This window comes from Lissotriton helveticus, chromosome 1_2 (genome assembly GCF_964261635.1).
Source record: "Lissotriton helveticus chromosome 1_2, aLisHel1.1, whole genome shotgun sequence".
NCBI classification, from domain to species: Eukaryota; Metazoa; Chordata; class Amphibia; order Caudata; family Salamandridae; genus Lissotriton; species Lissotriton helveticus.
In genome coordinates this window covers 246,297,120-247,450,552 of record NC_136058.1, presented here as the reverse complement: position 1 = coordinate 247,450,552, position 1,153,433 = coordinate 246,297,120, and the positions used below count along the sequence as shown (strand labels likewise).

General features: G+C 45.4%; 1 protein-coding gene across 1 annotated transcript; it reads left to right on the top strand.

Moving 5' to 3' along the window:
* The first annotated feature begins 381,312 nt into the window (after positions 1–381,312).
* LOC144800392 (vitamin D3 hydroxylase-associated protein-like) lies at positions 381,313–1,107,792 on the top strand. Its single transcript, XM_078671678.1, has 15 exons — positions 381,313–381,522; positions 577,458–577,571; positions 590,301–590,444; positions 608,061–608,194; positions 615,101–615,307; positions 617,078–617,118; positions 632,111–632,235; positions 701,503–701,628; positions 710,796–710,893; positions 936,664–936,763; positions 979,607–979,650; positions 994,877–994,916; positions 1,043,620–1,043,728; positions 1,079,011–1,079,156; positions 1,107,667–1,107,792. The coding sequence occupies exons 1-15, from the start codon at positions 381,313–381,315 to the stop codon at positions 1,107,790–1,107,792; spliced, it is 1,764 nt and encodes a 587-aa protein (XP_078527804.1).
* The last annotated feature ends 45,641 nt before the right edge of the window (positions 1,107,793–1,153,433 follow it).

Genomic DNA, 1,153,433 nt, shown 5'->3' with positions numbered 1-1,153,433 from the left:
CAGGTCCATTTCTTGATGTGAAACTGGAAGGTAATGATATCACTTTTCTATTGGATACTGGTGCTACCAGGTCTACTGTGAGAATAGCAGACATCCTAAACCTACCCTTCTCGGGAGACTCCATCCAAGTTGTAGGAGTGTCGACTCAACAGATTAGAACCCTGATCGCGAAACCAATGGAAGTACATTTTGGACATTTTAAAGATATGCACTGGTTTGTAGTTTGTGATTCCAGTCCAGTAAATCTGTTGGGAAGAGATCTATTGTACAAAATGAATTGCACAATCTAATGTACACCAGATGGTGTCGCTATACAAAATGATGATTACTAAACAAGGTACTGAAGTAGATGAGATGTTTTCATTAATGACTGAAAATGAATTACTAGAAGAGTTAAGAACCACAGTGAATCCAGAAGTGTGGGATTTTATAGGAAAAGATATTGGGCTGATGTCAAATGTAGATCCAGTGAAAGTAACAGTGAAAAAAGGTGCAGTTTATCCAAATAACTGATAGTACAACATGAGTCCAGTAGTGAAAGCAGTAGTTGCTCCAGAAATTGACCGAATGATTAAACAAGGCATTATAAAAGAAATAATGGGTAGTCCTTGTAATTCGCCAATAATGGGACTTAAAAAGCCTAGCGGAAAATATGGGATAGTGCAGGATTTGAGAAAGATCAACAATATTGTAGTGCCTTGTTGTCCAGTAGTGCCAAATCCAGCTGTGATCCTTTATCAGATACCCTGGAATGCAGGCTGGTTTACAGTAATTGATTTATGCCAAGCCTTTTTCTCTATTCCTTTGCACCCAGACAGCTAGTATTTGTTCACCTTTAGGTTCGAAGACCATGTCTTGGCATGGTGCCGAGTTCCTCAAGGGTATGCAGAGAGCCCCTCGATCTTTAACCCCTTCGCCGCTGGGCTAATTCTCAGGCGGCGTGGGGGGATGGTGCCGCGCGTGGTGCCACGTGCTTGTGATGAGCTCGGCTCGTCATGCAGCACGGTGGCGCTGCCGTCATGACTCCGCCCACTCAAAGGAACGCCCCGCACAGGAGGGGAATTATCCCCGCGTGGGCGTTCCGCGGCAGTCATGACAAGCTCAGCTCGTCATGAGGACAGCGCCACTGTGCCTCATGACGAGCTGAGCTCGTCATGAGCACCGAAAGTGTTAATCAAATCCTGAAAAAGTGCCTAGAAACATTGGTCATGCCCAGAGATTCAGTCCTGGTTCAGCACATTGATGACCTACTGGTGGCATCAAAATCACAAGATGATTATGTCAATGACACAATTGCATTACTGAACAATTTGACCGAAAGAGGACACAAAGTGTCTCCAGAACAATTGCAATTTTGTCAACAAGAAGTTAGATATTTATGGCATAAAATAGAAAGAGAGAGTTAGAAATGTCACCCTAGAGAGAATAAAGACAATCAAGCAAATGCAACTTCCCCAGACACAAAAAGAGATGAGAATGTTTCTCGGAGTAATAGGGTACTGTAAGCAGTGGATAGTTGGGTTTTCCCTGCTGGCAACACCATTGATTCAATTGACCCGGATAAGAGCAAAGGATCCGATTGTCTAGAATGATGAGTGCGTGCAAGTATTTGTAAAGTTGAGAAATTGTCTGTGTGAAACCCCTGCCTTGGGCATGCCTGATGATACCAAAGAATTTGCACAGTTCTGTTGTGAGAGAGAAGGATGTGCACTTTCAGTTTTGACTCAAAGGTATGGATTAAGCCTACGTCCTGTAGCATATTTCTCTGCTACTCTGGATACTGTGGCTTCAGCATTACCTGGCTGCTTAAAAGAACTGGCTGCTACTTGTATGAGTCTGGAACAAATTGAATTGATTGTTTGTGTTCCCCATTCAGAAGAGATTGTTTTAACAAGAACTCGAACACAGCACCTTACCCCTAGTTGGATGACTAAGTATGGAAGAGTAATTCTGGGAGCGGAAAATGAGTCTGTAATAAGATGAACAATAATGAACCCTGCCACATTATTGCCAGACCAAAGTTGGGAAGAAGTGAAAGATTGTCATGATTGTCTGGATGTGACCGAATTGTGTACTAAGCCCAGCTTGGATATAAAAGAAACTCCCTTAAAGGAATCAGATCATGAACTATTTGTAGATGGTTCCTGCATGAGAACTGAGAAAGGAGGACTCAGTGCAGCTTACGCTGTATGTAAATTCTCAGGGGTCATTGAAGCTTCCTTATTACCGGGTGTCAAGTCTGCACAAGTAGCCAAATTGGTGGCCTTAACAAAGGCATGCAAAATTAGGAAATACTGGAGAATACCCATATTTACGGATAGTCAATATGGTTTCGGGGTTGTTCATGACTCCGGCCAGCTCTGGATGCAGAGGGGATTTCTGACTTCTTCAGGATCTCCTATAAGAAATGGCAAAAATGTAAACACATTTTTGGAAGCAATACAATTGCCAAAGGAAATAGCAGTGGTCAAGTGCTCTGCTCACCAGTCAGGAAATGACTATCTGGCGGCAGGTAACAGATATGCTGAACAAATTGCTAAATATTGTGCAGGAAATAGCATGGCACTTAACAGGAAAGTTGAAACAAGTGAAATCAGCTTATGTTTTTCTCAGCTCTAGAAACATGGGATGAGGTGAGACAGTTGCAGGATGAAGTTGAGGCAAGTGAAAAGGAAATCTGGATAAAGACAGGTTGTGAAAGAAGGACAGAAGATGATGTATGGTTATACACCAATGGCAGACCAGTCATGTCAGACTGCTTACTTTCTCAAATGGGAGGCGAAACTATGACATAATATCGGAACACACATTATCGTAGTACAAAATTATCGACACAAAAATATCGACATCAAATATATCGTCATCCTATACTTATTTAAAGACATACACAAATATCGAAATTAAAATATCGCAATACATAAACATCGATATCAATTATATCGAGCACATATATATCGCAATATTTGAATATCGATAATTAAAATTTATAAACAGTACGTTAAAAATATCGAGAGTAAAAATATCGACTACAATAATATCGTTATTTAAGCAATATCGAACTTTTTAATTATTATTCTATAACACTGTTAAACATTAAAAAATTACTATTAGCACTAGAACTAACATTTTACAACAATTTATAAATAAAAATATTTTCACATTGTAAAATAAATGATTTACACATTTATAAATTATTTCTTTAACATATTATATAAAGGTATGTATGCTCAACATTAATTAGCGTTTACCATATATGGTAATTAATTACACCAACAGTTTTTCAAAAATACAAACCAACGAATCAAAACAGTACAAACATAAACTCACCAATAGCTAACTAATTACTAACTCCAAAACACTATATAAACAATTACATCCAACAAACAAATTACCTGAGAAAAGTAGAAGACAGGAAAGAATACTGTGGATACATTTGAGGACGCCTACAAGAAAACTAAGATTCAACCTACCATTAAGAGGATTGAAAGTAAGTAACAAAATGTAACTTAATTAAAAGAACTGCTAAAATTACACAGTTAGTAAAAAGGACTAATTACTCATACATATGTATTGTATATTATCTCCTACCACTACAGAAATCTTCACTACTAAAGAACAGAAAAACCTCAGAAGAAAAGTACGAAACTACTAACAAAGTAATTATTTTCTATTTTTTCTCGAACAACATTAATTAATTGAAGCTTTAACATTAAAACAGCAAACAGACCTGCTACCAAAAATATGTTTCTAAATATGGATTTTAATGTTTATATATTTTTTTTACAGATAAAGGCATCAAAGAAAATACAGGCCACAACAGAAAAGTGAACAGATTGCCTTACACCTACAACAGCATTAAAACTCAGCATAACAAGCAACTAATACAAAGTAAGTCAATTAAATGATGTGACAAACAGTAACTCCTAAAGAATTAAAAATTGCTAACATATTGTAATAATTTATGCATATATCCTTATTTTTTTCTAGCACCACTACAACATCCACTAACAACAAATATCTGAGAACAGAATTCAAGAAACAAAGATACAACTACCAAAGTAAGTATATCCAAAAACTTTTCCAAAAGATAAAATAAGTAAAAGCTTTAACTTATAGGAAAACATGTAAAAGCTACCCAAAAAAATATAACTAAACAATTAACACATATAAATGTTTTTTTTCAAGCAAAGAAACACCAGAAAAGACAGACCACAAGGAAAAGAGTAAAGAAAATCAAAATCACAGACTAAACTTCAACCAAAGGTAAGCATGCACAAGATAAATATTGATAATTCCCACTTAAAATACATATAACTAGAACTATAATAACTATACCATATATTTCTTATAGATTTAAAAAGGAGAAAATGACAGAAGGAGCTGAATTTGTTACCAGTCAAAAAGGGAAACTATTACTCTGCTACATGGGTTATACTTATACCCAAGAGAAACAATTTGGGATGAAAGTAAATTGGAAATGTTGCAAATATTACTCTAACAAATGTTATGGAAGAGCAACAACTAGAGAAGCAACTGTCCTTCACACCAGGGAACACAACCACCCTCCAAATGTAACAGAAATAGAAGTCAGAACAGCATTAGAAAACATTAAAGAAGCTACTACAGGTTCCCAAAAACCTACAAGCCTAATTTTAAAAGAACAAATTCCACAAATCCCAAAAACAGCCACTACCCAAATGCCTAATATAATTTCTCTCAAAAGAACAATATCACGTACCAAAAAAGCAACAACTACTACCACTCCACCACCTAAAACATATAGTGATATAAATGTAACTCATGGCCAAACTATAACTTTAAACAAAATACCTTTTATAATTTACGACAATAAAAACAATGAGAAAAGAATGATAATCTTTGGTACTGCTATAAATTTAATAAAACTCCAACAATGCCAAATTTGGATGATGGACGGTACTTTTAACATCTGTCCCAGACCTTTCTACCAACTTTACACAATACATGGCTTATATCAAAACTGTAACATACCTCTACTATATGCACTGTTTCCAAATAAAACTAATTCAACATATATGGATTTATTAAACATTATCAAACAAAAAACAAATGACTATTCCCCTGAAAACATTATACTGGATTTTGAACAAGCAATGCTCTCAGCTATTTTAAAAATACACCCCCATACTTGTATCCAAGGCTGCTATTATCATTTTAATCAGTGTATTTGGAGGCATTTACAAAAAACTTCTCTAAGCATAGAATATGCTACAAGCTCATCTTTTGCATATCAAATAAAAAAACTGATAGCACTAGCTTACGTCCCTGAAACAGATGTGGCCGAACACTACAACCTTTTAATAGACAGCCAATTTTACAAACAAAATGAAGCAAAGTTAAGTCCTCTCTTAGACTACTTTGAGGACACTTGGATAGGTAGACTCCATAGATCTGGCCACAGGAGAAATCCTAAAATCTTAATACCCTGGTGGAATGTTTACAGAACCACCTTAAATGGAGAATCTAAAACAAACAACGCAGTTGAAGGTTGGCACAATGCCTTCCTCCAATCAACAGGCCGAACTAAACCAACATTAGAAAAATTCATTACATGCCTCCAAAAAGAGCAAAGTTATCAGGAATTCAGAATGGAGCAATCCATTACTGAACTAACTCCAAAAACATCCAAACAAACAAAACAAATGCACAAATACCTAGAGCAACAAGTAAAGCTGTACCCTAGCACAACAGGCATGGAATACCTCAATATAATAGCCAAAACACTACTGTAAACTACTGTAATCCAAAAACAATCTCAATAGAAAAATGTTGTAATACAATAAGATTACATTCATATAATTTATTTCGGAAAAAATTAATGTATGGAATATATATTATATAATTAAATATATATACACACATTAATTATTTTTGAAATAAATAAAACTAAACAATAATCATGAAAACATTACCCACCCACAAATCTAAAAAATTAAAATAACTTACCAAAGATATTCCAAATGATGTAGAATCCATTTCCACCAAAATAATCCAGTTTCGAATACCAGTTACCCAAAAAAAAATGAAAAAATACACGTGTCCCAAAATAGATAAATCCATTCCACGAAGCTCTTTCGAAATACCATAAAAAACCCGAAAAATGTAAAAATGTAGAAAAAACGCTCCAGGAAAACCGAAAAATGTGAAGAAGTGTCTACAAACTATTAGTTAATAAAACTAACGAACACTTCTCCCCAGAAAAAAACGCTTCCTTCGGACATCAGGAACTCCTGCAAGTGAAAGACATAAAAGAAATATTCCCACCCACATAAAATAACACATACAGTCCTACTAAAAGTAATAGCAACATAATATTTCGAATAATAAACTTAAACATCGAAACACTAACTCTACACACAAGCCAATACAACACTAAAAAGTACGTTACATGTACATCCGCAAACACAACATATCATAATCTCCAATACAACACATTTACTTCTAACAACACTAAATACGACCAAACTACTCTCAAAATTAATGTAAAACACAGTTAAAACATATGAAATAAACCTTACCTTCAGAGACGTGAAGTGTTTCCCAACCGCTAGCTGAACTTCCTCAAAATGACACAAAACGACCTAAACCGGTTACAAAATAAAGGACCCAAAAGTAAAGAAAATGATAGAAATTACACACTTATTATTTAATGCAAGCAAAGTATTTGTCAATTTAAAAAACCAAGGAATACTATGAAAAAATAGTACTTTTTTATTTGTATTAAATTACTTAGAAAAATGTACACAATTTGTAAAATTATAAAAATAAATATTATAAAATACATAATATTTATTATTATAATTGTCAAAATGTTGAAATGGTGTAAAAAAAATTAACAAAATGTTTAACAAAATGTATATAAATAAATCTATTCTACAATATTTTCTTCAATTAAAAAGTTTGTTACAAAATGTAATATTAATATATTTATATTAATATAAATACTAAACTATGGTTTACTAACAACATGTATTTGAATATATACATTGTATATGTATTTTTCAAACAGTATATTTTATTTGGATGTATGACGTTACAACTCATACTTTTACAACGCATACCATTACAACGTAAGTATTGGTAAATATATAATAATTTTATTAATTAAAATTAATTGAAAATAATATAATTTAATTTAATGTAATTTAATTTAATTTAATGAAAATAATGTAAATTAAATTTTATTTTAACCCTGTACCCCTGTACCCCACAAACCCAAAACTGACCCTAAACCCTAAAAATACCCTTTTACCCAAAACCCCAAAACCCAAAACTGACCCAGAACCCTAAAAATACCCATTTACCCAAAAACCCAAAACTGACCCTGAACCCTAAAAATACCCCTTTACCCAAAAACCCAAAACTGACCCTGAACCCTAAAAATACCCTGAACCCTAAAAATACCCCTTTACCCAAAAACTGAAAACTGACCCTGAACCCTAAAAATACCCCTTTACCCAAAAACAGAAAACTGACCCTGAACCCTAAAAATACCCCTTTACCCAAAAACTGAAAACTGACCCTGAACCCTAAAAATACCCCTTTACCCAAAAACCCCAAACTGACCCTGAACCCAAAAAATACCCCTTTACCCAAAAACTGAAAACTGACCCTAAACCCTAAAAATACCCCTTTACCCAAAAACTGAAAACTGACCCTGAACCCTAAAAATACCCCTTTACCCAACAACTGAAAACTGACCCTGAACCCTAAAAATACCCCTTTACACAAAAACCCCAAACTGACCCTGAAACCTAAAAATACCCCTTTACCCAAAAACCCAAAACTGGCCCAGAACCCTAAAAGTACCCCTTTACCCAAAAACCCAAAACTGACCCTGAACCCTAAAAATACCCCTTTACCCAAAAACTGAAAACTGACCCTGAACCCTAAAAATACCCCTTTACCCAAAAGCTGAAAACTGACCCTGAACCCTAAAAATACCCCTTTACCCAAAAACTTAAAACTGACCCTGAACCCAAAATATACCCCTTTACCCAAAAACCTTAAACTGACCCTGAACCCTAAAAATACCCCTTTACCCAAAAACTGAAAACTGACCCTGAACCCTAAAAATACCCCTTTACCCAAAAACTGAAAACTGACCCTGGACCCTTAAAAATATGCCTTTAAAAAAAAAAACATATAAAATGTAAATAATAATTATATACTTACCAATACTTACGTTGTAATGGTATGCGTTGTAAAGGTACCTGCGTTGGTAAAAAATGTGCAATTTATTTTTTAAAAAAATCGAAAATCGAAATTTTTAATTTTTATTTAAAGTACATATTTGTTTAATAAATGTTTTTAGATATTTTATAATTTTTTTTATAAAAAATATATATTTTAAAGAAAAATATTTTGAAGTATTTATCTAATTTTTTCCTAATGAATTTACAATGTAAAACACTTTTTTTATGCAGAATTATTTAACCATTTTTATTTGTTTCTCCTATTTAAATATATTTATTTATAAACATTGATTATATTATATTAATTTAAAATAATTTAGTAAAAATAACATCTATTTCAAATATCAAAATTTGTAAAAAATATATTTGAAAACATATTTTTTAAATAAAATTTTGTTTTGTAAATTATACATTTTTAATTTCAAAATATTTTTGTAATTTTATTATATTTTTACAAAAAAAATAAAACATAAACAAAATTAAAAACACTCCCCACCCTTATCCCCTATAAACCCAACATCCTGCTCCAAAATTTTTATATCAATAAATTAATTTTTATTAAAAAAAAATTTTTATTTTAATTTTTAAAAAATGTCCAATTTAAAATAAAATTTCTGCTATTTTATATTTTTAATATATACATTTTTAATACACTCCCCACCCTTATCCCCTATAAACCCAACATCCCGCTCCTAAATTTATATATCAATTAATTAATTTTTATAAAAAATGTATATTTAAATTTTTTTTTTATTTAATATTTTCTAATTAAAATGAAAATTCTGCAATTTTATATTTATAATATATAAATTTTTAATACACTCCCCACCCGTATCCCCTATTAACCCAACATCCCGCTCCTACATTTATATATGTTTTTTTATTTTTTTTATTATATTTTATAGGTACACATTACTATTAATAAATTCAAAATATTATTAATTATTACACAACAATAACACATATTACTACATAATTATTACTATATATTTTATTTCGATATTTTTACTATTTATCGATATTTCTTTACAACAATATTTTTACTTAGATATTTTTGTTATCGATATTTCAGCACACATACTTATTACGATATTTTTGTAATCGATATTTGTGATTCCGATATTTTTCATCATCGATATTTAAACTTCGATATTATGTCACTTCGATATTAAAAGTTCGATATTATGTCTGCGTACCGGCAGGACTGTATCATGGAGACACACATGTCAGTAGGGATGCCATGATTAGACTATTCAGACAGAATTGGTACAATCCGAAGTTCAGGGTAGTCGCAGAGAGCCTCTGACAAGGATGCTTGATCTGTCGGGAATTAAATCTAGGCAGGAAGACAGGAGTCAGTTGGGGAAAAATTGGAAAGGCTGAAGGACCATTCACGAGACTGCAGCTTGACTTCATAGAGTTGCCTCCAAGCAACGGATTGAAGTATGTCCTTGTCATAGTGTGTTTATTTTCACGATGGGTGGAGGCATAACCCAATAGAAGGAATGACTGTCTGACAGTTGCTAAATTTCTGTTATGAGAATTGATTCCTCATTTCAGTTTCCCAGTCACTTTGGAATCAGACAGAGGACCTCATTTTAATAATGAAATAATGTGATTAATCTGTGGAGCATTCAATATTGAACAACAACTGCACTGTGCATATCGTCCAGAGGCTTCTGTCATAGTTGAGCAACTAAATGGCACAATCAAGACAAGGTTAGGGAAGTTATGTGCATCCACATCACTGAAATGGCCAGATGCATTGCCTCTTGTGTTGATGGGACTCCGAAGTATTCCCAGCAGAAAAAAAGGATTGAGTCCACATGAAATACTCATGGGAAGCTCAACGAGAGAAGCATTCATTCCTGGACATAAATTGATGAATATAACTGATGATTTGGTATTGGACTACCTGGAGATTGGGTGGTAGTGAAGAAACATGCAAGAAAGTTGTGCCTAGCACCCAGGTGGGATAAACCATGTCAAGTCATACTGGTCACTGCCACAGCAGTGAAGTGTGCAGGTTTACCCAATTGGATTCATGCGAGTCATACCAAAAGAGTTCCAGCCCCTACTGAAGAACACCAACTGAGTGAATGAGTTGAAACAGCTGAAGGTTGTGAAGTTGAAGAATCTGGAGGCATATTACCAATGATTAGCAATATTTATCGCTAACGAGGCTAAGCAACAAATTTTTTAACACTAAGCATCGCCGGAAATTATCGCAGAGATAACTTGCTATTAGCAAGGTTTATCTCAGAAGTGATAAAAATCCTCGGCTTACTGCCAAATGAGAGATTATCGCTGGAAAACCAACGATAATCTCTCGAAGTTGGGCGTTAGCTTGATGATAGGGGCTCACAAACTTAGCCATGATATCCAGCTTCCATAGGATATCATGGCTAAGTCAGGAAAATACCAGGTGTAAAAAAAGCAGTGCTAACCACGGTTAGCTCTGCTTTTTTTATCACTAACAGGGTTAGCGAAATCCTTGATAATAGGAGAAATGTCGCTTAACAACATTTCTCCTATTATTTTTCTCTGGAACGCCCCCTTTGCATCTCATTAGAGATGCAAGGGGAAGCGTAGAGAAAAAGGGTGCTAACATGCGAATTAGCGTGTTAGCACCCTGTTGCTGATAGGGAGATAATTTTATCTCCGCTTTCTTGGCTTTTAAAGCCAAAAAAGCAGAGATAAATCCCTTGATAATATGCCCACTAGAGTGATAGATTCTGAAGTGATAGACAAGGAACAATCGAGCACAAGTCAGGAGGGTTGGATACCAGTGGTTGACATACCTGAAGTTGTTATTCAGACAATAAGAAGAACCAGATTAGAGAGACAGGAAAGGAGTGAGGATCAGGTAGGTGTAGAATAACACACTCAGGAAGAAGTGAACAAAGCTACTTGAGACCGTGAGCAGGAACAGACAGGGAAAGATAAATCTACTCAGACAAAAGCAAACAGAACTAATCAAAGACCTGAGCAGGGACAGACAGCAATAAAATAACATGTTCAGGCAGCAGAGGAGCAAATTGTAGTAAGACCTGAACAGGACCAGTTAGGAAAAGAAGAACAAGTTTGGGTAGGAGAAGAAGATCAATTTGAAATAAGACCCGAACAGGACCAGATAGAGGAAGAACATGTTCAGGAGGATGAAGTAACAATAATAAGACCTGAACATAGATAGAGAGTGATTCAGAACAAGAACAGATTGTGCCTAGACATACTGAAAATAAAAGAACTCTGGAAAAAGACGGGGAGGGTGAAAGTGCAGTTAAGTGAAAAGGGTCAGAAAGGGTGATAACTGGCCAGGTGGAGTGAAGAGACTGAGATACTATCTGGGGAAAACAAACAAAAGGCCAGAGCAAGTGAATGAGGTTACTAGTCAAACTCAGTCTAAACAGTCAATTGTGAAAGCCACATGAAGAAGCCCACAGCAAAGTCCCTTTGTACTTTCCTCAGCAGCAACAGCAAACTGCATTCCAGCCCCACAAAACACAGCAAGGGCAGCACTCCTCTTCAGTCTCTTCAGCTGTCCTCTTTGGCAAAGTTTCCTCTTGATCATGAAGTAGTCTGAAATTAAGCCCTATTCAGGTACAGGTACTACCCCTTCCACCACTCCAAATGCAGATTGGCCTATTGAGCCAGGTGCTAACTCACTCAGACTCCTGGAGCCAGGACAGCTCACCAGCCCCTGTCACTCCCAAAGCCAGACAGTCAATTCACACCCAGGCAGAGGCACACATAAAGGTTGAACAAGAAAAATAGCCATTTTTTAAAAGTGCTATTTTCAAACACAGAATTTAAAAACCATTCTTGCTAAAAGATGTGTTATTAAAATCAGAGTTCACGGATACCAGACACCAATTTTCTATCTCACTCCTATGGGAAAATATGCTTGTAAAAATTACAGAGCATTCCCTGTTCTGTCCTATGGGCAAGATAGACTTTCAACAGTGAAAAACGAAAATGGGAGTATTTCACTATCAGGACATGTTACACAACTCAGTACATGTCCTACCTTTCACATACACTGCACCCTGCCCAGGGAGGTACCCTGGGACTTCAATAGGGGTGTTCAATGTGCAAGGAAAAGGAAGGGTATGGCCTGGCAAGTGGGTGCACTTGCCAGGTCGACATTGCAGTTAACAAATTGCGCGCAGGGACTGCGCTGGCAGGCCTGAGATATCTTTTCCGTACTACGCATGTGGGTGGTGCAACCAGCGCTGCAGGCTCACGCAGAGCATTTGGTTGACCTGCCCTGGCACATGTGGTGCACTTTACTAGGGACCTAGTAGTAAACCAAATATGCCAATCAGGGAGAACCAATTATATTTACACTTTATACAGGGAGGACTTGCACTTTGACACTGATCAGCAGTGGCAAAGTGCCCAAAGCATCTAAGCCAGCAAAACGAAATCCAGCAAAGCATCAAAAACACAGGAAGTAGAGGCAAAAAGTCTGGGACAACCGCGCCAAGGATGCCAGGTCTAACAGAAGGTAAACAAGGGAGCTAAAACGAAACAAAAACAAGCATGCAGCTTGCAAACGGTGTGTGGACAAGGTGCCTTACTAAGAGGAAAAGACTACATGTCGCTGTTGAGGAAGGACCTGTTTATTTTACCTGCTGTCAACAAGTAAAGAGGAAAATAGCCCTGCTTCAGGCTCTTGATCTGAGGTTTGCGAAACTATTTTAGAATAATGCAGTTAATGGAGAAGCATACACAAGAACGGTTTTAGTTAAGGACTGGCTGTAGGAAAGTGCCCCTTTCTGCATGGTTTCCCCCCCTTTTTGCCTAATATTGATGTACTTTGAGTGTGCCCTGGGTTCCTGCCAACCAGGTACCCAAGGTCTACGTTCTTTCCCTAAACTGTACTGTTGCAAAACAATTGGCAACTCTCTGGCCACATATACCTCTCTGGCCACATTAAAGGTTAGGTCGCCTGTGCCGCAGGCCTGGACAGACCACTACTTGCTCGCTGTGGTGGCAGGGAAAGCCGGTCTCGAACCCTCCTGTCCCAGTCTTAAAACATCCCTGTCACAAGCTGGACTTAAGTCATTTTTCAGCTGTTTTGTCCAGCCACAGGCCTCAACTGCCACCGGATATGAAGGTTGCAAACTCTCATTTCCATAACTGGTTGACGCTAGACTTGGATAGTTGCATCCCGGCTGAACTGGGTGGGAATAATCAAGGGCAGTCTGACCCTTGGTTCAATGACTCATTAACTAGAGCCAAAAAATATTGTAAACATCTTGAGCGTGCCTGGAGACGCTTGTATGATCTGGTAGCAAAAAGCAAATATCGAGCAGCTATCAAACACTATCATAAATTAATTCAGAGAGCACGAGCGTAGTTTGTTGTCGAAAAATTTTCGGTCAGCACCAACCCCTCTAAGACTATTTTCTCTCTACTCAAGGGCATGAAGAGTGCGGGCGTAACAGGGGACTCTCCTATTTCATCGAATCATCAGTGTAATGATCTGGCCAGGTATTTTGTGAACAAGGTTGAGAAGAAATATCAGAACCTTCCTACCACAGCCTTTCCTGATGTGGTGGCTGGGCCAGGGGATATTGGGTGCTTGGTGGGCAACAGTTTGTCATCTTTTCCATTTCTTTCCTCCACTGATTTGAGTCCCTCTGTCTGAAAATCAAATTGGGCACGCCGGCTGACCCTTTGACACCCGCCGACTACCGTCAGTTTCATGCTCTGATTTCACCAGTGAACATAGATCTGGTCAACCAATCTCTGTCTTCAGCATCTGTGCCAGCAGTGTGGACACATGCTAAAGTCATTCCTCTTCTAAAGAAACTGTATCTGGACCCTCCCGAGCTGGGCAATTATCGCCCTATTTCCCAGCTGCCTACTTTGGCTAAGTTGGTAGAATCTCATGTGAACACTATTCTCTCTGAGTTTATTGAGCATATTGCCAACTTAGATCCTTCGCAGAACAGATTCCGAGCGCTCCACAGCACAGAGTCTGCTCTGTTGGTTGTGACAGAAGAAATCCGGGGAGTCTGGATGTCGGTGAATCCGCTGCCTTAGTTCTTTTGGACCTAAGTGCCGCGTTCGACACTGTCTCTCAAGCAATAATTTTAAAGCGCCTACAGGAAATTGGAATCAGGGGTTTGGCTTTGGCTTGGCTTTGGTCCTTTTTGGAGGGGAGATATTTCCAGGTCTCGGTGCCAACCTTTCCACTCGCAGGAGTTTGCCTTGCAACAGGGGGTGCCTCAGGGCTCAACACTGAGCCCCTTACTGTTTAACATTTATGTTTGACCCCTCGCGTCGGTGGGTAAAATAAGAGGGCTGTTACTGGTGTCGTACGCTGATGACACCCAACTGATGATCGCCTTCTCTAAGAAATGTAGTGTCAACCTGGAAAAGTTTAAGGAGGACCTGCTAGAGGTTGGGAAATAGATGGCGGCAAACTGCTTGTAGTTGAACGCCAGTAAGTCAGAGGTTTTGCTGTTCGGAAAGGACCGGGAGATGTGGTCCAAGTAGTGCTGGCCATATTGTCTTAAACCGGCTTCGTCGCCCAAAGAGGCAGTAAAGAACCTTGGTGTGTGGTTCGACAGTGGTCTCACTTTCAAGATTCAATTGAAAGCGGTAGCAGGGGTCTGTTTTGGGCTTCTGCGAGGTTTGAAACCTCTGTTGGGTTTTTTCCTCCCAAAGTGTGTCAAACCATCATCCAGGCAACAATTTTATCTAGACTGGACTATGGTAATTCTCTTTATCTCGGTGCTAATAAGTACAGCATTAGGCGTCTGCAGAGAATTCAGAACGCAGCGGCACGCATTCTGGTGGCACTTCCGAGATCATGCGCAGTTTCCCATGTTCTTCCTAAACTACATTGGTTGCCTGTTTAAAAGTAAATCCAGTTTAAAACACTCTGTGTGTCTCACAGGATTCTGACTCATCAGGCACCTTTGGGGCTGGCCAATCTGTTAGAGTTCTATGTACTGCGGCGCACCAAGCTTTGGTCAGTATTGCTTGAGTTTTGAGAGCTAGAGCCAGAGGCTGTTCTTTTCGTAGTCTTGATGTGAAACTCTGGAATTTGCTTCCTGTTTCTATCAGAGGGATCCAGAACCATTTTGAATTTCACAAGTCCATAAAGACATGGCTTTTCCTGGCCTAACTCTTACTCTTTCCCTCCATGCTCATGCTCATGGCCTCTGGTGGCGCTGGGACAACCCGTTGCTGGGGCAGCCATGCGTAATACAGATTCAACTATAAATAAATAAATATAAGGCCCTTGTGAGAGGTACCATAGGTACCAAGGGTACTGTGACCAGAGAAGGCCTCTAAGGGCTGCAGCACTTATTATGCCACTCTTAGAGACCCTGTACCTTTACACACCAACACTGCCCTTGCAGGCTCCGTCTTTTGGTGCAAAACAAAGTGAAGAGTCAACATGGCACACATCCCTGTTTGTCATGCCTACAACCCACTGCCTTGGCATAGGTAGTCCACCCTTCTAGCTGGGGGCACTATACCAGTGGTTAGGGTTAGGGTACAGGTGCTAAATCAATTGTTAGACATTTGTAAGTGCAGTATTGCCATAAAGAGTATATGGTCTGGGAGTTTGCCATTATGAACTCTAGCGCACCATAATTGCTTTACTGAATACTGGAAAGTTTGTATCAAACTTCTCACCACATTAAACACACACTGATGCCAATGTGGGGTTTAATGAAAAATTCACTCCGAGGGCATCTTAGAGATGCCCCTTGAAAAACAACTTAATTCCAGTGTCCTGGCTGAGTGACTGCTCGCCAGCTGCCATGACCAGTCATGTTTCTGGACCCGTGGGTTGAGAGCTTACCGCTCTCGGGGTCCTGAAAAAAAGCACATCCTTGGAAGAGATGCCAAGCCTCCTCCCCCAGGATGGGCAGGGTCCACGAAGGGGAAGATTCAAATGCTTGCCACCTTTGTGAGCTACCACAGCTATTTGCTGCTCCATGCCAACTGGCCCACACCGGTTCTGACCCCCACTTTGGGCGGGAGAATCGGTGGGAAGACCAAGTTAGGAGAGGTGTGCCCACCTTTGCCAACCCCACCCCTCAGGTGGGGGAGGTGAGCAAAACTCTCAGGGGCATATTATCAAGGGTGTTTATCTCCGCTTTTTTGGCTTTAAAAGCCAAGAAAGCGGAGATAAAATTATCTCCCTATTACCTAGCTGTTGCTAACACCAGTTAGCAATAGCTAGTAGGAGATAGCGACCATCTTGGGCCCCGCTTTGCATGTCAGTGATATTTATCACTAATGACATGCAAAGTGGGCGTGCCAAGATGTTAGCCACTGGAAACAGTCGCTAACATCGCTATCTCCTATTACCAACTTTTGGAGATATTAGCGCTAAGCGCGAATATCTCCAAAAGCTAACAACTGCCCCTGAGCAGTTCTTAGCCATGTTATCCAATGGTAGGTGGATAACATGGCTAAGAGCATTAGCTCGGTAATGCATGAATATCGCTGACTTTTCAGCGATATTCATGCATTTCGGCTGAGTTGTATCGCTTAGGAGATAAACCTTGTTAATATCAAGGCTCCTAAGCTATAAAAATCGGCGCAGCTCGGCGATAAAAAAATTGCCCCTAAACCAACATAGCGATAATTATCGCTAGTTGTTGGTAATATGCCCCTCAGTCCCCACCATCTTGCAGATGGGGGACACCCAACCAGAGTGAGGCTTATTCCACCCTCCCACTAGAAAGTGGCATAATAGGTGGTGTACTCACCCCAGGAAAGGGACCCATTGGTCCCGACCTGTACCTATGTGAACGCCCCTAAATTTCATATTTAGGGGCAACCCTGAGCCTCCTCAGATCAGAGCCGAAAAGAAGAAGCAAGAAGATGAAGGACCGAACAGCCATGCAGAGAGAAGAGGAGGGCACCCACTGACTTGGCCCCAGCCCTACCGGCCTGTCCCGACCTCAGACACCTCCAACAGAACTTCGGTGTGTCATGCAGAAAGCAGCCCTCAAAAACCCAAATAACCTGCAGTGCCTTCACAACCAAATAGACTCCCGTGAGCTCTGGACTTGCTCAAAACTAACCGACTCAGACTCAGACCAATTCCGTGACTCTCCACCAATTCACTCCCAATGCCCCGAGCCTGAGCCCGAGTAACCCAATTCCCTACGGATGTCCCCCAAGAGATCCTAGCCAGGATCCCAGTGACCCCTTAACCTTTATAAACCCCTAAAACAAACCTGCAGCCAACAACGGGAAGGTCCCCTCCACCGCGACAGAAGGCGACACAGTGACCGACTGTGTAACCAAAGCGTTCTAGAAAGATCAACCGCGGCCATCTGACCGACTCTGTCTCCAAATGCTTGAGGTCACAAGATGATGACTCTCAAAGACCCCATTCGCTTCATCTGCTGCTGACCGACTCATGACCAAATCTGCAGCATCAGACAAGACTGCATGCTACACCCGGCTGCCTCTGTGCCACTAGTGGTGTAGCTCTTGTGCTGGCCATTGAGCCCTACAGTGCTGCCTCAACACCAGGAACTTTTTGTTACCCCAGCTCGGTGGCCTGCTCATCGTAGTCCCCAAGCCCACAACCGTGCATAGCCTGTTGGCTAACATGTGGTCCCTGTACTCTGCACCTGGTCACCTTTGTCCCTCTAGTGGCGATACTCAAGTGTCCATTTAACCGGATCCTACCCACGGACTCTTGAACCCAGTTCTGCCTTCTCCGGACTAAATGTGGCTTGTGAGTAGTACTGTAAACCTGTACTGAGTGTGCAAAATGCATTGTTTTCTTTTCCTTTCCCTCAGGAAATGCATCAGGGTAGCATCTAGAGATACCTGGCTGCGTAAGAAAATTAATTGCAAAGTATTTCTGACTGCGAATACAAGTAATTATACTGTAACTAATTCACTAAATTCAATGGGGCAGATTTATGTTGGGAATGCGCCACGTTTGCGTCACGCAACTGCGGCGTAAACGTAGCGCATCCCTATGACCCATTTACAACGTGACGCACCTAGGCAGATGCGTCACGTTGTAAAGCCCTGCGCCACTTGTTCCGGCGCAGGGTGGGCGTTCTGGGGCAGGTGCGCCTCGCAAAAGTGGCTGAGTGAAATCTATAAGATTTCACTCAGTCACTTTCAGGCCAATGCTGCGTCAAAACCCTGCGCCTGCTTGAAGCAGGCGTAGGTCTTGACGCAGCATTGTAAAGATGGGGCACCCCCGAGCCTTGCTGGAGCTGCGTCGCGCTTGCGACGCAACTCCAGCAATGCGCCACCTTTACGGCACAGATGCGTCACGCATCTGTGCCGTTTTTGCCCCATGGTGCGCCGCATTAAAAATGCGGCGCACCATGAGTGGCGGAGCAGCGGCGCAAAATAACTGGAGCATCCCTGGGGATGCGCCAGTTATCATAAATCTGCCCCAAAATGTATTTAAACTGCATATGCTTGCAAAGTATTTTTATTTGTACCTGTACAAGGCCTGGCTTGATTCTAGAAAATAAATATAACTAAATAATATTTGTATACAAACAAATTGGCCTGAGTTCAGTCTTGAAGTGTGTGACATAATTTCTTGCCTGAGTGTGTATAATAAATGCTTAGCACTACAGTGTGATAAAGCCTTACTGTTCGCCCACACTACCACAAATAGAGTGTAAGGTATGATATACTTTTACTCTTTCTTCCTCTGGGGATCCACTAGACTCTGTGCACACTATACTTTTACTTTGGTAAAATATATATAGAGCCAGCTTCCTGCACTGGCAAAAATTATTACACACTACTTTGACCTTCTAGGCAGTTATGTCAAAAAGTGCATTGCTCCAGAAGTTGTTTTGCCTAGATTTCAGCCCAAATGTCTGGGAGTAAACAATAACCACTTCAGACTGAACGAGTAGGTCATAACATAGTTTGGAGGCACATCAAGTCTCAAATGTATCACTGTTTAAACAATAAATTACTACTGAACACTGCTTTCATAAGCAATCAAGCACGGGTGACTTTGGAAAATACACTGAAAATCCCCGGATTCTGCTGTGTCATGGCCACTGCATAAGTACGTCTGTGCAAAACTGGTTAATATTATATGTGAAAGAAATTCACAAACCGAGGTGGAAAAGAACAGCAACCGGTGCAAACCTTCTGCTCCAACAGGGTTAGCCACAATGTTGTCTGATGCATCTGGCACTACAAAATGGTTCAGAGTATCCATGCACTTTAAGCATAAACGGTCTGGTACAAACTTGGTAGTTGCCCGATATATAATATATGTTATTGACTGAAAAACTGTCACATAAAAAGTACAATCAAAATTAAGTGAAATTAATTTGTTTTGGCTCAATGTGTTATTAAAACACACTGCCTGATATATAGATATACCTATGCATATATTCAGCTATTTTGCAGAACCTTCTTTTGTTCTGGGGAGGGGTGCAGTGGTATTTATGAACTATTATACTTTTCAGCTGGGTCAGTTAAACGTACCTTAAATCTGGGGTACATATTTGAGAGGGTTTATTAATACATGTATGTTTCACAGTAAGAAGCTGTACCTATACTACTGCTGCAAGAGAGCACTGTGTGAAGAAAGAGCTCTATTTGGCACGGGAGTACAGAATTGCCTTATGAACACAACCACACCATACAATAAACCCCATTACTCACAATGGCTTTCTGTTGTTTTTTTGTTTTTTTAATAATGCTTACTCATTTCTCCGGTGAAAATGTTTTACTTTCTTATGAAGTATGCCAACAACTTTGAGTTATTATTGCTACTGGTCGAGGATGTTAGGTTCTCTGTCTGCTTTTTGATCTGTTCAAACCTTCTGAAATCCACTGAGCATCGTTCTTACTTTTCAATCTTTTCAATTTTCTTGAGGCTAAATCATCCATAGTTCCTCGATTGCTATCAATGGCTCGTTAAAAATGTTCAAGCGCAAAATCCCCTTCATCTCTCAATGTTGGTTTGTTACTTTTAGGAAACTGTGAAAGCAAGGATATTTGGGCCTGATTTAGATTTGTGAAGATGGGTTACTCCTTCACCGTTGTGATGAAGTAACCCATCTGCCGAAATCTAAATCAGGCCCTCAGTCTTTGTGAACTTTGGACACTTATTTGGGTTTTTTAAGGTAGGCCCTTATCCTTAGAAAATAAGACATCTGATCTACTGCATGAGGTCACTGTTAGATAAAAATTAGGATGACTTAGAGGAAAAAGAGACTGTAAGGTCACACCAATGCAAATTGATATTTCTTAAGCGAATGTTATTGGAAGTTCTATTAGCTATCGACAAACATAGGTATCAACACTCTACTGAAAGCATTTGATCTGGTACACCTTAACTGTGATTTACTTCACAATGCAAGGGAACACAAATCTCATAACCCCCTGGTTCAATATATTTAATACCAGGAAGGAACCAATACATTTTGGCTGACATTTCTAATGTAACCCAAGAACAGGAAATGTTTCAGTAGAAAGCTATGCCAAGCTCGCAACCTGATAATCTGAGGATGAACTTTGTAACATCATATTTTTTGCTCTAGTGATTAGCTTAACATTAGTATTATTGGAACACTACATGGATGATGAGTGTATAAGAAAAAACAGATGATAATATATTAGATGTTGTCTTAGTTTATCATACCACGTTACAGAGAGAAAATGTGTCTATTTATTGAAATTGACATTCATTAAAGCTCTCAAATATTGTTCCAGAGTTTGGTTTGTTCACTCAGCTTGCCCATCTGACTGAAGATGCACCATGAAGGAATTTTGGAAATCACTTTTCCTATATCGATCTGGAAGTCTTATAACATGTTTAAATAAGTTATGATCCTCTGTGACTTATCAATATAGGAGAGATACATTTAACCAGTACCAGGTTGAATTAATCCTATTAGTGGAATAAAATGAGAATTTTTCAATCACTAAGGCAGTGATATTTCAATGAAAAACTGAAAGATATCCTACAAAATCTGACATAATGCAATGACTACTTATTATTATTATTATTATAATTATTATTATTATTATTAATAATTACACTTGTATTCCGCACAGGGCTTCCCGGTGCAAGTAGTTAAACTACTACAGCTGAATGACCAGATAGCTAATCATTGAGAAAAGAGCCAGGTCTTAAGATCTCGCCGGAACCTAAGATAGCACAATTCCTGCTTCATAGACCAAGGAAGAGAATTCCATAATCTTGGGACGAGGAATACAAAGGAACGACTACCCATTCTGGATAGTCTGCAGCTAGGTGTTACCAGTTTGCTTTGAGTGGCAGAGCGTAGGGGCCGAAGAGGGACATAGGGATTAACAATCTCCCTAAGATAAAGAGGGGCAGACCCTTGATTGATTTTAAAAATAAGTACAAAAGGGGGTGGTGATGGACAGAGCATCTGAACCAATCAAACACTCACACCCAGTCAAAAGATCTAGGCTTAATCCATCACTGTTCTTTAGCCCACTCTGCCACCCCAGTTCAGACATGGCCATATGCAAATCAGTCTGACCCTGTTCCTCATGGGAACAGTCCAGCCCGAACTGCCAAGCCATGCCTTCTCTGGACCGGAAACAAGCTTCCGAGGACCGGTTTCTGGCATTTCAGCTGTCTTCAGCCCGGCTTGCTTGAATCCAGTGGAAAAGTCAGAAAGGGACTCACGTCTGAACATGCCCTGCCAACATATGGCGAACAAAGTTTACAAAAGGGGGTGGTGATGGACGGAGCATCTGAACCAATCAAACACTCACACCCAGTCAACAGATCTGGGTTTAATCCATCACCGTTCTTTAGCCCACTCTGCCACCCCAGTTCAGACATGGCCATATGCAAATCAGTCTGACCCTGTGCCTCATGGGAACAGTCCAGCCCGAACTGCCAAGCCATGCCTTCTCTGGACCGGAAACAAGCTTCCGAGGACCGGTTTCTGGCATTTCAGCCGTCTTCAGCCCGGCTTGCTTGAATCCAGTGGCAAAGTGAGCAAGGGACTCACGTCTGAGCATACCCTGCCAACTTATGGTGAACTAAGTTGTACAAAAGGGGGTGGTGATGGACGGAGCATCTGAACCAATCAAACAGTCACACCCAGTCACTGGATTCAAGCAAGCCAGGCTGAAGACGGCTGAAATGCCAGAAACCGGTCCTCGGAAGCTTGTTTCCGGTACAGAGAAGGCATGGCTTGGCAGTTCGGGCTGGGCTGTTCCCATGAGGCACAGGGTCAGACTGATTTGCATATGGCCATGCCTGAACTGGGGTGGCAGAGTGGGCTAAAGAACGGTGATAGATTAAACCCAGATCTACTTGCAATTTAGTAAATTGATTCTTGAGAAGAACACCATCAAAGTCACTTGATGTTGGACATCAAGGGACCATCCAATTGGGGAAATTGGGGAAGGAAGATGGTGGGGGTTAAGCCCGCAGTGTAGAGCAGCTCCACCCTGCTGCTCTGTGTCACCACCAGCAATCGTGCCGCAATTACAGATCCCGAGCTGCAGATTCTTGGCTTGCACTGACTTGCTCGCAGCAGCCCTGCTTACAGCTTGCTTTTTAGCATCTGCCTGAATGCTGATCTGTGGCTGCCGTGTTTTCAGCCCATGTGGAGCTTTTCATTTCTCCCACCTGGCTGCAATCCATTTACAAAGATACCAGCTTAGTGTTTTAATGGTGCCTCCAAAGATAATTCCCCCTGTTGAGCCCGAGGGGGGGCCAAGACTCAAGCCATTGAGTCACAGGGATAGCAGGAGCAGCAGATGCCGGTGGTGTGGGAGCCGGACACCATCTTACCGGCGCTAGATAATACTCATGTTGGGTGACCAATATTAAAACTACTTCGGTCTGGTACTATGAGGGAGCTCATACAGTCCTCTGCTACAGAGCTGGTAATCTCACTCTTAGTTTCCTCACATCAACACAGCTTTGTCCCAGGAAGGGATACCACTAACCATACTAATAAGGCAATTTCAGCTTTTGATGTGGCCGGGAATATGGGCATGATTCTTCTTAATGCTGAAAAAGCCTTCAACTGTGTTGCATGGGATTTTATGTGGGCTACAATGAGGGCCTTCGGTATCAGTGAAAGAGTCATCAACCTGACTGAAGCCTTATATAAGACACCTAGGGCAAGGGTAATACTCGCAGGAAACTGCTCTAATCAATTTCAGATATCCCGTGGCACCTGTCAGAGATGTCTGCTTTTATTTGCTCTCTATATAGAGCCATACCTGCAGTCATTCTACAGAAACATAGATATTTACCCCTTCTATGTTAGAGAGCAACAATTTAAACGTGTTGCATATGCTGACAATGTGGCAGTTTTTTCTTCCAATCCACTAACAGCAATTGAGCAGGTCTCTAAAGAAGCAGCAGGTTTGGTGAAGTTGCAGGATACAAACTTATTATATCTAAAACTCAGCTCTTCCTGAATTTTAATCCAGACTCTCCTACCCCAGAGGTAACTAATACTGCAGTTTATTTAGGTATCAAGCTATGTTCAGAAATACACAATATTATTAGATTGAACCATAAACCTCTGCTATCTGTGGTTAACTCTAAATTAAAACCGTGGAATAAACTTCCTCAAACAATTATTGGGCAAACCAACATTATTAAGATGAATATTCTCTCCAAATTCCTCTATCTGTTTAGGGCCAACTCTTTAAAGGTCCCGGACTCTTTTGTTTAGCTCCTGGAGGGGGTAATCGGCAGCTTTATATGGGGGTGCAGGCATGCAAGTAGAGCCATACGTTTTCTGAAGCTTTCATTCAAGAAGGGGGGACTCTCACTCCCATATTTTAATCTAAATTTCTGGGTGGCATTCACTGGCTGTCTGCGCAGCTTATTGGACCGAGACAATCCCCATTTATTATCTAACTTCTACCAATTAGCTGCTGGAGGCGAGTGCAGGCTCTTTCTCTATCGACTAGGAGATCCCAACCACTGCAAGAGGGTAGGGTTTAAGGTCCTGAGGGACATCATACATATACGGGAGGAGACATGCTCTAAATATTCCATAGCCTTTATAAATAGAGAAACACCACTCTGGAATAATCCTGCATTCGACACAGTCTTTCGGAATGCGACTTGCAGGGTCTGGGCACAGAGTGGTGTTGTAACAAAGGGCCAGCTCTATGATGCGAATGACCTCAGGTTCTTTGTGGGGTTGCAGGAAATATATGGGCTTCCACTACACCTTTTCTTTAAGCACTTGCAAGTTTGGGACTATACTCAGTTGGGTTGCCAATATACACTGGATATTGAGGGTTCTGAACGCTCGCTATACTATGTTAAACCAGGTATTGAACCCTCAATTAGCACCGCCTACCAGGGGCTCTCCTGCTTAAACACAGACAATACTACGACTCTGGCAGCTAAATGGAGCCGACTGCTTTCAGTAGAGACCTCTTCTTCAGAGATCCATAACTCCTTGGAAATATTAGATCACTCTGTGTTTTCAGTAAGGCTGAAACTGCAGCAGCTGCTTACCATACGCCTGCAATAGTATACCCCAGACAAAATACTCAAATTGGGAACAAATATTGCTACAGATGAGACTAAGGGCAAGATGTAGGAGCCCAAATACCGGTCGGTAACGGCCGATTTCGGCCGTTACCGACCGGTATTTAGGATTTGGCATGTAGGGGGCATGTCATTTACAGAATCGGTAAATTTACCGATTCTGTAAATGAGATGTAGGTGGCACTTCAAAGAGTGCCACAGGACCTTAAGAGTCGGTATTTTACCACCCAATCCTATTGGGTGGTAAAATACCGAATACAGGTGTGCATGCACATCTGTGCATGCACACCTGTGCAATGCGAAACACAGACATGCCCTTAGGGCATGTATGTGTGCCACATGTTACACGTGCCTGTATTCGGGGTGCTAGAGGGTGTCAAAGTGACACCCCCTGCACCCTTGCAGGATTCGGTATTTACCGAATCGGTAAATACCGATTCGGTATTGCCCATTGATTCCTATGGGCTTCAAAGCCCATAGGAATCAATGGGCAATACCGAATCGGTATTTACCGATTCGGTAAATACCGATTTTTAAAGATTCGGTATTTCAAAAAATAAATTCACCTACATCTCCCTCCTTCTAATTTACAGATTCATAAATACCGAATTGGTAAAATTCGGTATTTATGAGTCGGTAAATTAGAATTACCTACATCTAGCCCAAAATTCCCGAAGTGTAAACTCCTAGCTGCTCACATAATACATATGTTTGCGCTCTACCCTGCTCTCTAAAAATTCTGGGCAGGGGTAAGCCAGGCAATGATATCTGGCCCGGGCAACCTGAGTGCATTAACAATCAAGGTGAATATGATGGGGGTTAACTACGACTGCGAGGGAGGTACCCAATATTTGATAATGAACTTGCTGGGGTGTGCATGACTAAGTAAAGCCAGGGCATGGATCTCCTCAAATGCCCCTAAGGCCGTAGAATGGAAGGTTCTTATGCACCAGATTTATGAGGCAGAGATTACCTTGGCTAGGGCCAGAGGTATTACCTCGCTGAAAAGATTTGAAAGGATCTGGAATAAATTTAGGTGGGTCCAGCTCAACGCCAATGTTTAATACTGACTAAATTATTAGCCTTTGGGTTTTTTCTCAATGTGGAAAGACTGACTCAAGTGCCCTTCTCTTGTTTGAATTCCACTGGCCTGCCCTTTATATTATCATCCATTTTCTTCCCTTTTGCTTTCTCAGGCTTTTTCTTTACTCATCTTTACTCATTCATTATACCTTTTTATGCCTTTCTCTTTGTTTGTTGTATATGTTACCTCAGTCATAATATGTCTAATACAAGGAGGTTATGTGTAACCATATATGATGAGTGATAAACAAATATTGATTTGATGTTGATTAATACATTTCACTGGCATTAAATACATCAAAGTGTATTGTTTGATAATAATGTTACATGGTTACTCATATATTCTGACTGTGTATCCAATGGCTACACGCCACATTTACTGCAAGATTTTATTTGTCTAAATAGTGTAATTAAATGTATTATGATTCCCAGGAGAAATGCCATTAAATGCATACTCCTCATTCCTTTGTAGTCTTGGGGCAGCTCAGAAACTAGTACAATGCTGAAGGTATCAGGCTCTAATTTAAATTCCATTTCTGTAAATCAAATTAATCATTTTTAAATGCTCACAGATTTCTAAGTCAGTTTGGTAAAGAGTGCAATCATAATCAAATCCAACAATAAATCTATATATTAGGTCTATATAAACAATTTCATTCTAAATGACTTTTTAATTATTTTTGATTCTAAGGATATTTCTAATAGGGTGGCACATTTATTAATATTAATGAATGTATTTGTTTTTATTTGTAAAGCACAACCTTTATCCTTATATATCATGCCTGTATGATTTGGGCATGTGAGGAGCTGAAGGAACAGGACAGGAGAGAGGGAGAAAAAGTTGGCTGAAGAGCAGAGCTCTCAATCTTTTTTGCAAAAATGTAAGCGGTTGAGTAGCTTAAGTGGCAGGCCATTCACGAGAATGGAACCCAATATTCCCAAATGGTCTTCCTCCACAACGTGCCCCATAAAAGCAGGGAATTTGGAGTAACAGAAGAGAATAGCAGCTTTGGATCGGCCAGAAGAAAGCCTGGTTAATCAAACACAGATACTCACCATAGATGTGCTTTTTAGCTGGAAGACAATGAACTGAAATATGTTCAAAATTCCTAAGGCATGTTAAAATGTTCTGGATTATTTGCAGTTTAGCAATCTGGTTCCCCAAAAGACTACAATACAAGATGATCCTGTAGTCTAGATGCAAAGGAATTATGGCACTCATTAATGTGGGTCAGTTTTCAGCAGGGAGAAAAAGAAGGGTATTCCTCAAGGTTTTCACAAGACTAAAGCAAGTAGTGGAGGCATTCTTTATCTGCACATTGAAAATACATAACCTATGGTTCTTTATCTTGGAGGCCAGGGAGGTAAATTCTATGTCAGGAGGCTCGGATTATGCTATTCTCTCTTTGCTTTAATAACATAACCACTTGACAGCAGCGAGAAAAACATTAACATCTCTTTGTTTCCAACCAGGAAATCAATAGAATAAACAAAACAACAGAGTCAGCACAAACACTACGGCTCCCATGGTTCTAAGGAGCACTGCACAGTAAGTCCTTTCACAATGTCCATACCATCTACATAGCTCCTCCATCTTGACTGCCCTCCCGCTTTCTTCAGTGCTTTGCAGCAGTTAAGTTGTTTTTTCCTTGTCTCTTGTCTGCTTGTATAGATGGTGACTAGGGGCACGTGTCTGCCTCGGCAGACCATGTCCGAAAATTGCTTTACTTGATTTGCAGCGTGTAGGGATTTTAACTGTTTATTGTGACTGTTTCTTTTATTACTGGTCTGTACTGTTGTTCAGAACCGCGTTAGCGCCTGCGGGTGAGTTGTGTGCCCAAGTGTGTTGTTGGCGCACTTGGAGGAAGTTGGGCCCGGTTGTTTTTTTTTGAGGGCCAGAGCGCGTCGGAGGCCGTGTGCAGCCTTAATTGCAGCTCTTGGAGCTGCGTGGTAAAAAATCTTGCAGTCCTTGGGCCTGCCCATATTCTTTATGGGGGTGCACAGAGCCATAAAGGAGTTACTTACCTCGGTGTTATTAAGGCCTTGGGCCATCTGTGCTGGTGACCCTGTGGTTTCTTTGGCTCTTTGGTGTGCTTAGCATAGAGGGTGTGTATGAAGAGGGGGAGGTCCAGGGATACCTCCCGTATGATGAGGATTTCTTTGAGGCTGTGGACTCCTCCATATATTGCTGTGTTAATGAGGTTGTTGGTTCCATGGAGCAGCGCCTCTCAGAGAGGATAATGACGGAATGCGCACAATTAGTGCAGGCTCGTTTAGAGCCCTCTGGTCCTAATGGGGTTCCTACCCCGGGGGATTGTCCCCCACCCCCAAGAAGAGTTGTACGGAAGGTGCCCCAGATGAGTCGCAAGGGATGGATCAGGGGGCATTCAAGCACTTAAAAAGCGCCTTTCTAGCTAAGCCCCCCCTCCCTTCTCTAGCTCCTGCATGGGAGCCCTGCCAGCCTCCCGTGTTGGATTTCCAGCCGCCTGATGGGATATCGCCACAGGATTTGGACAACGACAAGGGGTCTTGGCGGTCCTGGCGCCCAGCTAGCTCCTCTGTCTCAGTACCACTGGATGCTTCGGGCATGCTAGACCCGGATGAAATAATTCATTCCTGGTCGGCGGCTCGTGTTCCTGGGGACAAGGTGGCTAAGTTTGTAGCCTGCCACCTCCGCAAGCCCCTGGAGAAAGAGGCGAGAGGGTGTTTACGGTCAGAGCATCCTAGACTCACTTTGGAGAGAAAAGTAGCCTTTACTCCGGAGTTAGACTCCAAGATGGCCACCTTTCTGGCCAAGTATATCAAGGATCCCCGGAAGGGTATTGATCTTCTTGGCGTTCTTGTCAAGACAAGTTGTTAGATGCTGTAGGGCCTATGACAAAAATTCTGGACATGGCAGAGGAGGCTAAGGCAACAGGTTCTGCCATCTCTCCTGTGGTTCTTTCAAATTGGGCGCAGCACGCTATATAATTTTTTTAGGTAATGCTAATTGCGCCCTGTCGACGGAACGCTGTCGCTCTTTGTTAATTAAGTTGGACCGAAGCTGGGTGATCTGGCCTCTTCGGAGGCGGAAGCAGTGGCGCAAGGGGGGCTCTTCGGGGACCCGTTTGTGAAAGAGTTGGGCAAGATTGTGGCCACGTTTAGCTCTCTGGAAAAGGCCCAGTCCAATATAAAAAATGGTTTTCTATCCCCAGGTCTCTCACGGGGCCGGTCGTGGCAGGGGCCGCTCGATCGGCCATGGTGTGCAGCAGTATTCCAACAAGGGACAAGGCTCCGGGCACAGGCAATTCCAATGCCAACTACACCAATTTTTACCCCACAAGAGGACAATGATTCCGAGGCCGTGGAACTTTTAAGAACAATACCGGTGGCTGTGCCCCCAAAGGTGTTTTGCCGGCATCTCAAACCGTATTGGGGTCGATTAGCGGCTTTCCAGGCCGCTAGGGCAGCTATCACGTAAGAAGCTTGGGTCTTGCAAACTGTCCGAGGATTCCATATAGAGTTTTACGAAACCCCTATCCAGCGGAGTCTTCCGCGTCCCATTTCCTTTTCCGTTGCTGATGCGCGGCTGGTCAACGAAGAGGTCTCCGCGCTTCTTCTCAAAGGGGCCATTCATCTTTTAGCGCGGCATCTTAACCGGGTTTTTAAGCAATATTTTTCTGGTGGACAAGTCCGATGGGGGGCGCTGGCCGGTAATCAACATCAAGGACTTCAATGGGTGGCTGGTTTACTGGCATTTCAAGATGGAGGGGATTCATCTCCTCCGGGATGTTCTGCTTCCATCCGACTGGATGGTGAGGCTGGACCTCAAGGATACTTACTTGGTGGTACCCATTCACCCTCCACACCGAAGGTTTCTGCAGTTCAGCTGGAGGGATCAGGTTTACGAGTTTACCCCCTTCCATTCAGTCTTTCCTCGGCACCCTGGTGCTTCACAGAGTTGCTACACCCAGCGGTGGAGTTTTTCTGAGCTCAGGGTGTCCGGATGATTGTTTTCCTGGACAACATTTTGCTCATGTCAGTTGAGGCAGACAGTGTCTCGTTTGCAGAGTCTGGGGTTCGGTATCAACGTGGACAAGTCAGCCTTCAGTCCTGCCCAGAGCCTGGTGTTTCTCAGGTTTGTCGTGGATTTGATCCACTCTTCTTTAAGCCTGCCGCCTTGAAAGATGGCCAAGGTTCGGCACGAGTTGAGATAGACCATATCCAAGACTCATACTTCCCTTCGCCAGATTGCCCAGCTGGTGGGCCTGCTGTCCTCTTCCGCCAGGCAATCTTTCCGGGTCCCCTTCAGTATCGGGCCCTTCAGTGCTTAAAGGCGTACCATTTAAGGAGAGGTTTGTCTTATGACCAGTCGGTCCTCCTTTCGGGGGAAGTGTAAGAGGGAATGTTGCGGTGGCTCACACACATGGAGGCGTGGAACAAGAGAGTGATTTTTGGGTCCGTTCTGGACTTAGTCATAGAGTCCAATGCCATTAGATCAGGGTGGGGTGCCCGCTGTGCTGTGGGGTGCTCTGCTGTCACGGAAATGTGATGGGCCAGGCAGTAATCCCAAAAATCTTTTGCCAGGTCCGCTAATGCTCGGGGCACGGGCCCTCCATGTGGTTATTGTACCGGACTGCAGAGAGATTGTCCATTTTGAGCAGAACATACAACTACACCCTGTCCTTGGTCCAGCAGCGAACGGCGAAAGACCCCGCCAGGAGCTCCAAGCAATTGATGTGCAATGCCTGCTCCTCTAATGACCAGGTGCCTCCTGTGGAAAACTCCCCACAGCAGGCGCCACACCCTGACCTGCTGGCATCGGACTCTATGACTAAGTCCAGAACGGACCCGAAAATTGCATTTCTCTAATGTTGGAGTCCTGTTCACCCAAAGAAAATTGCAAAATGTAGACAGAGATCTCTCCCCTCAAATTAAACGTACTTTTCCATCATGTTGCTAGTTACCAAAGTTAACAAGAGCACACCTAGAAAGCTGGATCAAGGGCAGGATACCAGGTTTACACCAGTGATGGTCAGGTGAGTTTCCCAGTAGGCCTCTATTGCTGTTGTGCAGATTTCTTCATAGTGAAGAACCCCACATCTGCAGAATTTGATTTTCTGAGAAAATACATTTTGTTTTCTTCGTAGGAAAAATATCTTCCCCCATGGGGAAAGCCCTTCCCCAACATCTGCAATAGAACTGGGGGAGATCCATTCTCCTTCCAACCCTGAAAGATAATGTCTCTTACCTGTTCCAGGGTGGAGACGGGTTGTGTTGTGTTATAATCTAGTGTTTTTCCCTTTCTCTCATGTTTTCCTCCCCTTGGGTATCTTGCCCTTTCCCCCCCCTGTTAGCATCTGCTTAGTTCTGCCCGCCCTGAGAGGGCACGATAGAATGTTGGTGGCTCTGACTGTTGAGAGGAACCAGTGGAGTTGAGTGAAGGGAGCGCTGGGAACTGATCGGAAATAAAAACTAAGTTTCTATTCATATCTCTTTGGATTTGTTATTTTTAACAATATTGGCGACGACGGTCAGCTGTGGAGGGCACAGCCTCAGTTCCCCCCCTGTGTTTTTCTCTATTACACTCTCCCTCAGTGCAGTCTCCTTTTAATCGGAATTATTTTTTTCTACAATTGCTGAAGAATCCTCACCTTTATTCTTTGTCCGGTGCCTCTCCTTGTCATAGGCACCTCCCTTAATTCAACCTCCTTTACTAGAGTGCCGGAATTCCTGTCAACACACCTTCCATCTGAGAACCAGTGTCTCCACAGCGGCGACTTCCGGCCCAGGTCACCTGATCCTCATGAGCTGAGGGGTGTAGTGTTCCTGCTTGGAGTTGCTCCGTATCAACCCATGCCTTATTTCCTGCTCCTGCTGGTGTAAGTTGTAGCACCACCGACGCTCTGCTCCTCCCATTTCCTGACCCATGTGACCCGAGTGTTTCCCTTCCTCAGCGCTGGGTCCTCAGGAATCCTTCTGCTACATCGATTCAGGTGACGTTTTTCTGCTTGTGGGCCTCTCCACACTTCTGCCTGCATTGCGTTTAGGGCTCCCTGCACTAGTGAAGCACTAGCGCTTTCGCCGACGTGCTTCCTCAGTGTTCCCTTTTCTTTTATTCTGTCATGCAAGTGGTGGCGCCGATGTGCTTTTTCAGCTTTGCCTCTCTTTAATGCAATCAGGCGAGAGGAGACTCAGAGAGGTCGAAACTTTTAATAGGTTGGTCCAAGAAAATGAGTACGAGCTAGAGCAACCGGATATACACCCTGGGGGATATAATAAGGAACCCATTCCTCTTAAGGGCATGGTACAAATGCGTATCACATTTAAGGACAGACACACTTATGGCAAGGTATACATAACTGAGAAAGAAAGCAATCTTTTAGGGTGGAAACGGATTTGGGCATAACACTAGACCCCAACAACAGAGAACAAGTTTTATTGGTAGACAGACCCCTAACAGGTGGGAGTATATTTGAGGAATCTCCAGAAGTTTTTTTGGACCAGATAGGTGAATTAAAAAATTATGAACATAAAATAAAACTGAAAATTGATGCTGTCCCTATAGCTCATGAATCCAGATCTGTTCCATTGTTATTGAGAGAACCTTTGGAAAAAGAATTGGAGAAATTAGTGAAACAGGGCATCACACAAGCTGTAGAAAACTCTGAATGGGTCGCTCCCATTGTGATCACATCTAAAAAGAACAGTGCTGATACTCACATGCGTGTAGACCGTAGGAGTTTAAATGCTAGTATATGGATTGACAGGTACCCACTCCCCAAGATTAATGAGATGTTGTCAGTCATAAATGGAGCCAAGTTTTTTTCAGTGTTGGATCTCACGTCGGCCTATTATCAAGTACCATTACACCCAGAATCTCAAGCTCTAACCTCATTCACAACACTGTTTGGCACATATACATTTCTGAGAATGCCATTTGGATTGGCTTCTGCTGCATCTGCCTTTCGAAGAATAATGCAGCATATTCTGGCGGATGTGGAAAAGTCCTTATGCTTTCAGGACGATATTCTTATCTCTGGGCCTAGTGAGATGGAACATGATTTTAATTTGAGTAAGGTATGCAACAAACTCAAAGAAGCAGGTCTTACCATAAAAAAGGGAATGCAAGATTGGAGTGGCCTCAGTTGATTTCCTGGGACACACTCTTTCTAGTGAAGGGATTAAACCCAAATTGGACTTGATAGAGTCAGTTGTAAAAGCTCCCATACCAGAAAATAAAGACGTAATCAAATCTTTCCTTGGCTTAGCAGGAGTACATGTCTAAATGTATCAGATCTGGTACAACCCATTAGAGAACTATTGAAAAAAGACAGTAAATATGTCTGGTTGCCAGTTTATGACCAAGCACTCTCCAAACTCAAAAACAAAATAGCCACAGCACCCTGCATAGGGAACTTTGATACCACCAAAGACACTGTACTTACTACAGATGCCAGTAATAGAGGCATAGGTGCCACTCTTTCTCAGATTCACAATGGCAAAGAAAAGATAATTGCTTTTGCCTCTAGAACGCTAAAAGAGGCAGAAATTAACTATTCTACCATTGAGAAAAAGCCCTTTCATGTTTCTGGGCTTCTAATCATTTCAAGTTTTTTCTGTGGGGTATACCGTTTAAATTAAAAACTGACCATAAACCCCTCGTTTCTTTGTTCACATCCAAAGACATTGAAAAAATGACACCCAGAATAGGTAAATGTCTGGTTTCCCTACAAAGTTACAATCATACCATAGAACATGTACCAGGCAATAAAAATCAAGTGGCTCATTTTCTTTCTCGTTTTCCTCTTGACAAACTCAGTGATGACAATATTGAAGACTTGTGCTTCAGGTATCTATTCCTGCTATTCTTGAGGAAGAATGGAAATCATCATATAAAGATGATACCATACTTACAGCTGTTAAAGAGAAAATCCAAAAAGGGTGGCCCAAAAAATGTGGTAATCTTTCGTATGATTTACAACCTTACTGAAATGTAAGAGAGGAATTGTCCCTAGCAGGCTCCTACATACTTAAATCTGACAAAATATTACCTCCTGAGAATCTCAGAAAACGAATATGTGATTGGCTCGTGATGGCCATTTGGGGAGGAGTCTAACGAAAAGAAAATTACGTTCTGGTTATTGGTTCCCAGGCATGAACACCCATATTGAAGAATTAGTCAAGGGTTGTCATGCGTGTGGAATCAGTGACAAGACCAAATACACTAGAAGAATACCCCTTCAACCTGTACAGGTTCCCATAAAGGCCTGGGAGAAACTGGGCCCAGATATCATAGGGCCTTTGCAAATTATGGGGTTGCATGAGAAATTCATTCTAGTATTAGTTTACTATTTTTCCAAATGGATCACAGTCAAATTTGTCAACAAGGTGGACACCAAAGCTATTAAAATGTTCCTATCAGACACATTTTCCAATGAAGGCATACCACATACCCTCATCACTGATAATGGGGTTCAGTTTATGTCAGAAGAGATGAATGAGTTTTTGACCAGCCTGGCCATAAAACACATATCTACCCTGTTGTATTGTCCCCTTGCTAATGGGTTGATAGAAAGATGCAACAGAATGATAAAGGATGCTTTACAGCTGGCCGTAGTTTCTCACAAACCCATAATCCAATCCATCAAAGACATGATTTGGTTGCATGCCATAACCCCTAACAGTGTGATGGGCTACTCCCCGTTTTGAGGGCGTAAACCAGGATCCAAACGTACGCAAAATTGGTTGTTTGAGGACAATACGGTGGAGGTTAACAAGGAGAACAATCAAGAAAAGATACCGTGCCACCAGAGTAGATACAGAAAGGATTATGACCTAAAATGGAGAACCAAGCAATGTGATTGGAAAGTTGGTCAACAAGCATGGGTTAAGATGCCTGTTTCCAGTGCTAGCAGATACAACACATTTTATGATCCTGAAGAGATAAGTGATGTAAGTAGGAATGTAGTCACCATGGCAGATGGTAGAAAATGGAGCATAGACAGACTGGTTTCAGCTCCTGCTCAAGCCATGATCAACAAACAAAGGAATGTGTCAGGTCCAGGATTGCGCATCATGAACTCTAGACGAAGTGAAAGAACTGTAAAGTCACCAGGATGGCTGAAAGACTATGTAATGAAATAAACTGCAATGAGTTTCATGTTTTTACAATTTTCTGTGGAAAAGATGTGTTATAATGTAGTGTTTTTCCCTTTCTCTCATGTTTTCCTCCCATTTGGTATCTTCCCCTTACCCCCCCCCCCTCCCCCTGTTAGCATCCGCTTAGTTCTGCCCGCCCTGAGAGTCGAGGGAAGGGAGAGATGGGAACTGATCGGAAATAAAAACTAAGTTCTTATTCATATCTCTTTGGATCTATTATTTTTAACATATATGTTTTCAGAATGCCCAGAAACATGCATATTTTGTGCATTTCCAAACTTCCAATGCAAAGTGTGCCTTGGAATGCCCACATCCTGCTCCTTGGCTTCTGAGAGCTCCACACTTGTCTCATAGACTCTGCTCCAGTAAATGGGTGTATGCCTCCTGTTGAACCTGGCCTTTTTTGCAGGGTTATCCCAAACCTTTTTGCCTTCTTCCTCCTCTTCGTTTACCTGTTTTTGTTGGCCTTGGGACTGTGGGCACTTTACCACTGCTAAAGTGCATATGCTCTCTGTCTAAATTGTATTGGTGATTGTTTATCCATGATTGGCATATTTGATTTACCAATAGGCCCCTGATAAAGTGTTCCGGGTGTACCTAGGGCCTGAAAATAAAATATTTCTAGTGGGTCTACAGCACTGATTATGCCACCCACATGAGTAGCCCTGCAAACATGTCTCATACCTGCCACTGCAGTGTCTGTGTGTGCAGTTTTAAACTGCCATTTCGACATTGCCAGGCCCAAACCAACCCTTTTTACTACATGTAAGTCACCTCTAAGGTAGGTCCAAGGCAGCCCCAGGGACAGGGTGCAGTATATTTCAAAGGTAGGACATCTGCTGGTGTGTTTTACATCCCTCTGGCTGTAGCTCTGCAGCCATTCACAGCCCCATGTCCTAATAGTGAAATACTGCTAATTTCGTTTTTCACTATTAAAAGGACTATCTATCCCATAGGGAAACATCGGGATTGCCTTGAAATAAATTTTGTGTGTAATTTCCCACTGGGAGCTATTAGAGATTTGTAGCTTGGGGTCTCTCAACTCTCAATTTAAAAGTACATATTTTGGTGGAGCTGGTGTTTAAATTGAGTGTTTGAAAACGCCACTTTTAAAAAGTGGGAATTTTCTTGCTTAACCATTCTGTGCTTCTGCCTATCTGTAGAATTAACGTCTGGGTCAGGATAACAGTTGGGCTCTCATGCATTCACTCTAGACAGTCACACAAAGGAAGATGAGGTGTACCTTTCATATCCTGATGGGCCCTCACAAGAATGATGGGCCTTTCTGAGCTAGAGTAGTAGGAGAAGTTGTCACTGGCACCCCACCAGGGCTGTGCTTGTCCTCACAAAAAGCTGTCTCCACCTCCCTGTAGTATGTTTGGAGCCAGGTCAGGGAAAGGCAGGGTCTTGTGCACTAAAAAGACTATTCTTTTAATTTTGCCTACTTCAAAGGCAGACAGGGGTATAAGTATTAGACCTCTGACACTCACAAATCAGGACACTTCTGGACAGAGGGCATTCTGCCAGGAAGAAGAGTTGGATGCTGTAGGAGGGTAGGAGGATTGGAACTCTCCCTGTTGCTTTGTTGTCCTGGCTTGCTGCTTCTGTCATGGCTCTTCTTCTGAGAGTCCTGACTTGCCAAGTGGTGCCAAATCCAGTTCCTGGGCCCTTGAAAGTAGAAGCTGGTGACCTGAAAGAGAGAATCCACACATCGACTCCCAGCATCTGTGTTTATCAACTCATCACTACAAACTTTGATGCATCGTTGCAGCCAGCACCAAGACGTGGAGCCCGATTGGCACATCGACCACTGCTTTTTCCGTAGGCCCCAGCTTGCTTTCGCAGCAATCAGAACTGCCGCCTTGTGAGTTTCGAGCACTGCATCATCAAAGTCTGTGACACAACACTCCAACTCTGAAGCAGTGCATACTTTGTCGCTGTGGAATTGACACAGAGCATCTGGATTTTCAACACATCAATCTTGGGTGCCTATCGCTTCACCGACGTTGCTCAACTGTAAGGAACCGAGGTCACATGTCTTGAGATCGATGCATCACCTCCCCTGGAAGTAAGAAACTGATGCATCACCTCCCCTGGGAGTAAGGAAACAATGCATTGCCGTTCTTTTTCGGCACCTCAGTTCACCTGCACCTTGCATTATCTTTGAGTTTTGACACATCCAAGGTATTTTGTGCTAAAAAAAAATCACCTATTGATTTATATGGATTGAACTTACTTGCGTATGCTGGAATTTTGTCATTTTGATCTTATTGTTTTTTTTCCAATAAATACTGGCTATTTTTATACACTGGTGTGGACATATTTTGTAGTGTTTTCACTGTGTTACTGTATGTGTATGTACAAATGCTTTACACATTGCCTCTGAAATAAGCCTGACTGCTCATGCCAAGCAGGTGAGGGGGTTATCTTAGCTGTGTGACTCCCTTATCATGACTAGAGTGAGGGTCTCAACTTGGACAGGGTGCAAACCACTGCCAACTTGAGATCTCGTTTTCACCACCTATCATTATTCCATGTTTAATTTCTAGCATTACCTAAAAAAGTTATATACACAAGGCAACATATGTTTACGTTCTAATTCACCTTTGTAAATAGTGCTCTACAGCAATTAAATTGTGTTTTCATTGACAATGTAAACCCACTTTAGCATATTTTGAATGGTTTTCTATGTCAATAACAGGCCAAATAAATAACTCAAATATTGCCAAAGATATAAAATACAAAATGTAGAAATGCAGCTGCAGAAAAGGAAAAGCTAGTCCTCATAACCAAAATTCTTTACTTGATATATACATATCCTTGCTTTATTATTCCAGCTCTATGATAGGCTCCTTGTGATTAATTTTAAAATAAATTTTTCTCTTAAACTTAATGTAAAAATATCCAGTGATCAGTGCTGATAATAGCCCTTGCCCTTGATATCATCTGTGCTATATTGATTTCCTTTATAAAGCATTCTAACCCCTATTGTTTGCTCTAGCAAGAGAACCCCTACCCTCCTTAGGGATGCACCTGCAAGAGGCACAGCATTCCCCACAAGGTCATTACTGCCATTGCTACATGCCAAAAACATTTCTCTGTTACTCAAAAACCCAGGCAAGAATCCCACATAGATTACACAAAGGGGAAAATTTTAAAGGAGTTAACGCCACCAGAACATTCATTATTGGCAGACAAAGCCACCTTATCAAAAAGATCGCACGGATGGATGGTTCTCCAATCATACACAATACTGCGACCGGCAGAATACCTCGGCGCAACATACTCGGCGCACTTGAAACTCAAATTAATGGCAACAAGATTTGGGGTATTACCAAGCCTAGCTGAGCAACCGTCGTGGAAATATAGTGGCATCAAATCTTGTGGTTTATGTGGGTACGCTTGGCAAGATATCATCCATCTAATATGCGTCTGTCCTAATCTAAAAATGGAACGCACAAGATTACTGAAAAAAGCATTCAATGTCAGAGGTATTCGAACGTGTAGAGGCGCAATAATTAAAGGACTCAGTACAACTGACCCTCAGCAGACTTGTAAAATAATGAAATTCTTATTGTATTATGAGACAAATGTTAAATTGGCATCATGAGAAGGACACTGCTGTCGTTTTATTGGAATTACTGAATTATCCAATTCTTTAAAAAAAATATTTTATAATGACATTATATTACTACTATGATATTGTTATGGTTTTAATTAGCTGAAACAATAAAGATTCATTTACTCATTACTCGGTGTCCCTTCCTGCACATAAATAATTGCCCCAGCAGCCATAATGATAGTACTACTTACACTTCTGTACTTGCTCATTAATATACCTATTTCTCCTGGGAAACATTTGTTCACCAAACTTTCAACATTCCTAACTAAGTCAGCATGGTGATGCAGACACCTGAGCTCAAATGGGACAGACAGACAAGCCGGAGGATTTCCCACGCCTAATTCTGGGCGATACTTCCTTGCCGCATAATCACACTTTGCTATACACTTAGGGGGTCCAGATAATGTACACCACCACACTTGTCCATTGAGTGGAAGCAGGTGGAGGTTGGGACGTAATGCTTCAATATGGGGTGTAAGGTACCTAGACTTGGCAACCTTATGGAAACAGTTAAGTGCACAGACTGGGTGATCTATACAGCTCCTAACGAGCGAGGAAGGTAAAAGTGGACTTCAGTAAAATGTTTATTGCTGACATCCTGAGCGCCGCCCATCGGCTGACAAGTCAGTCAAGGCTACACTTATACAACTGAAACTATATATAAAATGGCAGTTGTTCCCTGATGGTAGCGGCGTAGTGCAAATTGTCTCTTTAATTTGTAGGGGTGCACCATAATCATGGGTAGTCCACACCCGCTTATACTCCTTAGTTGTAATAACATGGGGTATTATCATGTGAACTGTAATAATGTGAACGGTGATGTGTTAGGAACATTTTCAATGTAACCTGAAGAAATTAACATTGAAACTAGATGTATTTAGTTGGAAACTAACATGCAGAAATTGTAGATCCTGACAATAATTCATGTATTTGATGTGCTTATGCAACATGTTCATTTAGAAGTGCTCAGTAAAAGTATTCATTTTACATGTAATTTTGTGCGGCCCGCATGTTGTTCTCTTACGTTGGCCAATTTCTGTTGGCCTGAAATGCATTTTCCCTGGGAGCACTTGCACTAGATTTAATAGTTGAATTTCATGTTTATGTCGGTTTTGTTCTTTCTCACGTGTCTGTTGCAGGTGCAAAATTCATATTTGTTAGCTAGAATAATGTATTTATTTTAGGAGTAAGGCTTAGGGAGAAGAGGATACATCGAGCATTGATAGTGATAATGGAGAACTGTTGTACTTTCTCATTGGACCAAGCCTAGGAATCAAGGTCATCTCGTCAAGGCCTGGGAGCATTGCTGCCTATTGGAAAATCCCCTACAAGGAGGTGGCTTGACTGGATGGTGCACTGCTGTAATGCATCTTGGGATAATACCAGTGGTAGTTAGGGAAAATGTCCAGGGACTTCTGCCTTTCCGTGATAGAGAGAGCTTCTTAGAACGAACTCTGTAGCTTTATGCTATTTGACACATCTATTGTGAAGAGACTTCTTAGAATGGCTTCACACGCTGACACCTTAATGATCTTGCCTTGGGAAATGCTATGCAGGAATGTAATGCTAATGGTAGTGTAGGGGCAGATTAATGCTTTATACCCACAAACATCCAATGAAGGGGAATCTTGACATTTGCCCAGTCATCTTCTGTACCTTAAGCCTTGAACTGATTATTTTGTGCATATTGCACTGCCTTAACTTCATCCGTAGATTTGACTTTGTACTAGTTCCATTGTATTTTTATACCCTCACCTTGAGATTCATGTATGTCCAGTTATTCTTGGCTTTTTAGTAAACTTGCTAAACTGAATTGGGAGTCTGTGATTCTTATGAGTCATGGTAAATTGGATCTGAAATGATTTATTGAATAACTATTTTTCTCCCCTCTATGCTTTCATGCTCAAAAAAAGACCCATTGACCTGAGGTTCCAGAGCAGATCTAGAACAGTCCCCTTAGACCTACACAGTGTGAGGCATTATAAATGTGGATGTGAGCAACACATGCAAAGAACAGGGAGAGATTCCCTGAAAGAAGAAAAAGGCAATGAAGGCATATCATGATACGTGATGGGTCACACAACTTAAGACATGGACAGTAGACATCATCAAAGAGATAGGTTATACCAACTGCTGGTAAGAGGGACACACTCAGGATAGGAATGGAGGAGTAAATGGAAATGATGGGAGTGATACCGATGAAAGCTTGTTAGACAGATTATTGTCAGAGCTCCCTCCACCATATGATCTACATTCAGATGCAGGAAAGCTGGAACTGGCAAATGCATTAAATACAGAAAGAGGGGTAACACCACAGACAGGCTCTTCTGCAAGGATAGTGGGAAGGATTTCAGCAGCATTAGAAGGAACAGAAATACATGAATTAGAAGGTACAGAGTCAAGGGGAGTCAGTGCTGCTTTATGTTTACCAAAAAGCCCTTATGTTACTGGCCACCATTGAACCTGTAGTCTCTGTGTATGATTTGAGCTTAGTGGAAAACTCTAGTCAGCAACAACCAGGTTTAGAAAAGAGGAACAACTCAGGAGGGAATGTGACCATGGGCAGGAATAATCAGTTTCTGGTGCCTGTAGAATCTACCCGGTTGCCAGCAAATGCAGACACTTTGCGAGTAAGTGTTGGGTCTAGTATCATACTATCTGTGTCCTTAGCAAACTCAAATTCAGATTTGAGGATGTGGGAAGCCCCAGTTAGAGGGCCCATGGGGAAAATACCAGAAGCAAATGCATGACAGGGAACCTCTGGAAATCAGCATGTCCTTGAAGTATTAGAGAAGGACAGAATAGCATGTTGAGTCAAGCCATCCATGCAGCCTATGGCAAAAAGGGCTGAATTTGTTTGGTCGCACAAAATAGCTACAAACTAGTGTCACACTGTCATCAACAACAACATTGAACAGGACGGCATTCATTGAGAACAAGGTGAAGACATGCAGGCCTATAGGGACAGCACACTGGCTGGCTCCACAAAATAGCCGCCAGCCACATGATCACAACAAGAAGCTGGAGGCCTACAAGAAAGAAGGCATGCAGGTCTATGACAAAAGCACATGGGCTACCTACACAAAATGGCCTCAAGCCACATGGTCACAACAAAAAGCTGGATGCTTAAAACAAAGAACCCATGTAGGCATATGGCAAAAGCACACTGGCTACCTATACAAAATGACCGTCAGCCACATGGTAACAAGAAGTAGCTGGAGGCCAACAACAAATAATGTATGCAGGCCAATGGCAAAAGCACACCGCTGCCTACACAAAATAGCCATTAGCCACATGGTAACAACAAGAAGCTGGAGGCCTGTAAAACAATCAAACAGCACATGCAGGCCTAGGCTGGGACAGTGCACTGACTGTTCAAAATGGCCCATGTCCAGTGGCAACATGGCATCTGGAACAAAGGTAAATGTTGGCCTATGGCAAACATACACTGGCCAGACAAAGGAGACACGGTAAAACAGAGATAACATTAATTTAGCAATGCCCAAAAAATAAAAATTATTGGTCTAAACATTTTCTTTTTACAACACACATCCTTCAATGGCGTTACCCCACCTATCCTGACTCATATCCACTGTTTGCATGAGAAAAACATGAAATGCGACAGAAAAGCAAATTTTGTTCTTCAATCCAAAACCATCCATGGCCTAAATGCTGGGTGTCAAATTCCGTTCCGCTCGTGGAAATTGCCATAATTTGACATTTTCGCATTCTGCAGAGAACGCGAAAATGGCAAAATTTCCGCGATCCGCTATGTACAGGAAATTTTTTTCATGCTCACGCTGTAAAAATACATTCTCGCGTGCGCGATCGCCTTACCTGGAACCCCACTTTTGCCGACAAGTTTTCCTGATCCGGTCGCGTGCTCCACAAGATGTTGGTAGCCGTTTGTGCTATCTTGCGAGAGTTCATGCCCGCGATCACGTCATAAGTCTCACCGTCATGCACCGCGAGAGTATGAGATCTCGTACACGTCATTCTCCACCGCGAACGAGAGAGTGAGGATGCAACATGTCATATCCAACGCGACAGGGAGTGAGAGAACGCGAACACGTCATTTTGGACACGCAACCTACATCCGCCGGAAGTAATGTGAAGTGCGAGAACTCGAACATGTCAAATTTTCAATCTGGATAAGAATATCAGCTCTAGCAGCATAAAACCTTCTGCAAATGATGATTTGGATGAAAAAAACTCCTCAGATTGACATTTGGCTGTCCTTTTTTGTTCAAGGAGACCTTTTTTAAAATCGGGGGAGAGAGAGGAAGTGCCACAGAATCTCCAACTTCCTGTACCTGTCCAGCAGGCTCCTCCCAGTGCTTTGTCCATCTCCTGCTCATTCTGCCTTTGGATTTTGAGCTGGAAAGATCACTCTTTTTGTCTGCTGCATCATTGCCATTGAATTTGAGGATTTTTAATTGGATATATTATAAGTAAGTGGTTGTTGTGTCTGTTTGATTGGGGCATTGCAGTTGTTGCAACTACAATTTAATTTTGGTAACTATCATTCCGTTTTTTTAAAATGTTGTGAGTAGTAGTAGCCAGTAGGCCCAGAGCTAGTCATGGCCTCATGGGTGTGTGCATGATGAAGCAACTGTTCCTTTGGTGTTTTTTTAAATGTATTTCATGTTCAAGCATAATTTAGGGCATAGATGGCATTGGATTGAGTTGGGAAATGCGTTTTTTGGGGGTGGGCTTTCTTATGTTGGGCCTGGCCATGTGGCTGGTGGCCATTTTGAAGCCTAGGCCAGCCAGCTTGTCTGGCCTTGTCTGCCGACAGGTCTGCTTTCATCCGGTAGGCTCAGAGCAGGTAGCCACAGCTTTATTAATCAAGTGTTTCTGTGTGGTCTTTATTAATCAAGTGTTTCTGTGTGGTCTGTTGAATTTAGACATCATTTAGGGCATGGATGGCAATGGATTGAATTGGGAAATGTGTTTGTTTGCTGTGCGCTTTCTGATGTCGTGCCTGGCCATGTGGCTGGTGGCCATTTTGAAGCCTAGTCCTGCAAGGTTGTCTGAACTTGTCTGCCACCAGGCCTGCTTTAACCCCTTCCATGCTGATTACGGCCCGAGCCGTCATGCACTACAGTGCTCGTGTGCTGATGACGGCTGGGGGCCGTCATGACCGCACCAGCGCTGAAATCTTCAGCACAGGAGCAGAATCGGCCCAGCATGGGAGGGGTTAATCCGGTAGGCTCAAAGCAGGTAGCCACAGCTTTATTAATCAAGTGTTTCTGTGTGGTCTGTTAAATTTAGTGATCATTTAGGTCATGGATGGCATTGGATTGAGTTGGGAAATTTGTTTTTTTGGGGTGGGCTTTCTGATGTTGGGCCTGGCCGTGTGGCTGGTGGCCATTTTGAAGCCTAGGCCTGCAAGCTCGTCTGGACTTGTCTGCCAACAGGCCTGCTTTCATCCGGTAGGCTCAGAGCAGGTAGCCACATCTTTTTTAATCAAGTGTTTCTGTGTGGTCTGTTGAATTTAAACATCATTTAGGGCATGGATGGCATTGGATTGAGTTGGCAAATGTGTTTTTTTCTAATGTGCTTTCTGATGTTGGGCCTGGCCATGTGGGTGGTGGCCATTTTGAACCCTAGGCCTGCAAGCTTGTCTGACCTTGTCTGCCAACAGGCCTGCATTCATCAGGTAGGCTCAGAGCAGGTAGCCACAGCTTTATTAATCAAGTATTTCTGTGTGATCTGTTGAATTTAGACATCATTTAGGGCATGGATGGCATTGGATTGAGTTGTGAAATGTTTTTTTTTGGGGGTGGGCTTTCTGTTGTTGGGCCTGGCCATCTGGCTGGTGGCCATTTTGAAGCCTAGGCCTGCAAGCCTGTCTGGCCTTGTCTGCCAACAGGCCTGCTTTCATCCGGTAGGCTCAGAGCAGCTAGCCACAGCTTTATTAATCAAGTGTTTCTGTGTGGTCTTTTGAATTTAGACATCAATTAGGGCATGGATGGCATTGGATTGAGTTGGGAAATGTGTTTTTGGGGGTTCTGATGTTGGGTTTCTTAAAGACATGCCTTTGTTGTGTGTGTCTGGTGTGTGTTGGTGTGCAATGCATGCACCCTGTAGACCTTTTTTGGGCCTGTGAATTTTCGTTTTTGCATTTTATTGCATTAAAAAGGCAGAGCAGTGTGCTTTAGCATACATCCTTTGCCTGGCTTTTATAGGCCTTTTGTCAGCTCCTGGTGTTTGCTAGGCCCCCTGCTTGTTGCATCTGATTTGTGAGTGTCCATGTGGCTGGTGGCCTTTTTGTGGTGGGAGTTATTAGTGTCCTGCTTTTGCCTTATAGGCCTGCATGGTTTACTGCTTCCATCCATCCACCCCCTTTGCCAGCAGCAGCTCCATGATGTGATGCTCAAATAATTTAATGGCAAATAAGGTCTACCCCACTTCAATTACATTTTTATTTTGGTGCTTCTTATTCTCTTTACTATCCTTCCAGAGAGGGTAGTGTGCACACAGTAGTATAACATAGCCCTTGTTGACAAAGTCTCAGAAATGGCTAGACTATATCTATATCTATATATATTTTGTTTGTGCTAGTACAGTAGTAACTGAACCACAACAACAAATGCAACATTTCACTGATGTTCTTCTCCTGGCTTATTTGCTTTTAGGTGCACAAAAAGCCAGAGGAAGAGGTGTCATCATCATCACCCGTTGTACAGCCAGCCAGACAGAAGTCCTGCTGCGCATCACATACACAACTTGTGTACCTGTCCCTTCCTGACATCTGAAGAAGATGACCGCAAAGAAAGGTACCAGGTCACGTACCAAGAAAGTTGCCGGTGAGAAGAAGGAACAGAAAAAGGAAGTGCCATTAACCACGACTGATGTGCCGGCCAATGTATTTTTTTGGGTCCAAAACAATTACTCATGCAGCAGCGTTGTCCGGGAACCAAGCTGGGAGAAGCACCTCCGCACCAGCGATCCAACCCCACCAACCTAGGCCCAAGCCCTTGTGTGTCGCAGAGGTAGCCAGTCTACTGAGGAGCAGTGATGTTGAAATGTCATTATCGCAAAGTAGTACACAATCAACACAGGCGGAAACTCAGCAGATAAGTGTGCAGCCGCAACAACAACAGCAGCAGCTGCAAGCACAGCGGCAGCCGCAAGAACAGCAGCAGCCGCAAGAACAGCCCACAATAGTATTTATTGCTCCTGAAGTAGGCGAATTTCAGGAAATCAAGCATCCTGCAGATAAAGTGGAGCAAACCACTGTTTCGGAAGATCTATTGTGTTCCAGACTGCCACCAAGTGAAAGGAGGCTTAGTCTATCATCTTCTTCTTCAAGCCCCGCTTCTGATGACTCTGATGCCACTTGGCAGCCACTAACTCAGTCTGAGAGTGATGCACGCCACAAGACAATGCTTCTGAAAAGGAAGGTTCCAGAAAAACTTAGTTATGGAGGTAGATGTACAAGAGGGGGATGATGTTGATGAAGACGAGCCAGTCATCACGCACATCACTCCTGCCGCAAAGGGGATGGAGACCAACATTCTCACCCTATCCAGAAAGGCTGCTACCGAGCGGGATGTAGCAGGGATACCACCAACACTGGTTACACCACCACAACCTCTAGCTGCCATATTTTCAAAGGCCCAGCAGGGACCTACATCCAGCTCAACCATCTCAGTAGGTAGTAGTAGTAAAAGTCACAGTGTAGCTGCACAGATTCACATTCCAAGCACACCCTCCAGTTCATCTGGTATTGAAAGTAGCACATTCAGCAGTGCCAGAAAGTTCTTATCCCCAGTTTGGGACTTCTTTTCTGTTAGCACGAAGGAGGAGAATGTTGCTATATGCTCAATTTGTCGACAAGGTGTTCGGTGGGGTGAGCTTGGTACAAACTATGGTACCGGAGCCCAACCGAGTCATCTCAGAATACACCACACTATCGTGTGGGAGAATCACCTACTTCACTTAAAACAAAGTAAAAAACCTCAATCCATTGAAGTTGGGCATGAAGAATCAGGGGACAATATTATTGCGGTGGAAGGTGAAGAAGAGTGTCCCCAGTAGAGTAGTGGTACCGCCTACATCCTCCTCAGTAACATCTGAGTGGCACCACAGTAAGAGCCATAGTTAGAGTCAGGCTGAGACACCAAGGCAACCCAGTACTGCAATGAGACAAACTGCATCGTTGAGCCTAAGCGGGTTAATGAATACAACAGCACCACACAAGAAAGTAATCCATCCTACCATTGAGAGCATGCTTAGGTTGGTGGGGCAGTTCCAATGCAACCACCCAACGGTACAGTTGTACAATGTGAAGCTGGCTAAAATGTTAGCACTGGACCTTCTCCCTTTTTCACTTGTGGAAGGGGTGGGTTTCCTTGAATTTGTGTCAGCCATCTGCCCTAAATGGAACGTTCCCAGCCGGTCCTATTTTGCAAGAATTGCTGTTCCGGCACTACATCATTATGTGCTGGAATTGGTTGGACAAGCTTTGCAGCAGAGTGCTGTTCACAATATCCACCTGACAATAGACATGTGGACCAGTTTCCAAGCCACAGATTACATGAGCATCACTGCACACTGGGTCTCTTTTGCGGGGGTTAGAGATAAGCTATCTGAAGGAGGTGCTGTTGACACAGCTGAGACTTTTAAAGCTATTCGGAAACAGGCAACTGTAGCCATGTTCTCATACTGCTGTAAACATTTTGGAAGAGTTTCGCAGCAAGGTTTTTGAATGGCTGCGCCCAAGAGGGCTTAGTATTGGTTTTGTTGCCACAGGTAATGACAGTAATGTACTTAAGGCCCTGCACCTTGGTTCCTATTTCAGGGTTCCGTGTTTGGCGCACTGCATAAACATTATAGTTCAAGACTTTCTGAAAAAAGAACCCATAGTCAGCAACTTACTGACAACCTGCTGAAGAATATGCACTCATTTCTGTCATTCTTTTAAATCTCGGAAGCAGCTGAGGATCGTTCATCGTGAATATAACATGCCAGTCAAAGCACTCATCCAGGAGGTGGCAACACGTTGTAACTCAACGTATTACATGCTTGATCGTCTGTTTGAGCAGTACAGGTCACTCAATGAATATGCCATGCAAAGACTGGATGCTACTGTGAAAGGCATGATCCCTTAGATGGACCAATGGTGCCTAGTTAAATGCCTGACTGACATGCTTCGTCCTTTTGAGGTCTTCACACGTGAAGTCAGCAAGGAGGACTGTACAATGGGACAAGCTATCCCATTATCGCAAATGCTAGAGCATCAGCTGAAGAAGGTGTCTGAATCATACAAAGGTGTAGAGGAAAAATCAGAAGCCTCTGACTTGGTGGAGAGCTTAGCCCATCGCTTAGCTGAAAATACAAGGGTGCAAAATAATATTTTGTCACAAGAACATTACATTTCTGCCACAATTCTGGATCCACGGGCAAAATTGGCACTGAAGACATTAATTCCTTTTTCAGAGATGGATGGTGCTCGCCACATAACTTGGATAGCTGAGGCAGCGAGTAAGTTGGAAAATGAACGGCTGCTAATTAAAAGCCTGCTAGATCATCCCACAAGAAGTACTGCAGCAGGGCATGTGGCATCTAGTGCAACTTCAGAGGCTAAGGGCAGTGCGTTTGGCTCACAACACTTACCATCACTATCGACAACAGCAACAACAACTGGATCATTAGGCCCAGTAGAATCGTTACACGATTGGTATTTACAGTTAGGCATTGGGATTAAGCACAGTGCTGGTGCACAGAAAAAAGAGCCTGAAAAAGCTTCGCAGCAGCACCCCTGAACATTGAGCGGATGGTCCAAACCTATCTGGACGACCCAACAGAGGTGTACATTGATCAAAACCCATTGCAGTATTAGTGTAGGAAAAGGAGTGAATGGCCACTGCTCAGCAGGCTGGCGATAAGCTATCTGGCTTGCCCTGTCGCAAGTGTCTCTTCCGAACGTGTTTTCAGTGCTGCTGGTTCCATTGTAACAGTGAGAAGGACCAGTCTCTCGCCCAAAAACGTGGAGAGGTTAACAATGATCAAAATGAATCAGCACTTCATACCACCGAATTACACAATACATGAAGCAAGGGAGGAAGATGAGGACAGCAGCTCAGGTGACGGAAGTAGTGTGTTACATGATTACCTACTACTGGCTGAACCACCAGAGTTTGAGGACGAGCTATACTTCCCTGACAATTAGGCTTGCACTTACTGTCTTCCTCCCTTATTTTCCTTTATTTGTGTGTCTGTCTTTTCGGTTACAAACTTTGAATCACAACAAATCCATCACCACCGTCTTCTACTCTTGTTATTTCAATATTCAAGTTTCAGGTGTTTGCATTTCACAGTACATTCCTCTGAATCCAGCTCCTCCGCTCCATCCTCCTGAATCTACCTAAATCCATTGCCCTCAAGACAGATGATGATTGGAGGATGCAAAATAGAAGAAAAAATAAAATCTTTCCTAGTCCCACCAAAAGAAGTGGAACATGATGATTACTATAGCTATCCTCCTTTCAGAGCCGAGAGAAACTGCCCATTAACTGAAAACGAGATGGAACAGGTAATGATTGATGCCATGCATTGGATGCAGAATGAGTGATTTTGTTGTTGTTTTTTGTGCATGAAGTTATTTATTTGTGCACCAATAATCTTTTTACAGTACACACTAAACGTAACTCAAGGCAATTTTCCCCTTCTTGCAACTATTTTTAATAAGAAATTTATACTTCTACTGCAGCTTGACACATTGCTTTTGGTTGAATACAGGAAGGGGACTCAATCTGCACACTGAGTATGACAACAGCACCGTCCATGATGATGATGGCGAAAAAGATGGCCCGTTATCTTAAGATGAGATGGAACAGGTAATGAAAATTAATGTCATGCATTGGACACTTGACTCTGAGCGACTGGTGTTTGTGTTTTTGTTGTTTGTTTGTTGTGCATGAAGTGAAGTCAAAGTGTACTAGTAGTCTTACTGTACACACTAAAGAGTGACTCAAGTCAATAATATTTCTACTCTTGTTGTGTAATAACAAAATTATACTTCTACTGCAGGCCGATCTTCACAGTCAGTCAGTACAAGTATCGGAGATGATTCATGGAATAATAACAAGTTAGGAGGACTTTTCAATGAGTGGCATAAAAGGTAAACACGTCAACAACCACAGCAGACCTAAATGTCTGTGTAGAGATGGAATCGAGTGTAGCAGTGGGATGACTGCGGTGCATTGATTTACTCACTTAAATTGTAAAATGCTATGTTGCTGGATATGTGCTTTGTCCAACTCTTTAAATAAAATACTCTAAACGGAGGATGTGCTAAGCGACGTGCCATCACTGTGGGCCTGCTCTGTCCTGTTGTTGTTGAAGGTCAATACTGGAAACAGACTAGAGTAGAGATGATGCATACATGCCGCCTCGGAAAGTGTTCTTGTTGCACTACACCATAACTTGTGCATTTATTTCAACTTTGTTTCTCAATATCTCTTTTGTTTTTCCATCTAAAATTACAGGCCGGGCCTTGCGCTATACTTGGGAAGAAATTACAATGCACACTTACCTTACCAATAAATCTACATTTGCCTTGCAGGCAGTGGCGACTGGCGACACCCAAGATTGATGCACGAGAGGACCGAGATGAATGCTGAGATGCAAATCCACATTTTTGACCAGGATAACACAGTAACAGTATCAACTTTCATTATCTTTGAAATAATTTGATTCATTTTTTGTCTACAATCTTTACAACAGTGTGTTCTTCTTGTTGTTATTATTATCATTAGGTTTGCTCTCTGTTTATGATTAATCCCTACCAATATTTAAATTTTTTATTTGCTGTCTGTAAAACTAAGCCCGGAACAACTGAACAAGTATTGTATGTAATCGGGGTCTCCTTATCAATCATCATCATACATGCATTTCCTTTTTTTCCCTTAACATATTGATATGGATAGGGTAGTTTACAGAGATTGTGTTTTGTTGTTTGTCCATGTGTACTGTTTTTCATTTTCAAACCTTTCCCCAAACCCCCCTTCCCATCCATTCAACAAACCCTAACCCTCTTCCCCTGGGCTGTGTGACTTATTGAGGTGTGACTTAATTAAATGTACAACAATAATTTATCACACGCTTGCTGGGGCGGATGTGGCGAAAGCAACAGTACTTCTATTTCATGGCAGAGGGAGGATCTTCTTCTGCTTGGCCACCCATGAGCAGTATATTTAGAGGTGATTTTTATTTACTAAAGGAACATATTATTCATTCTCATTAATTGCTGGCATTGATAGGATTTGTTGTCATCCTCATACACAGTAAGCCTGGGCGTAGTTTGCGTAGCAGCACTACACGCTTACGGTACATGACCAGATATGTGAAAATAAGCTTTGCTAAATTTATATGCTAAAGTGCATATAGTACTTTCACAATGGTGAAACTGAAAAAATTTTAAGCAGTGGGAGATGTGATGATTTTGGGATCCTCCCTAACCTAGGGAGAGTACCAAACAGATGCTTTGAAAACAAAAAAGCACATCTTATTGAACAATTTAGTTGTGGTCCCATCCTCTTAGGACAAACCCAAACAAAGTTATTGGCAAAAAAACATTCCCAACCAAAGGCCCTGCAAAGCATTATGGTATGAAATTAGCAGTGGGCAGTGAATATTATATAGTATACAGTATCAAAAGAATTCTGCAGTTCCACTGGTCGTCCCTAGATGTCCCTCATGAGTCAAATGCAAATGCTTGATGAAAGGGTTTCAATGGTTTTGCATTTCACTCATGAGGGACATCTAGGGACAACCAGTGGAACTGCAGCTTGATGTAAGAATAATTTCAATGCTTTGCATTTGACTTGTGAGGGACATCTAGGGACAACCAGTGGTACTGCAGCTCTTTGTAGAATTATTTTGATATTGGAAACTATAATATTCACTGCCACTGCTGATCTTGTCCCATAATGCTTTGCAGGGCCTTTGGTTAGGATTGTTTTTTGCCAATAACTGTGCTTGGGGTGGTCCTAAAATGATGGGATTACCACTGAAGTTCAACAAAATGTGCTTTTGTTTATGTTCTTTGTGTTCAAGGCATCTTCCTGGTGCCCCCCCTAGGTTAGGGGGGGGGCAAATCATTAGCTCTCTCATTACCTACTGTCTTCATTGTAAAAGTTCATTTTTGTGAATTGGTTAAATGCTGTTAAGCATGTAAATTTGCTTTTTTAAAGCATCTGAGAATAGTGCAGCGAAGTTTTAAGCCCAGGGTTAATACACAGCACTAACTGTTAAGCTTGTGTCAAGTGTACTGTAGGCCTACTCAAGTGAGTCAACACAACTATAGTTTGTAAGTCTGTTTAGTAGGCTATCCCCACCACTGTTATGTTTTGTTGTAAAATATTTCTGCATATTATTGTTCCTCGGTAAGTTCTGTACTGTATTTCATTCTATTTTCTTTTTTTGCAAATGCTGCTGGCCTGCCAGTGTCGACTACTACTACCACCACCACAACCCTGGCATGTTAGAAAAGGAAACCATCATCACCATGCAGCCATCGCTGTGCCTAACTTAAACATCAAGCAAAGGAAAGAGAAGTTTGGGAAAGGCATAATTAATAATGGACATGTTTTCAATTCACACACCCCTTTGAGTCCAGTTAAAGAATGCATAGACTAGAAGAGAGAGACTGACAGTACTAGTAGGACAACTCAATCAGTGAGGGGTGCCGCATCTAACCTTTTGTGTCTTACAAAGTCAGCCAATTATTTAAATCAAACACTAGCTATGGGTCGCCCTGAACCAGCAAGGAAACAGTGGGGCAAATTATCAAGGGGGTCTATCACTAATGACATGCAAAGTGGGCGTGCCAAGATGTTAGCGACTGGAAACAGTCGCTAACATCGCTATCTCCTATTACCAACTTTTAGAGATATTCGCGCTAAGCGCGAATATCTCCAAAAGCTAACACCTGCCCTGAGCAGTTCTTAGCCATGTTATCCAATGGGAGGTGGATAACATGGCTAAGAGCATTAGCTCTGTAATGCATGAATATCGCGGACTTTTCAGCGATATTCATGCATTGCGGGCGTTTTTTATCTCATTTGCGATAAACCTTGGTAATACCAAGGTATATCTGCGATAAAAATCGCCGCTGCTCAGCGGTAAAATTTTGTCTCTAACCAAGCAATAGCGATAATTATTGCTATTGCTTGGTAATATGCCCCAGTGTGATTTACAACAGTAACCCCACCCACAAAACGTTAGCAACATTTATGTAAATTAGAAATATTGGCCCTCATTTATGAAAAGTGACGCATCGCTGCGTGAAAACAGCGATGCGTCACTTTTCACTGCGCTCTACCTGCGACATGATTGATACGTCATATTTAGAATATGACGCATCATGTCGCAAGGAGTTACAGATACGTCAGTATTTCTGACGTATCTGTAGGCGCAAAAGTGACGCATTGCTGGAGTGTGTCACAAAAGTGACGCATCTCCAGCAATGCTTCCTTTCACATGGGAAAAGCCCAATGTGAAAGGGCTTGCGTCAGTCTTACGCCTGCTGTGAGGCAGGCGCAAGATTTTGACGCAACAGCGTCCTAAAAGTGACGCAGTGAAATCTCATAGATTTCACTGCGTCACTATTACGAGGCTTTTTGCGGGTGAACGCCCCCTCTGCATACATTATACCTGACGCAGGTATAATGTAGCGCAGGGGTTTACAAAGTGACGCATCTGCATAGATGCGTCACTTTGTAAATAGTGCGCATCAGGAGGCATGTTTTACGCCGCCGATGCGTCACAAAAAGTGACGCATCGGAAGCGCAAAACTCACGCAAGGCCTCATAAATGAGGCCCATTGATTTAATAAGAACTCTAACAAAAATAAACTATGTAAAAAAAACACAAAACCTGACCCACCCCTCTCCCTAACCCCAACCAATGTCCAATTGTCCATAAAGAAGTCCAACCAAATGTCCAAAACCCCAACGCCCATTTCCACCCAGCAAAACAATAAATAAAAAAGGGGCAATAAACAGGATCTCCTAGGTTCGGCAGGATTGTCTTTGGAGGACAGGCACTGCCTCCTCTGGTATGGCGACGCGGCGCTTTAGAGCGCAGCAGTTGCAGCCACAGTGGGGGGGCACCAGTGATGTAAAGGGGGCGGCGGGCGCCCGCCACACAGTGGCGCCGTACCGTTGGAAGGCAGTGGCTGGGGCCCGGGGCATTGGAGGAGTGTTTAGCTGCTGCCGCCTACTCCTCCTCTAGGGCCACCAGCCGTCAATATTCCACTTGTATCGCCTCAGGCTTCTGGCGCTGTGCCTTGATAGAAGAGGCCATTGGTTACTCAATACTCCCACCCCTAATGCCTTTACTAATGCCAATTAAAGGGTGTCTTGACTCTTCAAACGTTCACAACAACTCTTACTTACTTAGGACATCCTCATGCTAAAAGGGACCGCCCGCCATAAGGGTGGGGATCCCGAGGGGCAATTAGGATGCACCCGCCACAGTGGCGGATGCATCCTGTATTTTTAACCTTGCGGCGGGCAGTGCTGAAAGCGCCGCCCGCCGCAATGCTAAAAATACATGTTGTGCTTTTCAAAGCACAACGTGACAGGCACCGCGCAAAAGGCAGGGGGGTACCATCCATAGGCACCCCCCCATGTGCCACCCATGTGCACGCAACGTGCCCGCCAAGCATACTCCGCATGCCTTTCTGTGGCGGCAATGCGCCACGGAAAGGGTATCCCAAAATGCACAATGTAATATGGGTGGCGATGTCTTTCAGATACCGCCACCATATTGAACCCTTTTCTGCCCGGTCGACATGTCGACGGTGCGGAAAAGCGGTGGACGGTCTTTCCATCTGCCGGGGACCCCCCCAGCCATTGTAATATGGCGGGGGGTCTTTTCTACAGGGATGGTGGGTAGTTTGCTGCTGCCGGGCCGGTGGTGACTACCGCTGGCCCGGCAGGGGCAATCCACCCGCCATCCTAATGGGGCCCTAAGTCTCAACAGTACAGGATACATACAGTACACCCTTGCAGTGAATGTAATATCAATAGTTAAGGATTATGAATCTAATTTACCACCGCCAGCCACTGGTGGTGGCTTGCCCCCTTCAGCTCCATCCGCAACTGCCGCTTCTTCCTCTCCAGCCACGTCGCCGCTGGCCCCGGCACTGGTGATTGGTAGTATGCCTAGAAAAAACATTACACATTTTTTAGGTGTCATATACACCTCCCCGTTTTGGTCAGTAGCAAGATTGAAAAATGAGTTAATAGTATACAATACATCACTAGTACAAATCAGGTAGTACTAGAGTAGACACTAGTAGTTATCTGGTCCCTAGGGTCATTCTAGTCTTTGCTTAGTTAGCCAGAGCCATGCAACTATTTCACCTTTGTGTCTTTTATTTTTGCACACGTGAAGTTACGTCGCAGCTTGTTGTATAAGAGACACCTTTGAGCCCACAAGACCTCATACTGCTACTGTCTAAACATTAACAAGCCACTTTTTTATGAAGTTGTGGTGTTAGTCATTATTGCTTATCCATAAAAATGCTACACTTTTTGGCACGGCTGAGAAATGCTTGCAATATACTAACGTACTCATTTTTCTCATTACAGACAGAAGATTCCCTTCTACGAGCCAGAGCTTAGCAGAGCTTATGATGTAACAACTACCAGTACTAGGTTCTTCTAAGGTGAGGGGTCCCCAGAATTCGCACAGAGATCTTCATTTCAAATTTTATATAAACTATGGGGCATATTATCAAGCCTGTGCGATAAAATTATCGCCGCTTTATCGGCCGAAAACGGCCGATAAAGCGGCGATAATGGGTTTGATAAAATGCTCTATGGAATTCCAAACGAAGCCCATGTTAGATGTCTTCACATCTAACATGGGCTTCGATATTATGCTCTATGGAATTCCAATCGAAGCCCATGTTAGATGTCTTCACATCTAACATGGGCTTCGATTGGAATTCCATAGAGCATATTATCAAGCCCATTATCGCCGCTTTATCGGCCGAAAACGGACGATAAAGTGGCGATAATTTTATCGCACAAGCTTGATAATATGCCCCTAAATTCCTAACAAGGGGATGGTGGTGCTTCCACCACTGTTCAGTTATCATGATTTCCCTTTTTTCTAGTATGGACTTCTATTTGTTGTAAGTAACTGTAAGTGTAACAATGTTTATTGTTTTAATGTTATGCAGTTTCCTGTTGGTGCTGCATTATAGAACAACGTAGATAGCTTGTCAATTCAAAATAAAAATAAAACTTTTGAACTTACATAGACTCGGTGGTATTTGGTGTGGACTTACACGAGTGAGCAAGCTAAAGGAAGGGTGTACATATACATTGCTTCCGCGACTGAGAGGTCGAGTGTGTTATGTTCTGGGTTGTCTACTTGTTGGGCATCTTGGTGGGAGGGTTTGGAGAGCTAATAGTTATGACCAGACACTGCTTTAACTAGTCGGGCAGGGGATTGTGTTGGGTTCTGAACTTCTGATTGAGGTGTGAGGAAGGTCCAACCTCCCATCACCAACATCCTATTTTCTTGTGCAAAGTCCTGTATGTGCAAAATCCCTACAACAGTAGTAGTATGTCCTATCCTATCAAAATAGTAATAAATCTGATTGGACATTTGTTGGTGGGAATTGTCGAAAAGCCTCAAGATTAACAAAGACTCAAGATCAATAAGACTAGAAGTAGTACAAGAGGACAACCCAAAGGACTGGTCTCAATGGCTAGAGCTACTGGTGAATCTGAGTTTTATTTAAAACCTTTTAAATAAAGAGTGGCCAACTGGGCAAGCTTAGCTACTACAGACAGACTAATAGTAGTAGTACAGAGAGTAATCATAGCAGAGGCAGGGATAACAAGAATTTTGAAACAGATAGTACAGATCGAAGGATAATTGTTGGTAAAAAATAGCATTAGGAAACGGAAACAATAGTTCGAGAAAAATATGGTGCAGTAAAAGTTATGTTGTAAGAATTATTAATATTAAAAACAAGAAGACTTACTAGGGCCAGCAGAGGAGCACTCGTTGGTGTCCTCTGGTTTCTGGTGTTCTCCCGCTGACTGCAACCCTGTCTGCCTGCCCCTGTGTGCTGAACACGAAAGATATAAGAAAGAGATAAACGTAGATGATTGGTGTGAAACTAATAAAATATTTTTAAAGAACGGTCTAAAAAACACTCATGTAAACAACAATTGCAATAACTAAATTGACCAATCTCATCAGGTCAACAAGTAGTATTGGGGGATTCATGGATCGACTACTTACTATTTATCAACACTAATCCAGTCTTCCATTCTGATTCCAGAATACTAACTAAGCCTAAGTACGACGTACCACCTGACCTAGCCCACCTATTCCAGGCGTGCCAATTGTACATTAAGTATGCATTTGGCACTTCTTTTAGTCCTCAACAATGTATATGGTTAAATGGAGGACACATGACTACATTTTTGTATACACCAAATTTTTGGTTGGTTGATTGATGCTGAATGATGTTCAGCTAGTGCTAGGCCTATTACCACTCATTGCATAAACTAGAAAAGGTTCTACTAAAGACTTGGGTACTAGCAGCATGTGTCGTAACAGAGGGAGCATCACGCATGCCACAAACAAATTACACACTCATACAAAGTAACTATATCTAAGTATCAATCGGCCCCGATCTCTTAGTGACAGGACAAAGTAAGGACTAAAGTCACTATAGCATTAAATAACTTAGGGCCATATGTATCATACTTCCATTTTGCAAATTCCAAATAGCGAATTTTAAGGAATCGCTATTTGAATTCGCAAAACGGTATGTATGTACAAAATCGCTATTTAATAGCGATTTCTTGCCATTCCTAATTTGCGATTAGCAAATTGCTAATCGCAAATTACCCAATCATTTCTATGGGCCAGGAGGCCCATAGGAATGAAGGGGCAATTTGCGATTAGCAATTAGCTAATCGCAAATTAGGAATTTTTTCAAGGGTGCAGGGGTGTCTCAAGAACACCCTGCTGCACCCCTGAAAAAGACATTTGGGTGCATATGGCGCACATACATGCCCTAAGGGCATGTATGGGCGTCATATGGCACCTTTTGTTTTTTGGAAAAATGATTTTTGAAAAGAATTCGCAAATTACCACCAACTAGAAGTTGGTGGTAATTTGCGAATCCTTAATGGCATTTTTTGAATATTTTTTGTTTGATACATTGCATTTAAGGAATCGCAAAATTAGCGATTCCTTAAGTGCCATCGCAAAATAAGGAATTGCAAATTTTGCTATTCCTTATTTTGCATCAAATATGTTTGATACATACCATTTGTCAAATTAGCATTCGGCCTTTGCGAATGCTAATTAGCTTGATACATATGGCCCCAAATTTCTTAATTTCTCTAAAATAAACTCTTACATAATCACACTAAGCGAGCGCAAATGCAAAGTTGCAAACAAGTAAGATTAGTAGCGCAGAAGAGCACCTGTGTCATCATAACAATCACAAAAGACTTTTAAAATGTAATTTACCTGTAATGTAAGCAGCAGCATTCTAGCTGGTTAAGATATTTGCAATATATAACACAGAGCAGAAGAACAGACACCAAGTAGTAATAATAAGTTACTCACCAAGACCCGGGACCTCCACTCCAAGCAGGTCCAGGATATCGGACCACCGGAGCGTCAGTTGGTTCTGGGTGCGCCAGAGCAGCAGAACACTGCCCAGGGCACCTTCCCCCACTGCTGCCGATGCTCCAGGAGCCCGTTCCTGAACCCAGGCCTGCCACCTGCTGCCAGAATGAAGGGGAGGTGGCGCTCCACAAAGAAAACTAGTGCAGCCAACTCCACCTCCCCAAATAAGGCCCGTGCCTGCACCCCTTGTGGGCGATGCCTTCTGCAAGGAAGGCTGTCGTGGCTTTGGCTGGATGAGCCCTGTGGCCCTTTGTCATGGTTCTGGGGTAGGCAGGGGGTGGAAAGAAAAGGTTAAAATTAAAAAAGTAAGTAAAAGAAATGGAAAATGCAGGTAATAGAAAAAGAGTGAAAAAGTAGTTAAAACACATAAAAAAGTAGACCAAAACCAAAAATATAGAGGCAGGAAAATAGTCAGAGAGATAATTAATAAAATAGATTAAAAAAAGTGTCTAGAAACAAAGGATTCAAAAGATAGAGGGAGGATTGAAATGCAGGCCCCAGAACTATGCAATAGAGTGAAAAACAAGATGGCCGCGCCCATTGCGACTGCGTGGGCAAGTTTGCGCAATATTTCTCCCACAAAAAAAGCATTGCGAACACGTAAAAGCGTTCCCGAACAGGAAATACGTACTGCGAACGGGCGCAAGCATGCATTGCGCGACCCGGACAGGAATTAAGCATCGCAAGCAGGCTAGACAAGTGAAAACAAGATGGCCGCGCCCATGAGCGACCGCATGGGTAAGTTGGCAAAACATTTTCAACGCAATCACGCAGAAAATGTCGCAAACAGGTGGGAAAAAACTTCTGCGTCTTTGCAATGTTTCCGCGTGTTTGCGGAGATTTTTGACATTTTCGCGATAGTTTGCGTAAGTGAATTTCGCAAATTCCTCCCATCCTTTCATACACCCATGACTATCACTGGACCTGTTGGCAGACTACTAGGCCCCATAGTAAATCAAAAATATTTATAAGTGCTTTGCAGAGAGCTACACTGGCTTGTAGAAGCTTCAGTTTCTTAAAGAAGGCAGTGAGTATACACTATACACAGTTTATATTGGGCACCTTAATTATTGCTACCACCCCAATATGCATCTCAAGCACAGCTCATGGCACTATAAAGCTCACTCTAGAGCAGGAGTCTTCAAACTGGGGGGTGACCACCACCTAGGGTTGGCCTCAAGTGATCCCAGGGGAGATGGCATCAGGCTCTGGCCAAAAGAAGCATTGCATTTATAACAGTGCTTTGTTTTAAGATGAAAAAAAAAGCGGCTCCGTAATGTGCCATCTCTAACATCTTTTGCAGTTTATATCCTAGCTGAGAGATGCTGTCAAAAGGGAAGGGACATTTTAGTAAGGCCTGCCTGACCAGAATAGTATGTATGACAATCATGCATTTGATTGCATTTTTGAGACAGTAACAGAACGTTACTGCAGTGTTTAAACATGTATAGACATATTTAAACAATGCCAATTAAAAAAATTAATTGTATAAAATTCTGATGGGGCGTGGCATTAAATAGTTTGAAGACCACTGTTCTAGAGCCTTACACTTAAAACAAAACATGCTAACATTTACAGTTACTAATCTTGCATTCAAGTAGCAGCTGGGTGTCACTCAAAATCGCATATGAATAATGTAGAGATGTCACACATAAACACACAGCAAATACAGAAATGTCTCCCATAGGCAAGGAAGGAGTCAGAAAATTAAAATACTCCCCACTTTGAACCAAAGCTCTTATGGCACCAAGCAAGTGTAGTAAGTCATTGAGATCTTTACCAGAAGAGCTTCTTCTCAATTTTATCCAATGAATTATCCAGTCACCCTCCATCCACCATTTCATCCAATCATTCTATCATCCATCAGTCTTTCACCATTCAATCCATCAATCTGTCTGCCCCGATATAGCAAAACCTATCCATCCATCTTCAAGCCTATCCATCATCCTTCTACTCTTTCACTCATCCATCCATCCTCCCAATCATCCACCCATCCTTTCAATCATTTATACTTCCTATCACTCATCCATACTTCTACCAGTTCACGCCATCATCCATCCTTTCACTCACCCATTCAACCTTCCACCCATCCATCCACACACCCATACATTTATCCTGTACTCCCATCCAGCCATCCTTTCACTTACTCATCCACTCACCCATTCACTCATCCGTCCATAAATTCACCCTTTTACTCAGCCATGCATAAATTTTTCCTTTTCCCCTCCCTTTCACTCATCCATCCTTATATCCATCCTTTCACTCAACATTCCACCCATCCATCCTGTCAATCATCCCTGAAATCCTTCATTTCCGTCATATATCGGCTTTTTCACTCCCTCCTCCCATTCATTTATTGTTTGACCCTTTTACTCATCTATCCTTTCAGTCATCCATTCATCATTTCTCTCATCATCCATTCACTCTTTCACTCATCCATCTATCCATCTTTACATCTATCCACCCGCCCTCCCTCCCTCCCTCCCTCTTACTCATCCATTCATTCTTTCACTCATCCACCCTTCCACCCCCTTTCACTTTTTTTCCATCCATTCACCCTTTCACTCATCCATTCAATTGTCCAGCCTCCCATCCATCATTTCACTCATCAAGATATCCTTTTACTCCATCACTCCATTCACCCTTTAACTCCATTGATCCTGTTATTCACTCATCTATTATCCACCCTCTTTACTCAGCCCTCTATTCTTTCACACATCCATCCACCCATCCATTTACCATTTCACTCATCTACTTGTCCTTCCACGAACTCATCTATCTATCTTTTCTCTCATCCATTCACCCACCCTATCACTTATCCATCCATACACTCACTCACCCATCTATCCTTTCATGTTAATTATGAGTCTTTATGGGTTGCAGACAAAAGAGGCCAATCAAGAACTCACCCCTGCTGTAGTTTCTAATATTAGGGGGGGGGGCACATAGGCAATCTGATAACTTGAAAGTCATGCATGATGCACAGTGCTAAGTAGTGAGGTGGCTCTGATATGGCATTGTGTTTCCAGATTGTTTCTGTTTTATATAGTGCAAACTCAGCACAAAGGCTTTGGAGCACTTTACATGATTACCAGTTATATTACAAAAGGTCCGATTTTTTTTAAGACATAGGGAGTTATAAATGATTGCCCAGAATCACAGGATTTAGAGATAACTCCAGGACTTAAACTTGGTTTCCCAGGCCCATTAAACATCTTAATGTGCTGTGAGGCCCAGGAAATAGAGTTTTGAGCCCTGGGCTTTACAGCCATAGTGTAGCACCACAAAGCCAAGGATAATGAGCCCCCTGACCAGTCCTCATAGCCCAGGATAAAGGCTGCAAGGTCAAGAGAAGGGGGTCCCACTCCTGGACCTTGGAGCCTGATCCAGCACTATTCACTGCTTGGCCTTCAAGTTGTGACAATAATAACATTTACATAGTTGAAGAGAGTGAAAGCATTGAAGGAAAGAAACAAACATTGACAAAGTACATATTTTAGCTGTGGTATATTAAAACGTTGTCACAATCTTTGTAAACACATGAACACACACTGGATGGTTCTGTATGACCACTAGCAGTGCAAAGAAATAAAAACAATAAGGTAAAGCTATGTTAGCACATGTGTAAACTCCAGTTACACACAGATATGATGCAGTACCCTGGTTTTCAATAAAACAGAAATGGGACATGGCACAAACATCAAACTATGTCTAAAATTTCAATGGCATTTTGGCCCAGAATGACTCACTTAACCACTTGGCTGCTAAGTATCACATAAAAAACAATAAATTAAAATCACATGTTAAAATAACATTTCTTTTGTAGTAATAGCAACATTCGAGAAGTAGTTGTCAGATAGAAATAAGATGATATTTATATATATTTTTTTAAAAAGGAGACCTAAAAGTGTAAATAGTGCCATTTGCTAATTGCAATAACATGTACAATATTTATAAAATATATGTGTGTAATTATATGTGTTTTGTTATTTAGAATCGTCCTGAAGAAGGTGTTTTCACTCTCAAAAAACCGAAACGCTGCGTCGACAACTACTTCTCGAATGTTGCTATTACTATTGCTATTACTACAAAAGAAATGTTATTTTAACATGTGATTTAAATTATTGTTTTTTATGAATTTAATATACGTTATTGTATACTTCACTTAATAAAATGATGATGTGGTTTTTAGAGAAACCTATCCTTTTGAAACATGTTTTTTTGGTCTATGATGTTATATTGAAATTGTGGCACTAGCATCTCTATCTGAGCATCAATATTTGTGTGTAGCTGGATTGAATAGCCTCCTTTTTGACTGGGACCCTTTTATTTTGTGAAAGAATGATAGCCCTCATCCTCATAGAAAAACAGAAGAGGCACTAAGAAAATAAATAAAATATAATTTTTAAAACCAGCATCATACCTGTTAATAACATTGCTTACTGATACCAGCTGCTTACTATCCCGGCTTTGGAACACCTAAAAAAGTGACTCTCACTGTTTTCAGGTTACCCTCTCAAAAAACCGGAACAGGAGACACTTGTACTGAAATCTGCCGGGACAACTGTTGGAAAACCGGGACGGTCTGGGCAAATTCGGGATGCCTGGTCCCCCTAACTTAGTCGTCTTGCGTTACAGAGGTCTTGAAGGGCTCCAACTTTCCATATCTTATAAACTATTATAAACAACTGTTTAGTGATAATCTTCCCTGCTGCTTACTGATTGAATTTGAAAGTGCATACCTGTGCTTGCTCAATGCTGGGTGAGAATAGCATATAAACGGGGACCATCTCTTTTGAAGTAAAAGTGGAATGGCTATAAAACTATGGCATTGTTCTTCTTATACTATGTGACACTGCTCTGCCATGATATTGTTGAAACCTTAATAACCATTACAAATTGTTCTGACCATCAAATCGCTGCTTATGAGTACTATAATCAATAAATAGGTGCAAATAGTTTTTTCACAAAAAGTTGTAGTGCTTCAAACGAGTTTTGAATATTGTTTCATCACACTTTGTAAAATGGGAGACTTTTAAACTTCTGATGCAAGCAAATTACTATGCAGTATCTACTTACGAGGCATTGGTAGGAAAATATTATACGACTCCACTTGATGTTTGCGAGAAAGGCAGCTTTATAAACCACTGCCAAGCATACCTAGGCCTTTGGCTGAGCCACACAGCTACCCTGTCAACTGGGCTAACAAAAGGTTCTAAAGCAACCCACCTCCTCTAAGTAACTCCAACCCCCAATCTCCCACCCCAAACACTTCTGAATTGCACACAACCTTTGAAATGCTATGCGTCCTTGTGATCCTCGCATTGGAACCCACCTTAACCATCTTGTCAAGTGTGCCTGCTCTTGCACCCGGTCCTAGCCCCAAATCTTTGCTCCATTGTTTTTTGCTCATTCTTAAAGCCCCCCAACTTTTCCCCCGACAGCCAAACAGTTTGTCATTGCCTTCTTTGTCCACCGGAAAGACCTATCAGAGAGTTGTAATTTCTGTCCCCCCAACTCAGAGCTTTCATTCTCCCTTCCACTGACCTCAACAACCCTCCTAAATACAGTTTCTTGCCCTGCTCAGAAAAGTGTACCGCATTGTGTCTAAACAAATGCAGGTACTCAAAAAGAATGCTCTGATACACTATAACTCACAGCCTTCAGATATTGCAGAAACCAGTAATCTCTCGATTCAGCTCTTTCCTGTCTTGATTTATCACAGCCAGCTGCGGCATGCCCCCCCACACCTTCTACGGCAACAGTTTAATCCAGAAAATGTCTGTGGAACCCTAGCTGACCTCCAGTATATCCAAGTCCTGCTTCATGGAATTAAGCAAATCCAACACTATATTGCACTATATAATTCTCCCCTAGATGAATGACTAAATGATATCAGGCTTACCCCACTTTGCCTTGTGCTGGCATAAGGCTGGCACCAGCTGCCCCAACGCATACCACCAAGGCCAAACCAATGCATCTTGGCACCATCTTTTCCTTGCCCAGTTAGTTGCCTCCAAATTACTGCTTGTCTTGGCTTGCACCAAGGAGTGCCGACAGATCCATAGCTCCAACCAGTTAGACTCTACACTACAAGCACCTGCCAATAAAACAAACAACTCATTAATTTCCTGCCAAACATAACTCCACACACACCTGCTACTCCACCTACCCAAACCTATCAGTCTGTCTTCCCCCAACCATAGCCAGAAACACTGCCACTTCCCTTTTCCGAAACAAGTGAGTGCCAAAGTCCATTGTCGACAAGCCTGAAAACCATAAGCATCTTCTCAACACTCCCAGCACTTCCCCAAGCTTACTGCAAAACCATTCTCATGCAAGAAAATAGGGCCTTCACCCCAGTTCCTTAACTCCGAATTGGCCCACAACTGCCTCCAAGTGCAAACCCAAGCCTCATCTGACCAGTGTAGGTGCACCACTGCCCCCTTATCCATCTGGTGAGTCTAAGACCTCCTCAAACACACTTCCAAACCCTTTGTATGCCACACCAGGTCAGCCAACACAATCTCTTAATTCATTTCCTACCTGAAACCTGAAAGGTGGCGAAGAACGTAAAACAGCACAGTGTGCTGAAGAGCTGCACCTCTCAGGCAGAAGCGCACAAAAGTCTCACCTGCTCTACTGTTGCCTCAGGATCCCAATCAAAATCAGATGTGTTTCTGGGGGCACCTTGCCATGCAATCAGGACCAGCCATTAACACTCTCCAACCCAACTCTCCTCCAAAACCCCCCACTGCATCTTCCAATACAATGCAATACCTGTCAGCTTGCCCCCTGTGGTAATCACAGATAAAGCCTTCTCTATTTGTCCCAAAATGAATTTCAGCATGTCCTCTCATCTCAACCGTAACCCTACCCAGTCATAGCCATGCTGCTTGGAACCCAATGCTATTGACTCCCTCTAGCCCTGTTACTACATCTTCTTTGTAGTCCGGCAGTGAATATTCCACTGATGTATATGCTTTCATTGCCCAATATGCCACCAGTTTTCTAGAAAACAAACACCTTCCTTCACCGTACCTGGGGCCAAACTAAAAAGCCTCTCCCACTGTAAATGAGAAAGTGCATTAGTCACTCCATTGTCTAGAACCACAAGGTTCTCATCTTGAAGCAAGATGTCCTTCTACAAGCATTAGAAGACCAACTCTCTCAGAATCTTCAACACCCTCACAGGAAAAGCAGTCATGCTGTTCACCACCTGCATTACTGCTACATTGTGAGACATAAACGTCACCATCCTGCTCCTCACCACATCACCCAATAGACGTAGAGCCAACAGCAACTGAAACAATTCCAAACCGGTAATACTGTGACCCTTGTCTTTCCAAAATTGGGTTAGCTCTACATGCACCAATGCCCCTCCTAGATCACACCAAAACTCAGCTCTCAAGGAATCTGAAAAAATCTCCACCTTTCACATCTTGGGGACATTTTGCAGCCACATGGTCACTCTGTTAAAGCCCACCAAAAATGCTTTAAAACCAAGAAGTCACCTGCCAGGACTAAGGGGTCGAAGTAGGCCTACCTGGACTGCAGCACTGGCCGCTTCCCCCAACGCGACCCGCACTGCATATGAAAAAGAAAAAAACGAAACATCTTCTTCAAGCAGGAAACGGCCACAGAAACAAAGGAGGGACCAGAACAGACAAACCAGATGGACATAAAAAGCAAAGACATACTCAAATACAGAATCCGGAAGGAGGAGACATCACCCAGCACAGGGGCGGACTTGAGTGAGGAGAAGACTGAGAGTGGGAATATGTAAAGCATAACTTGAACGGAAATCGAATACATATGTTGTTTATTAGTTGGAACACAGGAGGGAAGAAAGACACAGCCAGCATAAACCTTCATTCTCAGCAACTGTCTTCCCTGAGCCCTTGCCTAGAATATAGAACTTTGCAAAAGGAAGCTTGTGGAAGTCAGAAGACTTGGAAGAAAACAATTCTAAAAGAAAGAGAAGCATAACACATCTTCTCCCTTTCGAAAAACAAAACAACAAAATAAAAGAACTAATAGAAAACAAAATATAACATATACACAATCATTAAAAAACAATGTAACATGCGGAATAATTCATTCAACTGTATAACAAATATAACCTGCCATCCACTTAGGATTCGAACATATTCTTTTCTTATCAGAAATATTTTTGCAACAGGTTCAGCAGGTTTAACAGAAATATTTTCTGCAACAGGTTCAACATTTTCACTATCACCTTGTTCCTCCTCAACAAAATTGTTTGCGTTAGAAGCTATGGATAAATGAGTGTTGGCATCGTTGTCAATAACATCATAGTTTTCAGAAGACATAGAAGGTTTTAAGACAACCTTTCCTTGTTCATCTTTACTTCTGAAAATGGCAATTCTTCTAATATTCCAAACTTTTCCATCACTTAAAAGAACAGCATTGCATGAAACCTTATTAACTTGTAGAGGTTCAGAAAACTGAGATTCTTCCTTGCTGACTTTCCAAGGTTTTTTTACCCCGTCCCACATTCCAGTTTTAATATCAACAGTCCCTGAACCATGTTTATTATCAAAAATGTGCTTATATAGTAAATGTTTTTCAAGAATATTGTTCTTGAAAGAACTCATACAAATATCAAGACTTGAGTTCCTAAGTAACTAATCAGGATTGAATTTGGTTCTAGCAATACGACCTCTCATAATTTAAAAAGGATACATTTTTAAGGCTTCATGGACATTGGTCCTGTATGTCCAAACTGTGTTGTATACTTGAAGCTCCCAATCAACCCCTTTCATAACAGCGATTTGAATGGCGCTTTTTACCACTCTGTTAAATCTTTCACTCATTCCATTCCCACTGGGATTGTACAGATAGGTGGTCCTGTGTATTACACCTACCCTCTCAATATAAGTTTGAGCTGACTTGGACACAAATTGTATGAAAGTATCACTTATAATTTTGACTGGAAGACCTTCTTCAGCAAATACATTATCAATAAATTGTAAAACAGTGGCAGAATACATTTTATCAACGACTGTTACAATTGGCCATCTAGAAAAAATATCAATCATGGATATTATATATTTAGAAGCAGGACCAATGGGACCCATAATATCTATATCCACGGTGTGCCAAGGACCATCAGGTATGATAGGTTCACAAATATTAGGTCTCAAAGTGTTTAATGATTTGTCAGAGTTAGCACAAATTATGCAGTCTCTTTTTTTTTTTGCAGAGTTTTATATAGCGCGTACTAGACCCGAACCGAATCAGGTATCAGAGCGCTTTACATAGCACCAGTTACGTTACATGAGGACGGACACACATTAATTTTAGGCACGGGGAGATTAAGTGATTTGCCCAGAATCACAGGAGGTTTTGGCGTCGTTACCAAGACTCGAACCCAGATCCCCAGGTCTGAGGTCGAGCGCCCTAGCCGTTAGGCCAACTCCTCTTACAACCTTTCTGCACTTAGGTCAATACCGGGCAACCAATACCATCTTTGGACCCTTTGTACGCCACGGAACCAGAGAAGCAGGCAGTCCTTTGCGGGTGTACAGTGAAACCTTCACTTTTACCACGAGGACATGACGTAAGCGCCCCTGGTTCCCTTTTTAAATGGAAAGAAAAGCGCTATTTGAGGCCTAACTGTAGGATACGATTTCCGCTTAAGTCTAGCGCTCGTAAAACAAGACCTCTACCTGTAACTCGATAAGGAGTCACTATTTTAAAACGGACATATGGAGCAAACACTCTGTGGCCCAGACCATATTTTATAATAATAATGGAAACCTGACACTATCCAAAAGTGGAATCAAAGGGAGACTATGTTGGCCCCTGAACTATGACAGATAACATTATAGTCTTGACAAAGGTGGATAGAATTGTGAGAAACCACCGAAACGCGTCGACTCATTCTCCAGTATAATCCTTGTCTCGAATACCCCTGTGGATACACTGTATTGTTGTGTACATAACATTGGTATCAGAAATAGAGCCTGGATATACGCTTAGTACTGTACAAGTTTATGTCTCACTGTTTTTCTGTCTCTATGTATCAATCTTGCTGGTCAACATTGAATGTCAGTTGTTTTATGGTTTAAATTGTTTTATTACTTGTGTTAAGTGGCTTACTGTCCACTTTTTAAATATTGTATGTTTAATAAATTGTGGTCATTATTTCATATGCGAATTGTGTAATTGTTTTCGCCCAAAAAATTCTTTTGTTTATTATAAATTGTACTTTGGCTCAAGGGAATTTCTTTTTTCAATTGGTTTGTCAACCCTATTTCCCTTGATTTTGATTAAGGGGTACCTCTCACATTTTCTCCTAGTTTTCACTTTACACAATGATCTTCATGACACAATTTTAAAATAAAATCTCTTAATGAAGTGTGAAGAATGGCTTTATCCCTACAAAAAATGAAAACATCATTAACAGATAACTCATTTCTTATCTCCCAAAAAGGTTTGAGACCAGCAGATACCTTGGATGTCTCTGGCCAGCCTTTATGGATGAAGAAAATAGGAGATATCAGAATAATTTCCTTCACGTATTCTTCCATATTTTTTCTTTTACACAGAATGGACTCTCATCATGAATAAGGACTACATCTAATGAATCTCATTCATTCACAATTCATTTGTGTAAATCTAAAGGCATACAGGAAAGAAAATCTGCTAAAACATTACTTTTTCCAGGAACATATTTTACCTTGTATATAAAATCTTATAAGTGCATTGACATCCTAGCTATCCTGGGAGATGCTTTGAACAAACCTTCTGTTGTGAGAAGTTTGACTAAAGGCTTGTGATCTAATCTGACTATACATTATTTCCCCCAAACAAAACTACGGAAATGTTCAAGAGCCCATACACAAGCTAAAGTCGCCTTCTCAATAACATAAAACTTGTTCTCTGAAGGAGAAAGAGCTCTGGGCGCGTATGCAACAATGGACTCTTTTCCTCCTTCCACCAATTTGAGAGAGAACACCCCCTAAACCCTTGTTACTTGCATCAACCGTGACAATGCATTTACTGTTCACATCAAAAGAGCAAAGAACAGGAGCATGGATTATAGCTTGTTTAATATCTTCAAATTCATTCCTGCATAAATCAGACCATGCAATTCTAGCATTGCTCTTAAGTAATTGTCTAATGTTGTAAACTTTGCTTGAAAAACCTTCAACAAATTTGGCGTAAAATTCCACCTTGCCAAGGAAAGATCTCACCTCATCTTTACTGGAGGGGCATTTTAGATAGCATCCACCAACTGGGGTTTAGTAGAAACACCATCTGCCCACAAAACATGACCAAGGTAAGTCACAGATTTCACACAAAATGTACAATTCGAGAGCTCAACAGTTAATACATTTTCCTCTAAAGACTTTAATACCTCTTCTAGAACATTGTAATGATCAATTGTATCCTTCCCATAAATGAGAATATCATCCTGGAAACATTTCACTTTGGGATGCTTGCCAAACAGTTGGTGCATGTGCCGTTGGAATATGGCGGCAACAGATGCTAACCCGAAAGGCATTGAAATTATTACATCAAGCTGCAGTTCCACTAGGTGTCCCTCATGAGTCGAATGCAAAAGCACTGAAACCCTTTCATGAAGCTGCAGTTCCACTTGTCGTTACTAGGTGTCCCTCATGAGTCAAATGCAAAAGCATTGACCTACAGCTTGATGTAATAATTTCAATGATTTTGCATTTGACTAGTGAGGGACAACAAGTAACGACTAGTTGAACTGCAGCTCTTTGTAGGATTATTTTGATATTGGATACTTTAATATTCACTGCCCACTGTTAATCTTGTCCCATAATGATTTGCAGGGCCTTTGGTTGGGATTGTATTTATGCCCATAACTGTGCTTGGGGTGGTCCTAAGAGGATGGAAAAACCACTGAATCGTTCAGCAGGAAATGCTCTTTGTGTTCAAGGCATCTGCTTAGTCCTCCCTCTAGGTTAGGGGGGACCCCAAAATCATCACCTCTCTCATTGCCTGATACTTTACATTTCCAAAGTTCACCTTCGTGAATTGGTTATATGATTTTTGTATGTAAAGTTTCTAAATCAAAGCATTTGTGGGTGCAATTTAGTAGCTGACTTCGCTACGTGGAGGAACGGAGTTTGTGCCTGAATTCCATGGTTTTAATGGAATGCGTAGTTATCAAATCTTCGCAAACTCCGGTAGCAGATATAGTTGAAAAAAACATGGCATCTTTAACCCAAAAATGTTTGCCAAAGGGAATTTAACAATTACTATATTGTCATTTAAATGGCTACAGTCAATGCAAAGCAGAATTTTTCCATTGGAGCTCCTGGCCCCCACAATGGGAGAAATCTACTCTGAGGACTCTCTGGGCATATTACCAAGCAATAGCGATAATTATCGCTATTGCTTGGTTAGAGACAAAAATTTACCGCTGAGCTGCGGCGATTTTTATCGCAAATAAACCTTGGTATTACCAAGGTTTATCGCAAATGTGATAAAAATCGCCCGCAATGCATGAATATCGCTGAAAAGTCAGCGATATTCATGCATTACCGAGCTAATGCTCTTAGCCATGTTATCCACCTCCCATTGGATAACATGGCTAAGAACTGCTCAGGGCATGTGTTAGCTTTTGGAGATATTCGCGCTTAGCGCGAATATCTCCAAAAGTTGGTAATAGGAGATAGCGATGTTAGCGACTGTTTCCAGTCGCTAACATCTTGGCACACCCACTTTGCATGTCATTAGTGATAAATATCACTGAATGCAAAGTGGGGCCCAAGATGGTCGCTATCTCCTACTAGCTGTCGCTAACTGGTGTTAGCGACAGCTAGGTAATAGGGAGATAATTTTATCTCCTCTTTCTTGGCTTTTAAATCCAAAAAAGCGGAGATAAGCCCCCTTGATAATATGCCCCTCTATGCTTAATGATATCTTCCTTGACAAACTTTTCTAACTCCTTTTCCACTTCACTACGTATCAAAATGGGAAATTCTCTAGCCTTGTGGATCTTGGGATTGGCATTTTTTTTTACTTTAAGGTGTTCAAACCCTTTGTGACTATCAATCTTACCACTAAAGACTTTTGGGAAATTGTTTAACATAGTATTACCAATAGCACCACTATCATCCATGACCAGTACAGGATCAGGACTGTTTGGATCAAGAATGTTATTAACATTACCTTGATCCTTCCAGCCAAAACAGATGGTCCGCATTTAGCTACATACAGCGGGGCATATTATCAAGGGATTTATCTCCGATTATTTAGCTTTAAAAGCCAAGAAAGCGGAGATAAAATTATCTCCCTATCAGCAACAGGGTGCTAACACGCAAATTTGCATGTTAGCACCCTTTTTCTCTATGCTTCCCCTTGCATCTCTAATGAGATGCAAAGGGGGCGTTCCAGAAAAAATAATAGGAGAAATGTTGTTAAGCGACATTTCTCCTATTATCAAGGATTTCGCTAACCCTGTTAGTGATAAAAAAAAGCAGCGCTAACCACAGTTAGCACTGCTTTATTTACACCTGGTATTTTCTTGACTTAGCCATGATATCCTATGGAAAGTGGATATCATGGCTAAGTTTGTGCGCCTCTATTATCAAGCTAACGCCAAACTTCGAGAGATTATCATTGGTTTTCCAGCGATAATCTCTCATTTGGCAGTTAGCGTGAGGATTTTTATCACTTCTGAGATAAACCTTGCTAATAGCAAGTTATCTCTGCGATAATTATCGGCGATGCTTAGCGTTAAAAAATTTGTTGCTAAGCCTCGTTAGCGATAAATATCGCTAATTGTTGGTAATATGCCCCACAATTTTCCTACAGACTCTCTCCCTTTAAACTTGAAATTAAGAGTTCTAAAACCAATTATAACTATTTTTTCACCAGAAAATCCTTCAAGGAAAATATCAGAGGTGTATAATTTGTCCCCTACATTTTCCAAAATCTTAGGGGCTCATTAGGATGGCGGTCTGAAAATCACCCCAACTGCCATGGAAACGGAAAATAACCCCCTGCTAGGACCGTGGAAAAACCGGCAGTCAAATTAGGATCATCGCCAAAAAAGATCGACCGCGGCAGAACCGGCCCAAGAAAAACCGCACGTCGATGGCCAAAATCCAACCGCGGCAGTCTGAAACACAGCGGAAAATCAACAACCCGCCGCAAGCAAAGTGGAGAAACCGCAAGGGAAATTAGGATATCCCCGATGATCCCGCTGTACGATCCGCTGTTTTCGACTGCTGCGGTCACACACTGGAATGAATGGGAGAGCCAGTGGAAGAGCTGCAGCATAGCGACCTCTGCGGACGATCCGTAGATAACATAGCGGACAATGCAAAAACCCCACAATAAGGCCAAGCATTGCACAAATCAAAGTAGCCATGCCCCCCAAATACACAAAATCACATCCCAATGAAACAAACACATGCCAAACAGAAACATACAACTCCCAGAACAACACCCACAATACACCTGACATGAATACCCCATCTGGAGATACCCACAGAGCTGAGTATAAAACCAGCCCCTACCCTGACCACAAGCCTTTGCAAAACTCCAGAAGAGAAGGGCATTCACCAAACATGAGAAGAGAGGCAAAAGAACACAGCACACACACATCACCACCACCACCACCATCACACCAGCACCAACAAGTCCCCAGCACATAATACACCTCACACACCACCACCACACACACCACACACACCCCTGCACCCACAAATACTTTGCACACCACACACCATGTCCAGACATAAAATGCCCACATTCACAGAGAGTGAGTTGTCAGTCATGGTAAATGAGATAGTCTGAGTGGAACCACAACTGTTTGGTAGCCTAGTCCAACAGACACCACTAGCCACAAGGACTCAAATGTGGGAAAGGAGAGTACATAGGGTGAATGCAGTAGGGACCACCCCACGATCCAAGAAGGAGATCATGAAGCGGTGGCATGATCTGAAGAGGGTGGTCAAAGAAAGATGAGCAAGAACTGGGAGCTGGCCAACAGGACTGGCAGTGGCCCTCCCATTCCACAAAAAACATTTACACCATGGGAGGAGAAGGTGTGTGCCATACTGCATCTAGGGAGTCTCACAGGACTAGCCGGGGAAGTGGAGGCTGGTAAGTACAAACAAATGACTACCACCACACTGTACTGTCTTGCACAACTACAAAGCTACACCACCTAGGATAAATACCATTCATCTGCACCACACACTCACAAAAACATATCTCAGAGATCCAACAATCACCCACTCCCATTCACCCCAAACTTAGCCACCAACATCACCAAGGGGGCATGTGTACAGGCAGCCAGTGCTATAACTCCCACCAGGCATCCTTGTCCCACAGCATCAGCAAGATGGAGCCCTCCACCCCACATAGAAGCATGTGTCAGTCATTACACAACCCACATCAAACTAACAGGTAGGTAGACATTTTGCCATGGAGTGTTGTATGTTGGAGGGAGGCCTGCACTACTACTCCCACTGTGCCCCCTGGTCTACACGACAGCAGGATGGAGCACTACCCCACCCCACCCAGAAGCAGCTGGAAGCCATTGCAGTATACCAAACGACATAACAGGTAGGTAGCCATCTTCCCTGGGAGGGCTGTTTGGGGGTGGGAGGCCTGCACTATTACTCCCGCCATGCCCCTGTCCCACAGCATCATCAAGATGGAGCACTCCCCCACCCCAAACAGAAGCAGCTGGAAACCATTGCAGTACACCAAACAAAATAACAGGTACGTAGCCATCTTCCCTGGGAGGGCTGTTTGGGGGTGGAAGGCCTGCACTATTACTCCTGCCATGCCCCCTGTCCCACAGCATCATCAAGATGGAGCACTCCCCCACCCCACCCAGAAGCAGCTGGAAGCCATTGCAGTACACCAAACAAACTAACAGGTAGGTAGCCATCTTTCCTGGGAGGGCTGTTTGGGGGTGGGAGGCCTGCACTAGTACTCCCACCATGCCCCCTGTCCCACAGCATCATCAAGATGCATCTCTACCCCACCCCACACAGAAGCACTTGGAAGCCATTGCATTGTTCACCTTCACCTAACAGGTCGGTAGCCATCTTCCATGGGATGGCTTTTTGGGGGTGGGAGGTCTGCACTACTACTCCCACCATGCCCTCTGTCCCACAGCATCATCAAGATGCAGCACTCCCCCACCCCACCCATAAGCAGCAGGAAGCCATTGCAGTACACCAAACGACATAACAGGTAAGTAGCCATCTTCCCTGGGAGGGCTGTTTGGGGTGGGAGGCCTGCACTATTACTCTCACCATGCCCCCTGTCCCACAGCATCATCAAGATGCATATCTCCCCCACCCCACCCAGAAGCACTTGGAAGCCATTGCATTGTTCGCTTTCACCTATTAGGTAGGTAGCCATCTTCCATGGGATGGCTTTTTGGGGGTGGGAGGTCTGCACTACTACTTCCACCATGCCCCCTGTCCCACAGCATCATCAAGATGGAGCACTCCCCCACCACACCCCACCCCACCCAGAAGCAAAGCCATTGCATTGTTCACCTACATCTAACAGGTAGGTAGCCATCTTCCCTGGGAAGGCTGTTTGAGGGTGCGAGGCGTATACCACTACTCTCACAATGCCCCCTGCCCTACACCACCCAGAAGCAGCTGAAAGCCATTGCAGTACACCAAGCGACATAACAGGTAAGTAGTGATCTTCCCTGGGAGGTCTGTTTGTGGGTGGGAGGACGACATAACAGGTAGGTAGCGATCTTCCCTGGGAGGTCTGTTTGTGGGTGGGAGGCCTGCACTACTACTCCCACCATGCCCCCTGTCCCACAGCATCATCAAGATGCATATCTCCCCCACCCCACCCAGAAGCACTTGGAAGTTATTGCATTGTTCACCTTCACCTAATGGGTAGGTAGCCATCTTCCATGGGATGGCTTTTTGTGGGTGGGAGGTCTGCACTACTACTCCCACCATGCCCCCCGTCCCACAGCATCATCAAGATGGCCCATTCCCCCACCCAACCCAGAAGCACTTGGAAGCCATTGCATTGTTCACCTTCACCTAACAGGTAGGTAGACATCTTCTCTTGGAGGGCTGTTTTTGGGGGGGAGGCCTGCACTACTACTCCCACCATGCACCCTGGTCCACACCTCAGCAGGATGGAGCACACCCCACCCAGGAGCAGCTGAAGCCAGTGCAGTACACCAAACAAATTAACAAGAAGGTAGCCATCTTCCCTGAGCTGGCTGTTTGGGGGTGGGAGGCCTGCACTACTACTCCCACCATGCCCCCTGGGCCACACCCCAGCAGGATTGAGCACTCCCCACCCAGAAGCAGTTGGAAGCTATTGCAGTACACCAAACAAACTAACAGGTAAGTAGCTATCTTCCGAGGGCTGGCTGTTTGGGGGTGGGGGCCTGCAATTATAATCCTACCATGCTCCCTTGCTCCCCAGTACAGCAAGATCGAGCACAGCATACCACAAGATGCATGTGTCATCTAATAGACCACCTCAACCAAATCACTACGTAGGCAGACATATTCTCTGGTCTCATGACACCACTGAGCAGAATGTAATCCTCCCCCACGCACACACAGATGTGCCATGCCACATAGCCAAATGTGAGGACGTCACAGGTAAGTAGCCAGTACGTGCATCAGCAGCAAGGCAGGGGTGAGTATTTGGTGAGGGTGACTTTGGCTGGTAGTGGCTGCATGTGGACAGGGCCTGTGCCAGCGCTGGCCTATGTGATTTTGGTAGAGTGGTGCAGTGTCATGTAAGTGGCTGCTGTGCTGGGTGCCAGTGTCATTTGCCCAAACTGGTCTTACGAAAGTAAGCCTCCATGCTGTCCATTCCCATTTCAGTCTGAGTTGTGCTCGTCAACTTTCTTCAGCATTGGGGTAGTCGGAGGAATCAAATTGGGAGTGAACATCAGTGTTCATAATCTGAGTGTGACTTCATCAATGCGTCCATTGCATGCACCATGAATGTTGAGGCCTAGACATCTTACAACAATGTGAACTAGTCTTTGGGCCCCAGAGTGCAACATGGTGGTTGGCATGGGCTCTTTGCCATTGTTCACTGTCATGTTGTAATCGGTGTCTGGGTGTCCCCTCCGGTTCCATCCAGGTCTGTCAGTGGCAACAAGTGGTGTGCCCCTATCATGTCCGTAGGTGTGGGCAGAGCTAGTTGTGTGTCTGGTAGACCTCAGCCACAGGCAGGGTGTTGTGCTGTGTGGCCTTAACATGGCTCAGTCATGACAGATAATCAGGATTACATCCACTTCTGAGGTCTATGTAGTGACTTGCCGCAATGTGATTGCAGAGTGTGGGGTGCAACATGAAGATTTGGACCTCTTTTGTACCGCATTGATTGCATTACTTTGTACTGTTGCTGTCATTAACCAGACCCTGCATCTCTCTCTTGCAGATTCACCAGTGGTCACGGAGGGACAAGAGCCGGACACCAGTGGGGGTGGGACTAGCACTCCAGCTGCACAGGAGCCCAGTGACACATAGAAAAAAGAGTAGAGAGGCGCACTCAATGAAATTAATAGCTTGAAAAGTCCATAAAATACGTAGATCCTCTGTCGTTTTTCTTAAATTTATTCTTTATTTTCATTTGCATAAAACGGCACAGCCAACGCGTTTCATCCCCAAAATGTGCCTAGGGGATTTCGTCAGGGCTGAAAAGAGACATTTACATGTATAAGTATATAAATTATCTTAAGTTTAAAATAGCTTGCAAAAAGAGACATATCCAAGCTAGTAAATAGAAAGATATAATCTTTACAAAAAGTATCACAAAATTTAAAAAAACAAGCAAACCATAGATCCAAACATATTGGACAGAATAAATATCTGCCATATGACAGGGTTAGTTTTCCCCTTATGGGTGCAAATGCTCCCTCACCAGTGCATTTGCAACCATACACCCACTGAAATTGGTGAAAAGGGACACCAGGCTATTGGAGAGATAGATGCCTGGAAAAAGTTGAGTAGGTTTAACATGCATAAAGTTTGCTGTATCCAAGGAGAGTGTGTTTGGTCAAGAGGACCATAGTCCAAGATTCACCAGTATAAACCACCCGTGAAAGTGAAACCATTAAAAAAACATTTTAAGGTGAAAAAATATCCACAGCCTTAGTTGCCCAAAAAGTCTTAGGGTATCACGTGAAAGTAACTGCATGAATATATTCCATGACTCACCATAAACTGAACAGTCAGGATAATGAAGTAATATTAGAGTAGATAGCTCTATCGACGCTGTTATCTGAACTCGATCACAGTAGATCCCAGTATTCTCCTAAATTTAAAGATATAGTATTAAAATATGATTATTAAGTCCCATGATTCCCCATATTGGGGCAAGTTGTCCAGTTTAAATGTATTTTACCAGACAAAATCGAGGTCATACTGTTTATGTTGGGGTAAAATGATATCCCAATATACATGCTGTCCATAATGTTCTATTTGGAATGGACACCTATGTTATAACAAAAAATAAGTACAGGCATTCCACAACCCAAAATATGTGGTCCATAGCAGCCTAGTTTGCGACCAAGGCAGACCAAATGGTACCCCAACATAAACAGTATGACCTCGATTTTGTCTGGTAAAATACATTTAAACTGGACAACTTGCCCCAATATGGGGAATCATGGGACTTAATAATCATATTTTAATACTATATCTTTAAATTTAGGAGAATACTGGGATCTACTGTGATCGAGTTCAGATAACAGCGTCGATAGAGCTATCTACTCTAATATTACTTCATTATCCTGACTGTTCAGTTTATGGTGAGTCATGGAATATATTCATGCAGTTACTTTCACGTGATACCCTAAGACTTTTTGGGCAACTAAGGCTGTGGATATTTTTTCACCTTAAAATGGTTTTTTAATGGTTTCACTTTCACGGGTGGTTTATACTGGTGAATCTTGGACTATGGTCCTCTTGACCAAACACACTCTCCTTGGATACAGCAAACTTTATGCATGTTAAACCTACTCAACTTTTTCCAGGCATCTATCTCTCCAATAGCCTGGTGTCCCTTTTCACCAATTTCAGTGGGTGTATGGTTGCAAATGCACTGGTGAGGGAGCATTTGCACCCATAAGGGGAAAACTAACCCTGTCATATGGCAGATATTTATTCTGTCCAATATGTTTGGATCTATGGTTTGCTTGTTTTTTTAATTTTGTGATACTTTTTGTAAAGATTATATCTTTCTATTTACTAGCTTGGATATGTCTCTTTTTGCAAGCTATTTTAAACTTAAGATAATTTATATACTTATACATGTAAATGTCTCTTTTCAGCCCTGACGAAATCCCCTAGGCACATTTTGGGGATGAAACGCGTTGGCTGTGCCGTTTTATGCAAATGAAAATAAAGAATAAATTTAAGAAAAACGACAGAGGATCTACGTATTTTATGGACTTTTCAAGCTATTAATTTCATTGAGTGCGCCTCTCTACTCTTTTTTCTATTTGCTTTGATATACATCCTTGGCAGCGGATGGTGAGAGTAGCAGCACCACCAAATACTTTTGAAACAGGAAAAGTTGATGTGCGAAACCTTGGTCAGCTGCTGTGTGCTTTGGTTTATTGCCCAGTGACACATATGTCACCAGCGCCTCAGAGGGGGACCGGAGTCTTCAGGAGGAATCCCTGCCTAAGACACAAAATACCACATCATCTGATGCCAGTTGGGATGCATCCATGTTGGCGGGCACAGGAAATGGAGACTCTGCATCATCTTCTACCACACAGCGGCCAGTGCCCACCCTCCCATCCACTTCCTCTGGTGCTGCCCGTGTCTGTGTCAGTAAGAGGGGACGAGTTTCATTCACACCTGGTACTGCTGCCCCTGCACCTGTCCCCCCTGCTGCCCTCAGTGCTGAGTCTGTTGAGCTTCTGCACCAGCTTTGTGTTTGCCAGACAGCTCTAATCAATGACTTCAGTGACCATGAAAAAAATTAGCCCAGGTGGTTGCCTACATGGAGGGCATACCCTCCGACGTGGGTGGACGGCACCGTACTGTCCAGGCTCTGTCCTCCACAGTGACGACCGCCCTTCAAAAGGCACATACTCCCATTCCTGCTCCAGGGCCTTTGTCCATCCCCCAGTTAGTGGCCATGTCTGATGACAATGACCACTGTTCACATGCGTCACAGTCATGATACAGTACACAAAGCACCCAGCAGAAACAACCCAAGCGGTCCCGCCCGCAGACACCATCCCCACAGAAGAGCAAAGCTAGCCCACAATGCAAAGACAAAGGCTGTCAGGGAAAAGCAAAGCCCAAAAAGCAAAGAAGCAGACCTCAGGCTCACATGCCTCAGAGGCATCCCCAGCTAAGGACTCTCCCGTCCCTAAAGCTCCGTGCGGAGCAAGGCATGCGGTTTCTGTGCCCACTGAGGAGGTGGTGCATGGCAAGGGTACACCTAGGAAGGGCTCAGAGTCACATTCCCCCACCACCTTGACTCCCATTCCAAGCCCAGTGAAGCAGGGGAAGGAGGGCACTGTGGGGGGTACACCTGGCAAACAGGGGAAGGAGGGCACTGTAGGGGGTTCACCTGGCAAACAGGGGAAGTAGGGCCAGAGGCGAAGCCAGATGAAGCATTCTGCAGGATCCAGCACGTCACCAGAGGGAGTGCCAGTGTCTGCACCTGATGCGGCTCTGTTGGTGTGTGTGCCTGTTGTGTCCACACCAGTTCCCATTAATCCCAGTACAGGGAAGCCATTTAGAATCCCCAAGAGGTGGAAAGGCACCCCTCAATCATCTCCCACCCACACTGTGTCTCAGGTCTGCATGACTCCACCTCCACGTGCCACTACACCACCTGGTCCAAGCAGCCCTCCGGCTTCCCAAGCCACTGATAGCCCTACCTAACCTGGGCCACACTCTCCCCAGTCAGGTGCTCCTGCTGTCCCCGACACACAGTCAGCTCCCAGTCCGCCTGACCGCCAAGTGTGAATGCTAGTCCCCATCACACACCTGTCTCTCACACAGGTAGGCCTGTACTGCCCATTGTTACCCCCTGACTGCGTTGCTGCCCATGGAAGGGTACAGTCGTACACACTCCCTGTGCAGCCTCTCATGTACTTGCTGTGCACTTTGCCCTGCCCACTGGCCTTGTTGTTCTGCTGTGTTGGACTATTCCCTGTGCAGCCTCTCATGTACTTGCTGTGCACTTTGCCCTGTCCACTGGTACTGTTCCTCTGCTGTGTTGGACTATTCCCTGTGCGGCCTCTCATGAACTTGCTGTGCATTTTGCCATGTCCACTGGCCTACCTGTTTTAAGCTTGCCTGTGCAGATTCTCATGGATATACTCTGCACCCTGAACTGGCCACTGGCCTTCCTGTTTTGACCTAGCCTGTGCAGTCTCTCAGGTACTTGCTGTGCAATTTGCCCTGAACACTGGCCATGTTGCTCTGCTGTGTTGGACTATTCCCTGTGCAGCCTCTCATGTACTTGCTGTGCACTTTGCCCTGTCCACTGGTACTGTTGCTCTGCTGTGTTGGACTATTCCCTGTACAGCCTCTCATGTACTTGCTGTGCACTTTGCCCTGCCCACTTGCCCTGTGGCTCTGCTGTGTTGGACTATTCCCAGTGCAGCCTCTCATGTACTTGCTGTGCACTTTGCCATGCCCACTGGCCCAGTTGCTCTGCTGTGTTGGACTATTCCCTGTGCAGCCTCTCATGTACTCGCTATGCACTTTGCCATGCCCACTGGCCTTCCTGTTTTGACCTTGCCTGTGCAGATTCTCATGCATATGCTCTGCAGTTTGTGCCTTGCTCTTCTCTACTGTTGATCTACTGTCACATCTGTGCAATATGTGAATAAAGACAGTTACTCTTGTTGTCTGTTTTGTCAGTGTCCTTACTGAATAAAGTTATTATGGTGTGTGCATATGTTTGACTGTTCCCCATGCTATATGTGGGACTTCAGTTCTTTCAGACACTGATACTTGTGGTATCTGTGGTGTTAATTTTACCTGTAATGCAGTTCTCATCTTCATGGTTTTAAATTTTTGACTACATTGCTCACATGTCAGGTTGGGGGACACTGCCAGCACAGGGTGTGATTCTGTGCACAGGTTTGCATGCAGGCTGGGCAATGTCATCATGTATGTATGTTATTCCTTTATGTGTGCGCAGTTGTGTATGTGTATGGTCATCTTGTGATGGCCCGTAATCCTGGTCCCATGGCCTACATGAGATGTGTGCTCTTGGGTATTCAAGAAGTGTGCAGTGTGAAGGGTGTGATTTTGTAAGGAGTGTTGATGTGTGTGTGCCCCTGCATTGTCAAACACACACATGTGTCGCCCAGGAGTTGTGTGCCTGTTGTTTTGATTGTTCAGCCCTGTGGATGTGGATGTATGCACATGTGTGAGTTGTCTGTTGTGCACTGTGCAGTGTGTTGGTGTGCCATGCTGTTCTGTCTGATGCCTACTTCTTGTCTTTGTCACTTGTAAGTGTGCAGAGTGTGCAACTAGCACATCAGTGTTGTGTTTGTTTGATCATCCATGTGTCTTGAGTCTGTTTGTGTAGACTGTGCAGACCTGCTGCTCCACACTGCCATTTTGGTTGTGTTTTTCATGCATTGCAGGCACATGGTGCCTTTTATCCTCCTGTATGGCATGGTGTGTGTGGTGTAAGCGGTCTGTATACTGCATTGGTTCCCACATACGCCCAAAAACAAGACCACAAGCAAATTCATAGAGATGGGCCTGATTTTAGCTAAAAGAGAAATCACTAGACACTGGAAGGCGAGGGCGGGCCCCACACACAGGCGTTGGCTCAATGAGTTCCTGAGATGGGCTGCTTGCGAAAGTACACATAGGTACCAAGCGGCTCGCCAAAGACCAGACGAAAGGGCAATGGACACGGCAGCGGCCTGGGAAACGTTAGTGCAAGCCCTAAGGGATAGCACACTACAAGAAGACGAGGAGACCACGGACCTGAACGGGGACAATTCTCAAGGCACACCGGGCAAATCACACACCTAGATAGTCAAAGCCTCCTGATTGTACCCATAGACTAGAGCGCATTGAATCCTCCTGAGCGGGTGGTGGTAACTGGGGAGGGGGGAGGAATAGGAAGTTGGGAACTGTTAAAGACACTAGGGGGGTAAAAATGGGGAGAAAATGAAAAGCAGACACGTACATTCCCAAATTAAGGGATTACACTTGCTAACATATACAGGTTTCCAACAATTTCCTGTTTGTCGCTGCCTGACCTCCGGGATGTGGGCTTTAAGGCTGTGTACAGAGTTGAACAGGAGAACAGAGTAATGAGGAGCGGAGTTGTAATGTATATGTGGAAACATTCTATGCACTGTACGTCTGCAATAAAAATTACTTTAAAAAACAAATGGTGTGTGTGGTGTAATACCATTCCCTATGTGTGCTTCTTTGCCTACCCATTGTGAGTCTGCTCTCCCTCTATTTGTGTATGGTAAACTCCTTACAAGTCCACTACTGACATGCAACACACTTCACTTTGATGTCAACTGTCCCCTTGGTTTACATGTGTGTGTGCCTCCCATCACTTCATTTGTGACACTGTGCTTTGTGGTGCAGTTCTTTGGCCAGGAGAAATGTGCCACTCAGGACATTTTCCCAATGGATTAAATGTGATGTTCTTGTGCTGTTTAGTAGTCATGGTTGCTCATGTGCACTTCGGCTGTGTGTGCTGCCTAGTGCTCTGGTCAGGTGGATTCCACCTTTGTGTGCATCTGTTGTTGTTGTGTTGGATGTATGTGTGTTGGCTATGGTATTGCTTCACTTCCTGGGTGTGCTGTTGTGTTTGTGCTATGCTGATTTGTGTTGTGTGGGTTGATGTCGCGTCACTCATGTCTGTGTGTGACTGGTATGCTTGATGTGCACACACTGCTTGTTGTGCGTACAGTGCTGTGTGTATGTGGTCTTGCCATTGCCTGATGTGCATCCCCTAATGTCCTGCAGTGTTTTTTTAATTTTTTATGCCTGTGCATCTGTAGTAGGTTTGATGTGGCTGTGTTGTTCTGTTATGGTGGACTTCTTGTGTGATTTGTGGTATGTTGTGTGCGTTTTGTTCTTGAGTGATGAGGTTGTGCACTCCTGTTGTGTCTGTGCTCCCATTGCATTGCCACAGTTTGGCTGACAGGGTCTGTTTTTGTTGTGGTTCTGTGTGTGTTTCAGCTGTGTCTTGTGTTTGTGTGTTGTTTTTATGCATACATTTGTTCTGGCATCCCTGTGTGTGTAATGTTTGTGGCTGCACCCAGGGTGTGTGTTTATTTGTGTGTGTATAGACTGCTAAGTATTGGCAGCCTTTAGTGTGTTTGGCACTGGTGTTGTGTTCTGCTGGTGTGAGGGGGGTATGTGTGTAGATTCCTCCTGGTGTTTGGCAGTCATGGAGTGTGTCAATGGGCTCTGTGTATTGTGCTGCTTATGTACTCCTGTGAGGTGGTTGTATGTATGTGTGGCTGTTCCCAGTTTGACTTCCAGGCCTTCCTTTGCTCCTTGTGCCTTTACCTGGTTTGCCTTGCTGTCTCCCTGTGTTGTTGCACTGTGGTGCCTGTGGTTTGACTTCACTGACTGTACAAGCCATGTGTGGTTTGATGGTCTGAGGAGTGTGTTCTGTGTTCCTTGTCTTGCATGTGATGTACACATGCATGTTGTGTGTCTCCATGGCCTTCCATTTGTGTACATCCCACTTTGGCTTTCCTATTTGTTGTGCTCTATTGCTGTTGGCATTTGATGTATGTGTCTGTGTGTCAGTCTGTGGTATGTATGTGTGACTATGCTTGCTGTGTGTCCATTTGTATGTTTGTTCCTTGTATGTGTTCTTTTGGTGCTTGTACTAATGTTTGATTCCCTTTGTGTGGCATTGCTGTGGTTGTGGTGTGTGTGTTTCCCTAGCCCTGTGCTACTGTGCTGTGTGTTCCTGTGCAGCATTCCTGCCGTGGCTGTCTCCCTTGTTGTTTGTAGTGTGGTGCAGTGTGTGGTGATTTGTTGTTGTGCATGGGTGTGCACAGGATGGGCACATCGCATGTTCCTTCATGGGGTGTGCTAATGTGTGGTGGGAGGAGGTGTGGCCCTGTGGTCTTTGTGCCCTGCCCATGACTTGGACTGGGCAGGAAATACATGCATTGTGCGCATGTATTCCCTTGTGTTCTCCGCTGCGGTGACGTGACCGGGACATTGCTGCAAGATCGCGGTAGATGTGTGTCCAGGATGCAGAGGGGTGACTTGGTGGCAGGTGGGTCAAGTGGGGGTGCCCTTGTGGATGTGTTCCTGTCCCCAGCAGGGTGTCTGATGTGGATTTGGACCCTGTGTCAGCCCGTGTGTTGTGTGTTGTGTTTGTGTAGTTGTGTACCTGCGGCGTAGTCTGCGGTTGTCCATGAGTTGCTGGTGATGTAGCAGGTACAGCAGCAGGAACACGTGTAGGGCAGGGTTCATGGCAGTCGTGACCGGGTGGTGTGGACCGGGAGTCTGGTTCTGCACTCTGCTGTCGAGCTTCCACCGTCTCTGGTTGGGAGATGTCTCCACTGCGGTGCATCTGCTAATGGACCCCTTAGCATTTCATACTTCTTCTTTAATAATTTTGTAGGGGCTCCCACATTCTGCATAAAATTGAACAGAAATCCCTCCTATCAACATGTCACAAATAGGTTTCTTTCTCACTTAATTGATATTAGTAGTATCCTTTATGTTAAAAATAAACAGTTTTTCCTTTTGTATATCACAAGAATCATCATTAACAGAACAATGCATAATTTTCTTAATTATAGTTTCATCATCACTTGAAGAAACCTCATAAACAGCTTTTACTTTTTGATTTTTTGACTTCTTCCTTCTAAATGCTTTAGAGTAATTACCGACTAATCAACAGTTAGAACACCTTTGCTTGATAGCAGGACATAACTTATTATTAGCCAAATGGTTACCACTACCACAACGATAACATTGAAAATCCTCTCTCTTTTTAAGTTCTACAGATTTAGGTTGAAAGTAAGGTTTTTGTTTACATAAAATTTGTTTTGCATCTTAGACACAACTTGCTCATGTACATCTTTACTTTCATTCTTAAGGGCTTTAGCACTTCTGCTTGATAGCTCATATTTCCTAACAATGGCTAAAACATCTTTAAAATCAGCGTCACGATTAAGCCAGAGTCTATCTTGGATTGCAGGATCGCGGGTGTTCATTACAATCTGATCTCTAATAAATTGCTCTTGAATATTATCATATTTACAATCTTCTGCAATCTTTTCAAGAGCAGCCACATATGTGTCCACAGTCTCACCTGGTTCTTGTTTCCTGTGAAAGAAATTATACCTTGTTATACCTATTCATACTGGGAGCAAAGTCTTTCAAAATATCTAAAAATACATTAGATTCACCCCCACCAGATGTTTTAGTCATTTCATCATAAACTTTCAATCCACCAGCACCAATGGAGTGTAAAAATAGTTTTTTCTTCCTTTCTGGTTTCATTTTGCCTTCTTCGTCTATAGTTTCTATGAAGTTCAGAAAATATGCTTTCCACTGTAACCATTTCATGCAAGGTTCACTTCCTGCTGGCCAAAAGGCTTGTGGGGGTTGAATAGAAAAATGTTGTGTAGCCATTTGAAATACACCAAAAATAAAGAAATGAAAAAAAATAGGTGTGACAGTACTTTTAAATTGTAGATAGACTTGAGTGGTTGATTAGAAGGTGAAGAAATGAAATTCAAAATAGTGATAATTAAGTAAAATAAACGCTGTATGTTATTTGCTGCGGAGGTCAAAATAATTTAAAAAACTGTAATTGCAAAACGTAGCGCAGATGAGAAATATGCATTAACACTGCTAATGATTTGATATCACACTTGAAATGGTGGTGAACGTTGCGGGTATGGTGAATATGCGTTAAGGAACTTGAAATTGAGACGTTAAGAGATCCTATTGAAATCGGATTATCCAAAATGGTGGCACGTAATCAGACCGTTGCACATATACGTGATATGTGTGACTTACCTACAGTGGAATGATGTCATCCAAAGGATTATGAGAAGAACAATGGAGGCATCCGAAGATTATGCAGACAGCGTTCCACTGCAATTTAGGCTACGCGTTACGGGATGCTTCTTTCAAATCCTCAATGGTAATGTTCCTCTGTCTTTATTTTAAGATAAATAAGTAAGGATGAAATCCAAAACTTAGTAAATAGTATGAAAATCAGCAAGCAAAATTAACGCTCTGCAATAGTAGATCCGTGTCACTAGATAAGAGCCGTAAGGTTGCACAAACTAGAGAAAATATCTTAAACGACTCTAAAAAGAGATAAACAGTACCTTTGAGAAGTTCAGGAAATCCTTCGGGTAGTATGAAGTATGACGATGAGACGAAGTCCACCAAAATTATGAAAAAAACCTTTAAAATGGTAAAATGGGTTCGGATTTTTCCTAGTGTTCCAACGAAGATCATCGCCAAATTGTAAAGTACAACTTGAACGGAAAGCGAGTAAATATGTTGTTTATTAGTTGGAACACAGGAGTAAAAAAAGACACAGCCAGCATAAACCTTCCTTCTCGGCAACTGCCTTCCCTGAGCCCCTGCCTAGAATATAGAACATTGCAAAAAAAACTGAAGCTCGTGGAAGTCAGAAGGCTTGGAAGAAAACAATTCTAAAAGAAAGAGAAACATAATAGAATACCAACCCTACAGGCCTCTACAATACCATGAACCGCTGAAAAGGACCCTCTGGCAGACTTTGGATGCAGGACATGAGGGATGATGTTGAGAGTAATCAGTGGGATCAAGACAGCCACCAGCAGGAGGAGAGTGGCTGACACAGGAGCATGCCCGGATACATTTGTGGCATGGGTGGAGGAAGGGAGCAACTGGTGGGATAGGTATGAGCATCACAGTTAGCCCTACAGAAGCTGATTACCAAGTCAGGAGCCACCACAAAAATGCTCCAATTAGTTTGGTACTTTTAGTTTTGCCTGCTCAGGTAGAGGAGTGTTTACTTTTATAGGTTTCATTTAATTTAATTATTTCAATCCCTGCAAAGGAGAGAGTTCTTTGATTTAGGCGCTAACCTTTATTAGAAACCCTTTTGGGGGTACAACATGGAAAACCCCTATAAGTTTTGAGACACTTAAAACCTTATACAAAGCTACAGAATCAATGAGGTTCAAATATATGCAAATCTACGATTTTTTCCTTCGTAAGATGAGAATATGAGAAATATCGGACTCTGATATCTGGGACTGCTTTTATTCATTAAAGAGCGAATCTCTATTTAGTAGCGCCTATCGGTGCCTCACCTCTTATAAAACCAGTGATTGCTCCAAACTAGCAGGAAAATGGAGTGCTAAGCTTGGGTTTAACATTACCCCACTATGATTACTTAATCTCTTCATAATATTAATTACTTAGTTCAGTCCTCCAGTTTAAGGCTACAGCAATTTAAAACTACCTGTATGCTTTATCATACACCCGAAAGGATATCCAAATGGACCACTAATGCCTCGTTTAGTGATAGGACTAAATGTCCTAAATGTGGATTAGTGGCCGCTGATCTGGAACACATGCTATTTTCCTGCCCTCTTTTATCCGACTTTTGGTCTTCTCTGGCTGCAATTTTGAAATTAAAATTGATTTTCCCCCCTCCTCTCACAGCGGCCTCTGTATTACTTGACATTCATTTGTTACCCAACCCGCAGCAAGCTTTAGTTACTATCATATTATCTTGTGCCAAATTAATAGTTGCACGTGCCTGGATCTCCCCTAAACCCCCGCATATTATGGAATGGTGGTCATTGATAAATGACATTTACTCCATGGAATTGGCCCTGGCCAAACTTAGAGGTACTCGTTCATTAAATAAATGTGATAAAATATGGGGTTGTTTCATTAATTGAATGCATTTTTGAGTTGCACTATGTCGAATTTACCTGCAACATTTTTGCTTTGTATTTTTCTTTTTTATTGTGCTTTGTAATTGTTTTATTAGTCTCTCCATTCGTATTTTACTATTCCTTTTTCTTGTTTGCTTTGTATTATTTAATTTGTATTTTTTTTCTCTGTACCGAGATGCGAAACAAAAAAAAAATAATAAAAAAAAAAGGAAAACCCCTATAAGACGGAAACCAACCTCCCACCTGAAAACAATTTCAGACAAAACAGTAAGGACTCCACAAAAGTATAAATAACAGACAATAGTCAGAGAAGAGGTTATTGTACATAGATGAATATCTTACTTGTGTTTTCTCCTTTTCTTGAGGGTGCTGGCAGGATGACTTCAGGTCCAAACCTAGGAGAAAAAACGAGAGGAAAATCAACAAAATATATCAAGAACTTTGTAAAGAAATTAAAAATAACACTGTCAAGTAAGCAAAAAAGAGAAACAGGTCTTGCATGACAAGCGACACATGGTGGAGAATGTGGGCACCTTAATCCTCTGATACAACATGGATATTGTAGTTCAATAGCATCCAAGGACAGAGAAAACTTGAATGAGCTCTGGAACTTCACTCTGCAGATCGCAAGATTTTTTTTTATGCTTTAAAAACTCAAACTGAACAATTGAGCAAAGTGTCAGGGGAATAATTGCAGTTAGCTTCTTGTTTAGGCTAAGGTAGAGGATGTACACCCTTGGGACCTACTATATCTTTAAAGAAGATCCGTCTGAGAGACCTGTCAGGACAAAGGGGTTGAGATCAGGGTGACGTACCTGGACTGCACCACTGGGCCATGTCCCACACCATGTCTGATACCGCACCTGAAAAAGGAAAAACTGAAACTGTTTTCTTCTTGCAGGAAGAAGCTGCAGAAACAAAGGAAGGACCAGAAAAGACCATCCCCGCAGGCCTCTACGACACCCTGAAATACCGAAAAGGACCTGCAGGCAGACCTTGGCTACAGGACCCCAGGGAAAAATGCTGACATTAATCGGCAGGATCAAGACAGCTGCTGGCAGGACACTTCCCCCCACCATGCTCCTGAAGGAATGTAGCTGACACATGTGTATGACCATTTATGGTCGTGGCAGGGGAGACGGGGGAAGGAGCATCTGGTGGCATGGGTTGGGAGCTACCCAAGCTATGGGCATCCCGGATTTCTCCTTTTCTTTTGACTGGCTGACTTCTGATCCAAACCTGTGAGAAGAAACAAGAGGAGAATCAACACTATATATATCAAGAACTTTGTAAAGAAATAAAAATACCACTGTCAAGTAATCCAAAAAAGAGTACCGTATCTTGCCTGCCGAGCGACATAACCCTTCACTCATCTGGACAAACAAATCCTGCGATGTGGCTTTAGAGCCCCCTGGATTGTAAAGGCAATGCTTCTGCAAAAAGCACACTCAGGGGCCACCATCCTACATGCAAAATTCTAATGATTCAATACCTTTTGCACCAGTGGCAGCACACACTTCCCTCTCTATAGTAGCTCATCAATCACACCATTCAGCACCTCCAACTTGTCACTTGGAAGCTGGAACAACATTGCCACAAAAACCTACTCAATCCCCACAAGCATAGTGGCCCTCCCTCTGTCTTGCCCGTGAAATGCCAAAAAGGTCCACAACCACCGCCAATGTCTTTGTTAGTCTCACACACTCTCCAGTTAGCCCTCCTCTCCCTAATAGCAAGAAATTGCCCACGTAATGAAGAACTTGTTCTGATGCTGCTACTGGGCGAACCACCCATTCCAGGAAGGTGCTACATTTTTCAGACACTGCGCATGCAACTGAACATTCCATTGACATGCACTTGTTAACAAAGTAACCACCCGGAATCTATATTGTCAACAAGTGGAAATCATCTAGGTGCACTGGCAGAAGGCAAAAAGCCAATGTAATATCTGCCTTGTTCAATTCTGTGTCGTCCCCGCACCTCTGACTTAACTGAATGGCTGTTTCTACACTCGCATTTAATATTGCTATTGTAAAAATGGCACTTTAAGAAAGTGTACATTTATTTGCTCTTAACTTTGCTCTGCGTGCCTGCAGCCTGTCTCCAATACATGTATGGGCTGGTTGACAGCTACAATGTGTGCATTTCCTCTAGACAGCCACAAACACAGGAATGGTGGGTGTCACAGAAGACTCATCTGCATTCTGATAGCCTCCCTAGGCAGGAAGGGGGAGAGGGAACTGACACATCTGAATAGGCTGTGTCCTGTACCCACTCAAAAAACGAATTACCCCCCACAGAAAACCTGGCAGACAGGGCTGGGATGACAGGGAACCTGTGCACTTCAAGGGCACATTTGGGTATACGTATTGGGGCTCTGACCCTACCAAGTCAATTCACTACTGGACCTGTGAAGCACTCTCCCAGAAGTAAGGACTGCAGAGCTACAAGGAGTGCCACTCTGCTTGTCTGACTATTCTAAGGAGCTACTTCACTGCTGTGGGGAGCTGCCCCTGCTGCCTGTTGATATCTGCCCTGCTGAGGAAATGGACTGGGACCCTCTCACTTAAACCCAGAGTGATACCAAGGGATTGCTTGGCTTTCTGAAGTCTCAGGGTCATCAAAGTCTTCCTGCAATCCTGCTGGTCTCAGCCATCTGTGAGTCCTACCCTTGCCTGAGGTGCCCCATCAGTCCAAAGCCTCAGAAGTGGTTCTTTGCAGCTTTTCCTACATCGACGCAGTGGTGACTTTGTGTCAATCGGAACCAATGCATTTCCTTCAATGCCAAAGCAGCGGCTGCTCGCTGACAATTATTCTACAGCCGGCACGACTCGACATTTGTGGATAGTGTGGCATACTTATGACATAGTACCTACTGCACCATCCCTGGCCCCTTCAGCTACCACTTGCCAGTGATTCTCTCGAGGAAGTACTGCTGCGAAGTCCACAGCACCACGCATCCATCCAGCCCGACCCCTGCTTGGCCAGAATGCTGGCCATAGGGATTCCCATCCTCGGGGAGATGGGGGAGGTGTTCCAGTACCAACAGTGCCCACACCTCTTACCTGGACTTCCATTGGGACACGTTCACTGGTGCACTCATTTTGCATGGCTCCCCTTGCCCCCCCCACCCCAAGGGTGGTATCCATTGGGTAAGGCACAAGTCCTAAAAAAAGAAGTGCGGGTACTAACCTAGTTAATTAGAATGCAAGTGGCATCACAGCATGTGACATCACAGCATATGACACCGCGGCGTGTGAAATCATGGCGCGTGACATCACAGGAAATGGCATCATAAGAAGAGACATCAGATCTTAAGCCCTCACATATATGTTTATCATGTCTATCAGGAGGACATTGGAGCACCTTTCGAGTATATAGGGGAACCCTCCTGATTTAGGCAGAAGATTCACACTTTTGTAAGATACACATAAAACAATAATCCCTTTTGTCTGCATAAACTTCCTCTACCCATAGTGCTTCACAAGAAAAAATATTTGTGCTTAAAATATTTCAAGGTCCCCTCAGTGGTAATAAGCACTATGGGCCCGATTCACAGAACTAATTTAAGACAAAGTCCTAAACTTACTACCATTTTCGTATTCACAGAAGGCACTTACTCATTTTGGTATTCACAGAAGTTAGGACTCCTAACTTTAGGACTCCTATATGCCTCCTGTGAATACCGAAAGTCTTAAAATTAGGATTTTTCTCAATTTAGTAGAGGTAAAGTTAGGACTCCTAACTTTAGGACTCCTAAAAGCCCTCTGTGAATACCGAAAGTCCTAAAATTAGGATTTCTCTCAGTTTTGTAGTCCTAAAGTTAGGAGTCCTAACTTTACTACTACTAAATGAGAAAAATCCTGATTTTAAGACTTTCGGTATTCACAGAAGGCATTTAGGAGTCCTAAAGTTAGGAGTCCTAACTTCTGTGAATACCGAAAAAAGTAAGTGTCTGCTGTGAATACCAAAATGAGTAAGTGCCTTCTGTGAATACGAAAAGGGTAGTAAGTTTAGGATTTTGTCTTAAGTTAGTTCTGTGAATCGGGCCCTATATGAATTACATTTATTTTGTGTAAATAGTGAAAAACCAACACATCTGACATTCTTACAGTGAATGCATATCTTATAAACAGGGACTGAACAAAGTGAAATGCTGCCTCCTTTAAGTATGTGGGATCAATGCCAGGGAGCAGCAGTGCCACCCCTTATAAAAGAGCAAACTCATGCTGAATTTCAACTTCCAAGGGGGTGATTAAATCAATCAATCATTCAATCATTCATATAATTTGTAACATGCACTACTCACCCGTGAGGGTCTCAGGGTGCTGCGGTGGGGAATGCTGCTACTGCTCAAAAAAACAGGTCTTTAGGAGTTTTTTGAAGGTCAGCAGGTCTTGCGTCTGCCGTAGGTGGATGGGGAGGGTGTTCCAGGTCTTGGCGGCAAGGCGGGAGAACGATCTGCCACCGGAGGTCGCTCTTTGGAAGCTGGGGACTGTGGCGAGGGTGAAGTCGGCAGAGCGGAGCTGGTGGGTGGGGATGTAGAAGCTGAGTCGTCTGTTGAGGTACTTTGGTCCGGTGGTGTGGAGTGGCTTGTGTGCGAGGGTGAAGAGCTTGAAGGTTACCCTCTTGTTGACCGGTAGCCAGTACAGGTCCCTCAGGTGGGGTGTATTGTGGCTGCGGCAAGGGATGTCGAGGATCAGGCATGCAGAGGCATTCTGGATGCGTTGGAGCAGTCTCAGGAGTTTGGCCGAGGCTCCTGAGTCAAGGGTATTTCCATAGTCCAACCTGCTGCTGACGAGGGCCTGGGTGGACGTTCTTCTCGTTTCAGTGGGGATCCACTTGTAGATCCTGCAGAGCATGCAGAGGGTGCTGAAGCAGGAGGAGGAGACGGCGTTGACCTGTTTAGTTGTGGAGAGGGTGGAGTCGAGGATGACCCCTAGGTTGCGTGCGTGGTCGGTGGGTGTTGGGGCAGTTCCCAGTGCGGTTGGCCACCAGTAGTCCTCCCAGACCAAAGGGGTGGATCCGAGTATGAGGACCTCCATCTTGTCCGAGTTCAGCTTCAGTTTGCTGTTCCTCATCCATTCAGCGATGGCCTTCATTCCTTTGTGAAGGTTGGTTTTGGTGGTGTCGGGGTCCTTGGTGAGGGAGAGGATCAGCTGGGTGTCATCGGCATAAGAGATGATGTTGAGATCGTGCCGATGGGTGACGTGGGCGAGCAGTGCCATGTAGATGTTAAACAGAGTTAGGCTGAGGGATGAGCCCTGGGGTATGCCGCAGATGATCTTGGTGGCTTCAGAGCAGAAGGGGGGAAGGCGGACGCTCTGTGTTCTGCCGGAGAGGAAGGAGGTGGTCCAGTCCAGGGCCTTCTCTTGGATCCCGGTGTTGTGGAGGCATGTTCGTAGTGTGTGGTGGCAGACCGTGTCGAAGGCGGCTGACAGGTCCAGGAGTGTGAGGGCCGCCGTTTCTCCGTTGTCCAGCAGGGACTTGATGTCATCGGTGGCGCTGATGAGGGCAGTCTCAGTGCTGTGGTTGCTGCGGAACCCGGACTGGGAAGGGTCAAGGATGTTGTTCTCCTTGAGGTAACGGGTCGGTTGTTCGTTGGCGGTCTTCTCGATGACCTTTGCCGGGAACAGGAGCAGGGAGATGGGCCGGAAGTTCTTAAGGTCCTTGGGGTCCGGCTTGGGTTTCTTGAGTAAGGCGTTGATCTTGGCGTGCTTCCAGCTCTCTGAGAAGGTTGCTGTCTCGAAGGAGGTGTTGATGACTTTCCCGAGATGGGGTGCGATGGCTGTGCTGGCTTTGTTGAAGATGTGGTGTGGGCATGGGTCTGACGGAGATCCAGAGTGGATGGTGTTCATGTTCTTGATGGTGTCGTCGTCATTGAAGTTGGTCCAGGAGAGCAGGCGGTTGGTGCGGAAGGAGGTCGTAGGGGTGGAGGTCTCAGTGGTTGTCGTGGCGGTCGTGGCATTGAAGCTGTTGTGGATGTCTGCGATCTTGCCGTGGAAGAAGGTGGCCAGCGAGTCGCACAGGTCTTGCGAGGGTGGGATGTTGTTGATGTTGGAGCTGGGGTTGGAGAGTTCCTTCTCATGTTGAAGAGCTCTTTGCTGTTGTGGGCATTGTTGTCTAGGCGGTCTTTGAAGGAGGCCCTTTTGGTGGATCTGATGAGGTGATGGTGTCTGCGGGTGGCGTTCTTGTGGGCTGCGTGGCTGTCTGGTGTTCGTTCACAGAGCCAGATCTTCTCCAGCTTACCAGCAGGTTTTCTTGGAGGCCCGGAGGTCTTCAGTGAACCAGCTAGCTTTCTTGTTCGTGTGACTGTTGGAGGGTTTCTTGATCGGGGCGAGGGTGTTGGCGCAGTTGTTGATTAACTGTCTGAGGTTTCGGGCGGCGATGTCGGGGTCGGTGGAGTCAGCGGGTGGGGTCTGGGCGAGGGTGATGGTTAGCTGGTCTTCGGTGACTTTGCTCCAGCAGCGGCGAGACGTTTGTTGGGTGCAATGGTGCGTGGTGGGTTTCTTGAAGGTGAAGTGGATGCAGCAATGGTCGGTCCAGTGGAGTTCGGTGGTGTGGTTGAAGGAGACGTGGGGGCTTGCGGCGACGATGGGGTCAAGCGTGTGACCGGCGGCGTGGGTGGGTGTTATGACGAGTTGTCTGAGTCCGAGATTGAGTAGGTTTGCGATCAGGGTAGTGGAGTTGGTGTTGTTGTTGTTCTCGAGGTGGAAGTTCAGGTCCCTGAGGAGGATGTAGTCCGTGGAGGCGAGGGCGTGTGTGCTGACGAAGTCGGCGATGGAGTTGCTGAACTGTAGTTGTGATCCGGGGGTCTGTAGATGAGGGATCCTCTGAGGGTGGTGTTGGGGTTGGTGTGGATCTGGAAATGCAAGTGTTCGGCGATGATGAGGGTGTCATTGGTGTTGGCCGAGACTCTGAGAGTGTCCCTGTGGACGATGGCAATTCCTTTTCCTGAAGGAAAAACAAGTTTAGGCAAGAAAACAAGTACACGCACAGAGGAATAAAAACAACTCTGGGAAAGAAAGCAAGTAAAGGCACAGAGAAATAAAGACAAGTCTGGGCAAAGAAAGCAAGTACAGGCACAGAAGAATAAAAACAAGTCTGGGCAAGAAAGCAAGTACAGGCACAGAGGAATAAAATCAAGTCCGGGCAAGAAAGCAAGTTAGGCACAAGGGAAAAATACAAGATTAGGCAAAAACAATGCAGGCAGTGCTGTGCAGCAGTGTGGGGAGTATCATGCCTGCGAGCAGGGTCAGATGTTGCTCCTTTCACCTCTGCGCGGCCTCCATTTGAGGGGATGTGGGAGCAGCTGGGAGGCGGAAGCTGAGCAGCGAAGGGAATGGCAGTAGGGTGGGACCGCAGGGGCGCAGCGGCAGGAAAAACGGGCGGGGCCGCGGGAGAACTTGGCAAAGGAAGGAAAAACAAGTTTAGGGAAGAAAACAAGTACAGGCAAAGAAGAATAAAACAAGTCTGGTAAGAAAGCAAGTACAGGCACAGAGGAATAAAAAACAAGTCTGGGCAAGAAAGCAAGTACAGGCTCAGAGGAATAAAAACAAATCTGGGCAAGAAAGCAAGTACAGGCACAGAGGAAAAAAATCAAGTCTGGGCAAGAAAGCAAGTACAGGCACAGAGGAATAAAAACAAGTCTGGGCTAGAAAGCAAGTTAGGCACAGGGGAAAATACAAGATTAGGCAAAAACAATACAGGCAGAGCCGTGCAGCAGCGTGGGAGCGACATGCCTGCGAGCAGGGTCAGAGGAAGAAATCAATGTACTATTTAATGCTTTACAATCCCCGTTTTGAAACAAACTTTGCATCACACATTGCTCTACACATCCATTTCACAAGAAACTCTGATATTTTAATTGCATGAAATGAGATGATCCCATAATGGCGTCATAGCCGTATTTCAAGCATATAAGCGTGATATGTTACCACCAGACCAGAATTCACTCCCAAATCATGGAGAGCTTTTACCTTGTCAAGTTGTTTACCATCCAAAGGAGTTTCTTGTTGCTGGATGAATGTAGTATTAGATACATTTTCCAGTGCTCCAAAATCATTTTCTCACTTTCAAACGTTCCTCTGTGCATGAAGAAGGAAATGTGTTGGAAATATAACTTTGCCAGACTATGGGCCAGAAGTAGGTAAATATCATTTACCGATTCGGTATTTTAGAATCGGTAAATGATATGTAGGTAATGGTTCAGTAACTTTTACTGAATCGGTAAAATTCGGTAAATGCCGATCCGGTATTTACCGAATCGGTATTCCCCATTCATTCCTATGGGCCTGAAGGGCCTGAAGGCCCATAGGAATGAATGAGAATTACCGATTCGGTAAATACCAAATCGGTAATAGGGGGTAGACCTACAAGGGTGGCAGGGTGTCACATTGACACCCTGTTGCACCCCTGTATAGTGCATGGGTTCACATGTGGCAGACATACATGCCCGAGGGCATGTATGTCTGCCACATGGTACTGAATAAAAAGCTAAAAATTGCTTTATGAAAGGTATTCGCAAATTACCACCAACTAATAGTTGGTGGTAAATAACGAATCCTTAAATGTAAAAAGCACTCACCTGAGTGCTCTCTACATTAACCCCTTCGACGCTCATGACGAGCTGGGCTCGTCATGAGGTAGCCTCCTCGCACGCTCATTACGAGCCCAGCTCGTCATATAAAGTGCGAATCCGCAAAATCCAGCGTACGGGCGGAAATCATGCCGCACGCATGCGGTTAAGGATTCGGTAATTTACCGAATTAGTATAGTAAGAATTCGGTAATTTACCGATTCCTTAAGTTACCGATTCGGTAAATTACCGAATCCTACAATTTGGCCACCTACATCTGAAAAGCCTAATTCCGGGCGGTAACGGCCGAAATTCGGTAATTTCAGCCGTTACCAACCGGAATTAGGCTTCCTACATGTGGCCCTAAATCCCTGTGTTCCAATACGAAATGATATGACTGTGGCTACAATATATTTAATTATTGATGTGAATGTGTAATTGATTTTGGCCTGTTGTGGCCATTGAAACTCTGCTAATAGCAGCCTGGCGCACGGACCCCCACCTGCTCGTCCAGTTTGCACAGTACATGTCTGAGCAAAAATATCAGTTAGCGCTTTGATAAACAGTGGCTGGCGCCCAGGTTGTCACATTGACATAAAGCAATCTATGCATTTTCAACTGAACTGCCAATAACAAATGTAACCTTAGCTGTATCCCCGTGAGATACTTACTAGAGGTTCAGCAGGAAACTCAATGCCACTGGATCTGAAAATGCCTCTTGCTGAACCCTGTCTGAACACTGGTGATTGTTTTAATAGATATCGTCAGAGGAAGTATCTGGAACTTATTTTTCCCCTTAACTAACTTTTTCTGGACAGAATTTGCTTGTATTGTGCCCTTTTTTAAACTTTAGTATTCAAATCGCTGATTGCATGTACTAGATCACAAGAATACGGTGTTAAACATTTATTATGTTGTTTGGTGTCTTAACCTGGGCAAAGCAAGTGTTGGCAGGGAGCGTCTTGCTTACAATGAACTTGCAACCTGTCAAGCAATCAAGTTTGGTAGCAAACAAAAGCTGATTCATCTCTACCAGAGCAGTAAAAATGCTGCACAGGAATGCTATTGAGTGGTGAATTCGACATAGTCCTGAGCAAACTATAGGCACTGAAACAAATGATGGACTGTGATCAAGGGCAAGTGAAAACCTGCCTGTTGTCTTTGGTAAAGATTCCAGTTGCTGGCGATGAAAACTCCAGCTGTCTTTCTTTCAATATCATTAGAAAGCAATGCATGTCCATAGCTTCAGGTTTGGATGCATTTCCATAGTCTCTTGCAGGCGCGCAACACCCATTGGACTCACCGGGCTTCAACCCCCCCTCGTGTGTGTGCCCGGGATGAAACAGATCCCGGGCACACACAGAGCCGCACCCGAACGCTTCACAGGTCTTTAAAAGACCATTTGAATGTTAATTAGGCCTTCCAGTTGTTTCACCCCTTCCAGGGCTGGACTGGGAACGAAAACCGGCCCTGGCAAAGTGCTCGGCCAGCCCCCCCTGTCCCCCACCCTCCGGTGGGGGTGGTGACCGAGCTCTCTGCCAGGGCCGTTTCTCGGACGATTTTGTTACAGGGCCGATTTTGCAGCAAAACAACCCTGTAACAAAATCGGCCCCCAGGGGCCCCAAACCAGCCCCCACCCTTGCGACGCACCGGGGTATTGCCCGGTGCCCGCAACGGCCAGTCCGGGCCTGACCCCTTCTAAGAGCCCCTGCACTCTGCCTACTTATTAAAGGTTCAGCCTCCCCCCCCGAATTTTTTCTTAGCCCCTCCCCCAAAATTTGGCTCTAGTTGCGCCTCTGGTCTCTTGCATAGCGGTAACTTGGCCAAGGGGCATTAAAGCGCTTGAAATGGGCACCAGATTATATTACACAAGGTCAGATTAATTTTGGGGCATATTATCAAGGGGGTTTATCTCTGCTTTTTTGGCTTTAAAAGCCAAGAAAGCGGAGATAAAATTATCTCCCTATTACCTAGCTGTCGCTAACACCAGTTAGCGACAGCTAGTAGGAGATAGTGACCATCTTGGGCCCCACTTTGCATTTCAGTGATATTCATCACTAATGACATGCAAAGTGGGCGTGCCATGATGTTAGCGACTGGAAACAGTCGCTAACATCGCTATCTCCTATTACCAACTTTTGGAGATATTCGCGCTAAGCGCGAATATCTCCAAAAGCTAACACCTGCCCTGAGCAGTTCTTAGCCATGTTATCCAATGGGAGGTGGATAACATGGCCAAGAGCATTAGCTCGGTAATGCATGAATATCGCTGACTTTTCAGCGATATTCATGCATTGCGGCCGATTTTTATCGCATTTGCGATAAACCTTGGTAATACCAAGGTTTATCTGCGATAAAAATCGCCGCAGCTCAGCGGTAAAATTTTTTGTCTCTAACTAAGCAATAGCGATAATTATCGCTATTGCTTGGTAATATGCCCCTTTGTTTTTGGGCACCTGGAGATAAATTCATGGACGTCAATTTGGTGTCACCAGAGGTCGTAGCTGTGACTCCTGGCTTGCCCTTTGCTACCCCTAGCACTGACTTTCTGACCCCTGGCCTCAGAGGTGGCAAATTCAGTGCCAGGAACACAGGGGCAGCTTGGGCTCCACTTTCTTTATTTTCTGTCGATTGTTTGTCACAGTAATAGTCAATAAATAAAATATATCATTCACTAATAGTGTAGTAAAACGGAGTACAACACGCTGGAATATGCCCTTCCATGGCATCTGAGGTAAGTGAAAAATGCTTTTAAATGTATTTTGTGTGCATGCTTGTGAGTGAGTGTGTTCATGTGTGAGAGAGTGTTTTATATGTGAATTTGTGTGTATGTGAAAGTATGTGTGTGTGTGTGAGTAAAAGTGGAGGTCAAATGGTGTGTGATTTCACTTCCACTTCCCCTGGCATTTTGTTGAATTGACGTCCATTGATAAAGTGATGCTGAACTAGTTTCCAGTTCCACTGTCAGCAGCTCTGGCCGGTAGGGCACATCTCAACCCTAGCATAAATCTAGAGGAACACAAAGTTGGCAAAGCATCTTCATTGTCTTCACGCCCAGTATAGCTTCCAGTGTTGAAATATCAATAAGATCCTGACACTGCAAACTACGCATAGCTTTAGCTTACCCCAAAGTACAACAGAACCATGGGGGGCAGTTTTTCTCAGTAACTTTCCCTTCCAGGCTTGCCTTCTCTTGCAAGCCTCCGAGCCCTGTTCCTGAATCTTGTAGCTTGTGGTGCAGCCAATAAAATCTTACCATTGATTAAAAGATGTGGATCAATATTACTCCCCGTAGCTCTTCTATCTTTCAAATTCAGGGCTCCACCGAGGAGCTATGGCTCAGGAATTAATGCACACTAGCTGGAGGCATAGTAGTAGTTTCTCAGATGTGAACGGGAGATCCTTGCTGTTAGAAATTGAGTTATTGATTAGGGAGGGGGGTGACCCCTCTCAACTTCATAAACCATTCTGGTAACGACAAAATGCATTTGTGAGATAACATCTCATGGAAGTGCATGTTATATTCAAGCATTACATTAACAAAAAGAGGGAGGTAGAGGGAGAAAGGCTAGGGCTCACCCTCCTAGTATCAATAAGTCACAAACAATCTCTGAGGACAGAGCTCAAGAACCCAGCCGGTATCTATGACTCTATTCCCAAAGCACACAATGGTGTTGGAATAGTATCATTAGCTACAAGAAAAAAGGAAAAATTATTCCTTTTTTAGGTGTCCCCTCACTCACCAGGGTTGCCCCACGGTGACATGCTTCATCATCGGGGCCATCCCAGCCCTCTACGGACTGGGGCGTGCTGCGACTTACGGAGTTACGTAGGAGCACTTTACAAAAAGACTATTAGGCCGATTATGATGGCGGACGGACCTGAGTCCGTCCGCCACCATAGAGAAGGAGGGACCATCCGCAGGGGCAGCGGCGGTCCCTTCGTGCTAATTAGGATGTGACCGCCACCCTGGCGGTCACATCCTGTATATTTATCATTGCGGCGGGTGCTGCTTGAAGCAGCACCCGCCGCAATGATAAAAATGTATGTTGTGCATTTGCATGCACAAAGCGGCAGGCACCTCGCAGTGCCTGCCGCTTTGTGCAGGCAAATGCAGGGGGGTACCATAGGTACCCCCCATGTGCACCCCCCACCCCCACCTTCACCCCTGGGGGCCCGCAACGGGCCCCCAAACACAAATCCGTATGCCTTTACACGGCGGAAATGCCGCCGTGTAAATGCATCTTTCTGCTGAAATCCTTATATGGCTGGCGGTGTCTGATAGACACTGCCAGCCATGTTGAAGCTTTTCCGCCGCGGACGGAAGGCGTCCGCGGCAGAAAAGCTGCAGACTGAAAAACGATCCCCCAGCCATCCTAATCTGGCAGGGGGTCTTTTTCAGTCCGCAGCGGTTTTCCCGCATCCTACGGGCCGGCGGTGGCTTCCGCCGGCCCGGAGGATGCGGGAAAACCGCAATCGTAATCAGGCCCTTAGTGTGGTGCAAGAAATGTGATGTGAAGGAGTGGAGTATATGTGATGATTAAAATTACCTGCCTAGTGAGTTTCAAACACTTGGTTTGTGACTTATATTCAAGCATTGCCATAAATTTTAAAGTAAAGAACACAACACAATATCATCCCCAAACCAACATAGAAATAAAAGAACAATGTAATGCGAAATAGACACCACAATTATTAAAATAGGATAAGGGGAACCAAATGTATGATTCTTAAAAAGTTTTAAGGAAAAAAGCACTTAAAAAAGAAAGTGCACAGTTGATTAGAACCTACACATGCTTTCAGTCCAAATGCAATAAAATGGAGGTTGGGCACACCAGGTAGATCATCCCAGTCAAATATTTTACTTTTGGACTCTGAAAAAGAAGTATCAATCTTCAAGAGGGGTAAGGTCCAAGGCTGTGGCCACCTAGCTTCCCTCTAAGTCAGGTCGCTGTTGTAAAGGTCCCATGAAGCTGTTAGTTTTGGTGCCAGAAGGTCCAAGTGGAACAAGGCAGTGTTTTATGGCCTCCTAGGGTGCTTTGCTGATCCAATACATTTGCCATCTCACCACAGTCAAAGGTTTACCTTCAGACTTAGTAATTGTTTTGGAATACAAAATCCTTCAGCACAGAAAGTCTGGAAGCTGTAGCCAGACAGGCCTTCATCGAAAGGCTGGAAGCTGGAGCCAGAGAGGGCTCCACAAGGCTATGCACCTTTACTGCAAGGTCCAGCTTAATCTCTTTTAGGCAAGGCATGAAGCTTAAAGTGGGATGAAGCTGTTCTTCTTGCCAGCCTTGGGCAAATTCATCCGGGAAAGCCATAGCACATTGTCCCAGTCTTCGGAGACAGGCTGTGATAGCTTTTTGAATCCAGAGGACCCACAGATACCACAAGTTAGTAACCATCATCAAATCATCATCATCAAATAACTTTGTTTTCGATCACATAGATCACAGCACAGACTGAGACAATATAGAAATAAAAAGCATTTTACAAAGTACATAACACAGTGCAAGTTAAAAAAATATGAGAATAAAAGTCATCATTCAGACTTAGACAAAAATTTCATAATTACAGTGTAAAAAGTTCAAAAAGAAAATTCCTACGATACATTTAAAACGTTTGATCCATAGTGCGTTCCAGCATCTGGCCAAATCAAAGACTACCTACCGCCCTGCGGGTGTCAGTAGCTAATATTCTCAGTACCTTGAGGTAGTGGCCAGATCCAATTAATTCACACAGCGGCATTATCCACTTGCCCCTCCACCTCCTATAGTAAGGACAAAAAAATAACAAATGGACTATGGAGTCAGACCTGGCCTTGCACGCTGGACACTGGTCATCAGAGGGAAAATTGCTACACCACTTTTTACAAAACAGTTTGGTGGGTAGAGTCTTATATCGAAATTGTGTGAATAGTTTGTGTGCCAGGGTTGGAACAATTTCATTAATGCTTTCCTCATAGAATGAAACAAATTTAAAATACATAAAGTCCTGGGACAGTGTACCTACCGATTTGGCCATCTCCTTCTCTATTATAGTTTCACAGTTGATCGCTTTAACACTACACTTTGGTATAAGGGACAGTCTTTCGTGAGTGAACCAGTACTCCTCCATCCCAAGTCTCCTAAGTAGATTTCTCCAAGAGTTAAACCATGGAATGGAATTAACCTGGGGTCACTTCAGGAGATCAATCATCACAGCTCGATAGGGGGGTGAGCTCATTGACAGACCACAAACGATGCCAAAACATTAGCAGCTGGTTGTCCAACTTACGTGTCAGTTGTTTTTTGCCCTAATCTAAAAACATTACCATTAACCCAGTAGGCCACTTGTTTATTTCGAAAAAGACTTAGGATGCTTAACTGTTAATTACTTTTCTAAAGAGGATCATAGGGAACTTTCCCAATTCTTCTTGGCTGACTCTATACCTTTTGATATCTTTTTCTACATGCCAACAGATCAGAATGAACATTAGATATTACTGCCCGTATGAGGTCAGCCTTTACTTTCCTACAGTGCCTATTATACCAAACTGCCTGAGATTCTTGCTGTTGCTGTTACATTTTTAGCCCTGGTAGAAGACACACTGTCAAGTACAGACACAGCTTCTGAAATGCCCTGCGAAGCCCACGCTTAAATCATAAAAAACAGCTACTCTTTTGGCTTGGAACCAGGCACGGACTGGCCGTTGCGGGCACCGGGCAATCCCCCGGTGCGCCGCAAAGGTGGGGGCCTGTTTTGGGCCCCTGGGGGGCATTTTTGTTACAGGGCCATTAATGCAGCATAGCTGCAAAATCGGCCCTGCAACAAAATCGGCCGAAAACCGGCCTGGCAAAGACCTCAGACCTCCCCCCGGGGGCCGGCCGAACACTTTGCCGGGGCCGGTTTTGGTTCCCAGTCGAGGACTGCAGGAATTAAGAGTCCAACAAAGACCACTGCTGCTGAGGACTCTCATCTCTAGCAGCTTGCCATTTTATGCTCTATTAACATCACTGGATAGAAATCATTCCTCTGTTCTCTTAGAGGTGCCCTCTTTTCAAACTGCTACTCACTTTGGTTATTTCCTCAGCAAAACGTCCACATCTAGGAGCACACACCAGCATGGGAAGCGGAAGACAGGCTGCGATAGCTTCTTTCAAACCAGATATCTCGCAGTTAAACTGCAAACTAGTCAATTTTTAGCACTGGTAGGAAACAAACAGTCGATTGCAAGAACTGACATGGCCTCTGGGACGTCCTGAGCCGCCCACATCTAACTTGCAAAAAACAACTACTCTTCTGGCCGGAACAATGGATTGCGGGAAATAAAAGTCTCTAACCCAGACCTCTGCTGCCGAGGACTATTATTGCTAACAACTTTCCGGCTTTTATTGCTCTTTTAATATCACTGGACAGAAAACAATCTGCTGTTGTCTCACTCGTTTTAAGCTCCTACTCCCTTTCCTTATTTGCACAGCAAAGTTCACACATCTATGAGCTCACACTGCAATCAACTATCAATTGAACTCTTCTTCTCCTGGGAACAGCTAAGAATCTGCCTCGGGCAAAAGCCTAAAATCACTTTGGCAATTACGTTTTACTAATCCGATTTTTTTAATGCTCTAGTATTTCACCTACCTTTTAAAATTGTTGTGGTTTTAATTGTTTGCACTTTTTGTAATGGTTCTAAATAGCTATATACAATAAAGCTTACTAACAGTAATGAAAGAAACTCTACCATCCAATCCTATTTTCTCACAACGTCTAACATCCTTTTGCAGCATTTCTATTTGCCAGACTAAAATAACCAGGAGCTCCTGTTGCAAAATGGCTGCTGGATTCTGCCCCCACACAGACTTATCTTCAGCACCTTGGCACTCCCCAATGTAGATGAGGTTTCTTCCTACCTGACAGGGTGCAAAATGTTTCTATCACCCACTGTGACTGGAGCCTGCCTGTCTAGGTGGCTGCTGGGAATGTACAGGAGAAGCCCTCTGTATAAAGCTGAAAACTGCAGGTACGCTTTATGGTTAAAAGCAGAAACGTGGTGGATTCCTCGCTGGCCATGCATCAGCTCTCGCACCTCGGAAAGCTACTACTCAAACAGCCTACTTGGAACCTAGAGAAGATTCCAAGCTTAGATAGCACAACTCCACTATTATTTCCAAGACAAAATAGGTAGAGTAAAGGTTATTCTGCCAACTGTTCCCATTCACTTCTAGATAGATATACCCTGCTATGTGGTCATGAGTTACTACACCTTATCCTTCTTGGTGTTGTTACGGCGGGATTTCTGATCTATTGCTATAGGTCTAGATCCCAACTCAGGTCGACTGAACCGTTGATACCTGTCATAGAGTAAAAGGCAATCCACTACTAGGTCAATCAGTTAAGGACTTACACCACTCTAAAGAACCACTTACTACGAATAAGTTTTAAAAGTTTATTATAAAGCCAAAGTTAACTGGAGATACAAACATCTCAAAATAAGGTTCAAAAGATATACTGGTATCAATACAAACATAAATTTTCTAAATGCTCTTAGTCGGCAGAAGAATATCACCAAAACCAATTCAAAAATCATCAGAGTTGCAAGAATAGACACAAGCTGTAGCTTATGAGTCATTTACAGAAAGGAAGAAAATCCAGATTAGACTGTCCCTACACTAGACTAAGTGACATCCCTACTTAGTAAAATCTTAACCTAAAAAGGTGTCAGCCGTGGTGACTTCCAAAGAAGATCACTCACTTCCCTTAGTCTTCGTTGTGAATCAGTGTCTCTCAGTTATCCTATCTGCCTACCCATCCGCTCTCTTAGGTTCCTCAGACCATCTGCCCCAACTCCACCCACGGGTGCTGTCCCTAATACAAAAATCACATTTACAATAGAAACGCCCTTTAGAGACGCCCCTCACGTGGTGTCGGTTCTGGCATTTTCCATGCTGATACTCCTCTGGGCCCATCGTTAGCGTTGACCTTGCTTCTCAGGCTCTTCTCCGGCAGGACGGTACCCCCCAGGAAATTCCTGAAGCCTCCTCCAGGCCTGTGCCTGGCTCCCTGAACAAAACTCTATTCATCACTCTCTTGATTGGAGCCTCCTCGCACCTGCAATCAGATACTTGTACAGTGGGCCCCAAATTCCGGCCTCCACCGTATCTTCTAAGTCGTAAACCTTCGAGCAGGCTCAGCAATTTATGCTTAACATAACATTCCTCTAACTAACACATGCAGATCAAAAGAAATGACCTTATCTATTCAGGCCTATTAGAATTACAAGAAACGGGCCTATGCATTCTGTAAACCTTTAATTTCTTAGTCTAAACAGTATTCTAACTTATTACACACAATGGTTATATGAAACACTTCTATAAAACATATATTTCAGTTCTATGATCAATAATACTTTGAATTACAACAACATTAAAATCCATATCATGTGAAAGTATAACAGCACCTTTCATTCTCTGTGAACTGCCATGTGGCCTACACATTTCTACGTTTATCAGTATTACATTCTCCTCTACAACAGCCACATAACATGGGATTTCAACATCATTCTAACATCTCTACACACTTCTACATTAGCTTTTCACACTGATATATGCATTCTATTTTAATTAAACACTCTTATGTATTTTCACTCTATAAATTCGACACTCTTATGTAATCTTTACTAAACTAATGCAACGTGCTTGTAAATATGGTGCACTTCTAATTTTTTCTCAATTTGCGCTCTCTCAGTTCCCCCCTTTGATGACTTTTAGTAGTCATCACCATCACAACACCATCCCTGAGGTATGAACTGAATCAAACTGAACTCGTTGCAGTACTCTCTCGTTTCATCATCTCTAGAGCCCTCAGACTCCTGTACTGATTATCCTGCATCGCAGCTAATCTCCTCCCCTGCTCTCTCATGGATCTCTGCAACCTATTTGATCTATACCATTGGTGCAGCCGCACCAATCCCCACAAGGTGATTATACAAATCACTATTATGATGATAGGTTTCAATATGTACCAAATGAAACCCTTTCCTAGGTTGGCAAACCAACCTCCAACTTTACCCATTCCATGACCTACTTTTTCCCACACATTTACCTGTGTCAAATCCTCAATTTCACGATGAATTTCAGTGATGTTTCGTATATCGTATATACTTTTCTAGAGGTTTTGAATTGTCTGGAATGTAAGTACAACATTCCTGAACCTTCAAAGCCTTACAGACTCCTCCCTCTTTGGCTAACAGAACGTCTAGAGCAAGTCGGTTCTGAAGAACCATTGCCCTTATCGATTGCATATCTCCCTCCACCAGCATTAATGATCTAGCAGTACTGGCGGACAACCTATCTACAACTGTTGCCAATCTTCTAATCTTGACATCATTCAGTACTATCCCTAAAAGAGGAAACATAGCACCAAATACGTCTCCAACTACCTCCTCATCGCTTACATCCCTTCTTCCTCTAGCTTGAGTTCTTCCCTCTATAATTTCTAGATCCTTAGCATGGTATATTTTGGGGAAGACAATTGCTAAATAACATGATCCATACCAATTATCCGGCAGTTTCACGTATGCATTTCTTCCACAAACAAAATATACATTCGGGATCACCTGCATTCCCTTCAAGAAATCTTTTATATAATATTCTAATTGGAAAGCATGTTCACAATTTACTTCTCCCACAAACACATTCTCATCATAGGTTTTACCCCTATATATACACAGTTTCCCTTTTTGCTCTCGATCTAAAGCTATTGGACCATTACTACCCTTTCTTTTGTGTACCCTTTCTTCCTCGGTCCAATCTGTTTTCCACTGGCCTGAAGCCTTTAAGATCTTCTGTTTCGTGTACCGATCATCCACCTGTCCGATAAACCTTTTCTCAATTTCTGACACTTTACAAGTCAAATTATTTCTTCGGGCATGTGAAGTATCCAACGTTTTCCAAGGAATGAAAAATTTCTTTAATCTATCTTCACTCTTATAATAATCCCACTTGTTCATGTGCTTGTAATTTGGAACTTCTGGTAAAACAGCATCAAAATTTGAAAAATAATATTCAAAACCATCACGTTCATAAAATATACTAAGCAACAAACTACATGTGATTCCATAAGTCAATGGAAGATGATGATATCTAATACCTTCGTCTACAGAGGCTGGCATTTGCATACACACGTAGCAATCCTTTGCCTCCATAGCATCAATATATTCATAAAGCAATTTAGCATATGAATTTGATTTGAAATTTCCCTGTGATTCATCCACATGCAACCTACGAGTCTCTGCTGCTAGTAAAGCTTTATCTTTCTCTGTATTGTCCCCCCTTTGACCAGCAGTAGTAGGTTTCTGTATCGATACAATTTTTGCTTCCTTTGTTGCCTTCTCTTCATTTTCATGTCCCACTACATATGATATAGTAACTACTAAAACTATAAGGAAAATTACTCCCACTAAAAGTGTGCCTACTATGCATTTTGTCTTGCGGTTTGGGTTGCCGGCCTCCATGATCTCAAGACAGTGTAGTTCTGATTTTCTTTCACAACACAAAGTCTCCTTTCTTTGCTTATTCAGCCTTTCCGAACCACACCTGGAAGCTGATAATCCCTTCTGCAAGATCAGTCTTTGAGTTCTATAGCAACAGACAACCCTAGCCCTTCTCCGTCCACTAAATGGGAAGTCCCTAAATTTCTTCTTCTTCCACTTGGCGCTAGGTTATCTTTCAATCTGTTTATTCACAAAGTCTTTAACAATCTGGAATGATACATGTTCCAGCGGCTCTAATCACGTATTCTAATATTTCCAAACGAAGAATGATCTCCTTGGGTGTTGGCCTCATTGAACAAAAAGTCGGAAATTCTATTCTGTTTAAAACCAGTTCTCATATCCTGCTCAGATAAGGAGGATTAGGAATAGTGAGTGTCAGCAACCCTTCGACCTCCACTCCGGGTATCAACAACACTACTTCCAATGTTATGATTGGGTCAGTACTGGTCAATGTCACTTCCCTCACCCTCCCGGATCTCCGTGCACTGGACATCTGCAGCTAGGTAGGTCCACTCAGGAGTAGCGTATCTTCTGCAGGGCACTCGCACCCTCCTCGTTCTTCTCAGACCTTCCTGTTCCTGTCTTTGTGCACCTTCGTCCAAATCCGAGTCTTCAGATATAGGAGCAAGAGTTCTCTCTGGAGTTGGCTTCAAGCTCGGCCTCTTCTTTCTTTCAGGCCAACTAGCTTCTCCACGCCTTGTTCTCCTATTTCTTGTCCTCACACTCGGTTCTTGATCACTCTTGTCTTGATCTGTGTCTGAGCCGTATTCACAGCAACTTTCTCCTTCGGTGGCAACTTCAGTTTCACTGTCGTCCTGTCTTTCTTCTTCTGGATCTGTAGCACTCCCAACTTCTTCTGACACCCCCACAGCTTGACTGATCCCCTCTAGTGGTTCGCCGTCCACAGCTGGATTTTCATCTGTGAGAGGAGTAAGCATGGGCGGATCTAGCGGATCTCGCGTACGCAAAATTGCGGATTTACGGATTCGCAATCCGCGAAGATACGCGAACTCTAGCGGATTCGCGGATTTTCCCGTTTTTTGTGTTGGCGCGCGTTCGTGACGATTTTGGGACAATTTCGCAATTGCGAACTTACTTTTCGGCACGCAACGGCCGCGACTATGTTGTTTCTACGTCTGGTTTATCATCACAGGTTCACAGCACCCTCTGCTTCACCACTGCCACCCTCTGGGACACCCATGCCACCCTCTGGTACATCCTCACTGCCACCCATTAGGTTTGTTTATCACTGTAGTTTATGGGGGGTGAAAAAAGCAAGCACACCTCCCCTACTTCAACTGCCATGAATTAATTGGGGGTTGATTAATGTGTCAGTTATTTAGAAAGTTCCAGTCTGGCTGGCACCTGCTTCCTTCCTTATCTGTAATTTGATTTCTGTTGCAGTGAAATTTTTTTTCACAGGACCTTTATGGTCTACTTGTAGCTATTCTATGAGCCTGCTGTTTGGGTCATAGCAGGGTCATAGAATAGTTGCAAACTCTGGAGGGGCCCCTCAGGAAGCACTACAGTGAATGTTACAAATGTTAAGTTTGAACTTTTGCACCTGCTCATTGCTTTCAGTTTAGCAAAAACCATTTTTTCTGCAATTTCGCGCGTTTTTTGGGGCGCGAATCCGTGCGAGATCGATTTCGGGAGCCGCGAATGCTTGCGAATACACTTTTTTTTTGCGACGTGTATGTTCGCGGGCTTTTGCGCGTGTTCGCGAGGCGCTTGTAGCTATACGTTTGCCAAGTTACCCTAGCGGTCGTACACGGGCGCGGCCATCTTGTTTGCGTGACGTAATTCCGTTTCCGGCCGCTATGTGTAATATCGCAAACTGTGCTGCTCGCTAGTACAATTTCGCGCGTGCTCGCGAGGAAAATCTCGCGCGAAGTTACCCACGCGGTTGTGAACGGGCGCGGCCATCTTGTTTCTCATTCATTGCTATGGTTCTGGGCATGCTTTCTGTATCCTCTCTGAATCTCTGCCATCCTTTGCTTGTTTGAAGTTTATTTAATCTATTTTACTTATTATCTATCCCTCTATTTTTCTAGCTGTATATTTTTGTGTTTTCTGCTACTTTTAGTTACTTTTAAACTACTTTTTTAAACTCTTTTCTTTTCTTCTTCACTATTCTATTTCTTCTTTATCATTTAAGTTTATTTCTGCCCAGACCATGGTAAAGGGAGCCGGGAAGCACCCTGAGAAGGGGAAGGGTCCCGCACCCCGTGCCCGGCTCCCGTGCGGGCATTTGAGGGGGGAGCAAGTGGTGCCGCGGGAGATCTTCAGCGCGGAGGAAGTGGCGGCACTCATCTTCCACGTCCAGCGCCGCCTCCCCAAGACGATCCTGGGAGGCGGCAAGATCGCGACTGGCTATGGCATCCGGGAGCGCCGGAAGCGGTGGGAGAAGGTGTGCCGGGCCATGTATAAGCTCTCTGGGGTCCGGCGCACATATAACCAGGCCACCCACCGCTGGACCGATGTCATGGACCGGGAACGGGACTTGCTGGACGCGCTCGGCGTAGAGGTCCCCGGGCTTGGTGAGTAGTAGTAGCTATTCATCACTACTCTGTTTTATCCGGCTCTGTTATTTGCAAATCTTTGTTCTTTACCAAGAGCAATAATGCTGCCGATTACATTGTAGGTAAATTATATTTCAAAATCTTCTATGCATTTCAGGTGCACTGCTCTCCTTCTCAGTAGCCTTGCTTGCTACTATGCTTATTTGTTTTGTACATTGTGTTCATTTCATTGGCCTGAGAAATTATGTATGAGTGTAGTGTAAAGATAAGAACTGCGTAATGCTAGACACTAAGGGTCATATTTTCAATTAACGGCGCATCCCTGCAAAGTAGCAGGGATGCGGCAGTAATTGTGTGCCATGCCACCACCACCACCCATTGGCCCAAAACGTCACAGAAGCCTTACGCATCTGTGCCGTAAAGGCGGCGCATTGCTGGAGTTGCGTGCCAACGATGGCGCAGCTCCAGCAATGCTCTGGGGTACCCTATCTCCCCAATGCTGCATCAAGCCGTACGTCGGCTTCAAGCGCGCAGGGTTTGACTCATGCATCATTGTCTTAAAAGTGACTGATTGACATCTTGTAGATTTCCCTCAGCCACTTTTAGGATTCGTCCCTGCGCAGGTACGCCCTCCCTTGCGCCGGAACGCCCCCTGATGGCGCAGGGCTTTACAACGTGATGCATCGCCCATAATTTCTTTTTTTTTAATATATACGCCGCACCAACACCATGGCGAGTCTTTTGTTCTGCCGCAGCGTCACAAAAGTCACGCAACAATGGAGGAAAATGAGCCGCAAGGGACTTCTAAATCAGCCCCAACAGACTGAAGTCCACTCCTTCCTTTAGACACATGGCTATAAGAAGAAATAGTGGTGGTGGTGGGTGGATTGATAGTTTGAGTATTCACTGATCTGCAAGCAGGATGGACTTTGTCTGTCACTTCGCGTGCTGCGGACTGCTGCCTGCAGTGCCAGGCCTAGGCAAACCTCTTTAGTAGTCTGTTTATTGAGTTACATAGGAACTTTCTAAGTCAACGTTCCGCAAATCAGGCAATACGAATAACGTAGTATACCACATGAGATAGATCCCGTGGAATAGTTGTCTATCTATTTGCTATTTCTCCAAAAAATGTTGTTATTGTTCTTTTGAAATGGTTGATTTGGTTGACAAATCTCATCCATGTTTTCTGGTCTTTCTTTCTTTCATGTTGTACATCAGCTCCCCCCAAGGGCAAGAGGACACAGGAGGAGGAGGGTGCTCAGGATGCAGGCCAGGATCGGGCAGGCGAGGGCTCCTTTGCTGGCCCCAGTAAGTTTTAATTGTAATAAAGAGTACCTATTTTTTCCTAGCGTTCCTCATTCGATTTTTTCTAAATCGTCTTTGATCTTCTTGTACACCGGATATAAATTCTTATCCTGGCTCTAATATGACTCCCTGTGGTATTACTAGATTATTCTTATTAGTCTGTCTGTGTAGCTAACTAAGATTGGACATTTGGCAATTCCATTGGACTCCCATTCTATTCAGCAATAGCTCTATGCACTGTCTCCTTACTGACTAGATAGTGTGGCAGAGTCATTCAGCTCTGTAGTCACCGATTATTGATCCCCAATGATCTCTAGATTATCGTACGCAGGACAAGAGAGTACGGAGTCACAGCACAGTCAAGAAGTGTCAGAGGCACTCATGCTTGCAAAAATTCCAAAACCTTTAGCTCATCCACTCTAGTCTGGAGGACCAAAAACCACAGAGTCTATTTAAGTTTAAAAGCTTTATTAAAAGTAAACACATTTATTAAAATCTACTTTGTCATAAAACTATTTAACTGAAAACGGAAAAGTGGTTAGTGCTGACGATTAATTGGACACATTTCTTGTGGTCGAGCCGAGCTCTCACCTGGTTTGAACTTGATCCTGGTCGTGTTCTTAGGAGTCAAGCTTCTGTCTGTTAGGAGAAAAAGTGGTGCGTGTTAAAAATAAAAAGCAAGCATTCATCAGTTGTGCATAAAAGTGCAGCAAGACAACAGCCTTCCCTGGAAAAAGGGACATTTTTACTTTGGAGTAGACAGTCACAAATTATTACATTGTATTCAGTTTTTTTAACATTTCTCCTAGACCAAATATTATATAGTAGTGAGTGGTGTATTCTAACATTCTTAAATGTACTTTGTAGGTGTAACATCTGGTGACGGGGCCAGCGCGGAGGTGGCTGTGTTGTGCGAGGACTCGGAGGACTCTGGGGAGGAGGCGGTGCAAGAGCCTGCGGACGGTCCTGTGGGGGTTCAAACGGTGGTGGCGGAAACAGGTAAGCTATATATTCCTTACTTATTGAGATTGAAGACTGCATAGTGTGCTTTCTGCACGGGTGTATTACAAATCAACTAGGTAGTAGCCTCCTCGAAATGTACTTCGACTTAGCTGTGAAGGTTTTGGTGAGAAGAATCCCAATAAGTTCTTAGACGAACGTGATGGATGGGATGAACGAAAAGCGAAAGAAGGGTGTAAGTAAGTGGGACACGAAATTGTATGATGGCTGGCAAAGAAGAACGATATGTGTTTGCTTGGCCCCCGAGGTGGCTTGGAAGGAAAGAATATGGTATGGTACATGGCTGGGTCAATGATGAAGCAAGGATGGGTGGAAGGACAGCAGCCTGGGTGGGTGAAACAGAAACTGTATGTGTGCGTATACTTTGACTGAATGGATGCCTGGAGCATGGTATTCTCTGACTCTTAGATAGCACATGTGTATCTAGAGAGAGTAGATGGTCGCCAGATGTACTAAGTGTTACCTTGAAGAGCATGTACCACCGCACCCGCACGTCCGTTCCAGTGCAGGGAAGGAAAGGAAAAGGAATTGTAAATGTGTCCAATACTACCATGAATAGTAGCAGTACTTTGTATTGCGTCTGCAATCACAGCATATATCTGGTTATTACGGTGGACACTCCGTACCTCTCTTAATAACTTTAGTTTGCTTGTAGTACGTCATTCATGTGTGGGTGTATCACTGTTCACTCAATATTAAGCAAAGCACCTAAAGTCATCCCATATGTCATCAAATACGTCCCATGTGAAGTGATAGATAATCAAATTAGTTAGCTTCTTCATTGTCCTTTTCTAGTACTCATTTGCACTGTAGGGTGAAAGGTAAATTAATTAAGCAGTAGCCCTTGTAACAGTATTCTCAGTGCCACCCGTAATAGAAAAGTAATAGCTTCACCACCTGCATGTACTGGACCGGTACAGTAACGCAAGTCTGTCTCACTCATCATGGTGTGCAACTTTTTTTCTCGGGTGCAAGTTCACTGTGCTGTCCATGTCATTCTGCCGGCTTGCCTAAGATAACGTACCAATTTTCCTAAACAAGAGAGAAGAAGAAGAATAAGACTGGTGTACTGTCATAGTCGACTGTAATGGAAGTCCATAGTGGTCGTAGAATTTGTTCATTAAAGTACCACTAATGTTAGAGCAAGGATGCAGGAGTGGGAGGTTACATAGATACTGTCCTCAATAGTTATGTACTGTGCTTTCAATTTGCTACTTGTACTGTGACCCAACTTTCGGCTCAATCACTTTGTGTTATTAATGCTAAGGAGCATTGGTTACAGACTATGTCTTTCTTTCTTCATATAGTTGCTCCTTCCAAATCAACAACACGGAGGGAGCAGGCTAGAATGGCCCGGCAACGGAGGCTGGAGGCCACTGTCGCCGAATATCGGCGGCTGGTGGCCCTGGAGGAGGAGGAGGACACGCAGTCGAGCGGTGCAACAACAACATCCTCGGCTGGGACCGCTGCATCCTCCTCCAGGTCCCGCAGTGCTCCAGCGGGACCGAGCCGGGCTACCAAAGCCAACCGCCACTGCCAAGCAACAGAAAAACCAGCTGCCCCCCACAGGAGCTGCAAGGAACGCCAACGCCGCCTACGAGTCCGAATGTCCAACCTGGAGCAGGAGGTCCAGAAGTATAAGAACTTGGTGAAGGGCCTCCGCTCCGAGCTTGCCACCCTCCGCAAGGAGTATGATGCCCATGCGGCAAAATGCACCAGCACCAGCACCCTCCAGTAGTGGAGTGTCCCTTGCCCTTTTTTTATAGACTTTTGGGGGGTGGGATTTGGGAGTTGGGATCGTTTTGGGACGTTTCAAAGACAATCGTTGGGGTTAGGGTGGGTCTTGAGGGAGATTATTTTGTTAGGGCTACATAAATATACATTTTTAAACTTTATCTGACCATACCTGTTTTTTACTGCTTTTCAGTCTGGTGGGTGAGGGACGGGGGTGTAACAGTAACTTTGTTTTCCTGAACAGTCGTAGGACTTTAGTAGTACAACCGTCAATCTCTTGTCTACTCCGAAATAATACTCCATTATACTACCTCCCACCAAACGCTTATCTTACCTGTAATTAGTGTTAGAAATTAGGGCTAGGCCCAGGGCTGGCTCCACGTGAAATGGGGATTAACGTTGTCAATCCTGGGCGGGTGACATTTCCTCATTGCGGTGGTACTAGTGGTGTGACACAGTGGCAGTTGCATGCCTATGGAAAAAAAGAGAACGAAACCTTGTTTGTCCTTACTGTAGCATTACAACGGTTACGGTACGATCGAGAATATAGCAGGTGACAGTACACTAGAACAGTGCCATAATGTAGCCTAACAAATGGTAAAGTATTTGCTTGCAAGTATAACTAGTACTTGCGTTGAATTTATTTGACATTGGCTACTACTACTAGAAGATATAGTACTGAAGCTGAGTAAGTCTAGAAGATATCCTCGTATTCCTTCACCAGCCTGTTGCTATGACCTTATCCTCCCCAGCAAGTGTGTGGAATTATTGATGTCATTTTAGTCAGACATCAAGCAAAACAACACAGCCCGGGGGAAGAGGGTTAGGGTTTGTAAAATGGATGGGAATGGGGGTTTCTTTTTGGGTAGGTTTTGTTGAGAGAAGAAAAAAAAGCAGAGCATGGACAAACAATAATTGAAGATAAAGACAATCTTTGGTTACAAACTAAAGCTAAGCACATGCAGTCACACTCATAGAATAAAACAATGGATACTGTATCTGTATTGCGTATGTTGTTGGAGTTGTCCTGTTGAATTTGGTAAGTAAGTTGCATGCAGCAAACAATTCCTCTTATTGGCGGCACTCCTCCATTCCAGCTGACGCTTCGTCCATCAATGTTGGTGACCACTGACAGAAGACACCCTGTCCACTGCCTGCCTGGCGGATGTTGACTGAAACCCGGCCTGTAATTATTGAACGGAAAACAGGAAGTGCTATTACAATACCACTGATAAATAAATAAAAGGTATGTACGCTGTGTGGTTCAAAAAGTGACACTTTGATTTCCCTAATAGACAGTACAATATTTTTGAAATTGCGTGCTCTGTCTGAGTCACCTTTTTAAGGATAAATAAGTATGGCCAAAATATTATAGCGGATCTTTCCCCTCAAGGTAGGTGTACTGTAAACTGTGTTTTAGAACAAAATTTGACCTTCCCAGCAATGCTCCCACCAAGACCCTTACTAAAGCCAGTCGCAAAAATGTAGAAGAACCCCAATCAGATCTCCAAAAACGATGCCTAGCAGAAAAATGGTTACAAAACGTACTATGAAAGTAACAGTAGGCCCAAATACAGACCGTGCATTGTATTCAAACCACTTGCAAGCAAGCAAAAGTATCCATAGCCAGCATCGCTCCAACAGTGCTCTACAACACCAGAACTGCGTTGCAATAGAACCCCCCGAAACACATGCAATCCTGCTGCTAGGGCTAACCCTAACGAACCCTAACTTACAAAAAGTGCCAAAACTGGTGTTTCCTTATGGATTTTGTCCAAAACACTTCTATCCGGTATCAGACCTTCCCAGGAATGCCCCAGGCAAGACCCGCCAACCCACCCGGAAAAAACCACCCGACAACACCCCCAAACAGCGAAAAAGCTAAATCTCATACTTACAATATCTCTCGGCCTTCGGTCCAAACGCGGCGCTGTGCAGCTAGGTCATCATCATCAATCATCATAACTCCTGTTTTCCACCACGGATTTCCTGAAAAGCAAATGCAATCAAGATTAGATTGTCGCAGCAGTGCTTCGACAGAGAACCCGGCCGCAACCCACCCACGAACAGCAGGAAACCCCCCAAAACGCTACATTGAGCAAGATGACAGAAGAAATAGCAAAAAAAGGCTGTTCCTTAAGGATTTTGTCCAAAACACTTCTATCTGGTATTAGACCTTCCCAGGAATGCCCCAGGCAAGACCCGCCAACCCACCCGGAAAAAACCACCCGACAACACCCCCAAACAGCGAAAAAGCTAAATCTCATACTTACAATATCTCTCGGCCTTCGGTCCAAACGCGGCGCTGTGCAGCTAGGTCATCATCATCAATCATCATAACTCCTGTTTTCCACCACGGATTTCCTGAAAAGCAAATGCAATCAAGATTAGATTGTCGCAGCAGTGCTTCGACAGAGACCCCGGCCGCAACCCACCCACGAACAGCAGGAAGCCCCCCAAAACGCTACATTGAGCAAGATGACAGAAGAAATAGCAAAAAAAAGGCTGTTCCTTAAGGATTTTGTCCAAAACACTTCTATCCGGTATTAGACCTTCCCAGGAATGCCCCAGGCAAGACCCGCCAACCCACCCGGAAAAAACCACCCGACAACACCCCCAAACAGCGAAAAAGCTAAATCTCATACTTACAATATCTCTCGGCCTTCGGTCCAATCGCGGCGCTGTGCAGCTAGGTCATCATCATCAATCATCATAACTCCTGTTTTCCACCACGGATTTCCTGAAAAGCAAATGCAATCAAGATTAGACTGTCACAGCAGTGCTCCCAGACACCAAAAATCACCCACAAACACCCGGAACCCCGCAAAAGAGCACCCCAAAGGCAAGCAAGTCAGCAAAAACGGCAAGAAATTTCCACCTCATATTTGGTCCAAAACACTTTTGTCCATTATTAGAGCTTCACAGCAATGGGCCCAAATCCGTCAACTCACCCGCAAAGAAGTACAACACCCCCACAAGTGCTGAGTCTTTCTTCATTGGGCGTAATCCAGCACTCTGCTTTGAGGGAAATCGCAGTCTGGAGGAGGAGGATAGAGGAGCATGTTCTTCAGAACTTGTGAACCTGAGGAATGTAGACTGCGGCACCTTCAAATCAATAAGCAAACAAGTGAAGACAGTTCTGCTGATGGTCTTGTTTTTGGGATTAGGTGATTAAAGTTTGAATTAAATTAACTGTGCAAACCAAAGAAAGAGAGACAAACAGGAATAAAAGTGAATAAGGACGAAAAAGAAAGTTCTTGATTCATTGTCTCATTTTCAGGGCTCGGTGTCAGGGAATAAGAAGAAGATTTCGTCATCATACTCTGCGAATTCAGGCAGGATGAGGTCAGTGCCACCGAACAGAGAACAAATCCCCTCATCTACGTTGCCGTCCTCCTCGTCTTCATGTGGCGTGCTTTCTCGTACTTTGTAATCTGGTGGTATGAGGTGCTGATTCATCTTGATCATTGTCAGCCGCTCCACATTTTTGGGCGAGAGGCGGCTCCGTTTGGGAGTTACAATGCCACCAGCAGCACTGAAAACACGTTCAGAATACACACTTGCGAGTGGGCAAGACAAATAGTTTATAGCCAGGTTGGAGAGCTGTGGCCACAATTGTTTTTTGCCATGCCAATACTGCAATGGCTCATCATTAAGAAAGACCTCTGTTGAGTCATTCATATAGTCCTGCACCATCGACTCAAGGTCATCAACGGTTCCTCCACTTTGCTTAGTTTTTGCTGTGCCTTTGACATTTTTTCGAGAACCATACCCAAGCAAACTTAGCCAATCCTCTACAACAGCCACTGATACTGTTGTGTGTGGTGCAGATGATCCAGTTGCCTTTAACGGCTGAGAGGTCACTTGTGCCCCAGCCACAGGTGCAGAAGTGGATTCTTGTGACTGGGGATGGCCTGCTGATGCTGATGCTGATGTACTGTCTTCTCCTTCAATAACCTGCCGTTCTTTTTCAAACCTCTTGGCTGACAAGGCTAACCAATTTTTGTACTTTTGAACATCTGCATCAGCAAAAGGAAAGAATGCTTCGCCTGCCAGTGCCTTTTTGTAGCGTGTATCCAGAATAGTAGCACAAATGTAATGCTGTTCTGACTTGATGTTTTTAAGACGTTCATCACCACGTAGGCGCTCTAATAATTTCTCAGACAAAATAAAATGGTCTTTTTTTTCTTCATCTTTTTCAAACTCAGAAGACACCGCCATCAGTTGGTGCTCCAGCATGCACAACAATGGGATAGCTTTTCCCAAATTACAGTCCTCCTGGCTGACTGCACGCGTGAAGAACTCAAAAGGACGAAGCATGTCTGTCAGGCTTTTAACTATGTCCCATTGCGCCGCACCCAACCGCATGTCCTCCTTCTGAGATGTACCCTCTGTGAAGAAATAGTGATCGAGTACCGTATACTGCTCATACAGACGCTCAAGCATGTAGAAGGTTGAGTTCCAACGTGTTGCCACCTCCTGGATGAGTGCTTTCACTGGCATTTGACGTTCAAGTAGCAGTCTCCTCAGATGCTTCCGGGCCTTAAAAGAATGGCTGAAATGGTTGCACATTTTGCGGCAGGTGGCCATTACCTCGAACGCTGGACTGTGTTTATCACTCAAGAATTTTTGAACTACCAGGTTGATACAGTGCGCCAAACACGGCACTCTAAAATAGTCACCCTGCCACATGGCCTTAACTACATTGGCGCCATTATCCGTGGAAACATAACCAATCATGCGTTTTTGGGGGGATAGCATTTTCAAGACCTTTTTGTTAAACTCTTCCAAAAGGTTTTCTGCTGTGTGACTTTTCTCCAAGCCAAACATGGCTAGTGTTGCATGTTTCCGAGCAGCTTTAAAAACTTGGTCCGGGTCAACACCTGCGTTTAGCTTTGCTTTAACACCTGAAAAAGAGACCCAGTGTGCAGTGATGCACATGTAATCAGCGCCTGCGCCACTGGTCCACATGTCTGTTGTCAGATGTATTGTGTGAACAGCACTCTTCTGCAAACTGCCCCAATCGCCTCCAGCACATCTTCATGTAGTGCTGGAACCGCAACTCTGGCAAAATATCAATCAATCAATCAAGTCATTTGTATAGCGCACTACTCACCCGTAGGGTCTCAAGGCGCTGGGAGGGGGGGGGTGCCGTTACTGCTCGAACAGCCAGGTCTTGAGCTTCTTCCTGAAGGAGAGGTGGTCTTGGGTCAGGCGCAGGTCGGACGGGAGTGAGTTCCAGGTCTTTGCAGCCAGGTGGGAGAAGGACCTTCCTCCTGTTGTCGCTCTTCGGATGCGGGGGACGGCGGCGAGGGCGTGGCTGGTTGATCTGAGGGGGCGCGTGGGAGTGTAGAAGTTGATCCTGTTGTTGAGGTAGCTCGGGCCTTGGTCGTGTAGGGCTTTGTGCGCGTGGGTGAGGAGGCGGAAGGTGATCCTCTTGTTGACCGGGAGCCAGTGCAGGTCTCTCAGGTGTCCGGAGATGTGGCTGTTTCGTGGGATGTCGAGGATGAGTCTGGCTGAGGCGTTCTGGATCCGCTGGAGTCTCTTCTGGAGCTTGGCGGTGGTTCCGGCGTAGAGGGCGTTGCCGTAGTCCAGTCGGCTAGTGACGAGGGCCTGGGTGACAGTCTTCCTGGTCTCGGTGGGGATCCACCGGAAGATCTTCCGTAGCATGCGCAGGATGTTGAAGCATGACGAGGAGACGGCGTTGACTTGTCTGGTCATGGAGAGGGAGGAGTCCAGGATGAAGCCCAGGTTGCGTGCGTGGTCCGTCGGTGTGGGTGCGGTGCCCAGGGCGGGGGGCCACCAGGAGTCGTCCCAGGCGGAGGGCGAGGAGCCCAGGATGAGGACCTCCGTCTTGTCTGCGTTCAGTTTCAGGCGGCTGGTCGTCATCCATTCGGCAACCTCTCTCATCCCTTCGTGCAGGTTGGCTCTGGCGGCGTCGGGGTCGTTGGTCAGGGAGAGGATCAGCTGGGTGTCGTCGGCGTAGGAGATGATGTTCAGGTTGTGTTGGCGTGCGATGGTCGCGAGGGGGCTCATGTAGACATTGAAGAGGGTTGGGCTCAGCGAGGATCCCTGGGGTACGCCGCAGATGACTTCGGTGGCCTCTGACTTGTACGGTGGTAGACGGACTCTCTGTGTTCTTCCGTCGAGGAAGGAGGTGATCCATTCCAGTGCCTTGTCCTGGATTCCGATGTTGCCGAGGCGCTGTACTAGGGTGCGGTGGCAGACTGTGTCGAAAGCCGCGGAGAGGTCCAGGAGGATGAGGGCCGCTGTTTCCCCGTTGTCCATCAGAGTTCGAAGGTCATCGGTGGCGGCGATGAGGGCGGTCTCGGTGCTGTGGTTCGCTCGGAAGCCAGACTGTGAGGGGTCGAGGGATCCATTCGTCTCGAGGAAGGCGGCCAGTTGTTTGTTGACGGTCTTCTCGATGACTTTGGCCGGGAACGGGAGGAGCGAGATGGGACGGTAGTTCTTGAGGTCGGTGGGGTCTGCTGTGGGTTTCTTGAGAAGGGCGCTGAGTTCGGCGTGCTTCCAGCTCTCCGGGAAGGTGGCGGTGCTGAAGGAGGTGTTGATGAGTTCCTTGCAGTTGTGTGCGTTGTTGTCCAGCCGGTCCTTGTAGGTATTTTTCTTGGTGGCGCGGATCAGTTGGTGGTGTTTCCGGGTGGCGTGCTTGAGGGTGGTCATGTTGTCCGTGGTTGGTTCCCTTCTCCAGGCTTTCTCGAGGGCTCGACAGTTCTTCTTGGAGCTCTTGAGTTCTTCGGTGAACCATGGTGTTTTTCTGCTGCAGGGTCCGCTGGGTGGGGTTCTCAGAGGGGCGAGTTCGTCTGCGCAGTTGTTGATCCACCTCGTGAGGTTGTCAGCGGCCTGGCTGGGGTTCGCTGAGCTGGCGGGAGTCAATAAAATAGAACCGGCTAGGAACCTTCCATTTAGGGCAGAGCGTTGCCACTAATTCTAGAAAACCTACCGCTTCTACAAAAGAAAAAGGGAGAAGGTCCACAGCTAGCATTTTAGCCAGCTTAGTGTTATACAGACGCGTCAGTGGGTGGTTGCGTTCATATGGCACGTCTGAAGTAAGCATTGTTCTAATGTTGCCCTGGACCAAGCATTTACGGGCTGATAATGACTTCGTTGACCCAATTTTGCTCGCTGGTGAACTTTTGTGCGTTGGTGTCTCAGTCGCTCCAACACTCTTAGTGTGCCTCACATTGGGTGTGCTGCTGACAGGGGTACTGGGTGTAAGGGAAGTGTTTGACACGTCTTCTTCCTCCTCGTCATCATCAGATGAAACATCAACGTTTCCTTGAATTCGGCCTTTCTTGATCGCATCTAGGTGCGCAAACCATTTGACAGTGTGCTGTCTCCTAAAATGACCTCTCTGGCCTCCGGTACCATAGTTGGTACCTGGCTTACCACGACTAACTGCTTGCTTGGCAAACTTTGGATTTTTTGGACAAACAGTAAAGAAGTCCCAAACTGGGGACTTGAAGTGTCTGTGGGACATGGAGGAGGCGGCGATACTGGTGGTGGTGGTCATGAAGCTAATGCCAGATGAAGTGGAGGATCTGGATTGCCCAACTTTTGTACGTTTTGCACTTTCACCGCCACTAATTAAGGTCGAGGTTGACGGAGGTCTCTTCTTGCCAGAAAGAAATATGGAAGCTGGACGAGTTGGTGTACTACTTAACTCCAATGATTGTGGTGTTTCCACTGCCTCCTCATCGACAACATCATCATCATCATCACGCTCAGCAGCTCTTCGGGCTAGGGTCAAAATGTCTGTTTGCTGCATGCCCGCTGGGGCTGCAGTGAACTTTATGATGACTGGGTCGTCGTTGGCAGAGTCTTCATCAGCAGCAGTATCCGCCACTTCTTGTTGAGCCTCATCACACTCCATAACTCTGAGACTTTGGACGAGCTTCCTTTTACGCTTAACTACCTTTGTCGGATCATGGTGTGCCTCACTCTCAGACGGCTGTGGTGCTGGTTCCCAAGTTTGATCCGTATCATCAGAAGGAGGTGTGCTTGAAGAAGATGTAGACACCACCCTTGATCTCTTCCTTGCTAGGGGTGTGGAAGACAATGAAGGATCATCAGGAGGAGTGGCTTCCTCAAATGATACCTCGCCTTAAATGTCGATTTCCTGATGTGCCCCTACTTCGGGAGGAACAACTATTGTGGCCACTTGTGACCCTCCATGCACCTCTGCTTGCGCATCTCCTTGCGCTGCCTCTCCTTCCACATGTACTTGGGCTTGTACTTGCACATGTGATTGTTGTTGCGGCTGTGGTTGTTCAACACTCGTCAGATGAGCTACAACAACCTGTGTTGATTGAGGGACATTGCTGCTGCTTTCTTGCGATGAGCCAACATCACTGGTCGATGGTGATTGAAGAACTATACTGGCTGCCTCTGCAGCACTCAAGGGCTTGGACTTAAGTTGGAGTGGTGGTGGTCGTGACACTGAGCCCAATGGAGCGGGGGTGCTGCTGCCAGCTTGGTCCCCAGCAGATCCCGCTGCTGCTGCAGGCATACTTTTTTTTTTACTCCCAAAAAAAGGGGCGGGCGGCACACCTGTGTCCTTGGTAACTTGCTTCTTCTGCTCCTTACTGGCACCTTTCTTGCTAGAGGAGCTACGGGTTACTTTTTTGGGGGCCATCTTCTTCAGAGCAGGTCAGCAGGCAGCAGTTGCACGAGTTGCAGAGGGTTCTGTGTCCAGACGTGACGTCGCGTGACGTTATGCTGCACACACACACCGCTGCAGGACTTCTTCCTGGCACTGGTGGTTCTCTTGAGTCTTCTTGTGCACCTAAAAGCAATGGAAGACAGAGGAACATCAGTTCAGTTATACACCCCAAAAAATGGACAAAACACAGAAAAATTAGCACAATCCCATGCCATCCATGATGTTTACATTGAAGACACCCCACAGAAAGACTAGGGACATGCAAGTATGCAACACTCACTACCCCTAGGCATAATGGATGAAAAGTAGGCAAAATAAGTGCATGCCTCAGACACTGCCTCTCTTCAAAATGGCCCCTTACACCCCAAGCACATGTTGCCTGTACCAGCCAGCACTCAAGATGGCCACCACCACCACCCACATGGCCAGTCCACATCAACACTACCCCCAAAAAACAGAAAAACAGCCAGAAATCACCACAATCCAATGCCATCCATGATGTTTACATTAAAGAGAGTGAGACCAGACCACACCACAGGCACACTCAGTCCATGCACCACCACCCCTGGGCAAAAGGCCACACCAGCAGCCCCCAAAAAACGACAAAAAACAATAAAATAAGCACAATCCCAGCCCATCCATGGCCTCAATTATGTTTACATTCAAGAAGACACCCCTCAGAAACACTAGGCCCATGCAACACTCACTACCCCTGGGCATAATGGATGAAAAGTAGGCAAAATAAGTGCAGGCCTCAGACACTGCCTCTCCTCAAAATGGCCCCTTACACCCCAAGCACATGTTGCCTGTACCAGCCAGCACTCAAGATGGCCACCACCACCACCCACATGGCCAGTCCACATCAACAGTACACCCCCAAAAAACAGAAAAACAGCCAGAAATCACCACAATCCAATGCCATCCATGATGTTTACATTAAAGAGAGTGAGACCAGACCACACCACAGGCACACTCAGTACATGCACCACCACCCCTGGGCAAAAGGCCACACCAGCAGCCCCAAAAAAACGACAAAAAACAATAAAATAAGCACAATCCCAGCCCATCCATGGCCTCAATTATGTTTACATTCAAGAAGACACCCCACAGAAAGACTAGGCCCATGCAACACTCACCACCCCTGGGCAAAGGGCCCTAGCAGCAGGCCCAAAAAAACGACAAAAAACAATAAACTAAGCACAAGCCCAGCCCATCCATGGCCTCAATTATGTTTAAATTCAAGAAGACACCCCACAGAAAGACTAGGCCCATGCAACACTCACCACCCCTGGGCAAAGGGCCCCACAAGCAGGCCCAAAAAAACGACAAAAAACAATCAAATCAGCACAATCCCAGCCCATCCATGGCCTCAATGGTGTTTAAATTCAAGAAGACACCCCTCAGAAACACTAGGCCCATGCAACACTCACTACCCCTGGGCATAAAGGATGAAAAGTAGGCAAAATAAGTGCAGGCCTCAGACACTGCCTCTCCTCAAAATGGCCCCTTACACCCCAAGCACATGTTGCCTGTACCAGCCAGCACTCAAGATGGCCACCACCACCACCCACATGGCCAGTCCACATCAACAGTACACCCCCAAAAAACAGAAAAACAGCCAGAAATCACCACAATCCAATGCCATCCATGATGTTTACATTAAAGAGAGTGAGACCACACCACAGGCACACTCAGTCCATGCACCACCACCCCTGGGCAAAAGGCCACACCAGCAGCCCCCAAAAAACGACAAAAAACAATAAAATAAGCACAATCCCAGCCCATCCATGGCCTCAATTATGTTGAAATTCAAGAAGACACCCCACAGAAAGACTAGGCCCATGCAACACTCACCACCCCTGGGCAAAGGGCCCCACCAGCAGGCCCAAAAAAACGACAAAAAACAATCAAATCAGCACAATCCCAGCCCATCCATGGCCTCAATGGTGTTTAAATTCAAGAAGACACCCCTCAGAAACACTAGGCCCATGCAACACTCACTACCCCTGGGCATAAAGGATGAAAAGTAGGCAAAATAAGTGCAGGCCTCAGACACTGCCTCTCCTCAAAATGGCCCCTTACACCCCAAGCACATGTTGCCTGTACCAGCCAGCACTCAAGATGGCCACCACCACCACCCACATGGCCAGTCCACATCAACAGTACACCCCCAAAAAACAGAAAAACAGCCAGAAATCACCACAATCCAATGCCATCCATGATGTTTACATTAAAGAGAGTGAGACCACACCACAGGCACACTCAGTCCATGCACCACCACCCCTGGGCAAAAGGCCACACCAGCAGCCCCCAAAAAACGACAAAAAACAATAAAATAAGCACAATCCCAGCCCATCCATGGCCTCAATTATGTTTAAATTCAAGAAGACACCCCACAGAAAGACTAGGCCCATGCAACACTCACCACCCCTGGGCAAAGGGCCCCACCAGCAGGCCCAAAAAAACGACAAAAATCAGCACAATCCCAGGCCATCCATGGCCTCAATGGTGTTTAAATTCAACAAAACAGTTGTATCATGCACCCCTAACCAACCCTGGTCCTACTGGATACTGTGGCTACCCACAATATAATTTATTTAATGTTCTGAAAAAGTTCCAAAATTTTACTTGCAGCAACTGTAATGCCCCAAACAAACTTACTTGTGAAAGTTGATTTCTAATCCAAAAGTGATCCAAAGACAGTCAAAAAGGCCTCAAATCCAAATATCCAGCAGCACCCACAAAAGTAATCCTTCCAGCTCCAGATCCAAATGAAAGTGACCAGGAGATGGACAAAGCACTGGGAGGAGCCTGCTGGACAGGAACAGGAAGTTGGAGACTTTGGGGCACTTCCTTCCTCCCCCCCCCCCAAAAATGGACTCCTTGCAAAAAAAAAGGCCATGCAAATGTCAATCTGAGGAGTGATTCTGATAAAAATCATAATTTTCTGAAGGTTTATCCTGTTTGCTGGTGATTTTCTTGTGCAGAATTGCAAAAGCTCTATTTCGCGAGTGCGAGATTGTTCCTTTCCGCCGCAACTACGTGTTCGCAATTGCGAACTCTCGCGAGGTGTGCTGTGCAAGGTGGCAAGCCGCGATTACGTATTCGCGGGCGCCAAACTCCCGCGGGATCACGCAGCAAGATCCAAAATGGCGCGTCACTCGCAAAGAAAAACAACTCGGCAAACGCTAAATGACGGAAAGTGAACGCCGTGCACCACGCCGCGCGCCGCAACCAAGCAAATAATCCGCCGCGAGCGGATTCACGGATTTTCGACAAATTCGCGAGAGTTCGCGGATTGCGAATTTGCCGAAAATCCGAAAAATCCGCGATCGGAGTGGATTTTACGCCCATGCTTAGAGAGGAGCTGTTTCTTCTAAGGGTGCTGGAACTCTTCGAGTATGGGATGCATGAATCCAGTTTGGCAGCCCTCCACACTTTACAGCAGTATTCGTTGTCAGGATTATTTGGTAGGGCCCCTTCCAACGCACGTCTAGGCAGTTCTTCCGGGCGTGTTTCTTCACAAGCACCCAATCACCAGGCCACAAGTCGTGACATAGGTCTCTTGAAGATGGAACTTCAGCAGCCTGCACCTGAAGAGACACAGAATGAATGACATCAGAAAGTCCCTTGCAATAATCCAGGATCAGGTCATCTGTAATATTCAACAAAGCTGTATTTGGAACAGACGGAAGTCTCATTGCCCTCCCCATTAAAACCTCATGTGGAGAGAGACCTGTCCTCCTGTCTGGTGTGCTACGCATACTCATGAGTACCAAGGGCAGAGCATCAGGCCAGCTTAAGGACGTCGATGAACATACTTTGGCTATTCGGGACTTTAGAGTTCAGTTTATCTGCTCCACGATACCTGAAGCCTCTGGTCGATAGCTACAGTGCAGCTTCTGATCAATGTTTACTGCAGAGCAAAGCATCTTCACAACCTCGCTGTTGAAATGAGTTCCTCTGTCTGATTCCAAGGAGGTTGGCACCCCAAAGCGCGGGATCAACTCTCTAAGCAATAACTTTGCTACTGTGAGTGTATCGCACCTGCGTGTAGGGTATGCTTCGACCCATCTGGAAAATATGCATACAACCACCAGAACATACCTGAGGCGGTTGATTTTTGGCATCTCAATAAAATCTAATTGCATTCTGTTGAAAGGCCCCCCAGACCTCCCAATGTGACTCATTGTAACTGGTGTTCTTTTCCCTACGTTCAATTGCTGGCTTGTGACACATCTTTGACACACTGCTTCTGCTGCAATCCTAAACCTAGGATTATACCAAGTCTGCCTAAATAACCTCAGCATGGCATCTCTTCCTAAGTGTACTGGACCATGTATCTGTCGTGCCATTAGACTCACTAGTTCATCAGGTAATACTGCCCTTCCATCTGCTGAAACCCACAAATCCATTTCACTTTTCACACAACCTGCTGTTTCCCATGCCTTTTTCTCAGTATCAGATGCGTTCTCTTGCATGTCTTTTAAATCCTCCCAAGTATCAACTGTTTCTAGCATCATGTTTAACTCTGTCTTTTCCTGAGTCCCACCTACTTCCACTTCCGTGAAAGAATATCCTTGCTCCGCGCAATAGCGAGCAACTTCGTCTGCATATCGATTACCTTGCGACACAAAATCTGTATTTTTGGTGTGGGCTACACATTTAACGATCGCAATTGCTGCTGGACCTTGTAATGCTTCTAACAGCAGTCGCACAAATTCCCCATTTCGAATAGGCGAACCAGAGGAGGTCATGTAACCTCTCTGAGACCACAATTGCCCAAAATCATGAACTACACCGAAACCATATTGGCTATCGGTATAAATGGTGACTCTAATTTTGCTACCTGCTAAACAGGCACGTGTCAATGCAATGATTTCGGCTACCTGAGCGGAGTGTAATCCTTCCAGGCAAGCGGCTTCCACAACTCCAGTAATGGTGCAAACAGCATAAGCTGCTCTCAACCGTCCAGTATCGTCTCTTAAACATGAGCCATCAACAAAGAAAATTTCATCAGGGTCAGTCAACGGCTCATCCACAATATCTGGTCTTGGCTTGGTGCATAGTTCAGTCACATCAAGGCAATCGTGATCTTCACATTCTTCGCCTTCTATATCATTAGGAAGTGGCATCAATGTAGCAGGATTCAAAACAGAGCACCTCTTAATGGTCACGTTCTCCGCAGCAAGAATAACTTGCTCGTAGCGCGTGAGCCTATTATTGGTTAAGTGCTGTGTCTTGGTCCTGGTCATTAACAGTTCTACAGAATGAGGTACATACACCACTAATTGGTGTCCCATAACTATATTTTCACACCTTTCAATGCTGACACCTGTTGCAGCAACGGATTTGAGACATCCGGGCAACGCTGCGGCTACCGGATCTAAAGTAGGCGAAAAGTATGCAACTGGTCTACAGGCATTTCAATGAGTTTGTACTAAAACTGACAAAGCACAACCCTCTCTTTCGCAGCAGTAAAGTGAAAATGGTTTTTCGTAATCAGGCATCCCCAAAGCTGGAGCACGGCACAAGTCCTCTCTCAGCTGTAGGAACGACATCAAACAATCCTTGTCCCATGGTACCGGATCACTCACCTCCTTGTGCGTCAGTTTTTGTAAGGGTTTTGCTTTCAGGGAAAAGTTAGCTATCCACTGTCGGCAATAACCAACCATTCCTAGGAACATCCTGACTTCTCTCTGTGTCGTAGGCGCATTCATCTTCATTATCGCCTCTATCCTATCTGGTGACACCTTGCGCTTTCCTTTTTCTATCCGGTGACCCAAGTACTGTACTTCTGTCAGACAGTACTGCAATTTGCTCGGAGATACCTTATGCCCATTTTCAGCTAAATGGTTCAGCAAGGCGATGGTATCTATCTTACAAGCTTCTTCCGTTCCTGACGCAACAAGTAGGTCGTCTATGTACTGGACCAGAACCGAGTTCTGTGGCAGTACTAGACTTTCAAGATTTTTCTTCAATAGCTGGTTGAAAATTGATGGGCTTTCTGTATACCCTTGTGGGATACGACACCATGTTAGGACACGATTTTCCAGCTTAAAAGCGAAAAGATACTGGCTTTCCTCATCTAATGGAATTGAAAAGAAAGCCTGACAAAGATCTATCACGGTGAACCACTCAGCTTGGAATGGTATCTGAAACAATATCACTGATGGATTCGGTACCACTGGACAACATGAAACGACTATGTTATTAATCTTTCGAAGATCTTGCACTATTCTAAATTTCCCACTAGGTTTCTGCAAACCCATAATCGGGGAGTTGCATGGACTACCCACGATTTCCTTCAGTATTCCCTGTTGAATCATAGAGTCGATTACGGGTTTTATTCCTGCAATCGTCTCCGGGGTCAATTTGTATTGAGGCGTTCTTGGATATTCAACATTTGGTTTTACCATGATCTTCACTGGTTCTACTCCTTTGATCAATCCTATCTCTTCTCCAGTAAAATCCCATACCTCTGATGACACTGTATCTCGCAAGTCCCGAGGAAGGTCCTCCACAGTCAGGGTAGGATACAGTTCTACGCATACTCTCGAATTTGCAACTTTAAAGGTAGCATCATCTTCTGTAGTTTGTACCTCCACTCCCTGAGGTGTGCAGTATATTGTGCAGTTCAGTTTGCACAATAAATCTCTTCCTAACAGACACACAGGACTAGAATCACATACTACAAACTGATGTTCATCGGTGTAGTTTCCTATTTTCACTAGCACTGGTTCCGTCAAAGGGTTAGTCATTCTCCTATTTGCAACTTCTACCACTTGAATTGTTTCCCCCGACATTGGCAGATCTGGAACCACTGCCGATCTCAAAGTTGATCGAGTAGCTCCGGTATCTACAAAGAATGTTGTAGGACACCCTGCCACTTCAGCCTCAACAAACGGTCCTCTTTGATCCACCTCTAGAACTGCCCCGAGGGTACAGTCCTCCTCTCTACTTACACGTCGTCCCGTCAATGGATCAACGTAGTAACACTCTTCTTCGTCTATAAAAAGAGGCATTTGTCTATAGATCTTTCCCCCTGTTGTAATCTTTGGTGGCTGCGGGAACTGGGCTCGTGGAGCCGAAGTCCCCCCTTTGGCCACCTTACTCTTTGGCACTGTCACCCTTTGAACAGGAATGTCTTGAACCTCCTCCTCCTCTACTTCTAGTTCTCCGTTTTCAGGGTTATAGGGACACTCGCGTTTCCAATGTCCCACCTGGTGACACTGGTGACACTTTGTCGTTTTTTTCAATGTAGCAATGTCTATTCTAGGTCTTGAGTTTTCCTCGCTGTCCTTATTCTGACTATTTGGTTTGCGTCCCATTGTCCCTGTTCCCTGTTGCTGCTGTCCACCCTTTCCAGCCGACTGCATCTGCACCATCATCAGTTTCTCCTTTAGTTTCTTTGCTTTGGAATCTATTTCATCACTGCAATACCTTGCGTATCTCAGAATTTCATCCAATGGTTTGTTTTGCCAACAAATTAAATGTTGCTGAATCATCAAACAAATATCAGGTCTCAACCCCAAAACGAACTTCGATACAAACTGTCCTATATCTTTGGGATCCATTACATCTAATCCACTGTATTGTTTGAACGTTTTCAGCAATCGCTCATAAAACTCATGAACTGTCTCCTTGGGCTCCTGTCTTGTTCGGTCTATTTTTACCCAATCTATATCTTGTGGTGGCACCTTATCCTTCAGCCATGTCATCACCCTTTCATATTTTACCATTACTATTTCTGACGGTCCATTAGTACGAGCATCCCTTTCTGGTTCTGCAGTTGGCCATTCGACACTAACCTTGCATGCTATCCACAAGTCTCCTGGGACCACAATGTCGAATAAGGTGTTCAAATCAATCCACAATACTTTTGAAATCTTGACAAACCTCTCTACCTGCTTGTACCATTCTACGGGATTTTCCCTTAACTTCGGAAATGAGTTGGTAAATGCAGCCAAATCTCCCCTACTCCAGGGCACGTGTACATAACTCCCATTCGCTATTTCTCGCAACGGGAATGCTTCCATCTGCAGTAGCCTTCCCTCCGGAGACATCACATTCGCGCTCCGCCTAACAGTTCCCTTTTTGGACCACCTCTCTTCCCATTTGTCCAGATCTCTCCATGCTCTTATTCCTGTGATCAGTTCCTTTATGTGCGTTTTTAATCCAGTTGTCCTCCTCTCTTCTAAGTCCTGATCTGAATAATGCAACCTATGGTTACCCTGCAATGCCTTTGTTCTGGACAAATCTACCATATACTTGTCTGCCAGTTCAGACAGTTTCTCATGAGTTGCTCTTGCCTTTCGAGTAATATCTTTTGCTATAAACAGCAGTTCATCTTGTTCGTACATGTCAATCCTTTCTAAAGGCAACACACCATCTATTATCTCGTCCACACAGATTTTAAGCTGGTCACATCAAGTCTTTTGGCTTTTATCACAGCTTTCAGTATGCTATCTCTAGAGAGTCCATTTACATCTCTCCCATCACAGCTCTGAGTCCTCCGTCTGGGCTCAGGCGTGTTATGGGGAGTCCTCCCATGCTCCCATCTCTCCAGGTCCCATGCAGTTCTATCCTCTCTGGGTGTATAGTGAAACACTTCTCTATTTCCCATAGTCCCACATTTCCCATTCTGCCTGGTTTCTCTAGGTGCATGGTAAGACATTCCATTATTCCCCATGCCTTCGCAATTTGCCTGTGATCTCTGATCAATCGACGCATGGCAAGATCCTTCGCGGTTCCCCATGTTCCCACTACTCCAGTGCTGTACGTTATCATCAGGTGCGTGGAGAGTGCACTTAAACCTATCCCTGTACTCTTGTGTCCTTTGGTCTCCCTCACTTTGAATGAGACGAGACGTCGCTCCACACTCCGTACATCTACCTTTTCGCTCCTGCCCATTTCCACCGTCAATATGACGTGTAACTCCTCTACTCTCCTGACTTTTACCGTCCCACTCCTGACTGCTTTCGCTAGCCCCGCAGTGAGATAATGTCCCGTTGCCTCGACTTCCCCATCCAGCTTCTGCTCTTGATCTGTTGCTCGGTGTTTCTGTGGACCTATCCCATTCCTTCAAGTCAGCCCTCAACTCTTTATAGGATTTCGGCCGTGGTCCCCTCAGGTCCATCGGTCCTCTCTGACCCCCCTGTTCTGCTAAGGGATCCACTGCTGAATCCAATGGGGTGCTCCACGTTATCGGTCCTGGCAATTGCCTCCAGGCATTTGTCGTGTTATTCCTTCTTTCCATCTCAACTCTTTCTCTGTCTAGCCGTACCTGTTCTTCCTCTCTCCCTTTCTCTGGGTGATAAACCGACACTATAGGACCTATGGTAACGGGTACTTGAAGAGCATCTGGCAATCCATAAGACTCAACCCTCTCTGTTGCTGGCATCTTCTGCACCACAACCCTTCCGACTACTCTCTGTACAGGACTATGTTGAGGTGTCTCCTCACCTTTGGTAGGTACCCAATCGTTATAGGGAGTGTCCTGTTCCCTTCTATGTCAACCCTATCTTCCCTTGGGGGCTCAGTACCTTCTATCTCCCTATTGTCCGGAGGCGGTCTATCTATCAACAACCTATTTATTAGGCCATCCTCCGACTCGCTCTCGTCATCCTCTTCTATGGGTCTCTTTTCTCCTGTAACCTCTCTCACTGGGTACAACTTATCCACTTCAATCGTCTGTACCCTCCATTTCTTGGCTTCCGCATCCCATTTGGCATCTTGCACTGCCCTTACTGATCGCCTTACCCTTTCCTGGCGTCTGTTCTGATTCCTGTCGTGCGCCGCCCTAATCCACGCATTAAGGGCCTCAAACTGTGTTGGTCTAGGCAAAGGTCTCAATGAGGACATAACTGCTTTCAGCTGATGCAACACTTCTAGTCTAAACGTTCCGTATTTCGGAAAAGTCAGTTCCTCATTCCCTTCTGTAATCTTACTCCAAGTATCAAGCCACAGTATAGTATGCAACCCAACATTCGTTGCCATATAGTGAGCTGGTGTACCCTCTGGCGGTGCCTCTTCCCCGTAATAAGATTCTCTTCTTTTTCTCTTAAAGATCGCTCTCAAACATTTAAAACACTTCATGTTCAAAATCTACAAAATTTCTATTTTCTCCGCGTTCGTTTACTTCCTGATGACAATCCACCAATCCCAGCACGGTTCTCGCTAACCGGCCTATCACAGCGCGGCTTCACACCAACCGGCCTATCACAGCGCGGCTCTCGCTGACGTCACACCAACCGGCCTATCACAGCGCGGCTTCACACCAACCGGCCTATCACAGCGCGGCTCTCGCTGACGTCACTCGTCCCCCTTCGCAGCAGTTCCCCTCCTTTCTCCGCTCGTCTCCCGGTCATGCATGCGTCCCATTCATACTCTGAAAAAGGATTACTTCCGACCAAGCGATCACTTTCCTTGACTGTACACCCACAGTCTAACTGTAATTGTCACCTTAACTGACGAAATGTCTTTCCGTGTACGTCCAGACAATCGCCGTAATTGATAGGTTACTTACATCACGGTAACTTTCGACCTGCGTCTGTTACCCACACACTCACTCTTGCGTTCCCCCTATCTCGGTCCCGCGGGCGATCAATGGTACCTCATGACCCCCTTTACTCTGGTCGACAACTACTCTGGATGTTCGATACACCCGAACCACTTAAGCTCTTCTCCGAACTTAAGATTTTCACCCAGTTTGTCAGGTTGCGCGCGCTCACAACCCTCTCTCAATCACACTACAGGCATTCAACTCCGCATGACATTACAATACAGATACAACACAAAACACCGCAATCTGTCAACGCATGACCCTTGTTATACTCACTCTCGTCCGACCCTGCTGCTTTTCTCTCGCACCGTCAGCACCTTCTTCGGCAGGCGATTCTTCCGCTGCTCATCTCTCGATCTCTAGGGACCTTGGGGTAATCTTAATCTAGTCTAGATCACCTTCCTCTAGAAGGTAACCATCCTCTCTGCTACCAACTGTTACGGCGGGATTTCTGATCTATTGCTATAGGTCTAGATCCCAACTTAGGTTGACTGAACCGTTGATACCTGTCATAGAGTAAAAGGCAATCCACTACTAGGTCAATCAGTTAAGGACTTACACCACTCTAAAGAACCACTTACTACGAATAAGTTTTAAAAGTTTATTATAAAGCCAAAGTTAACTGGAGATACAAACATCTCAAAATAAGGTTCAAAAGATATACTGGTATCAATACAAACATAAATTTTCTAAATGCTCTTAGTCGCAGAAGAATATCACCAAAACCAATTCAAAAATCATCAGAGTTGAAAGAATAGACACAAGCTGTAGCTTATGAGTCATTTACAGAAAGGAAGAAAATCCAGATTAGACACTACACTAGACTAAGTGACATCCCTACTTAGTAAAATCTTAACCTAAAAAGGTGTCAGCCGTGGTGACTTCCAAAGAAGATCACTCACTTCCCTTAGCCTTAGTCTTCGTTGTGAATCAGTGTCTCGCAGTTATCCTATCTGCCTACCCATCCGCTCTCTTAGGTCCCTCAGACCATCTGCCCCTACTCCACCCACGGGTGCTGTCCCTAATACAAAAATCACATTTACAATAGAAACGCCCTTTAGAGACGCCCCTCACGTGGTGTCGGTTCTGGTATTTTCCATGCTGATACTCCTCTGGGCCCATCGTTAGCGTTGACCTTGCTTCTCAGGCTCTTCTCCGGCAGGACGGTACCCACCAGGAAATTCCTGAAGCCTCCTCCAGGCCTGTGCCTGGCTCCCTGAACAAAACTCTATTCATCACTCTCTTGATTGGAGCCTCCTCGCACCTGCAATCAGACACTTGTACAGTGGGCCCCAAATTCCGGCCTCCACCGTATCTTCTAAGTCGTAAACCTTCGAGCAGGCTCAGCAATTTATGCTTAACATAACATTCCTCTAACTAACACATGCAGATCAAAAGAAATGACCTTATCTATTCAGGCCTATTAGAATTACATGAAACGGGCCTATGCATTCTGTAAACCTTTAATTTCTTAGTCTAAACAGTATTCTAACTTATTACACACAATGGTTATATGAAACACTTCTATAAAACATATATTTCAGTTCTATGATCCATAATACTTTGAATTACAACAACATTAAAATCCATATCATGTGAAAGTATAACAGCACCTTTCATTCTCTGTGAACTGCCATGTGGCCTACACATTTCTACGTTTATCAGTATTACATTCTCCTCTACAACAGCCACATAACATGGGATTTCAACATCATTCTAACATCTCTACACACTTCTACATTAGCTTTTCACACTGATAAATGCATTCTATTTTAATTAAACACTCTTATGTATTTTCACTCTACAAATTCGACACTCTTATGTAATCTTTACTGAACTAATGCAACGTCCTTGTAAATATGGTGCACTTCTAATTTTTTCTCAATTTGCGCTCTCTCAGTGTCAAGCTCCGAGGGGCAGACTGTGGTTTCAAGGAGAAACCCACTCCTCCCACTCCCTCTTTAATGATCAAAACAGCAGCCTTTAGAGTGGAAAGTAGAAAGGGGAAGGGAGTGAGAAAGAAGGGTAAATGTGATTCTCATGAAGGGAACAGCACAGGTAAGCAGCGTAGCAAGAATTAATCTGACCAAACAAACAAATACAGATACCAATCGCCAGGATGCATAAAGTGTATGAAGACTAAAACATGCAAGAGACAAATACACAAATATTCTGTGGAGCCCCACTAAATGATGGAATCAACAGTTGAAACAAATAAAGGCGAGGGTCTTGAACACATTGATGAATTCCCGAAACGGTAAGCCATGCATCTATCCAAAATGTTGCCACACAACTACTGTGCGCCCATCCAAGGCTTAGGAATCCCTCTGCCTATAAAGCCCCAGAAGTTGTAGGTCCGAACCAGAAGCGAGCCCCCTCACATGTTGGCAGTTTAAACTTTCCCCCAATTATCCCACAACCTGTTCTCCACATGCTTCATCTCTATTGCATGGCACCGCTTTGGGCTTGTGGTTGATATTGCTTCTCTTCTCTGCTGCTTTCCCACAGCTACTAAGACATTAAGTCCTGCCAACTGATTGTTTGAATCTTTTCTTACTCTACCGGACTCAGGGGCAGGCCACTGTTTTTGGAGTCAGGTCTCGGAAGCTCTCCCAGCCAAGGAGGTGTATTCGAGCTTTGCTTGTGTGATGAGTGCCACAACTGTTTTTAAGTCAGTTCAGATTTTTCAGTTAACGATGAACTAACTTTGAAGGATTTTGGTACCATTCTGCCAGATGGAGGGAGGAAGTAAATATTTTAAGCGCACCAAGGTTTGTCAAATGGAAATTGTAGCTGACACTAGCTTTTAGTCTCCCCGTCTCTGAGGCAGCACACTTTGTACACATGTGGGGGAGATTTACTAAGCTTTTGCTCTGTGTTTGCATCACTAAAGTGACGCAAAACAGCACAAAATCTTTTTTTTCTAATTGACTTTCCAGCGCTAAACAAGTTTAGCGATGGAAATAATGTAAAAGTAATGCGAAGCATTGCCAAGGCGGTGCATGGTCGTTCCAATGCAACCACCCAAGGTTTCTCACGCTAAACCCAATTTACTAAAAAACAGTAGATTGTGTTTAGCGTGAGAAAACTGCGCCCTTTTAAACTATGCGCAAAGCAGTAGAAATGCTTTAATTTTTCCTTCTTTTTCAGACTTTGCTTGCGTGCTGTACTGTGCAGCATGCATACAAAGTGGGAAAAGCTTTCCCCGTGTGTCTAGGCATAGTATTTTGGACAGGAAGGGTACCCTTCCTGTATAAAACTTATGCTGGACTCACACGGACGCCCTAGCGCTATGGCAATAAGTTGGTGCGTGGCGCACAGCAGCTGTAATCAGCGCCGGTGCAAGGGAAAGGGGAGGAGAGGGTTATATCTTTGAAAATATGGTGCCCTCCTGCTCCCTCCCTGTCGCACAACGCAGCACAGCCTCGTGGAGGGCTGAACTGCACTGCGTGTATTTTTCATAAATCTCCCGCCATAGTGTGTAAACTTTTCATATATTAGGCAAACGGCTTTGCGGTCTCACAAGGTACTCTATGGGCTACTAATTAATATAGAAAAAAATATTTTTCTCCAGGATACTTTGACCTTTCCATGCCATGAGTTACTGAAGCGTCTTTAAACTTCAGTTCTGACAGAGCACAGTGATGCGCCGTGCAGTCGTATATTTTTGTCATATGTGTGGGGTGTGTAAATACACACTGCAGTTTACATTGAACCCTCCATGCAATAGATGCATTTTAGGTATCATCTACAGTGGGCTTGTAGGAAAGTGAAAAAGACCAAATAGGAAGTTCCAACTCCATCGCACATTCTTTAGGCATAACAAACAGAACTGTAAAGGCAGTAAAACCAGACAGGAAATAAATGGGGGGGGGGGGTCACAGCAAAAAATATGTAATTTGTTACACCCCTCATAGACTGACTGACCTCCACAAGACAGAGAGCTAAATAGGAGTTCCTTCATCCAACAGTAACTTGTTGAAATCGGAATCCACCTGACAGAAGTAAGCCACAGGACTGAACTGAGTGTACCTCAAACTAGTGTTGAACCCAGAGAAAGTGAAAATGTGATCCACTGCAGTTCACAGCAAAAGAGTAAAAGTGTTTTGCTACAGGGTTTAGCACACCATTCCAGACCTATTGGTTTTTCTGCTAAATAGAAAAGGGTAATTTTGTCTCTTTTGAATCCTACCCAGTTTTGCTTCAAAGCCCGAAACAAGGAGTTCTGAACTGTCTCAATCCTGAGTATGCATAGAGGGTAACAAATGTGCCCTTCGATGCAGTCTAGTGTCGGTGAACCCCCCCCCCCCCCCCAGCCCCCCAGCCCAATACACCAAGTCCTGTCTGGGAGGTGGTCACAGCTCCCTGTGACAGGAAACTTATTGTTCTACCTTCCCTTGCTCAAGCTCAGTTCAGCAGCAGGAGGGCAAAACCGTGTCTGTGGCCGACGGAAGCCCAAGCTTGCTGACAGAGCCTGAAAGGCTGTAACTGGGAGTGCAGGGGTCTCTCATAAGGGGCCTCCAAGTACATGGTATCATACCTCAAATACCAGAATCGGTGTTGGGATATGATTCCAATATGTTTGAACCAAACATAACCAGGTTCACCGCAGCCATTATATACTTAGACAGTCCGTAATGACTGATGTCAACTGCATATCTTAAAATAGCTGACAGCACTTACAGAGCCTGGAGAATCGACTCCATAGTTTGTAGGGGTGCCCTGCTCTTGTAGGGGTACCCTCACACTTATAACCAAGCACCCTTCCCTTAGGACCAATGGGCCTTCTAAAGGGGTGACTTATAGGTTTTAAGTGTGGTGACCTCAGATATAAGAACATTTATATCTTTTGTGAGAGGTGCAAGAACTACCTCACACAGGCTGCAATGGCAGACCTGTGGTCTATGTTTAAGTGGAAACCCATGGGTGGCACAATACATGCTGCAGCTAGTGTTCCCTGTAGAGTGCGGGTGAGTGTGCACCTCTGTGACATCGAGCCCACAGTGTCCTGTGTGAAGCATGCACATACAGCATATCCAGCAAGAGCGTTAGCGCCGCTCACGTTATAATACTGGCGGCGTGAAAAACGATAATATTCTGGTTTTGGGAAGCGGTGGTAACACCGTGCATTAGGGGAACATGGAACATGAGGGTATGGCAGGTTAGTCTATCCTTGTACGGCAGCCTATGCATGCGTTCAGGATCATTGGTTCCTTACTGCTGAGCAGGGGTGGTGATGTGTCTGTTCCTTACCGGAAAGGAGGTGATGCCTTGGTTTCTTACTGCGTGGGGAGGTTATGCGTCGTTTTTTTACTGCATCCCCCAATGATGCGACAAACTTGATGCTTCGATGTGATGCATGACAATCCGGTACGATACGATGCCTGGTGACCCGAGATGCGCTGCAATGATTTCAGCCACATCCCCTTGTTCCTTTTTCTGTATGAAAGCATACATCTGCCTTGGATGTTTACATAACATGAGTAAAGATTTAAAATGTTGTGTGTGAAAGCTTGCAATTTGCACTTTTGCAAAAATCGTGATTTATCTTTTTTTCGACTTCTATAAAGTTTTACGTGCATCTTACAGCTACTTCTAATCAATGTGAATATCAGGTTAAAATTAATTGCAAACAATTGGCTTGCGCTTGCACTTTTTGGATTTGCATGAAATGTTTCTTTGGGGAACCCAACACCTTGTTTTCATTGTACTTTGCGATTCATAATTATGCCCACTGATTTTTATTTGTTGGTGTGCTTTCTATCAATGCTATTCAGCATGTTTTTTTCCATTTTTAAAAGAAAAAAATGGAAGATTTTTATGATTCAAGGCACAAAGGTGCGGTTTCAAAAGGTGACTTTTAAAACATTGAGCTTTACAGCGTAAGCAAAGGAGTACTTGAGGATTTCTAAAGCACATTTTGTTCCTCATTACCAATTGTCCCTTAACTCCTGTTACCACATATCATAATTATAACACCATCAATTGTGTACACATCAATGTTAGTTTTTATCAAGTGCAATAACTATTGCACATAAAAATAGGCCACTCGTAATGAGGGTCTAAACATGCCCACCTCCATATTGTACCAAGGGCAAACACTGCAGTGCAAAGAAATTGGACTGGGTAAAATATTCAGAAAAAAAAGCTGTTGTATTGTCGCCTACTTAGGACATAGTCTTTCCAGAACTGTGAAGAGCCTCAAAGGGACCCCGAGAGAGCTCAATAAACATATTTAAACATCCTTCGGCTCCAATAACCTTCTCACGTAAACTTGTAATATCATGTCACTGAACATCTGTATGTTGCCGTTACAAATCGGTGTCATGACCAGAAGCCAATACAATGCAACCCGCCTCTGCTGTACGGATTGTCACTGAGCAAGTCGATCGATAGCAAAGGAACAAAAGGGGCCTGTTGGACAAATACTGCTGATTACTAATTCAGTGTGTGAATTGGGGGGTTTGGCCCGTACCTACAAGCACCTTGGGCCTTAGACAATTGTATACACAAAACAAATGTAGGTGGTTGTGAGATTTAACCACATCTTTACTTATGCATGATGTACATTTTACTCAATAATCATGACCTCAAATTTGTTTCAGTAATGATTGAATAAGATTACTAATTCAAGACACAGGGGGAGGAGAGTGGGGGTGGTGAGAGGAAGCTCTCAGAGAGGATATGTTCAAAAACAATACAATATTTCATTACAAGAACGGAGGCTACATTATACATTATGCATGATCTTTTAATGCAGTCTCTAAGCAGCCGCATACATCATAGTTAAAAGGTTCCATAAAAGAACATTCAGAAAAGATAAAGGGCATGAGCCAACATGAGTCTGTCTCTTGTAAATGCTCTGAGCAGATAAGTTGTCTTACTTTCTTTCATTATCTTGTCTTCTCTTGGCGATATTTAAAGGTTTGGGGTTTCCCCACCCCTCCTCCCTTCTGCCTCAACACCGATTTCCAAAGGTAAAAACATTGAAGGCTTAGCCCCTAAGAGCACTAGGGGAGGTCCTCGCACCTCAGAATATACGGGAGGTCCTTGCACCTCAAAGTCAATCGGAGGTCCTCGCACCTCAAAACATTTTGGTGTCCCTCGCGGCACGACTTATCATGGTGTCCCTCGCGGCACAAAATATCTAGGTGTCCTTAGCAGCACACAAAATCTAAGTGCTCATGACCTTATGGGAGAGAACGAATTCAGGGATGATGATTCTTCAGATACCACTGACGAATACATCCTTGATTTAAATGAGGACTACGATCAAGATCTTTTTAACCCTCCAGTACTTTCTTCTTCTCTAAAAGATACCATTCTTGACCTTCTAGGAGAAGAAATGTTCTCTCCCCTCAACCTTAAACACCCTAGGAGTTCTGAATGGTGGCCTCATGTCCACGTGGCAAAATTCTCTAACAAATGGCTGAGATACCCACTTGAGCGTAACACTTGCAATATTCTGAGGGCTGAGTCCTCAAGACCTTCTATTGATGAAAAAGTTTGCCAAACTCCTAATTTGGACCCAGAATTGATAACATTTATTTTCAAACTTGGGCAGGATCCTCGCAAAAGCATGGCGAGATGCCTTAAAGTATGTCAAGACCGTGTTCTTGACATCCTAGGCCTATTGACTAGAATTATTGACGCAGCTGAAGACAACCATATTAACGGCACTCCCCTTAACAATGACTTAAACAGCCACAAGACTTATAGCAAGATCCCAAAAATTCGACCACATCTCCCCACACTTAAAAGCTCTCAACTGGCTACCCTTGGAAGCACGAATTCATTTCAAGCTGGCATGCATCACTAATAAAGCAATACACAAAAAAACTCCAGTCTACCTTGCTCAGAAACTCACGCTCTCGGGAGGAATCCGATCCCTCAGGAGTAAATTTAAACTATTACTGAAACCGGCTCGCTTCTATAAGAAAAGAACTTATGACCAAGCAATCTCAGGGGCAGCACCGAGAATTTGGAACGCCCTTTCCCCGAACATCAGAAGAATTCCATCCATCGCAACATTCAAAAAGGAAGCAAAATCATTCTATATGAGGAAGTTCCTCCCCTAATTAATTACAGCTGAACGTCTGTATATTAACCTGCCATGCTTGTTTTAAATTTCACGCAAGCTGCTCTTTATCCAGGTTGTGGACTTGTATATACGTTTTCTCGTGGTTTCATAATTCTTTGAGGAACTTTTTGTGTTTATAGTCTCTACTGAAGTGTAAATGTTGTAAAACAGTAATGTATTGCAAAATGTAAGTTTCGGATTGTTGAAATGCTCCTGTAAAGTTCTCTGATACCCTATGCAGGGTCATTTTCGCGCTATAGAAAACACTAATTAAATAAATAAATAGAGAGCCCTAATCCTCCTTGGAAATGCTAATGCCAGCGTGAAAGCAGAGAGGTGTAGAGTTGTGCTAACCAAAATTAATCCTAAACTGTCTGACATGGCTGATAAGGAGACCTCTCAGAATCCAAAAGGGTTACTATTTGGTGAGGATCTCATAAAGTCTCTTGGCAAGTATGTTTCAACCTTTACAGCTTTAGATAAAGCCCAACAAAAAATGTGTAAGGTTTTTAATAATAACCTTTTTGGTTGGGCCGGAAGAAGGGGCCTCTCTTCCGGCCGATTTAACCAAAGGCCCTCCTCGAGATCACGCGGTTTCGGAAGAGGCTTTCAGCAATTCAACAACTCGCAGTTCTATCCACAGAGAGGACGAGGCATGCGCTCAAGAGGATATAGATCTTGCGGTCAATCCTCCTCCGACATTACACCAAGTGAGTATTACTGCCCCTTCTTACCCTCTTTCTTTCCCCCTAGAGGTGGGGAGACTCAGGTTCTTTTTTCAGAACTGGAGAATGGTCACTCAAGATACTTGGGTCTTGAACACCGTCAAGGGTTACAAAATAGACTTTACAGAAATTCCTACTCAGTCATCACTTCCCAAAAAATGTCCATTCCCCTCAGAACAGCAAAAATAATAGAAGAGATCTCCTCTATGCTCAAGAAAGGTGCGGTCATGGAAGTTTCAGCAACAAAGAGAAATAAATCAGTATTGACTCCTTCAAGATCAATGGAATTTTTGGGTTTCACTGTGGACACATCCAGATGTCTCCTCCTTCTTCCTTCAAAAAAAATTACCAAAATCCAAAAAAGAAATTGTCATGTACTGAAACAAGAAGACTTTCCCCTAAGGGAGCTTGCCAGACTTCTCGGTCTTCTCTCCTCCTCTATCCAAGCAATCGTTCCTGGCCCTCTGAATTATCAAGCCCTACAAAGAGTGAAAGCGAGAGCCCTTAGATCCGGTCTTTGGTACAATGATCTTGTCTCTCTAGACCGGGCTGCCAAGCTGGAACTGAATTGGTGGCTGGAAAACCTGGAAGCTTGGAACGAAAAAGCGATTTTCGGTTCGAAACCCAAATTCATTTTGGAGTCAGATGCCAGCCTGCATGGCTGGGGAGCCTGCCTTCTCGACCAGAACTCTGGTGGAACCTGGTCTCTGAAAGAATCCTCTCAACACATAAATTACTTGGAACTCACAGCTGGTCTTTACGCCTTGATGAGTTTCAAACACTCTCTTCAAGGAAGGTCAGTCGTCTTGAAGATGGAAAACATGTCTGCAGTGGCCTATATAAATCGTCTAGGTGGCACCAAGTCTGCGGACCTTTCGAATCTGGCCAAAGAACTTTCAATGTTCTGTTCAGAACACAAAATCGCTCTAAAAGTAGAATACCTTCCTGGGAAAACCAACATCTCAGTGGATTGGAACTCGAGATTTCTCCTAAACTGCAGCGATCGGAAACTCAACGTTTCCATTTTCAACTGTCTCAACAAAGTTTGGGGACCCTTGGAAATAGATCTTTTCACAAGCAGACTAACATTTCAACTGAAAAAATACTTCAGCTGGAAGCCCGACCCCGGAGCTCTAGCTGTGAACACCTTTCTCCAGTCCTGGAAGACCCGAGAGCCTATGCCTTTCCCCCCTTTGCCATGATCCAAAGGGTTTTACAGAAAGTGAGAATCGAACAATGCTCCATTGTTCTAGTAACTCCCTTCTCAGGCTTGGTTTCCAACGGCTCTGGAACTCGCTTGCAGCATCCCCTTCCTAATTCCTTTCATGGATCATCTCCTAACAGACGTAGATGGCGGAATTCACCCTCTGATCCAGACAGGGAGTTGAACCTTCTTGCTTGGATAGTGTCAGGAGATCAAACGAGATCTCAGGACTTTCGTCTACAGCTTCAACTCTCCTCTCGGAGTCATGGTCTCCTGGCACCCACTACAGATACAACAACATTTGGAGAACCTGGGTTCGTTGGTGCGTGGAAAGGAACCTGAATTCACTTAAGGCACCTATTGTTGACCTAGTTAATTTCCTCTGTGAACAATTTGATTGGGGTCTTAGCTATAGAACCATCAATTACTATAGATCAGCTATATCTGCTGGTCATACTCTTGTGAATGGTAAGACGGTAGGTAAACATGTTATCATTTACAGAGTTATGAAGAGCATCCGTCTAAGAAGACCCCATAAACCAAAGTATGATTCTCTTTGGGATGTTAAATTGATCTTAGACCTTTCCAATAGTTGGCCCGATAACACTTTCCTTAACAGAAAATTCCTCTCAATCTAACTTGCTACTCTTTTATATCTTATTACCTGTCGAAGAGTCTCTGACGTCAAAGCTTTACAGATTTGTAATAGGTCCTATAACATGTTTGGTGTGAAGTTTGAAATTTATAGAAGAACTAAAACTATGTCCGATTCTATTTTCTATCCTCGCTTTGACTCCTGCCCTAAACTTTGTGTGGTTGATTGTTTAAGAGAGTACGATCACAGAATGTCTTTTCTTTGATCCCCTGATGTCAAACAGTTACTTATTTCCGTTGTTAGACCACATAAAGCTATTTCTTCTACTTCCATTGCTAGATGGGTTAAAACAGCAAGGAGTTTAGCAGGTATCGATTTATGTAAATATCAGGCTCACTCTTTAAGAGGTGCAATGGCGAGCAAATCCCTCTGGTCTGGTGGTAATTTGGATGATATTATTAAAGCTGCTGATTGGTAAATGCTAGCACATTTGCTTGACATTACTGTAAGCCTATATAACATATGTCTGACGTAGTCTTACAAAGCTATCAACGTGCATTATGTAGCCTCCGTTCTTGTAATGAAATTGCGATTCTCCTACTACCATGAGTAGAGAATCTGGATTTCATTAAAGACCTGGAGGCTCACATTATCCCACCCATCCGTCCCTGGGATATGTTCCTTTTTAGTTGCTTACTATATTTACAGCTTTGGCTCAAAAATCTGTATTACTTTTTTACTATCTTGCTTACAGTTCTAACATATTGATTTATATTTATTGTGATACAGATTTTATTGTCTTATTTTTATGGTTTGGTTTTCTCCAAATTTATGTTTTTCTCTCCCTTTCAGATAATCCTTCGTAATTTCGAGATGATTGGATCCTTCTACAGTTTTACTGTCTTCGGATATTTTCACCTGAAGTTCTTCTGAAGTTGTTTGGATATTTTTAAGTTTATTGTATTTTACCTACTTCTCTGTATTTCCTCATTTAAAAGAGGCAGACTCATGTTGGCTCATGCCCTTTATCTTTTCTTAATGTTCTTTTATGGAACCTTTTAACTATGATGTATGCGGCTGCTTAGAGACTGCATTAAAAGATCATGCATAAAATATAATGTGAGCCACCGTGTCTTTAATGAAATCTAGATTCTCTAGTCATGGTAATAGGAGAATCGCAATTCTCAAAGTAACTTTCACTAGAATTGCGATTTATTTCATTGTAGGCCTAATGGGGCCATTCACGCTATTTTTGATAGACTGATAAGACAAAAGAAAATGTGCCTTTCTAGGATCGTGAGGTGTTGTCCTCAAAAATAGATGCAGTACAAGGAACCTAGGAAACGTTTTGTTATTGCATTTAGCCCAATCCCATAATCTGAGAACTTCCAGATATGCTCTTTTATATTTACAGTAACTGTCCACAAATCTTATAGACAGGGCTTTAAGTGGGATGAAAAAACTAGGGGTCTCTTAATAGTGTGTGACCAATGTAAATAATGGTGTGCCTTAAAAACACATAAACTGAAAATCTGTGCTGAGCATAGTGTGCTGCCTCACTGGTATTTTGCTGCGTCTGTCACTGCATCCAGATATATAATACAAGTAACATTACACCTACAACAAGCCACGACTATTGACTTTGTCAGTGGTTCTATTTCACTGCTTCTTCCAGTCTCTGCATCTAGATATATACCACAACAAGTAACATGCCAGATGCCACCTGAATCAAGTCCAAAAGCATGAATGGTACTTTACACGTCGGGCTTTTGGCCTTGCTACATGTCTTTTCCTAATAGAGTGGGGCTGCAGGGTTGATTGTGGGCCTTAGTGAAAGTATTCATGTTAGCCGCAGCACTGTCATGCGTTGCAATTAACATAAATATTCACGCAATGGCCCACAATCAGCCCTGCAGCTGCGCTCTATTAAGAAAAGAAATGTATCAAGAACAATGTTACTTGTTGTATTATATATCTGGATGCAGAAAGAAGCAACAAAATACCAGCCTGCCAACACACTATCCAAGCAGATATTTCTTAACTGAGGTGTTACCTAAAAGAAATGCATCAAGTCCAAAAGCACAACCTGTGCTGTACACGTTGTGATTTTGGGCTTGTTGCATTCGTTTTGATTAACGTGCATGTTAGAAATTTCTTTTTAGCCTAGTTTGCCCCCCGGTGGGTATTTTGCTGCTTGTAACATTACACCTACAGCAAGCCAAAACTATTGGCTTTGTCAATATTTGTTAGTTGCATAAGATAAATGAGCAACAATAGCATCTTTGTACAAAATAGTTAAAATGCTTCAGTTCTGAAAGGATGAGACTGTGAAAGAACTGTAATGAGTTGGGGTGTGGCCAACAGCTGGGAACAATGGCCGCACACTAGTGTGGCCCCATGCCCGACCGTCCTCTCCCACTGATTATTCTGTACTAAATCCGGCTGCTAAAGTCATACAGCACATAGAGAAGGAGTGAAGAGCCTGGGGACCCCAACCTGTAGCCGCAGAAAATCTCTGGACCGAGGACAGGAGTCAGAAAGGCAGCGGCATAATCACGCCAAGCGTGGCAGAATCAAGTGAGCAGGCGTAGACACGCCCACACACACAACAGCGTGAAAAGAACTCTCCCCTGTGACCCACTGGGAGTACCGGTGAAACCGGAGATTCAGTGCGGCAGTAGACTGAATATCAATGACATGCGCAGCCGACAAATAAAACAAGTAAGAGTGTTTCTTCACTGAAGAGCACGAGGACTAGCAGCAGGCTGTGTTGTGAAGCACTAAGCCGTTCAAGGTGAGGCGCGTTGAACGGCCTCCGATTTAACATTGGTGCCACTCTGCTGCATCCACAAAGCGGACCAGCCCCTGGGACTACTCTTGAGGGGGTATAACATCAAGAACTATATCCAGCTCAGACTAATAGCCCAGCAAGCTGCCCATGTAGCCACTTGTAATCTGGGGGATAACATGACACTGAGGGCCTCCAGAACTGACCTGCATTTCGCCGCAGCCCACTCACATTTGTTTTTCCGTACTGGCACCGCTGCAGGGCACCCTCATTATAGACTGGCCTCCAGGACTGATAATAAGGTGGCACGTTCACAAGACCTGAAACCAGCTTAGGGGATCACCAGTCCCGCAAGATGCTCGTCTACCCACACGCAATCCAACAAAGTACAAGCCATGAAGACATGAATTTATTAACTGATCCACAAGTTGCAAAACACTATCTGGCGCGGCAAAATTAACATAAAGTGTTGGCAGTGCAAGGGCTGGCACAACCACAGGCGAGCAATAAATATCAAGAAGAGCCACACCCAACCAGTGATACCTTAAGATGGTAAATAAATCCTGAACTCAACCGTACAAACAGTTAAGGTCACAGCCCATAGCATCAAACACAACAAAACCGGAGAACCACCACTCTGGAACTGGGGCTTGATGGAGGGGGAAAACTGACAGGCCACGTGAGATATACCACGGTGGGCGGCGGTGAGTACCCATCCATATCGAGTCATTAATCTTAGTTAAGCAATTGCGACGGTAAAAGGGGGTCGCTGCTTGCACCAACCAAAGATTGATAAATTTGCTTGGTAGAGATCACAGGAGGGGGCCAGCATGCTCCAGAGTGTACCAGGAAAACCAACATAAACTAACTGAACTAGAATCTCCTACACTCTAGGATGTCATGGCTGAGATCAAGGTATTCGAACCTCGTTAGAGGGGCGCATGGACTCCTTCTCCACTGATATATCTCTGCTCAGGGCAGATCTCAGGAAATGGATTTTACAGTTAAGGAAGTAGAAAAAAGCACCCAAGGCCTCGTCACTGACCCATCAACACTTAAGAAGCAAGTCTCGGGGTTGCAAAGTCGCACCAAACTACTAACAATGCAGCTTGATGACTATGAGGGAAGATCCAGATGCAGAAACGTCTGTATTCTAGGAGTCCCGGAGGTGGCAGAAGGACCTGCAACAGTCCTATTTGTCGAGGATCTAGTGAGTAAGCACTTGCAACCCAAGAACCTCTCCAACTACTTCTCTATTGAGCAAGACCACCGCATACTGGGGGAAGGCCCAATCCAGGGGCACCCCCGACATATCCTGGCAAGGGTATTTAGCTTTAGAGATTTTATCCCTCAAATTGCTCAAAGCGATCGCCCTTCAAATATGAGAACAGTACAATATTGTTTTTTCCTGACTTCAATGTCAACATGCAGAAACAGAGACGCTCCTTCCTGGAGGTCAAAAAAGCTCTCAGGGCGCAATATATCAAAAATGCCATGCTGTTTCCAGCGAAGCTGCGAGTGGAGGCACAGGGCAAACCCTGGTTCTTCGTGGAGCCAGAAGCGGCCCTCGAATGGCTTTATGGATGGCGGAGAGTGGGAGCCAGAGGGATCTTGTACTGACATGAGCAACAAGTCGTGAACTAGCAGACAAGACAAGATCTTTCTCAAGGCGACAGGGACCAGCACATCCCGGGAGGATCCTGAACTTACTCAAATGGTTTTGTACTACAACTGAAGCAAGGACTCTCCCTATGAGGGAAGACTTAGACAAACACGCCTGAGGAGCGGCAAATGAGATCAAGAAGTGACTAAAAAGACAGCTGAAACTTGAATAACCTTAAAGAACTTGTAGATACTAAACCAGGAGAAGAAAAGTGGAGGCAACACTCTGTAACGATCAACAAGAGTGGATGAGTATAAATCAACTGTATATAATGACTTATATAGTAGAAGGTTCAATTGATTTGGGAGGCAGGGAGCGATGGGCACTCTGCACAGGTGGGGAAGTGGGCCATTGGATTCCATTATGCAGGGAGTCAGGGTGGGGGTGGAGGGAGTTTTGGAGGGGGGAACATGTACTAGTTCATTGTTTTATGTTCGCGTTGCAATGAAGCATGCTACATGAATCATTCTAACGGCCGGACATAGAACAGCAAATCCTTAGGGCGCCAACACTCAGAGAAGAAAGACAGTCATATACACGCCCCACACAGTCAACGTGCTTAGAGAGGGGGGACAGGTCAATGTGCCTAGATCGGAAAACAATAAGCATAGTCAAAACAAACCCGACATGCACTAGTGACAAGAAGATTCAGGTATATATCACATTATGCATCATCGAATAGCATACTCCCACAGCTATGGCAAGAAACCTAGGTAGGGACCTGAAGTTCCTTACATGGAACACGAATGGACTAAGTGATAAACTAAAAGAGAGGAATGGCCCTCCAATAAATTAAAAGACAAGCCCCAGATATATCTCTAGTGCAAGAAACACATCTAATTGGCAATACATGTAAACCATTAAACAAATGGGGCTATCCACTTGTAACACACGCAGGGTTCACCCCTAGTTCCCAAGGGACCGGTATACTTCTACGTAAGAGCTGCTCATACATGGTTAGTAAAAAATGGGCAGATGAACAGGGCCGATTTGCTGCAGCTACTGGAACCTGGGAAGTGAAAAGGTTAACTGTGCTATCAATATATGTTTCCCCAGCACTACAACAAACCACACTGCAGGATCTAAGCAAGTTCATCCTAGACCTTCCAATTGGTACTTTAGTGGAATGGAGCAATTTTTATCTGGAACTAAATGGGTTGCATGACATGCGACCTCCAGGCACCGGGTCCAAATTGGCATATTTTCTTTCAGCCATCAGACTGGTCGACGTATGGTGGCAACTCAACCTTACAACCAGCTAAGTTACCTTTCATTCGGAGGCCCATAACAGCCAATCCCGCATTAACTATATACTTATTTAACAGAAACCCATGCACACTCTAATAGATAAACATTAAAGACACCTTTTCTAAAGACGGATTCCAAGATTACCAATTATTTGTTTGTAAATGAAACGCTTTGTCTCCATTTGTCTCAATATGTCTACACTGACATCTATGTTTATCTACTAGAGTGTGCATGGGTTTCTGATAATTACTGTACGTAGTGTCAGCCGAGGCTTACACTATATGGAGGGGTTATAGGGCTCATCCCCTCACCCGTTTTGCACCTCAGAGTCTACTAGGAACCACGAAATTTCAGTGCGCTAATATTTAGCTGTGCGTCCTTTTCTTGAACCTGACTAAAAACCCTTCCTCAGACCCTTTTAACTATATACATACTCTCACTGCGGATATTCCTGATTTCACTGAAGCCCGTTGTTTGTCGAGGGTTATCACGGACCACACCCCAGTACTGACTAGAATGACTGTGGGCCTTCAATCCACACGCACCACACTCACAATCAATCCATGGGCACTACAATTCCACACATCAACCCAGAACTGTTGCAAGACATAGACTTATATTTTCGGGAGAACGTTGTTGCTTCATTCCAGACAAGAAAGCCATCCCCCTAACATACTAAAAATGGATTAACAACCGACCGGATATATTGACACGACTTAGGCAGCAATGAGAGGCAGATGTGGGCGAATTAGGGAACGACGATATACGCGATGCACTGGCTTCCCGCAGGGAAATTACCATCCCCATGAGACTGAGGCTCGTCCAGCTTAAGATCCTACACCGAGTCTCCCTAGCCATGAGAGTTCTGGGAAAGATGGTAAGGAGGGCTGATACTCACTGCCTCCATCGATGAGCTCCGGAGGGTACCTTCTCCCACGCAGTATACGAATGCCCGGTCATCCAACCATGCTGGGAAGCGATGACAACACGAATGGAGAAGGTAGGGGGGGGGCTGAATCCCACCCCGAAACTCTTCCTATTAAATATATGGGAGGCCACTGACTTAACCCAAACTGTACAATCATGGACTACATTGGGTGGGCCCTGGGGAGGCGCAATGTAACACAAAAAAGGGGAATTTGGGAACCACCACTACTAAAAGGATGGGTAATTGACATGGATAGGGCCATTATAGCAGAGAAGGGTGTTTTCAAACATAGAGGGTGCCCCAAGAAAGGGGATCATAAGTGGGCAGCATGGAATACACACAGAGGCAAGATATGCCTGTCCCCTACGGTCGAACTGTCGAGGAGGGTGGAGAGGCTGCAAGACTTGACAAATGAAGGGGGTTAGAGATAAGACAGTAGAAATGTTCAGAATTGCAGCTCCGAAAGTGAACTGTAACTACATTGTGCCTAGACACTGTTGAATGTCTAACTGTACTGCTGTGCTTTTGCTCTTTTTTCAATAAAAAGAGTAAAAAAAAAGAACTGTAATCAGTCCCTTTAAAGTTGCATCAAAGGCAGTGAAGAGTGGTACCACTGGCAAGTTAAGATTTTTTTTTTCAGTCTGAGGGTACGGGCACTAATAGAGGGACCTGTCTCAGCACCTGGGGGCATATTACCAACCAATAGAGATAATTTTTGTCTCTAACTTGTTTAGAGACAAAAATTATCGCCGCAAATCGGCGATTTTTATCGCAGATAAACCTTGCTATTAGCAAGGTTTATCGCAAATGCGATAAAAAACGGCCGCAATGCATGAATATCGCTGAAAAGTCAGCGATATTCATGCAATATCGAGCAAATGCTCTTAGCCATGTTATCCACCTCCCATTTGATAACATGGCTAAGAACTGCTCCTGGGTAGGTGTTAGCTTTTGGAGATATTCGCGCTTAGCGCGAATATCTCCAAAAGTTGGTAATAGGAGATAGCGATGTTAGCGACTGTTTCCAGTCGCTAACATCTTGGCACGCCCACTTTGCATGTCATTAGTGATAAATATCACTGACATGCAAAGCAGGGCCCAAGATGGTCACTATCTCCTATTAGCTGTTGCTAACTGGTGTTAGCGACAGCTTGGTAATAGGGAGATAATTTTAGCTCCGCTTTCTTGGCTTTTAAAGCCAAAAAAGCGGAGATAAAGCCCCTTGATAATATGCCCCCTGATTTTTAGGACATGGCCCACTTAAAGCCCTGCCTAAAATGTTGGTTGTACTGTAAACTATCTCTGTTGTAGGGTATAGCCCTGGAAGGGAGGGTCGGATTAATGGATCCAGCTGTTAATTTCTGTCTTAGAACCAGCTATTCTGAGTTGTCAGAGCGGGAATAGGAAAAAATATGCAGATCTTCCAGGTGCATTCCTGTATGTTTTTCAAGATTCCAGCTATACGGAGCTTGCTTTTAGCAGGATATATCTATGTGTGGAAAAACTGGTGGTGACACCAGGGATTCTACTCTCTCTGACTCGTGATCGAGGTCTTCATGTGCAAGAGGGAAAATCTTTTTTGCACAGAGTGGTATCTGGGGTGAGGGTTGATGTTTTCTGAATAGGCCTTGGGAAAAAATGTAATTATCTCAAAGTACATGTCGTGCTTCTAAACTTACTGCATGCCTTTTGTTAATGTACATCACCGTGTAAAAGCATGACAGACCCTGCAATTAACATATATACTTTCAAAAAAGCACACAATCTGCCCTGCAGCCATATTTCTATTACCAAAAGAAATACAGCCAGTCCAGGACCATGATGTGGGCCCTGTGCCAAATGTATTTTAGGAGGCCATGTTCAGAACAGCTTTGATTTTATGATTCAGCTTCAGCTATTTCATGCCCTCTTTGGTCAAATTCTAAATGTGTGTACATCTGATATAAATCATATTTTTTGCATGACACACCCTGAATCATGAAGGCTTCTGTGTGGTCCAGTCCTCCTTGTGAATTTCCTAGTTCGCCCAACTCAACTACGTGCACAGTTTAAATGGAAGGGAAAAGCTGCATCACAGAAAGTGTAACACAAAATGCAGATTTATCGACCAGTTTAGAGTAATTGATGGTAATAATGCAGAATTGGAGCACATGCCTGTTTGACCTAAACTGGAATCCCAGGTAACTGTTTGGTTGCTTTTCCTATTGGAGTCTCTGGAACAGTTGCAAAGTGGTACAAAAGGGGGTGGTGATGGACAGAGCTTCTGAACCAATCAAACAGTCACACCCAGTCAACAGATCTGGGTTTAATCCATCACCGTTCTTTAGCCCACTCTGCCAAACCCAGTTCAGACATGGCCATATGCAAATCAGTCTGACCCTGTGCTTCATGGGAACACTCCAGCCCGAACTGCCAAGCCATGCTTTCCCTGGATAGGAAACAAGCTTCCGAAGACCGGTTTCTGGCATTTCAGCCGTCTTCAGCCCGGCTTGCTTGAATCCAGTGGCAAAGTGAGCAAGGGACTGACGTCTGAGCATACCCTGCCAACTTATGGAGAACAAAGTGGTACAAAAGGGGCTGGTGATGGACGGAGCATCTGAAACAATCAAACACTCACACCCAGTCAACAGATCTGGGTTTAATCCGTCACCGTTCTTTAGCCCACTCTGCCATCCCAGTTCAGACATGGCCATATGCAAATCAGTCTGACCCTGTGCTTCATGGGAACAGTCCAGCCCGAACTGCCAAGCCATACCTTCCCTGGATCGGAAACAAGCTTCCGAGGACCGGTTTCTGGCATTTCAGCCGTCTTCAGCCCGACTTGCTTGAATTCAGTGGCAAAGTGAGCAAGGGACTCACGTCTGAGCATACCCTGCCAATTTATGATGAACAAAGTGATACAAAAGGGGGTGGTGATGGACGGAGCATCTGAACCAATCAAACACTCACACTCAGTCACCATATCTGGGTTTAATCCATCACCGTTCTTTAGCCCACTCTGCCACCCCAGTTCAGACATGGCCATATGCAAATCAGTCTGACCCTGTGCCTCATGGGAACAGTCCAGCCCGAACTGCCAAGCCATGCCTTCCCTGGACCGGAAACAAGCTTCCAAGGACCGGTTTCTGGCATTTCAGCCATCTTCAGCCCGGCGTGCTTGAATCCAGTGGCAAAGTGAGCAATAGACTCACTTCTGAGCATACCCTGCCAACTTATGGCGAACAAAGTGGTACAAAAGTGGGTGGTGATGGACGGAGCATCTGAACCAATCAAACACTCACACTCAGTCAACAGATCTGGGTTTAATCCATGACCGTTATTTTGTCCACTCTGCCACCCCAGTTCAGACATGGCCATATGCAAATCAGTCTGACTCTGTGCCTCATGGGAACAGTCCAGCCCGAACTGCCAAGCCATGCCTTCGCTGGCCCGGAAACAAGCTTCCGAGGACCGGTTTCTGGCATTTCAGCCGTCTTCAGCCCGGGTTGCTTGAATCCAGTGGCAAAGTGAGCAAGGGACTCACGTCTGAGCATACCCTGCCAACTTATGGCGAACAAAGTGGTACAAAAGGGGGTGGTGATGGACGGAGCATCTGAACCAATCAAACACTCACAGCCAGTCAACATATCTGGATTTAATCCATCACCGTTCTTTAGCCCACTCTGCCACCCCAGTTCAGACATGGCCATATGCAAATCAGTCTGACCCTGTTACTCATGGGAACAATCCAGCCCGAACTGCCAAGCTGTCAGGCGAAGTCTTCCTCAGGGTCTGTCGTGAAGTAATAAGGACCCACCTCTCGATACCTCCAATTCCGAATGTAATTATTACACAGAATCTTGGAGTGATCAAGCGGGGGGAAAAGGGAATTAGGAAGGGAACAGCAGGGAAGGAGATCTGAAAAGGAAAAGTTAGTAACAAAATACTTCAGAATCCAAAGTTGTCTGATGACCTTTAAACCCAAACTGGGAATTTTCTGGAACACAAGCCTCTAAACATAACTCTCTAAAAATCCAATAGACTTCTGGTAATTTTCATTCATTAACCACATTCCTATTCACTATTTTGTTTATTCTCATTTCTTGTGAATAGCGACAGATTCTTATTTCAAAGAAATAACACCACACTTAAGTAAATTAACTCCTTTACCAAAGTTTGAAGTGCAACCTCATAAAATATCACTATGTTGTCTTTCACATAAGCTTCAGAAAAAATCACCTTTTGGCCTTTTCGCCAAAAATCCCAATAATGAATTGCGCCAAGATATACTGTGATTGAAATAGAATTTACGCGCCTTTAATTAGCATTGCGCTCTTCATAAACATTAAACAACCATTGCCAGCAATGAGATGAATTTCACTGTTCAAAGAAACATAAAGAGATTCAGACTTTCTGTAAATTAAATCATCTATTGTAATTAGCTGCTTAATTTACACCTTTAAATCAGGAAAGTTAACCTTTAGACATTTTGCGCATTTCTTATCCCCTACCTGTAGAGTACGACCTACTCTACTTAACTGGAGGTCAAAACGTCCCCTCTGGACACTCTAAACGACTCTTCTTGCCAGGAATCCTGAAAACGGAGGAAGCTGGAAACTGCCACGCCCCCTGGGTCGATCACCGAAAGCCTCCGGTGATTTCTTCAGCCCAAAAGCAGGATCTGTCAAAAACAAGATGGGGAGCAAGAAGAACCCACAGCCTCTCCCTAGAAACGACCAGAATAGTGAGCACAGGAGACAGGGCGCGGTCGCGTAGGTTAGCGTGCCTACGGCGCTTACGCACGCGACCAGTCTATGAAAGCTCACGCATTAGGCGGACGCTTTGCACATGCCAAACCTCACGCATTAGGCGGAACGCCATTAGACAGCGTTTTAAGGAAAGGCAACCAACACAGATAGCCTAACAGGAATGTAGGACAGATGCACAAGCAGGCCTAGAACACATCAGCCACCAACACCCTCCCAAGGATGGCTGATGCATTTTGCCACACGGGTACCCCCGAATGCGGAGTGGGGCGGGCCCTAGACCGCAAGCCACCCGAGCCCTGACAGTAAGAGCGGTCTAGGGCCCGGCTTCAGAGGGTGAAGGAGGTGGAAACGGCGCAACAAACGAGGGGCATGAACATTGTCAGCCGGCTCCCAGGAATCATTCTCAGCACCGTACCCCTTCCAAGAGACAAGATACCACAACCTGGAGCCCCGACGTTTAGAATCCAAAATGTTCTGCACCTCATATTCCCAATTGCCATGAACCAAAATTGGTGCTGGACGGGGAGCCAGGTTCTGATTAGCAGGCTTTAGAAGGGAAGTATGAAACACTGGATGAATGCGCAGGGACCTGGGCAACAACAGTTTGAATGTCACAGGATTCACCTGACGTAGAACTGGATAAGGACCAATGAACTTAGGTTGGAACATACTCTTGTGTTTAAAGTTCAAGTTCTTTGTGGACAGCCAAACCTTGTCTCCAGGGGCATACTGAGGACCTGAGCGATGTCTTTTATCATACTGTTCCTTGTACTTTTTTTTGCTTTGTAATAAGCGATCTTGAACCTGACGATGAATAGTCTGCATAAGCCGCACAGAGTCTCTAACTGCCGGCACACCACTCCCATCATTGGGTAGAGTCAACGGAATGGTGTTAGGTACATAACCGTAGAGAGCCTCAAACGGAGAGGATCCGGTCGAAGAATGAGGCGAAGTATTGTATGCAAATTCAGCAATCCAAAGCAAATCTAACCAAGATTTCTTAGAGTCCGTAACATAACATCTCAAGTATTGCTTCAAAGTTTGATTCAGTCTTTCAGTTTGCCCATCAGTTTGAGGATGATAACTGGTGGACATGTTGGAAGCAATCTGTAGATTTTTACACCATTGTTGCCAGAACTTGGAAGAGAACTGAGAACCACGATCTGAAAGCAACACTGAAGGCAAACCATGTAAGCGCACAACATGCTGCAAAAATAACTGTGCTAATTGTCCAGCAGAAGGTAATTGCTTACAAGCAATGAAATGTGCATATTTAGTTAAACTATCCACAACTACTAGAATTACAGTATGCTGATTGATTGGTGGCAAGTCGGTAATGAAATCCAATGAAATATGTTTCCATGGTTCAGTTGGTGTTGGTAGAACCTGCAAGAAACCTTTTGGTTTCGTGTGATCGGATTTAAATCTTGCGCAGACTTCATAATCATTAGCCATTTTCATTACATCTTTTTGCAGCGTTGGCCACCAAAACATCTTTTGTATTTTCTCCACAGTCTTTCTGGGGCCTGGATGTCCAGCCATAGGATGGGAATGTAACCAGTTGAACACAGTTTCCTGTAATTTCAAAGAGGGCAGATACACTTGTTTTCCATGGAAAGGTATTCCTTCTTTGATCAACTTTGGGGTTCAACCATAGTTTCCACTGAGAAGGAGGAAAACTTTCATGAATATTCTCCAGGAATTGATCTGCCGAGAGTACACAGATTACCTTGCCAGGATCGATTATAGGTTGTGGTGTTCCTTCAAAGCGATGCAAAGAAGAATCTTTTCTGGACAAGGCATCAGCTTTCTTATTGTCTTGACCTGGACGAAAAGTTACTATGAAATCATACTCGGCAAAGAACATCATCCACCTGAGTTGCCGCGGGGTTAACATCCTAGCTGAACTCATGAACTGTAGATTTCTATGATCAGTATAAACTGTCACAGTAAATTTCGCTCCCATTATATAATGTCTCCATTCTTTGAAGGCTTCAAGTATAGCAAGTAGTTCTTTTTCAGCTATAACATAGTTTTGCTCTGCTGGATTTAGTTTTCGAGACATGTAAGCAACTGGATGCATTTGACCAGTAGCGTGATGCCTTTGAGAGAGAATGGCTGCAATGGCTACATCAGAAGCATCAGCTTCAACGATGAATGGTTCTTCTACGTTGGGATGCATGAGAACGGGTGCTTCAGTAAAGGCCTTTTTTAGCTTCTGGAACGCATTTTCAGCTTCTGAGGTCCATTCAAATTTCACCTTCTTCCTCAACAAACGTGTGATGGGAGCTACCACAGCAGAAAAGTGATCAATGAAGCGACGGTAAAAATTCGCAAAGCCCAAGAAGCATTGTATGTCTCGAACTGATGTTGGAGTAGGCCATTCAGCAACTGCTTTGATCTTTCTATCAGTCATTTTCATTCCAGTTGGTGTGAGAAGAACTCCCAAAAATTCAACTTCTCTAACATGAAAATCACATTTAGACAGTTTACAATACAAGTTGTGAGACTGAAGAGTGCTCAGAACCTTTTTGACACGACCTTCATGTTCAGCTTCAGAATCGGAATAGATCAAAATATCGTCTATATAGACGATAACAAAAAGATCCAAAAATTCTTTTAAGGCATCATTCAGAAAAAACTGGAAAGCCGCTGGTGCATTGCACAGACCGAATGGCATTACCAAGTATTCAAATAATCCGTATCGAGTCTTGAAAGCAGTCTTCCATTCACCTTGTCTGATACGAACTAAATGGTAGGCCCCTCTAAGGTCCAATTTAGTGTAAATTTCGGCCTTCTTAACTTGGTCCAACAGAACAGGGATGAGTGGTAATGGATATTTATTTTTGACAGTGATTTTATTCAATGCCCTATAATCGATGCAGGTCCTTAATTCCCCATTTGCTTTTGGAATGAAGAACAACGGAGATGCTGCCGGGGACTTGGAAGGGCGGATGAAACCATTCTCTAAGTATTGATCAAGATACTGTCTTAAATGTTGGTTCTCTTTTTCCGACAATGCATAGATGCGACAACTTGGGACACTAGAACCTGGTACGAGATCTATTTGACAGTCATAACTACGATGAGGAGGAAGGAGGGCTGCCTTAACTTCACTGAAAACCTCTGCGTATTCCTTGTACACTTTAGGCAAAAGTGTCTCTTTTTCTTCTGCTGGGCCAATTGACTTAGAGTTGGTTTTGAGGTGTTTAGACAAGAAGAATGACAAAAATCAGACAGGAAAATCAGTTCTCTCTTCCGCCAATCTATAATTGGATTATGTAAACATAGCCAAGGCATTCCAAGAATAAAACCATATTGGGGTGCTTGGATAACGTCAAATTGAAGCTCTTCCTTATGTAATTGTTGCTTAGCATCTTCACAGAACATAACGACTTTAGAAGTTTGCATGGTTACTGGCCCTCCAGCTAATATTTTTCCATCCACTGCTTGGACAATTTCTGGAGTCTCTTTTTGTTCACAGATGATTCCTAGGCGTTGGGCAGTTTCTAAATCCACAAAATTACCTGTAGCTCCAGAATCAACTAAAACTTCCATTTGGCATGTTTCACGAATTAATCTGATTTGCACTGCTAATCTAAAATGTGCTTTGTAGTTAGAGACACATGAGTTCACAGAAGGGAAGGCAATGGTTCCCAAGAGATCTCCCTTCAAACATCTTGGGCAATTTAGTTTTCCGACTTTTGATCTGTTTTTTCCAGAGCTGCTGACTTACTTGGGTTAGGAAATCTTCCTTTAGGCTTAGTTAGGCAGTCCTTCACGAAATGACCTTTTCGTCCACAATAAAGGCATTGTCCATTTTTACGTCGATTGTCTTTTTCTTCTTTTGACAAAGGTTGTCTTAAAGTCCCAATTTCCATTGGCTCAGCACTAGCTTCAGAGTTTGCGAATTGAGGTCTGGATTTAGTCTCTGATTTCCAATTAGGTTTGTCTATTCTTTTTTTATCAGATCTTCGTTCAGAGAGTCTGTGATCCAAACGCAGGGTTAGATTAATCAATTCAGAACACACAGTTGGTCGAGGGTCTATTTGCGCCAAAACATCTTTTAGATCGTCTTTTAAACCCTGATAAAAAAGAGCTGCTCTTTTTTCCTCTGGCCAAGAAGTTTCGGCGATCAGTCTGTTGAAGTGTGACAAATAAGAAACAAGGTCCCTGTTTCCTTGTTTTAACTGAAGCAGTTCTCGATCTGCTGATAAAGTCACAGTTCGTCGATCGAAAACCTTTTCAAATTCTTCCACAAAGCGTTTCCAATTATATAACAAAGTGTCATCTTGTCTGACCAAAGGAACTGCCCAGTTTGCGGCATCTCCGGTCAAATAAGATATCAAGAACGCAATTTTAGACTGAGGGGTTGGAAACGCAGCTGGTCGACAAGCAAAATGTAATTCAATTTGGGTCAAAAAGATTTGCACCTTGGAGGAATCCCCAGAAAAACGTTCAGGAGCTGCAAGAGGGATTTGGGGAGGAACAGTAACTGCTATGTTCGTAGTTGCCCTACTAGCACCAGTTTCCTGTACATCTTCAGGAAGAGGAGTACTCTGTAGTTGAATATTGTCTACCTTAGCCACTAACAAGGCGGTTGCATTCATGGTTTCTTTTAAGTCTGCTTGCATACGCATAAGTGCCGACATTAAATCATTGATGGTAGCCATTATAACTTCACGTACAGACCGGGAGGAAAAATATTCGTGGGCTCACTATTCTGTCAGGCGAAGTCTTCCTCAGGGTCTGTCGTGAAGTAATAAGGACCCACCTCTCGATATCTCCAATTCCGAATGTAATTATTACACAGAATCTTGGAGTGATCAAGCGGGGGGGAAAAGGGAATTAGGAAGGGAACAGCAGGGAAGGAGATCTGAAAAGGAAAAGTTAGTAACAAAATACTTCAGAATCCAAAGTTGTCTGATGACCTTTAAACCCAAACTGGGAATTTTCTGGAACACAAGCCTCTAAACATAACTCTCTAAAAATCCAATAGACTTCTGGTAATTTTCATTCATTAACCACATTCCTATTCACTATTTTGTTTATTCTCATTTCTTGTGAATAGCGACAGATTCTTATTTCAAAGAAATAACACCACACTTAAGTAAATTAACTCCTTTACCAAAGTTTGAAGTGCAACCTCATAAAATATCACTATGTTGTCTTTCACATAAGCTTCAGAAAAAATCACCTTTTGGCCTTTTCGCCAAAAATCCCAATAATGAATTGCGCCAAGATATACTGAGATTGAAATAGAATTTACGCGCCTTTAATTAGCATTGCGCTCTTCATAAACATTAAACAACCATTGCCAGCAATGAGATGAATTTCACTGTTCAAAGAAACATAAAGAGATTCAGACTTTCTGTGAATTAAATCATCTATTGTAATTAGCTGCTTAATTTACACCTTTAAATCAGGAAAGTTAACCTTTAGACATTTTGCGCATTTCTTATCCCCTACCTGTAGAGTACGACCTACTCTACTTAACTGGAGGTCAAAACGTCCCCTCTGGACACTCTAAACGACTCTTCTTGCCAGGAATCCTGAAAACGGAGGAAGCTGGAAACTGCCACGCCCCCTAGGTCGATCACCGAAAGCCTCCGGTGATTTCTTCAGCCCAAAAGCAGGATCTGTCAAAAACAAGATGGGGAGCAAGAAGAACCCACAGCCTCTCCCTAGAAACGACCAGAATAGTGAGCACAGGAGACAGGGCGCGGTCGCGTAGGTTAGCGTGCCTACGGCGCTTACGCACGCGACCAGTCTATGAAAGCTCACGCATTAGGCGGACGCTTTGCACATGCCAAACCTCACGCATTAGGCGGAACGCCATTAGACAGCGTTTTAAGGAAAGGCAACCAACACAGATAGCCTAACAGGAATGTAGGACAGATGCACAAGCAGGCCTAGAACACATCAGCCACCAACGCCCTCCCAAGGATGGCTGATGCATTTTGCCACACGGGTACCCCCGAATGCGGAGTGGGGCGGGCCCTAGACCGCAAGCCACCCGAGCCCTGACACAAGCTATGCCTTCAATGAACCGGAAACAAGCTTCCGAGGGCCTGTTTCTGGCATTTCAGCCGTCTTCAGCCCGGCTTGCTTGAATCCAGTGGCAAAGTGAGCATGGGACTCACGTCTGAGCATACCCTGCTAACTTATGGCGAACAAAGTGGTACAAAAGGGGTTGGTGATGGACGGAGCATCTGAACCAATCAAACACTCACACCCAGTCAACAGATCAGGGTTGAATCCATCACCGTTCTTTAGCCCACTCTACCACCCCAGTTCAGACATAGCCATATGCAAATCAGTCTGACCCTGTGCCTCACGGGAACAGTCCAGCCCGAACTGCCAAGCCATGCCTTTCCTGGACCGGAAACAAGCTTCCGAGGACCGGTTTCTGGCATTTCAGCCGTCTTCAGCCCGGCTTGCTTGAATCCAGTGGCAAAGTGAGCAAGGGACTCACGTCTGAGCATACCCTGCCAACTTATGGCGAACAAAGTGGTACAAAAGGGGATGGTGATGGACGGAGCACCTGAACCAATCAAACACTCACACCCAGTCAACAGATCTGGGTTTAATCCATCACTGTTCTTCAGCCCACTCTGCCACGGCAGTTCAGGCATGGCGATATGCAAATCAGTCTGACCCTGTGCCTCATGGGAACAGTCCAGCCCGAACTGCCAAGCCATGCCTTCCCTGGACCGGAAACAAGCTTCCGAGGACCGGTTTCTGGCATTTGCCGCCTTCAGCCCAGTTTGCTTGAATCCAGTGGCAAAGTGAGCAAGGGACTCACATCTGAGCATACCGTTCCAACTTATGGCAAACAAAGTGGTACAAAAGGGGGTGGTGATGGACGGAGCATATGAACCAATAAAACACTCACACCCAGTCAACAGATCTGGGTTTAATCCATCACCGTTCTTTAGCCCACTCTGCCACCCCAGTTCAGACATGGCCATATGCAACTCAGTCTGACCCTGTGCCTCATGGGAACAGTCCAGCCCGAACTGCCAATCCATGCCTTCCCTGGACCGAAAACAAGCTTCCGAGGACCGTTTTCTGGCATTTCAGCCATCTTCAGCCCGGCTTGCTTGAATCCAGTGGCAAAGTGAGCAAGGGACACACGTCTGAGCATACCCTGCCAACTTATGGTGAACAAAGTGGTACAAAAGGGGGCGGTGATGGACGGAGCATCTGATCCAATCAAACACTCACACCCAGTCAACAGATCTGGGTTTAATCCATCACCGTTCTTTAGCCCACTCTGCCACTCCAGTTCAGACATGGCCATATGCAAATCAGTCTGACCCTGTGCCTCATGGGAACAGTCCAGCCCGAACTGTCAAGCCATGCCTTCCCTGGACCGGAAACAAGCTTCTGAGGACCGGTTTCTGGCATTTCAGCCGTCTACAGCCCGGCTTGCTTGAATCCAGTGGCAAAGTGATCAAGGGACTCACATCTGAGCATACCCTGCCAACTTATGGCGAACAAAGTGGTACAAAAGGGGGTGGTGATGGACGGAGCATCTGAACCAATCAAACACTCACACCCAGTCAACAGATCTGGGTTTAATCCATCACCGTTCTTTAGCCCACTCTGCCACCCCAGTTCAAACATGGCCATATGCAAATCAGTCTGCCCTGTGCCTCATGGGAACAGTCCAGCCCGAACTGCCAAGCCATGCCTTCCCTGGACCGTAAACAAGCTTCCGAGGACCGGTTTCTGGCATTTCAGCCGTCTTCAGCCCGGCTTGCTTGAATCCAGTGGCAAAGTGAGCAAGGGACTCACGTCTGAGCATACCCTACCAACTTATGGCGAACAAAGTGGTACAAAAGGGGGTGGTGAAGGATGGAGCATCTGAACCAATCAAACACTCACACCCAGTCAACAGATTTGGGTTTAATCCATCACCATTCTTTATCCCACTCTGCCACCCCAGTTCAGGCATGGCCATATGCAAATCAGTCTGACACTGTGCCTCATGGGAACAGTCCAGCTCGAACTGCCAAGCAATGCCTTCCCTGGACAGGAAACAAGCTTCCGAGGACCGGTTTCTGGCATTTCAGCCGTCTTCAGCCCGGCTTGCTTGAATCCAGTGGTAAAGTGAGCAAGGGACTCACGTCTGAGCATATCCTGCCAACTTATGGCGAACAAAGTGGTTCAAAAGGGGGTGGTGATGGACGGAGCATCTGACCCAATGGAACAGTTTTTTGTTATCTCTTAGAGCCTCTGCTAAAGATCGTGCCTTCAATTGCAGGTTTGTAGCCTGTAAGGTATTTTTTATTTGAATGGTCAGGGGTGAGTACCCACAAAGGCAGGGTCATTCTGTTTATGTTCCTGGTTGGATTTGGGGGTTGCAGGGTAAATAGATTCACAATCTGAAACCTTTTTCTTTTACAGGTTTGTGAGACCATACTACGCATACACTGCACAGGCAGACGTGAGTACATGCAAAACAAACAGGTAATTGTTAGGTGGAAATAACATTTGGTGCATCTTGTACATTGTAGAATAACAAGATACTTACCCATGTTTTCTTCTATTGCAGGTTTCCCAGAAGGTACTACACACACATTTGAACGGGCATAAGTGAGTACAAGCAGAACAGGTAATTGTTTGGTAGCGTTCAACTGTGGTGCATCTTAACCTTTGTAGTATAACAACATACCTTATTCATGTTTTCTTCTGTTGCAGGTTTAACACACATTTGCCATGGTATACATTAGTACAAGCACATCAATAATAATAATAATAAAGGCATTTGTTAAGCGCAGAGCTACCCCCAATGGGGTGTCCCGGCGCTATGACAGACAGAGGGCAGGGAAAGGAGTTGCTCAGATCCAGGTAATTGTTTTAGTAGAGTTCCCTTGTGCACATGGTATATTGCTATATCACAAAGTGCAGTAAAGAATATTTACTTCTATTGCAGCTGTTCGGATAGTGCTCTATATATGTTGGGAAGGGAAGGGCAGAGAATACAAAAAATTCAGGTAATTACCCTGTACGTTTTGCCAGCAATGCCTCACTACTGTGGAACAGATTGCATTCATGAGCATAGACAACAACTGTTGCCATGTTCCTTTTCTTTTGCAGGCTTTGTGGCATAGAAGGCTAAAACTGGTTAGCACAAAAAAGTTCAAGCACAAAGCTGTAACTACTGCAGAGAGCGGTGCTTCACCACAAAGGAAGAAATGTTGCCTTGTATTCAAAGAAGAGTGCATGAAAGCAATTGTGGAGGCTGAGACACAGGAATCATGAATCAACTCAGGGAACTATTTCAATACAGTCCAGATGTGGACTAGATTTACAAAGCATGTGCCGAAGCCAAGATTTTTTGGGCTTTTCAACAGGGAAGAAATGGAATGATGGCTGGAAATTGGATTACATTAAACGCCATCTAATTAGCAAAGTTCACGAGTCTGCTTTGGTTATACTGAGAAACAAAAGTGCTGCTGCCAGGTTTGGTTATGGAGTGTGGGCAAAACTGACAGAAACTGCCACTGACAAAGCAAACAGAAGTAGTTGAACGACAAAGATCCCTGCCTGAGGAAACAGAGATTCTCAACAATAACATGTTGCCGGCAGTTCAGATGAATACTTCAATGTTGCTGTCTGAGTCCTCCATGACCACCTAGCTTTGTAAGATCCCAGACAGCTGGAGGAGCAAGAACTATGCCTTAGATTCCTTGGGGCCATCAATAGTGAAACACACTGCGAAGCTATGGCAGAACTTCGCAACGCTCTGTATCACACAATAATAACTGATGAGAGCACAGATATTTCTGTTAGAAAAATGCTCATCCCTTATTTCAAGTTCTGACCTGCGAAATCAACAGAGCACAAAACACTGTTTGGGGCGTAGTGAAGCTGACTAGTTGTAATGCTGATGCTATCATTACTGCGATGAAAGAATTTTACGCTGCCTATGAACTGGACCTTATGAAAATGGTCATGTTGACATATGATGGTGCTTAAGAGATGCTGGGCAAGAATAATAGTGTTGCTACTCACCTTGAAAAATCCATTCTTTATCTAGTTGAGCAGCATTGTGTCGCCCATCTTGAAGATTTGGGAGTTGATGATGCCTGGAAGAGGGTTCCAATGATTAAAGAAATGGAGACATTATTAAGAGCTGTCTATACTGTGCTCTCCAGATCTCCTGCAAGGAAGTATAAGCTGGATGAAATTGCATTGGTCACTGAATGTGAAGTGGTCTCCTTTCAACCATTAAATGAAGTCCGGTGGTTTTCAAGGCATTTTGCAGTTGGTGCACTAATTCGGAATTACAAGGTTGTTCTTAAGTACTTTGATCATGAGAAAGTTGAGGAGAATGATCTGGTTGCTAAATATTGTTACAAAAAGCATCAGACTCAAACTACCATATTTTTCTTGCAGTACTTAATGACAGTCTTGGTGAATTTGCATCTTTGGGCAAACTGTTCCCAAAAACTTCTTAAATTACTGTTGAAGCTGTACAGTATGCAAGAGCCAAGATTGGCCAAATTAAGGAACAGTTTTTGGGGCACACTGTCTTTTGGAGCATCACGGTAAGAGATCTGATGGTGCAGTACAAGGAAGGACAAGAGTTTGACAGTAGGCCTATTTTGTCTTTTCTTTCCCTTCTTTGTGAGAATTTTCAAAAAAGGTTCCCCGAAGATTAACTGAAAGAATGGGCACGTTTTGAATTCCAGCCAAGAGCAACACAATCACATTTTGATTTTGGGACTGAGATAAAGGTAAAAAGTATAGAAATGTCTTGGTCATGAGTGATTCTGAAACACCAGAAGATGCTGCTCGACAATACAGAGAATATAAATATGTGGTGGCAGAACATCTAAAGGGTGGGTTATTTACCACCTTTCAAGACATGGTGAATTTCACTGTAGGCAATGCTGCTCAGTATAGCATTGTGTCCCAGCTTGTTGATGTCTGCATAACATTTCAAGCATCTAGTGCAGATTGTGAATGAAGATTCAGCCTCATGAACACTATCAAGAGTAAATTGAGAAATAGACTATTTCAGAAGCATTTGTATATGCTGATGAGGACTGAGGCCTATCTCCTGAATGGGAAAATTGACGTTAATCATTACTGGAAAAATGGCAAGGATCAATGTGAGAAGCAACCATGTCACCGATCTAGTGATGGCACCTGACTTGTGTGAATGGCCTTCTCCCACAGTCCATGTTTGACTGGATGTCACACATTTCACAAACCATCTCTGATGGGATAGCCCAACATTAGTCTGTAGTTTGCACATCAAATTACAAATGTTATGCCATTGTGTAACTTATTGTGTATGTGTGATCTTGTATAGACCCCCAACATTTCTCCACCCTTTGAATACTGCTCCAGTTGAGAATCTTTAGCAACATCTTATGATGGTACAGCCGTTGGGAGTCTTGTGATTTTCTAAACCTGAAGTCTACTTGCCTGTGTAACCAATTCATGTCATGGTGTGTGTATCCAAATTGCAAACCTGCCTTAAGACCCTTAACATGGCTCTGTGTGTGTGGAAATTCATCGTCTTTCCTCTTTTTTAAGCAAAAGTTTGGAGTGATATTTGGTGCTGCACACACACATGTGGTCTGGTTCCTGGCACTCAAAGCCATGTATGCAACACAAAGAGACCCTACACTGCCGGACAAAGGAAAAAAAAATAGAGGGAACATTGGCTGTAGTCGGCGGGAGACCCCTGGTATCCCTATGCCCGGGGTACCTTAGTACCATATACTAGGGACTTATAAGGGTATACCAGTAGCCAATTGTGGAGGTACAAAAGTACTTACCAATGTCCTTTTGGGAGAGAGAGTACAAATGTTGGGGTCCTAGTTCACAGGATCCCAGCAAATTACAGTCTAAACACGCTAATACTAGTAGGGGTATCCATGAAAGCAGATCCTACTTTCCTACATAAGCCCTGATGGAAAGCCTTTGATCCTTTGGTCTTTCAATGCTGACAGCTTTAGGAGTCTCCTTTTAAAACTTTATGCAAGCCATCTCATCGTCTTTGTGGCTGCTGAAGAGGGTAGACCCTGAAAAAGGAAGATTTAAAGGAAGATTTAAAACCCTTTGCTGGGACTCTGACTTAAGAGACTTGAGCGGAGACAAAAATGCTGCTTTAAGGAAATGCCATAGAAATACTCATGTGCTACTAACACGGAGGAGGCCCTGCTGCGACACTGATGGTTGGATACTGTAGTAATTAGGACAACACTGGTGGGATGAAGCCAATGTAAGTTTATTCCAGTGGCGGATAAGCAAGTATAAATCTTCATCAATAGTCTTAAGTATCCATCAACAGTCCCACCGGGAGCAACCTGCTTGCTGCTCAGCCCCATCCATCTGTCATTCTTCTCCAGTCACCCAAGCATTCCACATATAGCCCACACACCAAACATTCCACTCAGAACACTCACACAGGCTTAGCAGCTAGGAGCAAGTTATCATGAGAGATACATAGTAATAGGAGAATACTACATATCTCTTTCTTTTTAAGCAAAAGACGAAACCAAACATGTTGAAACTATAAACCTAAAAGTACAAGGCAAGCTAAATAATTAAAACATCTTAAAACTACGAGCATAAATGTATAAGACAAATACATATACTAAACATTGTAAGACTGTAATAAAAACAGCAAAAGATAAGTAAAATAGTCAGTAACCCAGGGATGACAGAAATAACATCACGAGAGGGATAGCGACTACACAAGATAAAAAGAGGAGGGAAAAAGGTAACTATATAAAATATGAAATACCCATCTACCCCTCTTAATAAAAGCAATAAACAGATAATAAAAATGTGTATAATCCTAAGTAGGGAACACTCCATGTGAAGGTGTGGAAAAAGGGACTGAGACCCAAATTCCAGCCCCCACCCTAAACCGGGGACAACATGTTTGTAAATGTGGACAAGAGGGACTCATACCCAATGTCCTGCCCCCATCAATCAAATGGGACAACCTGTGATAAAAATAATCACACTAACTAAAGAATATAAAACGCCATGAGAACTTAGGGACTTTCACCCAATGTCCTGACCCAATAGTAACTAAGGGACAACCTGTAAAGTAAAGTGTGAAAGCTCTCCAATGTGAGGAGGCAAGCAGTGTGAAGACTCAGCAACAAAACACGTGCAGCGCAAGGCGTCTTAAGCACGCAGGGACCCACCCCTGCCACAACATCTTGTGCGGCGCAATGCGTCTTAAGCACGCAGGGACCCACCCCTGTAACAACAACTTATGTGGTGCAAATGTGTCATAAGCACACAGGGACCCACCCCTGCAACAAGTCAAAAAGACCACCCTTGCGTAAGGGTACAAATGTAAATGTGACGTAAGAAAGGACAATAAAAAACCAAAACTTACCTCAATGTAAAGGAACATTTACCCTGTGTAAGGGTTCACCCCTGTGTAGGGGCCACGTGTCACGATCCGCAGTCCGCATCTTTCAGGAAGGGCGCTGCCTGCGCGCCTCAGAACCCACATCCGACAGGAACTACAATTCCCGGCATGCGAGAGCAACGCGTTCCGTCATTACGTGACGCGCGCTCACGCATACCCGGAAACAAAGGCAAGGTCGCGTTTGGTGTGCAGATAATGCGGTAAGACTGTTCCAACGTAATTCCGTTAGTTCCGAGCTGTATCCCGTTCTGGATTTGGATGCAGGCTTTGGGACTATGCTGCGCTTTACTTGATACCTTTTTGGCTGCATATTTGCCAGTTACGAACTCTATGCTAAGAGTCCTGGTAAATCATTTTGTCAGCATTGAGGCATTAGCCTGTTGGTTGGGTGATTTCTCCCTGTTGGCGGAGGTCGCGTATCCAGCCGCCTCATGCAGGGAGAGTTAGACCCTCGAAGAGCGATGCCTATCAAAGTCTTTTGTATCTGAAAGTCGTGTTGTGCTTGAAGTGGTACAAGACTCTTGTGGTACCATCAAGTTTACGGAGCCTTCCTTGTGTATTGGGAATTACACCACGGAGTACAGTGGGGTGTTTACTTGGCGCTCCACATCATTTGAAAACAGACGAAGTTAAGAAGCATTAATCCAGTTTGTTGTTATTATATGCTTTTCCACACGACTTTTGTCTATCCTGTCTATATAGGACAGAGGATCTGAGGGGTTACTGTCAGTGGGTTTGGTTACCCACGGAGATGTTATATCTTAGGTACGTTTGAGTACAGAGACCTTATGATTGCATTCCATTACATATGTGTTTTGCTCAGAACCCATTCTTCTTGTTTTCCTATCCTAGTTAACCAAAGTCCTGGTTCCACCCTTAAGCTCTCCATATAGTGAAATCAACCGTATTTTCCTTTTCAGGAAGGAGGAGAGGGTTCTAGGTAGTTTACAAGAGGGAAGGTGACTAGAGTGTATTGTGGGTTGTATGATCATTACATGTGTCTTGAATATTCTCTGTTCTCATTTCAGATCTCCCTCCCTGCTGTCCCCTTCCTTTCTTTCCCTCGCTTGATTATCCTGGTAGTCAGTGTGTTTCACTTCAGACTCCGGGGCCGTCAAGAGGTGGAACCCTTATAGCATCGGCACAATCCTGAAGAAACTGGAAGATGAAGCCTGACACCACGTATAACATTTTTTAAATGGCCATCCCTCATGTAAGGGATAAAGAAGTGCAGCTAACCACTATAAAGAAAATCAAACATCCCCAACGTAAGGGAAAACTAAATATATGAAATGTGGAAGCAGTAATATAGTAAAACTGTAATTGAAGTAAGACATTCAAGATTGGCAAAAACATACTGTACAGTGAAGCCTTGACTGAAACACTGTAAACTGTTATATAAATAAAACATCCCCCCAAAAAAATGTGAGAAATAGTCACTAGAAGGCAGCATAACGCAGAGCAGTGAATGGAGAAATGGATGTAAACAAGATTTCACAACTCGAAAAAAGAATGCAACCTCCAAACAAAACGAGACACTTTAGGGGCATATTTACAAGGGCTTTATAAAACCAGCTCCCTAATAACAAGAGGGTGCTAACATGCATAATCGCATGTTAGCACCCTTTATACCAAAGCCTCCCTTTGCATCTCTAATGAGATGCAAAGTGGGTGTTACTGGGCGTACACCTGATGGACTACCTTGCAAATAACGCTGATGTTTACATTGCGCTATTTTCAAGGCAGCCCACATGATTTTAGCATACATTAGATTTTGGCAAAATCTAGCATCTGCTAAAATCCTGATTTAGCCATCCCTAACATAGGGGGTGGACTATGTGATACGACCCTGTGGGTCGTATCAGCAAGGTTATCGCCCTTTTGCAGGGAACATCGCTGGAAAACCAGTGATGTTCCCCGCAAAAGGGAGATAACCTCGCTATCTCTGGAATTTTGGTCACTCTGGAGTAATGCATTGTTAATTACGCACTACCAGGTCGATAAATACCAGAGACAGCTGCGATAATATAATTATCGCTAAGCACGGCCAGCGATGATTATCGCAGACTGTTGTTAATATGCCCCCGATGTTTTTCAAAATCACACATGCTCCGATAAACCTTCCAAGTATGTTTTGTCCATTACGATAAAGAAATGTCTTCATGTTACAGTTTCCTGAAATCCTGGTGTGGAACCTAAGGAAGGAAAAAATATATCCTTGCACCGGATGGTAGTCACTTTGAAAACAAAAAAACTTTCCCTTACCGCCAGTGTAAAACCAGCTCCTCTTAAACATGATGTACTCGTCAGTCTTAATGCTCCAAATAACTCTATTGAGGACAAGGTACATGTATAAACATGGTTGGCAAAATAACGTGGTTGGCAAAACAGCAATACTTGCCAGCATCCAAATGGCAGCACGTTGGATCACGCAATGCCGGGTGCCTCACGGCACGAGCGTGCTCCAAACTCACAAAGGCATCCCCAGCACAGGAGAAGTGTATCACAACCAAGACTCTGACTCCAGGACTGAGGCAGGTAAGCACGTGCAAAGTACAATGTCTCACCTGTCTTCAATGGTCAACGATAATAAAAACGCACAATGGAGCTTGTAAAAGCATTGTGTATGAAGTGGTTTCAAAGAAATAACAACTCTATTCCCTTTGCCCCAGCAAGACAAAAGCGAAAACCTCTGTGTGTAACAAAACAAGTCCACTCAAATGTCATCCTTTTCCATACATTGCTAGTGTAGAGACATCCAGTAACATGAATCGTTGAAACAAAACTGCATGTAAATCCGTCTGAGCACCTTCGTGTGTGACCTTGAGCAAACCGAAGTGTGCAGAGAAGTGTGTGGCAATGCAGGCAGTGAAAAGGCAAATACTCTGGACAGCATGAATGTAGTGAAAGTCTGTTCCAACCCAGGCAGTAATAATGGACACACGCTGGGCAGCGTCTTTGTAGTAATAGACAGTACCAATGTAGGCAGTAAACAGGTACACACTCTGGGCAACGTCAATGTGGTGAAGGGCAATTCCAACACAGGCATTAATCAGGCAGATACTCTGTGCATCATTGATGTAAGGAAGAAATAGGCTTGCTGTACATGAAGGTTCAGTCTGCGCCACATCACTGAAGTTCCCTGTAGTAGTAGGCTCTTGAGACCATGTACAGCACGCTTGTGTAGGGCTGTCTGATGTGATGGACACTGGTGGGACCGCACAGTGCGCTGACTTTGTATTAATTTCCTTTGTTTCATCTGAAGCTGAAAGTCTTTAAAGAGAGATACCTGTGAGGTCTCTTGAGAGTCTTTTCTGTAGCAAATTGTTCCTGTTGCCTTGACCAGTTTCCCGTTACTTGTAGTGTCTTTTCTCCTGCATATTGTAGAAAGCATGATGAGGTTTCTCAGGCCACTAGTACTCACTATTGAGCGTGGGTACGTCTCCAAATAAGTGTAGTAATCAGGACAACGCTAGCGTGATGAAGCCAATGTAAGTTTACATGTTTACTTACATGCATGTAAGTGCCGAAGATGGCAACGTGTCTGGTCTAAAAATTGGTTTGTCACTTGTGGCTGAGTGGATGCAGAGGCATCTCCTCAAGCTTAACGGTGACAACACCGAGATCATCATCTTGGGGAAGCAGAAGTATCTTTGGGGCCCTCAACATTGGCCCAGCACCATGGGTCCTACTCCTCTTCCAGTCCAGGTTGTACGTAACCTGGGTTTCCTTATTGATGACAAACTGTCTATGAGGCAACAAGCCACCAAGGTGGCGGCCATCTGTTTTACCACCTTAAGATGGCTCCAAAAAATTCTCTGGATGTTGCCCCTTGCCACGAGAAGAACAGTAGTCCAGGCTTTAGTAACATCTCGCCTGGACTACGGAAATGTTCTTTATCTTGGTGCAGATGCTGCGACTGTAAGGAAACTACAGGTCATACAAAATTCATCAGCCCGTCTCCTCTGTAATATCCCGAGGAGGTCTTCGGCTGCGCAGGCTCTTCGAGATCTCCACTGGCTCAAGATCTCGAGTCGAATTAAATTTAAAGCTTTATGCTACATTTTCAAAATCAAGCAGGGTTCTGCCCCATTATATCTTCAAAGCTTGGTTCAACCCTACAGGCCCTGTCGTACTTTGAGATCTTCGGTTAACTGCGACTATGTCATCCCCAGATTTAAGCTAGTGAAGATGGGTGGAAGATCTTTCTCCCATCTTGGCCCCAAACTCTGGAATGCCCTGCCCATTGCCATGAAGACTGAGACCAACATGCTCAGTTTTCGAAAAAAACTGAAAACCCTACTTTTTTAAAATTACTTTTTATAGCTGTGATTGATGTCAGTTTTTCTCCTTCAGTCTATCCCTTGCGCCGGGAAACCCACTGCGGGTAGCTGTTGCGCACTATAAATTTTTAAATAAATAAATTATTCCAGTGGCGGATAAACAAGTATAAATCTTCATCAATAGTCCTAAATATCCATCAACAGTCCCACTGGGAGCAGTCTGCTAGCTGCTCAGCCCCATCCATCCAACTGTCATTCTGCTCCAGTCACACAAGCATTCCACACATAGCCCACACACCAAACATTCCACTCAGAACACTCACATAGGCTGAGCAGCTGGGGGCAAGTTATTCTAAGAGATAGTTAGTAATAGGAGAATACTAAAGACACCAATGAGGCTCCAGTAACAATCTCCAGGAAGTCTCACCTTCTGTCTAAGGGAAGATCAATCGCAAATTGCTGGAAAGAGTCTCAGGGTGCTCTATCATTTCTACCCAAGAGGACAGTAGCACTGGCCACTTTCACAGTGGTTGCTGCGCTGTCACAATTCTTGCGACCCACAGAGTCCTTATTAGGCAGAACTGAAGAAGCAGGAGTGGAATCATGGTGCTTCTTGGCCGCCAGAATGACTATTGTGACGCAAGAGGTGGATCAAATCAGAGAAAAAGAGGATCTTGCTCAGGAGGCCTATATTTTTCTGTTGCCTCTAAGGAACTGTCTTGATTGAGGCTGGGGTCAGAAAAAGTTCCAGTGCTGGCTTCAAAAGACCTGTCACTAATGAAAGCAGAGGTCTTGAATATGACCACTGGTCAAATATAACAGATGTGGGTTGAGTCAACATGTGGGGTGGCAAATACCCACAGCAATGTGGAGTTAACTTGTGGGTTGGCAAATACCCACAGCAATGTTGAATTACTAGGGGCTGAGGGCAAATACCCTCAGCAATGTTGCATCAATAGGTGGTGGTGGCAAATACCCACAGCAAAGTTGAGTTAATATTTGGGGTGGCAAATACCCACAGCAATGTTGCATCAATAGGGATTAGCGGCAAATACCCACAGAAATGTTGCATAAATACAGGGTGGCAGCAAATACCCGCAGCAATGTCGAGTCAATAGGGGGTGATGGCAAATAGCCCCAACAATGTTGAGTTAACGGGGGCGTGGTAAAAACCCACAGCAATGTTGAGTTAACATGTGAGGTGGATAATAACCACTGCAATGTTGAGTAAATATGTAGGGTGGCAAATACCTACAGCAATGTTGCATCAATAGGGGGTGGTGGCAAATACCCACAGCTATGTTGCATCAATAGGGGGTGGTGGCAAATACCCACAGCAATGTTGAGTTAATGGGGGCGTGGCAAATACTAACAGCAATGTTGCATCAATGGGGGGTGATGGCAAATACCCACAGCAATGTTGCATCAATAAGGGGTGGTAGCAAATAACCACCGAAATGTAGAGTTAATAGGGGGGTGACAAATACCCACAGCAATGTTGAGTCAATAGAGGATGGGGGCAAATACCCACAGCAATGTTGCATCAATAGGGGGTGGTGTCAAATACCCAAAGCAATGTTGAGTTAACATGTGTGGAGGCAAATACCCTCAGCAATGTTGTTGAGTTAACGTTAACGGTGGGCGTAGTTGGTGGAGTACCACCTCACGCAATTCTGCACAATTGATCAAAACTCTGTGAATTCCACTCTGCAACTCCATTCCATCTCACCACAATTAATAAAACAGAAACCTCACACTCCCTTGGTAAAATGACAAGTAACTCTATCATTACATGCTAAAATGCATAGAATCATGTCACACAAGTAAAAATGAAAATACAGCAAGCATTGAGAGAGGTGATGATCTTGATGTCCTCACTAACCTGGGATAGAACCAAGCAGATGCTGTGAACAAAAAGAGCACATCCTGCTGAACGATTGGTGGTGGTCCCATCCTCCTAGGACCACCCCAAGCACAGTTACGGGCAAAAAATACAATCCTGAACAAAGGCCCTGCAAAGCATTATGGGACAATATTCTAGGGTGCAGTGAATATTATAGTATCCATTCCTCAAGGGGCAGGCTCTCGTACTCAGCTGATAGCTAATACTATAATATTCACTAAATAGTAGAATCTCGCGCCATAATGCTTTGCTGGGCCTTTGGTTGGTATTGTATTTTTGCCCTTAACTTTGTTTGGGGTGGTCCTAGGAGGATACCAACAACAATATTGCATCAATGGGGGTGGTGGTAGCTGCAAATACTTACAGCATTGTTGAGTTAATTGGGGGATTGACAAATACCCACAGCAATGTCAATTCAATTGGGGGAGGTGGCAAATACCCACATCAATGTTGCATCAATAGGGGGTGGTGGCAAACACCCACAGCAATGTTGAGTTAATGGGAGGGGTGGAAAATACCCATAGCAATGTTGCATCCAAAGAGGAGGTGGCAAATACCCACAGCAATGTTGAGTTAATATGTGGGGTGGCAAATACCTACAGCAATTTTGCATCAAATTAGTGATTTGTTGGGGTATACACCATATGTGTAAATTCATATTTGGGTTTGGGGGAAATACCCCCATACATGAAGGGGCATATCTGGGGTAGGGTGAAATACTCCCATACATGAAGGTACATATCTGGGGTTGGTGTGGAAATGCAAGCAAGAAATTTGTACATGAACAATGTACGTGATGATCAAACCAAATTCCTAAATCATTACATGTGCAGTAGATACTGCATGCATGTCCACAGAAATAATCTCACATGTTATTTTCAATGAAATGTATTCACACACTGTTGCAGCAAAAGTAACTGACACATTTGAGGAATGGGCAGAGTGGGGAAGGCAGGTGCACCAGTGTCACCTGTGGCCCATGGTTAGGTGGGCCTTCAAAGATCACACCAAGGGACTGACACACTTACACAGTCTCCACCAGCCCACTGCAACATTAGGTCACAATTTACATGGATAACTAGCTGTTCTGTGAATAGAGGCTGGGGGATAACCTTTGGGGCAGAACCACCATGCTGCACTTCCTTACATGCCTTCACAGAGGTAGTGTCATGTCAAACACACGTACATCACTTTCAGGTCATGGCAGGAGCAGGGATTTGGTTTTCAATGAGGGTCCTTGTAGGGAGGCAAGTCACACCTGGACAGTCTGACCTACTTACCAGACCTTGATCTGCAGCATTGTTTATTTCACTCCAAACTTTTTTCCAGTAAAAGCACAGAGGCCAGGTTCAAGAGATGATCACAGATTGTGTACCAATTACTTTCAGTGGGCCTGAGCATTATTGTGATTACAATAAAAACATGGGTCCATAGCATGTTGTGTATGTTTAATGAGGTAATGTCATCATCAGGTAGGTACAGTTAGCACGCTAAATACTAGGGGAATAACATATTTGATGCTGGACCAGGAATTAGAATAACCAAACATATGTGTGTAACACAAAGTAAATGCATAAGTCCACCACAACGCACACATACACATCACAGGATAACACTACTCCAATGTACTAACAAAAGTAGGACATTGTGATGCATCTGTGTACAGTAAAGCACAAAGGATACCAGCACAGACAACACACATGTACACAGAAACAGCTACTCAGTACTGCGTTCTGTGTCTCCAACTGCAACAATACAGAAGTGGCTGTGTCACAGTTGTCATGGAAGTATTTCTAGTCATAAACCATATTGGTATTTCTAAGAAGTATGGGCCAACATAAATGTAGGATACTGTTCCCATGGGTGGACTGGAACAGTTGAACACAAATACCAATCTGCATGTGTCTACGGACATCTTTTGCGAATGTCATTCTCCGGCCAAACTCCATCTAGTCCTTCAATCTGTAGTGTGTGCCGGAAAGTAATAATCTCATTTGTAATATGCAGATTGTGTCCTGTATATTAGTATCTCAGTATGCATGAGTCATAGGAGGTACGACCCACAAACAGTGTTAGTGTGGCAAGTGCACAGCTCATTGATCAAGATAAGCTGCCAGCACGGGGAGGCTGCTGGTGTGGTGAGTCAATCTGTGGATCAAAAACACAATTCACTTACTCATCCTGAAGCCAGGAAATATGTGTACATCTTGTAAGGATGTAAGATATGTGCTGAATGAAGTCCGCTTTGTCCACATTTGTCACTGAAACAATGTCCAAAATAATCCATTCAAACATCAAGGACACTTTCAACAAACAAATATTTGCATCAAGCCATTAGTCATATTAAATGTGCACAATGTGAGTACTCATGGACACACACAAGGGTGACTATCCCAGATGAGAGGCAACAATAGTTGTGATAATGATACAAATAATGGAAAAGGGTGTACTGTTCCAGTGTCAAATGTGTGTGTTTACAGTGCCATGTGTTTTCCTTAGCACAACCCCAGACATCATCAAAGTGACTATCTCCCTTGGTGTCACCATACCTCATACATTCAAAGTCACAATTCCAGAAATAATCATGGATATGTAGTGTAATGGCAATTCTTGCCTTTTGTACCTGGGCTCTTCTTACCCCAAGTAGAACAACAACACACATTCATTACTTAGACATTGATGGAGCTGTACCCCACAAAGGAAGGGATTGTCATCCATTGTTCATGCTTCATTAAATTGCAAATGTAGCAAAAACCACATCCATCCCTGGGCACATTCAACAGCCAATAATGACCAATTATTGAGCACAAATACCTACAAAGGGGGAGATGCCACATATGCCAACACACAACTCACACAAGGCAAGGCTAGGTTGAGCAACATTGTCCACTGATGCCAATTTGTTTAGCATATGACAGTGTCCTCAATGTGGACATTCACACAATCAGAAATGAAAATCCATTGGCAGACATCAAGCTGCTGACAACACATTCCACATCTACATATTCACGTTGACAACTGTATTCACAAAAACTAATAATATGTACACATCAACATTACTTCATGGTCTGCATGAAAGATACTTGTGCAGGTATTACCCTTCTCACATCCACCACAAAGTACATGCTCAACTTTAAACACTAGCAAACACACAAGCATGCCATAAGCCCCATATGCTTTAGCTATTTGGGAAAACATGTTTGGTCTACAAGCTATGGCCATGTACTCTTACTGTTCAAACACAATTGTCACAAGCTCACTCATGTGCTCCCCTACACACACACATATATGCACAGGACTAACCATAATCACTTTGTACACAACTCACACGTACAGTACATGCACTGTGCTCATCCCATCGCCAGCAGACGACAAACTCAACATGTAAAAATGACCAACCTCATTACCGTAAGCACCCTCTGCAATGTATTAGTACTGCACTCATATCACAATGTGCAGTATCACCGCCCACTCTGACACGCAAACCTAATACATTAACACTACTGACAGCAAGACACTTACATTGCACATTGGATATGTCCCCAACAAGTCACATATCATCACACACACCCACAATACTCTGATTAAGTTATCCAGATTGTCATTTCTACAACACATGCTTACACAGATGCTCAAACAACATACATCAACTATATGACACTAAACATTTCTGCAGAATACAGAACACAACTGGCCTATACGCTTCACATACACATAAACCCTTTGGCACAAAGGGCAAGTTGAACGTTGTCTCACTGTGGAACTGTTGCATCCATATGTTACTCACATGACCTATAACACCATTGACTATTGAATATCAACAACTATCATCACTCATTAGTCGATGCATGGTCACAGTCATCCGTTACTGTAGACACACAGACAACAGATCTCCACATGCCCAAATACAACCTTGTCTAAGTGCTTCAACACCTATCTGATCTACCCATTGATCCCTTGCATAAGATTCAAACTGCTGCATACTTGGTATCACACAATTGTATCAGCAAACCCTCACATAGGGTGAATGTGGATACCTCATGCCGCCTACACAAGATATGCTTATGCATTCAAATCTTCCCTCACATACTCTGACAACCACTAAATTTGTCCTGCCAACATGACGTATGTATCTACACTCACATCAATACCTTAAATACTAGTCACTCTCACCTTACCCTTGTGCAAGCAAGGTCAGCACATGCAACATGAATAACTGATCAAACATCTGCAGTCAAAATGCATATTTCCATCAATACATCCTCACATGTGTGGCAACTAAGAGCATGGTGGAGACTCAAAATCTGTGAGTATCTGCACAGGAGACAGACACACATCCTTTAGGTGCACTCACTGTATACTTGCATCACCACATATATCACCTGCCAATTCAACTGGCATCACAGCACTCATAATACAGCTTTTTGTGACATGAAACACCATCAATGTAGGTCATATCAGCACCCTTGTCAGGCATTCTAAAAAAACATATGACACACAATTCATATGCTCAACTACGAATAGTGTGTGGTCGCAAAATTCAATCCAAGCTGGGACAATGCATAAACAACATACTTGCAATGTCATCTACCAAAAACAGGATGGCATGAACACCAGCTAAATGTGTGATCAATAGACTATAAAGAAAACATACCCCTTGCCTAACAAAAACTCCATGCTATTATTTGAGTCCAGTAGAAGCAGATGGTTGGAATACTGTGATAGCAATACTCAACTTACACTCACCATGTGCTCAGTAAATGCACATGATGTGTCCACAGCCAATAATATGTTTTGCCCACAGTGGCTTCCCACCTGAAGCAATGTTTACCTTGCCACTATTCTACAAGATCTGCAGAAGACACATACACCACTTGAAGGTCACATACAATTCCAGTGAAATCAATTTGTGTACATGGGTGTGTGCTAAGTCACAGCCATGAAATCAACAACCATATGTATCCAGCAGAATAGATGAGACAGGTGCATATGTGCACATCACAAACATATTCAGCATGTTTCACCTACACTGTTGCACATTGATACACTTGCGATATGTTGACAACTGAAAACATGACCTATGTGTAAATGTGCTTAAAAATGAGAAAGTTTGCAGATTCATGCCATACTATGATCCACAACTCAAGTTGGAAATCACACCCATGAAATGCAGGCCCAACATTTTAAAATACATTCTGTCAAAGTGTCCAAACTCCGTGTATCATCTGCAATCCATGCCATTCTAACATCAAAGAAGACATAAACAACCAATTCTACATATTGTACAGTTGACTCTGAAACAAGTTGTTGGCCACAACAATGTGTAAAGAAAAATCAAACATGCTTTATTCAGCATCCAATGGAAAAATCGATTATTAGCAAAAGGCCATTGGCCACTCCATAAATGTCAATTGTCCAAGTGAGCTTGGAACATCATTCACATCTAGTCTTGCCTGCAGAATTCCTGCAAGGGGACACATCCCTTGGTAGAGGCATCTTGGGGCATGTTTGGCACCAACAGGGACAAACTATTGGGAACTGGGTTGTGTTTTGGGAAAGATGTGATCAGGAGGGGTGTCAGAGTCCATTTCAGTGATAGGGTCTGATGGCAGGGGTGAGACTTCACTGCAGTTGTTGGCTCTGATTGTGAGTGGGGTACACCTGTAGTGGGATGGTCAGTTGGAGCTGGGGATGGGGTGACCTTGACTAATTTAGGGATCCTATATTTTTTAGAGTTGTGGCTGAAAAGGGGAGGGCAGAGGTCTTCTTGGTGGAGGATTTAGTTAATTTAGATGTAATGGGCTTGTCTGGGGATCCATTGGGTGTAGGAGTGAAGGATTTTCATTGGGCCTGGAGTGATTTTTGGCGGGATTTGTTGCCCTCTGTTCCTTCTCAGGGGGTAGGGGGAGTTGCTGATGGTACTGGTGTGTCATCCTGGAGGTACTTCCTATTCTTAGGAGGTGGGTGTATGTTTGGGTAGGGAAGAATTCAATGGATACAAGGTGTGGAAGCCTTTTCTGGGGGGGTAAAGGAGAGAAAAGGGTAGGGGTTGTGGAGGCAGAGGGTTGTGTGGTATGCAGAGTGTCAGTGGATGCATGTGCGTTGTGTGCTGTCACTTCCTTTGGTGCGAGTGTGCTCTCTGTAGCATGAGTGTGAGAGTGTATGGTTTACCACTTCTGTCTGTGTGTTTGTGTGCTGTGTGTGGATATTGCAATGTGTGAATGTGTGTGTTTGCATATGCTTGGGTCTGAGAGGGTAGTAGAGATAGTGGATGAGGAAGAGGTAAGAGGGGGAAGGTACTGCTGGAGGACAGGCCTGATCTGATCTCTGTAGGGCAGACATGTTTGAATGAATGCCCTCCATGTACAATGACGTCTGTCAAATGAGTCATGTGTGCATTGAGGACACTCAGCATCGATGTCTGCCCCACAGAGATCTGCCTCAGGGGGTCGTTTGTCCCAACACTGAGGGCAGCAGGGGAGACAGGTGCATGGGTTGAGGTGCCTGGCCCAAAGGACAGTTTACCCTTGCCAATGGGTACGGCCACGGACAATGGATCTGGGAGCAGCTGGGAGGGTGGAGATGTTAGTGATCGTGGACACTGATGTTGTTGATGCAGTCTCTGGTACTTGTTACTTTGTCACTTTCACATTGTTCAATAATACATGATGCGTTCAGCAACATTGTATGTATCAACATCAAAGTACAGAACCAGAGGGTTGACTTGCTCATGACGGACTTGTGCACTGACATTACTGTCTCCTACCCTACAAGTGAGTAGAGCCATCAAATGGGACTGTGAATCTCAAATTTCATTGAGACATGGACATGGTACACATTCTGCAATCCGGAAACAAGCTTCCGAGGACCAGTTTCTGGCATTACAGCCGTCTTCAGCCCGGCTTGCTTGAATCCAGTGGCAAAGTGAGCAAGGGACTCACGTCTGAGCATACCCTGCCACACTTATGGCGGCCAAAGCGGTACAAAAGGGGGCTGGACTGTTCCCATGAGCCACAGGGTCAGGGTCAGACTGATTTGCATATGGCCATGTCTGAACTGGGGTGGCAGAGTGGGCTAAAGAACGGTGATGGATCAAACCCAGATCTTTTGACTGGGTGTGAGTGTTTGATTGGTTCAAATGCTCCGTCCATCACCACCCCCTTTTGTACCGCTTTGACCGCCATAAGTGTGGCAGGGTATGCTCAGACGTGAGTCCCTTGCTCACTTTGCCTCTGGATTCAAGCAAGCCGGGCTGAAGACGGCTGTAATGCCAGAAACCGGTCCTCGGAAGCTTGTTTCCGGTCCAGGGAAGGCATGGCTTGGCAGTTCGGGCTGGACTGTTCCCATGAGGCACAGGGTCAGACTGATTTGAATATAGCCATGTCTGAACTGGGGTGGCAGAGTGGGCTAAAGAACGGTGATGGATCAAAACCAGATCTTTTGACTGGGTGTGAGTGTTTGATTGGTTCAGATGCTCCGTCCATCACCACCCCCTTTTGCATCTACGTGTTCGGCATTGTTTACTCCCGCAATGCGTGATGGCGGGACCTTATGACGTACTCGTGTTGTCAAACTCTCGCTGTGCAAGATGGCGAGCCGCGATGACGTAATTGCGTTAGAAAAACTCTTGCGTGATCACGCAGCAAGATCCAAAATGGCGCAGCATACGCAAACCGGGAGAAAAACAACTCGGCGGACTCAGAATCACAGTAAGTCAACGCCGTGCACGTGATATTGTAGTTTTTTAAGCGCGACCAAGCAAAAAAATCCGCAGCTTGCAAATTTGAGGATTTTGGGGCAAATTCATGTCATTCGCGGACCGCAAATTTGCCAAAAATCCGCAAATTCCGCGAATGAAACGGATTTTACACCCACGCTTACTTAGTAGTCATTCTAATTTAGCTTGCTATAAGGTGGGGTGTGCTCCGAATATTATCTGTGCTACTCCATGTAGATTACGGTGGTCGGGCTTTTTTAATTAGTGTTGAAGTGTCCCATAATTTTGTTTCACCATTCTGAAATATTATACTTTAGGTTGGCGCACATGTGATTTGCCGGGCTGTGAGACCCATTTAACTTCCCCTTGTTGATGACATATGACGTTCTCCTTTTACTGAGGTATTGTCCCTGCATTTTTCCGTTGAGTACGGTGGTCGGGCTCATACAGTTAAGAATGCTAACTTTCATTAAGTTTTAGATTACAGCCTCACAGTTTTGTAATATTACGTCCTAGGTTCGAGCCCATGAGTTTTATCAAGCTCTGGGACCTATCTACCTGTTCTTTGCTGACAATAATACAATATTCTTCACTATTGAGGTATTATTTATATTTTAATTAACTCTTTTAAGTAATTATTTATTTCTGAAAGTACGGGCCACCGTGCTATGTGTTAGCGGGGTGTTCCTTCTTTTTGTTTTCTTGGTCATGAGAGTCTTATACACATAGTTATTATGCTTATGTGCTCATACCTGTCACACACAATTTGTAATTTATGAATATGTCCTTAGGCTATGCAAACAGGTTGGCCTCTTCTTTTCTTAATATTGAATATTTGTCTATTTTAGTGATACAGATCTATTTATATATTTATGAGGTATTGTTCTGGCTTTCGCATATGTCCGTCTTCTTGCTAATTTATTCTGCAGCTCCGTCTTGTGATATACGATAATTATCATGTGTAATGTGTTTCGTGTCATATTATTTCATTGACACGTAACTGTGTGTGGTGTTTTTTTTATCCTAATTTACCTTTCCTGTATGATTGGATGGGAAAGAGGTCTGTTCAAGTGTTTTGTAGCCTTTCTTTTGCCTTGCAGACGCTTTACCGGGTAATAATTTTGGTAGAACCTTAATTGTTGACGCAATATATCAATTGTTGCCTCAACAGAGAGTATATTTATGGTGATTTTGAATGATCTTTAATATTTTGTGAACTTCCCTCTCTCTAGGGGCTAGATGTAGGTAAATTGGATTTACCGATTCATAAATACCAAATTTTACCGATTCGGTATTCATGAATCAGTAAATCCAATGTAGGTAAAAAATTGGTAAAAAATACCGAATCGGTAGGATTCGGTATTTACCGATTTGGTAAAATTACCGAATTGACAAGGGGGACAGGGTGTCACTTTGACACCCTATTGCACCCCTGATTCTGGCTTGTGTACACAGGAATTCGTTATTTACCATGTAATAGTATTACATGGTAAATAACGAATTCTTAAGGGCCTCTTGCACTATTTTAAGGGCCACCTACGTCTAGATTTACCGATTCGGTAAATTTACCGATTCGGTCTTTTACTGAATCAGTAAATTTACCGTGTCGGTAAATTTACAGAATCGTTAAAATTTGGGCCCCCTACATCTCAAAAACCAAATATCGGTCGGTAACGGCCAAAATCGGCCATTAACGACCGGTATTTGCTTCCTACATCTGGCCTTAGGTTCTTTAACTTATTAGGTTGTATGGCCTTTGGACCATTCAATTCATTTACGTTACCACATCTTAAATATAACTCATTGGTAAGTCGATTTGGTCCTCATTATTTAGACACAGTGGAAGTGCAGATACCTTGTAGTTGACTTGGGGTATTCTCTCTTATATATTCTTTCAATTCACGTACATGTTTGGTTTGTGTGTTTTGGCACTTTTGGCACTAGAGGTGTTGGTCTTTCCTCTTTGTCTCTCACTTCTCTTTTATTTTTAGTTTTATTTTTGTGCGAGAGCGTCTGTATCTTCTCACTTGGGAAGTGATATTCACGCAGCACTTTTCTGTAAGTTCTTCTCATTTAGCCTTTTAATAACTAGCCATGTGACTTTTTCATGTTCCAAGAAGGATTGCACCAAATATGAATCTAAGGTTATTCAATGTTTGCTTTCAGCCCTGACGAAGTCGTTGGCATATGTGACAGACGAAACAGTGCCAGTGTTGGCAAGATCTGTTGGCTTTTTCAATTGCTGAAGAATTCTTTATGATGTGGTTACCCTGTGGTTGGACTGAACTGTGAAAAGATACATTATGAAGAAAAACATGAATGTGGAACAATAAAGAAGAAATTAAAGCTTTATAACTTGGAAAAGAGTGTTATTGATATGGACATTTACATATGCTAGCATTGCTCAGGTTGGAAATTGTGTTTAGACATTGAACAACATTGGGCTGAGGGATGAACCTTTGGGTACACCGCAAATTATCTTGGTGGCTTCGGAGCGGAAGGGGGGGGACGCTCTGTGTTCTGCCAGAGAGGAAGGAGGTGGTCCAGTCCAAGGCCTTCTCTTGAACTCCGGCGTCATGGAGGCGTGTTCGTAGTGTGCAGTGGCAGACCGTGTGGAAGACGGCCGACAGGTCCAAGAGGATGAGGGATGCAGTTTCTCCGTTGTCAAGCAGGGTCTTGATGTCATCTGAAGGCAGTTTCGGTGCTGTGGTTGCTGCGTAAGCCAGACTGCGATGGGTCCAGGATGCTGTTCTCCTCGAGGAAGCTGGTCAGTGTTTTGTTGACGGCCTTGTCAATGACCTTCACCGGGAACTGGAGCATGGAGGTGGGTCGGAAGTTCTTAAGGTCCTTGGGGTCTGCCTTGGGTTTCTTGAGTAAGGCGTTAATCTCTGCGTGCTTCCAGCTCTCCGGGAATGTCGCTGTCTCAAAGGAGATGTTGATGGTTTTCCGGAGATGGGGTGCCATGGTGCTGCTGGCTTTGTTGAAGATGTAGTGTGGGCAGGGGTCATCCGGGGATCCGGAGTGGATGGTGTTCATGATCTTGATGGTGTCGTCGTCGTTGATGTTGGTCCAGGTGAGCACGTTATAAGAATACAATGGTCCAAGACCTCTATAGTTTATAAACTGAATCCATCAGTAAAATGTTCATTAATTCAACAAATTTAGGAGCATGTATACATTAATCAGCTCTATCCATAAATGCACATGTTCATAAGGCAATATAATGGTCAGGGCATAAAAAACACAGCAGTATCAATAAATAAAGAGCAATATTTTTAATTCATTGCTCCTCAGTCAAACAAATTTACAAAAACTCCTGATTGCAAAACATTACAATCCATAGTGGTTGCCCCAAAGGAGCGTGCAACATAGCAAAGGAGTGCCAAGAAGTGAGTAGTGAAGAGAGAGAAAGTGAAAAATCAAATAGATGGTGACACAAAATATTCAAATTAATTTCGCAAAAAACAGTAACGGATCATCATTGACCCATCCTGCAAAACCTGACCCTCAGAGTATTCAAAGGAAAATATTCTCATACATTGTAAATGAATATATCATGAATTTCGCACATAAATGCATAGAAAATTAGACAGTTCCAGGTTATATAAATACTGCGTAAACATTTCGACTCGTCTTAGGGCCATATGGTCATTTTTAATCCTGGGCCATGCGAGTCTTCATCAGGACAATAAAAGGTGGGGCAACCAAGGGATTATAGATGTCCCTACAAGAAAAATAACAAATACGTATTTAAACTGCTGCCTAATTCTGAGTAATTAGATGCAAATGCCCAATAGCTCCAAGCGCTTACCCTGAGAGGTGTAAGGTGGTGAAAATTCCCACGTAAACTGATGGCTCTATGTCCTATAGGAGGAATCAATGGACCGAAGGGACTTGTCAATGTCGGTTTTGGGTACATTTAATGTTCGAGTTTTTTAAAAACAGAGAGAAGAAACGGCCAGGTCAAATACCTTATAGGTTCCAGGTCGAAACCGAATTTCAATCGATGGTGGTTGGTGGATGTTACCCTAAAGTAATTTATACAAGGTATGTATTAGGGTCAGCATAGTTCCTCTGGTACACACAGTGGTATATATATGCATGGATAACCACACACAGAAAAGGGAGAAAGGAGATTACCTGCAATTGGGTTCTATAACTATGAAAAAATCCTCCTCAACCAATGGTAGTTTCTGTGCCCATACTCGCTCTAATTTTACCGCGTAGTATGCAATTGACTGAAAAGTAAAAAGTCAAAACAGAGGGACGAATTAGAAACCCACCATCAAAATCCAACCAGCTCGTCTTAGTCAAGCCTCTACTACCCAACACGCTTACCGTAAACGTTTTTTCGCGAAGAACTCACGGAGGCAGCAGTGAATGCACAGCCATCCGAGGCTGAATGAGGCACTGTTCAAGTTAGCGATATAGAAGAGGGACTAATTCCCGATCGTATCGAATGTTTTTAATATTTACAGGATAATCCAAACTGAAATGTTTTTGGGCATCCACCACGATTAATTGATGCGCAGTGGATCGCTAACCGAGCTGGAGTGAATTTAATACCCAACCATTGCACCGATTGTCGAGTGAACCATTTCGGCCATCTTGGTTCGGGTAGACAATCAAAAACGGCCCAAAGAATCAGTGATAGTTATAAACAAATTACTGGTTACACACCCTAAACTATGGTGTATGTTGCCTCGATCAATGATCCTTAATTTAAACCATCGAAAGGGAAGCAACTCACAGGATCACTATTTGGGGGTGGCCATATTTGAACGGGTTCAGGAACTCAGTATAGACAAGAGCCACATCTTAAGTTTAAAGAATTATATACATATATACAAATATACAATACACATTTACAACATATTCAATATACAAAGAACACTTTTTACAAAAAGTCATTGCGGACAAATTTTAATCAAGTATATGTAATTACTCAACATTACATTTCCAGAAGATCCATTATAGATTAGAGCTGCAGTAAATATAAACAGATCCTCAAGTGCACATAGCCCTGAGTCATATGTATGCCACCTGTCTGTTCATTTCTTCAAATTCATTCAAACCCCTATTGACCGTATCAAGGAGGTGTATCCATTTACATTCTCTTAAACTGAGGCTATTATTGAAATCACCCCCCCTTGCATTCGGTCTCACTTTTTTGATAATCCACCACTTAATGCTATTTGGTTCATGTTCAAAAGTGGTAAAATGTTCCACCAAAGGGGCTCCAACAGTTTTACAACGTATGCGGCTGATATGCTGAAGAATACGACACTTGGCTCTTTGAATCGTCTGGCCAAAATCAGGTCCAGGCGAGCAGGCGGTTGGTGCGGGAGGTGGTCGTGGGAGCGGGCCAATACAAAAAGGGGCCCCCTGAAGAAGATAAGGGTAGACGTCAGGGGAAAATTAACTTCTAAGCAAGAAAAGGTCCACCCTACCGGATCAGACACTGGCCCATATAGAGTCCAATACTTCTCATACACAACAGGGAACTCACCAGGGGGCAACAAACAGGTCACACGGTAAATTTAATTCTCATATATCAATATACAAAATCTTTATTTTCTTTTTGTCATATTTTATTCAACACACTTTTTTTTGTGTCCAGCGTACCTGATAACATAATAAATTAATTGATCAATTCCTAGAACATGTTTTGGTATATATACATCAATGAAAACATAATAAGAGCACCCCACAACGCCTCAACCCATACACACACATGCTAGTCATTCAATCACACACATACAAAAGGACTAATAACCCAAACACTATATACACATTTGTCACAAAGGTCCTCAACGTGATCCCTAGAATGACAACAAAAATTAGATCATGCAGTGTCCTCCTAGCAAAGGCCAGGATGTCCAAGTTGACAAAGCAGGATCCAAGAACCACGTAAGCCAACTCGCGTTTCGGTGCCAAGCCTAGATCTGCGGGCGCACCTTCATCAGGGCTCTCACGTTGAGGGAGTGGGGCGAACACAACACATAAAAATAACACGTGACCAATCTGCTGTAAACAAAAAATTAATTTTAGGATCAGCAGACTCAAATCTTTTACAATAATTATATAAGCTTATACTTCCTATATAAGTGAACAAACATTAAGCATCACAGAATTTTTTTTTTAGAATCTACATATTTGATAACATAAGCATAAATATCATTCCAGATACAGTACATCAGTAGTTCTGCATAGTTTTAAGTGCGAAAGGTAATCATTAATTTTAAGATTCTGCTCCATAACTGGTGAGCTCCCATATTGCAAACAACAATATCTAACTAATACATTAAAAGAAGTACAAACAACAGCACTCATGGGAATCCCAAGAATACCAAGCATCCAAAACTTTTCATACATCATACATCTAATACCTTGCTCATCACACAAGTTAGAACGGTCCCACCTCAGCATTATAATAAACGGAGAGGCCATAGTTCAAATATTCACCCCAATAGTTTTACCTTTGTCACTCGTATCTGAGTCAGGATAACGCAATTAAATCCTCCACAGATGATATCACTAACTCTAGGATTTATATATGTATGTAGAGGAACGTAGCAGTCCAACATGAGACCTAATAAACAGAGAGAGATAGATAAGGATGGAAACATATCTACCTGCTTCGATGGTTTCAACAGGGACTAATAACAGAAAAAATTCCACACAGACTCACCACTAATCGGGGCTTCTTTCGATAGGCCCATTTAATAAATCTCCTACGGAGTCAGCTTCATATTCCCAGCAGCTTCCAGTAAATCGCCTGAACAAAATGAACACCCGTCAGTAATCTCAACTGGTACATGGTTCACCAAATTTAGGCCACCTAAACAAAGCCTCGAGTTCTATTTTTCAGCCCCCGTCTGCTAGTTAGAAAGAATCTGATTACATCACTCTGACAGCATAGACACCCGTCAGAAATCTTTCACGATACATGTTTCGTCAGATTTAAATCCATCCGACGGAAAACATGCTCAAAATCTAGATTTTTAAGCCCCCCTCTGAAGGTTTGTAAACCACAAAGGGTAGAACCTGAACGGGTAGTGGGTAAACCCTGCTCACATTTGTATTTATAGGACCAGTTAGCACAATAAAGAATGTGAAGTTGTAAATATACGGCAACAGCGCACATGATGTATTTGACGGTATAGAGCATATCAAACCAATTACCGGTCTTAAACGGTCCTCACACTCGCCGGCAGTCAGTAGGGGGCGGAGAGCTGCATTTTTCGGTGATTGGAATAGATTTCACATGTTCTGTGAGATAAATAAAGAACACGAAGGGAGATAAGAGCGGTGGAATTCGAAGAATCATTCCACCATAAACTCGACACATCAGTTACAGAATAGTCGTAACTGAAGGGTCAGATATATATACACACTTTAAAAACCTTTAACAAAATGCCCTGCTCAACAACGGCTCTCAACGGACGGCCGTACGGGCTAACGTTACCAAGGTGTTAGCAACAGAACAACAATCTGCGCCCTTTCCTTACCTGTGGTTTAGAACTAGCAGCGTCAGCACCTGCTCGAGATCGAATACTCGCGGGTTTCAGATGACCTAAGCTCGCGTCTAGGAGCCATTTATAAAGGTAACAACCCCGTCCTTCACGTTACGTTTAGACACACCTATTCCGTCCCCTCTCATGGTCCACTAGGTAAAAGGGAAAGCCAGACACGGATCAAGCCAACCAAAAGACCGTGCGATCATAGTACCGAAATGTAGAAGTCCTTAAAACTTATAACCGATGCTGATCTTTTTCTTCGATTTTATATGGATGGAAGAAAAACTGGACCGCTAGATCTGGTCGTCGGAAAAATAAACAGCAGCTTTTAATTCTTAAGGCCATATAGAAGCTTGAAAAGGACCACAAGGGTACATTTCATAGATTTCAGAGTTTTGCAAATATCAAGTCGAAATTGAAGGCAAAAACTCACAGTATTGCATTTTCCCATGGGCAACAATCATTCAAGCCCGCCCTTACAGAGTCGAGGAGGAAAATCCAGAAAACTTCTCTTTTCCTCCTCACAGCAGTCACATCTTTACCAGGGATGACACGGACTTTCTCAATTATTGACCATCTGAGGTCAGACTCACTGTGATTAGCATTGTCCCAATGTGATACAAGTGGGGCCCCACTTTTAAGATTTCGGATACAGGATTTGCGCTCACCAATCCTGATTCTGCATTCGCGTCCCGTTTCGCCCACATAGGGAAGCCCACAGGGACAGACAATGACATAAATAACATTAGAAGTCCGACAATTGCTCATACCACTGAGATTGATGGTTCGATTGCCAATAAGTAGAGTATTGCCCGTCAAAGCCTGCGGGCAAGCTTGGCAATTCCCACACCGGTGGTTCCCAACCACAGGGGGGAGACCTAGCAATCCATTTTGTTTGGGTACTTTCATAGTTCTGACTTGCCCTCTGACCAAGTGGTTACGTAGATTTTTATTACGTCGAAACGCAAAGATAGGTTTCGGGATCTGTTTTTCAGAGTCATTGGCATTGAGAATGTGCCAAAGCGAGTTGACAACTTGTCGAATCTTGTTATTCATCACTGAATGCTTCGTGATGCATACAATGCAATCATTCTCTGTACGGTCTCGCTCGATAAACATGCTATCCCTGTTGAAGTACCTTGCCCTCTTGAAGGATTCCCTAATCAAGCGGCGAGGATATCCCCTTTGGGCTAGCTTCTCTTTTAGGATATCTGCTTGGAGGAGAAAATCACTCAATTGAGAGCAATTTCTCCTAAGTCGGAGAAATTGACTAAAAGGTATGGAGTCGCGCTGACTGCGCGGATGGAAACTTCCATATTCAAGGAGCGTGTTCTTCGCCGTAGGTTTAGTATACAGCGAGACATAAAGAGATCCCTCGGCATGTCTCACCCAAACGTCAAGAAACTCAAATTGGGTACAGCTTGCATTGGCGGTAAAGTGCAAGTTAGGATCGGCAGCATTGATCCATGCCACGAATTCACCCAAGAGAGCCTGGTCGCCACTCCAGATGAAAAAAATATCATCTATGAAGCGCGACCAGGCTCGGATGTTCTCGAAGAATGGTGCCATCTCGTTGTAGATATTAGTTGTTTCGAAATGGCCCATATAAAGGCAAGCCACACTGGGGGCACAAGAGGCCCCCATACTGACACCCTTGACCTGGTGAAAGTACTCTCCATTAAATTCGAAATAATTCTCTCCAAGAACAATTCTGAGAAAATTAACAATGGTGTCTGCATTGGGGAGATTGGTCGTGCCCGTGACAAACTCCTTCACAACATCCAACGCTCCTTCCTGAGGTATATTTGAATATAAGGACTCAAGGTCCATGGTTACTAGCATCTCAGTTTCGGAGTTGAACAGTATATTTTCCACTTTAGAAATAACGTGGCCAGTGTCTCTAACAAATGATTTAAGTTCACAAACAAGGGGCTTAAGAAATGTATCAATATACTTTGATAAAGGTTCTGTCGCAGCCCCAATGGTGGAGACAATGGGGCGCATAGGAGGATCATCCCTGCTTTTGTGAACTTTGGGCAGTCCGTAAATAATGGGCATTCTCGTATATGAAGGAGTGAGATATTCGGCTTCTTTCGAACAAATGTGTCCCAGATCAACGGCCTCCGTCACTCGGCGGAGGATCCGTTGTTTTAAGGCTTCTTCAGGGTTTTTAAGTATTCGACGGTAGTGAACATCGGATGAGAGAAGGGAGTTCATTTTGTCAACGTAGGTGGAGGTCTTGAACACCACAATCCCCCCACCCTTATCACATGGCTTGATGGTAAGTTCAGCGCAATCTCCAAGCTCTTTCAAAGCCCGATTTTCATCGCCATGAAGATTATTGATGGAATAAGGGATAGATTTCAACACTTCGTTCAATTTATTGATAACGGCCTTCTCGAACACCCCAACTTCAGGTCCAATAACATCAAGACTCGGGGTGAAATTTTATGGTGGTTTTAAGCCGGATACATTCTTAACATCCTCGAGGGCAGGTCGAGAAAGAAAGAACTTCTTCAAGCGAATTTTCCTAAAGAAGGTGTGAGTATCCTTCAGCAATTCAAATTTGTCCAACTTAGTCGTCGGGACAAAAGAGAGGCCATGAGAGAGAAGGGCAATCGATTCAGTGGACATCTCAATTCCTGAGAGATTAAAGACTGGGGGGCCGATTCACAGAACTAACTTAAGACAAAATCCTAAACTTACTACTTTTGGTATTCACAGAAGTAGGGATTTTGTCTTAAGTTTGTCTTAAGACAGACTTAAGACAGACTTAAGACAAAATCCTAACTTAAGTCTCTCTTAAGACAAATTTAAGACAAAACCCTAACGTCTGTGAATACCAAAAGTAGTAAGTTTAGGATTTTGTCTTAAGTTAGTTTTGTGAATCGGGCCCTGGGATATTATTTACCTTCTCCAGTACTGTGTATTCCTGGTCTGAATGTATCTTTGAGGATGGCCCTGGCCCTGATTGAACTGTGGCCGATTCCTGGGTCTGTGATTTACTCCGCGATTCGATTAAAAATGGTCCTGGCCATTAGGTCTTTCAAACTGATCTTGTCGTTGATGAAAACCACCATTGAGGTGGGGATCTTGGTTAGCACCACCTTCACCATCAGAGTCTGTGGTGTCAGAGAAGGTTTGAACTCTCCTATTGTTGCCTCTGGGGTTGGTCTGGTATCTATTTCCATTATCAGAGTTTGTATAAAATTTGGGGTGTAGGTAGGGGTAGGCCTTTTCTTGGGAGAAAAGGCGTACATCTTTTTAAAATTTTTCTACCTTTCTTTTAAGAAGATACTCCGCGAAGGAGTCAATCTCAAGGCTGATCTCTTCAAGCTTTTGCTTATCCAATTCCACCGAATTATCTTTTTTGAGTTTCTCCTCTAGTTCATCTATTTCTTTAGCCAAAGCAGCCAAGACCTTGCGCGCCGTCTCCACAATAAGCATCATGTAGTCGCGCGAGCACCTGTTGGAAATCAAAGCCCATTTCTCAATGAAGTGTCGAAGCTCCACAAACAACCCAGGAATATTCCTGACCCTGAGACCGAAAGGTCGTGGGAGCGGGGTCTCAGCGGTTGCCGGGGTGGTGACGGTGTTGAAGCTGTCATGGATGTCTGCAATCTTGCGATGGATGAAGGTGGCCAACGAGTCGCACAGGTCTTGTGATGGTGGGATGTCGTTGGTGTTGGACCTAGGGTTGGAGAGTTCCTTCACGATGTTGAAGAGCTCTTTGCTGCTGTGTGCATTGTTGTCTAGACGGTCTTTGAAGGAGGTCCTTTTGGCGCATCTGATGAGGTGGTGGTGTCTGCGGGTGGCGTTCTTGTGGGCTGTGTAGCTTTCCGGTGTTCGTTCTCGGATCCAGTTTTTTTGAGTTTTCGGCAGGTTTGCTTGGAGGCCTGGAGGTCTTTGGTGAACCAGCTGGCTCTCTTGCTGGTGTGGGTGTTGGAGGACTTCTTGAGCGGGCCAGGGTGTTGGTGCAGTCGTCGATCCACTGTCTGAGGCTACGGGCTGCGGCGCCGGGGTCGGTGGGGTCTGCTGGTGGGCTCTGGGCAAGGGCGGTGGTTAGCTGGTCCTCGGTAACTTTGCTGCAGCGGTTCAGCTACTGGGTGTGGTGGTGTGTTGTGGGTTTCCGGAAGGTGAAGTGGATGCAGCGGTGGTCAGTCCAGTGGAGTTCGGTGGTGCGGTTGTTGAAGAAGTGGGAATTTGGAAAACGTTTAAATGTGAAAAATGGGAATGAAGGAAACCTATGTGTTTCTGTAATGTGAAGTAGATGCTGATTTTAGGAATATGGTTATTTGCACATCTCTCAATTTGTGGGTACCCATAATAGCATGTGATTCTGATGACATTTTGCAAATGGTCATCTATATTGCACACTGCATTACATTTGGTAGCCAGAAATGTAGAGAAATACAATTGGTAATAGTAAATGTTGTACTATTCTGTGTTCTCACACATCTGCTTATAAAAACGGTACCCCACTCGTTTAGCTGAGCTTAGAGCCTGCAACAGAAATGTCCCAAAACAGAACCTGGAGCCATCACATTCCAGTCAGCAAAATTAGTGCTTTGCTGACTGAAATGTGGGTGACAACAGATTTTGAGCTCCAGCTCAGCTGCTACGCAGGGAAGCATCCCATTCCCAAGCATTTCCGAAAGCTTGACACCAGTGACATAACGAGTATTTGTTAAGCACACAATCAGCCAGAGGGGTATATTGGCAGTGAATAACAGATGTTCATTGTTAACCAACGGTACGCATTTTATCAACCTCAGAAGGATGAAAGACTGGGCAAACCCACCAGGATTTGAACCTGTGACCATGAGGTCGAACACAGCCCCCTACAGTGGATGCATTAATCCACTAAGCCAGCAGACCCACCTGGAACAGTCCAGCATGGTATTGTGTGGTCCTGAACACCTTACAAACCTCAAACTTTGGCTAAAAACACATACTTTCCACATATGTCTGTGGGAGAAAGTTCTGGAACCTGCGGGGTTCAAGACAGCATTTCCCCATGTCTTCTGATAAAAATGGTACCCCATTTTTGTTTGTTTATCTTACTCCCACAACAGGAAAGGGCCCAAAAGGCAGGAGGGACATATTACGTTTTTTAACTGAAAACCAACTCTATTATAATAATAACACCTGTTATTTACAGCCTTTAACACTGGCAGAAGTCCTGTATAAGCTGCTTTACTACAACACACGAATGGGCAGAGCCAGTAAATCTGACTGTAGTGTCCTATTGCATACAATCACAGGCAAACGACAGCTGACATTGCTGTTCAGGTTTTTTAACCCATACAAACAGAAATTCACAAATATGCACTTGTGATTCAGGATACCAGCTATAAATCATGTGTTTTCTATTGCTTTTAACACAACAATTTGTACACAACTACCCAGGAACAAAGACAGCAGCTTCCGTGTGTATGTACTTGTGAGAACTTCATAATTTTCGCCCTGATCACCCCCTCTGTTTGACTGACACTGGTAGTAACTGACTTTGTTTGAGCCTTGGACTCTGCTAACTAGGCCTAGTGCTCTGTGTAAAAGGTAAATGGTTATTAGGTGTAATTTCAGTTGCTATGATAACCTACCTGTAAGCCCCTATTATATTGTAGGTCATATAGGTTTAGAGGCCCAGCAGATTTAATACACGTAAGTGTGCACTGCTGTGTTGCCTGCTTTCATTTGTAAAGACATTCCTGGTTTTAATATGCAAATTTAACTTTGGAATTAAAGGTACTTCCAAAGTCTTAAACTACCTCTTTTTTACATATAAATAACCCCTAAGGTCTTCCCTAAGTTCCCCAGGGGTAAAGTGCCTGTAAATATAAGCAGGGACATTTTAAAAGTTTCTTTTTTACACTCTCTCACTTGGTGTGCCGATTACAAGAATGGGCTAAGCAAATGGAGGATTGCATTTCCAATGGATAGCAACATTCACCTGCGGGTGGTTCCTCTGTTCCATATCACAGGTTGCCTATTTCAAAGTGGAATACTCTGCTATAAGAGTTTCCATTGTTTTAAGGCTGAAAATGGATGAATATGAGTAAAATAAAGTGCCGCAAAAATGCCGCTAAATTTCCATATTTGTGCTGCTAAATTTGCTAATCCTTGCTGCAATATCCTGGGGGATCTGGTCAATAGAAGGGGGAATTATGCACCTACCAGTGGCGCGCAGGTAAGGCCCCAGTGCAATGCTAACAAACCATCACCCATTTGGCTAAAGCTGCCTCTAGCCCGACCTAACATTCCTTATATATGTCTAATTTGTCATTAAATGCTGCTCACTAGGCTCTCAGTATATATAGTTAGGACATGTTCTGTTTTTTGGTGTTCGTGTTCCTCACAGAGTTGTGATTAGTATTCTTACTATAATTTGTTCTTATTTATTATGATAGAAGTTATCACGAAACTGCCATTATTGAAAAATCTAAATATCCTGCGATTAAAAAAAAAATGATGTTCAATTATATATGTCTACAATTAGAGCAAATGTTTTCACAATTGTAATTCTGAGTTGATTTGTCGGTGACTACTGTATTTATAATTACCCTGAAACGTCAGAGTTCATGTTCATCTATTATAACAGAAGACACTGTCGCTTGAAGCTTACCACGCCAGGTTTGTGCTCCATCCGCACAAAATTCACGAGTCGAGAGGTCCTGGATTCCATCCAACACATTAGAGGATTTAACTGCGGCAGCAGCATCTCTCGGTGCCTGTTGTAATCAGACAGCGCGACAGAGACAAGCCTCACCATGGTCCCTGAAAACCTCCGGAAGCTCCTGCCGGAGTTTGCGTCCGATCGCACTTTTCTCTCGGCTCTGGTCGTCTGCTCGGGGGCGTCCCTCGTAGCCCTGAGATGGCTGAAGCAGAGAAACATCCGCAAGAAGACGGAGGAGGCGAAGAAAAGGAGCGAACTGGGACTTCGGGAAATGGAGAGGGCAGTTCAGCGGTTTAAAAAAGAGGTATTTTCGGGAGATGGAGAGGGCAGTTCAGTGGTTCAAACAAGAGGTATTTTCAGAGTGGAGGGTAAAGAGTTGGAGGTGGGTTGAGGAGAGGTTTTTCGGGCCACTTAACTTTCTTTTACAAATTATGCAATTCCTCTGAATGTAAAACTATCAAGTTCCTCAGGTCTAAGCGTGAGTAGCTTATCCAATTGAGGGATTTCTATAGTACTACAAATGCCAGAATTCAAAGAAAATATCCTGTACTGGTTCATTCATTCCTATTACTGGTAGGTGTTGTAGTAAACATTTTTTTAAACCAATGGTTAATCAAACTATATACAGTACATACCCATAAAAAGATTTACACATTCAAAATCGCTACCACTCCTCAGAGCCGATAGAAATCTACCCACAGCACACCTTACACCCATTTTACTCGGAAACGTGAGCGCGTTGTAACTTTTCCCCTCATGGAAGTGACACATGACCCCATGCCAAGTGTGGGACCTTCAGACAATCCTGGCTTTTTGGCAAACAGCAGTTTGCGTGCAGGGCAGGGTCTAGGGTAGTGGACTGGTCCAGCCGAACCTGACACTGACCTTGTTTAGAAATAACACTGGATAAAAAGCACCTGTTGCAGAGTTCCTTGTGTGTTCGGCAGTTTTCAGGCAACTGAGAAAGGAAGCCCCCTCCTCTCTGGTAGCAGGGAGGCCATGGGAGGGGGGCCTCCTAAGGTGGAGCACTTACAAGGGGCCACCTTTCATGCCATGGTCTAACTCTGTCGCATTGATGTTGGCCCCAAGTTGGAGGGCTGACTATGGTGCCCTGGAAAGCTGCTCACACTGCCCATGCCGAGCACCAGCCCTGCTCTGGCACCCTTCACTGGTATGAGGAGCGCTATAAAACAAATGAAATGCATGTAACAGAGGCGCTATGGAGAGAGAGGTTATGGAGAGATGAAGGGCACTGGTGGAGCATGGTAGTGATGTAAGTTTTTTGAGGGGGAACCAACAAAGTTTGTTGCACTGGGCGTCACCAGTGCTAAAGCCAGACCTGCTGCGCACCTGGATTTTTGAGCGCGCACTTGAATAGTTGCCAAGTCTCTAAGTTCAGTGTGTAATGTGCTGCTCCAGTCCAGTTTTTTATTTTTTATCTCAGGACATGCAGTTCTGTTTTATATTTGAATAAACAAGGCTAGATGTCTCAGAATTCAAGCATATAATGCACTAACCAGGGTTGCATTTGGGATGGTATTGATATTGCACTTTTAGCAGAATCTTCTGTTTTTCAAACTACCTGCACCACTGACCTTCAACCCTGATCCTCAATGTCAATTATCACTATTTTACCATTGCTGCATTTCAAAAAATGTAGTGTTGTGTAGATCACAACACAAAATTGAATATTCTTGTTAGGGTTGGCTTTGGGATGTCTATGGACTAAACGCTGTGAAAAAGTATTGAAAACAAAAGATCACCTGCTCCTTGGGCCTAGAAACTGAGTTCAAAGGCTAATTGTTGTTGAAGTCATTGAATGTACTAGCCTCAAATTCGGCAGGGAATACTCCAACTCTCATCATACACTCACACTGATAAGCTGTTCAGCTTGCACCCGCATGGCTCACCGTTCAGCCTGCATTCACACATGCTTACTCCCCTCCCCGCACTCAAACATGCTCACCAAAGGCACACCACTCAATCACGCATACACATCACTCACCCTGTGTTAGAAGGTGGTTCTGACACTATGGGCCGCCTGGATTTTTTCGCTTTTTGAGCACCTAATTGTTGAGGTTTTACTGTGGGGGAGCCTCATAATCTGGGACTCACCCACAGTGAACTCATAATGAAGGAGACTGCATGGAGATTTTACGGGTGTCCCCCTGGCTTGACTAGGCCGCTGCGCAGCAGCTGGAGTATGGGGCACCGTGCTGGTTACATGCAGACACAGGTGTACATGTGTGTGCACACGTGTAGGGGCTGCGCAGGGGAGATTAATAGCGTGCGCAGTCCAGGAGCAGCTACAGAGTGAATGGCGTGGCCAGCTTATGCAGAATTGGGCGGTGACATGGAATAGGCTTTATACCCGGGGAAGGAACATGCCAGGGAGAGTCAGTGTGTTTTACTGTGTTTTTACTTCATTATTTCCCTATGGGAATGTGGGGCCCATGGCTAAAATGACTTCCACAAAGCCTACAGATTCCAGACACGCACGAATGTCCAGTGTAGCAGATGTGAAAATGAGTATTCTGCAAAGTCCAAAGTCATATTTGTACTGCTTTTGGGTCGTCCAGAAATGTCATATTTCTATGAGTCCCTGGCTGGGGTCTGGCCATGGCAGGTTAGAATAATGACCTTTCTTCCCAGAGCAAGATCTTCCCTCCAAGGAGAAAAGATAGGTGGAGCTAAAGCCAATCCATCAACTGCTGTCGCTGGGTGCCAGGCACCAGTTTGCACCCAGGAGAGAAGGCAGTGAAGGGGAAGGAGTTGGGTTTCAGAGGCCATGTGGCCAGAGACACTGGACGACTCCATTTTGAACAACCCAGAGGCTGGACAAGAAGGAGGGAGGGGGCAGGGAAGTGATGTGTCGCTGTTTGATAGGACCCACAGAGACTTTCTGCCAGCCCCCTACTCAACTTTTAAAAAGTACTTGCACAGGAAGAGAAGCTCTCTCTGGGGTGTGGTCTGCTGAGGTGGAAGGTGCTGGAGCCTGGCAATGGGCAGTTGGAAGGAGAGACCCCCTGACTGTCACCCAGGCCCCTAACAGCACCAGAAGAAGCGCCCAGGACCGGTGCGCAGAAGCAGGGGCCTCTGCGCAGGGAGAAGAGAGGCGCAGGAGGAGAGCCAGGCGAAAGGCTGGCGCAGGGAGCCAGTGCAGACCGCTCCCTGCAGAGTGCACCCTCTTGGACACCCGGAGAGTGAAGGAGAGTGCTCCCAGAGGCTGGGGGGCGCCGCCAGGAGCAAGAAGATGCAAAAATGGGGCAGATCGGACCTCCAGGGGCTGAGATATGGCCCCCAGAAGGTGAGAGACCTTGGACCTGTGGCCCCCTGACGGGGAAGCGCGTGAGGCTCCGCCGCTGGTCCAGGAAAGGCCCCCGGGGTGGGGCAGGTCCCGGGGACTGCCCTTCAACGTGGAGGGCCTGCGGGGGTCCCGGGTGGGACCGGGGCCCCGGACAAGGAAGGAGGAGCCAGGGGCCCAGGTGGGACCAGGCCCCTGACCAAAGCGCGGAGCGGCTGGGTGTGGGCTCCCCGCGTCGCATACCCTTACCAGGGGGTCCGGGTGGGACTGGGCCCCCACCGAAGCCCCAGAAAGCGGCAGGAGCTTGAAGTGCCCCATGATGCCTTGCAAGGCAAGAGGAATGGATTATTTTTGGCGTTTTGGTGGCCCCCAGAGGCGAGGGGTCACCCTTGAGTGTGAAAAGGTGCTGGGGGGCTGCTGGAGCAGCGCAGTCTCGCCCCCAGCACAAAGCTAAGTCCCACCCTAAGTTTCTTGAGGATTTAAAAAGAATTACCCCTCAACTCTCAGCGAAGATTGCATCACCTCCTAGGCTGGAACTTTTGTTCTACCGCTGGGGGTTCATTGAGAAGTGCATCAAAGATTGAAGGGCTGAGTTGGAGATGTCTTGTGAAGGGCATCCCCTGGAGGTGAAATGGCGTAATTGCACTGAAATGCATTTATTATTGGTTATTTCTTTTAGAGGGACTGATGTTCAATGTGAAGTACTGGTGTAAGGTGATGTCAAAAGCAAAGTGGATTTAAGTGGCTAGACACTCCTGCTAGGGTGTCTGATGGTATTTACAACTTAATCCTGTGATCATCTGTGATGCCTTTAGGGGCTGTAATTGCAATGCATTTTTAATGATATCCAAATGTGCTGAGTACTGTCATTCTAAAGTGTGCGTAAACATGTAGTCTTGCGGCTGCGCTTAGGTGAAGACCCCAGACTGTTAGCCCTTAAGATGTAGAGGTGTATACTTTAGGATCGGTAGGAGATGCTTGGTCAGGGTCATGTGTCACTAAGGCAGGTGTATCCCTGTTTAATGCTTGTTGAGGTAATGGGAGGGGGTCGCCATTGGGATGGTGCCAGTGCGCAGGGCCCTCGCTCCAGATTAAGACCAATTCACTACATTGGGGGCAAGATGATGTGCATACATGGGAGTGGTGGTACTAGACCCCCCCCCCCCCTGCGGGAGGGGTGGAGATGTTATGCAATGTCACAAAGTAATTCCATCAGCTTATGTATATTTGTAAATTGGTGCATAGTATTGAGTGCTGTGTGTGTTTAATAAATGTACTCTTACTTTTATAAAGCAAAGTACAGACTGGACAATCAATTATTGAGTATTATTTTTGCGCACCTGCAAATGGCGATTACTAGCCCACACCACCTCCCTTGAGTAAGCCTCAGACTGCTCTGCAACGCTACCCTCTGAGAGTCAGGCGCTGCCCTTGGGTGTTTGGATCCCAGTGAAGGACAAATGTGTCATGTTATTTGTGCAGGCCTCACAGATACTGCCTCGTTTTCCAACATTGGTGTCTAGCGGCGGGAAACATAGTATCCCATTCTGGTGTGCATTTATAGCATTTGATAAGTCCAGTTTAGCCACACATTACCTATGCAGTAATGAGCAAATGGAAGAGCGCAAGGCTCTGAGAAGGGTTCAAAGTTTTGGTTATGTGAACTAGAAGTATGTGAAAGTAAAGCCCCTTGCCCATAAGTGCCATGTGAAGATATTATAGTTTAAATGTAAACTGTATTGATATGACAGCGCTATGTTGATTATCATGTGCTAGCGGGATGGTGCGTTCCAGGAAATGATTACAAACAAATGTTACAAACCATATTGTACACCTTTGAACCCTAACACTACACGCACTACACCTGCATGAGGAGGGTGTCTCCTCAAGAGATAGGGACTGCAACTGATACCTACATCACAGAGGGGGGTGTAGGGGTGGATGGACCTTTATGGGGGTCAAGAGAAAAGGGGGTCCTGGGAGGTTCCCGCACTTTTTAAGGGCAGGGAGGGTTTCCAGAGAAGGGGCCACAGATATCCTTCCCCCGCTGAAAGTTTCTTGCTATTGGCACAGGCCTAAAGCATTTGAAGGGTGGGGCAGGAGGTTTCTTCACCCCGGGTAGTAACACCCCAGGCGTTCCCATGGTGGGGGACCCCAACAAACTTTTCCCACGGTGGGAGGAGGGTGTGTCCAGCAGGCCCCCCCAGGTTAACTGGTGGGGAGATGAGCAACCCCGGGCTGGCCCCTGGTAGTGGGTGGCCCCAAAGGAGGGTCGTTCTTGAGTGATGGTGTGTAGTGGTAGCCCCTAGGTGGGCTAGGTAACTGACCCAGTGAAGATCTCAGTGGGGGGGGGATGTGCTTCCTAGTTTTCAGTTGAAAGGTTAGTGGTGGACAGTGACCAGTCGGTAGTTCCTGTGGGACTTGAACCCCAGGACCAGGAGCTGGTAGAGGGAACCTGAAGTGGTGGCTGGGGCGATGCCTAGCCGGTAACCAGTCAGGTAGGTCCTGTGGGACTTGGACCCAAGGATCAGGGGCATGGGGATGTTCCCCTAGATCGAGGCAGGAGGTGGACTTCTGCAAGGTAGTACCACCCTGAACACAGGTGGGGCCTATCTTCAGTGAAGGGACCCTGTGTTTCGCGAAGGGGTGGTGCAGGCCTAGCCGGGATCTTTAGTGTCCCTGGCTGAGAGTTGTAGTACTACCCTGAAGGCAGGTGGGGCCTATCTTAAGTGAAGGGACCCTGCTCTTCAGAAGGGGTGGTGCAGGCCATCCAGGGACCATGTAGGTCCCTGGACGATCTCCCAAGGCGCTGCCGGGAGATCGGGGAGAGCCATGAGAAGTGGGTCTGGGTCTAGCTAACTCGGGGCCCACAGGCTCTCTAAGGGTACTCCGGGAGGAGAGCGCGCCTCTCGGAGGGAAGGGTGCAGAGGCCCTGTTCTCGCAGCGGAAAACAAGAAAGGGGTCTAGGTTCCCAGGGTAGTTTCCATGTGGAGTTACTGACGGGGGGAATGAACTGTAGGGGGTCTGACAAGGCACCCTCAGTGTTCCTCCCTAGCACTGCCAGTGGGGTAGTGAGACTGGTCTGAGGCCCTATTTTTGGAGTCAGGCTAGTGGTCAGAGGAGCTTTTCTGAGTGGGAAAAGCATGAGAGGCTGTGCTTTCTTTAGGGAAGCCAGTCATCCTGAAAGGGTGGTGGCAGCAAAATGACCTCAGCTGCAGGCTGGGGGTGAGGGTCCAGAGAGGTGGCATCTTTAGGGTGCAAGGACCAAAATGGAGAGAGGGTACTGGTTGGAACAAACTCTGGAAGGGAGACCAGCTAGTAACCCGGGGATGGGGGTAGACCTATCCCGGGAGACCGCATCAGTGCTGAGGCACTGTACCCTTGTCCAGAGAACGGGTAGGCATAGAGTTGCATGCCCAGGGGAAAAGGTGGGCCTAGTTAGGCTGAGTCCATGTAGACCATGAGTGACCTGGAGGTATCTAACCTAGAGCCTGGAAGGTTCTTAGGGTAGTCTGGGATCCCTGTCATGGGTGGAGATTTCATGGATGGGAGAAGCAGGTGGTCTGAGCGGATAACTGGTGAGTAAGGGGGGTCTGGTCAGAACCCCTTATAACTAGTTATCGCTGACTACGGGAAGTGTACCCATGTAAGAGTGGCTACTTCTTTCCTGTATGAATCAGCTGGGCGCGGCGTGTGTTAGAAGGTGGTTCTGACACTATGGGCCGCCCGCATTTTTTCGCTTTTTGAGCACCTAATTGTTGAGGTTTTACTGTGGGGGAGCCTCATAATCTGGGACTCACCCACAGTGAACTCATAATGAAGGAGACTGCATGGAGATTTTACGGGTGTCCCCCTGGCTTGACTAGGCCGCTGCGCAGCAGCTGGAGTATGGGGCACCGTGCTGGTTACATGCAGACACAGGTGTACATGTGTGTGCACACGTGTAGGGGCTGCGCAGGGGAGATTAATAGCGTGCGCAGTCCAGGAGCAGCTACAGAGTGAATGGCGTGGCCAGCTTATGCAGAATTGGGCGGTGACATGGAATAGGCTTTATACCCTGGGAAGGAACATGCCAGGGAGAGTCAGTGTGTTTTACTGTGTTTTTACTTCATTATTTCCCTATGGGAATGTGGGGCCCATGGCTAAAATGACTTCCACAAAGCCTACAGATTCCAGACACGCACGAATGTCCAGTGTAGCAGATGTGAAAATGAGTATTCTGCAAAGTCCAAAGTCATATTTGTACTGCTTTTGGGTCGTCCAGAAATGTCATATTTCTATGAGTCCCTGAGTGGGGTCTGGCCATGGCAGGTTAGAATAATGACCTTTCTTCCCAGAGCAAGATCTTCCCTCCAAGGAGAAAAGATAGGTGGAGCTAAAGCCAATCCATCAACTGCTGTCGCTGGGTGCCAGGCACCAGTTTGCACCCAGGAGAGAAGGCAGTGAAGGGGAAGGAGTTGGGTTTTAGAGGCCATGTGGCCAGAGACACTGGACGACTCCATTTTGAACAACCCAGAGGCTGGACAAGAAGGAGGGAGGGGGCAGGGAAGTGATGTGTCGCTGTTTGATAGGACCCACAGAGACTTTCTGCCAGCCCCCTACTCAACTTTTAAAAAGTACTTGCACAGGAAGAGAAGCTCTCTCTGGGGTGTGGTCTGCTGAGGTGGAAGGTGCTGGAGCCTGGCAATGGGCAGTTGGAAGGAGAGACCCCCTGACTGTCACCCAGGCCCCTAACCGCACCAGAAGAAGCGCCCAGGACCGGTGCGCAGAAGCAGGGGCCTCTGCGCAGGAAGAAGAGAGGCGCAGGAGGAGAGCCAGGCGAAAGGCTGGTGCAGGGAGCCAGTGCAGACCGCTCCCTGCAGAGTGCACCCTCTTGGAGACCCGGAGAGTGAAGGAGATTGCTCCCAGCGGCTGGGGGGCACCGCCAGGAGCAAGAAGATGCGAAAATGGGGCAGATCGGACCTCCAGGGGCTAAGATATTGCCCCCACAAGGTGATAGACCTTGGACCTGTGGCCCCCTGACGGGGAAGCGCGTGAGGCTCCGCCGCTGGTCCAGGAAAGGCCCCCGGGGTGGGGCAGGTCCCGGGGACTGCCCTTCAACGTGGAGGGCCTGCGGGGGTCCCGGGTGGAACCGGGGCCCCGGACAAGGAAGGAGGAGCCAGGGGCCCCCGACCAAAGCGCGGAGCGGCTGGGTGTGGGCTCCCTGCGTCGCATACCCTTACCCGGGGGTCCGGGTGGGACCGGGCCCCCACCGAGGCCCCAGAAAGCGGCAGGAGCTTGAAGTGCCCCATGATGCCTTGCAAGGCAGGAGGAATAGATTATTTTTGGCGTTTTGGTGGCCCCCAGAGGAGAGGGGTCACCCTTGAGTGTGAAAAGGTGCTGGGGGGGCTGCTGGAGCAGCGCAGTCTCGCCCCCAGCACAAAGCTAAGTCCCACCCTAAGTTTCTTGAGGATTTAAAAAGAATAACCCCTCAACTCTCAGCGAAGATTGCATCACCTCCTAGGCTGGAACTTTTGTTCTACCGCTGGGGGTTCATTGAGAAGTGCATCAAAGATTGAAGGGCTGAGTTGGAGATGTCTTGAGAAGGGCATCCCCTGGAGGTGAAATGGCATAATTGCACTGAAATGCATTTATTATTGGTTATTTCTTTTAGAGGGACTGATGTTCAATGTGAAGTACTGGTGTAAGGTGATGTCAAAAGCAAAGTGGATTTAAGTGGCTAGAAACTCCTGCTAGGGTGTCTGACGGTATTTACAACTTAATCCTGTGATCATCTGTGATGCCTTTAGGGGCTGTAATTGCAATGCATTTTTAATGATATCCAAATGTGCTGAGTACTGTCATTCTAAAGTGTCCGTAAACATGTAGTCTTGCGGCTGCGCTTAGGTGAAGACCCCAGACTGTTAGCCCTTAAGATGTAGAGGTGTATACTTTAGGATCAGTAGGAGATGCTTGGTCAGGGTCATGTGTCACCAAGGCAGGTGTATCCCTGTTTAATGCTTGTTGAGGTAATGGGAGGGGGTCGCCATTGGGATGGTGCCAGTGCGCAGGGCCCTCGCTCCAGATTAAGACCAATTCACTGCATTGGGGGCAAGATGATGTGCATACATGGGAGTGGTGGTACTAGACCCCACGCCCCCTGCGGGAGGGGTGGAGATGTTATGCAATGTCACAAAGTAATTCCATCAGCTTATGTATATTTGTAAATTGGTGCATAGTATTGAGTGGTGTGTGTGTTTAATAAATGTACTCTCACTTTTATAAAGCAAAGTACAGACTGGATAATCAATTATTGAGTATTATTTTTGCGCACCTGCAAATGGCGATTACTAGCCCACACCACCTCCCTTGAGTAAGCCTCAGACTGCTCTGCAACGCTACCCACTGAGAGTCAGGCGCTGCCCTAGGGTGTTTGGTTCCCAGTGAAGGACAAATGTGTCATGTTATTTGTGCAGGCCTCACAGATACTGCCTCGTTTTCCAACACCCTGCATTTACACAGGTACACACCTCACTTTGCATGGACACCACCCACTAGTCACCAACAGAATCCGCTCTCTTATAATTCAGAGGCACATACCTCCCCCTACTCTTACAGTACTCATTCTTGCACGCCTATTGGAACATTACTCAGTAGGACTGGAAGGAGCAAAGAGAAGCAAAAAAGTTAGGAGAGAGAGAACAGGGAGAGTGGAAGTACTTGAAAGCTGCAGGACAAGGAGGGAAGGGACAGCACATTTGAGTAAGCGGATGAAATAAATACAATGAGCTGAAGAGAAAAACGAGCATTGGCAATGCCAATAGGTCTGGCGTCAAAGGAATGATGTATGGTAAAATGAAGTATTAAAAGTACGTAGGATGGGAATAAATATGTATTTGTGTTGAAGCAAAGGACTGTTTAATATATTTTTTTAGGTTGATAGGTCAGGCAACAGTTACACTGTAAATCTAAAAATCCAGGTAGGTTAATTACCGCCTCATCTGTGCTGCCACTAGAGAAATTCAACATAATCAATCTATATATCTATCTATCTATCTGTCTATCTATCTATCTATCTATCTATCTATCTATCTATCTATCTATCTATCTATCTATCTATCTATCTATCTATGACACTTTAATAGCACTGCAATACCATGAGTGCCTATGAATGTTCAAGATTAGGCAACTGGATAAATAAAACAAAATGATCACAGCAGTGGATGGGAAGCACTTTTGTTGTGGAAGCACACAGCGTCTGCCCAATCAAAACCTGTATTTGTGGTTCCCAAGATGTGCGTGGAGTCAAAGCCTCTCTCTTGTGGTGCTGAAAACATTGCCTGGTCACAGCTCTGCTGGAAGGTCGGATCATAACAAGCATTGGCAATACTAATAGGTCTGGCTTTAATAGATATTGTATGGTAAAGTGAAGTATTACAAGCAGGTCACAGAGGATTGGATATCTATTTGTATGGAAGCTAGTAACTTTAGAATAATATTGAGATAGGTTAAAAGGTCAGGTGATAGTCGCACTGTCAAGCCAGACCTAAAAATCCATTTAGGTTAATGACTGCCCTCTTCCAATCTCGATTGCTGCCAGTGAATAACACCATAAATTATCTGATTATCAACGACAATTTATTAGAATGTGTGTAGCCTTGAAGGTTCAACCTCAAACAGCTGGCTAAATAAACAAAATGATCATCGATGTGTGGTGAGCAGGCACTTTTTTGCGCAAGTTCATATATTGTGCACATACAAAATGCATCCCTGGATTCCCAACATGTGGGGGCAGCCAAAGACCCCCTCCTCGTGTTCTCACATAATTGTCTAGCTATAGCTACACTGTTTGGCTGAGTAAACAGTAAGGTGTAGTAAAGATACCGGGAAAATTAGGTTTCAGTAATTTAGTCATTCAATCTTTGTGGTATTCTGGGAACCGTAGTCTGCCTAGGTATAGCATGGGCTGAACAATTAGTGTGTAGCATCTTAAATTTGGGGCTGAGTTTAGGGCCTGCATTAGCAACACGTGACAGAACATTTGGGGGGAGCTATGGGTGTTATAATGCCGGAAAGGACTCGAAACTGCTTAGGCAGCTGATACTGATTTGGAAGGAGGTGAGGAAGCACACCATGGGGAATTTGAGTGAGAGTGAGGAATGCTGCAGAAACGAGCAGAAATTGAGCTACGCCTTTTTCACTTAAAAGTAGATGCAAACATGTCACGGTAAGCACCCAGTCACATCGTAGTGTTTATGATTAAATAATGGCTTCACGGCAGGACACAGGCTTACAGTTTTCAGGATTACGGGATGGTAGAACGCTAGAAATACCATAACATGGAGGTCAGGGGAGGTTGAACACGGGTCATGTTGTAAGCAATGACTGTTTGAAGTGAATCATTGTTGGTATTCAATTGCGCAAGGGTTTTCAGATCTATTAAATGGGGGATTACATTTTGTTTTCAGCTTATTTCGCATAATGGAAGTAATATCACTGAGTTGATGGTTGTTTATTTGTTTGTATTTTAGACACCCCTGACGAAGGGTACATCCCGAAATGCATAGGGTATTCTTTTAAATAAAACTGTGACATGTGGAAACATTTTAGTCTCCTGTGATTTTGAAGAACTACATTGAATAAACTTAAAAATGAGTAAAATGAATTGATGAAAGAAAGCAAAAGGAGAAAAGCATATGGAATAAAAATGGATTAATTGAAGAGTCAAACACAGAATTGATTTATTGGACTCATTTGTGACAGACGTGGTTGTGCAGCTTGATAGGGACCAGAAGCGGTCCCTTCGTGTTCATTCTATGTCGTAGAAAAAAGTGTAAACATTAAAAGAAATCCAAAGTGATTTAGTGGAGCCATCGCTTGACTTACAGTTTCTGAGAGAGGGAAAGTGCACAAGCAAAGCTTCAGCTGCATTAAGGTTATTTCTTAGGATTAGAGCCTACATACTAAAGTGCCTAAACAAGACGCAGGTGGAACAGGGACCAATACAATTACCACGAAAAACCCAGATATTTTACAAACTATTAGTTTAAAATAAGACAATTTTAAAAAGAACGATTTATGAAACACTTGTTGATTAAAATGATAAAAGACATAGAGGTCATCAATTGATTTCATTCATTTTAAAAGGGAGATAAGGACTACTGGGCTAGCCCAGGGGCTATCTGAAGTCTCAATGACCCCCAATTTCAGCATCTTTCGGACCTCTGTCCTGATGCAATCTCTGATATGATCAGGCTTCCTGTGGATTTTACTCTTGACAGACAGGCTATCATCTGTGTCCACTCCATGGGTACACCAGGTGGTCTGACTGGGTGTCAAAGAGAACATATGATTATACTGATTGATGACTTGCCTGCAATCTGCTTGCTGCTGGCCATTGAGGCTGCCTGCCAAGGTTACTCCATCTACTGACCCATCTACAGGGTTCAGAGAGAGAAGATCAGGGAGAGGCTCACTCTTTTCCTCCGGTCCTTCATCAGTGGCAATGTAAACCCATGTCAGCCCTGTCCACAAAAGCTTTCAGGCGGTTCACATGAAGTACCCTGAGGGGACTACTTGGAGTACCTAGGTCCAACAAGTAGCTGATCTCACCTTTCTATTCAAGGATAGTGTGGGGGCCACTCCACTTGTCCTGGAGAGCTGCTGGGCCCACAGGCTCCGACACCCCCACCCTCTGGCCTGGCTGCTAAACAGTCAGGGCAGCCTTTTGGTCACGAAAGGTTTTCTGAAGCTCTTGGCTGGCCTCAATGTTTTTACTGCCCTTCTTCATGTCCTGTCTAGGAGGTTTGAGAGATTGCTCCCAACCCTCCTTAACTAGACACAATGGATCCCTAACTGGATGTCCAAACAGAAGCTCAAATGGGCTGTAGACAACCCCCTTCTGAGGAACCTTTCTGTAGGCAAAAAGAAGGCAGGTTAGTAAGACATCCCATGTTGACTAAGCTTTGCAGGGAGTCCCATGATCATACCCTTTAGGGTCTTGTTGAACCTTTCACAAGCACAAGCCCATTGCACTGTGGATGGTAGCGTGTGGTAAACTTGTCATTTACTCCGCATTCTTTCCACATGGCATTTATGTAACTAGACATGAAGTTGGTAACTCTGTCTCTCAATACTTCCTTAGGTAAGCCCACCGAGGAAAACATTCCCAGGAGGGCACCAGTCACTATTGAAGCTGTGGCGGTTCTAAGGGGAATGGCCTCTGGGAAGCTAGTGGCATGGTCCACCACCATTAGGATGTAACTGGGCCCAGATACAGTTGAGTTGGAGGGTTCAAGGGACCAAAAATGTCAATCCCTACCCTTTCAAAAGGAACCCCAACCACTGGAGGTGGAATTAGGGGGACTTTTGTGGGGCCACCTGACTTACCACTCGCTAGGCAAGTGGCACAAGAGCGACAACATTCCTTTGTGTCTTCAGATAAATGGGGCCAGTGAAAGTGAGGGACGACCCTGTCCCAAGTGTTACTTTTCCCAAGATGTCCTGCAAGAGAAATATCATGTGCTAGGGTGAGGAACAAATCTCTGAACATCTGGGGTATTACCAACCTCCTGGTGGCACCAGGCTTAGGGCCTCTACCTTCAGAATACATAAGCTCATCTTCCCAGTAGACCCTATGAGATCCACAGCAGCTTGCTGCCTGAGGGGTTCAGGAGAGGGGCATGTTTGCTGCTCCAAACTCTAGCTCTGCCCCCAAGAACTCTGCCTGGTCAGGCCCAAGTTCCTCTGGGACAGTTCCTTCACAGAGTCTGAGATCATCTCCCTCAGGAGGCTTATCTTCTCTGAGAGTTTGAGAGGAGGGTAAGTCCTTACCCTTCCCGTTTCTTCTCTTTGGAGGCACCTGGTCCATTTTTACACGATCCAGTGCAGTGCCCCGCTGCTGTCATGCCGAACGGTTATGACAATTATCACTACCTCTGCAGAGGCTAAAACATTGTTTCTGCACTTTGCCCTTTCCTTTACACACCTTGGCACCTTTCTGTTGCTTCACCTATCCTGCTCCCAGGTATCCGATTAAGGACGATAGTTCTTACTGCCCTGCTGCTAAGTCTAAGGCAACAAAAAACAGAACGTCTACACTTCTGCCATTGAAGGTCTTAGTTAACCCCCCCCCTGGGAGCAGGGGGGCAGAGCTTGGCTGTGACCAAGATGGCCGCATAAACTGAGAGCTCTGTCTAGCTAGCCAACTAGCTAGTAAGGAATCCTGCTTGAAACTGACTGCACAGCCCCGAGCACACGCTGGTTCCTGGTGCGGAAGCTGCTACCTGCATCCTGTGCCATTCCAGGAGAGCTGGAATCTCCGGTAGTCGTGTCGGAAAGGAGAGAGAGTGAAGTCCTTGCGCCGGGATCTGGAGTGCAACTTAGAGTCCGTGAAGCGGTGGCATGATCATCAGTGCCGGAGATGGCACGAAGACCCTGTCCAGACTTCTCTGGGCGCCTGCCGACCAAACTTGCCTGCCACACACCTGGAACAACCCCACCATCTCCAGTGGAACCGTGAGTAGGCAGAGGGCGTTCAGCTGCTCGGTTCTGGTCCCATTGCCTGGTAAGGGACGATCCAACGGTGCCCGGCTGCAGTGGTGAGTGTGATCCGCGATGTGGGGGACAGCTCCGTACAGATGACCGCCAGCGGGGAGTTAACCACCACTCACTTCTGCCCCAGCCTGCTGATAAGCTTTGGCGTGCAGCGTCTTTCTTGAGAAGTGAAGTGCGTAGCCTGCCACCGCCATATTGTAACCGCTCCCGAGGCCAGCAACGCGTAGAAGAGGCACGGCGAAGTGCCTCCCGTGTCTGAGTCAGTGCAAACAACACTAGATACTTTCAGGCCCAAGGGGGGCTGCTGACCCTGGCAGATGGGCGCCCGGTATCGGCACATTTCTGCAGCAAGGAAAGATGCTCCCTGGAGTCAGTGGCAGCCTGCGATAGCGACTGCCCTTGCTCTGCCAGCTTAAGTCATTTGGCACTCGCACAAAAAGTCACTACAGCTGGTTGCCCTGGGTATAAGACTGGTGTACGAACACTCCATTACACAGCGTGGCCCTATCTGGGTGATGTGCCTACGGGCAGCCTGAGATGCCCCCCCACACGGTGTGGCCCTGTCATTCTCCTACGTTGGTAACAGAGGAGCCCCTGACACTACCTATCTTGCTGACAACATGACAGGCGAACTCCCACATGCCTGGGCTTGGCAGGCACACTGCCCAGGTAGAGGCACCACTGATGCAACAACCTAGCTGGCAACAATGGGAAAAGTGGACAGGACCAAGCCGAAGCTCCACTTTGAGCAAAGGAAAACCAAACAACTAGTACAACCGCTGGAGGAAGACCACTATGATGAGGCTCCAGAAATGGCGGATGGGGACATCCGCAGTATATTAGCTGCAATGCAAATGAGTCTGTCATCCATAGATGGAAAAATAGATACTCTAGTACACAGAATGGATCCTATGACTAAGAGACTGGACAAGCTGATGGAAAGACAAGACATGACACTGCCCTGAGAGCACCCCGAGAGAAACTGTCGCTACGAGCCAAGGGTGCCCGCTTACCCTAATTCTCTATGCGATTGTGGCGAAACCTTTAGCCTGTACGTTGCGAGAGTACCATAGATTCAGAGGAATACGACTTCCAGGATATGAGTTGATTATATCAACGTATGCTGATGATATGCTATTATACATGAGAGAACGTGAGCAAAACTTATCTCCCGTCCTCCACGAAATTGTAAAGTTCGGGGCACTGTCAGGCCTCCGGGTAAACTGGTCTAAATCAACAATCTTCCCGTTCACCCCCTCACAACCCTCTTTAACTCGAACTTTCCATTGCAATGGACCACAGAACCGATACGGTACCTAGGTATTCAGGTTCACACTGACACTAAGGTAGTTATCAGGGAGAACTACGGGGCTGCCATATGCAAATTAGAAGACACTGTTGATCGCTGGATCAGGTTGCCCTTTCCCTTGCAGGTAGAGTCTCGATTATGAATATGGTGGTGCTCCCTTGATTCTTGTTTCTGCATACCATCATTCTGGTAGTACTCCCTAACACATTTTTCAGACAGCTATCTTCCCTAATAGTTAGGCTGGCTTGGGCTGGGAAGCAGACACTGGTTAGGTGGGACATACTCACTCTTCCATATCACATGGGGGGACTAGGCGTCCCGGACCTTGACCTATACTATAGAGTGTCACAAGGCGCTCATGCACACCATTGGATACACGACCCTGTGGGTATACTGCACATTCAGATTGAAAAGGTGGTGGCGGCACTGCTCCCATTGCCGGCGCTTCTGTTCAGGCCGCCGAACTGCAGAACTGGAATATTAAAGTCTATTAACACTACTGCACACGCATGGCAGCACCTTTTGAAATTGCAGGCAGGAGCTATTTTGTATTCCCCATCTGCACCTCTGGAGTGGTGTCTTTGGCTTCCTGCATGCACGGACAGGGGGGTCACCCGGGCACTGCACGATGTTTAGATTGAGACGATAGGTGATATGTTCTCAGAAGGTATAGTGAAAACATGGAGGGAGTTGACACAACGGGACAACAGGTCACACCACTTGTAAAATTCCAGTTCCACAGGAAAAGGCAATGCTTGAGGGAGATGTTGGGTAATAACCTAGCTGTGCCGCCGGAAATGGCAGCACTCACATTCCTGATCAAGACCGACTCAGCAACACACCTTGTACCCAAGCTCTAGAAGGAGGCACAGAGTTATAGAGCCAACCACTGCACAAAAGCTAGGCTGGCTTGGCAGGCAGACCTGGGCACAGACATAGACGATGACATGTGGAAATACTGCTGCAAGAACACCAGACATACCTCCCAGACCAGACGACACAGGTTGATCTATTTTAAGTTTATTAACAGAGTATACAACACTCCTGAGAGACTGCACCGGTATGGGCAGCGAGACTCAGCTAATTGTGACCACTGTGGTGCATACCCTGCTGTTTTTTCCATTTAGCCTGGTCGCGCCCTGGGGTTGCCGCTTTCTAGGACCAGATCTTCAAGATGATGGGAGATATAACTGACTCTCCCATCACACCAGACCCCAAGCTTGTCCTATTGGGATTTTCCAAACACCTACCTAAAACTATTAGACTCCTGGTAGACATGGCGCTGTTAATAGCAAGATGCAGGCAGAGGGGCCACATGCTGGTCCCGAGGCCCATGTCCTACCATTGTACGTGGTCAAGAGATATGCTATATTGTTGTACCCAGACTGAGGGTTACAGCAAACGTATTCCTCCGCACAACCACCCTAAAAACTTGGGAATTGTACAGAACAAATCTTGCCCTTAAGGAACAGGAGGAAGGGTGCGATGAGGCCCCTGCATAGATGATAGGTAGTCCACTGTATTCTTAGCCTCTGATGCTAGCAGGGGGAAGTAGTGCGGTGGAGGTTCCTAGTGGAGGTTCCCTGGGGACTGGGGCTCAGGCGGAGACCAACCGACTGGGCAATGTGCATTGTAAGGGACTACAGGCTGCCATGAGTAACATTTTTTCAGCCTTCTTGATATCCAGGTAGCTTGCTTTAAAATGTGATTGCCTATTGTAATAACTTGAAAGCACTTTAAATATAAGCTGCTACTACCAATACTGTTTTTGCTTGCTTTGATACCATGGCCAGGTGGTCTCTGTTTTGTATTTTTTTCTGTATTGCTTTTTTTTGTATTGCAAAATTCTAATAAATTATTTAACGGGGACTTTATTTTATCTCATTTTAATGTGTTATTAGTGTCAATTCAGACTCTGTATAAAGTGCTGCTCTGGAAATATGATATGTGATGCACATTGTAAAGGTTTTTATTAACTGTACAATACATTTAAATTCTAATTCTTTTAGGAGGCACCTGGTCCTTTTTTCCAGGATCCAGTGCTCGTTCAGTGCTGAGCTATTTGGCCTGAGCCCTGGTAAAAGCAAAAACACTTGCAGAGATGCCCATCATCTTTGCATGAGTCCTGAACTCAACTTCAGCCCAGGCTTAAGTTTCCAGGCCATTGCCCAACAGACAATGTGTAGGTAGGTCTGGGGATACCACAACTCTTTTAGGTCAAGTTACCCCTCCCCAGCTGAGATTCACAACTGCCAAGGATTGATCAGTCCTGAAATGGCTAGTGTTGGTGACTTGGTACACTTGTCCAAGTATGGCCTGTTCAGGGGACACAGGTTTCTCTGTCACCAAAGTGACACTGGTCCCTGTAAGCCATGGCGTCTTTTCTGTTGATCAAAGGCTGTTGTCTGTACTTGCCCAAGTTAATGGGACTTACTAGTAAGGTGGCAAGGTCCATGCCACCATCACAGACTAAAACAGCATGAGCTGGAATTCTGAAAAAATCAGAGCTCATCTAAGCACCCAAGGTTAACCTGTCTAATCCCTTGGTTGGTGTACTACCACTATTACTGGTGCTAGGGGGAGCAGGTGCCTTATGGGCAGTGGTAGTAGAAATTTCCTTGGCCTTTGGACAATCAGCATACCTTATCCAAATGGTCTTTACCTTACATAAATAACACCAAGGTTTCTTTTTGCCTTCCTTGGAATTTTGGAACTCACCAGATGCAGGTTTCTGGGGCCTTGTGAAGACTCTTTTTTATCTTTACCATTGTACCCACCTGTATCCTGGGATTTAGAAGAATCTTGCTTCTACTGGCCACTTGCATTACCATGGTTTTTCTGCTTGACCCTGGTGCAGACCCTGGTGCAGAACCATTGTTCTGCCTTCTTTCCCAATTCTTGGAGCGGTCAGATCAGAGTTCCCCAGGTGCCGTTTTTTCTGGCAGTTATTACGAATGCATTTCCTCATTATCGAATTGTACAATCCTTCATAGTCCTGTACCTTGCTTCCATGAAGCCAGCCTTCCAGAGCCTTAATAGCACTATCAATGAAGACAAACCACTCCTGGGTGTGCACCTTCTGGGTGTCTCTGAACTTAATTCTGTACTGTTCAAGGGTTAAGCCAAACCCATCAATGAGTGCACTCTTCAGAACTGAGTAATTGTCAGCATCCTCTTCTGTAATAGGGATTTATAGCTGCCTGTACATACTTTCCACACTGTTCCCTACCTTTTGTCCTCTCTTTATCCTCATGGTCAGGGCTGCTGGTGTGCACGCTGGTTTGACTCGCAGGCGGGGGGTATAAGAATGTATCTATAAGATTTCACTCAGTCACTTTCAGGCCAATGCTGTGTCAAAAGCCTGCGCCTGCTTGAAGCAGGCGTAGGTCTTGATGCAGCATTGGTCAGATAGGGCACCCCCGAGCCTTGCTGGAGCTGCGTCGCGCTTGCGACGCAACTCCAACAATGCGCCGCCTTTACGCATCTGTGCCGTTTTTGCCCCATGGTGCGCCGCATTGTAAATGTGGCGCACCATGGGTGGCGGAGCTGTGGCGCACTGTGGCGCACATTAACTGGCGCATCCCTGGGGATGCGCCAGTTAACATAAATCTGCCCGTGGACTTCGTTTTTGATTCCTTTAATCCTTCTTGTTGCATTTAGATGGGGTTTTTTGGGTCAGACTTTTTACCCCTTGTTTTTTGGATCCCTGAAGCTATATACATTGTGTTAGACCTGACAGCCCTTTGGGTGGTCCCTCCTACTTATTTATTTATTTTTGTCCCCTTTCTGCCTCCTAACCTTTGTTTTTTATGTCCACTGGAATTTTTAGGTGTTGTCCCAGGGGCTAGGTACTCCTTGACCATATAATTTTTCTTAGGCCTAGAAGCCCAACTGTTAACCTGAAGATTTAGTTTCACAAAATGGTGGCTTGTAACTGTCACAACTGATCACCTCAGAGAATGGACCCATAGGTTAACATAGGGAATCTAGAACTTTCTGGCCTGTTCTGGACACTTGAGGCTAGGGGTATAAATAGGCCAACTGTAGGGCGGCCATTTTGTCTTCCAGAGAGAGTCAGCTGGAGTACAGGCTGTGGCGCAAGGTGGGGTAGGACCTTCAGAGGGTGGACTTCTTCTTAAGGGTGGCCTCCTTACTGTAAACACCGCCCCTATCCCTGCAGACCTGACCCGGTTAGACTGCGTTCCTGTTGACCCTGGACAGGGAGACCGTTCAAGCTAAAAAGGACTAGCCCCTATCCTGGGGTGGGCTTGAGGGACTTCTGGAGGAGTGGAATTGTGTGGAGATCCGCCCCACTGTCCAGTATCGGAGAAGTGACTAGAGACTTGAGGAGCTCTGCAGGTCTGGCGAGAGGAGTGAGGGAATTGGCTAGCCCCCCTCCTTTTTGTTTTTCTCTCATGTCCGCCTGCTGTTTGCGCTTGGCCCCTCCAAATCTCTCCCTACCTTTGTTTAGAAGAGCAGCCGGGAAATCTTTTTCCCCCCCGCTCTAAGTAATCCTGGCGGGAGGAGGCGCGACCACTGGGTTGTGACTCCCAAGTTACTCAGCACGGTTCTGATTGTGTGGCGAGGAGCGGTCAGAAGCTGCGGAGATAGTGAGGTGGAGGTGGCGTGACTCTGCGCAGGCCCGGTGTGATAGACTCTATCCCCGAAGGAGTGGGGGGGGCGGAGTATCACCGAGGAAGTGTCTGTCAGCGCGCAGGTCCGAAGGAGGGCCTCCGGTCGCTTGAGGAGAAGGGGGCGGTAACTGTCTGGAGCTGCTGCTCTCCCGCGCCTGTGCAGTGACGTCGTTGCTGAAGAGTTAATAGAGACGACACCAGGAGGAACTCGACGGAGAGGAAACCCGCGGAGCTGCTAACCCGGTGTGTCCCCCTCGGTGCCGGCTTGACTGTCACTTGGCCTGGCCAGCAGGGGAGACGCCGCTGGGAAAAGAAAGGAGGATCTGGTGGCAAGTACTGGTTGGCTGCAACTGTGCAGCGACGGCTGAGTTAACCCAGATCTTCTGGCTTCAAGTAAGGAGGGAACTGGGGGCTGATGTGAGATCGGGGATTGATTTCCGAAGGTCCCGGAAGGGAAACCCCCCCCCCCTCATTTATTTTCTGGGAGCACTGAGTTGACTAAATAGGGAAGATTGAGTCCGGGAAGCCATCGGGACTCGTGGAAAAGAAAGGAACAAGTAAAATAAAGAGGGGTGGCAACGCGGGGAAAGGAAAACGAACCATGAATCCATTTTAATGCTGACATTGCCTGAGTTTGTTGCTTAACCTTTCCTTTTCAGTGAGAAGTGGGGGAAGAGGGAGAAATTACTCTGACTTCCCTTTGACATTCACCTGATGAAATTTAGTTAAGTAGGATTTAGTAACTCATTTATCATCTGGACCCATTTGAGTATTCCTGTGTTCCTTTACAGGTGACATACTTTGTTTTTCTAATGTGCCAAGTCAGCCTAACCAAGAAAATGCCTTTACTATAGGATACTTAATGCTATGTTAAGCCCAGTGAGTTATGAAACAATGTACTACTGAAATATCTGGGGGAGAATTACCAAATGTGAGTAGTGACAAAACAAGCAGATGAAATAAGTGTGAATATACCAAAATCTTTTATAAAAGTGAACCGTATTTTCCTAAACTGGTGTAGCGTTATTTTTGAATGAATAGACGCTGAGTTGCTATAGGGTGTGATGCAAGCTTAACACTTTTGCCTTTGGTTTTGGACCTTTCCTACTCTGTGCCTGGCTACCCTATGTGGTCTGGAGACCCCAGGTCCAACATAATTGGTGTCCAGCGGTGGGATGAGAACTGTGCTTGCGTCCACTCAATATTAACGTAGTGTACTCCATAGACCTATACCTGGAGTTTTCTCCTGGCGGACTCCCTAATTATATTTTTGTTTTTCCAAATTTACTCCTGGTGGTGGGTGGAGGTAGCTTCTAATTATCCTCTAAACTAATTTCTTCCAAGCGGCTGTCCCTGACTCTCATTGGCAAAATGGAATTTGCTCTGGAAGAATTGGAGACCTATACTGTGGCCCAACTTAGAGACTTTTGTCAAAATATGGGAGTGTTCTTCAAGCGTGGTGCTAAAACGGGGGAACTCCAAACCAGCTTGAGGGCGTGGGAAGCAGCTCACCCAGATGGGAAGGAGGAGGAGGAGGAGACAGACCGGGACACTGTCATCGGGGTGGATGGATTGTACCAACCTGAAGTGGGGAACCTACTACCGGGTCCTAGGACACTTTCAAGGGAGGGCAGCAGTGTTTCTGGAAGAAGCTTGACCGAAGCTGAATTAGCTGACCGGAGAGAGAAAAGACAGCTGAAGTGGGAGTTAGCTAGGTTGGAAAAGGAGAGGGAGGAGCAGAGGATGGCTCATGAGTTGAAACTCAGAGAGTTAGATCTCAAGGCCCTTCAAGCAGGGTCTCCCAGTACTCCTAATGGTGGCAGCGAATCCAAAGATACAAACAGGGAACTCAGACCCTATTTACCAAAGGACGTAGTCGCCAGCTACAGCGCAGGGGATGACATCGCCAAGTGGCTGGCCGCCTATGAGGTCTCCTTAAGAGCCCATGGGATACTGGAGAAACACTGGGCGGGTGATTTGTATAAATACATGCCTCTTGCAGGAAGGGATACACTATTAGCCCTAGAGCAGGGAGAGCAGACCCACTACCCCACCATGAAAGTGGCGCTAATAAGAAAGTTTGGACTGACTCCAGAAAAATACCGACAGAACTTCAGGGCTAGTCACAAACTAGGCACACAGAATTGGGTGGATTTCTTGGACTATGCAAAGAAGGCATTAGAGGGTTGGGTACAAGGCAGCGAGGTGAAGGACTATGAGGGGTTGTATGACCTTATTCTCAAGGAGCACCTACTCGAGAAATGTTTTCCCGAGCTGCGACAACACCTGGTGGACAGCAAGCTGACCAGCCCCCGGAAGCTTGCTGAGGAGGCCGACATCTGGGCTAGTACCCGGGTGTCCTCAAAGGGGACTAGAGGGGATTCCCAAAGGACTGGACAGGGCGCCCCCCAGAAGAATGAGGGGGGAGATAAGAAGAAGGAGTTCTCAAAAGGCCCCCAAAACAGTTTCCAGGGAAAGGGAACAGGGTTCACCCCTAAGGCTAACCCGCCCAGAAACCCTCATCCTGGCCAAAGTCAGCAGCCAAGGGTTGTCCACTGCTTTGAGGGTGGTGGCGTTGGACACTATAAGGGAGATGTCAAGTGCCCAAAGAGACCACCCCTTCCCACTGGAGGAAAAGCTCCGGGAGTAGCTAGTGTAGTGCTCGGAGAGGAGTTGCTCTTATATAAGGGGGAGGAGTGGGCGGGTGTCACCTTAGTGTCCCTAGGAGATCGGGAGATGGTTCCTAAGATCTAGGTGCCCTCCAATACTACAAAGTATTGGCAGTGGGTGACCATCAATGGCCAAAGAGGGGAGGCTCTGAGAGACACAGGAGCCAGTTTGACTATGGTAAGGAGTCAACTGGTGTCTCCAGAGCAGGTGATTCCACATGTACTCCACCCCGCCGCGATGGCTGACGGCAGATTGGGCCACTATCCTGTGGCTGAGGTTCCATTTGAGTGGGAAGGGGTTGCAGGTTCACTTCGAGTTGCCGTAAGCCCTGCCGTGCCAGTCGATTGTCTGCTGGGGAATGATATGGAGCACAATGCTTGGAAGGAGGTGGAATACCGGACTTATTCTGAGATGCTGGGTACACCTGACTGGGCCTGTGCTGGCACAAGGTCCGCGACTACCCGGAGGGGGAGTTTGCTTGGGCTGGAGCCTGGAACAAGGGCCCAGCCAGCTGCCAAAAAGGGAAAGAACCGAGGACAGGAGAAGCCTGCCTCGGCTTCCACGTCCCATGTGACAGATAGGCCACCTGCGGTGGTGGACCAGGAGTCCGTGGAGGGGGAAGTTGTCTCCCTGGAGAACTTACCTATCCCTGCTGAGTGGCATGCGGAAGGAGGGCCTACCAGAGAGGAGTTTTGTAAGGGCCAGAAGGAGTGCCCTACCCTTGAGGGACTGAGGCGACAGGCCGAAGCCCAGGCAGCAGGGAACGTTACTGGGAATTACCATATTTACTGGGAGGATGGACTCCTCTACAGTGAACCTAAGGCACCCGTGCACGGTTCATCACAGGCCTTGGTTGTCCCTCAACGTTACAGAGCCTTTCTTCTAGAATTGGCTCATGAGATACCCTTGGCAGGACACTTAGGATAGGACAAGACCTTTGCCTGGCTTGTCCCCCACTTTTACTGGCCTCAGATGAGGGTGGCATCCGACACATACTATCGGACTTGTGTATCTTGCCAAGCCAGTGGGAAAACAGGGGTAAAGCTGAAAGCTCCCCTGGAACCACTTCCTGTCGTTAGCACCCCCTTCGAAAGGGTGGGCATCGACATTGTGGGGCCATTGGATCCACCAACTACAGCTGGTCACAGGTTTATCCTGGTTCTGGTGGATCACGCCACACGGTACCCAGAGGCCATACCTCTGAGGACCATCACTGCACCTGCAGTGGCTAGGGCCCTGATGAGATCTTTACCCGAGTGGGTTTCCCCAAGGAGGTTGTGTCCGACAGGGGGACCAACTTCATGTCAGCGTACATGCGGGCTATGTGGAAGGAGTGTAGAGTTACCTACCGGCTTAGCACTCCTTATCACCCACAGACCAATGGTCTGGTGGAGAGGTTCAATAAGACCTTGAAAGGCATGATAAGAAGTCTGCCTGAGAGCCTGCGGAGGAAATGGGACGTCCTCCTACCCTGTCTGTTGTTTTCTTACAGGGAAGTTTCACAGAAGGGAGTGGGCTTCAGCCCCTTTGAGCTTCTGTATGGGGACCCTGTGCGTGGACCTCTCAGCCTGGTGAAAGACCGATGGGAAAAGTCTCCCAGGAAGCTTCCCCAGGATGTGGTGAGCTACATGCTGGCCTTCCGGAGCCAAATGGCTAAGTTGTGGAAGCAAGCTTCAGACAACTTGGAAGCCAGCCAAGCAGTGATGAAAGAGTGGTATGACCACGACGCTCACCCTGTGGAGTTGGAGCCTGGCCAGAAAGTGTGGGTGATGGAACCTGGAGAGCTTAGTACCCTCCAGGATCGCTGGACAGGCCCCTTTGAGGTGATGGAGAAGAAGGGTAAGGCCACCTATTTGGTGGACCTTAAGACCCCTCGACAGCCCCTACGGGTGCTTCATGCCAATCATCTCAAACCCCACCATGAGAGACCCGAGGTCATCTTGATGATGGTGACTGATGGAGCAGAGGAAGCGGAAAGCGAGCCTCTCCCTGATCTCTTTTCGTCTCAGGAAAAGCATGGGTCGGTGGAGGGAGTAATTCTCTCCCCATCCCTAACTCCTGAGCAGCGAGAGGACTGCCGCCAGGTCCTGGAGCAGTACTCCTCGCTGTTCTCCCTTGTTCCGGGAAGGACCCACCTGTGTACCCATGATGTGGACACAGGAGACAGCCCACCAGTGAAGTCCAAGACCTACCGGCTGTCAGACAAGGTGAAGGCCAGCATCCACAGTGAGGTCACGAAGATGCTGGAGCTACGAGTAATTGAACCTTCTAGTAGCCCCTGATCCAGTCCGGTGGTTCTGTTACCAAAAGCTGCCCCACCGGGCACCACTGCAGAACTAAGGTTCTGTGTGGATTATCGGGGACTGAATTCAGTGACTAAAACTGATGCACATCCGATCCCTATGGCGGATGAACTTATTGACCGGCTGGGAGCTGCCCAATAATTGAGTACCTTTGACCTTACTTCAGGGTACTGGCAGATCTCCCTTACAGATGGAGCAAAGGAAAGGTCAGCCTTCTCCACGCCTGAGGGCCATTACCAGTTCTGCGTGATGCCCTTTGGGCTCAAGAACGCCCCTGCCACCTTTCAGCGGCTGGTGAACCAGGTCCTCTCTGGAATGGAGGCTTTCTCCGCTGCTTATCTGGATGACATTGCCGTCTTCAGCAGCAGTTGGGAGGACAATTTGTGTCATTTACAAGCTGTTCTCCAGGCCCTGAAACAAGCTGGCTTGACAATCAAGGCCAGTAAATGTCAGATCGGGCAGGGGTCGGTTGTGTACCTAGGCCACTTGGTGGGTAGGGGAACGGTGCAGCCCCTCCAGGCAAAGATTGAGGCTATCATGGCCTGGGAGCCCCCCAAGACCCAAACTGAGGTCCGAGCCTTCCTGGGCCTCACAGGTTACTGCCGTCGCTTTGTGAAGGGGTATGGCACTATTGTGGCACCCCTGACTGAGCTCACATCTAAGAAGCAACCTTGACGGGTAGTCTGGACGGAGGCTTGTCAGCAAGCCTTTGAGAAGCTGAAACAAGCAATGTGTGCAGCACCGGTCCTGAGGGCCCCGGATTTTTCCAAAGAATTCATTGTCCAGACAGACGCATCAGAGCATGGCATTGGGGCAGTGTTATCGCAACTCAATGAGGAGGGTCTGGATCAACCTGTGGTCTTCCTGTCTAGGAGACTGCTTCCCCGGGAACAGAAGTGGAGTGCAATCGAGCGGGAAGCCTTTGCAGTGTTATGGGCTCTGAAGAAGTTGCGGCCATACCTGTTTGGCTCGCACTTCCTGGTTCAGACCGACCATCGACCCCTTCGTTGGCTGATGCAAATGAAGGGGGAGAATCCCAAGCTGTTGAGATGGTCTATCTCCCTAAAGGGAATGGACTTCCGGGTGGAACATCGACCTGGAGTGGACCACGCCAATGCAGACGGTCTCTCCAGGTATTTCCGCCTTAGTGATGAGCACTCCCAAGGGGTTGGGTAGCTCTCCCCACTTTCAGCTGGGGGGGGATGCGTGTTAGACCTGTCAGCCCTTTGGGTTGTCCCTCCTACTTATTTATTTATTTTTGTCCCCTTTCTTAGGCCTAGAAGCCCAACTGTTAACCTGAAGATTTAGTTTCACAAAATGGTGGCTTGTAACTGTCACAACTGATCACCTCAGAGAATGGACCCATAAGTTAACATGGGGAATCTAGAACCTTCTGGCCTGTTCTGGACACTTGAGGCTAGGGGTATAAATAGGCCAACTGTAGGGCAGCCATTTTGTCTTCCAAAGAGAGTCAGCTGGAGTAGGACCTTCAGAGGGTGGACTTCTTCTTAAGGGTGGCATCCTTACTGTAAACACCACACCGCCCCTATCCCTGTAGACCTGATCCGGTTAGACTGTGTTCCTTTTGACCCTGGACAGGGAGGCCGTTCGAGCTAAAAAGGACTAACCCCTATCCTGGGGTGGGCTTGAGGGACTTCTGGAGGAGTGGAATTGTGTGGAGATCTGCCCCACTGTCCAGTATCGGAGAAGTGACTAGAGACTTGAGGAGCTCTGCAGGGCTGGCGAGAGGAGTGAGGGAATTGGCTAGCCACCCCCCCTCCTTTTTGTCTTTCTCTCGTGTCCGCCTGCTGTTTGCGCTTGGCCCCTCCAAATCTCTCCCTACCTTTGTTTAGAAGAGCAGCCGGGAAATCCTTCCCCCCCGCTCTAAGTAATCCTGGTGGGAGGAGGCGCGACCACTGGGTTGTGACTCCCAAGTTCCTCAGCACGGGTTCCGATTGTGTGGCGAGGAGCGGTCAGAAGCTGCGGAGATAGTGAGGTGGAAGTGGCGCGACTCTGCGCAGGCCCGGTGTGATAGACTCTATCCCCGAAGGAGTGGGGGGGCGGAGTATCACCGAGGAAGTGTCTGTCAGCGTGCAGGTCCGAAGGAGGGCCTCCGGTCGCTTGAGGAGAAGGGGGCGGTAACTGTCTGGAGCCGCTGCTCTCCCGCGCCTGTGCAGTGACGTCGTTGCTGAAGAGTCAATAGAGACGACTCCAGGAGGAACTCGACGGAGAGGAAACCCACGGAGCTGCTAACCCGGTGTGTCCCCCTCGGTGCCGGCTTGACTGTCACTCGGCCTGGCCAGCAGGGGAGACGCCGCTGGGAAAAGAAAGGAGCATCTGGTGGCAAGTACTGGTTGGCTGCAACTGCGCAGCGACGGCTGAGTTAACCCAGATCTTCTGGCTTCAAGTAAGGAGGGAACTGGGGGCTGATGTGAGATCGGGGATTGATTTCCGAAGGTCCCGGAAGGGAAAACCCCCCTCATTTATTTTCTGGGAGCACTGAGTTGACTAAATAGGGAAGATTGAGTCCGGGAAGCCATCGGGACTTGTGGAAAAGAAAGGAACAAGTAAAATAAAGAGGGGTGGCAACGCGGGTAAAGGAAAACGAACCATGAATCCATTTTAATGCTGACATTGCCTCAGTTTGTTGCTTAACCTTTCCTTTTCAGTGAGAAGTGAGGGAAGAGGGAGAAATTACTCTGACTTCCCTTTGAAATTCACCTGATGAAATTTAGTTAAGTAGGATTTAGTAACTAATTTATCATCTGGACCCATTTGAGTATTCCCGTGTTCCTTTACAGGTGACATACTTTGTTTTTCTAATGTGCCAAGTCAGCCTAACCAAGAAAATGCCTTTACTATAGGATACTTAATGCTATGTTAAGCCCAGTGAGTTATGAAACAATGTACTACTGAAATGTCTGGGGGAGAATTACCAAATGTGAGTAGTGACAAAACAAGCAGATGAAATAAGTGTGAATATTCCAAAATCTTTTATTAAAGTGAACCGTATTTTCCTAAACTGGTGTAGCGTTATTTTTGAATGGATGGACGCTGAGTTGCTATAGGGTGTGATGCAAGCTTAACACTTTTGCCTTTCGTTTTGACCTTTCCTACTCTGTGCCCGGCTACCCTATGTGGTCTGGAGACCCCAGGTCCAACACATTGGAAACTGGGAGAAACACGTTTTGCTTCAAGATTCAGGACTTTCACCTCCTTTCTTCCTGAAGTTGAGTTTCTAATTGTGTGACTTTATAGCCAGAGGAACAACTTGTGCTTGTATTACAGGTAAGAGTTTATCTGTTCCTGCGTCAAGCAGTGCCTAACCATTCATGTTAATGAGTGATGGCAATTGGGGTTAATCTATGTTTCTGTTTTTGTTTCCTCTCAGGGCCCTTTTCCTACCAGTTGCAGTTAGAGGGGAATTTGGTGCTCCGGTGACGACCCTTTGTGTTTAACCTCTTTTTACCCCCACCTTCTCCCTGTGTTCCTGGCGGCTATCTCATTGTGTAATTATCGGTGGTAGCTGCCAGGGCAGGGGTAGCGGACTGGGCATATCTTTGCTCCTGCAGTGTTGGGTGACATCAGGTGGTATCTAGACAGAAAACCAAGCCCACAAATTGCTACACTGCCCGAGCAAAGGTGGATCTCGATTAAATCCTACTATGCAAGATTTAATGACAGCTATTACGTCTCCCCAGACTGAGGTACAGGACTTGAGGCAGGAAAATCATGGGTTACGTCAGGAGTTAAATACATTCAGGGTTTGGGATCAGTCCTTGGGTCCGAGTTGGGGGTCCTTCCTTGAAAGGGCAGGGACCTATAGTACAACCTGCCACTTTTCAGTTTGACAGGACATCAGGACAAGGTGCCAGTGGTAGTACCCCTATCGCTGTTACTGTGAGCACACCCACTCCTGTTTCTTTGGTTTTGCTGGAGCGCTTTACGGGAGATTGTAATAAATACTGTGTATTTATGAATCAATGTCATTTGCATTTTATGTGCCGTCCCACTGCGTTTCCGGATGATTCTGCCCTGGTGGCTTTTATTATCTTTTACCTAGCAGGTACGGCAGCTATGTGGGCTGTTCCTTTGGTAGATAGTGATGTTCCTGTGCTGTAAAATTACCTGGCCTGTAAGGATCAAATGCGTTTTTGTTTGCAAAGCATGCATTTATGCAAGCTAGCGATGCTGAACTATTGAAGCTGAGACAGGGTAAACAGGATTTGTTGTCTTATGTTTCCTCTTTCAATCATCTGGTTTCAGAGATGCATTGGCCCATAGCGAAAATAACTTCTTTGTTTTATCAGGGGTTGAGTAAAGAGTTGAAGGACATTGTATCCCAGGTGGTGGATCCCCCAGAAGACTGTTCAGCTTTTATTGACTTAGTTGTTAAGTTGAATCATCGGCTGTCTGAAAAACGGGGGGAGAGGAATCAGTTTCAGACCTCCTTCCTTGTGAGTGTGAGAAGTGAGAGTAAAGGCCCAGTGGGGTCAAAACAGGGCCATGAACCTATGGAGATAGTTGGAGTGAGGTGTCCGCTGTTGAGTGAGGAAAAAGTGAGACGACGGGCTCAGAACCTTTGGTTGTATTGTGGGAAAGATGGATTTTTTTGCCTGCGAATGTCATGTGAAACCATCTATTTTGCCCCCAAGAAAGGCTGTAGCATTTGTGGGTAGACCGGCAGGAGTAAGTCCCATGGGAGAGGCTGTCTGTAGTGAATCATATGGGATACCTGGCACTGTTCAGAGGATTCCACGACATTTGACCATTTCTGCCTGTTTGGTGTTGTCTAATAGCATTAGATCGACTTTGTCTGTGCTGCTTGACTCTGGGGCTACCGGCAATTTTATGGCTATCCAACTCGCTGAGAGATTGAATGTTTCATGTGTGTACAAAAAACAACCGGAACCTGTAAGTGCAATAGATGGGGCTGAGTTGTCCTCAGGGTCCATAACCCATCAAACGGAACCTCTGTGTATGTTTATGCGATAATGGACATTCAGAGACCATAAGTTTTGACCTCATTGATGCTTCTTCCTTTGGGATTATTCTGGGTGTCCTCTGGCTGCAGACGCATAACCCTAGGATTGATTGGGTGAGGTGAACGGTGACATTAGATTCTGCTCATTGTTTGCAGTGTTGTTATCAAGTCACCACGGACTTGTGAGGTGGGTGACTGTGGAGAAGTTGGAGGTATTCCAGCTCCTTATGTGGAGTTCGGTGAGGTGTTTGACAAAGCCCAGGCCAATACTTTTCTACCACACCAGTCTTTTGACTGCCGTATAGATTTGTTGCAGGTGCTACATTGCCCTGTAGTCGAGTCTATGCATTATCCGAACCAGAAGAGCTGCATCTACGGGAGTATTTGGATGAGATATTGGCATCTGGTTTTATACGTCCGTCTTCCTCGCCCATGTCTTCGGCAATCTTTTTCATTCCTAAAAAGGAGGGCAGTCTCCGTGCTTGTGTGGACTACAGAGCACTCAATAAAGTGAAGATCAAGAATAAGGATCCACTCCCGTTAATCCCTGTCTTCTTAGATCAACTGAAGCATGATACTGTTTTTACCAAACTTAATTTGAGGGGCGCTTACCATCTCATTCGTGTCCGTGACGGGGACAAATGAAAAACTGCATTCCATACAAAGTTTGGTTTGTTTGAATATCGCGTTTTGCCTTTTGGTTTGTGTAATGCACGAGCTGCTTTTGAGTTTTTTATCAACGAGGTTTTGAAGGAATACCTGGATGTGAGTGTGATCGTGTATATTGATGACATTTTAATTTTTTCTAAATCCACTGTGAATCATGAAATACATGTGTCAGAGGTGCTGCAGAAATTAAGGGTACAATTATCACACAATTCTCTGAAAGGTAAAAGTCATTAGACAGTTATGAATAGCATGCACATAGCATTGCTGCAGTGGACAAGAAGGAGATTACTAATTTTTTTGAATCAAAAGATAGTTATTCATCTTTATGTAATAGCATTCATTTCATGGTTGGAAGTACACAGTTAAGAACAGCACTGAATAGAATGTATTGACAACCACATGAAACTTGGTGCAGCAAACGTGAAATAATTAGTGCAAGTGGCGACGCAAGTGAAAGGAGAGAGAACAGCGTAGTCAGCGCACTGTGTATAAGGTGCAAATTATCTACAGTGAGTGGCTAAAGACGGCGCATGTGACATAGTGATATAGTGATATCACAAAAGGCACAATTAATTTAATAGATTTGGAGCCACTAAGAAGAAGTGCGCCTATTAATTAGGCTGTTGGGTCGACGGCGTTTCGATCCGGACCATATCGGATCATCATCAGGACTGGTTGTCTGAATTGTGTCGTGCTTGAACAATCCTTGTGAATTGGAGTACTTGTAAACAACATGGAGATACGAATTGAAAAACCAGGAGATCAACAAGGATCGGGTCGCTGAAAGAGGCCGGATGAGGCTCGCTATCGATTTCAATGCGTGGATCGTGCCTGTAACTCAGCCGAGTTGGAAGGGGTTGTACTGAGATAAATCAGCATTCTCGCCGGCTGCGTTAGTCAGCCATGCTTGGTTGGCGCTGCATTAATCAGCGCGTCCGTCTTGTTACCGGAGGGAGTGATGGTGTGAAATTGTTGGCAGAAATTAAGGGAACATCAATTGTTTGTGAAGCTGTAGAAATGTAAATTTCATACTTCTAGTGTGGAGTTTTTGGGGTTTCTTGTTTCTGCTGGTGGAATTAAGATGGATACTCATAAGATAGAGGCTATTGTTACCTGGCCCTCCCCTACCTGTGTAAAGGATGTACAGGTCCTTCTTGGATTCTCTAATTTCTATTGGCGGTTTATTTCACATTTTCCAGATGTAGTAACGCCTATGACTGCCTTGTTGAAAAAGGGGGTGCCGTTTGTTTGGTCATCTATTGCACAAACAGCATTGGAGATGTTGATTGATAAATTCACTTTGATCCCTGTTCTTGTGCATCCAGAACCTGCCTTGCCCTTTTTTGTAGAGGCTGATGCCTCTTTGTGTGCTGTGGGCGGTGTTCTCTCACAGAGGGATAAGGAAACAGGTCTTATGCATCCAATTGCATTCTTTTCTAAAACTTTGCTGCCAGTGGAACGCAATTACACAGTGGCAGAGAGGGAGTTGTTGGCCATTAAGTTGTCCTTTGAAGAGTGGAGACATCATTTGTGGGGGGCCCAACACCCCATTACAATTTATACAGATCATAAGAACTTAGAGTTCTTTCGCTCTGCCAGAGAATTGACTCCGAGACAGATGTGATGGGTTTATTCTTTAATGAATATGATTTCATCATTACATATAGGCCTGCTGCACAACAATTGAATTCTGGTGCGCTGTCTCGCATACATTTGGGTCTGATGGGGGATGCGCAGGGCTCTGAATTAAGATCTATGATGCCTGGGGTGAGGATTGTGGGTTGTGTTTCAGCAGAAGATTTCTTGTCCTCTGTGAAAGAACAAGTGGGGAACGTGGACCTTACCCCATGGCTGACTAACCCACTTTTTACCATTAAAAATGGTCTGTTGTATCAGGACAGATGACTGTTTGTACCACCTGAATTGAGGGAACAAGTCCTTACTTGGTGCCATTCTTCATCCTTAGTGGTTCATCCTGGAATGAATAAGACCAGAGAGTTTTGTTTACGTTGGTTTTGGTGGGAGACAGTAGGGCATTATGTCCAAGTGTTTGTAGCTTCTTGCCCTGTTTGTGCTATTAACAAGCCTACGCACACATGTCCTTCTGGGTTGTTGTGTCCCTTGCCTGTCCCTCTTGCTCCGTGGCATACTATCAGTATGGATTTTGTTACTAATCTCACTCTTGACTCTGGTTATACAGCCATACTGGTGGTGGTAGATTTATTTACTAAGATGGCACATTTCATACCTTTACCACAGGGGCCTACGGCTTGTGAGTTCGCCATAGTGTTTGTGAATCATGTGGTGAGGTTACATGGGTTGTCCAATGGCATTGTGTCTGATAGAGAGACACAGTTTAAATCTAATTTTTGGACTGAGCTGTGTTCCTCTTTGAAAATGGAGTTGTGTCTGTAATCCACTTATCATCCTCAGACGGATGGTCAGACGGTATGTACCAATCACACAATGGAGCAGTACCTCCGGTGTTTATTGACCTCCTTGATTTGTACTTGGGTTATGGCACTCCCCTTAGCGGAATTCACATACAATAACAGCATGCACATAGCCTTAGGGATGACTCCTTTCTTTTGTTCTATGGGATTTCATCCGAAGGCTATTCCAATACAACCCACGGGGCATGTACCCGCATGTACACCTTAGGCCGATCCCTGGTCCAAATTTGGAATAAAGCACAGGAACAGTTATGGGTCACCAAGCTCAGCATGAAGAAGCACGCTGATGGACATAGAGATCCTGCCCCCTCCTATGCAGTAGGAGATCAAGTATGGTTGGCAACAAACATTTTTAGGTTGGGTGGTTCTCGGAAATTACAGCCACAGTATGTGGGGCCTTTTTGCATTCTTAGTATAGTGTACCCTGTTGCCATGAAACTAGAATTGCCACATACTGGTTGGATGCCTCATCGCATCCAACCAGTGTTTCACACTTCTCTATTGAAACCATACACCAGGTCTACTCAGGCATTGCCGCCCCCTCTCAGACGCAGGAGAGGGAAGTTATATTATCTTATTGATTGAAAGGGCTATTCCCCTGATGAGCATACCTGGGAACCAGCAGGGGATGTTTATGCTCCCCAATTGGTACGTTTGTTTCCTATTCTTCATCCTAATAAACCACGTCCTGTGGGGATGCCATTGGGGGGGATACTGTTAGGGATTAATAAGTGCCTGTACATACTTTCCACATTGTTCCCTACCTTTTGTCCTCTCTTTATCGTCATGGTCAGGGCTGCTGGCGCACGTGCAGGTTTGGCGTGCAGGCGGGTGGTATAAAGAAGGATTGTAGCCCAAACGGGTTATTAAAAATAACCCACAAGCTTTAAAAGTACAGCAAATGACCTAGATCGGTCACAAAACATCCAGGAAATGATCAAGGTGGCTTGTGCAAGGATCAGGCACGCAGCCTAGTACCCACATCACAAGGAATCCAATTACTGACACTGACCGCGATTCCAAAGTCGCGGTGTCAGAATCCAAAAATCAGGGAAAGGAAAACAAAAGAACAACAGTCTCCAGGCAAGCACCACTCGCAATCATGTGAGAGGCCGTGGTCCCAAGAGGAGGAGCTGAACCAAGACGGGATGATCTGCTGGTCCGACGAACAGGAAGCTGAAATGCTGAAGCGAAGTCCTCCGGGTACCAAGAACGCGGAATGAAACCAAGCAAATCTACAGACCCACCCACAGGTAAGCCCTTAAGTGCCCTTAGGAAAGGGTTGGGATGATACAGGGATCCTTCCCAGAGGAGGGGCTGGACAGTGGGGATGATACTCTCATGTCCTTTCTCCAGTTACACGCCAGAGCAGGAGCCAATGGCTCTCTGAACATGTTTGAACTGGACACAGACATCAGTCCATGTATCTGCTCAGATCACTCACTACTCAGCTGCTGGGTTCCGTTGGCTAACTAAGTGTCACACCCACCTCCAGAGTGGAGAGTGGTGCGAAGCTGGAACAATATCGAGGCAAACAACCTAATAGGCACCCTGCTCAGTACCTCCCGTTGTGAACCTATGAAAGATAACCTCGACCAGGATAGTGAAGCCCTCACTGGTAACTTATGGTGGGGCTATAGATCAGGTAGCACCGGCCCGAAGGGTAAGAGTCGAAGATAAGGGCAAGGGGGCCCCCTGGTTTAATGAGGATCTGCGGGGCAAGAAAGCAAATCCTCCGTCAATCCAAGAGGCTATGGCGCAACTCTCTTCACCCAGCCACGCTTGCAAGCTACAAAACCGTGCTAATCCTATATGAAAAGGCCATTATGGCCCGAAAGGCTGACTATTATGAGGCTAGAATTATAGATGCTACAAATAAAAATAGAGAGAAATGTTTCTAATTTTCGGAGAGCTCAGTCAGAAGTCAGAACAGAAACTAGCACCCGAGCCGGCGGATTGCAATAAATTCCAGGACTTCTTTCTTCAGAAAGTTAGGGATATTTTAGTTGTGATCTATAACACAGGCCGTAGCAACCCGCACTCCAGGCGAGCAACTCACCTTTTTACCTAAATTTGTCTCAGTGACCCTGACATGCCTGATGAATCGCATTAAATCTGGCTCTGCTGCAGATCCTTGCCCCCCCAAGGATTTTCCGAATGGCCCTTCCCGGGCTAGAAAGAGAGATCTTTTCTCTACTTAATCATTCCCTGGAGACAGCCTACCTACCCACCAGAATGAAGGAAGCCAGGGTCATTCCCCTGCTGAAGAAACCAGGGGCAGAGGTGGCCAATGTAAAAACCTATAGGCCCATTTCCCAGCTCCCTTTTCTGGCAAAAGTCTTGGAGCAACATATCCTCAAAACACTTTCAGCCTTTATAGAGGAACACCAGCTACTCCTGGGGCGGCAGGTAGACTTTAGAGCCCACCATAGTGCTGAACTGGTGATGTTGGCTGTGCTCGATGAGCTCAGAGTGAGGGTCAATACCAAAGAATCGAGCGCCCTTATTTTGTTAGACCTGTCAGTGGCATTCCCCAAGGTCAATCACGCCAAACTCTTGTTCCGGATTGCCAATATGGGCATTTGCGGAATGGCTTTTATGTGGCTTGAGTCCTTTTTGCTGGGGTGGTCCCAAAGGATCCAACTGGGTGAGCAGATGTCAGATAGCGGTTCTCTCACCTGTGGTGTCCCTCAGGGCTAAACCCTGTCCCCTCAACTGTTTAATGTGTATCTCCAGCCTTTGGTGGCTGCCCTAGCTTGCATGGACAGTCAAGTTTTAAATTACACATATGATACCCAACTTATCCTGTAGATCAATAACTCCTGCATGCCCACACTCGTGTGCAAAACATTATTAGACACACTGTGAGCTGGATGAGAGCCAACTCGTTAAAAGTCAATCTGGACAAAACGGAGGTTCTCTTAATCTCCTCCAAAGGCAACCCTTGGAACGACCTCTTCTTGCCACAGAGCTCGGCACCGCACCTACGCCAGTTCGGGTTGTTAAAAGCCTGGGCATCGAGATTGATGCCAATCTGTCCATGACCAATCAAGTCACTACGGTGGTCGACATTTGTCTGGGCTTAATGAGACAGTTGCGGAAACTTGCCCCTTTTCTCTAACCCACCACTCTACAGATGATTGTGTCGGCCACGATTGTGTCCAGGCTGGACTATGGCAATGCCTTATATATAGGTCTCCTTAAGATACTAATCCGCAAGCTTCAGGTGACCATGAATAATGCAGCTAGGCTGATCTTCAGGCTCCCTAGAAGGACACAGGCTACCCCTCTGCTGCACAAGTTGCACTGGCTCCCGGTCAAATAGAGCAAAGTTTAAGGGCCTCTGTATTGCCCATAAAGCCATTTACGGCCTGGCCCCAGCTTATATCAAGGAACGCCTGGTGAACTATGTGCCGTGACGCACAATTTGATCATCCGAGGCAGGCCTCCTGGCCTACTCACCGGTCAAAACTGCATCTAAATTTGGCAGAGCTTTTTCTGTTTTAGTTTCCCAACTTTGGAACCAACTGAACAAGAATCTCTAAAAGGAACCCGCCCTTCTTCCTTTTAGGAAATGCCTCAAGACTCATCTGTTTAGGGAGGCATTGGACATTGTCTAACTCCTCCGTTTAGGTACTTTCGGGATTGGCAGATGGCTTCTGGGTCTTCTCAACAAGCTCTAAGAGACCTGCAGGTGATTATGCGCTATACAAATTGTAGTTATCATAATATAACATAACAGTATGCAAGGAGGGCCCCAAATGTGCCCTTCAAACAGTCTCAGCGGCATTGGCAAGTGCCCCTACCCTGCCCAAATACACTAAACTCGTCTGGAAGGTGGTCACGCCTCCCTTTGACAGTATATCTATTGTTCTGCCTTCCCCTGCTCGAGCTTGGCTCAGCAGCAGGAGGGCAGAAAGATGTCTCTGGTCGACAGCAGCCCTAGCTTGCTGTCCCGCTCTTGAAGACAGGTACTGGAAGCACTGAAGGCCTCCTGGAGGAGCTTTACTGTGCATGGAACCATACACCCCACACCGTTTATGGTGTGGGGGTATGATTTCAAAATGTTTGATACCAAATATGATGAGAGTGTAATACAATCTTTATTTGGATATAAAAATACCAAATATGATGAAGCTCGTTACAGCCAGTTCAGAGATGGTCATCACGTTATGACGCATGGCCACTTTAAATGTCAGAATGGCTGATGCACTTACAACCCGGGAGAATGGACTACGAAGGTTGGAGGCGTGCCTCGCTTATGGAGGGGCACCCTCACACGTAGAGCCGAGAACCCTGCCTTCGGGATTGAAATGCCTGCCTTAGAGGTGACTTATAGGTTTTAAGTGTAGTGACCTCAGATGTAGGAACATGTATATCTGTTTTAAGTGGTGCTAGCACCAGCTTACACAGGCTGCAATGGCAGGCCTGTACTTACAATTTGAGTGGTCTCTCATGGGTGGCATAATACATGCTTCAGCCAATGGGGGAACCTTAGTGTACCTATGCCCTGGGTACTTGAGTACCATATACTAGGGACTTAGAAGGGTACACCAGTAGTCAATCTGGAGTGTACCTAAGTACTCACCATGTCCAATTTAGGGGAGAAAGCACAGAGGCTGGGGTCCTGGTTAGCAGGATCCCAGCCAGATTAGTCAGAAACAGCATAACACCAGGCAAAAAATGGGAGTAACCATAAAAGCAGATCCTACTTTCCTACAGGGATGCATCATGCAGTCAAGGAGTTGGTTCTGAAGGGCTGCAATGCAAGTACCTGCATCATCGCTAAGGCTGCTGTTGACAAGAGATTTACAATGTGAGGGCCTTTTTGGTGAAGCTTCGCAAAGCAGCAGTTCCGATGCGTAGTCTTTGTGCTGGGAGAACCCGCACAGCAGAGGCGATGCGTTGGTCTGCTTAAGATTGCACCATGCACCAAAGTGCATGAGTCTGTTCTGCTGGATCCAAAGATGCATTAGCAGAGCAGTTTCAGGCCCACTTCCGAGGGTCCAGGACTAGGGTGGCACAACTTGGCAGGTTAGGGCTTACAGATGGCAGAGTACTTGTGCTAGGTACAAGATTGGATTGTAGGAGCCTTCTGTCCCTGAGGCTTTAGTCAGGAGGTCCACCAAATAGCTCTTGGAGTCACTCAGGGTCCTGGGTTCAACAGATGGAGGTCCTGGTCTACTCACCCAGGCAAGAAGGCAGCAGGCAGCACAGCACAATATCAGTCCTTCAGAGCAGCAGTCCAGCAGAGTGGCAGTCCTTTTAGCAGTACCACAGTCCTCCTTCCTTGCAGATTATCCAGAAGTGTACTTAAGAGTTGGTTTCTGGGGTCCAATATTTATACCTGGGCCTTCCTTTGAAGTGACAGAAGCTTGTAGAGCTTCCCCTTTGAAGTCCCCCGTCATCCTGCTTTCCTTGGCGAGGCTCCAGACTATATACAGGGGGCATGCAGTTCTTTGTCTGGCAGCAGGACACAGCTGTGATGGCCCATCCAGGCACATCTAAGCTCTCTATTGCACGTGGCCTTCTAGGAGGAATGGACTAAGCCCAACTGCCAGCTACACCAAGTCATGTGACCCAGTGAGAGGCTGCGATTCAGAAAAGGGGGCGGTGATGGACAGAGCATCTGAGTTAAACAGAACACTCATACCCAGTCAAAAGATCAGGGCTTGATCCATCACCGTTTTTTAGCTCACTGCACCATCCCAGCTCAGAACCTGGCTATATGCAAATTAGTCTGACCCTGGCCCAGTGCATCATGGGAACAGAGCAGACCAAACTACCAAGCCAATTCTTTACTGGAAAGGACACAAGCTTCCGGGGACCGGTTTCTGGCACCACCCCCTTTTGAATCCCAGTGAGAGGCTGCGGCACTCAGTGGCTAAGGCATGAAAATCCAACTTCACCCTAAGAGAGAACTTTTCATTACAATTCCAAAGACACCAAACATGAACTGATTACCTTTTCCTATTTGGAAATTATAACTTAATAAATATAGTAAGGTAACTGTAATGTTAGCCTATGGGGGAGGTAGTCCTTGCAGTAGTGGAAAAACACATTTAAGAGATTTTAACTACCAGGACATGTAAAACTAAAAAGGTACATATCCCACTTTTTAAGTACATGGCAGCCTGCCCTATGGCTTTTCAGGGCCTACACTAGGGGTGACTTGCATGAATCAAAAAGGAAGGTTTGGGTTTGAAAAAATATTTATTTCGACAGGTCGACTCGAAATGTCAGTTTAAAATTCACACACAGGCTGAAATGGCAGACTTGAGACATGTATAAAGTACTACTTAAGTGGGTGGGACAATCAGTGCTGAATGCCCACTAATAGCATTTAATTTACAGGCCCTGGGCACAGGTACGGCCACTTTACTTCGGACTTGCAAATTAAGTAAATATATCAATTGGGTATAACACAATTCTACCATCTTTTAAGGAAGAGAGCACAGGCAATTTGGCACTGGTTAGCAGTGGTAAAGTGGACGTAGTCCTAAATCCAGCAAAAACGAATTCAGTAAAAAAAATAGGAGGAAGTAAAAAAAAAGTCTGAAAATGACCCTGCCAAAAATGCCAAGTCCAACAGTAATGGTGACTCTGTTAGATATTGTCCTTGAGGAACCGTGCTTTCCAGTTTTTCAAAATTCTCAGGTCAGATGAAGCATTAACGTCTTAAAAAATGTCCCCAGGTATCCGTCTGCCTCTGGTGACTTGCACATGGAAAGTGCTGAAATAGATACAGCTACCTCCTCTTTGGTGAATTCACCTGCTAATAAAGCACAGCTTGTTACTAACAGGAATGGTAAATGCAGTGGTGTTAGAAAATACTTTGTGCAGGAGTAGTCCCCCATTCCAGCATGTAGAGACAAGTGTATTAGGAGGCAAACAATTTTCTAAGATCACAGGATGTGTCCGGAGAGTTCTCTGCACATTAAAGATCACTGGAATGGCTACAAGGGTTTCCCTTTGCTGAAGTTGCGAGGCCAGCAGCCTCCTGGCTTTTTCTCCATGATCATTTTTACAACACTGAACTTTGACTGCTGTAGTAAAAAATAGTTCAAATGTCTTTTAGCAATTTCCATCTGTTGCTTTAAGGAGAAGTAGGGGAACACGTACTGGTCTGTTAAGGTGCAGACACATGTCTCCCGAAGGCAGATGGCGAGTTCCGTCTCATCCTCCCGTGAAGGTGGCCTTACTGGATGCCCAGAGGGGGCCTGTGTGATCCTACAAACCCCTCATCACTGGAAAGGTATGACCGAATATGGGCACAGAGCTGCTCATTATCTTCAGGTAGTTTGCAAGCAAACAACGTCATCAACCACCATCTTGTAGTTGGAGACGTTAACCACAGGTTTCAGGCCAAAGAGTACAGTGCCTGCCTCAAGGATATCACAACATATCCCATTGGGAAGCAGCCCACCATGGATAAGGAAATATTCTATGTGAAACTGAGCCCCAAGTTGGTAGGGAACAATGGTGTAGTCCCTGTCAGACAGTTTCGAAAAGTGCCAAACCTCCACTACCACATGATCTGCAATGAAGACTCAGAGAAGGGCACTATCTTTCTAATTGTATGCATCTGTGTGACTGTTCCTATTCAATATCGGGTCTGAGGCAAGATTTCAGTTCCCACCTAATGTATAAGGTGATTTTCCAAAGAAGGGTAAAAGTCCAGTTAATCATGCACAGAAGTGTGCTTTGTTAGAAGTACGTGCGTAAATGGAACCTAGAAAAATGATTTTTTGTCGAGGACACATAGCTTAGCAAGCGCCCATTGACCCTCTGAATCCTACCAAGTCTTTAGGATCTCACATGGGAGTCCGTTCCATATGAGACCAGCTACTCCACATTTTTTCGAGTGCCGCTTGGGGAGGAAGTCTTGCCCGGGCATTAACAATCCTGCTACTGCTGACAACTGTGCCAACCCAGTTCTGTCTGAGCTTTAATAATTCTTCCAAGGAGAGGTGGGTCTTCTGTAGCAGAATTATATCTGCCTGTTTCCTATTAAGAGAATGTAGGATTTTCTTACTCTTAACATATTGGGATAGGCTGTTCACATTCAAGGAGACTGTAGTGAGCGGCTTGGTCATTATCGGTGGGCATCAGATGTGAGCTGGGAGTACCAGCGGTGCATAACAGGAATGGGCCCCTGGATATACAGGACAGAGAGCGCTGTGGTGGCACCGGAAAGAAGAAGCACCGGAAAGAAGAAGGAACAGAGAGTGAACACAGCAATGTGTCCGAGTGTACAGGCTTTGTCCCATGGACACCTAATCTCTGAACTAACCCTGGGTGTAGGACTATGCTATGCTCGTGTAGTTTGCATAGTTTGCACAACTACGCACTACGTCGACGGGCACGTAGCACAGTGCAAAAACGCGTAGCGGGCATTTTTTGCTTGCTCACGGCCCTCAAGTTGGCGACCGCAAGCGAGCAAAATAACATCCCGGCAAGACTTTTTCCTCGTTCGCAATCAGCAACATCAGGTTGGAAAATAAACCTCCCGGCAAGATTCTCAACTCAGGGAGGTCAGGTTTCTCATTGCGAGTGGTTGCGACTGCCCGCAATGAGAAACTACCAGTCCGCGTTGAGAAAGCTGCCGCTCGAGTACAAATCTACTTGAGCGGCAGAAAACCACCGCTTGCAATGTGCATAGATGTTGTTTGCAATGATTGCACAGTGCGGACAAGCACCCGCTACTGTGCAATTAGTGTGAACAGCATTTTGCACAGTGCACTATGCAGTTCCCGTAGCTTGCGTAGTGCTAAGTGCACTTCGCGTAGCTACGCATAGCGCTACTACGTGGACTATGCCTAGGGCTACTCTGAACTCTGTCCATCGAATTAGGGACAAAAGAATATGGCCGAATCAATCAATCGACCTAGGCAGTATCCAATGGATGATGTGGGGTCAGCCAAGAGTGCAATGGATAGATGGAGTGTAATCATCTTTCACGGGCTGGGGTGGGGGTAGGCACTGATGGGGGTAATGAAGGGATGCTAAACTTCCAATTTCAACTTTGGAATCGAAGATCAGTCCTGTGCCAGTCGTCACCACTTCTCACCCATCACATGCTGGCAGAAGTATATTTATCACTATGGACCAGTCTCAGAGCATGGTCTCAGAGCATGGAACCTACAGATATCAACTACTCCAGAGCCCAGAGGTGCCAGGTCTATCCCAGCTTAAGGTCTTGATGAATTAGTCAATGGGCCACTTCACTGGGCCTATTTGCTGCATGTGATATACTCAGTCAAGGTGATGCATTAAATGATAAGCATGATGAAAGAGATAGGGAGTTCACAAGGCCCCCCCTTGATGACAGGATTCTGGTACCAGGTACTGCCAGGTAAGGACACACTTACAACTATTTTGGGGAAAAAGACCCAAGAAGAAAAGGATAGGGGAGGTAAAGGGGGACAGAATAATGCACTTCATAAACAGCAGCTTATTAACCAGCAAAGGATGTAGTTAGTTATCTTTCTCCTTCTTCACTTTCCTCAAGCCCAGGCTTCTCAACTGTTCTGTCCCTGTGCTGTGAACAAGAGGCCAGCTCACTGACCCTAGGGTTCTCTTAGCTTAGGCGGGGCTCTGGATACGCCTCTCTTTGGGCAGGACACAGCAGGCACATCGCTCTCCTTTTCTAGCCACTAGGTGCATCCAGGCCAGTGCCGCCTCTCTTTGCTGTTTTCATGGTGCAGAAGGGCAGCCCTTCTTCCTTACTCCTTCTAGTCCAGTCGAGATTTGAGTTTGGGATGCCATGGGTGCCCTGCTTATGCTCAGAAAATGACCCCAGGCAGGATGCAGTTGGTAGACAATGGACTTCCACATTACCTCTTATCTGATGACCACTTACGATGAACTATGACATATAGGCACTCCAGAATGCACAATTCGGCCCACTTCAAATATGGCAGGACCCCTCACCCGGTGTGTGGAGCTCACTAGCCCCACTCAGAGGTGTTGCTACCTATGGGGCTACACGCTCCTGGAAAACTGGTTTGGCAACTTGTTTCCGCTCCCCTGTCCTGAGTACCAGCCTGTCTGTCTGAACAATGGCGCAGTCTCTCTCTCAAGTGTTACCCATCTTTCCTTCAAAGGCAGCTTCTCTGTTGAAGTTCACCTTTAGGGCCAACACTCGTGTGGCTTCCTACAGGAGGGAGTTGATATATTGTTCCAGAAAAAGCCTCTATTGCATCTTTTCCTTGGAATCATTAGCACGTCTCTCCAGGAGAGCAGAAACCTGTCTCGGGGACACGACCCTGTGTGCAGCTAGGATGGGCACAGGGGACTTAAGGCAACAAAATGGCAACTTCGCTAAAGTTGAACACTGCAACTTGTTATATTAATTTTGATCTCAGAACAAAGTCAAGCTTTATGTAACAAGTTGTTTGATAACTTGGATGACCCACCTTAATCACATCGTTCCAGTTAGCACGGCGGAGAGGTCAACGTGTACCTCTGCTCTCTCTAACTGGGCAACCAAGCTTTTCCACAATAAAAAAATACAGTCCCACATTTTTACCATCAGAACAGGTCAGGAATGTGAAATTCCTATAGTCCGACACCCAGGACATATTGTTTGGGGTCAGGGGCAACAAGTAGGCCCAACCTCCTGCAGCACAACCTCTTTGGCTGCCAGTTTATAGTACCAAATTATGTTGTTGTCCATATGTTAATGCTGTTCAAACTTGTATTCATGGTTCATTAATTGAAAGCCTTCATTATTAGGGTGAGTGCTCTAAGTATATGTTGTAAACTCTGACTGCACTACTGACAGTGGCTCCAGTATAAATTTGCATACACACGTTGTCAATGTTTAGCAATATGAGGCTATGTATAATGCCCCAGAATGCTCTCTGATTTGATGCAAATATTTGCAGAAGATTGAAAGCAAGATTGATGAATCGTTGCTTTCAAAATAAAATGTTCATAAAAAAATGAAAGCAAGGAAAAAAAATCATTTAGCTAAACCACTGTAAAAATTTTAGGTACCATTTCTTTGCAGCATTATTTAGTAATGTGTTAATGCATGCTAGTATTTCCTTTTTTTTTCTTTTTTTTCTTTTTTCATCTTTGTTCCTCATCTCCACCATGGTACTAATCTGTCAAGATATTCAAACAGGGTAGTCTGGCTCATAGTATGACTGACACGCTGCCTCAGCCCAAGGCTGGACGGGGCCATGTTCGATGTATGCTTCCGTCAGCACCCCTCAGCAATGTCATTTAAACCATTCCACCTTAAGACCCCGTTATGTATGCGTTAGACAGATATTTACCAATAGCCAGTTACCACCATTGCTTTTGCCACCTGATCGCTGAATAAGGAGCGAAGATGTGTTAGCTGAAGAAGTGTATCATGGCATTCGTAATCATTGGAACCATTGGAACTGGGGGGAAAAAAAAAAAAAAACAGCTCATACTCATAGGACTAGTATCTGCCAAAATGCTCTTTTATTTGTTGTTCCAGTCCTGGACATGTCCATCTTTGATGTTTGCAACATTGAGGAGCGCCAATGGTAGAAAGTCGGGGGAGAAGCCTCTTTCCACCGCTTGCATATTTCTTGTCGGGCCACCAACATGGAATAGAACAATAGGTTATTATTTGGGCTGCGTTTCTGCTCCATGACTCCGAATATTACCAACCGAAGATCTGTTACTACGGTGGAGCCTGTAAGAGATGTTAATTTGTTACCTATTGATGGCCAATATGATGTTAACTGTGGGCATTCATAGAACATGTGTGTCTGAAGCCTCTACTAGGCCGCATCGGGCACACGCGACCGGCTCCGCTCTTGTGAATTTAGACAATCTTTGAGGGGAATAGTATGCCCTATGCAAAGTAAAAAGATGATTTCTGCGAAGCCAAGCCGGTTTCAATAAGTCCCAAAGAACATTGCAGGATGTTAACCATAATTCATGTAGATTAACAGATGGCAACAGGGAACCCCAAAGTTGATCCGGGAGATGGAACTCACCGTCTATTTCCTCCAAGATTAAATTATAGAAGAAAGAAACCTTCTTTGGTCCTGATGTCTTATCCAGTAGAGAAGATTCCAAATAACTGCTGCCACCTATGGGCAAATGGACGCGTCTAGATGTCCGACACGATAGTGCTTGTGCCCAGCTTGAAATTTGTAAGTACTTCAGTCTAGAAAGATTGGAGCCCACTTTACTTACTAAATGTTCCCAGGATAGCATAACCCCTTCTACAAACAGGTCGCCCCAGGTTGAGATGTTAGCATCTTTTAGTGGATATGACAATACATCGTTTGCCCAACCAAGAGAAACAGGGAGGTCCCATATGGGAGAACGATTTGAGTAATATCCTATTTTGGTGGCAACTCTAAGATTATACAAGGTTTTTGCTAGACCTGACAACACCTTCAATTTGATTTTTTTGAAAAATTTGGGGTCTCCAAACTTAAAAAGAAACCCCTTCTGCCCTATCCCTTCGCACTGAAGTAATGTTTTAAACATTAATCCGATGCCATGATCTGATAGAGTGTTTAAGAGCATTCGGGCATGCGACATCTGAAAAGCCCAGGCGTAGATCTGAAGGTCCGGGCCTGCCAGTCCCCCCTTCTCCCTGCGCCGCCTTAATTTCTTCCACGCTATTCTTACACTTTTCTTCTTCCAAACGAAAGAAGATATATCCGACTGCATCTTCGCTATTAGTGAGGTTTCAAAAAATAGAGGGATACTATTAAAAATAAAAGCTAACTTAGGTAAAATAGTCATTTTCACTAGATTTGAGCGACCTAAAAGTGTCAAAGGGAGATGGTTCCAAGATCCCATTAACTTCCTACATTCCCTAGCTACTAAGTTAAAGTTTGTGGACGCAATTAGGTTTATATCTTTAACAATTCTTATACCTAAGTACCTCATGCTGCTACAGAGTTGCACTGGAAGCCCTGTTGTTATACTATTCCATTCCATAACCACGGTCTTGGAGGCGTTTACTTCATAACCGAGATCTTACCAAATGGCAGATGGAAATGCGGAACTGATGTCTTTTGTAATTATCATGATATCGTCCGCAAATAGGGACACCTTCTTTTCCCAATCTCTATATTTAAAAGGTATAATGCTGCTCTCATCTCAAACTTTTTTAGCAAACGGCTCAATATAGAGGTCGAAAAGAAGGGGTGACAGGGGACAACCCTGTCTAGTACCCCTGGTTATTATGGGCCCGATTCACAGAATGAACTTAAGACTCAATCCTAAACTTACTACTATTTTGGTATTCACAGAATGAACTTACTACTTTTGGTATTCACAGAAGTTAGGATTTTGTCTTAAGTTTGTCTTAAGACAGACTTAAGGCAAACTTAAGACAGATTTAAGACAAAATCCTAACTTCTGTGAATACCAAAAGTAGTAAGTGCATTCTGTGAATACCAAAATAGTAGTAAGTTTAGGATTGAGTCTTAAGTTCATTCTGTGAATCGGGCCCTATAATAGGTTCTGATAACCCACCATTTACCATAACAGAAGCTGATGGCCTATGGTACAACAGCTCCACTGCTCTGCGAAAGAACCGACCCATTCCAAACTTTCCCAAGGCCACCGACAAGTACGCCCAATTGACCCTGTCGAAGGCCTTGGTCGCGTCCAAGGTGAGAACTGCCAGGGGTAATGAAGAACTAGAAGCCATATCTATCGCTCCAATCAAATCATATGTCAGCTCATAGAGCTGACGACCCCTGACAAAGCCCTTTTGATTTAAATGCAGGACTGAAGGAGCAACCTGACCTAACCTCTTAGCCAAGAGAGAAGTAAAAACCTTGTAATCGGTATTAAGTATTGAAATGGGGCGATAAGAGCCACAATCGGTGGGAGCCTTGCCTGGTTTCAGGATAAGTGTGATAGTTGCATTATTCCAAGATATGGGTGGTAAATCTCCGTCCAACAAAATTTGATTAAATAATATTGTTAGGAAAGGAGAAATATCTTCCGTAATACGTTTATAAATCTCTGCGGGCAAGCCGTCTGACCCGGCCGCCTTGCCATTTTTGCTGTTATGTATAGCCATCACTACTTCTTCTTCCGTTACAGGCTGATCTAAAAAAGCTGTTTGCTCTAGGGAGAAGGATGGCAAGGAGATCTTACTCAGCCACTCCTTTATACTATCAGGAGTGATGTTATTATCCTCCTGGTATATATTTTGAAAGAATCATTGGCAGCACATGAGAGGGGCTACGTGCATCAACAGTCCATTGCACAGAACAGGTACATCATTGGCAGCACATGAGAGGGGCTAAGTGCATCAACAGTCCATTGCACAGAACAGGTACATCATTGGCAGCACATGAGAGGGCAGAATGCAGTATCAGAACAGCAACAGGGCATTGTAGCCAACAGAGCAGGTACATCAGAGCCAGCAAATGAGAGGGGCAAAGTGCATCAACAGTCCATTGCACAGAACAGGTACATCATTGGCAGCACATGAGATGGCAGAATGAAGTATCAGAACAGCAACAGGGCATTGTGGCCAACAGAGCAGGTACATCACTGGCAGCACGTGTGAGGGCAGAATGCAGTATCAGAACAACAACAACAGGGCATTGTGGCCAACAGAGCAGGTACATCATTGGCAGCACATGAGAGGGGCTAAGTGCATCAACAGTCCATTGCACAGAACAGGTACATCAGAGGCAGCACGTGAGAGGGACTAAGTGCATCAACAGTCCATTGCACAGAACAGGTACATCATTGGCAGCACATGAGAGGGGCTAAGTGCATCAACAGTCCATTGCACAGAACAGGTACATCATTGGCAGCACATGAGAGGGGCTAAGTGCATCAACAGTCCATTGCACAGAACAGGTACATCATTGGCAGCACATGAGAGGGGCTAAGTGCATCAACAGTCCATTGCACAGAACAGGTACATCAGAGGCAGCACGTGAGAGGGGCAATGTGCATCAACAGTCCATTGCACAGAACAGGTACATCATTGGCAGCACATGAGAGGGGCTAAGTGCATCAACACACAGTCCATTGCACAGAACAGGTACATCATTGGCAGCACATGACAGGGCAGAATGCAGTATCAGAACAGCAACAGGGCATTGTGGCCAACAGAGCAGGTACATCATAGCCAGCAAATGAGAGGAGCAAAGTGCATCAACAGTCCATTGCACAGAACAGGTACATCATTGGCAGCACATGAGATGGCAGAATGAAGTATCAGAACAGCAACAGGGCATTGTGGCCAACAGAGCAGGTACAGCACTGGCAGCACGTGAGAGGGCAGAATGCAGTATCAGAACAGCAACAGGGCATTGTGGCCAACAGAGCAGGTACATCACTGGCAGCACGTGAGAGGGCAGAATGCAGTATCAGAACAGCAACAGGGCATTGTGGCCAACAGAGCAGGTACATCAGAGGCAGCACGTGAGAGGGGCAAAGTGCATCAACAGTCAATTGCACAGAACAGGTACATCATTGGCAGCACATGAGAGGGGCTAAGTGCATCAACAGTCCATTGCACAGAACAGGTACATCATTGGTAGCACATGAGAGGGCAGAATGCAGTATCAGAACAGCAACAGGGCATTGTGGCCAACAGAGCAGGTACATCACTGGCTACCCAAGTACGTGTGTCAAGGGACCCGTCACAAGGACAAAAATAATATCAGGGTGGTTACATTCATCAATCTACACACAAAGTAAAATGACATGTGAGTGATGGCAACTAAACCTCACACCACAGAATCTGGTGGAGTGCTTGAACTACTTGCCTCGGACACACTTTCAGCACCAGAAACTGGAGTGTGAGATATAGCCACCGATCTACTGACTGACACATGAGCCCTAGACCCAGACACACCGCCAGCACCAGCAACAGGAGTGTGAGACACAGCCACCAATCCACTGACTGACACATGAGCCATAGACCCAGACACACTTCCAGCACCAGCACCAGGAGTTTGAGACACAGCCACAGCTGAAGTGACTGACACATGAGCCATAGACCCAGACACACTGCCAGCACCAGCAACAGGAGTGTGAGACACAGCCACAGCTGTAGTGACTGACACATGAGCCCTAGACCCAGACACACCGCCAGCACCAGAAACAGGAGTGTGAGACACAGCCACAGATCTACTGACTGACACATGAGCCATAGACCCAGACAAACTGCCAGGACATGTACCTGTACAGTGACCAACAAATACCATGCCTGCATCTGACACATGAGAGTGGCGGACACACACAATGCCAGTACCTGCAACAGGAGAGGGCACAACTGACACAGTGCTACTACATGATGCATGACAGCGTACAATAGACACAGTGCCACTATCTGACACATGAGAGTGAACTGCAGCTGACCCACTAGGACCACTGAAATGATGAGCCACAGGGCTGTATGGGCCAGGAGGCAGGGTGGCCCTGGGACCTGGGGAAAGCTGTACTGGAGCGACATTGAGGTGGTCAGGTGTCACTGGTGTGTGCCTCCGTTTCTTTGTGAAATGTAGGGGCACCCCGGACATGACAGGACTGGTAAGTGGAGTGGCATCATCAGACATCAAAGGTGGATCATGTGCTTGTGGTGGTCTGCTCTCTGGGGACGTGCTGGACCCTGCCTGTCGTTTGCTGTGGGCCTGCCTTCTGCCCTCTGCATCATGTGTAATAGGGGATGCAACAACAGTGTACTCCTTCCTCTGCTTCTGCGGGGCGCGGATGGGAGTAGAGGTATGGGGGGACTCCAACGCTGACACATGTGTTGTACGTTCCTTAAACATCAGCCTCAGTGCAGCCAGGGGTGATATATGCCTGTCCTTGATGGTGCTCGTGTCCATGGGAGAACCCTTGGCCATGGGATATGCCTTGGACGTAGGAGGTGTCCTGTCTCTGGAATGTCCCTGATCCCTGGGCGGTGCCCTGTCCCTGGGTGCAGACTTGTCCATTGTAGTGTCCCTCTCCTTTGAAACTACGTTGCCCTTGGGAGTGTCCTTGCTCTTGGGAGGTGCCCTTTCCTTTGTAGTGTCCTTGTCCTTGGAGTGTCCCTGCTCTTGGGAGGTGCCCTTTCCTTTGTAGTGTCCTTGTCCTTGGGAATGTCCCTGCTCTTGGGAGGTGCCCTTTCCTTCGTAGTGTCCTTGGGAGTGTCCCTGCTCTTGGGAGGTGCCCTTTCCTTTGTAGTGTCCTTTTTCTTGGGAGTGTCCCTGCTCTTGGGAGGTGCCCTTTCCTTTGTAGTGTCCTTGTACTTGGGAGTGTCCCTGCTCTTGGGAGGTGCCCTTTCCTTTGTAGTGTCCTTGTCCTTGGGAGTGTCCCTGCTCTTGGGAGGTGCCCTTTCCTTTGTAGTGTCCTTGTCCTTGGGAGTGTCCCTGCTCTTGGGAGGTGCCCTTTCTTTTGTACTGTCCTTGTCCTTGGGAGTGTCCCTGCTCTTGGGAGAGGCCCTTTCCTTTGTAGTGTCCTTGTCCTTGGGAGTGTCCCTGCTCTTGTGAGGTGCCCTTTCCTTTGTAGTGCCCTTGTCCTTGGGAGTGTCCCTGGACTTGGGCTGTTCCCTTGCCTTGGGAGTTCCTTTAGTGGGGGATGCCTGTGTAGCATGTGAAGCAATTTCCCCCAGCACCCCTTGATGATCCTGTGTGTCAACTCCAGTGTAGCTCACGTCGTCTTCGGAGAAAGATATCCCAGTCCTAGGGGATGGTGTCTGTGCCCTCCGTGACCTGCATTGCTGCCTGTGGCTGCTCCTAGTGAAATAACCTGAATAAGAGGCCTGGTCTGAAAAATCACTCTCCCCTGAAACATCAAGTGGCGTGGATGGTGGTACAGAAGTAGCACCCTGTCTATGCGACTGTACAATGGCTGAAGACACAGTGTTTGCCAATGACTGACCTGTTCTGTGGAGACCAGCAACATCGCCATGCATCCCCTCCATGAATGCCACCACCTGCCCCAACTTCCTATCGTGGTCTTCGAATGCATTGATCATGTTGGTCTGCCCTACACACAGCTGTCGCAGCAGATCTACTGTCTCAGCACAAAGCGCACTTTGTGTCACAGGGGCAGGCTCCGCGGTGCCTGCACCGAAGGCAACTCTCCTCCCCCTCCTCTGGCGAGCACGAGCAGTACATGTTGCAGTGGGTGGCAGTGTGGGCCCTGTGTGCTGTGTCCCGACAGAAGTTGTCGATTGCCCACTCCCTGTCTGTGACAACAGTGCTGACTCACCAACACTTTCTGAGGATGAGGACGATGTTGTCTCCACATGTGAATCCTCAGGGACGGTTCTGTCCCCCTCTCCATGGCTGCCCTCTTCAGTGTCAATCTGCGTGTGTGTCATCTCGGATCCGGATGCATTGCCACCACTCATCTCCGGCGTCTGTGTGTCAGTGCCCTCGGCCAAAGCTGGAAGAGAGACGGAAGAGATGTTAACCTAAGTGCCACACTCACGTACTGAAGGTTACAAAGACTGAAGGTTACAAAGTCACACCGTTCCTTACAGTCGATTGACATGTAGCACCCATCCTGTACACGAACCACCCCTACCACACATCCTCACATCATAGATCCGTGGGTGTCTGTGACACCTGTACATCATACAAACAGTACAAGTGCATGCAGAGCACCACACATGGCATGCCATAGGACACCAGACCTCAACGGCACGGACCATGCAAAGTTTGTATTAATTCGCACTTTGCTAATTGCATGTGCTTAATCACGTAGCATAGCATGTAAATGAACAATATTCTCAAATGCTTTGAAAAAGCAATTTGACATGCTTAACAGCATATAACCAATTCACAAAAATGAACTTTTACAATGAAAACATTAGGTAATGAGAGAGCTGATGATTTTGGGGTCCCCCCCTAACCTAGGGGGAGCACCAAGCAGATGCCTTGTACACAAAGAGCATAAACAAAAAGCACATTTTGTTGAACTTCAGTGGCGATCCCATCATTTTAGGACCACCCCAAGCACAGTTATTGGCAAAAAACAATCCCAACCAAAGGCCCTGCAAAGCATTATGGGACAAGATTAGCAGTGGCAGTCAATATTATAGTATACAATATCAAAATAATTCTACAAAGAGCTGCAGTTCCACTGGTCGTCCCTAGATGTCCCTCACAAGTCAAATGCAAAGCATTGAAATTATTCCACTGGTCGTCCCTAGATGTCCCTCACGAGTCAAATGCAAAACCATTGAAACCCTTTCATCAAGCATTGCATTTGGCTCGTGAGGGACATCTAGGGACGACCAGTGGAACTGCAGCTCTTTGTAGAATTCTTTTGATATTGTGTACTATATAATATTCACTGCCCACTGCTAATTTCATCCTATAATGCTTTGCAGGGCCTTTGGTTGGGAATGTTTTTTTTGCCAATAACTGTTTGGGTTTGTCCTAACAGTATGGGACCAAAATTAAATCGTTCAATAAGATGTGCTTTTTTGTTTTCAAGGCATCTGTTTGGTACTCTCCCTAGGTTAGGGAGGATCCCAAAATCATCACATCTCCCACTGCGTGGCAATTTTTCCGTTTTACTATTGTGAAAGTACTCTATGCACTTTAGCATATAAAGATAGAAAAGCTTAATTTATCATATCTGGTCATGTACAGGAAGCTTTTTGCAATTATTTTGCAATTTTAGCACAGTACAGACAAGTACACAGTGTCTTCAGCTACACCATGCTGAATATGTGTACTATGCAAAGTTTGAAGTTTACTTCCACAAACATGCAATTTATGCAACAGATACATACCACGGATGTCACTACTGAATACATGCATGCACTCACAAGTTACAGACACATACAGTCTGCGTACTGCTAGTTTGCTGTTGATCCTCTCTCAGGCGGTCGGACAGGTCAGGATGTGTCACAGCAATTATGCGGTGCATTAGAGGGGTCATGTTGCGTCAGGCAAGGTGGACTGTTCTTGGAATGATCCCCAGCGTCATCTCCGCAACATTCTTGCTGAGCCTGGATATGTCGTCCCAGCGCTTGTGGCAGTGTGTGTGTCGTCTATTGAACCCCCCCACTGCCCGTACATCACGTGCTATGGTCCTCCACACGGCCTTGCGAAGGTGCAGCTTCACCTACCAGGATGGGAGACAAGAGGGGAACGTCAGTGGACTGTTTGACATTCATAAACATTGCAGAAACACGTATCTCCATGCAGCCATGCGCAGTACAACACATGTGAAGTTCCCACAGCACACCGCCAAGCTTGCAGTAGCAAGGAGTCAGTGACCACCTCATGCCCACCAACATGTTACCCACTTCACTTACCACCTGTCCGGGGGCACCGTAGAGCCGTTCATAGTGACGGAGCACACCGTCCACAAGGACATCCAGCTCCACTGTGGTGAAGGGACGAGACCGGATCTCTCGCACTCTCGACATGGCAAGGTCCTGGACTGTGGTACTACAGCAGCAGTTGTTGGATAGCTCAGGAGCAGCAGGTGGAGGTGACGGTCGCAGGCAGCAGTTGTTGGATAGCTCAGGAGCAGCAGGTGGAGGTGACGGTTGGAGGCAGCAGTTGTTGGATAGCTCAGGAACAGCAGGTAGTGGTGACGGTCGCAGGCAGCAGTTGTTGATAGCTCAGGAGCAGCAGGTGGAGGTTATGGTCGCAGGCAGCAGTGGCTAGAAGCAGTGAATGTGTGCAGAAAATCTTCACACATATATAGGGCCCTGAGCTCATAGCAGTGGCACACGTCTGCAGCATTTGGTTTTCCCTGGATGCATCATTAAAAAAGAGCCAATGACTCGCACTGGTGTGGCGGTGCACGTCTTCCGCAATTTTTGAATGTGATTACGTGCAACGCGTAACCTGTTCCCATTGGCTACATGTGCACGGACCGTCACGTTCACACACCGGCAACCGCATGTGCGCGCTACCGCGACGGTGCATCATTTGAAAATAATCACTCACTGGCGCCGCTATGGCGGTGCACGCATTCCGCGGGGGCGGTGCAGGCCAACACATACATTTGATGATGCAATCAGAAATGGCAGTTGAGAAACCCCCTTACAGTGTTATTGCATCACCCACCACCAGTCCAGGCCGGTCACCCACTGCCAGTCCTGGCCGGTCACCCACCGCCAGTCCTGGCCGGTCACCTACCACCAGTCCTGGCCGGTCACCCACCGCCAGTCCAGGCCGGTCACCCACCGCCAGTACTGGCCGGTCACCCACCGCCAGGACTGGGCGGTCACCCACCAGTTGTTTTAAGATGTTTGAACATGTGTGCATGTTACATTGTACATGTTAGCCCACAGGATGTTCTTTGTGGTTGTACATTGTGTGTGTAGTCATCTGTATTGACTTATATATTGTTCCGGTCACACATATTATCACTGTCTGCAACAAGGACTATTAGCATTGTGTTGGTCAAGATGTGATAGTGTTGCACAGCTGCCTTGACAAAACCAGAGGGGCCCTGCCATACTCATCAGGCAAAGTATGCACAATCGTGATTGCCTGCTGCATGCTCCACAACCTGGCCTTGCGCAATAACATTGAACTGATCATGGACCCTGAAGACCAACAGGTTGCTCGGCCTCCCATCCCACCCATGTCGACTGATGAGGATAGTGGTGAGGAAGAAGGTGTGGACCAGAGGCGTCAGCTCATTGGTCGCTATTTCCCTTGAATGTGAGTAACTACCGCTTGTGCAGCCAGACAATGCGTGATGTATGTTTGCTAGTGGAGTGTGGATGTGGTGTGTCTATGATGCCTGTTCTGGTATGTTCTGTTAGCAAATGTGTGTGGTAGATGGTGTACATGCAATGCTTCCTAATGTGTGTCCTGTGATCCACTTAATTGGTGATGACTGTGGTTTGTGGGATGTTGCAGTACAGTGTGTAGTGATGGGTGTGAATCTCTTTCCTGACCTGTGTTTGTGGTTCTCTCATTATCCCTAGGTCACTCCCACAGAGGCATGATTCTCAACAACATTGATCCCTGCACCTGGTAACGTTACATTCTAAGACAATCATTTGATTAAAACATGGAGGCCACACATCATTGAGTGTTTACGTGATGTTTATTTACAGATTGAGGATTGATGGTGGTGCATATTTACAAAGAAGTGTTGGTGGGGGAGTGAGAGTTGAAGGTCATGGCAGATGAAAACACCGTGGGGAGACCGCAATGTGTGATGTCCAGCTAGTCCAACAGACGTGTGGCAATGCTTGGAATTGTGGGACAGGATAGTTTGCAGGGTGAATGGCAGGCTCAGACAAGGGTGAAGTCATTGGCGCCCCCTCTTAGAGCGGGTAAATGGGGCAACACCACTGCTCTCACCTGGATCCAGCCTCGGACGGCCCCTCCGTCTTGGAGCCGGAGCGGAGACAGCTGTGTGGGAAGGTTGGTCAGGGGCCACCTCCCTGTCCGTGGGCTCAGGTGTGGGTGGCGGTGGTGTTGGTGACCGGTCCCACTGGGCACTTGGGTGAGGGGATGGTGGTGTGGCGCGGGATAGCCAGTCCCTCCACAGAGCAGTTCGCTGGCCCATGAGGTCCACAATTTGGCCTATGCGGGTATCAATAGACCGCAACAGATTACTGCTCTCTTGTGAGTCTTGGTGGGCCCGATCAGACTGTGCCTGCAACCGCTCATAGAAGGCATTGACTCTGGCGATGGCTTCCGGGGTTTCGGCGCCAGGATAGGGTCGGTGTCCTTCCCCACCTCGTCGGACAACTGCACTCCTGGTTGTGAGCTGTGCCCTCACCTGTGTCCTCTCACGTCCACTCTCCCTGCTTGCCTGGGATGTTGATGGACCATCATCGGCCGATGGGTCAGGCAGGGTGGCACAGGCAGGAGTGGTGGTGGTGGTGGTGGTGGCTGCACAGCTCACAATGGCAGGTGTTGGTGTGGTGACACAGGCCGAGGTGGTGGAGGCAGTGATGTCCTGGGAGCCTGATGGCCTTGGATGTCTGCTTGGCCCCGCATTGTCCTCTGCGCCTGAGCTGTCAATGGGCTCGTTCCCCGAGAGTCGGTGCTGTGAGGGTGGCGACTGGTGCTGGCGGTTGCTGCTTTCGCCAGTCAAGTTGCGATCACCTGAGGGACAAGATTATCATGATCAATGCTGTGTACATGACATGTTTTTGGTACCAACATTACAAATCAATGACCTCTCTCAATACCCCAACCCACCACCACCACCCTCCCTGTGGACATGGGGGCCTGTTGGGAGTTGTAGTGCTGGTCTCACACACACCCCACCCACCTCTCGCACACACACCCCACCCACCACCACCCTCCCTATGGACATGGGGGCCTGTTGGGAGAAGTAGTGCTGGTCTCTCACTCCCCCACCCACCACCACCCTCCCTGTGGACATGGGGGCCTCTTGGGAGTTGTAGTGCTGGTCTCATACACACCCCACCCACCTCCCGCACACACACCCCACCCACCACCACCCTCCCTGTGGACATGGGGGCCTGTTGGGAGTTGTAGTGCTGGTCTCACACACACCCTACCCACCTCTCGCACCCCCCCCACCCACCACCACCCTCCCTGTGGACATGGGGACCTGTTGGGAGTTGTAGTGCTGGTCTCTCACCCCACCCACCCACCACCACCCTCCCTGTGGACATGGGGGCCTGTTGGGAGTTGTAGTGCTGGTCTTTCACACCTCCCACCCACCACCACCCTCCCTGTGGACATGGGGGCCTGTTGGGAGTTGTAGTGCTGGTCTCTCACACACCCCACTCACCACCACCCTCCCTGTAGACATGGGGGCCTCTTGGGAGTTGTGGCGCTGGCTGCTTTGACAACATGCAAGGCTGGGAACGTAGGAGGCAACATTTGTGTTTGGTCATGGTGTTTGCATTTGAGGCCAGGACTTCACATTTGGGTGGCTGTGTGGTCCACATGCATGGATTGGGGCCAGGGAGATGTGTGTTGGCAGTTGTGCATGGCAGACCATGGCAGTGTGATAGTGGTCATTGGTTTGTACTTACCAGCCTCTTGTCCCTCCTCGATTCCTTCCAGGCTCTCAGGGTGCAGTATGTCCAGCATCTTCTCCTCCCATTCAGCAAATGGTATGGGCTCTGTGGGAGTGCCGCCGTCAGTGTGGTGTGCCCGCAGGTGGTTCTTCGCCCTGGTGCCTTTCACCCTTGCCTTGAGGTCGTGCCACCACCTCTGGATCTCGTGTTTGGTGCGTGGCACGGTGCCTAACGCATTCACTCTGGTCACTATCCTGTCCCACATGTGTTTTTTGGTTGCCAAGGTGGTCTGCTGGACTAGGTTGCCGAAGAGATGTGGTTCGACACGGATGATTTCATCCACCATGACCTTCAACTCACTGTCTGTGAATTTGGGATTTTTCTTTGGTGCCATGGTGTGTGATGTGCAAGGAAGACCAAGGGGTACCAGGTCAAGAGGCGGAGGAAACGGAAACAGAGGTGGAGGAAACAACAAAAAGAAAAATCAAGAGCAAGTGGGAAAGAAAAAGGCTCATTACACGAAAAATGAATTATGGATGACGAACAGGTAAACCAGATCATAATTAACCTATCCTCGAAAGATATCAGTAATAAAGATAAAATAACTCTATGCCTAGGTTTATCGTTCTGCCCAGCGGTACCCATGAATTATGCAGATGACAAAATTGATTTGTTCAAATTTTGCAGAAAATTAAAATGGAAAAAATGGCACAACTGAAACCGGTTAGGAACAAAACATCACAATTGGATGATAGAAGTACCCCTATTGATGATCTAGTAATAGGTGATATTGATACCATGGTAGTGTTTGGTGAGTTAAATAATGATGAGACCGATCATAATCTCAGCACAGATGCTTTACGCATACTTGATGCCATGGAAATCAGACAATGACTGGGCAGCTTGCTCGGATTTTAAAAACAAATCCACCTTCCTACCCAAAATGAATCATGATAACATTGACACCTTTCAAGAGGTGGTAGGGAACAAATTACTAGGCCTGAGAAGTACCAACTGGCCTAAAATCATGCAAAAGTTCAAACATAACTTAACGTTTGCTCGGAAAAAAGCAATGAATGAACTGGCATCAGATACAAGTATACTCGTTAGACAGGCAGACAAAGGCGGCAATATTGTTATCCTCCCAAAAGAGATGTATATCAATGAAGCTGAACGCCAATTAAATGACAGCAGAACCTACACGAAATCAAATTGCACTGAATACACTAAAAGTATCAATTCTATTTGGGACAAACTGAATGAATGGAAGGATAGAGGGCTTATCGAATGGGAGGAATATGGCTTCCTAAAAAGAGACCATCCTGTGCTACCCATTCTCTATCTTTTGCCCAAGATACATAAATGTAGAATTGATCCACCAGGAAGACCCATCATTTCATCAAGGGGCAGTGTCCTAGAAAATGTATCCCAATACATCGATCATTTTTTGAGTGAATACGTTATATCTCTGCCATCATATGTCCGAGGTACCAAGGATTTTTTGTACAAAATAAACAATCTAACATGGGAGAAAGATGATATTTTAATAACTATGGATGTCAACTCCCTGTATACTGTCATTGAACATAAACAAGGAACAGAGGCTTGTGCTAGATTTCTAAAGAACAGGGAGATTGTTTATTTGGAACACACTTCTATGTTACTTGATATGATTTTTCACTGTCTTACTAACAATTTCTTTCTTTTCAATAATGATATTTATGTACAGTCACATGGGACCGCGATGGGCACATGTTTTGCCCCTAGTTTCGCAAATTTATTTATGGGGGCATGGGAGAATGACTTGGCATCGGACAATAATCTCATTGAAGATTTCTCAAGAGTAAAAATCTGGTTCTACGTTACATCGACGACATTTTTGTCGTCTGAAAAGGTACAAAATCACAAGCACAGGATTTTATAGCCAGACTCAATCAGAATCAATGCAATATCTCACTTACTTGTAATATAAGCGCTGAAGAAGTAGAATATCTTGACACCAGGGTCCTGATCAGAGAGGATAGATTACATACTATCCTCTACAGAAAAAGTACAGCAGGAAATACCTTATTACACAGCCTGAGTAGCCACCCTGATAATCTGAAATGGAGCATTCCATTCGGTGAGCTACTCAGAGCTAAAAGAAATTGTAGTGCGGAAGCCGACTTCCCTTTGGAAGAAAAAGTGATGACCAATAGATTCTTAACAAGAGGTTATCCGCTGTGGGTCATTAAAAAATCATGTGACAAAGTAAAATCAGTCCAACGTGAAACCCTACTGAACACCAACTCTGATTTGTCTGCCAATAACACCGAGATACCAGAAACTAGGATAATTCTGAATTACAATGGCAATTCAGATTTGGTCCGAAAATGCTTAGTAAAAAATTGGAATATCCTTAAACGAGATCCAATAATTGGTCCTGATCTTCCTGAAAGACCTAAAATTACGTACAGGCGTGGATGTAATCTTAAGGATATCCTGGTGCACAATGATATAGGTGACCCCAAATTGAGCAGGGGGATTGATCTGTGTGGTTTTTACCCATGTGGGCACTGTAAAGCCTGTAACAACAGTCACTTGGTAAAGGAATATTGGAGCCCTAGTTCCAATAAAATTATTGCCATCAAACAATTTTTGACATGCACCAGTACTTTTTCCGTGTATGTGTTAGTCTGCCCATGTGACCTGATGTACGTGGGCAGCACTACACATATGACAAAAAACAGAATACTAGAACATACCAGGGCCATCAACAAAAATGACAGACAGTATCCTATTGCTAGGCATTTTGAGACACATCATTTCTCAGATCAAACCAAATTATCATATTTTATTGTGGAACAGGTGAACTTAGGAAAGAGAGGTGGCAATCGCACCTTGAAACTAAGACAAAGATAATTGAGGTACATCATCAACATGTGCACACGTTATCCGAAAGGACATAATATGAATGAGGAGATGGCAGTACACTTACAATAAGAATGAGTATCATTTGATATCACGCACCCTTCTCTTGTGAGAAACATTAAATACACTGCAATCTCAAATACAGTACTGTACATACAATGTTGTCTGACGGTTATGTGGCTGGAATTTCAGCAAATGCATTAGTAATGGATGATTAGCATATGTTGAGTATTTATTATGTTTTTCTTCTACTCACCCTAATCTTCATTATCTCTCTTCTCTCTCACACAGTGAAGCAAGGGAGCGGCTTTGACGCAGCCCTGCGACAGTAGTACCCTAAACCTTTCTCCGTGACTCATTCTTCATCTACCATCTCAGGATCTAATGTATACCTCTTTTCGAAAGTATGCAGTTTTAATTATATTTCTCATTTGCACTGAGGTTTTTGTATTTAATTTAATGTTTAGGTCAGGTTTTTTCTCGTGATAAGTAATGACTTGCTGATCAATTTTGGTTTATATGATCACCCCTCTATTTGATCGTTTTTTGATATGACATTGTTGAAACATGAGGTATTAGGCAGTAAATAGCCACTCACCATTTTCGAGCCGTAGCGTAGACTTTTCTCATAATACAATCCCGCTTTTAATACTATGCCGTATGTATTAAGTCATGTGGGTCATAGGCACTAACCAGCCATTATTTGTTCATTCTGACCCAATAGCCGTCTAGACTCATGTGTTAACAACATATACCCACAATCATTTACCTGATGTAAGTTGTTGATATTATATTTTGAATATCATTGAATATTGACTATAGGCTGTACAAATCCACAATATGAACTGGTATAAGATATACAACTACGAATCCCATAATGCATGTGTTAAAATTGTACTGTAATAGGCTGTACAAAGCCACAACATGAACTGAAATAGATATAAAACTACAAAGCCCACAATGCGCGTGCTAAGATTGAACTGCAATTTTGAACGTATTTTTTCTCAGTTCAATACGATCAGTGAGATCTGTACACAGATTAAGCGGGACTTCGGAGAATATTATAGCACATTGGCTTTATTGAGCTGCGACCGTTTAAAGTAATATATTCACATTATCATTTACGATCGATTTGCAACATTACAAGATGGCGGTGTAAAACATCGTCCCCTTTTCATGTAGATGAACCAAAAGTGTGTGTTTTTTATGTTTCTTTATAAACACGAACAAAAATGTAAAAATGTAGTATGAACAAGCGCTCTGTGGAGCGCGAAACGTGTCACAAGGTTTATGACTTAATAAACCTCCCTATCTTGGCTTAAGAGACCCGACTCGTGTGTTTTACTTGAACTGAGTGCTCGAAGGTACAGAGTTGTTTGTGGATGTTTATTTCCAGCTGCTGCACCGGTTACGGCTCTGACAGTAGTAGAGGCACTCACAGCAGATAGGTAATTTCCTTTATTTGTGCACATCAGAGGGTGATACAGCAACCGTCCTTTTATCTGCATGCCAACGCGTTTCAATGCTGTTTGCATCTTCTTCATGGGCTTAGACGAAAAGCGGCATTTTAAAACAACCGGTTCCAGATTTCCTCCCTCTTTAGTAGTAATTGAAGGCAGGTGTGGCTTCGTAGCATTCTGGGACTCGTAGTAGTTGTAATTTGTTTCTCATAGTGAGTTCCGCTTTCTTGGTTCCATTGTAGCAGAGTCACAGCGATATTAGCAGCTCACTGTGACATTATAAGAAGAAGAAGATGCAATGGTTCTGTGTTGACAGTTTGTTCAATTTGACCAATCGTGTTATGTCTCACTTAATCTCTGTATCAGAGGGGTCAATAAATGCGCATTAAGCCCAGGTCTATGCCAGATCTTCAGACTATCCACAGAGGAAATACATCAAATCCAAATGCAGTTGGCATGGTGTCGCCCTGTCCGGATCTGTAGGATACTCCTTCATCTTGGCCATTCAATACAGAGATAAAACCATATAAGGCCACAGTCTCTCTGCCTGGATTGTTTTACTAATGTTTACTCTCAACTATTGGCTTTGCGTGGGTGCAGTGTGTCTAATGTCTGGTTCCCATTTCCTTACACCTTGCCTTCGACACTAGGTTCATGGATTGCACCATCCATTTGTGGGCTTTAAGTAAACATTTGTTAGGCTTTCTGCAATAAATCTTGTTGAACGGCTTTCAGTACCAAATGCATTCTAATGGAAACCAAATTGAAGATAAACAGACTTTGTATCATACATAGCAAAAAACACCAGTCTTAATCCTTCATTAGTATGTCCCTTTACCAAAAAGAGATTAGACTTTAGCTCACTGAGCACTTTGGAGTAATAGTGATCAATGGCCACTGATATTAAGTGACAGTGGAAGAACAACGTATGTGCCAGGATTAAATAAATGATGCGCAAATAAGAGCCACTTCTTTCCATTATTAAAAAAGTATGCATAACAACATAATACATTTTATAATGGTCTTGGACATTGTCAGTGAAATTGCTCTCCCTCCCTCGCTGCTCCACCATTAGGTGAGGCCTTCCTCCAAGCCCCTGCGCTCTCGAGTGTTGGTGTTCCAGGCCCTCCTCCACCATCAGGTTTTACCTGCACCTCAACCCTGGTGGTCCAGTGGATGTCTGTCTCCTTTCTCTCGCTCTGCTTTTTCTCCCCTTCGTCAAGTTTTTACTCATTTCAATCTCCCCCCTTTCACTCTCCTTCTGTGTCTTTCTTCCGTTTTCACTCCTTTTTTTCATTCTCCTTCTGTGTCTTTCCTCCACTATTTTTGCACTTTTTCTGCCCTATTCCACTCTTTCCTCTTTTTTTTGTGGTCCTTTTCCACCCGTTTTTTTCCCCACTGCTGCTTCCCTAATGGCCCTTACACCCTGCATGATCACCCTATTCCAATTCCCCTCCCTGCTCCCGCCTCCCATTTGTCCAGCCGTCCCCGACCCCTACATATTGGCGGTTGCTGCTGGGACAGGCGAGCAAGATAACTATCACTTTGTCAGTGAAATTGCTCTCTTTCCTTGCAGCTCCACCATTAGATGAGGCCTTCACCAAAGCCCCTGCATTCTCAAGTGTTGGTGTTCGAGGCCCTCCTCCACCCGCAGGTTTTACCTGTGCCTCATCCCTGGTGGTCCAGTGGACCTCTGTCTCCTTTCTCTCGCTGTGCTTTTTCTCTCCTTCTTCACTCCCTTTGCCCTCATTTCAATCTCCCCTTTTCACTCTCCTTCTGTGTCTTTCCTCTACTCTTCTTGCACATTTTGTGCCCTATTCCACTCTTTCCTCTTTTTTCTCTGTCGCGACCCGACCGCGACCAGCGCCAGGAACCCTGGACCTCTGCACCACCAATGCTGCGACCCAGAGGCACTCCACAAACTTAACCCAGGCCGCAACAATAATTGCAAGCTAGCTTCACCCGCCGACACCCATGGACCCTTCAACTGTCACCGCTGCCGGTACACCTACAGCACCGCCAAGAGCACTGACCCAGCACAACCCGCCGACAAGAACACAACCAAACCGACGACCCTGCAATGCATCCTCCTCAATGTCCGATCCCTCCACAAACACGCAACCAAAATCTGGGACCTCCTCGACAGCACCACCCCAGACATAGCGTTCTTCGCTGAAACCTGGCAAACACCACCTCGGGACCTGACATCGCCATCGTCATTCCCCAAGGATATAAGATCTCCAGTAAGGACCGCCCCACCCGCCTGGGAGGAGGAATTGCCATTGTCCACAAATCCACCCTCTACCCGAGCACCCTCCCTGGTAAGCCCACAGACCTGATGAACACCTTCACTTCAGGATACTGGCCAGCCCTACCACCACCCTCCGAGGAACCCTCATCTACCGACCGCTGGACCCCGTTAACCTATTGCCAACTCCATCACGGACATCATCTCCCCGCATGCCATCGTATCCACCAACTACACCCTGCTGGGAGACCTCAACTTCCACGTCGACAACCAACTGGACCCCAACACCACATCCCTCCTGGACAACCACCTCCACAACATTGGACTCCACCAGATCATGACTAAACCCACGCACTCAACAGGACACACCCTCGACCCCCTCTTCACAACAGGAAACACCATCAACTTCAGCCACTCCACCGAACTCCCATGGACTGACCATTGATGCGTCCACTTCACCTTCAAAACACCCACCATCCACGGACACCAGCACCTGCTCCCATGAGGAAACTGGACCAGAATCACCTACGACCAGCTCACCTCCTTACTCAGCAACTCTAACCCAACCATCGTGGAAAATGACGACCCCAACAGCACAGCCTGAACCCTGCACAGATGGATCTCCGACAGCGGCAACACCTTAGACCCCCTCAAGAAAAACAACAACACCCACACCAAGAAAGCCAGATAGTTTACCACCGAACTTCGAGAGTACAGATGCACTTGCCGCCGCCTCAAAAATGCCTGAAGGAATACCAAATCCACAGAAGCCCACAACAACTTCAGAGCCTCCACCACCGCCCACCACCAACTCATCAGAAAAACAAGGGGAAAAAAAGCGATTGAAGACAGAATCTCCACACATGCACACAACAGCAAAGAACTCTTTAACATCATCAAGGAGTTCACCCAACCCACAAGCGAGTCTGCTGACATCCCTCTCTAACAAGACCTCTGCCACAAACTCAGCACCTTTTTCCACCACAAAATCAAGAGCATCTACGACAACTTCACCGAAGACAACCAATACACTGAACCCTCACTAACCACCGACACCCTGAAGCCAGCAATTGACAAATGGACATCCCTCACCACTGAAGACAAACTAAAGACAATGAAGTTAATCCTCTCCGGGGCCCTCTCAGATCCCTGCACCCTCCACATCTTCAAGAGAGCCGCAAACACCATTGCACCCATGCTCCGCCACACCATCAACCAAGAAAGAAAAATGTAGTTACAGATGAATACAAAAATCCTTGAGAATGAGTCTTATGGGGCATTGTGGTTAATCGCCATAACGTTCAAGAGAACCCCACTGCAAAATGGGAGCCAGTGTAAGCCATGCAACATGGGGAACACTGTCTACCGAGGCATGGGGCTTTTCTTACACAGACTGCTGTGTTGGAACCAAGTTAAGTGTGTATAACAACTTTTTAGAGGTGGCTAAGCAGTGGTATTTCAGCCACCACGTTGAAAACAAGCACATGGGGTCAGATTTAATTTTCCTGGTGCCTCCCTGCAAATCAGCAGGGATGTGCCAAGAAACGTGTGACATGCTATGCCATCGTTGCGCCACCACAGATGCGCCACATTTACAATGAGGTACACTATGCCGCAAGGATAGGCAGGTGTGTGTCGCATCTGCCGGCGCAAGGTTGGCGCAGTGCTGGAGTTGTGTCGCAGGCGGGAGGCAACTCCAGCACTGTGCCAACCCAGCCTATCTTCCAATCTTGTAGATTTCACTCAGGCACTTTTCCGAGACGTTCCTGCGCCGGATTGCCCAACCTGTGCCGGAACTCCCACATGACACCTGACACAGATTTCATGTGGCGCAGGGCTTTGCATTGTGACTTATCTCCCTAGATGCGTCGCATTATATATCCGCCGCAGCATGGTGCTAGCTTTACGCCGTTGTTGCATCACAGAAGTGACGCAACGGCGGCGCAAAAGTGGCAAACGGGATAGAATGTCCATATTCCTTAGCAAAAACATTGAAACCCTTTCATCAAGCATCTGCATTTGACTTGTGAGGGACATCTAGTAATGACTAGTTGAACTGCAGCTCTTTGTAGAATTATTTTGCTAATTTCATCCCATAATGCTTTGCAGGGCTTTTAGTTGGGATTGTTCTTTTGCCAATAACTGTGCTTGGGGTGGTCCTAAGAGAATGGGACCACCACCAAATCGTTTAACAAGATGTGCTTTTGTTTTCAAGGCATCCGCTTGGTTAGGGTGGATCCCAAAATCATCACCTCTCTCACTGCTTGCTAATTTTTCAGGTTCACTTTTGCTTATAAAAATAGAGATACTTATTTTTATAATAATTGGCACTGTGCAAGATGCCATTTGCTATTATTTCACAGTGCGCCCTCTACGCCGGAACCACCGCCAAGCTCCAGAAGAGACTCCAGCGGATCCAGAACGCCTCGGCCAGACTCATCCTCGACATCCCCCGACACAGCCACATCTCCGGACACCTGAGAGATCTGCACTGGCTCCCGATCAACAAGAGAATCACCTTCCGTCTCCTCACCCACGCACACAAAGCCCTACACGACCAAGGCCCGAGCTACCTCAACAACCGGATCAACTTCTACACTCCCAAGCGCCTCCTCAGATCAACCAACCACGCCCTCGCCGCCGTCCCCCGCATCCGAAGAGCGACAACAGGAGGAAGGTCCTTCTCCTACCTGGCCACCAAGACCTGGAACTCACTCCCGACCGACCTGCACCTGACCCAAGACCACCTCTCCTTCAGGAAGAAGCTCAAGACCTGGCTGTTCGAGCAGTAACGGCACCCCCCCCCCACCCAGCGCCTTGAGACCCTACGGGTGAGTAGTGCGCTCTATAAATGACCTGATTGATTGATTGATTGATACACAGTGCCATCAGCTACGCTATGTGTACTAGTGTAGTTCAAAGTATACTACGTGTAGTGCTACTACACACACTACGCCCAGGATTAGAGTTAATGTATATAAAGACAACAAAACAGAATCGTTTTTCAGTTTCTTATCGCATGTTTGGAATCTAAGGACATCTAAGGACGTTGGGGATTAACAAAATAAGCAACCAAGGGAACACATTTCCATAAATGCAGTGGGAGAGGTGCATTAATGTGCCAGACTGCCTGTGCGAACATGCTGCTCATGTGCAATCTACGGGTGGCTTCAGTCAAAGTGTCACTGAGCTGAGAGAATAGATGATTAAAGCAAAGGGCGACGAGCAAGAGGAAAGAAAACCTGGAATGATGTTTAGAAAACCAAAGTACAGGCATCCTGTCAATAATTTGAGTGTTAGCAACATCAGTAAATTTGACTTTTTATGTCTATTCACACAGAGGCACATAAAAAAGGGGCACACTAGCTCACAGGAAAAGACACCAACATAATCCCTTTTCACTTGGCCCAACAGACATGGGTACAGACATCTGTGGAGGAATGAGTGCTGTGCGTTAGTGGAGCACCAGCTGTTCTATTTCAGGAGAGCAGTGGATGATGTACAGTTTAAGGGCACCAGCCTCTCTTCTTTATAGATCATGTGCAATAAGAGAAGGTTGTAAATGTGCAGTAAAGTAGAGGATTCTGACTTCATTCTAAGGGGCATATTTACAATAACTGGCGCATCCCTGCAAATCAGCAGGGATGCGCCAGTTATTGTGCGCCACAGCTCCTCCATCATGGATGCGCCGCATTTACAATGCGGCGCACCATTGTGCAAAAATGGCACAGATGCGTGACGCATCTGTGCCGTAAAAGTGACGCATTGCTGGAGTTGCGTCGAAAGTGCGACGCAGCTCCAGCAATGCTCTGGGGGCCTATCTAGTTAATGCTGCGTCAATCCTTACGTCTGCTTCAGGCAGACGCAGGGTTTGGACGCAGCATGGGCATAAAAGTGACTGAGCGAAATCTTGTAGATTTCACTCAGCCACTTTTAGGAGGTGTTCCTGTGCCGGAACGCCCCCCCCCGCACAGGAACGCCTACATGTGGCACAGGGCATTACTACGTGATGCATCTCGCAGATGCGTCACGTTGTAAGTACCCCCTCACCATGGAGCAGGATTTGCGCCGCCGCTGTGTCACAAAAGTGAAGCAACGGTGGCGTAAATGAGGTGCAAGGGGCTTGTAAATCTGCCCCCAAGTACTTTCCAAGCTTGAATATTCAAGGTCTGCTCGTGCCCTTTCACTGGTCTATTTCCTCCCCACAGAAAGGTCTCAGCCCGCACTGTTCAATCTTTCATGTGACAGAATGTCTCCTCAAGCCAGCTGTCCCTTCATGCACATTAGGCCCTGTACAAACCTGTCCCTCAGGGCCTCAAGTCAGTACAAGGCATAACACCACTAACTCTATTCTTCCACACTCCATCTGCACAACCACCACACCAAACCTCCCTCTTTCCTTCCGTACAGCCTCCAGGTGCAGTTTTTGCTTGACTAAGCTCCTACGTTGGAAATAGTGTGCCAAACTCTGGACTCAAACTCTATAACCTCCAGCCATTTCACAAAATTACCTTGGATTGGTTGGATGTCGCTGAGAGTAACAGAAATGAAAGCCTCACCCCCATCCTGATCAACAGATCTTTCACTGCTATTGGTACAATTTTCATGGAAGGATCTCTTTCTGCAAGTTCTGGTTCAGTGTTGACAGTTTGATAAATTTGGCCAATCCAGTTATGTCTCACTCAACCTCTATGCCAGAGGGCACAATACATGCACAACAAAGCCCAGGTCGATGCCAGATCAGTACGCTAGCCACAGAGAACATACATCAAGATCGAATGCAGTTGGCATGGTGTCACCCTATCCGGAACTGTAAGAAGCTCCTTCATCTTGACCACTTTATACAGAAATAAAACCATATAAGGCCACAGTCTCTCTACCTGGATTGTTTTACTAATGTTTACGCTCAACTATTGGCTTTGCGAGGGTGCATTGTGTCTACTGTCTGGTTCCCATTTCCTTACCCCTTGCCTATGCCACTAGGTTCATGGATTGCACCATCCATTTGTGGGCTTTTAAGTAAACATTTATATGTTAGGCTTTCTGTAATAAATCTTCTTGAACGGCTGTCGGTACCAAATGCATTCTAATGGAAACCAAATTGAGGATAAACGGACTTTGTATCACACATAGCAAAAAACACTAGTCTTAATCCTTCATTAGTTTGCCCCTTACCAAAAAGAAATTAGACTTTAGCTCTCTGAGCGCTTTGGGGTAATAGTGATCAATGGCCACTGATATTAAGTGACAGTGGAAGAACAACGTATGTGGCAGGATTCAATAAATTATAAGGAAATAAGAGTAACTTTCCACTAATAAAAAAGTATGTATAACAACATAATACATTGTATAATGGCAATGGACATCTCTTACTTGAAGCTACTTTGACATCAGAGCTTAAAAGGAGATAACTTATTTATGATTCATGTAAAGTCAGAGATCTTTGTTGAAAAACTGCAGTTTAGAGGACATGAATTTGTACCAACATTGAAATAAATAGATCACAAAAAGAAAGAATCATTCAAAGGTACTTCTTTTACTCCTTCCTCGGAACAGAAGAAACACAACGTACTCCGGAGCTGATTTTACTGCAGTGCTTTTATTCCAAAAGTCACAGAAACTGGTGCGTTTCTTGATCACATGACCACGTATAGTCACCAGTGAAATTTAAACGTAATACCAAGTGGACCATATGTAATCTAATGTAATAATCAATTTTTACAGCGAAAGCTGTCACTCCGGGGAGCTACATGGCTCTGAAACGGAACCCAGGGACGGAATCCAAAAGCCTGGTTGACTGCTGTCAATGGGAGGGGGGACTCAGATCAAAGTTTTGCAGAGAGTGTCTGAAGATCCAGCTTTTTAGGACCTTCCTGAAATGGGACTTAGATGTAATCTGGCGAAGGTGTAGAGGAAGTTTGTTCCATGCCTTTGAGCCTATCACTGTGATTAATTTTCTTCCTTTCGATGCCAATGTGAAAGCTGGTACATTTAGCAGATTGTCATTTTCCGATCTTAGAGTTTGCGAAGAAATATAGTGCTTAAAACGTGGATGAAGATATTGAGGGCCCAAGGGGGGAAGACCGTAAAAGTGATAAGGAGAAGCTTAAAAAGAATGCGTTTATGGATTGGCTGCCAGTGGAGAGATTCTAGTGCCACCAATGAAGATGACTTTCTAGGCCACTTCAGTACTAGTCATGCTGCAGAATGCTGGACCATTTGTAGCTTATGTAGGACTGACTAAGTTGTCCCTACATAGAGGCTATTACAAGAGTCCAGCCTAGATGTAATGAGGACTACAGCCACTGTTTGCCTTGCTGAAAGGGGAATCTGGTCGAAAAATTTCTTTAGGCTTCTTATAATAAGGAACAAGTTCCCGCCACTGACAAGGATTGATCTTTAAATGACAAAGTGGTGTCAAATTTCATTCCTAAATTCCTGACCACATTTATTGTGTAAGGAGAGTGGTGGTGAGAAATTGTTTCCTTGGCCTAAGGGTAGGATTTCTGTTTTTTCGGAATTATACTTCAGGTGGTTAGTATTCATCCAGCTGAAAGTTGTGTTAAAGCATTTGCGAAGGTTTTCTTATGCCTGTGTGGTGTTATTCTCCAGCACCAGGATTAGCTGTGAATCATCCGCATAGGATATGGTATCTATATTAAAGGACGATATAATCTTAATCAATGGGGCCATACAAGCATTAAAAAGGGTCGGACTAAGGCTGGATCCCTGAGGAACACCTGAGAGAAGTGCCTTTTCTTGTGACTTGTATTGACGTAGTTTGATTACTTGCTTGTGATCATGCAGGAAGTTACTTATCCATGCCAGAACAGTACCACATATGCCAAAGGATGCAAGGCGGTCAAGGAGGATGGCATGTGAGACAGTGTCGAAAGCGGCCGTTAGGTCTACAAATACCTGTACTGCTCTTTTTCCCTGATCCATAACTGTTTTAAGGGTTTCAGCCGTATGCAGTAAAGCAAATTCTGTGGAGTGTTGGGCTCTGAAGCTGGACTGATTGGAGTGGAGCAGATTTGCTTTCTCCAAAAATGTTGTCAGTTGCTTATTTACAAATTTTTCTGTCAACTTACACAAACTTGGTAGGAGCAAGATGGGGCGCAGATTGGGAAACGTGGCAGGCTCTGCAATTTGTTTCTTTTGGAGAGGCTTTACAGCTGCCATGTTCCAGTCTGCTGGAAGCTTGGCTGTTGAAAGAAAGGAATTTATTATAATGTTTTTATGGGGATTCACAATTTCAATAAGAGCATGTAATACTATTGGGGAACAGGGATCAAAACGGGAGCCCCGATTTGATAGAAAGAATCGCCTGGCGCGATTCTTCCAAGGAAATTGGATTAAAACTTTGCATACAGACTCTGTCCGGATCTACAGACGAGTCGTTATTAGTGAAGAAAAGAATAGGAGGGGGGAAATCTTTTTTGTAATATACAAACTTTCTCTTCAAAGAATTTTGCAATATCGTCACAAAGACTGTGAGAGGGGGGAATCTCTTGTAGACTTTTTGGGTTCATAAATTGATTGACTATGTTGAAGATTGCTTTATGATTTGTCTTGGTGGTTTTAATTGCCTCTGTGTAGTAGGCTTTTTTGGTATTTTTAACCAGGGCATGATATTTCCCGAGAGATGCTTTAAAATTGTTTAGCACTATCTGATCATAATTTCGTCGCCATCTGCGTTCTAGTGACCTGACATTAATTTGTAGTGCTTTCAGAGCTGGTGAAACCATGGGGCGGAAGGTTTCTTATTTGGTCTGCTGTAATGTGGAACCGGGGAAACCAGCCGATCTAAGGTTGCTATGGTAAATGACTGCAAGCCCCCCCACGCTGCTCTAATCTATCTCGTCTATGAATTAGATATCCGGGGGAAGGGCGTTTGCAATGTCTGGGTTGCACAAGGCCTTTAACCATGTTTCGGTCATAAAACGACAATCAAGATTTTCATTAATTATTAAATCATAAATATGAAGAGATTGCTTACACATTGATGTTGCATTTATGAGACCACTGCACAGACTACTCAGCTTGTCCTTCTTTTTGACTTCAGGGGCCTGTGTGGGCGTAAGCACCTTTATGCTATTCTTACAGCCAATTGGGCCCTCCCTTTTAGCGGTATCTAAAAAGTTGTGGCAGATAGTTGGTGTTGTATTTAGAGAAAGTATAAACTCCCTTGAAAGGGACAGACCTGGCCGTGGAGATGTAGCATTTCTGGCCCGAAGAACTCCCATTGTTTCTGTGAAAACACCCAAATAAAGTTTATACCCTCTTCAATGTTGAAATATATATATATTTATTTCATTTGATTGTAGATTATGAATATTAATATCTAGATCATTGTTGATTCTGTACATGAAATACTAATGCATAAAGACAGAATTAGAAACATGAATTGGATCAGTGTTACATTTTATTTCGGTGTTTTCAAGACCTGTGTGAGTCAAAAACCTCAGTTTCTCTGCCTTTTGGCATAAAGTACTGCAGTAAAGTCAGCTTCGGAGTGACTTGTGTTTCTTCCATTCTGAGGAAGTAGAAAGGGAAATACCTTTGGATGTCCTTGCGGACTACGGGGACCAGTGCCTAATTTAAGCCAGTGGTTTTTGGTGGTCAGCACCGGCACTTTGTTGTCAACACCGGCACTTATGACAGCACTGCCACATGGTGGCGCTGTTTATGTAATCTGGTGATGAGAACAAAGTCAGCTGTTTATAAGTTTAATATACTTTAAAACGACTAATTTATGCTGCCCAAGCAACTCTTATAGCTTTGGGGACCTGGAATAATCTGAATTGTTTTACCTGTAGGAGTGTGACCGTTAATAGTGGTGTTATGACTGGCACTGGCTGCCGCAGGTTCAAGCTGCAAAGTGCTCCGGATGAGGGCCTCGGTACTTATGTAAAAAAAACAAAAAAAAATTGAGCACTGAACTGGGACACCTGCAGCACGATTCCCAGAACCCTGTGCTGGGAGCCCCGCCCCAAGTCCCTGATTTTCTATTCAAGAATCATTCTACACATCTTTTTTTAATTAATTTGAAGAGTTATGGTTTCTTTATCTTGGTGCATGTTTGTACTATCTAGCATGTTGTCCCCTTCCTCTCCCTGAAGTATAAACTTATCTCAGTACCACCGAATTTTTTTTCTTTTTCTAAAATCAAACGGGGTTTCACACGACCGTAGAACACGAGAAGTTGTGGGATCTGATTCTTTCTCCTGGAACGGAGTTTTCAAATTAGCAAAACGCGCTCTACATTTCTTGTGAATTTTCTGCTCAACACAAACGTGAAACTTAGATATTTTTCTCTCCTTGCATGTTTTTGAATTCCAGTCACTCCTCTTTCAGTGAGTACAGATACATCGTCATCTTCTTCAAACACCACATCACAAATGAAACACTTTTCTATGTCCATTTCCACTGTATCTCACAGCAACTCACAAGAACCTGTAACACATAAATGAAACATTTTTGATTAACAAAAAAAACAAACAATAACAACACAGTTACAAAACAAAACACAATAGCAAACTTTTTATTTCAAAAGTTAATTGTAATATTTACGTTCCTTCATACTTTGTCATATAAGTCAACAAAAAAATGATACATACTTTGTCCTCTTTTTTCTCAGCCTAGCCCATTTGCACCTGTCGCGACCCGACCGCGACCAGAGCCAGGAACCCTGGACCTCTGCACCACCAACGCTGCGACCCAGAGACACTCCACAAACGTAACCCAGGTCGCAACAACAATTGCAAGCTAGTGTCACCCGCCGACACCCATGTACCCTTCAACTGTCACCGATGCAGGCACACCAACAGAACCGCCAAGAGCACGGACCCAGCACAACCCGCCAACAAGAACACAACTGAACCGAAGACCCTGCAATGCATTCTCCTCAACGTCCGATCCCTCCACAAACACGCAACCGAAATCTGGGACCTCCTTGACAGCACCACCCCAGACATAGCGTTCTTCACTGAAACCTGGACCAACACCACCTCGGGACCTGACATTGCCATCGTCATTCCCCAAGGATATAAGATCTCCAGTAAGGACCGCCCCACCTGCCCGGTAGGAGGAATTGCCATTGTCCACAAATCCACCCTCTACCCGAGCACCCTCCCTGGTAAGCCCACAGACCTGATGAACACCTTCACTGCAGGATACTGGCCAGCCCTACCACCACCCTCCGAGGAACCCTCATCTACCGACCGCTGGACCCCGTTAACCTATTGCCAACTCCATCACGGACATCATCTCCCCGCATGCCATCGTATCCACCAACTACACCCTGCTGGGAGACCTCAACTTCCACGTCGACAACCAACTGGACCCCAACACCACATCCCTCCTGGACAACCTCCACAACATTGGACTCCACCAGATCATGACTAAACCCACGCACTCAACAGGACACACCCTCGACCCCCTCTTCACAACAGGAAACACCATCAACTTCAGCCACTCCACAAAACTCCCATGGACTGACCATTGATGCGTCCACTTCACCTTCAAAACACCCAGCATCCACGGACACCAGCACCTGCTCCCATGAGGAAACTGGACCAGAATCACCTACGACCAGCTCACCTCCTCACTCAGCAACTCTAACCCAACCATCGTGGAAAAGGACGACCCCAACAGCACAGCCCGAACCCTGCGCAGATGGATCTCCGACAGCGGCAACACCATAGACCCCCTCAAGAAAAACAACAACACCCACACCAAGAAAGTCAGATAGTTTACCACCGAACTTCGAGAGTACAGATGCACTTGCCGCCGCCTCAAAAATGCCTGAAGGAATACCAAATCCACAGAAGCCCACAACAACTTCAGAGCCTCCACCACCGCCCACCACCAACTCATCAGAAAAACAAGGGGAAAAAAAGCGATTGAAGACAGAATCTCCACACACGCACACAACAGCAAAGAACTCTTTAACATCATCAAGGAGTTCACCCAACCCACAAGCGAGTCTGCTGACATCCCTCTCTAACAAGACCTCTGCCACAAACTCAGCACCTTTTTCCACCACAAAATCAAGAGCATCTGCGACAACTTCACCGAAGACAACCAATACACTGAACCCTCACTAACCACCGACACCCTGAAGCCAGCAATTGACAAATGGACATCCCTCACCACTGAAGACAAACTAAAGACAATGAAGTAAATCCTCTCCGGGGCCCTCTCAGATCCCTGCACCCTCCACATCTTCAAGAGAGCCGCAAACACCATTGCACCCATGCTCCGCCACACCATCAACCAAGAAAGAAAAATGTAGTTACAAATAAATACAAAAATCCTTGAGTATGAGTCATATGGGGCATTGTGGTTAATCGCCAATAACGTTCAAGAGAACCCCGCTGCAAAATGGGAGCCAGTGTAAGCCATGCAACATGGGGAACACTGTCTACCGAGGCATGGGGCTTTTCTTACACAGACTGCTGTGTTGGAACCAAGTTAAGTCTGTATAACAACTTTTTAGAGGTGGCTAAGCAGTGGTATTTCAGCCACCACTTTGAAAACAAGCACATCGGGTCAGATTTAATTTTCCTGGTGCCTCCCTGCAAATCAGCAGGGATGTGCCAAAAAACGTGTGACATACTATGCCATCGTTGCACCACCACAGATGCACCACATTTACAATGAGGTACACTATGCCGCAAGGATAGGCAGATGTGTGTCGCATCTGCCGGCGCAAGGTTGGCGCAGTGCTGGAGTTGTGTCGCAGGCGGGAGGCAACTCCAGCACTGTGCCAACCCGGCCTATCTTCCAATCTTGTAGATTTCACTCAGGCACTTTTCCGAGACGTTCCTGTGCCGGATTGCCCAACCTGTGCCGGAACTCCCAAGTGACACCTGACACAGATTTCATGTGGCGCAGGGCTTTACATTGTGACTTATCTCCCTAGATGCGTCGCATAATAAATCCGCCGCAGCATGGTGCTAGCTTTACGCCACTGTTGCGTCACAGAAGTGACGCAACGGCGGCGCAAAAGTGGCAAACGGGATAGAATGTCCATGTTCCTTAGCAAAGACATTGAAACCCTTTCATCGAGCCTCTGCATTTGACTTGTGAGGGACATCTAGTAACAACTAGTTGAACTGCAGCTCTTTGTAGAATTATTTTGCTAATTTCATCCCATAATGCTTTGCAGGGCTTTTAGTTGGGATTGTTCTTTTGCCAATAACTGTGCTTGGGGTGGTCCTAAGAGAATGGGACCACCACCAAATCGTTTAACAAGATGTGCTTTTGTTTTCAAGGCATCCGCTTGGTTAGGGTGGATCCCAAAATCATCACCTCTCTCACTGCTTGCTAATTTTTCAGGTTCACTTTTGCTTATAAAAATAGAGATACTTATTTTATAATAATTGGCACTGTGCAAGATGCCATTTGCTATTATTTCACAGTGCAGACAAGTACACAGTGCCATCAGCTACGCTATGTGTACTAGTGTAGTTCAAAGTATACTACGTGTAGTGCTACTACACACACTACGCCCAGGATTAGAGTTAATGTATATAAAGACAACAAAACAGAATCGTTTTTCAGTTTCTTATCGCATGTTTGGAATCTAAGGACATCTAAGGACATTGGGGATTAACAAAATAAGCAGCCAAGGGAACACATTTACATAAATGCAGTGGGAGAGGTGCATTAATGTGCCAGACTGCCTGTGCGAACATGCTGCTCATGTGCAATCTGCGGGTGGCTTCAGTCAAAGTGTCACTGAGCTGAGAGAATAGATGATTAAAGCAAAGGGCGACGAGCAAGAGGAAAGAAAACCTGGAATGATGTTTAGAAAACCAAAGTACAGGCATCCTGTCAATAATTTGAGTGTTAGCAACATAAATAAATGTGACTTTTTATGTCTATTCACACAGAGGCACATAAAAAAGGGGCACACTAGCTCACAGGAAAAGACACCAAACCGACTGGTTTTTGGACAGGCTAAACGATCTTGCCCCGGAAGTAACATCTCGCCCGACACCGAAACGGGTCTCCGCGCCTTGGTTTACCGCTGCACTGTCGGCTACGCGGCAGCAGTGCAAGGTAGCCGAAAGAGCTTGGCGGGCACAATATGACACTGTTGCCAAGTTGACCTACAAAACGGTGGTTAAGGCTTATCACCGGGACATTCGCCTGGAAAAAAAAGCTTATTTAGCCAGGAGAATTGACGCCGCCTCCAACTCCTGCAGGGAGATCTTCTCCATCGTGAGAGAATTCACCTCCCCCTGGTCTAACACCTCGGACCAAAAACCATCTGGTACCTGGGCTACGGACCTTGCTGACTTCTTTACGAGCAAGATCCAACGCATCCAGGAGTCATTCCTGGTACCAGTGTCGGTGGGCCAGACTGAACTGGACATCATCACACCGCCACAGGTCGGGCCAGGGGTGACGCTGAGTGTGTTTCCTCCAATCTCTGCTCCGGACTCGCTGGCTCTAATGGGCAATTTAAAATCAGGTTCTCCCCTCGACCCATGCCCTGCTAAATTTTTAGCGAAAGTAGCGGAGGTGATTAACCCGCTGGCCAATCCGCTTTTGAATCTTTCGTTGAGGCTGGGTGTGGTCCCGCAAACCTGGAAACAAGCGATGGTGATTCCCTTGCTCAAAAAACCTGGCCTAGACCCGAAGGCCCCAGTTAATTATAGGCCCATCTCTCTGCTGCCGGCCCTCACGAAGATTCTGGAAAAGCACGTTCAAGGCGTGCTCTCCAATTTTCTTGAATCTAATGAGATCCTGCACGCCACCCAATCGGGCTTTCGTCCCCATCTTAGCACTGAGACAGCGCTCCTGGAGGTTTCGGAAACCATTAAAGGTGTTCTGGACTCTGGGGGCAAAGTCATGCTGGTGATGTTAGACCTGTCGGCGGCTTTCGACACCGTTCCCCATGTTGGTCTTCTCGCAAGACTTCGCGAGATAGGCATACGGGGGACGGTGTTCGACTGGTTTTCTTCCTTTCTTGCCGGCCGCCGGCAAACGATCTGGGCCCCGCCTGATTCCGCCGTGATGCCGCCTCTGGGAGTCGGGGTCCCTCAGGGCTCCATTTTGAGCCCGACCCTCTTTAACATCATTATGACCCCGTTGGCGGCGCTGGTGGAGTCGCATGGTGCCCAGATCGTATCCTACGCGGATGACACCCAGCTCATCTTCTCTTGTAAGAGAGGAGGTGACTTTGACGGGGACAGTATTCGGGATTGCCTTGGGGCTGTTTTTCACTGGTTCCATCTAAACAGCCTTAAGTGCAATTCCGACAAATCCAAAGTACTTTTCTTTGGGTGTGACACCGAGCCTGACTGGCAGACTTGGTGGCCACTGGATATGTTCCCTCCATCCTGCTCCTCTCAGGTTGCAAAGAATCTAGGGGTGAAGATGGATAACAGGTTAACCCTGAAATCTCAGATACTGGGGGTGTCGGGCATGTGCTTTGGCATCCTTAGGATGCTGCGGAGGTTCCTTCCTCTGTTATCCGTGGAGCATAGGACGCTGACAGTTCAGGCTCTGATTGGGTCCAGGTTGGATTATTCCAACATTCTTTACCTGGGCCTTCCAGAGTACTTGCTGCAGCGGCTTCAAGTGGTGCAGAACGCCGCGGCCAGGGCAATCTTCGGCCTTAGTAGGCGCTCCAGTGCCTCGGGCCTGTTGGCAACTTTACATTGGTTGCCCATCCGCAAGAGGATCGCCTTTAAGGCGCTGACTTTGGCCTATAAAGCTCTGCACAAGGGGGGAGCTAAGTACCTCCAAAAGAGACTGGTCTTTTACCATCCGACCAGATCTCTGAGGTCGGAATCCCTGCACCTGGCTGTTGTCCCTCGGGTAAAGAAAACGCGCCTTGGCGGCCGCTCGTTTGGATTGCTGGCATCTCAGCTATGGAACTCTTTGCCACTGGCCCTGCGGGGAGCCACTAGCTTGCTGGCTTTTAGGAAAGGCCTTAAAACGTGGCTGTTTACTCAGTAGCCGGTCTCTCTCGAATCCTTGGATCACTTCTCTTTTAGTCTTTTATTTTGGTGTTATGTTATTATGTTGCAGCTTTTCTTTCTCCAATAAAAGCGCCGGGACACTCTTTTTGAGTAGCCGCGCGCTATAAAAATGATTAATTAACATAACATAACATAACATAACATAATCCCTTTTCACTTGGCCCAACAGACATGGGTACAGACATCTGTGGAGGAATGAGTGCTGTGCGTTAGTGGAGCACCAGCTGTTCTATTTCAGGAGAGCAGTGGATGATGTACAGTTTAAGGGCACCAGCCTCTCTTCTTTATAGATCATGTGCAATAAGAGAAGGTTGTAAATGTGCAATAAAGTAGAGGATTCTGACTTCATTCTAAGGGGCATATTTACAATAACTGGCGCATCCCTGCAAATCAGCAGGGATGCGCCAGTTATTGTGCGCCACAGCTCCTCCATCATGGATGCGCCGCATTTACAATGCGGCGCACCATTGTGCAAAAATGGCACAGATGCGTGACGCATCTGTGCCGTAAAAGTGACGCATTGCTGGAGTTGCGTCGAAAGTGCGACGCAGCTCCAGCAATGCTCTGGGGGCCTATCTAGTTAATGCTGCGTCAATCCTTACGTCTGCTTCAGGCAGACGCAGGGTTTGGACGCAGCATGGGCATAAAAGTGACTGAGCGAAATCTTGTAGATTTCACTCAGCCACTTTTAGGAGGCGTTCCTGTGCCGGAACGCCCCCCCCCCGCACAGGAACGCCTACATGTGGCACAGGGCATTACTACGTGACGCATCTCGCAGATGCGTCACGTTGTAAGTACCCCCTCACCATGGAGCAGGATTTGCGCCGCCGCTGTGTCACAAAAGTGACGCAACGGTGGCATAAATGAGGCGCAAGGGGCTTGTAAATCTGCCCCTAAGTACTTTCCAAGCTTGAATATTCAAGGTCTGCTCATGTCCTTTCACTGGTCTATTTCCTCCCCACAGAAAGTTCTCAGCCCGCACTGTTCAATCTTTCATGTGACAGAATGTCTCCTCAAGCCAGCTGTCCCTTCATGCACATTAGGCTCTGTACAAACCTGTCCCTCAGGGCCTCAAGTCAGTACAAGGCATAACACCACTAACTCTATTCTTCCACACTCCATCTGCACAACCACCGAACCAAACCTCCCTCTTTCCTTCTGTACAGCCTCCAGGTGCAGTTTTTGCTTGACTAAGCTCCTACGTTGGAAATAGTGTGCCAAACTCTGGACTCAAACTCTATAACCTCCAGCCATTTCACAAAATTACCTTGGATTGGTTGGATGTCGCTGAGAGTAACAGAAATGAAAGCCTTACCCCCATCCTGATCAACAGATCTTTCACTGCTATTGGTACAATTTTCATGGAAGGATCTCTTTGTGCAAGTTCTGGTTCTGTGTTGACAGTTTGATAAATTTGGCCAATCCAGTTATGTCTCACTCAACCTCTATGTCAGAGGGCACAATACATGCACAACAAAGCCTAGGTCGATGCCAGATCAGTACGCTATCCACAGAGAACATACATCGAGATCGAATGCAGTTGGCATGGTGTCACCCTATCCGGAACTGTAAGAAGCTCCTTCATCTTGACCATTTTATACAGAGATAAAACCATATAAGGCCACAGTCTCTCTACCTGGATTGTTTTACTAATGATTACGCTCAACTATTGGCTTTGTGAGGGTGCATTGTGTCTACTGTCTGGTTCCCATTTCCTTACCCCTTGCCTATGCCACTAGGTTCATGGATTGCACCATCCATTTGTGGGTTTTAAGTAAACATTTATTTGTTAGGCTTTCTGTAATAAATCTTCTTGAACGGCTGTCGGTACCAAATGCATTATAATGGAAACCAAATTGAGGATAAACGGACTTTGTATCACACATAGCAAAAAACACTAGTCTTAATCCTTCATTAGTTTGCCCCTTACCAAAAAGAAATTAGACTTTAGCTCTCTGAGCACTTTGGGGTAATAGTGATCAATGGCCACTGATATTAAGTGACAGTGGAAGAACAACGTATGTGGCAGGATTCAATAAATTATAAGGAAATAAGAGTAACTTTCCACTAATAAAAAAGTATGTATAACAACATAATACATTGTATAATGGCAATGGACATCTCTTACTTGAAGCTACTTTGTGATTCAGAGACATCAGAGCTTAAAAGGAGATAACTTATTTATGATTCATGTAAAGTCAGAGATCTTTGTTGAAAAACTGCAGTTTAGAGGACATGAATTTGTACCAACATTGAAATAAATAGATCACAAAAAGAAAGAATCATTCAAAGGTACTTCTTTTACTCCTTCCTCGGAACAGAAGAAACACAAGGTACTCCGGAGCTGATTTTACTGCAGTGCTTTTATTCCAAAAGTCACAGAAACTGGTGCGTTTCTTGATCACATGACCACGTATAGTCACCAGTGAAATTTAAACGTAATACCAAGTGGACCATATGTAATCTAATGTAATAATCCATTTTTATAGCGAAAGCTGTCACTCCGGGGAGCTACATGGCTCTGAAACGGAACCCAGGGATGGAATCCAAAAGCCTGGTTGACTGCTGTCAATGGGAGGGGGGACTCAGATCAAAGTTTTGCAGAGAGTATCTGAAGATCCAGCTTTTTAGGACCTTCCTGAAATGGGACTTAGATGTAATCTGGCGAAGGTGTAGAGGAAGTTTGTTCCATGCCTTTGAGCCTATCACTGTGATTAATTTTCTTCCTTTCGATGCCAATCTGAAAGCTGGTACATTTAGCAGATTGTCATTTTCTGATCTTAGAGTTTGCGAAGAAATATAGTGCTTAAAACGTGGATGAAGATATTGAGGGCCCAAGGGGGGGAAGACCGTAAATGTGATAAGGAGAAGCTTAAAAAGAACGCGTTTATGGATTGGCTGCCAGTGGAGAGATTCTAGTGCCACCAATGAAGATGACTTTCTAGGCCACTTCAGTATTAGTCGTGCTGCAGAATGCTGGACCATTTGTAGCTTATGTAGGACTGACTTAGTTGTCCCTACATAGAGGCTATTACAAGAGTCCAGCCTAGATGTAATGAGGACTACAGCCACTGTTTGCCTTGCTGAAAGGGGAATCAGATCGAAAAATGTCTTTAGGCTTCTTATAATAAGGAAACAAGTTCCCGCCACTGACAAGGATTGATCTTTAAATGACAAAGTGGTGTCAAATTTTATTCCTAAATTCCTGACCACATTTATTGTGTAAGGAGAGTGGTGGTGTTTGCTGCCCACCAGAGTTTAGGCGAGAAATTGTTTCCTTGGCCTAAGGGTAGAGTTTCTGTTTTTTCTGAATTATACTTCAGGTGGTTAGTATTCATCCAGCTGAAAGTTGTGTTAAAGCATTTGCGAAGGTTTTCTTATGCCTGTGTGGTGTTATTCTCCAGCACCAGAATTAGCTGTGAATCATCCGCATAGGATATGGTATCTATATTAAAGGACGATATAATCTTAATCAATGGGGCCGTACAAGCATTAAAAAGGGTCGGACTAAGGCTCGATCCCTGAGGAACACCTGAGAGAAGTGCCTTTTTTGTGACTTGTATTGACGTAGTTTGATTACTTGCTTGCGATCATGCAGGAAGTAACTTATCCATGCCAGAACAGTACCAGATATGCCAAAGGATGCAAGGCGGTCAAGGAGGATGGCATGTGAGACAGTGTCGAAAGCGGCCGTTAGGTCTACAAATACCTGTACTGCTCTTTTTCCCTGATCCATAACTGTTTTAAGGGTTTCAGCCGTATGCAGTAAAGCAAATTCTGTGGAGTGTTGGGCTCTGAAGCTGGACTGATTGGAGTGGAGCAGATTTGCTTTCTCCAAAAATGTTGTCAGTTGCTTATTTACAAATTTTTCTGTCAACTTACACAAACTTGGTAGGAGCAAGATGGGGCGCAGATTGGGAAACGTGGCAGGCTCTGCAATTTGTTTCTTTTGGAGAGGCTTTACAGCTGCCATGTTCCAGTCTGCTGGAAGCTTGGCTGTTGAAAGAAAGGAATTTATTATAATGTTTTTATGGGGATTCACAATTTCAATAAGAGCATGTAATACTATTGGGGAACAGGGATCAAAACGGGAGCCCCGATTTGATAGAAAGAATCGCCTGGCGCGATTCTTCCAAGGAAATTGGATTAAAACTTTGCATACAGACTCTGTCCGGATCTACAGATGAGTCGTTATTAGTGAAGAAAAGAATAGGAGGGGGGAAATCTTTTTTGTAATATACAAACTTTCTCTTCAAAGAATTTTGCAATATCGTCACAAAGACTCTGAGAGGGGGGAATCTCTTGTAGACTTTTTGGGTTCATAAATTGATTGACTATGTTGAAGATTGCTTTATGATTTGTCTTGGTGGTTTTAATTGCCTCTGTGTAGTAGGCTTTTTTGGTATTTTTAACCAGGGCATGATATTTCCCGAGAGATGCTTTAAAATTGTTTAGCACTATCTGATCATAATTTCGTCGCCATCTGCGTTCTAGTGACCTGACATTAATTTGTAGTGCTTTCAGAGCTGGTGAAACCATGGGGCGGAAGGTTTCTTATTTGGTCTGCTGTAATGTGGAACCGGGGAAACCAGCCGATCTAAGGTTGCTATGGTAAATGACTGCAAGCCCCCCCACGCTGCTCTAATCTATCTCGTCTATGAATTAGATATCCAGGGGAAGGGCGTTTGCAATGTCTGGGTTGCACAAGGCCTTTAGCCATGTTTCGGTCATAAAACGACAATCAAGATTTTCATTAATTATTAAATCATAAATATGAAGAGATTGCTTACACATTGATGTTGCATTTATGAGACCACTGCACAGACTACTCAGCTTGTCCTTCTTTTTGACTTCAGGGGCCTGTGTGGGCGTAAGCACCTTTACGCTATTCTTACAGCCAATTGGGCCCTCCCTTTTAGCGGTATTTAAAAAGTTGTGGCAGATAGTTGGTGTTGTATTTAGAGAAAGTATAAACTCCCTTGAAAGGGACAGACCTGGCCGCGGAGATGTAGCATTTCTGGCCCGAAGAACTCCCATTGTTTCTGTGAAAACACCCAAATAAAGTTTATACCCTCTTCAATGTTGAAATATATATATATTTATTTCATTTGATTGTAGATTATGAATATGAATATCTAGATCATTGTTGATTCTGTACATGAAATACTAATGCATAAAGACAGAATTAGAAACATGAATTGGATCAGTGTTACATTTTATTTCGGTGTTTTCAAGACCTGTGTGAGTCAAAAACCTCAGTTTCTCTGCCTTTTGGCATAAAGTACTGCAGTAAAGTCAGCTTCGGAGTGACTTGTGTTTCTTCCATTCTGAGGAAGGAGAAAGGGAAATACCTTTGGATGTCCTTGCGGACTACGGGGACCAGTGCCTAATTTAAGCCAGTGGTTTTTGGTGGTCAGCACCGGGACTTTGTTGTCAACACCGGCACTTATGACAGCACTGCCACATGGTGGCGCTGTTTATGTAATCTGGTGATGAGAACAAAGTCAGCTGTTTATAAGTTCAATATACTTTAAAACGACTAATTTATGCTCCCCAAGCAACTCTTATAGCTTTGGGGACCTGGAATAATCTGAATTGTTTTACCTGTAGGAGTGTGACGGTTAATAGTGGTGTTGTGACTGGCACTGGCTGCCGCAGGTTCAAGCTGCAAAGTGCTCTGGATGAGGGCCCCGGTACTTATGTAAAAAAAATAATCCAAATTGAGCACTGAACTGGGACACCTGCAGCACGATTCCCAGAACCCTGTGCTGGGAGCCCCGCCCCAAGTCCCTGATTTTCTATTCAAGAATCATTCTACACATCTTTTTTAAATTAATTTGAAGAGTTATGGTTTCTTTAACTTGGTGCATGTTTGTACTATCTAGCATGTTGTCCCCTTCCTCTCCCTGAAGTATAAACTTATCTCAGTACCACAGAATTATTTTTTTTTCTAAAATCAAACGGGGTTTCACACGACCGTAGAACACGAGAAGTTGTGGTATCTGATTCTTTCTCCTGGAACGGAGTTTTCAAATTAGCAAAACGCGCTCTACATTTCTTGTGAACTTTCTGCCCAACACAAACGTGAAACTTAGATATTTTTCTCTCCTTGCATGTTTTTGAATTCCAGTCACTCCTCTTTCAGTGAGTACAGATACATCGTCATCTTCTTCAAACACCACATCACAAATGAAACACTTTTCTATGTCCATTTCCACTGTATCTCACAGCAACTCACAAGAACCTGTAACACATAAATGAAACATTTTTGATTAACAAAAAAACCAAACAATAACAACACAGTTACAAAACAAAACACAATAGCAAACTTTTTATTTCAAAAGTTAATTGTAATATTTACGTTCCTTCATACTTTGTCATATAAGTCAACAAAAAAATGATACATACTTTGTCCTCTTTTTTCTCAGCCTAGCCCATTTGCACCTGTCGCGACCCGACCGCGACCAGAGCCAGGAACCCTGGACCTCTGCACCACCAACGCTGCGACCCAGAGACATTCCACAAACGTAACCCAGGTCGAAACAACAATTGCAAGCTAGTGTCACCCGCCGACACCCATGGACCCTTCAACTGTCACCGATGCAGGCACACCTACAGAACCGCCAAGAGCACGGACCCAGCACAACCCGCCAACAAGAACACAACTGAACCGAAGACCCTGCAATGCATCCTCCTCAACGTCCGATCCCTCCACAAACACGCAACCGAAATCTGGGACCTCCTTGACAGCACCACCCCAGACATAGCGTTCTTCACTGAAACCTGGACCAACACCACCTCGGGACCTGACATTGCCATCGTCATTCCCCAAGGATATAAGATCTCCAGTAAGGACCGCCCCACCTGCCCGGTAGGAGGAATTGCCATTGTCCACAAATCCACCCTCTACCCGAGCACCCTCCCTGGTAAGCCCACAGACCTGATGAACACCTTCACGTCAGGATACTGGCCAGCCCTACCACCACCCTCGAAGGAACCCTCATCTACCGACCGCTGGACCCCGTTAACCTATTGCCAACTCCATCACGGACATCATCTCCCCGCATGCCATTGTATCCACCAACTACACCCTGCTGGGAGACCTCAACTTCCACCTCGACAACCAACTGGACCCCAACATCACATCCCTCCTGGACAACCTCCACAACATTGGACTCCACCAGATCATGACCGAACCCACGCACTCAGCAGGACACACCCTGAACCCCTTTTCACAACAGGAAACACCATCAACTTCAGCCACACCACCGACCTCCAATGGACTGATCATTGATACGTTCACTTCACCTTCAAAACACCCACCATCCACGGACACCAGCACCTGCTCCCACAAAGAAACTGGACCAGAATCACTGACAACCAGCTCACCTCTTCACTAAGCAACTCTACCCCAACCATCGTGGAAAAGGACGACCCCAATAGCACAGCCCGAACCCTGCACAGATCTCTGACAGCGGCAACACCATAGCCCCAATCAAGAAAAACAACATCACCAATGCCAAGTAAGCCAAATAGTTTACCACCGAACTTCGAGAGTAGAGATGCACTTGCCACCGCCTCAAAAATGTCTGAAGGGACACCAAATCCACAGAAACCACAACAACTTCAGATCCTCCATCACCGCCCACCACCAACTAATCAGAAAAACAAGGAAAAATGCAATTGAACACAGAATCTCCACACACGCACACAACAGCAAAGAACTCTTCAACATCATCAAGGAGTTCACCCAACCCACAAGCAAGTCTACTGACATCCCTCTCTCACAAGACCTCTGCGACAAATTCAGCACCTTTTTCCACCACAAAATCAAGAGCATCTACAACAACTTCGCCGAAGACAACTAATACACTGAACCCTCACCAACCACTGACACCCTGAGCCAGCGATTGACAAATGGACAGCCCTCACCATCAAAGACACACTAAAGACAATGAAGTTAATTCACTCCGGGGCACTCTCAGACCCCTGCCCCCTCCACATCTTCAAGAGAGACGCAAACACCATCGCACCCATGCTCCGCCACACCATCAACCGCACCCTGACGACCACCTCGATGTCCGATGACTGGAAACACGCAGAGGTCAACCCCCTCCTGAAAAAACCCTTGGCGAACCCCACCGACCTCAGAAACTACAGACACATCTTCCTGCTCCCGTTCCCAACGAAAGTCATTGAGAAAGCCATTAACAGCCAAATCACCACATTCATCAAAGAGCACAACATCCTCGAATCCAGCTTCAGAAAATACCACAGTACGGAAACTGCCCTCCTCGCCGCAACAGACGACATCCGCACCCTACTGGACAAAGGAGAAACAGTTGACTTAATCCTCCTCGACCTCTTAGCGGTGTTCGACACAGTCTCTCACCGCACCCGAATATGCTGACTCCCTGACGAAGGGATCCAGGACAAGGCCCTCGACTGGATATGCTCCTTCCTCTCCAGCAGAATGCAGCGGGTCAGACTCCCCCCTTTCCTCTCAGACCCTACACCAACCACCTGAGGAGTCCCCCAGGGGTCCTCCCTCAGCCTTACGCTCTTCACCGTCTACATGGCTCCACTCGCCCCAATCGTCAGAACCTATGGACTCAACATTGTGTCATATGCAGACGACACCCAACTCATCCTCTCCCTATCCAACGAACCCAACACCACCAGACACAACTTTTGAGAAGGCAAGGAAGCCATCGCCAAATGGATGAAAAACAACTGCCAACAACTAAACACCAACAAAACATAAGTACTCATCAGGGGCCCACACCCCGACGCCTGGAATGACACCTGGTGGCCCGCTGCCCTCAGAAACCCGCCTACCCCCACGGACAATGCACGGAACCTGGGAATCATCCTGGACCCCGAGCTCAAAATGGACCGCCAGATCAACTCCGTCTCGCCCTCCTGCTTCCTCATCCTCCAACTCCTACATAAGACCTTCAAACGGATTCTCCTCAAACTCAGAAAGACCGTCACTCATGCCCTGGTCACCAGCAGACTTGACTACGGCAACGCGCTCTATGCCGCAATAAACAAAACCTCCCCCGCAAGCTACAGAACATCCAGAATGCCGCCGCCAGACTGGCCGCAATCTGCAAAGACACTGCCACATCTCCCAGCACCTGTGCACACTCTACTGGCTCCCCATCAAGGCTAGAGTCACCTTCAAGATGCTCACCCACGCACACAAGGCCCTCCATGACACCGGACCAGCATACCTGAACTGCAGACTCAAATCCCATGCACCCAAACGGTCCCTACGATCAGCCCAGCTCTTCTACGCTGTGGTCCCCCGCACCAGAAAGACCAGATCGGGAGGCTGCTCCTTCACTTTCCTCGCGACCAGAGTCTGGATCGCCCTTCCGCTCCACCTCAGACAGACAACATCGCTCCCCATCTTCGCAAGAAACCTCAAAACCTGGTTCTTCAACAAACCCCCTCCTTGATCGACTGGAAATTGCAACTCCCACCCACAGCTCCTTGACACCCTTACAGGTGAGTAGTCGCGCTCAACAAACGCCTGATTTATTGATTGATATTTTGTATTTCAGAGACATTAGAGCTTAAAAGAATATAACTTATTTATGATTCATGTAAAGTCGGAGTTCTTTGTTGAAATACTGCAGTTTAGAGGACATAAATTTGTATCAACATTGAAATAAATAGATCACACAAAGAAAGAATCATTCAAAGGTACTTCTTTTACTCCTTCCTCGGAACAGAAGAAACACAAGGTATTCCGGAGCTGATTTTACTGCAGTTCTTTTATTTGAAAAGACAGAGAAACTGGCGTGTTTCCTGATCACATGACCATGAATAATCACCAGTTAAATTTAAACGTAACACCAAGTGGACCACATAAACAAAGAACTCCCATTGTTTCTCTGAAAACACTCAATAAAGTTTATAATTCCTTCTATCTTTAAATATTACCTACTGGCGATAGCCAGTAGGTATATATAGTTAGGATTGTTTTCCATAGGGAAATCGCAACATTCTATTGGAATAACTTTGACGCCGGTTGAGTAATCTTCCTGAAATTTTCCTTAACTTTGCCTCGCGGCGTTCCGCTCCTTCCCTGAAAGTTTGGGGGGGATTCGTCAAGCGGGGGCCAAGATAAAAGGGGGGTCCCAAAACGTGTTTTCCCCATGTTAATTTCCATAGGGCGGTTGGACTCACTTTTAGCCCGAACGGCTGAATGGTTTTCCACCAAACTTGGCAAAATTGTAGGGACTGGTAGCCCGATGTGCCTTTGCTATGTCTCAAGATATGTGCTCCAGTGGTTTTTACATAAATTAACTTTGAAAAAATATATATTGGGCTACATTGGGCTATATATATGTTAGAGCCCAAATGTAGCCCAATGTAGCCCAATGTAGCCCAAAGATGGCCACCAGAGACAAAAAAAAACAAATGTAGCCCAAATATCAGCCAGATGTAACCCAACTATAGCCCAATGACAGAATGTCCCAGAGTGTTCTAAAGAACAACTAGAGCGCTAACAGTCTTACTTTTGACAAAAGTATGGCACACCTGAAGTCATCTTGATTGGAATAAAGTGTTAACACTTAAAACATTTAATTTGCAAAGGAACAAAATGAGGGGGTTCATTTTGCCATAGAAATTATGATTAGTGCTGAAGAAAGAAAAATTAGGGCACATTTTGAGTGACTTCTCAAATCCTCTTATATTTCATTAAAAAAATTCTGATATGCAGTCTCCCAAGATGGCCACCAGAGACAAAAGAGCCCAAATGTAGCCCAAATATCAGCCAGATGTAGCCCAACTATAGCCCAATGACAGAATGTCCCAGAGTGTACTAAAGAACAACTAGAACGCTAACAATCTTACTTATGACAAAAGTATGGCACACCTGAAGTCATCTTGATTGGAATAAAGTGGTGATACTTAATACATTTAATTTGAAAAGGAACAAAATGAGGGGTTTCATTTTGCCATAGAAATTTTATATATATATATATTCACTGAAAAAACCATAGGTTACACACTAGTTATAGTTAGGAATTAGCATTTAAAAAACCTTTGAAATTCACTGAAAAAAACATAGGTTTCACACCAGTTATAGTTAGCTGGAAATTTTACTCGCATAAAACCATTGAAATTCCCACATTATAGTTAGTTGGACTCACTATAACTTGCACGTCTGCAATGCACTGCTGATGACGTCACATATTACATCACTCATGCATATATTTAAATATTTAAACATTACTCGCTAATATATGTATTCACTAAGATACACTTAATAAGCCAGTTAACCAATCAATTTTTTTTTTTAAAAACACTGAAAAAACCATAGGTTTCAGGCCTTATATAGTTAGGAATTAGCATTTAAAAAACCTTTGAAATTCACTGAAAAAACCATAGGTTTCAGGCCTTATATAGTTAGGAATTAGCATTTAAAAAACCTTTGAAATTCACTGAAAAAACCATAGGTTTCAGGCCTTATATAGTTAGGAATTAGCATTTAAAAAACCTTTGAAATTCACTGAAAAAACCATAGGTTTCAGGCCTTATATAGTTAGGAATCAGCATTTAAAAAAGCTTTGAAATTCACTGAAAAAAACATAGGTTTCAGGAGTTATATAGTTAGGAATTAGTTTTTAAAAAACCTTTGAAATTCACTCAAAAAACTATAAGTTTTAGTGGTGTTATAGTTAGCTGGACATTTTACTCATACAAAACCAATGAAATTGCTCCTATATAGTTAGTTGTACTAACTATCTTTCGCGCACCCGCAATCCACTGCGGATGATGTCACATATTAGATCATTCATGACATGGTCAGTGACATCACTGATGACATCTCAAATGACATCACTGATGACATCATCCACGTGACAATCACATACACCTTTTCATACACTATTACAATTTTTCATCACTGTTTGTAAAATACAGAGTATCATATTTAAATCCATTGTCACAGCAATACAAGTATCTAAAAATCCACTCAGTGATTCATAGATGTATACACACATCTAATCACTTACCTATGGATTCACTCATACATGCTGTCAATGAACAATAGAACACTATCAAAAATACTTATACATCTATATCGACATTAAACAACAGCATGCATCCTATTCACATATGAAGTCATCCTACTCACTTATGCAAACAATGGATCATACTTACATATTTACTTAGCAAAACACTTATACAAACACCACTTCTTCTATTCATTTAGATAGTAAGTCATACTTAGTGAATTATAAAATCATTATTACAAGTATACAGTTATCCATACAGTCATTCACACAATCATTGTGTCTTATGTATACTTATTTATATACAACAACTGACACATACACTGCTGTTAGACCTGACATCATTGGCATGAGTCTTGCCTCCATTTTTTCTGTTTGCCTCCTCTGTTTATGATGTTTTTGCTGGTATATTGCTTTGGGCACTGTGCCACTGCTGATCAGTGCCACAGTGCAAGTGCTCCCTATGTGAAATTGCTGTATTGATTGAATTCCATGTTTGGCTTATTTGCTTTACTGTCAGTCCCTAGTAGCGTGCACCAGGAGTGCCAGGGCTTGTAAATACAAATGCTGCTAGTGGGCTTGCAGCACATGTTGTGCCACCCACAAGAGCGGCCAAGTAAAAGTATGTCTGAAGGTCTGCCATTGCCAGACCACGTGCAGTCTGACTGACACGAGGACGGCGCAAGTATACCTACTTGCCAGTCCCTAAACCTTCCCTTAACTTCATGTTAGTCACCCCTATGGTAGGCCCAAGGGCAGGGTGCATTGTAAGCATAAGGTAGGACAAGCCTGACAAGGTTGGCATGTCCTAATAGTGAATTACAGCCATGCTCTCCATCAGTTAGAATGGGCTGACAGGATTACTAATGCTATAATCCTAGCGGGCTCGGGGAGCATGGTGCAATGTCGAGTTTGGTATCCCTGAACTCAGGGTTTAATAACGCATCCGTTTGGGTGGATGGTTTTTGGACTCTGTGTTTGAAAATAGCACTTTTAGAAAGTAGCTATTTTCTTGTCTAACTGTCTACCGGTCTCTGCTGGTTCTGGTGTGCGTGTGACAGGAGCTGGGTGGCTCCAGAGGTCTGAATGGGTCAGTGTGGGATGAGTGGGGCATTTGCATTGAGAGTAGGGGAAGAGTAGCTCCTGATAGCCTGCCCTGCCTGATACAATGCTGGCTCCGCCCCCCTGCCAGGCGACTGATGACTCTGTGCCTGCCTGGGACTTTGCTGGCCCACCTCCTGCCGGGCAACTGATGGCCCTGCCCCTGCCAGTGACAATGCTGGCTCCGCTCCTGCTGGGCGGCTGAAGACTCTGCCCTGCACAGTGAATAGGCCAGGTGCCTCGGCCTGGCAACACCCACAACAAACCCGAGATGGGTGAAAATTCCCCTGCATGGACAAAGGGATCAAAGTCAAAAAGGGGTATAAGAGAAGGACCCCTGAACCAAGAATTTAGATCACTTCTGACAGGGAAACCTGAACCAAGGACAAGAAGCCTGCTGATCCAAGGACTGCCTACCCCTTCTGCAAGAGTGCTGTTTGTTGGGGGAATCCTGCAGTTGCTTCTTTATTTTTGCCAAGGAACCAGGAGAGAGGAACTGAGTGTGTACTCTCAAACTTGCTAAAGAAAATCTCCAAGGGTTGGAAGAGTGCCAGCCTCCTGTTGAAGTCACAGGGCCAAAGGACTTCATTTATTTGCTGAAAGTGCTTGTTGCTGGAACCTGAAAATCCAGCACCTTTGAAGAATCCCGCAATCTCGACGCCGACGGACGCCGCCGAATCCAGCTCGACATCGTGAGTAACGGCTCCAGTGTCCCGCACCTTCGACGCCGGCCGCCGGGCCCGATCGACGCCAGTAGCGACGCCAGTGAGTAGCGAGTTCGGCTCCAGCTCCAAGTGACCCTGTGTCGACGCCGCCGCTGATCGCATCGACCCCGAGCCCTCTCGACGCCGTGAGCGCTGCTAACTCTTGCAACATCGACATCGACGACGACGCCGTATCCTGCTTCGCCTCGTGAGCGCTGCTCCTGCCTGACTTTGGTCAACGCCGCTGCAGATCGCCCCGACTCCGAGGCCCTATCGACGCCGAAGACGTGACACCGGACATCGCGACGCCGCTGATCATCGAGTGCTTCACTTTTCCAAGGTACTGTGTTGTGGGGGTCTGTGCGACTCCGGGCTGGACGTAGCGCTCCTCGCGGTCGACACCGAACCTTTGGATTAACTTTGCCTCGACGTCGTGTGACTCCTGTGTGGGTTACATTGTTGCCAAGAACTGTGTTTTGAAGAAGAAGAGTTGCTTTTGTTACTAAAGACTTTGTGCTAAGAAGAAACCGTGCTTGAACTATTATTTTTCCTTCCAAGAGTATTTATTAAGATTGTGGTATATTTTTGTCGTTATTTGGTCTTGTGCTAAGCCTTATATAAACATTCTTATTTTTATATTACTACTGTGTCGTGTCCATTTGTAGTGTATTCACTTTATTACTGTATGTGGTCATAAAAGCTTAACGCACTGCCTCTGAGATAAGCCTGTCTGCTTTGCCAAGCTACCAAGGGGGTGAGCAGGGGTTATCTAAGTGTGTGATCCCCTTGCCCTGACTAGAAAAGGTGTGTCCCTATTTGTCAGAAGTGTATACCTCTGCCAACTAGAGACAGCCGCTTCTAACAACTGCCTTTTATTTTTCTAGTTTGTTGGACCTGTACCTTTGAGAAATATATTTGCTCATCCCCACACCCATAAAGAGATTCCCTCACCCAAACTGTTAGAACATGTAGTTTTAACTTCATATATCTACTGAATCAACTATTCACACATCTTTGGACAACCACACACCCCCCACCGAACCACACACACTTTCACACTCCCATACAAATACTCAGTTAACTAATATAGACATTCACATAGCTGGTAACCAACTGTAGAATCAGTTTACACAACAACTGACAAAGTGATACAGATATTCACACAGTTTAGTCACTATCCACTATATTTAGTGAGACATTATAAATTGGTCAAGTAAACAGTCAATTACACTGCTACTAAATCCTCCATCGAAATATTTATTTATATATATCCACTCATTCTTCAATGTAAATTGCTATATATATAATGCATATTTAAATAACGAAGCAAACCACATTCACTGGATGATGTCATCAGTGATGTCATCAGTGATGTCATTTGAGATGTCATCAGTGATGTCACTGACCATGTCATGAATTATCTAATATGTGACATCATCAGCAGTGGATTGCGGGTGCGCGAAATATAGTTAGTACAACTAACTATATAGGAGCAATTTCATTGGTTTTGTATGAGTAAAATGTCCAGCTAACTATAACACCACTAAAACTTATAGTTTTTGGAGTGAATTTCAAAGGTTTTTTAAAAATTAATTCCGAACTATATAACTCCTGAAACCTATGTTTTTTTCAGTGAATATATATATATATATATATATATATATATATATATATATATATATTACCTACTGGCGGTCGCCAGTAGGTATATATAGTTAGGATTTTTTCTCTATGGGATTTTTGAAAATTCTATGTCTAATAACTTTGGCGTTTGTGGACGGAATTGGCTGAAATTTTCAGGAAAATGGCACATTTTGTTTCTGAGCAGCCCTTGAAAATTTGGGGGGGGGTTCGTCAAGGGGGGGCCGAGAAAAAAGGGGGTCCCAAAACGTGTTTTTAAAATTGAGTTTTCCATAGGGCGGTTGGCCTCACTTTTAGCCCGAACGGCTGAATGGATTTGCACGAAACTTGGCAAAATTGTAGGGACTGGTAGCCCGATGTGCCTTTTGTAGGTCTCAATATATGTGCTACAGTGGATTTGGAGAAATTAACGTTTAAAAAAAGATATATATCTGTAACAGCGGACCGGGCAGCGCTCCAGGACGCGTACTTTTCGCGCAACGGAGCTTTGTGAAGCGAAGCTGATTGGTTCTCCGGCGTCTGTCAACATTCCAAACAGTCCGTAGCGGCCGCCATCTTGTCTCTCGGTAGGATCGAGAGAGAAGAGGAGGCCAAAGCGAAGGGGCAAATGACCATAAGGGGGCATAGTAGATCCTCGCTGACCCCCTAGGTTTGATGTGGAGGTTTTAAAAGGGTCCCGCGGGGCAAAAAAAAATATTAATAATAATAATCGAACGGCTGAATGGATTTGCACGAAACTTGGTAAAATATTAGGGACTGGTAGCCCGATGTGCCTTTGCTAGGTCTCAATGTATGTGCTCCAGTGGATTTTGAGAAATTAACGTTCAAAAAAAGATATATATCTGTAATAGCGCTCCGCTTCGTGTACTTTTCGCGTTACGGAGGTTTGCGAAGCTGATTGGTTCTTCGGCGTCTGTAAACATTCCAAACAGTCCGTAGCGGCCGCCATCTTGTCTCTCGGTAGGATCGAGAGACAAGAGGAGGCCAAAGCGAAGGGGCAAATGACCATAAGGGGGCATAGTAGATCGTCCCTGACCCCCTAGGTTTGATGTGGAGGCTTTGAAAGGGTCTCGCAGGGCAAAAAAAAAAAATACAGTTTTTTTAGTTTTTTTGCGTGGAGTGCGCCCGGTTCGCGAACCGGGAAGCGTTCTGGGGAGCGTACTTTCTTGAAAATTAGTGAAAAAAGTTAGAGTAAAATAATAATTGTGAGTGATCAGATGTAGGGTAGCTCTGAGAAGAGCTTTTGGGTTTATGGTACATTTAGGTACTTATAAGTAGGTACCAATGCACAGTCTTAAATTCAGAGTGAAAATTCTGTTGCCCTCATCTGAGAAGTGAACTCCATCTCCTCTGTAGATATCTTGCATGTAGTAACGCAAGTTATTGTTGTACAGGGAGCCCATTCCATGGTCTCTCATGTAAGCTGAAACACATTTGTTTACATGCTTCCTCGATTTCTCAATTTGTGGACAAAATTGGTTCGACCACCTCCATTTTTGTCTTTGGCATATATTTGAATATACCAAGGCAGTCTGAGGAAAAAGTGCCATCAATTGCTCAAAGGTGTCCTTTAAAAGCATTTCCAGACCTACCCCAGTCAAAGTGCCCAAATCATTACCTCCACAGTGCACAATTAACAGGTCAGGTTTTGGCAAATGCATAAAGGTTTTCACCAATGGTATCAATTGGTGACATTTTAATCCTCTGTGGCCAAACCACTTAATTTCCACATCTTGTAAATTGAGGTTAGGTAAATTCCTGTTTTCAGCGTACCTTTGAGCCCAATAGATATAACTATGTCCAACAATCCAGACAGAAAACATGGCGAGAGAAGGTTCTGCTGCAGTCAGATGAAGTGTGGCAATGAAATGGCAGTTGAAAAAATGAGAGTGTAAAATGAAAAAAACTGAGGAGTTTCTGTGTTAATGAAGCAGTAAGAGTGATTGGTGGATTTTGATTGCTGAAAACAGAAAGTTAGTGTGCATGGATGAGTTCGTTGAAAGATGTATTTTGAGTGGCGAAGAAAAAATCATTAAATGAAAGAATGCTCTGGATATGCAGGTGCACTGAGAGTTCAGAGTTCAATTGCAACATTGTTGTGTGAACTTGGAAACACCAGAGGTTTTGCAAGAGGTGGTTGCTATGCAGAAAAAGCAGAGAGGGGGCAGGGTTTTGCTTTGAAAAAAAGTGAGGGAAGAGTTTTGATTGGTGTGACATGAGAGATATGTGTGAGGAATTACAGCATTTCTGTGCTTTTGATAGCTGCAGACTCTGGAGTGCATACCTTTTGCTCTGCTGAAGACAAATTGGTGTGTTTCTGAGACTGTTTTGAAACTCAAAGTATGAATATATAAAAAAAAAGAAAATCGTTTTTGAGGTAAAGGAATGTTTTCAAAATTTATGTGCGCCATATGCCCCCAAATTTCTTTTTCGGGGGTGCAGCAGGGTGTTCTTGAGACACCCCTGCACCCTCGGAAAAATTCGTAATTTGCGATGAGGTAATTGCTAATCGCAAATTGCACCTTCATTCCTATGGGCCTCCTGCTGCATGGAAATGAATGGGTAATTTGTAATTAGCAAATAGGTAATCGCAAACTAGGAATGGTAAAGAATCGCTATTTATTCCTTAAAGTTCGCTATTTAGGAAATGCAAAAAACTTTGATGATACATATGGCGGTTCATCTCTAACAAGATAAGAAGCATAGGGATAGATTTATGATGACTGGCGCATCACCAGGGATGTGTTAGTCATTCTGTGCCGCTGTTCCGTCACCTATGGAGTGCTGCATTTACAATGCGGCGCATCATGGGGCAAAAACAGCACAGATGCGTGACGTATCGGTGCCGTAAAGGTGGCGCATTGCTGGAGTTGTATCGCAAGTGTGATGAAGCTCCAGCAAGGCTCAGGGGTGCCCCTGTCGCAGGGTTTCTGTTCTCACACAGAACTGTGGACAGAGGATTGGAACCTCGGCGAATTAAAGTGTCCCAGAACTCACCTTAGTAATCAAAACCCCTTAGCAAGCTAGGTACAGTGTCACATTGGATATAACAAACTCTCAATGTTTAGACAATCCAGAATATGAACTTATAGTACCTCAGGATACGTGGAACTCATGAACAGTCGGTCGTTATATATTTCTTAGAAACCAGAACATGGAGTTAAGAAGAACACATGTGTATTTGAAATGTTTATTTACTAATGCCGTCTTCTCAGGCGTAGTATGTTAGATAATACAAGTACACATATTATCAGTAGCAAAATTACCAGCATAGTTACTAGTACATAAAAAGCGAATGGTGACAGTATGTTAACATGCTGTAAATGAATAAGAGTTAGCAACACTTATAAGCAGCCGCGGGCCGTGGAGGGAGTTACGGTGGGGCAGGGAGGCGGGGAGGGGGAGGGGCAGGGTGGAGAGGGCTCCACCCTGCCCCTCCCCCTCCCCGCCTCCCTGCCCCACCGTAACTCCCTCTACGGCCCGCGGCTGCTTATATCTCACCCTCCCTAATACACATATTATATTATTTGCTAAGAAGGTCTCTTTGTGTTGGTTTAGGGCGTGCCCATACTTTAGTGTCTTAGATTTGAAGGAATCACATCAGCATACACCAGCTCTCTCTTCATGTGAACCGCATCAACTGTTGTGTATGTGTGTTCGGCAAAGCAATATAAAACCCGCCTCATGCCCAGAATTGGCAGAAGTTGCACTTATGTTATGAGTATGAAGTCGTGGAGATCAGACCTCATAACAATTCTGTATCGTGTTGTTCTTGAAACTTCAGCACTCGCTGTACAGATATAGTTTAACAAGCAAAGCAGATAGTAGAGCAAGAACATATTATTCTCATGTAAACCACGATGAACTACTAGGTTGAAAGCTAAAGCAACAACTAAGTGTCGTGTGCAGAAGTTGCAAAAAAGGAAAAATGGCGTTTAAACCGGTAATGAGCCCATGCTAACTTAACACGGTGTAAAGATATCCAGGACCTAGATGACACCTCCCCATGATCCGGAAACGAACTGAATAAGATAATAGAAGTGCCATCTCATGAGAGCAGATTGCAAGTTTATATGTGGACGGTCCGCAAGGTAAAGCATTAAAAACTAGGAAAATTTAATGCTAAAGAAAAATAAAACAGCCAAGTACTTTATCGAGTCTTAAGCCAATAGGCAAGCTAAATAATAAAAACTTGACAAATAAGTCAATGAATTGTCAATGAAATGCTAGTACTCAGCATATCAAACATGAAAAAGGTCTATGACATAACTGTGTATGCAAAATAAGCTGCAACAGCCTCCAATAGGAAGTCACCGTCTTCATCCGAAAAGAGTTCAGCCATCCAATATAAAAGCGGAAAAGAACATACGTGCTCTCCCAGCACCGGATCCTCTATCACCATCAGAGGACAGCTCGGTGGGTTTTCAAGAAAGCTCTGTTCCAAGAAAGACTGTGTTGCCGCCAGTAAATTCCAGGGACCAATTAGTCCATGCAGCAATGCCACAGCCATAATCCTTTCGCCAGGACAAACCAACTCGTGAGTAATGATAGGAGTCATCAGCTGATTAAAGTCGACGTCAGGAGAAACCGGTCCGCAGAGACACAAATCAATGGCCCAATCGAAATCACAGGTCAGGCAGTGAAATACAGGCTGGACACAGGTGAAGTAGGAGAATCGAAAAGATAATCCATATGCCGTGCTTAATATCGCCAACGGCATTGTGCCATAATATTCTAGCATGCGATTGCGGAACAGTGTCAGCAGCTGCAGGGCGGGAGCTTGCACAGGAGGGACATCCATATTTAAAAATGTAAAAAAGCACAAGAGCATCCGCTGGTAATGCAAGTAAAAATGGGAATCCACGAAGCAGAGTGGAAAAAATAGAATGAAAGAAAGCAGGGATGACTCCAAAGATTTTCTCAAATGAAGTCACGAGACCACTGGTAACAACTTTAAAAAAGTGCGCCAGGGCCTTTGTGGAGGACGCGTTAAAGATAGTCCGAACCATCTTGCTGAAATGGAAAGGCAAATCTGTATTGAAAAGGGTCTGCACCTCTGTACGGGTGTTCGCTATGTGAAGCACGAAAGTTTCACGGGCCGAACTCAAGGCCACCTCTCTCTGAGACAAAAGAGCTCTTATTCTTGCCATGCCGTTGAAATCTGCTCCCAAGGTTGGTATTTGTGGCGAGATTGAAAACTCCCTATGTTCATGTGTGGGAGGAAATAGAACATTTCTGCAGCAAATAACCCGTTCACTTACTGTTACGATAAAAGGAATACTTTTAATTAACCCAGAACAATCTTCATTATTGAGCATCAAATAACTACCATTTTCCAACAACTTGAACGTGGGGATGATAGCAGGAACTGGCGTGCCTTGCAACACGCAAGCCATATTTGGTCGGTGTTTGTTGCATGAACCGTGTAACTGTATGTGCCTACACATTAGTGAATGATGTGGCGTCTCAGTGCATTCCTCTCCATTCAGATAAACTTCTTGATCATCTTTGAAACATCTGTATGTGTATGGAAGCGACCAGACCTCATGAAGAAAAGCACTACCTAAAGGTTCATAACGACCTATTGGTATATATTTCATACAATTTGAAAACTTATATAAAGCAAAAGGCAGCGTTATTAAACCGTGGATAAGGCACGTTGCCAAAAAACCCGCAATCCTCTGCTGATGATGTCACTGAGCATGTCATGAATGATGTAATATGTGACATCATCAGCAGTGGATTACGGGTAATAGTATCTCTAGTTTACTCCCTTATAGCTGTCTTTCTTTTAACATAAGTGTCTGTTTCCTTCCCTTATACTTACTGTTCTTTTTTTTAAAAAAAAATTTTGGTTCACTTCCGGTTCGCGTACCTGCGAGCGAACTGGGAAGCGAACTACGAGAAATAGAGGTTGGCACAGTTCCAAATATTGTACCAATTTTTTAATAACGGGGAGGTAGTTCTGAAAAGAACTTTTTTTTTAATTGTTTTTGTTGTTTTATATTTTTTTTATTATTTTTCTGAACATTTTTTTACTTTTTTTGAATTTTTCTGAACAGTTTTATATTTTTTGGGGTTTTTCTTGGAGGGGGCAATGAAAAAGATTCATTGTAAAGGGCTCAACAGGAGCAACAAAACAAAAAAAAAGTATTTATTATTTTGGGCGTTTCGTACAAACTTGCATATGATAGTCAATAGCTCTGTTGATCAGAGTGATGCTTCTTTCTCCGTAGCAAATGAATCCATCGCAATGTACGCAGACGTGTTTTACTTCACCAAATCTCATTTGTATATTTGGCACTATCTCCCTGCCCTCTGGTCCCGTTACTTCCGGTACAACAGATCTTCTGGCCATAATAGGGAGATTATCTAGGTCGTTCCGAAACTGTGCAGCACTGTAGTTGTTAGGATGCCACCTAGTCATATGGCGATGCATTGTGTAGTTTCCGAAACTGTATTTTTTCTCGGTCCCTCTGGACAGTCTATCTTGACATATAAGGCAAGTTACGTATCTTGCATTTACTTTTTTCTGACCTTTGGGAATTTAAAAAAATTGCCAAATGAAGTTTTCTTTCCGGTGAGACGTCCTGGGCTCCTCAGGCAAAAACTGCCTCTCTTCGTGCTCGTCGTCCTGTTCCTCTTCTTCCTCTTCTTGTTGAATTATAACTTGAGCAGGTGGTCCACTCTTGCTTGGATGTGGTGGAGGTGGTGGGGAAGCACCAGCTGAAGCTACTAAAGAAGCCATTGCTCACTGGTAACAAAGGGTCTGTCTCTCACAAAGATGAAAGTCAGAGTGAGGAAAGAAGGAGGGATTTTCATCATTTGGGAAAAACAAGAGTTCTCAACCAATGAAAAGTGTTCATTTTATATTATATGACCTAGTCTTACATCATTAGGAAACCAAAAGTGAAATGAACCAATGAAAAGTGTTATTACCAAGTCACATGACCTGCTGTGTTTACGTTAAGCGCTTTGCAGGGCCTCCCGGTTTGCTTCCAGAAACCTGCACTTTGAGACTCGCTTCGCGTACCAGTTCGCTAACGTAGCACGTCATATGACGTATCACGCGACAACGTGAAACGTCATGCGGACGGGAGGCGTCACGATGTTGTTTTCTAACGCGGCAGTTGCGGTAAAGAAACGTTTACCGGCTCGCGGTCTATTTCGCGGCATCAAGGTCAGCTAACGGGAAGCTTCCCGATTCGCGAAGCGGGAACGAAGAAAAAAAAATATTTAAAAAAAAATATATTCATAAACATATCAAATATATTTTGGGATTTAAAGAAGAATACATTTTACAGCTACAGATATTAGCTGTTAAAAAACCAATGAAATTCACTGAAAAAACCATAGGTTATAGACCATATATAATTAGGAATTAGCATTTACAAAACCTTGAAAATTCACTGAAAAAACCATAGGTTATAGACCATATATAGTTAGGAATTAGCATTTACAAAACCTTATTTTACTCACACAAAACCATTGAAATTCCATATATAGTTAGTTGCACTAACTATATATCGCGCACCCGCAATCCACTGCTGATGATGTCACATATTAAATCATTCATGACATGGTCAGTGACATCACTGATGACATCACTGATGACATCTCAAATGACATCACTGATGACATCTCATTTGACATCAATGACCACATCACTGATGATATCATTCATGTGACAATACAATGCATCTCCTCACATTTTAATATAACCTCTGTTTCACCCAGTGTTAAATACAGAGTATAATTTTTGAAACCATTGACACACCAATACTAGTTACTACATACGCACTCACTGATTCCTATGTCTACACACACATTCACTCATTCACTCATACAATCATTCATACATACAATCACTCATCTTTACAACACTATCATATGCACTCATACACCTATACAGACACTCACAGTCTGCCACTCATCCATGGAGATACTCACACACCTAGTCAGTCCTGTAAAGAATCAATGACACTTCCATTTTCTTGTCTATACAGTTAAACATAGAGCACCTTACATTTTCAAACATATACTAACACATACTTACTTTCTTATACAATCATTAATACAAGTACACATTGATCTGCACAGAGTCACACACCTCCCAGCCAGCCACACACACACTCAGTCTCCCATACAAATACTTGGACAATCAATCAGTAACCCATATAGTTAATCATATAGCTACTGATCAACACATGCAGCAGTTTACAGAACAACAGACATAATGATGCACAAATTAAGACAGTTTAGTCACTAACCCATGCACTCAGTGAGACACATTTAATCACTCACTCATACATTCAGTCATGCACCTACTAAATCCTTTGTCCAGACACTTATACTTCCACTCATTCTTCAATATGTAAAACATATTTAAACTTTACAAAAACACACAGACACTAGATGATGTCATCAGTGATGTCATTTGAGATGTCATCAGTGATGTCATCAGTGATGTAATTTTAGATGTCATCAGTGATGTCATCAGTGATGTCACTGACCATGTCATGAATGATGTAATATGTGACATCATCAGCAGTGGATTGCGGGTGCGCGATATATAGTTAGTGCAACTAACTATATATGGAATTTCAATGGTTTTGTGTGAGTAAAATAAGGTTTTGTAAATGCTAATTCCTAACTATATATGGTCTATAACCTATGGTTTTTTCAGTGAATATATATATAGATATATAGATATATATAGATATATATTCCTTTCATTTGATTGTAGAATATAAAATCAATCTAGGACATTGTGGATTCTGTACATGATATTCTTATGCATGAAGACAGAATTAGAAGTGAGTATCCACCTTGTTACATTTTATTTGGGTGTGTTTAAAACCGGTGAGGGTCAAAACACCTCAGTTTCTCTGCTTTTTGGCATAAAGTACTGCAGTAAAGTCAACCCCGAAGTGACTTGTGTTTCTTCCATTCTGAGGAAGGAGAAAGGGAAATAGCTTTGGATGTCCTTGCGGACTACCGGGACCTGTGCCTAATTTGAGCCGGCGGTTTTTGGTGGTCAGCACCGGCACTTTGCTGTCAACACCAGCACTTATAACAACACTGCCACATTGTGGCGCTGTTTATGTAATTTGGTGATGAAAGCAAAGACAGCTGTTTATAAATTCAATATACTTTAAAAACGACTAATATATGCTGCCCAAGAAATTCTTATAGCTTTGGGGGCCTGGAATAATCTGAATTGTCTCACCTGTAGGAGTGTGACGGTTAATAGTGGTTTTGTAACTGTCACTGGCTGCCGCATTGGGTGGCTCAAGCTGCAAAGGGCTCCGGCTGAGGGCCCTGGCACTTATGTATTTTCAAACTGAGCACTAAGCTGGGACACCTGCAGCACAAGCCCCAGACCCTGTGCTGGGAGCCCCGCCCCCAAGTCCCTGATTTTCCATTAAAGAATGATTCTACACATCTTGTTTTAATTAATTTGAAGAGATCAACCATGTGTGCAACAATTTCAATAACTTTAGAGCTCTAAACTATTTTTCGTCCAAATCTTCAAATCGTGCAGAGATGGTGCATTGTGGGGGGAATGTGGCACATTCATATTTATGTGGCAAATGGTGCACTATGGCGTGTGTCCAGTGCATTTTGGACTTGGATGTATGAAAGTTGTTAAAGCTAAACATTGCATTCTATTTAGTAACATTTAACTTTTTTTTAAACCTCTGAGAAGTATTATTGGAAGCTTTGCTATTTTGTTCAGGTTGCAAATAGTTCTTTGCTGCATGTGCGTGCTTTTTTTTAAACTTTTGCAACAGTTTATGTTACATATTTCTTCCAGATATGCTAATGTATGTTATCAAGCGATTAGACATTGTAACTTTTCAATCAGTATTAACAACTTCCATGGGCAAAACCAAAATCATAGGGCCCGATTCACAGAACTAACTTAAGACAAATTCCTAAACTTACTACCATTTTGGTATTCACAGAAGGCACTTACTCATTTCGGTATTCACAGAAGTTAGGAGTCCTAACTTTAGGACTCCTAAATGCCTTCTGTGAATACCGAAAGTCTTAAAGTTAGGATTTTTCTCAGTTTAGGGGTTGTAAAGTTAGGACTCCTAACTTTAGGACTCCTAAACTGAGAACAATCCTAACTTTAAGACTTGTGGTATTCACATAAGGCATTTAGGAGTCTTAAAGTTAGGAGTCCTAACTTTACTACTCCTTAACTGAGAAAAATCCTAACTTTAAGACTTTCAGTATTCACAGAAGGCATTTAGGAGTCCTAAAGTTAGGACTCCTAACTTCTGTGAATACCGAAAATGAGTAAGTGCCTTCTGCGAATACCAGAATGAGTAAGTGCCTTCTGTGAATACCAGAATGAGTAAGTGCCTTCTGTGAATATCAAAATGGTACTAAGTTTAAGATTTTGTCTTAAATTAGTTCTGTGAATCAGGCCCTTTGTGCTGAACTTCACTGTGAAATTTAACAGATTAAAAGAGGGAGCAGAAGGAATGCATCTTTAATGCTCACACAGGCATGTCTTTAGAAGTTTTCTAAATTTAAGGAGAGAAGTGTCCTAGCGTAAGTGATTGGTGAAAGAAAAATGTGGTTACAATAAATGCAAAAAGCCTTGCGTATGAGTCATATGGGGCATTGTGGTTAATCGCCATAACGTTCAAGAGAACCCCGCTACAAAATGGGAGCCAGTGTAAGCCATGCAACATGGGGAGCACTGTCTACCGAGGCAGGGGGCTTCTCTTACGCAGACTGCTGTGTTGGAACCAATTTAAGTGAGTGTAACATCTTTTCAGGGGTGGCTAAGCAGTGGTATTTCAGCCACCACGTTGAAAACCAGCACATGGGGTCAGATTTACGTTTCATGGCGCATCCCTGCAAATCAGAAGGGATGTGCCAACAAACGTGTGACATGCAATGCCATTGTTGCACCACCACAGATGCGCCACATTTACAATGCGGTGCGCCATGGCACAAGGATAGGCAGATGCGGGTCGCATCTGCCAGCGCACAGTTGGCGCTGTGCTGGAGTTGTGTCGCAGGCGGGACGCAATTCCAGCACTGTGCCAACCCGGCCTATCTTCCACATGGTGCGTCACACCTTACGCCTGCTTCAAGCAGGCGCAAGGTTTTGACGCAGCGGGGTTGGAAAAGTGACTGAGTGAAATCTTGTAGATTTCACTCAGACACTTTTCCGAGGCGTTCCTGCACCAGATTGCCCACCCTGTGCCGGAACTCCCACATGAAACCTGACACAGATTTCATGTGGCGCAGGGCTTTACAACGTGAGGCATCTACCTAGATGCGCCACGTTATAAATCCGCGGCAGCATTGTGCTAGCTTTACGCCACTGTTGCGTCACAGAAGTTACGCAACGGCGGCAAAAAAGTGGCACACGGGGCTTGTAAATCTGCCCCATGGTGCTTCAGTCAGCTCGATGTACGGCAATACTCGTTTGTGGGTATTAGTTTTTAGGACGCTTGTTGGAGACATCTTTTTCACTTGGGGTCTGCATGGATGAATTGGCATCAGTATAGATGGGGAGAGGGGTTGGCCTAACGGCTAAGGCGCTCGACCTCGGACCTGGGGATCTGGGTTCGAGTCTCGGTAACGACGCCAAAAAACCCCCTGTGATTCTGGGCAAATCACTTAATCTCCCCGTGCCTAAAAAATGAAAGTGTGTCCTCATGTAACGTAACTGGTGCTATGTAAAGCGCTCTGATAACTGATTCGATTCGGTTCTAGTTCGCGCTATATAAAACTCCAAAAAAAAAAAAAAAAAAAAAATAGATGTCCATGTTCCTTAGCAAAAGCATTGAAACACTTTCATCAAGCATTTGCATTTGACTCATGAGGGACATCTAGTAACGACTAGTTGAACTGCAGCACTTTGTAGAATTATTTTAATATTGGATACTATAATATTCACTGCCCACTGCTAATTTCATCCCATAATGCTTTGCAGGACCTTTGGTTGGGATTGTTGTTTTGCCAATAACTGTGCTTGGGGTGGTCCTAAGAGAATGGGACCACCACCAAATCGTTCAACAAGATGTGCTTTTTTTTTTCAAGGCATCTGCTTGGTTCTCTTCCTAGGTTAGGGAGGATCCCAAAATCATGACCTCTCTCACTGCTTGCTTATATTTCAGTTTCACTATTGTGAAAGTACTATATGCTCTTTAGCATATAATAATAGAGATACTTATTTTATAATAATTGGCATTGTGCAAGATGCCATTTGCAAATATTTCACAGTGCAGATAAGTACACAGTGCAATCAGCTATTACTACACTCCCTACGCCTAGGATTAGAGTTAATGTATATAAAGACAACTAAACAAAATCGTTTTTCAGTTACTTATTGCATGTTTAGGATCTAAGGACACATAGGGATTAACAAAATAAGCAGCCAAGGAAACACATTTACATAAATGCAGTGGGAGAGGTGCATTAATGTGCCAGACTGCCTGTGCGAACGTGCCGCTCATGTGCAATCTGCGGGTGGCTTCAGTCAAAGTGTCACTGAGCTGAGAGAATAGATGATTAAAGCAAAGGGCGACGGGCAAGAGGAAAGAAAACCTGGACTGATGTTTAGAAAACCAAAGTACAGGCATCCTGTCAATAATTCGAGCATTAGCAACAACAGTAAATTTCAATTTTTATGTCTTTTCACACAGAGGCACATAAAAAAGGGGCACACGAGCTAACAGGCAAAGAAACTAAAATAATCCCTTTTCACTTGGCCCAACAGACATGGGTACAGACATCTGTGAAGGAATGAGTGCTGTGCGTTAGAGGAGAACCAGCTGTTCTATTTCAGGAGAGCAGTGGATGATGTACAGTTTAAGGCCACCAGCCTCTCTTCTTTATAGATCATGTGCAATAAGAGAAGGTTGTAAATGTGCAGTAAAGTAGAGGGTTCTGACTAAATTCTAAGTACTTTCCAAGCTTGATTATTGAAGGTCTGCCGTGTCCTTTCACTGGTCTATTTCCTCCCCACAGAAAGTTCTCAGCCTGCACTGTTCAATCTTTCATGTGACACTATGGGGCACATGCATCATTGTAGGATTTTGCACTTCCTAAATTGCGAAAATTAAGGAATCGCAATTTAGGAAGTGCAAAATCATATGCATCAAGAAATCCTAAAAGTTTTTAGGATTTCTTAATTTTCGGAAATTGCGATTCCTTAATTGCGAATCGCAATTAAGGAATGGCATTACTTTGATTCCTATGGGCCTAGAGGCCCATAGGAATCAATGCCGTTTTGCATTTTTTTTTGGGGAATTCGCAATTTGTTGATGCATTGCAAGGGTGCATGTGTGTGTGTAACATGACACTTTCCAAAATGCATTTTTGTGCTTTTTTAAAGAATTTCGCAAATTAATACGAGGGTCAACCTTGTGTTAATTTGCACTTCCTATTTCAAAATTCGCATTTTTTTAAATATTGATGCATTGCATTTAAGGAATCGCACAAATGCGATTCCTTAAATGCATTTGCATTTTTAGGAAATGCAAAAAAAAGCGAATTTTGAAAAATTGTTTCATGCATCCCAAAAACGTATTTAGGAAGCGCAAATGGCCGAATTTACCGATTCGCACCGTTTGCACTTCCTAAATAGGTTGATGCATGTGCCCCTATGTCTCATCAAGCCAGCTGGCCCTTCATGCTCATTAGGCCCTGTACAAACCTGTCCCTCAGGGCCTCAAGTCAGTACAAGGCATAACACCACTAACTATGGGGCATATTATCAAGGGGGTTTATCTCCGCTTTTTTGGCTTTAAAAGCCAAGAAAGCAGAGATAAAATTATCTCCCTATTACCTAGCTGTCGCTAACACCAGTTAGCGACAGCTAGTAGGAGATAGCGACCATCTTGGGCCCCACTTTGCATGTCAGTGATATTTATCACTAATGACATGCAAAGTGGGCGTGCCAAGATGTTAGCGACTGGAAACAGTCGCTAACATCGCTATCTCCTATTACCAACTTTTGGAGATATTTGCGCTAAGCACGAATATCTCCAAAAGCTAACACCTGCGCTGAGCAGTTCTTAGCCATGTTATCCAATGGGAGGTGGATAACATGGCTAAGAGCATTAGCTCGGTAATGCATGAATATCGCTGACTTTTCAGCGATATTCATGCATTGAGGCTGTTTTTTATCGTATTTGCGATAAACCTTGGTAATACCAAGGTTTATCTGCGATAAAAATCGCCGCAGCTCAGTGGTAAAATTTTGTCTCTAACCAAGCAATAGCGATAATTATCGCTATTGCTTGGTAATATGCCCCTATATTCCTCCAAACTCCATCTGCACAACCTCCTAACCAAACCTTCCTCTTTCCTTCTGTACAGCCTCCAGGTGCAGTTTTTGCTTGACTAAGCTCCTGCGTTGGAAATAGGGTGCCAAACTCTGGACTCAAACTCTATAACCTCCAGCCATTTAAAAAAATTACCTTCAAGAGTGTTGGATGTCGCTGAGAGTAACAGAAATTAAAGCCTCACCCCCATCCTGATCAACAGATCTTTCACTGCTATTGGCACAATTTTCATGGAAGGATCTCTTTGTGCAAGTTCTGGTTCTGTGTTGACAGTTTGATAAATTTGGCGAATCGTGTTATGTCTCACTCAAGCTCTATGTCAGAGGCCACAATACATGCACAACAAAGCCCAGGTCTATGCCAGATCAGTACGCTATCCACAAAGAAAATACATCGAAATCGAATGCAGTTGGCATGGTGTCACCCTCTCTGGAACTTTAGCTTTCTAATGGAAACCAAATTGAGGATAAACAGACTTTGTATCACACATAGCAAAAACACTAGTCATAATCCTTCATTAGTATGTCCCTTACCAAAAAGAAATTAGACTTTAGCTCACTGAGCACTTTGGGGTAATAATGATTAATGGCCACTGATATCAAGTGACAGTGGAAGAACAATGTATGTGGCAGGATTCAATGAATTATAAGCAAATAGGAGTAACTTTCCATTAATAAAAAAGTATGTATAACAACATATTACATTCTATAATGGCCATGGACATCTCATACTAGAAGCTACTTTGTGATTCAGAGACATCAGAGCTTAAAAGAAGATAACTTATTTATGATTCATGTAAAGTCGGAGTTCTTTGTTGAAAAACTGCAGTTTAGAGGACATGAATTTGTATCAACATTGAAATAAATAGATCAGACAAAGAAAGAATCATTCAAAGGTTCTTCTTTTACTCCTTCCTCGGAACAGAAGAAACACAAGGTACTCCGGAGCTGATTTTACTGCTGATTTTACTGCAGTGCTTTTATTCCAAAGTCACCAGTGAAATTTAAACGTAATACCAAGTGGGCCACATGTAATGTAATTAGGGCTCCCGGTTTTATGGTATTTCTTTTTTTGACATTTCCGTCTGTATTTATCCATATTTCTTTTTTGCTAATTTTATCTGTATTTATCCATATTTATTTTGGGTTTTGTGGAAACATGAAGCTGAAATTAGTATATTTCCATGTTTATTTAACCAATAAATATACACTCATGCTCGAATGTCTGCCAGGTTTTAGTGAAATGACCACCCGCAGAAGATAAATCATTGCACTTATATGAAAAATGCGCATTTCAGTATCAAACTTGTGCATATCTACTAGTATTAAAGCTTCTATACTAACATTCCTTTCTTTTTTAACCCCGTCACCTATCACTTCACACAGCTATTGGCCTGGCAGTCATGGCAGACAGTATTTAGAATTACTCAAAAAGCAACCTAATTTCCGTTTTTATCCACATTTAAAATAAATACCGACAAGAAAATAAATGTTTTCTGTCTGTATTTATCTGTAAAAATCAGTAAAAACGGAAAACAGGGAGTCTTAAATGTAATGTAATAATCCATTTTTATAGCGAAAGCTGTCACTCCGGGGAGCATCATGGCTCTGACACGGAACCCAGGGATGGAATCCAAAAGCCTGGTTGACTGCTGTCAATGGGAGGGGGGACTCAGATCAAAGTTTTGCAGGGAGTGTCCGATGCACTGAAGATCCAGGATTTTAAGACCTTCCTGAAATGGGACTTAGATGTAATCTGGCGAAGCTGTAGAGGAAGTTTGTTCCATGCCTTTGAGCCTATCACTGTGATTAATTTTCTTCCTTTCGATGCCAATCTGAAAGTTGGTACATTTAGCAGATTGGCATTTTCTGATCTTAGAGTTTGCGAAGAAATATAGTGCTTAAAACGTGGATGAAGATATTGAGGGCCCAAGAGGTGGAAGACCCTAAAAGTTATAGGAGAAGCTTAAAAAGAATGCGTTTATGGATTGGCCGCCAGTGGAGAGCATCTAGTGCCGCCAATGAAGATGACTTTCTAGGCCACTTCAGTACTAGTCCTGCTGCAGCATGCTGGACCATTTGTAGCTTATGTAGGTCTGACTTATTTGTCCCTACATAGAGGCTATTACAATAGTCCAGCCTAGATGTAATGAGGGCTACAGCCACTGTTTGCCTTGCTGAAAGGGGAATCAGGTCGAAAAATTTCTTTAGGCTTTTTATAATATGGAAACAAATTCCCGCCACTGACAAGGATTGAAGTTTAAATGACAAAGTGGTGTCAAATTTTATTCCTAAAATCCTGCCCACATATATTGTGTAAGGAGGGTGGTGGTGTTTGCTGGCCACCAGAGTTTAGGCGAGAAATTGTTTCCTTGGCCTAAGGGTAGGATTTCCTTTTTATCTGAATTATACTTCAGGTGGTTAGTATTCATCCAGCTGAAAGTTGAGTTAAGGCATTTCCGAAGATTTTCTTCTGCCTGTGTGGTGTTATTCTCAAGCACCAGGATTAGCTGCGAATCGTGCACATAGTATATGGTATCAATATTAAAGGACGATATCAGCATAATCAATGGCGCCATATACGTATTAAAAAGGGTCGGACTAAGGCTCGATTCCTGAGGTACACCCGAGAGAAGTGCCTTTTCTTGTGACATGTATTGACCAAGTTTAATTACGTGCTTGCGATCATGCAGGAAGTTCCTTATACATGCCAGAACAGTACTAGATATGCCAAAGGATGCAAGGCGGTCAAGGAGGATGGCATGTGAGACAGTGTTGAAAGCGGCAGTCAGGTCTAACAATACCAGTACTGCTCTTTTTCCCTGATCCATAGCTGTTTTAAGGGGTTCAGCCGTATGCAATTAAGCAGATTCTGTGGAGTGTTGCGCTCTGAAGCTGGACTGATTGGAGTGGAGCAGATTTGCTCTCTCCAAAAATGTTGTCAGTTGCTTATTTACAAATCTTTCAGTCAACTTACACAAACTTGGTAGGAGCGAGATGGGGCGCAGATTGGAAAAAGTGGCAGGCTCTGTAATTTGTTTCTTTTGGAGAGGCTTTACAGCTGCCAGTTTTCAGTCTGCTGGAAGTTTGGATGTTGAAAGAAAGGAATGTATTATATTGTTTTTATGGGGATTCACAATATCAATAAGAGCATGTAATAATATTGGGGAACAGGGATCAAAAGGGGAGCCCGATTTGATAGAAAGAATCGCCTGGCGCGATTCTTCCAAGGAAATTGGATTAAAACTTTGCATACAGACTCTGTCCTGATCTACAGATGAGTCGTTATTAGTGAAGAAAAGAATAGGAGGGGGGAAATATTTTTGTAATATACAAAATTTCTCTTCAAAGAATTCTGCAATATCGTTACAAAGACTCTCTGAGGGGGGAACCTCTTGTAAACTTTTTGGGTTCATACATTTTTTTATTTTTTTTAAATATTTTTATTCGTGCGATGAAGGCAGATTACAGATTAAAAAAAATAAAAAAAACTTTAGATCCTGCAAGCAGGGGCAAATACACATACAGTGGTCTAGTTCCTTATACACAGCCGTTCAGCCCACAACCCGGAGGTCGGCGGCATATTTCTGAAGTGGACCATGCATTAAGTGATGTCTCAACCTGTATCTTAAAACATCCCATATTTCCACATCGCTTTTTTTAATACTTGGGGGCAGATTTACAAGCCCCTTGTGCCTCTTTTGCGCCGCCGCTGCGTCACTTTTGTAACGCAGCGGCGGTGCAAAAGATGCACCATGGTGCGGGGTATTAACAACGTGACGCATCTAGGAGGTGCGTCACGTTGTAAAGCCCTGCGCCATAAGTAGGCGTTCCTGCGCAGGGGGTCGTTCCTGCGCAGGAATGCCTCCTAAAAGTGTCTGAGTGAAATCTACAAGATTTCACTCAGTCACTTTTAGGCCAATGCTGCGTCAAAACCCTGCGTCTGCTTGACGCAGCATTTGAAGGATAGGGCACCCTAGAGCCTTGCTGGAGCTGTGTCGCACTTGCGACGCAACTCCAGCAATGCACCACTTTTACGGCACAGATGCGTGACACATCTGTGCCGTTTTTGCCTCATGGTGCGCTGCATTGTAAATGCGGCACATCCATTGTGGTGGAGGCATGGCGCAAAAATAAAAACTAAGAAAAAAATAACAAGAACAAAAAACTTAGCCATGCACAAATCTGAGGTGTGAATATTCAATTGGACTAACCGTTACCCTGTGTCGCTCTTTCTGTAGGGTTCAGCTCATACCCAGCTAGGCAGTAGGAGTCTTGGCCCACCTAGGTGTGTGTGGCCATGAGCTTGGAAGAGTGCGCTCAGTTGGTACATCCCATCAGATCGCTGTGCTATCGTCTACGTGTTCCAGGGGTTGCCCCTGTCCCTCCCCACCTTCATCTGTTGCTTCCGCATCCGCTCTCCTTTTGTAATCAAGGAATAGTCCCCAGAAATTCTTGGGCCTACTCTTGGGGGGGAGAAGCTCGCTATAGTTCTCTGATTGTGTGCAACAATATGTCAAATCGCTAAGCGACTGAGTTGTAGTGGGGACCGGACCTCGCATCTAAGTGTGTGATCCCCTTGCCCTGACTAGAAAAGGTTTGTCCCTATTTGTCAGAAGTGTATACCTCTGCCAACTAGAGACAGCCGCTTCTAACAACTGCCTTTTATTTTTCTAGTTTGTTGGACCTGTACCTTTGAGAAATATATTTGCTCATCCCCACACCCATAAAGAGATTCCCTCACCCAAAACTGTTAGAACATGTAGTTTTAACTTCATATATCTACTGAATCAACTATTCACACATCTTTGGACAACCACACACCCCCCACCGAACCACACACACTTTCACACTCCCATACAAATACTCAGTTAACTAATCAATAACTAATATAGACATTCACATAGCTGGTAACCAACTGTAGAATCAGTTTACACAACAACTGACAAAGTGATACAGATATTCACACAGTTTAGTCACTATCCACTATATTTAGTGAGACATTATAAATTGGTCAAGTAAACAGTCAATTACACTGCTACTAAATCCTCCATCCAAATATTTATTTATATATATCCACTCATTCTTCAATGTAAATTGCTATATATATAATGCATATTTAAATAACGAAGCAAACCATATTCACTGGATGATGTCATCAGTGATGTCATCAGTGATGTCATTTGAGATGTCATCAGTGATGTCACTGACCATGTCATGAATGATCTAATATGTGACATCATCAGCAGTGGATTGCGGGTGCGCGAAATATAGTTAGTACAACTAACTATATAGGAGCAATTTCATTGGTTTTGTATGAGTAAAATGTCCAGCTAACTATAACACCACTAAAACTTATAGTTTTTTGAGTGAATTTCAAAGGTTTTTTAAAAACGAATTCCTAACTATATAACTCCTGAAACCTATGTTTTTTCAGTGAATATAGATATATATATATATATATCTATATATCTATATATATATATAGATATATAGATATATATATATAGATATATATTCCTTTCATTTGATTGTAGAATATAAAATCAATCTAGGACATTGTGGATTCTGTACATGATATTCTTATGCATGAAGACAGAATTAGAAGTGAGTATCCACCTTGTTACATTTTATTTGGGTGTGTTTAAAACCGGTGTGGGTCAAAACACCTCAGTTTCTCTGCTTTTTGGCATAAAGTACTGCAGTAAAGTCAACCCCGAAGTGACTTGTGTTTCTTCCATTCTGAGGAAGGAGAAAGGGAAATAGCTTTGGATGTCCTTGCGGACTACCGGGACCTGTGCCTAATTTGAGCCGGCGGTTTTTGGTGGTCAGCACCGGCACTTTGCTGTCAACACCAGCCCTTATAACAACACTGCCACATTGTGGCGCTGTTTATGTAATTTGGTGATGAAAGCAAAGACAGCTGTTTATAAATTCAATATACTTTAAAAACGACTAATATATGCTGTCCAAGAAATTCTTATAGCTTTGGGGGCCTGGAATAATCTGAATTGTCTCACCTGTAGGAGTGTGACGGTTAATAGTGGTTTTGTAACTGTCACTGGCTGCCGCAATGGGTGGCTCAAGCTGCAAAGGGCTCCGGCTGAGGGCCCTGGCACTTATGTATTTTCAAACTGAGCACTAAGCTGGGACACCTGCAGCACAAGCCCCAGACCCTGTGCTGGGAGCCCCGCCCCCAAGTCCCTGATTTTCTATTAAAGAATCATTCTACACATCTTGTTTTAATTAATTTGAAGAGATCCACCATGTGTGCAACAATTTCAATAACTTTAGAGCTCTAAACTATTTTTCGTCCAAATCTTCAAATCGTGCAGAGATGGTGCATTGTGGGGGGAATGTGGCACATTCATATTTATGTGGCAAATGGTGCACTATGGCGTGTGCCCAGTGCATTTTGGACTTGGATGTATGAAAGTTGTTAAAGCTAAACATTGCATTCTATTTAGTAACATTTTACTTTTTTTTAAACCTCTGAGAAGTATTATTGGAAGCTTTGCTATTTTGTTCAGGTTGCAAATAGTTCTTTGCTGCATGTGCGTGCTTTTTTTTTTACTTTTGCAACAGTTTATGTTACATATTTCTTCCAGATATACTAATGTATGTTTATCAAGCGATTAGACATTGTAACTTTTCAATCAGTATTAACAACTTCCATGGGCAAAACCAAAATCATAGGGCCCGATTCATAGAACTAACTTAAGACAAATTCCTAAACTTACTACCATTTTGGTATTCACAGAAGGCACTTACTCATTTCACAGAAGGCATTTAGGAGTCCTAAAGTTAGGACTCCTAACTTCTGTGAATACGGAAATGAGTAAGTGCCTTCTGCGAATACCAGAATGAGTAAGTGCCTTCTGTGAATACCAGAATGAGTAAGTGCCTTCTGTGAATATCAAAATGGTACTAAGTTTAAGATTTTGTCTTAAATTAGTTCTGTGAATCAGGCCCTTTGTGCTGAACTTCACTGTGAAATTTAACAGATTAAAAGAGGGAGCAGAAGGAATGCATCTTTAATGCTCACACAGGCATGTCTTTAGAAGTTTTCTAAATTTAAGGAGAGAAGTGTCCTAGCGTAAGTGATTGGTGAAAGAAAAATGTGGTTACAATAAATGCAAAAAGCCTTGAGTATGAGTCATATGGGGCATTGTGGTTAATCGCCATAACGTTCAAGAGAACCCCGCTACAAAATGGGAGCCAGTGTAAGCCATGCAACATGGGGAGCACTGTCTACCGAGGCATGGGGCTTCTCTTACGCAGACTGCTGTGTTGGAACCAATTTAAGTGAGTGTAACATCTTTTCAGGGGTGGCTAAGCAGTGGTATTTCAGCCACCACGTTGAAAACCAGCACATGGGGTCAGATTTACATTTCATGGCACATCCCTGCAAATCAGCAGGGATGTGCCAACAAACGTGTGACATGCAATGCCATTGTTGCACCACCACAGATGCGCCACATTTACAATGCGGTGCGCCATGGCGCAAGGATAGGCAGATGCGGGTCACATCTGCCAGCGCACAGTTGGCGCTGTGCTGGAGTTGTGTCGCAGGCGGGACGCAATTCCAGCACTGTGTCAACCCGGCCTATCTTCCACATGGTGCGTCACACCTTACGCCTGCTTCAAGCAGGCGCAAGGTTTTGACGCAGCGGGGTTGGAAAAGTGACTAAGTGAAATCTTGTAGATTTCACTCAGACACTTTTCCGAGGCGTTCCTGCACCAGATTGCCCACCCTGTGCCGGAACTCCCACATGAAACCTGACACAGATTTCATGTGGCGCAGGGCTTTACAACGTGACGCATCTCCCTAGATGCGCCACGTTATAAATCCGCGGCAGCATTGTGCTAGCTTTACGCCACTGTTGCGTCACAGAAGTGACGCAACGGCGGCAAAAAAGTGGCACACGGGGCTTGTAAATCTGCCCCATGGTGCTTCAGTCAGCTCGATGTACGGCAATACTCGTTTGTGGGTATTAATTTTTAGGACGCTTGTTGGAGACATCTTTTTCACTTGGGGTCTGCATGGATGAATTGGCATCAGTATAGATGTCCATGTTCCTTAGCAAAAGCATTGAAACACTTTCATCAAGCATTTGCATTTGACTCATGAGGGACATCTAGTAACGACTAGTTGAACTGCAGCACTTTGTAGAATTATTTTAATATTGGATACTATAATATTCACTGCCCACTGCTAATTTCATCCCATAATGCTTTGCAGGACCTTTGGTTGGGATTGTTCGTTTGCCTATAACTGTGCTTGGGGTGGTCCTAAGAGAATGGGACCACCACCAAATCGTTCAACAAGATGTGCTTTTTGTTTTCAAGGCATCTGCTTGGTTCTCTCCTTAGGTTAGGGAGGATCCCAAAATCATGACCTCTCTCACTGCTTGCTTATATTTCAGTTTCACTATTGTGAAAGTACTATATGCTCTTTAGCATATAATAATAGAGATACTTATTTTATAATAATTGGCATTGTGCAAGATGCCATTTGCAATTATTTCACAGTGCAGATAAGTACACAGTGCAATCAGATATTACTACACTCCCTACGCCCAGGATTAGAGTTAATGTATATAAAGACAACTAAACAAAATCGTTTTTCAGTTACTTATTGCATGTTTAGGATCTAAGGACACATAGGGATTAACAAAATAAGCAGCCAAGGAAACACATTTACATAAATGCAGTGGGAGAGGTGCATTAATGTGCCAGACTGCCTGTGCGAACGTGCCGCTCATGTGCAATCTGCGGGTGGCTTCAGTCAAAGTGTCACTGAGCTGAGAGAATAGATGATTAAAGCAAAGGGCGACGGGCAAGAGGAAAGAAAACCTGGACTGATGTTTAGAAAACCAAAGTACAGGCATCCTGTCAATAATTCGAGCATTAGCAACAACAGTAAATTTCAATTTTTATGTCTTTTCACACAGAGGCACATAAAAAAGGGGCACACTAGCTAACAGGCAAAGAAACTAAAATAATCCCTTTTCACTTGGCCCAACAGACATGGGTACAGACATCTGTGAAGGAATGAGTGCTGTGCGTTAGAGGAGAACCAGCTGTTCTATTTCAGGAGAGCAGTGGATGATGTACAGTTTAAGGCCACCAGCCTCTCTTCTTTATAGATCATGTGCAATAAGAGAAGGTTGTAAATGTGCAGTAAAGTAGAGGGTTCTGACTAAATTCTAAGTACTTTCCAAGCTTGATTATTGAAGGTCTGCTCGTGTCCTTTCACTGGTCTATTTCCTCGCCACAGAAAGTTCTCAGCCTGCACTGTTCAATCTTTCATGTGACATTATGGGGCACATGCATCATTGTAGGATTTTGCACTTCCTAAATTGCGAAAATTAAGGAATCGCAATTTAGGAAGTGCAAAATCCTATGCATCAAGAAATCCTAAAAGTTTTTAGGAATTCTTAATTTTCGGAAATTGCGATTCCTTAATTGCGAATCGCAATTAAGGAATGGCATTACATTGATTCCTATGGGCCTAGAGGCCCATAGGAATCAATGCCGTTTTGCATTTCTTTTTTTTGGAATTCGCAATTTGTTGATGCATTGCAAGGGTGCATGTGTGTGTGTAACATGACACTTTCCAAAATACATTTTTGTGCTTTTTTAAAGAATTTCGCAAATTAATACGAGGGTCAACCTTGTGTTAATTTGCACTTCCTATTTCAAAATTAGCATTTTTTTAAATATTGATGCATTGCATTTAAGGAATCGCACAAATGCGATTCCTTAAATGCATTTGCATTTTTAGGAAATGCAAAAAAAAGCGAATTTTGAAAAATTGTTTCATGCATCCCAAAAACGTATTTAGGAAGCGCAAACGGCCGAATGTACCGATTCGCACCGTTTGCACTTCCTAAATAGGTTGATGCATGTGCCCCTATGTCTCATCAAGCCAGCTGGCCCTTCATGCTCATTAGGCCCTGTACAAACCTGTCCCTCGAGGCCTCAAGTCAGTACAAGGCATAACACCACTAACTATGGGGCATATTATCAAGGGGGTTTATCTCCGCTTTTTTGGCTTTAAAAGCCAAGAAAGCAGAGATAAAATTATCTCCCTATTACCTAGCTGTTGCTAACACCTGTTAGCGACAGCTAGTAGGAGATAGCGACCATCTTGGGCCCCACTTTGCATGTCAGTGATATTTATCACTAATGACATGCAAAGTGGGCGTGCCAAGATGTTAGCGACTGGAAACAGTCGCTAACATCGCTATCTCCTATTACCAACTTTTGGAGATATTTGCGCTAAGCGCGAATATCTCCAAAAGCTAACACCTGCCCTGAGCAGTTCTTAGCCATGTTATCCAATGGGAGGTGGATAACATGGCTAAGAGCATTACCTCGATAATGCATGAATATCGCTGACTTTTCAGCGATATTCATGCATTGAGGCTGTTTTTTATCGTATTTGCGATAAACCTTGGTAATACCAAGGTTTATCTGCGATAAAAATCGCCGCAGCTCAGTGGTAAAATTTTGTCTCTAACCAAGCAATAGCGATAATTATCGCTATTGCTTGGTAATATGCCCCTATATTCCTCCAAACTCCATCTGCACAACCTCCTAACCAAACCTTCCTCTTTCCTTCTGTACAGCCTCCAGGTGCAGTTTTTGCTTGACTAAGCTCCTGCGTTGGAAATAGGGTGCCAAACTCTGGACTCAAACTCTATAACCTCCAGCCATTTAAAACAATTACCTTCAAGAGTGTTGGATGTCGCTGAGAGTAACAGAAATTAAAGCCTCACCCCCATCCTGATCAACAGATCTTTCACTGCTATTGGCACAATTTTCATGGAAGGATCTCTTTGTGCAAGTTCTGGTTCTGTGTTGACAGTTTGATAAATTTGGCGAATCGTGTTATGTCTCACTCAAGCTCTATGTCAGAGGCCACAATACATGCACAACAAAGCCCAGGTCTATGCCAGATCAGTACGCTATCCACAAAGAAAATACATCGAAATCTAATGCAGTTGGCATGGTGTCACCCTCTCCGGAACTTTAGCTTTCTAATGGAAACCAAATTGAGGATAAACAGACTTTGTATCACACATAGCAAAAAACACTAGTCATAATCCTTCATTAGTATGTCCCTTACCAAAAAGAAATTAAACTTTAGCTCACTGAGCACTTTGGGGTAATAATGATCAATGGCCACTGATATCAAGTGACAGTGGAAGAACAATGTATGTGGCAGGATTCAATGATTTATAAGCAAATAGGAGTAACTTTCCATTAATAAAAAAGTATGTATAACAACATATTACATTCTATAATGGCCATGGACATCTCATACTAGAAGCTACTTTGTGATTCAGAGACATCAGAGCTTAAAAGGAGATAACTTATTTATGATTCATGTAAAGTCGGTGTTCTTTGTTGAAAAACTGCAGTTTAGAGGACATGAATTTGTATCAACATTGAAATAAATAGATCAGACAAAGAAAGAATAATTCAAAGGTACTTCTTTTACTCCTTCCTCGGAACAGAAGAAACACAAGGTACTCCGGAGCTGATTTTACTGCTGATTTTACTGCAGTGCTTTTATTCCAAAGTCACCAGTGAAATTTAAACGTAATACCAAGTGGGCCACATGTAATGTAATTAGGGCTCCCGGTTTTATGGTATTTCTTTTTTTGACATTTCCGTCTGTATTTATCCATATTTCTTTTTTGCTAATTTTATCTGTATTTATCCATATTTATTTTGGGTTTTGTGGAAACATGAAGCTGAAATTAGTATATTTCCATGTTTATTTAACCAATAAATATACACTCACTCACTTTTTTACGATTTCCAAAATTGCAATAGCATATAAGAAATCGCAATTGTGCGATTTCTTAAATGCTATGCATCATTTAAAAAAAAAGTGCGATTTTTCAAATAGGAAGTGCAAATTACCACGAAGTTCAACCTCGTGGTAATCTGCAAATTGTTTAAAAATGCACAAAAATGCATTTTTTAAACTGTTAAGTTACAGACACACATGTCCTTAGGACATGTGTGTCTGTAACTTATACTGAAAAGTACATTTCATGGGTGCAGGGGGGGGTCATTTGGACCCCCCTCTCCACCCTTGAAATGCATTGATGAATTGTGATTTCAAATAGCGAATTCGCAATTCCCATTCATTCCTATGGGCATTTTGGCCCATAGGAATGAATGGGAATTGTGAATTAGCAATTGAAAATTTGCATTTTTTTTGCAATTCGTTAAAAATAGCGATTTTTACCGAATTGCAAAAAAAAAGCTAAAATATTCATGCATAGACTTTTGCGAATTCTAAATTGCGAATCGTTATTTTTCGCAATTTAGAACTCGCAAAAGCCGATATTGATGCATGTGGGCCTTAGTGCTTAAAACGTGGATGAAGATATAGAGGGCCCAAGAGGTGGAAGACCCTAAAAGTTATAGGAGAAGCTTAAAAAGAATGCGTTTATGGATTGGCCGCCAGTGGAGAGCATCTAGTGCCGCCAATGAAGATGACTTTCTAGGCCACTTCAGTACTAGTCCTGCTGCAGCATGCTGGACCATTTGTAGCTTATGTAGGTCTGACTTATTTGTCCCTACATAGAGGCTATTACAATAGTCCAGCCTAGATGTAATGAGGGCTACAGCCACTGTTTGCCTTGCTGAAAGGGGAATCAGGTCGAAAAATGTCTTTAGGCTTTTTATAATATGGAAACAAATTCCCGCCACTGACAAGGATTGAAGTTTAAATGACAAAGTGGTGTCAAATTTTATTCCTAAAATCCTGCCCACATATATTGTGTAAGGAGGGTGGTGGTGTTTGCTGGCCACCAGAGTTTAGGCGAGAAATTGTTTCCTTGGCCTAAGGGTAGGATTTCCTTTTTATCTGAATTATACTTCAGGTGGTTAGTATTCATCCAGCTGAAAGTTGAGTTAAGGCATTTGCGAAGATTTTCTTCTGCCTGTGTGGTGTTATTCTCAAGCACCAGGATTAGCTGCGAATCGTGCACATAGTATATGGTATCAATATTAAAGGACGATATCAGCATAATCAATGGCGCCATATACGTATTAAAAAGGGTCGGACTAAGGCTCGATTCCTGAGGTACACCCGAGAGAAGTGCCTTTTCTTGTGACTTGTATTGACCAAGTTTAATTACTTGCTTGCGATCATGCAGGAAGTTCCTTATACATGCCAGAACAGTACTAGATATGCCAAAGGATGCAAGGCGGTCAAGGAGGATGGCATGTGAGACAGTGTTGAAAGCGGCAGTCAGGTCTAACAATACCAGTACTGCTCTTTTTCCCTGATCCATAGCTGTTTTAAGGGTTTCAGCCGTATGCAGTAAAGCAGATTCTGTGGAGTGTTGGGCTCTGAAGCTGGACTGATTGGAGTGGAGCAGATTTGCTCTCTCCAAATATGTTGTCAGTTGCTTATTTACAAATCTTTCAGTCAACTTACACAAACTTGGTAGGAGCGAGATGGGGCGCAGATTGGAAAAAGTGGCAGGCTCTGTAATTTGTTTCTTTTGGAGAGGCTTTACAGCTGCCAGTTTTCAGTCTGCTGGAAGTTTGGATGTTGAAAGAAAGGAATGTATTATATTGTTTTTATGGGGATTCACAATATCAATAAGAGCATGTAATAATATTGGGGAACAGGGATCAAAAGGGGAGCCCGATTTGATAGAAAGAATCGCCTGGCGCGATTCTTCCAAGGAAATTGGATTAAAACTTTGCATACAGACTCTGTCCTGATCTACAGATGAGTCGTTATTAGTGAAGAAAAGAATAGGAGGGGGAAAATATTTTTGTAATATACAAAATTTCTCTTCAAAGAATTCTGCAATATCGTTACAAAGACTCTGTGAGGGGGGAACCTCTTGTAAACTTTTTGGGTTCATACATTTTTTTATTTTTTTTAAATATTTTTATTCATGCGATGAAGGCAGATTACAGATAAAAAAAAAATAATAAAAACTTTAGATCCTGCAAGCAGGGGCAAATACACATACAGTGGTCTAGTTCCTTATACACAGCCGTTCAGCCCACAACCCGGAGGTCGGCGGCATATTTCTGAAGTGGACCATGCATTAAGTGATGTCTCAACCTGTATCTTAAAACATCCCATATTTCCACATCGCTTTTTTTTTTTTAATACTTGGGGGCAGATTTACAAGCCCCTTGTGCCTCTTTTGCACCGCCGCTGCGTCACTTTTGTGACGCAGCGGCGGCGCAAAAGATGCACCATGGTGCGGGGTATTAACAACGTGACGCATCTAGGAGGTGCGTCACGTTGTAAAGCCCTGCGCCATAAGTAGGCGTTCCTGCGCAGGGGGTCGTTCCTGCGCAGGAATGCCTCCTAAAAGTGTCTGAGTGAAATCTACAAGATTTCACTCAGTCAATTTTAGGCCAATGCTGCGTCAAAACCCTGCGTCTGCTTGACGCAGCATTTGAAGGATAGGTCACCCTAGAGCCTTGCTGGAGCTGTGTCGCACTTGCGACGCAACTCCAGCAATGCACCACTTTTACGGCACAGATGCGTGACACATCTGTGCCGTTTTTGCCTCATGGTGCGCTGCATTGTAAATGCGGCGCATCCATTGTGGCGGAGGCATGGCGCAAAAATAAAAACTACGAAAAAAATAACAAGAAAAAAAAACTTAGCCATGCACAAACCTGAGGTGTGAATATTCAATTGGACTAACCGTTACCCTGTGTCGCTCTTTCTGTAGGGTTCAGCTCATACCCAGCTAGGCAGTAGGAGTCTTGGCCCACCTAGGTGTGTGTGGCCATGAGCTTGGAAGAGTGCGCTCAGTTGGTACATCCCATCAGATCGCTGTGCTATCGTCTACGTGTTCCAGGGGTTGCCCCTGTCCCTCCCCACCTTCATCTGTTGCTTCCGCATCCGCTCTCCTTTTGTAATCAAGGAATAGTCCCCAGAAATTCTTGGGCCTACTCTTGGGGGGGAGAAGCTCGCTATAGTTCTCTGATTGTGTGCAACAATATGTCAAATCGCTAAGCCACTGAGTTATAGTGGGGACCGGACCTCGCATCCAGCCTAGGGCTAGCCTCCTCCGCGTCATTAGCAGTCCCACATCCATTATTCTACGTTGCGCCTTAGGTAGTGCCCTGGAGTAACCTAGCAGTGCAATCAACGGGGACAGCTCTATCTCTTCTTGTAGAATGCTACTCAATTCTCTAAATACCTCCCCCCAGTAATGTTGCACCCCCGGGCACTCCCAAGCTAAGTACAAGAATCCTGCATCCGGTGCATTACATCTTTCACACATCGCGCTATCGCGCAATCCAAACCGAAGTAGTCTTTCTGGAGTGTGATAGACTTTGTTCATGTACTTGAAGTGTACCAGCCTGTGCCTGCCATTCAATGAGACAGAGCGCGTGTTGGAGTAGCAATAACGCCACATCTCATCCGTTATGGTTGTATCCAAGTCGCGCTGCTAGACCAAGCGTGCCTTGTTGTACCCAGTCACTCGTTCGGACATTGTGATCCTGTACAGGGTGGCCACTAATTTCTGCGGTTCTTCCGTTTTAACTACATGTGTAAGTTCTACTAGCTCTGGTGGTTCCTGTAGATCATTTCCCAGCTGTTCCCTCCAGGCCTCTCTAACTATGTGGAATTGAAAGCACTGTAACATGTTAGGTAGTACCTCCGGGGTGCCCATTTCGGACAACTTTTTAAGGGTTCCATCCGTGAACATGTCCCCTGCCATATGAATCCCCAGATCCTTCATTGCCTTAATCACACCTTTGTCTCTGCATGGTGTGAGCCAGGACATACACTCTATGGGCATCGCAGGGGAATACAACAGCGCACCTGCGTGGTACTGCAGAATGGCATGCCAGGTATGCCTAGGTGAGTTTAACGAGTCAAGTAACCTCGTCCGCCTGTCTGGTGTGTCAAAAACCACCGCCGGTAGGGGCAGTGGGGCAGCAAATAATGTCTCTAACTGGACAAATGGTGCATTTTCCCTGTCGTGTATCCATCGATGTAGGTGGGCCGCCTGCGCTACCCGATAATATAATTCAAAATGAGGGGCTCCTAGGCCTCCTAGCTGGTATGGGAGCACCAAAACTTTCCATTGTACTCGCGCCTGTCTGCCAGCCCAGGCTAGTTTGATCATTTGAGTCGTGAGTCGGGCAAAAAAGCATTTATGGAGGACCATAGGGATATTCACGAAAAGGTAGAGCAGTCTCGGCAGTATGACCATTTTCATTATAGAGATTCTACCAAGCAGGGACAGAGGGAGCCTGATCCATTTATCTACGTTATCCCCCTATCTGTCCATGGCCCTACCATAGTTCTCCCGGAAGACTGTCACGGCATATCGAACCGGCTCAGTGGTCCACCTCAGTGGGTAATCCATCTCAAACCGCTTTGTAGCTGTCGCAAGGGGGAACGCGATAGACTTGTCCCAGTTTACCGTCAGTCCCGAGAGTGCCCCAAACATCACCTCTTCCCGGAGGAGCAGGGCCAGGTTCGTCTTAGGTTCTCGTAAGTAAAGCAAGGTGTCGTCCGCATATGTTGTTATAACTAGTTTATACGTGGGGAAATTAAGTCCCCGGTGTGAATGGTATTCACGCAGGGCACATGCTAGTGGCTCTGCAACCAAAGCATACAAGGTCGGGGATATGGGGCATCCCTGCCGGGTGCCTCTGCGAATTTTAATAGGTTCAGTAACCTTACTGCCCAATCTAATGCATGCTGACGGGTCTGCATACAGTACCGATATCATCTGCCAGAACACCTGTCCTATCCCCATTCTCTCAAGTGCAGTTTTCATGAACGACCAACCCACGGAGTCGAAAGCCTTCTCCATATCAAGGAAGACTGCCATCGCTCTCCTGTCCGGTCTTGTGTGCTGAATAGCCCCGAACACCGTCTGCAGGTTATAGGTGATATTTCTGCCCTTGACAAATCCCGCCTGTTCCGGGGCCACTAGGTCAGGCGTCAGTAGTGCCAACCTAGTAGCGAGAACTTTAGCATAGATTTTCGCATCAACATTAAGTAGGGAAAGGGGTCCAAAGGAGCTACATTCCTCCGGGGACTTGTCCGGCTTAGGGATGGCAACAATCAGTGCCTCTCTCATCGTGTTAGGCATCTGCCCAGTCTCAATGATGTCTGTGAACAGGGCGGGTAGGTGTGGGAGCAGCAGTTCCAGGAACGATTTGTAAAATTCGACTGTTAAGCCGTCAGTGTCCAGCGCGCTCCCTGCTCGCATACTCCCCAAAGCATCACGAATCTCGTCAAATTCTATAGGAAGTGATAGAAACTCACGTTGTACATTAGTCAAAAACGGGAGCTTGATATGGTCAAGATAGTCCGCGACCTCCTCAGCGCTACCCGTCGCACGCGCTGCGTATAGATCAGAGTAGTATTCACGATACCTCTGCACTATCTCCTCTTCATCAGTAAGCAAGACTCCTTCCTTTTATTTGACTGCAGTGATCCTTACTCTCGATCTTTGTTGTTTTATCATGTTGGCTAGTACCTTCCCCGGCCTATCCCCCTTGCCATACGTCCGAGCAATAGCATACTTGCCCAGATGTTTGACCTCCGCATTGGCCTCTTCGTGGTATTCTGCTAGCAATCTCTTCATGTCCTCTCAGGCAGCCTCCGCATCCTGCGTCTGCAGGCGGGCCTCGCAGTCCGCCAGTTGTGTCTCCAATTACGACAACCTCTGACGGACTGAACGCAAAACTCCAGAGTGTTTACTCATGGCCACGCCCCTGACATAAACCTTGAATGCCTCCCATATTGTTTGAAAGCTGTCCACCGACCCTACATTCGCTTGAAAATATGTCTCTATAGCTTCGTGCATCTCATCACGAAACACGGAGTCCAGCAGAGAGTACGGCGGGAATATCCATGTGAATGGGGGGAGGGCCATCTGTGGCAGCGCTATACCCAGCAGGACTGGGGAGTGGTCGGACAGGGTGCGAGGAAGCACCCGGCAGCTGAACACTCGTGAAAGCAGTCCCGTCTATGCCAGCCAGTAATCTATGCGCGTATGTATATTGTAAAAGGCCGAATAATGAGTATACCCCCCTCGTGATGGGTTCATGCAATGCCAGACGTCCCCCATACCCTCACTGATAAGTATCTTGTCTAATTCTCTAGCAGCCTTCGCTGGTCGCCTATCTGGGCCGCTCGACCGGTCTAGCTCAGGATTTCTAATCATATTGAAGTCTCCGCCCCACAATACTGACCGGGAGGGAAACTGCGCTACTTCCTTGGCCAGGTTCCTGTAGAACTCAGGGTGATCGTAGTTTGGGCCATACACATTGACTACCCACAGCATCTATACCCTGATTTTGGGTTTACCCAGGTGAGCACCCCTCTAGCATGTGATGTAAAGTTAGCAGCATTACAATGCCCACGGAGACCCCTGGCTTGCAATCTGGGGGAGTCTACCTGCAAATGTGTTTTCTGTAGGAGGGTCAGGCCGACGTGGTGTCTCGATAAGTAATTCAGGACTTCACGTAGCTTCCTATGGTCATTCAGGGCCCGTATGTTCCACGTCAGTGCGATTAACCCACCCTTCCGGCGCTGGCCAGTGGTCTCTTCCTGGCTATCACCCATATCTAGCTGAGCTTACATTAATCTGTTGCATGGTATCAGCAGCACAAAAAAGAAATATGTCACACCTCATGGCTGTAAACTGTAAACTACCCAACCCGTTCTCCTTCTCCCCTCCCTCCCACTGCGGACCTCCCCCAACTAGGTTGCGGTACATTCAACTAACGTCTCCGCCCGCCCCCTCCCGACCTCCCCCCGTTAAGGAAAAAAAACAAGAATTTGTTAGGTGTTACCACATGTGGGCAGAGGTTGCCACGAGACATTCAGTTTGTAAGATGAACGATCGCAGTCACAGTGTTCCGCCCCCTCTTCCCAGCCTCGCCAGCCGGCAGCTTTGTGTCCCTCGGACCATCTGTTCTTTGCATGGAGGTGCGTGGTGCTTCGGCCTCTAGTCTTGTTCCTCCAGTCCACCCCCTGTAGCTTCATCCAGCAGGTTGTGTTCAAGCATTTTCCTCTTGTCTTTAGCCCATTCTTTGAGCGCCTTCTGTAATACTTTCGGTTCCGTGAAGAGGTGAGTTCGTCCGTTTTTGTTAACTTTGAGTTTAGCCGGGCAGAGCATTACATACTCTAACCCTAGCTCACGCAGCTGACGCTTCATCGGAACAAAGTGCTTCCTCGCTTCCTGGACCTACGTCATAAAGTCCGGGTAGAGTGCAAGATTCGATCCCTCATACGTTAATGTTTGTTTTTCCCTGGTGACTCGCAGAGCTGCGTCCCTATCTCTGTAGTTGAGAAGCTTCGCAATTATTGGCCTTGGGGGCGCACCCGGCTTCGGTCGCGCAGCCAAAGTGCGGTGTGCTCTTTCCACAATGAACATGTTGGAGAATGTCTCCTCACCCAATAATGTCACCAGTAGCTTCTCGACGAAGGTCTCCATCCTGCCCGTCTGGGTGGCCTCCGGAAGGTCAAGGATTCGTATGTTGCAGCGACGGGAGCGCGCCTCTAAATCTTCAGTTTTGTCCTGCAGCACCTGCATCACTCTTCCCAGCTGTCTGTGTTCAGTGTCCATGGAGGTCTGAGCTTCCTCGACCTCTGTAATTCTCCTCTCCAACATATCCAGGCGTTCAGCATGCTTGTCTAGTCTCTCACTCATTCTGTCCATCCTGTATGTTAGCGCGTCGATCTTCACTCCTAGAGAGGAGATCCCCTCCTGCAGCCCTTTCTCCATAGATTTCAACATGCTTTTTAGGTCTTGCTCCTGGTCCAGGGCTGGGGGGTGTACGCCGTCCTCTCCCCCACCATCGTCCTGCGTTTTCGACCACGTCTGAGTGAAGGCGAGCTTGGACTGATCTCTGTCTTGCTTTCCCATGTTGTCGTCTGTCTTCAGCTGTGTTGTCCTCCACTCCTGGCTCGTCTGGTTGAGACTAGTTCAGAGTAATCCAGTCAGGCGTGTTGCAAGTGTGCCGTTCCAGGGACCCCAGGCTGCAGGGAGAAGGGGTGTGGCCAGATACACCAGCGGTCGCTCCCACGGTTCCAAGCAGACCTCGGGACACCGCCACCACCAGTATTGTGCCTGAACGTCGGAAAGGCAGGACCGCCGGTTTGACAAGCCACTGGCAGGGAACACCCTTGGTCCGCTCCCACCACTGCTAATATCCCTGCTGAATCGCACCCATCACCAGTGCCATCGGTGACGTGCCAGGACCAGCGTCTGTGTCATGTGTGTCCAGGCCTCTCGTATAGTGTCCGTGATTTACCTCTGGGGCACTCTCAATAGAACATAGCGTATCTGCTTCGTAAGTCTGGGCACATTCACTGTGCTTTCAAGGATCTGCTCGCCCCTCCTCTGTGTCGCACTGCAATTAGGCCCTCAGCTTCTCCTGATATCGTGCCACGTAAGCCAGGGGGTTCTCCGCTGTCTGGGGCAACTATGCCTGTGTGCTGGGTACTTCGTGATGTCTGCCGATTTTACCTCCGGAGTCATGGCCCGTGTCCGCCACACCGTTCTGTTCCAGGCGGGCCCGCCTGACCCCACAAGCCGCACGTAGAGCGACGCTTCCGGGAGACAAGTTCAAGTGAGGCCGGTGCTTGGAGGCCTGCGCCGGCAGTCCACCGCTGCACCGCCGCTCCCCGCCTGCATGCGCGGGTGGCCCTCAAAGTCGGGCGGCAGGCGTCGGGATGCGTCCTGACTCACAGCACCTCAGAGGATAGATCAGAAGGCCGAGGCGGCCAAGGATATTGATGTATTTTTTGCCGGCTCGGCGGAGCCTGGGAATAATGCAGCCATTTCTGACTCCAGCAAGCTCATCCCCCTTTTGGGTTCATAAATTGATTGCCTATGTTGAAGATTGCTTTATGATTTGCCTTCGTGGTTTTAATTGCCTCTCTGTAGTAGGCTTTTTTGGTATTTTTAATCAGGGCATGATATTTTCTGAGAGATGCTTTAAAATTGTTTTGCACTATCTGATCATAATTTTGGCGCCATCTGCATTCTAGTGACCTGACATGACTTTGTAGTTCTTTCAGAGCTGGTGAAACCATGGGGCAGAAGGTTTCTTATTTGGTCTGCTGTAATGTGGAAACGGGGAAACCAGCCGTTCTAAGGTTGCTACGGTAAATGACTGAAAGGCCCCCCCACGCTGCTCTAATCTATCTCGTCTCTAAATGAGATATCCGGGGGCAGGGCATTTGCAATGTCTGGGTTGCACCAGGCCTTTACCCATGTTTCGGTCATAAAACGACAATCAAGATTTTCATAAATTATTAAATCCTAAACATGAAGAGAGTGCTTACACATTGATCTCGCATTTATGAGACCACTGCACAGACTACTCAGCATGTACTTCTTTTTTACTTCAGGGGCCTGTGTGGGCTTAAGCACCTTTTTGCAATTCTTACAGCCAATTGGGCGCTCCCTTTTAGCGGTATCTAAAAAGTTGTGGCAGATAGTTGGTGCTTTATTAATAGAAAGTATAAACTCCCTTGAAAGGGACAGACCTGGCCGCGGAGATGTAGCGTTTCAGGCCCAAAGATCTCCCATTGTTTCTGTGAAAACACCCAAATAAAGTTTATACCTTCTTCTATGTTGAAATATATATATATTTATTTCATTTGAATGTAGAATATGAATATGAATATCTAGAGCATTGTTGATTCTGTACATGAAATGCTAATTCATGAAGACAGAATTAAAAACATGAATTGGATCAGTGGGTATCCACCTTGTTACATTTTATTTGGGTGTTTTCAAGACCCGTGTGAGTAAAACCACCTCCGTGTCTCTGCCTTTTGGCATAAAGTATTGCAGTAAAGTCAGCTCCGGAGTGACTTGTGTTTCTTCCATTCTGAGGAAGGAGAAAGGGAAATACCTTTGGATGTCCTTGCAGACTACCGGGACCAGTGCCTAATTTGAGCCACTGGTTTTTGCTGGTCAGCACCTTCACTTTGCTGTCAACACCGGCACTTATGACAGCACTGCCACATGGTGGCGCTGTTTGTGTAATTTGGTGATGGGAACAAAGTCACCTGTTTATAAGTTCAATATACTTTAAAAAGACTAATTTATGCTGCCAAGCAATTCCTATAGCTTTGGGGGCCTGGAATAATCTGAATTGTTTTACCTGTAGGAATGTGACGGTCAATAGTGGTGTTGTGACTGGCACTGGCTGCCGCAGGTTCAAGCTGCAAAGTGCTCTGGATGAGGGCCCTGGTACTTATGTAATTATTTTTTTTCCAAATTGAGCACTGAACTGGGACACCTGCAGCACGATTCCCAGAACCCTGTGCTGGGAGCCCCGCCCCATATCCCTGATTTTCGATTCAAGAATCATTCTTCATGTACTTCATCGCGCTAGCTGCTGCAGGTCGTGTTTTTACTATTGCTCTTATTTTTACAATTACTCTGTTTATTTATTTTTTTTATTCTTTTTTGTAGAGTTTTATATAGCGCGAACTAGAACCGAACCGAATCAGTTATCAGAGCGCTTTACATAGCACCAGTTACGCTACAAGAGGACACACTTTCATTTTAGGCACGGGGAGATTAAGTGATTTGCCCAGAATCACAGGGGGTTTTTGGCGTCGGGACCGAGACTCGAACCCAGATCCCCAGGTCCGTGGTCGAGCGCCTTAGCCGTTAGGCCAACCCCTCTCCCCTTTAGCATGCACTATTACTTTGTTAAATTTATCTGTGTGCCTGATACTGCCAATCACTGCTCACTCGCTCCACCAGCCACTCCGCCCCTACCCCGGTCGACCACGAGCTAGTCCCGATTGTTGTGGAGGGTAGGGCGGCCAATCACCACTCAGAACGCTGGGAGGCGGAGGCAGGGGGCAACGTGTATGACACATAAGGCAAAAGCTACTTCCTGCTCGCTGTGGACGCGTGCTTGTACTTCTTCGCGCTAGCTTCTGCAGGTCGTGTTTTTACTATCGCTCTTATGGTTAAAATTACTGTGTTTAGCAAGCACTTTTACTGTGTTAAATTTACCTGTGTGCCTGATACTGCCGATCACTGCTCACTTGCTCCACCAGCCACTCCGCCCCTACCCCGGTCCACCACGGGCTAGTCCTGATTGTTGTGGAGGGTAGGGCGGCCAATCACCACTCAGAACGCTGGGAGGCGGAGGCAGGGGGCAGCGCGTATGACACATAAGGCAAAAGCTACTTCCTGCTCGCTGTGGACACGCGCTTGTACTTCATTGCGCTAGCTGCTGCAGGTCGTGTTTTTACTATCGCTCTCATTTTTTAAAATTACTGTGTTTAGCAAGCACTTTTACTGTGTTAAATTTACCTATGTGCCTGATACTGCCGATCACTGCTCACTCGCTCCACCAGCCACTCCGCCCCTACCCCGGTCCACCACGGGCTAGTCCCGATTGTTGTGGAGGGTAGGGCGGCCAATCACCACTCAGAACGCTGGGAAGCGGAAGCAGGGGGCAGCGCGTATGACACATAAGGTAAAAGCTACTTCCTGCTCGCTGTGGGCGCGCGCTTGTACTTCATTGCGCTAGCTGCTACAGGTCGTGTTTTTACTATCGCTCTTATTTTTAAAATTACTGGGGCAGATTTATGAAGGCCTTGCGCCGCCGGTGCGTCACTTTTTCCCATGTTAAAAGTGACTCACCGGCGGCGCAAGGCCTTCATAAATCTTCCCCACTGTGTTTAGCAAGCACTTTTACTGTGTTAAATTTACCTGTGTGCCTGATACTGCCGATCACTGCTCACTTGCTCCACCAGCCACTCCGCCCCTACCCCGGTCCACCACGGGCTAGTCCCGATTGTTGTGGAGGGTAGGGCGGCCAATCAATACTCAGAACGCTGGGAGGCGGAGGCAGGGGGCAGCGCGTATGACACATAAGGAGACTTACTACCGAACGCGCAGCGGATACGCGCAGCGGGCACGCCGCTGGCGCGCCAAAGGCAAGCCCATCTGCACCTGTCTGCGCCTGTGCCGCGGCCAGCGCCAGCCATGCTGCCGGTAGCTCCTCAGGGAGGCGAATCTGCTGGTCGAGGTCCCAATTATGGGCCTTGAGACCCAAGACGGATGCCGGAAACTCTAAATGCAATCCCCTCAGACTGCTTGGCGAGCACTTGGCATGCAGTATTTGTTCATTCTCTCTCACTTCGATTCCTATCGGCCCTCAAGCTAATATGAGTGAGGTATCTTGCCAAGTACCATCGCGAAAGATAAAAGCATGCCTCCTTAACTGTCGTTCTCTCCCGCGATATGCGAGTGACATCTGGCTTTCCCTTTCCTCGCACTCCTGGGACATGATGTTTCTAACTGAAAGCTGGATAAAAGACGCTTCCAACCCTGACATCTCCTTAGCAACTCCCCCGGACTATCAGTTTGTCGGGGTCAATAGGCCTGGCACTGAAATAGGAGGAGGGATCGCTATAATCCTACGTTCCCATGGAAAATATCCTCGAGGAGAATAGTCAATAAGGGCCCAATTGAAACAATGTACTTCAGCATCACTGATGCTGCACAGCTTATTCTGGCGGGGGTACAGGTTTACAATCCTCCTAACTCTTAGCCCGCTCACCTTACGGAGTTACTCGATACCCTCGCAGACCTATCTCTGAAACATCCCCATTTTTCCATTTTGGGTGACTTTAATCTACATGTTAATGATAGGTCATACGCTAAAGCTAGGTCCGTGGTTGAAACGCTTGCGAGCATAAATTTAGATCAAAGATTACTTGGCCCCACCCATAAAGCAGGTCATACCTTGGACCTTGTCTTCTCGAATCTCCCGGCTCTCACCACCTCGCCACTCCCCCATACCTGGTCTGACCATTGTCTTGTCCCATTTAACCTGACCATTACCCCCCTCTGCCCTCTCACAGTAGGCCGGAGAGTTTGGGGAGAAAATGGTATAAAATTACCTGTGACGCGCTCGAACCGGTGATGACCAACTGGAACTGGCAACTCTCAGACAGTTTGAATACCGATGTTGAGAACTTCAATAAGTATCTTTCCACTGCCATTGACACCATTACATTCCTTCTCATCGGCCCGAACAAAACCTTCTGTCCCCCAGGTTCTCCTCTGTGTTGCGTGAAGAAAAATCCAAATGCAAAAGACTGGAACGCTCTTGGTGAGCTACCTACGACCCTGCCACCAAAATCACTTACAGAACTGCCTTGAAAAAATTTCACAAATTAAAACAGTCTGCTATGAAAGAGCACTTTGCTCATAAAATCAACACTGCAGATAACTCAGCAAAAACTTTATTCCAAATCGTGAAAGATTTCACCAAATCAACGGCCCTTACTCTGCCTGTTAAACATAGTCAAGAGCTTTGTGATGGGCTGTCTGATTTCTTTCATAATAAAATTGCGGATATTTTTTCCTCATTCAACGCCCCGGACTCACCCAGTGAACTCACCTCCCAGTGAAAATATGCTTCGTAATTTTAAAACAATTTCTCTGGACACAGTATTGAAAAAAATGCAGCGGTGTAAATCAGGATCACCCTTTGACCTGGTTCCTGCCCAGATGTTCACCCCCATGGCACCAGTCATCATCCAACCTCTTATCACAATATGGAATGCCTCCCTTCTCTCGGTCACTTTCCGCTAGCATGGAAACAGGCTGTACTGATCCCCATTTTAAGAAAAACGGAGGCGGATCCCTTAGTCCACAGTAACTACCGGCCTATATCCCTTCTCCCCAAACCTGCTAAAATCTTGGAAAAAATTGTACAAGAACAGCTAGCCGACCACCTGGAGACGTGCAACCTCCTCCACGACTCACAATCTGGCTTTAGGTCCGGTTATAGCACGGAGACGGCACTACTAGGGGTCACAGAGACCATTAGGGAAAGCGTGGACAGAGGCGAGGTAGCCATGTTGATGCTCCTCGATCTGTCCGCAGCTTTCGATACCGTCTCCGATTCCATATTGCTGGACAGGCTCCATAATGTAGGGATACGTGATATACCTCTGGCCTGGATAAAATCCTTTCTATCGGACAGAACACAACAAGTATGGTGTTGCCCCCACTTTTCTAAAGATAGAAAGCCCCTTGACTCTGGAGTCCTCCAGGGATCGGCTCTCACACCCTTTTTTTTAACGTGTACCTTTCACCTTTGGCTGAGGTCATAGAGGGTCTTGGAGTCAGAGTGGTCTCATATGCTGATGATACACAGCTAATTTTTTCATTTAGAGACCACTCTGACAATGGACTTATGCTTATCCAACATTGTATCATGGATGACCCAAAACATCTTAAAACTAAACACTGACAAGACGGAGGTGTTGTTTTTCAATCAAATAACACCTCTATCACCATCCATATGGTGGCCATCTGAGGTAAACCCTCCCTCCTCCCCAGTGAAAGTGGCACGAAACCTTGGCTTTCAAATCGACAATGAGTTATCATACAAAACCCAGAATCACAAAGTAACTTCCGGTTATTTTGGCAAGTTACATATGATAAAAAAGATTTCTCCTTACCTACCTGCTGATGCACTGAAGACCGTAGTGCACGCCCTCATTACCACTCACCTAGACTACTCCAATAGTCTATATATGGGTTCCCCGGCATATCTTCTTCAACGGTTGCAGATCGTTCAGAATGCTGCAGCCAGGTTGATCTGCAAAATCCCCTACCGCCACTCTATTTCCCCCCACCTAAGAAACTTGCACTGGCTCCTGATATCCTCTCGCATCCAGTTCAAGGCCCTGGTCCTTGCCTTCAGGGCTCTGAATGGCGTACCTCAGACGTAGACTGAGGTTAGTCCACTCTGCTCCTGAACTTAGATCAAACCACCTCCGTCTTCTACTCCTCCCTCGATTTCGTCGAGTTAGAAAAGGAGGCAGAGCCTTTGCAGTGGTCATGTCAAAACTGTGGAACTCCCTTCCACTCAATCTCCGCTTGCTTAAATCCGAATCCCTGTTCAGAGGCAAATTGAAGACATGGCTTTTCTCTGGCTACTAGTCTTGAGGTTCTTGCTGCTGCGGTCCACAGCGCCGGGACACCCCCGTCGGGGGTAGCCATGCGCTCAATAAATGTTATTATAAATAAATAAATAAATTCTACACATCTTTTTTTAATTAATTTGAAGAGTATCTAGCACGTTGTCCCCTTCCTCTCCCTGAAGTATAAACTTATCTCAGTACCACAGAATTTTTTTTTTTTTTCTAAAATCAAACGGGGTTTCACACGATCGTAGAACACGAGAAGTTGTGGGATGTGATTCTTTCTCCTGGAACGGAGTTTTCAAGTTAGCAAAACGCGCTCTACAGTTCTTGTGAACTTTCTGCCCCACACAAGCGTGAAACTTAGATATTTTTCTGTCCTTGCATGTTTTTTGAGTTCCAGTCACTCCTCTTTCAGTGAGTACAGATACATCGTCATCTTCTTGAAACACCACATCACAAATGAAACACTTTTCTACGTCCAATTCCACTGTATCTCACAGCAACTCACAAAAACCTGCAACACATAAATGAAACATTTTTGATTAACAAAAATACAAACAATAACAACAAAGTTACAAAACAAAACGCAAACAATAGCAAACTTTTTATTTCAAAAGTTAATTGTAATATTTACGTTCCTTCACACTTTGTCATATAAGTCAACGAAAAAGTTATAGATACTTTGTCCTCTTTTTTCTCAGCCTAGCCCATCTGCACCTGTAGCGACCCGACCGCGACCAGCGCCAGGAACCCTGGACCTCTGCACCACCAACGCTGCAACCCAGAGACACTCCACAAACGTAACCCGGGTCGCAACAACAATTGCAAACTAGTGTCACCCGCCGACACCCATGGACCCTTCAACTGTCACTGCTGCAGGCACACCTACAGAACCGCCAAGAGCACGGACCCAGCACAACCCGCCCACAGGAACACAACTGAACTGAAGACCCAGCAATGCATCCTCCTCAACGTCCGATCCCTCCACAAACACGCAACCAAAATCTGGGACCTCCTCGACAGCACCACCCCAGACATAGCGTTCTTCACTGAAACCTGGACCAATACCACCTCGGGACCTGACATCGCCATCGCCATCGCCATCGTCATTCCCCAAGGATATAAGATCTCCAGTAAGGACCGCCCCACCCTCCCGGGTGGAGGAAGTGCCATTGTTCACAAATCCACCCTCCACCCGAGCACCCTCCCTGGTAAGCCCACAGACCTGATGGAACACCTTCACTTCAATATACTGGCCAGCCCTACCACCACCCTCTGAGGAACCCTCATCTACCGATCCCTGGACCCCGCTGACCTCTCGCCAACTCCATCACGGATATCATCACCCCACATGCCATCGCATCTACCAACTACTCCCTGCTGGGAGACCTCAACTTCCACCTCGACAACCAACTGGACCCCAACACCACATCCCTCCTGGACAACCTCCACAACATTGGACTCCACCAGATCATGACCATACCCACGCACTCAGCAGGACACACCCTCAACCCCTTTTCACAACAGGAAACACCATCACCTTCAGCCACACCACCGAACTCCCATGGACTGACCATTGATGCGTCCACTTCACCTTCAAAACACCCACCATCCACGAACACCAGCACCTGCTCCCATGAAGAAACTGGACCAGAATCACAGACGACAAGCTCACCTCCTCACTCAGCAACTCTACCGCAACCATCGTGGAAAAGGACGACCCCAACAGCACAGCCCGAACCCAGCACAGATGGATCTCCGACAGCAGGAACACCATAGCCCCCTCAAGAAAAACAACACCCATGCCAAGTAAGCCAAATAGTTTACCACTGAACTTCGAGAGTACAGATGCACTTGCCGCTGCCTCGAAAATGCCTGAAGGAACACCAAATCCACAGAAGCCCACAACAACTTCAGAGCCTCCACCACCCCACCACCAACTAATCAGAAAAACAAGGAAAAAAGCTATTGAAGACAGAATCTTCACACAAGCACACAACAGCAAAGAACTCTTCAACATCATCAAGGAGTTCACCCAACCCACAAGCAAGTCTACTGACATCCCTATCTCACAAGACCTCTGCCACAAATTCAGCACCTTTTTCCACCACAAAATCAAGAGCATCTACGACAACTTCGCCGAAGACAACCAATACACTGAACCCTCACCAACCACTGACACCCTGAAGCCAGGGATTGACAAATGGACAGCCCTCACCACCGAAGACACACTAAAGACTATCTGGCAGTTGCATCAAAGTTATGTTTTGCGAATCCTAAATAGCGAATTTTAAGGAATCGCTATTAAAGACTCGCAAAACGGGATGCATGTAGGAATCGCAATGTTATTAGCGATTCCTTAAGATTCCTTATTAGCGATTGGTAATAGCTAATCGCTAATAAGGAATGGCTTTCCCATTCATTCCTATGGGCCTAAAGGCCCATAGGAATGAATGGGAAAGCCATTCCTTATTAGCGATTAGCTATTACCGAATCGCTAATGTTCCGCTATTTCAAGGGTGCCAGGGTGTCCAAAGGACACCCTGTTGCACCCCTGAAATGGACCTGTGCACAAATGTTACACACACACATGCCCTAAGGGCATGTGTGTGCGCAACATGTAACTTTGAAAAATGCACAAAATTGCATTTTTCACAGTTTTAGCAAATTACCACGAAGTTCAACTTCATGGTAATTTGCTCCCCCTATTAGCGAATTCGCTATTTTTTTGGGTTTCATGCATTGCATTTAAGGAATCTAATTTTGGGATTCCTTAAATGCAAGAGCAATTTAAGGAATCGCTATTTAGAGATTCCTTACATTGCGATTTCTGCATTTGGGATGATGCATCCCAAATGCAAAAATACCGGGAGCAAACGGCCAGATTCTGAGAATCTGCCCATTTGCTCCCGGTATTTTCTTTGATGCATCTGCCTGTATGATGTTAATTCACTCCAGGGCCCTCTCAGACCCCTGCCCCCTCCACATCTTCAAGAGAGCCGCAAACACCATCACACCCATGCTCTGCCACACCATCAACCGCACCCTGGCGACCACCTCGATGTCCGATGACTGGAAACACGCAGAGGTCAACCCCCTCCTGAAAAAAACCCCCACTGACCTCAGAAACTACAGACATATCTCCCTCCTCCGTTCCCAGCAAAAGTCATTGAGAAAGCCATTAACAGCCAACTCACCACATTCATCAAAGAGCACAACATCCTCGAATCCAGCTTCAGAAAATACCACAGTACGGAAACTGCCCTCCTCGCCACAACAGACGACATCCGCACCCTACTGGACAAAGGAGAAACAGTAGACCTCATCCTCCTCGACCTCTCAGCGGTGTTCGACACGGTCTCTCACCGCACACCAATACGCTGACTCCCTGACGCAAGGATCCAGGACAAGGCCCTAGACTGGATATGCTCCTTCCTATCCAGCAGAATGCAGCGTGTCAGACTCCCCCCTTTCCTCTCGGACCCTACACCAACCACCTGCGGAGTCCCCCAGGGTTTCTCCCTCAGCCTTACGCTCTTCACCGTCTACATGGCTCCACTCACCCCCCTCATCAGAACCTATGGACTCAACATTGTGTAATACGCAGACGACACCCAACTCATCGTCTCCCTATCTAACGAACCCAGCACCACCAGACACAACTTTTGAGAAGGCATGGAAGCCATTGCCAAATGGATGAAAAACAACTGCTAACAACTAAATACCAACAAAACATAAGTACTCATCATGGGCCCACACCCGACGCCTGGAATGACACCTGGTGGCCCGCTGCCCTCAGAAACCAGCCCACCCCCACGGACAATGCCCGGACCCCGGGAATCATCCTGGACGCGGAGCTCAAAATGGACCGCCAGATCAACTCCGTCTCGCCCTCCTGCTTCCACATCCTCCACCTCCTACATAAGACCTTCAAACGGATCCCCCTCAAACTCAGAAAGACCGCTACTCACGCCCTGGTCACCAGCAGACTCGACTTCAGCAACGCCCTCTATGCCGCAATAAACAAAACCTCACACGCAAGCTACAGAACATCCAGAACGCCGCCGCCAGACTGGCCGCAATCTGCAAAGACACTGCCACATCTCCCAGCACCTGTGCACACTCTACTGGCTCCCCATCGAGACTAGAGTCACCTTCAAGATGCTGACCCACGCACACAAGGCCCTCCACGACACCGGACCAGCATACCTGAACTGCTGACTCAAATTCCATGCACCCCAACGGACCCTACGATCAGCCCAGCTCTTCTACGCTGTGGTCCCCCGCACCAGAAAGACCAGATCGGGAGGCTGCTCCTTCACTTTCCTCGCGGCCAGAGTCTGGATTGCCCTTCCGCTCCACCTCAGACAGACAATATCGCTCCCCATCTTCGCAAGAAACCTCAAAACCTGGTTCTTCAATAAACCCCCTCCTTGATGGACTGGAACTTGCAACCCCCACCCACAGCGCCTTGAGACCCTTACAGGTGAGCAGTCGCGCTCAACAAACACCTGATTGATTGATTGATACTTTGTGATTCAGAGACATCAGAGCTTATAAGGAGATAACTTATTTATGATTCATGTAAAGTCGGAGTTCTTTGTTGAAATACTGCAGTTTAGACGACATACATTTGTATCAACATTGAAATAAATAGATCACACAAAGAAAGAATCATTCAAAGGTACTTCTTTTACTCCATCCTCGGAACAAAAGAAACACAAGGTACTCCGGAGCTGATTTGACTGCAGTGCTTTTATTCGAAAAGGCAGAGAAACTGGCGTGTTTCTTGATCACATGACCATGAATAATCACCAGTTAAATTTAAACGTAACACCAAGTGGACCACATAAACAAAGAACTCCCATTGTTTCTCTGAAAACACTCAAAGTTTATACTTCCTTCTATCTTTAAATATATATATATATTTCTTTCATTTGATTGTAGAATATGAAATCAATCTAAGACATTGTGGATTCTGTACATGATATTCTTATGCATGAAGACAGAATCCGAAATGGATCAATGGGTATCCACCGTGTTACATTTTATTTGAATGTGTTCAAGACCGGTGTGGGTCAAAACACCTCAGTTTCTCTGCCTTTTGGCATAAAGTACTGCAGTAAAGTCAGCCCAGAGTGACTTGTGTTTCTTCCGTTCTGAGGATGGAGAAAGGGAAATACCTTTGGATGTCCTTGCGGACTACCGGGACCAATGCCTAATTTGAGCCGGTGGTTTTTGGTGGTCAGCACCTGCACTTTGCTGTCAACACCGGCACTTATGACAGCACTGCCACATGGTGGCGCTGTTTGTGTAATTTGGTGAGGAGAACAAAGACAGCTGTTTATAAGTTCAATATACTTTAAAACGACTAATATATGCTGCCCAAGCAATTCTTATAGCTTTGGGGGCCTGGAATAACCTGAATTGTCTCACCTGTAGGAGTGCAACGGTTAATAGTGGTGTTGTAACTGGCACTGGCTGCAGCAATGGGTGGTTGAAGTTTGAAGTTTGTAAACTTGTATAGCACTGAATCACCCATGAGGGTATCTCGGCGCTTAAGACAGAGGGAATACCAGAAATGAGAAGTAGATTAAAGAGTTGGGTTTTTAACATCTTTCTGAACTGAGCTAGATTTAGTCCGGAATTCAAGTGTGAGGGTAGATTATTCCAGAATACCGGAGCAAGATGGGAGAAAGCTTTCCCACCACTGCGTGCTTTTTAGACTCTGGGGATGATGAGCAGATTCTCAGAGCTAGACCTAAGAGTTCTTGAGGGGGTGTAGGAAAGGAGTCTAATAGCAAGTTACGAAGGACCTTGACCATTAAGGGCCTTGTGAATAATACAGCCTATTTTGAATGTTACCCTATTTACTATGGAGAGCCAATGGAGTTGGTTCAGGAGGGGTTCCAAGGGTGTTCTGGCTGGGGCGTTGACAGTGAGTCGGGCAGCTGTATTCTGCACCACCTGAAGTCTTTTTATTGCAGATTGATTAGCTGATAATAGGAGGGCATTGCAGTAGTCAAATCTACTCAGCACCAATGCCTGCATCAAAGTTGTCCTGGTGTAAGAGGGAATATTATTCGCAAGAGGCCAAGAATGTAGAAACAAGATCCTGCTGTAGTGTTTGCATGCGTATCAAAGGTAAGTTTGTGATCTATCCTAACACCTAGATTCTTAACCACTTCTTTAAAGGTAGGGTCAGTGCCCAGCTCTTCTGGCCATCAAGTGGGCGTCCAATAAGTGGCAGCACCTCCAAACAACATAATTTCAGACTTGCCCGCATTAAGTTGTAAATAGTTGGCACGCATCCAGGCAGCAATGGATTTCATGTCTTCAGAGAACATCTGTTCGATGTTAGGTGTGTTCTTGTCAAATGTAAGAAGGAGCTGGGTGTCATCAGCATAGGAAATGGGAGAGAATCCCAAGAATCTCATGAGTCTGGCCAGAGGGGTGACGTAAATGTTAAAAAGAGTCGGGCTCAAGCAGGAGCCCTGTGGGACCCCCTTGCTGACCTTGGTAGTAGTAGACTTGTAGGTTCCCATGGTGACTGTCTGTGTTCTGTTAGTTAAAAAGCTGGTAAACCACTTCAGTGCCATCCCTTGAACGCCTATGTCTTCCAGTCTGTCCAAGAGAATCTGATGGGAAACGGTATCGAACGCCGCTGACAGGTCAAGCAGCACCAATAGTGCCGCTTGTCCACTGTCAGCAGCCATGCGAATGCCATCTGTGACCTCAATAAGGCTGGATTCTGTGCTATGTTTAGCCCGAAATCCAGATTGAGAAACATCAAGAAGATGGTACGTCTCCAGATAATCGGATAAATGTCTGTTAACATGTTTCTCAATAAGCTTGGTCAGAGGGGTAAAAGGGATATTGGACGATAATTGCTGATTTCAGTGGTGGGGATCTTGGTGTCCTTGCGTAAAGGTTTAATTTGGGCATCCTTCCAAGCAGTTGGAAGGTAACCATTGCTTAGAGAGCTATTAAGGATGGAGCAAATGGGGGGACCAATTGTTCGGCGAATTTGGCAGAAATCCTAGCAGGGATGATATCCATGGGTGAACCAGATTTAATAGTCTCAAGAAGGGATGTGACTTCCGCCTGACTCAATTGTGGGAAGGTGAGAAGTTGTGCGGGGGTGGGGAAAGTATCAGAGGGATTAATCATGGAGGGGGAGAAGAAGGAATTAGCAGTAATGATTTTCTGATAGACTGAATCAATTTTAAGTGTGAGATAGGATGCAACATTATTACATTAAGCCTGAGAGGGAGATTCTGCCATATCACACGCCAAGGGGTTAGAATAGGCCTTCACGATTTTAAATAGTGTCTTTGAGTTGGACCCTGCCTGCTCCAGTTGATGAGCAATGTAGATCTTAAGTGCCTTTTTGATGTTACTATGATAGGCAGCTAGAGCGCATTTGTACCTGACTTTATCCTGTTCTCGATGGAACAGTCGCCAGGTGCGTTCCAGATTCTTGCACCCCCTCTTTTCGGTATGTAGCATGGGAGAATACCATTCAGAGGCCGAGGATTTGTGGGCGCTGGTGGCTGGCTTTATGGGTGCTGCTTCATTCAGAATGCTGGAGATGATGTTATTAAAATGCAGAAGCTGTTGTTCAACATTAAAATACGGGTATCAATGTCCCATCTCAGAAACGGGGAGGTGAAGTGGTGGGCCTTGATTTTATGCCATGGTCTGTACCATCTAACCGTACGAGGTTAAGAAGAGGGTAAAGTGGGGGGAGAAGTTAGATGAAAATGTATTAAAGAGTGGTCGGACCAAGTCAGGGGAAAAGTGTCCCCACATATGATGTTATGGGTGTTGGAAAGCATAAGATCAAGAGTATGCCCCGCTAAATAAGTGGGGTCATTATTAATTTTGAAGAGACCATGGGAAGCCAGGTTCTCCAGACAGGTCACTACTTCATGATTATTGGTGTCTTCGCTATGAATGATAAAGTCCCCTAAAAGTAGAAAGTTGCGCGTAGCAACAATATGGGGGTAGATAAATTCTAAAAGACGACTGTTGAAATCATGTATCGGACCAGGAGGTCTGTAAACCAGCGCCCCTTTCCAACTATGTTGGGGATGAAGATCAAGTTTCAAAATGAGGCATTCAAATAATTCTGTGCAAAGCTGATCAAGTATAGTGACCAATATCTGATCCTAATGGATTATGGCAACACCTCCACCCGCTCTCTCCAACCTATTAAGCCTTTGGATGCGAAAGCCTAGCGGGAGAGCTAGAGCAATTGCTGGGGCCGCAGACGGTTTAATCCAGGTTTCCGTAAGGAATCCGATATCAGGATTGATGTCATTGAAAAGATCCCAGATAGCGCTGGCATGTCTAGGAGGGGATCTGACATTGGCTAAAAGGCCATGCCATGACATGATTTATTAATTGAAAGGTCAGATGGGGGAATGTTGAGAGGCCCTAAGTTAGAAAAGGAGGGTACACCAATAGTGATAGGACTAAGTGTAAGGTTAGTATCCAAAGTAGAAATGGACTGGTACTTACAAGTGTTACAGGAAAAAGGCCCATCTGGCAGCTTTCCAGGGGTAGTTCCCATACTGCACGAGAACTGTCTGAGCTTGAGCAGAGTCCCACTAGTGTAGGTATGCCTAAATTTAGGCGGGGAGGAGGTTTTGGGAAGCGAACTATCATGGGTCCCGGCTCCTGGCAACGGGCTGGCGCGGACGGGTGCAGACGGGCTTGCCTTTGGCGCGCCTGCTGCGCGCATCCGCTGCGCATTTGTGAGGGAGAGTCCATTTTATGCCTACCCTGAGCGCACCAACAACTAGCCCGCTGCCCTCTACGCTACCTCTAAGATGGCGGCTATCGGCGGCTGTCACTGCGAATGTCAGCGTCCCCTGATCAGCCCCTAATCGACTGAATCAGGCCGGCTGTAGTGCAAATAATAGGGCAAGTGCAATTTTAAAATTGGCAAAACAGGTTTTTAAAATAAAGAATTACATACAAAGAGCTCCCGGCTTCCGCCTCAGGAGTAGAGCGATGAATGGCAATTCCAGTGCGGTCGCAGTACAGGGCGTCTTTTATGCCTATCCTGAGCGCACCAACAACTACCCACTGCCCTCTCCGCTACCTCTAAGATGGCGGCTATCGGCGGCTGTCACTGCGAATGTCAGCGTCCCCTGATCAGCCCCAAATCGACTGAATCAGGCCGGCTGTAGTGCAAATAATAGGGTAAGTGCAATTTTAAAATTGGAAAAACAGGTTTTTAAAATAAAGAATTACATATAAAGAGCTCCTGGCTTCCGCCTCAGGAGAAGAGCGATGAATGGCAATTCAAGCTGCAAAGGGCTCTGGCTGAGGGCCCTGGCACTTATTTATTTTTTTCAAACTGAGCACTAAGCTGGGACACCTGCAGCACAAGCCCCAGATTTAGTGCTGGGAGCCCCGCCCCGATGTCCCTGATTTTCTATTAAGGAATCATTCTACACATCTTGTTTTAATTAATTTGAAGAGATCAACCCTGTGTGCTGCAATTTCAATAACTTTAGAGCTCTGAACTATTTTTCGTCAACATTTTCAAATTGTGCAGAGATGGTGCATTGTGGGGGGAATGTGGCACATTCATATTTATGTGGCAAATGGTGCACAATGGCGTGGTGTGTGTCCAGTGCATTTTGGACTTGGATGTATTAAAGTTGCTAAAGCTAAAAATTGCATTCTATTTAGTGACATTTTACTTTTTTTTTAAAAACCTTTGAGAAGTATTATTGGAAGCGTTGCTATTTTGTTCAGGTTGCAAATAGTTCTTTGCTGCATGTACGTGTTTTTTTTAAAACTTTTGCAACAGGTTATGTCACATATTTCTTCAAGGTATACTAATGCATGTTTATCAAGCGCTTAGACGTTGTAACTTTGCAATCAGTATTAACAACTTCCATGGGCAAAACTAGAATCATACCCCCACATGCATCAAGCATTTTTGTAGTCGCAAACGGTGCGATTCCTTAAAATCGTTCGTTTGCGAATGCAAAAGTGCTTTTTGGGATGCATGAAGCAATTTTAGAATTCGTAACATTTTTGCGAGTTCTAAAATTGCGGGTGCTTTTAAGAAGTCGCAGATGTGCGATTTCTTAAAAGCAATGCATCATTACTTTTACAAGTGTAAATTCGCAATTAGGGTGCCAAATTTACCGAGTGGTTGAACCACTCGGTAAATTTGGAAAAAGTGTTTAAAATGCTGAAAATGTTTTTTTTTCAACATTCATGTTTCACACACACATGTCCTTAGGACATGTGTGTGTGAAACATGATGCGAAAAATACATTTCAGGGGTGCATGGGGGGGTCCTTTGGACCCCCCCCATCACCCATGAAATTTTCAAAGTGCCACTCGCAATTTGCTAATGCCTTCCCATTGACTCCATAGGAATCAATGGGAATTGCGAAAATTAACTTAAGAATTCTGTATTCATTTAGGATTCGGTAAAAATTGCGATTTTTACCGAATCACAAATGAATACCGAAAATAATGATGCATAGCATTTTGCACTTCTTAATTTGCGATTCCTTATTTTTCGCAAATTAGGAAGTGCAAAATGTCACAATGATGCATGTGGGGGATAGAGCTGAACTTCACTGTGAAATTAAACAGATTAAAAGAGGGAGCAGAAGGAATGCATCTTTAATGCTCACCCAGGCATGTCTTTAGAAGTTTTTTAACTTTAAGGAGAGAAGTGTCCTAGCGTAAGTGATTGGTGAAAGAAAAATTTAGTTACAAATATATGCAAAAAGCCTTCTACCTCATTTACAAAAAGTGACGCATCGCTGCGTGAAAACAGCGATGCGTCACTTTTCAATGTGCCCTCCTTGCGACATTAATGATGCGTCCTATTTACAGTATGAGGCATCATGGCGCAAGGAATTACAGATACGTCAGTATTTCTGACGTATCTGTATGGCGCAAAAGTGACGCATTGCAGGAGTGTGTCACAAAAGTGACGCAACTCCAGCAATGCGTTCTTTCACATGGGGCAAGCCAGTCTTATGCCTGCTGTGAGGCAGGCGTAAGAAATTGACGCATTTGTGTCCTAGAGGTGACGCAGTGAAATCTTATAGATTTCACTGCGTCACTTCTACGACCCTTTCTTGCGTCAATACGCCCCCCTTGAATACATTATACCTGCGCAGGTATAATGTGGCGCAGGGGTTTACATAGTGACGCATCTACCTAGATGTGTCACTTTGTAAATAAGGTGCAACAAGGCACATTTTTTACGCTGCTGGTGCGCCACAAAAAGTGATGCACCGGCGCCGTAAAAGTGACGCACGGCCTCATAAATGAGGCCCCTTGAGTATGAGTCATATGGGGCATTGTGGTTAATCGCCATAACATTCAAGAGAACCCCGCTACAAAATGGGAGCCAGTGTAAGCCATGCAACATGGGGAACACTGTCTACCGAGGCATGGGGCTTTTCTTACACAGACTGCTGTGTTGGAACTAATTTTAGTGTGTGTAACAGCTTTTCAGGGGGGGCTAAGCAGTGGTATTTCAGCCACCACGTTGAAAACCAGCACATGGGAGCAGATTTACGTTTCTTGACGCATCCCTGCAAATCAGCAGGGATATGCCAAGAAACGTGTGACATGGAATGCCATTGTTGCGCCACTACAGATGCGCCACATTTACAATGCGGTGCGCCATGGCGCAAGGATAGGCAGATGCTTGTCGCATCTGCCAGCGTAAGTTTGATTCTTCAAATGTAGCCAACTTTGTGGTTCCCAGATTTAAACTGGCCCGTATGGGGGGAAAGTCGTTCTCCCATCTGGGACCAGTCCTCTGGAACTCCTTGCCTTTGGCCCTGCGTAAGGAGGTAAATCTCGCCAGTTTCAAGAAAGGTGTAAAAACCTGGCTTTTTGACAAATAATAGCAGGCTTCAATTGGGTTGTTTTTCTGCGTTTTCGGTTGCTTTTTCAGCTCTCACATTTGTTGCGCCGGGAAACCCTTTGTGGGTATCTGCGCGCATTATAAGTGCAAAAAATAAATAAATAAATAAAAATAAACGCAAATCCAGCACTGTGCCAACCAGTCCTATCTTCCACATGGTGTGTCACACCTTACGCCTGCTTCAAGCAGGCGCAAGGTTTTGACGCAGCGGGGTCGTAAAAGTGACTGAGTGAAATCTTGTAGATTTCACTCAGGCACTTTTCCAAGGCGTTCCTGCGACGGATTGCCCACCCTGCGTCGCAACTCCCACATGAAACCTGACACAGATTTCCTGTGGCGCAGGGCTTTACAACGTGACGCATCTCCCTAGATGCGTCACTTTATAAATCCGCCGCAGCATGGTGCTAGCTTTACACCGCTGTTGTGTCACAGAAGTGACGCACCGGCGGCGCAAAAGTGGCACACGAAGCTTGTAAATCTGCCCCATGGTGCTTCAGTCGGCTCGATGTATGGCAATACTCGATTGTGTGTATTAATTTTTAAGACGCTTGTTGTATACATCTTTTTCACTTGGGGTCGGCAGGGATAAATTGGCATCAGTATAAATGTCCATGTGCCTTAGCAAAAGCATTGAAACCCTTTCATCAATCCTTTGCATTTGACTCGTGATGCACATCTAGTAACGACTAGTTGAACTGCAGCTCTTTGTAGAAATATTTTGATATTGGATTCTATAATATTCACTGCCCACTGCTAATTTCATCCCATAATGCTTTGCAGGGCCTTTGGTTGAGACGGTTCTTTTGCCAATAACTGTGCTTGGGTTGGTCCTAGGAGAATGGGACCACCACCAAATCGTTCAACAAGATGTGCTTTTTGTTTATAAGGCATCTGCTTGGTTCTCTCCCTAGGTTAGGGAGGATACCAAAATCATAACCTCTCTCACTGCTTGCTAATTTTTCAGTTTCACTTTTGTGAAAGTACTATATGTTTTTGTGCATATAAAAAAAAGATACTTATTTCATAATAATTGCCACTGTGCAAGATGCCATTTGCAATTATTTCACAGTGCAGACAAGTACACAGTGTCATCAGCTATGCTATAGTGCTACGTGTACTAGTGTAGTTCAAAGTCTACTACGTGTAGTGCTACTATACACACTACGCCCAGGATTAGAGTTAATGTATATAAAGACAACAAAACATAATTGTTTTTCAGTTTTTTATCTCATGTTTTGAATCTAAGAATGTAGGGGAATAACAAAATAAGCAGCCAAGAGAACACATTTCCATAAATGCAGTGGGAGAGGTGCATTAATGTGCCAGACTGCCTGTGCGAACAGCCGCTCATGTGCAATCTGCGGGTGGCTTCAATGTGTCACTGTACTGCGAGAATAGGGGCCGTATTTATGAAGGCCTTGCGCCGCCAGTGCGTCACTTTTAAAATGGGAAAAAGTGACGCACCGGCGGCGCAAGGCCTTCATAAATAAGGCCCTAGATGATTAAAGCAAAGGGCGACCAGCAAGAGGAAAGAAAACTTGGACTGATGTTTAGAAAATCACGTACAGGCATCCTGTCAATAAGTCAAGCATTAGCAACATCAGTAAATTTCTCTTTTTATGTCTATTCACACATAGGCACATAGAAAAGGGGAACACTAGCTCACAGGAAAAGACACCAACATAATCCCTTTTCACTTGGCCCAACAGACATGGGTACAGACATCTGTGGAGGAATGAGTGCTGTGCGTTAATGGAGAACCAGCTGTTCTATTTCAGGGGAGCAGTGGATGATGTACAGTTTAAGGGCTCCAGCCTCTCTTCTTTATAGATCACTAGCTTACCCGTCGCTCGTTGCTGCGATCTCCGAAGCAATGAAATTCAAGGAAACTCGTTATGATAACATTCAATTTACATTGTGTCATTTTTATTGAAACATATTCATTTTAATATGGAAAACATTTCAAAGTGTCGTTTTAATTCTATTTATTTATTCGAGTGCTTGTGGATACACGATTTTGTGTTTTTCCTTCTGGTGCGTACATCAGTATTCAAAAGATTATGAGGGCCCTTGGGGGGCCGATATTTCAAAAAAATGTAGGCCAGAAACCTTTGCGGGAGTGTACTCAACAACTTCCCAAAGTTTCCTGGCGATCTGATGAATGCTGTTTTAATTCTATTTGTTTATTCGAGTGCTTGTGGATACACGTTTTTTTGTTTTTCCGTCTTGTGCGTACATCAGTATTCGAAAGATTATGAGGGCCCTGGCGGGCAGATATTTAAAAACAAATTGTGCCAGAAACTTTCGTGGGAGTGTACTCAACAACTTCCCCAAGTTTCCTGGCAATCGGAAGAATAATGGTTTAATTCTATTTATTTATTCGAGTGCTTGTGGATCCACGATTGTTTGTTTTTCCGTCTTGTGCGCACATCAGTATTCAAAGGATTATGAGAGCCCTGGGGGGCCGATATTTAAAAAACATTTATGCCAGAAACCTTTGCGGGAGTGTACTCAACAACTTCCCAAAGTTTCATGGAGTTCGGATGAATGGTGTAGTAATGCATCAAGGACAAACAGACAGACAGACAGACATACATACGTTTCTTTAAATATATAGATGTGCAATAAGAGAAGGTTGTAAATGTGCAGTAAAGTTGAGGTTTCTGACTAAATTCTAAGTACTTTCCAAGCTTGATTATTGAAGGCCTCCTCGTGTCCTTTCACTGGTCTATTTTCTCCCCACAGAAAGTTCTCAGCCCGCACTGTTCAATCTTTCATGTGACACAATGTCTCCTCAAGCCAGCTGTCCCTTCATGCACATTAGGCCCTGTACAAACCTGTCCCTCAGGGCCTCAAGTCAGTACAAGGCATAACACCACTAACTCTATTCTTCCACACTCCATCTGCACAACCACCTAACCAAACCTCCCTCTTTCCTTCCGTATAGCCTCCAGGTGCAGTTTTTGCTTGACTAAGCTCCTACGTTGGAAATAGTGTGCCAAACTCTGGACTCAAACTCTATAACCTCCAGCCATTTCACAAAATTACCTTCAAAAGTGATGGATGTCGCTGAGAGTAACAGAAATTAAAGCCTCACCCCCATCCTGATCAACAGATCTTTCACTGCTATTGGCACAAGTTTCATGGAAGGAACTCTTTGCGCAAGTTCTGGTTCTGTGTTGACAGTTTGATCAATTTGGCCAATCGTGTTATGTCTCACTCAACCTTTATGTCAGAGGGCACAATACATGCACAACAAAGCCCAGGTCTATGCCAGATCTATGCCAGATCAGTACGCTATACACAGAGAAAATATATCGAAATCGAATGCAGTTGGCATGGTGTCACCCTCTCCGGAACTGTAAGATGCTCCTTCATCTTGACCATTTTATACAGAGATAAAACCATATAAGGCCACAGTCTCGCTGCCTGGATTGTTTTATTAATGTTTACGCTCCACTATTAGCTTTGCGAGGGTGCATTGTGTCTACTGTCTGGTTCCCATTTCCTTACCCCTTGCCCACGCCACTAGGTTCATGGATTGCACCATCCATTTGTGGGTTTTAGGTAAACATTTGTTAGGCTTTCTGTAATAAATCTTCTTGAACCGCTGTCGGTACCAAATGCTTTCTAATGGAAACCAAATTGAGGATAAACAGACTTTGTATCACACTTAGCAAAAAACCCTAGTCATAATCCTTCATTAGTATGTCCCTTACCAAAAAGAAATTAGACTTTAGCTCACTGAGCACTTTGGGGTAATAATGATCAATTGCCACTGATATTAAGTGACAGCGTGTCCGGGTCACAGGTTCCTTCCCAGGAGGCCCTCGTAGAACTTCTGTTAAGCCACATGGGAACTGAAGTCCAGCTGCCGTTACATCTTTGCGCTCCTCATGCGAACGGCAGAATACTCCTTCCTAGCTCTTGGGCAGCTCCACTACCCATTTGCCCATGACCCTGCTTGGCACATTGTCCATTGAAGGGCCGGGGTGTCGGAAGTCTGGAGGATTCCCTGCTTGGTGACCGGAGTGGAAGCTAGGCATGTGACAGGTAGCCAACGGTGTCAGTGGAGCGACAGCGGTACACAGCAAGCCTTTTGTTGCAACTTGTAATAGGGCGGTTGGAACAACTGGCTAAACCACTGTCGCTGAGCCACCGCCGAAAGGGAGAATTGATTTTTGACTATTCGTTCCACAGACCACCAAACTCGTAATCGGGCCCTCTGTGTTTCCTTCTTTTTCAACCATCTACCTTCCCATTTCGCTCCCTCATTCCATTTCTTGATCAATCTCATCAGTGCCTGTATCTGCAATTTAATTCCAGCTGGCCTCATTCTTGCAGAATCTTTGGCACTAAATTCTAATCTGTATGTTTTTTGCAAAACCTTTGATCTATGTGTGAGTGTGGTAATATTTTTGCATTGGAACAATAGGAGCAATAGTTCCTCTTCCTGGTATCTAATCTAGATGGGCTTAGATTAGGCCTGGGTGATAAATTCCGTTCCGCTTGCGGAATTTGGGTAATTTTGCGTTTCGCGGAGAACACAAAATCGCCCAAAATTCTGCATTCCTCGATTTAGCGAAATTTTTTGCATGTTCGCGTTCTCAAAATGCGTGTTCGTGAGATATTTCCCCTCGAGCACGCAAATAGTGATTGAGAACAGTAAAAAAGCATCACGAACAAGCAATTCCGGGTGTTCGCGGAATTTCTGCGTGTTCGCAGATATTTTTTACCGGTTTGCGGAGATTTGCGTAACACGATTACGCAAATTCCACCCACCCCTAGCTTAGATTTCCTAAAATAATTTCTTTTAATTCTGTCTTCAGCTTGGCCACATCTAATGAATGCATTACCCTTTACTGGGACGGGAACTGTTTCAGAACTTTGATTATTAATCGAAGTACTAAACCCTCTGAGCCATTAATCCAGTATCCAGTTCTTGTGGATTCAATCCATACTGTTCTCTGGAAGTAATTGAATGTGAATCTCCATTGGTCAAATCTCTACCAGATCCAGGATGCATATTTAATGCAGCTGTATCAAAAGCTGAATTTACCATGGGAATAATCATTTCAAAAAAGGTGATAACTTATTTCAGGATGCTCACTTGTTCTGGGGACATACAAAGGTGGTCAACTCTATATAATTATGCTTCTGGGATCAATTTTGTCTGATTTACAATGCAACCTGTACTCATAGTACCAGTAGTTTACTATGAGTCAGAACTATAGGCATTTGAAGCAATGATCGTGTTGTCAAATCTAGTTGATTACCATGGGCAGTATTTACTCCAGCAGGCCCAGTCAGAGTGTGGGTAGTATATACCTATGTCACATTTATAAAGAGGTACAACAGGACCAATAGTAACAGGAGCAGTTAAAGTATCTGGAGCATTCAAATCAAATGGATTTTGTGGAGCTGTTATTTATTTCTGCCCCCATCCCCCTTACAGGAGTAACAAGTGTAATCTCTTGGTATTTCAATCAATACAGGGTCATTTGGAATCTCAACTGCATTTCTCATTCTGGGTTTCATTGTACGGTTGTAGACGATATTTCAACAAGTCATTTGTAAGATCATTATTCACATCACTATTTTGTCCTGCTGTCTCAAAGTCACTCTTTTTGATCTCAGTGTGTTTTCTTTTCTCTTTTCGGTTTCCATCAACGTCTCCTTCCGCAGGTTTCAAAGAATATATTTTCGTTCCCTGGATAACAACTGCTCTCCAAACCTTCTGTTGCACATCCCATCTAGTTCTGCACACTGATCTATTGTTCTTCTGTATCTTCCCCGATATTGCTTTGTCTCCCTTTGATGAGCTATGGCTTCCCAAGTATTTAGTGTCTTGGTGCTTTATCTGTTGCGGGCTCATCCAAAATTTGGGCCCCATATTCTAGAAGGCTATAAACCACACCGCATATCTGGTGTTGGCGTTTTATATGGTGAGTGTTTCATTAGGAGTGGTTCCAATGCACCCTCTATTGAGGGGCCCACATTTGTAATACGGAAAGGGTGGGCCTACACCCTCGGGTGAGAAGGGGTGGTGCCAAGGGATTGTGGGCAGCCCCTTTGTTTCATCAGGGGAGTCATTTGCGCAATTATGAAGGCCTTGGATTTTGGTGTCCAACCACCTGTGAATCTATGGGGTTAATCTCTGGAGCACCTATTTGATCTCTCATATTGTTATGTTTGTTGTTACACATTGAGGATGGGTTGTCATGATGGACTTTTATCTTTGATCTTTGTTAGTCAGGCAGGGATCATTTCAGCAAGTGATTGAGCCATTGATTCTTGATTTGTGCCAACTATGTTTGGTTTAAGGAAGTTTTATCTCATCTGGAAGCATTATACATTCCTCCAAATGATCCTTGAATTTAGTGGCTTACAATTATTTTAAGTAAGTGCACTTATGTCATTATATGGCACTAATATTACCAACTAGTTTATGAATGGTACAACTTATTAAAAATGATGTACGTGGGGGCATATTATCAAGGACCGGTGTTAAAATTATCGCAGTTTTATCGGCAGGAATCTGCCGATAAAACAGCGATAATGGGCTTGATAATACACCCTTGTTAATTCCCATAGAAGCCCATGTTTTTCTGTTAACCTGGCTTCTATGGGAATTAACAAGGGCGTATTATCAAGCCCATTATCGACGTTTTATCTGCAGTTTCCTGTCGATAAAACGGCGATAATTTTAACACCGGTCCTTGACAATATGCCCCATAGATTTTTCTTACATTTTCTTTTTAATAGATTGTCATCGGAGTAATTTTGCTGTTCGATTTCCAGTCATCTGGTTCGACAACAGATATATTGGCCCATCATTTTGAGCGAAACGGTTTCTGGTGGGTAATGATGTGCTCTTACTTAAGGGCACCTTTGCATGTCCTGGGTTCCACCTTCCCAGGAGGGGCTTTCTCTGGCCAACTGCCCTTGCATGGCTAACAAATCTTTATAATGTATTATTCTCTGCCACTAAAAATATTTTGGCTGGGAGATAACATTGCTCTCTTAAGGTCCAGGGACACACATCATTCTCTCATTGCTACTTTTCATCTTCTTTTTCCACTTGGTATCACTTAGATCACTCTTTCTGAGCTCGTATATATAAGACACGGTTGTATAGCATACTTTCTTAGCTGTGGTACTTTCCTGACCAGGGTTTCTTGTTTTGGTTCTCCCTTTCTTCTTCTCTTTTCTTTTTTGCTCTTTTTTCATCGTTTTTTACAACAAAAGGCATAGGAAATTCAAAATGGAACAGCTTGCATTAACTCATTAATGTCTTTGTATTCACATGCCTTTCATAGGTTTTGAATTTTGTATATTTATTTGTTGTTTTATCTTGGTGGGTCATTTCTAGGGTTCTACTCTGTAGGACAATTACATTTGTTTAATTATCTGACAGAGGGTAGTCATGTTCTGCTAGTACTGTCACAAACTAACTGTGCCTCGGTATCTTGTGACACAATAACATTTGGCAAAATGTGTATCTAAAATCCTATAGTACTTCACAAACTAATTATGTGTCGGTTGCTTGTGAGTTAAAGTCTGTTTTTAATGTTTTTTATAAAAGTATACTTATGTAAGTGTATATTAGTCAATTTACAGCCCAGAAGAAGTCTATCTCTTTGGACGAAATGCATTGGCTGGTCTATCCTATATGTTGCTTGATATTCCTGATCAATAAAAAGACAACTTGAAGAACGAATCTTTGATACAGACTGTATAATTGATAATGTATTAACGTGATGGTGCACCAACTGCTCTCTATGTAGTACATAAGAGTAGGGGATGTGTTAAAAAATGGGAGAAAATATGGAAACCATGGCGTCAGCACACAGCGTTGTTGGGAGGAGATTGATACGTATCAGTTACACCTTGGCAGGTTGGGGGACGGAATTGATGAATCGGGTTTCTGACATACTGTTTGAGAATGTGTCATGCTGTAAACTTGCATCTTCTGAGCCACTGACATTACACAGCCTCATACCTCTCTCATATACCATTACTGTGATGTTGAAACTTAACCATGTAAAAACACAAGCAATTTTTGTAAAGTATGGTCAATTGAGCAAAGTTAATAAAAAGATTCAAAAAACAAAAACAACGTGGAGAGTGTAGAAGGTGCAGTTTCGGAACCAACAAGGTATAGTTGACTCACCACAAGCAGGAGAGTCAGAGTAAGCCCTGAGTAATCAGGGGAGCCCACTGAAATCAAAGAATACCCTCAAGAGGCCCCACAGACCAGAGACCCTGGAGCCACAAGAGTACCTCGAGCAGCTCACCAAAGATGCAGGTCCATGGTGCAAGTGATGTTGTGAGGATGAAGATCTGGGTCACAGGAGATGCTTGAGGTAGGGGCTACATGGAGACCGAAAATCTTGATGGAAGGAAGGCAACAAGCCTTTGAAACAGCAACACGATGCAGTACCCAGGCATTCAGTTTCTGCCGCTGCAATGAGGGATTCTGATCTCAAACTTGGTGAGAGGACAGGGCAGGCCTCGAGAGATGTGAAGAACCACCACTTGTGTTGCTGAGCCTTTTAGAGTCCACGGGAGTCCAGGATCAGCAGACCAGTCAGCTTAGTTGTGGTGCCTGCAGATTCAGGGAAGTGACTACTTAACTTGAAGGGAGATTCTGTCAGGTGTCTTGGATGTCTACAGGCCTTGGATTCCTGTATGGAGAACTGGGTCAGACATTGCAGCCAACGAGCAGGGCGAGGAGATCAGGAGCAGCAGGAGTCTTCCCAGTTTCAGCCTTGCTACGCAGAGCGAATTCCAGAGTGCACAGATCGTCAAAGAAGAACTGGTGTCTTGAAATTAATATTGTCCCACAATGAATCTAGAGACCCACCCTCAGGTATGCCCTTAAATACCCTAAGGAAAGGGTTGGGTTGATTCAGGGATCCCTCCCAGGGGAGGAGTCCAACAGTGTTGGGGATACTCATACTTCCATGTCCTTTGTCCAGTTTCACGCCAGAGTGGGAGCCAACGGCTCCCTGAGCTGGTTTGACCTTGAATATGCAAGGAGGGCACCAAATGTGCCCTTCAAGCAGACTGAGTGGCATTGGAAAGCACTCCCAACAAGCCCCAATATGCTAAACCCTGTCTGGGATGTGGTCACACGTCCATGTGTACCTATTGTTCGGCCTTCCCCTGCTCTAGCCTGGCTCAGCACAAGGAGGGCAAAATTGTGTACCTTGTCAGAAGCAGCCATGTTGTGCTGTCTGGGTATAGACAACTGGTACTGGGAGCACTGAGGGCCTTCCAGAGGAGCTTTACAGGGGTGGGGGTATAATTCAAACGTGTTTGATCCCAACATGAGAGGGTTCGTTACAGACAGTTTAGAGATGGTTGGTGTGTAATGACGCATTTCTTTTTTTTAAATATCGTTTTATTGCAGAATTAGAAACAAAGCATCTAATCAAGTCAACCAGTACACCCTTGACATCACAATGCACTTCAATATCAACAAAATTGCACACAGCCTTTCAGCCCACATCCCGGAGGCTGGGCGGCATATCAGTATTCCAGCATAGTGTCACGGTGGCCATCTCACCGAGAGTCCTGGTCAACAACCACATATAGTATCTGCGTTTTCCAACCATCAAACTCCCCCCACGAAGTCCCTGCCTAGTATAGCTAGCCAGCCTACTGGGCGGCGTCAATATCATCAGTGCCCGCCGTGACAGGTCCCCATCAGTACTCTCCCATCGTGGCTGCCTCTGAAGCCTACCGATAACCACTATACCTGTACCCAAAATACCTCGCCCAACGGCCCCTCCCAGTCAGATACATGCTATGGTCCCTTCTGCAGGCACCCCTCCTAGCATTACAGCGGTACTCTAATACCCACCCTCCTCCCTCCCCTCCCTCCCTCCAACTGCCGTTGATGTGGGTTGTATTCATGGGATCGGACTCTAGAGTTCTCTACCTATCGAGGTCACATTGTCGTGCTTCTAAGCCTCACACCTCCTCACTCTCCGATAGTTCCCGCCCTTCACCCAACGTCAGGTAGTCACGCAACGCCTGCACAATCGTCTCCCAAGCTCTCGCTGCTTCCAAGCCCTTCTCATTACCCACCTTGTCGGCCTGCCGCATTCTAACCACACTTTCACACCTGGACCATTTCAGCAACTCATTCAACCATCTCCTAATCGACGGGCCCTCCTTCGACTTCCAGTGCCAAGTAATTTCCCTCTGGGCCAATACGAGTCCCAGGTCTATGAATTTACTCGTAATTTTTGTCCGTTTTGTATGAGGGAAACAAAGCAGCAGGCATGTCGCCATGTCGAATTCCACCTCACTGTCAGTTATCGTGTTCAGAAGCTCTTCCACCTCAGGCCAATACGTTCCTAACTTCGGGCAGTCCCACAGTAGGTGATCCAGCTCCACCTCCGGTGCTAAGCACCTCGGGCATGCTGCATCCTGTACCCGAAAGTATCGTCTAATCTTCCCCGGGGTTAGATAAGCCCTATGTAGTACAAAAAAATGCACCTGCTGGCAGCGGGCATTCCTGCTACCCTTCCACATCCTTTCCAGTATATGGCTCCAGACCGTGTCCGGTATCGGTTTGCCCACACTTTCTTCCCACTTCTCTTTTAGGGTAGTCAGTGGCTCCAAACCTTCACGTAGCATTCTAGAGTGAAGGCAGGTCACCGCCTTGATCGTTCCTGCCGCCATCACCACGTATTGGAAAGCCAAGGTTGTGTCCGGTTCCGCTAGTCCCCCTTTCCAGTGCTTTTGCATCGCTGCCACCACCGCCGCATGTAGAAGGTAATTCCCATCCTGGAGCCAAACTGGTCTTGCAGTACCCGGAAGGGGACCAACCTCCCGTCAATAAATAAGTCCCCCACCATCAGCAAACCCAGCTCCTCCCATTCCTGCAACGGGGACCAATTGCCCCCATGCGGGAGTGCTGTCAACATCCCCAGCTGGATCTCCGGCGCGTACGAGCGAGTCGCTTTCGCCCTCCGTAAACTCCTGTGCCAGCTCAGCCGGAGAGTCCTCTCTTCTACGGACAAACCTTTTAAGTCTAACTTCTGCTGCATAATTATGTATGAGAGAACATGCCACTGGATACCGGTCCCCCGCTCTTGTTCCGGGCCTCTAAATTCTTTAGCTACATTTTGCGTCAACACCTGTAGCTGGGCAGCCATGTAATACAATTCAAAATCGGGAACCGCTAATCCTCCCTCAAGTTTGGGCCTCATCAGAGTGTTCAATGCTGCCCTACGCCGTCCGCGCCCCCAGATGAAGTCAATAGTCATCGTCCGAAGATCTTTGAAGATCCGCTGAGGGATCCATATCGGTAGGGTACGGAAGTAATAGAGCAACCGCGGGAGAGCCACCATCTTCAGCAGTGCCACTCGGCCCTGCACCGACAAAGGGAGGGAGGCCCAAAAGGCCATGCATCCTCTCAGAGCCCTTACGCAGCGCCCAACATTTCCTTCCAGCAGGTTTGCGGCTTCGTGGTAAATGCGGACACCCAAGTATGTGAAGCATGTATCTTCCCAAACCACATCCACGGTAAGAGGGGGATACGGCGTATTCGCCCGCAATGGGAAATTACAAGTTTTATTCCAGTTGACCCTAAGGCCCGAGTGTCTGCCAAAGTCCGACAGCATCCCTACGTCTCCCTCCAACGCCCTCTCTGTATCCACCAGGTACAGCAGCAGATTGTCCGCGTACAGTGAAATATGGTGAGTCTCCACCCCGCAGACAATCCCCTTGTACAATGTTCCTGTCCTTGCCCGCGCTGCCAGTGGTTCTACCGCCAAAGCGAACAGCAGGGGAGAAAGCGAGCAACCCTGCCTCATTCCTCTACGAACCGGGTAGTCCGAGGATACGACGGACCCCAATCGTACCCTGGCCGTAGCAGATGAGTAGAGCACCCTCGTCCACCGTCCAAATCCATCCCCCAGGCCAAACTTCTCCAGCACCCCATCTAGGTACTTCCATTCAAGGCTATCGAAAGCTTTTTCTATATCTACCGACAAGACTGTTGGTGATTGGCCTGACTCCGAAACACCGTCCAGTATGCGGACCAGGCGGCGAATATTTATAGAGGTGTTTCTAGTAGGAATAAACCCGGCTTGATCCCTGTGTACCAGCGTAGTCATGTGTGGAAGTAACCTAGTGGCGAGAATGCGACTCAAAATTTTATATTCCACTGTCAGCATAGACAGAGGTCTATACGACGTCACATCGGAGGCCTCCTTGCCAGGCTTTAACAGCGGCACCACCAGAGCCTCCCTCATCGATTGGGGCAGATGTCCTAGCGTCAGTGCTTCAGAATACACCGTTAACAGCCTAGGCGCTAGTACATCGACGTATTTCGCATAAAATTCAATCGGGAGGCCGTCCACCCCCGGCGTCTTATTCCTAGCCATCTGCTTGATGGCCACCTGGATCTCTGACAGTGAGATAGGGCCACCCAAGTCCTTCGCGATCTCGTCCGTCAGTCCCGGGAGACAAACCGCTTCCAGGTATTCTCCTATCTCAGAGGCTCCCACCTCCAGCCGACTCTCATAGAGATGCATGTAATACGATAGGAAGCGCAGCATAATCGCAGTCTGTGAGTAAACCACCTCCCCTGTCTCCATTTTAATGTTCATGATCGGGGAGCCTCTAGGTTCCGGATTAGCGATTTTAGCAAGTAGCGTACCCACTTTATCCCCCTCTGCATGTATCTTGGTGGCGTATAACTTATAGTCAAAACATCGCATTCGCTCTGTTTCCTTTGCCACCAATTCTTTCGCCTCCAGTAATTGGTCCTGCAACTCCGGCCGCTCCGGTCTACGCTGCTCTAGATCCCTCAGCACTCTTTCCGCCTTCTCCAGATCAGCCACAACCGTCGCCCTTTCATTCGGAAATCTGCCCATACATACGCCCCTCACCACCACCTTCATTGCCTCCCATTCAACCGATCTCGCGGTAGCAGAACCCTCATTATCATCAAAGTAGTGCTCGATACCCCGGAGGACCGCGTCACTAAACACCGGATCCTCCAAAGCAGCTGGCTGCAGCCCCCACGACGGGACCGCCGATCTCACCTGCTGCCATTGCACCGTCATCAGTAAGGGGTTATGGTCCGAAATGGTTCTAGTCAGGTGTGTGTAATGACGCATGACCCACTCTTTGTATCATAACGGCTGATTTTGGTTTTAGGGGTGTCCTGTTCATGCAGGTGCACCCTCACACCCAGAACCGAGCACCCTGCCTTCAGGATTGAAAGGTCTGCTTTAGGGGTGACTTATAACTTTTAAGTGCAGGGACCTTAGATATAGGGAAATCAATACCTTTAATGAGTGGTGCTAGCACCAGCTTACACAGGCTTCAATGGCAGGCCTGTAGATACAGTTAGAGTGGTCTCCCATGGGTGGCATAATACATGCTTTAGCACGTGGGAGATCCCTGGTGTACCTATGCCCTGGGTACCACTGTACCATATACTAGCGACTTATAAGCTTTCACCAGTATCTAGTCTGGGAGGTACTTACCATAACCAATTTAAGGGAGAAAGCACAGAGACTGGGTCCTGATTAGCAGGATCCCAGTCAGACTACTCAGAAACAGCATAGCAGCAGGCGAAACGTGGGGGTAACCATGCAGAAGGATCCTACCTACAGAGGTGTTGTGTGTGAGAAATTTTATAGTGCTGGTGTGTGTGCTATGTTTGGTTTTTGAGGAGTACTGAAAGGAGGTGCTGATGTATCTATTTTCTGAGAAGGATTTGTATGTAAAGTATTGTTGGTGAGTGGAAGTTGTAAGATGAAGGGGGTTGTGATGTGTTTGTGAATAGAGTCTATCCTGTGTGTAAGAGGGGATGAACTAGATTTAAGAGTGTGTTAAAAGACATTAACATCTTAAAACTTAGTTTGTGCTAAAAGATCAATATATGATTAAGAAACGTTTTAAAAAGCTAAGAATTTGACAGACAAATATTTCATTGGAGGTGGTGAGGGGGATTAATAGCAAAAGCTCAGGGGAAGATGGCAAAAACAATTTCAGAAATAAAGGTCTAAGGAGCACTAGAAGAACTGACTCCCAAGGATCAGGATGCAACTATAACTCGACGAAATTCAGAATGGGATCTCATGGGAGTTCAGCATCAACAGCAAGATCTTACTTCAGTACAAGCTTTGGCAGTGCCTCCAATATCTCTAAGCTCGATGAAAACAGTGGGAAAAACTATGCCCAGGTTAAGTTCCATCCAGGCTCAAGATGTGGCAGATACAGGCGGACAGATCAAGATTGACACTCCAGTGAGCTCGATGTCATCCCAGCCCCAGCTACAATTCTAGCCTCAACCCCAACCTCAACCTCAACCGAGATCTCAGGGGCAAGTGCTCCCAGAAGCTGGGCCGGCCCTATCGGATCTAAGGGTGGGAGATATGAGTATTGGAACTGATAGCCAACTAAGCAATCCCTGTCAGAATATGGAGACTGGGGGGGTCTTTCAGTTAGATATTAAAGACATGCTGAATTTAATCTTGGAAGAGGTCCGTGAAATGAAAAAAACGCAACAAATGGAAATAGCTGTTCTGCATCAGAGACTGGGAAAAATTGAAGAAGCGATGACCGGCTTTCCCGTCAGACTGCAGGAAGCAGAAGCCAGAATATCTGTATTGGAGGATCAAATGAACATAGCTATGGGAAAGGTAAAAGAGGCAGCAAAAAGGAAGAACTACCTCGAGAATAAACTGGAAGAACTTGAAAAACACTCTCAGAGGTCCAACCTCCAAGTCGTTGGAGTTCCAGAAGGGATAGAAGGCTCCCAACCCCTCCCATGGGTAAATTCATTCATTAAACAGCATGTCCTCCCTGAGTTCGAGGGTGACCTCACTATTACAAGAGCCAACCGAGTCCCAGCGCACCCTTTTCCAAGTTCCACGATACCAAGAACTATCTTGCTGAACTTTGCAGATTTCCTAATAAAGGAGAGGATTTTGACAAAAGATATCCAGCAGAGACAGTTTTTTGTGAATGAGACTAACAAGTGTTGCATATTCTCTGAAATGACTGCTGCTGCTGCACGCTGGAGAAAAGAATTTGTTCAAATCTTGCATTTGTTTAAAGCGCACGGTGCCAAGCATCAATCGCTAAGCAGTCAAAACTCAGAGTTTTAGTCAATGGAAAGTTCTTTATGTTTTCAGACCTTGAAGAGGCTCGGGCTTTGTTAAAAGAGATTTCAGCAGGGTCCAGCGCTTGAATACTGAAATATATAGTGAATTACCAGTAGGATTGATAATATTTAGGGGGCCCTCCCCTGAAGATACAACTCGGGTTGGTTTAAGAAAAATAATTATTAATAGGCAACTGTCAATGGTAATTAAGAATATTCATTGCCATTGGTTTGTATTTAGATCAACATTTTGGTAAATTATATAAAGGGGTTTCCCTATATTTTGTATATAGACCCAGGAAGTCAGATGGGATAAAAGGGGAAAAAAAAACATATATATATAATTGTTAATTCAGACGTCACATACCCGTCGGCACGCCACATCAATGATGAGCACAGTGGCAATCTCAACATGTTGCAATATTTTGTAATAGATAATGTGCCCCTAAGCAAGCGAGGTGGTGATCGCGAGAAAAGGTTGAGACAACTAGAGACCAAATATATTCTGAAACTTAACTGTAAGACACCCAATGGATTGAACATCTGTGAAGATATTCACCATTTTTTGTAGTACTATTGGTCCTATCTTAACAATTTAGCTGAATCTCTTCTCTTTGGTATATAACATACTGCAGTGTCCTTAAGTAAATGGTATATTTCCCAAAATTTCAATTCGCTATTTGTTTGGTTTGACTGACTATTGTGATTCTGACGCCAGATCTATTTCCTGAAGCCTGAATTTTTCTGAAACAACATCAACTGTTTATATTCTTATATAGCCTGCCTACGTTGTAGTTTATGTTTAGATATGTACATTTTTTGTTCCCAACACACACATTAGTGCTCCATTGAATTGATGGATATTTGCCACAGTAAAAATAACCTTTTGAAGTATACAGGCAGTATCCATTACTTTTCGAATAGTTTTACTCTAGGCTGTTCCTTCTCAACCAGTTTATTCCAGTGTTTGTTAAACACTTACTGGTTTAGTATTTTGTTCATTAGAACAGGTTTCTTTTTTCACTACACGTAACATAATTTGCACTTTAGTATCACTGCAACTCACTACATAAAATTCTCTTTTGCTGCGAATATAGTATGGGATTATAGGTGTTTGTCTCTGTCTTTTTCTGTTTTTTGATAACCAATTGATACAGTCTGCACAGATAAATTTTGCTCAAACTGTGTTAGATTTTGTTATTACTTGACAATTATATTTATGCATTTGGGTGTTGGATTTGTGATTAGTTTCATGGAATTAGTATCTTTCTTATAAGCGTTAAAAAACTTTCTTGTTTGAAAACAAGCAGATAATGTTATGAATTTTGAAATGTTTTTGTATTATAGTATACTTCATTAGAACAACAGTATGTGCACATTCACGCTTTTCTAATTTGGAATTATGCTTTATTCCGTATATGAGCACCATAAAATTGTAGCTTGAGTTTAGATAAAATACAACTTCTAGACTAACTGTATTGGTACAGATAATTTTTATAGACGCCGCATCATTAGACCACACCATCTGTCGTTTTTCAATTTGTCAGCATTGATTTAGGACTGTTAATATTTGCAAATTAATTGACATATTGTAAATATCTAATTTGATATTATGTAGTATATAAATGCATTTGTGCAGGTACTATTTGTTTGGAAAACAGACTTGTAGTCCACTTCGCAGTATGTTTTCACTTTTTATCATTTGTGTAGTCCAATTTATCACCTGAGCACAGTTAATTAATGTATTTAAACACAGTTGTTTGAACAGCGAGGTTATGTGAGAAAGGCTACACGTTAGCCGAAACGCATCATCCTGCCCGACATCTCGCACCATTTATAATTAAATAAAGTCACTGCATCCAGCAGTGTATGCTGATTTTGGAGTCCGTGTCTTTCTCCGTTGGTGGTTACATGCGCCGGAGTGGTAATTGGTGATATATATATATATATGGTTTGCTTTGAAAGTATAGTGGGGGGACCAGGGGTCAGTGGGGTCACACTGGGTGTAAATTCATGACACCCATGAGGGTAGATGGGAAGGGCGAAATGTGGTCAGCGTGGTTGGAAGGGGTTCTTCCACATTTCGGGGTGGAGTTTGTTCTTTCTGAGGTCAGGGTCTATTGCAGAAAAAAGAGTAAGAGCAGAAGATACTGAGAATATACAATTGAAAATGTCGTTTGAAAAATGTAATAATGGGAACCAGTAAATGTAAGATCCTACAAGTGAATGTAAATGGAATTTTAAACAAAAAGAAGTATGGTGCTTTGATAGGATGGTTGACATCCTTCAATCACCAAGTCCTGTTCTTTCAGGAGACACACTTAAAGTCTAATTCTCCTAAATTATTTGTTCCCAGGGTCTTTTCTAATTTTTTTTTGCATCTGCAGGTCTTGCCATGAAAGGAGTTGCCATTTATTTCTCTAAACAATTCCCCTGGGGATTTTTACAAACTACATAGGGGCGTACATGGCAGATGAATTTGGGTGGTAGCAAGGCTGCAATGGAAATTTTTTATTTTATAAATTACTATGTTCCTGTGTCAGATGATATCTCAGCATTGGTCGAGATAAAAGAGCTGAAGTTAGGGGCCCCTGGGCAGTTCCTTTTTGGAGGGGATTTTAACGTTATACAGGATCTGTGAAGGGACACTTCTAATAAAAATAAAAAAACAATTAAAATCCAAGACCAAAAAGATAGTGGAAGCCATTAGAACAGAATATCAAATTATAGATCCATGGCAGGAAATGAATCTTGATAAAGAATATTATACTTGTGTTATCTGCATCGTTTTCGAACAGCGACATGGATTGATGTTTTTCTTATGTCTCTTCAAGTTCTTGAGGCAGATATTAGGTGTAATCCTTTTTGAGATCACACGTATTTTGGGTTTGAAATGGTGTTTAGGGGAGAAGGTAGGGAGTGGCCTAGGTGGCAGCTGGACCGACTCCTCTTGCAGGATCAAGACTGGATGAAAGAATTCAGAAAGTGGATATCTGAATATTTTGATATTAATGAGAATACAGCAGAGCCCTTCGCAGTTTGGGGTGGGATCAAAGGCGGCTGCCCGAGGTCAAATAATTGCCTTTACTGCCGCTCAAGCAAATAGCTGAACTACAATTAAAGGTGGAAAAGGAATATGCTCTCCAACTTCAGTTGCTTCCTAATCATCTAGAGCCGGCAAGAATAGTACTTAGGGATTTTTTTGTTTTAGAGGAGATTTGTAGTTCTCAAATGTTCCAACAAAGGGTTTATGAGGAAAGCAAGTTAATAGGTAAATTCCTCGCTAACTCAACTAGAAAAAAGCAAGAAGCTGCCATAATATCAAAAGTGCTCGATCCCCTGACAGGTCAGGGATGTAGCCGACAGCAGCGATAATCCCCAGATATTCCTGGAACATTTCATCGACTTTTCTCTACCGAATATCTGGTGGAGGAGGAAGTATTTTTTGAATATGGATATTCCCACATTATCAGAGAATAGGACCAGTTTAGTAGGATCAGATGTGGAATCCGATGAGATCTCGGCAGCCATTAAAGCAACAGCTGGGGCTAAAGCATGTGGACAGGATGGTTTCCCTATAGAATTCTATAAACTTTTCTTAGGGGAACTGACCACTCCTTTGAAGACATTATTTAACTATATAAAAAGAGGAGGCCTAGTTCCAACAAGTTTTAAAGAATCGATACTTGTATTGTTTGTCAAAAAAGATAAAAATCCGGCGGACGATAATTCATATAGGCCCATTAGTCTTCTGAATTCAGATTATAAAATACTAATGGAAGTGTGGGCCGAGCGCTTTTTATTTGCAGCTCAGGAGACTATTTGTAGTGATCAGACTGGTTTAATAGTGGGCAGATTAATAACGGCAAATACCCAGTTTTTAATACATGCCTTGGATTTTTTTACCATGAAGAAAAAAAAAAGAGTACATGCATCAAGCATACCTTTTGCGATTCTAAAATAGCGATTTTTACTGAATCACTAGTTTGGAATTGCAAAATGCAATGCATGAAGGAATCGCAAAAACAATTGCAATTCCTTAACATTAGCTAATAGCGATTCGGAAATTGTCAACTGCTATTAGCTAATGTGACTCCATTCATTCCTATTGGCCTACAGGCCCATAGAAATGTATGGCAATGCATTCGCAAATTGTGATTACCAAATTAGTAATCACAAATTACGAATGCAAATACAAGGGTGCCCAGGGGCCTAAGGCCCCCCTGAAGCACCCCCCCAAAAAAAGGTAAGTGTGCACATCTAAAGCAGAAACATGCCCTCGGGCCATGGGTGCGTTACATGGCACTTTGAAAAATGCATTTTTGTGCATTGTTCAAAGCATGTACAAATTACCATGAACTTGAAGGAAATTAGCGTTTCCTAAATACAAGGTTTGCATTTAGGAAAGGCTACATGCATCATCTTTAGGGAATCACAAATTGCGATTACCTCAATACATCTACAATTTAGGTAATCACAAAAAATTGTGATTACAGAAATTGCGAATGACAAAAGGTACATGCATTGGAAAAGGCCTTTTACCATTCACAAAGAATTGGCCCGTTTGTGAATGGAAAAAGACTTGATGCATGTGCTCTTTAGCATTTTATGGTGGTGCAAACACACATGACCAATTGCCATAACACACATTTAACCACTAGATTAACCACTAACTTTGGGTTCTCGAGTAGGGTATGACTCACAGTAAAGTGCTTTAATGCCTCGTCAGGGGTAATAAGCGCTATATAAATGCAATCACAATACTTGTGTTTAATGAGATTATATATATTTTACAAAATATATGTATTCTATCACATAAATGACTGCCTTTCCATAAGCTACCTCTGAAAGTTTGGTAAAGCTGTGGTGCAATCAGTCAGTCAGTCAGTCAGTCAGTCAAAAATACTTTATTCGGTTCATTGCAAAAACCATAAAAGTGGACTACAAAATTCATCGAAGTCAAGACCTTGGTTAAAAAATGATACATTAATTTACAAACCTTATCACAACAAAATCATGTGCAGATAAAATATACATTATAAATATGATAATTAAAAAGATAAAAACCGGCAAAAGAGCTGAATTAAAAAAAGATTAAACAAAGTGCTGAATCCTAGGACTGTGTATGCCACTATGTGCAATCTATCCAGTTAATTTTCCTCTTCAGTCTTAAAGCAATAGTTAAAAAATATGTTACATTGAAGATCTCCCATGTGGTAGACAACAACTGTAAATATAAAAGAGCAGGTTTAACTTGTCTGAAGCCCTTGTCCTTGATAAGGGGAGTAATGAATTTTTTTGCGAATAGGACACAAAGGCTTACAAAATAAGATAAAATGCATAGTGTCTTTAGTTGAGAAACCGTCACAAGAACAAATCTCCAGCTCCGAGTCTTTAGTCCATCCTGAACGATCAGTAAGGAGAAGGTGGAATTTGTTCAGTCTAAATTTAGTCAATAAAAATCGATGGTGCATATTGTTGACGAGACTCAAGTAGGGTTCTATACCATCAATGGTGATTAACATTTGGTGAGCCCTAACAGATGGTTTACATAGTTCTTTGTCTTCTCTATCCAGAGAGGCCAACTGTTTATATGTATCTTTCACCCATTTGATGTCCCCTTTCAACAGTTTATCCTTGGAATAATATAATTCCGGTCGGCCCAATTTTGCTGCCAATTTTTGAATATAATTCAACCAGGGAATTGATTGACCATGATCCAAAGATAAACAGTCCCTCAAAATTTCATGGTTCAGCTCTAATTCAGGGTTCAGCCATATGGAGATCCACTTCAATAGTGGTGCTAAAGCAATGTGATCCTCCAGATAATCAACTCCACACTCTTGATGAACGATATATCCCGGGGTAGACTGAGGAACACATAGCAAGGATTTCAAAAATTTATCCTCAATCACCTGCAAGGCCTTAACATTTTTTAACCCCCACAAGTCAGCTCCATACATCGCTATAGCTGTGCATTTAGCATCATAGTTTTTTAACACTGCCTCCATAGGCTTCACTCCCAATTTACGAGCAAAATCCCGTACTGCCAGGATGGACCTGAAGAAAGCATTTCGTTTGGCAACTAACTGGGGTAACAAGGTAGAGTTATCATCAAAAATTACCCCTAGATAGGGAAATCTTGTCACCTTAGATAAAACATTTTCTTCGCAAATCATTGTCTTAATTTTTTTTGGTTTACTCCCCACAATCATTACATGAGATTTAGTAAAATTTACACTTAGATTCAGTCCCTTCATAAAACTAGAAAATGAATTTAAAAGACATTGCAACCCCACAGCTGTACGTGCTATTAATGCAGCATCGTCGGCTTACAATAATGCCGGAATGGGAAATTTACCGGCCCTTGGTAAGTCTTTACATGCCTCAGTTAGGGTGACCCCTAGATCATTAATGTATAAAGTAAAAAGTAAGGGGGCCAAGATACAGCCTTGCCTAACACCATTAATGATCGCGATCTTACCTGTACTATTTCCCAAACGGTCGTACCTAACTGTGGCTGTAAGGTCCCTGTGTAGATCAGCAAGAAAATACACAATGTTTTTGTCAACTCCTAACTTAAGAAGCAGTTCCCAAAGCTTGGACCTGTTCACTCGATCAAAGGCCGAGGAAAGGTCCATGAATGCTAAATACAAGGTGCCCCGTTTAGCGATAGTGTATTTCCCTATTAACAGGTAAAGGTTGAGGCACTGGTCTACTGTGCCTCAACCTTTCCTGAACCCATATTGTAAGCATGAAAGGGTTTCTGTATCCTCCAACCAAGTAGTTAATCTACCAAGGACCACTCGCCCTAGCACTTTAACTGCGGCGTCGATGAGGGAAATGGGGCGATAACAACTTGGATCCTCCCCATTTCCTTTCTTAAAAATGGTTACTATGACAGATTTGGACCAAGTGTCCGGAATATCTGCCATAGAGACCCTATTAAAAACATTGCCTAAAATTCTAGCCCAGGTCTTGACATCAGATTTAAAGAGGTCGGCAGGGACGCCATCGGGACCCGGAGCCTTATTACTGGTCATCCTCCCGATCGCCTCTGTTACCTCTAGCTCAGATACCTTTAAAGTATAAGGATTTAAGAAAGGGGTCGCTATACTCCCCACCTCACTATTTCCCCCTTTATAGACTGACTTGAAATGAGAGCACCACGACTGTTCCTGGATGCCACAATCTAAGTGGTCATTACAGGAGTCCTGAAAAAAAGGTTTATTAACGACGGCCCAGAATTTGGCACTATTTCTGAGTACGTCTACTGAGGTTAGGTCTTTCCAGGCAGCTACCCTAATATCCCGTCTTCTTGTGTCCAGGGCTTTTTTATAGCTTTTCCTTAATAGGGCCACCATGGCCCTATTCACTGGTTTGCAGTTTAGGGCAGCTTTTAATTTTTGATTAGCTGCTGAACAGTTGTGATCAAACCACCCTTGTTCAGCAGGTACCTTAGCTTTCCCTGTTTGACTAAGATCTGAAAAAACCTGGGCACAGACAATCGAGTAAGCCGCTAAAACTTCCTCATTCTCTGCCTCCAGGTTCAGACAGGTTTCCAACTCAGAACCAACTGTAGATAATAAATTGGAATGAAAGTCTCCCGGTATAACCCTGCTCCATCTGAGTCTGCGTGCCTGATCTGTCGGACGAATGTCCGATTTGTCCATTCTATTTAGCGTTGTCGTAGACTTCAAGACCAGATCCGACAGACTCAGAACTACTGGATTGTGGTCACTAAAGTGTGACCACGCGGGCGAATATTCAAGAATCCTATCCCCCAGTGTTAAACTAATGAAAATATAATCAATAAATGAATGACAGCCATTCCCCTTAAATGTGGGTATCTCCTTATCCTGCAGTGTGGGGAGCATCAAACCATTGTCTGCCAGGATTCTCTCGAGAAGACCGCCCTGTTCAGAATGTTCGAAATGAATGTCTCCCTGTTCGACAGGGCCGAATAGATCTAAGGACGGACACTCGTCCGGGCATCCATGGATATTGAAGTCTCCCATAACTACGAGAAAACAATGGCTGTCGTTTGCCTCCTTATAATTTTCCAAAAACAAATTTAATATGCCCAGGTGCTCAGTCGTGGTAACTCTATCATACGAGTTGTAAAAATTAACAATTAAAATCCTTCCCACCCCACTCAAACAAATTTGTACAGCCAGGATATTCCGTGAACCGGTGTCTAACTGTGTGTATACCCCTTGAATAGTAGCTGCAATTAGGATGACCAAGCCACCCTTCGCCCTCCCCATGTTAGATTTGACCTCAGGAATGTGGTAACACACGTAACCATCCAGGCTCAGGATGTCACCTGTGTCCCACGTTTCCTGAAGGCCTATTATATCATATATACTAATGGACTCTCTCCATGTTGGATCATCTATCTTATTTTTGAGACCAGCTACATTCCAGGTCATTAATTTTAAGGAGCGGTCTTGATAGCCTGGAATTTCTGCCATTATGGATGTATTAAAATCCCTGGAACCTATAGATTCTACCGTTGGACATTAATCACGACAAGAGGAGCAGGATTGGTTTTTTGGCTACCTAGTCATTCATTATCGCCCAAATTTGAAAAAATATCAAATCTATTTGAAACGGGGACCACAAAGTCATAGGGTAGTCTCCCTTTACTTAAATTACTATTCACTTGCCTGGTTTGAGGTGGTGGATAAAAGAAGCCTAGCGGGAGAAGATTTACATAATCTTTTTTTATTCTGGATGACCCCGCTTGTCTCAGTATGTCCTCGACCAACCTTGGGGATCTAATGCTTACGACCACGCAGTCTCCCTCTAGGCTTTTTTTAGTATTGCCCACCCAAAGGACCCTTCTAACCATCAAAATATTATCATCCAGGTATTCTCCCAGATCTGTTTTACTAGAGAGATAGAAGAGTGTTTTATTTTTTATTGATGACCAGTGTTGATTTTGACCCTCCTTGATCTTCAGAACATTCGCCAGAATGATAGTATGGGGGCATGCCTCAACTGGTAAATTTTAAGCTGACTCTATCTTCTTGAAGTGCTGTGAGAGAGGGCCTGATCTCCCTTCTGGGACCTTGGGCCCTGTTTCACCCCCAAGGTAGCACCAGTCACTTTTGGGACCTGAATAGGAATGTTTAAAGGAGCCAAAGACTCTATAGGTACAGCAGGACATATTGGGGGTGTGACCGGACTTTCACCACTGTCCTTACCTAGGCCAGGAGCGCCATCAGGCACACCTGGTGCTCCCTTATGTTTATCCAAGAGACCCCCCAATCTTTTTATTTCAGTGGATATCCGATACAATTTAGCCACTAAAGGTCTTATAATGCCCTTTATCTTTGAATCAATAAGGCCCGCCAATTGGTTAAGCTGTTCGTCATCCAATTTGATGGTACTAGGTCCTACTAGTGCGTCGTCTACCTTTTCTAAATTTTTAATAGGTGTAGTGGGTATGACTGCTTTATTTCTTGTTGAACGGGTACCTATGCGTTTCAACTGAGTTTTTCTGCATTGTCTAACCACTCTAGGTGCAGGGGTTGGAGAAGGCTGTGCAATAGGGTCCGATAAAGCCTCCAAGTCCAACTCAACAGGTTCAGGCAATTCCACGACAAGGGGGTCATTGTTATCACTAATACTGCGGTCACCTTGGCCCAGGCCGATCGGGGAAGAGGAACACATAATAGATGGCAGAGATTCACTGCTTAACCCTAAGGACTGTCGTCTTTCAGTATTAATTTTCTTAACCACTTTTACTAAGTAGTTATCCAAAGTACCAAGGACGGGTGGAGCACTTAAGGATGACATGTTACTACTTACTGTAAGACAATCCCCAATTGGTTCAAAAGTATTGCACCCCCACTATCAATTAGGAGATATATGGAATCTCACTGTGACTTTGATAGGTAAGAGCAGAGTAGAAACCAACTTTCTCAGGCCAGGGTTTGTGGCCCAGCCCAGCCTCATTCTGCCCCGGACTGCCGCAGACTGTCCCGCCCTTGTCCCGGGCTTGTCCCGGGCTTGTCCCGGGCTTCTCCCGGGCTTCTCCCGGGCGGCTCCCACGCGAGACTCGCGGGGTGACTGGAGCTCGGGACGCTCCGTTTACTTAAGCGCCTCCGGGCGCGCTGGTGATGCGAATGCTGCTCGCCTCCCTGGGGCAGCTGGGAAGGGTAGTTCGCGTTGGTCTGGCCGTTTCCCTCACGGTGTGGCTAATAGCGGGAAAGCCCTTCCCTTCACGGCTGCCGGGCCGCTTTGACTGTTGGCCCCCTGGAGCTCGGGACGCTCCGTTTACTTAAGCGCCTCCGGGCGCGCTGGTGACACGAATGCTGCTCGCCTCCCTGGGGCAGGTGGAAAGGGTAGTTTGCGTTGGTCTGGCCGTTTCCCTCACAGCGTGGCTAATAGTGGGAAAGCCGTTCCCCTCATGACTGCCGGTCCGCTTTGACTGTTGGCCCTTGCATATTCAAGGAGAATAGAATTTTCAGTAAAGGGAGGACCCCTCCATCCCAGTGTGTTTCAGCCGGGTCTCCGCTCCTCACCTGTCCTCCGGTACCTTCGATTCAGGTCCCAGCCCGGCCACGGCAATCATTTATTTATAAGATCAATGCCCTCGTGCCAAGTGCTAAACCTGCAGCAATTTCTGGCTTATCAGCAAACAGCGCTTTGCATGCTGAGCCATGAAAGCCCACGTTTATTAATGAGAAAAGGAAAACTACAATTCCCAGAAGGCATAGTGTGACTAGCTCAAAAGCATGGACTAACTGGAAGTATCACACATAACATACGCCCACTTTGCAGCACTGCAGAAACAAGTGGGTTTTGCCTGCCAAGGGGGATATAATGTTTTTCATAAACCCAGGCCCGCGGGGAGGCTAGGAGGGGTTGGGGTTATCTTCAAGGAGGAATGGAACTTTGCACCGCTAGAGATAGACGACGTAAAAGGAATTGAAATCCTGGGCTTCTGATTGCAGGAGGCCAAAGGTAGGCTGTTAACTGGAATGATCTGTTATAGACCCCCTCGGCAAGATACTCATTTCCGAGCACTCTCGGATATCATCACAAATCTGACCCTAACCCACTCTAGAATGGTTATAATGGGTGACTTCAATCTATGGGATAACGGAAGTCTGGGCAGCCTCTTGAGAGACTTGAGGAATACCTGTCTGAACCTTAATTTACACCAACTGGTCCAGCAACCCACTCATCAAGGGGGGCACGTGCTGGATCTTCTGTTCGCCACAGAGACTGAGACAGAGGTGATAGATGTACTGCCACAAAGTTGGACTGACCACTATCTAGTCCATTTTAGTATTAAGGCTCTTAGTTCTACGAACAATGATGACTGTCGGATGTCATGCAGAAGGGGAAGAGAATGGGCCAAATTAGGAAAAAATAAGAACTCGCAGATCTTTACGAACGTAAATCTTTACCCCCTCCATTTCCGTAGAGGAGAATTATAAAACATTCTGTAATCACATAGCCAGTACTCTGGATCCAATAATCCCTGTAAAAAGCCTTAAAAATAGGAAGAAAGCCTCAGCCCCCTGGTATAACGAGGAATTGAAATCACTGCGCTCGACATGTAAGAAAGCTGAAAGAAAATGGAGGAAGACTTACTCTGACCTAGATAAGAAAGCCTTGAAATCTGCGTTGGCTGTAGACAACAAGGCTATTATTAAGTCCAAATCAGATTTTTATGCTAATTATATTTTACACGCTTCACATAGCACTAAAGCTCTGTTCAAAATTGTCAAGGACCTCTCCAGTCTAACTGGCATGAGCAAGAAGGTAGCTGCTTCTCAAGAACTTTGCGAGGAGATTGCTGCTCATTTCAAAGATAAAATTGCCAAAATTGTTGGAGATCTTCATCCCAATGATACTAGTGACCTGGACAATTCTACCCAGAGGCAGGATGAAGTGGTCCGGGTGAACACCTCCCTGGACAAATTTCCTGTTCTCACGGATGACTCCTTTAACAATTTGGCTAACAGTGTGTCCTCTGGCCCCCCACTTGACCCCCTTCCACACAAAATCTGGAAAACTATTGGTCAAGAAACCTTCCCTTGCTGCAACAGATCTGCAGCCAATCCCTGGAAGTAGGAACTGTTCCAGAGGTGGGAAGCTGGCAGTAGTGACACCTCTGTTGAAAAAACCCTTGCTAGACCCTAAGACACCAGCAAACTTCTGACCCATCTCCCTTTTGCCTTATCCAATTAAAATCTTGGAAAAAGTAGTCAGCAAAAGTCTCTCATGCTATCTGGAAGACAATCATCTGCTGGACAGGGACCAATTTGGGTTTCGCCCAGGTCACAGCACTGAGACTGCTCTGGCTACCGTACTAGATAACCTACGAATGCGTGCTGACAATGGGAGGGACACTATTCTAGTGTTACTCGATATGTAAGCCGCATTTGATATGGTGAGCCACGCAATACTGATGGAAAGGCTGGAGAGTATAGGGGTGTCAAGGCGGGCCTTACAATGGTTACGGTCCTACCTATCAGGAAGACAACAGATGGTGACTCTGACACCTTTTACCTCCAGTAAGTCTCTAGTGCACTATGGGGTACCGCAGGGCTCTGCGATTAGTCCCATCCTTTTTAACATCTATTTACAGACCCTGTTCCCCATTATCAATTCCTTTGGTATTGACCTGGTTAATTATGCCGACGACACTCAACTGGTGTACTCCCTTGAGATGAGCAGTATAGATGGATACGTTCCAGGAGTGTTTGCGTCAGACTGCTGGATGGCTTAAGAGTAATTCTTTACAATTCAATGGAGGGAAGACAGAGGTGCTATATTGCCCCACAGCCAGACTGTTCCAACATTTACCTCTGGAGTTCAGCCTTACACCGTAGGAGGAGCCCCTGGCTCCAGCCAAAACGATGCGCAATCTGGGAGTCTTGGTGGACAGTAGCTTTCAAATGGAGTCGCAGGCTAACAAAACTGTTGGCGTATGCCTTTCTTTAATGCGCATGCTACGACAGATCCTTCCACTACTCCCTAAAGACTCGCCCTCCCTTGTAGTGAGGAATATAGTGCTGAGTAGGCTGGACTACTGCAATTCCCTGTATTTGGGAGCACCGCAATACATCTTCCAGGGGTTGCAGAGAGTCCAGTCTATGGCGGCAAAGATGGTGTTAAATAGGCAACGCAGATCCTCTACAATCTTGGCTTTGAGAGACCTTCATTGGTTGCCTATTAAAGAAAGGGTACACTTTCAATCACTCTGCATTTTCTACAGAGCTGTGCATAACTCAGGTCCTGTCCCACTGCAAGAGAAGTTTACCTGGTATAATCCCAAAAGGCAGCTCCGCTCCTCTAGCGCAAATCTGCTGACGACCACCAGATTTAGGTGCTCTAGGATGCGGGGGAGGCCCTTTAGTGTGGCAGCCACCCACTTATGGAATGACCTGCCTCTGAATATCAGACAAGCTAATTCTCTGGCCGAGTTTAGAAAGAGCCTGAAAACCTGGCTCTTTCCCAGGATTGATCCTTAATCCTGCCCCTACTGTTGACCCAGTCTGTGTCAAGGTTCATCTATTTAAGTCTGAGCGCCAGGATGCCCGTAGGGTGGCAGCCACGCTATATAAAAGCCTAATTCAATTCAATTCAATTCAATTCAAGTGAAGAGCATCTCTGAGAGGCAAGCAGACCTGGTGAAGAATGCAATACATGAAATCATCACTACTGCCCAGACTGAAGGATTATATGCCAGGAACGCTTGCAAATGCTAGCATGGGTGGATAAGGGCATGGGTGTAGAATTCTGATTTCCCAACATACATTCATGGGTGTAACATTATTATCTCCCAACATACATTCTCCCAACAGTACTTAATAATAAGTAGCATTACATAAGGACTAAACACACACAGACAATAAAAGTACACTTAATACACATTCTAGACTGCAAAAATGCACTAATAGGAACACTTTTTATAAAAAAACACGTAAAACATGTTTTTTTAAATCACTTTGCACCACTCCTATACCAAACCTTTCCACACAGTGTTTAAGTCTTTCACAGACAGTACCTCATCTAAATTCAGATGGCTCACAAAACTGTTATAGTGTGGGTGCCAGGCTTTTTTCTAAACACCTGCCACACACACCCAACCTTAACATTGTCAGGACATGAAGCCAAGGCATACGGGTTGAACATTTCATCTGAGCTTGCTTTTAAGTGTAACTTCTCATGCCTCTTGAGTGGAAGATTAGTAAAGTAATTCGAAGGTCATCTTTCCAGAAAGTGTCCACATTATTGAGAAAGCCTGTCCCCTAACCAGGTTCCCTTTGCTCACGAGGCTATAAATAATAAATGTAAAATGATTTGCAAAAGACACTTTTCAAACTTCTGAAAAAGCCGAGTCCATAAACACTACTGAAACTAAACAAAAGATCGTGAACTATAGTTCTACAAAATATGAACAGGTAAACATGTATGTTAATATAGGCTAACTTGACACATAACAATACATGTTAAATAAATGATAATTTGACACTAACAATAAATTTTAAGTAAATAATATTTGAGCATTCGAGATTTCTGTTTATTTTTCTCCTTTGTTTTAGTTTAGTTCACATGCTGAGGCTGTCCCTTCAACTACTCAGAGGTCACAGCAAAATAAACAGAATAAACAGTTCATTTATTTACTGAAACCCTTCATGAGTGTCTGTAAGCGGAGAATGCCCGGTTACTCACCGGTAATAACCATTACTCCGAGTCCTGGTCTCCCCGTCCCATTCCTGATACGTGAGCAGCTAGTCTGCTCTACAGAACCCCTACCTAGCTGAGCTGTTGGCACTTCCCCCTAGGATGACGTCACCATCACGTGACTACTAAAGGGGGAAGTGCCGGAAGAATCATCCTGAAAATACCAAAGACAACAGAACGAAACACATACAATCACCCACGGAAAACCCAAACCAGGGAGGGAGGGAAGGGCTCAGGAATGGGACGGGGAGACCAGGACTCGGAGTAATGGTTATTACCGGTGAGTAACCGGGCATTACCTCCTCGTCCTGGTCTCCCCGTCCCATTCCTGATACGTGAGCCCATACCCAAGCACAAGGTGATTGTAAGAAAAAAACAGACCAGAAGAATGACAGAAAAACAGGTCCATTTCAATCAAACAAAACAGTACAAAACTACAAATCAAGTACTGCAGACAGAACACTAGTCCCAAAAGCAGCCGAGGCCGCCATCCCCAACTCCAGACGATAATGGGCAACAAAAGTGTGGGGAGAAGCCCACGTAGCAGCATTGCAAATGTCTCGCAAAGAGGCACCCTTGAACATGGCCCAGGAGGACGAAACACTCCGAGTCGACCGCCCCTGAACAGAAGAAGGCAGGGGGCAGTGGACCGAATCATAAGCAGAAACCACTGCGACCTCGACCCAACGAGACAAGGTGGACAAAGAAGGGCGAAGCCCCAGACCCGACAGGCCGTAGGTGACGAACAGGGAATCAACCTTACGGAAACCAGCCGTACGCTCCAAGTAGATGCGGAGAGCCCTCAACACATCCAAAGAATGGAGCAGCTCCTCCTCAGGAGAGGCAGGAGTCGGAAAAAACACAGGGAGAACAATATCCTCCTGACAATGAAAAGCCAAAATCACCTTAGGGAGAAAAAACTGACTCGGACGGAGAACGACCTTGTCAGCGCAGAAGCGCAAGAAGGGGGGAGAAGCCATCAGCGCACCAATCTCACCAACCCTACGCCCAGAGGTAATGGCCACCAGGAAGATAACCTTGGCAGAAAGGAACTTCAGGGCCACGGAGTCCAAAGGCTCAAACGGAGGACCCGTCAAAGCCCGAAGGACCAAGGGCAGATCCCAAGGAGGCACAGGGGAACGGGAGACAGGACGTTGAAGCAAGAAGCTTCTCAGAAGGCGAGCCACCAACGGGGAGACAGAAGAAACAGAGGAACCCCGAAAGGCAAGAACGGCAGCCCATTGCGCCCGCAGGGAAGAAACCGCCAGTCCCAAGACAAAACCATCCCGCAAGAAGTCCAACACCCGCACGGCCTCACAGGAGGCAGGAGAGAGACCCCTCCCAAGACACCAGGTGGAAAAAGACTTCCAGTGACGGGCATAAGACATCAAGGTGGAAGGACGCCGGGAAAGCTGAAGACACTGGGCAACCTCCAACGAGCAACCCAGACCCAGCAAACTCAACCTCTCAAGTGCCAAACCCCCAGCCGGAGGCGACGCAGGGAGGCAAGACTGAGAAGAGGAGCCCGCAGGGGGCAGGGAGACAGGGGAAACCTCCAATGAGGGCAAACGGCAAAAGTCAGCAGAAGGGGAAACCAAGACTGCCGAGACCACTCCGGAACCACCAGGAGAACCTCCGCCCGATCCAAACGAATCTTCCTGAGGACCCTCGGGATTAAGGCAAACGGAGGGAAGGCAAACAGCAGACCCCCCGACCAAGGAATCGAGAAAGCATCGGTCGCCCAAGCCAACGGAGACGGAATGATGCTGCAAAACAGAGGAAGAAGGGCGGAATCCACCAAGGCAAAAAGATCCAGCCAAGGGAGGCGGAATCGAAGGACAATCTGGCCGAACAGATCCGGGGACAGACAGAGGGACACCGAGGAGGGGAACACCCTGCTCAAAGTATCCGCAGGCCCATTCTCCTTCCCCGGAAGATAGACCGCCGTCAGAGACAACAGATTCGACTCGGCCCAAAGGCCGATCTCCCGGGACAGGAGAAAGAGAGAATGACACATGCCCCCCAGGTGATTCACATAGGTGCGAACCACCTGATTGTCGGTCTGCACAGAGACCGCCCGACCCCGAAGGAGAGGAGCAAGCCAGACCGCCCTCAGCTCCTTCCAGTTCGAGGACTGGAGGGATTCGAATCGGGACCACCGACCCTGACCCTTGGAAGAACCCAGAACAGCCCCCCATCCCAAAGCACTCGCATCCGTGGACAACACGACCACAGATCGAGGGGGGAGGAGATCGAACCCCCCGGAAAGGGAGAGAGGAGACAACCACCACTGGAGATCCGCCCGAATCCCCGGAGTGACAGGGATCAGAGTCTCGAAGTCCAAGGAGGCGGGATCCCAGTGAGACAGGACATGATGCAACAGGGGGTACAGATGCAGTCGGGCCCAAGGAAGGAGATGAAGAGTGGACGCCATCTCCCCCTGACTCCGCAACCAGAGACGGGCAGACACCTGCGACTGGAAAAGAAGCCAAGAAAGGTGGCGAAACAAAGTCAACTGGCGCTCCTGGGATAGGAACATCATGCCCAGGTTCATCCGGAAGAAAGCCCCCAGGAACTTCAGGGACTGAGAGGGCACCAGGGAGGACTTCCGGTGGTTGATAAGGAACCCAAAGGAACCCAGCAGATGACACACCTGGGCCACATCCGACAGAGCCTGCGAAAAAGACGGAGAGACAATCAACCAGTCATCCAGATATGGAAACACCAGCAGCCCCATAGAATGAAGAATACCCACCAGAGGGGCCAGGAGCTTGGTGAACACCCTGGGCGCAGAGGACAGGCCGAAAGGCAGCACCCGGAACTGGTAGTGATGGGTCCCCACAGCAAAGCGCAGAAAACGCTGGTCGGCAGGATGGACAGGAACATGCAGGTACGCATCCATCAAATCCAGGGACGCCAGGAAGCCACCCGGAAGGACCAGAGGCAGGATGGACTGGAGGGTCACCATCTTGAAAGGGCGATGGACGACGAAGCGGTTGACACGCTTCAGATCCAGAACAGGACGAAGATCCGAGTGTCCTTCTTGGAAACCAGAAAGAGGATTGAGTAGCAACCCTCGCCCCTCTCCAGCGGCGGAACCTCCACAATAGCCCGCTTCACCAACAGGAGCTGAACACCCGCCAACAAAGACACCCTTCGCAAAGGAAGACGAGGCAGGGGAGTCTGAACAAAACCCGGAGGAGGAGGAGAGATGAAAACTCTATCCGGCAACCCTCCGAAACAGTCTGAACCGCCCAGGCATCCGGAACCGACAACCATTGGGCGCGGAAGCGCTGGAGTCGACCACCAACGGGTAAATGCAGACAGTCATTGAGAAGAGGAGGAAGCGGGGGTGGCAACACCGGCAGCGGCCCGGGGCTTGGCACCTCCAGGGGCCCCCCGGCCACGACCCCTGCCACGAAAGGGCTGAGCAGCGCCACGAGCAGGAGGCCCAAAAGCGCGACGATAACCAAATCCACGCCCCCGAGCAGGAGGACGGATCGGAGCCACCAGCTTGCGGTTCTCCGCGGACTGCTTGACCATGCCCTCCAGCTGAGGACCGAACACCTTAGAACCATCAAAAGGCAACTTAAGGAGGACCGACTTCTGCGAAGAGTCCGCCTTCCAGGAACGCATCCAAATATGACGCCGGGCCGCCGCCCCCAAATTGTCAAAGGAAATGTCCGACAGGTAACGCACCTGCAACTCCATCAAAGACAGAAGAGGAGTGGCATCCTCGCCCTCGGACAGCAGAACAGACAGGGACTGGAAGTCCTTAAGGAGAGACTGAACCATATAGTTGGAATACGTAGTCGCCCGGACAGAGAAATTAGAAGCAGCATAGGAACGCTTCACCGCCCCCTCAACACGCTTATCCACAGCGTCCGCAGGAAGGGCGTCCCCAGAAACAACCAATCCCTGAGAGGAAAGGCCAGCCATCAAATTGTCCACTTTCACAGCCTGAGGGAATTCATCAGCAAAACCCTCAAGAGGGTAACGTCTGGACAGGAAACGAGGAAAAGAAGACTTGTCCACCTCCTTCCATTCGTGGGACAGCACATTACGCACCGCACCATGCAAAGGCAAAGAATCCGGAGCAGGCTGGACATACTGCGTAAAAAAGTCATCCTCAACAACAGCATCCGCAGGAGGAGAAAAACCCAAGTTGGACCTCACATGGGCAAACAGGTCAGCGAGCTCAGCACCCTGAACAAAACGACCACGGACACCCTCATCCTCACCAGGATCAATGTCACCCTCAGGAGCATCTTGTGGATCTAAAGACACACGAGGCACCTTGGGAGGAGGCTCAGCCGCGTCCCTAGCCAGGAAAGCAGCAGCCACAGCCTCATTAATAATGAGGCACAGGGCATCCAGAGGGGTCGCAGAAGAAGAAGCGACTGAATCCATCGCAGAAGAATAAGTCCAAACAACACTCCCAACAGGCAAAAAACAAGGACAAAAAACATCCCAAAAAGGACCCCAGATATAGGCGAGGACCCGAACACCTGTGGGAGGGGAAAGAAAACCGGGCCAGTATAAGAAGCCCAGCCAGCCGCCAAAATCGCCCCCTTAAACGGTGCAAGACACCAAACTCCATGGAAAAGCCCCTGCCCGCTAAAGCAGGGCGAAAATGGACCGGAGAAAGCCCAGGAACGGCCGCTGGAGCAGGCCAACCCAAGCCAGGTGAGCACCCAGAAGCACAGAGCACAGAAACGGCCGCTAACGCGAGCCGCGTGCAATCAGGCGCCCCCAACACAAAGCCGGCCGCTAACGCGAGCCGCGAGGAACAAAAATGCCCCCATGAGGAAAGGAAGCCCAATGTAGCTCGGGGGAAGCAGCAGTGAATTTAAAACAGAGGCGGCCGCTAGAGCAGGCCGCCGTACAAAACAAACAAACAGCAGGTAGACTTACCCGTTTTCTGTCAGAAAAGGAATCCTCCAGGAAACAGCCCAGCCAGGAAAGCGGTCGTAGACTGCAGAAAAAAGAAAACAGGATGATTCTTCCGGCACTTCCCCCTTTAGTAGTCACGTGATGGTGACGTCATCCTAGGGGGAAGTGCCAACAGCTCAGCTAGGTAGGGGTTCTGTAGAGCAGACTAGCTGCTCACGTATCAGGAATGGGACGAGGAGACCAGGACGAGGAGGTAAGGGGTGCGTGCATTCCTTCAGTGGCTCGGCTCGGCGCCCTGCTGCTTCTGCCCGCTAGAGCCGAAGATCCTCTCCTAGGGGTGGGTGAGGCTGCTGGTGGTCAGTCACAGATGTTCAATTGGTAGGACGGCAGGAGTCTGCCGAAAAGCAGGGGAACCCTCGGGGACACCACATATTACACAACATCGTCATACGTCATTGCTTACTCATAAGACACTAGTAAAAGTACTTCATCAGTTTTGGGGCAAGTGGCAAACATATCGACAAACCCATAAATTGCTGTACCAAAGCTAAACAATTTTGTAAAATCACAAGTACTTTTGTATCTTATTAACTACTTTTCAAACATTTATATATTTTGAGTTTTCATCCGAGCAAGTTAGAACTATTTTTGTATAAAATACGGCCCAACCATTGATAAATACAAACGTGAATAGTTGATATGTGTAATTAGAACTATTAAGAGGTGAGAACACTACCTTCAGAAAAAAAACCTGCCCGTGTCTTGTGGGGCTCCGAGCCGAAAGAAAACAGGGAGAAGTCCTGGATTCCATCCAACACATTAGAGGATTTAACTCCGGAAGCAGCATCTCTCGGTGCATGTTATAGTCAGACAGCGCGGCTGAGACAAGTCTCACCATGGTCCCTGAAAACCTCCGGGAGCTCCTGCCGGAGTTTGCGTCCGATCGCACCTTTCTCTCGGCTCTGGTCGTCTGCTCGGGGGCGTCCCTCGTAGCCCTGAGATGGCTGAAGCAGAGAAACATCCGCAAGAAGACGGAGGAGGCGAAGAAAAGGAGCGAACTGGGACTTCGGGAAATGGAGAGGGCAGTTCAGCGGTTCAAACAAGAGGTATTTTCGGGAGATGGAGAGGGCAGTTCAGTGGTTCAAACAAGAGGTATTTTCAGAGTGGAGGGTAAAGAGTTGCAGGTGGGCCGGAAGGAAAGGGTTTTTCGGGCCCCTTTACTTATTTACAGATAATGCTGTTCCTCTCTAACTATGCCCCTCGTGGAGGTGATTGATGGCGCTTTAGCAAGTCCTGTGCTTGTTGTATCAGGTTGTTTTTTACTGAAGTCCTGTTTTTTTAGCCACAGCACTTTGCGTGGCTGTATTTTTAGCCCACACTTTTCTAGATGATAGAGTCAAGAAATGTCATTGTTGACTCTGATTACAAGATCCGGCGCACAAGCTTGAAAATGTTTTACAACAAAGATCAGGGTAGAATATGATAAGAGGTCTTTTTTTAATACTTTATATTTTTCCCTTAGTACCAAAAAGTACAATTTAGGTTCATATTTGTACATAGCACCAACAATTGTTTACATCTTTTTCTTCCCTAAGTCTATGGCAAAAACAAAAAAACAATTGTCCCCAAGTTACAAACAGTGATATATGCTTAGTAAGAATACCCCCACTGGTCAACACTTATCTTTACAACCCGTAGAAGTACCAACAGGGGGGTAGGATGAGCAAGATCAGCTGCTGGCCGAAGATAATAGATCCGGGAGTCGGAGTAAAACCAGTGTCACGAGAAACTACTTTGTGCTATTAAATAGAGTAAAAACTTCGGAATCCCAAACCCCCCTCGTTCATACGGTAGCGTCAGGGATTACCAGCTGACCCTGGGTTGTCCGCCCCCCCATACCAGCCGTATTAGCTGGGAGCGAAGCGTGACCAAGAAACTCTTGTATAACGATAATCGCATGTTCTGGAAGAGGTTTAAGAACTGCGGAAGAACAACCATTTTAATTCAGGCAATTCTCCCGGCCATCGACAAGGGTAGTTTCAGCCAGCGTCCAATCTGAGCATTTAATTTCTCCATTGCTGGGGCATAATTTATTTGGAGGATCTGCGACAGGTCTTTATGAATATGGATGCCTAAATATTTGACTGATTTGTCACACCATTTTAGTGGTATTCTGTACTCCGATGACTGTGGGCCTCGGTTAGAGGAAAAACCTCTGACTTACCCCAATTAATGTGCAGACCCGACAGGGCACTATAATGAGTGACCTCCCAGAGAATCTGCCCCAGTTTTTAGTCTGGGTGTCTTACCTAGAGGATGATGTTGTCCGCATATAATGTACTTAATAAGGGGGCTGTCTTAAATTGTATACTCCGTTGGGAGTGATTATCTTGGAGGAGGCGTGTGAGAGGGTCCATCGCTATTATGAACAGCAACGGGGAGATGGGGCACCCCTGCCGGGGCCCCTCGATGGCACGAAAGCGGCCGTCAAGGAGCCGTTCACACAGGTCGCTGATATGAACCTGGGTAGCAGACCCAATCGCACCAGTGAGGGATGGAGGAAGGGCCTTCCAACGATTCAAAGGCTTTTTTGGCTTCCAAAAAGATCCCCGCTGCCGGGAGCAAGGGTTTGATCTTCTGAAGGATAGTGAACAGGGTTCGCAAGCTCAGCGCGGTAGATCTGTGCGGGATGAAGCCCGCCTGGGCAGGCGATATCATCTGATCAATTATCAGGGACACCCTTTTGGCCAGCATTTTTGCTAGAATTTTATAGTCAAAGTTCAGTAGCGAGAGGGGTCTATAGGTACCGCACTGTTGCGGCTCCTTGCTTGGTTTGGATAGGAGTGTGTTAACTAGGCCTGGGCGTAGTTTGCGTAGCCACGTAGCTTCATGTAGTACACGTAGCATAGCTGATGACACGTGTACTTGTCTGCACTGTGAAAAAAATTGCAAAACAATTGCAAATGGCATCCTGCACAGTGCCAGTTATGATAAAATAATTATCGCTATCTTTATATGCTAAAGTGCATACAGTACTTTCACAAAAATGAAACTGAAGAATTAGCAAGTAGTGAGAGAGGTGATGATTTTGGTATCCTCCCTAACCTAGGGGGAGTACCAAACAGATGCTTTGAAAACAAAAAAGCACATCTTATTGAACGATTTGGTGGTGGTCCCATCCACTTAGGACCACCCCAAACACAGTTATTGGGAGTTGGGATTGTTTTTTTTGCCAATAACTGTGCTTGGGGTGATCCTGAGAGGATGGGACCACCACTGAAGTTCAACAAAATGTGCTTTTTCTTTATGCTCTTTGTGTTCAAGGTATCTGCTTGGTCCTCCCCCTAGGTTAGGGGGGACCCCAAAATCATCAGCTCTCTCATTGCCTAATGTTTTCATTGTAAAAGTTAACTTTTGTGAATTGGTTATATGTTTTTAAGCTTGTAAAATTGCTTTTTCAAAACATCTGAAGATGTTGATTTAGCTGCTATGGAATACAAACTTTGCATGCTCCAGCCCAGAGTTTGAAGTTGACCTACCTCTACGGCTTTCTGGTGCACGGGGCCAATGCTTTTCTGAATACCATTATAAAAACAGCCCGGTTACCCATCAAGGCCCGGCGCTTTCAAACCGTCCATGTCTTCTAATGCTTGGGTCACTTCGTACTCTGTGTAGGATTCCGCAAGGAAGTTCCTGTGTATATCTTCCAGCCAGACCATGGCTACCTCATCTAAATAATTATTACTGGCCAAGGAGCCCGGAGTGACTTTGGTCGTATACAGGTCCTGGTAATATGAAAGTAACTTGTTACTGATACCCTCGCAATTTGTTATCAACTCTCCGCCTTCAGCCAGCAAACTTGTATATGTTGGCCCCTGGTTGGGGTGTATAAGCCTTGCTAGTGTGCGCACTGGACACTCGCCCTCCCTGTATTTTCTGGCTATAGTGTGTTTCCCCCAAAATAGTGCTTCCTACTCCGCCGCCTCCTGAAACTCGGAGAGCAACGTTGCACTCTGTCTTAGACCGGAGGCAGTCCGGGACGCCTTGAATCCTGCCAGTGTACGCCGCAAGTCACTTAATTTGCTAGCACTCTTGAAGGTGCAAACCCCCTTTATGTAAGCCTTGAATGCCTCCCATTGTGTGGCCTTGGTCTTTACCGTGTCTACATTGATTTTGAAGTATTCCTCCACTGCTAGATTTAATTCTGCCCCAAAGACCAAGTCTTGAAGGGCCATCTCTGGAACCTCCACTGTCCTACCCTGTCTCCTGCCCCTGAGACCCACAACCCGAGCAACATTGCGGGATGATCTGAAAGAGTATGTGGAAGGTGGATAATAGTGTTCGACCACGCTGTAACGCTCAGGTGAGAAAAATCCAAGCGAGCCTATGTGTAAGCGGATTTGTTTACATTTGTGTGGCACCATGCATCGAAAGTTGGTATGCGTCTATCAAATTGGTTAGTGTTTGCCTGGCCCTGAGTTTTGTATCTGGTGTTGTAGCTGTGCTGTCTAACCTAGGGTTCAATAAGATATTGAAGTTGCCCCATACAAATGTGATCAGCCCCCATTCAGTCTATGACGGGAGTGATGCTCCACGAAGTAGTCTGGGTCATCTCTACTGCGTTGAACGGTAGTCGCTTATGTATGGCTATCGTAACCCCCCTTGCATATGTGCTCGAGCCCCTGCAAAATGTGGGGTTGAACACCAACTGGTGTCCAAGCCCGGGGACGAGTGTGGAGGTAGATGCGTTGCCTGGAGGAGTGCAATGTCTACCTGGTGGCGCTGTAGATAGTGTATACCCTTATTTGCATTTATGTATGTCATTGAGCACTCATACATTCCAGTATGTCAGGGTAATATTCTCCAGAAGGTTAGCTCTACATGCCATGAGAAAAAGTAAAGACTATTCTACTTTGTGGACCAGTGGTAAAATTGTATGTCATGGCCATGAGTCTGTGAGAGGAAAACAGTCAGTGCTTTTGCATTTGACTCGTGAGGGACATCTAGTAGCGACTAGTGGAACTGCAGCTTGATGCAATTATTTCAATGCTTTTGCATCTGACTCGTGAGGGACACCTAGTAACGATGAGTTGAACTGCAGCTCATGGTAGAATTATTCTGATATTGGATACTATAACATTCACTGCCCACTGCTAATCTCTTCCCATAATGCCGTGCAGGGCCTTTGGTTGGGATTGTATTTTTGCCCATAATAACTGTGCTTGAGGTGGTTCTAAGAGGATGGGACCACCACTAAATCGTTCAGCAAGATGTGCTCTTTGTTTTCAAGGCATCTGCTTGGTTCTCTCCCTAGGTTAGGGAGGATCCCAAAACAATCACCTCTCACTGCTTTTCATTTTCGCATTTATGAAATGACTATATGCATTCTAGCATGTAAAGACAAAGATACTTGTTATTTTATCAAAAGTATCTGAGGTTGCTGTTGATGGAGGGAAATTGCGGAATTCACATAGTTTTTGTTCATCTTCATGGAATTTCATGTAGTAGTACTCTGCCAACTACACCCACCCTTAAACATGTCTCAGAGCTGTCATTGCAGAGCCAGTTTGTGCAGCTCAAACTACCATTTCAAACTGGCGATATAAACCTTTTGCCTGACCATAACCTTTGTTTTTATAACATATACGTCGATCCTAAGGTATGTCAAAACAGCCCCGTGGGCAGGGTGAAATGTATTTAAAAAGTTATACATTTACTTTTAAGTTTTACATGTCCTTGTAGCGAAACACTCTTAAATTCATTTTTCACTACTGCAAGGCCTATCTCTCCCATAGGAGAACATTGGAGTTGCCTTATTACACTGTATACGTGTAATTTTCAAATGGGAAAGGATAACCAGTTCATGTTGGTGTCTCAGGAATCCTAACTTATATCCTAAATTATGGTGAAGTCGGATTTTAAACAACAGTTCTGAAAATGCCACTTTAAGAAATTTGGCATTTTCTTGCCTCAAACATTTGGTGCCTGCAGCCTGTCTATGGTCATATTATTGGGTGCAGCAGGCAGTTGGGATGTGTGTATTCCTCCTAGACACACAGTGGGAGCTTAGGTGTGACAGGATGGGCCATCATTGGCAGGATGGGAGGAAGAAACTGGGCCCAGCCTCACTTACATCCGAATGGGCTGTATACTGTCTCTACACAAACGGCTGCATACCCACTGTAGTTAATCTGGAGCCGGGGCCATGAAGGCAGGACATCTGTGCAACTCAAAGGCATGGCTCTAGACATTTCTCCCCATTTCGAATGCACAACTGTGTATAAAAGAAGGGCTTTGAACACTACCACTTTAGTACACTTCTGGACCTGTGGATACTCTGCCAGTAAGAAAGACTGCTGTGCTGCTGAAGGACTGCTACTCATCTGGACTGCACACTGCTAGACTCCAGCTTTGCTCTGCTGACCCGCTACCTGCTTAAGAAATAACCCAGGGCAATGAACATCGCTCGCTGAAGTTGCGGAGATTAGATAACTACGCATTTCATTAAAAACACGGAATTCATGCAAGAATTTCACTCCGCTATGCAATGGAGTTACCAACTGTACTCACCACCTTTGGTAAATTAACCTTACCTTTACATGCTAAAAAGCATATAACCAATTCACAGGAGTGAACTATAAAAAACATCAGACAATGAGAGAGGTGATGATTTTGGGGTCACCCCTTACTTAGGGTGAGGGCAAGCAGATGCCTTGAACACAAAGAGCATAACATGCTGAACGATTCGGTGGTGGTCCCATCCTCCTAGGACCACCAAGAGCAAAGTTATGGGCAAAAATACAATGTCCATAACTGTACTTGGGGTGGTCCTAGGAGGATTAGACCACCACCAATCGTTCAGCAGGATGTGCTCTTTGTGTTCAAGGCATCTGCTTGGTTCTCTCCCAATGTAAGCGAGGACAATAAAATCATTACCCCTTTCACTGCTTGCTGTATTTTTATTTTCACTTTTGTGAGATGATTATATGCATTTTAGCATGTAATAATAGTTACTTGTCATTTTACCAAGGATATGTGAGGTTTCTGTTTTATTAATTGTTGTGAGATGAAATGGTGTTGGGTAGTGGAATTCACAGAGATTGTGATCAATTCCCTAGAATTCCGTGTAGTGGTACTCCGCCAACTATGCCCCCCTAAGTAAGAAGTACTGTACCTACATCTCTTGAACCTAAAGCCCAGAGTGACTCCAAGAGCTAGTTTACTGCCCTCCTGATCTGAATCCTCAGGGACACACCAGGCTTTCAACAACTTTGCATCTGCACCTGGACTCTGTCATCTGTGAGTCTATGTTATGTTATGTTATTAAACGTATAAAGCACACTGCTACCCTAGGGTGTCCTGGCGCTGAGTCCTAGTTACCTGGGGAAGACCATGAGCTGGTTATTTGGAGAAGAGCCAGGTTTTCAACCCCTTCCGAAAGGAAATGAGGTCTGAGGCATCTCTGAGGTGGAACGGGAGCTCATTTCAGGCTTTGGAGGCACAGTGAAGGAAACTACCACCTCCCCAGTTGGTTTTCTTAAACCTAGGAGTCCGTACTAGCTAAGACCCGGAGGAGTGCAGAGCTCTGCCGGGGACATACCAGCTGAGCCTCTGTCTTAGAAACTCCGGCCCAATTCCATTCACTGCCGTAAAGACCACGACGAGCACCTTAAATCATGATCTGAGTGGGATTGGGAGCAAGTGTAACCTCCTCAGCTCTCCTCTCACAGAGGCAAACCTAGCAGTGTCAGACAGTAGTCTGATTGCTGCGTTCTGCACCAATTGCAGCTTGTACACATGTTGTTTCTGTACATTAAGATGTAGGCTGTTGCAATAATCCAAGCGGGGCAGAACTAGAGCCGTGACAACCGTCCTGAGGTTGCTGTCTGAGAGGAAGAGCTTGATTTTTTAAATTATCCTGAGAACCATAAAACAGGCAGAGGTTACCTGATTCACCTGGTCCCCATGGTAAGATTATTGTCCACCATGACTCCCAGGTTCTTGACTTTCCGAGAGGGTGTAGGACAGACTCCCTGCCAATCCGGTGTCCAAACCCGGGGATTGTTGCCAAACTGTAACAACTCAGTTGTTGCTGAATTGAGCTTTAAACAATTAGATACCATCCAGATGGAAATAGAGCACATACACTTCTGAAACCTGTCACTCACTTCTCTTTCATCTCCCTGCGCCAGTGACAACACAATCTGAGTGTCGTCCGCGTACGAGGTAAGCTGGAACCCAAATGACCGGATGATGGTGGCCAGGGGGGCCACGTAGATATTAAAGCGCGTAGGGCTCAAGGAGGAGCCCTGTGGCACCCCGCAGGGGAGTGAGAAAGGGTCATAAATGCTCCCCTCCAGATCCACCATCTGATACCTATCAGTCAGAAACGAGTAAACCAGTTTCTGTGCTGCACCCTTGATTCCGATCTCCGAGAGCCGATTCAGCAGGACCCCATGGTGGACTGTATCAAAGGCCGTGGATAGGTCCAGGAGGATTAAGATGGCATTTCCTCCCCTATCCACGGCCTCTCTGATTTCCTGTAAAGTGGTGCCACCCCAGTACTAGACCCATGGAAGTGCTTTGCCAGCCCCTGTGGATCCAGCGGAACTGACGCAGCTCCTCTGCTGTTCAGTGCAACCCTAAGCAGAACAAACAGATCTCCACTGGATTGCACCCATCGTAAAGAATCACATCTCCACTGCAGCCTGCATTGCCTTCAGAACCTTTGCTCCGCTATGCATACTTCGTGCAGGCCCTTTGCTGGAAGCCTCGATGATAACGTTGAACTCTGCATCACTGCATCGCAGTTCTTTGGAACAGGCGCACCAGCTGATTCTCGACTTCGGATCTCAAGCCCCTGTCAACAGGATCCTCGATGAAGATGCTACAAGACCTCTCACTGCAGCCGTGTCTTTGTCCTGGTTAGGCCCAACCAGATATCCTCAATTAGCGCTTTGCTCCTTTTGGGGCTTATTTGTCCAAAAACTTTAAAATTCATTATCTCCAGCTCTACATAGTGGATGTTTGTCGTTGTAGTCTTGTTTTATTATTTTTTATTTTTTGTAAATCTTTTTATTAGCATTTCATAGAGAAAAAAAAATACAATTACACTGCATTTTAAGCAACATTACAAATCAAAACGGACCATTCCACTTCCGCATTCATCGTCCAGTCGCTAATGCATTAAGTTACACAATTATCGTCTGTACATACATGTCTCAGAGATAATGTTTGGGGCTACACAGGCCAGTAATCCAACAAGTTCAGTCATCAGCAACTTGTCCACTTAAATAGTTTGTTAAATACGTCCAATAATCCTTTGGTCTAGATCGTGCAGGTAATTCTTCTTCAAACGTCCTTAATGTGTCTTGACAGTGAGACATATCACTTAGCCATTGTTTAAAAGTTGGTAAATTTTTACTATCCCAACACATGGAAATTCTACGTTTGGCTAACAGTAAGGCCACCATGCAGAACTTTCGTTTCGCAGCTCGAAGCCCATCCAATAGCCCCAAGAAACACCCACGGATGCTACATACAATGTCACTGCCTACCATTTCAGACACTGTTGTTGTTACCTCCACCCAGTATGCATGGATTTTCGCACAGTGCCATGCCAAGTGGATGAAGTCAGTCTGTCTGAAGCCGCATTGTTTACACTGCGCCTCCGCTCTCAAGCCATACTTATGCAGTTGCATAGGTGTGTAATATGCCTGATGCAAATATTTGAAATGTATGATTCACAAATTACCATTAGGTGTAAGCATTTCGGTCAATGTGCAGGTAGTCTCACAGTCTTTCTCCGAGATGGGAGACTCCAGCACTGCGTTTCATCTTTCCTGTGCTTTGGTTGCCGTGCAGCCTATTTCAGTTTGTGACATCGTGTAGAGACGGGAAACCAGGTGAGTGGTGTTTTGTGAGGTCAGAATAAGTTGCAGTGCGCTCAGTGATGGTGGCTCATTTGGATAGTCGGGGTAAAGTTGTTTAATCGCCCCTTGCAGTCTGTAGAAAGTGAATTTGAATAACAGTGTTGGATTCTGTATATACACCAAGTCTAGTTCTGTTATGAATACTCCGTTACTATATAGGTCTCCCAACGTTGACAGCCCTACTTGGCGCAGGAGTCCCATTCCTACATCCTCACTTGTTACAGATAGATTGGGATGATGGTGCAGTGATAAAGCCTGGGCATAAAGTGGTAATTTGTGTGCAAGATGCTACAAGACCTCTCACTGCAGCCGTGTCTTTGTCCTGGTTAGGCCCAACCAGATATCCTCAATTAGCGCTTTGCTCCTTTTGGGGCTTATTTGTCCAAAAACTTTAAAATTCATTATCTCCAGCTCTACATAGTGGATGTTTGTCGTTGTAGTCTTGTTTTATTATTTTTTATTTTTTGTAAATCTTTTTATTAGCATTTCATAGAGAAAAAAAAATACAATTACACTGCATTTTAAGCAACATTACAAATCAAAACGGACCATTCCACTTCCGCATTCATCGTCCAGTCGCTAATGCATTAAGTTACACAATTATCGTCTGTACATACATGTCTCAGAGATAATGTTTGGGGCTACACAGGCCAGTAATCCAACAAGTTCAGTCATCAGCAACTTGTCCACTTAAATAGTTTGTTAAATACGTCCAATAATCCTTTGGTCTAGATCGTGCAGGTAATTCTTCTTCAAACGTCCTTAATGTGTCTTGACAGTGAGACATATCACTTAGCCATTGTTTAAAAGTTGGTAAATTTTTACTATCCCAACACATGGAAATTCTACGTTTGGCTAACAGTAAGGCCACCATGCAGAACTTTCGTTTCGCAGCTCGAAGCCCATCCAATAGCCCCAAGAAACACCCACGGATGCTACATACAATGTCACTGCCTACCATTTCAGACACTGTTGTTGTTACCTCCACCCAGTATGCATGGATTTTCGCACAGTGCCATGCCAAGTGGATGAAGTCAGTCTGTCTGAAGCCGCATTGTTTACACTGCGCCTCCGCTCTCAAGCCATACTTATGCAGTTGCATAGGTGTGTAATATGCCTGATGCAAATATTTGAAATGTATGATTCACAAATTACCATTAGGTGTAAGCATTTCGGTCAATGTGCAGGTAGTCTCACAGTCTTTCTCCGAGATGGGAGACTCCAGCACTGCGTTTCATCTTTCCTGTGCTTTGGTTGCCGTGCAGCCTATTTCAGTTTGTGACATCGTGTAGAGACGGGAAACCAGGTGAGTGGTGTTTTGTGAGGTCAGAATAAGTTGCAGTGCGCTCAGTGATGGTGGCTCATTTGGATAGTCGGGGTAAAGTTGTTTAATCGCCCCTTGCAGTCTGTAGAAAGTGAATTTGAATAACAGTGTTGGATTCTGTATATACACCAAGTCTAGTTCTGTTATGAATACTCCGTTACTATATAGGTCTCCCAACGTTGACAGCCCTACTTGGCGCAGGAGTCCCATTCCTACATCCTCACTTGTTACAGATAGATTGGGATGATGGTGCAGTGATAAAGCCTGGGCATAAAGTGGTAATTTGTGTGCAAGTTGTCCCAACTGCTGCCATGCTGCATTGGTAGCATCAATGGAATTGATGTCTTTGTTGTGTAATGGTGGCCGGTCATATGTGATTATTGCATTTAATGGGATTGGCAGAGCATCACCTTCCTCGACACCTGCATGCGTTAGGTACGGAATTTTATGATACCAGTAGGTTGCATATTGTGCTTGGGCACATAAGTAATATGGCAAGAAGTCTGGTACTCCCCATCCCCTCTTGGAGTAAGGTAGAGTCAGTGTAGCTAATTTGATCCCTGCTTGTTTGCCTGCCCATATTAGTTTCAGCACCACCGATGTTATACGCTTGAAGACTTCCCTGGGTGGTTGGATGGGAATGTTATTGAATAGATATTGCTCTTTAGGAAGTATTACCATCTTTACTACCGCTATCCAGTCAGCCAGTGACAAGGGGAGTAGTATCCATCTTTTAACTTTGTCCTCCAGCGCATCTACAGCTCTACCGTAATTCGTTCTGATGACTAGTTCCGGGTCTCTGTGGAACCACACTCCTAAGTAGCGAATTGGATCTGTCTGCCACTCCAATGGGAATTCCATCTCATGTGGCATGGTGGTGTCCGTGAGAGGTAAGACGGATGATTTTTCCTAGTTTATTTGAAGCCCTGAGTGTCCCCCAAACTTAATGTAGGTGCGTAATAGCGGGTCAAGGTAACATTCAGGTTCCCGAACATATAACACCATGTCATCGGCGTACAGAGAGATATGGAGGGGCCTACTCGGAAACTGTAGCGCGGAGGGGTGGTGATTCTGCCTGACCATACACGCAAGGGGCTCCAAGGCTAGGGCAAATAATAAGGGGGACAACGGGCATCCTTGACGTGTCCCGCATTCTATATTGAATGCCTCTGAAATATAACCATTTATTTTAACTCTCGCTATTGGACGTCGATACAGTAATTTTATCCATTGTATGAACATTAGGGGGAAGCCCATCCTATGAAGGATTGTGATTAAATAGGGCCATACTATTGAATCAAAGGCCTTGGCTGCATCCAGCATGACCGCCACTGCCTTCGTGTTCTGGATCAGGTAGTGTGAGACCGCGAATAGTGTCCTGGTGTTGTGTGTGGTAGCCCTGGTGGGTATAAAGCCTGATTGATCCGGGAGTACCAGATTTGTCATTAGGGGCTGCAGCCTTGTAGCGAGTAGTTTGGCGAAGATCTTTGAGTCAAAGTTTAGTAATGACAGAGGTCGATATGAGTTACATCGCTCAGGATCCTTTTCAGGTTTAAGAAGCGCTAATATCATTGCTTCACGTAATGTGGGCAGGAGTGCTTGTTCGTTAAATGCTGTGCCAAACATCGCTACCATATGGGGCGCTAATAAGTCTTTATAAGCTTTGTAGAATTTGCACGTGAATCCATCTGGGCCTGGGGCCTTGCCATTCGGCAACGATTGGATCACTTCTGTTACTTCCTCCACAGTAATTGGGAGTGATAAATAAGCTCTTTGAGTGTCAGATAGCCACGCAATGGTGACATCTTCTAAATAGCGGAGAGTTTCCTCTGGTGAGGCAATGGACTGTGATTTATATAAATCGCCATAATTTCGCACAAAGCTCTGTAGAATGCCCATTGGGTCCGTGTGTACCTTCCCGTCCTGATCCCAAATCTGCAATACAGTTTGGGATTTGTGGCTTTCGCATATTCTGCGTGCTAACACCCTGCCAGGGCGGCCGCCCTCTCCGTATGCTCTGGCTATAGGTCGTTTATTGATACATTTGATCTCATCGTGTGCAAAAGACTGGTACTCCGTGAGTGTTTGCCTAATTTCACTAAGTACGGAACGGTCTCGCGTTATTTCATAGTGGTGTTCCAGCAAACTAAGCTTTGCCTCGCAACGTTTTAGTTGTGCTCTAATGTCCCGTAGGATCCCCACTGTCGTGCTCATACAAACCCTTCGCAGTGTGGCTTTAAACGCCTCCCATAAGAGGCCCGCATCATCCGTGGACTGTTCATTTAGTTGAAAGTATTCCTTAATCGCCTTCTCTATGGCGTCTGCATAGATCGAGTCTGTGAGCGCTGTTGCGTTGAATCTCCAGCTGTAGGGTGGTGGTGTGTAGTTGGGAACCTGAAGGGATAGTTTTATAGGGTTATGATCTGAAAGGGTTTTAGGCATTTGTGTTATGGTCTGAGTCCACAGTAGTACTTCTCCAGAGCTCAACCAATAGTCAATTTGTGACCAGCTACCGTGTGCCACCGATGTGTGTGTCGCCTCCCTAACGCCTGGATTGTGCGCTCTCCAAACATCTTGGAGTTGCATCTCTAACATTATGTCTAGTAATTTTGCCCACGCTTTTCTGTGCTGCTCAGTAGCGTGTCCCGACCTATCTAAACGATCGTCCAGTGCAAGATTGAGGTCCCCGCCCCAGAGTAAGATCCGATCAGGCTCTTTGTTTAAATGCTGCCAAATCTCATGGTAAAAGTCGGGTGCGTCAGTGTTTGGGCCGTATGTGTTAACAAGTGTCAGGCGTTGACCGCGTAGCGTCCCCTTAAGTATGACATAGCGGCCTAGATCGTCTAGTATTGTAGCCTCAATTTTAAAATCCATTCCTTTTTTAACTAATATTCAGACACCTCTGGAGTAAGAAGAGTACTTGGAGTCATGAACGGATTCCGACCAACGTCGGCCCACCTGTGCGTATGAATGCGGAGCGTTGTGTGTTTCCTGCAATAGCACGATATCAATGTGCCATCTGTCTAGGCACGTAAATATTTGCCTTATTTTCTTCGGGTTAGTGTAACCCCGTATGTTCCATGTGATGAGGTTTAGTGTCTGCTTACTCACCATGTTTGTTGCCATGGGAATCGAAAGTATGAGCTATAGACTGTAATTTCCTGGTCTTGTCACAGCCCCTTATAGTGCATAGATTACAGTTCACATAAACAGACAGCAGTATGCAGTTTCTATTTCCGCCTTGGATTTCAGCAATGCATCTCAAGTAATCTGGTCAATTAAGTAAAACATACCCCCAAATTTCCCACCCCCTCCCACAACAGCAGCTCAACCCTGCTGATGCCATACCCCATTTAAACACCCCAACAGTGGAGAACTTTCGCGGGGATCACCCATGTAGGGGTCCGCCTGGGCTGCACGTCTCCATCCAAACTAATGGATGTGGACGGACTACTGCATATGTCAACAACCTGTGCGGCACATTTGGCAATTTAACTCCAGTGAGCTGCAGTGTATGGCCCCTATCAGCACCATTCAAATGGCAACTCATGGTGACTCGTACTCCAGACAGTTACAAAGTGTACTATCCTGATATCAGCTCTGTAGCATTCTACCCCGTGTCGTCTGATACCCAGCTCTGCCATTGTCATCACTGTCCTGTGCCGCTAACAGTACATAACATTTTAACTCTGAACAATATAGAATCACATTTGGGCGGTGCTTCATATGAATATCAATGCTCGCATCTGGTAGGAAGTGGCTTGTTTCGCGTCCTTAATATATCTGCCCGCCACTAACAATCAACAAAAAGATATCTCCCAAGCCCCACACACATGTCTTAAGTGTCATGTGAGTGCTTGTGGCATGTTTACCATTATTCAATACACAGAGCTGTTGGGCTTCCCGCCCTCTTGCTGACCTGGCATGTATGTAAGGAATCACGGTTGTGCACAACCCCAGTCTACAACCGCAATTGTCTGACATGTTAAGGTGGGAGAGTCTAGGATTTCTCGCTCAGCAGTTAATGTCCCTTGTGCCGTGTTCTTAACCCATCTAGCGGTATCCTTAGCCACAGAGCCATGCAATTGTCTTGTGCACATTAGTTTATACGGCAGACTTACCGCACACAGGATGACATCTACAAGACAGCACATGCAGGTGGATGTGTGCACATAGTTACCAACTGTCAGGTGGCTGTCCCTCTCAGTTACCAGCCGTGATGGTGGGAGTCTCTCCACATTTGGCATTTATTCTGTCTCCTGTTCCCTGTCCTGTTGTCTGCGCTCTTTGCGGTGATTAGTGATCTTCTTGATTAAGTCATTTGCCGCTTTCGGAGTGGTGAGTATCGTCGGTTTTCCATCCCAGGTGAATTTCAAGCGTGCTGGATACAACATAGCGTATTCTACCTGCATATTACGTAATTGCGTCTCCACAGTTGCCAATTCCTTGCAAGCCTGCTGCACTGCCAGCGTATAATCTGGGTAGAATTCCAATTGATTTCCTTGGTAGCTGAGTGTTTTCTGCTCACGTGCCATCCGTAATATGGCATCTCGGTCACGATAGTTCAAGATGCGAGCCACTATAGGTCTGGGTGAGGTGCCTGGTGGTGGACGTGGTGCCAGCGACCGATGGGCTCTCTCCACTATAAATATGGGCAACAATTTCTCCTTGCCAAACATTGTAAGACAGAGTTCCTCCACATACTTTTCCATCTTGCCGGTGTTAGTGAATTCCGGAACGCCCGCGATGCGCACATTATTGCTGCGCAACCTGGCTTCCAAATCCTCTGCCTTGCTTTTGATCACCTCTAACAGTTTTTCAAAGCCCGAACATTTGGATGTGCTGGTGTGGGCTTCGTCCTCCACTGCTGAAAGTCGCGTCTCCGCTTCCTCCAGTCGCTCACCTTGACGATCCATTCTCGCCGCCATAGTATCCGTGCGGCAGGTGAGGTGGTCTAATTTGCCATTAATGTCTTGGATGCTCGTTTGAATGGCCTTCAGGATGGATTCCATACTTTGTGCCGAAGCGTTGTCTGTTTCTGCCCCCGCGTCCGGCTGGGAGGATGGCCTTCGCGTTGGTTTGCGTTGCTCGAACGTAAGCGATTGTTGCTGTTTATCTGGTTTCCCCATCGTGCAACAGCAGGGCTACGTCAAGTCCGCGTTTTCTGTAATTTCGAAATGGTAGGTCCAGATGCTTAGGATGCCTACACAGGTGTGTCTCAGCCAATGGCGACTCAGCAGGCAGCTGACCTAGTTACTCAGGTTGGTCCTGACCTTGAGCTGCTATTTCGCCGTTGCGCTTGTTCACATATCCAGTTCCCAGGCTTGGGATGTTAGGTCTGTACGATGGTACGATTTCTCTATGCTTGGGCAGTGTGCAGAAGTATCTCTGCCCGTGGATCTACCATGCATGCGTGTGCAAGAACAGCTCCGTAGGCGGCAGTGACAGGTTGGGTCTAGTTCTGTCCACGTGTACAAGATGGCCGCTGCGTCGCAGACAAAACAGGGTCCGGGCAGCTGGCTGTAGCGTCTTCCTCTCCGACCCTGTCACACATACATCTTGTAGCGTAATGCAGCAGTACGTAATACACAAACCGGTAGCAGAGCTGGCGGATAGTATGGCAGAACAGCCTGGGCGAAAATATGTGCGTTAAGCTTTGAATATCACATTACAGGTCAAGTTCGTTGATGGTCGGGTCTGTCTAGGGAAGCTGGATTATGGCCTGCGCAATATTCTGTTCCCTATTACCAACGAGTGACTTTATGATGGCAACACCTTTCGCATGCTGCTGTTACAAATAACATGACCACTGCATCCATCAAAGTCTATCTTGCCGCAGAGCTGTGGGAGCCACCATGCTGTCACAGGCTCGGTACGAGGTGGCTCCTAAGCGGTTTTTACAGGGGTCTCATTCTGTAGTGGGAGACACGTGCCATATCTTTGTGTTGGCAGCCGGTTTAGGCTCCAATATGCCATATGGTAGTCGCCGTGTAGCAGCGTTGTGTGCGTCGTGTTTCCTGGCATTCTCACACAGGTCGACATCGGTCACCCCTGCAGCACACAAGCACCATTTTGTTGCTCGGAATGTTAGAGAACTGCTCGCTTGTATGCCCGGTGTTACCGATTTTGTGCATTTAAACTATGCGCTGGGGCAGCAATATCAGCGGTTCTATTCCTCTGGGCTGGGACACACCGTCGAGGATGACAAGTCAATGTACGGCCGATTCTGATTATAATGCCGCAGTTAATTCACGGGCGCCATCTTACCCGCTCCTGTCTGGCTGGCTCTCAGATCATCACAAGTGTTTTTCTTCCCATCCTTCAGTCGTCACGCCACGCATTTATTTTATTTTAAATTTTAAATTCTTATATCGCGCAGGAATCAATCCCGCATGAGCTCCTGTCAGATGCCCCGCACATTCTGATCGCCAATTGTGCCTTTTAATAGCCAATCAGGTTGCCGATAATGGGTGATATAACGCAAATTGATGTCCGTCCGGCGGAGCTGACATTTCAGCAAGACATCCCGCAGTGCGCCCTCTAGCGCCCCTAGTCTTGTTTTATTTAGTAAATTTTTCTCTATTTGTCTAACCTTGTGTGGGATACTTTTAGTGTGGTTTTTACTGTTTCACTGTTTGAAGTTTTTGAACAAATAATTTACTCTTTGCCTCTAATTTAAGTCTGACTTCTCTGTGCCAAGCGACCAGGGAGTTGAGCACAGGTTAATTTGGGGTGTACTTGTGCCTTATCCTGACAAGGATTGTGGTTGCTGTTTGACTAGGGCTCATACCCCAGTCAACCAGTAACCCAATTTCTAACAGTGCTCATCTCTGGAATGGGAGTAGGATGTTTAATCAAACTATGGACGGTTGTCCATATGGCATGGTAGACAGTGTCTTATCATTGGTAAATGAATACCTGTCCACCTCTAGACTTAAAATGCGGGGTCATGTGAGGTCATTAAGAGGGTGATCCTGTTAAATTGAATAGGTTTTTCAGGATGGTGTTCAGGGTTTAAAAAGGAAGTGATCCTATTACAGTTTAAGGAGCAATTTTGTTTGCTAGGTGGGTGAATACTAATAAAAAGACAGTAACATCCACCAAATGTAGACCAGGAGAGACTGGGACATCCCCAACATGTAGTGTGAGAGCTGTAACAGAGGAGGCAAGTGTGTCGCAGGTGACTTCCGCAATGCCCAAATGGGATCAAAACACTTCAAGGAGCACAGAAGCCTTTGAGATTTCCAAAGCAAAATGGCAAGCAACCTCTGAAGAAGAAAACATCAACGGATATGGCACTCAATTTGCACAGATTGAGGTGACCAATCAACCTCCCAAACATAGACACCTGCCATGATAGTAGCCAACTCAGCACTGAGGAACTCCCCAATGCTAAGGTGCACACTTATAATTCCAGAAAGGATATTTTGGAGTCTAGGATGCTTCCAGGTTATCTTCGAGATGAATGGATCCTATTACCTTTCCCTTTGCTAGAGTACTATTTTGAGATGTCTCCATTCAAGCTTGCAGTTCATTGCTCAGGGTCTTACAGTGGGTTTTCTGAAGCAGTTGGTCACCATGAAATGCTGACCCATTATAAGGTAGGATGTTATGTTCCATGCAAGACAAAAAAGATGATTGGCTGAATGTTGAACATTGTCAAACATTCACGCCCAGTCATAGATCTGGGTTTAATCCATCGCTGGTTTGCTCGCCACACCATTCCATTTTGGACCCAGCCATATGCAAATTAGCCTTGACCCATGGGAATAGCCCAGCCAGAACGTTCAGGCTTGCGCTAGTGTTGTACATTTAAATGAAAGAGGTGCGTGCTCTCCTAACGGCCACACCCTCATCCAGACTTAAATATAAAATCCCTAAATAAAGGGGCCAAAAACACCTCATCAGGGGCACTCTATGCTCACCTCTCTTCAGTCAATAAAACATCACGTAGTGTAACATGCAGAAATCACTGCACGATAACCGCAACTTGTCCAGACATGCCAGGGAATATGCTTATTGAAAGGTCCTCCAGGCATACATACTGGGAAAAAGTATTTTCAAAGTCGCTTAACACTTCAAACTTGGGACACAACCACCTTCAAATGGTCCACAGGTTCAGAGGCATCACTGCCTCTTTTCCCAATAACTTTGGTGCCGGTTGATGAATCGCGCAAACATTTTCAAAACTAATGGCCCGCTCAGGTCAGCTCCTGTCTTGACAGTTTCAGGGTGATTCGTCAAGTGGGGCATGTTTTCCCCATGTTAATTTCCATAGGATACTTTAGACAAAGCTACAGAACGGAACTACACCATATTTGGCAAAAATTCAGGTCTTGGTTCAGAAAGAGCCCTTAATTTTAAATGGTGTGAATTCGTTTAGTAGCTGCTGAGAAATTTAAAAAAGAAAAAGTTTCAATATCTAGGACAGCGGTGGGTTCAAAGACCCTCCCGACCACGAGCTTCACTGTGATTGGCTGTCAACACTCCAAACCAGGAAATGTTGGCAGTCATCATGTGACTCGGTAGAACCGAGTCCCAAGAAAACAGTAGAACATTTATTTAAAAACAAGAAAAGGGTGCAGGAAAGAAACTCCTTGACCCCCTAGGCCTGCTCAGGGGTTCCCACAAGAACAGACACGGAGACTTTCATAGTCCCGACCTCGAACTATTTTCTGCTTCATTGAATGCTGTGAAAACACAGCTCCTTGAGAAAGGGCATCAGGCCCGAAATGCATTGGAGCAACATTGATTTGATTTAAATCATGGATAAGCCAATTGAAGTTGATGAAATGAATCTACATTCATGAAAGGCTAAATATAACACAATCAAAATAAATAAAAAAAAATTGAAACCAAGAGGAGTCTATTCATACTTGATGAACCAGAGGGAGTGCCTACATACTGGGATGTGCACACAGGCTGTGTGCACACATTATTGAGGTTCCCACAAGAACCCCCATAGGAGACAAAAAAATTAATCATTTAGGCGGGAATCGCGATGTGGTCGCGAATCCCGCCGAAATTATTTTAAAAAACAAAGCGGGGTCTCCCGCATTTCATTTTAAAAAAGCCCCTGAGGGCCTCCGCAGACCCAGGGACTGCCACCTCCCCGGGGGTGCTTAGGTAAATGTTGCTGTGGAAAATCCTGCTGCAACTCACTGTGCGTACAACACTCCCATAGCTTAAAACAATGGCGCTAGTCTTCCAGCACAGCCAATAGTCTAGCCTCTCTGCTCACAAATATTGGTCTCCTAATAGAACTTTAAATGACAGCACACACTAAGTTATTTCTATAGCTGATATGCTAGCGTGCTTGCAAAAATGGATCCAATATAACATTTTCCGTTGATTCCCATCTCGTTTGAAAATCTAGCACTTTCACGCCCACGAGTCACCCAAACTGTTCTTTCCAGATCCCGCAAACAATGCATGGCTAAGCAGACAATCTCACAATGGGGCAGATAAGTTCACCCACACACCCAAAGGTTGATGGAAATGACGCGTCCCCCACCCAAAATGTCTGCAGGCATTCGAACACATAGGCATGTATGTTTAGAGTGATTCATCCAAGATCACACAGTTGCGTGAGTAGGGACAAACTCACAGTAGTAGATGATGTTCAGCATGGAGGGCGGCATGACAAAGAAGAAGCCCAGCAGCATATCCACGATGGCCAGAGACATCAGGGAGTAGTTGGTGGCATTCCGGACCTTCTTCTCCAAGAGCACGGGCATGACGACCAGAATGTTGCTGGCAATGGTGAACCCAATGAGCAGCGCCATCAGCAGGGCCAGCCAGTTCTTTTTGGGAGTGGAAGGACTGACCTCGGAGGTCAGGTTGCTGAGGTTCCGGGGCTCCACCATCCAGTTGAGCAGCTTGGCCGCCGTGCCCTCGCCGGCACCCGACTCCTTCTCACAGAGCCCCCGGCCGTCCCGGCACAGCTCGATGAGCGAGCTCATGCTCAGGTTCCCAAAGGTTTCTGTAGACACAATTTCCATGGCTAAGCCCAAGCTCTGCAAGGGGATGATGTAGAAAAATATCAAGGTTTTACTTTCCTCCAACATTTGGGTTCAGTGCCCCCCTAGAGCGGACCAGGCAGGCATCGGGAAGGTTGTCAGTGCAGAAGCTCCCTATTGCGCAGATACTGTTGCTCTATCAAAAGCCACGTGCACATAAAAGGGGGTCACACAAGCACTTCATGGCCCTCTTGTGGGTCCCCAGGTGCTTTAATGACCAAGAGTGGTGACTTTAATCCAGTTTGCAAAAAAAAAGCTAGTCACGAGAAACAAAAGCGTCCTCGCCCACAAGTAACGGCTTTACACTACGGGGCCCCCTTCTCTGTTTCTCGTGTCACTGCCCCACACTATTCTGTGAAAAGCTGATAAAAACATCCATCCAGTGTGTTTATCCCATGGTGGCAGGCGCAGGGCGTCCTCGGCTCACACAGGAGGCTGGGGTTGCCACGCCGAACACCGCTTCTCTGACAGGTGTCTCACCGAATCAGCCTGTGGCTCGCCCCCCAGACAGATGGCAGGTAACTTCTCATGCTGAGTTTTTACTTCGGTGGTGGAGCTCTCGTTGCACAGACCCTCAGCGGAATAAGTCATGGGATAGCAATGAGTGGTTAGACACACAAGCGACAGCGAGCAGGTACCTCCAGGACACGTTTTCCGGAGTGCCCCAGAGTGCGCAGATCGCTGCACTCTGGTATATTTCCATCCATAAGATATGATGCCATGCCTGAGTGTAGGTGCCCACGTCAAGGCTGCTCCACTCTCCCACTCTTCTGCGATGCATCAAAATCCATGGTCATAGTTTTGCAGACTTCCGAAGTATGCAGGAGAACGCAGCCTGGCCACACCACCCTCCAGGTCCTCTTACCCTCTCTCTGACATTCCCGACTCAGGGCTCTGCCTGCATCCAGCGCACTGTCTGATCACAGTGCCCTCTGGAAATGTCAGCAACTGTTTGAACAACTAGATGCATCACTCGCAGGCAGATGAGAAATGGAACACACAGATCCAGGGGGCGCTCTCGAAGCAGCCCTGATATCAAGAACCAGGTCTGCTGACTGCCGGGTTCAGTGTGTCAGATCCACAACCACAAATGGCATGCGGGTGGGCACATCTTGCGCTACATCTCTGGCTTCATTTTGCAGACAATATATATATATATGTGTGTGTGTGCATGTGTGTTTGTGTGGGAGGGGGCAAGCTTTAGGGTGGGGTGTTTGGGGTGTTACACCCCCCTAAAAAACTAATGTATTTTGTGGTAAATAGTTGGAGTGTTTTCAGTCAAGTAGGGTGAAGTGTCTGTCAGATTTCACGTTGTATTAATATATGAACACACAGACACACACACACAATCTCTGTCTCTGTTTTGAAGGCCTTAAAAATGTTGATTAATCCTTATTCAGGGAGTATCCGGATACACATGAACATTCTTCAATTGTAGAGAGTAATGCCGGTATAGCTTTATCGGCTTTTTCACTCAAAACCAGCACATCGTCAGCATAGGCTGTGAGTTTAATTGTGCAGTCTGTGAATCGAATTCCTGCAATGTCGGGATTTTCCCTTATATAGTACAGAAAGGGTTCAATTGCCAGGAGGAATAAGGACGGGGACAAGGGGCAGCCCTGCCTAGTACCTTGCTCTAGTCTAAACGGGGAGGAAAAAGCACCACCAGCTCTCACTCTAGTGGAGGGACAGGCATAGAGGGACATGACTAATTTAGTGAATAGAGGGCCCAGGTCGAATTTGTGTAGTACCGCATTCAAATACGTCCAGTCTACTTTGTCGAACGCTTTCTCAGCGTCTAGCATAATCACTACAGTGGGTGTGGATAAGAGCCTCGCCTTTTCAATAACGTGAGCCAGAGTTCTAGTGTTATCACTCGATAGCCTGTTTTTCAGGAATCCTGCTTGTGATGGATGTATTAGGGACGGCAAAACCTTCTGGATTCGTCTCGCTAGAATCGAGGCTAGGAGCTTACAGTCTAAGTTTATCAGCGAGATAGGCCTATAATTCTTAGGGAGTTTAGAGTCCTTGCCCTCCTTGGGTATTACTGCAATTACGGCTTCAGCCATAGTTCCCTTAACCTCTCCCGTGGTACTAATTTCTTGAAAGACTTCTAATAGAGGAGTAGCGAGAACATGGGCGAAGGTCTTATAAAAAGGTGCTGTATAGCCATCTGGGCCAGGGGCTTTCCCCTTTTTGAGGGATTTGATCGCAGTAAGAATCTCTGATTCAGAGACCGGTTCATTCAAGGACTCCCTTTCTGTGGACGTAAGTGTTGGAAGTGCGCAATTTGAGAGGTACTTCTCCATTTTTTCTCTGTCAACATGTATGTTCCTAGCATATAGTTTCTCATAAAATTCTTTGAAGATGTTCGCAATCTTATTGGGATCAGAGCTAGGAGTGCCATTCCCATCTAGTAGGGAAGTAATGGTATTTTTTTTAAATTTAAGATATGCCGCTAATCCCTTCCCTGCCTTATTTGAATCACAGATTTTAAAACGCTTCCTCTTGTCCAGCCAAATACCCGCCTTCTCACTGATAAGTTTGTTATAGGTGTATTTTCGGTTGGACAGTTCAATCAGGTCTTCCGGGTTTCTATCATTCAGGTATTTGCGCTGGAGTTTTGAGATGTCCTCTTCTAATTTCAACAAGGCTGCGGTGCGGTTCTTAGTAATTGCAGAGGATATTTTTATGATAAGTCCCCTTATAGTGGATTTTAGTGCCTCCCACCAAATGGTATCCGAGGTGTCCCCTTTTTTGTTTGTTATTAAGAAATCTTTAATGGCGGTGTCAATGGTTTCTTTGTGTTTTGTGTCATTAAGAATAGCGTCGTTGAATCTCCATATGGACTGACGAGTGATTGGTTTAACATTAGACAGTGTGAGAGAGACGCAGGAATGATCAGAGACTAATCTGGGAGCAATGTCCGCGTCCTCAACTCTGGCCACTGCATTTTTAGATATGAGTACGTAGTCAATTCTCGAGAACGAGTCATGTGGTGGGGAGTAGAAAGAATAGTCTCTACCATCAGGATGTAATAAGCGCCACGTGTCCACCATATGAAACCTATTGCACAGCTTCATGAATGCCTTATGGGCTCTGCTTGGGGGAAAGACGCATTTGGAGTCTCTATCTAGTATCGGGTCATACGGAAGATTGAAATCGCCCGCCAAAATATGAACAGCCGTGTCGGGGATGGAGTTGACCTGTTTCGTGAGGCCTAGCCAGAAAGATGGGTCGTGTGCATTAGGGGCATATATTGTCGTAATAAAGAATTCAGTATCATCTTTGAGTAGTTTCGCCGAAACCCATCTACCTTTCGTGTCTGTCGTAGAGGAGATCACCTCCACATTTGCAGTTTTGGCCACTAGCATCACCACCCCATTCTTTTTAGAGATTGCCTCAGAACCTATCACTTCGGTATAGTATTTGTTACGCAGTGTGTGAAATTGCTTTGCTTCCAGTTTTGTCTCCTGTAACAGGGTTATATCTCCACGTTGCCTACGTAAATAATCAAGTATCTTCTGGCGTTTAACCGGTTGGTTAAGGCCTTTCACATTCAGCGATAATATTCTAAGGTTAGCTATAGTTGTTGTCCCTATTGGAGTATCTATAACAGGAGCCATCAACTACATAACATCTGATATTGTCTCATAACACATGTACATGCATAGGATTTAGATCGTGAAGAGAGCATTAGACATTTGACTATACCGGCAGTAGCATAGGTTGTACTGATTGCAGGGCTAGCACAATATGCAGGAAATTGAAGGACAGAATGTAAGCTTCGGGACGCAATATGATACAGTGGATGCAAACTAGGATGCAAGACAGAAAAAACAAAGCAAAACAATATACAAAATACAAAAACAATCCCCTCCCTCTCCCCTCCATACCTCCCTCCACCCTCCTCCCTCAACCACAACCCACCCCTCCCTCCCCAGTCGTAGAAACGGAACATGGCGACTCGGGAACGACGACCTCGAGACCGCCTCCAAACAGCTTACTCAAAACTATTAATCCTTGGGGCTGCAACCTCAGTTTAGAGAGAAAGTGAACCATGCATGTAGGCAACGAAAAACAACAATGATGCCACAACCTTGGGTTCAGCAAAAGCCAGTACATTGGTTTTGGTAGCGGGAACTAAGCACACCAGTAATAGCGGGTGAAGTATCATGGGTATACATAAAACCAAAAAGGTGTGCTACAGAATAGAGCATTAGCATAATATGTTTTTAAGGCATAAGAACATTAGCATGGAAGCCTGGATACAACTTTTAAAACAAGGACTTGCTAACACTGGCATGCAAGGTGATCCTATGCAACTGGAAAACAGCGGCTGAGGTCTCCTTCAATGCCTGGAGGGAATGGCTGTCCTGCATTAGGGGCACTGACAATCCTGCTCTACACTCGTCACCATGGCAAGTCACCAACAAAAAACTATGGTCCTCCTTAGATCAGGCCTCCTTCACCTTCGACCCACCATGAGATGCTGCCTGACTAAATCGATACTTAGTTATTCCTTGGGGTGACTACTGCACAAACTGTACTGGGTATGATCCATATTACATGGGCATAATAACTTTAGACGTAAAGCGCAGGGATGACAAGGTATTGCATGGTATTACATGGCTGGATTTGGATGGAAGGCTTCTACGGAATTGTGTAAAACAGTTATAATGCAAGGATGATGGATTAGTGTTTGTTACTTTGTTATCACCTCTTTTACAGATCCGGAATGATGTTTATTTTATTGTTTAATATACTTTACTTTTCTTTATTTCGTGTATCGTTTTAGAGGTATTGACCCATGCTTGATTCGGCATATCTCCAATATGCTTGTATAATTACTGATGCTTTATTGCCGCTCTCATTTTTGTTATTGCTCAATAAAAAAGATTTGAACTAAAAAAAAAAAGAATGTTGATTAATTGGGAAAATGTTGTGTTTTAAGTGCACCTAACTGTCTGCCCTCCTCTCTTTTCCACTATCCCTTAAGTTCACCCTCGCGTCATACTTCTTATATAATGTGTTTAAACAAGATATCCCGGCATGATTGTTGGGAAATCTGAAGGTCACCCCCCCCAATATTATTGACCAAGCTGCACCTCTGTGTGTGTTTGTTTGTCAAATGTGCGTACATATATATATTCACTGAAAAAACCATAGGTTTCAGGGAGGTTATAGTTAGAAATTTACATTTAAAAATTCTTTGAAATTCACTGAAAAAACCATAGGTTTCAGGGATAATATAGTTAGAAACTAGCATTTAAAGAAACCTAGACATTCACTGAAAAAAACATAGGTTACAGGGACGTTATAGTTAGTTGGCCATTTCACTTGTACAAAACCAAAGAAATTCACCTGTTATAGTTAGCAGAGATTACTATAACTTGCGCCCCCGCAATGCACTGCTGATGACGTCACACATTACATCACTCATGACATGCTCAGTTGCGAGGGCGTTAGTTATAGTTGGCTCTACTAACTATAATGGCTGAATTTCTCAGGTTTTGTACACGTGAAATCTCCAACTAACTATAACGTGTTAAGGTCCCTGAAACCTATGTTTTTTTCTGTGAATTTATAAGGTTTTTTAAATGCTAATTTCTAACTATAACGTTCGAGGCATGTGGGCTGCTAAATTCATATCTTATGCATAGATCGCCGCCTAGTGTTGGGTCCGGATGATTGCACATTGTTGTCCTGGAAGAGTCTTCGAAGTATCACGAGATAGGTGGCTCCTCCCCTGGACTACAGTGCGCATGGGCATCGACTCCATCCCCAGATTGTTTTTTTCCGCCATTGGGTTCGGATGTGGTTTCGACGTCTCCGTGTCGGAACCGAAAAACTTTCATCTTAAGGCCAAAAGGCCTTCGTTACCTGCGTCGCTATTGTTTGCGTACGGTCTAGAGCGTCGTCCGACTCTCTGAGCTGGATATCTACGGAGTCGACTAACTCCTCGGACATCGAGGCCCTCTCGTCGCAGCAGGACCCGGCGAACTTAACATGGAGCGGAGCCCGTTCAAGTTCTGCCCTGTCTGTGGATCCAAATATCCACACATCGATGTGCATCCGGTCTGTAATAAATGCCTGTCGCCGGACCACAACGAAGAAAACTGCATGGCCTGCTCTAAGTTCAGGTCCAAGAAGTCGCTCAAGCTTCAGCGCGCGGTGCGCCTTGAGGCCCAGCGAGCGACACCGGCACCCGACAACATTTTCGACGACCCCGAAGAGGAAGGCGATCGCCATCATCTCCAGATTTCGCCACCGTCGACGGAGGTTCAGGCCGATCCAGAGGAATACATCGAAGGACAGGCCACAGACCTTGAATACGTCGAGGAGGTAGGGGACGACGAAGAAGTTTATGGGGCCGTGGAAGATAGCTCAGAGGAGGAGCTATGCCCCGATGTCTACATCATTCAGGCTCAGGTCACGGGATCGCCACTCGGCCTTACCCACGACCCTGCACCGCTATCCCCGGCCCCGCCTTCTGGCCCGGCCACGGACACTCAAGCGGAGCCGCCATTGCCCATATCGAAACCGAAACCTTCGGATTCTACGGCACACAAGATGGCCGACGTCCAGTCGAAATCGAAACCTACGGAATCGACGAAACCTAAAATGGCCGACGTCCTGCAAAAACTAGCGAAGCCTGCTCCTTCATCGACTCCGTCGCCCTCCGGCCCACAAAAGTCGAAGAAGGCTGTTGAGTCGACAGCGCCGCAAAAGGTGCACAAGGAACCCTCCTCCAAGAAGGCCGTCCATCAGGCGTCGACCACGGTTGCTCCGGCGCGGACACCTAAACCTCTTGACACGCCTTCGGACACTGCTACGGCGCCGTCAAGTAAACGCCCAGCCGACCCAAAGTCGACTAAAAGCCACGAGCCAAAGGCCGCTGGCTCAACGCATCGGCACAAGGATGCCGGATCTGCTGCAACGGCGTCGGCGCCAAAGCCTTCAACGAAGCCGCGCGAAGAATCGTCGACGCAAATACCGTCGACACCAAGCGACGCCACCGAACATCGGCCGTCGGTTACAAAACCCTCTACCTCCTTCACAAAGCAGGTTACCGACTCCCTTAAACGTATTCGGGAGAAGACTGTCGTCCACGCCATCGGCTCCAAAATCGGTGGACACACCTCCGAAGTCCTCAAGCAAGCTTCTTTACACTCTGCCACCACATCGGTGCCAAAACCGTCGGATCCGTCGACGCCAAAGAGCCTCTCGGATCAATATCACGCCTCAGAGGACCAATCTGAGCATTGCATCGATGCCCAAACAGGGAAATTGACCCTTTATAAGAGGAAAATCACTTCCCAACCACTGGAATCCTATGTTATTCCACTGAAGAAGAAGAGGCCAGCACAGGACATTCCTTCACTTGTTGAGCCTATTCTGTCACCACCAAGAAGGAGTCCATCACCTTCCCCCAACCAATCAGGAGGAGATGATGATGACCAACAGGACCAATACAATTTCCCAGTTGGCAATGACCCTGATGTTCAGCAGGACTCATATGGCGACACTGGGGACCAAAGTGGACATCAGGTGGTACAAGATCCACAAGGTTTTGGGACACGTACATCTCCAACAGAGGATTCTGCTGCATTTAATGCTTTACTCGAACGGGCAGCAGCAAATCATAATGTGGACATGCATGCTGACCCGGTGGAGGAAGACTTTTTATTTGACACTTTCTCCGTCTCAGAGAGAACAGTTAAAATACTTCCTATGCTTAAAGGTGTCCTTAAACATGCCCCAGAGATCTTTAAGGAACCTACCAGGGCCCAGAGTGGTGAACCCACGTATCGAAAAAAAATACAGGCCAGCACCTGGAGATCCTGCATATATTAGAGGACAGTTGCCTCTAGACTCGTTGGTGGTCGCCAATGCCCGCAAGAGGGCAAACTCCCAAACCACGGGTGAAGCTCCTCCCCCAGACAAGGAGTCGAAAGTGCTTGAGGCATCGGGCAAGAGGGTGGCGGCGCAGGCTGCCAATGTATGGCGTATTGCAAACACACAGGCACTATTGGCGCGATACGATAGGGCGCATTACGACACCCTAGAACAGCTCCTTCAACACCTACCTGATGAGTTTAAGGAAGCAGCCGAAATGCTCATACAAGAGGGAAAGCTTATCTCCAACGCTGCAATAAAGTGTGCACTTGATGTGGCAGATACAGCGGCTAGGGGGATTAACACTAGCGTCATGTTGAGGCGACAAGCTTGGCTTCGCATATCTGGATTTAAGCCTGACATCCAAACTACAATCCTCAACCAGCCCGTCAATCCTGACACACTGTTTGGTCCAGATGTAGACACCACCCTTGAAAAAATTAAAAAGGACAACGAGACTGCTAAGTCCATGGGGGCGCTTCAGTCACAACAATTCAGGGGAAACACTTTTCGTCGCTCAGGAGCACGTGGTGTTACCAGAGGACAATTGGGTCAAACAAAAACAATACGCGAAGGGTGGTGCACAATCCATGTACCCCAAGCAGGGTAGAGGGGGTTACAGAGGTAACAGTGCCAAGGGCAGAGGCAGAGGGAACAACAACTTCCGTACCTCTGCCGCCAACAAACAGTGACTCTCTGTCTCTGCCCCCCGACCATACCACACCTGTCGGGGGGAGACTCCAGCAGTTCCTGCCAGTCTGGACGTCCATCACCACAGACAGGTGGGTGAGAAAACTTATCCACTACGGTTACTGTTTGGAGTTAACATCCACTCCTCCCAACATTCCCCCAAGGCACCGTCCTATGTCGGCAGAGCACTTGCAATTATTGCAGCAGGAAGTACTAGTGATGCTGCAAAAAGGCGCAATCGAGCTCGTACCAGTGGAAGAGGAAGGCACAGGGGTCTATTCCCTGTACTTCCTCATCCCAAAGAAGAACGGATCCCTCAGACCTATTCTGGATCTACGCCCCCTCAACATGTACATACTGTCAGAACACTTTCACATGCTGACACTGCAACAAATCCTCCCCCTGCTCAATCAAGGGGACTTCCTAGCAACCTTGGACCTCAAGGATGCTTATTTCCACATCCCACTCCACCCATCCCACAGAAAATACCTCAGGTTTACCATTCTAAACAGGCACTATCAGTTCAAAGTCCTACCCTTCGGGGTGACTACTGCCCCCAGAGTGTTTACAAAGTGTCTGGCGACAGTGGCGGCGCACCTCAGGAGACAGAACATACATGTCTACCCGTACCTAGACGTCGGCTTGTTCAAGCAAAGTCGGAACAACAGTGCGCCGCGGACATGTCCCACACTATTCAACTCCTTCACAGCCTGGGGTTCTCGCTAAACTACCCAAAGTCGCACCTTCAACCAAACCATGTGCGGCAGTATCTGGGCGCGACAATAAACACCCTGACTGCTATGGCTCAGCCAAACCCAGTCAGAATCAACAGCATTCAGTCGCTGTGCCAAAAGTTCAGACCGCAACACTCCCTGCCAGCGAGAGTGTTCATGCAGTTGATAGGCATGATGGCCTCCTGCATCTTCATAGTCCCGCACGCGAGGTTGCACATGCGCCCGCTCCAAGAATGCTTGGTAAATCAGTGGACACAGGCTCGGGGACAGCTGACAGACCTAGTGTTGGTGACCGGTCGGGCATACAACTCTCTGCATTGGTGGAATCCACACAACCTTTGCAAGGGCCAACCGTTCCAAGAGCCAGTGCCACAGATAATCCTAACAACGGACGCATCTCTCCAAGGGTGGGGAGCTCATGTGCTCCACTACACTGTGCAGGGACTGTGGTCCACCCAGCAGCAGAAGTTGCACATCAACTACCTGGAATTGATGGCAATCTTCATGGCGATGAAGTCCTTCAAAGTACATTTTTGCAACAAAGTCATGTTGATCCGGACGGACAACATGACCGCCATGTACTACATCCAAAAGCAGGGAGGCACACACTCTCCACAGCTGTCTCATCTAGCTCAGAGCATGTGGAAGTGGGCCATTCAGAGGAACATTTTCCTCATGGCGGAACACCTCCCGGGCAAGGACAATCAGATGGCGGATCTGCTAAGCAGATACAGCCATCAAATGCACGAGTGGGAGATACATCCATCAGTACTCCACCCGTACTTCCAGCAGTGGGGTCATCCAGAGATAGACCTGTTTGCCACAAGGGAAAACGCAAAATGCCAAAGCTTTGCCGCCAGGTTCCCTCACCCGGAATCGCAAGGGAATGCGTTATGGATGAACTGGTCAGGCAAATTTGCGTACGCTTTTCCCCCAGCGCCTCTCATTCCGCTGGTGGCAAGAAAGCTAAAGCAACACTCGATGACTCTCATCCTGGTTGCTCCAACATGGGCACGCCAACCATGGTACACCATGTTTCTAGAACTTTCCGTGGTACCGCATCAAAGGCTGCATCTCACATCTCAGCTCTTGACGCAGAACCATGGCGACATTCAGCATCCAGATCCGCGACAGCTCAATCTGGCGATCTGGCTCCTGAAGTCTTAGAATTTGGCTACCTCAACCTGCCTCCAGAATGCATGGACATCATCCGGGAGGCAAGAAAGCCCACTACCCGAGCTTGCTATGCAGCTAAATGGAAGCGGTTTGTCATGTACTGTACAGACAACAATATCAACCCGCTGGATGCATCCATTCCTAACATCATCTGCTATTTGTTACATCTTTACAAATGCAATCTAGCGTACGCTTCCATTCGGATACATTTATCCGCCATAGCGGCTTATCTCCAGAATAGGCAACACCTCTCTGTTTTCAGGGTGCCTGCCATTAAAGCCTTCCTAGAAGGACTGAAGCGAGTCATTCCTCCAAGAACACTACCAGCTCCAGTGTGGAACCTCAATGTGGTCCTCACTAGGCTGATGGGCCCACCTTTTGAGCCACTGCACTCCTGCGAGATTCAGTTTCTCACATGGAAAGTGGCTTTTCTCATTGCTATCACATCGCTCAGACGTGTAAGTGAGCTGCAGGCGCTCACAATCCAAGAGCCATTCATACAGATACATTCCAACAGGGTAGTGCTCCGCACTAACCCCAAATTCCTTCCTAAAGTGGTGTCACAGTTTCATATCAACCAAACTATTGACCTGCCTGCATTCTTCCAAAACCCACAAACAGTAGCAGAAAGAATGCTTCATACATTAGACGTTAGGAGGGCGCTAATGTACTACATTGACAGGACACAACACTTTAGAAAGACACAACAACTTTTTGTTGCCTTCTCAGCACAGCACAAAGGCAACCCCATTTCCAAAGCAGGAATAGCCAGATGGATTGTTAAGTGCATTCAAATCTGTTATCAAAAGGCTAAACGTACTTTAACAATACCCCCAAGGGCGCACTCCACACGCAAATATGGGGCCTCCATGGCTTTCCTGGGGAGCATTCCCTTAGAAGACATTTGTAGAGCAGCCACATGGTCTACACCACACACATTTACCAAACATTACTGTGTAGATGTGCATTCAGCAAGCAGCTGTAGGACAGGCTGTTCTCAAGACACTTTTTCAAGCTTCTGCAGCTGGCACGGGCAACCGCCGTTAATGGAGGGACTGCTATGTATTCTATGCATAAGATATGAATTTAGCAGCCCACATGCCTCGAACTGAATATGCTACTTACCAGTATGCATCTGTTCTTGGCATGTAGGGCTGCTAACATTCATATCGCCCGCCCTCCTCCCCGGTGCCCGTAGCGGCTGCAGATACTCTCTCTATATTCATCATTAGCATGGACATCCTTTACACTGTTTCACTCCATCTCTGCCACAATGGCTAAAAACAATCTAGGGATGGAGTCGATGCCCATGCGCACTGTAGTCCAGGGGAGGAGCCACCTATCTCGTGATACTTCGAAGAATCTTCCAGGACAACAATGTGCAATCATCCGGACCCAACACTAGGCGGCGATCTATGCATAAGATATGAATGTTAGCAGCCCTACATGCCAAGAACAGATGCATACTGGTAAGTAGCATATTCAATCCCTGAAACCTATGTTTTTTTCAGTGAATATATAAATATGTGTGTGTGTGTGTATCTATATTCACTGAAAAAACCATAGGTTTTACAGACATTATAGTTAGGAATTAGCATTAAAAAAAAACATAGAACTTCTCAAATGACATTAAGTGAATTTTCAAAGGTTTTATAAATGCTAATTTCTAACTATAACGTTCCTGAAACTTTTGGTTTTTTCTGTGAATTTCAAATGTTTTTTAAATGCAAGTTTCTAATTGTAATGTTCATTAAACATATTTTTTTTCTTTGTTTTTTAATTATCATCCCATTCTCAACCTGGTGAAAACTGCAAATCTCACCACTCTTCCATAGATACTTTCCGCCCAAAAAATCGCCACAAACGAGAGCCACAACTAACGCTAATGATATACAAAGTAGGCGTTCCCCTGCAAAAACAAACACCACTTCCCCATATTTTAAACAACCAGCCAAATCTGCAATGCGATCCAAAAAGGAGACGATAAACCGACTTACCAGTAACAAATTAACATCAACCTTTAACTGGTGTAATGATCATGCATCTCCGACACCCAACAAGACCAAAACACCCAGCACCACCACCACCAGAACCTACGACCCAGAACACCTCTACTACTACCGAGGCAGCAGAAAACAGACAACGGACCTTCCCAAAATACCATGGCCCCTCAGCCGCACAATAGCTGAATGTTGGGAGATGTGGCAACCAACTATATATGAAGAAAGCAAATCACCCATCAATAATAATGCACACAATGCCAAGTGTAATGCTGATGTGCTGCACAGACCTCACTATGCAAATCACAAACTTCTCCATGTGGAGATATACTATTGATACTTGTAGTGTAGTGCACAGAGGACGCAACCATGTTACCTCAGGCACTGGGGAAGATCTTGGTCATGCAGCTGTGTTGTGACCTGGAAGCGGAAGCGGAGTGTGCTGGTCCAATGTACACCACTCCAGCGTAGGAGGATGAATAAATAGGGAACACCCTGGGCGTGGTTTACTTGTGGGAAGACCAATGACTCTGCCAGAGCGGCGACCCTCACCCTGCCACGTGTCTGCCGCCATGACTGCGGGCCTCCTAAACACAAGCCCCCTGCGAACCCAGCACCACAGCACCACAGACTTATGTCTGTACCGACTACTGCCTTCGATCTACACTGCGGACTGCAGGGTTCACAATTTGAATTCAGCCTTGATTTATTAATTGCACATGGAATTGTACTCGATGTCCTCGGATTTTGTCAGTTAATGACCAAAAGCATTCCTCGATGTCTATGCTAACTACTGCCTTCGATCTACACTGCGGACAGCAGGGCTCACAATTCAGATGCAGTGGCGATTGCAGATGACGCAGTCCAGTTCGCAAGAGACGTTGCTCCCGGCCCGCCGGGACCATGCATCATCGCAAAATGCACACACGATGTGTGCTTCAGGTGTTACTAAGTCACTGCACCATAAGTCATCTCCACTTGGCCTTATCAAGGCAAGACATTGCTCCCAGTGCAGCCTGCAGGGACCACGTATCATCGCAGGGTGTGTGCATGCTGAGTGCTCCAGGTGCCACAAACTGTGCAGCTCAACTGAACGCCACGTGGCTGTGCACCCATCCTGACCGATGCTTGTGCCCAACACTGGGGTTACACGGTTCATAATTCAAGATTAGTAGTGACGCAAATTGTGCAAGAGACTATAATGGTTTAAGACAAAATGCTTACAATCTATGCAGCTCAAGTCAACATCACCTGCCTGTGAGCCTCTGGTGACCGCTGCCTCCGGTCTACACTGTAGAAGACCGGCGACACGTGGTGCCAACTAACCCTGTTCAACGCAAGCCGATCCCACATGTGTAACTGGTTCCTGAGTCCTGAATGGCAGCAACCCCAACTTCTTTGCAGCAACCATAGCACAAGACCCCTTCAATCAGTGAGGGATATTTGCATATGAAAGGCCAGCGACACGTGGTGCCACTGAACCAGCACTACACAGGCCGGTGGGGCCACCAACGTATGCACATGACTGTGAGCCCTTGCTCACCGCTACCTCTGGCCTGAACTGTGAAACACCGGTGACACATGGTGCCACTAACCGTCTTCAACACAAGCCAATCCCACATGTGTAACTGTGTCCTGAGTCCTAAATGGCAGTGACCTCAAGTCTGTGGCAGCAACAACAGCACCAGACTCCCTTCGGTCAGTGAGGCATATTTTGATATACAAGGCCGGCGACACGTAGTCCCACTAACCCTCTTTAACACAAGCCGATCCCACATGTCAAACTGTGTCTTGAGTCCTGAATTGCAGCGACCCCAACTTTGTGGCAGCGACCACAAACGCCAGGTTCTACTTAAGCTACATACGAAAGCTAAAACCTGTAATAAATAAAGCAGACCTTAAAACAGCAGTTCAGGCACTGGTCATCTCAAGGATTCAATATGGTTGCACTACCTTAGCAGGGCTCCCTAAGATCTCAACAGCCCCATTGAAAGCATGCCTTAATGCAGCCACAAGACTTATAGCGGGATACAAAAAATTCTACCATATCTCTCCTCATTTGAAAGCACTCAACTGGCTTCCGTTCGAAGCACGAATCCAGTTCAAACTGGCATGCATCACCCATAAAGCAGTACACAAAAAATCTCTAGTCTATCTCGCCCAGAAACTCACTCTGTCAGGAGGGTCTCGCTCCTCCAGGAGCAAAGTGGATATACTACTGAAACCAGCACGTTTCCGTAAGAAAAAAACCTATGACCGAGCATTCTCAGGGGCAGCACCGAGAATTTGGAACGCCCTCCCCCCGGACATAAGAAGAATTCCTTACATCACAACATTCAAAAAGGAAGCAAAATTGTTTTACATGAAGAAATTTCTTCCCTAATATCTTACTGCTGAACTATTTATATGTCATGCTCCCTTGCTGTTCGAATGCTAACACAAGCCCTCTTTGTAATTACGGGACCTGTATAGTCATGTTGTGTCTTATTACGTTAATTACTGGATCTGTATATTCATATTTTGTCTTATTATGTTGTATAGTGCTAAAGGGATGCTTAAGGCCCCTGTATAGTGTTCTGATGTTTTTTTAATACTAGAGGCTCTATAGTAAGCTATCTGTTGAATACTATATTTAACTATGCCTTTTGTAATTTTAATTGTTTCAAACCAGTAATGGCTCGGAATATGTATGGGTTGGGTTGTTGTAAGACCCTGTAAAGTGCTCTGATACCCTGTACAGGGTCATGTTTGCGCTATAGAAAACACCAAAAATAAAAATAAATAAATAAATAAAAATAAATTAGTGAGGATTACTTATAGATTGAAGTCTGCCGACAGGTGGTGCCACTGAACCTGCACTACGCAGGCCGGTGGGGCCACCAACGTATGCACATGGCTGTGGGCCCTTCCTCATCGCTACCTTTGGCCTACACTATGGGCAGCAGAGCTCACAATTCAGATAAGAGTCCTGATACAACATGATGCAGTCCAGTGGACAACACATATTACTCCCAGTGAGGCAGTCCACACCAAACACCATCACAGGCTCATACAGTCTCAATGCTTCTGGTGCCACTAACCCTATTTAACACAAACCAATCCCACATGTGCAACTGTGTCCTGAGTCCTGAACGGCAGTGACCTCAACTTCGTGGCAGCACCAGATTCCCTTTAGTCTTATTTGTTGTTCTTTTCTTTAAATATATTTTTTTATATGTAAATCTGTACATGACTAAGATTCTTCTTTCTCCAACTGCACAGGGACACTTGGTAATGTGGGGAGAGGGAGTGTCAAAGGGGTAGCCCTTACAGAAATAACTGCGATATCTTTTCACAAATGCCTCGGACAGATGCCAGCTGATGGACTGAATCACAAAATGTTTTTTCAATACTTATATAGTGTGAGTTATCAACAGTTTGGACCCAGGCTCACAGAGCGACAGCTGCGGCCCATCCCCTTGATTCCCAGATGCAGAACTACGAGCCGTCCGTGTCATTGTGTCTATCCCTGTCCTGTTCCGTCGTACGCCACGCCACTCTGATTACGTTTATGACATTGGCCCCACATAGCTACCTGTCGCAGGCGTACTTGCTGTTGGCGTGCAGGTCAGTGGTCTAGTTCTCACCATTTCACAGCCACTCCCAAGGGCAGGTTTGCACTCACACCACACCTTTCCAGCGCATGCGGCACAGGCCATGTGACCACCAAATATAATAGAACAACAACGTCACATCCTTTCTTGCCGGTGCTGACTAGCTGGCGAACGCCCCACGGGTCTCAACCATAAAGAGTCCATGAAAATTTGCGCAGAAGGTTGGCCACACCCTCAGCTGTATGGCCATCAGCAGCCTACCACCCCCTTTGCGCGGACTTCATATGCATAGGATTAGTGCCACCCCAAACTCATATGGCTATCAGGATCCTACCACCACGTGGCACGAACTTGAGTTCCACAGGCTTAGTGGCACCAAACTCTGAGGTGGTCTCCGCCATTGACGACTCAGGACTCAGCGACATGTCTGAGATCTGCCAGGCCGTGGAGAAGGTGAAGTGGTCTCCACCATTCAGGACTCAGCGACATCTGTCACATCCGCGGACTCAGGACTCCGCAACACATCTGAGATCGGCGGAGTATCTGATATGGTCTCCGCCATTCATGACTCAGGACTCATCAACACATCTGAGACCGGCGGGGTTTTGATGGGCAAGTGCAGTCCGCCCACTGCTGCATACTCTGCCGGCACCAGGTAATTATTTTCTCATGAATGCGCAGAGGCGAAAGTCTTTCTCTCTCGCTCTCTCTTTCTCTCTCTCACTTCCCTCTCTTCTCTCTCTCTCACTTCCTTTCCTTCTATCTCTCTCACTTCCTTTCCTTCTATCTCTCTCTCCCTTCTCCCTTTCTTTCCTTCCCTCTCTTTTTTTTCTCTTGCTTGTTTTTCCTTCTCTGCTTCTCTCTCTCTCAGTCCTTTGATATGCACATTACACACATCCTTATTTTGTGCTTTAATTTTCAGGCTCTGTCGTCGACATCCATGGTCCCCACAGGAGTCTTCCACCTTGTTTTTTTTCTATTATGTTTGTTCATTGGTTTATTTTTTATATATATAATAACAAAAAAATTAAATTTAAAAATAGTTTATGGTTTATAAAAAAAATAAAGTTTGACAAAGAAATTATTAACCTTTTCGGTTGTTTTCTTAACTGCTGTGTGACTCTTTCTTGTTCTTCTTAGTGTTATTTGCTGGTATCCACCACGGTGTTAAATTTTGGACCACTTATCGCGGGAATACTGGTGATCTCTGAAGTTTGCACCAACTTCTGAATACTGTTAGATTTATCTCAACTTTAGTTGCATAAAAGTGCTGATAAAGCAATGCAGAGTAGCCATGCCCGTGCAAAAAGACACGAGGTGCACCGTTGCGATTTATTCTAAATACTAAAATCCTGTATTGAATTGCACTGAGGTAGTGCCTACAATTACAGTGTACACACAAATTAATGAAGAAATCGTATTGTATTTACATTGAATACGAATAGTGCGTCAAGTGCTGGATCTTGACGGGATACACTGCCCAGTTCTTAAATTGTTCTGCTCATGAAAAAAATGACATCACAACTTTCACAACTGCAATGGGAAATAATTCCGGCGATAACCTATGTTACCACCAGGAATTTTACACCTGCTTTCTGCTGGTGGTAAGCAGGATGACTACCTGCAGCATGAAAGGAAACACAGCCAAGAGCCACACGAGAACAACCACAGGTGCCATAGAGTCAATCAGCACAATACAAGGATACCCATGAGGGCCAAAAGACTCATCGCAACAACCTCAGGACCACCAACGCCCCCCAAACCCGCATCTGAGCAAGTGTGTCCGTGTGGTCATTGTGTTAACATGATAGACACGGGCCCTGCAACATCACAGTGTGCTGTCTTCAGCAGATGTTACCATGTCACCTCAGCATTGGCAGTGACCCTGGACATGTAGCTATGCATGCATCCTCCTGCAAGCACAACACACTTGCGCTGGTCCAGCGTACACAGGTCAGCGCAGGGGTGTGCCTACCCGGCAAGGAAAACGGGGTGTCTTGGACATGTCCTTGTGCAGGAAGTGCGGTAAGTGTGTCTCTCTGTTCTGGTGTGGCCTGACGAGCAGACTATGTTGTAAAGTGGCATATATCACCACCAAACGGAACTCTCATGGTGTAGTTCGAATGCCGCAGGACATGCCGGAATATGCATTACAATCCTGTGCCGTACAAGTGCACGGGATACAACAGCGTACCGTACAAAAGTGTGGGGCTCATGGGAGGGGCAAGCAGCTGCTTGGCAACGTAACACACAGTGAACCCGCCCATGTGCCATGTGCTGGGCATGTCATCCATGATGACCACGGTCGCAGGCATCCCACAACACCCACGATCGGCCTTTGTACACATTCTGTATGAATACAGAGTGATTTTCACTTTGGTTCTCGTTCAGTGGTGTGATGTTGCCGGATTGTGTGACTCATGCGCCTTATTGGTGTTTTTTATTTTGGCCATTGTTTGTCTATATTTGTGCTGTACTTGATTGTACATGTGTACCATTGTGCTCATCTCCCCCATCCCCTACTCCCTGCTTCTTCCTCTTCCTGCTGCTGTTTCTATAATTTTGCTCCTCCACACATAAATACATGTAAAGAACAAATTAGAATACTTCCTTGATTCTTTTACGTTTCAAAACTTCTCTCTATTAGTTTCTTTTTAATTTTCCATATCAACAGTTTTTTCATATTCAACGACACGTTGAAGTCAGCACTGCATTGTATTCTATCAACACACTTTCTAGAACATTCTACAACACGAGCAGGTTAAAAGTTCATACATTTTTTTAAACCTAATGATATTTTTTTATAACATTTTCTCAAACATTGAACTGCATGTGCAGGTTAAAAGTTCACGATTGTTTTAAGTTAAAACAGTGCCTTCCAAATGCAAGTAGCAGGTTTGGTTGAGTTGAGCAAATGTTATCCCATAATATGTACTCCACGTTCAAACTGCTTTTTCTTAACCAATAACAGACATGCTTTTCCACAAAAGGAATGTGCACCCTACTTTTAAAAAACAATGTTTTTCATCTCCCAATCAGGTATCATTTTGTATCTGAAAAAGATATGTTCCCCATCTTTAAACATATCTCTTATTCTATGAAGAAACTGCATGAGCTACAGATATCTTTCCATACCTTCCAGCCATACCTTCTAAATGCTAGTGTGGATCATAGGACGTCTTCTGGTTCAAGACGTATGGAGAACAGAGACTTGTTCACTTAGACCTAGGCTCACAAAATGTGGACATTAAATGGTTTCCACAGATATGATTGAAGTGGCACGAATTGTTGCCCTTGTTTAAAATCTGTTTGCATCTCCAACACCCTGACCTCATGATTGTGCACTGTGGTGATAACGACCTATGCACATTGACTGGGGTAGGTTTGGAAATGCTTATGAAGGACACCTTTGGACAACTGATGTTACTTTTGCCTCAAACTGTCTTTGTATATTCCAATATATGCCAAAGACAGAAGTGGAAATGGTTAAGACAATTCTGTCCTCAGATTGACAAATCTAGGAAGAAATTCAACAAAGCTGTGTCTGCATACCTTAGAGACCTCAAAATGGGGTCCATCTACAACAACAACATACGTTTTGATATGGCTGATGTCTACAGAAGTGATGGAGTACACTTCACAGATCAGGGAAATCGAGTTTTCCGAAGCTGTGCATCCGCACTTATATGTAGCTCCAACTAATGAACACAAGGGTTCTTTTTAAAGCCACCCTATAACTTACAACTTAGGCCCGCTATTTTAGGGCCAGGTAATGGCAACTCCTGGACCCTTGCCAAAATGCACTCTCCACACAACTGTGCAACAGTGGCCACACCATCTCACTTTGCAACACAGAGCTCTCGCTTTGATCACCGACTCTACTCACACATATGGGTGAGTAGTTTGCGCTTTACAAATACCGTATTGATTTACCTTCACATTCCCTGACGAACACTACCTAAGCACCATATACAAGTTGGACAGGTGTAGCAAAGCGCCCAGAGCACATGACTTCATAGCATAGCACACACAGTTGAGGCTCATATTTTCATCCCCGAGTCCAGCAGCAGCTCAATTTAACAGCATGACACTCTATGCAATACCTCACTTAATTTCCGTACCCTGCACTTTCAGACCGATAGGGGTCAGTAGTTCAGCGACTTTACCCTAGTCCGTCAGCAGCTCAGCTTACGCCCCCAGCGCCATCAGACCCATAGGAGTGAGTAGTTTCCGCTTCACAAATACCGAATTGATTTGATACGCGCAAATTTACCTTCACACACCCTGTATAACACCCCCTAAGCACCATACACAAGTTACAATGTTTGAAACAAAAGTTCATCGGAGTAGGTATACCTACATGCTCACACTCCTTCGACAGATGTGGCACAGCAGCCAGAGCACATGACTTCACAGCATATGACACACAGTTTGGGCTCACACTTTCATCCCTGAGTCTGCCAGCAGCTCAGCTTAGCACCATGAGACTCTAGACAATACCTCACATATTTTCTGTACCCCAGGACTTTCAGACCAGTACGGGACAGTAGTTCATCCTAGTAGGTATAAACACATGTTGACACTACTTCCACAGGTGTAGTGCAGCGGCCACGGTGCATGACTTCACAGCATAAGACACACAATTTAGGCTCCTGCTTTAATCCCCAACTCTCGCACCAGGTATCCTTAGCAGCATCACACTCTAGGCAATACCTCACTTAGGGCCAGATGTAGGTTGCCCAATACCGGTCGGTAACGGCCAAATTACCGAATTTCGGCCGTTACCGACCGGTATTGGGCTTTTTAGATGTAGGAGGCATTTTTGTAGGATTCAGTATTTTACCGAATCAGTAATTTAAGGATTCGGTAAAATACCGAATTCTTAACATACGGATTCGGTAACTGACCGAATCCAGGATGCAGGGAGCACTCAAGTTAGTGCATTCCTCAGTTAAGGATTTGTTATTTACCACCAACTACAAGTTGGTGGTAAATAATGAAAACCTTTGAAAAAGCATTTTTTTTGCTTTTCCAACATTGCGATGTGGCAGACATACATGCCCTCAGGGCATGTATGTGTGCCACATGTGCACCCATGCACTATTCAGGGATGCAACAGGGTGTTAATGTGACACCCTGCCACCCTTATATGTGTTCCCCATTTACCGAATCGGTATTTACCGATTCGGTAATTCCCATTCATTACTATGGGCCTCCAGGCCCATAGGAATGAATTTGAATTACCGATTTGGTAAATACCGAATCGGTAAATACCAAATGTTACCGGTTCGGTAAAATTTACAGAAAAATTACCTACATACTATTTACCTATTCTTAAATACCGAATCGGTAAAATTCGGTATTTAAGAATCGGTAAATAGTATTTACCTGCATCTCGCCCTTAATTTCCTTAGCCCACCACTTTCTCACCGGTAGGGGTGAATACTTGGCTTCGCACCCCTTCTATAGCACGCCGTAAACACCCCACAGAGGTTACAGTGCTCCTACCCTCCTCTTTCCCACTTTTTTTTGCCCTTTTTTCCCCTTACTTGCTTCAACTGAATCACAAAATGGCGGCCAACACTTCCTAATTGCAACCGCTCGCACCGCTTGCAGCCAATCAGCAGCAAGCTTGTGCTCGTAACGCCTCAGCCAATCAGATGGCAGAATTCCCAAATATTGATAACTGCAAATTTCAATATTTCTCTAGAAACTACTGAGCGGATTTACACCAAATAAACAAAAACGTACTTTCTAGACCAAGACCCTTCTCCCTGCCAAATTTGATGGAATTCCGTTCACCCGTTCGACCTGTAGCCTTGTTTAAAGTTTCCTATGGAAATTAACATGGAAAAAAATCACGTTTTGGAACCCCCTTTTATCTCAGCCCTCCCTTAACAAATCACCCCAAACTTTCAACATATTAGCTGATATTAACAAAGAATTCGTTTTGACAATTTTATGAAGATTCATCAAACGACGCCAAAGTTATAAGCAAAACAAAAAATGTTCTTCCTATGAAAACTTGGTCCTAACAATAAATACCTACTGCGACCGCCAGTAGGTAATATATATATATATATATATATATATATATATATATATATATTCACTGAAAAAACCATAGGTTATAGACCATATATAGTTAGGAATTAGCATTTAAAAAACCTTATTTTACTCACACAAAACCATTGAAATTCCATATATAGTTAGTTGCACTAACTATATATCGCGCACCCGCAATCCACTGCTGATCATGTCACATATTACATCATTCATGACATGGTCAGTGACATCACTGATGACATCACTGATGACATCTCAAATGACATCACTGATGACATCACTGATGACATCACTGATGACAACATCCAGTGACTGTATGTTTCTGTAAAGTTAAAATATGTCTTACATATTGAAGAATGAGTGGATGTATAAGTGTCTGGATGAAGGATTTAGTAGGTGCGTGACTGACTGTATGAGTGAGTGATTAAATGTGTCTCACTGAATGCATGGGTTAGTGACTAAACTGTCTTAATTTGTGCATCATTATGTCTGTTGTTCTGTAAACTGCTGCATGTGTTGATCATTAGCTATACGAGAGGCTATATGTGTTATTAATTGGTTGCCCAAGTATTTCTATGGGGGATTGAGTTTGTGTGGGGGTGGCTGGAAGGTGTGTGACTCTATGCATAGATGTGTGAGCAGTTTATTCACTAGGTGTATGAGTTCAAGAGTGCATGTGGAAACAGCTACATGGGCAGTTGACTGTGTGCATGAGTGTATTGATGAGTGAATGGATATCTCAATGCTACATGTCATAGTAAGTAAATATGTAAAACACAGTACATGTGAGAGTTGGCATATATAAATAACTGTGCATGAGAGCCACTGAATGAGTGAGTGGTTGTATCGATCATTGTGAACTTGTATCAGGGATTGTATAAGAGAGTAAATATGTGTTAGTATATGTTTCAATAAGTAAGGTGTGTTTAACTGTATAGTTGAAGAAATGGAGGTGAGATTGTTTCTTTGCATGACTGACTGGGTGTGTGAGTAACTCCATGGATGAGTGGCAGTGTGTGAGTGTCTGTATACACTGAGTGTATCTAAGGTTATATTAGAGTCTGAAGAGGTTTATCGTATTAGCACAAGAATGATGTCAAATGAGATGTCATCAGTGATGTCATCAGTGATGTCATTTGAGATGTCATCAGTGATGTCATCAGTGATGTCACTGACCATGTCATGAATGATGTAATATGTGACATGATCAGCAGTGGATTGCGGGTGCGCGATATATAGTTAGTGCAACTAACTATATATGGAATTTCAATGGTTTTGTGTGAGTAAAATAAGGTTTTTTAAATGCTAATTCCTAACTATATATGGTCTATAACCTATGGTTTTTTCAGTGAATTCTCAAGGTTTTGTAAATGCTAATTCCTAACTATATATGGTCTATAACCTATGGTTTTTTCAGTGAATTTCAATGGTTTTTTAATAGCAAATATCATAAGCTGTCGAATGTCAAGTACGTGGTAAGTGAAAACATTTTCGTGTTTATGCACACTGATCTGCTTTGAATGGTGCCCCCCCCCTCATTTCTATTAGGAGTACTCTCTCTTTGCAGATAGTGAAAGGTAGTTAACGCAGGCGTTTGCCCCCGTTGTAATCCGTCGTGCCTGCTTCTCTCTCCATTTGATTGATTGTTATCCAAGTATTTACTGTTTTAGAATTAGTTCTCTTTGGTTCATTCTCTATTTACAAACAAACACAGAGTCGCAATACTCTGTTTAGTCTTTGCAGATAACGAAAAATCGTGTAAAAAAAAAGAAAAGGAATCGAGCAAAATCAGTAGGCCACTAATGGGATCTCTTTTTGACCTCGCTAAAATAGAAACATTAGGAACAACCCCTCATGACAAATACAAAACTAGTGAGATGAACTGAACTCCACACAATAATGGCTGCAAAACAGCTCGGCTCCGCCACCCACCCCGCCCAAAATAACGATAAAGAACGGCTGCCATGATTGGTTGCGGAATGACCACGACGGAGCTACGAAATGGTGCTGCTCTCATGCTAACCCCAGCTTCAGTCTGAAACATCCAGAAACACTGTAGACTACCAATTCGATCAGTTCCGGTAGCGCCCCAATGTAACCCGGTAGAGAAGAACTAGCCCTCCCCTCTTTGACTGATGGTTCTTGTTGCCTGTCCCTTCTGTTGCCATTTAACAGAACTATTTAGCCTGCTGAAAGGGGTTGTGTTCCGACCGCTGGTTGGTGGAGACATTTTGACTATATTCTGTACCTGCGTTGTCGCGTAATGCGTCATATGACGCGCCGCGTTAGCGCATCCGGAAGTCATCCGGGGCGCGCAGCGCGTAACGTAAGCATAACAAGTCATGTGACTTGTTAATAAAACTTTTCATTGGTTCATTTTACTTTTCTTATTGTAATGATGAAAGGCTTGGTCATATGACCTAAAAATTACGCTTTTCATTACTTCCGAACATTATTTTTTCTTAAATATATGTTATAATGTTCCAGGCTAATGTACTTTCCCGGAAATTTTACAACTGTCCTGCAAGTAAAATATATTCTTTTTTCGAGAAAAAGAGCGTTTCTTCGTCCCATGACGGAGCCGTTGAGCAAAAGAGGGTCGACCTGCTGTCTTAGTCGCCGATACGCCTGAATATGAGATTCTTATCGATCACTTTATGTTGCAGGAATAGAAAACACAACAGCCCTTGACCATTTATCTTTACTGCGTTCCTTCGTATTATACCTTTTACCCTTCATGTAATTGGTCTGCTTTATTTCACTTGCCTTTTAATGATTCTAAAACAGTCACTATTATTAAAAACTTTACCAATGTATATACTACTACCATGTTTTCTTTTAAAAACCTTTATTGTGAAAATGTCATTATACAAATACGAGCCTATAACCACGTGGGCCTGCCACAGAGCAAACTGTAATCGTATATGATGAATAGACATTTACACTGTAGAGGAACGTAACGGGCGGGCCATTAGGTTGCAAGAACTAAGGTGTCTAACAGTTACGGAATCGGTGGACGTACATTTTATAATTAAAATACGACAGGGCCAGTTACAATAAAATTATCTAGATATACATTTGCGGGCAAGTACCATGGGTGACGTTAATTCGAACTTTCAACAGTACAGTAATCAATAACACATCAGAACTTAATATCAATAGGGATGTCGAAATAGTCAATCAATTCTCGTCCCCGCCCGCCATGTGCTTCAAAACTGCATACGTATCTCGTGATTTCAAGGTTCTGCAACCAGTACACAACAAGGAGTTACGAGTCCCATTTATTCCGGCGCCATTTTGGGCGAGGACGGGCAGGTCCAGGATATAGTCAAAATGTCTCTACCAACCATCGACTATGATGATGTTCATATGCTGTATTTATTAGAGTAACACTCATCTGTCCACATGAAATTAATTTGCCACAATCTAAACAAGTCATTTTAATCTTTCCAAAGTTCTTCTAAATATTTGGGACCGTTTCCCTTGCCTCTGAAGCTCTCAGTGCCACTTCTTTGATGAATGTACTAGCAGGTCAGGGGTTCTCCTCCAAATCTCTCTTTTATGCAGCACTATAATTAATTGGTGCCACCTCTCCATATGACGATGCATGGTATAGTTACCACAACTATATTTTTTTTCGGTTCCTCTGGAGAGTTCATCGTGGCAGATGAAGCGTGTAACGTACCGGGCATTTACCTTTTTTTGCATGTACAGGAAAGGAAAAAAAAATCGAGCGTCCGAGTTCTAAGGTGTCCCAGGGCCATTTTAGTGGACCAGGCCCAAATCCAAAGAACAGGCCGCCATTTTGAGAGTCCTCTTGCAGCCGCCTGTCGCTGTAGCATCAAGAGCAGCCGAAACTCAGCTGAATGGCAACTGAAACGGTAAAGGGGCGCCCCACTACAGCAGACGAGCCTCCACCTAGGAAGGCCCATTCACGCCGGCTCCCCACGCCGTTATTCGGAGCAGTATTGTAGGATGGCCACACCAGTGCGGCAACTTGCTAGACATCATCTCGGTGGTAACCGAATCTCAACGCCTTGTGGTGTCTTCTATTCAAAAAACATTGTTATGCTGCCTTCGACCTATTCGCCGCAAGTGCGCACACAACTCAACTGCATAGCTTGCTAGACACCACCTCGGTGCCATCCGGATCTTGGAATCTCAGCACCTTTTGGTGTCTTCTCTTCAGAAAATATTGTTGCGCTGCCTTTGGCCCCATTCGCACATCAGTCCGCTACTGACGCCATCTCACAGGCTAATGGGGCGCCCCACGCCGACTTTCAGCATTGTAGGATGACCACACCAGTACAGCAACTTGCTAGACATCACCTCGGTGCCATCCGGATCTCGGCGCCCCACTGCAGATGAAGTGCCTCTCAACTATGAAACCACCACGGTGACATCCGGATCTTGGCGCGTTGTGCTGCCTTCGGCCTATTCGCACATCGGTCCGCTACTGACGCCATCTCACAGGCTAATGGGGCGACCCACGCCGAGTTTCAGCATTGTAGGATGACCACACCAGTACAGCAACTTGCTAGACATCACCTCGGTGCCATCCGAATCTTGGCATCTCAACGCCTAGTGGTATCTTCCATACAAAAAATATTGTTACGCTGCCTTTGGCCCCATTCGCACATCAGTCCGCAACTTAGACATCACCTCGGTGCCATCTGGATCTTGGCATCTCAGCGCCTTGTGGTGTCAGTCAGAAAATATTGTTGCGCTGCCTTTGGCCCCATTCGCACATCGGTCCGCTACTGACGCCATCTCACAGGCCAACGGGGCGCCCCACGCCGACTTTCAACATTGTAGGATGGCCACAGAAGTGCGACAACTTACTAGACACCACCTCGGTGCCATCCGGATCTTGGCGCGTTGTGCTACCTTCGGCCTATTCGCACATCGGTCCGCTACTGATGCCATCTCACAGGCCAACGGGGCACCCCACGCCGACTTTCAGCATTGTTGGATGGCCACACCAGTGCGGCAACTTACTAGACACCACCTCTGTGCCATCCGGATCTTGGCGCGTTGTGCTGCCTGCGGCCTATTCGCACATCGGTCCGCTACTGACGCAAACTCACAGGCCAACGGGGCGCCCCACGCCGACTTTCAGCATTGTAGGATGGCCACACCAGTGCTGCAACTTGCTGGACACCACCTCGGTGCCATCCGGATCTTGGCGCGTTGTATTGCCTTCGGCCTATTCGCACATCGGTCCGCTACTGACGCCGCCTCACGTGCCAACGTATTTTCTACGCATTTTATACCCTATGCCGCATAACAGGTCATGTGACTTGTTTATAAAACTTTTCATTGGTTCATTTTACTTTTGGTTTCCTAATGATGGAAGGCTTGATCATATGACCTAAAAACAACACTTTTCATTGGATGAAAACTTTTTTTTTTTTCCCAAACGATGAAAGCCCCACCTTGTTTCTGGATGTTTCAGACTAAACTGGCGTCAGCATGAGAGCACCACCATCTCGTAGCTCCGTCGTGGTCATTCCGCGAGCAATCATGGCAGCCGCTCCCCACCAGAAGCCTGCAGGAGTCGGGGCCCCCAAAACTTTTGATGAATTCTCAAGGCGGAGGGGACGCTTTCGAGAATGGGGTCCAAGACCTAGCAGACAAGCGTCCGATTTCCAAGGTGTCCCAGGGCCATTTCAGTGGACCAGGCCCAAAAAGGAAAGAGCCTGCCGCCATTTTGAGAGTCCTGTGACAGCCGCCTATCGCTGCACCGCAAGAGTGGGCGCAACTCAGCTGAATTGCGGCTTTTGACACAGTGGACCAAAAACGGACGGAATGGCAACTGAAACGGTAAAGGGGCGCCCCACTACAACAGATGACACTCCACCTGGAGAGGCCCGTTCACGCCGCCTCCCCCGGGGCGCCCCACGCCGTTATTCGGAGCAGCATTGTAGGATACCAAAACCAGTGCGGCAACTTACTGGACATCACCTTGGTGCCATCGTTCTGCTGCCTTGGAACTATTCGCACAACAGTTTGCTACTGATGACCCACCCCCCGCGACGCCCCACGCCGTTATTTGCTGGGTGGCAACTTACTAGACATCACTTTCGTGTCATCTAGATTTCGGCGCGTTCTGCTGCCTTGGAACTATTCGCACAACAGTTTGCTACTGATGACCCACCCCCCACCCCCCGCGACGCCCCACGCCGGAAATCTGGACGTTGTGCTGCGTTGGGACTATTCGCACAGCCGACCGCTACTTCGTTGTTTTTCCCTAAAAATGTTTATATGTTATTACTATTTTTGTTTTCTTGTATATATTTATAAATTATTAAAGTTTTATAATCTTACTACTTTGTCGGAGTGCTATATATTTTTAATGTGACACATAATTGTAAAAACTTTGATGTACAAACAGTCATCCCTGGAATCTTCCGCTTCAGGCTCGGTCCCCTCCCCAATCACAATACAGGATGGTTTTCAGATAATAGCAACGCTTCTGCTGTGACGAATCTCATCGAGTGTGGGCCTTGATCTACTATAACTCCTTTGAAGAGGGGTGATTCTTTACAGCTGTGGCCATAAACTACATCTGCAGGGCTAGCTGATACCCTAGGACCAGCCTGGACAATCGGACACAGAGGAAAAGGAGTGTCAGAGGGTGCGGTAGTGAATAGGGCGAAAGGGAGGTGTCGGGCGGGCACAGGGTGTGATTCTCAGGGAACAGCAGCGCAGATGGGGGAGGTTTATTACCCATGCATAAGACAGAGAGCGGGGGTGACCACTGCCTGGGGGAGATGTTTGGAGGGTGGGGAGCCATGCTAAGGATCGACAGCGTGCACAGAGTGGGTCTGGTCAAGGCATCTAAAATGGCTGCCGTGCACGACAAAAGTGTGGCATTTGAAAAAAGACAAGATGGCGCAGACAATGTTTTTCAACACTTCCTGATTTCCTTCGAATCGAACGTTAACAGACGTTGGGGCATATTACCAAAGTTAAGCGATATTTATCCCTAACGATGCTTAGCAACGATTTTTTTACCGTCAGAAATTATCGCAGATAAACCTTGCTATTATCAAGGTTTATCGGAAATACGATAAAAAACGACCGCAATGCATTAATATCGCTGAAAACTCAGCGATATTCATGCATTACCGAGCTAATGCTCTTAGCCATGTTATCCACCTCCCATTGGATAACATGGCTAAGAACTGCTCAGGGCAGGTGGTAGCTTTTAGAGATATTCGCCCTTATCTCGAATATTTCCAAAAGTTGATAATAGGAGATAGCGATGTTAGCGACTGTTTCCAGTCGCTAACATCTTGGCATGCCCACTTTGCATGTCATTAGTGATAAATATCACTCACATGCAAAGTGGGGCCCAAGATGGTCGCTATCTTCTACTAGCCGTCGCTAACTGGTGTTAGCAACAGCTAGGTAATACACATATAATTTTATCTCCGCGAAGCGGAGCGCTGTTACAGATATATATCTTGTTTCTGAACGTTAATTTCTCAAAATGCACTGAAGCACATATATTGAGACCTAGCAAAGGCACATCGGGCTACCAGTCCCTACAATTTTGCCAAGTTTCGTGCAAATCCATTCAGCTGTTCGATCCTACCGAGAGACAAGATGGCGGCCGCTACGGACTGTTTGGAATGTTTACAGACACCGGAGAGCCAATCAGCTTCGCTTCGCAAAGCTCCGTAACGCGAAAAGTACGCGAAGCGGTGCGCTGTTACAGATATATACCTTTTTTTGAACGTTAATTTCTCAAAATCCACTGGAGCACATATATTGAGATCTAGCAAAGGCACATCGGGCTACCAGTCCCTACAATTTTGCCAAGTTTCGTGCAAATCCATTCAGCTGTTCGATTATTATTATTTTTATTTTTTTTTGCCCCGCGGGGCCCTTTTAAAACCTCCACATCAAACCTAGGGGGTGAGCGACAATGTACTATGCCCCCTTATGGTCATTTGCCCCTTCGCTTCGGCCTCCTCTTGTCTCTCGATCCTACCGAGAGACAAGATGGCGGCCGCTACGGACTGTTTGGAATGTTGACAGACGCCGGAGAACCAATCAGCTTCGCTTCACAAAGCTCCGTTGCGCGAAAAGTCCGCGAACCAGAGCGCTGCCCGGTCCGCTGTTACAGATATATATCTTTTTTTAAACGTTAATTTCTCAAAATCCACTGGAGCACATATATTGAGACCTACAAAAGGCACATCGGGCTACCAGTCCCTACAATTTTGCCAAGTTTCGTGCAAATCCATTCAGCCGTTCGGGCTAAAAGTGAGGCCAACCGCCCTATGGAAAACTCAATGTTAAAAACACGTTTTGGGACCCCCTTTTTTCTCGGCCCCCACTGGACGAACCCCCCCCCAAATTTTCAAGGGCTGCTCAGAAACAAAATGTGCCATTTTCCTGAAAATTTCAGCCAATTCCGTCCACAAACGCCAAAGTTATTAGACATAGAATTTTCAAAAAACCCATAGAGAAAAAATCCTAACTATATATACCTACTGGCGACCGCCAGTAGGTAATATATATATATATATATATGTGTGTGTGTGTATATATATATATATATATATATATATATATATATGTGTGTATTACCTACCGACGGTCGACAGTAGGTAATTATAGTACCTAGGGCCATATTATCAAGAAAGGGTGATACATTATCGCCGCTTTTATCGGCAGGAAACTGCCGCTAAAGCGGCGATAATGGGCTTGATAATATGCCCTTGTAAATTCCCATAGAAGCGCAGGTTAACACCAGAACCTGGGCTTCTATGGGAATTCACACGGGCATATTATCAAGCCCATTATCGCCGCTTTAGCAGCGGTTTCCTGCCGATAAAAGCAGCGATAATGTATGGCCCTTTCTTGATAATATGGCCCCTAGTTTCCATAGGAAAAGCATTTTTTGATTTGCTAATAACTTTTGTGGTCTGTGTGGTAAATCGTGCTCTGTATGCCCCAATTTAGAGCTTTGAGTAGCAATTAATTAAAGAAATTTAGGGCGAGAGGGTTTACTTTGTATACAGTTTTGATAAAATTTCCTATGAGAATTAACAAGGAGAAAACGCTTTTTGGGACCCACCCTTTCTTCTCATCCCCCGCTTGACGAATCACCCCCAGGATAGGAGCTAACCTGGATAGACCTTTTTATGGAGAATTTCGCAAAGATTTGTCGAACGATGCCAAAGTTATTAGCAACGTATTTAAAATGTGGGCTCATGCTGTTCCTCTGGAGCAGGTGTTTGTAGAGTCCCGAGTGACTGGGTCCCACTATTTCCTGTGAGGGTCATAGATGAGAATCCATTTGTTGGATTGTAATGCCCTCTCACACCCTTTCAGGTGTCATGCTTCATCATCGGGGCTGCTCCTCGTTGGGGCGGCGGTGGAATACGCAATGGGCTTCCTAAAGTAGGGGCACTTTATCGGAGATCTTTTATCCAACAACCATTTGGTGAAGTGCGGGTGTGGAGCCAGAACTGTGTAGATGTGGTGCAGTGATTCAAATAGGATTGGGAGTACCTAGGAGGACAGACTTAATTCTAGGGGTCTCCTACCCTAAATAAAAACAGTTAACAAGGTACTCGCCCGAGTATTATGTCTCGCGTGGTGGTGTCCTTGTCAGAACGTGTGGGTCAACATGTTTCTCGCTATAATTTCATTCAACTTGCGATTCTTTAGGACCAAGGTAATTGAAATATCTACATATAGGGTTGGTGGCATACAATATTACTCACAAGATTAGTGTCTATTACTAAATGTACCTTTCACAACCTGGATCTACCTGTTATGGGAGACAAAAGTATAGAGGTATCATTCAAGATGATGTAGCTCATCACAAGCATTGACATGGTCTCAACGTGACTCTAAAACCTAATATTTACATATGTGAAGTGAACGCAAAAGCGTCTAGAGGACATCTAAAAGACAACAGGTTTAAAAACGAGTAGTGAGTCTCCACAGTGAGCTATAGTGAATTGTTGACCCTGTGGAAAAACATGTTGCAGAAATACATCGGTCTGGACTCACCCGGTTAGTGTAGACCCCAGGCTTCAACAGTACCTGGTGGTTTCACGCACATGGCTTTGCTCCTATGTGTGATGGACTAGTAGGGGGAAGGAAAACAATATATGTACAACATGACATCTCTCTCTGTGCTGCAGTGATCGGCATCTCATTCAACTTCCATAATCAGGCATCAATCTTCAGAAACCCGTGATACTGTTAACAAGGTGTTATAGCGAAGGTGGAGCGATAGGCATGTGTGTTTCAGTGTGGTTGCTGCCGTGTAGTGTCCACACCTCATATGCGTTGGTTGAGGGAAATTGCTGCCTGCCATGGGTTAGTGTCGGCATTCACCATGTTTCTGGGTTCAAAGTGGTTTGATCACTCAAGTCGCCCTTTTAAAACCTAAGTAACGACACCAGAAGCTGTGTTGCATGGAACGTAATGGGAAAAAAACTACAAATATAACCAGAGTTATTACTGTGCGTGGGTAGTCCCCCCACAAGTCCGTTCAATAGATTGTGTGAGCTCATTTTAGCGGAGTCCTGTGAAAACGGGGTGAGGAACTCCCGACGAGTAGCATACGTTTGGCGCTTGCAGGACACCAGTAGACTTGCCCCTGATCGTTTATCTGATGTTTAAAGGTGTTCCCAGTCATGAATGCCTTCCTTTAAAGTACCCATGCACAAGATCGTTTTTCTCATATTCCGGTGTTCCCCTTAGTAACTGCCTTCCTTCCAAATAGCCATGTACTAGATAGCGGGATCGGGTAAAAAACATATTAGCTGCACTGAGTTCGAAAAGCATTAAACAAACTCTAGTGTCCCGAATGGTGGTCGGGAGCATGGCCGACTCATCTAAATGCTAAGTTTAGGCTTTTATCGCCTGCGTGATGGCTGTGCAGTTAAAGAGGGCGGAAAAGCAAATAAGCGATTACCCTGCCAATTGCCGATACCAAGGCCACACATAAGTCTGCGAGGCCCGCATATCGCGAGTGAGTCGTGTAGTGTCTAAAAAAGAGATTCAGCAGCCTCACAGCTAATTGTTACAGTTGTGGCATTATGCGCTTAATCCTCGACCTGCCCACTCCACCGGGTCCGGGAGCTGGCTAGGTCACCATTCACTCTGTATTTTGTCCCATCTCGGGTGTCACATGATGAATGGTGTAGTCCTTCTGATGTATTTCCGGTCCGGGGACGGGGGACATTTCTAAGTGGTGTGTGTTTGCGCTACCACAGGAGAGTTTATTGCACGCTAAGACCTCAGTTATGATGAATTGTGTGTGTCTAAGTGGGTTTGCATGTTAAAGGCTTGTACAGTTATACCGCCTGTTAGAACTGGGATTTCTGGTTGGCTAAGGCTTGCGCCTAGGCCAGGCAGAAACCACCTGTAAAGTGGTGCCACCCCAGTACTAGACCCATGGAAGTGGGTTTAAGGTGCTTTGACAGCCCCTGTGGATCCAGCGGAACTGACGCAGCTCCTCTGCTGTTCGGTGCAACCCTAAGCAGAACAAACAGATCTCCACTGCTGCAAGGATTGCACCCATCGTAAAGAATCACATCTCCACTGCAGCCTGCATTGCCTTCAGAACCTCTGCTCCGCTATGCATCCTTGGTGCAGGCCCTTTGCTGAAAGCCTTGATGATGATGTTGAACTCTGCATCACTGCATCGCAGTTCTTTGGAACAGGCGCACCAGCTGATTCTCGACTTCGGATCTCAAGCCCCTGTCAACAGGATCCTCGATGAAGATGCTACAAGACCTCTCACTGCAGCCTTGCCTTTGTCCTGGTTAGGCCCAACCAGATATCCTCAATTAGCGCTTTGCTCCTTTTGGGGCTTATTTGTCCAAAAACTTTAAAATTCATTATCTCCAGCTCTACATAGTGGATGTTTGTCGTTGTAGTCGTACTATTATTTTTTATTTTTTGTAAATCTTTTTATTAGCATTTCATAGAGAAAAAATACAATAACACTGCATTTTAAGCAACATTACAAATCAAAACGGACCATTCCACTTCCGCATTCATCGTCTAGTCGAAAATGCATTAAGTTACACAATTGTCGTCTGTACATACATGTCTCAGAGATAATGTTTGGGGCTATACAGGCCAGTAATCCAACAAGTTCAGTCATCAGCAACTTGTCTACTTAAATAGTTTGTTAAATACGTCCAATAATCCTTTGGTCTAGATCGTGCAGGTAATTCTTCTTCAAACGTCCTTAATGTGTCTTGACAGTGAGACATATCACTTAGCCATTGTTTAACAGTTGGTAGATTTTTACTATCCCAACACATGGACATTCTACGTTTGGCTAACAGTAAGGCCACCATGCAGAACCTTCGTTTCGCAGCTCGAAGCCCATCCAATAGCCTTAAGAGACACCGGCGGATGCTACATACAATGTCACTGCCTATCATTTCAGACAATGTTGTCGTTACCTCCACCCAGTATGCTTGCATTTTCGCACAGTGCCATGCCAAGTGGATGAAGTCAGTCTGTCTGAAGCCGCATCGTTTACACTGAGCCTCCGCTCTCAAGCCATACTTATGCAGTTGCATAGGTGTGTAAGATGCCTGATGCAAATATTTGAAATGTATGATTCACAAATTACCATTAGGTGTAAGCATTTCGGTCAGTGTGCAGGTAGTCTCACAGTCTTTCTCCGAGATGGGAGACTCCAGCACTGCGTTCCATCTTTCCTGTGCTTTGGTTGCTGTGCAGCCTATTTCAGTTTGTGACATCGTGTAGAGACGGGAATCCAGGTGAGTGGTGTTTTGTGAGGTCAGAATAAGTTGCAGTGCGCTCAGTGATGGTGGCTCATTTGGATAGTCGGGGTAAAGTTGTTTGATCGCCCCTTGCAGTCTGTAGAAAGTGAATTTGAATAACAGTGTTGGATTCTGTATATACACCAAGTCTAGTTCTTTTATGAATACTCCGTTACTATATAGGTCTCCCAACGTTGACAGCCCTACTTGGCGCAGGAGTCCCATTCCTACATCCTCACTTGTTACAGATAGGTTGGGATGATGGTGCAGTGGTAAAGCCTGGGCATAAAGTGGTAATTTGTGTGCAAGTTGTCCCAACTGCCGCCATGCTGCATTGGTAGCATCAATGGAATTGATGTCTTTGTTGTGTAATGGTGGCAGATCATGTATGATTATTGCATTCAATGGGATTGGCAGAGCGTCACCTTCCTCGACAGCTGCATGCGTTAGGTACGGAATTTTATGATACCAGTAGGTTGCATATTGTGCTTGGGCACATAAGTAATATAGCAAGAAGTCTGGTACTCCCCATCCCCTCTTGGAGTAAGGTAGAGTCAGTGTAGCTAATTTGATCCTTGCTTGTTTGCCTGCCCATATTAGTTTCAGCACCACCGATGTTATACGCTTGAAGACTTCCCTGGGTGGGTGGATGGGAAGGTTATTGAATAGATATAGCAGTTTAGGAAGTATTACCATCTTTACTACCGCTATCCAGTCAGCCAGTGACAAGGGGAGTAGTATCCATCTTTTAACTTTGTCCTCCAGCGCATCTATAGCTCTACCGTAATTCGTTCTGATGACTAGTTCCAGGTCTCTGTGGAACCACACTCCTAAGTAGCGAATTGGATCTGTCTGCCACTCCAATAGGATTCCATCTCGTGTGGCATGGTGCTTGTAGGAGAGTAGGGTCTGCTATCCTATGGTCACCCCAAATTTTTGCTTTTTGCTTCACTGGTTTATGACCTAATGTGGCTGTGGGCCTGCTAATCAGACCCACAGCCTGCTGTTCTCTCTCTAAATTAATGCCAATGCACACTAGGTGCATTACGAATTGGAACTGGTTCACCGTATTGGCCCCTGTAACAGTGTACCCCAGGTACCCAGGGCATAGGTGTTTCCAAGGCCTACCAGGGGCTGCAGCATGTATTATGCCACCCCTGGCCTGGCCTCCATATTTGACACAACTGGCTGATCACTCAGCTGGGGTAAGTCGGTGTAATCACCCCTTACTTAGGTATAGTATGTCTATATCTAACTTAAAATGGACACATATGTTCCTATCAGCCACTCCTATGGAAGGCATCATCAATCCTGGAGGCAGAGTGCTTGGAAATATGTGAGATGGTGCTCTAGCATGAGCTGACCCTGTCTGCAGCTTTCAGAACCACGTCCTTTAGCTGTTCCATGATACTGCCATACCATATACTCTTAAGTGCATTATGAACCTCGCGGTTAAATGCTATCTTTGGTTTGGCTTTATCAAAACATGTTGAGTAAGGTGTCATACGAATTGGAATACTACCCCCTCGCCAGTTCTGGCAACGGGGGTAGCATTCCACCCTTCTAGAGGGACACGACACGACATGTACATAACCTGGGTAAAGTTAAACATGAGCCTCAGCATCACAAAATGGATGCTGCCACCACAGACACAAGTCTAACCTCCTGCTGCTGGGAGTCCTTCCAGCGAGGGAGGCTTGGACAAAGGGTTTCCTGACTTGGGAGGTGCTAGCACCACCCCAGACAGGATTTTGTGTATTGGGTAGGACAGGGCTGAATAGAATGAGACATGCCTGGGGCACACAAGGTGTCCCTGTGCATAAGCCAGTCCAAACCGGTGCTGGGGCTTCCCAGCCCCAGTCTTAGCGCGGAGATGGACAAAGGAAAGGGGGTGTAGCCACCCCCCTTCCTGGTCCCACCCAGAGGAGGGACCTAGCAGGTAATCCGGCCCCTAGATTTGGAATAAGAGTAGGAGCTGTGTCCCAAGACTTCAGATCATCCTGAACTCGACTTGAAACTAAGAAGAAAACGGAACTTCGACATTCTGCTGCACAGAAGACTGAAGAGAATCTCCCTTGCGGCCAAGGAGTGACCACCCTGTGAATACAGGCACCAACCAGCAACTCGACATCTGCTTTGCCGCCGCCTCCCACCGGAGCCCGAGCCCAGAGCCCGACAACACCTGGATTCCCAGACATCTCACAGCCCGATCCACAGTCCCTGAAAAAGAAGAGACCCGTGGAGGCATCGAGAGACGTGGGACCGGCCATCTTGAAAGACCCCTGAGAAGCTGACTGCGCAGCACCCAAGGCTCTCTCAATGCTGTGCTTTGGGGTTTGAGAAGCCCCACCACCGAGCAGCAATTGCACCGAAGATCAGCCCCCCAGCATCTCCATGATCTGCGTAGATCTCCATGACATCCACAAATGGATTACTGCACTTGAGAGAGCCTGCAGAGTACAGCAGATCCCTCAGGAGCAGTCGGCAGCAATCTTGTGGCTCTCCTTTGAAGGTAGAGGCCGAGACAGACTCCTCGCAGTTAGTGATGGGGATTCTAGAAACTACCTGGTCCTGAAGAGTGCTCTGATAGATGGGTTAGGCTTAACCACTGAACAGTACAGGTTAATGCTCAGAGAGACCCAGAAGACACAGACTCAGGACTGGTCTGAATTTGTTAAATGTGCCACTAAGGCTCTGGAGGGCTGGTTGCTGGGAAGTAAGGTTACAGACTATGAAGGATTGTACAATTTGCTTATGAGAGAACACATTTTAAATAATTGTCAGAACCAGCAGTTGCATCAACATTTGGTTGACTCAGATCTGACCTCTCCCCAAGAATTGGGAAAGAGGGAAGACAAATGGGTTAGAACCAGAGTTAAGCAAAAGAACCAGAACCAGACCTACCTCGGTGGTGACCAAAAGAACAGACCAAAGGGGGGGGGGGCAGAAAGCTAAAGACTAGAAGTCTTCAACAGGGCCCCAAACTAATACTGAGGGTGGGTCCCAAACTTCCAAGAAGAAGAAGAAAGAAGGTCAAAGGAAACCCTGGTGTAGTAATTGTAAAAACACCTCTCACTGGACCAGTGAGTGTAAAAAGGGTGGAGCCCCCAACACTGCAGTCCCTAAGGCACCTGCACCCAATAGTACAGTCAGCAGTGTTGGTCCACAAACTAAGGGGGTAGTAGGTATCACCTTGGGAACTGAAGGAGAGGCTGGCCTAGTCAGAACCCCTACACAGGCTGTTCTGATTTGTGATATGGACATAGAGTTGTCCACTACTGTCAGCCCCAGTAATCTGGGCAAGTACAGGCAGACACCTTTGATTAATGAAAAAGTGGCTCAAGCATACAGGGACACATGTGCCAGTGTCACAATGGTGACACCTAGCTTTGTGGACCCTGGACAATACATACCAGGTGACAATTACCTGGTGACCAATGCCAGCAATGTCACTACTACACATAGTGTGGCAATTGTTAATTTCTCCTGGGGAGGGGTAACTGGCCTAAAAAGAGTTGTGGTTAGTGCTGATCTCCCAGTTGAATGTTTGTTGGGCAATGACCTGGAGAGCTCTCTATGGTCAGACGTTGAGTACAGGACTCATGCAGAGATGTTAGGGATATCATCACATGTCCTTGCTGTGACCAGGTCACAGGCCAAAAAGTGCCTCTCTGAACCCCAGGTCTTGGATCCTGGAACAATGGACCAAGCACCTTCCAAGAAAAAGAACAAGAGGGTAAAGGCTGTGCCTTCCCACCTGCCTACAACTGAGGATCAGCCTTCACAGGAAGATGATCTTGAGACCCCTGAAGGAACTGTCCATTAAGAGCTTGAACCTGATCAGGTTGAGTTTCTGGGGACAGGGGGACCTTCTAGGGCAGACTTGGGGCAGGCTCAGTTAACCTGTCCTTCTCTTGAACCCCTCAGACAGCAGGCTGCTGCTGAGGCTGCTGGGAATGCTCAAGGTACCCATAAAGTGTATTGGGATGATGGGCTCCCTTATTCAGAGGGTAGAGACCCCAAGCCTGGTACAACCAGGAGGTTGGTTATACCTCTGCAATTTAGGGGCTTCCTTCTAACCTTGGCCCATGATATTCCTTTAGCAGGACACCTAGGCCAGAATAAGACTTGGGACAGGCTTGTCCCTCACTTTCACTTGTCGCTCCTGTGTAACCTGCCAAGCCAGTGGCAAAGCAGGTGGAACAACAAAGGCCCCCCTGATACCACTACCTGTGGAGGGGGTCCCCTTTGAAAGAGTGGGGATTGATATTGTAGGTCCAATGGATCCCCCTACAAATTCTGGGCACAGATTCATATTGGTGGTGGTGGACCATGCCACCAGGTACCCAGAGGCAATTCCCCTTAGGACCACAACAGCTCCTGTGGTGGCCAGAGCCTTACTTGGAGTTTTTTCCAGAGTGGGGTTTCCTAAGGAGGTAGTATCTGATAGGGATGCCAACTTCATGTCAGGATACTTAACAGCTATGTGGAAGGAATGTAGTGTCAACTACAAGTTCACCACTCCTTATCATCCACAATGTAATGGGCTTGTTGAAAGGTTCAACAAGACCCTAAAGGGTATGATCAAAGGATTACCTGAAAAGCTCAGGCGAAGATGGGATATCCTTCCACCCTGCCTTCTGTTTGCTTACAGAGAGGTCCCACAAAAGGGGGTTGGCTTCAGCCCCTTTGAATTGTTGTTTGGGCACCCTGTAAGAGGACCCCTGTGTTTAGTGAGGGAAGGATGGGAGTTACCTCTCAGAAAACCTAAGCAAGACATAGTGGACTATGTACTAGGTCTCCGCTCCAGGATGGCTGAGTATATGGAGAAGGCATCCAAAAACCTTGAGGCCAGCCAAGAATTACAGAAAGCTTGGCATGACCAAAAGGCTGTCTTGACTGAGTACCAGCCTGGACAGAAAGTATGGGTGTTGGAGCCAGTGGCCCCAGCAGCACTCCAAGACAAATGGTCTGGACCCCATACTATCATTGAAAAGAAGGGAGAGGTTACCTACTTGGTCGACCTAGGAACTCCCAGGAGCCCCCACAGGGTGCTCCATGTTAACAGATTGAAGGCATATGTTGACAGGGCAGAAGGGGCAGGAGGAAGAGAGTGATCCTCTCCCAGACCTGCTGACTCAGAACCCTGAAGATGGCTCAGTTGATGGTGTGGCCTTAGATGGCAGCCTCACTGAACATCAGCAAAATGACTGTAGACAAGTTTTGCAGTCATATAGACATATGTTCTCATTGACACCCAGTCAGACTAACTGGTGTACCCATGTGGTGGACACTGGTGACAGTCTTCCTGTGAAAAACAAGATTTACAGGCAACCTGGCCATGTCAGGGACTGTATAAAGACTGAGGTGCAAAAGATGCTGGAATTAGGTGTTATTGAGCCTTCAGAGAGCCCCTGGGCTAGCCCAGTGGTTCTGGTCCCCAAACCTCACACCAAAGATGGCAAGAGAGAGATGAGGTTCTGTGTGGATTACAGAGGACTCAATGCTGTCACCAGGACAGATGCACACCCTATTCCAAGGGCAGATGAGCTCATAGACAAATTGGCTTCTGCCAAGTATTTGAGCACACTTGACTTGACACCTGGCTATTGGCAAATCAGGTTAGCTGAGGAGTCTAAAGCCAAAACTACATTTTCTACCCCAGGTGGGCATTACCAATTTGTGGTGATGCCCTTTGGTTTGAAAAATGCACCTGCCACCTTCCAAAGGTTGGTGAATCACGTCCTTACTGGGTTGGATGACTTTTGCGCAGCATATCTGGATGATATTGCTGTCTTCAGCTCCACCTGGGAGGATCACCTGGTCCACCTGAAGGATGTGCTAGAGGCTCTGCAGAAGGCAGGCCTCACTATCAAGGCCACAAAGTGCCAGATAGGACAGAGTAAAGTTGTATACTTGGGCCACCTTGTAGGTGGAGGCCAAGTTCAACCACTGGAGAGTAAGATCCAGACCATAAAGGACTGGTCCCCTCCAACCACCCAGACTCAGGTCAGAGCTTTCTTGGGCCTGACTGGGTACTACAGGAAGTTTGTTAAGAACTATGGGTCCATTGTGACTCCTCTTAATGATCTGACATCCAAAAAGATGCCCAAAAAGGTTCAGTGGACAGTAAACTGTCAAAAGGCATTTGATGACCTGAAGAAGGCCATGTGCTCTGCACCTATCCTGAAGAGTTCTGACTACTAAAGAGAGTTCATTGTCCAAACAGATGCTTCTGAGTTGGGAGTGGGAGCTGTGTTTTCACAACTTAATGTAGATGGTCAAGACCAGCCCATTGCTTTTATTAGCAGAAGGCTGACCCCCAGAGAGAAACGTTGGTCAGCCATTGAGAGGGAGGCCTTTGCTGTGTTGTGGGCCCTGAAGAAGTTGAGACCATACTTGTTTGGCACTCACTTCAAGATTCAGACCGACCATAAGCCCCTCTTATGGCTTAATCAGATGAAGGGTGAAAACCCCAAACTACTCAGGTGGTCCATTTCCCTACAGGGGATGGACTTTACAGTGGAGCACCGCCCAGGGACTGACCATGGTAATGCAGATGGTCTCTCCAGGTACTTCCACTTAGAACATGAAGACACAACTGGTCAAGGTTAGTCTAATGTCCCTGCGTTTGGTGGGGTGTTGTGTAGGAGAGTAGGTTCTGCTATCCTATGGTCACCCCAAATTTTTGCTTTTTGCTTCACTGGTTTATGACTTAATGTGGCTGTGGGCCTGCTAATCAGACCCACAGCCTGCTGTTCTCTCTCTAAATTAATGCCAATGCACACTCGGTGCATTACGAATTGGAACTGGTTCACCTTATTGGCCCCTGTAACAGTGTACCCCAGGTACCCAGGGCATAGGTGTTTCCAAGGCCTACCAGTGGCTGCAGCATGAATTATGCCACCCCTGGCCTGGCCTCCATATTTGACACAACTGGCTGATCACTCAGCTGGGGTAAGTCGGTATAATCACCCCTTACTTATGTATAGTATGTCTATATCTAACTTAAAATGGACACATATGTTCCTATCAGCCACTCCAATGGAAGCCCTCATCAATCCTGGAGGCAGAGTGCTTGGAAATATGTGAGATGGTGCTCTAGCATGAGCTGAGCCTGTCTGCAGCTTTCGGAACCATGTCCTTTTGCTGTTCCATGATACTGCCACACCTTATACTCTTAAGTGCAGTATGAACCTCGCGGTTAAATGCTATCTTTGGTTTGGCTTTATCAAAACATGTCGAGTAAGGTGTCATACGAATTGGAATACTACCCCCTTGCCAGTTCTGGTGACGGGGGTAGCATTCCACCCTTCTAGAGGGACACGACATGTACATAACCTGAAACTCGGGTAAAGTTAAACATGAGCCTCAGCATCACAAAATGGATGCTGCCACCACAGACACAAGTCTGACCTCCTGCTGCTGGGAGTCCTTCCAGCGAGGGAGGCTTGGACAAAGGGTTTCCTGCCTTGGGAGGTGCTAGCACCACCCCAGACAGGATTTTGTGTATTGGGTAGGACAGGGCTGAATAGAATGAGACATGCCTGGAGCACACAAGGTGTCCCTGTGCATAAGCCAGTCCAAACCGATGCTGGGGCTTCCCAGCCCCAGTCTTGGTGCGGAGATGGACAAAGGAAAGGGGGTGTAGCCACCCCCCTTCCTGGTCCCACCCAGAGGAGGGACCTAGCAGGTAATCCGGTCCCAAGATTTGGAATAAGAGTAGGAGCTGTGTCCCAAGACTTCAGATCATCCTGACCTCGACTTGAAACTAAGAAGAAAACTGGACTTCGACATTCTGCTGCACAGAAGACTGAAGAGAATCTCCCTTGTGGCCAAGGAGTGACCACCCTGTGAATACAGGCACCAACCAGCAACTCGACGTCTGCTTTGCCGCCGCCTCCCGCCGGAGCCCGAGCCCTGAGCCCAACAAGACCTGGATTCCCAGACATCTCACAGCCCGATCCACAGTCCCTGAAAAGAAGAGACCCGTGGAGGCATCGAGAGATGTGGGACCGGCCATCTTGAAAGACCCCCGAGAAGCTGACTGCGCAGCACCCGAGGCTCCCTGAAAGCTGTGCTTTGGGGTTTGAAAATCTCCACCACCAAGCAGCAATTGCACCGAAGATCAGCCCCCCAGCATCTCCACGATCTGCGTGGGGCCCTTTTGCACTTTGCCACTCGACGCATCATCCCAGGTGCTAGCCCGTTGGCTGATGGCCATCTTGGCGACAAAATCTACAATCTAAACCACTGGTCTGGTTGCTCCAGACTGGCCCTCGCTCCTGTAAAAAGGAGCAGCCCCTCTAACCTTGCTGGTCCGAGAAATAAGCTTTCTTCACTTCCTGCGTGGCTTGTATTAGCCAAGGCCTGTTTGCTCCAATCAAGTTGCCGATACCGCCATCAGCTAAGAGCCTTCGTGGGACAGCTCGTGATCGACTCCTGGACGTCCTCGACCCCTACGTGTCCACGTGGCTGCGGAGACAAGCTGCATCTCTTCACCTGTTTGCACCCGACATCGCCTGGTTCCATCCTGGTTCCACGGTAGTCACTGGCTAGTGGCTTTGAACATTGTCCCCTCTGCTTTCAGGTCTTCACATCTTCAGATCCACCCTTGGATCCACCGGAACTCTCCTCGACGACCCGCCTGCAGCATCTTCATCTCCAGGCACCATCGACCTGCGTGACGAAACCCGACACTACTTTGCACCCATGCACCCGCTTCCTGTTGGTGAGGTAACTCAGCAACGCTGGTGTTCCTACACTGGTATACGGATGTATGACGTTACAACGCATACTTTTACTCCGCGTACCATTACAACGCGGTATTTACAACGAATACCGTTACAACGCATAGCGCTTTGGGGTGCTGGATAGTGGTAAGTATAATTTACTATTCTAACTCCAGTCCCCGTGGACCCTAGGGAAGGTGTTGGATAGTAAATTAAACTTACCTCTTATCCTAGAGCGCCCCCCAGCGCAATGCGTTGTAATGTCATGCGTTGTAATGCCCGCGTTGTAATGGTAGTGCGGAGTAAAAGTTGCGTCGTAACGGGTGTATACCCTGGTATACACGTCTAGTGTCTAGGTCTAAAGTTTTGTCCTTCTAGGTCAGTCGGAAGGTTCCTAAAACAGTAACTTTATAACTTTTACGCACCATTGACATTGCATTGGTGCATGCGTGTGCTTTAAGCGCTGCACCCGAGCCCCGCGGGCCTTTCCCGACTTCTTCACTGTTAGTCCCGAACAGCTCCAGCGATTCCCCAGGCCCTAGGCCTATTTCCTTTCCAATTGGTGGTTCTTATACCACTATTTTAGTATATGGTTTAAGTGGCCCCTAGGGCTCATCCATATTGTGCAACTTTTGTATACTTAAACTGTGTTTTGTTTTAACGCATATGCTTCTTTGCTCCTAAAGAGTATAGGGGATATTTGTAGTAAAAATATATATATTTTCAATATATATCTGTGTGGTGTCCTTTCATTTGGTATTCAAGGGGATTGTCTATGGTAAAACAGCTTGCTTCACATGCCTATACAGAGTTTAGCCTAAGATTGCTTTGTCCACGCTACTAGGATAGCTGGTCTATAAGGTTGACTTACAACCAATCATCATAAGGGTTGCTTGGCCTGGTACAAGGTGATCACTAGAACTAGTGAGCATCATGTACCAGGCCAACTTCTCACAGTGGTGTCCGTGAGAGGGAAGACGGATGATTTTTCACAGTTTATTTGAAGCCCTGAGTGTCCCCCAATTAATGTAGGTGCGTAATAGCGGGTCAAGGTAACGTTCAGGTTACCGAACATATAACACCATGTCATCGGCGTACAGTGAGATATGGAGGGGCCTACTTGGAAACTGTAGCGCGGAGGGGTGGTGATTCTGCCTGACCTTACACGCAAGGGGCTCCAAGGCTAGGGCAAATAATAAGGGGGACAACGGGCATCCTTGACGTGTCCCGCGTTCTATATTGAATGCCTCTGAAATATAACCATTTATTTTAACTGTCGCTATTGGACGTCTATACAGTAATTTTATCCATTGTATGAACATTAAGGGGAAGCCCATCCTATGAAGGATTGTGATTAAATAGGGCCATTCTATTGAATCAAAGCCCTTGGCTGCATCCAGCATGACCGCCACTGCCTTCGTGTTCTGGATCAGGTAGTGTGAGACCGCGAATAGTGTCCTGGTGTTGTGTGTGGTAGCCCTGGTGGGTATAAAGCCTGATTGATCCGGGAGTACCAGATTTGTCATTAGGGGCTGCAGCCTTGTAGCGAGTAGTTTGGCCAGGATCTTTGAGTCAAAGTTTAGTAATGACAGAGGCCGATATGAGTTACATCGCTCAGGATCCTTTTCAGGTTTAAGAAGCGATATTATCATTGCTTCACGTAATGTGGGCAGGAGTGCTTGTTCGTTAAATGCTGTGCCAAACATCGCTACCATATGGGGCGCTAATAAGTCTTTATAAGCTTTGTAGAATTTGCACGTGAATCCATCTGGGCCTGGGGCCTTGCCATTCGGCAACGATTGGATCACTTCTGTTACTTCCTCCACAGTAATTGGGAGTGATAAATAAGCTCTTTGAGTGTCAGATAGCCACGCAATGGTGACATCTTCTAAATAGCAGAGAGTTTCCTCTGGTGAGGCAATGGACTGTGATTTATATAAATCGCCACAATTTCGCACAAAGCTCTGTAGAATGCCCATTGGGTCCGTGTGTACCTTCCCGTCATGATCCCGAATCTGCAATACAGTTTGGGATTTGTGGCTTTCGCATATTCTGCATGCTAACACCCTGCCAGGGCGGCCGCCCTCTCCGTATGCTCTGGCTATAGGTCGTTTATTGATATATTTGATCTCATTGTGTGCAAAAGACTGGTACTCCGTGAGTGTTTGCCTAATTTCACTAAGTACGGTAGGGTCTTGCGTTATTTCATAGTGGTGTTCCAGCAAACTAAGCTTTGCCTCGCAACGTTTTAGTTGTGCTCTAATGTCCAGTCGGATCCCCACTGTCGTGATCATACAAACCCCTCGCGGTGTGGCTTTAAACGCCTCCCATAAGAGGCCCGCATCATCCGTGGACTGTTCATTTAGTTGAAAGTATTCCTTAATCGCCTTCTCTATGGCGTCTGCATAGATCGGGTCTGTGAGCGCTGTTGCGTTGAATCTCCAGCTGTAGGGTGGTGGTGTGTAGTTGGGAACCTGAAGGGATAGTTTTATAGGGTTATGATCTGAAAGGGTTTTAGGCATATGTGTTATGGTCTGAGTCCACAGTAGTACTTCTCCGGAGCCCAACCAATAGTCAATGTGTGACCAGCTACCGTGTGCCACCGATGTGTGTGTCGCCTCCCTAATGCCTGGATTGCGCGCTCTCCAAACATCTTGGAGTTGCATCTCTAACATTATGTCTAGTAATTTTGCCCGCGCTTTTCTGTGCGGCTCAGTAGTGTGTCCCGACCTATCTAAACGATCGTCCAGTGCAAGATTGAGGTCCCCACCCCAGAGTAAGATCCGATCAGGCTCTTTGTTTAAATGCTGCCAAATCTCATGGTAAAAGTCGGGTGCGTCAGTGTTTGGGCCGTATGTGTTAACAAGTGTCAGGCGTTGACAGCGTAGCATCCCCTTAAGTATGACATAGCGGCCTAGATCGTCTAGTATTATAGCCTCAATTTTAAAATTCGTTCCTTTTTTAACTAATATTGAGACCCCTCTGGAGTAAGAAGAGTACTTGGAGTCATGAACGGATTCCGACCAACGTTGGCCCACCTGTGCGTATGAATGCGGAGCGTTGTGTGTTTCCTGCAATAGCACGATATCAATGTGCCATCTGTCTAGGCACGCAAATATTTGTCTTCTTTTCTTCGGGTTAGTGTAACCCCGTATGTTCCATGTGATGAGGTTTAGTGTCTGCTTACTCAGCATGTTTGTTTCCATGGGAATCGAAAGTATGAGCTATAGACTGTAATTTCCTGGTCGTGTCACAGCCCCTCATAGTGCATAGATTACAGTTCACATAAACAGACAGCAGTATGCAGTTTCTATTTCCGCCTTGGATTTCAGCAATGCATCTCAAGTAGTCTGGTCCATTAAGTAAAACATACCCCCAAATTTCCCACCCCCCTCCCACAACAGCAGCCCAACCCTGCTGATGCCATACCCCATTTAAACACCCCAACAGTGCAGAACTTTCGCGGGATCACCCATGTAGGGGTCCGCCTGGGCTGCACGTCTCCATCCAAACTAATGGATGTGGACGGACTACTGCATATGTCAACAACCTGTGCGGCACATTTGGCAATTTAACTCCAGTGAGCTGCAGTGTATGACCCCTATCAGCACCATTCAAATGGCAACTCATGGTGACTCGTACTCCAGACAGTTACAAAGTGTACTATCCTGATATCAGCTCTGTAGCATTCTAGCCCGTGTCGGTCTGATACCCAGCTCTGCCATTGTCAGCACTGTCCTGTGCCGCTAACAGTACATAACATTTTAACTCTGAACAATATAGAATCACATTTGGGCGGTGCTTCATATGATTATCAATGCTCGCATCTGGTAGGAAGTGGCTTGTTTTGCTTCCTTAATATATCTGCCTGCCACTAACAATCAACAAAAAGATATCTCCCAAGCCCCGCACACATGTCTTAAGTGTCATGTGAGTGCTTGTGGCATGTTTACCGTTATTCAATACACAGAGCTGTTGGGCTTCCCGCCCTCTTGCTCACCTGGCATGTATGTAAGGAATCACGGTTGTGCACAACCCCAGTCTACAACCGCAATTGTCTGACATGTTAAGGTGGGAGAGTCTAGGATGTCTCGCTCAGCAGTTAATGTCCCTTGTGCCGTGTTCTTAACCCATCTAGCGGTATCCTTAGTCACAGAGCCATGCAATTGTCTTGTGCACATTAGTTTATACGGCAGACTTACCGCACACATGATGACATCTACAAGACAGCACATGCAGGTGGATGTGTGCACATAGTTACCAACTGTCAGGTGGCTGTCCCTCTCAGTTACCAGCCATGGTGGTGGGAGTCTCTCCACATTTGGCATTTATTCTGTCTCCTGTTCCCTGTCCTGTTGTCTGCGCTCTTTGCGGTGATTAGTGATTTTCTTGATTAAGTTATTTACCGCTTTCGGAGTGGTGAGTATCGTCGGTTTTCCATCCCAGGTGACTTTCAAGCGTGCTGGATACAACATAGCGTATTCTACCTGCATATTACGTAATTTCGTCTTTACAGTTGCAAATTCCTTGCAAGCCTGCTGCACTGCCAGCGTATAATCTGGATAGAATTCCAATTGATTTCCTTGGTAGCTGAGTGTTTTCTGCTCACGTGCCATCCGTAATATGGCATCTCGGTCACGATAGTTCAAGATGCGAGCCACTATAGGTCTGGGTGAGGTGCCTGGTGGTGGACGTGGTGCCAGCGACCGATGGGCTCTCTCCACTATAAATATGGGCGACAATTTCTCCTTGCCAAACATTGTAAGACAGAGTTCCTCCACATACTTTTCCATCTTTCCGGTGTTAGTGGATTCCGGAACGTCCGCGATGCGCACATTATTGCGGCGCAACCTGGCTTTCAAATCCTCTGCCTTGCTTTTGATCGCCTCTAACAGTTTTTCAAAGACCGAACATTTGGATGTGCTGGTGTGGGCTTCGTCCTCCACTGCTGAAAGTCGCGTCTCCGCTTCCTCCAGTCGCTCGCCTTGACGATCCATTGTCGCCGCCATAGTATCCATGCGGCAGGTGAGGTGGTCTAATTTGCCATTAATGTCTTGGAGGCTCGTTTGAATGGCCTTCAGGATGGATTCCATACTTTGTGCCGAAGCGTTGTCTGTTTCTGCCCCCGCGTCCGGCTGGGAGGATGGCCTTCGCATTGGTTTGCGTTGCTCGAACGTAAGCGTTTGTTGCTGTTTATCTGGTTTCCCCATCGTGCAACAGCAGGGCTACGTCAAGTCCGCGTTTTCTGTAATTTAGAAATGGTAGGTCCAGATGCTTAGGATGCCTACACAGGTGTGTCTCAGCCAATGGCGACTCAGCAGGCAGCTGACTCAGTTACTCAGGTTGGTCCTGTCCGTGAGCTGCTATTTCGCCGTTGCGCTTGCTCACATATCCAGTTCCCAGGCTTGGGATGTTAGGTCTGTATGATGGTACGATTTCTCTATGCTTGGGCAGTGTGCAGAAGTATCTCTGCCCGTGGATCTACCATGCATGCGTGTGCAAGAACAGCTCCGTAGGCGGCAGTGACAGGTTGGGTCTAGTTCTGTCCACGTGTACAAGATGGCCGCTGCGTCGCAGACAAAATGGGGTCCGGGCAGCTGGCTGTAGCGTCTTCCTCTCCGACCCTGTCACACATACATCTTGTAGCGTAATGCAGCAGTACGTAATACACAAACCAGTAGCAGAGCTGGCGGATAGTATGGCAGAACAGCCTGGGCGTAAATATGTGCGTTAAGCTTTGAATATCACATTACAGGTCAAGTTCGTTGATGGTCGGGTCTGTCTAGGGAAGCTGGATTATGGCCTGCGCAATATTCTGTTCCCTATTACCAACGAGTGACTTTATGATGGCAACACCTTTCGCATGCTGCTGTTACAAATAACATGACCACTGCATCCATCAAAGTCTATCTTGCCGCAGAGCTGTGGGAGCTGCCATGCTGTCACAGGCTCGTTACGAGGTGGCTCCTAAGCGGTATTTACAGGGGTCCCATTCTGTAGTGGGAGACACGAGCCATATCTTTGTGTTGGCAGCCGGTTTAGGTTCCAATGTGCCATATGGTAGTCGCCGTGTAACAGCGTTATGTGTGCGTTGTGTTTCGTGGCATTCTCACACAGGTCGCCATCGGTCACCCCTGCAGCACACAAGCACCATGGGGGCCGCCATTTTGTTGCTCGGAATGTTAGAGAACCGCTCGCTTGTATGCCCGGTTTTACCGATTTTGTGCATTTAACTATGCGCTGGTGCAGAAATATCAGCGGTTCTATTTCTCTGGGCTGGGACACACCGTCGAGGATGACAAGCCAATGTACGGCCGATTCTGATTATAATGCCGCAGTTAATTCACGGGCGCCATCTTACCCGCTCCTGTCTGGCTGGCTCTCAGATCATCACGAGTGGTTTTCTTCCCATCCTTCAGTCATCACGCCACGCATGAGCTCCTGTCAGATGCCCCGCACATTCTGATCGCCGATTGTGCCTTTTAATTGCCAATCAGGTTGCCGATAATGGGTGATATAACGCAAATTGATGTCCGTCCGGCGGAGCTGACGTTTCAGCCAGACATCACGCAGTGCGCCCTCTAGCGCCCCCCTAGTCTTGTTTTATTTAGTAAATTTTTCTCTATTTGTCTAACCTAGTGTGGGATACTTTTAGTGTGGTTTTCACTGTTTCACTGTTTGAAGTTTTTGAACAAATACTTTACTCTTTGCCTCTAATTTAAGTCTGACTTCTCTGTGCCAAGCGACCAGGGAGTTGATTACAGGTTAATTTGGGGTGTACTTGTGCCTTATCCTGACAAGGATTGTGGTTGCTGTTTGACTAGGGCTCATACCCCAGTCAACCAGTAACCCAATTTCTAACAGTGCTCATCTCAGGAATGGGAGTAGGATGTTTAATCAAACTATGGACGGTTGTCCATATGGCATGGTAGACAGTGTCTTATCATTGGTAAATGAATACCTGTCCACCTCTAGACTTAAAATGCGGGGTCATGTGAGGTCATTAAGAGGGCGATCCTGTTAAATTGAATAGGTTTTTCAGGATGGTGTTCAGGATTTAAAAAGGAAGTGATCCTATTACAGTTTAAGGAGCAATTTTGTTTGCTAGGTGGGTGAATACTAATAAAAAGAGAGTAACATCCACCAAATGTAGACCATGAGAGACTGGGACATCCCCAACATGTAGTGTGAGAGCTGTAACAAAGGAGGCATGTATGTCGCAGGTGATTTCCGCAATGCCCAAATGGGATCAAAACACTTCAAGGAGCACAGAAGCCTTTGAGATTTCCAAAGCAAAATGGCAATCAACCTCTGAAGAAGAAAACATCAACGGATATGGTGGTCAATTTGCACAGGTTGAGGTGACCAATCAACCTCCCAAACATAGACACCTACCATGATAGTAGCCAACTCAGCACTGAGGAACTCCCCAATGCTAAGGTGCACACTTATAATTCCAGAAAGGATATTTTGGAGTCTAGGATGCTTCCAGGTTATCTTCGAGATGAATGGATCCTATTACCTTTCCCTTTGCTAGAGTACTATTTTGAGATGTCTCCATTCAAGCTTGCAGTTCATTGCTCAGGGTCTTACAGTGTGTTTTCTGAAGCAGTTGGTCACCATGAAATGCAGACCCATTATAAGGTAGGATGTTATGTTCCATGCAAGACAAAAAAGATGATTGGCTGAATGTTGAACATTGTCAAACATTCACCCCCAGTCATAGATCTGGGTTTAATCCATCGCTAGTTTGCTCGCCACACCATTCCATTTTGGACCCAGCCATATGCAAATAGGCCTTGACCCATGGGAATAGCCCAGCCAGAACGTTCAGGCTTGTGCTAGTGTTGTACATTTAAATGAAAGAGGTGCGTGCTCTCCTAACGGCCACACCCTCATCCAGACTTAAATATAAAATCCCAAAATAAAGGGGCCAAAAACACCTAATCAGGGGCACTCTATGCTCACCTCTCTTCAGTCAATAAAACGTCACGTAGTGTAACATGCAGAAATCACTGCACGATAACCACAACTTGTCCAGACATGCCAGGGAATATGCTTATTGAAAGGTCCTCCAGGCATACATACTGGGAAAAAGTATATTTAAAGTCGCTTAACACTTCAAACTTGGGACACAACCACCTTCAAAAGGTCCACAGGTTCAGAGGCATCACTGCCTCTTTTCCCAATAACTTTGGTGCCGGTTGATGAATCGCGCAAACATTTTCAAAACTAATGGCCCGCTCAGGTCAGCTCCTGTCTTGACAGTTTCAGGGTGATTCGTCAAGTGGGGCCATGTTTTCCGCATGTTAATTTCCATAGGAAACTTTAGACAAAGCTACAGCCCGAACTGCTGAACGGAATTACACCAAATTTGGCAAAAATTCAGGTCTTGGTTCAGAAAGAGCCCTTAATTTTAAATGGTGTGAATCCGTTTTGTAGCTGCTGAGAAATTAAAAAAAAAAAGTTTCAATATCTAGGACAGCGCTGGGTTCAAAGTCCCTCCCGACCACGAGCTTCGCTGTGATTGGCTGTCAACACTCCAAACCAGGAAGTGTTGGCAGCCATCTTGTGACTCGGTAGAACCGAGTCCCAAGAAAACAGTAGAACATTTTTTTTAAAACAAGAAAAGGGTGCAGGATAGAAACTCCTTGACCCCCTAGGCCTGCTCAGGGGTTCCCACAAGAACCCCCAGGAGAAAAAAAATTAATAATTTAGGCGGGAATCGTGATGTGGTCACGAATCCCGCCGAAATTATTTAAAAAAAACAAAGCGGGGTCTCCCGCATTTCATTTTAAAAAAGCCCCCAGGTGGGCAAGGTCCCGGGGCCACTGCCAATTTATTTGCAGAGGCCCGTGAGGGCCTCCGCAGACCCAGGGACTGCCACCTCCCCGGGGCTGCTTAGGTAAATGTTGCTGTGGAAAATCCTGCTGCAACTCACTGTGCGTACAACACTCCCATAGCTTAAAAAAATGGCGCTAGTCTTCCAGCACAGTCAATAGTCTAGCCTCTCTACTCACAAATATTGGTCTCCTAATAGAACTTTAAATGACAGCACACACTAAGTTATTTCTATAGCTGATATGCTAGCGTGCTTGCAAAAATGGATCCAATATAACATTTTCCGTTGATTCCCGTCTCGTTTGAAAATCTAGCACTTTCATGCCCACGAGTCACCCAAACTGTTCTTTCCAGATCCCGCAAACAATGCATGGCTAAGCAGACAATCTCACAATGGGGCAGATAAGTTCACCCATGCACCCACAGGTTGATGGAAATGACGCGTCCCGCACCCCAAATGTCTGCAGGTATTCGAACACATAGGCATGTATGTTTAGAGTGATTCATCCAAGATCACACAGTTGCGTGAGTAGGGACAAACTCACAGTAGAAGATGATGTTCAGCATGGAGGGCGGCATGAGAAAGAAGAAGCCCAGCAGCATATCCACGTTGGCCAGAGACATCAGGAAGTAGTTGGTGGTGTTGGACCTGGCCCTTTTGGCAGGTTCACCCCGCAACTTTTTGCTTTTGCCTAGCCTGTTTCTGTAACCTGTGTTAGTGATTTTTGGGTCTCTGCGCACTTTTTCCCTGTGTCCCAGAGTAAAGTGCGTGCGTGTAGTATGGCTGGCCTGCCCTCCCATAGGAATGCATGGGGAATGTGTGTGTCCCTGGTAGTTCCTGATGCGTGGGGAGTGCAGGCTCGAGTTTAGTATATGTGAACTCGTGAGAGTGAATGCTGCGAGATGGTGTATGCGGCATGTATGTGTCTAGAAGGGAAGTGCTACTTCTGGACATTGATGTGTGTGTGCAGTGAGGGTGCTAGAGCGTGATTGGCTGGGGCTGGCTGGCATGCCAGGCACCAGGAAGTCTGGATGGGTCTGCCCGGTGATGAGTGTGAGATTAGCATGAGTGATGTGTGGGAGGAGTGTACCTGTGTCCTGAATAGGCTGGGTTTTTCCCCACACAATGCTGGCTCCGCCCCCCTGTGGTGTGTCTAATGACCCTAGCCTCCCCAGTGAATGAAAGGGGTGGTTGGGCCATCAAGGGTGCTCCAAGACCAGCTGCGACTGGTCTCCCCCCACCCCGCACCTCCAAACAAAGGAGTTATGAGTATAAGAAGGGGCTGTGTCCCCACAGAGGTTGTTCTTGTTTCTGACACTTGAATCAAACCAGGGGCGTGCTGCTGCTTGGGCTCAGGGGAAGGCTTGCCTCCCTGAGCCCTGCCCAGCCCCTGGATGCCTGGATGGCTGAAGGACTTTTGCGGGGTCCCCCTTTGCTGCACCTTTGCTTTGGACCCTGTGCTCTGGCTGCATGGTGTCCTGGACTTTTGGGGACCCCCTTTGCCTTGCTCTCCTGCCCCCCTTCACTCATGGGGGCTGCTGTAGTGCTTATAGCGCTGGGAGAGCGCTTTCTGTGGACCCTTCTTGCTGTAGGGGTCTGCTCTGGGGACCTTTGGCGCCTGGGAGCGCTGCGCTGTGATCCTAGCGCTTGAGAGCGCTCCCGGCTGCATTTCGAGCGTTTCCTTGCACGCATTTTGCGTGAGGATTGGCGGGTGCCACCCCGCTTATTTGATTATTTAATTTGCGAGGGCCCACCTCGCTTATTTTCTACTTTACTTTATCTTCGGCTGCCCACGCCGTGATTGCCGTAATGGCCGATACTTTTATTGTCTGCCCGCCTGCCTGAGCTAGAGACGGGCCGCCGCGCTGCCCGCGGCGACCCGGAAGTGACTGGCCGGCCGGCCAATCCGAGCGCGGCCGGCCGGCAGGTGCCGCCCCCGAAGTCCGGGGAGAAGGAAGGAGCTGCGTGGGGCGGTGCGGGGCTCCCGTGTGCAGAGGGAGCCCCGGAGAAGCAGAGGAAGCATGGCGGCCGGTTTGCAGGGCTCCCGTGATGTGAGGGAGCCCTGCTGCATCTAGGAGACCGCCGGAGAGGAGCCCTGAAGAGTGAGGAGCCGAGCAGAGGGGGCGCGGGGCACATTGTTGATGCCCGCCCCCACCGCAAGTCCTTACCAGTGCCCAGAGAGGAGCCGAGTGACTGCGGGACTCCCGTGGCCTGGAGGGAGCCCCAGCCGAGAAGTCCTGCGCCACCGCCCAAGGAGGAGGAGCCTTCCCCAGCAGCCGGTGAGTGTCCCGAGGCTGAAGGGGGGGGAGAGGTTCCTTGCAAGTGGCGGTGCCTATGTAAGGCAGCGCCGGGCATGAGACAGAGTCAGGGCGGCCCCGGTTGTGCAGTGGGCCGCCCAACATTGAATAGAGCCAAAGAGGCCCTGGGGGCATTTTCTCTGGAGGCAGAGTCTCCCGAGGGACTCCAACGACGGGGCCAAGTTATTTTAAGAGCCTGCTAGGCTCAGGGGGCATTTCTGTGGTCAGAGCCTGTGTGGCTCCAACGGATTTGCGAAGTTTATTTAAAGAGCCTGTGTGGCCCTGAAGCAGTTTGATTGGATTCTCAGCTGCCCAGCAATTAGTGGTCAGCTGCACCGTTTAGGCCTTTTGTGATTGCTACAGCTGCCCAGCACTTTGTGGGCAGCTTCCACGTTTAGGCTTTGTACTGTTGACTAGCGCTGCTTGGCAGCGCGCCCTGACATTTGGACCCAGGGCGCCTTTGCCCCAACAAGGCCAGTTGGCCTAGGGACTGCCATAGGTTGTGGCTCATGTGAGTTTTGCGCAATTGCTTGTGCTTGCACCTCTGAATGTGTTTTTGATACATCATGTGTTTTCTTTCCCTACACCGCTGAATGTTAATGCATCATGTGTAATGTTCCTATGCTTATACCCCTAAATGTTGGTAATACTTAGGTGGTTGTTTTTCTCCTAGTACAGGTGTTGCTAGTGAGGTCTTGGTTCCCTGCGCAATATTTTCCTAAGGTGGTTAGGGTTGCGTAGGAGGTACTTACCCTTTCCCATTAATTACTGGTGGTGTGCTAATTTGTGCTACATTTTCGATTTTGGTTCCACAAAGTGTTTTATGTGTTTATTACTATTCCTAAAAAGTGATGATTCCTGACAGTGGTCCATGTGGCCCTGTCTTGTACATATCCCCTGTAAATTCTGCCCGTGCCTGTTGGCACATTGTAAAATGTGTGTTCTTATCTAATGTGTTTTTGGTATAATACAAAGGCTATTTTTATATAACCTTGTGTGGAGTTTCCTTTGTGGTGGGCCTTGGGAGTTGTTGCTGGGTGCGCGTGCAAACACTTAACCTACATAGCCTCCAAGTTTAGCCTGGCTGCTCGCGTCCCGTTACCTAGAGGGTGAGCAGGGTTATCTTGGCGTGTGACTCCCTTGCCCTGACATGGAAGTGGTGGTCTCTGACTGACTCTGGCGCAAGCCTTGGCCAGCCAGAGATCCCGTTTCTAACAGGTGGCATTCCGGACCTTCTTCTCCAAGAGCACGGGCATGACGATCAGAATGTTGCTGGCAATGGTGAACCCAATGAGCAGCGCCGTCAGCAGGGCCAGCCAGTTCTTTTTGGGAGTGGAAGGACTGACCTCGGAGGTCAGGTTGCTGAGGTTCCGGGGCTCCACCATCCAGTTGAGCAGCTTGGCCGCCGTACCCTCGCTGGCACCAGACTCCTTTTCACAGAGCCCCCGGCCGTCCCGGCACAGCTCGATGAGCGAGCTCATGCTCAGGTTCCCAAAGGTTTCTGTAGACACAATTTCCATGGCTAAGCTCAAGCTCTGCAAGGGGATGATGTAGAAAAATATCAAGGTTTTACTTTCCTCCAACATTTGGGTTCAGTGCCCCCCTAGAGCGGTACCAGGCAGGCATCGGGAAGGGTGTCAGTGCAGAAGCTCCCGATTGCGCAGATACTGTTGCTCTATCAAAAGCCACGTGCACATAAAATGGGGTCACACAAGCACTTCATGGCCCTCTTGTGGGTCCCCAGGTGCTTTAATGACCAAGAGTGGTGACTTTAATCCAGTTTGCAAAAAAAAAGCTAGTCACGAGAAACAAAAGCGTCCTCGCCCACAACTAACGGCTTTACACTACGGGGCCCCCTTCTCTGTTTCTCGTGTCTCTGCCCCACACTATTCTGTGAAAAGCTGATAAAAACATCCATCCAGTGTGTTTATCCCATGGTGGCAGGCGCAGGGCATCCTCGGCTCACACAGGAGGCTGGGGTTGCCACGCCGAACACAGCTTCTCTGACAGGTGTCTCACCGAATCCGGCTGTGGCTCGCCCCCCAGACAGATGCCAGGTAACTTCTCATGCTGAGTTTTTACTTTGGTGGTGGAGCTCTCGTTGCACAGACCCTCAGCGGAATAAGTCATGGGATAGCAATGAGTGGTTAGACACACAAGCGACAGACAGCAGGTACATCCAGGACACGTTTTCCTGAGTGCCCCAGAGTGCGCAGATCGCTGCACTTGGTATATTTCCATCCATAAGATATGATGCCATGCCTGAGTGTAGGTGCCCACGTCAAGGCTGCTCCACTCTCCCACTCTTCTGCGATGCATCAAAACCCATGGTCATAGTTTTGCAGACTTCAGAAGTATGCAGGAGAGCGCAGCCTGCCCACACCACCCTCCAGGTCCTCTTACCCTCTCTCTGACATTCCCGACTCAGGGCTCTGCCTGCATTCAGCGCACTGTCTGATCACAAGGCCCTCTGGAAATGTCAGCACCTGTTTGAACAAATAGACGCATCACTCGCAGGCAGATGAGAAATGGAACACACAGATTCAGGGGGCGCCCTCCAAGCGGCCCTGATATCAAGAACCAGGTCTGCTGACTGCCGGGCTCAGTGTGTCAGATCCAAACAAATGGCATTCGTGGTGGGCACATCTTGCGCTACATCTCTGGCTTCATTTTGCAGACAATATATATATACGTGTGTACATGTGTGTACATGTGTGTTTCTGTGGGAGGAGGCTAGCTTTAGGGTGGGGTGTTTGGGTTGTTACACCCCCCTAAAAAAGTATGTATTTTGTGGTAAATAGTTGGTGTTTTCAGTCGAGTAAGGTGAAGTGTCTGTCAGATTTCACGTTGTATTAATACATGAACACACAGACACACACACACAATCTGTCTCTGTTTTGAAGGCCTTAAAAATGTTGATTAATTGGGAAAATGTTGTGTTTTAAGTGCACCTAACTGTCTGCCCTCCTCTCTTTTCCACTATCCCTTAAGTTCACCCTCACGTCATACTTCTTATATAATGTGTTTAAACAAGATATCCCGGCATGATTGTTGGGAAATCTGATGGTCACCCCCCCCCCCAATATTATTGACCAAGCTGCACCCCTGTGTGTGTTTGTTTGTCAAATGTGCGTACATATATATTCACTGAAAAAACCATAGGTTTCAGGGACGTTATAGTTAGAAATTTACATTTAAAAATTCTTTGAAATTCACAGAAAAAACCATAGGTTTCAGGGATAATATAGTTAGAAACTAGCATTTAAAGAAACTTAGACATTCACTGAAAAAACATAGGTTTCAGGGACGTTATAGTTAGTTGGCCATTTCACTTGTACAAAACCAAAGAAATTCACCTGATATAGTTAGCAGAGATTACTATAACTTGCGCCCCCGCAATGCACTGCTGATGACTGCACACATTACATCACTCATGACATGCTCAGTTGCGAGGGCGATAATTATAGTTGGCTCTACTAACTATAATGGCTGAATTTCTCAGGTTTTGTACACGTGAAATCTCCAACTAACCGTGTTAAGGTCCCTGAAACCTATGTTTTTTTCTGTGAATTTATAAGGTTTTTTAAATGCTAATTTCTAACTATAACATCCCTGGAACCTATGTTTTTTTCAGTGAATATATAAATATGTGTGTGTGTGTGTGTGTGTATTTATATTCACTGAAAAAACCATAGGTTTTACAGACATTATAGTTAGGAATTAGCATTAAAAAAAAACCATAGAACTTCACAGAAAAAAACATAGGTTCAAGGGACGTTATACTTAGTTTGACATTTCACTCATACAAAACAATAGAAATTCCGCTGTTGTAGTTAGTTGAGCTAATTATAACTCGCGCCCCCGCAATGCACTGCTGATAACGTCACATATTACATCATTCAGGACATAGTCAGTGACATCAGTGATGACATCACTGATGACATCTCAAATGACATCAAGTGAATTTTCAAAGGTTTATTTAAATTCTAATTTCTAACTATAACGTACAAAGTAGACGTTCCCCTGCAAAAAAAACACCACTTCCCCATATTTTAAACAACCAGCCAAATCTGCAATCCGATCCAAAAAGGAGACGATAAACCGACTTACCAGTAACAAATTAACATCAACCTTTAACTGGTGTAAGGAGGTCGACTATCTACTGTGTGAATTAGACCCAACTCACAGCCGCATCTAAAGTCCAACACGTGATGGAGCTACTGATCATGCAGCTCCGACACCCAACAAGACCAAAACACCCAGCACCACCACAACCAGAACCTATGCCCCAGACCACCCCCCTGTACTACTACCGAGGCAGCACAAAACAGACAACGGACCCTGCCAAAATACCATGGCCCCTCAGCCGCACAATAGCTGAATGTTGGGAGATGTGGCAACCAACTATATATGAAGAAAGCAGATCACCCATCAATAATAATGCACACAATGCCAAGTGTAACGCTGATGTGCTGCACAGACCTCACTATGCAAATCACAAACTTCTCCATGTGGAGATATACAATTGATACTTGTAGTGTAGTGCACAGTGGACGCAACCATGTTACCTCAGGCACTGGGGAAGATCTTGGTCATGTAGCTGTGTTGTGACCTGGAAGCGGAAGCGGAGTGTGCTGGTCCAATGTACACCACTCCAGCGTAGGAGTATGGATAAATAGGGCACACCCTGGGCGTGGTTTACTTGTGGGAAGACCAATGACTCTGCCAGAGCGGCGACCCTCACCCTGCCACGTGTCTGCCGCCATGACTGCGGGCCTCCTCCACACAAGCCCCCTGTGAACCCAGCACCACAGACTTATGTCTGTACCAACATCTGCCTTCGATCTACACTGCGGACTTAAGGGTTCACAATTTTAATTCAGCCTTGATTTATTAATTTCACAGGGAATTGTACTCGATGTCCTCGGATTTTGTCAGGTAATGACAAAAAGCATTTCTCGATGTCTATGCTAACTACTGCCTTCGATCTACACTGCGGACAGCAGGGCTCACAATTCAGATGCAGTGGTGATTGCAGATGACGCAGTCCAGTTCGCAAGAGACGTTGCTCCCGGCCCGCCGGGACCACGCATCATCGCAGAATGCACACACGATGTGTGCTTCAGGTGTTACTAAGTCACTGCACCATAAGTCATCTCCACTTGGCCTTATCAAGGCAAGACATTGCTCCCAGTGCAGCCTGCGGGGACCACGTATCATCGCAGGGTGCGTGCATGCTGAGTGCTCCAGGTGCCACAAACTGTGCAGCTCAACTGAACGCCACGTGGCTGTGCACCCATCCTGACAGATGCTTGCGCCCAACACTGGGGTTACACAGTTCACAATTCAAGATTAGTAGTGACGCAAATTGTGCAAGAGACTATAATGGTTTAAGACAAAATGCTTACAATCTATGCAGCTCAAGTCAACATCACCTGCCTGTGAGCCTTTGGTGACCGCTGCCTCCGGTCTACACTGTAGAAGACCGGCGACACGTGGTGCCAACTAACCCTGTTCAACGCAAGCCGATCCCACATGTGTAACTGGTTCCTGAGTCCTGAATGGCAGCAAGCCCAACTTCTTTGCAGCAACCATAGCACCAGACTCCCTTCAATCAGTGAGGGATATTTGCATATGGAAGGCCAGCGACACGTGGTGCCACTGAACCAGCACTACACAGGCCGGTGGGGCCACCAACGTATGCACATGACTGTGAGCCCTTGCTCACCGCTACCTCTGACCTGAACTGTGAAACACCGGTGACACATGGTGCCACTAACCGTCTTCAACACAAGCCAATCCCACATGTGTAACTGTGTCCTGAGTCCTAAATGGCAGTGACCTCAAGTCTGTGGCAGCAACAACAGCACCAGACTCCCTTCGGTCAGTGAGGCATATTTCGATATACAAGGCCGGCGACACGTAGTCCCACTAACCCTCTTTAACACAAGCCGATCCCACATGTCTAACTGTGTCTTGAGTCCTGAATTGCAGTGACCCCAACTTTGTGGCAGCGACCACAAACGCCAGGTTCCACTTAAGCTACATACGAAAGCTAAAACCTGTAATAAATAAAGCAGACCTTAAAACAGCAGTTCAGGCACTGGTCATCTCAAGGATTGAATATGGTTGCACTACCTTAGCAGGGCTCCCTAAGATCTCAACAGCCCCATTGAAAGCATGCCTTAATGCAGCCACAAGACTTATAGCGAGATACAAAAAATTCGACCATATCTCTCCGCATTTGAAAGCTCTCAACTGGCTTCCGTTCGAAGCACGAATCCAGTTCAAACTGGCATGCATCACCCATAAAGCAGTACACAACAATCTCCAGTCTATCTCGCCCAGAAACTCACCCTGTCAGGAGGGTCTCGCTCCTCCAGGAGCAAAGTGGATATACTACTGAAACCAGCACGATTCCGTAAGAAAAAAACCTATGACCGAGCATTCTCAGGGGCAGCACCGAGAATTTGGAACGCCCTCCCCCCGGACATAAGATGAATTCCTTACGTCACAACATTCAAAAAGGAAGCAAAATTGTTTTACATGAAGAAATTTCTTCCCTAATACCTTACTGCTGAACTATTTATATGTCATGCTCCCTTGCTGTTCGAATGCTAACACAAGCCCTCTTTGTAATTACGGGACCTGTATAGTCATGTTGTGTCTTATTACATTAATTACTGGATCTGTATATTCATATTTTGTCTTATTATGTTGTATAGTGCTAAAGGGATGCTTAAGGCCCCTGTATAGTGCTCTGATGTTTTTTTAATACTAGAGGCTCTATAGTAAGCTATCTGTTGAATACCATATATTTAACTATGCCTTTTGTAATTGTAATTGTTTCAAACCAGTAATGGCTCGGAATATGTATGGGTTGGGTTGTTGTAAGACCCTGTAAAGCGCTCTTATACCCTGTACAGGGTCATGTTCACGCTATAGAAAACACCAAAAATAAACATAAATAAATAAATAAAAATAAATTAGTGAGGAGTACTTACAGATTGAAGTCTGCCGACAGGTGGTACCACTGAACCTGCACTACGCAGGCCGGTGGGGCCACCAACGTATGCACATGGCTGTGGGCCCTTCCTCATCGCTACCTTTGGCCTACACTATGGGCAGCAGAGCTCACAATTCAGATAAGAGTCCTGATTCAACATGATGCAGTCCAGTGGACAACACACATTACTCCCAGTGAGGCAGTCCACACCAAACACCATCACAGGCTCATACAGTCTCAATGCTTCTAGTGCCACTAACCCTATTTAACACAAACCAATCCCACATGTGCAACTGTGTCCTGAGTCCTGAACGGCAGTGACCTCAACTTCGTGGCAGCGACCACAGCACCAGATTCCCTTTAGTCTTATTTGTTGTTCTTTTCTTTAAATATATTTTTTATATGTAAATCTGTACATGACTAAGATTCTTCTTTCTCCAACTGCACAGGGACACTTGGTAATGTGGGGAGAGGGAGTGTCAAAGGGGTAGCACTTACAGAAATAACTGCGATATCTTTTCACAAATGCCTCGGACAGATGCCAGCTGACGGACTGAATCACAAAATGTTTTTTCAATACTTATATAGTGTGAGTTATCAACAGTTCGGACCCAGGCTCACAGAGGGACAGCTGCGGCCCATCCCCTCGATTCCCAGATGCAGAACTACGAGCCGTCCGTGTCATTGTGTCTATCCATGCCCTGTTCCGTCGTACGCTACGCCACTCTGATTACGTTTACGACATTGGCCCCACATAGCTACCTGTCGCAGGCGTACTTGCTGTTGGTGTGCAGGTCAGTGGTCTAGTTCTCACCATCTCACAGCCACTCCCGAGGGCAGGTTTGCACACACACCACACCTTTCCAGCGCATGCGGCACAGGCCATTTGACCACCAAATATAATAGAACCACAACGTCACATCCTTTATTGCCGGTGCTGACTAGCTGGCGAACGCCCCACGGGTCTCAACCATAAAGAGTCCATGAAAATTTGCACAGAAGGTTGGCCACTCCCTCAGCTGTATGGCCATCAGCGGCCTACCACCCCCTTTATGCGGACTTCATATCCATAGGATTAGTGCCACCCCAAACTCATATGGCTATCAGGATCCTACCACCACGTGGCACGAACTTGAGTTCCACAGGCTTAGTGGCACCAAACCCTGAGGTGGTCTCCGCCATTGACGACTCAGGACTCAGCGACATGTCTGAGATCTGCCAGGCCGCGGATAAGGTGAAGTGGTCTCCACCATTCAGGACTCAGCGACATCTGTCACATCACGGAACAGCTAATGTGGTCTTCGGCATTCAGGATTCAGGACTCCGCAACACATCTGAGATCGGCGGAGTATCTGATATGGTCTCCGCCATTCATGACTCAGGACTCATCAACACATCTGAGAACGGCGGGGTTTTGATGGGCAAGTGCAGTCCGCCCACTGCTGCATACTCTGCCGGCACCAGGTAATTATTTTCTCATGGATGCGCAGAGGCGAAAGTCTCTCTCTCTCTCGCTCTCTCTCTCTCTTTCTCTCTCTCACTTCCCTCTCTTCTCTCTCTCTCTCACTTCCTTTCCTTCTATCTCTCTTACTTCCTTTCCTTCTATCTCTCTCCCTTCTCCCTTTCTCACTCCCTTTCTTTCCTTCCCTCTCTTTTTTTCTCTTGCTTGTTTTTCCTTCTCTGCTTCTCTCTCTCTCTCAGTCCTTTGATATGAACATTACACACATCCTTTTTTTGTGCTTTAATTTTCAGGCTCTGTTGTGGACATCCATTGTCCCCACAGGAGTCTTCCACCTTGTTTTTTTCTATTATGTTTGTTCATTGGTTTATTTTTTATATATATAATAATAAAAAAATTAAATTTAAAAATAGTTTATGGTTTATAAAAAAAATAAAGTTTGACTAAGAAATTATTAACGTTTTCGGTTGTTTTCTTAACTGCTGTGTGACTCTTTCTTGTTCTTCTTAGTGTTATTTGCTGGTATCCACCACGGTGTTAAATTTTGGACCACTTATCGCGGGAATAATGGTGATCTCTGCAGTTTGCACCAACTTCTGAATACTGTGTTAGATTTATCTCAACTTTAATTGCATAAAAGTGCTGATAAAGCAATGCAGAGTAGCCATGCCCGTGCAAAAAGACACGAGGTGCACCGTTGCGATTTATTCTAAATACTAAAATCCTGTATAGAATTGCACTGAGGTAGTGCCTACAATTACAGTGTACACACAAATTAATGAAGAAATCTCATTGTATTTACATTGAATAGGAATAGTGCGTCAGGTGCTGAATCTTGACGGGATACACTGCCCAGTTCGTAAATTGTTCTGCACATGAAAATATGACATCACAACTTTCACAACTGCAATGGGAAATTAATTCTGGCGATAACCTATGTTACCACCAGGAATTTTACACCTGCTTTCTGCTGGTGGTAAGCAGGATGACTACCTGCAGCATGAAAGGAAACACAGCCAAGAGCCACACCAGAACAACCACAGGTTCGTGGAGAAGTGTGGCTCACTGGTTAGAGGAGGCAGACCCTGAAGCAGAGGTCAGACCCGGGACCAGGGTTCAATTCCCGACGCGGCAGGGTCTTGAGCCCAAATATCCACGGACTCGATAATTCTCGTTTCGGTGCCTACTCGAATCATGGGTTCACACTCTGCAGCTCTGGGCATTAGCCTGCTTAATCTCCAGTACGGCCCCCCCGTGGCGGGATGCCTGGCTTTCACCTTGGGGGAAGCCAGGACGGGTTCCCAAGGCAAGCGCCGAGATGCCTACGGGTAATCGAGCGCTATATAAGAACGCATAATAATAATAATAATAAGGTGCCATAGAGCCAATCAGCACAATACAAGGATACCCATGAGGGCCAAAAGACTCATCGCAACAACCTCAGGACCACCAATGCCCCCCAAACCCGCATCTGAGCAAGTCTGTCCGTGTGGTCATTTTGTTAACATGATAGGCACGGGCCCTGCAACATCACAGTGTGCTGTCTTCAGCAGATGTTACCATGTCACCTCAGCATTGGCAGTGACCCTGGACATGTAGCTATGCATGCATCCTCCTGCAAGCAAAACACACTTGCGCTTGTCCAGCGTACACAGGTCAGCGCAGGGGTGTACCTACCCGGCAAGGAAAATGGGGTGTCTCGGACATGTCCATGTGCAGGAAGTGCGGTAAGTGTGTCTCTCTGTTCTGGTGTGGCCTGACGAGCAGACTATGTTGTAAAGTGGCATATACCACCACCAAACGGAACTCTCATGGTGTAGTTCGAATGCTGCAGGACATGCTGGAATAGGCATTACAATCCTGTGCTGTACGAGTGCACGGGATACAACAGCGTACCGTACAAAAGTGTGGGGGCTCATGGGATGGGCAAGCAGCTGCTTGGCAACATAACACACCGTGAACCCGCCCATGTGCCACGTGCTGGGCATCTCATCCATCATGACCACGGTCGCAGACATCCCACAACACCCACGATCGGCCTTTGTACACATTCTGTATGAATACAGAGTGATTTTCACTTCGATTCTCGTTCAGTGGTGTGATGTTGCCGGATTGTGTGACTCATGCGCCTTATTGGTGTTTTTTATTTTGGCCATTGTTTGTCTATATTTGTGCTGTACTTGATTGTACATGTGTACCATTGTGCTCATCTCCCCCATCCCCCACTCCCTGCTTCTTCCTCTTCCTGCTGCTGTTTCTATAATTTTGCTCCTCCACACATAAATACATGTAAAGAACAAATTAGAATACTTCCTTGATTCTTTTACGTTTCAAAACTTCTCTCTATTAGTTTCTTTTTAATTTTCCATACAAACAGTTTTTTCATATTCAACGACACGTTGAAGTCAGCACTGCAACGTATTCTATCAACACACTTTCTAGAACATTCTACAACACGAGCAGGTTAAAAGTTCATACATTTTTTTAAACCTAATGATATTTTTTTGTAACATTTTCTCAAACATTGAACGGCATGTGCAGGTTAAAAGTTCACGATTGTTTTAAGTTCAAACAGTGCCTTCCAAAAGGTTTGGTTGAGTTGAGCAAATTTTATCCCATAATATGTACTCCACGTTCAAACTGCTTTTTCTTAACCAATAACAGACATGCTTTTCCACAAAAGGAATGTGCACCCTACTTTTAAAAAACAATGTTTTTCAGCTCCCAATCAGGTATCATTTTGAATCTCTTTAAACATATCTCTTATTCTACGAAGAAACTGCATGAGCTACAGACATCTTTCCATACCTTCCAGCCATACCTTCAAAATGCTAGTGTGGATCATAGGACATAGCTATGTTTTCTGGTGCAAGACGTATGCAGAACAGAGACTTGTTGACTTAGACCTAGGCTCACAAAATGTGGACATTAAATGGTTTCCACAGATATGATTGAAGTGGCACGAATTGTTGCCTTTGTTTAAAATCTGTTTGTATCTCCAACACCCTGACCTCATGATTGTGCACTGTGGTGATAACGACCTATGCACATTGACTGGGGTAGGTTTGGAAATGCTATGAAGGACACCTTTGGACAATTGATGTTACTTTTGCCTCAAACTGTCTTTGTATATTCCAATATATGCCAAAGACAGAAGTGGAAATGGTTAAGACAATTTTGTCCTCAGATTGAAAAATCTAGGAAGAAAGTCAACAAAGCTGTGTCTGCAAACCTTAGAGACCTCAAAATGGGGTCCATCTACAACAACAACATACGTTTTGATATGGCTGATGTCTACAGAAGTGATGGAGTACACTTCACAGATCAGGGAAATCGAGTTTTCCTGAATAACTTGAAGCTGTGCATCCGCACTTATATGTAGCTCCAACTAATGAACACAAGGGTTCTTTTTAAAGCCACCGTATAACTTACAACTTAGGTCCGCTATTTTAGGGCCAGGTAATGGCAACTCCTGGACCCTTGCCAAAATGCACTCTCCACACAACTGTGCAACAGTGGCCACACCATCTCACTTTGCAACACAGAGCTCTTGCTTTGATCACCGACTCTACTCACACATATGGGTGAGTAGTTTTCGCTTTACAAATACCGTATTGATTTACCTTCGCATTCCCTATAGAACACTACCTAAGCACCATATACAAGTTGGACAGGTGTGGCAAAGTGCCCAGAGCACATGACTTCATAGCATAGCACACACAGTTGAGGCTCATATTTTCATCCCAGAGTCCAGCAGCAGCTCAATTTAACAGCATGACACTCTATGCAACACCTCACTTAAATTCCGTACCCTGCACTTTCAGACCGATAGGGGTCAGTAATTCAGCAAGTCCATCAGCAGCTCAGCTTACGCCCCCAGCACCATCAGACCCATAGGAGTGAGTAGTTTCCGCTTCACAAATACCGAATTGATTTGATACGCGCAAATTTACTTTCACACACCCTGTATAACACCCCCTAAGCACCATACACAAGTTACAATGTTCGAAACAAAAGTTCATCGGAGTAGGTATAACTACATGCTCACACACCTTCGAGAGATGTGGCACAGCGGCCAGAGCACATGACTTCACAGCATATGACACACAGTTTGGGCTCACACTTTCATCCCTGAGTCTGCCAGCAGCTCAGCTTAGCACCATGAGACTCTAGACAATACCTCACATATTTTCTGTACCCCAGGACTTTCAGACCAGTACGGGTCAGTAGTTCATCCTAGTAGGTATAAACACATGTTGATGCTACTTCCACAGGTATAGTGCAGCGGCCACGGCGCATGACTTCACAGCATAAAACACACAATTTAGGCTCCTGCTTTAATCCCCAACTCCCACACCAGGTATCCTTAGCAGCATCACACTCTAGGCAATACCTCACTTAGGGCCAGATGTAGGTTGCCCAATACCGGTCGGTAACCGCCAAAATTACCGAATTTCGGCCCTTACCGACCGGTATTGGGCTTTTTAGATGTAGGAGGCATTTTTGTAGGATTCAGTATTTTACCGAATCGGTAATTTAAGGATTCGGTAAAATACCGAATCCAGGATGCAGGGAGCACTCAAGTTAGTGCATTCCTCAGTTAAGGATTTGTTATTTACCACCAACTACAAGTTGGTGGTAAATAATGAAAACCTTTGAAAAAGCATTTTTTTGTTTGTTTTTCCAACATTGCAATGTGGCAGACATACACGCCCTATGTGTGCCACATGTGCACCCACGCACTATTCAGGGGTGCAACAGGGTGTTAATGTGACACCCTGCCACCCTTGTATGTGTTCCCCATTTACCGAATCAGTATTTACCGATTCGGTAATTCCCATTCATTCCTGTGGGCCTCCAGGCCCATAGGAATGAATGGGAATTACCAATTCGGTAAATACCGAATCGGTAAATATAAAATTTTACCGGTTCGGTAAAATTTACCGAAAAATTACCTACATACTATTTACCTATTCTTAAATACCGAATCAGTAAAATTCGGTATTTAAGAATCGATAAATAGTATTTACCTGCATCTGGCCCTTAATTTCCTTAGCCCACCACTTTCTCACCGGTAGGGGTGAATACTTGGCTTCGCACCACTTCTATAGCACACCGTAAACACCCCACAGAGGTTACAGTGCTCCTACCCTCCTGTTTCCCACTTTTTTTTGCCCTTTTTTCCCTTTACTTGCTTCAACGGAATCACAAAATGGCAGCCAACACTTCCTAATTGCAACCGCTTGCAGCCAATCAGCAGCAAGCTCGTGCTCGTAACGCCTCAGCCAATCAGATGGCAGAATTCCCAAATATTGATAACTGTAAATTTCAATATTTCTCTAGAAACTACTGAGCGGATTTACACCAAATAAACAAAAGCGTGCATTCTAGATCAAGACCCTTCTCCCTGCCAAATTTGATGGAATTCCGTTCACCCGTTCGACCTGTAGCCTTGTTTAAAGTTTCCTATGGAAATTAACATGGAAAAAAATCACGTTTTGGAACACCCTTTTATAGTTTTGACAATTTTATGAAGATTCATCAAACGACGCCAAAGTTATAAGCAAAACAAAAAAATTTCTTCCTATGAAAACTTGTTCCTAACAATAAATACCTACTGCGACCGCCAGTAGGTAATATATATACATCATGTGATCAAGACAGTGGTTACTGTCGAAACGCGTAATGGCGGGCATGCTGAGCGAAAATATGCTTGAATAAACTCACTTTGTTTGGCACCAAGTAAACGGGTTCCTCTCTTCGTCTTTCCAGTCCGGCGGAACGTGGCAGGGCTGGGATTGTTTGGCGAGTTCTTTCTTCATATATATATGTGTGTGTGTGTATAGATATATTTGTGTGTGTGTGTGTATATATATATTTGTGTATATTACCTACCGACGGTCGACAGTAGGTAATTATAGTACCTAGGGCCATATTATCAAGAAAGGGTGATACATTATCGCCGCTTTTATCGGCAGGAAACTGCCGCTAAAGCGGCAATAATGGGCTTGATAATATGCCCTTGTAAATTCCCATAGAAGCGCAGGTTAACACCAGAACCTGGGCTTCTATGGGAATTCACACTGGCATATTATCAAGCCCATTATCGCCGCTTTAGCAGCGGTTTCCTGCCGATAAAAGCAGCGATAATGTATGGCCCTTTCTTGATAATACGGCCCCTAGTTTCCATAGGAAAAGCATTTTTTGATTTGCTAATAACTTTTGTGGTCTGTGTGGTAAATCGTGCTCTGTATTTAGAGCTTTGAGTAGCAATTAATTAAAGAAATTTAGGGCGAGAGGGTTTACTTTGTATACAGTTTTGATAAAATTTCCTATGAGAATTAACAAGGAGAAAACACTTTTTGGGACCCACCCTTTTTTCTCATCCCCCGCTTGACGAATCACCCCCAGGATAGGAGCTAACCTGGATAGACCTTTTTTATGGAGAATTTCGCAAAGATTCTTTGAACGATGCCAAAGTTATTAGCAACGTATTTAAAATGTGGGCTTATGCTGTTCCTCTGGAGCAGGTGTTTGTAGAGTCCCGAGTGACTGGGTCCCACTATTCCCTGTGAGGGTCATAGATGAGAATCCATTTGTTGGATTGTAATGCCCTCTCACACCCTTTCAGGTATCATGCTTCATCATCGGGGCTGCTCCTCGTTGGGGCGGTGGTGGAATACGCAATGGGCTTCCTAAAGTAGGGGCACTTTATCGGAGATCTTTTATCCAACAACCATTTGGTGAAGTGCGGGTGTGGAGCCAGAACTGTGTAGATGTGGTGCAGTGATTCAAATAGGATTGGGAGTACCTAGGAGGACAGACTTAATTCTAGGGGTCTCCTACCCTAAATAAAAACAGTTAACAAGGTACTTGCCCGAGTATTATGTCTCGCGTGGTGGTGTCCTTGTCAGAACGTGTGGGTCAACATGTTTCTCGCTATAATTTCATTCAACTTGCGATTCTTTAGGACCAAGGTAATTGAAATATCTACATATAGGGTTGGTGGCATACAATATTACTCACAAGATTAGTGTCTATTACTAAATGTACCTTTCACAACCTGGATCTACCTGTTATGGGAGACAAAAGTATAGAGGTATCATTCAAGAAGATGTAGCTCATCACAAGCATAGACATGGTCTCAACGTGACTCTAAAACCTAATATTTACATATGTGAAGTGAACGCAAAAGCGTCTAGAGGACATCTAAAAGACAACAGGTTTAAAAACGAGTAGTGAGTCTCCACAGTGAGCTATAGTGAATTGTTGACCCTGTGGAAAAACATGTTGTTGCAGAAATACATCGGTCTGGACTCACCCGGTTAGTATAGACCCCAGGCTTCAACAGTACCTGGTGGTTTCATGCACAAGGCTTTGCTCTTATGTGTGATGGACTAGTAGGGGGAAGGAAAACAATATATGTACAACATGACATCTCTCTCTGTGCTGCAGTGATCGGCATCTCATTCAACTTCCATAATCAGGCATCAATCTTCAGAAACCCGTGATACTGTTAACAAGGTGTTATAGCGAAGGTGGAGCGATAGGCATGTGTGTTTCAGTGTGGTTGCTGCCGTGTAGTGTCCACACCTCATATGCGTTGGTTGAGGGAAATTGCTGCCTGCCATGGGTTAGTATCGGCATTCACCATGTTTCTGGGTTCAAAGTGGTTTGATCACTCAAGTCGCCCTTTTAAAACCTAAGTAACGACACCAAAAGCTGTGTTGCATGGAACGTAATGGGTAAAAAACTAGAAAATATAACCAAAGTCATTACTGTGCGTGGGTAGTCCCCCCACAAGTCCGTTCAATAGATTATGTGTGAGCTCATTTTAGCGGAGTCCTGTGAAAACGGGGTGAGGAATTCCCGCCGAGTAGCATACGTTTGGCGCTTGCAGGACACCAGTAGACTTGCCCCTGATCGTTTATCTGATGTTTAAAGGTGTTCCCAGTCATGAATGCCTTCCTTTAAAGTACCCATGCACAAGATCGTTTTTCTCATATTCCGGTGTTCCCCTTAGTAACTGCCTTCCTTCCAAATAGCCATGTACTAGATAGCGGGATTGGGTAAAAAAACATATTAGATGCACTGAGTTTGAAAAGCATTAACCGAACTCTAGTGTCCCGAATGGTGGTCGGGAGCGTGGCCGACTCATCTAAATGGTAAGTTTAGGCTTTTATCGCCTGCGTGATGGCTGTGCAGTTAAAGAGGGCGGAAAAGCAAATAAGCGATTACCCTGCCAATTGACGATACCAAGGCCACACATAAGTCTGCGAGGCCCGCATATCGTGAGTGAGTAATGTAGTGTCTAAAAAAGAGATTCAGCAGCCTCACAGCTAATTGTTACTCACAGTTGTGGCATTATGCGCTTAATCCTCGACCTGCCCACTCAACCGGGTCCAGGAGCTGGCTAGGTCACCATTCACTCTGTATTTTATCCCATCTCGGGTGTCAAATGATGAATGGTGTAGTCCTCCTGATGTATTTCTGGCCCGGGGACGGGGGCCATTTCTAAGTGGTGTGTGTTTGCGCTACCACAGGCGAGTTTATTACATGCTAAGACCTCAGTTATGATGAATTGTGTGTGTCTAAGTGGGTTTGCATGGTAAAGGCTTGTACAGTTATACCGCCTGTTAGAACTGGGATTTCTGGTTGGCTAAGGCTTGCGCCTAGGCCAGGCAGAAACCACCTGTAAAGTGGTGCCACCCCAGTACTAGACCCATGGAAGTGAGTTTAAGGTTCTTTTTCAGCCCCTGTGGATCCAGCGGAACTGACGCATCTCCTCAGCTGTTCGGTGCAACCCTAAGCAGAACAAACAGATCTCCACTGCTGCAAGGATTGCACCCATCATAAAGAATCACATCTCCACTGCAGCCTGCATTACCTCTGCTCCGCTATGCATCCTTGGTGCAGGCCCTTTGCTGGAAGCCTCGATGATGACGTTGAACTCTGCATCACTGCATTGCAGTTCTTTGGAACAGGCGCACCAGCTGATTCTCGACTTCGGATCTCAAGCCCCTGTCAACAGGATCCTCGATGAAGATGCTACAAGACCTCTCACTGCAGCCTTGCCTTTGTCCTGGTTAGGCCCAACCAGATATCCTCAATTAGCGCTTTGCTCCTTTTGGGGCTTATTTGTCCAAAAACTTTAAAATTCATTATCTCCAGCTCTACATAGTGGATGTTTGTCGTTGTAGTCTTGTTTTATTATTTTTTATTTTTTGTAAATCTTTTTATTAGCATTTCACAGAGAAAAAAATACAATAACACTGCATTTTAAGCAACATTACAAATCAAAACGGACCATTCCACTTCCGCATTCATCGTCCAGTCGAAAATGCATTAAGTTACACAATTGTCGTCTGTACATACATGTCTCAGAGATAATGTTTGGGGCTATACAGGCCAGTAATCCAACAAGTTCAGTCATCAGCAACTTGTCTACTTAAATAGTTTGTTAAATACGTCCAAAAATCCTTTGGTCTAGATCGTGCAGGTAATTCTTCTTCAAACGTCCTTAATGTGTCTTGACAGTGAGACATATCACTTAGCCATTGTTAAACAGTTGGTACATTTTTACTATCCCAACACATGGAAATTCTACGTTTGGCTAACAGTATGGCCACCATGCAGAACTTTCGTTTCGCAGCTCGAAGCCCATCCAATAGCCCCAAGAGACACCCACGGATGCTACATACAATGTCACTGCCTAGCATTTCAGACAATGTTGTCGTTACCTCCACCCAGTATGCTTGCATTTTCGCACAGTACCATGCCAAGCGGATGAAGTCAGTCTGTCTGAAGCCGCATCGTTTACACTGCGCCTCCGCTCTCAAGCCATACTTATGCAGTTGCATAGGTGTGTAATATGCCTGATGCAAATATTTGAAATGTATGATTCACAAATTACCATTAGGTGTAAGCATTTCGGTCAGTGTGCAGGTAGTCTCACAGTCTTTCTCCGAGATGGGAGACTCCAGCACTGCTTTCCATCTTTCCTGTGCTTTGGTTGCCGTGCAGCCTATTTCAGTTTGTGACATCGTGTAGAGACGGGAAACCAGGTGAGTGGTGTTTTGTGAGGTCAGAATAAGTTGCAGTGCGCTCAGTGATGGTGGCTTATTTGGATAGTCGGGGTAAAGTTGTTTGATAGCCCCTTGCAGTCTGTAGAAAGTGAATTTGAATAACAGTGTTATACACCAAGTCTAGTTCTTTTATGAATACTCCGTTACTATATAGGTCTCCCAACGTTGACAGCCCTACTTGGCGCAGGAGTCCCATTCCTACATCCTCACTTGTTACAGATAGGTTGGGATGATGGTGCAGTGGTAAAGCCTGGGCATAAAGTGGTAATTTGTGTGCAAGTTGTCCCAACTGCCGCCATGCTGCATTGGTAGCATCAATGGTATTGATGTCTTTGTTGTGTAATGGTGGGCGATCATGTGTGATTATTGCATTCAATGGGATTGGCAGAGCGTCACCTTGCTCGACAGCTGCATGCGTTAGGTACGGAATTTTATGATACCAGTAGGTTGCATATTGTGCTTGGGCACATAAGTGATATAGCAAGAAGTCTGGTACTCCCCATCCCCTCTTGGAGTAAGGTAGAGTCAGTGTAGCTAATTTGATCCTTGCTTGTTTGCCTGCCCATATTAGTTTCAGCACCACCGATGTTATACGCTTGAAGACTTCCCTGGGTGGTTGGATGGGAATATTATTGAATAGATATAGCAGTTTAGGAATTATTACCATCTTTACTACCGCTATCCAGTCAGCCAGTGACAGGGGGAGTAGTATCCATCTTTTAACTTTGTCCTCCAGCTCATCTATAGCTCTACCATAATTCGTTCTGATGACTAGTTCCGGGCCTCTGTGGAACCACACTCCTAAGTAGCGAATTGGATGTGTCTGCCACTCCAATGGGTATTCCATCTCGTGTGGCATGGTGGTGTCCGTGAGAGGGAAGACGGATGATTTTTCCCAGTTTATTTGAAGCCCTGAGTTTCCCCCAAACTTAATGTAGATGCGTAATAGCGGGTCAAGGTAACGTTCAGGTTCCCGAACATATAACACCATGTCATCGGCGTACAGTGAGATATGGAGGGGCCTACTTGGAAACTGTAGCGCGGAGGGGTGGTGATTCTGCCTGACTTTACACGCAAGGGGCTCCAAGGCTAGGGCAAATAATAAGGGGGACAGCGGCCATCCTTGACGTGTCCTGCGTTCTATATTGAATGCCTCTGAATTATAACCATTTATTTTAACTCTCGCTATTGGACGTCTATACAGTAATTTTATCCATTGTATGAACATTAAGGGGAAGCCAATCCTATGAAGGATTGTGATTAAATAGGGCCATTCTATTGAATCAAAGGCCTTGGCTGCATCCAGCATGACCGCCACTGCCTTCGTGTTCTGGATCAGGTAGTGTGAGACCGCGAATAGTGTCCTGGTGTTGTGTGTGGTAGCCCTGGTGGGTATAAAGCCTGATTGATCCGGGAGTACCAGATTTGTCATTAGGGGCTGCAGCCTTGTAGCGAGTAGTTTGTCGAGGATCTTTGAGTCAAAGTTTAGTAATGACAGAGGCCAAAATGAGTTACATCGCTCAGGATCCTTTTCAGGTATAAGAAGCGCTATTATCATTGCTTCACGTAATGTGGGCGGGAGTGCTTGTTCATTAAATGCTGTGCCAAACTTCGCTACCATATGGGGCGCTAATAAGTCTTTATAGGCTTTGTAGAATTTGCACGTGAATCCATCTGGGCCTGGGGCCTTGCCATTCGGCAATGATTGGATCACTTCTGTTACTTCCTCCACAGTAATTGGGAGTGATAAGTAAGCTCTTTGAGTGTCAGATAGCCACGCAATGGTGACATCTTCTAAATAGCGGAGAGTTTCCTCTGGTGAGGCAATGGACTGTGATTTATATAAATCGCCATAATTTCGCACAAAGCTCTGTAGAATGCCCATTGTGTCCGTGTGTACCTACCCGTCCTGATCCCGAATCTGCAATACAGTTTGGGATTTGTGGCTTTCGCATATTCTGCGTGCTAACACCCTGCCAGGGCGGCCGCCCTCTCCGTATGCTCCGGCTATAGGTCGTTTATTGATATATTTGATCTCATCGTGTGCAAAAGACAGGCACTCCGTGAGTGTTTGCCTAATTTCACTAAGTACGGAAGGGTCTTGCGTTATTTCATAGTGGTGTTCCAGCAAACTAAGCTTTGCCTCGTAACGTTTTAGTTGTGCTCTAATGTCTCGTAGGATCCCCACTGTCGTGATCATACAAACCCCTCGCAGTGTGGCTTTAAACGCCTCCCATAAGAGGCCCGCATCATCCGTGGACTGTTCATTTAGTTGAAAGTATTCCTTAATCGCCTTCTCTATGGCGTCTGCATAGATCGGGTCTGTGAGCGGTGTTGCGTTGAACCTCCAGCTGTAGGGTGGTGGTATGTAGTTGGGAACCTGAAGGGATAGTTTTATAGGGTTATGATCTGAAAGGGTTTTAGGCATATGTGTTATGGTCTGAGTCCACAGTAGTACTTCTCCGGAGCCCAACCAATAGTCAATGTGTGACCAGCTACCGTGTGCCACCGATGTGTGTGTCGCCTCCCTAACGCCTGGATTGCGCGCTCTCCAAACAGAGTTGCATCTCTAACATTATGTCTAGTAATTTTGCCCGCACTTTTCTGTGCGGCTCAGTAGTGGGTCCCGACCTATCTAAACGATCGTCCAGTGCAAGATTGAGGTCCCCGCCCCAGAGTAAGATCCGATCAGGCTCTTTGTTTAAATGCTGCCAAATCTCATGGTAAAAGTCGGGTGCGTCAGTGTTTGGCCCGTATGTGTTAACAAGTGTCAGGCGTTGACCGCGTAGCGTCCCCTTAAGTATGACATAGCGGCCTTGATCGTCTAGTATTGTAGCCTCAATTTTAAAATCCGTTCCTTTTTTAACTAATATTGAGACCCCTCTGGAGTAAGAAGAGTACTTGGAGTCATGAACGTATTCCGACCAACGTCGGCCCACCTGTGCGTATGAATGCGGAGCGTTGTGTGTTTCCTGCAATAGCACGATATCAATGTGCCATCTGTCTAGGCACGCAAATATTTGTCTTATTTTCTTCGGGTTAGTGTAACCCCGTATGTTCCATGTGATGACGTTTAGTGTCTGCTTACTCAGCATGTTTGTTGCCATGGGAATCGAAAGTATGAGCTATATACTGTAATTTCCTGGTCTTGTCACAGCCCCTCATAGTGCATAGATTACAGTTCACATAAACAGACAGCAGTATGCAGTTTCTATTTCCGCCTTGGATTTCAGCAATGCATCTCAAGTAGTCTGGTCCATTAAGTAAAACATACCCCCAAATTTCTCACCCCCCTCCCACAACAGCAGCCCAACCCTGCTGATGCCATACCCCATTTAAACACCCCAACAGTGCAGAACTATCGCAGGGATCACCCATGTAGGGGTCCGCCTGGGCTGCACGTCTCCATCCAAACTAATGGATGTGGACGGACTACTGCATATGTCAACAACCTGTGCGGCACATTTGGCAATTTAACTCCAGTGAGCTGCAGTGTATGGCCCCTATCAGCACCATTCAAAGGGCAACTCATGGTGACTCGTACTCCAGACAGTTACAAAGTGTACTATCCTGATATCAGCTCTGTAGCATTCTACCCCGTGTCGGTCTGATACCCAGCTCTGCCATTGTCAGCACTGTCCTGTACCGCTAACAGTACATAACATTTTAACTCTGAACAATATAGAATCACATTTGGGCGATGCTTCATATGATTATCAATTCTCGCATCTGGTAGGAAGTGGCTTGTTTCGCATCCTTAATATATCTGCCCGCCACTAACAATCAACAAAAAGATATCTCCCAAGCCCCGCACACATGTCTTAAGTGTCATGTGAGTGCTTGTGGCATGTTTACCATTATTCAATACACAGAGCTGTTGGGCTTACCGCCCTCTTGCTGACCTGGCATTTATGTAAGGAATCACGGTTGTGCACAACCCCAGTCTACAACCGCAATTGTCTGACATGTTAAGGTGGGAGAGTCTAGGATGTCTCGCTCAGCAGTTAATGTCCCTTGTGCCGTGTTCTTAACCCATCTAGCGGTATCCTTAGCCACAGAGCCATGCAATTGTCTTGTGCACATTAGTTTATACAGCAGACTTACCGCAAACATGATGACATCTACAAGACAGTACATGCAGGTGGATCTGTGCACATAGTTACCAACTGTCAGGTGGCTGTCCCTCTCAGTTACCAGCCATGATGGTGGGAGTCTCTCCACATTTGGCATTTATTCTGTCTCCTGTTCCCTGTCCTGTTGTCTGCGCTCTTTGCGGTGATTAGTGATCTTCTTGATTAAGTCATTTGCCGCTTTCGGAGGGGTGTGTATCGTCGGTTTTCCATCCCAGGTGACTTTCAAGCGTGCTGGATACAACATAGCGTATTCTACCTGCATATTACGTAATTTCGTCTTTACAGTTGCAAATTCCTTGCAAGCCTGCTGCACTGCCAGTGTATAATCTGGGTAGAATTCCAATTGATTTCCTTGGTAGCTGAGTGTTTTCTGCTCAGGTGCCATCCGTAATATGGCATCTCGGTCTCGATAGTTCAAGATGAGAGCCACTATAGGTCTGGGTGAGGTGCCTGGTGGTGGACGTGGTGCCAGCAACCGATGGGATCTCTCCACTATAAATATGGGCGACAATTTCTCCTTGCCAAATATAGTAAGACAGAGTTCCTCCACATACGTTTCCATCTTGCCGGTGTTAGTGGATTCCAGAACACCCGCGATGCGCACATTATTGCTGCGCAACCTGGCTTCCAAATCCTCTGCCTTGCTTTTGATCACCTCTAACAGTTTTTCAAAGCCCGAACATTTGGATGTGCTGGTGTGGGCTTCGTCCTCCACTGCTGAAAGTCGCGTCTCCGCTTCCTCCAGTCGCTCGCCTTGACGATCCATTCTCGCCGCCATAGTATCCATGCGGCAGGTGAGGTGGTCTAATTTGCCATTAATGTCTTGGAGGCTCGTTTGAATGGCCTTGAGGATGGATTCCATACTTTGTGCCGAAGCGTTGTCTGTTTCTGCCCCCGCGTCCGGCTGGGAGGATGGCCTTCGCGTTGGTTTGCGTTGCTCGAACGAAAGCGTTTGTTGCTGTTTATCTGGTTTCCCCATCGTGCAACAGCAGGGCTACATCAAGTCCGCGTTTTCTGTGATTTCGAAATGGTAGGTCCAGATGCTTAGGATGCCTACACAGGTGTGTCTCGGCCAATGGCGACTCAGCAGGCAGCTGACTCAGTTACTCAGGTTGGTCCTGTCCGTGAGCTGCTATTTCGCCGTTGCTCTTGCTCACATATCCAGTTCCCAGGCTTGAGATGTTAGGTCTGTACGATGGTACGATTTCTCTATGCTTGGGCAGTGTGCAGAAGTATCTCTGCCCGTGGATCTACCATGCATGCGTGTGCAAGAACAGCTCCGTAGGCGGCAGTGACAGGTTGGGTCTAGTTCTGTCCACGTGTACAAGATGGCCACTGCGTCGCAGACAAAACGGGGTCCGGGAAGCTGGCTGTAGCGTCTTCCTCTCCGAACCTGTCACACATACATCTTGTAGCGTAATGCAGCAGTACGTAATACACAAACCGGTAGCAGAGCTGGCGGATAGTATGGCAGAACAGCCTGGGCGAAAATATGTGCGTTAAGCTTTGAATATCACATTACAGGTCAAGTTCGTTGATGGTCAGGTCTGTCTAGGGGAGCTGGATTATGGCCTGCGCAATATTCTGTTCCCTATTACCAACGAGTGACTTTATGATGGCAACACCTTTCGCATGCCGCTGTTACAAATAACATGACCACTGCATCCATCAAAGTCTATCTTGCCGCAGAGCTGTGGGAGCCGCCATGCTGTCACAGGCTCGGTACGAGGTGGCTCCTAAGCGGTATTTACAGGGGTCTCATTCTGTAGTGGGAGACACGAGTCATATCTTTGTGTTGGCAGCAGGTTTAGGTTCCAATGTGCCATATGGTAGTCGCCGTGTAGCAGCGTAATGTGTGCATCGTGTTTCGGGGCATTCTCACACAGGTCGCCATCGGTCACCCCTGCAGCACACAAGCACCATGGGGGCCGCCATTTTGTTGCTCGAAATGTTAGAGAACCGCTTGCTTGTATGCCCGGTTTTACCGATTTTGTGCATTTAAACTATGCGCTGGGGCAGCAATATCAGCGGTTCTATTCCTCTGGGCTGGGACACACCGTCGAGGATGACAAGCCAATGTACGGCCTATTCTGATTATAATGCCGCAGTTAATTCACGGGCGCCATCTTACCCGCTCCTGTCTGGCTGGCTCTCAGATCATCACAAGTTTTTTTCTTCCCTTCCTTCAGTCGTCACGCCACGCATAAGCTCCTGTCAGATGCCCCGCACATTCCGATCGCCGATTGTGCCTTTTACTAGCCAATCAGGTTGCCGATAATGGGTGATATAACGCAAATTGATGTCCGTCCGGCGGAGCTGACGTTTCAGCCAGACATCCCGCAGTGCGCCCTCTAGCGCCCCCTAGTCTTGTTTTATTTAGTACATTTTTCTCTATTTGTCTAACCTAGTGTGGGATACTTTTAGTGTGGTTTTGAATGTTTCACTGTTTGAAGTTTTTGAACAAATACTTTACTCTTTGCCTCTAATTTAAGTCTGACTTCTCTGTGCCAAGCGACCAGGGAGTTGAGCACAGGTTAATTTGGGGTGTACTTGTGCCTTATCCTGAAAAGGATTGTGGTTGCTGTTTGACTAGGGCTCATACCCCAGTCAACCAGTAACCCAATTTCTAACAGTGCTCATCTCCGGAATGGGAGTAGGATGTTTAATCAAACTTTGGACGGTTGTCCATATGGCATGGTAGACCGTGTCTTATCATTGGTAAATGAATACCTGTCCACCTCTAGACTTAAAATGCGGGGTCATGTGAGGTCATTAAGAGGGCGATCCTGTTAAATTGAATAGGTTTTTCAGGATGGTGTTCAGGGTTTAAAAAGGAAGTGATCCTATTACAGTTTAAGGAGCAATTGTGTTTGCTAGGTGGGTGAATACTAATAAAAAGAGAGTAATACCCACCAAATGAAGACCATGAGAGACTGGGACATCCCCAACATGTAGTGTGAGAGCTGTAACAGAGGAGGCATGTATGTCGCAGGTGACTTCCGCAATGCCCAAATGGGATCAAAACACTTCAAGGAGCACAGAAGCCTTTGAGATTTCCAAAGCAAAATGGCAAGCAACCTCTGAAGAAGAAAACATCAACGGATATGGTACTCAATTTGCACAGATTGAGGTGACCAATCAACCTCCCAAACATAGACACCTGCCATGATAGTAGCCAACTCAGCAGTGAGGAACTCCCCAATGCTAAGGTGCACACTTATAATTCCAGAAAGGATCTTTTGGAGTCTAGGATGCTTCCAGGTTATCTTAGAGATGAATGGATCCTATTACCTTTCCCTTTGCTAGAGTACTATTTTGAGATGTCTCCATTCAAGCTTGCAGTTCATTGCTCAGGGTCTTACTGTGGGTTTTCTGAAGCAGTTGGTCACCATGAAATACAGACCCATTATAAGGTAGGATGTTATCTTCCATGCAAGACAAAAAAGATGATTGGCTGAATGTTGAACATTGTCAAACATTCACCCCCAGTCATAGATCTGGGTTTAATCCATCGCTAGTTTGCTCGCCACACCATTCCATTTTGGACCCAGACATATGCAAATTAGCCTTGACCCATGGGAATAGCCCAGCCAGAACGTTCAGGCTTGCGCTAGTGTTGTACATTTAAATGAAAGAGGTGCGTGCTCTCCTAACGGCCACACCCTCATCCAGACTTAAATATAAAATCCCAAAATAAAGGGGCCAAAAACACCTCATCAGGGGCACTCTATGCTCACCTCTCTTCAGTCAATAAAACGTCACGTAGTGTAACATGCAGAAATCACTGCACGATAACCGCAACTTGTCCAGACATGCCAGGGAATATGCTTATTGAAAGGTCCTCCAGGCATACATACTGGGAAAATGTATATTCAAAGTCGCTTAACATTTCAAACTTGGGACACAACCACCTTCAAATGGTCCACAGGTCAGAGGCATCACTGCCTCTTTTCCCAATAACTTTGGTGCCGGTTGATGAATCGCGCAAACATTTTCAAAACTAATGGCCCGCTCAGGTCAGCTCCTGTCTTCCGTTTCAGGGTGATTCGTCAAGTGGGGCCATGTTTTCCCCATGTTAATTTCCATAGGAAACTTTAGACAAAGCTACAGCCCGAACTGCTGAACGGAATTACACCAAATTTGGCATAAATTCAGGTCTTGGTTCAGAAAGAGCCCTTAATTTTAAATGGTGTGAATCCGTTTAGTAGCTGCTGAGAAATTTAAAAAAGAAAAAGTTTCAATATCTAGGACAGCGGTGGGTTCAAAGACCCTCCCGACCACGAGCTTCACTGTGATTGGCTGTCAACACTCCAAACCAGGAAGTGTTGGCAGCCATCTTGTGACTCGGTAGAACCGAGTCCCAAGAAAACAGTAGAACATTTTTTTAAAAACAAGAAAAGGGTGCAGGATAGAAACTCCTTGACCCCCTAGGCCTGCTCAGGGGGTCCTACAAGAACCCCTAGGAGAAATATATTTTTTAATAATTTAGGCAGGAATCGCGATGTGGTCGCGAATGCCTCCGCAATTATTTTAAAAAAACAAAGCGGGGTCTCCCGCATTTCATTTGAAAAAAAAACCCAGGTGGGCAAGGTCCCGGGCCCACTGCCAATTTATTTGTGGAGGCCCGTGAGGGCTTCCGCAGACCCAGGGACTGCCACCTCCCCGTGGCTGCTTAGGTAAATGTTGCTGTGGAAAATCCTGCTGCAACTCACTGTGCGTACAACACTCCCATAGCTTAAAAAAATGGTGCTAGTCTTCCAGCACAGCCAATAGTCTAGCCTCTCTGCTCTCAAATATTGGTCTCCGAATAGAACTTTTAATGACAGCACACACTAAGTTATTTCTATAGCTGATATGCTAGCGTGCTTGCAAAAATGGATCCAATATAACATTTTCCGTTGATTCCCGTCTCGTTTGAAAATCTAGCACTTTCACGCCCACGAGTCACCCAAACTGTTCTGTCCAGATCCCGCAAACAATGCATGGCTAAGCAGACAATCTCACAATGGGGCAGATAAGTTCACCCACACACCCAAAGGTTGATGGAAATGACGCGTCCCCCACCCCAAATGTCTGCAGGTATTCGAACACATAGGCATGTATGTTTAGAGTGATTCATCCAAGATCACACAGTTGCGTGAGTAGGGACAAACTCACAGTAGTAGATGATGTTCAGCTTGGAGGACGGCATGACAAAGAAGAAGCCCAGCAGCATATCCACGATGGCCAAAGACATCAGGAAGTAGTTGGTGGCCTTCCGGACCTTCTTCTCCAAGAGCACGGGCATGACGACCAGAATGTTGCTGGCAATGGTGAACCCAATGAGCAGCGCCGTCAGCAGGGCCAGCCAGTTCTTTTTGGGAGTGGAAGGACTGCCCTCGGAGGTCAGGTTGCTGAGGTTCCGGGGCTCCACCATCCAGTTGAGCAGCTTGGCCACCGTGCCCTCCCCGGCACCCGACTCCATCCCACATAGCCCCCGGCGGTCCCGGCACAGCTCGATGAGCGAGCTCATGCTCAGGTTCCCAAAGGTTTCTGTAGACTCAGTTTCCATGGCTAAGCCCAAGCTCTGCAAGGGGATGATGTAGAAAAATATCAAGATTTTACTTTCCTCCAACATTTGGGTTCAGTGCCCCCCCTAGAGCGGTACCAGGAAGGCATCGGGAAGGGCGTCAGTGCAGAAGCTCCCTATTGCGCAGATACTGTTGCTCTATCAAAAGCCACGTGCACATAAAAGGGGGTCACACAAGCACTTCATGGCCCTCTTGTGGGTCCACAGGTGCTTTAATGACCAAGAGTGGTGACTTTAATCCAGTTTGCAAAAAAAAAGCTAGTCATGAGAAACAAAAGCGTCCTCGCCCACAACTAACGGCTTTACACTACGGGGCCCCCTTCTCTGTTTCTCGTGTCTCTGCCCCACACTATTCTGTGAAAAGCTGATAAAAACATCCATCCAGTGTGTTTATCCCATGGTGGCAGGCGCAGGGCGTCCTCAGCTCACACAGGAGGCTGGAGTTGCCACGCCGAACACAGCTTCTCTGACAGGTGTCTCACCGAATCCGCCTGTGGCTCGCCCCCCAGACAGATGCCAGGTAACTTCTCATGCTGAGTTTTTACTTTGGTGGTGGAGCTCTGGTTGCACAGACCCTCAGCGGAATAAGTCATGGGATAGCAATGAGTGGTTAAACACACAAGCGACAGCCAGCAGGTACCTCCAGGACACGTTTTCCTGAGTGCCCCAGAGTGCGCAGCTCGCTGCACTCTGGTATATTTCCATCCATAAGATATGATGCCATGTCTGAGTGTAGGTGCCCACGTCAAGGCTGATCCACTCTCCCACTCTTCTGCGATGCATCAAAACCCATGGTCATAGTTTTGCAGACTTCAGAAGTATGCAGGAGAGCGCAGCCTGCCCACACCACCCTCCAGGTCCTCTTACCCTCTCTCTGACATTCCTGACTCAGGGCTCTGCCTGCATCCAGCGCACTGTCTGATCACAGTGCCATCTGGAAATGTCAGCACCTGTTTGAACAACTAGACGCATCACTCGCAGGCAGATGAGAAACGGAACACACAGATCCAGGGGGCGCTCTCCAAGCAGCCCTGATATCAAGAACCAGGTCTGCTGACTGCCGGGCTCAGTGTGTCAGATCCACAACCACAAATGGCATGCAGGGTGGGCACATCTTGCGCTACATCTCTGGCTTCATTTTGCAGACAATATATATATATATATGTGTGTGTGTGCATGTGTGTTTGTGTGGGAGGGGGCTAGCTTTAGGGTGGGGTGTTTGGGCTGTTACACCCCCCTAAAAAATTATGTATTTTGTGGTAAATAGTTGGAGTGTTTTCAGTCGAGTAGGGTGAAGTGTCTGTCAGATTTCACGTTGTATTAATATATGAACACACAGACACACACACACAATCTCTGTCTCTGTTTTGAAGGCCTTAAAAATGTTGATTAATTGGGAAAATGTTGTGTTTTAAGTGCACCTAACTGTCTGCCCTCCTCTCTTTTCCACTATCCCTTAAGTTCACAGTCACGTCATACTTCTTATATAATGTGTTTAAACAAGATATCCCGGCATGATTGTTGGGAAATCTGAAGGTCACCCCCCAATAATATTGACCAAGCTGCACCCCTGTGTGTGTTTGTTTGTCAAATGTGCGTACATATATATATTCACTGAAAAAAACATAGGTTTCATGAACGTTATATGTAGAAATTTACATTTAAAAAACCTTTGTAATTCACTGAAAAAAACATAGGTTTTAGGGATAATATAGTTAGAAACTAGCATTTAAAGAAACTTAGAGATTCACTGAAAAAAACATAGGTTTCAGGGACGTTATAGTTAGTTGGCCATTTCACTTGTACAAAACAAAAGAACTTCACCTGTTATAGTTAGCAGAGATTACTATAACTTGCGCACCCGCAATGCACTGCTGATGACTTCACACATTACATCACACATGACATGCTCAGTTGCGAGGGCGTTAGTTATAGTTGGCTCTACTAACTATAATGGCTGAATTTCTCAGGTTTTGTACAAGTGAAATCTCCAACTAACTATAACGTGTTAAGGTCCCTGAAACCTATGTTTTTCTCTGTGAATTTATAAGGTTTTTTAAATGCTAATTTCTAACTATAACATCCCTGAAACCTATGTTTTTTTCAGTGAATATATAAATATGTGTGTATCTATATTCACTGAAAAAAACATAGGTTTTACAGAAATTATAGTTAGGAATTAGCATTAAAAAAAACCATAGAACTTCACAGAAAAAACTATAGGTTTAAGGGACGTTATACTTAGTTTGACATTTCACTCATACAAAACAATAGAAATTCCGCTGTTGTAGTTAGTTGAGCTAACTATAACTCGCGCCCCCGCAATGCACTGCTGATAACGTCACATATTACATCATTCAGGACATGGTCAGTGACATCACTGATGACATCACTGATGACATCTCAAATGACATCAAGTGAATTTTCAAAGGTTTTTTAAATGCTAATTTCTAACTATAACGTTCCTGAAACGTATGGTTTTTTCTGTGAATTTCAAAGGTTTTTTAAATGCTAGTTTCTAATTATAATGTTCATTAAACATATTTTTTTTTCTTTGTTTTTTAATTATCATCCCATTCTCAACCTGGTGAAAACTGCAAATCTCACCACTCTTCCATAGATACCTTCCGCCAACAAAATCGCCACAAACGAGAGCCACAACTAACGCTAATGATATACAAAGTAGGCGTTCCCCTGCAAAAAAAACACCAATCCCCCATATTTTAAACAACCAGCCAAATCTGCAATGCAATCCAAAAAGGAGACGATAAACCGACTTCCCAGTAACAAATTAACATCAACCTTTAACTGGTGTAAGGAGGTCGACTATCTACTGTGTGAATTAGACCCAACTCACAGCTGCATCTAAAGACCAACACGTGATGGAGCTACTGATCATGCAGCTCCGACACCCAACAAGACCAAAACACCCACCACCACCACCACCAGAACCTCGCCCCAGACCACCCCCCTCTAATACTACCGAGGCAGCACAAAACAGACAACGGACCTTCCCAAAATACCATGGCACCTCAGCCGCACAATAGCTGAATGTTGAAAAATGTGGCCACCAACTATATATGAAGAAAGCAAATCACCCATCAATAATAATGCACACAATGCCAAGTGTAACGCTGATGTGCTGCACAGACCTCACTATGCAAATCACAAACTTCTCCATGTGCAGATATACTATTGATACTTGTAGTGTAGTGCACAGTGGACGCAGCCATGTTACCTCAGGCACTGGGGAAGATCTTGGTCATGTAGCTGTGTTGTGACCTGGAAGCGGAAGCGGAGTGTGCTGGTCCAATGTACACCACTCCAGCGTAGGAGTATGAATAAATAGGGCACACCCTGGGCGTGGTTTACTTGTGGGAAGACCAATGACTCTGCCAGAGCGGCGACCCTCACCCTGCCACGTGTCTGCTGCCATGACTGCGGGCCTCCTCCACACAAGCCCCCTGAGAACCCAGCACCACAGCACCACAGACTTATGTCTGTACCGACTACTGCCTTCGATTTACACTGCGGACTGCAGGGTTCACAATTTGAATTCAGCTTTGATGTATTAATTGCACAGGGAATTGTACTCGATGTCCTCGGATTTTGTCAGGTAATGACAAAAAGCATTCCTCGATGTCTATGCTAACTACTGCCTTCGATCTACACTGCGGACAGCAGGGCTCACAATTCAGATGCAGTGGCGATTGCAGATGACGCAGTCCAGTTCGCAAGAGACGTTGCTCCCGGCCCGCCGGGACCACGCATCATCGCAGAATGCACACACGATGTGTGCTTCAGGTGTTACTAAGTCACTGCACCATAAGTCATCTCCTCTTGGCCTTATCAAGGAAAGACATTGCTTACAGTACAGCCTGCAGGGACCACGTATCATCGCTTGGTGCGTGCATGCTGAGTGCTCCAGGTGCCACAAACTGTGCAGCTCAACTGAATGCCACGTGGCTGTGCACCCATCCTGACCGATGCTTGCGCCTAACACTGGGGTTACACTGTTCACAATTCAAGATTAGTAGTGACGCAAATTGTGTAAGAGACTATAATGGTTTAAGACAAAATGCTTACAATCTATGCAGCTCAAGTCAACATCACCTGCCTGTGAGCCTTTGGTGACCGCTGCCTCCGGTCTACACTGTAGAAGACCGGCGACACGTGGTGCCAACTAACCCTGTTCAACGCAAGCAGATCCCACATGTGTAACTGGTTCCTGAGTCCTGAATGGCAGCAACCTCAACTTCTTTGCAGCAACCATAGCACCAGACTCCCTTCAATTAGTGAGGGATATTTGCATATGGAAGGCCAGCGACATGTGGTGCCACTGAACCAGCACTACAACGGCCGGTGGGGCCACCAACAAATGCACATGACTGTGAGCCCTTGCTCACCGCTACCTCTGGCCTGAACTGTGAAACAAAAGTGACACATGGTGCCACTAACCGTCTTCAACACAAGCCAATCCCACATGTGTAACTACGTCCTGAGTCCTAAATGGCAGTGACCTCAAGTCTGTGGCAGCAACAATAGCACCAGACTCCCTTCGCTCAGTGAGGCATATTTTGATATACAAGGCCGGCGACACATAGTCCCACTAACCCTCTTTAACACAATCCGATCCCACATGTCTAACTGTGTCTTGAGTCCTGAATTGCAGCGACCCCAACTTTGTGGCAGCGACCACAAATGCCAGGTTCCACTTAAGCTACTTACGAAAGCTAAAATCTGTAATAAATAAAGCAGACCTTAAAACAGCAGTTCAGGCACTGGTCATCTCAAGGATTGAATATGGTTGCACTACCTTAGCAGGGCTCCCTAAGATCTCAAAAGCCCCATTGAAAGCATGCCTTAATGCAGCCACAAGACTTATAGCGGGATACAAAAAATTCGACCATATCTCTCCACATTTGAAAGCTCTCAATTGGCTTCCGTTCGAAGCACGAATCCAGTTCAAACTGGCATGCATCACCCATAAAGCAGTACACAACAAATCTCCAGTCTATCTCGCCCAGAAACTCACTCTGTCAGGAGGGTCTCGCTCCTCCAGGAGCAAAGTGGATATACTACTGAAACCAGCACGTTTCCGTAAGAAAAAAAACTATGGCCGAGCATTCTCAGGGGCAGCACCGAGAATTTGGAACGCCCTGCCCCCGGACATAAGAGGAATTCCTTACATCACAACATTCAAAAAGGAAGCAAAATTGTTTTACATGAAGAAATTTCTTCCCTAATACCTTATTGCTGATCTATTTATATGTCATGCTCCCTTGCTGTTCGAAGGCTAACACAAGCCCTCTTTGTAATTACGGGACCTGTATAGTCATGTTGTGTCTTATTATGTTGTATAGTGCTAAAGGGATGCTTAAGGCCCCTGTATAGTGTTCTGATGTTTTTTTAATACTAGAGGCTCTATAGTAAGCTATCTGTTGAATACTATATATTTAACTATGCCTTTTGTAATTTTAATTGTTTCAAACCAGTAATGGCTCGGAATATGTATGGGTTGGGTTGTTGTAAGACCCTGTAAAGCGCTCTTATACCCTGTACAGGGTCATGTTCGCGCTATAGAAAACACCAAAAATAAAAATAAATAAATAAATAAAAATAAATTAGTGAGGATTACTTACAGATTAAAGTCTGCCGACAAGTGGTGCCACTCAACCTGTACTACTCAGGCCGGTGGGGCCACTAACGTATGCACATGGCTGTGGGCCCTTCCTCATCGCTACCTTTGGCCTACACTATGGGCAGCAGAGCTCACAATTCAGATAAGAGTCCTGATTCAACATGATGCAGTCCAGTGGACAACACACATTACTCCCAGTGAGGCAGTCCACACCAAACACCATCACAGGCTCATACAGTCTCAATGCTTCTGGTGCCACTAACCCTATTTAACACAAACCAATCCCACATGTGCAACTGTGTCCTGAGTCCTGAACGGCAGTGACCTCAACTTCGTGGCAGCGACCACCGCACCAGATTCCCTTTAGTCTTATTTGTTGTTCTTTTCTTTAAATATATTTTTTTATATGTAAATCTGTACATGACTAAGATTCTTCTTTCTCCAACTGCACAGGGACACTTGGTAATGTGGGGAGAGGGAGTGTCAAAGGGGTAGCACTTACAGAAATAACTGCGATATCTTTTCACAAATGCCTCGGACAGATGCCAGCTGATGGACTGAATCACAAAATGTTTTTTCAATACGTATATAGGGGGAGTTATCAACAGTTCGGACCCAGGCTCACAGAGGGACAGCTGCGGCCCATCCCCTTGATTCCCAGATGCAGAACTACGAGCTGTCCGTGTTATTGTGTCTATCCCTGCCCTGTTCTGTCGTACGCCACGCCTCTCTGATTACGTTTACGACATTGGCCCCACATAGCTACCTGTCGCAGGCGTACTTGCTGTTGGTGTGCAGGTCAGTGGTCTAGTTCTCACCATCTCACAGCCACTCCCGAGGGCAGGTTTGCACTCACACCACACCTTTCCAGCGCATGCGGCACAGGCCATGTGACCACCAAATATAATATAACGACAATGTCACATCCTTTCTTGCCGGTGCTGACTAGCTGGCGAACGCCCCACGGGTCTCAACCATAAAGAGTCCATGAAAATGTGCGCAGAAGGTTGGCCACACCCTAGCTGTATGGCCATCAGCCGCCTACCACCCCCTTTGCCCGGACTTCATATGCATAGGATTAGTGCCACCCCAAACTCATATGGCTATCAGGATCCTACCACCACGTGGCAGGAACTTGAGTTCCACAGGCTTAGTGGCACCAAACTCTGAGGTGGTCTCCGCCATTGACGACTCAGGACTCAGCGACATGTCTGAGATCTGCCAGGCCGCGGAGAAGGTGAAGTGGTCTCCACCATTCAGGACTCAGCGACATCTGTCACATCCGCGGAACAGCTAATGTGGTCTTCAGCATTCAGGACTCAGGACTCCGCAACACATCTGAGATCGGCGGAGTATCTGATATGGTCTCCGCCATTCATGACTCAGGACTCAACAACACATCTGAGACCGGCGGGGTTTTGATGGGCAAGTGCAGTCCGCCCACTGCTGCATACTCTGCCGGCACCAGGTAATTATTTTCTCATGGATGCGCAGAGGCGAAAGTCTCTCTCTCTCGCTCTCTCTCTCTCTTTCTCTCTCTCACTTCCCTCTCTTCTCTCTCTCTCACTTCCTTTCCTTCTATCTCTCTCACTTCCTTTCCTTCTATCTCTCTCTCTCTCTCCCTTCTCCCTTTCTCACTCCCTTTCTTTCCTTCCCTCTCTTTTTTCTCTTGCTTGTTGTTCCTTCTCTGCTTCTCTCTCTCTCAGTCCTTTGATATGCACATTACACACATCCTTATTTTGTGCTTTAATTTTCAGGCTCTATCGTCGACATCCATGGTCCCCACAGGAGTCTTCCACCTTGTTTTTTTCTATTATGTTTGTTCATTGGTTTATTTTTTATATATATAATAATAAAAAAATTAAATTTAAAAATAGTTTATGGTTTATAAAAAAATAAAGTTTGACAAAAAAATTATTAACCTTTTCGGTTGTTTTTTTAACTGCTGTATGACTCTTTCTTGTTCTTCTTAGTGTTATTTGCTGGTATCCACCACGGTATTAAATTTTGGACCACTTATCACGGGAATACTGGTGATCTCTGCAGTTTGCACCAACTTCTGAATACTGTGTTAGATTTATATCAACTTTAGTTGCATAAAAGTGCTGATAAAGCAATGCAGAGTAGCCATGCTCGTGCAAAAAGACACGAGGCGCACCGTTGCGATTTATTCTAAATACTAAAATCCTGTATTGAATTGCGCTGAGGTAGTGCCTACAATTACAGTGTACACACAAATTAATGAAGAAATCTCATTGTATTTACATTGAACAGGAATAGTGCGTCAGGTGCTGGATCTTGACGGGATACACTGCCCAGTTCGTAAATTGTTCTGCACATGAAAAAATGACATCACAACTTTCACAACTGCAATGGGAAATTAATTCCGGCGATAACCTATGTTACCACAAGGAATTTTACACCTGCTTTCTGCTGGTGGTAAGCAGGATGACTACCTGTAGAATGAAAGGAAACACAGCCAAGAGCCACACCAGAACAACCACAGGTGCCATAGAGTCAATCAGCACAATACAAGGATACCCATGAGGGCCAAAAGACTCATCGCAACAACCTCAGGACCACCAACGCCCCCAAACCCGCATCTGCGCAAGTGTGTCCGTGTGGTCATTGTGTTAACATGATAGGCACGGGCCCTGAAACATCACAGTGTGGTGTCTTCAGCAGGTGTTACCATGTCACCTCAGCATTGGCAGTGACCCTGGACATGTAGCTATGCATGCATCCTCCTGCAAGCACAACACACTTGCGCTGGTCCAGCGTACACAGGTCAGCGCAGGAGTGTGCCTACCCGGCAAGGAAAATGGGGTGTCTCAGACATGTCCATGTGCAGGAAGTGCGGTAAGTGTGTCTCTCTTTTCTGGTGTGGCCTGACGAGCAGACTATGTTGTAAAGTGGCATATACCACCACCAAACGGAACTCTCATGGTGTAGTTCGAATGGCGCAGGACACGTCTGAATAGGCATTACAATCCTGAGCTGTACGAGTGCACGGGATACAACAGCGTACCGTACAAAAGTGTGGGGGCTCATGGGAGGGGCAAGCAGCTGCTTGGCAACGTAACACACAGTAAACCCGCCCATGTGCCACGTGCTGGGCATCTCATCCATGATGACCACGGTCGCAGACATCCCACAACACCCACGATCGGCCTTTGTACACATTCTGTATGAATACAGAGTGATTTTCACTTCGATTCTCGTTCAGTGGTGTGATGTTGCCGGATTGTGTGACTCATGCGCCTTATTGGTGTTTTTTATTTTGGCCATTGTTTGTCTATATTTGTGCTGTACTTGATCGTACATGTGTACCATTGTGCTCATCTCCCCATCCCCCACTCCCTGCTTCTTCCTCTTCCTGCTGCTGTTTCTATAATTTTGCTCCTCCACACATAAATACATGTAAAGAACAAATTAGAATACTTCCTTGATTCTTTTACGTTTCAAAACTTCTCTCTATTAGTTTCTTTTTAATTTTCCATATAAACAGTTTTTTCATATTCAACGACACGTTGAAGTCAGCACTGCAACGTATTCTATCAACACACTTTCTAGAACATTCTACAACACGAGCAGGTTAAAAGTTCATACATTTTTTTAAACCTAATGATATTTTTTTGCAACATTTTCTCAAACATTGAACGGCATGTGCAGGTTAAAAGTTCACGATTGTTTTAAGTTCAAACAGTGCCTTCCAAATGCAAGTAGCAGGTTTGGTTGAGTTGAGCACATTTTATCCTATATTATGTACTCCACGTTCAAACTGCTTTTTCTTAGCCAATAACAGACATGCTTTTCCACAAAATGAATGTGAACCCTACTTTTAAAAAACAATGTTTTTTAGCTCCCAATCAGGTATCATTTTGAATCTCTTTAAACATATCTCTTATTCTACGAAGAACTGCATGAGCTACAGACATCTTTCCATACCTTCCAGCCATACCTTCAAAATGCTAGTGTGGATCATAGGACATAGCTATGTTTTCTGGTGAAAGACGTATGCAGAACAGAGACTTGTTGACTTAGACCTAGGCTCACAAAATGTGGACATTAAATGGTTTCCACAGATATGATTGAAGTGGCACAAATTGTTGCCTTTGTTTAAAATCTGTTTGCATCTCCAACACCCTGACCTCATGATTGTGCACTGTGGTGATAACGACCTATGCACATTGACTGGGGTAGGTTTGGAAAAGCTTATGAAAGACACCTTTGGACATTTGATGTTACTTTTGCCTCAAACTGTCTTTGTATATTCCAATATATGCCAAAGACAGAAGTGTAAATGCTTAAGACAATTTTGTCCTCAGATTGAAAAATCTAGGAAGAAAGTCAACAAAGCTGTGTCTGCAAACCTTAGAGACCTCAAAATGGGGTCCATCTACAACAACAACATACGTTTTGATATGGCTGATGTCTACAGAAGTGATGGAGTACACTTCACAGATCAGGGAAATCGAGTTTTCCTGAATAACTTGAAGCTGTGCATCCGCACTTATATGTAGCTCCAACTAATGAACACAAGGGTTCTTTTTAAAGCCACCCTACAACTTAGGCCCGCTATTTTAGGGCCAGGTAATGGCAACTCCTGGACCCTTGCCAAAATGTACTCTCCACACAACTGTGCAACATTGGCCACACCATCTCACTTTGCAACACAGAGCTCTCACTTTGATCACCGACTCTACTCACACATATGGGTGAGTAGTTTGCGCTTTACAAATACCGTATTGATTTACCTTCGCATTCCCTATAGAACACTACCTAAGCACCATATACAAGTTGGACAGGTGTGGCAAAGCACCCAGAGCACATGATTTCATAGCATAGCACACACAGTTGAAGCTCATATTTTCATCCCCGAGTACAGCAGCAGCTCAATTTAACAGCATGACACTCTATGCAATACCAAACTTAATTTCCATACCCTGCACTTTCAGACCGATAGGGGCCAGTAGTTCAGCGACTTTACCCCAAGTCTGTCAGCAGCTTTTATTTATTTATTTATTTATTTATGCATTTTTATATAGCGCGGACTTTACCCGAAGGTGTCAGAGCGCTTCACAATAGGAACAGAACTGATACATGAGAACATTACACGTGAGCAAAATACAAAGGCAAACGTTACATTAAATGAAGCAAAAATGACATCGTGCGCCAACAAAATATAAGAGGTAGCAAACGGTGCATTACAAACGTGACAATCGTGAGCCAACAAAATATAAGAGGTAGCAAACGGTGCATTACAAAAGTGACAATCGTGAGCCAACAAAATATAAGAGGTAGCAAACGGTGCATTACAAAAGTGACAATCGTGAGCCAACAAAATACAAGAGGTAGCAAACGTTGTATTGCAGGAGGAAAAAGTGACGTGTGCAGGTTACAGAAAGCATACAAAATAAACATAGAGGTATAATACTGCAAAATGTGGAGGACACTCCAGCACAAGAACAAACGTTATGAAGGCACTGGTGGCACTTGTGCAGGTATCGAAACAAACAAATGTAAGAGGTAGAAAACAGTGTGTTACAGGAGAAAGTGACGGGTGCAGGTTACACACGAGTCCCAGATACAGGAAGAAGGATAATACTGCAATAAAAGGCAGACTCTCAAACCACAAGAACACACTGGGAAGACACTTCCATAGTCATGTAAAGTAGATTTTTCAGTAGTTGAAGGGCTTCCTTCAGATAAAAGAGAGGGCATGGATAACATTTGGAAATGTCTTTGAAGAAGGAGAACTTTGAGGTCAGTTTTGAAGGCCTGGGAGGAGGTGGTGGTCCGTAGCTGAGGCGGAAGTGAGTTCCAGATTCTCACTGCGCTGCCTGAAAAGGATTGGGCCATCAATCTCTCCTTCTTGAAAGTGGGAGGTTCAAGCAGTAGATTTTCCGCATTTCGTGATGGTCTAGAGCCTCCAGAGAGTTTCAATTTATTCGCCAGGTAGCGTGGAGAGGAGGAGTGCAAGGCTTTATGGGTGATGCAGGCAGTCTTGTAGATAGCTCTAGCCTCGATGGGAAGCCAGCGGAGGGAGGATAACATGGGAGTGATGTGGTCGCTTCTTTTGGCCCCATAAATAAAGCGAGCTGCTGAATGTAGAACAGACTTCAGGGGGGAAAGGTGGGATTTGGGGAGGCCAGTCAGAAGAGAATTGCAGTAGTCCAGTCTGGAGAGGACCAGCGATTGGGCCAGGGTTTTAAGGTCATGCACTGGGAAGAAGCGACGAATCCCCCAAAGAAGGCGCAGTTGGTATCGGGCAGACTTTGCAATTGAATTAATGTGGGAGAGTAGATTGAGTTTTGTGTCGAGTGTGACACCAAGGGATTTTGCGCTGTCGACAATGATGGGTTTATTGTTCAGCAGATTCATCTGGTCCATCCATGATTGCACCGGGGAGGAGAAAGTGAGGAGGAGAGGAGGAGGAACTCAGTTTTGGAGGGATTCAGAATCAGTTGATGTGTTGACATCCAGTTAAGAATGGAGTCGAGGGTAGAGCTTAGGTGAGAGAGATCGTGAGTGGAGGCAACCTTGAGGTAAATTTGAGTGTCGTCAGCGTAGAGGTGATAGTTGACCCCAGATTTACTTAAGAGATTTCCCAGAGGTTCCAAATAGAGATTGAACAATGTGGGTGCAAGAATAGAGCCTTGGGGAACACCTTGACCCACCGCCAAAGGCGATGAAAGACTGTCCGCTATTTTGATCCTTTGGGATCTATCAGAGAGGAAGGAAGCGAACCATTTGAGCACAGTGCCCTCCATGCCCATTCTCTGTTGAAGAATATTGAGGAGGGTGTTGTGGTTGACAGTGTCAAAGGCTGCCAAAAGGTCAAGGAGAATTAGAAGACAAGACCCCCCCCAAGTCTAAAATTCTCAGCGCGTCATCGATCACTTGCAGCAGGGCAGTTTCAGTGCTGCAGTTTTGGATGAAGCCGGACTGAAAATTGTCAAGAAGATCATTGTCCTTGATATGACGAGAGAGTTGTTTCGCAACACATCTTTCTGTGATCTTCGCAAGAAAGGGTAGGTTAGTGATGGGGCGGAAGTTGTTGAGGTCATTTGCATCCGCAGTGGGTTTTTTAAGCAAAGGGGTGACCTGCCCAGATTTGAAGGGAACAGGAAGGGAGCCTTGACAGAGGGAGAGGTTGACCAGAGTGGTCCAATAGGGAAGAGAAAGGGTATAGAATTCAATGGCAATGGCACTAGGGATGGGGTCGAGCGAGTGGTTGGAGGGCTTAGTTTCGAGGATGCACTTGCGGAGGACATCTTCAGAGATGGGGTCGAAGTTCTGCCAGATGGCTAGTGATTTGCGCTCCTCTGGAGGGGTAGGATGAGCGACCTGAACCACAAGTGATTTCACTTTTTCGTCAAAGAATACAGCGAAATCAGCAGCTTTCTTTGTAGAATCCTCCAATTTGGATGTTGGGGAAGAGTAGTTAGAGTTCTTGATGAGATCAAATAGTTTTTTGGGTCTATTTTTGGCTGAGTCAAGGAGGGTTCTGAAGTGTGATGCTTTCCCAAGGAAGATGTGCTTGTCGTACTCGGATCTTGCTGAGCGAAGCGTGGCCAAATTATCGGTGGAGGGTGCTTGCCTCCATTGTTTTTCCAGGCGTCTTAGGTGCTTCCTTTCTTCATATAGGGATTTGCTGAACCAGGGTGCTGAGGGAATAGGCCTTTTCTTTTTGCTTTGGAGAGGAGCAACGCTATTGATTTCGACTGCGAGGACTGAGAGGCATTGTGAGGTGAGATCATCAACATCTAGGTTCGGGTCTAGCCTTGGAAGTGACAGCAAAGCTGATTCACAGAAGGAAACAGTGTCAATATTCTTAGCGTCATGGAACCAGGAGGTAGCCCTCTTAGGTTGACCAAGAGTGATAGAGTGAGCTAGGAGAAGAGAGAATGGAATGAAGAGGAGGTCAGACCAGTCTACGTGAATTGGGGTAGCGATAGAAAGCATGCCTGCTTTAGAAATAACAAGGTCCAGGATTGAGCCCTTAGAGTGTGTTGATTCTGTGCAGTGTTGGGTGAGATCGTTTGTAGAGAGGAAGGAGGCCAGCAGGTTTGCGGACGAGTCTTGCAGGGAGCCCCAGTGGAGATTGAAGTCACCCACGAAGGTCTGATTTTCACTTTGTGCGTATTGGTCGCTGATGAAGTCAGTGAGTTCCTCCATAAATGAAGGGCCACTGCCAGGTGGGCGGTATATGACATGGAATCTAAGGGGTGAGCGGTGGTGAAGTTGAAGCTCAAGAGATAGACATTCAAAAGTGCGGAATGCGCTGATGGGGAAAAGCCTTGAGTTGAAGGGAGTTTCTAAAGATAACTGCAACACCTCCCCCAACTTTGATAGGTCTGTCATTCCTGAAAATAGAGTAGCCAGTGGGTAGGAGGAGGTCAAACATGGAGTGAGAGGTATCGTTGAACCAGGTCTCTGTTAAGAAGAACAGGTCAATATTGTGAAGGGTGATGGTATCAGAGATTTCGAGTTTGTGTTTTATTGCAGATCTGCAGTTGTGGAGCAGGCAGCGCAGTTCTGTCGAGACTGTTTTGGTGACGGGGGCACTTGGGCAAAGAAGGGTGATAGGGATATTATACCTATATGGGGGTGCACGGGAGTGTCTAGGTGGATGCTTGGTTCTGACAGAGGAGATGGTTGGAATAGAGTAGGTAATTGGGTTACTCGGAAGTGCTGGTTGAAGAAGGGTGGCGTTCAAAGGTTTGTTTGAGTGAGCGATGTTTGCAGACGACAGGTTATGCTTGGCTACAATGGTGGGAGGGGGCGAGGTGCAACTCGTGGGAAGGTGAGAGTTTTCCAGAGGAGTTGATGAGAATGGGAAAGTTGAAATCTTAGAGCTTAAAAGTGAAATGGAAGCTACAAGCTGGGAGATGGAGGTGATGAGAGAGCATAGCTTATTTTCGAGTGAGAGTAGGGCAGAACACGGATGGTTGGGTGTCTCGGTGGCCAAGGGATGGGGTGGTATAGGTGGTGGGAGGCAGGGAGAGGTGGGAGGACAGGAGGAGAGTTGAGGTATAGGGTTCATATGTGGGGAAAGGGGGAGGTTGAGAGCGGGAGTTAGAGTATCAGAGGAGAAGGGGGGAGATGTCTTTGATGGCGTTGCACGAAGGAAAGGAATTAAGGACATGTTTAGGGGGGGATAGGTGCGGAACCAGACGGTGGGGAGGAAGGAGATGGGAGGACTGTGGGGTGTCATAGGAGTGTAAGAGGTTTGGGAGGAAAAAAGGGGAGGTGGTTGGATAGGTCCTGTTGGCTAGGAGAGGTGGCTGTGAGGGAGCCGGTATCTGGTAGAGTGGGGGGGGGGTTGGGAGAAGGGGAAGTTGACGACAGGAAATGGTTCTGCTGTGCCTGATGGGGGGAGATGGAAAGAGGTACCATGGGGGTAAAGGGGGCAGCACAGCATTGCTAGCGGAGTGGGGGGAAAGAAAGAGATGCAATGGGATTGTGAATAAATAGGGGAAAGAGGTGAGGGGAGGAGGGGGTAGAGAAGAGGGGGAGAGGGAGGGATGAGGGGAGCATAAGGAAAGTTAGCAGGGGGGGAGATTGGCAGAGGGGTGGACTAAAAAAGGGAGTAGCAGAAAGGAATAGGGGGGACGAGATGAGATTGGGATACCGGGACGGTGCCTACTGGACGAGAAGCGTATTGCCTAGTGGTAAGGCTGACGTGATGAAGGGTGAGGCAAACTGTGAAGTGGGAGGAAAGGGAGAGGAGGGCACAGGGGAGGGGGAAGGAAGAGGGCCGACCTGAGCCTCCCGAGGGTGCAGCCTATTGGAGTGTAGGGGGGTCAGGGGCAGGAGAAAGGGAGTAAAGGGTGGAGTTAGATGGAGAGTCGGGGGAAAACCTGGTCACAGGGGAGGGGAGTAGGGAGGGGAAGAGGTGGTCAAAGAGAGAGAGAGAGGTGTCTTTGCCTTGGATCAAGACAGTACCATTGTTATAGATTGAGATGGTGAGGGAGCCGTTGAAATACGCAGAAGGGGAAATCTTTAGTTGTTTCCCATGAGGGATAGAGGAGGAGGAGGTGACGTTAAGGGAATTAGATAAGCTAGAGGACCAAGAAGGGGTGTCGTGAGTGAAGAAAATGAAATCATTTTTGCGCCTCCCAGAACGACAATTGTAAAAAAGGTCAACAAAAAGGGAATCAGGGAAACGTTCAATAGTCTCATGCTTCAATCGTTTAGCTGAAGCTTTAGTTTGACAAGGAGGATAGATGATTTTGTAACAGTTAATTCCATCCTTAACTCGAGAGGTGGCCATGTTGGGGACGTGAGAGAGAGTGCGAGGAGGGTATGAGACGGGTGTGCCTAGGAGAGCGGTGCTGATGAGAAGTATAGGGACTAACAGGGGGCACATATTCCAGGCGTCTGGACTAATGTGTAGATCGGGAAGAGAGGTGGGTAGTGGATGGGCCCTTCATCTAGGTGTATATGAAAACAACTGGCACAAGATATGATGGCACAAGAGACATGATTACATATGATAGAACCAACAAGGTCACTGTCAAAACCATCACAATGCACAATTAGTCAAAGTAAAGCAGATCACAGATGAACGCCCAGTGACTATTGGTAATCACTGTACATAGCATCAGCTTGAAACATAAGCACATTCGGCACCAGCCGCATTGTACGCCCATATTCTCAGCGGACCACTATTGGACTCTAATCAGAATCCATAGTGTCAAGGTTGCAGCCAATAGAGCGAGAGTTCTGACTCAAACAGAAATGTCCCCTGGGAAAAAAGGTGTCATAAACAGTGCATCTGGCGCTACTCGCAGCACAGCTGTGACGGGCCAAAACGGTGCAGCTGGCAGTGTTTGCTGCGCAGCTGTAAAAGGTCTAAACGGTGCAGCTGGCACTACATGCTGCGCAGCTGTAAAAAGACCTAAACGGTGCAGCCGGCACTACTTGCTGCGCAGCTGTAAAAAGACCTAAACGGTGCAGCTGGGCTTACGCCCCCAGCGCCATCAGACCCATAGGAGTGAGTAGTTTCCGCTTCACAAATACCGAATTGATTTGATACGTCCAAATTTACCTTCACACACCCTGTATAACACCCCCTAAGCACCATACATAAGTTACAATGTTCGAAACAAAAGTTCATCGGAGTAGGTATAACTACATGCTCACACTCCTTCGACAGATGTGGCACAGCGGCCAGAGCACATGACTTCACAGCATATGACACAGTTTGGGCTCACGCTTTCATCCCTGAGTCTGCCAGCAGCTCAGCTTAGCACCATGAGACTCTAGACAATACCTCACATATTTTCTGTACCCCAGGACTTTCAGACCAGTACGGGTCAGTAGTTCATCCTAGTAGGTATAAACACATGTTGACACTACTTCCACAGGTGTAGTGCAGCGGCCACGGCGCATGACTTCACAGCATAAGACACACAATTTGGGCTCCTACTTTAATCCCCAACTCCCGCACCAGGTATCCTTAGCAGCATCACACTCTAGGCAATACCTCACTTACGGCCAGATGTAGGTTGCCCAATACCGGTCGGTAACGGCCAAAATTACCGAATTTCGGCCGTTACCGACCGGTATTGGCCTTTTTAGATGTAGGTGGCATTTTTGTAGGATTCAGTATTTTTCCGACTTGGTAATTTAAGGATTCGGTAAAATACCGAATTCTTAACATACGGATTCGGTAAATGACCGACTCCAGGATGCAGGGAGCACTCAAGTTAGTGCATTCCTCAGTTAAGGATTTGTTATTTACCACCAACTACAAGTTGGTGGTAAATAATAAAAACATTTGAAAAAGATTTTTTTTTGCTTTTCCAACATTGCGAAGTGGCAGACATACATGCCCTTAGGGCATGTATCTGTGCCACATGTGCACCCATGCACTATTCAGGGGTGCAACAGGGTGTTAATGTGACACCCTGCCACCCTTGTATGTGTTCCCCATTTACCGAATCGGTATTTACCGATTCGGTAATTCCCATTCATTCCTATGGGCCTCCAGGCCCATAGGAATGAATGGGAATTACCGATTCAGTAAATACCGAATCGGTAAATACCAAATTTTACCGGTTCGGTAAAATTTACCGATAAATTACCTACATACTATTTACCTATTCTTAAATACCGAATCGGTAAAATTCGGTATTTAAGAATCGGTAAATAGTATTTACCTGCATCTGGCCCTTAATTTCCTTAGCCCACCACTTTCTCACCGGTAGGGGTGAATACTTGGCTTCGCACCCCTTCTATAGCACACCGTAAACATCCCACAGGGGTTACAGTGCTCCTACCCTCCTCTTTCCCACTTTTTTTTGCCCTTTTTTCCCCTTACTTGCTTCAACGGAATCACAAAATGGCGGCCAACACTTCCTAACTGCAACCGCTCGCAGCGCTTGCAGCCAATCAGCAGCAAGCTCGTGCTCGTAACGCCTCAGCCAACCAGATGTCAGAATTCCCAAATATTGATAACTGTAAATTTCAATATTTCTCTAGAAACTACTGAGCGGATTTACACCAAATAAACAAAAGCGTGCTTTCTAGAAAAAAGACCCTTCTCCCTGCCAAATTTGATGGAATTCCGTTCACCCGTTCGACCTGTAGCCTTGTTTAAAGTTTCCTATGGAAATTAACATGGAAAAAAATCACGTTTTGGAATGCCCTTTTATCTCAGCCCTCCCTTGACAAATCACCCCCAAACGTTCAACATATTAGCTGATATCAACAAAGAATTAGTTTTGACAATTTCATGAAGATTCATCAAACGACGCCAAAGTTATAAGCAAAACAAAAAAAAAATCTTCCTATGAAAACTTGGTCCTAACAATAAATACCTACTGCGACCGCCAGTAGGTAATATATATATATATGTGTGTGTGTGTATAGATATATTTGTGTGTGTGTATATATATATATATGTGTGTGTATTACCTACCGACGGTCGACAGTAGGTAATTATAGTACCTAGGGCCATATTATCAAGAAAGGGTGATACATTGTCGCCACTTTTATCGGTAGGAAACTGCAGCTAAAGCGGCGATAATGGGCTTGATAATATGCCCTTGTAAATTCCCATAGAAGCCCAGGTTAACACCAGAACCTGGGCTTCTATGGGAATTCACACGGGCATATTATCAAGCCCATTATCGCCGCTTTAGCGGCAGTTTCCTGCCGATAAAAGCAGCGATAATGTATGGCCCTTTCTTGATAATATGGCCCCTAGTTTCCATAGGAAAAGCATTTTTTGATTTGCTAATAACTTTTGTATACAAAAAGTGGTGGGGAGCAGGGCCTTTTCCACTCAGCCAGGAGTGGGAAGGTCCAACAGAAAAGGGGAGGCCCCAACAAACGTATTCAAAATGTGGGTTTATGCTGTTCCTCTGGAGCAGGTGTTTGTAGAGTCCCGAGTGACTGGGTCCCACTATTCCCTGTGAGGGTCATAGATGAGAATCCATTTGTTGGATTGTAATGCCCTCTCACACCCTTTCAGGTGTCATGCTTCATCATCTGGGCTGCTCCTCGTTGGGTCGGCGGTGGAATACGAAACGGGCTTCCTAAAGTAGGGACACTTTATCGGAGATCTTTTATCCAACAACCATTTGGTGAAGTGCGGGTGTGGAGCCAGAACTGTGTAGATGTGGTGCAGTGATTCAAATAGGATTGGGAGTACCTAGAAGGACAGACTTTATTCTAGAATGAATGAATGGCGTTTTTATACCGCGCAAAACTTAGCCCCAAGGGGCGTGAAGGCGCACAACGAACAGACATGGAAAGTCCAGACTCCAGGTAACTAGACCAAGGCCATTGGGAGAGCAAGAATCTAATATGCTTGAGAAAAAAGCCAGGTTTTAAGAAGGAGGATTGACTGGTAAGCTCAAGGGGAAGGGAGTTCCACAATTTGGGAGCCAAGATGGAAAAGGCTCTACCTCCTCATCTAACCTTGGCAAACCTAGGGACTGCCAGCCTATTCTTTGAAGATGAACGAAGCATTCTAGTGGGGGTGTAGGCACACAGAAGAGATCTAATGCTTTCAGATCCTGAGCCATGGATAGCACCATGGGCCAGACAAAGAATTTTGAAGGAGATCCTAGATGGAATCGGAAGCCAGTGAAGGTCCCTTCTGGCCTTTGTTGCAGACGTCCTCCTAGGACGGCTCAGAACCAATCTGGCTGCAGCATTTTGCACCATTTGGAGGCGATGGATAGAGCCCTTATTGATGCCACCATAAAGGGCATTACAGTAATCTAGCCTTGATAGTACTAGGCCAGCTGTTGCTTGTTTCTGGGCTGCCAAGGACAGGTAAGGGGCAATTTTCTTTAAGATTCTGATGGTGCCACAGCATGTAGACACTGTCCTATTTACCTGGGGGTCGAAGGAAAGGGCGGGATCAATTTGTACTCCAAGGTTCTTAGCAATAGGAGTGGGAGTCGGGCTGTCTCCCAGAGATGGAGGCCACCAGTCCTTTGACCAGAGATCTTGGCTCCCTCTGAAGACCATAACTTCGGTTTTTTTCACCGTTCAGTTTTAAAAAATTACATGTCATCCAATTGGAGACTGCCTCCATGCAAGCTCTGAACTTGGAGGCGATCTCACAAATTGGCTCGGTGATGGATACCAAGATCTGTGTATCGTCAGCATATGACAGCACGTCCAGGCCAAAGGATCTTACCACCTGTGCAAGTGGGGTAACAAAGATGTTAAACAGTAAAGGGCTCAATGAAGAGCCCTGGGGAACCCCACATTGCACCTTTTGGGGATCGGAGAGGAAGTTGCCCATTTTTACTCTCTGCTCCCTGTGATGAAGATAGGAGGAGAGCAAACTGAGGGCAGAGCCTCCTAATCCGATATCCTTGAGCCTGGAGATCAGTATTGACGGGGACAAGGTGTCAAATGCTGCTGTGAGATCTAATAACACAAGCAGCGAAGGATGTCCCTTGTCAACCTCTGATCGAATTTTGTTTGTCACAACAGTGAGGGCAGACTCAGTGCTGTGAGCTGATCGAAAGCCGTGCTGGGAGCTATCGAGCATGTTGGAAAATTTCAATATAAGTGGACAGGTGTTAATTCTAGGGGTCTCCTACCCTAAATAAAAACAGATAACAAGGTACTCGCCTGAGTATTATGTCTCGCGTAGTGGTGTCCTTGTCAGAACGTGTGGTTCAACATGTTTCTCGCTATAATTTCATTCAACTTGCGATTCTTTAGGACTTAGGTAATTGAAATATCTACATATAGGGTTGGTGGCATTCAATATTACTCACAAGATTAGTGTCTATTACTAAATGTACCTTTCACAACCTGGATCTACCTGTTATGGGAGACAAAAGTATAGAGGTATCATTCAAGATGATGTAGCTCATCACAAGCATAGACATGGTCTCAACGTGACTCTAAAACCTAATATTTACATATGTGAAGTGAACGCAAAAGCATCTAGAGGACATCTAAAAGACAACAGGTTTAAAAATGAGTAGTGAGTCTCCACAGTGAGCTATAGTGAATTATTGACCCTGTGGAAAAACATGTTGTTGCAGAAAAACATCGGTCTGGACTCACCCGGTTAGTATAGACCCCAGGCTTCAACAGTACCTGGTGGTTTCACGCACAAGGCTTTGCTCCTATGTGTGATGGACTAGTAGGGGGAAGGAAAACAATATATGTACAACATGACATCTCTCTCTGTGCTGTAGTGATCGGCATCTCATTCAACTTCCATAATCAGGAATAAATCTTCAGAAACCCGTCATACTGTTAACAAGGTGTTATAGCAAAGGTGGAGCGATAGGCATGTGTGTTTCAGTGTGGTTGCTGCCGTGTAGTGTCCACACCTCATGTGCGTTGGTTGAGGGAAATTGCTGCCTGCCATGGGTTAGTGTCGGCATTCACCATGTTTCTGGGTTCAAAGTGGTTTGATCACTCAAGTCGCCCTTTTAAAACCTAAGTAACGACACCAGAAGCTGTGTTGCATGGAACGTAATAGGTAAAAAACTACAAATATAACCAGAGTCATTACTGTGCGTGGGTAGTCCCCCCACAAGTCCGTTCAATAGATTATGTGTGAGCTCATTTTAGCGGAGTCCTGTGAAAACAAATAGCCATGTACTAGATAGCGGGATCGGGTAAAAAACATATTAGATGCACTGAGTTACAAAAGCATTAAACGAACTCTAGTGTCCCGAATGGCGGTCGGGAGCGTGGCCGACTCGTCTAAATGCTAAGTTTAGGCTTTTATCGCCTGCGTGATGGCTGTGCAGTTAAAGAGGGCGGAAAAGCAAATAAGCGATTACCCTGCCAATTGCCGATACCAAGGCCACACATAAGTCTGCGAGGCCCGCATATCGCGAGTGAGTCGTGTAGTGTCTAAAAAAGAGATTCAGCAGCCTCACAGCTAATTGTTACTCACAGTTGTGGCATTATGTGCTTAATCCTCGACCTGCCCACTCCGCCGGGTCCGGGAGCTGGCTAGGTCACCATTCACTCTGTATTTTATCCCATCTCGGGTGTCACATGATGAATGGTGTAGTTCTCCTGATGTATTTCCGGTCTGGGGACGGGGCCATTTCTAAGTGGTGTGTGTTTGCGCTACCACAGGCGAGTTTATTACACGCTAAGACCTCAGTTATGATGAATTGTGTATGTCTAAGTGGGTTTGCATGTTAAAGGCTTGTACAGTTATACCGCCTGTTAGAACTGGGATTTCTGGTTGGCTAAGGCTTGCGCCTAGGCCAGGCAGACACCACCACTCTAGTCAGGGCAAGGGAGTTACACGCCAAAGATAACCCCTGCTCATCCCCTTGGTATCTTGGCATGATCAGTCAGGCTTATCCCGGAGGCAATGTGTAAAGCATTTGTGCAACACACACATACAGCAGCAACACACGAGGTACACCACAAAAGGAACTCCACACAAGGTTATATATAAAAATAGCCTTTGTATTACCATAAACACATTAGATCATAATCACACAGATACACTGTGCCAACTGGCACTGGGCAGTATTTACAGGGGATTATATACACATGACAGGGCCACGTGGCCCACTGTCAGAATCAGCACTTAGTAGAAATAGCACTTAGAATAACTGTAGCACAAAATAACAATTGTAAAACACAACCAGTAACCACTGGTAAAAGTTAGGAACACCCTAGGCAATACTAATCACCTTAGGCATAGATCACGCAGGGAAACATAAACTCACTAGCATAAACTATACTAGGCAAAACAACCTCCTAAGCATAAAAACACAGTTAGAGGTATCACAGGCATAAAGGCATTGCACATTACGCATATATCACATTACGCATAACCAGGGTACCCCAAGCGAGGGCACAACACATGAGGACTGTCCCCCAGGCCAACCGGCCTTCCACAGGGGCTCAAATACCCGATGTCCAGTATGTCCGGGCTGGCTGCGCACGCAGCGAAAGCAACACACGAAAAGAGCAGCCTAAACGTGGCAGCTGCCCACTACTTGCTGGGCAGCTGTGAAATCCCAAAGAACATGTCCCCTAAAAAAAAAATGAAGAACCTAAATGGTGCAGCTGCCTACTACTTGCTGGGCAGCTGGGAGGTAGGGAAAAATGTGGCAAGGGCTCTCACTGCCCTAAAACAAATATGCCACATATTGGAGACATTTGGGCTCTGAAAAAAACATGCCCCCAAGCACTGGGGGAAGGCCATGGGCTTCTCTGGCTCTGTAAACAATTGTGGCAAAATGTTGTAGCCGTTTTAGGCTCTTGGAATAACTATGCCCCAACGGTGGAGCTCACTAGGCTCTAGAAATTGTTGTGCCTCAGGGCGGAGCATACGGGCATTTTAAAGTAAATATGCCCCAAGATGGAGCCACGCACAGGCACTGTACACGCCGGGGGCCCTAAGATAAATCCAACCCACGCTGGAGCAGACACGGCTCCTTAAAACAACTATGGCCCCTGTTGGAGCGGCCCTCTGCAAGACAGGGCCGCTCTGGCTGTGATTACAGCACCGTGCCTTAATCAGGCACCATCAATCATCTGCACGGAGCCCCCTAGCCCTTTTCCACTCACCGGACTGTCGGGTGTCTCTTTGGATGCACTCTCTCACTGGGAGTCTGCCTTGCCCGACCCGATGGCTGCGGGACCTCAGGACTCCTCTGGACGCCAGGCGGGTGCTTGCCATGTGGGGACTCTCCTCCCTGTTTGCGCTGAGGCGGGCTTCCTTGCTGGCCTTAAGGCACTTCACCCAGGCCGCAGCACACGGAGTAGGCTGTAGGCGGGACGCAGGGCTCTCCTCACCACATGGGAGCCACGCTTTGCTTCCCGCTTGGTGCTGATCCTTTGCCGAGTCCGCTCTTGGGACCGAAGCTGTGCAGGGACGCCTGCGGGCTGGGGAACAGCTTCCCCCCCGGCCGGGGGGAACGGAAATGGAGCCCGCGAGACTACTCTCTGTCCCAGTCGGACCCGCCCACCGTTAGACACGGGCGCCGGCTGGGGCTCGTCTTTTCCTTTCGTGTACGACAAGATGGGGTGGGCACCTGCGAAGGACGCCACTACGGGGTAGGCTCCCGTCTTTCTTTCAAAAACAAGGCACGAAGTCCCTGGCGGGGTGGTCACCCACTACTGATACTTTAAAATCAGTGAATATGTGGCAGGCAGTGCGGGGTGGGCACCCGAGCCGCAAACAAGCCCAATCGCGGGGGGGACTACACGCCGGGGGTCCCCCACCTAAGAGGATTGCAGCCTCGTGCTGCTTCGATGACGAGAAGCCCTGCCCCTCCTGGCAACACCACAAAGCGCTCTTTTAGGAAAGTGGAAATAAAGCGCTCCCAGGCGCTACAGGCAAAGTCCAGTAAAGTCTTTCAATGAAGGGGGTTAGAGGCTGGGCCCAGGGGCCAGCTCACAGGGCCCTCCAGCAGGGAGGCAGTCCGTAGAGGCAGTTCCTCCTGGCACCCAGCAGCAGCAGGCCCCCCGAGTCAGGAACAAGAGAGAACCTTTTACCTGGGGTCACCGCCCCTTTTTATAAACATTTTCCTTTGTCTCAGGCTGCAGGTCAAGGGGAAAAAACCAGATGCGGCTGGTTCTTGAGCACTTTGGTTTACTCAGCCCCTCTCCCTATTCACAGGACAGGCTAGAGACATCAGACACACCACAGGGGGCGGAGCCAGCATTATGAAGGGAAGGCACAGCCCTATTCAGGTCCCAGGTGCAACTCCTCCCTCCCATCTACATGTAGATCTCTCCATTCACCACCGGGCAGACCCATCCTGACTCCTGGAGCCAGGCACACCATCTAGCCCCAGCCAATCACAAGCCAGACAGTCATTCACATTCACTGCACAGACATGCCAACTTCTAGAAGTGGCACTTCTACACTAGACACAATAAATCTGCGCACACCGTCGCGCAGCATTTAATCTCACGAGTTTGCACATACCAAACTCGCCCCTGCACTCCTCTCGCATCAGGAACTATCATGGACACTCATATCCCCCATGCATTCCTATAGGAGGGCAGGCCAATCTCACCACACGCACTCAGATTGCGCACGCACTTTACACTGGGACACAGTGTTAGTGCGCAGAAGCCAAAAACAACTAACACAAGGTCACTTTTAAAAACAAAAAGTTTAGGGGTGAACTTGCCAAAAGGGCCAAGTCCAACACAACCCCCTTCCAGCCAAAACGTAGGGCTGACCAATCACCATTGTGATGGGCCTCCCTGCTTTGGGGGATAGAACACGGACGCGGACCCGCAACTGCAGGGACACCCTCCTGTTCTACGCCACGGTGAACCCATGTGGTTCCTTCTAAAAAATCTGTCCGGAGCAACTGGGCAACCCCACTGGTACTCCGTAGCTGTCCGCGGCCAGGACCAGGCCCTAGGCCACCCAGGTGCCACTGGTCCTTGCCCATTCACAGAGTGGGGGTTGTACCCCCTGGCACATAGTAGCCATTCTCCACTCTTCCTCTCCTCAGGACAGTTCTAGACTGCCACTGATCCTCCAGCCTAGGGTCTGCACCCTCAGGCTGACCATAAGTCACGGGTGAGGCTCTCCTCCCCTTACCTCTCTTTCCAGGGTTCTGCTCTCTCCTCCTTTTAGAGGTAGCATAGAACACCACTCTCCCACCAGTTCAGGACTTCTTTCCCATAACTGGTCTCCGAACCTAGGGTTTAACCCCTCAGGTTGCACCGGGGTCAGAGGCGAGGACTCCCTCCCTCTGCACCCCCTTCCAGAGTTCTGTACCCTCCCAACTGAAGTGGAACCCCTGGAAGATGAACCGGTCAGGACACTGGTTACAGACGTCCTTCCCTTCTGGTCAGGCAGATCCTGAACATGGCCTCCCAACCTTGGGTCTAAAACCTTTGGCGGAATATTGCCTGGCACTCCAGTACTTCTGGGGACTCACACACCATCCCCCTGAGGGTAACACACGTCTCATAAGTTGTGTGACTGTCTGTCTGGCGCAGATCTCCCGTCCCCTGTCCACCTGACCGTGCATGAAGATCCCCCAGAACAAAAGTGGTGCCACCCTGGTCACTCCAAAGGCACTTAGCCCAACTGGCTAGTCCCTGACCCACTGGTTCTTCCACTGGGGAACACATCCCACATTCACTCGTCACTTCGGACTTCTGTGCCCTCCCAACTGGAGTGGCACTGCCAGACACTAGAACCACTGGAGCTCTATTTACAGACACTCCAGGTTCCCTAGACACTAGGAGATCCTCCTCAAATGGACTAACAGGACAGCCTGGGTCCCCAACCTGGTGTTCCCTGAAGAAACCATCCAGGTTCTGAGACTGGGTTTCGGGCACCTGGGAACACTCAATCCCACACTCACTCCTACTCCACTGAGACAAGACCTGAGCCCCTACACCCCTCTCGCTACACTGGGACCTAGCTGAGCTACTCTGAACATCGTCCACCCCTCTGGGCTGGAAAATATCTGAACCACTACTTTTGGGATCACTCACCAATGCCTCTTCAGAACCTCTGGCCCTTTCCCAGTTGCCTGCTTCCTGTGCACGCTCCCAAGGAAAAAAGGAGTCACACCTCAACAGGTGCTGGCGCAACCCCGGCCAACAACGACTGAGCAACTGCTCTTTGAGAACCAGATCAACCAGTTTGTCAAAATCAGGTTCCGTGTGAACCTCTAACCAATCAGCCAGTGCCCCATGACATTCCTCTGCAAAATCCTCCCAAGACTGGTGAGACAGTTTCCTACTGTCCCTGAACTTCAACCTGTACTCCTCCTCTTGAAAACAAGGTACCATACTCTGGGAACTGGGAATGGGACTTCCTTCACTGGACTCTATATTGATGCCACCACTGGACTCCACCCTCCCTGGGGAATCCAGAAAACTACAACTGCGCTCGGGGGATAATCTACCCTCCAGAGCTAATTTCTCCCTGGCAAAGGCCCTCTCAGCCTCCGCCATCCTCTCATGTTCACCCAGCTGCACTATCTCCTTGGCATGCTCTAACCTGAGCTTTTCCAAAGCCAGCTGGTGCTCCCTTTCTTCCCTACTCTCTACCCACTCCTTTGGGGCCAGGGAAAGGAATTGGGCGTTGCCCCCGACACTGGACCCAGCAAGGGACTCCCTATCTATGGGGTCTTCACTATCTATTGGCGTCCATGTACTGTCATCTTCTTCCTCCTCTTCAGACTCTTCAGGGCTCCCCTCAGACCCACCACCCTCATGGCGTGCGGCCTGGACCCGATCCTCCTCACTGCGCTCACGTTCCCAGTCATCCTTCTGCCATTGGATTAGATTGTCCCTATGTTTGGATGGGGTGTCTGACCCATTCACTTCTATGTCTCTCTCTTCACAGAACTCTACCAACTCATACATACTGTATCTAAACAGACCACAGAAATTAAAAGCAGACTCCATTTTGGCAGGACGCTCAGGGACACGTGCAACACAGGGGACCTAACTGTCTGAGCTGAAGGAAGAGTACACAATCTAAAAATGACACTCTTAGGAGAAACAATAAAGTAAAACTCCGAAACAATAATCCTCAAACACGTGATTATCTAAATGCAGAGTTTGTAGTGCAACCAGTTGTCGCTGTGGTATTGTGCAAACACAAGTTCTATCATTAGCGCTGACAACCAATGTTAGAACTGGGATTTCTGGTTGGCTAAGGCTTGTGCCTAAGCCAGGCAGGAACCACTACTCTAGTCTGGGCAAGGGAGTTACACGCCAAAGATAATCCCTGCTCACCCCCTTGGTAGCTTGGCACGAGCAGTCAAGCTTATCCCAGAGGCAATGTGTAAAGCATTTGCACAACACACACATACAGCAGCAACACACTAGGCGCACCACAAAAGGAACTCCACACAAGGTTATATATAAAAATAGCCTTTGTATTACCATAAACACATTAGCTCATAATCAGACAGATACACTGTGCCAACTGGCACTGGGCAGTATTTACAGGGGATTATATACACATGACCGGGCCACATGGGCCACTGTCAGAATTAGTACTTAGTAGAAATAGCACTTAGAATAACTGTAGCACAAAATAACAATTGTAGAACACAAACAGTAACCACTGGTAAAAGTTAGGAAAACCCTATGCAATACTAATCACCTTAGGCATAGATCACGCAGGGAAACATAAACTCACTAGCATAAACTATACTAGGCGAAACAACCTCCTAATCATAAAAACACAGTTAGAGGTACTACAGGCATAAAGGCATTGCACATTACGCATAAATCACATTAGGCAAAACCAGGGCACCCCAAGCGAGGGCACAACACATGAGGACTGTCCCCCAGGCCAACCGGCCTTCCACAGGGGCTCAATTGCCTGATGTCCAGTATGTCCGGGCTGGCTGCGCACGCAATGAAAGCAACACAGGAAAAGAGCAGCCTAAACGTGGCAGCTGCCCACTAATTGCTGGGCAGCTGTGAAATCCCAAAGAACATGTCCCCTAAAAAAATGAAGAACCTAAATGGTGCAGCTGCCTACTACTTGCTGGGCAGCTGTGAGGTAGGGAAAACTGTGGAAATGGCTCTCAGTGCCCTAAAACAAATATGCCACACGTTGGAGCCATCTGGGCACTGAAAATAAACATGCCCCCAAGCACTGGGGGAAGGCCATGGGCCTCTCTGGCCCTGTAAACAATTGTGGCCAAATGTTGTAGCCGTTTTAGGCTCTGGTAATAACTATGCCCCAACTGTGGAGCCCTCTAGGCTCTAAAAATCGTTGTGCCCCAGGGCGGAGCATACGGGCACTTTAAAGTAAATGTCCCCCAAGATGGAGCCACACACAGGCTCTGGGCACACCAGGGGCCCTAAGAAAATTCCAACCCACGCTGGAGTGGACACGGCCCTTTAAAACAACTATGGCCCCTGTTGGAGCGGCCCTCTGCAAACGAGGCCACTCTGGCTGTGAACAAACCCCCACGCCTTAATCAGGCACCATCAGTCGTCTACACGGAGCCCCCCAGCCCTTTTCCACTCACCGAACTGTCGGGTGTCTCTTGGGATGCATTCTCTCACCGGGAGTCTGCCTTGCCCGACCCGATGGCTGCGGGACCTCAGCACTCCTCTGGAGGCCAGACGGGTGCTTGCCACGTGGGGACTCGCCTCTCTGGTTGCGCTGAGGCAGGCTTCCTTGCCAGACTTAAGGCACTTCACCCAGGCCGCAGTACACAGGGTAGGCTGTAGGCGTGTTAAGAGTCTGTCCTCAGGATCGGTTTGATGTTTAGTATGCCCACCTCTAGATCTAACCAACGCCTGAATTGCCGTGATGGCACAGAGCATTGGGAGGATCAAGCGGGGGAAGAAGGGTTTTGGGGGAAGGAAAGGAAGGGGACAGCGGGGAAGGAAATCTGAAAGACACAAAGAAAGCGTGCACAAATGAATACACTAATGTTCTTTCTATTCGTCAAACAATTCCTTACACCATAGTATGTACCTATCTAGTTCTATATACCTGTAAAGCAAAATACAATTCTGTGGATAGGCAGTGACGCTGGACAGTGCTGTGGATTGTATTAGTGTATCACTGCATAAATACAAAAGGAATATAAATATATATCCAAGGCGCCGCTTGAAGAGATTGGATGCCGCGTGTAGTCCTCCAGCATACAACGAAAAGCAGACACAAACCCAGAGTAAGTGCAGAAAGTAGCGTTTATTTTCTCGCTAGTCAGCCATAACGCGTTTCACCACAGAAGTGGCTTGATCACATATATATATATATATCTACAATATAAGGTACATATAGGTTTCAAAAGTATTACCATAATGAACAAGCGAACATACCCATGTCTAAACTCTTTATCGCATCACAGGGGTAGAGGGTAGCCCACTACCACTCATGGGTAACCCCTGTTAAATAAAGGGAGCCATAGACATAATGGTTAATGCACTTATACATTTACACACAGGCCACTAGCCTTACTTTCCATTCAATAGTGGGTCATATAAAGGATTTGCCTCGTAGGATATGCACACAAGAGGTAAAGAATCTCTGCGTTTAAATATAATGATTCTTATACTGGAAGGTTTAAACATAACCATGAGGTGCACCAACATTCACCAATGTATGTCACATGAGCTACTCTGCTCCATTTAACCACGGCATGGAGAAGAGAAAAGCAACGGTAGTCTGAAAGTTTACGAACACAAAATAATAGGGGAAATAACCCTGTGGATCTCGAAACATCCACTTCCCCGTCGGCCGACAATACCGACCGGGTCAAGATCCGGAATGAAAGCAACTTAGAGCATGAACAAGCACAGTGCGACTGGCAACCTTGCCGACGCACAGGACCAATGAATCTCAGTGATCACGCTGAGAACATAAACCGGTGCAGAGCACCCTTACCGCACCATGTAGAGAACAGAAAACAGAAGCAGGCAATCCTGGCACCAAGACGGAATTCCCGACGCCGAGCCCGGGCATTACTTCCTATTTATGCTTCCTCTTGCGATGTCTAACGCGACTCGCGGAGGATCATGGGAACGGTAGTTCTGAACTCGCGGACTGCAGGGAGTTGTAGTACAGACAGTGCGCGAACATGACAAGGCGGGACGCGGGGCTCTCCTCACCACATGGGAGCCCCGCTTCGCTTCCCGCTTGGTGCTGGTCCTTTGCCCGGTCTGCTCCTGGGACCAGAGCTGTGCAGGGACGCCTGCAAGCTGGGGAACAGCTTCCCCCCGGTCGGTGGAAACGGAAATGGAGCCTGCGAGACTCCTCTTTGTCCTATTTGGCCCCACCCACTGTCAGGAACGGGCGCCGGCTGGGGCTCGTCTTTTTCTTTTGACAAGACGGGGTGGGCACTCGCGAAGGACGCCACTACGGGGTAGGCTCCGTCTTCTTTTCAAAAACAAGGCACAAAGTCTCTGGCGGGGTGGGCACCCGCTAGGGATAGTTTAAAATCCGCAAATATGCAGCAGGCAGTGCGGGGTGGGCGCCCGTGCCGCAAACTAGCCCAATCGCGGGGGGGGAATCCACCTAAGAGGATTGCAGCCTCATGCTGCTTTGACGACCAGAAGCTCTGCCCCTTCTGGCAACGCCACAAAGCCCTCTTTTAGGAAAGTGGGAATAAAGCGCTCCCAGGCTCTTCAGGCAAAGTCCAGTAAAGTCCTTGAAGGAAGAGGGCAGAGGCTGGGCCCAGGGGCCATCTCACAGGGACCTCCAGCAGGGAGGCAGTCTCTAGTGGCGGTTCCTCCTGGCGCCGAGCAGCAGCAGGCCCCCCAAGTCAGGAATAAGAGAGAACCTTTTACCTGGGGTCACAGCACCTTTTGTTACACCTTTTCCTTTGGCTCAGGCTGCAGGTCAAGCGGAAAAACCAGATGCAACTGTTTTGCTTAGCCCCTCTCCCTATTCAGAAGACTAGGGGCACAGACGCACCGCTGGGGGCGGAGCCAGCATTGTGGAGGGAAGGCACAGCCCTATTCAGGTCCCAGGTGCAATTCCTCCCTCCCATCTACATGCAGATCTCTCCATTCACCACCAAGCAGACCCATCCTGACTCCTGGAGCCAGGCACACCAGCCAGCCCCAGCCAATCACAAGCTAGACAGTCAATTCACATTCACTGCACAGACATGCCAACTTCTAGAAGTGGCACTTCTACACTAGACACATAAAATCTGCGCACACTGTCGCGCAGCGTTTAATCTAACGAGTTTGCACATACCAAACTCGCCCCTGCACTCCTCTCACATCAGGAACTATCATGGACACTCATATCCCCCATGCATTCCTATGGGAGGGCAGGCCAATCTCACCACACGCACTCAGATTGTTAAAGTGCGGAGAAGCCAAAAACAACTAACACCAGGTCACTTTTAAAAGCAAAACGTTTAGGGGTGAACTTGCCAAAAGGGTCAAGTCCACCAACGCCCACTTCATATGTGTTTACTGGTTTTCCGCTGTATTGTATGGTTGCCGGTGGTGGAATGCTTCTTGTTAGGTCAAATGCGGTGGCCATTTTAAAGTGACGAAGGCCTCAATGAGGACACACCTTGGAGTGCTATACATACCTAAAACATGAACATGTCCACACAGGAACTAGACCAGATTTGATCATAAATACACAGTCAATCACCTGATACATGCATGTTTGATTCCTATAATATAACCTGCCACCTTTCGAACCCATGGGGGGTCACTACTTTTGCCTCTGGACCCATCTGTGTTACTAAGAGGCTTAAATACCACTTTAAAATGGCCACCGTATTTGACCTAACAAGAAGCATTTCACCACCGGCCCTCATACAATACAGCGGAACACCAGTAAACACATATGAAGTGGGCGGTATAACTGTACAAACCTTTAACATGCAAACCCACTTAGACACACACAATTCATCATAACAGAGGTCTTAGCGTGTAATAAACTCGCCTGTGGTAGCACAAACACACACCACTTAGAGATGTCCCCCGTCCCCGTACCGGAAATACATCAGGAGGACTACACCATTGATCACGTGACACCCGGGATGGGATAAAATACAGAGTGAATGGTGACCTAGCCACCTCCCGGACCCGGTGGAGCGGGCAGGTCGAGGATTAAGCGTATATTGCCACAACCGTGAGTAACATTTATCTGTGAGGCTGGGGAATCTCTTTTTTAGACACTACGTGACTCACTTGCGATATGCGGGCCTCACAGACTTATGTGTGGCAGGCACTTGCTTGTTATCGGCAATTGGGGACAAAAGGGGGTGGTGATGGATGGAGCATCTGAACCAATCAAACACTCACACCCAGTCAACAGATCTGGGTTTAATCCATCACCGTTCTTTAGCCCACTCTGCCACGGCCATATGCAAATCAGTCTGACCCTGTGCCTCATGGGAACAGTCCAGCCCGAAATGCCAAGCCATGCCTTCCCTGGACTGGAAATAAGCTTCTGAGGACCGGTTTCTGGCATTTCAGCCGTCTTCAGCCCGGCTTGCTTGAATCCCGTGGCAGAGTGAGCAAGGGACTCACGTCTGAGCATACCTTGCCAACTTATGGCGAACAAAGTAATCCATCACCGTTCTTTAGCCCACTCTGCCACCCCAGTTCAGACATGGCCAATCCATCACCGTTCTTTAGCCCTCTCTGCCACCCCAGTTCAGACATGGCCAATTGGCAGGGTAATCACTTATTTGCTTTTCCACCCTCTTTAACTGCTCAGCCATCATGCAGGCGATAAAAGCCTAAACTTAGCATTTAGACGAGTCGGCCATGCTCCCGACCGCCATTCGGGACACTAGAGTTTGTTTACTGCATTTCGAACCGAGTTCATCTATTACGTTTTTTTACCCGATCCCGCTATCTAGTACATGACTATTTGGAAGGAAGACAGTTACTAAAGGGAACACAATCTTGTGCATGGGTACTTTAAAGGAAGGCAGTCATGAATGGGAACACCTTTAAACATCATATAAACGATCAGGGGCAAGTCTACTGGTGTCCTGCAAGCGCCAAACATATGCTACTCTGCGGGAGTTCCCCACCCCAATTTCACGGGACTCTGCTAAAATGAGCTCACACTTAATCTATTGAATGGACTTGTGGTGGGACTACCCACGCACAGTAATGACTCTGGTTATATTGATAGTTTTTTACCCATTACGTTCCATGCAACACAGTTTCTGGTGTCTTTACTTAGGTTTTAAAAGGGAGACTTGAGGGATCAAACCACTTTGAACCCAGAAACATGGTGAATGCCGCCACTAGCCCATTGCAGGCAGCAATTTCCCTCAACCAATGCATATGAGGTGTGGACAGTATACGGCAGCAACCACAGTGAAACACACATGCCTATCGCTCCACCTTCTCAAAAATTGATGCCTGATTATGGAAGTTGAATGAGATGCCGATCACTGCAGCACAGAGAGAGATGTCATGTTGTACATATATTGTTTTCCTTCCCCCTACTAGTCCATCACACATAGGAGCAAAGCCTTGTGCGTGAAACCACCAGGTACTGTTGAAGCCTGGGGTCTTTACTAATTCGGTGAGTCCAGACCGATATATTTCTGCAACACATGTTTTTCCACAGGGGCAAAAAGTCACTATAGCTCACTGTGAAGACTCGCCACTCGTTTTTAAACCTGTTGTCTTTTAGATGTCCTCTAGATGCATTTGCTTTCACTTCACGTATGTAAATATTAGGTTTTAGAGTCACGTTGAGACCATGTTTATGCTTGTGATGTGCTACATCATCTTGAATGATACCTCTACACTTTTGTCTTCCATAACAGGTAGATCCAGGTTGTGAAAGGTACATTTAGTAATAGACACTAATCTTGTAAGTAATATTGTATGCCACCAACCCTAGATGTAGATAGTTCAATTACCTTGGTCCTGAAGAATCGCAAGTGGAATGAACTTATAGCGAGAAACATGTTGACCCACACGTTCTGACAAGGACACCACCACGTGAGAAATAATACCCAGGCGAGTGCTTGTTCACTGTTTTTATTTAGGGTAGGAGACCCCCAGAATAAAGTCTATCCTTCTCGGTACTCCCAATCCTATTTTACTCACTGCACCACATCTACACAGTTCTGGCCCCACACCCGCACTTCACCAAACCGCTGTTGGATAAAAGATCTGCGATAAAGTGCCCCTTTTTTAGGAAGCCCGTTGGGTATTGCACCGCCGACCTAACGAGGAGCAGCCCAGATGATGAAGCATGACACCTGAAAGGGTGTGTGAGAGCATTACTATCCAACAAATGGATTCCCATCTATGACCCTCACAGGGAATTGTGGGACCCAGTCACTCAGACTCTACAAACACCTACCCTAGAGTAACAGCATAAACCCACATTTTGAATACATTCGTTGGGGCCTTCCCTTTTATACTGGACGTTCCCACTCCAAGCTGAGTAGAAAAAGGCCCTTTGTCCCCCCTTTTTGTATAGGGCTTCTAGCATGGCTAAACACCGTGGGACTTATCCTTGACGGGTAAGATCTTTTCTATTCCCCCTACTGTTACTTAACCCTCTACTTTGGAGTGGTGGTCACCTCCAGTTGAGGTTCATTTTTACTCTATCCAACTTGACCCAACCAACTAAGCAATGCAAGGCCAAGGTCTAAGTTATGGGGAGGAACAGGTAGCAGAAATACTTAGGACACCCTCAATTCTGATGGTCGACAGTGATGGCATTACAGGAAGTCAATCAGAGGATTGGCAGTTGCTATCCGCGATGAAGAGGGAATAGGTCGAGATCACCTTGCATGGTGACTTAATGACCGAGTACCTCAGACCTAATATCTCACCTAACGGCCTCATAGTACAGAACATCCCCAGGATCTTCTTGGAAGATGGGCAATTCAAGATTGAGTGGTCACAAATCTCATGGAAATGTACCAGGGATTTATTGATATTGATTATCAACATGGCCAAAAGATTGGCTGATGAGTTACTGACCCGTATTCAGATAGCCTAGAGCGCACTTAAGAACGCGGCTCCTGGTCCTAGCTTCAAAACCACTCACGGAGCTAAACGATGAGATTGCAGAGCATAAGGAGTATCTAATGAAGCAGAAGGTTGTAAAACTCCAAAAAGATATCAAACGCTTTGAAAAGGAGAAGGTATACCCATACCTTCAGGCAGATTTTGTACCACCAGGAACGGGTTACCTATCGGACACTAGCTCAAACTCCACCAGGAGAGGTTCCTCCAGCATCAGCAGCTCCAGTGCAGAAAACTGTAAGCCCAATCAACATAGGGGGAGGGTAGGAAGACAAGGCTACAACACCTACCCCCCACCCCACTATCAGGGGCTTGCCTCTTGGCAATACCCCATGTTCCCACCAGGCCCATCTCAATTTGCAGCCCCAGGCATGAGCCAGCCTTTTTTAGGCAGAGGTTGGGGCAGAGGGCGAGGGCGAAGAAGAGGGAATCAGCAGGAAAAGAGGGTACAATGGAGGAGCCCTAACAGGGGGTTTACGGAACCAGAAGCCATACCACCAACACCAAGAAAAGAACCTAGTGTTCAACCTGTCACCCAGGACACTGACCATTACGGAAGAGGAGGTCCTCCAGAAAGGTCTAGGCTTTGTCCCCACACCTAATGTGGATAACTTCAGACAAACTTGTGAACTACATCAGTTCTTCCGTAAGGTACACCTCAAAGCATTCTTTGATGGCAAAGAGAGCCAGGAGGAGGTTGATTCTGGATTGCCCAACCCTGTCCACCTTCACCCCCCATAATGGGATGATACCGAACGAGGTATTAACCTACGAGCAGGCTCTCCTAAAAGATGTAAAAGCATTGACTACCACTAGACCGTTCTACAACATTTCTAAGAAAGAGACACAGGCTATAGAATCTTTAGCCAATGACCTGTAGATCACTACAAAACAGACAGACAAAGGCGGGACCACAGTGATAATGGCAACATTTAATTATGACACAGAGTGCCTCAGACAATTGGGCAAAAGAAAATATTACACCCCGATCACCAAGAACCCCACTGAGAGACTAACTAGAATCATCACGGGAATAGTGGACTCAGCGGAAAGTCAAGGGTGGCTGAGTAAGAAGGAGGCCTCCTTCCTCATTAAGAAAGATCCTATGTTCCCTATTTCTATAATTTACCAAATATCCATAAGGGAGTGAGTCCCGTGCCGGGTACACCAATTGCATCCGGAATTAACTCTGTTCTGGAACCACTATCACAATTTTGTGATAATTTTCTACAACCATTGGTGAAACTTGTATCCTCTTACCTCCAGGACACCACGGATCTACTACGCTTACTTGCCCAATTCCCACAATCTGATGAGATCGACTACCTCATCACACTAGACGTGGAATCCCTTTACACCAACATCCCACAAAGGGCCACTCTAGATGTGATTGAGGAGGACCTCAATGCGGCCACTTGGGAGTCACCCACACCCCCGAGTTTCCTCATGGAATGCGCCACACTGGCCTTGACGTAGAACTTCTTTGAATTCAAGGGGCAGCTTTACCACCAAACACAAGGTACTTCCATGGGAAGTACCTTTGCGCCCAGTGTGGCCTGCCTCTTCATGACAGTCTTTGAGGGACGAAATATCCATCATAAGTCCAACCCATACCGAGATAACATCTGGTTATGGAAGCGTTTCATCTGCGACATCCTGATTTTTTGAAAGGGGGACACTGATACGTACAACAACTTTTTCAAGTGGATTAACAACCTTAATCTCTACTTGAATTTCACTATCTCTGCATCTCCCACCCAGATCCCATTCCTAGACCTCACTATCAAAATTGAGGTGGGTCAACTGACTACAACCATGTACAAAAAAAGCACCGACCGCAATAGCCTTCTACTCTTCAGTAGCCATCATCCTAAATCACTCAACGAAAACCTGCCGTTTGGACAGTTTCTAAGGGTACGGAGAAATTGTAGCTCAGTGGATGATTACAAAGTGGAATCTGCGGTCCTTACAAAGAATCTCACTACAAGAAACTACCCCCCCCCCCTCCACGCCCCCCCTGAGGAACATTGCCTTTTCCAGAAAGAGCGCACGTAATAACAACAGGGAAAGCCTCTTAGAACACAAAGAGAAAAATGTGACAGAGACACTTACCTGTGTAACAACCTTTACACCAGCTTCAAACCAGCTCACCAACGTGTTAAACAAACACTGGAGCATACTCAACACAGGGTCCCTGAATGTCGAACAACCTCGTTTTGCATTCAAGCGTTCAAGAAACCTAAAATACATGCTTATTCACACTAGACCTAGGTCGAAAGCCACCAACCAACAGGGTACACTGTGGCAATTGCCGGCAGTCACAGGCCACTACCCATGTGGCTCAGGTACTGCTTGCGCCTTCACCTCTGTCCATAAGACCATCAAACTGAACTACACTTTCCTAAGGGAAATGCGACCCCACACAAATTGCAACACTGCCAATTGCAAATATTTACTAACACCCCCATGTAACCTGTACAATGTGGGAATGACGACCCGCCCAATCAAATTGTGCGTTTCAGAATATCGTAGCAGCTTTCATTGCACAAAACAACACACAAATGTGTGCGCACTACCTTGAAAAAAACCACTCACCAGACTCCTTGCGATGGGTAATCCTAGAAGCTTCTCCTAACATATCTTAAAGCAATCTGTTTGCTAAAGAGCAGAGATGGATACACCGATTGTCAACCCATGACAAAGGGCTCAATGAAGACATACCTTGGAGTGCTATACATACCTAAAACTTGAACATGTTCACACAGGAACTAGACCATATTTGACCATTAATACACAATCACCTGATACATGCATGTTTGATTCCTATAATATAACCTGCCACCTTTCAAACCTATGGGGGGGGGTCACTACCTGTGCCTCTGGACCCATCTGTGTTACTAAGAGGCTTAATTACCACTTTAAAATGGCTGCCGTATTTGACCTAACAAGTAGCATTCCACCACCGGCCACCATACAATACAGCGGAACACTAGTAAACACATATGAAGTGTAACTGTACAAACCTTTAGCATGCAAACCCACTTAGACACACACAATTCACCATAACGGAGGTCTTAGCATCTAATAAACTTGCCTGTGGTAGCGCAAACACACACCACTTAGAATTGGCCCCCGTCCCCGGACCGGAAATACATCGGGGAGGACAACACCATTGATCACGTGACACCCAAGACGGGATAAAATACAGAGTGAATGGTGACCTAGCCACCTCCCGGACCCAGTGGAGTGGGCAGGTCGAGGATTAGGTGCCCAACGCCACAACCATGAGTAACAATTAGCTGTGAGGCTGGGAAATCTCTTTTTCAGACACTACGCGACTCACACGCGATATGCGGGCCTTGCAGACTTATATGTGGAAAGGCAATTGGCAGGGTAATCGCTTATTTGCTTTTCCGCCCTCTTTAACTGCTCAGCCATCAGGCAGGCGATAAAAGTCTCAACTTAGCATTTAGACAAGTCAGCCATGCTCCCGACCTCCATTCGGGACACTAGAGTTCATTTAATGCATTTCGAACGATGTGCATTGTGGGCGGGGGTGTAGGGACGACCGTGACACCAGGTATTGCAGGTAAAGAGGGTTTTATTTTCAAAGTACTGTAATACACAAAAGTCTTTCGCCTCCGCTGGGTCAGTCGATCACGGGAGAACGCGCTTGGATCCGTGGCTGTGGTCTTCTCTTGTCGGTTGGTGGGTTTCGGGGAGTTGCCTCTCTGGACAAACGCTGGCTCAGCGACATGCAAGAGACCAACAAAGAGGGAGGCCGTTAGTTCAAATCCTCTTAGGGGAAGTGCACCTAGAGGGACCAGGGTATGTGAGGATAGACCCAGTGTACAGTGCGCTCACTTTATACAGTGCACAGTGAAACGAAGGGTGAGGTTTAGGAGTGGAGGTACGGGGGAGGTAGAGGGTAATGGAGGGAAGGAAAGGACCATGAGGTGAAATGACGAACAGGGATATGTACACTAAGTACACTTGAGCACTCCGGCTCCCCACCCAGGCTGCCCAACGCCGCCGTACCTGAGACAGCCACACTCCTCCCTCGGGAGTGTGGCACGGCGGTTCACGGGGTCGTTGGCCTCCTGGCTCTCCTTCCTTCTCCGCCTCTCCGTCTTCTCCTCGATGTTCTTCGTCTCCTTCGCTGCCTCCGCTCTGCTCCGTGGTTACCTCCGCCTTCCTCGCCTCCGGGGTGTTCACACACACCGAGTACATCACTTCCCGTCCTTTAACCAATCCGGTTTCGCTGACGTCCTCCGGGGGCGATTCCTCCTCCTCGGTTACAAGCTCCCAGTTAAAGGGGCCGCTGTTTTCTTCCTCTTCTTCGTGGCTGTTCGGACCGTCCTTCCACCGGTCAGTCTGGAAAGAAGGAGGCGGTGTATCAGCATTGCAAGGACTCCACCATTCACGAGGGTCACGCCTTCCTACCTCATTACATGCATCTATTATGTTTTTTACCCGATCCCGCTATCTAGTACATGGCTATTTGGAAGGAAGGCAATTACTAAGGGGAACACTGGAAAATGAGAAAAACGATCTTGTGCATGGGTACTATAAAGGAAGGCAGTCATGAATGGGAACACCTTTAAACATCATATAAACGATCAGGGGCAAGTCTACTGGCGTCCTGCAAGCACCAAAGGTATGCTACTCGGCGGGTGTTCTCCACCCCATTTCCACAGGACTCAGCTAAGATGAGCTCACACATAATCTATTGAACGGACGTGTGGGGGGACTACCCACGCACATTAATGGTTATATTGATCGTTTTTTATCCATTACGTTCCATGCAAAACAGCTTCTGGTGTTGTTACTTAGGTTTTAAAAGGGAAACTTGAGTGATCAAACCACTTTTAACCCAGAAACATGGAGAATGCCGCCAGTAGCCCATGCAGGCAGCAATTTCCCTCAACCAACGTATATGAGGTGTGGACAGTACACAGCAGCAACCACACTGAAACACACATGCCTATCGTTCTACCTTTGCTATAAAACCGTGTTAACAGTATCACAGGTTTCTGAAAAATTGATACCTGATTATTGAAGTTGAAGGAGATGGCGATCACTGCAGCACAGAGAGAGATGTCATGTTGTACATATATTGTTTTTCTTACCCCTACTAGTCCATCAAACATAGGAGCAAAGCATTGTGCGTGAAACCACCGGGTACTGTTAAAGCCTGGGGACTATACTAATTGGGTGAGTCCAGACCAATGTATTTCTGCAACAACATGTTTTTCCACAGGGGCAAAAAGTCTCTATAGCTCACTGTGGAGACTCACCACTTGTTTTTAAACCTGTTGTCTTTTAGATGTCCTCTAGATTTTCGTTCACTTCACATATGTAAATATTAGGTTTTAGAGTCACGTTGAGACCATGTCTATGCTTGTGATGTACTACATCATATTGAATGATACCTCTACACTTTTGTCTCCCACAAGAGGTAGATCCAGGTTGTGAAAGGTACATTTAGTAATAGACACTAATCTTGCGAGTAATATTGTATGCCATCAACTCTAGATGTAGATAGTTCAATTACCTTGGTCTTGAAGAATCGCAAGTTGAATGAACTTATAGCGAGAAACATGTTGACCCACACGTTCTGACAAGGACACCACCACGCGAGACATACTATTCGGTAACCCTGGGCGTAGTTCGCGAAGTAGCGCTACGCGAAGCTACGCGAAGTGCACTTCGCACTATGCGAACTTCACGTAGCACTACGTGAGCTGCATAGTAGCATGTTCGCACTGTGCAAGATGCATTTTCAATGATTGCACAGTGCGGACAAGCATCCGGCACTGTGTAATCATTGAAATCGGCATCTTTCACAGTGCAAGCTGTAGTTTTCTGCCGCTCGAGTGGGTTTTTACTCGAGCGGCAGCTTTCTCAACGCGGACTGGTAGTTTCTCAACGTGAGCGGTCGCGAGCATGCACGACCACTCGCAATGAGAAACCTGACCTCCCTGCGTTGAGAATCTCGCCGGGATGTCATTTTGCTTGCTCGCGGTCGCAAACATGACGTTGAGGACCGCGAACAATCAAAAAATGACCGCTGCACTATGCTACGCGTTTTCGCACTGTGCTACATGCAGTTCGCGAAGTTGCGCAAACTTCGCAAACTACGCGAGCGTAGCGTAGTGCTTCACCCAGGGTTACTACTCGGGCGAGTGCCTTGTTCACTGTTTTTATTTAGGGTAGGAGATCCGCAGAATAAAGTCTGTCCTTCTAGGTACTTCCAATCCTATTTTATTCACTGCACCACATCTACACAGTTCTGGCCCCACACTCGCACTTCACCAAACGGCTGTTGGATGAAAGATCTCCGATAAAGTGCCCCTACTTAAGGGACCCCGTTGGGTATTGCACCGCCGACCCAACAAGGAGCAGCCCAGCTGATGAAGCATGACACCTGAAAGGGTGTATGAGGGCATTGCAATCCGACAAATGGATTCCCGTCTATGACCCTCACAGGGAATAGTGGGACCCAGTCACTCGGGACTCTACAAACACCTACCCCCGAGGAATAGCATAAGCCCACATTTCAAATACGTTGCTAATAACTTTGGCATCGTTTGACGAATCTTTGCGAAATTCTCCATAAAAAGGTCTATCCAGGTTAGCTCCTATCCTGGGGGTGATTCGTCAAGCGGGGGATGACAAAAAAGGGTGGGTCCCAAAAAATGTTTTCTCCTTGTTAATTCTCATAGGAAATTTTATCAAAACTGTATACAAAGTAAACCCTCTTGCCCTAAATTTCTTTAATTAATTGCTACTCAAAGCTCTAAATTGGGGCATACAGAGCACGATTTACCACACAGACCAAATGATCCTTCTTACAATTTTTATTTCATTTATTACTTTTTTGTATTTTCTCTTTATCTAGTATTTCACATTGTAAAAGGTATATAGATTTTTACACTTGATATCACAATATTTTATCTTCATAATTCAGCTAATGTCATACATATAACAACGTCTTAGAAAACACAGCTATCTACAAAACAATAAATAGATCAACACCCCCACACATACTCTCACCTCTTGCTACTCCACAACCACAACCTTGCACACTGTACTCTCAGACTCTGTACCCCAAAACAACACTGCATGCACAGATGAAAAAAGACGGGTGATAACATCAACCCTCGGTTGCTGTGCTGATAACTGGGCTGTCACACTCTTGCTGGTCAACGCATGTTTCAATGACTTTGATACATTTCTACACCACCTTCTTCAGGACCTGTTATTTTACAATTTATAAGGGGTGGAAAGGTGAAATGTCTGTAATGATAACAGAAAAAGATTTTTAATAAGACTTAACTTGTCCTGCAAAAAACCGCAGGTAATATCTTGCATTTCTCCTTTTATATATATACTAGCAGCCCATCCTGACGTTGTCCGGGTATGAATTGCTGCCGGCCAGTAGTATATTGTTTCGTAGGATTTCGTTTTGATAGCATTTCTTATCTGTGACAGGCCTGTGAAACGCTTCGATTCACAGTGCACTGCTGATGCACTTAAGAGTGCGCGTTCAGTAGTGTGTGAACTCGAGTTTCCCTACTTTATTTTTCCTTGCAATATTATATAGCGCAAACTCGACAACATGGCATGAGCACAATTTACATTACAGAAGAACACATTCATTTGTGGTAGGCACAGGGAGACAAAGCGATTTGCCTGGAATCACAGGATGTTGAGCTGATGCCGAGATTCGAACGTAGCTCCCCAGCTCTAAAGTTCGCAATTCTAGAACTTGTGGCGGGAGGTGTGTCTAAAAGTGTATGTCGGTGCTGGCCATCAATGAGAATTGAGTTTTAACGGGGTGTGCCCTAAAAGCTCATAGACCTGTGTCATTAAGTAAGTACAAAAAAGTAGTCAGAGTTTGAACCATTATTAAACAGTTATCCTTGTGAAGCTGTATTCAAACCATACAGGCGTTCACCACATACATATGTCATCATTCATTACCCTAATTGATAAAGTGAACCATAAAGCTTTTTAGGATTCAAAGTCTAATTGCATTTATTTTTCAATCGTATAAATTGCAATTACTTTTTTTACATGAAAAATAACTTTTGACAATCAAAGTTATAAACGTAATTTTTAAATCATTATTTGAGTAGTGCTCTCAATGAAAAAGAAGGTTAGGATGGGGATAGACGTGGTAGGGTACGTGAGGGACTGGGTAAAGGTAGTGTGACATTGATACCATCACAGTAAAATCAGTAGACCTTTACATTCTAGCTTGTACACATGTTCCCTAGTTTCATCACACATAGGTTAGACTAATCCAATTCGTTAGGTCCTATGGTGTGACGGGTTGGTGTAGTCTACCTTTCGACCCCGCTTGCAGTTAAGGGTTAATCGTGCCTCGTGTTCGGGTCTTCCTCAGGACAAAGTGAAGTAGGAGCACAATTATAAACGGTCTGCGTCTCAACCGTCTACTTGAGGGCCATCATGGGCTCCTTAGGAAAAATAAATGCAATTAGACTTTGAATCCTAAAAAGCTTTATGGTTCACTTTATCAATTAGGGTAATGAATGATGACATATGTATGTGGTGAACGCCTGTATGGTTTGAATACAGCTCAACAAGGATAACTGTGTAATATTGGTTCAAACTCGGACCACTTTTTTGTACTGGCCATCAATGAGAGAGAACTGTGCATTTTTCAAATCGGTGGTGAAAAAATATGAGTATGTTGCTGGAGATGTGGGCCGCTGTGCCACCAATGTACTTACCAGGGGAGGGTAAACACCCATTATTCCGCAACTTTCTTTCCGCATACCAGAACTCCGCATACTTTCATTACGAAAGTACCATGACTCCGCAATGCCATTATAACGCATGGCATTACATTTTATATGCTTTTACCACGCATACATTTACAACGAAATTCGTTGTAAATGCATGAATGGTAAAACCATGTTTTTTTTAATGTTTGGAGAAGGTAAGTATGGGTATAGGGGTATAGGTTTTGGGGTACTAAGGTATATGTTTTGTGGTGTTTGGGTATTTGAAGGGTTCAGATATAGTTTTGGGTTATGTGGTACAGGGGTAGTTTTAGGGTTTAGGGATAGGTATGGGTTTTGGGGTACAGGGGTATTTATAGGGTTCAGGGCTAGGTTTGGGTTTTGGGGTATAGGGGTATTTTTAGGGTTCAGGGGTTCAGGGGTTGGTTTGGGTTTTGGGGAACAGGGGTATTTTAAGGGTTCAGGGCTAGGTTTGGGTTTTGGGGTACAGGGGTATTTTTAGGGTTCAGGGCTAGGTTTGGGTTTTGGGTACAGGGGTATTTTAGGGTTCAGGGGTAGGTGTGGGTTTTGGGGTACAGGGGTATTTTAGGTTTCAGCGGTAGGTTTGGGTTTTGTGGTACAGGGGTATTTTTATGGTTCAGGGCTAGGTTTGGGTTTTGGGGTACAGGGGTATTTTTAGGGTTCTGGGGTAGGTTTGGGTTTTGGGGTACAGGGGTATTTTAGGGTTCAGGGCTAGGTTTGGGTTTTGGGGTACAGGGGTATTTTAGGTTTCAGCGGTAGGTTTGGGTTTTGTGGTACAGGGGTATTTTTAGGGTCCAGGGCTAGGTTTGGGCTTTGGGATACAGTGGTATTTTTAGGGTTCAGGGGTAGGTTTGGGTTTTGAGGTACAGGGGTATTTATAGGGTTCAGGGCTAGGTTTGGGTTTTGGGGTACAGGGGTATTTTTAGGGTTTAGGGATAGGTTTGGGTTTTGAGGTACACGGTATATTTATAGGGTTAAGAAGGTTTAGTGTTTAAGGGTGTTGGAGTATTTTAAGGAGTAAGGGTGGGTTATGATTATGGGGTGCAGGGGTGTTGGACCTAGAGTTGTCAGGTCACCTAGGGTAGCCTGGCCTAGGGTAAGACAGTCACTAATAGAGGCTCATGTGTAAAGGTTGCATACCACCCAGCAGTAACTCACAGCAATTCCACTCAAAAAGAAACACTACACCAACTTTTGTATGAAAATACGTGTGCTTTATAAAAATATTAGCACAGTTCATTACAATACATTCGAACAGTAAAGTTATCAATTTCCACAAAGCTGCAAAGATATCTCACAATTCAACTTTTTCAGCATAAAAGTACATTACATTGGTTCTCAGGGGGCAGTGTCTGCACACCTTACAAGCTCAGCTAGACTTGGATCCTCTAATAGAGGTTATTACCATTTCCCCCCCTCCCACCTATGGCACCAAGAAGAGATGGCTAGAACTTCCCACTCCACTTATTCTGTGCAAGCTCTCCTCTAGAGCTGTCTCAAGGAGGGTCATTTACCAATATTATACAGTCAGCATTTAACAACAGATCTAAGATGACCCTAGTGGAAGTCTTGAAGGGTTCTGCCCCCTTTAGCTCACTCCTTGTGTGGCCAACCAATAGTTTCTGCTCCTCTGCCCTTTTTATGGGAAAATCTACTGCCTTCAACTTCCCCCTCTCAATCACTCCTTACTTCTCGATGCAGAGCCCACCGGGCCTGAGTCTCCGATCGTCGGGGGGGAACAAGGACCACACCAGGGCACTTGGCACGGCCTGTCGGCCCCTCGACCCTCCTCACCCGCTAAAACAGCTCCTCCGTGTTGAAGCTAGAGCGGGGAAAGAGGGGCACACTAGCGGAGAAGAGCCGATGCTCGCCTCACGCCCGCTTCCTCCACAGGAGCTAACTCCGCCTTCCGTGAGAGAAGCGGCTTGTCCGGGCATGCGCGGGTGACTAGCGGCTCAAGGACAGAGTCTGCTCAGCTTCGCGGGACCTCCTCCTCCGGTTCCGCCCACGCTCCAGGACCCGCGTTCACTCAGCAGGGCCTGGGCAGTGCAGGGGTGGGATTCCACAGCGCGATCCTAATGCCTCAGTCACCAGCCTCAGAGAGATGGGGGCAGCCTTCACTACTCGGCCAGTTCACTCGGCGTCACCGCGCCAGGCACTCGGTTCTAGCCCCCGACCGGGACAACCCCACTACCACTGATGAGGCGAAGCGACACCACAGGTAACAACAGAGGGGGGGGGCTCGGTTGAAATGCCTGATGAGTCCTCCTTTTCTCTCAATTCTCTTGGCTTCTGATAAAGGCACACATGAATCCCTCTCCTTTAATCTGCACCAGGACCCTTTTCCTCACTGGGCAGTGGATGGAGCTTCCTTCACTCCAGTACAACCTCCCTCACCCACTCTTTCCTCTGGGACCGGATGAGAACAGGTGCCCAGGGTCTCCAGGATTTCCTCAGGCAGGGTCAGGTCAGCAACTACAAGGGGAGAAGGGTGGTGAATCAGTAAGGAGCGTCCCTACACTGGGAGGTCAACCCTCTGATGATCCTACCCCCGCCTTATGCTACAGCATTGACTCCAGCTAGCCTACTCTGAAAAGACCAAATGGCTGCCCAGCATTCCGCCTTATATAGGCTGACCCTCAGAGGTCCAGAAGGGACCAGAAGGTTCTGGAATGCCCTATTCTATCCTATGGGTCATATCTCAGGTGTGACAGTTGTGACAGTTGAAAACCACCATTTTGTAGATCTGAATGAATTCCTGTCAGGAAAGGCACCTAGGCCTAAGGTGAAAAACTATGAGGGCAAAAAGAGCATCTATCCCCCAGGCCAACACCATAAAAATCTAGTGGACACAAAAAGATGAAAAGGGTATGAGGGGCAAAAAGGGGGCAAAATAAATAAATAATAGGAGGGGCTATGCAAAAGGCCAGACAGGTCTAACACGCGTCCCCCCCAGCTGAAAGTGGGGAGGGCTACCCAACCCTTGGGAGTCCTCATCACTAAGGCGGAAGGTTTGGGTTTTGAGGTACAGGGGTATTTATAGGGTTTAGGGATAGGTTTGGGTTTTGGGGTACAGGGTATATTTATAGGGTTAAGAAGGGTTAGTGTTTAAGGGTGTTGGGGTATTTTAAGGAGTAAGGGTGGGTTATGATTATGGGGTGCAGGGGTGTTGGACCTAGAGTTGTCAGGTCACCTAGGGTAGCCTGGCCTAGGGTAAGACAGTCACTAATAGAGGCTCATGTGTAAAGGTTGCATACCACCCAGCAGTAACTCACAGCAATTCCACTCAAATTTTATTTATTTATTTATAGGGTTCAGGGCTAGGTTTGGGTTTTGGGGTACAGGGGTATTTTTAGGGTTTAGGGATAGGTTTGGGTTTTGGGGTACAGGGTATATTTATACGGTTAAGAAGGGTTAGTGTTTAAGGGTGTTGGGGTATTTTAAGGAGTAAGGGTGGGTTATGATTATGGGGTGCAGGGGTATTTAAAGGGAGCAGGGTGTACACCCGGAGCTGGAATGTACAGAACCTGGGAAGAAAAAACAATGAAATATTGGGCACAACGCTCGTTTTTTTTCCCCGTAATCCCGTGCCCCGCACACGCCCCCAGTGCACACCCACAGCACACAATATGAGACATGGCATGAAGGGCGGCACGTACCACACGCCCCCAGCGTTTGTCACGCCCCCAGCCCACGCCCACAGCACAACGCAGACACGCCCACAAGGTACTACTTTGCTGGCACGGTTCTTTTACCTTTTAAATGTATATGCATAGCCTATGTACTTCTGCTCCAACTGCCCTTTCCAACGCTGTATTGGGTGTTGTGATTGGTGCTGTGGTTCCGGAGATTACCCGCCTCAAAGGTTTGGGCTCTTTCTTTATTTTATTAGTACTAGAAGGCCGTCCCGACGTTGTCCGGGTATGAATTGCTGCCGGCCAGTAGTATATTGTTTTGTAGGATTTCGTTTTGATAGCATTTCTTATCTGTGACAGGCCTGTGAAACGCTCTGATTCACAGTGCACTGCTGATGCACTTAAGAGTGCGCGTTCAGTAGTGTGTGAACTCGAGTTTCCCTACTTTATTTTTCCTTGCAATATTATATAGCTTGAACTCGACAACATGGCATGAGCACAATTTACATTACAGAAGAACACATTTGTTTGTGGTAGGCACAGGGAGACAAAGCGATTTGCCTGGAATCACATGATGTTGAGCTGATGCCGAGATTCGAACGTAGCTCCCCAGCTCTAAAGTTTGCAATTCTAGAACTTGTGGCGGGAGGTGTGTCTAAAAGTGTATGTCGTGCTGGCCATCAATGAGAGACCTGTGCATTTTTCAAATGGGTGGTGAAAAAATATGAGTATGTTGCTGGAGATGTGGGCCGCCGTGCCACCAATGTACTTACCGGGGGAGGGTAAACACCTATTATTCCGCAACTTTCTTTCTGTATACCATCACTCCGCATACTTTCATTACGAAAGTACCATGACTCCGCAATGCCATTATAACGCATGGCATTACATTTTATATGTTTTTACCACGCATACATTTACAACGAAATTCGTTGTAAATGCATGAATGGTAAAAGCATGTTTTTTTTATGTTTGGATAAGGTAAGTATGGGTATAGGGGTATATGTTTTGGGGTACTGAGGTATATGTTTTGGGGTGTTTGGGTATTTTAAGGGTTCAGATATAGTTTTGGGTTATGGGGTACAGGGGTAGTTTTAGGGTTTAGGGATAGGTATGGGTTTTGGGGTACAGGGGTATTTATAGGGTTCAGGGCTAGGTTTGGGTTTTGGGGTATAGGGGTATTTTTAGGGTTCAGGGCTAGGTTTGGGTTTTGAGGTACAGGGGTATTTTAGGGTTCAGGGGTAGGTTTGGGTTTTGGGGTACAGGGGTATTTTTAGGGTTCAGGGCTAGGTTTGGGTTTTGGGGTACAGGGGTATTTTTAGGGTTCAGGGGGTAGGTTTGGGTTTTGGGGTACAGGGGTATTTTAAGGGTTCAGGGCTAGGTTTGGGTTTTGGGGTACAGGGGTATTTTAAGGGTTCAGGGCTAGGTTTGGGTTTTGGGGTACAGGGGTATTTTAGGGTTCAGGGGTGGTTTTGGGGTACAGTGATATTTTTAGGGTTCAGGGCTATGTTTAGGTTTTGGGGTACAGGGGTATTTATAGGGTTCAGGGCTAGGTTTGGGTTTTGAGGTACAGGGGTATTTATAGGGTTCAGGGCTAGGTTTGGGGGTACAGGGTATATTTATAGGGTTAAGATGGGTTAGTGTTTAAGGGTGTTGGGCTATTTTAAGGAGTTAGGGTGGGTTATGATTATGGGGTGCAGGGGTATTTAAAGGGAGCAGGGTGGGATTAGCAAACAATATGAGACATGGCATGAAGGGCGGAACGTACCACACGCCCCCAGCGTTTGTCACGCCCCCAGCACATGCCCACAGCACAACGCAGACACGCCCACAAGGGACTACTTTGCTGGCACGGTTCTTTTACCTTTTAAATGTCTATGGTGGGCGTCTGCATAGCCTATGTCCTTCTGCTGCAACTGCCCTTTCCAACGCTGTATTGGGTGTTGTGATTGGTGCTGTGGTTCCTGAGATTACCCGCCTCAAAGGTTTGGGCTCTCTCTTTATTATATTAGTATAGATAGATAAAAAACTTCAACAAGCAAATGTGCCATATATTAGTGCTTTCAGGAAAATATCAGACTCTAAGTGAGATTTATCAGAGTGTTTAGATACAAACATGTGAACATGTAAAAACTTCAAACCACCTTTACATGATAGAGGAAAAAGGGGGGGAAAACGAGATGGAGAGGAAAAAGATAACCCCAGGCACCTCTTCTCATGGTGATAGTGTGAAATATGGTGAACATTTAGACAGCGGAGATAACAGTATTTATTTACAACGTTTCAGTCAGAAAAGGTAGTTACATCGGTAAACAAGGAAAAATAATAGCAGTGGGTCCCGGTCCGTCGCCGCCGCTCTCCTCTCTGGGGAGGCCCCGATGGCAGCGGGCCCCCGGGCCTCCAGACTCCTCCGTCACACAGATGCAGGTAGCAGACCCCGGCCTCAATTAGCGTTGGACCCGCCTCCGGGCAGTCCGGGTCGAGCCCTCCGCTACAAAGCAGGCTGCCTCAGGTCACTTTCGGCACAGCGGGCCCCAGGTGGCAGCGGGTCCCGGTCCGTCGTCGTGGCACCTCACTCAGCGGGGGCCCTGATGGCAGTGGGCCCTCCGGCGCTAGATCGTCTCTTCCTCCCGGAGATAGGCCGCAGACCGAGGCCTCAATTTACTGTGGTCCTGCCTCCGGACCGTCCGGGCCGCCTCCTCCGCTTCTTTGCCCTGCAGCAGCCCCAAAGTAGGCTAGGATATGCCCTTCAGTCGTCCGGGCTTGTGGAGACCTTTATTTTCCGGCCATGAGCGCTGTAAGGATCTTTAACGTAGCATTTTCTGACATCCTGCCGGGAGCCGACGGAGCCCACGCTCCCCGAGTGGTGATTGTTTAATTACAGAATCCAGTAGTCAAGTAACTACAACGTCTATTGAAATATACACAATATTGTTTTAGTATACTTGCTTGAAGAACTTTTTTTAGATGAGTTATAGGTTTAGCAAAGTGACCTAATTAATCTTGCAAGTCAAAAGTAACAGTGAATAGTGTAGACTGTGCACAGATGAAATCGGAATTCAAATTGTTTTGATGTATTTACTGCAGAGTTTTCTGTAATTTATGTTGTATGTTGTGAAGAGGCAGTGAGAAAAAGTATTCATGGTTGTATGTGTGAGTACTGCTTTCAATTAACACTGCAGATAGCCGTGTACACAATTCAGATCGAGTCGGTATTGTAGATGACACAGTTCTGTAGGAAAATACATTGCTCTAGAGCGCTCTGTCTGCAACACTCCTACGCATCATTGCAGGCTCCGCACATGGTTATTGTGGCTTCGTGGATTGAAAAGTGTGGAGTTCAAGTCAATGTAACGTGGCTGTGGGCCCTTGCTGAAAGCTGTCTCTGGCCAACACTGCAGACAGCAGTGTTCACATTTGAGATTCAGTCGATATTGTAGATGACGCTGTCCTGTAGGAAAAGACATTGCTCCTTGCGCTTTGTCTGCATTACTCATACGCATCATTTCAGGCTCCGCACATGCTTTTTTGTTGCTTATTGCAAACTGTGGAGCTCAAGTCAATGCAACGTGGCTGTGGGCCTTTGCTGACCATTCCGTCTGGCCTACACTGCAAACAGCAGTGTTCACAATTCAGATCTTGTCACTATTGCCCACAGCACGCATCATCGGTTGCTGTGCACATGCTGAATGCTTTTGGTGTGGCTATGTAAGTGCACTAGAACTGATGGCGCGTTTATAAAATGATTTATGGGTATTATTTCAGACCTATTGATTGTGTCTCAGTATACCACAAGTTGTGGTTCTTTTATGATAGAATTTTTTCTGTGTTATTTCACATCTACTGTCCCTACCTTACTGTAGCACAAATTATCGATTCTTTTAATATTGAATCTCTGTGTGTGTTCCAGTGATTACTGTTGTAGTTGATGCTAGCAACCATTTCCTGAGGGCTGCTTTACACTCACCCCACACGCATCCAGCACAGTCGTCACTGGATATGTGACCCTGGTAATAAAAAGGTGTCGAGCACGCGTGCCCGTACCCACTTACACTATCTATCTGTGTCATTGTGTTGATTATCTATGCATTATCTATGCATGATACTGCCCCTGGGCCGTACCATATTACATTGTGCTGTGGACAGCGTATGCAACCATGTTACCTCTGGTTGTGTAGAAAACTTCGGTTATGTAACTTTTAGGTGTATGGCTATAACAGGTTGAAGGCTACTTTACAAAGTATGCATATTGATGAAGAGGATGGTTGCATGTAGTGTGTAGTGTAAGATATGTGTACATTGCAAAAAGTTTAGAAAAATCTCTCTAAGCAGTAGAGGTGTGTCTCATCAAGTGCAGTACAGAGATTGGCTAAAATGGGTGGCGTTTTCCAATTGTTACAATGGGAAATGTTATGAACTAATGATATGCTTTTTTTGATGGTCACATGGCAATCGCGCATCCAAAATACGTGTGCTTTATAAAAATATTACTTTGTTCTCTTCTCTATTATTTATCCTTAGTTAGCACAGTTCATTACAATACATTCGAACAGTAAAGTTATCAATTTCCACAAAGCTGCAAAGATATCTCACAATTCAACTTTTTCAGCATAAAAGTACATTACATTGGTTCTCAGGGGGCAGTGTCTGCACACCTTACAAGCTCAGCTAGACCTGGATCCTCTAATAGAGGTTATTACCATTTCCCCCCCTCCCACCTATGGCACCAAGAAGAGATGGCTAGAACTTCCCACTCCACTTATTCTGTGCAAGCTCTCCTCTAGAGCTGTTTTAAGGAGGGTCATTTACCAATATTATACAGTCAGCATTTAACAACAGATCTAAGATGACCCTAGTGGAAGTCTTGAAGGGTTCTGCCCCCTTTAGCTCACTCCTTGTGTGGCCAACCGATAGTTTCTGCTCCTCTGCCCTTTTTATGGGAAAATCTACTGCCTTCAACTTCCCCCTCTCAATCACTCCTTACTTCTCGATGCAGAGCCCACAGGGCCTGAGTCTCCGATCGTCGGGGGGGAACAAGGACCACACCAGGGCACTTGGCACGGCCTGTCGGCCCCTCGACCCTCCTCACCCGCTAAAACAGCTCCTCCGTGTTGAAGCTAGAGCGGGGAAAAAGGGGCACACAAGCGGAGAAGAGCCGATGCTCGCCTCACGCCCGCTTCCTCCACAGGAGCTAACTCCGCCTTCCGTGAGAGAAGCGGCTCGTCCGGGCATGCGCGGGTGACTAGCGGCTCAAGGACAGAGTCTGCTCAGCTTCGCGGGACCTCCTCCTCCGGTTCCGCCCACGCTCCAGGACCCGCGTTCACTCAGCAGGGCCTGGGCAGTGCAGGGGTGGGATTCCACAGCGCGATCCTAATGCCTCAGTCACCAGCCTCAGAGAGATGGGGGCAGCCTTCACTACGCGGCCAGTTCACTCGGCGTCACCGCGCCAGGCACTCGGTTCTAGCCCCCGACCGGGACAACCCCACTACCACTGATGAGGCGAAGCGACACCACAGGTAACAACAGAGGGGGGGGGGCTCGGTTGAAATGCCTGATGAGTCCGCCTTTTCTCTCAATTCTCTTGGCTTCTGATAAAGGCACACATGAATCCCTCTCCTTTAATCTGCACCAGGACCCTTTTCCTCACTGGGCAGTGGATAGAGCTTCACTCAAGTACAACCTCCCTCACCCACTCTTTCCTCTGGGACCGGATGAGAACAGGTGCCCAGGGTCTCCAGGATTTCCTCAGGCAGGGTCAGGTCAGCAACTACAAGGGGAGAAGGGTGGTGAATCAGTAAGGAGCGTCCCTACACTGGGAGGTCAACCCTCTGATGATCCTACCCCCGCCTTATGCTACAGCATTGACTCCAGCTAGCCTACTCTGAAAAGACCAAATGGCTGCCCAGCATTCCGCCTTATATAGGCTGACCCTCAGAGGTCCAGAAGGGACCAGAAGGTTCTGGAATGCCCTATTCTATCCTATGGGTCATATCTCAGGTGTGACAGTTGTGACAGTTGAAAACCACCATTTTGTAGATCTGAATGAATTCCTGTCAGGAAAGGCACCTAGGCCTAAGGTGAAAAACTATGAGGGCAAAAAGAGCATCTATCCCCCAGGCCAACACCATAAAAATCTAGTGGACACAAAAAGATGAAAAGGGTATGAGGGGCAAAAAGGGGGCAAAATAAATAAATAATAGGAGGGGCTATGCAAAAGGCCAGACAGGTCTAACACGCGTCCCCCCCAGCTGAAAGTGGGGAGGGCTACCCAACCCCTTGGGAGTCCTCATCACTAAGGCGGAAGGTTTGGGTTTTGAGGTACAGGGGTATTTATAGGGTTTAGGGATAGGTTTGGGTTTTGGGGTACAGGGTATATTTATAGGGTTAAGAAGGGTTAGTGTTTAAGGGTGTTGGGGTATTTTAAGGAGTAAGGGTGGGTTATGATTATGGGGTGCAGGGGTGTTGGACCTAGAGTTGTCAGGTCACCTAGGGTAGCCTGGCCTAGGGTAAGACAGTCACTAATAGAGGCTCATGTGTAAAGGTTGCATACCACCCAGCAGTAACTCACAGCAATTCCACTCAAATTGTATTTATTTATTTATTTATAGGGTTCAGGGCTAGGTTTGGGTTTTGGGGTACAGGGGTATTTTTAGGGTTTAGGGATAGGTTTGGGTTTTGGGGTACAGGGTATATTTATAGGGTTAAGAAGGGTTAGTGTTTAAGGGTGTTGGGGTATTTTAAGGAGTAAGGGTGGGTTATGATTATGGGGTGCAGGGGTAATTAAAGGGAGCAGGGTGTACACCCGGAGCTGGAATGTACAGAACCTGGGAAGAAAAAACAATGAAATATTGGGCACAACGCTCGTTTTTTTTCCCCGTAATCCCGTGCCCCGCACACGCCCCCAGCGCACGCCCACAGCACACAATATGAGACATGGCATGAAGGGCGGCACGTACCACACGCCCCCAGCGTTTGTCACGCCCCCAGCCCACGCCCACAGCACAACGCAGACACGCCCACAAGGTACTACTTTGCTGGCACGGTTCTTTTACCTTTTAAATGTATATGCATAGCCTATGTACTTCTGCTCCAACTGCCCTTTCCAACGCTGTATTGGGTGTTGTGATTGGTGCTGTGGTTCCGGAGATTACCCGCCTCAAAGGTTTGGGCTCTTTCTTTATTTTATTAGTACTAGAAGGCCGTCCCTACGTTGTCCGGGTATGAATTGCTGCCGGCCAGTAGTATATTGTTTTGTAGGATTTCGTTTTGATAGCATTTCTTATCTGTGACAGGCCTGTGAAACGCTCTGATTCACAGTGCACTGCTGATGCACTTAAGAGTGAGCGTTCAGTAGTGTGTGAACTCGAGTTTCCCTACTTTATTTTTCCTTGCAATATTATATAGCTTGAACTCGACAACATGGCATGAGCACAATTTACATTACAGAAGAACACATTTGTTTGTGGTAGGCACGGGGAGACAAAGCGATTTGCCTGGAATCACATGATGTTGAGCTGATGCCGAGATTCGAACGTAGCTCCCCAGCTCTAAAGTTCGCAATTCTAGAACTTGTGGCGGGAGGTGTGTCTAAAAGTGTATGTCGTGCTGGCCATCAATGAGAGACCTGTACATTTTTCAAATGGGTGGTGAAAAAATATGAGTATGTTGCTGGAGATGTGGGCCGCCGTGCCACCAATGTACTTACCGGGGGAGGGTAAACACCTATTATTCCGCAACTTTCTTTCTGTATACCATCACTCCGCATACTTTCATTACGAAAGTACCATGACTCCGCAATGCCATTATAACGCATGGCATTACATTTTATATGTTTTTACCACGCATACATTTACAACGAAATTCGTTGTGAATGCATGAATGGTAAAAGCATGTTTTTTTATGTTTGGATAAGGTAAGTATGGGTATAGGGGTATATGTTTTGGGGTACTGAGGTATGTTTTGGGGTGTTTGGGTATTTTAAGGGTTCAGATATAGTTTTGGGTTATGGGGTACAGGGGTAGTTTTAGGGTTTAGGGATAGGTATGGGTTTTGGGGTACAGGGGTATTTATAGGGTTCAGGGCTAGGTTTGGGTTTTGGGGTACAGGGGTATTTTTAGGGTTCAGGGGGTAGGTTTGGGTTTTGGGGTACAGGGGTATTTTAAGGGTTCAGGGCTAGGTTTGGGTTTTGGGGTACAGGGGTATTTTAAGGGTTCAGGGCTAGGTTTGGGTTTTGGGGTACAGGGGTATTTTAGGGTTCAGGGGTGGTTTTGGGGTACAGTGATATTTTTAGGGTTCAGGGCTATGTTTGGGTTTTGGGGTACAAGGGTATTTATAGGGTTCAGGGCTAGGTTTGGGTTTTGAGGTACAGGGGTATTTATAGGGTTCAGGGCTAGGTTTGGGGGTACAGGGTATATTTATAGGGTTAAGATGGGTTAGTGTTTAAGGGTGTTGGGCTATTTTAAGGAGTTAGGGTGGGTTATGATTATGGGGTGCAGGGGTATTTAAAGGGAGCAGGGTGGGATTAGCAAACAATATGAGACATGGCATGAAGGGCGGAACGTACCACACGCCCCCAGCGTTTGTCACGCCCCCAGCACACGCCCACAAGGGACTACTTTGCTGGCACGGTTCTTTTACCTTTTAAATGTCTATGGTGGGCGTCTGCATAGCCTATGTCCTTAGGCTGCAACTGCCCTTTCCAACGCTGTATTGGGTGTTGTGATTGGTGCTGTGGTTCCTGAGATTACCCGCCTCAAAGGTTTGGGCTCTCTCTTTATTATATTAGTATAGATAGATAAAAAACTTCAACAAGCAAATGTGCCATATATTAGTGCTTTCAGGAAAATATCAGACTCTAAGTGAGATTTATCAGAGTGTTTAGATACAAACATGTGAACATGTAAAAACTTCAAACCACCTTTAGATGATAGAGGAAAAAGGGGGGGGAAACGATATGGAGAGGAAAAAGATAACCCCAGGCACCTCTTCTCATGGTGATAGTGTGAAATATGGTGAACATTTAGACAGCAGAGATAACAGTATTTATTTACAACGTTTCAGTCAGAAAAGGTAGTTACATCTGTAAACAAGGAAAAATAATAGCAGTGGGTCCCGGTCCGTCGCCGCCGCTCTCCTCTCTGGGGAGGCCCCGATGGCAGCGGGCCCCCGGGCCTCCAGACTCCTCCGTCACACAGATGCAGGTAGCAGACCCCGGCCTCAATTAGCGTTGGACCCGCCTCGGGGCAGTCCGGGTCGAGCCCTCCGCTACAAAGCAGGCTGCCTCAGGTTACTTTCGGCACAGCGGGCCCCAGGTGGCAGCGGGTCCCGGTCCGTCGTCGTGGCACCTCACTCAGCGGGGGCCCTGATGGCAGTGGGCCCTCCGGCGCTAGATCGTCTCTTCCTCCCGGAGATAGGCCGCAGACCGAGGCCTCAATTTACTGTGGTCCCGCCTCCGGACCGTCCGGGCCGCCTCCTCCGCTTCTTTGCCCTGCAGCAGCCCCAAAGTAGGCTAGGATATGCCCTTCAGTCGTCCGGGCTTGTGGAGACCTTTATTTTCCGGCCATGAGCATTGTAAGGATCTTTAACGTAGCATTTTCTGACATCCTGCCGGGAGCCGACGGAGCCCACGTCCTGTCGGCCATGTTGCTTGCCCACGCTCCCCGAGTGGTGATTGTTTAATTACAGAATGCAGTAGTCAAGTAACTACAACGTCTATTGAAATATACACAATATTGTTTTAGTATACTTGCTTGAAGAACTTTTTTTAGATGAGTTATAGGCTTAGTAAAGTGACCTAATTAATCTTGCAAGTCAAAAGTAACAGTGAATAGTGCAGACTGTGCACAGATAAAATCGGAATTCAAATTGTTTTGATGTATTTACTGCAGAGTTTTCTGTAATTTATGTTGTATGTTGTGAAGAGGCAGTGAGAAAAAGTATTCATGGTTGTATGTGTGAGTACTGCTTTCAATTAACACTGCAGATAGCCGTGTACACAATTCAGATCGAGTCGGTATTGTAGATGACGCAGTTCTGTAGGAAAATACATTGCTCTAGAGCGCTCTGTCTGCAACACTCATACGCATCATTGCAGGCTCCGCACATGGTTATTGTGGCTTCGTGGATTGAAAACTGTGGAGTTCAAGTCAATGTAACGTGGCTGTGGGCCCTTGCTGAAAGCTGTCTCTGGCCAACACTGCAGACAGCAGTGTTCACATTTGAGATTGAGTCGATATTGTAGATGACGCTGTCCTGTAGGAAAAGACATTGCTCCTTGCGCTTTGTCTGCATTACTCATACGCATCATTTCAGGCTCCGCACATGCTTTTTTGTTGCTTATTGCAAGCTGTGGAGCTCAAGTCAATGCAACGTGGCTGTGGGCCTTTGCTGACCATTCCGTCTGGCCTACACTGCAAACAGCAGTGTTCACAATTCAGATCTTGTCACTATTGCCCACAGCACGCATCATCGGTTGCTGTGCACATGCTGAATGCTTTTGGTGTGGCTATGTAAGTGCACTAGAACTGATGGCGCGTTTATAAAATGATTTATGGGTATTATTTCAGACCTATTGATTGTGTCTCAGTATACCACAAGTTGTGGTTCTTTTATGATAGAATTTTTTCTGTGTTATTTCACATCTACCGTCCCTACCTTACTGCAGCACAAATTATCGATTCTTTTAATATTGAATCTCTGTGTGTGTTCCAGTGATTACTGTTGTAGTTGATGCTAGCAACCATTTCCTGAGGGCTGCTTTACACTCACCCCACACGCATCCAGCACAGTCGTCACTGGATATGTGACCCTGGTAATAAAAAGGTGTCGAGCACGCGTGCCCGTACCCACTTACACTATCTATCTGTGTCATTGTGTTCATTATCTATGCATTATCTATGCATGATACTGCCCCTGGGCCGTACCATATTACATTGTGCTGTGGACAGCGTATGCAACCATGTTACCTCTGGTTGTGTAGAAAACTTCGGTTATGTAACTTTTAGGTGTATGGCTATAACAGGTTGAAGGCTACTTTACAAAGTATGCATATTGATGAAGATGATGGTTGCATGTAGTGTGTAGTGTATGATATGTGTACGTTGCAAAAAGTTTAGAAAAATCTCTCTAAGCAGTAGAGGTGTGTCTCATCAAGTGCAGTACAGAGATTGGCTAAAATGGGTGGCGTTTTCCAACTGTTACAATGGGAAATGTTATGAACTAATGATATGCTTTTTTTGATGGTCACATGGCAATCGCGCATCCAGCGCGTAAGGAGACTGCACCCAATGTGATTTTGAGAAAATATATTTACTATAATCTAAGTTTATTACAGTTAGAAATATATAAATGTTTAAAATATTTTTGGTTATAGCTTGTTCGCATATACACTTTAGAGGTATTTAGATACAGTTTTGAGGGGAAAAAAATGAGGGAATGGCGTGCGCGGCGCAACACTGTACGTCTATGAGGTAACACAGGGCATGGCAGCGCGCACTCATCGCATACGCAACGCGCAGCGGGCACAACCCTATACGTACATGACGTAACGCGCGGCTTGGTAGTGCGTACCCGTTGCATACCAAAGTAGCAGCTGGCGCGACCTCATATGTATATGTTGTTACGTGGGACGCAGTGCCACAAACCCATCGGATACGAAATGCGCATCATTTAAATGTGGTGGATAGGATTTGCGTGCTGATCGAGCTGATTACTTCACATATTACATCATTCACGACATGGTCAGTGACATCACTGATGACATTACTGATGACATCATCCATGTGAAAATCTGATGCACCTCACCCGACCCTAATAGTAACACTTGATACACCCACCCTAAAATACAGACTATAATTTAAAAAACCATTAACACACCAATACCAGTTAGTACATATCCACTCACTAATTTGTAGGTCTACACACATCCACTCATTCACTCATACAGTCAGCCATGAATACAGCATAATCCTATCCAGTGACATATCTATACAGAAACTCACAGACTGCCTCTCATTGATAGTTATTCACACACCTAGTCAGTCATGGAAATATTCAATCACACTTTTATTTAATCACCTTTACAGTTATACTAATACCACCTCACTTATTTAAATATATACTAACACATACTTATACTTTAATACAATAACAAATACAAGCACACACTGATCCATACAGGCACTATCACAATCACTCACTCTCACATATACTCATTTATACAGTCCAACACTCATATATACTGCCTTTTACATATGCAGTTACTCATACATGCACCGCTGAGGAATCCATTCATTCAGCAAGACACACATACACACACTCACCCAGCCATAGAGCCCTTCACAGATACAGACTTGAACACATATACCCAGTGAATTATCGACTCACATATCTATGCACAGAGTCACACCCCTCACCCACCCACACAGACACTCAGGCAGCCATACAGATATTCAGACAAGCAATCAATAGCTGACATAGATCCTCATTTAGCTGCTAACCAAAGCATGCAACTGCTTACATAGCAACTGACAACCTAAAGTGTGTGAATGTCTGTATCAGTTGGTAACAGATGTATTAAGGAAGACATAATTAATCACTCAGTTATACAGTCAGTCACACACCTACTTAATCATCCATCCTGACTCTTATACACCCATTCATTCTTCAATACACCTTGGTATATATATATATATATATATATATATATATATATATATATATATATATATATATATAATTATATATTCACTGAAAAAAACATAGGTTTCACACCAGTTATAGTTAGCTGGACATTTTACTCATACAAAACCATTGAAATTCCCACGTTATAGTTAGTTGGACTCACTTTAACTCGCGCGCCCGCAATCCACTGCTGATGATGTCACAAATTACATCATTCATGACATGGTCAGTGACATCACTGATGACATCTCAAATGACATCACTGACGACATCACTGATGACATCATCCAGTGACTGTGTGTTTCTGTAAAGTTTAAATATGTTTTACATATTCAAGAATGAGTGGGTGTATAAGTGTCTGGATGAAGGATTTAGGTGGTGCGTGACTGACTGTATGAGTGAGTGATTAAATGTGTCTTACTGAATGCATGGGTTAGTGACTAAACTGTCTGAATGTGTGCATCAGTATGTCTGTTGTTGTGTAAGCTGCTGCATGTGTTGATCAATAGCTATATGGGTTATTGATTGGTTGCGCAAATATTTGTATGTGAGTCTGAGTGTGTGTGTGTGTGGGTGGCTGTGAGGTGTGTGACTCTGTGCATAGATGTGTGACCAGTTGATTCACTAGGTGTATGGGTTCAAGAGTGCATGTGGAAACAGCTGTATGGGCGGTTGACTGTGTGCATGAATGTGTGGGTGAGTGAATGGATATCTCAGTGCTACATGTCCAAGTAAGTACATATGTAAAACACAGTGTTTGTGAGAGTTGGCATATATAAATGACTGTACATGAGAGCCAGTGATTGTGTGAGTGTCTGTATGGATCAATGTGTACTTGTATCAGTGATTGTATAAGAGAGTAAGTATGTGTTAGTATATGTTTTTATTTTTGAGGTGTTGTCTGTATAACTGTATAGATGAGGAAATGGGAGTGTGATTGATTCTTTGCATGACTGACTAGGTGTGTGAGTAACTCCATGGATGAGTGGCAGTGTGTGAGTGTCTGTATAGGTGTATGAGTGCATATGATAGTGTTGTATTGAGGAGTGTCTGTATGTATGAGTGATTGTATGGTTGAATGAGTGGATGTGTGTGTAGACCTAGGAATCAGTGAGTGCGTATGTAGTTACTGGTATTGGTGTGTCAATGGTTTCAACAATGGTAGTTTGTATTTAACACTGGGTGTATCAAAGGTTAGATTAGAGTGTGAGGAGGTGCATCGTATTATCACATGGATGATGTCATCAGTGATGTCATTTGAGATGTCATTTGAGATGTGTTCAGTGATGTCATCAGTGATGTCACTGACCATGTCATGAATGATGTAATATGTGACATCATCAGAAGTGGATTGCGGGCGCGAGTTATAGTGAGTCCAACTAACTATAACGTGGGAATTTCAATGGTTTTGTATGAGTAAAATGTCCTGCTAACTATAACTGGTGTGAAGCCTATGTGTAAAATCCAATAAATTAAAGATGACTTCTTAATTGCTGTGTCAGGATGTATGTTTATTCTTGGTAATCAAATAATCAAGTACAGCATTTAGATAAGGTAGTAATCCAGGTTTCAGTTAAGTTTAAGATAAATGCCCCACCGGGAGCAGCTGCCCTGCTGCTCAGCCTCCAAGGTAACTGACAGTACACTTAAAGATACACAGATAGAACTAAGGATGACATCATAGAGACAGGCTGAGCAGCAGAGTACAAGAGACTAAGAAAGGACAAGAAAGAGAGAAGAGCAGGGAGAAGCAGGATACAACACACCTTCCCCTTTTAAAAGAAAAGTTGATGAAGATAAAACAGAACGCAGAAGAGTAGAATAGAGGAACAACATAAAAACGCACCAAAAATAAACACCCTCATCAGAATGGTGGAGAGAAGAGGAAACGCGCAAAATAAACTCCGTCTTCAGAATGGTGGCGAGAAGAGGTAAGTGCGAGGGTACCAACATTGTACCAACACCATGAGCTAACAAAAATAAGAGTGGTTATGAAAAACCACTTGACAAAATCAACATTAGAATGTAAATGGAACTGAACACCTCAATGAAAATTTGAGCAATAAAGGTTCAGTAGCGTCAATCATAAATGACATCTGAACACCTCTAAAAAACATAGAGCACTGAAGTGGTTCAGCATACGTAAGCACTAACAGAATTGAGCCCTAGGCTCATCACCAGTAATAATAAATAGAACTGTGAGGTATGGCGCCGCGGCCAGGGCGACTGACGCTGGAATCTGGGGATCACGGTTCGATCCCCGGCTCCGGCGGCAGATTAGCCCAGCACCATGTGACTCTGGGCAATAGCTCGCTTAATCTTACCGACGGCCCCCAGCGCCTAGAGACCCTTACGGGTGATTGTGCGCTTTACAAATGTGGACTTTAACTGTGAATCAATACGAATAGAACACCTCTAGCGAAGTAGAGCACCAAAGTGGTTCACAAAATGAAAGCATTAACATAACTGAGCACATCTACGGCTTCTCACAAACACTGAGCATGAAAATGTAATATTAACTCCTTTTAACAAAATAGAGTTAAGCATAGATAACACTGAGTACCTCAACAAAAGTCGAGCAACTAAATGGCTCAATTGCAATACGAATAAAACTGAGCACCCCTATGGCTCATCATAAACATTGAGCCCTCTATGGCCCATCACCAATAAGCAAAACCAGAATGGAGCACCTCAATAGATATTGAGCAAATAAATGGCTCCAACAAACGTAGTAGAATTAAAATCCCTAAAACTAACCTCCAGAAGATACACATGGAAATGAACTCCTCAAATCAATTGAGCATCAAATGGTTCATTTCAGTACAAGTAAACATAGAAATAATTGAGCGTCACACTTGCCCATTACCTGTAATAATAAAAAGCATTATACACCTCAAACAAATAGAGCTCTAACGAGTTCCAGTAAACTAAACAACTGCACAATAAACGGGGTAGAGCACCTCAATAAATATATTGAGCACAAAAATGGCTCCCCACAAAAAGATTAGGATGCCCAGCTCTGAGCCATCCTGAGCTTCAAAAGAAGAATTATGAACGACCTGCATAAAATGGCTTGCATAAAGTATCACATAACAGGTAATAAATTACATTAAACTTTAAATCATCAGACCAATAGCACAGTTCGTAAATGCATTGAAATACAAGATGCAATTAGCAATATTTTCGACATAACAAATTAAAATAATAAATGTAGTCACCGTTGTCTGATTTCCGGAGGCAGCTTTCTGAAAATGCCAGTAAACTTTTCCATATAGAGACTGTCACCAACTGCAAGAAGATTGTAAATCTGATTTTCGGAGGCAGCTTTCTCAATACTCCGGTAAACTTTTCCATATAGAGACTGTCACCAACAGCAAGAAGATTGTAAACACAACCGAGTCTACACTGAAGAAGATATGGTGAGCGACATCTCACCCGAACCCAAAGCAGTCTCCACGAAGTCGTCACCTCACCACTGCAAAAATCCACAAACAGATCCAGGCCAAAAAGAAAATAGCCACCAGATCCTTCTCTGAAACTGCCTCGATGCAGTTGCCAAAGGAGAACACACGTAATGAAGCTGGTTGGCAAACTGAAGATTTGCACCAACCTGCAGACTGAGCCACGACCAACCCAAAATAGCGGCACGCTTTTGACGCGGCGCCGAGTGGCTCATGGCACACTTTTGCAGCAAAGCGTCTGTTAGCAGTTAGCGGGATTGATTCAACAATGCCAGAACGTCACAGGAGAAGCTATGAAGGAACTTCAGGAGTCCATGGTGATAGGTAAGAGCGCGCGTGCAGGCGCAAGAGTGGAGATATTTTGAAAAGTCAGCTTGTGCTCAGTTTAAAAGAAAACACAGTTAAACGGCATTGCAACAACGAAACTGCCAATGGCCATGGTAAAGCGATCAAAAAGTCCATAAAAGTCACCTTTTCCCCAAAGTAGTGCGAAGGATGATACCATCTAGGAGGGAGGAATTTCCTTTAAAGTACAGCAAGTAATTGCAGCAGGGTTCACAGACTCTCCAGCTCATCTCAGATGCAGAGCCAAAATTGATAACTGTTCACAGCACACCAACGCTAGATTATTTCACAACTCTGATGGCAGCAAAGTTTGTTTCAGAATATATTATCTACTCATTTTCAGCCACATGAAAGCTGGTAGTAGGCAGCATAAAGTATTCATGTACAAGTTCCAAGTTATTCAAGTCAAATTGCTTCCTTTTAAAAGATGACTGTAAGGCAGGGAGTCTCCACATGTAGCTGCATATTATAGTATGTAAAAGCAGATTTCAAACAGCAGGTGACAACTTAAACATCCACAGTTTAAGCTTACTTTAAAATGTCCTAAACCCAACTTACTTCTGGCTGTCTGCTGTTGTAGACACCGGTGGGGCAATCTAGATGTTGGGCATGAGGTTCAATTAGTTTCTTCTGTTGCAGTATCTTTTTGATCACGAGTGGTTTCTTTCCTTAAATCGTCGCCAGTGTAAAATCCAATAAATTAAAGATGACTTCTTAATTGCTGTGTCAGGATGTATGTTTATTCTTGGTAATCAAATAATCAAGTACAGCATTTAGATAAGGTAGTAATCCAGGTTTCAGTTAAGGTTAAGATAAATGCCCCACCGGGAGCAGCTGCCCTGCTGCTCAGCCTCCAAGGTTACTAACAGTACACTTAAAGATAAACAGATAGAACTAAGGATGACATCATAGAGACAGGCTGAGCAGCAGAGTACAAGAGACTAAGAAAGGACAAGAAAGAGAGAAGAGCAGGGAGAAGCAGGATACAATACTATGGTTTTTTCAGTGAATTTCAAAGGTTTTTTAAAAGCTAATTCCATACTATAACGAGTTTGTAACCTACGATTTTTAAAGTGAATTTTTTTTTAATAGCTGTTTTTTATAACTATTAAATATATTTTTTATAAAATTATTATTATTATTTTTTTTTTTTCAATGTATTTTTCCTGTTTCTTTTTTTTTTTTACCATTTTACCTCGGAGCGCTCAGGGTGCGCGCACCCGTAAACGCACCCGTACACGTAGCGAGAGCGCTATTCCCGCGTGCGAAAAAATATATAATTATGTATTTAAAGTAAAAATTAATGCAAGACATTCAGTGGCATACTTATAAAAGTAGTATTTTTGATTTTAAATTACCGTATTTTAACTTTAACGCATTTCCTAAAATCTAACAAAACGTCATTCAGGCGCGCCGCGTAAGCGCCTACGTACGTGCCGCGTAAGCGCCCATGGAAGCGCTCCGGTGCGCGTAGCGTAAGCGCGTCAAGTCATGTGACCTTAAAAAAACACTTTTCATTGGTTGTTAACAGTTTTTTTTACAACTAATGAAAACCCCACCCATTTCCTTCACTACCTCTTTCACTTTGGAGAGAGCAAGACCTATTCCCTTCTTCTCTTCAATTCTTTGCAAAGAATGGCTGCAAGACCACCAAGCAGAGTTTCTCCAGGAGGACCCTCCTCAGCCAAAAGTGAAGGAGCACTTCATTTGGAAGTTTTTTACTATTCCACAAGGAGAGAAGAAGGTAAATGCTCCAAAGGTGGAGTGTAAGATATGCCATACTATTCTTTCACGGGGTGACCCCACAAGAAAATATAGTTTTGGGAACTCTACCATGATAAGGCATGTGCAAAGAAGGCACCCCCAGAACTATGCCCGGGAGAGTGTCAGGGACCTGGCACGGAATTCACCGAGAGATGGCGCCTCGACTTCCACCGGAGGAGCAACATCATCGGGGAGAGGAAGAGCAGTCGAGCTGATACCAAACATTCAGCCTGTTTTTACTGACACCGCTGCCCTCCCCAGCCCTAATTTTTCACCTTTTTTTTGCTCCTGTTGAGCAGTTTGGCATTCCCTAGTTTTTTTTTGTTCTGGAAAAAAAAAAACACAAAAATTAAAAAGTTCGTAAAAAGTAAAAAAAAACAAAAAAAAAAACAGTTATTTTTAGAAGTACCTCCAATTCTCCAAAAAGAGCTATATTCTTTATATATTGTAAAGGAGTGAGTAAAGTGGAGTACAGTGAGAGAGGAAAGGAAAATGAGTGAGGGTGCAAAGAAAGCAAAGAAAGGGACGAGAGGGGAAGGGAAGTGAAGTAGGGGGATTGAAAGAAGGTGAGTGTGGGAGGTGAGTGAGGGGAAGGGGAGTGAACATGGGGAATGAGGATAAGTGAGGAAAGTGGAGTAAGGGAACGGAGGTGAGGAAGGGTAAGAGAAGAGCAGTGAGGTTGAGGAAAGAGTGGTGATACAGAGTGGATAAAGGCAAGTGAGCGTGAGACAAGGGGAGTGAGGGAGTGAGGAGACAGAGGAAGTGAAGGAAAGAGTGAGAGAAGAGGACTGAGTGAGGGAGCAAAGAAAGATAAGTGAGGGAGTGTAGGTGAGTTATAGGGAGTAAGTATGACGGAAGAGAAGTGAGAGAGTGAGGGGACGGAGGTAGGGAAGCTAAGAGAGAGGGAGTGAGGGAAGGAGAATGAGGATATGACAGGACAGAGGTAGTGAGAGAAAGAGTGAGTGAAGTGGAGTAAGGTGAGTAAGGTAAGGGGAAAGAGTGAGTGAGCAAAGGAAGGGAAGAGAGGGGAAGAGGATTGAAACATAGGTACTGAGAGAAGGTGAGTGGGGGATGAAAGTAAAGGGAAAAGGAGAGAAAGATATGGAATGAGGGGTAGTGAGGGAACCAGACTAAGAGAACAGGAGTGAAAGAACGGCAAAGAGCATGAGTAACGAGGGATGAAAGAGGATGGATAAAAGTGAGTGAGGGTAAGACAAAGGGAGTGATGAAGTGAGGGGATAGAGGTACTGAAGGAAAGAGTGACAGAAAGGGACTGAGTGAGGGAGCAAAGAAAGATAAGTGAGGGAGTGTGGCTGAGTTATAGGGAGACACTGTCTCTACTGGCAAAAAACAGACCACATATATATAAGCAAGACATAACATTCCTTTTTCATTTCAACGGCACACCCTAGATCTTGATTGCACAGCTTAGAGCCTATTTCAAGTCAAGTCAAAGTTTTATTTGCATAATTAGTTAAAATTGTTACAAAATTCGCGTAATAAAATAACGATACAAAGTTTATTAAAATTTAGTAAAATTATTGTCTCTCTGCCTTTGTTTTGTTTAGGGATGGCGCCTGTGTGGTCCTGGGGTTAGGCTGGCCCTGTTTGCCCACCAACTGGATGGTCCTCTGGTTCTATTGGCTCTAAAAGTTTTCTTGCTTCTGCCAAGAATTTGACTCCACGGCATGCTAGAATTATATTGGAACCACCGAGCCAGCTTGTGACTGCATGTCTACAGGATCGAATGTTAGAGCATTGAAGATGGGTTTCATTAGGAGTCGTCTCTGACTTATCAGGGCCGGACATAGGCAGAAAAGGTGGACAAGTGTTTCGGTTTTGTACCCGCAAAGGCGACATTGATTCGACTGGTGTGGTGATTTCCAGGACGGTAGTAAATACTTTGTGACATGCATCCCCATCCGCTAGGCTGTAAAAGACTTTTTTAGATGTCCAATGAAGTGGGATGTTAGATATGCTTGTATTTTTGGGGTTGTGAAGCAGTTCAGGATGGTCCAGGCATGCCGCCGTTTTGCCAGTAACTCTTTGTCCTCAAAAAAGGATTTCCATTTTGCTGCCGCGTTGGCTGATTTTTTTAAACTTACTTTATCTGTCCCTGATTTCCAAACGACTTCTAGCTCTAACTTTTCCACGCAGAATGTCAGATACTTTCCCCAATTGTTCGTGGTTTCAGTTTCCCCCCGTTTTTTAATTTCTTCCCAGCTTAGCCAGTCCAGGGAGTATGGATCTGCGGATCTAAGTTTGTGGCAGAAGTTCACGAAGCCGCTCATGCTCCGGAATTTCTGATTGTGCAGTCAAAATTCAAGCCTGACTTGTGCGGCTGAAGCAGATTTAGGAAGATTGAAGACCGCTTTATAAATTTTAATTTGTAATTCATTTAAAAGGTCCACCTCCTTGCCACACCACGTGACTAAACCATAGGATAGGGTGGGCATAATCTGTGCTACCATTGTTTTTAATAAATGATTGTAGTTGGGGCAATCCATTTTTTCCTTTAGAGAGCGATATGCGAAGATTAAGGCTTGAGCTTTCACTTTGAGTGCTATTTTGTGGTCCTTATAATTTGCTCCTTTTGTTATTGTAATTCCCAAGTACTTATAGTGCTCTTGTTCTTTCACTGGTGCCCCTTGGGCCATCCATTTGTACTTTAGGTTTTGCCGGTCAACTAGGCGGACCACTTTGTTTTTCTCTTTGTTAAGTGCTAGGCCTTCCCGTTCTAGGTACAGAGTTAATTTATTAATAGCTCTTTGTAAGCCAATTGGTGTCTTGCTCAATAATACAATATCGTCAGCATATTGTAAGTAATGTATTGAGTTGTTTGCCAACAATGGAGGATGGTTATCTGTTGATTCGATCGCACTTGTGAGGTCAGAGAGAAAAAGGTTAAAAAGGGTAGGGGCTAATACACAGCCTTGCTTTAAGCCTTGGGGCGTTTGGATGCTGCTGGTGGTACTGCTTCCGTTTCCCAACTTCACTCTTACCCAGGTGCGGTGATGTAGGGCTTTGATGGCTCTTAGGAGTTGGTAAGGCATCCCCCAACTCTCTAATTTGCTCCACAAGCGCTCTCTGTTTACCCGGTCAAAGGCTGGCTTGATGTCTATGAAACAGGTGTACAAGCGTGTGCCATTTGTTATCGCTTGGTCCGTTAGGATAGACAGGCAGGTTAGGTTGGTTGTTGTTCCCATTCCTTGTGTGAAGCCTGTTTGATATTTTGGCATAATCTTTGTTTCTGATATCCAGGCTTGTAATTCAGGTAGAATGCAAGAGGCGTAGAATTTAGCCTCTACGTCTAGTAAGGATATCAGTCTAAAATTTGCGGGATTGCGATGATCGCCATGCTTAAAAATTGGATGGCTAATACTTCCCTCCCAAGAGGCGGGTATCTCAGTGAGATTGTATATTCGATTGAACAGTGGCATTAGAATTTCTGCCCACAGATCCGGGTCATGCTTAAATATCGCATTCGGTAGCCCGTTTGGGCCTGCTGCACCCTCTGAAATTATAGACCTTAGTTCAGTTTTAGTGATTAAGTCAACTGGGTCTGTTGACCCCTTCAGGGGTTTTTCCTAGTTGGGTTTCCAATGGTCCTTCTTCGTCGCTCCTTTTGGTTCCTCCGTGTTGGCTTTAACTGCCCCTGAATCATTAACAAAGCCTGAATCTGTATTGCGATATAGGATTTGCACATGTCTGATCCAAGTTTCTGCTCCAACCCCGGCTTCTTGTAGGATTTTTGCCCCTTGGTTAAGCTCGTTTATGATGCCCCAGAAGACCCTGCTATTAGGTTGTTTTCCCGCAATTAGCAGTTTGTTCCAAATAGATTCTTTGTATGAATACTTTGCGGTCCTCAATGCCTTCATGTAGATGTTCCTAGCTCCCCTCAGGTTAGATTTGTTTACCACTAGCCCGACGTTTTTTGGCTTGCGACGGCTCGGACCTCCTTAGCGACCTTTCTTTTTTTGGCTCTTAAGTCCATATTGAACCAGGGCTCCTTCTTGATGTTGATGTTACTATGCTTCCCTTCCCTTGCAGGGAACTTTTGCTGCAGAACTCGAATCATTTGCTCCCAGCTCATTACGAGGTCCTCTTCCTGATGGGTTCCAAGATTGGCTATATGTGCTTTTACTGAGTCCGTAATTTTGCCCAATCCCTCTCCGTGCCATTTTAATTTTTTCAGGTTGAACTTTGATGCGTGATGCAGAAGGGCGGTCGTTGTTGGCGCCGTACTTGATGAGATATTCAAGGTTAGTATTTGTGGGAAGTGGTCGCTTTCTACCCGATGTTCTATGCGGAATGATTTGATGTTGGGGGTTAATTCATCGCTTACTAAGGAGTAGTCGATTATTGAATGGACCCTGCCGCTCAAGTATGTGACCGCTGCCGGCATGTCCCCCTTAGTGTTGCCATTCATAATCACCAGACCGTGATCTTTTAATCTGGATGCTAATTTTTTTCCACTACTATTTCCCGTCATCTTCGCCTTGTTTTGATCAATAAGGGCGTTGTTGAAGTCCCCGGAAATTACCAGTGGGTATTGCGAGTAAGTTCTTTGCATGGACTTGATAAGTGACAATAACGTTGCGTGTTTTTCTTTTTGTGCCTTTTTGTCGGGATGGATGTAGACATTAAATATTAACAATTTCCATGGTTCAATCCCCGGTGGCGATGCTTCGGTGATTTTGATCACTTGGGCCCACTTCAGGCTAACGTCTATCTCCTCAGATACCCAGTTATATTTATGGGTTACATAAGTTGATAGTCCGCCGCGGGGATGGCCGTGCATGGAGAGTCTTTCTGCATATATTTGGTGTTCATGGAAACCTTGGACTGGGGTTGATTGCAGTTTCCAAGATTCCTGAATCAAAATTATGTCTTGTCGTTGAAAAAAGACTCGGGTTTCACTATTATGAGCCATTTCTCGAAAGCCATGCACGTTCCATGAACAAATTCAAACTGATGAATTCTTTGTTAGATTCTGGGGGAGCATTTCGTTGCACTGGTTTAAGGGGGAGTTTGGATCTGGGTTAGGTAGCTTTATTGTCAAGGACATTAGGTATCCATGACCAATCCATTCTATCTGCGCGGTGAAGACCGTTTCTTTGAGCTTTACAACTTACGCTTGTTGGCTCTATCGTAGAAGCCCTGGCCCCACGTAGACAAGAGGTGTGTTGACCTCTGCTCCCATGTCCCTTGTCTTGGACACTTGTCTTTGATTGTAGGGGATGGGGGTACCTTGGGCGCTTATGTCGCATTATAGATATTCCCCATGATTCAAACTGCGGTTTCTCAAGATATATCCTTTCTACCAGATCCTTTGAGGCCGAAGTTGTAACTGTTTCCTCAATGGCCCCATTGTTAGCGTTTTGTTGAAATTCAACAGAGATGAGGTCCTGGGAACTGATTTCTTTTACCGCCGGTAATTCATTAAACTGTTTTAGCAAGTTGCCTCGATTTAAGAAGTCCTGCGACCCCCTAGTTACATATTCGGGGATAAAATTTAGCTTTAAGTCAGACAACTCTGGGTAATTGGTTGGCTCCATTTGTGATGTTCCGGTTTTACAAAGTAGTAGGTTGTAAGGTTGCCTTTTCTCATGAACGGGGAGAATTAGTTGTTGTTCTTGTGCTTTCTGTACCGCCTCAGATGAGTTTACTATTTTTTGGGTTTGAGCTAAGTTGATTAACTTCGTTTGGGCCGTACTTTGCTCCCTTCGCAATAACGAACATTTGCGTTCCTTTGCCAGAACTGTGATTCGTATGGGGGTTGAGGCTGTTTGAAATTCGAGTGTTGCTGCTGGGCCTTGAGGTTCATAAGCATTACTTTCCAATATGATAGATGTTTGTTGCTCAATAGTAATTTTTGTACCGGCATTGCGGCCCTCTTTGGAGTCAAGTTAGAATCCAAACTGTTTTTTACCCGGGCTGTGGTCAGCTCATGTTGCTCGGTACCTTCCTGTTTGACCCCCTGTTTTGGCTTTGTTTGTTCTTTTCCCGGTTCTGGAGCTTGTGATTGGTGATTCGGTATTGTGAGCGTATTACTGATTTCCCTTGTGGATGGGGATTTGGTTGATTTGGCTCCTGACCAGGGGCCATCGCCCCTTAATATGAGTGAAGTGTTTGGGTGGTCGAGTCGGTCTGGGTGAATTTCCTCACTCACTGACGGCCCATTCAAAAAGTTGGATTTTTTTTCTTTGAGGGTATTGGTGTTAAAGATGGGAAAAGTTTTGCCCTGATCTGTATTTTGTTTGTTCTTGTATTTGAGCCTTGCCTTCCTTGCCCTTTTCCTTTGTCTCTTTGTTGGATGCTCCTCAAATGTGGATTGGTGGGATGATTCGATTTCTTCAATATTTGGGTCTCCTTTATCTGGGCCACATTCCTTTGGTAATGGTACTTGGTCCTTTATTGGTTTGCTTATCTTTGGGCAGTTTGAGAGATTTCTCTTGAGCGTTTGTGAATTCTCCGGCGTTGGCTTAGTTTCTGTCATCTGGCTGTGGCCACGGGATTGTTTTACTTCCCCTAAAATGTCCATCAAAATGGCCGGGAGGCTTGCCAGCTTTTCAAAGATACTTTCACATCCGCAGGTTCGTTGTTGGTTGCTCCAGCTGGGTTTGGGCTCTAATTTCCCCTGAGTTGACAGGAGCAATGAAAGGGAGTCCAATTTTGTATTTATACTTGAAATATGCCCAGCCATCAAAGTGTTGAGGTCAATCTGGACTTCCATTTTTTTTGATTGAAAGTTCAGCACCCTTATTACTTGGTCTAGAGAGCTTAGCAAGGGTTGGGTCCATGACGTGGCGGGCTCGGCATTTTGGATTTTACTTGGGTCCTTGGGCTCTAAGTCCGACGCGCTCCCAGATGAGATTGTAATTGGGTCAGTATGGGCGTGGTGTGGTTGGTTTTCCTGCATGATAATGCTGTCATTTATGCATCCTTTTTGTTGGTCACTATTTGGCCCGAGGCCACGCGTGGTTGAGACCCGCATAACCGGACTCAGATGTCGGCCGTCAAAACCGTATTCTTCTCGTGGCGTTCTTCCTTGTGAGTCGATATACTTAATAATTCTCTCTGAGAGTGCCTCAAGTTGGGAGTCATTGGATAGGAAGAGAGGCTTTAACCCTGGGTCTCCTTCTGGCCCAGATGTGATGGATTGATTATTATAGTCTGTATTAGCCTCCTGCTCGCTCTTGCTCGCCGTTCCGTGGTCTCTGTTCTCTGGTGGCTCTACGATTGCCTCACTTTTATTCTGGCTCGGTCTGATGTCCTTCACGAGGCATTTATCTGTGGTGTTCTTTTCGGCGTTTCCTCCCTCTATTTCGTTTGTAGCTGCGGGTGTGTTGGAACCATGCACCTGGGCGATGACTAACTCTTGTTTGCCTTGACAGTTTGTGCCCAAAAACGGTGGGGGGGTGCGCACCCTGTATCGCTACGTGGCATATTCTGCAAATTATTGGCCCGGGGGGAGGGTGCGTTCAATGGCGCGATGGGGCTCGGTAACTTACCCGCCTCCGCGGTCTGTGCGTAGATCGCCGCCATTCGGTCCTTGAGATAAAAGAATTTTAGGAGTCCAGATTTCCGCCTGGGGTCTGGTTTTAACTCAGGGGTTGGTGCAGATACCAGCCTCTCCCTGGGGTTTAATTCAGGCCCTATACCTGATGACGTATTGGGTTCCGTGGTTGTCTTTCTTAGTTTTTTGGGGGATTTTTTGTTCTCCACAGGTTGTCGCGTTTTTCCCGATCTCATTTACCCCGTTGGGACCTCGCGGTCCCCTTGGCCCCCAGTCAAGACTCTAGTCGTGGTTGGTGGTAATTATTATGATGTAGACTTGACGAGGTTGGGGGGTATGTGAACAAATGCTCAGTTAAATAAATGGCCCAGCCTGGCTAGGCGCGTAGCTTCCCTGGGCCTGGCGCACAGGCTCACTTGGACTCTCTCGGGCTCCCAAAAGTCCTATGTCCTCAGCTGCTCTTGCGTGCTGTCCCTTTGTTCTGCTGGCTCCCCGTTTTGCTGGCTCCTGGCGGGCTTCGAGCGCTTACTTCCTCCGCTCGCCGCTACGTCCCTTCTCCTTTTTTACGACGGTGTGTATCGTATGGGGGTGTCGTTGATGGTGCGCTGCTCCGCTGCTCCCGTGACCCGTTGCAGGGAGGCGTGGGTCCCCTGCCCGTTGAGCTGCCTCCCCCTGTGCCTCCACTGTGCCTTTTAATCCGCCCTATCCGTGCTGTCCAAGCAGCCCCCAAAAACGACCTGTATGCCCGGTCCGCACAGCCTGAAGCCTAAAGTCACGCAAAGGGGGTGCTGGGGGGGGGGTAAAGGTGGTGGGCAGATGGGCAGATGGACGGCTGGAAATATGTTTCGCGTGTGGCAATCTGCAGCTCTCACCCACCGCGGCAAAAGGCAAAGAGGGCTGTGAGGCTATAGCTGGGCTGGGCTGTGCTGTGCTGTGTTGTGGTGCTTCACTCACCAATGGCAGTGGTGACGTCAGCTGGCACCCGACCTCAACTGCCGCCCAGCGTCTCTCCTTGCAGCGGTCTCCGTGCTCCGTGGACCGCCTTGCCTGCCACCCTCACCTCGGTGCAGGCGGAATAGACAGTTTGTTCTAATTAGCCCCCTGTCTCTCCTCAGCTGTCTCCGTGCGGCTCTGCTGCTGCTGCTCTGCTGTGGTCTCTGGGCTCTAGTCTCCGAGCGGCTCCGGCACTGATCGGCTCTGGCAGGTCCGCGCTCTGCGCCGCCCCCCCGCCTCGCCTGCCGCCTGTCACACTCGCACTCGTCTGGGGCTTAGACTCTCTCCCCGCGAGTTTATGCAGGCTTTAGTCTCTTCAGGAGCCTTGGCCTTAGCTATCACCCGGCGTCTCCTACAGCAGCAGGCAGCGGCTCCGCGGTCTGCGTCTCTGCGAGCTCCTCCTCTTCCGGCAATTACTCAGAGAACAAACATGCATGATGGTAGAGCCTATTTGTGAAGTAAGAGGCCTAACAGACATGCTGCCTAAGATTCCCTACTAGTACATATGCTAAAGCCTAACTGACTTTAAAAATACATGTATTTCTATATTTTTAAATACATCAACTAAGCAAATTATTCACCCAGATCCATTTAAAATCATGCTTCACTCACAGTGTGATCTTAGGCACATGACCAGGATGTTACATGTAACCTACCATGCCTGTCTCTGCATGCAATATATATGTCTCTGCTCCTACTATTTCACTGTCTATGCTGGCAAAAAACAAACCACATATATATAAGCAAGACATAACATTCCTTTTTCATTTCAACGGCACACCCTGGATCTTGATTGCAGAGCTTAGAGCATATTTGTGAAGTAAGAGGCCTTACATACATGCTGCCTAAGATTCCCTACTAGTACATATGCTAAAGCCTAACTGACTTTAAGAATACATGTATTTCATATTTTTAAACACATCAACTAAGCAAATTATTCACCCAGATCTATTTAAAATCATGCTTGACTCACAGTGCGATCTTAGGCACATGACCAGGATGTTACATGTAATCTACCATGTCTGTCTCTGCATGCAATATGTCTGTCTCTGCTCATACTATTTCACTGTCTCTACTGGCAAAAAACAGACCACATATATATAAGCAAGACATAACATTCCTTTTTCATTTCAACGGCACACCCTGGATCTTGATTGCACAGCTTAGAGCCTATTTGTGAAGTAAGAGGCCTAACAGACATGCTGCCTAAGATTCCCTACTAGTACATATGCTAAAGCCTAACAGACTTTAAAAATACATGTATTTCCATATTTTTAAACACATCAACTAAGCAAATTATTCACCCAGATCCATTTAAAATCATGCTTCACTCACAGTGTGATCTTAGGCACAAGACCAGGATGTTACATGTAATCTACCATGCCTGTCTCTGCATGCAATATGTGTGTCTCTGCTCATACTATTTCACTGTCTATGCTGGCAAAAAACAGACCACATATATATAAGCAAGACATAACATTCCTTTTTCATTTCAAAGGCACACCCTGGGTCTTGATTGCACAGCTTAGTGCCTATTTGTGAAGTAAGAGGCCTAACAGACATGCTGCCTAAGATGCCCTACTAGTACATATGCTAAAGCCTAACTGACTTTAAAAATACATGTATTTCCATATTTTTAAACACATCAACTAAGCAAATTATTCACCCAGATCCATTTAAAATCGTGCTTGACTCACAGTGCGATCTTAGGCACATGACCAGGATGTTACATGTAATCTACCATGTCTGTCTCTGCATGCAATATGTCTGTCTCTGCTCATACTATTTCACTGTCTCTACTGACAAAAAACAGACCACATATATATATAAGCAAGACATAAATAGAGGAATAGAGTCTTCTTCTTAAATTTGAGACTCTGCATTGGTACCTACTTGTAGGTACAAAAAACACCCACATAACACAACAGCTCTTTTCAGAGCTACCCTACCTCTAAGCACTCTAAGGTATTTTTTTACTATAATTTTTTACACTGTTTTTTCCCGTGGTGCGCTCAGGGTGCGCCTACCGGGAAGCGCACATGGGAACGCACCCAGCGCTTACCCCGTGAAAATTTCAACCAAAAAAAATAGTTTTTTTGCCCTTCAGGATCCTTCTAGGCCCCCCTCAGAAAACCTAGGGGGTCAGGGGGTGTCTACCCCCTTTTATTCATTTCCCCTTTTTTATTTTCACCTCTAGTGTCTCGATTCTACCGAGACACAAGATGGCGAACTCTCCGGACTGTTTAGAATGTTGACAGACATCCGAGAGCCAATCAACTTTCCGCTCGCGCACTCCCGTAGCGCGCCGGGTGCGCTCCCGGTACGCGTACCGGTGAGCGCTCGGGGTGTGTCTGTAGATATATATGTGTTTTGGGAGTTAATTTTCAAAAAAACCACTGGAGCAATTTTCACCAAATATAGTAAAGGCACTTCTGCGTACCAGTCCCTACAATTTTGCAAAGTTTGTTGTAATTCCGTTCAGCGGTTCGGCTGTAGCCTTGTCCATTCGTCCTATGGAAATTAACATGGGGAAAACACGTTTTGGGACCCCCCTTTTTTCTCAGCCCCCACTTCACGAATCCCCCCAAACGTTTCAGGGAAGGAGCGGAGCGGAGCTGGCCTAAATTTTGGAAAATTACACACAAATTCCTCAACCGGCGCCAAAGTTATTCCCAATAGAATGTTGCGGATTTCCTATTGTAGCTAGGCCCTAACTATAACTACCTACTGGCGACCGCCAGTAGGTAATATACATATATATATATATATATATATATATATATATATATATATATATATACACATATTTGCATTTTATTCACTGGATGATGTCATCAGTGATGTCATTTGAGATGTCATCAGTGATGTAATCAGTGATGTCACTGACCATGTCATGAGTGATGTAATATGAGATGTCATCAGCTGTGCATTGCGGGCGTACGAGTTATAGTTAGTTCAACTAACTATAACTGGTAAATTTCTATGGTTTTATATGAGTCAAATGTCCAACTAACTATAATGTCCCTGAAACCTATGTTTTTTTCCGTGAATTTCTAAGGTTTATTAAATGCTAATTCCTAACTATAAAGTCTGTAAAACCTATGGGTTTTTTCAGTGAATATATATGTATAGGTGTATATATATATATATATATGTGTGTGTGTGTGTGTGTGTATATGCATGTATATGCACCCACTTTGTCATCTTCGCCTATCGTAGTGAAGCAGGCACGATTAAATGATAGATACTGATGGCAGTGTTTTTTCAGGGAAGGCATCTGAAAAAGGAATTATGCCGAAATGCATTATGCCATTTCATTAAATCTGCCGATCCAAATGATCCACTGTGTCTGCATTAACCCTGAGCATAGTTCTACGCTACGCTAACAGAGCATTGGTAGTTTGTCCTAATTCGCAAGCTAAATAAACAACATCCTCAGATGCTTTGATAAAATCATTTTACATGCTAAAAAGCATATAACCAATTCACAAAAGTGAACTTTTTCAATGAAACCATTAGGCAATGAGAGAGGTGATGATTTTGGGGTCCCCCCTAACCTAGGGGGAGGACCAAGCAGCTGCCTTGAGCACAAAGATCATAAACAAAAAGCACATCTTGTTGAACTTTGGTGGTGGTCCCATCCTCTTAGGACCACCCCAAGCACAGTTATTGGCAAAAGAACAATCTGGTTGGGATTGTTTTTTTGCCAAAACTGTGATTGGGGTTGTCCTAAGAGGATGGGACCACCACCGAGTCGTTCAAGAAGATGTGCTTTTTGTTTTCAATGCATCTGCTTGGTTTTCTCCCTAGGTTAGGGAGGATCCCAAAATCATCACCTCTCTCACTACTTGCTAATTCTTCAGTTTCACTTTTGTGAAAGTACTATATGCTTTTTAGCATATAAAAATAAAGATACTTATTTTATATTAACTGGCAGTGTGCAAGATGCAATTTGTAATTAATTTACAGTGCAGACAAGTACATAGTGCCATCAGCTAGTACAGCTACGTGTAGTGCTACTACGCAAACTATGCCCAGGTTTAGTCTGTCTGGTCCTTCTTTGTGGGGGGCCTTGGACATGATATTGCAGTGCATGGCCACTAAGCTCCTTGGGCACCCCATCCATAAGCAGTGCGGCACGTCAGGTGGCAATTTGGACTCTCAAGGCTTTTGGAAAACTGCCACGCCGCTGCCGTCTGATATTTTCAGCAGCAATCGCTGGGACTGACTACAGTCCAGAACTCTATGTCAGAACTTCCCGTGTCAAAAAAGTGGCTGGATGTTGGATTGTGGGACCAGCAAAGTGGTGCTTGAATGATTGGTGCAACTGGCGGGATTGAGAACACCACCCACATGTGGGAAGGTACTTACCTGGCATCCCAACGTCTGCCATGCCCACTGTGCCATGTTCGCCTATCGTAGCGAAGCAGGCGCCATTAAATGATGGATACTGACTGCATTGTTTTGTCAGGGAGGGCATCAGAGGAAGGAATTAATCAGAAATGCATTATGCTATTCCATTAAATCTGCCGGTCCAAATGATACCCTGTGTGTGCCTGGTCCTTCTTTGTGGGGGGCTTGGATGTGATATTGCAGTGCATGACCACTAAGCACCTTGGGAACCCCATCCAGAAGCAGTGTGGCAAGTCAAGTGGCAATTTGGACCCTTTCAAGGCTTTTGGAAAACTGCTGTGCCGCCGTTATCTGATATTTTCAGCCGCAATCGCTGGGACTGACTACAGTTCAGGACTTCATGTTGGGACTTCCCGTGTCAGAAAAGTGGCTGGATGTTGGATTGTGGGACCGGCAGAGAGGTACTTGTGTGATTTGTTCAACAGGTGGGATAGAGAACGCTACCCCCATGGGGGAAGGTACTTACCTGGTCCCAACATCTGCTACGCCCACTGTTCAAGTTCAAAAGACCTTTATTCGAATTTCATAAAATTCATAAAAGTACCACATTAAAACAATTCAATTACATAACAGATCAAAATTGCAAAATTCATAATTATTAAAAAATCTAATACAACTCTCAAAAGACTATTTTCAGGGGTTTTCCATCATTTTGAGTACACGTGTTATAAGTCTCAGAAAAGTGCTAGTGCGAAAAATTAGTTAATCTGTGTCCAGGGAGAGCAACATTGTATAGGACTCCCCCAATGAAAGGGGTCTTTGTTTTCTAAAATAGGGAATTAAAAAACAATTGATATATTTTAGATAAAATTTACAGAAGAATAGAAAGTGCAAATCATTCTGTTTACTAATACCATCACACGGACATGGATTGTATTGTGTTGTATGTTGATAACCCAAAGGAAAGCCCAGTAGGAATTTAACTGAGCCCGCCCTTAGGCGAAACAACAGTGATCTCTCCCAATTGGTCATGGGTAAAGTGAGGTAGGGTGGAAGTGGTCTCCTACGTAATTCATTCCCCATGTAACTCACAACAGTTGGTTTGAGGGTTTCCCTTTCCATTCGTTTAGAATTATAAAATGCATACAGTGCTTGTTTGACCTCAGTTTTGTCTTTGGGCTCAATCCTGCTTGGGTCGGAGAAAAGATCTCCTCTGTCCACGTCACTGAATGTTTTTAAAACTCCCGCAAGCCAGGGGATCGCCAGGCCATGGTCACATTTAAGACAGTCTTTTATAATATTTTGCGTTAGAGTAGCTGAGTTATTCCTCTAGATCCTAATCCAGAATAGAGCTGGTCTAGTTCTAATAAAGTCACATACATAGGGGAGGTTTAGTTCCTCATGACAGATAAATTCGGAAGATGAGATTGGGGCGCCCAGTATTTTTCTACAAAATCGACTTTCTTCTCGCTGGATACTTGGGCTTTTTCCCAATCCCCAGACCTCAGCCCCGTATGTAGCTACAGGTAAGCACTGTAATCTAAAAAAAAATTAAATAGCTCTGGTGGCACCTATTCTCTTTGGACGAGACAAGCTCAAAATAGAATTGGTGGCTTTCGAGAACTTGCCCATGGCGTAGGCCGAATGCCCACTCCATGAGCCGTTCGCAGCGAAAACCAGCCCTAAATATGGGAATGTGGTTACAGATTCTAATGTATCTGTCCCTATGTGTATGGTGTTGAGCTTTCGTTTCCCGGGCCCACATGGCATAATAAAAGATTTTTTTAAATTTACACGAAGATCTAAGCCCTCCATATATTGGACGAAACTTTTAACAAGTAAGCGGAGGGCATTTGGTGTTCGGCCCATAAGGACCGCATCGTCTGCGTATAATAAAACTGCTAATGGTTGCCCCTGGATTATTGGTACATCACTAGTCACTTGTTTTAAGGTTTTGGCTAGACCATTAATATAAATAATAAACAGCAGGGGTGCTAAAACGCACCCTTGTCTTACCCCCTACCAATATTGATAGGTCCAGATACTTCTCCACCCATCCCAATCATGACTTGTGCCTTGAGATCAGTGTGGAGGTAGGCCAGGAAGTTGACAAGAGCCTCATCGAGTCCATAGTTCAGGAGGGTTGCCCAAAGTTTAGATCTATTCACTAGATCAAAGGCGGATGAAAGATCCATAAACGCAAGGTAAATAGGAGACGATCGGGCAACGCTATACTTGTCAATTATCAGTTTTAGATTGAAGCATTGCTCAACCGTCCCCACCTTGCTCCTGAATCCCATCTGACACGGGTCCAATAGACCCGTATCTTCAGTCCACTCTACCACCCTATTATAAATGACTCGTCCCAAGATTTTTAAAGTATTGTCCAAAGGGGAGATCGGACGATAATTCACTGGGTCCGACCTCTCGCCCTTTTTAAAAATTGGGACTATGGTGCTAGTTGCCCAGGTAATGGGCATGGGCATTGTTGGCAGACTATTGAAGACATTAAGGAGGATTGGTGCCCATAGATCCGGACTATGCTTGATAACATCTATGGGCAATCCATCAGGACCTGGGGCCTTGTTCCCAAGGCTCTCTTTGATAGCTATTTCCACCTCATGGAGATCAATCTCTAAGCCGCGGAGCTGTCCAGGGGCAAAGCTAGTTAATTCCTCGAGTGGCACGGCATAGATTTTGGAAAAATGGGCCTCCCAGGAACTGCTGGTTATATTGCAACTGATTGGGGTTAATTGTTTGCCCATTTCTCGCATTTTTCTACACCCACTGTGTCATCTTCCACTATCGTAGTAAAGCAGGCGCCATTAAATGATGGATACTGATGGCATTGTTTTGTCCAGGAAGGCATCTGTGGAACGAATTAATCCGAAATGCATTATGCCATTGCAATAAATCTGCCGGTCCTAATGATCCACTGTGTGTGCCTAGTCCTTCTTTGTGGGGGGCCCTTGGACATGATATTGTGGTGCATGGCCACTAAGCACCTTGGGCACCCCATCCACAAGCAGTGCGGCAAATCAAGTGGCAATTTGGACTCTTTCAAGGCTTTTGGAAAACTGCAGCGCCACCACTATCCGATATTTTCAGCAGCAATCTCTGAGACTGACTACAGACCAGGACTCCATGTTGGGACTTCCAGTGTCAGGAAAGCGGCTGGATGTTGGATTGTGGGACCGGCAGAGTGTTTTTTGTGTGATTGGTGCATCTGGCGGGATCAAAAATGCCACCCACATGGGGGAAGGTACTTACCTGGCGTCCCAATGTCTGCTACGCCCACCGTGTCATCTTTGCCTATCATAGTGAAGAAGGCACCATTAAATGATGGATAGTAACGACTTTGTTTTGTCAGGGAAGGCATCCGAGGAAGAATTAATCTGAAATGCATTATGCCATTCCAATAAATATGCGGGTCCGAACGATCCACTGTGTGTGCCTGGTCCTTCTATGTGGGGGGCCTTGGACGTGATATTGCGGTGCATGGCCACTAAGCACCTTGGGCACCCCATCCACAAGCAGTGCAGCAAGTCAAATGGCAATTTGGACTCTTTCAAGGCTTTTGGAAAACTACTGCATCACCGCTATCTGATATTTTCAGCAGCAATCGCTGAGACTGACTACAGTCTAGGATTCCATGTTGGGACTTCGAGTGTCAGAGAAGCAGTTGGATGTTGGATTGTAGGACCAGCTGAGTGGTGCTTGTGTGATTGGTGCAACTGGCGGGATTGAGAATGCCCCCCACATGGTGGAAGGTACTTACCTTGCCTCCCAACGTCTGCTACGCCCACCGTGTCATCTTCGCCTATTGTAGTGAAGCAGGCACCATTAAATGATGGATACTGATGATATTGTTTTGTCAGGGACGGCATCTGAGGAAGGAATTAATCTGAAATGCATTATGCCATTCCATTAAATCTGCGTGTCCAAACGATCCACTTTGTGTGCCTGGTCCTTCTTTGTTGGGGGCCTTGGACATGATATTGCGGTGTATGGCCTCTAAGCACCTTGAGCACCCCATCCACTAGAAGTGCGGCTTGTCAAGTGGCAATTTGGACTCTTTCAAGGCTTTTGGAAAACTGCCGCACCGCCGCTATCTGATATTTTCTGCAGCAGTCGCGGGGACTGACTACAGTCCAGGACTCTCAGTGTCAGAAAAGCGGCTGATTGTTGGATTGTGGGACCGGCAGAGTGGTGCTTGTGTGATTGGTGCAACTGGCGGGATTGAGAATACCACCCACATGGGGGAAAAGTACTTACCTGGCGTCCCAACGTCTGCTACGTCCACCATGTCATCTTCGCCTATCGTAGTGAAGCAGGCGCCATTAAATGATACTGACGACCTGACCACAGTCGCCTGGCATCCCGCAAAGCATTCTGGATCTGCAAAGAATGCAGCGAGAATGCAGTTATGCTGCTTCCCTGTGCAATCAAGCTTGTTTTTTTCCATTGCGTTTTTCTTAATGAGCATGCCCTCTTGACCACTCAGCCGCCTCCCTCTATCGGGGCTGCTGCCTGGGCGCCAAGCTGATTTCACCTAACAACACAGCATGTTTAATGGTGACACTGCTGCCCTTGTACCCCCGACTGTTTACTTGTGACGACCCAAAAGAGATCGGTGATCAACAGCCTTCCTACCGCCTTATCTTGTGGCCACCTCCCCCATCCAGTCCTGCACCATGGGGTTGGTGTCCTTGTGGTTTCTTCGATTGGATTTTTGTTTATCTGCTACACTGCCATTTTGTAGCGAAGTTGCTGGTGTGCATGACTTGGGTCCTCCATCTTGGCTGCTTTAAAGGACTGCACCTTGTGCCCCCTCTCCCAGACCCGTTCCATGTCAAAGGTGATCAGACGCAGGGAGTGAGTCCGACACTTGATGTTGTGATTGCTGATCCTCAGCCAGTTTGTTGACTTTCACTCTGACTCTTTGGTCTCACTTGAAGTTCTTTCCCGTATTCCAGTCTTCCTGACCTGATCTACATTCCAACCCTTTTTTACTTTCCCCCCTCTACCTTTTATGCCCCATAGGACTTGTGTCTATGTTATGCTATGCTGTAGTTACTCATGTAATCGTGTAACACTGTTTTTGTCCTATGCTATGCTATGCTCCAGTAACTGATATAATGTATGTAACACGCTAATCCTAGGCCTCTTCATTCAGACCTTTCACGAAAATGGTCCTTCTCAGTATCTGTTGGAGTGCCCTCCTGGCAAACACTCGCAGCTTATTTGAAAGTCTCAATGTCTCAAGGCAGTGCACCAATATCTCTCCTCGCGATCTGTTACCTCCGGGTCTAGCCAGCGCTATATAAAACTCTTCAACTAAATAAATAATTTCATAAATAAATAAATAAAATGGATTGGTGTGTATGGCAAGGGGAATGAGGGGAATGAGGCTCAATCTTGGGCTCTAGACACTCATCCCAAACCTTGAGTGTAGTGCGTGTGGGGGTGCTCAGATATGCGCTTGGCAGTCTATCGCTCGTAGGTTTCCATATTAGATACCAGATTGTTCTACAGACTGTTGCCCTGTCTATATGGAGCCAGTGCTTTTCAGATTCTCTTGCGGACCATTCTGTCAGAATTCTTAATTGGGCCACTTTAAAATATAGCTCAAATCAGGAAGTGCCACTCTTCTCGGGCGTCGTTGTGTGTGAAAAAGGAGCCACGCTCTGCCATTTTGCCTAATAAAATGAGTAATGAGGGTCCTTAATCTGGGCAGGAATCCCCTCCGTAGGTCTATCGGTAAGGCCTGGAACAGATATAACTATTTGGGCAGAACAGTAATTTTGAATGCATGGATATGACCCAACCAGGATATAAATGTGTCTTCCAACGTTTGAGGTCATGTTGGATTTGTAGTAGAAGTGGGGGGTAGTTAGATTTAGATAAGTCTTCCAATTTTGGGGTTAAATAAATACCTAGGTAGATCAATGAATGTGTGGCCCATTGTAGCAAAGTGAGCTCTCTAAGCCTGGTAGACTCGCCCAACGGGAGGGTGAGATTCAGCATATATGACTTCAACAAGTTTATTTTAAAGCACTATACCACTTCAAATTCCACGAACTCCCTTTGTAGTGCTTGTAGAGATTCTGCAGGGGAAGTAAGGGACAGCAGAACATTGTCCGCAAAGAGAGATATCTTATGTTCCTCGCCCCCAAAGGGAATACCGCGAATGTCTGCCACCGCTCTGACTCGCAGTGCCAAAGGGTCAATTCTCAAAGCAAAAAGTAAAGGTGAGAGCGGGCAGCCCTGTTTTGTCCACCTTTTTGGGGAGAAGAGAGATGAGGAAATCCCATTGATCTGGACTTCAGAGCAGGGAAGCGTGTAGTTTGCCCTGACCATATCAATAAATGGCTTGCCAAACACAAAGGATTCTAACGTGAGAAAGAGAAACGTCCAGTCCACCCTGTCAAACGCCTTCTCAGCATCCAGGCCCACCACCACTGCCGGTATCTTGAATTTGGATGCCTTCTCGATCAGATGCAGGGTCCTGCGGATGTTGTTGTGGGTCTGTCTGCGCTTTACAAACCAAGGTGGTAGTAAACACTGTGCACTGTTCACCAGATTCCTAAAGAACCCACAACAATGATTCAAACTTTCAATCAAATAATACATCGAATACAGCCAATATTTCAAAAACAGAAAAACTGTAAATAATTATATCATTTTTTGCTTAATTATACATACAAATCACCTTACCTTTTAACTGAACGGTCGCGGTAAAACCCTGAACGCAGCTTGTTCAGTGTTTTATCGCCACCGTTCAGTTAGAAGGTGAGCATGATTTCAGTCAGCTGCTCGCGTTTTCTTGTCATTTTGCTTATTCGTTTCTCACTCTGGTAATCTGTGTTACAGATACTGTTATTCGATCTCCTCATTTACCCTTGAATTTGAATACTGTTACACCACGCTATTTATTTTTGGGTGAGTGCTTGTTCACACACTATTGCACGTATTATCTTTATTTGGCTCACCGGAGCCTTGTCTTACCAGCTTACTGTTTTCTCCGTTCCAGCTAATTTTCACCTTCCGCTCTTCTAATGGGCACATCCGCCTCGTTTTAGGTGAGCACCAACCCGTTTATTTCTACCAGGTAATTTTTAATCTGCATGTGTTTTCCCCTATGTTTTTATAAAATTGAGGCGCCTCATTTTTCACCCGTTATTGATTTTTGCAGCATTCCATTTGGACATCTTTTTACACGCATGTCCTGCTTTCAGCCAGGTATGCTTTCAATATCTGTTTCCATCTTTCACTTACGGCTCCAGACTTGTTCTGTTCTCCCGCATATTACAAGTGGCGTTGAAATAACATTCACTTTTGTAACCACACGCTCTTTACATCGTGCACCGTCTTTTGACATATTACTTTGCATATCACTAATTACACATGGGTAGACAAGTTTTAGCATACCTAATAACAGTTTTATTTTGATGAATTTCTTGGATTTGTGCAGTTTTATGCATTTATGTTATGGTACCCTCGTGTTGTCGCTATGAACCAGTCAGTTTATCTACTTGGTATTATAATATAGTTGTTCTTGTTCACAGGTTGCCCCTGACGAAGGGACGCCCCAGTCCCAAAATGCATTGGGCTTTTCTCAAGCATTTAATATAGAATTTCATGTGTAATGACTACATGTTATTATTTTCAAGTTCTGTGATGTCCAATTGTGATACTACTAGAGCGTTTTCAGATATGATTTGTATGTATAATTAAGCAAAAAATTATATAACTATTTACAGTTTTTCTGTTTTGTAAATATTGGCTGTATTCGATGTATTATTTGATTGAAAGTTTGAATCATTGTTGTGGGTTCTTTAGGAATCCAGAGAACAGTGCAGTGTTTACTACCACCTTTGGTTAGTAATTTCCCTGTTAGATTTTAAACGCTTGTGAAGACAACAAGCGTGACACTGTAGCACCATTATCTATTAGATACAGAGTTTGGTTTACACATTACTATAGGTGTGCGCCCCCTTCTCCTGCATGCCCTTTATAAAGTCAGCTTGATCAGGGTGGACAAGGCTAGGTATCAGGTCCTCCAGCCTTGCCGCCAAAATAGAAGAATATAATTTGCCATCCAGGTTCAAGAGTTCTATGGGTCTATATGAGGCTCAATATTGGTGATTCTTGCCAGGTTTATGAATAACCAATATTACGGCCTCCACCATGGATTGCAAAGTTATTGCGCCTTTTGCCATTGCATTCAAAACTTTTGTAAGTTGTGGTATGATGTCCGGGACAAATGTTTTGTAAAAGTTGCCTGTTAAGCCATCCAGACAAGGAGATTTGTTTGGTTTAAGTGCCGCAATCACATGACCCACCTCCTCCTCCAAGATGGAGGCATTAAGAATGTAATTGCAATACTGGGGGACCTGTGGGAGCTTAAGCGATTGTAACTAGCGGTGCTGTGTTGCTTCATCAAGATAATCCCTAGTGTACAGCTCTTTGTAAAACTCCACAAGGACTTTAGCCTTATCCGCATCGGTATTTATTAGTGTTCCCCTGTATTCAATATACCCCCTATGTTTTCTTTTCCCCTCTTTTCCCTTAACTATTGAGGGAGATGAGAACCTATCTTGTTGCCCTGAGTATAGGAGACATGGCGCAACCGCAAGAGGGTATATTCTGCTCTATTGGCATGCGTAGCTGTTAACTTCCCCCGTAAGGCACGTAGTTTGCACTGTAAGGGGCGCAAATGGTTCTGTTTGTGATCTCTCTCAGTTGCCTCCAGTTCCAACACCAGAGCATCCTTTTCTCTAGCCCTCTTTTTGTTTAGCGCTGAATTAAGCTCCCAATATTTCTCCTGTGTGACAGCCTTAATGCGTCCCAATTATTCAGGGGAGAAGTATCCTGTGGTTGATTTAGAAGAAAGAATTCTGTAATAGCCACTCGCAGGTCTTCACCCATAAGTTTGTCTGTCGTCAGGGAGTCTGGGAAGTACCATCCTAGTGTCCTGTTGGCGCCTATTCGCCAATTTAAATTAATCACAACCAGGCTACGGTCAAATAGAGAGATCGGTAAGATTTGTGCATCGTAAAGGGACACCAACAAACCCTGATATCTAAAAAAAAATACAATCTCGAGTACGTTTGGTATACATGAGAGAAAAAAAGAGTAGTTTTTGGTGTCTGGTGGAACGTGCTGCCAAGCATCAATTAAACCCAAAGATTGTATAGATTTCTTAACAGATTTAGGAAAACTGCCTGTGGGTGTTCTGTGTGGATGGGTGTGGTCCCTGTCTGCATGTCACGTGAGGTTGAAATCCCCCATCAATATTTTTAGGCCCTCAGCATATCCACCTAACATATTAAGCAAGGAGGACAGGAATGCCGACTGTCCTGTGTTAGGTGCATAGGCCCCTGTGTTTCGTGACCTCTGAAGATCTGTAAGTTAGAGTATAACTTTTGTGGCGCAACCGTAACGCCTCCTCCCACTTTCAGTGTGTTTCATGTAAGGCAACCACTTCAAAGGAGCGATCTGATATTTCCAGACTTTTTGACACTTGAGGGGTGAATTTAAGCCCTTTACGTTACAGGAAGCTATGGCAATCGGCATCATTTCAATTTGACCCCCTCCTGCACAGGCTGGACCTAAAGCCACAAAATCACCTTCCCTCCAAATTCAACAACTAAGGGAAAAAACATAGATCCCTCAAATCTGGTCAACAATTTCTAAGCCAGTGATGCTCCGTACCCAGTGACCCTAAGAGACCGGGTTTCATCCTCCATAACCCCCCTCTCCCCAACATTTAACATAACTAAATAACCAGAACCTGTGCAGGGAAGCCGGTGCTCCCCCAGAAGTAAAGTCTTGGGCAATACGGTTCGTGCTATAGGGCGCCCAGTCCAGATCCGGGGCTCAGGCTGATCCTCTAAATCAAACATTGATCGCCAAAGTATCTTGCAGACTTGCGGAGTTCGAAGCAAGATGACCACAGATACACCGACTCACCACCTGGCCCTTCAGTAATCTCAGAGTAAGTACTCCCTACTATGGGATTTATACTTTCTGTCGAATTCCCCCTCTCAGTTCAACATTACCAGGAAATTCAGGTGGATACTTCTAGTCCTTGGAGTGGCGCCCCTTCAAACTCACGTGCCACTGCAAAGGCTTGTTGCTCTCCCTTCACCTTGGAGGGCCATCCGTATGATCATCTGACTCCATTAGGAGCCCCACGAGATTCAGACCTCCTCTAGTTCCGTGACATGCTTCGTTTTACTGTTTAACTCGAAGGCCAGGCCAAAAGGGTTAGTCCATCTGTATTTAATTTTGTCTGCTCCTAATTTCGTGGTGAGGGATTAAAACTGCTGCGTTGAAGGAGGGCCGAGGGCACCAGATCCTGGTAGAAGGTGTAGCGATAGCCTTGGAATGTAATTCCTTCTTTCTTCCAGGCTGCCTGCAAGATGGCCTCCTTCATTTTAAAGGAGTGAAGCTTCACCAGAATGTCGCGTGTACGCCACCACTCTCAACTGGGCTGGGGGCCCACTCGATGTGCCCGCTCAATCTTTGTTTTCCTCTGGTTTGCCCCCAAGATTACCACGAAGAGGCCCTCAAGAAACACCTCCAGGTCTAAACCCTTGGTTCCCTCCCCCAGCTCTTTAATCCTGATTTGTCCCTTCGTGCTCAGTTTTCAAAGTCTTCGGTCTTTAACAGCACAGATTGTAATTGTGCGTGTAGCTCTTGCATTCCATCCTGGGAGGCCAACAGTCTTTTATCTAGATCCTAAGCTTGCGCCTTTACGTCCAGCACACGTGTGCCCACAGAGTCCAGATCCTGCTGGAGCGTTGCCATCCGATCCGAGGGATCAGCTTTCAGTTGTTTCATGGAGGCCTTAATATCTACCTTAATCTCAGAGTGGAGCTCCGCTTTGAAGTCCCTGAGAGAGGTAATTAAATCTTCCTTGGGAAGGGCCATGGGCGCGTCATTGTCAGATTGCTCTTGCAGTGTTTTCTTCTCTGCACATTTTAAAATAATTGGACACCTTAGCAGTGCCTTTTTTCAGTGGCATAGGTGCAGCCCCCTCCCCGTTTCCTTCCAAGTATAAAAGAATTCCAGAAGTGCCACGTCCTCCTGCAAAGTGCACCAGTAAATTTTCGGAGGGGTGGGATCTTTCTCCTTCAAACAGGAAAAGCTTGCGACCTGCCCTAATACTGGTGGGCAGTGCTTGCAGGGTCAATGGTGGGCATCATTCCCTTCCGCTGGCATTGAGGGCCTCAGACGCTCATTTGTTGTTAGTCAGCTACCCTTCATAACTCTGGGCACTTCAATAGGTGGGCTTTCCAGTGAGGTTAATAGGTTCACCCCTGCGAGCTTTTCCTCTACTGTATGGTGGGTGCCATCTCAGGGTCGGGCATGTCTCGTCTGGGCACCATGTTGGAGTCAGGCAGGACTCATCAGATATCTCTGCTATCATCTTAGCCCTGCAGACCTCAGCGATTCAATTAGACATAATTTTGCACCACAGACTAACTTCTTTCTTGCAGGGGGCGCCCGCGGTCGCAGTCGGTATACTTTGCTTGTTATGAGGAATCAGGCATGCACCGTCAGCCACGCATTGTCATCACTGCTTGCTCGTGTAGAGCATTCACTGCGTCTTCGCTTCTCTCTCTGCCACTTTTTTGTATTTTTCGACCCAGCAGAGGGGATCGGCACAGCTGATCATAAGGAGCGGCAGCCGCCCTGGCAGACACAAACGAATGTCTCGGGCTCTGCCGCTATTTTGTGGACTACACTGCTCCCTACTGTACACTCCAAACACGGAGAAAGCAGCACAACCAGCACCGCTCGGCGTCTTTACTTGAAGCCGTTGTCACCTCATGAGTCCCCCAGAACTCCGCTCCTTATGGAAAGTGGTTGCGATCTATTTAAGCCCTAACATCAGCTCCGGACTGCCAGAGCTGAGGCGATTCACATCTCCTCGGCCACCTTTCCTAGCCATGCCCCCCCTCTTTCTTTCTTGCCTTCTTTCTCAAAAGAAGAGGGAAGCAGCCAAAGCCAGACCAATGGCTTTTTTAGTTCTGTGTTATGAAAGGCTATTTGATTATACTAAAATTATGCATCAAAGGGCAATGCAGCAGCCCACTTCAGCCATTGGCATTGTGGAATAGTCCTCTTTCACAAGGAGCACATGCACACAAAAAGTAGTTCCCTTTAGTGGCAGGGAGTTCTATGGTAATGGCTTTTCTCAGGCCCAAAAAGCATTTTTGCCTTTATTCAATGTGCTTTTTGGATTGTTGTGGGCCCGGCAGCTTCTTGAATAAGTTTTACAGAAACCATGACAAAATAATTGTCAAAATGCTTGTGGCAAATGCCAGACAGCTTGGCTTTGCGAATGCTTGTTAATAAATGAAGGTGCTCCTTTATAGACTGTGAAGTCTTTGTGGGTGATTGAATGTGGAAAAAAATGAATGGTTGGGTCAATCAGTGAGTGATTGAATGCATGGAGTGATGAATGGATTAGTGAGTGCAGGGATGTATGGCTGCATGAACACACTCTAGCTAATCAGCGAGCGGCACTTCCACTTATGAACAAAACTGAGCTGTTGACTTTGCCCGTGCTTGTTTTGGTATTACTGTCCCTCTGGTAATTCAGAGAATGAAGATCCTGAAGCACAAAGGATATGTTGATACACTTTAGCAAATATAGGGGCATATGTACAAGCCCCTATTGCCACCACAACATCACCTTTCCGACGTGGTGGCAAAAAGAGCTTATCCTTATTTCCAAGGAAACGTTAAGCCACATAACGTGGCTTAACACTGCCTTGTAAATAAGGCCCCCTTTCATGCTATAGTTAGTGTGAAAGGGATGGGCAGTGGGTGTTGCGATGGGCGTTCCACCACAACACCCATTGATTTTGACGCTGCTCCCTATGTACAAGGGCAGCGTACATAGGAGGCAGAGCCAAAATTAAGACCAGGGAAAACCTTGACTTAACTTGGCAAAACGAGGCGAAATGCATTATTTCTCCTCTTTTTTGCTTTTTTTGCCCGGTGCAGCACACATGGAAAAAAGCAAACTTCCTGTACATAAACAATCTGTAAAAAAAATGCCATTTTGTGACTTTCATGTGTACTGCATGAAGCAGCACACATAAAGGAAGGGACACCTTCCACTCATAAACAATCCTCCCCGGAGCGCAGACACCCTTGCACTATGGTGCAAGGGTGGCTGTGTTGGTGCTACACTGCTAAGTGTAACACCAGCGCAGAGGGAAACACAATGCTGCATTATATCATTGTAAATATGGTGCAGCCTTGCGTTTCTGAAGTGGTGGAGCAAGGCGTTAAGTCATGATGGCTAGCGCCTCACTCCGCCACCTCCTTGTACATATGCCCCATAGTGTCTTTGAAATGTTGAACCTAGTTTATGCACGTTTTTTTCTGGAGCAGGCCAAGAGTCTCTGATTTTTCCTAATAGTACTTATGTAGTTGTTCGGGGTTGGGGAGTGCAGTAAATGGGAGCCTAAGTAATGCCCAGAGAAGCGCAGCACTCTCCAGGTAATGTCTTGTCAGTTCCTGTGAACTATTGCTACTGGAAGAGAAAGGATAAAACTGCTTTTACCCATGGTTCTTTCAGAATTTCACAGTGGACTCTGGGACCATCCTTGCATTGTCTATGGTGGAACTGGCTGATGGCCTGCAGCATGGATCCCTCACTCCAGAGAGCGTCCTCTATACCTACATGGGAAAGGTGAGAAAACACTATGACTGCTGCAATAAAGCTATCCTGTTTCTTAAGCTGACATGAACTTGAAAATAAAAAATGACTTCCTCCCTCTTGGATCTAACATTTCTTTTCTGTTAAGAAATGGCTGACAACTGAAGGTGAGCATGCATGAATTCATTTATGAATTGCTAGATTTGTTTATGTTGTGCTTTTTTCTGTGTTTGATTCTCTGTGAAGTCTTCTAATAAAATCCTCAGTGAATGTGAAATGTATGTAAAAATAGGGGGATGTCGTGAAAAGGAAAGTTGCATGCTTTTATGGTTATGACTTTAAACTCTCAGGTATAAAAAAAACTATGCAGGTTTGTTGACAGCTGCAGATGAATATGGCAAGGGTCTATGGCCCATGCATCCCCAACAGTGTGCAGCAGGTGGTTGTTGTCAGTTCAGACCTTTCAAGTATTTCCCAGATATGGTCCTCTCTGGTGTCGGTAGGCCGCCCTCCCCCTCACGGTGGTGTCTGCTCCTTGCCGCCATTCTCCTCCTTGTTGCCGGTTGCAACGCCCTACATTTTACGTCTTGCCTAGACTTTGCATGGGCTGTCCACACCAAAACGTAAAATGTAGGGGTTTGCAGCGAGGAAGAGAGACACCACGGCAAGGAGGAGGGTGGCCTGCAGACACCAGAGAGCAGGTAAGTGGGTGTTTAGACCATTTTTTTGGGCTGTGGCGCAGGGGCTGAGGGGCATAATCAGCTCCGCCAGAGTCAGAGTTTTGCCTTAACTTCACATTCCCAGCGGAGCACAGAGTTGGTAAAATTCCGCAAACTCTACGCACGGAGCAGAGTGTGCTGCCCGGCTTAATTCCAAGGAGTTACTAAAAACTCAACAAGATTCCGCAGAGCTCAGCGACTGGCGGAATTCCAGTGCGTTGCTCTGCTCAGACTGATTTTTAGCACTGGGAGTATGCCCCACGCTGTGAAATCAGCTTGAATGGCTCCACGCGGTGCACCAGAGGGCACAGCTTCTTTGTGCTGCTCGAGTAGATTTTCTACTCCAGCAGTAACTTTCTTAACTTGAGCTGTACGGACCTGCCTTGACCACCTGCATTGAGTAATCCTGCCCAGAGGCGGTCTAGCCCTCATTTATTCTCACCTGTCAACTTAAAGTTGGCAATCCATGTGCGAGAAAAACTCTGCCACATGGTGGGTGGCAGAATTTTTGCTGAACTCCACCATCTAAGCAGAGCACGGAGTGGGCAAAACTCCACAAACTCTGCTAGAGGACCGAAGTTTGTCACGCACCCCTATTTTACTGTCCCTTGCCACCAGGTCTTACTTGGCATTGATGGACAGATAAAAAGTACATTACACTGTGCACTATAAATAGTGTGAATGGTTTATGTCCTCCTTCCTACAGTTAATGCTCTCTCACCGCATCAGAAGATTATTTCCATCATTCGAGTAAGCTGGTCCACCAAACCTTAGTAGGTTTATTGAACAGGGTATTCTGGCACATTTGTGATCGATTAACTTGTCCTCCTAACTCTAACTCTACCCCCAAGTCTGAAGGTAAAATCTTTGACTGGGAGAACACACTTTGCATGTGCTCCATCTTAGGTCACGTGAAATAAATCAGTCTTATGTCCTGCTTCAAAGCAAATGTTGTTTTGGGGTCTCTTAAACATTATTTTTGTAGTTGCTTTTCTAAAAATGTGGGGGCATTTTTTGTTTTTTGTTCTTTCATTTTAGATTATTGTTCCTGCTTGAAGTTAACACACACTTTGGATTGCCTGCTCTTTGTGCTAAAACTACCATAGGCTGAGCAGAGACTCTCACAGAAATGTGTTTTAACATAACCAGAATAGGTTTATTGACTTGGTTGTAATAACCACCTCCAAAATGTATAACACCATTTCTTGACAATGCAGTGCAGAGTCTTCAAAATGGGTGTAACATTATGTCTGGTGCCAGTGATAGAGCGGGATAGAAAACAAAAATTTGTTTAAATCCGTGAAGTCACACTTCCATAAATAAATTAATAATGCTAACAATTTGTGCTGTGTGTATAATAATTCAACCTAGTTTAAAGTTACATTACATTACAGAACACGTGGGAAACTAATATGTGTGCTCATAAATGTGCATTATGTTGCATTCTCATGTATGTAGAAAATAATAAATTAATCTTGTCTATTGTCATGTCATAACTAATAGCAGCTGTTTTTAAAATAATGGCATGTGCTTATTTTGCTTCCCTTGTCTATGTGATGTCATTTCTACTATTCTAGGTGCACATAAGGCTTTATGGATTTATGAAGACTGGTAAATATAAAATGCTGCTTTATTTGTGCTTTACTGCTAGGTAATTTAGACTAATGGGTTAATTATTAGCAAAGATGGGAGGCAACAGAACAAACTGTATTTCTTTCATTAATTATTCTTTGTGTTTGTTTATATAACAGTTTTACAAGTGAAGCTTAGAGATGGCTGCAGAAAAATAGTACCCTTTTAAAAGTGACGCAGGGACGGTGGCGCAGAAAATTGACGCTTTCTGAAAGAGGCCTAATGATGAAAATGGCTCAAGTGAAAATAATTCTGAAAGGATGGAAAAGGCCTCTGAGCTTTTATTTTGAAAGGTTTTGGAATGAACTGCTAAAAAGATGACTTTTTGGAGAAATTTGCTAACGGTTGCTAACGTGCCACGGGAGTTCAGAGCTGACTAAGCTCAAGGTTAAAAAGGAAGCTGTCGCTACAAAATGTAGCAGTCTAAGGAGAACTGCCAAGACTTCTAAATGAACAATGGACTAGTGAATTTGCCCGGGCATGTAAGAAGGAGGTGTCACAGTTTACTGTGGTACGAGGTGGCTCAGCCAATGAAGAACTAGAATTCGTCTGCTGGAATGTGAAAAATAGTTAGCTCAGCTAAAATTAGGGTATAAGAATAGGTTCAGAGAACACATAGTTGGCTTACGCTCGAGAATTCTGGAGGACGATGTTATGCTGATGGACTTTACACGTGAGGACAGGAGTTTTTATTAATTACTTTATTACTAGGTGATGAGGGTAGAGACAGAGATATAGTTAGGATTTTGGAAAATGCTTAATTTTACTTATTCCTGCTAATGAATAATAATTCTTGATTTATGCTCTTTTTATTAATACTGAATAAATCTTTCTTTATGACTTTTTCTAATGCTTGTTTAATAAAATACCAAAACCTAAGTTTTTCTAGATGTGTTAAAATAAACTTTCTAAAATGACAAGCTGGTCTTGATTATTGCAGATGGTTTAAACAACTATATTTAGATCTTATCGCCTCATGATTCAAGCGCTCTATTGTTGTTATGGGCCTAGTGTTGTAGTGTAAGTTTTGTGGTAGTAGATAGTGTCATTTGTGCAATATTTTGATGAGATATCAAGTGAAAAAGATTCTAAAAAGAAAAGTGAGGCAGGAAAGAAAATAGAAGTGATACCTGTAATGGAGGTAAATAGTCACAGTCAGGAAAAGATTGAAAACAAAAGTGACAATGATTGAAGTACATGCCTGTTAAAATTTTTGGTTTCTGTTTTTGGCATAAGGCTGAAGAAATCTTGTTAGATGACACAAGGTCGAAGAAATCCTGTTAGCTGAAAAATTAATTTGTGACATTAGGTCGAAGAAAAACTGTTAGAAGGTTTAAAGAGTATAAAAAAAAAAAAAAAAAAAAAAAAAAAATTGAAAAAAGGGGGGTGTTAGAAATTTTTAGAAAATTTAGGTAAAATTTTTAAAATTTTTGTTTTATTTTTCTTTGCAAGCTTAATGCAAATATAATTCTGCTTTGGTTAATTTAGGTTATTGTTCTTTTAGAAATTAACAAGGAGAAGTTTAAGGTCAATATGACAAACAAGATACTGACATTTTATTAGTTATAGTTTTTGCAACACTTTTGTTGAATCTTAGTTGCATGTTACACAAGAGAAAGAAATAGAACTAGAGGGGTTTCTTAAAACTCAATATGAGAATTGTAGATAAACTGATGAGATAAGTCTTAAGAAATACTAACACAGGTGAAATTGAATCATGTTCATCTTAGATAAAATCTTTGCTAAAATTTTGGGTGCTGGTGTGGTGATTTGTTAATCACCAGATGAGGGAGTTGATAGAGCGGGATAGAAAACAAAAATTTGTTTAAATCCGTGAAGTCACACTTCCATAAATAAATTAATAATGCTAACAATTTGTGCTGTGTGTATAATAATTCAACCTAGTTTAAAGTTACATTACATTACAGAACACGTGGGAAACTAATATGTGTGCTCATAAATGTGCATTATGTTGCATTCTCATGTATGTAGAAAATAATAAATTAATCTTGTCTATTGTCATGTCATAACTAATAGCAGCTGTTTTTAAAATAATGGCATGTGCTTATTTTGCTTCCCTTGTCTATGTGATGTCATTTCTACTATTCTAGGTGCACATAAGGCTTTATGGATTTATGAAGACTGGTAAATATAAAATGCTGCTTTATTTGTGCTTTACTGCTAGGTAATTTAGACTAATGGGTTAATTATTAGCAAAGATGGGAGGCAACAGAACAAACTGTATTTCTTTCATTAATTATTCTTTGTGTTTGTTTATATAACAGTTTTACAAGTGAAGCTTAGAGATGGCTGCAGAAAAATAGTACCCTTTTAAAAGTGACGCAGGGACGGTGGCGCAGAAAATTGACGCTTTCTGAAAGAGGCCTAATGATGAAAATGGCTCAAGTGAAAATAATTCTGAAAGGATGGAAAAGGCCTCTGAGCTTTTATTTTGAAAGGTTTTGGAATGAACTGCTAAAAAGATGACTTTTTGGAGAAATTTGCTAACGGTTGCTAACGTGCCACGGGAGTTCAGAGCTGACTAAGCTCAAGGTTAAAAAGGAAGCTGTCGCTACAAAATGTAGCAGTCTAAGGAGAACTGCCAAGACTTCTAAATGAACAATGGACTAGTGAATTTGCCCGGGCATGTAAGAAGGAGGTGTCACAGTTTACTGTGGTACGAGGTGGCTCAGCCAATGAAGAACTAGAATTCGTCTGCTGGAATGTGAAAAATAGTTAGCTCAGCTAAAATTAGGGTATAAGAATAGGTTCAGAGAACACATAGTTGGCTTACGCTCGAGAATTCTGGAGGACGATGTTATGCTGATGGACTTTACACGTGAGGACAGGAGTTTTTATTAATTACTTTATTACTAGGTGATGAGGGTAGAGACAGAGATATAGTTAGGATTTTGGAAAATGCTTAATTTTACTTATTCCTGCTAATGAATAATAATTCTTGATTTATGCTCTTTTTATTAATACTGAATAAATCTTTCTTTATGACTTTTTCTAATGCTTGTTTAATAAAATACCAAAACCTAAGTTTTTCTAGATGTGTTAAAATAAACTTTCTAAAATGACAAGCTGGTCTTGATTATTGCAGATGGTTTAAACAACTATATTTAGATCTTATCGCCTCATGATTCAAGCGCTCTATTGTTGTTATGGGCCTAGTGTTGTAGTGTAAGTTTTGTGGTAGTAGATAGTGTCATTTGTGCAATATTTTGGTGAGAGCGCTGGATCACCAGTGCACACATTCTTGAAATACAGTCCATGAGGTCGGATTAGAATCATTCAGATGACCCTGACTGCCAGCAACTTTAATAGGAACAGGTGGGGGCCATTACTTGTGGCCAGTGAATGTTATTCCGGGAGGTTATCTGAGGTGACAAGGAGACTGTCTATTATTGTGGGATTCAATTTCGGCAAATGTACACTTAATGGTGACTAGGCAGATCTATACATGCTGGATGCCATAAGTTAAACATAAGTTAAACAGGAGTTGGATGTCATCCATGTACATGTAGAAACATGTACATGGGTGACATGTATAACCCCTAGTGGGGTTATATGGAATTGTGCTCAATAGACAGATTAGATGAGAAAGGGTGCAGAATGGATCCTTGCACGACTGAATAGCTCAGTGTTTTTGCTTCTGATAAAAAAGGTTCATAAGAGCAACACTTGAAATCTTTTTTATAGAAAGTATTTGATTTGGTTCAGTGCCATGCCAAACATTTCTGCTGCATATTGTCTCTTGAGTAGACATTTGTGGTCAATGGTGTCGAAGACCTTTAGCAGATCTAACTAAAGTATTGTTCTGCTACTACTATCACATGCCAGCTTTTATGGATTGTCCAATATGCAGAGTACCACTAATTCAAGTATCCAGCTGGGACACATGCCAGCTGTAACACAGCCCATCAGCTAATTTTCCTCTGCAAACACCTGCAGCTGGCTAAAGGACAATTTTTCAGAGAGCTTTCCTTGGTAACACAGGAGGGAAATGGGTTGAAAACAGTTTGTTCTCTGGGTTCAGTGAACATTTCTTGAGCAGGGATGTCACTGCTGCAGGTGGGGGCCTTTGCTGTCATATGATTCTGTTTATTGCACCTCCCTTCACCAGGTTGGTATTTCTGGGGTTCAGTGTATTAAAACTTGTGAGCACATCTCACCTGTTATTGAGATTCATTCCTGTGGAATTTTATTCATGCGGCGCACTAGTACATGTGGGAACTTGAGGAGAAACTGCATATTTGGTGACAGAAAGTTATATTACAATGCACAAGGTTTTATTTAACCCCTCCCACGCTGGTGACGGAACCGCTCCGTCACGCCCCTCGGGTGGGCTGTGCTGGTGACGGAGCGGTTCCGTCACGGCCCGGCCGCCGAGCCTGCGCGGCGCTGATTACGCGCCTGCACGGCGCTTTCAATTGAGCGGGCGGGGCCGTGACGGAACCGCTCCGTCACAAGCACAGCCCACCCGAGGGGCGTGACGGAGCTGTTCCGTCACCAGCGTCGGAGCGCCGCGCGGCCCCCCAACCCCTTAGCGCTGCGGCGGAATTGCCGCCGCAGCGAAAGGGTTAATGGAATCTGCATTATTTAACTGAAATGAAAAGCTGGCACTTAAGAACAACATTTGTGTTTTCAGAAACGACAGGCTGGTGTTTGGGAACAGAATTGCAGCATTTCCATATTCTGCTTTGAATAGATAGTTTAGGGATATTTCACGAAGAGCTGGTAAAACCTTTATTTGATGCTATTTCACTGGTGCCAAAGGGCACTTGCCGCTTATTTTATAATTCATCTAGAGGCATTTCAACTCCTATATTGCAGACAGATTTATGTGACATTATCCAGTTTTGCTGCCTGAGGCAGTATTCTAAGTATTGCTATTTGAGGCATGAAGGATTGGCAAAACCTTACAGGTGTATCTGCTGTCTGAATCTACATGTAGCTCTATATCCTTAGCCTACAAAAACAGTCTAACCTTAGCTCGACCCGGCTTTATAAAGATGGAAGGTAGGAAATCTGAGTAACTTTTCAATTCCTCACCCTGCCTCAGCCAAGAAAATCTCCAGTCATAATCTATCTCTGAAAATGTACTTGTAAGGGGCAGGATCATGATAAGAAAGGAGATGGATATTGCAAGTGATGAAAAATGAGATAGGAGGTCGGTTCAAACTACATATCCAGATAAATGCTGCACCATTCTTTACCAGGATTACTTGAGAGTGAATCCATCAATATCTCTGGGAGGATCAGACTTTTCAGTCTTGCTATAAAAATATTTGCATAGTTTATGAATGCATTTCAGAACTTTGGGACTTTTTTTTATTAATGTATTTCAAAATTGTGCTGTGCATGCATAATTGTGCCCATTTTTACCCCGTAGTTTCCTTTTCCTAGTGCCATATAAATATAAGCACCTATTTTGCTTGAATGCGTGCTCTGGCAGGTGTAAAATGGATGGGGAAAGGCTGAACGATCCTTGTAAGTTCCACTGATTTGCAAATAAACTAAATACTCTTTGATAAGTCAGTCAGTCAGTCAAACAAAAGTTTATTTGGACTAGTTAGTCCTTAAACATTTAAAATCTCCATACATACAGACTCTTATAATCTCAAATCTTAAATAAAATCTGTCATAAAAGTTAGTACATTTAAAATTCATAAAACATTTTGTTCATCCGTATAAAATACTGTATATCAGTTAATATTTTAAATCAAGTTTTTCAGCTCTATTCACATTTAAGTTTTTTTTTTAGCTTTTTGAATAAGCTTCCCCATAGCGCAAGCTATATCTAAGTTACTCATTTCAGTTAAAAGATGTGCTGCTTGAACCCTATTTCTAATACCATACGGGCATGAAAACACTTTCCGTATATCCAACATTTTCTGACAGTCCAATAAAATATGTAAGTATCGCAAGTGGTAACCCAGCATGCAAACACATTTCCCTTTACTGCCAATCGTAGCTTCTTTTACCCCGTTGTTTGCATAGCAATGGTTAACACAGGTTCTTAGTTTTAGCAATTCTCTTCTTATCTGCTGATATATATGGGAAATGTTGCTCATTTTGCCACGTGTTGGCCATAAAGCGTACTGATATTTTCCCCTTAGGATAATCTTGATCGTGATCTCGAGAGATTTCTTTCCCCCGGGCCCTGAGTTCCCTATTATCAGCCTCAATTTGTAAGGTCTGAGGGCACAGCTTAATCCTCACAGAGCTACAAGCTTTTGTTAAAGTTTCTCTTATCTTTTTTGCCCATCTTAACTCGCTATTCAACATCTCCTTTCTACACCACTGCAAAGTTTGTAGTTCTTCTCCATCGCCCAGACGTTGCCAAAATCTTAGTAGCGCTGTACTTGGCAAGATATCCCATGACATCATTCCTGTTTCTAATCTTATTGCTTGGACCATTGAGGACATGGGCAGCGACAATACGTTTTACAAACATTTCCCCTCTTCGACATCCAAGCTGTTTTTGCTACTCAAATATAACAATTCTGCTTCATATAGGAATTGTGGTGGTACCATGGCATCATAAGCTTTTAAAACTGGTCTATCAGACTTTTCACTGTATACTCCACTGACATTTTTTAGACCACTGACTGAGGCTGATGCCCTCAGTTTTAATGCATCCAAATGCGTACGCTAATTAAAACTTTTCTCGAACCACATCCCAAGGTATCTATATTCATTTACATTTTCCAGCTTTGTGGGGCCCAAATACCAGTTAAACTTTGGTTTTCTTCTTCCTAAGCTTAATACCTTTGTTTTGTCCATATTTACCACTAATTTTTTACGCTTGCTATATTCATTGAACATATTCATCTTTCTTTGCAGACCGATCTCTGTTTGATTTCTTATTACGAGATTGTCTGCATATCAAAGACAAGTAATATTTTTTCCGTTTAGCTTTGGGCTAGCCCCTCTTGCAGCGCCTAAGACTGAGGGTAATTCTGCTATGAATAGGGAAAAAAGTAGAGGGGCCAATACACACCCCTGTCTTAACCTGTTTCCAATTGGAATTTTCTGCGATAGGCTCCCCTCTATATCCAAAATGATCAGCGCCCAATTATGAGTATGTAGAGCTTTTATTAACTTTAGCAGATCCAATGGGATGTTCTAACCGAGCAACCTCTCCCGCAATGTTTCACTGTCTACCAAGGTCAAACGCTGCATGGAAGACTACGAAGCAGCAGAACAAACTGCCCCTCTGCTCAATATACTTCCTCGCGATTGACCATAGCGCAAAACGGTGGTCGACTCTAGATTGCCCCTCCTTAAACCCCCGCTGGGGATCTACTTGGTTTACTTCAGCCCAGTCCTTAATTCTTTCCAGGATTATTTTTGCAAATACTTTTTCTCCTACATTAAATAAATTAATTAATCTATAGTTCTTTGGGGCTTTGATGTCTCCTTATTTACGGATGGGCCTTATAATTTCTCCTTTCCAATTTTCTGGTATAAGACCAGTATTAAGAATCCAAAGGAATCTTTTGGAAACAAAGTCTGCCCACCACTCTGGCCTATTTGTTATGATCACTGCAGGGAGGTTGTCTGCTCCTGCAGCTCTAGTCAAGGTAAGGTTAGATATGTTTTTTTTTATATTTCTCGGTGTGAAGTGTTCCTTGATCTCGTCTCTCACTCCTGGCCACAATATAGTTCTCACTCTCTCTTTTGCTGGCCATTTCCCATACATTTCCCCTAAATACCTTATCCAATCATCTTCTGGCACTACACAGCTCAGGGACCCTAATGTTTTGCCTGAGCTTTCTTGGATCAGCTTCTAAAATACTTTTATGTCTTTGGATTCTATTGCAGACAGTAGTTTTACCCAGCAGCTCTCTTTATATATTCTTTTTTTATTTCTGATCACCATTTTATATTTTATCCTTAATTTCTGGAGTTTGTTGAGTAAGTCACATTATACGTTCCCCTGAATCTTCTTTCTCTTTGGCTGATGTTTGCTTTTAATGTATGACATTCTTCGTCAAACTAGGTCTTTCTTTGGATTGGGTTCTATTTTTCCAACCCTCACCATACCTTCTTGATTTTATCTTAACCCTTAGGCACTCAACAACTTGGCTAATTATATTTCCTACCAGTTGTTATCCTCACTATTCAGAATATTTCCCAATATTTGGTTCTGCTGTACCGCCTCTAATTTTACCAAATGCTCCTCAGATATATGTGTTGTTAGGCGCCTTGGGTAGTCAATATTGACCTGGAGAACTTTATCTCTTTGTGTTTTTCTTTCTTCATATAGTTCTAGCTTTAGTGGGTAATGATCACTTCCCTCCACTCTTGCCACTTCAAAGTTCCTAATTAATTCGAAATACCAAGTATGTAGAAAGACATAGTCAATTGAACAGGATTGCTGGCCATGTGGCTAAATGCCTCTCTAACTTTCTAGAGGAGTCGAAATACTTGGATTCCCATCAGGCCGGCTTTAGGCCAGCCCACTCCACTGAGACCGTGATTCTCGCCATCTTGGATACTCTCTGAGATAATGCTGACAGAAACTCCCCTCAGGCACGGGTGTTATTGGATATCTCTGCTGCTATTGACACGGTCGACCATACCATCTTGATTGACCTTGTCAAACAGGCTGGTGTCCAGGGGTCGGTTGCCCACTGGCTTGCCTCTTTTTTTGGGGGACCGCTCGCAGGCTGTTCACCAGGGATACTTCCTGGCCCCCTCTCGCAATATCACCTGCGCTGTTCCTCAGGGTTCGGTGCTCTCTCGTCATTTATTCAATCTTTATATGGCCCCTCTGATCCTGCCTCTCAAAGACAGGAAGGTGTCAGTTTTCAACTATGTAGACGATCTACAACTCGTCCTCAGTGTTGATGGTCTGCACAGCTCTTTTACTGATTTCCAGGCTACTATGTTGCATATCCAACGTTGGCTGGATTATAACCATCTCAAATTAAACCCCGGTAAGACAGAGATCGTTCTTACTGGGGATAGCCATAAATTTTGGAGCCGACATTATCGGCCATCAGAGCTAGGATCTCCTCCCTTCCCCTCCATTTCGGCCAAATCATTGGGAGTCTCAGGTGACACTGCCTTTCATTGAAAACCCAGGTCGGTGCAGTGGTGTCCAAGTGTTTCCTTCAAATGCGCAAGATCGGGAAAATATATTGCTTTCTCATCCAGGACGCACTGATCCAGGTTATTATAGCCACTGTTTTATCTCACCTGGACTACTCTAATTCTGTATATTTTGGTATGCCACATTATTTGCCTAAACGCCAACAGATGGTCCAGAACCATGCTGCACGTCTGGTCTTCCGACTACCTGGATGGCAATCAGCAACCCCATTGTTGAAGGAACTGCATTGGCTCCCTATTTCACAGCGCTGTGTTTTTAAGATTGGTTGCCTTATTTTTAAGGCTCTGCATGGCACCAGCCCTATGTTCATTAATAGCCTAATCTCCAGGTACATTACCAGGCGTGAATTAAGGTCTGCTCATCTCTCACTTCTTTCCACTCCGATGTTAAAATGGTCCGCCAAGGAGGCCGAAAATTTACCACTCTTGCCCCCAAACTGTGTAACTCCTTCCCGTGGGAAATTCGGTCCTGCACAGATCTCCTGCAATTTAGGAAATCCCTGAAAACCTGGCTATTTGCACAAAGCTAGATCTTACGTCCCTATTAGACTGCATTTGGAGCCTTTTAGCTCCATGAAGCCACCCGGCGTACGTGCGCTCTCTACATTTTTATTAACATTAACATTTCACGCTCCGTCAGGGACTGGGAGCCTGTGCTCCTGAGCCCTGCTGATATCTCCAAGCAACAGCCTTGAGAAATCCAGGTGTGCATGTCGGTTTGGTCGTCCTAAGACGGCTGGCCAAAATCGACATGCTCACTTGTGCCCTGTGCCCAGCACTCCTCCTGCTGCTGCTGATGGCCCCACACTCAAGACTCAGCTGTGGCTCCCTCATACATGTAAAATAAAATTATAATAATGCAGTTTTATTAATTGCTCTAGTATCATTTTATTTTCCATGTTTGTGTGCTGGTTCCAGCAGTCGGGCGATGCTCCTCCACCATAATGGAGAAGCTGCGCCTGCCATGCTCTAAGAGTTGTGCAACTGGTGAACTTCTCATTCTGACACAACTTGTGCTAAAATTTTAGGCGGAGTCTTAAACCATTCATAATCAACATACCTCGTTTAAAATCAGACAGCTAAAGGAAATGTTGAATGGTACTGGTTCATGGCACTTTCTAATGTCTATTGTTCCCCCATGGATCTAAACATTATGAGTGCTGCCAAACTTTTAACTATAGGAACCTGTTGATTGATCAATTGGGGAAGGAAGGAAATTGACTTCTTGAGACTAGGTTTATTTTGGTCTGATAATGTGTATGCTCTTTGTTTACATCCATTTCAGGCGCTGGAGTTGCACATGGAGGTGAACTGCATCACAGATTTTATTCAGGAATGCCAGTCTCAGCTTCAGGAGCTCAAGAAACAGAAAGAAAAGGGGCCTCTCTATGGAATACCATTCAGCATAAAGAAATCAGTTGCTTGCAAGGTATTTCTTTTAATTTCTATTGAATATTTTATGTTCCTTACTTCCAGTATCTGTCAGTTTGAACTGAAACCACACAAAAAGGCAGGAGCTTCTCAGGTCATTTATCCAAACATTCATTCATTCAATGAACTTCAGCAGATATGTTTGTCCACTGACAATGGAATAGAAAACATGAGGCCTTAAGAGTGACTAGGTGCTAATTTTTCTAATATAGTTCAAACAGGTAGTGAAAACACAAATCTGTTCATCTGCTCAGAATAACTAAAAGTTTGCAATACTACTAATACATATATGTAATTGGAGTATATATTCATTAATAAAGGGATCTATTCACAATCAAACTGCATTTTGTGGTACACTTAGTATGACCTACAAATCGGTATTCACTAATGTACTTGTAAATATCTATGTCTCTGTTGCTTCTATGTTCTTGTGCATTTTCCAATAATACAAATATAAATATGTAATTTGAGTATAGGTTCACTAATAGAGAGAACTATTCACAAACCACCTGCATGTTGTAGTACGTTTAGTATGAACTACAAAATGTTATTCACTAATCTACATGTGGATATCTGTTGGACCTGGCCCTTTTTGGCAAGTTCACCCCAAAACTTTTTGCTTTTGCCTAGCCTGTTTCTGGAACCTGGTGTTGGTGATTTTAGGTTTCTGCGCACTTTTTCACTGTGGTACAGTGTAAAGTGCGTGAGCTCTCCGTGTATGTGTGGTGAGTGACCTGACCTCCCATAGGAATGCATAGGGAATCTGTGTGACCATGGTAGTTCCTGATGTGTGGGGAGTGCAGGGTCGAGTTTGGTGTGTGCGAACTCGTGAGATTAAATGCTGCGTAATGATGTATGTGGCATGAATGTGTCTAATGCGAAAGTGCCACTTCTAGACATGGGTGTGCATGTGTAGTGAGTCTGCTGGCATGTGATTGGCTGGAGCCTGGCTCCAGAAGTGTGCCTGGGCCTGCTTGTGGATTGTCTGTCCGGTTTGAGGGGCTGGGGAGCCCCCAGGAGGTTGTCTGAGTCAGCCCTTGGTTGAATGGTGGGAGGAGATAGCACCTGGGAGTGAATGGGGCTGGGTTTTCCCCACACAATGCTGGCTCCGCCCCCTGTGGTGCGACTGATGTCCCTAGCCTGGCCAGTGAAGGGGAGTTCCCCATAACCAGTTGTAGCTGGTTCTTACATTGCCTACACCCTGCTAGACAAAGGGATTTTTGTGTATAAAAAGGGTGCTGTGACACTCTGAAAATGTTCTTGTTCTTAACTTGAATCCTAACAGGGGCGTGCTGCTGATTGGGCCCAGGGGAAGGCTTGCCTCCCTGGGGCCTGCCCAGCCCCTGGATCCCTGGATGCCGGAGGAATTGTCTTGCTGGGAGTTGCTGGGCTCCATCTTGATTCTCCAGGACTTCTTTGGACCCTTCTTGCTATAAGGGTCATCTCTTGGGGCCTGTGGTGCTATCTATGCCCCCGGTGCCTTGAGAGCGCTTTATTTTTCTTGCTGGGGAGCGCTGTTTAACTCTTACAGCACTGGGCGCTGTTGCTGCATATTGCCCGTATTTTAATTATTTTTTAATTAAGGGTGCCACCCCGTTTATGCCGCCCTTAGCGGGTGCCCACCCCGTGTGCCGACTTTATTTTGAGAATCGAGGGTGCCCACCCCTCGCTTGGCACCAGTGGAGTCGCCGCCGTGGCCCGAGCTGTTTTTATTAATGGCCGCCGTGTCCGCGGTCTGCCTGGTTGTGGGCGGGGCCGCGGACGGAAGAGGAAATGATGCGGCCGAAAAGGAAGTGCTGGAACCTCGCCGGCGCCAGCTGAGGAAGTCCCGGTCCCGAGATGGGGGACCGGGTAAAGACCGGCGCAGGCGGATAGCGGGGCTCCCGTGTGGAAGCAGAGCCCCGCGGTGGCACCAGAAAAAGAGAAAGTGAAGCTCTCCCGCGGCCCGGGGCTCCCGTGAGCTAGGGAGAGCCCCGGGCCGCCAGCGCGGAGGAAGAGCCGAGTCCCGGGCACCCGGAGTGGAGGCCCGGGAGAAGTGTAAAGGAGCCTGCAGCCTGAGCGGGAAGGTGGCAGACCGCCGCCTACAAATAGCCGGTGAGTGATGCTGGGGCTCCGATGTGTTGGTGCCTGCCCAGGCACATTGAAGGTGCTGAGCGGCCCCGTCCAGCAGCGGGCTGCTCCAACGAGGGGCATAATTGTTTTAGAGCCCCGAGAGGCTCCGTGGGGGCACAGGTCGGTGCCTGTGAAGGCACAGTGTCTGGGGCCATGTTTGTTTAGAGAGCCCCATGGTGGCACAGTTGTTTGCAGAGCCTAGATGGCTCCGGGGGCACATCTGTTTTAGAGCCACATGGCTCCAACGCGGACTATATTTCTCTGAAGGGCCCAGGTTCTTTCCCCATGTTTTGCCTCAGTATGCTTTTAGAGTCAGAGGGCTCAGTTTTGCGCAGTCCTTCTGTTTTTAGACAATTAACTAGGAGTATTCCCTTGAGTGAGAATAATTGGGAGAAGCCAAAAAAAGGGGTCAGGAGGAAACAATACCACAAAACAAATATATATGAAGAATTCTTACAATTTATTGAAGTATACAAATGTTAAAAAGAGAGTGAACCCCAAATGGAACCCTCTCAGCGTAAATAAAACAATAAAAAAATGTATCAAAAAAGTTTCAATTTTGGCCAGCAAGATTGAATCACAAAAGACAGAAAAAACAGTAGGACATAAAATTTGTGCAATACTTGATGTATATTCGGACTCTATTGTGAACACCTAAGCTATATGTAAGCTATATATATAAAAAACTGAAAACGCTGCTATTCCCAAAATAAAGTCCCCTCCTTTTCTCCTCTGGTCTCCACAAATGTTATAGCGCGGGGATGCCTCCGGGTCACCAGGCGCTCTACAAATCGCTAAAATAAAAAAATAAAATAAAATATGTACCATAATACAATATTTCAACAAAGATGTCGGGATCCTGAATTATACTGGGTGAAGCGTCGACGCGTTTCGGTGGTTTTCCAAGTTATTGTCCACCTTTATCAAGACACCTTTTGGTTTCTGTCGTGGTGTTGGGGTCTATATAATTGCCCTAAAGGAGTGAACATACAATAAGGTTTGATGAGTGCATAATCTTTTACATTTATCATGCATGACACAATCATATGCTAGGCCTTTAACAATTGGTGCATAGCTATACATATAAATAATAGACTTTTCCATTAGCTTCCATGTAAATAGGTTGGTTGTTTGAGGTGCGACATATTAGGCTAAAAGAACACAGATGCATACAGTGGATCATATCCTAACTGGTAGATCTGAACATTCTAGTACATACATATGAGGAGATCAATTTGTTTCCTTACAGGATGGATAATATCACTCTATGACATTTATTTTGTTCTGGATCCCTCTATTTTCCCAAACCATATATAAGGGGAAAAAATTAATGTTCTATGGTCCTAGGGAAAGGTTGGCCTGGTGTTGAATAGTTTGTAGATTCTTTAGTCGGCTGTCTATAGGGAGGAGCTGTTCTGCCCGACAACTGAACTGAATAGATCATTACCTCGATTTTGGTTATTAGGTTAATGCAAAGAGAGGATTGACATGATTTAAATGTATATACCAGATTGACGAGTCATGAAAACTGGAAATTGTTATGTCACTTTTGTGTGACTAGAAAGGAGCAATTACCTTGGAGTCCGTATGTTTAGATTGAGTTTCTATATTGTTCCATTTTTTAATGCCAAATGTGTAGGGCTGTATCTCTGGATTGTATATCCGGTATGGTATTCCTGTAAGTCACAAGTATGTGAAGAGCTTTACACTAATTTGAGTTGTAATTTTTTAATCTAGTTTTATAAAAAAAAAAAATATTTATATATAGGTATTGTTGACAAGGGCTAGACATACCTGTAGATATAGGTACCTAGGCGTATAATCAATTCAGAGTTGTTGTGCCTAAGTTATATACTGCTGCTGGTCTTCTTTCTTAAGTTAAGATCCAGAGGTGCCTAAGTCTTGTCCTTGCACGATTGAGTTTCGATTCTCTAAATGAAATGTATGGAGATCAAATGTGAGTCAATTCTGGGCAGTATTATTGGGGAGTTACTCGTCTATGTATTCCTAAAATTGCATACGCTTACCTAATACACCGCAAAGGACTGCTCACTTCTCTGGTTATCATTAGTCTTTAAAGTGTAGAACCAGGGGCATTAACCTCATGTCCTCGTGTTATGTAGTTCTAAAAATCAGAAAAGAAAGGCAAGAAAGGAGGGGTCTGTCGGTTAAAAAGCCCACTCTGGTTCAATCATCGTTCTAGCTTCTCAACCTAACCTAATGATAGCGCTTACCTGTGGTTTCACGACGGACTGCCTGCTTCTCTGGTTCTACGGGGAATGCCCGGTGATAGAGAGCGCCGTCTTTAAATACCTGAACTGGTGTCTGATTTGTCAGAAAACCATCCAATCGGGTTAATCCTAGACGTAGCCACGCGATTAGCATACTGTGGCTTGTAATGTTGTATCCCTATTGGTGGGTTTCTTTGAGGTGTATTCCGATTGGATTGGGGAAGTCTGTCAGAAAGATGGATCATCTGACAGAGGGGTGGGTCCTATCTCAGGATGGGGATGTGTCAGCGGAGGTCCTACAGGCCACATGTTTCATACTCTGATTGTTTTATTTCGCGGACGATTCCGCATTCATCGTAGATGTATTGGCAGACTATTCTGGACTCTTTGAATGCTTACTTAAAAGTTGTGGCTATAAGGTTGAGTATGTATGATTGGGGGTCTATATTGGGGCGCTGGGGTCTAGAGATGATGTGGGCTCGTCCGTAATGCGGGGATTACAGTTTGGGGAATTCTACAAAGCGAGTATCATAGTCTCAGTGAAGTAACTTTCCAGAACTTCTAGATTGAGTAGGATAAGATAAGATATTGGTGATTTATAGGGAAAATATCTCAGGCGATTCCATGGCGGCTCTTATATGATTATAATATACTTAATGTTTACGTGAGGGTGGGCGTTGGTACGTGGCATATTAAACTTAATGTATAAAATGGTCAGGTGACTCAGAGTAAGATTCTTGTAGTTAATATTAAGTGCTATGCTAGAAAATGATACCCTCTAGAGATGTACTTGGGTGATTCACAAGTAAAGTAAATAGGGGCAAAGTAGCAAACATGGACTATTTATTCGGGATGTCTAGATACATATTAAGTGCTATTTTAGAGAATGAGACCCTCTTGAGATGTACTTGGGTGATTCACATATAAAGTAATTAGGGGCAAAATAGCATACATGGACTATTTACTCGGGCGGTCTAGATACATTTTGTCCAGTCCTCCCTGGTGTTTAAACCCTGGTGGATGGTATTCAGAAAACAGAAGTACCATTGTTCCCTGGTTTTCCTAAGTTTGTCAGTATCTCCGCCTCGTCTGGTGGTCCTAATCTTCTCTAGAATAAACCAGCGAAGGTCATCACAAGTGTGGTTCTCCTGTTTGAAATGTTCTGTTAAAGGCGCATTGCATTTGTTTGTGCGAATGGCCGATTTATGTTCTAGGACTCTGAGTCTAAGTTCTCTACTGGTCTCCCCCACGTAGCCAAGGTTGCAGGGGCAGATCAGTAGGTACACTAGATTTTGGCTCCTACAGTTGTTGAATGTTTTAGGGGTTAGAGTTTTGCCATTAAATTCCAGACTGGTGCCTGTAATGCAGTGCTGGCATACTGAGCAGGTCCCACATTTGTGGTTGCCTGAGGCTGTTAGCCCTGTTAGGGTTCGTTGTGTTTCCATAAGTGGTTTGTATGTGTGGACAAGGCTATAACGTAGAGTTTTATTTCTGCGAAAAGAGAAAAGCGGTTTATTAAGTTTGGTTTCTTGGTTGAAATTAAGAATACGCCAATTCCTGTTGACGATATTCTTAATTTGATTGCTCAAGTATGAGAACTGGGATACAAAGACTATTTTGTCTAGGTCATTTTTCTTGTGTGTTTTATTTTGATCGAGGAGGCTGTCTTGGTCATAAAATCTTGCCCGTTTGAGAGAATTTTTTATTAATTTACAGGGATAGCCCCTCTCCTTGAGTTGTTTTGTCGTATTCTCGGCATGTCTATAGAAATCCTCAAGGTTCGAGCAGTTTCGTCTCAATCTGAGGAATTCTCCAAAGGGCACATTGTCCCTTTGTGCTTTAGGGTGATTGCTCGAGTAGTGGAGGAGTGAGTTCTTGTCCGTAGGTTTGGTAAAAAGTTCGACTTTCAAGGAGCCCTCCTCTTCTTTAATGGCTATATCAAGGAATTCTACCCTGGAGTTACTTTGATGGCCTGTGAATCTGAGGTTAGGGTCTCCCAGATTAAGCCATTCTAGAAAGCTGGCTAACTCCTCGCTGGCACCGCTCCAGATGAAGATGATGTCATCTATATAGCAGTGCCAGCAGGAGATGTTCTCGAAAAAGGGGGCTGCTTCGTTGAATATATGTTTGAGTTCGAACTCTCCCACATATAAGCAGGCCAGGCTGGGGGCACTGGTGGCCCCCATACTGGTCCCCTTGATCTGTAGGTATAGGTCATCCTTGAAAAGGAAAAAGTTTCTCTTTAGAATAAAATGGATACATGACATGATGAAAATGTCGTCACCTCTGTGAAGGTCCTCTGTTTCTAGTATAGACGCTATAACTTTTAGGGTGTTGTTTTGGGGGATGTTTGTATATAAGGCTTCTATATCCAGGGTGACCAAAAATTGGGTCACCCTGTTGAAGCTTTTACCCTCAAAAACTGAGATAGCGTGTGAAGTGTCTTTGAGGTAAGATTTTTGTTTCTTTACAATAGGTTGTAAGAAAAAATCTTGATACCTACTTAATGGTTCCAAAATGGACCCTATGCCACTAATTATGGGTCTCATTGGTGGATCAGTAAGGTTCTTGTGGATCTTCGGAAGTCCGTACATTGCTGGGGTGACTGGGTGTTGGTTAAAGAGAAATTTGTATTCGTTTTCACTAATAGCACCACTATTCTTGCCCTCACTCAGGAGTTGGGCTACTTCGCTTTTTAATTTGCTCAGTTCTTGGAACCTAGATTTCTGGTAGTGTTCCCTGACACTGAGGAGTTCTCTCATTTTTATGTCATATTTGTTGGTGTCAAATACGACAATTCCCCCACCCATATCGGCGGGTTTTATTGTCAATTCCTCACTTTTTTGTAGGTTGTTGAGAGCGTCTCTCTGTGCTTTGGAAAAATTGTTATTCCCTTGTGTCTTTTTGGAGAAGAGGTTTTTGATTTCTACTTCTACAACCCTCTCGAACACCTCTACATTCTTGTCTACTTGGTTGGTACTGGGAAAGAAAGTAGACTTGGGGTTGAATCCGGTGACGCTGGGAGGGGGGTTATAATGCCGGTTCTCGAAAAATCGATTAAGTCGAATTTTTCTAAAAAATGACTTCAGGTCACTTTCCAAGTGGAATAGGGAGGGTGTATTGGTGGGTGCAAAGCTAAAACCCTTCTGTAGTACTGATTGTTCTACACTAGTAAGAGTCCTTTTGGAGAGATTTACTATAGGAAATTCTCCTATCTCCAATATTGTGTGCTCCTGGTGGCTATGTACTCCCTGGAATTGTTCTGAGGTTGTTGCTTCCTCGAATATTGTGGGCGATTGTATCCCCTTGGGTTCCTGTGTCCACGGAATGGGCGCCTGTCTAAAAAAGATTCGCGTTCGTAGTTTGGGCCAGCCCTGTGGTCATCTGGTCTATCTCTCCACTGGAGCCTGAGGACTCTGAAAAAGTTATTCTGTTGTTGTTATTTCTAGAGTAGGTAGTGTTTTGTCGGTTAGGTCTTTCCAACCGGGGTTCATTTTTGTTGGTGTAGTAATCCTTGTGTGTGTACGGGTAAACCACCTCAGTGGAGTATTTTTCAATATCATTGTTAAGTTTCCTAAGTTTTTTATTGGACAGATAGTCCCTATATCCATCTGCCTGAGGCTGTTAGCCCTGTTAGGGTTCGTTGTGTTTCCATAAGTGGTTTGTATGTGTGGACAAGGCTATTACGTAGAGTTTTATTTCTGCGAAAAGAGAAAAGCGGTTTATTAAGTTTGGTTTCTTGGTTGAAATTAAGAATACGCCAATTCCTGTTGACTATATTCTTAATTTGATTGCTCAAGTATGAGAACTGGGTTACAAAGACTATTTTGTCTAGGTCATTTTTCTTGTGTGTTTTATTTTGATCGAGGAGGCTGTCTCGGTCATAAAATCTTGCCCGTTTGAGAGAATTTTTTATTAATTTACGGGGATAGCCCCTCTCCTTGAGTTTATTTGTCGTATTCTCGGCATGTCTATAGAAATCCTCAAGATTCGAGCAGTTTCGTCTCAATCTGAGGAATTCTCCAAAGGGCACATTGTCCCTTTGTGCTTTAGGGTGATTGCTCGAGTAGTGGAGGAGTGAGTTCTTGTCCGTAGGTTTGGAAAAAATCCTCAACTTGAAAAAGAAACTTATCAGGACAGAGTTACACGCTGAATTCCTGATCAATTACCTTAAGGAGGGTGTCATCCCAATTGGGCTGCAGGTTCGTAATGAACCTGGATTGTTTGTAGAAAACCCCAAATTTATAGAGACTTGGATGATGATCGCCAAACGGTGTAGCCGTGATTGGTTCATCTTAATCATAGAAACGGCCCAAGAATTAATAGAATTGGAGAAATTAGAGATAGACAAACTTGAAACAACACTCAAACAATCCCCAGCCCTAGAATACGCAAAAAAGAAGCTAGATGAAATCAATTTCGAGGCAGATGGATATAGGGACTATCTGTCCAATAAAAAACATAGGAAACTTAACAAGGATATAGAAAAATACTCCACTGAGGTGGTTTACCCGTACACACACAAGGATTACTACACCAACAAAAATGAACCGCGGTGGGAAAGACCTAACCCACAAAACACTACCTACTCTAGAAATAACAACAAAAGACTAACTTTTTCAGAGTCCTCAGGCTCCAGTGGAGAAGAAGAAATAGATAGACCAGATGACCACAGGGCTGGCCCAAACTACGAACGCGAATCTTTTTTAGACAGGCGCCCATTCCGTGGACACAGGAACCCAAGGGGATACAATCGCCCACAATATTCGAGGAAGCAACAACCTCAGAACAATTCCAGAGAGTACATAGCCACCAGGAGCACACAATATTGGAGATAGGAGAATTTCCTATAGTAAATCTCTCCAAAAGGACTCTTACTAGTGTAGAACAATCAGTACTACAGAAGGGTTTTAGCTTTGCACCCACCAATACACCCTCCCTCTTCCACTTGGAAAGTGACCTGAAGTCATTTTTTAGAAAAATTTGACTTAATCAATTTTTCGAGAACCGGCATTATAACCCCCCTCCCAACGTCACCGGATTCAAACCCAAGTCTACTTTCTTTCCCAGTATCAACCAAGTAGACAAGAATGTAGAGGTGTTTGAGAGGGTTGTAGAAGTAGAAATCAAAAACCTCTTCTCCAAAAAGACACAAGGGAACAACAATTTTTCCAAAGCACAGAGAGACGCTCTCAACAACCTACAAAAAAGTGAGGAATTGACAATAAAACCCGCCGATAAGGGTGGGGGAATTGTCGTATTTGACACCAACAAATATGACATCAAAATGAGAGAACTCCTCAGTGTCAGGGAACACTACCAGAAATCTAGGTTCCAAGAACTGAGCAAATTAAAAAGCGAAGTAGCCCAACTCCTGAGTGAGGGCAAGAATAGTGGTGCTATTAGTGAAAACGAATACAAATTTCTCTTTAACCAACACCCAGTCACCCCAGCAATGTACGGACTTCCGAAGATCCACAAGAACTTTACTGATCCACCAATGAGACCCATAATTAGTGGCATCGGGTCCATTTTGGAACCATTAAGTAGGTATGTAGATTTTTTCTTACAACCTATTGTAAAGAAACAAAAATCTTACCTCAAAGACACTTCACACGCTATCTCAGTTTTTGAGGGTAAAAGCTTCAACAGGGTGACCCAATTTTTGGTCACCCTGGATATAGAAGCCTTATATACAAACATCCCCCAAAACAACACCCTAAAAGTTATAGCGTCTATACTAGAAACAGAGGACCTTCACGGAGGTGACGACATTTTCATCATGTCATGTATCCATTTCATTCTAAAGAGAAATTTTTCCTTTTCAAGGATGACCTATACCTACAGATCAAGGGGACCAGTATGGGGGCGACCTGTGCCCCCAGCCTGGCCTGCTTATATGTGGGAGAGTTCGAACTCAAACACATATTCAACGAAGAAGCCCCCTTTTTCGAGAACATCTCCTGCTGGCACCGCTATATAGATGACATTATCTTCATCTGGAGCGGTGCCATCGAGGAGTTAGCCAGCTTTCTAGAATGGCTTAATCTGGGAGACCCTAACCTCAGATTCACAGGCCATCAAAGTAACTCCAGGGTAGAATTCCTTGATATAGCCATTAAAGAAGAGGAGGGCTCCTTGAAAGTCGAACTTTTTACCAAACCTACGGACAAGAACTCACTCCTCCACTACTCGAGCAATCACCCTAAAGCACAAAGGGACAATGTGCCCTTTGGAGAATTCCTCAGATTGAGACGAAACTGCTCGAATCTTGAGGATTTCTACAGACATGCCGATAATACGACAAAAAAACTCAAGGAGAGGGGCTATCCCCGTAAATTAATAAAAAATTCTCTCAAACGGGCAAGATTTTATGACCGAGACAGCCTCCTCGATCAAAATAAAATACACAAGAAAAATGACCTAGACAAAATAGTCTTTGTAACCCAGTTCTCATACTTGAGCAATCAAATTAAGAATATCGTCAACAGGAATTGGCGTATTCTTAATTTCAACCAAGAAACCAAACTTAATAAACCGCTTTTCTCTTTTCGCAGAAATAAAACTCTACGTAATAGCCTTGTCCACACATACAAACCACTTATGGAAACACAACGAACCCTAACAGGGCTAACAGCCTCAGGCAACCACAAATGTGGGACCTGCTCAGTATGCCAGCACTGCATTACAGGCACCAGTCTGGAATTTAATGGCAAAACTCTAACCCCTAAAACATTCAACAACTGTAGGAGCCAAAATCTAGTGTACCTTCTGATCTGCCCCTGCAACCTTGGCTACGTGGGGGAGACCAGTAGAGAACTTAGACTCGGAGTCGTAGAACATAAATCGGCCATTCGCACAAACAAATGCAATGTGCCTTTAACAGAACATTTCAAACAGGAGAACCACACTTGTGATGACCTTCGCTGGTTTATTCTAGAGAAGATTAGGACCATCAGACGAGGCGGAGACACTGACAAACTTAGGAAAACCAGGGAACAATGGTACTTCTGTTTTCTGAATACCATCCACCAGGGTTTAAACACCAGGGAGGACTGGACAAAATGTATCTAGACCGCCTGAGTAAATAGTCCATGTATGCTATTTTGCCCCTAATTACTTTATATGTGAATCACCCAAGTACATCTCAAGAGGGTCTCATTCTCTAAAATAGCACTTAATATGTATCTAGACCGCCCGAGTAAATAGTCCATGTTTGCTACTTTGCCCCTATTTACTTTACATGTGAATCACCCAAGTACATCTCTAGAGGGTATCATTTTCTAGCATAGCACTTAATATTAACTACAAGAATCTTACTCTGAGTCACCTGACCATTTTATACATTAAGTTTAATATGCCACGTACCAACGCCCACCCTCACGTAAACATTAAGTATATTATAATCATATAAGAGCCGCCATGGAATCGCCTGAGATATTTTCCCTATAAATCACTAATATCTTATCTTATCCTACTCAATCTAGAAGTTCTGGAAAGTTACTTCACTGAGACTATGATACTCGCTTTGTAGAATTCCCCAAACTGTAATCCCCGCATTACGGACGAGCCTACATCATTTCTAGACCCCAGCGCCCCAATATAGACCCCCAATCATACATACTCAACCTTATGGCCACAACTTTTAAGTAAGCATTGAAAGAGTCCAGAATAGTCTGCCAATACATCTACGATGAATGCGGAATCGTCCGCGAAATAAAACAATCAGAGTATGAAACATGTGGCCTTTAGGACCTCCGCTGACACATCCCCATCCTGAGATAGGACCCACCCCTCTGTCGGATGATCCATCTTTCTGACAGACTGCCCCAATCCAATTGGAATACACCTCAAAGAAACCCACCAATAGGGATACAACATTACAAGCCACAGTATGCTAATCGCGTGGCTACGTCTAGGATTAACCTGATTGGATGGTTTTCTGACAAATCAGACACCAGTTCAGGTATTTAAAGACGGCACTCTCTATCACCGGGCATTCCCCGTAGAACCAGAGAAGCAGGCAGTCCGTCGTGAAACCACAGGTAAGCGCTATCATTAGGTTAGGTTGAGAAGCTAGAACGATGATTGAACCAAACAGAGTGGGCTTTTTAACCGACAGACCCCTCCTTTCTTGCCTTTCTTTTCAGATTTTTAGAACTACATAACATGAGGACATGAAGTTAATGCCCTTGGTTCTACACTTTAAAGACTAATGATAACCAGAGAAGTGAGCAGTCCTTTGCGGTGTATTAGGTAAGCGTATGCAATTTTAGGAATACATAGAGGAGTAACTTCCCAATAATATTGCCCAGAATTGACTCACATTTGATCTCCATACATTTCATTTAGAGAATCGAAACTCAATCCTGCAAGGACAAGACTTAGGCGCCTCTGGATCTTAACTTAAGAAAGAAGACCAGCAGCAGTATATAACTTAGGCACAACAACTCTGAATTGATTATACGCCTAGGTACCTATATCTACAGGTATGTCTAGCCCTTGTCAACAATACCTATATATAATTTTTTTTTTTTATATAAAACTAGATTAAAAAATGACAACTCAAATTAGTGTAAAGCTCTTCACATACTTGTGACTTACAGGAATACCATACCGGATATACAATCCAGAGATACAGCCCTACACATTTGGCATTAAAAAATGGAACAACATAGAAACTCAATCTAAACATACAGACTCCAAGGTAATTGCTCCTTTCTAGTCACACAAAAGTGACATAACAATTTCCAGTTTTCATGACTCGTCAATCTGGTATATACCTTTAAATCATGTCTATCCTCTCTTTGCATTAACCTAATAACCAAAATCGAGGTAATGATCTATTCAGTTCAGTTGTCGGGCAGAACAGCTCCTCCCTATAGACAGCCGACTAAAGAATCTACAAACTATTCAACACCAGGCCATCCTTTCCCTAGGACCATAGAACATAAATTTTTCCCCCTTATATATGGTTTGGGAAAATAGAGGGATCCAGAACAAAATATATGTCAAAGAGTGATATTATCCATCCTGTAAGGAAACAAATTGATCTCCTCATATGTATTTACTAGAATGTTCAGATCTACCAGTTAGGATATGATCCACTGTATGCATCTGTGTTCTTTTAGCCTAATATGTCGCACCTCAAACAACCAACCTATTTACATGGAAGCTAATGGAAAAGTCTGTTATTTATATGTATAGCTATGCACCAATTGTTAAAGGCCTAGCATATGATTGAGTCATGCATGATAAATGTAAAAGATTATGCACTCATCAAACCTTATTGTATGTTCACTCCTTTAGGGCAATTATATAGACCCCAACACCACGACAGAAACCAAAAGGTGTCTTGATAAAGGTGGACAATAACTTGGAAAACCACCGAAACGCGTCGACGCTTCACCCAGTATAATTCAGGATCTCGACATCTTTGTTGAAATATTGTATTATAGTACATATAGCTTAGGTGTTCACAATAGAGTCCGAATATACATCAAGTATTGCACAAATTTTATGTCCTACTGTTTTTCTGTCTTTTGTGATTCAATCTTGCTGGCCAAAATGGAAACTTTTTTTATACATTTTTTTTATTGTTTTATTTACGCTGAGAGGGTTCGATTTGGGGTTCACTCTCTTTTTAACATTTGTATACTTCAATAAATTGTAAGAGTTCTTCATATATATTTGTTTTGTGGTATTGTTTCCCCCTGACCCCTTTTTTTGGCTTCTCCCAATTATTCTCACTCAAGGGAATACTCCTAGTTCATTGGTTAAATAACCCTACTTCCCTTGACTTTTGTTAAGGGGTACCTCTCATATTTACCCCCCTTGTGTTTTTAGAGCCAGAGAGGCTCGTGCTCCCCCCCCCCGTGGGATGCATCAGTGCTAGGGGACATCTTTATTTTCAGAGCCTGTGTGGCTCCAACAGTTGGCGCAGTTTTGTCCTAGGAGCTAGTGAGAGCCCTGTCGCAGAGTTGCTGTTTTTCAGCTGCCCAGCAATTAGTGGGCAGCTGCACCGTTTAGGCGCATTTTGAGAGAGAGTTTCGCTGGGGGGGACAGAGATGGCACAGTGGTGCCAGGCCTTCCACAGCTGCGCAGCACTTAGTGCCAGCTGCAGCGTTTAGGCTCTTGGGATTGTCATCAGCTGCCCAGCAAGTAGTGGGCAGCTGCAACGTTTAGGTTTTGCGCCGGTGGCGCACCCCTGACTGACGCTGCTTTGGCAGCGTGCCCTGACATTCTGGACTCAGGGCTTTTTGAGTCCCCTTGTTGGATGGCCAGTTGGCCAGGGGGGCTGGTATGTGGGTAGGGCGCAAGGCCCTAATGTGATGTTGGCGCAATGTGATGTTGCTATGTTTATGATAGTAATTGCCTAAGGTGATGTTTTGCGCAATTGTGTTTTCTTGCACCTCTGAATGTTTATGTATCATGGTTTTTCCTTCCCTACACATCTGAATGTTGTGATGCATCATGTGTAATGTGTTCTTGCCTATACCCCTAAATGTATTTTATACTTAGGTGGTTGTTCTTTCTAGTGCAGGTGTGCTAAAGTGATTATTATTCTATGATCTACAAAGTGCTATTTCTAACAGTATTTCTAGTTCTAAAAGTGTTGATTCTGACAGTGGACCATGTGGCCCTGTCTTGTAAATATTCCCTTGTGAATATTGCCCGTGCCAGTTGGCACAATGTACATGTGTGATTTCTATCTGATGTGTTTTGACAATACAGAAGTTATTTTTATATAACCTTGTGTGGAGTTCCTTTTGTGGTGTGCCTAGGATGTTGTTGCTCTTGTGTGCATGTGCAAATGCTTTACACATTGCCTCCGGGATAAGCCTGTCTGCTCGTGCCAAGCTACCAAGGGGGCGAGCAGGGGTTATCTTGGCATGTGACTCCCTTGCCCTGACTAGAATGGTGGTTTCTGCCTGGCTTTGGCGTCAGCCTTAGCCTACCAGAAATCCCAGTTCTAACAATATCTATGCCTCGGTTGCTTCTATTTCCATGTGCAGAGACCTCAGCAGATGCTGGTATCTCTTTTAGTAGCAAATGTTGGAAGGACAGGGGGAATTGCTGAAAAATGGGGAATACTTACGACTAAATATGAGGGGATAAGGTAGGAGTAGGGAGGAGTTTAGTGAGTGACATACACTCACTTACAAAATAGTAAACCCATTCATATCCACAAACTGCACCTCTAAAGCTACTACACCCAACAAGCATTAGCAAAGCCAATAGGTCTCATCTATGCAAGAAATATTGGCTTTGAAAATATTTGTTTGCAATGTTGTAAAACAGAGTGCCTGCTTTTCAGCCTGGCTAAATGTTAGTGGGGGGGGAAGGAGTATGGAGTGGAATGTTGTAAATTGGAGTACACTGGAGTGGTTTAGAGTGGCGTGGAGTGGCGCACAGTAGAGTTGAGTGTTATGGTGAGGAGTAAATTGAGTGTCAGAGTAGTGTAAAGTGCTGTGGAGTGTCATGGAGGGAGTAGAGTGTGATAGAGTGAAAGGGCATAGAGTTCAGTGGAGTACAATGTCAGATTTGTGTAGAGTGTCGTGGAGTGGTATAGAGTCACTTTCATTTCATGATGTCAATTTAGAGAACGGCCCTCCATCTTTTAAAATGCATGAACAACCCTTCAAAACTTTTCTTTTTAAGAAAAGTTTTCCAAGTGCCAGAAGAGGCGGGTATTTTGTTGGATATTTTTTTTAGCTTGTCTAACTGTGGGTAATTTTAATAATATTACATATTTTTTAATACATTGCATACATTTTACACAGGAAACTTCCCAAGGCCGACAGACCTTGAGAATTTATCTCAGTATTCCAATTTGCATTGAGGTTTATATTAACATTGGTTGAAGTCCACCACTGAACTGGGATTAAGTACAGGAGGGTCTTATGTTTTCTCAACCACCCTTCTCCCTTCTCTCCTTCAGTCCTACTCAGCTGTTTTCACAAGAAACACGTTCATCATATGATTAGTAAGGTTAGGTAGTGAATAAAGAGCAATCAACGTTTGTGTGGCTTTATATTAACAAAAAGAATTTTGAGTTGGGGCAGCTTCAAAATAGTGAATTTTCTTCGATCTAACAGCACTTTTGCATCCACGAGCATGACACACAACTTAAACACCCTCTTGCAACCTGAGTGCAAAATAGAGGGTAGAAAGTCTCCTCCAGCTTCCATCCAGAGGCTTCAATGCACTCCGTCGTGTTGTTGTTCCACTGCAAGTATCTCTGGTGAAATTCCCACAGATGCCGGTGCAGCTGCTGGGACTAGAGGCACCAGTAACTGGCCGAACTGGCGGACCTGGCACTGTTCCAGCGCCTGGTCCTGTCCTTGGTCATTCAGCTTTGGAATCATGGGAGGACCATGTAGCCAGGAATCCAATCCCTATTGTCCTCTGCCTGTGGTGAATGGACACAGAGACAAGAACTGGTGAGAGGCTTCCTCTAACCGACTGCTCCACATGGTTTTGGTCTGGGGCATTCTTCCAACGTGATCTCACTGGAGACTGAAAGACTGATTTAGTCTCATCCTTAAAAAGTGGGAAGGGGAATCATTTCCACAAATATATTTTGATGACATTGGTGAATGTGAATCTGCACTCTGGAGATTGTGTCTTATTGATGAGGGAGGACAGCGTGGTCTACTTTCCACTCATTAAACCATTGAAGGAGTCTGTCAGGTGTGAATAGTATGTATAAGAAATTTGAGGTGTTATCATTGAAGGGCACCATGGCTGTCTAGATCAGGTTACAGTTGCAGAGGGTGTTTGTAGGGGGCATGATGGTGACAGAGTTGTCTCACAGAGCAACTGCCATTAGTAGAGCTTATAAAGAGTCAACATGCAAGTGACTCGATGGCCATTACTCAGTAATGTCAAATAACAGACATAGATTTGGTAGACATGGGTGGCAGAGAGCAGCAAGGGGCATGTGTGGCTTATGGCTGGCTACTCATTACTTGTGGCTTTTTCCCGTGCTGACTATTGTCTATAGTTTATATGGACTGTAGAATCCTTTCTTTTTCAACTTGTATAAAATTTAACATGCTTATCTATCATGCACATTTGTACTTATTTTTTTCAGCGGGATGTAAAGAAGCAAGATTGCCTCCAATTGCGCCCTTTGTCTTCCCTACATAAGTGGCCACCTCTTTTCAAAATTGTTTATACAGTTTCTCAAATTTGATTTCATTAAAAAAATTAAATCATGGTTTATGGGCAGCTTCTGGTTTATATGTTGTTCCTTTTTGTCCTTGTAGGGTTATGACAGTGCTTGTGGCCTTTTACAATTTCATGATGTTCTGGAACAAGAAGACTGTGTCCTCATCCAGGTTTTGAAGAAGCAGGGAGGCATTCCCTTTGTGAAGACTAACATCCCACAGGCGTTGCTAAAGTAATTATCTGCGTGTATATCCAATGTTTTTTTTGATAATTATGAAGAAATAAGTGGTGCATGCCCAACTGTTAATGCGTTTGCACTCCTTTGTTCAACCTGGATGCAGTAAGAACAGCTCTGGGAAAGAGAATTACTCCTTCAACCTGCAGGTTGTCATCTGTTCTTGAACAATGCCAGGCTTGAAAGATCCCTTAGGTTGGTCACAGTGAGTTCCATAGTTGTGCTCCAAGAGCCCAGATCAGTCTCGCCCCACTCTTCTTGACTGTCAAGCTGAATTGACTCATCAAATCTGCCTTGCTAGATCTCAAGTTGTCATTCAGTACAAGAAATAGAGCTTGTAGCTATTTTGCTTTAAATATTTTCCTCATTGTTTCCATAAACTTCTGGAGCAAACTAGGAGCCACTTTGAATAATTTATAACCAGTGGGGCATATTAGCAAGAACCTTGTTAAAATTATCGCTGTTTTAGCAGCAGGAAACTGCAGTTAAAATGGCGATAATGGGCTTGCTAATATGCGTATAGAATTCCAATAGAAGCCCAGGTTAGATGTCCTGCACAACTAACCTGGGCTTCTATTGGAATTCTATAACACATATCAGCAAGTCCCGTATCGTCATTTTAATGACAGTTTCCTGCCGCTAAAACAGCGATAGCTTTAACGAGGTTCTTGCTAATATGTCCCAGTGTTATTACAGAAGGTGAGTTAAAGTATAAACAGGAGCTTCAGTGTAAAGTCATCAAGGGAAGTTGGAGTCTGTATATCAGAAAGAAGGCAGGCCAAAGACTTATAGGGATCTGTGTGTCTCCTCAAAAATCCTAAACCAGAAAAAATTTGGTATGGCGAGAAAGAATTAACAGAATAATTAAGATAGCAAGTTGCAAAGATAGGTGCCTTGAGAATTAAATTATCAGCCACCAACATTTTTGTTCTTTTCTGCCAACCTCAAGATGTTTTGAGTGGCAGCCCTTAGGGCACACTCTCCTTGTTTGTTCACTGGTGCACTTTAAGTAGGCACACCAGATGCAAACCGGGATAGTACACCCTATTAGAATTAATACAGTGCCCCCATGGCAGCCACAAACGTGTACTGGCCTGGGGACAATGCATTCAGTGAAATGCCGTGCGGTTGCTTCAAAGCTGCTCTGTGTTTCTCTGTGCAGGTGGCAGCCTGATTGCACTTTAAGGAGGGGTTGGAGATCCACCTGCAGTCGGATGCAGCAATTGACTCTGCCTGCAGGGGAATGTCTGGGGGTCATGGTACCTCCTTTTTCCCCTCCATAGGTCTGCTTTCAGGGAATACAGTGCGTGCCCATCGACAGAACCCAACATCGCCACTTATATGACCACAGTAGCCACCTGAATGAGATCCAACTGCTTCAAACAAAGTGGCCTTTGGAAGAAAAACCTCTGCTTGGGATTCTATCTGGTGGCTGGCAGATTTTGGATTCACACCTAACACCACTACCCATGCCATAAATTTAGAAATTGTCCTAGACATCAAGCTTGCCATGACAGCCCAAGAAAACATGGTAACCCTCACCTGCTTCCACATCCTGAGGATGCTGCAAATAATCTTCAAGTGGATACCAGTGAACACCAAGACATTCTTCAGACAGGCCCTAATAACCAGCTGAGTTGATTATGGGAACACTCTACAGAGGAGTCAACAAACTGCTCCTGAACAGGTTCCAAACCATCCAAAATGCTGCAGTATGACTTATCCTAAACCTACTTCGGCACACAGACATCACCCCACACCTCAAGGATCTTTGCTGGTAGCATGAGGCATAGTCCAAATCACATGTTCAGGCTGACCACGATGGAGGACACTGGATTGAGTTCAGTCCCCTTACATTGTGGCTCGGGCATAGTGATGTGGAGTCCTTGCGTTGAGCTGTGCGAGTTGGCATCAAGACGTCATCAACAAGGAGATTCAATACGAAGTCCAACATGGAGATGCATTGTGTGGCAGCAGAGTCTGTAAAGTCATTGACTGGAGCTTGCAATGCAAGACCATGAGTAATCATCAAGGATGCCATCAACAGGAGCTTGAGAGGACTTTTGCCAGACTGCTTCGTCTCTGAGGACAAGATGCATTGTGCTGGGCCAATGCCAGGCATGAGCTTGGTTGCACTGCGTCGAGATGTGAGGAGTTGCGTCGATATGGGTGAAAGTCTATTATGTCTCTGTGGCTTTGAACAAGGGGCCAGTCGATTGACTCTTTGAGATTTCATGGAGTCCTGGTTCCACACAGGCAGGCTAGATTAAGAAGGACAGCTCACAGAAGCTTATAGTCCTGGTGCAGCAACAGCAGACCTTGGACAGCAAAGCATTTCTTGGTCAACAAAGCAGAGTTTGGCCAGCAGGGCAAACTGCCAAGCTGTGCAGTCCTTCTTCCTGGCAAAGCCTACAGGTCCAGAAGTGATTTCAAGCATTGGATCTGGTTATACTTGGTGCCCTACTTTGATGTGGGGGATACTTCTGGATACCTCCCCCTACAGAGGTTTCTGGATTTTCCCTCCTCACTGCACTGGCCCCAGCGTGTCTTGTGACACAAAAGACTAGTGTATAACCCTTTGTGAGTGTGTTGAGGCAAAGTCTTTATGATGTTCAAGTGTGGCAGGTGCCAGCTCCTCAACCTAATCCTGACAGTGATGGTACTGCCTTACACACCTATTTCTCCTTTGTCTCAATGCCTAAGAGTAATATACAAAGACCAACTGCCAGTTACACCTAGTCGTGTGACACAGGATACAGGGACCAAATGGTCAACTTTCTAAAAAGGGCATTTTCAGAATTGTGACTTAAAATCCAGCTTTGACCAAAAAGCCTATTTCAATTTTTTCATGGCACACAAATCCAAATCCATTTATATTCTTCGTCTTTATTTTCTTCTGTTTAGTTGTCCAGTCAACACGTGTTACGTTGTCTGGGCCAATCACCCATGACTTCCTCAGGGCTGTATTGCTATGTCAAAAAGTCCTGAACCTCTGTACCGGAAGTACTTCCGTTCCTGATAGTAGAGTAGTAGAGATCAGAATCCAAGTGCTGACACGGATGCCGATTCGCGTCTCGTGGTCAGCAAAATGCAGGGAAAGGGCACTGAATACGGCCCAATCAATGAGCTGATGGGACGCAGACAGGCGTCCATTTAAGAAGGTTACATTGATTGGGCTGTATTTAGTGTTCATTCTGCTGGGAGTCCAAATAGGTCTATAGTCACTTCTCGTAGTAGAAGACTAAGACTATATCTACTTTATTCAATACCAAAACATACAATATAGGTAGATCTACTTTGCAATTGATTTATTTATTGCATATTGTATTATCAAAATACATTTAATACTGTAAAAAAATCCAGTACTCATGCCTGTGGTGACAAAAATTACAAAACTCCAAACTTCCAAGAAGAATTATGGGTGAAAGAGAGGACAAGGTGTCCCTGTGACTGCAGTTAAATTTCATCCACTGCAACCTCTTCAGCATCGGAGGCAGGCATCTGTCCGCCTTTACGTCCAGCGTGTGGTACCATTGCATGCTGCATAAATACACAGCCTTCATCTGCTTTGTGTCTTCCTGTTTCTACTTTTCCATGCCATAAAAGAGATCCAGGAAGAGATCTAAATTTACTTAACATGATTATGACATGCCATTGAACCTGGTAAGAACTCCATGTCACAGCGATCGCTGGAAACTGTGCTATTTAGATTTCGATATTTAGGGCCGGATTTATAAAAAATACATGCAATGCAGTGCAGCACCCGCAGAGGTTGTGCTGTGTTGTGTGATAGAGAGGGAGCAGGAAAGAACCATATCTGCAGCGATATGGCTCTCTCCTCTCCTTAGTGCCAGTGCATGGTTTAGTTGCTGTGCACCAGGCACACACCATAGTGCCATAGTGCTAGAATGTGTGCCTAAGTCCAGCATAGGTTTTGTACAGGAAGTGTAGCCTTCCTAGACAAGTTAAAAGATTTCCTAACTGTTTACGTGTGCTGCACAGTGCAGCCGGCATACAAAGTCGGAAAAGAAAGGATGAATAAAAACATTTCTCCTGCTATTACCTCCTTTAAAGTGCCATTAACTTTTGGAGGTAAACTCTGTCTACAATTCCTTGTAGGTAGGGTTATGCATCAAAAGGCATAGGTGATTCCATGGGAAAACCCATGTACCACCCATGGAACGCCCCTTTGGTGCTAAGTAATGCAAAGCAGGGCTTTACGATGCATTGCGCTACTTTTAGGATACTTTCCAGCGCACAACAAGTTTTGTATTGGAAAGTAAATTCCCCAAAATAATTTTGTGCTGGCTAGCATCACTTTTGTGACACTAACCCACCGCAAAATGCTGAAAAATCTACCGTTTAGAGTGTTCCTTATAGCTGCACCAGAATGTCACCTCAATCTGTTTAAACCCATAACCCAATTACCACACATTTGTCATCATATACCAGAGACACCAAAAGGCTTCCATTTGGTGTGGTAATGTAGGAAAAAGCAAGCATTGAAAAGCCAATAGGATTCACCCATGAGACTTATCGGCTTTTTACGTGCTTCTTATGTTAATAACACTGTCTTCCTCTGAGCTAGCAAACAGAAGAATTACTGAATAATCCAAATGCCTCAATTATGGGACATTCACATCATACATGGCCACAGCATGGAAACTCCCCTTGTCACCACCATAAATGACATCTGCGTGGCTCTGGATGGAGTAATACAGCAGCCCTCATCCTCCTGAACCTCTCTGAAGCATGTGACACAATCTCTAATCAAATACTTATCTCACACCCACATATCATCGTCATCCAAGGACATTCACTCCAATGGATGTCCTCCTTCTGGACTGATAGGACACAGTCGGTCAGCTTGGCACCGTACACCTCAGACACCCCACCCTCATAGGTGGAGTTCTGCAAGGATCCTCCCTTAGCCTGACTTTGTTCAATACTTTTTGATCCCTTTATCCAGCTTCCTCTGCTCTCATAATATCAAGATCTTCTCTTATGCTGATGACATGCAACTTAGTCACTCCCTCACGGACAAGACACCCAGTACCTGGATCAAATTAAGTGCCTGCATGACTGAAAAAACCCACTGGATGAGGACCAACTGTAAGAAATTGAGGAAGCTTAGTAATTGTAATGAGGCATCTTCATTGTTTTCCTGTAAGAAAAGTTAGGCCTTGCAGTACTGAAAAACGAATTTAGGAGTTTTTGACTGCCAGGACACGTAACATTTAAAAGTACTTGTCCAATGTTTTAAGTGCTCTGCACCCTGCACTCTAGGCTGTTCAAAGCCTACCCTAGGGGTGACTTATATGTATTAAAAATGAAGGTTTTGGCCTGGCAAAATGTTTATTTTGCCAGATCACAAAGCCAGCCTTGAACCGCACACACACAGGCTGAAATGGCAGGCACGAGACAAGTTTTCAAGGCTACTGAAGCGTCAGACACAAGCAGGGCTGCAGGCCCACTAGTTGCATTTACATTACAGGCCATGTAAACATAGTACCATTTTACTGGGGATTTACAGGTAAAGTAAATACACCAATTGGGTACAAGCCAGTTTTACCAAGTTTTAAGTAGAGCGCACAAGCAGTTTAGCACCAGTTAGGTGTAGTAAAGTGTGCAGAGACCTAAAAGACAACAAACTTGGGTTCAGAAAACAGGAGGGTGAAGGCAAAAAGTTTGGGGACGACCCTGCAGAAAGTGCCAAGTACTGCACAAACTATCTGAAGCTGAGCAACGAAATGCCTACAATCATGATCTTCAAGAACAGAACTTTACTGTGGGCCTCCAACTAGTGGGCAACAGATTTAGGACTGATAACACAAAGAACCTTAGGATCGTCATCAGCAGCAAACTCAACATAACTGTCCAAGCCAACACTATTACTGCTTCATGCTTCCATACCCTGCAGATGCTGCGGAAGATTTTCAACTGGCTCCCAATCAGCACCCGGCAAGCCATCATGCAGGCCTTTGTCACAAGCAAGGATCAACAAAAAACTCCAACAGAAGGCTGCAGTCCATTAAGATCTGGGCGGCCAGAATCACAGCTAGTCTCCCATTACCCACTCACATCTCACAACACCTGAAGGAGCTCCACTGCCCCAGCATACCTCAAATATAGCATCTTCTTCACAAAGCTTCCAGACACCTCTGCTTACATCCCACACATAAGGAAAATCAGATCAAGTGTTTGAGCCTTTGTCTACATCGCTCTTAAAGCATGGAACAACTTGTAAATACACATAAGAGCCTCCTCCTCACTTCTTTAAATCTGCAAGAAGCTGAACGATGGGCTTTTTGAGTAGTCCCAGTAGACTCTCGGGCTGGCTAGACTCACACCTGTTTATTACCAGGATACCCTCCCAGGTGATATTGTGCTCCACAATATATGTAGATATCATATCAACCTAACATAACATGCAATAATAAGAGGTCTTGGAGACACTTGGCGGCTTATCTATAGGATCTCTGTTCAACACGTAATGTGGTACATGTTTGATGTGGGACTCTCATACAAATTTATGAAGCCATGCAAATCCTCCCTGCATGGCTTTGACTTGCGTCATAAATCATGAGTAAGGCGGCGCAAATCACTGTTGCACCTTACTCTGCGCCTGCAAGGCATTCCATGAGTGTGGCAGTGAGTTGTCTCATGCAACACCCATGGATTTTGACGCTGCCTCAGATTTACAAAATCATGTACACATGAAAGACGGGAATACTTAAACATGTGCTAATCAGTAATGCAAGGATTAAAGTGTATTGTTATCACCACGTTTTATTGCATTGTTCTCCATATGAAAGAAACGTTTTGGATGAAATGTGTTCAGACACGTCCAAAAAATAGTGAACTTCTTATAAATGTAATTTCATTTTGTTTTGACCCTTTCAGTTATGACTGCAGCAACCCAGTGTATGGGCAGACCCGCAATCCTCTGAACCACAAAAAGGCCCCTGGAGGGTCCTCAGGAGGCGAAGGGGCTATCATCGCCGGTGGTGGCTCCATCGTTGGAATAGGGTCTGATATGGGTGGAAGCCTCCGATTTCCAGCGAGTTTTTGTGGTATCTGTGCACTGAACCCAACTGCATGCAGACTAAGGTGAGTTCTAAAACTATATGTTGATGGCTCATTTTGCACGAGATATTAATTTAAAACATTTTGAAGTGCTTAACAACAATATTTCGATCAGAACTTTTTCATAGTTTCATTATGTATCCATATATAGGTAAGGACAGAAAGAAAATATTTAGTATCTCATTCTAAAGCTATGCACCTGTTGAACATTGTAATGGCTTTGCCTGTTTTGATACAGAGAACGCAAGATCACTGCTTGACTTTTGAATCAGAACACCAAGGCCCCAATTCAAAAGGCTTTCTAACACTTTTGAGTAACTTATACTTTTGAGTTTACTACTTTTTACTTATCAATAGAATACGAGTGTAAGATACTACGAAGAACCACCGTAGTAAATCTAGCACCACACGTGGCCAACACTGGTACTGCAACATCCTCCCATAGAAACTAGGTAGGGAATGAAAAAAACAAAACACTGGAGATAATGTTGAAATACATTTTATTGATTAAAATAGTTGCATTCCAAGATAGTTTATTTCAATTATAGGCCCTTATGAAGGGCCTATTATCAAGCCCAATATCGCCGCTTTAGTGGCAGTTTCATGCCCCTAAATCGGCGATAATTTTAAAGCCGTTCTTGATAATATGCCCCCTAGAGATTCAGGAGCATCCACAGAAAGTATAGGGCTGGCCTATGCTGCTGAAAATCCAAGGGCCCGATTCACAAAAGTAATCTGAGACAAAATCCTAACTTTACAACTTTCGGTATTCACAAAGCACATTTAGGTGTAGTAAAGTTAGGATTTTGTCTCAGTTAAACTTAAGTTTTGGTCTTAAGCTTAACTTAAGACCCAAACTTAGGTTTAACTGAGACAACGTTTTGGTCTTAAGTTTAAGTTTTGGTCTTAAGCTTAACTTAAGACCAAAACTTAAGTTTAACTGAGAAAAATGTATATCTTTACCAACTCCTAAATGCCCTTTGTGAATACCGAAAGTTGTAAAGTTAGGATTTTGTCTCAGATTACTTTTGTGAATCAGGCCCCAAGTTTTTAACTATTGGTAGAAAAAAGATTTCCTCTGTGCTCATAAAATGTAAAAAAAAAATATAAAATGGGCTACAGTTTGGGGTGATTTTTTACCGTCAAATCGACCAAGGAGAAAGCTCAAATGTCTTCTCATGGTGCCTAAATGAAATTTCATCAATAAAGCCCTCTAGTTTATATTGTTGACATTTCAAATTTTGGCTCTACACCTGCTGTTGATTATAAGTCCATTATGTCTCTCATATTGGTCCTCATATTCTCCCTTTCTTCCCTCTTAGGGTCTAACTTTGTTAAAAACAGATCTTGTACTTTTATAGATCCCCTTTGAGATAGAATCCCGATTCGAGTACAGGTCAGGTCTTCTAATAGCTTCCTAAGGTATTTGTAAATAATGCAGACATTGAGTTATTAGGCCATAGTTACAGGACAAGTTGTCCTTAATGATCTCACAATTAAGGTAGGCCTCTGGGTTACTCCACATAGATATCAACAGGAGAAGGGTGGCAAGCCTCACCAGGTCTGAGACATCGTATCTTAATTAAAAAAAAATCCAAGACTATTATCGTTCCATATCTCTTGCTCCTCTCACACTCTTATTACTATTGTACTTCCTATGACATGACAGTGAATTTTCTTTCCTTGCTACACATATATTTCACAATGTAGGATAATAATGATAAACATTTTACATGATCTAGCAAAAGATCAAATTCTTATCTATCTCATTTACTTTATTCTCTTTACTTTTAGTGTTTGCAAGACAAGTGTTCCTATAGATGGACAAACTGGAGGTATATTGCTTAATATTTGCTACACCTTTTAATGTGAACTAAATACATTATGTGTATTACGGATACAATTTTTCAGATTGCCTTAAATTTAACCTGATTACACATTGCATTAATATTTACACATAATTTGAAAACATGAATATCACTTTCATTTCCCCTCCTGGTAGCCTCTGTGCTGATGTTTCTTTAGTGTGTGAAGGGAACTATAAAAAATGTCATTATTTGATTGTATCATGATCACTAGCCTTTGGTGTATATATTATTGTATACCAAACCTTGTTCACATTTGTTGCCACTATTTCAGTTGATTGAATTGGGTCACATTTCTGGAACATTTTGTCAAAACGTTTTTCTCTCTTTAAAATAGTTTCTTCACAGAAATACAGCATACAAGTATGTTTCATGATTTTGGCCAAAGTGAAAATATCGTTGTTATTTTCTATGAGTTTATCTTTACTGACACACCCTTCCACCACTGACCTTCCTAGTGATTTTCTTCTAGAGAGCCATATGTGCTTTTTAGCAGATCAGTCTTCCCTAAAGAGATAGCTAAGATAAATTAAGTGGCTTGTACTTTCTGAAATTACCACATACTTAAAGGCTCAAGATGTGCTTATGGCTTAAAAAACGATAACATAATTGAGATACTATTTCTAGGCATGGATTTGGTAACAGTGACTGGTAGTCAGTCTCTTCTTTGAAGTGCTCAATAGACAGATCACAGCTTGGAATTGTTTTCTTGCCAACTGGATGTTAAGGGACAATTTCACAAAAAAGTAGTAAACCTGCACATATAAGATTGTGTGTTGTAATGTTCTTAAATAGAATACCCTCTCCCGCTCTTTCTTACACATTCTCACCCATTTCCTTCTCCCTTCCTTTTAATTTCTGTCAGTCGTAGAACACCAATATCCCATGCAGAATCACTTGGAGTTAGGGGACTGTTTGTGTTGATGTGGCTTTGATGATCCTACTGATCTACAAAGGAAAGTGCAGTGTTTTCTCATGCTGGAGGAAGCTTGTGAAAACAAACCTATGTAAAGGTGGTGGTTTACTACTTTTGATGAATAGTAGATGGGAGGAGCACTCAAAATCTTTTTTTCTAAAAGTATAAATTTGTACTTATTTTTCAGATTGATTATTCCAAGCGTGCTGCCGGGGTGGCACGTTTGTCCTGTACGTGCCTGAACTAAAGTACCTATCTTAAGAGTCTGTGACCCTTAACCTCAGCGCACTGTAGCTGTGCGCGGTTGTCTCTGCGACACTCCGCTTAAATTATTAATACATATAATACTCGGCTTTAGGTTTTCACAATTCAAGTTTTATCACATTTATAAACACAAATCATTCAAAACATTATACAAAATTGCTCTGAAAAAGTATTATTCATTCAATACATGATTTTTCCAAAATTCACAAATTCAAATCAAACATATTCCTTTTGCGTAGATGACTTTCTCTTTAGCGCCCAATGCATTTCAGACTCTTAAGATAGGTGGTTTACTACTTTTGGCCATCTACAGACATCCCCATAAGTACACCGGAAAGCTACGCCAAGCATAATACTCAGACTGTCATGTGACAGATCTCCAATGCTCTTATTTGCCCTGTTCATAAATTTGCACAACATAGGCTTAAGGATGTTCTACTATGCACATTCATATTTTTACTGTGTAACAAAAATATTTTCTAAGTGGTAAAAGTTTTTCACCAACACCCCCATCAAATCTGAGAGTGATCATTCTGGTAACATAACTACGCTAGCAATTGGTTGGTGTAAATCTCTAACCATTTCTAGAGCGGGAAAGGATCATATTGGAGTTTTGATTGCCCTCATACATATAGGTTTCTCAAACTTACAAAGCCTACTATGCCTTGTAGGTCCACTTCCCACCCCAAATGTATTTACTACTGCATACTTTGATTCATGTATAGTGGAGAAGTCTTTAGTTGTTAACTGGTTTAGACCTGACAGGACTCTCTTTGTGAATACCTGGCAGGCATACATGAGGATCCTGCTTACGTGTTTGGTGTATGGGTTACTTCATCTCAAATGTGACGGATATCCTGTCCGACATATTACAAGTTCCTTTATGTTCCATTGGATATAATAAAACTCGTAATACTGCGGATGGAATATTTTGTGATGGAGTAACCCATCCACCAAGCTCGTAATCAGGCTCCAGATGTTTTCATCAATAAGCATAAAGACGGAAATGCCTTTGTGGACTGGCCCCTAAATGTTGCTGCATGTAAAACTAAACGTTTCCCATCATTTAGGTAGCCTACTGTTACTATCTATAGTTAGCGCTCAATTCAAGTAGAGTTCTGACTAATTTACAGGTGAGATTACAACATATCATTACTATTGGTTAAGACTGGATTTACAACTAAGCAAAGGTAATAGATTGTGAAAGGACTACACATGATTACCTCCTGTGCAAGCTCCCTGGGGTCAGAGAACTCACACTTCACCATGTGTTGGCATAGTTCTTGAAAACTGTGACTGAGCATATGCTCCGCAGTACTTAAACTGTACAGCCGCACAGATTTTTTAAACCTTCTACCCTTCACTACACCATCCAGTGCCTTGAAAAAGTACCCCACATCACCCTCCGCAGACTGGTGAGACAGTATCTGATTGGCCCGGAAACTCAACCCACGCTCTTCTGTGATGAATCTATACTTCCTTACCATGGCTTCTGACATGGGGAGCACACTTCTACCTGTCACTCACTCTTTGAGCCAGTAGAGTGTCCCTCCCACCACTAGGAATATGACTCCCCATGCCAGTTCCCCAACTGTAAATGTAAATGTATGTATGTATTGTAAATGTATAGGCATTTATATAGCGCACTACTTACCCGTAGGGTCCCAAGGCGCTTCGACCGCTGCGAAACCCTTCCTGGCTTCCCTGAGAGATGGTCCCTTAATGGGTATCTCCAGGGTGAGACCAGGCATCCCCGGCGGTCTGGTGGGGCCGTTAGTGAAGATGAGGCAAGCTAATGCCCAGAGTTGCCAAGTGTGAACGCTGATCAGAGTGGGCACCGAGGCGAGAGAATTATCGAGTCCGCTGACCCTGGTCCAGAAACGTGCCGCGCCGGGAATCGAACCCTGGTCCCGGGCCGCCCTCTGCTCTCGGGTCTGCCGCCTCTAACCAGTAAGCCACACTACTTCACACCCAACTCACCTCAGGGACCCTGTACACCTCTATAGCTACTTCATAAACCTGAATCCCTGGTGTGTCACCCCCCTCCTTGAAGTCAGGCACCCAGTCTCTGGGTATGTGAACCTTTTCTGCAGTACTGGTCATTACATTTTCGCTGCCACCATCTGAGCTGGATGCAGCCCTCCTGGCTTTCAACTCCTGCTCTTTCATGCTCAACTCATGTGGCAAGAGCAATTTACATCCTCCAGAGCAAGGGTTGTCTCCTGTTGATTTTTCTCCATTTCAAATTTCTTACTTTAAATTTCCCATTTGAGCTTTACATGTTCCACCTTGAGCCTCTCAAGCTCCAGCTCATGTTTTCTAGCTGTCCCCTGTCCTCCAGCTGCTCTGGGGACAGACTTCTAGATGACACACTGCTCCCAGTACTGGAGGGTGTTTCCCCCCACAAGTAGATCCTCAACTCCAGAATCCCCTTGCTGGCTCTTTACCTCTACCTCCACCTCTACATCCATCGCCAGACTAAGACATGATTTGTAGACCAAATATTCAAAAGCTGTCTAAAATATAAAAATACAAAAGCAGTATGTGATTGAGTAGTGGTCTGGGTTATGAAGTAATGTACACCAATCACTGAATGTGAAGCACAAACACAAGTCCTATCCTCACCTCTTTCCACCAATGTTAGAAATGGGGGTTTCTATCCAGTTGGCATTGGTTTGCACACTGTCTAAGTAGGGACCCTTATTCCAGTCAGGATAAGGGAGTTCCACACCCAAGATAACCCTTGCTCACCCCCTTGGGAGCTTGGCACGAGCAGTCAGGCTTATCTCAGAAGCAATGTGTAAAGTGTTTGTACATAAAACTAACAATAACACAATGAAAACACTACATATTGACACCAGTTTAGAAAAATAACCAATCCATATCTAAACCAAACAAGACCAAAATGACAAAGATCCAACATACATAAGCAGAGATATCACTTTTTAAAGGTTTAGCAAGCTTAGTCCCTAGAACTCTACAGATGTGTTGATTTTAGCATAAAGTTCCTTTTAATCAGCAAAATTTGAGATGGAAAACAGCTGCAGAGGAGGGAAGCATCAGGAAACACAAGCAATGTCTCGATTTCTTAGTCCAAGGTGACTGGAGGCATCACTTCTGCTGGACGGCAGTCGAAGTCTTGCGTCAATTCCTTACTGCAAGGGGAAGCGATGCATCGTATTCCAGACATGCTGCCTCAGCTCCTTACTGCTGGGCGATGTCGCTGGAGAATTGGTACACAGGTGTGATGCATGGTAAAACCAGGAAAGCTGGTTCAATGTGGTGGAGCGAAACGGGTGCGGCTTTGATTCTCCCAGCCGCCGGCAGGTGATGCATCTATTCCTTCAACGAGCACAGCAGGGTCTGTGTCGGAGGTGGAGACACTATGCTCAGGACTCTGTCTGCGGCTATCTCTCAGCCTCACGACAGGTGTTGCGCCGATTCTTTAGCCACACTGCTGCGATGCGTTGTTTTTTCAATAGGTGCTGAATAGGTACTGAAGGGTGATGCCTGGATTTTAAGTACTTGAAGCAGCAAAACCACGTCTGAAGTCCCAGAACTGGTATTGGCACCACTTGGGAAGTTAGAACTCCCAGACTAGCACTTCAGGGGTGCTGCAGATGAAGTATTTGATAGCCCTGAGCCTTCCAACTGGAGGGAAGCACACACAAGCCCTTGGAGAACCATGATAAGCAGGATATGAAAGTAAAGCCCAGTCCTTCCACTGCCCAAGACAGGAGCAGCAGGCCAGCGCAATACAGTAACAAGTAAAGTGGCAGTTCCCCTCCTACAGTTTATCCAGCTCTTCTCCTTGGCAGAATGTCCTTTGATCCAGAAGTGTTCAAGAAATGTGGGATTACAGGGCCAATACTTTCACCCCTTTCCGCCTTTGAAGTAGGCATATTTCAAAGGATTGGCTTTGTAGTGCACAGATCCTGCCTTGCCTGACCTGGCTCCAGATACTGTAAAGGGGGGTGGAGGCAGCTTTGTATGAGGAAAGGTACAGCCCTATTCAGGTGTCAGTCAACTCCTTCAAACACTCTAGCTCAGGATCGCCCATTAGCCTGATGATGGGCACTCAGGATATGCAGGGCACACCTTGGCTCCCTTTGTGTGACTGTCTAGCGTGAAGGCATGAAAAGCTCACGTGGATTTGACAGTATGGTAAAGCAAGAAAATGCCCACTTTCTAAAAGTGAAATTTTCAAAAACACAATATAAAAAACAACTTCACAGAAAGATATGTTTTTAAATCCTGAGTTAAGGGAACCCTACCCCAAAATCTTAATCTCTTCCCATTTAAAAGTTACACTTGTAAGGTGTTACAAGGCAGTCCCAATGATAACCTATAGGATTGATAGTACTTGCATTGGTGTAAAACGAAATTAGCCGGACATGTGAAACACACTAGTACTTGTCCAACCTTTCACGTACACTGCAATCTGCCCAGGGGCCTATTTTGGGTCTATTTTAGAAGGTGCCTTACATGCAATAGGAGGGAAGGTTTGGACCTGGCAAGTGGGTGTACCTGCCAGGTCGACATGTCAGTTTAAAACTGCACTCACAGACAATGCAGTGGCAGGCCAGAGACAGGCCCATGTGGCTGGCACAATCAGTGCTGCGGGCCTACTAGTGGCTTTTCAGTTAAAGACCCTGGGCACACACAGTGCACTTTACCAGGGTCTTACCAGTAAATCAAATAAGTCCCTCATAGATAACCAATCACAATCATAATTTACACAGGGAACACTTGACTGTAACACTGACCAGCAGTGGTAAAGTGCAGAGAGTTTAAAAAACTGCAAAAACAAGTCAGAAAAAATAGGAGAAAGAAGGCATGACTTTGGGGATAACCCTGTAAAAATGGCCAGGTCCAACAGTTTTTTTTTCTTTTTGTCATTTCAATTTCCAAATTCTATTTTGTGTGTGATATATACATCATGCACAGCCACATTGCATAGCTATCTGGGTTGCATTTTGACCATTCTACTCAATATTCAATTCAAAATACTCAGAATATTGGGGATCAAAGGTAAAGCATATTAATAACTAGTAAGCATGCTTAGAAATCTTCAGCTACAGAAGGCCTATTCTCTACTTCTGCGCACACACTGCTTTTAAATGCACTAAAAGTGATGTTACTGAACACAAAAGGCTTACACCTTTCGGTGAAAAGGTAAAAAGTGCTAAACTATTGTAAGTGACCAAAAGGACCCTTATCTACTTGCATGGGACAAAAGTCAGTAACTTGGATGGCCTGACCCAGGGAAAATGATAACTAGATGAGATCAACTGAAAGGGAAGTCTGATGGAAAATGGCTCGTAGCCAGTACACTCAATAATTTGATTAGATATGCCATAAATATTTATGCTCCCAATTTTCATAACCCAGAATTCTGGTACTCCCCGATCCAAAAATCTATCACGCTCCCCCAAAATGCAAATGTCATCCTTCAAGGAGACTTTGGATACGATGGATGGAATAATAGACTTTTGTGATCAATATTTTGCCCATCTAAATCACAGAGACAGATGAGGAACTTTTGCATGGCACATAAGGTAGAGGATCTTTCGCGACTATGCAAAGATGGTGGCAATTAATTTACTTTCTTCTCTTTCCAACATCAATCTTATTTGCTTATTAACTATACACTAATGTAAGTCCCACACCCGAAAGACCTATCCTCATATCTGGCCACTCTTGTTAGACTAGCTATATAAGTAGGGCCCCCATGAAGAAGAGCTCTGCATGGCGCATGGGTCCCAAAATCAAAAAACTACATTTGACATTTTCTTTCTGAAATGAGAAATCCATCTTCTTCCCCCATCATTTTATGGTACACACTTAAGTGCTGCCAATGCTTATGATAATCTAAACGCTAAGAAAAACAAAGAAAGTAATAAAAAAAAATGCAAACAAATTAAATACCTAGCAGCCTAACACTGGCAATCAAAAAAGCTTGAACAGAGGAGGAGCTAAGATGGCGAACGGGACGGTAGCTTAGGCTCCCAGCTCCACAGATCTCCAGGCCCCGCACGGATATCCTGCACATAATCCTGTTACTACGCTATGGGTTTCTGCGTCTAAATGCTGCCTGATACCGATCGTGTGATCCCAAGATCTCTGCCAGCCCCACAGCCGGAGAAATGTGCTCCGGAAAGTCGCGGCCCTACTGACCCTGGAACCGGGACCTCGAGTGAGCTACGTGGCCAGGAGCTGCAGTGACAATGGCGGTCATCCCTACCTGGGTGGAGTCGGTCTGCCGGAGCGGGTGGCTGTTGGCCTGAACTTTATCGTGCACGCTCCCTGGATTGATTGCTGTGCTCGGGGAGAGTCCCTGCTGTGACGGACTGTGGGCAAGCCTGAAAACAGCTGGCTTATCAAGGGTGAGCTACTCCGAAACGGGCTGCAAACCCGCCCGGTTTTCGCGGGCCGGTCCCGAATTTCCCGTTGTCGCCGAGTCGGAGCGGGGATGGACACGCTCAGAGATCGCCTCTCAGATGCCAGCTCATACTGTTACCGCGCATCAGAAGGTGGTTTGATTGGATTGCAATCGCCCATTGCTAGCTCCCATTCTCCTCTCACGTTGGGAACGCCCGATGACCGTCTTGATGGGATGAAGTGTGCCGTCCCGAATACTATGGTACAGCTAGGTGGGGAGTGTGCGATGTCGGGCGGAGCGTCGACACAGGAGATGGGAGCTACACTATCATATGGTGATATTCTTGCCGCTCTGTGGGACTTTCGGTCTGCCTGGGAACATAGCTCCCTGGTGTTGGGGAAGAGGCTCGACGAGTTTGTGCACGCGCTGGAGACATCACAATTGGATGGGTCCCGGCAGAGCGCAGTCCTGCCTCTCCCTATCTCTACTGGTGGCGTTGTGGTTGCTGGGGTGTACGGAGGGGGGCTGGCGCCCCCGGATTCTGTCGGGGCCCATGGACAGCCTTCCGTGTGTGTGGATTATTCTGTTGGATCCTTTGCACTGTCTCGAACACCTCAGGAAGTGTTTAATCAACGGCTAGCTCATGTGTCTTCCCCCTCCTTTCTCGCCCTCGCTTCCCTGATGTGGAGTGCGGGTCCCGGGACTGTTGGTGGAGAGATGGCTGCGTGTTGTGACGGCTCTATTGGTGACTGGCGGCGTCCATTTTGTCTTTGTCTGCTGATCTCCGGCCCTACTTGGACACTTTGTGCGACTGCCTCTGTTGCTGAGCGAATAAGTGGACGTTCTGTACCAGGGAGACCTGTAAGGACAGGACAGGGTTAATATGTTTTTCCAAATGATATCAATATGGCTGGCAGAACATTCTGTGCCCTGCAAATTTCCTGTAACCCTAAGATGGCGGCGGGCGAGCCCGAGAGAACTGGAAGTGAATCTAGACCTATGTCAACCCCAGCCGAGACGGATGTGACCGTCTCTGTGAGCCATTGTGACTTCTCCAGCGCCCGTATCATTAAACCCTTGCCTCTTTTCGTGAGTAATCGAAACCGCTTTGCTGATTTATCGAGGGTGAGCAGTGGACTTGCTCTGACTTTTGGACTCTGTGGTCGCTTATCCTGTTTTCCCTCCTTTTGAATTGACGTTGACACTCTACTATTTTCGGTTATCTCTGTGGTGCTGGCGGTTCGGAGTGACAGTGCCTACGTGGAGAATCGCAACGACTTATTTGTGCTATACGGGATCTTCGTGATAGAACATGAGGGTTTGGGCTGAACTTGATTGGACTTTTGATGCAACGTTTCTTTTGTCTTTGTTGGGTTGTATCTGTGAGAGCGAAGGCCAGACGTGAATCTGAGTGTTTGATTGTTATTTGTTTGCTGTGCTCGGGACGGGATTTGTTGCCTCTGTGGTGACGGGAGTCGGGCGGGGTGGTCCTCTTACTGATCGCGGCTCCCCTACGGACTGTCTTTTGATATGCTATACTCGCTTCACACTACGATATGGGGTGTCTGCTTTTGGCGATGGGATGGGTGTCTGGGAGCTCGTATCGTTTTGTAAGGTTCTCCTCCTCCAACCTTTTTCCCTTCCTTGGGGTGTAGTTTAAGGGGCGACAGACACACTGCTAGTGGGGTTAGGTCGTAGCCATTTGCAGGGGTGTAGGGTGGGGAGGTGTGTTTTTTTTTTTTTTTCCTTTATTATTTTCTATGACCATCCTATGTCCCTTTCCCCTTCTTCACGAGAGATGTGGTGTGTTCTCCTGATTCCTTGCTTAAACGTATCTGGGTGTCACATGTTTGCTTCGTATATCCTGTACTCCTGGTGGGCGGGTGCTGTTGAGGGGTACCTGCGGTCATCGCTATTTGACTGTTTTGCTTCTGTTTTACGCTGTATCGATCTTTCCGCTGCTTATGATTGTACAGTATTTCGTCACCTCATTTGCCCGTCCACAATTCTGCTGTATTTCGTTTACTGACGCCCGATATGTATATTTTTCCTCTTGTGTTATAATAAAAAATATATAAAAAAAAATAAAAAAAAGCTTGAACACTTGGGGCCCGATCACAAGTTTGATGGTGAGGCAACAGGATCGTCCCCCCCCCCACACCGCCAAACCCGCATGAGGAGCGCCTACTGTATTATGAGTTTTTTTAGGTATTAGCGGGTGATTTTTTGGCCTTCCCACGGTAGTGTCTATAAAATAGGCACTGCAGTTGTAATGTCAAAGGAAGTTTCAGCACAGCATGGATTGTGAAGTCCATGCCTTGCAGGAACTGGGGGTGCATGCACACAGGGGGGCACATTGTATGCCCCCCATGTGCATCCACATGGAGTGAGACACAAGGGGGTCATCTTGGGCCCCCTTTCGTTCCTCACTGCCAATGTTTTCATTGAGGAAAGACCTTCCTGAAATCAACTGCACTGAGGAAAGTCATAATATATTTAGCAGAATCGCTGCAGTCCCGCCAAGCACATTAATGCCTCTTGACCTCCTTGACATAACCAGGGAACATCGGTTTCCAGACTGAGTCGATGTTCCCAGGGCGGCATGACTGCCAAGGTCCTAATGTGGTGTTCAGAAGGCTGCCACTGACGCCCCACCACGAGTCTGGCAGTCCCTACCAGACTCATAATTAGGCCCTTTACATGCAAGCAAAGAGAACAAAGAATACAGAACATCTAAGTAGAGCAGTTAAAGCATTAGTAGCTTGTATGTACTTTAGGAAAAATAAGTCCATAACTTTAAATAAACTCAGCAAATATAAAACTAAACAAAACAAGAATCACTAGGGAGTTATGTCAAACTCTGAGGGTACCAAAAACATTGCTCGAGAGCAATACTTCTAAGTTCCATACGAAGAAAGACTTTACCAAAATAGACCTTGGAAAAAAAGAAGACTTTGAAAGGTTTTTCTTCCCTACTGATGGGAACACACCGAGGCCAGATGGGCACCTTATTATTTTCTTAAGTGCCTTATTGATGCAATAATCAATCTGTTAGAAGTCACAATGCAGCAATTTGCCTGGTATGGTAGGCTCACAAATACAGCCGCTGAAGCCACGATTTCTGTCATTCCCAAAGTGGGAAATGACCTATCCTTCAAGCGAAACTACATGCCACTATTAAATAATAATTCTAAAGCTAATACACCCCTTGAAATCTGGTTTTGTTAAAGAGAGAATCCATACTAATAATATAAAGAGAGAGCCCAAACCTTTGAGCCGGGTAATCTCAGTAACCACAGCACCAATCACAACACCCAATACAGCGTTGGAAAGGGCAGTTGCAGCAGAAGGACATAGGCTGTGCAAACGGCCACCATATACATTTAAAAGGTAAAAGAACTGTGCCAGCAAAGTAGTCCCTTGTGCGTGTGTCTGTGTTGTGCTGTGGGCGTGGGCTGGGGGTGTGACTAACGCTGGGGGTGTGTGGTACGGCCATCATATCGTGGGCTATGTTGTCTACTGCGAGATTTTAAAATAAATTGCCCTTGCCAAATACACACATTACACACATTCTATTTCATAACCGGAAAACGTCGGGACGGGCTGCTAGTACCTAATGTAATTGAAAAAGACCAGTTCATAAATTCACCAATTGTTGCACTGGCATTAGATATGAAAAACACCTTTGATAAGGAATCATGGCCTTATCTACATGCCTCACTCCAAAAGTCTGACCAAAGTCACCATTTTATAAAAACTAAAATGGCTTTATATGTATGTCTGCGAGCTAAGATGAGAGTTAAGAGCATCCTCTCTGACATTTCCACTAGCACAAGGAACCTGATAGTGTAACGCCATTCCTGAAGCATGATGTCAGCCAATACTATAGAGAAAAATAGGATATAGCACAGATGTTTCCCAAAGAAGGTTCCTTTTTCTTATATCACAAAAGGCTTAGCATGAACACATGCCAAACCTAAAAAACGTAGATGCTCAGGGAAAGTCTTGAAAACATTTTAGCCAAGATTATTTAAATTGCTAGTAAAAACAATGAAAAAGGCAGACCTGATAATAGAGTGCCCATCACCAGTTTACAAGGTGGGCTCCGAAAATGTTTGATAAATTATAGAAACATTTCCTCTACTCCAGCAGTAGAAATCTGTTAATGATTTCCGGTGCTGGAGTTGAGGAAACTCATGCCTTCTCTTCCTTTAAGCCATTGACCCCTTTCTCTGACTAATCATTGATAATCCTACACTTCAAGGGATACCATTTAAATTAGTTATAATGAAAAATGCAGCATACACCAATGATATCTTGGTATACGCCACCAGTTGCAGAGAATTGCATCCACACCCTATGAGAGATCATACATGACTTCTCTAAAGCATCAGACTGTTCTCTGGATTATAAAAAGAAAGAAAAGCTTCCACTCAAATGCTTGTGTCTACGAAGTATTATAGTTCATATAGGTCTTTATGGGCAATCATTGTTTATCAAATTTCTCAGAATGGTCTTTAAGAATCTGTCAAACAAAATGAGGATCAAACATTAGAGGAAATAAAGAGCTCCTGAACCAGTGGTCTTGTAAACATGTTGCTTGGTGGGTCAGACTGGAATCAATAAAGATGATTTAATTTATCATTCAGGTTATCACCTTACTACTACTCCACAGTAGATAATATGACCTCCACATTCCTATGCAATAGGGAAAAGTTGGGAATGTCATCTACAAAACTCTGAGAAGATTTCAAACAAGTGAGACGCTGATTTCCAAATTGGTACAACTGCATGCAAGTCAGTGATTGCATGAGTTCCTAGATGATCAAGACTAACCCCCTATTTTGACCGACATTGAGAAATAATTAGCCCTCCCACTATCACATTCTCACAAACCTAACAATGAAGCCAATAATAGAAACCCACTCCTAATGGGTTCTCCTAGATACAGTTAGAACCTTGCTCAGAGTGGACTAGGTTCTAAAGAACCAAATGTATCAATCCACCCTAATGTTGTTATACAAAAATAAAAGAATAGTAGACAATATAACACTTTCAGGACTTCCTAGGCCAAGGAAGAATTCTCATTTATAAAAGACCGAATTAAAGACAATCAACTGCTGTAGGACTTGGCCTTTTTTGGCTAAAGTTCCCTAAACTTTTTGATTTTCCCCTAGACCGTTTTCCTGAAATAGAGTTGCCAATTTAGATGCTTTGGGTACTTTGCCACTGCTGATCAGTGTCAAAGTACAAGAGTTCACTATGTAAAGTGTAATGGTAATTGATTGGCCATGATTGGTATGTTTGCCTTACTAGTAAAGTCCCTAGTGAAGTGAACTCTGTGTGCCAGGGCTAGTAATGCAAAGGCGCACGGAAAAAGGAACTGCGGTGTAGGGCCTTTGCGCAGTTTGCAAAGTTAGCATGTTGTCCTAACAAGTGCAGCCACTGATTTTGGGGTCCCCCCTAACCTAGGGGGAGGACCAATCAGGTGCTTTGAACACAAAGAGCATATCATGCTCAATGATAGTGCTGGTCCCATCCTCCTAGGACCACCCCAAGCAAAGTTATGGGCAAACATACAATCCCAACCAAAGGCCCAGCAAAGCATTATGGGACGAGATTCTAGATTTTAGTAAATACTGTAGTATTAGCTCTCAGCTGAGCCCGAGAGCCTACCCTTTGAGGAATGTTTTGAATTTGGATATTATAATATTCACTGCATTCTAGAATATCGTCCCATAATGCTTTGCAGGGCCTTTGGTTGGGATTGTATTTTTGCCCATAACTGTGCTTGGGGTGGTCCTAGGAGGACCCACGTCTGGGCATACCCGTCCCACTCGGGGTGACAAATACAAAACCAACAGTTGATGGACAGAATGCAGAACATTGTCATACATTCACCCCAGTACAGAGATCTGGGCCTAAATCCATAGTTTTTTTGCTCACCATGATATTCCAGTTTGTGGGTCCTGGGCTCACTGTACCACTGGAATCAAGCTATCCTGGCTGAAACTGGTCTTGGGATGCTTGTTTTCGGTCCAGGGAGGACCTGGCTTGGTAATTTGGGCTGGACTGTTCCCATGAGGCACAGGGTCAAGACTGATTTGCATATGGCCAGGTCTAAACTGGGGTGGCATGGGGACCAAAAGAATGATGGATTTAACCCAGATCTCTTGACTGGGGGTAAATGTTTTGATTTGTTCTGCATTCGGTCCATCAATTGTGTGTCTTTTGCTTTCCTGCCCTAAGTGCGCCAGGTATGCCCAGACGTGGTTCCTGGGCTCACTGTGCCACTGGAATCAAGCTATCCTGGCTGAAGAGAGGTGAAATCCTGAAAGCAGTCCTAGGATTCTTGTTTCTGATCCAGGGAGGACCTGGCTTGGCAGTTCAGGCTGGACTATTCCCATAAGGCACAGGGTCAAAACTGATTTGCATATGGCCAGGTCTACACTGGGGTGGCATGGTGAGCAAAAGAACAGTGGATTTAATCCAGATCTCTTCACTAGGGGTTAATGTTTTGATTTGTTCTGTATTCCGTCCATCAATTGTGTGTCTTTTACAAGGTGTGTTTAGGTATGTACATTTGTGAATGCCAGCCAATGGACATTTGTGGCATTCCCAAACTCTTAACCAACTCTTTCCCACCCTGGAAAAAGTCGCCAGTGAACGCTGTAACTCCCCCCTATGATGGGAAGAGCAAGGGATCACCACCAGGTTTGATGGTGGTGCAGGGGAAGGGCTTTCTCCATGGGTAAAAATGTTTAGCCAGAGGACAGAGAAAAATATGCATTTACACAGGAGGCTCCATTCTTCCTGTCTGGAGTTCAACCCTATGTGGAAGTCCTCACAGAGGGAATAGGACCCCTTGGAAATTGTCACATGATATTCCCATTAGTACGCCAGGAAAGCTGCGCCTGGTGCAACTTTTCAGGCATGCTACTGGGGGGTTGGTAAATATCAAAATGTATTACATTTGCACCGTTTGACATTTTATTAATCTTTAAATGTGGGTTGGTTGGTGATTGAATAGTGAACATGCAAGGGTAAAGTCTTCTTCATTTCTGTATTTATTTTATTTTTAGAGCTTTATATAGCGCAAACAAGACCCTTTCGGGTGATAGAGCACTTTACAATAAAGAACCAAGAAAATTGTGATGCAACACTGGCAATGTACAGACATGGTATGGTCCCTTCAATGGCGGATCGTCTCTCTTTCATGTTTACTTTGTATTCTGAAGCATGTTTCATGTTAAGACACAAGACTCCACCACACTATGCCATATTGAACAAATGATCATTAACACATTTTTCATTGAAGCTTTGGCACTGAAAAATCGTCCTTATTCATGTCTAACTGGGATGACAATGTTGTGATGCACCTCTCTGATCTCACATTTCAGTTCAGATAATGCTGGGACCCATGGCTAAGGATGTGGACAGCCTGGCCCTTTTCATGAGAGCCCTCCTGTGTGACGACATGTTCCGCCTCGACCCAACTGTGCCACCCATACCCTTCAAGGATGAGGTAGAATGTCTGAAAGATCTAGTAACGTAGATTAAACACACTAAGAGGCTTATTTATGAGAGTCCTGTGGCACTTTTTCACCACTTAAAGTAGTACATGCATGCCGTAAGCCTCCAAGTCAGATTTATGAAGCCACACAAAGCCACCCTGCATGGTTTGGGTGGCCTCATAAATCATATGTAAGGCAACGCAGCGTAAATCGCTGCCTTGCCTTATTCTGTACCTGGGAAGCATTCCATGGGTGTTGCGATGGGTTTTCCCTTGCAACACCCATGGATTTGACACCGCTCCATATTTACACATTTATGTAAACCTGGGGAAGCATCAAATCCATATTGCCGAGTTGAGGTGTGACGAGGAGAAATATATAAATTTCTCCTTGTTTTTTTTCTTTCTAATTGTGCTTCAATCTGCACCTGAAAGGATTGTTTTTGTGCAGGAAGGTAACCCTTCCTGCACAAAACAATCCTGCCTGCAATGGAGAAACATTGGCGCTAGGCTGCCAAAATGGCGCCAGCGCACTCAGAAGGGACAGGGATGTACATTATTAAATACAGTGCATTCCTGCCCTTTGAATTTGGCATAGGGCAGCATAGCAATGTGCCTTGCTTCGCTGCCACACACCGAAAAGCAATAAATGGGGCCCTAAGTACTGATGTTTATCTCAATCTGTTCTTTCAGAAGATAATAAAATGTCTATGCCTTATTTTAATTTAGGTTTATAGTTGTCAAATTTTTTTGTAACTCATTTATAATTGATAAAACATAAACAAACAAGGCAATAAAAGGCAATACAGCTGGATATGCGCTCAGGGAGGAAGGAACATGCATTACAATTTAATACAAATCATCAATGCGAGGGGGGGCAGAGGGGAAATCAGAGTCATAACACATCGGGACTTAAACAGTACTAGGAATGTCGGGTCAGGGGGAAAGAGGAACATCCGGAATATCAGCGAGGGGAGGTGTGCATATATCACCCCGGTAAAAGTTCCATTGGCCCCAGACTTTACCCCACTTCCAAGGTCTGCCGGGCGCCACATATACCGTCTTCTCTCTAAACATACACCAGTCCATGTTCTCCTTCCATGCCAAGACCGTGGGCGGTCTCTGGGAACCCCACAATTGCGCAATATCTCTCTTGGCAACCATGTTCCCAAGGGTCGCCCACTGAGTCTGTGCCACCTCATAATCAGTCGGTCCCCAAACATTCAACAAACAACGCCTGGCTTCAGGCAAGAGCGCAACACCCGTGACTTCCTCCATCACAGCATGCACTCGATTCCAGAAGACTACCACTTCCGGACACTCCCAAATCATGTGGAGGAAAGTACTAATTAAACCGCAGCCACGCTTACACAACCCATCTACAGAATAACCCATATGAATCAGGCGAGGGCCGGTCACATAAATCCGATGCAGAATCTTAAGCTGTACGAGCCGGAGACGGGCCGGAATCGCGACCTCCTTAGGCGAGGATATCGCCGACTGCCAGTCCTCGTCATCTAACTCTAGACCGTCACTGGTCCAGACCTCCCTGAGGTGCGCCAACAGGTCAACTCGATCGTTAATCAATTTCTTATATATCAAAGAAATAGTGCTGTCGGGAACATATCCGTCAAGCACCCGATCTTTGAGTGGAGACGATTCCGGGATAACAGTACCTTCAGGAAAAACCGAACTTAACGCATGTCGAATCTGTAAATAACGGAAGAACTCCTTGTCACTCAGCTCGTATTCCACCTTCAACTCCTCAAAGGTCTTAATCCTAACCTTGGCCCAGAGATCACTCACCCTACAAATACCGATCATATCCCACTTCTCAAAACCTTTTGTCTGCCACAAGCTGCCCAGTCTGTCAGACGCATAGAGCGGAGTCGCCCGGGTCAGTCGATCCCTCCATCCCATTGCCGCATTCGCACATTGCCACATTCGCACCGCTATCTTAGTGGGTCCCGAAAGTATCCATCCAGCAGATTTGGAATAAAGCGCCCTGTTATAATCACCACCCGGTAGCAGCCACTTATCCATCGCAAACGCAGGATTTAAAGCAGGACCATACATTGCGTGATTAATCGCCCCCAACTGAGAGGCCCAATAGTATCGCCTAATATACGGAAGTGCGATACCGCCGTCATACCAGGGAAGCGTCAGTTTGGCGAGGGAGATACGCGAACGCCCATCCCATATCAACCGCCTCTGCAGACTCTCCACCTCCCGGAAATAGCTCACCGGAATGACATCAAACGTGTTCTGAAGCGCGTATATAAACCGCGGCAGGGACATCATTTTAAAAAGAGCTGCACGCCCGAGGGGGGACAGTGGCAGTTTGCGCAAGGCCACAACGTCAGATTTTAACCGTTGGAGCCGGAGGCAGCAGATTACGATCATAACGGACCCCGGGGTCTAATGTGATAAAGACCCCCAAATACTTAAATCCCATCTGCGTCACCTGCATGGGGCAACCGCGCGGCAATGAGGGAGCGTCACCAGTGAGTACATAGACACAGGACTTGGTCCAATTAATTACAAGGCCGGAGTTCCTCCCGAACGAGTTCAGCACATCAAACAGTACAATCAGCGACTTTCGAGGCGACGTGAGATACAGCAAGATGTCGTCTGCATAGAGTGATACTCGATCCTCAAAGTCCGGGGTCCACTGAATACCCCTCATCGATGGCTCCCTCCGCAGCCAGGCCGCAAGAGGTTCCACGGCGAGGGCAAAAAGAAGCGGGGACAACGGGCATCCCTGCCGCGTGCCCCTCCCACGAACAAAGGACTCAGAGACTCGACCATTCACCACAATCTGAGCCAATGGTTTCGTGTACAAACGTTTCACCCAGCCAATGAAATCAGGACCAAAACCGAACTTTGCAAGGGCAGCCCAAAGATACGGCCATTCCACTGTATCGAAGGCCATCGTAGCATCCAAGGAAGCCAAGATGGCCGGTTCACGGAGTGACGCTGCTCTCGCGAAAACGCCATGCAAGCGCCGCAAATTCAATGCTGTATTACGATGTGGAATGAAACCAGATTGATCCGTATGGATCAGGTCACTGATTACTTTTATCAAGCGGTTAGCAAGCAACTTTGTGAGGATCTTGGGCTCCGCATTTAGAAGCGAAATAGGCCTATAAGAAGCACAGCGATCCCGCGGCTTCCCTTCCTTATGAATCACCACAATGGTCGCAAGTCGCTGATCACGGGGGAGGGAGCCGATGTCTCGCGATTCCAAAAACATATCACGAAGATACGGCGCCATTTTGTCAGGACGCAGCTTGTAAAGCTCAATGGGGAGACCATTAGGGCCCATAGCTTTTCCCGAACGGACGGAACGAATAGTGAGTGCCACCTCATCAACCGAAAGTGCTGCGTCCATCAGGTTCCTATCTGAATCCGACAAGCAAGGCAACGCAATGTCTCGTAACAGCTGATGTGAATCTTCCTCTGGTCTATCGGAAACTTGGGAATACACTTTTCGAAAATGTTCAGCAAAACACTCAACGATCTCAACAGGGTCAGTCACTCGCACTCCATCCGTTCCCTCAATCACAGGAACCACACGACTCGCCCTCTCTTTCTGTCCAACCAAGCAATCAGTTTCCCAGCCTTGTCTCCCACATCATATAGCCGTCCCTGCTGCTCTCTACTCATAACTCTAGCAGTGTCTGTTACCAACGCCCTATATTCAAGCTGTTTGAGACTGAGGACATGAACCCTATCATGAGTGATACCCAACTCCAAATCCCCTTCAGCTCAGCTATTTCGGTCTCGAGGCGGACCACCGCTTCATTTTTGCTTTTCTTGGCACCAGTGATTAATGATAGCGCCTGTCCACGGATAACCGTCTTGAAAGCCTCCCACAGTGAAACAGAAGAGGACACAGATCCCACATTCTCAGTAAAATACTGATCCAGAGACTTGACCAACTCTGCCCGGGTTTTGGGGTTACGGAGATATCAAGGATTAATCGGGGCCAGTCGACCCTCAGCCCCCAACTTAGTTGTCAAAATTATGGGGCATATTATCAACAACTAGCGATATTTATCGCTAAAGAAGCTTAGCGTAATTTTTTTATCGCCAAGCAACGCCGGATTTTATCGCAGAGATAACATGCTATTAGTAACGTTTATCTCCAAGGCGATAAAATAACCAGCGATAGCGGCTAAATGCTTGAATATGGCTGGAAAACCAGCGATATTCACGCATCATCGCCAATAGGGTCTTAGCCAGAATATCCACCTCCCATTGGATAAAATGGCTAAGAACTAATCTGAGCAGGCATTAGTTTTTAGCGATATTTACGCTTAGCGTGAATTTTTTTATCGCTACGCCTGCCTTGCTAATAGGCGATAGCGACGTTAGCGACTGCTTTTAGTCCCTAACTGGTTGGGTACTCCCACTTTGCATGTCATTAGCGATCAATATCGCTGACATGCAAAGCGGGCCCGAAACCGCTCGCTATCACCTAAAAGCTGTCGCTAACTAATGTTAGCGACAGCTTGCTAATAGGCGATAATTTAATTTCGCCTGCCTTGATAATATGCCCCTATATGTTTTAAATGGGATGGAATGTTTATTTTTTTATTTTTTTATTAATTAATTTATTTATTTATCTTCAATAATGTAAAGTCTGCTTTACGGTACTGTGAGAGCTGTTTGTCAAAATACAATAACACAGCGTTTGGTGGGGGGAGAATTCAAAATTCATTCTAAAAGAGCAATTGTGGGCGAGTGAAGGTGGCTGGCACAACCTGAAGAGGGCAGCATTTACGTTCCAGTGATAGAGAAATATTCTTCTGATAGCACAGATTGTGTGTAGGAGGGACGTTATGCTCGTGTAGAATGGATCTTGAAGTGGAAGACTTTGAGGGGAGTACGAGTTTTTGATATAGGGATGAAATGACCTAGTGAAGAAAATGCTGGGCAGGCGCGTAGCTACCACGGGTGCCGCAGGCGCAGTGCAACTGAGCGCAGGGGGCGTTGAACCGGGCTACTTGCTGTATATTACTACCCGAGCAGCCGTCCAAGAGGTTATTTTCCTTCATTGCACCAGGGCCCTTGGAACCCTTGCTACACTGGTGAAGGTGGATGGCTGAGAAGCAGCAGGCATTTCAGTCTGATAACACACGTAGGCAAAACAGGAGAGTTTGAGAAAGATGAATGCAGTTGGGGGGTATGTGCAATAGTAGAACATGTGCTTTACGGTGAAAGTTAAAACATAAACTACATTAGGCATTGAAGGGAAACATGACATCTGAGTCTTCGCCACAGAAATCCATTTTCCAGAGTGAAGCAATGACGGATTCATATGCTGTGCCTCTCCTACCATCTAGTGGTACAGCTAGAAAAAGATAAGCTTAATGGGCATGTACAGGATGGAGAGCTTGCTAAATGAAACACGGAAAATAAAAAAATCTCCTACAATTTATGACCAGGGCCACTGGAATTATAAGCATAATGCAAGCACATTGTCATGTTTACACTTGTTAATCCTGTCTTGGCATGGTTGCACCTCATTAGTACGAGTTTGGTGCTCAAACACAGCAATAAGCTAGAGAAAGGTGACCAGTCAACTTTTGCAAAGGACCATCCACTGCACAGCAACATGTCAATGAAGTTTTAGTAACTTTTGAACCGTCTAAGCTAGAAACTATTTTTTCTGTAAAATTTGCAGACTATTCAGCAAATAATGGATTATGTTGCAAATACAGGAGATCCATAATCATGAGAATAACGCCCCGGCTGCACAAACACATAATTCCATTGGTTTTGTGTTGTTATCTCCTTCATTTGTCCTCCTTGGTACCTTCTGACCTCACCTCCCTCACCTTTCCCCTTGATACGTTCCACCGAGTAGCTCACCTTAGAATGTTCACTCCTCAGTGTTTGTGGAGACTGGATAATTGGAATAAAGAAGAGTTCTTACCTTCACTGCTTCTTCTCTTCTTTACATGGAAATTGCAACACTGGCGACGATCCTGCGCAGGGGGCAGCCAATCATCTGCCCTTTATTTTCTTTCTCCACATTGAAGAGTTTTGGTAACATTGAGGAAAATTATTTTCACCAGTTAAGGTGATTGCTGGGTGGAGCCTGCTGTCTTTTGTTTTCCATTGAGACATTCAAGACTTGCTGGTGTGCCCTATTCCAGTTGTTGTCCTGACACCTTTGGACCAGCACTGTTGGGTTTTCTCACCAAAGTGAACCATTGGATTGGATGCCTGCTCTAGAGAACCCTGCCAGGCTGCTGGCTTCACTGTTTGTGCTGATTCCATGGATTTGCCCCCAGCTACCACTTCACTTTGCTGTCAACGGTGCCAGTTCTTGTGGAGATTCCTGCCTGGCTGCCAACATTGCTGCCTGTGCTGATCGCGCAAGAAAACATTGTCCACACCTTCTTTTAGGAGCAAGAAAGGCCACTTTTATTTTAGGACAGGTGCATCATAAATATCATAAACACATTCATTATTTATTTATTATTTACATAATTCAACTCTACAGTGAGCCTACGAAACCAAAATCCCAAAACCCCGAACAAACTCCTGCCTACTACCCCTAGCCTACCCAATGCTACCCTTCAGGATGGCCAACCCGCTCCAGGCTGCCCACCCCCACTAACAAAAACCCGCCTACAACAGACAAAGGCACCCATCCTAACAGTGGCAAACCTACCTAAACTAAACAGTGCCTAGAGCACCGCAAGATAAAAAACCCAGAAATAAAAAAAGAAAAAGAGAGGGAGGGTGGGTGGGGCAAAACAACCTCCCTTCACTTCTCCCGCCCACGCAGTTCCTAACCGCCCGCCTGACTTCCCCTTTTTAATCCCTCTGCTAATCATCCCCCACCTGTGATGTTCCTCGCGCGAACCTGCCCAGGGAGAGACCGGCTCGCGCCTGGCTCTCCCTGGGTCCCCCCTTCCGTGGAGTGCCCAGCTGGCACTTATATTGCCGACGGTGCCGGTTCTTGTAGAGATCTAGTTTCAACGATTTTGTCAGCTGCCCCAGTGGTCCTTAGAGGCGTTGAGCGGACGACTGCAGCTCCGGCGGTTGGTGTCAGTCGCCTCGCGATCCTCTGAGACACCGAGCAGCGGTCTGCTGTTCCGGCGATTTCGTCAACCTCCTCTGTGTTCCTCAGAGGCCTCGAGCAGAGGCTCTTTCCTTCAAGTCGGGTTCCGACGCACCTGCCTCTTTCGCCCGCCTCAGCATGTTGTGTTATCCTGTCAGCCGTCTACACAGGCAATATGCTCCAGCGCCCCAGCCGCATTTATGGTAATTTCTTCTGTGAGACGCTCCTGGCGCCCCAGTTACATCAGGGCCATGTTTTAGCGATCTCCTCATTCAAGCATTCTGACAAGCTGATTTTGCTGTATACTCAGTATCCTTCACCCAGCGGCTGCCTGTATGAGAGACCCTCAGTTCTTCAAATATTCCAGCAAATTCAACAAGTAAGACGTTTCCATTTAATTAACTCCTACCGTTTTGCTGCATCAAGATTCTCATCCTTTCAGTCGTAGTGCTGGTTTGCCTCACATTTGTGTAACCCCACGGTGGCACGCACACCTTTTTGATAAATCTTCCTTGGATGTTAGCTTTTAAAAGGAACATTCACGTTATGCGTGCCTTGTGCGTTGCCTCACGGTGATACGCACACCTTCTCTACAATCCTACCATACCAATGTACTTTCCTTAATTGAGCCACCATTACCTCACAGGTTCACTCACCATCTCCGGCATCACTGACTATCTCTGTTCTCCCCCAGATCTGCATTTTAACCCCTGCACTCACCTTGTGTGTCACTGCTTCCTCCACGGTGATACACACATCAATTAATTTTCATTCCTTAGTATATGGTGACACACTCACCTGTGTATCTATGGGTTTACAACGGTGACACACACACCTTCTATTTTTTTCTCATTAATTAATGTCAGTATCATGGTGACTTACTCACCAGCCTTTAACAGTGAAATGTACTACTTTTCTACTAGCAATATCAGTTAGTATTTCCCCTCTGTCATTTAGGATTTTATTATGATTTTCACAAATTCTCAGCTCCTTGCATTAACTTCACATTGTCTCCATGGGTACGCCAGGTATTAACCAACCACCATCTTTCCTCAATGAATGTGGTGACCCAGAAATCCATTGGAAAGATTGGATAAAGTTATTTGAGTCTTATCTCATTGCTATGGGAGGTGAGAAATTTTCTGCAGTGCAGAAACAGCACACTCTTTTACATAATTTAGGTGTCCATGGTCGTAAAGTATATGAAACACTTTCTGAACCTGAGTTAGAAGATGATGATCATTCTGATGTTTTTGATATAACACTTATCAAATTAGAGTCTCACTTTGGGGATAAAGTAAATGTTGTACTGGAACGTCATACATTTTTTAGTAGAGTGCAAGGAAAAAATGAGTCTATAAACAATTACATTGCAGCACACAGATGTTTAACCCAACTGTGTGAATTTGGTGACCTAAATGATTCCCGGTGTGCTGTACTCGGCGAATGTTGTTTTTAAAACTACATCAAGTTTCGTTTGTCTATTTTAAAATTTGCATGAAGTTCAGTCCGCTTATTTTTAAAATTGCACTAAGTTTGATTGTGATGAGAAATTAATCAATTTAAAACCCTCGTACTTGTACTACCTTATTTCCGGTTGCTCCTTGGCCCCGGTCCGACGCGGCTTTTGCCGTTTGCTCGAAGGGCCCCCCTGGAGTCTGAAGCGCGGTTATTGCTCTAGCTTCCTGGCACTTGACGCTATTTAGGGCAAGCTTATGCACACGCACAGCTGACACTACTAGCCTGATGTCATTTGCGGAGTGCTGTACTCGGCAAATGTTGTTTTTAAAACTACATCAATTTTCGTTTGTCTATTTTAAAATTTGCATGAAGTTCGGTCTGCTTATTTTTAAAATTGCACTTAGTTTGATTGTGATGAGAAATTAATCAATTTAAAACCCTCGTACTTGTACTACCTTATTTCCGGTTGCTCCTTGGCCCCAGTCCGACGCGGCTTGTGTCGTTTGCTCGGAGGGCCCCCCTGGAGTCTGAAGTGCGGTTAGCGCTCTAGCTTTCTGGCACTTCACGCTATTTAGGGCAAGCATATAGACGCATGCAGCGGACGTGCGCAGCGGGCGTGCCGGCGGCGCGCCAAAGGCTAGCCCGTCTGTGCCTGGCCGGGGCCGAGGGCCAGAACCCTTGGCTCTCCAGCTAGAAGGCTCATCTCTTACTCCCGGGAAGATCTATGGGGGTGGAAATCTGATCCTAAACTCCTGTGCTGCCCCAGGATTAACCCTCTGATGGAACCCAGTAAGTGCTCAGATTGTCATCTCTGCTTTTCTTTTTCGCAGCCATTGTCTTTGACTTCACGCACACAGCAGGAGTCTAGTACACAATGTAGGGCTATGTTACTTAACACCCGCTCCTTAATCAGACATAACTTGGAGATGGCTGAGTTGATCGATAGTCTCAAACTAGACTTAATATTTGTTACAGAAACCTGGGCCAATGAATCTTCCGATCCGGACTTAATATTAGCACTTCCCCCAAATGTTCACATTACTAGAGCAGACAGGACACATAAACGAGGGGGTGGTCTGGCAATTATCGCTAAAAATGATATCTCAGTAAAAGCTTCTTCATTGGGCACATCGTCGGACTGTGAACTGCTCGAGTTTCAGGTCCTACTGAATCACAATGACTCCTTGAATGGTCTTTTAATTTATCCTCCCCCCAAAGCTCAGCACCCGTTGCTTGATATTCTAACTCCATTTTTGGAATCTAGTATAAACCACGCAAGCTATACCATCTTAGGGGACTTTAATTACCATCTTTAGAGCACTTTAGGCACTAGTAATGGTGACCTTCTGGAGGTATTGGCTGGGCTGAGCTTGGAACAGTTGGTTAAAGAGTGTACCCACGATGCGGGTCACACTCTGGATGGTATTTTTACGTCGAATCCTTTGATCAGTATTGACAAAATTCTTCCGGTGGCATGGTCTGATCGCAGAGCTATCACATTCACAATTAAAACCACCCCCAAACTAAATATAGGATCTGTGTTGCCATCAACCTTTTCTTATTGAAATTGGGATAAAAATGATCTCGATCTCTTTTATACTTCTCTTCAAAAGAATGTACCTAATTTGGGGTTAGACATTGACCCAGCGGTCAACAATCTTAGCGACTGGATTTCTCAGGCGGCCAATACAGCTGCGCCTCTCCTTACTTCCTCGACAAGAAGAAAAAAAACACCTGAACCTTGGTTTTCAGAGACTCTAAGGCTCCAGAAACAGTTATGTCGTAGGACAGAAAAACAATGGAGATTGAATTATAATACAGAGCAAAAAAAGAAATGTGAGGAGTCTTTGGCCTCTTACAAAAAGTTAATTAAGGAGGAAAAAAGCAGATATTACTCGGATAGGATCTTAGCATCCAATAACTCGAGTAAAGAGCTCTTTAAGACGGTTAAAAAACTGGCCAAAATTCCCGAGAAAGGGATCCCGGGTAATAATGCAGACTTCTGTAATATCTTAGGCCAGGCCATTGTTGATAAAGTGCAAGTAGTCTATGACACTTTCCGCAACATTCCCACTGAGCCCAATGTAAATACTGTTCCCTCAATGAACCTTTTGAATTTTTCTTTCACTCCACCTAGCAGGGACCAAATTATTCAAACTATTAAAGAAATCAAATCAGGCGCCCCCTCTGACCCTTGTCCCCCCAAAATTTAGCTCTGCCCCGATGAGCTTAGTACTCATCTAGCAGATTTGTTCAGGAGAATTATACATCAGGTAAAGTTTCCAATGGCATGGAAGCATCGGTGCTTCCCCTGCTAAAAAAACCCCACCTGAACCTCGATTATGCTAACAATTATTGTCCAATTTCCAGAATTCCGTTCTGTTCAAGGGTCCTGGAGAAACTTATTAATATCCAACTTTCCACCTTTATCTCCTCAAACAATTTGTTGGACCACTCTCAGAACAGATTTAGAGAAGGACATGGGACCGAACCCACCCTAATCACAGCAAGTGAAGAGTTTAGGCAATCTCTCGATGGAGGCGGGAAAGCCGCCTTGATATTATTAGACTTATCGGCGGCCTTCGATCCCGTCAACCATAATATCCTAATTTCGAGACTATCTGAACTGGGTGTTCACAGCATATCATTAAGGCTCCTTCTATCCTATCTTGCTGAACGATCATTTAGGGTAGAAGTAGGAGGTACCAGCTCACAAATATTTAATCTGCATTGTGGAGTGCCTCAGGGCTCTTCCTTGAGCCCTACGCTCTTCAATGTCTATGTGGCCCCTCTAGCTGCTCTGATTAGACAGTATGGTTTCTCAGTAATAAGCTATGCCGATGACACATAAATTGTGGTGTCAATTACCAACAATGAAAGCGAGGTGGCAGATCGCTTGAACTCCTGCATGGCACACATAAATAGCTGGATGCAATCTAACTGTTTGAAATTAAACAGCAGCAAAACAGAGGTTTTACTATTGGGAACTAATCCTCTGGGCTGGTCGCCTAAATGGTGGCCTACCGAGCTGGGTGAGTGCCCCCAATCGGTTTCTAAAGTCAGAAATCTCAGGGTAATCTTTGATGATCGGTTAACATTTGACAGTCAGATCAATGTCCTCACAGCACGGTTCTGGGCCATACTTAAACTGATTAGAAAGATCCGAGCTTTTATTCCCCCTGAGACCTTGAAAACAGTGGTAATCGCCCTCGCAATATCAAGGTTGGATTATAGCAATACTCTGTATCTTGGGATCCAAAATCAACATTTGAGCAAGCTCCAACGTTTGCAGAATCCGGTTGCCAGATTAATTTTAACATTCCTAGACATGAATCAGTGGCCCAGCGACTGGTGGCACTTCACTGGCTACCTGTCCGGAAAAGAATAGCGTTTAAGGCGCTTTGCATTACATTTAATGCACTTCATGGCAGAGGTCCCCTCTATCTGACTTCTAGAATAAAGTATTATGCTCCTTCTAAGAATCTTAGATCGGTTCATCAGAAGCTGCTGCAAGCTCCCAGATTCAAACAGGTTCTCTGGGGTGGCAGGTGCTTTTTGGTAAGAGTGACTAAACTATGGAACAGCCTACCCATTACGATCAAAAACAGTCCGAACCTTATTATGTTCTGGAAATCTCTCTTAGCCGAAACCATAGGGGCCTCATTTATTAGGCTGTGCGTCACTTTTACGCCGCTGGTGCATCACTTTTTGTGACGCACCAGTGGTGTAAAAAATGCACCTTGTTGCGCCATATTTACAAAGTTACGCATCTAGGTAGATGCGTCACTTTGTAAACCCCTGCGCCACATTATACCTGCGCCAGGCATAATGTATGCAAGGGGGGCGTATTGAGGCAAGAAAGGGTCATGGAAGTGACGCAGTAAAATCTATGAGATTTCACTGCGCCACTTCTAGGACTCAAATGCGTCAAAATCTTACGCCTGCCTCACAGCAGGCGTAAGACTGATGCAAGCCCTTTCACATGGGGCTTGCCCCATGTGAAAGGACACATTGCTTGGGTTACGTCACTTTTGTGACACACTCCAGCAATGCGTCATTTTTGCGCCATACAGATACGTCAGAAATACTGACGTATCTGTAACTCCTTGTGACATGATGCGTAATACAGTAAATATGACGCATCAGGTGTGTCGCAAGGAGTGCGCACTGAGAAGTGACGCATCGCTGCTTTCATGCAGCGATGCGTCATTTCTCATAAATGAGGCTCCTGGCTCTTTCAAACAGACATCTAATGCACCTGCCCACCTGCCTCTGCTCTGACTTCGATCTCTTAGTGTTAGCGCCAAGACGCCTCCGGGCATTCGTTGTGCTTTATAAGTTTTAAAATCAAATCAAATCAATCTTATAAGGGATCAATTGGTTAGTTATACAAACAATTCAAGAATTTAGGAGAAACTACTTGCAAAAAATCCATTGTTAAGAGAAGCTGTAGCAATTGCTCAATTTATGAACATACTGCCAAATGCATAAAAGAAATAACAAGCATTAAAAATGCAATAGGTCTTGCCTTTCATTAAGTTAAAGCCATTTGCTTTGCTATACAATACCAATAGCAAAGCAAATGGCTTTAACATAATCAAAGGCGAGACCTACTGCATTTTCAATGCTTGTCTCACCATATGTCCTCCATTTCAAGATCACACAATGCAGCTTTCCTCTTCAGCACCATCTTTTCACGGTCTCCTGAATTCACTTACTTGCTTCTCCTTCACTTCAGCACCCCATACAGACAAGACACCTACTCACCTGTAAGCACTGAGTTTTCTTTGACTTTAGCCTTGTTAATATTTTGACAACTGTGTACCTCCTTCACACACATCTGAACAGAATCACAATTGCAACTAAATTACTTGGCCATTGCTGTGCAGACTCGCTAAGGATTGGTTAACCATTCCAAACACCTCTCTGACCCACTGTTAGAAACTCACTGTGCCTTCGGCCTCAAGTCCAGAGCGCTCATTCGTGGCTCGATATACATTTATGGCAGCAACTTATTTCAAAGTATGCACTATACAAGTGTAATATGCTAAATGAAAAACAAATGTAGAAACACAACATCATGGAAACAGCTAACAGTTCTAGAGAATACAATATTAGGTAAACGTGAAATCTAGGCAGAAGCCAAATTGCAGACCTGGATTATTTAAACGTTTTTTACATTCATTATTCAAATATAGATCAGTTTTTTTTTCATTGTAGTCGAGGACATGATTACAGAGACTGACAGAGACCCGTTTCAAGGTCTGTTTTTATTTACTCGCGGTTCTGAGACTCGGGGGACCTGGCTCATTTAAAGCACCTCCTAAAACATTTGTAATAGGCGGACGATATGCATCACGTTTGTGACAGAGTAACCAGTCCCCAAAACTCTAGATGAAGCCCAGAGTTCGAAAGAGACAGTCAGTCAGAAACCATATGGTACTTCCCAAGGTTCTGGCCATGTTTTGTTTGGAAGAGAATACCTGCAACATATAGATTATACATGGATTGCATAGCTGGTTAGGTTAATGTGCCTGCTGCAGAAAGAAGTCTGTAACCAGAGGTAGGTACAGGTTTAAATCTGGCTGAGGCAAATTCGCTTCGAGGACGATGCAATGAGTAGAGTACCGCCTGGCAGCAGTGGCATTTATTATCACAATTCCTTAGTGCACAAAGTGTTAGGAGATCTTAAAAATCTACAGGATTGTGTTTTTGAAGCGATGTGTCGAGCCAGAGAGTTAATGTGGCAAGCCGAGGCAATGGTCCAACTTGGCCCTAAGAGCTGAGCCGGAAAATGGCCATGTGGGTAGCCTCTTGCTTTCCCTCAAGCACATGAAGTCAATTCAAAATATTTTAATTCCAAGAAATAACATCTTATTGAAATATTACACACGTTACCCAATTCATTGAAATAGACCATTTTAAATAGCCTAAAACAACAATACATACTCAAACCCCTCCATCTTGCTGCTTTATATTTCTTCCTTTCAACTCTTGTAACCTCTCACTCTCTACCACCTTGTCTCTTTGTTTATCTTTCTCTCGTACTCTAGCCTCTGTTCTTTCTGCCCAAAAAATCGGTCTTCATTACCGGTTTTCTTCCTTCTCCAGCTCTCTCTTTATCTCTTCTCTAGTACCATCCCTCGCTTTTTTCTCTCACTACTTATGCACCTCTACGTCTTGCGACCATCCTACCACCCCTCTCCTTCTCTGTGATTCTCGTTCTGTGTTTCTTGCTCTCACTTTATCTCTCCGTCCAAACTACTGGGATATCAGCCCTCCTACACAAAGTCCCTTTCATCCCCTTGGATGAGGCAGCAGAGGTTATGGCCTGCGCCACTGGCACCCATGGGGGCTTGTGGAATGAGGCACATGAAAAGGATGCAGAGGGGATGCATAGGAGGCAGAATATGCAGTTTCTCCGCTCAGCTCGGTTTCGGCTCCTAGTGGTCCATGGGCTACCTTAGAGCCAGACATTCTGGCTCGACCAAACTCGAGCCCTCAGCTGCTCGCCAATCTTAAATTTACTATACTTATCTCAACTCACCTCCATGTGCTTGGGAGAGGAGACCGATCCACGCAAGAGCCATCGACAATAGCATCCTGGCCTCCTCAGCAGCAAAGCCCTGCATCTTTCTCCAGGAAGGCAGGGGACCTTTCACTTTAAATATGAGGACCTGGGAGCTCGAGACCAGCAGATGCACAGCCAGGAGCTCGGCCCTCTCAGATATAAGAAGTCCGACCCGTGGAATCGGAAACGGAAGTGATGCAGCAGCGATTTCTTAGAAGCTTTCGAGACCTGTCCCGTACACGTGCGGCTTGTGGCTTCCTAGCTTCGGATCCCTGGCGCCGACACAAAGGTCGTGGGCACAGAGACAGAGCTCGAGTCGTGTGAAGTGGTGACCAGTTTCCCACAGTGGTCGGCTGCAGATGAGCTGCCCTGAAGCCGGGCTAAAACCACAGCTGCCTGGTTTTCAGATCGCTTCTATGTGACTTTTCGATGGTTTCAGCTCACTTTTGAGTAATATTCAATGACCAAAAGTGTGTCATTTATATTAACACTTTTTCGCAAGTAAAACTAAGCAATGAATTATTTAGAAATGGGTAAATATCAGAAATGACTCCCTTTTCAGCAACAAGAAGCCCTAACAAGTCAGGTCCCGGGCCGTGCTGTGATTGGCTGACGTCACGGGGGTGTCCCGGCCGGCAGCCAATCACAGCGCGGCCCGGGAAATGACGTCACTGGGGTGTCCCGGGCCTGCAGCCAATCACAGCGCGGCCCGGGACACACGGCAACAAGGGGCGGGGCTTAAAAAAAGCCCGAGAAACGCCCCCGAATCGCGTTTTCCCCGAGAAAGCGCGATTGACAGCCTCTGTCTCCCAATGGCTAGCCTCCATTTATGGAGCTAGCCAATGAGAGACAGAGGCGGGTCATCGATCCGATATAGAACTCAAGAGGTTTTTTAGCGCATGCGCACTACGTGCGCACTTGCAGGCAAAACCTAAAAACAAAAGAAGACGTTGTAGCACCCATACAAGCAGAATCCCCTAACAATGAAGTTCTTAAAATTAAAAACAAAGAAGTTACCAAAGTTTCACCTACTGCTAAGTTTACAAAAGAGGGTCCTGGTCTTAAATGTTTTAGGTGTGGTAGCAACAACCACTTAGTAAACCGCCTATATTGTTCTGCTCGTGGTGTTACATGTAAAAAATGTAATAAGAGAGGTCACTTAGCCAGAGTGTGTAGAGAAGGAGAAATTAACACCACTGTAGGATTAGTCACTAAAGAAAACGAAGCACCAGCTAAGTTTATATTCCAATTGAAAGACATTGTTGAAGCTACCAAACCTAATTATCCTAAATGCACTGTGTTTATTGACAATATACCTATTGAAATGTTTACGGACTCCTGTTCCCCTTTTAACCTCCTCAATATCTTTGACTTTAAGAATTCAATGAGTGGTAGGGAAATTGAACTAAGTCCACCTGACATTTCTCCTGAAGGTTACACTAAAGACCCAACCAGAACCTGGACTTCTATGGGAATTCACAAGGGCATGTTATCAACCCATTATCGCCGCTTTAGCGGCAGTTTCCTGCCGATAAAAGTGGCGATAATGTATCGCGCTTTCTTGATAATATGGCCCCCTGTTTTCTCAGGGTGGGAATTTCGACTTGTGCACCAAGAATTACTGTGTGAAATAATGTCTGCATACCTTGGTAAATTTTGGTAGGTGGGAATTGTCTGAATTTAATTGAGAGAGAAGGCCAATAATTCACTGAGACATGTAGATTTTAGTACTTGCCCCAAAAAATGGGAATAGGAACAAGTTATTGCAATTTAATTCAGAATCCAGAGTTTTTATTAGGTGCAAAAATTCCAGGGCGTCATTTATGAAAACGGTTGCATTGCTGCAACAAAACAGCTATGGGACAATTTTCACTGCACCGTCATAGCAACACGATGGATGCAGTGTATTTAATGTATAGCACTCCATGTCGCAAGGAGTTACGGATACATCAGTATTACTGACGTATCCGTAGGCACAAAAGTGATGCATTGCTGGACGCAACTCCAGCAATATCTCCTTTCACATGGGTTACGCCCCATGTGAAAGGACCTGCTTCAGCCTTACGCCTGCTGTAAGGGAGGCGTAAGGTTGTTGCGCATTGGCATCCTAAAAGTGTTGCCTTGAAATCTTATAGATCTTACTACGCCACTTCTACGAGGGGTGCTGCCCCGAAACCGGTCGTATGGATGCTTTTTTCCAGTCCAGGGTACACCTGGCCTGGCAGTTCGGGCTGGACTGTTCCCATGGGGGACAGGGTCAAGATTGATTTGCAAATGGCTGGGTCTGAACTGGAATGACATGGAGAGCAAACAAAACGATGGATGTATGCCCAGATCTCCATACTGGGGTGAATGATTGATATTGTGCAGCATTCAGTCCATCAATTGTTCTTTTTGCATTTTTAACCACGAGTGAGAAGGGTATCCCAGATATAGGTCCTGTGCTCTCTATGCCACTGGGGTCAAGCTTGCCTGGCTGATGAAGGATGAAACTCCGAAACCAGTCCTAGGGTGCTTGTTTCCAATCCAGAGAGGACCTGGCATGTCAGTTCGGGCAGGACTGTTCCCATGGAGGACAGGGTCAAGACTGGTTTGCATATGGCTGGGTCTGAACTGGAATGGCATGGAGAGCAAAAAAACGGTGAACTGGGCCCGGATCTCTGTACTGAGGTGAATGTTTGACGTTATGCAGCATTCTGCCTATCAATTTTTCTTTTTGCACCAGAAAGTACTCCAGTAAGAAGGAGAAAAATTGGAGACTGGAAAAAACATTCTAGCTGAACAAGTCAAGCAGCAGTGCGAAGAGCAGGGATAATCACTGAACTGGAGAGCATGGAGGGAATCCATGGAGTCCAGTGAGCAAGCAATGAGTCAGAAACAATTGTGACACAAATGTACTTCACAAAAGAACTCCTTTCACAATGGACAACAGGATATGACAAGAAGAGGATTGACCATCTTGGATTGCGATAAGAATTCTTTTTTAAACCAAAGCTTTTGCAACATATACATGTACTTGCAATGGACAGGATTGAATACCAGCAACCAATGGAACAAGCATTTGCAGTGCAATCAGTCTCGCATTTGGGACCTTATGTTTATTTAGCTATGCAGCACATTAGCCTGGGTGCTGAAACATCTACTGTTCTTTAACATGGAGAGAAAATAAGCACCAAACTGAGTGACACGTCAGGTTTGGGAACACATGGGGAGAAATATTGCCTCTCAGCGGGAAATGGTTTAGTCCAAAACTCTGTTTCCAATATAAAATCAGGGCCTTTGGTGGTCATATCACTGAAAATACAAGATTTCAAAAATATATTATGGTCTGCGGGTGCTCATGGAAGATCATTTCTATGGACTGGAATCTAGAAAATGCTAAAATGATTCTGGTATTTTGCTGACCTCTGCTGGTTGTTTTCAAGAAAGTTGAAAAGAGGCAGTTGCCAGAAAAATTAAAAAAAGAAAGTCCCTAGGTAGAAAGCAATTCTGGTATTTTACTGACCTCTGCTGGTCGTTTTCTATCAAGACAGTTAAATAGAGGCAGTTGAGCAGAAAAGAAAGTCCCTAAGCGGAAGCAGACAAGTCCTAGGGCTGATCTCCAGAGGCCACAAAGTATATGCACATATAAGTATATACTAAAGTTTATAAGTAGATACTAAAGAATATACAAGAGGTCCTGAATGCTCGACCTAAAAAGGCACAAGCGCTGCCTACGCGAGACCTAAAATCATGGGTGATAAGGTGGCTACTGATGCCGATGATAGCTGTCAGTAAATATATCTTTAAGTTGCTTTTGCTGGACTAATCATCATATCAACTCATCACCCAATGCCTCCTGGAGGAGTAGGCTAAGTTTTTTTTCTGTGTGTGTGTGTTTTTTTAAGGTTTATATAAAGCAAATAAATCACTGGGAGAACTATCCCATTTACATGTAATATCTCTTGGAATGGGCTGAGTGGTTTGGAGCACTGCCATGCCTGTAGGGGTTTCCTGGAGTCTGGCAGAAGGGATGGTTTGCCAAGTTCTTAAGTCAGATAGTCTCAAATAGCTAGGGCCTCCTCATATACTACTGAAGCAAGAGGATCTGAGTACTGTGGTCTGAGGCAATGATAATCAATAGAAAGGATTTTAAACCAAATCATAAACCATGGTCTTGCCTTTTTTTTCCAAATGCAGCTAATTGCATCAGGTATTAAGAAGCGCGGGAGGTCTTTTGGTACATCACATCTTGGACGCACACGCTGTTTACCTTACTAAATGAAACACTGCCTATTATTGAGAAGTGGTTTTATTATGATTACAGTGACCCTTGTACAATGATTTTAAAAGGAAACAACTTGATTCAATTGAGGGTCGGTGGTACAACTTCTTACCCTATGTTATGTGTTCCCAGTATGCAGACTGTTAAAGGTAAATACCAGCGTTTCCTGTGGTTAACAGTGCCTTTCCCAAGGCCTTTGGTGACGAGTCCGTTTGCAGATGAGTGATTTCCTTAACACTCCCCCTGCTGCAGGCCTTTAAACCATGCCCTGACATCTGCCCACAGACATATAATAACTTGCCTCATATATGGCAGACTGTAGCGACCTACAAGGATAAAATCCTGAAATGCACTGTCCCTTAGTCAGACAACATGAGCAGGGTCTATGCATCAACTTGGAAGTGTACAACAGACACCTGATCGCAAATGCATAGAACGAGAAGTCGCTATGTATGGAAATATGGACATATTTATGTTTGTTGTCTGCCTGGGAAATTACCTGAATTGCACAGCATCACCGGATGTTGTACTTGTGGCAGGACTCTAACCTTGCTCCCTATCCCCACATCGTCAGCTCTACTTGGTATGCCACATCCTCCGCGGGAAACAAGGGCATCTTCATGTTTTTTATATCAGTGGGTAAATAAGGGCCATATTATCAACAAAGGGCGATACATTGTCGCCGCTTTTATCGGGAGGAAACTGCCACTAAAGCGGCGATAATGGGCTTGATAATATGCCCTTGTGAATTCCCATAGAAGCCCAGGTTAACACCATAATTTGGGCTTCAATGGAATTCACAAGGGCATATTATCAAGCCCATTATCGCCGCTTTAGCGGCAGTTTCCTGCCGATTAAAGCGGTGATAATGCATCGCCCTTTGTTGATAATATGGCCCCAAGTGACTTGCCCGATTCACCGGATGTTGAGCCTATGAGGGGAGTCAAACCTGGTTTCTCATCCCACAATCGGCAGATCAAGTTACGCACCATCTTGTTAACATACTTAGGTACTGTGCACCCATGAGGGCGTGTGACTGAAACCTGCCAACACACCCACGATGTCAACTTGCTTTATCTGGCAATGTGCACAGACCCTTGAAGGATGAAAGGCTGAGCTGCACTACTTTCCCACGAATAATAAAGCTTTCTTATCCAGAAAACAGTATGATGAAAGGCCGGGATGCACTGCCCACATTAGAGGGAAACACAGGCCGGTGCTGTTCAAATGTCGTGGGGTGCAACAGACACCTGCTTGCACATGCCTAAAATACGGTCTTATCCGGCCAAGTTTACAGACCCTGAACGGGAGATACTCCTTGCAAAGTCTCGAGGAAAGTGGGAGGCTGTTCCACAGCGTTGGGCCAGCAATTGAGAGGGCTCTACCACCCTGTCTAGCCTTTTTTGCTCTCGGAACCTGCAGCAGGGCTTGTTCACTAGATCTCAAGGATCTCAAAGGTTTATAGGGGAAAAATCTGTTAAACAAATAGACAGGGCCTTTCTTCTGGAGAGACTTGTGTATAATGCAACAAGTCTTGTACTTCACCCTTTGTTTAATGGGAAGCCAATGCAGGGTGTTCAAGAGAGGTTTAGAGGGGGTGCGAGAGGGCTGATTTATAACAAGACGGGCCGCGGTATTCTGGACTACCTGCAATCTGGCAGTTACTCCCTCATTTGCTGATAGAAGCAAATGTAAGCATGCAATGTTTGTAGTAATTTGCACTTGCAAAATGCAGGTAGTACAGTACCAAAAATGTGCTTAATCATGTAACATAGCAGCTAAATCAACAACATCCTCAGAAGCTTTGAAAAAGCAATTTTACATGCTTAAAAACATATAACTAACTCACAAACGTGATTTTTTACAATTTAAACTTTAGGCAAAGAGAGAGCTGATGATTTTGCTCCCCCCCCTAACCTAGGGGGAGGACCAAGCAGATGCCTTGAACACAAAGAGCATAAACAAAAAGCACATTTAGTTGAAATTGAGTGGTGGTCCCATCCTCTTAGGACCACCCCAAGCACAGTTATTGGCAAAAAAAAATCCCAACCAAAGGCCCTGCAAAGCATTATGGGACGAGGTTAGCAGTGAATATTATAGTATCCAATATCAAAATAATTCTACAAAGAGCTAGTCGTTACTAGATGTCCCTCACGAGTCAAATGCAAAAGCATTGAAATTATTCTTACATCAAGCTGCAGTTCCACTAGTCGTTACTAGATGTCCCTTACGAGTCAAATGTAAAAGCATTGAAACCCTTTCATCAAGCATTTGCATTTGACTTGTGAGGGACATCTAATAACGACTAGTTGAACTGCAGCTCTTTGTAGAATTATTTTGATATTGGATACTATATTATTCACTGCCCACTACTAATCTCATCCCACATGCTTTGCAGGGCCTTTGGTTGGGATTCTTTTTTAGCCAATAACTGGGCTTGGGGTGGTCCTAAGAAGATGGGACCACCACCGAATCGTTCAATAAGATGTGCTTTTCGTTTTCAAGGCCTCTGCTTGGTTCTCTCCCTAGCTTAGGGAGGATCCTAAAATCATCACCTCTCTCACTGCTTGCAAATTTTTCAGTTTCAATTTTGTGAAAGTACTATATTTTCTTTAGCATATATAAATAGAGATATTTATTTTATAATACCTGGCTCTGTGCAAGATGCTATTTGCAATTATTTCACAGTGCAGACAAGTACAGAGTGCCATCAGTCATGCTAAGTAGTACTATGTGCTTGCAGTTCAAAGTATACTACGCGCAGCTACATGTTGTGCTACTATGCAAACTACGCCAAGGGTTACTTTATAGAAGGGTTTCTACCAGAAGAGAGGAGAGGGTGTATGCTGATATCCAACATGAAACACTGTACAGAGGAGAAAACATCCATCATTATTTACACATCTCCCCAAAATTCTCTCTGTTATAGAAATAACATGTCTTTACACCACCTACCCGGGTCATGTGTGGAATAGTCCCTAAGCAATATAGGAACTTCCAAACGCCCTCTAAAATCTCTCTCTCTCCTAGGAAATGGTATACAATAACAGACCATACATGAATAAAACCAATGACTATGTACACAAAACGTTCTGCACTTTGACATCACAAGGCGCTCCAATGGAGGAGTACAATAATCATATGGCCATTTAAATATGAGCAAAGGTGAGCTACAATGAGGAAAGCAAGGTTTGAAAGATCCTCAAATGCAGGGAATCTAAAAGAATGTTAACAAATATCTCAAATGAATTGCCAAAAGAAACAGATCCAATCCCTGCATGAGAATTCAGAAGCCTCTGATCTCGCCAACAGGGAATGAATTGTAGAGGAGCGAAATACTGTTACCTCACAAACGTCTCACTGCCTGGAATCACTAACTGACTGCAAAGAAGCAAGGAGCTAGTCCTGCTATGAACCAGCCAGTCTGGAAGGGACTATTGAAATGCTGCCCGCAAAGCTTCTCTGCATGAAAAGAGCCGAAAATGCTGTTTTCTCCAACAGAGAAACATGGGCCAAGAAAATGCTGAAAATGCCCTACTCCAGCATGCAAGAACTAAGTACTATCAAGCAAGAACAAGAATGAGGTGCGGGGAGCACCCTTACCGCCTTGGAAATCTCCGGAGTAAGAGCGTTGCTACAGCCGCAGGATATCCAGGATTAATCGGCCTCGTCTGGAGCGTTTGGTGTCTCTACACCTGGGTTCAAGCAGCGTCAGAGTCACGTGGAGTGTGCTCCCGCTAAGGATGCTGGGAAGTGTAGTTTGTAGAGGGTCTTCCTCGTTTTGCCGCGTTATCGCATAGTCAGTGTCTTACCGCCCTGCGGATCCTGACAGGCGTAAAGAGACCGATAGCTGTGGAAGGATAGAAATTACAACATGCTCGTCATGAGAAGGGACTAACAAGCTAAAAAACAATCAGAAGGTGGCATTTAGGACCTAAGTTAATGAAAAACATAGGTGGAAAGTGGGCGGATCATTCACAAAGCTTCCACAAAAAAGTGTATACTGCATGCTTTGCAAAGCGAATGCAGCGCATTTGCACTGCAACGCTAGGCTAGACCAAAAAACGTCATGATTAATAATTTTTTAGTGCTAAAACAGCAACAGCTGTATGTGTAAATGTAAATGTAAATGTACATGTATTTGTATAGTGCAAATCACCGACACTGTATCTAAGCGCTTGCTTAGGGAACCCGTCCTGGTATTCCCCTGTGAGATACCCCGGCAGGGTATCCACAAGGTGAAAGCCAGGCATCCCGCCGCGAGGGGCCGTAGTGGAGATTAAGCAAGCTATTGCCCAGAGTCGCAGAGTGTGACCCCGTGAGTCGAGTAGGCACCGGAGCGAGAATTATCGAGTCCGTGGAATTTTAGAGCCCGAGACCCGCCGAGGCGGAGAATCGAACCCTGGTACACGGCCAATCTCAGCTTCCGGGTCTGCCGCCTCTAACCACCATGTGGGCCTTTCCCTAAGCCGGCATACAGAGAGATTTCCCTCATAATTCTTTGCGTGGTGGGATCCTGACACTCATTGAAGGAAAACAAGGTGGTGCTGGGCAAGAATGCTGCCGCACCGTAGGCATAGGACAGGTACTTCTCTACACGGGAGGAAGCTGGCAATGCACAGCCCATGAGCAGCAATAATAAGAAAAGGAACAAATCCTTACAGCCTTACTCCCATAACAGCCAAGAAACGCAACATACAGTATGATGGCAAACTATGATGAAAGAAATCTACAACTCCTACGCGTATTATGGTATAAAACTCCAGTTTGACCTATCAGAGTTGCATTGAGAGTGCATATAATGTAGAAGCTGCCAAACCCATCCTCTTCCTTGTTGCAAAAAAAGGGGCATATTATCAAAAACTAGCGATATTTATCGCTAAAGAAGCTTAGCGACATTTTTTTTATTGCCAAGCATCGCCGGATTTTATTGCAGAGATAACGTGCTATTAGCAACGTTTATCTCCAATAAAATAACCGCCTATAGCGGTGAAATGTGTGAATATCGCTGGAAAACCAGCGATATTCACGCATCATCGCCAATAGGGTCTTAGCCAGAATATCCACCTCCCATTGGATATAATGGCTAAGATCTGGTCTGAGCAGGCGTTAGTTTTTAGCGATATTCGCTCTTGGTGCAAATTCTTTTATCGATTCGCCTGCCTTGCTAATAGGCGATAGCGTCGTTAGCGACTGCTTTCAGTCGCTAACAGGTTGGGTACGCCCACTTTGCATATCATTAGCGATCAATATTGCTGACATGCAAAGCGGGCCCCAAACTGCTCGCTATCACCTAAAAGCTGTCACTAACTGATGTTAGCGACTGCTTGCTATTAGGGCGATGAAATTATCGCCGCTTTGTGGCCAAAAATGGCCGCAAACTCGTGATAATTTCATTTCGCCTGCCTTGATAATATGCCCCCAAGTTTGTTCAATATGTATGAACAGAGTCAAAATGATGAAATAGAGGAAAACATTCAAAATGAACATTAGGAGGCTAAGGGGCATATTATCAAGGGGGGCGATAGGCATTTTTCGCTGCTTTAGTGGCCGTTTTCGGCCGCTAAGCGGCGATAATACTATCGCCCTATTAGCAAGCTGTCGCTAACAGCAGTTAGCGACAGCTTGTAGGCGACAGCGAGCGGTTTGGGGCCCGCTTTGCATGTCAGCGATATTTATCGCTAATGACATGCAAAGTGGGCGTACCCAACCTGTTAGCGACTGAAAGCAGTTGCTAACATCGCTATTGCCTATTACCAACACAGGCGTAGCGATGGAAATATTTGCGCTAAGCGCGAATATCTCCAAAAACTAACACCTACTCAGACCAGTTCTTTGCCATTATATCCAATGGGAGGTGGATATAATGGCTAAGACCCTGTTAGCGATAATACAGTGATATTCACGGATTTTGCCGCTATCGCCGGGAATTTTATCGCTTTTGAGATAAACGTTGCTAATAGCACGTTATCTCAGTGATAAAATCCTATGATGCAGGGCGATAAAAAAATTGCCGCTCACACTACTTAGCGATAAATATCGCTTTTTGTTGATGATATGCCCCCCGATTTGTTGAAATCCAAAGAATTAAGAGCCAGATTGAGGAATTGTTGATTGTATGACTAAAAACAAAAACATGAAATTAGATGAAGACTTTAGTTAAAATGACTGATGAATACAGTGAGTTATTTAATTCAAACAAACAATTTTGTGCAGAGCTAGACATATTACTAAAACTAGAATTGGGACAATACTCGCCTTCTTACTTTAATAAATGTATCTGTGTAACAAGACTTATTATCATTAACACTTGAAAAATTCACATTTTATTGTAAAAGCATTCACATGTAGAAGTCTGATCAGCTGCTTCAAGAATATCCTCTAGACTTGCCCCAAATGCAAGAGCTTTGTCAAAAAATAGCTGTGTCGACTATTCTGAAACCCAGTGAGATAGGACTGAATGCCAGCACTGTTTTTCTCATATGGTTTTACAGTATATTTTGAGGTTTCAGCTTGAACTTTGAGTGTCCAGGACCTTGTAAAAAACACATGCTCCTTCTCTCAAGGCATGGTGGTACAATGTTTGTCACAATCATCGGCTAGACACTACTTTTGTCTTCCCCATCAGCATGGCCGCGAAGCGCGCAGCTTTATGGCTTCCAATTACGTTATATTTGGATAAATGTTCATTGCGTTCACAGCCCTCTTTACAAGAGGTCTTCATGCCTCGTTGAATACCCTTTGCATTTCTTTTTTATTTCTCCCTTAACACTTGTTTTTATAGACTTTCACTTGAATATGTTTTGCAACAATTGTATACACTATATTTAACTTTATGCCCATGTTTTACTTTGTACCACTGACTTTATTGCAATTTTTTCCACAGACTGTTATTTTTTTTTTCCCCTTCCTTCCATTCCCCCCAAATTATTTTTGTACTATGTATTGATACCATGTTTTTTTTTCCTGACTAATAAAACTTCTCTTAAACTTAAAAAAAAACACATGCTCCTAGTGTTATTTTTCAAGAGGAACATAGGGGCATATTATCAAGCAGGGCGATAGGCAATTATCGCCGCTTTAGCGGCCGAAGCGGCGATAATTCTATCGTCCTATTAGCAAGCTGTCGCTAACTGATGTTAGCGACAGCTTTTAGGCAATAGCGAGCGGTTTGGGGCCCGCTTTGCATGTCAGCGATGTTTATCGCTAATGACATGCAAAGTGGGCGTACCCAACCAGTTAGCGACTGAAAGCAGTCGCAAACGTCGCTATAGCCTATTAGCAAGGCAGGCGTAGCGATGGAAATATTCACGCTAATGCGTGAATATCGCTGTATTCTCAGCGATATTCACGCATTTTGCCGCTATCGCTGGATATTTTAGCACAATGGAGAAAAACGTTGCTAATAACATGTTTTCTCCGCTAACATATCCAGCGATAAAAAAAAATGCGCTAAGCGCATTTTGCGACAAATATCGCTATTCCTTGGTAATATGCCCCATAGTGCTTCCGAATTTGAAAATAGTTCTGGCATATTCAAACTGCCACTGAGATTCTTAATGAATGCCAGCCAAGGACTCTTCATGCATTCTCCAACTCAAGATAGTACAACCAAACCAAGAAATTGAAAGAGATTTGCTCTTTTGTCCAAATAGATAGCTACAAAAAAGGGGACAACGCCTGATTTGATCCAGAGTGTAATCTAACCCCAATTCAGGGTAACACAAATATGTGGAAGTGCTCTGCGAGACAGCCAGCAATCTATTATACCTTCTGAATGGCAACATAGTCCTGGGTGCCCCAAATTCCTGTGCCATAAGAGGCAATTGATAGACAAGCTCTTTGATAGATTTACTGCCCAATTTTAAGGCAAAGTTAAATAATGGCTCTACATTTCTCGTGAAGGTTGCCGTCCCAGTGGAATCCAGTTACAAACATCATCCAGTAGGAACCGCAATTCGGGAAGGTGGAAACAGTGCTAATCCTGTGATTGTTACCAAGATAAGTCCTAAATGTTTACTTTTTCAGTCCGTAAACCATAATATGTGTCTACTACTGATTTATTGCTAAATTTAGTTCTGTCATAAAGAGAGAGTTTCTGTAGCTCTAACGGTGTCCAGGCTAGTAGCACTGTGTCTTCCGCATAGAGCAGTACAGGTGCTGAGCATGTGGTGACGTGAGGGACATCAATACCACGTTTTATTAATTTATCGAGCCCATTGTTCTCTAAAGATAATTAAAAAAAGGCAAGTACGCAACCCTGGCGTACACCCCTAGACGGTATGAAAAGATAAGTAAACTCGCTATTAGGTCTTTAGCAGAAGCTGGGTGTTTGTTACCTCATTGTGATTGTTGCCTGAAGAAGTAAATAATGTTGGCCTTGATTGCTGAATTGAACATAATGTCCCAAAGTTTGTAATAATTTACGTTGTTGAAGGCTGAAATCAGGTCCATGAATTCCCCAAAAAACCAGGCCCTCCTTAAACTGTGCATTTGTACTGACTAATAGATGTTAATTTAAACACTGCTCAATTGTCCCAAGGCCAGGTCTAAACCCATACTGTAGGTCAGAAAAGACTTGATTGTCATGAACCCATGCTTCAAGACATTCTAAATGGATCCTGCCCATTTTCTTGGCTTTTGAGTTAATCAATTATCTTGGTCGGTAACACTTTCGATCACTTTTGTTGCATGTTTTGAAAATATATACAATTGTGGTGTGGGAACATGTCAGTGGAGGCCCACAGTTGAGTATCAGCGTTCAAAACATAAGTCAGGAGAGGGGGTAATAAGTTAACACTCTCCCTGAATTAATCTGCTTGAACCTTATCAGGACCCAATGTCTTACCTCTGGGACACTTATTAATAGCACCAGTACGTCGTCAACGTCAATACAAAGACTACTAAACGGTATCATCCTGCTCTCTGTATCGACCAGAGACTTAGCATTAAATAAGGGACCATCATTGACCCCAGCAAAAAGTGAAATTAAATTACAACATCAAGCCCTGAGGGTGGCGTGTCCTTGAAAAAGGGAAGAATTGACTAAATACCAAAAGGCTTGATGAGTGCATGCTGCCTCTCTTATTCGATTCTTTTGCTACATGGACTCTTATATTCTGACCTGCAATGGCAAACATATTCAGCATTCCTAGGAACTTGTTTGAGTGCTGAAATCAATTGTGTTATAGGTCTTTGAACAATGTGTGCCGAAGAATGTTATGAATTTTACTTTCTGAGAACGCTAAGGGGCCAGCTGTAGTTCAGCAATTGAGCCACATAATGTGGCATAACAATTGATTATTGCTTCTGGACTAGCATCCTCGTCCAGACATCTTAAGAACTTCAGCTTATTAATCAAGATCAGGTTGGGTAGAAGGTCTTGCTTGTCAAAACTATCCCAGCTCATTAGTACCCTCTTGTTTTTTGCCGCTCGTATTGCTAGTTCTTTTGTTGAATGCTTTGGGGCAGTCAGTGTACCATGGTGGGAAATTGTCAGACCGTTCTGATCGCTGCATGCATTTTCTGAGACAATGTAGTTGTAGAAAAACCCCAGCATATCCGACGCAAACAGTTTAAAATCAATGAAGTTTCTGATATCCCCTCCAACAAACATGGGGTACCAGAAAAAGAGTCCAAGGCAAAGTCCAAACAATATGTATAAGCGACAGATTGAGCGTATCCCCCCCCCCATACTGTGTATCACAGAAGTGAGTTGGGCTTTCCCATTCAAATCCACAATACCATATGAACCAATCCAATCCAAATAAGCTTTATTCGACAAATATGTCATCAAAGCATACTACAGGAAAACATTCTTGAAGCACACATTAGTACAAGGAGACAAATTCCTATAATACAAATGTACACAAGATAAAAAAACATTAAAAAAAAGATTAAAAAGTCAATGCAATAAAAAGTACATGAATACAAATGTGATTGAAATTAATAAACCTATCAAACCTTGTTAGCATTGTTCAATTCGTCATCGTCTATAACACAGGTCACCCTACATGTTGCCAGCACCAAAGAATCATACATGGAGAAAACAACAAAAGCAGCCATCAGCCTGAAGAGAGTACATGCGATCTAATGGCCCAAGCTCAACCCTAAAATTTTGCATGGCAATGACAATGGTACTAGATGTTTCAGAGTGTAATAATCTTAGGGCAACCTCATTCCTTCTGGTGCCAAGTGATTTACAGACTGCCGTCAGCCATACTCGGCAAGGGGCGGCTTAGTCTGGTCAAGCAAATAATAGGCGAGCTAATGACTATGAGTGAGTGGAACAGATGGGACAGGAGTCAGCTTCTGAGTTTCCCCATCTTGCTGTAAATGTTCTTACTGGCAATAAAGCACCCCTGAATTGGAAGTAAAGCTTCCAATCATGCGGCTTAGTACTAATATCCCAGTAATGTTCAAAACTTGGTGCTGGCTCGACAGCAAGGACATTCCCTGTAAGGGAGGAAGTGTTGCAATTCCTGTTAGCGCCTTGGGCCACCCATTCCCAGTATTTAGCTTTTAGAACCACTTTCGAGGGGAACCGAGTGTCTGCCGGGTTTGACCATAGAGGTGCCATGCCGAGGCTTATCAGGGAGGCTTTAATCCCAGCAACCATTTAATCTTATTAAAAGGATCAGCACTAATTAGGTCCTTGAGGCCTGCAGCGTAATTGACCAGCTCTGGGGTATACCTGAACCTCCGCCAATAAAGTAAGGAGCGCAGTCTTGCTATATCATCCAGTGCTTTCTTACCTAAGTTTTATAGCAGTGGACAAACTGGAGTGCTTTGGGGGAGGCTAGTGATCTTATGTAGGAACCTGTTTTCTGCTACTGTTAGTTGTAAGAGGTTCTCAAAACCCCAAAGCTCGGCCCCTTATAAGGCAGAACTGACCACTTTCGAGTCATATATTTGGAGCGCTGAACTTACTGGTTTTGTAATAGAAGAGCTAAACTTGGATTGCAAAACACCTACCAGTTGCCGGTGCTTCAATGAGGTCAAGTCGAGTTGCCGCTTCCAACTCGGGTCTCTCTGTAGGGTGACCCCCAGATATACAAAGTCTGTGACTAGTTCTAAGGGCTGGTAATTCAGCACAATGCCTCCATTAAAAACTTTATGTGGGTTAAAAGACATACATTTTGTTTTCGACATGTTGATTTCCAAGCCCCTTAAGTGCAAAATTCTTCGAAGAGATTGAGGGCTCGCTGCAGGCCGCTTGGTGTTTTTGAGATGATCAACGTGTCGTCCGCGAACATTAAAATAGGGATTTTAACTCCTGCTAGGGCAGGGGCATCTGTAGGCGTGGAGGCTAAAAAAATCTGCGATCCTATTTATGAATAGAGAGAAGAGTGTGGGAGCCATTACACACCCCTGTCGCACACCTCCCTCTATAGGAAAGGGAGTGGTGACATTGCCTTGCGCCCCCCACTGAATTTGGGCACAGTTATCCTCATGAAGTCTGGCGATGAAGGTTAACAACTCCGGGAACATCCCCATCTCTTGAAGTACAGACCATAGTTTACTATGGGAGACCAGGTCAAAGGCTGTGTAAAGGCTTCCCTTGTTCAAGACCACTGTCTTCCAGTAAAGCATGATGAATCGAAATGCCTGGTCAATGGTACTGATACATGCCCTGAAGCCTGCATGTAGTGGGGATAAGATATCTTTCTCTCTCAACCAATTCTGCACCTTATTTACAACTAACTGCCCTATTATCGTTTGGAGTGAATCTGTTAGGCTAATGAGCCTATATTTACCAGGCTGGGATTTATCCCCCTTTTTAAAACGGGTATGATTTCAGCCCCTTTCCATGAGCCTGGAACTGGAGTACCTTGGGCGATTGCATTAGCCAGCAACACAAAGTATCGGCACCATTTAGATTTTTAATGCAGAAATATATCGGCCAGGATACATTTTGGGCCCTGGGCTTTACCCCCATTACTGCTCCCAAGGCCGTACTGACATCAGCCTTGTTAAAGACTGTGCCTAGGTAGTGCTGGCACAGGGGCTCCTCCACCTTCCCCTTGTCTGTGCTATGGGCATATTGGGGCTTGATATAGGTGACCCATTGGTCTTGTGATACATGGTTCTGCAGCTGAGAAGGCTGGCCACAGCTATCCCACTTGACTATTTTCCAAAATTGCTTAGAGTTTTTGCTGACACATGCTCGACTGAGGTCCTGCCACTTAGCCTTGTCCCAGGATTTTTTGGCCTTGACTTGCACTCTTCGATATTTCTGCCTTAGTCGCCGTACTTTGCCGGGGTTCCCCTCTTTGATCGTGGCACCCAGTTGCAAACACACCTCTTTACATTCCATACTAAACCACTGGGCACCTTTCTTAGGATGGGCACCCTTGGTCTTATGATGTCTGATGAAATGGGTAGGTAGCTTTTTTAAAAACTTAACATGGGTGCCAATCACGGACTCTAGGGCCATTGAATTTGCCACGTATACTTCCAACTCAGCGATCACCCCTTCAACGTCCAAGGATATTGTAGATAGAGCCTTGGAATGCTCAAGTATATTAACCTATTTTAAGCGTCTCATGTTGTTTATAGAGACCACATCATGAGTGAGCAAATTGCTCCCTGGTTGCGCGTGTTCCAGTTGTGGTAGCAACTCAAAGGTCACACATAGGGGGTTGTGGTCACTCTCTGGCCGCTTTCTCACTACCATATCCCTTAGGGCATGCCATAACCGCAAGTTGGTTAATAGATAGTGGAAGGGTGAGATTTTGATCGATACCTTATATCTATTGATCTAAACCTCAATCTGGTCGACTGAACCTTTGTTGCCTGTCTTTGAGGAAGAAAGTACATCCATTTCCAAGTTAGTTCACCCAATAAAGGACTCTGCTCCCAAAGATCACAAACAACTTCTAGCTTTCAAAAGTTTATTGTAAGGATATGATAAGCTGCAAATACAGACATCTCAGAATGAGATTCACAAGATACACAGGTCCAATTACATACATGTGCTCTCGGAAAGCCCTCAGACGAGCAACGGAAATCACTAACACAAGTTCTAAGAATAATAAAGCTATCAGCATTGACGCATATCTCTCCTTCATTTAAGTTGGAGGAAAAACGCACAGGTTAGGCTGTCCCTACCCTGCTCTAGATGGTATCCCTACTTAACCAAATCCCAACCTAACAAAGGTGTCAGCAGTGAATGACCCCCAAGGGAAGTCACCCACTCTTAGTCTCTTGGTGAAAACCTATAGTTCTCCAGTCATGACCCCTCTCTGCCTACCCATCAGCTCTCTAAAGGGTCCTCAGGCATCTGCTCTAACTCCACCCAGGGGTGCTGTCCCTAATACAAAACAGTCAACAACAATTGAGACGCCCCTTTGCGAGACGCCCCTCACGTGATGTAGCTTCTGGCTTTTTCCATGATGCTTTGTATTGGGCCTCATACGTTAGAGTTGACCTTGCTTCTCAGACTCTTCTCCGGCCCGCTGATACCCCTTAAACATTCCGGAACCCTCCTCCATGTCTGGGCCGTCTACTGAACAGACCTCTATTCATATTATTTATAATTGGATTCCCCCTTTTCTCTTGCAGACAGCCATCTGCAGCCAAGATCCCAACTCTCATAGACTTTCAAAAAGGTTCGCAACAATTCTTAGCCCAGACATGTACGTGTAAACCAACGTTAAAACATTTCAGGCCTACAACATTTCTCATAATGATTATAGCATTCAACTTCTTCATTTAATTAAAGCATGTTAATACTCTTATTCTATTATTCAGTAAACACATTTATAAATCCTGGCCCATTAATGCAATGACCAAAACATTAGTACAATCTATGTCGTGAAAAGAAACACCTTCCCTTTCCCTCCAGCTCTGGCCCTGAGGCCTACCACATTCTGCGTTTAACCACCTACCATCTTACATTTTAACAGCTACACGACATGGATTCAGGAATAATCACATCTAATAAAATCATATAGTGTCACACATTTCTGTATTAGTTCCACTTCTACTTAAATCTCTACATTAGCTATACATTTAGAATATAATTGCAGATACTATTAGCACTCATGGCATTTCTCCTCATGATTTGTGCTTACTACAGGTAAGTGTGATGCACTCATACATTTAGGTCAGTTTGCGCTCTCTCAGTTCCCCCCTTTGATGACCTCTCGGGGTCATCACTAACTTTAAACTGCAGTTATTGGTAGCATAACTTGTCTCTGCGCTTCCAGAGCCCTCAGACTCCTGTACTGATTATCTTGTATGGCAGCCAATCTCTGCAGCTGCTCTCTTTGGGCCCTTTCTGACCTTTTTGCTCTGTACCACTTGAATACCTTCACCAACCCCCACAATATGATCCCACAGATCAATATTATGATGACAGGTTTTAGTATATACCACACAAAGCTTTTGCCTAGGGTGGAGATCCACCCTCCAACTGCACTCATTCCGTGGCCCACCTTTTCCCAGACATTTTCTCTACTCAAGTCTTCGATCTCCTTGTGAATATCAGTTATGTTCCTAATAACCTTCTCAAGGGGTTTTGAATTGTCTGGAATGTAAGTGCAACATTCCTGGACCTTCAAAGCCTTACAGACTCCGCCCTCTTTTGCTAGTAGGACATCTAACGCAAGACGGTTCTGAAGAACCATAGCCCTTATCGATTGCATCTCTCCTTCTACCAGCATTAAGGACTGAGCAGTGCTGGCAGACAACCTGTCGACGACTGTTGCCAGCCGTCTAATTTTAACATCATTAAGGATTAGACCCAAAAGAGGGAACATAGCTCCAAAGACATCTCCAACCATTTCTGCATCTCCTACATCTCTCCTTCCCCTCGATGATGTCTTGCCCTCAATGATCACTAAGTCTTGTGCATGATATATTTTGGGGAAGACAATTGCTAGGTAACATGATCCATACCAGTTGTCAGGTAGTCTCACGTAGGCATTTCTTCCACATACAAAATACACATTTGGAATCACTTGCATTCCCTTCAGGAAATCTTTAGTATAATACTCTATATTGAAAGCATGTTCACAGTCGACTTCTCCCACGTATACATTTTCATAATACGTTTTGGCTCGGTGAAGACATAGCTTTCCTCTCTGTGTCTTATCTAAAGCTATTGGACCACTACTACCCTTTCTCTTGTGTGCCTTCTCTTCCTCGGTCCAATCTGTTTTCCATTGTCCTGATTTTTTCAAAATCTTTTGTCTCCTGTAACGATCATCCACCTGCCCTATGAACTTCTTCTCGACTTCTGACACCTTGCATGTCAAGTTATTTCTACGGGCATGTGAAGTATCTAAGGTATTCCAAGGAATGAAGAACTTGGCCAATCTGTCTTCACTCTTCCAGTAGTCCCATTTGTTCATCTGCTTATAATTTGGGACTTCTGGCAACACTGAATCATAATTGGAGAAATAGTATTCAAAACTATCTCTCTCATAAAATATACTAAGCAATAAGCTACATGTAATGCCATATGTCAGCGGGAGGTGATGATATCGAATGCCTTCATCTACAGACGCCGGCAACTGCATGCAGACGTAACAATCCTTAACCTCCATGGCATCCACGTATTCATATAAGAGTTTAGCATAAGCATTTGACCTAAAGTCTCCTTGGGACTCATCTACGTGTAACCTGCGGGCTTCTGCAACTAATAACGCTTTCTCTTGAGTGTTTTCCCCTTTTTCACCGGCAACAGTAGGTGTAAGCGTTTCTACAGATTTCACATCAGTTACCTTCGCCTCTTCCTCATGTCCCTTTACATAAGAAATTGTTACTACTAAAGCTATTAATATTATCACTCCTACTATTAGTGTACCTATTATACATTTAGCTCTGCGGTTCTGGGTGCCGGCTTCCATTTCGTCAGACAATATGGCTCTCTCTTATCTTAGCAAAAAGTTCTTTTCTTCTCGTTCCTTTACAGTCTCTTTTTAATCCTTTAGTCTTTAGAATCCACACAACTGGAAGCTGACAACCTTCTTCGCAAAAGTCCTTTAACAGTTCAATAAAGACAACCCTAGCCCTTCTCCATCAACTCAAGGGAAGTTCCCTAATATTCTCTGCTTCCTGGGCGCTAGGTAATCTTCTTTTTCTGCTTGCTTTATTTACAAAGTCCTTAACAGTCTACTATCAGGTTTGTGCTTGCAGCTTCAATAGCATAGTTCAGTATTTCCAAACGAAGATTGTGCTCTTCATGTGCTGTTATCGTTGTACCAAAGTCGGGGAATTGCAATTCTGAAAGAAACATGTGTTTTAACTTGCTGAGGCGGGGAGGTCTGGGGAGCATGAATGTTAGTGACCCTTCTTGTTCGACACCGGGTACCAACAGTCGTATTTCCACGGTGACAATGGGCTCAGAACTGGACACCACCACCGCTCGGATCCTCCCTGTCTCTGGTTTCACAGACATTTGTCGCCAGATATGTCCACTCAGGGGTGGAGTATCTTCTGTTAGGCACACGCACTCTTCTTGACCTTCTTCGGTCGGGTGCTTCAGCGCCCTGAGCACCTTCTTCCGGGTCTGAGTCTTCTGATATCGGAGGAAGGGTTACCTCTGGAGTTGACCTCAGGCTAGAGCTCCTTCTTTGCGGCCAATTAGCTTCTCCACGTGCCCTTCTACTCCTTCTCCTTCTTGTCTGTTCTCGCTCTCTGTCAGACCTGTCAGTGTCTGACTCGTACTCCCAGCTACTTTCTCCTTCTGTAGCGTCTTCTGTTTCGCTGTTGTACTGACCGTCCTCAGCTTGGTCAGACTCGTTCCCTGCTTCCGCTGGCACCTCTACAGCTTGGCTAGCCCCCTCTATGGCTTCTCGGTCCTCAGTTGGACGTCTATCCGAGAGAGGAGCTGTTTCTTCCAGAGGTGCTGGAACCCTTCGCGTATGCGACGCGTGGATCCAATTGGGCAGGCCTCCCACCTTCACAGCCGTGTTCGTGATCAGGATGATCTGGAAGGGCCCACGCCAACGAACATCCAGGCAGCTTCTTCTCACATGTTTTTTCACCAGGACCCAGTCCCCAGGATACAGGTCATGGCACGGGCCCTGGCACGATGGAACCTCGGCAGCCTGCACCGATCGTTTCACCCTTTCTTGTCGTCTGTTCATATTCTTTTCATGCGCTGCCCTAATCCATGCATCAAGAGCTTCAAACTGGGTCGGTCTAGGCAAGGGTCTCATTGAGGTCATGACTGATTTTAATCGATGTAACACCTCTAATCTGAACGTCCCGTACTTCGGGAACGTCAGTTCCTCATTTCCTTCCGTAATCTTACTCCACTCTGATATCCAAAGGATCGTATGCAACCCAACATTTACTGCCATGTAACGAGCCGGCGTACCCTCCGGCGGGGCTTCTTCCCCTTCATACGATCCCCGCTTCTCTTTTTTAAACACCGCTCTCAGCCATTTAAAACACTTCATAATTATGCGCACAATATCCAGCCTCGCTACTCTGTTTACTTCCTGATGACAATCCACCAATCCTGTCGCGGCTTTGCTAACTTGGCCTATCGCAGCGCGGTCTTTCTCCGGTCGGCCAATCACGTCGCGACCCTGTCTGACGTCTTTGCTAGCTGGCCTATCACAGCGCGGTCTTTCTCCGGTCGGCCAATCACGTCGCGACACTTTCTGACGTCACTTTTCTCCGCTTCGCAGCAGCACCCCTCCTTTCTCAACTCGTCTCCCGGTTATGCATGCGTCCCATTCATACACCGAAAAATGACTACTTCCGACCAAGCGGTCACTTCTCTCGACTGTACGTCCACAGTCTATATGTAATTGTCAACACAACTGACGAAATGTCTATCGTCTCTCTGATAGGTTGCTTACACACACAGTAACTTCCGACCAGCGTCCGTTACTCACGCACTCACTCTTACGTTCCCCCTATCTCGGTCTTTCGGGTGATCAATGGTACCTCATGACCCCCTTCACACTAGTTAACAATTACTCTGAGTGTCCGATACACCCGAACCACTTAAGCTCTCCTTGAACTTAAGATTTCCACCGGTTGCGCGCGCTCACAACCTGTTCCACAGTCACTCTACAGACATTCAACTCCGCTAGACATTACAACATAGATACAATACAAAACACCGCAATCTAACACGCATGACCCTTTATACTCACTCTCGACCGATACTGCTGCTTTTTCTGTCTCACGTCATCCGGATCTTCTTCGGCGGGCTGTTCTTCCGATCATCGATTTCTAGGGGCCTTGGGGTAAGCTAACCTGGCCTAGGTCACCGTCCTCAAGAAGGCAACCATCCTCTATAGCTACCAACTGGAAGGGTGAGATTTTGATCGATACCTTATATCTATTGATCTAAACCTCAATCTGGTCGACTGAACCTTTGTTGCCTGTCTTTGAGGAAGAAAGTACATCCATTTCCAAGTTAGTTCACCCAATAAAGGACTCTGCTCCCAAAGATCACAAACAACTTCTAGCTTTCAAAAGTTTATTGTAAGGATATGATAAGCTGCAAATACAGACATCTCAGAATGAGATTCACAAGATACACAGGTCCAATTACATACATGTGCTCTCGGAAAGCCCTCAGACGAGCAACGGAAATCACTAACACAAGTTCTAAGAATAATAAAGCTATCAGCATTGACGCATATCTCTCCTTCATTTAAGTTGGAGGAAAAACGCACAGGTTAGGCTGTCCCTACCCTGCTCTAGATGGTATCCCTACTTAACCAAATCCCAACCTAACAAAGGTGTCAGCAGTGAATGACCCCCAAGGGAAGTCACCCACTCTTAGTCTCTTGGTGAAAACCTATAGTTCTCCAGTCATGACCCCTCTCTGCCTACCCATCAGCTCTCTAAAGGGTCCTCAGGCATCTGCTCTAACTCCACCCAGGGGTGCTGTCCCTAATACAAAACAGTCAACAACAATTGAGACGCCCCTTTGCGAGACGCCCCTCACGTGATGTAGCTTCTGGCTTTTTCCATGATGCTTTGTATTGGGCCTCATACGTTAGAGTTGACCTTGCTTCTCAGACTCTTCTCCGGCCCGCTGATACCCCTTAAACATTCCGGAACCCTCCTCCATGTCTGGGCCGTCTACTGAACAGACCTCTATTCATATTATTTATAATTGGATTCCCCCTTTTCTCTTGCAGACAGCCATCTGCAGCCAAGATCCCAACTCTCATAGACTTTCAAAAAGGTTCGCAACAATTCTTAGCCCAGACATGTACGTGTAAACCAACGTTAAAACATTTCAGGCCTACAACATTTCTCATAATGATTATAGCATTCAACTTCTTCATTTAATTAAAGCATGTTAATACTCTTATTCTATTATTCAGTAAACACATTTATAAATCCTGGCCCATTAATGCAATGACCAAAACATTAGTACAATCTATGTCGTGAAAAGAAACACCTTCCCTTTCCCTCCAGCTCTGGCCCTGAGGCCTACCACATTCTGCGTTTAACCACCTACCATCTTACATTTTAACAGCTACACGACATGGATTCAGGAATAATCACATCTAATAAAATCATATAGTGTCACACATTTCTGTATTAGTTCCACTTCTACTTAAATCTCTACATTAGCTATACATTTAGAATATAATTGCAGATACTATTAGCACTCATGGCATTTCTCCTCATGATTTGTGCTTACTACAGGTAAGTGTGATGCACTCATACATTTAGGTCAGTTTGCGCTCTCTCAATAGTGTATACGACTGGCACAGTGGCCATTATTAAAGGTATTAGCTCCATGCCTATTAGATGGGGATCTGCCATTAGCCGCCCGAAGACCATTCTCTAGGCAGGTGGCTTTGATTTGAATATCCACATCCGACCATTTTTTTATAGGTGATATCTCTAACCTTGGGATCCCCCATTGCTCATCTTCATCCGCAGAAAGGTCACAATACCACATGAACCAGAACTAGATGAACCACAATATTTAAGTTTAAAATCCCACATCTATGCAAGTTGCACTGGACCACACTGCTTACTTATGAATACCTCTACTTCCTTGCTCAGAGAATGTATAATATCGGTGTTGTTCAGAACAAAATAGTTATTATAGAAATTGATAGAATACATTTCACAAAACTTAACTCACCCAAATAAAAATTTAAATTTAGGGGAGCACAAGTGTGATCAAACAACAGTTCCTGAGAATTAGGTAGAAACCAGGGTAAGCATTCCACCTGTAGCTCTACCTGATCATACAGGGACCCCTGAGAAAATATATTAGAAGCCCATCAATTTACTATAGAACAGTGGCCCAGGTTTCCTGAGAACAAATTATGTCATATTTTATATATAGCATTTCTAAACAACTGATCTCACAGGACATACATGCTGAGAAACGGCCCTCATGATTCTCAAGCTTAAATAAAGTTGAGGATAATACATAATCCCCCCCCGCCAACCTTGTCACCAACAGTAAAACCATTATAAGCTTGCACCGCTGCAAGTTTCAGCGAGTGTTTCCCGTACCCACATGTAAGGTACTTTGAGTCGGTCTTAGCTGGTGAGGTAGAGCAGACAGAGTTGTTGCTCAATTTAGAGTCTGCACCATCCACCTTCTCAATTAGTAATGAGTAATCAGGAACACAAGGATTGTGGCTCCATCAGTTGACGTTAATGAAGTCTGGTTACTGCTGGTTTTGGGATGAACTGTCCAAACTGAGGGCCATATTATCAAGCCAGGGCGATACATTATCGCCGTTTTTATCGGCAGGAAACTGCCGCTAAAGCGGCGATAATGGGCTTGATAATATGCCCTTGTGAATTCCCATAGAAGTTGGAAAACAAAAGAGAGAGCAAGGGATATTTTTTCACTGAGAGTGAAAGCGAGATTACTCCTATTCCCCTGAAAGGAACTCGGTACAACAAAAGGAGGATTATCCCCAACTGAGATTTTGAAAAAATCTCTGGAGGGTGAACTTTCTGGCAAAAAGGAAAAATTCAACCTTTTGTTTAACCGCATGCGTGCGGGCGGAATTCCGCTCGTACGCTGACTTTTTCAAAAGCGCATGTTACGTGACGAGCTGGGCTCGTCATGAGCGTGCGAGGAGGCTACCTCATGACGAGCCCAGCTCGTCATCAGCGTCGAAGGGGTTAAAACCCCTCACGCACCCACCTAGTGGTGACATGCTTCATCATCGGGGTCCACCCTGGTGACCTAGCGTCACCAGGATGTGCTTCAACACCTGTACTACAGTGGAGCGGGTTGTGACTGTAGGTGCAAAAAAAGAAATGTTAAAAATTGTCCTGGTTTAACTCAAAACATAATTTTTATTTTAGAGCAACTGAACAATGTTTAAAAAATTATTACTAGCGAGACCCTGGTAGGTGAGTTACGACCAGAGAGTCTCTATATGTGTTGGTGTGAGTTGGTCGACATGTTTCTACCAAATGGGCGGTTGCCCGGTATTCATCAGGACCAAAAACAGGTGGACGGAAGGTGTGCGCCCCCTAAAAGGCGCACCCTATCCAGTACCCCTGTGTACCTAATGGCAAAATGGCCAATGGTATGAATGCTCTATCAAATAGATGAGCTGGAAAATGAAAAGGAGACATGTAGGGAAAGAAATGTAAACATTATTCAGTTGTGATCATGCTTACTCTCCTGTAACGTCGTGACGTGTCTCCGTGCTCTGATAATTCATGCCATAGAGGTGTGGACCCTCCGTGTGATAAAGTAACGGGGTGATTGAGTGTCCGTGGGGGGTTCCTGGACACTAGCACTTATCAATAAGTGCATGCATAAATTCATGCATTATAGTTTATAGCTCTTGTATAAAATATTGAAAGCGCACTTATGACTTAGTGCAAGCATTTCAACATATATTGTTGTTCGTTGCATTCGTGTCTATTCATGAGCGCGTGTGGAAATAATAGCCGTGATCCGCAATCATTGTCTTGTGATTACAAAGAGTCGGCGCTGCATATTGTGCACATAGTCATTGAGTAACGTGAATGGACGTATAATAACGTACAAGACTAACACACATGTAAACATATAGGAGTACATACAAGTTCCATGGAATGGGCGAGGGCTTACTTAGTTATAGGCTCTAGCGTACTTCAACGGGCAGGGGGTAGGTTCTTCACGCCGTAAAAACATATTCTGTAATGACGGAATATGAAATGGTAAGTGGCGTTTCTGATAGTCGAGCACACGGAAGTCTGCCCGGCTTAGTAGAGCGATCTGTGCCAGAATACCCAATAATGTGTCTGGTTCTCTGTGGGGAAAGAAGATGTCTACTTACAGTTAACGGGCGAAGGAAATGGCCATTCACCTACTGCTACCGACCTCTGCTCGGCTAGTGCTGCCGTGCGGAGCGTGGACGGTAAAGAGGAGTCTCCCGCTTCCGGGGTGGGCGTGGCTACACTGCGGAAGGGGGCGGTGAGCTACTGACGTCACGCAATGACGGGACGTGTAGGGAAGGGCTCAGATCATTGACAGGGAGCATGGCAAAAAAGCATAAGGCAGCTGTGAAACGAATTTGGTTAGGGACCATAAATTGCACGATATATATTGTAATAGGAATGGTGTGGGACACTGTGCTTTGAGACAAGGATGGGGCATATGTGTCCCGAATCCTGCCGGTTTCACGGGAATGAAAACATATATAATATATGGGTGTTGTATATCTGGAAGAAAGCCAGATTATTGGCGGACTCACCCTCGTAGTGTATTGACTATAGGGACAGGGAGCAAAAGTGGATATGGGGGTTCTCAGTGAGTTGAGTGGGGATTGAAATGTCTGTTGAAGGTATTAACTTTGCAGGGTCTAAGGGATTTATTTAAGTACAGAGCCCCATGGGATATTATCGTTCATTCCTGTCTTATGGGTGGAAAGTCTATAAATCCACCGTTGTTCTTTTTCGAAGAGACGTGTCTGTACATTAGGACCCGGTTGGATTTGTTCAATCACGGTCCACCTCATGTCATTGGGGGTGTGACGTATTGTAAGAAAATGATCTGTAAGTCTCGTATTGTTCTTCCTGCATCTAATTGTGCTGCGGTGTTCTGATATACGTTGCTTCACTTTTCGTGTGGTCATTCCTACATAGGATTTTCCGCAGGGGCATTTGATCAGATATACAACGTTGTGACTGTTGCAGTTGGTGTGCGATTTTTGTTCCCAGACTTTACCTTCTTCGAGGTTCAGGGTCTTGGTGTTAGCAGTGAGGTGGCAGACGCTGCAGTCCCCACATCTAGAGTGTCCAGTTACTGGTGGAAGTCCCCATGTTGCTGTGATGGTTGGATTGGTGATAGTCACTGCTTTGTTTGGTCTTGTGTTGACCAGGGTGTCTTTTAGACTGCGTGCTTTTTTATAAGAAAACAGAGGTTTGTTCCATTTGTAGTTGCCAGTGTGAAGTATTGACCAATGTTTTTTGATGCATTTGCTCACCTGGTTGGACACCACATTATATGTTGTAACACATGTGAGTGGAATGTCTTCATTACTTTTAGGTGTGTCTTCGAGTAGAGCTTGTCGGGGTTGATTCCTCGCTCTTTTTTGACATTTTCTGGTGATTTTTTGAGGGTAGCCTCGATTGGTTAATTTCCTCGTAAGATCTTCTGCCTGATTTTTGTAGTCAGACAATTTACTTCAGTTTCTTCTCAATCGAAGGTACTGCCCATATGGTAGGTTTTCCCTGAGGGGGCGGGGATGAAAACTGTCATACCTCAGCAGGTTATTTTTTGCTGTTGGCTTGAAGTGTGTTTTGGTTGTCAAGCTGTTGTTTTCTCTCTGGATTTCAATGTCCAAGAAGACCATCTTGTTCATGTCTGAGGAATGTGTGAAACGTAGATTGGGGTCACAGTTGTTGAGCCAGGTTATGAAAGACGTTAGTGTCTCTTGTGGCCCTTGCCAGACGGCAAAGACGTCGTCTATGTACCGTCGCCAAAATTTGATATGGTTACCATAAGGATTGTCAGTGGCCAGAATGTATTTTTCTTCAAAATCATATACGTAGAGTCCCGCTACACTTGGGGCAAAAACACTGCCCATAGATGTACCCCCTACTTGGAGGTACAGAGAGCCCTCATATTCAAAAAAGTTCCTTTTGAGTGCGAGGGTCGCACATTCTATGATGAATTTCTTTGGTGTATGATAATCCCATAAGGAATTTTCTAGTGTTTTCTTCAGCACATTTATGGTAGCATCCTGCGGTATGTTGGTGTAAAGACTTTCTATGTCGAAGCTTAGGAGAATCGAGTCTTCTTCCATATTGATGTTTTCCAAAAGTGTAAGTAGGCTCTTTGTATCTCTCAGATAGGTCGATGTGCCTTGGACGATGGTTTTTAGAAAAAAGTCACAAAATCTTGACAGAGGTTCTAGGAGTGAGCCTATGCCCGATACGATCGGTCTACCGGGAGGAGGAAGCTTTCCTTTGTGCATCTTGGGGACCACATAGAAGTATGGAATCTTTCCTTCTGTTTTGCTCAGGTAATCTGCTTCCTGTTTAGAAATGTGACCTGTGGCTTCTGCTGTTTCTACCAGGTTAGTGATTTCAATGCGTAGGTCTTCAGTTGGGTCCGTTAGTAATGCTCGGTAATTCTTAGTGTCCCCTAACAGGCGTCTGCATTCTGCATCATAATCATTTCTGTTCATTACAACCAGACCGCCGCCTTTGTCCGCTGGTTTGATTATTATATTTTCGTCGGTTTTCAGGTCGGACATTGCTTTGTTCTCAGCTCTGCTGTTATTGTGGTACTGTGTGGTGGCTGTCATGGCTTCTATATCATCGAATACTGCTTGCTCAAAGGTATTGATTTCTACCGGGACAGAGTACGGTGGGGGTATGAAGGTTGACCGCAGCCTGAGACCTGTTTCATTGGGAGTCTCAGTGGAGGCATCAGTGATGTTTTTTTGAAAGAATGCTTTCAGCTTGAGCTTGCGAAAGAAAGATGCTAGTTCGCAATGTAATTTGAATTTATCAAGTGCCGCAGTGGGAAAGAAGCCTAGTCCTTTGTTGAGGACCTTGGATTCAGTAGTCGTAAGTATTCGTGAATATAAGTTCGTGACTAGCTCTTCGCATTGCTGGGGCCGACTTTGTTCGCTCCTGATGTCAGAAGGCTAACACGAAGTCCATCGAAGCCGACGATGCTCCCAATGCCCCCCTACCTCAGCAACGGCCAGAAAACTCTAAGCCGCTTCTGAAGCAGAAGGGAAAGGGGAAGTGGATTGAAAAAGAGAGACAGCCTGGTTGAGGATTATTCTTCTCTGGTCTTCTGCCAACGTCAAAGAGAACACTGGCACCTGCAGTAAGAGACACACTTAACCTTCTCTATACTTTTACAATTCACAGCAAAAATTAATAACCAGTCAGTTATACTAATTTTACCTGGAAGACCTGGCTATCTGCTTCTCTCTTATATGAATGGGTGACTGACGTCTACATATTGATTAGACTGTTCTGTGTCTGCAAAAACATATATGAACATATATATTATTTACTATATTCCACTACTATGTACTGTGAATTTTTAATACCTTGGAATATTTATTCCGCTCCTATACTCACCAGCCCATTAAGTGTAGCTGCCACAAAAGTTACCAGAAGATCAAATGAAAACCCCTGGTAATTGCTTCAACTGCAAATTGAATTGTCCTGTACTCTGAGGGATACTCGGGGAGAAGTTATAACGTATTATGCCACACTCTGTCCTGGCGTGAATGTCAATATTTCTAATCTTTTCCCCCAAACCTCAGCAAATGAAATGTTCCTTGAAAACGAAAAAAAAACTGAATGCAAATCTATTGACAAAACTGTCTTCTAGAAAGTTCCAGGAGATGGCACTGTCGACCTGTGCCTCAAAACGGAATTCGAAACTCTTACTTGACTCTGAAAACGACAAATGTCTCTGGTGCTCCCACGTAGCGCATGCGGACTTGATTGTAGGACCAATGAACGCTGCTGGGATCTTGAAAACTGAAGTCTTGACACAAACTGGTACAGGAAAGGCGAACCTCACGAATAACGCACCAGCCACGGCGCGATTTCAGTTGAAGTGCGTCACTCCTTCGTTCTAATCAGGGCTTCAGCTGTACTACCAGCGGGAGCTCATGAGCACTAGACCGCTGCCCCTGGACAGCGATCACAGAACTCAAGGCGGCCATGATGAGGATTGCAAGGTGCCCGCAAACATAGTTTCCACATAAGCTTGGACACTATGAACCCTCTTCTTCCACGAGGAACTAATGGCACCTTCTTGCGCCTAATTAGCTTTGCTACTGATTTGGACCTAGGGACCTGAACAGAACCTATAATCCTGACAGTACCTCCCTCCAAAGGGGGCCCTCCAAATTTTGGCTTCGAAGGATTGGTCTGATGAAATTGTTTAACTAACTTAGGAGCATGAACATTACTGGAAGGTTCCCATGATCTTTCCTCTGGTCCAAAACCCTTCCAATCAACAAGATAGAACAATTTTTTCCTGGAGATTTTAGAGTCTAAGATTCTACTGACCTCAAATTCCTCCTCTGACTGTACTTTGATTGGTGCTGGTTTACTCTTGTATCGAACCTTAGGAGGATTTTTCTTTAGCAAAGATAGGTGAAAAGCCGAATGCACTTTTAAGCAACGAGGGAGTTGCAATTTGACCACTACTGGGTTTATTTTCTTCTGTATTTTAAAAGGGCCAATAAACCTAGGCTGAAACTTCCTGTTGCCTTTCAATCTAAGATGTTTAGTGGATAACCAAACCTGATCACCTACCTCAAAATTATCTCCTGCCCTCCTCTTTTTATCTGCCTGTTGTTTATAGGAAATCTTTGCTTTGGTGAGGTTTAACTGAGCCTGTTGATACGATTTTTTCAAGTTTGCTATCCACTCTACCACCGTTGGATTTTCCTCACTAAGTTTCCCCAATGTTATCTTAGGGTGACCACCATAGTTTAAATAGAATGGGGTAAAACCGGTAGAGGCATGAACTGCATTGTTGTAAGCGAACTCTGCAGACCACAACAGGTCCGACCAGTTCCCTTCTTGCTCCATTAAGTATAATCTCAGGTATTGCTCCAATTCCTGGTTTACTCTCTCAGTCTGCCCATCAGTCTCTGGATGGAAACTAGTGGAGAAACGAGTGTCTATGCCCAAGCTGTGCATATAGTTCTTCCAGAATCGAGACACAAACTGAGCACCTCTGTCCGAAATTAGAATCTGAGGAATACCATGAGATCGCACCACATGCTGGTTAAATAATTTCACCAACTGTGGAGCAGATGGAATTTTTTCCAAAGGAACAAAATGACTCATTTTAGAAAAGGTGTCGACTAACACTAAAATAGCAGTGAACCCCTGACTAAGTGGCAAATCTACAATTAGGTCTAATGATACTGTATGCCAAGGACCTGGTGCATTGGGTAGAGGTTGTAATAATCCTCGTGGACTCTGTCTAGAGGGCTTTCCTTTTATACACAGTTCACAGGTTGCGACATACTGTCCCACTTGAGCTGCCATTCCAGGCCACCAAAAATGCCTCTGTAACAACTGCAACGTTTTTTTACTGCCCTTGTGACCGGCCAACTGGTCATCGTGACAACTGGCCAATGCCTTTTCCTGTAAGTCTCTGGTGGGCAAGTACAAAGCTTCTTCGTAGTATGGTAACGAGTGCCTTATCGATTTTTTTCTCATCATCTGCTGCCCACTTTTCCAATTCCTGCCCTGAACATCTTTCCAATATTTCCTTGGCGAAGTCTTCTAACTGAATAGCTCCCACAATTCTCTCTCGTGGAATGATTGGTTCGTCTCCGGGAACTCTTTTGTCTTCCGAACAATTCATTAGTGATAAAGCGTCAGCTTTACCATTCTTCACACCTGGTTTGAAAGTTATGACGAAGTCAAACTCGGAAAAATATAACGACCATCTCAATTGACGAGGGGTCAAGGTTTTGGCAGATTTAAAAAATTGCAAATTTCGATGGTCCGTGTACACAGTTACCTTATGTCTGGCCCCAAGCAGATAGTGACGCCAATCCTGAAATGCTTCCTTGACTGCCAGCAATTCCTTGTCTGCAATGGTGTAGTTGAATTCAGTTTCAGACAATTTTCTCGACCGATAAGCCACAGGATGGAGTTGTCCTGTAAGCTTATTTCTTTGTGATAAAATTCCACCTGTTGCGAAATCTGACGCATCTGTTTCCACAAACAATTCCTGCGTTGGGTCTGGATGCATCAAGATAGGTGCCGTGACAAATGCCCTCTTAAGGAACTGAAAAGCCTCTTCTGCTTCAAGGGACCAAATGAACTCTTTCCCCTTCTTAAGGAGTTGAGTAATGGGTTGGACTGTGTCTGAAAAATTTGGAATAAATCTTCTGTAGAAATTGGAAAAACCTAAGAAGCTCTGAACTTCTTTGACACTCTTCGGAGATGACCAATCCTGAATGACTTGTACTTTGGAAGGATCCATGGCCACCCCATCAGCCGACAAGATGAATCCTAGGAACTCCACTTTCTCCACATGAAAAGAGCACTTCTCCAGTTTGACATACAATTGGTTTTCTAACAATTTTTTTAAAATTGCTCGCACCTGAAGAACATGATTCTTAATGCTGTCCGAAAAAATAAGGATATCGTCAATGTAAACGACGGCTACTTGGTCCAAAAATTCTCTCAACACATCGTTTACAAAGTGTTGAAAAGCTGCCGGAGCGTTACTCAATCCAAAAGGCATTACCTGGTATTCATAAAGACCGTACTTGGTGCGAAACGCTGTTTTCCATTCCTCACCCTCAGCAACTCTAACCAGATGGTATGCCCCTCGTAAATCCAATTTAGTATATACTCTCGCTCCCTTCACTTGGTCAAGTAGCTGCGAGATGAGTGGTAGTGGATAACGATTTTTTACTGTCACTAAGTTCAAGGCTCTGTAATCAATACAGGTGCGCAATGTACCATCTTTCTTCGGCCGGAAAAACAGAGGCGAGGAGACGGGAGATTGAGAGGGTCTTATAAATCCAATCTTTAGATAATCATCCAAGTACTTCTTTAAGAACTCGTTCTCTGCTTCTGTTAGAGCATAGATTCGACTGCACGGCAACCTGGCTCCGGGGTTCTAGCTCTATTTTGCAATCGTATTCACGATGGGGTGGGAGTTTTTCGGCATTTCCTTTGTCGAACACGCTGGCCAAGTCTTGATACTCCGGAGGAATTTCTATAGTTTCCAGTGCACACACTTGATGTGAAAGTTGAGCCAAATTCCAAGCTGGCGAACCTTCCGTTTTCTGATGAGAAGCAGAGAAACAACACCGACGACAATGTGCCGAGGTCATTTCCACTGCTCGCTGTTCCCAATCGATTTTTGGATTATGCTCAGTGAGCCGAGGTAATCCCAATATTAGTTTGAACTGTGGAGCATCTATCAGATTGAAACGAAGAAATTCCCGATGGCCCTGTAATCCCAACAACTCTAAAGTTTCAGTTTCTTTGGTGATGGGACCCGAGGTGAGATTGGTGCCATCCACTGCTTTGACTATCTCCGGATGTTTCTTTATCACAGCCTGAATGCCCATTGCTTTGGCGTAAGACAAGTCACAAAAATTGCCAGTGGCACCTGAGTCAATCATGACTGATACCCCAGAAATTTCTTTAGTACCAAATTTCACAACGAATGAGACTGTCAAATGTGGAGCTGCCGACTGTAGGGTGTTTATTACCTGCTGCACCTCTGGAGTTGAATTTTGTTCTTTTCCCACCAGATCAACTCCATCTACTGGGTGGATTTGGCTTTTAAACTTCCAGTGACTTTTGGTTTTTTCAAACAGTCTCTTACGAAATGACCTGACACTCCACAGTACAGGCACAAGTTGTTGGCTCGCCTTTTTTCTTTTTCTTCTTTAGACAATGGACCCCTGATGGAGCCAATCTGCATCGGTTCCTCCCCTGTACTGTTTTCAGATCGACTTGATTCACTCTTTACTCGATCAAGGCGTGGGAAATAGGTCCGAAAGTCTTTTTTCTTCTCTGACTTCCTTTCTGAAAGACGATGTTCCAGCTGTAAAACCAGGTCTATTAATTCTGATATCTCCCGTGGTCTCTTGGGTATCTGCGCTAACGCATCTTTTAGCTCGTCTCTCAAGCCTCGGTAAAAAATGGCGGAGCGCTTACTTTCTGGCCACTCCGTCTCAACAATTAGTTTATTAAATTGTGCAATGTAGGCAATTAACTCTCTGTTCCCTTGTTTAAGGTCCAAAATTTCATTATCCGTGGCCTGTTCTGCAGTTCTGCGATCAAAAATTTGTAAAAATTCCTTTTTAAATACATCGAAGTTGTACAAGGCTGGGTCATCTCTTGAAATTAACGGCATTGACCACGCTGCCGCATCACCACTCATGTAGGACAGCATGAACGCAACCTTCACTCTATCATCTTTAAATACTACTGGACGACAAAGAAAGTGCAACGAACACTGCGTGAGGAATATCTGGGCTTTATGTGGGTCCCCCCCAAATCTCTCTGGATTAGCCAATGGAACCACTGGAGCTACCGAATGGATCACCTGAGTGGCTGCTTCTGAAGCTGAACTCCTACTTGATCCCGAAGACCCTCCTGCTATGAGTTCCTCCATTTTTGACCTAATTATATGATTTTCTTGTTGGGACCTTTTAATTTCCTCTCTTAACGCCCTATTATCTTCAACGGACTGAGTCAACTGACTTTGCAGTCCATCCAATATTCCTGCCAGAGTTTTCAAATCAAAGCCCTCTGCCATCGTGGCTTAGATGGAAAGTTGGCACTTCAATCTGTCAGAAGGCTAACACGAAGTCCATCGAAGCCGACGATGCTCCCAATGCCCCCCTACCTCAGCAACGGCCAGAAAACCTCTAAGCCGCTTCTGAAGCAGAAGGGAAAGGGGAAGTGGATTGAAAAAGAGAGACAGCCTGGTTGAGGATTATTCTTCTCTGGTCTTCTGCCAACGTCGAAGAGAACACTGGCACCTGCAGTAAGAGACACACTTAACCTTCTCTATACTTTTACAATTCACAGCAAAAATTAATAACCAGTCAGTTATACTAATTTTACCTGGAAGACCTGGCTATCTGCTTCTCTCTTATATGAATGGGTGACTGACGTCTACATATTGATTAGACTGTTCTGTGTCTGCAAAAACATATATGAACATATATATTATTTACTATATTCCACTACTATGTACTGTGAATTTTTAATACCTTGGAATATTTATTCCGCTCCTATACTCACCAGCCCATTAAGTGTAGCTGCCACAAAAGTTACCAGAAGATCAAATGAAAACCCCATGTAATTGCTTCAACTGCAAATTGAATTGTCCTGTACTCTGAGGGATACTCGGGGAGAAGTTATAAGGTATTATGCCACACTCTGTCCTGGCGTGAATGTCAATATTTCTAATCTTTTCCCCCAGACCTCAGCAAATGAAATGTTCCTTGAAAACGAAAAAAAACTGAATGCAAATCTATTGACAAAACTGTCTTCTAGAAAGTTCCAGGAGATGGCACTGTCGACCTGTGCCTCAAAACGGAATTCGAAACTCTTACTTGACTCTGAAAACGACAAATGTCTCTGGTGCTCCCACGTAGCGCATGCGGACTTGATTGTAGGACCAATGAACGCTGCTGGGATCTTGAAAACTAAAGTCTTGACACAAACTGGTACAGGAAAGGCGAACCTCACGAATAACGCACCAGCCACGGCGCGATTTCAGTTGAAGTGCGTCACTCCTTCGTTCTAATCAGGGCTTCAGCTGTACTACCAGCGCGAGCTCACGAGCACTAGACCGCTGCCCCTGGACAGCGATCACAGAACTCAAGGCGGCCATGATGAGGATTGCAAAGTGCCCGCAAACATAGTTTCCACATAAGCTTGGACACTATGAACCCTCTTCTTCCACGAGGAACTAATGGCACCTTCTTGCGCCTAATTAGCTTTGCTACTGATTTGGACCTAGGGACCTGAACAGAACCTATAATCCTGACACCTGATTTGCTCCTGGTGACGCTGCCCATTGTGTCTTCCTCTTCCCAATGGACGTGGTTCCCTCGTCTGTTGCGTCCTCTTCCGCGCCTGCCTATGTTGTGAAAAGGAGGACGGAATTGGTTTTGTGGAAAGGGAAATTGTTGGAAGGGTGGCTGCCATCCATATATTGGGAATTGCGGTAGTTGTTGGAATTGGTTTGGCGGTGGTTGTTGGAATGGGTTTTGGTAGAGGTAATTGTATTGTGGCCACTGGTAATTACCTCTGTATGCACCTTGCTGTCTTTGTTTTGGGGTCCCATTATTGGATCCTCCACTTCCATTCGAACTATTGGAGGCATTGCTTGAGACATCAGAATCTTGATCTGGTGCTCCAGTTGCTTTATAGTCTGGGTCAGAATACGGGTACACCTTCACGAATGAGAATTTCTTCAGGTCTTTTTGGAACTTTTGGGCTTTTTGTTGCGTGAGGTTGTCTTTATATTCATTTATTTCTTTGTTTAAGTCATCCAGTTTTTTCTTGTAACCGGTGATGCTGGTTTTTATTTGAGACTCTGTGACTTGGATTTCTATCTGGATCTTTTCTGATAGACGCACAGCTGTCTTTAGGATCAATATAATCCAATCATGCGTGCAGTGCCACGCAATGAGGGCCCAATCTTTCCTAAATTCTGGATCATCTAAAAAGATGCGTGGAGCGTTTGTAACTAACAATCCCTTTGGGGCTATGTTATTAGTGACATATTCCTTTAATATTGTTCCGTGCAATATGGTCCTGATTCGATTACGCTTCATTTCTGTCAGTTTTTCCCACTCAGATGTTTGTGAGATGGTGTTGCTGATATTGGCATCAGCGAAGACGTTTAGGTCACTCATGATAGAGTCTATTTCTTCCGAGGAAAAAGTTAGACCAGGGTTCTCAGCCATGTTGGCTATGTATGTACTCTGTGGTATTTACAGTGTGAATTGAACTCTCGCAGCTGTGCGCTGCCAGGAATTGGAAAACAAAAGAGAGGGCAAGGGATATTTTTTCACTGAGAGTGAAAGCGAGATTACTCCTATTCCCCTGAAAGGAACTTGGTACAAAAAAAGGAGGAGTATCCCCAACTGAGATTTTGAAAAAATCTCTGGAGGGTGAACTTTCTGGCAAAAAGGAAAAATTCAACCTTTTGTTTAAAACCCCTCACTCACCCACCTAGTGGGGACATGCTTCATCATCGGGGTCCACCCTGGTGACCTAGCGTCACCAGGATGTGCTTCAACACCTGTACTACAGTGGAGCGGGTTGTGACTGTAGGTGCAAAAAAAGAAATGTTAAAAATTGGCCTGGTTTAACTCAAAACATAATTTTTATTTTAGAGCAACTGAACAATGTTTAAAAAATGATTACTAGCGAGACCCTGGTAGGTGAGTTACGACCAGAGAGTCTCTATATGTGTTGGTGTGAGTTGGTCGACATGTTTCTACCAAATGGGCGGTTGCCCGGTATTCATCAGGACCAAAAACAGGTGGACGGAAGGTGTGCGCCCCCTAAAAGGCGCACCCTATCCAGTACCCCTGTGTACCTAATGGCAAAATGGCCAATGGTATGAATGCTCAATCAAATAGATGAGCTGGAAAATGAAAAGGAGACCTGTAGGGAAAGAAATGTAAACATTATTCAGTTGTGATCATGCTTACTCTCCTGTAACGTCGTGACGTGTCCGTGCTCTGATAATTCATGCCATAGAGGTGTGGACCCTCCGTGTGATAAAGTAACGGGGTGATTGAGTGTCCGTGGGGGGTTCCTGGACACTAGCACTTATCAATAGGTGCGTGCATAAATTCATGCATTATAGTTTATAGCTCTTGTATAAATCTCAGTTGGGGATACTCCTCCTTTTGTTGTACCGAATTCCCATAGAAGCCCAGCTTCTGGTGTTAACCTGGGCTTCTATGGGAATTCACAAGGGCATTTTATCAAGCCCATTATCGCCGCTTTAGCGGCAGTTTCCTGCCGATAAAAGCTGCGATAATGTATCACCCTGACACGATAATATGGCCCTGATTTCCTATGAACTGAATTTTTAACAATCGATACATGTTCTTCAAGCGAATCGATTTCCTGATCTAAGGCGCCCATTGTGTTCATAACAAAGTTCACACTGGAGTTTGCTGAGGAACAATCTTTACCAGAAATGGCTGCTGATTTCCCCTTGAACATGATGTTCTATATACGGGATCTGACAGGGCTCTCTTGTGAGCAGGAGGGCATGCTCTTGGCCTGGTATTTACCTAGGCCATACACAGTTAAGTTCTGCGCTGTTGGGAGACAAATTGCACTATGTAGCACTCAGGTGTGCAGCCACCACTCCTCTGGGCTCATTTATGAGCCCTTGCATCACTTTTACGCCTCTGGTGCGTCACTTTTTGTGACGCACCAGTGGAGTAAAAAATTTGCCTTGTTGCACCATATTTACAAAGTAACTCATCTAGGTAGATGCGTCACTTTGTAAACCCCTGCGCCACATTATACCTGCGCCAGGTATAATGTATGCAAGGGGTGCATATTGACGCAACAAAGGTCATAGAAGTGACGCAGTGAAATCTATGAGATTTCACTGCATCACTTCTAGGACGCCGTTGCATCAAAATCTTGCGCCTGCCTCACAGCAGGCGTAAGACTGACGCAGGCCCTTTCACATGGGGCTTGTCCCATGTGAAAGGACGCATTGCTGGAGTTGCGTCACTTTTGTGACACACTCCAGCAATGCGTCACTTTTGCGCTTACAGATACGTCAGAAATACTGACGTATCTGTAAGTCCTTGCGCACTGATGCATCATATTGTAAATATGACGCATCATTGGGGTCGCAAGGAGGGCGCAATGAAAAGTGACGCATCGCTGTTTTCTCGCAGCGATGCGTCACTTTTCATAAATGAGGCCCCTCCTGTTTAGAGCAGCAGGGTCCTTTGGGCTTGGGGGGCTGGCCTTTTAGCAGGTAGTCAGAAGCGTGTGCCGTGCTACAGGGAGACAAACTGGTGAGAAGTGTGGCACAGCGCCCAAAGGAGCTGACACCAGAGTGCTGGGCTCACGGTTCAATCGCCAGCAGCAGCTCAGCTCAGCATCATATGACTCTGGGCAATTGCTCACTTAATCTTCCCCTACAGCTCCCAAGCGCCTTGAAACCTTAAGGGGTGATATGTTTGCACTTTACACATAGGGATTATTATTAATTTTATAAATATAGCTCATGCGTGCAGTCAAAGAGCAGCAAGTTCGCACAGGCCTTGGAGTCCAATCATGTGCTGCGCTGCGCTGCGTAGAAACATACTGAGCTATTTAGCTCTCAGGTGTGCAGCCACCCCTCCTCATCTGAAGAGCAGCAAGGTACTCTGGGCGTTGGAGTCCTGGCCGTGTAGCAGGTAGTCAGCAGTATTTGATGCAGATAAAGCAGAATAAAGGTGTTTTGTTTTAGGTATCTTTTAAAGAAGACATTTTTAATGGTTTTGAAGGAAAATACACGACGTAGGAACCTTAGCCATCCTTCGGGAATGTATGGCTCGAGGACAGCCTCCTAACTTGGGCAGAGAAGGTCTGTGCTTGCACTGTGACATTTGCACTTATATTTTTAACACAAAGAAGTATGCACAGCTTCTTGGACAGAAATACGGTAATTATGCAATTTTCTAATTTCCTTCAAAAGACTCTTCTGAAGCATGCATTTTTGAGTCAGAGTAGTTAATTCCTAAATTTCAGTAATAGATTGTATAAAGGCTAACACTGTGCAGAAATAAGACAGAAGATAAAGGTTAAATATATATTGGCAAACACTAAGGCAATAGTTATAATAAAATGCATTGGAATATCAATAAATAGGAGACCTAAGTTCTAAGGCCCTCGTGTACAAAGATTCCATTTATGAAATGGTAAATTGGGACACGTAACGATTCGCACTTGCAGTTCCTTAAATGGATTCTACAAAATCAATTTGTTAGAAAAGGTCGCAATTTGTGGACCGACTTCTGACAAATCCATTGGTATTTTGGTATTTTGAGAACCCACCAATATCTTAGTAGGTGAGGCCCACATGCATCAACAATGCCATTTGCGATTCCTTATTAGCGAAAAACAAGGATTCGCAAATAAGGAATTGCAATAGGCTATGCATAAAGAAATCGCTAAAAATATAGCGATTTCTTAAAATTCCTTAATTGCGATTCTCTAATTGAGAATCGCAATTAAGGAATACCTCCCCATTCATTCCTATGGGCCTAGAGGCCCATAGGAATGAATGGGAAGACATTCTCAATTTGCGATTCTCAATTAGAGAATCGCAAATTGAGAATGCAATTTCAAGGGTGCGAGGGTGTCAAAAGGACACCCTGTTGCACCCCTGAAATCTGCCTATAAGTACATCTTGCACACACACATGCCCTTTTGCCCAAAGGGCATGTGTGTGTGTAAAATGGAACTTTGAAAAATGCACTTAGTGCATTTTTCTACGTTTTCGCAAATTACCATGAAGGTCAACTTCATGGTAATTTCCTCCCCTTATTAGCGGAATCGCTAATTTTTTAAGTTTGATGCATTGCATTTAAGGAATCTCAATTTGGGATTCCTTAAATGCAATCACAATTTAAGAAATCGCAATTTTGCAATTTCTTAAATTGCGAAAAGTACAAAAATTATGATGCATCCCAAAAGTTCAAATTGCATTCGCAAACGGCCGATTTTTGCAATTCGCACCATTTGCAAATGCAATTTTCAATGATGCATGTGCCCCTAAGTTCCCAAATTACCGATTCGTAGTGGGTCCCAATTTGACTTAGCTCATTTTATGCACGCGGTAGGATGTACATTGAGGCTCCTTATGATTGGCTACATTGACAAGCATGGTAAGGTCATCAGACCACCTTCTTTGATGGTTTTAAATGAATCAATCTTTTTAAATGCCGTCCTAAAAGGAAAAGAGGATGCGTTTAAAATAAAAACAATTAAAATTGCACAAGCCTTTTTTATGAGCATGCACTGGACTCGTGGACGACTGCCTGCTCATAAAATAATGTTAGGCACATTCACAGAGGAGAAGGGGTCCCCTGTGGCCCCCTTACTATTTGTGAATGGCTTACCGCCTCTTTAAAAGAAGTAGTAATAAATAATATTTTGTGACCGGATTTTGGTTGTAAAATAACAAAACATCCCTAAAGGAATCTGTATTTGGAAGGAACGCCCTTAACACGCCCCTTCCAAATATCGATTTGTTATCTATTCCCAAACCCAATTAGTGATTCAGTAAGATTTAGCAGTTTACGAAATCGCTAATTGGGTTTTGTTAATTAAAAAATGCCATTTTGTGGTCAAAAGATTTCTGATTTTACAAATTGGAACCTTACCAACAATTACATTGCATACATGAGGGCCGAAGGCACAGGCAGCCAGAGAGCGGCAAGAAAGAGGAAGGACTGAAGATAGCGATCGCTGGCTCAGACGGGTGAGCCAGCTGCTCCTGACCTCCCACACCTGTGAGGAGAAACCCGACAATTTTCTCTATGGAGACGCAAGAGATTTAGTTGATAGCTTTCGCCAGATAATAATGACAAAAATGCTTACTGTAATGTATGGAGTACCGAGTGTTGCCAGTACTTTTGAACTTGATTCTCGACGAACGGCAGGGATGCCATGTCTCATCTGCTTACGGCGGCTTTCTCCCTGTTTTGCAAAATGCGAACTGGATACATTGGATACATTGTTGTAGGGCTAGGAGCGACCACGAGAGGTCGAGCTTGTACTCCGATTCAAGCAGGAGTTCAGGCGGAGATTGGAGTCGGCAATTCGGGTACTGGATCTGTGCGGATTTGGGATTCCACGGGCCCTGCAGTGTGTGGAAAATGCCTCCTAAGGATAGCAGAGGGAAAGCCAGGGCCCCGCTCGACTCAGAAGCTGCTGCCCCCACCGTCTCTACAACCGCGGCATCCACCGGCACCGGGGAAAATGGGGCTGTGACAGTGGTTCCCAAACTTTTTTGACCCTTGGCTCCCATGACCTAATTGGTAGTGGGCCGTGGCTCCCCACGATTTTTTTAACGGCGCACCGGGGTGCCGCAGCGCACACTTTGGGAAACCACCGCAGTAGACCTTTGTACTCTCTACCATTCCTATGTGACTCTAGGGGCCTCATTAGGATGACGGGCGGACTTTGCCCGCCCGTCATCCCATCGTAAATCGGGACCGCCCGCCATAAGGGCGGGGGTTCCGGGGGTGCCATTAGGATGTGCCCGCCACAGTGGCGGGCACATCCTTCATCTTTAGCATTGTGGTGGGCGGTGCACTCTGCACTGCCCGCCACAATGCTAAAAATGTTTAAACGCATTTGCAACACCAACGATCACCAACTTTCATCCCCAGTTCCGCTCCATGTTCCTAGTCTTAGTCACAGGGCCGAACTGCTCTTTTGGTGCCCATGCTCAACCAGCCTTATTTGCTTACTCATCTGTACATACGAAAATTCCATATTCCTGGAAGTGTAAAACTGGCTCTGAGAAACCTATTGCTAACCTCCAAGGAGTTGACCACCGGAATTTCTATGCCCCAGAACTACTGGTTAAATGTTTTAAACTGGTTCCTTCCACAGAGCTCTACTCCACCTAAGGCTTTTACATGGTTATGTCAGATCACCATAACCACAATCATAGGCCTCTGCAGCTACAACCAGCGGCTTGCAGAGCTCTACAAAAACCACAAATAAATACATGCATAAATACATGCATAGCTGTAAATTCAGCTTTAGGGAAACAATCTGATTGATTCGAATCTGTCATGATTCATGCTGTCTCATGTCATCAAATCTGTCTTCGTTGACGTAAAATCTAAGGGGAAGGGAAGTCTTTATTATCTAGAACCTCTGGGGAGCTCTCAAAATCTTGGCTCAAATGATTCATCCCAAAGGTTTAGAGGCCTGGATTGGGCTCAGATACTTCTCTTTTGATCAGAGTCAACAGGACATAATCAAGTAATTTTTATAGGCATTGAATAACGAAATTAAATGTTACAGTGTTACAATTTTAGGTCTCAGGTCCGAATATGAGACAGATAAAGCAGTAGTTATACACATATTACCCACTCTTGCTTGATGTCACCGATTGCTAGTGCTCACTGGTGTTTCAGTTAATTGGGGCTTTTTAAGTAGGCCTATTATCACGCTCACGCACAGATGGACCATTGCAAACTGTTCTTGGGCAAACCCTGTTTTTCATGGAAGTCTGAGAGCATTTATTTCCAGTGTGTCCAAAGCTACCCATGCAGAAGTGCAAAGCACAGGACCAATGTAAGATAGCCACGTGACATGGTACTCGATCAGTACCCATCGACTGTTGTCTTGTTTATCAGGTGATATTATGCTGTGTTATATGCCATGCATACCTGAAATGCATCATTCGTTTATGCGAACCGCAGCACCATGCCCTTTAAGATGCAGTGCAGGGTCGAACAGAACAGAGGGCTTCACTGTCTGACGCAACGTTTAAGAGCTCTTCTCCCAATGTGCCACCTTCCAAAAAGTGATAGGGTGATACATTTTGCTGTAAGTGCGGCATTACAGCATGGGATGGTTTCCCTTAACAACAGTATGGTGTCTTTGCTCTACTACTGAAGGAAAGCCGTTGGTATCACTCCAAAATCATCATGAAGCAATAATGCACTCTGACCGTGATTGTGAGCAAAGGTGCATTTGGAAAGCAGGGCAGGTTAGATGTGTGTTTTCTGTAACTGCTTGTGCTTCAGGATCAGGGGTGTGACAGGAAGCAATAAACATGCGTCACAATGCAGCATAATACGCAAGAGCTCGAATTCACAAAATGACGTGCCACGGATGTACACAACAGTGGTCTACATCATTTTAGGTCCTATTCATCACGGAGGCGGGGGGGGCGAAAGTGACACATTCTAGTGCGATTTTCACACTTCCTTTCCCACATCGTGCGTGGCGCCCCTGGCTCCTGATAACGGCGCACCAGGGCACCGCGGCGCACAGTTTGGGAACCACAGGGCTGTGGAGAAAGTGCTGGACCCGCAGGGCAGCAAATAATCAGCGAAAAGTGATGGCAAATCAACCAAAGGTGAGAGTGGAGGCACCCTAAATACGGCAGAGACTGGTAACCGAGGGAAAGGCCTGATCCCACAATTATTTGCAATGGGGAAGGAGGAAAGAAAGTGGAAACTTGCGGAGCTCAGGACCATTCCATGGACACTACACAAGAAGTAATTGGCAATGAAGGGGCTCTCTAATCTACTGTGGACTTGACGGAGGCAACTGTGGTACAACAGCCTGACAATCAGGGTTGGATTGGGATTGAAAATCGACCCGGGCATGCAAAAAAAAATCGGCCCTCATTTGCATAATCACTCCTCAACTCACTGCTTGGCGTAATCTTATGAAAAAACTTTAAGGGGGGTAAAAAAATAAAATCCACGCATTAGTTTACAGTGGTGAAACAAGTTAGGCCACTTCTACTCAGGCCCCCCCCCACTCAGTATGTGCACAAATTAATGGGCCGGCCAGCGAGACAAAGGGAGTGACACCTCTGCCTGTTGCTAAACAGGGATAATGAGCGCCCATCTGCCTATAGAGAGGCCACTCAGACACCCGCTGGGCCGCTGGCTATATTCGAACAGTAGAGTCAGCGCCCAAATGCCCCCTCAGACTGCTCAAAAAAGCAGCCCACAGCAGAACTCGGACACCGGCCCCTCGGGCATTTTCCGAATGCCCTCGTTACCAATCCGAGGCTGCTGACAATGAGGCAGCGATGGATGAGTTGCATGGTGGCAATCCCTCTGAAGTAGGTAGTAGAGATGGGGAGCCCCCGGTACTTACTACCCAAGTTAGTGAATCTACTGGAAGTTTTAAGCTTCATATGGACGATAATCTTGTGGCAGGCAGTAAGGAGCAAGTGACTAGTATAAGTGGGGTCCTTATGGGAACAGACTCAGTTAGTATGGAGTCGTTAGAGAAGGAGGCTGAATTGTTTGATCTTGTTGAGAAGTTTTTTTCGTTATCAGATCATTCAGGACATTCAGACATACCTGGGACTGACAGAAGGAAAGAAACCACTTCAGACACAGAGCCAAATGATGATGAGGTGACTGACTGTAGCACATTAAATTCCAAGGATATGGGAGGTGAATCGTTGGAAGGTAGCCCATAGACAATGCGAAAGAAAAAGACTGAAGGGTCTCATTTGTATGCACACCCCCAGTGGCGGCATGTAAGATAACTTCCCAGTCCCCAGCAGGAACTGTATCCTCTGTAAATGAAAGACTGCCAGATGCATCAGTGGAGTTAACTGAAGATGTATCTTTGAGCCTCATATATACAACAATTATGACCCACAGGGAGGAAACGCGGTTGGAAAGTTTGAGGACACAGAATGTCTGCCGCAAACTGCAAAATTCAGAGCGCCGCATTAGTAAAGCATGTTCAGAATTTACTGCTAGAATCACCGAGGCAGAATCGCGTATCTCCCATCTGGAAGATGAACTAGCCTCGCAGAAGTCAGTGAGCGAGACTTTAAGTGCAGGAAAGGATGATGTATTATGGGAGTTGGCCGACTTGGAGAACAGGGCTCGTAGGAAAAATTTGAGAGTGCTTAAAATCACCGAAGGAATTGAAGGCTCGGGCCCTCGGATATTTATTACTGAGTTGTTTACTGAGGCATTTCCAGATTTAACCCAATTGGATTGGCAGAGAGAAGTACAGAGAGCCCTTTGTTTTCCTTTCTTTATCCGGGCTCGGGCAGGGCAGGGGGTAGAGGCGGCTAAGCCCAGGGCTATTCTGATATCATTTAACAACTTTTTGGCACGGGAAGCTGTCTCTCAGTTGTCCCGCCCTGATAGGAAAAAAGCTGGAAAGGGAATCGAATTTTTTGTCAGGCCTGACTATTGTCACCGGGCGGTAGAGAAGCGATGGCAACTCCGCCGACTCATTGCACCTTTTCAGTCTAAGGGGGCCCAGGCATTCTTATTACAACCAGCTAAGCTTAAAGTAATCTATAAGAGGAATACTCGGTACTTCACCTCGGACATTCAGGTGAATGAATATCTGCAAACACTCAAAGTTGGATAAAAATGTTGTATTATCCTATTAGGTTGATTAATATATTTCTTTAAGCACGGTTTCGATTTGATTCTTAATGATCAAACCTCCCCAGTAGGTTGTGATTTTTTTTCGGTAAAGGGAATCTGATGTAGTGATGTGTTTGGTTTAAAAACCTTTCTTATGGTTCTCTTGGGCTGTCTTTGGTTTGTCGGTCATTTGCTACCGGGGGAAGTCACGGGGGCGGGGGGCACATTGGGTGTAGGGAGCTTGTCATCGCGAGGACTGATAGTCCTAAAGCCTCGAGGTGGGGAGGGTGGTGGGGGGTTGGTGGAGTGGTGAGGGGAGGGGGGCTGGAGGTCGGTGGGGGGGTAGTAGGCGACAAAGCAAAAGAAAAAATAAGTTACATGGCAGCAAGGAAATGTTGATTAAAATAAAAATAGGTGTGGTTAGGATTTTTGGCTTTTTGTATTTTTGTTTTTCCAACCAGGTTACTGGGAAAATATGGCGAAAAATATGGCAAACGTAGGTCTCCGATTATGCACACTGAATGTGTGCGGATTAAACAATTATAACAAAAGGTAGAGGGTTTCTAGAGAGTTGCTGATATGGTGTGTCTGCAAGAGACACATATCCCATGGGCTAAACGTAAGGTATTAGAAGAGTTAGGGTATACGGTACTAGCAACCTCAAGGCAGACAAGTATGATAAGAGGGGTGGCGATATTGGCAAGATCTTATATTGAAACCACAGGGCGTATTTTGACTGACAATCTGGGCTGCTGGGCTATTGTGGAATGTAGAGTAGGGGGTGGAACTTTTACTTTGTTTACCGTTTACGGGTCTAACTTGGATGAAGCTTTAGTTTTGGAATACTTGAATGGCGAGGTTGCTACATGGCCTACCCCTCTACTGCTCTGTGGGGATTTTAATATAAATTTGACTTGGAAAGATGTCCAAAATGGGGGGCCGTAGTTTTAAGGGCAGGGAACCCCGGGTTAACAAGGCCTTATTTCAATTATTAAATGATCATGGTTTATTAGATGTATGGAGCAGCCTACATAGATATAATCCAGTCTTCACGTTCTGTTTGACGTTCTGAATATGCCTCATAATAGGCATATTCGGCTGGATTATTTTTTTGCACCATCGGCAGTCTTTACTGGACTGAAAATTTGTATATATCTAAGGGTGACCTCGGATCATGAACACTTGTTAGTAGAAATCCCGCTGATTACTAGAAGTGCACCCCCCAGATTGTTTACATTCGACAGGAAGAATCTGTTGGATGAAAAATATGTTGAGCATATCAGGCTCTGGATAAAAGATTTTTTTCAAATTAATAGACATTCGGAGTTTTGGGTTCTTAAAATCTAAAATGGCTTGACAGATATTGCAGTCCCTGTACGTTGACCTTAAGTGTGCTGAAGAGAATTAAGTCACTGCCTTTGTTGCTCGAAATAACACCACTGTGCCTTTGAATAATTTAGCAAGATGTAAGGCTAAAATTAAACTTGAGTGGAGTAAGGAGATTGCCATGAAATACCAAACGTTTTGAAAGGAATGTTATGAATATGGCAAATCTACGGGACGATGTTTAGCGCACAAATTGATGCGGAACAAAGAATTAAGGGGATTTAAAATAAGGCGGGTGTAGTGGTATCAGATCCCTAGGAAATTCTCTAAGTATTCCATGAGTTTTATACTGAATTCTATACGGAGAGCCAGGTTGGGGACCGGTCTTTAATTGAAATGGGATCACCAGACATGCTATGGGGCCAGCCAGAGCAGCAGGATACTAAAACACTTGAGGAGCCGATTTCAATGTGGATATTAGAGCAGGCTATTGGCGCATTGGCCGTAGGGAAAGCTGCAGAACCTGACATGCTCGCCTTTAAAACTTTCTTTAATGAACTTAAAAATGACATGTTTATAGTGTATCACATTGCACAAAAAGGAGGGATTCCACGAACCTGGTCTGAAGCTAATATTTGTGTGTTCAAGAAAAAGGGAAAATCACGGAATTAACTGGATTATACTGCCCAATTTCTCTCCTGAATGCTGACGGCAAAATGTATGCAAAAATATTGGCCACGCGTTTGGCAAAAATGATACCATCTATGGTCTTGCTTAAATAGAGCAGAGTAATAATCCTTTTGACATTGCGTATTAGGTCTGATTTTATTGCATGCCGACCCGGCCTTTGATCGGGTTTCGTGGAATTTCCTCTGGCGGGGACTGCCACAAATGGACTTTGGGCAAGGTTACATAAGGGCACTTTACTATTGTCCGTCTGCTAAAATCTGCTCAATGGGCCATTACTCTCAGGCTATTGCGATCTCTAGAGCCACACGCCAGGGATGTCCCTGCTCGCCACTTTTATTTGGTTATACATTAATCCTTTTATTCTTATGTTAGATCAAAGTAGAAAGATTCTGCCTTTCGTAGTACAACAAGTCCTTCTCAGATTTGGGGACGTGTTTTTTTACTCTCTTTCTAGGCTGTAAACAACAGTCAAAAACACGCCCCCCAGTCTGAAAAGGACGGAGCTTAGATAGAAAGAAGAACCATTTGTATCTAAGCCCCGTCCTTTTCAGACTGGGGGGCATGTTTTTGACTGTTGTTTACATCCTAGAAAGAAAGTCAAAAACACGCCTCGCCGGTCTGAAAAGGATAGGGCTTAGAGACAAATGGCGAGCGCTTGTTGTTTTTTTGCTGTCTACCCCAGACTGCCATTTTCACAAACTAATTGCGCAGTGCAACAGGACAGACACCTGGTAATTGGTTTAAATGAATTACTGCAAGCTAATTTTCACTGGCTTCTGTGAGAAAAACTAATATACAGAGTACTGCATCAAGTGGGCAGACAGGTCTGCCCCCTCCCCCCCGTTCCCCTTAGGCAGGGCTGCTGAGCCCGGGCATCGCCTCGGCTGCAGTCCGTCTGGGGGGGGGAGGTCCCGGGGCATATGGAGCAAGGAGCCCTTCCGGGGTCGGGGGCAACCCAACTAGGATATTTTCCGCCGTTCGAATTTCAGCAGAGTTGGGTTCAGGGTTCTGGCCCGCTTGATCCGGATGTTGCATGGGTTGCGGAGGGTTAGTACCCTCCCTCTCTCCGCTGCCCTGGGGTTTAGTTGGTGTAGGCCCCATGTCAGGGTAGGGGGAGAGTTGCGGGCTCCGTGAGGCTCCCCCTCACTTGGGACTGCAAATATCCACAGGCTTCGTTAGGACGGGAGTGGGCAGTGGCGACGCGAGGCTCCCTCTCTGGGTTGCTAATCTCTGAAGCCTCGTCTGGCAGAGGTGGCAGCAGTTTGCGCTGCCAGGAACAGTGCTAGGGGCCCCAGGGAGAACCATCTGCTCGGTGGTGTGAGGTTGTAGGCATCTACAGGCAGCCCGGAGCTTGCAACGCGGCGTACGCCCCAGCTAGTGTGCCTCCTCCCGCATCAGTTTGCAGAGATACAATGATCGGCGGGCGTAAGTCCGACTTCTCGATGCCCACATTACGGGTCCGACTTTCGCAACTGCCTGCGGTACCTGTAGGGGGCCTTGGTAGCTGCTGTGCGGTGGTCGGGCAGCGCCAGTTAGGAGACCACGGCTTTGGAAAGTGTCTGAGACTACACCTAAGTGCGTGTGGCAATAGTGTCCGACAGTCCAGTGGACTGTGAGCATTGCGAGCGTTTATCCTACTGAAGTCGATTAATCGAGCCGCTACCCTAATTTGGGTTCAAAGGCGGGGACTGATTGAGTGGGCATTCGGAAGATAGTTAGGGGCCTTGATGTCTTGGCTTCGGGGAGGGCACGGTTTGGCTTCATCAGGACAGGCCATGTACCTGTGCGGGGCAGGACGGACTGGCCTTTCATTAAGTCGGCTGGTACAGCGGCTGCTGCTGCCTGATTGAGGCAGGTTTCCCGGCTTGCTAGGGGTTTAGAGAGCTGCTTTGTGGGGGCCCGCAGCGTGGTCAGGCCAGGCATAGGACACATGGGCAGCCTGCCGAGGGTCAGCTGGGGTGAAGGTACAGTTGGTAGTCTGTGAGGTCGCTAGACAGCTGCCCTTATGATTTTCTCTGGCCGGAGTTCAGTGGAATCTTGCTTGCGTTTTGTCCGGCCTAGTAGCAAAGCGGGGTCTACTGTCAAAAGACCACCACCACATCCACCACCACCACATCCACCACCACCACGTCCACCACCACCATGTCCACCACCACCACGTCCACCACCACCACGTCCACCACCACCACGTCCACCACCACCACATCCACCACCACCACATCCACCACATCCACCCCCACCACCACATCCACCACCACCACATCCACCACCACAGCCACCACATCCTCCACCACCACATCAACAACACCACATTCACCACATCCACCACCACATCCACCAGATCCACCACATCTAAGTGTGTGTGTGTGTGTGTGTGTGTGTGTGTGTGTGGCTCTGGGTGTGTGTGTGGCTCTGTGTGTGTGTTTGTGTGGTTGCAAATGCAATAGGTCTTGCATTTGCGAGAGATTAAGCTATTGGCATTGTAAATGACAATGCCATTTATTTATCTGTTTTCAAATCCAACACATACATTAAAAATGTGTCATTTACAATGCCAATAGCTCTAACTTTTGCAAAGGCGAGACCGTTGCATTGTAAATGCTTGTTTATGCATGTGAGGGCCTTGACCCTTTGTTAGATTCTATTGACAAATTCTTGACAGAATTAACCGTAGATGGGGTTAACATCTCTCAATCCATGATGTTGCTTGGCATAGGGGAGGAGGTCGAGGAGTGACAGCCACCATATAGGCACTGGTATTTAATATTTATGGCCACGGCCCTTGCCAGGTTGATAATTGCACCGTTGTGGCTACAGCAGGAGGCCCCATCTTTGGCGGGCTAAGTTTCTGAATGCTTATAATTTGGAATATAGTTTGTATGCTCTGAAGGGATTTAGGAAGAGGCAGCTTGGTTTAGAAATATTGAGGCAGTGAGGGAATATATGGCTGGGTAATTTATTGTATTATGTATACTAGTGGTGGAACCTATGTTTATGTTTATGTTCAATTGTAAACCAATGATATTTGCTTGGACTTAGTCCGTATATGGCTGTTATAGATGCTTGTTTTACATCAGTTGTATTTTCTGTTTTGTATGTTTGTTTGTTCTGACTGCTATGGAACTTCAACTTCAATAAAAATAAAAAAATAAAATGAGAGAGGAAGAACTATGGCAGTTTCAACACTATAAGCACTTTCGGTCATACTCATGGGCGTCGGCAGGGGGAGCAAGGGGAGGCGCTTGCCCCCCCTGGATCGCTGGTGCGGGCCCAGTCAGGACCGTCCCTAGCCATGAGCAGTGTGGACAGCTGCCCAGTGCCCCACGTCTGTCTACGGACCCCCAACACGAGTCCATCATGCTTTTGAAATGGTGCCATTGTTGCAGGTGTCACCCCCCTGCATTTGGTTTCACAGACTTGGTGAAATGTGAAAGACACAAGGCGGAGGGGGGCTCTCTTCCGGGGCGGCTGCCATGGGCTGAAACGGCAACATGACACCGCAGCCCTTTGAGGTGCTGCAGACTGGGCAGGGCAGGGTTTGTGGTTATGATTAGCTTTCCCTGCATCTCTTTCTCTTAGCTTAATCGCTGCATCTGCATGATAACAGCGTTAGGCAGACACTTGAACTGTTGTGAGGTGTGAAGTGAGCCCTGCCCCTGCATGAATGAAATGCAGAGCATCCTGCAGGGGTCACAACAAAAAACAAGCATTTGCAATGCAATTGGTTGCGGATTTGTGAGCTTTAGAGCTATTGGAGTTGTGACAATGCCATTTACCCATGTGCAGCATTTAAAAAATAATATTACAAGACGACTGCTTGAAGCAACCCTCCTGAGACTGACCTTTGAACCTTCAGAGCAGCAACCGACCATGGTCCTACCCTGGCCCAGAGGCAGGGCCAACTCTTTTGTGCTATAGTGTCAGACCAGTTGAAGAGGGGTAACCGGTCCCTTCAATCTAGGGTCTATAGTTTAAAAGCACATCTGCCGTACCACCAATGGCTACAAGCCAGACAAAGGTATGCTCCTATCTGCAGCATGAAGATGCCTCATTGTGATTGGCTAGAATACTCCTCATGGTGTCTTTTCCAAAGGATCGCACCGGTAGCCATGCACACTGAAGCAGGGCGGAAGTGACTTACACCCAAACTGTCCTGTAGTGACAGCGAACAGGGGCAGAACGTGTACCGCCCAAGTGCACACTACCTCTGCCCTAGGGGGATACAAGGAGAGAAGTGACCTGAAGGTACCCAGAGGAGACATCCACCACTGGCCAGATGCTCATTGGCCTTGGAGGCCGCCCTCGTGACGTCAGCACGTCTCTGCGAGATACTGCCCAAAGCTCCACGCAGACAATCACAGTCGTTTCACGCAGAGCACATTTCATCACATGAGTGGACCGCATCATAATATTATGGATAACCAAAGGGCAGTGACCCCGCGAACTCAGCCACCATGTCAGTTATCCATCTGACATACATGTTACAAATAACACTAAAGGGTAGTGGGGAGTAAGGCTAGAAACCACAATTAAAACAAATAAAACCATAAATACTGTCAAAATTGTTCTCTTACTAACTTGTATGTATAACACTGTTGAGAATGCATTCAGAAATTAAAACAAGATGTTATATATACCCTTATATCGATTCAAACTCAATATAATAGCTTTAAAACTGTGAATGAATTCTCCACAATGTTTCAAATACAAGTTGATAACAGAACCATTTTGATAGTATTTGTGTTTTGTTGTTTGGATTGCGGTTTTCTCTCCTTACTCCCCACTACCCTTTAGTGTTAAATGACTGTACTGCTCGATTACGGGAAGCGCTTGGGACAGGATGCACAGGGGAGAAGAGTAGTGAATAGCAGCGCATGTAGGGGGAAGCGGAAGCTACAGGGGCAGATACAGCGAATGGAGCTAAGAGGTGAGAGAGAGATAAAACATGAAGAGTTGAGCATGGAGTGGAGAGGTGGACATGAAGGGGGCATAATCAGTGAATAAAGTTAATGCTGGAGAGAAAGATGAAATATGAAAGGCAGTGCTTGGATAGGAGAGGTAGACATAAGAGAAGCGAACCATTAGGATAACTTGCGTGTAATGGAGAGGGAATGGTGAGTGTTAAATATAACAGGCAACACAACCAAGATCGGGTACAAGACTGTGAGAGAGAGGCAGGGGAGAGCTAGATTTCCGACAATCGTCCACTGTACCAACATTGAATGGTTTGCTGATGTGGATCTCTCTAGAACCACATCAACCTGATTTAGAATTTTTTTGTTTTTTTTCGGCCATTTCCCTCCCCCCCCGGAAACATTTCTGCGGACGCCCATAGTCATACTCTAGTCTTTGGCTCTAGGACTCATGGGAGTTTTAGTTTTGTTTCATCACTGTTTAACGTTATACTGTATGGAGTATCCATTTGCTTTTATGCGAGTAAAGGGATGAAGTAACATATAACAGGAGCATTCAGTCCTGACATAATTTCAAATTATGAACCAATTTTCTTTAATAAGAGTTTTTAGACATAATTAAGGAAGAATTATGGAAGATATCCTATGATATTTAATTCAGAGCATAGTCCTAAAATGTAAGCATGGTAGAGGATAACTGAGCAACATATATTGAAGAAATTGAAACTATGTTTTATTACATTTGTTATGATAGACAAGTGAGTGTGAAGCATTTGCCAGGTAAATATGATGACTGTCAAAAAACAAAGATACTCAGGAGATAATAAAACTCATTATTTTTCAAATATAGTTTTGGGAAATGTGTGATCCATTAATTTGTAAGCCATTTCCTTTGCTAAAGTGAAGCTTGCATTTTAAACAACAGCAACCTGTCATTCCAGATTTATTCCAGTTCAGAACCGCTTAGGATTGGCTATTTTGACAATATGAGCCATTTTCCAGCACTTCCCAGTATGAAACGAGCGGTTCATGAAACTAAGAAGCTTCTCGAAGAAGCAGGACACACGGTAGGCATTTTCCAAGCTGCATAATCTGATGTTTTACCCAAAAATTGTTACTGTTTATTTCCTGGCACTTCAAATATCATTGTGATGGTTTTTTTTTTTTTTAAATATGGCAAATTTATCATAATTTTTAGCCATGTATCCACCCATTTTAGAGCATATTGTTCCTTTTCCATGTTTACTTGAATGTGGTTAAGTTTTTGGTTTTATGAATTTCTTTATTGAGTTACATTATTGAAAGATGATAAATAGAACATCTTTGAGGTGTAAGAACTGCAAATGCAAGAATCTAAAATACTAGTAAGTTACTGAGGGCCTGATTACAACTTTGGCGGTGCAGCACTGGCTTTGTGTCAGCACAGTACCGCCAAGGCCCTGCATGGCTCGCCCACCAGATTACGAATACAACTCTTGTCTGACAGGCTTTTCTTTTGCCTTTCCCATGGCGGTGCCCTGAAAATGGGCACTGCAATTGGGACGCAAAAGCAGTTCCAGCTCAGCAAGGACTGCGAAGGCCATGCTGTGCTGGAACTTGGGGTGTATGCAAACAGGGAGGCACATGATGTGCTCCCCTGAATGCATCCCCATGGTGGTGGCTTTGTTTCCTCACCACCAGCATTTTCATGGCGGGCTCACCACCATAAAAGGGCTGGCAGGTGGGAAACTCGTAATATGCTTGGGGTACCACGGTGGCCCCACCTTGCATATTGTATAGCCCTGTCCACTCTGCCACCACAAGGGAACAGTGGTTCCCTGGTGCAGCTGGCACAGCAGTGGCGGGCTGAATAGCCGCCTCGGAATACAGCGGCTGTAGGACCCCCACCCTTGCACAACTGCGAGTCTGGCAGTTAGACTCATAATTTGACCCTAAATCATTATAATATGTAATATAATTTAGCTATATAACCTAGGAGTAAATAAATACATGTACCTTGTCAGAAAGACAGGTGGTAATGGAAAGGAAAAAGGAAAGTAACCTAGCCAGAAGATACTGGCTCTACCACTGAGCTTCCGTTATTCATATGTCATCATAGATTGAGGAATTTTTTACAGATTTGGTTGTAGCTGTCTTCAATACCCCTTATTCTACATGTTATCTTTTCACCCACTTAGAGAAGGGGCATTTCCAGCAACCATTCCTCAATTGAAGCGAAGATGAGATGAACACTTCCATTTCAAAAGAAGGATTTTATTTGGGTTCATGAGATTGCCAAGCATCTTCCATAGTGCTTTATGTCTGTCAGTTCTGCTCCAGCATTAGTAACAGTGGCGGCTGGTGACATTTCAAAGTGGTGAGCCGTAAAAGTTGGGGATGAATGCCATGTTGCAATAAAAGCTAGTGAGACGGTTGTCATAAGGGGAGGTTCAGTGGAGAGGGAGGACTCTCCAGAAATTTTGAAAAAAAGAGTAGGCAAATGGTGCATTTTAAAGAACATTTGAGCAAGCATGAAGGTTTATAAAACAATTGTGAATGCATATCCTTGAAATATTTAAACACTAGAAACCTGCCCCATATATTACTGCACCATGTCATAGGTAAACTTGTTATAGAAGTGAGGTGATGTGTCAAGTTAAATTTCACAAAAAGGATATCCTGTTTTAACTAAATCAGTATCTCCCACTTACAGCTCTATCGACGCTCAAACTAGACACAGTATTCATGGTCTCTCAGATTCTCAGCAACTCAATACTAAAAACAAAACTCTGGCTTTCTGGATATTGCTGTAACCTATACATATGATGCAATCACTGTCCTTTTCTGTTCAACTACAATATTTAACGTTCTATTTTTACTAGGCACTCTATAGTCAAGTTGAAAAAAATAAAAATAAAACATTTCCTGTCATAGAGTTTGTAGCCTGCCCAAGCCCATAGATCACGATTACCACCACTTTCATCCCCATCAAATACAGATAGCCATCCATCACCAGTCCCGTGTTTATTTAATGCCAAATCCTTTGCATTTATTGCTCGCATTTTAAAGGAGTTTGAGAAGGAAAACCTCTGCTACTCTACACAATATTGCTGCGTGGTGACAAAGTCCTACTCTCATTCACGCTCCAGTTAACGCATGTATTTAAAACAAAGAAATACATAATTCAGAAAGTAAAACGTTACTTTTTCACAGCAAAAACACTCCATGATTGCGCACAATGCCATGCCAGGATAAATTTAGGCAGGCGGGGCTCTTCAAACTCTGGGCAGCAGGGCCCAGATAAGGCGCGCGTGCCCCCTTCTCCCATGCTGCGCATCAACAATTTACCAGGCCTGTCCATTATTACCTTACTCTGCTGACTCATTCAAAGCCATTTACGACGCCCACGAGTTAGTCACCACACGAACCTCCTGCAGTGCTGTGTACAAGGACACCGCCAGCACTGAGACCATTTAAAAAGATGCTTTCAGCTAAAACCCTCTCTTAGCCATGATGCAACAATATTAAGCATTCGGCAGCAGGGCCAGTCAGGCAACATAATTGTACAAGCCTGCTCTCTTGGTCGGAAAGCTCTCGCTCAAATGTGCTGACAGACTGTTACCCTGAGAAATGGCAGGCTGCAGGCAGACTGTTCCCTCCGGAGAGATGGTGCTCACATTAGATTCATTCTTGTCAGACGCAGACTGCCGTCGGTGACTCTGGCTACCTAAGGGGGTACGGGGTGGGTAGGGTAGGGTTGCACTGAGGCCGGGGGGAGTCGGGTGGGGGCGGAGAGGAGTATAAAAATAAATAAAAAACTTACCGGGTCCGCACTGCCTCTAACTGCTCCGGGGTCCGGACTCCCGTTGGCGCCTACAGGAACAGCCGTGTCTCCGTCACTGCTGGCAACACCTCCAACTTAGCCAATCCGATTGACTTAGGGCAGTGTTACGCTCTGCACATTAGGAGACCGAGGTTTGAGCCTTTGCTCAACCCTCGCTCTCCTAATGGGCATGCGCCAGCAGAACAGACACTAGTGCTCATGCGTGGGCACGGAGGAAAATTCGACCTCCGTTCCCACTCATGCGCACTTGTGCTCAGTGACGTTGTGCTCCTTCCTGCTGCCCCTGGTGACAATCATGTCATTCAACATGATGTCGGACCGCCCACCCCTTCAGACTCTGAAGGGGTGGGCGCTCAGACGTCATGTTGACTGACATGATTGTCAGTTCAACCTCGGCGTCTTTGAACTTGAGTAACCTGAGAGTTACTTAAGTTCTAAGACACCGAGGGAGCTGCGTGTGCAGGCGGCTTGTGCGGCAACGCCCCAGCGCCCTTAATGGACACACCGCCACTGATTAGTAACCATTGAACAGAATTAAGAATTTTGTTTGAGTGATTAGCAGACCCATCACTAACTGATTTCTGCCACAATAATGTTCTGCCATTCTTTGAAACTTCGAACTGAATGAAAGGGGGGCAAGATGGCAGCCCCAAGGATGGCAGAGTGAGGTGCTCTCCACTGCTGCCGTAATTGTTGGGCTGTGAAGAGCTTTCGTCTGGGTGTTCTTACGAGGAAATGAGCGATACTCTATACCGATTCGGTAAATACCGATTCTTTAATTGCCGTTCAATCCTACGGTCCTCCAGGCCCATAGGACTGAATGGGATTTTCCGAATTGGTATTTACCAAATCGGTAAATACCGAATCGGTATTTACCGAATCGGTTAATACCGAATCGGTAAATACCGAATCGGTAAATAATGATTCGGTAAATACTGATTCGGAAAAACAAAAAAAACCCATGTGAGCCAGTCAACCAATGAGGAACACCCACCACACCCCACAACAAAGCAACAGAGGAACCAACCAATCAGATGCAACTACCCCTCCCCAGTACCTGGATGTGGCCACACCCATGCAGGTGCAGAGCAACTGAACTGTTTGGAGAGCTGGAGGAAACACAGAGGATCAGGCTGCCCTGAGCATAGCTGAGCTGCATAATGGAGTCCCAGGATGGCCAGAAGGATGGAGGTGAGCGGAAGAGGAAGATGAAATTCAGCCCAGATGAACTGCAGGTGCTGGTGGAGGAGGTAGTCAAACACCACACCCAGCTCTTTGGCAAGCAGTCCCTGCATGTTTCAGAGTCTGTAAAACGGAACACCTGACTGGAGATTCAGTCCAAGGTCAATGCCATTGGGATCATACACAGGGACATAGATGACCTAAAAAAAAGGTGGCATGATCTGCAGATCATTACCAAAAAGAAACTTGCAACACAGAGGAAAGAAGCCGGAGCCACAGGTGGAGGGAGGAGCCGTGCACCAAGACTGACGGACCTGGAGCAGCTGGTGGAATCCACCCTGGAGCCAGACAGTATCCATGGGATCAGGGATGCTGACAGCTCTGCCAGAGCTGCAAGAAAACAAGGTAAGATGCATGGTCATGAATCCCCACCCTTTTCCCTGACCCCCTTCCCCGATGTGGGTGTCTGCATCACACTCCAGAACTGCTTTTAGTTTTTACCAGCAATGCATCATGGGAGACGTAGTCATAGGAACATACATCAATGCAGTCAACATAGAAATCAGCATGGCATGCCATACACTACATCCATAAGCTGTTGAGGACTAGGCAATTGTGTGATAGGAATGTGATTTAATAATTTCACACAGGTGAACAACACCACTGACCCATTGTCCATATCTGTCCACAGGAGAGTCATCGCGCAGTACAGCGCAGGAAAGGGAGGAGTGGGCACCGGCAACGGAGATGAGGGAGAAATAACCCGAAAGATCAGGTCCAAGCACTGTTCTGCAAAAAACACCCCAGCGCAGGCAGCCACTACACCGGAGAGACCCACCACACCACAGCCACTGTCACCTCTGCTGTTTGGGTCACAACATTTGGAACCACCAGCACTTTCCCCCACACCAACCTCAGAGTCATCTATGCTGGAAAGGCCAAGGAGGCATGATGTGCCCCTCTCAGGATCTTAGAGACGTCAGATGAGGAAGATGTGGAGGCTCTCACACCAACAAATCCACCTCTGGCTGACAATGCTGGGCTGCAGTCTTCATCTGGAGCTGTGCGTCCCGGTGTCCGAAGCCGTAGGGTACGGGAGAGAGGCAAAGGGCAGGATGGAGAGGGGGTCTTATGTGGTCTTGAGGCCACCATGGTGAAAGTCCAGCGCTTGCAGGCAAAGGGCATTTTAGCAGCGCATAGACAGGTGCGCATATTAAACAGAAGGATGTCCAACATTGACAGGGGGATTGGCTCCATGACAGAGAGCATGCACTCCATGGCAAAGGGCATGAGGGACATGATGACACAGTGCATGAGTGCCCTCTGTGAAAAACTAGATAGTGACCACTCCGAGAGGCGCAGGGATCGTCAGTGAATGCGGCAACAGACCAAAGCCATGAACCGGCTTGCCACAGCAAGCTCCCTGCTATGCCGGCGCTCTGTCGCCATGCAGGATGACATTGTGCACTGCTGCACGGATTTGTCGAGGGGGATGGGGAGAGTCACCTCTGCCATGGAGGTTTTGCTCACACACCAGGCAGCCACTGCAGGAGACACAGGTGTCGGGAAGACTCCACCAGCAGGAGTGGCTCTAGCACTCCTGTTCCTGACATTCGTAGGAGCAGCAGGCGCCAATCTGCTGACCCAGGCACCACTGCAACCATTGACACCCAGCCTCGTGCATACCGCACTGTAGTGCGTGGATGCAAACATTGACAATACCCTCAACCCACAGGACAGGTCACGGTGAGGTCAACTGTGGCCACCCTATGTGGAAGACAGACATTGTAGTACCATGGTGTGGTATCAGTAAAGTGCCGTAGTGACTATTAAACTACGTACTTCAAAAACTAAGCCTGCCTGTGTCTCCTTACTTACTTAGTAATAGCTGTGTGTGATCTCTGCCCGTCTCAGTCTCCCATCTGTTGCTGGCACTGCTCCTGCTGCATAGGGCTCTGCCTGTTCTGTTCCATCAATGTCCTCATGATGTGTGATATCCACCTCTGTGCCTAGATTGGTGGCAAGATTGTGGAGCATGGCACAGGTCGCTATTGTTTTGCAGCAGATGATTGGAGTGTACTGCCATGCACACTTATGGAGGCAGCGGTACCTGCTTTTTAGAAGTCCAAAAGTGCGTTCTACAACGCTGCGTGTTGCTCTGTGTGCCACATTGTAACGCCTCTCACTACTGGTAGATGGATTCATGTAGGGGGTGAGAACAAAGGACTGCAGAGCATAAGCACTATCACCTAGATGGAAAAGAGAAGGCCATTAGTTACATACTCATGATTGATTCATCTGCATTGACTATCAGAGTGTGTCACAGTTATTTACCTAGCAGATATCCATCGCCAAAATCGCCAGCAACAAGGCGTGTGTGTATCCCACTGTTGTGGAAGATGTACGAGTCGTGGGTACTCCCTGGGAATTTGGCCACAATGTCTGTTATGATGATGCCAGAGTTGCATATCACCTGCCCATTGATTGAGTGTGTTGACTTCCGGTTCCTGTAAATGTGTTCTGTGGCTGCAGGTGGGCAGAGTGGGATGTGGGTGCCATCTATACAACCTATGACGTGAGGGAAGTGTGCCAGGTGATAGAAATCTGTTTTGGTCTTCACAAGTTCCGCAGGTGTGTCAGGGAATCTAATATAATGATGCATTCTCTGCATCATGGCCTCAAGGAACATCCTGAAGAAAAGGGACAGGCAGCTCTGGGGCACACCACCGACTGCAGCCATCACACTCTGGTAACTGCCAGAGGCAAGCAGGTGTAGGCTACACAGCACCTGCACATGGGGTGGAATGAAGTACGCCCTTGGTGTTGGGTGATCCAGGAGTGGGTGGAGGTCCCTGATCAAGTCCAGGATGGTTTGGGGGTGTAGCCTGTACCTTTGCAGTATCTCTGGCTCAGTCAGTTGGAAGAGCGTTATCCTGTGCCTGTAGAATTGCTCCTCCCTTCTCCATAACCTCTCTCCTGCTGCCTGTAGACGTAGCCGCCTTTCTATGACGTAGAATGCCGCCATTCTGGTTGCACTGTTGCATTTTGGGTCCTTATTTTATAGCCTGCTCCTGGTTACCACCTGCTTTCAATCCATGGTATTTACCGACTCTTAAATACCGAATTTCATGAAATTCTGTATTTTTTTAGGTTTCCTACATCTCGAAAGTCATTTTTTACCATTTCTTAATTACCAATTCAGTAATTAAGAATTTGGTAAATAAGGATTCGGAATATTCCGAATCGGTAGAATACCTACTCGTATTTACCGATTCGGTAGTATTTTGACTCTTACATCTCATTTTCCAAATACCGGTCGGTAACGGCCAAAATGACCAAATTTCGGCCGTTACCGACCGGTATTTGGCTACCTACATCTGGCCCAAGGTGGCCTTGCTTTTCATTTAGGCTATCAGATGACAGAGGCTATAGCAATCCCAAAAAAGAGCATGTTTGATTGCATCTTGACATCTTCCATTTGACCCCTTAAAGTTTCCATATCAAGACACTGTTTGGCCCATACATCACTGAGAGACAATGCCCAATTAATCACATGACGGATTTCCTGCTTTACAAAGTCTTGCTTAGTCAACCACAGCCTTGAAATGATTTCCTGGCAGATTAATCCACTTACCAGGTTTCATTTTGTGGAATAGCCTGACAGCACAACTAAGACTTGAAACTATTTCCATGAAGTACTATTGAATGATATAGCCTCATCTCTTCATTTGAGCTAGTGTTTAACATACCACTATTGTAAATACTTTTGACGATTTCTAGCCTATGCACCTTAATCTGAGTGGCTACACAGGGCTTGCCCTTCCTGATCCTATCAAAGTCTCTCTCGACATAACAATTTTGGTACATGGATTTATCCATCTGAGAGGGTTGCAAATAGGTAGTAGAAGTCAGCACTTAGCAGTACTCTTGAAGGAGGAAGGAATTATTGAAAAAGGGAAGATTTCAATCAGAAAAAGCAGGAAAACAGGACCGGGGAAGCATGCAGAAGTATCAACCCTTCACAATAAGTAGATGTCTGTGCATCAAGTAAAATGTTTGGTTCGTATTATATGTCAGACACCACATTATTGACAGCTGTAGGGCGTGTTGTCTCCTGTCTAGTTTCAGAATGTCTGATATCTGATAGAACTGAATCAGTTGCACTTGTAGGACAGCTGACAGGTCATCATGTGAAGAGGAGTGCTGTGTGCAACGTTTGAATGCCACACTTTCACTCAGCAGAGTAAGCAGAGACAGACAGCCCTACTAGCATAGTCTGCACCCATGTCTTCATAGCTCTTGTGGGTGAGCCTGCACATCAAATTGCAGCGCAGGAGGAAAGATCTATTTACACTCCATAAAGGTGGTGGAGAACTGTCATGGTTCTGATTCATTCACCTTGGAGTACTTCAGTCTTCGACTTCACAGATAGTTTAGGTTAGAGGCTGCTATACTGGCAATTGTTTCTGTACCCAATGTAGATCACGCTCAAATTCAGCTCCATGTCCACTGTGAAGGGTGATTATCCTTGATGACGAATAGTTACCACATGCGAGTGCACTCACTAAGCTATTTGCAGCTGGAGCTTTACAAATATCCAATCTGCCTAATTACAAGATCCATGGGATGTAATGCACTTGTGAGGAGGCAGGAAGCATATCCTTTACATTTGTGATGGAGTAACCTGTCTGCCAAACACTGAATCAGGACCTTAGTATCCTTTTTCATTCAGGGATTTCAACAAATATGTGAAGTGCGCTTTAAAATTGGACCAACTGAAACTGGGATGCACAATTATAGCATCAGAAATTCCTCATGTATTTGATTGTCAAACCATTCAGTCAAATTGGATAACCTTTTGTAAAAAAAAACTTGTTAGACAGTGGAATAGTGAAATAAGTGATAAAATGGGTTTACTCTCCCTTGTCTGGATTATTATTGTACAATATATTTTTACAAGCTTTGCATTCAATACAGTACAGAACTGCTGTTTATAAGTGACAAGCAAAGTTGTTGTCACCATGTATTCATACTGCCACTTAATTTAATAAGGAATAAGTTACAATGAAATAGGAGCCCACACAGTATTTAAAACTTCCACGTTAGCCTGACCCTTCCAAGTCAGTTACTTTCCTTAATTTTCGCATTCTGCATACCATGTGACTTACATTACTCAACCTTTAGATTTATTAAAGTATATTGTTGCTAAAATATTTTCTTTCTATCCAGCTGGTGGCCTTTTCACCACCTGAATTTGAAGGGGGAGCCACTGAGATGTGCTGTAAGCTAGCCTTTGGAGATGGAGGATCAGCCTTCACAGATCAATTGTAAGTACATTTTAGATTACTTGTGACATTAGTAAAGTCGCCAATCCTTGTGGATAAATTGTAGGATCCTTAACCCGTTGACCGCGGCTGGAATTCTGCCGCGGTGCGGGTGATTTATGACTGGGCGTGGTCAGGACGGCCCCCGGCCGTCCTCCGCACATGCCCACCGTGACGACGGACGGCCTTCACCAAGTGACACTAGCATAGACAGCAATCTTTGTCAATAAATTGTAAGTATCTTACTGTTCAGCAAGATGCTTTAGGGCATTTAGCAACATTTATGATTGTGAGATCCTAACTGTTTACTGAGTGATATTATTTAAGTCCACAACCATTGCCAATAAATTGTAAGCATCTTAAGTTCAGCAAGTGACATTAGCAATGTCAACAACCTTTGTAAATAAATGGTAAGTACGATATAGTTCATTGAGTGACATAAATGAAACTACAAAGAAGATATCAATTTTCAAAGAAGGAATTGGTAATTCCACGATTGATAAGCTAAATAGAATCTAAGCATCCAGGAGCCTAAAAAGGATGTCTGGAGTAAATACCAATCAGAATCTGTTAGGGCTCTCAGTATGATGCAAAATCGGACAATAGGGTGGCACTTTCTACACCATTCATTCAGCGTGCACTTAGAGATCCAAGTTGGAAGGATGATATCTGTCCAAAGTTCTAACGGCATAGGAATTTTGATCATCAAGAACACTGGGAATTTGGCTTGAGGAAGTATATACATTCATGAAAGGGTTTCAATGCTTTTGCATTTGACTCATGAGGGACATCTAGTAACGACTAGTGGAACTGCAGCTTGATGTAAGAATAATTTCAATGCTTTTGCATTTGACTTGTGAAGGGCATCTAGTAACAACTAGTAGAACTGCAGCTCTTTGTAGAATTATTTTGATATTTATATTGGATACTATAATATTCACTGCCCACTGCTAATCTCGTCCCATAATGCTTTGAAGGGCCTTTGGTTGGGATTTTTTTTGCCAATAACTGTGGTGGTCCTAAGAGGATGGGACCACCACCGAAGTTCAACAAGATGTGCTTTTTGTTTATGCTCTTTGTGTTTAAGGCATCTGCTTGGTCCTCCTCCTAGGTTAGGGGGGACCCCAAAATCATCAACTCTCTCATTGCCTAATATTTCATTGAAAAAGTTCACTTTTGTGAATTGGTTATATGCTTTTTAGCATGTAAAATTTCTTTATCAAAGCATTTGAGGATGTTGTTGATTTAGCTGCTAGGGGATTAAGCACAGTTTTCGTACGGTGCTATGTGCAATTTGCCGAGTGCGAATTAGTACAAACTACATATGCTCCGTTAGCGTAGCATAGTACTGCGCCCAGGGTTATAACTAACTCACCAGCTACCTCCAGTAAGTACCGCAGAGTAGTGTAAAAAGGGGCGTGGCCTTGCACCACCACTCTGCAATGCAGCTCCCTGGCACTTACTGGATGTACCTGGTGGGCTAGTTGTCCCCCAAGAACCCTTTGGATTGAAGGGGACTTCATCCTCCAACTTTAAACGCCCACCCGGGGACCTCAATTAAATGAAGCGCGGAATCCTGCGCTTCATTTAAAAAAATGTTGGCGGGATTCATGATCCCAGTGCAAATTTCACTGACTATTTAAAAAAAAAAATGCTTTTTGGGCACCTGGGGGTCCTTGTGGGACCACCTGAGCAGGCCTAGGGGGTTAGGGGGTTTCTACCCTCACCCCTTTTCTTGTTTTTCAACTTTGATTTGCTGTTTTATTGTGACTCGGTTCTACTGAGTCACAAGATGGCTGCCTAAGCTTCCTGGTTTGGAGTGTTGGCAGCCAATCACAGTGAAGCTTGTGGTCTGCAGGGGTCACGAATGAATGACCCCTGATGTAATGCTGCCCTTTCTGCCTTAGTTATGTTGTCTTTATATTTTGTGTGCTTCATTCGGTATAGGTATTTAATCATTGCTTCATGAAATGAGTCAATTTTGTTGCCTTGCCGTAATTGGGGGTAACATTTAAGTTTAGCCTTTTGGCCACTTGTGCCTGCTCCCAATTGTGTGCACAGGGTCTCAATTTCTGCTGTTTGGGAGTTGGGATCTTGATCCATTACCATCAATGCTGTAAAGCCATCTGAGTATTTTACTGTCAAAGACAAGTGGCCAAAAGGCTAAATCTAAATTGAAAATGGATGATACTATAGAAATGAAAATGGCAGACAAAGGTGGAAATATAATCCTACAGGATAAAGAACAATATGTGCAAGAAACTCACTCACAGTTAAGGAATCGAACCTTCTATGAAAAATTGAAAGAAAATCCAACAAAAAAAATTAAAATTGAACTAGACAAGAAGATACAAATGTGGAAAGAAAATAGCCTCCTGGATGATAATGAAGCAAAATATCTAACTACATACCACCCCAAAACTGCGACGATATATTTTCTCCCAAAAATTCACAAACACCTGACAAAACCACCTGGTAGAATGATAATTTCAGCCAAAGGTGCACTTTTGGAGCCCATAGCCAACTACTTAGACATCTATCTTGTGCCGTATGTAAAGACACTTACATCGTATCTACAGGATACTGGAGTTTTACTTTGCCATATACAAGAACTACCATGGGCGGATTCATATAAATTGATATCTATGGACGTAGTATCTTTATATACTAACATTGATAATGAGACCGGGTTGATGGCTTGTGAATTTTACTTAAGGGAATGGAACATCCAATTTTCCAATCATAATAAAATGTTACTGGAAATGATTAAAATCTGCACAACAGAAAATGTGTTATGTTTGGAGAAGAAATCTACAGGCAAGTTAACAGAACACCGATGAGATTTGCTCATAGTCCCAGTTACGCATGCCTCACCATGGGGTGGTGGGAGTCCAATTATGCATGGAACTCAAGGAATGATCAATATGTTAGCAAAATCGTCATGTGGCTACGCTACATTGACGATTTATTCATCATTTGGGATGGGAGCAAGGAGGAATTTGCAGAGTACTTTGATGTGCTGAATAACACAGACCTCAACTTACGATTCACGTATACCATAAGTGAGGAACGAACAATATTACTAGATACAGAGATTTATATACATGAAAAACAGGTCCACTCAACCCTGCACCATAAAACTACGGCTACCAATGCAATTCTTCACGCGGAGAGTTTCCATCAGCCAAGTACAATCAAAAGTATCCCCTATGGGGAATTACTTACGGTCAGGAGAATTTACTCAGAACAATCTGAATGGTATAGGAACAGCAAGGCAATGTGTGCAAGATTTAAGAAGCGGAAATACAATACAAAAGTGATATGTACAAGCCACCAAAAAACGGAAAAAATTAAAAGAACGAAGCTAATGAAATCAAAGAATAAGCAAGCAACTGAAGATAAAGAAATTCGTCTGATAACTTTTTCCACAGAAAATAAAAAGATTTGAAAATATTAAAAAAACATTGGAACATATTACAACTAGACTCAACAGTGGCTGAAATTGTGGGAGATGCCCCAAAAATACCATACAGAAGAGCAACAAATTTGAAGGACCAACTGGTCCATAGTCACTTTATCAACACACCTCCAAAAACATGGTTGAAAACAGTTGGATTTGTAAAATGTTCAAAATGTAAAGTTGGCGCAATCGCAAAAAACATTAAAGAAATAGAAATGGCGAACAATAAAAAATGGAAAATACATCAACTAATCACATGTAAGAGTCAGTTTGTAATTTACATTGTGGAATGCCCATGTGCTTTGAAATATGTGGGCAGCACTATTTGCGAGTTAAAAAAGCGCATTCTAGAACATGTCAGAGCAACAACAAACAATGACAGGAGCAACGCCATTGCAATACACATGGAGAAATACCACACAAGCAATTAATTTGGCAGGATCTGAAATGGTATGCTGTGGAACAAGTCCCAATGAATGTAAGGGGCGGTGATCGAGAAAAAATATTTAGGCAGAAGGAATCGAAACATATCTTAAATTTCAGAATACTGACCCCGATGGGACTCAATCAGGATGAAGAGCTGCCTTCGCATTTATAAAATTACCCCCTTATTTTGTTGTTAGATCCCAGATATTCTTATATTCAAACTGCTCTTGAAAAAAGAAAAAAGAAAATGAATCAGATTTATGAAAAATAAATACTGATGTGGAAATGTAAGATACAATTCATACTATAAGGAAATGAGTTTGATAATGCTCTCCCGAAATAAGACAATGGGTCATATGTAGGTAATCTACATTTACCAATTCTAAAATTCCGAATTTTACCGATTTGGTATTTCAAAATTGTTAAATGGTATGTAGGAAACAATTCGGTCAATATTACCGAACCGGTACTATTCGGTATTTAAAAATCGGTATTTACCGATTCGGTAATTCCCATTCGTTCCTATTGGCCTGGAGGCCCATAGGAATGAATGGGAAGCCTTTCACTATTACCAATTCGGTAAATACCGAATCAGTAATAGGGGGCACATATTCAAGGGTGGCAGGGTGTCACATTGACACCCTGTTGCACCCCTGAATCGTGCATGTGTACACATGTGGCACACATACATGTCTGCCACATGGCACTTTTAAAAAAGCACAAAATTGCTTTTTTAAAGGTTTTCGATATTTACCACCAACTTGTAGTTGGTGGTAAATAACGAATCCTAAATGCAAGAAGGCACTCACTTGAGTTCCTCCTACATAGCTTTTTACATTCGGTAAATACAGATTCCTTAAAATAAGGAATCTGTATTTTACCGATTCCGTAAGGAATCGGTAATTACCGAATCCGTAAGGAATCGGTAATTAATGAATCCTTAAACCTGCCTCCTACATCTCAAACCCTAAATGCCTATCGGTAACGGACAAAATTCGGTATTTTCGGCCGTTACCGACCGGTATTGGGCTACCTACATATGGCCCTATGTCTTTTTTAACCCCTCCCACGCTTATGACGGAACCGCTCCGTCATGCCCCTCGGGTGGGCTGTGCTGGTGACGGAGCGGTTCCGTCATGGGCCGCTCGCTGCGCCTGCCCTGCGCTGATTTCGCGTCTGAGCGGCTCGTTCCATTGAGCAGGCGGGGCCATGACGGAACTGCTCTGTCACAAGCACAGTCCACCCGAGGACCGTGACGGAGCGGTTCCATCATAAGCGTCGGAGCGCCAAGCGGCCCCCGCACCCCCTTAGTGCTGCAGCGGAATTGCCGCCGCAGCGAAAGGGTTAATTTAATTTGTTTGTGATATTACTATATTATGATTTGTGATTATCTTGTCATCTAAGGTGCATAATTGTATAAATATAGAGAAAGCTATGAACAAATAAGAATGAAGAGAACAGGATGATAAAATGTTGAGAACAATTAAGAAGTGAATGAAATTATTGCCTACTGGAGGGTGTTAAAAATGAGATTGATATTATGAGTTTTGTACTAGTATAGTGATTGATAACATGTTCACTTCTTTGCCCACCGGAGGGCTTGATTTGGTTTGTAAATATGAGTTATATAGCAAACAGTGAATATTGGTTGAATTTATTGAAAAAAGGTTAATATAATATTTGATTTATAAATGTAAGGAATTCACAGTAACAATGATGAAATGCACCTAGTGAAATGTGCTGATTTAAAGGAAGATGTTATAATGAAAATTAGAAAACGTTTTTTATAAAAATTCTTGACACTACTATGACCAGAATGCCTAGCGGCAGATCAGAGGAAATGATGTAATCGAAGGTGGATACATAATGGTATTGCCGCTAATGGCGTTTGTTTGTTATCCCCGTGAACAAGAGGCATGCTGCCTTGAAACGCGTAGGGGTGCTGGTTTGCTGAAAATGCCTAAATAAATATGGAGTGAAAAGCGGATTGGACGAAGCGTCATTAATGTTGCGAGTGCGAGGAATTTACTGCTGATAAAAGGAGCGCCCAGTAACCTGAACGAGGGGCCGAGCTTTGGATACAATTATATATATATATATATTACCTACTGGCGGTCGCCAGTAGGTAGTTATAGTTAGGATTGTTTTCCATTGGAAATGCTCAACATTCTATTGGGAATAACTTTGGCGCTGGTTGGCGAATCTTCGCGAATTTCTCAAAGAAGATGGCCCGCTCTGCTCCTTCCCTGAAAGTTTAGGGGGGATTTGTCAAGCGGGGGCCGAGATAAAAGGGGGGTCCCAAAACGTGTTTTCTCCATGTTAATTTCCATAGGGCGGTTCAACTTTTAGCCCGAACGGCTGAATGGATTTCCACCAAACTTGGCAAAATTGTAGGGACTGGTAGCCCGATGTGCCTTTGCTATGTCTCAAAATATGTGCTCCAGTGGATTTTAAGTAATTTAGGTTAAAAAAAAAATATATATCAATATGCGCGCCCCAGTACGCGCACCGGGGCGCGTACCAGCGCAGTACGCGAGTTCAAGAGCGGAATGCTGATTGGCTCTCGGTTGTCTGTCAACATTCCAAACAGTCCGGAGCGGCCGCCATCTTGTGTCTCGGTAGGATCGAGACACAAGAGGTGGCAAAAACAAAGGGGGAAATGACCAAAAGGGGGCAGAGTAGACACCCCCTGACCCACTAGGTTTTCTGAGGTGGGCCTTGAAGGATTTTTAGGGGCAAAAAAACGTTGTTTTTTTTTTAAATAAATTCGCGGGGTAAGCGCTGGGTGCACTCACAGGTGCGCTCCCCGGTACGCGTACCCTGAGCGCACCACGGGGAACAACTGTAAAAAATTAGAGTGAAAATACAGCTCTTTTTTGAGAATTGGAGGTAGTTCTGAAAAGAACTTTTTTTTTCAATTTTTTTTTATACTTTTTTATAACGATTTAATATTTTTTTTGGATTTTTTTTCAGGGGAAAAACAAAAACAGGGATTCCAAAACTGCTCAACAGGAGCAAAAAATTTTGAAAAATTAGGGACGGGGAGGGCAGCAGTGTTCCTGTCTCTTCATAGCAATGAGTTCAACGCTCTGCTCCCCATAACAGAGCAGTTCATCACAGTCCACGCATAGAAATTTTATGCCTGCAAAGACCGGCTGCACGTTAGGGACCATTCTTCCACGTGGTGTTCCTGAAGGTGTTGCTCCACTAGTGGATGTGCTGCCGCCATCTCTTGGTAAATTCCGTGCCAGGTCCCTTACACTCTCCCTGGCATAGTTATTTGGATGTAATCTCTGGACATGCCTAATTAAAGTGGCATTTCCAAAGCTATATTTCCTATTAGGATTGCCTCTGGACAAAATAGAGCCCCATATTTTGCAGGTTACCTTAGCAGCATTAACCTTTTTTTTTCCTTCAGGGATGTCAAAAAATTTCCAAATGAAGTGGTCCTTTGTTTTGTGGTGAGGAGGGTCCTCAGGCAAAAAAACATCAGAATCCCGGCTGGATGAGTGTTATTTTGAAGTCACATGGCTTGACGCGCGTACGCTACGCGCTCCGGAGCGCTTCCGGGGGCGCATACATGGCGCTAACGTAGGCGCTTCCGGGGTGCTTACGTTGCGCGATCGTATACGCTCGGGCGCTTCCGGGTGCGCTTACGCCGTGCGTCATAAGACGCATGACGCGGCTACGCGATACGTCACAATGTTGTTTTCGTTCGCGGCAATAGCGCTAACGGGACGCTAACCGGTACGCGCACCGGGGCACGCCATAACATTGCGCTTACCCGTGCGTTCACCAATACGCGCACCAAGGCAAAAAAAAGGGAAAAATTTACATAAAAAAATAGTATTACATAAATATACAATATAGGATTTATTATAAAAAATATTATATTTCATAGCTATAGAAATTAGCTATTAAAAAACATATGAAATTCACTGAAAAAAACTTAGGCTTGAGGCCCTATATATAGTTAGGAATTAGCATTTACAAAACCTATGAAATTCACTGAAAAAACCATAGGTTTCATACCAGTTATAGTTAGGAATTAGCATTTTAAAAAACTATGAAATTCACTGAAAAAACCATAGGTTTCACACCAGTTATAGTTAGCTGGAAATTTTACTCGCATAAAACCATTGAAATTCCCACGTTATAGTTAGTTGGACTCACTATAACTTGCGCGTGCAATGCACTGCTGATGGCGTCACATATCGTCTATGTACCTTAGCCATAATTGGACTTTGCCAAAGTCCTCTTGAAATTGTACATCATTTTTAATGTCAGCCTCCCATGAAGAGGTTTGCCAGGCTCGGTGCAAAAGAAGTACCCATCGCAGTACCATTGTTGGACTTGCACGTGGAATGTGGTTTTGTTTAAACGATGCCCGAGTGTTCGCTAAGGAACGCCGTTTTCGTAAGGATATATATATATTTATGGGCCAGGCAAGACCTTGATCACAGTATACAGGTTCACATCAGCCAGTGGTATTTAGAAAGCATAAACATATACATATTTTAACACAATGGCCTCTTGGCCGAGACCATGGCGTTGATATTTTACACTCATTTGATGCTACTAGCACACTGCTATAATTCTTTCTATCCTCTAGAAATTGTTTCGGCGTAGGACTGAAGGATGTTTAATAAAAACATACAGTTGCAGTCCTGTGCTCACCATATTGCTTCTATAGTCCTGAAATCACAACATTTTAAAACAATTAGTGCTTACATCTGAAACAGATCATAGCCCTGAATTTTTTAAAAGAGAAAGTAATAAAATAAACACATATAATTCATTATCAACATTCAATCCTCTTAGTACTAGTGAATAAAATATATTTAGTTTCTCCCCTGGGATTATTTGGAACATTATCAATTACTCAATACTGTCTCTGGTCAGGGTCCCACAGATGCATTTATTAGATATGTCTTCTGACAGGATAAGCATTATCCTTATTCTTTATTGAGGCAAAGCTGTGTGCAATGAAGGAGAGGCAAGTGGGAGCCACAGTGGCGAGTAGCACTTGTTCTGTTGGGAATTACTTACTACATTCTCATCATGCAGCAAACATTTGGCACTAGCAGAGCCAGTGAGCACACATTATGGCTGAGTATGAATTCATAGCAAGAGAGAAAGCAGCATTAGAGCTGTTTGCTAAACGCATTCTGGGAGAGAAAGAAAGAATGACTAGTACGAGTATGGGGAACACCCTAAAATATCTATTTTCAGCATTGGAGAAACTATCGATTCAGATGTCGAAATGGTGGGAGCCCAAATCTCTACATATAAATGTGGAAGTTGGTAGGGTCCATAGAGACCTAAGAATAATGATAACTCTGAGCTCCCCAGAACATCAATGATCAAGGAATGGGCAGAACACAACAATACAGGCTCCTAAGGAATGTTGAAAATACTCATCAAGTATGCTGAGATTGATAGAATAAGCCTACTAAAAGAAATGGAAACTGTAAACTAAAATATAGTAATGGACACCGATACTGAGACAATCTCTAAACGTAGAAAATAAATATATAAAAGGCTGAAAAACCATGAAGACGAAATAAAAATGACAAAAGCGAGAACATTTTAACATGACCGTCCTGACTATGAAAGGGGACAAACATACATATTTGCAAGATGTTTTAAGAACCTAAGGAAGCAGCAACCTAATGAACATAATTAGACACAGCAAGACGTCTCCCTGAGTAAGGTCTGCTCAGATGTAAGCTTGGATCTAGATCAACCGAGTACAAGCGGAGGCATGGACGTCCATCCCCAACCATCAATTTCAGACGAGTTTCTTTTTTTTAAATTGGCCAGAAGGACCAACAATTGACCAGGGAGAGACAGAGTAAGCGCAAAAGGCAGCAAAGAAGTGGCAGAGGAAACTACAAGTATGGCAGGCTTCAACAAGAGACAAATGAGGAGAGGCAAGAAATTACCACTAAACCACTTACAGTGATACATTTGACAGTGACTGTTTTGTCATTAGCAGAGACACAACTATTGACTTTTGGGCTGTGCTTCTGTCAAGAACCTAATGTTGATTATCTACAGCCAGGGGTTGTTGTATAGTTATTCATCAGGAAACTCAGGCTTATGAAACTTTTTGAAGATCGTAAAAGAGTAAAAGAAAGAGTCTCACTCCAAAAACGAATCCTCCCAGTCATTCAGAGGATATGAGTAATTTGCTGGTTGAGGATGAGAAAATCAAATAGCTGTTAGACCGTGAAAATGAAAATAGTGAAGGAGTGCAGTCCTTATAATATTTTGAGCATGTGATGGGGGTACATCTTTCTGCAGGGGAACACTCTCACTTTAGGGCTAATTCGTCTTTTGTCACTCCTGTGATACATTATAACAAAAGTCTTTTTTCAGAGGCTCTGGTTAGAGATCTGAAAGTACTGCATGGAAAGAAAAAAGTACTTAAGTATAAAACCTAGAAGCAGAAGGAGATCAATACACTACTAACTAAATTATCAAATGACGTTGATTGTGTGATAAGAAAGGCTGACAAGGGTGGCAATATTGCCATTTATCTGAGAAAATTGTATTTACAGGAAGCATTCCATCATTTGGATGATGGAGTGTGTTATAAAAAGATCTCCATCACACAGTACATTGATACTATAGAGGGTTTTCATAGTAAACTCAGAGAATGGCATCAAGGAGAGCTATTGAATAATGAAAAATGGAAGTTTAAAAAAATACCTCTTCCAAGCTTCCTATCTTTTACTTACTACGAAAGGTTCATTAGAATGCAACCAACCCCCTTGGGAGACCCATTATTTCTTCACAAGGTAGCTTATTAGAGAATACCTCTAAATTTGTTGATTTTTCTCTCAGGACACCCTTTGTACCTAAAAGATTCAACTGATGCTCTAAAAATTAATTATTGATGTTGAGTGGGAGAAGACCATGTTGATGATGGCACTTGACGTCACCTCCCTTTATAAGAGGATCGCCTCATGGCCGCACAACCTTTCTTGCTCGCAAGTACAATAAGGTTTTAGGAACATAATGCAATGTTGATTGAAATGATTGAGTTTTGTTTAAAAAAGAACCTATTTTAATTTGATGAGCATATCTTTGAACAACAGCAGGGTATAGCGATGGGCATCTGCTTCGCCCCCAGCTGTGTGAATTTGCATATTGACTGCTAGGAAGAGTAGGTGATCTTTTAGCAGTTGAAAAATTGCACGAAGCATATCACATTATGGGTAAGTTTCATTGGTGATCTGTTTTTAATTTGGAAAAGGGACAAGGCATCAGCACAGAAAAGTGTTTCAATCATCAATAACAATAACTTAAATTTGGAATTTACTAGTAAAATCAATTGCACCCATAGCTAATTCCTTGATGTAGCACTAACTATCAAGGATGGTAAAATACAAACGTATATCTTTAGAAAGCCTACCTCAGGCAACGGTACTTAACATATCTCCAGTTGCCACCCTTTGAAAATAGTTTGCCATACAGGGAATCCTTGAGAGCACGGAGAATTATCAACTTTGTTGAGAGTTTCAAGAATACAAGTGAAGAGATAACTGCAAGGTTCAGACAAAGAGGGTACAGCAAGAAGGCACTGGACGCAGGGCATCCACCCTGAAACATGAGGAGGTACTGTTCAAGAAATACCCTAATAAGAGGCACTCTGAAAATAGCAGTACTATCAATCAATCAATAAGGATGTATAAAAAGTGTGGCTGATCACCTGATTGGGTATCAAGGCACTTGCAGATTTTGGAGGCTAATTGAAACAGCCAGGTCTTGAGGACCATTTGGAATTCGGGAAGTAAGGTGATGGTCCGAAGGTCCTTGGGGAGGCTGGTACAGGCCCCTTTTCTACAATGTGGAAGAAGGATCATCCTCCACTTCTGCTTCAGTAGATGCAAGGAGTATGGGCAAGTGAAAGGGAGGCAGAGTGTTATTTTCTCCATGGTTGGTAGAAGTTCAGGCAGTGGTTAATGTAGGTGGATCCTTGGTTGTGTAGAGCCTTGCATGGGTCAGCAACTTGAATTGGCACCTCTTCCATATGAGGAGCAACTGGCGGGGGAGGATTCGGATGTCGTTGGTGGCTGCAATCAGGGCTATTTTGGAGCTGTGATTGCTGGGGACACCAGATTGAGAGGCGTTGAGCAGCTGGTCTTGTTCCAGGTGTGTCATGACTTTTTTGTTGAGGACCTTTTCCAGTTCTTTCCTTGGGAATGGGAGCATGAAGTTTGGCCAGTAGATTTTAAGTTCTCTGGAGTCTGTGGAGGGTTTCATGAGCTGTGATCTGACTTTGATGTGTTGCCAGGTATCGGGAAATGTTGAAGGTGATAGAGGTGTTGATTAGGGTGGTGAGCTCCTGGCTGATCCTTTGGTGTCTGAGGTTGAAGATGTGGTGTGGGCATGGGTCTGTCAGAGATCCCAAGTGGATCGATTTCAAGGTAGGGGTGGTGTCCTGGGTAGAGCGCATGTTCCAGATGGTCTGTGTGGTTTGTGTCAGTTCATTGGTGGCATATCTGTCGAGGAAGTCTGTAGGTGTGAGTTGCGGTTCAAAGTTTCTGAATATTGCAATCTTGTCATGGAAGAATGTAACATTTGAGAGTGGGTGTGTGAGTGGGCATATTGGTATGTTAGTGGGTGTATAAGTCACTGAGTGGGTGAGTGAATGTCTGCTTGAGTATCTAAGTGGGTCTGTAAGTGGTTGTGTGAGTGTCAGCGAGGGTCTCTGAGTGGGTACCCATGTGTCTGAGTAGGTCTGGGAGTGGGTGTGTGAGTCTCTGAGTGGGTCTGTGAATGGTTACTAGGCCAGGGCATACAATGCAGCTCCAGTAGAGGCATTTGCAGAATTTTGAAACTCCGCATTATGCAGAGTTACTGTTAAACTCTGCAGTCTGAGATGGAGTGGAATTTTTTTGGGCCATTTTATTATTATGTATTTTATGTACTTGCCATATTCATATTTGTAGCAAAATGGTAGAACTCTACCATCCTTTTACTTTACTAGTGCTTCCAATCATCCAAATCTGCTACTGTCTAATGATTGTTTCAGCACATCTATTTTACACTAGAATAATGACTGTTCAATAAATACTTATTGAAAACATCACTACTGTTTATTCTGTGTATCTCTCTGAGACAAAGTGAGCACAAGTGATTGAACGAAAAGTAGTACACCGTTTCCACGCGGTCCTGAGGGATCAAGGTGACATGTTCGATAGTTGCCAAGAACTATTCTCTCATTGGTAAGAGGAGTTTCTAGTGGAACTGTGAGCTAGCTGGTATATAGACCAACATATCCGGTGGGAGTGTCTGTAATCAGTCTGGATACCAAGCCCGCAGTGTATTTTGTCCACACGTGCAGATTCTTTGTGGGTGTTATTGGAACTACAGAACATGGCGCCGCCAACGTTGGTTGGGTACTTATTTAATAGTCAAATCTGAGTAGTGCTATTCTCAGAGACGCTTACTCACATTTCCCCAGAGAAGTCTGGAGTGGGAGGGTAAAAACTCTGCCACAGCTGAGTAGGCAAAATCCTATGTATTGGCTGTTGGTCAATGAAGCTTGAAGGACACATTGTTCCTATTTGTGCTAATATCTTATCAAAAGTTCCCTTGCAAGGCTCTTCATATTAAAAAACAATGACTGCACAAGAAGATACTGTGGTTCAAGTAAATCTCTCTGGAAATGAAGAAGATATAGATGCAATACACATTTCAGAAAATGTTAGAACTGCCATCACCCTAAAATTAGCCGCATACGTTGTAACATATAGGGGTGGGCAGGTAACATTCAGGATTGAGGCACACAAATCATTTAGAACAGAGGTATTCTATTCATGGGTTACATTCCCAAAGGCAAATGCATTAACAAAGACATTTCATCACTGGACAGAAGATGAAATACCGAATATTGTTCGTACGAGGACATTAAAATTCCACCCTCTTACCATGAACATTTATACTCATTTAAAGGCGCCCTACCCTGTACATGAAATAGAGTAAAACTTGGCTCACTTGGAAGAGACGGAGCAACATGGTCAGTGCTAGCGACCTACACACCACACCCTGACATTGATACAATACCAGGAATAGACTTGCTTTCACAACATAAAGAATTAATAAAACCTTACAGAAACATGGCACAGTTTGTGATGAGAACATTCACAATTCAGCCAACACCGGCTACAAAAGCAGGACCATTCTAAGCTTGTACAACAAAAATTACACCTCAAATATTACACGCAGTAATGGGTAAATCGCCCACTAAATGTGAGCAAATGCCTTTCTGGATAATTAAAAAACAAAAACACAGCTAGAGGCAGTATTTCCACACACTGTCCACATAAAAAGCATAGAATGCTAACAATTTGCTTGCCAATGTGGATAGCTCCCTCGATAGAGGATTATACTTCTTGAGGTATAGTCTTCACTGCAATATATAACTTGAATCATGGTATGCCTTTATTAGCAGTAATACCAGACGTACTAAGACAGATACAGAACAAGTATGGAGCAGACCCTGCTCTGAACTTAGGGTTGACGTTATTAAATAACGTCGCCCAGGTATCAGCTACAATATTAGCAAACACTAAAGGGGAAGCAGCATCAGTGGCAATACGCCAATGCCTGAGAGATTTCCCTCCTGTCCAACAGGAGACATAATTACCTAAAATAATAGAAACTGCTTATGCAGAATTAGGTAGAGATAGTTTGGGAGCTAGAACAGTAAAACCTCAACTATTGGGGAGTGCTGAAAAGGATACTTTTTAGTAAGCAGACAATAACCAACAACAACAAAATAAAGACAATAGATCTCAATACAGAGGTAAATCTCCTCCACAGGAGACCTCTGAAAGGAGGTATAACCTTAGGAATAGGGACAACATTAGAAAACCAGACAGGTATCAGGACACTGATACACGTACCTCTCATTCCTTTCAGGGCTCATCTAAAAACTCAATGAGAGAAGGAATATGCTCCTAAGAAAGAAGAAAAACAAAATCCTAAACCTCAATTAAAAAAGTAGCAGGTCTCAAGATCAGACATGCCCACAATTCTGAGGACTCAACTACTGAACAGGGAATGAGCTCTGACGATGCTAGACAGCGCAACAGAAGTAACAGTAGCTTGCCAGAACCTGATGAAATTTTTGGTGACAGAGGATTTGAGTGAACATATCACAGTGGAAACGTCTGATACTAGGGTAAGCGTCCACATAGGTTACATGAAATAACACTCTGGATGGAGGGGGACAAACCCAGGAATATTAAAGGTCTCTTTTGGGAGAACCTAAACTTTCGTGATGACATTTTATTAGCTGAAAAAGATTCACCTCCTGCTATTGTTATGGATTGCCCAAAAGGGGAAACTTAATTGTGCCAGCTTTTTCCGACCGCGTTCCCCAATATTAAAACAAACATATGCACAGGAGTGGGCAGTAGCCCTTGCTCCAGCACTATATTGAAACCATATTGGATGGGATGAAGAGTCAACCCAACACGTGATATCATTAAAATCTACTCCACAGAGACAGTATCCTATAAAGCAAGAAGCTAAAAAACAGGTCAGGGAGATCTTAGATCAACTTGAATACGAGGGGGTGATTTAAACTTGCACCTCCTCAGTGAATAATCCTTTGTTTCACGTAATGAAACCCGACAGTTCATATGGTCTAATTTTAGATTACAAGCATCTAAATTTATGCAGAAAAACAATTGCAGTACAAAATGCACACAGTACTGCATTAATGAATAAAATTGTGCGGAAAAATACAAAATAACATTAGATATCTCAAATTGATTTTTTTTAGAACATAGCACCTGAGATCAGATACTTGACGGCATTTTCAGTGCAGTGCGAACTGCAGTTTGCAAAATATTATGTTACGTTGCAGTGTTTAAACCGCAATACCTTTACAACGCAGGTATTACAACGCAAGTCGTCACAATGACTTGCATTGGAGGGTGCTGCTCTTAGGAATAGTGTGATTTATTATTCCAACTCCAGTCTACGTACAGTAGGGAAGATGTTGGAATAGTAAATCATACTATTCCTTCGGTTAGAGCGCCATCTACTGCAAGTCATTGTTATGACTTTCATTGTAATAAAAGCGTTGTGAAGGTATTGCGGTGTAAGCACCGCAATGTAACCGATGTTTCCTGCAGTTTGTGCTGATATTCCGGCCTCTCGGGTAGAAATTCTACCCGAGCGGTTCGCGATCACAAATTTAACGTTCGCGATCGCGAGCAGGGAAAAAACTCCACTGTACATCACAAAGCTGAGTTTTCTGCACTCCGCGAACTCCGCAAAGTGCAGAAAACTCTGCAAAATCCGTGAACGGAGTGAAATTCCTTGCCCAGGCCTAATAAAAATAGCCCAGGATTGGTTTCCGCCAGAGTAAATGAATTACTTCAAAATCTGGATAAGGAAGCATTGTCCAATGTAGATTATATTTATCTGATCGATGATGACCTAGAGGAACATTTGATGAGGGTGAGCACCATAATTTTGAGATTCACCTCAGAGGGTTACAAATTTAATTTAAAAAAATCAAAAATAGCCCACCTCAGCATCCTATATTTGAGATATGAGCTTTCAAGTGGAGGGAAAAGCCTGGCAGTTAACTTTTTAGAAAAGTGTGCACTGCTCCAACCTCCAAAATCACTGAAAAATGTACATTCCATGCTGGAATTCCTGAATTCCGGCAGAACATACATCTTAGATTATGCAGAAATAGTCAAACCTTTTTCCAACCTCATAAGACCTGAATTTTCAGTTGGGCAATGGACACAAGAACATACAGATACACTTTGTTCACTCCAGGCTGACATGATAGCGTCAAAACACTTTCAGACATGCGTAAATGTCCGCAACCTGGTGATCCGTATAGTTGCGGGTCAATCTGGGTACACATACCTCACATATAATGAAGGCGAAACAGTACCCATTGCTTATAAATCACACTGATATACAAATGCTGGGATGCGAAACGCATCCACAGAAAAATTCTGACAACAGTACAGACTGCTGTAGTGAGAGAAAGAGCACAGACTCAGGGGATACAAATAATTGTCATGACTCCAGTACCAGCCTTAGAGGCTGATAGAAAAGCAAGCACTTCTAAAGCTAAAGCGTTACATCTGAGATGGATCCAATGGGCTGCATCAGATGTAGAATACAGATATGATCTAAATCTAAAAACACAAGCATTTCTGCAATATGAACAAGAATATCCTCTCCCGAATTAAATAATGCCTCTAAATTAGCATAAATACATCGGATCTGCACAACCGGCCAAAGGAAGTAAACACAAATACAGCATGGCATGTGCGATTGTTAAAGGTTACATGCGAGATGATAAGTTCCATCCAAGCTGTACAAAGACTCAGTCTCTAGGAGACTGCACAGTTCAGTTAGAAAAACTAAAAGCTCTTTTACTGGCACTGATAAATAGGGATTGAGGATTTCCCACACTAATAGTGTGCCATTCTTTTAACTGTGTCCAGTTAAACAATAAATATCTTCATTATTGGGGCAAAATGCGTTTAAAGACTCAAAAGGTGGCTCAATTAAGCACAAAGTCCAATGGAAACAGGTAGCTGAGTTGAAAAACGAACTACGTAGAGCTCAACTGATACACACGCCGAGCCATCAACATGATGGTGTTCACGTTGAAGGGAATTCATTGGCTGATGAAGCCACGAAGGGGGCAGTACGAACTGCGTCCATAGCTGCAATCACTCGTTCAAAATCGAGAATAGACGGACAGATAATCGTAGCTGTCATTGCTTCATGCAAAGACAACAAAGCACTTCCAAAAGGTTTAGTACTCAAGTACTCATTAGCACAGACTACATTATTAAACCTCTCAATGTGCTTTGAGAACTTTTGCAATCTAGCGCATGTGGGTAAAATAAATAAGACATGTCATGTAGTCCCAGAGACCTCCATACATCACAGTGAAATCATAAAAAAATGTCCAAGTGGACTATGTAAACAGGAGAAATTGACCTAAAAAATACCCTGGACAGTTCTCACAATATCTGTGGTTCATCTGAAGTTTTCAGAAGAGCAAAATACAATAAGCAATTTTTGAAAAAGTTATGTCATTTTTGATGCAGGAGGAAATTAAGGGGATCTCGAGTGCACGAGTAGTTGAACAGGTATCCCCTACCCTTTTCTCATCCCTCTATATCGAGATGTGACAGATTACTACACAGATAGGACTTTGTTTTTGTTTTGTTTATCATAGGTGCCTAATGATGAACAAAACAAAAAGAAAGCTGTATCTGTGTAGTGCTCTGTCACATTCCAATAGAGACAGAAATCCCTCAAAACAAAATCTATGTATTTAGATACATTTTCCAACACTCTACCCTTAGACGACACAATGAGCCTACATGGGGTAGGCTCCATCCTTATGCACTTTTGAAAGGAGGTAGAGAACAGGTTATCGTAGAAATTTGCTCCTGAGATAGCAATATTCTTCCCATTAAAGTAGTCCCATATCCCTCCAGATTTCCAACTGACTCCATAATCAGAGTCACTTTTATTGTATGTCTCTCTGTCTATGATCTCATAACAGCTATTGTCGCTTAGCTTTCTTATGGCATCTTTCACATACATTTCTCTCTTTAGTAGGACAGTGTTACTGCCTTATCAGCAGGTGGTCGTATAATGATGTCATGAAACAAGCCAGTTACTCCATTTTTTTTTCTTGGACAAATTATCTTTGTTTATGCACCTAATTCTCCTCTTATTCTTCAGCTTCTTGAAAATAACACCAGGAAAGGTGTTAATATTGTCATGGGGCATTATTTAGTAAAAAAGTTGATTGTGGTCTAAAACCAGAGGGATAGGAACTGTCATATACTATGCCCAATTCGTCTAGCAGGGAAAGAATATCATATGGGATGGTATCTTCAGATGCAAAAATGTCCAATTCATGTAGAGTCATAAGCATATCTTTGCCCCGAGTGGTTAGAGTGCTAGTAACACCACCATCTGTGTCTCCACACCTCCTCCCTAATTTCAGACTATGCCATTTTTTCCGTTTCTATTTTTTATACATTTGAATACATCAATCTTAGTCTCTAAGTAATGAAAACTAGCTGAAGGACAAAAAGAGAACCCAAAACACTGAGGCGGATATGTACAAGTCAGGGGCGGAGTGTGTTGTTAGCCTCCTTGGCTTAACGACACGCTCTGCCACTCCTGAAACGCAAGGCTGCAAAATATTTACAAGAATGTGGTGCAGCCTTGCATTTCCCCCTGAGATGGCGATAAGTCTAGCAACTTAGCGCCAACGCAGGCACCCCCTGCATCAGAGTGCAAGTGTTTCTGCGTGCAGGGCAGGATTATTTATGCAAAACACACAAGGTGATGGACGGAATGTTGCACATTGGCAAAACATTCACCCCCAGTCACAGATCTGGGTTTAATCAATCCTTATTTTTCTCACAACGCCACCCCAGTTCAGACATGGCCATATGCAAATCAGTCTTGACCCTGTGACTCATGGGAACAGTCCAGCCTGTACTGCCAAGCCATGTCTTCCCTGGACTGCAATCAAGCATTCTACGACCAGTTTCTGGCTATCAGCCGTCATCAGCCAGGATAGCTTGACTCCAGTGGCGTAGTAAGCACGGGACCCACGTCTGGGCATACCCTTCCACATAGGGCGAGCAGCAAAACACACAAGGTAATGTACGGAATGTTGCACATTGGCAAAACACTCACCCCCAGTCACAGATATTGGTTTAATCCATCCTTATTTTGCTCACCACGTCACCCCAGTTCAGACATGGCCATATGCAAATCAGTCTTGACCCTGTGCCTCATGGGAACAGTCCAGCCCGAACTGCCAAGCCATGTCTTCCCTGGACTGGAATCAAGCATCCTAGTACCGGTTTCTGGCAATCAGCCATCATCAGCCAGGATAGCTTGACTACAGTGGCGTAGTGACCACGGGACCCACGTCTGGGCATACCCTTCCCACATAGGCCATCCAGCAAAACACACAAGGTGATGGACGGAATGTTGCACATTGCCAAAACATTCGACCCCAGTCACAGATCTGTGTTTAATCCATCGCTATTTTGCTCACTACGCCACCCCAGTTCAGGCATGGCCATATGCAAATCAGTATGACCCTGTGCCTCATGGGAACAGTCCAGCCCGAACTGCCAATCCATGTCTTCCCTGGAATGGAATCAAGCATCCTAGGACCGGTTTCTGGCAATCAGCCATCATCAGCCAGGATAGCTTGACTCCAGTGGGGTAGTGACCACGGGACCCACGTCTGGGCATACCCTTCCCACATAGGGCGAACAGCAAAACACACAAGGTGATGGGCCGAATGTTGCACATTGCCAAAAAATTCACCCCCAGTAACAGACCTGGGTTTAATCCATCATTATTTTGCTCACCATGCCACCCAAGTTCAGACATGGCCATATGCAAATCAGTCTTGGCCCTGTGCCTCATGGGAACAGTCCAGCCCGAACTGCCAAGCCATGTCTTCCCTGAACTGGAATCAAGCATCATAGGACCTGTTTCTGGCTATCAGCCGTCATCAGCCAGGATAGCTTGACTCCAGTGGCGTAGTGAGCACGGGACCCACATCTGGGCATACCCTTCCCACATAGGGCGAACAGCAAAACACACAAGGTGATGGGCGGAATGTTGCACATTGCCAAAACATTCACCCCCAGTAACAGATCTGGGTTTAATCCATCATTATTTTGCTCACCACGCCACCCCAGTTCAGGCATGGCCATATGCAAATCAGTCTTGACCCTGTGCCTCATGGGAACAATCCAGCCGGAACTGCCAAGCCATGTCTTCCCTGGACTGGAATCAAGCATTCTAGGACCAGTACCTGGCTATCAGCTGTCATCAGCCAGGATAGCTTGACTCCAGTGGCGTAGTGAGCACGGGACCCACATCTGGCCATACCCGTCCCACATAGGGCGAACAGCAAAACACACAAGGTGATGTACGGAATGTTGCACATTGCCAAAACATTCGCCCCCAGTCACAGATCTGGGTTTAATCCATCGCTATTTTGCTCACTACGCCACCCCAGTTCAGGCATGGCCATATGCAAATCAGTCTTGACCCTGTGCCTCGTGGGAACAGTCCAGCCCGAACTGCCAAGCCATGTCTTCTCTGGACTGGAATCAAGCATCCTAGTACCGGTTTCTAGAAATCAGCCATCATCAGCCAGGATAGCTTGACTCCAGTGGCGTAGTGAGCACGGGACCCACGTCTGGACATACCCTTCCCACATAGGGTGAACAGCAAAAGACACAAGGTGATGGACGGAATGTTGCACATTGGCAAAACATTCACCTCCAGTCACAGATCTGGGTTTAATCCGTTGTTATTTTGCTCACCACGTCACCCCAGTTCAGACATGGCCATATGCAAATCAGTCTTGACCCTGTGCCTCAACGGAACAATCCAGCCCAAACTGCCAAGCCATGTCTTCCCTGGCCTGAAATCAAGCATTCTAGCACCAGTTCCTGGCTATCAGCTGTCATCAGCCAGGATAGCTTGACTCCAGTGGCGTAGTGAGCACGGGACCCACATCTGGCCATACCCTTCCCACATAGGGCGAGCAGCAAAACACAAGGTGATGTATGGAATGTTGCACATTGCCAAAACATTCCCCCCAGCCACAGATCTGGGTTTAATCCATCGCTATTTTGCTCACTACGCCACCCCAGTTCAGGCAAGGCCATATGCAAATCAGTCTTGACCCTGTGCCTCATGGGAACAGTCCAGCCCGAACTGCCAAGCCATGTCTTCCCTGGACTGGAATCAAGCATCCTAGTACCGATTTCTGGAAATCAGCCATCATCAGCCAGGATAGCTTGACTCCAGTGGCATAGTGAGCACGGGACCCACGTCTGGACATACCCTTCCCACATAGGGTGAACAGCAAAACACACAATGTGATGGACGGAATGTTGCACATTGGCAAAACATTCACCTCCAGTCACAGATCTGGGTTTAATCCATTGTTATTTTGCTCACCACGTCACCCCAGTTAAGACATGGCTCTTTGCAAATCAGTCTTGACCCTGTGCCTCATGGGAACAGTCCAGCCCGAACTGCCAAGCCATGTCTTCCCTGGACTGGAATCAAGCATCCTAGTACCGGTTTCTGGCAATCAGCCATCATCATCCAGGATAGCTTGACTCCAGTGGCGTAGTGAGCACGGGACCCACATCTGGGCATACCCTTCCCACATAGGGCGAACTGCAAAACACACAAGGTGATGGGCCGAATGTTGCACATTGCCAAAAAATTCACCCCCAGTAACAGATCTGGGTTTAATCCATCATTATTTTGCTCACCATGCCACTCCAGTTCAGACATGGCCATATGCAAATCAGTCTCGACCCTGTGCCTCATGGGAACAGTCCGGCCGGAACTGCCAAGCCATGTCTTCCCTGAACTGGAATCAAGCATCATAGGACCTGTTTCTGGCTATCAGCCGTCATCAGCCAGGATAGCTTGACTCCAGTGGCGTAGTAAGCACTGGACCCACGTCTGGGCATACCCTTCCACATAGGGCGAGCAGCAAAACACACAAGGTAATGTACGGATTGTTGCACATTGGCAAAACATTCACCCCCAGTCACAGATCTTGGTTTAATCCATCCTTATTTTGCTCACCATGCCACCCCAGTTCAGACATGGCCATATGCAAATCAGTCTTGACCCTGTGCCTCATGGGAACAGTCCAGCCCGAACTGCCAAGCCATGTCTTCCCTGGACTGGAATCAAGCATCATAGGACCGGTTTCTGGCTATCAACCGTCATCAGCTAGCATAGCTTGACTCCAGTGGCGTAGTAAGCACAGGACCCACGTCTGGGCATACCCTTCCACATAGGGCGAGCAGCAAAACACAAGGTAATATACGGAATGTTGCACATTGGCAAAACATTCACCCCCAGTCACAGATCTGGGTTTAACCATTGTTATTTTGCTCACAACATCACCCCAGTTCAGACATGGCCATATGCAAATCAGTCTTGACCCTGTGCCTCATGGGAACAGTCCAGACCGAACTGCCAAGCCATGTCTTCCCTGGACTGGAATCAAGCATCCTAGTACCGGTTTCTGGCAATCAGCCATCATCAGCCAGGATAGTTTGACTACAGTGGCGTAGTGACCATGGGACCCACGTCTGGGCATACCCTTCCCACATAGGGCATCCAGCAAAACACACAAGGTGATGGACGGAATGTTGCACATTGCCAAAACATTCACCCCCAGTCACAAATCTGGATTTAATCCATCGCTATTTTGCTCACTACACCACCCCAGTTCAGGCATGGCCATATGCAAATCAGTCTTGACCCTGTGCCTCATGGGAACAGTCCAGCCCGAACTGCCAAGCCATGTCTTACCTGGACTGGAATCAAGCATCCTAGTACCGGTTTCTGGAATTCAGCCATCATCAGCCAGGATACCTTGACTACAGTGGCGTAGTGACCACGGGACCCACGTCTGGGCATACCCTTCCCACATAGGGCATCCAGCAAAACACACAAGGTGATGGACGGAATATTGCACATTGCCGAAACATTCGCCCCCAGTCACAGATCTGGGTTTAATCCATCGCTATTTTGCTCACTACGCCACCCCAGTTCAGACATGGCCATATGCAAATTAGTCTTGACCCAGTGCCTCATGGGAACAGTCCAGCCGGAACTGCCAAGCCATTTCTTCCCTGAACTGGAATCAAGCATTCTAGGACCAGTTTCTGGCTATCAGCCGTCATTAGCCAGGATAGCTTGACTCCAGTGGCGTTGTGAGCACGGGACCCACATCTGGGCATACCCTTCCCACATAGGGCGAACAGCAAAACACACAAGGTGATGGGCGGAATGTTGCACATTGCCAAAACATTCAACCCCAGTAACAGATCTAGGTTTAATCCATCGCTATTTTGCTCACCACGCCACCCCAGTTCAGGCATGGCCATATGCAAATCAGTCTTGACCCTGTGCCTCATGGGAACAGTCCAGCCTGAACTGCCAAGCCATGTCTTCCCTGGACTGGAATCAAGCATTCTAGGACCAGTTTCTGGCTATCAGCCGTCATTAGCCAGGATAGCTTGACTCCAGTGGCGTTGTGAGCACGGGACCCACATCTGGGCATACCCTTCCCACATAGGGCGAACAGCAAAACACACAAGGTGATGGGCGGAATGTTGCACATTGCCAAAACATTCAACCCCAGTAACAGATCTGGGTTTAATCCATCATTATTTTGCTCACCACGCCACCCCAGTTCAAACATGGACATATGCAAATCAGTCTTGACCCTGTGCCTCATGGGAACAGTCCAGCCCGAACTGCCAAGCCATGTCTTCCCTGAACTGGAATCAAGCATTGTAGGACCTGTTTCTGGCTTTCAGACGTCATCAGCCAGGATAGCTTGACTCCAGTGGCGTAGTGAGCACGGAACCCACATCTGGGCATACCCTTCCCACATAGGGCGAACAGCAAAACACACAAGGTGATGGGCGGAATGTTGCACATTGCCAAAAAATTCACCCCCAGTAACAGATCTGGGTTTAATCCATCATTATTTTGCTCACCACGCCACCCAAGTTCAGACATGGCCATATGCAAATCAGTCTTGACCCTGTGCCTCATGGGAACAGTCCAGCCCGAACTGCCAAGCCATGTCTTCCCTGGACTGGAATCAAGCATCCTAGGACCGGTTTCTGGCAATCAGCCATCATCAGCCAGCATAGCTTGACTTCAGTGGGGTAGTGTTCAGGGGACCCACGTCTGGGCATACCCTTCCCACGTAGGGCATCCAGCAAAACACACAAGGTGATGGACGGAATGTTGCACATTGCCAAAACATTCACCCTCAGTCACAGATCTGGGTTTAGTCCATCGTTATTTTCCTCACTACACCAACCCAGTTCAGACATGGCCATATGCAAATCAGTCTTGACCCTGTGCCTCATGGGAACAGTCCGGCCTGAACTGCCAAGCCATGTCTTCCCTGGACTGGAATCAAGCTTTCTAGGACCAGTTCCTGACTATCAGCCGTCATCAGCCAGGATAGCTTGACTCCAGTGGCGTAGTGAGCACGGGACCCACATCTGGCCATACCCTTCCCACATAGGGCGACCAGGAAAACACACAAGGTGATGTACGGAATGTTGCACATGGGCAAAACATTCACCACCAGTTACAGATCTGGGTTTAATCCATCGTTATTTTGCTCACATTGCCACTCCAGTTCAGACATGGCCATATGCAAATCAGTCTCGACCCTGTGCCTCATGGGAACAGTCCGGCCAGAACTGCCAAGCCATGTCTTCCCTGAACTGGAATCAAGCATCATAGGACCTGTTTCTGGCTATCAGCCGTCATCAGCCAGGATAGCTTGACTCCAGTGGCGTAGTGAGCACGGGACCCACGTCTGGGCAAACCCTTCCAACGTAGGGCATCCAGCAAAACACACAAGGTGATGGACGGAATGTTGCACATTGCCAAAACATTCACCCTCAGTCACAGATCTGGGTTTAATCCATCGTTATTTTGCTCACCACGCCACCCCAGTTCAGGCATGGCCATATGCAAATCAGTCTTGACCCTGTGCCTCATGGGAACAGTCCAGCCCGAACTGCCAAGCCATGTCTTCCCTGGACTGGAATCAAGCATCCTATCACCAGTTCCTGGCTATCAGCTGTCATCAGCCAGGATTGCTTGACTCCAGTGGCGTAGTGAGCACCCACATCTGGGCATACCCTTCCCACATAGGGCGAGCAGGAAAACACACAAGGTGATGTACGTAATGTTGCACATTGGCAAAACATTCACCCCCAGTCACAGATCTGGGTTTAATCCATCGTTATTTTGCTCACCATGCCACTCCAATTCAGACATGGCCATATGCAAATCAGTCTCGGCCCTGTGCCTCATGGGAACAGTCCGGCTGGAACTGCCAAGCCATGTCTTCCCTGGACTGGAATCAAGCATCCTAGGACCGGTTTCTGAAAATCAGCCATCATCCGCCAGGATAGCTTGACTTCAGTGGGGTAGTGTCCAGGGGACCCACGTCTGGGCATACCCTTCCCACGTAGGGCATCCAGCAAAACACACAAGGTGATGGACGGAATGTTGCACATTGCCAAAACATTCACCCTCAGTCACAGATCTGGGTTCGATCCATTGTTATTTTCCTCACTACGCCACCCCAGTTCAGACATGGCCATATGCAAATCAGTCTTGACCCTGTGCCTCATGGGAACAGTCCGGCCTGAACTGCCAAGCCATGTCTTCCCTGGACTGGAATCAAGCATTCTAGGACCAGTTCCTGGCTATCAGCCGTCATCAGCCAGGATAGCTTGACTCCAGTGGCGTAGTGAGCACGGGACCCACATCTGGCCATACCCTTCCCACATAGGGCGAGCAGGAAAACACACAAGTTGATGTACGGAATGTTGCACATTGGCAAAACATTCACCCCCAGTCACAGATCTGGGTTTAATCCATCGTTATTTTGCTCACCATGCCACTCCAGTTCAGACATGGCCATATGCAAATCAGTCTCGACCCTGTGCCTCATGGGAACAGTCCAGCCCGAACTGCCAAGCCATGTCTTCCCTGGACTGGAATCAAGCATCCTAGTACCGGTTTCTGGCAATCAGCCATCATCAGCCAGGATAGTTTGACTACAGTGGCGTAGTGACCATGGGACCCACCTCTGCGCATACCCTTCCCACATAGGGCATCCAGCAAAACACACAAGGTGATGGACGGAATGTTGCACATTGCCAAAACATTCGCCCCCAGTCACAAATCTGGATTTAATCCATCGCTATTTTGCTCACTACGCCACCCCAGTTCAGGCATGGCCATATGCAAATCAGTCTTGACCCTGTGCTTCATGGGAACAGTCCAGCCCAAACTGCCAAGCCATGTTTTCCCTGGACTGGAATCAAGCATCCTAGTACCGGTTACTGGAAATCAGCCATCATCAGCCAGGATAGCTTGACTACAGTGGCGTACTGACCACGGCACCCACGTCTGGGCATACCCTTCCCACATAGGGCATCCAGCAAAACACACAAGGTGATGGACGGAATGTTGCACATTGCCAAAACATTCGCCCCCAGTCACAGATCTGGGTTTAATCCATCGCTATTTTGCTCACTACGCCACCCCAGTTCAGGCATGGCCATATGCAAATCAGTCTTGACCCTGTGCCTCATGGGAACAGTCCAGCCTGAACTGCCAAGCCATTTCTTCCCTGGACTGGAATCAAGCATTCTAGGACCAGTTTCTGGCTATCAGCCGTCATCAGCCAGGATAGCTTGACTCCAGAGGCGTAGTGAGCACGGGACCCAAATCTGGGCATACCCTTCCCACATAGGGCGAACAGCAAAACACACAAGGTGATGGGCGGAATGTTGCACATTGCCAAAACATTCACCCCCAGTAACAGATCTGGGTTTAATCCATCATTATTTTGCTAACCACGCCACCCCAGTTCAGACATGGCTATATGCAAATCAGTCTTGACCCTGTGCCTCATGGGAACAGTCCAGCCCGAACTGCCAAGCCATGTCTTCCCTGGAGTGCAATCAAGCATCCTATCACCGGTTTCTGGCAATCAGCCATCATCAGCCAGGATAGCTTGACTCTAGTGGGGTAGTGACCACGGGACCCACGTCTGGGCATACCCTTCCCACGTAGGGCATCCAGCAAAACACACAAGGTGATGGACGGAATGTTGCACATTGCCAAAACATTCACCCTCAGTCACAGATCTGGGTTTAATTCATCATTATTTTGCTCACGACGCCACCCCAGTTCCGGCATGGCCATATGCAAATCAGTCTTGACCCTGTGCCTCATGGGAACAATCCAGCCCGAACTGCCAAGCCATGTCTTCCCTGGACTGGAATCAAGCATTCTAGGACCAGTTCCTGGCTATCAGCTGTCATCAGCCAGGATTGCTTGACTCCAGTGGCGTAGTGATCACGGGACCCACATCTGGCCATTCCCTTCCCACATAGGGCGAGCAGCAAAACACACAAGGTGATGTACGGAATGTTGCACATTGCCAAAACATTCGCCCCCAGTCACAGATCTGGGTTTAATCCATCGCTATTTTGCTCATTACGCCATCCCAGTTCAGGCATGGCCATATGCAAATCAGTCTTGACCGTGTGCCTCATGGGAACAGTCCAGCCCGAACTGCCAAGCCATGTCTTCCCTGGACTGGAATCAAGCATCCTAGTACCGGTTTCTGGAAATCAGCTATCATCAGCCAGGATAGCTTGACTCCAGTGGCATAGTGAGCACGGGACCCACGTCTGGACATACCCTTCCCACATAGGGTGAACAGCAAAACACACAAGGTGATGGACGGAATGTTGCACATTGGCAAAACATTCACCTCCAGTCACAGATCTGGGTTTAATCCATTGTTATTTTGCTCACCACGTCACCCCAGTTCAGACATGGCCATATGCAAATCAGCCTTGACACTGTGCCTCATGGGAACAGTCCAGGTCGAACTGCCAAGCCATGTCTTCCCTGGACTGGAATCAAGCATCCTAGTACCGGTTTCTGGCAATCAGCCATCATCAGCCAGTATAGCTTGACTACAGTGGCGTAGTGACCATGGGACCCACGTCTGGGCATACCCTTCCCACATATGGCATCCAGCAAAACACACAAGGTGATGGACGGAATGTTGCACATTGCCAAAACATTCACCCCCAGTCACAGATCTAGGTTTAATCCATCGCTATTTTGCTCACCACGCCACCCCAGTTCAGGCATGGCCATATGCAAATCAGGCTTGACCCTGTGCCTCATGGGAACAGTCCAGCCTGAACTGCCAAGCCATGTCTTCCCTGGACTGGAATCAAGCATTCTAGGACCAGTGTCTGGCTATCGGCCGTCATTAGCCAGGATAGCTTGACTCCAGTGGCGTAGTGAGCACGGGACCCACATCTGGGCATACCCTTCCCACATAGGGAGAACAGCAAAATACACAAGGTGAAGGGCGGAATGTTGCACATTGCCAAAACATTCAACCCCAGTAACAGATCTGGGTTTAATCCATCATTATTTTGCTCACCACGCCACCCCAGTTCAAACATGGCCATATGCAAATCAGTCTTGACCCTGTGCCTCATGGGAACAGTGCAGCCCAAACTGCCAAGCCATGTCTTCCCTGGACTGGAATCAAGCATCCTAGGACCGGTTTCTGGCAATCAGCCAGGATAGCTTGACTCCAGTGGGGTAGTGACCACGGGACCCACGTCTGGGCATACCCTTCCTACGTAGGGCATCCAGCAAAACACACAAGGTGATAGACGGAATGTTGCAAATTGCCAAAACATTCACCCTCAGTCACAGATCTGGGTTTAATCCATCGTTATTTTGCTCACTACGCCACCCCAGTTCAGACATGGCCATATGCAAATCAGTCTTGACCCTGTGCCTCATGGGAACAGTCCAGCCCAAACTGCCAAGCCATGTCTTCCCTGGACTGGAATCAAGCATCCTAGTACCGGTTTCTGGCAATCAGCCATCATCAGCCAGGATAGTTTGACTACAGTGGCGTAGTGACCATGGGACCCACGTCTGCGCATACCCTTCCCACATAGGGCATCCAGCAAAACACACAAGGTGATGGACGGAATGTTGCACATTGCCAAAACATTCGCCCCCAGTCACAAATCTGGATTTAATCCATCGCTATTTTGCTCACTATGCCACCCCAGTTCAGGCATGGCCATATGCAAATCAGTCTTGACCCTGTGCTTCATGGGAACAGTCCAGCCCGAACTGCCAAGCCATGTTTTCCCTGGACTGGAATCAAGCATCCTAGTACCGGTTACTGGAAATCAGCCATCATCAGCCAGGATAGCTTGACTACAGTGGCGTACTGACCACGGCACCCACGTCTGGGCATACCCTTCCCACATAGGGCATCCAGCAAAACACACAAGTTGATGGACGGAATGTTGCACATTGCCAAAACATTCGCCCCCAGTCACAGATCTGGGTTTAATCCATCGCTATTTTGCTCACTACGCCACCCCAGTTCAGGCATGGCCATATGCAAATCAGTCTTGACCCTGTGCCTCATGGGAACAGTCCAGCCTGAACTGCCAAGCCATTTCTTCCCTGGACTGGAATCAAGCATTCTAGGACCAGTTTCTGGCTATCAGCCGTCATCAGCCAGGATAGCTTGACTCCAGAGGCGTAGTGAGCACGGGACCCAAATCTGGGCATACCCTTCCCACATAGGGCGAACAGCAAAACACACAAGGTGATGGGCGGAATGTTGCACATTGCCAAAACATTCACCCCCAGTAACAGATCTGGGTTTAATCCATCATTATTTTGCTAACCACGCCACCCCAGTTCAGACATGGCTATATGCAAATCAGTCTTGACCCTGTGCCTCATGGGAACAGTCCAGCCCGAACTGGAAGCCATGTCTTCCCTGGAGTGCAATCAAGCATCCTATCACCGGTTTCTGGCAATCAGCCATCATCAGCCAGGATAGCTTGACTCTAGTGGGGTAGTGACCACGGGACCCACGTCTGGGCATACCCTTCCCACGTAGGGCATCCAGCAAAACACACAAGGTGATGGACGGAATGTTGCACATTGCCAAAACATTCACCCTCAGTCACAGATCTGGGTTTAATTCATCATTATTTTGCTCACGACGCCACCCCAGTTCCGGCATGGCCATATGCAAATCAGTCTTGACCCTGTGCCTCATGGGAACAATCCAGCCCGAACTGCCAAGCCATGTCTTCCCTGGACTGGAATCAAGCATTCTAGGACCAGTTCCTGGCTATCAGCTGTCATCAGCCAGGATTGCTTGACTCCAGTGGCGTAGTGATCACGGGACCCACATCTGGCCATACCCTTCCCACATAGGGCGAGCAGCAAAACACACAAGGTGATGTACGGAATGTTGCATGTTGGACTTGGGCCTTCTGGCAGGTTCACCCCTGAACTTTTTGCCTTGAAGTGTAGTGATTTCTGGTCTTTGCGCACTTTGACACTGTGGCGCAGTGTAAAGTGCGTGCGCTCCCTGAGTGCGTGGAGTGAGACTGGCCTGCCCTCCCATAGGAATGCATGGGGAATGTCTGTGTCCCTGGTAGTTCCTGATGCGTGAGGCGTGCATGCTTAAGTTTGGTATGTGCGAACTCGTGAGAGTGAATGCTGCGCAACGGTATGTGCGGCGTGTATGTGTCTTGTGCGGAAGCGCCACTTCTAGGAGTTGGCATATTAGTGTAAAATATGCCTGGCGTGTGATTGGCTGGAGCTGGCTGGGATGCCAGGCTCCAGGAAGTCTGTGTGGGTCTGCCCCGGTGGTGAGTGGGAGATTAGCATGAGTGATGTGTGGGAGGAGTGTACCTGTGTCCTGGATGGGCTGGGTTTTCCCCACACAATGCTGGCTCCGCCCCCCTGTGGTGTGACTGATGACCCTAGCCCTGCCTGTGAATAGAATGGGTGGTTGGGCCATCAACAGTACTCCCAGACCAGCTGCGACTGGTTCTGCCCCCACCCTGCACCTAAAGACAAAGGGAAAAGGTGTATAAAAGAGGGGCTGTGACCCCATGAAAATGTTCTTGTTTGCTGCTTGAATCTTGCCAGGGGCGTGCTGCTGCTTGGGCTCAGGGATGGCTTGCCTCCCTGAGCCCTGCCCAGCCCCTGGACTTCTGATGACACCTCCTGAAGGACTTTGTGGCTTTTTGTGCCTTCATAGCGCTGGGAGCGCTATATTTTCCTTCCTAGCGCTTGGGAGCGCTCTCCTTTGACCCCTGGTGCATGAGAGCTTTATTCTGTGTGCCTAGCGCTGGGCGAGCGCTTTATTTGCCTTATAGCGCTTGAAAGCGCTGTGTTGTTCCTTAGCGCTCGGAGCGCTTTATTTTGACTTTTGCCCCGGTTATTCAATTATTTCACGGGTGCCACCCCGCATATCAGAGCCCTAGTGGGTGCCACCCCGCTATTTACGGTGTATTTCGAGGGTGCCCACCCCTCGCTATGGCCCCGAGAAATCACCGCCGCAGCCGCGGGCAAAACCAGGAAGTCAGGCGGCATCGCGCCTGACTGTAGGCGGGACTTCCGGTTTGCCGGAGGAAGTCCCGCCCGCCGCCGCGCTGGGATTGGCTGCCGCCGACCAGAAGAGGATTGAGGCGGAGCGATGGCCGCCCGGGGCTCCTGTGAGGTGAGGAGAGCCCGGGGCAGCCAGCCAAGTGCAGCGCCGGTGTTGCGGGGCTCCAATGTAATGGAGGGAGCCCCGGCCAAGGAGTACAGCCCGCAGCACAGGAGAGCCCCGAGGAGCGGGAGCTCTCCTTCCCCCCAGCCGCCGCGAGACCGGTGAGTGCCTACAGAGTGTTTTGGAGCCCCAGAGCGGCTCGTGGGGGCCCCCCGTGATATCGAGTCCCCGAGAGGGACTCCGCCTACCTTTGCCCCGTCGAGCCTGCGAGGTTCGGTCCCCGCATTCTTTGATAGAGCCCAGAGAGGCTCAAGAAGGCGCCACAGTTGTTTGAAGAGCCACAGAGGCTCTTGAGGGCAGTTCATTGATTTTGAGTCCCCGGAGGGGGGACTCCAACATTGGCCCCACATTTGCTCGAGCCCAGAGAGGCTCAGGGGCATTGCTTAATTTGAAGGCCTAGTGGGCTCCAAACTGCGCCTATGTATGTTCTAGAGCCTAGAAGGCTCCCCGTTTGCACAGTTTTGCTTCCTGAGGGGCCAGTGAGGGCCCCTGTCGCAGATTTGTTCCCCAGCTGCCCAGCAATTAGTGGGCAGCTGCACCGTGTAGGTATTTCTTTCCCTAGGGACATACACTGTGGACTTTAGGAGTGAGGCGCACTCCTTCATCCCTGGCCTTTCCCCAGCTGCGCAGCATTTAGTGCCAGCTGCAGCGTTTAGGCCCCCTGTTCTGTCCCTCAGCTGCCTAGCACTTTGTGGGCAGCTGCTACGTTTAGGTCTTGGCGCAGTGGCGCAACCTGGACTTTGTGAGTTCTACGCTAAAGGTTTAGATGCTGTTGTGATCTATGTCCTATTGCTTTTGGGTGTTAGGAAATGTACAATGTGTAGTATGTTTTGCGCACCCTGTGTTCTGCACCTCTGAATGTGTTGTTGATACATTATGTGCCCTGTTCCTTACACCGCTGAACGTGTGTTAATGCGTCATGTGTTCCTTACACCGCTGAATGTAGGTTCTGCATCATGTGTTTTGTCCCCAGGTCTATGCCCCTACTTGTATTGTGATACTGAGGTGGTTGTTCTTGCTAGTGCAGGTGGTGCTAGTAAGGTCCTGGTTCCCTGCGTGACCTGTTCCTAGGGTGGTTAGGATTGCGTAGGGGGGACTTACCAGTTACCAGTGGGTACTGGTTTTGTGCTTTATGTCCTATTTTGTGTTACAGTGATCTTCTGTTATAAGTGATCCCAAGGGCTTGATACTAAGCTTGCCCCCTGACCAGAGTCCCAGGACCAGTGGACTCTATGGTGCCTTCCCTGCCAAATTGATGGGACTTGTCTGATCTCCCTGGGCCCCTGGGGCCTCGCTGAAGTGTGCCTCGCTCGTTCCCCTCGGCAGCTCGTGCCGGCAGCCCGTCCAAGCCTCGAGCCGCACCGCTCTCCCCTGAGCCGCGCCGCTTCGCTGGGCCGCCCGCATCCTGCCTCCCCCTCCTCTTCTGAGCCGCACACATTGGTCGCCCCAGAGAAACGCTTGTACCTTGCCTGCCGCCCGTCCAAGCCTCGAGCCTCGCCGCTCTACCCTGAGCCGCGCCGCTTCGCTGGGTCGCCCGCTCAAGCTTACTAAGGAGGTCACTCGCATTATCCCGTGCAACCAGGACGGAAGGTACTGTCTGATAGGCTATGTTCTAAGTTCTAGGCCTACAAGTATTGTATTGTTACTCCTAAAACTGCTGATTCCTGACAGTGGTCCAGGTGGCCCTGTCTTGTAAATAATCCCCTTGTAAATTCTGCCCGTGCCTCTGGCACATTGTAAAGTGTGTGTTTTATCTAATGTGTTTTGGTGTAATACAAAGGCTATTTTTATATAACCTTGTGTGGAGTTTCCTTTGTGGTGGGCCTTTGGTTGTTGTTGCTGGGGTGCGTGCGCAAATACTTAGCCTACATCGCCTCCAAGTTTAGCCTTGCTGCTCGCGCCACGTTACCTAGAGGGTGAGTAGGGGTTATCTTGGCGTGTAACTCCCTTGCCCTGACTTGGGTGTGGTGGTCTCTGACTGATTTTGGCGAAAGCCTTGGCCAGCCAGAGATCCCATTTCCAACATTGGCGGCAAGCGGTGGGATAAGGATTTGTGTTTGCGTTGTACCTTAGTAGCAGCTGGCTGCACCACAAAGCTCTGCATTTTAGATAAAAACATTTTGGGGATTATTGTATGGAGTTTGCTAAAAATGTCATTTCTGTGGAAATGTGTTTCTTGTGCACTTTGAGTTAGGTGTCCCTAGCTCGGGAGGGTAGATCATCCCCCTAAGTGCAGTGTGTTTTCTGGATTTCACCAGAAGGGTGGGATCCAGTGGTGGCAGCATAAGTGTGTCCAGTGCATGTGTCCCCCGTCCCTGCCCTGGAGTAATGGTACCTGTGTCAAGTGTGGTCAGGTTGAGAAGTCAGGGGTGGTAGAAACTGCCTTACCAGTCTGGGGAGGGGTGTGTGTGGATGAATGGTGTGTGGCACTGGATGTGGTTGTGAGTTCTCTGGATGGGGAGCTTGCTGAATGCTAGTTTTGTTCAGATACCTAAGTCCTGTGTGTTGAACTTTTCCCAAGAACGTCTGCAGATAGTGGAGCCTGCTTTTTGATTTCTGTGGTCTGTTGAGAGACAGAATTTTGGAGTTGGTAATGTTCTGGGAGGAGAGAGGCATAGGGGATGGAGTGATTCCAAAAGGAGTGTCTGAGGTGTCTTCCAGCCCTGCGTGGTGGAAGAGGTTCAGTGTAGCCCAGCTAGGTCTCGGTGTAGGGGCTCACGTCCTGTCTCAAGAGGAGAAGGAGTGGGTGGGACTGCATGTCTCCAGGTGCCCGAAACCCAGTGTCAGGGCCTGGAATGTTTCTAGAGGGAACATCAGGTCGGGGGCCTAGGCTGTACCAATAGGTCATTTGAGGAGGATCTTCCAGAGTGTCTGGAGAACGTGGAACCTCTGTAACCAGGGTTCCAGTAGTTCTGGTGTCTGGCAGTACCGCTCCAGTTGGGAGGGTGCAGAAGTCCAGATGGAGGGGTGCGAGGGGGATAGGTTCCCCAGTGGAAGAACCAGTGGGTCAGGGGCCAGCCAGAAGGGTTGTGTCGCCAGTGAGTGACCATGGTGATGCCACTTCTGTCCTGAGTGTCAGGCAGACTTGTACACGACACATTAGTTGTGTCACCCTCAAGGAAGTCCTGGTGCGCCAGGCATCTGACCAAAGAGGTACGTCCCTTGGTTGGGGAGCCAGTAGCCGGTGTTTCCGGATCTGGACGTAAGGGCAACTGTATGTAGTGTCCTGAAGTTACAAGAGGGAACTCCTGCCTGAAGAGAAGGAACCGGGTAAGCTGTATGGGGTATTGACCTGCAGTGGTTGCCTTGCTGCTGAAGGAGGAGAGAAAGTCTTAGATTTTTGTTTTCAACTTGTAGAAGTCCTGGTGCGCCAGGCATCTAACCAAAGGGTAGCGTCCCTAGGTTAGGGAGCCAGGTTCAGGTGTTGCCTGTCCTGGACGGCAGGGCGACTGTAGCCAGTGTCCTGGCCGGTTTGTCTTCTAGGGGTACCCCTGTGAACACAGGTGGGGCTCATCTTAAGTGAAGAGACCCTGGGTTTCCCAGAAGGGGTGGTACAGGCCTAGCAGGGATCTTGAGGGTTCTTGGCTGAGTGTTGTGGTACTACCCTGAGAGCAGGTGGGGCCTACCTTAAGTGGAGGGACCCTGTTCTACAGTGGGAGGGTGCAGAACTCTGGAAGGGGGTCAGAGGAAGTCTGACCCCTGTGCATCCGGTGAATTTGAATCCCAGGTGATAGACCAGTTAAGGGAGCTGTGACTCTGTCATGACCAGCCTGGTGTCCTGTAGGCACCGCACTGAGCCGCGTCTGCCTTCGGCCGCGCAGTCTATGCCGCTCGCCGTCCCCGTCTCGACGCGGTCCGCGAGCCGCCGCCTGCGCCGCATCTGGCAACCCGCAAAGTGCAACGCCTTACTACACCGATCTTGTGCTGGTCTGACTGTGGTCACTGCTGCTGAGGAAGTCAGGTCCTAAACTGGTGGGAGAGTTGTGTTCTGGAGGGTGCTTCAGAAGTAGAGGTAGGGTGGGGCATTCTTGCCCGTGACCTCTGGTCAGCCTGAGGGTGCGGACCCTGGGTTGAAGGATCAGTGGTAGTTAGGAACTACGCTGAGAAAGGGAGTGGAGAATGGCTATGGTAGGCCAGGGGTTACTACCCCCCACTCTGTGGATTGGCAAGGACCAGTGGTATCTAGGTGGCCTAGGGCCTGGTCCTAGCCGTGGACAGCTAAGGAGTACCAGTGGGGTAGCCTAGTTGGGCCTGTGTTTTTTTTAAGGATGTGCTTGTCTTATGGATTAACTTGGCGTAGAACCGGAGGGTGTCCCTGCAGTGCGGGCCCGCGTCCGTGTTCTATCGCCCCAAGCAGGGAAGTCCATCACGGTGGTGATTGGTCTCCCCTGCGTTTTGGCTGGAAGGGGGTCGTGTTGGACTTGGGCCTTCTGGCAGGTTCACCCCTGAACTTTTTGCCTTGAAGTGTAGTGATTTCTGGTCTTTGCGCACTTTGACACTGTGGCGCAGTGTAAAGTGCGTGCGCTCCCTGAGTGCGTGGAGTGAGACTGGCCTGCCCTCCCATAGGAATGCATGGGGAATGTCTGTGTCCCTGGTAGTTCCTGATGCGTGAGGCGTGCATGCTTAAGTTTGGTATGTGCGAACTCGTGAGAGTGAATGCTGCGCAACGGTATGTGCGGCGTGTATGTGTCTTGTGCGGAAGCGCCACTTCTAGGAGTTGGCATATTAGTGTAAAATATGCCTGGCGTGTGATTGGCTGGAGCTGGCTGGGATGCCAGGCTCCAGGAAGTCTGTGTGGGTCTGCCCCGGTGGTGAGTGGGAGATTAGCATGAGTGATGTGTGGGAGGAGTGTACCTGTGTCCTGGATGGGCTGGGTTTTCCCCACACAATGCTGGCTCCGCCCCCCTGTGGTGTGACTGATGACCCTAGCCCTGCCTGTGAATAGAATGGGTGGTTGGGCCATCAACAGTACTCCCAGACCAGCTGCGACTGGTTCTGCCCCCACCCTGCACCTAAAGACAAAGGGAAAAGGTGTATAAAAGAGGGGCTGTGACCCCATGAAAATGTTCTTGTTTGCTGCTTGAATCTTGCCAGGGGCGTGCTGCTGCTTGGGCTCAGGGATGGCTTGCCTCCCTGAGCCCTGCCCAGCCCCTGGACTTCTGATGACACCTCCTGAAGGACTTTGTGGCTTTTTGTGCCTTCATAGCGCTGGGAGCGCTATATTTTCCTTCCTAGCGCTTGGGAGCGCTCTCCTTTGACCCCTGGTGCATGAGAGCTTTATTCTGTGTGCCTAGCGCTGGGCGAGCGCTTTATTTGCCTTATAGCGCTTGAAAGCGCTGTGTTGTTCCTTAGCGCTCGGAGCGCTTTATTTTGACTTTTGCCCCGGTTATTCAATTATTTCACGGGTGCCACCCCGCATATCAGAGCCCTAGTGGGTGCCACCCCGCTATTTACGGTGTATTTCGAGGGTGCCCACCCCTCGCTATGGCCCCGAGAAATCACCGCCGCAGCCGCGGGCAAAACCAGGAAGTCAGGCGGCATCGCGCCTGACTGTAGGCGGGACTTCCGGTTTGCCGGAGGAAGTCCCGCCCGCCGCCGCGCTGGGATTGGCTGCCGCCGACCGGAAGAGGATTGAGGCGGAGCGATGGCCGCCCGGGGCTCCTGTGAGGTGAGGAGAGCCCGGGGCAGCCAGCCAAGTGCAGCGCCGGTGTTGCGGGGCTCCAATGTAATGGAGGGAGCCCCGGCCAAGGAGTACAGCCCGCAGCACAGGAGAGCCCCGAGGAGCGGGAGCTCTCCTTCCCCCCAGCCGCCGCGAGACCGGTGAGTGCCTACAGAGTGTTTTGGAGCCCCAGAGCGGCTCGTGGGGGCCCCCCGTGATATCGAGTCCCCGAGAGGGACTCCGCCTACCTTTGCCCCGTCGAGCCTGGGAGGTTCGGTCCCCGCATTCTTTGATAGAGCCCAGAGAGGCTCAAGAAGGCGCCACAGTTGTTTGAAGAGCCACAGAGGCTCTTGAGGGCAGTTCATTGATTTTGAGTCCCCGGAGGGGGGACTCCAACATTGGCCCCACATTTGCTCGAGCCCAGAGAGGCTCAGGGGCATTGCTTAATTTGAAGGCCTAGTGGGCTCCAAACTGCGCCTATGTATGTTCTAGAGCCTAGAAGGCTCCCCGTTTGCACAGTTTTGCTTCCTGAGGGGCCAGTGAGGGCCCCTGTCGCAGATTTGTTCCCCAGCTGCCCAGCAATTAGTGGGCAGCTGCACCGTGTAGGTATTTCTTTCCCTAGGGACATACACTGTGGACTTTAGGAGTGAGGCGCACTCCTTCATCCCTGGCCTTTCCCCAGCTGCGCAGCATTTAGTGCCAGCTGCAGCGTTTAGGCCCCCTGTTCTGTCCCTCAGCTGCCTAGCACTTTGTGGGCAGCTGCTACGTTTAGGTCTTGGCGCAGTGGCGCAACCTGGACTTTGTGAGTTCTACGCTAAAGGTTTAGATGCTGTTGTGATCTATGTCCTATTGCTTTTGGGTGTTAGGAAATGTACAATGTGTAGTATGTTTTGCGCACCCTGTGTTCTGCACCTCTGAATGTGTTGTTGATACATTATGTGCCCTGTTCCTTACACCGCTGAACGTGTGTTAATGCGTCATGTGTTCCTTACACCGCTGAATGTAGGTTCTGCATCATGTGTTTTGTCCCCAGGTCTATGCCCCTACTTGTATTGTGATACTGAGGTGGTTGTTCTTGCTAGTGCAGGTGGTGCTAGTAAGGTCCTGGTTCCCTGCGTGACCTGTTCCTAGGGTGGTTAGGATTGCGTAGGGGGGACTTACCAGTTACCAGTGGGTACTGGTTTTGTGCTTTATGTCCTATTTTGTGTTACAGTGATCTTCTGTTATAAGTGATCCCAAGGGCTTGATACTAAGCTTGCCCCCTGACCAGAGTCCCAGGACCAGTGGACTCTATGGTGCCTTCCCTGCCAAATTGATGGGACTTGTCTGATCTCCCTGGGCCCCTGGGGCCTCGCTGAAGTGTGCCTCGCTCGTTCCCCTCGGCAGCTTGTGCCGGCAGCCCGTCCAAGCCTCGAGCCGCACCGCTCTCCCCTGAGCCGCGCCGCTTCGCTGGGCCGCCCGCATCCTGCCTCCCCCTCCTCTTCTGAGCCGCACACATTGGTCGCCCCAGAGAAACGCTTGTACCTTGCCTGCCGCCCGTCCAAGCCTCGAGCCTCGCCGCTCTACCCTGAGCCGCGCCGCTTCGCTGGGTCGCCCGCTCAAGCTTACTAAGGAGGTCACTCGCATTATCCCGTGCAACCAGGACGGAAGGTACTGTCTGATAGGCTATGTTCTAAGTTCTAGGCCTACAAGTATTGTATTGTTACTCCTAAAACTGCTGATTCCTGACAGTGGTCCAGGTGGCCCTGTCTTGTAAATAATCCCCTTGTAAATTCTGCCCGTGCCTCTGGCACATTGTAAAGTGTGTGTTTTATCTAATGTGTTTTGGTGTAATACAAAGGCTATTTTTATATAACCTTGTGTGGAGTTTCCTTTGTGGTGGGCCTTTGGTTGTTGTTGCTGGGGTGCGTGCGCAAATACTTAGCCTACATCGCCTCCAAGTTTAGCCTTGCTGCTCGCGCCACGTTACCTAGAGGGTGAGTAGGGGTTATCTTGGCGTGTAACTCCCTTGCCCTGACTTGGGTGTGGTGGTCTCTGACTGATTTTGGCGAAAGCCTTGGCCAGCCAGAGATCCCATTTCCAACATTGCACATTGCCAAAACATTCGCCCCCAGTCACAGATCTGGGTTTAATCCATCGCTATTTTGCTCATTACGCCATCCCAGTTCAGGCATGGCCATATGCAAATCAGTCTTGACCGTGTGCCTCATGGGAACAGTCCAGCCCGAACTGCCAAGCCATGTCTTCCCTGGACTGGAATCAAGCATCCTAGTACCGGTTTCTGGAAATCAGCTATCATCAGCCAGGATAGCTTGACTCCAGTGGCATAGTGAGCACGGGACCCACGTCTGGACATACCCTTCCCACATAGGGTGAACAGCAAAACACACAAGGTGATGGACGGAATGTTGCACATTGGCAAAACATTCACCTCCAGTCACAGATCTGGGTTTAATCCATTGTTATTTTGCTCACCACGTCACCCCAGTTCAGACATGGCCATATGCAAATCAGTCTTGACACTGTGCCTCATGGGAACAGTCCAGGTCGAACTGCCAAGCCATGTCTTCCCTGGACTGGAATCAAGCATCCTAGTACCGGTTTCTGGCAATCAGCCATCATCAGCCAGTATAGCTTGACTACAGTGGCGTAGTGACCATGGGACCCACGTCTGGGCATACCCTTCCCACATATGGCATCCAGCAAAACACACAAGGTGATGGACGGAATGTTGCACATTGCCAAAACATTCACCCCCAGTCACAGATCTAGGTTTAATCCATCGCTATTTTGCTCACCACGCCACCCCAGTTCAGGCATGGCCATATGCAAATCCGGCTTGACCCTGTGCCTCATGGGAACAGTCCAGCCTCAACTGCCAAGCCATGTCTTCCCTGGACTGGAATCAAGCATTCTAGGACCAGTTTCTGGCTATCGGCCGTCATTAGCCAGGATAGCTTGACTCCAGTGGCGTAGTGAGCACGGGACCCACATCTGGGCATACCCTTCCCACATAGGGAGAACAGCAAAATACACAAGGTGAAGGGCGGAATGTTGCACATTGCCAAAACATTCAACCCCAGTAACAGATCTGGGTTTAATCCATCATTATTTTGCTCACCACGCCACCCCAGTTCAAACATGGCCATATGCAAATCAGTCTTGACCCTGTGCCTCATGGGAACAGTCCAGCCCAAACTGCCAAGCCATGTCTTCCCTGGACTGGAATCAAGCATCCTAGGACCGGTTTCTGGCAATCAGCCAGGATAGCTTGACTCCAGTGGGGTAGTGACCACGGGACCCACGTCTGGGCATACCCTTCCTACGTAGGGCATCCAGCAAAACACACAAGGTGATGGACGGAATGTTGCAAATTGCCAAAACATTCACCCTCAGTCACAGATCTGGGTTTAATCCATCGTTTTTTTGCTCACTACGCCACCCCAGTTCAGACATGGCCATATGCAAATCAGTCTTGACCCTGTGCCTCATGGGAACAGTCCAGCCGGAACTGCCAAGCCATGTCTTCCCTGAACTGGAATCAAGCATCGTAGGACCTGTTTCTGGCTTTAAGACGTCATCAGCCAGGATAGCTTGACTCCAGTGTCGTAGTGAGCACGGGACCCACATCTGGGCATACCCTTCCCACATAGGGCGAACAGCAAAACACACAAGGTGATGGGCGGAATGTTGCACATTGCCAAAAAATTCACCCCCAGTAACAGATCTGGGTTTAATCCATCATTATTTTGCTCACCACGCCACCCAAGTTCAGACATGGCCATATGCAAATCAGTCTTGACCCTGTGCCTCATGGGAACAGTCCAGCCCGAACTGCCAAGCCATGTCTTCCCTGGACTGGAATCAAGCATCCTAGGACCGGTTTCTGGCAATCAGCCATCATCAGCCAGGATAGCTTGACTTTAGTGGGGTAGTGTCCAGGGGACCCACGTCTGGGCATACCCTTCCCACGTAGGGCATCCAGCAAAACACACAAGGTGATGGACGGAATTTTGCACATTGCCAAAACATTCACCCTCAGTCACAGATCTGGGTTTAATCCATTGTTATTTTCCTCACTACGCCACCCCAGTTCAGACATGGCCATATGCAAATCAGTCTTGACCCTGTGCCTCATGGGAACAGTCCGGCCTGAACTGCCAAGCCATGTCTTCCCTGGACTGGAATCAAGCATTCTAGGACCAGTTCCTGGCTATCAGCCGTCATCAGCTAGGATAGCTTGACTCCAGTGGCGTAGTGAGCAGGGGACCCACATCTGGCCATACCCTTCCCACATAGGGCGAGCAGGAAAACACACAAGTTGATGTACGGAATGTTGCACATTGGCAAAACATTCACCCCCAGTCACAGATCTGGGTTTAATCCATCGTTATTTTGCTCACCATGCCACTCCAGTTCAGACATGGCCATATGCAAATCAGTCTCGACCCTGTGCCTCATGGGAACAGTCCGGCCGGAACTGCCAAACCATGTCTTCCCTGGACTGGAATCAAGCATCCTATCACCGGTTTCTGGCAATCAGCCATCATCAGCCAGGATAGCTTGACTCCAGTGGGTTAGTGACCACGGGACCCACGTCTGGGCATACCCTTCCAACGTAGGGCATCCAGCAAAACACACAAGGTGATGGACGGAATGTTGCACATTGCCAAAACATTCACCCTCAGTCACAGATCTGGGTTTAATCCATCGTTATTTTGCTCACCACGCCACCCCAGTTCAGGCATGGCCATATGCAAATCATTCTTGACCCAGTGCCTCATGGGAACAGTCCAGCCGGAACTGCCAAGCCATGTCTTCCCTGAACTGGAATCAAGCATCATAGGACCTGTTTCTGGCTATCAGCCGTCATCAGCCAGGATAGCTTGACTCCAGTGGGGTAGTGACCACGGGACCCACGTCTGGGCATACCCTTCCAATGTAGGGCATCCAGCAAAACACACAAGGTGATGGACGGAATGTTGCACATTGCCAAAACATTCACCCTCAGTCACAGATCTGGGTTTAATCCATTGTTATTTTCCTCACTACGCCACCCCAGTTCAGACATGGCCATATGCAAATCAGTCTCGACCCTGTGCCTCATGGGAACAGTCCGGCCGGAACTGCCAAACCATGTCTTCCCTGGACTGGAATAAAGCATCCTATCACCGGTTTCTGGCTACCAGCCGTCATCAGCCAATATAACTTGACTCCAGTGGCGTAGTGAGCACGGGACCCACGTCTGGGTATCCCCTTCCCACATATTGCGTCCAGCAAAACACACAAGGTGATGGACGGAATGTTGCACATTGCCAAAACATTCACCCCCAGTCACAGATCTGGGTTTAATCCATCATTATTTTGCTCACCACGCCACCCCAGTTCAGACATGGCCATATGCAAATCAGTCTTGACCCTGTGCCTCATGGGAACAGTCCAGCCCGAACTGCCAAACCATGTCTTCCCTGGACTGGAATCAAGCATCCTATCACCGGTTTCTGGCAATCAGCAATCATCAGCCAGGATAGCTTGACTCTAGTGGGGTAGTGACCACGGGACCCACGTCTGGGCATACCCTTCCAACGTAGGGCATCCAGCAAAACACACAAGGTGATGGACGGAATGTTGCACATTGCCAAAACATTCACCCTCAGTCACAGATCTGGGTTTAATCCATCGTTATTTTGCTCACCACGCCACCCCAGTTCAGGCATGGCCATATGCAAATCATTCTTGACCCAGTGCCTCATGGGAACAGTCCAGCCGGAACTGCCAAGCCATGTTTTCCCTGAACTGGAATCAAGCATCATAGGACCTGTTTCTGGCTATCAGCCGTCATCAGCCAGGATAGCTTGACTCCAGTGGCGTAGTGAGCACGGGACCCACATCTGGGCATACCCTTCCCACATAGGGCGAACAGCAAAACACACAAGGTGATGGGCGGAATGTTGCGCCATTGCCAAATCATTTACCCCCAGTAACAGATCTGGGTTTAATTCATCATTATTTTGCTCACCACGCCACCCCAGTTCAGGCATGGCCATATGCAAATCAGTCTTGACCCTGTGCCTCATGGGAACAATCCAGCCCGAACTGCCAAGCCATGTCTTCCCTGGACTGGAATCAAGCATTCTAGGACCAGTTCCTGGCTATCAGCTGTCATCAGCCAGGATAGCTTAACTCCAGTGGCGTAGTGAGCACGGGACCAACATCTGGCCATACCCTTCCCACATAGGGCGGGCAGCAAAAGACAAGGTGATGTACGGAATTTTGCAAATTGCCAAAACATTCGCCCCCAGTCACAGATCTGGGTTTAATCCATCGCTATTTTGCTCACTACGCCACCCCAGTTCAGGCATGGCCATATGCAAATCAGTCTTGACCTTGTGCCTCATGGGAACAGTTCAGCCCGAACTGCCAAGCCATGTCTTCCCTGGACTGGAATCAAGCATCCTAGTACCGGTTTTTGGAAATCAGCCATCATCAGCCAGGATAGCTTGACTCCAGTGGCATAGTGAGCACGGGACCCACGTATGGACATACCCTTCCCACATAGGGTGAACAGCAAAACACACAAGGTGATGGACGGAATGTTGCACATTGCCAAAACATTCGCCCCCAGTCACAGATCTGGATTTAATCCATCGCTATTTTGCTCACTACGCCACCCCAGTTCAGGCATGGCCATATGCGAATCAGTCTTGACCCTGTGCCTCATGGGAACAGTCCAGCCCGAACTGCCAAGCCATGTCTTCCCTGGACTGGAATCAAGCATCCTAGTACCGGTTTCTGGAAATCAGCCATCATCAGCCAGGATAGCTTGACTCCAGTGGCGTAGTGACCACGGCACCCACGTCTGGGCATACCCTTCCCACATAGGGCGAACAGCAAAACACACAAGGTGATGGGCGGAATGTTGCACATTGCCAAAACATTCAACCCCAGTAACAGATCTGGGTTTAATCCATCATTATTTTGCTCACCACGCCACCCCAGTTCAAACATGGCCATATGCAAATCAGTCTTGACCCTGTGCCTCATGGGAACAGTCCAGCCCGAACTGCCAAGCCATGTCTTTCCTGGACTGGAATCAAGCATCCTAGGACCGGTTTCTGGCAATCAGCCAGGATAGCTTGACTCCAGTGGGATAGTGACCACGGGACCCACGTCTGGGCATACCCTTACTACGTAGGGCATCCAGCAAAACACACAAGGTGATGGACGGAATGTTGCACATTGCCAAAACATTCACCCTAAGTCACAGATCTGGGTTTAATCCATCGTTATTTTGCTCACCACGCCACCCCAGTTCAGACATGGCCATATGCAAATCAGTCTTGACCCTGTGCCTCATGGGAACAGTCCAGCCGGAACTGCCAAGCCATGTCTTTCCTGAACTGGAATCAAGCATCGTAGGACCTGTTTCTGGCTGTCAGCCGTCATCAGCCAGGATAGCTTGACTCCAGTGGCGTAGTGAGCACGGGACCCACATCTGGGCATACCCTTCCCACATAGGGCGAACAGCAAAACACACAAGGTGATGGGCGGAATGTTGCACATTGCCAAAAAATTCACCTCCAGTAACAGATCTTGGTTTAATCCATCATTATTTTGCTCACCACGCCACCCAAGTTCAGACATGGCCATATGCAAATCAGTCTTGACCCTGTGCCTCATGGGAACAGTCCAGCCCGAACTGCCAAGCCATGTCTTCCCTGGATTGGAATCAAGCATCCTATCACTGGTTTCTGGCTACCAGCCGTCATCAGCCAATATAGCTTGACTCCAGTGGCGTAGTGAGCACGGGACCCACGTCTGGGTATCCCCTTCCCACATAGGGTGTCCAGCAAAACACACAAGGTGATGGACGGAGTGTTGCACATTGCCAAAACATTCCCCCCCAGTCACAGATCTGGGTTTAATCCATCATTATTTTGCTCACCACGCCACCCCAGTTCAGACATGGCCATATTCAAATCAGTCTTGACCCTGTGCCTCATGGGAACAGTCCAGCCCGAACTGCCAAACCATGTCTTCCCTGGACTGGAATCAAGCATCCTATCACCAGTTCCTGGCTATCAGCCGTCATCAGCCAGGATAGCTTGACTCCAGTGGCGTAGTGAGCACGGGACCCACATCTGGCCATACCCTTCCCACATAGGGCGCGCAGGAAAACACACAAGGTGATGTACGGAATGTTGCACATTGGCAAAACATTCACCCCCAGTCACACATCTGGGTTTAATCCATCGTTATTTTGCTCACCATGCCACTCCCGTTCAGACATGGCCATATGCAAATCAGTCTCGACCCTGTGCCTCATGGGAACAGTCCGGCCGGAACTGCCAAGCCATGTCTTCCCTGGATTAGAATCAAGCATCCTATCACCGGTTTCTGGCAATCAGCCATCATCAGCCAGGATAGCTTGACTCCAGTGGCGTAGTGAGCACGGGACCCACATCTGGGCATACCCTTCCCACATAGGGCGAACAGCAAAACACACAAGGTGATGGGCGGAATGTTGCACATTGCCAAATCATTCACCCCCAGTAACAGATCTGGGTTTAATTCATCATTATTTTGCTCACCACGCCACCCCAGTTCAGGCATGGCCATATGCAAATCAGTCTTGACCCTGTGCCTCATGGGAACAATCCAGCCCGAACTGCCAAGCCATGTCTTCCCTGGACTGGAATCAAGCATTCTAGGACCAGTTCCTGGCTATCAGCTGTCATCAGCCAGGATAGCTTGACTCCAGTGGCGTAGTGAGCACGGGACCCACATCTGGCCATACCCTTCCCACTTAGGGCGAGCAGCAAAACACAAGGTGATGTACGGAATGTTGCACATTGCCAAACATTCGCCCCCAGTCACAGATCTGGGTTTAATCCATCGCTATTTTGCTCACTACGCCACCCCAGTTCAGGCATGGCCATATGCAAATCAGTCTTGACCCTGTGCCTCATGGGAACAGTCCAGCCCGAACTGCCAAGCCATGTCTTCCCTGGACTGGAATCAAGCATCCTAGTACCGGTTTCTGGAAATCAGCCATCATCAGCCAGGATAGCTTGACTCCAGTGGCACAGTGAGCACGGGACCCACGTCTGGACATACCCTTCCCACATAGGGTGAACAGCAAAACACACAAGGTGATGGACGGAATGTTGCACATTGGCAAAACATTCACCTCCAGTCACAGATCTGGGTTTAATCCATTGTTATTTTGCTCACCACATCACCCCAGTTAAGCCATGGCCATATGCAAATCAGTCTTGACCCTGTGCCTCATGGGAACAGTCCAGCCCGAACTACCAAGCCATGTCTTCCCTGGACTGGAATCAAGCATCCTAGTACCGGTTTCTGGCAATCAGCCATCATCATCCAGGATAGCTTGACTACAGTGGCGTAGTGACCATGGGACCCACGTCTGGCCATACCCTTCCCACATAGGGCATCCAGCAAAACACACAAGGTGATGGACGGAATGTTGCACATTGCCAAAACATTCAACCCCAGTAACAGATGTGGGTTTAATCCATCATTATTTTGCTCACCATGCCACCCCAGTTCAAACATGGCCATATGCAAATCAGTCTTGAACCTGTGCCTCATGGGAACAGTCGAGCCCGAACTGCCAAGCCATGTCTTCCCTGGACTGGAATCAAGCATCCTAGGACCGGTTTCTGGCAATCAGCCATCATCAGCCAGGATAGCTTGACTCCAGTGGGGTAGTGACCACGGGACCCACGTCTGGTGATACCCTTCCCACGTAGGGCATCCAGCAAAACACACAAGGTGATGGACGGAATGTTGCACATTGCCAAAACATTCACCCTCAGTCACAGATCTGGGTTTAATCCATCGTTATTTTGCACACTACGCCACCCCAGTTCAGACATGGCCATATGCAAAGCAGTCTTGACCCAGTGCCTCATGGGAACAGTCCAGCCGGAACTGCCAAGCCATGTCTTCCCTGAACTGGATTCAAGCATCATAGGACCTGTTTCTGGCTATCAGCCTTCATCAGCCAGGATAGCTTGACTCCAGTGGCGTAGTGAGCACGGGACCCTCATCTGGGCATACCCTTCCCACATAGGGCGAACAGCAAAACACACAAGGTGATGGGCGGAATGTTGCACATTGCCAAAACATTCACCCCCAGTAACAGATCTGGGTTTAATCCATCATTATTTTGCTCACCACGCCACCCCAGTTCAGGCATGGCCATATGCAAATCAGTCTTGACCCTGTGCCTCATGGGAACAATCCAGCCCGAACTGCCAAGCCATGTCTTCCCTGGACTGGAATCAAGCATTCTAGGACCAGTTCCTGGCTATCAGCCGTCATCAGCCAGGATAGCTTGACTACAGTGGCGTAGTGACCATGGGACCCACATCTGGGCATACCCTTCCCACATAGGGCATCCAGCAAAACACACAAGGTGATGGACGGAATGTTGCACATTGCCAAAACATTCGCCCCCAGTCACAGATCTGGGTTTAATCCATCGCTATTTTGCTCACTACGCCACCCCAGTTCAGGCATGGCCATATGCAAATCAGTCTTGACCCTGTGCCTCATGGGAACAGTCCAGCCCGAACTGCCAAGCCATGTCTTCCCTGGACTGGAATCAAGCATCCTAGTACTGGTTTCTGGAAATCAGCCATCATCAGCCAGGATAGCTTGACTACAGTGGCGTAGTGACAAAGGGACCCACGTCTGGGCATACCCTTCCCACACATGGCATCCAGCAAAACACACAAGGTGATGGACGGAATGTTGCACATTGCCAAAACATTCGCCCCCAGTCACAGATCTGGGTTTAATCCATCGCTATTTTGCTCACTACGCCACCTCAGTTCAGGCATGGCCATATGCAAATCAGTCTTGACCCTGTGCCTCATGGGAACAGTCCAGCCCGAACTGCCAAGCCATGTCTTCCCTGGACTGGAATCAAGCATCCTAGGACCGGTTTCTGGCAATCAGCCAGGATAGCTTGACTCCAGTGGCGTAGTGAGCACGGGACCCACATCTGGCCATACCCTTCCCACATAGGGCGAACAGCAAAACACACAAGGTGATGTACGGAATGTTGCACATTGCCAAAACATTCGCCCCCAGTCACAGATCTGGGTTTAATCCATCGCTATTTTGCTCACTACGCCACCCCAGTTCAGGCATGGCCATATGCAAATCAGTCTTGACCCTGTGCCTCATGGAAACAGTCCAGCCCAAACTGCAAAGCCATGTCTTCTCTGGACTGGAATCAAGCATCCTAGTACCTGTTTCTAGAAATCAGCCATCATCAGCCAGGATAGCTTGACTCCAGTGGCGTAGTGAGCACGGGACCCACGTCTGGACATACCCTTCCCACATAGGGTGAACAGCAAAAGACACAAGGTGATGGACGGAATGTTGCACATTGGCAAAACATTCACCTCCAGTCACAGATCTGGGTTTAATCCGTTGTTATTTTGCTCACCACGTCACCCCAGTTCAGACATGGCCATATGCAAATCAGTCTTGATCCTGTGCCTCATGGGAACAGTCCAGCCCGAACTGCCGAGCCATGTCTTCCCTGGACTGGAATCAAGCATCCTAGTACCGGTTTCTGGCAATCAGCCATCATCAGCCAGGATAGCTTGACTACAGTGGCGTAGTGACCATTGGACCCACGTCTGGGCATACCCTTCCCACATAGGGCATCCAGCAAAACACACAAGGTGATGGACGGAATGTTGCACATTGCCAAAACATTCGCCCCCAGTCACAGATCTGGTTTTAATCCATTGCTATTTTGCTCACTACGCCACCCCAGTTCAGGCATGGCCATATGCAAATCAGTCTTGACCCTGTGCCTGATGGGAACAGTACAGCCCGAACTGCCAAGCCATGTCTTCCCTGGCCTGGAATCAAGCATCCTAGGACCGGTTTCTGGCAATCAGCCAGGATAGCTTGACTCCAATGGGGTAGTGACCACGGGACCCACGTCTGGGCATACCCTTCCCACGTAGGGCATCCAGCAAAACACACAAGGTGATGGATGGAATGTTGCACATTGCCAAAAAATTCACCCTCAGTCACAGATCTGGGTTTAATCCATCGTTATTTTGCTCACTACGCCACCCCAGTTCAGACATGGCCATATGCAAATCAGTCTTGACCCTGTGCCTCATGGGAACAGTCCAGCCGGCACTGCCAAGCCATGTCTTCCCTGAACTGGAATCAAGCATCGTAGGACCTGTTTCTGGCTATCAGCCGTCATCAGCCAGGATAGCTTGACTCCAGTGGCGTAGTGAGCACTGGACCCACATCTGGACATACCCTTCCCACATAGGGCGAACTGCAAAACACACAAGGTGATGGGCCGAATGTTGAACATTGCCCAAAAATTCACCCCCAGTAACAGATCTGGGTTTAATCCATCATTATTTTGCTCACCATGCCACTCCAGTTCAGACATGGCCATATGCAAATCAGTCTCGACCCTGTGCCTCATGGGAACAGTCCGGCCGGAACTGCCAAGCCATGTCTTCCCTGAACTGGAATCAAGCATCATAGGACCTGTTTCTGGCTATCAGCCGTCATCAGCCAGGATAGCTTGACTCCAGTGGCGTAGTAAGCACTGGACCCACGTCTGGGCATACCCTTCCACATAGGGGCGAGCAGCAAAACACACAAGGTAATGTACGGAATGTTGCACATTGGCAAAACATTCACCCCCAGTCACAGATTTTGGTTTAATCCATCCTTATTTTGCTCACCATGCCACCCCAGTTCAGACATGGCCATATGCAAAACAGTCTTGACCCTGTGCCTCATGGGAACAGACCAGCCCGAACTGCCAAGCCATGTCTTCCCTCGACTGGAATCAAGCATCATAGGACCGGTTTCGGGCTATCAACCGTCATCAGCTAGCATAGCTTGACTCCAGTGGCGTAGTAAGCACGGGACCCACGTCTGGGCATACCCTTCCACATAGGGCGAGCAGCAAAACACAACGTAATGTACGGAATGTTGCACATTGGCAAAACATTCACCCCCAGTCACAGATCCGGGTTTAATCCATTGTTATTTTGCTCATCACATCACCCCAGTTCAGACATGGCCATATGCAAATCAGTCTTGACCCTGTGCCTCATGGGAATAGTCCAGCCCGAACTGCCAAGCCATGTCTTCCCTGGACTGGAATCAAGCATCCTAGTACCGGTTTCTGGCAATCAGCCATCATCAGCCAGGATAGTTTGACTACAGTGGCGTAGTGACCATGGGACCCACGTCTGGGCATACCCTTCCCACATAGGGCATCCAGCAAAACACACAAGGTGATGGACGGAATGTTGCACATTGCCAAAACATTTGCCCCCAGTCACAGATCTAGGTTTAATCCATCGCTATTTTGCTCACCACACCACCCCAGTTCAGGCATGGCCATATGCAAATCAGTCTTGACCCTGTGCCTCATGGGAACAGTCCAGCCTGAACTGCCAAGCCATGTCTTCCCTGGACTGGAATCAAGCATTCTAGGACCAGTTTCTGGCTATCAGCCGTCATTAGCCAGGATAGCTTGACTCCAGTGGCGTAGTGAGCACGGGACCCACATCTGGGCATACCCTTCCCACATAGGGCGAACAGCAAAACACACAAGGTGATGGGTGGAATGTTGCACATTGCCAAAACATTCAACCCCAGTAACAGATCTGGGTTTAATCCATCATTATTTTGCTAACCACGCCACCCCAGTTCAGACATGGCTATATGCAAATCAGTCTTGACCCTGTGCCTCATGGGAACAGTCCAGCCCGAACTACCAAGCCATGTCTTCCCTGGACTGGAATCAAGCATCCTAGTACCGGTTTCTAGAAATCAGCCATCATCAGCCAGGATAGCTTGACTCCAGTGGCGTAGTGAGCACGGGACCCACGTCTGGACATACCCTTCCCACATAGGGTGAACAGCAAAAGACACAAGGTGATGAACGGAATGTTGCACATTGGCAAAACATTCACCTCCAGTCACAGATCTGGGTTTAATCCATTGCTATATTGCTCACTACGCCACCCCAGTTCAGGCATGGCCATATGCAAATCAGTCTTGACCCTGTGCCTCATGGGAACAGTCCAGCCCGAACTGCCAAGCCATGTCTTCCCTGGCCTGGAATCAAGCATCCTAGGACCGGTTTCTGGCAATCAGCCAGGATAGCTTGACTCCAATGGGGTAGTGACCACGGGACCCACGTCTGGGCATACCCTTCCCACGTAGGGCATCCAGCAAAACACACAAGGTGATGGACGGAATGTTGCACATTGCCAAAAAATTCACCCTCAGTCACAGATCTGGGTTTAATCCATCGTTATTTTGCTCACTACGCCACCCCAGTTCAGACATGGCCATATGCAAATCAGTCTTGACCCTGTGCCTCATGGGAACAGTCCAGCCGGCACTGCCAAGCCATGTCTTCCCTGAACTGGAATCAAGCATCGTAGGACCTGTTTCTGGCTATCAGCCGTCATCAGCCAGGATAGCTTGACTCCAGTGGCGTAGTGAGCACTGGACCCACATCTGGACATACCCTTCCCACATAGGGCGAACTGCAAAACACACAAGGTGATGGGCCGAATGTTGCACATTGCCAAAAAATTCACCCCCAGTAACAGATCTGGGTTTAATCCATCATTATTTTGCTCACCATGCCACTCCAGTTCAGACATGGCCATATGCAAATCAGTCTCGACCCTGTGCCTCATGGGAACAGTCCGGCCGGAACTGCCAAGCCATGTCTTCCCTGAACTGGAATCAAGCATCATAGGACCTGTTTCTGGCTATCAGCCGTCATCAGCCACGATAGCTTGACTCCAGTGGCGTAGTAAGCACTGGACCCACGTCTGGGCATACCCTTCCACATAGGGGTGAGCAGCAAAACACACAAGGTAATGTACGGAATGTTGCACATTGGCAAAACATTCACCCCCAGTCACAGATCTTGGTTTAATCCATCCTTATTTTGCTCACCATGCCACCCCAGTTCAGACATGGCCATATGCAAATCAGTCTTGACCCTGTGCCTCATGGGAACAGTCCAGCCCAAACTGCCAAGCCATGTCTTCCCTCGACTGGAATCAAGCATCATAGGACCGGTTTCGGGCTATCAACCGTCATCAGCTAGCATAGCTTGACTCCAGTGGCGTAGTAAGCACGGGACCCACGTCTGGGCATACCCTTCCACATAGGGCGAGCAGCAAAACACAAGGTAATGTACGGAATGTTGCACATTGGCAAAACATTCACCCCCAGTCACAGATCCGGGTTTAATCCATTGTTATTTTGCTCACCACATCACCCCAGTTCAGACATGGCCATATGCAAATCAGTCTTGACCCTGTGCCTCATGGGAACAGTCCAGCCCGAACTGCCAAGCCATGTCTTCCCTGGACTGGAATCAAGCATCCTAGTACCGGTTTCTGGCAATCAGCCATCATCAGCCAGGATAGTTTGACTACAGTGGCGTAGTGACCATGGGACCCACGTCTGGGCATACCCTTCCCACATAGGGCATCCAGCAAAACACACAAGGTGATGGACGGAATGTTGCACATTGCCAAAACATTCGCCCCCAGTCACAGATCTAGGTTTAATCCATCGCTATTTTGCTCACCACGCCATCCCAGTTCAGGCATGGCCATATGCAAATCAGTCTTGACCCTGTGCCTCATGGGAACAGTCCAGCCTGAACTGCCAAGCCATGTCTTCCCTGGACTGGAATCAAGCATTCTAGGACCAGTTTCTGGCTATCAGCCGTCATTAGCCAGGATAGCTTGACTCCAGTGGCGTAGTGAGCACGGGACCCACATCTGGGCTTACCCTTCCCACATAGGGCGAACAGCAAAACACACAAGGTGATGGGCGGAATGTTGCACATTGCCAAAACATTCAACCCCAGTAACAGATCTGGGTTTAATCCATCATTATTTTGCTCACCACGCCAACCCAGTTCAAACATGGACATATGCAAATCAGTCTTGACCCTGTGCCTCATGGGAACAGTCAAGCCCGAACTGCCAAGCCATGTCTTCCCTGAACTGGAATCAAGCATTGTAGGACCTGTTTCTGGCTTTCAGCCGTCATCAGCCAGGATAGCTTGACTCCAGTGGCGTAGTGACCACGGCACCCACGTCTGGGCATACCCTTCCCACATAGGGCGAACAGCAAAACACACAAGGTGATGGGCGGAATGTTGCACATTGCCAAAACATTCAACCCCAGTAACAGATCTGGGTTTAATCCATCATTATTTTGCTCACCACGCCACCCCAGTTCAAACATGGCCATATGCAAATCAGTCTTGACCCTGTGCCTCATGGGAACAGTCCAGCCCGAACTGCCAAGCCATGTCTTCCCTGGACTGGAATCAAGCATCCTAGGACCGGTTTCTGGCAATCAGCCAGGATAGCTTGACTCCAGTGGGGTAGTGACCACGGGACCCACGTCTGGGCATACCCTTACTACGTAGGGCATCCAGCAAAACACACAAGGTGATGGACGGAATGTTGCACATTGCCAAAACATTCACCCTAAGTCACTGATCTGGGTTTAATCCATCGTTATTTTGCTCACCACGCCACCCCAGTTCAGACATGGCCATATGCAAATCAGTCTTGACCCTGTGCCTCATGGGAACAGTCCAGCCGGAACTGCCAAGCCATGTCTTTCCTGAACTGGAATCAAGCATCGTAGGACCTGTTTCTGGCTGTCAGCCGTCATCAGCCAGGATAGCTTGACTCCAGTGGCGTAGTGAGCACGGGACCCATATCTGGGCATACCCTTCCCACATAGGGCGAACAGCAAAACACACAAGGTGATGGACCGAGTGTTGCACATTGCCAAAACATTCCCCCCCAGTCACAGATCTGGGTTTAATCCATCATTATTTTGCTCACCACGCCACCCCAGTTCAGACATGGCCATATTCAAATCAGTCTTGACCCTGTGCCTCATGGGAACAGTCCAGCCCGAACTGCCAAACCATGTCTTCCCTGGACTGGAATCAAGCATCCTATCACCAGTTCCTGGCTATCAGCCGTCATCAGCCAGGATAGCTTGACTCCAGTGGCGTAGTGAGCACGGGACCCACATCTGGCCATACCCTTCCCACATAGGGCGCGCAGGAAAACACACAAGGTGATGTGCGGAATGTTGCACATTGGCAAAACATTCACCCCCAGTCACACATCTGGGTTTAATCCATCGTTATTTTGCTCACCATGCCACTCCCGTTCAGACATGGCCATATGCAAATCAGTCTCGACCCTGTGCCTCATGGGAACAGTCCGGCCGGAACTGCCAAGCCATGTCTTCCCTGGATTAGAATCAAGCATCCTATCACCGGTTTCTGGCAATCAGCCATCATCAGCCAGGATAGCTTGACTCCAGTGGCGTAGTGAGCACGGGACCCACATCTGGGCATACCCTTCCCACATAGGGCGAACAGCAAAACACACAAGGTGATGGGCGGAATGTTGCACATTGCCAAATCATTCACCCCCAGTAACAGATCTGGGTTTAATTCATCATTATTTTGCTCACCACGCCACCCCAGTTCAGGCATGGCCATATGCAAATCAGTCTTGACCCTGTGCCTCATGGGAACAATCCAGCCCGAACTGCCAAGCCATGTCTTCCCTGGACTGGAATCAAGCATTCTAGGACCAGTTCCTGGCTATCAGCTGTCATCAGCCAGGATAGCTTGACTCCAGTGGCGTAGTGAGCACGGGACCCACATCTGGCCATACCCTTCCCACTTAGGGCGAGCAGCAAAACACAAGGTGATGTACGGAATGTTGCACATTGCCAAACATTCGCCCCCAGTCACAGATCTGGGTTTAATCCATCGCTATTTTGCTCACTACGCCACCCCAGTTCAGGCATGGCCATATGCAAATCAGTCTTGACCCTGTGCCTCATGGGAACAGTCCAGCCCGAACTGCCAAGCCATGTCTTCCCTGGACTGGAATCAAGCATCCTAGTACCGGTTTCTGGAAATCAGCCATCATCAGCCAGGATAGCTTGACTCCAGTGGCACAGTGAGCACGGGACCCACGTCTGGACATACCCTTCCCACATAGGGTGAACAGCAAAACACACAAGGTGATGGACGGAATGTTGCACATTGGCAAAACATTCACCTCCAGTCACAGATCTGGGTTTAATCCATTGTTATTTTGCTCACCACATCACCCCAGTTAAGCCATGGCCATATGCAAATCAGTCTTGACCCTGTGCCTCATGGGAACAGTCCAGCCCGAACTACCAAGCCATGTCTTCCCTGGACTGGAATCAAGCATCCTAGTACCGGTTTCTGGCAATCAGCCATCATCATCCAGGATAGCTTGACTACAGTGGCGTAGTGACCATGGGACCCACGTCTGGGCATACCCTTCCCACATAGGGCATCCAGCAAAACACACAAGGTGATGGACGGAATGTTGCACATTGCCAAAACATTCAACCCCAGTAACAGATGTGGGTTTAATCCATCATTATTTTGCTCACCATGCCACCCCAGTTCAAACATGGCCATATGCAAATCAGTCTTGAACCTGTGCCTCATGGGAACAGTCGAGCCCGAACTGCCAAGCCATGTCTTCCCTGGACTGGAATCAAGCATCCTAGGACCGGTTTCTGGCAATCAGCCATCATCAGCCAGGATAGCTTGACTCCAGTGGGGTAGTGACCACGGGACCCACGTCTGGTGATACCCTTCCCACGTAGGGCATCCAGCAAAACACACAAGGTGATGGACGGAATGTTGCACATTGCCAAAACATTCACCCTCAGTCACAGATCTGGGTTTAATCCATCGTTATTTTGCACACTACGCCACCCCAGTTCAGACATGGCCATATGCAAAGCAGTCTTGACCCAGTGCCTCATGGGAACAGTCCAGCCGGAACTGCCAAGCCATGTCTTCCCTGAACTGGATTCAAGCATCATAGGACCTGTTTCTGGCTATCAGCCTTCATCAGCCAGGATAGCTTGACTCCAGTGGCGTAGTGAGCACGGGACCCTCATCTGGGCATACCCTTCCCACATAGGGCGAACAGCAAAACACACAAGGTGATGGGCGGAATGTTGCACATTGCCAAAACATTCACCCCCAGTAACAGATCTGGGTTTAATCCATCATTATTTTGCTCACCACGCCACCCCAGTTCAGGCATGGCCATATGCAAATCAGTCTTGACCCTGTGCCTCATGGGAACAATCCAGCCCGAACTGCCAAGCCATGTCTTCCCTGGACTGGAATCAAGCATTCTAGGACCAGTTCCTGGCTATCAGCCGTCATCAGCCAGGATAGCTTGACTACAGTGGCGTAGTGACCATGGGACCCACATCTGGGCATACCCTTCCCACATAGGGCATCCAGCAAAACACACAAGGTGATGGACGGAATGTTGCACATTGCCAAAACATTCGCCCCCAGTCACAGATCTGGGTTTAATCCATCGCTATTTTGCTCACTACGCCACCCCAGTTCAGGCATGGCCATATGCAAATCAGTCTTGACCCTGTGCCTCATGGGAACAGTCCAGCCCGAACTGCCAAGCCATGTCTTCCCTGGACTGGAATCAAGCATCCTAGTACCGGTTTCTGGAAATCAGCCATCATCAGCCAGGATAGCTTGACTACAGTGGCGTAGTGACAAAGGGACCCACGTCTGGGCATACCCTTCCCACACATGGCATCCAGCAAAACACACAAGGTGATGGACGGAATGTTGCACATTGCCAAAACATTCGCCCCCAGTCACAGATCTGGGTTTAATCCATCGCTATTTTGCTCACTACGCCACCTCAGTTCAGGCATGGCCATATGCAAATCAGTCTTGACCCTGTGCCTCATGGGAACAGTCCAGCCCGAACAGCCAAGCCATGTCTTCCCTGGACTGGAATCAAGCATCCTAGGACCGGTTTCTGGCAATCAGCCAGGATAGCTTGACTCCAGTGGCGTAGTGAGCACGGGACCCACATCTGGCCATACCCTTCCCACATAGGGCGAACAGCAAAACACACAAGGTGATGTACGGAATGTTGCACATTGCCAAAACATTCGCCCCCAGTCACAGATCTGGGTTTAATCCATCGCTATTTTGCTCACTACGCCACCCCAGTTCAGGCATGGCCATATGCAAATCAGTCTTGACCCTGTGCCTCATGGGAACAGTCCAGCCCAAACTGCAAAGCCATGTCTTCTCTGGACTGGAATCAAGCATCCTAGTACCTGTTTCTAGAAATCAGCCATCATCAGCCAGGATAGCTTGACTCCAGTGGCGTAGTGAGCACGGGACCCACGTCTGGACATACCCTTCCCACATAGGGTGAACAGCAAAAGACACAAGGTGATGGACGGAATGTTGCACATTGGCAAAACATTCACCTCCAGTCACAGATCTGGGTTTAATCCGTTGTTATTTTGCTCACCACGTCACCCCAGTTCAGACATGGCCATATGCAAATCAGTCTTGATCCTGTGCCTCATGGGAACAGTCCAGCCCGAACTGCCGAGCCATGTCTTCCCTGGATTGGAATCAAGCATCCTAGTACCGGTTTCTGGCAATCAGCCATCATCAGCCAGGATAGCTTGACTACAGTGGCGTAGTGACCATTGGACCCACGTCTGGGCATACCCTTCCCACATAGGGCATCCAGCAAAACACACAAGGTGATGGACGGAATGTTGCACATTGCCAAAACATTCGCCCCCAGTCACAGATCTGGTTTTAATCCATTGCTATTTTGCTCACTACGCCACCCCAGTTCAGGCATGGCCATATGCAAATCAGTCTTGACCCTGTGCCTGATGGGAACAGTACAGCCCGAACTGCCAAGCCATGTCTTCCCTGGCCTGGAATCAAGCATCCTAGGACCGGTTTCTGGCAATCAGCCAGGATAGCTTGACTCCAATGGGGTAGTGACCACGGGACCCACGTCTGGGCATACCCTTCCCACGTAGGGCATCCAGCAAAACACACAAGGTGATGGATGGAATGTTGCACATTGCCAAAAAATTCACCCTCAGTCACAGATCTGGGTTTAATCCATCGTTATTTTGCTCACTACGCCACCCCAGTTCAGACATGGCCATATGCAAATCAGTCTTGACCCTGTGCCTCATGGGAACAGTCCAGCCGGCACTGCCAAGCCATGTCTTCCCTGAACTGGAATCAAGCATCGTAGGACCTGTTTCTGGCTATCAGCCGTCATCAGCCAGGATAGCTTGACTCCAGTGGCGTAGTGAGCACTGGACCCACATCTGGACATACCCTTCCCACATAGGGCGAACTGCAAAACACACAAGGTGATGGGCCGAATGTTGAACATTGCCAAAAAATTCACCCCCAGTAACAGATCTGGGTTTAATCCATCATTATTTTGCTCACCATGCCACTCCAGTTCAGACATGGCCATATGCAAATCAGTCTCGACCCTGTGCCTCATGGGAACAGTCCGGCCGGAACTGCCAAGCCATGTCTTCCCTGAACTGGAATCAAGCATCATAGGACCTGTTTCTGGCTATCAGCCGTCATCAGCCAGGATAGCTTGACTCCAGTGGCGTAGTAAGCACTGGACCCACGTCTGGGCATACCCTTCCACATAGGGGCGAGCAGCAAAACACACAAGGTAATGTACGGAATGTTGCACATTGGCAAAACATTCACCCCCAGTCACAGATTTTGGTTTAATCCATCCTTATTTTGCTCACCATGCCACCCCAGTTCAGACATGGCCATATGCAAAACAGTCTTGACCCTGTGCCTCATGGGAACAGACCAGCCCGAACTGCCAAGCCATGTCTTCCCTCGACTGGAATCAAGCATCATAGGACCGGTTTCGGGCTATCAACCGTCATCAGCTAGCATAGCTTGACTCCAGTGGCGTAGTAAGCACGGGACCCACGTCTGGGCATACCCTTCCACATAGGGCGAGCAGCAAAACACAACGTAATGTACGGAATGTTGCACATTGGCAAAACATTCACCCCCAGTCACAGATCCGGGTTTAATCCATTGTTATTTTGCTCACCACATCACCCCAGTTCAGACATGGCCATATGCAAATCAGTCTTGACCCTGTGCCTCATGGGAATAGTCCAGCCCGAACTGCCAAGCCATGTCTTCCCTGGACTGGAATCAAGCATCCTAGTACCGGTTTCTGGCAATCAGCCATCATCAGCCAGGATAGTTTGACTACAGTGGCGTAGTGACCATGGGACCCACGTCTGGGCATACCCTTCCCACATAGGGCATCCAGCAAAACACACAAGGTGATGGACGGAATGTTGCACATTGCCAAAACATTTGCCCCCAGTCACAGATCTAGGTTTAATCCATCGCTATTTTGCTCACCACACCACCCCAGTTCAGGCATGGCCATATGCAAATCAGTCTTGACCCTGTGCCTCATGGGAACAGTCCAGCCTGAACTGCCAAGCCATGTCTTCCCTGGACTGGAATCAAGCATTCTAGGACCAGTTTCTGGCTATCAGCCGTCATTAGCCAGGATAGCTTGACTCCAGTGGCGTAGTGAGCACGGGACCCACATCTGGGCATACCCTTCCCACATAGGGCGAACAGCAAAACACACAAGGTGATGGGTGGAATGTTGCACATTGCCAAAACATTCAACCCCAGTAACAGATCTGGGTTTAATCCATCATTATTTTGCTAACCACGCCACCCCAGTTCAGACATGGCTATATGCAAATCAGTCTTGACCCTGTGCCTCATGGGAACAGTCCAGCCCGAACTACCAAGCCATGTCTTCCCTGGACTGGAATCAAGCATCCTAGTACCGGTTTCTAGAAATCAGCCATCATCAGCCAGGATAGCTTGACTCCAGTGGCGTAGTGAGCACGGGACCCACGTCTGGACATACCCTTCCCACATAGGGTGAACAGCAAAAGACACAAGGTGATGAACGGAATGTTGCACATTGGCAAAACATTCACCTCCAGTCACAGATCTGGGTTTAATCCATTGCTATTTTGCTCACTACGCCACCCCAGTTCAGGCATGGCCATATGCAAATCAGTCTTGACCCTGTGCCTCATGGGAACAGTCCAGCCCGAACTGCCAAGCCATGTCTTCCCTGGCCTGGAATCAAGCATCCTAGGACCGGTTTCTGGCAATCAGCCAGGATAGCTTGACTCCAATGGGGTAGTGACCACGGGACCCACGTCTGGGCATACCCTTCCCACGTAGGGCATCCAGCAAAACACACAAGGTGATGGACGGAATGTTGCACATTGCCAAAAAATTCACCCTCAGTCACAGATCTGGGTTTAATCCATCGTTATTTTGCTCACTACGCCACCCCAGTTCAGACATGGCCATATGCAAATCAGTCTTGACCCTGTGCCTCATGGGAACAGTCCAGCCGGCACTGCCAAGCCATGTCTTCCCTGAACTGGAATCAAGCATCGTAGGACCTGGTTCTGGCTATCAGCCGTCATCAGCCAGGATAGCTTGACTCCAGTGGCGTAGTGAGCACTGGACCCACATCTGGACATACCCTTCCCACATAGGGCGAACTGCAAAACACACAAGGTGATGGGCCGAATGTTGCACATTGCCAAAAAATTCACCCCCAGTAACAGATCTGGGTTTAATCCATCATTATTTTGCTCACCATGCCACTCCAGTTCAGACATGGCCATATGCAAATCAGTCTCGACCCTGTGCCTCATGGGAACAGTCCGGCCGGAACTGCCAAGCCATGTCTTCCCTGAACTGGAATCAAGCATCATAGGACCTGTTTCTGGCTATCAGCCGTCATCAGCCACGATAGCTTGACTCCAGTGGCGTAGTAAGCACTGGACCCACGTCTGGGCATACCCTTCCACATAGGGGTGAGCAGCAAAACACACAAGGTAATGTACGGAATGTTGCACATTGGCAAAACATTCACCCCCAGTCACAGATCTTGGTTTAATCCATCCTTATTTTGCTCACCATGCCACCCCAGTTCAGACATGGCCATATGCAAATCAGTCTTGACCCTGTGCCTCATGGGAACAGTCCAGCCCAAACTGCCAAGCCATGTCTTCCCTCGACTGGAATCAAGCATCATAGGACCGGTTTCGGGCTATCAACCGTCATCAGCTAGCATAGCTTGACTCCAGTGGCGTAGTAAGCACGGGACCCACGTCTGGGCATACCCTTCCACATAGGGCGAGCAGCAAAACACAAGGTAATGTACGGAATGTTGCACATTGGCAAAACATTCACCCCCAGTCACAGATCCGGGTTTAATCCATTGTTATTTTGCTCACCACATCACCCCAGTTCAGACATGGCCATATGCAAATCAGTCTTGACCCTGTGCCTCATGGGAACAGTCCAGCCCGAACTGCCAAGCCATGTCTTCCCTGGACTGGAATCAAGCATCCTAGTACCGGTTTCTGGCAATCAGCCATCATCAGCCAGGATAGTTTGACTACAGTGGCGTAGTGACCATGGGACCCACGTCTGGGCATACCCTTCCCACATAGGGCATCCAGCAAAACACACAAGGTGATGGACGGAATGTTGCACATTGCCAAAACATTCGCCCCCAGTCACAGATCTAGGTTTAATCCATCGCTATTTTGCTCACCACGCCATCCCAGTTCAGGCATGGCCATATGCAAATCAGTCTTGACCCTGTGCCTCATGGGAACAGTCCAGCCTGAACTGCCAAGCCATGTCTTCCCTGGACTGGAATCAAGCATTCTAGGACCAGTTTCTGGCTATCAGCCGTCATTAGCCAGGATAGCTTGACTCCAGTGGCGTAGTGAGCACGGGACCCACATCTGGGCTTACCCTTCCCACATAGGGCGAACAGCAAAACACACAAGGTGATGGGCGGAATGTTGCACATTGCCAAAACATTCAACCCCAGTAACAGATCTGGGTTTAATCCATCATTATTTTGCTCACCACGCCAACCCAGTTCAAACATGGACATATGCAAATCAGTCTTGACCCTGTGCCTCTTGGGAACAGTCAAGCCCGAACTGCCAAGCCATGTCTTCCCTGAACTGGAATCAAGCATTGTAGGACCTGTTTCTGGCTTTCAGCCGTCATCAGCCAGGATAGCTTGACTCCAGTGGCGTAGTGAGCACGGGACCCACATCTGGGCATACCCTTCCCACATAGGGTGAACAGCAAAACACACAAGGTGATGGGCGGAATGTTGCACATTGCCAAAAAATTCACCCCCAGTAACAGATCTGGGTTTAATCCATCATTATTTTGCTCACCACGCCACCCAAGTTCAGACATGGCCATATGCAAATCAGTCTTGACCCTGTGCCTCATGGGAACAGTCCAGCCCGAACTGCCAAGCCATGTCTTCCCTGGACTGGAATCAAGCATCCTAGGACCGGTTTCTGGCAATCAGCCATCATCAGCCAGCATAGCTTGACTTCAGTGGGGTAGTGTCCAGGGGACCCACGTCTGGGCATACCCTTCCCACGTAGGGCATCCAGCAAAACACACAAGGTGATGGACGGAATGTTGCACATTGCCAAAACATTCACCCTCAGTCACAGATCTGGGTTTAGTCCATCGTTATTTTCCTCACTACACCACCCCAGTTCAGACATGGCCATATGCAAATCAGTCTTGACCCTGTGCCTCATGGGAACAGTCCGGCCTGAACTGCCAAGCCATGTCTTCCCTGGACTGGAATCAAGCTTTCTAGGACCAGTTCCTGGCTATCAGCCGTCATCAGCCAGGATAGCTTGACTCCAGTGGCGTAGTGAGCACGGGACCCACATCTGGCCATACCCTTCCCACATAGGGCGACCAGGAAAACACACAAGGTGATGTACGGAATGTTGCACATGGGCAACACATTCACCACCAGTCACAGATCTGGGTTTAATCCATCGTTATTTTGCTCACCATGCCACTCCAGTTCAGACATGGCCATATGCAAATCAGTCTCGACCCTGTGCCTCATGGTAACAGTCCGGCCAGAACTGCCAAGCCATGTCTTCCCTGAACTGGAATCAAGCATCATAGGACCTGTTTCTGGCTATCAGCCGTCATCAGCCAGGATAGCTTGACTCCAGTGGCGTAGTGAGCACGAGACCCACGTCTGGGCATACCCTTCCCACATTGGGCGAACAGCAAAACACACAAGGTGATGGACAGAATGTTGCACATTGGCAAAACATTCACCCCCAGTCACAGATCTAGGTTTAATCCATCGTTATTTTGCTCACCACGCCACCCCAGTTCAGACATGGCCATATGCAAATCAGTCTTGACCCTGTGCCTCATGGGAACAGTCCAGCCCGAACTGCCAAGCCATGTCTTCCCTGGACTGGAATCAAGCATCCTATCACCGGTTTCTGGCTACCAGCCGTCATCAGCCAGTATAGCTTGACTCCAGTGGCGTAGTGAGCACGGGACCCACGTCTGGGTATCCCCTTCCCACATAGGGCGTTCAGCAAAACACACAAGGTGATGGACGGAATGTTGCACATTGCCAAAACATTCACCCCCAGTCACAGATCTGGGTTTAATCCATCATTATTTTGCTCACCACGCCACCCCAGTTCAGACATGGCCATATGCAAATCAGTCTTGACCCTGTGCCTCATGGGAACAGTCCAGCCCGAACTGCCAAGCCATGTCTTCCCTGGACAGGAATCAAGCATCCTATCACCGGTTTCTGGCAATCAGCCATCATCAGCCAGGATAGCTTGACTCCAGTGGGGTAGTGACCACGGGACCCACGTCTGGGCAAACCCTTCCAACGTAGGGCATCCAGCAAAACACACAAGGTGATGGGCGGAATGTTGCACATTGCCAAATCATTCACCCCCAGTAACAGATCTGGGTTTAATTCATCATTATTTTGCTCACCACGCCACCCCAGTTCAGGCATGGCCATATGCAATTCAGTCTTGACCCTGTGCCTCATGGGAACAATCCAGCCCGAACTGCCAAGCCATGTCTTCCCTGGACTAGAATCAAGCATTCTAGGACCAGTTCCTGGCTATCAGCTGTCATCAGCCAGGATAGCTTGACTCCAGTGGCGTAGTGAGCACGGGACCCACATCTGGCCATACCCTTCCTACATAGGGCGAGCAGCAAAACACAAGGTGATGTACGGAATGTTGCACATTGCCAAAACATTCGCCCCCCAGCCACAGATCTGGGTTTAATCCATCGCTATTTTGCTCACTACGCCACCCCAGTTCAGGCATGGCCATATGCAAATCAGTCTTGACCCTGTGCCTCATGGGAACAGTCCAGCCCGAACTGCCAAGCCATGTCTTCCCTGGACTGGAATCAAGCATCCTAGTACCGGTTTCTGGAAATCAGCCATCATCAGCCAGGATAGCTTGACTCCAGTGGCATAGTGAGCACGGGACCCACGTCTGGACATACCCTTCCCACATAGGGTGAACAGCAAAACACACAAGGTGATGGACGGAATGTTGCACATTGGCAAAACATTCACCTCCAGTCACAGATCTGGGTTTAATCCATTGTTAATTTGCTCACCACGTCACCCCAGTTAAGACATGGCTATTTGCAAATCAGTCTTGACCCTGTGCCTCATGGGAACAGTCCAGCCCGAACTGCCAAACCATGTCTTCCCTGGACTGGAATCAAGCATCCTAGTACCGGTTTCTGGCAATCAGCCATCATCATCCAGGATAGCTTGACTACAGTGGCGTAGTGACCATGGGACCCACGTCTGGGCATACCCTTCCCACATAGGGCATCCAGCAAAACACACAAGGTGATGGACGGAATGTTGCACATTGCCAAAACATTCGCCCCCAGTCACAGATCTGGGTTTAATCCATCGCTATTTTGCTCACTACGCCATCCCAGTTCAGGCATGGCCATATGCAAATCAGTCTTGACCCTGTGCCTCATGGGAACAGTCCAGCCGGAACTGCCAAGCCATGTCTTCCCTGAACTGGAATCAAGCATCATAGGACCTGTTTCTGGCTATCAGCCGTCATCAGCCAGGATAGCTTGACTCCAGTGGCGTAGTGAGCACGGGACTCACATTTGGCCATACCCTTCCCACATAGGGCGAGCAGGAAAACACACAAGGTGATGTACGGAATGTTGCACATTGGCAAAACATTCACCCCAGTCACAGATCTGGGTTTAATCCATTGTTATTTTGCTCACCATGCCACTCCAGTTCAGACATGGCCATATGCAAATCAGTCTCGACCCTGTGCCTCATGGGAACAGTCCAGCTGGAACTGCCAAGCCATGTCTTCCCTCAACTGGAATCAAGCATCATAGGACCTGTTTCTGGCTATCAGCCGTCATCAGCCAGGATAGCTTGACTCCAGTGGCGTAGTAAGCACGGGACCCAAATCTGGGCATACCCTTCCCACATAGGGCGAACAGCAAAACACACAAGGTGATGGGCGGAATATTGCACATTGCCAAAACATTCACCCCCAGTAACAGATCTGGGTTTAATCCATCATTATTTTGCTAACCACGCCACCCCAGTTCAGACATGGCTATATGCAAATCAGTCTTGACCCTGTGCCTCATGGGAACAGTCCAGCCCGAACTGCCAAGCCATGTCTTCCCTGGAGTGCAATCAAGCATCCTATCACCGGTTTCTGGCAATCAGCCATCATCAGCCAGGATAGCTTGACTCTAGTGGGGTAGTGACCACGGGACCCACGTCTGGGCATACCCTTCCCACGTAGGGCATCCAGCAAAACACACAAGGTGATGGACGGAATGTTGCACATTGCCAAAACATTCACCCTCAGTCACAGATCTGGGTTTAATTCATCATTATTTTGCTCACCACGCCACCCCAGTTCAGGCATGGCCATATGCAAATCAGTCTTGACCCTGTGCCTCATGGGAACAATCCAGCCCGAACTGCCAAGCCATGTCTTCCCTGGACTGGAATCAAGCATTCTAGGACCAGTTCCTGGCTATCAGCTGTCATCAGCCAGGATTGCTTGACTCCAATGGCGTAGTGAGCACGGGACCCACATCTGGCCATACCCTTCCCACATAGGGCGAGCAGCAAAACACACAAGGTGATGTACGGAATGTTGCATATTGCCAAAACATTCGCCCCCAGTCACAGATCTGGGTTTAATCCATCGCTATTTTGCTCATTACGCCATCCCAGTTCAGGCATGGCCATATGCAAGTCAGTCTTGACCCTGTGCCTCATGGGAACAGTCCAGGTCGAACTGCCAAGCCATGTCTTCCCTGGACTGGAATCAAGCATCCTAGTACCGGTTTCTGGCAATCAGCCATCATCAGCCAGGATAGCTTGACTACAGTGGCGTAGTGACCATGGGACCCACGTCTGGGCATACCCTTCCCACATAGGGTGAACAGCAAAACACACAAGGTGATGGACGGAATGTTGCACATTGGCAAAACATTCACCTCCAGTCACAGATCTGGGTTTAATCCATTGTTATTTTGCTCACCACGTCACCCCAGTTCAGACATGGCCATATGCAAGTCAGTCTTGACCCTGTGCCTCATGGGAACAGTCCAGGTCGAACTGCCAAGCCATGTCTTCCCTGGACTGGAATCAAGCATCCTAGTACCGGTTTCTGGCAATCAGCCATCATCAGCCAGGATAGCTTGACTACAGTGGCGTAGTGACCATGGGACCCACGTCTGGGCATATCCTTCCCACATATGGCATCCAGCAAAACACACAAGGTGATGGACGGAATGTTGCACATTGCCAAAACATTCACCCCCAGTCACAGATCTAGGTTTAATCCATCGCTATTTTGCTCACCACGCCACCCCAGTTCAGGCATGGCCATATGCAAATCAGTCTTGACCCTGTGCCTCATGGGAACAGTCCAGCCTGAACTGCCAAGCCATGTCTTCCCTGGACTGGAATCAAGCATTCTAGGACCAGTTTCTGGCTATCAGCCGTCATTAGCCAGGATAGCTTGACTCCAGTGGCGTAGTGAGCACGGGACCCACATCTGGGCATACCCTTCCCATATAGGGAGAACAGCAAAACACACAAGGTGATGGGCGGAATGTTGCACATTGCCAAAACATTCAACCCCAGTAACAGATCTGGGTTTAATCCATCATTATTTTGCTCACCACGCCACCCCAGTTCAAACATGGCCATATGCAAATCAGTCTTGACCCTGTGCCTCATGGGAACAGTCCAGCCCGAACTGCCAAGCCATGTCTTCCCTGGACTGGAATCAAGCATCCTAGGACCGGTTTCTGGCAATCAGCCAGGATAGCTTGACTCCAGTGGGGAAGTGACCACGGGACCCACGTCTGGGCATACCCTTCCTACGTAGGGCATCCAGCAAAACACACAAGGTGATGGACGGAATGTTGCAAATTGCCAAAACATTCACCCTCTGTCACAGATCTGGGTTTAATCCATCGTTATTTTGCTCACTACGCCACCCCAGTTTAGACATGGCCATATGCAAATCAGTCTTGACCCTGTGCCTCATGGGAACAGTCCAGCCGGAACTGCCAAGCCATGTCTTCCCTGAACTGGAATCAAGCATCGTAGGACCTGTTTCTGGCTGTCAGCCGTCATCAGCCAGGATAGCTTGACTCCAGTGGCGTAGTGAGCACGGGACCCACATCTGGGCATACCCTTCCCACATAGGGCGAACAGCAAAACACACAAGGTGATGGGCGGAATGTTGCACATTGCCAAAAAATTCACCCCCAGTAACAGATCTGGGTTTAATCCATCATTATTTTGCTCACCACGCCACCCAAGTTCAGACATGGCCATATGCAAATCAGTCTTGACCCTGTGCCTCATGGGAACAGTCCAGCCCGAACTGCTAAGCCATGTCTTCCCTGGACTGGAATCAAGCATCCTAGGACCGGTTGCTGGCAATCAGCCAGGATAGCTTGACTCCAGTGGGGTAGAGACCACGGGACCCACGCCTGGGCATACCCTTCCCACGTAGGGCACCCAGCAAAACACACAAGGTGATGGACGGAATGTTGCACATTGCCAAAACATTCACCCCCAGTAACAGATCTGGGTTTAATCCATCATTATTTTGCTCACCATGCCACCCCAGTTCAGACATGGCCATATGCAAATAAGTCTTGACCCTGTGCCTCATGGGAACAGTCCACCCGAACTAATAAGCCATGTCTTCCCTGGAATGGAATCAAGCATCCTAGGACCGGTTTCTGGCAATCAGCCATCATCAGCCAGGATAGCTTGACTCCAGTGGGGTAGTGACCACGGGACCCACGTCTGGGCATACCCTTCCCACGTAGGGCATCCAGCAAAACACACAAGGTGATGGACGGAATGTTGCACATTGCCAAAACATTCACCCTCAGTCACAGATCTGGGTTTAATCCATCGTTATTTTGCACACTACGCCACCCCAGTTCAGACATGGCCATATGCAAAGCAGTCTTGACCCAGTGCCTCATGGGAACAGTCCAGCCCGAACTGCCAAGCCATGTCTTCCCTGGACTGGAATCAAGCATTCTAGGACCAGTTCCTGGCTATCAGCTGTCATCAGCCAGGATTGCTTGACTCCAGTGGCGTAGTGAGCACGGGACCCACATCTGGCCATACCCTTCCCACATAGGGCGAGCAGCAAAACACACAAGGTGATGTACGGAATGTTGCATATTGCCAAAACATTCGCCCCCAGTCACAGATCTGGGTTTAATCCATCGCTATTTTGCTCATTACGCCATCCCAGTTCAGGCATGGCCATATGCAAGTCAGTCTTGACCCTGTGCCTCATGGGAACAGTCCAGGTCGAACTGCCAAGCCATGTCTTCCCTGGACTGGAATCAAGCATCCTAGTACCGGTTTCTGGCAATCAGCCATCATCAGCCAGGATAGCTTGACTACAGTGGCGTAGTGACCATGGGACCCACGTCTGGGCATACCCTTCCCACATATGGCATCCAGCAAAACACACAAGGTGATGGACGGAATGTTGCACATTGCCAAAACATTCACCCCCAGTCACAGATCTAGGTTTAATCCATCGCTATTTTGCTCACCACGCCACCCCAGTTCAGGCATGGCCATATGCAAATCAGTCTTGACCCTGTGCCTCATGGGAACAGTCCAGCCTGAACTGCCAAGCCATGTCTTCCCTGGACTGGAATCAAGCATTCTAGGACCAGTTTCTGGCTATCAGCCGTCATTAGCCAGGATAGCTTGACTCCAGTGGCGTAGTGAGCACGGGACCCACATCTGGGCATACCCTTCCCATATAGGGAGAACAGCAAAACACACAAGGTGATGGGCGGAATGTTGCACATTGCCAAAACATTCAACCCCAGTAACAGATCTGGGTTTAATCCATCATTATTTTGCTCACCACGCCACCCCAGTTCAAACATGGCCATATGCAAATCAGTCTTGACCCTGTGCCTCATGGGAACAGTCCAGCCCGAACTGCCAAGCCATGTCTTCCCTGGACTGGAATCAAGCATCCTAGGACCGGTTTCTGGCAATCAGCCAGGATAGCTTGACTCCAGTGGGGTAGTGACCACGGGACCCACGTCTGGGCATACCCTTCCTACGTAGGGCATCCAGCAAAACACACAAGGTGATGGACGGAATGTTGCAAATTGCCAAAACATTCACCCTCTGTCACAGATCTGGGTTTAATCCATCGTTATTTTGCTCACTACGCCACCCCAGTTTAGACATGGCCATATGCAAATCAGTCTTGACCCTGTGCCTCATGGGAACAGTCCAGCCGGAACTGCCAAGCCATGTCTTCCCTGAACTGGAATCAAGCATCGTAGGACCTGTTTCTGGCTGTCAGCCGTCATCAGCCAGGATAGCTTGACTCCAGTGGCGTAGTGAGCACGGGACCCACATCTGGGCATACCCTTCCCACATAGGGCGAACAGCAAAACACACAAGGTGATGGGCGGAATGTTGCACATTGCCAAAAAATTCACCCCCAGTAACAGATCTGGGTTTAATCCATCATTATTTTGCTCACCACGCCACCCAAGTTCAGACATGGCCATATGCAAATCAGTCTTGACCCTGTGCCTCATGGGAACAGTCCAGCCCGAACTGCTAAGCCATGTCTTCCCTGGACTGGAATCAAGCATCCTAGGACCGGTTTCTGGCAATCAGCCAGGATAGCTTGACTCCAGTGGGGTAGAGACCACGGGACCCACGCCTGGGCATACCCTTCCCACGTAGGGCACCCAGCAAAACACACAAGGTGATGGACGGAATGTTGCACATTGCCAAAACATTCACCCCCAGTAACAGATCTGGGTTTAATCCATCATTATTTTGCTCACCATGCCACCCCAGTTCAGACATGGCCATATGCAAATAAGTCTTGACCCTGTGCCTCATGGGAACAGTCCACCCGAACTAATAAGCCATGTCTTCCCTGGAATGGAATCAAGCATCCTAGGACCGGTTTCTGGCAATCAGCCATCATCAGCCAGGATAGCTTGACTTCAGTGGGGTAGTGACCACGGGACCCACGTCTGGGCATACCCTTCCCACGTAGGGCATCCAGCAAAACACACAAGGTGATGGACGGAATGTTGCACATTGCCAAAACATTCACCCTCAGTCACAGATCTGGGTTTAATCCATCGTTATTTTGCACACTACGCCACCCCAGTTCAGACATGGCCATATGCAAAGCAGTCTTGACCCAGTGCCTCATGGGAACAGTCCAGCCGGAACTGCCAAGCCATGTCTTACCTGAACTGGAATCAAGCATCATAGGACCTGTTTCTGGCTATCAGCCGTCATCAGCCAGGATAGCTTGACTCCAGTGGCGTAGTGAGCACGGGACCCTCATCTGGGCATACCCTTCCCACATAGGGCATCCAGCAAAACACACAAGGTGATGGACGGAATGTTGCAAATTGCCAAAACATTCACCCTCAGTCACAGATCTGGGTTTAATCCATCGTTATTTTGCTCACTACGCCACCCCAGTTTAGACATGGCCATATGCAAATCAGTCTTGACCCTGTGCCTCATGGGAACAGTCCAGCCGGAACTGCCAAGCCATGTCTTCCCTGAACTGGAATCAAGCATCCTAGGACCGGTTTCTGGCAATCAGCCATCATCAGCCAGGATAGCTTGACTTCAGTGGGGTAGTGTCCAGGGGACCCACGTCTGGGCATACCCTTCCCACGTAGGGCATCCAGCAAAACACACAAGGTGATGGACGGAATGTTGCACATTGCCAAAACATTCACCCTCAGTCACAGATCTGGGTTTAATCCATTGTTATTTTCCTCACTACGCCACCCCAGTTCAGACATGGCCATATGCAAATCAGTCTTGACCCTGTGCCTCATGGGAACAGTCCAGCCCGAACTGCCAAGCCATGTCTTCCCTGGACTGGAATCAAGCATCCTAGGACCGGTTTCTGGCAATCAGCCAGGATAGCTTGACTCCAGTGGGGTAGAGACCACGGGACCCACGCCTGGGCATACCCTTCCCACGTAGGGCACCCAGCAAAACACACAAGGTGATGGACGAAATGTTGCACATTGCCAAAACATTCACCCCCAGTAACAGATCTGGGTTTAATCCATCATTATTTTGCTCACCATGCCACCCCAGTTCAGACATGGCCATATGCAAATAAGTCTTGACCCTGTGCCTCATGAGAACAGTCCACCCGAACTACCAAGCCATGTCTTCCCTGGAATGGAATCAAGCATCCTAGGACCGGTTTCTGGCAATCAGCCATCATCAGCCAGGATAGCTTGACTCCAGTGGGGTAGTAACCACGGGACCCACGTCTGGGCATACCCTTCCCACGTAGGGCATCCAGCAAAACACACAAGGTGATGGACGGAATGTTGCACATTGCCAAAACATTCACCCTCAGTCACAGATCTGGGTTTAATCCATCGTTATTTTGCACACTACGCCACCCCAGTTCAGACATGGCCATATGCAAAGCAGTCTTGACCCAGTGATTCATGGGAACAGTCCAGCCGGAACTGCCAAGCCATGTCTTCCCTGAACTGGAATCAAGCATCATAGGACCTGTTTCTGGCTATCAGCCGTCATCAGCCAGGATAGCTTGACTCCAGTGGCGTAGTGAGCACGGGACCCACGTCTGGGCATACCCTTCCACATAGGGCGAGCAGCAAAACACAAGGTAATGTACGGAATGTTGCACATTGGCAAAACATTCACCCCCAGTCACAGATCCGTGTTTAATCCATTGTTATTTTGCTCACCACATCACCCCAGTTCAGACATGGCCATATGCAAATCAGTCTTGACCCTGTGCCTCATGGGAACAGTCCAGCCCGAACTGCCAAGCCATGTCTTCCCTGGACTGGAATCAAGCATCCTAGTACCGGTTTCTGGCAATCAGCCATCATCAGCCAGGATAGTTTGACTACAGTGGCGTAGTGACCATGGGACCCACGTCTGGGCATACCCTTCCCACATAAGGCATCCAGCAAAACACACAAGGTGATGGACGGAATGTTGCACATTGCCAAAACATTCGCCCCCAGTCACAGATCTAGGTTTAATCCATCGCTATTTTGCTCACCACGCCACCCCAGTTCAGGCATGGCCATATGCAAATCAGTCTTGACCCTGTGCCTCATGGGAACAGTCCAGCCTGAACTGCCAAGCCATGTCTTCCCTGGACTGGAATCAAGCATTCTAGGACCAGTTTCTGGCTATCAGCCGTCATTAGCCAGGATAGCTTGACTCCAGTGGTGTAGTGAGCACGGGACCCACATCTGGGCATACCCTTCCCACATAGGGCGAACAGCAAAACACACAAGGTGATGGGCGGAATGTTGCACATTGCCAAAACATTCAACCCCAGTAACAGATCTGGGTTTAATCCATCATTATTTTGCTCACCACGCCAACCCAGTTCAAACATGGACATATGCAAATCAGTCTTGACCCTGTGCCTCATGGGAACAGTCAAGCCCGAACTGCCAAGCCATGTCTTCCCTGAACTGGAATCAAGCATTGTAGGACCTGTTTCTGGCTTTCAGCCATCATCAGCCAGGATAGCTTGACTCCACTGGCGTAGTGAGCACGGGACCCACATCTGGGCATACCCTTCCCACATAGGGTGAACAGCAAAACACACAAGGTGATGGGCGGAATGTTGCACATTGCCAAAAAATTCACCCCCAGTAACAGATCTGGGTTTAATCCATCATTATTTTGCTCACCACGCCACCCAAGTTCAGACATGGCCATATGCAAATCAGTCTTGACCCTGTGCCTCATGGGAACAGTCCAGCCCGAACTGCCAAGCCATGTCTTCCCTGGACTGGAATCAAGCATCCTAGGACCGGTTTCTGGCAATCAGCCATCATCAGCCAGCATAGCTTGACTTCAGTGGGGTAGTGTCCAGGGGACCCACGTCTGGGCATACCCTTCCCACGTAGGGCATCCAGCAAAACACACAAGGTGATGGACAGAATGTTGCACATTGCCAAAACATTCACCCTCAGTCACAGATCTGGGTTTAGTCCATCGTTATTTTCCTCACTACACCACCCCAGTTCAGACATGGCCATATGCAAATCAGTCTTGACCCTGTGCCTCATGGGAACAGTCCGGCCTGAACTGCCAAGCCATGTCTTCCCTGGACTGGAATCAAGCATCCAATCACCGGTTTCTGGCTACCAGCCGTCATCAGCCAGTATAGCTTGACTCCAGTGGCGTAGTGAGCACGGAACCCACGTCTGGGTATCCCCTTCCCACATAGGGCGTTCAGCAAAACACACAAGGTGATGGACGGAATGTTGCACATTGCCAAAACATTCACCCCCAGTCACAGATCTGGGTTTAATCCATCATTATTTTGCTCACCACGCCACCCCAGTTCAGACATGGCCATATGCAAATCAGTCTTGACCCTGTGCCTCATGGGAACAGTCCAGCCCGAACTGCCAAGCCATGTCTTCCCTGGACAGGAATCAAGCATCCTATCACCGGTTTCTGGCAATCAGCCATCATCAGCCAGGATAGCTTGACTCCAGTGGGGTAGTGACCACGGGACCCACATCTGGGCATACCCTTCCCACATAGGGCGAACAGCAAAACACACAAGGTGATGGGCGGAATGTTGCACATTGCCAAAACATTCTCCCCCAGCCACAGATCTGGGTTTAATCCATCGCTATTTTGCTCACTACGCCACCCCAGTTCAGGCATGGCCATATGCAAATCAGTCTTGACCCTGTGCCTCATGGGAACAATCCAGCCCGAACTGCCAAGCCATGTCTTCCCTGGACTGGAATCAAGCATTCTAGGACCAGTTTCTGGCTATCAGCCGTCATTAGCCAGGATAGCTTGACTCCAGTGGCGTAGTGAGCACGGGACCCACATCTGGGCATACCCTTCCCACATAGGGAGAACAGCAAAACACACAAGGTGATGGGCGGAATGTTGCACATTGCCAAAACATTCAACCCCAGTAACAGATCTGGGTTTAATCCATCATTATTTTGCTCACCACGCCACCCCAGTTCAAACATGGCCATATGCAAATCAGTCTTGACCCTGTGCCTCATGGGAACAGTCCAGCCCGAACTGCCAAGCCATGTCTTCCCTGGACTGGAATCAAGCATCCTAGGACCGGTTTCTGGCAATCAGCCAGGATAGCTTGACTCCAGTGGGGTAGTGTCCAGAGGACCCACGTCTGGGCATACCCTTCCCACGTAGGGCATCCAGCAAAACACACAAGGTGATGGACGGAATGTTGCACATTGCCAAAACATTCACCCTCAGTCACAGATCTGGGTTTAATCCATTGTTATTTTCCTCACTACGCCACCCCAGTTCAGACATGGCCATATGCAAATCAGTCTTGACCCTGTGCCTCATGGGAACAGTCCGGCCTGAACTGCCAAGCCATGTCTTCCCTGGACTGGAATCAAGCATTCTAGGACCAGTTCCTGGCTATCAGCCGTCATCAGCCAGGATAGCTTGACTCCAGTGGCGTAGTGAGCACGGGACCCACATCTGGCCATACCCTTCCCACATAGGGCGAACAGCAAAACACACAAGGTGATGGGCGGAATGTTGCACATTGCCAAAACATTCAACCCCAGTAACAGATCTGGGTTTAATCCATCATTATTTTGCTCACCACGCCAACCCAGTTCAAACATGGACATATGCAAATCAGTCTTGACCCTGTGCCTCATGGGAACAGTCAAGCCCGAACTGCCAAGCCATGTCTTCCCTGAACTGGAATCAAGCATTGTAGGACCTGTTTCTGGCTTTCAGCCATCATCAGCCAGGATAGCTTGACTCCACTGGCGTAGTGAGCACGGGACCCACATCTGGGCATACCCTTCCCACATAGGGTGAACAGCAAAACACACAAGGTGATGGGCGGAATGTTGCACATTGCCAAAAAATTCACCCCCAGTAACAGATCTGGGTTTAATCCATCATTATTTTGCTCACCACGCCACCCAAGTTCAGACATGGCCATATGCAAATCAGTCTTGACCCTGTGCCTCATGGGAACAGTCCAGCCCGAACTGCCAAGCCATGTCTTCCCTGGACTGGAATCAAGCATCCTAGGACCGGTTTCTGGCAATCAGCCATCATCAGCCAGCATAGCTTGACTTCAGTGGGGTAGTGTCCAGGGGACCCACGTCTGGGCATACCCTTCCCACGTAGGGCATCCAGCAAAACACACAAGGTGATGGACAGAATGTTGCACATTGCCAAAACATTCACCCTCAGTCACAGATCTGGGTTTAGTCCATCGTTATTTTCCTCACTACACCACCCCAGTTCAGACATGGCCATATGCAAATCAGTCTTGACCCTGTGCCTCATGGGAACAGTCCGGCCTGAACTGCCAAGCCATGTCTTCCCTGGACTGGAATCAAACTTTCTAGGACCAGTTCCTGGCTATCAGCCGTCATCAGCCAGGATAGCTTGACTCCAGTGGCGTAGTGAGCACGGGACCCACGTCTGGGCATACCCTTCCCACATTGGGCGAACAGCAAAACACACAAGGTGATGGACAGAATGTTGCACATTGGCAAAACATTCACCCCCAGTCACAGATCTAGGTTTAATCCATCGTTATTTTGCTCACCACCCCACCCCAGTTCAGACATGGCCATATGCAAATCAGTCTTGACCCTGTGCCTCATGGGAACAGTCCAGCCCGAACTGCCAAGCCATGTCTTCCCTGGACTGGAATCAAGCATCCAATCACCGGTTTCTGGCTACCAGCCGTCATCAGCCAGTATAGCTTGACTCCAGTGGCGTAGTGAGCACGGAACCCACGTCTGGGTATCCCCTTCCCACATAGGGCGTTCAGCAAAACACACAAGGTGATGGACGGAATGTTGCACATTGCCAAAACATTCACCCCCAGTCACAGATCTGGGTTTAATCCATCATTATTTTGCTCACCACGCCACCCCAGTTCAGACATGGCCATATGCAAATCAGTCTTGACCCTGTGCCTCATGGGAACAGTCCAGCCCGAACTGCCAAGCCATGTCTTCCCTGGACAGGAATCAAGCATCCTATCACCGGTTTCTGGCAATCAGCCATCATCAGCCAGGATAGCTTGACTCCAGTGGGGTAGTGACCACGGGACCCACATCTGGGCATACCCTTCCCACATAGGGCGAACAGCAAAACACACAAGGTGATGGGCGGAATGTTGCACATTGCCAAAACATTCTCCCCCAGCCACAGATCTGGGTTTAATCCATCGCTATTTTGCTCACTACGCCACCCCAGTTCAGGCATGGCCATATGCAAATCAGTCTTGACCCTGTGCCTCATGGGAACAATCCAGCCCGAACTGCCAAGCCATGTCTTCCCTGGACTGGAATCAAGCATTCTAGGACCAGTTTCTGGCTATCAGCCGTCATTAGCCAGGATAGCTTGACTCCAGTGGCGTAGTGAGCACGGGACCCACATCTGGGCATACCCTTCCCACATAGGGAGAACAGCAAAACACACAAGGTGATGGGCGGAATGTTGCACATTGCCAAAACATTCAACCCCAGTAACAGATCTGGGTTTAATCCATCATTATTTTGCTCACCACGCCACCCCAGTTCAAACATGGCCATATGCAAATCAGTCTTGACCCTGTGCCTCATGGGAACAGTCCAGCCCGAACTGCCAAGCCATGTCTTCCCTGGACTGGAATCAAGCATCCTAGGACCGGTTTCTGGCAATCAGCCAGGATAGCTTGACTCCAGTGGGGTAGTGTCCAGAGGACCCACGTCTGGGCATACCCTTCCCACGTAGGGCATCCAGCAAAACACACAAGGTGATGGACGGAATGTTGCACATTGCCAAAACATTCACCCTCAGTCACAGATCTGGGTTTAATCCATTGTTATTTTCCTCACTACGCCACCCCAGTTCAGACATGGCCATATGCAAATCAGTCTTGACCCTGTGCCTCATGGGAACAGTCCAGCCGGAACTGCCAAGCCATGTCTTCCCTGAACTGGAATCAAGCATCGTAGGACCTGTTTCTGGCTGTCAGCCGTCATCAGCCAGGATAGCTTGACTCCAGTGGCGTAGTGAGCATGGGACCCACATCTGGGCATACCCTTCCCACATAGGGCGAACAGCAAAACACACAAGGTGATGGGCGGAATGTTGCACATTGCCAAAAAATTCACCCCCAGTAACAGATCTTGGTTTAATCCATCATTATTTTGCTCACCACGCCATCCAAGTTCAGACAAGGCCATATGCAATTCAGTCTTGACCCTGTGCCTCATGGGAACAGTCCGGCCTGAACTGCCAAGCCATGTCTTCCCTGGACTGGAATCAAGCATTCTAGGACCAGTTCCTGGCTATCAGCCGTCATCAGCCAGGATAGCTTGACTCCAGTTGCGTAGTGAGCACGGGACCCACATCTGGCCATACCCTTCCCACATAGGGCGAGCAGGAAAACACACAAGGTGATGTACGGAATGTTGCACATTGGCAAAACATTCACCCCCAGTCACAGATCTGGGTTTAATCCATCGTTATTTTGCTCACCATGCCACTCCAGTTCAGACATGGCCATATGCAAATCAGTCTCGACCCTGTGCCTCATGGGAACAGTCGGCCGGAACTGCCAAGCCATGTCTTCCCTGGACTGGAATCAAGCATCCTATCACCAGTTTCTGGCTACCAGCCGTCATCAGCCAATATAGCTTGACTCCAGTGGCGTAGTGAGCACGGGACCCACGTCTGGGTATCCCCTTCCCACATAGGGCGTGCAGCAAAACACACAAGGTGATGGACTGAATGTTGCACATTGCCAAAACATTCACCCCCAGTCACAGATCTGGGTTTAATCCATCATTATTTTGCTCACCACGCCACCCCAGTTCAGACATGGCCATATGCAAATCAGTCTTGACCCTGTGCCTCATGGGAACAGTCCAGCCCGAACTGCCAAACCATGTCTTTCCTGGACTGGAATCAAGCATTCTATCACCGGTTTCTGGCAATCAGCCATCATCAGCCAGGATAGCTTGACTCCAGTGTGGTAGTGACCACGGGACCCACGTCTGGGCATACCCTTCCAAAGTAGGGCATCCAGCAAAACACACAAGGTGATGGACGGAATGTTGCACATTGCCAAAACATTCACCCTCAGTCACAGATCTGGGTTTAATCCATCGTTATTTTGCTCACCACGCCACCCCAGTTCAAGCATGGCCATATGCAAATCAGTCTTGACCCAGTGCCTCAAGGGAACAGTCCAGCCGGAACTGCCAAGCCATGTCTTCCCTGAACTGGAATCAAGCATCATAGGACCTGTTTCTGGCTATCAGCCGTCATCAGCCAGGATAGCTTGACTCCAGTGGCATAGTGAGCACGGGACCCACATCTGGGCATACCCTTCCCACATAGGGCGAACAGCAAAACACACAAGGTGATGGGCGGAATGTTGCACATTGCCAAATCATTCACCCCCAGTAACAGATCTGGGTTTAATTCATCATTATTTTGCTCACCACGCCACCCCAGTTCAAACATGGCCATATGCTAATCAGTCTTGAACCTGTGCCTCATGGGAACAGTCCAGCCCGAACTGCCAAGCTATGTCTTCCCTGGACTGGAATCAAGCATCCTAGGACCGGTTTCTGGCAATCAGCCAGGATAGCTTGACTCCAGTGGGGTAGTGACCACGGGACCCACGTCTGGGCATACCCTTCCCACGTAGGGCACCCAGCAAAACACACAAGGTGATGGACGGAATGTTGCACATTGCCAAAACATTCACCCTCAGTCACAGATCTGGGTTTAATCCATCGTTATTTTGCTCACTACGCCACCCCAGTTCAGACATGGCCATATGCAAATCAGTCTTGACCCTGTGCCTCATGGGAACAGTCCAGCCGGAACTGCCAAGCCATGTCTTCCCTGAACTGGAATCAAGCATCGTAGGACCTGTTTCTGGCTATCAGCCGTCATCAGCCAGGATAGCTTGACTCCAGTGGCGTAGTGAGCACGGGTCCCACATCTGGGCATACCCTTCCCACATAGGGCGAACAGCAAAACACACACGGTGATGGGCGGAATGTTGCACATTGCCAAAAAATTCACTCCCAGTAACAGATCTGGGTTTAATCCATCATTATTTTGCTCACCACGCCACCCAAGTTCAGACATGGCCATATGCAAATCAGTCTTGACCCTGTGCCTCATGGGAACAGTCCAGCCCGAACTGCAAAGCCATGTCTTCCCTGGACTGGAATCAAGCATCCTAGGACCGGTTTCTGGCAATCAGCCATCATCAGCCAGGATAGCTTGACTTCAGTGGGGTAGTGTCCAGGGGACCCACGTCTTGGCATACCCTTCCCACGTAGGGCATCCAGCAAAACACACAAGGTGATGGACGGAATGTTCCACATTGCCAAAACATTCACCCTCAGTCACAGATCTGGGTTTAATCCATCGTTATTTTCCTCACTACGCCACCCCAGTTCAGACATGGCCATATGCAAATCAGTCTTGACCCTGTGCCTCATGGGAACAGTCCAGCCTGAACTGCCAAGCCATGTCTTCCCTGGACTGGAATCAAGCATTCTAGGACCAGTTCCTGGCTATCAGCCGTCATCAGCCAGGATAGCTTGACTCAAGTGGCGTAGTGAGCACAGGACCCACATCTGGCCATACCCTTCCCACATAGGGCGAGCAGAAAAACACACAAGGTGATGTACGGAATGTTGCACATTGGCAAAATATCCACCCCCAGTCACAGATCTGGGTTTAATCCATCGTTATTTTGCTCACCATGCCACTCCAGTTCAGACATGGCTATATGCAAATCAGTCTCGACCCTGTGCCTCATGGGAACAGTCCAGCCCGAACTGCCAAGCCATGTCTTCCCTGGACTGGAATCAAGCATCCTAGGACCGGTTTCTGGCAATCAGCCAGGATAGCTTGACTCCAGTGGGGTAGAGACCACGGGACCCACGCCTGGGCATACTCTTCCCACGTAGGGCACCCAGCAAAACACACAAGGTGATGGACGGAATGTTGCACATTGCCAAAACATTCACCCCCAGTAACAGATCTGGGTTTAATCCATCATTATTTTGCTCACCATGCCACCCCAGTTCAGACATGGCCATATGCAAATAAGTCTTGACCCTGTGCCTCATGGGAACAGTCCACCCGAACTAATAAGCCATGTCTTCCCTGGAATGGAATCAAGCATCCTAGGACCGGTTTCTGGCAATCAGCCATCATCAGCCAGGATAGCTTGACTCCAGTGGGGTAGTGACCACGGGACCCACGTCTGGGCATACCCTTCCCACGTAGGGCATCCAGCAAAACACACAAGGTGATGGACGGAATGTTGCACATTGCCAAAACATTCACCCTCAGTCACAGATCTGGGTTTAATCCATCGTTATTTTGCACACTACGCCACCCCAGTTCAGACAAGGCCATATGCAAAGCAGTCTTGACCCAGTGCCTCATGGGAACAGTCCAGCCGGAACTGCCAAGCCATGTCTTCCCTGAACTGGAATCAAGCATCATAGGACCTGTTTCTGGCTATCAGCCGTCATCAGCCAGGATAGCTTGACTCCAGTGGCGTAGTGAGCACGGGACCCTCATCTGGGCATACCCTTCCCACATAGGGCATCCAGCAAAACACACAAGGTGATGGACGGAATGTTGCAAATTGCCAAAACATTCACCCTCAGTCACAGATCTGGGTTTAATCCATTGTTATTTTGCTCACTACGCCACCCCAGTTTAGACATGGCCATATGCAAATCAGTCTTGACCCTGTGCCTCATGGGAACAGTCCAGCCGGAACTGCCAAGCCATGTCTTCCCTGACCTGGAATCAAGCATCCTAGGACCGGTTTCTGGCAATCAGCCATCATCAGCCAGGATAGCTTGACTTCAGTGGGGTAGTGTCCAGGGGACCCACGTCTGGGCATACCCTTCCCACGTAGGGCATCCAGCAAAACACACAAGGTGATGGACGGAATGTTGCACATTGCCAAAACATTCACCCTCAGTCACAGATCTGGGTTTAATCCATTGTTATTTTCCTCACTACGCCACCCCAGTTCAGACATGGCCATATGCAAATCAGTCTTGACCCTGTGCCTCATGAGAACAGTCCAGCCCGAACTGCCAAGCCATGTCTTCCCTGGACTGGAATCAAGCATCCTAGGACCGGTTTCTGGCAATCAGCCAGGATAGCTTGACTCCAGTGGGGTAGAGACCACGGGACCCACGCCTGGGCATACCCTTCCCACGTAGGGCACCCAACAAAACACACAAGGTGATGGACGGAATGTTGCACATTGCCAAAACATTCACCCCCAGTAACAGATCTGGGTTTAATCCATCATTATTTTGCTCACCATGCCACCCCAGTTCAGACATGGCCATATGCAAATAAGTCTTGACCCTGTGCCTCATGGGAACAGTCCACCCGAACTACCAAGCCATGTCTTCCCTGGAATGGAATCAAGCATCCTAGGACCGGTTTCTGGCAATCAGCCATCATCAGCCAGGATAGCTTGACTCCAGTGGGGTAGTGACCATGGGACCCACGTCTGGGCATACTCTTCCCACATAGGGCATCCAGCAAAACACACAAGGTGATGGACGGAATGTTGCACATTGCCAAAACATTCGCCCCCAGTCACAGATCTGGGTTTAATCCATCGCTATTTTGCTCACTACGCCACCCCAGTTCAGGCATGGCCATATGCAAATCAGTCTTGACCCTGTGCCTCATGGGAACAGTCCAGCCCTAACTGCCAAGCCATGTCTTCCCTGGACTGGAATCAAGCATCCTAGTACCGGTTTCTGGAAATCAGCCATCATCAGCCAGGATAGCTTGACTACAGTGGCGTAGTGACCAAGGGACCCACGTCTGGGCATACCCTTCCCACACATGGCATCCAGCAAAACACACAAGGTGATGGACGGAATGTTGCACATTGCCCAAAAATTCACCCCCAGTAACAGATCTGGGTTTAATCCATCGCTATTTTGCTCACTACGCCACCTCAGTTCAGGCATGGCCATATGCAAATCAGTCTTGACCCTGTGCCTCATGGGAACAGTCCAGCCCGAACTGCCAAGCCATGTCTTCCCTGAACTGGAATCAAGCATCATAGGACCTGTTTCTGGCTATCAGCCGTCATCAGCCAGGATAGTTTGACTCCAGTGGCGTAGTAAGCACTGGACCCACGTCTGGGCATACCCTTCCACATAGGGGCGAGCAGCAAAACACACAAGGTAATGTACGGAATGTTGCACATTGGCAAAACATTCACCCCAGTCACAGATCTTGGTTTAATCCATCCTTATTTTGCTCACCATGCCACCCCAGTTCAGACATGGCCATATGCAAATCAGTCTTGACCCTGTGCCTCATGGGAACAGTCCAGCCCGAACTGCCAAGCCATGTCTTCCCTCGACTGGAATCAAGCATCATAGGACCGGTTTCGGGCTATCAACCGTCATCAGCTAGCATAGCTTGACTCCAGTGGCGTAGTAAGCACGGGACCCACGTCTGGGCATACCCTTCCACATAGGGCGAGCAGCAAAACACAAGGTAATGTACGGAATGTTGCACATTGGCAAAACATTCACCCCCAGTCACAGATCCGGGTTTAATCCATTGTTATTTTGCTCACCACATCACCCCAGTTCAGACATGGCCATATGCAAATCAGTCTTGACCCTGTGCCTCATGGGAACAGTCCAGCCCGAACTGCCAAGCCATGTCTTCCCTGGACTGGAATCAAGCATCCTAGTACCGGTTTCTGGCAATCAGCCATCATCAGCCAGGATAGTTTGACTACAGTGGCGTAGTGACCATGGGACCCACGTCTGGGCATACCCTTCCCACATAGGGCATCCAGCAAAACACACAAGGTGATGGACGGAATGTTGCACATTGCCAAAACATTCACCCTCAGTCACAGATCTGGGTTTAATCCATTGTTATTTTCCTCACTACGCCACCCCAGTTCAGACATGGCCATATGCAAATCAGTCTTGACCCTGTGCCTCATGGGAACAGTCCAGCCGAACTGCCAAGCCATGTCTTCCCTGACCTGGAATCAAGCATCCTAGGACCGGTTTCTGGCAATCAGCCATCATCAGCCAGGATAGCTTGACTTCAGTGGGGTAGTGTCCAGGGGACCCACGTCTGGGCATACCCTTCCCACGTAGGGCATCCAGCAAAACACACAAGGTGATGGACGGAATGTTGCACATTGCCAAAACATTCACCCTCAGTCACAGATCTGGGTTTAATCCATTGTTATTTTCCTCACTACGCCACCCCAGTTCAGACATGGCCATATGCAAATCAGTCTTGACCCTGTGCCTCATGGGAACAGTCCAGCCCGAACTGCCAAGCCATGTCTTCCCTGGACTGGAATCAAGCATCCTAGGACCGGTTTCTGGCAATCAGCCAGGATAGCTTGACTCCAGTGGGGTAGAGACCACGGGACCCACGCCTGGGCATACCCTTCCCACGTAGGGCACCCAGCAAAACACACAAGGTGATGGACGGAATGTTGCACATTGCCAAAACATTCACCCCCAGTAACAGATCTGGGTTTAATCCATCATTATTTTGCTCACCATGCCACCCCAGTTCAGAGATGGCCATATGCAAATAAGTCTTGACCCTGTGCCTCATGGGAACAGTCCACCCGAACTACCAAGCCATGTCTTCCCTGGAATGGAATCAAGCATCCTAGGACCGGTTTCTGGCAATCAGCCATCATCAGCCAGGATAGCTTGACTCCAGTGGGGTAGTGACCACGGGACCCACGTCTGGGCATACCCTTCCCACGTAGGGCATCCAGCAAAACACACAAGGTGATGGACGGAATGTTGCACATTGCCAAAACATTCACCCTCAGTCACAGATCTGGGTTTAATCCATCGTTATTTTGCACACTACGCCACCCCAGTTCAGACATGGCCATATCAAAGCAGTCTTGACCCAGTGATTCATGGGAACAGTCCAGCCGGAACTGCCAAGCCATGTCTTCCCTGAACTGGAATCAGGCATCATAGGACCTGTTTCTGGCTATCAGCCGTCATCAGCCAGGATAGCTTGACTCCAGTGGCGTAGTGAGCACGGGACCCTCATCTGGGCATACCCTTCCCACATAGGGCGAGCAGCAAAACACAAGGTAATGTACGGAATGTTGCACATTGGCAAAACATTCACCCCCAGTCACAGATCCGGGTTTAATCCATTGTTATTTTGCTCACCACATCACCCCAGTTCAGACATGGCCATATGCAAATCAGTCTTGACCCTGTGCCTCATGGGAACAGTCCAGCCCGAACTGCCAAGCCATGTCTTCCCTGGACTGGAATCAAGCATCCTAGTACCGGTTTCTGGCAATCAGCCATCATCAGCCAGGATAGTTTGACTACAGTGGCGTAGTGACCATGGGACCCACGTCTGGGCATACCCTTCCCACATAGGGCATCCAGCAAAACACACAAGGTGATGGACGGAATGTTGCACATTGCCAAAACATTCGCCCCCAGTCACAGATCTAGGTTTAATCCATCGCTATTTTGCTCACCACGCCACCCCAGTTCAGGCATGGCCATATGCAAATCAGTCTTGACCCTGTGCCTCATGGGAACAGTCCAGCCTGAACTGCCAAGCCATGTCTTCCCTGGACTGGAATCAAGCATTCTAGGACCAGTTTCTGGCTATCAGCCGTCATTAGCCAGGATAGCTTGACTCCAGTGGTGTAGTGAGCACGGGACCCACATCTGGGCATACCCTTCCCACATAGGGCGAACAGCAAAACACACAAGGTGATGGGCGGAATGTTGCACATTGCCAAAACATTCAACCCCAGTAACAGATCTGGGTTTAATCCATCATTATTTTGCTCACCACGCCAACCCAGTTCAAACATGGACATATGCAAATCAGTCTTGACCCTGTGCCTCATGGGAACAGTCAAGCCCGAACTGCCAAGCCATGTCTTCCCTGAACTGGAATCAAGCATTGTAGGACCTGTTTCTGGCTTTCAGCCGTCATCAGCCAGGATAGCTTGACTCCACTGGCGTAGTGAGCATGGGACCCACATCTGGGCATACCCTTCCCACATAGGGTGAACAGCAAAACACACAAGGTGATGGGCGGAATGTTGCACATTGCCAAAAAATTCACCCCCAGTAACAGATCTGGGTTTAATCCATCATTATTTTGCTCACCACGCCACCCAAGTTCAGACATGGCCATATGCAAATCAGTCTTGACCCTGTGCCTCATGGGAACAGTCCAGACCGAACTGCCAAGCCATGTCTTCCCTGGACTGGAATCAAGCATCCTAGGACCGGTTTCTGGCAATCAGCCATCATCAGCCAGCATAGCTTGACTTCAGTGGGGTAGTGTCCAGGGGACCCACGTCTGGGCATACCCTTCCCACGTAGGGCATCCAGCAAAACACACAAGGTGATGGACAGAATGTTGCACATTGCCAAAACATTCACCCTCAGTCACAGATCTGGGTTTAGTCCATCGTTATTTTCCTCACTACACCACCCCAGTTCAGACATGGCCATATGCAAATCAGTCTTGACCCTGTGCCTCATGGGAAAAGTCCGGCCTGAACTGCCAAGCCATGTCTTCCCTGGACTGGAATCAAGCTTTGTAGGACCAGTTCCTGGCTATCAGCCGTCATCAGCCAGGATAGCTTGACTCCAGTGGCGTAGTGAGCACGGGACCCACATCTGGCCATACCCTTCCCATATAGGGCGACCAGGAAAACACACAAGGTGATGTACGGAATGTTGCACATGGGCAACACATTCACCACCAGTCACAGATCTGGGTTTAATCCATCGTTATTTTGCTCACCATGCCACTCCAGTTCAGACATGGCCATATGCAAATCAGTCTCGACCCTGTGCCTCATGGTAACAGTACGGCCAGAACTGCCAAGCCATGTCTTCCCTGAACTGGAATCAAGCATCATAGGACCTGTTTCTGGCTATCAGCCGTCATCAGCCAGGATAGCTTGACTCCAGTGGCGTAGTGAGCACGAGACCCACGTCTGGGCATACCCTTCCCACATTGGGCGAACAGCAAAACACACAAGGATGATGGACAGAATGTTGCACATTGGCAAAACATTCACCCCCAGTCACAGATCTAGGTTTAATCCATCGTTATTTTGCTCACCACCCCACCCCAGTTCAGACATGGCCATATGCAAATCAGTCTTGACCCTGTGCCTCATGGGAACAGTCCAGCCCGAACTGCCAAGCCATGTCTTCCCTGGACTGGAATCAAGCATCCAATCACCGGTTTCTGGCTACCAGCCGTCATCAGCCAGTATAGCTTGACTCCAGTGGCGTAGTGAACACGGGACCCACGTCTGGGTATCCCCTTCCCACATAGGGCGTTCAGCAAAACACACAAGGTGATGGACGGAATGTTGCACATTGCCAAAACATTCACCCTCAGTCACAGATCTGGGTTTAATCCATCGTTATTTTGCTCACCACGCCACCCCAGTTCAGGCATGGCCATATGCAAATCAATCTTGACCCAGTGCCTCATGGGAACAGTCCAGCCGGAACTGCCAAGCCATGTCTTCCCTGAACTGGAATCAAGCATCGTAGGACCTGTTTCTGGCTATCAGCCGTCATCAGCCAGGATAGCTTGACTCCAGTGGCGTAGTGAGCACGGGACCCACATCTGGGCATACCCTTCCCACATAGGGCGAACAGCAAAACACACAAGGTGATGGGCGGAATGTTGCACATTGCCAAATCATTCACCCCCAGTAACAGATCTGGGTTTATTTCATCATTATTTTGCTCACTGCGCCACCCCAGTTCAGGCATGGCCATATGCAATTCAGTCTTGACCCTGTGCCTCATGGGAACAATCCAGCCCGAACTGCCAAGCCATGTCTTCCCTGGACTAGAATCAAGCATTCTAGGACCAGTTCCTGGCTATCAGCTGTCATCAGCCAGGATAGCTTGACTCCAGTGGCGTAGTGAGCACGGGACCCACATCTGGCCATACCCTTCCTACATAGGGCGAGCAGCAAAACACAAGGTGATGTACGGAATGTTGCACATTGCCAAAACATTCGCCCCCAGCCACAGATCTGGGTTTAATCCATCGCTATTTTGCTCACTACGCCACCCCAGTTCAGGCATGGCCATATGCAAATCAGTCTGAGGTTCCGTGACAATTGTAAGTGATGTTTTCGACTCGCACGAATATGGTCGAGTCTGGTATCTAAGAACCGCAAATGACGAGTTTAGTAAGTATACGCAGTTTCGCTGTGCTAACTTAAACCGTTCGTTTGATATGTGGGTTTTTCATCTGTACCCACGGGTTCCATCTTAGATACGGCATCCATTTTGTCTCTTGCCCTCAAGTAGCCAGCGAACGGACACTGTCCGCTTCGTTACCTTGGGACTCTCAAGATATTTTTGGAAGACACATGTTCTTTGAAAGTATCTTTTACGATGAGGGGGATGATACTGTAAGGCAGATGGCCCCGCTTTGGCCGTGCCGGTTTATTGTCTCAGCCGTGCATCTCATTAGGCACGTCCCTTTGATGCCTGTATCTCGTGTTTCCCGATACCTCCCCTTTTACACCCTTTTCGATCTCCCCACTGTCTCCATCTTCCTCTGCACCTGTCTTTGTCCCTATTTCGATCTGTTTTACTGCCGATCGGAATTCACTAATGTAGGGAAGATGGGTTTTTACAGTTGGGAACCGCCAAATGTTTCCGCACTTATGTTCCGGACCTTATGTGTACCAAAGTGACCAAAGCGACCCCTCTGGGGGATAATTATGGGAACCAGGTTGTAAACTTTTGTGTACCATGTTGTCCTATGAGTAAATTCTGTATAAAAGGAGCGCTCCACAGAACCAATTGGAAGCAGTCTCCCCAAGTTGCACGTGTTGTACTTGTTGTGACTTCTGTGTTCCCTGCAGTAAATAAACCTTGAATCTTTGACGCCGAAGGAAGTGTCCCGTGTCTCTGTAGTTTGTGCGCCGAAACAGGTATCCCATGAAGGTTATAGGTGTTGTTCCCTGGCACCGCTGGTACTGTTAAAAAGTCCAGTCCTTCAGTTGGCGCCCAACGTCGGGCGACTTCAGCGGTACCGGTCCAAAGCCTGATGATCGTGAGGAACTTCGTGTGAAATCTCCGAGGGAAGGTGCACCCCGCTTCATCGATCCTGTTGTCGAAATAAGTGGCCCGAAGTTTTTCCCTGCGAAGATTCCCGCCTCCTGACGGCTGCGACGGACCGATGCCCTGACTGTCGACCTGTCTTCGACGCCCGGAGTAGACCTTATGTACAAGCGAGACGACAGACGGGCCTTCCTGGTGACGCCATTGAAGTTTTGAGTTAAGTATTTGTGGGTCGCTCCCAGTCCTTAGTGGTTGTTCTAGCTTTTGAAAGCTTTGTGGTTAGCCTTTAAGGCTTTGTGGTAATAGCTCACTGAGCTTTGTAATAGCCTCCTCAGGCTTTGTGGTTAGCTCTCCGAGCTTTGTAATAGCCTTAAGGCTTTGTTGTATTGCATGGTTCCATTGCATTTGTGGTTCTTAGTATTGGTTTTTAGTATTATTTGACAGTTGCAATTGCCAAAAACCGAGGGTTTTGACTTACACGAGGTTTTATTGCTTCGGTAATCCTTGAAGTTTGATACTAGGTTAGTGTGCACGATGCCTAGCCATAGTGATTTGTTTCGTATTTTCAAATGTTGCGCAATGGATTCCCGGTTGGAGGACTCGTGTCCGATACCTCCAGTTGGAACTCCGATACATGATCTTTATAGTCGACATGGGGTGGGTCCTATAATATATAATGAATACTGGGTCCGCTATACAAAGAAAGACGGTGATCTTAGATGGCCACCACATGGAACTTTTGAACTTTCGATTTTAGATAATCTTGAGGCTAAATTATTTTCAAAGAAAGCTAGGCCAGCTATGTTTGATTCTTTTCGGATATGGCGTAAAGAGGCCAAGCAGAAAGAAATCAAACAACTTAAAAAGGATCAAAAGCAAGAGTTCGTTCCTGTAATGCAAGCTATAAAAGAATGTAGACAAGACAAAGAAGAAAAAGACATGGAAATCGCTACTAGATTGCATCACATGAAAATAGATAAATGTTACCCAGTTTTACCGAATAAATCAGAAAAGAAAGAAGAAGATTTGAAGGAGGATTCCTTGCTGTCATACTTGATGAAATCACCACCTCCTTATGTACAGGGTGCTACTGCTCCTGTAGTTGCTCCTGTAGTACCTCCTGTTGTACCTCTTGTTGCTCCAGCGGCTGCGGGTCAGCCCGCTGTTAACCCTACGTTTGTCTCACCACCTGTCCTCGTTCCTACTGCTCCTGTACCTGTACCTTCGCAGACTGTTGTTTCTGCCACTCCAACTATCTTGTCCGTTCCTACTATGCCTTCCTTCACCTCCAGTGTTGTTGCCCCTGTTTTTCTTTCTCCTTCTGTTCGTAAGCGTGTTCCTAACTCTGTTGCTACCCTTTATTCACCTCTTTCTGGTCCGTTATTTTCGTCTAATTTATCTGAAACTCCTCAGAGACGGAGTCAGATCCCTAGTGGTAGGGAGAAAGAGACGTTAGTAACAATGGCACATAGGTGGATAAGACATCCTGCTAATTACACTCCACGTGTATTCTTTGATACGTTTTCTCAGTTTAATGAGCCTACTCAGAGATTCGTATTTGAGGAGATGTGTAACTTTTTGAGAGAAGAATGGTATAATGATGATGTAGATAATGTACCGTCCGACATAATTGAACTTCAGAGTCACTTTTCAAACGGTATGATTATAGGAGACGATGTACGACGTGCCGTGGAACGCTTATTAGCATTCAGACCCACAGCACATTCTCGGGTATCATTAGATGATACCACTGAAAACTGGAAAGCGGTTCCTGGTCAGTATCCTATGAGAGAAGTCCCGCCACTGTGGGTGCCTGGTGATCCTAATGCAAACCCTGTGGTGCTACCGCATTTTCGAAGGGTGTGGATACATCTTCCATGGAAACGATCGGAAGTTTTGCAAGTGAAGCAATCCTTACCCGATCCGCGTAAAAATCCGGCTGGTTATTATAAGGAGTTATCACAACTGGTAGAAGCTTCTATTATGAACCTTGCCGACATCGACATGTTGTTTGGCAACGTTGTACCGCAACCAGTTTGGGCTAAAATTCGTCAAGCCAATCACGCAGCTGAATTAGGGGGTGATTGGGCTGCACTGCTAGCAGCTGATGCATTACAAGTCGGTGGGGCCAAACCTGAACAGTTGATCTTGGATTTGCCTCAGAAAATCATTACGCTCATGAAAACTCTCATGCCAGCGATGAAGGTGAACTGGGATAAGTTATCAGCTTGTAAGCAAAAGAAAGACGAGAGTGTTTCGGATTTCTTTACAAGGTTTGAGGAAGCGTTTGTCGACCACAGCGGCCAGGACATGGGCGCTGAGGGAGGCCAGCGGTTATTCGTTGACAAATTCGTGTCGAATTTGTTGCCTGAACTAAGCAACAAACTAAAGAATTCAGAAAGTGCATGGGCAGTTTCAACCCCTGCGCAAATACTAGCAACGGCTCAGTATTATGAGAATAGGGAAAAGGAAGAAAGTGATCGTGTAGAAAAGAAAACGAAGGAGCTCAAAACGAAGGTTTTGTTGCAGCAAGCATACCCTCCACGATCAAACCAAAATGATGCACAACAGCAGTATCGGCCACGAGCACAGCTCGATAGAACACAGCCGCGCTCTGACAACTTTGATTCCAGATCTTCACTTGGGTATAATCAGTGCGCATATTGTAGGAAAGAGGGACACCTAAAATATGATTGTCTTGCCTTACGGGACCGTCTGAATGGTGTGTCGACACGTGGAAACCGTGGTGGTGGTCCTCAACAGGCACTTCGTGGTAGAGGTCGTGGTTCATCCCACAATCAGAGTGATCGTTATCAAAATCAATCGGATGTAAATAATTACTTTGATCAGCGAAATGCGAGGTCAGTTCGATCTGCACAGTATAATGTTGATGATTATTATGCAGAGTATGAAACTGTTGTAAATGACCATTACTAGGACAGCCAACGACAAAGAGAGGGAGTAGTGTCAGTTCCGGTCGATCAGAGTGGGCCTTACGTTGCAGTGGCTACATCGGGTGTAGTTGAGCCTTTTCTGTTAGACACTGGTGCGACAAAAAGTTCCATCATGCATTCAAAACTCCCTGGCGCACCTTTGTCTGGCTTAACGAACGTTTCCGTTGGATTCTCTGGCGCCCCTGTTAGTAACCCAGTCTCTAATCCTTTGTCTCTTATGATTGGACCCCGTGAGCTAACCGCTCCACTGATTCTATCTACAGGTTGTGGTGAAAATCTTTTGGGTCTGGATTTGTTGAAACGATTATATGCAACATTGTATTGTTCCCCCGAAGGAGTGAAGCTTACATTGGGACGGAGAGTGATCTCTCCCATGTATTTGTCAGTCGATAAATTCCCACCGGAGTTGAGTTCCCTCCCTGCGTCCTTATGGGCCACAGGTCCCAATGACGTGGGCCTGTTAGACATTCCACCCTATGTGATTCAATTGAAACCAAATGCGCGATTACCGCGTTTACCTCAATATCGTATTTCTCTCGAGGGCGAACGAGCGCTGTTAGCAATTGTTTATGATCTCATTGGAAAGGGTGTTGTTGAAGAAACTCGTGGAAATGTATGTAATAGCCCTGTATTGCCAATTCTGAAACGAACTGACCCAACTAAACCTCCTGTGTACCGTTTCGTTATAGATTTGAGAGAGGTAAATAAAATAGTGGTTCCACAATTTCCCGTGGTCCCTGACATTACGGCTTTACTAACAATGATTCCGGCAACTGCCTCCTGGTTCACAGTGATCGATCTAAAGAATGCTTTCTTTAGCATCCCAATTGCAGAGGAAAGCAGAGATCTATTCGGATTTTCATTAGGAGGTCGCAGTTTTAGGCTAAAACGCGCTCCACAGGGCTACTGTGAGAGTCCGTCAATCTACAGCCAAGCACTTAAAGGTCAACTTGATGACTTTGTATTACCTAAAGGTGCAGCTTTGATTCAATACGTTGACGATCTTTTAGTGGCAGCTGATACAGAAGCTATTTGCAAAACGGCTACAGTATCATTATTGCACTATCTACATAACTTACACCACAAGGTATCGCCTTCAAAGCTACAGTATTGTTGTCAAGAAGTTACCTATCTAGGTCACTTATTGTCAAAAGAAGGGAGAAGGTTGACCCCAGAGAGAATTGCAGCGATTTCCCGAATGACTGTGCCAAAAACCCAGAGAGATGTTCGCGCCTTTTTAGGTATTACGTCCTACTGCAGACAATGGATTCCAAATTTTTCATTGTTGGCGAAACCATTGATTGCCCTTACGTGCAAAGATGTTTCATCCCCAGTACCTTGGTCTGAAGAATGTCAGAAAAGTTTTTCTGAATTGCGTGATGCGTTGTGTTCGGCTCCTGTGTTGAGCACTCCTGACTACAGTAAGCCGTTTACACTATACGTTCACGAGAGGGATGGTTGCGCGTTGAGTGTTTTGACACAACCTTTTGGTGGTAAGCAACGCCCATGTGCCTACTTTTCTTCGACTTTAGACCCAGTAGCAAGAGCTTTGCCAAGTTGCTTAAGGGCAACAGCGGCAGCTGCGGCGTCCATTCGACAGTCCGCAGGTCTAGTCATGGATAATATGCTCACGGTAATGGTTCCGCATGCAGTCGACACTCTATTGAACCGAACAAAAACTCAACATCTGACAAGTGCAAGATTGTCTGGATATGAGTTGACGTTGCTGGCCAGTCACATACGGATAAAACGATGTAATGTGTTGAATCCAGCAACATTGCTGCCGATCGACACAGAATCAAGTGGTGAAGCAGTACATGACTGCTATCTCAGAACTGAAGAGGAAACCAAGGGTCGCATTGACCTAAAAGATACTCCATTGACAGATCCCGATGGTACTTTGTATGTGGATGGTTCTTGTTTCAAGTTGCCGAACGGTGATGTGACAACTGCGTATGCTGTAGTTACATTGAGAACGATTGTGGAAAACGCAAGGTTAAGTCAGAATTCGGCTCAGGCTGCTGAGTTAATTGCTTTGACGAGAGCGTGTGTGTTGTCTAAAGATAAACGGGTGAATGTGTTTACAGATAGTCAATATGCGTTTGGTGTGGCACATAGTTTTGGACGACTGTGGAGAGAGAGAGGATTCCTTACGTCACATGGTACGAAGATTCAGCATGGCCAGCTTGTAAATGATCTTTTGGATGCACTTACGTTGCCTAAGCAAGTGGCGATTGTTAAATGTAGTGCGCATCGTAAGGTGACGGATGATGTTGGTCGTGGTAATGCGTTTGCGGATGAGACTGCTAAGGAGACTGCCCGGAACCTTAGCACTCGAATGTATGTGACGAGTTCGGTTAGGTGGCCTGCAGAATCAAGTATGTGTGAAAACACTATCGAGAGTGTGAAAGCAATTCAGAATGAGGCCACCGAGACTGAAAAGACGAAGTGGAAAGAAAGTAAGGGAAAGTTGGATGCGAATGGTTGTTGGATTGACTTATCGGAACAGAAAAGATGGATGTTGCCTGATGCATATGTGCTGGCTGTTGTGACTATGGCACATGGGTTAGCACATATTAGCGCGAAAGGTATCTGTAAATTGCTGTTTCCTGTGTGGAAGAATGATGGTATTACGAAATGTGCTGAACGCTTGGTTAAGAATTGTATGGTATGTATGTTGTACAATCCTGGTAAGGGAACCCCAACTCCTCCTGGTAGTTTTGCTCCCCCTTCATGTCCCTTTGAGGTGATCCAATTGGACTTCATCCATATGGAGCGATGCAATAACTTGAAATACGTTTTAGTTGTTGTTTGCGCATTCTCCCGATGGATTGAGGCCTATCCTCTCAAAGACAATACTGCTTTGTCCACTGCGAAAATCCTACTGAAGGAATACTTTCCTCGGTATGGAATGCCTAGAATTGTGTGGTCAGACAATGGAAGTGAGTTTGTGGGGAGTGTGATGAAGAGTGTGTGCAAGGGCCTTGGAATTAATCAGAAATTCCATAGTGCCAATCATCCTCAGTCAGCTGGTTTGGTTGAAGGGTACAATGGCACCCTTAAACTAAAACTAGCAAAGATTCAGGCTACGACAGGTCTTTCATGGCCTGACGCTTTACCCTTAGCATTACTGTCAACAAGGGCAACTGTACACTCCCGAGTAGGGCTCAGTCCCTATGAAATAGTGTTCGGTCGCCCTGCCAATGTTTGGGGGGTCCCTAGACCGGGTGCCTTTTGTGATCTTGAGTATCCAATGTTGATTGATTATCTTCATGACTTGACTGCTAAACTGAGGTTAATTCACCAACAGGTTCACGAAGCATTGCCGACGCAGACGGAGGGTCCAGGCCACCCGCTCCAGCCCGGAGATTGGGTGGTAACACGAAACTTTTCGCGCAAGAACAATTTGGATCCCAGGTTCACTGGACCCTATCAGGTCCTCCTTGCCACGAGAACTGCAGTTCGTCTCGAGGGGCGGAAGAATTGGGTGCATGCCACCCATACCAAGAAAGTCCCCATCCCGTTGCCAGCAGACTCGTGGGTGAGGAAAGGCATTGCATCAACTGAAACCGAAGGATTGTCAGCGTTTGTACCTTTCAGCGACGCACAACCTGTCGGAGAATCCTCAGTGCAGCAAAAAGGCATTGTTGAACACTTGTCATCAGAAGACTCAAGACCAGAACATTCAGCTGATCAACAGGGCGTTGTCCCTTCGACGGATCTTTTGTTTAACGAACAGACACGTCCTGGGAAAACCCGATATTTTTTGCGATCCAGCACTAAAGACTAATAAAAAACCCCGTTCTGTCCCTTGACAAGTGCATTATCCCGTTTTCCATGATCAGTTTGAACACTCATACTATTGTAATTATTTTGTACATATTCATTGAGCTTCGTTCCTTACACTTTTTGTTTCCACAGCTGAGAGACATTGTTTTCGCATATATATATATATTTGTGAAATGAAGGCCGTAGGGCCGCGCGCGTACTTCCTTCTGGTTAGTAGGTCTTGACGCTAGGTTAAAGACCGTCGGTTCCTGGGAACTCCTAGGAATTGACTATTGCTACACAGAACGAAGTGCGTCAAGAAACGTTGCGGACGGTCATAGGGAATGGCATTTTCAAAGCTGATGGACTTGGAAAGAGCTCAAGCACAAAGATTCAAGCTGCAGCAACTCAGTCGTACCAAATGTTTTGTGTTCCAAATATTCGTACTGTTTCTGCGTTATTGGCGGGTGGAGTATATTACACGATGTCTTACTTCTTGCCTTCTATCATACCTACTCCTACCCCTGACCTTAAACTCATCTCCACTGATTCTCCTCATTCTTTTCACATCTTACCTGAACACGAGCAGGCTAGACGTGCAGAATTCCGCAACAATTCCTTTATTCAGCTCCTTCATCAGCATCAGTTAGTGGTTAACACTACTAATTGTTGGGTGTGTGGGTTGATGCCGCATACTACGGATAAGGGAATTCCATATCTGGTGTTACCGTATAGCTCCCAAGGGTCTGCTCGAGCATTTCAAACAATGTTTCAGAGCGCACTGGGTTTCCACCCCATTCGAGAACCACGTTCCCCCTACTCTGGTCCTACCTCGTACCAAAAACCTTTGTCTATAGCAATAGAGGATTTAGATAGCGATATCTATGATCCCTCGCTTATCCCTGAGGAAGAGGTACAAGCCTATAGGGTCCTAAGTAGAGGCAAATATAGTGTGTTTACTGGTGAAAAACAGCTTAAAAGCTCGCCTCCGATATGGGTCGTACCCCACATTGGTAATTTTTGTTTAATAGGTCGCGGCCGTAGATCGAAAGCCCGACTTGGAGAGAGTGCTTGCACTGAAAATTATATTTTGCCAATGGTCTCGTCCCCTGTGTTTCTGGCTGCCAAGGGTACATACTTTATTTGTCATGATCGTGCGTATGCATGGTTGCCCTCTGACTTCATGGGCTCATGTTTTATCGCAAACTTGTTGCCTCCGACGTTTACTGTAGATGCAGATTATCACAAAACTAGAGTTGTGAGAGGCGTAATTAGCGAAGAAGATACTGCCGGTCAAGAGGCAGGAGACTTTTTCAAGGGTTTCCTCCCATTTTGGGGACCTATGGTTAATAGTAGGAACCTGAGACAGTTGACTCGAGTGGTAGAATCGACAGCTAATATTACTGCCAGTGCCCTTGGTAATATCACCACAGAACTTCAGGCGGATAGACTTATGACGTTACAAAACCGTATGGTTTTAGACGTGATCTTAGCAGATCGAGGTGGGGTATGTAAGGTGATCCATTCGAGCTGCTGTATTTTCATTCCTGATAACGCTCCGACTGTCTATCAAGCCATCTCGAAGTTGCATAAGATCTCCGAATCCATACACGTGGATGTAGGGGATTGGACGCTACTTGGATGGTTTTGGGGCCTGATGTCGACTTGGGGTTGGAAGATTCTGATGATCATTGGAGTCGTTGTAGCGTTCCTGTTCACGTGTTGCCTTTGCGTGCAGTGCGGTCCTGCCTTATGTGGCCTCTGTGCTACAACGTGTATGAGACAGCCACCTGTTACCAAAGGGTCTCGGTTGGACAGAGCTATGCTACAGCAACATCTCGAGGGTCTGATGAATATCGAATATGATTCCGACTAGTGCTTGCCTACATGAGGGCAAAAGGAGCGTCTGAGGTTCCGTGACAATTGTAAGTGATGTTTTCGACTCGCACGAATATGGTCGAGTCTGGTATCTAAGAACCGCAAATGACGAGTTTAGTAAGTATACGCAGTTTCGCTGTGCTAACTTAAACCGTTCGTTTGATATGTGGGTTTTTCATCTGTACCCACGGGTTCCATCTTAGATACGGCATCCATTTTGTCTCTTGCCCTCAAGTAGCCAGCGAACGGACACTGTCCGCTTCGTTACCTTGGGACTCTCAAGATATTTTTGGAAGACACATGTTCTTTGAAAGTATCTTTTACGATGAGGGGGATGATACTGTAAGGCAGATGGCCCCGCTTTGGCCGTGCCGGTTTATTGTCTCAGCCGTGCATCTCATTAGGCACGTCCCTTTGATGCCTGTATCTCTTGTTTCCCGATACCTCCCCTTTTACACCCTTTTCGATCTCCCCACTGTCTCCATCTTCCTCTGCACCTGTCTTTGTCCCTATTTCGATCTGTTTTACTGCCGATCGGAATTCACTAATGTAGGGAAGATGGGTTTTTACAGTTGGGAACCGCCAAATGTTTCCGCACTTATGTTCCGGACCTTATGTGTACCAAAGTGACCAAAGCGACCCCTCTGGGGGATAATTATGGGAACCAGGTTGTAAACTTTTGTGTACCATGTTGTCCTATGAGTAAATTCTGTATAAAAGGAGCGCTCCACAGAACCAATTGGAAGCAGTCTCCCCAAGTTGCACGTGTTGTACTTGTTGTGACTTCTGTGTTCCCTGCAGTAAATAAACCTTGAATCTTTGACGCCGAAGGAAGTGTCCCGTGTCTCTGTAGTTTGTGCGCCGAAACAGGTATCCCATGAAGGTTATAGGTGTTGTTCCCTGGCACCGCTGGTACTGTTAAAAAGTCCAGTCCTTCAAGTCTTGACCCTGTGCCTCATGGGAACAGTCCAGCCCGAACTGCCAAGCCATGTCTTCCCTGGACTGGAATCAAGCATCCTAGTACCGGTTTCTGGAAATCAGCCATCATCAGCCAGGATAGCTTGACTCCAGTGGCATAGTGAGCACGGGACCCACGTCTGGACATACCCTTCCCACATCGGGTGAACAGCAAAACACACAAGGTGATGGACGGAATGTTGGACATTGGCAAAACATTCACCTCCAGTCACAGATCTGGGTTTAATCCATTGTTATTTTGCTCACCACGTCACCCCAGTTAAGACATGGCTATTTGCAAATCAGTCTTGACCCTGTGCCTCATGGGAACAGTCCAGCCCGAACTGCCAAGCCATGTTTTTCCTGGACTGGAATCAAGCATCCTAGTACCGGTTTCTGGCAATCAGCCATCATCATCCAGGATAGCTTGACTACAGTGGCGTAGTGACCATGGGACCCACGTCTGGGCATACCCTTCCCACATAGGGCATCCAGCAAAACACACAAGGTGATGGATGGAATGTTGCACATTGCCAAAACATTCGCCCCCAGTCACAGATCTGGGTTTAATCCATCGCTATTTTGCTCACTACGCCATCCCAGTTCAGGCATGGCCATATGCAAATCAGTCTTGACCCTGTGCCTCATGGGAACAGTCCAGCCGGAACTGCCAAGCCATGTCTTCCCTGAACTGGAATCAAGCATCATAGGACCTGTTTCTGGCTATCAGCCGTCATCAGCCAGGATAGCTTGACTCCAGTGGCGTAGTGAGCACGGGACTCACATTTGGCCATACCCTTCCCACATAGGGCGAGCAGGAAAACACACAAGGTGATGTACGGAATGTTGCACATTGGCAAAACGTTCACCCCAGTCACAGATCTCGGTTTAATCCATTGTTATTTTGCTCACCATGCCACTCCAGTTCAGACATGGCCATATGCAAATCAGTCTCGACCCTGTGCCTCATGGGAACAGTCCGGCTGGAACTGCCAAGCCATGTCTTCCCTGAACTGGAATCAAGCATCATAGGACCTGTTTCTGGCTATCAGCCGTCATCAGCCAGGATAGCTTGACTCCAGTGGCGTAGTAAGCACGGGACCCAAATCTGGGCATACCCTTCCCACATAGGGCGAACAGCAAAACACACAAGGTGATGGGCGGAATGTTGCACATTGCCAAAACATTCACCCCCAGTAACAGATCTGGGTTTAATCCATCATTATTTTGCTAACGACGCCACCCCAGTTCAGACATGGCTATATGCAAATCAGTCTTGACCCTGTGCCTCATGGGAACAGTCCAGCCCGAACTGCCAAGCCATGTCTTCCCTGGAGTGCAATCAAGCATCCTATCACCGGTTTCTGGCAATCAGCCATCATCAGCCAGGATAGCTTGACTCTAGTGGGGTAGTGACCACGGGACCCACGTCTGGGCATACCCTTCCCACGTAGGGCATCCAGCAAAACACACAAGGTGATGGACGGAATGTTGCACATTGCCAAAACATTCACCCTCAGTCACAGATCTGGGTTTAATTCATCATTATTTTGCTCACCACGCCACCCCAGTTCAGGCATGGCCATATGCAAATCAGTCTTGACCCTGTGCCTCATGGGAACAATCCAGCCCGAACTGCCAAGCCATGTCTTCCCTGGACTGGAATCAAGCATTCTAGGACCAGTTCCTGGCTATCAGCTGTCATCAGCCAGGATTGCTTGACTCCAGTGGCGTAGTGAGCACGGGACCCACATCTGGCCATACCCTTCCCACATAGGGCGAGCAGCAAAACACACAAGGTGATGTACGGAATGTTGCATATTGCCAAAACATTCGCCCCCAGTCACAGATCTGGGTTTAATCCATCACTATTTTGCTCATTACGCCATCCCAGTTCAGGCATGGCCATATGCAAATCAGTCTTGACCGTGTGCCTCATGGGAACAGTCCAGCCCGAACTGCCAAGCCATGTCTTCCCTGGACTGGAATCAAGCATCCTAGTACCGGTTTCTGGAAATCAGCTATCATCAGCCAGGATAGCTTGACTCCAGTGGCATAGTGAGCACGGGACCCACGTCTGGACATACCCTTCCCACATAGGGTGAACAGCAAAACACACAAGGTGATGGACGGAATGTTGCACATTGCCAAAACATTCACCCTCAGTCACAGATCTGGGTTTAATCCATCGTTATTTTGCTCACCACGCCACCCCAGTTCAGGCATGGCCATATGCAAATCAGTCTTGACCCAGTGCCTCATGGGAACAGTCCAGCCGGAACTGCCAAGCCATGTCTTCCCTGAACTGGAATCAAGCATCATAGGACCTGTTTCTGGCTATCAGCCGTCATCAGCCAGGATAGCTTGACTCCAGTGGCGTAGTGAGCACGGGACCCACATCTGGGCATACCCTTCCCACATAGGGCGAACAGCAAAACACACAAGGTGATGGGCGGAATGTTGCACATTGCCAAATCATTCACCCCCAGTAACAGATCTGGGTTTATTTCATCATTATTTTGCTCACCACGCCACCCCAGTTCAGGCATGGCCATATGCAATTCAGTCTTGACCCTGTGCCTCATGGGAACAATCCAGCCCGAACTGCCAAGCCATGTCTTCCCTGGACTAGAATCAAGCATTCTAGGACCAGTTCCTGGCTATCAGCTGTCATCAGCCAGGATAGCTTGACTCCAGTGGCGTAGTGAGCACGGGACCCACATCTGGCCATACCCTTCGTACATAGGGCGAGCAGCAAAACACAAGGTGATGTACGGAATGTTGCACATTGCCAAAACATTCGCCCCCAGCCACAGATCTGGGTTTAATCCATCGCTATTTTGCTCACTACGCCACCCCAGTTCAGGCATGGCCATATGCAAATCATTCTTGACCCTGTGCCTCATGGGAACAGTCCAGCCCGAACTGCCAAGCCATGTCTTCCCTGGACTGGAATCAAGCATCCTAGTACCGGTTTCTGGAAATCAGCCATCATCAGCCAGGATAGCTTGACTCCAGTGGCATAGTGAGCACGGGACCCACGTCTGGACATACCCTTCCCACATAGGGTGAACAGCAAAACACACAAGGTGATGGACGGAATGTTGCACATTGGCAAAACAATCACCTCCAGTCACAGATCTGGGTTTAATCCATTGTTATTTTGCTCACCACGTCACCCCAGTTAAGACATGGCTATTTGCAAATCAGTCTTGACCCTGTGCCTCATGGGAACAGTCCAGCCCGAACTGCCAAGCCATGTCTTTCCTGGACTGGAATCAAGCATCCTAGTACCGGTTTCTGGCAATCAGCCATCATCATCCAGGATAGCTTGACTACAGTGGCGTAGTGACCATGGGACCCACGTCTGGGCATACCCTTCCCACATAGGGCATCCAGCAAAACACACAAGGTGATGGACGGAATGTTGCACATTGCCAAAACATTCGCCCCCAGTCACAGATCTGGGTTTAATCCATCGCTATTTTGCTCACTACGCCATCCCAGTTCAGGCATGGCCATATGCAAATCAGTCTTGACCCTGTGCCTCATGGGAACAGTCTAGCCGGAACTGCCAAGCCATGTCTTCCCTGAACTGGAATCAAGCATCATAGGACCTGTTTCTGGCTATCAGCCGTCATCAGCCAGGATAGCTTGACTCCAGTGGCGTACTGAGCACGGGACTCACATTTGGTCATACCCTTCCCACATAGGGAGAGCAGGAAAACACACAAGGTGATGTACGGAATGTTGCACATTGGCAAAACATTCACCCCAGTCACAGATCTCAGTTTAATCCATTGTTATTTTGCTCACCATGCCACTCCAGTTCAGACATGGCCATATGCAAATCAGTCTCGACCCTGTGCCTCATGGGAACAGTCCGGCTGGAACTGCCAAGCCATGTCTTCCCTGAACTGGAATCAAGCATCATAGGACCTGTTTCTGGCTATCAGCCGTCATCAGCCAGGATAGCTTGACTCCAGTGGCGTAGTAAGCACGGGACCCAAATCTGGGCATACCCTTCCCACATAGGGCGAACAGCCAAACACACAAGGTGATGGGCGGAATGTTGCACATTGCCAAAACATTCACCCCCAGTAACAGATCTGGGTTTAATCCATCATTATTTTGCTAACCACGCCACCCCAGTTCAGACATGGCTATATGCAAATCAGTCTTGACCCTGTGCCTCATGGGAACAGTCCAGCCCGAACTGCCAAGCCATGTCTTCACTGGAGTGCAATCAAGCATCCTATCACCGGTTTCTGGCAATCAGCCATCATCAGCCAGGATAGCTTGACTCTAGTGGGGTAGTGACCACGGGACCCACGTCTGGGCATACCCTTCCCACGTAGGGCATCCAGCAAAACACACAAGGTGATGGACGGAATGTTGCACATTGCCAAAACATTCACCCTCAGTCTCAGATCTGGGTTTAATTCATCATTATTTTGCTCACCACGCCACCCCAGTTCAGGCATGGCCATATGCAAATCAGTCTTGACCCTGTGCCTCATGGGAACAATCCAGCCCGAACTGCCAAGCCATGTCTTCCCTGGACTGGAATCAAGCATTCTAGGACCAGTTCCTGGCTATCAGCTGTCATCAGCCAGGATTGCTTGACTCCAGTGGCGTAGTGAGCACGGGACCCACATCTGGCCATACCCTTCCCACATAGGGCGAGCAGCAAAACACACAAGGTGATGTACGGAATGTTGCATATTGCCAAAACATTCGCCCCCAGTCACAGATCTGGGTTTAATCCATCACTATTTTGCTCATTACGCCATCCCAGTTCAGGCATGGCCATATGCAAATCAGTCTTGACCGTGTGCCTCATGGGAACAGTCCAGCCCGAACTGCCAAGCCATGTCTTCCCTGGACTGGAATCAAGCATCCTAGTACCGGTTTCTGGAAATCAGCTATCATCAGCCAGGATAGCTTGACTCCAGTGGCATAGTGAGCACGGGACCCACGTCTGGACATACCCTTCCCACATAGGGTGAACAGCAAAACACACAAGGTGATGGACGGAATGTTGCACATTGCCAAAACATTCACCCTCAGTCACAGATCTGGGTTTAATCCATCGTTATTTTGCTCACCACGCCACCCCAGTTCAGGCATGGCCATATGCAAATCAGTCTTGACCCAGTGCCTCATGGGAACAGTCCAGCCGGAACTGCCAAGCCATGTCTTCCCTGAACTGGAATCAAGCATCATAGGACCTGTTTCTGGCTATCAGCCGTCATCAGCCAGGATAGCTTGACTCCAGTGGCGTAGTGAGCACGGGACCCACATCTGGGCATACCCTTCCCACATAGGGCGAACAGCAAAACACACAAGGTGATGGGCGGAATGTTGCACATTGCCAAATCATTCACCCCCAGTAACAGATCTGGGTTTATTTCATCATTATTTTGCTCACCACGCCACCCCAGTTCAGGCATGGCCATATGCAATTCAGTCTTGACCCTGTGCCTCATGGGAACAATCCAGCCCGAACTGCCAAGCCATGTCTTCCCTGGACTAGAATCAAGCATTCTAGGACCAGTTCCTGGCTATCAGCTGTCATCAGCCAGGATAGCTTGACTCCAGTGGCGTAGTGAGCACGGGACCCACATCTGGCCATACCCTTCGTACATAGGGCGAGCAGCAAAACACAAGGTGATGTACGGAATGTTGCACATTGCCAAAACATTCGCCCCCAGCCACAGATCTGGGTTTAATCCATCGCTATTTTGCTCACTACGCCACCCCAGTTCAGGCATGGCCATATGCAAATCATTCTTGACCCTGTGCCTCATGGGAACAGTCCAGCCCGAACTGCCAAGCCATGTCTTCCCTGGACTGGAATCAAGCATCCTAGTACCGGTTTCTGGAAATCAGCCATCATCAGCCAGGATAGCTTGACTCCAGTGGCATAGTGAGCACGGGACCCACGTCTGGACATACCCTTCCCACATAGGGTGAACAGCAAAACACACAAGGTGATGGACGGAATGTTGCACATTGGCAAAACAATCACCTCCAGTCACAGATCTGGGTTTAATCCATTGTTATTTTGCTCACCACGTCACCCCAGTTAAGACATGGCTATTTGCAAATCAGTCTTGACCCTGTGCCTCATGGGAACAGTCCAGCCCGAACTGCCAAGCCATGTCTTTCCTGGACTGGAATCAAGCATCCTAGTACCGGTTTCTGGCAATCAGCCATCATCATCCAGGATAGCTTGACTACAGTGGCGTAGTGACCATGGGACCCACGTCTGGGCATACCCTTCCCACATAGGGCATCCAGCAAAACACACAAGGTGATGGACGGAATGTTGCACATTGCCAAAACATTCGCCCCCAGTCACAGATCTGGGTTTAATCCATCGCTATTTTGCTCACTACGCCATCCCAGTTCAGGCATGGCCATATGCAAATCAGTCTTGACCCTGTGCCTCATGGGAACAGTCTAGCCGGAACTGCCAAGCCATGTCTTCCCTGAACTGGAATCAAGCATCATAGGACCTGTTTCTGGCTATCAGCCGTCATCAGCCAGGATAGCTTGACTCCAGTGGCGTAGTGAGCACGGGACTCACATTTGGTCATACCCTTCCCACATAGGGAGAGCAGGAAAACACACAAGGTGATGTACGGAATGTTGCACATTGGCAAAACATTCACCCCAGTCACAGATCTCAGTTTAATCCATTGTTATTTTGCTCACCATGCCACTCCAGTTCAGACATGGCCATATGCAAATCAGTCTCGACCCTGTGCCTCATGGGAACAGTCCGGCTGGAACTGCCAAGCCATGTCTTCCCTGAACTGGAATCAAGCATCATAGGACCTGTTTCTGGCTATCAGCCGTCATCAGCCAGGATAGCTTGACTCCAGTGGCGTAGTAAGCACGGGACCCAAATCTGGGCATACCCTTCCCACATAGGGCGAACAGCCAAACACACAAGGTGATGGGCGGAATGTTGCACATTGCCAAAACATTCACCCCCAGTAACAGATCTGGGTTTAATCCATCATTATTTTGCTAACCACGCCACCCCAGTTCAGACATGGCTATATGCAAATCAGTCTTGACCCTGTGCCTCATGGGAACAGTCCAGCCCGAACTGCCAAGCCATGTCTTCACTGGAGTGCAATCAAGCATCCTATCACCGGTTTCTGGCAATCAGCCATCATCAGCCAGGATAGCTTGACTCTAGTGGGGTAGTGACCACGGGACCCACGTCTGGGCATACCCTTCCCACGTAGGGCATCCAGCAAAACACACAAGGTGATGGACGGAATGTTGCACATTGCCAAAACATTCACCCTCAGTCTCAGATCTGGGTTTAATTCATCATTATTTTGCTCACCACGCCACCCCAGTTCAGGCATGGCCATATGCAAATCAGTCTTGACCCTGTGCCTCATGGGAACAATCCAGCCCGAACTGCCAAGCCATGTCTTCCCTGGACTGGAATCAAGCATTCTAGGACCAGTTCCTGGCTATCAGCTGTCATCAGCCAGGATTGCTTGACTCCAGTGGCGTAGTGAGCACGGGACCCACATCTGGCCATACCCTTCCCACATAGGGCGAGCAGCAAAACACACAAGGTGATGTACGGAATGTTGCATATTGCCAAAACATTCATCCCCAGTCACAGATCTGGGTTTAATCCATCGCTATTTTGCTCATTACGCCATCCCAGTTCAGGCATGGCCATATGCAAATCAGTCTTGACCGTGTGCCTCATGGGAACAGTCCAGCCCGAACTGCCAAGCCATGTCTTCCCTGGACTGGAATCAAGCATCCTAGTACTGGTTTCTGGAAATCAGCTATCATCAGCCAGGATAGCTTGACTCCAGTGGCATAGTGAGCACGGGACCCACGTCTGGACATACCCTTCCCACATAGGGTGAATAGCAAAACACACAAGGTGATGGACGGAATGTTGCACATTGGCAAAACATTCACCTCCAGTCACAGATCTGGGTTTAATCCATTGTTATTTTGCTCACCACATCACCCCAGTTAAGACATGGCTATTTGCAAATCAGTCATGACCCTGTGCCTCATGGGAACAGTCCAGCCCGAACTGCCAAGCCATGTCTTCCCTGGACTGGAATCAAGCATCCTAGTACCGGTTTCTTGCAATCAGCCATCATCATCCAGGATAGCTTGACTACAGTGGCGTAGTGACCATGGGACCCACGTCTGGGCATACCTTCCCACATAGGGCATCCAGCAAAACACACAAGGTGATGGACGGAATGTTGCACATTGCCAAAACATTCGCCCCCAGTCACAGATCTGGGTTTAATCCATCGCTATTTTGCTCACTACGCCATCCCAGTTCAGGCATGGCCATATGCAAATCAGTCTCGACCCTGTGCCTCATGGGAACAGTCCGGCTGGAACTGCCAAGCCATGTCTTCCCTGAACTGGAATCAAGCATCATAGGACCTGTTTCTGGCTATCAGCCGTCATCAGCCAGGATAGCTTGACTCCAGTGGCGTAGTAAGCACGGGACCCAAATCTGGGCATACCCTTCCCACATAGGGCGAACAGCAAAACACACAAGGTGATGGGCGGAATGTTGCACATTGCCAAAACATTCACCCCCAGTAACAGATCTGGGTTTAATCCATCATTATTTTGCTAACCACGCCACCCCAGTTCAGACATGGCTATATGCAAATCAGTCTTGACCCTGTGCCTCATGGGAACAGTCCAGCCCGAACTGCCAAGCCATGTCTTCCCTGGAGTGCAATCAAGCATCCTATCACCGGTTTCTGGCAATCAGCCATCATCAGCCAGGATAGCTTGACTCTAGTGGGGTAGTGACCACGGGACCCACGTCTGGGCATACCCTTCCCACGTAGGGCATCCAGCAAAACACACAAGGTGATGGACGGAATGTTGCACATTGCCAAAACATTCACCCTCAGTCACAGATCTGGGTTTAATTCATCATTATTTTGCTCACCATGCCACCCCAGTTCAGGCATGGCCATATGCAAATCAGTCTTGACCCTGTGCCTCATGGGAACAATCCAGCCCGAACTGCCAAGCCATGTCTTCCCTGGACTGGAATCAAGCATTCTAGGACCAGTTCCTGGCTATCAGCTGTCATCAGCCAGGATTGCTTGACTCCAGTGGCGTAGTGAGCACGGGACCCACATCTGGCCATACCCTTCCCACATAGGGCGAGCAGCAAAACACACAAGGTGATGTACGGAATGTTGCATATTGCCAAAACATTCGCCCCCAGTCACAGATCTGGGTTTAATCCATCGCTATTTTGCTCATTACGCCATCCCAGTTCAGGCATGGCCATATGCAAATCAGTCTTGACCGTGTGCCTCATGGGAACAGTCCAGCCCGAACTGCCAAGCCATGTCTTCCCTGGACTGGAATCAAGCATCCTAGTACCGGTTTCTGGAAATCAGCTATCATCAGCCAGGATAGCTTGACTCCAGTGGCATAGAAAGCACGGGACCAACGTCTGGACATACCCTTCCCACATAGGGTGAACAGCAAAACACACAAGGTGATGGACGGAATGTTGCACATTGGCAAAACATTCACCTCCAGTCACAGATCTGGGTTTAATCCATTGTTATTTTGCTCACCACATCACCCCAGTTCAGACATGGCCATATGCAAGTCAGTCTTGACCCTGTGCCTCATGGGAACAGTCCAGGTCGAACTGCCAAGCCATGTCTTCCCTGGACTGGAATCAAGCATCCTAGTACCGGTTTCTGGCAATCAGCCATCATCAGCCAGGATAGCTTGACTACAGTGGCGTAGTGACCATGGGACCCACGTCTGGGCATACCCTTCCCACATATGGCATCCAGCAAAACACACAAGGTGATGGACGGAATGTTGCACATTGCCAAAACATTCACCCCCAGTCACAGATCTAGGTTTAATCCATCGCTATTTTGCTCACCACGCCACCCCAGTTCAGGCATGGCCATATGCAAATTGTTAGAAACGGGACCCCCGGCTGGCCAAGGCTTGCGTCGAGGTCAGTCAGGGATCACCATTTCCAAGGTCAGGGCTAGGGAGTCACACACCAAGATAACCCCCGCTCACCCTCTAGGTAACGTGGCGCGAGCAGCAAGGCTAATCTCAGAGGCGATGTGTAAAGCGTTTGCGCGCGCACCCCAGCGACAACAACCAAAGGCCCACCACAAAGGAAACTCCACACAAGGTTATATCAAAAATAGCCTTTGTATTATAATAATAAGAACACATTAGATAACACACACACTTTACAATGTGCCAACAGGCACGGGCAAGATTTACAAGGGATTATGTACAGGACAGGGCCACTTGGACCACTGTCAGGGGTATGCACTTGTTAGAAATAATACTTGTAGGTATAACACTTTAGCACATCAACATATAATGACTGTAACACAGAAATAGAAAATGTAGCATACAACCAGTAACTACTGGTAAAGGGAAAATACCTCCTACGCCACCCTAGTCTCTGTAGGGAAATCACGCAGGGAGCTAGGACCTTATCAGCAGGACCTATGGAAGGAAAACCTATCACCTCCTACGCCACCCTAGTCTCTGTAGGGAAATCACGCAGGGAGCTAGGACCTTATCATCAGGACCTATGGAAGGAAAACCTAAAATAATCACCTAGGCAAGTAACATTTAGCAAAGGCAATTAAACATCAACATTCCTCTAAGCAGGTCACTTTTAGCAAAGGGAAATAAAAGAACAAGGCATTACCTAAGCAGGTCACTTTTAGCAAAGGTAATGACACCAACAATCCTCTAAGCAGGTCACTTTTAGCAAAGGGGATAAACACATAAAGAATTACCTAAGCAGGTCACTTTTAGCAAAGGTAAAAACAAACATTCCTCTAAGCAGGTCACTTTTAGCAAAGGGGAATAAAAGAACAAAGAATCACCTAAGCAGGTCACTTTTAGCAAAGGTAATAATAAACAAGAATTGCACATGTAACATTAAAACACATTCAGAGGTGCAGGTTAGAACTTTTGCGCAAGAATCATATAGCAAAGAAATCACAATGCGCAGGGTGCATGTAGCACAACACTCAAAATGTCCCTCAGGCCAACTGGCCTCGAAAGGGGCGGAATGCCCTGAATCTCAGTGTCAGGGAGGTCTGCGCAGGCAGCACAGACACAAAAGCCTAAACGTAGCAACTGTCCACTAAGTGCTGGACAGTTGTGAATAGCAGGTAGGCAGACGTTGGAGCCAGGTGGGCTCAAGAACAATGGTGGGGAGACACAGCCTGGGAGCCTCGGGGCTGCAGCCAACTAGCTGCCTGTGTCCCCCTAGAGCCTCTGTGGCTCGCAAAACAAAGGTGCTGGCACCAAAGAGCTTCTGCGCTCTAAAACAATGATGGGCACTCAAGAGCCTCGGGGCTCTGCACTGACTAATGCCCCTCGCGTTGGAGTCCCTCGTGGACTCGGGGCAACTAAGCACGTTGGAGCGGCCCGCTGCCTTTTGGGGCCGCTCTGTCACCTTCTCAATGCCTGGAGCCTCTCGGGGCTCCAAGAAACAACTGGGCGTCGGGGAGTCCCTCACGGGGACTCGGAACAAATGCCTGGGGTCGTTGGGGCGGCCCGCTGCCAACCGGGGCCGCCCTAAATAAACTCAGAGGACCCTGTCCCCGTACTCACCGGGTCTCCTGGGCCAGATGCGTCTCCTCGGCGGGTCGGCAGTGCGGGGAGCTCCTCTCACTCTCCGGGGCTCTCTGGTCTCCCGCCTGGCCTCGTCACGACGTCCTTCTGCCTGACTTCCGCCGGGGCCGCCAATGGCAGCGCGGCCCTGGGGGTCAGGAGGCGGGACTTCCGGGTCGCGGAAGGCAGCGGCCCGGCAACAGCTTTCAGGGCTCCCGGGCTGCGGCGGTGAACACGGGGCAATGCCGGGTGGGCACCGGCTTGAAATAAAATCAGCACAACGGGGCAATGCCGGGTGGCACCGGCCTTCAAATTAAAAATAAAGCGAGGTGGGCACTCGCTCGCTCCAAAAACCGGCAATATCGACAAAGCGCTCCCAAGCGCTCTGGGAGCACAGGGTCAGCGCGCTCAGCGCTAGAAAGACAAGCAAAGCGCCATTGAGCGCTGGGGCACCAGGAAAGCGCTCCTAGCGCTATAAATCCAATAAAAGCGCTTGCAGGCACAGCACAAGCTCCAGCAAGGTCTGGAGGCAGACAGGGGGGCAGGGCAGGGCCAGAGCCAGCACACTGGGTCTCCAGGCAGGGAGACAAGCCAAGTGGCGGTCCTCTTGGCCCCAGCAGCAGCAGCAGCCCCCTCTGGCAAGGATCCACAAGTAGAACAACTTCTGTGGGGACACAGCCCCATATTTATACAGAGAAATCCTTTGTTAGGAGGTGCAGGGTGGGGGGAAACCAGTTGCAGCTGGCTTGGGAGTACCCTTGATGGCCCAACCACCCCTTTCATTCACTGGGGAGGCTTGGGTCATTAGACAAACCACAGGGGGGCGGAGCCAGCATTGTGTGGGGAAAACCCAGCCCATCCAGGACCCAGATCTACTCCTCCCACACATCACTCATGCTGATCTCACACTCACCACCAGGCAGACCCATCCAGACTTCCTGGAGCCTGGCATGCCAGCCAGCTCCAGCCAATCACGCTCCACTATCCTCACTGCACACATACATCAATGTCCAGAAGTAGCACTTTCCTTCTAGACACATACAAGCCGCACATACCATTGCGCAGCATTCATTCTCACGAGTTTATACATACTAAACTCGAGCCTGCACTCCCCACACATCAGGAACTAACAGGGCACACACATTCCCCATGCATTCCTATGGGAGGGCAGGCCAGCCATACTACACGCACGCACTTTCACTCTGGGACACAGGGAAAAAGTGCGCCAAGACCCAAAAATCACTACACAGGGTCACAAATAAAGGCAAAAAGATTAGGGGTGAACCTGCCCTAAGGCCCAAGTCTAACACAAATCAGTCTTGACCCTGTGCCTCATGGGAACAGTCCAGCCTGAACTGCCAAGCCATGTCTTCCCTGGACTGGAATCAAGCATTCTAGGACCAGTTTCTGGCTATCAGCCGTCATTAGCCAGGATAGCTTGACTCCAGTGGCGTAGTGAGCACGGGACCCACATCTGGGCATACCCTTCCCACATAGGGAGAACAGCAAAACACACAAGGTGATGGGCGAAATGTTGCACATTGCCAAAACATTCAACCCCAGTAACAGATCTGGGTTTAATCCATCATTATTTTGCTCACCACGCCATACCAGTTCAAACATGGCCATATGCAAATCAGTCTTGACCCTGTGCCTCATGGGAACAGTCCAGCCCGAACTGCCAAGCCATGTCTTCCCTGGACTGGAATCAAGCATCCTAGGACCGGTTTCTGGCAATCAGCCAGGATAGCTTGACTCCAGTGGGGTAGTGACTACGGGACCCACGTCTGGGCATACCCTTCCTACGTAGGGCATCCAGCAAAACACACAAGGTGATGGACGGAATGTTGCAAATTGCCAAAACATTCACCCTCAGTCACAGATCTGGGTTTAATCCATCGTTATTTTGCTCACTACGCCACCCCAGTTTAGACATGGCCATATGCAAATCAGTCTTGACCCTGTGCCTCATGGGAACAGTCCAGACGGAACTGCCAAGCCATGTCTTCCCTGAACTGGAATCAAGCATCGTAGGACCTGTTTCTGGCTGTCAGCCATCATCAGCCAGGATAGCTTGACTCCAGTGGCGTAGTGAGCACGGGACCCACATCTGGGCATACCCTTCCCACATAGGGCGAACAGCAAAACACACAAGGTGATGGGCGGAATGTTGCACATTGCCAAAAAATTCACCCCCAGTAACAGATCTGGGTTTAATCCATCATTATTTTGCTCACCACGCCACCCAAGTTCAGACATGGCCATATGCAAATCTGTCTTGACCCTGTGCCTCATGGGAACAGTCCAGCCCGAACTGCCAAGCCATATCTTCCCTGGACTGGAATCAAGCATCCTAGGACCGGTTTCTGGCAATCAGCCATCATCAGCCAGGATAGCTTGACTTCAGTGGGGTAGTGTCCAGGGGACCCACGTCTGGGCATACCCTTCCCACGTAGGGCATCCAGCAAAACACACAAGGTGATGGACGGAATGTTGCACATTGCCAAAACATTCACCCTCAGTCACAGATCTGGGTTTAATCCATTGTTATTTTCCTCACTACGCCACCCCAGTTCAGACATGGCCATATGCAAATCAGTCTTGACCCTGTGCCTCATGGGAACAGTCCGGCCTGAACTGCCAAGCCATGTCTTCCCTGGACTGGAATCAAGCATTCTAGGACCAGTTCCTGGCTATCAGCCGTCATCAGCCAGGATAGCTTGACTCCAGTGGCGTAGTGAGCACGGGACCCACATCTGGGTATCCCCTTCCCACATAGGGCGTCCAGCAGAACACACAAGGTGATGGACGGAATGTTGCACATTGCCAAAACATTCACCCCCAGTCACAGATCTGGGTTTAATCCATCATTATTTTGCTCACCACGCCACCCCAGTTCAGACATGGCCATATGCAAATCAGTCTTGACCCTGTGACTCATGGGAACAGTCCAGCCCGCACTGCCAAGCCATGTCTTCCCTGGACTGGAATCAAGCATCCTAGGACCGGTTTCTGGCAATCAGCCAGGATAGCTTGACTCCAGTGGGGTAGTGACAACGGGACCCATGTCTGGGCATACCCTTCCAACGTAGGGCATCCAGCAAAACACACAAGGTGATGGACGGAATGTTGCACATTGCCAAAACATTCACCCTCAGTCACAGATCTGGGTTTAATTCATCATTATTTTGCTCACCACGCCACCCCAGTTCAGGCATGGCCATATGCAAATCATTCTTGACCCAGTGCCTCATGGGAACAGTCCAGCCGGAACTGCCAAGCCATGTCTTCCCTGAACTGGAATCAAGCATCATAGGACCTGTTTCTGGCTATCAGACGTCATCAGCCAGGATAGCTTGACTCCAGTGGCGTAGTGAGCATGGGACCCACATCTGGGCATACCCTTCCCACATAGGGCGAACAGCAAAACACACAAGGTGATGGGCGGAATGTTGCACATTGCCAAAAAATTCACCCCCAGTAACAGATCTGGGTTTAATCCATCATTATTTTGCTCACCACACCACCCAAGTTCAGACATGGCCATATGCAAATCAGTCTTGACCCTGTGCCTCATGGGAACAGTCCAGCCCGAACTGCCAAGCCATATCTTCCCTGGACTGGAATCAAGCATCCTAGGACCGGTTTCTGGCAATCAGCCATCATCAGCCAGGATAGCTTGACTTCAGTGGGGTAGTGTCCAGGGGACCCACGTCTGGGCATACCCTTCCCACGTAGGGCATCCAGCAAAACACACAAGGTGATGGACGGAATGTTGCACATTGCCAAAACATTCACCCTCAGTCACAGATCTGGGTTTAATCCATTGTTATTTTCCTCACTACGCCACCCCAGTTCAGACATGGCCATATGCAAATCAGTCTTGACCCTGTGCCTCATGGGAACAGTCCGGCCTGAACTGCCAAGCCATGTCTTCCCTGGACTGGAATCAAGCATTCTAGGACCAGTTCCTGGCTATCAGCCGTCATCAGCCAGGATAGCTTGACTCCAGTGGCGTAGTGAGCACGGGACCCACATCTGGGTATCCCCTTCCCACATAGGGCGTCCAGCAGAACACACAAGGTGATGGACGGAATGTTGCACATTGCCAACACATTCACCCCCAGTCACAGATCTGGGTTTAATCCATCATTATTTTGCTCACCACGCCACCCCAGTTCAGACATGGCCATATGCAAATCAGTCTTGACCCTGTGCCTCATGGGAACAGTCCAGCCCGCACTGCCAAGCCATGTCTTCCCTGGACTGGAATCAAGCATCCTAGGACCGGTTTCTGGCAATCAGCCAGGATAGCTTGACTCCAGTGGGGTAGTGACAACGGGACCCATGTCTGGGCATACCCTTCCAACGTAGGGCATCCAGCAAAACACACAAGGTGATGGACGGAATGTTGCACATTGCCAAAACATTCACCCTCAGTCACAGATCTGGGTTTAATTCATCATTATTTTGCTCACCACGCCACCCCAGTTCAGGCATGGCCATATGCAAATCATTCTTGACCCAGTGCCTCATGGGAACAGTCCAGCCGGAACTGCCAAGCCATGTCTTCCCTGAACTGGAATCAAGCATCATAGGACCTGTTTCTGGCTATCAGCCGTCATCAGCCAGGATAGCTTGACTCCAGTGGCGTAGTGAGCACGGGACCCACATCTGGGCATACCCTTCCCACATAGGGCGAACAGCAAAACACACAAGGTGATGGGCGGAATGTTGCACATTGCCAAATCATTTACCCCCAGTAACAGATCTGGGTTTAATTCATCATTATTTTGCTCACCACGCCACCCCAGTTCAGGCATGGCCATATGCAAATCAGTCTTGACCCTGTGCCTCATGGGAACAATCCAGCTCGAACTGCCAAGCCATGTCTTCCCTGGACTGGAATCAAGCATTCTAGGACCAGTTCCTGGCTATCAGCTGTCATCAGCCAGGATAGCTTAACTCCAGTGGAGTAGTGAGCACGGGACCCACATCTGGCCATACCCTTCCCACATAGGGCAAGAAGCAAAACACAAGGTGATGTATGGAATGTTGCACATTGCCAAAACATTCGCCCCCAGTCACAGATCTGGGTTTAATCCATCGCTATTTTGCTCACTACGCCACCCCAGTTCAGGCATGGCCATATGCAAATCAGTCTTGACCCTGTGCCTCATGGGAACAATCCAGCCCGAACTGCCAAGCCATGTCTTCCCTGGACTGGAATCAAGCATCCTAGTACCGGTTTCTGGAAATCAGCCATCATCAGCCAGGATAGCTTGACTCCAGTGGCATAGTGAGCACGGGACCCACGTCTGGACATACCCTTCCCACATAGGGTGAACAGCAAAACACACAAGGTGATGGACGGAATGTTGCACATTGCCAAAACATTCGCCCCCAGTCACAGATCTGGGTTTAATCCATCGCTATTTTGCTCACTACGCCATCCCAGTTCAGGCATGGCCATATGCAAATCAGTCTTGACCCTGTGCCTCATGGGAACAGTCCAGCCGGAACTGCCAAGCCATGTCTTCCCTGAACTGGAATCAAACATCATAGGACCTGTTTCTGGCTATCAGTCGTCATCAGCCAGGATAGCTTGACTCCAGTGGCGTAGTGAGCATGGGACCCACATTTGGCCATACCCTTCCCACATACGGCGAGCAGGAAAACACACAAGGTGATGTACGGAATGTTGCACATTGGCAAAACACTCACCCCCAGTCACAGATCTGGGTTTAATCCATCGTTATTTTGCTCACCATGCCACTCCAGTTCAGACATGGCCATATGCAAATCAGTCTCGACCCTGTGCCTCATGGGAACAGTCCGGCCGGAACTGCCAAGCCATGTCTTCCCTGAACTGGAATCAAGCATCATAGGACCTGTTTCTGGCTATCAGCCGTCATCAGCCAGGATAGCTTGACTCCAGTGGCGTAGTAAGCACGGGACCCACGTCTGGGCATACCCTTCCACATAGGGCGAGCAGCAAAACACACAAGGTAATGTACGGAATGTTGCACATTGGCAAAACATTCACCCCCAGTCACAGATCTGGGTTTAATCCATTGTTATTTTGCTCACCACGTCACCCCAGTTCAGACGTGGCCATATGCAAACCAGTCTTGACCCTGTGCCTCATGGGAACAGTCCAGCCCGAACTGCCAAGCCATGTCTTCCCTGGACTGGAATCAAGCATCCTAGTCCCGGTTTCTGGCAATCAGCCATCATCAGCCAGGATAGTTTGACTACAGTGGCGTAGTGACCATGGGACCCACGTCTGGGCATATCCTTCCCACATAGGGCATCCAGCAAAACACACAAGGGGATGGACGGAATGTTGCACATTGCCAAAACATTTGCCCCCAGTCACAAATCTGGATTTAATCCATCGCTATTTTGCTCACTACGCCACCCCAGTTCAGGCATTGCCATATGCGAATCAGTCTTGACCCTGTGCCTCATGGGAACAGTCCGGCCTGAACTGCCAAGCCATGTCTTCCCTGGACTGGAATCAAGCATTCTAGGACCAGTTCCTGGCTATCAGCCGTCATCAGCCAGGATAGCTTGACTCCAGTGGCGTAGTGAGCACGGGACCCACATCTGGGTATCCCCTTCCCACATAGGGCGTCCAGCAGAACACACAAGGTGATGGACGGAATGTTGCACATTGCCAAAACATTCACCCCCAGTCACAGATCTGGGTTTAATCCATCATTATTTTGCTCACCACGCCACCCCAGTTCAGACATGGCCATATGCAAATCAGTCTTGACCCTGTGACTCATGGGAACAGTCCAGCCCGCACTGCCAAGCCATGTCTTCCCTGGACTGGAATCAAGCATCCTAGGACCGGTTTCTGGCAATCAGCCAGGATAGCTTGACTCCAGTGGGGTAGTGACAACGGGACCCATGTCTGGGCATACCCTTCCAACGTAGGGCATCCAGCAAAACACACAAGGTGATGGACGGAATGTTGCACATTGCCAAAACATTCACCCTCAGTCACAGATCTGGGTTTAATTCATCATTATTTTGCTCACCACGCCACCCCAGTTCAGGCATGGCCATATGCAAATCATTCTTGACCCAGTGCCTCATGGGAACAGTCCAGCCGGAACTGCCAAGCCATGTCTTCCCTGAACTGGAATCAAGCATCATAGGACCTGTTTCTGGCTATCAGACGTCATCAGCCAGGATAGCTTGACTCCAGTGGCGTAGTGAGCATGGGACCCACATCTGGGCATACCCTTCCCACATAGGGCGAACAGCAAAACACACAAGGTGATGGGCGGAATGTTGCACATTGCCAAAAAATTCACCCCCAGTAACAGATCTGGGTTTAATCCATCATTATTTTGCTCACCACACCACCCAAGTTCAGACATGGCCATATGCAAATCAGTCTTGACCCTGTGCCTCATGGGAACAGTCCAGCCCGAACTGCCAAGCCATATCTTCCCTGGACTGGAATCAAGCATCCTAGGACCGGTTTCTGGCAATCAGCCATCATCAGCCAGGATAGCTTGACTTCAGTGGGGTAGTGTCCAGGGGACCCACGTCTGGGCATACCCTTCCCACGTAGGGCATCCAGCAAAACACACAAGGTGATGGACGGAATGTTGCACATTGCCAAAACATTCACCCTCAGTCACAGATCTGGGTTTAATCCATTGTTATTTTCCTCACTACGCCACCCCAGTTCAGACATGGCCATATGCAAATCAGTCTTGACCCTGTGCCTCATGGGAACAGTCCGGCCTGAACTGCCAAGCCATGTCTTCCCTGGACTGGAATCAAGCATTCTAGGACCAGTTCCTGGCTATCAGCCGTCATCAGCCAGGATAGCTTGACTCCAGTGGCGTAGTGAGCACGGGACCCACATCTGGGTATCCCCTTCCCACATAGGGCGTCCAGCAGAACACACAAGGTGATGGACGGAATGTTGCACATTGCCAACACATTCACCCCCAGTCACAGATCTGGGTTTAATCCATCATTATTTTGCTCACCACGCCACCCCAGTTCAGACATGGCCATATGCAAATCAGTCTTGACCCTGTGCCTCATGGGAACAGTCCAGCCCGCACTGCCAAGCCATGTCTTCCCTGGACTGGAATCAAGCATCCTAGGACCGGTTTCTGGCAATCAGCCAGGATAGCTTGACTCCAGTGGGGTAGTGACAACGGGACCCATGTCTGGGCATACCCTTCCAACGTAGGGCATCCAGCAAAACACACAAGGTGATGGACGGAATGTTGCACATTGCCAAAACATTCACCCTCAGTCACAGATCTGGGTTTAATTCATCATTATTTTGCTCACCACGCCACCCCAGTTCAGGCATGGCCATATGCAAATCATTCTTGACCCAGTGCCTCATGGGAACAGTCCAGCCGGAACTGCCAAGCCATGTCTTCCCTGAACTGGAATCAAGCATCATAGGACCTGTTTCTGGCTATCAGCCGTCATCAGCCAGGATAGCTTGACTCCAGTGGCGTAGTGAGCACGGGACCCACATCTGGGCATACCCTTCCCACATAGGGCGAACAGCAAAACACACAAGGTGATGGGCGGAATGTTGCACATTGCCAAATCATTTACCCCCAGTAACAGATCTGGGTTTAATTCATCATTATTTTGCTCACCACGCCACCCCAGTTCAGGCATGGCCATATGCAAATCAGTCTTGACCCTGTGCCTCATGGGAACAATCCAGCTCGAACTGCCAAGCCATGTCTTCCCTGGACTGGAATCAAGCATTCTAGGACCAGTTCCTGGCTATCAGCTGTCATCAGCCAGGATAGCTTAACTCCAGTGGAGTAGTGAGCACGGGACCCACATCTGGCCATACCCTTCCCACATAGGGCAAGAAGCAAAACACAAGGTGATGTATGGAATGTTGCACATTGCCAAAACATTCGCCCCCAGTCACAGATCTGGGTTTAATCCATCGCTATTTTGCTCACTACGCCACCCCAGTTCAGGCATGGCCATATGCAAATCAGTCTTGACCCTGTGCCTCATGGGAACAATCCAGCCCGAACTGCCAAGCCATGTCTTCCCTGGACTGGAATCAAGCATCCTAGTACCGGTTTCTGGAAATCAGCCATCATCAGCCAGGATAGCTTGACTCCAGTGGCATAGTGAGCACGGGACCCACGTCTGGACATACCCTTCCCACATAGGGTGAACAGCAAAACACACAAGGTGATGGACGGAATGTTGCACATTGCCAAAACATTCGCCCCCAGTCACAGATCTGGGTTTAATCCATCGCTATTTTGCTCACTACGCCATCCCAGTTCAGGCATGGCCATATGCAAATCAGTCTTGACCCTGTGCCTCATGGGAACAGTCCAGCCGGAACTGCCAAGCCATGTCTTCCCTGAACTGGAATCAAACATCATAGGACCTGTTTCTGGCTATCAGTCGTCATCAGCCAGGATAGCTTGACTCCAGTGGCGTAGTGAGCATGGGACCCACATTTGGCCATACCCTTCCCACATACGGCGAGCAGGAAAACACACAAGGTGATGTACGGAATGTTGCACATTGGCAAAACACTCACCCCCAGTCACAGATCTGGGTTTAATCCATCGTTATTTTGCTCACCATGCCACTCCAGTTCAGACATGGCCATATGCAAATCAGTCTCGACCCTGTGCCTCATGGGAACAGTCCGGCCGGAACTGCCAAGCCATGTCTTCCCTGAACTGGAATCAAGCATCATAGGACCTGTTTCTGGCTATCAGCCGTCATCAGCCAGGATAGCTTGACTCCAGTGGCGTAGTAAGCACGGGACCCACGTCTGGGCATACCCTTCCACATAGGGCGAGCAGCAAAACACACAAGGTAATGTACGGAATGTTGCACATTGGCAAAACATTCACCCCCAGTCACAGATCTGGGTTTAATCCATTGTTATTTTGCTCACCACGTCACCCCAGTTCAGACGTGGCCATATGCAAACCAGTCTTGACCCTGTGCCTCATGGGAACAGTCCAGCCCGAACTGCCAAGCCATGTCTTCCCTGGACTGGAATCAAGCATCCTAGTCCCGGTTTCTGGCAATCAGCCATCATCAGCCAGGATAGTTTGACTACAGTGGCGTAGTGACCATGGGACCCACGTCTGGGCATATCCTTCCCACATAGGGCATCCAGCAAAACACACAAGGGGATGGACGGAATGTTGCACATTGCCAAAACATTTGCCCCCAGTCACAAATCTGGATTTAATCCATCGCTATTTTGCTCACTACGCCACCCCAGTTCAGGCATTGCCATATGCGAATCAGTCTTGACCCTGTGCCTCATGGGAACAGTCCAGCCCGAACTGCTAAGCCATGTCTTCCCTGGACTGGAATCAAGCATCCTAGTACCGGTTTCTGGAAATCAGCCATCATCAGCCAGGATAGCTTGACTACAGTGGCGTAGTGACCACGGCACCCACGACTGGGCATACCCTTCCCACATAGGGCATCCAGCAAAACACACAAGGTGATGGACGGAATGTTGCACATTGCCAAAACATTCACCCCCAGTCACAGATCTGGGTTTAATCCATCGCTATTTTTCTCACTACGCCACCCCAGTTCAGGCATGGCCATATGCAAATCAGTCTTGACCCTGTGCCTCATGGGAACAGTCCAGCCTGAACTGCCAAGCCATGTCTTCTCTGGACTGGAATCAAGCATTCTAGGACCAGTTTCTGGCTATCAACCGTCATCAGCCAGGATAGCTTGACTCTAGTGGCGTAGTGAGCACGGGACCCACGTCTGGGCATACCCTTCCCACGTAGGGCATCCAGCAAAACACACAAGGTGATGGACGGAATGTTGCACATTGCCAAAACATTCACCCTCAGTCACAGATCTGGGTTTAATCCATCGTTATTTTGCTCACTACGCCACCCCAGTTCAGACATGGCCATATGCAAATTAGTCTTGACCCAGTGCCTCATGGGAACAGTCCAGCCGGAACTGCCAAGCCATGTCTTCCCTGAACTGGAATCAAGCATCATAGGACCTGTTTCTGGCTATCAGCCGTCATCAGCCAGGATAGCTTGACTCCAGTGGCGTAGTGAGCACGGGACCCACATCTGGGCATACCCTTCCCACATAGGGCGAACAGCAAAACACATAAGGTGATGGGCGGAATGTTGCATATTGCCAAATCATTCACCCCCAGTAACAGATCTGGGTTTAATTCATCATTATTTTGCTCACCACGCCACCCCAGTTCAGGCAAGGCCATATGCAAATCAGTCTTGACCCTGTGCCTCATGGGAACAATCCAGCCAAAACTGCCAAGCCATGTCTTCCCTGGACTGGAATCAAGCATTCTAGGACCAGTTCCTGGCTATCAGCTGTCATCAGCCAGGATTGCTTGACTCCAGTGGCGTAGTGAGCACGGGACCCACATCTGGCCATACCCTTCCCACATAGGGCGAGCAGCAAAACACACAAGGTGATGTACGGAATGTTGCACATTGCCAAAACATTCGCCTCCAGTCACAGATTTGGGTTTAATCCATCGCTATTTTGCTCACTACGCCATCCCAGTTCAGGCATGGCCATATGCAAATCAGTCTTGACCGTGTGCCTCATGGGAACAGTCCAGCCCGAACTGCCAAGCCATGTCTTCCCTGGACTGGAATCAAGCATCCTAGTACCGGTTTCTGGAAATCAGCCATCATCAGCCAGGATAGCTTGACTCCAGTGGCATAGTGAGCATGGGACCCACGTCTGGACATACCCTTCCTACATAGGGTGAACAGCAAAACACACAAGGTGATGGACGGAATGTTGCACATTGGCAAAACATTCACCTCCAGTCACAGATCTGGGTTTAATCCATTGTTATTTTGCTCACCACGTCACCCCAGTTCTGACATGGCCATATGCAAATCAGTCTTGACCCTGTGCCCCATGGGAACAGTCCAGCCCGAACTGCCAAGCCATGTCTTCCCTGGACTGGAATCAAGCATCCTAGTACCGGTTTCTGGCAATCAGCCATCATCAGCCAGGATAGCTTGACTACAGTGGCGTAGTGAGCACGGGACCCACATCTGGGCATACCCTTCCCACATAGGGCGAACAGCAAAACACACAAGGTGATGGGCGGAATGTTGCACATTGCCAAAACATTCAACCCCAGTAACAGATCTGGGTTTAATCCATCATTATTTTGCTCACCACGCCACCCCAGATCAAACATGGCCATATGCAAATCAGTCTTGACCCTGTGCCTCATGGGAACAGTCCAGCCCGCACTGCCAAGCCATGTCTTCCCTGGACTGGAATCAAGCATCCTAGGACCGGTTTCTGGCAATCAGCCAGGATAGCTTGACTCCAGTGGGGTAGTGACAACGGGACCCACGTCTGGGCATACCCTTCCTACGTAGGGCATCCAGCAAAACACACAAGGTGATGGACGGAATGTTGCACATTGCCAAAACATTCACCCTCAGTCACAGATCTGGGTTTAATCCATCGTTATTTTGCTCACTACGCCACCCCAGTTCAGACATGGCCATATGCAAATCAGTCTTGACCCTGTGCCTCATGGGAACAGTCCGGCCTGAACTGCCAAGCCATGTCTTCCCTGGACTGGAATCAAGCATTCTAGGACCAGTTCCTGGCTATCAGCCGTCATCAGCCAGGATAGCTTGACTCCAGTGGCGTAGTGAGCACGGGACCCACATCTGGCCATACCCTTCCCACATAGGGAGAGCAGGAAAACACACAAGGTGATGTACGGAATGTTGCACATTGGCAAAACATTCACCCCCAGTCACAGATCTGGGTTTAATCCATCGTTATTTTGCTCACCATGCCACTCCAGTTCAGACATGGCCATATGCAAATCAGTCTCGACCCTGTGCCTCATGGGAACAGTCGGCCGGAACTGCCAAGCCATGTCTTCCCTGGACTGGAATCAAGCATCCTATCACCAGTTTCTGGCTACCAGCCGTCATCAGCCAATATAGCTTGACTCCAGTGGCGTAGTGAGCACGGGACCCACGTCTGAGTATCCCCTTCCCACATAGGGCGTGCAGCAAAACACACAAGGTGATGGACTGAATGTTGCACATTGCCAAAACATTCACCCCCAGTCACAGATCTGGGTTTAATCCATCATTATTTTGCTCACCACGCCACCCAAGTTCAGACATGGCCATATGCAAATCAGTCTTGACCCTGTGCCCCATGGGAACAGTCCAGCCCGAACTGCCAAGCCATGTCTTCCCAGGACTGGAATCAAGCATCCTAGTACCGGTTTCTGGCAATCAGCCATCATCAGCCAGGATAGCTTGACTACAGTGGCGTAGTGACCATGGGACCCACGTCTGGCCATACCCTTCCCACTTAGGGCGAGCAGGAAAACACACAAGGTGATGTACGGAATGTTGCACATTGGCAAAACATTCACCCCCAGTCACAGATCTGGGTTTAATCCATCGTTATTTTGCTCACCATGCCACTCCAGTTCAGACATGGCCATATGCAAATCAGTCTCAACCCTGTGCCTCATGGGAACAGTCGGCCGGAACTGCCAAGCCATGTCTTCCCTGGACTGGAATTAAGCATCCTATCACCAGTTTCTGGCTACCAGCCGTCATCAGCCAATATAGCTTGACTCCAGTGGCGTAGTGAGCACGGGACCCACGTCTGGGTATCCCCTTCCCACATAGGGCGTGCAGCAAAACACACAAGGTGATGGGCGGAATGTTGCACATTGCCAAAAAATTCACCCCCAGTAACAGATCTTGGTTTAATCCATCATTATTTTGCTCACCACGCCAACCAAGTTCAGACATGGCCATATGCAAATCAGTCTTGACCCTGTGCCCCATGGGAACAGTCCAGCCCGAACTGCCAAGCCAAGTCTTCCCTGGACTGGAATCAAGCATCCTAGTACCGGTTTCTGGCAATCAGCCATCATCAGCCAGGATAGCTTGACTACAGTGGCGTAGTGACCATGGGACCCACGTCTGGGCATACCCTTCCCACATATGGCATCCAGCAAAACACACAAGGTGATGGACGTAATGTTGCACATTGCCAAAACATTCGCCCCAGTCACAGATCTAGGTTTAATCCATCGCTATTTTGCTCACCACACCACCCCAGTTCAGGCATGGCCATATGCAAATCAGTCTTGACCCTGTGCCTCATGGTAACAGTCCAGCCTGAACTGCCAAGCCATGTCTTCCCTGGACTGGAATCAAGCATTCTAGGACCAGTTTCTGGCTATCAGTCGTCATTAGCCAGGATAGCTTGACTCCAGTGGCGTAGTGAGCACGGGACCCACATCTGTGCATACCCTTCCCACATAGGGCGAACAGCAAAACACACAAGGTGATGGGCGGAATGTTGCACATTGCCAAAACATTCATCCCCAGTAACAGATCTGGGTTTAATCCATCATTATTTTGCTCACCACGCCACCCCAGTTCAAACATGGCCATATGCAAATCAGTCTTGACCCTGTGCCTCATGGGAACAGTCCAGCCCGCACTGCCAAGCCATGTCTTCCCTGGACTGGAATCAAGCATCCTAGGACCGGTTTCTGGCAATCAGCCAGGATAGCTTGACTCCAGTGGGGTAGTGACAACGGGACCCACGTCTGGGCATACCCTTCCTACGTAGGGCATCCAGCAAAACACACAAGGTGATGGACGGAATGTTGCACATTGCCAAAACATTCACCCTCAGTCACAGATCTGGGTTTAATCCATCGTTATTTTGCTCACTACGCCACCCCAGTTCAGACATGGCCATATGCAAATCAGTCTTGACCCTGTGCCTCATGGGAACAGTCCAGCCGGAACTGCCAAGCCATGTCTTCCCTGAACTGGAATCAAGCATCGTAGGACCTGTTTCTGGCTGTCAGCCGTCATCAGCCAGGATAGCTTGACTCCAGTGGCGTAGTGAGCATGGGACCCACATCTGGGCATACCCTTCCCACATAGGGCGAACAGCAAAACACACAAGGTGATGGGCGGAATGTTGCACATTGCCAAAAAATTCACCCCCAGTAACAGATCTTGGTTTAATCCATCATTATTTTGCTCACCACGCCACCCAAGTTCAGACATGGCCATATGCAAATCAGTCTTGACCCTGTGCCTCATGGGAACAGTCCGGCCTGAACTGCCAAGCCATGTCTTCCCTGGACTGGAATCAAGCATTCTAGGACCAGTTCCTGGCTATCAGCCGTCATCAGCCAGGATAGCTTGACTCCAGTGGCGTAGTGAGCACGGGACCCACATCTGGCCATACCCTTCCCACATAGGGCGAGCAGGAAAACACACAAGGTGATGTACGGAATGTTGCACATTGGCAAAACATTCACCCCCAGTCACAGATCTGGGTTTAATCCATCGTTATTTTGCTCACCATGCCACTCCAGTTCAGACATGGCCATATGCAAATCAGTCTCGACCCTGTGTCTCATGGGAACAGTCGGCCGGAACTGCCAAGCCATGTCTTCCCTGGACTGGAATCAAGCATCCTATCACCAGTTTCTGGCTACCAGCCGTCATCAGCCAATATAGCTTGACTCCAGTGGCGTAGTGAGCACGGGACCCACGTCTGGGTATCCCCTTCCCACATAGGGCGTGCAGCAAAACACACAAGGTGATGGACTGAATGTTGCACATTGCCAAAACATTCACCCCCAGTCACAGATCTGGGTTTAATCCATCATTATTTTGCTCACCACGCCACCCCAGTTCAGACATGGCCATATGCAAATCAGTCTTGACCCTGTGCCTCATGGGAACAGTCCAGCCCGAACTGCCAAACCATGTCTTTCCTGGACTGGAATCAAGCATTCTATCACCGGTTTCTGGCAATCAGCCATCATCAGCCAGGATAGCTTGACTCCAGTGTGGTAGTGACCACGGGACCCACGTCTGGGCATACCCTTCCAAAGTAGGGCATCCAGCAAAACACACAAGGTGATGGACGGAATGTTGCACATTGCCAAAACATTCACCCTCAGTCACAGATCTGGGTTTAATCCATCGTTATTTTGCTCACCATGCCACCCCAGTTCAGGCATGGCCATATGCAAATCAGTCTTGACCCTGTGCCTCATGGGAACAATCCAGCCCGAACTGCCAAGCCATGTCTTCCCTGGACTGGAATCAAGCATTCTAGGACCAGTTCCTGGCTATCAGCTGTCATCAGCCAGGATAGCTTGACTCCAGTGGCGTAGTGAGCACGGGACCCACATCTGGCCATACCTTTCCCACTTAGGGCGAGCAGCAAAACACAAGGTGATGTACGGAATGTTGCACATTGGCAAAACATTCACCTCCAGTCACAGATCTGGGTTTAATCCATTGTTATTTTGCTCACCACGTCACCCCAGTTAAGACATGGCCATATGCAAATCAGTCTTGACCCTGTGCCTCATGGGAACAGTCCAGCCCGAACTGCCAAGCCATGTCTTCCCTGGACTGGAATCAAGCATCCTAGTACCGGTTTCTGGCAATCAGCCATCATCATCCAGGATAGCTTGACTACAGTGGCGTAGTGACCATGGGACCCACGTCTGGGCATACCCTTCCCAAATAGGGCATCCAGCAAAACACACAAGGTGATGGATGGAATGTTGCACATTGCCAAAACATTCAACCCCAGTAACAGATGTGGGTTTAATCCATCATTATTTTGCTCATCACGCCACCCCAGTTCAAACATGGCCATATGCTAATCAGTCTTGAACCTGTGCCTCATGGGAACAGTCCAGCCCGAACTGCCAAGCTATGTCTTCCCTGGACTGGAATCAAGCATCCTAGGACCGGTTTCTGGCAATCAGCCAGGATAGCTTGACTCCAGTGGGGTAGTGACCACGGGACCCACGTCTGGGCATACCCTTCCCACGTAGGGCACCCAGCAAAACACACAAGGTGATGGACGGAATGTTGCACATTGCCAAAACATTCACCCTCAGTCACAGATCTGGGTTTAAACCATCGTTATTTTGCTCACTACGCCACCCCAGTTCAGACATGGCCATATGCAAATCAGTCTTGACCCTGTGCCTCATGGGAACAGTCCAGCCGGAACTGCCAAGCCATGTCTTCCCTGAACTGGAATCAAGCATCGTAGGACCTGTTTCTGGCTATCAGCCGTCATCAGCCAGGATAGCTTGACTCCAGTGGCGTAGTGAGCACGGGACCCACATCTGGGCATACCCTTCCCACATAGGGCGAACAGCAAAACACACACTGTGATGGGCGGAATGTTGCACATTGCCAAAAAATTCACTCCCAGTAACAGATCTGGGTTTAATCCATCATTATTTTGCTCACCACGCCACCCAAGTTCAGACATGGCCATATGCAAATCAGTCTTGACCCTGTGCCTCATGGGAACAGTCCAGCCCGAACTGCAAAGCCATGTCTTCCCTGGACTGGAATCAAGCATCCTAGGACCGGTTTCTGGCAATCAGCCATCATCAGCCAGGATAGCTTGACTTCAGTGGGGTAGTGTCCAGGGGACCCACGTCTTGGCATACCCTTCCCACGTAGGGCATCCAGCAAAACACACAAGGTGATGGACGGAATGTTCCACATTGCCAAAACATTCACCCTCAGTCACAGATCTGGGTTTAATCCCTTGTTATTTTCCTCACTACGCCACCCCAGTTCAGACATGGCCATATGCAAATCAGTCTTGACCCTGTGCCTCATGGGAACAGTCCAGCCGGAACTGCCAAGCCATGTCTTCCCTGAACTGGAATCAAGCATCATAGGACCTGTTTCTGGCTATTAGCCGTCATCATCCAGGATAGCTTGACTCCAGTGGCGTAGTGAGCACGGGACCCACATCTGGGCATACCCTTCCCACAAAGGTTGAACTGCAAAACACACAAGGTGATGGGCGGAATGTTGCACATTGCCAAAACATTCACCCCAGTAAAAGATCTGGGTTTAATCCATCATTATTTTGCTCACCACGCCACCCCAGTTCAGGCATGGCCATATGCAAATCAGTCTTGACCCTGTGCCTCATGGGAACAGTCCAGCCTGAACTGCCAAGCCATGTCTTCCCTGGACTGGAATCAAGCATTCTAGGACCAGTTCCTGGCTATCAGCCGTCATCAGCCAGGATAGCTTGACTCAAGTGGCGTAGTGAGCACAGGACCCACATCTGGCCATACCCTTCCCACATAGGGCGAGCAGAAAAACACACAAGGTGATGTACGGAATGTTGCACATTGGCAAAACATTCACCCCCAGTCACAGATCTGGGTTTAATCCATCGTTATTTTGCTCACCATGCCACTCCAGTTCAGACATGGCCATATGCAAATCAGTCTCAACCCTGTGCCTCATGGGAACAGTCGGCCGGAACTGCCAAGCCATGTCTTCCCTGGACTGGAATTAAGCATCCTATCACCAGTTTCTGGCTACCAGCCGTCATCAGCCAATATAGCTTGACTCCAGTGGCGTAGTGAGCACGGGACCCACGTCTGGGTATCCCCTTCCCACATAGGGCGTGCAGCAAAACACACAAGGTGATGGGCGGAATGTTGCACATTGCCAAAAAATTCACCCCCAGTAACAGATCTTGGTTTAATCCATCATTATTTTGCTCACCACGCCACCCAAGTTCAGACATGGCCATATGCAAATCAGTCTTGACCCTGTGCCCCATGGGAACAGTCCAGCCCGAACTGCCAAGCCATGTCTTCCCTGGACTGGAATCAAGCATCCTAGTACCGGTTTCTGGCAATCAGCCATCATCAGCCAGGATAGCTTGACTACAGTGGCGTAGTGAGCACGGGACCCACATCTGGGCATACCCTTCCCACATAGGGCGAACAGCAAAACACACAAGGTGATGGGCGGAATGTTGCACATTGCCAAAACATTCAACCCCAGTAACAGATCTGGGTTTAATCCATCATTATTTTGCTCACCACGCCACCCCAGATCAAACATGGCCATATGCAAATCAGTCTTGACCCTGTGCCTCATGGGAACAGTCCAGCCCGCACTGCCAAGCCATGTCTTCCCTGGACTGGAATCAAGCATCCTAGGACCGGTTTCTGGCAATCAGCCAGGATAGCTTGACTCCAGTGGGGTAGTGACAACGGGACCCACGTCTGGGCATACCCTTCCTACGTAGGGCATCCAGCAAAACACACAAGGTGATGGACGGAATGTTGCACATTGCCAAAACATTCACCCTCAGTCACAGATCTGGGTTTAATCCATCGTTATTTTGCTCACTACGCCACCCCAGTTCAGACATGGCCATATGCAAATCAGTCTTGACCCTGTGCCTCATGGGAACAGTCCGGCCTGAACTGCCAAGCCATGTCTTCCCTGGACTGGAATCAAGCATTCTAGGACCAGTTCCTGGCTATCAGCCGTCATCAGCCAGGATAGCTTGACTCCAGTGGCGTAGTGAGCACGGGACCCACATCTGGCCATACCCTTCCCACATAGGGAGAGCAGGAAAACACACAAGGTGATGTACGGAATGTTGCACATTGGCAAAACATTCACCCCCAGTCACAGATCTGGGTTTAATCCATCGTTATTTTGCTCACCATGCCACTCCAGTTCAGACATGGCCATATGCAAATCAGTCTCGACCCTGTGCCTCATGGGAACAGTCGGCCGGAACTGCCAAGCCATGTCTTCCCTGGACTGGAATCAAGCATCCTATCACCAGTTTCTGGCTACCAGCCGTCATCAGCCAATATAGCTTGACTCCAGTGGCGTAGTGAGCACGGGACCCACGTCTGAGTATCCCCTTCCCACATAGGGCGTGCAGCAAAACACACAAGGTGATGGACTGAATGTTGCACATTGCCAAAACATTCACCCCCAGTCACAGATCTGGGTTTAATCCATCATTATTTTGCTCACCACGCCACCCAAGTTCAGACATGGCCATATGCAAATCAGTCTTGACCCTGTGCCCCATGGGAACAGTCCAGCCCGAACTGCCAAGCCATGTCTTCCCAGGACTGGAATCAAGCATCCTAGTACCGGTTTCTGGCAATCAGCCATCATCAGCCAGGATAGCTTGACTACAGTGGCGTAGTGACCATGGGACCCACGTCTGGCCATACCCTTCCCACTTAGGGCGAGCAGGAAAACACACAAGGTGATGTACGGAATGTTGCACATTGGCAAAACATTCACCCCCAGTCACAGATCTGGGTTTAATCCATCGTTATTTTGCTCACCATGCCACTCCAGTTCAGACATGGCCATATGCAAATCAGTCTCAACCCTGTGCCTCATGGGAACAGTCGGCCGGAACTGCCAAGCCATGTCTTCCCTGGACTGGAATTAAGCATCCTATCACCAGTTTCTGGCTACCAGCCGTCATCAGCCAATATAGCTTGACTCCAGTGGCGTAGTGAGCACGGGACCCACGTCTGGGTATCCCCTTCCCACATAGGGCGTGCAGCAAAACACACAAGGTGATGGGCGGAATGTTGCACATTGCCAAAAAATTCACCCCCAGTAACAGATCTTGGTTTAATCCATCATTATTTTGCTCACCACGCCAACCAAGTTCAGACATGGCCATATGCAAATCAGTCTTGACCCTGTGCCCCATGGGAACAGTCCAGCCCGAACTGCCAAGCCAAGTCTTCCCTGGACTGGAATCAAGCATCCTAGTACCGGTTTCTGGCAATCAGCCATCATCAGCCAGGATAGCTTGACTACAGTGGCGTAGTGACCATGGGACCCACGTCTGGGCATACCCTTCCCACATATGGCATCCAGCAAAACACACAAGGTGATGGACGTAATGTTGCACATTGCCAAAACATTCGCCCCAGTCACAGATCTAGGTTTAATCCATCGCTATTTTGCTCACCACACCACCCCAGTTCAGGCATGGCCATATGCAAATCAGTCTTGACCCTGTGCCTCATGGTAACAGTCCAGCCTGAACTGCCAAGCCATGTCTTCCCTGGACTGGAATCAAGCATTCTAGGACCAGTTTCTGGCTATCAGTCGTCATTAGCCAGGATAGCTTGACTCCAGTGGCGTAGTGAGCACGGGACCCACATCTGTGCATACCCTTCCCACATAGGGCGAACAGCAAAACACACAAGGTGATGGGCGGAATGTTGCACATTGCCAAAACATTCATCCCCAGTAACAGATCTGGGTTTAATCCATCATTATTTTGCTCACCACGCCACCCCAGTTCAAACATGGCCATATGCAAATCAGTCTTGACCCTGTGCCTCATGGGAACAGTCCAGCCCGCACTGCCAAGCCATGTCTTCCCTGGACTGGAATCAAGCATCCTAGGACCGGTTTCTGGCAATCAGCCAGGATAGCTTGACTCCAGTGGGGTAGTGACAACGGGACCCACGTCTGGGCATACCCTTCCTACGTAGGGCATCCAGCAAAACACACAAGGTGATGGACGGAATGTTGCACATTGCCAAAACATTCACCCTCAGTCACAGATCTGGGTTTAATCCATCGTTATTTTGCTCACTACGCCACCCCAGTTCAGACATGGCCATATGCAAATCAGTCTTGACCCTGTGCCTCATGGGAACAGTCCAGCCGGAACTGCCAAGCCATGTCTTCCCTGAACTGGAATCAAGCATCGTAGGACCTGTTTCTGGCTGTCAGCCGTCATCAGCCAGGATAGCTTGACTCCAGTGGCGTAGTGAGCATGGGACCCACATCTGGGCATACCCTTCCCACATAGGGCGAACAGCAAAACACACAAGGTGATGGGCGGAATGTTGCACATTGCCAAAAAATTCACCCCCAGTAACAGATCTTGGTTTAATCCATCATTATTTTGCTCACCACGCCACCCAAGTTCAGACATGGCCATATGCAAATCAGTCTTGACCCTGTGCCTCATGGGAACAGTCCGGCCTGAACTGCCAAGCCATGTCTTCCCTGGACTGGAATCAAGCATTCTAGGACCAGTTCCTGGCTATCAGCCGTCATCAGCCAGGATAGCTTGACTCCAGTGGCGTAGTGAGCACGGGACCCACATCTGGCCATACCCTTCCCACATAGGGCGAGCAGGAAAACACACAAGGTGATGTACGGAATGTTGCACATTGGCAAAACATTCACCCCCAGTCACAGATCTGGGTTTAATCCATCGTTATTTTGCTCACCATGCCACTCCAGTTCAGACATGGCCATATGCAAATCAGTCTCGACCCTGTGTCTCATGGGAACAGTCGGCCGGAACTGCCAAGCCATGTCTTCCCTGGACTGGAATCAAGCATCCTATCACCAGTTTCTGGCTACCAGCCGTCATCAGCCAATATAGCTTGACTCCAGTGGCGTAGTGAGCACGGGACCCACGTCTGGGTATCCCCTTCCCACATAGGGCGTGCAGCAAAACACACAAGGTGATGGACTGAATGTTGCACATTGCCAAAACATTCACCCCCAGTCACAGATCTGGGTTTAATCCATCATTATTTTGCTCACCACGCCACCCCAGTTCAGACATGGCCATATGCAAATCAGTCTTGACCCTGTGCCTCATGGGAACAGTCCAGCCCGAACTGCCAAACCATGTCTTTCCTGGACTGGAATCAAGCATTCTATCACCGGTTTCTGGCAATCAGCCATCATCAGCCAGGATAGCTTGACTCCAGTGTGGTAGTGACCACGGGACCCACGTCTGGGCATACCCTTCCAAAGTAGGGCATCCAGCAAAACACACAAGGTGATGGACGGAATGTTGCACATTGCCAAAACATTCACCCTCAGTCACAGATCTGGGTTTAATCCATCGTTATTTTGCTCACCATGCCACCCCAGTTCAGGCATGGCCATATGCAAATCAGTCTTGACCCTGTGCCTCATGGGAACAATCCAGCCCGAACTGCCAAGCCATGTCTTCCCTGGACTGGAATCAAGCATTCTAGGACCAGTTCCTGGCTATCAGCTGTCATCAGCCAGGATAGCTTGACTCCAGTGGCGTAGTGAGCACGGGACCCACATCTGGCCATACCTTTCCCACTTAGGGCGAGCAGCAAAACACAAGGTGATGTACGGAATGTTGCACATTGGCAAAACATTCACCTCCAGTCACAGATCTGGGTTTAATCCATTGTTATTTTGCTCACCACGTCACCCCAGTTAAGACATGGCCATATGCAAATCAGTCTTGACCCTGTGCCTCATGGGAACAGTCCAGCCCGAACTGCCAAGCCATGTCTTCCCTGGACTGGAATCAAGCATCCTAGTACCGGTTTCTGGCAATCAGCCATCATCATCCAGGATAGCTTGACTACAGTGGCGTAGTGACCATGGGACCCACGTCTGGGCATACCCTTCCCAAATAGGGCATCCAGCAAAACACACAAGGTGATGGATGGAATGTTGCACATTGCCAAAACATTCAACCCCAGTAACAGATGTGGGTTTAATCCATCATTATTTTGCTCATCACGCCACCCCAGTTCAAACATGGCCATATGCTAATCAGTCTTGAACCTGTGCCTCATGGGAACAGTCCAGCCCGAACTGCCAAGCTATGTCTTCCCTGGACTGGAATCAAGCATCCTAGGACCGGTTTCTGGCAATCAGCCAGGATAGCTTGACTCCAGTGGGGTAGTGACCACGGGACCCACGTCTGGGCATACCCTTCCCACGTAGGGCACCCAGCAAAACACACAAGGTGATGGACGGAATGTTGCACATTGCCAAAACATTCACCCTCAGTCACAGATCTGGGTTTAAACCATCGTTATTTTGCTCACTACGCCACCCCAGTTCAGACATGGCCATATGCAAATCAGTCTTGACCCTGTGCCTCATGGGAACAGTCCAGCCGGAACTGCCAAGCCATGTCTTCCCTGAACTGGAATCAAGCATCGTAGGACCTGTTTCTGGCTATCAGCCGTCATCAGCCAGGATAGCTTGACTCCAGTGGCGTAGTGAGCACGGGACCCACATCTGGGCATACCCTTCCCACATAGGGCGAACAGCAAAACACACACTGTGATGGGCGGAATGTTGCACATTGCCAAAAAATTCACTCCCAGTAACAGATCTGGGTTTAATCCATCATTATTTTGCTCACCACGCCACCCAAGTTCAGACATGGCCATATGCAAATCAGTCTTGACCCTGTGCCTCATGGGAACAGTCCAGCCCGAACTGCAAAGCCATGTCTTCCCTGGACTGGAATCAAGCATCCTAGGACCGGTTTCTGGCAATCAGCCATCATCAGCCAGGATAGCTTGACTTCAGTGGGGTAGTGTCCAGGGGACCCACGTCTTGGCATACCCTTCCCACGTAGGGCATCCAGCAAAACACACAAGGTGATGGACGGAATGTTCCACATTGCCAAAACATTCACCCTCAGTCACAGATCTGGGTTTAATCCCTTGTTATTTTCCTCACTACGCCACCCCAGTTCAGACATGGCCATATGCAAATCAGTCTTGACCCTGTGCCTCATGGGAACAGTCCAGCCGGAACTGCCAAGCCATGTCTTCCCTGAACTGGAATCAAGCATCATAGGACCTGTTTCTGGCTATTAGCCGTCATCATCCAGGATAGCTTGACTCCAGTGGCGTAGTGAGCACGGGACCCACATCTGGGCATACCCTTCCCACAAAGGTTGAACTGCAAAACACACAAGGTGATGGGCGGAATGTTGCACATTGCCAAAACATTCACCCCAGTAAAAGATCTGGGTTTAATCCATCATTATTTTGCTCACCACGCCACCCCAGTTCAGGCATGGCCATATGCAAATCAGTCTTGACCCTGTGCCTCATGGGAACAGTCCAGCCTGAACTGCCAAGCCATGTCTTCCCTGGACTGGAATCAAGCATTCTAGGACCAGTTCCTGGCTATCAGCCGTCATCAGCCAGGATAGCTTGACTCAAGTGGCGTAGTGAGCACAGGACCCACATCTGGCCATACCCTTCCCACATAGGGCGAGCAGAAAAACACACAAGGTGATGTACGGAATGTTGCACATTGGCAAAACATTCACCCCCAGTCACAGATCTGGGTTTAATCCATCGTTATTTTGCTCACCATGCCACTCCAGTTCAGACATGGCCATATGCAAATCAGTCTCAACCCTGTGCCTCATGGGAACAGTCGGCCGGAACTGCCAAGCCATGTCTTCCCTGGACTGGAATTAAGCATCCTATCACCAGTTTCTGGCTACCAGCCGTCATCAGCCAATATAGCTTGACTCCAGTGGCGTAGTGAGCACGGGACCCACGTCTGGGTATCCCCTTCCCACATAGGGCGTGCAGCAAAACACACAAGGTGATGGGCGGAATGTTGCACATTGCCAAAAAATTCACCCCCAGTAACAGATCTTGGTTTAATCCATCATTATTTTGCTCACCACGCCACCCAAGTTCAGACATGGCCATATGCAAATCAGTCTTGACCCTGTGCCCCATGGGAACAGTCCAGCCCGAACTGCCAAGCCATGTCTTCCCTGGACTGGAATCAAGCATCCTAGTACCGGTTTCTGGCAATCAGCCATCATCAGCCAGGATAGCTTGACTACAGTGGCGTAGTGACCATGGGACCCACGTCTGGGCATACCTTTCCCACATATGGCATCCAGCAAAACACACAAGGTGATGGACGGAATGTTGCACATTGCCAAAACATTCGCCCCAGTCACAGATCTAGGTTTAATCCATCGCTATTTTGCTCACCACACCACCCCAGTTCAGGCATGGCCATATGCAAATCAGTCTTGACCCTGTGCCTCATGGTAACAGTCCAGCCTGAACTGCCAAGCCATGTCTTCCCTGGACTGGAATCAAGCATTCTAGGACCAGTTTCTGGCTATCAGCCGTCATTAGCCAGGATAGCTTGACTCCAGTGGCGTAGTGAGCACGGGACCCACATCTGTGCATACCCTACCCACATAGGGCGAACAGCAAAACACACAAGGTGATGGGCGGAATGTTGCACATTGCCAAAACATTCATCCCCAGTAACAGATCTGGGTTTAATCCATCATTATTTTGCTCACCACGCCACCCCAGTTCAAACATGGCCATATGCAAATCAGTCTTGACCCTGTGCCTCATGGGAACAGTCCAGCCCGCACTGCCAAGCCATGTCTTCCCTGGACTGGAATCAAGCATCCTAGGACCGGTTTCTGGCAATCAGCCAGGATAGCTTGACTCCAGTGGGGTAGTGACAACGGGACCCACGTCTGGGCATACCCTTCCTACGTAGGGCATCCAGCAAAACACACAAGGTGATGGACGGAATGTTGCACATTGCCAAAACATTCACCCTCAGTCACAGATCTGGGTTTAATCCATCGTTATTTTGCTCACTACGCCACCCCAGTTCAGACATGGCCATATGCAAATCAGTCTTGACCCTGTGCCTCATGGGAACAGTCCAGCCGGAACTGCCAAGCCATGTCTTCCCTGAACTGGAATCAAGCATCGTAGGACCTGTTTCTGGCTGTCAGCCGTCATCAGCCAGGATAGCTTGACTCCAGTGGCGTAGTGAGCATGGGACCCACATCTGGGCATACCCTTCCCACATAGGGCGAACAGCAAAACACACAAGGTGATGGGCGGAATGTTGCACATTGCCAAAAAATTCACCCCCAGTAACAGATCTTGGTTTAATCCATCATTATTTTGCTCACCACGCCACCCAAGTTCAGACATGGCCATATGCAAATCAGTCTTGACCCTGTGCCTCATGGGAACAGTCCGGCCTGAACTGCCAAGCCATGTCTTCCCTGGACTGGAATCAAGCATTCTAGGACCAGTTCCTGGCTATCAGCCGTCATCAGCCAGGATAGCTTGACTCCAGTGGCGTAGTGAGCACGGGACCCACATCTGGCCATACCCTTCCCACATAGGGCGAGCAGGAAAACACACAAGGTGATGTACGGAATGTTGCACATTGGCAAAACATTCACCCCCAGTCACAGATCTGGGTTTAATCCATCGTTATTTTGCTCACCATGCCACTCCAGTTCAGACATGGCCATATGCAAATCAGTCTCGACCCTGTGTCTCATGGGAACAGTCGGCCGGAACTGCCAAGCCATGTCTTCCCTGGACTGGAATCAAGCATCCTATCACCAGTTTCTGGCTACCAGCCGTCATCAGCCAATATAGCTTGACTCCAGTGGCGTAGTGAGCACGGGACCCACGTCTGGGTATCCCCTTCCCACATAGGGCGTGCAGCAAAACACACAAGGTGATGGACTGAATGTTGCACATTGCCAAAACATTCACCCCCAGTCACAGATCTGGGTTTAATCCATCATTATTTTGCTCACCACGCCACCCCAGTTCAGACATGGCCATATGCAAATCAGTCTTGACCCTGTGCCTCATGGGAACAGTCCAGCCCGAACTGCCAAACCATGTCTTTCCTGGACTGGAATCAAGCATTCTATCACCGGTTTCTGGCAATCAGCCATCATCAGCCAGGATAGCTTGACTCCAGTGTGGTAGTGACCACGGGACCCACGTCTGGGCATACCCTTCCAAAGTAGGGCATCCAGCAAAACACACAAGGTGATGGACGGAATGTTGCACATTGCCAAAACATTCACCCTCAGTCACAGATCTGGGTTTAATCCATCGTTATTTTGCTCACCATGCCACCCCAGTTCAAGCATGGCCATATGCAAATCAGTCTTGACCCAGTGCCTCAAGGGAACAGTCCAGCCGGAACTGCCAAGCCATGTCTTCCCTGAACTGGAATCAAGCATCATAGGACCTGTTTCTGGCTATCAGCCGTCATCAGCCAGGATAGCTTGACTCCAGTGGCATAGTGAGCACGGGACCCACATCTGGGCATACCCTTCCCACATAGGGCGAACAGCAAAACACACAAGGGGATGGGCGGAATGTTGCACATTGCCAAATCATTCACCCCCAGTAACAGATCTGGGTTTAATTCATCATTATTTTGCTCACCCCGCCACCCCAGTTCAGGCATGGCCATATGCAAATCAGTCTTGACCCTGTGCCTCATGGGAACAATCCAGCCCGAACTGCCAAGCCATGTCTTCCCTGGACTGGAATCAAGCATTCTAGGACCAGTTCCTGGCTATCAGCTGTCATCAGCCAGGATAGCTTGACTCCAGTGGCGTAGTGAGCACGGGACCCACATCTGGCCATACCTTTCCCACTTAGGGCGAGCAGCAAAACACAAGGTGATGTACGGAATGTTGCACATTGGCAAAACATTCACCTCCAGTCACAGATCTGGGTTTAATCCATTGTTATTTTGCTCACCACGTCACCCCAGTTAAGACATGGCCATATGCAAATCAGTCTTGACCCTGTGCCTCATGGGAACAGTCCAGCCCGAACTGCCAAGCCATGTCTTCCCTGGACTGGAATCAAGCATCCTAGTACCGGTTTCTGGCAATCAGCCATCATCATCCAGGATAGCTTGACTACAGTGGCGTAGTGACCATGGGACCCACGTCTGGGCATACCCTTCCCAAATAGGGCATCCAGCAAAACACACAAGGTGATGGATGGAATGTTGCACATTGCCAAAACATTTAACCCCAGTAACAGATGTGGGTTTAATCCATCATTATTTTGCTCATCACGCCACCCCAGTTCAAACATGGCCATATGCTAATCAGTCTTGAACCTGTGCCTCATGGGAACAGTCCAGCCCGAACTGCCAAGCTATGTCTTCCCTGGACTGGAATCAAGCATCCTAGGACCGGTTTCTGGCAATCAGCCAGGATAGCTTGACTCCAGTGGGGTAGTGACCACGGGACCCACGTCTGGGCATACCCTTCCCACGTAGGGCACCCAGCAAAACACACAAGGTGATGGACGGAATGTTGCACATTGCCAAAACATTCACCCTCAGTCACAGATCTGGGTTTAATCCATCGTTATTTTGCTCACTACGCCACCCCAGTTCAGACATGGCCATATGCAAATCAGTCTTGACCCTGTGCCTCATGGGAACAGTCCAGCCGGAACTGCCAAGCCATGTCTTCCCTGAACTGGAATCAAGCATCGTAGGACCTGTTTCTGGCTATCAGCCGTCATCAGCCAGGATAGCTTGACTCCAGTGGCGTAGTGAGCACGGGACCCACATCTGGGCATACCCTTCCCACATAGGGCGAACAGCAAAACACACACTGTGATGGGCGGAATGTTGCACATTGCCAAAAAATTCACTCCCAGTAACAGATCTGGGTTTAATCCATCATTATTTTGCTCACCACGCCACCCAAGTTCAGACATGGCCATATGCAAATCAGTCTTGACCCTGTGCCTCATGGGAACAGTCCAGCCCGAACTGCAAAGCCATGTCTTCCCTGGACTGGAATCAAGCATCCTAGGACCGGTTTCTGGCAATCAGCCATCATCAGCCAGGATAGCTTGACTTCAGTGGGGTAGTGTCCAGGGGACCCACGTCTTGGCATACCCTTCCCACGTAGGGCATCCAGCAAAACACACAAGGTGATGGACGGAATGTTCCACATTGCCAAAACATTCACCCTCAGTCACAGATCTGGGTTTAATCCCTCGTTATTTTCCTCACTACGCCACCCCAGTTCAGACATGGCCATATGCAAATCAGTCTTGACCCTGTGCCTCATGGGAACAGTCCAGCCGGAACTGCCAAGCCATGTCTTCCCTGAACTGGAATCAAGCATCATAGGACCTGTTTCTGGCTATTAGCCGTCATCATCCAGGATAGCTTGACTCCAGTGGCGTAGTGAGCACGGGACCCACATCTGGGCATACCCTTCCCACAAAGGGCGAACTGCAAAACACACAAGGTGATGGGCGGAATGTTGCACATTGCCAAAACATTCACCCCAGTAAAAGATCTGGGTTTAATCCATCATTATTTTGCTCACCACGCCACCCCAGTTCAGGCATGGCCATATGCAAATCAGTCTTGACCCTGTGCCTCATGGGAACAGTCCAGCCTGAACTGCCAAGCCATGTCTTCCCTGGACTGGAATCAAGCATTCTAGGACCAGTTCCTGGCTATCAGCCGTCATCAGCCAGGATAGCTTGACTCAAGTGGCGTAGTGAGCACAGGACCCACATCTGGCCATACCCTTCCCACATAGGGCGAGCAGAAAAACACACAAGGTGATGTACGGAATGTTGCACATTTGCAAAATATCCACCCCCAGTCACAGATCTGGGTTTAATCCATCGTTATTTTGCTCACCATGCCACTCCAGTTCAGACATGGCTATATGCAAATCAGTCTCGACCCTGTGCCTCATGGGAACAGTCCGTCCGGAACTGCCAAGCCATGTCTTCCCTGAACTGGAATCAAGCATCATAGGACCTGTTTCTGGCTATCAGCCGTCATCAGCCAGGATAGCTTGACTCCAGTGGCGTAGTGAGCACGGGACACACGTCTGGGCATACACTTCCCACATTGGGCGAACAGCAAAACACACAAGGTGATGGACGGAATGTTGCACATTGGTAAAACATTCACCCCCAGTCACAGATCTAGGTTTAATCCATCGTTATTTTGCTCACCACGCCACCCCAGTCCAGACATGGCCATATGCAAATCAGTCTTGACCCTGTGCCTCATGGGAACAGTCCAGCCCGAACTGCCAAGCCATGTCTTCCCTGGATTGGAATCAAGCATCCTATCACCGGTTTCTGGCTACCAGCCGTCATCAGCCAGTATAGCTTGACTCCAGTGGCGTAGTGAGCACGGGACCCACGTCTGGGTATCCCCTTCCCACATAGGGCGTCCAGCAAAACACACAAGGTGATGGACGGAATGTTGCACATTGCCAAAACATTCACCCCCAGTCACAGAACTGGGTTTAATCCATCGTTATTTTGCTCACCACGCCACCCCAGTTCAGACATGGCCATAAGCAAATCAGTCTTGACCCTGTGCCTCATGGGAACAGTCCAACCCGAACTGCCAAGCTATGCCTTCCCTGTACTGGAATCCAGCATCCTAGGAGTGGTTTCTGGCTATCAGCCATCATCAGCCAGGATAGCTTGACTCCAGTGGCGTAGTGAGCACGGGACCCACGTCTGGTCATACCCTTCCCACATCGGGCGAACAGCAAACTCACAAGGTGATGGACGGAATGTTGCACATTGGCAAAACATTCACCCCCAGTCACAGATCTGGGTTTAATCCATCGTTAATTTGCTCACCACGCCACCCCAGTTCAGACATGGCCATAAGCAAATCAGTCTTGACCCTGTGCCTCATGGGAACAGTCCAACCCGAACTGCCAAGCCATGTCTTCCCTCGACTGGAATCAAGCATCCTAGGACCGGTTTCTGGCTATCAGCCGTCATCAGCCAGGATAAATTAACTCCAGTTGCGTAGTGAGCACCGGACCCAAGTCTGGACATACCCTTTCCACATGATTATTTATGTGTAGGAAGGTCTCTATTCCTGCATTTAAATAATCCTAAAATGCCATTCTGTCACTGTCATGTGTGCTGCTTCATGCAGCACACATGAAAGTGAAAACATAGAATTTAAAAAAAATGTTTTTTATGTACAGGAAGGGACACCTTCCTGTACATAAACAAATCATGGCATTTTTCTTTTTCCATGTGTGCTGCACAAGACAACACACATGGAAAAAGCAAAAACGAGAAGAAATAATGCATTTACCCTTGTTTTGCCAATTTAATACCAGGGTTTTCCTGGTCTTAATGTTGACGCTGCCTCCTATGTACACTACCCTTGTACATAGCGGGCTGCGTCAAATACAATGGGTGTTGCGGTGGAACACCCACCACAATGCCTACTGCACGCCCCTTTTACGCTATCCATAGCATGAAGGGAGGCCTTATGTACAAGGCAGCGTTAAGTCACGCTAAAGCTGCCTTGTACATAAGGCGCATCCCCTATTGCCACCACAACGTCACATATGCCCTTGAATGTTCTTTTCAATAACAGTAAATCTGCTGTCCGCTAAGTTTATTATGAGTTTGCTTCCCACCTTGGTATCCATTAACAGCCAGGGCTCTTTCGACTGTTTCCCACAGGCCCTGTGAGCTTGTGCCACCTTTTCTGTTTTCTCTGGTGGGTACTTTGTCTCCTACTACTAAGCCTTCATCCCCATCCTCTTCCCTCTGTTCTTGTTCCCCAACTTCTGCTATTGGTCATTGTTGTTTCCTGGGCAGTCTTTCGGCCTCTCTTCAGAAGCAGGTACTTGTTTAAAAAAAGTTGCTGGTTTGTTGCCTTGTTCAGTTTCTGAGGTATTGCTCTCAACTGCTCCAGATGTATCAGTGTCATTTACTGTTGTTAAACCTACTTCTGAAATCGTTGGGTCATATTGATCCATTTGGGTGGTCACCATATTGTCTTGGCTACGCAAGTCATCATATTTGCAATTGAAAGTGAGAATTCTGGCACTCGCATAGTCATCTTACTCTCTTTTGCAACTTAAGTTGTTGGTGTGCCTCGATCTCCTCCTCATGTTTGTTCAGTGTTTTTTTGCATTTCTCCCACGAATATCTCAATCAGCTCTTTTTCAGGTCTCCAATTCAGTTAATCTTTGATAGTGGCTATTTCCTTCAAGATACCTTCTCTGTTTGACCAGGCATATTTGATTAAGTTCTCTAACATCTGTTTGAAGCCATTGCTGAATTACTGACCCATTCCTCAAGCGTTTTAGGGTTCGGAGAATCATAGGATAATACTGTATTTATGTAGACCATTCAGAGCTATTGCTTTGTCAACAAAATGTATGATAGAACCATGCATGCCTTTACCATGTGTTCTTTACCATACAATGTCTTTACCACACATTGCCTTCACCATGCATATGCCTTTACCACACATGCCTTTACAATGTAAATGTGAGTATATATCGGTATATAGTGTAGTGGCTTGTGTATTATAGAGTGTGGGACCTCTAGGGTCCCTAACATACACCGTAGTTTATTGAAGTAAGCGATTGGGAGTGGTAGATAAAATTCATGACGGATTACATTTCAGTTAATGTCTACCCTCTAGAGAATAAAGACATGTACCACTGAGTTCTGTTTGTGGTGTGATTCATTTACACGCTCACCCTACTGGTGACAAGATAATGGAATACGTAAATCCCACAACCCAAAGATACGAGAGTGCTCTCCCAGAGACGTTGCTGAGGTCCAGCAAACTGCTTTTGCATGCCACGTGCGCCTCAGGTGAAATAAAAATCGCCAGTTGGTGTCTGTGGAGTCAAAGCCCAGCTCGTACAAGACCTTCAAAGACAGCGAAGGCCTCACAGAAAGTTTTGTTTATCATTAGTCAGAAAATTGCAAATATGACTGAGATAAAAGGCAACACCGTGACTAAACACACAGCCGACATTCATACAGTACAGTAACACTAAAGGCAGTGACGACCAGGTACAGAAAGTGGAACAAGCTGCATCAGCTGCAAGGTAAATCAGAGAAATGCAAAGGAGCACTAAAGGCAATGACTACCAGGTACAATGTAGAAGGTCAAAAGAGGTGAAGAACAAGAGCGAGATACAAAACTGCTACTCACCGTCAAATGAGAAGATGGTGCCCACCACCTCTGGTTGGGAACGATGGTTGGAGCACTAGTCAGAGGGCTGAAACTCCCAGCGGTAACACCAGGCCAGAGGACCCCGAAGGTCAAGTGTGGGCAGAACAGCATATAATCCTGGCAGTATCTGCAGAAAACAGCACAAAGTATGATGCTGCCGTTTTCCTAAAATCACCGTCTTTATTTGATACTGCCAAAAAGCATAGTCTTGGCGCCTGATGGACTGCTTGGATCGAAACTTTTGATGATTTCATTGATGCACTTTGATGTCAAAATGATCATCAAATATCTTAACAACATAGCAGGAGAAGGAATAAAAGAAGATGCCACAAGTGGACAGCGTTTTCTACCAGAATGTCAAGGTGGCAATAAGCATCAAGTTCAATCCGATGCCGACCCTTGACTATGAAATGTACATCTTCAATCAGGAGAGACAGAGATATGGTAAAATGGATACATTTGTTGAAAGACTTGAACTCCTCATCAAACACTATAAGTTCAACAAATTCAATGACCAAAAAGCCATTTGTGTCAGTGTCATAGGTGGTTGCCTTTCCAATTTCCTTTAAATGCTGAATGCTGAGAGAATTGCTCAGTTTGGAGCATGTGCTCATGGTGGCTAGAAAAGAAGAACGTACCGACAAACAAACCGCTGGTGTCGGAGTAAATCACAGTTAAACCTGAAGAGCAAGGGAATACACAAGGTGGAAGGACACAAAGTGATGTCTCCAAAGAAAAAGAAAGTTGTGTTATTGAGGTGTGTAAGATAGCCATTCTTTTTTCCCTGATCATCACCATTTCTTTGCTTGGTACTGAACCTCCTGGGCTCTACTTACCAGGCCAACACAAGTACTCTGATTATGAGAATATGCAAAATTAGGTGTGTAATTATAATTGGTACTGACAGCTTAGCTGTAAGTCCCGATTGTATAATAGGGCATGTAAGTTTAGAGGTCCAGAAGACTTTATGCACTTAGGTGTACTGCTGTGCTGCCTGCTGTCCTTTTCAAGGCAGCACTGTCTTCCAGGCTGCTTTAACATCATATGTATATGCAAATTCGACTGTGGATTTAAAGGTACCTCCAAAGCAAAGTCTCAAACTACCTTATTTTTACATATAGGTAACCCTTATGGTAACACCTAGATGTCCCAGGGGTAGGGAGCCTTGTAACTATAAGCAGGGATATTATAAAATATGTTTTATGAGCCCTGTTAAGAGAAAAACTGTTTTCTTTATTAAAGTGAATGACTACATAGGCTAACATTGAGATACTTTATTTAAGTATACAGGAGTCACCTAAAATATACTTCAAGATATCTAATTAATAGTTTAGATAAATCCAACAACTTGCCACTGTTAGATTTGTAATAACTATTACAGAAAATACGTTATTACACTTTCTTTTCTTTGAGCCAAAATCCATCATCCCAGCTGCCCCCTCCTGATTGGCCAGCCTTTTTCCAGGCTGAACAAGAGCTGCTTGATAAGGTGTAAAGTGTCCTGTCAGAGTAGACAATGGATTTCCCTTAGGTGTAGAAATTTAGCTGGAGAAGCCAAAGGCAGAAAGAGGGTGGGGAAGCCTAACTGGTCCTCAAATGGAGAATGCCAGTTTAGGAACAGCACAGGCTGACCCGCACATGATGCACCACCAGCCACACAGAAGCCTCAGTAATTAGATCAGTAAGGGGTTTGGAAGGGGTGTGCTAGTGAATCTTAGCCACACCAGTGGACTGGCTTAGCCAGATCTGACACCAAAGGAAGGACTTTCTCAGAGAGAATTGTGCTTTGAGTAGGCCCATAAACCAATCACATAGCCACTAAGACCCATACACTTACTCGCACACCCACTCAAAGATCGATACAACCACTCAACACCCCCTCACAGACCCATATAGCTACCCACACACCCACTCACCAAACTATGCCGCCACTCACATCCACTCTCAAAGGTGACTGGTTACAGTTAGGAAAGAAAGTTTTACAAAACCTTTGAAATTCATTAAAAAGACAAAGGTTACAGGGATGCTATGGTTAGGCTCGGATTTCACTTGTACAAAACCAGTGAAATTCAGCAGTTATAGTTACCTGAGCTAACTATAACTTACACCCCGCAGTGCATTACTTATAACCTCACATATTACATCACTCATGACATGGTCAGTGACATCACTGCGCTGCTGAACTGCTCCCGAATGCAGGGAATGGAGTTTTCATCTGCTTTCCTGCCTACTGTATGCGGGCAGGGAAACAAGTAAAAGATTACTCCCAAACACAGGGTGCTACATATTTAGAAGCTCCCTGCATGCAGGAGCAATGTTGATTCTTGCTGGAGCCCGGATAAGGCAGAGACTGCCGGGCATTCAGGTTCCCCCCACAATCTCCATCAAAGCACACTGGTTGCCCTTGGTTGAGGTCAGGGAACCCAGGCAAACGTGGCCAGGTCCTGGGGGATGGGGTCCCAGGGCTGAAATCGACCCGGCGATGGGGACCACTTGGCCCCTCTCTTCTTGGAAAAGAACAAAAACACAGACCTTGGGTCTCACTTTTAATTACCCTAAGTATGCAAGTGCACAAAATCATCAGCAAGCTCTGCCCATTTGGTTGCTCCCAGTTTTCATTAGTAGTATGTAAATGTCTTCCCATCTTTTCCCACATTGAAGGACAGCTTATCAAAAGGCCCTTGTTTGCATTTCCTGCTGATTTTTGTGATAATGTATTGATACAGATGAATACGAGGATATCTCCACCAAAAAAACCTCACCTAATGGGAGTACCACTGTTCACCTCTTAGTAGTCTTGTCACCTTCTCTTGACGAGGATTCACGTTATCACAGACTTGTGGGTAAAGACGCTGAAGGAACAATCACATTGCTAAAATTACATGCGCACATGTTTTGGTCCTTTACATAGGTGTTATATAGAATATGCACAAGACATTTACCCAACGAGGTAGCACATACTTACTGACCAAATGAAAGTACTCCAATTGGGTAGTCACTTGTTGGAAAAAATGTGGTTGGATTCTGGCTTTTGTGCTGATTTTACAGAAATTAAACCTTAATGGGAAGCACTTACAAAAATAAACATAGCAGGTGCCTCAGTTGAAATTCCACTACAGTAAAGCACAAACAATCCTAACTTCTTGGGCTTGGCGCATGAAAGGCAAGTGTGTTTCTTCGCATATTTCACCTTCTAAAACAATATGAAATCCTTAATGGCGATGAATTCATTGTTGACCTTGTAGAGCACAATGTTAAGTGTAGTGACTGTAATGAGTGGTTACCTTCTTGTCATCTACTGGTGAGGCCAGATTCCTTAGCTTTTCCTTTTAAATACCCAAAGTATGCAAATGGCCAAAATCCATAGCAGCACTCATACGGTAAACACCCCTTCCAACGCATCCCTCACCCGGCATGTTATTACAACGCAGTTGTTACAACGAATACGTTGTAACAACGCATACCAGAGGTGGGAGAAGGTGTTAGTTTTAAAATCCAACACCTTCCCTACTGTCCGCACAGACTGGAGTTGGAATAGTTAATTATACTGTTCCAACATCCAGCGCCCCCCTCTGTAAGTTGTTCTTACGAGTTGCAGGGTAATGGTATGCGTTGTTACAACACTGTCATTGTAACAACCGCGTTGTACCAACATGCGGGGTGAGGTAAATCAATAAAAAGAGGCCTATTCCACTCATACACCCACTGACAGAGATACACATGTACTCACAGATCCACTCACAGACCCACACACCCACTCAGACACTCACATAGGCACTCACAGACTAACTCATAGATGTACACACAGGCACTCACACACCCACACACACAGGTACTCACACACCTACTCTCAGACCAGTACAGCACACACTTGCAGACCAGTACAGACACACTCGCCGACCAGTACAGACACACTCACACAGGTACTCACACACCCACTCGCAGACCAGCATAGCCAGCCACTCACACACCCACTCTAAAAATTGGCAGGTTAAAGGCAGGATTAAAAAAATTAAAACACATAGATATTCACTGAAAAAAACAAAGGTTACAGGGACATTATAGTTAGGCTCAGATTTTACTTGTACAAAACTATTGAAATTCAACAGTTGTAGTTCCCTGAGCAAACTATAAATTATGGCTCCACAATGCACTGCTTATGCCTTCATATATTTAAACACACATGACATGGTCAGTGACATCAGTAATGACATCTCAAATTACATCACTGATGACATCATCAAGTGAGTGTGTTTTTTAAAAGTTTGAGTTATAAAACATATATATTAACCTACCACAAACATTAGATTAGTATACTATGTGAACTAGTAATGAGGGATACTATTTCTAACATATGTGATCTGAGTAGCTGTGTGACTGTCTGTCTCAATGTTGGAGTGGGTGTGTGAGTGCCTGTATGGGTCTATGAGTGGGTGTGCAAGTGGTGTATGGGTGAGTGAGTGTTTTTTAAGTAGCTGTGTAAATGTTTGAGTGGTTGTCTGAGTGGTTGTATGAGTGTGTGAGTGGGTTTGTAAGTGGTTTTGTGTGTATGAGTGGGTTTGTGTGTGAGTAGTGTATCGATATATGAGTTGTTCTGTGAGTAGTTGTGGGCATCTAAGCGGGTGTGTGAGTGGTTGTATGGGTTTGTAGTTTAGTGTTTGAGTGGTTGTATAGGTGTGTAAGCGGTTGTATGGATGTGTGAGTGGGTATGTGAGTAGTTTTATGGGTGTGCCAGTGGGTATGTGAATGAGTATATGGGTGTAGGTGTGCATCTGTGAGTAGCTGTATGTGTTTGTAAGTGGGTGTGTAAGTAGTTTTATGGGTATAGGTTTTGGTGTGTAAGTGTCTGTGCAGGTGAGTGAGTGTCTGAGTGAGTGGATAAGTCAATGATGTATGGTTGAGTGCATGTGTGAGTGCCTGTATAGGTGAGAGGCTGCAAGTGTAAGTGGCTGTATGGGTGTATAACTGGGTGTGCACGTGGCAGTATGACTGGGTGTGAGTGGCTGTATGGGAGAGTGAGTGGGTGTGTCAGTGGCGATATGGATAGGTGCTTATGTGCTTGTATGAGTTGGTGTATTAAAGAATGCACAGGGGTGTGAGGGGGATTTTATGATGTCATCAGTGATGTCATTTGAGATATAATCAGTGATGTCATGAGTGATGTCACTGACCATGTCATGAGTGATGTAATATGTGAGGTCGTAAGCAGTGCATTGAAGGTGCTTAAGTTATTGTTGGTGCAGGTAACTATAACTGCTGAATTTCGATGGTTTTATATGAGTGAAATCTGATCCTAACTATAACGTCCCCGTAACCTTTGTTTTCTCCACTGAATATATATATATATATATATATATATATATATATTCAACAAAGTTCCCTGCTGAAAGGGAGCCACACCCAAGTCGATTTCTTATCGCTGGTAATTTATTGCAGGAAACAATGTTCGTAACAACAGATCTGCCTCGCACAAAATTGCTGCCGACGCGTTTCGTACTGTCCGTACTTCTTCTTGGGCTGCAGACAAGTGTTGTGGAAATATTGGGGCACCACTTAAATGTTCTAATCCCCGCCCGGTTGGGCGTGGCCACCCGCGTGGCCTTCTGGTAACCGTAGTGCCTCTTGTCTTCCTCTGGTGAGTTACCACACACTCGCTGTTTCATATGCACATAAAGTCCCCAGTGGGTTGCGATGACTCGTCTCGTTGCTCGTCATTGGTATCACATTCCTGCAATCAGCAGACTTGGACTGCACGCTGCGACGCCGGGTGGCGCAGCAGCCAGACCACACCAAGGTATGGCGGGGCAACCCTCGCGGCTCAGGCGAGGCCGCATAAACACATTCAACAAAGTTGCCTGCTGAAAGGGAGCCACACCCAAGTCGATTTCTTATCGCTGGTAATTTATTGCAGGAAACAATGTTCGTAACAACAGATCTGCCTCGCACAAAATTGCTGCCGATGCGTTTCGTACTGTCCGTACTTCTTCTTGGGCTGCAGACAAGTGTTGTGGAAATATTGGGGCACCACTTAAATGTTCTAATCCCCGCCCGGTTGGGCGTGGCCACCCGCGTGGCCTTCTGGTAACCGTAGTGCCTCTTGTCTTCCTCTGGTGAGTTACCACACACTCGCTGTTTCATATGCACATAAAGTCCCCAGTGGGTTGCGATGACTCGTCTCGTTGCTCATCATTGGTATCACATTCCTGCAATCAGCAGACTTGGACTGCACGCTGCGACGCCGGGTGGCGCAGCAGCCAGACCACACCAAGGTATGGCGGGGCAACCCTCGCGGCTCAGGCGAGGCCGCATAAACACATTCAACAAAGTTGCCTGCTGAAAGGGAGCCACACCCAAGTCGATTTCTTATCGCTGGTAATTTATTGCAGGAAACAATGTTCGTAACAACAGATCTGCCTCGCACAAAATTGCTGCCGACGCGTTTCGTACTGTCCGTACTTCTTCTTGGGCTGCAGACAAGTGTTGTGGAAATATTGGGGCACCACTTAAATGTTCTAATCCCCGCCCGGTTGGGCGTGGCCACCCGCATGGCCTTCTGGTAACCGTAGTGCCTCTTGTCTTCCTCTGGTGAGTTACCACACACTCGCTGTTTCATATGCACATAAAGTCCCCAGTGGGTTGCGATGACTCGTCTCGTTGCTCGTCATTGGTATCACATTCCTGCAATCAGCAGACTTGGACTGCACGCTGCGACGCCGGGTGGCGCAGCAGCCAGACCACACCAATGTATGGCGGGGCAACCCTCGCGGCTCAGGCGAGGCCGCATAAACACATTCAACAAAGTTGCCTGCTGAAAGGGAGCCACACCCAAGTCGATTTCTTATCGCTGGTAATTTATTGCAGGAAACAATGTTCGTAACAACAGATCTGCCTCGCACAAAATTGCTGCCGACGCGTTTCGTACTGTCCGTACTTCTTCTTGGGCTGCAGACTAGTGTTGTGGAAATATTGGGGCACCACTTAAATGTTCTAATCCCCGCCCGGTTGGGCGTGGCCACCCGCGTGGCCTTCTGGTAACCGTAGTGCCTCTTGTCTTCCTCTGGTGAGTTACCACACACTCGCTGTTTCATATGCACATAAAGTCCCCAGTGGGTTGCGATGACTCGTCTCGTTGCTCGTCATTGGTATCACATTCCTGCAATCAGCAGACTTGGACTGCACGCTGCGACGCCGGGTGGCGCAGCAGCCAGACCACACCAAGGTATACCCGGCGTCGCAGCGTGCAGTCCAAGTCTGCTGATTGCAGGAATGTGATACCAATGACGAGCAACGAGACGAGTCATCGCAACCCACTGGGGACTTTATGTGCAGTGCATATGAAACAGCGAGTGTGTGGTAACTCACCAGAGGAAGACAAGAGGCACTACGGTTACCAGAAGGCCACGCGGGTGGCCACGCCCAACCGGGCGGGGATTAGAACATTTAAGTGGTGCCCCAATATTTACACAACACTTGTCTGCAGCCCAAGAAGAAGTACGGACAGTACGAAACGCGTCGGCAGCAATTTTGTGCGAGGCAGATCTGTTGTTACGAACATTGTTTCCTGCAATAAATTACCAGCGATAAGAAATCGACTTGGGTGTGGCTCCCTTTCAGCAGGCAACTTTGTTGAATGTGTTTATGCGGCCTCGCCTGAGCCGCGAGGGTTGCCCCGCCATACCTTGGTGTGGTCTGGCTGCTGCGCCACCCGGCGTCGCAGCGTGCAGTCCAAGTCTGCTGATTGCAGGAATGTGATACCAATGACGAGCAACGAGACGAGTCATCGCAACCCACTGGGGACTTTATGTGCATATGAAACAGCGAGTGTGTGGTAACTCACCAGAGGAAGACAAGAGGCACTACGGTTACCAGAAGGCCACGCGGGTGGCCACGCCCAACCGGGCGGGGATTAGAACATTTAAGTGGTGCCCCAATATTTCCACAACACTTGTCTGCAGCCCAAGAAGAAGTACGGACAGTACGAAACGCGTCGGCAGCAATTTTGTGCGAGGCAGATCTGTTGTTACGAACATTGTTTCCTGCAATAAATTACCAGCGATAAGAAATCGACTTGGGTGTGGCTCCCTTTCAGCAGGCAACTTTGTTGAATGTGTTTATGCGGCCTCGCCTGAGCCGCGAGGGTTGCCCCGCCATACCTTGGTGTGGTCTGGCTGCTGCGCCACCCGGCGTCGCAGCGTGCAGTCCAAGTCTGCTGATTGCAGGAATGTGATACCAATGACGAGCAACGAGACGAGTCATCGCAACCCACTGGGGACTTTATGTGCATATGAAACAGCGAGTGTGTGGTAACTCACCAGAGGAAGACAAGAGGCACTACGGTTACCAGAAGGCCACGCGGGTGGCCACGCCCAACTGGGCGGGGATTAGAACATTTAAGTGGTGCCCCAATATTTCCACAACACTTGTCTGCAGCCCAAGAAGAAGTACGGACAGTACGAAACGCGTCGGCAGCAATTTTGTGCGAGGCAGATCTGTTGTTACGAACATTGTTTCCTGCAATAAATTACCAGCGATAAGAAATCGACTTGGGTGTGGCTCCCTTTCAGCAGGCAACTTTGTTGAATGTGTTTATGCGGCCTCGCCTGAGCCGCGAGGGTTGCCCCGCCATACCTTGGTGTGGTCTGGCTGCTGCGCCACCCGGCGTCGCAGCGTGCAGTCCAAGTCTGCTGATTGCAGGAATGTGATACCAATGACGAGCAACGAGACGAGTCATCGCAACCCACTGGGGACTTTATGTGCAGTGCATATGAAACAGCGAGTGTGTGGTAACTCACCAGAGGAAGACAAGAGGCACTACGGTTACCAGAAGGCCACGCGGGTGGCCACGCCCAACCGGGCGGGGATTAGAACATTTAAGTGGTGCCCCAATATTTCCACAACACTTGTCTGCAGCCCAAGAAGAAGTACGGACAGTACGAAACGCGTCGGCAGCAATTTTGTGCGAGGCAGATCTGTTGTTACGAACATTGTTTCCTGCAATAAATTACCAGCGATAAGAAATCGACTTGGGTGTGGCTCCCTTTCAGCAGGCAACTTTGTTGAATGTGTTTATGCGGCCTCGCCTGAGCCGCGAGGGTTGCCCCGCCATACCTTGGTGTGGTCTGGCTGCTGCGCCACCCGGCGTCGCAGCGTGCAGTCCAAGTCTGCTGATTGCAGGAATGTGATACCAATGACGAGCAACGAGACGAGTCATCGCAACCCACTGGGGACTTTATGTGCATATGAAACAGCGAGTGTGTGGTAACTCACCAGAGGAAGACAAGAGGCACTACGGTTACCAGAAGGCCACGCGGGTGGCCACGCCCAACCGGGCGGGGATTAGAACATTTAAGTGGTGCCCCAATATTTCCACAACACTTGTCTGCAGCCCAAGAAGAAGTACGGACAGTACGAAACGCGTCGGCAGCAATTTTGTGCGAGGCAGATCTGTTGTTACGAACATTGTTTCCTGCAATAAATTACCAGCGATAAGAAATCGACTTGGGTGTGGCTCCCTTTCAGCAGGCAACTTTGTTGAATGTGTTTATGCGGCCTCGCCTGAGCCGCGAGGGTTGCCCCGCCATACCTTGGTGTGGTCTGGCTGCTGCGCCACCCGGCGTCGCAGCGTGCAGTCCAAGTCTGCTGATTGCAGGAATGTGATACCAATGACGAGCAACGAGACGAGTCATCACAACCCACTGGGGACTTTATGTGCATATGAAACAGCGAGTGTGTGGTAACTCACCAGAGGAAGACAAGAGGCACTACGGTTACCAGAAGGCCACGCGGGTGGCCACGCCCAACCGGGCGGGGATTAGAACATTTAAGTGGTGCCCCAATATTTCCACAACACTTGTCTGCAGCCCAAGAAGAAGTACGGACAGTACAAAACGCGTCGGCAGCAATTTTGTGCGAGGCAGATCTGTTGTTACGAACATTGTTTCCTGCAATAAATTACCAGCGATAAGAAATCGACTTGGGTGTGGCTCCCTTTCAGCAGGCAACTTTGTTGAATGTGTTTATGCGGCCTCGCCTGAGCCGCGAGGGTTGCCCCGCCATACCTTGGTGTGGTCTGGCTGCTGCGCCACCCGGCGTCGCAGCGTGCAGTCCAAGTCTGCTGATTGCAGGAATGTGATACCAATGACGAGCAACGAGACGAGTCATCGCAACCCACTGGGGACTTTATGTGCATATGAAACAGCGAGTGTGTGGTAACTCACCAGAGGAAGACAAGAGGCACTACGGTTACCAGAAGGCCACGCGGGTGGCCACGCCCAACCGGGCGGGGATTAGAACATTTAAGTGGTGCCCCAATATTTCCACAACACTTGTCTGCAGCCCAAGAAGAAGTACGGACAGTACGAAACGCGTCGGCAGCAATTTTGTGCGAGGCAGATCTGTTGTTACGAACATTGTTTCCTGCAATAAATTACCAGCGATAAGAAATCGACTTGGGTGTGGCTCCCTTTCAGCAGGCAACTTTGTTGAATGTGTTTATGCGGCCTCGCCTGAGCCGCGAGGGTTGCCCCGCCATACCTTGGTGTGGTCTGGCTGCTGCGCCACCCGGCGTCGCAGCGTGCAGTCCAAGTCTGCTGATTGCAGGAATGTGATACCAATGGCGAGCAACGAGACGAGTCATCGCAACCCACTGGGAACTTTATGTGCATATGAAACAGCGAGTGTGTGGTAACTCACCAGAGGAAGACAAGAGGCACTACGGTTACCAGAAGGCCACGCGGGTGGCCACGCCCAACCGGGCGGGGATTAGAACATTTAAGTGGTGCCCCAATATTTCCACAACACTTGTCTGCAGCCCAAGAAGAAGTACGGACAGTACGAAACGCGTCAGCAGCAATTTTGTGCGAGGCAGATCTGTTGTTACGAACATTGTTTCCTGCAATAAATTACCAGCGATAAGAAATCGACTTGGGTGTGGCTCCCTTTCAGCAGGCAACTTTGTTGAATATATATATATATATATATATATATATATATATATATATATATATAAAGATAAATAGATATGAATAATATAGATAGATAGATAGATAGATAGATAGATAGATAGATCTATATCTATATACATATATGTGTGTGTGTATGTGTGTGTATGTATATATGTATATATGTTTATTTTTTTTTGTTCAATATTTTATTAGTTTCCAAAAAGGCATGTAAATAGTTAAATACAATAAAAAGTGATAAAGTGACTAAAAAGAGATGCAAGAACATGGATGTAACTATGACATGTACTGTTCCAATGAATAATTTCATAAATGTGTTACAAAAAAAGAACAATATCCGAAAAAATCAGATGTACCACTTTGATAAGGATTGATTAAGGAAAAAGAAAGAATAATGAAAAAAGAAAAAGAGCAATGTGGAAAAATGAAAGAAAGAGGAAGAAGAAATACGGAAAGGAAGAAAGAAGAATAAGAAAAGTAGGAAAAAAGAAGGCAGAAAAAAGGAGAGGGAAGGGGAAAAAAGGGGGGGAGAGGGAGGAGGGGGAGGGGATTTCATGCAGCGCTACAAAAATAAAACAAGGAAGAAAGAAATCAAAGAGACGACACAAAGGGAAATTGTTCTACCAACCCACTAGATGCCAAGTCGATGTATTCATCCAAAGCTCTCCAAACACCACTCGAAATAGAACGGGTGAGATGAGCCTCTTCTACAGAGGTATGTGCTCCTCTTAAAAAAGATACCCAGGCGCACCATGTATGATTAAGATATGGAATTAAATGATTTCCATTCCGTAAGGACAATCTTCACCGCAATTGTTAATAGCAGATCTAATAACTGCATGTCCACAGAGTCCAATGGTAATGGGATGGGTGACGCCCATGGACCCAACAAAATTATGATAAAAGAGAGCTGAAATAGAATCTTGAATATTAACATAAGATGTTTATGGACCAAATCCCAAAAGGGCTGGGGTAGGGAACACTCAAAAAACATATGTGGATAGGTACCCTCAGCTAGGCCACAACTCCAACAAAGATCATCATCTTTAGGATTAAGGGAATGTAAGCGCACTGGAGTCCAAAGTAGTAAAGTGAGAGAATTTGTTTTAGATTTAATTAGAGAAGGGGCAATCTTATGGTGAAGATAAAGTCTCCCAATCAACTGCCAAGTGTCTGAGGGGATATGATTAGTAAGATCATGGTCAAAATGATGTGACCATTTCTGTTGAGTAACAGTAGTTAACACAAGTGGATTGGAAGAAAAAAAATGTATAAATCTTATAAGCCACATGCCCAGATCTGAGCCACAAAAGCAAAAGAGAAACAGTCGGAGAAACTGGATCAAGACGTACCATAGCAAGAGCAACTTTGATTTTCAAAAAGGTATAAAAATCCAAATTAGTAAGAGAAAACTGCTGAGCTAAGGAGGAAAAAGGTAATGGATCATTATTAGAATCATAAAGATGACGAACCAATGTAATTCCTCTTTTAGCCCAATATGTGAATAAGTTTGAATCAATATCAATTTTAATTTTGGAGTTGCGCCAAAGAGAAGTTCACCGAGATTTATGTATAGGAGTAGACACTTTCCTATCAATAGTTTTAACTGCTGCAATGGTGTCCAAAATAATAGATAGAGAAAAAGGAATAGACAAAGTAGACGTAGTCAAGAAAGAGGAGAGAGGCAGAGGAAAAGATAATTCCTGCTCAATCAAGACCCAGGACGGTATATGACGAGGATCTGAGGAAAACCACAAAGCCCCTTGTGAGGCTAGGAAAGCTACCTGATATCTATCCCAATCAGGAAAGTTACAACCTCCCTTATCATAGGTTTTCCTCAAAGATGTATAAGCCATTCTGGGCCTCTTATCACTCCAGAGGAACATAGAAGTAAAGATATCTATATCGTGAAAAAAAGAGGAAGATAGCCGGATAGGAAGCATAGATGAGACAAAATTGATAATAGGCGTGATTATAATTTTTAAGATTTGAAGACGTCCCCACCATGAAATATATTTAGGAGACCACGCACCCGAAAGTTGACAAATCTTGAGCAAGGTTTGGGCTTCATTAAAAGCAACTGTGTCATATAGAGTCCTGTGAAACCATATTCCTAAATATTTAATCTGATTTGATTGCCATTTAAAGCCAGCATTCCCCATATGGGCAGGAAAACAATAAGCATTAAGAGGGAACATCTCTGTTTTATCTTTATTAAGAGTATATCCAGAGACACTAGAAAAACGATTAATAGTATCAGTAATTGCTGGAATAGCTGTAGCTATGTCATCAGAAAAGATAAGAACATCATCTGCGTAGGCAGCTGTTTTGATACAGTGTGAGCCAAATTGAAAACCTTTAATATCTGGATTAAGATTAATTAGTCGAAGAAGCGGTTCAATAGATAATAAAAACAAAAGAGGGGACAGTGGGCACCCTTGTCTAGTGCCCTGGCAAAGATGAAAGAAAGAGGATGTAGCACCATTAACTCTAATATTTGCCTTAGGATTCGCATATAAAGACATTACCATTTTAACAAAGGAATCACCAAGATTATGCGCACAAAGAACAGCATGTAAAAAAGGCCAGGAAACCTTATCAAAAGCCTTCTCGGCATCGAGGGCAAGAGCAGCCACCGGAAGAGATGAAAGTTTTGCTTTCCCTTTCCCGTTCAATTTCAAAGTCTTTTTGAAAGGAAATCTGTAATACAGACGGAATCCATTGGTATAGAAAGTCAATCAATGATGAGGCTGACTTCTCCGCGTCCTCGGGCAGTCCAAAAATACGTATATTGCTCCTGCGATTTCGATCTTCCTGTTCCGTAAGATCCCTCCTCAACGCAGACATGGAGCGTTCCATCTGTTGCAGTGACTTAGAATGCTGTTGCGCAGTATCCTCAACACCGCTTATCCGTGATTCAGCAGCCGAAACACGAACAGATAAGGCCTTAAAGTCATTTCTGATTGCTGCCACTTCAACTTGGAGTAAGTCAGTGTTAGTTTTGGTCGATTGCGCAATATCATGAACGGTGTTTAGACGAGATAAAATAGTGTCCAGAGTAGTACCTGCATCTTTCGAAGTTATCTCCTGAGTGGGAGACGTATGCTTGGATCTCTTAAGGTTACCTTTCGAGTCCTTGAGTTTGGGAGAAAGACCCATGTTATCAGCCATTGAAGAAGCCCAAAAAGAAATTCAAGAGACCACACACTTTGAGTAAAAGACGTTGAAAAAAGGCCAGATACTACTTATGATCAGAAGAGCGCCCTGGAATCTCGTATTGAGCGTAGTATAGAGTCAAACATTCATTGAGCCACAAGACAGAACTGAATATACTAAGAAGACTCCCTTTTGAGGTGCAGGTCAAGTATAACAAAAACAGATCAGTGACACAATATCACATCCTCAGGGAAAGGAGCAGCTGCGCAAAACAATTACAATAGACAGATAACCATGAAATAAATGTGCAGGGAAAACGCAGTAGAAAAAGAAATACACTGTTTAAAAAAAAAATGAAAATGCACCTATACACATTACTTGGCTGTAGGCTGCATTGTAAACATATTTAAGCGTTTGAAATAAAGAGAATCTCCTTTAAACATCCATTTGCACAAATGTAGCATCTCCAACCTCTTTAATGCGACTTTCCACAGGAAAAGCGTGTGAGGCACTGCAGGGGATGAGAAACCGCGAGCGTCGCCACCGGAAAACAAGATGGCGGCTGCGCCCGAATATTCTGAGGAGAAGGACGTCGCAATAAAAAATAACCTGAAACGGAGCTGCGGGAGCAGCAAAAGTATAACAGGCTGCTCACCGCATGCTCAGACGTCTGTGGCGCTGGTTTCAGTGAGGCTCCCTCGCCAATGGGGGTAAAAAATCACCTCGTCAACCTCCGAAGCCCCGGAGCTCAAGCACGACCCGCCATACTGTAGCGGCGCGCAAGCCATGCCCCTATATGTATATATGTGTATATATATATATATATATATGGTGCATATGTTGAAGATTTGTATGTGAAGATTTGCCAAAATGTTGCTAAATATTATGCTTTCTGCCATGGTGTGTCTACCTGAAGTACAGTTCCCCCCATGCTAGTATAATTTGTGGCAATGACATATGTCAAGTAGCGTTTAATTTACATATCAGTGATTTTTAAGGATGGTTCTCGTAGGGGTGTTGTCATTCAAACCTTCCTAATGGGTAGATAATCTGCCAATGCAGATATGTTCCTTTTCAAATAGAACTCTTTCAGGATTCTTTATGTTGCTGCCCAGTTGGTATATTTCTATCCTTTTTAAATCATTTGTTGTATGTCCATTTGATATGAAATGGTCCGCCATTCTTGTCGTTGTTCTTCTGCATCATATGTTACTATGATGTTCACATATGTGGGTCTTGACCTTGCTTTCTGTCATTCTAATATATCATATACAGCAAACCCGTGTGATCATTTATATCCTTTTAATACATCCTGAAAGAGCTCCACTGTCACCTAAGCATACAGCACATGCAAATACATTAGGTATGCTGGATGAGAATCCAATTATGAAGCATGACACTAGTGTGACTAGTGGTGAGAGTTCTTTTTAAAAAAGCCAAATCCCCCCACTGACCTTTTCACATATGTCAAAGACAGTAGAGGCAGTGGTCAATCCACTTTTGCCCACAGATCAAAAAATCCCCGTAATATGTCAACAAAGCAGTTTTGGAATACTTCCAAGACCATGGGATGGGCGTGGCATGCAACAAAAATATCTGCCTTCACATGCCTGGTGTCTATAGTAAGGATGGAATTACTTTCACAGCGGACGCAAACAGGATCTTTCTTAAAAACATCATGGAATGTATCTAGTTTTAACTTTAACTGTGTGCAGAACACACTGCAAACACAGTGGTCTTCTCAGAGCCACCCATTCTCCAAATTATTAAAATCATTAAAAATAAAATCTTTTTCTTATATATTTTTTAGTACTGCCCAAAACGCCACAATTTTAAAACGAACTTGCCATACTTCTTGGACGAGACGAGACCAGCTGCAGGAGCCGAGTCCCCCATGCCGCCGCTTTCTTCCACCAGAGCGGCCGCCGAGCGGGGGACTTCAACCCCCAGGAGCCTTTGCGGGGGCGCTCCCAGTGACGCGCAACAGGCGCCCGGAGGCGCATAAAACACCAACACCCCCTCCGCGTAGCGGGACGCGAGCGGGACACAGCGCGGGGCTAAGCCCGGGCAAAGGGCGGGCCCTCTGTGGCCCTCAGAGGCTTGATGTACCTGAACCCATTGACTATTGGACTATTGGACATCTGAACTGTAAGCTGATTGCCCCCTATATACATTTATTCTATGTAATTGAGGTGTATTCTGCAAAAGCTGTCCATTTTTATTTTCCACTGATTAAGGGCTGGTTATTATAACGTAGCGTTGACTTACTGAACTGCCATATTAGTGTGTAGTAGTAAGGTCTGTTATGAATTGCCGAGAGACTAGAAGTATGGCCGCTGGGGGAGCAAAAAAGTTGACTGGCACCCTGGATGATTTCATTGTTCGTACTAATGCCCTAATTGATGAAGGTATTGTTTTAATGGACAGAAGGGTGTCCCAAGATTTAGCTAGGGCTAGGAGATCCTCCTTAGGTCTTATTGCCCAGGCACGTACACCTAACTCCGTGACTCGCCCAAATACCCCTGTCAGAGTGGATAACGCTGGGGATTATGATGTCTCAATCTCCCAACAGGGTCAACAAGGTCAACAGGGTCTGGAGGTCACCCCTAACCCCATTTTGTTAACAGAGGGTAGTATAGTCAGTGATGCGACGGATAACCCACCTATGGCCACTGACATAAGTCAAAGAGGGTTGAAAGAGGGGGCCATTCCTAAACAAAAGACCAATAAACCGACTGCCCATAAAGGTAGGAAAGTCAAAACCACTGTCAACCAGGATACAACCTTTTCAGACCCTGTGGTTGTGAGCAGGGACTTGGTGGAATGTGTTAATGACAAAGAGGGGGCATATTCGGTTAATGCTGGCCTACCATTAAACCTCACGGAAGACACAATTGTAGATAGTAGTCTGGAGGAAATCTTGGAACTAGGTGGTGCAGAAATCAATTCGGCCAAAATTAACCAGAATGGTAGTGGAATAAGTTTGACGAACAATAACATTTTTGAAATGTTAAAGGTCCTCCTGGAACCTATAGAGGTTAGATTACGCTGTCTAGAAACAGTGTTGAAAAATATTCATAAGGACATAAGTGCCCCTAGTGTTAGTCTGAATAACAAGGTCTCCCATGGGGCGACCACAGTAAATAAGCTATCTTTGGCTGATAAAAGTGTTGTCCCGGCCAAAAAGATCGTGCCAAAGAACCCTAGCAATATTTTAAACCCAGGAGGTGTAAAAGCCAAGACTCCTGATCCTAAACAAACACAGATTCCAGCTAAGCCTAAGACAGCCCCCCAAGTTAAATTTAAAGACCCTGTACCTTTGATTCCAAATTTGGATTCGGTTCAAAGAGATAAGGTAGAGGTTCGAAGAAATATCCATCTCCCTCCTGATGCCAGCCCCTACGTAGTGATTTTAACTGGGGTCACGGAAATTTCACCTACTGATGTAGAATCCTTCCAGACACTAAAAAATAAAGTGTGCCACTGGTTATCAAATAATCACCCTCTACCACCAAATATCCCAAGTAACATCTTAATGGTGGAGAGAACCCCATGGGTGGGAGGAAATAGAAAAAATTTACAGGGTGACTGTATTGTGGTAACCTTTGAGAACCCACAGGTGGCAGAACTTATCTGTAGAGGAACTCCTCGCTATCAAGCGAACACTGTCACTGCCAGGCCTCTCTCATATTTCTACCTGCCTGTGAACCAAGTGGACAAAAGATGGAGTTGGTTAAGGGGCCCACATGAACAAAAAACTAGACGGAGGTTTAGTCCCCCATGGGAGATGCAATCTTATGGGTGGGATGAGGGTGGAGAGGACGGCTGGAACCTGGTCAAGAGCAGAAGAGGTAGACCATTTCAAGGTGGGTTTGCCACAGGGTCACAAAATGGCCATCCACACTATTACCCTCAGATTGCGAATGGGTTTGAAAACCACTTTAACATCCCCATGGTTAACCGTTATGAGTGTTTGACAAATCTGGACTGGGTTGATTGACAAAAACAGGGCACACCGCCCAGTCTGGTGCGAAATATTCCCCCTCTCCCCTTACATTATGAAAACAGCATCCAGGGTGTGCAGGAGTTAAACCCTGTTCAAGTTCTATCTAAAGACCAGGGCGCTGGAGGAGGGGCATCACAGCACGAAAAAATGGATAAAGTATTGGGAATGGGGGAGATAATTGTGACAACATGGAACATCGCTGGCCTTAAGAGTAAAATGGATGACCCCTTCTGGAGGGATTTTATAGGCACCATGGACATAATAGCCTTACAGGAAACCTGGGACACACAAAATATACTCACCGTTGATGGTTTTACTACTTTTTTTCCACCAGCCGTCAGCTCCATGCGGGGGCGAGCAAGAGGGGGCTTGGTCACCTTGATATCCGCCAAAATCCCGGGTACATACACGGAACTAGTTACTGACTGTCCCTATTGCCTCGCAGTTCAAATTACCCATAGGGGTTTTCATAACGTGTTGGTAGTGAATTTTTACAATTCCTTTGACAGGGATCATTCAGTTAGCAACTTGATGCTAAATTCTTTTTTGTTTAATTTTAAAGAGTCATCAAAGTCTGAGTGTACCATCATATTAATGGGGGATTTCAACGTTCATGGCTGTCAGGACAAATGTCCTCCTAACGTTCTATTTGGTTTTCCGGATGAGGAAAATGCTCATTTTGAGCATTCAGACCAGGGTATTTTCTTGGAAACCATGTTGGCTGAAAATGGGCTGATATTACCCAATGGGTGTGATGAGGACATTCCCACATTTACAGGACATGGCAGCCGGTCTGTGATTGATTATATCTTTTTAAGCAGCAGTTGTGGAAGCCATATTAATAGTTATTCAGTTGTGCAGTCCCATTTTAGCGACCATAACCCAGTTGTATTAAGGGTCAAAAATGTAATTGTTGTCTTGGAGAGCAGATCACATTTGGTGGACAAATATGACATGCGGCTGACTGACCAAGCACGTAGAATCAAGTGGTGTAAGATTATTCCTGAGGAGTTTTTTTGTAATCTTTGTAATAGTAGCCAGGAAGAACTAAAGCTTTGTATGGACGACCAGGCGGGGGACAGTGAAGTAGTGGAGGCGTACAGAAAGGTTTGCCTCGACATAGTCTCCAACCTGACTCGTCAGGGTAAAGGCAAAGCACAAGGGAAGGAAGGCTGGTTTGATAAAAACTGTTCTGTGGCCAATCATAAACTTAAAATGTCCCTTAAATCCAAACCAGTAGACAGATCGCTTGTGGCTACCCTCAGGAAAGAATATAAGACGGTCGTTGAAAGAAGGCGGCGTGAGATTAGAGAGGACGCCTGGGCTGAGTTGACATCAATTGACGTGTTGAAGAGTAGTGCTAAGTTCTGGGCCGTGGTCAACCAACCCTACTTTGCTGACTCTAGCAATAATGAACTGGATTGTGGAATCCAAGAAGACAAATGGCACTTGCACTTTAAGTCTGTTTACGAACAGGAGTTTTTGGGGGCAGAGGGCCTGACCACCTTCTCCAGACTGCCTTACATTTTAACTGTAGATGAGGGGGAAGTGGCAGCGGCCATTGGTAAAATGACTAGCAATAAGGCCCCTGGGCCAGATGGCGTTCCCTCTGATCTTTTTAGAGTTGATATTTCTTTTTGGTCCAAAGTTTTAGCAAATGTTTTTAATAGAATCTCAAAAACAGGAATTCCTGAGACTTGGTCTCAATCGGTGATTGTCCCCATCTTTAAGAAAGGGGACAGGGGGGATCCTGGCAATTACCGCCCTATATCTCTTATCGATTCCGCAGTCAAGGTCCTTGGGAGAGTGGTCCTATGCAAACTTACTGAATGGTTAGAGGTGACCAACACCCTTTCTCCCTTACAGTATGGTTTTAGAAAGGGGCGTAGCACCATTGACCAAAGTCTGAATTTACAATTGCTTATTGGGAAGTACACAATAGCGAAGCAAGGATCCCTGTATATCGCCTTCATGGATCTGTCCTCGGCATTTGATCGAGCAAACAGATCCAAGTTGTGGGGCCAGCTTCTTAGCATTGGAATAGATTCTAACATTGTGTATTTTTTAGCAGACCACCATAGGGGCCTTACAGCTACGGTACGATATGACAGAAAAGGTAACAGTACTGGTAAAATTAGCATCAACAATGGTGTAAGGCAGGGATGCATTCTTGCTCCCCTGCTTTTTACACTATATATAAATGATCTGGGTGGAGTCTTGGGAGAAGCCTGTAAAGATATCCAGAGGGCTGGGAAGTACCTATTGCCCGCATTATTATATGCGGACGATGCTGCTCTCCTAGCCAGAACTGCAGTGGGTCTACAAAGCCTGTTGAATTCTTTTTTTGATTTCATGACAAACCTTGACTTAAGTGTTAATTATGGTAAATCCCATGTCATGGTGGTGGCCCAGAAAGGGAAGGCCAAGAAAAATGTAATGACACTACATTGTAATGGACACAAATTGTCAAGAGTCTCCAGATTTCCCTATTTGGGGGTTGTTTTCGATGATTGCTCTACGTGGCGCCCCCAAATGCTGGAGAAAAAAAAGGTGCTTATGCGCTCTATTTCTGCGGTGATGGGCTTCTCACGTAAATTAGGGGTTAAACCTTTGGAGGCAGTTCTAAAGGTTTATGCGGCTAAATGTATTGCCATCGCTATGTATGGTGCAGATGTGTGGGGTATCAGGCCGGCTAAAACGCTTCAGGTGATAGAAGACAACTTCCTTAAAAAGATTCTTTCCCTGCCAAGATCCACGGCCAGCTTCATAGTCCATCAGGAATGTGGCGTGGATTATTTGGAGGATCGAATCGCCATGGCCCCCGTATTAAAATGGATATCAGTCTGGCTTAACTTGGAACTTGAAGTGAATCACGAAATTTTTAAAGATTGCCTAATGCTAGATCATTGGGACAAGATCCCCTGGCTGAAATACGTTCAACAAATGTGTATAAAGTTGGGTCGGCCTGAATTGTTTAATAAACCATCTAACTTAGTGAAAGGAGATCTGAAGTGGGTCAAAAGCACTTTTTTGTTGAATCGATGGATGGACAGAGAAGGCTTGGAGCTGTTAAAGCCTTCTGTTAGGACTCACCAATTGATTGTTTCCTCTGATCATGATCTGGAACTCTACTTAAAGGTTGTTAACAACTCAAACCATAGGTATCTTTTAACCAAGTTCCGACTGGATAAAATCCACCTGCTAATTTCAGGCCGCCCTGGTTGGACTAAGCCACTTGATCTAGACTTGTGCAAATGTGACGGTTGTTCAATTATGGATACTGCTCACTTTGTGTTTTTTTGTGATTTTTTCAAAGATATTAGGAAAAAGTTTATCATACACCCTGCTAAAGGGGAAGGAGTTTAGACAAGTCAAGCCAGCTTTATTGCACCTTAAACTATTAGTTGACATATGGGAAATTTACAATATAGCTAACTTTTTTACCATAGCGGTGAGACTCAGTAAAAAGATTAACTGGTCTTAGATGATTTACTGTAAATATTGACATTTGCAACTGGAATCAAGTTTTAACTCAAATTCTTTTATGCTGCTTTTTTTATGATGTATATATTGTTGTTTTAAAAAAAAAAAATTGGCACCTTGCGCTGCATATTTTAATGGGTACTCCCTCCCTTTTTATATTGTATTTCTATGTTTTTATATCGCCTGGTGACCCATGGACCGTTTTTGTGTGTTCTTGTACTTTTATGGTTTTGTAATTGAACCGAATAAAGTTTTCTTGAACTTGAACTTGAACTAGTACTGTCACATTGTACTGGGTAAATCATCATCATCATCATAGCTCAATTTCGATCTCAAAGATCTTAATAAGTACATCACAGCCAAATACATACAAGCATAAATTACAGACCGCAAGATTGTTATGAAAAGGCCAAATAGTAAAGCATTCTATAACAAAACTTAAAAATTCCATATGAGAACAAAAGCCATATAAAAATACATGCAGAAACAATGGTTCCTGTGGAGACCATGACATAGCATCGTGGGACACTGACGGAAACGGTCTCCAAAGCGCGTAGCGGCTGCACGCGCGGTTAAATAATTTAGCCTTTGTCAAAGTTGTGGACAGGTCCACAGATTTACATAACCTTTGGATGACTAATCCTGAATCCATATAAATAAGGCAAATAAATCTGGCAAATTCCACACGCGCCTTGTCGCGCAGGTCAACAATCACACAAGCTGCTGCACTTTGTGCAGTTCAGCCCCTCTGTCATCTCCCTCCCTCCGCTCGCTGGGTACCCGGCTGGGTCCCATGTGAGTAACTGACAGTTCTTATCTTTCACATTGGGTATCATACACTTCTCACGATGACAGAGAATCCTGCCTCACCAGATGTCACTATATGGTTAGGTCCTGATGAGACCCCGATCTATATACGGGTCGAAACGCTGTTGACCAAAATAAAGCGAACCACTCTCACCATACAATTTTCTGGAGGGTCGACTTTGAAACTTTATTGGAAACCGTTTTATATATTTGTCACAAATTTGTCACAAATTTTGATAGGTTCCATGTTCACTGGGGACACAATGCACCATTCAATTGAATAACTGTTTTTACTATGATTATATAAACTATTGTTACCTTCTCCCTATATTGAGTTGTGTATGGTTCTTCTCATTCTGACATCACTTTAACCCTTTAACATGTGATAAGCCTGCCATTGCAGCCAGTTACAGTTTACTTGCCAATTTAACTTGGCAATATACCCCCCCTGCCAGGCCTTAAACTCCCATTTTATTGCATGTAAATCACCCCTAAGGTAGGCCTCAGGTAGCCATAGGGCAGGGTACATTGCAATTAAAAGGGGGGACATGTACTTTTAGGTTTTACATGTCCTGGTAGTGAAAAATCCTAAATGCATTTTTCACGACTCTGAAGTCTACTTGTCCCATAAGATAACCTTTGGTTGCCTTCTTGTATTTATTGCATTTAATAAGTGCTTAGGGACACATAAGCATTTCATGTTTGGTATCTAGGAAATTGTAAATAAAAATACTCTTTAATTGTAAAGTCAGAAATGTGTCATTTTCCTGCCCTCTGCTATCTGGTTAGCCTGTATTGGGTCACATGACTAGGTGTTGTTGGCAGTTAAACTTTCTGAATTCCTCTGAGACAGTCACACAATAAAGGGATTGGGTGTGCCTGACAGCTCCATCCCCCCATCCTGAAAGCAGATGACCCAGAGTTGAGCCCCACTGGCAACCAAATAGGCTGTGCTCCGTTGTTACACATAATGGGCTTGCCATCACTGCACTGTCCCTACAACCAGCATGGAGCCAGAGCAGGGGAGACATAAAATGCTAAGCACTTCAAAGGAACATTTCTTCTCCTTCTTGAAGGAGGCACCAGCTTTAAAAATATGGTCCTCAGACCCACTCTTCAGTTCACTTTCTGGACCTGTCGAAGGTCTCTCAGAGGACTGCCTGCTGATGTCGCTTGCTTTGTACTCCATAAGACTGCTTCGCTGCATCTGGAAATACTGCTTTGTTGCTTGGAGCCTGCCTTGAACTCTTAGAGGCCTACCCTGCTGCTTAAGCCCATTTTTGATACCTGAACCCAGTGCCTACTGCACCATGCCACAAGAAATAACAGCCTCCCACCATCTTGGACCCACACCTGGACCCCACCTGTGTGAGTCCTAACCTCCAAAAATGTGTCCCTTGAATATTGGACTCTTTGTGGGGGTGCCAAAGATTCCCATATAGCGAAAATCTCTAATTTGAGACTTAAAAATCTTTTGATTAAAAACTCCTCTGAGAGATGACTAGGACCAACCTGCTCATTTACCTGCCAAAGGTGCATCGTTGGTTGACCTGACTTTGCATCAGATCCCACTACGTTTTTCTCCACAGCAGCACATCCTGTTCAGCAGCCCTTCACCTAAGGGGTATTCAGTCTCCTGGAACTCTCATTTGCTACAGCCTCCTTCCTTGTCCTGCTGGAGATTTCTGACTTCCAAAAAAGTGACTATGTCCGAGGGTAGAAATCTTCTCCACAACTACGAACAGCAGCTCCCCAGCAACAATGTTCCCTCCTGGGACACAGCCTTCTACCTTTCCCCACTGAACGTTGCCTTCTCAGAACTTTTTTCTTCTAAATGTCTTCCAAGTACCAAGGAAAGTGCCGACTGGGCCCCCATCTTTTTCTTTTATCTAATGTGTGCTCCATCGGGGCTGACCATATTTTTTTACTTTGACCCAGTCTTGTTTGACTAGATGTCCATGGTTGGTGTTTTGATCTTCTAGGTTATATTCATAGCTCCGGTTTTGCTGTTTGGATGTTTGTCATTTTGGTGTCAAAATTGTTGTGGGGTTTTTCTTGTATTGTATTTTTACTTTATTAATAATTCTGTGCTTCATAAAAACTTTTCATATTGTCTCTAAGTTCAGTTTGACTGTTTTAAGCTAACCTACCAGATGATTAAGCACAGGTACATTTAGTGAATTTTGTGGCTGACCCGGACGAACTGTGGCAAGGACTGTAGCTAGTGCTTGAACAATGTCATCCAACCTTCAACCAACATCCCAATTGTTCACACCGGTCCTGTGCTACTTCTGCAGGAGGCAGCATGGACCCCTTGTGCTCTTGCAGGAGTACGCGTGTGACCAGCATACAAAATTATTATTTTTTTATTCCTGGTATGAGGGCTCAGGGACCCCTTAACAGTAAGGGGGTTCAGGGTACCCTTTTCCTGCCTGCTTATATATTTTTGTTCTTTTAGCTGCAGAAGACATTTCTCTTCATGTTGCAGTCAGCGAATTAGTTTGTTCACTCCCTGCTTGACGATGTCCTCAAAGCCAGGAAGGAAATGATGTGTATGCAATTTTTTGGGAAAGTTTTGTGAAGATTCGCCAAACAGTGCCAGGGTTATTATGAAACCAAGAAACACTATTTCTATAGACATTTGGAACAAACACCGGCAGCTAGGGACCCCAATGCTGCACAACCAGCAGTACTACCCACCGCGAACGATCAGCTACCAATTAGCCATATTCCTACAGAAACTCTGACCTAACTAAAACTGCACAATTGTGACCACACAAATCGAGAAAGGGGGTGGAGAATGTGTTTTTCTCAAGCAAATTTCCCATTGGTATTTTGAGAATCGATACAGAAAAAACAGCTGACGAGAATTACACCAATTCTGACACAAAGCTAGATCTTTCCTCAAAGCATGCTTTCTGTCATTTGGTGTAAATTTGTTCAGCCGTTTTTTGAGAATTTAAACATCAGAATATAGTGATATTCGGAGAGTTGGTACTAAGTTACACTTGGGGTACCAAAAATTCCAAAAATAAATCGCCAATTGGCCAAGATTTTTTTTTTACCCGCCTGCCCCTTCAGTACTGTGGGATCAGTACCCACCCCATGTTACGGACCATACTGATTGGCTCTCGGAATCGGTCCCTGTGTCCCGAGATTCTTACCAATATGACAAACAGTAGGGGTACATTGACCAACTGCCCCTTGTGGTCAGGTTTTAGAATGGCAAAATATGTTGTGCAAAGGATATCACAGTACTCCCACAAGACCCTGCAAGGCCTCCCCATGAGATCTTGCAGGACTTAAGCAGGATCCAATGCTGCCCTCCTGTGTGGTCCCACAAGAGTAGGGCAAGACCATGCAAACATTAAAAAGTTAAGGTTCCACTCTCCCAGTATACATTAAGTACCATTTGTATGGAAGGACAACCTGAGCACAGAGGAACAGCAACAACAAAATGAACATTTGGTATGGGGGTCTGTGAGGGGAGTTGGCCGACTGTGTGAGTAGGCTGCCCACATGAGTTGGGTGCAGGCGAGGCCCCATAGCCAACCCCATGCTGCACATGGCCAAAGGGTGTGTGCTGCAGGAGCTCCTCTTTCATGGGGGATTGGGTGCAGGGCCAGACCACATGCTCGACACCAGCAGCCAACTTCACACCATACACAGCTTTTGGGCTGTTGGCCATTGTGGAGGGTTGGTCCTAGGACCTGGCCACAGTAAGGTTAGCCAACAGTTGAGGGTTGGGTGAAGGCCTGCCCACAATTAATGTGGGTGATTTTACACATATCCTTCATGGTCCACTTGTGCAACTTCTTCGAAATGAATACACCTATAAATACTATATAATACTATTTTGTAAACATTATAATAAAAGTAAGATATATATCAGTCAGTCAGAAAAACTTTATTTAGGCTTTACAGCCATGAAAGCACACATTTTTAAAACAATACACAATGTTGCAAGAGTTTACAATAGACAACAGTTGTAAAATTATAGCGATTTGTACACAATATAATTGGTGCCAGTAAGATATTATACTACAATTCTATAAAGGTTATCTAGAGCCAAAACAATCGTTTAAGACAATAATAGAATTAAAAATCTGTACAGATAAAAAATAATTTAGAAATAAGATCATTTAAGAGCAGATAACTATACATAAATTTCAAGTAGGTTCCCAAGTTAGAGAAATTGGTGAGTTTGGGCCATAATATATCTAATCAGAGGCTAGAGTTACATTACTGGCCAGCTGGTTTGCCCTTATGATGCCTCTAGAAATGCACCACATCGCAAATAAAACCTTAGAGGTGACAGCTACAATTAATGGGCGTGTGTCACACTTAAGTAGTCTAAAAACCTCGATGTAGTTGCGAATCCCCATTTTCCTACAGAACTGGAGAACCCACTTAGACCTTGTCTTCTTATAGGCAGGGCAGAAGAGTATAACGTGGAGTTCGGTTTGTTCTGATAGAGAGCACCCAGGACAGTCTTGTTTAATGGCTCCTTTCTATGTATTCGTAAATGCATGCAACGGGAGCATCCTGTGCCTGAATTGTAAGAATAACTTCTTGGCCATTGAAGGTTGGATGCTATCTAAGGCCGACTCTAGCTTGTGTTGGTCTTTAAACTCAAGAAACCTAGAAGTCAAGGAGGATGAGTCTGTACTCTGTAAAATGTGGGCCAGTTTATATTCTTTAAAAGCAGTAGTTAGGGACTTTTTAGAATTCAAAGGGCAAGTGCCTTCTGGTGTTAGCCACAGATTTTCCCTCCCCAATGCCCGACTTAAGTTCCTTATATAGGCCCACCAAGGGAGTTTCCATGCACGCTGAGTAGACATAAGATCCTTCAATTCCTCTCTATAGGGCGCTAACTCCGGCGTGCTCCAGAGACGGCACCAGTATAGGAGGGGATGGGCGGCAATTAGGTTGGCAATAGGGCCAATCCCCAAGTCCATCCTAATTGGGGTTAGGGGAGTACGTTTTGGGAGTCCCAACAACTGTCTAAAAAACTATTCTTAGTCACTGTAAGGTCATTAGACGGCGAGTGGCCCCAAAGTTCAGCGCCATATAGCGAAGCTCCCCTCGCTTGTACCTTAAAGGTTTCTGCTGGTGGGCCTACCGATTTTTGGGTACAACTCTTGTAAACTTTTAGGATTCCCCCTGAGGACTGTATTAATCCTAGATTGGCTTTCTTAACTTGAGTCCCCCAGTCCATCTTATCAGTTAAAGTAAGACCCAGGTAATTGAAGGTAGACACCCGCTCTAGGGGCCTACCGTCCAGAGGAGGGTGCGGACAATTACTGGTATTGGTGTGGAAAGCCATGTATTGAGTTTTCTGGTGATTTATCTCCAGGTCCCTTTTCTTACAAAATAAACTAAATTCGTCCAATACCCGCTGCATACCCATGGGTGACTTAGATAGAAGGAGGCTATCATAAGCAAACATTAAAGCTGGCATTTTACGATTTGCCAACCTGGGGGAATCTATGTCCTTAACAGCAAGGAGGGTGTTAATTAAACCATTGAGAAAGAGGGAGAAGAGGGTCAGAGCTAGCACACATCCCTGCCTCACCTCTTTCTTCACGGGGAACGGAACTTTTAATTCACCATACTTACCGTGTCTAATCCTTGCCTAGGTGTCTTCGTGCAGGCACTTCAGCTGGTGGCATAAGTATAATGGAACTCCCATATCATGGAGTAAGCCCCAGAGCTGATCGCGCCGCACCATGTCAAAGGCAGATTTAAGGTCCACAAAGGTTAAATAAAGACTACCACCCTCCACGGCTACAGTTTTCCAAAAGATCACATTTCTCTTCATGTTGCAGTCAGCAAATTAGATTGTTCACCCCCTACTTGACGATGTCCTCAAAGCCAGGAAGGAAATGATGTGTATGAAATTTTTGGGGGAAGTTTTGTGAAGATTCACCAAACAGTGCCAGGGTTATTATGAAACCAAAAAACACTATTTCTATAGACATTTGGAACAAACACCGGCAGCTAGGGAACCCAATGCTGCACAACCAGCAGTACTACCCAATACAGAAATTGCCCACGCAAACGAACAGCTACCAATTAGCCATATTCCTACAGAAACTCTGACCTAACTAAAACTGCACAATTGTGACCACACATATCAAGAAAGGGGGTAGAGAATGTGTTTTTCTCAAGCAATTTCCCATAGGTATTTTGAGAATCGATACAGAAAAAACAGCTAACGAGAATTACACCAATTCTGACACAAAGCTAGATCTTTCCTCAAAGCATGCTTTCTGTCATTTGGTGTAAATTTGTTCAGCCGTTTTTGAGAATTTAAACATCAGAATATAGTGATATTTGGAGAGTTGGTACCAAGCTACACTTGAGGTACCAAAAATGCCAAAAATAAATTGCCAATTGGCCAAGAGTTTATTTTTACCCGCCTGCCCCTTCAGTACTGTGGGATCAGTACCCACCCCATGTTATGGACCATACTGATTGGCTGGCGTCATTTTAGGCCTCAGGAGTCGGTACCTGTGTCCCGAGATTCTTACCACTATGATAAACACCAGTAGGGGTACATTGACCAACTGCCCCTTATGGTCAGGTTTTAAAATGGCAAAATATTTTGTGCAAAGGCTATCACAGTACACCCACAAGACCCTGCAAGGCCTCCCTATGAGATCTTGCAGGACTTGAGCAGGATCCAACGCTGCCCTCCTGTATGGTCCCAGAAGAGTAGGGCAAGACCATGCAAACATTAAAAAGTTAAGCTTCCACTCTCCCAGTATACATTAAGTACCATTTGTATGGAAGGACAACCTGAACACAGTGGAACAGCAACAACAAAATGAACATTTGGGATGGGGTCTGTGAGGGGAGCCGACTGTGTGAGTTGGCTGCCCACATGAGTTGGGTGTAGGCGAGGCCCCATAGCCAACCCCATGCTGCACATGGCCAAAGGGTGTGTGCTGCAGGAGCTCCTCTTTCATGGGGATTGGGTGCAGGGCCAGGCCACATGCTCTACACCAGCAGCCAACTTCACACCATACACAGCTTTTGGGCTGTTGGCCATTGTGGAGGGTTGATCCTAGGACCTGGCCAAAGTCAAAGCGGATTTAGCTTTCCTGCCCACTTTGTTAAACCAGGGGTTTTCAGATTTGAGGGAGGTTTTTTAAGAGTTTTATTAGTGTAAAAGAACTCTGACAACTTTAAAACTATATCTTGGTGATTCTTAGCTATCGTTTAATGAATTTCATAGCCACCACTATTGTGAACGACCGCAAATGCGATTTCTAAGAAGGGTATAATTTGTTGATAGATGGAGGACATTTTATCACCTGATTGTACACATGTTTCCCAACGTACTCTTCTGCCACCTTCAATTGCTATTAGGTTGGGGGGACATGGATCTAAAGTTCCCTGAGCTTCTTTGAGCTGGAACCACTCTAAAGCTAGAAACAGAGGATTGTGGTCGCTTTCAAATCGTGGCAAAACCGAAAAATTCTTAGACCTGTGCCACAGCTCAACGTCTACCAGAATATAATTGATTGTAGATGCCTGCCCCATTTTTTCAAAGGTGGTGTTACCCGGGCTATCAGATGGGAAGCGACCATTACACGCCTTGAGCGAGTGAGTGAGTGTAAGCGTATTCATCTGAAGGACAAGGGGGGTTCACCCCCTAGTCGGATAGATGTTACATTCTGGGATCTTACTCACTTGTTATGGGGGAGGATATGCCATTGAGAGGTTCAAAATGACAATTGAAGTCTCCTCAAATTACTACATGTATTGGCTCAGGTAGTGTAGACAGAAAGGAGGCCAAACAGTCTAAGGCCTGGGAGGTTTGGCCATATCTCACTGGGCGCGAATAAACATTAATATTGGCTAGCTTAGGGAGGGTATCTGAAGAAAGAAGAATACACAGAATATCTGGGGAGGAGGTGTCTACCATCTTAATGGTGCATCTCAAATTAATACCCATCCAAATACATAGACCCCCTGAGGGTCTCCCCCTGGGGCCCTGGATGGTAGGTATGCAATAGGCAACATAACCTACTCTGTACAATGATGTTGTTGCCCAGGTTTCCTGGAAGAGACATAGCTCATGGGTATCTATAAAATCTCCCCAATCCAGGAGATCCATATTTGATATTAAACCTGCTATATTCCAGGATAGGAGCTTGGTGCACTGTAAATTTGAAAACTTAATGAGTTCCAAGGGCAAAGGTTGCGAGGGCAACGGTTCCTCCTATTGACGTGGTACTGAATATGTGGACCCCACCCATCCATGTGTAGAACTGGGAAAAACCTCAGAAGTTCCATCAATGGCTCCTAAAATATTAGCCACAGGTAGACCGTCTTGGTTTCCCTTGGTGTATTGGTCGTGAGGTTCAAATTGTTTCATGATAATTGGTCTCAACTGGTTATCTATTGAAGTGTTGCGTTCAACACAGTTGTTTAGTCAGTCGACCTGGTCTAGAGAACTATATTGGTTGCTGACTGGAATGTTGAACAGGGAGTTAATTTCAGAACCCCAACCCATGCTAAATGGATTGCCTGGCCGAGCTCTCATTTCCCACTTTTTAAACACACTTCCCATTCTCGCAGGTAAGGGGTTGGGGGATAAAAGTATCCTAAGGAAAGTGTCTGAATGCCACTAGTTACCCTATGATGTTCCCACTCAATAATGTGTTGAACTGCCCGACTGTCCCTGAAATTTATCAAGACACAATTTCCCATAATTTCTTTCTGCCTCGACCCCAGCCAACTCACCCTATGCGCGAACAGAATTTCGCTGTGGATCTGAGGTGGTAATGGTCTGTTTTTATTTAAGAAACCAAGTGCTGTCAATTGAAACTTGATTGCATCCCTAGGGCACACTTGTATCTGGGGGTCATGTGCCTCCTCAATCTTAAAGAAACAAATCTTGACAATTTGTTTGGATTTCCAAAAGTAACGTTTTAATCCAATGCAGTCATTAGAGTATATTTCTCCACATACTAAACACAAATCATAATATCCATAATTATTTCATCCAGCTCCAATGCATTTCGGGCATGGCCCTTCGTCTGGGAGCATCTAAAAAAAACAACATATATAAGCACCTATGTATATTGTTCCTGATCTTTAAACACACATATCAATTTAAATGCAATCAAAGTACGTTCTAAAATGAACAGTGATAATACATGAATGATGTCAATATATTGGTCTCTACACGGTACAAAGTGCTAAAACATACTATTAACTGATTACCGTTAATATGTGTAAAAGAAACGGCTTTACGACAAGTGAAACACAAGGTGTGGTGTTACGCTTTAAGGAGAAGCCCCAATTTTAAATAAAACAAAAGTTTTCTAACTGACCGGAGTTCTTAGGTGAAGGTGTCAGTTAAATCGCTGTGTTGTAGTCAAATATCGTTAGTTGTAACTGGGCGCTGAACGCGGCTCTTATTAAACATAACCGGGTAAATGCGAGCATGTTCGGCGGTTGTTAGTTTTGCCCCTCCTGGGTCGTCTTGCTCTCCTATCTGTTCTAAAAAAGGAGACGACCCATGAGGGGCAAAACAAAAAAACGCACCACAGACAAGAAGTGGGACCTTACCAAAGGAAAAGGAAAAGAAAAGGAAATAGATAATGACAACCAACTGGTAATTAACATTTCCGATTACACATTCACTAATCAAGATCTTAAGCTCCTACAAAAAGGCACTTCTTTCGTACCCACCACCAAACCTAATCTATTGGAATTGGAAATCAGTACGTTTAAGTTGATTAGAAAATTAAGACTTAGACACTTTTTTGACAACATCATGAGCCCTCATGGCGAGAAAGAAGAAGACCCATTAATGGGTTTAAAGGTTTCCAGCACATTCCAGGCTCCTGTAAGTCATAAAACCATTGACCTATTCGAACAACTTATCAAAATGAACTTCACAATTAATTACAAAAAAGTCACACACAAGAACATCACCCAAAAGGGTCAAGATCGTTTGAAATCTATTGCCAACAATGACAAAATCATATGCGTGAAAGCTGACAAAGGAGGCGCGATCGTCGTCATGAATTCTTCCATGTACCACCAAAAGTTGAATGAACACGTTTCAGATGAAACAATTTATATGAAATTACCCGGTAATCCTACACAACAGTTTGTTACTCTGTTGAAAGACATTGTGGAAAAAGCTCACCTACAGGGTATCATTGATCAAAGAACAAAACATTTCTTAATAATATCTCATCCAAGAAGTCCATCAATTTACGCCATGCCAAAAGTACATAAAAACTTGACCAACCCGCCAATACGCCCAATAGTATCCATCCGTGGAAGCATTCACGAACCCGTGGGTCAATATCTTGATCGAAAATTACAACCAACAGTTCAATCATTGGCGAGTTACATTCGAGACACCACAGATTTTTTATGTAAACTACAAGATCTGGAAATCTACCCGAATGAAACATTGTGGTTATGCACTGCTGATGTCAGTGCATTATACACATCAATTCCGCACTTAGGAGGTATTGAGGCCATGGAGCAAGCCATTTTGAAATTGGATGTGGATGAATCAACCAAAATTTTCCTGATGGAATTAGTAACATTTACGTTATACCAGAGTTACTTTAACCCCTTCGCTGCTAGGCCTTTTCCCCTCCTGTGCTAAGGCTTTTTTTGGCATTTTGTGGTAGTGCGCGCTTAGGCCCTTGTAACTTTTTGACCACATAAGGTATCCACGCCACATTTGAGTCCTTTTCTTCCAACATCATGTGGATTCTAAAGGCGCCCAGGGTTTGTGGATTCCCTTGGAGGGGTCCCAGAAATTAACCAAAATATAGTGATTTTTTTTGGTTTTTTCAGAAAAATGGGAAAAACGGGCTGCAAATGAAAGCCTCTGGGTTTTTCCCTGAAAATGTTATCAAAAAAGGGTTTGTGGGGCTGACATCTCCATTGTCTCAGCTTTTAGGGAACGACAGTCTTTTGTCAGAGAACCGACATTTTTCACACAGTTTTGGCATTTTTCTGGGACATAGCCTATTTTTGCTATTTTTAGAGCTTTCCACCTCCTTCCAGTTAATGGTAGAAATGAGTTTGAAAGCAATAATGGATCCTGGAAAGCTGTACATTTTCGAAAGGTAGACAAAATTCTGAATTCAGAAAGGGGTCATTTGTCTAAATCCATGAAGGTTTCTTTATAGAAACTAACAGTTAAATATTGGAATAATTGAAAATTTGTTGAAAAAAACAGCCTTTTGTCTCAACGTTTTCACCTATAACTTCTTGTAATTTTGACAGCTCTTGGAAAGCAATATACCGTTACATCCGTTAGACCTTCCTAGTTGTGGGGATATATAGGACTTGTAGTTTCACCAAGAACCCGAAGAACCCAGATCCAAAAACTGAGCAGCAACTTGCAATGGTATTTTTTCATTTACTGGGTATAGAGCAATTTGTCCTGGAAAATGTATACATGGAAAAATCTGTATGAAAGACACCTATGTATTTCTGAATTGGGTACAAATTATAGAGTTCAGAAACAGTATATAATTGCACATTTTTTAAAATTGGGAATACTCAAACTAGCATGAGGATTATTCGTCATTTTTCAAAAAGATTTTTTTTTTACACAATGTCTTTCATTGAAAGGGAAAAATGCATGAAAGCTCCCGATAAAAACGGTACCTCACTTGTGTGGGTCGGCCTTGTGCCTGCGACAGGAAACGGTGCAAAATGAAACGTGGTCACACCTAAATTTTGCAGTTACAAATTGACCCTTTTTTGGCAAAGTGCCTACCTGTAGTTTTTGCACCCTAGCTCTGCCGGCACCTAGGGAAACCTAGCAAACCTATACATTTTTGAAAAGTAGACACCCAGGGAATTCAGGATGGGGTAACTCGACTGCCTACCACCAGGTTTTGTTACCCAGAATCCCTTGCAAAGCTAAGAATTTGACCAAAAAAAACTCATTTTCCTCACATTTCTGTGGTGGGAAGTTCTGGAATCTGCGTGGATCAACAAATTTCCACCCACCCAGCGTTCCCCCAGGTCTCCCAAAAAAAATGGTACCTCACTTGCGTGGGTAGGCATAGTGGCTGCGACACGAAACAGCGCAAAACGCAACGTGGTCGCACCTCAATTTCCCAGTGAAATCTTGCGCTCTTTGGACAAAGAGACTACCTTTTGTTTTTGAGCCCTAGCTCTGCCAGCACCTAGGGAAACCTAGCACACCTATACATTTTTGAAAAGTAGACACCCAGGGGAATTTAGGATGGGGTGACTCGACTGCCTACTACCAGGTTTTGTTACCCAGAATTCCTTGCAAAGCTAAGAATTTGACAAACAAAACACATTTTCCTCACATTTCTGTGGTGGAAAGTTCTGGAATCTGCGTGGATCAACAAATTTCCAGCCACCCAGCGTTCCCCCAGGTCTCCCGGAAAAAAATGGTACCTCACTTGCGTGGGTAGGCATAGTGGCTGCGACATGAAACAGCGCAAAACGCAACGTGGTCGCACCTCAATTTTCAAGTGAAATTCTGCGCTTTTTGGACAAAGAGACTACCTTTTGTTTTTGTGCCCTAGCTCTGTCAGCACCTAGGGAAACCTAGCAAACCTATACATTTTTTAAAAGTAGACACACAGGGGAATTCAGGATGGGGTGACTCGTCTGCCTACCCCCAGGTTTTTTTACCCAGAATCCCTTGCAAACCTAAAAATGTGACAAATAAATCACATTTTCTGCACATTTCTGTGGTGGAAATTTCTGGAATCTGCGTGGATCAACAAATTTCTACCCACCCAGCGTTCCCCCACGTCTCCCAAAAAAAATGGTACCTCACTTGCGTGGGTAGGCATAGTGGCTGCGACATGAAACAGCGCAAAATGCAACATGGTCGCACCTCAATTTCCCAGTGAAATCTAGCACTTTTTGGACAAAAAGCCTACCTTTTGTTTTTGCACCGTAGCTCTGCCAGCACCTAGGGAAACCTAGCAAACCTATACATTTTTGAAAACTAGACACCCAGGGAAATTCAGGATGGGGGTGACTCGTCTGCCTACCCCCAGGTTTTGTTACCCAGAATCGTTTGCAAACCTAAACATTTGACCAAAAAAACACATTTTCCTCACATTTCTGTGGTGGAAAATTCTGGAATCTGCGTGGATCAACAAATTTTCACCCACCCAGCGTTCCCCCAGGTCTCCCGAAAAAAATGGTACCTCACTTGCCTGGGTAGGCATAGTGGCTGCGACATGAAACAGCGCAAAACGCAACATGGTCGCACCTCAATTTCCCAGTGAAATCTTGCACTTTTCGGACAAAAAGACTACCTTTTGTTTTTGCGCCCTAGCTCTGCCAGCACCTAGGGAAACCTAGCAAACCTATACATTTCTGAAAACTAGACACCCAGGGAAATTCAGGATAGGGTGACTCGTCTGCCTACCCCCAGGTTTTGTTACCCAGAATCCCTTGCAAACCTAAATATTTGACAAAAAAAACACATTTTCCGCACATTTCTGTGGTGGAAAGTTCTGGAATCTGCATGGATCAACACATTTCCACCCACCCAGCGTTCCCCCAATTCTGCAGAAAAAAATGGTACCTCACTTGCGTGGGTAGTCATAGTGGCTGCGACATGAAACAGCGCAAAATGCAACATGGTCGCACCTCAATTTCCCAGTAAAATCTTGCACTTTTCGGACAAAAAGACTACCTTTTGTTTTTGCGCCCTAGCTCTGCCAGCACCTAGGGAAACCTAGCAAACCTATACATTTTTGAAAACTAGACACCGAGGGGACTTCAGGATGGGGTGACTCGTCTGCCTACCCCCAGGTGTTGTTACCCAGAATCCCATGCAAACCTAAAAATTTGACCAAAAAAAACACATTTTCCTCACATTTCTGTGGTGGAAAGTTCTGGAATCTGCGTGTATCAACAAATTTCCACCCACCCAGCGTTCCCCCACGTCTCCCGAAAAAAATGGTACCTCACTTGCGTGGGTAGGCATAGTCGCTGCGACACGAAACAGCGCAAAACGCAACATGGTCGCACCTCAATTTCCCAGTGAAATCTAGCACTTTTTGGACAAAAAGACTACCTTTTGTTTTTGCACCGTAGCTCTGCCAGCACCTAGGGAAACCTAGCAAACCTATACATTTTTGAAAACTAGACACCCAGGGGAATTCAGGATGGGGTGACTCGTCTGCCTACCCCCAGGTTTTGTTACCCAGAATCCTTTGTAAACCTAAACATTTGACCAAAAAAACACATTTTCCTCACATTTCTGTGGTGGAAAGTTCTGGAATCTGCGTGGATCAACAAATTTCCACCCACCCAGCGTTCCCCCAGGTCTCCTGAAAAAAAATGGTACCTCACTTGCGTGGGTAGGCATAGTGGCTGCGACATGAACCAGCGCAAAACGCAACATGGTAGCACCTCAATTTCCCAGTGAAATCTTGCACTTTTCGGACCAAAATACTACCTTTTGTTTTTGCGCCCTAGCTCTGCTAGTACCTGAGGAAACCTAGCAAACCTATACATTTTTGAAAACTAGACACCCAGGGGAATTCAGGATGGGGTGACTCGTCTGCCTACCCCCAGGTTTTGTTACCCAGAATCCCTTGCAAACCTAAAAATTTGACAAAAAAATACATTTTCCTTACATTTCTGTGGTGGAAAGTTCTGGAATCTGCGTGGATCAACAAATTTCCACCCACCCAGCGTTCCGTCAGGTCTGCCGAAAAAAATGGTACCTCACTTGCGTGGGTAGGCATAGTGGCTGTGACATGAAACAGCGCAAAACGCAACATGGTCGGACCTCAATATCCCAGTGAAATCTTGCACTTTTCGGACAAAAAGACTGCCTTTTGTTTTTGCGCCCTAGCTCTGCCAGCACCTAGGGAAACCTAGCAAACCTATACATTTTTGAAAACTAGACACCCAGGGGACTTCAGGATGGGGTGACTCGTCTGCCTACCCCCAGGTTGTGTTTCCCAGAATCCCTTGCAAACCTAACAATTTGACAAAAAGAACCAAATTTTCCTCACATTTCTGTGGTGGAAAGTTGTGGAATCTACGTGGATCAACAAATTTCCACCCACCCAGCGTTTCCCCAGGTCTCCCAAAAAAAATGGTACCTCACTTGCATGGGTAGGCATAGTGGCTGCGACATGAAACAGCGCAAAACGCAACATGGTCGCACCTCAATTTCCCAGTGAAATCTTGCACTTTTCGGACAAAAAGACTACCTTTTGTTTTTGCACCCTAGCTCTGCCAGCACCTAGGTAAACCTAGCAAACCTATACATTTCTGAAAACTAGACACCCAGGGAAATTCAGGATAGGGTGACTCGTCTGCCTACCCCCAGGTTTTGTTACCCAGAATCCCTTGCAAACCTAAATATTTGACAAAAAAAACACATTTTTCGCACATTTCTGTGGTGGAAAGTTCTGGAATCTGCGTGGTTCAACAAATTTCCACCCACCCATCGTTCCCCCAATTCTGCAGAAAAAAATGGTACCTCACTTGCGTGGGTAGTCATAGTGGCTGCGACATGAAACAGCGCAAAACGCAACATGGTCGCACCTCAATTTCCCAGTGAAATCTTGCACTTTTCGGACAAAAAGACTACCTTTTGTTTTTGCACCCTAGCTCTGCCAGCACCTAGGTAAACCTAGCAAACCTATACATTTCTGAAAACTAGACACCCAGGGAAATTCAGGATAGGGTGACTCGTCTGCCTACCCCCAGGTTTTGTTACCCAGAATCCCTTGCAAACCTAAATATTTGACAAAAAAAACACATTTTTCGCACATTTCTGTGGTGGAAAGTTCTGGAATCTGCGTGGTTCAACAAATTTCCACCCACCCATCGTTCCCCCAATTCTGCAGAAAAAAATGGTACCTCACTTGCGTGGGTAGTCATAGTGGCTGCGACATGAAACAGCGCAAAATGCAACATGGTCGCACCTCAATTTCCCAGTGAAATCTTGCACTTTTCAGACAAAAGGACTATCTTTTGTATTTGCGCCCTAGCTCTGCCAGCACCTAGGGAAACCTAGCAAACCTATACATTTTTGAAAACTAGACACCCAGGGGACTTCAGGATGGGGTGACTCGTCTGCCTACCCCCAGGTTTTGTTACCCAGAATCCCTTGCAAACCTAATAAATTGGCAAAAAGAACCACATTTTCCTCACATTTCTGTGGTGGAAAGTTCTGGAATCTACTTGGATCAACAAATTTCCACCCACCCAGCGTTTCCCCAGGTCTCCCAAAAAAAATGGTACCTCACTTGCGTGGGTAGGCATAGTGGCTGCGACATGAAACAGCGCAAAACGCAACATGGTCGCATCTCAATTTCCTAGTGAAATCTTGCACTTTTCGGACAAAAAGACTACCTTTTGTTTTTGCACCCTAGCTCTGCCAGCACCTAGGGAAACCTAGCAAACCTATACATTTCTGAAAACTAGACACCCGGGCAAATTCAGGATAGGGTGACTCATCTGCCTACCCCCAGGTTGTGTTACCCAGAATCCCTTGCAAACCTAAATATTTGACAAAAAAAACACATTTTCCGCACATTCCTGTGGTGGAAAGTTCTGGAATCTGCGTGGATCAACAAATTTCTACCCACCCAGCGTTCCTCCAGGTCTCCTGAAAAAAATGGTACCTCACTTGCGTGGCTAGGCATAGTGGCTGCGACATGAAACAGCGCAAAACGCAACATGGTCGCACCTCAATTTCCCAGTGAAATCTTGCACTTTTCGGACAAAAAGACTATCTTTTGTTTTTGCGCCCTAGCTCTGCCAGCACTTAGGAACACCTAGCAAACCTATACATTTTTGAAAACTAGACACCGAGGGAAATTCAGGATGGGGTGACTCGTCTGCCTACCCACAGGTTTTGTTACCCAGAATGCCTAGCAAACCTAAACATTTGACAAAAAAAACACATTTTCCGCACATTTCTGTGGTGGAAAGTTCTGGAATCTGCGTGGATCAACAAATTTCCACCCACCCAGCATTTCCCCAGGTCTGCCGAAAAAAATGGTACCTCACTTGCGTGGGTAGGCATAGTGGCTGCGACATGAAACAGCGCAAAACGCAACATGGTCGCACCTCAATTTCCCAGTGAAATCTTGCACTTTTCAGACAAAAAGACTACCTTTTGTTTTTGCGCCCTAGCTCTGCCAGCACCTAGGGAAACCTAGCCAACCTATACATTTTTTAAAACTAGACACCCAGGGGAATTTAGGATGGGGTGACTCGTCTGCCTACCCCCAGGTTTTGTTACCCAGAATCCCTTGCAAACCTAAAAATATGACCAAAAAAAACACATTTTCCGCACATTTCTGTGGTGGAAAGTTCTGGAATCTACTTGGATAAACAAATTTCCACCCACCCAGCGTTCCCCCACGTCTCCCGAAAAAAATGGTACCTCACTTGCGTGGGTAGGCATAGTCGCTGCGACACGAAACAGCGCAAAACGCAACATGGTCGCACCTCAATTTCCCAGTGAAATCTAGCACTTTTTGGACAAAAAGACTACCTTTTGTTTTTGCACCGTAGCTCTGCCAGCACCTAGGGAAACCTAGCAAACCTATACATTTTTGAAAACTAGACACCCAGGGGAATTCAGGATGGGGTGACTCGTCTGCCTACCCCCAGGTTTTGTTACCCAGAATCCTTTGTAAACCTAAACATTTGACCAAAAAAACACATTTTCCTCACATTTCTGTGGTGGAAAGTTCTGGAATCTGCGTGGATCAACAAATTTCCACCCACCCAGCGTTCCCCCAGGTCTCCTGAAAAAAAATGGTACCTCACTTGCGTGGGTAGGCATAGTGGCTGCGACATGAACCAGCGCAAAACGCAACATGGTAGCACCTCAATTTCCCAGTGAAATCTTGCACTTTTCGGACCAAAATACTACCTTTTGTTTTTGCGCCCTAGCTCTGCTAGTACCTGAGGAAACCTAGCAAACCTATACATTTTTGAAAACTAGACACCCAGGGGAATTCAGGATGGGGTGACTCGTCTGCCTACCCCCAGGTTTTGTTACCCAGAATCCCTTGCAAACCTAAAAATTTGACAAAAAAATACATTTTCCTTACATTTCTGTGGTGGAAAGTTCTGGAATCTGCGTGGATCAACAAATTTCCACCCACCCAGCGTTCCGTCAGGTCTGCCGAAAAAAATGGTACCTCACTTGCGTGGGTAGGCATAGTGGCTGTGACATGAAACAGCGCAAAACGCAACATGGTCGGACCTCAATATCCCAGTGAAATCTTGCACTTTTCGGACAAAAAGACTGCCTTTTGTTTTTGCGCCCTAGCTCTGCCAGCACCTAGGGAAACCTAGCAAACCTATACATTTTTGAAAACTAGACACCCAGGGGACTTCAGGATGGGGTGACTCGTCTGCCTACCCCCAGGTTGTGTTTCCCAGAATCCCTTGCAAACCTAACAATTTGACAAAAAGAACCAAATTTTCCTCACATTTCTGTGGTGGAAAGTTGTGGAATCTACGTGGATCAACAAATTTCCACCCACCCAGCGTTTCCCCAGGTCTCCCAAAAAAAATGGTACCTCACTTGCATGGGTAGGCATAGTGGCTGCGACATGAAACAGCGCAAAACGCAACATGGTCGCACCTCAATTTCCCAGTGAAATCTTGCACTTTTCGGACAAAAAGACTACCTTTTGTTTTTGCACCCTAGCTCTGCCAGCACCTAGGTAAACCTAGCAAACCTATACATTTCTGAAAACTAGACACCCAGGGAAATTCAGGATAGGGTGACTCGTCTGCCTACCCCCAGGTTTTGTTACCCAGAATCCCTTGCAAACCTAAATATTTGACAAAAAAAACACATTTTTCGCACATTTCTGTGGTGGAAAGTTCTGGAATCTGCGTGGTTCAACAAATTTCCACCCACCCATCGTTCCCCCAATTCTGCAGAAAAAAATGGTACCTCACTTGCGTGGGTAGTCATAGTGGCTGCGACATGAAACAGCGCAAAACGCAACATGGTCGCACCTCAATTTCCCAGTGAAATCTTGCACTTTTCGGACAAAAAGACTACCTTTTGTTTTTGCACCCTAGCTCTGCCAGCACCTAGGTAAACCTAGCAAACCTATACATTTCTGAAAACTAGACACCCAGGGAAATTCAGGATAGGGTGACTCGTCTGCCTACCCCCAGGTTTTGTTACCCAGAATCCCTTGCAAACCTAAATATTTGACAAAAAAAACACATTTTTCGCACATTTCTGTGGTGGAAAGTTCTGGAATCTGCGTGGTTCAACAAATTTCCACCCACCCATCGTTCCCCCAATTCTGCAGAAAAAAATGGTACCTCACTTGCGTGGGTAGTCATAGTGGCTGCGACATGAAACAGCGCAAAATGCAACATGGTCGCACCTCAATTTCCCAGTGAAATCTTGCACTTTTCAGACAAAAGGACTATCTTTTGTATTTGCGCCCTAGCTCTGCCAGCACCTAGGGAAACCTAGCAAACCTATACATTTTTGAAAACTAGACACCCAGGGGACTTCAGGATGGGGTGACTCGTCTGCCTACCCCCAGGTTTTGTTACCCAGAATCCCTTGCAAACCTAATAAATTGGCAAAAAGAACCACATTTTCCTCACATTTCTGTGGTGGAAAGTTCTGGAATCTACTTGGATCAACAAATTTCCACCCACCCAGCGTTTCCCCAGGTCTCCCAAAAAAAATGGTACCTCACTTGCGTGGGTAGGCATAGTGGCTGCGACATGAAACAGCGCAAAACGCAACATGGTCGCATCTCAATTTCCTAGTGAAATCTTGCACTTTTCGGACAAAAAGACTACCTTTTGTTTTTGCACCCTAGCTCTGCCAGCACCTAGGGAAACCTAGCAAACCTATACATTTCTGAAAACTAGACACCCGGGCAAATTCAGGATAGGGTGACTCATCTGCCTACCCCCAGGTTGTGTTACCCAGAATCCCTTGCAAACCTAAATATTTGACAAAAAAAACACATTTTCCGCACATTCCTGTGGTGGAAAGTTCTGGAATCTGCGTGGATCAACAAATTTCTACCCACCCAGCGTTCCTCCAGGTCTCCTGAAAAAAATGGTACCTCACTTGCGTGGCTAGGCATAGTGGCTGCGACATGAAACAGCGCAAAACGCAACATGGTCGCACCTCAATTTCCCAGTGAAATCTTGCACTTTTCGGACAAAAAGACTATCTTTTGTTTTTGCGCCCTAGCTCTGCCAGCACTTAGGGAAACCTAGCAAACCTATACATTTTTGAAAACTAGACACCGAGGGAAATTCAGGATGGGGTGACTCGTCTGCCTACCCACAGGTTTTGTTACCCAGAATGCCTAGCAAACCTAAACATTTGACAAAAAAAACACATTTTCCGCACATTTCTGTGGTGGAAAGTTCTGGAATCTGCGTGGATCAACAAATTTCCACCCACCCAGCATTTCCCCAGGTCTGCCGAAAAAAATGGTACCTCACTTGCGTGGGTAGGCATAGTGGCTGCGACATGAAACAGCGCAAAACGCAACATGGTCGCACCTCAATTTCCCAGTGAAATCTTGCACTTTTCAGACAAAAAGACTACCTTTTGTTTTTGCGCCCTAGCTCTGCCAGCACCTAGGGAAACCTAGCCAACCTATACATTTTTTAAAACTAGACACCCAGGGGAATTTAGGATGGGGTGACTCGTCTGCCTACCCCCAGGTTTTGTTACCCAGAATCCCTTGCAAACCTAAAAATATGACCAAAAAAAACACATTTTCCGCACATTTCTGTGGTGGAAAGTTCTGGAATCTACTTGGATAAACAAATTTCCACCCACCCAGCGTTTCCCCAGGTCTCCCAAAAAAATGGTACCTCACTTGCGTGGGTAGGCATAGTGGCTGTGACATGAAACAGCGCAAAACGCAACATGGTCGCACCTCAATTTCCCAGTGAAATCTTGCACTTTTCGGACAAAAAGACTACCTTTTGTTTTTGCGCCCTAGCTCTGCCAGCACCTAGGGAAACCGAGCAAACCTATACATTTCTGATAACTAGACACCCAGGGAAATTCAGGATAGGGTGACTCGTCTGCCTACCCCCAGGTTGTGTTACCCAGAATCCCTTGCAAACCTAAATATTTGACAAAAAAACACACTTTCTGCACATTTCTGTGGTGGAAAGTTCTGGAATCTGCGTGGATCAACAAATTTCCACCCACCCAGCGTTCCCCCAATTCTGCCAGAAAAAAATGGTACCTCACTTGCGTGGGTAGTCATAGTGGCTGTGACATGAAACAGCGCAAAATGCAACATGGTCGCACCTCAATTTCCCAGTGAAATCTTGCACTTTTCGGACCAAAAGACTACCTTTTGTTTTTGCGCCCTAGCTCTGCCAGCACCTAGGGAAACCTAGCAAACCTATACATTTTTGAAAACTAGACACCCAGGGGACTTCAGGATGGGGTGACTCGTCTGCCTACCCCCAGGTTTTGTTACCCAGAATCCCTTGCAAACCTAAAAATTTGACAAAAAGAACCACATTTTCCTCACATTTCTGTGGTGGAAAGTTCCGGAATCTACGTGGATCAACAAATTTCCACCCACCAAGCGTTTCCCCAGGTCTCCCCAAAAAAATTGGTACCTCACTTGCATGGGTAGGCATAGTGGCTGCGACATGAAACAGCGCAAAACGCAACATGGTCGCACCTCAATTTCCCAGTGAAATCTTGCACTTTTCGGACAAAAGGACTACCTTTTGTTTTTGCGCCCTAGCTCTGCCAGCACCTAGGGAAACCTAGCAAACCTATACATTTCTGAAAACTAGACACCCAGGGAAATTCAGGATAGGGTGACTCGTCTGCCTACCCCCAGGTTTTGTTACCCAGAATCCCTTGCAAACCTAAATATTTGACAAAAAAAACACATTTTCCGCACATTTCTGTGGTGGAAAGTTCTGGAATCTGCGTGGATCAACAAATTTCCACCCACCCAGCGTTCCCCCAATTCTGCAGAAAAAAATGGTACCTCACTTGCGTGGGTAGTCATAGTGGCTGCGACATGAAACAGCGCAAAATGCAACATGGTCGCACCTCAATTTCCCAGTAAAATCTTGCACTTTTCGGACCAAAAGACTACCTTTTGTTTTTGCGCCCTATCTCTGCCAGCACCTAGGGAAACCTAGCAAACATATACATTTTTGAAAACTAGACACCCAGGGGACTTCAGGATGGGGTGACTCGTCTGCCTACCCCCAGGTTTTGTTACCCAGAATCCCATGCAAACCTAAAAATTTGACCAAAAAAACACATTTTCCGCACATTTCTGTGGTGGAAAGTTCTGGAATCTGCGTGGATCAACAAATTTCCACCCACCCAGCGTTTCGTCAGGTCTGTCGAAAAAAATGGTACCTCACTTGCGTGGGTAGGCATATAGTGGCTGTGACATGAAACAGCGCAAAACGCAACATGGTCGGACCTCAATATCCCAGTGAAATCTTGCACTTTTCGGACAAAAAGACTACCTTTTGTTTTTGCGCCCTAGCTCTGCCAGCACCTAGGGAAACCTAGCAAACCTATACATTTTTGAAAACTAGACACCCAGGGGACTTCAGGATGGGGTGTCTCGTCTGCCTACCCCCAGGTTTTGTTACCCAGAATCCCTTGCAAACCTAACAATTTGACAAAAAGAACCACATTTTCCTCACATTTCTGTGGTGGAAAGTTCTGGAATCTACGTGGATCAACAAATTTCCACCCACCCAGCGTTTCCCCAGGTCTACCCCAAAAAATGGTACCTCACTTGCATGGGTAGGCATAGTGGCTGCGACATGAAACAGCGCAAAACGCAACATGGTCGCACCTCAATTTCCCAGTGAAATCTTGCACTTTTCGGAAAATAAGACTACCTTTTGTTTTTGCGCCCTAGCTCTGCCAGCACCTAGGGAAACCTAGCAAACCTATACAGTTTTGAAAACTAGACACCCAGGGGAATTCAGGATGGGGTGACTCGTCTGCCTACCCCCAGGTTTTGTTACCCAGAATCCTTTGCAAACCTAAACATTTGACCAAAAAAACACATTTTCCTCACATTTCTGTGGTGGAAAGTTCTGGAATCTGCGTGGATCAACAAATTTCCACCCACCCAGCGTTCCCCCAGGTCTCCTGAAAAAAAACATACCTCAGTAGCGTGGGTAGGCATAGTGGCTGCGACATGAACCAGCGCAAAACGCAACATGGTCGCACCTCAATTTCCCAGTGAAATCTTGCACTTTTCGGACCAAAAGACTACCTTTTGTTTTTGCGCCCTAGCTCTGCCAGTACCTAGGGAAACCTAGTAAACCTATACATTTTTGAAAACTAGACACCCAGGGGAATTCAGGATGGGGTGACTCGTCTGCCTACCCCCAGGTTTTGTTAGCCAGAATCCCTTGCAAACCTAAAAATTTGACCAAAAAAATACAATTTCCTCACATTTCTGTGGTGGAAAGTTCTGGAATCTATGTGGATCAACAAATTTCCACCCACCCAGCGTTTCCCCAGGTCTCCCAAAAAAAATGGTACCTCACTTGCATGGGTAGGTATAGTGGCTGCGACATGAAACAGCGCAAAACGCAACATGGTCGCACCTCAATTTCCCAGTGAAATCTTGCACTTTTCGGACAAAAAGACTACCTTTTGTTTTTGCGCCCTAGCTCTGCCAGCACCTAGGGAAACCTAGCAAACCTATACATTTCTGAAAACTAGACACCCAGGGAAATTCAGGATAGGGTGACTCGTCTGCCTACCCCCAGGTTTTGTTACCAGAATCCCTTGCAAACCTAAATATTTGACAAAAAAAACACATTTTCCGCACATTTCTGTGGTGGAAAGTTCTGGAATCTGCGTGGTTCAACAAATTTCCACCCACCCATCGTTCCCCCAATTCTGCAGAAAAAAATGGTACCTCACTTGAGTGGGTAGTCATAGTGGCTGCGACATGAAACAGCGCAAAATGCAACATGGTCGCACCTCAATTTCCCAGTGAAATCTTGCACTTTTCAGACAAAAAGACTACCTTTTGTTTTTGCGCCCTAGCTCTGCCAGCACCTAGGGAAACCTAGCAAACCTATACATTTTTGAAAACTAGACACCCAGGGGACTTCAGGATGGGGTGATTCGTCTGCCTACCCCCAGGTTTTGTTAACCAGAATCCCTTGCAAACCTAATAAATTGGCAAAAAGAACCACGTTTTCCTCACATTTCTGTGGTGGAAAGTTCTGGAATCTACGTGGATCAACAAATTTCCACCCACCCAGCGTTTCCCCAGGTCTCCCAAAAAAAATGGTACCTCACTTGCATGGGTAGGCATAGTGGCTGCGACATGAAACAGCGCAAAACGCAACATGGTCGCATCTCAATTTCCTAGTGAAATCTTGCACTTTTCGGACAAAAAGACTACCTTTTGTTTTTGCGCCCTAGCTCTGCCAGCACCTAGGGAAACCTAGCAAACCTATACATTTCTGAAAACTTGACACCCGGGGAAATTCAGGATAGGGTGACTCATCTGCCTACCCCCAGGTTGTGTTACACAGAATCCCTTGCAAACCTAAATATTTGACAAAAAAAACACATTTTCCGCACATTTCTGTGGTGGAAAGTTCTGGAATCTGCGTGGATCAACAAATTTCTACCCACCCAGCGTTCCTCCAGGTCTCCTGAAAAAAATGGTACCTCACTTGCGTGGCTAGGCATAGTGGCTGCGACATGAAACAGCGCAAAACGCAACATGGTCGCACCTCAATTTCCCAGTGAAATCTTGCACTTTTAAGACAAAAAGACTATCTTTTGTTTTTGCGCCCTAGCTCTGCCAGCACTTAGGGAAACCTAGCAAACCTATAAATTTTTGAAAACTAGACACCGAGGGAAATTCAGGATGGGGTGACTCGTCTGCCTACCCACAGGTTTTGTTACCCAGAATGCCTAGCAAACCTAAACATTTGACAAAAAAACACATTTTCCGCACATTTCTGTGGTGGAAAGTTCTGGAATCTGAGTAGATCAACAAATTTCCACCCACCCAGCATTTCCCCAGGTCTGCCGAAAAAAATGGTACCTCACTTGCGTGGGTAGGCATAGTGGCTGCGACATGAAACAGCGCGAAACGCAACATGGTCGCACCTCAATTTCCCAGTGAAATCTTGCACTTTTCGGACAAAAAGACTACCTTTTGTTTTTGCGCCCTAGCTCTACCAGCACCTAGGGAAGCCTAGCAAACCTATACATTTTTGAAAACTAGACACCGAGGGAAATTCAGAATGGGGTGACTCGTCTGCCTACCCCCAGGTTTTGTTACCCAGAATCCCTTGCAAACCTAAAAATTTGACCAAAAAAAACACATTTTCCGCACATTTCTGTGGTGGAAAGTTCTGGAATCTGCGTGGATCAACAAATTTCCACCCACCCAGCGTTCCCCAGGTCTCCCAAAAAAAATGGTACCTCACTTGCATGGGTAGGCATAGTGGCTGCGACATGAAACAGCGCAAAACTCAACATGGTCGCACCTCAATTTCCCAGTAAAATCTTGCACTTTTCGGACAAAAAGACTACCTTTTGTTTTTGCGCCCTAGCTCTGCCAGCACCTAGGGAAACCTAGCAAACCTATACATTTTTGAAAACTAGACACCGAGGGGACTTCAGGATGGGGTGACTCGTCTGCCTACCCCCAGGTGTTGTTACCCAGAATCCCATGCAAACCTAAAAATTTGACCAAAAAAAACACATTTTCCTCACATTTCTGTAGTGGAAAGTTCTGGAATCTGCGTGGATCAACAAATTTCCACCCACCCAGCGTTTCCCCATGTCTCCCGAAAAAAAATGGTACCTCACTTGCGTGGGTAGGCATAGTGGCTGCGACATGAAACAGCGCAAAACGCAGCATGGTCGCTCCTCAATTTCCCAGTGAAATCTTGCAATTTTCGGACAAAAAGACTACCTTTTGTTTTTGCGCCCTAGCTCTGCCAGCACCTAGGGAAACCTAGCAAACCTATACATTTCTGAAAACTAGACACCCAGGGGAATTTAGGATGGGGTGACTCGTCTGCCTACCCCCAGGTTTTGTTACCCAGAATCCCTTGCAAACCTAAAAATTTGACCAAAAAAAACACATTTTCCGCACATTTCTGTGGGGGAAAGTTCTGGAATCTGCGTGGATCAACAAATTTCCACCCACCCAGCGTTCCCCCAGGTCTGCCAAAAAAAATGGTACCTCACTTGCGTGAGTAGGCATAGTGGCTGCGACATGAAACACCGCCAAACTCAACATGGTCGCACCTCAATTTCCCAGTGAATCTAGCACTTTTTGGACAAAAAGACTACCTTTTGTTTTTGCACCGTAGCTCTGCCAGCACCTAGGGAAACCTAGCAAACCTATACATTTTTAAAAATTAGACACCCAGGGGAATTCAGGATGGGGTGACTCGTCTGCCTACCCCCAGGTTTTGTTACCCAGAATCCCTTGCAAACCTAAAAATTTGACAAAAAAAACACATTTTCCGCACATTTCTGTGGTGGAAAGTTCTGGAATCTGCGTCGATCCACAAATTTCCACCCACCCAGCGTTCCGTCAGGTCTGCTGAAAAAAATGGTACCTCACTTGCGTGGGTAGGCATAGTGGCTGTGACATGAAACAGCGCAAAACGCAACATGGTCGGACCTCAATATCCCAGTGAAATCTTGCACTTTTCGGTCAAAAAGACTACCTTTTGTTTTTGCGCCCTAGCTCTGCCAGCACCTAGGGAAACCTAGCAAACCTATACATTTTTGAAAACTAGACACCCAGGGGAATTCAGGATGGGGTGACTCGTCTGCCTACCCCCAGGTTGTGTTACCCAGAATCCCTTGCAAACCCAACAATTTGACAAAAAGAACCTCATTTTCCTCACATTTCTGTGGTGGAAAGTTCTGGAATCTGCGTGGATCAACAAATTTCCACCCACCCAGCGTTCCCCCAGGTCTCCCAAAAAAAATGGTACCTCACTTGCATGGGTAGGCATAGTGACTGCGACATGAAACAGCGCAAAACGCAACATGGCCGCACCTCAATTTCCCAGTGAAATCTTGCACTTTTCGGACAAAAAGACTACCTTTTGTTTTTGCGCCCTAGCTCTGCCAGCACCTAGGGAAACCTAGCAAACCTATACATTTTTGAAAACTATACACCCAGGGGACTTCAGGATGGGGTGACTCGTCTGCCTACCCCCAGGTTTTGTTACCCAGAATCCCTTGCAAACCTAAATATTTGACAAAAAAAACACATTTTCCGCACATTTCTGTGGTGGAAAGTTCTGGAATCTGGTGGATCAACGAATTTCTACCCACCCAGCGTTCCTCCAGGTCTCCTGAAAAAAATGGTACCTCACTTGCGTGGCTAGGCATAGTGGCTGCGACATGAAACAGCGCAAAACGCAACATGGTCGCACCTCAATTTCCCAGTGAAATCTTGCACTTTTCGGACAAAAAGACTATCTTTTGTTTTTGCGCCCTAGCTCTGCCAGCACTTAGGGAAACCTAGCAAACCTATACATTTTTGAAAACTAGACACCGAGGGAAATTCAGGATGGGGTGACTCGTCTGCCTACCCACAGGTTTTGTTACCCAGAATGCCTAGCAAACCTAAACATTTGACAAAAAAACACATTTTCCGCACATTTCTGTGGTGGAAAGTTCTGGAATCTGAGTAGATCAACAAATTTCCACCCACCCAGCATTTCCCCAGGTCTGCCGAAAAAAATGGTATCTCACTTGCGTGGGTAGGCTTAGTGGCTGCGACATGAAACAGCGCGAAACGCAACATGGTCGCACCTCAATTTCCCAGTGAAATCTTGCACTTTTCGGACAAAAAGACTACCTTTTGTTTTTGCGCCCTAGCTCTGCCAGCACCTAGGGAAGCCTAGCAAACCTATACATTTTTTAAAACTAGACACCCAGGGGAATTTAGGATGGGGTGACTCGTCTGCCTACCCCCAGGTTTTGTTACCCAGAATCCCTTGCAAACCTAAAAATTTGACCAAAAAAACACATTTTCCGCACATTTCTGTGGTGGAAAGTTCTGGAATCTGCGTGGATCAACAAATTTCCACCCACCCAGCGTTCCCCAGGTCTCACAAAAAAAATGGTACCTCACTTGCGTGAGTAGGCATAGTGGCTGCGACATGAAACAGCGCAAAACTCAACATGGTCGCACCTCAATTTCCCAGTGAAATCTTGCACTTTTCGGACAAAAAGACTACCTTTTGTTTTTGCGCCCTTGCTCTGCCAGCACCTAGGGAAACCTAGCAAACCTATACATTTTTGAAAACTAGACACCGAGGGAAATTCAGAATGGGGTGACTCGTCTGCCTACCCCCAGGTTTTGTTACCCAGAATCCCTTGCAAACCTAAAAATTTGACAAAAAGAACCACATTTTCCTCACATTTCTGTGGTGGAAAGTTCTGGAATCTACATGGATCAACAAATTTCCACCCACCCAGCGTTTCCCCAGGTCTTCCAAAAAAAATGGTACCTCACTTGCGTGGGTAGGCATAGTGGCTGCGACATGAAACAGCGCAAAACGCAACATGGTCGCACCTCAATTTCCCAGTGAAATCTTGCACTTTTCAGACAAAAAGACTACCTTTTGTTTTTGCGCCCTAGCTCTGCCAGCACCTAGGGAAACCTAGCAAACCTATACATTTTTAAAAATTAGACACCCAGGGGAATTCAGGATGGGGTGACTCGTCTGCCTACCCCCAGGTTTTGTTACCCAGAATCCCTTGCAAACCTAAAAATTTGACCAAAAAAACACATTTTCCGCACATTTCTGTGGTGGAAAGTTCTGGAATCTGCGTGGATCAACAAATTTCTACCCACCCAGCGTTCCTCCAGGTCTCCTGAAAAAAATGGTACCTCACTTGCGTGGCTAGGCATAGTGGCTGCGACATGAAACAGCGCAAAACGCAACATGGTCGCACCTCAATATCCCAGTGAAATCTTGCACTTTTCGGACAAAAAGACTATCTTTTGTTTTTGCGCCCTAGCTCTGCCAGCACTTAGGGAAACCTAGCAAACCTATACATTTTTGAAAACTAGACACCCAGGGGAATTCAGGATGGGGTGACTCGTCTGCCTACCCCCAGGTTGTGTTACCCAGAATCCCTTGCAAACCTAACAATTTGACAAAAAGAACCTAATTTTCCTCACATTTCTGTGGTGGAAAGTTCTGGAATCTGCGTGGATCAACAAATTTCCACCCACCCAGCGTTCCCCCAGGTCTCCCAAAAAAAATGGTACCTCACTTGCATGGGTAGGCATAGTGACTGCGACATGAAACAGCGCAAAACGCAACATGGTCGCACCTCAATTTCCCAGTGAAATCTTGCACTTTTCGGACAAAAAGACTACCTTTTGTTTTTGCGCCCTAGCTCTGCCAGCACCTAGGGAAACCTAGCAAACCTATACATTTTTGAAAACTAGACACCCAGGGGACTTCAGGATGGGGTGACTCGTCTGCCTCCCCCCAGGTTTTGTTACCCAGAATCCCTTGCAAACCTAAATATTTGACAAAAAAAACACATTTTCCGCACATTTCTGTGGTGGAAAGTTCCTGGAATCTGCGTGGATCAACGAATTTCTACCCACCCAGCGTTCCTCCAGGTCTCCTGAAAAAAATGGTACCTCACTTGCGTGGCTAGGCATAGTGGCTGCGAAATGAAACAGCGCAAAACGCAACATGGTCGCACCTCAATTTCCCAGTGAAATCTTGCACTTTTCGGACAAAAAGACTATCTTTTGTTTTTGCGCCCTAGCTCTGCCAGCACTTAGGGAAACCTAGCAAACCTATACATTTTTTAAAACTAGACACCGAGGGAAATTCAGGATGGGGTGACTCGTCTGCCTACCCACAGGTTTTGTTACCCAGAATGCCTAGCAAACCTAAACATTTGACAAAAAAACACATTTTCCGCACATTTCTGTGGTGGAAAGTTCTGGAATCTGAGTAGATCAACAAATTTCCACCCACCCAGCATTTCCCCAGGTCTGCCGAAAAAAATGGTACCTCACTTGCGTGGGTAGGCTTAGTGGCTGCGACATGAAACAGCGCGAAACGCAACATGGTCGCACCTCAATTTCCCAGTGAAATCTTGCACTTTTCGGACAAAAAGACTACCTTTTGTTTTTGCGCCCTAGCTCTGCCAGCACCTAGGGAAGCCTAGCAAACCTATACATTTTTTAAAACTAGACACCCAGGGGAATTTAGGATGGGGTGACTCGTCTGCCTACCCCCAGGTTTTGTTACCCAGAATCCCTTGCAAACCTAAAAATTTGACCAAAAAAAACACATTTTCCGCACATTTCTGTGGTGGAAAGTTCTGGAATCTGCGTGGATCAACAAATTTCCACCCACCCAGCGTTCCCCAGGTCTCACAAAAAAAATGGTACCTCACTTGCGTGAGTAGGCATAGTGGCTGCGACATGAAACAGCGCAAAACTCAACATGGTCGCACCTCAATTTCCCAGTGAAATCTTGCACTTTTCGGACAAAAAGACTACCTTTTGTTTTTGCGCCCTTGCTCTGCCAGCACCTAGGGAAACCTAGCAAACCTATACATTTTTGAAAACTAGACACCGAGGGAAATTCAGAATGGGGTGACTCGTCTGCCTACCCCCAGGTTTTGTTACCCAGAATCCCTTGCAAACCTAAAAATTTGACAAAAAGAACCACATTTTCCTCACATTTCTGTGGTGGAAAGTTCTGGAATCTACATGGATCAACAAATTTCCACCCACCCAGCGTTTCCCCAGGTCTCCCAAAAAAAATGGTACCTCACTTGCGTGGGTAGGCATAGTGGCTGCGACATGAAACAGCGCAAAACGCAACATGGTCGCACCTCAATTTCCCAGTGAAATCTTGCACTTTTCAGACAAAAAGACTACCTTTTGTTTTTGCGCCCTAGCTCTGCCAGCACCTAGGGAAACCTAGCAAACCTATACATTTTTAAAAATTAGACACCCAGGGGAATTCAGGATGGGGTGACTCGTCTGCCTACCCCCAGGTTTTGTTACCCAGAATCCCTTGCAAACCTAAAAATTTGACCAAAAAAACACATTTTCCGCACATTTCTGTGGTGGAAAGTTCTGGAATCTGCGTGGATCAACAAATTTCTACCCACCCAGCGTTCCTCCAGGTCTCCTGAAAAAAATGGTACCTCACTTGCGTGGCTAGGCATAGTGGCTGCGACATGAAACAGCGCAAAACGCAACATGGTCGCACCTCAATATCCCAGTGAAATCTTGCACTTTTCGGACAAAAAGACTATCTTTTGTTTTTGCGCCCTAGCTCTGCCAGCACTTAGGGAAACCTAGCAAACCTATACATTTTTGAAAACTAGACACCCAGGGGAATTCAGGATGGGGTGACTCGTCTGCCTACCCCCAGGTTGTGTTACCCAGAATCCCTTGCAAACCTAACAATTTGACAAAAAGAACCTAATTTTCCTCACATTTCTGTGGTGGAAAGTTCTGGAATCTGCGTGGATCAACAAATTTCCACCCACCCAGCGTTCCCCCAGGTCTCCCAAAAAAAATGGTACCTCACTTGCATGGGTAGGCATAGTGACTGCGACATGAAACAGCGCAAAACGCAACATGGTCGCACCTCAATTTCCCAGTGAAATCTTGCACTTTTCGGACAAAAAGACTACCTTTTGTTTTTGCGCCCTAGCTCTGCCAGCACCTAGGGAAACCTAGCAAACCTATACATTTTTGAAAACTAGACACCCAGGGGACTTCAGGATGGGGTGACTCGTCTGCCTCCCCCCAGGTTTTGTTACCCAGAATCCCTTGCAAACCTAAATATTTGACAAAAAAAACACATTTTCCGCACATTTCTGTGGTGGAAAGTTCCTGGAATCTGCGTGGATCAACGAATTTCTACCCACCCAGCGTTCCTCCAGGTCTCCTGAAAAAAATGGTACCTCACTTGCGTGGCTAGGCATAGTGGCTGCGAAATGAAACAGCGCAAAACGCAACATGGTCGCACCTCAATTTCCCAGTGAAATCTTGCACTTTTCGGACAAAAAGACTATCTTTTGTTTTTGCGCCCTAGCTCTGCCAGCACTTAGGGAAACCTAGCAAACCTATAAATTTTTTAAAACTAGACACCGAGGGAAATTCAGGATGGGGTGACTCGTCTGCCTACCCACAGGTTTTGTTACCCAGAATGCCTAGCAAACCTAAACATTTGACAAAAAAACACATTTTCCGCACATTTCTGTGGTGGAAAGTTCTGGAATCTGAGTAGATCAACAAATTTCCACCCACCCAGCATTTCCCCAGGTCTGCCGAAAAAAATGGTACCTCACTTGCGTGGGTAGGCTTAGTGGCTGCGACATGAAACAGCGCGAAACGCAACATGGTCGCACCTCAATTTCCCAGTGAAATCTTGCACTTTTCGGACAAAAAGACTACCTTTTGTTTTTGCGCCCTAGCTCTGCCAGCACCTAGGGAAGCCTAGCAAACCTATACATTTTTTAAAACTAGACACCCAGGGGAATTTAGGATGGGGTGACTCGTCTGCCTACCCCCAGGTTTTGTTACCCAGAATCCCTTGCAAACCTAAAAATTTGACCAAAAAAAACACATTTTCCGCACATTTCTGTGGTGGAAAGTTCTGGAATCTGCGTGGATCAACAAATTTCCACCCACCCAGCGTTCCCCAGGTCTCACAAAAAAAATGGTACCTCACTTGCGTGAGTAGGCATAGTGGCTGCGACATGAAACAGCGCAAAACTCAACATGGTCGCACCTCAATTTCCCAGTGAAATCTTGCACTTTTCGGACAAAAAGACTACCTTTTGTTTTTGCGCCCTTGCTCTGCCAGCACCTAGGGAAACCTAGCAAACCTATACATTTTTGAAAACTAGACACCGAGGGAAATTCAGAATGGGGTGACTCGTCTGCCTACCCCCAGGTTTTGTTACCCAGAATCCCTTGCAAACCTAAAAATTTGACAAAAAGAACCACATTTTTCTCACATTTCTGTGGTGGAAAGTTCTGGAATCTACATGGATCAACAAATTTCCACCCACCCAGCGTTTCCCCAGGTCTCCCAAAAAAAATGGTACCTCACTTGCGTGGGTAGGCATAGTGGCTGCGACATGAAACAGCGCAAAACGCAACATGGTCGCACCTCAATTTCCCAGTGAAATCTTGCACTTTTCAGACAAAAAGACTACCTTTTGTTTTTGCGCCCTAGCTCTGCCAGCACCTAGGGAAACCTAGCAAACCTATACATTTTTAAAAATTAGACACCCAGGGGAATTCAGGATGGGGTGACTCGTCTGCCTACCCCCAGGTTTTGTTACCCAGAATCCCTTGCAAACCTAAAAATTTGACCAAAAAAACACATTTTCCGCACATTTCTGTGGTGGAAAGTTCTGGAATCTGCGTGGATCAACAAATTTCTACCCACCCAGCGTTCCTCCAGGTCTCCTGAAAAAAATGGTACCTCACTTGCGTGGCTAGGCATAGTGGCTGCGACATGAAACAGCGCAAAACGCAACATGGTCGCACCTCAATTTCCCAGTGAAATCTTGCACTTTTCGGACAAAAAGACTATCTTTTGTTTTTGCGCCCTAGCTCTGCCAGCACTTAGGGAAACCTAGCAAACCTATACATTTTTGAAAACTAGACACCGAGGGAAATTCAGGATGGGGTGACTCGTCTGCCTACCCACAGGTTTTGTTACCCAGAATGCCTAGCAAACCTAAACATTTGACAAAAAAACACATTTTCCGCACATTTCTGTGGTGGAAAGTTCTGGAATCTGAGTGGATCAACAAATTTCTACCCACCCAGCATTTCCCCAGGTCTGCCGAAAAAAATGGTACCTCACTTGCGTGGGTAGGCATAGTGGCTGCGACATGAAACAGCGCGAAACGCAACATGGTCGCACCTCAATTTCCCAGTGAAATCTTGCACTTTTCGGACAAAAAGACTACCTTTTGTTTTTGCGCCCTTGCTCTGCCAGCACCTAGGGAAACCTAGCAAACCTATACATTTTTAAAAACTAGACACCGAGGGAAATTCAGAATGGGGTGACTCGTCTGCCTACCCCCAGGTTTTGTTACCCAGAATCCCTTGCAAACCTAAAAATTTGACAAAAAGAACCACATTTTCCTCACATTTCTGTGGTGGAAAGTTCTGGAATCTACATGGATCAACAAATTTCCACCCACCCAGCGTTTCCCCAGGTCTCCCAAAAAAAATGGTACCTCACTTGCGTGGGTAGGCATAGTGGCTGCGACATGAAACAGCGCAAAACGCAACATGGTCGCACCTCAATTTCCCAGTGAAATCTTGCACTTTTCGGACAAAAAGACTACCTTTTGTTTTTGCGCCCTAGCTCTGCCAGCACCTAGGGAAACCGAGCAAACCTATACATTTCTGATAACTAGACACCCAGGGAAATTCAGGATATGGTGACTCGTCTGCCTACCCCCAGGTTGTGTTACCCAGAATCCCTTGCAAACCTAAATATTTGACAAAAAAAACACATTTTCCGCACATTTCTGTGGTGGAAAGCTCTGGAATCTGCGTGGATCAACAAATTTCCACTCACCCAGCGTTCCCCCAATTCTGCCGAAAAAAATGGTACCTCACTTGCGTGGGTAGTCATAGTGGCTGCGACATGAAACAGCGCAAAATGCAACATGGTCGCACCTCAATTTCCCAGTGAAATCTTGCACTTTTCGGACCAAAAGACTACCTTTTGTTTTTGCGCCCTAGCTCTGCCAGCACCTAGGGAAACCTAGCAAACCTATACATTTTTGAAAACTAGACACCCAGGGGACTTCAGGATGGGGTGACTCGTCTGCCTACCCCCAGGTTTTGTTACCCAGAATCCTTTGCAAACCCAAACATTTGACCAAAAAAACACATTTTCCTCACATTTCTGTGGTGGAAAGTTCTGGAATCTGCGTGGATCAACAAATGTCCACCCACCCAGCGTTCCCCCAGGTCTCCCGAAAAAAATGGTACCTCACTTGCGTGGGTAGGCATAGTGGCTGCGACATGAACCAGCGCAAAACGCAACATGGTCGCACCTCAATTTCCCAGTGAAATCTTGCACTTTTCGGACCAAAAGACTACCTTTTGGTTTTGCGCCCTAGCTCTGCCAGCACCTAGGGAAACCTAGCAAACCTATACATTTTTAAAAATTAGACACCCAGGGGAATTCAGGATGGGGTGACTCGTCTGCCTACCCCCAGGTTTTGTTACCCAGAATCCCTTGCAAACCTAAAAATTTGACAAAAAAAACACATTGTCCGCACATTTCTGTGGTGGAAAGTTCTGGAATCTGCGTGGATCAACAAATTTCCACCCACCCAGCGTTCCCCCAATTCGGCAGAAAAAAATGGTACCTCACTTGCGTGGGTAGTCATAGTGGCTGCGACATGAAACAGCGCAAAATGCAACATGGTCGCACCTCAATTTCCCAGTAAAATCTTGCACTTTTCGGACAAAAAGACTACCTTTTGTTTTTGCGCCCTAGCTCTGCCAGCACCTAGGGAAACCTAGCAAACCTATACATTTTTGAAAACTAGACACCGAGGGGACTTCAGGATGGGGTGACTCGTCTGCCTACCCCCAGGTGTTGTTACCCAGAATCCCATGCAAACCTAAAAATTTGACCAAAAAAACACATTTTCCTCACATTTCTGTAGTGGAAAGTTCTGGAATCTGCGTGGATCAACAAATTTCCACCCACCCAGCGTTTCCCCATGTCTCCCGAAAAAAATGGTACCTCACTTGCGTGGGTAGGCATAGTGGCTGCGACATGAAACAGCGCAAAACGCAGCATGGTCGCTCCTCAATTTCCCAGTGAAATCTTGCAATTTTCGGACAAAAAGACTACCTTTTGTTTTTGCGCCCTAGCTCTGCCAGCACCTAGGGAAACCTAGCAAACCTATACATTTCTGAAAACTAGACACCCAGGGGAATTTAGGATGGGGTGACTCGTCTGCCTACCCCCAGGTTTTGTTACCCAGAATCCCTTGCAAACCTAAAAATTTGACCCAAAAAAACACATTTTCCGCACATTTCTGTGGGGGAAAGTTCTGGAATCTGCGTGGATCAACAAATTTCCACCCACCCAGCGTTCCCCCAGGTCTGCCAAAAAAAATGGTACCTCACTTGCGTGAGTAGGCATAGTGGCTGCGACATGAAACACCGCCAAACTCAACATGGTCGCACCTCAATTTCCCAGTGAATCTAGCACTTTTTGGACAAAAAGACTACCTTTTGTTTTTGCACCGTAGCTCTGCCAGCACCTAGGGAAACCTAGCAAACCTATACATTTTTGAAAACTAGACACCAAGGGGACTTCAGGATGGGGTGACTCGTCTGCCTACCCCCAGGTGTTGTTACCCAGAATCCCTTGCAAACCTAAAAATGTGACCAAAAAAACACATTTTCCGCACATTTCTGTGGTGGAAAGTTCTGGAATCTGCGTGGATCAACAAATTTCCACCCACCCAGCGTTCCCCCAGGTCTCCCGAAAAAAATGGTACCTCACTTGCGTGGGTAGGCATAGTGGCTGCGACATGAAACAGCGCGAAACGCAACATGGTCGCACCTCAATTTCCCAGTGAAATCTTGCACTTTTCGGACAAAAAGACTACCTTTTGTTTTTGCGCCCTAGCTCTGCCAGCACCTAGGGAAGCCTAGCAAACCTATACATTTTTTAAAACTAGACACCCAGGGGAATTTAGGATGGGGTGACTCGTCTGCTTACCCCCAGGTTTTGTTACCCGGAATCCCTTGCAAACCTAAAAATTTGACCAAAAAAAACACATTTTCCGCACATTTCTGTGGTGGAAAGTTCTGGAATCTGCGTGGATCAACAAATTTCCACCCACCCAGCGTTCCCCAGGTCTCACAAAAAAAATGGTACCTCACTTGCTTGAGTAGGCATAGTGGCTGCGACATGAAACAGCGCAAAACTCAACATGGTCGCACCTCAATTTCCCAGTGAAATCTTGCACTTTTCGGACAAAAAGACTACCTTTTGTTTTTGCGCCCTTGCTCTGCCAGCACCTAGGGAAACCTAGCAAACCTATACATTTTTGAAAACTAGACACCGAGGGAAATTCAGAATGGGGTGACTCGTCTGCCTACCCCCAGGTTTTGTTACCCAGAATCCCTTGCAAACCTAAAAATTTGACAAAAAGAACCACATTTTCCTCACATTTCTGTGGTGGAAAGTTCTGGAATCTACATGGATCAACAAATTTCCACCCACCCAGCGTTTCCCCAGGTCTCCCAAAAAAAATGGTACCTCACTTGCGTGGGTAGGCATAGTGGCTGCGACATGAAACAGCGCAAAACGCAACATGGTCGCACCTCAATTTCCCAGTGAAATCTTGCACTTTTCGGACAAAAAGACTACCTTTTGTTTTTGCGCCCTAGCTCTGCCAGCACCTAGGGAAACCGAGCAAACCTATACATTTCTCATAACTAGACACCCAGGGAAATTCAGGATATGGTGACTCGTCTGCCTACCCCCAGGTTGTGTTACCCAGAATCCCTTGCAAACCTAAATATTTGACAAAAAAAACACATTTTCCGCACATTTCTGTGGTGGAAAGCTCTGGAATCTGCGTGGATCAACAAATTTCCACTCACCCAGCGTTCCCCCAATTCTGCCGAAAAAAATGGTACCTCACTTGCGTGGGTAGTCATAGTGGCTGCGACATGAAACAGCGCAAAATGCAACATGGTCGCACCTCAATTTCCCAGTGAAATCTTGCACTTTTCGGACCAAAAGACTACCTTTTGTTTTTGCGCCCTAGCTCTGCCAGCACCTAGGGAAACCTAGCAAACCTATACATTTTTGAAAACTAGACACCCAGGGGACTTCAGGATGGGGTGACTCGTCTGCCTACCCCCAGGTTTTGTTACCCAGAATCCTTTGCAAACCCAAACATTTGACCAAAAAAACACATTTTCCTCACATTTCTGTGGTGGAAAGTTCTGGAATCTGCGTGGATCAACAAATGTCCACCCACCCAGCGTTCCCCCAGGTCTCCCGAAAAAAATGGTACCTCACTTGCGTGGGTAGGCATAGTGGCTGCGACATGAACCAGCGCAAAACGCAACATGGTCGCACCTCAATTTCCCAGTGAAATCTTGCACTTTTCGGACCAAAAGACTACCTTTTGTTTTTGCGCCCTAGCTCTGCCAGCACCTAGGGAAACCTAGCAAACCTATACATTTTTAAAAATTAGACACCCAGGGGAATTCAGGATGGGGTGACTCGTCTGCCTACCCCCAGGTTTTGTTACCCAGAATCCCTTGCAAACCTAAAAATTTGACAAAAAAAACACATTGTCCGCACATTTCTGTGGTGGAAAGTTCTGGAATCTGGGTGGATCAACAAATTTCCACCCACCCAGCGTTCCCCCAATTCAGCAGAAAAAAATGGTACCTCACTTGCGTGGGTAGTCATAGTGGCTGCGACATGAAACAGCGCAAAATGCAACATGGTCGCACCTCAATTTCCCAGTAAAATCTTGCACTTTTCGGACAAAAAGACTACCTTTTGTTTTTGCGCCCTAGCTCTGCCAGCACCTAGGGAAACCTAGCAAACCTATACATTTTTGAAAACTAGACACCGAGGGGACTTCAGGATGGGGTGACTCGTCTGCCTACCCCCAGGTGTTGTTACCCAGAATCCCATGCAAACCTAAAAATTTGACCAAAAAAAACACATTTTCCTCACATTTCTGTAGTGGAAAGTTCTGGAATCTGCGTGGATCAACAAATTTCCACCCACCCAGCGTTTCCCCATGTCTCCCGAAAAAAATGGTACCTCACTTGCGTGGGTAGGCATAGTGGCTGCGACATGAAACAGCGCAAAACGCAGCATGGTCGCTCCTCAATTTCCCAGTGAAATCTTGCAATTTTCGGACAAAAAGACTACCTTTTGTTTTTGCGCCCTAGCTCTGCCAGCACCTAGGGAAACCTAGCAAACCTATACATTTCTGAAAACTAGACACCCAGGGGAATTTAGGATGGGGTGACTCGTCTGCCTACCCCCAGGTTTTGTTACCCAGAATCCCTTGCAAACCTAAAAATTTGACCAAAAAAAACACATTTTCCGCACATTTCTGTGGGGGAAAGTTCTGGAATCTGCGTGGATCAACAAATTTCCACCCACCCAGCGTTCCCCCAGGTCTGCCAAAAAAAATGGTACCTCACTTGCGTGAGTAGGCATAGTGGCTGCGACATGAAACACCGCCAAACTCAACATGGTCGCACCTCAATTTCCCAGTGAAATCTTGCAATTTTCGGACCAAAAGACTACCTTTTGTTTTTGCGCCCTAGCTCTGCCAGCACCTAGGGAAACCTAGCAAACCTATACATTTTTAAAAATTAGACACCCAGGGGAATTCAGGATGGGGTGACTCGTCTGCCTACCCCCAGGTTTTGTTACCCAGAATCCCTTGCAAACCTAAAAATTTGACAAAAAAAACACATTTTCCGCACATTTCTGTGGTGGAAAGTTCTGGAATCTGCGTGGATCAACAAATTTCCACCCACCCAGCGTTCCGTCAGGTCTGCCGAAAAAAATGGTACCTCACTTGCGTGGGTAGGCATGGTGGCTGTGACATGAAACAGCGCAAAACGCAACATGGTCGGACCTCAATATCCCAGTGAAATCTTGCACTTTTCGGACAAAAAGACTACCTTTTGTTTTTGCGCCCTAGCTCTGCCAGCACCTAGGGAAACCTAGCAAACCTATACATTTTTGAAAACTAGACACGCAGGGGAATTCAGGATGGGGTGACTCGTCTGCCTACCCCCAGGTTTTGTTACCCAGAATCCATTGCAAACCTAACAATTTGACAAAAAGAACCACATTTTCCTCACATTTCTGTGGTGGAAAGTTCTGGAATCTACGTGGATCAACAAATTTCCACCCACCCAGCGTTTCCCCAGGTCTCCCCAAAAAAATGGTACCTCACTTGCATGGGTAGGCATAGTGGCTGCGACATGAAACAGCGCAAAACGCAACATGGTCGCACCTCAATTTCCCAGTGAAATCTTGCACTTTTCGGACAAAAAGACTACCTTTTGTTTTTGCGCCCTAGCTCTGCCAGCACCTAGGGAAACCTAGCAAACCTATACATTTTTGAAAACTAGACACCGAGGGGACTTCAGGATGGGGTGACTCGTCTGCCTACCCCCAGGTGTTGTTACCCAGAATCCCATGCAAACCTAAAAATTTGACCAAAAAAAACACATTTTCCTCACATTTCTGTGGTGGAAAGTTCTGGAATCTGCATGGATCAACAAATTTCCACCCACCCAGCGTTCCCCCACGTCTCCCGAAAAAAATGGTACCTCACTTGCGTGGGTAGGCATAGTGGCTGCGACATGAAACAGCGCAAAACGCAACATGGTTGCACCTCAATTTCCCAGTGAAATCTAGCACTTTTTGGACAAAAAGACTACCTTTTGTTTTTGCGCCGTAGCTCTGCCAGCACCTTGGGAAACCTAGCAAACCTATACATTTATGAAAACTAGACACCCAGGGAAATTCAGGATGGGGTGACTCGTCTGCCTACCCCCATGTTTTGTTACCCAGAATCCCTTGCAAACCTAAACTTTGACAAAAAAAACACATTTTCCTCACATTTCTGTGGTGGAAAGTTCTGGAATCTGCGTGGATCAACACAATTCCACCCACCCAGCGTTTCCCCAGGTCTCCCGAAAAGAATGGTACCTCACTTGCGTGGGTAGGCATAGTGGCTGCGACATGAAACAGCGCAAAACGCAACATGGTCGCACCTCAATTTCCCAGTGAAATCTTGCACTTTTTGGACAAAAAGTCTACCTTTTGTTTTTGCACCCTAGCTCTGCCAGCACCTAGGGAAACCTAGCAAACCTATACATTTTTGAAAACTAGACACCCAGGGGAATTCAGGATGGGGTGACTCGTCTGCCTACCCCCAGGTTTTGTTACCCAGAATCCCTTGCAAACCTAAAATATTGACAAAAAAAACAAATTTTCCTCACATTTCTGTGGTGGAAAGTTCTGGAATCTGCGTGGATCAACAAATTTCCACCCACCCAGCGTTCCCCCAGGTCTCCCGAAAAAAATGGTACCTCACTTGCGTGGGTAGGCATAGTGGCTGCGACATGAACCAGCGCAAAACGCAACATGGTCGCACCTCAATTTCCCAGTGAAATCTTGCACTTTTCGGACCAAAAGACTACCTTTTGTTTTTGCGCCCTAGCTCTGCCAGCACCTAGGGAAACCTAGCAAACCTATACATTTTTAAAAATTAGACACCCAGGGGAATTCAGGATGGGGTGACTCGTCTGCCTAACCCCAGGTTTTGTTACCCAGAATCCCTTGCAAACCTAAAAATTTGACAAAAAAAACACATTTTCCGCACATTTCTGTGGTGGAAAGTTCTGGAATCTGCGTGGATCAACAAATTTCCACCCACCCAGCGTTCCGTCAGGTCTGCCGAAAAAAATGGTACCTCACTTGCGTGGGTAGGCATGGTGGCTGTGACATGAAACAGCGCAAAACGCAACATGGTCGGACCTCAATATCCCAGTGAAATCTTGCACTTTTCGGACAAAAAGACTACCTTTTGTTTTTGCGCCCTAGCTCTGCCAGCACCTAGGGAAACCTAGCAAACCTATACATTTTTGAAAACTAGACACCCAGGGGAATTCAGGATGGGGTGACTCGTCTGCCTACCCCCAGGTTTTGTTACCCAGAATCCCTTGCAAACCTAACAATTTGACAAAAAGAACCACATTTTCCTCACATTTCTGTGGTGGAAAGTTCTGGAATCTACGTGGATCAACAAATTTCCACCCACCCAGCGTTTCCCCAGGTCTCCCCAAAAAAAATGGTACCTCACTTGCATGGGTAGGCATAGTGGCTGCGACATGAAACAGCGCAAAACGCAACATGGTCGCACCTCAATTTCCCAGTGAAATCTTGCACTTTTTGGACAAAAAGACTACCTTTTGTTTTTGCACCGTAGCTCTGCCAGCACCTAGGGAAACCTAGCAAACCTATACATTTTTGAAAACTAGACACCCAGGGGAATTCAGGATGGGGTGACTCATCTGCCTACCCCCAAGTTTTGTTACCCAGAATCCTTTGCAAACCTAAACATTTGACCAAAAAAACACATTTTCCTCACATTTCTGTGGTGGAAAGTTCTGGAATCTGCGTGGATCAACAAATTTCCACCCACCCAGCGTTCCCCCAATTCTGCAGAAAAAAATGGTACCTCACTTGCGTGGGTAGTCATAGTGGCTGCGACATGAAACAGCGCAAAATGCAACATGGTCGCACCTCAATTTCCCAGTAAAATCTTGCACTTTTCGGACAAAAAGACTACCTTTTGTTTTTGCGCCCTAGCTCTGCCAGCACCTAGGGAAACCTAGCAAACCTATACATTTTTGAAAACTAGACACCGAGGGGACTTCAGGATGGGGTGACTCGTCTGCCTACCCCCAGGTGTTGTTACCCAGAATCCCATGCAAACCTAAAAATGTGACCAAAAAAAACACATTTTCCTCACATTTCTGTGGTGGAAAGTTCTGGAATCTGCGTGGATCAACAAATTTCCACCCACCCAGCGTTCCCCCACGTCTCCCGAAAAAAATGGTACCTCACTTGCGTGGGTAGGCATAGTGGCTGCGACATGAAACAGCGCAAAACGCAACATGGTCGCACCTCAATTTCCCAGTGAAATCTAGCACTTTTTGGACAAAAAGACTACCTTTTGTTTTTGCACCGTAGCTCTGCCAGCACCTAGGGAAACCTAGCAAACCTATACATTTTTGAAAACTAGACACCGAGGGGACTTCAGGATGGGGTGACTCGTCTGCCTACCTCCAGGTGTTGTTACCCAGAATCCCATGCAAACCTAAAAATTTGACCAAAAAAAACACATTTTCCTCACATTTCTGTGGTGGAAAGTTCTGGAATCTGCGTGGATCAACAAATTTCCACCCACCCAGCGTTCCCCCACGTCTCCCGAAAAAAATGGTACCTCACTTGCGTGGGTAGGCATAGTGGCTGCGACATGAAACAGCGCAAAACGCAACATGGTCGCACCTCAATTTCCCAGTGAAATCTAGCACTTTTTGGACATAAAGACTACCTTTTGTTTTTGCACCGTAGCTCTGCCAGCACCTAGGGAAACCTAGCAAACCTATACATTTTTGAAAACTAGACACCCAGGGGAATTCAGGATGGGGTGACTCATCTGCCTACCCCCAAGTTTTGTTACCCAGAATCCTTTGCAAACCTAAACATTTGACCAAAAAAACACATTTTCCTCACATTTCTGTGGTGGAAAGTTCTGGAATCTGCGTGAATCAACAAATTTCCACCCACCCAGCGTTCCCCCAGGTCTCCTAAAAAAAATGGTACCTCACTTGCGTGGAAAGGCATAGTGGCTGCGACATGAACCAGCGCAAAACGCAACATGGTCGCACCTCAATTTCCCAGTGAAATCTTGCACTTTTCGGACCAAAAGACTACCTTTTGTTTTTGCGCCCTAGCTCTGCCAGTGCCTAGGGAAACCTAGCAAACCTATACATTTTTGAAAACTAGACACCCAGGGGAATTCAGGATGGGGTGACTCGTCTGCCTACCCCCAGGTTGTGTTACCCAGAATCCCTTGCAAACCTAACAATTTGACAAAAAGAACCTAATCTTCCTCACATTTCTGTGGTGGAAAGTTCTGGAATCTGCGTGGATCAACAAATTTCCACCCACCCAGCGTTCCCCCAGGTCTCCCAAAAAAAATGGTACCTCACTTGCATGGGTAGGCATAGTGGCTGCGACATGAAACAGCGCAAAACGCAACATGGTCGCACCTCAATTTCCCAGTGAAATCTTGCACTTTTTGGACAAAAAGACTACCTTTTGTTTTTGCGCCCTAGCTCTGCCAGCACCTAGGGAAACCTAGCAAACCTATACATTTTTGAAAACTAGACACCCAGGGGACTTCAGGATGGGGTGACTCGTTTGCCTACCCCCAGGTTTTGTTACCCAGAATCCCTTGCAAACCTAATAAATTGGCAAAAAGAACCACATTTTCCTCACATTTCTGTGGTGGAAAGTTCTGGAATCTACGTGGATCAACAAATTTCCATCCACCCAGCGTTTCCCCAGGTCTCCCCCAAAAAATGGTACCTCACTTGCGTGGGTAGGCATAGTGGCTGCGACATGAAACAGCGCAAAACGCAACATGGTCGCATCTCAATTTCCTAGTGAAATCTTGCACTTTTCAGACAAAAAGACTACCTTTTGTTTTTGCGCCCTAGCTCTGCCAGCACCTAGGGAAACCTAGCAAACCTATACATTTCTGAAAACTAGACACCCGGGGAAATTCAGGATAGGGTGACTCATCTGCCTACCCCCAGGTTGTGTTACCCAGAATCCCTTGCAAACCTAAATATTTGACAAAAAAAACACATTTTCCGCACATTTCTGTGGTGGAAAGTTCTGGAATCTGCGTGGATCAACAAATTTTTACCCACCCAGCGTTCCTCCAGGTCTCCTGAAAAAAATGGTACCTCACTTGCGTGGCTAGGCATAGTGGCTGCGACATGAAACAGCGCAAAACGCAACATGGTCGCACCTCAATTTCCCAGTGAGATCTTGCACTTTTCGGACAAAAAGACTATCTTTTGTTTTTGCGCCCTAGCTCTGCCAGCACTTAGGGAAACCTAGCAAACCTATACTTTTTTGAAAACTAGATACCGAGGGAAATTCAGGATGGGGTAACTCATCTGCCTACCCACAGGTTTTTTTACCCAGAATGCCCTGCAAACCTAAACATTTGACAAAAACACACATTTTCCGCACATTTCTGTGGTGGAAAGTTCTGGAATCTGCGTGGATCAACAAATTTCCACCCACCCAGCATTTCCCCAGGTCTGCCGAAAAAAATGGTACCTCACTTGCGTGAGTAGGCATAGTGGCTGCGACATGAAACAGCGCAAAACTCAACATGGTCGCACCTCAATTTCCCAGTGAATCTAGCACTTTTTGGACAAAAAGACTACCTTTTGTTTTTGCACCGTAGCTCTGCCAGCACCTAGGGAAACCTAGCAAACCTATACATTTTTGAAAACTAGACTCCCAGGGAAATTCAGGATGGGGTGACTCGTCTGCCTACCCCCAGGTTTTGTTACCCAGATTCCCTTGCAAACCTAAAAATATTACAAAAAAAACCCATTTTCCGCAAATTTCTGTGGTGGAAAGTTCTGGAATCTGCGTGGATCAACAAATTTCCACCCACCCAGCGTTCCCCCAGGTCTCCTGAAAAAAATGGTACCTCACTTGCATGGGTAGGCATAGTGGCTGCGACATGAAACAGCGCAAAACGCAACATGGTTGCACCTCAATTTCCCAGTGAAATCTAGCACTTTTTGGACAAAAAGACTACCTTTTGTTTTTGTGCCGTAGCTCTGCCAGCACCTGGGGAAACCTAGCAAACCTATACATTTTTGAAAACTAGACACCCAGGGAAATTCAGGATGGGGTGACTCGTCTGCCTACCCCCAGGTTTTGTTACCCAGAATCCCTTGCAAACCTAAAAATTTGACAAAAAAAACACATTTTCCTCACATTTCTGTGGTGGAAAGTTCTGGAATCTGCGTGGATCAACACACTTCCACCCACCCAGCGTTTCCCCCGGTCTCCCGAAAAGAATGATACCTCACTTGCGTGGGTAGGCATAGTGGCTGCGACATGAAACAGCGCAAAACGCAACATGGTCGCACCTCAATTTCCCAGTGAAATCTTGCACTTTTCGGACAAAAAGACTACCTTTTGTTTTTGCACCCTAGCTCTGCCAGCACCTAGGGAAACCTAGCAAACCTATACATTTTTGAAAACTAGACACCCAGGGGAATTCAGGATGGGGTGACTCGTCTGCCTACCCCCAGGTTTTGTTACCCAGAATCCCTTGCAAACCTAAAATATTGACAAAAAAAACACATTTTCCTCACATTTCTGTGGTGGAAAGTTCTGGAATCTGCGTGGATCAACAAATTTCCACCCACCCAGTGTTCCCCCAGGTCTCCCCAAAAAAATGGTACCTCACTTGCATGGGTAGGCATAGATAGTGGCTGCGACATGAAACAGCGCAAAACGCAACATGGTCGCACCTCAATTTCCCAGTGAAATCTTGCAATTTTCGGACAAAAAGACTACCTTTTGTTTTTGTGCCGTAGCTCTGCCAGCACCTAGGGAAACCTAGCAAACCTATACATTGTTTAAAACTAGACACCCAGGGGAGTTCAGGATGGGGTGACTCGTCTGCCTACCCCCAGGTTTTGTTACCCAGAATCCCTTGCAAACCTAAAAATTTGACAAGAAAACCACATTTTCCTCACATTTCTGTGGTGGAAAGTTCTGGAACTCGCGTAGATCAACAAATTTCCACCCACCCAGCGTTCCCCCAATTCTGCCGAAAAAAATGGTACCTCACTTGCGTGGGTAGTCATAGTGGCTGCGACATGAAACAGCGCAAAATGCAACATGGTCGCACCTCAATTTCCCAGTGAAATCTTGCACTTTTCGGACAAAAAGACTACCTTTTGTTTTTGCGCCCTAGCTCTGCCAGCACCTAGGGAAACCTAGCAAACCTATACATTTTTTAAAACTAGACACCAAGGGGACTTCAGGATGGGGTGACTCGTCTGCCTACCCCCAGGTGTTGTTACCCAGAATCCCTTGCAAACCTAAAAATGTGACCAAAAAAAACAAATTTTCCTCACATTTCTGTGGTGGAAAGTTCTGGAATCTGCGTGGATCAGCAAATTTCTACCCACCCAGCGTTCCTCCAGGTCTCCTGAAAAAAATGGTACCTCACTTGCGTGGCTAGGCATAGTGGCTGCGACATGAAACAGCGCAAAACGCAACATGGTCGCACCTCAATTTCCCAGTGAAATCTTGCACTTTTCGGACAAAAAGACTATCTTTTGTTTTTGCGCCCTAGCTCTGCCAGCACTTAGGGAAACTAGCAAACCTATACATTTTTTAAAACTAGACACCGAGGGGAATTCAGGGAGGGGTGACTCGTCTGCCTACCCACAGGTTTTGTTACCCAGAATGCCTTTCAAACCTAAACATTTGACAAAAACACACATTTTCCGCACATTTCTGTGGTGGAAAGTTCTGGAATCTGCGTGGATCAACAAATTTCCACCCACCCAGCATTTCCCCAGGTCTGCCGAAAAAAATGGTACCTCACTTGCGTGGGTAGGCATAGTGGCTGCGACATGAAACAGCGCAAAACGCAACATGGTCGCTCCTCAATTTCCCAGTGAAATCTTGCAATTTTCGGACAAAAAGACTACCTTTTGTTTTTGCGCCCTAGCTTTGCCAGCACCTAGGGAAACCTAGCAAACCTATACATTTCTGAAAACTAGACACCCAGGGGAATTTAGGATGGGGTGACTCGTCTGCCTACCCCCAGGTTTTGTTACCCAGAATCCCTTGCAAACCTAAAAATTTGACCAAAAAAAAACACATTTTCCGCACATTTCTGTGGGGGAAAGTTCTGGATTCTGCGTGGATCAACAAATTTCCACCCACCCAGCGTTCCCCCAGGTCTCCTGAAAAAAATGGTACCTCACTTGCGTGGGTAGGCATAGTGGCTGCGACATGAAACAGCGCAAAACGCAACATGGTTGCACCTCAATTTCCCAGTGAAATCTAGCACTTTTTGGACAAAAAAACTACCTTTTGTTTTTGCGCCGTAGCTCTGCCAGCACCTGGGGAAACCTAGCAAACCTATACATTTTTGAAAACTAGACACCCAGGGAAATTCAGGATGGGGTGACTCGTCTGCCTACCCCCAGGTTTTGTTACCCAGAATCCCTTGCAAACCTAAAACTTTGACAAAAAAAACACATTTTCCTCACATTTCTGTGGTGGAAAGTTCTGGAATCTGCGTGGATCAACACACTTCCACCCACCCAGCGTTTCCCCAGGTCTCCCGAAAAGAATGGTACCTCACTTGCGTGGGTAGGCATAGTGGCTGCGACATGAAACAGCGCAAAATGCAACATGGTCGCACCTCAATTTCCCAGTGAAATCTTGCACTTTTCGGACAGAAAGACTACCTTTTGTTTTTGCACCATAGCTCTGCCAGCACCTAGGGAAACCTAGCAAACCTATACATTGTTTAAAACTAGACACCCAGGGGAGTTCAGGATGGGGTGACTCGTCTGCCTACCCCCAGGTTTTGTTACCCAGAATCCCTTGCAAACCTAAAAATTTGACAAAAAAAACACATTTTCCTCACAATTCTGTGGTGGAAAGTTCTGGAACTCGCGTGGATCAACAAATTTCCACCCACCCAGCGTTCCCCCAGGTCTCCCCAAAAAAATGGTACCTCACTTGCATGGGTAGGCATAGTGGCTGCGACATGAAACAGCGCAAAATGCAACATGGTCGCACCTCAATTTCCCAGTGAAATCTCGCACTTTTCGGACAAAAAGACTACCTTTTGTTTTTGTGCAGTAGCTCTGCCAGCACCTAGGGAAACCTAGCAAACCTATACATTGTTTAAAACTAGACACCCAGGGGAGTTCAGGATGGGGTGACTCGTCTGCCTACCCCCAGGTTTTGTTACCCAGAATCCCTTGCAAACCTAAAATATTGACAAAAAAACCACATTTTCCTCACATTTCTGTGGTGGAAAGTTCTGGAATCTGCGTGGATCAACGAATTTCCACCCACCCAGCGTTCCCCCAGGTCTCCCCAAAAAAATGGTACCTCACTTGCATGGGTAGGCATAGATAGTGGCTGCGACATGAAACAGCGCAAAAAGCAACATGGTCGCACCTCAATTTCCCAGTGAAATCTTGCACTTTTCGGACAAAAAGACTACCTTTTGTTTTTGTGCCGTAGCTGTGCCAGCACCTAGTGAAACCTAGCAAACCTATACATTGTTTAAAACTAGACACCCAGGGGAGTTCAGGATGGGGTTACTCGTCTGCCTACCCCCAGGTTTTGTTACCCAGAATCCCTTGCAAACCTAAACATTTGACAAAAAAAACACATTTTCCTCACATTTCTGTGGTGGAAAGTTCTGGAACTCGTGTGGATCAACAAATTTCCACCCACCCAGCATTCCCCCAGGTCTCCCAAAAAAAATGGTACCTCACTTGCATGGGTAGGCATAGTGGCTGCGACATGAAACAGCGCAAAACGCAACATGGTCGCACCTCAATTTTCCAGTGAAATCTTGCACTTTTCGGACAAAAAGACTACCTTTTGTTTTTGCGCACTAGCTCTGCCAGCACCTAGGGAAACCTAGCAAACCTATATATTTTTGAAAACTAGACACCCAGGGGAATTCAGGATGGGGTGACTCGTCTGCCTACCCCCAGGTTGTGTTACCCAGAATCCCTTGCAAACCAAAAATATTGACCAAAAAAACACATTTTCCTCACATTTCTGTGGTGGAAAGTTCTGGAATCTGCGTGGATCAACAAATTTCCACCCACCAAGCGTTCCCCCAGGTCTCCCAAAAAAAATGGTACCCCACTTGCATGGGTAGGCATAGATCGTGGCTGCGACATGAAACAGCGCAAAATGCAACATGGTCGCACCTCAATTTCCCAGTGAAATCTTGCACTTTTCGGACAAAAAGACTACCTTTTGTTTTTGCGCCCTAGCTCTGCCAGCACCTAGGGAAACCTAGCAAACCTATACATTTTTGAAAACTAGACACCCAGGGGACTTCAGGATGGGGTGACTCGTCTGCCTACCCCCAGGTTTTGTTACCCAGAATCCCTTGCAAACCTAATAAATTGGCAAAAAGAACCACATTTTCCTCACATTTCTGTGGTGGAAAGTTCTGGAATCTACGTGGATCAACAAATTTCCACCCACCCAGCGTTTCCCCAATTCTGCAGAAAAAAATGGTACCTCACTTGCGTGGGTAGGCATAGTGGCTGCGACATGAAACAGCGCAAAACGCAACATGGTCGCATCTCAATTTCCTAGTGAAATCTTGCACTTTTCGGACAAAAAGACTACCTTTTGTTTTTGCGCCCTAGCTCTGCCAGCACCTAGGGAAACCTAGCAAACCTATACATTTCTGAAAACTAGACACCCGGGGAAATTCAGGATAGGGTGACTCATCTGCCTACCCCCAGGTTGTGTTACCCAGAATCCCTTGCAAACCTAAATATTTGACAAAAAAACACATTTTCCGCACATTTCTGTGGTGGAATGTTCTGGAATCTGCGTGGATCAACAAATTTCTACCCACCCAGCGTTCCTCCAGGTCTCCTGAAAAAAATGGTACTTCACTTGCGTGGCTAGGCATAGTGGCTGCGACATGAAACAGCGCAAAACGCAACATGGTCGCACCTCAATTTCCCAGTGAAATCTTGCACTTTTCGGACAAAAAGACTATCTTTTGTTTTTGCGCCCTAGCTCTGCCAGCACTTAGGGAAACCTAGCAAACCTATACATTTTTGAAAACAAGACACCGAGGGAAATTCAGGATGGGGTGACTCGTCTGCCTACCCACAGGTTTTGTTACCCAGAATGCCTAGCAAACCTAAACATTTGACAAAAAAAACACATTTTCTGCACATTTCTGTGGTGGAAAGTTCTGGAATCTGCGTGGATCAACAAATTTCCACCCACCCAGCGTTCCCCAGGTCTCACAAAAAAAATGGTACCTCACTTGCGTGAGTAGGCATAGTGGCTGCGACATGAAACAGCGCAAAACGCAACATGGTTGCACCTCAATTTCCCCGTGAAATCTAGCACTTTTTGGACAAAAAGACTACCTATTGTTTTTGCGCCGTAGCTCTGCCAGCACCTGGGGAAACCTAGCAAAGCTATACATTTTTGAAAACTAGACACCCAGGGGAATTCAGGATGGGGTGACTCGTCTGCCTACCCCCAGGTTTTGTTACCCAGAATCCCTTGCAAACCTAAAAATTTGACAAAAAGAACCACATTTTCCTCACATTTCTGTGGTGGAAAGTTCTGGAATCTACGTGGATCAACAAATTTCCACCCACCCAGCGTTTCCCAAGGTCTCCCAAAAAAAAGGGTACCTCACTTGCGTGGGTAGGCATAGTGGCTGCGACATGAAACAGCGCAAAACGCAACATGGTCGCATCTCAATTTCCCAGTGAAATCTTGCACTTTTCGGACAAAAAGACTACCTTTTGTTTTTGCGCCCTAGCTCTGCCAGCACCTAGGGAAACCTAGCAAACCTATACATTTCTGATAACTAGACACCCAGGGAAATTCAGGATAGGGTGACTCGTCTGCCTACCCCCAGGTTGTGTTACCCAGAATCCCTTGCAAACCTAAATATTTGACAAAAAAAACACATTTTCCGCACATTTCTGTGGTGGAAAGTTCTGGAATCTGCGTGGATCAACAAATTTCCACCCACCCAGCGTTCCCCCAATTCTGCCGAAAAAAATGGTACCTCACTTGCGTGGGTAGTCATAGTGGCTGCGACATGAAACAGCGCAAAACGCAACATGGTCGCACCTCAATTTCCCAGTGAAATCTTGCACTTTTCGGACAAAAAGACTACCTTTTGTTTTTGCACCCTAGCTCTGCCAGCACCTAGGGAAACCTAGCAAACCTATACATTTTTGAAAACTAGACACCCAGGGGAATTCAGGATGGGGTGACTCGTCTGCCTACCCCCAGGTTGTGTTACCCAGAATCCCTTGCAAACCAAAAATATTGACAAAAAAACACATTTTCCTCACATTTCTGTGGTGGAAAGTTCTGGAATCTGCGTGGATCAACAAATTTCCACCCACCAAGCGTTCCCCCAGGTCTCCCAAAAAAAATGGTACCCCACTTGCATGGGTAGGCATAGATAGTGGCTGCGACATGAAACAGCGCAAAATGCAACATGGTCGCACCTCAATTTCCCAGTAAAATCTTGCACTTTTCGGACAAAAAGACTACCTTTTGTTTTTGCGCCCTAGCTCTGCCAGCACCTAGGTAAACCTAGCAAACCTATACATTTTTGAAAACTAGACACCCAGGGGAATTCAGGATGGGGTGACTCGTCTGCCTACCCCCAGGATTTGTTACCCAGAATCCCTTGCAAACCTAAAAATTTGACAAACAAAACACATTTTCCTCACATTTCTGTGGTGGAAAGTTCTGGAATCTGCGTGGATCAACAAATTTCCACCCACACAGCGTTCCCCCAGGTCTACCGAAAAAAATGGTACCTCACTTGTGTGGATAGGCATAGTGGCTGCAACAGGAAACAGTTCAAATCGTACGGTGGTGAATTTACAATACCGTATTGCAAAACTACCTTGATTTTGGGGGGGGGGGCACCTGAGTTTTTGGCCAGGGGCTCGGTGGCCATCTTTGGAAACTACCAAACCCAAACAGTTCTGAAATCTAGACACCCGGGGGAGTCCAGGGAGGTATGGCATGCGTGGGTCCCCCAATGTTTTCCTACCCAGAACTCCTTGCAAACTTTAAAATTAGGTAAAAATATCACTTTTCCAAACTTTTTTGCATGGGATCTCCGTGCCAGCAGAAATGTCCTACCACCCAGCGTTCCCCTTGTTCTCCCGAGTAAAAGGATACCTGGGTAGGAAAACATTGGGGAACCCACGCATGCCATACCTCCCTGGACTCCCCCGGGTGTCTAGTTTTCAGAACTGTTTGGGTTTGGTAGTTTCCAAAGATGCCCGCCAAGCCCCGGGCCAAAAGCTCAGGTGACCCCCTCAAAAAATAAGATTGTTTTGCTAAAGGTAATTTTTTGGTCTCCACAGTACGAATTGGGCCTTTTCCTGTAGCAGCCACTATGCCTACCCACGCAAGTGAGGTACCATTTTTATCGGGAGACCTTGGGGAACACTGGGTGGGAGGTAATTTGTGTGAGCCCAGTGATACCACGCTTTCCCACACAAAAAAGTGTGAAAAAACTGATTTGTTTCAGCTAAAATTGAGGTTTGCAAGGGATTCTGGGTAAAGGAACATTGGAGGATTCACGCAAGCCATACCTCCTTGGAAGCCCCCGGGTGTCTACTTTTCAGAAATGTGTGGGTTTGGTAGGTTTCCCTAGATGGCCGTCTAGCACGGGGCCAAAAACCCAGGTATCCCCTCTTGCAAAAGCTGGTGGACTTGACATTGTCACTATTGTCAAATGGTGATAGTGGGCATTTTCTGTCCCCCTGGGGGCAAAACAGCAAAAAAAACGGGCCGATTTGTCCCCAGGGGGGACAGAAAAACGTAAACAAAAACCATGGCCGCCATCTTGGCTCCAAAAAACAACCCTGGTGCTAGTGGGGAATTTCTGCCCCCCCCCTGGGGGTTAAACGGCCGAAAAAACTGGCCGATTTGCCCCCAGGGGTGGCAGAAAAATGAAAACCTAATTACACCCCGCCTGGAAGCGACCCTTGCCCAAGGGGTCGCTTCCTATAAACTAAAATGAAATCCCTGGTGCCAGTGGGGGCATTTCCGCCGCACAATCGCAACGCTGTGCGCGATCGTGAGGCAGAAATGCCCTGCAAAGAGACATCAGGGGAGAGGAAAATCTCTTTCCTCTCCCCTGATGCCTCTTCGCTGCCCCAAACCCCCGCCAGACAGGAGAAACCTACCTTTCCTCCAAGCGCGCAGGAAGCAAATGGCTTCCCGAGCGCTGGGAATCCCTGATGATGTCAGCGCACAGCTGCGAGCTCAGATTTTATGAGATGTTCAAAGTGAGATTTTAATTCCTTTATCAAATGAGAAACCCAAGTAGGTGTCTCCATTGCTTCATTACTACTGACACCAACCGTGCTGCCCAACTGCATATGGTTGGGCCCCGCCACTGGAGTATAGTTCCAAGGTTTCCCTCCCTTATGTAATTTTTGTTTTTTTGTGGTCACCTTTCCTTTTCCCGCCCCTACCTGTAGATTTTTTACAGGGTGGCTCCTGCACTGCACTTACTTGTGCAAGCTATAGGTCTAGGATGGATGGGGAGTCTGGTATTTGGGAAGAACAGGGAGCTACTAACTCCATAGGAGGAGGAGGTCTTGGTAGTGTTGTAGAGGCATCTCTCAGTGTGTTCAATTTCACCGGAGAAGGCTCCTATTGCTTGACTTAACATTTTATCATTTGCTGTGGCTTTGACAATTGGGGTTTGCACAAACACTCTATGCCTAGTGTTTGGCCTTTTGAGCGGGGGGGGGTCTTTCCCCATACTGTTGGTTTTAGGGCCTCCTTTCCCAAGTTACAAATGATGTTTAAAATTTGTTGATAAAGAAGCCTATGTGCTTCCCGAAGGACTTCAATACTTTGATCCCTGTGGTTCACTCAAACAAGCCCGCAATACCTCCCCCTGGCTCATAAATACACTGGTTTAACTAAGGAACACTTACTAGCATAACAACTCACAATGAACAAAATGTTGGGCGGGTGGTCCAGCCCAGCCTCGAACGGTTTCAGACGGGCTCAGATGGGCCCGCCCTTGGCCCCGAGTGCCTGTGCATGTCCCGTGCCGTGGGGTTTGAGGCAGTGCTTTATAGCGCTATCACCACGCCTCCCCCTGCGGCAGCTGGGAGCAACGCAGTGATTAAGGGGCCGGTGCACCCTAGGACAGCGGGTTCCACCAGGGTGTGCTGTTGGTGAAGTTGGGAGCCGCGAAGGCATAGAAAGCAGCCCGAGTACCAGCACAAAGGAACAATGTCACCAGCAGCAAGAATGGTAAGAAGGCTCCCCTGCAGCGTTCCGTGCCGCGGGGGTTGAGGCAGCGCTTTATAGCGCGATCACCACGCCACCCCCTGCGGCAGCTGGGAGCAACGCAGTGATTAAGGGGCCGGTGCACCCTGGGACAGCGAATCCCACCAGGGTGTGTTGTTCGTGAAGTTGGGAGCCGCGAAGGCATAGAAAGCAGCCCGAGTACCAGCACAAAGGAACAATGTCACCAGCAGCAAGTATGGCAAGAAGGCTCCCCTGTAGCCTCCCGCGCCGCGGGGGTTGAGACAGCGCTTTATATTACGATCACCACGCCTACCCCTGCGGCAGCTGGGAGCAATGCGGTGATTAAGGGGCGGTGCACCCTGGGACAGCGAGTCCCACCAGGGTGTGCTGTTCGTGAAGTTGGGAGCCGTGAAGGCGTAGAAAGCAGCCCGAGTACCAGCACAAAGGAACAGAGGGTCATATTATCAAGCAAAGGCGATACATTATTGCCGCTTTTATCGACAGGAAACTGCCGCTAAAGCGGCGATAATGGGCTTGATAATATGCCCTTGTGAATTCCCATAGAAGCCCAATTTAACACCAGAACCTGGGCGTCTATGGGAATTCACAAGGGCATCTTATCAAGCCTATTATCGCCGCTTTAGCGGCAGTTTCCTGCCGATAAAAGCGGCGATAATGTATCGCCCTTGCTTGATAATATGGTCCAATGTCACCAGCAGCAAGTATGGCAAGAAGGCTCACCTGTAGTATATACATTACTCTTCTTTTGGCTTTTAATCTATTAACCATTCTAACACTATCTTCTTTCATATTAGAATATGAATTACATAAAGCCATGTACGTCTTGATAGTAACATACAACAATGTCTCTACAGGAAATAGTTAAGGAAATATTTACACAGAGTTAAAGAATTACATAGGAAAATGAGAAAACACCAGGACTGATTATCGAGGGTATGTTCACAGTAGAAGCAGAAGAAACTTGAGGACAGCATTAATGTTACTCTGAGCATGCGCAATCGGTATGTGGTGGACACATAGTGCTTATGAGGAAAATGTGAACTGCACATGTGAGGCACGAAAAGAGGTGAACATAACAGTGAAAGGGCATTCATTGAAAATGGTACAAAACATGAAATTGGAGGAGACAATTTTACAAAACCATGTTAAGTGTCAGAAGCCTTAACTTTGCCGATTAGAGGAAATAAGAAGGGGGCTCGATATAACTTGGCACTTGGTGACTAAGAGCAAATCAATGGATAATATAGCTACCTGGATGCAGCCTTGGAGCCTTAGGAGAGGAGACATACAAAAGGCTGACATTAAACCACTGGTTTGAATGAAGACACTTCTGGTATCTGGAGCATTAAGGGGCATATTATCAACAAATAGCGATATTTATCGCTAAGTAGGCTTAGTGTCAATTTTTTTATCGCCGCTCATCACCGGATTTTATCGCTGAGATAACGTGCAATTAGCAACGTTTATCTTAAAAGCGATAAAATTCACGGTGATAGCAGCAAAATCCGTGAATATCGCTGAGAATACAGCAATATTCACACATTATCGCTAACAGGGTCTTAGCCATTATATCCACCTCCCATTGGATATAATGGCTAAGAACTGGTCTGAGCAGGCGTTAGTTTTTGGAGATATTCGCGCTTACCGCGAATATTTCCATCACTACGCCTGTGTTGGTAATAGGCGATAGCGATGTTAGCGACTGCTTTCAGTCACTAACAGGTTGGGTACGCCCACGTTGCATGTCATTAGCGATAAATATCGCTGACATGCAAAGCGGGCCCCAAACCGCTTGCTATCGCCTACACGACAGCTTGCTAATTGGGCGATAGGAAATTATCACCGCTTTGGCAGCCGTTTTCGGCCGCTAAGAGGCGATAATTCTATCGCCCCCCTTGATAATATGCCTCTAAGTCTCCACATGATGGGGACTAAAAGCTGTTTTTTGCTTGCATGCCAGTCCAGGCCAGCAAGGCATTGTGGGGAGAGTCCTCTTTTGCAGTGAATATTGTAGCAGGGGCTCCCCCGCTGCGTTGAGGAGAGCCACGATCGCACTGGTGTGGCTTCACCAAATCTCCAGGCTTCGTTGGGTAAGTCCATCTGCGGCTCAGGGAGCCCACCCCCGGCCGCTCCGCTGGGTGATGGGGGCCCAGTCCCACACGGTCCCCTGCCGCTACCCTTCTTCCTGCGGCGTCCCGATCCCACCCGGGCAGCCCGCGCCAATTGCAGAGTTGAGTGCAGCCCGGGAAGCCCACCCCCGGCTGCACAGCAGGCTCCCTTCTGGCCCCCACCCTTGTGTGTGGCCGCGGGAGCCGGCGTGTGCATTCGGGTCTGCCTGCTCCAGCGGGCAGGTGCGGAGGCAGCTCCTTTGTTGCCGGTTCTTTGGGTGAAGTGCGACGGCACTCCCCCACCTTCTCCTCACTTCAGGGCCTGGGGATGGGATCCCGGACCCCTCCTCTTCACATGGGGGTGCGATGGCACCCTGACTTACCTTCTTCGGGGCCCAGGAATGGTGTCCCGGTCCCTTGTGCACCACTTTGCAAGGGGGGGGGGCCTGACGGCACTCCCCCGACTTTCCTTCTTGGGGCCCTGGGATGGGGTTCCGGGCCCCTGGCCCCAGTGCAGATTTTTACGGGGTTGGGTGCAACGGCGCTCCCTCGCCCACCTCCTTCCACATCTCCGGGGGCAGGGTGGGCTCCTGGCCCCCTTCCTGGGCAACTTCACGGGGGCAGGACGGCGCCACCGACTGTCTTCCCACTGGGGCAGCCCTTGGGACCTGACCCACCCCGGTGGCATAACTGTGACCGGTGGCAGAGCCCCACGTGCTTCGTCATCGATCCCAAGCAGGGTTAAAGGTTGCCTACCTTCTGAGGGGCATATCTCGGCCCCCAGGCTGCCGATTTTCTCCATTTTCACATCTTCTTGCTACTGGGAGCACTATCCTTTGCCCTTGGGGCATCTCAGAGTGGGTATTCAGCAGGGAGCTGCCTTCACTGGTGCCCTGCACCAGCCTTTCGCCTGTCTCTCCCCCGCACCTCTCTTCTGCTTGCGCAGAGGCCCAGGTTGCTGTCACTGTTCCTGGACTCTTCTCCTGGTGCTGTTCAGGACCCTGGGTTCAGGGGGTTCCTTCTTCCAACTGCCCATTGCCAGGCTCCAGCACCTGCTGCCTCAGCAGACCACACCCCAAAGAGAGCTTCTTTTCCTGTGCAAGCACTTATTAAAAGTTGAGTAGGGGTCTGGCAGAAAGTCTTTGTTTGTCCTATCAAACAACAACACATCACTTCCCTGCCCCTGCTCCCTCCTTCTTGTCCAGCCTTTGGGATGGTTCAAAATGGCGTCATCCAGGGTTTCTGGCCACATGGTCGCTGAAAAAGCCCCTTCCCCCCTCACTGCCTTCCCTCCTTGGTGCAGCCTGGTTCCTGTCACCCAGGAATAGCTGCTGATGGATGAGCCTGTAGCCCCACCCATCCTCTCTTCGCAAAGAGGAGGCCTTAGCTTGTGGAAGCACGGTTATTAGTGCATCCAGCTGAGGTCAGCCCTCAGCCAGGGCCTGGTTATGACTGACTGACTCAAGGAAATGTGACATTTCAGGATGACCCAAAAGCAGTACAAATATGACTTTGGACTCTATTCCACGTCACCACCCAATTCTGCATAAGTCCTGCCACACCATTCACTCTGTAGCTGCTCCCGGACTGCGCACGCTAGGAATGTCCCCTGCGCAGACCATACACGTGTGCACACGTATGTACACCGGTGTCTGCATGTAACCAGCCCGGTGTCCCTTGCTCCCTTACTCCAGCTGCTGCACAGTGGCCTGGTCAAGGCAGGGGGACACCTGTAAAATCCCCTTACAGTCTCCTTCATCCTGAGTTGACTGTGGGTGAATCCCAACTTATGAGACTCCCCCACAGTAAAAGCTCAACACTTAGGTGCTCAAAAAGGGAAACATCCGGGTGGCCCATAGTGTCAGAACCACCTTCTAACAAAGTAGTAACTCCAAGTAGCAGCTGCATCGTGATAACGTTTCCACCTACAAAAGGTCCTTAGAAAGCAGGGCAAGATGCTGCCTCTTTTACCTGAATGCTCCTGGTATGGTGCAAATCCAGTGGGTTAAGAGGACTATCACTGGACAGCTCACATCATGAAAACTAGGCTTTACTCAAACCCATTTTAATCATAAACACTACTTGTGACCACAATTGGCAATCCTATTATGCACTAAAAGCACTTTAAAACGTTACCCAGCTGCTTTCACAATATCAATTTGCATCTTTCCAGCAAAGGAAATATTCTGGACCCGCATCAGATTGAATCAGTATCCCTACTGAGGTATCCAGTTTTCATCAAGAGAATTATGGCCTTCTTTCTGAAACCCTGGGTAAGTTTGTAATCTCATATTCCTGTGGTAATTGATTTGGTTCAATTTAGACTAGACTATGGGAGTAGTTTTTTACTTAGAGCAGTAAAGAATGTCTATGGGCCGTCATCACGAGGGGCCTGGGAAGGCTAGGGTATTTGTCACATCTGATAACATCTGAGACATCAGGGTCGATGTTTATCAATAAATAGTATGTTTTACAATTTTTACCTATCATTTTCGAGAATAACATGGATTTTTTGAGCTTATAGGACCAAAATCTGCACGTATGTGTACTGCTTAATCCAGCGCACATAGAAGTTGCAAAACGCCATTTTTGTCAAATGATTGTTTATGTGCCAGGAAGGGGGACCTTCTTGCACATTGCTGTTTCTATGTTTGCTGCCAAACAGCTGCACACATACATGGAAACAGCAAAAACGAGGACAAATAAAGCATTTCTCTTTGTTTCACTGGTTTAAGACCAGGTTTTCTGGTGCTGCCTCCTATTTACCCTGCCCTTGTGAATAGGGGGAAGCATCAAAATCCATGGGTGTTGCGGTGGAATGCCCACCACAACAACCATTGCCCGCCCCTTTCACGCTAAGTGTAGCGTGAAAGGGGCCCTTATTTACAAGTCGGTGTTAAGCCACGTTAAGGTAGAGCTCCTATCACCATCCCAACGTCGCTAAAAGTGACATTGAGGTGGCAATAGGGGCTTGTAAATATACCCCTTACTCCTGTCTGCCATTTTAAACTGGCCAGAAGCTTGTTCCTTAAAACAACTCCCAGTGATTCTGGGAGTGGAAACAGCCAGGTCCGGTGCAGATATGAGAGGAAGAAGTGGCTGGAGGGAAGCCAGGAAAAGCAAGCTGGCATCCTCCTGGTAAGTCCCTGCTGGCACTCCTGTGCTGCCCCAACCCCATGACCTGGTCAGTGCCTATCTGTTCCGGATGTGTTACCATTCTGTGTGTGAGTTGTCCATCCATGAGAAAGCAGAATCAGAGGCATAACATTTCTGTGAATCCCTACAGCATTCCGGGCACACTGAGGTGGGATAGCTTCCTGGGATTCCTCGGGCAGGATGTGGATCTCATTACCTTTCCACCTATGTTCCCAACCATGTCTTATGATATGCAAGAAACATAGTAAATCATGCCTGTGTTCTTTATAAGTTGCATCCACATTACTGCAGGTGATAGCAATTATCAACGGTTGTATTGTGCTAAGAAGTTTTGGTGAAAGTTTGCTAATGCAATTAAATTAAAAGGTAACATTTCACACACACACACTTGTAACAACAGCAACACAACCCATTCTAGTGTTGTAACTTTGAGGCAAGATGATCTGTAATTCTTAAAGCCTGCTTGCAGTCTATAATTATTACTACACCCTTGAGTTCCTGTAACATGATTGTTGTGGGGATATATTTAAACAAGCATTTGCAAAGCCAATCGGTCTCAACAATGCTAGAGCTATTCGTGTTGCCAATGTGGAATGCACAGCTGAAGTGAGATCAAACATGGGGCCATTCCTCTGAACATAGCAGGTCTTTAATTGACCCGAAGATGCAAGGAAGGATCAGCCTATTTTTTGTTTTAATCCTGTCTCTCCCCCTTCGTCCTTATGGTTTGTTCTCACCTTAAGCTACTCTGCTCTGAGAACAAGGAAACGAACAGGCAATAAGGCTACCCGACCGTCGCACCAGTACTTATCCGTATTTTTTAGTAATCTTGGAATAGACACTCGACTTTTTGTGATCCTATTGCCAAAATAATCACCACAAAAAAGGCCTATTGAAAAAGATAACGCGTTTCTGTGTTATCTTTTTAAATACAGCTCTGCTATGATTAGGAAAGGGGAGCAAATGTGAACCATGTATGCATGTGAATTCTTCACATTCGTTTGTTTAGGAATGGAGTGAGTGGGGAGGGGAACCTTAAGGAACATTCCAGCTATTATGTACGAAGACACCACATGGGAATGGCAAACCAACAAGTATTGCCAGTGTACTACTGAGCACTTCTACTTTTTGCTTCAACTTATTCTAGTCATCATATTTAGAGTCTGTCGTAAACAAAATGAAGATATTCTCACCTGAGACACCTTTAAAAAAATCTGATTTAAAAAAGAAGCGACTTTACACACACAGTTTGCGTGTTTTCTATTAATTTCAAATGGATATAAATAAATGTCTTTGAGAGGGGTCGTGGTCTGCCAAAATGGCTGAATAGATATCTCTGTTGTAGATCCCCAATTCTGCAGAATAATTTAACATAATTCAAAATGAATTCTGTCCATATTCAAATATACGGTGGGATGCGGCATCGACCTCTCTGGATCGCGTGTGGCGTAGAACAACAGACTGACTGCTGAGCCCGTTAGTGCCAGGTTGCGGAGAGGTACAAACTGAGGGCACTTGGAGTCCCGGTGGGAACAGGCAAATCGCTGAGGTCAGAAAAGCTAGGAACATCAGTGAACGAGTCACACCCTCAGTGGCGGATTCTTTGGCTGGAGCAGGTATGCCGCCGCCCTGCACCTGAAAGAGAGGTGAGGAGGCCATCTGTGGCCTAGGAGTGGCAGGAGGCTGGGTTCTGCTAGATACAGTGACTATGGTGTGAGGGGTGACCTCTGATGAACTGGCCGCCCCCCAGAGCTGGAGGGACGGTGAGGCAGTGATCGGCATGTGCCTCACGAGCGGGGAAGCTGAGAGACCGGGTGCTGCAGCGCGAGTGGAAGACCATGCAGGCACTGACAGCCCAGGGCTCCTACTCCCAAAAATACAACCTGGCTCCAGGGATCGCGCAGCTATATGCTCTTCTGTGCCCTGAATTGATCTGGTTCTGGCTAGGACCTTGAGTGGGCTAGAACCATGAGAATCCTTTACCGGGGACCGGGCCTGGAGTTGAGCTGCAGTCCTGAGGTTTTCTTGACGTGGAGGAGCTTGGGACCCTCGACGACCTGCTGCTGTGGAGCGACCTGAGGACCTGGGATGAGCAGGTCGACCACATTGTGAGGATCAGGTGGACGCTAGCCCCACCCGAGGTGTGGTGAATAGGGCCCCTGGGTACAGGACATCTGAAGTGGACAGTGAGATACAGCCGGCACAGGGGGCTCCGGGTCGCATAGTGAGACATGGTTTTGTGTCCGGTGGATGAAAGCTTGACAACACCCCTGGGCCCCCACCATTGATAATCATGTGATGTGACAGAAGAAACATGCAGCACTTGGTACACTGGGCATTGTGAAATGCTGTAATATCCTACATATATAGGAGACCAGTTTAGGAGGAGTGACCCAGAGCCATGCTATAAAGTTTTGATGAAAGTGACAGGGTAGAGGTCCAGTATCACCACCTTTCATCATGGTAAAGGAAAAAGGTGCCAAAGCACAAGCTAATAAAGTATGTAATTATACAACACCCCTACCACAGGGACCAGACCTCCGAGAGGACAATATGGGTGCGGGGGACAATGGGGAACCACAAAAAGAAAAGGAGTCCCCCTCTCTAACAGCCGTACTTCAGGCTATCCAGGCCACACATGAATATATGGCTCACAGCATTGATGCGGTGGCCTTAGATGACAATCTCCTTAGCTGTGACCTACGGAAGGTAGCCGAAAGAGTAACCACCACTGAATAAAATGTGGATACGTTGCAAACGGAAGTGCGTAACCTCAGAGATACAGTCCTATCCCTACAGAAAAGAGTGGTGCACCTAGATGCAAGAGCAGAAGACTCTGAAGGGAGATCTAGGAGGAATAACTTGTGATTTGTGGGCTTTCCTGAACGCGCAGAGGGCCCCTCAGTGTAGCTCTTCCTGGAAGAATGGATCCTGCAAGAACTAGCCCCAAAACATCTCTCAAAACCTTTCACTATCAAAAGAGCACATAGATCATTGTTCACCTCAAGACCGGGTGCGTCGCCAAAGGACCTCATCGCCACGTTCCTCAAACTATCCGGATGAGCATGTGATCCAGCAGACCACATACACAAAAACGCCTGTTATTTGAAGGGCAACCCATCTCGATATATACCCGACTACACTCAGCGACTGCAGGAGCAAAGGAACATTAAGTACAGCCTGTTGTTACCTGCAAATTTGAGAGTGGTAATTGCTGAACGCACTCTTTTCTTTCAATAAGACACTGAGGCGAGTGATTAATTGGACTTCAGTCATTTAATGGGGACCTGTCTGGTCCTGTCCAGGGGATCATCTAGGTCATGTACAACAGGTGACAAACCTCAGGACTGATGAAAGGAACAAAGGCAGAAGTCACAATCTCATCGAGGTAGTCCTGGTAGAGTGAGAGATGGCCCGGATGGAACAAGCAGGCATAAGACAATGAAATAATACAGGAACTGGAGACTGCGACCCAGGACATGGGGCTGGACTTGGGGGCTGGAGAAACAGGTTGACTGAACAGTGCGACAGGCCAAGACTGATGGACATACAGAATTTATGGTAAGGCTGCGAGAGACAATGATACATAAATGACATGGATATGGTGCACTTATATGCTAAATAGAGATATATGATTCATAAGCTGAGCTGTCCTGGGGAAGGAACACTCCCCTACAAGGGTCCTGTCCCCATGGAGTGAGCAGTAGGTTCTAACCCTGCACCCTCTTTGGTGACTGGGTCACTAGCACAGCACGCAATAGGCTTAGTTCCAAACAAAAAACTTTTGAAAAGAGAAGAAACTTTTGAAAATAATCTGCCTCTTGCCTGCTGTATAGCACAATAAGTTTAGACTCCAATTTGGAGAAGAGGGTCGAATAGGGTATCCTTGAAGGCCGATATCTCATATCAAATGTGGTGGTGAGACTTACAAGAATGCCCAGTGGGAGGGGGAGCACAGCGAGTTTGGTTGTCACGTTTGTTTGGGGATACATGTATCAGTCAAAGTTAAGGTGTCTAATGTTTGACTCTGGGAAACAATAAAAGAGTTAGGGGAGGGAGGGAGTAGCCACAAGAAGTGCAGACATCACGATGCTTGGGAGGGATACCTGCAAAAATGGGAGTACAAGAGCTGAAAATTATAACAGGGAATGCACGGGGTATGGCAAATTATCAGAAGAGATGAAGGGTACTAGAATATTTAAAACGTTATAGAGTGGCTATTGCATGTCTGCAAGAAACGCATGTATGGGGGGACACAATTTCATGTGTTTGATGGTGATGGAGAGGCCAGATGTATGCCACTTCCTAATCTGGCTTTGCTAGGTGGACACTGGTGTGGGTAGCCCTGGGGTACCATTTCAATACAAAAAACATATAACAGATCCCTAGGAACAATACGTTATAATGTACGGGAAATAGGAGGGACAGGAGATATGCCTCATTAATGTTTACGCCCCCAACTCTGAAAATGATAAAAGTAGCCACCTCATTTGTGGGAGCAGAAGTCATTTTATTAGGGGACTTTAACGGTGCCTTAGATGCACATCTGGACAGGGACCCCCCATGGAGCATACTAAACCTCGAACGACTAGAGTAATAATGGATATTCTAAATGCTTTACACCTCAGAAATAAGTGGTGCATGTGTAATCCTATGAAAAGAGTATTCTCCTGTCATTCCCCAGCAACAAATACATTCAGTCGTCTAGATTATTGCTGTATTTCTTCGGGACTGACCCCGGGGCTAGGTGGGATATCATAGGACTAGAGTAATAATGGGTATTCTAAATGCTTTACACCTGAGAAGTGAGTGGTGCATGTGTAACCCTATGAAAAGTGTATTCTCCTGTCATACCCCAGCAACAAATACATTCAGTCGTCTAGATTATTGCTGAATTTCTTCGGGACTGACCCGGAGGTAGGTGGGATATCATACTTGCCTAGATTCTTGTCGGATCACTCTCCACCCCATGTTGAACCTCAAATCGGGAGTACGGCGACTATAGATTTTGTATAGCGCCAATGGGCAGAAGCCCTGCAAGATCCCCACGTACAAAGCTGCCCTCAAGAAAGCCCTTACCCATTATTTTGATGAAAATTGGGGGACCGTGTCAATAGGGCAACCGAATGGGAGGCCATGAAGGTCATGATTCAAAGTGTTGCCAATAAGACATCCCACCGAGTTAGAGAACAGCTAGACCTGGACATTTGGGTACAAGAACAGCGGCTGGGGGTCTTGGAGTCGTACCCGGCATATGGATCCGTTGGCATTGGAGGATTGGAGAAGAGCACGGGAAGAACTTATGGCTTCCTGGGGCAGGCTGGAAAAACATACATATGTAACATACCAACAATGACTCCATATGAATGGAGATAAATTGGGGGGCCTGTTAGCAAAACTGATAAAATCTGAAGTTGTTGCGTCTCCCATCTTACAATTACAGGACAGAGACTGGGAGTTGGTCTGCACCCAGAGGGCAATTGCAGATACTCTGCACCCCACCTGGCAGCCACCTGCCAAAGCAAATTGAAGACAACCCCATAGGTAATATGGGACTACCTAAATCATATTGAGCTGCCTCAGGTGGACCCAGAGGAAGCCGAAGCCCTCGCTGCCACAGAACTAGGGAGGAATCGCTGTCCTTTATCAGACATCTGAAAACCGCCAAATGCCCAGGCAGCAACAGTATCCCTGCTGAATTTCATCAGCAATTTGCACCACTCATAGATGATAAATTATTTGAGGTGTACAATGAGGCACGTGAGAGTCGATCAGTGCTGGGCTCTATGAAAGAGGAGCTAGTATCTATGATATCAAAGACAGATAAGAATCCTTTTTTTTCTGGCTCTTATAGGCCGTTCTCACTCCTGAATCTAGACATCAAGATATAGAGCAGGATCCACGCAACCAGGTTGCTGCTCCTCCTACCTCAGCTAGTACATCCGGAACAAACTTGGTTCACACCCAGAAGGAACAAAATGCACAACATGAGAAGACTTGCTTATATATGGCATGCCCTGATATTTTTGAATTAGGATTTTGCCTTGGCTGTGCTTGATATTGAGTAAGTGGACATACATATGGGCAGTCCGCCAGAAGATGGGGATAAGTCCAGGGTTCCTCCGATGGGTCCAACTATCATCTAAGAACCCGATAGCCGAAGCCCGGGAATGACTTAAGGAGGTGGTATCTGAAAAATTCATCTTGTCCAGAGGAGCAAGACATGGGTGCACCCTGTCGCGGCTGCTGTTTGCAGTGGCGATGGAGCCCCTAGTGACAATGCTCAGGAAAAATAGGGAGATTTTTGGATTCCCTTGGGGATACACATGTTGTCTCCTTGTATGCTGACGACATGTTGATATACGTATGACGCCCTGCCAGAGCGGTTCCAGTCCTTTCAAATGAATTACGGAAATCCTGAGAGATATTCGGTCTCTGTTTAAATCCTGGTAAATCGATACTAGTCCCAATTGGGAAAATGGCACAGGAAGCAATTGACTCATACCCTGAAGTGGGCCTTCCATGGAGAATAGAGGGTATGAGGTACTTGGGAGTTAATCCTGTGGCTCAGCCCGACCCCACCGTCTATCATTGGCTGGATGAGAAATATGAATGAGTGGGTGACAGCAGAATTGGTTCGGATGAAGTTTATAAGGAAAAATGAAAAACTTGAGGAGGATGCAGGAGCGTGTACCGCGATGATGGCAGACTTAAGAGATCCCCAAGATAGGGAGGCAGTGGAGGGAAGTGATTCACTGTTAACCCCGGAATAGGTAATAGGAAAAGGTGTCAAAAAATAGACGCATAGAGCTGCACATAAGTTGATGGCTATCAAACTCCGGATGAGAACACAGAAAAGACACATTAAGACACAAAAGGGTGGGTGGGAAGGGGGGAGTTAGGTTTTGAAGAAACAATGTTATAAATGTTATAGCAATGGTGTAAAACTTAACTCTGACCGTGTACCAAAAAAAAAGCATTCTGAATGTTATATATCTTACGTGAAATACCATTGAAACAGATCCTAAACTAAAAGCAGTGGAGATATAGTGTAATTGGTACATGCCATTGGGGAGGGTTTACACACAGGAAGAGGCATGACAAATGCATGCCCTGGACAAATGGGGAGAAAGAATATGAGAGCGGTAATGCCATCAGCAAATGAAAAGCTTATTGGCAACCTGAAGCCCTTAAAGTATATTCAACATGTTTAGAAGAGACAGCACAAGCTCAGTCGAGCTGAGACCTAAAAATGTAAGTGTGCAAAGTTGCCAAGTTTCCAAAACCGTTTTTATTAAGAGTTCAAGCAGAATTCGGTACAGCCCTCCACAGTCAGGAGAAGACTGTCAATGATTCACGTGTAAAAGCATGGCAGTGAACCCAGAGTTTCAAAATGACATACCCCAACAATCCCCCCCATCCCACCCAGCCCCAAGCAGAAAAACCGCCCCCCACCCCAGCCCCAACTACCCACCCCTTATCCCACCCTAACCCGGTGCACGTGATCAGCTTAACAACATGAGATGAATAGCAATGGCAGTGTAGGCCAACAGTCTAGGGTACAGGATCCACATCAGGAGAAGGGACATCGTCAATGTCTATCGGGGGGTCACGTGTCAGGCCCCTGTAGTCCGCCCACCGCTTCCATATTTTGTAGTGTTTGCGTGGACAGCCCCGGGCTTCAAAGACCGGCAGCTCCAGGCCCATAAGAAAGTCCAATCCCGCCTTCCACACACCAAGCGGGGGGGGGCGGTCGCTCTTCCAGGCCTGCGCCAAGTCCCGCTTGGCCACCACTAGACCCAACAGCAGCAAGTGTCGTTTGTAGTTGTTACCCCCAACGCCTTCCAGGACATGGAGAAGGCCCAGCCTAGGGGTCCGGGGCAGGTCCCATCCCAACACCTCCGACAGGCAGTCCCAAACCCCAGCCCAGAATCTAGTCAGTCTCTCACAGGACCACACGGTATGGAAAAGCGTCCCCCTTTCAGTACCGCACCTCAGACACTCCGGGGCGGCTATCAGGCCCGCTCGCCACAGACGGTCCCTAGTATAATACGCCCTGTGAAGGTATTTGAATTGGATAAAGCGAAGACGAATGGCTATGGCAGTACCACGGGGAGATTCAAGAGCCTCACGCCAGTCATCCTCATCCAGGGGGCCGACATCATTCTCCCAGGAGGCCTTCAACGTCGACAGGGAAGGGGAACAGTGCGTGACCAGGGAGCGGTATATCTGAGAGACCTTCTTGTCACCCAGGTCCCCCATAAAGAGTTTCGCCTCAATGGGACTAAATTCAGGGAGTTGCTCTAGGCCCACTAGGCTAGGGGCAAGGGCGTGGCGGAACTGGAGGTACCGGAAGAACTGGGATTTGGGCATGTTAAATTCAGAACTGAGGTCCTGAAAGGACTTAAGCGTAGTGCAAGTAAGAACATGACCGAGAGACGAGATCCCGATCGCATCCCAGCCGCCAAACCCCGATAAGGAAGCCAACGCCGGAAGCAAGCCATTACGCCACAACGGGGTCTCGGCCGTTAGCCTACCCCACCAACCCACACGATACAAGGCTTGTCGCCAGATCGCGAAGACCACCTGAGTGACTCTCGGCAACAATCTCCTCCGTCTGGCCGAATACAATAAGGTGTGTAGGGAGGCACCGTCCATCAGAGAGTGCTCCAGGGCATAGGCCGGATCACTACGGTCCCCGTACCACCACTCGTTAAGCACCAGGAGGTGGGAGGTTTGATAGTAAGACAGTAGATCCGCGGACGCCAAGCCGCCGCAGTAAGTAGAGAGAAAGCACGTGCGCAGCGCGGCTCTAGAAGCACCCCCAGTCCACAGAAACCGACCCAGCACCGAGTTAACACCGCCGAACCACCGTGAGTCGATCTGAAATGGATGGTTCTGCAGTTGGTAGAGAAGCCGAGGTAGGGCCACCATCTTGAAGATGGCCGACCGGCCATAAATGTTAAGGGGCATACGCGTCCACGTCTTGACGTCCATCTGGACCCGATCCCACACCGGCTGGACATTCCAATCCCACGCTACCGAGGCCGAAGCTGAGAGAAAAACGCCCAAATACTTCACACCATCGGCAGCCACCCGAAGGGACGCAGCCCACGGACAGCAGGCCGAGTCACCTCCCAACACCCATAGGGTCGACTTACGCGGATTAAGAAAGAGCCCCGACGCCTGACCAAACTCCTGCATCAACTCAAGGATACGGGGGCCCGTACGCTGCAAATCTGTCATGAAGAAAAGTACGTCATCCGCATACAAAGCTATGTGGTCCGAGTGGTCCGACCCCCACACAAAGCCTCGATAAAGTGCATCTCGGCGCACCCGGGCGGCCAACGGCTCCATAGCCAGTGCAAATAGGTACGGGGAGAGGGGGCACCCCTGACGTGTACCCCTGGTCACAGAAAACCGAGCGGAGACCGCCCCAGAGACCCGCACCGAAGCCGTGACATCCGTATAAAGCAACCTAACATAGGAGACAAAGACCGGGCCCAGGTTCAGCAGCGGCAGAAGAGCAAAAAGATAGGTCCAGCTGACCGAATCAAAGGCACTATCAATATCCGCCAGCAGAAGCGCCGCCTGATCCCCCGAAGACCCGATCGCGTCAATCGCGGCCTGCGCCCGCCGAATGTTGTGTCTCGTTGCCCTATGCGGCATGAAGCCCGCCTGATCTGGGTGGACAAGGGCCGAGATGTGAGGAAGCAGGCGGTTCGCGAGCGCCTTGGCCAGGAGCTTAGCCTCGAAGTTAATGAGGGATATAGGACGATAGGACTCGTGGCGATCGGGGGGTCTGCCAGGCTTCTGGAATACTACAATTTCGGCGTGACGCCAGTCCGGGGGGAGGCTGCCACGTTCCCTCGCCAATTCCAGCGCCCGCCTGTAGTGGGGTCCGAGCTGCAGATGAAACTTCCTATAGAATTCACTAGGGAACCCACTCGGCCCAGGCGCCTTGCCCGCATTGAGCTGACCCAGTGCGTCGCCCAACTCCTCTGCCGTCAGGGGGAGATCCAAGGCATCGCGCACCTCATCCGAGATAGCATGCGGGGGGAACGCCGCAAGGTATCCCCCAATGCCGTCCAGGGACATGTCCTCCCGAGAGGCATATTGACGCCCATAATAGTGCGCAAAGCTCGCCGCCAGTATCGCAGGATCCGTTATCGCTACCCCGGCGTCGTCGACCAAACCCGGCAGAGTGACTGGCTGCAAGGACTGCTGACAAAGCCTGTGGAGCATGGTGCAAGACTTATCGCCCCACTGGTACACCCTACTACGCGTAGCCAACCACGCTTGGCGAGCCTAGTCTAATAAGGCAGAGGAGTAAGACTGCTGCGCCTGTAGGAGTAGCCGCAGTGTAATATCATCGGCTGCTTCCCTGTGTCTCGCCTCCAGCACCTCCACTCGCGCCGCAGCGGCAAAAATGCCACTCTGTCAAGTCCGACGGGCAGAAGCGCACCAGGCAATATCAATACTCCGCAGGACGGGTTTCATAGCCTCCCAGACCGTCACCGCGTCCACCCCCACCGTAAGATTGTCCTGCCAATAATGGGCAATCGCGCCACGCAAATGCTGGGAGTAGTCCGGACGCTGCAGGTGCCACGTAGACATCCGCCATCTAAACGGTTGGCGCGCCTTACAAAGATCAATTTGGACCGCCACGGGGGAGTGGTCAGATAGCCCGCGAGGCCGGATCGCCGCCCCTTTCACTCTGTCAAGGAAAGCCCCCGGCACAAACACACAATCAAGGCGCGAAAGGGAGCCATGCACAGCCGAAACATAAGTGTACTCCCGCCGCGCTGCATGCAGGTGTCGCCAAACATCTACCCATCCTAGACCATCAATCATGGCACTCAACCGTGTAGGGGAGGCCACAGGTGCAGCCCCCAGTCCCCTCTGCCTGTCCAATGCCATGTCCACCACATCATTCCAATCGCCACCAATCACAGCCAGGGAACGGGGGAGCTCAGTCCACAGGGCAAACAATCGCTCCGCAAGGGCCCATTGCAGCGGGGGAGGGGCATACACACTACCAAACACCACAGGCTCTACACCGATCTTCCCCTGTATAAACACAAATCGGCCCTGAGGATCAAGCCACTGACGCTCATGAGTGTAGGCCAACCGTCTTTGGACCAGAATGGCCACCCCCCTCGAGCCCCTAGTAAACCCAGCATGGAACACTTGGTGGAAGCCAAACCGCTGCAGGCTCAGTGCCTTAGAGCCCAACATGTGTGTTCCTGAAGGAGGAGTACATCTGCAAGGTCCCTTTTTGCCCAGCGAAGCACAGCCCCCCGCTTAATCTTGTCCAGGAGCCCCCGAACATTCCAGCTCAGAATGCGCATGGAAGCGCCAGGAGACGCTAGACTTGGAACATCAGCCATTGTCATGATTAGGGAATTCCCGCGCTCCCCAGCACCCGACCCAGACCTCCCACACCCCAATTGCAAAGATCACAAAGAACACGTGCACCCCACATAACACAACCCCAAACCCCACACCCCAGCTCCCCCCTCCCCCACCCCTATACCTCAAAAAACAATGAAGCATCTGTCGCGGCATACGGTACTCCAGGCCCAAAACATAGTGCCGAAAGTCAAGCATGCCAATGGATCCCAACTAGCCCCCCCTCAACCAACTAGACACACTCCCAAAAACCACCCCCCAGTCCCAATAGGAGGAGGCAGCCCATAGAACGTGCCCCGAACCCCCATCAAACACATAGCCAGGCTAAAGGCAGTGCAGCACAAAGAAACAGTAGGCCGCAAGGGTCCCATATATCCGCCAAAGAACAGGGTAATACTGCACCAGCCAATGTTAGTCCCACCGAGCAAAGTTCAGCCGCCACGGTGGAAGATCACAGAAGAAAGGCATTCAGTAGTTGGCCAGCCAACGATGATCAGACGTCCTTGTCAGATGCGTCCGTAGCATGTTGCGTGTCCCCCAGAAGGGGGTCCCGGGACAGGGACCGTCGTTGCGAGCGGGACTTGCGAGGTCGTTTTCCTTTGCCCGGCTGATCACCCCGCTCCTGAGATGAGCTGCGCGAGGAGCCGGAGTACAACCCCGGCTGGGCGTGTGGTCGCAGTCTGACCGCCTCGTCGGTCCACCTGAAGACGGCCTCCGGAGTATCGAAGAAATGGGTCTTAGAGTTGAAGATCACCCGGAGGCGGGCCGGGTAGAGCAGCGAGTATTGCATTTTCAGGCCGCGCAGCTTGGCCTTGGCCGCTAGGAAGGAATGTCTCTGCTGCTGGACCAGTCTGGTATAGTCCGGGAATATCATGATCTTATGATTATCATAGAGTAGAGTGTCTTTAAGCCGCGCCTCAGGGAGAATGACGTCCCTATCATGGAAGTTGAGGATCCGGGCGATGATCGGGCGAGGCCGCTCCCCAGTCGGCGGCTTCTGCGTTAAGGCGCGGTGTGCACGCTCCACCACGAAGCAGCGCGACAGGGCGTCCGGGGGCAGCCAGCTCTCCAGCCACTGGGATAGGAAAGCGTCCATATGTCCCTTCTCACAGTCCTCCGGAAAGCCAATAAAGCGCAGGTTGTTCCGTCGCGTCCGTCCTTCAGCGTCCTCCACACGAAGCGCTAGGCCACGCTGAGTCTGTTCCAGTTCAGCAACCCTCTTCTTGAGAGCGCCAACGTCTCCCTCCACCGTCGTGACCCTGGTCTCCATTTCGGTGATGCGGGCGACTGCATTGCGAAGGTCCTGATGCAACAGCATCACATCGGCACCCACTGCGCCAATCTTTTCGTCTAGCATGTCGTGGGACTGCGTAATGGCCGTCAGCAGCGCTGCATTGTCCGGTCCAGCATTCTGGCCTCCTCCGGCACCCCCTCCAGGGCCAGTGAATTTGTCGATAGGTCCCGTTTTAGCGGCGGCCGCGCCACCTCCACCTCTGGTCATGGCGGCAGCAGAGACGGCCGGGCAACACGCACCTGCAAGAGGGTCGCCCCTCGTGAATGTCCACCACTCAGGCCCCCGGTCAGGGCTTTCGGGGCTCCTCTGCTCCTGCACCTCCGGTCCAAGGATCAGCGTCGGTGACTCCGGGCAGGGGCCGCCAAACTCGAGGCCCCGGCTCTGCCAAGGCCAGGTAGGCCGCAGGTTCTCCAAGGCGCTCACCAGGCACTAGCCCTCCTCACTTGCACTACGAGGAAGGGCAGGGGAGACCGTGGTGGCTCTCCCGCAGCAGGCAGCCCCGGATCACGGTCAGAAAATGGCGCCGCAGACCCCAGGACGAGCTCTCCGGTCCGGGTGTGCCAAAATTGAGGCCCCGGCTTGTCTGATCGGCACTAGGCCGCCCGCTGCTCCAGCCCGCCTCGCCGCCTGGAAGGGTCCCGGCGCGCCGGTCCCGGCACCGGATGTATCCCAAAGTCGTCTGCCACCTTCGCCCCAGACGTGATGTGTTTTTCGGGTCCGGGGGCCAGGAGAAATGAAAGGATAATCGTCGGGCCGGCGGGAGCTTTAGCAAGCCACGTCCGCCATGATCGCCCGCTAAGCCACGCCCCCCCAAAGTTGCCAAGTTTGGCTCTGCAAAAATCCACTCTTGCATTGAGGGAATTTTTCTTGTCTTCAAAATGTTTTAAGCTGTAACCTGCACATCTTCCCCGAAGGTTGTAGAGTTTAGATTTCGAGAAAAAGAAATCTCAAGAAAAACTTGTTTTGGTGTGACATGTCACTAAAATTGTTTTGTGAGAAAATTCTGCTGTAGGTCAAACTTTGAACTACTTGACTAGTGTGAAGTGCAAGGTTTGTGAAGCCTGCAAAATCCATAGTGGTGCTAAAACGGCAGGGTAGTAAAGCTATTATGCAAGTGCAAACTGGACTTGGATAATTATAAGTAGTGGGTTAATTTTTCACAGACTAATTAAAGAGTTGGGAAGGACTTGTGGATTGTGGTGCACAAGTGCTAGAAAGTAGAAATCTTGAAATGGAAGGGGTGGTGGAGGAGCAGCAGAATTTGAATGGCGTAAAATGGATAAGGGAAGGCACGGAGTTTAACACTTTTGTACGGTACAGGGCATGGATGTGTTTGTAGAAAACAAAGAAGAGGAAACTGTTCTCAAACTGTACATGAAGAAGGGATTCAGGAGAGTGAGGTCTGATGAAGTGAGATTGTTATAAACCATTTTAGGACACTATTGTAATTTCCCGATTCATGCCCTTATATAGGTATAAATCACCATATCTTTATATAGGCATAGAAATCATAACCATATTTAGGCATAGCCCATGCAGTCCAAATACGGCAGGGCTACTTCCATTAGTTCCAAAAATCTACAACGATTTCTTGGAAAACTCTGCTTCTCCCTTGCCCGAGAACTGACTTGTCCAAGAACTCATGAAGTTTTCAAAGAACTGGGAGTCTTTAATGATGTTATTATGTCCACCTTAACGTCAAACTCTGCAACTTCAAGGTATAAATATGCCCACACTTGCCTTAGCAAACACACAGTGGTTTGGAGGAGTTCGACTATCTACTTGCCCGATGCACCCTGCTACTGCGAGTGCCGAAGGAAGCCATCCCTCCAGCAGGCGCACTGAGAGAGACGCTGTCTTTTCTCCTGCCAAGAAATCCAGCTCCAGTGTTTCCAAGCTACCCTTGTGGGTTGTTGAGAAATCGATTCCCGAGACTGACCTTCTTCATTCTAAACTAAGGTACGAAGCTGATTAGACCCTAAGAGAAATCTTGGACAGATTCTGGGCAAAAGAATACTACATTTATGCTATACCTCACTTACTTCTTCCCTCGGACTAAGCTTAGGTTAGGTACACCCGGGTAGGCATATTTTAGAGGCACCAGTTGAGTACTTTTAGCCTCTGTTATTTATGTATGTATTTATCTATGGTTTAGGAACCATACAATGCTCTTACAGTATTATTTTATTCTACTATTTACACTGTATGCATTATATTTTACAACCAGTTTTACATTTGTAGCAGTTAATTTCTTATGCTTGAGAAAGAAGACTGTTCAATAAAACCTTTTATTGAAAATGCCCGTCTATCTATTTATCTGCACCTTTGGTGAAATGAAGCATACACGATTGACTGAGTGAAATATCTATCTATTGTTTCCACGACTCTGATCAGTTTTATCTTGGGGAAACAAAGTTGTTGTGTTTATGCGGTTGTCAGAAACTAATCCCTTCTTGTTTATTCGAGAAAGTTTTTAGTGACCTCTGAGCTAGCTGGCACTCACAATTAAGTCTACTATATTCAATAGAGACCTAGTCGACCTCAGTCCTACGTCTAATCTATAGGATATATTATTCCAATGCCTGGAGCCTATTGGGAATATAGGAACTACACTACATGGCGCCCAACGTTTGGTAAGGCGCTAATTTAGCGCTAGATACTAGAGTAAGTCAGTTGTGCTTTTCACAGAGACCCCTTTATACCGTAAAATACTCCAATAGACGTCTGGAGTGGGTTAAAGGATAAAATATCTGCCTTACACTGAGTAGGACGAAAAATCCTATGTATTAGTTTTTTGGTTTTGTTCAATGTTGAAGGATACAGTGTTCCTAAATATTGTGCACCTTACCTTTATTTCCTTGAAACTTGCTCTGCAAAACTTTCAACAAAATGTCTGACGAGGATAAACCCGGGGGCAGTGGAAGTACAGTAAATGCAAACCAACAAAGGTTTGACACCACAGGGTTTAATGAAGAAGACGTGGATGCTATAATCATCCAGGAAAACGTAAGAAAAACCATAGCTATAAAGCTTATAGAAAATGGCCTGTCACTGAGAGGTGGTACGGTTATATTTGTCATAGAGGCAAATGAATATCGGCAGACAGAGTTATTCTATTCATGAATTGTCTTTCCACAGGCAAATCCAACAACACATGTGTTCCACTTCTACAAGATGGAGGAACATCCAACGGAATACGTTCCTTTCGAGGACGTTGAAATTCCACTAACTTACCAAGAGCATCAGCTCTGGTTTAAAGGCGCCCTACAACATCAAAATCACATTACCAGGCTTGGTCCACTAGGTAGACCAGGAACAACATGGCCGGTACTAGCCAGGTATACACCACATCCTAACATTGAAAGAATGTCAGATGTAGAATTGTTTGCTCAGCTAAAACAACTAATAAAAATACATAGACAATTGGTACAATATGTCATGCGGACTTTAACAGTCCAAACTGCTATAAGAATTCCACAGCACACCCCTCATCAGGGGAACACAAAAAAAATCACACCACAGACTATACGGTCAGTAATCGGTAAGTGGCCCGCAAAAAGGAAACAAATTCCATTCTGGTTAGCCCAGAAAATTACTTAAATAGAGGCAGTATTTCCCGATCGTACACCTCATGAGAAACACAGGATTTTAACAATCTGTTTACCAATGGGGATTGCACCACACGTAGACCACTGTGACACTTGGGGTACAGTCTTTGCTTCAATCTACACAAAAACACATGGTGTCCCGTCTATGGCGGTAATACCAGACTTTCTGAGACAGATTCAAAATGAATACGTACCAGAACAGCCTTGAATCTTGGTATTAAATTACTGAAAGATTTCAAATAAGTCTCAGCTATTTTCCTAGCTAACATTAAAGGTGAAGCAGCATACGTGACAATCCACCAAAAATTAAAAGAACTCGATATTACTGAGCAACCGTATGAGCTTGCCAGAATTATTGAAAAATCCTATGAAGAACTAGGAAGAGATAGTTTTGGAGGGAAACCTGTAAAACCCGAACTAACAGAAAAACCTGAAAAAGTTTTTTATCAAAAATAATCTAACTACTCCTAAAAAGAAATGGGAGGATAGTAGACAGTCACTTCCTAAAGAGAAGCGTTCTCAGTCCAGAGGAAGATCTCCTCAAAAGGAGCACTCTGAAAAGAGATATAACCTTAGAAATAGGGATAATTTAAGAAAACCTAATAGATATCAAGATACTGATACACGATCCTCTCGTACCTTTCAGACTTCCTCACAGAAATCGGAAAGAAGAGGACGATCAGAACACAAAGAAGAACGCTTGAAGTCCAAAGACGATGAACACGTTCCAAAAAATAAGAAATCTCAATTATCCAAAAAGAAGGTAGCAAGTATTAAAATCAGATATGCAGAGGATCTTGAGGACACAACTCAAGAACGGGAAGTGGGCCCGACAATGCTGGACAGCACAGCAGAGGTCACTATACCTTGCAGGATCCTGAAAGGTCATCTGGAAACAGTGGATCTCAATGAATGCATTCAGGTTGAAACTGTTGACACCAGGGTTAGTGTAGCCCATAAGTTATATGAAGTAACACTCCGAATAGAGGGGGATATGACTAGGAAAATAAAAGCACTCTTTTGGGAAAAACTATCCAAGGGTTATGATATTCTTCTGGCCCAAAAAAGACTGGCCACCTGAATTTGTCAGGGAGTGCCCATATGGCGAAGAGATCATTATGCCAGCCTTCTCAAATCATATTCCTATTCATAAAAAATACACATATGCCAGAAAATGGTCTGTAGCCCAAGCTTCAGCATTATATAAAAATCATGTGGGATGGGATGAGGATTCTCCTCTCCATAAAATCCAGTTGAAAACTCAACCTACTGCTCAGAGGCAGTATCCAGTAAAGCAGGAAGCTAAAAAACAAGTCAGAGAGATCTTAGATCAACTTGAATACCAAGGGATGATTGAAACCCCTTGGTTTCCTGTCTCCAAACCAGACAAAACATATCATCTAGTTTTGGATTGCAGACATTTAAACTCTTGTTGCTAAACTTTTGCAGTACAAAATTCACACAGTGCAGCACTGATGAATAACATAGTTCGGAAGAAATATAAAACTACATTAGATATTTCAAACGGTTTCTTCACCAGAAAGCAGGTACTTGACCGCATTCTCAATAATGGGGAGAAAACAACACTTCTGTCGTCTACCCCAGGGATTCAAGAACAGTCCTGGATTATTTTTAGCCAGAGTAACAGAGTTACTACAAACATATGATGATGAGGCATTATCTTATGTCGATGACATCTATCTTACAGATGATGATTTGGACAGGCACTTGAACAGGGTGAACACCATAATACCTGGGTTCGCCTCAGAAGGGTATGAATTCAACTTTAAAAAATCAAGAATTGTCCACCTCAACGTCCTATTCTTAGGATACAAACTTTCGAGTGAAGGCAAAAGCCTGGGAGCAAACCTTTTAGAAAAATGTGTGCTGCTCCAAACTCCAAAAACGCTGAAAAACTTAGTCAATTCTAGAATTCCTAAACTTCAGAAGAACTTACATTCTGAATTACGCAGAAAGGGTTAAACCTCTCTACGAACTAATCAAACCTGATTTCAAACCTACTAATTGGACTCAGAAACACACCGAAATTTTGTGTACCGTACAAACAGATATGTTGGCAACAACACACTTACAAACACGCGACAATGTACGCAACTTTGTAATCCGAATCATCCCAGGGAGATGCGGATTCACATACCTAACCTTTAATGAAGGTGAAAAGGTACCAATAGCTTACAAATCACACTTGTACACACAAGCTGAAATGAAATTCACTTCAACAGAAAAAATTCTGACAGCGGTTCAAACTGCGGTAGCAAAGGAGAGAGCCCTCGCACTGGGTAAACGCATTAAAGTCGTTACACCTGTACTTGCCTTAGAGGCAGTGACAAAGGCAAGCATTCCAAATGCAAAAGCTCTACATCCGAGATGGATACAATGGGTTAATTCTCTTGCTGCAACAGACATTGAATACGTTTTTGACCCTTATTTGAATACACAATAATTTCTCCATACCCCTGGCCATAAAGAACCTTAGAAATATGTTAATTAGGAGTTGGATCCCCATAGGTGTGGGATAAGATTGAATGCATCTCTACAAAGACACAAAGAGTTTTGTTTAGATAACTGGGCATATTTCTAATATAACGTAGCAAACGTAAAAAATCAGATCAGCAGTTCTAGTCTTTGGGCGGAAGCCAGCTTGGAGTGGGGACATGATTTTGTTAGCATCTAAAACTTGCCTTGCAAAGATCTTTTGTAGCTAGTTGACTAAACTGATTGGCCGGAAGTAGGAAGGGGCAAAGGCATCTCCCTTCTTATAAATCGTGATGCTTTCTGCCCTTCTCCAAGAATGAGGGATCTCACCACCTGCCGATATTGCATTAGATAGTACGTTTATATAACTTATCCAAGCTAGTGGCTCTGTTTTGTGGACGTCTCTGGTATTTTATCAGAACCGGGGGCCTTAGCTGATTTTAGGAGGTCAATTTCTCTAGTCGAATCATCGCAGCTTATAATTACTGGGTCAGCAATATATGCGCTAACTATACGCCACGTCTGGACAACAGTCACCTGATCATACTTCGGCGATGGCTCACTAGGATCTTTTGCAGCATAAAGCTTGGAAAACCTGGATCCCCATCTGTGAGGTTGGATATGATAGTGGTAGGTTTTCGCATTTTCTGATGGAGACTGTGCTACTGTATGCCAGAAAGACTGATTATCATTTGCTTTAGCAGAGGTAAGCATATCTTGCCAAATATTTTCAGACCAATTCCTTTTAGCCAAACTCAAGGAAGAATTGTAGTTACTCCTAGCTTCAGTAATTGAGGTCCTATCAAACTCCATGACAACTAGTCTCAGAAAAAGCTTTGCCTGTTTGCACGTGTTGTCATACCACTCAAACTCCTTGGCCTGGTTGGGTTTCATATGACCCACCTCTCTGTAAAAAACCTTCTGCATCTCATTAAAGAGCAAATTATGTATATTAAGTATAGGGATATCTGCAACTTTTAATGCCACATATTTGGATAAATAATTTACAACCAGACAATATATCTATGAATACAACATTTTGTCCAGGAAACATAACGGCCATTACTGGCTAGAATCGATTCGGGCACTATAGTGTGGCAGGCATTTTTTGTCCTTTTTAAGGCATCTCCAGATAAAGTCAGGATCAAACAATTGTAATCACTGTCTGAGGGCAAATCCACTTTCATATTGGCCCGGAATTACCATAATCTCACTTCTAAGAGGACGTAGTCAATAACACTAGCATAAGAGTCTCTCTTAAATGTGGGTGCCCTCGCCCATTGCATGCTCTTAGTCCTCTGCCAACCGCTATAGAGGCTAATTTAAGAGTGGTGGCAGAGAAATGATTCCAAGGCTTTCCTACTAATGAAGGAATGTTCCATATTTCATCCCTCACATCTGCTACCTCGTTAATATATGAAGAAGGTTCATAGGGGGTATTGAAGTCTCCTGCTAGTACTATTTTTGTATTCAGATGTAAAGTTTCTAAGTCCTCTTCCAGGAGAGATAAAGTAGACGATTCATTATTAGCCATGATTCATTATTAGCCATAGTTGAACTCACATAGACATTTATAAGTGGCAAATGGATGCCTGAGGTAGGAGTTCCACAAATCCATATCAAATCAGGACAGTCACTCTGCAATAAGGTCTGGGACCAAAAAAGGTAATTCTTAATTCAAATTAATAGACCCCTAATTGCTATACCTGGTTTCTCTTCCACACTAAATGTAGTGAACCATTTATATACCCTTTATCAGTGGCCCATGACTCTTGGAACATGCAAACATCACAACCACCACTGTATGACATCCATTCCGAATCTACTAATTGTAGCTTTATACCAGCCAAATTCCAGGATAGCAGAATGAAGCTAAAAGAGAGATTTCTACCAACCATAAGATCATCTGTGCTTGGAGGGCAGAGGGATTTTTCTGTCAGTGTGCTAATGGTGCCATAATCTGTGCCCTGTAAGATTACCCTATGGTTACCACAGGGGGATTTTTTATCAACTTCATCAGTAGAAGGAAGAACTATATTATCTGTGGTAGAACAATTTGCCCGCTGTCTATGGGGTCAACTATATTTACAGAATATACGTTTTCTTCTAGCAACATGTCAGGAAGACTGTCAGTTGGACCCATCAAATTGAAGTTATAGCTCTCACAGTTAAATGTTTTAGCAGCAACACTAGTAGAGATAGGAGGTATTTTTTCTGTAGCAGAGCATAAGCCTGTTGCAATACAAAAGCTCATTCAGTTGACTACATTTAAATTGTGTCAGTAAGTGTAAAAGTATCATTACCATGCCAAACTAAATAGAAGGATGCATGTTCGATCCCATAGTTGTACTTGCAGACGGATGCAGGATTGATCCCATGGTTGTACTAGCAGATGGGAGGATGCTTTTAGCCAACTGAGTTGAGCACAACATACACAGAATATAATCAAAGGCAGATTAATCAGACAAACACCTTCTTAAATAAACATTATCAGATCTAATCACAGAGAGGCAATTTCGCTTCATCCTAAGCAAATGACTCACTTTATTTGTTAGTGCCACTTCGACGACGGGGGATATTCAAGCATGTGAATCTATGAAAGTCACCAATACTGGAGAAACACAGTTTACAGGTAAGTAACTTTTGTTCATATGAGGTCCAAAGAGATTTTTGCAAATTAATCTTATTGTAGTACACCATACAATACTTCTTCAGTGAGTCTTTGGTCATGTGCGCTCGCGCTTTCCGTCCCATGTAAACTTCTGTGAAAAGGCCTTCTCAGCATTCATAGCTTCTTGGGCTGAGAACCGTCAGCTAAGGGACACAGTTGGGATGACTCTTTCTTTGATGCCACATAAAGCACGAAATTATAAATATTTGCGTTTTAGTTCCTGGGCATTAGAAAACAGTGCACCAGAATGGACTAAAAAGTCAATAGCATCCCTCATTTACTCTGAAGATTGTAAAGATGCTTTCAGCATACCATCTAACAAGTGGCAAGGATCTCCTACAGGGAATCACTTCAGCTCGGGTATCAATTTTGACAGGTCATCACACACATTTTTTATATACGTAGCTGAATTACTGCAAATACAAACAATATCACTCCAATCTTTGTTGAACTTGGAAAGAACCTTTTTTTCAGAGCATAACAAGTGACACTGCGTTCCATGTTTTCCAAAAGTCTGGTGTCACGTTTTCACCACTATCCCAGATGCTTGGTGATATATATACTTGTCACTATACCTTGCATTTAATGTTTAAAGCCTGAGGTGTTGGCAATTCACCTACTATCAATACTGACCCACTAGAAACTATGGTCTGATGTATTAAGGGTTTTTACCCATTCTCTGTGGGTAAATGTGATGACACATATTAGGAAAGATTTTTATGAAACTAGCCATTTTACCTATCAGTGAAAGAATCAAATGCAGCCAAAATATCAAATATGAGTTTGATATGTCCTGATTCTTTACAGTTTATAAAATAATTAAACTAGACCTAAAACATGAAACCAAACCCTGCATCTTTAGACCAAAGGCCATAAAACTGAAAAAAAAGTAAAAGGTAGAAGAAACAATATTTTGGTGGCATCCCTAAAGAACAAAACTCAAGCAGAATAATGTTAGCCAGTCTTTCTTACTGCTAGCTTGTATAACAAAGTTACATTTTATTGACGCCTTCAGTAAGAACAAAATGACTCTTTCACTTTCTTTTTCCTTTCTTTGAATGGCATTTAGTTTGTGGTTGTGCAGGTGTTTTTTCAGTGTTTATACGTTTTCACCGGTGAGGGCTATTTTTCTTTCAGTGGGGTTTTATCAGTTATTATAGGTTTAAACCTAAAACCCCACAGCCTAAATATTATATAAAAATACCTCATATATTGTATATAGCACATAGACCAAAACAGCATGAACCAATAATCACTTTGCTAACTAGCCAATTGTCATAATCTCATAGTTAGTGTAATAAAGTAAAGACTTCTATGTTGCACTTGTCATAAAAACACCATCACTATACATATTATGCAGGTCCTTAAATCATACTCATTATCCTGTCATTGCACGGCATACAACAACACATATGATACCATCAAGTTTGAAAATGCAGCAGTTAGGTTAGAATGAAAACACATAAATGACCATATGTCTCCGTAGTACAGAAATCATGGGGCCATGGCATAAACATACAAGGAGCATCAACCTGTACTTCTAACACATGGTATATGATACTGTGCACAACACAAAAGGTATACGGACATCTGCACACCTACCATGGGATTATGGTAACTTTAGTGAATGCAGCAAGTTTCGAAAGAGCATCAGTCACCTCGGTCAAGGCTTTCCCTGTGTACTAGTGTTGAGAAACTGATGCCCCAATAGTAAATCCTAAAGTGGGACATGCACTCAGTCAGAAGTGGAGAGACCTCTCGGACATGCCCAGAATATTTAATATCCCCAAACAGTATAAGGGTCACTGGTTCCAGTGTAGGCGATAAAAATAATCCACAGTTGCTTGAAAAGTTCACAGTTGCGTCACGTTTTGCCAACAGTACCTTTTAAATGCGACAAAGTTCCAAAGCAGAAGCTGATGCGGTGGAAAACAAGACCCTGGGGAGGCGATGCGACAACCCCGCTGCAGCAGCGGGTGGGTTGCGACGAATCCGGTCTGTATGGGGAGGAAGGCGATGACTTGTATGGATTCTGGTGGGTAGGTTCCGTAGGAAGTTTTTCTCTCGCAAAGGCACGATGCGATGATTTGTAGGTGCTGCGACGATCTCCGGGGCGACGATGCGCGGACCAGCGGTGATCTTCCTCTTGCAGCTCCTCGATGCGATGGTTTCTGCGAGGACACTCGCATCGACGTGATGCGGTCCGCAAGCAAGCGGTGAGGCGATCTCACCCTGCGACGACAGGCTCTGCGATGACACTCGCAGTGATGGTAATCTTCCCGCACCGGTCTGGTGCGTCCCGTAAACTAAGGATGCGACTGCTCTAGCAGCGGCAACAAGCGCGGCAACGATCTCGGCCTTCGTAGCTGCGGGAATTTCCTCTCACTGTCGGGGATGCGCTCCGCAAGCGAGCGATGCGCCAAAACTTGCAGAAAGTTTTTAAAAGCTTGGTTTCCAGCTTCCCAACACAGGTGCAACTTCCAGAGGCACCACAACTGGCCCAAGCACTTTAGGAAGGACAGAACTCTCTCAGCAGAGTTCAGGGAAGCTGGGGGTGAAGTCCTTTTGTTACTGGGACTTCAAAAACAGGGAGCCAGCTCTTCTCAGGCCCTTGGAGATTCCTACAAGACAGGGGACACAGCACACCAGCAAAGTCCTATGCCTCTCCTTGGCAGCAAAGCAACAGCAGGTCGGAGGTTCCTTCTTGATTCCAGGATGATCTAATTTTCTGTAGTCAGTGGTCCTGTACTTATACCTCTAAAAGTCTTTCCCTTTGTGCAGGAGGGATCTGAGCCCGGTCTGAACCAGTTATGGGTGTTCCTTGAGCACTTTGTTTTCCTGGCTTCTCCTTCCCTTTCAGATAGGGGTAGGGTTGTCAGCCACCCAGTAGGAGGTGGAGCCAGCATTGTGAAGGGAGAGCACAGCCCTGGAGCACTTTGTTGACATGATTCCTTCTCTCCTTTCGCAGTGCAGGACAGAGCCATCAGCCGCACCACAGGGGGTGGAGCCAGCACTGTGGGGGGCAGGCACAGTCCTATTCAGGTCCCGGTGCTATCCCCTCCCACCACTCAAGATGCAGATGCAGTCCTTCAGCCTAGTGCTGACTCAGCCAGCCTCCTGGGGGCTCCCCAGCCCCTGTCACTCTCAAACCAGACAGTCAATTCACAAACAGGCCAAGGCACACAGAAAGGTCAGACAAGAGAACAACAACTTTCTAAAAGTGCTGTTCTCAAACACAGGATTTAAAAACAACCTTTCCTAAAAGATGTGTTAATAAATTCTGAGTTCAGGGATACCAGACTTTTATGTCCTATCTTGCTCCTATGGAAAGATATGCTGGTAGCACTGTAGCCAGCATCCCCCATGATATCCTATGGGGCAAGATAGCCTTACAATAGTGAAAAACGGAAATGGCTGTAATTTACTACCAGAGCATGTCACCTGCACAAGTACATGCTCTACCTTTCACATACACTGCACTCTGCTCAAGGGGGTACCTTGGGCCTTCCATAGGGGTGACCAATGTGAACAGAAAGGAAAGGGTTAGGACTGGTCAGTGGGGACACTGACCAGGAGGACATGGCAGTTCACAGTCTGCACACAGGCACTGCGGTGGCAGGCCTGAGACACCTTTTTAGGGCTACTCATGTGGGTGGCACATTCAGTGCTGCGGGCCCACTAGTAGCATTTGAATCACCAGCCCTGGCACACTCAGTGCACTTTACTAGGGACTTCTAGGTAATACAAATATGCCAATCATGGATAACCAATCACAATAACAATTTACACAGAGAGCATATGCACTTTAGCACTCATCAGCAGTGGTAAAGTGCCCAGAGTCCTATTGCCAACAACCACAGGTCAGGAAAAATAAGGGAGGAAGAAGCAACAAGTTTGGGGATAACCCTGCAAAAAGGGCCATTTCCAACACCACACAATCAAGGCACATGTCCTACCATTTACCTACACAGCACCTTGCCCATAAGGATACCTAGCACCTATCTTTGGGGTGACCTATATGTAGTAAAAGGGAAGTTTCTGACTTGGCATGTATCTTTAAATGCCAAGTCCCTGTGCATGCAGGCCCTGCAGTGGCAGAGGCCTGAGACAGGTTTGAAAGGGTACTTTTGTTGGTGGCTCAAGCAATGCTGCAGGCCCACTAGTAGCATTTAATTTACACGCCCTTGATATGTGGGGTACCACTGTACAAAAGACTAATAGGTAAATTAAATATGTCTAACAGGTGTAGACCAATTGTACCAAGTTCAAAGGAGAGAGCAAACACACTTTAGCAGTGATCAGCAATGGTAAAGTGCACAGAGTCCTAAAGCCAACAAAAACAGGTAACGAAAATACAGGAGGAAGGCAAAAGGTTTGGGGATAACTCTGCAAAACGGGCCAGGTCCAACACAACTCCCTTCCAGTCTAAAGCCAAAGTAGACTAATCAATACCTTGATAGGTTTCCCAGCTTGGGGCGATAGAACATGGACCCTGGCAAGCAACTGCAGGGGCACTTACGAGTTCTCTGCCAATCTTAACCACAGTTGGATCCCTTTGTCTATGCTCTCAGGACAAACTAAGCTAACCCTTGGGGATTAATTCGCTGTCACCAGCCAGAACCAGGCCCCTGGCCATCCAGGGTTTTCTGGTCTCTGGAGTTTATCAGAGTAGGGGGGGTAGCCACAGGGGCATAGCATCCTTGCTCCATTCTACCTTCCACCAGCGCAGGGGTCCTACCCTTCCACTGGTCCTCCAGCCCAGGGTCTGCACCCCTAGACTTGACATGTTCACCCAACTCTTCCTGCTGGGATTCTGCACCCTCCTCCTAGGAGTAGTACCCCATAATCCAAAACTGTTAGGGCTCTGGTGTCAGCCATTCAGCACAATTCTCCCACCAGTTCAGGGGTTCCACCCTGCTACTGGTCTCCCAAACCAGGGTCAGCACTCTTGGAATAAACTGGAGTCTGGGGCAAGTCCTCCCTCCCTGTTCCCCTCTTCTAGAGTTTTGCACCCCCCCCCCTTGGGTTGTTACCTCCCGGAATACAACATGGTAGGGACACTGCTAGCAGTCGCCCCTCCCTCCAGGTCAAGGGTGACACTCTGAACTTGGCCCCCCAAACCCAAGGACTATACCCTGTGGCTGAACATGTGTCTGGCAAGCCAGGATTTTCTGGGGAATACACCTAACCCCCCAAGGGTAACACATTCTTAATGCCCATCAGACAGTGCATGAAGCCCCCAGACCAGAAGTGATGTCACCAGGGTCATTCAGGGGGGCTCCAACCTCAAAACTGGCCCCTGACCCACTGGTTCTCCCACTGGCGACTGCCTCCTCCTCTCAGCCTTCCATCTGGTCTTCTGAAACATCTACTCAGGGGTGGTGCTGCCAGACACCAGAACCGGTTTGGACGCTTGTAACATCCAACCACCTAACTTCTCCTGACATTATGAGATCCCTCTCAGCAGATGGCCTCCGAGTACAGACTAGAATCCCCCTCCTTCTGGTGCTCATTCATAGACACAACCAGGGCCTGAGACTGGGTTGTGGGCAACCTGTGCCTCTACCCAACCCCACCTCTCCTACTACTCTGAGAAGGGACATAGGACCATTTAGCCATCCCTCTACAATGGGACCCATCTGGGCTGATGTGAACCTTCCCCACCTCTGTTCATAGGGAAAAACATGAGCCACTCCCATTTCTCGACCCTCTGGCACTCAGCCACGGGTCTGATGCCTTTGCAAGTTCCCTGGGGTTAGAGAACTTACATTCCAATAGGTATTGGCATAGCCCTGGAAAACAATAACAGAACATGCGTTGTGTGGCATTCAGATCGAACAGTCCTACAAACATTTTGCTGTGCTTCCCTTTATCCACCCCCCAGTTCTTTGCAACAATGCTCCACAAACCCTGCCCAAGAATAGTGAGACAGTTTTCCACTGCCTTGACTCCATCCTGATTTTAGCTAGCTCCCACACTCTTGGTTCTGTGAGCGGCAGGTTCTACTCTGGAATCACATTTTTTTCTACCACTGGATTCCACCTGCAGAGCCGGTAAGTCCAGAACACTTAAATTATGCTCCTGGTCTAACCTTTCTTCAACAGCTAGTTTCTCTCTGCTGAAGGCCTTATCTGCCACTGCCATCCTCTCCTTAACTAAGGCTCTCTCAACCTCAGCCTTTCTCTACTCCAAAGCCAACTGTGCTAAATGCAACCTCAGATACCTCTCCTCCTGTGGCTCTCTGAGCTCCTCAGGGGACAGGGAATTGGAGGTGACACTGTCCTGCCATTAGACCCAATAAGAGACTCCTGCTCCATGGGATCGTCTCTACCTACTTGCGTCTCTACCTAGTCACATTCTCCTTCCTGCTCAGTCACTTTAGGTCTACTTCAGGGATACTTTCCACCAGTTTAGAACAAAAAGTATCTATTCCTAAATAAAACAAGACCAAAATGAAAAACAAAATCAAACATGCAGAACTCAAAATATGAGTTTTCAGCAATTCTGTCCATAGAACTCTATGGATGCGTCACTTTTACACAAAGTATCTTCAGATGTGTTAGAAGTTAAATGGAAAAACTCCAGGGGAGGTGATGCGTCGGAAATACAATGATATATCAGATCCTTACACGCAGGGAGGGTGATGCATCAGTTCCTTACTTGCAGGGAAGGTGATGCGTTTGTTCCTTGCTCCAGGGGAAGTGATGCATTGATTCCTTACTGCCACACAGGGAAGGTGATGTGTGGTTCTTTAATAGAGAGGAAGTGATGTGTTGGTTTCTCACTGTGAGGGGAGGTGGTGAGTTGGTTTCTTACTGCACAGGGAGGGGATGCAATGATTTTCTGGACATGCAGCCTAGGCTCTTTACTGATTGCCCAGCGTCAATGTAGATTTGGCACACATGTACGGCGTGTGAGAAAATCCAGCCACTGCTGGTCGATGCAACGGCAATTCCGGGTCCATGTTGGTTTCTTTAGCTGCAGAAAGGTGAACAAGCTACTCACCCACGCCTACAAATCCCTCAACAACATTGGACCCAAATACCTCAACGACCGAATGAGCTTCCATGCACCCAAGAGGAAGCTATGTTCAGCCGACCTCGCCCTAGCAGAGGTCCCATGCATCCACCGAAGCAGAGCTGGAGGAAGAGCCTTCTCCGACACCACAGCCACAACTTGGAACACTCTCCCAGTAGAAATAAGACGCTCCCCAACCCTGCACACCTTCAGACAAGCTCTCAAGACCTGGCTTTTCGACTGACCGGAGCAGCCCTACCTTTCCCTCCCCCAGCGCCTTGAGACCCTCACTGGTGAGTAGCATGCTTTACCAACCCCTGATAGATTGATTGATTGAGTGATGCATCGATATTTTTAGCCGCACTGCAGAATTGCCTGTGTTTTTCAACTGCATGGCAGCTTGCAGCTTAAAAACTGTGCTGGATGGACGATGAAACGATTTTCAGCAACAGGAGCAGCAAAACAACCTCCAAGGTCCAAGAAGTGGAGTAGGCACCACAAGACAGGTCATATCTCCATGAAGTGGAGTTCATAGATGTGGGAAGAGAAGTCTTTGTGTCTCTGAGACTTCAGGAGGCAAGCTTTACTTCAAGCCCTTGGAGAATCTTCTCCAGCAGGATAAACAGCAATGTTCAGTCACTGTCCTCTCCACAGCAGATGCAGCAACTGCTGGCTCACCCAACAAATCAACACACACCAAAGGGACAGTAATCCTCCTCACAGTTATTCAGCTCTTCTCCTTGGCAGAGGTTCCTCTTGATCCAGACATGTTCTAAAGTTGCGGGGTCAGAGCCCCACTATTCATATTACTTTCAGCCTTTGAAGTATGCAGGCTTCAAATAAAGTCTCTCTTGCATAGTAGAACCATTTTTGCCCTCCCTGTTCCAGCCAGCAACACTACAAGGGATGGAGACAGCATTGTGAAAGGCAGACACAACCCTATTCAGGTGTCAGTACCAACTCCTCCCACCACTCTAGCTCAGGAAGACCTATCAGCCTGGAGATGGGCCATCAGAATATGCAGGGAACAACTCAACTCCTGTTGTGTGACTGTCTGGAGTGAATGCACAAATTAATTAGCCCCTGTCAGCCTAAACCAGACATTATTTCCACAGGCAGGCAGAGGCACATAATGATAAAGTTAGAAAAAGCCCACTTTCTAAAAAAGGCATTTTCAAACACGCAATGTAAAAACCACCTTCACTAAAAGATGTATTTTTAAATCCTGAGCTCAGGGAGCCCAAACTTCATATCTCTAGCTGTTCCCAATTGAGCATTTTACTTGTAGAAGCCTACAAGGCAGCTCGAATGATAGACTATGGGGGAGCTAGTCCTTACAATAGTGAAAAATGAAATTGACAGTATTTCACTGTCAAGATATGCAAAACAGACCAGTACATATCCTACCTTTCACATACACTACACCCTCCCCTTTGGGGTATGGTGGGCCTACCTTAGCCTTAAATGTAGTAAAGGGACGGTTAGGGCCTGGCAAGTGGGTGCACTTGCCAGGTAAACATGGCAGTTTAAAACAGCACTCACAGACAATTCACTGGCAGGTCTGAGATATGGTTACAGGGCTTCTCATGTAGGTGATACAATCAGTGCTGCAGGTCCACTAGTAACTTCTGATATTCAGACTGTGGGCACACACAGTGCCCTTTACTAGGGACTTAGCAGTACATCAAATATGCCAATAATAGCTAACCAATCATAATTACAATTTACACATGAAGGACTTTCACTTTAGCACTGATCAGTAGTAGTAACGTTACCAGAGTGCCTAAAAGAGAAAAAACAAAGTCCAGCACACATTCAAAGATAGAGACAAATAGACAGCAGAAACCACACCAAGGATGTCAGGTCAAACACCATGGTTACCTGCTCCCATTTGGAAATGGTATTGTTTTCACTACCAGGACATGTAAAACTTAAAAGTACATGTCTCACTTCTTAAATACACTGCACCCTGCCCTCTAGGCTGTTGAGAGCCTACACTAGGGGGAGAGATATGAAATAAAAAAGGAAGGTTTGGGCCTGCAAAAGGGTTATTTTGCAAGGTTGAGATGGCAGTTTTAAAAACTGCACACAAAAGCTAAAATGGCAGGCCTGACTCATGTTTGAAAGTCTACTTAAATGGGTGGCACAATCAGTGCTGCAGGCTAACTAGCAGCATGCAATTCACAGGACCTCGGCACACGTAGTACCCCTTAACCCAGGACTTATTCGTAAATTAAATATGCTATTGGATATAAGCCAATGTTACCATGTTTAAAGGAGTGGGCACATGCATTTTAGCACTGGTTAGCAGTGGTAAAGTGACCAGAGTCCTAAGGTCATCAAAAACAAGGTCTGCAAACATGCAGGAGGAAGGCAAAATGTTTGCTGAAGATACCGTAAGGCTGACAGGTTAACAGATACCCAACATTGACGTTTTAGCAGACGTGCACCCAGCCATTTTGATTTTTAATTGCAGGTATTTCTCTATTGGACCCCAAAAATAACTAATTAATGGCAGTTGTACAATGAATGACTCCAGTGGCCAGATGTATGAAGCACTGGCCGCAAAATACTGATGACCTTTTGCGACCATTATTTTATTAATTGTGGGATTTTGTGAACCGATCTATGCCCTATTGGGGCAGTTTGGAAAATACTGTATGATAGTGTGTCGCTATTGAACTTACATCATGAATATTAATGAGGTAGGCGACAAATTGCAACACACTTTCATTTACAGCCATCACTGGAATGGTGACCGGCTGGGTTCAGCATCCCACTTTATCTGTGATTGCTTTTAAAACGTTTAAGTAACAGTTTTTATTCAGAAAGGCATTAGTCGGCTTGACACACAACTGTCTCTCCTCATAATTAATTTATATTTTGCATGTTTTTACACGGTCCAGAAGCACCTGGAGCGATATTGGTGAGTTACATGAATTAAAACATAACTCCAATACTTGACACAATTTAAACTATCACAATCATACTGAAAGGGATCAGAGTTATACATTTAATAAAGTGGCTACAATATGAGTAAATAGTGTAGTACAATTTAATAAGTTGTACACTATGGGCCTCATTAAGATGTCAGTCGGAAAGCATTCTGACTGACTCTGTGTTGGAATCGGTTCTGAGCGACTCTGGTTTAGCAAGTCCGACCGACCGATTAAGACGTTTCTGAACACCATTCAGTCATACTCCGATTGACTCCAATGGGAGGCTGTACGTCAACCGACAATACAGGCTCCCAATGAAAAAATGGGATGGTTGCAGAAAACCTTGCACCCTGTCGCAGGCACCCCATTGTGCATGATTGGAAAGACGGATCCCATGGGTACCCATACAGGCCCCAACCGGAGGCCTCCGGTTGGAGAGGGGCATGTTACGGGACCCCAAAGTCAGTTTCTGACAGCCACTTCATGTCGGACAGACCAATTTGGAAAGCCTGCCCAAATCCAACTTTGTATTATGTTGGTCAGAAACGCGTTCCATAGACCTCTACGATTCGGCTCTGACCGACTCGGAGTCTCTGAATGCGGGTCAGAACCGACTCGGGAAGACCAAATGGTTACCTTCTATCGTGATCGGTCGGTTGGAAATGTTTCTGGGTCGGTCGGAAACATGGTTTCCGACACGGGTGTTGGAAAATCTGAATGCCGTTCAGAGCCTTTCTGACCGAGATCGTAATAAGTCCCAAACTTTGTTATTATTCAATTAGTCACATGGTGCTCTATCATTCTTGCATCCTACTGCTAATAGATGCAGTAGGATTGACTAATATTCAGTCATTCACAATATTCTACATAACAATGGGAACACTCAAAAAGTATGGTTCATAGTAGAATATGAGTATTAATAGTCATTTGGGGTATTTCATTATTTTTTTATTTCAGTCGTGGTTGCTTGGTCAAAAACATGTCATTGTTCATCTTTAAACAGGCAATATGTGCTTCATGTGCAGGATTTTATCAAGGCTATTAAAGGTAGCAACATCTGTGTTTAGTATGAGTTTTGCTGTAGGATGGATAGTGAGTAGCCATATGTCAAAGTTATAGTTGGAATTATATGGTATGACTAAGTTTGTTCCAGGCAGTTGTGAGTATAGTTAGTAGTGTCCTCAAGTTCACATATAGTATTATCTTGGTTTTGCTAAAAACAATGTCCCTGTCTATGATAAGGCAACAGTACTCAGGAAGTACCCTGCTGTAGCTGTTCATTCATGATCATGTTGCATGAAACTGTTTTAAGAGGATGATATTAAGATGGGAGCATGAACTTTAAAACTTCATCATACAAAATGAGGTAAGAGGAACAAGGTATGTTGAGGGTAAGTGGTTAAGAGCAGGGTGAGTACTAAGTTTACTGAAAGCAGGACAGGTTAATCTAACTCCACACAACATATATAGGTTTTAAGCTGCATTCTAACAGAGAGGAAATGAAATTTAGTTCTGAGATTTATTGGTAATGGGTTCAGTGCAGATGCCAATGCCTCAGAAAAGAAGCCATTCTGGGTGAAAGGTTTTAACTTTGGAAAGCTGATATGTAGTGTATTCTGGCTGCCTAGGTGTCTTAGGCCTTCAGAAATAAAGGAAAGATTGAAAAGGTTAAAAATAAATCAGTGCTTGAGTGTTACCCCCAGATTCAGGGTTGACCAGTGTAACTTAAGGAACGTGGGAGACATTAAGTCTGAGTTTTATGGATGTGGTAACAAGTCATTAAGGGCCTGATTTAGATCTCAACAGACAAGTTACTCTGTCACAACGTTGACGCATATCCTGCCAGCCGAAATATAAATCCCATTGGATATAATCAGATTTATAATTTGGCGGATCGGATATCCGTCACCGTTGTTTCGGACTGACCTCTCCACAGAGATCTAAAACAGGCCTTAAGTCAAAGTTGTTTTTATGTGGTAGAAACTTGGACTCTGGAATGAAGAATGTTTTTTCATTGTGGTTAAGTCCGAAGCTCATCAGGGCATGGAGCGCTGTTCATGAGTATAGTTTAGGGAAATGGTGCATCAGTTTTGTTGAAGCCATACTACTGATATGACATATAGTGTCAAAGAAGTGAACAAGGTGAAGCTATAAGATTTAATAAATGTCAAGAGTACTGTAGAGAAGCCATAGAGTTTCAGAATTTTAGGGCCCAGGTTACACGTTAGTGAGAGATAGAAAATAAAGAATTCAGTCTTGGGGTACATGAGCAGAATGTTTGCTGCCATCCAGTTTTTAAGGGTGTTTTTAAGTGTATTTAAGCAAGAGCGATAGAGAGCCATTCTTTGTGCATGGAATACCAAGAGCACATGCTTCCATGTGCCTCACACTTGTTTGCTTCTGTACACTTGGAGAACATTTCTGGGTTGATGGTAGCTGTCTGCTCTTCTCTTTCTAAGCCAACTGTGACTCATAAATCAACTTCCTTACCTTTACATGCATACCTCAGTCAAGGCTCTCTTTTTTTAATCTCTCCTTTTTTCCCTCTTCTTTTCCACCCCACATTATATTATGTCCACTCTGTTTTCCTATGCGTTTTTGTAGTTGACACCCACATATTTTTCCACTGGCATGTTTTTAGATTTCAATCTCCTTTTATGCACCACAAACAGCCACCCTGTAAGCAGACAGTGGATGGCACAATTGTCACCTATTCTAAATGCTTCCAGAACCACGCTTATATTTTCCTCCTTTTCAGCACCCATCCCTTTCACTAAATCTATCTACTTTCCTACTTACTCTCTTCCTCTCAAATTGGAAGCCTTTAATACCAACACAACTACTGCAGCACATTTTCAATTGTATAAGCCCATTAGCACAAACAAAACCCACATCAACACATTTGTCTGTAGCAGAATTAACTTTTGATGCAGTCTCCTCCATCCTTTATTACCTCCACTTGACAATGTCATGAGCTCTCTACAATTTACTCAAGCATATCCTCTTTTCAGCATAGCACACCAAATCAACAGGCTCTGCGGCATGAACCAAGCTGTACTCTAGCTCTTAACATTTGTTTTCAAATCAGTAAAGTGTTTAGTTGAAACCTGTCTCAATTACATTCTTTGCTGGCACATACCTGCTCAACGTCTACAATTTCCTAACTGAGAGAGAGACAGGAAACAGTAAAAGAATGGAGTTTCGTCTATGGAATGGTCTATAAAGACTTTCCTCAGGTATGAAATCTAGTTTCAAATTTGTGTGTTGCCCCAAGTGGGATGAGTATCCCCAGACATGGGTCCTGTGCACACTGTGTCACTGAAACCAAGCTATATCTGACTGATGAGCTCTTAGTACGGCAAAAACAGTTGCAGGTTGCTTGTGTACCAATTAGGGAGGACCTGGCCTGGCAATTCAGGGTCAACACAAATCAGTGTTGCATAGGGCTGAGTCCAAACTGAGGTGGCATGGCATACAAAATATTAATGGATTGGGATGAGGCCCGAGTAATTATCAGTGGCTGGGAATAATTCAAGCATGCTATCCATCACCTCTTTTTAATCCTTTAGTTTCAAATTTGAGGCTCTACCCTTTCTTGGAAGGCACTTTCCTTTTAAACATTGATTATTGTTAGAAATGGGATCCCTGGCTGGCCAGGGCTTGCGCCAAAGTCAGTCAGAGACCACCATTCCACATCAGGGCAAGGGAGTTACATGCCAAGATAACCCCTGCTCACCCCCTCGGTAACGTGACACGAGCAGTAAGGCTAAACTCGGAGGCAATGTGAGTTAAGTGTTTGCGCGCGCACCCAGCAACAGCACCCAAGGCCCACCATAAAGGAAACTCCACACAAGGTTATGTATAAAAATAGCCTTTGTATTACACCAAAACACATTAGATAAAAACACACACTTTACAAGGTGCCAACAGGCATGAGCAGAATTTACAGGGGATATGTACAAGACAGGGCCACATGGACCACTGTCAGGAATATGCACTTTTATACTTAGTACTTGGTAGAACTAGCACTTGTAGGAATAATAATTAGCACATAGCACATATAATAATAATCACTGTAGCACAAAATAGAACATAAAGCACACAACCAGTAACCACTGGTAACCGGTAAGTACCACCTACGCAACCCTAACCTCCTTAGGAAAATGTCACACAGGGAACCAGGACCTCACTAGCAACACCTGTACTAGGAGAAAAACAACCACCTAAGTATCACCATACATTTAGGGGTATAGACATAGGAACATTTTACACATGACGCATCCTAACATTCAGAGGTATAGGGAAGGAAAACACATGATGGATAAACATACATTCAGCGGTGTAAGAACAAGGCACATGACGCATCAAAACACATTCAGAGGCGCAGAAATCACATTAGCACAGAACTTACATCAAAGTCCAGGTTGCGCCACTGCGCCAAAACCTAAACGTAGCAGCTGCCCACTAGTTGCTGGGCAGCTGAGGACAGGGACAGAACAGGGCCTAAACGCTGCAGCTGGCACTAAGTGCTGCGCAGCTGAGGAAGGCCAAGAAGGGGTGAAGGAGTGCGACTCACTCCTGAGTCCCAAGAACAAGTCCCTAGAAAGCAAAACCTAAACGGTGCAGCTGCCCACTACTTGCTGGGCAGCTGTGAATCAGCCAAAACTGCGACAGGGCCCTCACTGGCCCTAGGACAAAGACTGAGCCAAAACGTTGGAGCCATCTGGCTCTGGAAAGGCATTTTGCGCATTTTAGAGCCCTCTAGGCTCTGAAACAATAAGGGGGTGTTGTGCCGATGCCTTGTTGTCTCAGGAGTGCCGCGGAGCTTGTAGTATAGTACCCCACTTCACCCCTATCACCCCTCGATGTCAGGTATAACACTGGCATACAAGTGATAATAAGGGGGAAAAGGGGGAAACACAACAAGGAAAGGTAGGGTAAACACAGCAACCTGCAATCTTCACTCGGGTCAGGTTCTTGAACATCAGAACTGTGACTAGAATACAAAATAACAACGTTAATAAAGTTCCCTCCCTATGTCTAGTCTATGGTGATTATGTAAAGGAAAAGAACACAAGAGATATGTGTACCTATAATATGCCAGGTGTCTAGCTGTTCCCCCTTTGTTTAGTAGAAATGATGCACTGGAAACGTGGAATTAAATACTCTGAAAACAAGACGAGGCGATCAATGATTGTAGTCTTTACAACCTTGTAAATGTTAATCTTTGCTAAACTAGAACACACCTCATGACCAGTAACCAATGCCAAAGTGATCCATCTCCAAGTATAACGAGCACCTAGTTAAATTCACAAGGAACGCTCGGTAGGAAAATGAATATCAGGACAAGACTCTGCCCTCTTTAGAGTACAAAACGGAACCACTCTTAGAAGCCAGAACGGGATGCCAAAAGCGCTGAACTCTCTGAACTCAACAAACCGGAAAAGAGCTCTGACATAGGATGCAATGTCAATCCTACAGTCGATATAAATAAAGAAACCAAATAACGAAGGAACAAGCTTGTTCAAACTAAACACAGCAAAATGTCAAAAGGACAAAGAAAAGGATACCGTGAGACCAATAACAGCCTGTACTCACGGCACTGCGGAAACGCCGAAACTAAGACGCCACCACTAACTCCTCGGACGGAACCCCAGTGACCCGGAACGGAACACTGACTCTGGCTAATCCTGGAGGTCTAGGCGGGCCTAAGTATGTTTATCGTCCTTGGTGCGCATGCGCATCGTCAGGGAATGCTCCTTTGCCAACCGCGGTTTTCTCAGTTTTGCCAACCCCGCATCCGAACGTGGAGTGCGCAGAAGTTTGCAGCAAGCAGGCATGACAGGGGGGTGTGGGAGCCTCGTGGGCTCTGGACAGGAATGCTGACAACACTGTGGGAGCGGCCCGCTGCCAGCTGGGGCCGCTCTACCAATAAAAATGCCCCCGAGGTCGTCGGAGCCTCGACAGGCTCGGGAATACACTGTGCCCGGGAGCCTCTTGGGCTTTAACAAATCATGGGGGGCGGGGGAGCTACCTAGCTCCTTGAATAAGAATGCCCCCATCATTGGAGTCCAGCTCGGGGGACTCTTACTAACTGGGGCCCCCAGCACGGCCAAAACTGCACCCCACTCACCGGAACCTGGAGGCGGGGTCTCCTCTTCGGCACTGCTTTCTCTGCGGCAGTAGTGCTTTGCGGGGCTCTCTCAGCACATGAGAGCCCGCCTTCACAATGCGCCCGGCCCGCTTCACCCGGTCCCCCATCTCGGGACCGGGGCTTTTTCCAATGGAGCCCCCAAGGCTCCGGGTCTATCTGCGGCCACTCGGGAGGTGGGGTGGGCTCCCGGCCTCCCCACGCAACACCCGCATCCGTTTCCGGCCACGCGACCGGACAGGCAGGACACAGGCTTCTCCTCCACGCTGGCGGCCCGGGGCTCCCCACGGCTCACGGGAGCCCCGGGCCACGGTGGAACTTGTCATCTTCTCTGAGGCTCGAGGAGGCGGGGTGGGCTCCCGACCTCCTCCAATGAGGCAATGACTTCCGGCCGCACTTCCTGGTGCCGGCGTCACTTCCGTCTGGCAGCCCCGCCCACAAACAGGCGGGCCGCCGAATGCGGCGGCAAATGAGGGGTGGGCACCCTCGGTCGGCAAGTAAAATGTTGAAGCGAGGTGGGCACTCGCTAAGGTGCCCATGACAAAAGGGGTAGCACCCTTAATTAAATAATTAAATAAGCGAGGTGGCACCCGCTCAATTAGGGCACCAAAAGACACTGGCAAAAGGCAGGGTAGGCTCCTGTGATTTAAAATAATTAAATAAGCGGGGCAGGAGTCACGGGGGAATCCCTCCCCAGGGGATTCCCTCACAAAGGGGCCACTAGGCAAAGGGGCACAGCGCTCCCAGGTGCCAGAGGTGCGTAGAAACCCCAGCCCAAAGGGAAAGAACAGCGCAGGAACAGTCCTAGGGCAAGAAAAAGTCTTCCAGTCCCCCAGGCAAGGCAGAGGGGTCCCCAAGAAGTCCTCCAGCAATTCAAGGCATCCAGGGGCTGGGCAGGGCCCAGGGAGGCAAGCCTTCCCCTGGGCCCAAGCAGCAGCACGCCCCTGGTTGATTCCTGTCAGAAACAAGAACATTTTGTAAGGAGACACAGCCCCTTTTTATACAGTGAATTCCTTTGTCTCAGGGTGCAGGGTGGGGGAAAAAACAGTCACAGCTGGTTTCTAAGCACTGTGATGTGCTCCACCACCCTTTCCTTTCACTGGCCAGGCTAGGGACATTAGACGCACCACAGGGGGCGGAGCCAGCATTGTGTGGGGAAAGCCCAGCCCCATTCAAGTCCCAGGTGCACCACTCCCTCACATCACACATGCTAATCTCAACACTCACCACCGGGGCAGACCCATCATGACTCATGGAGCCTGGCACACCAGCCAGCTCCAGCCAATCACAAGCCAGCACATTCACTGCACACACTTCTAGAAGTGGCACTTCCATACTAGACACAATCATGCCGCCTACATCATTGCGCAGCATTTAATCCCACGCATCAGGAACTACCAGGGACACATGCATTCCTATGGGAGGGCAGGCCTATCTCACCACACACACTCAGAGTGCGCACGCACTTTCCACTGGGACACAGTGAAAGTGCGCAGAAACCAAGAATCACCATCCCCAGGTCACATATAAAAAGCAAAAAGTTCAGGGGTGAACCTGCCAGAAGGGCCAAGTCCAACAATTATTATATGATACGTGCATTTGGAAAGCTCTTATTCTTTCAACACTTTGTTTTTTGTGATTATAGATGGTCATGCAAGTAACAATCTGCAGGAATCGTATCAGTTCCTTTGCACTGAAATTGGAGAAATCCAACAAACCTCTTTTCAATATTGCATGAGTTAATTTACAAAATAAATCCTGAATGTTACAGTGCCAGAAAGTATGGTTTTCCATCTATGTATCTCTAAAGTCATGCCATGTTGTTACCACATTTTTATTAGGTGAAAAGAAAGAACACTTATGAAATGTATATTTTTGGATTTACAAAGGAGTACCATGCTGGACTAGCATAATTAAGCCTTACAGTGAAACTCCTCTTTGGCGACTGCCCTGGCAAAGGTCTGATAGTTGTAGAGATTGAACTACTGTTAGACCTGTCAGCCTTAGGGTGGTCTTCCCCAAACATTTTGCATTTACCCTTCTATTTTTCTGAATTCTTTTTTCTGGTCAAAGTATGATATGCACCTTACCACTGTTAACCAAAGTTGCTGTGCTTGTACTCACTGCCTAAAACATGAAATCGGCTAATATGTGACTAGCATATTTAATTTACTAATAATCCCTAGTACAAAGTCATACCATATACTGTAATTAAATGCTGCTATTGTGCCAACCACTTAAGTAGGCCCTTAAAACATGTCCCAGTACTGCCATTGCAGCATGAATGCAGTTTTAACCCTCCAATTCCACCTGGCAAAATAACCCCCTTGCCAAGTCTTAAACTCCCTTTTATTCCATATAAGTCACCCTTAAGGTACGCCCCAGGTATCCCATATTACAGGGTGCATTGCAATTGTAATTGTAATAAAATTCTAATAAAGGTTTGTACATGTACTTTTTTTTAAATACCCTGGTAGTTGAAAACTCACAATTTTCTACCTACAGGCCTACCTTTCCTGTAGGATAAAACATTGGGTTGCATTATTACATTTAATAAGTACTAGCCTTTGATTGGAATCAATTTGAAATTTAATGTTTGGTGTCTATGAAATTATAATTTAAAATCCGCTTTAATGGTAAAGTCAGATTTTAAGTCACAATTTTCAAAATGGCACTTTTATAAAGTTGTACTACAGAAAAAATGGAAGGTCGCACAGCTGAATGTGATTTGAAAAGTTCAAATAAACGCACACTTTTATAAGTTTATGAGGTTTGCAGCCTGGGAGGCGTCTCCTGTCAAAGACGTCCAAAAGTAATGTACGTTGACATTTTCCTGCCCTAGCTATTTTGTGTCTGCAGTATTTTCCTGGGACACATGACTTACTGTAGTTGCCATTTGGACTTTGTTTATTCCTCCAAGACAGCCACATAGTAAAAGAGTTAGGTGTGCCTGGATTGGACATCACTGGCAAAATTGGGGCAGAGCTGGACACAGCTTGATTTACAATTCAATGGGCTGTGCCTTGTCTTCACACACAAAGGGAGTTCTCTAGAAACATCTACTTCAGAGAAGGCACCAAGTATAAAAATAAGAGCCTAAGACCCACTCTTCAGTTCGCTTTCCGGCCATGTGGAAGGACTCTGAGAGAACTACCTGCAGCTGTGGCCTGCTAGGAACTTTAGAGGATTGCTTTACTGCATCTGAAAGGACTGCTCTGCTGCCTGTATCCTGTATTGAACCATCAAAGGCCAACCCTGTTGCTTGAGCCTTGTTCAAATGCTGGTCAACTGCTTTAGCCCTGAACAACTGCTGTTCAACTGCTTGAACCCAGGACTACCAAAGTGACTCCATGGGCTAGTTGGTCGGCCTCCTGATCAGAGCCTCAAGGACAGAAACAACTCCAGCCATCTTGAACTTGCAACCAGACCCAGCCTGAGTGAGTCCCAACCCTCCAAAGGGTGCCTCCCCAGTAGTGAACCCTTGAAAGTGGTTCTAAAGATTTCCAGGTAGCCAAATCCAAAACTTGTGACTTGGAAAATGTTTTGTTTAAATCAGCTCTGACAATTGAAAGGAGACCGGGACTAAACTGCTCATCTATCTGACCAAGGTCCACCACTGGTCCACATAACTTTGCAGTAGCCCCTCCTACTTTCTTTTCTGCAGCAGCAAACTCTATCCAACATTGTGAAGCTCTCGTTGGCTAAGGCTTGAGTCTCGTCCCACTGGAACTTTTTGATTTCCAAAAAATAGATTAAAACTGAACATGGAAATCTTCACCACTGCTTCCTCCAGTGGCTTCCCATCGATGTTGCCTCCTCCCAGGACTACATCTGCAGCCTTGTCCCACTGAACTACCTACTCAAGATATTTTTGGTGAGATTTCTTGTAAGTCTCAAGGTAAGCGCCAACCAAGCCCATCTATTCTTCATCCATTGCACCCAGTCTTGCATGAGTAGATGTGTGTGTTTGGTGCTTTGATCTTTCAGGTGCTAGCATTACCTTATACTTTAGAAATTCTTGACTTTTAGTCTATTGATTAGATTATTGTCATTTTGGTGTCAAATAATTTATAGAGTTTTACTGAATGTTTCAAAATTGGTGTGACCTTTTTTCTTGTGTTGTGTTTTCACTTTATTAGTGTTTGACTGCTGCATAAATACTTTACACATTGCCTTTAAGTTAAGCCTGACTGCTTTTGTGCCGAGCTACCAGAGGGTTAAGCACAAGTTAATTTATTGACTTTAGTGATTCACCCTGGCAGGGATTATGGGTGTTGCTTGAGCAGGGTTACCACCCCACTCAACCCAATTTCTCACAAATATAAATTGTATAACTGTATTCACTTAACATTAAGTCATGTTTATTTTCCAGCATCCCCGTTATTCCAGCTTACTTAAAGCTTTGTATAAGTCAAGGTAAGATTAACAATGTTTTCCTTCCTTTATGGTGTGCTTATGTATTGCAAATAGTTACATATGTATATTTTCTTGATTGTCATGCTATATATTCATGAACAAACATAACATGCACACACAACATTCATTAATTTTTTATGGTCCTGTTAAATAATGACATAACTATAGTTTGCTCTTTATATTTCTTAGTCACATTAATGTATGTGTCATTTTAGTTATCATATATTTAGTCTTAGAATTTTTGAAGGGTTAATGAAAACTCTGTATTTGTTATTTATATAGAGTTTATATAGTTTAGTGAATTGTATGCTATTGATATTTGTGTCATCTTTTTGTACCACAATAGAATTAAAATATTGTTCAAAACCAGAAGCAGGAATGCCTCTTCTCCTCAGTTCTTTCAAGGCCCGGGATGGGGGTCTGGCGGGCATTGCGCAGGCCAGCAGGGACACTTTTCATCCTAGTTGCCCTTCCCGGAAGAAACCACTACTAAGACTCTTTGTGTTGCCTTAACGTGCAAACATTCTGCGGGAGATAGAATCCAGTTTATTTCCTTTCTGATAGGCTATCCATCCTGTTAGACAGATGGGTTATTCATTTTATCATAATGTTTATGCCATATCCTTTCTCTTTCTTCCACCACCCCCCCCCCACCCACTGCATCAACTTCAGAGAAGTACCTCTCTATTTTGCTGCCGGAGGAGTGAATGTTGTTCTCCAAAGGTACTATAAAGAGGGTTCTGGGTGTGGAAAGAGGAGAGGGTTGGTGCTCTTGTTATTCCTTTCACCCAAAAAAGGACATCCCCCTTCATTCTGTATTGGACATTTGACCTCATAATGCCTTGCTGTGGAACAACCAATTAAAAATTCTTGTCTTGGCCACTCTTGACTTAGGAGACTGAATGGTGTCGTTGGGCCTCCAAAATGCACATTTTCAAATACCATTCTTACAGTCCCTCGAGCATTACCTTAGCTCAAGGTCAACTAGGAACATTTTCATTTTGCAGTGCTTCCCTATGTCCTCACTAGTTCCCCTGGGGCTTTAAAAAAGTGATGAAAGTGATTGCTGTACGCGTTTGGAGGAAGGGGAGTCCATTATTTCCCTACCTTAATGACTGGCTATTGAAGAGGGGCTCCCCACACTCAGTTGCATACAACCTTCGGATGACTACAAAACTCTTGACATCATTTGGGTTCACATTTAAAGAGTCAAAGTCAAATTGGCCCATTCTGAAAGGTGATTCTGAGATATTCAGGCTATGATCTCAATGTTTCAGCCTCAGTCCTAGATCTCGGTGAGAACAGCTCTGAGGCTTCTTGGCCTCTTAGCCGCCTTCATTTTCCCGGTCAATCAACCCAGGTGGCTCATGTGGCCTCTGCAATAGAATCTGAAGTCTCAGTGAGCGCAGCACCAAGGAACTCAGATTTTAGAAGTGATGGTTCACGATCTGCAGCATTGGCTGTGCAAGTACAATTGGCCCAGCAGCGGGATCCTCTCTCTTCCCCATCAAGAGCTGACAGTGGTGAGAGATGTGCTTCTATTGGGTAGGGGACGTGTAATAAACATATAACAGCACACAGATATAGATGAGGAAATGTCTTTATTCACTACAGTCTTTCAGCTCTCCAGAAGTCAACTGACAAGTATTTTTTGGTAGAGTCAAAGCACAACATTTCACAAGGAACTTTAACTATGTAATATGAGTAAGTAAGAACTTTATTGTTGGTTAATTAAACCCCTTACAATATAAAACACGTGCAGCATATTCTTAAAAAAAACACTATATAAAATTACAGAATGATACAAAATTAACGTTTTACTTTAAACTCTGCAGAGCTTCTTGGCAGGTAGTGATTGACTCGGGTACCAAGTTGGGGTCAGCAGATTGTTGGTAGTGGGGAAGCAATTGCTTGACCCAGGGATGGAGTGCCGTGCTGCCGTAATGACGAGTGGTTCGGTGCGCCGATGACTTACAGCAGTTTTTGTGCCTTGGTGACAAGTTTTGTTAACCCGATATTCAGCTTTGTGTTGTCCGGGTTTAAGGCTGCTATTACGGCTTGGCGTCATGAGCGAATACCGAGCATAAACTATTCTTCTCGCAATAGAATTCATCTGATGGTGAGCGGTGTGGGACATAGACAAACTATGTGTTCAATTCCTTCAGTATGGTAGCCGCACAGCCTACATTGGGTGTGTTTATCTGGTCTGCGTCATTCTGGAAGGTTCTTCAAAAAAGGCCGTTCACCCATCCTTAAAGCCAGGAACTTTCTTTTCCAATAAAGTGCGAACGTGCTTGATAAATAGAGGGGTACAACTCCTGGTTTAAAATTTGTAATCACTGCCCTGGCATGTTTCCTTTTTGACAATATTGCCCTATCCGAGTAAAAGGACCACAGCCTGACGCTCTTCTTGATGACTGCTTTCAATAACGACTGGGAGGGATTTGTTCCCCAGAATTCCTTGACACTGAGTAGTTGTAAACTATGATTCAAGTGAAGCCGATAGTTGGCATGGCGCAGCCTATTGCAAAACTTTATAACTGCGCAAGCCTCTACACCGTGATGGTCAAATAGACCTAGTTCGAGGCGAACTTGTGTTGGCGATGCTGACTTTGGCAGATGAAAAGCACATTTAAAAATGTTGATTATTAGTTTGTTTAAAAGAGTATTTGTGGTACCCTTCGTGATCTCATGGCCAATATTCAATGTGTTAGTTATCTTGGTCTTCATCACTTTCAACATGGGAATTAAACTGGGGCCAATCAACTTTTTAGACAGTTTTGTGGCGGCAACCTCTAAAGCCAAGACTTTAGTCTTCAGTGCTTCTTTCTGTTTGACAAATGAGCTTCTGGTGTCAAGAAATATTCCCAGGTATTTGTAGTGAGGTGTTGACTCGATTTTTACTTTGTTAAAGTGCCACCCTCTACGCGCCTTCTTTAGCTTCCCAAAAGGAAATTGTTAGCTCTAAGAAGTTGCTTGTAGTATGAGGGAGCAGTTCATCAAGTAGCCTCTGTAGGCCCACTTTCGTATGGCTGAGCAGCACCAGATCGTCAGCGTATAGGAGGTTACTGATACTTACTCTGTCTAATTGGGGAGGGTGGCAGTTAACACTGTCAAGTATTTGCGAAAGATCCGATATAAACAGATTAAAAAGGAGTGGAGCCAGCACGCAACCTTGTTTTACTCCTCTACTCTTCTCGGTCTTCCTAGAGACATGGGAGCCTTCACCCAGCTTTTTTCTAATCCATGTTTCAGAATGGAGTTAAGCTATTGCGAGTAGCAGAGACCGGTGTACGCCTCAGGAATTTTTGCCACAATAAGCCTCGGGGTACTCGGTCGAAGGGCGCTTTAAAATCTACGAAACAGCAGTGCAGTTGGGTTTGTTGGACTGACGCTTTCTCTATAAAAACAGATAGGGTTAGTAGATTGGTTTTGTACCAGAGTCGGCCACAAAACCCATCTGATTGAAGGGAAAGCGCTTTGTTTTGTTGGCCCAGGCTAGCAGCTCTTCTAACAAAATGCTGGCATAGTTTTTAGACTCGACATCTAAGAGTGCTATCATTCGATATTTACTGGTGTCATTTCTCTTCCAGCTCTTATATATGGGATGAATGATGGCACCTCTCCAGGACTCGGGAACAATGTTGTTTAAACTGAAGTAAGAAAACAGGAGAGTCAGATGGACTGAGCAGAATTTTGCTTCCGACTTAAACAAGGCCTGGGGAAGACCATTTGGCCCGGATGCACCATCAGCTCTAGCTTTCTGTATTAAACGTAGAATCTTATGTTTTAGTTCTTCCGGTGTCACTGCTGTGTCTGAGGGTGGATCTATGTTGTCCCCACACACCACATTTACAGGTTCTTCGAGAGTACTAATGGCTGAGACGCTGGGACCCAGCCATGTTGGCTTCGTAGCCTCCGGGGAAAGTACTTTTATGTTGGCTATGCTAGAGAATTTGGGACAGTCAATTTTATTGTTGTTACTCTTAAAATGAGATGAGAAAAAGTAGGACCATTTATCAGCACTGATGTTTGCACTGCCATAGCCACTTCCACCTCGCTGGCCCCAGTTTACAAGAGACCAGAATTGCTTTGAGTTTCGTTTCTTACTTTCGTAGAGGAGCATAAGCCAGAATTGATCCTAGGCCGCTTATTTTTCTCTGCGGACTGCGAACGTGAAGGCAGCTTGGGATTGCTCGTAGTTGTTAAAATTGGTTTTATTACCAGGGCTCTTCCTGTGTTCCTGAAGGCAACGATTTCTCAGTAGCTTTAGTTTTTTTAATGCTGGTGAAATGTGTGGTAAAGATATGTACTGCTCAGTGCTCCTCTTAAGTGGAACTGCTTCTAGTAGTTGGTTTGAAAAAGTAGGCCAGCTGCTAGTAGGAGAGGAATCAATATCTGATAGTTGGCTTAACAATGTTCTACATTTTTCCATCAAGAGGGGTGCCGCATCGTCTGACCATTTCATTTGTTTTATATTCTCCATGTGGCAACCTACATGGGTGTAGGCGAGCTCCTGGCGACGCGGGGTATTGGCAAGAGTTGTTATTATTTGAGGTTGATGATCACTCTCACCTTGTGGTGCAATATGATAACTCTCAATCAAAGGGAAAATGTCCATTCTCCCTAGGGAAAAGTCCAGAAAGGAGAAGATTCGGCCGTTGTATTGTGTCCAAGCTGGAGGAGTATCCATATGGAAACGTCCATTCAATACGGTATAACCTACGCTGCCTTGCTGAATGACTGCATACTCGCCCAATTTTGATGGTCTGTTTCCTATGGGAATTTACTGTGTGGCAAGATGTGATGGAACCATTGAGGGGGCGATCTCTGGTTCCTCAGAGGAGTAGCAGTGAAGGTTGGTGTTAAAATGTCCTTTCATTATACTTGGTATACTACCATGCTCGTTGAACAGGTTGCAAGCAGTGTTGGGTAGACAATCCAGTTTAGATTTTTCTAAGTGGTGCGTGGGACTATGTAAACATTCAGAAGAAGCAACTGGCTATCTGTTTGTTGACTGCCCAGAAGGATTCCAGTGAGCCAGTTTTCCGCAGATTTTAGCTGCTTCGTAGGCTGGGATAGTTTGGTTTACACATAGATCGGCAGGCCGCCACTCGGCCTGCCAAACTTGAACTGTCTAGTTGCAAAGGACGCTAATTCATGGCAGCCTTCAATGAGAATACTATCTACTGCTCAGGTTTCCTGCAGTAGAATAATATCATGTCCCTTTAAAAACTATGGGTGGCTGCTGATTGGATTTTGTGACCAAGCCCATTGATGTTCCAGGAACATATTGATAGACCGGGGTTGGGGGTATTTCAGTCTTTCTGGCTTTTTACTAGGGGCACTGGGAGCCATGACCAGTCAGCCTTTTTGGGGTTTTGCTGGTTTGTTGTGTGCTCCTGGGTTGCTGTGGGCGAGGGACTTCTTGCTGACGTTAATACTGAGAAGGGGACAGTGATATCACTTAGAGCCTGGGTCTGATTATTCTCCAGTATTAATGGATCACAGGGGGCCCTGAACATTGACATTGTTATGCCCCAGTTTTTGAATTGTTCCGTTTTTGACTGGACCAATTCTCGAATTGCTGAGGACCCGAGTGTTAATTCAGTCGTTTCGCCCGCTTTGGTTCCTGATGATGGGATAAATATAATGGCAATTATGTTGTTGGACTGCAAGTTGCACAAGTCCGGGAATGATTTACAAAGACTTAATATGTTCCCTTGATTTAGGATGTCATGGGGGCCTCCTGAGACATACTCTGGGGTTAGCAGTAGTGTGGTGCCTGAGTTGATTGTAGGCTGTGTGGGAGCCATAAAAGGCTTTATTTTCTTTGGATTTTCAAAAGAAACCTGCTTGGTCGTACATGTAACTGCAGACGAAGAAGAAGACGGATCACAATATTTAATAGTTGGGGATAAAGCAAAGAGTCTTTTGCTCGTGGACGCCAGCGGTTGTTCACTTGACTAGATTGAAAGATTCAGGTAAACCGGTTCTTTGACTGTGCATTGCAGAGCGTAGTGGTGGTTACCCACCTCTGTTGATGGACAATACGGGTGGGTGTCGAAGGGCAGCGTCAAGGGAGTTTTTGTTCCCATTTGCACTGTAAATGGAGCAGGTGCAGCTATTGAAGGTTTACTGGATCTAGGTATTACTCGCGTGAAATACTGTGAGTGGGGCTGTCGATCTTGGAGAGGCCCCACTTCTTGAGTGTCTGGTTTTGAAGGATCACTCTGGGGAGTCGGGACTTGTGCTGCTGAACTCAGGACTGAATTTGCTCCGGAAGTGGGCGACTGTACTCGTGTTTGGTCAAAATTGATAGTGACGAGACTGCTAGCATTTGGGATTTTGGTTTCGAGTGCGTGTTTGTTCCGACTCTTCCGTACTCTTTTTTTTTTGCATTTTGACAACCTGTGTGTGTGTGTTGTTGAGCTAATTTGGTGGGGTTTACTTTACTATCTTCAAACTCTGTACAATGCAGAGAAGTGGGTGGAGATTAGCCTTCCATGGCAGTGAGTCCCTTGACTGAGTTGGAAGCTGGTGGCAGGGAGTCTGATGACCCTGTTGGTGGTAGCTTCTTGATTTCTGTTAGCATTGAGGAAAGAAATTGTGGTAGGGATGATAAAGAATCGATAATTGGGGAACAGCAACATACCGACTGAACCAATTGGGCTTAGGATTGGGCTTTAGTTATGAGCAGATTGAGTGCCTCAAGTTTTTGGTCTATTCCTACAGTGTAAACTGCTAACGTGTTCAGAAGGTGCACCTGCAGGTCAATCTTGTCTGAGTGATAAGCTAAGGCAGCTGCGGAGGTTTGGAGAGTTTGTAGTAACTGGGAACAGAGATTATTGAGGTCAATTGATGATGGGGTAGCCTGAGCAGCGGGTTTTTGGGGTTCATTTGAAAAAAATTAGCAATCTAGTGGGGACAGAATTACGTTCTCTGCCAGACCTATGGAATTACCCATTTGTTTGCCTTTATTGACCTTTTCTAGTAAACTTTCAGGAATGGGGTTATTGGATAGAGGACGGAGATGAGATACAACTTGGGGGATCTGAACACTAACACTCGTTCTTTGGCTCTCAAGTAAAGTTGCGGTTGGAAATTTTGATGCTGATGGCAAAAACTGACTTGGGTTCTGAGTAGGCTGAGCAGTTGGTGAAGTGACATCTTTGAAAATGGGGACTTGGGAAAGGACCTGTTCTATTTCAGCTGGCTGTTGGTCCAAGAAGGGCTGTCTTGATGTTTGAGAAAGTCGGCTGTCTTCAGGGGCATCAGGAGAGTTTGTGTTGTGAGAGTCCATCGTTACTGTAGAACATAGTAGCGGATAACTTTTGCCTTCATTGGCAGCCGCGTGGATCATGGCTCGATCAGAATTTGATTCGGAGTGGCAACTTTTTTTGCGGGGGGCATGAGACAGTTCTGCTGAACTGAGGTATTTCATCGAGGACGCCGATGGTGCTAGGCTCCTAAAATAGTCCCTTAAAGAGAGTTGTTTAATTATTGGGTTTGGAGCGGCTATTATATCCAATTTTGGTGCCTCGTTTTTCAGATGTTCCTGTGCTTTGGCCATCCCCCCTGCGGTGGGATATGGTGAGTGGGTTTTGGCAAATTTTTCTTGTGCTGAAGACTGCCCGAGTTAGAGTTTGTATCCTAGGTTGGGATCAAAACCTGTATGTAGGTTCGCGGGAGATTGTGGTTGTGGTTGCTCAAGGGATATAGCCAATACTTCCGGGCTATTGAGTGAGGCCTTCACTTTTGCGTTTTCTTTATTTGCAGACTTTGTTGTTGCTTTTCTCACCTGCCCCGATTTCATGCTTGAAAAGCTCTTGCTGGAGGTGGGTTCAGCCGGCTTCCTGAGGGTTCAGCTCTAAAGAGGGTAGGTGGAGCAAATTGGAGGAGCTGAGGTAATTGGAGTCTGTTTACATCAGTAAAACAAAAAAGAGAATAGCTCCGATGGTTGTCACAAGGTTGTAGGCTGTGTGGCTGTAAGCTGTTAGGCGGCTGAATTGACTGAAACGGCTGAGGTAGATTCAAGGTGTGGCAAGCAGTGCTCACAAGGCAATTGCAGGCTACAGGCTGCACCTGATTCAACAGGCCACCACTGCAGATTGCCAGGGGCACTCACTTGATGCGGCTGCCCTCTGAAGGGCAGCCGCACTTGCCCTTTTCAATTGTCTGCTGGGGTGACGCTAGTGCTGCAGACCGTAGCCTCTAACAGCTAGGTGATTTTTGGGGGGAGGGGCGGAACAGTGCTGAACAGAGCGGGCAGCAGGGGAGTGAAGGTAGGGAGGCTAGGGCGGGGAGGTGATCAACTACTACCGAGGCACTCAGGGCCAAGCCCAAGCCCCAAGCCTGCTACCAACAGCCTCACCACTTTTCTCCAGCCGTATCACTCCCTGCTGTGTTCTCCTTCTGCCCTGCCACCAGTTGCCAGGGTGCCGGTCGACCCTGCTCTACTCTGCTGTCTGGATTCTCGTTCGCTGGCTAACCGGCTTTCAGCTCGCACTCTGTTCGCTCCACAAAACGACCGTCATGTGACCGGAAGCAAAAACTATGTAATATAAGATCGAGAATAAATACCACAATATCTCCCGTCCATCAAAGAAAAAGAATACCAATATCTTATAATTAATTAAATACTTAAACATTCAAAAACAAACATCACAAACATCACAAACTCGTAAATGAAATAAATAAATTATTATCCTGCAAAAAGAAAGCATAGCATTATTGTGCCAAAACATTAAATACCCAATTTATATCTTAAAGAATAAGAGTAATCAACCCCAACCCAAACTATAAGGAATCTTTCGAATGCTTTCACTAGTGTGCAGACCCACCGTGGTCGAGATAGCATCTTTTAAACCTGACACTCCATTTTATCTAACACAGGCATTGACACCTGGACACAATATGTAAACCTTCAGATCTTTACAAACTGTGGACACATTCCACCATTCCTTCCCTTGTACTCTGACAACATTCCCACTAATAGCAGCATCCACCGGTACAGGAGGACCAAATATATAATGAGTCTTGGGTACTTTTGTAGGATATTTAATTCTGACTGAGTCCCCCACTTTTACTTTAGATACAACATTTCTCACACTGTGTTTAACATCAAAACGTCCTGTGAATTATTTCAATATTCCTCTACCTATGGTGTACATTCTGTTTCTAGGTCTTTCTCATGATTTATAAACAAACATACTCCTTCATCCAAACTGGGCACATTTGGAAAGAAGCAACCCCTCTCAATATCTCAAAGGGAACTTACCTGTATTACCATTGGGTGTGGGATGATATGCCCTCAACATGCTCTCAAACACTTGCACCACATCTATTCTGCTGCTTAGTGGTCTTCGGAAAGATTCAACAAAAGGATGGCTCATCCATTCTACACAACCATTAGCTTGAGGTTGGTAAAAGGCAATTCTGTGATGAAAGACTCTTTTGAAAATTCACCCATTCCTTTTAATACAAATTGAACTCCATTGTCAGAAACTATTTCTCTGGAAAACCCTCCCTAAGAAATACTCTCTGGGAAAAGTTTATGATTCCCTTAGTATTGAGATCAACCCTGAATTCCACTTCACCACCATTTGCTATAGCAATTGGGTAAAACAGCAAATTTCTACCTCCCAGGCAACATGTGGAACAATTCTACCAAATCAACATTTAAATTAATGCACAGACCATCCAGTAAATCCATTGGCTGGAAAGAAAGGGCATACGTCTTCATGGTGGTTTTGTCACAGGTCAAGCAAATCACACAACTTTTTACAACTTCAGTATTTTCGGTATTCATAGATGGCCACCAGAACACATTACAAATTCTTCTTTTAATGACAGTTTGGCCCAAATGCCCTATATCTCCCAAATCAATGAACCATAATTTCAAACCAATCTGTGGAATAAATTTACCACCACCCATTAGCATGTTGTTTTTTTCCAGGATGATTCATCTGAAATTCTAGAATATCACATGGAAGTTGCTTTTCATTAGGCCTACTATCAACTATGTAATTGAATACAACACTTAGGACCTCATCCTTTCTCAACTAAGGAGAACATTCTTCTTCTGTACATCCTCCCAACAGACAACCGTCTTTGGCAGCTATTACTCTTCCTTTTGACCCAAATTAACATAATTTTTAACTATATCTGGTAGTGGATATCTTGACAAGAAATCTGCCCTGGTGTTGTTACCACCCAATAAATATTTAAAATTGTACTGAAATAATGTTGAACTTGATCTGGCAATGCTATGTGTGTTATGTTCAATAACATTCCCTCTAAGTATATACATACGAGGTTTATGATCTATCAACAATAGAAAAGGCCTGCCTCATAAACAAAATCTCTTAAATCTTCAAATTGCCCAGCAACGCATAAACAGCCCTCTCTTTCTATCACAGAATGACTATTCTTACTAGGAAGTAAAACAGTAGAAGCAAAACAAAGTGTACACTCTTGATTACCGCACATTTAAGTTGTCATTCCCTCAAATCACACAAACTAGAATCAACAGATACAATGAACTATTTGGTGGGATCAAACAGGGAAAGTACTTTTTGTGAACTTTTTTTTTAGTTAAATTCCTCTTCGCACAATTGACTCCATCCAAAAGTTGTTGTTTCTTTAACAAACATCTCAAACATTTACTTTTTGCAGCAAAATTGTTGACAAACTTTGAGTGGAATTCACAAACTCTTCAATGACAATGCTACTTGTTCTTTGTGAATGAGACTGGATGTCTTTACAATAGCTTCAACTAATCCTGCATGTTGCTAAAAACCATCCTGAGAACTAACATGCCCTAAATATTCTCAGGAGTTTTTAGCAAAAAAGCATTTTTCTCTATTGGCTACAATTTCTGCATCATTCAACCGGGCCAAAACTTCCTTCAAAATGTCATAATGTTTAAATGTATCTTTACCTGCTACTAAGATGTCATCCTGGAAAGCCAACATTCATTAGATACCCTCAAGTACGTTCTCCATTATTCTTTGAACGGTCACGCCAGCTGATCCCCATCTAAAAGGCATTCTCGTGAATTGAAACATGCCCACTGGAGCGACAAAAGCTGTAAGATGTTTGGGTGTGGGATCTAACTCTACTTCTTGATACACTGAAGCCAAATTAAAATATTTAACACAGGCTAATGAAATGACCAAGTCATCAACCCTTGGAAGAGGATGAGAATCAATCAAAATCTCATTGTTTAAGCTGCATAAATCGATACATACCACAAATATTCATTTTTTTCCAACCACAATCAACAGAGATAACCACAAATATAATTCAATAAGTTCAATAACCACTCTCTCACACATATGTCGCAAAACTGTGGAACTCCCTGCCCCTCAACATCAAAACAGTCCCACGCTCATCATCTTCAGGAAACAAGTGAAGACATGGCTGTTCTCACAGTAACTACACCGCAGTCACCCCTGGGTAATTGCAGCGCTTTAAAAATTGCAAAAATAAATAAATAAATAAATATGTCTAAGCTCATCCACCAAATCCTCTTACACTAAACCTAGCATTTTTCAATTTGTGTTTGACATGGTGTGACTCCTTCTTTAATCTTAATCTTGTGCTCAAAACCATTGATATGCCCAAACTGTCCAGAAAACATTCTTAAAAGCATCAATCCAATATTATTTTTTCACAGTCATAGGCTTCACACACAAGCAACACTTGTTCTATTGTTACCGGCCTTAATGTCATGCCAAACAACCCCTGGTGCTACCACACTAGGATGTTTGAGCCTTTCTTTGCAACATACCCCTTTACCTGTAAAACTTGTTCTTTAAACTTTAAATTAGCAACAAAAGTCCTCAGCAACTGAATTGTTCTTCCTTCATAAGAAACAGGATTCCTATCAGGTGGTTCTAACTCCTTGTTGCACCAGGTTTTTTTTCAAATACATCCTAGCATCAGAATCAACTGATAGATTGAGATCCTACTATTCACTAAAAATATGGTATAAGGATCAACACATTCATCAGAATCTTCTTTGCCCACCAGTATAACCTATTTTTTTAAGGCTTCAGCTGTGAAAATATCAATTTCCTGTTGCATCAAGGAGTTGATTCTTGCGCTGCTCTCACAGACTTGGGCAAAATGCCCTTGTTAAACACAGTATTTGTATTTCTTTCTTTCTTTATTTAAAGCATTTATAAAGTGCAAACTGTCACCTTACAGTATCCTGTCATCTTAAAATAATGGCTATAAAGTGATGACAAAGAAGACAATATGGTCACTTAGGGAAGAGCCAAGTCATCAAGGCCTTCCTAAAGTGAAATAGATCAGTTGATGATCTGAGAGTAACTACTAACCTGTTGCATATTTAGGCTGCTTTTACTGTAAAAGCTTGTCGTTCTTGTCTATTCTTTTGGAATCTGGTGAGACATAGGAGGTTTTCTGAAGCTGAATGGAAGCACCTCCTTGGGTATATCTCCTTCAGCTCCATTGTAGGGGCACAGGACCTATCTGAAACATAGGAGCTTATCCCCTTCAATACGGTCCCACCAACTCCAATCAAAAGGACGTGGTAGTTGACCATATCAGAGGTGGACAAATGATCGAGCAGTATGAGAATCATGCACTGGACGCTGTCTACCTTCAACTGGAGTTTATCCATGGCAAGGAGTAGGGCCGACATAGTCCCATGTCCTGGCCTGAATCCAAACTGTTCCTCCTCTAAAAGAGAATGGTCTTAAAAAAAAGTGAGACAACTTTCTACTGTAAAAGTGTTTGAGTATTTTTACTGGAAAAGGAAGGAGTTATATCAGCCTGTAATTACTGAGGATCAATGGATCTGCCATAGGTTTTTTCTGCCGAGGGGTGATTGTGGCCCTCTTCCAGCTCCACGGGACAGTGACCCACTCCAATGATTGATTGCAAATCTTCAATGTAGAATGGATCAGCTCCTCTGCCAACTTTTTCTGTAGCCCTATGTGGTAGAGGGTGAATGATGAGGTGGACATCGCAATGGCCTGAAAATCATCATCAGAAATTGTGTAAAAAATGTCAAATCTGTGAGAGAGAATATCTACATCATTGGGCCTATTGTATGTTTTGGGGAAACTTTGTGCTGTGACTTCGGTATTAGAGAAAATAGGTGATAACTGATTCTATAATTCCACTTGGATGTAGTTCATTCTGACCCATCCCTATTGGTTCAGGGGGATCCAATATCCCCCAAAATCTTGCTGATCTTCTTTGAGAAGAAGTTAGCAAGACATTCACAGAGAACTTGCGAAGGAGTTTTTTCCTGCTTTTGACACCCAGGGTTAGATAGATCACGCAAAATGTCGAAGACCTTCTTTGGACTGTTAGGAGCAGTCATGATAGTAGTGGCATAGTATTCAGCCTTTGCTTTACATTCCTCCCATTTATATTCACTCAGAGAGTACTTTCAACATTTCTTATCCTCTTCTGAATAAGACCTTTGCCATTGTCTTCCAAGCTTTTTACAGGTTTGTTTTAACGCTTTTAAGGATGTGCTATAGCACAGGTCAGAGGGTCGACAACATGTTTTTTAGGTTAAAGATGGGTATTTCTGCATCACACGTTGCTGAGATACCCTCTTTGAGTTTAGAGCAATTGTCCTCTACTGACCACTTAGATTTAAAATATTAGAAAGGTTAAAAACCTGTCCATGTGTTCACCTAGTGAGCTTATACCTCGTCCTGCCTTGCCTTGTTAAGGCTGAGCCCGACTTTAGAGTGTGAGGTTCCTTTGTATATAGGACGAGGGATATTAGTGCACAGTCAGTCCAGCACAAGGGTGATATATCTTTTACTAGGATTAGTCTGTCATGTAAAAAGATACGGTCAAGTTTGTGCCCATCCCAGTGGGTAAGGCCTTGCACTAACTGCTGCAGTCCCGTAACTTCTCAGGCACATTAAAGACCTGTTGCTCACTTAGATGGACGAGGACACCCGTTGGGGATTTTGTTTGGAGAAACCACATCTAAAACTTATATTATTCTGTTTAAAAAAATGACTCCTCATCTTTCATCCCTGCTTTGCTCTGACTTACCCCTTTCCAAAGATTTATTTTTGGGAAATATTTTGATGCCTGTTCTTTAACTACTCCTACCCCAGAATTATCACTTCTCACAAGTTTCGTGGATAATGTTTGAGAAATTTCAAAACTCCCAACAATACTTATAGTTTCTTGCAACAAAGGATTCTTAAGAGTGAGTAATTTCTCTTGCACTTTGTTTTATATCTGCAGCAAACATCAATTTTATCTCTAAGTTAAGAAGTAAATTTCCCAAATTCAGTCAGCAGCTAAAATGCAGAGATGTGCAAAATAAGTGCCAATTGATTTGTATTGGTGTTGTTCCCTTGTAATAAATGCATGTCTAAAAAACAACCAAACTTAGTTGTTCATCAATTTTGTTATCCTGACAGCAAAACACCCTGAAACTTGTCAACGTGTTCCTGTCCATCTGATACATCCAAAGGAGGCAAATTCTCAAAAATAGCTTGGCCTTCAAATCCTAATTTATGTCTTTAAGATATTGTTTAGGATCTGATCTGAATCTGTTTTTTCCTATTGCACCTAAATATTTAATGAATGCTCTAAACCAATTTTTCCATAACCAGAAGAAATATTAGTAATAATAAAAAAGAACCACAAGAATAATAAATGTCCAAATCATATAAATTTCTTTACAATACATGTATGTGTCACAGTTATAATGTCACAATGATGAACACTTGTGCTGTGCCACGCCTGATAAAAAGCAAAATGTGTGCGTCTCACAGCTGCAAAGGTTATCACTAGAGTTGTGCCGCTCCTAAAAAGTAGTGAAGAAATCTTCATCTAAAATATTTACACATACCTCCACAGACAGGCTTCAGATATTTGCTTTGCTGTAGTGTAGATTGAAAAGATAATCCCAAACATGGATAAAACTATGATACTACATCATGTCTATAAACTGATTGACATCATATGCAATGTAGACACCAACGCTCACTCAGTCTGATCGAAGATGGTGCCAATAAGATCTGGACACTAGCCCGCTCTCCGCCTGATCGAAGAGGACGCTCATATGATATAAAAACTGACATGTGATGTTTTCAGAATGCAAGGGTGCTGTACATGTGAAACTACATTGTCTAATCCTCTCTTTCACAGCATTTGTTGGTAATACTGCTGACTAGTCTATGTTTTTTACTAATTCTTTAAACACATTTAGGTCGGTGAAGGCTCTATGGGCGAACCAGAAAGCACAGCAGGTACCTCATTTTTAAGTATCTTTCATTAACCCTCTAAAATGTCACAGGTTTAGTTGCCTATATTTTGTGTTTACTCAATGTCCCTATTCTAGGAAGATCTATGCTAAACACAAAGGAATTATGGGAAAATGGGGCTGATGCACGCACAATCTTTCAAACAGAAGGAGATATTGGAACGTGTGAAAAGAATGGCTAAACGGATGTTGTTTGGGGCACAATTTTGAGCTCTGAAGAAGGCTTTATAACCTTTATAACCTGATAACTGTCCAAGCCTCATTCCTCCTACAAACAGCTTCCAATTTGATCTGGAGAATAAGCATCTCTGGCGTGTTCTGGTTATTTATATTCCATCATCCTGTCACAATGCAATCTATGTGGGTACTTGCTTTAGTTCTTTTGCTCCAAAGTACACATGCCCATCTTCCCTTTGGTAGCTCAGTATGGCCCATGTATAGGATTAGGCATCCATGCTTCAGAGATTTTCTTAAAAAATTTAACATAAAACTTTATTTTTATTTTTTGAAATGCATCCGATTTTTCTTTAAGGAAAATGTGCTGCGTTTAAAAAATAAAAAATAAAAAGATTGCTTTATTAAAAAGCAATCACAGACAATGTTGGTCTGCTTACCCAAGCAGGCCACTGTCCCTGTCGTGGCTGCAATTCCTAACAGGTCGCAAACTGCAACTTACCTCATTAATATTCATGAGGTAGGTCGATTTGCGACCCACTAGGAATCAATATTTTCAACGTGTATGTTTTTTTACATTAAGAATTGGTATTTCCTAATTGCGATTCAGTTAGAATTGCAATTAGGAAATCGCAATTCCTACATTTTTTAATATGGGCCTTGATATCTTTGGGAATTTTTCACCTGAGATAGCATTTGCTCATTTTCTAGCCACATTGTCTATCAATAGTGTTTTGAGAGTAGAGAACATTTGATAAGTGAAAGCATTGATTGTATTCCACAGAACATCCAGAGGCAGTTAATCTCAATCATTTATGACAGTGAAGATATGAAGAGATTTGATTTGCTCTGCTTACTTGCTAAATCTTTGTCACAAATTGCTGGAGCTGCCCTAAGGTGGCCCACTGAGGTGTGCGTATACTCTTGTCAGATGGGAGAGTACCATAGATTGCGCATCTATAGGAACTCTACTACAGATACTATTGGTTTGATTGGCCTAAGCATTTCTATTGGTTGTAATGCAGTTTTTAATAATTTGCCAGCATGTGCGTACATCATCAGATCAAGCCAAAAGTAAAACCCAGTAATTTTGGCACATAATGTGAGAGGTTACAGACAGGGTTACATTGTCCAAGTAGGAGTTCAATGCATGGAGAAGCTTTTCTAATCTGTATTACATTCAGCTTTGTCTGGATAAGGGTTCAGGGAAAGGCTACCATGCAATTTACATTGTTTGATGAGGAAGCTCTTCTGCTCGTTAACTAACGTTCCTAAGAGAAGAAATCTGTGTTCATTGACTTTCCACATACTGAATAAAAGTGTGGTAGTTTGTGTAGATTTATGGGTAGTGTAATTAGATCAGCCTGACACTGGGTTCATGGTGGTTGAGGATGTTTATCACTGTCCGGAGGTCTGTCCAAACTATGGCTCTTCAAACTGGGCCAATAACAATGATTTTTCATTTGACTTTTGGGGGTAATGGGGTGAGAAGTCACAGGCTTTTAAGGAAGGTAATGTTGTGGGCACACGCTCAGACCTCAACAATCAAGCACATCAATGTCCAGCCCTGTGCTTGTCTTTCGAAAAAGAAACTACTTATAATCATACAGTAGTACTAAGTACTACACAATTGAAGTATTCAAGGTAAAATCCAGGTAACCATTTCCCTATGGGCGCTACCCCCTTCACCTTCTTTCTGTACATTCCCACACAGGCAACCCTGTCCTTGTCTCCAGCTTTGACAAGAACATATATTAAGCACAGGTGCATATTTAGTAACCAAAATCTCAACTACATACCCCTTCCTCAGGTTTTCTTACCTCTGATGTTTTAGCCGGGAGGCAACAGTCTTAAGGCCTGGCACGCCGCTTAACCCAGCCTTGATCTAAAATATAAGCAGAGGCCTTCAGTATGAGCACTTTGTGCCTGCGGAAGTTGCAGGGGAGAGTGGGCCCAGCCCACATCTTTGGGATGCAGGGTCTCTCAAGTGCAGATAGTTGGCGAGCTTTGGGCAGTGGCCTTCAGAATTGCTAGCAGTCACAATCTGATTCTGAGCCAATGTCGATGAACTGATGCTCAGCATACAGAGCAATTGAGCCCAACATGGGCCAATGCAAGAATCACACAACATGTCAGATGCAACGCTACATGACCAGTGCAAAAGTAACGCCGCATGGCATGTGTAGGGTGACATTGACCATTGCAGGATTTAGGCTGAATGACAATTGCTGTCTGACATGGGCCAGTGTCACATTTATGCTAGAAGGCAGCTGGAGGCCAGCTAAGGCCGTGCAGGGTTCACACAGCATGGCAGATTCAGCTTGATATGGGATGGTGCAGTTGTCACAGGAACAGCATAGAGAGAAAGGGATACCTGCAGCAGCATAGATCAGTCCTAACTTCCCTCTCGGGAGACTGCTTTCTCAAAATGTCGTTCCCTCTAGGAACATGTTGGACTTCTCCTCCTGGACAGCCTCTCCTCCTAAGGGGGCAGGCTGAATCTTCCCCTCTCTCATCAGTCAGATAGTCAAAACACTTGCTAAGCAAAGCATAGTATTGAATAAATAAACCTGTAGTTATCAGTGCAGGGGCATCTTTCTAGGAAGCAGCTGGTTCTACAAATGCAGAAAAAAAGAAATAATATTAAATTGTGTTTTTAATGGGAAAAGCAAAATAATAAGTAACAGTTTGCAAAAAACTGCGTGAAAGATCTCCTTTACAGTCCTGCAAATCAGAGTGGTTGTTTAAATATTGAATTCACGAAAATAATTTAACGTGACGCAGAGATGTGCATTATTGACTTTACTACTGTTATTATAATTGAGACCTGCCACCATCAATGTCCTAAAACTGTGTTGACAGTAAGGAGGCAACAGCAGTCACTGGTGTTTCTGAACCAGTCTCTCCTTCAACATGTAGATCTGCTGAAAGATGAGTTAAACGCTGAAAGTGAGAAGAGTCTCTGGTAATAGACTTCCCAGGTGGCTAGGCAATCACCATGGTAGACACTACTTTAAAAAGTTTTGCATCAAATGGAGCATCATATTTTCTTTTCCGCATCTGGCTTGCGAGCCCTTGATCACCTCTCTTAAAGATAATATTCTGAAGTATGTTGTCTGCTGTCAGCATACGCTTTCACCTTTTGTTTATAAACCAAGTACTTCTCAAAAGTTCTGTTCTTGTCTTTCTGTCTCTGATTGGTCCACTGCGGTATCTTGGTTGTCATTGATCTTGCGAACATCAATGTTGGAGGACTTTCACCTGTGGTCAAGTGAGGTGTTGAATGATAAGCTGTCAATGTAGAGTTCAACCACATTTTTAAATCAAGCTTCTCAAGAGCAGCACACCAAACTTTTTTCTTTAGCATACTCCTAAAGCACTCAACCAGTCCATTGTCCTGCGGCCACAGAGGTGAGATCTCCTGCTTCTTTATATTCAGATACTCTAAGAAATCTTTGAACTCTTGACTGTTAATAGTCACATTTCAATATGGGTGGAACAACCCATATCGTAAAAATGCCATCTAGTCTCTTAGCAACTTGGTTTTGAGTAGTAGATGAGCGGTCCTCCATTAATGGAAATTGAGAGTATTCGTCCACAATCACCATCAAGTGATATCCATTGTCAAGTGGACAGAAAAAGTAAATGGCTACTCTCTCCCAAGTACGCTTCAGGAGTTTTAACATGTTTAAGGTATGCTGAGTAACTTTTGTAGAAAGGCAGTTGCATAGATGACAGACTTTATCAACCCGCTCATTGAGATACGGAATCTAGACTCTGTCTCGGAGAGTTTGTTTTGTTGCAACGATTCCATGAAGGCCTTTATGGTGGACTTCAATCCTTTTCTGCTCCAGTCTCTCCGGAATCAAGATTCTCAACTGTTGCAGTGATATTTTTCTATTTTTGAAATTCAATATCACTTGTGAGAGGTCGAGGGTGCTGGTTCCATGACTGATGTGTAATTATATCATTTAGCTTAAGCATATCACTATCATGGTTCATGGCATTGAAAATCTGGGCAAATGAAATGGCAGCTGGTGTTTGATTTTGCAATGAAATTGATGTAGGCTTCAGCCGTCTTTGATAGAGTACCCTGACTCATTTAAGCGCTCTGGAAAAGTAGTCAGCAGGGTTCTGATCCTGCCCTGCATGATGCGCAATGTTATATTTGTACTCTTGCAATTATAGTCCCCATTGTTCCATGCGCGGAGTCAGCTTGGCCTTTGGATTTCAAAATATGGTTAGTAAAGCTTGATGATCAGTTACCAGTGTGAAAGGCTTTCCATACAGGAATACATGGAAATGTTCACAAGCCGATACCACAGCTAAAGTTTCTTTTTCAGGTTGTGAATAAGCACGTTCTGTTTGGGACAAATTCCTACTTGCATATGCCACAATATGCATTCAAGCACTCGGATGTACCCTGTGCTGTGCAAAGATAGCATCTAACCCGACTGGGCTAGTTTAAAAAAAAAACCTATATGAAGCTTTGGATTGAAATAAGCCATCTCAGTAGTATTCTCAATGGCCTGATTTTCTTAAAACTTTTCTCACATTCATGTGGCCAATGAAATTAACATTCTTTTTCATCAAATCTCTCAATGGAGCACTTACAGTGGCAAAAACTCATATATATTTGGAACAGTAGCTGGCCCTACCAAGAAAAAAACGGGAATCATCCTTTACAACGCAACATTTACCACGCAGTGCCTCTACGACGCAACTTTTACAACGCAAACCATTACAACGCATTGCGCTGGGGGCGCTCTAGGATAGGGAATAGATTTAATTTACTATCCAACACCTTCCCTACTATCCACGGGGACTGGAGTTGGAATAGTAAATTAAGCTATTCACTATCCAGCGCCCCAAAGCACTATGCGTTGTAAAGGTATTTGTTGTAAATCCCGCGTTGTAAAGGCATGCGATGTAAAAGCACGCATTGTAATGTCATACATCCGAAAAAACTGCACCATTGAAACATCTTGTGGGGGATCATCATTTGACAGCATTTGTAATTTAGCAGGATAGGGTGCCATACCCCCATCATAAAAGATGTGACCAAGGAATTTTAGCTTTGTCATGTGGAACTCACATTTATCTGCGTTCAAAGTCAAACCTGCATCAACCAGTAAACAACATACTTGTGGAAGAGCAGTATCATATTCTCTTTGTGGAGCTCCAAAAAGCAATATGTCATCACTATAATTGAATGCATTCGTGACAGCCTGTATGGTATGTCAAATGATGTCTTGAAAAGGTTCTGCGGTTAATGACACCCTAAAACGTAGTTATTTGTATCAAAACAGACCAACATGTGTAGAAAAGTTTGCAATGCACCTGCAATTTTCTTTGAGTTCCAACTGATGACAGCATTTTTTCAAATCAAGGCAAGAGAAGACCTTTGTGTTATCAGGTCAACTGGATGTTATTCTCGTTCAATTGCCTTGTTTGCCTCATGCATGTCAAAGCGCACTGCTCTTTCACTGTCTTTTTGGGTCCTACCACAATGGTAAAAACCCATGGCTTGGGACCAGTAGAACGCTCAATGATATTATGCTTAAGTAACAATTTATGTTCCATTTTGACAGCATCTTGTAAATGAAAAGCAATTCATCTATGTCTTTGACTAACAATATGAACAACCTTGTAAACATGCTGCTTTACTTTCATAGTCTTTCCTAAACCAAGATACAAAGAACCAAATTTGACGTAATATTTTGTGGTAAGCATTTATGTTGTAGTTTAACAGAAATCAGTCCCATATCAGCAGCCCTGCTGAACTGAGTAGACAGGCACTTGACGCTGTACCTTGATGCACATGGAGGGGTGCTTGCACCTTCATTCTCTTGTGTCATTTGTGCTACAAATGAAACTTGACTTTTTAAGGACGTCGATGCAGCCCGCGCATACACTTTGGTTTTCAATGGTGTAAGTTGTGATACTGGAGACAATTCATTATATTTCTCTTCAGGCATGATGTTTATTGATGCACCACTGTAGATGGTTAAAGGTATCAAACAACCATTTACTTTCAGTGTAGTCTTTGGACACTGTTTGAATGACTTTGGTGCTCTGGTATGTTAACTTTTCTTTGACTGGCATTTTTCTTCACATGCGGCCAGTCCAACATGTGCATGCTTTTCTGAGGTAAACATTAATATAGCACAACCTTCTTCTTCACTTTCACTTAATACTGATGTAGAAAAACTGCATGATGATGATTTAGGTGACAATCAACTGCGTTCAGTGCTGATTTGACTTAACCGATGTCGCTGCTTGGCTGTGTGGGTGCGCATCGAACACTGCTTCTGGAAAGTTTTGACAGCCATTTTGTTTTTGCGCCGTGATACACTTGCTTTTTCTTTTGCTTTGCAAACCATCACAAAATGGTTATCCTTCCCACAGCCTTTGCATATCTGTCCAATGACGGGACATATACATTTGTGTAGAAATGAAAATCCACATCTACAACACAGCTTTTTTGGATGTGTAGATATCACCTTGTGTCCTTCAGTCTTTTGCTTTGGCTTAATTTTCACACTCATGACTGATTCTGTATGGCCACTTCCAGCCTCCATGTCAGCAGCTTGCCTATTGGCACCCTCTTCAGCTCTGGCAGCCATTATGACTTGCTCCAGACAAAGAGTTTCTTTCAGTATTCATTGTCTAAATGAATCTGACAAGCATCCATCAATAACTCTAAAACGTATAGGTTCTTCGTGATTGCATTCATTGAAATTATAGTGTTTGATTAGAGTGTTGTCTTCCCAAAATTTCTTGGTAGTTTCACAAACCTTTTGTCATTCTTGACTGAAAATGTATCTTTCATAAATCCATTTTGGCATTGTATTGAACCTCATATTCAAAGTCTCTTTAATCTGACGGTATGTGATCTCTTCATCAGTTCTCTGCATTTCCTTATGACTTCATTTACACCATCTCCAGCAAGATATTTGAGGTATTTGATAGTCTTTTTGTTATCAGTCTTTCAAGTGCATCAATGAAATCTTCAACAGTCTCTATTCAAACAATCCATCTATCACTAATATTTTGTTTTATTGGCCGTATCTAAAGGTGGTGATAGTTCCAGGAAGGCGGCAGCATTGTAGACCAGTGTGAAACTTTCTGACACTGTGTAATGACAGAATGTTTGTCTGTCATCTCTTTCCATTACTATTCAACATTGACAGAGGTTATAGAATTAGCTAAAGCTATCAAAAGGGTGATTATTTCAAGTTGGGAAATGAGTTAATTTCTCATTTTGTGAATGTGCCTCAAGAATCTGACACTGTAAATGCATTATCTGTTAAAGATAAAGGTAACGAATTTGTACCCGAGAAGGGCTCTGGGTTTTGTTTCAGATGTGGTTCAAAGTTTCACATGAGTAATTTTACAGGTTGTCCTGCTGAAGGTAGGAGTTGAAACAAATTTAGCAAGCAAGTACATTTTCAGGGAGTCTGCAGGAGCAAGGGCAATGCACAACTTTATACAATTGATGCACATGAATCTGTTTCATATATTTCACATGATTCTTCTAAAGTAGTCCTTACTTTGGACTCTGTTGTGTTGCAGGGATTGTGCACATACACAGAACTATGTGCAGGAATATGTGACCTCGGTGTATAGGGGCTCATCCTTCCTACTGCCTCATTACCTACAATCCCAGAACCGACTAGCTATAGTGTCTCACTCACTCTCCTAAACAATCACGAAGATGCAAATCATTAGACACCCCAGAAAACAACACTCCCGCCTCTTTTAGGAATCACAGTAGCAAGGTGTACCCTTTCACTCCCTCACTCGTACTTGTTTACAACAAGAATTGACAGAGACACTGACATAGTTTCAAATGTTTATTTTAACTATTGTGCTCTATAACGCAGTATACAAGCCTCTACCAGCAGCAAAACACATAAACCTAAAACAGTTAGCATTGTAGCAAATCCATATATTATAAAGGGAGATGTCATATTATATTGACAGTGGATAAAGGACTATAAGGCCTAACCACCCTCCCCTTGGTAAGCAGAAGTATTATTATATAATGGAAGATCTCTGGGCTTTGTCAGCAAAAATTCTAACAAAAGCAGAAGGAGCGTCAAAGTAAACAATATTATCTAGCATATTATAATACTGCTGTTCATGAAGAAGCAAAAAGTTCCACGCAAGCTTCCTTTGTACTTGTATTCTGTTCTTTTATTGTAGTATGGTGATCATTTTCATTCAACCAAACAGTCTTTCTTGATTAACATATCAAGCACAATTTTTCCTTTAGAAGATATTCAAAATATTGTACAAATAAACATGTTTCACAGCCTGCGCGTTTCGTCCCATCAGGGACATCATCAGTGCTGTAAGGAGAAAAAAACATTACAATCAAAAAATCTATATTGATAATTCAATCTACACAACAAAAATTCAACCAAGCTGGGAAGCCTGCCTATATGCCATTCTACACACAACTCTATTGCCTACATAATCCTGCCTATATAACAATCTGTATAATTTACAGTTTAGGTTGGAATTCACATCGAACAATGATGGTCAGGGAATCATCAACATGTTTTGATCGAAAAATATGCATATTTTCACTAGGCATCCAGCCTGCGCATTGACATTGCAAGTACTGCAGTATACATGTTTCCAGCATTCCCTCATTTAACAAGAATAACCATAATAACCATATTTAGTAACACTTGACATTCCCTCATATAACAAGTATAATCATAGTGACCATATTTAGTACCTATCGACACCCTGGCTGCTCCCTCAAACTGACATCCCTGGGAGCCAAATAGGGATTATCCTTATCTTAAACATGAGCAGGAGGAGGACTGGTAAAGGCTTTGCCTTAACAATGTGTGAATAGTTTACATACATTTTCTCTTTCTTCCTTATAAATGTTCCACACCCCATCAGTCAATTTCTCCTCTGTATTCCTTGCTCATGCTCTCTCTCTGATAGGCAGAGAGATAGATAGATAGATAGATAGATAGATAGATAGATAGATAGATAGATAGATAGATAGATAGATAGATAGATAGATAGATAGATAGATAGATAGATGTATTATGCCATGGCAGTTAAACTAAATGTGGGCCAAAATCATGTGATTTAGAGCAACTGTACTAATAATTTTCCACTCACAACTTTGTATTACTGTGTACAGGTCAAATTCAAGTTTAACAGTACAGCAAATGTAACACAAGAAAACACATCTTACTGCTTCACAGTTAGATATAATAATTACTTTACATATAGAGCAACTCTCCTAATTGTCAGATTATCTTTGGAGTGTTATTTTACCTTGCTTCATAAGTGTAACCCCTTGCATCCTGGTTTCGGTTAAATACAGTGGGTAAAATAAATCCACATGAATAAATGACTTTGCATAAACTCTATATGCAGATGTACAAAGAATAATATAGTTTATTATAATGTTATGTTATGGTTTGTTATGTTAACACATATTTATAAACCGCGCGGCTACTCCCTGGAGTGTCCCAGCGCTAAAACATTCAAATGTCAAGTAACACAAACACAACCAAAAACTGCTAACAGCTCACTTGTAGTCGGCTCAAAAGATATTCAGGCAGGCCAAGATACGATATATCAACGCCTGAACCACTGCCTTCCTGTATGGGATAGAAAGCAATGGGAGGACATTTCGCAACATTTTCAACAACCCAAAGCATACCCCAGCCACTGAGTCTACTTGGGCCGTCATGGAAAGGGTGAAATCCATCTTGAATCCCAGATTTTTCACTATAGAGACGGCCGACACGGGGGGGACATATCATGGGGCCACCATTCATGCCAAATATCTGGTGGCTGAGGCCCAAAAGAGATAATCTCAGACTTCTTGGGGTTGCCTTTTAAATGATTGTGACTTAAGCAAGAGAAGACTCTAGAGCAAAGGACTTCAAACTTTTGGATGCCGGGACCCCCCTGTCAACATTTTGAGGCACAAGGACCCCCTCCTGACAAACATTTCTAAACCTGTAAGCAGGGCTACTAGAATTATGAGGCAAGTGAGGACCAAATTACGTGACAGGCTTGACTAAATTGTGTGGGCAGAAAATGTAAGTGATGTTATGTGATGTCGCGGATTATGGGATAGCATTGCTTCATTATTTTGACATTTTTTACACACAGTAACACTGAGGAAAGATTTCACCCCATCAGTACCCGTTTATGACCAAAATACAGCAATTAACATCAGAAAGATTTCTAGTCAACCTTTGGGAAGGGCCTTCCACTCCGCAGGAATACGTGCTGCCACATTAGAAGCTCACCTGGCCCTGGCCAGGAGAGGCAGGGGTCCCTTAAAAATCTGGCGGTTTTGTGCAGAGTTAAGCAGTTTACCCATGCAGCTTTCCTTCCACCCCCTCCCTTCCATCCTTCTCTCCTCTCCTAACCCCGGATCCTTCTCTCACTTTGCAGGCCATTTTCTTTCACCCCTTTTTACAACATCTGAACTCTCCCCATTCAACCTCTCACTTTAACAATGCACCTCATCTCTCTATAGCACCTTTCTGGCAAACATTTAATTTTGTTATAGCGCTACTCATAGTTTACTCACACTCAGTTCTGTGATCTGCATGGTACACGTTCTTTGTAGCAGGCACATTAACCCTCTGCGGGAAACAACCTTTACAACGTAACTTTTATGACGCACTACCATTACAACACAGTCATGACATCGCAACATCCCTTCCATCGCATGCCATTACAACGCAACCATTACATCGCATGGCACTACAACGCATACCATTACAACGCATGTCATTACAACGCAGTCATTACAACGCATACCATTACAACGCATACCATTACAACGCATAGTACCCTTACACTATCCAAAACTTACCCTACTGTTGCACCCCCTGGACTTAGAATAGTAATTTTTACCCCTATACTATCCAATACTTACCATACATGCAATGTAATGGCATGCGTTGTAATGGTATGCGTTGTAAAGGTAGTATGTGTTGTAATGGAATGCGTTGTAAAGGTAGTTTTAGACAGTTCATTGTAATGGCATGCGTTGTTATGGAATGCGTTGTAGAGGATGTTGCGTTGTGAAAAATGTGTTGTAAAGGCATGCGTTGTAAAAGTATGCGTTGTAACGTCATACAACCGGGTAAAAGGAGTGACTGCAGGGTGAGTGAGGTGGCATATAAATTTGGGTGCGGATGCAAGTTCAGAATGGTACGATTGAATGTATGATTCCTGATGGGCTTGTTTGAGTGAGTTGCTTATTGAGCAGTGAGAGGGTCAGGTGAGTGAAGTGTCACATGAGTGCAGAATGAGTAGTGTACTCGTGTGACTGGAGGGTGAGGTATGGGGTGAACAGTGCAAGTGCATTGTGAGTGCAGAGTGATCACTGTGAGTGCAGGGTGAGCAGGTGAATGGTGTGAATGCATGGTGATCAGTGTGAGTGCATTGTGATCGTGAAAGTGAAGGGCAAGAATGAGGAGCGAGTTGTCTGAATGCAGGGGGCATTTCCATACACCTGAATTAACTCAGCATGTTCTTGACGGCAGTGTAGGGTTTAAGATCTAATTTAAACTACTGCGGCATTAATTGGGGATCAAGGGTGGAAGAAATAAATAATGTGCTGATCCAGCAACAAACTTACAGTCCTATGATTAGGGTTGCCAATAGATTATTTTGATGGCCCAGTCGGTACAAAAATAAGCAGACACCGAAAGCTGTATTTTAAGCACTTATCTGTGCATACCTCGAACAACAAATATAAATGGAAAGCACTTTTAATTATGTTCTAGGGCTGCCTCAATGATCACTGACTGACAAAGGGAAAAGAAAAGTCACATAACTAATGCATAGATACTTTTGTATTTAAAAGTCTATTTAGTGTCAGGCTCTTTAAACAAAACAGGCAGGCATTTTTCTTTTGGCAACCCTACTTTACATTCCTTTTCATTAAATGCATTCTCACACTACAGCAGTAATTGTAAAGTACAAATGTAAGGAACAGGCCCAGTGGGGGCACAGGGGGTACTGAAACCAGGAAAAAAACTAAGCCTCTGTGATCAGTTTACAAAGGCATGTAAATATGCAAATGGTCTTTAAAGACCTGTGAAAAACTCGGGAGTGCTGGAGATGACTCCAGACACTGCCCAGCGGAGCCTAAAGCAGATCGAGTTACACTGCAGCAGCAGCCAGGCTCAGAGACAGGACGAGGGGGGCTGAAGCCCTTGGGTCTGGGAAGAAGTATGACTGTGAAGGCGCGATCCCCTTTGCATCGCTCCATGGCCGCCCTGGGGGGCACGCCCCACAGTTTGAAGACCCCTGCTCTAGAGAGAAAAGTGTTAATTAAGTTGCCATCAAACTCAGCTCCCTTCTCACAGGTAAATAACAACTGAGTGTCATCAGCTTATGACACAATTTTAGCACCAAAACTCTCAGCGAGGGGCCAGGGGGGCCATATACAAATTAAAAAGTGTCGGGCTCAGAATAGAGCCCTGAGGCACGCCCACATTCAGAGGGGGAACTACCACAGAGAAGGATGGAGCCCAGATGGTTTGAGAGCAGTTAGCCAAAAAAGATGCAAACCAACTCAACACCGTGCCACCAATACCGCTGTGACTAAGTCTTTCCAGTAGTCTGGTATGGGGCACAGAGTTGAAAACTGCAGAGAGGTCCAGCAGCACCAAAACAGCGCTGCCTCCTCTGTCCAATGCAGCTTTAATAGTTTCTGCAACTGCCAATAAAGCGGTCTCCGTGCTAAAGTTGGCTCGAAAACCCGACTGGCTAAAGTGCAGCAAGTCACAATGTTCATTAGGACTTTGTTGACAAATTTTTCTAGAACCTTCAAAAAGAAAGGCAGAAGCGAGATAGGTCTATAATTACATGCTACCTCAGGATCAGCTGAAGGTTTCTTCAATAATGGAAGGATGTTTGCATGTTTCCACCTGTGTGGCATCAGCCCTTCCTGTAGAGCCGTATTCAGAATAGTATTCAGCCAGGATTAATCAAATCTGCTAGTGAAGATAAGACCTTTGCTGGGCAAGGATCCGTAGACGAGCCAGACTTCAGGATTTTCATAAACATCAGAGATTGCTCTAAGGTAATCTCAGGGAAATCCCACAGGGAGTCCCTAGTGCTGGAACAGGCAGCTAAATGGGGGACTTTAACACCCTCCCGATCCACTAGTTGAACTTCAAAGGAATCCTGGATCAGTTTAATTTTTTCTTAGAAAAGAGGGTTATTCGTTCCGTCCAGTTGCTTGTGGGAGCAAACAGTTGGCTTATAGAGGCAGGGGAGGTGAAGCTTTTTACAACGTTAAAATGGGTTTTACACTTATTAGCTGCAATATCTATTTTTGTGGACAGGAAAAGCTTCTTTGCCCCGCGTATACTCTTATAATAACTGTCCAATGCCTGTTTATAAATCAGTTGGTCTGAAGGATTATAATTCCTCCGCCAATCTCTTTCACAATGTTTACAGGCTCTTTTACTGTCCCTAAGAGCCTCAGAAAACCAAGGGGCTCAGATTCGAGTAGATTTGGCAGGTCTCACACAAGAGGGGGCCAATTCAGTGGTTTGTTACTGAAGCCAGTCCTCTAAAGTCTTTACATCCTGTTCCAAGATGCCACTTAAGAGAATCGGCCAATGTCGCAAAGCCAACTGAATGGCGTCAGGTGTCATTAAGTTAAATGATCTAAAACAATGATCCACCTTGGCTATATCTAAAGGTTGAGGCCTCGTGGCAGATTTTAAAATTGATCAAATAATGATCGGACCAGGTTAGGGCTAAGGGGGTATCCACATGAATCTGATTAGAGGAAAAAACCTGATCCAATATATGGCCTTTGTCATGCGTAACACCACATACAAACGGGGTCAAGTGAAGGATATCCAACGATTCATATAGTTTAATAGGATCAGGCTCCATAGATTTATCCATGTGGATATTAAAATCACCCAAAACCATGCAATGGCTATATTTAGCTGCAATGGGAGAATGGCTAATCAAGTCCAGGAAATTGTTTGCCGGACTAGGAGGGCGATAAATTACTGCTCCTGCCATGGATTGCTGAGATGAGAAGGTTAAGAGAAAGCCCAGACTTTCCGCCCCCTCTATCTCCACATCCGCTAAAGGAATGCAAGTAAAAGAGCTCCTATATATAATAAGAAGCCCACCGCCTCTCCCCTCCGGGCGGTCTTTTCTCAAATTCTGGTAGCCCTGCGGAATCGCATTGGCGATAGTGGGATTAGAAGCATCCATTAACCAGGTTTCAGTGAGGAACAACAAGTCAGGGGATGAATCGCTTAAAAAATCCTAGATTTCAAATTTGTGTTTTTTCAAGGACTGGACATTCAATAGAGAAGCCTTCCAAAATATATCTGGACCTCTTGTCCCCTGACCGGGGCAGGCATAGCCCATTTGACTTTGTGCTCTTTTAAAGATGGTCGAACTGACCAACTACAGTGTATGCACTTCTCAGAACCATTAAACCCTAGAATAACCGAGTGGGGTCTGCACGTCGAATCCTTATTAAGTGCTACCAAGTGGTCCTTATCACAGGTAATTACCTTTGATGGCTACAAAGCAAAACTGGCAGCATGACCGGCCCCAGGCCCTTCCGGGTCGCTGACAGACTTTCCTTTGGCGCGCCCGCTGTGCGTGTCAGCTGCGCAGCGGCCCGTTTAGAAGGGGCCAGCATCCAACCACTAGACCGTGCCGAAGAGGTAAAATGGCGGCTAGCAGTCACGTTTGATTCCCCCTCCCTCCATAAATACAATTCCCAGTAATTAAAATTCCCACAACAACAGGTAAGTAAAACTGCGAAGCAGATTAAAAAGTAAAGTGCAGCGAGTGGCTTTTAAATACAAATATTATAGCAGCAAGTGTTTTTGGCAGCAAGTGTTTAATATTTAATAAAATATCATATAGTATTATATTATATGATATAATATAATATAAAGTACACCCTGCCTTGCAATATGAGGATAGTGCAGGTTGCAGAGGAGTTCCTTGACCATATGGAGGAATGAGACTAAAGGTCGGGTTCCTTTGTTGTGTATCGATTTAGATTCCGTATGAATTTCCCAATTCATGCCCTTATATAGGTACATTTCACATTGCCCTTATATAGGCATGGAAATCCAGTCCCTATTTAGGCATTGTCCATGCTACCCAAATACAGGCATGGCTACTTCCATCCGTTCATCTACGTCACAACGTGTTTTGGGAAAACCAGACTCTTAAGCCTTTAGGACTTCCCCTTGCTTGAGTATTGATGTCTCCAAGAACTCATTTATTATGCATGACCATTTTATTCTTAGGGGTTAATTCATGAGGTTCATATGCCTGACTTCTACGCCAATACTGGCATTCCTAAATACCATCAAGGTATAAATATACCTTCACTTGCTATGGCAAGGCACGGTGCGGTCGGCTACCTACTTGCACAACATGGCTCGCCACAGCAAATCCCGAAGGAAGTCCTCTCCCCAACTGATGCACTGACCAGACGCTGTCATCCAGTAAAAAACAAAGGGTCCCTGAAATCTCAATGGGGAAGAAGAGAGCAGGGAAATAAACACAAGCAAAATACAAAAGTTTCCTCCTATATCAATGACATTATTGGTGGTTCATCCAAATTATGGGATCGATTATGATTGCGGTGAATCCGCATCCTCCGGGCCGGTGGAAGCCACCGCCGGCCCGGAGGATGCGGATTCACCGCCGCGGTCAGAGAAAACACCCACCGCCAGATCAGGATGGCCGCTGTTCTCACCGCCATACTGATCTGGCGGTGGTAACAGCAGCGGACGGCAGGTCCGTCCGCCGCTGATCCGCGGGGTGTTGACCGCTATTTGGTGGCGGTGTCTGCAAGAATAGGATGTGTGTGTAAACATGCTTTTCCACGGCGGCTTTTCCGCCGTGGAAAAGCATGTGGACCTTTGCTTCTGGGGGCCCAGGGTGAAGGGGGTGGGGGTGCACATGGGGGTACGTATGGTACCCCCCTGAATTTGCATGCACAAAGCGGCTGGCACCGCGCAGTGCCTGCCGCTTTGTACATGTAAATGCAAAGCATGCATTTTTAACCTTGCTACGGGTGCTGCTTGAAGCAGCACACGCCGCAATGTTAAAGATACGGGATGTGACTGCCAGGGTGGCGGTCACATCCTAATTGGTATGGAGGGAACGCCGCTACTCCTGCGGACGGTCTGTCTGCCTCGGGGGTGGCGGACGGACGCAGGTCCGTCCGCCATCATAATCGACCACTATGTTTTTAGTTGTCCTGCAGATTTAGAACAGCAAAACGTATTATTTAATCATATTTTATTGATATCAAAAATAGCAAAAATCACAAACAATGACATTTAAAATGATTATTTTCTTTTCTCAAACATTGATTAACAAACAGTAGGTAGAGGCCCATGATTAAGAGCCAGATTTTGATAAGGAACACTACATATAACAAAAAGCATACAATCTCAAGACACCAATAACTCAAACATAGGAACAATACATAATACAGTGGTACAATACAATAACAATAAAAAAAGACTAAACAGAATTAGCAAAACGCAGACGCGCATTTCGGAACACTAAAACACATACAAGGTTCCTTCTTCAGGGCGGAAACATACTTTCAAATTTGTAGGGCCATCTGAATAAAGTGGAGTGACCACCGAATATGTGGAGAAATGGCTCAAACAAAGAGAGAAATCTGCGGGAACAACAGTGCAAGATATAAATACTGTACAATATTAAAAAACACACCAACCCAGTAAGAACTTAACAAGATATTGAGTCAGTATCATCCAAACGACAATGAAATCAAAAATCGAAAATGATACATGTATTTATAGACAATAGACCAGTGTTAAAACCGCCTACAATGCAAAGATTCCATCACCACGTAAAACAACCACCAAAGAAAATAAATGGTGAAGGAGAACAGAATACAGTAAGTAGAACATTTGTGAGTAGATATCCAAATACCAATGGTGAACACAAGAATAAGGTGCAGAATGAAGATAAATATTGAGAAACATACTTAAAAAGTTCAGGAGCTAGAAAGAATCTTCCTATACTGGAGAGCAGCAGTTATCCATGCATAGAGGTCACACGGCGATCTAATGAGGTCATTCATTAAAAGTAGCTGTACTCAAGCAGGTTGGTAATGATGTGAAGACACAGAGCCTCGATCTATTTTAGGTGTGGGTTGTAGGGTTTATAGGGGTAAAGGGTGGGATATTAATTAATGGTTATGCGTTTTAATTTGTATTTTAATTAATAATATGTATTTAATTGATAATGAATTATGTTAATTATGGAAGTACATTTTATTTTTAATTTAGATGTGGGTTGTGAATTCTGTGGTGTTATAGGGTAGGATGCAAACCCAATAAATATATGTAATGTTTTTGTTTATAAATATTTTCTAACTAAAAATATTTGTTTGAAAAATATTTTTATATTTTATTTAATATAATATTTATAGGTATTTGTGATATGTATTTAACATTATAATATTTTTTATGTATAATAATACATATATTTGCATTTTAATTTGTAACATATATTTTTTACATGTATTTTTTTTCAAATATTTTTTGTTGATATTTTTTATGGTTTTCATTTTCAATTGACTGTAGTTGAAATAGTAATGTTTCTCCCGCTGCAATCAAACTACTGTAGCTCTCACTAAAGTAGGAATAGTACATTTTTACCCCACCACTATCGAACACATCGAACACTTTCCCTACTGTTACACTCACTGGAGTGGTAATAGTAATGTTTAACTCTCTGCTATCCACAACTTCCCTACTGTAGAACTTACTGGAGTGGGAATAGTAATGTTTAACTCTCTGCTATCCACAACTTCCCTACTGTAGAACTTACTGGAGTGGGAATAGTAATTTTTACCCCTCCGCTATCCAACACTTTCCCTACCGTTGCACTGACTGGAGTGGGAATAGTAATTTATACCCCTCCACTATCAAACATTTTCTTACTGTTACACTCACTGGAGTGGGAAAAGTAATTTTTATCCCACCGCTATTTAACACTTTACCTACTGTTGCACTTATTGAAGTGGGAATAATAATTGTCTACCCCTCTGCTATCCAACACTCTCCCTACAGTTACACTCACTGGAGTAGGTATAGTAATTTTTACCTCTCCGCTATCCACAACTTCCCTACTGTGGTACTGACTGGAATGGGAATAGTAATTTTTACCCCTCCGCTATCCAACACTTTTCCTACTGTTGCACTGACTGGAGTGATAATAGTAATTTATACCCTTCCGCTATCCAACACTTACTCTACTGTTGCACACATTGGAGTGGGAATAGTGATTTTCACCCCTCCACTATCCATCCCTTTCCCTACTATTACACTAAATGGAGTGCGAATTGTAATTTTTATCCCTCCCCTATCCAATACTTTCCCTACTGTTACACTCACTGGATTGGGAATAGTAATGTTTACGCCTCTGCTATCCAATACTTTCCCTGCTATTGGGAAACATCCTTTACAACGAAACATTTACAACACAGTGCTTTTACAATGCATGTTTTACAACAAAAACCGTTACAACGCATTGCACTGGGGGCGCTCTAGGATAGGGAATAGTTTTAATTTACTTTCCAACACCTTCCATACTATCCACGGGGACTGGAGTTGGAATAGTAAATTAAACTATTCACTATACAGCACCCCAAAGCGCTATGCGTTGTAACAGCATGCGTTGTAAAAACTGTGTTGTAACAGCATGCGTGGTAAAAGCATGCGTTGTGATGTCATACATCCCTGCTATTACACTCACTGGAGTAGGAATTCTCATTTTTACCCCACCGCTACCCAACACTTTCCCTACTATTTTACTGACTGAAGTGGGAATAGTAATTTTTATCCTTCCGCTATCCAACACTTATCCTACTTTTGCCCACATTGGATTGGCATTAGTAATTTTTACCCTTCGACTATCCAACACTTTCCCTACTGTTGCTCTCACTGGATTGGGAATAGTAATTTGTACCCCTCTGCTATCCAACACCTTCCCTACTGTTACACTGACTGCAATGAGAATAGTACATTTTATCTCTCTGCAATCCAACACGTTCCCTACTGTTGCACTCACTGGAGTGGGAATAGTAATTTTAACCCCTCGCTATCCAACACTTTCTCTACTGTTGCATTGACTGGAGTGGGAAATTTAAGTTTGAATATTTTTAAATAGTTTAATGTTTTAATTATTAATACAATGTTTTGTAACATAATTTTATGTTATTGGTATATGTACATATATATATATATATATACATATATATATACAAATTAATACTATGGTCATCCATTGGGCACTTGCCCTTTATGCTTTTAACAGATTTAATTCTTTTTTAAGACTGTTATAATTGTATAGTGAATTTAATATTGTTGCATTTATGCACTTAATTGCACTGTACATTGCATTTGGATTATTTGCTCTATATACTGAATGATATTACCTTTATGTCTATTATTTTGTGGGAGGAGATTTGTTTGTCCACCAGTACTTAACCACTCAAGTCTCTGGGTCTTGTCATGTGATCAAGTCCGGGTTTCCCGGACGAAACGCGTCATGCTGCCATCCCCATTGATGGAATAAAGCACATTACTTTCTTTTAAATCCTTGGTTTGTGGTCTGTACCTGGCTGTGTCCGTTTGCTGTTCGGCGCTTCAGGATTGTGGTTTCTCATATATATATATATATATATATATATATATATATATATATATATATATATATATATATATTGTTTACCAGTCCGCATACACTCTGATCAAGGAAGGCACTGACACCGTGAATTTCAACTCAAGAAAGATGATTTATTCCTCCGCCTTGCTCACTTCATCTGCCAAAAGTGACGCTGTCAATTAAATACATTCCAACACATTTGAAATTGCTGTGGTGTGACTGGCTGTTCGTCACCCTGGTTACCATGAGTCATGACATAATTAACAACGAACATAGAAGAGTTCAATGCACTCCTCGAATTCAAATTGCATTGGTCACATACATTTATAAACAATGTTTTCATAATCCCTTATAGCGATGTGATGAGATTAAATTCTATATTCAACCAGGTATAGAAATTATAAACAAAATAGCAAGCAAACCGACTATTACAATTCACATCATTGCAAAACCGGAATCATCGTGCTTATTTTCAAACGTGGGAAGGTCAGCACTAGACTTGTAAACATGCTGAGTTATATTATATTAAAATAAGATGAGGTACAGACATTGAAATACATCCTATTCACTTTGTTACGGGTTCCTGCCGCCGTGACATTGTGGCGCTCAAAATGCTAGTTCTGTATGCCACAGAATATACATAAAAAGGATTCACAGATATAAATTCTGCTACATTCTGTGTATGCAAGGCAAATGGAACTGGACTTTTAATTTAAGAATTATTGCCAGACCTTTTGGCATCACATTGGTGCATTTGTCGTGAATTAATCAATTTGTATCAAGAACACCTTTAACCGAGCCTCGTCTCCAAGTGGAGTTAGGAGATTTGTGCCACCTAAATTCAAACAGTGTATGACTTGAATGCCTCAGTGTGAGCCCATGGTGGATACCCTATGCATTTAATCCCTACCTGTATTGCGTGTTCGGGCATGTCTGGTTGTGCTCTCCATCACGTGTGTTTGAGTGATTATGTGTTGGAAAACTGTATGTGAATTAAATAATAAACTAAGCGAAAAGAAAATATTTACATAATTGAAGTTGCAGATGTTATTTTAGGAGTGGGTCTCGGTTAGAGGGAAGAGCTACGCTGGACTACAAATGTACTGTTAATGCTTCGTCCGAATTTAAACCATTGGGGATCTTGGAATCTAGCAGGATAATGTACCTGGATTCCAGACGTCGTGGGGCAAACTGCGGTTACCCCCTCTGGTGTTTTTCGGGACACTGTCGATGACAAAATAGGAGAGGTGTTTGATGTTCCCTGCATGTGATTTGTTTATATGTCTGGTCACCGGGTAGGTTTGATCATCGTTGCTTATGGCTCTCAAATGCTGTAGGATTCTGATGTGGGCCTGATGAATGGTACTTCCAACATAGTGCTTTCCGCAACTACAAACAAGGACATAGACCGCATACTCTGTCTTACAAGAGTAGCTGCCTCTGATGGTATAGGGTTTGTTTCTGAAAGGTACTCTCACCTCTTTAGTATTTACTCCTTGCTTGCACGCTTTGCATTTGGGGCACTTTCTAAAGCCTTTCTGAGTCTGTGACCATAGGACAGGCTTGACCATAGTCGGTGCATTGCAAACCAATTGGTTACGGATTGACTTCGCCTTCCTGAAGGTGATTGAAGGTGTGTTGCCATTCAATTGTCCTATTACAGGGTCATTGCATACTAGTGGCCAGTGTTTTTGCAGAATTCTCCTCACATGATTTTGGTATGTATTGTAACCTGTTATCATTCTGGGGATGTTGGTAGTGGACTTAGTTTGATTGTCTTTATTTGCCTCTTTAGTTGCAAATAAAAGATCCTTCCTGTTCTTATTTTTACATTTCTGTTCTGCCTTTGCCAAAGTTTGTGGCCTGCATCCTCTTTTGCTAAGCCTCTCAAATAAATTGGCTTTGGCCTTGTCTGCGCCTGCTTCTGTGCTGCAATTGCGGGTCATGCGCAGACATTCTGCGTAAGGAATGGATTCCTTATGTTTGGCCGGGTGAAAACTTTGTGCATGAAGCACTGTGTTTCCCGCCGTCAGTTTTCTGTATGTTCTGGTCTGTATCTTGTTCTGATCTACATACAGTTCTAAGTCTAGGAACTGAATGGTCTCTGTACTCGTGGAGCATGTAAACCTCAAATTTAGTGCGTTCTCATTGATTTCTGTGGCGAAAACTTCAGCGCTCTCGACTGACCCTTTCCACAAGATGAAAATATCATCTATGTAACGTTTGTAAAGTATCACATGTTCTGTCATGTTAGTTGCCTGCGTGACTGCCAGTACTTGCTCCTCCCACCAGCCCATATGCAAAACACCATTCTACCATTTGTAATAACATTAGAGAGTGTTGGTACAGTGCAATGGGTCTTTTGTTGAGGTAATGTTGTAAAGCTTTCAGCCCGTCAGTGTGTCGAATCCTCGTATATAATGACTGCACATCCAGGGTCATAAATACATACTCCCCATTCCAATCAAAATCATACAATATTCGAAGGAAACCCCCACTGTCTTGTACAAAGGCCGGTAAGTCTTTAACATAAGGTTGTAGGAAATGGTCCACATAAATGCAAGTGTTCTCGAACAAACCGCCAATGGCCGAGATTATTGGTCTCCCTGGGGGTCGTGTTGGATTTTTATGTACCTTCGGTATCAAGTATTGTTGAGGCGTGGTGGGATAGTCATTTTTTAAAAACTCATTTATATATATTCACTGAAAAAACCATAGCTTTTACAGACGTTATAGTTAGAAATTAGCATTTAAAAACCTTTGAAATTCATTGAAAAAAACCATAGGTTTCAGGGACGTTATAGTTAGAAATTAGCACTGTCACTGAGCATGTCATGAGTGATGTAAAATGTGACATCATCAGCAGTGCATTGCGGGGCGCCAGTTATAGTGAGGTCTACTAACTATAACAGCCGACTTTCTATGGTTTTGTACAAGTGAAATCTATAACTAACTATAACGTCCCTGAAACCTATAGTTTTTTCTGTGAATTTCTAAGGTTATTTAAATGCTCATTTCTAACTATAATGTCCCTGAAACCTATGTTTTTTTCAATTAATTTCAAAGGTTTTTTAAATACTAATTTCTAACTATAACGTCCCTGAAAACTATGTTTTTTTCTGTGAATTTCAAACGCTTTTTAAATGCTAATTTCTAACTATAGCGTCTGTAAAACCTTTTTTTTTGCGAATTTCAAAGGTTTTTTAAATATTAAACTACTATTCTGCTATTTGTTATTAGTACTGTTTTTTCCAACTTTTCCACTACATAAAAGAAAATAAACTGTAAAACTGTTGTGTACTGTAATATATTTCACAAATTACAGTGTTACTTATCAAATAATACAACATAATTTAACATTTTGAAAACATAATTTTCTCCCTTTTTCTGCTGTTATCAGATTCTACTTAACTTCACTATTCACAGTTATGTTAGTGCAGTATCATCATAAAAAGCTGGGAAAAAAACAATCAACTAGATTGAAAAAAAATAGAAATGACTAATTCTTGCAAGCACAATACGAAATCAACAAAAATAACATATCTAATACTATTTCCAATTTTTAATTCTTACCTTTACTCTGTAGTTTCTGTTCACATTTTTCATCAAGGCCAAATAATGTAACCAATTTTTTTTTATCATCCAGTACAAATTCCTTAGGCCAAATAATGCAACTAACATTTTTGTTTCAGAACAATTAAGTATGAGTTGGGTATTTCATAAGGCAATCTCGGTTTTATTTCCAAGTGTGTATCGTTGCAGTGACTCCATCCATTATTGCATTTTAAATATACAGTAAAATGTCCACATGTGGTAGTAGCCCCAGCATTGAAAACAATAGCCAGTGTTGTGAAAGTTCTTCCAGAAATAGATGCTTGACTAGCAACAAAAAATATATTTTCGTTTCCACTTTTCTTCCATTTGGTCTACAGCGTTGTAGCATTAAAATTAGATATTTTCCATATCTTTGTAAGCAGACTGTAGATAACATTTCTGATTGACAATGAAAACATTTCATATCATGATTTGCTTTTTTTACTAATTTCGTAAAAGGTACAGATTTGCAGTCAGGTATTGTTAAATATAGAAACCATTCTCTGTCAACTATAGTGCTTGAGGTTAATGAACACTGTTCACATTTATGATCCCATTTGTAACTGAGTCCAAATAAACTCTCACTCTGGATTCCTTCATCTTCTAATACTTCAAGCATAACCATCAGAAACTCTTGTGCATCTTCTTGTATATTAGGGCTGAACGTTAAAAAAACAGTACATGTATCGAAGAGTTGAGGAATACTAGAAGCATAATGAAGTATAAAGTGTAGAACATAATCTTTTTTCCTGACTTTCCATAATTTCACCATAAAGATCTTCTAGATAAAATATAACTTTTAGAATAACATTACCATAGCATTTGACCCCAGAAGCATTTTCTAATTGGTATCCCACAACATCATTGCTTGAATTTTCTGTTTCTTTACATCTTTTCTTTTCTCTTGACTTTTTTTCTGCTTTTCAACCACAATTGATTCATCAACATGTTTGCATTTTAAACACACACAACAAGTTTTTCATAAATATGATATTCACCTAAAGTTGGTGCATAAAGTCTTCTTAAACGATTATATTTTCTTACACAATTTACATTAGCACTAACCTTGTTTTCATCGAAATCAATTAAATACAAATCAGACAATGTTCTAACTTGGGATAATGCAACATATGCCATTCCCTCTTTAAACACAGTTCTTCCAACATTTACTAAAGCATTATCTACACTTAATCCTTGAGATTTGTGAATGTTTATTGCATATGCTGAACAGAAAGGAAACTGTTTTCTACGAACGAGCAAAAAACGTACAGCACAACGCCCAATCTGTGTTACCTCTGTAATCTGATCAAATTTAATTTTAAAGAATTCAATTTTATTTCTGTTTTGATATTTTACAAATTCAACAAGTTTCCCCATTGCTCCATCCACGAAACCTTCTTCTATATTCAAATTACGCCTCAAAATTACCCAACAGTTTATACATACATCTAATTTTTTTTCTAAGCCAGCAGTTTTTGATACAGACTTTTCCAAAGAATCAAATTTAGTCTGCAGTTTATTTGAAACAAGAATTGTTATTCCTTGATGCTAGATTTTATCAATAGCTTCAATGTGAACTATTTCTTGATTTTCCAATTTCAGAAGCTCTTGATTAAATGTAGAACACTCTTGCACTGTAGGCATTAAGCAAACTATAGACTTTTTGTGTGCAATTTACTAGTACAATTGTGCTGCTGGTGTGTTTTCAGTTGTGAACAAGTTCTGTAGTAGACGACTTTGTAAAGCTTGTTTACCATGTTTGCTTAGAACACTACGGGGCACATTAGGTCTGCCCGCCATACTATCGCGAAATGGGACCGCCTGCCATAAGGGCAGGGGTCCCGTGGGGGTCATTAGGATGCGTCCGCCACAGTGGTGGGCGCATCCTGCATTCCTGACATTGTGGTGGGCGGTGCACTCAGCACCGCCCGCCACAATGCTAGGAAGGCATGTAGTACACTTCCATGCACAACATGGCAGGCACATTGCGGTGCCTGCCATGTTGTACATAGAACTGCAGGGGGGTACCATAGGTACCCCAGAAGTGCACCCTCCACCCCCCAGAATCCCTGGGGGACCGCTACGGGCCCCCAATATCAAAAACTGCCTGCCTTTCCGTGGCAAAGGCATGTAAACTGCTTTTCCGCCCGGTAGGCAATCAGGCGGATTGCCTACCGGCGGAAAACCGGCGGACGATCTTCTCGTCTGCAGGGATCCCCCCTGCCATGGTATTGTGGCGGGGGAAATTAGAAGTGGGCGGAGCTTTGGGGGGGGAGGATAGCCACCACCATACGGGCAGTGGCAATCCACCCGTTATTATAATGGGCCCCCAAGTCTTACATCTTTCAGAATATTTCCATAATCTTCATCACTTGCTTGTCACATTTTCTGAGTGAGTTCTTTATATTCAAAATCTAACCAGAGATTCACATTTCCAATACTTTCCAAATATTTTCTAGTGTCTTCATGTAGAAGAGTTTTAAAGACTGGTTCTCCTTTTACAGGAGTTAGTTGTAGCAGATCTCCAAATATTATTAAATGTTCTCCTCCAAAGAGAACGTCGTAATCTGTTTTTAATACCTGTTGCATTCTCAAATGTACTAAAGCAAGCATTAAGTTTGAGACCATGCTCACCGCATCAATAATTAAAAGTTTCATCTTCGTCCGCACTCTTGACACTTCATAAGAAGCCTCTCCCTAAGAGTCTTCTGATATTCTAATTTATTATCCTGCTCAACTGGTAACATCCGTAATCCATGCAAAGTAATTCCTTTAACATTGTGCGCAGCCAATCCAGTTGGAGCTGTTACCACACAAGATAAATGTGAACCCGTAGTTTCAGCTTGACCACTGATGTACATCAGAATAGGTTTAAATGATGAACATACACATTATTTTTTTTCATGTAACAAACCATGTTCTATCTGTTCTCTCATGTATACATATATTTCTTGCTGTTCAATATTTACTTGTTCTTCTAACTTTTCCAATTTAATATACTCCTCTTGTGCTTGTTGCTTTACAATTTCGACCTCATCCATAGCAATCACTGCTTCATTTTCCACTATTGGTTGTCCAAGTGGATCTTGACAACATGGAACAGAACTTTGACTATCTTGAGAAATTTAATTAGCAACTTCAGCTGTAATAGTCTTTTCCTGTTCAACTTCATCATTCAACATTTTTAAATAAGTAGAGAAAATTGAACTTGCAATGCTATCTGAATGAATGAATAATGAAATACATTTTATTTCTGGTTACTCAAAACCATTAAAATAGGACAAAAGAACACATTCCGTTGTTATAAAAAAAATTAAATAGTTAAAACCATAGGCTGTGTAAACAGAAGGGTCATTAAAATCTAGAAATCATTTGTCCGTTTGTTCTCAGCCTGCAGTCTTCCCTGCTCATAACGACAGACTAACACCTCAGTGCAAGTGCTGGCCTGATTAATTAGCTGGAAGAGTCCATCAATTTCCGTCGAGTCTGTTGAATAAATTTGCCGAACGTGGCCATGTGTTTCACTGTTTCCTTTTTTTTTTTTAAGTATTTTTATTACATTTTTCCCCCATTTTATATTGATACAGGGCACGCAAATACATACAGGGTAATAAAAAATTAACATATAAAAAAATATAAGATCCAAATTATATATTCCACAAGTATGTCTCCAACTTATACATTTCACAGAGACTTAATCAATAACTTTACAATCCTAAAATAGTTTCATCAAACATAGTTATAACATGTAATATCTTAAATCCAGCAAAATAATTAAATCATTGAGCCCCTCCTTTTAATGGCTCCTATCCAGGATCTATGTCTCTCCATCTTTGAATAGGTTCCCATATTTCCTTACCTATTTTCTTACTAGTTGTCCCTTTCCTAGCATAAATTGCTTTTTCAAGATTATATATATTCAATAACTTCATTAACCATTGATGAAATGTGGGTGGTATGCGGTCCAGCCAGGCTGTGGAAATACATAGTCTCAGAACGGCCATAGCCAAAAATATAAAATATTCATAAAATACCTGGGTAGCATTCTGATTAATTCGGAGCATTACTACTGCTGGAGTAAGTGTAATTTCTATCCTCAATGCATTTTTAAGAAATAATTCTATTTCATCAAAGGTGGTTTTCAGATGGGTGCACATCGCGAGCATATGAACAAGATCAGCTTCATCACTGTCACATCTTGGGCATGTAATTCCTGTTGTACCTCCCCACTGTGCTATCCTGGCGGGTGTATGATATAATAGGTACAGAGTCTTGTAATGTTGTGATTGAAGTGGTGCTGAGCATAGGAGTTTCTGGCCCAATTCTAATGATCTATGAAAACAATTCTTTTCAACCCCAAGTTTCTGTATCCATTTATTCTCAAATGTATCCAGATCATCAGCTTGGTGCTCTATCAACTCAGAATAAAATCTTCTTATTGTGCCCTCTGTTCCGTTCTCTATAATGTCCAAAATGGGATTTGAGTTAAATCCCTCGACCCCTCCAGTTTTTGTCGTGATAAAGCTTCTTATTTGCAGATATTTAAAGAAATGAGTTGTACCCAACCCATATGTTGCCTGTAGGCCACTGAATTGTATTACCCCCTGTGCTCCCATAATATCACCCACTTTCGTGATCCCGCGACTTGTCCACTCGTTAAAAACCACCCCTGCAAATATCTTGTCAGGGAAATTAGGATTCCCTTTAAACCTAGTATAGGCATTATGGGCCAGATGTAGGTAGGGTTTTACCGGTCGGTAACGGCCGAATTCGGCCGTTACCGACCGGTATTTGGCATTTGATATGTAGGGGCAGGTAAACAGGGAAAATCGGTAATTTTACCGATTCGGTAAATATACCGGTCGGTAAATTTACCGACCGGTATATTTACCGAATCGGTAAAATTGATATGTAGGTGGGACTTTTCTGAGTCCCACAAGGCCTACAAAATCGGTATTTTACCATCAAATTGTATTTGATGTTAAAATACCGATTCAGGTGTGCATGCACATGTGTGCATGCACACCTGTGCCATATGACAGGCAGACCTGCCCTTAGGGCAGGTCTGCCTGCCATATGGCCCCCGAACCTTTTGTGGGGGTGCTAGAGGGTGTCAAAGTGACACCCCCTGCACCCTTGTCAAAATCGGTATTTACCGAATCGTTAAATACCGACCGGTAATGCCCCATTCATTCCTATGGGCTTCAAAGCCCATAGGAATGAATGGGGCATTACCGGTCGGTATTTACCGATTCGGTAAATACCGATTCTTAACGATTCGGTAAATGGAACATCTGGATGTTCCTACATACCCCCACTTCTTATTTACCGATTCTTAATTACCGAATCGGTAAAATTTGGTAATTAAGAATCGGTAAATAAGTTTTACCTACATCTGGCCCTATATCTTCCAAGTCCAAACTTTTTAGCAAATGACGTCCAAATTCTATGTGCTGCATTAATTGTTTTAAATTTAGTCCTCTTGAAATAGCTATGGTCAGTGATTTTCAAGAAAAGATTCTCAGCATGTTCTCCTAAAGCCAGTGTATAAATTGCTAAGGTTCCTAACTGATCTTGTCCTTCTTTTTCTCCCCCTCCTAATAACCCTGCCATATATTGAAGGGATGCCGCCCAATAATATAATTTTAAATCTGGCAGGGCCCATCCACCACGATCCCTAGGTAAAGCCATAAATCTTAATGCCCTTCGGGTCTTTCCATGCGACCAGACAAATCGGTTTATCATATGCTCCAATGTTTTGAACCACTTCGCTTCAAATAATAGAGGTATAGCCCGAAATATGTATAAGAACTTTGGTAAAAAAATCATTTTAATTATATTCGTTCGTCCTACTATTGAGAAATGTATGTTGTGTAACCTGTCTAATTCCTTCTTTACTTTACTTATTATAGGTACTATGTTTGCCTCCACTAATCTATCTAGATCCGCTGTAATTGTTACCCCTAAATAAACTCCACTTTCCACCACCCGACTATCTAAACAATGTGCTTTACAGTTTTTAATGATCTGTGTTTTGCTAGTGTTGAGGGCGTAACCTGATACTTCTCCAAACTGTTGGGCTTCCATCTCAACCATTGCCATTGCTTCAGTAGGCTTAGAAGTCACAATCGCAACGTCATCTGCGTAGGCCAGGATTTTACACTGGGCTCCATAAGTGTCTACTGAGAAGATATTATCATTTAATTGTATGCGACGTATATACGGGTCCATATACAGGGCAAACAGGAGAGGGGAGCAGGGACACCCCTGTCGCGTTCCCCTTTTTATATTAAATGGAAGTGTATATCCAGCATTTACTCGAATGCAAGCAATTGGGGTCTCATATAATACCTGAATCGCTCTCACCATTCCCTCTCCAAAGCCCAGTCTCCTCAATATAACCAATAGAAAGTCCCAGGAGACCCGATCAAACACTTTCTCAGCATCCAATAACATAATCGCTATCGGGTCTCCTGTTACCTCTGCAACATCAAGAAGGGTAATGACTTTCCATATATGGTGGGTAGTGCCTCTCCCAGGTATAAACCTGTGCTGGTTAATGCTCACAAGTCTATTAATTACTTTGGCTACTCTAAGAGCCAATACCTTTGAATATATTTTTGTACCTGCATTCATCAATGTTATGGGTCTGTATGATCCAGGTTGTTCAGTTGGTTTACCTTTTTTCAAAATTATGACAATATCAGCACCTGCCCAGCTTTTCGGGATGGATGTCCCCCCCTGCGCCTGCTGCATTGTATTTGTAAGATCCTGTTTAATTGTGTCCCAAAAAGTCTTAAAAAATTCTACTGGGATCTGGTCCGGTCCAGCAGCCTTTCCGGAAGGCAGACTAGTCAAGGCAATAAAAATCTCGTCGGAGCTCAAGGGCTCTTCTAATCCCTTTGCCTCGTTCTCCCATAGCTTAATTACTGGGACGTCTCGAAGATAATCACTTATCCTAGAGGTGTCAGTTTGGTTCTCTTGATTATATAATGAGGTATAGAATTTTCTAAATACTTCTCTTACACCCTCTGTATCTGAGACTATTCTCCCAGCTTCATCCTGAACCCCTCGTACCTGAGCGATAGACACATTCTGCCTGGTTCGTATAGCCAAAGTACATCCCACAGATTCATTAAACTCGTAGCATCTCTCTCTATTTGCTAAGTATGTTTTAGCAGCTTTGTTAGCTACGTTCTCCTGCGCCTCCATCTTTGCCTTAGCTATTTTTATTAATACTTGATCAAGAGGTGCTCCCCTTATGACGTTATTAGTTAACACGTCCTCTGCTTCTATCACCGCTTTGATAAGATCTTCCTCTTTTTGTCTATCCCTCCTCCTACTCGCTACACTATAACTTATTGTCTCCCCCCGAATAGCTGTCTTAAATACATCCCAGACATTCCCAGCTTCCGTACTACCTATATTGATATTTAAAAAATCAGTAATCCACTCTTTCATATGGGATATATATGCCTCATCCTTTAACAGCCCCCTCTCAAATGTCCAAACACGATCCGGTCTCTTACTGCTAAGACTTACTGTTAGAACTAGAGGGTTATGGTCAGAAATTATACGTGGTAGCTTTTCAATTTTCATTTTTGATTGAAGGGAATTTGACACAAAAAAATAATCAAGTCTAGCACATACCCTATGTGGAGCTGAGTAATAAGTGAACCCCTGTTTATCAGGATAAATTATCCCCCACACATCCATCAGTGCATTATTCCTTACAAGGTTACCTAGTGAACACCAAACTCTCCTTTTTCTCCCCTGATAACCCCTGTTAGAAACCAGTCCAAGCCCACCTGCCCCATTAATATTAAGATCTCCGGCTAAAATTATAGTTGGTGACCATGTTGATAATTCTAAGTCCAAAAATTCAAAGATGTCAGGTTCATCTTCCGTTGAGCCATATACGCACACTAAGTTAACCCACTCCTGATTCATTTTATAGTCTATAATGACCCATCTCCCCCATCGGTCTTCAAGTTTTCTTCTTATTGTAAGATCCCTTTGTCTGGACAGGATTGCCACCCCTCTATTCCTTGCACCCTGCTTAGTGTAGGCTAGTACTTGATATCCCTGCTGATCTAACAAATAACCCTGATCTCCTGCTATATGAGTTTCCTGGAGGCACACCAAATCCACATTTAGAGATCTTAACCACGTTGCCACTCGCTGCCTTTTAACCCGATCATTTAATCCACAAACATTCACAGTAATTATACGTGTACCCATTAATGTAAATCAGTTATCTCTCCCAACAAGTTACCATTATCACCACAGATTATTTTATCATCTCCTCCTTGTAGTGAAGTCTCCATCCATTGGATTTTGCATATTTCATGAAATCTTCCCTGTACGTAAGAATTTAAACAAAGTCATCCAAGTGCCCTGTACCCCTCCCCCTCCCTCCTCCCTTCCCCCCACCCCCCACTAACAGGCAAATAGGTCAGTCCTGACCTATGCGTGACAGCTGTCACCCCAGGTACCACTCGCTACACCCCCCCGCTCCCCTGCTCTAGTTACCATCTGCTTCTTTATGCCATTCTACAATTACTATCCTATTTAAGACAAACATTGCTTTTTTTTTCCCTTTTACATAATGAATGATCCAAGTTATTATTAAACTTTTTTTCTCTGGATTAGCGCAACCGCCATGTTCTTAGTGCCTCCTTTTCTTTGCTTAATCTCTTCAAGATACTCCTGTGCTTTAATCTCGGAGAAGAAAATCTTATTCTGCCCCTTATCTATTACCTTTAACCGAGATGGGAACATAAGATATGCTTCACAGCCCAAATTTTGGAAAGGAGTTATCATTTTTCTCACCCGCCACCTCCTTTCCACTGTGGCGCGACAAAAGTCGGGGCGGGCAAAGAAAGTTGTACCATTATATGTTCGTTTTGCTTCAGGCTTTGCTTTGTCCATAATCTCCTGTCTTAAAAGGAAGTTCCCTACGAATATCAAAATAGCCCTAGGTTTATCAGTAGGTGGAGCCCTTCTTTGAGCCATAGGGAATCTGTGTACTCTTTGTATCTCCCTTTCCCATTCCCAGCCTGTTAATTCAGGAAAACCCCCCTTAAGCAACTCAATAACAAAAGCCCGCACATGCTGCCCTTCCATTCCTTCTGCCACCCCCAGTAGTCTTATATTGTTACGCCGTTGGCGGTTCTCATAGTCCTCCAGTTTCCAATGTACATCGCTTGTCATCTGTTCTTGCTCCTTCCGAAACTCGTTCCAATTCCCGACTTCTTCCTCCAATTTCTCAGTTCTTGTTTCTACCTCAGTAACCCTCGATGCCATCTCTGTGTATAGCTTATTAACTTTTCGTAAAGATGCCTGTATCTTTTGATTAGCATGTTTTGCCCTCCGAGACTCTATTCTAGCCTCTCCCTGCATTTGTTTTAGTGTCGTATATAATATATCCATCGTTGTTGCTTGTGCAGAAAGATTGGGCTGAGGTTGCAAGCCAGGTGCTGCTGCTGCTACCCCTTCTTGATAGAGCTGAGATGTTGCTGCATAATCCCAGTCTAACTTTTTAGAGACGTCTGTGTGAGATAGGCACATGCTGATCCTTGACTTACTGCGAGATCTATTTTTCACACTCTTCCCTCTTCTTTTTGTGTTCACCTTATGAGTTACCTCACTGTCCGAGGTTATAGGCTCGGATTCCAGCTCTGATTCAGTCTCGGAACCCCCAATATCACTCTCAGAAGTGGGATCCTCCTTGTCATTACTGTCCTCCTCGTCGTTGACTGAATAAAAGCAATCATCACTTGGGGAGCCCGTATTCATAGAGGGGCCAAGAGGAGTTTGTATGATAGACCCTGGTTCCCCCTCTCTCAATATTACCACCAGCCTCTGATTCTGAGCGCCACCATTCTGTAGTGATTGTTGTGGAGTCAAGCCTCCCTCCTCTATTATTGGGGCTCCATCATGCTCTTTCTCATTTTCAAGGGGCGTTATGTTGGATATGATATGGGGCACAGACTGCACATCATTCTGCACATCATTCGGCCTGCCCGGGGTAAAAACCACTGTTTCTGTGGCAATCTGCGCGGATACCAGCTTCTCCGCCCGACCCCCAAGCTCCATCAGGCAAGTCTGAGTCCCGCCACTGTGCACACTGTCGAGACCATCACCGCCCTCTCCTCTCTCCTTACCGGTAACCAGCGCATTAGTCCTAGTGAGCTGTCCTCCGTCAGGGACTTCCGTGATTTTTCGTCCTATCAGCAAACCGGCATCCTGCATTCTCCCGTCCTGCTCAGATGTTTCCCGGCGCTCTCGTTTCTCATGCCCTTGATTCATCGTATTCTCACTCTCACTCTCCAACATCTCCAATGACTGTGAGACTCCCTCTGCTGTCCGGTCGTCAGTTTCGCCTGCATTCTCCGACTGATCCTCTCCAAGCTCCGCGCTCGATTCTAACACCCCCAGCGCGGCTCCATGAGATCCCTCGGGTCCTGCGTCTGCCTGTAGTAAGGCGGTTGCTGCTTCCGCTGCTTCCGTCCCTGTCCGCGCTACTATCACTGTGTCCACTGTAGCCGCTGTACCTGGAGACTGGCTTACCGGAGGCGTTGCAAAAGATTCGTGAAGGGTAGGTTGTCTCATGTTACCTTCCTTACCCACGGTTTTGCCAGTGGTTTCATTGTTCTGTCGTTTTACACCTTTTTTATTTGCTTGAGCTTTTTCCTTTTTATCTTTTAAATTTTCCTTCAATTTTGCCTTTAATCCATCTTTCCCTTGTGGGTTCTCACCAGTCTCTAGCTCTTCCTCGTACTCCGTATTATCTGGGTTGTCTCTCACTATGTTTTTGCGGGTTCGAGACTGAAAACTAGAACTTAGGGCCACGCCAGGGTCGCTTAGATTAGCTTTATCGTTTTCCTTTTCCTTTTGCGATCTTGGTCCGTGTGGAGCCATGGTTTGCATCAAGTATTGCCGAGGACCTAGCGGAGACCCAAGCCAGGAAAACACAATTATCAGGTTCACTCTGCTTCTCGTTATCCAACTATAGAAACGTTTCCCAAACTTTGTAGAATGCTGCATGCTATCTGAAAGTAGTGTTCGTCAGCATTTTTTTCCATCTCTTTCACCTTCGAGCAGGAGCTAGGAGGGTAGCGACTGCCTCCTACGGTCTGTCAGCGGCCATCTTGCCCCCCGGTCTGTGACAGATCCTGATGTAGTGTTTCACTGTTTCCAGTGTATACAGATGTTGCACAGCCTCCTTTACTGTTCTAATCCCTTGTTGTAATAAAATTGGCTTGAGGTACAGTCTGCGCTCCAAGCCCAAGGCTGGGCAACAAACTAATGTGGGCCAAGCTCTCCTGTTTGTATTTGCATATCCGACACTCTGTGTGCCCCATCCTTATCGACTTTGAGGGATAAAGTTCTTTAAGGGGGAGAGGATGTAGCCTAAACGCTATGATCCTTTGTAGCGCTTGTCTTCCCACTGATTGTGTAAGATGGAGTTTAGACTTGTGTTCTGTATGTGGCAGGCTTTGAGTTTCATGGAACCCTCTGGCTTCCAGAGACTTCAGGTCTGAGTTGCGAGAGCAGAGGCAAACCTGTTTTTTTATCGCACTTTTGATGGTGGTATATTTGGTTATCCTAGGGTCCCAATTTTCCACTGCAAGACTCAGAGCTTCTTTGGCGATGGATAGGCTAGTTGACCAGGGATTATCGGGCTCCAGAAAGATACTTTTTAAGGTAGACTTCAGTGTGTTCTCAATTGCTCCCGTGATGAGAAAAAAGTATTTGCTCACGGCTGCCATCTCTTTTGTTGGTTTAGATTAAATTCTAGGCACACTAGATTGTTCCTGGTGCATGCGGGTAGATGGAATATCTTTTTGTATGCTGAGCAATGGATTTTTTCTAGGGCACTTGTTAGTTTCCCTGGAAAGGCCAGTTGTGCGTAGTTAAGTGATGGTATTAACTTCGCCCTCAAGACTCTTTGAATTGCAGTTGTAGTGGGGCTATGTAACGAAGCGTAGAGCCTGCCAAGGGCTTAGGTGATACTTTTTCCTTTTGTGCGTATTTTGTCAAGGTGAACTCCAGGGCGCCCTGTTTCAGTGAGGCAAACTCCCAAGTAATTGTAGTGTGCGATATAGTCCTAGGTCAGCTGTCCTAGTCTCCATTTTGCCAGGTTTTTTTTGGGAAGTGCCCAAAGATTATTATCTTTGATTTAGATTGGTTGGTAGTCAATTTGTTCTTTCCGTTGTAAATTGCCAGGGCCAAGAGAGCTTTTTGTAGGCCAATTTTGGTGTGGTCAAGGAGAACCAAGTCGTCGGCATATTGGAGTAGTTGGATCTTAGTGAGACCGATCCTCGGAGTTGCTAGTGATGCTCCAGTCAGGGCTTGGCCCATATCGGCAGTGTATAGATTGAACAGCATCGGAGCTAATACACATCCTTGTTTCAGGCCGCGATCTGTGTCAATTCTTTCCGTGGTCGAGGCTGTCGAAAGTTTGATTCTTACCCAAGTTCTTGAGTATAATGATCGAATGGCTTGTAATAAGGAAGGCTCAATGTTCCAGCTTGGCAGCTTCTGCCAGAGAATCAAATGGTCAACCCCGTCGAAGGATGCCGTATAGGCAATAAAACAAGCGAACAACGGTCGACTTTTTCGTGATACAGCCTTCTGTGCGAGATATGAGAGTGCTATGATGTTATCCAGTGTTGATGCTCCAGGTCTAAACCCTGTTTGATAAAATGGCAAGAGGCCCTCGTTGGTGACCCAATTTGAAAGTTCCACCAGAAGGGTACTTGTGTAAGCCTTGCCCTCGATGTCAAGCAAAGCAATCATGCGATAATTTTGAGGGTTGGATTTTGGTCCTTTCTTGTATATTGGGTGCAATAGCGACCCTCTCCAAGAGTCAGGTACGTCCCCGAGCAGTCCGCATTCGGCGTGTAGCGTGGTTAGTTTTTCTGTCCAAAAGTCTCTATCTTCCCTGAACAGGGAGCCCGGCAGCCCGTTTAGTCCTGGAGCACCATTGAGTCTGATTTTTTTTAAGATTGTGCTGACTACCTTTTTTTCGGGAAAGTCCGAGTGGTTCACAGTTGTTGAGGAATGAGTGCTGACAACTGGGCGTCCTGCCTCGTCCGGGTTTTTGTTCCGAGGAGTTGTCCTTCCTTCTTCTTGATACAAATTGTTCACGTGCACTGCCCAGGTGTCAGCGTCAAGGTCATTCTCTCTATGGTTGACTCCTTGGTTTAAAGAGTTTAGGTATTGCCAAAACTCTTGGGACTTACCGGGTCTCAATAGCTCAAAGATCTTTAGCCATTTAGCTTCAATGCAGGACCGTTTTGCTGCTCAAACTTTCTTCGAGTGGATTTTTGCTGCCTCTTGGTATAGCCTTTTAGCGGTTGCTGTGCTAGTTTTCTGGTAGGCCCTTCGTTTGAGTCTTAATTGTTTTGCACTCTCTTTAATTGCAGGAGTGTGTCCGAAGTTGTGCCAAGGATATGGAAGGGTTTTAGTTGTTATGCCTCCTTGAAGTAGCACTAGCAATTTACGTGCAAAGTAAACCCATTCTTCCATTGGGCCCCCATGATTGTCGCTTTGTGGCCCATCTGTCCATTCTTTTTTCCATGTCTCGAACTTATTAATTGGCACTGGGCCCCATTTGATCCTTCGTGGCAGTCTGAACAGTTCATCCCCGTTTGATGACCCAGCGCATTGTAAAGTGTAGCAGTTGTCTACTGTAAGTTTTAAAGTGATTGTTAGAGCAGCGTGGTCGCTTTCGTTAGGTTGGTCGACTTTATAGTCAGTCATAAAATTTTGTAGGCAGCTGCTTAATAGAATATAGTCTACAGTAGTTTGGTTATTGTATGTTGGCGGGAGGAGGGCTCCTGGGGTATCCCTTAGGAAGAGAGAGTGTGCTGTTGACAACTTGTAAGAGGAAATCAGGGCATTAAAGGCCTCAGTGGCCGTAGAGCGAGGTCCTAGTGCAACCTTAACCCCAATGTTATGTGTGTTAAAGTCCCCAAGTATTATTGGTTCCATGTGTGCGTACTGTAGAAGAAGATTTTCTATATGGCTTATTAACTCTGGCAACTTGTCCTTGCCTCCCAACCTGCTACCCGCTACTTGGAAAACCCCATGGAGCGTAATACATTAGCGGCAGTCCTGCCGCTGGGTTGCACCACCCCGAAGAAACGGGGGCCACGAGACTCGCTATCCAAGGAGTCTCGTATGTGGAGCTGCGTGATGGATGAGGACAGGAGTGATGTTTGGGGCTCATGGTAGAGCCTTGGAACGAGCAGTAATTTGAGAGTGCATCCATCCAGGATATATGGACTACATCTCCCACAAGCACAATATGTGTTTTCACACAGGGAGATGGGAGACGTCATGCACTTTACTGCTGGCCCCTGATGAGGAAAATAAATTTCCGAAACTCGTCGCGCCTATTTCAAACACGCAACTGCCCATACCAACTAACGCTTTGGGGAAGGCGCATGCAGGCTCGGGTGCTACCCGCTACTTGGACAACCACATGGAGCGTAATACATTAGCGGCAGTCCTGCCGCTGGGTTGCACCACCCCGAAGAAACGGGGGCCACGAGACTCGCTATCCAAGGAGTCTCGTATGTGGAGCTGCGTGATGGTTGAGGACAGGAGTGATGGTTGGGGCTCATGGTAGAGCCTTGGAACGAGCAGTAATTTGAGAGTGCATCCATCCAGGATATATGGACTACATCTCCCACAAGCACAATATGTGTTTTCACACAGGGAGATGGTAGACGTCATGCACTTTACTGCTGGCCCCTGATGAGGAAAATAAATTTCCGAAACGCGTCGGGCCTATTTCAAACAAGCAACTGCCCATACCAACTAACGCTTTGGGTAAGGCGCACGCAGGCTCGGGTGCTACCCGCTACTTGGACAACCCCATGGAGCGTAATACATTAGCGGCAGTCCTGCCGCTGGGTTGCACCACCCCGAAGAAACAGGGGCCACGAGACTCGCTATCCAAGGAGTCTCGTATGTGGAGCTGCGTGATGGATGAGGACAGGAGTGATGTTTGGGGCTCATGGTAGAGCCTTGGAACGAGCAGTAATTTGAGAGTGCATCCATCCAGGATATATGGACTACATCTCCCACAAGCACAATATGTGTTTTCACACAGGGAGATGGTAGACGTCATGCACTTTACTGCTGGCCCCTGATGAGGAAAATAAATTTCCGAAACGCGTCGGGCCTATTTCAAACACGCAACTGCCCATACCAACTAACGCTTTGGGGAAGGCGCACGCAGGCTCGGGTGCTACCCGCTACTTGGACAACCCCATGGAGCTTAATACATTAGCGGCAGTCCTGCCGCTGGGTTGCACCACCCCGAAGAAACGGGGGCCACGAGACTCGCTATCCAAGGACTCTCGTATGTGGAGCTGCGTGATGGATGAGGACAGGAGTGATGTTTGGGGCTCATGGTAGAGCCTTGGAACGAGCAGTAATTTGAGAGTGCATCCATCCAGGATATATGGACTACATCTCCCACAAGCACAATATGTGTTTTCACACAGGGAGATGGTAGACGTCATGCACTTTACTGCTGGCCCCTGATGAGGAAAATAAATTTCCGAAACGCGTCGGGCCTATTTCAAACACGCAACTGCCCATACCAACTAACGCTTTGGGGAAGGCGCACGCAGGCTCGGGTGCTACCCGCTACTTGGACAACCCCATGGAGCGTAATATATATATATATATATATATATATATATATATATAATACATATTTAAATACCAAACCAAACCACATTCACTGGATGATGTCATCAGTGATGTCATTTGAGATGTCATCAGTGATGTCACTGACCATGTCATGAATGATGTGATATGTGACATCATCAGCAGTGGATTGCAGGCGCGAAAGTTATAGTTAGCAGAACTAACTATAACGGACGAATTTCAATGGTTGTGTACGAGTGAAATGTCCAGCTAACTATAACAGCCCTGAAACCTATGTTTTTTTTCAGTGAATATATATATTGAATTTATTTTTTATGAATTACTGCACAAGTTCTTTATTTTTTTCTTTGCTCACTACTTATTTTGTCACTATATTGTCAAGCATTATACTGCATTCTTCATTTCTACAGAGACCATGTGAACCTCTCATGGAGCGGGAGACAGGGATGCTGTATTTATGCCTTATTTTGAGGTACTAGAAGGGGTTGACCGGGGTCCAGAAAGGAAATTGTTTTTCTTAATACATTGCTTAGTGGTTTTGGATTAAAAGAGTGCCTGCTTTAATTAACCATGGTAATTTAGATGTTTACTAGTACACCTCCAAACAAATGTATTCAAGATGTGGCAGGAAAGGCAATGTAGTTATGGAGAGCTTGGCGTTTTATTCTAGGAAACAAGGTGTGTTGCAGAAGAATCAGTTAAGGAGTATGTGTCACATTTAAGATTGTTAGCGCCAACCTGCGATTTTGAGCACACAAGTATTAAGGGATCAGATCTTGATGAAAAGTAACAATAAAAAAGTCCAAGAGATGGTTTGAGCACTGACATTTCACTTAGTTCTACTACTAAAATTGCCAAATCCATTGAACATTCTGAGAAATTTGTTCAAGAAAAGAGGTGTTTCAGGAAGTGAGATTAATACAGTAACTAAGAATTTCCTTACACATTTAAGAAATTAATGTTTAAGAAAAACCTCTTTCAAGTTTTAGATGAGGCATTTTTTCTCATCTTGGCAATTTTCAATTTTGTCCTGCTATGGATAAAGTATGTTCGTAGTGCAACAAAAAACTGCATTTCAATAGAATGTGTATGTCTAATTCTGGAAGGGTGAATTTGGTAAATGATGAACAGTCAATTCATTTCAGTGATTTTGAACAAGACCCGCATACAATCTTAAGTGTTGGTGGTGGAAATACTAAGAAGGGATTCCTATCTTGTGATATCACTATTGATGAAAAATGGGTTACTGGTTTTGTGGATTCCTGTGCTTGGTACACCATTACTGGGCAAGATATTTGTAAGGAATTATGGCCTAATAAATACTTATTAGCACCTGATATATCCCCTGAAGGGTACACTTGTCACACATTTAGTTTAGTGTGTAATTTTTTAACTGTTTTGGACTTTTCTGGGTATCATAATCATGGAAATGTGTGTGTGAAAAAGAAAGGGGAGTCTTTGCTAGGATTGCCTCATCAAGAAAAAATTGGGTACCAGATTGGAACTCAGGGCAAATCTTCCCGTGTTACATTTTTGACAACTTTAATGAAGACTTATTTTGTGAACTCTAACTCAGTATCACAAGTGGGTGAATTTGTTCTAGGCCTAAAAACAGGTTTAAGGATGTAGGGGCATATTACCAACCAATAGAGATAATTTTTGTTTCTAACTTGTTTAGAGACAAAAATTCTCGCCGCACATCGGCGATTTTTATCGCAGATAAACCTTGCTATTAGCAAGGTTTATCGCAAATGCGATAAAAAACGGCCGCAATGCATGAATATCGCTGAAAAGTCAGCGATATTCATGCATTATCGAGCAAATGCTCTTAGCCATGTTATCCACCTCCCATTGGTTAACATGGCTAAGAACTGCTCAGGGCAGGTGTTAGCTTTTGGAGATATTCGCGCTTAGCGTGAATATCTCCAAAAGTTGGTAATAGGAGATAGCGATGTTAGCGACTGTTTCCAGTCGCTAACATCTTGGCACGCCCACTTTGCATGTCATTAGTGATAAATATCACTGACATGCAAAGCGGGGCCCAAGATGGTCGCTATCTCCTATTAGCTGTCGCTAACTGGTGTTAGCGACAGCTTGGTAATAGGGAGATAATTTTATCTCCGCTTTCTTGGCTTTTAAAGCCAAAAAAGCGGAGATAAACCCCCTTGATAATATGCCCCGTAATTTGTGAAAGACTGGGTGGATTTCGCTGGTTCAAGCCTAGCATTATATTAAACAACAAAGCTGTTCCTGCTGAACATTAAGTAAGAAATATTCGCTTTTTGTATTGCGGGAATCTTAAAGAAATGTTGAAAGGCTTATGTAAGGAAGGTATTTTTGAGCCAGTGGAGTTTTCTCCTTGAGTGTCTCTGGTTATCATTTCTGTGAAGGCATCTGAGTAGTTAGGACTTTGTATTGAATTGCGCAGTCTTAACAATGCAATTTGGGTTGACTCTCATCCTCCTCCAAAATGGTTTTAACTTTAGCTGTGACTGAGGTTTTCTCCACACAAGATCTTGCTAGTGCATATCATCAAGTCTAGGTAGAAGATGAATCCAATATTTTAACATCATTTATCACACTGGAAGGTTTTGTTTTACTACTATAGGCTGCCCTTTGGATTGGTCAGTGCTGCTTCAGTTTTTCAGAGGTTGATGAAGGGAACTTGAAGGGGTATCTGGAGCAATAGCTTTTCAGGATGATATATTGATATTCAGATGTAATGTGGAAGAACAACACAAAAATGTAGATGATGTTTTACAAGCTTTTTCAGATAAAGGTATAACATCAAAAATAGCAAAATGCTGAATCATAAGGCATAAGTTAGAATATCTTGGACATTTGATTAGTGGGTCAAGTATTACACCTAAGAATTTTCCAGGGAACAATTAGTGACTGAATTTTATGCCAAATGTGTTCAAAACTAAGTCACAAAGGTTGAGCTGTTTAGATGGCAACTGAAGAAAAATGCTAAATTTGTGTTGGATGAATCTATGACTCAGGCTTTCAATGAAATGGAAGAACTAATTATCAATGGACCCTGCATTAACCACTTCCGTGCGGCTCCGATTCCCCCCCTGTGCTGGACATTCCAGAACAGGGTGCGGTCGTGACGGAACCGTTCCGTCATCAGCACAGCTCAACCGTGACTGATGACGGAATGGTTCCGTCACAAGCATCGAAGGGGTTAAAACGTTTGTGGTGGGTTAAGAGTGTATGGTTGTGGTGCATGCAAGCAACTGTGGTTTAGAGGCTGTTCAAATTCAAAGGGAGAATGGGAAAGAGTGAATTGTTTCTTATGCATCACAAGATCTCTGTGAGGCAGAAAGGAATTTCTCTGTGATTAAAAATTGAACTTTTTTCATGTCTGTGGGATTTTGAACATTTACAGATGTTGTTATAGGGGTCCAATTTGTAATAAATATGCACAATATAAAATTGATGCATGTGTTGCCCCTGGCTAGTGGACTCGTCATGAGAGCCAGGTGGCTATATTAGTGTCTAGGTTGCTAGCATTTCAATACAGTATTGAAAATGTCCCAGGCAAAAAAAATGTTCATGCGAACTGTATGTTAAGATTGCTTTTCCTGGAGAAAGTTCAACTGAAGAAGAGTTTGAGGAGTACGAGGAAGCATTCACATTTGTTGATGTCAGTTTGGTTGTAGGTTGACAATGCAGTGATTTTGCATATTTGATCTGTGCAATGTTGCCAAGTACATTGAAAATGGGTGGCCTGAGAAACAGAATATTTCAGGAGAGTTGATGGGGTTTTTAAAGTACACAAATAATTTGCCACTGAGAATGGGATGATTGTAAGAGGAGATAAATATGTGCCACCTTTTGTTATAAGGGGAAAGATTATTGACAATGCTCATGATGGTCATTTGGGAATATCAGATACCAGAAGACATGTCAGGTAGAATTTTAGGTGACCTAATATAGATGTTATGGTAGAACACTGTGTTAGAGCTTGTCATAATTGTACCACCAAGTGACAAATCAGCCAGGGCATTGACTGTTAATTGGTGTCCTGTTGAACTTCCATTACGTCCATGGCAGTTTTACCCAAACAAGAAGCATATGGCATAGTGGTTATGGATAATTTTCTAAATGGCCTGAAATTAAAATGGTCAAATAAGTCACTTTAGAGCAGAGGTCTTCAAACTTTAGTCGGCCAAGCACCCCTATCTAAACATTTTTACACGTCGAGCCCCTCCACCGCCACTAACACCTGACAAAAAAGTTCTGGAAGCTGGTACTCTGCATCATTGATGGCCATTCCCTCCTGCAGAGCCCAGGTTGTATAGGGCAAATACTATTAAATAAAGTAAGAGTGTTTAGTAAACTGAAGTTTTTGTAGGGCATGTGCTTATTCTAAAATTCAAATGAAAAGTCTCCAAGAAAGACAATCAGCACAAAAATTACATTGGTGCTTTATTTTTCACATAAAACACAAAATGTAGGATAGATTAGCAAAAATACTCCCAAAACACAGGTGTGGGAGTGCATGTTTTTCTCCACATAGACAATGTGTGGATGGATTCTTGCTTCTGCCATCCTTAGGTTGTGCTCCACTTCCAGTCTTGAGCAGGGCCTGGAAACGGGAGTGCTTACAACATTTTGCAATATATTTTTTGTAGTTTTATATAGAACGAACATGACCTAAAGGTATTGGAGCGCTTTACAGGAGCATCTTTTACATTACACATGCGCACATTCATTTTTGTAAGCACAGGGAGATTAAGTGATTTGCCCAGAATCACAGGATGTTGAGCAGACATCAAGAATTGAACCTGGTTTCCCAGCTCTATAGTCATCAGCTCTGGCTGTTGTCCCACATCCTTGCCCCTAAACAAGATATCAGACAAAAGAAGTTCCACAAAACATGCTTTCTGACACAATTGACAAATCCATGATTATGTGGAGTATGGCCAGGTGCTGGCATGTCAGTAGAAGGCCAGCCACAATTTTTCCAAGAAGGCATAGGGGGCATTTACATCATACACATGTGATATAAGTGATTCAAGAGGATATATACATCTTTATTCTCTAGCAGCATCAAGAGTCAATTTGTTAGCATAGTTGGCTTATAAAGAAGATCGCCTTCCAAAGCTTCAGAAATAGCTGCACAAGAAAACATTGAAATTTGGCCTACGAAAGAAGCGAGGACAGGTGGTAGGCACACTTCACAATATTTATTATATTTGACTTGTGGACTCAGCTCTAGGGATTGGAACATGTTAAACAAGCACCAGCGACTTTAATCAAGGTCAAATTCATTTTTCGTAAGTCAATGGTAAATTAAGTGATTTTACCCAGGATCACAAGATGTTGAGCCGAACCCAGGACTCGAACCTGGGTCCCCAGAACCAAAGGCAGCACCTATGGCATTAATGCCAAATCCACTCCTACTTGAAATATCCAACGTTCCCACTAGTATTAGGACGAAGGGGAACGGAGCGAGGCTTTAAAAAAAAAATACAAAAAGCTCTTCACTCTTACCTCCCAGATAATGGAATCTTCAGGAAGGATGTAACCGTTGTAAACTCCTTGCAGTGATACGTACTTACGACGTGGGAAGTAACATGGGGCGCTACTAGACAGAACTTCGGGAGGGGACTAAGATTCCCAGCCATGGCTGGCCCTAACACTGATCACACACGTGAGAGTGTTTGGTGAGTGAAGTGTTGCATGAGCAGCGTGAGTAGTGTGCTCGTATGACTGCAGGGTGAGGTACAGGGTGAACTCGTGTGACTGCAGGGTGAGGTAAAGGGTAAACAATGCAAGAGTATTGTGAGTGGAGAGTGATCACTGTGAGTGCAGAGTGAGGGGTGTGCTCATGTGACCGCAGGGTAAGTGGAGGGAGAATAGTGTAAGTTCATGGTGAGTGGCTTAAGTGCAGTGTGGTCACTGTGATTACAGGGTGAGAGGGTGGGTTGAGTGCATAGTGATCAGTGTGAGTACATTGTGATCCATGTGAGTGCAGGGTTAGTGTGAAAGTGAAGGACGAGAATGAGGAGTGAGTTGTCTGAATGCAGGGTGCATTCCCAGACACAGTTGAAGTTACTCAGCATGTTATTGAGGCTTTTCATAGGGTTTCAGATATATGTTAAACTATTGCTTTTATGGCATTATTCAAGGTCCAGGGATCAGGGTGGAGGGAATAAATATTGTGCTCATCCTGCAATAAACTTCCAGTCTTGCGATTAGGGTTGCCAGCTCATTATATTGATGTCCCAGAAGGTACAAAAGTAAGCAGTCCCATATTTTCCACACTGATCTGTGCACACTTGGAACAGCAAAAATAAATAGAAAGCATTTTTAATTGTGTTCTAAGGCTGTCTGAATGATCTATGACTTATAATTAAAGGGAACAAAGATTGAAATGTCACATTACAAAGGAATCCATACTATTTTAAATATAACACTATTTAGTGTCAAGACAAGGCCTTTGCAGGCTCTTTAAACAGCACATGGCTGGCATTTTTATTTTTGTAACCCTACTTTATATTCCTTTTTATGAAATACATTCTCACATTAAGGCAGTAAAAAGTAAAATGTAAGTAATAGGCAGAGTGGGGGCACAGGTGGTACTGGAACGAGAAAACAAACAGCCCCAGCCTCTTTAATCAGTTTACAAAGGTATGTAAATATGCACATTGGGGCAGATTTACAAGCCCCTTGCGCCACTTTTGCGCCACTTTTTCCATTTTAAAACGGACGCAAAAGTGGCGCAAGGGGCTTGTAAATAAGCCCCATGGTTTTTAATAGGCACACAACACCCATGGGCTCAAAAGGCTTGAGTATGCCTCCCCCGCTAGCCCCCCACCCCCACCCGTCGTGTGTGTCAGCCCCGGCTGAGACAGTTTCCCGGGCACACACACACAGACAGTTTTGGAGCTGCCAGCCGCACCTGAGTACTTCACAGGTCTTTAAAAGACCATTTACGTATTCTTGAGGCTTTGTTATTTCCTGCCCTTCCTTAGAGCCCCGGCATCTCCATGACCATGAAAATTAGCCCTCCCCTCCCCCCGAAATCGTCATGCCTCTGGCCTCTAAAGACCTGTGACTCTTGACACTCTCAGTCGAGCTCCCAGCAGCTGGAGCTGCAGCAGCCCGGGCTGAGATGCACGTCTCGCGCCTGGAAGCAACAATTTGGGGTGAAGTGCGCCCCCCCTCCTGAAGGGATTCGTTCCTCCCCAGGAACAACAGTTTTTATTCAGTTTTTCGTTGGAAAGGCAGGTGACAGCCCTACAATGACCTGTAGGAGAAAATTACTCAATATCACAATAATTCTAGCATTTTCACCAAATTTCAACACCTGCCAAACATGAAGGAGGTAAAACTCAAACAGAGTGCAGACATTACTAGATTTCAAGACTTGAGTACATGGTAAATTTGTATAAGGATCCATTTCCAAACAGTGCGGGGTAGGCCAAATAATATATATTAGGAAGCGGGGTAACAATCAGGGGTCTGTAGGTGGCAAGGGGGGGAAGCTCGATCCTCGATATGATGCCCATCGGGTCTAAATTTTCCATATTTTATTGGGGCAAAAGCAAGCGAGAAATACTGCAATTTTGGCCCCAATACATCTGTCTATTTCGGTCTTCCATGTTCCCAGCATCGGGGGAGACGTCCCTTTCCATGAGTGTGTCTCGCATACAGTTCCAATCTTTAACTGATGGCTGCCTTATATCATCATTGTATGACCTGAAGTATCTCTTCCACTGAGAGCGTCCTCCTCCTCATCCATCCTGGAGACAAGCAACCCCCGGTTGCCTGCCCCGCCCCGCCCCCGTCCTGATGAAGACCTGTATGCAAGTATATCATTAACGACAGCTATTACTAGTGGGTCGAAACGTCAACAGCTTTCTGTGTTTATTCAGCTCCACCCCATGATTTGGTAATTCATTGTGATATGTGGAGCATGATGATGTATTGAACCATTGGTCTTTTGTTGTGTCTATGTTAGGACTTTGATACATAGTACAGTGAGGCCGTTTGGCTGTTTTTTTATATTGTCACTATCCCATACCCACACCACCTTGCACTATATCACTTCCCTTCCTACCAGGGGCGCTATGAATAATATGTGATTTTGTATTTAAACTGATGACAATTAGCATATACCTACATTGTGTATAAACAACAATGCAGGCCAATTGAGTTTTCCTATTATTATTATTTAATTGTTTGAAACATCTTTTTACTCATTACTGGGACCCCTTTCCTCAGTACAACTTTGGAAACCAGCAGACATGCTGATATACAAATTTGGTGGAATCTTTTGGCATACGGATTGTGTCCTATGCTGATAACACTCAGCTTCTTCTTACATCAGACAGGAATGCTCCCAGTGTTTTGCACAGATTTAAATAATGTCTGAATGCGGTCTTCAGTTGAATGCAGCACAGTAATCTTCAATGCATTGCCAATAAAACTGAGATCCTTTTCTTTGGTTCACCTCACGCAGTGTGGGATGGTGAATGTTGGCCCAGTAATATTCCAACACCACCAGTTGGGCTTCTATAGTGCGCAAAGTGGGGTTCAAGTTTTATAATCTTTGCTACTTTTCACTCCGGGGTGGCATGCATTGGACTTCAAAAATACATAAAGAAATTTCTATATTTACTGCCGTCAGAGACCCCTTCCCCACCAAATCTCTCCAGGCATGACGTCATGCTGTAACTTTTCCACTAGTGAGGAGTGAGCAGTGTGAACACATGCACATCGATGTGCCTGCAGTCAATGCAGTCCAGAAAAAAATGGACCGCCTGTGCCAGGACACAAAACAGAGCCCGATAGAGACCCATTTTGAGGCCCCCTTAAAAAACAGCTGGTGCTCAGACCCAGTGAGTTCCCAGAGAGGCGCATATCCACCATCATCTTAAGGAGCATTGGTTGACAATTAAGGAGAGGATTCGGTTTCAAGACCTCCTTTTGACTCATAGACAGGGCTTTAAGTGGGATAATAAAACTGAGTGGCCTCTCAAAGGGGCGTGGTCAATGTAAATAAGGGCATGGCTTATCACCAAACCAGCGCTGCATATCTGCCCAATACGTTTATACCACTTCACTCCTTGCTCTCTGCTCTTCTAGCGCCCTTTTGGTCCTGGTTCCTCCAATTAAAAGGAAAACATGGGGTGACTACTTTTTCCAACATCGCTGCCACAGGCCGGAATGCTCTCACCTCGCATTTACGAGCCATGAAGGATGAATATTGTTTCAGGCGAAATTTTAAAAATTTGGCTATTCCTCCTAGCATTTCAGTTGGTTGGTCTTTTTTTTGCAGTGGTGGTTCCCTGAATCTGCTTAGCACTGGGACACTGTCCAGGTAGCCGTGCGCTTTAGAAATCCTTAATAGTATTATTAGCATCACTATTATCATTATAATTATTGTTATTATTATTATATGCTATTATCGCTTGTGACAAACCAATATGTCAAAAATGTCTTGTGTTTCCTTTTCTCACTTGATTCTTTCCTTTTCTACTCAGAACTACAAGGAGGAGTTTATTGCAGAATGGAAGAAGCTGAAGTTGGATGTTGTTCTTTGTCCAATGTTGGGTCCTGCTTTTAATATTGGGTACCCTGGACACCTATTTGGTACTGTATCATTTGGGGGGGGGGGCAACTTTCCTTACTTTCATGGTTTTTGTATATGCTGTAAGCCCTAAAATGTTTTCAGTTACCAGGTCTTACTGCATGTAGGTTTAAGCAGGGAGGGAGGCAGATAAAGACAGCAGGGGCAGGTCCCTCTCTATTTGGCTCCTTTTAGGTTGATTAATTGTGTTCTTACTGCATTCTGAAGTAGTGATTTTGAAACCTTCCCATGTATAATATGAGACTTCTTCTGGATTGTGGTATCAAAAAACCATGGCAATGAGGTAAAGAGGGTTTCTGTAGCTTTTACATCAGATATCACTACTTTAGACCAGATTTTTCCAACGAGTTGCCCGTGAACTACTGGTCAATCTCCAAATACATGAAAGTAGCTCTCCTAAGTGCATCCCCGGATATTACATTAGAAGCTTATGCTAGGTTGAATTAATATATGTATACTTGTATAGTGTGTATTCAAGATGAAAATAGGTCCATTTTCAGAACTCATAAGCTGATGTTTCAAAAAAAGGTTGAATTTTCAAAATATATCTAATGCACTTAAGTTTTCTTCTCACCAAACAGGGATTTAGCTAATCATCATAACCAACTCAGGCCTACTGTTTTGAGCATACGCTTTTTCACAAAGCAACAATCAGACATGCAGCCATAAAATTAGAAGGATTATACAAAATTATAGTTAGCTGAGCAAAACACTATATATTTCTCAGTGTGGCCTCATCTGACGGTTGTATGACAGTACAACACAGGCTATTACCACGCGTGCCATTACAACGCTGTTTTTACTACGAAAGTCGTTACAATGACTTGCGCTGTAAGCGCTGGATAGTGGAATAGTTTAATTTTCTATTCCAACTGCAGCCCACGTTACAGTAGGAAAGGTGTTGGAATAAAACATTAAACTATTCCTTGTCCAACAGTGCCCTCCAGCGCAAGTCACTGAAACGACTTGCGTTGTAAAAGCAGCGTAGTAATGGCAGCGCGTGGTAATGCCCGCGTTGTAAAGGCAGTTCCCCCATCTGACACATAAGAGCCCAGCATTATTCATTGTGATTAGTCTGGGGGGAAACAAGGAATTACATCACTTGGACCACTGATTTGTTTGGCACAAAGGTTACTTAATACAATGAGGTGTGAAGCTCTACACCATCAATACCAGGGACAACTCTACTGGCACCATAAGTACTCCATGGCCTTTATCCAAATTCCATCAAAAGTATACTGTCTTGATAAGAGACCAATGTTCCTCTCATTTCTCTACTTTTTATAAGGTTACTTTTCTCTCTGTCTGCCTTTCCTTGCCCTGTTCCAATGTTTTCCCACGATCAGATGCTCCTTGCAAATTGTAATGTTAGAAGTAGGCTGTATATAGTAATCAAATTATGGAAAAGATAATAGGAGCGTCTTTCCCACCCTAGATCAGGAGCTACGCCTTGCCGCAACAGCACTCCAGAGGTGTAGACTGTTGGACCTGGCCCTCTTTGTAGGCTCTCCCCAAAAACTTTGCCTTTACTCAGTGCTAAAGTGCTAATGCCTTCCGCTCTAAACATGGTGGAATTTGCTTACACCTAATTGACATTTTTTTACTTAGAAGATCCTAGAAAAGTGGTACTACATGTCCCAGGGCATGTACATTAAATGATCCTTGTGGTCCTGCAACACTTTGTGCCACCCACTTGCGTAGCCCTTTAAGCATGTTTCAGGCCAGGCATTGCAACCTGTGTGTTCAGTTATAAACTGACGTTTCAACCTGGCAAAATAAACCCTTTGCCAAGCACAAACCTTCCTTTTCAATGCATATGTCACCCCTAGGATAGGACCTGGACAGCCCAGAGAGCTTGCTGCAGTGTATTTAAAAAGTAGGATCCATGCATTTAAGTTTTACATGTCCAGATACTAAAAAAACTCTCAAATTCATGTTTCACTATTGCAAGGCATACTCGTCTCATAGGTTAACATTGGCGGCATCTTATTCCATTTATTAGCCTGTTTTTGTCAAATGGGAACAGGTACCAGTTCATGTTTTGTTACTTTGGAATTGTGATGAAAAAGTCTCTCTCATGGTAATGTCGTATTTAAAATTACAGTTGGTACTTTCCTGCCTTAGCCATTTAGTGCCTGTATCCTGTCTCTGGATCACAGCTGACAGTTGGACTTTGTGTATTCCTCCTAGACAGCCACATGCAATAGGGAGTTTGGGTGTGCCTGGATTGGCCGTCACTGGCAGGATGGGAGAGCGGAGCTGGGCACATCCTTACTTATACTTGAATAAGCTGTGTCTTGCCTCCACACAAAGTGCTGCATACCCCATGTAGTATGTCTGGAGCCAGAACAGGGAAGGCAGGATGCATACGGACTTCAAGTAGAAGCCTCTAGAATATTCTCCACCACTTCGAAGGCACAACTGGGTATAAATGCTGGACCTCAGACACCAGCCCTTCAGTAAACTTCTGGACCTGTGGATACTCTTCTAGAAAAAAGTACTGCTTTGTTGCTGAAAGGACTGCCACTCTGGTGGACTGCTGATCTAAAGGCTTGCTGCTCTGCTGTGCTGACCTGCTTCTCTCCTGCCTAAGTCAGAGGGATTTGGACCTCCACCTGAACCCAGGACTCAAGCTTGACTCCAAGGGGCTAGTCCCCAAATACATTTCACTCACAAGGCCCGGCAACACAATGTTATGTCAGCCCAACCCATCACGCCCAACAGGATCTTTGGGCTACATTGACGACTGCCCATGACCTGAGGCCTGCTTTTCTTGCTGCATTGACAACTGTCCATGACACTTCCCTGCTCTTGGCTCTAGACTGAGAAGGCAGCTTCTCAGTGGGACTAACCTGGCCCCTCTATCTGACCCACACTCCATCACGATGTGATTTTCTCCCAGTCTCACACAACCAGATAGCCTTGGTTTATGCTTTATGCTTTTTGGCACAATTTTACCCTAAAATCTTTCAGAATTGGTAACTCCAGTTCTATTGATTGGATTTTTGTCGTTAGGTCATGTTTTATTTATTACATTTTAGTCTATGTTTCTAACTTGTGTTAACACCATAGACACAGAAAGGGGACATAAAGCCTAACCACTTGAGGTATAAGCATACCGCCTAGCACAAACCACAGTTGTGGGGCCACAATGAGTATTCTGTATGCTCAGGGGAGCAGAGCAGCTCAGCACAGGGTTGGAATCATACACTCCCATATTGAAAGTGATCACACCAAGGTCCCTGTATTTTCCAGTGTTTTTGCATCATTTAGTCTGATAGGTAAGTTCCTGCCTTTATAAATTCCTGTCCATGACATCATCCACAGGGGCAGTTTCTGACTTCCGGACTCCAATTATGTCTGGAAAAAAGAATGCGCAAGTCCACCTGATTCCACTCCACCCTCAGGTGAGAAATCAGTGGGCCTCCTCAGTGTGATGGATAGTGTTTGAATATCCCACGACATGGGTGTCGATTCCGATCCGGTAAAATGCACTCCGAATGGTCGTACGGAGAGTTTTTTCCCCGTACGAATCGTATCCGTAGATGTCCCGTACGTACAATGAAGTACGATCCGTACTAGGTGCCGAACTCCGTACGAGTCGTACAGGACTCCGTACGACTCAAATCTCCGTACGAATCTCACTCGGAACCCGCTGTACGCGACATCGCGGCACGTATTTACGACCCAGCAAGTACGATTCGTGTCGGGTACGCGCCGTACGACCCTTTTCCTACGGGAGCCGAAAACAGTCGTAAACGCAGAGTTCGCGCCAAAACAGGTACAGAACGCCCCCCCCGGGTACGGCACGTACCCCCCATGATCGCAGGGGTACGCGCCGTACCCCTGTGGTCATGCGGGGTACGTGCCGTACACCCAGCGTACATGGGGTATGCACCGTACCCCATGTACAGTGGGTGTACGACACGTACCCCATGTACGCTGGGTGTACGGCACGTACCCCGCATGACCACAGGGGTACGGCGCGTACCCCTGCGATCATGGGGGGTACGCGCCGTACGGTGTGTAGTTGATCGTGTGCTATTCCGTACGAATCGACGTGTACCGTACGAGTCGCGTCCGGGTCGGCCGATCGGGATCGGAATCGTCCGGTCGTACGGCGTCTGTACGAGTCGTACGGAAACGGCTCCGGATACGATTCGTACGGACGGGGATTTTACCGGATCGGAATCGACCCCATGGTGTTTTTTGAAGAAGTGTTTTGTCTACTCTTATCTAAACGAGAGTACGGTTGGAACAGTCCAGATGGATACAGAGATGTCTTCACTGAGCAAAGGTGCATAGATGAAGAGCACCTTCTGCTTGTTATAAACGGTACTTATGGCATTCAAAAGTCAAAACAAAAGCCACAGTTGCACTGTTCACCCACTATTCACCAAACTTTAGTTGGATTTATAAAGTAAGGCACAAAGATTCAGAAAAGTGGTTACATAAAAATTCATAGGTAATCAAAGGGATATATTGCTATAAATGCTAAAGCTAGCCTATTTCCAAGAATTGATGCCCCTCTTGAAGACAGCCTTTTCTGTCTTTTCTAGCACAGGAGCTGAGTATGACATTTTATTTATTTCTTCAAGCCCCTTCTGCTGTAATCTGTTCACAATCATGGTGAAAAGAATTGCTAAGGTAAATCTATATGCATTTTAGGTTTTCGATTTAGTAGGCCCCAAGCTCATTGTGGCTAAAAGAATTCCAACATTTAAACCACATGCAAAAAAATGATTAGCCTTTGAGTTCTAACATAATTTTAAAATTTGCAAAAGTACAAGTAGAGTAAGTAAAGAAAATAGTTGCAAAACCAGAGCTGCTTATGTGAGAAATGAAGCTGCTTCACGTGCTGCTCTAGGATGTAATTTTGATGCGGAGTAACCATAATTATCTTGTCAATATACAGTGCTTGCAAACGCACTTCTTAGAACTGTAAATTACACCCATTACTTAACTGTATTTTCCTCTTTTGAAAGATTGATAAGTGAATTTATCCTTCCAGGTTTAACACATGAGCTGCAGTCTGTTAACAAGCCATACAACATATGTAATTAGAGATGTTCACCAGTTCTTAGTCTTTCAGGGCACTTCTCAGGTAAGAACTATTGACTGGCTCCAGCCCCACCAGCCTCTTTACTTAATCAGGCAGTTGGAGAACTTCCCCATTTCTGTATAGGCCAGCAAGCCTCTACCTTCCAGATGATGCAGCCTAAACTGCGGCTCAAAACTTAGCTGCAACACTTGGCCGCATTGTGCAATCCTGGGTAAAGGAATTTGAGTTGCTGGTTGAGGGGGTGTGAAACCCAATTTAAGCAGAAACCACAATTACTGTCAGGATGAAATAAAAGGATACCTTAAATTAACCTGTACTTGACCCTCAGGTAGATTGGCGCATAAATAGTCAAGCTTAATTTCAAAGCAAGATGTCAAGTATTTATGCATCTCTACAAACAGTAATAAAGTAAAAACAACAGAAAAAGAAAATCACACTGATTTAGAAAAATAGAGTAAAAATGAATACATTTTATGAGACCAAAATGACAAAAATGTGATCTCTAGAACCGGAGTATGCTGCAGAGGTACCTCCCTCAGGAAGATCCTGTCCTGGAATGTGGCAGGTGTAGGAAACACACGTTTTAAATTTAATTCTTTAATGATTCACGATTATGGGTGGGCGAATTTGGCGTAGTACCACTATGCGGAATTCCGCAGAGTAGAACAAAAACTCTGTGAAACTCCCTCTGTAAATCCATACTGTCTCATCCCAATTAATAAAACAGAAACCTCACATACCTTTGGTAAAACAACAAAAAACTCTCTCTTTACATGCTAAAATGCATATAGTCATCTCACAAAAGTGAAAATGATAATATAGCAAGCAGTGAGAGAGAGGATGATTTTGGTCCTGCCTAACCTAGGGAGAGAACCAAGCAGATGCCTTGAACACAAAGAACACATCATGCTGAACGATTCGGTGGTGGTCCCATCCTCCTAGGACCACCCCAATCACCGTTATGGGCAAAAATACAATCCCAAACAAAGGCCCTGCAAAGCATTATGGGACGAGATTCTAGAGTGCAGTCCCTTGCTCACTTTGCCACTGGATTCAAGCAGGCCGGGTTGAAGACGGCTGGAATGCCAGAAACCGGTCCTCGGAAGCTTGTTTCTGGTCCAGGGAAGACATGGCTTGGCAGTTCGGGCTGGACTGTTCCCATGAGGCACAGGGTCAGACTGATTTGCATATAGCCATGTCTGAACTGGGGTGGCAGAGTGGGCTAAAGAACCGTGATGGATTAAACCCAGATCTTTTGACTGGGTGTGAGTGTTTGATTGATTCAGATGCTCCGACCATCGCCACCCCCTTTTGTACCGCTTCTGAGGATTCAAGGCAGGCTCCAGGCAGAAAAGCAGTCCTTCCAGGTGCAGCGAAGCAGTTGTGTGGAGTACACTGCAGGCCCTATCAGCAGCCAATCTTCTGAGAGTCCTTCTGCATGTCCATAAAGTAAACTGATGAGTGGTTTTGAGGGCCCTATGTATAGGTCGAGCATCAGCACACATGTGCCGCCTGCTGCTTGCCATTGGTTCACTTCAGCATCGCTCTTCTTCCCTGCCTCTTAACTCGATTGAGCAGCTGATAGCTCGCTTCCCTTTGAGGCAGAGCAGCACCGGTGAAGTACAGTTTCCCTACCCTAATGCTTTATCTTCGTTTGGAAGAACTCTTTTTTTTTTTTTCCTTCGGTCGCCGTTTGTTTTGAACAGCTGCTCTTCACTCCCTCTTGAGCTACAGCTGCCCCTTCCTCCTTTCTGCTTGTTGAGCTCATTTCTTCGTGGAGCCTGCATGGCACCGCTGATTCTCCTCCCCTTGTTTAGAAGGGTGCACAGACATAATATCGACTCCACAATATCGAATGGACAAAATATCGAGTTAAAAATATCGAATATGATAAAATATCGATAACAAAAATATCGTTGTTAAAAATATCGATTACAATAATTATAATAAAATATCGAGTACAAAAATATCGACTCAAAAATATCGACATGACAAAATATCGAATAATAGTCAAAGGAAAAAATATCGATATTATGTTGAAAAAAAGTAAAAAATATAAATAAATTTTAATAGTAATATAAATTGTAGTTAATGTTTAGGAGCGGGATGTTGGGTTAATTGGGGATAAGGGTGGGGAGTAATTTAAAATAAATATTTAATTTATATATGTTTGTAAATATTTTTATATTTAAATTAATTGGAAAATAATTAATAATAATTATTTAAATAATTTATATAAATTTCTATAAATTTTTAATTATTAATTAATTGGTAATTAAATATTATTAATTAGTTAATTGGAAAATAAATAATATTAATTAGTTAATTAATTAATATAATTGGAAATAAAATGTTAAGTAGTAATTAATTGGTAAGTAATTATTATTAATTAGTTAATTGGAAATAGAATATTATTATTTACTTAATTAATTAATGTAATTGGTAATAAATTTTTAATTAGTCATTAATTGGTAATTAATTAATATTAATTACTTAATTGGAAATTGAAGAATATTATTTGGTTATTTATTTAATATAATTGGTAATAAAATTTTAAGTTGTAATTAATTGGTAATTAATTATTATAAATTAGTTAATTGGAAAATAAATATTCTTAATTTGTTAATTAATTATTATAATTTTTTTTTTATTTTGTATTACAAATTAATTGGTAAATAATTAATATTAATTAGTTAATTACATTATTTAGAGTAATATTTATATATAAAAAAGTTGTTATAGTTTGTTACATAATTGGTGAAAATTTTATTAATAATTAAATGAAATAAATTACAGTTAATGTGCAAAAATATTTTCATCGTTGTTATTGGTATAAATTGTACTTAATGTTTAGGAGCGGGATGTTGGGTTAATAGGGGATAAGGGTGGGAAGTAATTTAAATGAAATAATTAATTATGATATGTTTCTTATAAATGTAAATTATAAATTAATTGGCAACTAATAAATATTTTAATTTTAATTAATTCATATAATTTGGTACATATTTATCATTAGTAAATAATTATAAATTAATTATTATTAATTAGTTAATTAAATTATTATTTATACAATTATTTTATATAATTATTTGTTATCATTAAATATTTGTTTGGGAATAAATAGTATATATAATTACATTCAATTAATTACAGCTACTTTGCTAATATATGAACTTATTATTTATAGTTAATAATTCATTAATAGTTAATTAAATAATATTATTTACATTTGGGTAGAGGTGGAATTTTTGTTTTCAGGGTCATTTTTCTCTATTTAGGTAAAGGGGTATTTTTATGTTTCAGGGTCAGTTTTCAGTTATAGGGTAAAGGGGTATTTTAAGAGATCTGGGTCAGTTTTGAGTTTGTGGGTAAAGGGGTATATTTAAGGTTCAGGGTCAGTTTTCAGTTTTTGGGTAAAAGGGTATTTTTAGGGTTCAGGGTCAGTTTTCAGTTTGTGGGTAAAGGGGTATATGTAAGGTTCAGGGTCAGTTTTCAGTTTTTGGGGAAAGGGGTATAATTAATGTTCAGGGTCAGTTTTCAGTTTTAGGGTAAAGGGGTATTTTTAGTGTTCAGGGTAAGTTTTCAGTTTGTGGGTAAAGGGGCATATTTAAGGTTCTGGGTTAGTTTTCAGTTTTTGGGTAAAGGGGTTTATTTAAGCTTCAGGGTCAGTTTTAAGTTTGTGGGTAAAGGGGTATATTTTTAGGTTCAGGGTCAGTTTTCAGTATTTGGGTAAAGGGGTATATTTAATGGGTCAGGGTCAGTTTTCAGTTTTTGGGTAAAGGGGTATATTTTTGGGTTCAGGGTCTGTTTTCAGTTCTTGGGTAAAGGGTTTTTTTTGGGTTCAGGGTCAGTTTTTAGTTTTTGGCTAAAGGGGAATATTTAGGGTTCAGGGTCAGTTTTCAGTTTTTTGGTAAAGGTGTATTTTTTAGGGTTCAGGGTCAGTTTTCAGTTTTTGGATAAAGGAGAATTTTTTGGGTTCAGGGTCAGTTGTTAGTTTTTGGCTAAAGGGGTATTTTTAGGGTTCAGGGTCAGTTTCCAGTTCTTGGGTAAAGGAGTATATTTTTGAGTTCATGGACACTTTTTAGTTTTAGGGTAAAGGGGTATTTTTAGCGTTCAGGGTCTGTTTGGGTATATAAAGTGTGAGAAATTTTTATATAAATATTACAAATATTTGAAATTTTTCAGTGACAAATACTTGCTATTTTTTATGCTAATAATAATTTTTTGAACTACTCAGCAAAAAATTTACTAAAAAAATATGTTTATAATATTTATACAATATATATAAATATTTGACAATTTTTACTCAATAACATTATACTAAAGTAGCTATTCTTATTTATACATGGTCAGTCTTCAGCACCTTTCAAGATATTATTTTCACTTGTGTAGGAATAGTAAATAATAATTGGTCAGTGTCCAGCAACTTCTCTGATAATACTTTGACTGGAGTAGGAATAGCAATTATTAATTGGTCTGTGTCCAGCACATTTGCATATAAATTTATTTTGTGTGTTATTATATTACAAGACAATGCAAAATGGATGTTTTCACAAAACTTTATTACAATTTTTTTATTTTTTCATGTGTAATACAATACAATCACTATCAAATATAACATAAAGATTTTTGGAAATGTTGTATTTGCAGAATAACACATGATCATTTATGTACATGTTTTAATTTGTGACACAAAATTTTTTCACAACATTTTTTATGTGAAAACAAAATCTTATTATCAATCACTTTCTGTTACAAGTATTTATATTGAAATAAAAAATATACCAGTTATTTTTCTGTTTCTTCCATTTATATTTAATAATGGTAATATTATATATTAATATTATTAAATATTTAATTTTTATATTCACATTTGTATAAAGTAACATGACAATTATTATATTTGCTCAAGATATGGAAATACTAATTAAGAAATTTTTGTACACATATTTCTGACAATGTTGTTTTTAAATTATACATATCAATTTTTTATGTTGTTAACTTTAGAACTGTAAAGGGGAATAATATGTATAATAATAATATCTGGTATTGGTAAAAGATTATTTATGGAATTATATACTTTTATAATACTTAGAAATTATTAATAAACATGTATAATTAATTAATAAAAATAATAACAAATATAATTATTATTATTATTATTAATTAATTAACTTAAACATTTATCTTTTCTTTTCAGAAATACATACATTGAGAGAAATAAAAATACATTATTTAAGGCAATTATTTATATAGTAAATGGTTATACATTTTATATTAATAATAATAAATAAGTTATATTATTTATTATTATTAATTATTAACAAAACAATTATTCATGTTTAGTTATAAAGAAACACAAAATTTTTCCTATAAATGTACACAAAAATAAATTATTTACATATATTACTTCAAGTGTTACATACTTATTTAATATTATTAATATATATTAATTACTATATATTAAGTAATATTAAATACATTTATTTTTTTTAAACAGTTTAAATTATAATGAGTCTACTGTATTAATTTGTTACAATAACAATGTGTATGTATTATATTTTTAGACCATAACATTGTGTTTTCTATGATACCTTCTCAAAATTGGTTTAAGGGGACTACTTTTTTACCGCGTAAGGTTATTGTGCTTATTCAGGACTGGAGAAGCTCGCGGTTGGGTGTTGGTTCGTGTGGAGAGAGGTAAGGTAAATTTAATATACTATTTATGACTGAGTGGTAATGTGTGAGGGTATATTCGAACTGTGTAGTGTTTTTGAGTGTATGTATGATTTGTTTATGTAGCGTTTAGGTGTAATGTCGTCGTTATAGATGCGTCGTGTATGTTTTAGTTCTAGTGTTATTTCAATTGTTAAGAAATGTCTTCTTACATGCTTAATGTTAATTGTGAGTGTATTTACAAATGTTATAGGCTATTTGTGGGTGGGTTTCGTTATGTATGTTTTTTTACAGGTTCCGGTTCCTCGCATGAAAACTACATGGAAGGAAGCGTGTTTTTTTTTGGAGATACTAATGTATGACTTATTATGGTTATATTTTTACGTGTATCTCCTATTTTTCGTGTTTGCCAGGAGCGGATTTTATAAATTTTTACCTTTTTTCGGGTTTTTTGAGGGTTTTGTATTGGATTGATACATTGGTATGCGTCAAGGTTTTTTTTAAGTTGTGTGTATATCACTTTAAATAATAAAGTGTCCAGACTACTGTTTTCGGGATTTCCTGGATCGTTTATTTTATTTTAACATTTTTTTCGGGTTTTTGATGGTTTCCCATATTGGATTTCTCTTACTTTGTAATGGATTGTATGGATTGTATTTTTCTTCATTACGTCTCTGTCATCTACAAAAATTGTAATTCATTTTATATTTTTATTTATTGGGTGGGAAATGTCGATCTTTATGTAATGTGTATGTGTGATGTAATTATAAATATTGCATATTTGTTCAGAAATAATGTCCAACATTTTGATAAGTTAGTAAAACAAATATGTATTATTTATAATTGTTTTGAAATGTTTATGATTGTTATATGTACCATTATTGTAAGAAGATATTAGTATATTTTGTAGACATTTTTATAGTAGGGTTTTAGCTATTATTGACAGATATTCTAATCCTCTAGTTGTAGGGTATAGTGTGACTTGACTTTGCAGTTGTCGGAACATTTGTTTAGTTTGTTTACTTAGTTTTGGACCAATTTGGGTCACTGATTGTTCCATTCTTAGTTCTTGATAGCTTTGTTCTTTTATCAAAGCTTGTAGTAGGTTATGGAATGTGGGTCTGGTTCTGCTTGTCGTAGCTTGGAAAGCATTATGCCACCCTTCTACACTGTTGTTGGTTTTTGCCTCTTGGTTTAAAGTACTAAGATAGACATTCCACCAAGGGATTTGGAATTTGGGTTGGCGTCGATGTCCAGATCTGTGCAACCTTCCCACCCAAGTATCTTCGAAATAATCCAGTAATGGGGTTAGTTTATCTTCATTTCTCTTGTAATATGTGCTGTCAATTAATAAATTATAGTGTTCCGCTACATCGGTAACAGGAACGTAGGCCAGTGCTATCAATTTTTTAATTTGATAGGCAAAGGTGCTATCTGTTGAGTACAAAATACTTAATGTTGATTTTTGGAGATGTCTCCATATGCTCTGATTGAAATGATAGTAACAACCCTGGATTGCTGTGTGGGGAAATATTTTTAAAATGCTATTAATCATAGCTAATTCGAAATCAATAATTATTTTTTCTGGAAAATAATTATTCATTTCATTTTTGAGAACATTTAATATTTCTGTGTAAGTGTTTTGCTGTTTGTTTGGTAGCAAACAGTAAATGAAAGGGATGTTATAGTTATGATATAACCCGTGGATGGAATATAGTTGATAAAATGGTTTTGGGGATGGTTTAAATGTTCCATCCATCATCCATTGGGGACACTGTTGGATTTTTCTTAAATTACTTGCAGTTGCAAACATTATGATTCTGTTTGTACTGCTTTCATTGTCAAACAGGATAAATTTGTCTTTATTGTGTGTGATGGACATTTCTGGTGAAATAATAATTTCCTCAAAAGTAGTAGGGTTGGGTGGAGTTGTGGAAGTGCGTCTTTTAGTGTATGCTATTGTGCGTTTTAGTGAGTCAATAGAGGGTAGTTGACCTGAAGCATGGGCTGGGACTTTTAACAGTTCCTCTTTAAGGATTTGTGTTGTTGGTCTATCACTTTGTGTGCTAGCAGTCTTTATACTTTCTAAAGCATCTCTTATTTCAATTTCTGTGACATTGGGGGGATGATTGTGTTCCCTGGTAAATAGCACATTAGTTTCCTCTGTAGTAGCCCTTCCATAACATTTGTTTGAGTAATATTTTGTACATTTCCAGAAAACTTTTCTACCACTTTGTCTTTCCTGACTATAAACATAACCCATATAACATAACAGTAATTTATTTTTCTGTGACATTACAAATTCTGCACCTTCTGTCATTTTGTTTTACTTGTTCTAGGAAAGAGTACAAAGAAACGAAATCAAATAACATATATTTCACTTAGTGGTGCAAACATTATTAATGTTGTATTTATACTTACATATATATAGGTAGACAATGGTTCGACAACTGTCCAATAGGATCACATTAAACTAGGGAAAAAGCGTTTCAATTAATTCACGCTAGGGAGCAAGAGACATAGGGAGTTTGTACAGTATGCATTTATTTAAAGTACTTTATAAAAAAGAGAGAAAGGAGAGGTTTCAGGTGCTCACATAAGTGACAGTGTGCAGAACGTGACATAAGTGAACAAAGTGAAATCAGACATCACAAAACAACAAGGTAAATCCACATAAATATAGACAATTAAAACATGGAAATTTTCTTGTGTGGGTCGACGACGTTTCGATCTATATAAATCAAGATCATCATCAGGACAGAAACGGAGCTTCCTGAAACTACAATAAAGTAAATGAATAAAATTAAAATTAAGAGGAGTCCCTATATGTCATTTTAATCACTAAATGGTTATTTTGTGCTCCCAATGACGTGGCCACCATGCACGGTAATGTGGGTTGAGGCCATGGGTTAATGAACACCAGTGTGTTATGCGCTCGTGTCATGGGAATTTAATCAGAATAAAAGGAAAGCTACGGGTTAGTCAGGGCGGTGCCGCTTAATCAAGATGGTGTAGCATTGCAAGCTAATTAATGCTAGGGCAAACCAAAAGCAAAAACTTGAGAACTCACTAAGGAGCTATTTTCATTACATCCTCCTCACAGTTAATTTAATGTGACTGCACATTAAATGAGTTCTGCAAATATAAAAACAATTTACAAGTCAATGCAGACAACAACCAAAGTAATTTTAGAAGTGGGAAGAGTAGAGAGATGTTTTATAACCTACTAAGTGCAAGTAAAGCAGATGCTGCCTCTTTTTCAGTTTATTCGAAGAAATCCTCAAAGGGGAGACATTTGGCAAGGGAGACGGCTGTTGCTTCGGTGATAGCTAGGGATCAAGATGTCAATAGGTGTAATTAGTATCGAGTAACGGTGGGTCCTTAAGGGGCGGTATTAGCAAGAAGCAGGACGTTACCTTCTGCTTTACTTGCACTTAGTAGGTTATAAAACATCTCTCTACTCTTCCCACTTCTAAAATTACTTTGGTTGTTGTCTGCATTGACTTGTAAATTGTTTTTATATTTGCAGAACTCATTTAATGTGCAGTCACATTAAATTAACTGTGAGGAGGATGTAATGAAAATAGCTCCTTAGTGAGTTCTCAAGTTTTTGCTTTTGGTTTGCCCTAGCATTAATTAGCTTGCAATGCTACACCATCTTGATTAAGCGGCACCGCCCTGACTAACCCGTAGCTTTCCTTTTATTCTGATTAAATTCCCATGACACGAGCGCATAACACACTGGTGTTCATTAACCCATGGCCTCAACCCACATTACCGTGCATGGTGGCCACGTCATTGGGAGCACAAAATAACCATTTAGTGATTAAAATGACATATAGGGACTCCTCTTAATTTTAATTTTATTCATTTACTTTATTGTAGTTTCAGGAAGCTCCGTTTCTGTCCTGATGATGATCTTGATTTATATAGATCGAAACGTCGTCGACCCACACAAGAAAATTTCCATGTTTTAATTGTATATATTTATGTGGATTTACCTTGTTGTTTTGTGATGTCTGATTTCACTTTGTTCACTTATGTCACGTTCTGCACACTGTCACTTATGTGAGCACCTGAAACCTCTCCTTTCTCTTTTTTATAAAGTACTTTAAATAAATGCATACTGTACAAACTCCCTATGTCTCTTGCTCCCTAGCGTGAATTAATTGAAACGTTTTTTCCCTAGTTTAATGTGATCCTATTGGACAGTTGTCGAACCATTGTCTACCTATATATAGCTATTCACCCCAGGTTCAATTAATGGGGTACCCTTGTTCCTAGAAACCGTATTTATACTTACGTTTACTAAAAGTAGTAATCACAAATGCAGAACTGTATTTTGAAGGACTTTCTTGTATGTATTTCTTTATATTCTGTTGGTATGAAAATATAGAAATGCTAAGTTAATGTTTATACATAACACACGTTTTTCCTAGGAGAAAGCAGTTTTTTAATTTGCTTAGTACTACATTTGATGTGAACATTACATATACTTACTTGTTTAAATAGTTGAGTTGTAGTATTTGGTGGAGTACATCAAGGTAGTCAAGTTTAGATCTGTAGAGAAGATAGAATAAATACATGTCACATATTATAAATTTTATTTTTTACCGTTGGGAAATTGGAAATATTTAAAAGTATACTAACTTCTAAATATGTACTTTTCTTTGCTGTAGGTAGAATAGATGTATGATGTATTCACAATATCTGTAGAGGAAATATAAAATACATAACATGGTTTTAAGAACATAGTTCTTGTTTTTTTTCTGAAGTTTTAGACTAATTGATGTATACTTACATTTTTTACAAGGGTAGTCTTGTCTTTTGGTATAGTTGATGTAGGATGTTTTTATTGGATCTGTAGGGAAGATGTAATATGCAAGATATGTTGTTTAGAAACTAGCATTTTTAAATTTGGTTGTTTAATAACAAAAACATATATACTTACATGTTTAATTAGTGTAGTTCTATACATTTGTAGTGTTGAAATAGGAAAATCGCTGAATATCTGTGAATACAATGTTTTAAGTTAAGTATGAATCTTGTGAAATAGTGTTTAAAAACAGCTGTTGTTGTAGAACAGAGCATTAATATATACTTACTATCTTATTTTGCAGGGGAAGAAATAGGAGCAGGTATTAGGATTTTGTTTTTAGTAGTTTCTATCAGAAAAGTAGGAGGAGATAAAAATGACATAAGTGGAAGAGTTAGGAGATATAAGTAAAATAGTAGACTACTAATTTAGATTTTTAAATAATGCAATGTAACTTACTTGAATGATTAGCTAGTGAGCTGGATCTTTAAAGATGTTTGTTCAGGAACAAAATCTTCATAGTGTTGGCATCTTCTTTCTATAGAGTTAGCAGCAGCAAATGGTAGAATGGATTTATCCCTTTTATAGTATGTGTATTTTGTGTGCTTGAATTTGATTGGTTGTAGGATGAAAGCAAGAATTGTATAGGCTAGTTTGAATTTTTTTTAAGTTAATTGGTGTGTTTGGTGATGTGAGAATGGTGGTATGTGGTGGTTTCCGCATTAAAGCAGGTTAGTTGTTAAATAAAATAGATGTGTAAGTTTAAAAATATTATGAAAATTTGAGTTACATGTAAAGAATCTTTTTCAAATGATATAACAGATTTAATATAATGTATAGGAAATGATGATAAATAGTAATGTTATAAAAGTAACAGGTATTATATGTAAAATGTTTTTTGTATAGAACAATGACTTTTATAGACGAGTAATATGGTATTTTAGACATGAAAGGGTACTAAATATAACTCGATATTTGTTTCGAAACGATATTTTTGCACTCTATATTTTAGTAGTCGATATTTTGGTAGTGTTAGGTGTAATTTCATGAACAACGATATATTAGTAGTCGATATTTAATAAGACGATATTTATGTACTCGATATTCTAAGTACTCGATATTTTGTAGTCGATATTTTTGTATTTTGTGTAACAAGTATACAAAGTCGATATTTTTGTAGTCGATAATTATTCAACGATATTATTGGTAGTCGATAATGTGACCGTCGATAATATTTCAGTGATCCGTTTAGAAGGGATGTCCAGAGCTCGTGTTTTTTTTTTTCAGTTTTTTTTCCTAGAGCGGGAACTCAACCATAAGGTTTTGAAGTGCTTTACATGTACACGATGTTGAGCCCATGCTGAGACTCGAACTGTGTTCCCGAGCTCCGAAGTCGACAACTCTGGCCACTACGCCACATCCTCTACTGCCAGTTACTTATTCTATCTTGTTTCAGGGTTTGTTATGGGTGGTTCTCTGTGGACTTCTAGTGTTGTGCGCTGAGATTCTCCTTCGATGTGACTCTGGGCCGTGTAAGTGCCCTCTTTGCCCGGATACACCAGAACCTGAACTCCGACACACAACAAGGCCAATCTGTTGACAGAAATGACATGCTCTTCTGTCTCCAGGGAGAGGCAGAGCTCTCTGTCACAGGGCAAAATGCTGCACGCAATCTGCCCCAGCTGCTTGTAGAAGACAGGATCTGTTGCGAAGCCGTCACATATGTTTTGCAAAGAGCAGACCTTGTGTACGTTCACTTTGCACTATTTCTGCTCCTCGGGTAATAAGGAATAGAACAAAGCTTTGCTCTCACATTTAGACTAAACCATACTTCCCTGTAACATGAAACCAGCAAGGCAACATAAACTTGCTCGCATATTTGTTTTCAGTTTCTTTTGCAGTTCTTTTCTCTTCCCCACCCAGGCTAACATGCTGTCTGATAGCATTCTTTATTAAATCTTTTTGATTCTTGTAACTCACCATTGTAGGCATGCAAATCTCTTTTGACTTCCATTGTCTTATTTATTGTGGTATGTAGTTGTGATCCATTATTCTTAGCTGCCTCTCTTCCCTAATGTCAAAGCCCAACTGCAACTGGCCGAAACCCACAAGAAGCAAACTGGTGGGGGCGCTCTCATGCTCACATTGAAATGGAGGCATGACTGCGCACAACACGTGTTACAGGGCATCAAAAGGTTTGCTATACCTGCCTGGAAGCCATTTCTCAACTGCCAGTTACCTGCTCCCACATAAAGTTAATGAGAAATGCACTTGAAGTGAATAAGTCGCCATATAAGCAAATTCATCCTTTTCTTGAGTAAATCCCCCAATTCTCAAGAAAATTAGTTCAGCAAGTGTATGTTAAATAGTTTTGCTAGAGCAGAGAGTGTACATAATCCATATTAAGCACTCACATAATAACACCCTGAATACATTTTAGAGGTGCATATTTTGTTTCACTGTCTTTTTCAGCACAGCAGCAAATGGTCTTCCGCTGTCAGTGTTGGCCATAATGATCTTAAATTCCATTGTTTTGATCGTTCGTTTGATTAACGATTAGAAAGTGTAATTCAGTCTAAATGCATAAGTGAATGGGAGCATTAACACTGATTGAAGCTTATTCTACTGACCTGGGAAAGCTAAAATGAATGCCGGGTTTTGATCCTGCGACTTGTTTGTAGCAAATATCTCTACAAGCGCTCTCTCCCCACAAAGATAGCTGTGGGAGTCAATGCTCACCTTGGCAGATGTATTTGTAGTTGCATGTGACAGGTTTCAAACCTAAATGCTTATTTGTGCGTGTGCATGTGTGTGTGCACCTGTGTGTGTGGGTGTGTGTGTGTGTGTGTGTGTTAGATTATGGTCAGCCGTATGGATTTATATTACTCGTTATGTTTTGAGAACCTGTAACTCCTGTATGTCTAGACTGAGGCATGGTGAGCATTCTCTGGAGGTGTGATTTCCTGTAGCCTCTCCCTTTATAGTTTCCAAAGACTAGAGTACAAAATGAGCATCATTCAGACGAAGAGAGCACAGGCTTCTTGTTTGTCCTCTAACTCCATGTATTCTTTGTTTCAGTGTCACAGAAAGGGTATGGTTTGTAGGTTCTCGCATGGTCGGTGATTGGCTGCCGCCCCCTCCCTATGACCACACCAACCCCTGGACACACGGACTTTAAGACCTTGACTCTGACTTACAAAGCGCTTCATGTGACGGGGGCTAAGTATCTCCAGAGGAGAATCACCTTTTACCAACCGGCGCGCTCCCTGAGGTCAGAATCCTTACTTTTGGCGACCGTTCCACGAGTGAAGCGAGCACGCCTGGGAGGCCGCTCCTTTGGTTTGCTGGCGCCCCAACTGTGGAACTCTTTGCCCCTCTCACTTCGGGGAGCCTCTAGTTTATTAGCCTTCAGAAAGGACCTTAAAACGTGGTTATTCTCCCAGTAGGCCCCCTGTGTTTTGTTTCGTTATTTTGTATCTGTAATTCTCTTTTTTTAATGTGTTATGTTAGTTTTACTGCAGCCTCGTTAATTAAAAGCGCCGGGACACTCTTTTTGAGTAGCCGTGCGCTCAACAAAAGCCACTATAACATAACATAACATAACATAACATGAAACATGGTTATCTTTGGAAGGCGGGGGTCGCAAAACCCCCCGGCCGTATTTATTAAGATATAAAACAATACATTTTTAATTGTACGATAATCAGTTTATACAAATTCAGCAGGACATTAGATACATGATTGACAACAGGTGTGAGAGACTATCCTTAACAAAAACTCTAATACAGATTGTTTCCTAACCGAATCTAACATCCTCATCTGAAATTTTTGTATTAACATTTCTGGCCATATGGCAAGGTCGCTAACCGGTGTCAGGTCCTACTAGCTGCGCCTCACCCCAAGATGTGGGCATGCGCAGCCGGGCCCGGTAATTACCCGGTCCACGCCGTGAACTCCATTTACCCACTTAAGGAGGGCCCTTACTCAGCGCCATCTGTCGACGTCATAAGTATGCGCGCGGGGTGGCTACCAGCCTAAGGAAAGCGTGACTCCTCCAACCCGTGCCCCTTTGAAGCACCAGTTACCTTGCCCCTGAAGTTCTAGGAGGGGCCAATGGCCCCTCCCCCTGGGCGGGAACCTCCATAGGTTGATGCCCGCCCCCTCAGACCTTAAAATAGCTGCTCACCGGTCATGACCTTACCGCATGCCCCATACCTAATAAATACGACGACCTATGGGAAAAAATTCTAAAGGACAGCTACCCTGACTAAATAAACATCACGCATAACACCGTAAAGATAAAACAGGAAAAAAGGCCTAAATACCATCGCAACAAATAACATAATACAGTACCATTGACTAAAACGGGGAAAAAGGCCTAGCAGAAAGCATCACAAGCAAAATACAAAACCAAACAGTTTTGTAAGCATAGGAAAATTGGCCTAACAAACATTACAGCAAATTACCGACTGAATTAGACTAATAATGCATACGACACCGCATTGTTCCAGGGATGGTGGGTGGGGAAACAAGAAGCCCCGAGCGCGGGGCACCACCGGTGTGGGGGAGCGTCCAGGCAACAAGGAGTCCCCTGGACGCTCCCCGCTTCTTTATCCTCCCGGGGGCCCAGTGGGGGGGGCGGCACGCCCCCCCTCCCAGCCCCTCCTGAGCCCGCCCCCCCGACCCGGACGTCGCTTAACGCCATCCTGGTCAGGGAGGGCGCCAGCCAATCGGTGGTAGGGCGCGCCCCAGAGGACACGCCCCACCACCGAGAGGCATTGAAGGAGGGGAGCGGTCGCCGCACCGCCATGCGGGCGGGGGGGCCAAGAACCCCCCCCCCTTTTCACATGGTCGGTGATTGGCTGCCGCCCCCTCCCTATGACCACACCAACCCCTGGACACACGGACATGAAACATGGTTATCTTTGGAAGGCGGGGGGGTCGCAAAACCCCCCGGCCATATTTATTAAGATATAAAACAATACATTTTTAATTGTACGATAATCAGTTTATACAAATTCAGCAGGACATTAGATACATGATTGACAACAGGTGTGAGAGACTATCCTTAACAAAAACTCTAATACAGATTGTTTCCTAACCGAATCTAACATCCTCATCTGAAATTTTTGTACTAACATTTCTGGCCATATGGCAAGGTCGCTAACCGGTGTCAGGTCCTACTGGCTGCGCCTCACCCCAAGATGTGCGCATGCGCAGCCGGGCCCGGTAATTACCCGGTCCACGCCGAGAACTCCATTTACCCACTTAAGGAGGGCCCTTACTCAGCGCCATCTGTCGACGTCATAAGTATGCGCGCGCGGGGTGGCTACCAGCCTAAGGAAAGCGTGACTCCTCCAACCCGCGCCACTTTGAAGCACCAGTTACCTTGCCCCTGAAGTTCTAGGAGGGGCCAATGGCCCCTCCCCCTGGGCGGGAACCTCCATAGGTTGATGCCCGCCCCCTCAGACCTTAAAATAGCTGCTCACCGGTCATGACCTTACCGCCACAGGCCAGCATTGTTAACCGACGATCTGGCCTCCCCCATCCTATACCTAAACAGGGACCGACTTACTTAGCAAATCCCTCTAACCAAGCACAGAGATTATTAGACCACAGGACATTCCCTGCCTCAGTCAAGTGTACCCCGTCCCCCAGGTAGAACTGCTTTCCCCAGATACATCCGTGTGGAATCGTCTGCAACCGGGGGGCTCGGAATAGTTTGTCCAACTCTGTGTTGATCCTCTTTACCGAGTGATTCAACGCCCTGACAGAGTCCCCCCCTCGCCACTGCCACCGAGGGATAAGTTGCGACCATACTACTGTGCAGCCCGGGCAAATCCTAGCCACCCACCCTGCAGTGGAGATGATCTCCTCAATAAGGATGCGCCTCCCTAGTTTGGCCAAATCATTCTTCCCCAGGTGAAGTATCACCACTGACGGGGGGCGGGCTGCTGAGCTAAGAGTCCCTGGAAGAAGCTCCTAAACTGGCTGAGGCACAGACCCCCTCTCCCGAAAAATGAGATATGAAACCCCTTCTGCGCCGCCCTGCTCCTACGGTCTCCTGAAAGAAAAACATGTTCAGCACACCTCACATAAGAGTTGCCCACAATCCAAGTGACCAATTTCCTGTGCTCTTCGTGCCGCTTGTGCTGCGATTGTGTAGATCGTTGACGTCCGGCGGCGAGTTCCTCCCCTGCGTCACAGGTTTGAGAAACTGCAAAAAACCAGAAACACACCAGGCGTGAGCACCATCCGGTCACAACATGTCAATTCGTACATATCGCTTGTAACATTCAGAGGACCATCTCCCTATTCTCTTCACATTCTCAACTGGGAGACCCCTCGCTACTGCTTCAGTTGCTGCCCCAATCCTAAAGGAGTGAGTGCCAAATTCCCTGGGATCAAAACCTGCCTGTCTGACTGTCAGCTCCAAGACTCGCCTAAACTGGTACCTGGTCAATGGTGTACCATCGGCGTGACACAACAGTGCACCCCCCGTCGTGCCCTCTCGCTGCCTGTGGAGGAACTCCACGTGAGAAACCGGGCAGCAAGGGTTGGCCCGGGCCCGGTGGAGCACTATGGTGTGACCCCGAGATTCCTGGTCAGTTTTTGATCTCTGAATTGTCACCCACATAGTATCCTCTCTGATCTTTACACTGGTCCACTGTAGGCCGCCCAACTTATATCCTTTTGACCCTGCAACTAATTCACCAATTCTCAGAGCCCCATAGAAAGCAAGGGAAAATGCCGCCTTAAACAGAAGTACCTCCCACTCGGAGCTACAGACACTGTGAAGCGCCCCCAATAAGGTTGTCAGCCAAGCCAACCCAATGGGCCTTCGCCCATCTGGTGCGTGACCTTGAAGACGGCGCCAACCCCTTAAAGCCTTGCGCACCATAAAGGTGTTAGTAGGGTCCCGCATGCCCTTAGCCTGCGCAAAGAAGGAGACCGCCGCCCTATGTCTGCTTGCCGCCGCCACTGAGCGCCCTTCCCAATGCATCGATTCTAGGTAGGCCGCAAAGCTGTCCTCATGTGCCCACCTAGCCTCCCAAGAAAGCCGCAAGAAAGCCCGGTAAGACAAAAACGCCCCTTCGTAAGCTGTCTTGGTCCTGGGGGCTAGGCTAGCAACCACGAGGTCCTGTAATCTGGGGCACCAATCTGCCAAAGTACTGCCGGGAAGTGCGCTGGCGAGGGGTCTGCTGCAGGAAGATGTTCCCTGAAAACCTGCATTTTAAAGCGAGAAAGGGAATCAGCAGCATTATTGAGAATTCCTGGGACATGTTTGGCTCTGAAAACCACATTCCATCTTAGGCACTGTAACACAATCTCCTTTATCAGGCGCAGTATGAAGGGGCAGCGTGCACCAGAGCGCGGGGCACCACCGGTGTGGGGGAGCGTCCAGGCAACAAGGAGTCCCCTGGGCGCTCCCCGCTTCTTTATCCTCCCGGGGGCCCGGGGGGGGGGGGGGGCGGCACGCTCCCCCTCCCAGCCCCTCCTGCAGCCCGCCCCCCCCCTGACCCAGACGTCGCTTAACGCCATCCGGGTCAGGGAGGGCGCCAGCCAATCGGTGGTAGGGCGCGCCCCAGAGGACACGCCCCACCACAAAGAGGCATTGAAGGAGGGGAGCGGTCGCTGCACCGCCATGCGGGCGGGGGGGCCAAGAGCCCCCCCTTTTCATTTCTATTGTTCACCAGTGAGTGGCAGTGCAAAGCTTTTGGTTGTGCTATAGCACTTCTTCGTGCATGTTCTAAACAAGTGACCCAGTTCAGGTTGTTTGCTAATGCCCTTGCTTTACAAATGGCCATTGAATTCTAGGTCATTACCGAAGGGCAGGATCTGACTGGGTCAAAAAAATAGGCTAGGCAATTACAACATAAACAGTTGAAGGTGAGGCAGCGCAAATACTTTTTACTCCGTTAAATCAAGGAACAGACAATGTTAAGGAATAGGGGCGATCTGCTTGGATAGATCAATAAAATAATTGCATCTAGGTTGACAAACAATGTACAGAGTGTCATTCCTTATGCCTTGTCTGAGCTTGCGTAGGGATTTTTACGCACTCATAGTATGACGTAGTGAAATGTTATAAAATGCAATAGGTCTCGCAGTACTGGAAGTTTGAGCTTTTGACCTTGCAATTACTTTTACTACTGCTGGGTTATGTTTGTTAAACAAAAAAATAACAAACATAATTTGCAATAACAATAGCTATAACCTTCAATAATGCGAGACCTATTGCATTGCAAATGCTTGTTATACCTGTTGTCAGTGGCAGCTCCTCCCCTAAGGCGCAGGAGCGTCACCTCACTGCTGCGGTGCAGCAGTAAAAGAAAGGAAATCATTTCATGAGAATAACATGATGTTAATATCATTTTATTCTTCCCAGCTGCAGCAGCATGAGGGCGGGGTGGGGCTGCTCTGCTGGCAGAGCAGGGGAGGAGTGGTGCGCACACAAAGTGCGCATAATGCTTTGACTGGCCCTCTCAGGCAGGCCAAACATTTATACACACTTTGGCATGTATTCCATGCAGGCTGACTTACAGCCTGCATGGAGAATATGTATATGCCCCCAGTCCCCATCTGAGCGCTGAACCACGGCCCTCAAACCAATCACAATGCTGTGATTGGTTTAGGGGAGCCAATCACAACGCTGCATTGCATTGTTGTGATTGGCTCAGGGGAGCCTGGCTGCTGCCTGTTCGGCGGAGGAGAGAGGCCATTGGACAGAGAGGCACAGGTGCAATTGAATTCTTTTTTTTTTACAGTTATACCTCCTTATCCCGTCACTCCCCTACCCAACCACCCCAGATCTGTGCTGGCAGCAACTGCCTGGTGCCCCCTTTGTAGAAAAAAGAGCGTTTTGAAGAGGATTTCCTTTGAAGTATTTGACTGGCTACTAGCTGGCTACATGAAGAATGCAGGGGTGACAAGTCCTTTATGTGAAGGCAGAGCACTTCCTATTCAGTTGTAAGTGAGGCTTTGCCAAGCTTGGACTCCCCATCCTATCAGATGAGGGCCCATCCTGGCATAGCTAATCCCTCTAGTGTGTGGCTGTCTGGGAGAAATAAACAAAGTCCAAATGCCAAATATACCCAGGTATGTGACCCAGGAACAGGCTGCAGGCACCAAATAGTTAGGAGACAAAAATGCCAACTTTTTAAAAGTTTCAGAAAGGGGGTGGTGATGGACAGAGCATCTGAGTTAAACAGAACACTCATACCCAGTCAAAAGATCAGGGCTTGATCCATCACCGTTTTTTAGCTCACTGCGCCATCCCAGTTCAGAACCTGGCTATATGCAAATTAGTCTGACCATGGCCCAGTGCATCATGGGAACAGGGCAGACCAAACTACCAAGCCAATTCTTTACTGGAAAGGAACCAAGCTTCCGGGGACCGGTTTCTGGCATTACAGCCGTCTTCGGCCCGGCTTGCTTGAATCCTGATGGTGCAGTGAGCAAGGGACTCACATCTGAGCATACCCTGCCACTCCTATAGTGGCCAAAATGATTCAGAAAGGGGGTGGTGATGGACAGAGCATCTGAGTTAAACAGAACACTCATAGCCAGTCAAAAGATCAGGGCTTGATCCATCACCGTTTTTCAGCTCACTGCACCATCCCAGTTCAGAACCTGGCTATATGCAAATTAGTCTGACCCTGGCCCAGTGCATCATGGGAACAGGGCACACCAAACTACCAAGCCAATTCTTTACTGGAAAGGAAACAAGCTTCCAGGGACCGGTTTCTGGCATTACAGCTGTCTTCGGCCCGGCTTGCTTGAATCCTGATGGTGCAGTGAGCAAGGGACTCACATCTGAGCATACCCTGCCACTCCTATAGTGGCCAAAACGATTCAGAAAGGGGGTGGTGATGGACAGAGCATCTGAGTTAAACAGAACACTCATACCCAGTCAAAAGATCAGGGCTTGATCCATCACCTTTTTTTTAGCTCACTGCACCATCCCAGTTCAGAACCTGGCTATATGCAAATTAGTCTGACCCTGGCCCAGTGCATCATGGGAACAGGGCAGACCAAACTACCAAGCCAATTCTTTACTGGAAAGGAAACAAGCTTCCGGGGACCGGTTTCTGGCATTACAGCCGTCTTCGGCCCGGCTTGCTTGAATCCTGATGGTGCAGTGAGCAAGGAACTCACATCTGAGCATACCCTGCCACTCCTATAGTGGCCAAAACGATTCAGAAAGGGGGTGGTGATGGACAGAGCATCTGAGTTAAACAGAACACTCATACCCAGTCAAAAGATCAGGGCTTGATCCATCACAGTTTTTTAGCTCACTGCACCATCCCAGTTCAGAACCTGGCTATATGCAAATTAGTCTGACCCTGGCCCAGTGCATCATGGAAACAGGGCAGACCAAACTACCAAGCAAATTCTTTACTGGAAAGGAAACAAGCTTCCGGGGACCGGTTTCTGGCATTACAGCCGTCTTCGGCCCGGCTTGCTTGAATCCTGATGGTGCAGTGAGCAAGGGACTCACATCTGAGCATACCCTGCCACTCCTATAGTGGCCAAAACTATTCAGAAAGGGGGTGGTGATGGACAGAGCATCTGAGTTAAAGAGAACACTCATACCCAGTCAAAAGATCAGGGCTTGATCCATCACCGTTTTTTAGCTCACTGCACCATCCCAGTTCAGAACCTGGCTATATGCAAATTAGTCTGACCCTGGCCCAGTGCATCATGGGAACAGGGCAGACCAAACTACCAAGCCAATTCTTTACTGGAAAGGAAACAAGCTTCCGGGGACCGGTTTCTGGCATTACAGCCGTCTTCGGCCCGGCTTGCTTGAATCCTGATGGTGCAGTGAGCAAGGTACTCACATCTGAGCATACCCTGCCACTCCTATAGTGGCCACAACGATTCAGAAAGGGGGTGGTGATGGACAGAGCATCTGAGTTAAAGAGAACACTCATACCCAGTCAAAAGATCAGGGCTTGATCCATCACCGTTTTTTAGCTCACTGCACCATCCCAGTTCAGAACCTGGCTATATGCAAATTAGTCTGACCCTGGCCCAGTGCATCATGGGAACAGGGCAGACCAAACTACCAAGCCAATTCTTTACTGGAAAGGAAACAAGCTTCCGGGGACCGGTTTCTGGCATTACAGCCGTCTTCGGCCCGGCTTGCTTGAATCCTGATGGTGCAGTGAGCAAGGGACTCACATCTGAGCATACCCTGCCACTCCTATAGTGGCCAAAATGATTCAGAAAGGGGGTGGTGATGGACAGAGCATCTGAGTTAAACAGAACACTCATACTCAGTCAAAAGATCAGGGCTTGATCCATCACCGTTTTTTAGCTCACTGCACCATCCCAGTTCAGAACCTGGCTAAATGCAAATTAGTCTGACCCTGGCCAGTGCATCATGGGAACAGGGCAGACCAAACTACCAAGCCAATTCTTTACTGGAAAGGAAACAAGCTTCCGGGGACCAGTTTCTGGCATTACAGCCGTCTTCGACCCGGCTTGCTTGAATCCTGATGGTGCGGTGAGCAAGGGACTCACATCTGAGCATACCCTGCAACTCCTATAGTGGCCAAAACGATTCAGAAAGGGGGTGGTGATGGACAGAGCATCTGAGTTAAACAGAACACTCATACCCAGTCAAAAGATCAGGGCTTGATCCATCACCGTTTTTTAGCTCACTGCACCATCCCAGTTCAGAACCTGGCTATATGCAAATTAGTCTGACCCTGGCCCATTGCATCATGGGAACAGGGCAGACCAAACTACCAAGCCAATTCTTTACTGGAAAGGAAACAAGTTTCTGGGGACCGGTTTCTGGCATTACAGCCATCTTCGGCCCGGCTTGCTTGAATCCTGATGGTGCAGTGAGCAAGGGACTCACATCTGAGCATACCCTGCCACTCCTATAGTGGCCAAAACGATTCAGAAAGGGGGTGGTGATGGTCAGAGCATCTGAGTTAAACAGAACACTCATACCCAGTCAAAAGATCAGGGCTTGATCCATCACCGTTTTTTAGCTCACTGCACCATCCCAGTTCAGAGCCTTGCTATATGCAAATTAGTCTGACCCTGGCCCAGTGCATCATGGGAACAGGGCAGACCAAACTACCAAGCCAATTCTTTACTGGAAAGGAAACAAGCTTCCGGGGACCGGTTTCTGGCATTACAGCCGTCTTCGGCCCGGCTTGCTTGAATCCTGATGGTGCAGTGAGCAAGGGACTCACATCTGAGCATACCCTGCCACTCCTATAGTGGCCAAAACGATTCAGAAAGGGGGTGGTGATGGACAGAGCATCTGAGTTAAACAGAACACTCATACCCAGTCAAAAGATCAGGGCTTGATCCATCACCGTTTTTTAGCTCACCGCACCATCCCAGTTCAGAACCTGGCTATATGCAAATTAGTCTGACCCTGGCCCAGTGCATCATGGGAACAGGGCAGACCAAACTACCAAGCCAATTCTTTACTGGAAAGGAAACAAGCTTCCGGGGACCGGTTTCTGGCATTACAGCCATCTTCGGCCCGGCTTGCTTGAATCCTGATGGTGCAGTGAGCAAGGGACTCACATCTGAGCATACCCTGCCACTCCTATAGTGGCCAAAACGATTCAGAAAGGGGGTGGTGATGGACAGAGCATCTGAGTTAAACAGAACACTCATACTCAGTCAAAAGATCAGGGCTTGATCCATCACCGTTTTTTAGCTGCCTGCACCATCCCAGTTCAGAACCTGGCTAAATGCAAATTAGTTTGACCCTGGCCCAGTGCATCATGGGAACAGGGCAGACCAAACTACCAAGTCAATTCTTTACTGGAAAGGAAACAAGCTTCCGGGAACCGGTTTCTGGCATTACAGCCGTCTTCGGCCCGGCTTGCTTGAATCCTGATGGTGCGGTGAGCAAGGGACTCACATCTGAGCATACCCTGCCACTCCTATAGTGGCCAAAACGATTCAGAAAGGGGGTGGTGATGGACAGAGCATCTGAGTTAAACAGAACACTCATACCCAGTCAAAAGATCAGGGCTTGATCCATCACCGTTTTTTAGCTCACTGAGCCATCCCAGTTCAGAACCTGGCTATATGCAAATTAGTCTGACCCTGGCCCAGTGCATCATGGGAACAGGGCAGACCAAACTACCAAGCCAATTCTTGACTGGAAAGGAAACAAGCTTCTGGGGACCGGTTTCTGGCATTACAGCCGTCTTCGGCCCGGCTTGCTTGAATCCTGATGGTGCAGTGAGCAAGGGACTCACATCTGAGCATACCCTGCCACTCCTATAGTGGCCAAAACGATTCAGAAAGGGGGTGGTGATGGACAGAGCATCTGAGTTAAACAGAACACTCATACCCAGTCAAAAGATCAGGGCTTGATCGATCACCGTTTTTTAGCTCACTGCACCATCCCAGTTCAGAACCTGGCTATATGCAAATTAGTCTGTCCCAGTGCATCATGGGAACAGGGCAGACCAAACTACCAAGCCAATTCTTTACTGGAAAGGAAACAAGCTTCGGGGGACCGGTTTCTGGCATCACCACCCCCTTTTCTGAATCGTTTTTGGCCACTATAGGTGTGGCAGGGTATACTCAGACATGAGTCCCTTGCTCACTGCTCCATCAGGATTCAAGCAAGCCGGGCCGACGACGGCTGAAATGCCAGAAACCGGTCCCCGGAAGCTTGTCTCCTTTCTGGTGAAGAATTGGCTTGGTAGTTTGGTCTGCCCTGTTCCCATGATGCACTGGGCCAGGGACAGACTAATTTGCATATAGCCAGGTTCTGAGCTGTGATGGGGCATTGAGCTAAATAACGGTGATGGATCAAGCCCTGATCTTTGGACTGGGTAAGAGTGGTCTGCTTAATTCAGACACTCTGTTCATCACCACCCCCTTTTCTGAATCGTTTTTGGCCACTATAGGTGTGGCAGGGTATACTCAGACATGAGTCCCTTGCTCACTGCTCCATCAGGATTCAAGCAAGCCGGGCCGACGGCGGCTGAAATGCCAGAAACCGGTCCCCGGAAGCTTGTCTCCTTTCTGGTGAAGAATTGGCTTGGTAGTTTGGTCTGCCCTGTTCCCATGATGCACTGGGCCAGAGACAGACTAATTTGCATATAGCCAGGTTCTGAGCTGGGATGGGGCAGTGAGCTAAATAACGGTGATGGATCAAGCCCTGATCTTTGGACTGGGTAAGAGTGGTCTGCTTAATTCAGACACTCTGTTCATCACCACCCCCTTTTCTGAATCGTTTTTGGCCACTGTAGGTGTGGCAGGGTATACTCAGACATGAGTCCCTTGCTCACTGCTCCATCAGGATTCAAGCAAGCCGGGCCGACGACGGCTGAAATGCCAGAAACCGGTCCCCGGAAGCTTGTCTCCCTTCTGGTGAAGAATTGGCTTGGTAGTTTGGTCTGCCCTGTTCCCATGATGCACTGGGCCAGGGACAGACTAATTTGCATATAGCCAGGTTCTGAGCTGTGATGGGGCATTGAGCTAAATAACGGTGATGGATCAAGCCCTGATCTTTGGACTGGGTAAGAGTGGTCTGCTTAATTCAGACACTCTGTTCATCACCACCCCCTTTTCTGAATCGTTTTTGGCCACTATAGGTGTGGCAGGGTATACTCAGACATGAGTCCCTTGCTCACTGCTCCATCAGGATTCAAGCAAGCCGGGCCGACGACGGCTGAAATGCCAGAAACCGGTCCCCGGAAGCTTGTCTCCTTTCTGGTGAAGAATTGGCTTGGTAGTTTGGTCTGCCCTGTTCCCATGATGCACTGGGCCAGGGACAGACTAATTTGCATATAGCCAGGTTCTGAGCTGGGATGGGGCAGTGAGCTAAATAACGGTGATGGATCAAGCCCTGATCTTTGGACTGGGTAAGAGTGGTCTGCTTAATTCAGACACTCTGTTCATCACCACCCCCTTTTCTGAATCAACTTTTTAAAAGTGACATAAAGCAGGGTGAGCCCAATAACACACAGGTAGATTGGGCCAATACGTTGGAAAGAAAGTAGATATCTAGCTGGCCAATTATTATGCTGTCAACAATTAAACAGACTGAGACCACAATCACTAATAAGATGGTCTATATCATTCAATTATTAATTTTTGTCAAATTCTTATTCATTTAAGAGCTACACAAGTTAGAGATGGAGAACACTTCAAGATTTACATAAGGTAACAATTCACAAGTGACAAGTAAAATAAAAACATCAATACTGGAACACATACAAATCAATTAAAGCTGCTACCAGACAAAAGAAAGAGCAATAATGAGGTACCCTGTATACCCATCAACACTGTTTATACTCGGGATACCATCCAACAGGGGTATTTACATTTCATGCAGAAGAGGGTATAGAAATTAAGAAAAAAGTTTATCCCTCAATTGCTATACTTTTTAGAGCACTAATTTATCTCCTGTTGGTCAAAATTATGCCAACGCATTTCAAAACCTTTTTAATTTTAAGGGATTTTCATCAGGGCTGTGACTGGATTCTGTTGTTATTTTTCGAAATCTCATCAAGATTGCAATAGGCCCAATTTTTTCACGCTGATGACAAAAAGCTTGTGATTCTTGACAATGTAGGCAGAATTGAAGTATTGAGTGGGGCAGGTTTTTAAAAAAGTATTTTGAAGGCACAAATGCCAGAACATCGATGTAATAGGGGCATTGAATTACGTGATAATTTGCTTAATCACAATCTGATCAATGTGATGGATATTGCTGTGGTAACTAACAGCAATGACCTCCCTTATCCGACATTTAGAGGAAAGAGTAGTGCCTCTACTATAGATTATGTTTTTATTTCCCCAACTCTTGAGGATTGTTTAATGAAAGCCAAGGTTGTCCCGACTACTCATGGTGACCACAACCCTGATATAATGGAACTGAGAATTGCTCCAAAGCCGATATACAATAACGAGTGTGGCGCCAGAAACTTGACACCCTCTACAGAATCCTAAGATTGGTTTAGCGAGGAGTCAATTACACAGATCTCTTTTATAAGATTGCTAGGGACTACCCGAGTCTTATTGATTCATGTCTGTCTACATGATTTTAACCTGGACGTAATTGGGGCCTTCTCAAAACTATGGGAGAGTATTAAATCTATACTATCTAAACCAATCCTGGGAATACAACATGGACCAAGATGGTTTAATGGCGAATGTTCACTAATCAATAGACTGCTCCATAGGGCACTCTCAACAGTCCCCAGAAATGCCTCCCTCGTTAAATCATTAAGGAAAAAGTATACAGGTAGCGTCTCACAAAGAAAAGAAGAACTTGTGACTGAGCGCCAGGAATTACAAGCGCAGTCTGCCATACTAAACAATGGGTATGCTTTCAGGGTTGCGGTTAAAGACATGAGACCCCTTGGCCAACCACTGTCTTTGATAAGCTGTAATTTCACTAGTGAGGCATGGGTAGCCCATTTTTCTATGATCTACTCAGTACCAACAGAGAATGAAGCGCCCATAGAGTATCAGGCCTCCCCAGGAATTTCAATATCGTTCCAGGAAGTTGAAGATGCTATTAATCAAAGTATGGGAAATAAAGCTCCAGGACCTGATGGGTTGCCCAGTGATTTGATTAAGTTTAAACCTGAGTTTTGGGCGCCAATTTTATTAAATGTTTTTAATAATTTAACTAACGCCCCACTCCTAAGTACATGGTCAACCAGTACAATTCTACCAATCTTCAAAAAGTGCAACCGTTCCCAGCCTATCTCCCTGATAGACAATACTATGAAAATCTTACACAGAATTTTGTATAACAAGATAAAGACATGTGCCGAGGAGGATTCTATTTTACAACCGTGCCAATTGGGATTTAGAAGTAAAGTAGGTACTATCGAACAATGCTTGAATCTCAACTTAATTATTGAGAAGTATACTATAACCCAAAAATCCCCCGTATATTTGGCTTTTATGGATCTTACATCTCGTTTACCCTTTTAGAATATGGTTTAGTTGAGGTTTTTATTCACTTTTTAGCCTACCTGCATAAGGAACTGAGAGCCCGTGTGAGGATTAATAAGAGTGGGGAGATTTCAGGTGACATCAGAGTCGACAGAGGGGTAAGGCAGGGTTGTGTTCTAGCCCCAGTGTTTTTTATTTATGTATTAATGACTTACATAAATCTTTGATTGTACTCACTAATGATGTCCCCAGAAATAATGTTAAGCAAGCCCCCACTCTATTGTATGCCGAAGATGCGGTCCTAATGGGCCGAACACCTAATGCCTTACGTAACGTAATGCGGGACTTTGTGGATTTTATGGGTAGTTTAGATTTGTGTACTAATTAAAAAAATCATTTATCTTGTCTTGTGGGCCGAAAAAGTATCTTTTAAACACTATCACCATAGATGATCAAAAATAATAGTTTAATAAGAAATCAAAAGACAAAAAGATATGTCCTCTGCCGCCCGTTGGAAGTCAGAGGACATCTCTACTTGTTTTCACTTTTCACTTGTTCACTTATTTATTCATTCATTTTACTTTATTTCATTTCATTTTATATCTATTTTTGTCTTTTGCTTTCTTAAAATGCTATAACTTATTTTAACGTTGCTTGTGCATTAAGCAAGTTATAGCACTTGTTTGGAGTCGCTTAATGTATTGCCATGACATACCTATGTTTATACAGCCACTTCTACACCACCTTAACTTGGTGGATAGTTTTCTTCTCCACACTCGCGTCACCTACACAATGCTAAACCAGTCCCCTTTCTATGCGCATTAGTTACTGGTAGTTTAAAACGTTGTACACGAATGCGGCACGTTATCATGACCAGCGTTGTTACAGAGAAAGTGGAGTTTTGAGACTGCCATTGCGGTTAGCGGTAAGCAATATTTTCACTCTTGTTGTATTTCGCTATACCAGTAATCACTCTACAGAGTGTTTAACATGGGCGCTCTGTTCGCAGGTGCTCGCGTGTTTATTTGGTTCGTTGCTTCAGGCTGAAGGCATTACCATCGCAGCAGCGCAAATTTAAGGCAACGAAGGGTCCCCTGCGTATTCTTTATGTTCGTCTCATTCAGGAGCACCCTCTCGAGGGCATTAGACGCTAATCTATTGACAGTTAGCCCTACAGTTTAACCGTCTGGAGGCTGGTTTTAAACAGTGGCAACTTCTAGAAGCTGGTTTTGGATTGTGGTACAAAAGGGGGTGGTGATGGATGGAGCATCTGAACCAATCAAACACTCATACCCAGTCAAAAGATCTGGGTTTAATCCATCACCGTTCTTTAGCCCACTCTGCCACCTCAGTTCAGACATGGCCATATGCAAATCAGTCTGACCCTGTGCCTCATGGGAACAGTCCAGCCCGAACTGCCAAGACATGCCTTCCCTGGACCGGAAACAAGCTTCCTAGGACCGGTTTCTGGCATTACAGCCGTCTTCAGCCAGGCGTGCTGGAATCCAGTGGCAAAGTGAGCAAGGGACTCACGTCTGAGCATACCCTGCCAACTTATGGCAAACAAAGTGGTACGAAAGGGGGTGGTGATGGACGGAGCATCTGAACCAATCAAACACTCACACCCAGGCAAGAGATCTGGGTTTAATCCATCACCGTTCTTTAGCCCACTCTGCCACCCCAGTTCAGACATGGACATATGCAAATCAGTCTGACCCTGTGCCTCATGGTTCAGATGCTCCGTCCATCACCACCCCCTTTTGTATAGGTTTTGGATTGTGGCAGTCTGCCCTTTCCGTTCTGCTTTCAGGTACACAGATCATGTTGGTCTCTAGTGGTTTCTGCTTCACTTTTTAGTTGTTTCACACTTACACCAGTGGTGTTCATCAGGTTGGACATGGTTTCTCTCTTATTCTTCAAGTTTCTTTGCACTTCCCCTTCACGCTCGGTGTTTCTCATTACCTTCTGATTTTTCATTGTCATGGATTGGGGATTGGAACTTTCTAGTCTCTTGTTTCTGAAATTTATGCTTTTGAGCCATTGTCAGCTAGAATCATTGGATGAAATCATTGTTGATTATCATTTTTGTAGTTTATGTACTTGTTACAGATACCCCTGATGAAGGGCTATTGTCTAAAGCCCAAAATGCATTGGGAACTTTTGAAACTTGTTTCTGCATGCTAAATTCAAGCAGCAATATTTCTTTTAGTTTGGAATTGACCTGCTAGGACGTTAAAATAAATCACCCAGATTTTCAACCATTGAAGCTTATGATGATCCTTTTTGAACTTTTTGATTCAATTGAAGCTGTTTATTGATTACTGTTGATTGATTGTATTATATCACACATTTAGCCTTGACATTTTGAAAATGATGGTCGTACACGTACATGTAACACTATTGTAGTGCACTAGGTTAACCTAGATATCAATCTAGGTATTTCTTTTTCATTTATAACCAGGTGGCCTGCAAAACCCCTTGCCTGGTGCACACATGATTTTGCTTGTGATTTTTGAATATTAAATTAGGAATTTTGATATAGAGAGTTTGAATAAGTTTCTTGAGTGCACACCAGCTACGTTCACTCATTTGTACATCCGCTAAACCTGGCATTTTGGTGAATTGACGCCCATGTTCCAGAGTACATATTTTCTCATTTAGAGCACTGCCATTCTATTATTGACAGCAGAACATGGTTAACATGTTATTGTACGTTTTGCATTGTATGACAATATCTAAATTGCAGTAATTGTTTTTTTTTACTCAAGTAGAACATGTAGTTTCTTCATTGTGTTTTTTTCTTTCTGGTTCCTTTTCAGCTGCCATTTGCTATACAGCGCTATTCAATATCCTGAACTTTCCCTCGGGTGTGGTACCTGTCGGGACAGTGAAAGAGGATGATGAGAGACAGCTAAAGAATTATACAAGTGGTTACAATGATAGCTGGGACAAGATCTTGAGAAAAGTAAGTGTCTATCTGTGGCCCTAATTCTTGGGACCCACTGAATGAGCTACATGACAGGAGAATTGGGATTTGCCTTAGCTTGAACAAAACAAACTTTGGAAAAAACACAAGTGATTTCACTTGCATTTTCATTTATAAAATAAGTCAGACCTATTGCCGTTAGCAGTGCAATCTTTTAATTTGTTGGCCCTTCACCTGGAAAAATGACACAGTAACACCTTCAAAGCAGACAGTGGCATTGCAGGGTTATCACTCTGTCCGTTATTCCCCCAGTGCCCCACATCTCCCAGCCCAACTGGACATATGGGGGTAAACTGCATAGAGCATGAAGCATCTCCAGTGACAGCCAATATGGACTGTTGCTTCACTGGAGCAGTATTCACCTGCTTCCTGATGGGGTGATGGTGACTGGAGTAACCCTAAATGCCTCAGATTGACAGAGCAGCTACAGGTGCTGATGACTGCTATCAGAAAGTAGCACAGTGGGTACCCTGGAAGTCATTAGTAACATCTATGAGAAGAGCATGTGTTGCTGGAATGTTGAATAGAAAATGTGCTGTACAGTTAACAGTATTGTGCTCTTAATTTAGTACTTAATATCAAAGAAACTCCTGCTCTTCTTTTCGGAGTCTGAACATCATGCTAGGCAGCAGAATTAGAGGCCAGATGGCATGCAGCAGGGAGAGGACACCTTTGATTGTTCTGGCACAGCTTGGGCAAAGCTGTATTAAGGAAAGGGAAAAATAGGCAATTGCACAGAGCCCCATTGCCCAAATGACCTGCTGGTAAAGTGAGCTTTCCCTCTCTCGTCCTCACTTCTGTCTCTTTCTCTATCTCAGCCTCTCTCCTTCTCTCTGCCTACCTCAAGCTCTGTATTTCCTGTGATTTCTATTTGATCCTACCCCACCACTGGTCCTTATCTTTCTCCCTTACTTTTTCTCTCCTCACTGTTCCCTCGCTCTATATAACAATCCTCTTCCCTCTCAACCCTACCCCTCCTCTCTCAAATCTCTCTCTCTCTATCTCTATTCTGGTTGTCTGAGATTACTATGCATGTGTTTACAATTCTTGCTTTTACATACATCCTTTACCTCGTAATCCCTTTACCACACATGTCTTTACCAGCCAGTGCTTTTACCACGCATGTCTTTACCACAAATATACCTTTAAATTACATGTCTTTACAATGCAAGACAAGTATATGTAAGGTAAGTAAAACCCCTACTATTTTAAAAAGATGTATATATCACTATAAAATCGAACATGAAAGGGACGTTATAGTTAGGTTCAGATTTTACACACACAAAGCCATGGAAATTTGTCAGTTATAGTTACCGTTATCTCAAGTAACTATAGCTTGTGCCCTAAGGCAACTATAACTTGCGCCCCTGCTACACACAGGGGCAAATGTACAAGACCCTATTACCACCACAACGTAACCTATAGTGACATTTTGGTGGCAATAGGGGCTGCGCCTTATGTACAAGGCAGCGTTAAGCTACTTAACGTGGCTTAACGCTGCTTTGTCCATAAGGCCCTCTTTCAGTCTATGGTTAGCATGAAAGGGTTGGGCAGTGGGTGTTGCAGTAGGTGTTCCACTGCAACACCCATTCATTTTGACACTGCCCCCTACAAGGGGTGCGTAAATAGGAAGCAGAGCCAAAATTAATACCAGGTAAAAACTGGTCTTAAGATGATGAAACAAGGAGAAATGCATTATTTCTCCTTGTTTTTGTTTCTTCCATGTGTGGGGCCTTGTGCAGCACACATGGAAAACACAAAATGCCATTATTTGTTTATGTACAGGAAGGTGTGTGTTCCTGTACATAAACAAACTTTAAAACAATTTTGTCACTTTCATGTGTGCTGCATGAATCCAACTCCGCCACGTGGTGGCGTTTGCCCCCGCAGCCCACCTCCTACACATTCAGTTCTTACTGCTTACACTGATCATGTTGAACGAGTTGAAATCGTATGGCTGCTTTGAGCTCCAGTCCCTTCTCTCTAATACAATATCCATAGCGGGCCTTCAGGAAATTGAAATCTACAGAAGGAACCGTTTGTGAGTGACATTGAAAGGAGTTGTGAAGGCGCAATGGCGATCTCCTCTGCTGAGGAAGGAGGGACAACTAACCCAGGTGAGGAGGGATGAAGTGAGGGGAGGGGAGCTTGTAAGAGTTTGGATACCCACCAAGCTTCCCCCATCGCTGACCAGTGTAGGTGGGGGGAGCTCAGACATTCTATTAGATATAATGGGTGTGCATGCGTTTAATACGGAAGTTAGACCTCGGGATGTTGACGCAGAATATGTTTTTCAAAGTCTGCCCATCCCTGTGCCTTGAAGCGTCCTCACAGAGTCTGTTGTCAGAATTTGAAGGTGCTGCACTTCAAGGTGTCTTCACAGAGACTGCTAGGAGTGTGTACATATAACTTTAAAAAGTAACTCAAAATGGATTTCATTGCAAAGCACTAAGAAAATACTTTTTTCTCATTTTTATAACTCAGAAATGAAAAAGAATGTGTGTATATATACATCAGTTACGGAAACGAAATAGCATTGAAGTCATTCATGTAAGATGTCTGGCAAAGAAACTGAACCAAAACACGTAGGTGCTTAGCAGCCTTAGCTGGTGAAACATTGCAGACTATACCCACCTCCTGACCCGGAAATAGGAAAAAGCAGTGTTGGGTGACTTCACGCCACATCGGGCGAGCTGGAGTTCAGTTCTTGCTCCTGCCGATTGTTACAACAGGATAAGGAGGTTGGTGCGGTTCTGGGGAGCAGAGGAGGCTTCCATTTTGCCACGAGTCACAGTATCCCACTAGATTGGTTTTTCAACTACCCCCGTGGTTTGACCAGGTCAATGCACTGAATGCTGGGACTTGTAGTGATGTGGCATTGGGCGTCCTACGTGAATAACATCGAACATTGTGAACATTCACTATCCGGGGGGCGGAGCTTGCTGACACTAAGCAGGAGGGGCACAATGTATTTAAACCTCTGACTGCGCCCATTTCCTGCTTGAACCATCTGGCGCTGATGAAGGCAACACACAACGCCAAAATGCATTCCCCCCTAAAAGATTAGTTCACCTGCAAATTAAAGACGTCTCTGCTGTCTCCTCTGTGTGGCCTCTTCTTCTTGTTGTTCGAGGAGGTACTTTGCACACTAATAGCACGATTGCCAGATTCACGCATCAAGAGGCCCCCGCACTTCAAGTTGGCCCCGAGACGCTGGCATCCCCCTTGAGGCATTTTCTCGACCCAGGATTCTGGGACGACCGGGGCCCACCTCCTGACCTGGAAATAGGAAAAAGCAGTGTTGGGGGTGACTTCACGCCACATCGGGCGAGCTGGAGTTCCGGTCTTGCCCCAGCCGATTCTTACAACAGGATAAGGAGGTTGGTGCGGTTCTGGGGAGCAGAGGAGGCTTCCAATTTGCCACGAGTGACAGTATCCCTCTAGATTGGTTTTTCAACTACCCCCGTGGTTCGACCAGGTCAATGCACTGAATGCTGGGACTTGTAGTGATGTGGCATTGGGCGTCCTACGTGAATAACATTGAACATTGTGAACATTCACTATCCGGGGGGCGGAGCTTGCTGACACTAAGCAGGAGGGGCACAAGGTATTTAAACCTCTGACTGTGCCCATTTCCTGCTTGAACCATCTGGCGCTGATGAAGGCAACACACAACGCCGAAATGCATTCCCCCTAAAAGATTGGTTTACCTGAAAATTAAAGACGTCTCCGCTGTCTCCCCTGTGTGGCCTCTTCTTCTTGTTGTTCGAGGAGGTACTGTGCACACTAATAGCGCGATTGCCAGATTCGCGCATCAAGAGGCCCCCACACTTCAAGTTGGCCCGAGACGCTGGCATCCACCCTGGAGGCATTTTCTCGACCCAGGATTCTGGGATGACCGGGGCCCACCTCCTGACCTGGAAATAGGAAAAAGCAGTGTTGGGGTGACTTCACGCCACATCGGGCGAGCTGGAGTTTCGGTCTTGCTCCTGCCGATTGTTAGAACAGGATGTGACCACGCCCCCTTGAGACCACGCCCCCCCTCACCTCTTATCATGTGTTTAGGCAGGAAGCGCAGCGGACAAGCGCAGCGGGAGCGCCGTTTGCGCGCCGAAGGCAAGCTCGTCTGCGCCCGTCCGCGCCCCGGCAGCGCACAGGGCCAGGACCCCTGCCGATCCCACACTGCATGGGACTATTCCCCCTATCACATTCAACTCAGAAGAACTGAGAGCTTTTAATGACAACCTGTTATGTAATGGCGCCCACTGGAATGTCTCAGACTCCTCCTCACGAACCTGCCCTAATTGCCTCTTTAAATTTAATCCCCCTAATCCCTCCTTCCGCCAGCCTAACACAGCGGGTGACCCTCCTATTCAGGCTGCTCTTATCAATGCACGTTCCCTATCAAAACACTCAGAGGAAGTATATGAATTCATCATTGATAAGAACCTTGACATCCTATTCATTACGGAGATGTGGCTGAAGGAGAGCTGCGCTCCAGTAGTTGAGCTGGCTGTCCCCAGAGGGTTTAAGATCACCAGACAGGACCGTAATAAAGGCAGGGGAGGAGGCCTAGCCGTGATCTACAAGGAGAAATGGACTCTGAGGATAGAATGCACAGGAAGGATTGAGGATGGAGAAGCTATCGAATTCTCCCTAGCACTATCCCCCCAATTTACTCTGGGGGGACTATTGATCTATTGCCCACCGGGTCCTCTAGGCAATTTTATCAAATCCCTGGAGGAGATCGCCATCCAACGTGCACTCAGATTCCCACACTTCCTAATGCTGGGAGATTTTAACCTACATATGGACACGAGCTCTGCCCCCGGGGTAGAAGAGCTGAAAGAAATCTGTAGTCTGGCTCAGATGGCTCAACAGGTGCAATCTGCCACTCATGAAGGGGGGCATTGCTTAGATTTGATATACTCTAACTTTAACATCTCTGCTGATCCACCCTACCCCATTTCATGGTCAGACCACTTTCCTGTTCACTTCTCCTGGTTCATTAATAACACCTGTGTGTTATCCACACCCAAGACTGGGGAACGCCCTAGAAGAATTAATATTCCGGATCTAGTGGAGGCCCTATCCCATTCCACCCCAATGAAAGCACATAACTTGGATGAAGCAGTAGACAACTTCTCATCCTGGATAGACTCCTCCATTAGGTCATTACCAAAAAGCAAAGGAAAAAACAACCATAGGATCACCCCCACTTCCCCCTGGTATACTGAACAATAAAAAAATTTAAAAACAGTATGTAAGGCGCTAGAGCGAGTATGGAGAAGGAACTATTGTCCTACTGCTAAAACGGAACTCCGTGCAGCCCAAAAAAGTTACTACGCAGCGATTAAAACAGCTAAAGAGGAATTCTACGCATCTAGAATTCAAAAAGCTAAAAACAACAGCCGAGAAAATTTCTCCATAGTTAAAAGCTTTACTGCCCCGGTAGCAGAGAAGACTGCAGTCTTGTCCTCCACAGACTGGTCCGAGCAACTATCCACTTTTTTCATCGAGAAAATTCAAAAAATTCAAGTCAGTCTGAATATCCCTGACCAGCCACTTGCCCCGCAATATGATCTAGCCTTAAGTTTCCAACCACTTCCTCCTTCACTTTCCCAAGTACCTAAGGTTAAAGTAGAGATGACCAAATTCACTCAGGTCGAAAATATAGATGTTATGACCATATTAAAAACTCTGAAGTCAGGGTCACCTATAGATCCCTGCCCTGCGAGGGTCCTGAATGGAGTAGCCGAAGTTATTACCCCTATGGTCACTGCCCTGGTCAATGAGTCCCTTACCTCAGGAATTTTGCCCTCCAAGTGGAAGCAAGCCAAACTTCTCCCCCTGATAAAAAAAACCCTCCGCAGATCCATCGATCACCTCCAACTACAGGCCTATATCACTCCTGCCAGCCCTTGCTAAAGTTTGCGAGAAGGCTGCATTCCGGCAACTTGAGAGATTCGTGGAATCCTCTGAAGCTCTTCATCCGGCCCAATCAGGCTTCCGCTCCACTTTCAGTACTGAAACTGCATTGGTGGAGATGGCAGAGGCCATCAGGGAATGCCTTGACGGAGGCGGCAGAGCGGCCCTTATTCTTTTGGACCTCTCTGCCGCGTTCGACACGGTGCCCCACCTCCAGCTTCTATCTAGGCTGGAGGACATTGGCATCTCGGGCACAGCATTAGAATGGATCAGGTCTTTTCTATCTGACCGGACCCAGCAGATCTGGTTACCCCCCTACCACTCCTCTAATCGAAGGGTAGAGACTGGAGTTCCCCAAGGGTCGACCTTAAGTCCCCTTTTATTTAACATTTATCTAACTCCTCTGATCCGGCTGGCAGAGAACTGGGGTGCTAAGATTATGGCCTACGCCGACGACACCCAGCTTCTCTTCACCTGGAAAAAGGAGAACTTGTGCACCTCTGGAGTACGCCAATGTTTATCCTCTGTATTTGCCTGGCTAGCTAGATCCTGCCTCAAATGCAACAAGGATAAAACAGAAATTCTGCTCTATGGCCAATTTCCCACTGACTTTAAGGAGTCTATTTGGCCCAGTGAATCAACATGCCCATCAGGAGAGAGTGGGATAGCCAAGAACCTGGGCATCTGGTTCGGAGCTGACTTATGTTTTCGCGACCAGATCTCACGACTGGCGGGGACGTGTTTCGGAACCCTGACCACTCTTCGTAAATTCTTTACCCTTCTTCCACAAACGGCCAAAGAAACGGTAGCCAGAGCTCTGGTGCTCTCCCGTCTGGACTACTCAAACGCTCTTTATATAGGGGCGCCTGACTATCTGATCAGAAAGCTACAGGTAGTCCAGAATGCTACGGTGAGACTCATTTTTAACATCCCAAGGAGACTCAGCGTTCGCAAACAGTTGAAGGAGCTTCACTGGCTTCCTGTGGCCCAAAGAGTGCGCTTTAAAACTTTGGTCCTCGTCTATAAAGCCCTCAATGGACCATGCCCTCCCTATCTAGCCAAAAGATTCACTCTCTACCTCCCGACCCGTCAGCTGCGATCTACCTCCAGAAAGCAGGTGGTCGTCCCCAGATTTAAAAGAGTTCGCCTGGGTGGACAATCTCTGACGGTAAAGGAAGCTCAAATGTGGAACGCCCTACCAGACGCCCTCAGACACGCTCCCAATCGGACTAATTTTAAGAAACTGCTTAAAACTCACCTCTTTCAAATTCATGAATAGCTGACTCCTTTTATCACTCAGATCTAGTTTCATCCCCGCGCCAGGACAGTCTTGACTATCGGAGCGCGGTATAAATCCACATATAACATAACATAACATAACATAACATAAGGAGGTTGGTGCGGTTCTGGGGAGCAGAGGAGGCTTCCAATTTGCCACGAGTGACAGTATCCCGCTAGATTGGTTTTTCAACTACCCCTGTGGTTCGACCAGGTCAATGCACTGAATGCTGGGACTTGTAGTGATGTGGCATTGGGCGTCCTACGTGAATAACATCGAACATTGTGAACATTCACTATCCGGGGGGCGGAGCTTGCTGACACTAAGCAGGAGGGGCACAAGGTATTCAAACCTCTGACTGCGCCCATTTCCTGCTTGAACCATCTGGCGCTGATGAAGGCAACACACAACGCCGAAATGCATTCGCCCTAAAAGATTGGTTTACCTGCAAATTCAAGACGTCTCCGCTGTCTCCCCTGTGTGGCCTCTTCTTCTTGTTGTTCGAGGAGGTACTGTGCATATATATATATATATATATATATATATATATATATATATATATATATATATATATATATATATATATATATATATATATATATATATATATATATATATATATATATATATATATATATATATATATATATATATATATATATATATATATATATATATATATATATATATATATATATATATATACACCTTGACATGTCATCCAAAAAAAATTGACACACTTTCCGTTTTGCCAGCAAAGCCTGTGAACAAGAGCCAGGAGGCTCGAAATGCATTCAGCGGATTGATGGACATGTTTGCACAGTTTTCCTCCTGAAATCAATAAAGCTGTGTCTTAATCCTCTGTGGAGTGCGCTCTCGTTTTTTGGACGACATGTGAAGGCAAGTTTAACGGCTGTCCCGCCGTGAGAGCGCACTGCCTTGGAAAAAGTTTGGAAGGTGCTGCTGGGGCAAATAACTATTCGTGCCTCGGCGTGGCCACAGGAGATCTTTATTATTGAACTGCGCGGGCATGTTTCAGGCCCACTGGAGGGCTTTAATATTGGAAATGAACTCTGGCAAACGGAACGACCTACTGAAAGGGGCACTTCAATGACCAGGGTGCACGGCGCTAAAAAGGAAGTTACCTGTTAAAAAGCCGAAATTGACACGGTTTCCGTTTTGCCAGCAAAGCCTGTGAACAAGAGCCAGGAGGCTCGAAATGCATTCAGCGGATTGATGGACATGTTTGCACAGTTTTCCTCCTGAAATCAATAAAGCTGTGTCTTAATCCTCTGTGGAGTGCGCTCTCGTTTTTTGGACGACATGTGAAGGCAAGTTTAACGGCTGTCCCGCCGTGAGAGCGCACTGCCTTGGAAAAAGTTTGGAAGGTGCTGCTGGGGCAAATAACTATTCGTGCCTCGGCGTGGCCACAGGAGATCTTTATTATTGAACTGCGCGGGCATGTTTCAGGCCCACTGGAGGGCTTTAATATTGGAAATGAACTCTGGCAAACAGAACGACCTACTGAAAGGGGCACTTCAATGACCAGGGTGCACGGCGCTAAAAAGGAAGTTACCTGTTAAAAAGCCGAAATTGACACGGTTTCCGTTTTGCCAGCAAAGCCTGTGAACAAGAGCCAGGAGGCTCGAAATGCATTCAGCGGATTGATGGACATGTTTGCACAGTTTTCCTCCTGAAATCAATAAAGCTGTGTCTTAATCCTCTGTGGAGTGCGCTCTCGTTTTTTGGACGACATGTGAAGGCATATATATATATATATATATATATATATATATATGTATATTACCTACTGGCGATTGCCAGTAGGTAGTTATAGTTAGGACCTAGCTACCATAGGAAATCTGCAACATTCTATTGGGAATAACTTTGGCGCCGGTTGAGGAATTTGCGTGTAATTTTCCAAAATTCAGGCCAGCTTCACTCCGCTCCTTCCCTGAAAGTTTCGGGGGGATTCGTGAAGTGGGGGCCGAGAAAAAAGGGGGGTCCCAAACGTGTTTTCCCCATGTTAATTTCCATAGGACGAATTGACAAGTCTAAAGCCCGAACCGCTGAACGGAATTACAACAAACTTTGCAAAATTGTAGGGACTGGTACGCAGATGTGCCTTTGCTATATTTGGTGAAAATTGCTCCAGTGGTTTTTACGAAAATTAACATCAAAAACACATATATATCTATAGGCGCGCTACAAGCGCTCACCGGTACGCGTACCGGGGAGCGCACCCGGCGCGCTACGGGAGTGCGCGAGCGGAAAGTTGATAGGCTCTCGGGTGTCTGTCAACATTCTAAACAGTCCGGAGAGTCCACCATCGTGTGTCTCGGTAGAATCGAGACACAAGAGGTGAAAATAAAAAGGGGGAAATGATTAAAAGGGGGCAGGGTAGACACCCCCTGACCCACTAGGTATTCTGAGGGGGGCCTAGAAGGACCCTGAAGGGCAAAACAACTCTTTTTTATTTTTTTTTATTTTCGCAGGGTAAGCGCTGGGTGCGTTCCCATGTGCGCTCTCCGGTACGCGCACCCTGAGCGCACCACGGGGAAAAACAGTGTAAAAAAAATAGTCAAAAAATAATTTAGAGTGCTTAGAGGTAGTGTAGCTCTGAAAAGAGCTGTTGTGTTATGTGGGTGTTTTTTGCACCTACAAGTAGGTACCAATGCAGAGTCTCAAATTCAAGGGGAAGACTCTATTCCCCTCATCTGTAAAATGTACACCATCTCTCCTATAGATGCCTTGCATGTTGTAACGCAAGTTGTTGTGGTAAATGGAACCCATACCATAGTCTCTGAGGAAAGCAGAAACAGATTTATTTACATGTTTCCTTGCTTTCTGAATCTGTGGAAAAAATTGGTTGGACCAGTTCCATTTTTGCCTTTGGCATATATTAGAAAATACCAAGGCAGTTTTTGGAAAAAGTGACATCAATTGCCCAAAGATGTCCTTTAAAAGCATTTCCAGACCTACCCCAGTCAAAGTGCCCAGGTCATTGCCACCACAGTGCACAATGATACGGTCAGGCTGTGGTAGATGCATAAAGGATTTTATCAATGGTATCAATTGGTGACTTCTCAATCCTCTCTGTCCAATCCACACAATGTCCACATTTGGTAAATTATTTGAGTTATGAAAAAAAAGTGGTTGAGATTCAGTTCATTCGAAAAACAAGAAATGATTGGTGCTTTCTTAACATTCTCCACTGAAAATTAGGGTGCATGCTTTTGTTTTTTGAAAGATGTAATTCTAATGGTTGAGAAAAAGTCATTGAAAGAAACATTGCACAGGATAAGCTGCTATATTGAGAAGTCAAACACCCTTGCTGGATTCATTTGCAACATAGTATCATGAACTCTTCACCTGTGTGCTCAGTTTGGTGGGAGTTACCATGGTAACAGGCTGAATGAGCACTGGGGGGATGGGTGAATATTATGTGAGTTTCAAAGTGTTGAAATGTACAACCAATTAAAATGTGCAGTTTGGTTTTGAATTAAGAAAAAACCATAGGTTTCAGGGGAGTTATAGTTATAGTTAGCTGGACATTTCTCACTCCCAATAACTCAGCCACACTCCCACACTCACTTTCTTAAAGATCTCCTGTTTTACTTCCCTTCCTCTCTCTTCCCTTCTTTCGCTCCTTCACTCTTTTCCCTTCCCTTACTCTCCTTACTCCACTTCACTAACTCCTTCTCTTATTCCCTCTGTCCTCTTACTTCTACACTCCCCTTCCGTCATTCTCTCTCTGTTAGCCTCAATCTCTCCGTCCTCTTAGTCTCTCACTCCTCTTCTGTCACGCTCACTCCTTATAACTCAGCCACACTCACTTTCTTTCAGCTCTCCTGCTTTTCTTCCCTTCCTCTCTCTTCTCTTCCTTCGCTCCTTCACGCTTTTCCCTTCTGTTACTCTCCATACTCCACTTCAGTAACTCCTTCTCTCACTCCCTCTGTCCTCTTACTTCTACACTCCCCTTCCCTCATTTTCTCTCTGTTAGCCTCATTCTCTCCGTCTTTTTATTCTCTCATTCCTCTTCTGTCACGCTCAATCCCTATAACTCAGCCACACTCCCACACTCACTTTCTTTCAGATCTCCTGTTTTACTTCTCTTCCTCTCTCTTCCCTTCTTTCGCACCTTCACTCTTTTTCGTTCCCTTACTCTCCTTACTCCACTTCACTAACTCCTTCTCTTACTCCCTCTGTCCTCTTACTTCTACACTCCCCTTTCCTCATTCTCTCTCTGTTAGCCTCATTCTCTCCGTCCTCTTAGTCTCTCACTCCTCTTCTGTCACGCTCACTCCCTATAACTCAGCCATACTCCCACACTTACCTTCTTTCAGACCTTCCCCTTTACTTTCCTTCCTCTCTCTTCCCTTCCTTCACTCCTTCAGTCTTTTCCCTTCCCTTACTCTCCTTACTCCACTTCACTAACTCCTTCTCTTACTCCCTCTGTCCTCTTTCTTCTACACTTTCCTTCCCTCATTCTCTCTCTGTTAGCCTCATTCTCTCCGTCCTCCTAGTCTCTCACTCCTTTTCTGTCACGCTCACTCCCTATAACTCAGCCATACTCCCACACTCACCTTCTTTCAGACCTTCTCCTTTACTTTCCTTCCTCTCTCTTCCCTTCCTTCACTCCTTCACTCTTTTCCCTTCCCTTACTCTCCTTACTCCACTTCACTAACTCCTTCTCTCACTCCCTCTGTCCTCTTACTTCTACACTGCCCTTCCCTCATTCTCTCTCTGTTAGCCTCATTCTCTCCGTCCTCTTAGTCTCTCACTCCTCTTCTGTCACACTCACTCCCTATAACTCAGCCACACTCCCACACTCACTTTCTTTCAGCTCTCCTGTTTTACTTCCCTTTCTGTCTCTTCCCTTCCTTCCCTTCCTTCGCTCCTTCACTCTTTTCCCTTCTATTACTCTCCTTACTCCACTTCAGTAACTCCTTCTCTCAATCCCTCTGTCCTCTAACTTACTCACTCCCCTTCCCTCACTCTCTCTCTGTTCCCCCCATTCTCTCCGTCCTCTTAGTCTCTCACTCCTCTTCTGTTACGCTTACTCCCTATAACTGAGCCACACTCCATCACTTATCTTTCTTTGCTCCCTCACTCAGTCCTCTTCTCTCACTCTTTCCTTCACTTCCTCTGTCTCCTCACTCCCTCACTCCCCTTGTCTCACGCTCACTTGCCTTTATCCACTCTCTATCACCACTCTTTCCTCAACCTCACTGCTCTTCTCTTACCCTTCCTCACCCCCGTTCCCTTACTCTGTTTTCTTCACTTATCCTCAATCCCCTTGTTCATTCCCCTTCCCCTCACTCACCTCCCACACTCACCTTCTTTCAATCCCCCTACTTCACTTCCCTTCCCCTCTCGTCCCTTTCTTTCTCCCTCACTCATTTTCCTTTCCTCTCTCACTACACTCCACTTCACTCACTCCTTTTGAATTTGTAAAGAATACAGCTCTTTTTGGAGAATTGGAGGTAGTTCTAAAAATAACTCGTTTTTTTCTTCTTTTTTAGTTTTTTTTTTTTTTTTTTTACTTTTTCCGAACGTTTTTAATTTGTTTTGGGGTTTTTTTCAGAACAAAAACAAAAATAGGGAATGCCAAACTACTCAACAGGTGCAACAAAAAGGGGAAAAATTAGGGCTGGGGATGGCAGCGGTGTACTTCTCTTTTGCGTACAATTAGCAGAATACTCTGCTCTCCGTAGCAAAGCAGTTCGTCACAGTGCTTACACCTGATGGTAATGTCCGTAAAAAAAGGCTGAATATTAGGAATTAACTCAACTGGTCTTCCTCTTCCGGATGTTGTTGGTCCTCCGGTGGAAGTTGATTCGCCATCTCTAGGGGGATTACGTGCCAGGTCCCTGACACTCTCCCGGGCATAGTTCTGGGGGTGCCTCCTTTAAACATGCCGAATCATCGTGGAGTTTCCAAAACTATATTTCCCTGTGGGGTCACCCCGTGAAAGAACAGTTTGACAAATTTTGCACTCCACCTTTGGAGCATTTAAATTTTTATGTCCTTGTGGAATGGTGAAAAATTTCCAAATGAAGTGCTCCTTCACTTTTGGCTGAGGAGGGTCCTCTTGAAGAAACTCATCAGAGTCCTCACTGCTGCTTGGTGGTCTTGCAGCCATTCTTTCTGAAGAATTGAAGAGCAGAAGAGAATAGGTCTTGCTCTCGCCAAAGTGAAAGAGGTAGTGAAGGAAATGGGTGGGGTTTTCATTAGTTGTAAAAAAAAATGTTAACAACCAATGAATAGTGTTATTTTAAGGTCACATGACTTGACGCGCTTACGCTACGCGCACCGGAGCGCTTCCGGGGATGCTTACGCGGCACGCCTGAATGACGTTTTGTTAGATTTTACGAAATGCGTTTAAAGTTAAAATATGGTTATTTAAAATCAAAAATAATACTTTTATAAGTATGCCACTGAATGTCTTGCATTATTATTTACTTTAAATACATTTTTTTTTTCCGCACGCGGGAATAGCGCTCTCGCAACGCTAACGGGTGCGCTTACCGGGGCGCGCACCCTGAGCGCTCCGAAATAAAATGATAAAAGAAAAAACACAGGAAAAATACATTGAAAAATTAATTTTAGAAAAAGAAATTAAAAATTATAAAAAATATAATAATTAATAGTTATAAAAAACAGCTACTTAAAAAAATTATTAATTCACTTTAAAAATTGTAGGTTACAAACTCGATATAGCAAGGAATTAGCTTTTAAACAACCTTTGAAATTCACTAAAAAAACCATAGGTTTCACAATCGTTATAGTTAGGAATTAGCATTTAAAAAACCTTTGAAATTCACTGAAAAAACCATAGGTTTCACACCAGTTATAGTTAGCTGAACATTTTACTCATACAAAACCATTGAAATTCCCACGTTATAGTTAGTGGGACTCACTATAACTCGCGCGCCCGCAATCCACTGCTGATGATGTCACATATTACATGATTCATGACATGGTCAGTGACATCACTGATGACATCACTGATGACATCTCAAATTACATCACTGATGACATCTCAAATGACATCACTGATGACATCATTCATGAGATAATACAATGCACCTCCTCACACTCTAATCTAACCTTTGATACATCCAGTGTTGAATACAGACTACCATTCCTGAAACCATTGACACACCAATACTAGTTACTACATACACACTCACTGATTCCTAAGTCTACACACACATCCACTCATTCACCCATGCAATCACTCATACATACAGTCACTCATCAATACAACACTATCATATGCACTCATACACCTATACAGACACTCACACGGTGCCACTCATCCATGGAGTTACTCACACACCTAGTCAGTCATGCAAAGAATCAATCACACTCCCATTTCCTCATCTATACAGTTATACACACAAAACCTTACTTATTCAAACATAGACTAACACATACTTACTCTCTTTTACAATCACTAATACAAGTACACATTGATCAATACAGTCACTTACGCAATCACAGGCTCTCAAGTATAGTCATTTATATATGCCAACTCTCACATGCACTGTGTTTTACATATGAACTTACTTGGACATGTAGCACTGAGATATCCATTCACTCACCAACACACCCATGTACACAGTCAACCGCCCATACAGCTGTTTCCACATGCACTGTTGAACTCATATACCAAGTGAATCAACTGCTCACACATCTATGCAAAGAGACACACACCTCCCAGCCACCCACACTCACACTCACACTCACATACAAATACTTGGGCAACCAATCAATAACCCATATAGCCACTCATATAGCTACTGATCAACATATGCAGCAGCTTACACAACAACAGACATACTGATGCACACATCATACAGTTTAGTCACTAACCCATGCATTCAGTAAGACACATTTAATCACTCACTCATACAGTCAGTCACGCACCTACTAAATCCTTCATCCAGACACTTATACATCCACTCATTCTTCAATATGTAAAACTTATTTAAACTTTACAGAAACACACAGATACTGGATGATGTCATCAGTGATGTCATTTGAGATGTCATTTGAGATGTCATCAGTGATGTCATTTGAGATGTCATCAGTGATGTCATCAGTGATGTCACTGACCATGTCATGAATGATGTAATATGTGACATCATCAGCAGTGGATTGCGGGCGCGCGAGTTATAGTGAGTCCAACTAACTATAACGTGGGAATTTCAATGGTTTTATATGAGTAAAATGTTCAGCTAACTATAACTGGTGTGAAACCTATGGTTTTTTCAGTGACTATATAGATAGATAGATAGATATATATATATATATTCCTAATCGTTTTTGCTCCTTCTGTTTCCCCCCCTCGAGGCAGTTGGATCGCATGTTGCCAGCGGAACGTGTCTGACATCAAATTCCAAAATTATTACAGTGAAGCAATCCCTCAGTGGATTGCTTCTACAGCAGTTGATTTATTTTCAGTTATGCATTTCGCCTGACCTTGCAGGCTTGATTACACACTGCATTGTGGGACAAGCTGACATATGTAGTAGGTTTTACAGAAAGCAAAAAAAGACTCATATTGTTAGAGTTGATAACAATGGCATCCATGTTGGAGTGGTGAAATATCCAGCCAAAATTACTTGTTCATAATGCACGTGTACCTTCCTCAGTTAAATTCACTGATTAAGACAGTAAATATGTACAGTATATCAATATATATATTTGCATCATATGAGAACACACAACAAATCTTCACTCATATTAAGGTTTATATCAATACAAAAGAGGCATCCATTTTGGAATGGTGAAATTAAAGTTTTACACTTGTATATGAATATGTGTACTCATTGAATTTCTTTGTTTCTGAAGTCCACATCTTACAGGTATATAACAAGATTTGATATACACTTGGATCAAAGTTCATATATCCGAAAAAAGTTGCAGTTGCTTGTCGACCCCTTGATTTAAGAAATCAAGTTGATCTGCTTGAAACTAATTGGCATAGTGCCATAAAAAGATCGGTTATACCAGTACTATACCTTACTTACACATAGTGTTCTTATCTGGGACTAAAAAGGTTGAGATGCAGTATTTGATATGTACAGGGTTTACTTCCAAAATGATGCAACAATGTATGCCGTTGTCCTGTGCCATCAGCCAAGTATAAAGCACTAAAGAAACCAGAATACTGTTTCTAACCTCCACCAAACACACATCTACATAGATCTAACAATTAATAATGGTCAAGAAATTAAAGAGATGCTATGCTTTGTAATTGAGCACAAAAGGGTTCTCTTATCTGTCTAGTACTGTCCTTCATTCATCTTTTTCATGATGTCGAAGAAAAGGGTAGGGGAAGAAATCAACCTGACTACTTCTGGAGTCAGACCCTTCCTTTCCTTCTGTGATTTATAAAAAAAACATAGATTATTATCATGGTTAAGTTAAAAACAACAAGTATCAGTTATACGACATACCACAGACATCTCAATTAAATTACAAATAGGAAAAACAAGGGGCCATATTATCAAGCAAGGGCGATACATTATCGCCGCTTTTATCGGCAGGAAACTGCCGCTAAAGTGGCGATAATGGGCTTGATAATATGCCCTTGTGAATTCCCATAGAGCCCAGGTTCTGGTGTTAACCTGGGCTTCTATGGGAATTCACAAGGGCATATTATCAAGCCCATTATCGCCGCTTTAGCGGCAGTTTCCTGCCGATAAAAACGGTGATAATGTATCGCCCTTGCTTGATAATATGGTACCCTAGTTCTCAGACTCAGTCTATGAGGACTCACAGGAGCAGATCTCTTCCTCAAGCGCTAGTGCTCTATTGACTTAATGCTCATGGAGGTGTATACTTAGTTCTTCGTCCTGATTGTGGCCCCCAGGAGTTTTGGTTTGCAGGTTAATGATGTGCCGGGACTCCTTCTGCCTGAGGTGGAGTACTCTGTTCCCACCCCTGAAATTCTCTTTGATTTGCTCAATCACAAAATACGTGAGCAGTGAACTGTTAGATAAGTGATATTCAGCAAAGTGCCTAGCTACTGAATAGTGAGGTTCTTTGACGTTGATGGCCCTCAAGTGTTCCAAAACTCTCTTCTTCACTGCCAGAGTGGTACTACCTCCATAGTGTAGTTTACAGGGACACTCCATAATGCATATGACAAAAGTGGTACAGGTAAGAAATTGGTTTATTGTTTTTTCTGATGTTGGAGTGTGATGCTGTTTCTGCATACAGCTATAGCCGCATGCCTTGCAATTCCCACAAGGAAAGAATCCCTTCAGATTCAAATGTATTTTGGGACCTGTATTGGTTATATCTACTTTTACCAATATGTCTTTGAGATTCTTGCCCTTCCTGTATGTATTTGGGGATGCCTAGAAATATTTTCAGCTAAGGCAGGCTCACTGGCAAGAATGTTCCTGTTTCGATTGAGATTTTTTGAGATTTGCTTAGATTCTGAATTGAATGTCAGGATGACTCTCAGACTGCTTTCTGCTACTGTAGCCGGTTTCTCCTGTAGTGTTTATTTCCCCCGGATCTTACTGACCTTGTCCTTGGCCCTTTCCAATACCCATCTTGGATAGCCTCTCTCTTTGAATCTTGTGATCATATTCTCTTGTTCCATGAGGAAATTCTCCTGATTGCTACAGTTCCTTCTTGCCCTCAACAGCTCTCCAAAGGGAATACTCCACTTGAGGGTCTCTGGGTGGCTGCCGAGAGCATGAAGGAGACTGTTGCCCGCTGTTGTCTTTCTATGCAGTTTGGTACAGATATGGTTATCTCTCACTTCCACTATTACATCAAGGAATTCAATATATTCTCTACTTATGGTGTATGTCAGTTTGAGATTAAAATCATTCACATTGAGTTTGTTAAGGAATCTCCTCGCACTGTCCTTGCTCCTTTTCCATACGATGAACAAGTCATCTATGTATCGGAGACACTTGATAACCCTACCTTCTGTGTTCTGCGTTTCCAATTCTTTCAAGACTTCCTCTTCCCAGACTCCTAGAAAGAGATTGGCAAAACTAGTGGCAAAGCAAGTGCCCATGGTTGTGCCAAGGACTTGCTTGTACAGTGTGCCATTAAAAAATATATGTTATTACACAAGCAAAACGTAATCATTTCTAATAACATTGCTGTATGTTCCACATAACAGATTTTTATTTTCTTCAGAAAATGATGGTCGCATTGTATGCCCAAAGTATTGTCAATGATTGAGTATAGCGAGGTGGCGTTCATGGTTAGAAGAAGAAAATCTTTCTCCCAGATGGTGTTTTTTATTTTCCCCAAAAAGTCTTTTGTGTCTTTAGTGTATGACTGTAATGTCATCACATACTCGCGGAGGAAGTAATTTACGTATTTGGAGATGCGTTCAGAAACACATCCTATCGATGAGACAATAGGTCTCCCTGGTGGTTTTGTGGGATTCTCGTGTACTTTTGGCAGGAAGTAAAACCTAGGTAGTCTTGGATAGTCACTCTTTAGATAACAGTATTCTTCCCACTGCAAAATCCCACTGTCTTTCCAGCTACTCAGCATGTTCCAGATTTTGACAATGCTTTCGTTGTACTCTTGCATGCTTGTTTCCACCTAGAATTTGGTACCACCTAGTTGTCTGCTTGCTTCATCTCTATACATATTTCTATCCCAGAGTACAATGTTCCCTCCCTTGTCTGCAGGGCGAATTGCCATACTTTTGTCTTCTGACAGTGATTTGACAATTCTCCATTGTGTTTTGGAGAAGTTTGAAGATGTGTTGGTTCTTTTTCCCTGACGAAATTGCATGACGTCTTTCATCATGGTGTCATGGAAGGCATCAATGTTATTGTGTTATATATAGATAGATAGATAGATAGATAGATAGATAGATAGATAGATAGATAGATAGATAGATAGATAGATAGATAGATATATCTATATATATGCATATACACAATCCCAGAACGAGTAGTTTGCTTTATTTCCCCTTCAGTGCCATATGTTCCTGAGTGCTTGTGTGTTTATTTGAACACACACGGGGCTCCGCTCCCAGTGCAGCATGATACACTGCCATGAGAAATGGGCATCCTGGTTGTAGGTGTTTGTATCCCACTAATTTCACACTATTGAGATCAGCCACAGCACCGGCGCACGGAGATCAGTGCATCACACTACTGCTACATGCTAAAGTACTTTGGCAATAATAGTGATCTGGTCACCAGGACCCACAAACTGCGTCTCTACTACAACACTCCCACCACACTGCAATCCCACCCTTCTCCCAAAACACTATTTCTGACCCCTAAACACTACCTACTGTCCCCTTCCCTGCCATCCTATCCCTAAAACACTCATGATGGTTGACTAGGGGTCCACTGCATGCCAATGGGTAGCTTGTCCCACTTTAGAGTGGACGGAGTGGAGGTATCAGTACTCCTATGAGTAAGGTGGGTGGAGTGATTGTGTGCCCCATGTGCCCAGTGGGCAGTGTGCCTAACTAACTTTTTAGTGGTGGGGGTGGTACTAGTAGTTGTGTTTAGGGTGTGGGAAAGGTGACTGGGGTGCACTGCTTGCCCATTGGTGACAGATCCAACCTAATTTTAGGTGGTGGGGGGTGGAGAAGGCAGTGGAACTTTAAGATTAGGGTTATTGGGCTCCTGCACCTTCTCCTTGACACAGTTTTAGATTTAGAGATGGCAAATTGGTATATAGGAGTAGTATGGTCCAAGGAACCCTTACGTATGTAATACTGGATGGCTTATAAGATCAAAATTTAAGTAATCTGTTTTATAGGCATTTTTGTATTTTCCAGTCATTAAAGAGTAGTCTAAAGTACTGGGATTTTTTAATGTCTTGGATCATTCAGCCCAAATCCCTGTTTAAAACGTGCAAGAGCTGTGGCAATGTTAGACTCCGCTAAGCCTCTCCTGGAATTGGAGGAGTCTAATCTTGGTGTTTGCATGCAGTTGAATTCAATACCAAATATCAGGTTAATCTGCTGAGCAATTAATGTTATTAATAATTCATGTAATGGTGTTGGATTGTCTTCTTTCGGGTCACAGTAGCTCAACACTACCAGACTTTTGCTTTTCCACTTAAATACGGTCTCTACCCATCTGCTCAATGGTGAGGGGATATAACCACTGTCAAGCAATTTCTTAGAATAGTCAGTACCCAATAGGCCCTGCAGACGCAGAGGAATTAATAGTGTTAGCTATCTATTCCCAGAAAAATCTTTTTTGCTATTGTGGCGTTAAATGAATTTTCTCTGCAAGAACAATAGTTTCCCCAAGTTATTTAAACCAGGTCATTGTAATAAACTATACTAAATGATGACCCTTGACTTGCAATCAAACCATTGTATCAGTGGCTACATATTAATGTATTCAGATGAGTACACTGTACATGTACTGCTGAGTTCACTTCTCCCATTAACACTAAGAAGTGTCATTCAAACATTAAAACGTGCATTATCAACTTAAAGGATCCTAAGAAAATTAACTACATTCACATAATGAAAGTATATAGCTGCATCAACAATCCCTAAAGTAAGTAGATCTGAAAAAAATTAAAGAATGAAAGAAAAGAGACAACTAAATGACAAAAAATAGTGCAACAGGAAAATTGAATTGCTAGGCTAAAAGGATAAAAGAGACATGTAGTTAAGTCATATTTAAACCCGAGTGAGAATTCTCCTAATGTCTGCATCCAGCCAGAGAGTCAGCAAGAGTCAATCCCTCCAGCATCCACTCAAAACTTTACTGGAGGTTGGTGTATTTTTTTTTCTAACAAATTACTTCTCCGGATGTAACCTATCCACTGGTGTCTAGACACTTTGGGGGCGATTATGATTCAGCCGTGAAAGGCTCTGATGCTCGGTCGGAGCCTTTATGGCCGCATTGTAATGGCCTTCGGTTTACTTTACGACTGCCTCATTACGATGGTGGTGGTCGTAAACTAAACCTCCTGTCCATTACAACAACTTGCTTTAGGGAACGCATTGTTGGATTTTAAATCCAACACCTTACCTGCTGTTGCACAAACTGCAGTTGGAATAGTAAAATATTGTATTCCAAAGTAAAGCGCTTCCCTGAGGCAAGTCATTGAACCAACATGTATTGTAATGGAACGCATGGTAATGACACATTTGTTGCAAAAGCATGCCTGAATACGTCGAATATACCTCCACCAAAACAACAGAATGTGGTGTTAAAACCTTAAAGCTTTTGGTAACAAATTTCAGTTCAAGTTAAATCAATTAGCAAATTTGAAAGACTAATATGGTAAGAGGAAACATTTAAATGGCTATACAGTCTACATTTGTATGGGATAAGAAATAATATGCAAAATAGAATACCATACAGCTAGCAAAATATCAACCAGGCAGTCCCATAAAGGTGCAAAGGGAGATCATATGGGGATGGTGTCAGTATCAGATGAACCAAATTTAAGGTTCAAAAGGGAGCTATAAGTGCTCAATCATGACGCTCCACACTCAGGGCAGGGGAAATCAGAAGAGAAGGGAAAAAACCTTCTTTCAGCAAAGTCAGGGTGAAATCTGCTCTACCATTCTAAAGACTTCACAATTAAAGCATGAAAGGAGATTCTAGAAGGCTTTTTCCTATCAGTTTTCTAGCAAACAAACCAATCCAAAGATGTTATCTTGGAGTAGGTAGACTCCCTAGTTTCCCAGCTCACATTCAAAGGAGTAACCAACTGGGCGACTTTGGGTATAATATCATTCCAAACTGCATGGTACAAATAGTCTTTCCCAGCCTTTAAGTCTCCATATCTGAGGCCAATTTCTAATTAAACGTTTAGTAGTCTGCAAATCTAATACAATGCACATTAATCCTATTCTACCTTAATGAGGCACATGATATCACACACGTAAAGGAGTGAAAACAAGACACTTGCAAGTTACACAAACATTAAATTCAGAATAGACTCAAACAATTGCAATTAGCGCAGGTAAGTAGCTATATTGACTCTCATCTAAATGGATGCACAGCTATCACTACAATTAATAAATGAAATGCACACAGACTGATACTGTTAACAACACATTGAATATGTAGGTTACATTATAAAGGGTTGGGGCATTTAATTATTCTGCTTCATCCGTTACCAATGAAAACTGAAATGGCACCATGTAAACATACAGAAAATTCTGTGGGCTCCTCCAAGACTTGACAGTCGGCCCCTCCATGCAGTGGCTAATGTTCCATGAAATCACAGATACCAACAGGTCTAAGGTGCTAGCGTAATGACCAAAATCTCTCTCTTTTTCTGTGTATGGTTTTATTTTTTCTAGAGATTTTAATATATGTTTTCCAGAGCTAACAATGAGCTGCAATACCAGTTTAATGATTGGTTGTAGGCTATACAAATTCTAATTAACCACAATATTAATGTGCAATCTTTTTTATTCTGGTTTTCTGGTATTTTTAGAATTGGCTCTTTCTCAAACATTAGTAACTACTGCTATATTCTGGAAAGACTGTTAGAAATTGCATCAGAAAGCTCTTCAAATGAAAATTGGTTTATACAAAATCGCAAATAATTTAAGATGAGAAAAAAACATTTTTTAAAAACCAAACAATTAAAACAGTATCCAACATGCTAGACATAAACATGTAAAAGTAGTAACCTTGGAATGTTCAAGGAGGTAGATCTTAAAGACCACAAATAGTCTTATAAAAACTAGGTGTGGGCATCAAAACCCGCAGAATTTGACTCTGTGGAAATCTGCAGAGTTCCATACAAACTCAGCACGATTTCACAGCGTTCCGCCAGCAGACGGAAATAGTGACATCGAGCTGCCGCCCTGTGATTTAGCAGTTGTAGGGGGTTCTGCACTGAAAAATCGTCACAAATGGCACCACACAATGAGCCAGAGGGTACAGCTACTCGAGTTGATTTTGCTGCTGCTCGTGTAGAATTTCTACTCGAGCGGCAGCCTTCTGAAAAAGAATGGTTTTGATCACCCTACTAGAGAAATCTCACTGGATGAACTTGTAATGACTGGTAATCACTCTAGTGGATGCCAAAACTTGCTCACCAGCTTATCATTCTGGAGCTGCGTGCGAGAAAATATTTTGCCACGCGGCGATTGGCAGAATTCGGCTGGAGCTCCGTGTTACAAGAGTAACGAGGAATTGCCAAAATTCCACCAATTCCACAGGCGGAATAGAATATTTTGCCCATCCCTATTAAAAGCAGATAAACACAAAAGCATTAAAAGCAGGAACACTTACAATTTCAACTCATTGCCTTCTAGGGCTAAATGAGACCTAAGATTTCAGGTATCATGCAAAAATATGTAGGCACGAACCCTCCAGAGTGGGAGGTATCAAATTTTAGTAGTGCAAGTGCTGACCCCACAGTCCACACACTGTTAGTTTTTATTAAGAGTTTAAGCCATTTTAACCTGAGACCAGCATAATATGGACAAAAAAAGCATTTTATTCTCATTGATAGTAGTACAAATGGGAAGACGGCTAAACCCCATTAGTAGCTCAAATGGATCAAAGGAAGAATAAAATATCTTAATTTAAGATCAAGGGATCTAGATAATGTTGCTACAATTGAGTCTAAGCATTGTTTGTAAATTGGTGAATATCCTGGTTAAAAAACCAGAAGCATTGGCGTTGTTTGTAAAATCGCAGCTTGCATCTAAGTAAGCATAGGTGAGAGAAGCCAGAGAACTTCCACCGCTCCACATGATATAGGGCAGCACTGTGACCATGCGTCTGTACACATCCAAGGCCAGATGGATCACATAGCCAGCTTTATTGATTATGCAGTTTGTCCCTTGATTGCTGGACTCTTTTTTTGTGGTTCAGGTGCTGCATCCACATTGCATCATGCAAAAATGTATGCCCAGGTAGGAGAAGTAAGACACTTGTTCAAGAGAGTTCAGAGTAAAGTTTTTCATAATTTCCTTATGAGATAAAAAAATTATTAACTTACTTTTTGCACTATTGATTGGGAAAATCTGAGAAGAACAGAATTCTGTGAATTGGTTTAATACATTTTGGAGACCAACAGAGGTCTTTGAGACCAGGAGAGTGTCATCGGCAAACAGAAGCATTACCGTCTTCATTCCACCAAGAGTTAGAGCATCACTTGTGCCAGACTTGATGATGTCTGTACACTGATGTATAAGGAGAATAATATAGGTGCTAGCAAGCAACCCAGTCCAACTACCCTTGCTCTAAAAAGGTCTGCAGGTCACCACCTGCTGGGCCAAATGGATCTTTATATATATACGAAGGTCAGATAAAGTGGATTGCAATAAATGGTGAGGAATATTTACAGAGAGTGTAGTTGTACAAATATTATTTTTAATGACTGCTTTTTAAATATCACAAACTTAGGGGTTTATTTACAAACCACTTGTGCCAACAGTGTGTCACTTTTTTGACGCACAGTCGTGGCCGAGTGCAGATCCATATCTACAATGCCAGGCAAAGCCTCTTTGCATGGCTTTTCATGAACTTGTAGATATGGTGCAAGGTAACGCAGCGCAAGTCGCTGCATTGCACTTACAGTGCATTAAGGGTGTCTTCCATGGGCATTGCAATGAGTTTTACCATACAACACCCATGGGTTTTGATTCATTCCCAGCTATACAAGGAACTGTAAACCTGGGAATGTGTCAAAAACATGCACCTCCGCAGGGGAAGCTTAATGAGGAGGAATAACTGTATTTCTCCTTGTCTTTTACTCTTCCTATGTGTGCTGCATTCTTCAGCATGCATAGAAAGAGGAAAAAACCTCCATGGTTTCTTTTTGTGCAGGAAGATGCCCATTCCTGTACAAAAACAATCCTACCAGCAATGCAGGCACCCTTGCACCATGGTGCAAGGCACAAAATTGTGCCCAAGTGCTGCTGAAAGGACAGGAATGCACAATGATTCATAACTACTGTGCATTTCTGCCCTTTCCTTTTGATGCGGGACAGCGCAAAAAAAAAGTCGCTCGCTGTGCTGTTCTGTGCCAAATATTTGTAAATAAGCCCTTAAATTAGTAAGAAATAGAGCCTGAAAACTTGGTCTATTGGACTCCTTTTCTTCCAGAAGCCACCCTGACAGTTAGAATGAATCTTATTTTCCTCGGTCCTGCTCTGAATCCTTGAGAGCAGTACCTTTGATAAAGCTTTCTGGATATTGTTCAGCAGGGTTATGGGCCGTTCGTTAGTGTGGTCATGCCAGTAATCCGTTTTTAGAAATAGGGAGGATCTCCGCTCCCAGTCATGAAGCAGGAATTGGAGCTCCCTGTAGATTTTCATTGCTGATGGAGCTGATGAAATAGCCACTGATGGGATCTGATTTATGAAGGTCAGCAGGGATCCCGTCAGGTCCTCGGGCCTTCCCATATTGTTGCTTGTTTATAGATGCCATCACCTCTTTTAACTAAAAAGGGCTTGGGTCATGGGAAAAATAAAGTTGCACCTGCAAGCAAGCTATCTGGTTAATGGGGCATTTAGATAATAAAGCTCAGAATATTGAGAGTACCATTGGCAAGCTTAGAGACATCATAGACTCATTTAGAGTATATGATATCTCTTAACTGCCACCCTTCAGTTGGCCTCTCCTTAGTGGTGGACTTGAAGCAGTTATCAGGTTTCTACTGCAGTTGTCTAATTTCTTTGATTTAGGGCCTGCTTTAGAGTTTGGTGGGTGAGATACTCCACCACAAACGTGACATATAGCCTGTCTCCTGTATGCTGTATTACAAGTGCTGTAGAATATAATGCCCTTGTAACATGGCAGGATGCCATCCGCCAAACTCTAAATCAGGCCCTAAATCTTCTAATCTAGGTTGGAAGGAGGGATGCTTTAAGGACTCAGACACTGACCCTACATGTTTGGTGACGAGGGCAGCTGTTGAGTTGCCTGATTCAATATGGTATATCATCTGGTTAAGCACTTCCAATTGTTTTATTGAAGCATGCATTTGTACTACATGTCCTGCCTTTTCCTGCACATTTTCTATTCATTGCAAGGGTCATGTAAGCTTGCGGTTGTCGACATTCAAAATGGTTACTCTCAGAATTGATTTGTGGGCTTCTAACTAGAGCCTTGCGCTTCTACTGCCTTTCAATTGACCTGCTGTTGGATTTATAATTGACTATACACTTGTTTAGCACTTGACTCTTAGGGCAGTGAAGCAGAGGAGTCCAAGGCTTATGTAGGGAAGTTATGTGGAGTTTGAGACTCAGAACTCAGCATAACATAACATATAAAACATAGTATAAGGTTTCCCCTTCCTCTGTCTATTCAGCTCAACTATGACAGTCAGAGTCTGCTTATTCTTAGGCAACCATGGGAGCCCCGCAAGTCTCTTTGTCTGCTAACAGTTACCCATTCAGGATTGGTAATTCAACTGCTGTGGTTATACTCCCAGAAGTGTACACTGCCCAGGTACTTTTCTGAATAGGGATTCTCAGTCTGCTTTTGAGGTCATGTAGTTTGTTTAAGGTGTCACCCTTGCATGTATTCTGCCTCATCTCAGCTGGTGCGGCTACCGATGATCAACAGTCTTCACCCTGAGGCATGCAAGGGCGCTGAAGACTTGGGGTATTGTTCTGTGGTCCGGACCAGTAGTGGGATGAGCAGAGCTCAGTGTTGTTGACGATAATGGTCACGGCTCTCTTCCTTCTCACGGCTAGTCAAATCTTTTGTGTGCAACCTCCAGGGAGTTTGTGCAGTCCCAACAATACCAAGACTGAAGAGCCCACCACGAGGATCATGTGGCACACTACAGTGCTCAAGATGAGATGATCCTCTTCCTCCTGTTCAAATTGGAAGCTTAATCAGATTGTACCTTTGGTCACTTTGGCCACTCCATTGTAGATGCTTAGGGCTTCCTCTGCACCACAGACATTTGGAAGAATGCAGCCTGTGGGATGAAAGTTAGCTGACTGGGCCTGTTAGTGCAAGGTTTCTATGTTCAGGTTAATGCACCCCAGGGTAGGCCAAAGGTCTAATTGAGAATTGGCATAGTAGCGCCCGAGTGGGACTGGACAGCTGTGAGCTCACCACAGCTTCTGCAGTCTGAACTGTTTCCAGCTTCTTTCTCTGCCCTTCCTTTTAGAGACTCAAGCATATCACATAAAGGAGAGCATGCTTGAATGGGGACTAGTGAAAAAATAAAGTGAAGATACTATATGGATTCTTAAAAGCAATGGGACACTCATGATGAAAGCATGGCTTTCTTTGGGACACTCACAAAAGTATTGGCGTCTTTCATGAGTGCCCCTTCAGAATCTATGGATGATTCTCTTCCTTATCTATGTGAAACTTGTGCTGTAAAATGCACCATTTTTGCCCTGGCTTTCTTTTAACACCATGCTTGTGAGAAAATCATCTTGAACATTCCTCTAAGAGCTTGAGTTCACTTTGCTTGCTCCTCTTATGGTCAAATTCATTGGAGATATTTAAGCACCACAGCGTTCAAAAACGTCAGTCATCACTGACAGACAGTGAGAATGATGAGAGAGAATCACTGTGCAGGCATTAACTCATGTGAGATTGGGATAAGCTATAAATGGGGAGAACCCCAGTGCTGCGCATCAGGGAGATGCAGTACATCAGTTAATAAGAAGCTCATCGTAGACAATGAGTGGTAGTGACCATGCTTGGAAGCATTGGGAAGATAGAAGAGCCCAATGCACTAGCCCAAGGTACCAGTTTTAAAACATCATGGGATAGACTGCTGCCCTGCTGGGAGATCTGCTAATGAAATCAGCTACAAATGTACCTAACAGTCACCGCTGTCCTTACATTAAAGACTGGTCAGAAGTATTAATGCAGTTGCTGCAGTCGGCCATTGCAACGCCAGACACTTGTACGGTGAGCAGAGGACTTTGACGTTGGAGGTAACTACCAACCTTTAATCCTGAAAATATATATATTTTTTTATCGCTATAAAGAAACAACATAGAAGTAAGTCCCTGTGTGGCATCCTACTGCCTAGTGTGCATTCTAAGGGTGGAATGTCCAAGCAGCCTTGTATCCGGTACATGGGTTTACATCTAAGAAGGCATATGTTTGAGAAAGGAATATTCTGCCCATTTTGTTCCTGTTGGTTTGCCGATGAACTTGCCTGCCTGTGTTGCTCTTTTTAAGTAATTGACTCTCTGTTCTTGTCAATACGGCAGACTTTCTGCTTTTGTTTATGCTGGACCATCTGATATATTTTCTACCTTCTACTCTGGTCCTTTTTTACTCCTCTTCTTCATGCTTTTTGTTTCCATCATGTAAGTAATATTGCCCTTTCGTTCTCTTTCAGGCTGTAGAGGGCAGTATTGGACTGCCCCTGTCTGTGCAGTGTGTGGCTCTGCCCTGGCAGGAGGAGCTTTGTCTACGCTTCATGAAGGAGGTGGAGACTCTGACTGCAGCAAAGAAGAGGCGCTAGGGGCTCTAGTGGCAGATGTGGAGATATTTTGGGTGGAGGGAAAGGAGTGGTCAGAGAAGGCTTTTCCAGTAAATAATAATAAAAAGGCTGATAAAATTGTCAAATGCACATGCAATGACGTTTACTTTTATATTTCTTTGAAATAATATTGGGATTTACAGTACAAATGATAACCAAATGTGTCACACACAAATAACATCTTACGGAATAAAGTTAGCAAGCATTGTTTGATACATTGTTCCAACTTGCATGACATCATGTGTGGTCCCACGATCACGGCACAGAAGCCATAATAAGAAATACCTCTAGTCTTACCTCTCTAAAATCCTTAAATAATACCACTTTAATCAGGGTCACTTTATTAAAATGATGGTGCCTTGGATAATTAAGGGTGGGCGTAGTTGGCGGAGTACCCCTACATAGAATTCTGCGGAGTTGAACAAAAACTCTGTGAACTCAGCTCCGCAACTCTTTTCTGTCTCTTGCCAACTAATCAAATTTTGTCCCATCCTCCTAGGACCATCCCAAGAACAGTCAGTTATGGGCAAAAATACATTCCCAACCAAAGGCCCTGCAAAGCATTATAGGACGAGATTCTAGAGTGCAGTCCACAAAAACAATCCTGCCTGCAAAGGAGGCTGCCTGCATTGGTGCTAGGCAGCCAAATGTGCTCCCGCGAAAAGAGAGAGCAGGAATGTGCTGTACCTTGATGGATATAGATGGTGCATTCCTGCCCTCTCCCTTTCAGGCAGCACAGTGCAGCAAGGTGGTTCGCTGCGTTGTATTGCATTGTGAGAAAAAATGATAAAAATAGTAGTTGGTCGTTCAGGGTTAATCAGACATGTAATTAGATACTCCCCGTTGGTGTGAAGGCATTCACCACTCAATATTGCTTCCTCATAAGCCATAACAGTTCTTCCGGTAGGCAACACTTTACAGCTTGTTTGGATGTCTATTTAGCAAACATTACTTCTATTTTGTTTTATGGCCTTGAGTATAAACCCCTTTGTAAATAGTCAGTTCTGAATTTGTACAAAGGAAAGTTCCTTCAGACGATAACGTCGTTAAGTCATGCAATTCCTGTTCAATCTTAATGTCTAGAACAGCGTTCTCCAAAGTTAGTCCTGGAGGACCGGATCCATTCCAGATTTTCAGATAACTATATTTATCTAAATGTGGATATGCTAAAAATCTGGCTTGGATCCGGCCCTTAAGGACTGACTTTGGAGAACCCTGATCTAGAACTTGCTCGTACTAGCATCTGTTCAATATCTCTGGCAAATGTATATAGATTGGCTTTTAACAAATTACATCCATCTGTAGGCACCTTCTGAGGCTACTTAAAGCAGGAAATCCTTAATAGAAAAGCAAAAAATTACGCTTGTAAGAATAATCTTAGTGTTGCCCTTGCACAATTCCAGTGCACGATTGACCACTTACAGATGTGGAAACACACAAAGCTCAAATTGATTCTAAAAAAGGCTAGAGTCAGAATAAGTTATACTAGTGCTCTTACTCACTAATTGATAAGCGCCTGCATTGAAATTCTTTTCTCTTTGAATAGAAAACATTTAGAATTGTAAATATTTTTTATTTCTGACGAGATCTAAAGCAATAAAATTATTCTGATTCTGATTATTCTGAAACACCTTGGCTGGTGAGGCGTTAGCAAATCTGCATAAACTTTATGAAACTCAGCCCATCTGGAGGAGAGGCCCTCCTGACTGAAAGCGTGTGGATTTAGATTTCTTAAATCTATTGGTTCATTGAGACACTTGTGAATCCCCCATCCACCAGTGCTAGCAGACTTTTTATCCACTTTATAATTAACTAGCAATCGTAACGGATGAATGAAAATCAGCATAGAATAAATGCATCATATTGGTTCATTGAGACACTTGTGAATCCCCCATCCACCAGTGCTAGCAGACTTTTTATCCACTTTATAATTAACTAGCAATCATAACGGATGAATGAAAATCAGCATAGAATAAATGCATCATATATTGTTCATTGGAGGATGTGACACCACCTGCTATACCCAAATCTTTAATGTCCCTGCATGCCTTAATTTTCTTTACCAGTTAGGATGCTCCGATCTTTTCCCCCTCTTTTATTTTCCATCCCATACATCAGAACTCTCTGACTACTTGTGCTGCTCTAAAGTTAGCCATAACTACATTTGTGATAGAAAGGATGTGGAGAGACAACGTTGCTACTGCCCACTCAAGATCTTTCAACTTAACTTCAAACATGTCTAGGTCACATAGCTATTCACTGAGAACACCATCTTCTTCATTTTGCTCTCACAAAGCTCCCTGCATTCTCTCGGGATCACAGCTTTGAAAGACAATTTGGCAAGGATGCAGAGGCTAATGTCCATGGAACAGCACTATTGTAGTCCTTAAACAGAGACTAGCCCAAGAATGTTCTAGGTAAAGTCAGTAGTCGACCTCTCAGCAAGGCAAACATAATCAATTCATGAAGAAGAATTGTGCACAAATGAATAGAAGATGAATGTCTTCTTCGCTTCATAAAAATGCCCCAAGCTTCACTTTGGTCATCCATAAGTTGTATGATTAGTTCCTCAGATTCAGATCAAACTTTATGAATGAGCGTTAGACCTTTATAAAGTCATGTGTACTGTATTAAATAATTTCTATGTACTTTTGTTAGCACCCGCAGCTTCAATGTTAATGGATCTCTATTGTATGGGATAGATATTTAGGGTATTGTTTTGTGATCAAGAAAAACAATATGATTCTGAAACAGAAAGAATTATGGGTGCAATAGTTAGGGTCACTGTTATTCATTTTGTGCAAGTCCCTCATGTTCGGATGGATACATAGGAAGTGAACAAAGAAGAAATTGCATCTGGTATGCTATATACCGCCAACGTTTCCGTATATAAAAAAATGTAAGCCACCCGTTCGTAGTATTGTCGACATTAAATCAATCAATGTTTTTGTGAAAATAAAAATGTAATGTTATGGCAATAATCAATTTAAAACATTTATTTCGATTCTGTATTTAGTATTTATGTGGAAAGGGCATGTTTTGGTGTGTTGGCCATGTCCCATTGCGCTGACCTGGAAAAATTGATTGCCTCGATTTGCATCGAAGTCACGCAGTGCTACAATTTGAAGCTGATTGAGACCCCAAGGTTTGGCTCTGTGGTGAGGACCAGCACCCAAAGTGCACTCCTCTTTTTGACACTGAATACTGCCCTCTCTGAGTTGGAACAGTAAGGCAGTAGTGGCCACCTCAAGACAAGTAGAAGGGACCATCCCTTTAGGAGAGAGATGCCCACCTCCCCCCCCTTTTAAAAGGTGTGCTAACCTTCCTCAGCCTGGTCCTTTGTTCACAACTCAAACTAATCTGCAACACACCAATGTAGATGTTTTAGGTAAACACAGCCCATGCCTCCCTTCAAAAAGCTATGCAATGTGTGGAGATACACATGGAAGGCTTATAAGAAGAAATTTGTTTGAAAGGCCATGGAACAATGTCAGTGGCAGAATTCAATATATCAGAGGAGAGGCTCTGAAACATAAACTTCTGTAGTGCTAATGTGTATATGTGTCCCCTCAATCTTCTTTTTAAAGACCCCCAATTTTAAGCGGGAGATCTAGTTGCTTTTCACGGTTGATAAGTTGAGCCGCCAGAAGGGGTGGGGGCAGATGAGGATCTTTCCCTGGGCACCATGCATTTTGGTACATGTTTTTCAAAATGAAACAGAAGGCCTGACTTGTTACTTCATAATGCAACTAAAGCAGTAACCCACTATGGGGTGCCAAATAAATTTCCCAGAGTGTCTTCCTAAATATGCGCTGCTTCTTGTATTAGAAGCCTAAGAGAGCTCCAGAATGGTTTTGGGTCCCTGCCCCACCAAAGCTTCTGACCTTCTGACGCACCAAAGCTTCCGACATTCTTAGTGATAGCCTCAGAGGGCTATGAGAGCTATAAAGAAGTCACAATTGCATCCAAATATTTAGTGGAATGTAAATGCAAGGTTTGTTGAGGAAAGGCTTATCCGGAGGTGTGTCAATGTAATACGTCTGTGCATTTGAAAGGGAGAGGCTGGGGCTGATTTAGTCACACGTACAGCTTTGCTTGATATGCCACTGGTTGTATGCCATTGTTACCTATTGTTCAGTTCTCTACACATTTAGGTTCTTAGGTCTGATTAGAGACAGCTTCAGCAACCCACACCAATACGCATAGCGGTTCTTTCAGTCAGCTCCCTTGAGCCACCAGTGTATTAAGGTAAGCTCCCTTTCTCTATTGGCTCAGTGGTTAGTCAATCATATTTTATCACAGTCCCTAGTACCATTTCCCCCTCATCATGAGGATGCATTTTGATCACACAGGGTTGTATCAGGGGGTCTGATGTAGAGTGTATTTTATGTATTTTATGTCTGATTATATCATTCTTCCCTTCCAATCAGAAGCACCAGATTTTGACCCTCCTGTTGAGGGTGTTCAACACTTTGAATTTAAAGGAGATGATTCTAAGCATAACTAAAATTATGGGATTAGGTTTCAAATACAAGATCACTCCTGTGAGGCCAACCATGGGTGACTGTGCGAGAGAGATCATTTCAGCAATATGTGTGGGTGTCTCCTAAGCACTAGGGGTCCTCATTGACAAGTCGTAGTATCCAACATCTTCATGCTAGTGGAGCTGAGACACTGGTAAGCATTAACCATCCAGCACCTTCTGCCATGGTTTTGAGAAGATTGTCTGAATTCCACAGTCACTAGGGGTTCTGCATAGCTGCTGCACATGGTATCAAAGTGCAGCAAGTTATAGGGGATCAGTGAACTGCATAGAGAGGGAATGCCTCCAAGAGTCTGCCCCGCCATCTAAAGACGAAGCCTCAGGTGAAGCCTTTTTAGGTTCCAGTGGATGAGGGTCAGTCTCAAACCAGAGAGCCCCCTGAGGTGCTGTCTCTGGCCCTAGTCATGGTCTACTGTTGACTCAGGTCTGTAGGTTTCTACAAGCAGATCACTGGGGTGTCCCTAATGATGGTTCAGTTCTCTGCATTGCCTGTGGTCAATCATCTGCTCCTCCCACTAAAACCCTGACGCCCAGGATCTTTGCTATCTCTTCTCTGTTCGTGAAGTATATTGAGTTTTTAACATATTTGAAAGATATGCCATTGAAAAAAGTCGACCTGTATCTAGTGTTCTCCTTCCTTAACTTATTAGCAATGGTTAAAATAAGAATATATACTGGATTGTCATAAGTACTATGTCCTGAAAAAAATGGCATTTTAAAGTTTTGGAGTTAGACTATGGGAATGACTCTTGATGCACACATGGGCAATTATTTGATTATAAAGTGGTGAAATGTAATATTAATGTCCATAGGTCCCTGTGGTCCACCACAATTCATCATGCCTCCATGATGGAATCTCAAGTTTAACCTCTTTATATTCATCAACCCAGAGTGAAGAGAAGAGACCCACCATGAAGGTGTTCACGTCTGGGTTTCAACACCATCCTCCAAGCATGTAAAGTGAATGTTATCCCACCTCCCCCTGTTTGCCTGGTCTTCTCACTTCAGTTTAGCCTCCTCTACTTGGTGGTGAAAGTCAACCAGTATGGACCAAACTATTTACCAGCGGGCTCTGGGCTCTTTACCTTTAATTCCATGATTAGCAATCTAGTTCCAGTGTAGTCTGTCAATCTGCCGGATATTTATCATCAAATTCATATTTAAGGCTTGTAGGCCTGTGGTGGGATCAATCAGTCTTTATTTCGGCCCTAAGTTCCATTTTAAAGGTATGGATAGATGAACATATGTAGGAAAAAACCCATAAAATGTGTTTTCTACTTTGATGCCTTTATTGATTTTAAAGGGCCTGTATTCTCAACAAAAGAAATGTGTCTTATGGTCATTCCATACATTCTTATAGGCAGTGTTAGGCTCAGGTTCGTCTTTGGGACATGTAGATGAAAGGGCCATCAAACGCTCTAGAAGGCTGTTGGGGACATGTAGCAACATGTGCCCCAAGTACTAGCACTTGAATGTTGGCCTCATTGAGCCTTCTTGCTTGGCTCTTCGGAGAGATGTTGTAAAGGCCTAGCTCCAAAGCGGTTGTGTAGGGCAAGTATAGACATAGGGCATATTCTCAAGGAGCTATTGCAGAGTTAACAGCACTTTATTGCAGCCAAAGTCGTGATAAAACTAACGCCCCATTAACAAACTGGTGATAACAGACCATAGTACCAGTTTACTTGTTATAGCAGCCAAAAAAAAACTCGCCACAGGTGACCCTCACAAGTATCGCTAATAAGATGCAGAGTAGGCATTCCCGAGGAAAAAGCAGCAGCAACACCACTCTACAACATTCTCAACGACCAGCCTGATCGGCGATAGGAACCCAAAACATGCAATAAGGTGCGTTAGCAGCAGGAAACTAACACCTGCTCTGACCTGGTGCAAAGTCTGACCAAGAGAGCCTGCACCACAAATGGGAGCCAAGGCCAGAGCCACACCTGAAGAACAATACATGCCATGGAGCCACCGAACATGCAGGCCGGACACCCAAGAGGGCCACAACACCCACTGCCACCACCCCCAGGACCCTCCCTCCCCGCTCCCCCCCTTACAAAGACATGCCACATCAACTACACTGAACCATTGTACCAAATAATCCACCTGATGTCGCACAATCACATCTGGTTACATGCATGTGCGGACACAAAAATGAGCATTACACATTCACCTTCGAAGCAACAAATAAAAATTTATTAAAACAAACACAGAACAGAAATGAAGACAGATGGCGGCACCCCTCAGGACACTCCATAGGTGACAGCCTGCAAGACAAAAATCATGATGAGAAAGTGTGTCCTGCACACAACAAGGGACAGAGAGAGCAAAGGAGAGAGAGAGAGGGAGAGAGAGATAGACGGACATAGAGGGGGAGAGAGAGAGAGAATGACAGAGAGGGGGAGTCAGCGATAGACGGACAGAGAGGGGGAGAGAGATAGACAGACAGAGAGGGAGAGAGAGAGAGAGATAGACAGACAGAGTGCGAGAGGGAGAGATAGATGGACAGAGAAGGGGAGAGAGAGACAGACAGTCAGAGAGGGGAAGAGAGACACAGATAACAGAAGAGAGGGACAGGGAGAGGGAGTGCCGACACTGGGCACCCATGCCACACTGCGCACCTGTTGTCACCCGTGTCTCCCACCACGTGCCGGTATGTAGTGCAGTTTACCAGGTCCCACATCTAAAACAGATCCATCATCAGGTACATGAATGGCACAGTACATACAATTGCACACGCCATCGTCGCCTGTTTACCCCTCCGCACCTAGGCAGCTGCACCCCAGCCCCACCCGCTGCCCAGCGGTGCATGCCCACGCCTGTGCACCCAGGCAGCTGCACCCCAGCCCCTCCCGCAGCCCAGCGATGCATGCCCGCCCCTGCGCACCCAGGCCTCACTGCTCACCTTCCGCCACCGGCCGCTGCAAGCCACTAGCCCAGGGCCTGCTGACATGGCACCCTCAACATCTTGCAGCCCCGCTCCACAGGCCACCAGGTCTCACATTTGGTTCTGGGTCTTTATTTCTCCATGGAAGAGGACATACTCGGCCTGCGGTCCAGCAGGGCACACAAAACCTGAGCCATCCAGACCGCCCGGACCGGGCATCATCGCCGGCTGCACACATGCTCAGCACTTAAGGTGCCCCTACCTCAGTGCACCGAAAGTTACTGTCCCGTGGTGGTGTGCCTGTGCAGGCCGCAGTGCATCTGGTGCCACCAAGTTTGTGCCCCGCTAGTCATGGAACCTCTATGATTGGGTATCGTGGTGCGGGGGCCACATGCCTACAAGCACACCACACTGATACACCCCGAGAGAGGTTGGAAATGGCGTTGTGCACGTGTGCTGGCCCTTTTTATTGGCAGGGTCACGTGTCCTGTGATGCGTGTGCTGGATATTTGTGGTGTGGGTGTATACCAGCCGTGAGGGAGTGGCTGTGGCATGCTGACAACTAGACCTGTGAGTAGCAGTTCACCACAGAGAAGTCCTGGAACATGTAGCGGTGTTGCCCCCCGGAGCGTAAGCATAGTAGGCTGACCTGGCATATGCAAGTACAGCGTGAGGGTTTGAACGATGACCCCGGGGGTCTGGGCGTGGTTCGTAACGAGACTGGACAAGGAAGGAACAGATGCGTGTGTCGCTGTTGTTGCGTCGGTGTGCCACCCGGACAACATTTGGCAATGAGCCACATGGACGTAGGGGGAATTCACTGACCCTACATTCATCAATATTACCACACATGAAAGACCATTGACAAGACACATATGTGTGATTATGAATGTTTAATGCACATTCAGTGGAGTTTTGCTTCTGCAGCAGTACATGGCCATGCAAACCCGACTTTACATTGTTGGTCCGTGGAGGGCCAGCCTGAGTCCTTCAGGGAATGACAATTCCAAAGGAAGAGGAGGAGTTCAGTCCACAGTCTGTTTGCTGTGTTATTGGCGACCAAACAGAATATGGCAGTCCATTGCGAGGTACAAAGTGAGTGTTGCAGAGTGTATTGGGGGACAGGGGAAGGTGAAGATGCAGAGGGCAGAACCAAGCTGAAACCGGCCATATGGTGGAGATGCATGCTACTGCATCCTTCTTACCACAATGGCACTTTCATCCGCCTCTTCATCCTCTGCTGGGCAATGTGCCTCACTTGTGGGTGGTGCTGGCCTCTCTCCAGCACTGTGTGACAGTGACACCTCATGGGCCGGATGTGGAATGTCTGCCGCACTGTGTGGCAGTGACACAGCAGGGTGCGGAGATGTGGATGTCGTGGTAGCAGCAGTATGCATCAGCGCCAGACCTTGTGGCAGCAATGCCATGAGGATTGTTTTGAGGTCATTGAGGAACCCAGCTACCACTCGCTGGTGTGCCGTCGTGGCAGCCGCTCTTTCTGCATTGACCCGCTCCATGGTCTCCATGAGCCTGCGCATGTTTCCCACCTCCCGGGCCAGCTCGATAGAGCCACTCTGACTAGTCAGTCATTCTTGTCTCTGAGTCAGTACTCTGGCAATGTCAGCCATGGTTTGTTGGAGAGCATAGAGTGGACTGTGGGTGTCCGTTAGGGACTGTGAGTGGTCCCTGGCATCCCAACACACATCATTGGAAGGCCATATGTTCTTCATGGGGGTCCTGGGAGGCAGCCGTGATGGTGGGAGGTGCCTCCTGTGTGTTCTGTGCAGGGGGTGGTGTGTCCTCATTGCAGCTGGGCTGCCCTGCTCCTGGAGGTGGGCTGCTGAGGCTGTCAATGAACTCTTGGAGGGCATCGGTGTCCTCTTCGTCATCAGAGAAGAGAAGGTCGGGCTGCTCTGCACAAGGTGTTGATTGTCCCTCTGCAATGTAAAGGGACAATGTAAAGGGGAGATGTAGTTTAACAACATGTTTACATGTGTCTTCTCACATTGTACATGTTTACATACAGACTGCATGACTGTGTGCATCGTGGCAGCTTGGGAGGAGCTGGCTATTTGATGAGGGACAGTGGACATTTCGACAACAGATGAGTGTGTGTTTGTACTTGTACATAGTCATCCCACATTTTCCTGCAATGCCACTTGTGATTGGCCAGTGTCTACACCCAGTCGGCACCAGTTGTGTCCTGTGTTCTGTTGTGGACGTATTGCAGTTTGTGCCACATTGTTGTCAGTAATGCTGTCTTCTGCATGTTGTGTGTGTGCTGATTTTCGGGGGTGTTGGGCCTGCTGCTCTCCTTTTCTGCAATGTGCCTTTGAATACTGTGCATATACAGTGCTGAGATGTTAGATACTTATGTAAATTGATCTTGTGGTGGGAGTTGGGGTCTGGGGCATGTTTTGTCCGCAGATGTGCTCAGCTCAATTGTGCATGTGTGAATGCTTAACACAGCGTTATTTTCCCGCGATAGACTGTGATGTTGGAAGTTGCGTAAATTAACTTTTGCAATGGTTATCACACATTCTTGAGAATATACCCCATAGTACACAACAATTAACACAACTGGAATAACTGTGCATATGTCCAACCAGAGTTTTGTGAGAAGATAATATTTAAATAATGTCTTATTTATTATACACATATATTTACAGTGCAGATAGGTTTACAAAAGTGGAAATTGCACAACACACAGTAGGTAAAAATTCTTGGGGGCCATTAGGATAGCGGGTGAATCAACCCCACCGGGCCGACAGTAGCCACCGCTGGCCCGGCAGGGGCGATATGCCCCGCATCCATGCCGCTTTTCCGCCGGTTGACTCATCGACCAGGCGGAAAAGGGCCATATTATGATGTTGGCGGAAATTGGCCTTTCCATGGCGGCAATGCTGCCATAGAAAGGCATGCGCTTCTTGTTGCTCTAGGGTGTTGGGGGGTGGGGGTGCACATGTGGGGTACCTATGGTACCCCCCTCATTGCAATGCACTACGTGGCAGGCACCACGTCTTGTGCATGGCAATGCCGTGCAGACTCCTTTTACATTGTGAGCGGGTCTGCGGCCTGCAGATCCGCCTGCAATGTAAAAGGGCCAGGATGCGCCTGCCAGTGTGGCAAGCGCATCCTAATTTGAAAGGCGGAACCGCTGCAATATCGGCAGTCGGTCCTGTGCTCCGATGCGATGGCGGGCGGACATAGACCACTCGCCATCAAAATAGGCCCCTTTGTGTACATGGGTGTGTTACATTGAACCATGGGTGCCTGCTGATATCCTTGTTTAAGGGTTAGTACAAGTAGTTATGCACAAACCCAAAGGCACAGGACCCCAACACGGATCACAAAGGTCTTTTTGGACCAAACAAGGCCCAGGATGTCTGCACTTTGTAAGTTCAATGAACTCAAAACAATACAAAATCAGTGCTGTGAGTAGTGTGCTTACCAGGCAGACAACTAGTCTCACCTGCACATAGTCTACATCCTTCTCCCTTGACAGATTTAAGGGTGTTGAGCAGTTGTTTCTGAATGTCCTCAGTCATTGACCTTTTTTTAACAGTGGCCTACAATGAGTGGGCTCGCCATCTCTGACCGGTTCACTGATAGAATATCGATGGTAAAAACATCAATGGTAAAATATCGGGGAAAAAAGTGTAGATAGTAAAAATATTGCCTCCTTATACTCAAACAGGTAGATATAAAAATATTGAATCAACAATATCAAAGTTAAACATATAGATGTAAAACATATCGATTTAAAAATATAAATAAAATAAAACAATATATATTAAATGTATAAAATTAATATTAGCTTTAAAAAAATTAATTACATTTAATATACATTTTAACTAAATATAAAAAATTTACTTAATTAAAAAAATATAAACACACAAACATAATAATTTATGCATATACATATATTTACTTAAAAAAATATTAAATATTATCTTTATTTGATTTTTAAACTTTCAAATTATAATAAAAATAAAATATATACATATATCAATAATTTAAAATTAAAAAAAACCTTCTGTAATTAATTAAAACATTAAACTATTAAAACAAATCAAAATGTACATTTCACAATACAATAAATACAACAGTAGGGAAAATGTTGGATAGCAAAATAATTAAATGTACTATTCCAACTGCAATGAGTGCAACAGTAGGGAAAGTTTTGGATAGTGGAGGGGTAAAAATTATTATTCCCACTCCAAAGAGTGTAACTGTAGGGAAAGTGCTGGATAGCAGAGGGGTAACATTTTTTATTCCCACTCTTGTGAGTGCAACAGTAGGGAAAGTATTAGAAACCAGAGGGGTAAAAATTACTATTCCCACTCCAATGAGTGCAACAGTAGGGAAAGTGTGGACAGCGGAAGGGTAACAATTACTATTGCCACTCCAATGAGTGCAACAGTAGGGAAAGTTTTGGATAATGGAGGGGTAAACATTACTATTCCCACTCCAGTGAGTTCAACAGTATGGAAAGGGCTGGATAGCAGAGGGGTAACATTTACTATTCCCACTTCAGTGAGTGTAACAGTAGGGAAAGTGCTAGATAGCGAAAGGGAAAAAATTACTATTCCCACTCCAGTGAGTGCAACGGTAGGGAAAGTGATGGGTAGCTGAAGGGTAAAAACTACTATTCCCACTCCAGTGAGTGCAACAGCAGGGAATCTATTGGCTAGCAGAGAAACAAAAATTCCTATTAACATTAAAACAATTTAAAAAAATCTTAACATTAAATAAACAATATTTTAAAAATATACAATTAAATATATTAAACATATAAAAAGAACACATAGGGGTCGATTCCGATCCGGTAAAAAGCGCTCCGAATCGTCGTACGGAGCGTTTTTTCCCCGTACGAATCGTACCTGTAAACGTCCCGTACGTACGACGAAGTACGATTTGTACCAGGAGCCGTACTCCGTACGAGTCGTACAAGACACCATACGACTCTAATCTCCATACGATTCTCCCTCTGAACCCGCTGTACGCGACATCTGTACGGTTTTTACAAGTACGATACGTGTCGGGTACGTACCGTATGACCCTTTTTCTATGGGAGCTGAAAACAGCCGTAAAAGCAGAGTTTGCGCCTTGGTGTACGAGCCGTACCCCCATTGTACGATCGGTGGACGAGCCGTACCCCCGTTGTACGATCGGTGTACGAGCCGTACCCCATGTACGATCGGTGTACGAGCCGTACCCCCATTGTACGATCGGTGTACGAGCCGTACCCCCATTGTACGATCGGTGTATGAGCCGTACCCCATGTACGATCGGTGTACGAGCCGTACCCCCATTGTACGATCGGTGTACGAGCCGTACCCCCATTGTACGATCGGTGTACGAGCCGTACCCCCATTGTACGATTGGTGTACGAGCCGTACCCCATGTACGATCGGTATACGAGCCGTACCCCCATTGTATGATCGGTGTACGAGCTGTACCCCCATTGTAAGATCGGTGTATGAGCCATACCCCCATTGTACGATCGGTGTACGGCTCGTACACCGATCGTACATGGGGTACGGCTCGTACACCGATCGTACATGGGGTAAGGCTCGTACACCGATCGTACAATGGAGGTACGGCTCATACACCGATCGTACAATGGGGGTACGGCTCGTACACCGATCGTACAATCGGGGTATGGCTCGTACACCCCATGATCGCAGGGGTATGGTGCGTACCCCTGCGATTATGGGGGGGACGGACCGTACGGTGTGTATGTGTTTGTGTGCTTTTCCGTACGACTTGCCCTTACCTGACGTGGACCGTACGAATCGCGGCCTCATACCCCGGTCCGGATCGTACTCGTCGAGTCGTACGGTATGTGTACGAGTCGTACGGTTCACGGTTTCAGCCTTGCAATACGTACGGATCGTGACGATTCAGACGGATTCACGGAATACGGATCGTACTTCGCGACTCGGACGGACGGGTACGATTCGTACGGAGAGGGCTCCGGATACAAATCGTACGGACGTTTTTTCCCCGAATCGGAATCGACCCCATATTATAACGTTAATTACATATAACAAAAAGGTACGAATATGATTAAAAAATGTTAAATACATTTATAAACGATATTTATTTAAAAGGAGCAAATATTCACAAACAAATTGTTTAAAACTAAAAAGTATTTATTTTATTTCCTACCCTATAACACCACACCAATAAAAAAAGACATCAAAGTTTTTATTTAAAATTATTTCCATAATTACCATAATTAATAATGAATTTAAAATATATTAATAAAAGCAGATAAACATTCGTTGAGTACACATTCTTTAACACTGTAATATCCACAACACACACCTTAAATTAATTACACAATTACCATATTTAATTACTAATTAATTCATTTCAATTAATTAACAACAGATTAATACCTCATCAATAAACAATTAATTACTACACACCATTTACACCAATAAACACCACAGCACACACCTAAAATGAATTACACAATTACCATAATTACTTACTAATAAAATAATTTTAAATAATTCACAACTAATTATTAAACAATTATTAATACATTAATTTACACATTTAACGCTATAACATCACAATTAAACAAATATGAATCAATAAACTATATTTAATAAATGTTATATAATTAATTCACTTTCCACACTATTCCCTATAAACCCACAACCCGCTATGGAACTAAAAACGGACATTTCAAATAAAGCAAATTAATAACTACTATAAATAACCATGCATTTTATATAATTAAATTACTTCTAACCCTATCCTCCTATGAACTCACAACCCGCTAAGGAACAAAAAATGCAAAATTCAATTAAAAAGAAATTATTAACTACTAAAATGTTAACATATAATAAATATAATACATAATACATATAATAAAAATACAAACAATTCGTATACAAAAAAATCACACACATATAAAATATATACTACAATACATAACATTAATAAATAAATCGATATTTTTAACAACTATATTTTGCCTGACGATATTTCTGACCCACAATATATATATATATCTTTTTTTAATTCTTTTTATTATATAGAAATAAAACAAACAATCAAGGCAAAAGGAGCATTACAATACAGGCGCGTTTCTGAGCGGGAAGGAAAAGGCATTAACATCACAATGCAAGTCAATCAATGAAAATTTAGAGGGGGGGGCATAATCAGGGGAAAAAGACTCAAGATTTAAAACATATAAATTAGAACAATTCGTGGAATGTCGGATCAGGGAGTGTGGGGCATCGGGGACATCAGGAAGGGGTGGTGTGCATATGTCTCCTCTGTAGGAGTTCCATTGATTCCAAATTTTACCCCAGTTTTTGGGCCTACCTCGTGCCACATATACCGTCTTCTCTCGAAACATACACCAATCCATATTCTCCTTCCACACCGAGACCGTCGGCGGGCGGGGAGCGCCCCACAACTGTGCAATGTCTCGTTTCGCAATCATGTTGGCCAGGGTCGCCCATCGCGTCTGAGCCACGTCATAGTCATTCGGTTCCCATACATTCAGCAGACACCACCTAGCTTCCGGTTGTATCTCGACTCTCGTGACCTCTTTCATGACCGCATGCACTCTACTCCAAAATGTAGCAACCTCCTGACATTCCCAAATGATGTGAAGGAAAGTAGCAAGTTGACCACAACCACGGATACATAACCCATCAACAGAATAACCAATTTGAATCAGTCACGGGCCAGTAACATACACACGGTGCAAGATCTTGAGTTGAACTAGTCGAAGACGGGCCGGTATCGCGACCTCCTTGGGTGAGGGAATCGGGGATTGCCAGTCCTCATCATCTAATATTAAACCGTCTCTGGTCCAGACCGCCCTTAAATGCGTTAACAGGTCAGACCGATCATTAATTAATTTCTTATAAATTAAAGAAATCGTGCTATCGGGCACATATCCGTCAAGTATCCGATCCTCCAACGGGGAAGATTCCGGAATAACGGTCCCAATGGGGAAGACAGAGCCCAACGCGTGACGAATCTGTAAATAGCAAAAAAATTCCCGATCACTCAATTCATATTCCGCCTTCAAGACCTCGAAAGTCTTAATCCTATCCTTAACCCAGAGATCGCCTACTCTACTGATACCAATCATATCCCATTTCCCAAAGCCTTTCGTCCTCAATAAACTTCCCAACCTGCACCACGATCTTGGTAGGTCCTGTAAGCGTCCGGATCGCAGATCTAGAGTATAGCGCCCTATTATAATTTCCACCCGGTAACAGCCACCTATCCATCTCAAATGCAGGATCTAAACCCGGACCGTACATAACGTGATTGATTGCACTCAGTTGAGAGGCCCAGTAGTAACGCCTGATATCGGGAAGAGCAATACCGCCGTCATACCAGGGAAGTGTAAGTTTAGGGAGGGCGATACGGGCACGTCCATCCCAAATCAGCTGTCTTTGTAGACTCTCGACTTCCCGGAAGTATTTTGCCGGAACTGCGTCAAACGTATTCTGGAGCGCGTATAAAAACCGCGGTAGAGACATCATCTTAAAAAGGGTTGCTCGCCCGAGGGGGGACAGAGGAAGGCCGCGCCAGGCCACCACGTCAGAACGCAATCGTTGTAGTGGAGGGAGTAAATTGTGTTCATATCTGGCCACGGGGTCCAAAGTGATAAAAATTCCCAAATATTTGAAACCCTCTTGTGTAACCTGTATTGGACAACCACGGGGCAATGCAGGGGCGCCACCCGCGAGTACGTATATACAGGACTTGGACCAGTTGATCACGAGGCCAGAATTGCGTCCAAATGAAACCAACACATCAAACAGCAGGTTAAACGACTTTTGGGGCAAAGTGAGGTACAACAGAATATCGTCCGCATAGAGCGATATGCGATTCTCAAACTCAGGGGTCCACTGTATACCTCTCATCGATGGTTCCCAGCACAACCATGCAGCCAGAGGCTCCAGGGCAGGCGCAAAGAGGAGTGGAGACAACGGACATCCTTGCCGAGTACCCCGTCCCAGAGCGAAGGGACTGGATACACGACCATTGACCACTAACTGCGCCAACGGTGCCTCGTAGAGAAGTTTCACCCAGCTAATAAAGCCAGGACCAAAGCCGAATTTCGCAAGAGTGGCCCACAAATACGACCATTCCACAGTGTCAAAAGCCATCGTGGCGTCAAGGGAGACCAAGATGGCCGACTCCAGAAGATATGGGGCTCTCGCGAGAGCACCGTGTAAGCGTCTCAAATTCAGTGCTGTATTACGGCGCGGGATGAATCCGGACTGGTCCGGGTGAATCAAGTCACTAATCACATTGATAAGACGGTTAGCTAGTACCTTAGCGAGGATCTTTGGCTCCGCATTAAGAAGCGATATGGGTCTGTAGGACGCACAACAAGCCCGTGGCTTCCACTCTTTGTGAACCACTACTATCGATGCAAGACGTTGATCGTAAGGGAGGGAGCCAGTATCCTTCGATTCTAAGAACATACCGCGGAGATATGGCGCAATCCTATCTGGATGCAACTTGTATAACTCAATAGGGAGACCATTGGGACCCATAGCCTTCCCCGATCGAAGAGAGCGTATGGCAAGAGCTATCTCATCCACTGAAAGTGGCGCATCCAGCAGCTCCCTGTCTGAGTCCGATAGGCACGGCAGCGAAATATCTCTCAACAACTGGTGAGAGTCTTCTTCGGGCCTAACAGACACTGGAGGATAAACCTCCCGAAAATGATCAGCGAAGCACTCAACTATCTCAACCGGGTCAGTCACACGCATTCCATCAGGCCTCTCAATCATCGGAACCACACGACTCGCTCTGTCCTTTCTATTCAACCAGGCAATCAATTTCCCAGCCTTGTCCCCCACATCATACAGCCGCCCCTGTCGTTCCCTACTCATGAGTTTAGCGGCATCAGTCACCAGGGCCCTATAATCAGACTGTTTGAGACCGAGGACATGAAGTTTATCTCGGGTGACCCCCAACTCCAACTCTCCTTCCAGTTCAGTAATATCAGCCTCAAGTCGGACCACCGCCTCATTCCTGCTCTTTTTAGCACCAGCAATCAATGATAAGGCATGTCCACGAAGGACCGTCTTAAACGCTTCCCACAATGAGACAGAAGAAGACACCGATCCCTCATTCTCAAGAAAGTAGTGATCAAGAGATTTAACAAGTTCAGCACGGGTCTTAGGGTTGTGGAGATACCAGGGGTTAATCGGAGCCACTCGACCCCCAGTGCCCGGATTAGTGTCCATATGAAGCCATACGGGAGAGTGATCCGAAATCCCCCTAGCTAAGTGTCTGATCTCCTTTATCAATGAGGCCTGTGCTGCCGGCATCAAAACATAGTCCAACCTGGACAGGCTACCATGGGCAGCCGAGTGGAAGGTAAACTGTGTCCGACCCGGGTGCATCACCCTCCAACAATCAATCAAGCCCAGCGTTTCCAGGAATCCACTCAACCATGATGGGGACCTTGCGAGATCCCGGGGGGGATGGCGGTTGTTGGATCTTTCGCCGACTCAACCCACAACCACGGAAGCGAGGATGGCCCCACTCATCTGCCTCCTCTCTGATCGCCCCACGCACTTATGTACAGCGTGAAACGCGAACCGGGAGAAGGGAGAAGGTAGGAAAAACGTAAAACAAAGAAAAAGCAAAGCCAATGCTCTCTCCCCGTTACAGCACAGCAGACCCTCTTCTGTAGCTTGGGGAAGGGGATCCTGACCTGTAGCCACAAGAGAAAAGAAATACAGAAAAGAAAGAGTACGTTAACATATAGCCCAGTGCTCCTTCCTTTGATTCCCCGTTCCCACCCAGTAAACACATCCAACACACCCCAATCCCCTCCTTACTTGTGTAACATTTCAGGAAATATCCGAGGAGAGCAAACAATCCAAGAGCAAGTCCAAATCCTGCTTAGTACGATACACGTGACAGGGGGAAAAAAGTCATACGTCTGACATAAAAAACCCCAGGAAGAAAAACGTATAGTGCGCACTGGGCACTAATCAATCCAACAAAATTCCCACTCTCTGTGGCCACAGACTAAACACGCCACCATGATAGCGCTAGGAAAAACTACACTAAACCTCGGGCGACCAGGACCCGGTAAAGCTTACAAGGTTCCCTCGTCGAGGAAAACCCTTTCACACAGTCCCGAATATATCCCAAAAACAGCAACAGAAAGTGTACGCGCTTTCCAAAGCGGCCGCTTCCTTTTACTTTACCGCCGCTGCTCACTCTCTCTGGAAGCCGACCGGAGCTGCACCCATCCGGGCGGCTGACACGAAGCCTCGGGCAGCAGAAAGCCTCCGTTTGCCAAGAAGCGAGTGGAATTATCCAAAGTCCCACAGGTTCCCACGAAGAATCCAGGAGTACGCGAAATCCCGACTTCCGAAAAACGCCAACAAGGTCAGAAACCAAGCACAGAGCCCTAGTGCTGGCGACCTAAATCCACGGAGGGAAGGGGGGCGGGGTTACCGAAAACAAGGAAACAGAGGAAGGACACCATAGAAAACAAAGTAAAAGGAAAAAGACTAGACCAGGGAGCTAAACCCACTCTAATTCCCAACAGTACCTCCCCTCAAAGGCCTCCCCACCGGGCGAGGTTTGGTCGGGTGACGAAGATGGAATAACCTAACCAGTCTGGGGGCATGCACTTCAGTAGCAGGTTCCCAAGAACGGTCTTCTGGGGGATACCCTTTCCAATCAATCAAGTACATCAACCTCCCTCGTCTCCTCCTTGCATCTAGGATAGCATGAACCTCGAACTCCACCTCACCTTCAACCATCACAGGAGGGGGCGGGGGCAAGGTCTGATCAGTGTCTGCATATGGCTTCAACAGTGAGGTGTGAAACACCGGATGGATGCGATATTCATCCGGTAACTCCAGCCTCATTGCAACCGGGTTGATCACCTTAGCTATGGGAAAAGGACCCACAAACCTAGGCTGCAATTTCCTAGGGCCATCCAGGTGCAGATTCCTAGTAGACAGCCACACCCTCTCCCCTACGACATAGGACGGAGCAGGGATCCTGTGTCTATCTGCCTGTCGCTTCATGACATCTTTAGCCTTTTCCAGATGTTCCCTTGCCAAATCCCATATCCGGCTCAAGGCTGTCCCTAAAGCATCAACAGCAGGCACATGACCAGTGGGTTGAATGGGGATCGCCCTGGGATGAAACCCCATAGAACAGTAAAAGGGAGACATTCCCAACGCGGAATGAAAGCTGTTGTTGTACGCGAACTCCGCAAGAGGGAGGGCCACCACCCAATCACAGGTTAGGGAAGTCAACAAACATCTCAAGTACTGTTCCATGGTTTGATTAACCCTCTCTGTCTGACCATCGGACTGGGGATGATAGGCTGAAGAAAGGCAGAGTTTCATATGAAGGGCCTCCCCTAACTCAGTCCAAAACCGGGACACAAACTGGGAACCCCTGTCAGACACAACGGAGGAAGGCAACCCATGCAGCCGCACAATAGATGACACGAATATCAATGCCATTTCCTTGGCCGTGGGTAGTTTAGGCAAGGGGATGAAATGGCTCATCTTTGTAAAGGAATCAACCACGACAAGAATCACCGTGCAACCTGATTTCAAAGGTAGGTCGGTAACAAAGTCCATACTAATCGTATGCCAGGGTGCAGGAGGTACAGGTAAGGGCCTCAACAGGCCAGATGGGCTGGAATGAGATGGTTTACTCACAGCGCAAACCGGACAAGAAGCTACATACTGCTGCACATCCTGAGTCAATGACTCCCACCAAAACCAACGTAAACAGAATTCCCTGGTTTTATGAATTCCTGGGTGCCCAACCAGAGCAGATGAATGACACCATTCCACCACAGAGTCACGTAAAGAGGGAGGTATAAACAACTGCGAGCCGTGGTACAGCAACCCATCTCTCTGAGAAAAGGAAGGCAGAGATGACCAAGATGTTAAATCCAGATTCCTCAGCTTATCTTTCACCGAGGCCACAAAATCATCCAGTGTGATACTCCCCACTATCTTCTCGGATGGAATAAAACACCCTGAGTCCTTATCGGTCCCCCACTCATTGGGTTTCACATGGATGCGAGATAGGGCATCCGATTTCAATTGTTGAGCGGCGGGCCTGTAGGTGATAATGAAATCATACTCATTGAAGAATGAGACCCACCTCATCTGCCTGGGGGTAAGGGCCCGAGCAGATCGAAAGAACTCAAGATTCTTATGATCTGTAAAGATGGTAATAGAATGACGGGCCCCCCACAAATGATGTCTCCACTCCTCAAAGGACAATTTAATGGCCAGCAATTCCCGCTCAGCAACCGTATAGTTTCTTTCGGCAGGCAACAGGGTTTTCGAAAAGAAAGCTATGGGGTGCATAAATCCGGTCTCTACATCCCTCTGTGACAACACCCCCCCCACAGCACCCAAGGAAGCATCGGCTTCAACAAAAAAGGGCAAAGCCGGGTCGGGATGGACCAGAACGGGAGCGGAAGTAAACCTTTCTATCAGCTGATCCAGAGCCATCTGAGCCACATAAGACCAAACAAAAGGAACACCTTTCCGCAACAATACCGTCATAGGGGCCACTATCTCAGAAAAATGGGAGATAAACCTTCTATAGAAGTTAGCGAATCCTAACAACACCTGGACGTCTTTCACATTCTTTGGCGCTGGCCACGAGGTGATTGCCTCGATCTTCCGAGGATCCATCCTAATGCCCTCCACCGAGACAACAAACCCAAGAAACTCAACCCTGTCGGTATGGAAAGTACACTTCTCAGGTCTGACAAACAACTGATGATCTCTCAAGGTCTGTAACACTTGCCGAACGTGTTTGACATGTTCCGCATCCGTGTTTGAGAAGATCAGTATGTCATCTATGTAGACTATCACGCTCACATCCAAAAACTCCCTCAGTATCTCATTGATAAAAAACTGAAAGGCCGCCGGGGCATTACACAACCCGAAGGGCATAACACAGTACTCGTACAGTCCGAATTTAGTCCGGAAGGCGGTCTTCCACTCATCGCCTTCACGGACTCGTATGAGATGGTATGCCCCTCGGAGGTCTAATTTGGTAAACACCGTCGCGTGCCTCAGCTGATCGAGCAATACCGGGATCAAGGGGAGAGGGTACTTGTTCTTAATAGTCCCTTTATTGAGCGCCCTATAGTCCACACAGGCACGTAGACCACCTTCCCGTTTGGGAATGAAAAAGATAGCCGAAGAGGCAGGAGAAGAGGAAGGTCGAATAAACCCCTTAGCCAGCATCTCGTCTAGGTACTCCTTTAAATGATGTTCTTCCGGCCCAGATAAGGCGTAGACACGGCAACAAGGTAAAGTTGCCCCAGGTATCAAGTCTATGCGACAATCAAAAGAACGGTGGGGAGGCAAGTCCCTCGCTCGCCCTTTGTCGAACACCTCCGCAAACTCCAAATAAGCTTCCGGTATTGTCTGCACGTCACACCGCAAGCCATCTCCAACTGCACAAGAGAGAGGCGTAACCCAATCAGTAGCAACTTTATAACAACTTTGCAAACAAAACACAGAATCAAGAGTCACTGTTCTCCTAAACCAATCGATGCGGGGATTGTGTGATTGCAACCAAGGAACCCCCAACACAACACCAAACGAAGGGGCATCAATCAAATCAAACCCAAGGTACTCTGAATGTCCATTATCACAGATCATGCATAAGGGCTCAGTCTGTTTAGTGATAGTACCTGAGGACAATTCTGTTCCATCTATGGCCCTCACAGGTTCGGGTTGCTCCTTTAGAATCCAGGGCACTTTCAATTGTTCCGCTAACTTAATGTCCATAAAATTGCCAGTGGCCCCTGAATCCAATAAGGCTGCCACCGGAGTCCTGTGGCTGTTGGAAATCACTAAGCAGACAGTGATCATGAAATGTTTGGGGACTCGTTTGACTATACCAGAAATCTGGTAAGAAGGATTAAGTCGATCTCTCATCTCCAATTCCACAGAAGGCCGTACACAAGCCACCACCTTCCTGTTTGAGAAGGAAGAAGGTTTGACTGTGCAATCCCTGGCATAGTGTCCTCCTAACCCACAGTACAAACACAGATTCTGAGTTCGTCTTCTGCTTTTCTCCTCAGCTGTTAAGGGGCCCCGCACACTTCCTATCTCCATGGGTTCAGAGATCGCCCTACTCTCCCCTGAGCTCTTCACCTCCACCTTAGAGGGAACCACACGAGAGAACTGAAAGCGGTTTTTCTCGCCTCTCCGTTCAGTCAGCCTGTGGTTCAGCTTCACCACAAGATCAATGAATTCTACACAGTCTTCAGGTGGATTCACCACCTGTGAGACTATGTCTTTTAGGTCCTCAGACAATCCTTGATAAAATAAGGAAGTCCTTTTCTCGGCGGGCCAATGGGTTTCGGAAACCAACCGATTAAAGGTGGACACATAAGTCATTAAGTCTTGTTTTCCCTGTCTCAGTTTCAATAATTCAGCGTCGCTCGCTTGCATAAACGCATGCTTGGCAAAGAGACAACGCATCTGTTCCTTGAAAGCCCCATAATTATACAGAACAGGGTCATCACTCTCTACCAGGGGCACGGCCCAAGACGCCGCAGTGCCGGCTAAATAAGATATAACAAAAGCCACCTTGGTAGAGTCATTAGGGAACGATGCAGGTCGACACATAAAGTGCAAATGGCACTGATTCATAAAGATGCTATATTTACTGGGGTCTCCAGTGAATCTTTCAGGAACTGCCAAAGGTACAGGGGAGGGTGTTGTCACGTTCACTGTTAGGGGGGGATTACTGGTACTCGCACCCCTATCAAATTGAAAAGTAGCAGGCTGTACTATAGAAGATTTACCCATTCCCCAAACCGGAGCCTTAGCCTTCCCTGCACTCATTTCCTGACGTAACCCTTGGTTCTCCTGCTGTAATTCTTGCACCTTAATCTGAAGTGCATGAACAGCCCCCATTAGTTCCTGCACTGTAGGGTCCCTTTCTTCCAACACATTCCCGTCCTCATCCATACTCGCTCAGGTGGTTGCAATTTCGTGGGCTTGGTTTTCTGTTGGATCTTTCGCCGACTCAACCCACAACCACGGAAGCGAGGATGGCCCCACTCATCTGCCTCCTCTCTGATCGCCCCACGCACTTATGTACAGCGTGAAACGCGAACCGGGAGAAGGGAGAAGGTAGGAAAAACGTAAAACAAAGAAAAAGCAAAGCCAATGCTCTCTCCCCGTTACAGCACAGCAGACCCTCTTCTGTAGCTTGGGGAAGGGGATCCTGACCTGCAGCCACAAGAGAAAAGAAATACAGAAAAGAAAGAGTACGTTAACATATAGCCCAGTGCTCCTTCCTTTGATTCCCCGTTCCCACCCAGTAAACACATCCAACACACCCCAATCCCCTCCTTACTTGTGTAACATTTCAGGAAATATCCGAGGAGAGCAAACAATCCAAGAGCAAGTCCAAATCCTGCTTAGTACGATACACGTGACAGGGGGAAAAAAGTCATACGTCTGACATAAAAAACCCCAGGAAGAAAAACGTATAGTGCGCACTGGGCACTAATCAATCCAACAAAATTCCCACTCTCTGTGGCCACAGACTAAACACGTCACCATGATAGCGCTAGGAAAAACTACACTAAACCTCGGGCGACCAGGACCCGGTAAAGCTTACAAGGTTCCCTCGTCGAGGAAAACCCTTTCACACAGTCCCGAATATATCCCAAAAACAGCAACAGAAAGTGTACGCGCTTTCCAAAGCGGCCGCTTCCTTTTACTTTACCGCCGCTGCTCACTCTCTCTGGAAGCCGACCGGAGCTGCACCCATCCGGGCGGCTGACACGAAGCCTCGTGCAGCAGAAAGCCTCCGTTTGCCAAGAAGCGAGTGGAATTATCCAAAGTCCCACAGGTTCCCACGAAGAATCCAGGAGTACGCGAAATCCCGACTTCCGAAAAACGCCAACAAGGTCAGAAACCAAGCACAGAGCCCTAGTGCTGGCGACCTAAATCCACGGAGGGAAGGGGGGCGGGGTTACCAGGGAGCTAAACCCACTCTAATTCCCAACAGCGGTCCTCTACTCCAGAAACAACAGAATTAAAGTCTCCGCCCACGATCAACATACAGTCAGGAAGTCCCAGAACCACCCTCCCCAAATCAGCAAAGGTCGAGGACTGCAAACCAGGGGGGACGTATACAGAAAGCAGCGTGATGGTCTTCCCCTACCACCTACCAGTGAGGGCAGTATAACGCCCTCTATCGTCACATATTACATTGTCAACCTCCAGGGGAAGGGAGTTCCGAACAAGAATACCCACCCCCCTGGAACAAGAGGTGAAACCAGCGTGGGCAGCAAGGTGGTATCCCCGCCTATTCATAGCATGACAAGTGTTCCCAATCAGATGTGTTTCCTGCAATAACACTACATCAGTGGAGAAACGTTTCAAGTATTGCAACACCACACCCCGTTTTATTCTGTCCCTCAATCCATTAACATTCCAACATAGAAGTCTCAACCCTCTACCCCCACACTCGAAACGGTAGCAGAGCCGCAGCGCAGCACCCAAATCTGCCCGGGTAGAAGCTCACAGTGGTATTCTCAAACTTCACCTGGCCACCCGTTCGCGATGCCTGCAGGATAGCGTCTCTATCCCTGAAATAGAAGATTCTAGCAATAATCGGACGTGGTGGAGCACCGGTTTTAGGCAGACCACCCGGAACTCTATGCGCTCGTTCCACGGCAAAGAATTTGCTGAGGCCTTTAGGAGCAAGATGCGTGAGGATGAGGTCTTCGACAAGGAGATCCGTGGAAGAGGCTGTGGAATTTTCCGGAACACCAATGATGCGCACGTTATTGCGTCTCGCCCGGCTTTAAAAATCCTCCAGTCGACGATTAAAGAGGTCATTAGAGGTCCGGAGATTACGCACCTCCATTTGTAGGTCAGCGACATCCGTAGTGAGGCTGGAAGTCTTTAAGTCCAAGGATTTTACCTTTTCGTTGGTCTTTGATAAATCCATTCTGATAATATTGACGTCAATGGCCACTGTGTCGAGCTTGAGGGCGATGGCCTCATACTGTTGATCCATAGAAGTCTTCATACCAGTGATGGCGCCCATGACGTCTTGCAATGTAAGATCAGCCAACATGGCAGAGTCTTCGGTCACTTCACCCCAATTCCTATTCGCCCCTCCGGGTGACACCTTAGGCTGGGTGTAGCGGTCCATGACGTTCGTTTGAATGGTACCACCATGGAGAGGGGTCTTGGTTTTGCGTTTCTCGCTGTCGGGTTTGCCCGCCATGTCGGGCGGCAAGCCCCCAGGAAGCGCCCTGGACCTGGTAAAAATGGTTTGTGCGTTTTCCACCAATATTACCAAAAGCAAGCTAGCGGGCATTCGGGGTAAACCACAGACACGCCGCCTTGGGCATACAGTGAGAACCCAGGGTCCGGGCGCGACACGGGCTATTGCGACAGGATAGAGTGCGAGAGGGTGAAGACCTAAAAACGAAACCGAAAGTCAACTCGGGGCAGCAACCAAGACTCCGCAAGCCATTGTTGTTGAATTACAGCCTGGACACTCAGACCACCCGAGGCCCGGAGGAGTCCATGGGGCAGGCCACAAAAGTTCAAAATATCATAAGTTCGGTTCCCGGAGTCCAAATCGATTTCTGAAAACAGCTAGTATGTCAGCTGGGTTGCGTCTTCAATAGCCCGTCGATGTTGGCAGGATAATATTCAGGATAAATGCGGGAGGTGGCGAGGGTCTCGGGAGCCCTGGGCTCACGCGGCCATCATGGATGCACGCGTAGCTCCTCCTCTACCCACAATATTTTTAACTCTATATTTGTGCAAGTTGATATTTTTAAATCAATATTCTTACTCTGCACCCTGACATTTGTTGATTGATTCTTTGACTGGCTGTGAGTATCGACCACAGAGGCAATATGGACTGTTCCCATTGGGCACAGGGTCAAGACTGAGTTGCATATGGCAGGGTTCAAACTGGAAAGGCATGGTGAGCAAAGAAATGATGGATTTAGGCCCAGATCTATATACTGGAGTGAATCTATGACATTGTTTTGCATTCTGTCCATCAATTGTTCTTTTTGCATTTGTCACCCCGAGTGTGATGGATATACCCAAACGTGGGTCCCATGCTCTCCATGCCACTGGAGTCAAGCTATCCTGGCTGATAAGGGGTAAAACACCAAAACCCGTCCTAGGATGCTTGTTTCCAGTCCAGGGAGGACCTGGCTTGGCAGTTCAGGCTGGACTGTTCCCATTGGGCACAGGGTCAAGTCTGATTTGCAATTGTCTGGGTTCAAATTGGAATAGCATTGTGAGCAAAAAAACGATGAATTTAGGCCCAGATCTCTGTACTGGGGTGAATGTATGATATTGTTCTGCATTCTGTCCATCAATTGTTCTTTTTGCATTTGTCTCCCCGAGTGGGACGGGTATGCCCAGACGTGGGTCCAGTGCTCTCCATGCCACTGCAGTCAAGCTATCTTGTCTGATGAGGAGTGAAACCCCGAAACTAGTCCTAGGATGCTTGTTTCCAGTCCAGGGAGGACCCTGGCCTGGCAGTTTGGGCTGGACTGTTCCCATTGAGCACAGGGCTAAGACTGATTTGCATATGGCTGGGTTCAAACTGGAATGCCATCATGAGCAAAAAAACGATGAATTTAGGCCCAGGTCTCTGTACTGGGGTGAATGTATGATATTGTTCTGCATTCTGTCCAGCAATTGTTCTTTTTGCAATTGTCACCCTGAGTGGGAAGGGTATGAACAGACGTGGATTCCGTGCTCTCCTTGCCAATGGTGTCAAGCTTTCCTGGCTGATGAGGGGTGAAACCCCAAAACCGGTCCTCGGGTGCTTGTTTCCAGTCCAGGGAGTTCAGGCTGGACTGTTCCCATTGGGCACAGGGTCAAGACTGATTTGTATATGGCTGGGTTCAAACTGGAATGGCATGGTGAGCAAAACAATGATGGATTTAGGTCCATATCTCTGTACTGGGGAGAATGTATGACATTGTTCTGCATTCTGTCCATCAATTGTTCTTTTTGCATTGGTCAGCCCGAGTGGGACGGGTATGCCCGGACGTGGGACCGTGCTCTCAATGCCACTGGAGTCAAGCTATCCTGGTTGATGAGGGGTGTAATCCTGAAATCGGTCCTAGGATACTTGTTTCCAGTCCAGAGATGATCTGGCCTGGCAGTTTGGGCTGGACTGTTCCCATTGGGCACATGGTCAAGACTGATTTGCATATGGCTGGGTTCATACTGGAATGGCATGGTGAGCAAAGAAACTATAGATTTAGGCCCAGATCTCTGTACTGAGGTGAATGTATGAGATTGTTCTGCATTCTGTCCAGCAATTGTTATTTTTGCATTTGTCACACCGAGTTGGAAGGGTATACCCAGACGTGGGTCCTGTGCTCTCCATGCCACTAGTGTCAAGCTATCCTTGCTGATGAGGGGTGAAACCCTGAAACCAGTCCTAGGATGTTTGTTTCCAGTCCAGGGAGGACCTGGCCTGGCCTGGCAGTTCCAGCTAGACTGTTCCTATTGGGCACAGGGTCAAGACTGATTTGTATATGGCTTGGTGGAAACTGGGATGGCATGGTGAGCAAAAAAATTATGGATTTAGGCCCAGATCTCTGTACTGAGGTGAATGTATGACATTGTTCTGTCCTTCAATTGTTCTTTTTTCCATACACAGCTATTCAGCATCTAGCTCCTCAGGCTGTAGGGTGAGCTGCTAACAAATAATTCCATTCTGAAAGTGAGGGTTGTATACTGCAGAGTAGTAGGCATACTCATAAGTCTCAGGACATAGGATCCACCAACAGTGTTGGAGGGAATAGTGCCTAGCTCATTATGTGAGATAAGCGGCCAGCACTAGAGAGGATGCAGGGGAGATTAATCTATGGCTCTCAGACACAATTGACATTGCCATCCTCAAGTCAGTGGATATGGGTACACCTTGTGAGGATGAGGGATAGGTGCAGAATGAAGTCTGCTTTGTGTACATTTGGCAATGAAACACTGCCCCTAATCGTTGAAAACATCAAGGAGACCCTCTACAAAGAAATATTTCCCTCAGGCTTTGTGGTAGTGTCCAAATGGATTAAATGGGAACCCTTATGGAGCCACACAAGGGCTACCCTTGCCAAACCAGAATAGATCAGGCTAAAATATTGGCAATGCAACACTTATGGAACAGGGTATAATGTTCCGGTGTCAGAAGTGTCTCTTGTAACAGTGAAATGCTTTTTCTCAGCACATCCAGAGATATCATTACAATGCATCTATCTCCCTTGGTGTCCCCATACCTCTGACATTTGAAGTCAGAATGCCATTAGTATCCATGTGTGGGTAGTGCACTGGGAGGTGTGGGGATGCATTTCAGGAGTAGTCTGCCCCCAGGTGGGCCACCAAAACACATCCTGGACATTTCACTTGAGGGGGCTATGGCCTTCTAAGCACTTTACTGCCATTCAATGTGTCTGCCTCATGATAGTAAAATAATAGCACTTAACACCTTCATCACAGGGCAATATCCAAGGGGAAGAATGAACAATCAGTGACAACACCTACCTACAAAGGGTAAAGGTTGGAACTTGTGCCCACACACAACTCAGCCAAGGCAAGGCTAGGTGGAGGCAACATGTCCTGTGATGCTAATAGTTTTTGCATATGCCAGTGTTCTCCTAGCGGCCTTTTAAAAAATCTGTCATGAACAATCAGTGGCAAACAGCAACCTGCAGCATAAACATACTACATCCTCAACTTTCATTGGCAACTGTTTTTGCATACTTACATCCACCTAATCTCCACATGTGTACATTTCAACGTTACCTCTTGGCGTGCATAATCTCTACTCATGCTGGTCTGACCACTCTCACTTCCATCTCAAAGTACATGCTCATCTCTCAACCTATCCAACATACACGAGCTCTTCATAATCATCCTCAGGTGCAGCTATCCTGAAAACCATTTCTGTCCTCCAAGCTCCACCCTTAAACTCTTACTTCTACCCAGACACTCACAATCTCATACTGGAGCAGCCCCTCTTACATCCACACCTATATTCGCAGCACCACTCTTTATCACTATGCACACAACACTTCTCCCATTCTTACTATATACACAATGTACTGTACTCATCATCTCCTCAGCAGGCATTAAATGTCTCATTTCAAATGTACAACTCTCTTCGCCATTTGGACCCTCACTAATGTTTTGGACTGCACTTTTGTCACAATGTGCAGCATCACATCCAACTCTGACATTTCACCACATCTCTCACCCAGACACTTACATTGCTCAATGAATATGTCCTCAGTCATTCACATCTCACCATTCACTCACTCTACTCTGCTTAAGTTCTACTGATAGTCATTTCACAAACTACTGCATCCACAGATTCAAACACAACATACATCAGCTGGACAATACCTCACATCTACCCATACAACACCCTAACTTTTACAACTGGTGTCTACCCTTGACATACACGTATCAGCTTTGTTACAAATAACAAGTTTAACCTTGTCTGACAGTGGCCCTGTCACATCCACATCTCAGTTCCATGCTCCATACCTCCATTGACTTCTGCACTTTAATAACTATGTTTATCAATGACACTACCCTGCACAGTCATCTCTCACCGTAGTGCCACAGGCTACAGCTCTCATCTCCTGCCAGACTCCAACCTTGTCTAGCTGGTTCTACCTCTATCACATTAACCATGTCCTAGCATACCTTCCCAGGCTTTAACAAGTCTTACAAGGTCACACACTCTGATACCCACACCCCAGTATTTCCAAAAATTCACCTTGTAAGAATGAGGATACTTCACGTCTCCCATACAACAACTGCCTTTGACCTTAACTCCTACCTTCCACTCTCATAAAAATCCTAACTTGTCTTCCCCCATGAGGCTCCACTCCATTTCTAAAATGGAAACACAAGTCTCTCTCACCTCGTCCTTTGTTAAGCTAGCTCAGCCCATGCAACATTAACCTTGCAAAACACATCTGCAGCTAGGCCTCACATTCGAAGATCCACATCCTCCCCTGTCTGTCAATGTAGTGCATGGGTGTAATACAGGCTATGTATTATCTGCATAGAAGACGGGCTCACACCTCTTCTGTGCACTCACAGTCCACTCGGCTTACCACATGTAGCACACTGCAATGCAATAAACATAACAGTACTTCTAATTCATCTATGTGTGATCTTGGCCCGCATCAAGTTATGCTCAAAAGTACTCCATTGTCATCAATGCACAAATGACAACATACACACAAATCATATGCTCAACTACAAATGATATGCGGTCAGATTAATAAAGTCCTATCTAGTAAAGAAAAAACTATTGTCAGTGGAAAGGTGTTCAAAAACCCAACTCTCAATCATTCTCCACTCTTCTCACTCAGCACTCATCCATGTTGAGCAGTGCCCAAAGTGCCATGATTACATTGTGCTTGTCAGACTGCCGTTGTGGGTGTGTCACAAAGGATTCCCCGATGTTCATCCAGGCAGGAATAGGTTGCAGTCACATCCATAACACTCACAAGTGATGTGGCCACATACCGTAATGATGATGATGCATTCTGTACACTGAGTAAGGGGTGACCACAAGTCAAGTGAAAGCCAATGCAGTTTTAAAAATTAACATTCCAGGCCGTGAACGGAAGGTGTGTTTGTGCCAAACGCTGACATCTCAGCCCTTTCCTAAATGTCCCAGGTGAGGGGTGTTGTGTGTTGATTCTGCATGACCCTGATGCACTATGGATGCAAACCCAAGGAAGGGGTCTGTCCCCCTGTAGCTCATAACGGTGACAGCACACTAAAGGCAGTGCTCTGTTGCTGGGCTCGGTAGTCATTAGCATTTATGAGGCCCTGGGCAACTGACCATGAGCAAAGGCAGCCCGGACTGGAAGGCAGCATCCACCCTTAACTAAATCCACTCCACACTACTCCTGTTACCAACAACTGAGGTTCAGACTGCTTGCATGTACTGAGCAAAGAAGGAGATAGCTGTGATGCATTGTCATGCTGAAAAGCTACACTTTAGCGATGTCACATGAGGGGTCTAGAAGGGGCATTGGATGACCAAGCACACACAAATGTAATTCACTCAGAATGTACTAACAAGACTTGAAATAGACTAGCATTTCCAACCGGACAATTAGATGGACACAAAAAAATACCCTTTGTAATAAATAGACTTTGCCTAAATGACTGAAACATAAATGTCACACAAAGACCATGCAGCACCTAGCATTGTAAATCTTGGACACAACAACCACAATCCACTTCTGACAGTATTGTGACAACTTCTAATCCAGAATTAGTTGTGCAATATGTGTGTCACCTTACTGATATGACTATTACAGTCTTTGGCAAACACAAACTGGCTGCCATCTTAGTTACAATGTTAGGCGTGGCATATCCCATCTCTGAATCATATGCCTGATATAACAACATTTATAACTTTTGCCCATATGTGAAATGCACTAGTTGGTTTCTCAGTTTGGTGGAAAAGGTATTAACATACTCATGATACATATCCCTATGATGAGACACAAACAAACCCTTGTCAAACCAGGATAGTAGGTTGCATTGAAGGAACAACATAAAGCTTAACACAATGCACAAAACTAGTTGAACAAACAACAAAACCACAAGCCTTAAGAACCACGCATTTTGTCTTGGTTACAGTTAGCTTGTCACATATCCTCTGTGGCTATGTAGATTAAAAGTCACTTTTTGCACAAATACTCATTGAAAAGCGTGGACAACATATTGCAAGTTACATCAGCCTGGGATAGACTACACACCCCCATACCTCTGTTTAACATACTCTGGTCTGGTGTATCAAATATCTGGCTGTATGAGCAAATCCACAGCTACGTGTGCCCAAATACAGAATCCAAAGGAACATCAGATGAGCATGGTGTGGCTGAAGTCTGTTTTCCTGAATTGTGAAAAGGCCAGACTCTCACATTCTAACCGTGGCATAAGGCCACAATGAGATGCACATTACAATGCTAGGCACTGTACAACTCTACAAATACCATATGTCATCACTAGAATTCTAATTGTGTGACAACCATTAATGCACCATACGTTGTGTACACATGCAACTAACACCTACGACAATTGTGTCTCTGCAAAGGCTGTACAACAGTGTAACTTACTGAGACATGTCCTGGACATACACTATCCACATGATGTCCCCAAACAAAAACAGGTTGGGATGACTGACATCTCATTGTACAGGCCCTGGACAATACAGACCACAGAAACCTTGACTAACAAAAATGTCTGCAGTGAGTGGAGTCCTGGAAGGCAACAGGGCTAGGACACTGTCAGAATAATGCTTACCTTACACTCACCTTAGGGGCAGGAAATGTATCATATGGGTCCACCGCCTTGATGGGTATTGGCGTTCAGTGGCAACGTTGTCATTGCCACTAGTCTACCAGATATATAGAAGACACATACATGGGTCCACCAATATCAAGTCACATACAAGTATTGTATCATTACTTTCTGTACATGGGTGTGTCCAAAGCCACTACCATGCAGTCAAAGTCCATGTATCCAGGTGTATTGATGAGAGAATTGTCTTTCAGCCCATTACAAACATATGCAGCATGCTTCTCCTAAACTGTTGTACTTAGCCACACCTACACTATGTTGACATCTGAAAGCATGAACCATGTGGAACTGAGTTTTCCTAAACAAAGGTTGTGACTTCATGTCACACTCATGGACAAAACCAGTGTTAACAGTGACATGTAGACAAAGTGGCATACAAATCTAGGATGCGTACTAAGTGCTTGAACTCCATGGACCATATGCAATCCACGCCATACTAACATCATTGTATACTTACATCCCAAATTTCACATGAATGACAGTTAACCAGAAATCCATTTTGAGGACACAGAAATATGAAATAATAAAGAGAAAATGCGTTATTCAGCAAAATAAGTGAGATGGCCAGTCCAATAAATTCCATGGCTTTAATGGGCCACAAATATCATGGCCTTAATCGCTTGCCTGCACTTTTACTGTAAAGGGCAACTAGGGGCAGGCCAGGCACCAAAGGGACAAAGCTAGGGCGGGCTGGGTTGGATTTGGGGGGGGATGGAATCCGGAGGAGGGTGGGACAACTGCAGTGGTAGGGTCAAATGGGAGTTGTGTCAACTGCAGTGGGCTAGTAAGATGGAGGGAGGCTGGGTCAACTGCAGTGAAAGTGTCAGATGGAAAAGTGGATGGGTCAACTGCACTGGGCAAGATGGAGGGTGGGATGGGCTGGGCTTTACAAGTTTGGGGATGTGATAATGGGAAATTGTATGAACGGAAATAGGGAGGACAGGTGGCTTTATGGGGCAGGATTTTTTGGGTGTGGAGGTACTGGTCTGGAATGGGAAAAAATGGGTTTCTGGAAGGGGTTGGGACTTGGACGACCGGGGGGATTTTCTTTTGGGGGGATTTGGGGCTTCTTTTATCAGTGGGCTGGGGGCAGATGGAGATGGCAGGGCTGGAGTGGATTTCTTCTTGGGAGGGGGTTGGTAGGTTTAGGTAGGGAAGAGGGCAAGGTCAAAGAGGTAGAGTGTCTGGTCAGAGGGGTAAGAGGAGAGGCAATGGTAGGGATTGTGGAGGCAGGGGGTTGTGAGGTGTGCAGTGTGTCTGTGGATGCATGTGTGGTGTCTGGTGGTATGTCTGTGGTGGTGAGTGTGCCGTCTGTCTTGTGAGTGTGCGTGCTTGTGTATTGCCCTTGGGTCTGTGTGTTTGTGTGCTGCATGTGGCTGTGAAGGTGGATGCATGTGTATGTTTGCTGATGCTTGGGTCAGGGAGGGGAGTTGGGACTGTGGACGAGATAGAGGCAGGAGGGGGTGGGACAGCTGGAGCTGGGACACTGCTGCCGTCAGTGTGGAGGCCAGAGCCTGATTGGATCACTGTGGGGTAGACATGTCAGAGTGAGTGCCCTCCAGGAATGATACCATTTGTGTTAGATGATAGGTATGCACCTGGAGGACATTCAGCACTGTTGTCTGCCCCACAGAGATCTTCTGCAGGATGTCTATGGCCTCCACACACAGGGCAGCAGGGGTGACTGGGGCAGGGGTGAGGTGCCTGGTGCCTGGTGCAAAGGATGTGCCTCCCTTCTAAGGGAGGGGCCACGGACAGTGGTCTGAGAAGCAGCTGGGAGGGTGGATATGCTAGGGGTGGTGATGGACTCAGATGTAGATGATTCGGTTCCTGGATCATCCACCACCACATTGGAGTCCTCACTGGAGATTGAGCTGGTCAGGGATCCAACAGATGTACTGTCTAACGTACCCTCAGTGAGGCTCCCCTTGCCTTCCATGTCACTGGTTACCTCCTGCTCAGACTCAGCACTAGAACCAGTCTGGAGAGCTTCCTCTTGGTCCGAGGCACTGCCTCCTCTGCTGGCCAGTTCTGATGCTGTGAACAAGAAGTAAAATTAATCACATGAGTCATCCTTATGTACTTGACACATAGGTATCATCACAAATCTTCACAGATCACCAAACTACATCAATTGGACTTGTGCAATTATTTTTAATACTCTCCCATAAATACCACTTGTTGATATGCCAATTAACCTATGCACCTTCACACATGATGTTGTCAGTGACATTGGGTGGATCAATATCAAAAGAAGCCACAACCACAACGTCAACTACTTCACTGTGTACCAGCCGATATATTATCCTTCACTACTGATAGCCTTGTATTATCATGATTTAGCTGTCTCATCTAATGGAAATAGGAGTCACACAATTGAACGGAGATATGGTATCCATCCCGTAATTGCTTGTCACCAATTTAGAAATTATTGTGTCTAATGTTACGAGTCATATAACTTTATTGCCATACATCAAGCTGGCACAGTCATTGAATAAGTCATCTTACACAGATAATCGTGATTGTGCTCATTTGTCCTGTAGCCTAAATTCTTTCCTGCCAAGTCACAAACCTAACACTTATTGTTGAGACACCAAGGTAGTAGGCATAGCTAGGGTGAGACTCACGTGGCCCACAGTCTTTTATCATCTATGCACAGCGTTAAGAAGATGAATGAGAATGTCGTACACTTTGGAAAAATGTCACCAGTTTCACATGTGAACATTGGTCAAAACACTGCCAAGTCAAATGACAGCCTCTCCACAAAGCTTGAGGCGGATCACTGTGCCACAGGGCCATCTGAATGCATCGTCTGTACAGACTATTAGTAATGAACATCTTTTTTTTTTTAAAGTTTCGTCAACACTGTGTAACATTCTGTCAAGACTGCAGAAGTCCCCATTTGTAGAGGCCAAGTCTGAATGTCACTCACTTCTTTTTGCCATTGTGCACACTTTGTACAGCTTAAATTGCTCTTGTTTACCATCTCATTTTGTTCACTTTCTTCCAAATGATGCACATTTGACATCTCTGAATCTAACAGTGATGCATCAAACACATGGTTTAAAAAGGCATCAAGTATGAATAGTCAAGAGCATTTACACCCACGAGAACAATTGTGAATGTGTATCTAACATCATACAGTACAATTCCAGCCCTCTTTCCACCAGCGACTACCTTTGTTTACCACAGAACACATAGACTCATTCTTTGGAATAGAGAGAATGGAATCTTACACCCAATCATGTGAAAGGCCAATGTGACAGGTGACCTGAGTTAGCAAACCTGCGATTATCCCATGGGATACATTGGTATTCACTGAGTACAATGGCTGGGACCTAAAATTGGCACGTAGACCAATCAAAACTAACCAAGACCTTAACCTAGACATCACCTGCTACCTGGATGTATTGCATGGGCTTTTGTACCAACAACAACATACTTCACAGATAAGGTGTGACCACACAGAAAACAGTTCAGACATTAGTCAATGTGCTGACAATGTTGAGCAATCACAATATTCCTGAAGGTTATCTCCATGCTCATGTTTATGTAAATCATTCAGATCACGAGCTTGGCATTACTGCCCCTACCCAGAACATATTATCCTCACAGGTTCCATATCAAAGGGGCATAACCAGGCATCTACTTATCCTTTTGCATATGCATCTTTAAACACTAAACAGTGTTTTTTGTGTCTAACAACCTGTAAAAGAGCCAACAGGCTAAGATACTTCAACATGCATGGGTAAGAAAGTTGTGCAAAAAGGCACATACTCGCCCCCTCCTTGCTGCTGTCTGGCTTTCAACTTCCCGTCCAGGTCAGGGAAGACCACCGCTAGGATGCGGAGCATGTGGGGGGTCACATTCCCCTTGCCTGGAGTTGACAGGCCCAGCTGGACTTCTGCAATCTTCTTTGGCCAGCCTCTCAGGTCCTGCCATTGTTTGCAACAATGGTGACTGAGCAGATTGGCGACCCCATGGAACGCACCTACCGGGCGATGGTCCTCCACAGCTTGGCCTTCTGATGGGAGTTGATCTGTAAGGATGACATGGTGCCATACCCTTAGTTCACATGCAACATGTTTCTGAGTTGAAAACTTGTACACATAGGCCATGGTCAGATTGGCAACAATGTCTAAATGGTAGCCACGTGGCATTATGTGCAGTTATCTTGTTTTCAGTGATGTGTCTATCCCGTGAGAACAGTGATAAGATGTTTACACCAGTACATACACTTCTATAGCAGTGTACTTGCCCAGAACAATTATCTGCACACTTTGAAACTTTCAAAAAAACAGTTTACATGCTTGTCTATAAGACTACTAATGCCAGTAGTGCATGGTTATTGCACTTGTAAAATAACATTGCTGTGTGATCGTCACTCACCTGCTCCTCTGATTTGCCATAGAGCTGCATGTACAGAAGCAGGAGGATTTCCAGCAGCCTCTGGTTTTCCTCCTGGGTGAATGCTGGGGCCCTGCCCTCTGTGCATGCCATAGTAGCTTCCAGATTATGTGGACAGCAGCAGAGAGATGGGGAGGTGCAGGAATAATGCAGTGAGTGCAGGCAAGTGAAGTCTCCAGGGAACTGACGGACGTATATCTGAACCGCAGAGGCAGTCTTCATTCCATGAGGACAAACCAATAGGTCCGCGTTGGTAATATTTTCCAAATCAGTCCAAATGCATTAAATTACTTACAGACGACACGCCTACTGCACAGGTAAAAAAATATCATCAATCAACGAGTGACTTTGATACATTGGCAATGGGAGGTTACCTAGTCAGTGTCCACCTAATGCGGACACAATCCGAAACCCGCGACTGTCACCAGCCAATGGCTGCGTCTGAATCGGTTATGATGCACCTACCGCATCCTTTGAATAATTGTTAGGCAGGGCAGAAACTTTTAGAAATGTTGTATTTTTGTGAAAATACATGGCTGGAGGCAGATTTTTCCTGGTGAAAAGGAAATCTAACAAACTCCCATGAGGACCTAACCTTGAGAGGCACACGACACACTGATTGAGAGGCTAATACCACCAGGAAAATAAACAACACCATTTAGTCTCTTAGGCATGGTAACAGTCACTATGCGTTTTTGGGGCAATGCAAGTGCAGTCTTTACCTAGTCACTGCATTAAGGGACAGTGTGGCCCGGTGTGCAATACGTGTAATGTATTCAAATCCTGAAAAAAGCATTTACCAAGGAATGACTACACCATGACATTAAGCAGCCACATAAGCTTAGCTTTGATATGTTATTTTCTGGTGTATCCTTGTGTCCCACACTTCAGTGGACAACCACATTATATGGGACTCCTACAAAGTTAATGGTTTGTGTATTTGATTGTATGTGTAATGCAGACACAACAACATGACAGTGTCCACCCTTTGACAGTAGTGTGCAAGATTTCCATTGTGGGATGCAGAGTGTATGTGGTGTCCCACATATCAGGCATTACATAATACTATAGTGGGTACAGTTGAACCATGTGATGGTTCTCACACAACTATATCTAGGCATATTTGATTTTGAGTTGTGGAGTATGTCATGCAGGCTTTACATGAACAGTGACAGACACTAGTGAAGTTTACAATACTGCACTCTAATTGCTGTGTCACCATACCTTGGAAACATGTCCAGCAAGGGTTAGTATGCCGTGAGATGTATGAGCAGACAACATCATTCATTGAAATGTGTATTTCCATTGACAACTAGTTTTAGGTGTGGTCATTTTTGATTTGCTGTTTGTTGAAGTGCATGTTGCTTTGAACATTGTACACTAACACCAACTGTGTTTACACTCTACACATAGGTATCACAGACAGCCTCCAGTGTCCAGTCCCTTTCCAGGCCTCCGAACAATGGAAGAACGGGACTTCATCAGGAAATATGTTTTTCACAAGGGCAACAATTGATGAATTGTGCCAGTAGTTGTCACCTCTTTTTCGTGCTGGTCGCACTTATCCAACAACACTGAACCCCATGGTGAAGATGATGGCAGCATTGCGTTTCTTGGCCACTGGAACATTCCAGTACACAGGGGTAACAACAGGTGGAATGTCTCAGCCCATGTTCAGCAATGTCCTTCGGGATGTGCAGCAGGCATTGCTCCATTACATGTACCACTACATCACGTTTCCTAAACCTGGAGAGTGTTCTAACATCAAGGGTGATTTCTATGCCTTAGGACGGATACTCCATGTCATTGGATCGATTGATGGCACACATGTTGTGTTGATCCCACCACCAGCCAATAAATAGGTCTGTCGCAACCGCAAACATTACCACTCCATCAAGGGCCAGGTGGTGTGTTTGGTTGACATGTGCATTTCACACGTCTGTGTCAGTTTCCCTATCTCAGCACATGATACATACATCCTGTTAAACAGCGTCATCCCACATTGGATAAGTCAACTGCAACCTGACCGGACCTGGCTTGTTGGTAGGTGATGTTGTATGTGTATGTTTGCAGTGTGTGTTGGGTGTATTTCAGATAGTGATCGGTTGTCAGACAGCAACAATCTTTTCAGTGTTCATTGTAGAATACAGAGACTCTAGATATCCCAACCAGCTATGGTTACTGACACCACTGCACAACCCAGACACCCCACAGCTTTAATGAGGCCAAGGCCAAACCAGGCAGATAGTGGAGTGGACTTTTGGCCTCCTAAAAACAAGATTTTGTTGTCTGGATAGGACAGGAGGGGCCTTCCAATATGCCCCATTAAAGGTGGGCCAGATCATTGTGGCTTGCTGCATGCTACACAATGTGACAATATGTAAGGGCATACCTCTGATAGTGGATGATGGAGACCAGCAGGTGCCTCTGAGAGAGGATCCAGGACTGGACCATGATGACAGTGGGGATGAGACAACAGTTTTTCCACAACTTTTTCACATGACTGTAAGTATGCAATGAGAGGAGGTGACTAACCCCAATTGTTTGTTGTTGTGTTGCTGGTGGACAATGTGTATATATGCTTGTGAATGTATGATAATTGTCCTGAGGTTTTTTCTAAGATCGGTCTTTGAAATTGGCAGATTAACACGTACACTGTTACCGTGAATTCTAATTAGTGTTCACACTGACTTTTTTGTAATTTAGATGACATAATTTGCAGAGTTGTGCTACTTAATTCCTGATTTCCTGACTCTGTTCTATGTTTTTTCTTACCAGGGTCCTTTGCCATGTCATCTACAGAGTGGACTTGCAAGTTGTGACCTCACCAGACACATGATGTCCTACCCTTTCTCCCGTCAAGTGCAGGAAAAACCCTGGTCAGCACTCTAGTTATGACTAAAGTTGACTATTGCAACAGCCTGTTCTTGAACGCTCAGAAAAAGATCACCAACAAACTACAGTTGGTGAAGAATGCTGCTGCTAGATTAATAACTGGTACCCCCAAGTACATATCAATCTCATTGGTGGTTCGGAAACTGCACTGGCTATCCATTTCAAGCCATATCAAATTCAAAGCCCTCTGTATTGCCTTCAAGGCCATTCACAATACTGGACCTGACTTTCTCAAAAAAGCCTTCTGTGTTCACGTGTCAAATAGAACATTACGTTCTTCCTCGACCAATCTCCTGATAGTCCCCCGCACAAAAAAGATCTCCTGGAGTGACAAAAGATTCACTGTTGTAACTGCCAAATTATGGAACACCCTTCCTCAGCAAATAAAATCCTGCCCAACCCTACCTGCTTTCAGGAAACTAATAAAAACCTGGCTCTTCAACCAATGAACACCATATAATCTGACTACATCCTCTTCTCAGTCCTCAGCGCTGAGACACCGGCGGAAATTTGCGCGCTCTATAAATTGCTAACATAAATAAATAATGATGCTGTGACAGACTCCAACATGAAACTGTTGCTGAACTCCCTGACACACACTTCCTTCAGATTTGATAGTCAGTTATTTTTGTTTTAGTGCCTTTCAGTGTGATGTAATGTGATTTTACTTTGTGTTCTGGCACCAGGTTATATCTGGAGAATAAACCTGTGTTCCACATTATGGTGTGCCTTGTCTGTTATTACTCATCCAGAGATTTTAAATCGAGTTTTGACTATGATGAGCAGGTTTGCTAACAATGATTTTTGATTGTGCTGGCAAATGGTGATATTTTTGTAGACAATTGACTTCCAGTGAATCTGTACCATGTACTACAGGTTGTGTGATAACCTGGTTGTGTATATCTATCATGCTGTGCCAAGGTACATTTACTCACAAGCCCTTAGTTTACTTTTTGGAAGTATTTTGTTACCAATGTTGTTGACACTTTCTTCTTTGTGATTTTGCGGGTGATTACAATATGTACATTTGGAATTCAAAGTCACGACATGATCAAGTATTTCTCTGTACAGTGTTTTATTTTTGTATATAATGTGATACAATAAAGCCACACAATGGTGGTGTGCTCACAAAGAAAAAACATGTCTTGCAGATAGGAGTTGATAGTGTCTGTAGATTAAATTCTTCAAGGTAAAGCCACAGTTATTTGAGTCCAAAGTCCAACTTTGACCCTCCATCCAATGTGGGACAGTTCTTGATGACAGTCAACAAAGTGAATGTTTGGCACACACTGGAGGATACAAGGGCACATTGTCACTTCCTGGGGGTGGTGCATTGCCCTCCAACCCTCACAAATGTTTCCTCGGACAACCCCTTCCCATGTTTGGTTGGGGGACCCACAGCTGCAGGCTCCTGGGTATACTGGGGACTCTCTGCCAGACATCAAGTACCTCCCTGTGGCTTGTGCAGATGTTGATGCACCATATGTTTTTTTAAATATCTTGATTGGCTTTTATAAACATATGCAGATATTATCGAGCATAAATACATATTTGAAACATCATGATATTGAGTAGATATTCACAATCTCCATCCAAATCCTCAACAGATAGTTGATTACCACCTCATTGGTTGATCACAAACACATATGTTGTACTATCCATAATCAATGCTTCCTTTGCAAAAGGAATATTTTAACCCCCCATGTATCCCTCCCTTCCCACCCACTTCTGTGTCATTGTGCTAGCGCTACATCCCTCCTGGCTTCATCGTGTTGCCTATCATGTAACATCTCATGTCCTGTCCTGCTGCTGACTGTCTCCTCCCTATGGGTTGATCCTAAAAATCAGCTTCGGGACCAGAAGTTGTTGTGAGTGTTTGTGCGCCCCCCACAACCATTAACATTGTCGCCCAACCTCGTAAGTTGTCCTCCACTTTTTCATCATGCCTAAGCGGTTTATTCGAGCTGCCTCCGCAGTTGCCATTCGCATACATCTCTTGTCTACATCATCGTCCGCAGCAGACTGGGACTCACCCACGATATGGCCATTCGACGTTGTCGAGTAGGTGTCCAAGGATTACACATTTCCTGCTTAGTTGTTTGTTCTTGGGAGTAGCTAATAAGCCTAACAGCACTGTAAGAATATCTCTATGTACCTCCCACCCCATAACTTCCTTAATTTGGCTAGAATTTCAATCCAGTAGGGGGTTAGGACAGGGCAGGACCAGACCATAAGTAAGAAATTAGCTTCTGATGCTTTACAATGCGGGGAGTGACCTGAGCGATTCGGATACATTTCACTCAATGTTTTGGGAGTAAGGTAAGTTTGGTGTACAAAATTGTATTGAACAAATTTAGACCTTGCATTCAAGCTCACTCCTTTAACCCCTTCATGTATTTTGATCCATTCCTGTGCCATTAGGGGGTCACCTACAGCTTCATCCCAACGTGCTTGGATGGGGAGTGTCCTATCTGCCTTATCATCTTGGATTGCTTGATATAAGTGAAAAATGAGGCAGTGTCCCTGGGCCAAATAGAGCATTTCCTAGAGCACATTCGTTATAGGAGGCTCTTCCGGGAATGAGGACCGTACCCCTCGGGCCAACTGGGAGATCTTTCTGTATTGCAGAAACTGCCTGTTCCCTAATTAAAAAGGGAGACTCCGCGCTTTTACATGTATTAAATTGCTTATTTTCAAAGCCATCTCCCATTTTCAGGCAACCACCTTCTTTCCATTCCATTCACTCTCTTTTCACTCTATGTTATAGAGTCTGCAATGACATGGTCATAGAGTTCGCAATTTTTGAAAATGGTTTTATCACCCATAATGGCATATCTGGGGCATATGGTGCACGGTCAATCACTTTTTTAACAATATTTCCCCAGACCTCTGCTACGTGGCGAATTGTATAAGGGCGGGGAGGGGGGAGCTCTTGCCCTCAGCATCAGGAGTTCTTGTAGTGAGCCTCCCTTGACAGTTCCCGCAAGGAGCCTCTTCTCTCAATTGGCATTTTCATCTAGCCAATGAATTGCATGCTGCATTTGAAATAAAATTTCAGACATGGCACCTCCAGGCCCCCCCCTCTACCATGTTCTCTGTAATGTCGACAGACTAACCCGTTTACGGTTAGACCCTCCATAAGAGTTCTATTGTCAGACTATTTAGGGGCTTATTTACAAGCCCCTTGTGCCACCGGTGTGTAACCTTTAACTTGGGAAAAAGTGACGCAACAGTGACACAAGGGGATTGGAAATAAGCCTCTTAGTGTTTTAAAAAATGATCAGGAATTTTATAGAATGAGTGTTGTACCACGTATAAGCACCAGGAGAAGATAATCATTTTTATAATTGCAAACCTGCCCATAGGGGACATCGCTAACTCTTGTAAAAAATGCACCAAACCATGTATACCTTCCATGACCTTTCCTATACTGAGCTCCAGGTATCTCTCTGGTGTATATGACAGTCTAATCCCCAGCTGTTTGGGTTCAACATCCACCCGTGGAAGCCCTACCTCAGTCAACAACTCTGGCCTCCTGGCCAGCCGTCCAATCGTAAGTGGCTTTGATTTACTGGAGTTTTTTTAGCCCTGAGATCTCACCTAATTTCTGCAGTATGTCTAATAATTTAGTGTAGCAGGGATTCTGCTCCTACACAGAACTGTGCATAGAGACTTGGAACCTCAGTGAATTAGGGAGTGCCAAAACTCACCGTAGCAGCCAAAATCCCCTACCAGACTAGCAATCAGTGTTTTATTGGTTCTTCCATAACCCCAATGATTAGACAACCCAGAACATGGAACTTAGAATACATCAGGCAATGTGGAACACATGAACACTCTTTCAATATACTTCCATACCAGTCCAAAACAGGTAGTAAAAGCAGACACGTGCAAATTTGAATTATTTATTTATAATGCCGTGTTCTCATGCGCAGTATCTTAGCTAATACAAGCAGACATATTATAAGCAACAAGATTATCAGCATAGTTACTATTCCATAAAATACAGAGGGAGAAAGCATGTTACAATGCTAAATGGAAACAGGTTAGAATACACCTATATCTCACCCTCCCTTGCGAGTAGGTTATTTTATATCTACAGAAGGTCTCTTGGGATCACAAGGGCGGCCCCATACCTCTGGTCCTAGTAGAAATGTATCACATCAGTTTCAGCACCAGCTCTCTGCAAGCAAATGTTCTCCAAGTGTGTTTGATCATGCCTACGCAGTGGATTATTAAACGCGCCAAAATCAGAGTTGGCCACAGCTGCATACATGTTATGTCTAGAACGTGCGCTGATCAGTCCGAACAACAACCACTGTGTTGAAATAACCTTGAAGGCCTCGGCACTCACTGTTCAGACAAAGCTTACCAAGCAAGGCTGCTAATATAGAAAAACATATTATTCTCGTGTGAAGCAAAACACTATGCATAACTCTAAACATTTATAATAATGTGTGCTGTGTGCAAAAAGGCTGCAGAAAGAAAAAATGGGTTTAAACTTCTAATAAGCTCATGTCAACTTAACACAGTGTAAAGGCAAGGCTCATTCCCATGACAATAGGAACTGGCTGCACTGGTTGCCGAAGATACACCAAAGTATTGTCTGCATACATAGAAACCACATGATTAGTGTCGGCCAACGGGATCCCCCACCTACCCATCCGCTCCCTCAAAGTTACCAATAAAGGTTCCATCGCTGCCGCAAATAAAAGCGGCGACAGTGGGCACCCCTGCCTAGTGCCATGCCTCAGCTCTAAGGCCTTCGAGATCATTCCTCCAACTCTACCCGGGTGTAGGAGGCTGTGTACAAGAGTTGTAACCACTTGAGGAACCCCGTTCCCACCCCCATTTCTCGCAGGACTGCCCAGATATAGGACGAACTCTCCGGATCAAAAGCTTATTTTATATCAAGCAGTGCCAAAGCTTGGTCCTCCCTTTCCAGGGTCTGAGAATGCCATGTGGGTACTAACCGTTGTAGGTTATGGGCTGTGCTACATTTGGGAATGAATCCCACATGGTGGGGGTGTATCAAGTAAGGCGTATGTGGTAGGAGCAAATTTGCTAGTGTTCTGCTCAAGATTTTCATGCCCACGTTTAAAAGCGAAATCAGTCTCTACGAACTCAGCAGCTGTGAGTCCGTATCTGGCTTGGGGATCATAATCACCAAGGCCTCCCTCATAGAGGCTGGTAAGGCCTGTGTCTGTAAGGCCTCATTATACACCTCTAGTAGGTGATCCACCAGCAAACCTCCTATAGAACGCAGATGGGAAGCTGTCACTCCCTGGGCTTTTAGCTGGTTTTAAACCCTGTATGGCCTCCGTTAGTTCTTCTTTAGTGATCGGGGTGTCTAGCAACACACTCGCCTCCTCTCTAACTGTCGCAGACCTAGGGTGGTCAGAAAATCCCCAGTCAACTCCTGAGGCGGGAAGAATTGTTTTGTGTATACCAT

Bases quoted from the DNA above. Each gene is read 5' to 3' on its own strand.
- LOC144800392 (XM_078671678.1), top strand. From the start codon at position 381,313: ATGGTCCCTGAAAACCTCCGGGAGCTCCTGCCGGAGTTTGCGTCCGAT. The intron at 608,195-615,100 runs GTAATTATCTGC...TGACCCTTTCAG, and splicing joins ATCCCACAGGCGTTGCTAAA to TTATGACTGCAGCAACCCAG. The intron at 632,236-701,502 runs GTAGAATGTCTG...CTGTCATTCCAG, and splicing joins CCATACCCTTCAAGGATGAG to ATTTATTCCAGTTCAGAACC.